Source organism: Arvicola amphibius, chromosome 1 (assembly GCF_903992535.2).
Source record: "Arvicola amphibius chromosome 1, mArvAmp1.2, whole genome shotgun sequence".
NCBI classification, from domain to species: domain Eukaryota; kingdom Metazoa; phylum Chordata; class Mammalia; order Rodentia; family Cricetidae; genus Arvicola; species Arvicola amphibius.
The window spans coordinates 127,433,453-128,547,291 of NC_052047.1; the positions used below are offsets into that span (position 1 = coordinate 127,433,453).

Here is a 1,113,839-nt window from a genome sequence, read left to right on the forward strand (position 1 = left end):
CACAACACAGCCTCTAACTTGTCCAGCTACCTGAGGAGGGTTGTTGTGTTCTCCCCCAGGGAGGAGCCAGCACTACCCTCACAAGGCTGAAAAGCAAAGATGAACTGTCTTCAGGAAGCCTCTTAGGGCACCTGATTCTGTTCCAGAGGGCTCCCCCTTCACGGCTCACCTCCTAAAGGTTCCCCTTCTTACTGTAGCTATTTTGGCAATTGAGTTTCAAAGAGTCTAGGATGCGCACAAGCATTAACATGGATTGCTAGAGCTGGCAAGGGTCATACAGGCATCGTCCTCCATAGTCTGGGCTAACCAGTGTTGTGGAGCTCATGCCTACTCCAAAGAAGAATCCAGAAATAGCACCAAGTAGTCTCTACATGGCTCCTCCAAACAAAACCTGCAAATGGCAAAGCAGGAATAACATAAGGAAGGTAATTTAGAATATTTAATATGTTTGGGGTCTCCCATTGATATTTCATTATGCTGTAAGGCTGAACATAATTAAAGCAGAATTTCCTCCAGAAAAGCAAAACAAGGTCCCCACCCAAGGGAAGGGATTTGGGTAGATGCACGATGTTCACAGACTTGGCAGTGCCTTTGTGGTGCCTACACGCTGACACATTCTAACTTCTTCCTAACAACTAGACATACTCCCTTGTTATTCAACCTGATTCCTTTGAAAACGTTGCCAATGACCCAATTAAACAGTGAGTTAAGCATATGAATGACAGTTTGTCCCTAATGAAAGTCACAGAAAGAGCCTCTCCAGGATCTAGTTGAATCTTGCATATGCCTTTGTCCTCTTGTCCACATCCCTAAGAAACCAGGATGCTATTGCTAAAGTAAGGAGTTCAGGCACTGTCCAAATGGAATAATTGGTCTTAGGCTCCATTCCGCTGACATGTCAAAATGCCGTAGGTTAGTCCGTTGGGTCCAGCAGTTTATTTCCTTACACTTCTGGGGCTGGGAGTTCAAGATCAAAGTGCCAAAGATTCTGCTTCTTGTGAAGACTCTCCCTGGCTTGCAGATGACCTCCTTCTGGTTGTGGCCTCAGGGGCATTTCATCTGTGTGTCAATAGAAAGAAGTAGCACTCCCTAAGATTCTGAGTACTCCCTAGGATTCCACACCTTCTCAGGATGGTGCCTATCCTACCCACCCTCATGAACTGACTTAACTTGAATTAGCTCCATCTCCAGGCATGTTGATAGTTAAGACTTCAACAGATAAATGTAGAATGGACAGGGGATATTTGAAGACTAAGGATTCAAAGATAGCACAAGCCAAGAAGCAAAGGGGATTTTGGTTCCCTCTGTTTGTGTGGCATCAGGGCTGGTCCCCCAGTGGGCGTGTCACAGCCCCAGGTCCACACAGATAATACTCTTTTAGCACTGTGCCATCAGGAGCAAGGTGTTGTTGCTGGAAGCGTGCTGCCTAACCTCGGAGTATGTTCACTGACAGAAAGTGCAAGTCACCAGGAGAACTCACCTGTGTCCCCAGACTAAGAAGGCTTCTCCGCGGAACAATGCAGAAACTAAGACCCAAACACCTGACTATGGACTTTTCCAAGTGAGATAAAGTGAGGAGGGAGTGAACTGTCCGAAACAGCGGAGACGGGATCTATGCAAAGCTGCTGAGCTAAGAGAACAAGCCCAGGGCAGACTGAAAGCTCAGATCTCTGAGCTCCCAGCCTTCCAGACCCTCTGCAGCCCCCCAGGCACCATGGCCTCCTGCTCAGAGGTTAAGCCCTGGCTATTGCTAACATTTTCACTGACCAAAGCCTCGGGTTTTGTCTTCTGACATTCTCTCTGGCCCTGAGGGGTGCTCAGGGTCTCAGAGCAAGTGGCATCTCACCAGGCAAGAACCTCAAAGCCACTTCTAAAATATCTGCCTCGGGGGACCAGGTGTGGTTACCTGGTTGGCTTTTGTGAAGCCAGATGTAAAGTGTCACTCTTGATTTGACCTCGCCTTCAGCCAGAACTCTGGCATGCAGTGCCCCCGTAGCAGGAAGCCAGTGCATAATGAAGGCAAGGCCTGAGCCAATAGGACCCACATCAGCACCCCCGTGCTGCCTTTCCTAGCCGTGGACTCTAGAAGAATTTGACCACCTCTCTGAGCCTCGATTTCCCTCCATGAAATGGGAACTCATCCTACAAGTATCTTTTGGCACCTACTGTGTGTCGGGTACCATGCTGAAGACAACAGAGGGCCGGCTGTCCTCACCTCGCTTCCAGCTGAACAGAGACAAAACATGGCCAAGTCAGTGGAGGCCACGCACAGCACGTGATGGCAAGACCTGTGATCCTCTAGAAGGAGCATCAGAAAGGCAACTATGTCGTGACAGATGAGCTAAAATGAAAGGACAGAAAACAGCAAGAACTCCCAGAACGCTCATGAGAACAAAACAAAGTAATGTCCACAGACGCACGGGTCGTGGACAGTGCTTCAGGAATGAATTATCGTGATGATGGAAGTAGTCACCTCAGTCTATAGCACACCTCCACAGACCAGTTAGGAAAGAGAGGCTTATCTGGGTTCAGGGTTCCAGTCCAAGGTCAAAGGGCTCCATTTGCAAATGGCTAGGGATAAGGAATATGAGAAGACCCAGTCAAGGTGGGTTTTGTAGCTGGCCTACCCCTGAGATAATGCATTAATCCATTCATCATGGTGAACAGGTGGGCAGAGGCCTAACCACCCCTTGAAGTTTCTACCTCTTAATACCTGATAACGCAGATTAGATTTCACTGTGAGAATCCTGGGAAGAAGGGGTACCATAGTCAACACAAGAGTGGCGTCAGGAAGAATAGCACTTTTTTGAGTCTGAAATGTTGGCCACATTTATGTATTAATTATGTATTGAACCTGGTTCCCAGTTGCTGGTGCTATGTGGGGAGGCAGGGGAAGCTTTAGGAGATGAGTTGCAGTCTTTAAAGGTCATCCGTCATCTCCAGCTCCTCTCTCTCTCTCTCTCTCTCCTTTCTGTCCACCCTCAGGTGATCAGTCTCTACCTCACGCTCCCTCAAGCAGAAAGCTCTGCCTCACCATAAGCCCAGGATCACAGAGCCAAGTGACCACGACCTGAAACAAATCCTCCCTTTCTCCCTCCAGGTACGTTGCTCACATGACTCGCGGAGACGGGAGCTAGTTAACTCAGCTTGTCTGTACCAGGCACAGACATAGTAAGACTGGCAGCCGTGGTGAGAGGGTGAGTATTTGACTCACAGCCTCTGGAAGGCATGCTCATGCTCAGAGCTGTCCCTCACTGGATGGTAGAGGCCTGTTTGCTCCTCACACAGACTTCTCTGACCCAGGAAATACTCCCAGGGGAAATGACTGCATTGAGCTAAACTAGGTCAAAGCCGGTTTTTGTTTTGTTTTGTTTTGTTTTGTTTTGTTTTGCTTTGTTTTGGTTTTGTTTGATTCTTGTTTCTTATTTTGTTGTGGCTGTTGTTTGTTTGTTTGTTTGGGGGTTTTGGTTTTTGGGTTGTTTTGTGGGGTTTTTTGTTTGTTTGTTTGTTTTTGTTTTTGAGGCAAGGTTTCTCTGTGTAACAGCCCTAGCTGTCTTGAAACTAGCTCTTGTAGACCAGGTTGGCTTCGAACTAACAGAGATCCGCCTGCCTCTGCCTTCTGAGTGCTGGAATTAAAGGCGTGAGCCACCACTGCCTGGCTAAAGACATTTTTAAGTGTTTTTATTTGTGTGTGTATTAGTGTGTATACACTTATGTGCACTGGTGCACATTCGTGTCTGCGTGTAAGTGCAGAGGCCAGAGGTCACCATCAGTGTCTCCTATCTCTACCCACCTTGTTTTTGGAGACAAGGTCTCCCACGAAGCTTGCTGATTCTGCTAGGCTGGCTGGCCAGCAAGCCCCGGGAATGCTGTCTCACTCTCCCCAGCCCTAGGATGACATGCACTCACTGCTGGGCCCAGTTCTTTACATGGACGCAATGATATGAACTCATGCTCACCTAGACAGCGCTTTAAAGCTCGAGCCATCTCCCCAAGCCCTGAGATAAGAGTTCTCGTCTGAAATTTCAGTTGGCACAGAAAATGTTTGCAACACATGTAACTGTCAAAAAAAATTAATGTCGATCAACAAGAGAAATCCAAACAACAAATAGCAATAGCAAAATAAAGTATATCATCAAGCAACCGATTCTAAGGGCCAACTAATCCATGAAAGGATCGTGGAGCAGAACAAAGCAGGAGAAACACTGTCTTATCACATGGGCAAACACCACATGACAGGAGGCGTCCTGGTGAGAGGGAGAAGGGAGAAATTCCCACCATGTCTCTAGAAGTGGTCAGTGGGAACAACTTGAGATGAGGATACTCTTTTACCAATAGCTAAGGATATCCTGGGAAAATCTTCATGGGGACAGACTCTGGACAGACACAGAAATCCTCCAGTCAACCACCCCAAAAACCTGTGTAGTGTCAACCGTAGGGAGAGATCATGTTCCATAGCCAGGCTCTGGAAACTCAGCTGACAATGGACTTGAACTTGGAATGAGAGTTTCCTCTGGATCTTAGTTCAAATCCCATGAAAAGCTGGTGGGCTGCGTCCACCTTTGCAAACCAGACCGCACAAGCAATAGGTAGTAGGACAGCCTCTAAGTCAGCTGACTTCACATCATGTGATCAGTGATTCACTTCATGATCATAAAGAGATGGGGTGGAGCCCCTGCCAAAGATGGTAATGGTCTAAGGAGTCAAAAGTGGTAAAGGGAAAAAGTTCCCACAGAAGGGTGCAAGGCCGCTGGTAAATAGCATCTTCAGTCCCAATGTCAGGAATGCAGCAGTCAGAGTGAGTGTCCCTTTGAACACGTGTGATCAGCTGCAAGAACATGGAGACTAAGAATGTAGCTGCTGCCCAAGATCAGGCTGTGGGCATTCCATCACAGGCGGGGCAGGGGCTCATGGAGGCGCACCCCTAACTAAGGAGTTACTGGTTGTTAATGGTTGCTATGGAAACTTGGCTCATTTCCTGTGGGGGCATTGTTGAAGGAGGTTTCTGTCTGCCCAGTCCCGCAATAAACACACAGAAACTATATTATTTGCAATACTGTCTGGCTAATAGCTTAAGTGTATTTTTAGCTAGCTCTTATAGCCTAAACTATCTCCATTGATCTATACATCACCATGAGGTCGTGGCCTACCAGCAAAGTTCCGGTGGGCTCCAGCAGAGGCGTCTGTCTCCAGTAGAGGCTACATAGCTTCTCCCTGACTCTGCCTACTCTCTCTATACATCTCTTTCAGCCTGGCTTTACTCTGCTAAGCCATTGGCCAAAAGCAGCGTCTTTATTAACCAATAACAATAAAACATATTCACAGCATGCATCACCTCCTGCATCAGGGCACAGTCACTGGTGAGTTATGAGCAACCCTCCACTCAGTCATACAAGCAGTGCTCACTAAATTCGGTGGACCGCAAACACAACAACGTGCGGAAATAGGAAGGGCGTTGTTGGGAAAAAGAGGTCCGGAGGGAGAGGACTTACATAAGAGATGGTAGTGAGGGATGAATATGGTCAAATGCATTATATACTATATAAAGCAGCAAGAAAACAAGAAAAATAAATAGCAAAAGAAAAATGCGCAGGCTAAAAAGATGGTAAGCAACAGAATCTGTTTCTGCCACTGAACAGCTTTGTGTCATTGGACAGGTTGTTCAGCTCCTCTGAGGATCTCTTCAGCTGCACAAGTTAATTAATGTTACTCAGCTTTGGATCTCTGTAACAAAATACCAGAGATAATGAATTTCCAAGGAGGAAAGGCTTCCTTTGGCTCCTGGATTTAGAGATGTCACTCAATGATCAACTTGCTGTGTTGCTGTCTGTCTGTGTGTGTGTATGTGCGTGCACATGAGCGTGAGTGTGCGTGTGTGCGTGTGTGTGACGAGCATCAAGGCAGAGGCAGAGCACATGGTAGAGAAAAACCACTCACTTCATGGCTGGGAATCCAAAGAGAGAAGAGGAAGCCCTTCAAAGTCACACCCCGAAATGACCTAACTCATTTTTACCACATCTTACCTCTTTATGGTTCTACCTCCCAATGGTGCCACGTGCCAGGGATCAAACCTCCAGCACAAGTTCCTTGAAGGACATTTCTGATGTCAACTACAGCCCAACCCAACAAGGAAGTTCCCAGGGAAGCACACAGTATGACAACCCAGGGAAGCACACAGTATGACAAACCACGGTCCGGGCCAGAGGCAAACAGATGACATCTACACCTTCCAAGCAAACACTGGGGACACTCTGAGGGAGGAGTGTGGCATGGGAATGATTACAAACAACAATGAGTCTAGAAATGGGGATGTGGATAGGAGTGAGAAGGGGGTCACGTCTTGGGGGTCATTCAGAAATATTCTATTCTTCATGTGCAGTGAGATCTCCTTCTCTTGTACATTCAATATGGCCACATGATACGCTTGAGCAGCAATGTGTCAAAAGAAACAACTTACGTCACTTTTGTGAGCAACATGCCGGCATCTACTGGGTCCACCAGGATCTCCGAGTGAGAAAGAACTGAGCAGAAACCCATCAGACTTCTAAGGACCACGGATGCAAAACTGGGAGTTAGATGAGGGCTTGTTTGTTACTACAGCACAACATGCAGCCCTGACAGACACAGTCAGGGATCAAGGGAAGGCAGAGATGGGGTTCAGGGGTATCCTCCTTTACTGGTATGTTGGTAGCCTTGGCTTCTGTTTCCAAAAACAGGATAGGAGGTCGTGAGTGTACTTGGTCAGGATGGGGAAGAACTAAGATAATATTTCTTCCCTTTCCACTTTGCCAAAGCTTGTCCCTGCCGACAAAGCTGCCACATCCATCCAGACTGCTGTCACCAAGGGAGAATGACAGTCAACTACAGCAGTCACCTTAACCTTATTCCAGAAATTTCACTTGATTTTCCTAGAAGGGGCCATGGGAGCTTTCTCTTTATTACGTTACAAGGCTTCCTCTTCCCCTCTGTGGAGCCTGAGTTTATCCTCAGCTCTATTGGCTCCAGTGAGCAGCCACAATCCAGGAGTGAGTTTGTAGAGAACATCAAAGCGGGTGCTGGGGGCAGGAAGACAGTGAGAATGGAGCCTCCAGGAAGGGACCAACTCCCCTCAGCAGACTTTAGGGGCTTCAGATGCCCCAGGGAGCAAAACAGAGCAGTCCTACCTTCTAAGTCCACAGGGACCATATCTCAGCAAATCTCCAGTACATCATTGATTGAAAGATCATCTTTTTGTACCGCTAAGAAAGAAAAAAAAACTGCCAATTAAACCATAACACCATGCTTTGTTAACACTTAGGACTTTTATTTTGTATGTATCCAAAGAGCTTTCTTAGTTAGACATGGATTTTTGGTCAAGTATTGTACATATAGAAAGTAGAAAATAACCACAAAATAATTGGCCAGAATGCCCTCAGACATCTTCAGACTGGGGTCTGACTCACTCTGCGACTCACTTTCAGCTTGGAGTCACTAACATCTTTCGTGTGTTCAGTGGTTATTCTCATCTGGGGAATCAAGAGGACCAATGGTGATCGAACATCCCGTAAGAGTTTTCCCGCAAGAGTTTTGCTCACCAAGTTCTGCTGCTGACACAGAATGGGTCCTCGGGAACTGCCCGCCTTGGGTTTTTGTTTGTTTTTGTTTTTAGTCTATTTGCTTCTTTCTGTTTATGCGTGTTTTGCCTGCGTGCATGTCTGCATACCACATGCATGCAGTGCCTCGTGCAATGTCCAAGAAGGACAGAAAAGAGTGTCCCATCCCCTGGATCTGGAGTTACAGAAGGTTGTGAGCTATGGTGTGTGCCCTGAGAACCAAACACAGGTCCTCTGGAAGAGCAGCCAGTGCTCAGCACTGAAACATCTTTGCAGTCCCTCAGGGCTTGCTGATTAGGCTAAACTGCCTAGCCAATGAGCTTCCAGGGATCCACCTGCCTCCGTTTTCCCGGTGCTGGGATTAAAAGAACAAATCACCATATCTGGCTTTTTAACATGGGTCAGGGACTCAAACTAGCTTCTTGGGCTTACAAGGCAAGCACTTGACTAATTGTGCAATCTTCCCGGCCTCTGGTGTGACATTTTTAAAAATCAGGTAGAGACAATTGGGTCACACTTCCAGCAATACCAGCAAAGACTATGAGATGCCACTGATTGTAATGTGAAAATTATCTTCAAAGTGTGACAATGTGGAGAGAAAAATTAAGTCAATCGCCATTAAATCAACCGCTCTGCACACCTTCCTAGATTCTACGTGTGAGGCAAAATAATAATAATAATCCAAGATCAGAAAGGGTTAAACTTCAGGTCCAGCCACACCTCTTGCTGACGAAGTAATAAATCAGTAAGAGTGGGCTAGGATCTGCTACAATAACAAACAGTCCCCAGAGCTCAGTGGCTAACAGCATAAAGATGTCTGTCTGCATGCACATCTATTGCAGGTCGGGTAACATGACAGAGAGCTGTCCTCCGGGTCTGAATCACTGTTTCCACCAATAATGGGAGGGGGAGAGCCTAGGTAACCACAGAGGAAGCTTCCTGTTTTGGACTGAAATGATGTACCTGTACCGTTCCCACCCACATTTCCCTCGGCCAGGATGAATCACATACATAGATTTCCCTAACTGAAAATGTCTGAGAAATAAGAAAATGTACTCAGGAAGGAGAAAAGAACAAAATATGCCAATAGTGCCATCTAGTACAGTGATCTCGTGGGATTTGTTACGCTTCCCCAAGCCTTGGTTCGTCCTGGTAGAAAGGGTGGCTGTGCTGAACCTGTTCCACTATGCAGGGGATGCCAGGGACAACTTTCAAGCCACAGCTTGAAAACACTGGCTGGGATGCCCACTTGTTCCTTCCCACCTGGAAATGACCGTGCAGCTTCCCCTTGGTCCATCCCCATCACCTCTTGGGTCAAATAGTGCCCTTTTCCATCTATTTTTCCTGGTGCTCACTAAACGACTGTGGACACAAAACCCTTCTACTTCCCCTCCAAGAGAGGATCGGCTCACCCAGGAATCAGTCTTGACCAGAAAGGACTTCAGACAGCTTTAGTACCTGACCCTAAAAGTCTCTGTAGACCAAAAAGTCAGATCTGTGGGGCGGCTTTGAGTCTTCACAGTAAAACTAGCAGGAAGGAAAAGGGGGGGGGGGGGAGAATCCAGGTCAAGCCTCTAGAGACTGACTCAAGCTCTTCCCCCACTGGGGATTCCCAACACCAGGGAGGACCCTCAAATAGGCAGGCTTAGGGCACAGAAGGAAATGCTATTTGTTCCCTTGGGGCTCTAGCCAGGACAGGGCATCCCAGAGCACAGCCAGGCTGATCACTGCTGGCCTGGAGGTGGAGGCGCTGAGACTTGAGTTGAGTCTGAGGAACCTCCCTGCGCACTCCTGGGACAGTGTAGAAGGCAACGCTAAGTCCCGTGCAAACGTTTCTTTCCCCCTCACATCCCTGGACAGCAATCAAGAACATTTCCAGCCTCCAGCAGTGACTGTGCTCTGCAAGCTGCCGATTGGGGGCTTGGGGGACGCTTGCTAGTCCCAAAACTCAAAATTTTCTTTGTGGTGCTGGGGTGCACGCCAGGGTCTCCTGCATGCTAGGCAAGTGTTTTACCACCCAACTACCCATCCCGGTGCTCAGTATTGTTTTAAAGGTTCCTGGAGATCTTAAGCACAGCTGGAGTATGGATCCGGGGAGGCACGCACCTTCCCCTATACACGGCGGGCCTCCGTCTCACAACCTCACACAGTCGCGGAGGCTGGTCTGGGGTACAGACAAACTGACTGTCCAGTCGACTGCCAGAAAATCTGAAGTCACTCAGGCCAAATCCAGAACCCAGAAGGCAGAGAGGAAAGTGAGAGAGCAGATGGGGTGGGGAAGGGGGAAAGAAAGTGTGCATGGGAGGAGGGAAGCATGGGTGGGTAGGAGACACTGTGAAACGGTGAGCGGCAGGAACAGAGAAAAGAAACGGGGAGGGAGGGAGAGAGGAAGGGCGGGAGGGAGGGAGAGGGAGGCGAGCTGCGCATAGGTTTGAAGAAAGGAAAGAATGGCTGAATGAATGAGTCACAGGTAAGATGCAAGGCAGGAGGGTGGAGCACGAGCCGCCGCGCTGAGTTTGCTAGGGTCATAGGAAGACACTGCGCAGCGCCCGGTCGGGTCTCAGGCTTCCCAGCCTTGAGTACCAGCCTCCTCACCAAAGCTCCTCTGGCTCTGGCAGCCACGGGACCCGGGTGACCCCTAGCGACCACACGCGGCACGACGGGACCTTGAGCTCTCCCCTAGGGACCCGCGCTCTACACCAGAGTTCCCTAAGTTCCCCCTTAAAAGCCACTTCCCTGCTCTGCTCGCTGCAGACTTTACCATCTCCTGGCTTGGCATCCTCTGGAGAGCAGAAAGTTGCTTCCTGAAGCTTTTTCCTGAAAAGGCCTTCTATTCCGTCCTCCGTGAGAAAGGATCAGTAAAGGGTTTTGGGGGGTGGGGAGTTGGAGAAAATGGTTTAAGTTAATTTAAACTGTGTCTGCCGCAGGCAGCAATCCAAGAAAGATTTTCCATTTTTTTCCCCAGTGTGGTTGGAAGCGTCAAGGGAAGCTCTTTGCTGCGGCCCAGCGGCCAGATGGAGCCAGACTGGTCCAATGCGAACTGTGCTGCTGAAAAGAAGTCACAGGCAACCAGGAAACCCAGGCCAGAGAATCCCTGCTGGGTCCAGGTCAGAGCTTTTGAGGGGGCTGCCGGGAGTGATAGTGCTCCTGCTCCCAGCATTCAGAAGGCAAAGGGAGGAGGATAGTCACAAGTTCAAGGGCAGCCCGGACTCAGGACGCAGCAGTACCCCTTGAACACGTCCCCTCCCAGGCTGTTTGAACAGGCCAGCTCGCTTGGTCGCGAGAAGCTCTGAAGTTGGTAGGTAAGTATCTCCATGTCGCAAGGAGGAACCGGAGACCCACGAAAGATAAGGGCACCCAGTCAACCAGTGGCCCCTTTTAGAACTGCAGACTTCAGTTCTACGGTCGGTCGCTGTGAAAGCCTGGAGGAAGTGTCTGGAGGCCCTCTCCGAAGTGGCCCCGCTTCAGTCCCTTCCAGCACCCCAGGATGACCTTAGCCATGAGTGAGGCTGAGGACACCCCAGCCCCTCCCACCTGCGGTGTGTACCTCTGAGCTCCATGGCATGTGACAGGGCCTGGAGTCCCCAGCTCCTTCATCCCTTCAGCAGACTGTTCACAGAATGTCCCTTCGGTGCTGGGACTGACTGTGGTGTGGAGTCAGGAGACCAGTGACAAACTCTGCTGAGTGACGGAGGCTCCCTGCGATAAACAGAGCAGCCAGCAGATGCACAGCAGGGCTGCACGTTTGCAAAGATGAGGCACACAGGATGGTCTGGGCTTGGGATTCTGATGTCAGCGCTCTTCTTGGTAGTCACCTACACAACACTCAGAAGTTTGCACCTATGTGTGCAGCTATGGTCCCAACAGGCTGTGACAGCTCGAAAGCCAGCTTCCCTCCCTTGGCCTTTACTTCTAGAGTCTAGGGATACAGTATCTGAGACAAGGAAGCTCGGAGGGAATGGGGAGGCTACCTCAAGCCATGTGAACTTGACTCTGGCTTTAGAAGGGAGATCACAGGACTCTGAGTGTTGCTCAGGAAGTGCCTTCATATGTCTCCTCACCTCTGATTCTTGCAGTAAGTCTTTGAGGCAGATGCTACTGCTAACCCATTTTACAGATTCAAAAACCAAGGGCATAGTTCTGTCGATGGAGCACCAAGATTTAAAAAGGAAGAAAGGGGTTTTTTTGTGGCACATAGTTTCAGGAATTTCAGTCCGTGGTCATATGGGCCCGGGGTGGCACAGTACATCATGATGGGAGCACACAGTGGGGGATCATTGCTCATGCCATGAAATTCAGGAAGCAAAAAGATAGAAAGGAAAGGACTAGGCTCTCCAATAACCCCTCAGAGGTCACACCCCCAATGACTAACACCCTCTCCCTAGGCCACCTTCTAAAGCTTCCAGCACCTCCCACAGGCTGGGGAAGGTGACTCTGAAGGACACTCCAGGTCAGGTCTCCGGGATCACTAACTTTTGTCTACATAGTAACCAAGAAGGCAAACACAGTTACGGCTTAGATCACTCGCCTCTTCTGTTAGGGACTGGTGGAGGAGACGTGGAAATGAAAGAAAGTGGACAGGCGTCTCCAGAAGCAGAACTGCTCTTTGACCAGAATCACTGGAGGGCCGCAGTCTCTCCGTGGAAGTGAGGCTATGTTTGCACACAGTGGCGTGGGGGTCTTGGGATTTTATGGGGTGGAAAAGGAGGAACTTCGTACAGGTCAGTTCACCTGCGGTCAGGAAGTGGTAGATGCAGATAGGTTTGGTGTGTAGATCTCTTTATTGGACACTTTCCACAAGTGGTAACTTCCCTTCTAGAGCGCCTCAGTGCCCCTGAGGCTGTTAGGTCATTAACCCTTCATCTTCCGCCTGTAGCAGCTCCAAGCTGGGAGTGGCGTGCTCATGGTGACACCTCACGCCCCCTGATCTGGAATAGCTTGCCCGCTGTCAGGCAAGCATGCCTGTGCATGCTCACACAGTCTGGCCCACCTCGACCTCAGCCTCCTGCTCTCTGACCTGTGGGAGAGGTTGACGGTGCCCACAGGATGGGCAGGGATATTTATCCCCATCTCCCTGTGCCAGCAGCAACAAAGTCCCTCTGCAGGCACCTCCTCCAGCTGTCGTGCTTGCTGTGGTTCCAAAGGTTCCCACGGGAGTTAGAAGTAACTCAAGGAAGAGAGGGAACCCTGAGTTGATGGAATTTTTTCCCACCACTCAAAAAATGGGTGTAGAGTAAAAGAAGAGTGAACTGGATGAATGAAATGAAATGTGTCGTGGACTGGGACTCATCTCTGCCACGTGGCACCCGCCGGGCCCCTTCATAGGGCACACTCGCAACATAAATGAACCCCTAGAGAGAAGCCTCCAGAGGGGCTGAGCCTCTGCCAGCTATTACTGGACCAGGGGAATAATTCCGCAGGATGCTGGAAGGGAAAGGACAGAAGCGGCCGGGAGTACTGACGTGGGATCAGATGAGTCACAGAGGAAACTTCTGGGACTGACTCGGTGTTAGAGCACCAGCCTGGTGCACACAAGGTCCTAGGTTTAATCCCAACAGCTCTCCAAAAGAAAAATAACAATAATAAAATCCCTTCCTATCTGAAATTACCCAGTGAGGGAAGGGACCACCTTGGGAGTAAGTGAATTCCCAGTTCCAACAGGAGGGTATCAGGGTGTGAAGAGGTGACTCCCACCTGCGGAGATGGCTCTATTAGATAAAGCAATGGCCCATTTTAGGCTTACTAGACGTTGAGCTGGCAATCAAGACCCAAGTGAGTGATTTAATAAGTCTGGGGCCTACTTAGCTTAGCATGGACATTGAAGGAAGAAGAGAGGAAGTCAGAGGAGGGTAAAGCAAGGGGAGGAGGAAAATAGAAGAGAAGGGGAAGGGAGAGGAGGAGGAAGAGAGAAAAGAGGGGGAAGGAAGAGACAAGAGGAAGAGGAAAAGAGAGGAAGAGAGGAGGAGACAATAAGGCCCCATCTGGGAACGGAATGTGATTCTAGAGGTTGAGTCTTCAGAGATTCCTTGGTTTACGATGGGGCCATGCCCCAATAAACCTCCAAGGTTGAAAATAGCTAAGTCAAAACTTCCCAGGTGCCCCTCACCTGACAAACTCCATCCTCAACTCTCTGAAATGTACCCAAAGCTTAGGTTAGCCTCCAATAGGGCAAAATCGTCAGGCACAAAGTATATTCTAGAAAAGGGTGCTGCTTTGTGGTCATGCACACACACAGGTGGGCCTGTACACACACAGGTGGGCATGCACACACACAGGTGGGCATGTACATACACAGGTGGTTATGCACACACACAGGTGGGCATGTACACACACAGGTGGGCATGCACACACACAGGTGGGCATGCACACACACAGGTGGGCATGCACACACACAGGTGGTTATTCACACACACAGGTGGTTATGCACACACACAGGTGGTTATGCACACACACAGGTGGGCATGCACACACACAGGTGGGCATTTTGTAGACTTTTTTGTAGAGTGTGAGAACCCAAGGGTCAATGTCCAACAAGTGCTGACAGCCAAGAAAACCACAGAGGACCCTAACTCAGCCACCAGCCTGTCGTTCACTGTAGATGCCAAGTACATAAGACCCATCCCACCACACTTCCCTAATCTGGGAAAAGGTCACAATCCCAAATCAAATGTTGTGATTTCTATTAATCAGGTATCATTTTGACTGGATGGAACTACAAAAACAATCATCCTGAGTGAGGAAACCCAGACTCAGAAAAACAAACATAATTGGCACCTAATCCAATTGTCATCAGAGAGACGTCATCCAGCAACTGATGGAAACAGATGCAGAGACCCACAGCCAAACATTAGACAGAGCTCAGGAAATCCTGCTGATGAGAGGAAGGAAGGATTGTAGGAGCCAGAGAGGTCAAGGACATCACAAGAAAATCCACAGAAAGAACTAACTTGTGCTCATAAGGGCTCGCAGAGACTGAACCACAATCAGGAAACCTGCATGGGACTAACCTAGGCCCTCTGCATTTATGTGACAGTTGTGTAACTTGGTCTTCTTGTGGGATTCCTAATAGTGGGAGCAAGGCTGTCTCTGACTCTTCTGACAGTTTTTAGTACCCTATTCCTCATACTGGGTCACCTTGTCCAGCCTTAATACAAAGGGAGGTGCTTAGTCTTATGATAACCTAATATGCCATGCTTAGTTGATATACATGGGAGGCCTGCCCTTTTCTGAACAGAAATGGAGGACAAGTTTATGAGATGGGGGGATAGGCTGCAGAGGGGAGGTGCTGGAGGGACTGGGAAGAGAGGAGGGAGGGGAAACTGTGGCCAGGAAAACAAACAAACAAATAAATAAATAAACAAACAAATAAATAAATAGATGTCTCGTTTTGACACTATAATGAAGTAGAAGGAATGTAAGTCTGGCCATCATATGCTAGGGACACTGTGCTTCCCCCAGTGGCCCACATGTAACTGTCATAATCCCCTAAACTCTGTTGCTGTAACAAATGAACCTCAACATTTCGACACAGTGATCTTAGTTCTCATTCATGACTAAGTTAGGAGTATGTCTCTGCTTGGTGATCACCTCATGCTAAAGTCACAATCAGTGTCCATGGCATGACCTGACATGACAGCCGGCCTCAGACTCTGGGCAGGGCATCTTACTGGGTTTTCTTCTTCTTCTTTTTTAATGTGTGTCTTTGTGATTATACATGTATGTGGTCTGTGTGGGTACACATGTGTATGGAGGTGACAGCCTTGGGTTTCAGCCTCAGGAACACCATCCACTTCCTTTTGAGACATGGCTTACTCTGTGTAACAGCCCTGGCTGGCCTCGGACCAGCTCTTTTAGACCAGGCTGGCCTCGAACTCACAGAGATCTGCCTGCCTCTGTCTCCCCAGTGCTAGGATTAAAGGCTTGAGCCACTACTTCCCAGTCCTTTCTTATTTATTTATCTTTATTTTTATGTGTACTGGTAATTTGCCTGCATATATGTCAGTGTGAGGTTACCAGGAACTGGCATTATAGACAGTTGTGAACTGCCATGTGGTTGCTAGAAATTGAATCAGGGTCCTCTGGAAGAACAGCCAGTGCTCTTAACCTCTGAGTCACCTCCCCAGCCCCATCCACCTCCTCTCAGACAGGGACTCTCACTGGTCTGACTTCACCAGTGAGCATGGCTGAGCGTCTCAGCTATCTGCCTGTCTCGGCTTCCACAGAGCTGGAATTGTAAGGTCTGGCTTTTTGTGTAGATTCTGAGGAACAAACTCAGAACAAAACACCTTAAGGAGTCGTCTCCTCCGCCTGACTTTCTTGATTTCTTCCCACGTATGGTAAATGTCAGTTTTCTCTGTTGGATGGCAGTCAAATTTTCATTTTGTTATTGTTGTTGCTGTTGGTGGTGCTGTTCATTTGTTTTGGGAACAGGGAAGTCAGGATCTTACTATGTAGACTGGGCTGGGCTTGGACTCAATATGCAGACCAGGCTGGCCTCAAACCCAGAGATCTGCCTGACTCTGTCTCCAGAGTGCTGGGGTTAAACACATGGCTACCGCACTGGGCATCCTTTTAAACGCATGCATGTGTTTGTTTTCTCATTCGTCCATTCATTTCCGTTGCATCCCCTATTTTGAGAAGAGTGTTAATACTGGCGGAGATGGTGCGTGAGTTTGACAAAATGTGTTGAAGACAGAGTGTGAATGATTAAAGTCTAGCGAAGTTGCTCCAAGCCAGCACCTGCTGTTTATTGTATATCTTCAACTGACAGAGAGACTGTGTGGTCTGAGTATGCACAGTGATGACTCAATACACACACCCATTGTGTAATGATAACCATGGTCAGTCAAATGCACCCCACACAACCATGCTGGCCCCTAGATCTCTAGACCCATTCATCCTAGAAGGGGAGGTCCCACCCTTGAACCAACATCTCCCCCATGTCACCAACCCCTCACCCACTTCTTCTACCTAGCCTGTATTTAGATCCCACACAAAAGTGAGGTCACAGGGCAGACAAGATGGCTAGTGGGTGAAGGCACTTGCCATCAAGCTGGGTGGCCTGAATTCAATCCCTGGGACCCACACAGTGGAAGGAGAAAACTGACTCCTGTAAGTTGTCATCACAGAGAGAGAGAGAGAGAGAGAGAGAGAGAGAGAGACAGAGAGAGAGAGAGACAGAGAGAGAGAGAGAGAGAGAGAGACAGAGAGACAGAGAGAGAGAGAGAGAGAGACAGAGAGAATCTTGAAAATTAATATCATATGAAGCTGGTCTTGTTTCCCTCGGCAGAGCATCCTCCCGACGTATCTATGTCGTCACAGACAACAGAACTTCCTTCTTTCTATGGCTGAATAATATTCACTGTGAGCCAGGGTCAGTGAGTCACCTGTCATCCCAGATACTCAAGAGGCTGAAACAAGAGCATCACTTGAGCCTTGAAGTCCAAGGCCAAATGGAGTGATGTAGTAAAACCCTATCTCAGAATAAATGGAGAGTCAGCATGGCTCAGTCAGTGGTAGCACACTTACCCAACATGTATCAGGCCTTGGGTTCCCTAGAACCTGCAAGAACCCTTTGTCAATGTGTGTGAATCTATGTGTGTGTGGACTGTATGCATTATGTATGTGTGGAGTATGGGCATCCCATTTTTTTAATCCATCAGTGTACTCAAAAGTGCTGGTTTTATATCATGGCACTTGTGAATAAAGAGGCTGAGCTGGGAGGATCACACGTTTAAGGCCAGCCTGGGCTCCACTGAGAGACTCTCTCAGAAAGGGAAAGCAAAAATAAATCCCATATGTGGCTGTGATCTTAACTGACTGAGAACCCTGAACACTGCTTTACATAGCGTCAGTACTGGCTTCCATGCAGAAGTGAGCAATTGTATGTTTTCTCTACACGCTTGCCTATTGACTGCCACCTCTTGTGTGTTTGATAAGAGCCATCATACCAGGTATGAGGTGACAGCTCCTGGCAGCTTTGATTGGCACTTTAATAGTAATCAATGATGTTGAGGATCTTTTGTTTGTTTGTTTGTTTTTATGAGACAGAGTTTCTCTGTAGCTTTGGAGCCTGTCCTGGAACTAGCTCTTGTAGACCAGGCTGGCCTCAGACTCACAGAGATCCACCTGCCTCTGCCTCCCGAGTGCTGGGTTAAAGGTGTGTGCCCGATGGTGTTGAGGACTTTTGCTTGGACTGCCAGTCATTTATATAGCTTTTCTATGCTCATTGGGGTTCTTTGTCTCTTTCCTTAAATTTGTTATTTTATTTATTCATATGCTGGTGTGTGTGCACACGTGTGCCACTGCACGCATGTGGAGGTCAGACGATGACTTGCAAAAGCTGGTTCTCCCCTTCCACCATGTGGGTGCCAGGGATCAAACTCAGGTGGGCAAGCTTATCGGCAAATACCATTACCTGCTGAGCCATCTCAGCCAACCCCTTCGCCTCTTTTTAAGAAGGTCTGTTTGTGTTTGGCTTTTTGTTTGCTGCTTGCTTGCTTGTCTTTTACTACTGAGTCGTAGGTTTCTGGTGTGTTTTTTTATTAACCCCTTATTCCATAAAGGGGCTTTTCGGTGGTTTCTCCCTTTTCGTGCCCTGCTGTCTTGCTCTGCTGATAGTCTTCTGGGAAAAAGCTTGCTAGCTGAATGTGGCTTCACGTGCTTCTTCTTGGCTCTATTTTCTTGTCTAGGCTTTAATGTCCCATCCAAGAGGTCTTGGTCGAGACCGGCACCAAGTTCTTCCCCTGGGGTTTTTTTTTTCCCCATTGTTTCTTTGTTTTAGATACTCTCATTGGCTTCTGTCTTTTTTGGTTGTCTAGTTGGTTAGCTGTCTGGTTTGCTTGTTTTGAGAGCCTCACTGTGTAGCCCAGGCTGATCTCAAACTCCCAACCCAAGAGCCAACCCTGCAAAGGCGTAAAATAAACAGCTTTGCTTTCACTACTCTTGAGTCTCGGGACTCTTATTATGAAGTAGGGATCATTGTTTCTCCTGTCACACCATCCCCTCAGCAGCCTGAGTGGCAGGAGAGCTGGGTGGCTAGGGAGGATACTGCACCCTAGGGTCCCACTGGAGCTGTGCAGGTTCCTGCACTCTTAAAGCAGCTCAGCCTCTCCAGTCCTTTCTCTCCTTCTCCTCCCCTTCACCTTCCCACCCCACCCTACAAATCAGGACCAGAATTAGATCAACACCAAGCGTTATTCTCGCGGAACTTGATGTTTTGACTACACTGGATAGCCATCAAGCCCCAGAAATCACCTTTCTCTGCTTCCCCAGCCCCAGAGTTGCAGGGTCACATCCCTGCACCCAGCTTTGTATGTGAATGCTGTGGACCCAAGCTCCGGTCCTCATGCCTGCTTTGCAGACCCTTCTCTCAGCCGATCCATCTCTTTAGCCCTGGTTCAGCATTTGTGAGGTATTTGGTACAGTGGCTGGCATCAGGCTCAGCAAATTCATATTAATAATGGAATCAGTCATCCTGCTTCGTGTTAGGGCCATGTACGCATCTGCTCCTTTAAAAAGCACACCAATATGACGGGTGCCTGGGAGCCAGTCCTCCTATTGCTATGGGGAAAATGAGGGAGCAGCTCAGAGACACTGACACCCTGAGATCATACAGTCAGGCAGGGAGTGTCCTGGGCGCTCTGGCAAGCTTACCGTCTTTGCAATGCCCATAGCTTCAACCACGGTACCCTTCTAGCTCTGGTGATCTTGGCCCGTTTCCCAGCATGTTACCACTGCTCAGTCATCTGTGAGCAGTTTGCTCTATAATGTTGTTCATTTATTTCTATGTTTATCTTCTGTTTGTGGCGAGTGAAACTGTTCCTCAAATTTATTAAATAAAAACAAAATGCTCCTTTTTCATTAGGAAAGATGGCAGATACCATTATGACTGAAAAACATTTGCTGATCTCCCCTGGGTACACCTTCCTGCCTGATTGGCATCGAGCTGGCTATACGGCCTGTCTCAGCCAAGTTTTAAGGGTAGACATATGATTCCCATAGTCTGCCTCCTTCCCTCCAGAGACGCTTAGAAAGAGCCTGGGTTCTGGAGTGAAATGGCTGAATAGAGCCACAGCAAAGACACAACGACCACAAAACACAGGGGAGAACCAGCCCTTTTCCTTGTGAGGCACAGAGGCCTGGGTAACACTTGTCATAGAGGCATAGCCTAGCCTAGCCTGACTGATGCAGACAGTAGGCAGGTAGCATGGAACTGGAATGAATACTGGGAGTCTGAGACCTAGATCCACAAACTAAGAAGAATGGGATACTGCCACAGTTCTGCTCTCACATCACATAGCCCACAGCTCTCATGCTTCCTTGGCTCTTCTGGTCCATGCTGCAGCAGAGAGAAGAAATAGGTTATTATCAGTGTTTGCCGTGCAGACACCTGTGTTCAGTTGACCCTGAGGATGCTCTGTCAGTGAGTCACAGGAATCTACAACAAGGGTGGTACAGAGGCACACTGCACTAAGACTATCTCAGGGGCAACATGGGCACTGCACGGTGGTACCTTGAGCTAACTTCCGTGGCTGCACATGAGTCACGTAAAGCAGATGGCATACAGATAGGAAGCAGCAGATCACACAGCCTAGGACTCATGGTTCCAGGGTCTTGGGAGGTCTGCCAAGGCAGGGGTCTTGTCCACGTTCTCCACTTGCACAATTGAAAGACCCTAGGTTTTGCACATGGAATGTCGCAGGACTCTCTGGGCAAAGCATTGCTGGGCAGCCTGATCTAGGGGTGCAGGAACAGACAGGTAACTAGTACTGCTCGCTCCCTCCTCTCTGCCTGCTGAGCTGGAAAACAGTCCTCCCTGCGCCAGGAGCCTGCCTCAGGAACCTGTCTCCCTGCTGGAACTAACATCAACACCTATATCTAAGTCTCTGTCGCCAGAACTGGTCCTCCAGGCACCCTGTCCCCGGGAGGAGGAGGGCCCCATCAGCACTCCTCACCCCCAAATGGACCTAGTAACTACCCTAGTGGCTTTCCTCTGCAGTTGATGTGTCTCTGGACCCAACAGATCCAGCCAAAGTCTCCAAAGTCTCCTCTCCCTTTCCACTTCATTTTCAGATTCAGCCCTGTGAAGCCCTCTATGCCCCCCCCCACTTCATTTCCCTAGGGGGGATTTTACCTTCCCCCTGGACCCAGCTACCACCCAACACTGCCAACCTCCCTGGGCACTCACTCCAAATGTACCATGCTCAGCAAACTCATTTGTCCCTGACACAGATGAAAGATGAAATTCCCCACAAATTCAAATGTAATTGAAAGTTATTTTCCAGTATCTAATTTGCCTTTTGTTTATTTCAGGCAATATTTCAGAGGGAACATCCCAACCAAAGCACCCACGGTGGTTTACAGTGCCAGGCCCAGCTAAGGCGAGCAACTACATGCCCCAGACAGGGATGTTACCGATTCAGAAAATAATTACAGCATTGAACACAGCTCTAAATAAAAGTAGAAATGCAGCAGACAGGAAGGAAAGCAAAAATAGAAAGCGGGAACATGCTGCTCCCCTGGTGCTCTGAAAAGTCCAAGTCTGCCTGGTGCTGGCGCCCTGCCTGGCTGTGGAGACTCAAGTGGAGCTCCCATCCTGGATGGAGTGGCAGCCCTGCCCTGAGATGGGCCGGAAGATGTGGCAAGCGATCCAAAATTCCTGTAACTAGGATAGGACAGATCCTAGAAACCAATGCGCTATTCAGAGGTGGTGTTTCCCAGAAGCCACTGGTTCAAAGCTCATCATCAGCGGTGCCAGCCCTTGATGGGCTCATCATGCGACAGCGCTCTGACAGCTGGAAATGGCCCAGGTAGCTCTTTCAAGGGAAGCCTCCTCATGGGTTTGGCCTCTTATGCACGTGACTCTTCCCCATCCCGTTTCCCTGCCCTGCTGTGGTGTCATCAGGGGGCCCTCACCAGAGTCCAAACAGAAGTGGGGCGTGGTTGGAGGAAATAGGTGGCTGGGGCATGTGCCAGACAGGAAGACCCCGTCTTCAGTCTTTTCCTCTCTCTGCTTCCAGCAGCTGAGGAGTGAGCACCTCTCTCCCATCATCCCCTTCACCACCCTCCTTCTGCCTTGCCGCAGACCTAAGAGCAGTGGAGCCGCTGGCCAGGGACTCCAACCTCTGGAACCAGAAGCTGAAGGAAATCTTCCCTCCTGAAGATGTTTTCCTCCAGTCCATTGTCATAGGGTGACTAACGAGCATCCTCTGTTGGCCTGCTAGCCTTTTTAATCACTCTAAATTTAATTTAATTTAATTTAATTACTCTGATGAGAATCCCTCTTATACTGGTCTAGGGAAAAGTGTTATTATAACAAGTGACCCTGTTAGTTCTTCTGAGGATGGGTCACAATAAAGTGAGGCCATCTCTTTGCCACGCTGTGAAGTAGTCATCTGGACCCCCTCTCCAGAGCCCAGACAGATCAGGCCATTTGTTTGGACTTTAAGCCTCCAAAACTATGACCTAAGCAAACCTTCTTTCTTTGCAAAGCATCCAGCCTCAGTGATTTTGTTATAGGGATAGAAAATGGACAAATACCTGCCCAAAGTCATATCGCAGTGAAACAAGGGTCAGAACTCAACCTGTTCTCCACCTAGCACTTCCATGTAAAGCCTTTTCTGTCTTAAAGACAAGAGGAAATGATGGATAAGCTTGCATTTATTAAGCATATATTATATTCCAGTACAATGTTGAGCACTTATACATAGGGTTTCATCCTCTCCAAAGTCCTGAAAATATCCAGTGTTCTTGCTCCTTTTTTTTTTCAGGGTTTCTCTGTGTAATTGACCTAACCGTCCTGTAACTCTCTTTGTAGGACAGACTGGCCTCGATATCACAGAGAGCTACCTGCCTCAGCCTTCCAAGTCCTGGGATTAAAGGTGTGTTCCACCACCACCTTATGTTGCTCCATTTTAATGACATAAATGGAGACACAAAAAAGTAAAGTACCTTTCCCTGGGTCACTGGATTCCTTCCCAGTGGATTCTCTGGAGGGAATCGGCGTACAGAGAAACACTGACAAGGAGCTCCCTGCTCAGCAGGCTTCCAAGAGTCTCCTCCTTGCCTCAACTCTCCTGAGATATCCCTGGGCCCACCCTTGCCTTCCCAGGAGTTGGGCTTTAGGGATCTCAAAGGGCCCTATACCCCCAGGTCCATCCAGGGGATGTCTAGGTTAAAAGGGTGATGGCAGTTCTAGGGAGAAGGATCAGTTGGCAAAGATGAATGAACCAGAGTTCAATCCCAAGAACCCCCATGAAATGCTGGACGTGGTGGGACATGCTTGGAATCTCAGTGCTGAGGAGGAAATAGGTGGATCCCTGGGGCTTGTTGACCAGCATAGCCTATTTGACGAGTTCCAGGCCAGTGAGACATTCTGTATCAAAACCAAAGTGGTAAATAATACCTAATGGTGAGCAATTCAGGGGGTAAAAAGAATATGGGAAGGAGAGAATGAGGGAGGGAGGGGGGGGGGGGGGAGGAAGGGAAGGAGGGAGGGAGGAAAAGAAAGAGACCAGGACTAAGAGAGAAAGAGAAGAGGATGGATGGGGAGAGGAGAGAATGGGGAGAAGAGCAGAGGAAACCAGGAGGAGGAAGTCAGACAAAAGGCGGCATGCGAGGTATAATGACAGAGAAATGAAAGGTCTTTATTAAGCATGTCAGCCCCTCACCCGTGCCCCCTGTGGAGTGCTGCAAAGATGACTGCGACGCTGTAGGTGAAGGTCTGTGCCAAACTTGCCCGACTCCCTGAAACACCAGAGAAGCCTTCACTGAGCTATGGAGGGCCCAGGACCGAGGAGCAGCGTCCAGTGTGGGCCGGGGCAGGAAAGAACAGCACACACAGAGCTAGGCACTGAGGGAGCCCACAAGCACCTCCAAGATGCCCCTTAAAGTCCCGGAGAGAAACAGGAAGGGCCAGAGATAAGGCAGTCTGTCTAACATGGGGATTGGATTTGCTCTTGAAGACCATAAAGACGTCATAAAAAAATAACCTGGGAACCTTTGATTTATTATGTAGATAGATTTCTGAGCTGTTAGCTAGAATCTATTGAGTTCAGTTGTTCACCACACCTTACCCTATTCCAGGCCGTTGCTCTGGAAACCAGCACAGCGTTCTCAAAATGTTGGTGCTTGCAGTCACTCTAGGGGTCTTGCAATATTATCCTTGTCCTAAGGCAAGGGGAAGACTAAAAGGATAGTTGAGTCATAACTGATACATTTAGGACAGATGAAGGCTCACTGGCTCATGGGTTGCCAAAAGAAAAAGACCGAATGGAGTCCCCAGCCCAGCCAAGGCAGTATGCACAGTTGAGCCAGGCCAGCTGTGCCAGGGCAATAATTCATCCTGGCTAAGTGGCAGCTTGCCTCCAGCAGGACAACATCATCTATCACATTACATAAATAATGTTAACTCGAATTCTAGCACTTTTATTGGCTTCCTTCCTAATTTGTTTCAGTCTGATAGTTCTTTATGAACTTCTCTTGCCCTTGATTCTGCAACATAATTTTTCTCACACTTTGGCTTTGGAGGTGGCATGAATCTAACATCCGCAGCCTCTAGCAATCACCTGCAGCTCCTCTGCTCACTTAGGGTCTCACTGTCAGTGTCCGTAGATCAAGGACCATGGGCTGCATGAGCTTTGTTTCAGTCAGTGCAGGGGAGTGTCCCAGGAAACAGGAAACATTCCTCAGCTATCACACACCTCAGGTTTGAGTGTTGTTGATGTTCCTGAGGCGAAGATGTCTTCGTTGCAGAGGGGACACAGTCAAGCATCCCTATGAGAAGACACCCCAGCATTAATGGAAATACAGAGAGCCATTCTGCAGCAAATCGAGTGAAGATGGCAAGGGTCTAACCCAAGGAAGATGGAGAAGGTGAAGGCAAGGAATGCTAGTGATAGGAGATAGGGGAGGGTGAGGAAAATGGCGGTACTGAGAGCAGGGGATTGATATAATGGTAATGACAGGTGGTGATTGTAATGGTAGTGGTGATATCACGGTGGTGGTGATGATGATGACGGTGATGATGCCGATGCTGGTGATGGGCACGGTAGTGGTGACAGATATGACAGATGTGATCGTGGCAGAGGCATGGTGGTGGAGTAGTAGTAATAAACCTGGCTTGATAAGAACAGTGGCAATGGTAGGAGTCATGATGGTGGTCATCATGATGGTGCTGGTGATAGTAAAGGTGACGGTGGTGATGATGGTGGTGATGGTGGTGGTAATGGTGGTGGTCATCATGGTCATCATGATGGTGGTCGTGATAGTAAAGATGACAGTGGTGATGATGGTGGTGATGGTGGTGGTGGTGGTGATGATGGTGGTAATGATGATGGTGATGATGGTGGTGATGGTGGTCATCATGGTCATTGTGATGGTGGTGGTGATGATGACGGTGATGGTGGTGGTGATGATGGTGGTGATGATGGTGGTGATGATGGTGGTCATCATGGTCATCATGATGGTGCTGGTGATAGTAAAGATGACAGTGATGATGGTGGTAGTGATGATGGTGGCAATGGTGGTTATAGTGGCCATCGTTATGGTGGAGAAGGTAGTAGTCATTGTGGTGATAGCGTGGTAGTCATCATGGTGGTGGTGGTGGTGATGGTAACAGCTGTGATGGTGATGGTGTGGCAGATGTGGTGATGGTAATGGATAGAGGTAGTCACACTGGCGGTGGTGGGAGTGTAGTAATTATGAACCTGGCTTGAGTACAGACTGATAAATGTGGTGGTCGTGGCAGTGGTGGTGGTGGTGGTGAAAATGATATTAGAATTATCTTCAAAATGCTTTTACCTTGGAGGCTTCATAATGAAAGTGACCACCCAAGACTGACCCTCCTGCTGCCCCACCTAATATGAAATGTCTACTAAGGAAGAGGCTACTGTTGCAGGATCCCATCCAAGCAGAAAATACCAGATCTTTATCAAAGCTGTAGGTATCTCCCTAATCATTCAATAGAAAATAAATTAAAAGAAAACTCTGAATCCAGCAATCCCCCCCACAGCAGGGAATATCCATTATTTACCCATAAAATATTTCAAGGGTTATTAGCATGTAAACTGTGATTAATTAAACTCGCAAAAAAATTGATTCCGATGTGTGTAAATGAGCTGGTTCCTGCTGGGCAAGACAAAGGTGTGACTTCCCCACTGCTGGAGGCAGTGGCTGGGGGGGTGCTCCTCAGCTTGTCTCCTGCTCCAGAAACTTTAACAAGCTAAGACAGACAGGCACGGTGTAACATGCCTGCACTCCTGGAACTTAGGATGCGAGGCAGGAGGACCAGGAGTTTGGGACCAGCCTGGCCTATATAAGAACCTTCCAGAGTGGGGAAGGCAGGAAAGAGAAAATGGTACTCTCCTCTAGCTATGTGCTGCCCTGAACCTGACAGCTCTGGCAATAAGAAGGCTGGCAACTGTGGAGCATGCTGGTGCACACATTTAGTTCCAGCTCTTGGGAGGCAGAAGAGGCAGGTGGATCTCTGTGAGTTCGAGGCCAGCCTGGTCTACAAGAGCTAGTTCCAGGAAAGCTGAGGTATATACATAGGGAGACCCTGTCTCAAAAGGAGGAGGAGAAGGAGGAGAAGAAGAAGGCCAGCAACACATGAGCCCTTGAGTCCCCCAAACTGTGAGCTAAGTGAACTCTTCTTTGAAACTTGTCCAGCCTAAGGCATTGCTTTAGCAACAGAAAATGGACTAAGAAACCTAAGTCCAATGTTTTCACCCCGAGAACACAAGCCCAGCTTTTGTTCCTCGCTCTGTAGCACAGCCTTCCTCAGTCCACCACAGCCCAGACCTGTGAGCCCCTAAGCCAGCCAGGCCCCTTTAGAGGGGACCTCCTGTGCTAAGATGCCTTCAAAGAGCCTTTTGCTGCAGCTGAAACTTTCCTGTAGAAAACTGAGCATGTCTAGGGCCACTCTCCCATATTTATTACAGGCCATGTGTGCCTTGCAGCACTCCTATGGCCATTTTAACCTTTCAAACTTACTCTCTGAAGCCTTGAATTAACCGAACCTATGACCTTATACTGAGCATGCTCAGAAATGTGTCTGCCCCCAAAGTGCTTTCCTATGAGAAAGTGAACAAGCTCACCAAGTAAAGTCGCTCCTTACTTGGTTCTGGTTACCAATGAAAGACTCCCTTCCTTTGCAGAAAGCACCATCTACTCTTGTATTTCTCATCCATGCTTGGTTTTGCTCTGCACTCATCAAGCTTCAGACTCATTGCATCTGGTACCTACACATCTCCTTTTTTCCCTGCCCCTTTCAATTTGCAGGAGACTGAATCCTCAGGTGTGGGACCTGAGAGCACAGAGGGCCATGTGTACCAGGAATTTCAGACAACAAGGCACCTGCCTGGGGACTCCTCCCCACAACTGCGGGGATATGCAGATGGATGGTCCAACAAGTTCATGTTGCGGGGAGGCCTCCTGTTAGGATGATTGGAAGAAAAGAAGCAGAAGGATGGTGGGAAAGCATCAAGAACTTCTGTGTGTGCACCACCGCTCCCCAACATCTCCACAGGCAATGAGCCTGAGGACCTGAGCACGGTCACCAGGCTCCTTCAGTCCCTCTGATGCACAGCTGCTTCCCTAACCCCTGGGTTATCCCTGCACATAGGACTTAGGAGTCATCTCAGGGACGCCAGTCCCTGTCTCACAAACAGCATTTCAGCAACTAGAGCTCAAAACACTCAGTTCTGAAGCCACTGCCCCAGCCAACGGTGTCTCCATCACCTGGAGCGTCCAGATGACTCCGTGGCAGGTTTTCCCACTATTAACAAAAGCACATAAACAAGAAACATAGATGACACCCCATCGAAACAGCATCGTGGGGCATGTGGTCAAAAGCTTTCTGTAGCCATGACTAAAGTCAGCTCGCAGGATCAGCTTGCAGGAGGAGAGCTTACTTCGTCTCACAGTTTTCAAGGTTTCTGCTGTGGTGACTCAGCCCTGTCACTAAGTGAGGCAGAGCATCGTGGCAGCAATCCATGGCAGAGGAGACCTGCTCCCATTAGAGCAGCTGGAGAGGGAAAAGAGAAAGAGAGAAGGGCCAGGATCCCAATGTACCCTTCAGAGGAAAACCTCCAATTTCCTACTTCCTCTAACTTGCCTCTGCCTCCCGCAGTTCCCACTACCTTGCAACAGAAGCATCTGTTAGAAACGAGTCCTCCAGTCCATGAGCTGGGGGGATATTCAGGAGCCGGATCACAGCAGCTGATGCTTTGTCTAGCTCCCTTTGTTTCCATTTCTGGCCCCACCCTAACAAGTCCAAGGGAATCATCCCTAGATAGTGTCTCTACAGCCACTTTTTTGTCTTGCTGTGAGAAAGGGCCAGGCAAAACCACGTAAGGACACTCCATTTTTGCTGTGATTTTGAAGGGATACCGCCCATCATGGCAGCAGTAGGAGAGAGAGGCACCTGGTGGTGTTGCCTTTGGAGTCAGGAAACAACGTGAACAGAACTGGGAGATGGGCTACAAGCCCTCAAAGCCCAACCCCAGGGATTGGCACTTTCATGAGTCTGCTGGGTGGAGTCTTGCCCTGGGACACCTTCCTAGTCCCGGGAGGCCGGCAGCTTCCTCACCAGCAAGCACAACCTTTCTCAGCTCCTGACTCGTTGGAGTTTGAAGCTTGCACAAGTTCTTTTCCTCAGCCAGCTGCACATTTTTCTGTCTTTCCATCCTGTGTGTCATTCCTTCTTACTGTCGACTTGGACACAAGCAAAGAGATGTGCAATAACCCTGCCGCCCCAGTCTGAACATCATCCTGCCACCAAACCTATTTGTCCGTGACCGAATTTAGCCTCGCTCAAGTTCTCAGGGCAGGAGCAGAAAGAAGCCAGCTTCTTTGCCAGAACCTGACCTGAGTGACCTCTAGCCCAGAGACCTAGTTCTCTGAAACCTTAGGGGCCCCATCCACATTTCCCTTGGCCCACTCATCCTCTAAACTCAGACCAGGGTGAGTCCCTTACAACATTCTACGACATTTCTAGCACAAAATTCCAAACTCTCCTCCCTCAAAACAGTGTTAAAGGCCTAAGGACCACACAGACAGGCTCATCACAGAAGCAGACCTATCTCTTGGTATCGATTTTCTGTATTAGTTACTTTTACCCAGCAAAAGCAACTTTAAAAAGGAAAGATTTAGTCTGATACACAGTTTGAGGGAATGCAGTCCGTCAAGGCTGAGAAGACATGGCAGTGGAAGGGAGCTGGTCACGTTGACTCTAAGGAGCATAAAAAAGCAGAAAGTGTGCAGACCTTAAAACCTCAGGGCTTCACCTCCTAAGGGTTCTGCAACCTTACCAGACAGATACCTTACCAAGTGTTTGAACATTTCACATTCAGCCCACAACACTGTGCATACACGTGTATACACACACACACACACACACACAGAGAGAGAGAGAGAGAGAGAGAGAGAGAGTCCCTAACTAAACAGTGGTTGTGCCCATGATTTTTTTTACATTATGATGGTGTGAAGCACAGAAACACAATCCTCCTGCCTCTCACTCTCAGTACAGCATTCAATAGACTACATGGCAAATTGCACGCACTATTACAAAATCAACTTTGTGCCAGGTGATTTTGCCCAACTGTAGCATGTAAACGCTCTGACAAGTTTAGGGTATGCAATAATCCTCAGTGAATTTAGTATATTAAAGACACCTTTTGAGCTAGGACATTTCACTTTACGGTGAGCTTATGGGGACATGACCCACATAAACCAAGGAGCATCTGCGTAAGAATAAATGGCATGTCTCCCCATCGTTCCCCTTAGAGGAGTCAGACCACACACAGGCTCGCTTTTCCCCTTCATTATTTATTGGAGACTCTACCACAGCCGTATGTGTAAATCTGTCTCATAATTGTTACCAGTTATGGAAAAGCCATAATTTATTTAATGGGTACCCTTCATGAGTTATTAAACACCGTGGCTGATCATCACAGACTCTGTGACTCACTCTGCTCCTATTTCTCTACAGCAGTGATGGGAACGGGAGGCTTCCGTCCTGCCTATTCTATAGAGTCAGGAGAGCCAGGCTGCTGCTTCAAGCTGTGGGTCCAGCAGCAGGCTCTCTGCCTCTTCTCCGGCCACCACTGATATCTAAGCTTCCCAGGGTCTCTGAAAGGCCCAGTCAGGGTTTATAGCAACCCATCTGTGTGTTTTCATTTTGTGTTAAAGCTTCTGTGCCTGCCCATGACACTGCTTCCAGACAATTTCTTGGGAAGTTAACCTGACTGGCCCTTCTCAACCACTATTCCTTGGAGCTGCATTTGAGTCCAGCCAAGAGACAGCCACCTCAGCAGGCGCAGCTGGGCAACTGGAACCCCAAGACTCTACAAGAGCTTCCTTTCCAAGCTGGACTGTACCAGACATGAATGCAGAAAAGGATAGGTAGAGAGAGTGAAACAGATCCTGGCAAAGCAGAGAAAAGAAGGGAGGCAGGGCCAAGCACAGGGGCACACACCTGTAACCCCAGCACTTGGGGGGCTAAGGCAGAGAACTGCAACTCTGGGGTAGCCTGGCTTTATAATGAGTTCTAGGCTAGCCTGAGATGTAGTGGGCCCTTCTCCAAAGAAAACACAGAGACAGGGAGAACACTGTGCCCTCTATGCCTCCATCCCCTGTCTTAGTCTTTGTTGCTATAACAAAGTATTGCAAGCTGAGTAACTTAAAGTAAAAGGGTTTATTTGCCTCACCATGCTAACAGAGGAAGGTTCCACAACTGCAGACCCGCATGTCTCCAAAAGCCTCACACTTGGCAAAGAAGCAAAAAGGAAGCCACAGGGTGGGACTCAGACCTCCATCAGGCCCCACATCCTAGATGCTTCAACACCTTGACACTGCCATATTGGGGAACAAGCATCCAGTGCATAAACCTTTGGGGAGCACACTGCCTCCATGCCATACCACCACCATCCAAAAGAGGTCTTGTATTCATTAACTCAAAAGAATTTTCCAGCAAACAAACCATGAATTACAAGACTTTTTAATCAATAAGAATAAGTGCTGCTATTGAACACCTGCTGGTACTGGGGAAACAAAGACATCTCTGCTTCTCTATGGAGCCTTACAAAGAGCACCACGGTGAGGAAACTACAACCTAGAGAATTAAGTGCCTAAGTGTGTCAGTCAGTATAGGTGAGGTTATACTGTGGTAACAAACATCCCTGACACGTTCAGGGACATACAACAATAATGGCAAAAGATTAGTTCCCTTTCAATTAACAAGTTCACTCTGCCCCACCACTGAGATAACTGAATAGCTAGGACTGGAGAGAAGACTCAGTGGTTAAGAGTGCTTGCTGCCTGGCTGGGTGGTTTGAAAGAAGCTGACCTCCCAAGGGAGTGGAACTATAGGACATATGGCCCTGTTGGAGTAGATGTGGTCTTGTTGGAGGAAGTGTGTCACTGTGGAAGTAGGCTTTGAGATCTCATATATACTCCAGCCAAGCCCAGTGCCTCAGACTGCTTCCTGTTGCCTGCAAGACAAGATGTAGAACACTCGACTACTTCTCCAGCATCACGCCTGTCTGCATGCCACCGTGTCACACCATGATGATAATGGACTAAACCTCTGAAAATGGAAGCCACCCCAATTAAATATTTTCCTTTATAAGAGTTGCCATGGTCATGGTCTATTCACAGCAATAGAAACCCAAACTAAGATGCTGCTCTTGCAGAGGACCAGAGTTCAGTTCCCAGCACCACAACTGCCTTTTTCAGCTCCAGAGAACATGACACCCTCTTCTGGCCTCTGAAGGCAAGTGCATTCACATGGACATATACATGCACACATACACATAAAGACAAATGCAAATTTTTAAGTTAAAGAAAATAACCAAATAATATGTTCCCCTGCTGCCAGTGCTTCATGGTGATCCTTAGGGGGAAGCAGTGTGCGTGTCTGCTTTTGTGGGTGTGTTTACTGCTTTACTGATGTAAAGGATGCACAATGCACAGCTGAAGGTGAAAAAACACGGAGCTCTAAGCGCCACATGGTCAGATGCGTCCCCTAGAGAGCTCTCGCTATTCAAACACGGCTCAGCAGTATTTTTTCCGTTACTTTACCAAATCCAGACATTCAAACAAACAACAAAGTTGTGATCTGTAGTGTCCTTTGGTTTCCACGAGCATTTTCTTTGACTACAGAGAATCCTGCATGCAGGGCTGGGAGGAGCTGTATAATGACACAGCCCCATTAAATAGAGCTTTCACTGCACAGCCGTGAATCGCTCAGAGACTCGGGAAAGAGCAAAATGCAACAATTAGGACTTAGATGTCTCCCATGGGCTCACACACTGAGCGCTTGGTCTCCGGTTGGTGGCACTACCCTGAAAGACCTGGAACAGGTGAGAGGTAAGGCCTGGGTAGTGGCAGGGGGTCACTAGAGGACAGCCTTCGAAGGTTACTTCACCCTGGCTCCGGGCTTGTGCTTCCTGTTTTTTTCTTGGCCACCATGTGAGGAAGCCTTGTGCTCTATCACTACAGATAGACATTCTGAGCTGCCTTCCCCGCTAGGGTAGACTAAACCCTCCTAAAACCATGAACTCCTCCCTTAAGGCATGTATGTCAGATGGTTTGTCACAGGATGAAATATGAAATACACCGCAATAGTGCCGGGCGGTGGTGGCGCACGCCTTTAATCCCAGCACTCGGGAGGCAGAGGCAGGCGGATCTCTGTGAGTTCGAGGCCAGCCTGGTCTACAAGAGCTAGTTCCAGGAGAGGCTCTAAAAAAAGCTGCAGAGAAACCCTGTCTCGAAAAAAAAAAAAAGAAAGAAATACACCGCAATATAAAAAGCAACTAGTAAAGAGGTGTTTCGTCTGGGGCTTTGTTTCCTGTGTTTGTAAAGAGATACTTTCAACTATCTCCTGGTGGCTATATTCAACGCCTGGATCACAGAATTTACGCACATGTAATAACCAGCTCCCACTGGCTGGAAAGCAGCCACGTCAAGCCCCTCCACTCTCTCCAGTTGCTGGTCACACTGCTGCAGCCTACAGCAGTCACCACTGGCCTGGGACTGTCTTCAGTGGGACAGCCCCATACCCCAACATCGTGTCATCTCCCCGGATCTGATCACAGCTGGAGTGTGATACTGTGGAACTACGGAAGCCCAGCCTAAGTGGGCAGTTTAGGGCATCACTGAAGGACCATCCAGCTCTAGAGCTCTCTAGAAGGCCTGCCCCCATCTGCCTGGCCCTGCGTCCTCTGCTCCAGCTAAGCACAGGTTCTGGGGAAATTGCCTAGGACACTTGACCCCAGAAGTCCTGATCTGGAGTCTCTACGAGCTTTCACGCTGGACCAAGTGCACAGCACTGTCCAATTCTGATTGGTCCTCAAAGGAAAAAAAGGGCGATCTCTGAAAGGTCTCATTTCTGCTCACAACTCATTGGTCTGGCAGAGTCACATGACCCTACCTGCTTCCCCCAAAACATGAGAGCCAGACTGTCCAGCCAGCAACACTAGCCATCCTTTCATGCTTAGAATGTGAAATAGCCCCAAAGGCTTGGTCACCAACTTTTCTGCCTCTGGAAGGCGGAGGGATCTTTAGGAAGCTGGACCTAATGGGAGGAAATGAGGTGTCTGCAGAAGCGGATATTGGCGTTCTGGCTCCTCCTCTCCCATATTCATTCTGTCGATTGTGTTCCTTGCAAGACCTCTAACTAATACGCACAGGCAGTATGGGGACAGTCAACCTGATGCCCCCAGAGCCATCATTACCAGGGGTTGGAAAGCCTTGGCCCAGAAACTATCCTAGCAATTTACCTCGATCATTTGGTGATAATAAAAACAGCAAAAAAGCAATGGCGGTGGGCCAGGGCTAGGGTTCAGTGGCGGGGGGCACTTACCTGGCACACGAGAGGTCCAGGGTTCAATCCCTGTCCTGCCCAAAAAAGCAATGGTAATTGTCACTTACAGTGTGTTAGCCAACTTTCTGTTATTGAAATACCTGAGATAATCAACATATAAAGACAAGGATGAGGCCAGACACAGTGTCATATGCCTTTTACAGCAGTACCTGGGAGGCAGAGGCAGGAGGATATCTATGAGTTTGAGGCCCACCTGGTCTACACAAGGAGTTATAGAACAGTGAGGACTAAATAGAGAGATTCCCCACCCCCTCACAAAAATGAAAAAAAAAGAGAGAAAGAAAAAATGATTAGTTTGGGCTTACAGTTTAAAGCAGTGGTCCTCAGCCTTCCTAATGCTGTGATCCCTTAATGCAGCGCCTCATGTGGTGCTGACCCCAACCATAAAATTATTTTCATTGCTACTTCATAACTGTCATTTTGCTACTGATGTGAATCGTCATGTACACATCTGTGCTTTCCTGTAACCGGTCTCAAGCCACAGGTTGAGACCTGCTGCTCAGGAGACATCTGTGATCAGTTGTTCCCATTGCTTTGTCCCTGTGACAGCAAATCACAACAGGACAAAATAAAAGTAAGGGTTTGAACCCCTTGTTGGCCAAATGCTAATCTTTCCCTACTCCTCTTGGCAAGGCCCACTGGCCATCTGTGGAAATGCCAAGTGACCTGGAGCTTGGGACCCACTCATGTCTGCAGAGCAGAGTAAGGGGGCAAGGATGGCTCAACCATATAGGGACAGGCTGGCCAACACACAAAAGGTATGATCACAGCACTGCGGTGTGCCAATGGCCCAAGCCCAAACTCATGCCCACCCTGAACTGTACATCCCCAAGGCCAGCTACCTTGTCTGGCGTCGAAGAGGCCATTAATACCTACCAACCATTTCAACTCACTGTTAACACAAAGTGAGCCGCTCAAAGCACAGTGTCATAAGGCCACAGCTGCTTTATCTAGCTCATGATCTCATAAGTTTACTGGGCTGGCTCATGGAGGTGGCTTACCACACAAGTAGTGAGCAGGCTACTTTCGGGAGACATGAGCCAGGCCGGTTCTGCTGTGCTCCATTGGAGGGCTCATCATCCTGCAGGCTGGCCTAGGCCCTCCGCTTGAGTCTACGGGTCTCAAAAGAAGACCAGTTTTTGTGTGCAGCGGGTGCTCTTCCAGTCTCTGCAGCCATCACATCTGCCCTACAGCCCAAGAAGATCATGCAACCGAGCTGAAACGTGAAATGAGGGCTGGCTGGGCTTCACTTCCTCATGGGAGATGCACTTCAAAGACAGACGCCCCAACAAAAGAAGGATATGTGCCTGGGGCGCCGAGACCACAAAGGTCTGCAGATCTATAAGCCACCTTCCACAGTGACTGGGGATGCAGCCAATGGGTAGGTGACTGGGCACAAAAGCGGGAGGGAGAAGCTGATAGTAGTGTCCAAGCTGAGCCCGTGGATTTCATCTTTCCCCAGGACCTCTTCTGTTCTAGCAGTGACAAAGAGCAGAGCTGCAGGGGACTGTCTGACCAAAAAGAGGATGGCAGAAGTCAGGAGTGAGCCAGATCTGTGCGTATAGCTTCCCCACAACCTTGCCCCAACAGGCCTCTGTGGGCAGCTGTCCCCTCCACCCCAGGGTCCATACCCCTCCCCGTGCCGCTCTTGCCCACTCGATCCTGTTCCTGGTCCCCACTGAGGCGTGCGTGCCGCACAGTGCGAGGGAGTATAATCGCTGTAGTGATTACTAACAGCCATTACATTAAGTTTTAAAATGTTCCCTTCAAATTGAACAATGTTTCTTCAAAGTCAACAGCTGGTTCGCAGCTTGAATGCAACCGTTAGGATAAATTAAATAAAAAGGGTAATAAAATCACAGTCTAAATTTAATTTCTGAAGAGTGTAGAGGCTCCAAAAAAACTGCATTTAAAAAGTGCCTTTAAAATACAGCTCGAAAAGCAGAAGTTAATTCAGTTGCTGATTATGTCAGCTAATGGACACACTGGTGTAATTACCACAGAACTGCCCTCGTGCAGACCAAACCTCCAGCTCGCTCTCGTGTTCTGTAATATAAGCCTCGGGGTCCTCGTGGGAGGGGGTTTTGTTTCTGGACTTGTGTGTTCAGATTATCTTTGTGCCCAGAATCCCAGCACTGGGAAGGCAGAAGGTAGCAAATAAGTTAAATGCAAGCCTGGGCTTCCTGGTGAAACCCTGTCTGGCAGGGTGAGGGGTAGAGTTCCCATCCCTTAAAACAAAATAAAGGTGATGGCCAGGCAGGCCTGTATCCCATAAAACCTTCCACTGCCTGCAGCTACCGGCAACTCCCCTGGCAGGATGGCAGGAGCCCCTCTTCTCATGCTCCTATAGACTGCGAATTTAATCACAGAAACCTGAGGCCTAAAAGGAATTCACTGAGTGAGCCACCTGGAAAAACCCCAGCCCTTCAGCCAGGCAATCTCAGTCTCCACCCTTCGGAATCAGCAGGTGCTTGAATCCCCCGTCCGGAAGACAAATGATCAGCTTGGTTGTTTAGGCCTCAGTCTCCTCGTCTGTAAAAAGAGAAGCCATTCCTCTCTCCCACATCCAGCCCAGGTTTGCAGAGCCCCTGCTTGGAAGACACCCAGAGGGACGAAGGAAGCAGCAGGACCACATGTCCCTGGGAGGGATAAATAGTGGACATGATCAGAAAGTAATGAACCTAGAGAGGGAAAAGATAACTGGTAATTTTAGGGAACCACCGGAGAGGACAGGGAGGAGGAATCCTGTGGTTCCAGATGTGGTTCTAGATCCAGGAGAAAGCACATGGGAAAAGGAACTTGGGGTGAAGACCTAGAGGAGCAGAGGAAGCCAGCCGTGGAGATGTCTGAAGTGAGTCTAGGGAAGGAAGCTTGCAGAGGTCCTGATCAGGGAAAGGTGGGACATGCAGAGAGCAATGGGGGAATAGGGTGATCACCGATCTGGGGTTTCATGGCCCATGATTTTAGTTATCTACAGTCAACTGTGCTCTGAAAAGATTACAGGGAAAATCACACAAAGAGCACATAAGATTTAAATCATGCATTAGAGTCTAGAGAGATAGCTCACTGTTTAAGAGCACTTGTTGCTCTTACAGAGGACCTGGGTTTGATTCCCAGCACCCAGGGCAGCTTACAGACATCTGTAACTCTTTTCCCATGGGATGTAATGCCCTCCACAAGCATCAGACACACACATGGTGCACACACATGAACTCAGGCAAACAATCATATAAAATAAAAAATCAATAAATCTCTTTGAAAATCTTATTAAACCATGCACCATTCTGAGCAGTATGATAAAAATCATCTGCAGTGGTTTGAATGAGACACTGCCACCGCCACCCCGCCACCCACCACGGCCACCCCACCACTCCCACCATACACCCAGGCAGTTGTTTGGACAGTTTAGGAGGTGAGGTCTTGCTGGAGGAAGCAGGTTACTGAGGTGAGGGCTTTGAGAGCTTGAGCCACTTCCGGCTTGCTCTCTCCCTTCACGCTAGCAGTTGAGATGCGAGTTCTCCACTCCCTGCTCCTGCTGTCATGCCTGCTACCTGCTGCCACACCTGTGCCACCACGGTGGACTTGTATCCCTCTGCAGCCATAAACCCAGATAAGCTCTTTCTTCTCTAAGTTGCCTTGCTCACAGCATTTGATTACAGCAGCAGAAACGCAGCCAAGACAGCATCTTGCCCAGACCATGGCTCGCCGCTGTGTGCCGTGTATCGGCATTGTCCATGCCGATCATCTGTTACCCACTTAGCTGCCCCATTTACCAGACTGACTGCTGTGGTCACAGCGCTTGTGTTCGATAGTTTACTTAACATCAGCTCCAGAGAGCAAGAGTAGCATTGAAAGGAGGCACCTGGGCGTGAACGACAGAATGGATCCCTTCTTATGCTCTACGGCAACACCACATGGCACACAGAAAAGTGTGTAATGGCTTGCAACATCCACTGAGGAGTTGGGACATAGTATCTCAACATAATTGGGGAGAACCATAACAAAATACCATTCGAAGGCTAGTTCGGTTATTCCTGTAGAACTTTCCAAGTGCTTAGAATGTGTCAGAAGCGCGGAAGGAGTGAGCAGAGGAAAGAAGCAAGGCCAGCAATGGGCAGGCAGCAAACAAGCACTCAGCGTGTTCACTACAGGCAATATGGCTCCGCAGGTAAAAACTCTCCACCAAGCCTGAAAACCTGAGTGAAATTCCCCAGACCCACATGGTGGGAGGAAAGATCCAATTCCCACAAGTTGTCTTCTGGCCGCCATGTGTGTCTCGTGGAATAAGCAGACACACATACATACACTCACACACACACTAAATTAATTAATATTTTAAATTTAAAATTTAAAATAAAAAATGAAAAGAGAAAGGAAAGAAGGAAGGAAGAAAAGGAGGAAGGAAGGAAGGAAGGAAGGAAGGAAGGAAGGAAGGAAGGAAGGAAGGAAGGAAGGGAGGAAAGGAAAAGAAAAGAAAAGAAAAGAAAAGAAAAGAAAAGAAAAGAAAAGAAAAGAAAAGAAAAGAAAAGAAAGACAGACTAGGGGCTGGAGAGATGGCTCAGAGGTTAAGAGCACTGGCTGTTCTTCCGGAGGTCCTGAGTTCAATTCCCAGCAACCACATGGTGGCTCACAACCATCTGTACTGAGATCTGGCGCCCTCCTCTGGCGTGCAGGCATACATCGAGGCAGAATGTTGTATACATAATAAATAAATAAATCTTTAAAAAAAAAAAAAAGAAAGAAAGAAAGACAGACTAGCTGCTGCCAGAGATGAGCTCCTGGAATCTGAGATCAGTTCATAGACACTCTTTTTTTTATTTTTCATTGTTTTTATTGAGCTATACATTTTTCTCTACTCCCCTTCCTTCCTCCCTCTCCCAGTGACCCCCATGCTCCCAGTTTATTCAGGAGATCTTGTCTTTTTCTCCTTCCTATGTAGATCTATGTATGCCATAGACACTCTTAGAACTGTGAACTTAGAACCTTTGCTTCTCCCCTAAGTGAAGATGTGGCCCCAGTACTGGAAAATCCAGTTTTGAGACCAACGGAGCCCCCACTTCTAAAGTCCCTTTCACAGAAATGCCAGGTGGTTGAGCTAAGTTTTTCGTTGGTGTCTCTCCAAACATCTAACGTCGAGGTCACCTCAAGATTGTCCTCCCATCTCGGGAAGGAATGTGGTCAGGAGAATCCCATGAGGGGACCAGGGAGAAGCCACAGCTAATAAACAGAATTTATTTCTACAATTTATTCCTCTACCTCTCTGGAGCCTTAACTAGACAACAGGTCAGTTATAGCAGGATGGGGCTGTGCATTCATGCATGTGCATGTGTGAGCATGCATGTCTACACGTGTGTGCATAGAGATGTATGCATTTTTGTGTGATCTCCTATTTCTTCTTTCTCTCCAACCTGGGCAACAATACCCAGGCCTGCCACCAGGGGCTCCCATGGCTGCCCTTTGCCCCTTTCATCAAAATAGTGGGTCCCAATACTGGCGGATGCCTGAACCAAAAAAATAAGTTCAGACTTTCACCTGGCATAAACGCACCCATCTCCAATGCCCTATACACCCACTCCCTATTTCTCCTGAATGTCACTCGTGGAAATCCTGGCTCCAAGACTGGTGGGGGCAATAGCTTGAGGTATCCTGGGTTTCAGAAATTTCCACCCAGGTCCACTTCTATGAATGCCTTCTTTTTCCTCTGGCATCCCTGGGAACTACCTTAATCCAAGTGTGGCAGGCACATCCTTCTCCTCGATTCTGGCTGGAGGAAACTCCATGTTAAACGGGTCTCAACTCCAGCTGAAGCACAGGACAGAATGGATGGAGATGCCACTCAAAATCATCAGTGGGCACAGGGAGAGTGCGGCTGAAGATCAAAGTCTAATGCACTAGGCCTGGGTCTGCAGGCACCTTGATCATGAACTGCCAATACCCAAAATGGGAGAACCAAGGTTGCAGCCGAATCCATCAGGCCTGTGGCAGTGTCTCCAGCAGCCTAAGCAAGATAGTAGGAGGGCCAGGGGGCATATAGAAGCCTACTTTCTCTAGGCTGTGGATCAGGTCTTAAAGTGACAGGCACCTGATCTCACAACGAGCATAGAAACAGGAAGCACCCTGGTCACCCTAGCAAACTAGGCCCAACCCTCGTTCCTCAACAGACCAACCAAACAGCAGGGAACAATGAAGAGAAAGGTGGCCACACTGGGGAGAGGAGCAAAGAATCAAAGATGTCCAGTGACCTCCTAAGTTTATCTTCCAGGTCAAAGGAAGGGCAGGAGGTGTGCATGGCTAAGCAGTCCCAATCAGAGTGGGACCGCCTATCACTGACCAGCTTCCTCTGGGCTTCAGTCTCTGCTGCAGGGTGGGCTGACAAGCTGTCAGAACTGTGACCCTCTGATAGATAAGCTCCTGTGGCCACACTAGATCCAGCCTTTCCCTTTCCCAAGTACGAGATCCCTAGGGAAATGCCACCTTGGATACACTGTCCCCATAGACAGCACAGGTGTCTCCTTAGAATGTGTCTCACCTCTGCCGTTCTTCACAATGGGTTGATTTAGAAAAAGCCACCCCATCAGTGATGGGTGGCTCCCAGAGTCCCTCCTCTGTGGTCTCACAGGCGACATCCCAGCGTTTGGCGCCAGGCCATGGGGCTTCCTTTCATATTCTCTCATTTTTTATTGAAGCCATAAGGCAGAGCCAAAGAGAGCTTCTTGCCCAAATTCAATCCTCTTCCTGCCACCCACTGGCTGTATGGCCTTGAAGAAGTCGCTAAATTTCTTGGGGCTTCAGTGTCCTGACCTGTAAAACAAGGGTAATAATGAGACCTATGAGCCAGTGTATTTAAACCAGGGAGAGCCTGGTGCTTAGAGAGTTGCTAATCAGCATTGCCCCCAAGGTCCTCGTGCTGTGCAATGCTTGTCAGCACCTGCCCTTGGGGAGGTGACAGGCAGTCCTAAGGGTCCTCTATGTGTTTGCAGGTCATTTCAGGCTCCATGCACTACACCCAAGCCTCAAGGATCATGAGTCTGTTCCTGCTGCCACCTGATCTTTGCAAAAGAGACCATCCGTGTCCGTCTTGCCCAGATAAGTACCTCTATGCAGTGCTTTGATCTGAAAGTCCTTAAGCCCCAGGCTCATGTTTAGTCCGCAACTGGCAGTGCTATCTTAGGAGATGCTGTGTATTTCAGGAGTTGGAATCTAGCTAGAGGATGTAGGGTCCCTGGGTGAGCACAGGCCCTTCTGTCCCTACGCTTCCAGCCTGTAGTGATGTGAAGAACGGCCTCCACCACAGGCTCCACCACTGTGGTGCTCTGGCCAAGCTTAGGAGACTAAGTGCCCATGGACCAAACCGTCTGAAACCATGAGCCAGAGTAGACCCTCCCTCTTTCAAGTTGAGCCTGTCACATATCTTGTTCCAGCAATAAGTAACTACACTATCCATGGAGCTCACACACCCAGCGTTCCTTCTCCCCACATCAAGGTCTCATGAAGACATTGTTAAGAATGCAGAGTCCTGGGCCACCTGGGTTTTTGCGTCTGTGTATTTATATGCCCATGCACATGGGTGTAGACGCCAGAGGAACACCTTGTGTCTTCCTCAATTGCTTTCTGCTTTATTATTACTTCTTAAAAGATGTATTTCTTTTATGGGAATGAGTATTCTATCTGCATGTACACCTGCACGCCACAAGAGGGCATCAGATCCCTTTGTCGATGGTTTTGTGAGCCACCATGTGGTTGCTGGCAATTGAACTCAGGACCTCTGGAAGAGCAGCCAGTGCTCTTAACCGCTAAGCAATCTCTCTAGCCCCTCTACCTTATTATTTTAATAATATTATTACTATTATTAAACCATAAGCTCCCTGGGCCAGACTGGCTCCTAGAATTCTAGTTCCCAGAACCCTCCTATCCATGCCCCACAAAGCTGAGGCTACAGACACATGAGTGTGCACAGTCATGTTCTGTTTTTACGTGGGTGCTGGGAATTCAAACTCAGATCCTCATGCTGACACAGAAAGTGTAAGGCTTACCTGATAAACCGTTGTAAGGTTCCTCCCCTCCACTCTGACAGCAGCCCCAACCACAGACGTGGAGGACCAGTACTCAAGGAGAAACTTCCTAGTCTTCAAAAGCCTTCCCATTCACCCAGTCTTGTCAGGGAACCCCCAAATCGACCATCCCACATTATGCAAATTTGCATCATTGAGGCATTTCTAAAATACTAATGAAGACTTGCCATGTGATCAAAGTATGGAATAATGCAGATTCTACATCTGCCCCTCCTCCCTCGGAAATGGAGTCTGGAGTAATGCTGCTCGAGAAATGAAAATGTTGTATAAAGTCTGAAAAGGCCATCTGCTTGTGGGTTAGGAGTCACAGTTAACCCTGTTTTCCCTGCTCGCTTGCGCTCTCTCTCTCTCTCTCTCTCTCTCTCTCTCTCTCTCTCTCTCTCTCTCTCTCTCTGTGTGTGTGGGGGGGGGGGGGGTTACAATGTCTCATGTCAGAAACACTTGAGCATGGTGTGGCCCAGGGTTGGGTAAAACAGTTATGTTTGACAGGGTCACACAATGCCGCCCAGTGTGACCTTAAACTTTCGGTTTTCAGCCCTTCCTCCTCAGGATTGGGGCTCAGAGCTTGTCTCTTACAGCCCTCTCTAATCTTCCCTAAACTTCCACTGAGAAAATTTCACAGAACTTGGTGAACTCCTTGGTTTCAGTGGCAGGCTTTGTTTTGTTTTGTTTTGTTTTTTACTACCATAGACCCTTGGGACTCTGATTCACAGTGAATACTCACTCCTTGGAAAATGCCCAAGGGAAGGGACCCAGCAGGGCTATTTATAAGACCCAACTCTGCTCCCTCCCTGCCCACACATCAGAGTTGGCCATGGGGATATACTGTGTTGAGTTTACCACAGTTTTTTTCTTTCTGTTGTTCCCACAGATATATGATCCGTTTCTAGAACTGAAAAATTATGATAGTGGTGCACGCCTTTAATCCCAGCACTCGGGAGGCAGAGGCAGGCGGATCTCTGTAAATTTGAGGCCAGCCTGGTTTACAGTGTGAGTTCCAGAAAAGGCTTCAAAGCTACAGAGAAGGCTATCTCAAAAAATGAAAGAAAGGAAGAAATGAAAGAAGAAAAGAAGGAAGGGAAGGGAATAGGAGGAAAGGGAAGGGAAGGGAGGGAGGGAGGGAGGGAAGGGAAGGGAAGGGAAGGGAAGGGAAGGGAAGGGAAGGGAAGGGAAGGGAAGGGAAGGGAAGGAGGGGGAGCTGCTCATTGAAGTTTCAGGGTACCAGTGTACCAGTCTTCGCCCTCTCAGGAGGTGGGTGTGGTGACCCAGACCTGTAATCCCAGCACTCAGGAAGCTGAGGCAGGAGGATGGGGAGTCTGGGGGGATCTGAACTACATAACAAGACTGTTTCCAAACAAAAGGACTAAAGGTAATGACTGCCTCTAACCTCCACGATGCACTGACCAGGGCCCAAGGGACAGCTATCAGATTAGACTGAAAGAATATTACAACAAAGGGCACAGCTGTCTCTCAGGTCAGGCCCCAGCACACCTGCCAGGCCCCTGTCAATCCACAGACTGGGAGTCCAGTCCTACCAGCTGCAAAGTCAGTTGCTCAGCAGAGGGGACTGGAAGGTTCAAGGAAGGAGACTCTCCCTGGGTGTCAGAAGTCACAAGAGAGTTCTTTTAGCCATGAAAGAACAAACTTATATCGTTTGCAGGAAACTAGATACAACTGGAGCCACCATATGGAGCAAATTAAGGCAGTCTCAGAAAGACAAATGTCATGTTTTCCCTCACTTGTGGTTGCTAGACTTTCTGTAGATACATATGACATGAGAGTAGCAGTAGAACTTCCCCGGAGGACAGAGAGGACTGAAGGGGAGGAGGAGGGGTGAGGAAGGGAGGGTAAAGGGCCTGGAGGGAATGGGCTCAGCACACTTACTTGCTGTACAAAAACTAAAACCATGTCTGGCAGTGTTGCATTCCCTCTGCAGGCACTCCCACTCCACTGCATTCTCTCTATGCATGTGTGGGGTCGGTGCTGAGCGGATGGACCTCGGTAAGGGTGTTTCTTGGGAGTTTTCGTTCCCTTTTCCTAGTCCTAGTCCTGCATCCTCACCAGGTTTCCTGTCAAAATTTGCTAGACTGCCCAGTGTGTTTGCCCGGCTTCCTGATGGAATGATACTGTAACAAGATGCAGTTCCTGCTCACTAACCGCGTGCTGGGTGCATGGCCATGAAAATATTCCCATTTTACAACTTCAGAGGCAGAGAGAAGTTAAGGGACTAGCCCAAAGTCACACAGCAAGGAGGTAACAGAATGGGAGTTAAACCTGTTTCCTCACTACCTCTATTCACCCCTTCCAGAAAAGCTGCTGCCCAGCCATGATAACTACGGGAAGTGGGAACCGCAATAATTAGATTAATGACTCACCGAATCCTCGTCTTAGAACCTGATTGTCATTGTCTGTTTTGATAACATCATGGTTCCTAAGAGAGATCTGCTGTCACTCTGGGTAAGTACAACAGAAGTAGACAGTATTACTATCTCTATCTTACAGGTAGAGAAACCAAGACACACAAAGTCAAACATGTTTCTCACATCAGACAGGAAGGCACACACAGGGTAGATGAGAACACAGTGAGGGTAGAGATGTTGGAGGCGGGGAGCAGAGCCAACCACACACATGTCCAACCCACCCACCAGGCTCTTGAAATGGGCAGGATCCAGCACCTGCTGGCCTGCCGTCTGTGGCCAGGCCCTGACTCTGGCTCCTCTCCTTCCTCTCTGAGGTCTAGTTGGGAACAGATGTTTTCGCCAGAAGCCCCACCCAATCCCTAAGAGATAGCAACCTTCCAAGGGACCCCCCACAACCTTGGCAACAAGAAGCAGATTTTGTCATCTTCAATATTGAGACAAGAGATAGTTCATTGAGCTCCGAAAACCACCTACCACGCAGCAATAACATGACATTGCGCTCACATAATGACTGTCAAGTCCCAACCTCCCAAGATGTCAATCCGTGTTCCGTTCAGGCTGGACTCTCACCCGGGAAACACTCAGCATACCTCTGAAACCTTGTAAAGTGAGTTTTTGTTGGTCAGGAAAAGCCCTTATCTTCTTTTACCTAAAGCCTCCCCCCTCCCACACTGTACGCGTGGATGCTACTACGTGTCCTACGGTACTATGCCTGTACTGCGGTGCCTGTACTCTGAGTTCCTTTGTGAGCTGAGCAAGGCGCTGGAGATTTAAACACATGCACAAACAGACGGGTCATCCTTGAAAACAAGACTGCCCCCTTCATTGTCAGCTTATATAGGGCTCTGGCCACGCCCCAACTCTTGGGATCTTTCAGCTGCATCCCAACAGAAACCACTCCCCTGCCATCAGGGTCTCGTACTTAGAGCAGCTGCAGGCTGCTCAGAACAGAGGAAAACAAATTGTTTACAGGAAATTCAGGGTCTGGTGGTCCGCAGTCCCCAACATATCCCCTTTTCTATATAATTAGACCAAGGTTTTGGACTGGCATGGGTGTGGCACAAATATGATCTGCCGCCAGGGCTGCTGTGGTGACAATAGCAGCCACTACAGGCCACAGTGACTCCAAAGTCTCTCTTGGCCTGAGCAGCTTCATCAGGCTAGGCATCGACTGGTCCGGGGTCTCTGTTGGGAGAAAGCCCCGACTGGCGCCTCAAACTCCTGGGCGCGCAGAGTCGGGAACCTCCATGGCTCCTGGCACCACGGCCACCTTCTGGGCCCCTCCAGCAGCACTCTCAGCAGTGGGCTGCCTCCCAAGCAAAGCTCTGCCCCAGCCGCCTTCTGGCCCGAAATGGTGCAGGGTGCAGAGCAGGATTCCTAGCCGAGCCACCACCGCCACAGTGTACCTCTCGGCCCTACAACTTCCAGTAGGGAATTTGAGCATAGTTCTCTCTCCAGACTACTTCCTGCTGTCTATTGGGCGAAGTATCTTTGGGGACCCTTCACGACGACCTTCAGAGGGTCTTGGTACATCAAGTCATGTTAACCTGTCTTATCGGTCCCTGGAATCAAATGTCTCTCTCTAGTCAAAAAGAAAACATCAAAAAAAGAAAGAAAACACAACTCTATGCACATGCCATCTTCTTGAGGCCTCCAATTCATGCTCCCTCCTCCTCTTTATTACGTTTATTACTTTCCTGCTGGCCAGCCTTCCAGAGGGCATCCCTCAGAGAACCTTTAGTTCATGATCTCAATGGTCCTTCCCGCTGTGGTGCCTGCACCACTTGGACCCACTATGGGGCAAGAGCCTGGGGATTGAAACGCATACACACCACACACCCATCTTCAATCCACCCTCACCATTCCCAAGGGCTATCTCGCAGTGTCTTCCTAGTTCCTGATCTCGCTGGGGCCTCCACCTGTACCATCTTCCTGTACTACATGTACTACGACAGTACTATGCCTGTCGTGCACGCTGCACTACAAGATGGTTCATGAGTCTCAGGTGAGGGCCTGGAGATTTAAACATACACAGACACACAGACAGAGACAGAGGCATGAGTCATCCTTGAATTCCCCAAGAATACCAAGAATGCCCCCTTTATTGTCAGTTTATATAGGGCTCTGGCCACACCCCAGCTCTCAGGATCTTTCAGCTGCAAGCAACCAGAAATCACTCCCCTGCCATCAGGGTCTAGTGCTCAGAGCAGCTGCAGGCTATTCAGAGCAGAGGAAAAGTTGTTTACAGGAAATTCAGGGTCTGGTGGTCTGCAGTCCCCAACACAGCACCATCCTGCAAACCTCTGGAGAGGGCATTTAGATCTCTATTAACTCAAACAAGCCTCACACAGATCAGAGCCCCCATGCTAGTTCCTTGGCTGTTCCAGTTAACCTGCCTTCTTCCCACTGCATCATAACCCCTTATAATAGGTAGGACTCATCTGTTGGTCCATGCAGGAAGCTTCTCGTGCATACAGATCCCACAAGACACTCTCTCGGGCTATTCAGGGACATAGAACAGTAGCACCTAATCCTGGGGACAGTGGAGGAAGAAAGTTTGAAGGTTCACAGAAAGCCATGAGGTGAAGGAAAGGGAAGGAAAATTCTCCACAAAATATCAGGTTGTGCATAAGGCTCAGGTGAAAGAAAAGTTAAAAGGAATCCAACCTGTCCCTCAGTCTATTCCAAACACCATTACCACAGTTTGTGTTTCGGTTCTTAAATCTGTTGTTTTGTTTGGTTGCTTGATTAGGATTGTCTGTCTGGCAGGCCTGAGAACTGAAACCAGAGCCTTGTGCATGCTAGGCAAGCCCTACTGAGCTACACCCACACCCACACCCTGATTTTTTTTCTTTTTTAGGCAGTCTCACTACGTAGCCCAAGCTTGTCTAGAGTTCTTGATCCTTCTGACTCAGCCCCTTACTGTGATCCAAGGTGTATGCCATCAGGTCTGGCTTACCTCTGGGATTTGGAGATTGACTTTACCTTTGGAGTTTGGAGATTGGGAAGGTAGAGCCTGGTGGGAAGTCTTGAATCAAGAAGGTATGTTCTCTTAGGAGCTAGTGGGATCCAACCCCTTCCTGTGGTAGCTTTTGCTTCTCTGCTGTCGTGAGGGAGAGTTTCCTCCTCCATGATGGGTCTCATCTTAGGCCTAAGCAACAGGTTACCAGCTATGAACAGACACTTCAAACCTATGGTCCAAAACGAACTTTTCCTCTCTCGAACTGGACTGTCTCGAGTATTTTGTTACAGCAATGAAAATTGGCTAGCTCACCCATTGTATACAGATGCTCTGTAAATGCCAATCACAGACGTAAGCCATTGTTGGTTTGTGTGATGGTTGGTTAGATTTAATTGTCACCTTGCCATACAGAATCACATGGGAAGAGAGTCTCAAGACTGACTGTCTAGAGCGAGTTAACCTGTGGGCTTGTTTATGGGGATTCTTCTTAACTGGGTTAACTGAGGTACAAAGGGCCACCCTGAATGTGGGCAGTACAACTTGATTAACTGGGCCCCAGACTGAGTGAAGAAAGTGTGCTGGTGGACTGTAACCTGGGACTGTAATCCAAAGAACCCCTTTCTTCCCAAGCTGCTTTCCATTGGGGTGTGTTACTACAGCAACTGAACCCAAGCAGGGTACTGTGCTTACTGCATGCCAGGCATTGTTGGTTAGAGCAAGTAATATGAGCACCGTGATAATCCAGCCTCGGGAATATTGGGATTTTACCCCCAAAAAGGCACATATTTCTTGCTCACAGATCCTCAGTGTGAGGATGTCTGGCATCAAGAGAGCCTGGCTCTACCAAGATGTGACCCTGTCACCTTCCAGGGCAGTTTGTCACGAAAGGCTATTTTGGTTGTGCCATGCGGTCTCTATCACATTTGACTCGACCATTGTGGCACAAATGACTCAAAGACAGGATGTACAAGAATGACAGCTATGCCCAAAGAAAACTGCTATCGACTAATTCTTTTGTGTTGCTCTCACTGTTAATAAAGAGTTGACTAGCCAATAGCTAGGCAGGAAGAGGTTAGGTGGGAGAACGAAACTGAGAGGATGCTAAGAGGAAGAAGGACAGTCACGAGAGTCGCCAGGCAGATGCAGAGGAGGCAGATGAACATTCCCTGCTGGAAAAAAAAAAAGGCACTGCCATGTGGTAGAGTACAGATAAGAAATAAGGGTTAATTTAAGTTATAAGAGCTAGTTAGTAATAAGCCTAAACTATCAGCCAATCATCTATAATTGATAATATAAGTCTCTGTGTGGTTATTTGGGAGTTGGCTGGTGGGTCAGAGTTGATTGGCAGGACAGAGAAACCCCACCTACAGAAAACTTTATGGACACAGGCAGCAGCCACGGGCTATCTTCCCAAGAGTATCAGAGCCTCCTGCTCTCCAGGGGACAGGAAAGATTTCAGGTTTTTAAAGTCAGCACACACTGCATAGGGGAGAGGGATGAAATAAACCATTAAAGTCCTCAGCCTCGGGGCCAAGGAGCATATGAATAAGGTTTTGAGTTCAAACCAAAACCAAAACCTAGCAGTCATCCTTATTTCTCCCTTTCCTTTGCCCAGTGTGACTGACTACTCCATCTACGCAAGTGGCCTACCCATTAGCAATCACTGCCTGGCTCCCCCAGCCACTATACTCTAGCATAGAACCCTAAGGAGTCCACAGCCTGGGGCAGTCCTGGCTTCTGGGCGCCTAGGAAGCGATAGCTTCCGGGGCAGAAGACAGAATGTGTCACCGAATGGGAGCGTTGGCTTGAGTTATACCTTGGAAACACAGCACCACAGAGAAGATCAGTGAGCCTCCCACTCTCCCTTGGACGTGGGTGAAAACAGGAGACAAGTGATCACCGTTGGTGCAGGACAGTGACCCTGAAGCCAAACCATCCCCACCCAAATCCCTGTTCTACCACTAACCAGTTAAGGAATCTTGAGAGATTTCTATTCATCTATACCTCAGTTTCCCTTTCTGTAAAATAGCAATGAGAACAGTACCAAGATCAGTGGGTTGGGGTACAAACTTAATTGAATTAAAGTCCGTAGACCACCTAGAACTGTGCCTGGCATCCATAAATGTCAAATATGAACAGTTGGCTCCCCTGAACCCCGTAGCTGCAGGCACCCACCTCTTAGGAAATAGGATGTGAACAACCAAGGTCATAGCATGATGCTTTCCTTCCATCCCTGGAAGAAACTGCCCTGAAGTGGCATTACTTGACACTCCTGCAAAGAGTGGCGTCCAAATGTCAGCTGCTGCATGTCACCTTATCTGACTGAAATTTGTTCCACCTGGTAACAGCTCAGAAATCAAGGCGCTTCCATGTTCAACATGAACCTACGTGTCGGGGCTGGTTGCAAGCGTTGGCACCTGTCATTCTCAATAGAGCAGATGGGAGAGAGAGAGAGAAAGTCCAGGGCCCAGCAGGCTGACACGGGGGTGGCCCCTCCTCTGTAGGCTTTGCCTTAAGGTTTGAGTGGAATGCACCAGATTGTCCTGCTGCGGGCTTCTGTGCACCTCACTCAGCATGGCACTGTGCCTTATTGTGCTCTCTCCTGTCACACTCAGCTCCTAACCATTGAAACAGGACCAGCTAGAGGTGGCCCAGGCAGGAGGCCAAGGTCAACCTTAGCTCCATCCTCCTGCACACTAGAGAGGCTGGATCCCATCCCTGATTAGGGAGGAAGCTACTACCGGTGCATTTCCATTGACAGCCACCCTCCCCCATCAGGGGAGCAGTCATAGCCCAGCTGCCCAGGACAGTGACCTGGGTGGGGGATGCTAGTGTACAGAACACTTACTCCCTGACTGACAGCACTCTTTGAGGAGGCTGTGGAACCTTTAGGGCCTAGGTGGTGGAAGTAGGTGGCAACAGGAAGGGAGTGGCTTTGAAAGTTACACCCCTGACCTCAGTCCTGCCTCCCTCCCTCTTTCTGCTTCCTGGCCCACTATGATGTGGCCAGCCTCTACAGTGCACACCCACCGCCACAGACTGAACTGCTCAGCCATAGCACCCCAATTCGGGGTCAAAGTAAGTCGTTTTACCCTTAAGGTGTTTCCTTCGGGAATGTTGTCAAAGCAATTCAAAAGTAATTTCCCAGAACACCTATGCTGTGACCTCACCTTAGCCAGATGAAGCCCTGCGCAGCGTTCTTGGGAGAACTCAGATGATGCACAGCGTTCTTGGGAGAACTCAGATGTGCGGTTCCAAATGGGATCCCAGACGTCGCAAGCGACTCGGGTTATCTTCCCCAAGGTGTGGAAGGCTCGGGGTAGGCTGTGGTGGCCACCTTACCCACACACAACCTGGCAGGATGGATCATCATCGTGGTGCTAGAATAACCGAGGCTCAGAGAGAAACCGCTTTGCCCGGGATCACACAATTGGAAGCGGCAGTGTGATGGCTAAGGAGGGCTCCATTGGGCTGTGCCCCCATTCTAAATTCCTAAAAGATCAGCTCCCAGGAACTCTAGCTCCTTGCTCCCCTCTCCACAGTTAAAACTGCTGTGAGATAATTAGCCAATCGCCTGGGTTTTGTGAGCCCATTTATCTATCGCCATGTGCCAGGGAGTGAGACAGTCCTTTATCACCGTCTACAGGGGGACAGAGAGAGTCCCTCAATCAGCTGCACACTCCACACAAATGAGATCTCCTCAGTTGCCACCTTTAAAAACCCTTCCTTCCTCTGGCCCCTTCTGCCTGACACACCTTCGAACTGCTAGCAGTAATGGATAAATACATACAGTTATTATTTGAATCCAGTCTATGGTCTTTCCCCAGTGGATTTGATCCAAAGCAGCAGCAAGGGTCTGGAAAGCCCAGGGCCAATCTCTGCTGACCGTCACCTCTACTGTAGCTCTATGGTGGGCCTGCGTGAGCCCCCTGAACGAGATCTACCTTCCAGGGGCAGGGCCACCCTGGGAAAGGGTTGAGCAACCAGGAGGTCTTGGAGAAAATGAATCTTCCCAGGACCAGTGCTGTGACCGTGGGCAAATTTTCTGCTCCTCTATCCCATCGCCTGCCATTCCTCCTTCTCCTTTTCCTCCTTTTTTTTCCTCTTCTTCTCTTTAGCCTCCCCCTCCTCCTCCTCTTTCTTGCCCTTCTCTATACAATAAGTTGAGAAAGTTATTATAATAATCCTCCAAATGAATCTCAAAGTGTGGCCCCTAGAACAGCATGGATGCCTACCCTCCAAACTAAGGAAACTTAGGTGCCAGTCTACACCGGCTGATACACCCTGGGGCTGGGCCCAGTAGCCTGTGTGAAGGCTAAATGCTGACACTATAGAAGGCATACACAGGGCTCCCTGGGGGATAAGCCACACCCCCTGAAGCAAATGAATTCTTTTTAGCTACAGCCTGGACCCTGAAGAATGAGTGTTGTGTGGCAGCCTTCCAGCTCATCAACAACCCAGCTAAGGAAATGGGTCTCTTTCTAAGCATCTCCTGTGTTCTGAGGATGCAGTCCGGTTAGGTAAAAGCACTTAACTATAATGCACAAGGTCCTGGGTTCCAACGGCCAACATAATAAATAATAGAACAATTTATAAGCCACTGGTTCTTGGACTCCCACCCTCCATTCCGCCCTGACAGCCCACAGAATCTTCCTGGACCTTTCCACTCCTTTGTGAGGCTGGGCCTTTGAGCTGGGGGACATGCATAATACTTTGGTTGCTGTGGGCTTGACCAGAATGTATGTACTCTGAATACGGTGACCATTAGGATCCCTGTCATTCCTGATCACATGACCTCTTCCTAAACCTAAGTTCTTTGTGCCTCTTGGAGTACATAGGAGATCCCCGAACCATCACTGAAGCTGCCTCTGACCCCAGTATCCAGAGCCTGAGAACTCAAGTATTCCCCAACACACATACACACACACACACACACACACACACACACACACACTAAGGCCAGGCTGAGGAGGCAGCATTTGAGCTGGCAGGCAGAGGTGGGAACTATAAATATTAAGTTTTTGCCAGGCTCCCAGGGGACCCTCAAGACAGCCCATTGCCACATGGTCTCTTTTTCTAGGCAAAGGTCACATTTGCGGTTGAATTTCCAAGAGAAATCTAAAATATCCAATCTTGTAAATGTCAGCCACAATTTTTTTTTTTTTTTTTTTTGGTTTTTCGAGACAGGGTTTCTCTGCAGCTTTTAGAGCCTGTCCTGGAGCTAGCTCTTGTAGACCAGGCTGGTCTTGAACTCACAGAGATCCGCCTGCCTCTGCCTCCCGAGTGCTGGGATTAAAGGCGTGCGCCACCACCGCCCGGCTCACAATTTTTTTTAATTTACATTTATTTATTCTGAGGCAAGCTTAGGAGGATGGGTTCTCCCCTTCTGCCCTGTGGTTCCGGATATCAAACTCAGACCATCACATTTGATGGCAATCACCATTACCAGCTAAGTCATCTCAGCTTCACAATTTTTAAAAAAATTAGGATTCTGCAAGGACCAAGACAAGCATGACCCAGATTTCCACAAAGCTGATTCAGGAGGGGCTGAGGAGGAGACCCCATCAGGCTCAGTGCCCTGCTCCCTCCCCTTCTTCCCCAAACAAGAAGGACTCTTTGCAGTATCCAGAAGATCTGATCTCCCCCCACACACACATATTTCTTGAAGCCCCTGGTGGGGTGGTACCTTCCCGACCTGCCTCCTCTGCTGAGAACTCTGGATTCTCCTGAAAGAGAAGAATCAAAAAACACAAGGGACCTTTCTTCCCTCCCCTCTGCTCTAGGCTTTCCTCCAAGGCAACAGCTACGTGCCTGATCAGAATAAAAGAGGGGCAGGCAGAGGAAGCAGGCCCAAAGATACAAATGAATATGTCAAAACACACAACTTTGCTGACAGAGACAGATGGGAGACGGTGGAGAGGTCTGGTCCCACCCATTGCCTCCCAGCCCTTACTTACCTCTTGGGTTGCTAGCTTAGTGGTCAATGGAGTCAGCATTCAGGGAAGGCCTCCCTGAGGATGTCACATGGAAGCTGATACCTGAAGGGCATTCGTCATTCATGAAACCAGCTGGGGAGAAAACTAGACTGGAAGTGGGAACTGCAATGACCAAAGGCAGGGCAGAGAAAACAAGGTCAGCATGGCCCAGCCCAGTGAAAGGAGGAAGACCACAGACGAAGAAACAGACCAGACAGGGACTGGGACAGCAGGAAGGGCTAGGACATCACCATTGGAGGATGACCTTGATCTGACTGACAGTTTATGAGATCAGACTGCGTAGAGAACAAAGTGCAGGAGCCCAAGGGGGGCACCCAAAACTTCATGGGAGCTAAAGGAAAGTGAGGGTGGCTTCCAAAGAGGAGTTAGAGGCAGGGCTTGTGTGCAGAGAAAGCAGGCCTTGGAGGTGCTGTTGTCTGCAACTGGTGGTTGTGGGCCTGAAAAAGAAGAGTACAGGGTGTCCCCTGGTTTTTGCCTTAAATGCTCTTGAGTGTCAGCCTGGGTCTTCTGGTCATCTCCTTGTTGAGCAAGTGATGTGGGATTCCCCTCTGTATGCTGTGAATACCCTTGGTTAATAAAGAAACTGTCTTAGGCCTGTGATAGAGTAGAGTAGAGCTAGGCTCTATTTAGTTTAGTGAAAACTAAACTGAATGCTGGGAGAAAGGAGGCGGAGTCAGGAGAAATCATGTAGCCCCACAGGAGACAAACACTGGACAGAACTTTACATGGTAAGCCACAGCCACATGGCGATACACAGAATAATGGAGATGGGTTAGTTTAGGATATGAGTTAGCCAGAAATACACTGGAGTAATATGTAAGAGCTAGCCAATAAGAAGATAGAGCTAATAGGCCAAGCAGTGACTTAAATAATACAGTTTCTGTGTGATTATTTCGGGGCTGAGCAGTTGGGAAGAAACAAGTGGCTCTCCTAACAACAAGAAAGTGTTTGCTAAACACCTACTGTGCTTCAGTGCCTGGCACATGAAGCTTATAATGAGGAGCTGGTATTCCCAGAGAGCCATCCTCAGTGACCTAGGCTTTCTGTGGGCCCAAAATTTCAGGGAAAGGGTAGGAAAAAGTGACAGCATGTTTACCAACATGAAAGGTCTGTGCACTGCTTTTGTACATATTGAGCAACTGCTCGGTGCCAGGCGTGCGTCAGCAGTAAGAGACACACCAGGCCCAGGGCCCATTAAATTCTATGTAACTGACAGAAAATCCATGAGCAAAAAAGGGTGTATGCTACATTAGAAAGACTACAAGTATCAGAGGGGAAAACTAAAAGACAGAGAGGAGGAGAGGGGGCCGAGAAGCCCGAAATGAGACAGTAGGGCTGTGGTCTTAAGGCTAAGCAGAAAGGTCTAAGCATCAGCCTCTGAGTACAGACCTGGGAGCGACGGCCCAGGGAAGGAGTTGGGAGGAGGAGAACATACAGTAGGCACTCCATTACTGCTTCCACCATAGGCTTCCCTGGATGCCAAGGAGGCCAAACAAGCCTGGGATGGGCTCTCACGGGCTCTCCCTATTCCCCAGCTCCCCAGCCTCTCCCTGGGCCTGGCAGCATGTGAGTTATGGGTCCCACTAGGGGACTGTGTGTTTGGGGGGCATCTGTTCCCTTTTTATTGCTTCTGGCCAGAGCTTTGAAACTCCGCCAATCAAATCGCCACCTTCCTTCCCACTAATGCAAACAGCTGCTTCCTGCTTGCCAGTTCCCCCATTCTAATCACCAAGGGAAGAATTATAAATAAATGTGTACAAGCAAACAGATGCTGTCATTTAAAACATTGATCCATCCAGCAGAAATGCCCCACTTAGGACTGAAGTGGCGACTGCCGAGCTGTGTCTCGGTGGCATTTTAATGAAATCAGGCAAACAATGGCAGAGCTTGCGGATGGATTCCAGAGGGCAAGTGAACAAGGAAGAGGGAGGGAGGCAGCGGGTAGCCTTGCCTGGTGGCTGTGACATCCCAATTCCAGAGCAGAAGAGAGGTTTCTATCCTAGGCATCCTCCCCTCTCCTTCCTCTTCTCCACACTCCCTCCTCCGACTATGGCATCCAGTCAGATTCGCTCAGTCTCAGAAGCAGCTAAGATTTTTGTTGGCAAAATAGTTTCTAGGGACTAAGATCCTGGGAATGTGTGCAGCTCCTCCGTGTCATCCTGGGCATGCAGCTAGACACATCTCTCAGTCACCCTGTGCTCAACAATACATTGAGAGACTCAGAGAACGGAGACAGAGGTGACAATCATCAGGTGTGGCCCATAATGCCTCCCCAGGAGACCTGCCTGGCTCTGTCCCCATCTTCTAGTAGAAAAACAGAGTTCTCTACAAGAGGTGGGACATCCTATAAGGAAGTGTGGGAGTCTGAACCCCGCTCTGTCTGTCAACATCAGAATGTGATGGCAAGGGAAAGTCAGTAGATGGACCACTGAAATCCAGAGTGAAAGTGTTAATGAAGGGCTTCTAGGATGTAGTGAGTTCCAGAATTCATCACTTACTGGCTGAGCATATGATAAAATAATGTCTAATGACCTCTAGATACCTTGGCAGTCAGATGGAAGGAATAGTGATGGACCTATTTTTCTTTCTTTTTAAAATTTCTTTTTTGTGTGTATGGGTTTTCCCTCATCTATGTCAGTATGCCACATATAGTGCCTGGAGGCCGGGAGGTGACATTAGATCCCTGGGACTGGATCTGTCACCTGTGTCAGTACACCATATATAGTGCCCATGGAGGCCAGGAGATGACATTAGATCCCTGGGACTGGATCTGTCATGTGGGGGGTGGGAATCAAATCAGAGTTCCCCCGGAAGAGCAGCAAGTGCTCTTATCTACTGAGGCACCTCTCCAGCCCTGGGCCTTTCTTTCAAATGGGGAGACTGGGGTTAGGGAAGGCCAAGCACCCTGCTATAAAAACTACTTACTCAGCACTTGCTGTGTCCCCAGCCCAGTGCTGTATGCTTCATGCTTAAGAGACTCCTTACCTACTAGGTACAGTCCTCTTGGTTGGCGGATGAGGAAACAGGCTTAGAGGGATGGATTTACAAGAGAGGAAAGATGAGGAAAGGTGGGGAGCAGCAGAGAGGAGAGGACCAAGAAACAGCAGGGAACTTCAAACACACACATACGCGCGTGCACACACACACACACACACTCTTACCAACACTCTGTAAAGGTTAAACTCATTGCTCCAAAGTAAAACATATGACCACCCAACTCCTCATTTATGACACCTAATTGGAAGGGATACAACAAGGACAATGACTATTTTAGCACTTTCTAACATGCAGACCACTGTGCCAAGACCCAGTTACTCTTTGTGCTGAGTTTATTTTTATGTCAACTTGACACACAAGCTAAAGTCAGGAGGGAACAACAATAGAGAAAATGCCTCCATAAGATCAGACTGTAGTCAAGACTGTAGGGCATTTTCTGAATTCGTGATTGATGGTGGAGGGCCCCGCTCATTGTGGGTGGTGCTGTTCATGAGCAGGTGGTCCTGGGTTCTTTAAGAAAGTGGGCATGCCTTTAATCCCAGCACTGGGGAGGCAGAGGCAGGCAGATCTCTGTGAGTTCGAGGCCAGCCTGGTCTACAAAAGCTAGTTCCAGGACAGGCTCCAAAGCTACAGAGAAACCCTGTCTCAAAAAAAAGAAAAGACAGACAGACAGACAGACAGACAGACGGAAAGAAAGAAAGAAAGAAAGAAAGAAAGAAAGAAAGAAAGAAAGAAAGAAAGGAAGGAAGAAAGGAAGAAAGGAAGGAAAAAAGAAAGGAAAAAGAAAAAAGAAAAGAAAGCAGGCTGAGCAAGCCATGAGGAGAAAGCCCGTAGCAATACCCCTTCATAGCCTCTGCTTCAGCTCCTGCCTCCAGGGTCCTTCCCTGCTTGAGTTCCTGCCCTGACTGCCTTCCACAAAGACTATGATGTGGAAGTGTAAGCTGAATAAATCTTTTCCTCCCCAAGTTGCTTTTGGTCATAGTGTTTCACCACAGCAGCAGAAACCCTTAGACACTGGCTGACGGGCATGTGCCTGGCTTTGGTGCACTGGGCTGTCCGTTACCTGCCTCTTGATGGCTGTGTTCTGATGGCCTCTCATGCTGTTAGTTCTCTCTTAACTCACAGGAAGGAGCACCCCATGCCACAGGAAGACTAGAGAAGCTCTGAGCTGGATCCCCAGAACTGACTACTTGCAAGTTGTCCTCTGACCTCATTATGTATATTATGACATGTGTGCCCCCACTTCACAGACCCCCCCAACACACACACACACACACACACACACACACACGCACGCACGCACGCACACACACACACACACAGAGCCAAGTGTAGCAGTATACACTTATAATCTCAGTGCTACATGTGCGCATTGACTGCTGGGTGCTGGGCAGCCGATATTCCCAGAGTGTGGCTCCTGTCCTGCAAGGGCTCAAAAGCCCCAGAGGAACAGGACAGCAAGGGCAAGGAGCTGACAGGCCGGAGCAGGGACCCCTTACCCAAGAAGCTTGAGGCCACTGGGGTTTCCTATTAGGTACTTTTTGAGGGGTTTAGAATATTTGCATATGTATAATGAGAAATGTTGAAGCTAAACCCAGTCTAAACATGAAATGTACCTTATCTACCTAATTTGTAGGTGATTTAACTTTTTTTTTTTTTTTACAATGCTCAGAGTTTCCAAGTTTAGAAGACTTGGGGTTTAGGGATTTGAGTTAATGATTGTAGTGAGGAGCTGCAGGCAGGCCTGCTTTTCGTCCTACCCTGCTCCCGGCCGCCTGGATCCTGCACAGCTAGCTTTACACCTGAAATAACAACACACAAACTGTATTCTTTTAAATACTGCCTGGCCCATTATTTTCAGCCTCTTACTCACATCTTGACTAACCCATATCGAATAATCTGTGTAACACCACGAGTGGTGTCTTACCGGGAAAGATTCAGCATGTCTGACCTGGTGGCTGGCTCCATCGCGTCTCTCTCCATGAGGAGAGGCATGGCAGTCTGCCCCAAAGAGGTGAGGCATGGCGATTTATCTCACTTAGGAGAGGCGTGGCATCTGACTGAGCCATCTACCTCATCCTTCTTCCTGTTCTGTCTACTCCACCCACCTAAGGGCTAGCCAAGGCAGTTTCTTTATTAAAACAGAAGACCCTCCCACATCAAAGGATGCTCTTGCTTGGGCTAGGTTAGGGCAGAAAGATTGGTCAGTGTTTGCAATGGCCCTTGTGTATTACTCTGTTCTGCATTCAGTGATCTGGCCAACGAACTCTGAGGTGCTGTCATTTGGGGCTATTTTAGTGATGAGGAGAAATGATGAGATTGCTCCGAGCTGGCCAAGTGGCAGAGATGGAACTTAGAAGGTTTGTTCAGCTTCCCTACCTATGAAGGAAGGTATTGAAGAAGACATACGGTACACTCTTGTGTCTGTGAGGCTAGATTTATAGATGTGTGGGTGCTCTAGTTTGGATATGAAAATGTCCTTCCAAAGGTTCATGTGCTGAAGGCTTGATCCTCATCCTTGTGTAAGAAAGAAGGCTCGTTGGGCTGTGCCTTCTTTTATGTGCTGGCAGTGGTAACGTAGAGATTGAGAGGGGCTGTGGAATCCCATCCTCTCCCTCCTGACCTTCTTCCTGGCCCTTGGGGGGAGTGGATTTTACTCCCTCACATTGCAGGCCCAAAGAATAGACCAACTAGCCATCGACTGGGGCCCTCAAGAACATGAGACAAAATAGAACTTTCCTCTTAAAGAAATTATTACAGGGCAGGGGGCTGACACCAACATGTGTGTGTGTGTGTGTGTGTGTGTGTGTGTGTGTGTGTGTATTCAGATATGCAAGTGTGTGCCATGTGGAGGATGCGGAGGTCAGAAGGCAAGCTTGATTAGATGTTTTTCCCCAGGCATTTTCTACTTTTATTTCAGACACGGTCTTTCACTGGCTTGGAACTTTGCCAAGTAGACTAGGCTAGTTGGCCAGTGAGCTCTACAGACTGCATGTTTCTGCCCTCTGCCTCACCATCTCTGGAGTTAAAAGTTCTCACTATGCCAATAGTTTTTCTAGGGATCCAAGCTCAGGCCCTCATGCTCGCAAAGCAACCCCTTTGCTGGCTGAGCGTCTCTCTAAGCCATGATGGGGATCTAGACTCGCCTAGGAGGCAAATCTCTGGGCATGGCTAGGAGGGTTTCTAGATTGGGTTAATTGAGATGGAGAGAGCCACCCAACTGTGAGCAACACTCTTACATTGACTGGGCTCTGGGATTGAATAAGAAGGGAAAATCTGAGTAACGGCCTCCATCCCTCTCCACTTCCTGATAATGCGTGCAATGTGACTTGCTGCCACCATGTTGCCCTGTAGGATAGACTGGAAGTCAAGATCAATCCTTGCTTACTTAGGTTGCGTTTGTCAGGCATTTTCTCGCCACTGTGAGAAGCAGCTGATGCACATGGGAAAGGAAGACCAAACAAGACCTTTTTATCTTCCAAAGGTCCAAGGTGGTATATTGAGCAGCTCTCTCTCACTGGGACAAAACACCCAAGAAAGATCAACTTTAAAGGAGAAAGGGTATATGAGTCTGGGGCACAGATTCCTCGTAGCTTTAGATCTCTAAGTCCATGGTCATTTGGCCCCATCACTCTGGGTCTGTGCTAGGGCAGAATGTCACAGCAGGAGCCTGTGACGGAGCAAAGTTGTTCACCCCTGGAAGCTGGGAAGCAAAGACAGAGAAGCAACTAGAGTCCTAAGACACCTTTAAAAATCTACTTTTTTTCTAAAGAAAGTACCCACCACCTAAAATTTTCATTAGCTCTTAAAACAATGGCTTTCAACCTGTGGGTCACAACCCCTTTCACAACGGTCACATTATCAGATATCCTGCCTATTGTATATTTATTTACATTACAAATCATAACAGTAGCAAAATTAGACTTATAAAGTACAACAAAAGTAATTTTGTGGTTGGGGGGTGGTCACCACGACGTGGGCATTAGGATGATTGAGAACTACTGTCTGAAAAACACCATCAGGTGGGGACCAAGCTATCCACATAGGTACTGTTGGAGGACACTTTAGATCCAAATCTAATAAATAGCAATGATCCCTGGAGGTATCAGGGTGACGGAACCCTGCAGCTCTCTGTACCACCTGTAGACATCTGGAAAGTTTGGCAAGACCCCACCCCTCAGCAGCCCTTATTGCTGCTTAAACTCAGGGAAGGAGGGACCTCGTGCATCTGGTAAGTCTCAGGGACTTCCTGAGTCTTAAGGGGCCTCTCTTTAGAATTCCTTGAGTCCCAAGGAACTTCCCTTCAGATGGAATATTTCAATTCCGAGGAAACTGCTACTCAGAACCTTTGGGCCCCCAGGCAAAGCGGGAAAGATGGCACAGCATTAGGAGGAGAAGCTGGAACACATGGGTTTTGAGACAGGTCAAACAAGAGAGATGACTTGGGATGCCCAGCAGTCTTTTCTTGGAGATAGATCATTATGCCCAGTCCATGGAGGAGGAGGATGACAGTAAGGCCCTCAGCCAGCCTGACTCTGTGTCTGGGCTTTTATTGTTTTTCTAACATCCAAGGTCACTTTTATTTGGAAATCCTAAGGTGACTGTAACCTCCTTGTAGGTTACTGCAGGTTTGCTCACCAGTTCCTTGCTGAGGCAATGATGTAGCTGGAATAAGGGCATAGCATAGTAACCAGCCCTCCATTACACACAAAGGAAGAGCCAGGCATGGGAAATCTCCACTCTTTGCAGAACTCAAGTGCATTAAATGTCTCTCCCACAGCCACGCTAAATGTTGTTTTTGAGTTTAGACTCTTGTTTGTATATTTTAAATAAATTTCATAATTAAGCCACAAATGTTCCCATAGCACTTGGACATATTTAAATTATAGGCTTCTGATCTAATGGAGAAAAATCACAAATAGGGGCATTAATGATTCCTTTTGTTTGTTTGGTGCCTTTCATGGCTCTCAAATGGGTCTGGCGGCTTAATGGCCAATTCCAAAGCTGCTGGGAACGGGGGCTGTGATAAAAAGATGACAGGAAGTAAAACCCCTACAGTGGCGAAAAATTACAGTTCTTTTAAGGAGACATTTTCTTTATGCCTATAATTCATCATGAGCTGGTTCTGAATACACAAACAAGGCCAGCCGTGCCGCTCGGTGGGAGAGCGTGTTAGTCTATGTGAGACCCTAAGTTTTATCTCCAGCACTGAACGAAAGCCGAAAGCCGTAATCAAGCTGACAAAGGGGTGTTTGTCTCTCTGGCTGGCGCGCTCCACGCCACAGGCTGCTGCAGAATCCTATTCCCAAACACCGTGCGAGAGGACTTTGGGACCTGCAGGTTCCAGGTTCAAGTCTCCTTCAGTGATGGCTGTAGAATTTGTCTGTACAACGTCCACCCGACCACAGTATCTCCATAACTACTCACCCACTAACCACTGCCAAATAACGATCAAATTCAAGCCTAGGAAAGAGAGGTTTTGTTTTTTTATTTGAAAGATATTTGAAAGGAGGAAAGAGACGCAGCTGGGGCTGGGTTTCACTCCCTTCGGAGGCTCTTCCCTGTATAAAAAAAAAGGGGTTACCTGCCCCTTTTATAGCTTTGGCCTCCTGGCTGCTACACCTAGTTCCCCTTCCTCCCCTCTTCTTTTCCCTCCTCCCCTCTCCTCACAGGGCTCAGGGACTCTCCCAGATGTCCCTACCTCTGACTATGGCTCCCTTTTACCTACAACAAACTTTCTCCTCCACCATGCGCTACCTAGGAGCGGTCATCTCCTTTCCTTTTTATTTTTTTTTCCACTCATCTATTGCAGTAGAGAGTTTGTGGCCAGGAGGTCTGCAAGTGCCCTTGAAGCACAATGAATAAAAACTCAGAGACAGATATTAGGCTTCAACCTGAAGACCAGAAAAGAAAAGCAGCCAGCTACTGGCTTTTACCCCAACCTCAGTCCAAAAATGGTGATCCTGCCTCCAGGAAACCTCAGAATGAGACTGGGACTGAGAGCTGTCTCCTCCCGTTTTATAATCCTCTCTAGTGCTGGGATTAAAGGTGTGTACCTCTACCGTCTGGTTTCTATGGCAACTAGTGTGGCTACTGGGATTAAAGGTGTGTGTCATGGCTGTCTGATCTGTAAGGCTGGCCAGGGTGGTGTTTTACTTTTCTGATTCTCAGGCAAGCTTTATTTATTAAAATACAAATGAAATGCCACTATGTGCCCTGAAGATTGGACAAAAAGAGCAGCGAGAGAAGGGTTGGGGGAGGAACATATGGGATTCAGAGGTCAAGGTTGGATATCTTCCCAAATCGCTCTTTACCTTATCTTTGAGACAGCATCTCTCCCTGATCCTGGACCTCACTGATTCTGTTGGACTGACAGGACAGCAAGCCCGGCAATCCTCCTGTCTTTGCCTCCCCAGTTCTGGAACTGTAAGGTACATGCTCCTACACTTGGGTACCGAGAACTTGAACTTGCAAAACAAATACTTTACTGACGGATCGTCCTTCCAGTTTGATCTTTTCTTTCACAGAGAAGAAATTCAAAATGAGAAAACTCAGGGAGTGAAATGAAGAGGGAAGGATGATGGCCTAGCAGGTCAGTTACTGCACCCTGGGGTCACCCCATGTGTGGCCATATGGGGACCAACACCCAGGGACATATTCTGTCTCTCTAGCATTTTGTTATTAAGTGGAGACAAGTAGTTAGGATAATCACTTATTAAGCGCAGCATGGAATTTTGGAGGGACTGTCTGGCCCATCCCAGGGAATGAAGGTGCATTAGGAGTTCTGCCTAAGCACTATGGGAAGGCTGTTTTTCTGCAGTAAACTGTTTGTTGCAATACAAAGAGTTGATAAGATGTGTTTCTTTCCTGTTTTCCAAGAGTACTGTGCTCAGGTAAAACTCAGCACTCACTATGTGGTAAGGTAAGCCAGTTCAGGGAATGACAGATTTTTATTCTTTATTCCCTCCCTCCATAGCTGGGGTCGGTGATAACAGCAACAGATAGCTATGGCTTTGAAGTTTTCAAAGGGTGTGCATATGTGCGTATGTGCGTGTGCATGCACTCTAGTGAGAGGCGTTAGACTTCCTGGTAGGCACACAGATATGGAGAGGAGCCATGGCTACTTATTAAGGTATCACACTTTCAAGATGGCCGACTTCTTCCTGACCCTTCTGACTTGAAACAAAAGCCTGACATCTTACAACAAAGGCCTTGTAGGCATTGTTGCCCACTAGCAGGACTCCTGCTGATCCACTGGCTCAACAAGCTTAAGACCAGATCAGGATGCCTCACACAACGCAACCGTTGCTGGACAAACATCCTTTCTTTTAAACCACCAACCCTGCTGAGCAATGGTGGTGCACGCCTTTAATTTCGGGAGGCGGAGGCAGGTGGATCTCTATGAGTTCAATGCCAGCCTGGTTTACAGCGCGAATTCCAGGACAGAAAGCTACACAGAAACTCTCTCTCGAAAAAAAGCAAAACCAAACCGAGCCAAAACAAAATCCCACCACCCCTAAATTAGGGAAGGAATTTTGTTTTTGTTTTTTTTTTTTTAAAAAAAAAGTCTCGTAAAGAGACTGGAATTTTCGGCTTTCCAACTCCACCCCACCTGCTTTGCAGAGGTTCTTTTTCTACGTGTGTTTGCTGCTGTCTGTGGTGTTTGAGATTTCTCTGCTGCTACCTGTTGAATTCTAGATTTTTTTTCCTGCCTTTTAACTCTTTGACAGAAAACAAAACTGTATCACCAACCACAGCACCTAGAAAACGACTGTTCCCTAGCGCTGCCCTTGAGCAAACATCACACCCGCTTCCTCATCTCTACTTTAGGATGGCTGAGAGGATGAAAACCGAGGGGTGCCTCACCAGCTCATCCCTGCTGAGCAGTTAAGTAAATTCCCCCACGCTTTTCTGACCACACTCCAAACCTAAGGCTAGCGGCGCTTTACAGGGCATCAGCTGCTGCTGCAAACCCAGCACCTCTGGAAACCACGGGGAAAGAATGCTCAAAACACAAAACTCGCGGTGATTCCCGCGCCATCTGCACCTGCCTGTCTCCGCACGGAAACCCAGGACCGCCTCACCGGAACCAGCTCTAGCTGCCGTACTCGGGGGTTCAAATTATACATGTGATTTTCAAAACTTTGTGGCCAGTTCTCTTTCACCTCGGTCTCCTACGGTGTAAAATAGGGAGAACTAATCACTGAGTTGGTAGATTAGGTAAAATCGTGGGTGAGAAACTGTTTGGCAAGGAACTCAGGCCGCCAGTCTTTGACCCCAAGAGGGCGGGGCTGGGCATCGATCGCTCGGCGCTCCTCTAGGCTCCCGTCGCGATCAGCCGAGTCGGGAATGATCGATGCTCCCCGGTGTAGTTCGTGAGGACGAGAAGGCCGGCCGTGGAATCTTCGCCCTGGCGGAACCAGTCGATGCCAGCGATGAGAAACACAGCCCCGTCCAAGAGTCGGAGAGGTTAGTTGAAGCTCCGCAGCAGGCGCCACGCTCAAGCTCCAGACAGGCGGGCGGTGGGACGGCCTCGCGCAGGCGCTTTGGGAGGATTGGGAGCTGCTGGAGAAGCTTAGTGAGTTGTAGCTGGTTGCTAGCGACCGATGGATTGGGCAAAGTGTCAGCACTTTACGTAAGCTTCTAGGGGAATCTAATAGCGCATGCACGCGGAACTGCTTCGGCGACCGTACTGCCGTGCGTCCACGTCATTGTGATGTTTCCCTCCACATCCACCTACTTTTCTCTGTGTGGCTTTGATTAGTTTCAAGTGTGGGGACAGACCGAGTGGCCGGATGGACCGCACGACATGCCTGCGTCGTCTGTCAGGAAAGTGTGGCTGGAACCGCCCAAACCCTGCTGTCCCCCAAAAGGTAGCAGAGGCCCGCGCGGCCGACCAGAGACTTCTTGGGACAGAGCATCTTCTGCCTAGATCTCTTAGCAGTCCTCCCGACTGAGCAGGGAGGCGTGAGCAGCGGGTTTTGGCCGGTGCTTTGAGAGAAGGACTGCGCGTGTTTTTCTACAAGTTTGTTCACGCTAAGGCCTCCAGCAGCCCGCTTTTTCTGTGTTCTCACAGCAACCAAGACTGGTTTCTGTAATGCGTCCTGTGAAGAGTACAGCCGGCCTGTTGTCAGCTCCTTTGTTCTTGGTGTGAGCAGCAGGAGGCCTTAGCTCCTGCTAGGTTGGTTCACTTACGGAGCCCAACGGAATCACTCGGGTTTCTACACCAACAGACAAGCCTTTACTTAAAGACCTTTTAGAATAGGGTCCCAAAGAAAAGCTGTTTTTTGCAGCCAGCAATGGACCTTTACCTGAAAGCGGTGTCTTGACCTGACAGGTGGTCATGGAGCACCTGAAGGCCGCTTTGCCAGCAAGGGCGCATGTCTTCAGACTGTACATTGAGAGCCGCCACCACCTTCAAGTGCAAAGCACAAAGCCTGCTATGGCCAGCAAGACATCCTTAAGGCCTATACCTGCTACATTTCGGGAAGTGAAACATATAATGTGAGCATATGAGGCCATAGAGACTAATACCTGTAGCCTCTGTTTCGATAAGTAAAGGGGTCATTTTACCAGGAATGGTCGCAGATTATATCTGGGCATTTAAATTTATAGCATCCTAGTTCAGATGGCAGATTCCATAGTTAATCCCATCTATACCTGATTATTAGAAGGCTCTTTACCCAAATCACAATAAACTCTTTTTTATGGTACTCTGGGGAGCCAACTTTTTTTTAAGCCTTAAAATTTAGGTACAACGTGAAAGACTGGTTTATACACCATTTAGTTAATGCAGCCTTTTCTAAGAGGCAGCTCCTTGAGCGGTTATCGGAAGTTAGTCCATACTTACAGATCACAGAGCCACTCGGGCTGGTCCTGTCTGTATCAGATCAGGGTTTGGGCAAGCTTGCAAGCACTGGAGCATTGACTTGAAGCTTGGACTTGAGACCATAGAGAAAGGCAATTATTCCATTGGACATTGGACCACAATGTAGACAAAATTCTTGTAACATTGAACAACACAGAAAACATCACATGGGAAAAGAATGGGAGACTTTTCAGACATCTTTTAACAGAATGTTACAAAGGGGTTACGTCACTGACTGGCTCCAACTGACCCAAACAATGACCCTCGTTGTTTATCAACCAAAACTCATAAATGTTGCTTTCAACTTTAATGGTAGAGTTTAGAAATTCGCTTTGAATTTCTGTAATTGCTGCTTTTAGCAAATAATTCAATTCTGTTGTCTGGGTCAGATACATGGAAGAGTACATGACTTAAGATTATAGCTGTGCATTAGCTTTGGTTATAAAACTTGTTTACGTGGGAAACCCCGCACAAGTAACATTGGTTGATGCAGTGCTCTCTTTAAGGCAGACTAAACAAGCAGTCTGAGTACACAGGAGCATGGCGGTCTGTTGTTGTTTTTACTCTGTGGCTGGATGTCTGTTGTGTAATACAAGGACAGTGACTGTTTAAAAGGGCCAACTAGGTTCCGGGAAAGGTTGTGGGGGCAGCCATGAGCCCACTGAGGCCAACATTCCACTCACCATGGAATTTCCCCACACTGCCAACATAAGACCCCGTGGGCAACTGGTGTCTAACATCCATCAGTAGACCTGTCAGAAGCCACTTAAAGTAGCCACCAAGGCCGTCTGAAAGCTATTATGGGACTGAAACTTACACACCTAACTGAAACGCCCACATCTGGAAGACTGTTAACGTCAGCTGTATTAGACATCTCTGATGACTCTGCATTCCAACAAACAGCATTCCTAAGGTGGGGCTCAGCGAGGGAACACACTTGCTGCCAGGCTTGACAGCCTGAGCTCAACTCCCAGGCCCCACATGGTAGAAGGAGAAAACCAGTCCTGAAGTTATCCCCCCCCCCCCCCGTCTCCACACATACACCATGGTACAAGCTGACCACACACACACAATTAATAGGTGTCATTTAAATTGCCATGTATTCCTTCTCACCACCATGCTTCCCACTATGATAATAATGGACTAAACCTCTGAAACAGTAAGCCATACCTAATTAAATGGCTTTTGTTTTGCTTTATAAGAATTGCTATGGTCGTAGTGTCTCTTAACTGCAATAGAAACCCTAACTAAGATACCATGTGAGGTCAAAATTTTGTTTTCCCAAGTGTGATGACTGTTCTTGGTTGTCAGCTTGACTACATCTGGAATTAACTAAAATCCAAAAATTACTAGGGCTAGCTCATGTGACTGAGAGGATTATTTACTACAGCCAATGTGAGGCCATCTCTCAGAATGCTCTTTCACGTAGTCTATAACACAAGGTCCTTCTCTTGAAGGCCTTTGAAAGTCACAGTATAAAAATTGTAAACTTCTGAGGCAGCATAAAGAGACAAGGAGAGAGAACCCAGCGTCTGATGTCAACAGACGGCAGTGTTTATTTCAGACAGTGAAGGACAGACAATCTGCCATGAGAAAGGGGGTGCCTGTAAGAGAAAATGCTGGGGTGCTGGGCTTAGGAATGAGGAAATTGTTGCAGCTGTAGGGCCATGTGGGTTTCAGTCCGTGTTTCCTGGAATTCTCTTGTTTCAAGCAAGATTATCTTGGGACAGGCTCTCTCTGGAACATTCCTGTCTGGGCTATGATAACTGTTCTTGGTTATCAGCTCAACTACATCTGGAATTAATTCAACCCCAAGTGACTAGGTATACGTCTGAGGGATTTTCTTAATTAAAGCATTTGAAGTGGAAAGACCGCCTTTAATCTGGACCACACCAGCTGGCGGCCCATATAAAAGACATGGAAGAAGGAAGCTTTTGCTCTTTGCCTGCTTGCCCTTACTTTTGATGGCAATTCCATTCTTTCACTGGCATTAGAACCTATTTCTTCAGAATTCCAGCATTACTGAAGACCAACTAAGACATATATCTAGCCTCATGGGACTGAACAATTACTGGATTCTCAGACTTTCCGTTGGTAGACAGTCATTGTTGGACTAGCTGGATCACAGCCTATAAGCCACACTCTAATAAATCAGTAAATCACACACACACACACACACACACACACACACACACACACGTCATTTTATCAGTTCCATTCCTCTAGAACAGCAATTCTCAACCTGTGGGTTGTAACTGATTTGGGGGTTGAACAACCCTTTCACAAGGGTCACAGATAGATATCCTACATATCAAATAGTAACATTACACTTCATAACAATAGCAAAATTATAGTTATAAAGTAGCAATAAACATAATTTCATGGTTGGGGGTCACCACAACATAAGGAACTCTATTAAAGGTTCGCAGCATTAGGAAAGTTGAGGGCAACTGCTCTAGAGATCCTGACATAACAGCTGAGTCAGGTTGTCTGCATCCTGTAAGAATCCTGTTTTACAACCAAGGCATTCCATCATTCTAAGCCCTGTTGTGTGGTCCAGGGGCATCATCTCTTTCTTCACTGCTTCATGCTGAGGTGGGTCATTGTAAGGGGTAGGGAGAAAACGCGGGGGTTTTCAGGGTCCTTTGAATTTAGGTGTATGTTCCTCAAGCCCATATATTGGTGCTTTGGGCTCATCTGGTTCCAGGGCTCTGAGGTAGCAGCTTTGGTCAGGAAGAGTTGAGCAGTGACTGAGGAGGTGAGGGCTTCTGCTCTTTGCTACAACAGATTAGAGAGGACAAAGGACAGAAGATTAGAGCTGAAACTGTCGTGATGTGGGGCCCAATGCAGGGGGTTCTCTGTGTTCCCCAAGTACCCCTAGAAGCCTGCCCAGCTTGATGTGGGCATCTGACTCATGAATCTGTTCTTTCTTTTAGCTGTCTGGCATCCTCTCTTAGACATCTGATAAATTTATGTAGAAGCAACATTCTTCCCCTAATATAGCACAGATTTCCCCTTTCTCTGCCATAATGAGATATGGATTCCACTCTGTTTTGACTGCTGTGTCCAACTGAGTCTGGAGTTTGTTAATTCTGTCTTGTACCAGTGTAAGATCAGTCTTGATTTGTTGAGCAAGTTGGCTATGTTGTACTTGGAGTCCAGTGGTCATTCCCCACAGGGCCACAACACCTGCCTTGGATACTCCCAATAGGACTAGAAGTGTATGGAATCCCTTTTGGTTTAGGTAGGGGTGGACTGGTCATTTATTTCATTCCCAGGGATGACTATAAGATCAGGAACTAAGTATACAGTTTAGCATATGGGGTAATTGAAAGGTAGCTAGATCAGAGGTCTTCCTTGGGGCATGTAACATAGGCATCATCAGATACTTTTGAGTTGGAGATTAGCCTACTGCAGTTAGGATGAAGGCCCACACAGTCAGCTCTGCCCACAGTTTGTACAGGCAAGGCCCAAAGACAGGATTTAGACATGGAGTCATTGGTTAAATAGATTTTGGTTAAGCCTATGCCCAGCTATGTAACTTGCCTTATCCTCAGGCATATCCAACAGTCTCTTCCAAGCAGAATTTTAGAGAGCATTTTCATGGCTATGGTTTATGAGGGCAAGCATTTTAGGAAAGGGAACCTTGGGGTCCAAAGGTTTGGTTGGGTTTCACCTGGTTTGATTTTTCTGAGGAAAGAGAACACAAGACTCCCCATGGATCTAAGGTATGAATGGGGACAAAGATGTCAACAGCCTTCACCTTCAGGTGAAGGATGGCCTTTGGAGAGAAATCCTTGCCATTAGCTATAATCACCTGTGATAGTTTGAATAAGATTGGTCCTCATAGACTCATGTATTTGAATGTGCAGGGAATGGCATTAGGAGATATAGCCTTGTTGGAGTAGGTGTGATCTTGTTGGAGGAAGTGTGTCACTGGGGGTGGGATTTGGGGTCTCAAAGGCCCCAAAGGCCCAGTGCTTCCTTCTGCCTGCTGATCCCAACAAGGCCACACCTCCTAAGCATTCAAATATATAAATCTTATTCAAACCAACACAGCTGGTCAGATATCTCTCCAGTACCATGTATTCCTTCTCACCACCATGCTTCCCACTATGATAACAATGGACTAAACCTCTGAAACAGTAAGCCATCCCTAATTAAATGGCTTTTGTTTTGCTTTATAAGAATTGCTGTGGTCGTAGTATCTCTTCACTGCAATAGAAACCCTAACTAAGACACCATGTGAGGTCAAAATTTTGTTTTCCCCAGTGTGATGACTGTTCTTGGTTGTCAGCTTGACTACATCTGGAATTAACTAAAATCCAAAAACGGAGGGCACACCTGTGAAGGATTTCTGCTTAATTTGAAGTGAGAAGACCTACTTGTAATCTGGATCTTTGAGATAGGAAAACACACTTTTAATCCAGGTCTAATCTGGGCCACACCTTCCACTGGAAGCCTACGTAAGGACAAGGAATGAGGAAGCTTTTGCCCTTTGCTTGTTCTCATTTCTTCACTGGCATTAGAGCCCACTTCTTTGGGATTCTTGCAGATACTGAAGACCAATTGAGTCATCCAGTCTTGTGGATTGAATAACTACTGGATTCTTGGATTTTCCGTTCATAGCCAGCCATTGTTGAACTATCAGGACCACAGCCTGTAAGTCATTCTAATAAAATCCCCTTTGTACCCCTGCCTTTCTATTGGTAGACAGCCATTGTTGGACTAGCCAGACCACAGGCTGTATGTAATTCACTAAATAAATACAATATACATTCATTCTACCCATTCGGTTTCTCCTGAAAACCCCGACTAGCACAGATTGGAAGAGAGTGAGTGTTGGGGTCAGTTCTGGGGCAGAAAGGAGCCTAATGAGTTGTGTAGTGGCATTTCATTTGTATTTTAATAAATAAACTTGTCTGAAGCTCAGAGAGTTAAATAGCTCCACTGGTCAGCCTTACAGACCAGGGAGTGGTAACACATACCTTTAATCCCAGTAGCCACACTAGTCGCCATAGAAACCAGGTAGTGCGGTCTTTAATCTCGGTTCACACCTTTAACCCCAGCCCTAGAGAAGATGATAAGATGGGAGGAGACCTTTCTTTCACAGTCTCATTCTGAGAGTCCTGGACTGGGGTTGAAGAGCCAGTGGCTGGCTGTTGGCTCTTCAGATCTTCAGGTTGAACCCCAATTTCTCTTTCTGAGTTTTTGTTAATCATGCTTCAGAGTTGGAGTGTTATGGGTCCAGCTGGGACTTTTCTGTATGATAGGCAGGCTTTTTAAGATGGAGAGGTGTGTCCAGGACAGGAAGTTTTCTAGTTTAGTGACTGTCAGGATCAGGAGAATAATTCTGTGGGGTCCTGTCCATTTGGGGTCCAGGGTGGGGTGATATGCCTCTGCCAGGTAAAGTAGGTAAATCAGCCAGCATCTGGAGGGCTGTGTCTTTCCTTAGTGGGAACAGAGGCTGGGGACAGGAGGGGAAGGCATTTCTGATGACCAAGGAGCTTTCTATGGGCTGTGGAGTGAAATATTGTTAGTTCCTGGAACTAAGAGTGAAGAAGTGGGCTGCTCAGAGGTCAGGAGCACTGGCTGCTCTTTCAGAGGTCTTTTTAAAAAATTGTTTTTATTGAGCTGTATATTTACCTCCACTCCCCTCCCTGCCTCTCCCCTTTCCCCTTAAACCCTCCACCAAGGTCCCCATGCTCCCAATTTAATCAGGAGATCTTGTTTTTTTTCTACTTCCCATGTAAATTAGATCTATGTATGTCTCTCTTAAGGTCCTCATTGTTGTCTAGGTTCTCTGGGATTGGAATTGTAGGCTGGTTTTTCTTTGCTTTATTTCTAAAAGCCACTTATGAGTGAGTACATATATTTGTCTTTCTGGGTCTGGGTTACCTCATTCAATATGATGTTTTCTAGATCCATGCATTTGCCCACAGATTTCAAGATAACATTACTTTTTTCTGCTGTGTGGTACTCCATTGTGTAAATGTACCACATTTTCCTTATCCATTCCTCGGTCAAGGGACATTTAGGTTGTTTCCAGGTTCTGGCTATGACAAACAATGCTGCTATGAACATAGCTGAGCATATGTCCTTGTAGCACGATTGAACATCCTTTGGATATACACAAAAGTGGTATTACTGGGTCTTGAGGAAGGTTGTTTCCTAATTTTCTGAGAAATCGCCACACTGACATCCAAAGGGGCTCTACCAGCTTACATTCCCACCAGCAATGCAGAAGTGTTCCCTTTTCCCCACAACCTCTCCAGCATAAGTTGTCATCAGTGTTTTGATCTTGCCCATTCTTACAGGTGTTGTTTTGATTTACATTTGTCTGATGGCTAAGAATGTTGAACATTTTCTTAAGTGTCTTTCAGCCATTTTAGATTCCTCTGCTGAGAGTTCTCTGTTTAGGTCTGTACCCCATTTATTTTATTGGATTATTTGTTCTTTTGAGGACCAATTTCTTGAGTTCTTTATATATTTTGGAAATCAGACCTCTGTCTGATGTGGGGTTGGTGAAGATCTTTTCCCGTTCTGTAGGCTGCTGTTTTGTCTTGTTGATTGTGTCCTTTGCTTTACAGAAGCTTCTCAGTTTCAGGAGGTCCCACTTATTGTTTTCCTCTGTGCTACTGACAGTATATTTATATTTATATTATATTTAGGAAGTGGTCTCCTATGCCAGTGCATTCAAGTGTACTTCCCACTTTCTCTTCTATGAAGTTCAGTGTGGTTGGTTTTATGTTGAGGCCTTTGATCCATTTGGACTTGAGTTTTGTGTGTGGTGATAGATATGGGTCTATTTTCATTCTTCTACATGTTCATATCCAGTTATGCCAGCACCATTTGTTGAATATGTTTTCTTTTCCATTTTATATTTTGTGCTTCTTTGTCAAAAATCAGGTGTTTGTAAGTGTGTGGATTAATATCTGAGTCTTTGATTCAGTTCCATTGGTCCTCCTGTCTGTTTTGGCTATCCTGGGTTTTGTTGGGGTGTTTTTTGGTTTGTTTTTTTTGTTTTTGTTTTTGTTTTTTTTTTTTTTTGCTTTTCCATATGAAGTTGAGCACTGTTCTTTCAAGGTCTGTGAAGAATTTTGCTGGGATTTTGATGGGCATTGCATTGAATCTGTATATTGCTTTTGGTAAGATTGTCATTTTTACTGTGTTAATTATACCTACCCAAGAGCATGGGAGATCTTTCCATTTTCTGATGTCTTCTTCAGTTTCTTTCTTCAAAGATTTAAAGTTCTTGTCATACAAGTCTTCCATTTGTTTGGTTAGAGTTACTCTGAGAAATTTTATGCTGTTGTGGCTATTTTCTGATTTCTTTCCTGGCCCATTTATCATCTGTGTATAGGAGGGATACTGATTTTTTTTTTTTTGAGTTAATCTTGTATCCTGCTACATCACTGAAAGTGTTTATGAGTTGTAGAAGTTCCTTGGTAGAATTCTGGGGTCGCTTATGTAAACTATCATATCATCAGCAGATAGTGAGAGTTTGACTTCTTTTCCAATTTGTATCCCCTTGATCTCCTTTCATTGTTTTATTGCTCTGGCTAGAACCTCAAGTACTATATCTTTCAGAGGTCTTGAGTTCAATTCCCAGCAATCCCATGGTGCCTCACAAAACCATTTTTGGTGAGATCTGTTGCCCTCTTCTGGGCAGGCAGACATACATGCAGGTGGAACACTGTACTTAATGAGTAAATAAAGCTTTTTTTAAAAAAAAGTGAAGCGGCAATCAACGTTTGTAAGCATGGGGGCCAGCCTTTGCCACCAGGTCCAGTTATGTTGATAAATGTACAACTGAAGAATAAGTATATCTGCCTTTTGTCCACCTGCCTGGGTGGAGGGAAGGAAAAGACAGGGTCTTAGGGGATCTGGAAACCTCAGGGTAGAACCCAGGAAAGAGTATGTTTCAGCTGATCTCTGGTGAGACTATGGAGAGAGGAGAGGTTTCTCTACAGGCCTCATAGAAGGGGTGTGCTGTGCTTGAGAAATTAGCATCCAGATACAGAAGAAGTTTAAAAAAAAAAAAAAAAGCCCAGCAAAGCTATGAGATTTCTTTGTCTTAGGTAAGGAGTATGGGAATAGCCTTACTCCATGTGATGAAACAGATTTGTCACAATCTGCCTATGGGAAGAAGAATTCCATAGAGAGGGTCTTGGTAATGAACTCGGCTCCCCAGCTTCATCACTCCAGCAAACCAAGTCACTTGAAAGTGTGACTCAGTTCCCTCATCTGTACAGTCATGGGTTCTGTGGCCAACAGCTGGGTTCAAAGCCTACAAAGCCCATGCTAGTAAGAAGGTCCTTGGAAGGTACCCTTGGACTTCTCAGTATTCAGAACCAGGAGCTAGTTAAACTTTTATTCCTTCCAAATTACCCAGTCTGTGGAACTCAGCTTAAGCAACAGAAATTCCCTTGTTGGGCACAGTAGGGACCTCAGGTGTCCCTGAAGTTAAGATAGAGAGTGAGAGATGTGACATTGCTTAGCGGACTGTAAATTCAGTAGCTTAAGCAGTGCACACTTAGGACTGTTGTTCTGAGTGGGTGTGTGTACATGGCTTGGCCAGACCCTCTGTCAGAAACCCTTACAAGGCTATGGTCCGGCTGAGCTCTCATGCAAAGACTCAACTGGACAGGGACCTATGCCCCCCAGGTTCTGTTGTTCGGATTCCATATGGGGTCATGGAGTCTCTTGCCCTCATTCTCTCTTAGCTATAGCTCACTTCATCTCTTTGCCCGTGGCCTTCCCAACATGGTGGCATGAGCCAACACATACTAGCTGAGTGGTCAGTAGAGTCACTAAGGGTGTGAGCTCCAGGCTCGTGTGTTTGTCACTTTCCAGCCCCACTGGTTTCTTTTTCTCTTGCTGCTGAAGTAGGCTACCATAAGCACTGGCTGTAGGCAGCAGGCTTGCTGCCCTTTAGATCTGTGGACTGAAAATCTTACTGGACTGAAATCAAGGGCTCAGTGGGGCTGCCTTCTTTTCAAAAAAGCCTCAGGACAGAATCAATTTCTTTGATTTTTCTCAGCTTCTGAAAGTTGCTCTGAATTCCTCTCAGCTTGTGGCCCATTAACTAGTCACCAAAGCCAGCCACTTCGCCTTTCTTTGACCATTCTTCTGAAGTCACGAGTCCTTCCCACTCTGACCTTAGCCCAAAGCAATCTTTATAATGAAATACATGAACCCATCCAGATAATCCAGGGTAATCTTCCATCTCAGGTCCCATCTGTCACACCTGCGGAGTCCCTTTTGCTCTATTAGGTGACATAATCACCATTTGAAGGTAGGATATGAACATTGTAGGGACTGTTATCTGTCCGTCAGCACAGACTAACTTGTAAGCTAAGTATGCTTATATTTTGCTCATGCCTTTTCCATGTGGACCGTCCAGGCTGGCTCAGTGGCCTTCCTACAATTCCCTTTTCCATATGGCAGCTTCCTGCTCCCTGGGACTCTTATTCCCTAGAGCCTAAGAACACTCCACTTCCACCTTCTAGGGTACCTATGGGAGGTGTCTATGATCAGACATCAGTCACTGCACATATTCCAATAGCACTTGCTTCTGTCATAGTAGCCAGGAAGAAGATAAAGGGCATCTTTTCTACCTGTCGGTGGTGGCTCAGGCAGAGACAGGTGGATCTCTGAGTTCAGAGATCTGGTCAGCTTGGGGTACATAGTTCCACAGCACAGCTCACAGTTCCACAACAGCCAGGACTACACAGAGAGACCCTGTCTCAGAATGGGGTGGGGGAAAGGAATCTTTTCCTTTTCATTCTTTTCCTTTATCCCATGCCAGGGATGAAACCCAGAGGTAAACTCCAGTACACAAAGAACAGGAGTTGGCAGACTACCATGTATTTATTTTATAAATAAAGCTTTATTGGAACATAGCCACTCCTATTTGTTTATTCTGGTTCGTGAATGGCAGAGTAGTGTCAACTGTGACCGTGTGGACAGCAAAGCCTGATGTTTCATATTTGACCTCCTACGTCTCTGCCAGAAACCCAGTGTTCCTCATCACTCAACATGATGGGAGGCAGAGGATGTCCTGTTCTATCTGAGGTTGCTAGAACAGATTGTCTGACACATGTTGGGAGACGTATGAAGAGAAGTTTCCTTGGCTCACAATGCTGACAGCTGCAGAGTCCCAACAGCTGGCTACAGACATCTGATGAGGGCCACCAGCCACCAAGCTGTATCACACATTAGGTAGAGAAGTGGGAGGGGCACAGACACATGCCAGGAAGCCAGATGAGGGTGACCTCACTTTATACCAACCACCCTCAGAGAAACTAGCCCACTCTTGTAAGGTCGGTATTGATACCCTCCCACAGTGGTACCCTTAATGACCTAATCACCTCTTTCTGGGCCCATCTCTTAAATGTCCCCTACTGAGGACCAAATTCCAAGCCTATGAAAGTTTAGGGATAAATCACATCTAACCCCTAGCAGATGACAGAGCTATTGGGACAGTGCTAAGAATAGAGAGGAGGACTGATAGCCATGGTTGTCTGTGAGCTGCAGGTCCTGTTAGTGTTAGTACAGTGACTGTCATGTACACACGACACTCAGGCTAAGCCACCAAACTGCCAGTGCTGAGCATTTTCTTTCTGCTTAGGTTGCTGTGTGTTTGTTAGCTTTCCGTTTCTGTAACAGATACCTGGGATAAATTAAAAAGAAGAAAGATTTGTGTGAGCTCATGGTTTTAGAGGTTTCAATCCAGGGCTGCATGGCTATGTTGCTTTGGATCTGTGACAGCTCAATGTATCATTGTGGGAGCATGAGGCAGAGGATGCCTCTTTACTTTATGGACCAAGAAACAAGGCTGGGGTCTTAATATGTCCAACTTTACGGGCATGTCTCCACTACCTTAGTTTCTCCCCCTAGACTTGGCGCCTAGGAGGGAACCAAGCCTTCAACACACAGTTCTTCCAGAACACTTAAACAGAGCGCTTCCTTCTGCATCTGTATTGAGACTTAGCTTTAGGCTTTAGGGAAACCAACGTGGGATGTGCCACAGCCCAGACTTGGAGAGGCAAACCACACGAACATGCCTGTAAATGTCCTTTGGGACAAGTGTGATGGGAAGAGCCCAGCTGTGGAAAGTCAAACACTACTGAAGAGTGTCCTCAGAGTCCACATCAATGATGGAGGCTGGGCCTGAAGGATTAGGCAGGAGTTCATCAAGAGAGAAGAAGTGTTGGGGTCATTCCAGATGTGGACAGCACACATCTCTCCCTGACCAGACATCTGTCGAGTGTGCACTGAGTGCCAGGCATTGTGCAAGGCCCCAAAAGTAGAGCAGAGACCCCAAAACATGGCCCTGCACCAGTGAGGCAGCCAGCAAGCAGCAAAGACCCTGTTCAAAAGCTCTGGTATGGGCCATACGGGTTGTGTGTGGTCTTTGATTCCTGTCTTGTTCCTCTCAGGTGCTGACTATGTCAGAGGACACTAAGGGTCCTACAGAGCCCTTGGTAGGGTCTGGCACCCTCTGGAAGGACCTCAGGGCACTCCTGCCTGACACAGAGGAGGAGCTGAAGCTGGAGCTCAGTGAGAAGGTGGACAGGAGCCTGACCATGCTGCTACAGCAAGCTGTGGGGTTGTTCTATGCAGGACATTGGCAGGAGTGCCTGCAGGCCAGCGAGGCCGTCCTGGACTACTCCTGGGAGAAGCTCAACACTGGGCCCTGGCAAGATGTGGACAAGGAATGGCGCCGTGTGTACTCCTTCGGCTGCCTCCTGAAGGCCCTGTGCCTGTGCCAGGCTCCACAGAAGGCCACTGCAGTGGCTGAAGCATTGCGGGTGTGTGACATGGGCCTGTTGATGGGGGCAGCCATCCTTGGAGACATCCTTCTCAAAGTTGTCACAGTCCTCCAGACACACCTGCTCCCGGGAAAGCAGCCTGCCTGTGGCCCCCACCAGGACGAGCCTGTTACCAAGGTATGTATGGGTAGTAAGTCATTGTCCATGCTGAACCATTCAGCAGACCAACCCATCTTCTAGAAGAATCCAATCCTCTCCCTGGGTACAGCCTCTCACAGGCAGCCTCTCTGCTTAAAAGGGCGTTGTGTTGATTTGGGAAATGAGCCGCTGGACCCATAAGTCTCTGCAAAGGCAGTGCCTTTTAAGAGGGGAGGTGGCAGCTTTGTTAATCTGAGAGGCAGCTCACAGGAACGAGGCAGAGCCAGGCTGCTGCAGCCTCCTGCAGATTGCTTCCAGGCAGCTCTGAAGAAGACTAGGTGTCTTCTCACCTAGTCTGGGAACCAGTGAAGTGAGGTCCAAGAGGCCAGTGTGTTCTGCCCCTCCAGTCCTCATGGAGGTTGGCCTGCTGTTTAAGTATCCCAGAGTTCCTTCCAAACCTGGAGCATGGCTTACAGACCTCACCCGGTTTCTGCTGGGTAAGCCAGAAACCATCTCCTTTGGGCTTCGGTGTCTACTTCTATAAATTGTCAGGTCTGTGCTGGATACCAGCCATGGAATTCTGGACTGTTTCCCATGGGTTTCTCAGTGCTTTCCTGCAGTTTTAGAATTTCCTGTTGAGTGTGATTTATGTATAAGAAAGATGATGGATGTCAACACGTGAGTGTGCCCACAGTGGAAAGAGAGCCACAAGCCAGGAAGAGAACCAGGGCTGAACCTTTCACCTAAAGACTTGGAGAGGTTGGTAGGGAAAAGCTAAAGCCTGGATAGCCAACAACTCATGAGGACATAGAGCCATTAATGAAATGGGCCCGGCCTCTGTTTACCAAGTGAAGAGAAGCTAGGCATGGTGGCACACATCTGTAATCTGAGCACCTGGGAGGGAAAGCACAGGACGGACAGTTTGCAGCCAACCAGGTCTACAGTGAAGAAAAAAACAATAAGTTACAAATTAAGAGATATTAAGATAGCCTCAGGGACTGCCAGCCGCCAGTGCTTAAGTGATGCCCCGTGCCGTTTGGAGAGCAGGACAATCTGCAGTTCAAGAGACAAACGTGTCCCCTCTGACCTAAGGGCACCCCCCCATCTTCCCACCAAGTGTGTCCCAAGGGGATGTAACGGTGGAGTCCTGCCCAAAGTGGTCCTCTTTGGGGTGGGGTATGGGATGCATAGCCATAGAGGAGGGAGCACAGGCCTTAAGTCAGCCTGTCTGGGCTCCGTTCCCATGCTCCACCCCGTCTGATCAGACAGGTCTCTGTGCCTTAGTCCCTTACTGAAGAGAGCACTGGCAGTGGCCTGGATGAACCTGCTGAGCATGTACACAGAATATCCCCATCTCCATCCCCAGAGCTATGGTCCTGAGAGGCTGTAGAAGAATCTTCTGTTGCTAGAAGAGGGCAGAGGAGGCTTCTGTGAGAGGCTGTACCAAGGCCTGTGCTGAGCGTGATGTACAAAGGAAATGGCCAGTTCAGGCCAGCAGGTGGTCCTGGGTACCACACGTGGGTGCGGTTGTCACCACCAGGAATGGTAAATGACCCACTCAGCTTTCCTGAGGGAAATGGATAAGGAAGGTATGGTGCAGCCATTGGGTGGCGGTATGGAAGTTCCTAGGATAGTGCTTGCATGCAAAGGCAGAGCTACTCACTCTTCGGGACATTGCTGCCAGCGGTGCTCTAAGACTACGAGATGGCTAAGAAAAAAAGGGACTTTGAGCTGGTGAAAGCAAATGATGTAGAAATGTTATCTACTGCTGGGTGTGGTAGGCACTCTGGAATTTGAGGCAAGGGGATTCTGGGTTCAAGGTCATGCTGGGCTTCCTAGTGAGACCATGTCTCAAAGGCACAAGACATAACTCAGTGTAGTGGTGTACGTCTCTACCCCTCATGCTTGGGAGGTAGAGGCAGGTGATGTCCGCGGGTTTGAAGCTTGCCAGGGCTACATGTTGAGATCCCATCTCAAAAGTAAAACAAAGCATGGGACTGGGGAGTTAGCTCGGTCAAGCTTACCACATATATAGGAGCACTGGAGTTTGATCCCTAGAACCACTTGGGATCAACTTGGCATGGTGACATGTACTTGTCATCCCAGAGCTGGGGAGGTTGAGATGGGTGGACCCCAGGGGCTTGCCAACCAGCCAGCCTAGCTAAATCAGTGAGCCCCAGGCCAGGGAGAAAACCCCATCTCAATAAGGTAGGATAGTGCAGGAGAAAGAGTAACACCTGAGGTTGTCCCCTGCCACATACATGTGCACACATAAACCCACACAGATCAAAACAAAAAAGAAATGTTGTTTGCTGTTTGTAACGACACCAAAGACATCCTGCCAGTGATACAGCTTCCAGAGACAGTTGCCATCTTGCTTTGTTTGAATTCTAAACAGAAGACGAGGTGTGATGCCAACTCAGCTCCCGATGTGGTGTTAGAGCGGGCAGTGCCCAGGCTTCGCTGTCCAACCCTGCAGTACTTCAGGAAGCACTTTCTAGTCCCTGGGAGGCCTGTGATCTTGGAAGGAGTGGCTGACCACTGGCCGTGCATGAAGAAGTGGAGGTGAGTAGCCACTGTAGGGAACTGAGGTCCTTCCTCCTATCTAAATGTCCCCAGGACTCCCCGAAGGCCTCTTCTGGCCACTCATAAGTCACTGCCCCAGATCCCCCTTCAAAAGCCCCTCCCTCGATTGATTGCAGAGGATTAATGAGGACTATAAAGTGAGATACTCCAGGACTGGCAAGATGGCTGTAAAAGCCTAGTGGCCTTGAATTCAAGCCCTGGGACCCACACAGGTAGGAGAGAACCACAAAGTTGTCTTCTGACCTCCACCTGTGTCACAGTGGCATGCATGCCTCCCATACATGGAGTAATTTATTTTCCAAAATTAACTAAAACTGTAGTGAGGTATCCTGAGCTCCAGGGGTCTAAGCTGCTCACCGACATGTGCTTACCCTGAGCACATCCTTAATAGTACCCAGTGATGTGGGATTCCCCTCTGTAAGCTGTGAATACCATTGGTTAATAAAGAGCTGTTTTGGGCCTGCACAGGGCAAAATAGAGCTAGGCGGGGAAAACTAAACTGAATGCTGGGAGAAAGAAGGTGGTATCAGGAGAAGCCATGTAGCCCCACCAAATACAGACACAGGAGGGAACTTTACCTGGATATACAGATTAATGGAGATGGGTTAGTTTAAGATGTAAGAGATAACCATAAATATGCTTAAGCTATTGGCCAAACAGTATTGCAAATAATATAGTTTGTAAGTGATTATTTTGAGTCAGGGCAGTCAAGAAATGAACAAGCAGCCTCTTGCTGCAACCCAAGTTGTGGGCTCAGAAATGTTAGGTGTTAGTGCAAGAGTTCATAAGTCCCACAGGTCTTCCTTCTCAGGGCCCCGAGGCCATGACTGGAATCACCCAGGAGATGGCTCCTCCTGGGATTTGGTATCTGGGTACCTGAGATCTGCTGCCTGAGAGAGGTGTGTGGCTGCAGCTGAACATAGGTCTGGGAGTGGGGGGTACACTTGCCTCTTTCTTCCTTGTTCATGGGTCTTGTCCTCAGATGTAGCCCATTATAAATCAGGAACACAGCGGGGGTTATGAGTGAGCAAGTGGGCTGCCTGGGCACCTTGTTTTCTCGTTATCCCCTAGCTACCCTAGTGAAACAGCACTTTCTGTGGCATTGGCATTACAGTGGGTAGCCCAAGTAGTCATGAGATGGCTTCAACACAGGAGATGCTCTCAGGTCCTTCCCAAACTCTGGGATGTTTCCCATGAGGACTGGAGAGTCCTGAGATTTCAGCATCCACGGGGGTCATGTAGGCAGTACCCTGGACACTCTCTCTGCAAGACAGCTGTAGGTCAAGGGAGTGGGTTGAGTTGAGTCGTCCTGTGGTGAGTTTGTGGAGGAAGTGGCCTGAGACTCCAGTGAGGAGTCTGTAGGAGCCACAGCATAGCAGCCATGCTGCAAATGAGGCAGGCTGGAGCCATGCTGCAGATGAGGCAGGCTGGAGCCATGCTGCAGATGAGGCAGGCTGGAGCCATGCTGCAGATGAGGCAGGCTGGAGCCATGCTGCAGATGAGGCAGGCTGGAGCCATGCTGCAGATGAGGTAGGCTGGAGCCATGCTGCAGATGAGGCAGGCTGGCATCACCTCCTTCAACAGCTGTGGAGCAGGGACCAGGGATCAGGAAGGTCAGGAAATTCACTGCCTCACCCCACGCTATCAGAGTTCAGAGCCAGCACTTCACATACACACACACACACACACACACACACACACACCCCCATACTGCCTTCCGTTTGTCACAAGGTTTCTCAGCTTGGTGACAGGGTGAGAAAAGTGAAGAGATAGCAGGATCCTGGACACCAAAAGTTGTCAGCATACGATGTAAGTGGCCGAGGTTGAACCTGAGGGTTGGGCTGTGTGGGCTTGGACAAGTAGCTTCACCTCTCTATGGTGCGACCTCTGTCAGGAGAGCGAGGGCAACAGTGGTCTCCACCTCATGAGGTTTTGTGAGCATGAGAGAGCCAAAGAAATCCATTCCTAGATGTCTGTAGCAATGATGCCTGCTGACGCCTGTGCTGACGGGTCCAATGCCCACTCTTGTAGTCTGCAGTACATCCAGGAGGTTGCTGGCTGCCGCACTGTCCCTGTGGAAGTGGGTTCAAGGTACACAGATGAAGATTGGTCCCAGACCCTCATGACCGTCAACGAGTTCATCCACAAATACATCCTGAGTGAGGTATATGGGAGTTACTATTTAACAGGTGGACGGTGCAACTGAACTTACAGGCAAAATTTATATCATGTATATCTCACCATGATTTTTAAAACAGCTTCTAATAAAAAGCAGCAGCTCTTGGCTGTGTGCCTGCCACACCTGCATTGTTTGCTTAAAGGAGATGCTTCAGGGGGCTGGTAGCTCATTCCAAAAGGGCAGAGCTGCATTCCTGACTCTAAGTCTCCTGCCCTTCACCTCTGTCCTGCCTGGGAGATCACTGATCACATCAGGCCCTGGGTTGGAGAAGGGGGCTCCACAGGACAGTGGCAGGTGGGGCTCAGCAACCAACTGAGCAATAGGGCCATCAAGAGGCACCCAGCACAAACTAACCGATAGTCACGTCTGCTCTCCTCCTCTGGCTCAGGCAAAGGATGTTGGGTACCTTGCTCAGCACCAGCTATTCGACCAGGTAAGTCTGAGATCATGTTCCTGTCCTGTACCCCTCACCTGCTCCTCTCCTCCCAAGGAACTGCTGTCTGGAGTGAGGGCTCTCTCTCATTACCATAGCCAGCAGCCAGGCAAGTTGAACCCCCAGGCTTAAGAAATTGAGTGTACTAAGTCTGGAGGCCCAGTTTGGATCCCCAGGGTGAAGAGACTGAAGGAGGAGCTTGGCTGAGCTGGAGTGGGACAAAGTAGGAGAATATTCCCTTTGAGAAGTGCCCCAACCCCGAAGTACAGAGACAACCAGTCGGGGAGGCCAGGCGGTAGAGGTCCTGAAGGCCGCCCCAGGACTCTGGATTTAAAGTGGACGTGGTGGAGTCCCGGGAGGCCCCTGATGAGCAAGAAGGCTCCCTAGAGATCCTAGGCACCGTGAGAGACAATGCATGTGACTGCCGAGAGGTGCTGCAGCTTCCCTTCCCAGCACGAGGCCTGCCCCTTCCCGAGTAGCCCAGCCAGCACTGGCAGCCCAGGAGCCTCTAGAATGCAGGATCAGCTGGCCCCTGACCGCCATGGCAGGTGTGCGTCCCCAACCCCGTGATGTGAGCTGGAGCTGAGGGGAGAGGGCAGATAGCTGCTAACATGGCTTCCTGGTTGGGGGTAAAGTGGGAAAATCAGGATACATACATGTCTGAGTGCTGTGTAACAAATACTACAGGCAGAATAAATTATAAACAATAGGAATTTATCTAGTTCTGGAGTCTGGGACGTTCAGAGGGCCACATCTGATGAGGGCTATCTATAGCATATCAGTGGCTTACCAAAGGACACCATGTGACAAGAGAATAGACAGGGTGGGACCTGCTTGGTTCTATAGCAAGTCTGTCCGGTGACACACAGTACTAGCATCTGTCTGTCCCTGAGACCTCGTAACCAAGTCACCTCTTAGTTTTCAACCAGAATTTAACTTCAACAGCACTCAGAAAGCAGAAGCCAGCAGGGTTTCCCTCTCTTGCCTGCAGCTCCCATCTGCATGTAAGACCATCACTGTGGGAAACCAGATTCCTTGTGCCCCAGCAGCCAGATTGCCCTTGCATTTTAAGAGCTGCCTGTAGCTGGGTGTGGAGCACACACCTGGTATCTCAGCACTTGAAAGACTGTAATCAGAGGACCTTAAGTTCAAGGCCAGCCTGAGCAGCACAGGGAATCCTCCCAGGCTATCTGGTTAAGATAACTGAAACAATGGCCGTGTGCTCATCCTGGGGAAATTAGACTTTGGCTTCTTTCCTGCCCTGGCCCTTCCGCTTCTCTGGGGCCTTGACTGAGGTACACAATGGGAAGTCCGTGTCAGTGGGGGGAACATGCAGAAGCTAGGCCAGCACATTGAGGCACACTGTAAGTGACAAAGGCATTATTCCCTGGCAGAAGCCATCCCTGAAACTTTGTCTGTCACCTCTCAGTCATATCCCTTTATGTGGTTTCTTTGCCCAGCCCTATCCTGCCAGGAAGCAAGTGCCATGGTTGCACAAACCTGGGCTGTGAAAAGCCAGAAGCCAAGAAAAATCCACACCGCTGTTAGATGCCCCCTCCCAGGGAGCTCAGAATGAAAACTGTTCAAAGAGGGTGGAGGAGGCTGGGGAGGGGAAAGTAGGGACAGAAGCGAAGGGCATCATGGAGGCAGACGGTACTCACTGCTCCTTCTGAGAGGAGCTGAGACCACAGCACGTCCCCTTCCAGCTGGTCAGCCCACAGTGCTCTGGAAGTTTGTTCTGGTTACCAGGTCATTGTTTGGACCAAGGTCCAGCAGTCTGTCCTATCCCCATTACACCAGGTCATCTTTAGCCTTGGCTGTGTTAGTGGGATGTTGACCCAAACCCTTCCTCACCACTGACTCCCTTCTGAGGGCCTTCCTTGGTCCCCTGGGGACTGGCAAGTGTTTGTACTTGGTCCTAAAGCTTTTTTTCTGAACACTGTCCCGAGTGAGTTTAGTAAGCAGCCTACCTTGCTGGTCTCTGTAGGAACTTATTTAAAATATGCGAATTGTGATTCTGATTTCTTCACAGATAGTTAACTTTTGAAGGCCATCCCCTCCAGATATCTGATAAATATCCAGTGCATTTGACTTTTGGTATTGTTTTTTGTTTTTGAAACAAGGTCTCACTATGTTACCCAGGCTGACCTCCAACTTGTTATGCTCCTGCCTCAGCCTTCCAAATGCTGGAATTACAGATATGCACCAACAAGTTCAAAACCTGTGGTTGTTTTAGATTGTTGTTTTTAACTTAATGTTTTCCTGGTGTAGTGACTCATGCCTTTAACTCCAGCAGAGGGAGGTGGAGTTCTATGAGTTCGAGATCATTCTAATCCACATGGTGAGTTCCAGACCAGCCAGGGCTACAAAGCGAGCTCATCTCAAAAACAATAAAACAAAACAAAAAGTCATTACCCTTTAATAACAATGATTGGGGGGTAATAAAACAACAATACCGGGTTTCTAAAAAAATCTATGTGATATAGAAACAAATATGAAGATAATAATTCTTATCTATTGTTTACATCCTAAGATTTTATTCATTAGAATATGAATTTAAATTGGGTAGAATGGCACATACCTGCAATACCTGTACTTGTGAGGCTGAGGGAAGAGGATAAGAAGCAGGGAGACTGTCTCAAAAACAACAAAATGAATCAAGGAATGTATCCAGCAGTCAGATATCAGCTGGGTCCTGGCTGGCATACCTAGCCCTGGCTTCTGCTTCCTCCCACTACTCTCAGATCCCAGAGTTGAAACAGGACATCAGCATCCCCGATTACTGTTGCCTGGGCAACGGGGAAGAGGAAGAGATCACTATCAATGCCTGGTTTGGTCCCCAAGGAACCATCTCTCCACTGCATCATGACCCCCAGCAGAACTTCCTGGTCCAGGTAGGAGTTGATGCCAGACAGGGGCTGAGTAAGGAGCTTGTTGTGGTAAATACCCATAATCCCAGCACTTGGGAGGTTCAAGGTCATCCTCAGCCACCTAGTCAGTTCAAGACCAGTCTGAGCTACAGGAGACCTGATCTCAAAAGGGGGTGGGGGAGGAAAGGGGAGTGAACAGGTGTAGACAGAAAAACAAAAAAATAGCCCTGAGGCCCTGGAATAGGGCTTCTCCCAAATCAAGGCTACACTCAAGTGGGATTTCTCTGGGACCAGGCAGGAATGCTCTTGGAAGGAGGACCTGGCACATTCTAGCAGCCCTAAGCCATCTCTGTTGCCTGCCAGCCACCCTCACCCCCACTGCTAGCTTGGACCTGTGGATAAGGGCTGACAGGACAGGTCTTTTAGCCACTGTGATGTTCCAGAGACTCAAAGGTTGTCACAAGGGAAAGAGCACACACCCACTGCTCTAAGAACTTAGCACAGGCTGAGTTGCTAAGAAGACTTAATACATGAGAGCATTCTTGCAGAGCATTGAGCCAGCCCTGCACGGCAGCTCAGTAGCAGCTAAGAGCCAGGGCCCATGAGCCCACTGCCTGGATGGCTACCAGTTGTCACCTTAGTAAATGTGAACCACACTTTGTCTCCAAATGAAGAGGAAACTCCTCTGAGATTTAGCCAGGTCCAGTGCTTGGCGAAGCTTAGCTACATGCAGAACGCTTATCTATAAGGTACCTGAAGGGAGCATTCTCAGAATGCCAGCACGTGGTGGGATGAGGTGGCGGGACATAAGGCACCAGAAAGGCCTGGAGGGACGGGTGTCCATGGGCCTATAGTGAGCAGGACAGCCTTGCTGCCCTGAAGCTGACAGGCCTCTTCTCTCCCAGGTATTAGGAAGGAAGTACATCCGGCTGTATTCCCCGCAAGAGTCTGAGGCAGTGTACCCTCATGAGACACACCTTCTTCATAACACCAGCCAGGTGGGCACATGGGGAATCGGTGGCATGGGGTCTGCTGTGCCTGGGGAGACCAGAGGTGAATTTTTGGTTTTTTTTGCTTTCTACAGGTTGATGTGGAGAACCCCAACCTAGACAAGTTCCCCAAGTTTGCTGAGACCCCATTCCTGTCCTGTATCCTGTCTCCAGGAGAGACCCTCTTTATACCTGCTAAGTATTGGCATTATGTGCGTTCCCTGGACCTGAGTTTCTCAGTCAGCTTCTGGTGGTCATAGCCAGGGCCAGAGCACAAAGGATCCACTGGGGAAATACCTCACCAAAGGAAGTGAGCCAGGTGGGAAGCCCTGGATGCTGCTGGAGTCCACAAGTCCCGTCCCCCCAGATACTCTCTGTAGGACACATTGTATGCAGAGCTGCTGTGTGTACCCAGGCCATCCCGATTATGGATGCATCTTTTCCTTGTAATGTACATTTTTTTTCACTAACATAAATAAAAATATTTTCTAAATAAAAAGCAAAACATTTCTTCAACTAAATTCCCCTCCTTCCTGTGGCAGGGCAGGCAACCAGAGGCATTGGGAAAGGAAGGGTGGGGAATATGGGCCCTCAAGGGAGACACCCCTGCCCATGGACTCTCTTGGTGAGTGGTGCTGAAGGAAGGGAGCCAAATGTGTCACAGAGGCTGGCTCAGAAAAGCAGAGACCAAGGGGCCTGCACAGTAGGTTTGGACTCTGGAGCCTTGAGAGCTGACAAAACAGGCTATAACTGGTGTGTAGAGTGTGCAGGCCTAGCTCTGGATGGGCTGGCCTGGCTTGTTGATGATGAAACCTGTCCTTAACTAGCTTACATAAGATCCATGCGTTCCTACAGCACTCCTGGATGGCTTGGAACAGGTATCCACTCCAGGCCACGGTTCCCGACTTTCCCTCCTCCACCTCTCTGGTCTCCAGTTGGTTTCACTGTTTTCCCTTTTCTGGAAGGGGGAAGAGGGCAGCTCTGACTTCATCTCTTTCTCCACATCTTGACCCCCAGTATCAACTGCTGGACCCATCACCTCAGACCAAGGATCACCAGTAAGGATGCTGGTGGCTAGGCCTGTGGCCTCAGGGATGGCTGATGATTGACAGGCCTAGTTTCCAGCTCCACCCCACCCCAATGATAAGACCAGGCTAAGAAATCTAAGCTTGGTCACACAGGATCTGAGAGTCTAGACCATCAGCGTATGCCTTTTTAGACAGCTAGCTTTGGCAGGGAGGGATGTACAGCAGGCTGAGGCAGCCAGAAGCCCGGGGAGTGGGCAGCAGGGGCCTTAGAGGTTGGCATCCTTTTGGCTATTAGCAGTTGCTTACGTCATCTCACTTGGACAATTACTACAACAGCAATGCTGCTCGGAGCACTAAGGCATAGAGTAGGAAAGCCAGTATTCCAGATGATGTCTCCTAATGATGAGCCACTCATCCCAGGGTGAGGGGGGCTCAAGCACTGACACTTTACTAAATGTGGGTCAGCTGTGTGGCTTCAACTTCCTGCAGTGGCCCAGCCTGTACCCCTATAACAACCAGCAAGCTCAATACTATCCTGGGCCATTGCTGAGCAGCAGATAGATGGCGATCACCAGATGCGGGACAGGGAAGATATAATGGCTCTGCCTATGGGCAGGTCCCAAGGCTGCTGCCTTCTGCTCACTGGCGAGAATGGACTCTCAAGCTGTCTTGGAAACACAGCACTAGCAGCCCTGTCCTGGTTGGGGTTTTGTTTGTTTGGCCGGTTGGTTTGTTGGTTGGGTTTTTTTTGTTATCAACTTGACACGAGCTAGTCATCTAGGAAGAGGACTTTTAAGACAAGTCTGTAGGGCATGTTCTTTTTTTTTTTCTTTCTTTCTTTTTGTTTGTTTGTTTGTCTTGGTTTTTCGAGACAGGGTTTCTCTGTGGCTTTGGTGCTTGTCCTGGAACTCGCTCTGCTCCACCTGCCTCTGCAGACTGAGTAAGGCACAGGCACAGGCACAGGGAGAGAACAAGCCAGTAAACAGCACCTGTCGAGGGCCTCTGCTTCAGTTCCTGCCTCCATTTCTCTCCTATCGTGAGTTCTTGCCCTTCGTGATGGACTAGAAAGCTGTAAGGAGAAAAGTCTCTCCTCCCCAGGCCCTTCTGGCTATGGTATTTACCAGAGCAACAGAAGTGGACTAGGACAGGCCCCAAGAGGAACGGCCAGGCCCAGGAAAGGGAAAGGAAGGGACAGCGCAACTGGAACAGTATCCAGGATGAGCGCAGGGTGAAGCCATTTGGTCTTTGATGTCACAGTGTAGACCGAGACCTGGAAGTGGGAAGGCTGGGAGCTGGGAGAAGCAAGAGGGGCCTGGTCCAGTCAGTGATTCCCACCCATGGCACCAGTGGGACCAGAGGGCAGTGGCAGAGAGGGCAGAACAGATTGTAAAAGACATCAAACTAGGGTCTGGGACAGAGAGGGTTTGGGGTGGAGAGTATTGATCCCTTTGAGATGCCTCTATGACTGGCTGGTAACATGGGAAAATGCTGGAGACAGGGAGACAGGTGGCAGGAGAGCTGCTATCTCCAGAGCTCCTTGGTCACCCTCAGGGATGGCCTGCACTGTAACACTGCAACACAGGACAGGGAGGCAGTTGGACATCCCAACACAGGGACTGGAGAGGCTCCGAGCCCTGGGCAGTCCTAGGGCAGAGCTACAGGGATTGCTCCTGAGCTATACCTTGAAGGCTCTGAGGGTGCAGGACATCCTGGGACTAGGGACTCAAAAAAAGCCCTGGCCTTTCTAGATGGGCTCTGCTTTTCTGCCAGAGTTCGGCAGAGGCAGAAAGTGGGGTGACCTGTGACATCACTGGAACCATTAGCCTAGCCCCTCCAGAAGGAACCTGTGCCCACATCAGTCCTCATTTGGGCCAGCATGGGTTCTGACATGCTGGGGCGAAATAGAATCAGGCAGAGAACCACAGTATGGCAAGAGCTGATCAAGGAAGGGCACTGGGTACTATGGTGGTGAGTCCAGGGACCAAAGGGGAGGAGTTGAGAAAGGAAGGAAGGCTGAGGTGAGCAGGTGAGAACCACCACTGTGTGTCCTAATTCAATTCAATCTAATCAAAACAGGTCTCAGCAGGGTGTGGCATGTGACTGTCCAAGGGGGAATAGAACCAGGACCAGAGCAGCTGCTAAACTGGTGATGGGGTAGGTTCTGGTTTGGACAGCAGTTGTGGGGCCAAACAGCAAGGGCTTTGAGGACAACCTCATATAGATTGCCAGGGACAAAGAGTCTGGCCTCTCAGGCTACTTGCTGAAATAACTGGTGGACAAAAGGCCCTATGTGAACAGCACAAATGAGTCCAGCCCAGCCTGTAGGGGCTACTCTACTGGGGCCAGAATAAGGTCTTATTGTAGCTATGGACACTGAAGCCAAGGTCATGGACCAAAACCACCCAGAGCCAGACACAGAGACACCTGCCCAGGACTGGCAGTGGCTTTGACCCAGTGCTGCCATTCAGTTCACTTGCCTCAGCATGGGGAACCCAGCCCCCCACAAACTCGAGATTGCAGAGTACAGCAACCATCAGGAAACATTTACTAAAAATATGTTAAGAGCAAATATCAACAAGGGAGGCCATTCATGTGCCATGTGTCAGGCCCCTGGTCTGAATGGATCAGTCCACCAACAGCCAGAGCCATGCAGGACACAGCTAGTGCTGACGGGTCCGCAAGGACTTTCTGCTCGACCTGGAGATGCCAGCCTCCCTCTCCTTCTCAGGGTCGAAGACTTCTGTGTATAGAACAGCAGGGAGACACAGTAAGCGGCGTGATCAATGGACTGATCACAAAGAACACAGCTGATATCTACAGCTACTCCCCCTGCAGAGGACCTGTCCTGTCTGTAATTCACTGCTAACCCTTCTCCCCCTTGGCACATGAGCCAGGCAGCAAAGTTCACTGAGGGAGCTGGGAAATGGCTTTCCCATCCCTCTTCCTGGACGGGCTATGAGGCAAGCCTTTTTGGGGACTCTCACAAGCTTTGAGGTTTCCCGTGGATCTGGATCCCTTTAGAACAAGGCTGGCGTGCAGCTTTCACCTGTGCTTCAGCAGGTCACCAGTACTGACCTTCATGTTCAGAGTCCTTCTCAGTCCTCCCTCCAAGGGTGCTCTTGGTGCCCAGCCTTAGAACTGAGGTCCCACAGACAGCCCATCACAAGGCCGCCCCCTCCCATGGGCACTCTGGGGTCATGTACCTGGTATGTCATGGGGCCAGTAGTCATTGCAGTGGGGGCAGCGTGGTTCAGAGGTGGACTGGAAGTACTTGGCCACACAAGGCAAATGCATCCTAATACCACACGTCTCGCAGCTCTGACCCTGAAACAAGAAAGGCCGAAGACCATGAAGCAAGGACATCCCTCAATTTCACAAACCTTCAGAAAGCTGCAAGAAAATGGCGAGCAGGCTGGAGAATTTAAACTTCTAGAACCCAACTTAATGCTGGTAATAACCCCAAGCCCTACTGTAGGGCCTGCACTACAGAAATTTGAACAAGTGGAGACACTGAAAACCTCACTCCCCACCAGGCCCCTGTAGCTCTAAAGTCAGGCTCGCTGTTCAGAGTTCCCCAGGTAGGAGGTATAGGCAAGGCTGAGCAGTAGGCTGAATGACAACATGTATCGCACACTTAAGATCAACACAAGCATGGGGTAAGCCACAGACTCCACCTCCCAGAGTCTGACCATGGAAAGACCAGACACCTGTGGATACACACTCAGAAGCTCAGCATGGAACCTGCTTGCCCACGATAAAATGAAGCAAATATGGGCAACCAGCCTGGCTGAATGGTGGGAAAGCCTGCAGTGAGAAGCAGAACGGTAGGTGGGTACAGAGAGACATTTGTCACAGAGCCACCAAGACTTAAGGAACCCTCTCTACCAAAGTTATCAGCAACACCCAGCAGCACCTTGGGCCAGAGTGGAATGGCTAGGGAGAGAACCAGAGATGCACCAGCAAGGGAGTAGATCATGGCCTGTCCAGAAGGCGACGACTGTTGGGGACACAACAGTGGAGGCCCAGTGGGCATCAGGACCCTGCTCCCAGTGTCTTCAGTACCTGGATGAGGAGGCTGTGGCAGATGTTGCATATCTTCACGGCATCCGGGTAGGTCTCTCGGATGAACTGGTCCATCTCCAAGATGGCCCGGCCATGCAAAGTAAACTCCCCCTCCTTCTGCAGGAACAAAACATACTCACATGCTGGCTCAGTGCTGACTCCCCTGATCCCACAGTCCAGAGTGCAGGAGGACATGGTCTAGTCACTGCAGGATGTCACCGATCCCAGCCAACCAATGTCAGCAGTGTCCCCTTACCCAAACCTCAAGAAATGGTAATCAAGGTAGAGATGGAAAAGACAGCGGAGGTGAGGATCCTGTCACCCCCAGACCTCAGACCTTCCTGTCACCTTTATAGACTGATGACATCATGATCAGACAGCGGAGGTGAGGATCCTGTCACCCCCAGACCTCAGACCACACCTGTGCTTTTACAGATGTGATGACAGCTGCCCCACAAGTGAGTCACAGTCAGTGGCTTCAGCAAAGGAAAACTGAGGCAAGTAAGAGAGGCAGTGTTCCACAGGGTGACCCAAGACAGCCCCAGTCAAGTACCCACTTCTCCTTCCCTTCCCACCACTGCTCCCACGTCACAGCCATTCTCATGTCCTGTCATTTTACAAATGAAGCTGGAAGGAGCCCCCATATCAGTGTGAGTGGCAGAGCCTCCAAAGGAAGCCAGACCTCCTGGTCTCCATGTCTGGGTACAGTTCACACCCCAGGAAGGCCAGGCAACATGAACACGTAGTTATATAACTGTGGAGCAAACACCACCGCCTATCAGGCAGAGGCAAGGCTGCTGGAGGGGCTTCATCACAGCCAACAATGAGCAATGTGAACTCAGTCACATTCACTGCTATCCCTGCTTCTTTGATGGGACGCTGGAAGGGCCAGTGTGGAGTTTTGGTGGTCCTGGGCATGTGAGGTGGGCTTAGGGAAGCTGACAGGCCACATAAGATGGCGCTGCAGCAATGGAGGCTGAGCATACGGCCCCAACAGTCCCCCTGCTATGGTTGTCTTTCATAGGCAAGGGCTGACTTGAGTCTGGGACAGTTACACACCTCGGTTCCCTCCCAACCCACCACACGGTGGGGTGGGCGAGTGCTTGTGGAAGCTGGGCTCCTTTCCAAGGCGGAAGCTCAGAGATCCATGTATTATGATCTATTTGGCCTGGTGACCAAAGGAGCAAGTAGAGGTGGGCTAGGAGCAAGAAGGGGCAGTGGGAAGGGAGTGCAAATTAGGAAGGCCTTTGTACACAGATCACTAGTGTCCTGAGCAGTGGAGACTGAGCCGCCTCAGGTGTGGTGGGAGCATGGCTGACTCTCAGGCTATTCTCAGTCCTGTGGCTATCATCTCCCAAAGATCCCAGATCCACAGTGGCGGCCCACTACTTGGCTAGCTCGCTGACCCACCTTTCCCTGCTCTTGAGGCTGGACCCCACTAGAGGGAGCCAACCTGGCATGTGGGAAGATGTGGCTAGTCAGGTGCCACCTTCCAGTCCAGAACCTCCCAGTGGACCACACAGCTGATAGCACCTCAGAGCCAAGCTAGGGCCCCAGGGAGGAAAAGTGCCCATGCACGATATATGTGGGAAGCCTTCTTAGCAGATGCAGGCTGCATTTCTAAGGCCAAAGATGAGTCTAAATAAAGTCCCTCTGATCAAGGAACCGGCTGCCCAGGAAGGCTCGTCAGGGACCAGCCAGCAACTCAGTCATCAGTCCTTCAGTGAGTCCCCCACAGAACTCACAGCTGTCCTGCCTAGGTTGTCCAATCAGAAAACACAGCCAGAGACAGTGGAGGAGCCAGGAGGTACTCTCCCAACCACAACCCCAACTGCCTGAGCCTACGCCTTCCTTCACCAGATACATGGTGAACAAGAACTCAGAGGTGCCCAATGGCAGAGCTGAGGAGAATGAGGGGCTCAAGGGTGCCAAGGCAGGGGCAGCTGGCACGCTGGTTTCTGCAGCACTCCCTCCACAGTAGCTCACACAATTCTTCAGAACTCTCATCAAGCCCAGGTAACAGTTCAGCTTTCCCTGCAGAAGGCATCTCCATTCTGAAAGGAAGGCAACAGAAGGACGGGGCCTGGATGTCATGGATACCATGGTAGGCCTCAAGACGCTGGAGGTGGGAACCTTCCTCTCAGCAGGAAAGAGCTGGGCAAAGAGAACTGTCCACAGCGAGCAAACTTTTCTACCATCTCTCCGGAGCTTCATCTCCGCTAGCCTGGTCACCCGTTCAGCAAGCATTTACTGAACACTACAGGAAAGAGGCACATTCTGCAACAGGGCAATGAAGTCAGAACCTCTGCTCTCAAAAAGTTCGCCTCAAAGAGAGCACACCAAGAACATTCGGCACTGACAACCCCAGCCCAGAGAGGACAAGAAACTGAAACTGTAAGAGCCATTGATGTCCATTACAGTCACCTTGCAAGGCTTGTTACCTGGGCTTCGTGTCTGCAGGGTGTCAACATAAGCAAACCACCAAGCTGTGGTCAACACACACACACCTTCATAGGACACACAGAATATCCCCAACCTGACTCTCACTCCCCATGGGCACTCCTGCCTCTCTTCCCAGCAGATACCGAGGATTAGAATTCTAGCAAGGTTCCCAGAGAGAAGGTTAAGGGCCACTGAGATCACAAATGGCAGCCTCAGGCTATGGGTCAGACTTCCTAAGGAAGAAGTGGGGGACAAGGTAGCACTGCCAGCAGATGTAAGCCAGGGCTCTTGTGGGAGACAGAGTTGTGATCAACAGGGCCAACCTGAGCCCAGGCCTGGGCTTATGTGAACAGCAGTGCCTTTTATGGGGGAAAATCTGAGGCATTTGCTTCACTCCAGTCAGGAGGCCTCATTGAACAGCCTGCTTCTCTCAAAGACCCACCTCTTTGCACCTGTGGGTCAGTGTCCTAAATGGAAGGATGAAGAGCACTGGACCCCAGCAATGTCACGCTGACAGCGCCATCATGAGGGCTCTAAAGGCTTCCTGTGGCAGATGGCTCTGCAAGGCACTCCACACTCACACTTGCCCTGTCCATGCCAGGGTTTGTTTCTCCCCGGGGACAGGAATGAAAGGGCGGTCCTCTGCACCAGCCATTGGAGCCAGGCAGGGGTCAGGGCCAGGATCCTCCCAGCCTCCTGCCCTTTATCTCAGTTACTTTTTCATTGCTGTGACTGAGGGAACTTATAGAAGAAAGCATCTGATTGGGAGCTTACAGTTCCGAGGGTTAGACACCATGACCTCCATGGCAGACAGGCCAGGCACTGACAGCTTACATCTTGATCCATAAGCAGGAGGCAGAGAGCACACTGGTGATGTAGGAATGTCTTCTATCTATCTGTTGCTTTCATTGGTTAATTAATAAAGAAAACTGCTTGGCCTGATAGGTCAGAACATAGGTAGGCGGGGAAGACAGAACAGAATGCTGGGAGGAAGAAGGCAGTGAGGCAATCGCCATGAAGCTCTGGCCCAAGATGGACGTGGGTTAGAATCTTCCCGGTAAACCACCACCACGTGGTGCTACACAGATTATTAGAAATGGGTTAATCAAGATGTGAGAATTAGCCAAGAAGAGGGTAGATATAACGGGCCAGGCAGTGTTTAAATGAATACAGTTTCTGTGTAATTATTTTGGGTAAAGCCAGCCGGCGGCCGGAAGCAGGGCGGGATGAAACGCAGTCTGCTCACCTCATCAGTGCTCCTCACTACACACTGCGCATGATGGGACTCTTCTGAAACCTCAAAGGGCCCCCACCCAGTGACACACCTCCTCCAAGACCACACCTCTTCATCTTTTCCAAACAGTTCCACTAGCTGGAGACCAAACATTGAAACATATGAGCCAGTGGGGGCCTTTCTCACTCAAACCACCACACGATGCCTTTGTCTGCATCAGGGCTTGGCGGACCCCTTCAGCGACTCCAGCCTCTTCCATTTGTGGCTGCAGCACAAAACAGACCATGTGAGTGTCAGGGAACACAGGCACTCCTCATAGGTCACAGATGACCTTCAGCAGAGAAGGAACCGTCACAGATGGGCCTCGTTCAACTGAGATCAGTTGGATATAAATATGAATGCAGAAGAAAAACTGTTGGGCACCTTCAAGTGACCCAGGTGGAAGGCCATCAGGGTACCTCAATCAGCCACTTGCTCTGCACGAACTTCTGCAACACCTGCTCCGCCTCTTTCTTCCTCATCTTTTTGCCTTTGAGTTGATCAACGAGGTTCAAAATGTTTGTAGAAGAAGCAAAGCCAGTCTCTGAGTCAACGATCAGTTCTAACTGCAAGAGAAAGAGGTGTCTCATTCATCTACATCTATGTGATAGCAAACACAGTACCTAAGCCACTAGCCAGTCCTGGCAGTGATGGGTTAAAACGGCCCAACACATGCACACCACTGACAGCCCTTCAGGAAGATAATTTATAATATACATCAGTAGACATTTCCAGTCCAACTGATGAGATGCCAGAATAGGGCTGTTGCCCTGCCCCATCTCCCTGAAAGAGGAAAATGACTGGGCACCATAAGGCTGCACCTCTCCTCACTCAGAGGCAGAGGAGCAGAGCCAGTGTGGGTTAGGAGAAGTGGCTGCAAGGACTTGGGCAGGCCAGGCATGTTCCCTAAGACTTCTGTCTATGGCAGGGCAGGTATCCTGTGTCTATGTATGCACAGGTATGCCCCAGCCTTATTCTCTACACCTTTGCTGACAGCCCAGGATCATTATGAAACCATAAAACTAGAAAGTTTACCTGTCCTGAAGGGCTCAGCCAAGGTGGGGCCAAAGAGGGCACTCCTTTCTTACCTTCTCAATAACTGCTATATGCTTCCAGGACAGAACCACTGTCTTAGCCATGTGTAACAGATGGGCTGAGCAAACTGCTCCAAAGCTTGGAAGAACAGGACCCTAGCACGTCAACACTGAGTGAGCACCTCATTAAAGTGCAGGTTTGGGTTCAGCATTCCATGCATTCCAACAAGCATGATTTGTTTGGCGGGTGATTTAAGGCCTGTTACTCCCTGTGAGACCCAGGAAGCTGGGGAGCATGACAGTGGCTTCCATGACTGCAGCTCCTCTTCTCCCATTAGAAGCACTGCCAAGGTAGCAGTGAGAACTGCTGTACTCACAGCCTTTCTAAACAGGTCCAGCTCGTTCTCTGCAAAATCCGTGGCCATTTTGGAAACTGAAGTTGTAGCAAGATTCACCTAAAAATAAACCACACAGGAATCAGGCTGTGTCTCCATCACAGAGTTGACCGCCACTGCCTCTTTCTCCTCCCTCTCAGAAGAGTGAGTGGGTCAGGAATGCTACCTGTAGAGGCTCTGCTCCAGTTTCCCTTTGTGCCACTAGAGGGCACTTCCTCACACATACCAGAGCATAGATGGGTCTCCCATCGTCTTCCGTGACTCCTCTCTTTATCTCAATATACAAGGACTCCAAGACACTGTTGATATTGTTGATGAAGTCTTCCAGCTTATCTACAGTAGCATTTCCTGGAAATATGTGGGGAGGGAGAGTGGATTCATCAGAAAGCACACACAGCCTGTTTCAATCGCTCTGGCACTTGACCTCACTGGCAGCCCAGCCAGAAATGTTTGAGCTCTCTTGGGCTAATGCCAATGCTGTGTGGTTTCTTTCTTCCCGGAGTGCTCAAGAGATAAGCTGAGACAGAGAGGATATAATAAGGCAGAAAGGCCCCAGAGATTACTATCTCAGACCACTGAGACTGTGGCCTTCCGTCCTCTGTCCCCAGTCTTCATCCCCAGCCAGTGGCCCTCATTCAAGGAAGCCATCCAAGGCCACAGCTGCAGGCCCTGGGCCAGCCCAGGCCTAAGTACAGAGCCACAGCAGGGTAAGAGAGGCTCACAGACAGACCCATGGCATAAGAGGTCCTGTTCTGAGGCATATTCCTTGCAGCCATTGCCCAAACCTCCTCCCACTGACCCTGCTCGGGCCCTAGCACCGCTAGCACAGGCAGGGCTGGTGTGAGTTCATGCTATGCCACCAGCAGGAGGCCACAGCCGCAGACCTTCTCAAGAGCCCTGAGTCTGAGGAGGGTGCAAATCCAGAACCACTATTGTGACAAACTCAGGTGAACAGACACCAATTAGCTGATGAGGAAGGACAGGAGAGGCTGCAAAGGGAGGGGACACATCTTACACAGAGAAGAGAGATGGCCAGCTCTATGCTGGAATTACGCTTCCACAATGTGATACTTTCAAACCAAGTATTCTGTTTTCATTTATTAAAATTTCAAGCTGGGCAGGGGTAGCACACACCTCTAATCCCAGCACTCAGGAGGCAGAGGCAGATGGATTCTGTGAGCTGGAGGCCAGCCCGGTCTACAAGTGAATTCCAGTACAGTTATATCTGTTACACAGTGAAATCTTGTCTTGAAAAACAACAACAAAGTCAGCTTGGTGTGATGGTGCACACCTTAATTCCCAGCACTCAGGAGGCAGAGGTGGGCAGGTCTCTGAAGCCACCCTGGTCTACATAGTTCCAGGCCAACCAGGGCTGCACTGAGAAATCCTATCTCTAAAAGAACAAAACAAAATTTAAAATTAAAAAAAAAAAAACAGAAAACATGCCACCATTTATGTTTAAAACCATAACAAAACAACAGAATCGCACAAGGGAAGGGCTTAGTTGCTCTCCTACTCTGTGTAGATGACTTAGGCTAGCACTAGGAAGGAGACTCAGAAAGGGGTCATCACAGGGACATAAGCTGTGGCCATTTGGCTTCCTACAGAAAGTAAGTATTTCCAACCTTGTGTAATGAAAATGAAGATAGTTTAAAAACCAAAAGGTCATATTGGTAGCAGAGGACATGCCACATTAAGGAACCAGGCTCACTGAGGTCACCAAAGGGACAGGTTGCGCGGCTAATGACATCACCACTGTAACAGTAACATACACATGTTCGTGTTGGCTTTTTCTTTCTTTTCAATAAATGCAAGTTAAATGAAAACTCAATAGTAGCTAACCGGTGGAAAACAGAGATGCAGATGGAAGGCGGGACTTAGAACTGACAGTCTGTCTCCCACTATGAGAGCCTCCCTGGGCATGAGATGGCTGGCTCCCCACACAGCCCAGGCCCACTGCAGGCTGAGGACGCTTTCTGGCCCCAAGCACCAACTCTGGAAGACGACACTGACTCTGGCAAGGGAGCAGGTGCTTGAGAGCCACTGCATTAGGAACAGCACGCCTGCCCAGGGGGAATCCCTTCACACGCTTAGACATGAGTGACAAGTGTTCCGGCTCTGGCTGATGCTGAAGGAAGAACTGGTCTTGAGCAGGAAGTTTCACTAACTTATATATACCGTGGACTTATGCATTTCACACACTCTATCATCCTTAAGTCTCCTTCAGGTTCCAGCCCCAAGTCACACTTCAGACAATTTAAACAGAGACAGGCGACCGCAAGTCTGTCTACTTGGAAAGATGGGAGATTTACACAGAGGAAAAGTATTCCCAGAAACAGCTCTTGAGCACACAATGTTGTTCTTTTCCAGTAGTTGTTGCTCGGACCTATCTTGCCCACCTGGCAGAATAGTGAGTGCTTTTCCTGCTAAAAGCATAGGGACTTAATGGTGACCAGAACTATTAATGATTGTTACCCTGTGCCCTTGAATTGCTATTAGAAGTACATCTTTGGGGGATAGGCCTAAAGCCTGGTTCTCTATCAGTGTTGTGTCCTTTGTTATGAGAATGGAGCCTAAAGGCTGGTTAATCCTGGTGAACAAACATTTATACCCTAGCATCCTAAATTTCCCTCATCTCCAACAGGCCAGGTTGTAGACCACTTACCTCTGGGGTGTTTTGGAGGCAGAGCTCCTTTAGTTCCACTTGTGTGACTTAAGGTCTCCTCAGCAAATCTACTAGTAAGTCTCTTCCACATCACCACCTCTCACTGGGTAAATAACAATAACCCTTGTAAACAGGATCAGCCCTGTTCACCCAAAGTGACAGAAGGGACAAGTCTCACCTCCCTCTGAAAGGGACAATTCACATTTTCCACCAAAGAAATACCTCAAGGTGTCATTCAGAAAAATGTAGTCTGTGGGCAGATCAAAGGCACTCTAGCAAACTGTACTTTCCAAGTACCCTGGGGGCGAGATGAGACCAACCCTCTTTTCACACAGTCCTCCAGGGGGCCAGCCCTGTGGCTGCCTCCACTGATGACCTTGTATTCAACAGGTCCCCACACCCTGTCTCCAAACTGGCTTTGCTATTTGGTGGCAACAGGGCCAGCAGCACAGACCTGCTTCTCTGAGCTCGTCTTCCCTTTCATCTCTAAAGGCCAATACTTATCTCCGACCCTCTCAACTACTCCAGCTGGCCTACAGAGCTCTCAGCAGTGTAGGTGTGGCCTACACACCCTCTCTTCTCCACAACCTCCTGGCCAGGCCCATCCTCGATGAGACTAGCCAGATCCCAGCTCTGCCCTCCATAGTTCTCAAACAGTACTTCAGCATGGTCCCCGCTTAATACATCTGGCCACCGAGGAGTCACCTGCACCTGATAATGTCTGGCTAACTCAGCCAATCAAGACCACAGCTTCCTCTCTTCTTCAATCTGTCTTTCTCTATCACATGGCTTGGGTGGGACTTCTATTCAGAAAAGCAGATACAGGAAGTCCCTGAGAAGCCAAGAGCTTAAGTCAGCCAGAAGGGGACCCCAAAGCCAATGGATGTGTGCTAGGACAAAGGCCAGCTGGCACTGCTGCCAGCCCAGCAGCCACTAGGACAGGGAAGCCCACTCTGGCGTGTTTTGTGCCTGGTCCCTAGCCTGGCCCCGGATGTCAAGCAGCCCCGTGTCCTCCCAGAAGCCTCCCAGCACATTCCATTTTAATCTAGCCAGTACTGGGGTCTCTCGCATGCTACTAAAACTGAGGATGCTGTCACTCGGTGCCAGGGCTAGACAGGGTGGTGCTTCCCACCCTTGCAGTCTTTGAACACTGAATGGTCACTGGTCTGCCTCTATTGCTCCAAGAAGTCTTGGTCAGGAAGCTACAGTCTGCAAGCCTGCAAAGTCACAGGAGACAGCATGTGGCCCCATGTGACTCTAAGGCAACTATTTCCAGTCATGAGATCCTAGTGTGAAGGATTTAGAGTGTAGATTACCATTACTCACACCAGACCTCTCTTCGGCATCTTCAACCTCCTGAAAAATTGGCACATACTTCAAACACCAAGGGCCACGCAAGCTAATCAGTGTGGAGTGCGGAGCTACAAGGAGAGCAGGCTCTGGGCCTAACCAGGATCTCTCTCCTTACTTGTCATGCAGGCCTGCTTTTCTTCTAGGCTGATTATGTAGCTGTGCTGCACCTTACAGCCTGCTGGGCACCGGACACTGGTGGGGTGCACTTGGCATTACAACCACCCTGCCAGGTGCAATATTAATGTCCTCTTTATACACTGGCTGCCTCAAGAGTAAACAACGTGTTCAGAGTTTCCCTAACTTGGACATGGAGCTGGCCCGCCAGACTCCAGATCCTCAGCTCCGGGCACTAAGCCATACACCCTCAGTATAGAAAACCTGAGGCCTTCCTACGCCAGCCCCCAGCCCCATCATATCACGTGAGTCAAAAAACGGGGCTCTGCCAGAAGAAGGGAGTGGAGCACAAAAACTATAGCACCCCAGATGAAGTAACCAGAGGGGCTCCTGAAGTCAGAGATGATGCGCTGGAAAGTAAGTGGCTGTCACCAGCATGCCAAGTCCAGCCCCCCTCCTTTGGTATAGTCTTTGTCTGGTCCCACACTAGGATGGGTTGCAGAAAGGCAAAGGCAAAGACCCAAGCGGGGTTGGCTGAGCTGCTTCTCTATTAGGGCATGCCTGACAGAGAAGCAATTAGAACCCAGGGCCCAGCTTTACTGGGTGGTGTCGCACTAAACAAGGCAGTCCTCTGACTCGAGAGTTTAGTCCACTGAGACTACTTTTCCCTGGCTTAGATTTATTTTTCCCTTTTTTATAATTGAGTTTAGTCTGCCTTTCCTGATGTACTTCCTGCTAAATCAGACCCTGCTCCTAAGGCTATGGGATACAGTTCACTGCACACCGTACCCTGACAGCAGGCGGCCAGGAAGTCTGCTGCCCTAATCACTGGCCAACAAGTATTTTTGTTTTAAATGAGGCACCAAAGATAGAAAATGCTATTTTGGGTAGAGAAAATAAGAGTAAAAATCAGCCCCTGGGGACTAAACCATTGTGAGGCAACTTGTCCTGTGACAGCAGGAAGGCCCTGCCACAGATCCGAGTGCTGGGCAAAGCTGGGAGTTCAGACTCTTCAGCTGGAGCAGTGGTTCTCAACTTTTCTGACGCTGAGACCCTCTACTACAGTATCTCAACCATAAAACTATCCCGCTGCTACTTCATAACTAATTTTGCTACTGTTATGAATCATAATGTAACTATCTGATAAGGAGGATATCTGATATGTGATCCTGTAAAAAGATCGTTCAATCCTCAAAGGGGTCTTGACCCACAGGTTGAGAACCACTGAACAAAGGAAAAGCTGGCAAGAAGGACACAAAGGGTGCATAGGGGCTCTAGGTTTTCCTCATGCAGCACGCATCGAGTGCAGCAGTGTGCCATGCTGGGAGGGGCGGGGTGAGAGGTGGAGCACCTTTCATGAAGCACAGAATACATCTGACACTTCTCAGCACCAGCACATCAGCTCACCTGCACTGGTCTTTCTTCTGAGCCAACCCTCAGGAACCACCACCTAGGACAATATGCTGTGATGTCATACGGAAGTCATCCTTCTGGTTCAGCATGGATGGAAGCCTCCTGCATTGGTCTCCATCTTCTGTGGCTGCTCTTCCATGCAACAACATTTAAAAGAAAAATCCCTGGGCTCACGACTGCCTAACTTGTCTCCTCCATTATCAGGAGTCGGGTCAAGAAAGAGAAGCCTGGCCTGCATGGCACCTGGCAGACTGACTCCAGGCTGATATAAGGAGATGGACTTTCCTGCCTTATGCGGGTTCTATTCTTATGATAAAATACCATGACCAAATCAACCTGGGGCAGAAAGGGTTTATTTCCGCTTACAGTTCCACACCACAGTCTTATCGCTGAGGGGAGGCAGGGCAGGAGCTCAGGGCAGGACCCTGGAAGCAGAACTGAAGCAGAGGATGTGAAGGAGTGCTGCTGACTGACTCAGTCCTCAGGACTTATTCAGCCTGCTTTCCTATGGCACCGAGGACCACCAGCCCAAGGGTGGCACCCCCGACAATGAGCTCGGCCTGCCCACATCAATCAGTAGAGAAAAAGCACCACAGACTTGTCCATAGGTCAGTCGGTCTGGGCATTTTCTCAATTGATGTCCCCTCTTCCCAAATGACCCCAGCTTGTGTCAAGTTGACATAAAACTAACCAGCACAATAACAAATGGATGTGGGTATTTTTGTTTGGTTTTCAGACAGGGTCTCTTTAGCTGACCTCAATAGACTCATGGTCATCCTGCATGGTCTCTGCATGGGTCAGCCAGTTCAGGTTTCAGACACTATGTTGAGAGGCCCATTTCCAAACATGCTGTAGCCAGTTTACCATAGGAAGACATTCTAGCGAGCAAGTCTGTTCAGCTGCACCAAAATAAGACAGGTGGTGTGCTCACTACAGAGCACCTAACTGTCCAGCCTCTGGCCTGAATGCCCATGAGCACTGCCACCCGTGTACACAGTATACCCATGCAAGCACGTTCCTCTGGCCAGAGCTCTGGTGTGCAGCACTGTTCCACGCTGCCACTTTCCCAGCATGGCTGAGTTCTGAACATCAACACAAATCGCCACAGACTATGCAAACTACTTTCAGCAGAATTTTACTGGTGACCTTGTTAGTATAGATTCCACTGCAACTACTCTTGCAACCTACCCTCTAGAGAAGCAGCAGCTGCAACAGCTCTGTGCTTCCCAGTGCCCTCGAGGAGTATCAGATGGGGGCACTTCAGGGGACAGGAGAGGCCCAGCTGAAGCCAGAGCACCCCACTTTACTGTATCCCTGATGGGCAAGGTTCTTCTCAGGTTTCCACCTAAGGGGCAGGCTATGACAACTGCGCACTCAGCCAGGTTTTTATTAAACAACCAACCAAACAAACACATGGTGTTTTCTTTTTTGCATGTTAACTGACTTAGACCCTTCAGGGCAGTGCACAAACTCCACTGTGGGCTGGAAGCCTCCAATGAGGAGATTTAAAGATCCACATTGGTCCCTGGCCATCAGATGAAGTTGTAGTTTCTGACTGAGGCAGGATGGAGATATCTTCTCCAAAAACTGGACAGACAGGCAGTGGTCAACCATACTCAAAGTTTAACCTTGAGCCGGTAGCCCAGGCAGCCACAGGCCTAGCTCAGGCAGCTTCTCAAGCTCCAACTAGACTTGTGAAGTCAGACCACAGCCCTAACAACCAACACAGGAAACAAAGGCCCCCTACTCAGAGCTAAAAGGGTCATCATGGCCAGGACATATTAACTGAAAAGCTTCCCTGCTTCAACTCAGGCCAAGTGTGCATCCCCTGGATCTGCCTGCTTCCAGCTTCCCCAGGCCAGCAGTCTGCACCAACCTACCCAAGGCCTCCACACTCCACCTCCCAGGGAGGAGCAGTCCCTATATAGAACAGGCTCGAAGCCAGCTGCTCCACAGCCCAGCTGCTCCACAGCCCAGCTGACGTCCTTCAGTACTTTATCCTGCAGGTCTAAGGCGGAGCACAATCCCCTGGGCTAGATGTGGGTACAGGCATGCACTGTCACCAGGACTCTGGGATTCCCCCTCTGCACAGGCCACTCGTTCACCTTCATTTGATACCATTTGATCAGTGACTGCCCTGATCCATGTATTGTCTGAGTGGAGTCAAATACCATGTCCCATCTTCAGGCCGATCTCTTTACTCTTAACCACACCCCCCTCTCTCCTTCCACAGTCCCTCTCCTGATGAACTCCAGTGGCTCACCCAGAGAACTCCACCCCATCTTAGCACTCCTTCCAGGGGAAACATATCCAGACTCAGGTGTGCCTATTAACTGGTCATCACAGCCACGGAAGATAGATGTACAATGAATTCATTAAAAATACAAGATCATTTTATTTGGAGCCAGCTTCTAATTACTCTGGGAAGAGGTGTTTACAGTATGACAGAATGGAACATAGCTAAAATGTCAGCATGATGTGACTCACCAGAACAAGGAAAGCAGTGCAGGTGTGTCAGCAGCTTGCTACAGTCACAGCAGGGTGAGGCAGGGAAAGGTTTGCGAACGCTGGGAAGACTCCCATGCTCGGTGGATACCAAACTCACTGAGCTGTTTTTACAGCAGATGGCAGGCACTTGTGTGTTAGGCTTACTGCGAAGTTTTCAAATCTTCCCATTTTTTAGAGGTATTTATTTATTTAGTGTCTGTGGGTGTTTTGCTTGCCTGGATGCTTATGCACTCCATATGCTAGAGGTCGGAAAAGGGTATTGGATCCCCTGGAACTGGAGTTCCAGATGTTTATAAGCCACGGCGTGGATGCAGGGAACTGAGTACACAGGTCCTCTGCAAGAGTAGCCACCCCAAATGATAGGCAGTGGTGGCACACATCTTTAATTCCAGATTTTGGGAGGCAGAGGCAGGTAGATCTCTGTTTGAAGCTAACATAGTGAATTCCAAGACAGTTTAGAGTATACAGAGAGACCCTGTCTCAAAAAAAAAAAACAAAAAAAACAAAAAAAACAAGGAAAACAGAAAAAGAAAAGAGTAGCCATCCCTGAGCTCTTAACCCCTGAGCCATCTCTTTTTTTTTTTTTTTTTTTTTTTTTTTTTTTGGTTTTTCGAGACAGGGTTTCTCTGAAGCTTTTTTAGAGCCTGTCCTGGAACTAGCTCTTGTAGACCAGGCTGGCCTCGAACTCACAGAGATCCGCCTGCCTCTGCCTCCCGAGTGCTGGGATTAAAGGCGTGCGCCACCACCGCCCGGCTTCTGAGCCATCTCTTTAGCCAAAAATATTTTTGTTTGTTTGAGACAGGGTCTATATAGCCCTGGCTGTCCTGAAACTCGCTTTGTAGACCAGGCTGGCCTCTATCTCAGAGATCTGCCTGCCTCTGCCTCCCAAGTGCTGGGATTAAAGGCATTAGCCCAACCCTTAATTTTTTTATACCTAACATTTTAGATATTTTATCTTCAAAATGATAATTTTTAAACTTGACTAAAAATTAACATAAAACTTAAAGCAAAATCAACACCAAAGTGTCAGTGGCACCAACAGTCCCTAGAGGAAGAATTTAGGGAGAAATGCTAGTGGATGATGAGCCAGTGGGTCAAAGCAGACATTACCTTGTCTCAAAATGTCTCCTGGCTTCAGAGATGCTCAGTTGGCAAAGCACTTGCCATGGAGGCAGTAGAACCAGAGTTCAAGCCCCAGAACCCAGGTAAAGGTGGAAGGACAGACTGCACAGAAGCTGACTTCCACAAGCACACCTTGGCAGGCAACCCCTACACCAATACATACACACACACAACAGTAAAACGTATTTCTTAAAGCATCTTCCCACATAATACATATCAGTCACTTTAGTGAGCAGAAGCCTAGCATAGCATCTCCTCCATGCTCCAGCCCATCTGAGAGGGACACCCAGAACTCCATGCATGCTGGGTAAACACTACCAACTGAGCTCCATAACCTCACTGGTTGACTTTTCAAACACCAAACTCACCCTCCACTCCCAGAGCAAGCCCACTTGATCATCTGTACCATCTTTTTACGCATTGTTGGGTTCCACTTATCAGGGTTTGGGATGCTCAAACCACGGTCTGTGACTTGTTTCCTGAGGTGATAATGATGCAGGATGCAGGCCTCATAAAATAAAGGAGCAGGTACTGCCTTCTCTTCACCACAATTCCCTCAGAGTCAAGGCAGACTTGGAATTACAGGCAGGCAGTCTGGACCTTTTTCAGACTTGACTGTACATAACAAGACATCTTGGGATGAGAACCCAGTCTAATCACGAAATTCACTCACACCTGACGACAAAGACAATTTTATATAATAGCTTAAAGAATGTGCATGCAAGTCTCGGTGAGGAACCTTCTGTCTGTGCCAGGCTGGTACTCAGAAGGTTTCAAATTGTGGAGCATTTGCTTTAGGAATGCTTAATCTGTATTCTTAATTTGATTTTCCCTTTACAGTTGTTTATGTCTGCAAGGGCCAGAGAGTTGGTTTTCTCTTTCCACTACGTAGGTCCTAGGGACTGAACTCAGGTCATCAGGCTTAGTGGAAAGCACCTTTACCCACTGAGCCATTTTGCCAGCCAGCCACCAATCTATATCTCTTACTTAAATTTACGGAGAGGGTTCTTGGGCTTAGAAGTGGCAACTCTTCCAGTCTTCCCAGAAGCTGCCTGGCTCTCTGGCCTTCAAGAGGTCATTTCTCTGGTGACAGGGACTCTCCTGACACTGAGAACCTCTGAGGTGCTCTGGATGTGCCTCCAGCTCAGCTTGGGCAGGCTGCCATGCATGGCTGTGCCCTGCACAGCTGACAGCCGGGTCAGCTGCAGTATTACCCCATTGCTGCCTATCATACAAGAAATGTCACCCAGCCTCTGCCCTGTTTCTGGCACAGAACTCCTAAAAGCCCTGGAATTTCCAGGGTGACAAAGGTGAAGGGGGTACCTTTTGTTCTAATGAGGAAACTCTAGGTAGCTTCAAGGTAGGGGTTGGTCACCAGAAAGATACTGTCAGCATCAAAATCCCCCAAACTCTAGGGAGAGGAAGAGCTAGAAACTGAGTTATAAATAGGTACAGTCTAATCAATTAGACCTATGGAATGAGACCCTCATAAAACCTTTGAGCAGTAGTGGGACCCCAGGAACTTCAGGTTCCAGGAGGGTGGTATACTTAGAAGGCTCAAAAGCACCACATGATCTCACCTTCCAAGCCCCACACTACACATTTCCTCTATCTGCCTATGTCTGAGTTATACAATTGACAGCAGACATGGCCAGTCTACAGCCAACACGCCACATGCATCTCAGAACAGCTATAGATGATGTCATATCACAACATCACTAGGGCAGATAATCCACTAATAATCAACCAGCAAATGTATATAGATAGAGTACTTTCCTGAGTACTGAGTCAGTCTGGCAAATTATCTAACAGGGGGATGGGGTCACAAAAGCCCTTGATTTACAGTCAGAAGTGTAGGTGACCCGAGACTTGCAACTAGCACCTGGAATTGGGACAGTGTGTGGGACTGTCACCCTTTAACTTGTGGAATCTGATGCTAATCTCACAGAGTGTCAAACTTAAGTGAATTGCTGGATACCAGTCACTCTCTGGAGAATGAAGAAAGCAATCTGTGTCTAGTGTGGGGCAGGGGACCCCACAGTATGTCTCTCAAGAGCTCACTGGCCTTCGCTGGCACCTTGTCCATCTCTGGAATGCTTGGGGTAAACCCAATGTGGAAATCCTCCACTTAGGTCCTGACCTCTGTTCTCTAAATGTCCTGTGTACCTAGATTACAAGCGGCGTCTACAGACATGATATGTCTTGTGAGACTCAGGTCACCAGTTCCTAGCACAGAGCTGAGCTGACAGCCTCAGGCTGTACTGCTGGAACAAAGTACATGCACATGGATAGAAACCCTGGATAGAATCCAAGTTCTCTCAAAACACAGACAAGTCTCCAGATTCTTTCTGAGGAGCCAGAAGGCTTTGCACCAGAACTTCAGGACAAATCTACACTCTGCCTGAAAGGAGAATGAGGAATAAAAACTCCCCTACAGGCAGTAAAAGGGGAGGTTAGAACAAGCAGGGCTTTTGGTGCGCATGAATGCGCAATAGCAGGGGAATGCCCTACAGGTCAATTGCTGCTTTGTACCACACTTCTCTTAAAATGCTTTTCTCATTGTACAAGGGACCTTCCTAGGCACTACTTCAAAATGTAAGAAAAATAATACTCGGTCTTGTAAGCATTTTTAATTTCACATCATTTATCTCCATTATCATTTGTTTTAAAATCTCTAGTAACAAAAATTCTTGGAAAGTGGCCCTTTTATTTCTTTAATAGTGGGCAGGAAATGACAGACTGGCTATATCCTGTTTGCTTCAGCACATGCAGGCACAAAAACTGGTGCACATGGCCAGGTGTGGTGGCACACACCTTTAATCCCAACACTCACAGGCAGATCTCTGTGAATTCAAGGTCAACCTTGTCTACAGAATGAGTTCCAGTACCGCAGAGAGACCCTGTCTCAAACAAACAAAAAAGAAAGAAAGAAAGAAAGAAAGAAAGAAAGAAAGAAAGAAAGAAAGAAAGAAAGAAAGAAAACAAAAGAAAAGAAAAAGGAAGAAAGGCTGCACACAGTGTGACAGTTCAAAGCCTCGCCTAGCCAAGGTGCCACTTTCTGGTACTTCACTTAACACGTGCCAGCCACAGTAGAGTGAGTACAGGACAGGACAGCGGCACAAGGACAGGAGTGCACATTCACTTGGTCTTTATCACTGTGGGAGTCTCCTGCTGTGCTTACATCCACGCTTTAGTCCTAGTCCTAATTCCAGATGTGCACTCGGGGACCTCGGAACATATCCCAGCAGATAAGGGAGTACTGCTGTAAATCCATTCCTAGACCACAGTCTACAGAACTTTCCAAAGTTGGGTCACGACTTAGAGGTCGAATAAAGGCAAGAACAGTTTGCCTCCCAGCACTAAGGCATCCTACAGCTCCAGCACAGCACCACAACCCTAGCCTGTCAGCAAGAAACCAAAAGGAAGAGGCAGAAACTGCCCCGTAGCTAAGAGATGGTCTTGTGCTAGGGAGATGTGTCTCAGCTATGCGAGCATGAGGACGGGCCGCAATACCCAGCAGTCAGGTAGAGCAGGCATAGTGTGCGAATCTAATCCCAATGCTCACATGAGGAGATGGGGCAGAGACAGAAGAATCCTGGAAGCTTGGGCAGGAGACCTTGCCTCAAACAAGGTAGAAGGTAAATGCCAACACTGGGGCTGCCCTCTGACCTCCACATGCACGAGAGAGAGCGAGCGCAAGCGCATGGCCAGGCCACCTCTGGAGGATGCTGAGGGGTACATGTCAAGTCCTGTGGGGCTTGAAGCAGGGAGACAGGTCTAAGACTCCCTCTCAGTAAATGTCTCTCAAGTTCCCCTTTCACTGTTGTTCAGGCAACTACAGCTCACAGACTTCTTAGAGGTCAGCTCCCAAGCAGGCATTAATCACACTTGCCTGCTCCAAACCCTCCTGGCGCTCAGAGCTCTTCATCATCTGAAATAACTCTGTCCTATCTAGGCCAGTAAGCTCAGCTCCAGAGTAGAGGTCACTTCCGCAGGCTGCTCCGCTCAGGCCTCCAGCCTCTGCTTGCTCCTGGGCATCAGCCCGTTCCTGGAACTTCCCAGAGTGTTTCATGACCCACTGCTTTGGAGAACAGGTTTCTTCCTGCCTTCCTTCACTCTTTCCCCACAGCACATCTCGAAGGAACCCCATTTCTATGGTCTGCCTTCCTCTCTCAGTCCACTAACCCTTGTCTCTATGGGCGCCACCTCCCTCTATAGAGCTCCATCTGCATGTGCTTTCCTGGTGTCTTCTCCTCTCTGTCCTCGGCCCCACCCCTTTCCTCACTCCTCCTGCCTGGGCTCACTTTTTTTAAAGCCATTTTTCCCTTGAAAATTAGAAATACAGGGAGGGAAACAAAAATGCAGAACAAAACCAAACACTTTTATTGCCATGAGCTAGAAGAGACTGTTAAGAGTTCACTAACAATACCAGGCAGTCTTGGCGCACGCCTTTAATCCCAGAGAGGCAGAGGTGGGCGGATCTCTGTGAGTTAAGGCCAGCCTTGACTAAGGAGCTAGCAAGCGAGTTCCAGGACAGCTAGGGCTATTACACAGAGAAACCCTGTCTCGAAAAACAAACAAAAAAGAGTACACTAACACTCTAATGTGTTCACGTTCAGTTTTCTTCCTTCATAAAGGAAGACAGCATAAGAAGTGTCTGGTTCCCACTGACCATCTCCTTCTGCACCTTCCCACACACAAAAGCCAGCACCTCTGAGTACACAGCACAGCCTTCCAGTCCACTCCGGTACTTTCCTGAGCAAGGAAAATCTGCACTTTCCCAGAAACTAATTCTGCAAAGTAATGTCATCTTTCCTTTTCAGTTACCAACTCTGCCCATATAAATACTCAGCAAGGTCAGCTTTCTGTGCTTCCAGGGATCTTTCACTACTGACCTCATGTTTCTACTGTCCCCAATGACTGAAGGCCTCAGTATGTGCCAACCCCCATCCCCAAGTACCATCTCACACCTCCCATGACCTACAGAGCAGAGGCTCCAAATGCGTAAGGGTAGCCCAGGGAACAACTGGCACCTGTTCCATGGTTGGCTGTGTCTAAGGCTGTGCCCTGCCAGTTTGCTAAGCTGCCCTCTTCCTAACAACAGTCACCTAGCACTCCTCCAGTGCCAGGCACTCTGCTTTAAACACTCAACTCTCAGGATCCCGTGAGTTACGCTCATTCTCCCCGCCTTGAAGACAAGGACACTGTGGTGGTTTGAAGGAACATGGCCCCCAACGGGAGTGGTACTATAAGAAGATGTGGCCTTGTTGGAGTAAGTGTAGTCTTGTTGGAGGAAGTGTGTCCTTGTGGAGGCAGGCTTTGAGGGTCATATATGCTCAAGCCATGCCCCATAAGAAAGACAAGATATAGGGCACTTGGCTACTTCTCCAGCTCCATGTCTGTCGGCATGTCACCATGTCACACCATGATGACAATGGACTAAACCTCTAAAAATGTAAGTCACCCCAATTAAATGTTTTTTCTTTATAAAAGCTCCATGGTCATTGTATTGCTTCATAGCAATTGAAACCCTAAAGCAGAAGTTAATACCAGGGACTGAGGTATTGCTGTGATAAACCTGACTACAGTTTTGTTTGGAGGAATACAGACCTTGGGACTGTGGATTAGAGAAGCAGTTGAATGCCTTAAGTGCTGCTGAAGGGAGTTTGGAAGACAGTGGTGCTGGGTGTGATTTGAACTGTGGGTGCCTGGATCAAGAGGTTTCAGAGAAGAATGTTAGTATGTGGCCTAGATATTTTGGTAAAGAACATGGCTGATTTTTGTCCTTGTCCAAAAGTCTGTCTGAGGTTTAAGTATTTTGGATGTAGACTCTGTTGTGTGGTTATTAATGTTAACTCTGATGGAGATTTATAATGAAAAGGAGCAAGCTAAGAAGGGTAAATAACAAAATGTAAAATTTGAGGAGAAAAGGAGCACCAGGAAGTAGAATAGAGCAAAATCCTGTGTTTAAGGAGATAAATATATTAAGAAATAGAATAAAGAGAATGGTGACTGCAGGGCAAGATCCCACCCAGCTAAGTTTCCAATTTGTGAGAAGGAACTAAAAGGAAGCTTAGAGCCAGGAATGGTGACCCACACCTTTCATCCCATCACTTGGGAGGCAGAGGCCGGCAGATCTCTGAGTCTGAAGCCAACCTGGTCTATAGAGCGAGTTCCAGAACAGCCAAGTTTCAACAGTGAAGGAAACCATGGGAAACAGAGAGCTGGTGAAGATGGAATTGAACAAGGAGGCCATGTTCCAGCCCCAATAAGCAGAACTGGCAGCTTTGGCAATGTGGTTCTGGAATTAGGGACAGAAGAAAAGGAAGGGCTATGGAATTTGCCTCTGCGACTAAGGAGAGCCACTGAGGCCAGGCATGTGTCAGGGGTGTCCCTGAATGAGACCTAGAGAGGCCATTGCGTGAAGCTGTGAAACCGAAGTCTGGTCGGCCTTGGAGACCGGAAGATGTTAGAGATGCCAGAGTCGTGGAACACCTGCTGAGGAGAGCTGCTGACAGGGAACTGAACCAGCCCACGAAAAGTTGTGTGCTGCAGTCAACAAAATGAAAGGAACTGGAGATCTCAAGAGTGTTTTGACACCAGACATGGAGACGCAGAGTTTAGAGTTTGCCCAGCTGGTTTTCAGTCTTGCTTTTGTCCAGTGTTTCCTTGCTATGCTCCCTTCCTTGCATTTGGTAATGTTGAAAGTAAGTAATCTGCTTTTGGTTTTGATTTTATAGGGAATTACAGTTAAGAGATAAGAGACTTTGATCTCTGGACTTATAAATAGGTTTGAGACAGTAATAGACCATGGGGACTTTTGAAGTTGGACTGAACGCATTTTTGATTATGATACGGCTACAAGCCTTTGGGGACCACGGGGTGGAATGTGGTAGTTTGAAAGAAAATGTTCCCCAAAGGGAGTGATGCTATAGGAGGTGTGGTCTTTTGGGAGAAGGTGTAGTCTTGTTGGAGGAAGGGTGTCACTGTGGAGGCAGGCTTTGAGGTCTCTTATATGCTCAAGCCACACCCAGTGAGACAGACCAATTCCCTTGCCTATAAATCAAGATGTAGGACACTTGGATACTTCTCCAGCACCATGTCTGCTTGCATGCCACCATGTCACACCATGATGATAATTGACTAAACCTCTAAAAATGGAAGCCACCCCAACTAAATGTTTTCCTTTATAAGAGTTGCTGTTTTCATAATGTCTCTTCACAGCAATAGAAACCCTAGCTAAGACAGACAACAAAGCTGGAGTATACACTGGAGCCCCGTTGTGAAGTGTAACTCACACCTTCAGAGTCCAGGCTTCTGCCTGTCAGACTAAGCATCAAGAGTCACTCAGGGAGGTGGAGAAAGATGAGATCAGAGTCTTGAATGGACGGGTCAGGACTTCCAGATGACCTCTCATGCTGTTATCCCAACATCACTAGGTCAATACAGACCAGGGGCTGTTGGAAACAGGGACACAACACTTACGGTCGTGGACCTTGTAACAATGGTTCTGCAGGCGCTTGACCTCCCACTCCTCCAGCACACCGTGGGTCATCAGCAGCTGGAGGAAGCGCCGATGGACATCCGTCATGGTACCCGCTCTTCTCGTGCTGCCCTGCATGTCGGAGGAGCTGAAAAAGAAGAGCCACCGTCACCTGCATGCACAAGACCAATAGTGGGGGGTCTGCCCTAGTCCATGCTGACAAGCAAACACTGCTGCGATTGTCAGAGCTCGGCTCCTTGTGCTGATAACTGCAGGAGTGAACAGATTGGGTCAGGGCTCAAGCTCGTGCCACTGGTTTTGAGCAGTGTGGACTGAAAGCTGCTGGAGCCACAACTGAACCACAGCCTCCTGGACTAACTACGTATGAAGTGGTAAGCAGGCAGCTGAAGTCTCCATATTATTCAGTTTCTGGCCTGTAGAGTGGGAACAATGACAGAAATATTCTCCCAAGAACTTCTGTAACTCGGGTGACTCAACACAGGTAATAGCCTAGTGCCACAGAAAACACCAAACCTGTGCCAATTACGACTGAACAGTTCTGAGTCTGGACCCTAGTTGGACCACTTACCAGCTCAACGGCCTTGGAGAAACTAAGTCAAAGCTTTGAATTCTCCCTATAAAAGTGTAACACCCACTGCTGAGAACACGCCCGAGAAGCACTTGACTCTGGTTTCCTTCCACTCTCCCCAGCTGCCAATAAAGCATCAATCACAGGACTGTGGGCTATTTCTACAGTCCACTGCACTCTCTCAGAAAGTTATCTTCTGGGTCTAGCAAGATGCCTTAGCAGGTAAAGACATTTGCCACTAAGGCTCACATCCTGAGTTCAATCCCCAGGACCCACATGGTAGAAGGAAAGAACCAACTCGTGCAAGTTGTCTTCTGACCACTACACAAATGCTACGGCATGTGTCAGTTCACGCCCACAGAGACACACACATACAAAAATAAATGTAATAAAAACTTATCTCTCTACAAACCACAAAGATCAGAGCTGATAAACACACGACACAAGGCAGATCAAAACACCTGCTCCTGCCAGGCAGGTGGGGCCCTGTAAGCACTAAGCACATGGGTGGAGGCACTGACAGTCCTGCTTACCAGGCCTGCCTGGTCCTCACACACATCTACGCTGCACTACAACCGAGCCCCTTTGGCTGGCTGCTGCTCGTGGCATGGCTCAGCACTGTGAAGCAGTTATCACTCATCTGAGGTGATCATGTGTTCCAAAAAGCATATTGCCAAGACGTTAGGCCAGCAGACTATGAGAACGTTTTTAGCTCTTATGCTCAGCCTGTTTGTCTATAAAGCAATAAGAAAACATATCTTTAAGGCGAAAAAAACTGATTTTTAAGTGAAATAAGAATACCAAAGGCTTCCCAAGAACTTAATGAAAAAAAGACATAAAAATAAAAAACTGTGTCATTGTAGTCAGCTTCATGGGCTGGCTCTCCAAGCTGGAAAGGTACACTCCTCATAGCCACTTTCTCTGCCTGCCTGACTGCCAGCCATCTTCAAGAACACTTCACCAGCATATACCATTCACCAAGCCCTAAGTCTGCCCCTCTCTGTTATCTACTCTTGTCCATGCAGGCCCTCGCTGTTTGGACAGTGCAGGCCAGGCAGCCACACACCCAAGCATCGCACTCTGGTCGTCCTCTCCCCAAACACAAGGAAAGACTATAAAAGGGACAACTTTGCAGAGGATACCCAAAAAAGCATCATGAGCCCTGAAGGTTAGGCTGACCACCAGAGCAGAGGCCCAAGACTGCACCCTGCAATAATGCCAGCCTGTTTCCTGCCCCCTGTCAATTAGCTTTCTGAAGATGAGAGAAGGAAGGTAGACTTGTGTTTGTTTTTGAGAAAGAGTCTCTGTATGCAGCCCTGGTGGCTTAATATGCACTATGTAAAAAGCACTATGTTGGCTAGCCTCAAACTCATAGAAATCCTCCTGTCTCTGCCTGCCTCTGTCTCCTGAGCATGCTGAGACAAAAGACATGCACTATCGTGCCTGGCTTAGATTTTTCTTTTTTAATTTAATTCTGTCTTCCCAGTTTGCCAGCTCAATGAATAAGCATGGCTTAAAGATTCAATTTCTGCCTTTGCGTGACAGGCAACATGAATTCTGGTTACACAATTAGATTAATAATAACAATGAAGAAAAATAGTTCAATAACAGAGAGCTCACCTAAAATGCACCAGGCCCTAGATTCAACCCCTGGGATACAGAAAAGGGGAGGGGAAGGAAAGAGAAGAAAGGAAAACCAATTTAAAGATTAAAAACTCTTAGATAAGATTTTAAAGTATGTTCCATTATTTCTTAATGATACAAACCTACTATTCTGCAAACTGAGACAGCTTTTATTAAATTAATGAATCAAAATAGACTTTCTGGTAAAATAAACAAAGGATTAGCAGAAATAGAGAGCATCACAAAGTGGCCAAAGGTCACACAAGAACACACAACTGCTTAAAATGTTCAGCCTTTACAATGAGGCCTCATGAGCCTCAAGGTCAGCTCATCAGGATCCTGGCAGCACAGTTCACACTAAGTGGGAGCTCACAGTCCTCAGGTTCACAAGGCGAACACAACACAGAGTACAGGGAGAGGTGATGTACGTAAGAGCAGAAGAGGGATGACTGCGCCCACCATGCTGGCTGCAGAACAGGACAAGCCAAAGCAGCCGGAGAGCCAGGCTACAGACCAGACTGACCGTGAGGCAATGGAGTCAGAAGCCAATACCAAAGAGGTGACTAAGAAAAGTCCATTTGTTCAGAGCTCAAGGAATGCAGTTATAAATAATCCCTCCTAGCCAGGTCTGGTGATGCAGGGGCCCCATGATCCTAGGCCTTGGTAGGGTGAAAGCAAGAGAGAAGGAAAGAAAGGAAGAGACATAAATAAATAATCCATTCCAGCATCAATCAACAAAGCGGGAGTCAGAATAAAGGTAAAAAGCAAATATGGAGTCAGTTCACACAAAAAAAAACAAGTTGATAAAACGTATTCACACTAAAAAGCTAACAAAGATGAAAAGCAGGGGAACTACGTGCATGCATGCATGCATGCATGTGTGTGATGCTGGGGGTCCAACATATATTGCCAAACCCATGATAGACAGGTTCTCTACCACAGAGCTACACTCTTGTGCTGCAGAAACTGTCTTTAATCTACAAAATGGCACATAAAAATAACTGCAGCAAACATAAAAATGAAAGAAGCCACTTCAAAATGGCATTAAATCAATGCTATCAGGCCAATACGAAGTCAATCAAAATTCAAGCAGGCTCTGTGAATTATCCAAATGTGATTGACAAGCTGATTCTAAAACTAACTACAGACAAAACGTCAAATATCTTTGAACAAAGGTGGGAAGACTAGTCCTACCAGACATCAGAACAGGAATGGCGAACGAACCATGGCAAGGGTACAGAAACTGACAGGTAAGACCAGTGGAGCAGAATGGGGAACTCAGAAGGTATGCGTGAGTATGGAGACAGAACATGGTGGAGAACAGGGCTCAGGCCAAAGCAAACTTTCTGTGAAAGCTGCCATGGTGGGCTCACAGATGAGTCAGTCAGTGGTGGGGATGCTTGCTGCCAAGCCCAAGTCTGACATCCTCACTTGCTCCCCAGGCCCACACTGTGAAAGGAGAACCAATCCTAAAAGTAGGCCTCCGAATTACACCTGCATGCAGTGTTACATACCCACACTGTGCGCGCCCACATGCATATGCACACACACAGTGCTGAGGCAAATGATTAGCCGTATGTGAAAAATAAAATTTAACCCCTACCTCACACCATATACAAACTCAAACCTACAGGGTCATGGTTTTTAAAAAGGAAAACCTTTACAACTTTAAATGACACTAGGAGAACATATAATCCAAGAGTAGAAAAAGATGTCCTTAGAAGATACAAAAGCCACAAAGGACAAAGCATAAAATACATTACTGACTGATTTCATTAAAGAACCTGCACCAAAAATACCAAAGGAGGGGAAGGAAGGGGAGGAGGCTACAAGCTGGAAGGTGTTTAAAATACACATAACCACAAGAATCTTCTTTAGAATACACTAAGAACCCCGACAGAACAAGAAGGAAGAACAGAAAGAGTGTAAGAGGCTGGTGTACACAAGAGTGCATTAAAAAGCTGAGCAGTCAGCTAGTGGTGGTGGCACATGCCTTTAATCCCAGCACTCGGGAGGCAGAGGCAGGCGGATCTCTGTGAGTTCGAGGCCAGCCTGGTCTACAACAGCTAGTTCCAGGACAGGCACCAAAACTACAGAGAAACTTTGCCTTGGAAAAAAAACGGAAAAAAAAAAAAACTTACTGATCAATCTTATTGTGGTTGGGCAAGTGAATATAGCGCCACACTAACACGGCTACAGCAACACCCAGGAATCCTGGAATCCACACAGCTTTAGCAAGAGGAAGAGCGAGTTTGAGATCAGGCCAGTGTGGGCTAGAGAGACAGACTGCATTTCAAAAAGGAAAGAGAAAGGAGAGGCAGCTCAGGGGTTAAAAGCATGCCCTGCTCTTGCTGGGGACTGGAGTTCTGTTCCCAGCACTCTCAACCACCTGTAAGTCCAGCTCAGGGGATCCAAGGCCTCTGACCTCTGAGGGCACCAAGCACATACCCACACTCACACACACATACACATATATATAATAAAGTAAATCTAAAGAAGAGAAGAAAACAGGAGGGGAAGGGAGAGGAACAGAAAGGGAGGGGACAGGAGAGAAAGGGATCTTCAGATGGGTAAGAGCGGTGGAATGCCTGGCTATGACTTCCCTCCACTTCTGGTGGAGGAGATTTCAGCAGTCTTGCGTGGCCCCAGAAACACTACTGTTATATACATTCCTTATAAAAGTGTCCATACTGGCCCCAGGAAATGTGTCCATAGAGGCATCACGTAACGGAACTCTGGCAACACTATGAATGCCTATCAACCAAGGAATAGCCATCTAAAGGGATTCTAATCACATCGTGGACTCCAGTACAGTGAAGAAGAAAGCAGGGCTACTCACATCAGCATGGATGCTGCTCAAAACTGCATGAAAGCTGGACATAATGGCACACGCCTTTCACGTCAGCACTAAGGCAGAGACAGATGGGTCTGAGTTCAAGGCCAGCCTGGTCTACAATGCCAGGGATACAGAGAGACTCTGTCTCAAAAAAAAAAAAAAAAAAAAAACCAACAACACAAAACTATACCAGATGCAAAGAGCAAGTCACACATTCACACAGGATGCCAAACACTGAAAATGGTATTCATCACAGGACCATACACGGTCAGTGAGACCTACCAACAGCAAGGAAGCCAAATCCAGAGCAGTGCGTGCTCTGAGGAGGAGAGAGGACTCGGTTGTGGTGGTGGTGGTGGTGGTGGTGGTGGTGGTGGTGGTGGTGGTGTGTGAGAGAGAGATAGACAGAGAGAGGAATAGTATACTTAATTTGGTGGTGGCACACATGTAGGTGCTAACTTTTTATTTTGTTCTTCAGATTATAGGCATGTAACATAATAAAAAATATGTAAATACAGTCAAAGAGAGAAGTGTGGCAGAAGGCAAGGTCAAATGCTGTGACTTGGGGGAGTAGGAAAGGTGCCCAGGAGCTGTGCCTGTGGGTGGCTACGACAGCCATGACAGCCATCGAAGGTGAGAGACGGAGAGAGACAGAGAGAGGATTAACCATAAGATACTGGCTGCTTACCCAAAGGACTTTAAAATTCTGGGGTCCACACAATAAGCAAAGCCTGGGCACCAATGGGAGGCCTATGCTAGGTAGTGTTAGTGCTCCGACCGCACAGCCTGGTTTTAAACTCACCAGAACCTCAAGAGGGGCATTTTCACAGAGGAGGGACACAGGTGACGGTGATGGAGAAAGGGGCGGGACAACAAAAACAGTCTCTGTTCTTATGCCACTTCCAGTAGATTTAAAACAAAACAAAAAAAAAAACTCGACGAACAACAAAATCATGATTGCCGAGCAGTGGTGGAGCACACCGTTAAAACCAGCACTCAGGAGGCAGAGACGGGTGGATCTCTGAGTGGTCTAGAGAATGAATTCCAGGACAGTCAAGACTACACAGTGAAACTCCGTATTGAAAAACATGATCGTACACATAATTACAAATAAGTAAAACCGCGGTCTAGGTTCCTTATCTATACCTTCTCCAGTCTTCCGTTTGAGAACTTGGCCTGGGTTAGCCGTGTGATCTGGGGTTATCAGTACTATGTGCAACACAGGAACTATGTGCAGCACAGGAACCCTAAACCTTTCCCAAACCGGACAAACCGATAATTCTGAACGCATTTAGCCTTGGGCTTTCAAATACCGGCTCCATAAACAAAACAAAGGGGGTACTGAGGGGCAGGCACGAGGCTGGGGTGGTCGTTTGGGACAGAGTGGTACATGCGGTTATCACCTAACAGTGAACACAGTGACGAGGCGCACTTTCTCCCCCTGGCCCATTAAGAGTCAGAAACAGGAACTACACGAGTTCCAGAGCAGCCTAGGCTACATGGTGAGACCACGCCTCAAAAAGTCAATTCTTAAAAAGTTAAATCAGAAATAAACAAATAACTTGTTACGGAGCTAGGTCCCAATCCGTGCCCTTTGCGGGCCTCAATATCCCCGTCAGCGCCGGACACAGCTCTCGTACGCCCCGCAGACCCCACTGCGGTCCTCCCGTCGCCCCAACGACGCCCGCTTTGGTCCCCGCAGCGCCCCGCGGCCTTCATACGCACCGCACGCCCGGAAGCCGACCAGCAGCGGTCACGCCGGAAGTTGCTCTTGGGGCCCGCCTCCGAGGCGGGGAGAGCTGCAATAGGGAACGCCTATTGGTGAGTTACACACGTTCTTCCGCCCACCAGGGGAGTACGTCCGGCTCCCCGCCCCCCACCCCTGTTGCTATGGCGCCTCAACAGCTGTGGGTTGAGTCCCAAGCTACGAAGTTTCCCGGGCAGCTTCTGTACTTCCCGGAACGACTTCCGCCGCCCCCGCTGCCAGCTCTGAGGAGGAGAGCCCACGTTCTGTCTTGTGGGTTAAAAATGCTGGCTTTAAACTGGAGAGGAAGAATGTGGGTTTTGTTTTCCTGTAGCCTGAGCTAGAAACTTAGCTCTGCCGTTACTAGCTGAGCGCTGGCCATTCGTGGAGCTGCTAAATGAAGTTAATAACAGTCGGTTACATAACTCTTGTCTGTAAAGTGCTTACTGGGCAGGCAGTGTGTTCGAGACCAGCCTGGTCTACAGAGTGAGTTCCAGAACTGGCTCCATAGCTACTGTGAAACCTCTCGAAAAACCAAAAAAAGAAGAGAGAGAGACAGAGACAGACACAGACAGAGAGAGAGACAGAGAGAGAGAGAGAGAGAGAGAGAGAGAGAGAGAGAGAGAGAGAGAGAGAGAGAGAGAGAGAGAGAGAGAGAGGAGAGAGAGGAGGGTATCTGAGGAACCACATCTAAAGTTGACTTCTGGCCTCCACATCACGCACACGAACACACACAAATAAAAGTCCTGAATACGGAAGTGTTCACAAGCTTTCAAAGAACTGATGTGCTGCCGGAGCTAGGAGAGCAGCTGAGAAGTGTGGCATGGTGTTGGTTAAGCCCTAGCCATGCTCCCTAAGAATTGTGAGACCTGATGAAATTACCAAAAGGAGTCACTTTGAAGTCTCTCCAGTTGACCGCTAAAGGCATTTCCTTTGCATACATTCCAGGGCCCAGTCTCGAGCTGGAGATGCACCGTGGCTCAGGAAGGGTGACTAATGATGCAGTTGCACACAGTGCGTCGTCAAATCTCTGAAAGCACATTCTCACTCTGCCTCTCATCCACCCTGGAGTCTTGGACCGCTCCCTAACCTTTGGAGAGGTCTTCAACTAAGTAGGTTTGACGAATAGCACAGAGGAAGCTAGAAAGCTTGATCCCTGGAGGTAGAAGGCCAGGGTCAAATCCTGGGTCTTGAACCCCAAATCTCTGCACTCTCGAACAAAACACTCAATCAACCCCAGGCCTCAGCTTGCCCATCTGTAAAGGAAGACTCAAAGTGTCAGACTGTGGATAGGCAGGGTTGTGAAGGTGAACTGTGGACCACCAGGGGTGGGGTAAACCCTTGGTAACTGTAGACTATCATGACTGCCAAAAAAAACTTATATAAACTGTCCCTGAAATGGGAGGTGAACAGCCTGGCGCCACAGAGTTGACTTTGTATCTTCTCTATGGAGGAGTATTCTTCTGTCTGTAGTCGCTGAGGAAGTTCTGAGGAGGACTGGTAAGAGGATGGAGCCAAAAGATTTGGAACATATGTCAAGATGAGTTCCAAAGAGAGGCTAAGGTTGGCAACCCAGCTGCAGGTATGATGGTTAGCTGAACCACACTCCACCTCAGAGGAAAAGCTAATACAGATTCATCTTACAGCGGCCTTTGGTTGGGCTTGCACAGCTGACTCTGAGATGTAAAGCACCAGCAGGGCGCTGCCTTGAGGTGACACGCCTTGGTGATGGCAGAAACCAGAAGGATGCTGGCTATTCATATTCAACCCCGGACGCGTTCCGGCAGATGAGGATGAGGAGGGTAAGTCATCCCGAGGGCTCAGTGAGGTGAACTGGTCCAGTGGGCCTAAGAATGTGGTATTGGAATCCATTCGCAATGTCTGCAGGAGTTCCTCCCTCTCACAGTCTTTCAGTGCTTGGGAAGAGAGCTTACATTGAACAGAGTGTTGGTCTTGGAGTCAGAAAGGGAGGCTGCAGGTTTACACTGTAAAACCATCCACATCCTCATGAAAGTATTCCTCCTGTTTCTGCCTTGTGGGCCCTTGATTCCTCTCTTCACAGCCTGCTCCATGCTGCTGTCCATCTGTCTATGGCATTAGTAACACTTCTAATAAACGTCATACTCCCAACATTTTGTTTCAGTGTCCCTCTTGAACCCACAAACAAGACCGTTCCGTAGGAAGAGATATTGAGAAATGACTGAGATCCGCTAGGGAGAATAGACCTGTCACCTCAGTAACAAAGACTCAGAGTCTCTTTTTGGCTCTGTGTTTACCATTTTGATACCAAGCAATGAACTATCCACTCCACGACTGCGTTGGTGCTCAGCTGCTCCCAGGAAACGTCGAGTCTAAAATGTGAGAGAGCTTCGCTCGCACAGAAGTGCTGTGCAAGACAGAGGACGCTGAGGAGGGTAGCCACGGCCTGAGCTGAGGAGGAAGTTTCCAGTCAGGTGGGCCATTCGCCTCGATGCTCTGGAAGGGATCAGAGAAATGATGAGCTTAACCTTGTAGTGTCGAGAAGGAGCTTTGATGTGTTCTTTTCAGTTATTCCTGGAACAGGCACAGAAGCTGACTGTATATTGGACCTCAAAGCTTCAGCAACTTCCAGAGAATCTTCAGATCACATTCAACGAACCACAGCTCAGCGAGACTAGAAGTCAACAACATGCCAGGCCAGAAGCCCATGTGCAAACCGTGCCCGAAATCTGTTACTGCAGCTGCTTCTGAGGAAGGGGCCAGGAAGTCAGGCGATTTTTTTCTTTTTTTTTATCTTTTACTGTAAGCACCTATTTGCAAAAAAATAAAATTAAAAATTGTAAGTATACATTTGAGTTTTCTTTCTGAAGAGAAGTGACGCTCATGGCAGATGTACCCACAGGTGTTTGTTGTGTTCATCTTTGTGGCCTGTCTGAACGATAAATATTTTTGTTATACATTTTTTTTCGAAAAGAAAAATAACCTATCTGAAAACTGAAAATTACATGCAGGTTAACAAGAAAAGCAGGCTTGAAATTGCAAAATACTCAGAAGTAGTCTCTAAAGCTAGGATGGCAAAGCAGCCTTCAGACCCAAGGAACAGAATCCGAAGGGAGTGAGTGCGAAAGCTGGCATAGCAAGACAGTCTGTGGGACTGGGATCCAACAGACATCAGGAGGGAGCCCTGGCTAATGGCCTTCGTCACAGAGATAAGCTACTCAGTGAAGCAGCAGGAAAATGTCAGCTAAATAAACGCAGAGAAAGCAGAAGGAAGGGTATAATAATAAAAAAGCAGAAATGGCACAAAATGAAGTTATAGAAACCAACAGCTGGTGCTCTGTGACAGACCTGTGAAATAAGGTGGATCAAGAAAGTGTATGTATGGAACCAAACATGGGTCCTCTGCAAGAGCTGAGCATGCTCTTAACCACCGAGCTCCTCTCCACCTCCAGCACGGCTGTATCGAAACACAGATGCAAAAATTCCGTTTACTGGCTGTGATGGCTATTCTTGGTTGCAAACTTGACTGTACCTGGAATTAACTAAAACCCAAGTGGCTGAATATGGACGCACCTGCGAGGGATTTTTCTTATTTATTTGAAGTGAGAAGATGCACACCTTTAATCCGGATTTTTCGAGGTGGGAAGATCCACCTTTAATCTGGGCCACACCTTCCCACACCTCCCAGGACGTGGGAGAAGGAAGCTTTTGCTCTTTGCTGCTTACCCTTGCTCTCAATTTGCTGGCATTAGAGCCTTTGTCTTCAGGATTCCAGTGAGACATCCAGCCTCGGGGACTGTTGGATTCTTGGACTTTTTGTTGGACTAGCTGGACCACAGCCTGTAAGGCACTTTAATAAGTACCATATATGTGAATGCGTGTGTGTGTGTGTGAATACATATATTCATTCTATCGGTTCTGTTTTTCTACAGAACCCTGACCAGTACACTGATATAACAAAAGGTGTGGAGCGGCTTGGAGAGGTGGCTCCATGGTTAAGAGCACTGGTTGGCACTTCTGAGGTCCTGAATTCAATTCCCAGCACCCACATGGTGGCTCACGACCATCCACAACTGTAGTCCCATTGGACCCACTGCCCTCTTCTATTGTGCAAATATACATGCAGGCAAAAAAAGCATATACATAAAATAAATAAATCTTTAAAAAAAGATATTGGGAAACATTCAACCTTACGCTCATTGAAAATAAAAACAAAAAAAAGATAAATTTTTACCCATGAAAGTGGTAAACTGTTGCCAAAAGTAAGAAGAGACCAACATTTTGTGGTCACATGCTGAGACAGAAGCATCCTAGCCACTACGGAGGACAGTTTGGTGTCTCTGACGTTGCAAGAGCTCATCCAGCAATTCGACTTGTTGGAACTCAGCTGGAGAATCTCACTTGCATGCCAAGAAGATTGCTGCAAGAGAGGAAAGATGGGAACAGTCTCCACATCCACTGACAAGGAAATGAAAAAGCAAAATATACCTGTGCCATTATCCTGTGACCTTAAAAGGAATGAGCTAATTCAGACTCATAAGCACCTTCATGCGTGAGTCCTGAAAGCATAGAAGGAGGAAGAGAGAAGTGAGACCTGATTTTGATCACTGTGACCCACACGGTGGAAGGAGAGAACTGATTGCTCCAAACTATCCTCTGACCTTTGCACACACATGTGGCCACTCACAAGGACACACACGTGCACATGTGTGCGTGTGTGCATGCATACACACACACACAACACACACGCAAACATAAAACCACAGACAAAAGGATGCATGCATTAGGGTTACTATCAATGCAAGATTGGTGAGATGCAAGAAAAAAAATGAATGTGTGACATCTCTCCAGCCTAGGGCTCTAGTTACTAAAGATTTTAGTTGATTATTTGCTATTTGTTTTGTTTTGAGAAAGGATCTCTCTATTTAGTCTTGGCTGTCCTGCTTGTATGTAGACTTGCTATGTAGACTAGGCTGGCCTCAGACTCACATAGAACTCTTGCCTGCCTCCCAAGTACTAGTATTAAAAGTATTTCCAGATCCAACTAGACCTTGAACTTCCACTTTAAACCCCTGAGTAGCTGGGATTACAGATATGCGTCCCCGATCCTAATTCTAATCTTTATTCTCTCTTTAAATATGATGCTGCATTATGGCTCTTTTTGGCACTAAATGCTCTCTGAAAACATATTTAGGCTTCCTAATCTTTGCAGAATTATCATTTGCTACCATCACTCTTTTTAAGCCTTTGCTGACAAGTGGATGTTCCCTGACACTGTGAAGTCTAAGATGCCTTCTGTGCACACTAACTAATGAGAACATCTCTGCTTACTCAGATACCCAGAAATAGAATTATGGGGTTGAAGGATGCACACACATCTGGGCTCTTGGTGAGCACAGCCAACTGTCCTGAAGACAGTTGAACCATTTACACAAGCCTCTAATGTCTGTCACTCCAGGTCTGACTGTTTGCTGACTTTAGACCAGAATCTTTGGAAAACTTAGTCTTGGGGGCTTTCACCATGCTTCTAGGATGTTAACCTGATATATCTGTGCTGTGGCATTGTGTGTAACCGAAGCCTGGTTGGCACCTCATTTAGTAGGTCCTGGGTGGCCAGTGATGGATGGAGTCTTAGTTGATGTCAGAGCTGAGCTCCCTCTAGCAGGTCTGATGTAGTGACTCCTCCACTTCTCTCTGCTGGTGTTGGCTGATAGCCTTGGATTCCTGTGAATTTGTTTAGTTACTGAATTAAACAAACAAAAAGCCTAGCCAGGCATATTAAAATAGTCTTAAAAAGGAAATCAAGACTACAGAGTGAATTCTAGGCCAGTCCAAGCAATTTAGTGAGACCCTATCTAAAGTAAAATATATATCTGGCAAGAAATCTCAGCAGGTAAAGGTGCTTGCCAAGAAGCCTGCAATCAGCTCTTTGGACCCATATGGTGTAAGGAGAGAGCCAACTCTGCAAACTGCCCTCTGGTCTCCACATCTGGGCCATGGGTGCATGCCCACACACATGCATACACGCACACCAAATTAATGTAATAGAAACTTCTGGAGCAGCTGGGACTGTGGATGCCCAGCTAATTACATCCTTTTAACTCCATGTAGCCTGTGTGGTTAAACAGAAAGGTTAAAGTCAGTAAAGTATCCAGGTGTAAGAACCTGCCTCACCCGTTGGCTCTCCTCAGCCCTCGGTTTGGCCTACTTCCGCATTCTCAACTATTTCTGACTGCTTTCTGAAAAGGTAGAGACTTTATTTCTAGATAAGATGCCAGGTGATAATGATTTCCCAGCGTCTCAGCCAACACTGATGAAAAGCTGAATTCGGAGCAAGCTAATCAAAGTCCCAGATCGCCCTCCAATGAGGCTTCACTGAGCCTCCTCCAATCTACAGTTAACCTGCGTACAGTCAGAGAACCACCTGGGAGCTGGGAGTCTACACAGTCTGGCGGCTGAGTCCCCTCTCTATATCTGCAAAGAGAAAAGGTACAATGAGACGGACCGGCGTGATCAACCCCCACCTGGCATTAACTCCTTCCCACCCTGCCCCATGCCCTGCCTGTTCATCCTCTCACTGGGGGACGATCTCCACACTCTGTGCTTTTAGAATAAAGACAAGTGAGGAGTGGGCTCCTTGCCATGCTCTTCAGGCTGCAGCAGCCTGGCGGGGAGAGGCGGGGGGGAGGCTTTTGACTGATTTGAAGGTGATTCATTCCTCTGGGAACAGCAAACAATTTTTTTCAAATTTCCAAATCATTCCTGGTCCTTTTGTCTCCAATAAGATGTTGGAAACCACCAACCTCGGGGTGGGATGGAGTGGGCGGGGCATGAGGGATGAAAAAATGTTTGTCAAAGGTTAGGAGCTGGTGAGCAACACTGTTTTAATATTTCAAACATCTTTACTCTTTGGGGCCTAACGAAGTATGATAGGACAAGACAGTGTAGAAGTTCCTGCATCTTGTATTCTTGCTGAAGCCATTTCAGGTTTAGCTAGAATTTGATCTCCTTGATGGAGAATCCCATGGAAAATTACCAACTTTATTCTGGGAACCCAAGGTCAAGATGCCCCCAGCTAAGTTATCTTAGCTTCTGTTAACTGCTTGCCAGTGCAGAACCCCCTCCAGCTAACCGCTTATCTCAGCGTCTGTCAAATTGCTTCTTATGAGAAGCCCCTACTGCAGCTGCCAAGCAAGATACCAGGACCAGGACGTGGTTTCTGCCTTCAAAAACCCTGTGTTCTGGACACTCTGTTCTATACTTCGGACCCAGATACTTGACCGTGGTCCCAGCCGGCTGGAATAAAGACTTTCAGTTGGCTAGGCTACAAACTGTGGGAGTGACCATGTCTGGTGGGCTCCCTGTAGTAGAGGTATGAATTATAAGATGATTGACCTCATAGACACGCGCCACTGCCATCGTGAAATAGGGGTTCCCTGGAGTGTGACTGGAATGACAATGATAGTATGATTCTAGCGCGTATTACACACGTGGTGCTCATCTTCCCAAAGATGGAAGTCAAACCGTGTTTTTAAGTCTCTTTTACTTAGAACTCACTTGAAAATAGATGAGGAAACCACAGTTGAAAAGAAAGTATCGAGTTGACTCATTGAAGTTTTCATTTTCATTCACTTTTGGCACTCATCCTAGCATTCATCAAGAGTTTTAGAAGCATACAGCAAGGTATATACATATATGCATACAATATATATATATATGTGTGTGTGTATATACACATACATCAATACACACACATACACACACATATATATAAAATATTATATGCATATATGTATATACCTTGCTGTATGCTTCTAAAACTCTTGATATATATATATATATATATATATATATATATATATATATATACGTATGCTGGGGATCAAACTCTGGACTTTGTTCCTACCAGACAAGCACTCTACGGCAATGTGCCAGCCAGTCCTGCAGAGACGAACAGTCTAAGATGGCCAACAGTAAAAGGTGCTTGTTACCAAGTCTGATGACCCAAGTTCAAACACCCGTACCCACATCACAGAAGGAGAGAAGTGGCTCCTGCTGGTGCCTCGGGCTGTGCTCTGACCTCCATGTCTGGGTCATGGCACATACTCACCAATCCCCTCCCACATACACAAAATAAATTAATACAATAAGAACTTTTAAAAATAGTTGCTTGAAACTGCTGAGAGGAGATTAGTAAGGAGAATCTAGACGGAAATTACTGAGTGCTGATAGAGTATAATTAAGTCATTAAGTGCAAAAATATTGTCTATAATTTAGGCAAAAAGTTTATTAGTCAGGATAGGCTAGGTTATACAACTTTTGTTCTACGCCATGTTACATATGCCGAAAGTCTATGACTCATGTTAGCTTTCTGTCACTATTACAAATGTTTGTGATAATAACATTAAAAAAAATGTGTGTATGGGGTCATATTTTAGAGGCCTCAGTCCATGATTTCTTGGTCCTGTTGCTTTGAAGCCTTTGGCACGGCCCCCTGGAAGAAGCAGATGAGGGAGGAAATTTATTTACCTCATGACCAGAAAGTGAGGATGAGAAGGACAAAGAAGTTAAGGGTTCATAATCCCCCTTTAAGAGCATGCCCCAACAGCCTAAAGACCCCAGGCCCTGTCTCTAAAAGGCTCCTGCACTTCCCAAAGCAGAAAGCTAGAGAACAAGCTTTAGCCCACGGGCCTTCAGAGTGTTCCAGACCCATTCAGTGATAGCTGGCTCTGCCTCCAAGCTTACCCAGGGACTCAGAGAAGTAGAAACTCTACCATCTGCAGCTGTGCCATCTAAAACACAGTCTTGTGTGATGTGGTAGACAGAACAAAGCTGGACACAGGCTTTAAATATAAACACACACACACACTCTCTAGTTTGTAGGGGGTGTTTTGCCTGTATGTCTGTGCTCCAATTGTGTGCCCTTCGAGGCCCAGAAAGGGCTTCAGATTCCTTGGGATTGAATGGCCTTGTAGATACTGTGAATTGAACCCACATCCCCTTGAAGAGCAGCCAGCACTTGTAAGTGCTAAGCCATCTCTCCAGTGCTGTCCCCATCCTCCATCCTACTGCCACCACCATCACACGCACACACAAAAAAGATGGTGTGACAACCTTTCATTGTCAACTTGGTTGGATTTAGAATGTTCCAGGGGCCAGCAAAATGTTGAGCAGGAAAAAAGCACCTGCCTCCTAGTCTGATGATCGTGTTCTGTGCCCACGCTGCCCACGCCCATGTGGTGAAGAAGAGAGGCTACTCCTACAGTTTGTCTTCTGGCCTCCACTTGCGTGCCTGTTGCATGCTGTGTGTCAATAAATAATACATAAAAAAAAAAACTTAGAATGACCTGGGAGACAGGCTTCTGAGTGTCTGTGACGTGTTTCCAGAGCGGGAAGAGCTACCCTGAGTGGAGCACGCACCATCCCACAGGGAATGAGAAAAATCAGTGGATGTGGGCATTCCCATGCCTCCCCACCTAGCCCCACCTTGACATTCATTGTGTTGCTCTCTCCAGCCCACAATGTGAAGAACCACCTGGAACCTAAGCCAAAATAAACCTTCCTTCCCATCAGATAGTTTGCCACAGCAAGAAGCAAAATTCCATAATGGCTTTACAAGAAGAGATAGCATTCAAGACCAGGCTTGACAAATGGAGTTGAGTCATTGAAAAGGGAGGCCAGCCCAGGCTAAGAGAGCAGAGTAGTCTTTAGCAAGAAAGAGAGGCTATGCAGATGACTAGCAGAAGGGACCCCTGATTACTTTCCCACGCCAACCCACCTGGTTTGTTAATGTTCTGTGTGATGATGACTTGGGGAGGTGGGGTGGCATGTGGCTGAATGTGGAGCCCCAGTCATACACCCATTTGGGCCTTTCCTGGCAGCCGTCTTACACTTCCTCACAGACTGGTTCAGGAAATCTGGGTGTCTTGTATCAGGGGCCCAAGGTTGCTGGCAGAACAGAAACGACGTTAGCTAGATCTTCTTAAGGCCACTGACTGCTGGGCGTGCTGTCCCCTTGAACGCCGTCTCTGTTGCTTTCCTCATTGCTCTGACAAGAGCGGCTTAAGAAAGAGGGTTTATTTGGCTCACAGTTTGAAGGTTGAATGTAGCCCAACTGCGGGAGTGTGAGGCGGCTGGTCACGTGGCACCTACAATCAGGAAGCAGAGGGAGAGAGAAACGCTGGTGCTGAGCTTGCTTCTCTCTCTCATTCCAACATGATATTTTTATTGATTATTTGGGAATTTCACACAAGGCACCCTGATCTACCCTTTGTCATCCCCCCAACCCCACAATGAAAGAAGAAAAAGTACAGCAAGTTCAATTTGTGTTGCCCATATCCTCTCTGGAGCAGTGTTCAGTCCCTTAAAGAAAACTGAGCCTCCCCCACCCACCCTGCCAGAAGCTATCAGCTGTGAGGAGCTATACTTCAGCATTCCTGTCACAATTTTAAGGGCTCTCTTCAATGGTTTCCTGTCCAGACTGTTTCCTTTGTTAGGAGTGGCAGGGGTTGTCAGAGAAGCCTTCAATAGTTCTCATTCTCAATTGGGAGTCTGCAGTCACAGATACCATTGTAAAAGAAGTTTCCGTGCCTGTAACAAACAGTGGTAGCATGGATCGTGGACTTCCACATGGTTTCTGGTGACAGCATGGACCATGGACATCAACATAGCCTCCAGTGGGAGCACAGACAATAGACAACTACATAGCCTCTAGTGGCTGCATGGAGCACAGATCTCAACCTGGCCACCAGCGGCAGCATAGACAACAAACATCAATAAGGTCCTCGACCAGCCCACAGACTATGGACATCCTCATGGCCTCCAGCAGCAACAGGGATCATGGATATTAATGTGATCCTCAGTGGAAGCCCAGACCATAGACATCAACATGGCCTCAATCAGGAGCAGCCATAGACATCCGCATGGCTTCTGGTGATAACACTGACCACACTGACCACAGACTGGCATGGTCTCAGGTGGCAGCATGGATCACAGGCATCAACATGGCCTCAGGCAACAGCCCAGGACACATATAGCCACAGGTCCTCCAGTCATAAAATAGACCAGGGACATCACCGTGGTCTCTATTGGCACCACAGACCATGAAGTTCTTTCAAGGAGGCCCAGTCCAGAAAATGAACCTATCTCCATCTCGGACATCCTGCACTCATTCAGAGCAAGGCTGATTATGCAGCTGAGCAGCAAGTTTGGGGGCAGAGCCTGCACAAACACAAGCTGCTGCACACCACCCTCGGCCCTACTAGGTATAACACATTCCCTCAGTCACGGCAGCCAGGCTACACACCTGCTGTCGCCATTGTCTCTAATTCTGTCTCTCTCTCTCTCTGTGCACCCACTACCCTGTTCCGATATCCTTCCCCCTTCTCCATCACACATTTGTTCATCAAAGTAGCTTTGCAAACTGTTGTGTGTTACGCAGTATATATATTTTTTCACTCAAACAGCTTTACATGCAAATACTTATTCCAATGAGTCATTGGTCTGGTTCAAGGTTTCTGGTTTCTGAAGCATCATAGATACTGGACCGTTGCTGAGACTCATCTCAGATATCCTGTTGTTGCCCAGAGTCAGAGAGATCTTGCAGCTCTGCAGGGCATCCCAGGGTAGGATCCAAGCAAGCACCAGGCCACTGCACACTTCCCTGCCCTCAGTGCTGGTTGCTCCTGGGCCTCCATGGGTCTCTCTCAGGCCCCTCAGAGTTTCCCTGAGGTCCCACATGAAATGGCGCTGTCTGTATTCAAGTAGTTTTCTAGCCTCAGTTCACCCAATCTAGAAACTTTCTCACAGACATGCTCAGAGATTTATCTCCAGGAGTGATTCTCGGCTCCATCAAATTGGCAATAATTATCATCATAGCCCGTGCTGCAAGTTAATCTGTTCAGAGGACCTGTGCAGGGTTTAGGGTGGTAGTTGGGGAGAAGGATGGTGCCTGGGAGCAAGTGGCTGGGAAGAAGCTTCATCTAGGAACTTCGGAGGATGTAGGCACACTGTGTTCCTACCATAACCCAGTGGAGAAGTTGGTGAGAGGCAAGGAAAGCTGTAGGAAAGAGCAGTGTAAACTGGACTGCTCAAACAGTAAATGCCAGATGAAAGAGCCCAAACTTCTAGAACCTAAAGAAAATGTGATGCTGTGGGCGGGCCAGGCAGACAGTCTTTCTTCACAGACCCATTTCCAATTCATTCATTTCTTGTTTGTTTATTGTGCCCCCTCCCCCCTATCTTGTGAGATAGGATCTTGCTTTGTGGCTCAGGTTGACCTTGAACTCACCATGTAGCCTACACTGGTCTCAAAAGCACAGTGCTCCCTCTAGTCTAAGTCCACAGACTGCTGGGATTTCAAGCACACACCACCACACTAACCCCATTAGCTTTTATTAAAGAAAGAATCACAGTTAGGTTGTTAATAAGCAGGCAAAGAATCAATTGCATAGCTTGACATTTAGGATGAAGCCTTGTAAAATGAGCAGGATACACAAAACAGTGATCCAGGATGCTTTTTTTTGCCGATGCAAGCTGCCAATCATGAAAAGGGAACACATTTCTTCATGGTGGGTGATACAAAAAACAACATTTTGGAATTTATTTTTCAAGAGAAAGAAAGAAAAAAGATTTCAACAAAATTAAGGTTGAACACAGATTCTGAGAAAAGCGTCATAAAACACTCGGGCCATGTGCCTGTGTGGAAAACTTTATTCCCCACGATGGACAGAACGCAAGCCTGTAGTGGGTGCCTGTGTCTGCTACAGTCTACACTCGCTTTGTGGGTCACCAGTCTATAACAAGCATTTCTCAGTCCATAAGTTCCGACATTCCACTGACCTAGAAATAACCCAAAATATTATATTTGCTCTTAAAAATCTCTAGGAAAACAACACCTAAAAATAACATTGACCATTTTCTCAGCTGTTCCAAAACTGGGCTTTGTAAAGGATGCAGATGTTAGCAAAACCCTGCAATACAGTCTCACCTCATTTAGCCATGTTAGAAGTCATTCTCTCTCTCTCTCTCTCTCTCTCTCTCTCTCTCTCTCTCTCTCTCTCTCTCTCTCTCTCTCTCTCTCTCTCTCTCTCTCATTTTTTCTTGGTTTTCAGGACAGAGCTTCTGTGTAACAGCCCAGCTGTCCTGGAACTCACTCTGTAGACCAAGCTGCCCTCAAACTCACAGAGATCCACCTGCCTCAGCCTCCTGAGTGCTGGGATTAAAGTTGTGCACCACCACCTATCTGGCAGAAGTTCATTGATTTCAGAGGGAGAGGTGACCTTGAGTTTCAGAACAAGTACTGGCATGAGGAGTCCTTCCCATTTCTTTTTTTTCTCTCTCTCCAGAGACAAGGCAGAGGGCATCTTCCCTGTGCCTCCATTCTTGCAAGCTTAGTAAGAATATATATATTCTTTTTACTGTTTGGTAATAATCATAATAATCCTCCGCTATTCCCCTCCACCGCACTCCCCTCCAATTTCATATGTTCTTTTTGAAAAGTCCTCTAAGTCTACCTAGTGCAGCCTCCATGTGCAAGTGTGTGTGTGTGTGTGTGTGTGTGTGTGTGTGTGTGTGTGTGTGTGTGTGTAGGACAATCTACTGGAACATGGGCAGCCTCACAGAGACAGCATCCTTGAAGAAAATAGGCTCTCCCTCTCCCAGAAGCCCACCGTTGCCAAAATCTTCTCAACTCGGGGTAGAACTTTATGATCCCTTCCCCTATCCATGCTGGAATTTTGGCTGGCTTGATCGTTTGTAGGTCTTATACATGTTATCACAGGTGCTGTGAGTTCATATGTGGTCCTGTTTATCATACACCTGTGCTGTTCAGAAGAGCATTTCCTGTATCTATAAGATGAGTTGTACTTCTACTTCAGGGCATCAGGTCTTATGCGGAGGCCCTTGACTCATCTGGAGTTGAGCTTTTGCGAAGTGAGAGGTAAGCATCTAATTTTATTTTTCTATGTGTGGCTATCCAGTTTGAGCAGCACCATTTGTTGAAGATGCTAGCTTTTTTCCAATGTATATTTTGGGTGTCTTTGTCAAAAATCAGGTGGCTGCAGGAGCATGAACTTATATTTGGATCCTCAATGTTAGTCTATTGTTCTCTGTTTCATGCTAGCACCAAGCAGTTTTTATCCCTCGGTAGTATAACTAGAAGTCAAGGGTGATACCTCCGGTAGTTTTGTTGTTTAGATTTGTTATTTTTTTTTAATTTGTGTGTATGTACATATGTCTGCACACATACAAGTTTATGTGTGCCACATACATACAGCGTTTTAGGTCTCTGGAGTTAGAGGCATTTGTGATCAGCCTGGCGTAGATGCTGAGAACTGAACCTGGATCCTCTGCAAGAACAATTCCTGCTTTTAACTGCTGAGCCAACACTTCAGACGCTCTAGTATTTTTATTGTTGACAATTGTTTTGGCTCCTAGGTCTTTTATGTTTCTATATGAATTTGTAGGCTGTTTTTCAATTTCTGTGAAGAGTTGCATTGGGATTTTGATGGAGAGTGCATTTTGGCAAATGTCCATTTTCACCATCTTAATCCTACCTACTAATCCAAGAACATAGAGTATCTTTCCATCTTCTGGTGTCTTCTTCAGTGTCCTTCTTCACTGTCTTTTGTTGTGTGAGTTCTTTTATTTCCTTGATCCTCCTGTCTTAGGGTTTCTATTGCTGTAACGGAACACCATGACCAAAGGCAACTTGGGGAGGAAAGGATTTATTTGGCTTTCATTTCCATAATGCATTTCATCATTGAAGGAATTCAGATCAGGACAGGTTCCAGGGATGGAACCTGGAGGCAGGAGCTGATGTTGAGGCCATGGAGGAGTGCTGCTTGTTGGCTTACACTCATGACTTTGTTCAGCCTCCTTTCTTATAGAACTGTGGCCCTACCCAAAATGGCTTGGTCCCTCCCTTCATAAATCACTAAGTAAGAAAATGCCTTACAGCTGGATCTTAAGGAGGTATTTTCTTAACTGCCCCTTCCCTTCTCCCAGATGACTTTAGTGTGGGTCAAGTTGACATGAAACTAACAAGGACACCACCCATTTCTTATTGGACTGTATCACATCCACAGCTCACGATGTAGATTAGCCAGGAAAGTGACAGTTGATTTTAGGAATTCAGTCAATTAAATTAAGGAATACAGAACCCTGGGTGGGCATATTTGTGCTCCTCTCTTTCTCCTCTCTCTCTCTCTCTCTCTCTCTCTCTCTCTCTCTCTCTCTCTCTCTCTCTCTCTCTCTCTCTCTCTCTCTCTCTCTCTCTCTGTGTGTGTGTGTGTGTGTGTGTGTGTGTGTTGAAGAACTGTTTCTGACTCTCCATGGGCTTATGGGGAAGGACTCCCTCCGTGTGTGGGGGAAGCATTCAGTCTTCTGATCTTGGATGTCAGGACTCCAGGCTTCTGACCTGAGAACTCACAGAAGAGGCAGAGACTCATTCTGGGTCCTCAGGCCTTCAGAATGGGACATATCATGCTCAGAGTGAAATGCCCAGATATGGGATAAGCCAATATATCAGATACCCTTACATCTCTGTGACCTAATACCTAGAAAGACAAACTGAGGAGAAGAAAGCTCTGTCTTGGCTCACAGAGTCAGACATTTCAATCAATGGTCTCTTGGCTCTGCTGTTCCTGGACTGTGGCATCACTTTGGGGAACATATACAACACAGTGCTGCTCCCCTTATGGAAGCTGACAAAGAATCAGAGAGAATGGTCCAGGAACAAGACATACTTTTCAAAGGGATGCCCCAGGGACCTTTTTCCAGGCAGACCCTGCCTAATGACCTGCTCAGCTCATTAGGAACTCATCAGTGGGTCACCCCATTGACTGTGTCCATGTTCTCAGCACCCACTTAACTTCTTTTTTTTCAGATTACTACAAAATTTTATTTTTTTATTTATTTTTTTTTTGTAGACAGAAACTAACTTTATTTGTTCTAGATCAGAACTTCTGGAACTGCTTCTTGGTGCCAGCAGCCTTGGTGACCTTGAGCACGTTGAATCGTACGGTCTTGCTCAGGGGCCTGCACTCTCCCACAGTGACAATGTCGCCGATCTGTACATCCCTGAAACAGGGGGACAGGTGCACAGACATGTTCTTGTGGCGTTTCTCAAAGCGATTGTACTTTCGGATGTAATGAAGATAGTCCCGGCGGATGACAATGGTCCTCTGCATCTTCATCTTGGTCACGACGCCGGACAGGATCCGCCCTCGGATGGAGACGTTGCCAGTGAACGGGCATTTCTTGTCAATGTAGGTGCCCTCGATGGCCTCCTTGGGCGTCTTGAAGCCTAGACCGATGTTTTTGTAGTACCGAGGGAGTTTTTCCTTGCCGGTTTCTCCAAGCAGAACACGCTTCTTGTTTTGGAAGATCGTGGGCTGCTTTTGGTACGCACGTTCGGTCTGAATGTCCGCCATCTTCCCGGCAGCCTGAGGAAAAGAGAGGTGGTCCAACTCCCAGGTTTCCTTCTTCAATCAGATTACTACAAAATTTTAAATTAAAATATAATCACATCAGTTTCCTCATCTCTTTCTTCTACCACCTCTATCTCCTACCTCTAACCCCTTACTACCTCTCAAGTTAGTGATGCCTCTTTTTCTTTTATAATAATAATAAATAATAATAATATAATACATAATATTATATATAATATATAATAATAATGTATATGTATATTATACATGTATATGTATAAATAGATGCATACAACCTGCTTGGTCCATCTAGTGTGCCTTGCGTGTACATGATTTCAGGACTGACCATTTGGCATTGGATAACCAGTTAGGGGGCTCATCCCTAGGAGAAGCTAATTCTCCCTCTCTTATACTCAGTTCCTTGCCTTTCGTTCTTTGTCTAGGGGTGGAACCCCATGAGATTGTCTGTTTCTATGTGAGCAGAAGCCCATCAGCTGACAGGCAGACCCTCAATGTAAACCACAGAGAAACCTGAGATTCCAAACATTGCCTTTCGGGCGGCATCCTGAGGTCTCCATCTGCAGAGGGAATTTCTGTATGAGACGTTGGGTCTTTCATCACCGTAAGTGCCGGTCCATCCAGCAAATCCATGCTGATCTTTTCTAGACAGGCATAGTTCCACCATTAGTGCTGCAAAAGGTACCGAGCCATGCGGCTAACACAGACAAGAATAATTATGGGCTTATTTAGGATGTAACAATTAGTTAACAAGCCGGGCGGTGGTGGCACACGCCTTTAATCCCAGCACTCGGGAGGCAGAGGCAGGCGGATCTCTGAGTTCGAGGCCAGTCTGGTCTACAAGAGCTAGCTCCAGGACAGGCTCTAGAAACTACAGGGAAACCCTGTCTCGAAAAACAAAACAAAAAAAAATTAGTTAACAAGAAGCCTGAGCTAATAGCCCATCTAGTTTTATGATTAATGTAGACCTGTGTGTGTGTGTGTGTGTGTGTGTGTGTGTGTGTGTGTGTGTGTGTGTGTTTTGGGGAGGGGACTGAATGGCTGCCGGATCGGGCTGGACAGAAACCTCTGCCTACAGCCCCTCTGGAGAACCTTGACAGACAGAGCAGGAACCCACTAAGGAAAGGTGAACTGCCAGGCCCGATTCATTCTCAGGCATCAAATAGCAAAGGAGATGGGGGGAAAGTTATTGTTAGGATCCATAAAAAGTATGTCACAGACAATGGAACGTGGCAGGGAGACAGGTGAGAGGGCCTGATTGGGACAGAGCAGTGGGAAAGGAAACAGGACGCGTGAAAGTGAGACTGAGAGCAGAGTGGGGGAGACAGCCCTCCCCCCTCCGCTCCCCACATCCCCCCTAGCCCTCCCCTCTGCTCCCCCCCCCCCCCCCCGCATGTGCCATGTCAGGGCAGGGCAGTCGCCAGAGAGCAGGAAGTGAGGAAGGAAGGCAGGTGACAAATCACATCAGCTGGCTACGCTGGACACTGACGCCACCCCTGAGGCTGAGCACACAGAAGGAGAACTTAACCTGGGCCCAGACAATGACTTTGGTCAAAAGACTACTAAAGGTGAAGACTCTAGTCAGGACCGCGAGGGGTTGGTCCACCCACTGAGACAGTGTGCCTGATCTAATGGGAGCTCACCAAATCCAGCTGGACTGGGACTGAACGAGCATGTGATCAAAGTGGACCCTCTGAATGTGGCTGACAATTGGGGCAGACTGAGAAGCCAATGGTAATGGCACTGGGATTTGTCTCTACTGCATGTACTGGCTTTTTGGGATCCTAGTCTATTTAGATGCATACCTTCCTAAGCCTGGATGGAGTGGGGAGAGCCTTGGACTTCCCACAGGGTAGGGTAACCTGCCCTCTCTTAGGACTGGAGGGGGAGGGGGAGAGTGAGTGGGGGAACAGGAGGAAAGTGGGAGGAGGGGAGGAAGTGGAAATTTTGAATGGTATTATTTATAAAGTTAAAAAAATAAAATAAAAAAAAAAGGAAAAGAGAAAAAAGACCACTAAAGGAACATGGCCACCGGGGTGGGTCATAAAACTCTGGACTGCATGAACAGGGGCCACACTAAAGCATGAGTCAGATGTCCCAGAAAGCTGTGGACAAAACACTCTTCAGGTCCTCAAACCCTGCTTAGCCTGTTGTTGGCATCAGAAAACATCCGAGGCCGGCTACTGTACAAAGAAAAGTGGTTTATTTATGCTCTGGAGGCTGAAAGCCCAGGAGCTCTCTCAGCTCAGCATCTAGAGAAAATCCTCCCTAACACACTACAAATATGGTGGGCGGCCACGTGGGGAGCATGTGCAAGAGAGAGGAAGTCATGCGGCAAGATAGGAATCAAGAGGGACTCAAGTCAGACTCTCCCCTCTATCCCCCTTCTCTCTCCCTCCCCTTCCCCCGTCCTCTTCTTTTCTTTCTTTTCTCTCTCTCTCTCTCTCTCTCTCTCTCTCTCTCTCTCTCTCTCTCTGTCTCTGTCTCTCTCTCTCTCTCTCTCTCTCTCTCTCTCTCTCTCTCTCTCTCTTTTAAGGATAGGTCTCCCACTCTTAGGACCACAGAGCAGCTCTACCATCTGCCTCAGGACTAATGGGCAGGCAGGAGAGCATCCCTCGCCCATACCACCAGAAGACAAACCAGAAATGGGGCAAGCTCTCCCATGCTCACAGCTTCGGGGCTGGCTCACCCAAGTGTTTTAGGGAGCAGGGGTAGCACTCCCACCCTTGTTACTTCAGGGTCCACTCTCCCATCTGCCTTAGACGTTAATGGACAGGGGTGAAGAGAGAGCATCTCTCCCCAGCCCATGCCAGCATGTGGAAGATGAGGGGTGGTCACTTTTCTCAGGGTTGGCTCACCTGTGCTCTCATGCACAGGGCGATCTCTGCTGTGCTGCCCAGACAAAATACAGGGCAAGCTTTCCCATGTCTTGCCACTGATCAAGGGATCAGCTCCCTTGTCGTCTCAGCCCACTCCCTTCCTCTCTCATCTCTTCAGATATGCCTCTCTCCACAGGACCTGAACCATTCTCTCTCTCTCTCTCTCTCTCTCTCTCTCTCTCTCTCTCTCTCTCTCTCTCTCTCTCTCTCTCTCCCCCTCTCCCCTCTCCCCTCTCCCCTCTCCCTTCTCTCCTCTCTCCTCTCTCTTCTCTCCTCTCTCTCTCATGAACGGCCATACCATACTTCTTCCCACACTAATAGTATCCATCTGGCCTATGTTTTCTTCTCGGACCCTGGAATGGATAGGCCCAGACTGTGTGTAGGACTTCTTGCCCCATCTAGGACCCCCTGGTGGCCTGCTGGACCATGCTTCCTCATCATACAGAGATCATTATAGTGCCCTACCACATAGGTGTCGGGTAGGCTCCTGGTTGGTGTGTTTGGTTCCATGGTGTGGGGTGGGGGTTTCTCTGAAGTCCAGTCGTGGGCCAGGAGTTAGAAGGGTAGAATCCCCCAGCCCATGGTGCTGCTTGGCATGCAGGGTGGGGGATTTTCCTTTAATAATTTTTTAAATGTATATGTTTGTGTATATCTCTGTGTATGTTTCTATATGTGTGTGTCTTTGTGTTTGTGTATCTGTGTGTGTCTGCTACATCTATCCATATAGGCACCTGTGGAAGCCAGAAGAAAGCATCAGATCCTCTGAAGCTGGAGTTACAGGAGGTTTGTTATGAGCCACTTAATATGGGTGCCGGCAACCAAAGTGGGGTCCTCTGCGAGAGCAGCAAATCATGAAACCATCTCTCCAGTATCCCCTCCCTAAAATAAATTGCTCTTGTGGTAGGTAATCAGAGTTACAAATGAACTACATTAACCCTCAATGACCTACACTCCTCACAGTAATTGCCACCTCTTAAAGGCCTACCAACTCTTATTTTACCCCATTAGGAACATTTGGTGGGGACACACCATGTCAATGTCCAAACCATGGTGACTAACAGGCTAGAAGTGTAAAGCATTACATGACCTTTTAAGGAGCCATTAGCTCTTCCTGCTGTGCCCCACATCATCCCAGCAGCATCAGCAGCTGCCTTAAAAACACATTGCCTGATTTCATTTCCATACCTATATTTGAGAGAAGTGCTGTGGAATAATCCTCCTGCACACTGTAAAGATTTGTAACTCAAATTGTTTTAATAAAACACTGATTGGCCAGTAGTCATGCAGGAAGTATAGGTGGGGTGACCAAACTAAGGATGATGGGAAGGAGAAGGTCAGAGTCAGGAGTCATACACAGAGGTAGCAGGAGATGAACTTGTCATGCTAATAAAGGTAACACTGTGTGGCAGAGTGTAAATAAGGAATATGGATTAACTTAAAATGTAAGAGCTAATTAGTAATAAGCCTGAGCTATTGATCTAGCATTTATAAGTAATATTAAGACTCTGAGTCAATTATTTGGGAAGCAGTCACTAGGTATTTGGGAACAGGTAGGTGGGAGAGAAACATCCAACTACAGAGGAGGGCAAAAATTAACTGGAAACAACAGAAGAGGCAGAGCCTACTCCTCACCCCCAGTTCTCAGCAACTCAGGTCTCCAACCTAAGAGTGAAGGTATCAGAGCAAAGCTATAAAGAAATATTGGTGAGTGCCCATGGTCCAAGCCAGTGAGGGGAACCAGCTGCCCTGATGAAGGAATATGGCTGAGGTGAGATGAAAGAGCAACAGCCTGCAGACATGAGCTCATTTGATGCAATTTGATTCCATTTCCTTTCTCTTCCTTTGTACTGAAAAATGAATTACACTCTACTTTTTGTGTGAGTGTATGCACACACAGGTAAGGGGTCAAAGAACAACAGGGTTAGGGTTAGAGTTTAGGATTAGGGCTTAGGATTAGGGTTAAGGTTAGAATTTACAGGACTAATGGACCAAACTCAGGTCATTAGACTTGACAACAGATGCCTTTTACCCACCTCAACAGCTTGAAAAACAAATTTGTTTTTGCAGAGCTGAATCCCATGGTTTCGTACATCCTCAAGCAAGCTCTGTACCATGAGCCACATCTCTAGTCCTGTGACTTACTCTTTATGAATCTGTCTGCTTTTCCCCAGTGGTGTGTAAGGCAGGAGGTGGGAGCAGAGGACACTCTTTGAAGGGTCTTGACTCTTGATCCTGTCCTTGTCTTTTAATAATGACTACCTATAAATTTCCATAATAATATATTCATTGGAACCAGAATATCTGACTAAAGGTCACCTTGTAATGAAGGCATTTCAGAACATGTCTGACAAAGTTTTGTAGAATGGGAGGTCCCAGGTTAGGGCAGAACATGAATTGTGTTGACTTTAACCTTAGCTCTGTCCTCATGGTCACATGATAGAGGCCAGAAGCTTCCCTCCTCTTTCCATGACAATGTCTAAAGTCTCTCTCTCTCTCTCTCTCTCTCTCTCTCTCTCTCTCTCTCTCTCTCATCTTTCTCTCCCTTAATTTAGAGAATAATTATTCCCAGACCTTCCTACGCACTCCAATCCAAGTTCTGTTGCCTTGGATTGGATCATGTATGTCCATGTCCCAGCTGCAAGGGAGGCTGGAGTGAGCATCTGGCATGTTTGGTTGCTATGGTAGAAGAATGAAGCTGGAATGACTGTTTGATAGGTGAACACCATTATAATAATCAGGACAAAAGATACTGATACTGTCAGCCATGGGGGTGCCATTTTGTAAAAGCTCCTCTATTATGGTTAAACAATGCGTATCTCAGAACTGTATACAATGTGGTTTTTTCTAGATTGTTGCCTACTCCCCTCCATCCACCCAGTGGTGGCCAACAAAGAGAGCCATGTATCATTTGACTGCATTTTTTTTTATCATACTAACAAGTACATTTATCCTTTACAGTAACAAAAGCAACCCTATTTATAAGCATAACCTGAAGTCACTTCTGGGGAAAACTCTCAGAAGCTGGCAAAATACACTGACTGACTTTTTTACAACTCCTTGCTCACCTTATCTCCCTAGCTACCCCCAAGCTCTAACCAACCACAGCCAAATAAGAAACCTTGTCAGCCCTGCCCCTTTTCTGCTTTTTAACTACTCCAGTATGTGCACGGTCTTCAGCTCTAACTTCTACACCAGAGAGTCCGCTGTGGGGCCATCCTTTCCCAAACAAGGCCTGTCTTGTCATGAGTCATTTGTCCCTTTGTCTGTCTTCCTCTATGATCTGACAATTACTACTTACTGGGCACAGTGCTACGCAATCAACAGGCAGTAGCTTGGTTCAGGCCAGCAATGCTGAGTCGACACAAAATTATTGTTGTTGGGGAGCTGGGGAGATGGTCTAGCAGCTAAGTGTACTTACTGCTCTTCCCAAGGACCCTGCACTGAAGTCAAGCTGCTCACGACACCTGACTCCAGCCCCAGAGGTTTGGCTTCTCACATGAACATACTCACAACCCCCCCCACACGCACGCACACATAATTAAAGATAAAATCTTTTTTAAAAGTCAGTGTTCTCTCTCCCTTGAATATATAACACTACAAGGTATATCTCCCTTGTACTGGCAGGAAAATGGAGGCTCAGAGAAGTACTGAAACCTTGCTCCTCGTCCTGTAGTTAGAAAGCCCAGACTCAGCCTTTCGATGCTAAGATCAGTGAGACCATCCATGACCTTAGAAACCACAGTTCAGAAGAAGGCCCCAAAGGGGAAATAAGTCCTCACAGTGAGCTAAGATACCGAGCAGGGGTCAGGGTGTGGCCTCTTCAGCAAGCCAGGTCAACAGGAGGGAGGGGTTACTGGCAAGTGCTCAGGAGATCTCAGAGTGCAATTGGGGGCTTTGGTGTGGGCGAGCTCCCCCAAATAGAAGAAGCAAAGAAACAGAAGACTGTCTTTTGCTAGGCAGTGGGAGTGTCTCCCTACCTTGATGGACCTTGCCCCACCGCAGAGGTAGTCCGGAGGCACAGGCAGTGTCTGGCCAACCACTGAAAATGGTCTATTAGACCCTAGGGCTTCAAACCTTGGCACCAGGCTTCGTTTTGTTTGGAAAGACAAATCCTATGGTATTTCACACATTTCGAGAGAAGTCCCACCCGCCAGGCAGCTGCAAGCCCAGGAGAGTGGAAATGAAAAGCACACTGTTGCCTGTGCCTAGGAGGGAATCCAGGGATCCACATGGGGGATCAGTGGCAGCCAGGTTCTCAGGGTTGAACAGGAGTTCAGCAGGGGCTCTGGCTGAGGGAAAAGACAGAAAGAGGTAAGAAAGCCTGCTTTTTATCTTAACTGTCAAACCCTGAAGCAGGGAAATACAGCTCTTAGGAAAGGCCGGAATGTGTTAGGGGTGCAGCTGAGAGCTACTGTCTGCTGAGCTCACATGAGGCCTGCATCCCCCCTCTCGGCCCCCAACTCCCACCCCTTACTGCATGAAAACACAGCAGTGGACTCTATATAACTTCAACACACAGTAAGTGGGCCAGGCATGGGCTTTGGGAGCAAGAAACCAGCCCTCCCTTCATTAGCACTCAAGCCGAGGAAGTTTCTGTTACTGTGAGGAGCCCTTCCCACTGGAGTCAAGTGCAGCTGAGTTCTGATCGAGGCCAGATGGTGCTGTATTGTCCCTGTCACAGCGATGACTTCCAGAGTGTGGGCTGCCTACTCTCCCCAAGCTAACTCCCTGGTACAGAATTTAGGTTCTTCCCTGAGACTCTCCTCTCCCGGGAGTCTAGCTTCCCCAGGGACAAGGAGCAGCGGTTTCCCTCTGAGACAACTGGGAAGGAAAGAGGTCCTAGCCACCCTAGCCTGTGCTCCAGGACCTTCAGCCAGCCCTGGGCTCAACGCTGGACCGACGTCGCCATCTCAGCCTCCTGACCCAGGGACCACAGACACCCTGGTCACAGCCTGCTCTAAACCAGTGTCACAGCCACTGCTGGAGGATCAAATACAATCCACAGCACTGGGGGTTGTGTCACAGGCCTATAACCTCAGCCCTCAGAGGCAGAGGCAGGAGGATTGCTGTGATGGCAATCTCCATTATCAACTTACCTGGCTTTAGATCAACACGGCCAGTCTGTCTGTAGAAAGGTTAACTGAGAAGGGATGACCCATCCTAAATGTAGACAGAGCCATCCCCGTGGACTGAACCCTCAGAATGAATGAACGAAAAGGAGCAAGCAACCAGAGATCACCAACACTCATCGCCCGCGGCTCCCTGACCACGTGATCAGCCAGTCTCTGTTTCTGCCACTGTGACTCTTCTGTATGACGGACTTGCTGCACAGATAAACCCTTCCTTCTTCAAGTCGCTTTGTCAGGTATTTTGTCACAGTGAGAAGGAAAGCAGTTTACGCAATGACTAATAGGCTCTCTTGCCACCCCCCTCTGTTCCCCTCCCCGTCCATACTAAGTTTCTCTGCTGATGCCCTAAGCCGAATCAAACCCAGCTGGAAAGGCACAGCAACAGGTGTATGGAGCAAAACTACCCCTGGGAGGGCTCTCAGCTCCCAGAGATCGAGGCCAGAGAAGTTGTGCACCCAGACCAGGGCAGAAAAGTTTTATAGATTGTAGTTGAGTGGGGATGATGTGTCTGCCACAGGCTGGATTTGTGCCTAAGTCTGGTCAAAAGCTGAGCATTTAGGCAGGGACTTGGGAGGCTGACAGTCATGGGAAGAAGCTGCAATAGTGCTAAGAAAGAGGAACTGGGTTTTCATCGTCTTTCCTTTGTTCAGAGACTCTGAGTGGGTGGGATTTGGAGAGAGAGAGCCAGGAGTGGGGCTTCCAGGACCAGAAAGGGGCGAGCAGAGGCTCCTACCAAACAATATCCTCAAATTCAAGGCTAGCTTAGGCTACATAGCTGAGAACTATATCCTGATCCTTGGGCCAAGAGAGAGACTCTGACCTGATGGGGGATTTTGAAACCTCAAAGCCCACCCCCTGTGACACACTTCCTCCAACAGGACTGCGTTTCCAGAATCCTTCTAATCCCTCTCAAATAGAGCCATTCCCTGATGACTAAGCACTCAATTATATGAGCCAATGAAGGCAATTCTTATTCAAACCACCACAGATAAAGACCAGTAAGTAATACTCCAATATTATATTTACTATTATAATTTTAAGATTGTAGTGAAATGTCCACCTATTTTCTATTTTTTTCATTTAGTCAATCATGAATTTATTTATTTTTATCAGCCATTCAGCAGGTTTTCAAGATTTTTTTTCTCAAAGATCTGCTTATAAATGTGCTCAAACATACCAAAAAGGTAAAAGAATTAGACCTTACACCTAGGTTCTATCAGTGGTATATATTTTTTTTAAAAAAGCATATTTTTAGATTAAAGAATGATATAGTAAGGTTTACTCTTTTAAGGCAGGTATATAATTATAATCCCAGGACTCAGGAGGCTGATGCTCTCAGTCATGAGACCAGAGGTCTTTGGTATACAGAACACCGTGATGAATTGTAAATATTTCGAGAGTTATGCATCAGGAAAGGAGCCAGGCTCCAAATGCAGAATTCCACATGGTACTATCTGTGTGAGAGAGCATAGGGAAGGAAGACAGAGCAGTGATTGCCAGGGGTGGGAAAGGAAGTCAAGTGCAAAGGGTGTGGGAGAATGCTTTGGGTTCAGTAAACTATTCTGCCTTGATTGTGGCAATGGATGCTAAACTATACATAGAACTGCAGGCTAAGGGCTTGCTGGAGCTCAGTGGCTGAGCATTCTACTGTTCACTCTAGAAAAACAATAACTCTTGTACTAGCACAAGACCCTTGGTTCCACCTCCAGCACCACACACACACAAGCACGTGCACACATACACTCACACATGTGCATGTCCAAGTAAAAATATGAATACACATGTGCCTTACGGTAAACCTATTTTTTTAAACATGCATTTATTTATGTGTGTGTATGTGCATGCTGTGACTCACATGTGTAGATCAAAGGACAACACTGGGTTTCAGGACATGAACTCAGGTTGTCAATCTTGGTGGCAAATGCTTTTGCCTACTAAGACATCACATTGGCCCAATCTTTTAAAAAAATAGATTTACTGATTTTTGTTTTATGTTCACAAATGTTTTGATTGCATATGTGTATACCACATGGGTGCCTGGTTCCTGCAGAGATCAGACAAAGGTCTTGACTCCCTTAGAACTGGAGTTACAGAAGGTTGTGAGCCACCATGTGGATGCTGAGACCTGAACCCAGGTCTTCTGAAAGAACAAATGCTCTTAACCACTGAGCAGTCTCTCTAGACTCCACCTCCCCGTTTTAGTCACAGTCTCTCTCAGGATAAACTCAAACTCTCCTGGCAGAGCTCTTCCTTGGTTGGGCAGATCACACCCACTTTTTAGCCAACCAATAGCAAGGGGCAGCCAACTGAGTCTACTTTTTGGCAGTTTGTGAATAAAGCCACTGATATATTTGAACACATTGTTGAACAGGAGTTTTTTGTTTCTCTAGGATGAATAGCAAGGGGTAGGAAAATTGACTGTTTTGCCAGACATTTAACTGTGTGAGAGGCCCCCAGATCCCTGAATCAATCTGCATTCCTATTAGTAGCACAATAAAATGTTCAGTTATTCCAGTATTTCAACAAATTTGTATTACATTTCTTTATTGTGTGTGTTTACATGTGTGCATGTTTATATGTGGCACCTGCGTGGGCATCAGAAAACAAATTCCCAGAGTTGGTTGGAAGCATGTAATTGTCCCTGCCAGCGGGACACGAATCAGGATTCCCTGATAAACCTCGAGAGAGGAATGGAGGAGCAAGAGACACGAGAAAGGACAGCAAGTCTGGCTTTCTGATCAAGCTGCCAACTTTATTATTCCTCAGGAGCTGTTATAAAGCAAAAGGGCAGGGGGGAGGGTAGGATTCTGGAAAGTTGGGTCTGTTGGAATTCAGGTCTGGAAGCGTCTCTGGCTGAGAGAAAGAGATATTAACTAACAAAGGAAATGCTAATTGCTTCTAAAGCCTGGGGCCTGCCGGTCTTGCAGGGAAACAAGATACTGGGTTAATTTCCTAGGTCCGGAACTAGCCCTGCTGAGGTGACAGAGGTGAATATTTTACTTAACTTGTAGACTTAAGATGGCTATAAACAAAATACATGTCTCCAGCATGTAATTTGCTTTTTACTTTTACAGGGCTTTACAATTAAGAGACTACCTTGAGTATCAGAAGAGATTTTGAACTTTGGACTTAAAAATAGTTTTGAGACTGAAAGACCATGTGACTTTTGAAGTCAGACTACAATTCTGGTCAAGATATTATCTATTTCCTGATTCTGATTATAATGTTGTCCCTCTTATTTGAGGGTATAAATTAACTTCAAGAGATGATTGCTTCTACTGCCAGACATGGTTTTCCTATTGAACAATTGCCCTCCATTTAGATAAGAATAACTTATGTCTGTGCTTTTAAATGTATTTTGTATACAAATGAGTGTATATAAATACAGCCTGTTTAAAAACAAACAATGGACGAAGTCCTTAGTTTAGCCAGACATACTTTAAAAACCAAACAAACAACAAAAAAACTAGTATCCATCTCAGACTACAGGGCTTCTGTCCTGTCTTCTAAGGCAAACCACTGCCATCCTCACACCTTCGACTGTGCCCGGCTGAAATGATCACAGAAGCACTTGTTAAATGTTCATACTCCTTCACAAAAGGAGGAGATGAACGGGCCATCCCAGCCAATTTTACATAGACAAAAGGGAGGTCTATCTATATGGCTATAAAAAAGCCCTCAGGCATACTAAGTAGAGACTTTTCAGAATGACTGCTTCTGGGTAGTCCACACTTCCATCAGCAATCCCTTACCAGTTCTCTGTAAGTAAACCCAGTAAACTCACTGGTTTCTCCAGGGTGAGCATTAATAAAATCAAACTTTGATTAGCCATTGGGACCCTATGAGGAGAGTATAATCTAGTCTCCCCTTCCCTTAGGGGGAAAATTCTCACAACAGACAGAAAATTCATTTGCTAATGCTATTAGGTTTCGTGGTCTTAGGAAATAAAAGAAAATATTAGAAGGGTATAAAGATGAAAATTGTTTTAATAAAGAAAGATGTATACATACTGTGCTGGATAGTTTTGCATCAACTTGACAGAAGCTAGAGTCATCTGAAGAAAGCACCTCCATAGATCAGGTTGAAGGGGCACCTGTAAAACTTTTTTTTTCCATTAGGGATTAATAGGGGAGGGCCCAGCCCATCGCGAACTGTCCTTGGGCTGGTGGTCCTGGATTATATCCCAGGGAGGCCTGATCTTTTTCTTTCCTTTCTTTTTGTAAGGGAAATGGAGGAGGGGGTGGACCTGGGGGGGGGCGGGAAGGATTGTAGGGGAGGGGCTAAAAAGGAGTGGAATGATGGGAAACTGCAGTCAAATGTAATGTATGAGGGAAATTCTTTTAAAATTAATAAAATGGAAGAAAGAAAGGAAGAGAGAGAGAGAGAGAGAGAGAGAGAGAGAGAGAGAGAGGGAGGGAGGGAGGGAGGGAGGGAGGGAGGAAGGAAGGAAGGAAGGAAGGAAGGAAGGAAGAAGGCTGAACAAGCCATGAGGAGCAAGCCCATAAGTAGCTCCCCTCCACGGCCTCTGCATCAGCTCCTGCCCCCAGGTTCCTGCCCCATCTGAGTTCCTGTCCTGGCTTCCTTCAATGACTACAATGTGAAAGTGTGAGCCAAATAAACCCTTCTTCTCCCACTTGCTTTCTGGTCATGGTGTTTCATCCCAGCAACAGCAACCCCGAGCAAGAACCATATAAAGTTTAAGATGGCTGGATGTTTTCGGAATAGAGAAGAAAGGTAAAGTGGTTTCTTTTTTTGCAAGTTATGAAGTTTATTTAAAAGTGTTTGACATTTAAAATATTATCCAGTGATGAAAAGTACCAGACTTGTGTAAATGACCTTCTGGGTATTCAGTAACCATATCTAGAAGCTGTCTCAGTCACTGTTCTGTTGTTGTCAAAAGACACCACAACCAAGGCAAATATTATTAAAGAAGCATTTAATTGAAGGCTTGCTCACAGTTTTAGAGATTAATCCATTACCACCATGGAGGGAAGCAGACGGGCACCGTGCTGGACCAATAGCTGAGCTCTGTTCTGGAATATTAGTTGAAGATGTGTTACATTCGTTTCTGCTGTGGAATATTTGTTTAATGGTGCAAAGATGTGTTGCATTCGTTCATGTTGCATTTGTTTAACTCTGTAAAGCTGTGTTAGTGTACCTGCCTAAAACACCTGATGGGTCTAATAAAAAGCTGAATGGTCAATAGCAAGGCAGGAGAGAGAAGCAGGTGGGACTACCAGGCAGAGAGAATAAATAGAAAGAGAAAAGGAGAAGAGAGAGAAGAGAAGGAGAGAGGACACCAGGGTCCAGGCACCCAGTCACACAGCCAGCCATAGAGTAAGAAGGAAAGGGATAAAGAATAGAGAAAGGTAAAAGCCCAGAGGCAAAAGGTAGATGGGACAATTTAAGTTAGGAAAAGCTGACTAGAAATAAGTCAAGCTAAGACCGGGCGTTCATAAATAAGAAGTCTCAGTGTATTTATTTGGGAACTGGGTGGCGGGACCCCAAAGAGAAAAAAAAAAAAAACTACTATGGAGAGTTTTGCATCCTGATCTGCAGGCAGTGAAAGACCTGGATAAAACCAGGTCTCCCAGCAGGGCGGTGGTGGCGCAAGCCTTTAATCCCAGCACTCGGGAGGCAGAGGCAGGTGGATCTCTGAGTTCGAGGCCAGCCTGGTCTACAAGAGCTAGTTCCAGGACAGGCTCTAGAAACTACAGGGAAACCCTGTTTCAAAAAAAAAAAAAAAAAAAAAACCAAAAAAAAAAAACAAACAAACCAGGTCTCCCCAAAGAAAGCCCTGGATAAATCCAGGTCCCCCCCACACCCCAAGCAGGAAGAAAATAGCCAAAAATCTAATCAGGAAGAGAAGAATCAGAAATCTAGGATTAGCCGGTTCAGTGACTGTGTTTCAGGAATTAGCTGAAGATAAAGTTAGATTATAATCTTGAGAATAATCTTGAGAAACAGGGAGTTTTCCCCTTGTGATTATCATTGGGATTTTGGAATACTGTGTTTTAGGAACTAGCTGATTATGACCCCTAGAGTGGTCTTGAGAGGCAGGGAGTTGCCCCCTTGTGACAGTCACTGGTATTCTCGGAATTTTCTACACCCTCCCTGCCCCTTTCGGATCACTGGGCTGTGGTTTCTTCCCTTAAAAACCCCTTCTCCCGGTCACTCGGGGTCGAACTCTTCCCCTGCGTGGGTTATGAGTCTCAGCCCCAGTGCACAGGTTCCCATCTCATCTCATTAAACCTCGTGTGATTGCAGCAAGGATGGTCTCTCGTGAGTTACTGGGGGGGTTGTGTTATCCCGAGACTTGAGTGAGAGTCTCCCTGCACTGGGGGTCTTTCAGCAGTAGGAAAAGAGAGAGATGTATGAGCCTGGTGTGGACTTTTTAAACCTCAGAGCCCACCCCAGTGACACACCTCCTCCAACAAGACCACACAGATGAGCTGGTGACAGCCATTCTCATTCAAACCACCACAGAGACCTGTGCTAATGTGGTCAACGGATGAAAGGGAGAATATTCTCCCTCTTGCCTCCCAAGGTCAACTAGGTCCCAGGGGACTGTGAGCATCTCTTGAAATGTTCTGTACCAAAGAGGACTCAACCGTTCTTTACTTTAGAGAGACCATGGGGACCCCATCTGGTGCATTTTAACTGGCATCCAGTCTACAAAGAGGAGGGTCAACACAGAGGAGAAATTTCACACTTTTGACCACACTACTAAATAGAACAGTGGTCAAGAAAGATGTTCGGCTCACCCTCACATAGATAGGCAACTGGTAGAAGAAAGACTGGAGGAGTTCCTCCCACACCCAAGTGACCCCTCGGACCAGATCATCAATGGTCTTTGACAAAAAAAAAAAAAAAAAAAGATTGAATTTGGCTACTTATGTGATTTTAAGTGCCCATCAGGAAATATAAGCAAGATTAAAATGATCACTGTTTCTTTGACAGTTCAAGGGACTTCGGTCTTCAGACATTATACTTACTCATATGAGATGCTATTTGTTTTTTTTTTTTTTTTTTTGGTTTTTCGAGACAGGGTTTCTCTGTGGCTTTGGAGCCTGTCCTGGAACTAGCTCTTGTAGACCAGGCTGGTCTCGAACTCACAGAGATCCGCCTGCCTCTGCCTCCCGAGTGCTGGGATTAAAGGCGTGCGCCACCACCGCCCGGCTTGAGATGCTATTTGGACAACTATTTCTCACTAATGATTTTCTGATACACACATAGATATGTGTATATATGTGTACACATGCACACATATATACATACATATATGTTCACCAGATAAAAGATAAGATCTTTGTTGACTTCAGCACTACCGTGTCTGTCCATAGCTGGAGAAACACAGGCCTATCTTCTTAAGTACTGAGACCCAATCTAAAACCTGTGCCTACCAGCTATGGGACACTGAAGAGCAGGTCCCCCTGCACCCTAAGCACCCATGTTACCTGGTTGAAGGTTTGGGAAATTATTCAGGATATCCAAGTGGATGCATAGGACCTTGTGAGACAATCCTATAAAAACATTCCAGCAGGAATCTCTTTTAAATTGCCGATTAGATGTTGACTTTAATTGACTTCTCTTATAAAGGTGCTTGTTCCCTGCTGGAGTCTGATGTAACGAACAGTTGATTACAGTTCCCTTATGCTTCTACAGGGCTCTTGTCCACGGTCCAGCCAGTGGAACAATTACATTTTATCTTACTAAACAAAATGTAGGTTAATTGTGTTAAAATTTGTTGCTTAGTAACTGTGTATCTTAGTGTTCCCCACAAGGTTGTAATAGAGGAGGCTGATTCTGAACTTATGCTGATCAACAAATAATGTCTCAAGCTCTTCCATTACACCAATGAGTTTACATCTTGTAATGGACAGCAGTGACCAAAATCATCCATCTCAGTAACACCTATGACCAAGCCCACCGAGGTCCTTTAGATGTTTTTCTTTCCTGTCCTTTTCCTCCAATAAGGGTAAAACTACCCCCAAATATTTTCTTAACTACATTTTCAGTAAGATTTATAATAAGAATTATAATAGTACTAACCATCTCATTTTTTTAACGTCATAGATACCACCTCCCTCATATAGCACACTCCAAGAATATATATTACGACCAAACGACTGCCTTATGTTCTGGATCTTAGCATCTATGGTCCCTTAGATGGACCCTCTGGGGCACTCTTAACTGCTGCCCTTTCTGCATCACCCCTACGGACAGCTTAAAGCAGTTAAGAGCGATCTGCACCCTGAAACCACCACCAGCAGCTCAGGTGACCTGTGAAAGGGACCAATGAGCCATCCAACGCATCCCACTTCTTGCCACTCTGGCATATTTTTCAGGACTTACCCTGAAACTGCTGGACCGAGAGCATCTTTGCTCAGTTAGCCTCTAGGTCTAGACAGCTCACAGAAAATGCTAAAGAATTTCAGAACAGCTCAATATCCTTCAGGACCAACTTGATTCTTTGACAGCTGCAGCAGCCCAAATTAAAGAGGACCCTCATCCCACCATCCTTCCATCTGGCTTCGCGGTCTGGAATGAGAGGAGAATGACCTGGCAGCCTCAGGCGAACTGGACCTCGGGACAGGGTTTGATAACAAGTGCAGGCGGCTAGGAGCTGGGAAACTCTCCATGGGGTCAGCCTCCTTCTGTGTTTGCAGCTGGGGACTGAAGAGAAACAGATGTACAGGTGCAATCTTCTATCCCCAAAGCTCCCTTTTCTGCCCTATAATCCTTCCCCACTCTCCCAGCCCACCCCGTCACCGACCCTCCCTTCTCCTTAACTATACCTCAGAACGGGCATGTCCTCATTTTCACCCAATATACCTATGCATTTATATGTATTCCAGCATTAATACAAAAACTTGTATTTAGCAGTTTTATATTAAGTATACTTTGAAGAAATCATATAAATTGTATGTTACTCATCATATAAGCAAGTTAAAATTTATATAAGTATATATATATATATTTAGAATCTGTTTCATAAGACAACCCTTATCATTAAATTTTATAGCTCAATAAAATCTTATGAATCTAATAAATGTTTTGTATAAACAATTAGCATTTTAAGTTTTATGAAACATTTAATATACCCAAGTATATCATTTTAGTAGGTTTGAGATGTTTAGAGAACCAAAATTTATAAAGTAGTATGCATTTATCAGGCCTTGATCACAACATTTAAATTTGTGAATTTACACATGTATCTTAATCAGGTATGCCAAAATAATTTTAGTACATAGTAAAAATGACTTTAAAAAATAGAGAACTGAAGTGGCCATGGCTTGCTAAAAAAGACACAGTTTGTCTCTTTGACACAAACAACATAAGAAAACAACCAAAAACATTTTTAAATAGTTATAACAAACATGACACAATTAGATGAGATTCAATGCACCCAGTTTAGAGAGAAAAGTAGCAAATTTATTTCATTAACATGTGAGAAAGACTTCATAACACAAAAGAGCAAAGGGTGAGCCATGTCTTATAGACTTAAGACACTTGAGGACCTCCCCATAGTTGAGGGGGAAGTCATGTTTTCTTGTGTTCCAGGCTGATTTCCAGGAGGTAAGACATTAGTTTGGGAAGTGTAGATGCTATTGAAGTTGGAGGTCACTGTTTGTGTCCTAACTCATGCCAGGCCACCTCTTCCTCAATAAGCCCAACTGAAAGAGCCAAACTAAAGGTAGAGAGCAGAAAAATGAGATTTACTTAGTGCGGTAACATGGGAAGAGAGACAAAGAGGTCCAGCAGACCCCTCAGGTTTGTCTTCAGAGGTACGAGGATATGCATATCTAAGGAAAACAGTCTCTGTCACGCCCACCATCCACTCACAGTTACCTGGGTTTCAGTCTCATCGTGTAAGGTGATTGGACAAGTTGTTAACAGTGTGAGATCTGTTTTAGGGAGACAAGGTGCCCCCAACCCTAACTGGTGCTCTTTCCTTCTTCCAGCATGGGATTCTTGGGAAATTCACATTTCAGGGGAGGGTCCAATTATGTTGGCAAGTCTTATGTCAATTTGAAACACAAACTATAGTTACATGAAAGGAGGGAAACTTGTTTGAGAAAATGTCGCCATGATATCCAACTGTAAAGCATTTTCTGAATTTGTGCTTGATGGAAGGGCCCAGTCCACTGTGGGTGGTGCCATCCCTGCACTAGGGGTCCTGGGTTAGCTAGCCATGATGAGCAAGCCAATGAGCAGCACTCCTCCATGGCCTCTGCATCACTTCCTGCCTCCAGGTTCCTGCCCTGTTTGAATTCTTGTCCTGACTTCCTTCAATGATGGACTATAGTATGGAAGTGTAAGCCAAATAAACCCTTTCCTCCCCAACTGCTTTTTGGTCATGGTGTTTCATCACAACAAGAGTGACTCTAATTAAAACACCAATATTTCAGTGCTCTCATAGTCTGAAAGACTTGAGTGTCTCTTTAGAATATTTTTAGTTCTGCCAGACCAGTTACATGGGGAAATCAGGTTTTATGAAGATATTCCCCTCCAGAAAAGCCATGTGCTACTATATATGACCCATGAGCAAAGTCTGGGAAACGTCTGTTTCTGGTGTTACTAGGTTTCTACACTTTACTCTAAGCCTGAGAATTCAAAAAGCTGCTCAAGAAAAACTATAAGATAAAGGGGACAAAGAGGTAAGGTCAGAGGAGACAAGTGGGAGCTATTTTAGAGTTCATCTTTATTTTTATTTCTTTTATTTTTTATTTTTTATTTTTTTGGTTTTTCGAGACAGGGTTTCTCTGCAGCTTTAGAGCCTGTTCTGGAGCTAGCTCTTGTAGACCAGGCTGGTCTCGAACTCACAGAGATCCGCCTGCCTCTGCCTCCCGAGTGCTGGGATTAAAGGCATGCGCCACCACCGCCCGGCTTCATCTTTAGTTTTAATACAAACTCTAAACAAACTTGTAAAATAATTTTTAATTTTAGCATCTAATTTAACTCATATACAGTTTTTAGAGCTTTTTATTATCACCAATTACCAATTTATTGTTTTTATAGACTATTTTACATTTTAATTAAAGTGAGATGCCTATTTGTAATATTTAAAAAAAGAAAAGAAGAAAATAAAAAAGGAAAAGAAAAAAATTGCCTAGAACTTTGTGAAGCCGAGACAAACCCTTTTGGAGGCAGTAAATATTTAAGTTATCTTCAGATATCCCCATTTTTCCAAATTCTGGCAAGTTAGTCCATAATTATCACACACCAAGTCAGCTAGAATAGAATACCAGATGGCAATTTATCTCCAGACATTTTCTTCTTTATGGAAACTTTGTGTGTGTGTTTTCTGCTATCTGTGCTGTCTAGGAAATATGTGTCTGAGGTTACTTTAGTGTAATTTTCTCAACTTTCACCCTGAGGCCATCTTCTCCCCCTGGGTTTCTGGATTATCTTGTACATTTATGCAAACATGGGAGGCTCAAGTGTAATCAGAGACTGCACTTTTATTTCTCAGCCACCTAGACCCAAATAATCAAACAAAAACTATATTAGTTACCACACTGTTTGGTCAATGGCTCAGGCATATTCCTAGCTAGCTCTTACATCTTAAATCAACCCATTTCTATTATATTATATTTTGCCATGAGGCTCATAGTTTGTTACCTCACATCTTGTTTCTTGGGCAGCTACATGGTGTCTGCCTGACTCCCCATTCTTTCTCCCTGCATTTAGTTTAGTTTTCCTGCCTACTCTATTCTGCCCTGACATAGGCCAAAGCAGTTTCTTTATTAACCAATGGTAATAAAACATATTCATGACATACAGAGGGGAATTCCTCATCACTCAAGACACTGAGTGATGAATCTCTTATATGTGTCTTCCTGGGCAAGATAATAAAGTCCCTTCTGATCCAGGAACCAGGGTTGGGTTTCATTATGAGGCTAGTGTATGTTACAGGGTGTTCCCTGTGATGCCTCCAAGCTTGGGAGGGAGAGAACAAGTACATCTTGTCTTCAGTAGTCTATTATGAGATGCTCATTAAATCCCTAAGTGAAGGTCCTAGCAAGATCCTGGAAGAAGCAGCAGAGGAAAAAAATGTAGAATTTACCATTTGAGAAGGAGCATCAAGAGACAAAGGCCAAATGATATCAAATCAGAGCATTCTAAAGATAACAAAAACTAAGACAAACAAAACAGAAAAAAAATGCCCTCAAAGTCCCCAAAGTGAACAAAATCCAAATGCCTTTAGAGTTTCCACAGCAAGCAATCAAACAAAACTGAACAAAATGTCTAGACCAAAATGCTTTCAATGCAAATAACCTAGATACCTTAAACCAAAAACTATAAAAACAGACCAAAAATGGAATCTACCTGAAGTCCTGGAAAGGACTCAGCAACAGTCTGACAGAGGAAATAACACCAGATGGGCCTGGACTAAACAGGTCCACGCGGGTGACTCCACAGTGTAGCAGTCTCAGGCCCCAAGTTGGGTGACATAACTGTTAGTGCAGAACTCCATAGCTCACATCTTCAAGGGAAGAAGAGATAGTTTATTCTGGAGACTTTTTGAGTAACCATGGCCCAGGAACACAGATTTAGGTACCTCTAATTCTTCCATGCTTCCACATGGAAGTAGTTTTATAGTTCTTACAGAACAAAGAAAATCATAAATCAAGGTAAGTAAAAATACATTGGTGGTTATATCAGAGAGACAGGTACAAGATTGAAGAAGCTTTGCTGTAAGCCCAAGATGCTGTCTTAGAGTTTCTATTGCCATGACAAAACACCATGACCAAAAGCAACTTGGGAAGGAAAAGGCTTATTTGACTTACATATCCTGAATCATAATCCACTACGGGAAGCCAAGCTTGGGACTCAAATGTTGAGAAGGAACATGGAGGCAAAATATGATGCAGAGGCCATGGAGGATTGTTGCTTATTGGCTTGCTCCTCATGGCTTACTCAGCTTGCTTTCTAGTAAAACCCAGAACCACAAGCTCAAGGGTAGTACCACTCATAATGGGTTAGGCCCCCGTCAATAATTCTGGTGGTTTGAAAAAAAAATGGCCCCCAAATGGAGTGGCACTATTAGGGAGTATGGTTTTGTTGGTCTGGTATGTTTGTAGGTATGTTCTTGTTGGAAGAAGTGTGTCACTATGGAGGCTTTGATGGTTCACATATCCTCAAGCCATGCCTAGTGACACAGTTCACTTTCTGTTGCATTCTGATCAAGATGTTGTCAGCAACAAGTCTGCCTGTACACTGCCATGCTCCCGCCATGATAAAAATGGACTGAACCTCTGAACTGTAAGACAGCCACCCCAGTTAAATATTTTTTAAGGGTTGCTCTGGTCATGTTGTCTCTTCACAGTAATAAGAACCCTAACCAAGAAAATCACTCATCAAGAAAATGCCCCACAGGCTTAACTACAGCCTGATCTTGTGGAGATGATTTATCAAATGACATTTTTTCCCTCTTCAATAACTCTAGTTTTGTGAGGGCTATAGTTATATTTCTAAGTTTCAATTACTGTGCTTAAGAGATCTATGAAACAAAATGCCTCTACCCACTTTCCCCAAGGACAAATAACTTCTTGGAATGCTGTGGGCTGTTGTTCACATAAGATGTCAGCAAGTCACGTGTTTTCACTTCTGTAAGCAAGTTTGGTTTTCTCACCTGCACAAGATGTGCTTGATCACATGTAGGCACAGAGTATTTAGGCAGAAGTATAGCAGGATGTATGCTTGCCCAGGACTGGATGAAGGCAGGAAGGAAATAATAGCCTTATGGATTTTGCTTTTATAAACACTTGACTATTATAATTTGTGACCACTCTCTGGGAACCCTGGGTATGGGCCTGGCCAGTGTCCATCATCCTGGTTAGTATTTAACAAGGCTTGCTTCAAATTTGGCTCAAAAATTGTGGTAGTGGTCTTATTCTTGGTTGGTGGGATTCACAGTTTGTGTCAAATTGATATAAATATTTAGGCAGCACAGATACTACGTGATGAGATTCTTAGCTTTTGGGTTTGTGGAAGCTAGTAGACTGCTAAGTTGATAGGTTTTAATTTTTTTTAATCTATTAATCACAGGATGTTGCTTCTGACATAGAAGTGGGCAAGGAATAGCTTTCTAGGGCTAAAACTAGGCCTAGATATGGTAATTAACCTCTGGACTTAAAACAGCCCAAGTTCTCCAGATCATTGGAATTTTCATCAGTCAACCCGTCCTCTTTCCAGGAACTCTTGTTCACACGAGTGATGCATAGGGAGTTCAAAAATGTTTTTACAGTGCATAGAATTTTTTTATGAGAGTTCCACAATATTACAAGTTGACCTCTGGGAATATAAATCCATACCGAGGCCTAAAGAGTGATTCAATATTATTTTAATGTTCTTATTTGGAAATGCATCTACAGTCAAGAGATGGTGCCTGTATAAACTGATAACATGCTGCTCCATGGGGAAGGGGAAGGTTTTTATTGTAGGTAAGAGAGAGAACAGCCAGAGGCATCTAGAAGAGTCCAGAGCAGAGGGAGAAAGAAGCAGACCGGACATAGCCAGAAGAGCAGAGGAGAGAGAGAGAGAGAGAGAGAGAGAGAGAGAGAGAGAGAGAGAGAGAGAGAGAGAGAGCACATCCACATCTCTCTCTGCATGTGTAATGTAATTCTGGGTATAAAACACAGGGCTTCACACATGCTAGACTAGCTGTTTGGTAATTCAGCTACACTCCAGTTCATGAATTTGACTTTCTACTCCGTCACACGTCTGGAGGGAAAAAGGATTAAACTGTGCAATGCAAATTACCCCTCAGGCTCTAACTCCCTCAAAACCCCTCAAAAGTTCCTTATTTTTACATATTTTATTTAGAAGAATGCTTGTACTCGAGTAATCACTGCCTGAGTCAGGTACAAGGCATTTCCGTCTCCTAAGAGCTTCTCTTTCTCCTCTTCCAGTGAAGCCTGGCCCACTCTGTCAATACCCAGGTGGCCCCATCTCATCTCAACCCTGTAGATGAGTTTTACCCCATGTGGAATTTCCCATAAATGAAAACAGATGATAGGCGCTATTTTTGTGACCAGCTGATTTCACTCCTGACTACATAGAAAATGGATAGAGAGTTGTGTGTGAAATTCTGCTGTGACAATCTTCATTTTAGAATATAAATAGTCAGGCCGGGCGGTGGTGGCGCACGCCTTTAATCCCAGCACTCGGGAGGCAGAGGCAGGCAGATCTCTGTGAGTTCGAGACCAGCCTGGTCTACAAGAGCTAGCTCCAGGACAGGCTCTAAAGCTGCAGAGAAACCCTGTCTCGAAAAACAAACAAAAAAAAAGAATATAAATAGTCAGAAAGAAATGCTAGAGTTCAGTGTGTGTGTGTGTGTGTGTGTGTGTGTGTGAGAGAGAGAGAGAGAGAGAGAGAGAGAGAGAGAGAGAGAGAGAGAGAGAGAGAGGTGGAAGGATAAAGGGGGATGGAAGAAAGGGAAAGGAAGAGAGAGAGGGCAGGAAAGGGAAAGGGAGCCAGGGTCAAAATAGAAAACTTTTCTCATGTAGCCCAGGCTGGCCTCAAACTCCTTAGGTAGCCAAAGACAGCCTTGATCTTCTGAAATTCTACCTCTGGAATGCTATATGCAGTGCTAGGAATTGAACCCAGGGTTTTGCACATGTTAGGCAAACACTCTATCAACTGAGCTATATCCCAGCCCTAAAAACATGTCTCTTATTGTGGATTGTAAACAAAACGGTTTACAAGCAACCGATTGAGCTGGGGTTACAGTTCCAGTGTAGACCACATGCCAGGCATGTTCCAGGCCTGGATTCCGCCCCTTGCACCACCACAGCACAAAGAACAGGAAGTCTTTCCCCTTCCTTCTTGTTTTTCATCCGGATTCCTGTTGAAAGCACAAAGGTCCTTGCATCCAAGATCTCCAAGGAAACTAGGAATATTAAGCACACAGGATTGCCCTCTCAAAGGAAAGGAAAGAAAAGCCTGTTTTTTCCACCCAGAAAGCTAGGGGTTGGAGGAAGTTAATAGCCTGGTGATCTCAGTTATCTGTTGGGTCAGGCCATATCAAGCTTCCACAACCAGGACTGGAGGTGGCTAATAGTTCAAATGACCTCTACACTATCTGTATGACAGTGGCCACACCAAGTGCCTTCCTGGGCCCTTAAGCTAGCACAGATAGCCTATTTCTAGAACCTATCTTCTTGGAAGAAATAACACATTCTCTGAGTTTCAATGTGATTATGTCTCCTTGTGTACCGGGTATTGGGTTATGTCAGGAAATTTTTTTTCCAAATTGTCCTGTGTTTAAACGTAGATTTCCAGTGTTTGATCCAGCCTGTCTAAATCAGGTTGAACCCACTTTCCATTCTTGGCCTTTCACAGATCTTTTCCCTGCCTGCCATGACACCCACAGGGACCCCCACAGATTCTGGCCAAAAGCCCCTGCATGCTCTCTCTGACCCTTCGGACTTCATCACTGCGTCTCCGAAGCCTCCCTCCCATGCAGCTGTTGGCTGGCCTCCATTGCTGAACATACTGACTGCCCTGAACCCTAACTCAAGTAGGCGTAGCATTCCTTCTTCATTATCTCCGCTCGTCTTCTCCCAGAGACTGCTGAGAGGACAGCTGGCTTGATCTGTGTTCATTTTCTCTTAACTCTTGCTGTCCTTGCTCTTAAGGGGGTGGGGGTGGGGAGCTGGAACAAAGAAGAGGAGGAACTTACTTATTCCAAATTCTCATGGGTGGGAATTTGTGACTCTTTCCCCACTGTCTTACACTTGCTGCCTCAGCCCATACAGGCTACCTTCTGTTCCTCCCCTTGGGCTGGTCCCAGACCTGGAGAAACTCCTGCTCACCCACCAGAGGCCATCTTGAGAGTCGTCCCTCTCAGAGCCCTTCCTTCCTCCCAGGCGTCTCTCTAAGCCATCACTGCAAACACCCAGGTTCCTTTGTCACTCTCCTCTAGCTGACCACAGGCTTTGTGGGGCCGGGGCATGGTTTGTTCGCTTCTGCAGTCCCTTGTTTCTACAGGTGTTGGCCTGCCATGAGCGTCCATAAATACTGACTGAATAACCTGTGAACCCCAGGGTTCTGGGTGGCAGGGTTGTGATACATCAGCCCGATTCTGGTCCTCTTTGTTTTGTTGTCCTGAATCTCCCTGGAACCCGAGCTTCAGTGCCCCACAAGCTCCTCCAGTTCCCCTCTGCCCACCCCAGGACCAGTGCTGTCCTCATTGTCTCTTCCTCCAGCCATGTAAGGGTCAACGGCTGTTAACTGTTATTAGAAGGCCAGCCTGTGCCTTCATATTCATGGCCTTTGTCCTTGAGTTGCCCCCATCTTGCCTTAGTTCTGTGGCTGTTGAACTTGGAGTTGTGAGGGCCTTTGTATTCAGATGCATTCACGGCATACACACACTGTTACAAACTGTATCAACAGTCTTTCAAATCTTGCCTCCTCTTTGCAGAAGGTCACGTTTTTGACAACTATTATAAGCGTGCATGTGTGTGCATGGTGGGGGGATATATGCCACGGCACATGTGTGGAGGTCAGAGGACAAGCCTCTTTCCGTGATATGAATAAGAATGCCTCCAAGGGCTCATGTTTAATACTTGGTTGGTACCCAGTTGGTAGAGTGCTAGGGAAGGATTAGGAGGTATCACCTTCTTGGAAAAGGTGTGTCACTGGGAGTGGGTTTTGAGGCTTCAAAAGCCCGTGGTACTCTGAGTTATCTATCCATCTATCTATCTATCTATCTATCTATCTATCTATCTATCTATCTATCTATCTATCTATCTATCTGTATCTACTCTCATAATTGTGTTCCAAGATGTAGCTCTCAGCTACTGCTGCTGCCTCGCTTCCCACCATGATGCGCATGGACTCACTCTCTGCAACTGTAAGACCCCAATGAACTTCTTCTTCTGTAAGTTGCCTTGGTCGTGGTTACAATAGAAATGCAACTAAAACAGTTCCCTCCATCCACCTTTATGCGGGTTTCTGGATTAAACTCAGGTCGCCAGGTTTACACAGTAAGCACTTTGCCCCCTCAGCCATGTCACTAGCCCCAAGGCAAATGAGTGTAAAGAGTGAATGCCAGGGCCAGGGACAGGAGGAGGTGTTTGTGTTCCATGCCCTTCAGCTCAGCACCTTCGATCCCCAGTGTTTTGCCTATGTAGACAAGCATACTCTGACAGACACTATAGTGTGGTTAGAATGAGAGAGACTGGAGACAACCCAGTCTCTACCAGTAAGGGGTTGTTTAACCATCCATTGTGTTAGTCTGCTTCCCACGAGTGCAGCAACAACTGAGCTAGTCAACTCGGGAAGAGGGATGGCTTCTTCTGACTCCCGTTGGAGGAGAGTCTGCAGGTCCGTTGGCCCGGGACCTTTAGAGCATGGTTAAGAGTCACATCAAGCAGAGTTTTACCTAGACACAAAGGAGGAGAAAGAAGAAACTGAGACCCAGTGATACCCTCCAAGGGAAGGTTTTTGTTTTTGTTTTCATTTGTTTGTGTTTTTAGAGACAGGACCCAAATGCATAAAAGAATTCACAAAGAGAAAAATGTACAGTTTACAAAAAGGAAAGACTTAATTTTGCTCATGGTCTCAGAGTTAGATCATAGTAGGAAGGCACGTGGCAGAGACTCACGCAGGAAAGAGCAGAGAGGAAGGGTCTATGGACCAGGTATAACACCTTCAAGGTGCAATCCCGGTAATCTGCTTCCTCCAGCTTTCCCCTGACTCTTGAAGTTCCTGACATCTCCCCGAATAGTGCCCCCGGCTGGGTGGGGGGACAGACACTTAACACAGGACCCAGTGGAAGATGTCTCACACATAAACCCTGGCACTTCCCTGACATAAGCCTGGAGGCCCCACCTCTTGAAAGCAATGGTCAGTCTGAATTATCTACCTGATGAGATCTAGAGTCACTTGGGAGATGGGCCACTGGGCATGCCCATTAGATTATCTTGATTAGGTTAGTTGATGTGGGCAGCACCATTTCCTGGGCTAGGACCTGGACTGCATGAAGAAAAAGTGGACCTGAGCACACATGTCTTCACCTCTCTCTCTCTCTCTCCTTCCTGAGATTCAGGGTGACTAACAGCTCTGTGCTCCTGCTGACTTAATGTCTTTGTGAACCGAAAGCCACTCTTCTTCCCTCAGTCACTCTTTTTTTTTTTTTTTTTTTTTTTTTTTTTTTGGTTTTTCGAGACAGGGTTTCTCTGTAGCTTTGAAGCCTATCCTGGAACTAGCTCTTGTAGACCAGGCTGGTCTCGAACTCACAGAGATCTGCCTGCCTCTGCCTCCCGAGTGCTGGGATTAAAGGCGTGCGCCACCACCGCCCGGCTCCCTCAGTCACTCTTACAGGATATTTTCTCCCAGCAAGAACAAAAATAACTAAGACAGCGCTGCCATCTCTCTAACGCACCGCAGAGCAGATCTTTGACATGGGCCTTTGGGGTAATCCAGATCCAAATGCCAGGGCCTGGACCCTGGGACTGCATGCTGCCAGCAATGGCGGATGGCTGTCTGTGGTGGGTAGCAAACCCTCTTCTCAATGGCTGGTGAGTGCAGAATGAGCTTCATGGGTCACATGGTCTCTGTTGCTTCTACTCAGACCCACTAAGGTCATACCAAGGCAACTGTAGGTGATGTGTGAATGAATGAATGGGTGTGGCTGTCCACTGAACCCCACCAGCAGGTCAGCTATTCAGGGTTCCTGAAGAGGCGCTACCTGAAAGACATGGGCAGGAGACAGGAACGAGACCAAGCAAGATTCTATTGTCAAGGTCTCCTTTATTAAGGTGACGGTTACAGCTTATATAGCCCTTGAATGAGGAACTCGGCTTGGGGTAGAGGGTAGGGGGTAGCAAAGGTCACCAGCTAGCAAACCTGGTGTTCCTCTTGCAAGCAGAAACATTCTTTTTGTGGTTCCATTAACAAACAGTTCTCAAGATAGTTAGGATGTGGGGCTCTCTGCAAACATCCTTAGGACAATGGTCCCTGCTATCATCTTTAGGACAATGGTCCCTGACAGTCCACCAATAAAACTTTATTCATCCTTGATTAGTTTTAGTATCAAAATGCCAAGACCATTTTTTTAATCTCATTTAAAAACAGGAAATAGAGCAGATTGGCCACTGGACTACAGTTTGCTGACAGGGAAGAACGGACAGGTGTTGGTGAGCACTTCATTTGCTTGGGGTGGCATGTCTGTGTAAGCATGGTGTGTGGATTGTCCATGTGCGCGTGCACGCACGTAGAGGTCGTTATCAAGACATTGTCAGTCTGACTTCTGAGATTTCACATGACTTCCTACAGCATGTCTGTACTTTTCTGTATCACTTCAACTTTCTCTCTGAAGCTTGCGGCATCTTTGCAGATGTCATGCTTCCAGAGCCTCAGCGGCATGTGGCATGTCTGTGGCTCCCATAGTGGTAGATGTCAGGTGATGCTGCTGATCTGGGCTGGGCTCCTGCCTGGACTGGCTGGCTCAGACTGACTTTAGTTGGGAACACTAGGGCAACCTTGCTCTCCATGTCTCTTTTCCTCACGGGAAAGCCCAACCCAGAGACATTCTCCTCGCAAAGCAGAAGTACAAGTAAGTTCAAGCATAAGACGGAGCAGGCTCCTGGCCCCTTGCCAGTTGCTAACATCCATTAGTCAAAATAAGCCCTACAGCTGAGCTCAGAGCCAAAGAGAGAGAACTCTCGTGAGTCTGATGGTGAGGGACCTAGATGAAGGAAGAGGTAAGAACGGTGGCCGTCGGTGCAGACACGCATGCTGTCGCAGTCAGCAAAAGCAGCAATGCCATGAAGAAGTAGAATGGCTACCCAGTCTCCCACCTGCCTCCATTATGTGGTACAAGTGACAGGCACCTGCAGAAAGGACAGTGACTTTATCTCAGCATCCCAACAAACCTCAGAGGGCCTCCTTGGCTCTCATTGGGCCACAGAGCTGTCTCTGGGCTGGCTCATCAGAGTCTGGGAGGGAGCTTGCAGTACATTGCCTAGCTACCCTAGAATCATCTTCTATTCTGGTTGGCCTCCTTAGCACGATCCCTTGCTCTCGTTGGCGACCCCAGCATCACATACTGTTCCGATTGGCCACCCTGACATTACTCGCCCACTCTGCCGAAGGGGGAATCAATTCTATCTGTGTGGATGAGAAGGATGGTCTACTGCAGGCATATTAATGATGTGTCTCATAGCTGGTATCTGACTTAGGTTAGCCGTCCCAGAGCTGGCCAGGAGGTGTACACAGTGGTAAAAGGGGTTCACCTAGGGGTGACCACAGGGAGCACTAGGGAGGAGGTAGGAAGTGGAGAGGCCAGAATGCCCGGCTCAGTGAGCATTATGAGCAGGTCGACGATAGGGGAAGTAGTGTGTGTGTGTGTGTGTGTGTGTGTGTGTGTGTGTGTGTGTGTGTGCGCGCGCGCACACCTACACCCACAATTCTCTGGGATGTAAATAACCCGAGGCTCTTACCTGCCGTTTCCAGTTTCCAGTCACAGTTGATTGAGGGCTGTTCCTGGGGACATTCCTTCCATGGCCATTGTGGCCTGCCTTGGTGCAGGTCGAGCAGGTTCCTGTGGCTGAGAATCACAGGTGCTTTCAGCAGGAAGCTGATAATGGCCAGTGCTGGGGACACAGACGCACCAACTCATACGACACTGGCTTATTTCATTCTGTGAGTTAGTTTGTCCTTGGACAGATAAGACTTTGAACACAGATAGACTTACTGCTCGGGATCGGGGTCCTGATGGGGGTCTCTGGGGATCCAGGACGAGCCCCAAATGTTATGCTCAGTCTATGATGACCACAAAAGACTACCATGGAGACTAGTTCACCAAAATGTAAAAACAAGGTTTATGGTGTGCACAATCAAGCCAGCAGGGACCTCGTCAGTGCAGCAGCAGCAGCAGCAGCAGCAAGAGGAGGTACCCCGCCCTTCTAGAGGGCATTATTTAAAGGCAAAAACCAGAAAAGTTACATTAGCAGGGTGTGTGCTGGCAGGTGAGCTTGTCTACACTGGTTGGAACATTAGGAATTTCCTTTGCATGGTCTGCTCCTGGGTGGTGCCTGGGTGGTCTCAGTTTGTGGTCTTTATTGGAAACCAGGTATTGCCCCAGGGTAAACTACTGAGACTCAGGCCTCTTTTGAGCTCGTCATGGTTGGGTCCTACAGTCCTAATCCTGTGACAAACATATGAGAGAAACACATCTCAAGCTGTGGGTGCACCATTCCCTGGGCTACGACTCTGGATTGTATAAAGAGAAAAATACCAGTAATTTATTTCAGAGGGTTCAGTCCATCATGGAGGGTGTGTGTGTGTGTGTGTGTGTGTGTGTGTGTGTGTGTGTGTGTGTGTAATGGAACATAGTAGCTGTGTATGTGAGTGTGTGTGTGTGCTGTGTTGTGTTGTATTGTGTAATGGAACAGAATGGTTCTCATCACAGCAGCCAGGAAGCAGAGAAACTGCGCCAGCCAGTGGGGCCTGGCAGCCCACAGGCAGGGCAGGTGTCCCTTTGGTTAATCCTTTGTGGAAATGCCTCGTAGACACACACAGGACATGTGCTTTCCTAATTTGATAGGCATCTCTTGATCCAATTAGAATGATAATCAAGAAGAAGCACAGCAGCCTGCATACTGCCCTCCAGGCAAGGAAGCCAGAGGCGGGGCCTCTGGACAGAAATCCCAAAGAGGAAGTGTGGCCCAGTGGTTCCAGCACACTGTGGAGGAGGGGGTGTGTAAGCTGGTCTCTGCTCTGCCATACCTGGCCAGAAGGATATGGACACTATTTAAATCTTTGGGCCTAATGGCCATCCAAGGGTTCTGAGGAGACTAACTGAACTCCTATGAACAGTTTGATTATACGATGATAGGCACGTGAGAAGGGTCCAGGAACTCAGTCCAAGGACTAAGAATAGCCTGGAACATCCCTGAGAAGAATGTCCATCCACTCTGAGACGAGAAGAAGGGAGAAGACACCGTGGGAGAGAACTGAGTCAAGGCTGAGGACGTGGGTGGCACTAAAGGGATGGTGAAGAACATTCTCAAAAACAAGCAGCACAGATGCTGGTTACAGACTGAGAGGGGACCCAAGAGCAGCCCGAAGCAGGGCAGCCACCCTGGGTGGGGGACCTGCCGTGTCCCTTTTCAGAAAACCTGGTACCACCTTCTGATCCTCTTGCAAAACAGCCAGAAGCTGGCGTAGGACGCTGCCCCGCTCATAGCTCAGTTTGGTATCTTCATGCTTCCTTTCCTGGGGACCAACCCATCTCAGCTCTGGGACAGTTAAGATGGAAAATCCAACCAAGCAGCCCGAGGAAATAACCCAAAAGTCCAAGTAAAGGGGTGGGCGGCAGACCTGGCTGCATCCCCAGAAGGAGTACGTTAATTTATTTATTCCATGTGGAGCTTTGGTCCGGCAGGGCTCAGTGGGGACAGCTGTCTCTGCTCTTCTGGATGTCGGGCTAAAACAACAGCCACATTCATTTTACTAATGATTCAGCAACTAAGTCAGAGGTCAGTGGGCTCAATCATCTCCGGTTCACTTGGTGTCAGCTGGGATGACTCAGGGCTGCCAGGGGGAGCCGTTTGAAGACTGTATCCCAGAATGCCTAAAATTCCAGGACTCAGGAGACTGGGGCAGGAGGGCTAGCGTGCAAGGTCATCCTTGGCTACTGTATTAGTTACTTTTCTTGATGCTGCCTCAAAATATCTGACAATCAGCCTAAGGAAAGAGAAGCTTATTTTTACTCAAAGTTCCAGGGTTCTTGTGCCAACCAAATGGATCAGCAGGTAAAGGCACTTGCCATCAGCCCGACAACCTGAGTTCAGTCCCTAGGACTCACATGCTGGAACAAGAAAACCGTCTTTCAAAAGTTGTTCTATGACCTTCACACAAGAGCTGTGATACGTACTTATGCACACATGTGTACGAGATAAGTGAATGAATGAATGAGTACCAGGGTACAGTCCATCACAGCAGTCACTCCACAGTCGGGAAGCCAAGAGCAGTGAGCGTTGGTACTCAGCGTGCTTTTTGCTTTTCATGAAGCTTAGAACCTCATCCCAGGGAACAGTGCTGCCCACAGTGAGGATGGGCACCTCCTCTCATGCCAGGGAATGGTGCTGCCCACAGTGAGAATGGACACCTTCGTCACCTAGCCAAGAGAACCATTCACAGACATGTACAGTGATTTCTTCCTATCAGTTGACAATCAACATCTATGATGTCAGCTACACAGCAAACTCTGGACCGGCCTCAGATCAAGGAGATCATCTGGGAGACAGGGCTTCCAGCACAAAACAGGCTCGGAAGTGACCCCCTTTGTGTATGTATGGATCAAGTCTGAAGTGTGCCCACAGGTTCTTGTGTGGAAGGTGAACACAGCCCAGTTGCACCAAGAGTTAGTTATTTCTGGATGCTCCGTATTATCCGGTTATACAGAATAGTCACCTTTTTGGTTGATATTAGCCCTGTGATGCAATCAGCCACTTTCTGGACAGTTGGTATTTGCACAGTGGCATCAGCAATGGGCTTTGGTGTAACAAGCCCAGATGCACCAGAAGGCCCCATTGAGATGGTTTCTCAGTGCCTAGTTACACCATCTTCAGGCCAGTTCACAAGCATTTACGTTCAGGATGGTTGAGGATAGTCCCAACTACTCCAAATCGCTTCTCGGCAGTGCTTTTAACTGCTGAGCCTTCTCTCCAGCCCAGGTTCCAGCTACTCCAGCACTCACTTTCTGAGTAGACTCTACCAGCCATTCACTGTGACATTTACTTGCTGAATGACTGATACTATTCAATCACACAAGCATTATTATTATTATTATTATTATTATTATTTATTTGGTTTTGCTTCAATTGCTTCAAGATGGGCTCTCACACTGTAGCCAGCCTGGGCTGGTGCTTTCTGTATACTGTATCCTGGGCTTGAATCTTGGCAATGCCCCTGCCTTAGCTTTTCCAGTGGTGGGATTATAGACAAGAACACAATGTCCTCTTTTCAGTGGTCATTTTAAATGCGACTGGTGTCAATACACCTGCTGAAAGAGATTGTCATAGGGGAATTGTTTTTTTTTTTTAAAAAAAATTTAAGTCCTGGAAGTAATAGCATACACTTTTAATTTCAGAATTCAGGAGACAGAAGCAGGTAGGTCTTTGTGGTTTTGAGGCCAGCGTGGTCTACAGAGTGAGTTCTACAACAGTCAAGACTATACAAGAAGTCTTAAACAGGAAAAAGATTCTAAGTATATTCTGTCTATAGAAAAATAAATATCAAAACAAATGTAAAAGAAACCAAGAGTGCCCACATTTATTTCCAACAAAGCGGATTTCAGATAGGAATATTAACACCGATTTAAAACAGAATGCTGGTACACATTTTAAAGGAACAATTATACAACAACAAAAGAGGAAATTCTCTATAAAAAAGTATGAATGAAGATCTTTAACGTGTATGCAATCCCTCCAACAAAGTCAGAATGCTTAAGGCACAAACTGATGGAACTTTAACAAGAAATAGACGAGTGATTCATCAGATGTCGGAGATGACACCTCTTCCGACGACTGACAGGTAGAGCAGGAGGAAAATCAGCAAGGCTGTATTGCATTGCACCACATCAAACTGTGTTCAGCAGTACTGTCAATCACCCATATCCAAAGGGCACATAAATGTTCCGCAAAGAGCACCTCAGCCAACCCCCGACACTGGAACATTCACTGGGATGACTGGTTTGCTCTTCTCTACTCTTCTCCTCCTAATTATTCTCTCTGCATGCCAGCCCTGTCTATTCTTTTTCTGCCTAGCTATTGGCCATTCAGCTCTTTATTAGACCAATCAGTTGTTTCAGGTAGGCAGAGTAACACAGCTTCACAGAGTTAAATAAATGGAACACAAAAGAATGCAACACATCTTTGCATCATCAAACAAATATTCCACAGCATAAACAAGCGTAACACATCTTTATTATTCTACAACAAATGTTACGAACAATTCTCTTGCCACAATTTTAAAAAGTTTTAAAGTATTTTATTGTATGTGTCTAGGTGTCTGCCTGCCCATGTATCTGTGCACCATGTACATGCAGTGCCCTTGGGGTCCCGAATGGATCCCCAGAGCTGGAGTTACGGGTGGCTATGAGCTGCCATGTGGGTTCTGGGACTCAAACCTGGGTTCTCTGAAAGAGCAGCCAGTGTTCTTAACCTCTGAGCCATCCCTCCTGCCCTCTTACCTCAAATCTGATAGAATATAAAACAGATTAAAAGCCTCTTAAACACACAAATCACTACAAGGTAAGATGGAGAAATAAGTATCTTAATTTACTTGCTATCTATTTAAGCAATAGAATCAATAATTAATAAGATCAGAAAAGAGAGCAACAAGGTTGGGGATGGCAAGATGGCTCGAGCAGTGGGTAAAGGTGCTTGCCTCCAAGCCTGAGGACTTGAGCTCATTCCCTGGGAGGAGATGGAAGGGGAGAACTGATTCCCCAAAGCTGTTCTCTGAGTGAATGTACAAAATAAATAAATGTAATTTTGAAAATTGTCAAAGGTACAGATGGTTGCAATGGTGAATCCTAATAAGCAGTTACGTAAAAATGATGCCGATTACCTATGACACTTTCCAGAGAGTAGTAGAAGAAAGATTTCTTTCTAAGTGATCCCGTGTGACTGGTTTTACTCTCACACCAGAACCAAAAATGACATTACAAGAAATGAACACTGCAGATCAGTATGTCTCGTAAGCATAGACACAGACGCCCTCAGCAAAGTGATCAAGTCAGATCCTATTCCATATGGGAAGAATCATAAGCTGCCGTCAAGCAGGATTGATCCCAGCTGTGTATGGCTGATTCAACAGTCGGAAGTGAATTAGCGCCATCCTTCACATCCACAGGTTGATGAAGAAAACATCTTACCATGCCAATTGGGTCAGAAAGAGCATTTTACAAAAATCCGATATTCATGATCAGAAAAGAAAAAGGGTAACTAAAATTTCTCAGAAAACTAGGAATTGAGTGTGGGAAAAAGAAGGAGGAGAAAGAGGAGGAGGGAAAGAGGAAGAGGAGGAAGAGGAGGAGGAGGAAGAGGAGGAAGAGGAGGAGGAGGGAGTGGAGGAGGAGGAGGAAGAGGAGGAGGAGGGAGAAGAGGAGGAAGAGGAGGAGGGAATGAGGAAGAGGAGGAAGAGGAGGAAGAGGAGGAAGAGGAGGAAGAGGAGGAAGAGGAGGAAGAGGAGGAAGAGGAGGAAGAGGAAGAGGAAGAAGAGGAGGAAGAAGAGGAGGAGGAGGGAGAGGAGGAAGAAGAGGAAGAAGAGGAAGAAGAGGAGGAGGGAGAGGAGGAGGAGGTAGAGGAGGAGGAAGAGGAGGAAGAGGAGGAAGAAGAGGAAGAGGAAGAGGAGGAAGAGGAGGAAGAGGAGGAGGAGGAAAAAGAAGAAGGAGAAGGAGAAGGAGAAGGAAGAAGAAGGAGAAGGAGAAGGAAGAAGAAGAAGAAGAAGAAGAAGAAGAAGAAGAAGAAGAAGAAGAAGAAGAAGAAGAAGAAGAAGAAGAAGAAGACAATGATGACTAAGAAGAGAGTAAAATGTCTTCAACTTGATAAGGAGCATCTTCAGAAAGCTGCACAGCTAGCATGTCCCTCACTGGTGAGATTCTAGATGCCCCTGCACACCCAGATCAGCAACAAGGCAACAGTGTCCCTTCTCCCACCTCAGCATCACACCAGAAATTCTGTCTAATGCAAAAATACAGAGGAGGTCAGGTATGGAGGTGCATGCCTTTCATCCCAGCAATTGAGAGGCAGTGGCAGGCAGCTCTCTGTGAGTTTAAGGCCAGTTCTAGATGATGAGGCCACCTAGGAGACCCTGTTCAAGCAAACAAATAAACAACAATAACAAAAACAAACAAAAGAAAAAGAAACAAAGGAGGAAGAAAGACAGCTTGAGAAGGAAGAAAGGAATATTATTGTTTATATTCTTAAAAATCTGGGGACTTGAGAGATGTCTAAGTGATTATTAAGACCGGCTGCTCTTCCAGAGGGTCTGGATCTGATGCCCTCATCTGTCCTCCATGGGTCCTCCTGCACTCACGTGATACACATATACTCATACATGCAGTCAAAACACTTAAACAAATAAAAATAAATAAATCTTTTTTTTTGAAATCCTAAAATGTCAAAAACAATAAACTGTTGGAAGTAGTGGCTGTCTGAGGAAAAGATGCAAGATATAAAGTTAATAAACAAAAAGCCAACTGCTCCTATAGGCCAGGCATGAAAAGCTGGGCTCAAAATCAAACACATAAAGCTAGCCACATTTGTACAGAAAAGGAAGGCACTGTGGTTTACACTAGCATCCCTGAACTTGGGAGAATGAGAGAGGAAAACAGATGTGCATTTGAGACGCCAGCCTGGTGCCATATAATGAGATTCAGGGTAGCCTGAACAACATAGCAAGACCTTGTCTCCAGGAAATAAGGGGAGGAAGGAGGGAGAAGAGGTACTTATTTGCAGACTGCAAATAAGATATACAAATGGCAATGTAAAAAAAAAAAAGCATATGAAGAGAGTGGCTAAAATCCAAAAACTCAGCAGCACCAAATGCCAGAACAGATGAAGCGCAGCCAAATGGATGTGTTGTCTGACTGCTTTCTAAAAGAAAAACCCACGTTTGTATTCATGTGTTAGGGCTCTCGCAGCCTCGCTCAGACAAGCTTCTTCTTACGATGGGCGGCAGCTAACACAGACTGAAAACTGGTCCAAGCATGAGGATGGATGGCTGTTGAGAGCTCAGCCTGAAACAGGTCCTCTCTGTCACCGCTCCCACGGCTTAGAGAACACAGTGGAGGAAGGCGGAAAGGATGTGAGAACAGCACTTCTGGACATGACACAGCTGTTACACTCATGAAATTACAGCAGCAATGGTTGACCCACACAGACTGGACCCTTTAAACACGCCATGATAGAGGAGAGTAGATCCTCTCTCCGAGGGGCCATTGGCAGGTAACGGCTACCAGAGGAGAGGGGTTATTTGTTCAGTGATACAGCCAGGGGTTAGCCGTCCATGCCCTGGTAAATACTCCCCAACCATTCTCAAGCAAGAGCCTTCGTTAAACTCAGTGGGTCACAAAAGAAAATCCATGAAACTGTAAGGGGGAACTACAATAAGGAAAGGGTACAGTGGGCAGGGTGGGGGGCCTTAGCGAGGCCACTGAAGAATATACATGCACAAAATCATCAAATAACACATTTTATTACATGTATTTATTTATTCTCAGGGAAAGGGTGCACGCCACAACCCACGTGTGGGGGACAACTTGAAGGAGTTGGTTCTCGCCTTCCATTGGTCAGGAATTGAACTCAGCTTGTCAAGCTTGGCAATAAGTGTCTTTACCAGAAGAACCACCCCACTAGTCCTGTTCTGTGGGTTTTGGTAAAGGCATGACATATGAACCTAGGTAAAGACAGAAGGAGCAAACTGACTCCACAGAGTAATTCTCTGACTTTCACACACCTGTGGTGGCACACAGGCACCTCCCTCCAAGAATAACAAATAAAACGAAGGTTTAAAGATGCTATCCAGGAGGAGAGGGAACATTAGAGCTAGTCTGGACATGGGTAGTAGCACACTGATTTTACAAACTGTTCCACTCTGTGCAGAATGTTGGTCATGATAACCAGGCAGAAAGTGTGTGGAGTCTATTTTTGAGACAGTCAGCTGTCATCTCATCATCATTGTGACAAGGACCTGGCATGACTTAACAAGAGGTTCGCTTTGGTCCATAGTTCCATTTCTGTCTGAGTTTTGGCTTGCTCCGTGGTTTTTGGACTTGTCTAGCAGAGCTGGTGAGATTTAGGCTCAGTATGTCTGCATATGACGGTAAAAGGGCAAGGTGGAGGAAAGCTGCTTGCCTCGGGGCAGCCAGAAAGCAGAGAGCAACAGGACATCAACCAGGGACTAATCTACTCTTTCAAGGCACACCCCTGGTGACTTACTTCCTCCGGCCAGCACTTCCCAGTTACGGCGTCAGCAAATCCACTGGTGGGTCAGTCTAGGGAGTAGGTCAGAGTCCTTAGGATCCGGTCACCTCTCAATGACTATGTCCACAGATTGGAGACCACGCAGCAGCACATGAGCCCTTTGAGGACTCTTCACAGGCGGACAATTGCAGTATTACATGCTCAATTCTTTGTTTCACCTGCATGTGTACATATATGTGCAGGTGCTTGTTTAGGCGGGTTTACAGGTCGGTGGAGGGCAGAAGTCAACTTTGGGTGTTGTTCCTCATGAGCTGTCTGCTTTTTTGTGGGGGGTGGGGAGGTACTGGGCATTCAGCCTGGGTCCTCATGCATGCATGCTAGGCAATTACTCTGCCATCAATCACCTTGATGGTATAGCCCCAACCCTCACCTTGTTTGTGTTTGTTTCTGAGGCAGGATCTCAGACAGCATATGTAAACGTCAGACCTGCTGTGCTGACCTTAAACTTCGTTTGCCTCCATTTCCCCTCCATCTGCAAATCCTCCACTGAGATTACATGCATGTGCCACCACTCTGAGATCATGTACTGCTGGGGATTGAACTCAGGGTCTCATTCATGCTAGGCAGATACTCTACCAACTGAACCACAGCCCCCCGCTGGGTGTTCTGCTCTATCGCTCTCCACTTTATTCCCTTGGGAAAGAGCAGTTCACTGAACCTGCCAAGATTGGCAGCCAGAAAGCCCCCGCAAACTTGCATCCTCTTCCCACAGTGCAGAATTACAGGCAAACGCAGCTTTTCACTCCAATGCTGGGATCCAAGCTCAGGCCCTCAGGCTGGTGCAAAAAGTGCTCTTATCCACAGTGCCGTCTCTCCAGCCCCATCGTCAGCTTCTTACATGGGTGCTGGGGTTCAAACTCACATCTACTGAGGGGATCAAACTGAGCTTTCTGCCAGGCGGTGGTGCATGCCTTTAAGCCCAGCACTGGGGAGACAGAGGCAGATGGATCCCGAGAGTTTGAGACCAGCCTGGTCTACAGAGTTAGTTCCAGGACAGCTAAGATGGTTACGCAGAGCAACGCTGTCTCAAAAAACCAAACAAACAACAAAACAACTGAGCTTTCTCCCCAGCCTAGTTTGGTTCAATTTTGCTATCACACTGTCACTGTTCCAAAAGCAGTCTATTAAAATCTGAAGTAAGCTCCAAGGCAGCTTTATCCGCTATGCTGGAATGTGCTCTGAGCCTGTAATGAGGCAAGCTTGGGAAGCCCCTGCACCGAGGGACGGAGCCCGGATCTGGGGCTCCCAGACCTTCACAGGCCAGGCAGAGTGGTCACTCAAGAAGTCTGGGGCTGTGGTGGGAAGGTAACCCACTGCTATAATCTGTCTTCATGGCCAGCTTTCTTGGCTCTGTTTCGACATCGGTGCAGATTCATAGAAAGGTTGCAAGAGGAGCGCTGAGAATTCCAGCCGCCGTGCCCCCGACATTTCCAAATGCCTCCCCTGACCGCATGAGCACTGGCCTTCCCGTCTGTCATTACTGTCTAGATTCTGATTTCACAACCAGGCATGCAGTCTCTGCCCAGCTGCTTTCCTGGCCTAGTTCTGCCGAGCTTCTCTGAGTGCCTAAGCCAAGCAGCTCTGCTTCCAAGCACCATCGGGGCCCAGCCCATAGGTAGATGCCTCTCATGTGGTTCCTTTTCCCAGGCTGGGGTCACGGACTGTGGCAAGGGTAGCCCACCGTGCCCCAAGTCATCCAGTCACCATAATGCAAAGCCAGGGCACAGACAGTTGGCCCAGGAGGGATATAAAGGTGACTTTCAGATTCAAAATACAGCGAGGTGTGGTGGCTGAAACTGGATTGCTGTGAGTTCAAGTTCAGACAGGGCTACAATATGACAGCTATCGCTGCATAGCAAGATCCTGTCTCAAAAACCATAAACTAAGCAAAACCAAACCGTAATTCAAAAAGAAGGATGGCAAGCCGGTGGGATGGCTCAGCTGGCAAAGACTCTGGTCGGCCACAGTTGCGCCGGAGTAAGTGCTGTCTTTTTTTCATTTTTACAAGGATTCTGGGGATAGAACTCCTATCCTAAAAACTTGCAGGTTATCTCACTGGCCTCTGAGCAAGTTTCTTAACAGCTCCATCCATGCCTCTTCCTTTCCATCTGAAAAGGATGGTTGCACATGACTCCCTCATGAGGTAGTGGCAGCATGTGCCAGAACCTGACGAGAAGCACTGGCTCCTGATTGATGAGCTGTTTTGCTTTCTAATTTCTCAGGCGCAGGCGCAGGGTAAACATTGGAAGAATGAGCAAACAGCCGCGATCAGAAGCCCGGCTGGTCTGTTGGGCCAGGACAAAGATTCGAATCCTGAGGTCCTGGAACTCATAAGCCAGAACCCCCCCACCCCCCGACGGCTGTGGCCGCTAGAGGTAGGGCACGCAAATGACCGGACAACAAAGCGATGACCGGCCGACCGCAAGTGAAAATGAGAGGACGGTGGGGCGGGGCATGTAAATGACCGTGCACGGGGCGGGGCGTCGCATGTAAATAAGGGGCGCCAGGCTTGTAGGAAGCCGGGCGAGGTCCGCGCGCAGGAAAGCCCCGCGCGGCGCGTGGAGCCTGAGCGCTCAGGTAGGAATGGGCGGTGGGGAAGGCTCAGGACCAGCCAGAGGTGGCCGCGGAACTGAGCGGGGCTGGGATCAGAGTCCGCGGATGCTCGGGTGGGCGTGGGGCTGCCGGGCTCCCCTCCCGGTCAGGGTCGCCTGCCGTCGGGCGCGGGTCGGAAGCAGGTGGACCGCCTGCCCGCCCCTAGCAACCCAGGCTCCCTCAGCTGTCCCGGGACTGGACGGGACGCTTAAGGGGATCTTCTAAAAGCCGAGACTTCCAGGCTCCTCCCAGGTTCCGGTTCAGTAACCCAGGAACCTGAGTGTTTATTGTGGCAAACTGGACGTTGTATAAGCCAGCCAGTTTCTGATTCGGAGCCTGTCCCCAAACCAAAACTCCTGGGCCCTGCCTTTCCCCAGCCTTCTGGGAAGTGTGGGGCCCACTGTGGCCTTCCCCTTACAAGTTTTTCGGAGTCTGGGGGCGTTTGCTGGGACATTTGTCCCATCTTAAAGTCTGATGGGAAAATTGAGTATTGTGGATATGTCTGGCCAGAAGAGAGTCATGAGATTCCACAGTCCTGGCAAGGCTTCTTAGGAATCCACCCGAGGAGTCATGACTGCATTGGGGGACACTGAGGCAGAGATGGGAAGTGACCAGTGTGCCATTATTTGTTCTCCACCTCATCTTTGCTCTGCTTGCTGTTTCGGGCTCTGCTATCTGACTGAGGGAATAACACATAAGACAGGAGGCGAGGGTATAATGGGCAAGACACCTCTTCCTAGGGAAGTGCAATCCCTGAGCCACTTTGGGGTGTGGGAGAGCGCCTTGGCAGGTTGAGAAGCCTAGGCAAGAGAAGGCATGCTGAGCTGTGGGTACAGCGTGCACAAAGGCTAGAAGGTAGGAAAACTCACTGTGCCACCTAGCTAAGAGAAGAACCAGATGTGTGGAATGGTAGACGGTGCTGCAGGAGGTCCTGGAGGCCCTGCTGGTGGGCTTGGGTGAGTCACAGGGCCAGCCTCCTGGGCCTGCTGCTCCTGGATCTTGAGGGCAGGGATGGAGAACCCCGGGTGAGTCGTCTAAACGGCCACCCGCTGGTAACCGGGCAGGGTTGTGGTCATCTGACCGTGGGCAGTATCTGGGTTGTGCTGTGAAGTGCTGAGGTCTTCTCCAGTGCCCTCACAGACTGAGGAAGGCCAGGTGGCCAGGGAGGCTGTCCCTGAGGCAGGCACAATGGCCTGCTGCTACATTTGGCGTTGGATGAGGAGAATGCTTGGCCTCCTCCACACCGCACCTTACTTTGCTGCCTTTGGGGCCTGGGGCAGCCACCCAGCTGGGGTACACACTTGAACATGGCATATGTAGTAAGAAGCTTGTCATGATCCCCATGGCCCCTGAGGTCTGTTTGGGAGGTGAGGCTTGGAGGTTGAAAGCCAGAGATCCTGCCCAGCAAAGGCTTGATTTATTTCTTGTGTGCTCCAAGCTCAGTCTCTGTTGTGAAGTTCTGAGAACACACTGGCATTGTGGTGAGGGTACATGACGTCATTTATGCCCCATTCAAAAGTGCACCTAGGGGCAGCAGGCACTAAGGAGAACATGAACAGATCTTTATTGTCACCCACAAGGATTAATTTGGCAGTGAGAATCCTGACATCCAGTTATGTGTGCAGTGATTTTGCTGGGGGTCCCTCATCAGAGAGTGACAGAGGCAGGGACCAGACGCTCCTTTCCTCCCCACCTGGCACTGCACTGTGCCTGTGTCTGCCGTGCCAGGACACTCTTGAGCCTCTGAGGTCAATCTGGCTGTGTCTGGCTGGATTTCCTATTCTGGGCTGGTATATCCGCATGAGGCTTGCATGGATGCAGATATCCAGCACGGATTAGAGCGTCTTGGAGTTTAATGTCCTGAGCCAGAGGAAGGGAGTGGGGAGTGGAACTAAAGATGGGTCCAGCTTCAAATCTGACCTTGCTGCTCCTACCTGTGTGATCTCAAGAAAATCTCTCCACCTCCCTGTACCTCCCATTTGTCAGAGGTATCTGGGATGAGAATGGTCAGGAGATGGTGTTTCTAAACCCTTGCTTGGGGGAGGGCAAGGCAGTTGACTGTGTTCTCCCACTTAGGGTGACATTGCTTTTCAGAGCTGCCCCTGGCACTTCTTCACTCTGAGGGGCCGGGTGTGCCGGGTGCTGTATCAGGACAAAGACGGGGTATTTGACAGAGTCCTTGCAGTTTAGACTCCCCGAGAGGAACAGACTCGCTGCAGACTCTGAAGAGTAATCAGGGCCATTCCGTAGCACGTCGCTGGCCACTGATTGAGGGGTGAGGCCAACCCTGTCGGGTCTTGAGTGGCAGCTCATACAATGAGGAGAGACGGTGTGTCTAAGCTCCTGGAGTTTCCCAGGCACCGGCAGTCAGTGGCAGGGCCAGGCAGGCGTCCTGCGGAAAGATGGGAGTGAGAAAAAGGGTCAGTAGGTGTCTCTTGGAGTGGTGACACAGGGCTTCCTGTCGCCTGTGGGCTATGCTTGCCGTTCAATCTCTTGAGCACATCATGTCTTTCTAAGAAGCGCTGATGTCAAGCAGTTCCAGGTGCTACCACCACTGACTCATGCAGATTCTGGGGCCCACAGCCTCTTGGAGGCAGCAGAGCTTCAAGTGGGGGCCCCAGTTGAGGGACTCCTAGATGTGTGGGCATTGGGAAGGCAAGAAGTGGGTTTCAGGGGGTTGATGGGAAGATCGGGGGTGCTCTGGGACTAAGAGCCTCCAGCCCCCAGAAGTCGTTACAGAGTGAAGGGCAATGCTCGTTTGTGTTGGGTGTCAGCCAACAGGCCAGGGTCAAAACCCTGAGTGACCAAGCAGTAGAGGCCCCCGGAAGCTGACAGTCCTGAGGAGAAGGTAACTCTAAGGAGGTGACTTTGGAGTTGAGATCCCAAATAGAAAAGAGCAAGTATAAAGGCGCTAAGCAGCGAACCTTGCCCACAGCAAGGAGGCAGTGGGATGGGATGGGCTGGAATGGGATGGGACTGGGGGAGCAGAGAAGGGCAGGAATGGAAGTCAGGGGAGAAGGGAAGAGACACCTGTATTATCTTATCTTACTCAGTTTGTTAAAACCCTGGGAGGCGAGGGGCTGTCAGAGCTCAACTTTACTGAATGAAGTGGCAGAAAAGGTCAATTGGGGTCACTCAGCGAACCTCTCATCTTCACCACTGGTCATAAACAACGAAAATTAGGCTCACAAGATGAGCCCCCCCCCCTCCTGCCCATGCAGCTGAAGTCAGCTTTTTACTTGGCTGTGCCCAGTAATCTTGTGAAAGCTGCCAGACCTCCACCCAGCCAGTTTGTAGATTACCGGTAGATGAACCCCTTCCCCACAGCCCCAGAGAGCGAGGAAGCTGTGTGGGGGCGGTGTTGAGCTTCAATCCCCAAGGAAGAAAACAGGCTGCTGTGGAGACCTGCCAGGTGACACTATGACACCAGTCACCCGTGAACCTACATGCTTAACTTCTGTTCAAGCTCCCTGGGGGAGGAGGAGCGTTTAAAAGAACAAGCTTGTCTTGGTTGGATCCGGGAAACATCGTCGTTTACAGGTTCATTTTGGAGAACTTGGGTGGCCTGAGGTTTCCTAGGGCAGCCAGAGGGGTGTTCCGTCTTTTCAAATGAGGAAGTGAGACCCGGGGAGGGGAGGAGAGCTGTGGGCTGGCTGTCCTTCCAACCAGCAGAGTCGCAGTCTCCTGTCCACTGGCCCCTGGGACAGCGAGGTCCTACCGCACTACTCTGGGGATGACCACTGAGTCCAGCTTTCCGGGAACGTCAGATTCCTGGCCCTGGTTCTGCGCCCTTGGAGATACTGACCATCGCTCCACTCCAGCCTACAGCTCCTCTAGTACCGGCTGTTCGGCTACAGTTGTTTATTCCCGGTGTTCCCTTTACCTTTGGTGACTTTTGTGTTCAGTTCGGCTTTGAATTTGACTTGGTTGGAGTCCTATGTAAAGACTTTGTAGTCAGAGCTCAGGGAGACTGGGAGGCCGTCACCTCCTTGTATCTGGAGCGGGTCCTATCTCTTGCTATCTGCAGTCATAGTTTATGAGAGACAGCAGCCCCCTTGGCATTTGTAATGGTTGGGCCAAGGGAACCTTCACTTTCTCTACGGTGTTTTTCCCACCTGAAACGTATTGTTTGAGGCTACAGTTGTTTTCAGTCTTTCTTGTTTTCCAGTATATTTCTGGCTAAATCAGTCTGTGCTGTCCATCCGTCTGTCACTGCTGGAGAGGTGCTAATTTCTTCTTGTGTCTGCTGCGGAAGCTGTTTGGAAATGCTTGTGGAGTGTTTTGCGACAGGTGGAGTTTTCTGTGATCTCTGCTATGGATCCTAATTCTGGTCCTTCAGGATGCTGTGGTAGGCACACGTGGCTTCTGTCTCAATAGTACCGAATTTGTTGGTCTTTTAAAAAGGATTTTTTTTTCTGGCCATTTTTTCCTTAGCTGCTCTGATGTGTTTGAAAGGATGTATGTGTGTGTGCGTGTACATGAAGTCCTGTGACTTCATGGATCGCTGCCCCCCTTGTGTGCACACCTGGGTTTATATGCGTGTACATGAAGTTCCATGTCTTCCTGGATCGCTGCCCCCTTGTATGCACAGCTGGATGTATCCCCCAGAGTTTGCCGATGGTGTCTGTCTCCTCAGCCAGCTTGCCTTGGGGATACCCTGTCTCTGCTTTCCTAGCAGTGGGATTATCGGTGGGTTACCACACCCACCCAGCATTTAAATGGGTTCTGGGAAGCCAAACTCTGGTCCTCATGTTTGCACGGCAAACACTTGAACCACTGAACCACCCTTCCCCAACCCCAATGATAGATATGTTTGAAGTTCACCACATACGCCTGTGATCTCAGCACTTGGTTGGCTGAGGCAGGAGGATCCCAAATGCAAGGACAACCCGGATGACACAAGTAAACCTCAGTTTAAAAAAAAGAAAAAGCGTGCGTTTTCTATTGAGAGTGAAGTCCTCGAGAACTCATCTGCCAGTGTGAGCCCACTCACCACGCCAGCTGTTTATGTGGGCTGTGCGCCCCAGCTCCGCACTCTCCTTCCACTTCTGTTGGCCTTGACCTAGCCTTTGAAGCAGTGCAGTCAGATGCAGACCAAGCAGCCACAGCAGAATTTGAATATCACCTTCCCTCCCTCCGCGTGTATCAGCCTGAGCTCTTTTTTGCCACATTTGAAGTGTCCTACTCCCTGGCAGTCCCTCCACACCTGCCACACTTACTTTTTCCTCTAGTGACTTCGCTCCTGTTTGCTCTTAGGTGACTAGCACTCCAGTCTGCGTAGGAACCAGAATCCCGGGCACGTTGCTTTCTCGTTCATAGTGCAGGGTGCGGCCTGCCCCGCCTGTCTGCCGTGGGGGTGTAGCTGTGTGCATAGCAGAGCACTGGGCCTCGAATGTGTGTTTGTGGGCCTGGGTTTGGTCCCTAGCATCCTAAGTCAGTGCCGTACTGAAGAAGTCAGGCATTGCAGGCCGATCGTATCCATGTTCCTCCTCAGGCGCAAGCTCCTTAGCTGGCATTTCAGGCAGTGAGGCTGACACAGGCAAAGGCCCTGGAGTAGGAAAACACCTGGCCAGGATGAAGGTTATGAGACAGTGGGTGACTCCGGTCTGGCCGCCTCCGCGTCCGTGGATGTGAGACATGGACCTCGAGGGACTTTCGGTTGAGAACTGGCACAGAACGGACAAAGTTCGCGAGAGTGGAAAGGAAAGGGATGGCTGGACAGTGAAAGGCAGACCGGGGAAAGGAGTAGGCTTGTCTGGGGTGGTGGAGGTGCGCGGAGGGAGTGGGAAGTGAAGGGGACAGCGTAGGTGACCCAGCAAGGGGGACTGCCCAAGGCATACCTGGGGACCAGGGTGGCAGGGGAGGCTGTGGACTTAAAGGACAATTCTTTGGCTCCTCATCTGCCTAATGAGGAAGATGGTAGTAGGGGCTCTAGAAGTTCTCGAATCTTCTCTAGTGCCTTGATGAGCCAGTGAGGAGGCCTCTCTAACCCATCTCCCGTCCCATCTTCATGGTGACCAGTATTGGGGCGTGGGAATGGTCACAGGGACAGTAAGGGTGGACTTTCTCTGGTGCCTGTTCTGGAGTGGGAACCCCTTCTACTATTCTGTCTCTCTTGCTGGGGTCCCCTCGCTTCTCAGGTCAGCTCCTATCCACTGGGCACGAGCTAATGGTGGTGGCCACATGGGGATCACAAGCTTAATTTAGTTATTTAGTAGTTGCTTCTTTATTGTTGAACACAGGGCCAGGCTCAGGCTGGGCAGTGCTCTGTTTATAGGTACGGAGAGCCTTCCACTCTTCATGCCAGGTCAGCATAGGGAGCCTGTGATGATCAGACACAGTGGGGTGACCGTGAAGTGTAAGGTCTGCGACTTGAGGGACCTTGACAACACTAAAGGGTCCTGAGAACCCCACAGGCCAAGGCTTTTGTTGATCCCACAGTAGACTGACCCTGGAGATTCATCTTTTTTCTTCACTTTGCCCATTTCTCTGAGATATCTCGCAGCATAGGGATCAGCATAGGACAGTCTTGGGCTGTCCTCATGGCATACCGTCATGGCCTTTCTGTCAGCTCCCTGCAAACAAAGCTCTGACTAGAAATGTCACCTATACCTCCATAGCAGTTCCTCTGCTGCCACATCAGTCACCCATCTCCTGAGGTCCTGACTTCTTACCCTGAGATCCGTGTCTGTCCACCGTGTCCCCGACCCATGCTGTTTGCCATGGAATTGGGGCCCTTGTGCTTCTGAGCCTTTATTCCACAGTGGGAAGGAAGCTTGTGCCTGTGAGATATATCCCCGTTGTCATGGCAACGGTCACTTTTTTAGGTCTCAGGCTTTTCTCAGTGGATAGAGGTAAGCCCTTCCCACTTCTCCATAAACCCCGTCCCAGGCCATGGTCAGTATCTTTGCTCCGTTGAACCTGCCCACTAAGGCAAGTGAACCTGCTCCTACTTCCCAGAGGAAGAGACTGCATTCTGACCTCATCCTGCTGGTCTTGGGCGGTCCGGGTGGAGTTGCACTTTGTCCCAGAGCCTTGACCTGTATCTAAGTTGCTCTGGGGTCCTTGCCCACGTGGGAGGCCCTCTGTGCCAGGGCTCAGAACAATACAGGGTTAAGACAGCAGGAAGAATGCAGGTAAGTGCCCCTTGCCCTCACCACACCTGTCTGCAGCTGGCACACAGGGTATTTACCTATGTCCAGTGTCTCCTGCTGTGGGTGTGGAGGAGGGGCACAAAGTCCCAGTCACCCGTAGACAAGTTTTCTGTGGAAGGCTGTGAAAACAATGACAAAGTCTGAATTGTGGTTCCACCACTTCCAGCTACCTCTCTGCCAGGTACTGGACCAAGAAATACACACTCAGAGACCTGGGTTCAAATCCCGGCCACAGTAGTCACCAATTGTACATCTTCATGCAGGTTCAGAACCTCTCTGGGCCCAGGTTGCCCCATCTCTAAAATAGGGCTGAGACACCTGATTGAAAGTCTTCTTGTTTGGTATCAGGAGTCAGTGGGTTCCTGAGAGGGAGGGGAGCTGCACCCAGCTGTTGAGAGCCAGAAGGATGGGGACCATGCAGGGGTGACGGCGCTGGCTTCTGCAGATCTCTGGCATCAGCCCTCACTGGACAGCATTTAATCAGTGTTCGGGAGCCAGGCATCCTGTTTCTACAGCAGTAAGTAATGACCACAGTAGAGCTAGATCCCAGCTTGCTGGCCACAGCCCAGAGCCTTGCTGTGGGCCAGATATGGAAAATTCTAGCAGAGGAGGGGGCATCATGCATCAACATGTCTCCATGGAAGCCCTCCGTACCCACTCCAGATGTCCTAACTGGGTGTTGGAAATGTAGTGCCAGCCTAGGTGCCGTGGGGCTGCGTGCAGCGTGGCGCAGGACCGCCTTCAGAGTTCACCAGGAGGGGGCTGGGCAGGGTTAGTCAGCCTGAGTGGATGCTGAAAGGAGCTGGACCTAGGTGCTCTCTTGGGCTTCTAGAATTTTCCATAAGATGGGCTGCAGGGATCCTGGATGGAGTTGCCTGAAGGCCTCCCCAGGGACACTGTTGGCCTGGTGTGTTTACAGCTGTCAAGTAATGCTTAGCTTTTGGTGGCTCAGTCCCCATGATAGCTTTGCAGGGGCTTAGAGCGCTGATCCACAGAGGGAGCCCGGGATGCCCAGCCACCCCTGCCTCTTCTGGAGAAGGCTCTAGCCATTCTATAGCTCCCTGGGCTTTCTCACCTTTCTCCTCAGAACTCTCAAGCTGTTTCCAAGCCACTGGAACATTCTGCCCCTGGGGCTAGTGGTCCCTTAGATCAGTGTCCACAGTTCTTGATATTCCTGTCTGCCCTTCCATGGCCGAGTGCCCGGGCACACTCTCCTCTGTACCAGCAACCAAGTGTCACTAGCTCTGCCCTTTCTCCATCTCCAACGGGGCCTGCTTCTCCTGTTTCTGTAGAGTCCTCAGCGGCCCCCTATCTCCCCGAGACAGCCCTAGTCTCTCCACCTTGGTAGACTGCTGCCACCTGGGCCTGCCATTATTGCTGACGTACCTGCAACTCAATCCATCCAAGACCTCAGCTGCAGGCAGGAAGTTCCAGACCCTTCCTGGTGTCTGGTGGGTGAGTCACCTTCCCTTCCTCCAGGCCTCCTTGAGAATTTTCAATTGTCCCACCCTCACAGGGAGCTTTGAAAGCTGACTCTTGGCTCACAGAGATCTGCCTGCTTCTGCCTACTGATGCTGGGATTAAGGCACATGCCACCACACCCGACCGTTGTGCTGGTAATTCTTGATGGTGAGGTCTTCAGTCCTTCCCCCATCATCCCTTCCACCCTGGGACCTCTTACTGGGACTGGCACCATGGCTGGCTACTTGGCCTCATGTTTACCCCTGAGTCCAAGGTCCTGCACATCACCAGGCACAAGATCATCATTTCTAAAATCTCACATTTGCTTTAAAAAAAAAACTCTCAGGGGGCTGGAGAGATGGCTCAGAGCTTAAGAGCACTGCCTGCTCTTCCAAAGGTCCTGAGTTCAATTCCCAGCAACCACATGGTGGCTCACAACCATATGGTGGCTCACAACCATCTGTAATGAGGTCTGGTGCCCTCTTCTGGCCTACAGGCATACACACAGAAAGAATATCGTAAAATAAATAAATAAATAAATAAAACTCTCGGATCTTCTCATCACACTCTGTTAAAAGAATAAGACTGAGGGCTACTGATGCTCAAGAAGTGGAGACAAAGATCCCAAGGTAAAAACCAGTCTCGGCCATGTAATAAGGCCCTGCCTCAAAATAACATGCATGCTCAGCATGCATCGGACCTTGGGTTCAATGCCCCGTGCCAAGGAAGAGTAGTAAAGGAGTTGAACAGTGCTATTCACACCTGTATTAAGTGTACACAGCCAGAAAGGGTACACAGGGAGGCAGGTGGTATCTATGGGCTTTATGACTGCTCCTCACTCCAGCGACAGCAGGAGCAGGCTGTGCCAACTCCTCCTTGGGCTGAGCCAGCACAGATAAGAGCCCTGGCCTGCACTGCCTCCCTGTCTGAGGTGGGGCTGTTGACGTGGCCACCATTTCTGGGAACCCCAGTGGCTGCTGCCTGGGAGCAATGTGTCCTTGGCCCCCAGCCAGGCCAGCCCAGCTGCCTTAAAGTTGGGAGGAAGTTGCAGTCCTACTGAGACTGGAATCTTGGGCCAGTCGCTTCAGAAGCCTCCACAGCTCCATGGCCTTGCTTCCTCTGCATGTGCAGCTTGTCATATTGCCGTGTGTCCCACGTTTGCACTGCATTGCAAGAGGCAGCAAGGTGGTCAAGCCCGCAAATTGTGAATCTCATTTTGGCTCTGGGACACCAGCAAGTATCTTACCAGTTCTGCTTCAGTCGCCTGTGGAATGAGATGCTGATGGCACCTGCCTATAGGGTGTCTGAGAAGTAAGATAGGGTAGCAGTCAGCATTACATAAAGCCATCAGGGCAGAAGCTTGGCCCAAGGTCTGTGTTCAGACAGTGATTAAACGCACAGTACATAATATGCCAGGCAGTGTTCTAGAGACCAGGGACAAATTAATGGTGAGGGCAGATACAAACCACTCTTCTCATGTCTAGTACTCATGGAGACAGACCCATAGTAGCTCTGGTGACAAATACATGGTTTAAATATCCGCTTTCCTTTCTTTTTCAGAGAGGGGTAAAGTCTCGCCATGTTGTGCCGGCTGGCCTTGAACTTAGAATCCCCTGCCTCTGTCTCCCAGATGCCAGGATTATGGGCATTCACTGTTATTCCTGGCCACAGGTTACCCCATAAACTTCCATTTCTCAAACCAGGAGCATCCTAAGGGGGTTCCACATCTTCCTGCTCTCCCAGCTTCTTTGGTAAACCTTTTGTATGCTTTGCCTATTTTTCTCAAAGAAGTGTCACGCTAGCTTGTAGGATTGTGTAGTACAGCTATTAACTCTTTGTATGTTGCTTCCTCTAGTCTTTCTTGTTTTCATTTTCTCCTTTCGCATGACTGGAGATGAAACTTAGGGCCCTCTGTAGGCTTCTGCGTGAGCTTTACCACCTGGCCACATCCTCAGAGCCCTTCTTCTTCCTCCAGTCAAGCCCCTCTCTCCACCATCCCTGTGCTAGGGCCAGAGATGCTTTTGCTTAGCCTTCCTTGTCGGGGTGGAGGTTGTGCCAGGCTGAGGCAGAGGTGATTGCTCTGTGGTGACAGGGGAGGGAGAGCTCTCAGCGTGGGGGCGGGCAGTTGTGGCTCACAGAAGTGTTTCTGGGCTGTCAGAGTTGGTGGCCACTGCTCCCTGGAGGTTTGTGGGGCCTCGGAGGATGGGTGGAGTCTTTGAAGTCATGTCACGTGGGACTTGGAGTTTGTTTTGTCCATTTTCTTAAATTTAAACTTTATTTTCAGATAATTGAAGATTTAATGCAGTTTCAAAATTAACAGAAAAACATTGAGGGCCCCTAAACCCCAATGATGATCTTGCACGCACATGCTTGCTCACAAATGTGTGTGTGTGCGCGTGCGTGTGTGTGCGCATGCGTGCATGCATGAGTGATGTTGAGTGTTTTCCTCTGTTACTTTCATATTACTTCTTCTAAGGACCTATTTCTTCTGTGTGTATGGTTATCTTGTGTATGGTTATTCTGTGTTCTGTGTTATCTTACCTGAGTGTATGTTGGTGGACTTCATGAGTTCTGTTGTCCTTGGAGGCCAAAAGAGGGCACTGAGTTCTTTGGAACTGGAGTCACAGAAGGTTGGAAGTGTGGATGCTTGGAACCAGACCCCAGTTCTCTGTGCTCTTAGCTGCGAGCCTTCTCTCTAGTGCCCCCATGCCCTTTTTTGGTTTTTGGAGACAGGGTTTCTCTGTAGCTTTGGAGCCTGTCCTGGAACTAGCTCTTGTAGACCAGGCTGGCCTCGAACTCACAGAGACCTACCTGCCTCGCCTTCCGAGTGCTGGGATTAGACTTGGGTCACCACCACCTGTAGCCCATCTATTTTTGAGACAGGGTCTATAATAATAATAATAATAATAATAATAATAATAATAATAATAATAATAATAATAGCCTGGAGCTCACACATTAAGCTAGACTTTCGCCAACGCACTCCAGGGAGGAGCTGTCCCCTCACCCCGAGAACCAGGTTTACACACACACACTGCTAGGTGTTACATGGGTCCTGAACTCAGGTCCTTATAATTGTGTAGCACATGCTTTACCCACCGAGCCATCTCCTCAGCTCCTCACTGTGTAGCTTTCTTACACATCTATGTGCAGAGTCACAGCCCAAGCACTGGCCCCATTGGTTCCCAGAGCTACTACAGCATCAGCATCTCCTTAGGCTTATGCAACTCTCACACCAGCATCTTGGCCACAGTGGATACCAGGACATGGCTCAGCGCAGGAGCCCACCTGAGACTCCTTCACAGTCTTGGGCCTCCTTCCAGCCCTCATGGCCCATTCCTCACGTTACGCGATTCCAACAGTGTTGTGTAAGTTGTGTAAAGAGTCCAGACGCCTGGACTTGACTGTGAGGCAGGCTGCTTTGTGGAGCCTATGGTCTGTGGCCCAGGTTGAGCTGGCAGGTCTGGGCTGTTGAGGGGAGTAGCGGTCCCTGGCGGTCCCTGGCCTTGTTCCTCATTTAGGAATGACTCTGGCCACCGTGTGCGGAGGGTGGCCCATCGGCATCAACAGCCAGCTGCTCCGGACATCTTGCGGCTCCAGAATGAGTTTTCAAAACCCCATCTATCAAAGATAGGATGTCATCACCTAAAGGAGTTGCCTTTGCTGCTGAGTCCACACGTGGGGCTCCAGGAGCCCCTAAAATGGAATGAAAAGTTAAGTGTATGTGCCTTGCTTAAAGAGGATTTGGCTTGCACCCAGGCTCATACAAGTCAGCTACCCCTCAAATGAGGACTTGAGCTTCTAGAAAGTGGCTAATAGCAGGGTCTCCCCCATGAGGAGGCAAATTCAAATCCTAAATCTTCTGCAGCTGTGCGACCTCAGGCAAATCACTCAACCTCCCTGTGCCTTTGTTCCTAGATAAGGCTGTTTTGAGTTGGGGGAGGAGGAGTAGAAGAAAAACTGCTGCTTAAGTGAGAGAGGAGGCTTGAGGAGGGTGGAGCTTTCCAGGACAGACCTCAGGTCCAGGTCCTTTCCGAGAGGTGCCCAGGCTCTCTTGGGCACGGTCACCTCCTTTGTCCTGTGTCTCAGGCTCTGTTTTGGGACACGTGAAGACCATCGTTCCTAAACCGCCGCTGCACCACTGTCGAGTTGTGAGGTCTCTCCACAGCTAGGCCAGACCTCAGTACTTCACACGGGCTGCTCACATTTGAAGTCGACAAGTGCAGGGGTCAATTCTCTCAGCTCATTTTCCTTCATTGTTAGATTCAGGCTGTAGTTACACAAGCTGAGGAACATGCTTGGAGCTCAGAAGCAGATGGGCCTGGGTTTGGGTCAGCCTCCCTGCAGGGTCTGGGCCTTGAAGTCCTGATCGTCCTGCTAGACACTGGCCTCTCATACTCACTAGGATGGGCTTTCTGTGATTTGCCCTGTCCCCTCAATCTTTGAGCACCGTGTCTTCCTGTGTCCCCTCAATCTTTGAGCGCCGTGTCTTCCTGTGTCCCCTCAATCTTTGAGCACTCCCTTAAGCTCCTCTGTTGTTCACCTTCCCGGAATCGTCCATCTCTCTGGAGCTCCAGGTCCCTCAGTGTGGAACTGCAGACTCTCCTGTATGATGACATTAGGCTGTGATGGACCGGCGTGCCAGTCAAGTCCCTCGGGTTGCAGTGGAGCTGAGGAAGTCTAGTGCCTAGGCACATGGCTGCTGACATGTGTCACAGTGTAGCATTGCTTGTGGGGCTGTGTCACGCCCTGAGTGCTGCAGGTGCATTAGGAATTCACACTTGGTGACATAGCGGACGTGCTGCTGGAGGGTCATCTCTGCAGAACAGTGTCCAGCAGAGTCGTTGATACAAAAGCCTTTGGTGACTGGAACTGGATGCGTGTGTAGTCGGGTGTCCACCTTGTGCCTTGCTTCCTCTGTGTGTCTATGCCAGGCCCAGCTTGACAGACCCACGCAGCAGAAGGTAGAACCCAGAAGCTGAAGAACCCTGCTGCAGGCTCACAGCGGCTCAGGGCAAAATGGGAATGGGGCTGCAAATTTTGATGAGACTCCGAGAGAGACCCAAGCAGGAGGGGGCACTGGGGCTAACAAACCCACTGCTGCTCAGAGAATGGCACCCAGCTACACTTGTGGCACTTTTCTCCCTCCCCTTCCCCTCTCCTCTCCTCCCCTCCTCTCCCTCCCATGCCGCCATTTCCTCTCTTTCCATGTGCTTTGAGCCCCTCCGCTGCCTTCACCATGCTGGAGGCAGAACCCAGGACCTGGCATATGCCAGGCAAGCACTCAGCTGTCCCTAGTCCCTGAGCACTCCTGGTCTGGGATCCCCGTGTCCTTTCCCTCCCTGTGACCCGCTAGTTTGGGTTGCCTTTATCACCGAGCCAGTTGAAGCACTTCCAGACTGTTCCAGCTGCAGTGTGGCCCCTGATGTCTTTGTTCATTTAAGCTGCCAACACCCCTTAAAATGGGGCTGTCAGTAGATGGCCGCTTAGCAGATGGGGATGCTGAGGCACTGTGTGCAGTCTTGCTCAGGCTCACAGCTGGTTTGGGAGGGAGCCGGGATTTGAAGTTGAGAAAGTTGTGGATGCATGCCAGTGCTCTTCTGGGGCAGCTGAGCAGTGGCGTGGCCTCTGGCTCTGTGTGGAGAGGGCATAGAGACATGGAGGAGAGAGGCCATGTCACATGTGAGATGAACCCCACTGAACCTGGATCAACTCTCACCCGCTCTTTTCTTTTCCTTCAGGTACCTTTGCATCCCCAATGGGGTGGCTTTGCGCCGAGTTCCTGTCCTCCGTCAGCTGTCTGATTTTGCTGTGGGTGTCTGGCTCTGGTAAGTCACCTCCCCTCTGCTATTCATGCATCAACCATTAATGACATGTTAGGGTCCCGAGGTTCATCAGTGAACCCAACAAAGCCCTTGTGGAGATTGTGAGGTAGCAGAAGGGGACAACAGATGACCAGCGTCCTGACCAGTTGTTTGCATTGACACTAACGCACATTGAAAATCGAGGTTGTCCTGGAATCAAAGGTTATCAAAAGATGGTGGGAAAAACTCAGCTCAGAGCTGAGGAGGGGGGCTTGAGGGCTTGGGTGGCGAGGGGCAATTGCAGGGGGCTCAGGATGTTCTCTCAAGGGGCAGTGGGGTCAACTTGAAGGAAGGCAGGGGAGGGCTGGCCAGTGCCTGCAGGTGTGTTCTCGGTGAGCCCCCCTCCCCGAAAGAGCTACCTGGCATGGGGTTAGGGGATGACACATATGTCATGGGGCCACTGAGTGACACATGGAGAGTCTGAACTGAAGACCAGGGTGGAGTGGAGATTTGGGCAGAAAAGAGGTTTCTGAGTCAACCTGGAAGGTCAGCGTGAGGACCCAAAGAAACTGACTGCATGCTTTCTCATCCCATGCAGCCAGGGGTGCCTTACCCCTGCCAGCTTAGCACTAGGGATACTGAGGCAGGAGGATTGTGAGTTTGAGGCCAGCTTGGGCAACATAGTAAGTCTGAGGCCAGACTGATGTAGCTATGGAGACACTGTAAAAAACAAACAAACAAACAAACAAACAAACAACAAAAACAGATGGGCACACGAATTCTGCACCAAGCCCAGACAGGGGCAGACTGTTCTGTGTGACGGGGAAGACCACAGCAGCTGCTGGACGAGTGGGGTCAGGAGGTCAGACTTTTGTTTACTGTGTGAACACTTACTGCATGGCGGGCTACACCCACTGGCGTGGGTATCGTGACTTTGTCTGGAACATGTCCATGCAGGGCTTGGTTCAGAAAGCTCCTGAGGCCCCCCCAACAGTAGTCAGAGCCACCAACAGTCAACAACCCCCCACGGCCATGGGCTGCAACACAGCCCCCGGGTCTCTGAATTGTTGGCAGGGAGCTGACATATAAGTGCCTGTCCCCTCCCTGTCTCTGAATTGTTGGCAGGGAGCTGACATATGAGTGCCTGTCCCCTTCCTGTCTCTGAATTGTTGGCAGGGAGCTGACATATAAGTGCCTGTCCCCTCCTCCTGCCTTCCTTCAGTCTCTTCTGTTGGCAAAGACTCTTGAACACTAAAGGACAAGAGCCCGAGCAGTACAGAACAGGGTCAGCCTCTTGCCCCATTGGATAAGGGGTGGGGAAGGAGATGTAGGAGGTGAGAAACTACAGAGTCCCACCTCTTCCTCTGTGCTTCTGGGGTGGCGTGGCACCTGTATGTGCGTGTGTGTGTGTGTGTGTGTGTGTGTGTGTGTGTCTGTGTGTGTGTGTCTGTGTGTGCGCGCGTGCGTGCGCGCGCGTGAGTTCTTGGTCCTGTTTGCACTAGCCTCCCTCTTACCTTGGTGGTGGGAGTCCCTTGCCATGATTCCAGTGCTCAGGCCATCTTGTCTCTGCAGGGAGCGTCACGGTCCTGGGTGAGCCCACCTGCTTCTCTGACTACATCCAAAATTCCACTTGTGAGTGGTATCTGGATGGCCCTGTCGACTGCAGATCTCAGCTCCACCTGTCCTACTGGCTGGACTTTGAGATCTCTGAGTAAGTAGGGTAGGGACATTAGTGCCCAGAGGTCTGTCCAGGCCTTTGCTGCTCCCAGCAGGCACCAGGATGTGTCGTGCTTTGTGGCTTGTGGTATCTTATTGGGTGGGGCCTGAGGTGGAGCCAGGTCTGGGATGAGGTATCCTGTGTGATACTGCATTTGAGCCGGGCTTGGAGCTTGGTGGTGCAGACCTATATAACCCAGCTACTTGGGCAGCTGAAGTAGGAGAGATAGGAGGGTCAAAAGTTCAAGGCCTGCCTGGGCATCTTAGATCCTGTCACAAAATTAAACAAACGAAAGGCTGAGGATGTAGCTCAGTGGTCGAGCACTTTCTGACAAAGGACCTTGAGTGTGGTCGCCAGTGCTCCACAGGGCACAGGGGACACTGCAGGACTCTGGACCCACTGGCACTGTCACGTGACCGGAATATTCAACTCGATCAGCACTTCTCTCACTTCTCTTGCGCCTGATGTTAGCAAGGGCTAGAGCTAGATCTTGTCTCAAAAAATTCTTAACTGAGGTTGGCAGGATGACTCAGCTGATCAAGGCTCATACCTGATGGCTTGGGTTTAATCCTAGGATTCACATGTTAGGGAAAACTGTGGAAGTTTGTCTGAGCATACTTAGCCATAGGACAAGACTGTGTGGAGTTTGCTGTGAAGGCATGGTGTGTGGACATGGGGTCCAGGGCTTGCTCTGCACCATTCCCTGACACCTAGGTGTTCTGGGTGTTCTGTGAGCATTGTGCCTAGGACAAACCCGAGTCTACAGACCTAGTGCTCCAGAGACACACCCAGACACCGCAGAGTGAACTTCCACCCTCCTGTTGCCTTGAGGCAAGTAAGCTGTGCTCATTGGCACAGAGCTGTGGACGCTGGCAAACTGTGGGCCTTGGGTCAGTTGACCACTACTTGGTTTTTGGTTTTGTTTGTGTTTTGAGACAGGATCTCTCTGTATATCCCTGGCTGTCCTGGAACTTGCTATGTAGACCAGGCTGGGCTCAGCCTTGCAAAGGATCTGCCTGCCTCTGCCTGTGCTGAAATTAAAGGTGTGTGCCACCATAGTGGGCAGACTACTGTTTCTATGAACAGTAGTGTTTTATTAGCATGCAATTTCTCATTAGTTTGCATCTTGTCTGTGACTGCTTTGGGGCAACATCAGCAGTTTGTTGTGGTGACAGAAGCTATGTTGTCTTCAAAAGCCTTTGGTTTCCTGTCTGGCCTTTAACAGAAAATGAATTTTAGCCCCTGGCCCATGAGATGTGGGTGGCCCATCCAAGTGACCCATTGGCAAAATTATACTGGTATATACAGGACGGGGTCTGTGGGAGGTGTGCTGGGACTTGTCACAGTTCACTGTGAACTGAGGGATGCTGACTTTCTTAATGCCCTGGAGCTAAGTCCTGGGACTGAGGTCCACAGTCAGAACAACACAGGAGTGTCCAGAATGAGGTGGGTCAGGGCTGTGGCCTGCAAGGTGCCTGCCTCGTCCTGGCTGCCTTGGTCTTCCTGTCCGGCAGTTGGGAAGCTGGTGACCATGGGAAGTACCCTAATCTAGCCTGTGTCTGCAGAAACAAGACATGCACCCCGGAGAACGTCGCCAGCACCGTGTGTATGTGCCGCATAACCATAGAAGACCCGGTCCAGAGAGACACCTACCTGCTGGTCCTAAAGGCCAAGGAGCAGGTGCTGTGGCAAGGCTCCTTCAGGCCCAGTGATAATGGTACGGCCTGGCTAGGCGGGTGCTGTGGTGCAGGGAGGTGAGGTGCACACTGGCTGCAGGCTGGCTGCTGGGTTGTTATGTGGCCTTGACTGTGGAAGGCTCACCTGCTCACCTCTCCCTCATAGTTTGTTTATTTGTATTACTGGGGACAGAACCCAGGACTTCACAGCTGCTGGGCACTGCTACTGAGCTCAAGGTCTCCGTGCAGATGTAGTTACAACAGGAATCCAAAGCAAGAATTTGTTGCTGAGTGACACAGGGCAAACCGCATTACTTATCTGAACCTCAGCTTGCAAAAGAGACAGATTGCCTTCATTTTGTAGATCAGAGAAGGCAGGCTGCTTGCCTTAGGTCACACAGCTTCTCCGTACCGGAGGCAGAATTGGAGAGCACATCTCCCCAAGGCCTCAAGTTTTTTTTTGTCTGTGGTTAGAACTGCTGCTCAGACCACCGAGGACCCACGAGCTATTAGAATTAGCCCATGGGTGAGTTTAAGGTCATTCCACGTTAGCTTTAACATACACGCTACAGCTGTGATTTCATGGATATGATTTCAGAAGTGACGAAGCTGGGTGAGGGAGCACACACACTCCTATAATCCCAGAACTCAGGAGTCAGAAAAGGAGAGTCAGGAGTTCAAGGCCAGCCTCCCCTAAGGAAGAAAGGAAAGGAGGGAGGGAGAAAGGGAGGGAGGAAAAAAGGAAGGGAGGGAGGGAGGGAGGGAGGGAGGGAGGAAGGGAGGAAGGGAAAGAGGAAGGGGAGGGAGGGAGGAAGGGAGGGAGGGAGGGAGAAAAGAAGGGAGGGAGGGAGGGAGGCAGGGAGGCAGGGAGGGAGGGAGGGAGGGAGGAAAGAGAAATGAAGTTGCAGATCTTAGGGTTCAAGCTCCTCATGCAGGCCTCCTTCCTCCCCAGTGAAGCCCAAGGCTCCAGATAAGCTCACAGTTCACAACAATGTCTCCGATACATGGCTGCTGACGTGGAGCAACCCATATCCACCGAATAGCTTTCTGTACAAGGAACTCATGTACATGGTCAACATCTCCAGAGTGGACCACCCTGAGGAAGTGAGTGGGCACCATGGATCCCTGCCATTGCCTGGGAACGGGGCTGGGAAGGAGGCCTCCATCTTTGGAGTAGGGAGCTTGGGAGTGGTATGGAGTCGGACTAGAGAACTCCCTCCGCACCAGGCTCCGCCCCAGGCACGTCCTTCCTCTTCCTGGTCCTCCATTTTCAGTGTGCAGCTGCGTTGGCCAGTTTCCTATCACTGTCAAGTTCTGAGATAATCAATTTTTAAGGTTTATTTGAGTGCATGATTTCCTAGAGAGCAGTTTGTGATCGTGTGGCCCCATCACTCTGGGCTAGTGTTGATGCACTGTGGCAGGAGTGGAGCAGAGCTGCTCACCTCCTGGTGGCCAGGAAGCAGAGACAGACAGACAGGAACACACACAAGCATGCAGCCACTGTCCTAATGTCTCCTAAGAACATGCCCTTGTGACCCACCTCTTACCAGATACTACTACTATCTCGCAATAGTTCAGTCTAAGTATCAAGCCTCTACCAAGTGGACCCTAGGGAACATTCTGAAGCTGGACTCTATTGTTAGGAAGAGGACCTATCCCTGCCATTCTAACTCTGTTAGTGAAGGGCTTTGGGCCCCACCTGCTTCCCAAAAGGGGACGCTTGAGGTTATGGGTGGCAGAGTGGTCACTTCAGGCTGGGCACACTCCTGGTCACTTTGGCTTTCGTCTGTCATTCATGGTGACCTGTCTTCTGTGCATGGGTGACACCATCGCTCCTTGATGAATATCTAAAAGTAGATTTAGGCTGGTTGTGGTGGCACATGCCTGTCATCACAGCCCTCAGGAGACTGACGGGGAGGATGGGAAGTTCGAGACTAGCCTGGGCTACGTAGGCCTTTCAAGCAACAACAAACAGAATCCCCAAATTTTCCTGCACAGGAAGGTTTCATCAGCTAGACAAACACAGGCGTCTGTAGTGGCTGTCTGGGCCCCTGCTTTAGAAGCAGGTGGGGGTCATTTCCTACCACATGTGTCCTCCTGCCCCTCCTTCCTAGCATTCCCAGTAGGGGGATGGCCTTCAGAAACCAAGGGGTGAGCCTACTGAAGTCACTTACCCAAGATCTTGCAGTTTAGCTGTAGTTTACAGTGTGTTCAAACCCAGCTTAATCCACTTGTCCAGATCATAGTTGATGTCACATAGCTAATCATGGGAGGGGTCGGAGGAGGGCTGGCACCCTGTTTCCTCTGTGGTGGCAGGGGTGTGCCCCGCATGAAGGGATCATTCAGGACAGCAGCCATGCTGCGCATAGCACATCCCTGCCAACTGTGCATTGGTGTGTCCCCCTATCCTGACAGTTCGTAGTCCATAATGTGACCTACAAGGACACCAGGCTGATCCTCCCAACCAAGACTCTGAAGTCAGGGGTGCAGTACAGTGCACGGGTGAGGGTCCTGGCCCATAGCTTCAGTGGCACGTGGAGTGAATGGAGCCCCAACGTCACGATAGACAACCGTGAGTATCGGGGCCCTGGGCTGTGAGGGTCTATCTCTACAGCCCTGTCTACTCTCTAGTCGGGAACTGCCCCTGGCTGACCCTCGGGGTTTTCAGTCCTGGAATGTGGTGTAGTGGTCAGAGGCCGCAGTAACAAGCAGGCCCACAATTCCGCGGTGGTCACTGTTGAGTCCATCATGCAGCAGTGTTTGTCTGAATCCTTGTGTCCAACACAGTGTGGCTTCGCAGTCAGGACTAAGGAAGGCTGTGTGGTTGGTTCCGTGGTAACTGCTGAGGTGGGGAAGAGCTTGTACACAGCGGGCACAACATAGGTCACACATTTTCCAGCAAATATTGACAAGCTGTGATTGAATGACAGCTGTGATTGAATGACCTTAGGGCTCCAGCAGTGAGGAAATACACGAGAACCTGGGTGCAGCAGAGCTGACCTGTGTGGGGTTCAGGTGATGGTTCCATGCCATGCTAGTGAGAGGACCTGAGTTTGAGTCCCCAGGACCCACGTGAAAGCCTGGTGCAACAGCACGCATCTGTGCTCACGATGAGGATTAGGAGACAGGAGCCTCCAGAAGCTGGTGGCCAGCTAGCGTGTGTAGACAGGGATGAAAACAGACCCATTTCAAATAGCACGAAAGGCAAGAACTGACAGATAGGTCCTGTGGCTCACACACTCCACCCCTCAGACCCTAACGCACGCACAGGTCATGAGCGAAAAATTACAAATTGATTAAAAAACAGAAGTGCAAACAAAGAAACCAGGTAGAGCCAGATGACAGCAAGTGCCGGGAAGGAAGAGAGGCAGAGTGGAGGGAGGGTGACAGAGGTGGTGGGGGACGCTGTCACAGAGGTCTTTTCCGAGTCAGTAAGCAAGGAAGAGACACCTGTGCTCGTGCTGAATGTGTGACCTTGTAAATCCTGTGGTCCTCACAGCTTATGAGAAAGGATGTTTCTAACTGAGCAGACGGGAACCCCAAGGGAATAACCAACTTGCCCGCCCCGCCTCCGCGCCCCCCCCCCCACCAGGCTGCTCAGCAAGGACTTGATAGAGGCTGGCTTTGAACTCAGGTCCTCCCACTTGTCAGTGCATTCCTCTGAGCTAAGGAAAACAGGAGCGACAGCTCCAAGCTGTTGTGATCTGGCCTTGGATCAGGGACGGTGAGGTCGGGCATGATAAGGCCTTGGTGTGTAAGGGAGACAGGTGGGAGGGCTGTCCGCAGCCAGGTCGCCAAGGGTCTCGGGAACCAGTGAGTGGAGGTGGACTGCACATGGCACAGGGCGGGCTTCCAGCTCATGGCTCCCCTTCACCTTGCAGACTTCCAGCTGCCCCTGGAGCAACGCCTCCCACTGGGAGTTGGCATCTCCTGCTTCTGCATCCTGTTGTTTTGCCTGGTTTGCTATGTCAGCATCATCAAGTGAGTCTCTTGTTTTGGCCGGTGCCTCGAGCTGGCCCTTCTGCGGTACTAGTTGTGGATACCCCACTTACCTGTTCTGGCTGACGTGGCTGAGACAAGAATGACAGAATTCGTGGTCCAGAGTCGGCCTCTCAGGGCAGGCCAGCCAGTGGCAAGCTTGCTTCACAGTGGCTGTGCTCTGGAGAAGCAAGCCAAGAGCTGTGGAGGGGGGTAGTGATGGTGGATGCTCTAGAGGGAAGGAACTGGCTTGGGCTGGGGACGGAATCTTTCTTTGGCACAAAGCTAAATGGAGTTGTCTCTGTGTCCCTCTCAGTACCCGTGGTATGGTCCAGGCATTGGGCATGTGGTGGGAGCAGAGGCATTTGAGCAAATGATGTGGTTGAGGCCTAGCGAGGGTGCTTGCTAGTAGGCGGCTGGCAAACTGCCTATAGCCTGAGCTCTTCTGTAGGCCATGTGACCATGTGACCATGAGACCAAGACCTCCAGGGGAGCCTGGACAGGGCTGGTAGATGGGGAGAATCTATTTCTGCTGAGCTCTACCTTGGAACTCAGGCCCAGGGCCATGTTTTCTTGTGAAATGAGATTAGGAGAAACTGAGCATAGGTGCCAGAGAGTTGCCCACAGTTGGCGATGGATGAAATCGTCCTCAGCAAGTTAGGACCAAGATGGTCGTTGCATATCCAAGTGGAATCAGTGTGGCCTTGGTGCCCTGGGAGGAGTGCTGGCCAGGATGCTTGCAAGAGCACCTTGGCCACTGCATATTCAGAGATCAGCCCTCTCCTTTTCCACCTTCAGGATTAAAAAGGTGTGGTGGGACCAGATTCCTACCCCAGCCCGCAGTCCTCTGGTGGCGATCATCATTCAGGACTCACAGGTAGGAGGATGCAAGTGTTGCATAGCGTGACTCCCAGCCACGGGTAGGGTGGGGGCAGGGAGCAAACTACTGGGACCCCGGAGCCAAGAAATGTGGTGCTCGGGTGCTAACAAACTCACAGTGGGCAGCTGTGAAGCCCACATCCAGGTCCAGGAGGACCCAGTATTAGTTCAGCCATGTCCTGCTGGTCACAGTGAGTCCTATGGCCAGAGTCAAGAATGAAACAGGGAAGCTGGAGTGCCGGGAGCCATTTGCTGTCCCCAGTGCACCTTCATTCATGGGGGAGGGGAGGCTAAGGCTCCCAGACCTCTGTGGGGCCTATGTGGACCTCAGCTGTCGAGGCACAGCTGTCTGTGAAGACACTGAGCCTTCTGTAACGGGCCTGGGCAGACAGCACCCCAGTCTCACTTAACTGTCTGTTTTAGGTGTCCCTGTGGGAAAAGCAGACCCGAAGCCGGGAGTCAACCAAGTGCCCGTATGTATCTGAACTTGAACTTGGGTCATAGCTTTTGAGGATTTGGGAAGTGTGGTAGTTACTCAGCCGATAGCGGGGTCATTCCCCCCTCCCCCCGTGCTCCTCCCAAGGGTGTCAGGGAGGCAGTTGTGGATGACTTGAGTCTGCAATGAGAACAGACTGGATATTGATTATAACGTGAAAAGTCTTACCTATAACACCCCAATATCAATCAATACAGGATGATTCCTTGCAGGGTTCTGGAGGGCGAATAGGAATTTCTCAAGTGTGGCAAAACTGAACCCTAAGTTTTATTTCTGCAGACGCTGGAAGACGTGTCTGACGAAGCTGCTGCCCTGCTTGCTGGAGCATGGCGTGAAGAGGGAGGGAGAGTCTCCAAAGGCTGTCAAAACTAGGCCTCTCCAGAGTCCTGAAAAGGCAGCCTGGCATCCTGTGGAGGTCAGCAGGACGGTCCTCTGGCCAGAGAGTGTCAGGGTCAGTGTGGTGCGCTGTATGGAGCTGTTTGAGGCCCCAGTAGAAAGCGAGGAGGAGGAGGAAGAGACGGTCAAAGGGGACTTGAACCTGCTACCTGAGAGCAGTGCTGGTGGCTTCCAGGAGGGTCAGGCAGACATCATGGCCCGGCTCACTGAGAACCTGTTTTCAGACTTGCTGGAGGCTGAGGTTGGGGGCATTGGCCAGTCGAGCCAGGTGGAGTCGTGCTCCCCTCTGTCTCCAGAAAGTGAGCAAGCTTCTGTGGCCTGGGCCTGCGTCCCCATGGGGTCCAAGGAGGCCACAAGTCAGGCCACAGAGCAGCCTTCACACCTGGGCTCCGCTTCAGGCAGCCCAGCCCCCAGTGCACCTGACCTGGCCGGCACCCAGGTGCCACTTGTCGTCACAGACAATCCTGCCTACCGTAGTTTTAGTGATTTCTGCGGCTCCTCTCCACATCCTGGAGAGCTCACCTCAGAACAGCAGCAGGCTGGACACCTGGAAGAAGGGGACCCTCCAAGCCCAGCTGACCCCCATTCTTCAGGTCCACCTGTGCAGCAAGAGGACAGCTGGGAGCAGATCCTTCACCTGAGCGTCCTGCGGGACGGGGCAGCTGGCCCCACCCCAGCCCCTACCAGTGGCTACCGGGAGTTCGTACAAGCAGTGAAGCAGGGTGCCACCCAGGACCCCAAGGGGCATTGCTTCGGGCCCAGTGGAGATGCTGGTTACAAGGCATTCTCTAGCCTGCTCAGCAGCAGTGCCGGCTGCACAGACACAGCAGGACCTGAGAATGACAGTGGGCCTGGAGGCTACAAACCCTTCCGTAACCCCGTTCCTAACCAGTCCCCCAAGTCCATGCCCTTATTCACCTTCGGACTGGACATGGAATTGCCGTCCAGTCCTCTGAACTCAGTCCCACCCAGCAGCACCCCAGAATGCCTTGAGCTGGGACTCAAAGGAAGTGACAAGCTGAAGGCCCCTCCTCCCACAGATCAAGTGCCCAGTCCCTTTGGGGATGATCTGAGCCTTGGCATTGTCTACTCTTCCCTTACCTGCCACCTGTGTGGCCACCTGAAGCAGCACCATAGCCAGGAGGAAGGTGGCCAGATCCACATGGTTGCTAGCCCCTGCTGTGGCTGCTGTTGTGGGGACAGGTCACCATCCCCACAGAGCCTCTCAGAAGCCTTGGAATCCTGTCCTGGGGAGATGCCACCAGAAGCCAGCCCCACCACAACACCCAGGACACCTTCAGACTTGTCAGTGGATGGCAAGACCCTGGGTCATGCTATTTCCAGCCAGACCCTCAAGGTGTCTGCAGGCACCCTGGGCATGGCAGTTTCTTAGGTGAGCTAGTACGCTGTTGTTGCTGAGGTCTGCACTGAGGCCAGGGTTCATCCAAACTAGGAACGTGCCTCTCAGGAGACAGCCCAGCTGGCGGGTTTACCAGAAATTCAGAGAATGGTGAATTGAAGATGTGAACTTAGCCTGACCCTGGGGCCTGGAGCCTGGCTGACTCCCTACCACTGGCGTGAGCTCTCCTCTCACAAGGGATTCGGGACTCGGTGTGCCATGTCCCACAGCAGTCCTGAAGGGCCTAAGTCCCCTGCTCCCCTACTTGTTGCTGCCCTACCTGCTCAGGCCCAGTTTTTTCTCACCAAATAGACCTGTTGCCCAAGGCTCACAGATGTTTGACTCTCCTTGAGCTGGAAGCTGACCCTAGAAACCCACATCTGGCCTGGCAGTGGCTTCGGTAGGAATTGTAAGTTCAGGGAAGGCAGTTAATGGCCCCAAGGTGTCCATTCATTGAGCAGCTGCTGTGGGTTGAGGCAGGAAGCAGAATCTGCTATCCCTGCTAACGCGGCTGTGGAGAGCACCAAGGCTACCAGACACTTCTGATTGCCTGAAGCAGCACAGTCACCACCAGTAGTCCACCTGCAGCCAGGGCTCCTGGAATCTGGAAGTGGAGATGCCCCCCAAATCACTGCCCAGTGGTGGGTCCCAGTGGTCACTACTAGCAGTCAAGGCGAGACCCCAAGGGGAGGGGGCTGGTTCTGGTTGGTGGCCAGGAAGTTGGGGTAAGCAGACAACAGACTGCAGCCTGACCTTGTCTAGAAAGATGGGGCCGGGTTGAGCAGTGTCTGTATGTCTCTACCTTTGCGACACCTAATACATTTGCAAAGAGGGCAGGCCAGGCCACGTGGAGCCTTACATCAATAAAGACTCTTTATCTTGTCAGTTCTCGTTTATCACACACACACACACACACACACTCGCACTGAGGCCTCCCAGCAGCCTATGCAAAGCAGCTGGCATGCAGTCCCAGGAATCATGGGACAAGGTTCCAGCAGTTGGTTTAAGGGGGGGTGACTTGGGCATGGGGTGGGGCTACAGCTGTTCCATCCCTCGCCCTCCAGCCCTGGCTGCCACAGCTTGTGCCCAGGTATGCCTGCTCAGAGGAGGGAGCCAGTCACCTTTCTCCAGTTGGCACTGGCTTTAATGGGGGCCTGTCTCCACGGGCATGGGTCCTCCTCTGTTTCCTGCCTTTAGGCAGAGTGCTGAATATGTCAGATGCTCCTTTGCACACAGAGGACGTGATGCTGCTATGTGTTGCTGAAAGTAGCATGGCATTGGCATTGGCAGGCCCCATGCCGGGCAGAGGAGTGGTGGGGTAGAAATCTGCAGGCCAGTGGGAAAACTTAATAGTCTGTATTTTGAATGTGGTGCTCGGAAGAAAAGACCAGACAGGTAGGTCAGTGAGGGAGGCCTAGAGAAGGCCACGTTTGAGATGAGCCCATGGCATCTGCAAAGAACCAGGAAGACCTCAACATGCTGGACAGCAGGCAGCTTATGTCCAAAGTTTGAGCCACAAGGATCTGGTGTGGTCACAGCATCAGAGATTAGGGTCGTGGCATGATGGGGGCCAGTGTGCCCTTGGATACTGAGTGTATCTAGTTCTGCCTGCTGAGAAGTGGTCCAGGAGAAGCCACCCTCAGTCTTTCACATCTCAGCACGATGGTTTTAAAGGTCACGGGCCTCAGACTAGCCTCCGACACATCCCTCGTTCTCCCGAGGGCTGGGATTACAGGTGTGCGCCATGACACAGCTCCCCAGAGTGATCTTACCACACCCTTAGGCAGGAGTGGAGAGAAAATGGAGCCTCCCAAGGTATACCTCCTGTGTGGGGTCCCTCCCACCTGGCAGAAGCAGAAGTCAGGTTCTTATTTGCATCCTGGAGGGAAATGACTTCCACAGGAATAAACTGACTGTCCCAGGGAATTGTTACCAGCCCACCCTTGGAACTTCCTCTGTAAAGTACCTCTTAGAAACTCCTGGCTGGGCCTGATGTGCATGTTTTAATCCCAGCAGTTGGGAGCCAGAGAATCTGAGGCTAGCTCAGGCTTTGTAGTGAGACCCTGTCTCAAAAAAGCCACATAGTCTGACACTTGACCTTCAAGCTCTGGTCTCTGAGTTAGCCCAGGGTAGACCACTGGTCCTCTGTCCCCCTTCCCCTTATACTGCCTGTGCAGTGCTCCTCGTTTGCAGATCCAGGAAGCTGCTAAGAGCTATGTGGCCATGCTGACTCCATTAGCACCCTCTTCTCATCCCTTGGGTGCCCACTTATAACTTAGGTGCCAGAATGGAAGGTATGTGCTTCAGGTATTGGATTCTCTGCTCTGCTGTTTCCTCACCTAGAGCCTCCTGCCTGCAGTCATTTAGCAGAGAGGTGCCAGCCTATGCCCTCCTAGTGCCCATACCCAGCTAGCTAAGACCTACCCACTGTGAGTTCCAACCGACACTAGGCCTGGTTCTTCATAGTATTATCCAGTCATTTATCAGGCAGCTTCTCCCTGATAGACAGTTGTTCAATTTACTCTGATCATGAGCACAAATCAGAATTTTACTTCAAACTTCCAGCAAGAGGATCAGGATACACAGAGAAATGTTCGTATTAGTTACATTTCTCGACTGACGAGCCCCAGAGAAGCAGTCTATAGAAAGAGGCCTGTTTTGGTGTACGGTTCAGGGTGTTCAGTCCACCCTGGTGGGGAAGGCATGGTGGCCACAGGGGCTCTGTCTGCAGTGGGGCTTGTACACACCTCAGTGGCAGGAACTGGAGGTGATTGTCACCTTCCAGGCTCACCAGTGGCCCATTTCTCCTAGAAAGGCCCCAGCATCAAAAGGGCCCCACCACCTCCAAAACAGCGCCATCAGCTGGGGACCTCAAACACACAAGTCTGTGGGAGGACATTTTACATCCATAATAGTGGGACTTGGACTCAAACTCCATCTGAAGAAGGGACTTTGTAAACAAGTGACTGTGTCCAATGCACCCCCGCAGACCTGTGTGCCGAGGTCCAGCAGCTGCACATCCCCCCCTCCCCCCGCAGACCTGTGTGCCAAGATCCAGCAGCTGCACCCCTCCCCCCGCAGACCTGTGTGCCGAGGTCCAGCAGCTGCAGCCCCGCAGACCTGTGTGCCCAGGGGAAAACTGAGGCTGCTGTTTCTGTACTCTCGCCCCATACCACACACCAAGTGAATTATAAGAAAAGAGGTTTATTTTCAGTTCACAGTTCTGGAGTCGAGTGGAATCTAGAAACGTTCTTTTTTGATGATGAAGGAAGGCCTCAGGTGATTCAGAGCATCCCATAGAAGAACACAGAAGTGTGTGTGTGTATATAATGTGAGCATGTGTCTGCTTTCTGTGTACAGCAGTTGTGATTCAGCCAGGGCCTACTCTAATGAGTTTACCTAGCCCTGATCGCCTACCAAATGCTCCTCTAAATACCGCAGTGAGTAATTTCCTCCTCTTAATCCGTCTCCAAAGGCATTCAACTTCAGCCAGCTTTCCCAGGAGACACACCACATTCAAACCACACAGGAAATGCTTCCCGTCGCTCAGGCGGGTGCCTTGAAATGTGGCTGGTTCAACTGAGGAGCTGAAGTTTTTGCTTAAAGTGAACAGTTGTGGGAAGTAGAAAGAGCTCTTGAGTAAACTGGGAGCAGGGGAACCTTGGGGGAGGGTTAAAGAGGAGGGGAGAGAGCAGAGAGGGGAGTAGAGAAAAGTGTAGAACTCAATAAAAATCAAATATATATACATGTATATATGTATGATACACACACACACACACACACATGAACTGTTGTTTATTAGCTTATAAGTTTTGTTTCTGTATGCTTTTGCCAACGGCTTCCAACTAGAGGGGATAGGGGAAGAGTTAGAAAGACAGAAGAAGAAAAGACCTGAGGATTGGCATGACATTTGGGGTGGGAGTGTCTGCAGGCGGTGGGCGTGGTCAGCCCAGTACCGAAGGCTGGGATTTTCCCAGCAGCTGCGCTGCCACGATGAACGCATCTGCTTTAGCTCTGTGGAAGAAAACGCTGCTTTGGACTCATTCTGGTTCCACCCTCGTGGGCGTCTGCGGAGCGTGCGTGCCCTGTTCAACCTTTCTGACATGGATTTCCCACGAAGATCATTAAATAAAAACTGAAGAAAAAAATTAAAAACCCGCCCTAAATCACGGCAAATTTCTGCCCTACGACGGGCGTACTGCGTTCTGTGAGTTCGCAGCGCCCGTGACGTCTCGGACTTGCCGTGACGTCACACGTGGGCTCAGGCGACGTCCTGTCCGTGGGATCCTAGGCACGGTGGTCACCACTCTGGAGTAAAACGGGAGGAGGGGGAGGAATGGGGGGAGGAGCAAGTGACACCCAGTGGCTACTGTGCCCAGAGGGTTCAAGGTGGAAAGGCGAAGGGAAGGGCCGTGCCCTGGTCCCTGCTGCCCCCTGGTGGCCCAGATTGGCCCAGTACCGGCTTGCGTACCCGGGACTCCCCAAGTGCAGTCCAAGGAGTTGCAACTCAGCTTTCCTGAGTTGGCATCATCTTCTGCTTTTCTCCCTGCATTGGGGAACAGCACAAGCATTCAGGGTATCCTACACCCAGCTGTGTGGCGCCGGGCCAGTCTGCCACCTCTCTAAGCTCCCATCCTCATCCGTAAATGATACCTGTCTCATGAGCCCAACTAAAAACATCACTTCAATGGGCCCTCGGAATGGTTCTTGCACGCTTAAAGCTTTAAAAGCGCTGGCTAAGCTGAGTGTGTCTGAATGTCCACAGGGTATGTGCAGAATGACTCTTCACTTTTTCCTTTGCAGTGCTGGGGATGATGAAGGCAGAGGCCCACAGCAGGCGAGTTCTCCACTGCTGAGGCACCCCACATACCTCTGGCCCTGCAGGGCACCAACTTCTCAAAGATCCAGTTCCTTCATCCCAGCTCCTGCCAGGCGGACCCAGATCAAGTCCCTCATAGAATGCCACTCCCTAGTGTTATGAATGTGTGACCTGGACGGCATACAGCTATATGGCACACTGTCTCTGGAGCCTGTCCCCTTTGTCCTATTTACTTCTGTGTATGTGTGCCCACCTTGGTGTGGCCCTGCCTTGATCTCCAGCTGGACATCTCAGCTCAAGTCATTCACACTGTTGTCCTTGGCTATCGTGGGACCACAGGCCACACTGACAGTTCTCCCTAGCCAGAGAAAGCGTCACAAGAAGGTCCTTGGCCACTTTTCTTCCACTCTGTCTGTGATGTAAGGTGCTTTGCCAGGCATGTTGTGATCAAGAGGAGACAGTGTAGAGACAGAAGATAGTAGGCAAATGCCGCACAGTGGAGAAGGAAAGGTTGAACGCATCATTGAATCAAAACCCGCCTCTCCATTCTTAAGCTTTGTGCTTTTGTTTAAACCAAAGCTTCTTTTGCAATGGGTAAGCAGTCTTAAATGTTGTTGCAGGCAGAAGCGGGAACTCTGAAGACAGGCATGCCCTAGTTCCTGGACCCCATGTGGATGTTTATACTGTCAGGGAGGCAGCAAATGTTACAGTCAGAATAAAAATTGCAATACCAAGCTAGGGCCATACTTCTTTCCTCCAGCCACTGGGGGGGGGGGAGAGCCACTGTCCATTTGGCCTCGCCATGCCTCCTCCTATTCCTCCTACTTTTCTTTTCGTTCTTCTTTCTTTTTTCTTTTATTCCCTTCATCCTCTTCCTCTTCCTCTCTCCCTTCTCTTCTGCCCTCTCCTCCCCCACTAAGTCAATTACAATCTTTTCCAAGTCTGGTCTGGCAGAGACAGTGCTACCAGCAGCACCTATGACTTGTAAGAGGACAAGGGAGCTGGCGACGTCCTCCGTTGTCTCTCTTAAGCGCCAGTCTGTTCCAGAGCCACCCGCAGGAGCTGTTGGGCATTTGCACAGCTAGTGTTCAGCCGCGTCAGTGGTCTAACTGGCACATGTCATTGTCTCATGTCACATGTACAGCCACATGTTATGGAACCCCCTGCCTCTTTCAGTCGGTCTTCTACACCCCCACAGGTGGGCTGCATTGCTGAGGCCTTTGACACTGCTGCATGCTGAATCCAGAATCATGGAGCCTGACATTGTAGTTGCTCACCCAAACTCTCTTGACCCAAGCCCTCTCTCAGTTCTCCTCTGTCGATCGCCCACCAGGGCCGTACAGCAACCACAGCAGTGAGCGTGGGTTTCTGTTTCGGTGTCTGCACTTCCCTCCTGCTTATGGTAAAGGCTGCTTTCCATCTTGAGGAGACGAGGTTTCTTTTGAAAATAAAGTTAAATAAAACATTTGAAAAAACCTAGAGACTAATAACAGGAAAAACATAACTGGGGGTTGGGAAGCAAGCCAGTGGGAGAAGTGTTAGCTAAACAAGCCAGAGAACCTGAGTTCAGAACCTCAGGACCCATGTCAAAAGCCAAAGGGTGCCAAGCACCTGCAACTCCAGAATGAGGGAAGCAGCAGTGGGAAGATCCTAAGGCTGCTGGTAGCCAGTTTAGGAGAATCGGTGAGCTCAGGTTCAGTGAGAGACCCCGTCTCAAAAAGCCTAGTGCAGAGCCATCGCAAAACACTCAGAATTGACCTCTGGCCTTCGCACCCACACATGTGAGTGCGTACAAGGACACACACAGAGATCCCTCAGGCACAGTGTGTGGCTGTGCACACAGGAAATAATCCACAGCCAGGTCTCCCCACACCCACACCTCCCTCTCCCTCACTGCTCACCACTTCCCATCCCACGACCTGTTAACGCCTTAGACCCTCAGCTACTGTGACCTTGCAATGGTCTGCAGTTTGAGACTCTCGGCCTCCCTGGTGGCCCTCCCTTTGCCCAGCCTTGCCCCTGCTTCAGGGGACCCTATGGTATCAGGCCAAAGTCTGTTCTCTTGATGTCAGAGTGGCCACTTTGGGGATCAGCTGTGACTCCCACTTCACGAGGCTTCTGTGGACCCAGTCTCACCCTCAGCTCCCTAGCACAGCATGTGACTCATGCTCAGCCAATTGGAGAACCCCTTCACCACCCAGTACAGTGGGCAGCACAGGAAGTCACGTGAGGTGAGTAAAGCTGACCATTGAGAGCTTTCCCAGAACTAGTACTGGACTTGCTAGGGGCTTTCTTTGGGCTCCACGGGCTAGTAGTGACAAGCTTAGCCTTATGATTACCCCACCACCACCACCACCATCACTTTCTGTTCCCACAGAGGCCTCACTGCCCGGGCAAATGAAGCACATCCCCAAACCCATGCATTCCACTCCGAAGGAATTACTTCATCCCTTTGGCCCACCCACGCATAAAACCACAGCTTAAACTTTTAAAACACAGGGTCAGTAAATGCACTTTATTTTATCCCGCTGATCGGTTCACGGTCTTGCTCTGGAGCCCGGGGTTGTGCTGGAAACAGCTTCTTGCTTCTGCCTCCCACGTCCTGGGATTGCAGGTGCATCACAACTCGACTTGAAAAGCCAGTTCTGGGCCTGAGGAAGTGGCTAGGCGGGCCGGAGCTCGCTTGGCAAGTGGGAGGCCTGCATGATTCCCAGCACCATGTAATCCAGATATGGCAGCGCATGCCTGACACCTCAGCGTGGGGGTGGCAGTGGGAGGCAGAGACACCCAGATCCCTGGGGCTCGCTGGCTAGTCAGCCTAGACAAATGGGTGAGCTCTAGGTTCCGTGAGAGACGCTGCCAAAAAAATAAAGCGGTGAGTGATTGAGGAGGACACTTAATACTGATCTCTGTTCTCCAACATGTGCACACACACTTGAACACCAGCATATACCCACACATGTATACACACATTCACACCTGTGCACATACAAAGTAGCTCTGTTCTTTGCAACCACAAGACTGCCAATTGAAACAGAGACTGGCCCTTTCTTTCTTTCTTTCTTTCTTTCTTCCCTCCCTCCCTCCCTCCCTCCCTGTCTCCCTCCTTCCCTCCCTCCCTCTCTCTCTCTCTCTCTCTCTCTCTCTCTCTCTCTCTCTCTCTTTCTTTCTTTCTTTCTTTCTTTCTTTCTTTTGACCATAGATGCCTCAAGCTCCCTGTGTGGCCAAGGATAATCTTGAACTTCTCTTCTGGTGTCTTCGCCTCCTGAGTGCTGGGAGTATGGACATATGCCACCTTGTGGGTTTATGGGGTACCAGTAATCTGTGTTAGTTCGCTGTGATAAAACTCTGGCCAAAAGTGACTTGGAGAGAAAAAGGTTTATCACCAGGGAAGCCAGGGCAGGAGCTCAGAACAGGAACCTGGATGAAAGAACTGAAGCAGAAGCCATGGAGGAACACATTTATTGGTTTGCTCCTTGCGGCTTGTTTAGCTTGCTTTCTTTCACAACCTAGGACCACCTGCCCTGGGCTGGACCCTCCCACATCCATTATTAATCAAGAGAATGTTGCACAAACACACAGGACAGTTTGATGGAGGCGGTTCCTCAGTTGAGGCTTCCTCTTACAAGGTAGCCCTAGTTTGTGTCACATTGACCGACAAACAAACAAATAAAAACCCTGACCACAACAGGATGGAATCCAGGGAGGCAGGAGGTTATCATTTATTAAGATCTAATGCATGTAGCAGAAAATGTACCATTTTAACTATTGAAAACATACACTCCAGAGCTGGGGACATGGCTCAGTGAGTGTAAGAGCTGGCTAGAAGAGGCTGCAGACCTGAGACCTGTCCCCAGCACTCATGCAAAACAGCCGGATCCAGAGGCAGGCACCTGCAAATTCAGCCAAATCCAGAGGTGGGCACCTGTCAATCCAGCTCTTGGGAGGCAGAGGCAGGAAGCTCCCTGATGTTTGCTGTTCAGTCAGTTTAGCGGAATTGGGGAGCTCCAGATTCAGTGAGAATCTGTCTCAAAATATACTGTGGAGAGGGATGATGAAGATGCTCAACATTGATCTTAGGTTTCCATATGCACATGCTACAGGTACACACACATGCACACACACACATGCATAAATGAATGTATATACATATACATGAACTCACATGCACACACACACTCGCACACACATGCACACACATGCAGTCAAAGCTGGCTTTAGTATATTTGCCATGACCTTTCCATCTCTGTTTAACTCCAGGACAATACCATCAACAGCCAGGAGTGCCACCATCCATGCTCCCCGCCCCCAGCAACCAAAACATCTTTTCAGGCCCAGCCTCCATGATTTCTCCCTCTGAGGCTTTGAAAACAGGACAAAATATTCTCTCCAAGTACACATCCCTCTTTTATCATTTATTAATTTTTTTGCTTCTTTGCTTAAAACAAGGTCTCACTGTATGGCCTAGGCTACTCTGTGGTTCTTTTTTAAAAAATAGAACATTTGTGTTATTTTTGAGGAAATCACGCTTGCATATTTATGCTACCATTTTATCATATTTAACCCCAACTTCCTCCCCTAACTCCTCTCAGATCTATCTCTCACCCTCACCCCTACATAACTTCATGTTCTCTCTCTCTCTCTCTCTCCCTCCCTCCCTCCCTCTCTCTCTCTCTCTCTCTCTCTCTCTCTCTCTCTCTCTCTCTCTCTCTCTCCTTTCTAACCCATGGAGTCCACTTTGGGCTGCCCAAACATTGGTGGGCGTGGGGCCATCCTCTGGATCATAGTTGACCTGTCAGGGACCACGCCCTTAAAGAAAATTGACCCTCCCTCCCTCAGATGCTGGCAGTGGCTCTTCTGCTAGGGGTGGGGACTCATAAACCCCTTCCCACTCCGTGCTGGATTGTTGACTGCAGTGGGCTTGTGCTGTCTCGCGCAGGCAACTGCAGCTGCTCTGAGATCACGAAGAGTGGCAGTCCTGCCGTGCCCGAAAGACACTGTTCCACCGGTTCTCCCCATCCTCTGGTTGTTATGATTTTCTCCTCCTCCTCACCCTCAATGGTCCCTGAGATTGAGGAGGAGGTGGTGGGGCAATGTAGATGCCCCATTTTGGGCTGAACACTCCACTAACCTTTTCTGATCCACTGAATTTTTGCATTCACCGGTGTCCACTGTTACACAAAGAAATTTCACTTGATGAGCTGTACCGGGAGAGAGATGTGAATTCAGAAGTCAGCTTGGTACTATGTCCACTTAGTCAAGCCATAGTAGTGGGTTCACCCCAGGGCCTGGATCTCTGGTCTCCTGGCTTGGTCTCACAGATGTGTGCACCCACACCGGGCTCTTTTATTCTTGAATAACAGAATATTCTTAACACATAGAAAGCATGATTCCTGTTCCCCTTCTAGTAATCTCCTTGATACCAGAGCTGAGATTCATTCTTTCTTCCATCCCAGGCCCTAGCCCAGGGCCAGGCTAGCATAGGTGTTCAGTAAGACAAAGTGAAATGGAAATAAGGATCCCTCCAGCTGCTCACCCCAGAGTCAGACCAAGACACGAACATTCTCACCAATGTTTGTTGATTGGCTGACTGACATTGTTGGTAACCCAGACAACAGCTGGAATGTGTGAAGGGCTGTGGTGGGAAGGAGTGGAAGGGGCTTTAGTGGAACCCATCACTTTCCATGCTCACAACTCATTAAACCCAGAACTAAACCGACAGTGACTCGACGTGGCTGGGTACCCCCTAAAATCATCCGCATCTGCACCTACTTCAGATGCTTCGAGGCAAAGGGGTGGGCAGGCAGAACAGAGCAGGTATCTCAGGCATGGTGGCTTTCTCATGGGGCTAACAGTATTTATAACATCTCCAGAAGATCGTCTGGGGGTTTCCATGAGTAGGTCCTTGCAAAGCCTTCCACACATGCACCAGGACACATGGATGGAGAAACACATGCTCGCGCGCACACGCGTGTGCACACACGCGCGCGCGCGCGCACACACACACACACACACACACACACACTGCTAACTGGAAATGGTTCGTGTGGTCTACAAGCTTCTCCCTGGGGCTGAAAGAATGACCTCATCACCCTTCAGCTCAAATGTCACCACCTTCAGGAGACTCCTGCACCTCGGTCAGATGTCTCTCTTCTGGGTCTCTCAAGCCTGTGCTTCTTGATCAGCTCCAGAAGGAGCCCAGCACAATGTGGGTGTTCCCTTGCTGAAAGAGCAAGTCACACCACTGCCCCATCCAACTGGGTGCCATGCTGTCCTAGGAACCAAAGCTCTGGCCTTGTCACCATGTGGCTCTGTGTCCCCCGACTCTCCCTGATGTTGACTGTGATGGATCGTCAGTCACCACATCACAAGGTCAGCTTCTCTATTGTCACCTCGCAGCACATCCCACTTGGGACCACAGACTTGGTTGCTTCAGTCTGCTGATGACGTGCATTCCTGCTGCCTGGCCACTTTTCCTCTGTGGGACTCGGCTTGGGTTCCTTCACCCTGCTCCCTCCCCAGCGTGTGAGCAACAGCTATCAGTAACTGCTTGTTGATTGACAGACAGTTCTCAGTAAATACTTTTGCCAGAGTCTGACCTTTTTGATGTGGGGAAACCACGGTAGCCAGTGCTTTCTGTAAAGCAGGGCCTCTGTGAGGAAGGGAGTCTCTGCCGAAACTCACCACAGCTGCCTGGAAGCAGAGTCATCATATCCCCGCCTCCCTGTGGGCACCCGTTCTCAGGAGACCCAGTGTCTGTGAACCATGGCAGAGAGCAGGGAGAGTCCGAGGCCCTGGGAGGGAGGGGCGATGCTGAACAGCTTGTACACTTGTGCACACATAGGCATGGACCTATCTGTAATGCACTTGGTACTCACCCATTGGATCATTGTACGCTCTTAGGGGATTGATGGAGGCTCAGGGTCCTTGGGTAACATGGGGAGGTCAAAATGGTTCTGGTCTCTGTATAGTACACACCACCACCCACTCATTCCCAGAGCCCAGTTGTGCTACAATGGCTTCTGAGAGAAGATTGTGCATGCTCATGTGTGTATGTGACATGGGTGAGGTTGTCATAGTTACTTGATATACAGCAAAGTCGGCTCTGACTGCAGAAGAAGTATATAGGAAGTGGGGGCTCTCTTGGATTTGGCCACTGTCTGTACATCTTGTCCCAGGAAAGATCACGCAGACTAGACCTCCATGTGTTTCTCTGCATTATTTTCAGCTCCTAGCATATCACAGGGGCTACAGTGGGTCTTCATAGATACTTGTTCTTATGCAAAAGTGTGCACACACGCCCCTCTGCACATTGCCACTTTCTTGTGCATGTGTGAGCCGGAGTGGATGGAGGTTCTGCATTTTTTATGTAGGCATGTGGATGAGGACATGTGAGCCTGTGTGTCTCGGCTGGCCTGTTAATCGTGTATGATGAAACTCATGCTATGTTCCTACATATATCCATGTCTGTGGACTCTGGGTATATATACATGTATACATATGATATATGAGCAAGGGGGCAGTGTTCACATGACAACTGGTACGTGATGTCTGTGAGATATGTTCTCTGTATACAGGGGGCTTGCAGAGGAGAACTCTGGTCCCTCTCTGGCACGGAGTCTGCCTCCCTCATCTTTCCTCGGAGTCACCGGGGCTCCGGGAACAATAGGACTGATAAACATCCTCATATCGAGAACCTGAAACTACCCCCAAGGGAGGGACAAAACCACCCCAGGTGATGGAGTTATTTATGGTCAGAGTCTGCACCTGAGTAGCAGCGAGCATCTGCGAGCATCTCAGGGGAACCACAGTGCCCGGAACCACAGTGCCCCTGGGGAGGTGACAGCAATTCTCTTTACAGAACCATCCTGCAGGACCGCAACTGAGACCAGATTATGGCTGCCCAGGCCACCTGCCCAGGGTGACTATCGTACGAGCCTCCTGCCCTCCTCCAATTCTCCTTCTCCTTAAGCAGAAAGCTCACATCAGGATCCCAAAGACAAAGATGGATTCGGGGGTCACTGGACACCCCCTTGTCTCTCCCTCCTCCAACAGATGAATCTCCCTTCTCTGCTTCTCACCATTGCTTGTTTCTTTGTTGGGAAGGAATCAATTGGCACTGGTCGGCCTGGTGGTTTGTCCTAGCCTAGTGACAGAGTTATGGCTAACAGATACAACTTGGAAGCCAGATGGCAGGTCCCAAGTCCCTGCTTTTTATGTGGGTGGCATAGGCAAGTTAAAGTCTTTGTGCCTCAGTTTCTTCATCTGTGAGATGGGTCCATCATAACATCGACCTTCTAGAGCTGTTTGTGGAGAGGACAAATAAAGTGGAAGCACCAGGCATAACTGTATGCTCAATGCATTCTCTCCAATGTTGTTGCTTGTGTGTTACACATACTGTATACAGTGCTTTGTGTGGGTTTTGCTTGAGACAGGGTTTTTTTGTGTACCCCTGGCCGCCCTGGAACTAGCTCTGTAGACCAGGCTGACCTCAGACTCAGAGATCGGCCTGCCTCTGCCTCCCAAGCACTTGGATTAAACGTGTGCGCCACCAACACCCAGCTAAATAAAATGGTTTTTTTTTTTTTTTTTTTTTTTGGTTTTTCGAGACAGGGTTTCCTTGTAGTTTCTAGAGCCTGTCCTGGAACTAGCTCTTGTAGACCAGGCTGGCCTCGAACTCAGAGATCCGCCTGCCTCTGCCTCCCGAGTGCTGGGATTAAAGGCGTGCGCCACCGCCGCCCGGCTAAAATGTTTTTAAATGAATTTTTTCTTCATTATGATCATGTGCATGTGGCACAGCCTACCGTGGAAGTCAGAGCATGGCTTTCTGGAGTTGGTCCCCCTCTTACACAGCAGGTCCCAGGGTCGCCCTCTTTCATAGCGCATTCTGGGGACCCCTGTTCCGCAGTGGGTCCCGGGGACCCCCTCTTCCACAGCAAGTTCCAGGGATGGACTCAGGCTTATGCGGCAGGTGCTTATTCTATCTTTGGAGCAAACCAGTTTTTCTTTCTTCTTTGTCTCCTCATCCTTCTCTTCTTCTTTTTTTTTTTTTTTTTTTTTTTTTTTTTTTTTTTTTTTTTTTTTTTTTTTTCGAGACAGGGTTTCTCTGTAGCTTTGGAGCCTGTTCTGGAACTAGCTCTTGTAGACCAGGCTGGTCTCGAACTCACAGAGATCCGCCTGCCTCTGCCTCCCGAGTGCTGGGATTAAAGGCGTGCGCCACCATCGCCCGGCTCCTTCTCTTCTTTTTAGCATCCTGCTCCATCACCCTGAAATAAGAGATGCTGAGCCGAGTCCATTTGGGGTGGTGCTGGGGGTGCCCGTCATTGAGTCTGTTCTTCCATGAATGGTGAAAAAACTGGAAGGGCCAGGAGGATTTGGGAGTTCAAAAGGAATCAAACTGCTGAGAAGGGAACCCAAGGGTGTTAGCCCTCCACCGACTCTTGCAACTCTCCTGACTTAAGCCTTGGCTTAACTCTGGGCCCTGGGCTTGGAGGCTACTCCCTGCCCACTTTGGCCTTGTGGTCAAGGAAATGAGCAAGGAGAACTTGGTATGCCCTTAACAAGACTGGGAGGTGTGAGCATAGAGCAGGAAAGATCTCCTGATGTGGGAATCAGGGAAGCTGCCTGTGGCAGATGTTACCTAAGTGGAAATACAAAGGGGAAATTGTCAGCCAGGAGATGGCAGGGCTGTCCAGTGGGCAGAGTCCACACAAAGGCCACAGAAGCTGACTGACAACAAGGACAGGGAATGCCAGGAGGCGGCTGGTGGCCACACATGGGGCTGGGAACGAGAGGGTCTTGTCACTTGCAGGCCTGCCTGACTCAAGTCTGGCAGGAGCAGCTGTGTCCTCGGTGAGTCCTAAGTGGGGGCGGAGCAGAGCAGAGAGCCTTAGACAACTATGTTCATTCTGTAAGTATTTAGTGGGCACCTCTAGGTGCCAGACACTGGGTGTGCTTCCTCGTGACACTGCACAAAGTCCCTGTGCGTATGAAACAGGGTCGAGAGCAGGAAGCAGATAGACAGGGGATGTCACAGGGACACATAGTGTAGCATGGATAACGTTTGTGTTGGGCAGGACTGGCAAAAGAAAAGTTGGAAAAACACTTAGACCCCAGTGGGTGGGTAGGAAGACCATGATGACAAAGGGGGGTATTTGATCGCAGGATGAGGGAAGTAAAGGAACAAGCCCCACAAACACCTAGTGCCATTGGTGGAAGGGACAGCCTGGGCAAACATGGACAAGGAGAGAGGAGAGGAAGTGAGAGAATCCCCGAAAGGATGCAGGCTCAGTGTGCAGATGCAGAGCAGGTTTGGAACCTCAGCCACAGACATGTACTGATCCCGTATCTATTGTAGAATGAAGGCACCAGTTGCAGCGAGAAGAGTGCATTTTGGTAAAGGGGACCCAAAGGTCAGAGAAAGCCCATTTCTGTCACGTGAGCAGGGGCACGGGTAGGTAAGTACAGGTGGGAGCTGTGGTTTTGGCGTACATGTTATAGGTAAATAGAACCAGCAATAATTCTTAGCAAGGGAGGCATCAACGACGGTGTGCCGTGGACATTCTTGGGCCAGCTCCACACTGTCGTGGAATATTCCTTTACACTGTGGGAAGATGTGTCGCTGTGATTGGTTTAATAAAAAGATAAACAGCCAATAGCTAGGCAGGAGGTATAAGTAACGGGGACTTCTGAACAGAGAGAGCGCCTGGGAAGAAGAAAGGCAGAGTCGCCAGCCAGATGGAGAGGAAGCAGGATGGGCGTACAGAGTAAAGATAACCGAGCCACTTAAAAGAACATACATGAAAAGACACGGGCTAATTTAGGTTATAAGAACTAGTTAGGAACAAGCCAAAAAAAAGACCGAACTTTTATAATTAATACTAAGTCTCTGTGTAATTCTTTACAAGCTGGCGACCCCAAAAGAAAAGTCTGCCTATGCCTCACCAGCTCAGTACTAATCTTTAACCGGGCCCAGGAGCAGGTAGAATACTGGTCCCTGAGCACACAGCCCTAACCTCCCTCTCCACTGTTCCTCCAGCCTTCCTAACGCCATCATGCTTCCCCTGGGGGAGGCTTCACTAGAATCTGTGGTCCTTAGCCTGGGAGAAGTTTGGGTGTCCAGGGAACCCTTAGAGATATTTGGAGACACTTCTGGTTTTCACAGCCTTCGGTGGGAACATGGCCCAGGATGGACAGACCTGAGAATGTCCGGGATAACTTCATAGTGAAGGCTGACTATGCAGACCTGCCTCGATGGAGCAGTCCGTCCACAGAGCACTACAAACGTACAGAGCCTGGGCCCCACAGCCTCCAGCAGCTCCTCTCAGGAACCACTGAGAACCTCAGTCCTTCTAAGAAGGAAGCAAACCTGTGCCCGGGAGGCAGTGGGCAAGTGTAGTGACAGTTTCAGCCTACAATGCAGACTGATTTCTGGAAAAGAGAGCTTGGCATTTTCTGCGGCTCCTACCCTTTCACCAGCCCTGGCCGTCCTCAGCCCAGGGCTCCCTCCTGGCTCTAGAAACATCATCCATGGCTACTGAGTCCCTCCCCCATGGGATGTCCCTTCCAGCTCCAGCATCACCACTTCCTCTCATTCTCGCAACCACGGGGTCCTCTCTGCCCACACCAGAACTTCATCATTTCCAGAATTAGCCATTGCAGTCACACACCCATGCCCGTGGCTCATGCAGGCACCGAGGCTGGGTTGGGTCACTGCCCTCTGGCCCTCTGTACTGTTCTTCCCTGGTGGTCCCCCAACCGCAGCCTCACCCCCTTCCTTCTCTTTCTCCTCGGTCAGTCTTCTGTCACCTCCCATCTTCTCAACAGAGTCACCTTCTCCTCCTCTCCGCATAGACTGTAGGGTCTGACCACCCCTAACTAATTTAAACATAGGAAACCTGGTTCCACATTTTGGGATGTTTTGGGGGAGACCTCCTGTGTTATTCAATAATCTTTTTGTACACTGTGAAGTTGTGTCACTGTTATTGGTTTAATAAGAAATGAATGGCCAATAGCTAGGCAGGATTTCCAGACACAGAAGACATGGGGTGGGGGTGGGGGGCAGAGGATGCCAGGAATCGCCAGACAGACAGAGAGGAAGCATGACGTGTAGGAGATGGGGCAACAAGCCATGAGTCTCATGGCAGCACTTAAAGTAGTAGAAATAGGTTAATTTAAGTTATAAGAGCTAGAAACAAGCCTAACCTATTAGCCAAGTTTTTATAATTAATAATAAATCTGTGTTACTTTTTTGTGAGCTGGTGGCCCAAAAAGGAAAATCCACTACACTTCACCATCTTTTCAGCTGCTTATTGTTAGTATTCAGGCATCTGTACTGGCCTGCCCTTGGGGTTCTGATGGGATATGCCCTCAACTGCAGCCACTAAGAACAGCTCCTGTGCACACCTTCTGTGCACATTCACTGTGTTCTCTTTTAAATGAGCCCTGCACATCTCCCACCTTCCCACCTTTCTTTTTCTCTCTCCCTCTCTGTCTGTCTGTCTCTCTCTCTCTCTCTCTCTCTCTCTCTCTCTCTCTCTCTCTCTCTCTCTTCCCCCTTCTCCCCCTCCTCCCCTACCCGTCTCTCTTTCTATTCCCCCCCTCTACCTCTCTCTTCTCTTTTGTTGCTCCTGTCCCCAGAGTCTGCTCTCCTTCTTCCCATTCCCTCTTTTTATGTTCCCTTTCCTCTAATAAAAATCCCTCAATGTTCGTAGCCTTAAATGCATGGGCACAGGAGACAACTCCCTAAATATAACACCAGTAGCACAGACACTGAGAGAAACAATTAATAAATGGGACCTCCTGAAACTGAGGTATTTCTGTAAGGCAAAGGACATGGTCACTAAGGCAAAACAGCATCCTACACAGTGGGAAAAGATCTTCACTAACCCCACATTGGACAGAGGACTGATCTTCAAAATTTATAAAGAACTCAAGAAACTAGAGATAAAATTACCAAATAATCCAATAAAAATAGGGTACACATCTAAACAGAGAATTCTCAACAGAGGAACCTAAAATAGCTGAAAGACACTTAAGGAACTGCTCAACATCCTTAGCCATCAGGGAAATGCAAATTAAAACAACTCCGAGATTTTATCTTACACCTGTAAGAATGGCCTAGATCAAAAACATTGATGACAACTTATGCTGGAGAGGATGTGGGATAAAGGGGACACTCCTCCATTGCTGGTGGGAGTACAAACTTGTTCAACTGCTTTGGATTTCAGTATGACAATTTCTCAGAAAATTAGGAAACAATCTACCTCAAGACCCAGCAATACTGCTTTTGGGTATATCTCCAAGGACATGTGCTCAACTATGTTCGTAGCAGCATTGTTTGTCATAGCCAGAACCTGAAAACAACCTAAATGCTCCTTGACCGAAGAATGGATAAGGAAAATGTGATCTATTTATACAATGGAGTACTATACAGTGATTAAAAAAAAGACATCTTGAAATTCCATGCAAATGTATGAAACTAGAAAAAAACATCCTGAGTAAGGTAACCCAGACCCAGATAGACAAACATGGTATATGTAATTACTCATAAGTGGATATTAGACATAAAGTAAAGAATAACCAGCCTATAGTTCACGATTCCAGAAAAGCTAGGTAAGGAGGAAAACCCTAAGAGAAACATTCATGGATCCTCTTGGGAAGGGGAAACAAATAAGATTTCTTAAAAAGATTGGGAGTATGTGGGAGGGAGGAGAAGGAAGGGTGGGAGGGGAGGGGAGAGGAGAAGGGGAGGAAGGAGGAGAACATGAGGAAATGGGATGCTCAAGAAGGGGGAAGGGAGCCGGGCAGTGGTGGCGCACGCCTTTAATCCCAGCACTCGGGAGGCAGAGGCAGGTGGATCTCTGTGAGTTCGAGGACAGCCTGGTCTACAAGAGCTAGCTCCAGGACAGGCTCTAAAAATAAAGCTGCGGAGAAACCCTGTCTTGAAAAACCAAAAAAAAAAAAAAAAAAAAAAAAAAAAAAAGAAGGGGGAAGGGCAGAGAGAGAGAACAAGGAAAGAGACACCTTGATTGAAGAAACCATCAAAGGGCTAGCAAGAAACATGGCACTAAGGAAATTCCCAGGAATCCACAAGGATGACCCCAGCTAAGACTCCTAGCAACAGAGGAGAGGATGCCTAAACTAGCCTCACCTTAACTGTCATCAAAGAACCTTCATCCAGCAACTGATGGAAACAGATGAGGAGTGATAATGTGAGCAAAGGGTCAAGACCATGATGGGGATACCCACAGAAACAGCTGACCTGAGCTAGGGGGAGCTCACTGACTCTGAACTGATAGCAGCAGAACCTGCATAGGACCAAACTAGGCCAACCGAATGTGGGGGACAGTTGTGTGGCTTGGACAGTCTATGGGATCACTGGCAGTGGGACCAGGATTTATCCCCAGTGCTTGAACTGGCATCTTGGAGCACATCCTCTTTGGAGGGATACCTTGCTCAGCCTAGATGTATCGGGGGAGGGGCTTGGTCTTGCCTCCAAGTGAAGTGTCAGACTTTGTTGACTCCCCACAGGAAGCTTTACCCTTTCTGAGAAGTGGATAGGAGGTAGGGAGGTGGGGTGAGAGGAGGGTAGGGAGTGAGAATTGGAATATCTATGTAAATGAGAAAAGACTGTACTAAAAAAATTCTTATTAAAGAATAAAATAGGAAAAAAAACCTTCACATGAGTTCTGTTGCATGGCATCTTTCTCTCACATGCCGCTCTTTCTTTTCTTTTCTTTTTTTTTTTAAATCACAGCACTCATTGTTCTTCCAGATGATTGTGCAGTGGCCCTGTCTGCATGGCGTGCCTCAGGTTCTTTACCCCGCTGTAATCATGATTAGCAGGGATTTCTCTTACTCTCCTATTGTCCTGCATACAGACTGCCACCACAGAGGGCAACTCAAGGGCATAAAGCCAAATGGTCACAGCCCACCCGTTTCTCAGACAGGGTCTCACCTTGTACCAGGTGAAAAAAATCATTCAGATTTCTTGTTTGTCCTCATAGACACCCTGGAAGCATGGTCTACTGTTCCCCAGGAGCCCCATTCTAGTGGATTCCATTCTAGTGGCCTAGAGCAGTCACTTGTTCCTTAAAGCACTTTGATTGGCTGCCTGCCCTTCCCTGGTACCCCCCAGGCTCCTTTGGTAAGGACCCGGCATCCCACCATAGGGAATGGGTACCAAAAAGCCAGCTCATGTACCAGGGACAGATCCTGGCCCTACTGCTAGGGGCCTCACAAACAGACCAAGCTACACAACTGTCACCCACATTGGGAGAGCCTAGGTTGGTCCCATGTAGGCTCTCTAGATGTCAGTCTAGAGTCCCTGAGCTCCCATGAGCTTGGATCAGCTGTCTCTGTAGGTTTCCTCACCATCCAAATTCCATCTTTATAAATCCCCTGTGTTGAATGCAAAGCCACTGGTAATAATTAAAAATAATTTTAAGAAACAGGCATTAAATGAGGAGAGTATACAAATGATACAGTAGGAGAAAAATCAATCAAACCCTAAAGATAGAGATTCCGAGGGAACCGAGTGACAGATAAAGGCAAACAACAAAATGCAGAGCAATCCCTGCTAGTAATGGCTTCATACTTAACAGAATAGAGAGTGTTTAAGATACACATTGGCAGAATGGATTTAAAAAGCACGAGGAAGTTAGGTGACTGGAGGTGTACTTTTGAGGGCACTATGGCAACTCCAGCCTCTCTTCCAAGCTTCTCGGCCACACTGAGATGAGCAGGTTTCTCCCTTCACACACCACCATCACAGCATGTTCCCTTGCTACAGGTTCAAAAGCGACCATGGACTGTGAAAATCCTGAAACCTGGAGCCAAGATATATCTTTCTTCTTTTTAAATTGAGTTCTCACCGGCACACCGAAACTTACGGGGAATGTATTGAAATCCAAGAGAGTCGAAGCTGCAGACACATTCATTAGACTGAGGGCCTAGCTATACTCTTTTACATGACTGTCGGGGGCCGCAAACACTAGAATCTTGGCCTTTATTTTTTTTTAATTTTTAATTATGTATGTACACATGTGCAGCTGCCAGAAGAGGCCAGAGCTGTCAGATTGCTCTGCAGCCAGATTATAGGTGGTTTCTTGTTCTCTAGCATGGACACTGGGAACTGAACTCAGGTCCTCTCTGTGAGAGGAGTAAACACTTATAACTGCTGAATCATCTTTCCAGCCCCTTAACTGTACTCCTTAAAGAACTAGAAAAGAAAATGAAACCCAATGCTTGTTAAAGAGATTAAGTAATACACGTTAGGGTGGAGATAAATAAAAACTAAAAAAACAGAAGAGAGGATCAGCAGAACCAAAAGTTATTTCTATAACAGAAATTGGAAAAGTTTAACAAACCTTTAGCTAGACTAATCAAGAAAGACAGAAAATTAAAATAAGATCAGAAATGGAAAGGGAGATGGTGCCTTCATGCACATAAAAGCCAGAATTTTGTGATCACCCATCATCAAAATCGACTCAAAAAAAGAAAGAAAGAAAGAGAGAGAGAAAGAAAACTCTTAATAGACATAACAAAACAAAAAGTAGGAACTTGAACTGGTCACCCACAGAACTCCTAGGAAAGACAAGCCCAGCCTTTGCTGGAGAATTCTGCCAAGCACTGGAGGAATTAGCTTTATTCCTTCTCATCCTCTTCCACAAAATAGAAGAGGAGAAAATGATTCCTAAGTCACTATGGTGCCAACTCTAGACAAGGACACCAGAGGGGAAATAAAAAACAAACAACACCAACAACAACAAAACTAGAGCAACAGTCCTTATGAGCACAGACACAACAAGGGTGCTGGGGGGAAAAATGAGGAGCAAGGTAAACAGAGTCTAACTCATGACCGCGTGGTTTGGCTGTGTGTTCAAGTTTGGGTTGCAAGCTGACTAGATTTGAGAAGCGGCTGGATGATGAGGTCTCTGACCTGATGGCACTGTTGGGAAGAAGTGGAGTCTGCTTGGAGTAAATATGCCCACTCCCTCATCTGTCTCTGCTTCCTGGCTCACGTGAGGTGAGCAGCCCTATTCTCCCACACCCCCGCCATCATGAAGCTCTACCTCTCCATCGCCCAGAAGTAACAGACCAAGCAGACTGAAGCCCCTGCAACCTTCAGCCTCCCAAATCTTCCCCCTTTTTCCATTGTCCTATCAAGAATGTGTCAGCCATGAAAAGTCTGTCAAGTAGAGTTACCTCAGGAATGCAAGGGTGGTTCAACATAATGTGAACCTCCACAGTCCATGAGAGAGGCTAAGGGGGGAAAAAACCCCACGTGGGTATCTGTTATAATGCAAACTAGGAACAAAAGGGACTTCCCTCAGCTTGGTAAAGGACATGAGCCAAAGACTCTCAGGCAACAGCACGCTCATAAGCCCCAAAACCCTGAAACTTTCCCGTAAGGTCGCCCACTCTACCACTGCTGTTCAACCTTGCACCAAATGTTTTAACCTGACAATTCAGCCGGAAAAAGAAATGTAAAAAGCAACCCAAAGGTGAGACTGCCTTTGTAAATGATGGCATGATCCTAAATACATAAAGTCCGAAAGTCAATGGAGCAATCACTAGATGTGATGAATGGCCTTAGCGAAGCAGTGGTGTGCACGCACCAACCGTGCTTCTGCCTGTGTGAGCCCATGCTAGCGAGGAAGGCTACCTCACAGGTAGAATTCTTAGCAATAGAGAGAACCAAGGCAATGCAAGGTGTGTTCAGGGAACAGTGCAGAACACCCTGAAGAGAATTTAAGGAAACGCAGGTAAGCTGCAAGACACCCCGTGCCCACAAAATAAAAGGTATTGCCAAAATGACAGCATTTCTAGACACAATCTATGAGCTGAAGGTAATCTCTGTCAAATCTCAGTGCCTGCTTTTACTTTTAATGGAGAATCTGGGTTTGCAAGTGGGTAGAAATGGCTGAAACCTTCTCTAGGAAAACAACCAAGTTGGAGAACATAAAGTCTCAATTTCAGAACTTACCACAGGTCTTCAGTGTTAACCGAGTGCTGCCAGGACAGGAAAGACCAGCAGAGATCTGGGGACAGTTGGTTGTCTAGAAGGGTAACTCATGCCTGTAGACAGTTGATTTTCAAACACCAAGACAGGTCACCGGGGAAAGAAAGGTGAGGGAGGAGGCTGTGGGATATTTGGCCTTGACCCTGGAAACCCTCAAAAGCTGATGTGAAGCAAGCCCAGGGTGAGAGATCACCTCACCTCCCTAGGAATGCTGTCATTCAAAACCTCAGGATCAGGGCCTGGGGAGATGGGTCAGCCATTAAAATAGTTGCCATGCAAGCAAGAGGCCTGGGGTTCAGCTGCCTAGAACTTATGTAAATGCCCAGTGGGCATGGGGGCCCATCTGTAATTCCAGCCTTAGACATAGGAGACAGAAGGTCCCAGAGCAAGTTGGCATGTCCAACCAGCCATAGAGGCAAGCCATGGGCTTGACTGAGACCCTGCCTTGGTGAATAAGGTGGAGTGATTGAAGAAGAGTTGAGATTTAAGGTCTTCATACATGCATACACACACGATCCATACACAGGAAAAGAAGGAAAGAGAGGAAAAAAATCAGGACCAGCAAGTACAGAGAGAGTGGCCTTCCCAGCTTGTTGGCCGGTAAGTGATACAATGCAGCGGCTGTAGACCAAAAGCTAGCCAGCTCTTTAAAGTAAACAGAATTGTTATATAGCTCAGCAGTTTAACCCCAGGTATACCCACAGGAGGCCTGAGGATTCTTGTTTACTCAAAGGCTAGTATCACCCAAAAGCAAGCAAGAAAGAAAAAGGCCACTATCCATACAAATGCTCATCAGTGCATGGAAGCACAGCTGGGACAGTCCTTCCACGCCACCGGATGTTACTCAACAAGGAAGATGACTGCCATTTATGCCACCACATGGCCAAGTCAAAGTCTACTCTGAGTGAAAGAGGCTATTTACAAAAGATACATTATTGCCAATTTATGTGACCTTCCCAGAAAAGATGTAAAGCGGAGACACCTGCAAACATATCAGGTACATTTGGGTGTGCAGATGGGCTGGCATCTCACAGGAGGGCTCTGTTTAGGGGATGGAATGTTCCACCAACTTCGCCGCAGTCATGGGTGTCCAAATCACCAAGTTGACTTAAAAAAAAATCATTGAATTGTACAGCTACAGTGCCCAAAATATATGTTAAGCAAATCTCCCCTCCAAGAAGTGATTTTTAAAAAAATTAAAAAGAGGAAGTGGGTTAGAGAAGGCTTATCCTGTTATTTCTTCTCAGAAGATCCCTGGGCAGAGGAGCAGAGTGACCACTTTCTCGCCTTGGCCAGCTCTGCTATTTGGAGTGCTGGGAAGGTGTGTGAGAGCCTCAGAGATCTCTCCAGGGCTAACAGCTACACTTTGATGACTTTTAACAGAGCAAGAGGGACCTTCCCCTGAACACAATTCTACTTCAGGGGCCATTGCTCATTCGCCCAGCTGGACACGACCAGCTCGCGACCATCCACTTAAGTATCTGAGGACTAAGCAGCCTCGGCTGTATCCCCCCACCCAACCACATCACGTCTGCAGCTCTGCTCCCCTGCCTTAAGTCAGTATCTTAGTGTGTAGCCAGGCTGGTCTTGAACCTGCTGTCCTCCTGCATCAGCATCCTGAGCACTGAGATAGTTACACTGGAGCACTCTTTCACAGATGTACACCGAATAGAGCTGCTTCTCTGCAAACTTGACAGGAATTCTCATTTCCATCCGAACCAAATCTGCCTTCTTCCCAGCTGCACCGACAAGGAGCCCAGAGGTGAGTCCTATGTGGCTCTGATCCTCCGCTCTCTGTATTCTTTCCCATCCTACCGCCTCTGTACTTGTACATCCTGCCTTACATGATGCCCTCAGGATGTCCGTCCGTCTGTCTGTCTGCTGTCTGCTCTACTAGAAAGGGGCTCCATGAGGGCTGTTATTGGTACATCTTTTTGTGGAATTTCCTAAGGACATACCCAAGGGCCCAGTTGATAAAGAAGGAGGGAGGGAAGGCGTGGTCTGGCTGAGTTGACAGAGGCGGGGAATGAGTGGGCAGGTGGTGGAGAGAGGGTGGAGCTGACTGCCTCCTGCCCACCCACGCTCAGAAGTAGTTCAGTGAGTTGGATGGAGGGTGGGTGTAGAGTTCTCCACTCCCTGGGTTGTGACCTTGGGCAAGTTCCTTGACTTCCTTAACACGAGGAAAGAGAAAATTCAGAGGGCAAGGCCACTTTCAGGGTTCATCCGCCCATATGGGGGTGGGGAGCGCGTCCCTGACAATGCGCAGCTGCATAGTTCAGCTCGCTGACAGCAGGGACTCTGCAGATACTAAGTAACTCCTCTGCTATCCTGCTTGTGAGTTTGCTCAAACTCCGGGCTAAGACCTTGGAAGAGTCACTGTGAAGATCAAGAAAGGAGAAAAAGAAAGAAAATCAGAGAAAGGAAAAAGAAAGGCTAGTTTCTCCAGAAACTCTCTCTCCAGATATGAGGTCCTAGTCTCAGGGAAGCCTAGAACTGACACCAACCATGAGGGACCCTGTAGGAAGATCCTCGAACACAGCTGTGGAAAGGAAAGCTCAAGACAGACACAAAAAGTGGAATGCTCTTTCTTAACCTGTCAGTCATGCGGGTTGCTGCCTGTCCTTCCACAGACACTGGCCAGTGTGAAGGTGGTGGTGTGTCTGGGCCAATCAGGGCCATGGAGGCAGCTCAAAGTAGTCCCCACCCCTCCTTGCAAACCCCTATCTGTATGCACTTCTTTTAGGCTCCAATGAACTAGGTTCAAATACCAGCTCCAATGCCTCATAGGCTGGAGGGGGGGGGGCTGGTTTCCTTTCCTGTGTTGTGGAATATTAGTTAAAGGTGTGATGCATTCCTTTATGCTGTGGATCATTTGTTTAATGATGCAAAGATGTGTTGCATTTTTTATGTTGTATTTATTTAACTCTGTGAAGCTGTGTTACTTTGCCTGTCTAAAACACCTGATTGGTTTAATAAAGAGCTGAACGACCAATAGCTAGGCAGAAGAAGGGATGGGCAGGGCTGGCAGGCAGAGAGAATAACAAGGAGAAAGCGAGAGGAGGAAAGAGGACAGCAGGGGTCAGCCAGCCACCCAGCAACACGGCCAACCACAGAGTAAGAAATAAAGAAAGGTATATAGAACAGAGAACAATAAAAGCCCAGAGGCAAATCATAGACAGGATAATTAAGTTAAGAAAAGTTGACAAGAAATACACCAAGCTAAGGCTGGGCATTCATAAGTAAGAATAAGTCTTCGTGTGGTTATTTGGGAGCAGGTTCCCCCAAAAGTAAACAAACAAACAAACAAATTAAAAGCCATTTCTAAGCCACAATCTCTACATCTGTGAAATGGGAGCAGGCCTGTTGACCAAGGTCTGGGAGGAGCTGGTTGCTCTGTTTGGCTCTCCCTCTGTGGATCTGCTAGGTTGGAGCTGCCTGACTTCTGTCTTCTGAATTCCCAAATGTTTACTCATTGCCCCTCTTCTCCTGGACTTCCCATTTGCTTGGAGACAAGAAAACAGTCTGAGGGATTTCTTTTCCACCCGTCAGAGAAGGCTGCTAGCCACATGCCAGCTTTGTTGTACCTCAAGGAATGGTGAGATCAGAGTCTCCACGCTTTATCAGTTGCCAGGAGCTCACCGGTGCTTTCTCTCAGGGGTGAGGACTCTGAGGCCCACAAAGGGAAGGTCTCTCCTGTGGGTCCCCAGCTGGGAGATACATAGCCCTTGCTGGAGACTGGGGGCTCAGGAGAGGAAAGGCACTGAAGACATGCCGTCTCCAGACACAGAAAGTGAGAGATCTGATGATTGACAGAACTCCCGGGCATGGCCCTCTCCTTGCTGGACATGGATGAGTGCTTGTAATGCATGTTATGCTTAAACTGTTTTGAAACATAGACATATCTTGTTTCTCACGTGTGTGTGAGTATCTTGAGGGGATCGATGCTGCCGGTGGGTGAGAACTTAGGAGCTGCCTTGAGAGTGACCATAGGCAGGGCACTGGGTTCAAAGGCTGACTAAGCACTGGCCAGCTGGGTACAAGTGTGGGCACTGAGTGAGGACCAGAGTATCAGTCTGCCCAGGACAGATGTCTTATAAACCAGCTGTGAGTTCTGAAGAGATGAGAGGATTTAAAGGCAAGTCTCAGGGGATCCTAAAAGCTGCTGTAAAGTTAGGGGAGACACCCTTGGACTGGAAAGGGAAGAGGCTAAGGCGGGAGGTTGTCTGTGGTTTCACAGGAATGGTACCTTAGCAGGGTCAGAAAAATGTATGGAAATCCCACTACCTTGAATCGACTTGAACTTCCAATAATAAAGTCCTTTCTCCTGAAAAAGAAAAGAAAATTAAAGCCAGGTGGTGGTGGCGCATGCCTTTAATCCCAACACTCAGGAGGCAGAGGCAGGTGGATCTCTGTGAGTTCGAGGCCAGCCTGGTCTACAAGAGCTAGTTCCAGAACAGGCTCCAAAGTTACAGAGAAACCCTGTATCAAAAAATAAAAAAAAGAAAGAAAGAAAAAAAAGAAAAGAAAAAGAAAAAAGAAAAAAGAAAGAAAATTAAAAAGATTTTTTTTTCTATATCTTTCTTGAATTCCCGGCTCTGTGTGGCTGCCCTGTCCTCCTGGCTGGGTATCCACACTTGACAACTGGGCACAACAAGACTCTCAGGTCTCTCTCCTTCAGGGCAGCAGGGAGAGTCCTCTTTCCTTCAGTGATGAGGCAGGAGAGTAGTGCTTAATGTAGAAAGTCTGGGTCATGCTGAGGGGGCAGGCAAGGGACAGAAAAAAACATGGACCACTTATCCACCTGCAGGAGAAAGGTCACGAGTGGGTGTCCACCTTCCGTCTCTGCTGTCTGAGCTGAGGGGCTCAACGTGGATCCCGAGGGCCTTTTCACACCTGCAATCGGTTTCTACATCCGTGAGAAGTGGGGAGTCCCACTTCACTGCCTGTCTCATGGGACAAGACTGTGAGGTCTGCAGGATGGCGTCATCTGCCTGCGAGATGTCACCCCGTAGGCCCCAAATGTCTTGCTGAAGGGTAACCTTTGGGAAGCCGTGGGCGCCTGCTTGAAGGCGTCTTGGTTTTCTCGCCCCTTCTGGAGGACCTGGCTGGGCTGGGCGGGCACTGCTTACCACATCCTCCTGATCCCCACCCCTTGCCTGGCCTCAGACAGACACCACAGCCTCTGCTGGTGGCTCTGTGCATCAGGCGAGCGCAGCTGTCTGCCCACTTCTCCTGTGTGTGCCTGACAGCTGCTTGCCTGTCTGACTGCAGGTCTGTCCATCCCTGGGGCGGCCAACTGGCCCCAGCCCCAGCTGTGCCCTGTCTCTGGCTGCCCCAGCTCTGCTGACTCCCTCTATGTAAGCCCTAAATGCCCAGCTAGCCTTCAGCCCCAGGACTGTCTCAGTGGTGACTCCTTTAGATTCTGGACTTGCACCGGACTGGACCCCTGCCCACCTTCTTAAACCCACACCAACCACCATCAGTCTGAGTCCCTCTGTGACTCCCACCCCCAGGAGGCCACCTGGTTACCCCAGCCTGAGGAATGGCTTTCTGAGGAGGACCTTGAAGAAGCAGGTAAGTAGACGCTAGCCCTGTTTCTCCCTGAGCCGACAGTCCTCAGGCTTTTGTGTCGCACTGTGGTGGGACTCTGAGCTGTCCTGTGCCTGTGTCACACCTGGGATACAGAGGCAGAGAAGGTTATATGCAATTAGGCTTGGTAGACGCAAGGCTGGGGTCCCTTGTTCAGCCGGCTTAGAATATCTGTGGGCTTTAGTGTGTGCGCTTGCGCGTTGTTGGAGGGTTGTGGAAGCAGGGGCATGGCTAACACGATCTCTTGCCTGAGCAAACTGCCTGCAAGAGTGGTGGGGAGAAGAAAGTGAGGTCTGGCTGGCTGCTAGTCTGCCCGACAATGGGTCGTAGGCAGGAGCACTGGGAAGCTTCCATGGGGGCTGTTTTGTGGGGAGGGCATCAGAGATGACTAGCCACTGTGGTTTATTACTTAAACTCCATCCAACCCTTCCAGGCGGGTGGGCTGCCTACTTCACAGATGAGGAGACCTGGCTCCACAGGGGAAGTATGACTTTCCTCATGGGACTCGCCAGGATATGGCAAGGTAGGCAGTCCAACCAGAGGCTGCCATCCAAATCCAGGGCATGGGTCACATGGTAAGAGACAACACCTCTTACATGGGGAGGAGAGGGTGAGTCTGGAGGTTGTTGGAGACCTAGCCTGGAAGGATGGAGAAGGAGAAGGCAGAAGGGTTGAGTGGAGAAGCCATGGGAGCTAATGTCTGTACTTAGGACTTGCCAAAGGGACCACAGCAGGTCACAGAAGCATGAGAGTGTCACAGGCAGCTCCTCAGAGAATACCTATGCTCCCTGAGGCAGCCTGGGTGTGAGAGCACATGTCAGCCTTTCTAAGTCTCGCTGGAGAACCTGGGCAAGTCTCGCTGCTTCTTCCAGCCTTCTGGGTCCTTCTTTGGTGCACCTGTGAACTGGGGAGCAAAGTGGCTCTATCTCTGTGAGGCTGTTTAAGAGAACTCCAGGATGTCAGTGTCGAGACTATGCATTCAGACATTCCCACTCCCAGGCACCTTGACCTGTGGAGGAGAAGGACTAGATGCTAGGAGATACAGAGAGAGCAGGAAAGGCTAGAACATCCCTCTCTACAGAGTTGTAGGCACTTAAGGACTTCCCAGAATCCTCAGAGTCCAAGTGAGGCCAGTGGTCCCACAAAGTCCAGTGTGTAGATGGCAATGCTGGGCTCCTTGGAGACATACCTATCCTTGGGTTAAGAGTGATGGGGAGAATCAGAGCAGAAATTGGAACCCGGCCTGTATGGTGGATGACACCCCATGGGAAGACTCACGGCCCGGAACACCACCTCAGGTCATTCCTCAGAGGGCACCCGGAGTGTGATCCCCACAGTGGGGTGCTCTCTGCAATAGCCCTGCCCTAGAGCTGCGGTCTGGTCCTCACTGGGCCTCACAGAGAGAATGATAGAACCCCTGCTTGACAGACAGGGGAGATTGGTCCCTCGTCCGAGGCTTCCAACATGCCCATCTCTAGAGGCCACTTCTGGCTTCTTTGGCCTGAGAGAGGGAGATGAGAGTTGACGCCATAAGGGGTGTCTGGCACTGGAAGGTAGGCAGCTGTCAGTAAGGAGAACAGCGTGGAAAAATGGACGAGAGGCAGCCAGGCTGCGTGCTTGGGGGAGGGCTTTCTTTTCTGTCCCACGGCCAAGCAGCACCAGACAGCCATGAGAAGGAGGGGTGTGCTTTCTCCCAAGGCCAGGCTCTGTGCTTGGCAGGGAGGAGGGCAGCCATAGCCAGTCAGTGCCCTCGACAGAAGAAGGCCAGCTGGAGATAGCATTTGGTTTTCTTTAACTACTAGGTATCTGCCTTGTTGCTGCTAACAACGAAGGAAGGTTCTTTCTCCATGCCACCCAGTCTGGTTCAAATTTGTGATTCCCCCATCTCAGCCTCCTGAGGGCTGGCATTACAGGTGTGTGCCACCCACTGTACCACATGGCTCTATGGTGCTTCAGCACTTGCTAGTGAGAAACCCGAGACTGAGGGAGTTAAGGTCGTTTTCAAGGACCACCCAGGGAGCCACTTGGAGGGGCTTTGTCCCATGGAGGTGGGTCAAAGGCTCCTTCAAGGAAGGTGTTCTCACCCTGGCCGCCTTTCCTTCAAATGCTGGTCCAGGGCCCCAGAAACACGAAGTGGGGGGAGCTGGGAGAGGCCCCACCCACAGCCCGCAGCTTGCAGGTGTCGCCCTCCTCCCCCACCACTCTGGCCCGGGACGAAGGGACTTTTCATGACGACTCAAACAGAAGCGCTGAGTAAACTTGGAACTTCTGAAACAACCTGAGAACATTCCCTGGCCGGGGCCCCTGAAGGACATCTGTGCCAGGGCCTCAGCCTGCTACTGTCCCTGCGGTCCCCAGGGAGGGTCAAAACACAGAACTGTCCCAGGAGGAGGGGCAAATGTACAGCCTGGCTCCCCCTCATGCCTCAACCTTCTTCGCTGTGTGGCCACGGATACGACTCTGGGCCTCTCTGGGCCTTTCTTCCTTGATCTGCTAAGTAAGTTTGGTGTGAAGACCAAGACTGAAGCCTCCCAATTCTGTCCTGTGCATATTAAAGACTCAGGCCTCCATCAAGCCAGGGTGGGCTGCGGAGAATGGAGGACCTAGTGCTGTCTCGGCCCAGTTCACTGATGGAGCTTCAAGCAGTCATGCTTCAGACCAGCCCCTGTGTGTGAGCCTCAGGGAGAGGCTGTACACCTGAGCAAGGCTGCAAGAATACTCGATTTTGCTCAGGTTGTGCAGGCTGGAGGAGGTTCTGGCGCATGGAGCCACACTACCACTGGGGGGAGGCAGGTCCTTCCTCATGGCCAGCTGCCACCCACCAAGCCATGAGCCTGATTTCCTCAGCTGTAACACAACCCACCGTGCTGGGGAAAACAAGCACCGGTAAACTCAGCTGCCTACTTCCTTGCTTCCTGCTTGAAGCACGACCGCTGAGCCTGGTCTACAGATGTACAGAGTTGAGCTCAGACAAAGCCAAAAAAGGTGGCTGAAGACCCACGAGAGTCAGGGTTCTCATCTGGTCCAGGCCTGCTAGTCTCATTCATCCACCTGGAAACTCTGCTGAACGGAGCCTGTGGTGTGCCATCTCTGAATATCCTCGGTCGTGTCTAATCTGAGGACAGTCTTCTCTATCCGACTCTAGGAGCTGGGACTGCTGCCCAGGGCGTGTGCGTGTGACGGGGGGGGGGTGGTGTGGGGGGTACCTCTTGGGGATAATGACAAAGCTGATGGGAAAACCGGGTCTCCGGGAACTGCTCAGTGGCTGTTCCATTGCGTGGCCCCCATTCATCCGTTCACTCATTATCAATGCGTTCTGCACCCCATTCTGCCCACGGGGGATGTTGTGGTGAAGAAAGCTGGTGATTTGTCAACCTCTGGGACCTGATGTGTCCAGACAATGATGGGTCTTAAAGACAAGACAGAAGCAGTCACTGTCCTGATATTATGACAGCTATGAAGAGGACCAGAGTGGACCCACCTGCAAGGAAGGAGTCTCTCTAGGGGGTGACCCTGAGTTGAAATCTGTAGGGGGAGAGAGTTTTAGCAGAGCAATCACATGTGCAAAGGTCCTAAGATAGGGGATACTGGAGCACTGATGTTCTTATCCTACAGAAATGCGGAGGCTTTCAGTGTCTCAGCTTGCTGAAGTTAAGAAACAGGAACCCAAGAGAGTCAATTGAACACCAGAGTACACAGGCTGCATGGTTTGTCACCAAAGAAAGGGACTCCTGTCATTTAGCCATCTGTGCAACCTGTGTGTGCACCTGCTGGGTGCGAGGCAGGGCTTAGCCACAGGGGGCTAGGCAGGAACCAAGCCCATGTGGTTTCTGCCGGGTTGTTGCTTAGAAGATGAATGGAAACGGTGTGTGTGTCGGGGCGGGGGGGGGGGGGGGGAGGAGACAGAACCCAGAGGAAGAGGTGACTCACTCTCTTTGGAGAGATCAAAGAAGACAGCCATGACATTTGAACTTAGCTTTGAAGACCCAGTAGGAGGCCGACAGTCAGGGAACACAGAAAGTTCCAATGACTGAAAGTTCCAGGTGTGAAGGTTGAAAGCCAGGCGAAGGCAACTAATGAGTGAGATCCTGGCAGTCTGGTGTGCTTGGGGAGCCCAGAGCAAGCCATGAAAGGGTGGTGTGTGTGTGTGTGTGTGTGTGTGTGTGTTTACATGCTAGGCTTTTCTCTGCAGGTCTAGGTGAGATTGTGGAATGATGCGGAGGAAGGATGGGTTGGAGGACATAGCCAGAGACCGGGGCCAGAGAAGAGCAGCAGACAGGTCCGTGCCTGGAGGAGCCAGAGGCCCTCCCTCTGGTTCCCCCTTGGGAAGTCCCTAAACAGACACACTTCTCCTTCTGGTGACCTGCTGGCTCTTGTGCATGGCTCTTCTGGGGAGTCCCTCTGCGCCTGCCCCATGGCTCTTCTGTCAGGGTAGGGATGGGACATTTTACTTTCAGAATATTTTCACCTTTCACTTTCAACCCTGTTGCTCCCACATTGTTTATCATGAGCTGATCACAGCCTGAAATTGATCAAGTAGATCCCATTCCTTGATCGTTAGTGGGAACAGGGCAGGGAAACCAAGAACTCAGGGTCTTCCAGTTCAGGGGAGATGGGATGCATGTCACGAATGCACAGGTCTGGTTAGGTCACATGGGGACTTTGCTTCTTGGCACAGAACCTTGAAGTGGAGGCGCTGGGACCCACGTGGCAAGGACACACTTTCCAAGGCAGTCCCATCAATTCAAACCTCCACTCTAAGGATGCAGAGAAACCATGACAAGGACTGACTGCGGGCTCTTTCCTGAGCGCTCAGAATTCTTTTCTGTTTTACGTATCAGGTAAACTGAGCAGTGCACGCACGCGTGGAGGCCAGAGGTCATTGCTGAGTTCCCTTCTCCATCGCTGCCCACCTTTTGGTTGAGACGGGGTCTCTCACTGAACCTGGCACTCACCATTTCGACTAGGCTGGCTGTCAGCGAGCTTTATGGCTCCACCTGTCTCTGCCTCCCAACACTGAGGCTGCAGAAACATGGAGCCGTCCCTGACTCTTGAATGGGTGCTGGGGATCTGAGGTTGGGTCCTCGTACTCATTCAGCAGGCACTTGGCTCAACGAGCCACTGCATCGCCCCACTAGGTGAACAGCCTTTCTTAATGTTCAGGAAATCCAGTTTATCACTCTTCTTTTCTCTTTATTCCTGAGCTAGAAGTGTGTTTAGGTAGTGGGACTAGCACCAAGGCCATTAGAACATTGTAGTTGGTGATTTTATTCTTTGGGACACTGCTACCCAACTCCCAAATAAATACACAGAGACGGCGTCTTACTTATGAATGCCCGGCCTAAGCTTGCCTTGTTTCTAGTCAGCTTTTCTAACTTAAATTATCCCGTTTCTCTTTAACTACATTTGCCTCTGGGTTTTTAACCTTTCTTTATTTTATACATCTTTCTTCCCTTCTTACTCCATGGCTAGATGCGTGCCTGGGGGGTTGACCCCCTAGCACCTTTCTCTCCTCCTTTTCTGGCCACTCTCTCTTTTTTTGGGCCTAGATTTCTCCTCCTATTTATTCTCTCTGCCTGGAAGCCCTACCTATCCCTCTCCTGTCTAATTATTGGCCGTTCAGCTCTTTATTAGACAGTGAGGTGTTTTAGACAGGCAAAGTAACACAGCTTCACAGAGTTAAACAAATGCAACATAAAAGAATGCAACACATCTTTGCATGATTAAACAAATGTTCCACAGCAGAACAAAAGTAACACATCTTAAGCTAATATTCCACAACAGAGCATCATTCCACTTTCTTCTGGGTCATTTATTATTTCACTTTCACATTCAGCCTACAGCATGTCTGGAACTGACTTTTATTTCCTGACAGTACTGGGTGATTGAAGCTAGGGCCTTGTGCACGCCTGTAGAGTACTCGACTCTTGAGATATGGCCCAGCCCCAAGAATTGACTTTTATGTACCGTGTGAAATAGGGGTCAAGGGTTGTTTTTATCTGCATGATTATTCAACTAATATGCCATCTTTGTTGTTGCTTTGATTGCTTTTATGTGTTTGTTGTTTTGAGACAGAACCTCTTTGTGTATGGCTGCCCTGGAGCTTGCTACATAGACCAGGCTGACCTCAGATTCACAGAGACTCTCCTGCTTCTGCCTCCCTGGTACTGGGATTAAAAACATGAGCCTGGCTTTGCTGTTGTTTTGAGACGGCAGTCTCTCCATGTAGCTCAAGCTAACCTAAAACTTCCCATTATTTTAAATGCCAGGCCTCCTCCAGCCAAATGTAGTGGTGATTTTGTCGGCAGTCCAGCGGCTACAAGCCAGTTCATTTGCGGCCCTCCTTCTTTCCCATTGGGCAGTTTGGTTTCTTGGCAGTGACTCTGTATATTCACCTCTCCATAAACTTCGACTTCCTTTAAATGACTCCGCTAATGTTGGAATAATCTTATCAGCTTCCCCGGGGAAGCCCTGCTAGAGATTGTATGTATGCTGAGACTTCCTTGAAACCTCTCTGTCCATGAGCACAGTCTGTCCAGCCCCTCATTTCTCACTCCTCTCATTCATCTTAGCGAGTCTGACATTGTTTGAGCCATTCTTGACTGGCTGTCTCTTTGTTGTTAACGTTAAGCTACACCATTTTACTTATTTGCTTGAGGGGGTGTGGCACGGCATGCATGCGGAAGACAGGGGGCAACAGAGAGACAGTTCTCTCCTGCCTTGTGGGTCTGTCTTAGTTAGGGGTTCTAGCTGTGAAGAGACAAAGGTGACTGTTGGGGGAAGGGTTTATTTCATCTTACAGCCTGTAGTTCGACATCCAGGGAAATCAAGGGCAGGAACTCAAGGCAGGAACCTGGAAGCAGGAACCGAAGCAGAAGCCGTGGAGGGATGCTGCTTACTGGCTTTCTCCACCTATCAGCTGCTGCTGTCCTTGGCAGTCATCACCTGGTCCTGTCATCTCTAAAACGCTGGGGTCTCCACGGCAACTGGGCTGCACTGAGAGTCGCTTCTGAGCTCTCCTCGGGGGCTCTGATCCTACCACAGGGTGCCAAACCTCAACTTTTCTCCGTGACCCCTTCAAGCCTTCAAAGCCAGTATTATTTGGAGCACTCGTACACATTACCAAGTTCTGCTGCCAGCCTGAGGTTCTGCCTTGGGGGCCTCTGGAGCACAGCTTTGTGTGCTGACTCTGAGGAAGCATCTAGAAGATTTCCCTCAGTGATGCTGGTATCTTCTTAGTCACAGCCAGTTTTTCAGCCCCAGTGGACCAGAACCACAGATTCTTAATTCATACTATCAAAAGGCCTCAGCCAGGTCTCTCACAGGCCTCCCGTGTCTACTGCTCTCAGAATTATCTTCTACGTTCCCATGGCTCCTTAGTTCTGGGTACTCATTGATCTTTCCAGCCCAAAGCTCCAAAGTCTTTCCACAATCCTCCCCGCAAAATACAGTCAGGTCCCATCACAGCAGCACCCTGTGACCGGGTACCAGTCTCTACCTTATGTGGAGTTTCTATTGCTGGGATAAAACGTCATGGCCAAAAGCAACTTGGGGAGGAAAGGTTTTATTTCAGCTTCTGCATCTCAGGCCCCACTCCCAAACTGAAGGAAGCCAGAGCAAGAGCTCATCAGAAGCCATGAAAGACTACTGCTTACTGGCTTGATCCTCCTGGACTGTTCAGTCTGTTTCCTCATACCACCCAGGACCAGCTGCCCAGAAGTGAGGCCTCCCTGTGGCCTGGGCCTGCCCACATCAACCATCTGTCAAGAAAATGCCCTACAGACTTGCCTACAGGCAATCCGAATGGAGGCATTTTCTTAATTGGACTAATTGAGATTCTAGCCAGATAAAACTAGTGTTGAGTTGACAAAAGCAACCACCAAAAATCCCAGACAAAAACATCCCAGGATCTCTGGCATCAAATTCAGATTGTCTGGCTTGGCAGCAAACACCCTTTGAGCCATCCCACTGGCCTGAAATGATGTAATTTTAAAATTTCACATTTGATCTTTGTATATGAAAATAGATGTTTACCCAGATAGTGGTGGCAGCATATACCTTTAATTCCAGCACTCAGAAGGCAGAGGCAAACAGATCTCTGTGAGTGTGGACCCTGTTTGGTCTACAACGCAAATTCCAGGACAGCCAGGGCTACTCAGAGAAACCCTGTCTGGAAAAAAAAAAACCAAACCAGTGACAAAAAGAAAGAAAGAAAGAAAGAAAGAAAGAGAAAAAGAGAGGGAGAGAGAGAGAGAGAGAATAGACTGTGTACATTTCATCACCCAGTTACCGCATTTCTCAGGCTAAAGGAAGAAATAGCCGGCTGTAAACATAGCTTACCGCTTCACTGACCACTGGATCAAACCTCTCTCTTCCATCCTCCCTCCTCCTCCTCCCTCCTTCTCCTTCCCTCTCCCATCTATCTTTTCTTTTTCTCCTTCAAATAGTAAATGGAGTCTCATTGTGGTTTCAGGCTGACCTGAGAACTGGGAATGTATGCCAGGAGGGTCTCCTCTCCTCTCTCTCTCTCTCTTCTCCGTTCTCCTACTTCTCTCATCAAACGAACAAAGCATAGCAGTTCCTCCCAAAAGATATCTAATCCCCCCTCCTCCTCTCTCTCTCTCTCTCTCTCTCTCTCTCTCTCTCTCTCTCTCTCTCTCTCTCTCTCTCTCTCTCGATGTTATCTCATTCTGTAACCCTTCAGACTGACCTGAAATACTGCCTTAGACTCCTCAAGGCTGGGTTACAGGAGTGAGTCTGCCTAGCTTGCCTTTCGTGATGTTTTTGGTTTCTGCCTTTGGCAATCTCATACAGCAAGGTGTGATGCCGAGCAGTGTCCTAGACTTGGGTTCAGTATGCATATGTGTGCGTACTCATGTGCACGTGCATATGCGTGTGCATGCGTATGTGTGCATGTGTGTACACATACACTTGAGCACTTATGGAGGCCAGAGGTCACTCTTGGTATCTTTTTCACTGGCTCTCACCTTCCATTTTTAGACACTGAACGTGGAAGTCCTGATCAGCTAGACTGGCTGGTCTGTGGACTCCAGGGATCCTGTCTCAGCACCCCCAGCGTGGTATTACTCATATGCTCACCCAGCTTTCACATGGGTGTGGGCATGCAAATCAAGTCCCCAGACGTGGACAGCGGGCACATTACTGTATGAGCTGCCTACCGCCCCTTTACTGTCACCATGTTAGAGTGGAGAGCACAATGCTGTTCTAGACTTGACAGTGCCAAGTGGCAGAGTGCTAGCCCTCCTCCCTCTTGCTTGAGAGAAAGTTCTAGATCTTTCAAACAACAGTGTCCCTTCTCTCCTTTCCGTTTGCTCACTGTTTCTGAGATGGGGTGGCAGCATTTGTCTTTCTGTGACTGGTTTATTTCACTTCTTAGTTTCGCCCAGATTGCAACACATGACAGCAGTCCCTTCCCTTTTAGAGGCTGAGTCCATTCCATCGTATGCTCAGAGCATATTTTGTTTGTGGATGGACTAAGATTGCTTACGCATGTCATTTATTGTAAATATTGGGGCAGTAAACAGGAGTGTGAAAACACATGATTGAAATGCCACTTTAAATTACTTTGAATACATACTTGCTACTTCTAGTTTTAATTAATTTTTTCATCATTGTACAACCCTACCAAACATGCAGAAGAATTGTGATTCCTGCACACCTTCACCCATATTTTTATTTATTTATTTTATTTTGAGAGAGTGGTCACGGTGTCTGGTGCAAGATATGCCTTATTGGACTTTGATGTTCATTGCCCCATAGTGATATTGAGATGTTCTCCGTATGCTTGTTGGCCATTGGGAGCCCCTCTGGAGAAATGGCCCTCATGCATTTTAACATGGGGCTCTTACTGAGTTGCAGTGGTTTTTTGTATCTTCTGGGTCCTAAGGCCTTGCCTGACATTTGGTTTGAGGGAGCATCCCTCTCTAGCTGCTTTAAGTTTGTGTTTGCTCTGGTGGCTGGGTTTTATCCAGGGGCATTTGTAGTTTTGGCTTCCAACCATCTTGTGTTCATTCCTGCATGTGGTAAGACAGGAGATCAACTTCACTGACTCCTCCCGATGAGCCTCTTCCCCGCCATTCCTTGTATTTTCATGTTTGTTCCAGGCTGGCCTCAGACTTCCTACGTGCAGCCTAGGATGACTAGCAACTCCTGAGGCCCTGTCTCTACTTCCAGATGCTGGGATTACATGCATAGGCACTGTTTCTTGAAGCCCTGTGCTTTCACCCTTGTGGTTCTGGTGACCTTGTAGAAAACGTGTTTGATCATCGCATGTAGGCTTGTTTAGGGGCTTGCTATTCTTTGCCGTTGTACTCTGTCTGTATTTAACCCAGTACCAATTATAACTGTGGCTTAAAATTTTTTTAAAGATTTATTTATTTTTATTTTACGTGTATGGGTGTTTTGCCTGCATGTATGTAGGTGCATGTGACTACAGTGTCCATGGAGTCCAGAAGGGGGCATAGTCTCCCATGTGACTAGAGTTACAGATGGTTGTGAGACGTCATGTGGGTGCTGGGAACCGAACCCAGGTCCCGTGGAAAAGCAGTCAGTACTCATAACCTCTGAGCGATCTCTTTAGTCCATTGATCACTGTAATTGTAAAATATGTTTTTAAACCTAGAAAGCCTCCAACTTTGCTTTTCCATCTCTAGATTGATTTTGGCTACTCAAGATCCTTCATGATTCCATATAAATTCTATGATGGGTTTTTCTATTTCTAAAAAAAGCACTATTAGTGTTTTGGTAGAAATTATTTAACTTTGTAGTTACTCTCAGCAATATTGACATCTTAACAATATTGCCTTTCATTCCATGAAGTGATATCTTTTTATTTATTTTGGTCTTGTAAACATAGTCCCACCTGGTTCCACAGTCATTCAGTCCCAAAGAAACACACAGAGGCACATATTAATTATAAACTGTTTGGCCTATTAGCTCAGGCTTACTATTAACTAGCACTTACAGCTTAAATTAACCCATAACTCTTATCTATGTTTAGCCATGTGGCTTGGTACCTTTCCTTAGTGCAGCATTCTTATCTTGCTTCCTCTGCATCTGGTTGGTGATTGCATCTCTGCCTTTCTTCTTCCCAGAACTCTCCTAGTCTGGTTGCCCCACCTATACTTCCTGCTTGGCTACTGGCCAATCAGCATTTTATTAAACCAGTATGAGTGACAAATCTTTACAGTGTACAAGAGCATTCTTCCCCCCCCCCTTCTGCAGTGTCTTTTTTAAATTTCTTTCAATAATGTGTTATTTGGCTGGAGAGATGGTTCAGCAGTTAAGAGCACTGACTTCTTCCAGATGTCCTGAGTTCAATTCCCAGCAACCACATGGTGGCTCACAACCATCTGTCATGAGATCTGGTGCCCTCTTCTGACCTGCAGGCAGAAATGCAGACAGAACACTGTATACATAATAAATATTTTAAAAATGATGTGTTACAGTTCTCCAAGTAAAGTATTTTATTATTTTTGATGCTATTATAAATAGGTTTGATTAATTTCTTTAATTTCATTGTTTTAATTGTGTATAGGCCTGTGTCTGCATGCGTGCAGGGGCCTGAGGAGGCCAGAGGCATTGGATCCCTAGAGCTTTAGGTACAGGTGGCTGTGAGCCACCTGATGTGGGTGCTGGGAATGCAAGGTGCTCTGGGAACATGTCAAATGCCCTTAGCCACTGAGCCATCTCTCCAGCCCCTTAATTTCCCTTTTGATTATTGTTTGTGTATAGAAAAAAATGCAACTAGTATTTATGTCTTGGTTTTGTATTCTTTAACCTTGCTGGACTCCTATATTCAATGTAACTTTTTCAGTGTGGGCTCATTAGTATTTTCTACATATAAGGTCACGTTATCTTCAAGCAGAGATAATTTTCCTCTTTCTTTTTAAGTGCTCTTTATTTCTTTTTCCTTCTTAATTGCTGTGGCTAAGACTTCCAGCTGAACAGAAGTGGCAAGACTGAGTCCTTCCCGTTTCTGATCTCAGAGTGAGTTGGTTTGTTTTACTGTGGACTTTCATATGTGCCTGTACTATGTTGAAATGACTGCTGTTTGTTTGTGGCATGTTTCAGACTTTTCTAGGTACTCAGAATCCTGGCTGTCCTGGAACTCACTCTTGTAGACCAGGCTGGCCTCAAACTCATAGAGATCTACGTGCCTCTGCCTCCTGAGTGCTGGGATTAAAGGCGTGCGCCACCACCGCCTGGCAGGCACTTAGTGTTTTGATCTTCATGAGATTTTTGTTGTTGCTGCCTTGCTGTGTTGGATAGAATCATTATCATAATAGATACTCGTGGGTCTTTTACCTATCCTTAGGAGAAACATGTTTAATATTTGATGTGGGCATGTTGGTACAGCTCTGTAATTTCAGCATTCAAAATGCTGAGGCAGGAGAATAAGGAGCTTGTGGCCATCTTCAAAACAGAGAAAGATTTTGACTTAACAAAAACTATATATGTATGTATAATATTAATTTGGCCATTAAGGACACTACATACTGTCTCTGTGTGTATCCTTATCAGAGTTAAGGTTTCTCTATAGCTTTGGAGCCTGTCCTAAAACTTACTCTGTAGACCAGGCTGGCCTTGAACTCACAGAGATCCGCCTGCCTCTGCCTCCCAAGTGCTGGGATTAAAGGCATGCGCCACTACCACCTGACTTTTGACAAGTTTTCAAAACCATGAATGGATATCTCAATTCATTAAATATGTTTTCTGAACCTACTGAATAGTCAGATAAAATTTTACTTTCTTTTGTAAATGGAATGAAATAGATGGTCAAACATACCGTCCATATGGATATAAATGACATAAAAAAGTATTAGCTACTTTTGTATCATTATATCTGAATGTTAGCATTTTGTTTAGGATTTTTGTGTTTTACTTGTGAAATTTTACTTCCTTTTAACCTCACTTATTGATGTCATGGTTGGGTTACATTCCAGGGTCAAGTTGATTTAAGAAGTACAGATATGTTTTAGGGTAAAGTCTGTAAAAACAACTATCTTGTTATTTTTGTCTTTTTGTTTTTTGGGTCCGATCTACTTTTGTTCCCTTTTTTCTTCTTGTTAGATGTTCTATTCTTGAACATCCTTCTTATCTCAAAGAGGCATAGTGGTGTGTGCCGTGGTCCCAGTTGCACAGGAGTTGATATAAAAGGATCATGTGAGCCCAGGAGTTCTGGGCTATCCTAGGCTACATACCAAGACCTCCCATCTCTCAAAATTCAACTCTCTGTTTTCTATTCTTTTGCTTGTTATTACATTCCTTTGTTTGTGCTTAGTGCTTATCTGAGAGTCCTTAAAGGAATTTTTTTGCTAGACATGAATTTTTCTAGATAAATATACATGTATATAATATATATAATTGTATGTTTACATTTAAAAATTTCAGCCTTTAAGGTTTTTTTTATTGTTTCTTGACTTCTGTTACTTCTGAGGAAGCCAGCTGTCAGTCATATTATGTCCTCTTTGAAGGTAAATGATTTTCTCTCTGTAGTACTGTCAGTGTATCTTTGTCTTGAATTTAACTTTATTATTATGATAATTATTACTGTTTGTTTTTTGAGACAGGGTTTCTCTGTGTAGCCCTTGCTGTCCTGGAACTTTCTATGTAGACCTTACTGGCCTTGAACTCAGAGATCTGCCTGCCTCTGCCTCCAGATTAAAGGCATACATACCACTGCCCATTTTGTCTTTAATTTTAAATATAGTTTTATAGGGCTAGAGATGTAGCCCAGTGGGTAGGGTGCTTGCTTAGTATACATGAACCACTGGGTTTGATCCCCAGCCCGGTATAAACCAGTGTGATGGTGCACACCTGTAATAATAGCATTTGGGGGGTGGAAACAGGAAATCAAAAGCTTAAAGTCATCCCCAGTTACATAGCTACAGGATCTTGATGCCAACCTGGGCTACATGAGACTCTGTGTGAAAAGAGAAAATGGAAAAGGAGAAAGGAAGGAAGGAAGGAGGCATTTCTGTGATGTCCCCAGATGAGGTTTTCTTTGAATTTATCTTCTTTGAGATTTGTAGAACTTTTTGAATTGGTAGCTAAATGTCTTTTGCAAGTGTAGAAAAATCTTTACCCAGTAGCTCTATTATTACTTCTGGCTTAGTTTCTTTTTTTCCTTTATTAACTACCGGGTTCATTGATTATCTAACTACTGCGAAGAAACATCTAACAAGAACAACTTATCGGGGAAAGGTTTATTTTGGCTCACAGACACGAAGGTATCAGTCTAGCATGGTGAGGAAGGTACCAAGGAACAGAGTAGTTCGCAGCATGGTGGCCAGGAAACGGAGACAAAGAATAGACAGGGAACACAGGAAGGGGCCAGAGCAAGACAGACCCCCAAGACACAACCCCAGTTACTGACTTCCTCCACCCCACATCTTACTTTGCACCGTGTTGCAACAATGCCTCATATCATAAACTCATAGAGGGGGCGGTGATCCTGCAGGAGCTCAGAACCTCAGACTCCATCACTTCTGGAAATGCCTCACAGCACCCTCAAAGTCCGACCTTCTCCGGTGTTTATTAATCTGATCAGGTTGACCGTTAAGGTCATCCTTGGCTACATAGCAAGTTCTGTTTCAAAAGCTAACTAAGCAAAAGTCCTCAGTCAAAGGACAAATTAATGCATAGAATAGTAATTCTACTTATGAAAGGTGTGCGCTTTTTAAAAAAGAAGGTAGGATCAATACCGTGAAGGGATTAATAAGAATTCGCACTGCGTGTGTCTTAAGTTGTGTGAGTGTTATATGAGAATCTGTGCTCCCGGTTCTTGGACAGTGGGTGTGCGTGGGTGACCAGCCATCCTCACAACACTGCAGGTGTGTCGTTTGCTGATTTCTGTGTGCCGAAGCATTTCTTCCTCTGTCTGCTTTCGACTGAGCAACCTTCAGCTCACAACCCCCCTTCCGATGTCTCTCATGGCTTGTCAAGTTCATCCCTTCACTGCTAATGAATTCCAAGTGTTTCGGGATTTTGATTTTCAAATATAACAAGTAGAATTCTCATCCCTGCTCCTTCCTATTCCCCCCCCCCCAACCCATTTCCTCCACTCCTGTCATCAGGGCCGTCACACTTCAAGCCTGTGCTGTAGAACAGAGCTACACCCTCTAACCAAGAACTCTTTTTTGTTTGTTTTTCTGAGAAAGGGTCTCACTGCATAACCTTGGTTGGCCTTGAACTCACAGAGATCCACCTGCCTCTACCTCCCTGGTGCTGAGATTAAAGGCGTGCTCCACAGAGCTAGGCCCCAGGAATTCTTAACCGCGACACCTAGAGAGAAGTAAATGCAGTACTGGGCTCTGAATCACTGTGCTTTTCTGGTGCCCTGGGCTCTGGTTGTTGGTCGTGAGCTCTGTGCACAGCTCCCCTTATCCCTTTAACGGAACACGGGCAGCGAGAATGAAGATGTGGAGCCTGTGGACGAAGCTGATGCTTTCCGGATAGAGTCTCATTTCCTTCTAAGAGGCACACAGCACACACAGCATTGCCATGGGACAGCTGATTCTGAGCTAGTCCAGATTCCTGCTTCTCAGCCTTTGCTGGTGACTGAGCACTGACCAGCCCTGGCTCCAATTCTTCCCTCTGCTTGGTGAAACTGCTAGAAACTTCTATGGGCTTTCAGCCCACCCCAGGTGCCTTGTGGCTGTTCATCTCCAGTGACTTGGGAAATCGTTAACGAGGGAAATGCAGGACCAGAGGGCTTGTTCCTTCTGCCATTTTGCATCTCACCTGGCTGCCCGACTTCTCCTCTGGCTTGCCAGTGGCTCTCAGATGGGTCATCAGCCGATACCAGCCCCTCCATCACCCCGCAGTGGAAGTCCTCAATGCATGTGATATTTTACACAACTAAGATTTGCTTGTGCTAAAATTGCTGGCCCTTAGACTGCTGTGAGATTGTTTAGACATGGGAAAGGGTCACCCAGTGTTGCTGGGCTTTCCCAAATTATGCAGATCCCAGAAACACCTTCCCAGCCTCTTCCTTCTGTACATCAGTCAAAACGCAGTGTTTCAGGCTGGGCACAGTGGCATGCACATTTATTCCCAGCACCCAGGAGACTGACACAAGCCCAACTCTGCATGTTTGCGGCCAGCCTGATCTACATAGTTATAGTCTTACCAAGGCTATGTAGTAAGATCCTGTCTCAAGGAAAGGGAAGGGAGGGGAGCGGAGGGGAAGGGAGGGGAGCGGAGGGGAGGGGAGGGAAGGGAAGGGGAGGGGAGGGGAGAGAAGGGAAGGACAGGGAGGGTAGGGTAGGGTAGGGGAGAGGAGGGAAGGGAAGGGAAGGGAAGGGAAGGGAAGGGAAGGGAAGGGAAGGGAAGGGAAGGGAAGGGAAAGGAGGAAAGTGATGCTTGTCTTCTCTCCAGGCTCCTTTATGTCATACAACAGACATCCATCCACTTAAAACAGCTTGTGGAATTGTTCCGTGGGGCTCCAAGAATGACAGGGCTGACATCATCCTTCACGTTCTTTCTTGCCTTCTTTTGGGTACACATTCCATCCTGTGAATCACCTGCTTTGCTGTGGGTGTGGGCCATGGGAAGTGATTCATTCCCATGTTTGGCCTGCAAAGCCCCACTTGTTTTCCTCCATCCCTCTGCTAATGAGGACTCGGGTTGTTTCTAGTTTCTCGCTATTAAGCATGGTGAGGCTTCCGACAGCTTCTTGTACGCTGGTGAGCATCGGCATGGTGTGACTGGTTCCTTGGGAAGCCATTGTCTCTGTTAATTAGGTCAAAAAAAAACACCCTAATTTCCGGATCAATGGTATCTTCATCTCTCCCTGGCCATGATTAGCAGTCCCTGTATCAGATTCTGAGTGATGCCATACGAGTTTTAGCTCCTGGCCCATCTGATAGTGTCCGTGGTAAGCCGTTGTGGTTTTATTTGCATTTCTCTGCGTGGTGAGAGGTTAGGCTCTTGTGTTCTCTGTGGCCCTTACATCAGTCTCATTTGCTACCCCAAACCTTCCCCACTTCCCTCCGAGTTCCTGAAATGTGGTCAGCTATTAGTCTGCATCATCCCATCCCCAGCGCTGGGGCCTGGCGGGTAAGCAGACTGATGGGTCCCCCATGCAATGATGCAGTCAGCTCTCACCATCAGCTTCAGCAAAGGCCCTTGACCTCCGCTGATAACGGAGAATACAGAATTCGAGAGGCAAGGTAACCTGCCCAAGGACACATAACTGGGGCGTAGTAGGTTTCAGGTCGTCTGTTTCCCACTTCGAGGGTCTGCAGAAGTTCCTGGAACACCTACTGCCTTTCTTGTGAGCCTCATGTGCATCCCGGGAAAGGAGTCAGGGCAAAGAGGCCAGAAGGATGAGAAGTCCCCTTTGGGGCTGAGAGTGTGAGGAGGGAGTCACAGGGACGCCTTGGTGCAATAGCCACTGGCATGGCCTCAGATCACGGAGCAGGAGTGTGAAACCTCAAAGCAGAGCCAGCATCTCCATTTGGTGCTAGCCCTTCTTCAATACTTCTGACACCCCTCCCCCACTTTTAAAGAAAAACAGAAGGGAATCACCAACTCCTGGAGTATTCAGGAGGTGGCGTGACTGGGTTGTGCCTTCTTTCTGTCAGCTGTTATATCGCACAGTGGTGGGCTAGCTTCCCAGCAAGCTGGCTGTGGTTTGTTTAAGAAAAGCCCACGAGATGGCACAGCCGGTAAAGTGCTTAGCTGGATGACCGGAGTTCAATACCTGAGACCCACACAACGGACAGAAGCAGCTCTTTCAGGTTGTCCTCTGACATCAACATGTGTGCTTTGGCATACACACACACACACACACAAACACACACACACACACACACACACACAATGCAATTAAAACAGAAACATGTAACATCTGAGCCTGCAATTGGCTGTTGCAACTGTTTCATAAGCATCAAGTTGTCACAAGGGTCTGAGAGCCTGGAACCCTTCCCATCGGCACTTACAGATGAGGGCCTGCATTTGACACAGGCCTGAGATGACACAGCCTGGGTTTGAACTGAGGCCTTGCTGGCTCCACGGGGCACTTACCCAGCATGCTTGCTGCCCACAACCTCTTGGCTTCACCCTGCTATCTGTCAGTGGTAACAATGTGCTATTTTCTTTTGACACAAGTTTATTGGAGTAAAGCAATGGTCCGCAAGGGAAAGACAGTAAGTAGAGACAGCATCATGGAAATGTGAGGAGAAGTGAATGACAGAAGTTCTAGAATATTCCACAAAGGTAGCATGCTAAGGATTGGAAGGACTGCGGCTCAGGAAGAGGGCTCAGCTTGCACAGAGGCAGCGAGGTACCGCAGTGGGGGTACTTGGGAGAGGGTGTCTGTGCTGATTGGTTTTTGTCAACTTGCCACAAGCTAGGGTCATTTAGGAAGAGTGTAACTCAGTTTGGAGAATGTCACCATCAGACTGGCCTGTAGGCAGCCTGTGGGGCATTTTATTGATTGATGATTGACGTGGGAGGGCTCAACCCACTATGCTATCTCTGGGCAGGTCCTGGGCTCTATAAGAAAGCAGGCTGAGCAAGTCCCAGGGGAGCAAGCCAGCAAGCACCATCCCTACATGGCCTCTGCATCAGTTCCTGCCTCCAGGTTCCTGCCCTGACTTCCCTCAGACGGAGTGTGACCTGAGATCTGGAACATGAAATAAAGCCTTTATTCCCTAATTGCCCTTGGTCACAGCAACAGAAGGCAGATGAGAACAGTGAGCCATTCAGACAGCTGCCAGGGTGCACAGGAGCTGGTGTTCACACCTGACACCTGCCTCCTGGCTGGCCGCTCTCAACTGTGAGGTTTGGGGATAGAGAATGTGCCTATTTCAGAGATGGCAGCTGAGGCCAGTGGACAGAAGGGTCAGAGATCAGCTGGCTGCCAGTACTGGGCCCCTCCTCCACTCTGCTAGTCCAGGCCTCTTTGGAAAAAGCAACAGAAATATAATTAACAGCGATGGTGGGTGTTTGGGCTCATGTAAATGGAAAGTTCAGATATGGGCGTCAGAGACAACCTGATCCATGTTCTTACTGTAGCCCTGCTGTTGTGGCTTTAATCCGAAGTGTCTCCAACGGGCACCCTGGGGCAAGCGGGTGATTGGCTTGGCCATGCAGAGGGGCTGCAGTTTAGGGGGCATTGTCATCAGGAGGGTTGCTCATCCAGGCGGGCAGAGCAGCTGCTATCTGCCACTGACTTGTGCAGAGCTATGGTGTGAAGAACGGGAGGAGAGGCTCTTGACAAAGGGCAGAGGCTTTCTCTTTTCCCTGTGGCTGAGATGTGACACAAAGTTCTACTGGACTGGGGCTGGGGTCATAGATTTGACACTGTAGAGCCGGGCATGCTTGGAGTCACCCTCCTGTGGTCAGAGGTCACCTCTTCAGACTGTAACATCAGCATGGCCCCCCTCCACCCTCATCTTTCTTTGTCAGTGCTGGGACCAGAAACCAGGGACTCTCATATGTTTAGGCAAAGGCAGAACACTGAGTTCTGTTCCCGCCATGCTCTATTTAAAACTCACTACTGCCAGGACGGGCCCCACCCCCTGAGCTCTTCTAACCCTAATGTCCTCCATTCTATTAAGTTTGGTTTGGGCCTTAGGTTCTAACATACAAAGTTGGGGGGACACAGTCAAACTATACCACAAGATTTGTGAGGGCAAGGGCCACCCAAGATCAGTGTTACTCAAAGCAGCAAGTCGACATTTCCCATAACGTTTTATTCTGATACTGATGTTAGAGCAATGACTATAATTACAATCATTAGAAGGCAAAGGCAGAAGCAGTGAGTTCACAGGGTCAAAACTAGCTTCGGTTACATAGTCAAGACTCTATCTCAAGAGGGAAGGGAAGAAAAAAGGAGGAAATTACACCCTTGCAGCGGGGTGGGGGTGGGGGGAACGTGAGTAGCAATGTTTAGACTGGGGTTGGAGTCAAATGTTTAAGGCCATTTATAGAAAATATTAAATATATAATTTTGAGAGTGAGGCCTTTTGGAAGCCCGTTGGGCACACTGTTCTTGGGGTTCTGTCCTAGAAGCTTCTAGACTCTGCTCTAGCTCAGTCAGCTCAGCGGTCTGTCAGAGCCTACACTTGGCTTTCTTGCACATCACGTTGTTGAATTGTTACAAAGCTCTGGACAGGCCTCCATTGCTTCATTTCATGAGGCCCAGAGACAGCAAGAGGCGGGCCTGGAGCACACAGCTGCCTATCTGAACCTTGGGCCTTTACTGTTTCTTTGATGATAGTTAGGTAGGCCAGTCAGTGCTGCTGGATCTAGGGGAACCCCAAATGAAGCACTGTCTTATTGTGGGGTCAGGGATGGTGTCTGGGAAAAGCCATGGGTCTGACCTGGTCTGTACATGGGCCAGCTTCCCTCAAGGCCCTGGTCCCAGCTCCATGCTGGAGGACTGAGCCTGCATGGGGTCCTTGAGCCAGGGAAATAGTCCCCCTGGGTTAGCACTTCCACAGGCAAGGGGCAGGAGGAGACCGGTGTTGGCCACCTATGGTTTGCTGCCCACAGTATCATCATTTCCTTGGTTCAACAAGGGCCTTTGTCCATCTCAGCCAGTCGGGGGCTCCAGGCAGCTTTTCTTTTGTCTTGCTCTCCTTGTGTGCCTCTGTAGGGCAGCTGGGCTTCCTTTTAGAAGAAGAAGTACCCTTGGGCTAACCTTATCTTTAGTATTCAACAAGAGGGCTTCTTTGTGAGCGTTGGACTGGTTGATCATTTGATGTGGCAGGGACAGATCCTGTCATGGGAAGGCTGCTCAGTGCCCGGCAGCAGCTGGTTCATCTCACATCCCGCACACTTCTCTTGCAGGTCTGGGACACAGCATGCCACAGGGCTTGGCTGCTCCCTTGCTCCTGCTGATCCTCCAGGGAGGTAAGTCTCAACCCCATGGCTGCAGTAGACGATGGGTCCATCTCTTCCCACAAAACCGAGCAGGGGCCACATGGTGCTGTAGGCTCCTGGTCATGGCCACTGGCCACTTTTGTACAACCTACAGCCTCTGTCTACTTGACACCAAAGCTAAATGCCCCGTTTTCCACTAGCCAGAATCCAGGGAACCAAACGGCTTCAGTAAAGAGGAAAGCTTGCCACCCTCATGGGAAGGAAGTCTTGCCCTTGGTCTAACCTTCATTCCTCTTTGTGCAAGACTCTCACTTGGGTCATGAACCTTCAGTAGGTGGGGGAGGCATCAGGGCTGCAAGAGTCCTGTTGAGGGCATTCTCTCCATCAAAAGCCAGAAGCTGTGCAGGCCACCCCACTGAGGGGAACTTGACCTTCTGCAGACTCAGCAATATTTGCTCTGGTTTTTACCGAAATATCCAGTCCTTTAAATAGCTCCCCCAGGAAACAGGCCCAGCTTTTGATTTCCCTTTCTGGTTGCGACACCCTGCCTGCTCTGGAATCCCCTTTAGTGCCAGCACTGGGAGCAGGGCGTAAGAGTGCGGTTTGGGTAACAGAGCCCTGTCACACACTGAGGCTAGAATGTCACCTCCCTCTCCTCCTGTGGAGCCTGGCTAGGTTGCCATTAGTGGAGGAGACAGAGAGAGTGCAGACCCTGTGGAGATCCTGGGGATGGCTGCCTGGCACTAAGACAGGACAGGGCAATGGTTTCTGTGATGTGCTTGTCCTTCTAGCTTCAGAACTCCAGAGGGGACTGGGAGCAGTTGAGTGTATCTATTATCCCAGCCCTGGGGAGGTGGAGGCAGATCTCAGAAGCCCAGCTGCTCAGCCAAGTTGGTGAGCTCCAGGCTGGGTGGGAGAGTCTACCTAAAAAACCTCTCTCTTCAACTCACACGTGTACGTGCGTGTTCACAAACCCACAGACATGGTCACATGTGTGTTTTTCACAGTCCCAGGGCTGGGTGCTCAAGGCCACAGTGCAGCGGGCTCTATGGTCAGTGAGGTTCTTCCAGTGTGGTGTTGGATCTCCTGTTTTTACAATGGGAGCCAGGATGGAGCAGAAAGGAGTTTTTATGGTGGGAGCCCCTCCAGCCACCCTAACAACACTAGACCCGTAGGAGCTTGGCCTGGGAACTCTAATGACTCTATTACCCTTGGAGGCGTCACCTCCTCACATGTTCTGTGGCCTGAGCATTTGAGGGGACTCATAGATCCTAATTTTAGCAGGGCCCCAGGCACTTGCTGTGCTGTTTGTTCGCTCATTCATTCATTCATTCATTCATTTTTGAGTTTTTGAGACAAGGTTTCAGTATGTAGTCCTAATCCTCCTGCCTCAGTGTGCTGCTGTGTCAGGGGGCTGCTGTATGTGGTAGCTTATGTGATACAGTCTTGACCTCACATGAATATGGGTGTGGAGGCCGAGGACCTGTGCAGGCAGCCGGCTTAGGGATACCAGAGAGGCAATTTTAATCCTGGGGCTGTGGTCACCTAGTAAGGGTGCAGCTGCATCCTGTACCCTATAGTAACCTCTACGGGATGCCTGGGTGCCATCCAGTTGTGGGGAGTTGCCTGGCTTGTTCACTCACTCTGGCCTTGGCAGCCATCTCTCAGCAGTCTGTGGGCTCTGCTCTATCTGTCCCAGTGGCTTGTCCCATCTCAAGCTAGGGTACAGCTCAGTGGTAGCATTTGTCTAGTGTGTACAAAGTCCTGGCTTCAGGTCCTAGCACTATATACTGTTTCTTTCCTTCTCCTCTTCTCTTCCCTTCCTTTCCTTTCCTTCCCTTCCCTTCCTTTCCTCTCTCCTCTCCTCCCCTCCCTACCCCTTCCCACCCCTCCCCTCCCTTCCCTCCTTCTCCTTCTCCCCTCCTCCTCCCCTCCCCTCCTATATGTATGTGCTGTGTATGTTGCCAAAGAAGTCAACTTGCAGAAGTCGGTTCTCGCCTTTCCCCATGTGAGTTCCAGGGATGGAAATCAATTTGTTAAACTTGGCAGTGAGCACTTTTATCCACTGAGCCCTCTCACTGGCCCTGTCTCCACAACTTCTGGTGGAAGCTACCTAAGAACTGTTCTGGGATTCACTAGTAGACTAGTGTCTGCCAGGCGTATGGCTAGGAAGATGTTGTTTCCCAGGGAATAGAGCTCAGCAGCCCAGGAAAGCCATCTACCCTTGGAGCCTTGGTGCTGTCCTCCACAGCTCAGGTCTAGCCTTGGAATCTAGGTTAGAACCCAGAAGTTGCCCACTGTTTCAGGGTGTTCATTGGTCAGGACACAGAAGGAAGAAGCCACTGAAGATGAAGGCCTTTTAGGATGTGCATTTCCAGTGTGTGGGGAGAAGATACGGGTGTTGGCATGCAGTTTTACAAAGCAAAATTCAAAATGGCTCTGCTCATTTGGCCAAACATTGAACAAAACTTGGACAATTGACTGCATCTTATTTTATTGTTTTCTTACGCATGTATACTGGATACTAAGCCTAGTCCCTTTGCCTTGCCCCGCTTACTTTCCCTTTTCCTGAACCCCCTTCAATTATTCTCTTTGTTCCCCCTAGAAGTCCTCCATAGCTGCAAACCTGATAGAGAGAGTAATATCTAGAGTTCTATATTATTTTGATTTAGTAATTAGTTAGATACTTTTTCTTCCCTTTTGAGACAGGGTCTGGCTCTGTAGCCCAGGCTGACCTTGAACTAGCAATCCACCTGCCTCCATTCCCCCAAATGCTCAGAAGCCAGATGTGCCCCATGTCTGCCGCACCTGTCATTTGGAAAGTGAAACAAATGGCTAGGGTGTTGGGGGAGGGGGGAGGCGGGTGACTCTTCCAGCCAGCCCCTGCTGTGGCATTTACTTTGGTCACATCTTGGTAGCCATGGGGTCACTGACAGTGGCAGGTAAATTGTCAAGTGCTGAAGTCTCTCCCACTCTTTCACTGTCCTCACTAAACCCCTCCCCTGGTCGAGGCTGTGGGCTCAGACCATGACCCGTGCCGCACTCCCTGGCCTCAGGGATCTGTCCATCTGCCTGATGGAGGAGAGTTATCTGTCTATGTTACTTTCATTGGTTAATTAATAAAGAAACTGCCTTGGCCCTTTAAGAGACAGAAAATTAGGTAGGCGGAGTAGACAGAACAGAATTGTGGGAAAAAAGGAAGCAGAGTTGGGCAGACACTTCAGGCAGTCGCCATAGTGAGTCGCCATGCCTCTCCTCTCCGAGATGGACCCAGGTTAAGATCTCTCCTGGTAAGCGACCACCTCGTGGTGCTACACGGATTACTAAGTGTGGGTTAATTAGCCGATAAGAGGCTGAAACTATGGGCCAGGCAATGTTTTAAAAGAATACAGTTTCTGTGTAATTATTTCGGGTAAAACTAGCCGGGTGGCGGGACACAGCCCCGCCATTCCTTCTACATCTGCCTATGGGGAGTTCGGAGTGTTTGACCCTATGATGGCTAGTGACCCAGTTTCACATTAGAAGAACCTCATCACCATGACCAGTCTTGACATGCTGGAGCTCACACAAGGAATTCCAGTGACAAGGGTCCCTGGGTTCCATCCAGGCTTTCATCCCAGACTGTGACTCTACCCACACTTGTCCTCAGCCTCAGACAGCTTGCCAAGGCCTTTCCAGTGTCTCTCGCCTAAAAGGGCCTCTCTGCTATCCCTCCAGCTCGGGGCTGCCTGAATCTCACCTGCTACACCGACTACCTCTGGACTGTCACCTGTGTCCTGGAGACACGGACCCTCCACCCCTACACACTTACTCTCACCTGGTGAGTAGCCATGCCTCCTGAGCTGAGGAACTGCTCAGAGAGAGTGACAGGATGGGAGGAAGCCGGTGCAGGGTGGGGGGCTGAGCTGACCTGTGGCCTGCTCATCAGGAAGCTTAACTACAAAGGCCTGCCCCGCCCACCAGCAACATCACCCACCAAGACTGCAAGAGCCGAGAGCCAGGTCCCCACCTTACAGATGACTGAGCTCACAGGACTCACTGGAAACACACAGATAGGAAAAAGACTGACCACAGCCAGGGTTACCCCAAGGGTCATACTCTCTTACCCTCATATACCTGCCAAGGTTAGCAGCCCTGGTTAGCAGTCTCCAGTAATCTTATAAGCACCGAGTGCCCTCACCATAAATGATATTGAAATTATTGCTACCACGTTCCAGATGAGGATGCTGAAGTTCAAAGTGGTTTAGCCGCTGGCCGGAAGTCTCATAGCCAGTGTGCTCGTGATCCCATGTGCTGCTTAGGATAGAGACCGCTTATCCTTCATGCCTTCATTCACATTGAGTATATTATGTTCCTGCCAGACATGTTGCAGGGGCTGAGGAGCCAAACAAGACTCAAGACTGCAGGGTGTGGAGCCAGGGGTGGTCAGCTGGGGTGGTCAGCTGGGTTAGCCAGAGCACCCACGGCAGCAGACACAGCACGTGCAAAGGCCATGGGGGAGCATGAACGGCGAGTGTAGTTGAGCAGGTGCCTGTGACCTGAGCAGAGTGAGCCAGAGTGAGGGAAAACAGTAAACAAAGAAGTCGGTGGGTGTGTGAGGTCCATCTGTGCTGCAAGGGGAAGGGCAGCAGGTGTTAGGGAGCCTTGAAGGCACTTCTGGCTGCTGCCTGAGCAGGATGGAGCTCAGAGATGCTGGGTGAGGGAGCGATATCTTGAGATGACAGCCTTACAGTGGTCCAGGCTGGAGGCTTGCTTGGACAATGTCGTTCAGCAAGGTTTGTAGTACAGAAAATTCAGCAAAGAACTAAAGTCTGCAGATCCACATGGTCCTGGAGGGTGGCCATGTTCAGTTACTGAACACGTTAAGAAGGAAGAAAATAAACTTCTGTGAGTCCATGTACATACACTAAACCCCATCCTTGCTGCCCAGCGGGACCTAAAGAACTAAAGCATTTACCACTACCCCTCCTGACCAGTGCATAGGACAGCAGGCTGCAGGTCTCTCACTGTAGGCAACAGAGACAGGTTTAGGCCCAAATTCCCAAAGCCGCGAGCTGCTGCCCTGGTCCTCTGAGGCATGCAAGCTTTATCTGAACTCAGAGTATGCTGGGTGCTGCAGAGAGGTCACTGTCCCTGGGAGAGGGCTGGGCCATGACCCTCAGCCCTACCTCCAGCCCCTCATGCTTCAAGTTCCTGCCCTGACCTGGGCACTGAACTTCACTGTCCCTATTTATGACTGGCCACTCTGTCCCTGAAGGCAAGATGAATACGAGGAACTACAGGACAAAGAAACCTCTTGCAGCCTGGATAGGTCGGGCCACAACGCCACACATGCGTGGTATACGTGCCACATGCCCTTGTCTGGATTCATGGCCGATGACGTTTTCATTGTCAACAAGATGGACAACTCTGGCAACAGCTCCCAGGAGTGTGACAGCTTTGTCCTGGCTGAGAACAGTGAGTACCACAAACCCAAGTGGAGGAGGACTCAGGACCCTTCTCTGACCTCAAAGCAAGCTCTTCTCACACCAGCAAAATCTACTGTCCTTAGAGTGTGCTCTTTAGATGCCCTGCTTTTAGCTAAGAGATCATGGTTTGATATGGGATGTGGTCTATATGTCTAAGCGGAGCATCACAGGCTTGGAAAGATGTGGGGCAGGACCCAGCTCAGCCCTCCCTGTCTGCCTGACTCTGATTTACCTTGGAAAGACCCTTTTCATGTGACGTAGGATTTTGATCCTAGTCATGAGCACCAGTCAGCTAACACGGAATCCTCCCAGCTGAATGGGAGGGGCCTAAGGTTAGTAGGGCTCCATGGTAGATATGGCTTCAGCTGTCCCCAGAGCCTAGGCTGGGCAAAGGAGGGGTCTGGGGCAGCAGCTTTGGTGCATGGCAGAGTGTGTATCTGTATATGCATCTGTATGTGATGGGGGCCCCTTCTTTAGGAGAGAAACTGAAAACGACAGAATCCAGGGGGAACCTTGCTTAGGCATTTTCCACATTAGGCATTAATATCAAAACTTCTCTCAGCCATCTGGATTTCCAGCATTTGTTTTTTCTTTTCCTTAGCTGGACTATGCTGGGCCCAAGTCCTGGCTCCAGCCTTTAAGCCTGGGAATACTCTCTCATTTCCCACAGTCCCCAGCTCTGCTTCACTGTGCTGATGCTTCACCTAGATCTAGTCCAAGGGAATAGGGGCTGTGACCAGGGACTGCTTTGTTCAAAGCCACGCAGGGCCTTTGGGGAATGTCGGGGGGGGGGGAGGGACTCTACTTCCTGCAGATTCTTATCCTATTTCATCTTTCTGGGTCTTCCTCTAAGTCAAGCCAGCTCCCCCTTTTAATGTGACCGTGACCTTCTCTGGACGTTATGATATCTCCTGGCGTTCAGATTATTATGAAGACCCTGCCTTCTACGTGCTGAGGGGCAAGCTACAATACGAGCTGCAGTATCGGAACCTCAGAGACCCCTATGCTGTGGTGAGGCTGCAGGGCATGGGGTGAAGCAGCAGGGGTATGCAGGCAGGTCCCAGCAGAGCAGGGGCAAGGAACAGGACTTGGCATTCCCTCCTAGCATGTAACCCTCTCCTACCTCCTCCCTGGGCCAGGGTACCCCTCTATGTCTCCATCTTGACTTCTCCCCTACAGCCTACCTCGGTTACAGTGGGGCAAGGTTGGAGCATTGCCCTTGCCTTTAATGGGAATGCTACTTAAAGAGGGTGCACCTGGAAGGTTCCAGAATGGCCCACTGTTTAGACAGAGCCTTGGGCTTCTAGAATTATACATCTATTAGAATGGTCCTGGTTGAAGATTCCCATAAAGGGAATCGTCTAGAATGTTCCCTGGGAGGCTTCTCTAGCCATCCATTGCTAAGATGGTTTACTTAGGGACTTCCAAAGGTACACTGTTGAGGATGTCCTACGTCATCTGAGACATGGAGCCCAGGGGCTCACTGTCTGTGATGTGCAGGGGTGCCCATGGTTACTCCCAGGACATTGTCAGTTAGGGTGGGTCCACCGCTACAGAGAGAGCTATTTTTCTAGGTAGCTCTAGTCAGAGACGCATGCTCCCTGCGGGGCCTGCCTGGTTACTCCTGTGGAAGGACTTTGCACCCCATTCATGACTTGGGTGACTACAGAGCTTCACGTTCCTTCCCTCTTGGCAGAGGCCGGTGACCAAGCTGATCTCAGTGGACTCAAATAATGTCTCCCTTCTCGCTGAAGATTTCCACAAAGACTCTACCTACCAGCTGCAGGTGCGGGCAGCACCCCAGCCAGGCACTTTATTCAGGGGGACCTGGAGTGAGTGGAGTGACCCTGTCATCTTTCAGACCCAGGCTGAAGGTAAGTGTGACGCGGGTGGGATCCCCTACGTCTGGTACTGACTCTTGTCCCACTGCAGCTTTCTCAAGGCCTGAGGTTCCCCTGCATGGCCGGGAGGTGTGTGCTCTGTTATCCATCCCCTGATGCAGCCACTCATCTTTGCAAGGGGAGCTGCTGCTTCTGATACTGCATTTGACTCCTAACTCTGAAAGGGGAGTCATTGCCCCATTTTACAGAAGAGAAAACTAAGGCTTAGAGAGATGACATCACTTTCCTGGGATGAGAATAAAATTCCTATAGAATCAACTTGATAGAGTAGAAGGGTTATTTTAGTTTCTGGTTTGGCTCATGATTGTAAGGCCCTGTTGCACTGCGGGGAGTGTATGCCATTGTTTACTTCATGGTAATCAGGAAGCAAAGACAGAGGAAGGGCTGGGGTCCCAATATTCCTTTAGTGTGTCTGTAATGACCTAACCATCTCCCACTAGGCTCGGAGTCCTAAGGTTCTACCACCTTCCAGTAGCACCCAGGTCGGGACCATACCTCTGACACAGGAGCCTTTGGGGGAGGGGCCACTTGACAGAGGAAGGGATCAAACCCCAGCTTCCTCCCAGCCTTCCACCCAACCCGACCATCCCCCATACACCCACCCACATTCTTCTGGGAGACTTTTCTGTTGGATCCATGGTTTGCTCTCTATGCAGAGCCTGAGGCAGACTTGGACCCTCACCTGCTGCTGCTGCTGCTGCTCCTTCTGTTTGCCTTGGTTCCCGGCCTGATTTTCTTGGGTTTGAAGATCGACCTGCCTTGGAGGTGAGGCCAGGCGCTCAGGGAGGCAGAGAAGGAAGGGGTCAGCTTGGGTCACAGCCCCTCCAACCAAGACCTGTTCTGTCTGGGCAGGGGGCTTGGTGAGAGCTGTGAGACCATTGAACAGTGTGTATGTTCCATGTGCTAGACACGGCAGAGCTCCTGTCCCCACCCCCCGCTCCATGATGGCCCTGTGAGCCTGGCACACTGCAGACACCCCCACTCTTCATACAGGGAAAACGGAAGCACAAAGTAGCCTAGCTCCTTGCCCAAAGTCACAGAACTATGGTGTGGCAAGGGTGGGGTAGAAACGTCACTTCACATTCTTTGAGGGGATCTTGACTTGGCCCTTGTCCAAAAAGTGAACTTTGATGCCCAAAGATCACTCACCCCTCCCCATCCCTTCGTTTCAGCTTCAAGGTGGCCTGGGATTTGCTTTCCATACAGGGCTTCCATTCCGCATGCCATGGAGAGAAAGGAGGCTGCTGATTCAAAACAGAACGTACCACCTTGGCACCAGCAGTGTGGCAGGCTGCTGTAGGCAGAGTCCTTTGATAAATGACAGAGCGGGGCTCTGCACACACTCATTTTGTTCCCCTTCCATGAGATACTCAAAGACAGAGAGAATCTGGAAGGGAGAGACCAGGGTGCTCGTCACAGTTGGTGGCAGCCTGGGGTTCTCCCGACCCCCACCATGGGAGATGAGGAAGTCAAGGCCCCAGAGGGCAGTGTGTGCCTAGCCCACAATAGATGCCAGGGGCAGGAACTTGAGCATCTGCAGGAAGCTTGGGGGTGAGGGTAACTGCTGCTTCCGTTTTGCTGATGGGTGGGCAGGAAGGCGCCTGGCAGTAGAAGCTGTTGCTTCTACAGGAGAGAGGCCAGATCACAAGGGCTTTACACACCTCTTTCTTTGCAGACTATGGAAGAAGGTCTGGGTACCAGTGCCCAGCCCTGAGAGTTTCTTCCAGCCCCTGTACAAGGAACACAGCGGGAACTTCAAGGTGAGACACCGTGGATGCACCCTTTGGATGTTGAGCCCTAATAACTTTCACCCTAACCCCAAGACTGCTCTGTGAGTCCAGAGTATTTAAAACCTGAGCTGGAACCTAGCCTCAGTTTCCCTATTCTGTGAGGTGCAGAATTGGTCGTAGACTTAGGCATTGTGATGCATTTCCAGCTTAGAGTTACCGTGAAAGTGGGTAAGCTGGGTGTCCCTTGGGTGCATGAGCTAGGTGCCTGTGGTTTACTCTGCTGGCTTTGATCTGTGGTGGGGAGCGAATCTTACCTGGGAAGGACCTGCCCTATCCCACAGCACATCCCTTCCCTGCCAAGTACACCTGCCACTACTGTCATTTCCGAGTATCTGCCCTGCACTGCTGTGCAAAGCCAGCAGGGCGGGAGGCCCCCCGAGAGAGGATGTGATGTCAGGGAACAGCCACTTGCCGCAGCCCATGGAGGTCAGAGCAGCAGGGCACCCAAGGAACAGCTGCTGCACACCTGGTTGGTGGCTCTGCCCTTGCAGTGAGTTCCCAGCAGCCCTCTGGGTCTCCAGGAGGGGGCCCAGGCTCAGAGGGACCAGTGGGCCTTTCAGAAAGGGCAAGGGTGTGCCCACACCCCTTCTTACCCCACAACATTGCTGCCTGCTGTGCTGTGATGTTGCTGTTAATCTTGTATAACTTGCCCTGTCAGCAAACAAACATTACCTCACTCAGTCCTCAAGACACTGCCGTGGGTGGGACCATCCCATAGAAGACAGAAAAGAGATACAGAGGACAAGGGCCTAACTCAAGGTCACACAGTTGAGACGTGACCCCAGGTCAGGGATAGGGGAACATTGTGGTTCTGAGATGTTCTTTTCAGGGGACCTTCTCACACCAGGGTGATCCCCTATTGTCACCAATATCCTGGCAGGCAATGAGCAAGAGGGTTCTCAAGGCTTCGGGGCCGCTGTCTCCGTCCAGCATCCCCTAAAGGCGTTTCCGCATATCTGGTTACTGATTCGCTCCCTCCATAGACATTTATGGCAAATCTTTTGTGTGTCGGGTACTGAGGACACAGCTGTGAGCAGGCCTGCTCCTGGCTGAGTGTTCTCTGTAGTGTGGATACACAGCAGAGCTTGTGTTAGGAGACAGGATATGGGCGGGGCCTCTTAGACCTCAGGACTCAGGAGCCTGGTTCCAGCACCCAGCCGATCCTACGTTGGGGCACTGGTTACTAACGTGAAGGCAGTCCGTCCTTACTGCAGGCGGGAACACAGGCCCTGAAAGAGAAGGACAGCATTGGGGGCCCGCAGGACAGGGGTTCATCATGGTCCTGTCTGTCTCTCTCTGCTGGTTGTCTTGTTCCTCTGTTCTCCCTGTCTCTGGCCCGTCTCTATGTCCCAGCATCCACGCGTCTTTGACTCTGTTCACACCCAAGCATCTGCCTCAGCCGATGACTGTCTCTTTCTCACAGAAATGGGTGGACACCCCTTTCACGGCCTCTAGCCTGGAGCTGACACCACAGAGTCCCACAGCAACCTCAGTCCTACAAGTGCACGACAGCTGTTCGCCCTCATACCCAGCCAAGGAAAAGAAGTTCCTGGGGCCGCCAGGCCTGGAGGACCAGCTGGAGTGTGATGGGACATCTGAGCTTGGCCACTGCTGCACAGTCCCCTTGGCAGCCGGCCCAGGCCCCTCCGCCTACAGTGAGGAGAGAGACCGGCCATATGGTCTGGTGTCCATTGACACAGTGACTGTGGGGGATGCAGAGGGACCATGTGCCTGGCCCTATGGCTGTGGAGATGACGGCTACCCAGCCCTGAACCTGGATGCTGGTCCAGAGTCTGGCCCTAAGGCAGAGGATCTGCTCTTGGTCACAAACACCACTTTTCTGTCCTGTGGCTGTGTCTCAGGTGGTGGCCTCAGGCTGGGAGGTACCCCAGGCAGCCTCCTGGACAGGTTGAGGCTGCCCCTTGCTCAGGAAAGGGACTGGACAGCAGGCCCACCCTGGAGAACGGGGTCCCCAGGAGGGGGCTCTGAGAGTGAGGCGGGCTCACCCCCTGGCTTGGACATGGACACTTTTGACAGCGGCTTTGCGGGATCAGACTGTGGCAGCCCTGTGGAGAGTGATGAAGGGCCCCCTCGCAGCTACATCCGCCAGTGGGTGATCAGGACCCCTCCACCTGTGGACAGCGGCACCCAGGCCAGCTAGCATACAAAACCAACTGCGATAAGAAGGGATCAGAAGTGGGCGGGCTTTCGAGCCTGCCATTTACAGTGTGAATATGTAGGTATGTGTGTGTCCATGTGTGGCTTGGGTGTGCGTTCCCACATCCTTGTGTGAGAAATGCCTGTACATGCCTTGTGTTCACGGTCATACCTGTGTGTGTCTGCCTGAGCTCACTGTGTACATGCATGAGTGTAGGTGTCTCTTAGACATGAGCCTCTGACTCCTCCCCTGCAGACGTGAGGAGTGGCCACAGTCAGTGTCTAGAGACTGGTTCAGGTTCCTGCCCAAGGGCACTATCACCACACCCAGCCCTGTCAGGTGCCACCTCCAAGAAGCTATGAAGTCCAGGCTGTTACCATCTTCTCTCCTGGGGCAGGGAATAGAGTGAGCCTACAGCATCTACTGGAGTGGGAAGGTTTGGGGGGGAACCTAGGGATGTTACTGTGAACCCCAGTACAGGTGGCCCCAGGCTATGCATCCTGGAGAAGCCACTTCTGAACTCTGCAGGCTTCGCTTTCCTGGGCATTAGGAATGGTGGGGCTGCCCTGGCTTAGCCCTATGCAGTTTGCAGCCCCTTTCAGCTTCTTGACTTTTGTGGCTTTTAGGACCAGGTGCATGCCCCGAGGAGGGAGAATGGGAAAAGGCAGCCTACATCCACAGCCTGGGTACATATGGAGAATCCTGCCACGGGCACTCAGTGGGATTCTGGGCTGTGACATACACAGCCCAGTCCTCAGAAGCAGTACCACCAACCAAGTTTATTTGGGGGGGGGGGGTTGGGTTTTTTCCTTACTAAAAACAAAATTCCTGTAAGTACTCAGGGAATATTTATCAAATATCAGGCATGGGGAGAGGGTACAGAGTGCATTACTCACGGAACCCTCTTTATGACACCCAGAGTTCAGGGGACACAAGGGAGCCATCAAGAAACGGCTTCTAGGGGCTGGAAAGATGACTCAGTGGTCATGGGCTTCTCTTCCAGAGGACCTGAGTTCAATTCCCAGCACCCACATGGCAGCTCACAGCTGTCTGTAACTCCAGTTCCAGGGAACCCGAAACCCATGTCAAAACACTAACGCATATGAGAGAGAGAGAGAGAGAGAGAGGGAGAGAGAGAGAGAGAGAGAGAGAGAGAGAGGAAGAAGAGGAGGAAGGAAGGAAGGAAGGAAGGAAGGAAGGAAGGAAGGAAGGAAAAGAAAGGAAGAAGTAGCTTAGCTTCTGGGCACTCTGTAGCCGGTACCTGCTCTTCCCCTGCCTGTCCTTGATGTCACATTTATCCTAGGGACTTAGGGAAGGTCCCCTTGCATCCAGTGACTCCTGTGAGCGTGCTGTGTGAGGAAGCTAAGAAGTACGGGGTGGTATCAGAACACTTCTTCCTGGACAGCAGGGCAGTATAGAAGCTAGACAGTGCCAAGATTGCTTAGCCTTTGCTGGCGTTTTCTTTCTTTTCCCTCCCTCCTTCTTCCCTTCCTTATCCTTTGTCCTTTTCTTCTTGAATGGTCTGTTCTTCCTACAAGGGTGCCCACCCAAGATGTGGTATGGTATTTGCAAAACCAGACAGGTTGGAGACAGCAGAGTGTCTGACCTGCTCTGGACACAGTGGGAAGCCTCCATCTTGTCTGGGACTCCAGGGTGCAGCATCGCCCCTCAATGGCCCAGGGAGGAAGGCAGTCTATCTGTCCAGTCTGCAGAACTGAGCTGGAAAGCGGTCAGCAGAAATCAGCCGAAAGCTCCCTTAGACTCATGCATAAAGCAGGGTAGCTGGTGGAGACACCCAGGGAATGCACAGATGTCCTCAGTATCTGACTCAGGGCTGGCTGGAAAGTTCTGGAACACTGGTTGTTTGAACAGCAAGACTGCACCTAGGACCAAGGTGTGTGAGGCTCTCAGACCAGCAAAAACCACAGCTCCCTCCCTGCACGTGCATACAGCCCCACCCTGCTGCACCCACCTCCCCCAAACACTTAGACCAAAATGTGCTGTGGTTTTCACATCCTCTGGGAGCCACAGACTGCAGGTGTTCTTGGCAGCTCTCCAGGGAACCAGTTCAGCACCCCACTCCCCTCCACCCCGCATACAGGAAGAACATTCAGGGCTGAGATGCTGACCCCCCACCGGATCCCTTTTTGAAGGGACACCTCATGAAAAAAATGTGAACTCAAAGTTGGAGGCAAGAGCTAGACCACCTAGGAGTTAACAGTGGGTGGACAGGAGGCCGGTGAAAGGTTTGACGGGATGACAGCTGGAATGACGGCTGGATGGAGAGACAGACAGACACACTGCACGAGAGTAGGCGGACCAGATGCAATCTAGGAGGCTAGTTGCTCTGTCTGCTCCTGGTTTTATCCCCAGCCCTACACACAACAGGTGCTTAATAAAGTTTTAATAAAACCTGGATTGTGGCCCGTCTTAATTCCAGGATCTCAGGCTGTGAGCTAGATTAATCTAGACATGGTTGGTGAGGGATGTCTTCTGGCTGGGAGGAGCTGGCCAGTCACTGATGGACACCCAGGGCACGGCATGAGGATGCAGCTTTAGGAAGGAAGCAGGGCTTGTCAGACATTGGGAGGTGTGACACGCATCTCTATTCCAGCGAGGGTCTCCAGCAGATACGACCAAGAGGCAGAGCCATTGAGGGCGGTGGGTGCCCATCACCTGAGACCAGGTAGAGCTGCTGGAAAGGTGCTCTGAAAGGATGGGGGTTCCCATCATACTCCACCAGTGTGCACAGCCTTTGATGTTCAGGGTTTGCCCTTCTTGACATGGCTATCCCCTTGGGCAGGATGAGCTGGACCTGCCTGAGATCTGCCACCCAAGAAATCAAAGAAGCAAACCTCTTAGCAAATACCCATGGGTGTCTGCCACTTTGCTAGCTCTGGGACAGGGCACTAGATGTCCCTCCCCCCCACCCATGCTGCTGTGTAGTCAAGGCAGACATGTGCCCCGAGCTGCTTCACGCTTCTCTCTGTAGCAGTGCTGGGGCTAGAACCCAGGACCTCACAGAAGCTAGGCAGGTCCTCTGACTGAGCTAGCTTCCCTAGCCCCCACTTTTACTTTTCCTATTTTGAGTCAGGGTCTAAATTGACTGGGCTGCTCTTGAACTCTTGATCCTCCTACCCCAGCTTCTGAATCCCCAGACCTGCTATTTCAGCCTTTCCTCTGGCTACTAGAAGGAGCCAAGCCTGGAGCTGCAAGGGGGGTTGGAGGGGGGGGAGTCACAACAGGAGAGAAGAGCTAGCCTGAGGTGCTGTGAGGTAGAAGCCTGGGAGCTCCTGGATGGAGCCATGCCTGACTGAGGCTCATGAGGGGAATAGTCACTGAGCTTCACTCTTTCCAGCTTTTGGCTTTCTAGGCAGGTGAACTTCCCAGCCCCATGGGGTCAGAGAGGGTGCAAGCAGAAGCAGTTTATCCTTTCTAATGGAGCACTTAGGAGTCACAGCGCCTCCTAGCTGTCCTCCTGTGCCATGGGCATTGGTGGTGACCGAGTTGGCCCTCTGTGGCTCTGTCTGCCTGAGGACAGGACTGAGTTTCCTGTACCTATGATGGTATGACGTGTGAGCCCAACATTAACTGTGTCATTTGATACTGCGGAGGTGTGGCTGTTAGGCAGCACACCCCATCTTGTCCTGACCAGTCGAAACATCTCCAATCTGTGTGTGTCAGCCGGTTTGAGGTAGGTGAAGTTTTTACACCCCATAAACCTCTCCACTGATGCAATAATTCAAATCAGACCAAATCAAACTGAATTAGAAAAAGCCCAGGTTTAATGGATACCAATGCTCCTGGGTGGCTCTCCAGCCCCCCAGGGAGGAACCAGGGAAGAAAGACCCAGAAAACCATGTGTTTATTCTCTGAGGTGCTGTTTAAATACCCTGTGGGAGTGGTCTTGAGCATCTCTGGGAAGGGTCATTGTTTGGTGGGCTTTTTTGGAGGTGGAGTCTGGACTGTGGCAACTCCCAGGGGAGGGGGCTTGGGATGGAACTTCCACCCAAACATTCCAGACTCTCTGGATCTATAGATGCCAGGGGCTGGGGTGACGCTTCCAACCAAACAGTGGGTTCCTGTTGCTTGTGGCCTGAAGTGCTCTATAACAACCACAATGAAAAGACAACTCCCTTCCTAAGGACCTCAGTGAGAAGAGAGGGGGTTGGGGCATGGTTCACAGGCACAGCGCTTGTGTGGCATTCAAGCCCTGAGGAAGAGGGATGAAAAACACCAGGGGCCAGGGCAGAGCTGCTTAGAGTTGTTTGTTTGTGGCCTCATACGGAGCTGGGCACTGGCAGCAGGTAGCATTCCTCCTCTGCCCTCCTCCTGATCTCTTGAAAGCTGTGTCACCTCTGCCAGAACCCCAGCGACCTTACCCCACTGTCTCCAGGGCATTCCCACTGTGGTGTGGTCTGGGGTCTCCAGGGTCTAATGCGGGAAGGTATCGAGGAGAAATAAAAGCCACCTCTCACCCTGGGAACAGAAGCCACAGCGAAGGACTCCTCAAGCCCACTGAGCCCTCTGCAAACTGTGTTCCTCTTGGCATCCTCAGAGAATAGAAAGAGCCTTGTGTCTCGGGCTGCAGTTGCCTGGACATGGCTACCACTTACCGAGCGGCACAGCCCACGGTGGCCCATCCAGCCCCAGCCGCACCACAGAAAATGGGTGGAGGACTCCTAGGGAGTCCTGATGAGCCATGCCTCCTGTGGCTGTAACTTTTCCTGTTGGTAGAACAAGCACAGACCCCAATGACAAACTAGAGAGGGGACATGCTCTGTCTAGAGCTACCCATGCACTTACACAAAGATGTAAGGGCCAGGGTCCGGTTTACACAGCACCTCAGTGTGATGACTGTGGCGGGGGCCTTTATTCCCAGCTGCAGCACACACCTGCCTGGCTTTGCTCCCAAACAAATGTGTTAACAAAATCCACCTTGGACTTTGCTACCTGTCTGTTCCTATCAGCAGGGGCAAGGATTGAAGTTGCTGCATGTCAGGGCCCACATGGCATGGCTCTGAAGGGGTGCTCAGCTATGGGAGGTGACTGAATGGAGGACCTGTCCTCACAGAACCTGCAGCAGACACAGGAAGAGGGCAGAGTTCCCAGGAAGTTTGTAGAGGCCAGAACTATGCCCAACCGCGTGACAACCTGAGGTCCTGCCCCTGCTAATTTGGAACTTTTTCTTTCCCGACTTGATAGCCCTGTGTAGGAACCTTTATCTTATGCTTTTCGGTGAGCATAGGGCTGATTCTCCATCCCTCCATCCTAGGTGCTGTGGAGGGGGCTTTGAGGCGGGCAGCCTGGTGGGAAACCATCACATCCGCCCTACCACTAGCTTCCAACTTTGCGGAAGCTGTTTCAACCTTGTGGGCCTTCAGTTTCCTCATCCATGAAACAGGCATGAGTCACGTGTGCTTCTCAGGATGGCCATGACACGAGCTCTCTGCAGTGTCCAGAATGGTGTCTGATGTGCGTGCAGGTATGTGCTCTCAGTAGCATTTTTGCAGGAAGTACCCTGGCTCCGGGAGGTTTCACAGGTTGCTGCTGCCCTCTGCTGCTGAGCCGGAGTCAGACAGCCTTCCAGCTCTCCCGCCATCCAGAGGCAGGAACAAGAGACACTGGTGAGAGTTGTCGGTGCTAAGGCCAGAAGACCAAGTGGCAGTTTAATTCAGCAAGGCCTGAACCCCAGTCCTCGAGTGAACGGGACTGCCTTGCGCACTGAGGGCTGGTGAGAGACACACATGGACACACATGACCACACAGCTGGAAAATCGCTGTGGTCAAGAGGCCGGGGGAAGGATGGCTAGCCAGGGAGCTCAGAAGAGGCACCTCACCATAGCTCACGTGCAGGCTGCTCTAGTCCTCGATTGAGTCGGCTGAAATAGAGGGCTCTGACCGCAGTAGAGTGACTATGGCCTGAGCAGGGCTTGGAGAGGAAAGGGACTGAGACCCTAAACAGGCTGGAGGATGAAGACCCTGCATGAGATGCGCTCTGGGGGTGGGGGTGGGGGCTGGGAAGCTCTGTGAGCTTGCTCAGTATAAACTCGGGCTCCAGTACAGGAGGCTGTTTTGCTGTCTTGGTAGCTCCAGGTGTCCCAGGAATGTTATGGAAGGAAAGTGAGCTGCATAACGGGCATCATTCGCAGGAAATGACACAAAGGTCTGTGTTTCCCAGGGGGTGCCCTCGCATGTGTAAATGCAAAAGGCCTCCGAGTGTCCTGGAGAGGCAGGCACAGGGAGGCCTGAGCCATGTGTGCAAGTTTTACGTCTAAGAGAACCATTTGGATGTTGTTTCCCTAAAGAAACGAAAGAAAGGACAAAGAGGGCCAGATTGTAGGTAGACAGGGAACGGAGCGCACAGCTGAGGACATGTGGCAGGCCAGGTGGCCCAGTGCCACCTCCCATAGTCCTCGGTGTGAGAAGTGACAAGGTCTGACGAGGCGAGGAGCCAGTCAGCGTAGCTCTTGGGGTCGGGAGGCACAGCAGCCCTGTATTGCCTTTTTGAAGTCTTTGCTACTGGTTGTTCACCATTTCTTCTACTCTGAACTGGAAGTTCTCAGCAGCCCAGCAGCTCCCTGGTTTCTAGCTGGATGTTTCCTTCCTCCTGTCCTCCCCAGGGGCTCTGGAGTCCTCTGGACTCACCAGCCTGATGAAGTTTCTAGGTCTTTGTGTAGAGCTTGGAAAGGCTGCTGCTATCCTGCTGTTTGGGTGGGTAGTCGGTGGGTGGACAGACAGGCAGACGGATGCATAAGTGGATGACGGTCGAAAGGGCAGGCGGTAGAATGAACAGACCAAGAACCGGTGGCTACAATGAAGGGAGGGCTTTGGCAACGACGAATGTTCAAATAAGCCGTCTGCTTGAGTGTACCCTGAAACCCCATGTCCCCTCCCAAACATGCTTCACCTACATGATGCATGTAGGTGGCCTTGGGGAAGAGGGTACTGCTGAGCTCTCTGAGTCCATGCTTGATGGCCTCCAGGTCCCCAGGCCTCCTATCTCAGCTGAGACCTGGATGTAAGGCTGAATTTGACTGCTGGCTTCCAGCCTCGTATACGGCGTGACAGGCAGGTTCTGCTCCTGAGCACGGCACCTTCACCACCCCACTGTTTCCCAGAACGTTACCAAGGGTCTATGTGGGGCTCCCTGTCGTGATCCCATCCTCAATGTTTTCCACAGGGGCGTGGCTTACAGCAATTGGGGCAGTGACATGGAGGGTAAGACAGGCTGCAAGCCGGGTGAGGTCACCTAGTGCCATGCCCCTTAAGTAGGCAGGAAAGATGGACAGGGAGGGGCAGGGGACAGAGGAGGATCAGGCCAGCTGTGGCAAGTGGTCTCTATGGCTCTCCTGACTGTCATAATGAAGGCAAGTCTTGCTGCTAAGACTTGCTTGCATTAAAGAAAAAAAAAAATAAAAAAAAATAAAAAAAATAAAAAAAGGTAAAAATCTAAGTTTTCAGTCAGGTGGTGGTGGCACACACCTTTAATCCCAGCACTCGGGAGGCAGAGGCAGGCGGATCTCTGTGAGTTCGAGACCAGCCTGGTCTACAATAGCTAGTTCCAGGACACGCTCCAAAGCTACAGAGAAACCTTGTGGCTTCAAACTCAGAGATCTGCCTGCCTCTGCCTCCCAAGTGCTGGGATTAAAGGCGTGCACCACCATCGCCTGGCTGAAACTCAAGATTTTTAACTATTGCCAAAAACAAGTTAAATGTCTTTCTAGAGGACTTGAAGGGACCAGATCCATCCAGGCATGGCTAGGAGCTGCCCTGTGGAGGGGCAGGCCTGGGCCCTGCTGAAGAAGGCTATGCTGGCCTTTCCCAGGGCCAATGCTTACTTCCCTCTCTGGGAACCACCAACTTGGGCAACCACACTTGGCTGGGCCACAGCTGGAAAGTAGGGGAATCCCTTGGGGAACAACGCTCATTAGGTAAACACACAAAACTAATGCATTTGATCTCACTTTAATTAAAAAATAAATAAATACATGCCAGGGGCTTGTATCTAATGAGAAAAGAACAAAACAAAAGCAAAACCTAGAGGCCTTGCTTCTGGCAGGAGGGGTCTCCACGAAAAGTCAGAGACCCGGATGTGGTCCAGCCCCAGTTGGGAGGTCCTACCTAGAGGGGAGAGGACTCTGCTAGGCATCCCTGTGGCAGGTCTCCACAAAGCCCTCCTCTGAGTGGTGTGTGGGTGTCAGAAGACTGAGGGCTTGGCCATCAGCTCTGCTTCCAAACAACATCCACCTTTGCAGATACTGCTGATGCTGGAGCCTGAATTCAGAGCAGGACATGGGCCTGCAGGAAGGCTGGGCATCTGGGAGCAAGAGCAGCAGAGTGGAGGGGACTGAAGTTACCTGGCAGTTGCTACACATAGGCTAGGCCTGGCTGAGCTGTGGTAACATGTGTTAGGGATAGGGCTGGTGGGACAGTCCAGGGTGAGCTATAAAGCCTGGGGGCAGCATCTATAAGTGGATCCACTTATTCCAGTTGACATCATGGGGGAAGACACGGCCCAGGCGGATGGTACAGTCCAGCGTAGGCTCATAGAAGGTGACAGTGCTCTCATGGCAGGAGAGGGCTTCATCCTCGCTGGCCTGGCCCAGGCCCTCCACCTCAGGCTTGGAGAAGAGTGAGACAGCTGCTGGCTTCCTCAGCAGGCGCTTCTGGACACAGCCGAGGGACTCTAGGCCCTGCAGATAAAGACATGTGCGGTTACAATAGTGCCGACCCGCTTGCCTGGGGGCCTGGCCTTGCTCCACTTATGAAATGCACATAACTATCCCCAAGTAGAAGATGGCCAAACATGGCCTCAAGGGGAAGCAGGACTTAGCAGGAAGGCAAGACAGGCAGGAGGAGGGATGGCAGGTATGGGTGTCACAGTGACAAGCACCTCTGGAGGACAGTCAGGTACTCTTCAGTCACCAAAGGCTGCAGTGGCTTCCCACCACCTGGCCCCACATGAAACTCTGCCTGGGATGACTGCTAGGAAGTTCAGGGACTGTCACACTAAATGTCAAGTTCCTAGTTTGCTAGGAAGCTGGGCCCAGGGTGCCGTGGGAATGGGAGGTCAGGCTGGACAGCAGCTGCTGTGGGAACAGCCATTGCACGGTCCTCAGCGTTCCATGCTACCTGACTTGTTTACCTCGGGCTCCCGAGAATCTGTGAGCATGTGACCCCAAGTGTGAGTCTGGAGGACAATGGCAGGGCAGGGTGAGACAGACCAAGTGCAAATGTTTCCAAGGGAGAGGGAGCTTGCTTCAGGGGTAGGCTGCAGAGGGCCAAGGGAGAAGGGGATCAAAAGCCAGGCAGGGCCTCAGCGACAGTAGCAGACCCCTCTGCTGATGGAAGGCACTGAAGGTAAGCTGAGGTGGTGACACCTGAGGTGCCGTCTCCCATGGACCCACCCTGCCCTGTGTGCCCCCCACCCCAGCTGGGCTCAGACGCCAAGCCCTACCCGGAGCAGCTCAAGCACGGCAACAGGCTGCAGGACCCCCTGGTAGTACTGCAGCAGGCAGCTCTCGGGAACACCAGGCCTGGACATGATGTGGTACAGCACAGCCTCCATCATTCCTTTGCACACTGGCATATTCAGGCGCCCATCCACGCCACGCCATGGGCGGCCAATGAAACACACTCTTTCACAGCCGCTGCAAGATGAACATTTGATGTCAGAGAGGGAGGAGACATGCTGGTCACAAACAGGCTACTTTGGCTCAGGGAGGCCCAGGACTTGGCTACTATCTAGGCAACTGCTCTTCAGTCTGTTTGCTTATCTCTGGCTGAGGTCAACCGTAGCCTAGACCAGAGGCTCCCCATGCTGGCTCCCTCACAGATTTCCCTGTACAGCAGCTCTTGCCGTGGTAGCTCTAGTGGTCATGGCTGAACCTTGGAGGGGCAGACTCAGAGTACAAAGCCTTGGTGGGCTAAGGCCACATGATACACATGGAGGAAGGAACTTCTGGAGGGCCTCTCTGGGCCCTGACCAGGGATAGCCACTGAAGGTGCCTCTTCAAGGCAGAAGAGTGCAACCCTTGGAAAGCCATCTCTTAGCTACAGGACAGAGGGGCTGCCCTGGGCAGGAAGCTCTGAGTTCTGGTTAATGTGGTCACAGGCTGATGGGGAAGGCCCTCTCCTCATCTAAGATGGGTGTGAGGGTACAGTGGGCTATGGGATGAGGCCCAGGAGAGGACTGCTCAAAGCCCTTGCCTGGGAACCTCTGTTCAGGGCAAATTACCCAGGCTTGCGCCCTATGAAGAAGCCTCATACAGTGACTGACATGGAGTCACACTTTCTCCATGCTCTGCCCCTCCCTGCCAAAGACCCCCATTACCTTTCCCATGCTGCCTGGGCCATGTTGCTCTCTGTAAGTCCTGTAAGAGAGGAAAATGTGGCAGGCTCTTAGAAGGCAGAGTGGGAGGTCATGTCCCTTGTCCCTAATTCAACAGACACCAAAGTGAATAAGCAGTGACCAGAAAGATAAGTCTTCTGCCCATTGGACGGTACTCCAGTGGCCGAGGCCAGTGCACCAGAGGCATAGCCAGTAGATGGCAAGTGCAGAGCTGATCCTGGCCCAAGGGACCCTGGCACGGGGAAGTCGGCAAGCCCCTCATTTCCCAGCCAAGAGCCTTGGTCACAGGGCAGAGTGAGTGTGTAAAGCTGTCAGAAACAGCTCAGAGAGCAGCAGATCTCACAGGGAAGTGCCCTGCCACTGGCCAAGGCTCAGCGGCTTCTAGGAATAAGGGTGCTCTGTCCAGAGAACCTCTCCCTGGTCACCACTGCAAGCCTGGGGCTCCCCACCTGCTAGGTTGTCCAGGCGGGGCCCTGTAGGCAGAGCCACTGAGGGCAGGGCAGGTTCCCAGTCTGAGACAGGGCTGGAGCAGTCAAGTGATGGACAGAACATAGGGACAAGTGTTAGGGTTAGTACCTCGGGGGTCTTCAGAGCCTTCTGGAAGCGGGAACTCACAGCCCAGCTGTTCTAGGCCTGAGACACCAACACTCTCTTGGTTCTCTTGCCTGGGGATCACTGCACCTGCATCTTCAGGAGCTGCCAACAGAGCTAAGGCTTGGGCCTCTTCTCCCCCAGGTCTAGGGCTGGCAGCCACTCGGACATCCTGGAGTGAGGGCCTCTTGGCAGGGAGCCCTATGGCCTCCTCGGCATCAGCCTCATGGCTCTGAACAGAACTGTGGGCACGCTTTCTGGTGCCATGGGAGCTGTCTGAAGGTACTGCTGTCCCCTCAGAGGTGTGATCTTCGCCGGTAGATCCCTCAGGGAGTCTGGCTTGGGAATCATCCCCTGAGGCCTTGGTGTCCCCTTCTGTGTCTCTCAGACGCATTGAATGCAGGAGCCAGGGATGGGCAGAGGCCATGGCCACCAAGCGCACAGTGTTGCCTCCAACTTCCATCACTTGTTGCTGTTCCAAGAGGTCCTGGAGAAAGAGACCAAGGTCTGTCTGGGAAGAGGGCATGGCTTTCACTAGGTGGGTGATGTATGGATGGGGCTGCCAGCTATCGTCAAGTTTTCTCAGCAAGGTAAGCCCAGCTCTAAAGAAACAAGCCTGGCATCCTGCCCTGGAGCTGTAAGCTGCATGGACCTTTGTGGGCTCTCTCTGTCTCTACTGTGTTACTCATGACATGGCCTGATGCCTGAAACCACAGAAGCGCTGCACCTCTGACTCTCCTGCCTTGTGCGTCCTTCTGTGGTCCTGACAGTCCAGCTCTACAAAGGCGGCCACTGCTTCAATACAATGACAAGACTCTCCTTGTGCTGAGGTCACACCCGCCCCTACTGTCAACATCTGTGCAGGAAGTGCCCCAGGAATCACTACCACTCCTTTTTCCTATAAACTCCTCAAGCTCATTGACAGCCAGAGTCCAGGCCTTGCACCTTGGCTGTCTGACCCTGGCAGGGTGCTGAGGCCAGTAGAAAGTGCCTGGCTTGCAAACCTTTTCTTGGTCAGCAGGCTCTTTCTCCACATCTGAGAACATCTGAGGTCTCTCAGTTAGTTTCCAGGATTATAATAAGTATGGGTAAGAATACTTTAAGCCACGCAAATGGTATTCCCTAGGAGGGACAGCTGCTTCAGGGCTCAGTCAGGGCTGTAATGGAGTTTAGGGGACATGTTCTGACTTTTCAACTAAAGGGAAGGAAACCCCACCACTACGAGCACACACCACTTCTGCTCTGCAACTGTCTGCCCCTGAGCTGAGCCTACCTGGACATAGTCGGAGAACGTTCTGGTACGCTCGCCTACTATCTTCTCCAAGGCAGAGAACTGTCTGCTTAGTTTCTCCCTGTCAACCCCGAAGCAGTCGGCAGCTGCCACAGCTTGCAGGATCTCCAGGGAAGCAGCTACATCCTCAGGGCTGTAGCCAGACTGGGCCATCTGGTGGGCAAACTCTTCTGGAGAGCAGGTGTGCAGCTGTGGATCCACCAGGCTGGTGAAGGAGGCAGGGAGGCAGGAAGGCCCTGCCTGGAGCTCTTCCAGCGGTGTGGCTGTGAACCCTGAGACAGTGATGAAGAGTTAAAATCGCAAACAGAAGCCCTTCTTGGAATCAACACATGGTTACTGAGGCAAGACCTGCTCTAGCACCAGTTCACTGCTCCCCAAGAAGTCATGGGGTCACCTTCAGGGGACATACTGGGCCCTAGCAGTCAGACTCTTGGTACGTGACTATGGGTGGGCGGCAGTCCCACTGCAGGTGCACTGACCACCTCTGAACCTGAGTGGCCCTGGCCACCTCCATGCAGTTAGGCTTTCACTCTACCCAGGAAAGCTTGCTTGCTTCCTTCTTTCGGTCTCTCCCTCCCTCCCTCCCCTTCCTTTCCTTCTCCCCCCACACTTCCTTTCCCCCCCCCCCCCCCCCCCCTCTCTCTCTCTCTCTCTCTCTCTCTCTCTCTCTCTCTCTCTCTCTCTCTCTCTCTCTCTTATGTATACAGCAAAGATGGCACCAAATCTCATTAGAGATGGTGTGGGCCACCATGTGGGTGCTGGGAATTGAACTCAAGACCTCTGGAAGAGCAGCCAGTGCTCGTAACCTCTGAACCACCTCTGCAGGCTCCCAGGAGAGTTTCTTTTTTCTTGGTTTTTCAAGACAGGGTTTCTCTGTAGCTTTGGAGCCTGTCCTGGAACTAGCTCTTATAGGCTAGGCTGGCCTCGAACTCACAGGGATCCTCCTGCCTCTGCCTCTGCCTCCTCAGTGCTGGGATTAAAGGCGTGCGCCACCACTCCCACCTCCAGGAGAATTTTTTCTAGCTGAGACAACAACCTATAGGTTGGCACTGCATTTTTGCCTGCTTCAAACTTCAGACAAAACAGAGTTCTGACTGGATAAAAAGAGACAGCAACAGCAAACACAATCCACCTTGACCACACAAAGGTCAGCTGACAGCAAGGGCAGGGCCTGTCCACTCCCATTCTGTGCCACACAGACAGAAGTGTAAGCTGTCTAGCACTCCCTGAATGATGAGCTCCCTAGAGCTCCTCTGCCATGAAGGAGGTGGGTGGTGGCAATGGAGCTGATGTCCCATCTTTCACAGCAAAGAGATAACATGATTCAACAGTGTCATCATAAACTATGGGACTCAAGGTTCTGGAGGTGTCACATAGGCGATCAGAGTCATAAAGCCCAATGAGGTGACAGCTATTGACAGCAACACTACTTTTCATGTCTCCAGGGCTGGGTGCCTGGCCAGCAGCCTCAGAGTTGCCCATACCTGCGGCAAGACACTCACCGGTGGGTCCAAGCTGGGTGGGTGCAGGGGTGCTGCGTAGCCGGAACTTCACCTGACAGGAATTGACCACAATGCTGTCATTGGGGTTCAGGTTGCGCGTACTGACCACTCCAGGCATTGTGTAGTAACCCCTCATCAGCAGGTACTTGGTGTGTGAGGCCTGATGGGCCTTTACTTCCACACCCTGGCGCTTAGCCCCTGAGCCTTCATCCAGGTCTTCCTCCTCCTCATCATCATCCAAGCCTCCATCTTTCCCCAAGCTGCAGAAGAGAAGACAACTAGGTGGCTGGACTTGGACTAAGTCCACCTGCCACATAGCCATCTTTGCTTTCACTGAGTGGTCATAGTTAGCTGTCACAGACACCACTCACTCCAGGTGCCCCTGATCCCACATCATTTGTCTCTACTTGAGACAAATTTTTCTGTCACCACCCAAAGCCTCTACTTCCCCATGAAGTCCTAGCTCAACTCTGCCACAGTAAGGTACCAACAGGTAACACTGGGCACTGCCCTGCCAATCCTAGTCACAAGCATGACAGGTGCTGGCCCAGCAAGATCCTGGAATATCAGACCCCTCTGCAAAGGTTCTGCACACCCACTAGATGTAAGTCAGCATGTGTGCTGAATGGAAAAGGTCAGTAAAGTGTCTGCCGTGCAAGCATGGGGACCTGAGCATCCACATAAAAGCTGGGGTGGTAGCATGACTGTAATCCAAGTGCTGGGGAGGCAGATCCCTAAAGCTCACTGCTCAGCCAGTCTAATTGAATTGATGGGAATTTTGAGACTGTGTTTAAAAATGAGAAGAGTGGGAAAGGCACTCAATTCGACCTCTGGCTTCTGTACCTGCATTCACATGTGCACACTCCCAAGAGAACACGTACATATACAACGTGCACACTCCCACGAGAACATGTACACATATAATGTGCACACTCCCATAAGAACATGCACATAAGCCGGGCGGTGGTGGCGCACGCCTTTAATCCCAGCACTCGGGAGGCAGAGGCAGGCGGATCTCTGTGAGTTCGAGACCAGCCTGGTCTACAAGAGCTAGTTCCAGGACAGGCTCCAAAGCCACAGAGAAACCCTGTCTCGAAAAAACCAAAAAAAAAAAAAAAAAAAAAAGAACATGCACATAGAATACACGCTCAGACCAAATAACCCTGCTAGTACCAAAACAATGAGAATAAATGATCACTCCTAATGAACATCCCAAGAATCGCATGTCCCCAAACTGTGACCAGAGTCACATGCATGGTTCTGTTCTGGGCTCTGACCTCTTCATGACCTCGCTCTCCACCATGGAGCTGTCCACTACCACTATCTGCTCCGGGATTCTGACATCAACAGAGAGGAGGCCCAGGGAGAAGAGGGCCAGGGCTGTCACACAGTGACCTCCAGGGCTATCCAAAGAAAATGCCACCAGGTCACTTGGAGGGTCACTGCTATCCAGGTCCTTGAAGGAAAAATGATCGGGCTGGTCCAGCATGTTGGCGGCCCGGAGTCTGTCGTAGAACTGGAAGGACTCGGTACAGATGGTGGTGGGAAATCGCCACGTGAAAAGCCTGCAGGCAAGGCAGAAAGGAAAGGCCACTGAAGAGTGCTGTTAAAGCCTGTGCTGGGCCACCTGTGGAAGTTACAACACTCACAACAGTCTTGCACCCCTGTGCCCGGAAGCACTATTACCCACTGTGACGGGAGACAGCGCTGCAGCCCAGTGCCAATGTAGTCTAGGCATTTCATCCCCACCCACCTTGTTCATCCCAGGTGGGGCCAGTTCATCTAAGCCAAAGACCCTGCAATACTTCTTGCCAACAGCTGCTGACCCAAGGAGGAGGAACCTCCTTTTCTGACAGTGGACAGGACACACATGTGTCCAATCTCACTGTCTGCAGATGTAAGCAGAGGCCAGCTCTCCCACAAAAGCCCACAAAAGCCCAGGGAACAGGGACCCACTTGCCGACCACACCCATGCCTTCTGTTGCTTTACCCTCCCCAGAAGCAAAGGAGCCCAGTTCATCAGGGCGAGGAGCTGGGAAGGAAGAAGCCAAAAGGACTAGTGGTGGAGCCATCTAATGTCCAAATGTGGCTCTGCTGTCTTGAGGCTGGCATGGCATGCCTGAATGAGGGCTTCCCCACCTGCAATGAGAGGCTAGTGGTGCAGCGGTTCTGAGGGCACCCCGCCCAGCCCTGAAGGGCGCAGGTGATTCAAAAGGCCCTGAGTTGAATGGGGGTGAGATAAGGGTAGCCCACTAGGCAGGTGCTTTGCTACCTGGGTTGCTTACAAAACTTGAAACTAACTTTCCTTCACTTGTTTCACGGCAGCCCCCCTGCATGGCAGACAGGCAGAAAGAGAACCCGTTCCTGGACCAAGCTCTCTGCTCCTGAGGACACTCACTTGTAGTATGACTGGGAAAGCTGGTAGGACATGGGCACGAAGGGCACAGCACGGTTCTTCTTGGGACCCTGGGAATGGCTGACACGGCGCCGGTTGACCAGGCTCCTCTTTTGGCACTCCATGAAGGCCCGCACCAGTACAGGTTCCCGGAACTCCCGGTAGAGACGGAAGATCTGTAATAGCACATGGCAGGGTGAGGTGCTTGGCTAGAAGGGGAGCGAACCATGGCAGCATAGACACTGCAAGGGGCCACTCAGCAGAAGGCTGGCTCAGCTGACCAGCCTGGATGTCCCAAGAGGCTCTAAGGCTCTTGGACAATACTGACTCTGGGATTTCCTAGTGACAGCACACACCAAGTGACACTCCAAAGCTTGCTGTGAGGCCTAAGTGAAACCAAGAGAGGAAAGTGACCTCACTGCTGATGGGCCAGGAGTCATTGGGGAGTAGGTCACAAGGAGTGGTCTCCTAGAAGAAGCCATCTGAGGTCACACACCCTGATTTTTCTAGGCAGTCTGTCTGGCAGGGTCTGCATGTGCAAACTTAGACCCCAGTGGGGAAACTGCATGGGGCAGAGAGCATGAGGTTGCAATGTTTTTCACCCTTCCTTCCTACAGAACCGGAGTAGAAGCTGCGGCCAGTACTGGGGCTTGGCTGTCTATGATTTCTGCTCTTGAGAACTTGCTGGGTATATCTTCAAGACACCTGCTGCAGTGTGCTGAACCACACTGACCAAGCCTGTGGGATTCATCTGAGAGCCTAGACTGACACAGGAAAGTATCTTTGTAGCCTTGTCTGGCATGCTTGCAGTATCTACCCATTCCTTCTGTCTTCTGAGAATAGGTTGCTGGGGAGTCTAAGAGGTATCGCAGGAACCTCTGTCATCACTGATGGCCCAAGTCCTCAGTGCTAGCTCCTGGGAGCCACAGAAGCACCTTGCCTGCTCTGGGGAGTGGGTGGTCAGGTGGTCTTTCTAAGTGTTTGGGGTACAAAGCCAGTCTTAGACACCTTCCATCTGAGCCTAGAAGTCCCTGGAGGTAGACGCAGAAGTGGAAGAGCAGCTGGGGCTGAGGAGGCAAACCGGATGCTGAAGGCTCCTAGGCCTGGACTCCCTGCTGAGCGTGAGCGGGATCTCTGCTTTCTTTTTAAACAAGCATGAGCCCACAAAGAATTGCTAGGGCTGTGGCTGAGGACTTGGGATTTCTGCCTCACTGTATACTCTTGCTGTAGTTTAGGCTTACAGAGGGCTTCATGTCCTCCAGCTGTGTCCTGAATGCCCATGTGGCCAAGGGACAGGTGATACCAATAGCCAGGTTCTCACTTAGAACTGTGCAAAAGGCCAAAGTCAGTGCTGCCAGGAAACAAGTGTTTGCTGGCACTGTCAAATATGGGGTCCTAAGATTCCTGTGGGAAGCAACTGTACCAGGCGACTTAAAGCTGGAGAGACCTAATGGCACCCAGGAAGGCATGTCTACTGCTGTTCAGTGTCCAGGGCCAGGCAGAGCCGAGGCAAGGTATTAAAAGCACCTTCCCCCATCAGGCACAGCGGTGCGTCCCTTTAACCCTTGCACTTGAGGGCAGACCTGTGAATTCAAGGCTAATCTGCCTACACAGCGAGTTCTGGGCTGGACAGGGCTACATAGGGAGATCATCTCGGAAAATGGGCCAGAGAGATGACTCATAGGTTCAGAGCATTGGCTACTTTTCCAGAGGACCCAGGTTCAATTCCCTGCACCCAAATGCAGCTAATAACTATCTGCAAACCCAATTCCAGGGAACCAGACTCACTCTTGCAGCGTTTGTGGGCAATGCATTCCATGTGATTCACAGACAGACATGCTGGCAAAACACCCATACACAAAAATAAAAATAAGTAAATCTTAAAAAATAAACAAGAAACAACAACAACAAAAAAAATAAAACTAAACATCTTCCCTCAGCAGCCCTCCCTTTTCCAGTCCTATGGCACAGGCCTTATGAGGTGACGTCTGCAGCCCCAGCAGGACATGCACCAGCAGAGTGGGGCTGTGACGGCTAGTGCCATCAACTTTACAGAATCTAGACTCTCCTGCTACACTACACCCCCGGGCATGCCCATGAGGAATCATATTGATTACACTGAGGTAGAAAGACTGCCCACTATGGGTGGCACCATTCCATGGCTGCGATCCATGGTGAAAAGGACCTGAGCGGCAAACTCAGCAAGCACTCATCCCTATGGCTTCTGACCACAGATGCAATGTGCCTCAACCTCTTGCTTCCTTGACTTCTCTTAGGTTGCTTATTAGAATACTTTATCATAGCAGTAGGAAAGACTAGACAGTGGCCCAGGGCATCTGAGTCAGAACCAAGGACAGGAATGTCCAGGTTACTGCAGCCACACCCCTCAGTAGCCTGGGATTGGCATGCCGAGTGAATGCAGCATGCAAGAAGCCTTAGGTTTGATTACAGCAGCAATAAACACACAAGTCAGAGCTCTAACAAGAATTAAAGGCACTCAAGGCCCCCGAGACCCCACAGCTAAGAAGAGCAGAGTAAGCTCCGGTTCCCTACGGTCTAAGGCCCTGCTGTGCTGAGGAGGCCAGCACCCACCTGGAAGGACTGGCAGGAGTTGGACTGGCTGTTAGAGAGGGACAGTGTGCTCTGGATCAGGTTCTGTAGCACCAGGAAGTGGATGTCCTCCACACTGAAACACAGCAAGTACCGAGGCTGCAGGAGGCTGCCGGCCCACAGCAGCACCCCTGAGAGGGTGAGTGCACACACGAGAAATACTTAGTTAAAGACATTTCAGTCCCACAAAAGCGCTCTGAGTGCTGAAGCAGTCACACAACTAAAGTAAATGGCAGTTCCTAGGACATACTAATTGTTCAAGTCTCAACAAAAACATTGTTCCCGGTTAGATGTCTGTCTATAATCCCAGAACTGCGAAGCTGCGATGGGAAAGCTGGCCCACAGAGCAACTTTCAGACCAGGGTGAGAAACAGAGTAAGATATTGTCTCAACAAAGCAAGTGCTTTCCCTTGGTGGGAAAGAGGCAGTCTAGTGTGTAACCAGCTTCTAAACCAGCAGGTAAAAGTCAGCTTTTTCTTTCCCTGACTCTAAATGAGAAAAGGGATCATTGTGTACTATTTTACAGAGCTAAAATCCAGATAAATATTGCCTTACAAGACATTTTCTGTTGGGTTGAGCTCACTTAAAGACCAGGCAAATGACACTTGAGGATAGGGCTTGGCCAACTTCCTCTGTAAAAGCCAGACTCCATGGGCTCTATTAAAACCACTCAGTACAGAAAGGAAACAGTACAGATAGCACATCAAATGAACATGGCTTGTGTTCTAAAAAAAAACCAGTTATTCACAAAAGCAGGTAGCAGGCTGGATTTGGCCCTAGATTCCCCATGGAGGCTAGAGCTGAGAAACGGAGCTTACCTGTTAAGTTCATCCTCCTTCCTGACACAGTCCTTTTCATCTCCAATTGCCAACACTCGGTATCTGCAAAGGAGGCACAAGAGCATGTTGCTGCGACAGGGCGGCCCGCACAGAGCTGGCACTTGCTTATGGTGGTCATTCACTGCTGAAGGGCTGAACACGCCGAACTCAGAACACACAGAAACCACACCAGGTTTCACCCTTCAAACAAGCTCACTCTTATGACCCGAGGACCGGGAAAGCATGGGAACACATGGATAGGCAGGGACAAGAGGTGCAAAACTGTGGGCTCACTGTGAGCAGAAGACAATCAAAGAGAGGAACTTGGTAAAGTACCCAAAGAAATGGTGTGTGTGTGTGTGTGTGTGTGTGTGTGTGTGTGTGTGTATGTGCGCGCACTGTGCATATGCTTATTTATAGACTGCAAGTGCACATGTGTGTGCAAGTGTATGTGTATGGATGTCAGAGGTTGGCCTTGTGTATCTTCTTCAATTACTCTCTGCATTATTTATTGAGGAAGTGTCTCTCATAGGAGCCTGCAGCTTGCTGATCAGCAAGTCTAGCTAGTCACGCTGCTCAGGGATCCTGTCTCTGCTTCCTGTGCTGTGATTATAGAAAGGCTGCCATGATCACCTGGCATTTTTGTAGGTGCTGGAGGTCTGTCTGATCTCATGGGAACCAAACAGGAAGGTGCTATGAGTCTGAAGGCAGGAAGAAGAGGAGGCAGAGGGAAGAAACTAATTGAAGGTTATGGTGAAGGTGTAAGGAATGAGTTTTAATGATTTATTGTACTTACAAATCATAACTAATAACATACCACATATATTATTATGCACCTTATAAATATATACCATTATCATCTGTCAATAGGGAAGTAAATTGGACACGATGATACACACCTGTAATAAGGTATCTGGGAGGATGAGGTTAGAGAACATGAACTCAAGACCAGCCTGGCTACATATAAGACCCTGCCTCAAAAAAACAACCAACAACAAATTGAGGGTTTGCTCTGGGGTACAGCATTTGCCTGATATGTATACGATCCGGAGTTTAATCTCCAGCACTATGGAAATAAGAATAAATAAATCTTATAAATAAGTGACAATCTTGAAGGCAGAAGAACAGAACATTTCCTGTCTTTTCTGTGAGCTTTATGCAATATCACGTTATATGACATTCAAGTCAACATAAATTCATGAAACTAACTGTTAAAACCCCAGGTTTTGGGCTGGAGAAATGGCTCTGTGGTTAAGAGCACTGACTGTTCTTCCAGAGGACCCGGGTTCAATTCCCAGCACCCACATGGCAGCTCACAACTGTCTGAAGATCCAGTTGCAGGGGATCTGCCATCTTCACACTAATGCACATAAAATAAAGTTAAATAAACCATAAAAATATTTAAAAACAAAACAAAATAAAACAAAAACCCTAGGTTTCACCAAGCCTTTCCTTTGCCTTTTAGAAAACTGAAGTAAAACCTCAATTCTGCAATGGTAAATTTCTTGACAGAAAAAGTGCCTTTTCAGAAAATCCCCCTTTCATCATATGGGCAGGCATGGAAGTCTCTCCTGTCTTGCCTGGTCCACAGAACACTCCTGGCCAAAGTCAATGTTATCGGCCACATCTGCAACTCCCTTTTCCTCTAAATGTTTAGAGCTTGACTTTTACATCCTTAACTGTCTTCATTTAGGATTACAAGCGGCCTTTTGTTTGAATGCACATGTGTGAGAAGATGAACAAGCATGGGCACAGACACTGAGACCCCATCAAGAGTGAGTATAAATCACACATCCATGCGGGAAATGTAGAGAGTGCTTTACGGCCAAATGAAAACAAAACCCAGAAAACAGCTACAGTTGGGTGTGGTGACACATGCCCATAACCCTAAGGATCAAGAGGCTGAGGCAGGAGGAATGCCCAGGCTTAGAGACTAGTCTGGGCTACACAGATCTGTCTCACAATACATGAAAAAAGGGCAACTGCCATAGAGGTCTGAAAGTGGACACCATATTCATTGCTGGATGAACCTTAGATTGTGGTTCCAAACGAAACACAGAGTGAAGGGTGTCTCTACAGGAAGGAGGAGTGTGTCCCCATGAGGACAGAGAAGAGGGATCCACATCTGGATGTGACTGTGGAAACAGGCCTGGTTCACGTCCCTTCAGATTGTCCAACCCCCCCCCCACCCCCAACTACTCTCAAACTAGTACGTTCTTCCATACAAGTGTGAGTCAAAAGTGTAAGCTCTATTATGAGAGCCCTGGTCCTGCTCAGAGTTTAAGCTTTGTGACCCTGGCCTGGGGATAGTGGCCACTGCCTCCCTGGGACTGAAGCTGTGCAGGATGGATGCAGTTGTTCTGACACCTGGTTGTGGCCCTAAGGCAGAGAGCACTGAGTGGACCTGGAGCCACCACCTCTTCCTTTGTTCCATCTCATAGTCTCCTAATAGTAAAAAAAAGCAAACTCAGCAAGAAGCATACACAACACAGAGTCTGGATTAGTTAGGTGGACAGCAGGGACTCAGTGGAAAAAAATGTCAAGTTATCTGACATCAGGTGGTCCTTGGAGGGGCAATGCAAGGCCAAGTATAGCCAGGCAGGCACTGTTCAACTGGCTAATCTCTGCTACACACCTGTACAGTGCAAGGCTCTGCCCACTCAGGACAAGGCACCTACTTGGCAAAGAGCTCCTGCAGTGTGTCGGGGATCTCAAGATTAGGGTTCCTCAGGCCAGAGCTGAACTTTTCTTTCAGCTTCTCCACAAATTCTTTAAACTCCTTGGCACAAACCTGTAACACAAGAGCTTAGACGCCACACCTACCCACGGGAGGGAAGTTGTACAAACACCAAGGGCATTGTGAGCGAACTCCGCTGGCAGCCACACCCCCAAAACACCATACTTGCTGTCTTTCCCACCCCTACCCTGAGTCTACCTGCCACTTGAATGGTGCACACTCACTGCCATGCCAGGAATCTGGAGTCCAAGTGACACTGACAGCTCTCATACCTGTAGCTCACCTTCCCCAGACTAAGGAAAGATGCAAACACGGCCTACACTGTTCCCGCCATGCACATGGACATGCTGCCAGACACACGTTGTTCTATTACCTCCTTCCTCTCAGCTTGGTTTCCCCTGGCTGCCCATGTAAGCTGGCTTATCCAGATCCTCCAGCACCCCCTGTTCACCTGTGACCCGCTGCCTCATGCAGAACACTATCATAGAGAAGTCTCCACTTAGTCAGGGCACAAGTACCTGGGCCAGCACAGCTAGCTCCTTCCTGTCAGCCACCATATGGCCCCTGACCAGAAACCCACAGAGCAGCTTTCAAAAGCCTCTGCCTGCAATTTCTAAAGAGTTGCTTTGTTTTCTTAACAGGCCCCAAGCTCAACCTCACTTGAAAGTGCCAAGTCATACACGTGGTCATCTTTAAAATGGATGCCTTGAGTCAGGACCAGTGGGTCCTAAGCACCGACAAGCTGACTAAATGTTTGCAGGGTCGTGAGGGCTAGCCAGTTCTTCAATGCCTATCTTCAGAGTGCACTGGGCCCTGCCACTGCACGGGACCTACCTTTGGGTCTTCGTAGTTACCCTTTCGACTCATGAAATCTCCAACGAGTGCCTTGTCCTGGTACACCTCTGCCAAGCAGACCCTGAGGAGGGAAGATCCAGTGCTGTTCAAGTTGTACCCTCTTCCCATTCTGAACGCTGAGGGTATTGGCTTCAGCTCTCTGAGAGCTATGATCTACCTAAGCACCGGGGGACAACTAGCTTTGGGGAATGAGTACCCTGTAGAGAGCTGCACCCAATTCAAGTCAGGCTGGTCAGGCTCACATTTTCCATCCTGGCTTCTATCTTCCATGGGGAGACTGAGGACAATGACATTCTCCTTCAGCCCTACCCCCCATCATGGGGATTTGGACAGGACCAATAGGACCAAGAGGTAGGTGTGTGTGTGTGTGTGTGTGTGTGTGTGTGTGTGTGTGCGCGTGTGTGTGTGCGCGTGCGGACTTGAAACTACTGTATACCACCATTTACTATCAGATTTCCTGGCCACAGCACTGCTGTCCACATGCCGACCTGCCCATGCCGTTGAGGTTAGTGAAACCGGGCTTGCCCAAAGAGAAGCAAAGGAGATACAAGCACATCAGAGAAGCCCGACAGTTAGAGCCTGCCATCTCTGCTCTCAGGGGAAGGAAAGGGCTGGGCTGAGATAGCTGTCCTTAACTTTTCATCATCTCCAGTATACAGGCCAGGAGATCTAGTATAGAAGAGGACAGAACCCCAGGCCTGCTGCCTCTGAACCCTCCTTTTTCCTTTGTTCCAGGGTATGCTTGGAGCAGGGAGCCCAAGCCTCAGATCTTATTCCTTGACAACTCTCTACCACTTTGACACACCTATTGACAGTTCTCCTCTTCTGAGAAGTCAGGACTAGGAGGGCATTTTTCCTGCAGAGAATTCTTTCAAGTAGGAAATAAGAACATTCTACAAATAAGCAAAAGTGGCTTTATACAAGAAAGGCCCATGGCCTGGCTGACTGCAGGTCACAATATGCCCTGGCTGATCTGAAACTGCAACAGTACAGGACATTCTTCTGTACCTGCCTTCCACCCTACCAGCTCTTGCACTGGTGGCACGTTTGTGGGTACCTCCCAGCCTCACAGAATCCCTTGGCCTTCTCTCCTTGGTTCCCTATGGAGAAAGCTGTGGAAGGGTCTGAGGGCCTGTAAAGAGACGGCAGATCAGCCCTGCAGTCAAAAAGATGCTTTGTGATTCCTAGGTACCTGCTGTCCCTACAAGGCCTGTGCTCCACCTGGAAGGACTTGGGGATAGCAGTTCTGCCAAGGGGATACAGTGTTCTTTGTTCAGTGATCCTGGGTCTGTCTTGCTTTTCCCAAGAGTGAGCTCCATGAAGAGTTGTGAGGACTGCTCTGGTCACAGCAGTCCCCGCCCTCCATGCACGGGGACACCAGGACAGATGCACAGCGAGCCTCGCTCTGCACCTGCTCCCAGAGCCACTCCTGGCTCCGGAAAGTCATATCTGTTTCACCTGCAGATTCCAACACCTGGACAGTCACTGTACTCATCACGCTCCACCTGAATCCCACACCCATGTCTGAACAAGGTGGGTAAAGGGGAAAGAAGGAACTAGAAGTGCTGGAATAAGGCCTAGCGTGATCCAGCTGCCAATGTGGCTTACTTGTAGTTCATAAAGGCCTGGGGATTTTTGACTATGTAGCGGGCTCTTCGTCCAACTGAGTGAGATGTCTTATCCAAAGATTCTTCAAAGGTAGAATGCAAAATGTCCCGCACAACCTGCCAGGTGACAAACGGTCCTTTCACCTAGTCCAAACACAGAGTATGACAGTTAGTATCTGCAGAACCCATATATAGGACAGTTAACAGAAAGGAATGGGAATGAATGTGTCTTGGGAGCCTGTTTCCCCAGGGAGGCTCAGCGCGCTCACCTCAGTGTTCACCTACATTGTACCAAGTGAGGTCTGGGGACAGAAAAACAGGACAAATCCTCAATGTTGTATGGGACTGTGCTTTCTGGCATGCTCTGTAAGGGAGACCCTGGTATCAGCTAAGGTTAAGATGCTAAATGTGCTTTGGTAGAGTTTTGTTGCTTTCTTTTGGTATTGAAATAGGGTCCTCTCCTGTGTAGTCAGGGCTGTTCTGGAACCCTGACTCCTAGGAAGAAGGTGTGCATCACCCCTTGCTGGGTAAGTAGAGCGTTAAAGACTGATACATTCTGTGCTCTCAGAGCCATTCTATATCGTTTGCCTTATATCACATCATCTTCCAATACACACACACACACACACACACACACACAATGTATTGGAAGAAACAGAATGAACTAAGATAGTAGAACATGTCAGAAAATAACACATGGGAAAGGGCTAAAAACAGATTTTCCTAACAACACTAACAAGATGTCACCAAGTTCTAGAGAGGAGCAAGGGGCTATGTGATGGGGAAAGGAGGCATGTGAGAAGCAGCTGAAAAAGTTCAGATGGTAATGGGCACCTCTCCATCTTCCTTAGGGAAAAACGGGAATGGAATTTAGGAGAGGGTGGGGTGCAAGAATTAGAGACAAATGGATCAGAACAGGGATGGAAAAAGCAGTGCAGGCCCCCTAACTGGTTTCTTCTGGTTGTCATGCTGGTGACCAGCAGACAGATCAGTCCTTAAGAACTGCTCTATTTGTTGGCATCACTGCCTGCAGTGGCCCTGACCCCGCTGACACAGAGCTCACGTCCTGCTGGCCTCTAAAAAGCAGCACGGTTTAGCTCATGCTTTGTTGCATACTATGCTGGCAGGAAGCACAGAGCCAGAGGTCACGAGGTGCTGTGGGAACGTGAAACACAGGAGCTCTGGCTGGGCTGTAGAACCTGTCACCACTAGAAGCAAGGAAGGGTTTGCTGACTGAAGACAAGGCAGGGGAGATACAGTGAGTGTGGAAGACAAATGTGTAGGGCTATGGCCAGCAAATGCCAATTGGCTTTTGCCTTAGGGCACAGCTACTCCTGGGCCAGGGGTACCGAAACTACAGAGCCGAGGTGGAAATCAGGGGTTCATGGTACAAAATGCACCAAGCCACCATAGACAGACAACACAGAAGGAATGGGCAGCAGACAAGAGCAAAATGGCTCCATCTGCTCTACTGTAGCCAGATAGAGGTGCCCACGCATCTGACTAAAGGCTGGGAGAATGTACAGGCTGGCTGTACAAGTACAAAGGATTCTGGAAAATGCTCTTCTGGGCAGCCACCGGGAGTGGGTAGTAAGTCCAGAGCCATAGCTCTCACAGCATAGCAAAGGGCTGCTCCTGGGGGTTGGGGTGATGGCAGGTACCTTGGTATTGAGGACATTGCTGGCAATTCGGCAGAGCATTAGCAACCCATCCTCCTGCATGGACCAGGAGACACGCAGCCGGGTCATCATCCGGAGGGCATTCTGGTCAGCTTCATCTTGGTAGCGCAGCTTTTTGCTTTTGGCTTCTGGGTGCTCTCCTAGAATCACAAGGGGAGAGGAGAGGGACCTTGAGCCAGCTTTTCTACTAGAGGGGAGGAGCCCCAACCACACTGGTAAGAAATGACCAAGGCTACAGCTACTAGACAATGCCCAATTCCAAACAAGCAAACCATGAAGAGCAGTTCTTTAACGCATTTCTCTTGGGCTGAATGTCATGGATTCAGGTTAGGCGGTGTAAACGTGACCCTCACAGCCAGAGAAATGACAGTGGTCCCATGATCATGGAGTCCACTGGTTTTACCATCCCAAAGCAGCTAGACTGATAGAAAGATGAAGTGACCTTTTGAAGACACAGTTAGAGCCAATTAGGTGGCAGCAGCCTAGAGGGTTGGGGCAGGTTTTTCAGAAGTTTTGAACCAGTGTCCAATATATTGTACAGTTTCTCCCATAGCCAGGATCTATGGGTCCAGGAATCAAGGAAGGGAAAGGGACAGCTCCACTCACTACACACTAATGACCTACTAGGAAAATTAGTTCCTGTTCCTGGGACCTTAAGTTCTGGTCCCAGAGTGGGGACCAAACGGGAGTGCTCCTGCCAGGAGCCAGGACAAACTTGCCATTGAATGAGAGGCTCATCCTTCCCCCCCTTGCCACTCTGGGCTTCTGATGCCAACAAGCTAAGAAAGGAATAACAGTGTTGGGAAGATGATCGATCCAGATTACCAAGGGGAAACTGAATTGCCTCTCCACAATGGAGGTAAAAAAGATTATGTCTGGAGTGCAGTGGCTCTCAACCTGTGGGTCCCCTCTGGCAAATCCCTATTTCCAAAAATGTTTGTATTACGATTCAAGAGTAGCAAAATTACAGTTACATGAAGTAACAACGAAAATAATTTTATGGTTGGGGGTTACCGGTTATCCCAACATGAGGAACTGAGGTCACATTAGGAAGGTTGAGAACCCCTGCTTTAAGGCATCAATCTCTTGGTGCTACCATGTTCTGTGATTAAAGTTAACGGGAACTACAGCCTAACTCAGTCAGGATATCAGAGGGCATAGACCCTTCAGGAATGAAGCTATGGGTCACTCCTCCAAGGAGAGAACTAAGACCTGCTGAGGGGCTCGCTAAAGGCGGAGGAAATACAGAATTGGTAGTAGAAGAAAGCTTGCCCCCGCCGTCTGCTTGCTTTCATTTACCAAGTCCATTTCATCCTGGCATTAGAGCCTACTTCTTTGGGATTCCAGCGTACACTGAAGATGAGCTGAGACATCCAGCCTCATGGACTAAACAACTGGATTCATTGGTAGATGGCCACTGTTGGACTGGCTGGACCACCCCCTGTAAGCCATCATAATAACTCCCCTTTGTGTATTCATTCTGTACGTCTCTGCTCGTCATCGCCTACCAATCTATGATTGTTTCCACTGGGTTGTCAAGTCCTCTGAAGGTGGAGATGTTTCCCAGAACAAACATGTTCAGAGCATAAGTGAGGCAGCCAATAGCTGTCTCCAAACCCTCAAGTATCTGTGAGTCTGTGACCTCAGGGTGCATGCAGATTCTTACACACTACAGGGATAGCAAAGCCTATGTTCTAGGGCTGTCTTGAAGATCAAAAACAACAGTAGGAAGCATATCCTGGGGTCAGGAGGTAAAGATGGGTCAGCAGATAAAGTGGTTTGCCATCAGGTCAACCTGTATTCTAGAATCCTAGAAGCCATGTAGTAGGAGGAGAGAACTCTGGCAAGCTGCCCTCTTGACGCTCACACATTCACTGTGGCTTGCATGTGCACACATGCACACATACAGAAACACACATGTATAAACATGTACATATACATAGGTCAATGCAAAAATATTAAAAGAACACCACCACCACCACCTCCTGCAAAGTCCACCTTGAGGCTAACCTTGACTGCCACTCAGTGGAGAAGCCCCTGAAACTGAAAGCAAAGTGTGCCTCTGGGTATATCCCACAGGCTGAGACCATGACGGAATATCAGAAAGGAGGGAGCTGCTAACACAGGCAGTATAGCATCTCTGCCTCCTGTCTGCCTGAAAGGGAGCCACTCCCTACCAACCCCCCATCCCCACTCCCACCCCCGCCACCATGAAGCTCTGTCTCAACAGCCTAGAAACAGACCATGGCACAAACCTCTCAAATAGAGTCAAATAGATCCTTCCTTCCTGAAGTGGTTGGTATGGGTGTTGTCCGTGACAACAAAAACACAGCAGCACAAAGTGCCTGCTATACAAGAGCTGACAGCGCCATCTATTCCCTCTGGGTTAGGATCTACATACACATCAAGCCACTGCATTTTCCTTCTGAGGAATACTGGTTTATATACTTTCGTGTATCTGAAACAGGCTAAGGTGAGGGCTATGTCAAGCAATGGGATGTTTATTATGAATGCCAGCAACACAAACCAATAAAGTAGTTTAGGTTCTTGCTTAAGTACTTTTCTTTGAAGAATCTGCAGCCATGGTTGGTGTTAAAGCAAATGGCCTACTTAGGAAACAGTCCCCTCAGCACTCACTTCCATTAGAAATACAGTTCAGATAAGGAACGAGACTAGAAAGTGTCAGGGAGGGATGTGCTGGTTCTAAAGGAACAGTGCAGGTTTAAGCAATTCCCAGTTTCCTCCTAGTTACATTTCAACAGGACTAAGCTTGGCCAGATGAGCAGAGGCAGATACTCAAAGGCAAACAAAGAGAAGAAAGGAACTTCGTTTAGACGACAATGGTCTTGCTAGGAAGATTTTCCAGGTGAGATGAAATCAGAAGCTTGCTAAACAGAAAGCTGCTAAAGAGAAAGGCTGGCAAAGCATACAGCCAGAGAAAACTGGAGAAATGGGTTCATTCTTAGATGGGCTAGAGACACAGCAAGTCAGGACTGCAGACAGGATGAACCCAGACTCTGTGGGAATAATACTGCAATGTGCGGGACATACTATGTATGATAAGACTCAGGTCATGAACACCCCCAGGTACCTCTTCTTCTTCGCTTGATCTTTCTGATAGGCTCCTTCTTCAGCCGCTTCCGCTTCTGGTTCTTCCCACCACGCACTTTTCGGTTCCTGCCAGCGGTAGGTTCTCGGTCCACTTCAAACTGCTCCTCCTTGTCAGCACAGAGCTCGGCATCAGCTCTCCCCTCTGACCAGAGCGGCAAACGGCCACTGCCTAGAAATAATTAGAGGATACAACTGCTTAGAAAAGCCCCTGTGGAGGCCGCACAAGCCAGCAGAATCCATGGTGGTGCTGGTCTGAACTAGCCTCATAGTTGGGACGTTCTAGTGTGGAAGCTCGGCATACACACCTCCGGACCCAAGTGGCATTGGGCGCTTAGACAGGAACGTCTGGAGTCTTCCTGTGAGCCCATTCTCGGGGGTGTTGTTCTGAAAGGTAAGCACAGCACTGGGGTGAGCTGAGAACTTCCATGGATCTCCAATCCATTCAGTTCCTGCACGAGCCCTACCCCTGAAGGCAACATGCCACCAGACTTTCTGTGCATCTCTAAAAATGAGCACTCATGCATAAGACAAAGTAAGCCAGAAACCAATGGGAAAGCAAACTCTAGGCTAGGCATGTGTCGCCTCTTAACACTGGCTTCACAAGCTCTCAGAAGTCCTGAGTGGCAGAGGGCCAGAGTTGAGGAGATAGTGACGATGGCTCCAGGTGTTGGGATGGTGTGTCCCAGGAGCCTACCTTTCTGGCTTTGTTGATAATGTAGCTGGTCCAGACCCAGTTGCGCTTCAGGTGTGCATAGAAGCTAGAGTCCAGCCCAGCAGCTCCCAGCCCATCTCCAGGGACTAAGCCTTCATCCACAACTTCTCGGCTCCCCCTGAGACAAGGCAAATAGAAAAAGCCCTTCCTGGTAAGTCAAGAGCCGCCACATGGAGTGGGAGAACCATGTGTGATTGTGTGACAGTGTTCATTTTTCCAGGACAGTAATGAGCAGGTAGAAAGAAAGAGCTTGGAGTGCTAGGTTGGGAAGTTGTTAAATTTTCAGAAATCAAAAAGTTTGATTTTCATGTGAAATTGGCAGCTTCTAAATTTTGACATGGATGGGATTTCAGAAGAAGTTATGTTCAGAAACATGTCTAGGGCCAGATATTGGCCATGGCAACCAAACTTCTGCCTCTGGCTTCCAGCCTAAGTTGTTAGCCAAGGCCAGGGTCACAAGGTGGAGGTCACAGCGGGATCAGGCATCAGGGGGTGGTACGCACGTGGTGTACTCCAGCATGGCACACTTGCGCTCCAGGTTGTGCTTATCCATGGCGCTTTCCTGCTCCTTCCGTAAGCTGCTTTCTGGGTCACTGCCCTGGTCAGGGCAGATCTTCTGTGCACAGGGGCAACGCACCACACCTGGACAACCAAAGCAGGGCTCAGTGACATATTTCCTGCCAGGTGCTGACAGCCAGAGGGAGTGTGAAGAATGGACGTTTGGTCTGTGAGGTGTCCCTACCCTAAGGAGAGGGAGCCATGGTCTCAGGTGAAGCCCTTCTCACAATGGCATGCAGAGAGAGGTGGGGGAGAGAGCAGGTAAAGAAGGTGAAAGCCACAGCAGGTCTCTGATGGGATCTCTACTGGCACAGTCTGTTAAGGATGGGAGGCAAATGACAACCAGGGGAGCCTCCTTCCTGACTGTCATACAGGCACTGGCTTGACAGCATGGCCAGTGAGCGCAGCAAAGGAAGCTCAGGCAGCTTTTCTTGGCTAGAATGATATCTAAGGTACTTTGCTCAGCTTCACTTTGAGACCCTGCACATGTATGCTGACAGTTTCGGTTTAAAAGGCAAAGCATTGAGGCTCAGGGAGACTGTACTTGGCCCACTCTTGTCGTCATTTTTGTTAAAAATGCCATCTCTGAAAGTTAAAAAAAGGGGCCATCATGGAGGTGGGCAACAGAACAAGCAGGGTACAAGAGAGGAAATGGTAAAAACAGGGGGTTTTATTTAGGGCAGGGGAGGGGGATAAATACAGAAGGAGGGTGTAATAAAAGTTGTCTGAAAAAGTTATAAGGAATTATCTAAGAACACATATAATACATGCAAGTCTGTACATTTACATATAGTTTAAATGCAATAATCCCTTCTGGGCTGATAATGCTTCTTTCAAGAGCTATAGACTAACAAAAATCCCAACACCAGGTATGGGAAGCTTTGAGTTGTTGACCAGTATTGTCCAAAAAAACTTCTAAAACATTATAGGCTATTGATATTGCCCTTGGTAACCTCTCAGAGGTGGAAGATAAGTCCCTATTGCTGAAGACACCATGTACTTTGGGTACATGTGCATGGCTAGATCTGACCTGAAAGCCTGAGGACCAGCTTTCATGGTACCAAGAGGCAACATACAAGCTTTCAGCTACGATACTACAAACCCATCAATGACTAGCATGGCACGATAACTCTAAGGGGGCAGTACTGGCAAACATACTTGGCAGTAACCAACAGCTCTCTAGTTGGACGTAAGGCCTACTCAGAAAGGGGGAAATATTCTTGGTACTAGAAACCTAGCCAACCACCCAGGGCTAGAAGACATAAATCTTGAAGGAGAACCTACAACCTCTCCTTACTGATATAATCCTGACTACACTCTGAAGAATTATCTGTATACACTCACATAGAAATACAGTTCTCACCTCTCATCAAGGAGAGATCTCTTTTAAAACAAACAAAGACCATTATAACAAGCTACAGGCAACCCCAATCAGTTCCAACTAACACATCTACAGCACAACTCCTGCACCGAGGCTCAGGGATCACTGTGGAAGAGGAAATGAAAAGACTAAGAGGCAGGAGAACAGGGAGTTTGTTGCAAGATGAAGCCTCACCAGCATGACTGCCTATAAAAGACCTGAACAAGGATGGCACCAATACCCACACTAATGTGGAAGGGGAGGAGGAAAGCTTAGGAGGCCTCAACTCTTAAAACAAAGAACAACAGGCAACTAAGGAGTGCTGAGAGCAGGAGAAAGCATTTTCCTCAGGGAAGGGTGCACCAACTGGCTATCCAATAGAAAATGATCAGCCCTAAAAACATACATTCAAGTAGTATCATATAACCGAGCAGGTTGTACTTATATACTTAGGAATGAATGGCATGTGCACACACACACAAACATATATTAAACAACAACTCAATAAAAAGTAGCCACGAATTTGAGAGCAAGAGGTGGGGGTACATGATAGAGGTTTGAAGAAAGAAGGGGAAAATGATGTAACTATAATCTCAAAAAATAAAAATATACTAAAAAATAAATAAAACTTAAAAACAAATGCCCTCCCTGGGCCCAGGAAACAGCACTCTAATGTGGTGTTCAGGTGACCTGTGTGCATGCTGGCATTTGAGACACCCTACTTCACAGTGTGACAGCGTCCTATGACATAGTGCTTCTCTACGTTACTAGGGGCAGAATCTCCCCAAATGTTTGTTGAGACAATGGATGTCTGATTAATGACTGCAATAAGCCTGTGACATCTCTGCTCATCTAAGAGAGACAAAAAAAAAAAAAAAAAAATGCAAACTGTCAGGCCTGAGAAACTGATGCAAATTACATACTGGTTCATAAAATTTTATATAGGTATAAACTACAGGGGAATTAGAGCGCATTAAAAATCTAGTGGTAAGAGCTTCCTTCACTTGTGAATCCCAAAGCATCACTGAAACATACTGCAGTAAGATCTGTCTGGACTCCTTAAAGCTCCCGAGAGCAACAACACACTACAGTGTGGGCATTCAGTAACTCCACCAGCTACAGTCCCTCTCTAGGTGTAAACCCTCTCTAGAGTTTCCCTCATGTGGAGACAGAGTTCTGATGGTGTCTGTGGGGCTTTGCAGTAGGAGCTGTTCTTGCCCATGTACACTGACAGGATATCCGCTCCAGAATGGCACTTTGCAATACTCTGGAGATGTGCTAAGGACATCATGGGGGGAAACAGGATGGGGACAAAATGCTAAACAGGCTTTCTGAGAAAGGACACTTAAACAGCAATGACCATCATAGAAGACAGACATTCAGGGATAAGATTGCTGAGCCCAGCACAGTCAACCTACACACTAGTCCATAGTTTCTTTCTGCTTTTCAAATGATCCTGCACTTCCTACAGAGCCCACAAGTCTGCTCCCAACCCTCCTTCCACTCTCAGCTGCCATGCTCCTCCATCGCCTCCCTAACACACTCAAGGCCTTGGCTCAGGCCACTTCCTTGCCTTGTGTCTTCTCCAGTCCCAGTGGCCTCAGGCTATAGTGCTCAGCTCAGCAGTGGTCTCCTTAGGTGAACCTCGGTCCCGTTACCATGATCTGCAGTCTACACCTTAACACACTCTGGGTCTCTCTTGAACTCCTCCCTCCCTAGAACACAAGCGCCATGAAAACAGAAGAGATGACCTGGATGATGCTGGATAAATACTGGCTTGTACAGATCCTATGCTTGGATGGGGCTGGAGCCCCAGGGACACTCCAGCTTAAGGGAGTGGTTTAAATGACAATGAACTCCATGACCCCTAGACTCTCTTCTGGCTCTGTATCCTTGACTACACCAAAGGGAAAAGATGCAGGGGCCTAGCAAGCCAGGGTACCTAGTGGGGTGTTGAGGCAGATACACTGCAGATCAAACCAATAGCTTTCCACATCCTGCATGGAGTCCAAGACGTAGAGACGCCTCTCAAAAGGCCGGCTGCTGTGGGCCAGGTTGTAATGTGGATCACAGATGGTGGTGTCCACAATGACTGCATTCTTCTTCAGGAAAACGAAGACCTGCAGAAGACGCCCATCAGGAGAGGAGGCACACAGCATCAGCACCATGATGCTTGGGGGTTGGGTTGACATTCAGGCCCACCTCACTGGGCTGACAGCACTACCTGGTCTTTATCCTGGAACTTCTCTGTGGGTCCAAACTGTAGCAGCCCCATGTAGCACAGTCGCTGCAGGTTCTCCACCACCGAAAAAACGTACCGCCTAGAACAGAGGGCAGCTGGTCCCCCACCACACAGTCCACAGAGCTCTGAGGCCAGGAAAGGGGATGAGCTGTTCCTCTTTCTTACCTAGTCCCCTAGAGCACTGAGGCCCACAGTCATCTTGGGGCTTGATTTGGAAAGTAGATACAAGGAAACAAACCAAAACACTCTAGTAGCTCTAATTCTTTAGCAGCAAATTTTACCTATTAAATCAAGTAATAAATATACCAGCTCATGTCTTTGGTGACTAAACTACTAAGAACCTTGAGGCTGTGCAGCCTAGCAGGCAACACCTTTCACTTTTCCCAGGTCTGAGCAAGCACTTGGGAGCCTACCTTCTGGGATTTACTCTCACCTCTTATACAGGAGCTGCTGCCGGATGTGCCTGGGGAGGAAGCGGATCAGTGTGTGCTTCTTCAGAGGGTCATTTAGAAAATCCTCCAGGTTGTCCACCTGCAGAGATCACCTGCAGGTTCAGCTCAGCCACAGGGCTCACGAGAAAGCACTTAACACTATGACCTCCCCAGGTCTGCTTTGAGTTTCTGTATCTACCCTCCCAGCACACGCAGCACACAGCAGAGGGCAACAACACACGCCAGGCCTGTAAGAAGGCACACAGCTGCTAAAGCCCTTCCTGGAGGCAAATGGAGCACACTCACACCAGGGAAGGATGACTGCTAATCCCCTAAGGTCAGTGATTTTGCCTGAGGAGAAGTTTCTGGAAGTATCCACTCACACACCCACTAAAAGTGTCCAACAACATTTCATCTGCCAACGCAAGAATTGGAACTTCAATGTCCCCAGGTAGAAAATATACTGCTAAATTGTGTCAATGGAGAGGACATACGAGTGTAATTGCAATTCAGTTAAGGACACACACATGCACGTACACACTCACAGGAAGACTAGAAGAAAATACACCAACAAAATGAACAGTGAAGGACTCTGAGTGATAAGGTTTTGGGTAATTTCTATTTGCTCCTGTTTTGACATTTACCAAACTTCTAAAAAGTGTTTTACCGTTGCAGCATATCTATTTATCTTCTTACCTCGTAAATGGTGGACACCTGAAGTACATACTACCCACCCACCCAGCCGGTTCTCTTATCAGTTCTAATCTAATCTAATCTAATCTAATCTAATCTAATCTAATCTAATCTTTGGGGAATAACAAACACCTGAAATGTCTTCCCTTGACTGGCCATCTTGCTGCCCACCCACTACCCAGTCGTCCATCACCTGGGAAAGCCCCAAGTACCTTTCCCTCCATCATGTGAATATAGGCTTCTAGCCCCGCGACCCCACATATGACCTGGCCCACAGGTACCTTGTAGCTCACTTGAACAATTTGGACAAAGATGGAGAGGGGCAGGCAGAGAAGAATGTCACTGACAAGAGCCCAGCCAAAGCCGAAGTCCCTGTGGATCGGGATGGGAGGGACGTAGCGCATCCACGAGATTTCATCCACGTACACTAGGAAAAGCTAAGAGTCACTCCAAGCAGATGGTATGCTTAGGAAAAACTGTCTCTCCCTGCCTTCCCCCATTACAGGTCTGTGGTTTGCACTTACTTCTGTTCCCCTTACATGCCCACACCCAGATGTAGGCCAGTGGCTCTTACCTATCTCTGTGGAGAGTTCCATTTCTGCCTCCCAGGAGCTGCTTTCCGTGTTGTCTCTGGTTTCAGAGGTGTCCCAGTCATTTCCAGAGGAGGTCTGGGCCCCTGACCTGCTGGACTCCTGCTTCCCTGTTTTCCTCTCACTGTGGTAAGTAGGCTGCTCCCCAGTGTGGCCAGCAGGATGACCGTAGACCAAGTACCACAAGAATAGATGCATCACCCGAAGGCGGGGCATCTTGGGAAGGAACCCTATGGAGCGCCCGAGTCCAGGAACTGTAGGGAGAAAGGTGTGGGCAGTGCTAGAGCAACCCCAGACTGTGTCGGGTCCAGTTCATTCCACAGCTACGCAGGGTCTAGGTGCCAGGGAGGTGATTTATCTACCACTGTGCAGAACAAAGGTGGCAAAAGTGACTATGAAGCTGCTCTTTACCTATGACAGGTTTATAATTTTTGAGTGGGGTTATGCCCATTTTCTCCTCCGTCTTTTTCACCCGTCCGCTTTCTGACTTTAAGGATGTGTTCGGGTCAGAGTTTCCTGATCCACTTGGGACCTCTGGCTCTTGGCTTTCCTCTTCTGCCTCCTCTTGGGGTGCTGGAGTCTGTGGAACTTTAACCCTGCAGGCCAAATGCAGGGTGCAGAAATACATTGGAAACAAAGGCAAGGCTTATCTGCCAGGCCTGGGGTTTCAGACTCAACTGATCATGGGCCCAGGCAGATGACACAAGTAAACAGTGTCTAAAACATGAAGCAACAATGTGGAGGAACCTTCAGAGGCTACTTGCCACCAAGAAGGGAAATAAGTCCAGTGTGTTAGGTCTCAGACACCTGCAACCAGGAACATAGAAAACTAATGGCAAATGGTTCAGATACTGAGACCAATCACTGAGGTTCAACCTCCAGGGTGGCCCTCTGTCCACCAGTAACCTAGCCACCTTAAAACTTGCTCCCTCATTGTAAGTATTCAGCCTCTTAGGCTAAGATGAGTGAGACATTGGGAAAACAAGTACAGTGATTTATGCCACGATGAGACTGAGCTCCCTACAGAGAAGCATCAATAAGAAGTGCTCTAACTGGCTACATTTACCAGATGGATAAGCATTAGGGCAGGTGGTGTGGCTCAGAGGGAAAGTTTTGGCCTGGCATATGCAAGGCCCTGGTCCCATCTCCATCCAAAGAAAAGGAAAAAGAATGTAAGTTAGAATAAAGAATACTAGAAGTTCAGAATTGGATCACCATGTAGAGTAGATGGGCACAAGTCACAGCTGCTAGACAACAAACTCAGAATCTCATGCAGGTGCACAAAAAGCCTTCAGAAGCTGCTCCACTGGTTGCAGGCTAGAACACAGACCTGGGCAGTGTAACTGTGAGTTCTTCCACTTGCCTGTTTGCTGTGCTGGAGTTGGAGATCCGGAAGCGAACCTGCTCAATAGCACTTCTTACAAGAGGGTCATTCTGGTCCATGGATGGGTGCACGACCAGATCCACCTGTGGGGGAGAGGTTGGAGTGTCCCAGAGGGCAGGGCAGGTTTGAACTACGGTTCCACAGCAAGATTTCCAACACACCCACAATTCAGAGAGAGGAGGAATACATGGCAGACAGTTTACTGTTTCAGCTGCAAGAATCAGAACTCCTTTGTGGACCATGGCACCAAGTCTTGGATCCTAAGCCATTGGTCCTGCACTTTCCCTGGCCAGGTTGCCACATCTCACCAGCTCTTCTGATGGTGGGGCAGCTCCCACACCTGCTCTACTGAGATCCCTGACAACCTGGAAAAGCAAGTGGGGCATAAGAGCAGTCTCTCTGGCTGTGTGTTGCCAGGACCCTGGCAGTGTGCCTCTGAACATGGCAGAGGATGGAGGGATGCTTTGTCGTTACTTCCCCAGGCAGAATGGTGACAGTGGTTGCTATTTCTCGGATAAAATCTGGGAGTGTAGGAGTCAGGACACTAACTTTAGCACTGGCAGAAGTGGCACAGGCAGGGGACAAGACAGGTCATGAGTGATGAAGCATGACGGACTGGGTGCCCAGGAGTCGCTTTCTATGCTGTCATCGCAGAGTGAAGGGCAGCAGCCCCACCCCCACGGTCCCAGCTCACCATTCTTGCTGGTAAAAAAGAAATCTCATGCCTACCTTGATGGAGGATTCCCATTGGCTAATAAAGAAACTGCCTGGCCCATTTGATTGGCCAGCCCTTAGGTGGGCGGAGTAGACAGAACAGGAAGAAGGAAGTGAGGTAGATGGCTCAGTCAGATGCTACGCCTCTCCTAAGTTAGACAGACCACCGTGCCTCTCCTCAGAGAGAAGCCAGACGCGATGAAGCTCCAGCCCAAGATGGACATACGCTAGAATCTACCTGGTAAGGCACCACTTTGTGGTGCTACACAGATTATTAGATATGGGTTAGTCAAGAGTAAGAGGCTGAAAATAATGGGCCAGGCAGTGTTTAAAAAAATACAATTTGTGTGTTGTTATTTTGGGGCATAAGCTAGTCAGGAGGCCGAAAGCAGGGCGGCGGGAATGCAGCCCACAGCTCACTACACTACCTCTACACTGCATCCTATACTGCTGACTTCTTTGCAAACGACAGCCAATTAGGCAGCTTTTCAGAGAAATGAAAAGTACTTAGAAATGGCAGCTCCCATTGCCCACTGTCCCAGAGCAGCAGCAAATTCTTTAACAGCCTCAGGGTTAGGGCAAGATGCAGGTATAGGGAAATGGGCTCCAGGCAATCACTGGGAAGACAGCTACTGGCAGCCTGTGCCAACTCCTATCAGGAATCAAGTCTCAGTGGTAAACTTCAAACCCAGTTCAAAAGCATACAGCTCTCCATGCACTGCCATGCAGCTGGAGGTTTCATTTCTGTGGTTATGTGACCCTAAACATCGACCTGACATCCTCATCCCCTCCCCCAGGCTTTATCATTACTAGCCTTCTAGATTAGCACTGGAGAAGTCAATCCTGAGGCCAGATGTCTTCTCAGGCCCAAACTAGGGGAGGACTTGTTGTCCTCAACAGTGACAACAGTGACATCAAGGCAGTCCAACAGAGTAGCTTCTGAAAAACCTGCTGAAGTCATGGGTGTCCCTGCTGATGGGGCCTTAATATGACCTTCAGTGAGACGGATTGGCACATGACTGACTGCCACTTAAGTGGATTCATAGCGGGCAGCTGTGGAGGAAGGAGCTAGGTCAAGGGGACCTGATGGCTTTATTTTGAAGTGACTTCAGCAGATAAAAAAGCCCATGAGTTCTGTCTCCATGCAACAGCAAACTATTTCTTAAGTTTTTTTTTTTTTTTTTTTTTTGGTATTACTTTGTATATTAGAAGAAAAAAAATATGTAAAAGCAGAAATGACCTTGCCTATGTATGAGAGAAACAAAGTATCAAAGCAGGGCTCCCTTACAGCTGAGATGGAAAATCCAGTCAGGAATTAAGGGGCTGTGAAGACAGCCTCACGGCTTTCAGCCCTAATGTCCAGCTGTGCCATCCCAATTACTCTGACCCTGAAAAATTGATGCTGTAAAATGTGTGCAGAGTTGCTGAGCTATAGTTGCTATGGGAACAGCTCCCATCACAGTACCACAGAAAAAGACACATCCCACAGACTGGCCACCACCCTTCCACTGTCTCTGTGGAGAAGGTTCATGCATTCCTAACACTGTCCTACTTAACTGCACCAGGCCTGCTTCCCTCCTCTTCCTCCAGGCTGGCCAATTCACTGCTCTAAGGCTTAGGTGGCTGCTCCCAGCTGCCATGGGACGTTGGCAGGATCCCTGCCCTCCACATTAAGAGGCAGAATTTGATGTCCCAATCACTACAGCAAAGGATCAATCAAGACACAACAATGACAAGGGATACTAGGTCAGAAAGTTTTCCATAGCATGAGGTTGGCTCTGTGGGCATCAGGAGAAGCCCAAGAGATTACCTTCTTCTTGATGCCATCTTGAATGACCGTTGTCCGATACAATCTCAAGAGACCCTCCTCAGACAGGTTCCGCACCAAGCGGATAATGGATTTCTTACAGCACTTGGTGGAGACACCCTCTTGCTTCTCCTGGTCCATGATCATCTTCTGAATCCTGTATATCAGAGAAGGTCACATTCCTATTTCAACATGCAGAGACACAGAGAAGTCACAACAGGTCTGTTGGGAACCAGGAAAACTGGGAGCTCTTCACATGCTACATAGGGGAGCCTCTTAGAACATGAAATTCCATCTTTTTAGAGTAAACAAACTAGCTGAAGTCAGGTCACTACCCACAGCAGCTCCACAGCACCAGAGATCACATGATCTGACCATGAAAAGAAACAAGGGAAGGGAAACAGTACTAGAATGAAAACTGTCTTTGCCAAGGCTGCATGCTTACTGAACACTAGCTAGGCAAAGCTCTAGTCTCCCACTGTTCATGTGGTCTGAAGCTCTTTTCCACTCTTCTACCGACCTCTCTCAATCTTCTGACTCACTGTGACATTTCTAGATACTAATCACAGTAGAGCAAAGCCAATATAGACATCAGGACGCCCAGATAAACTTCTCAGGGCACAGAAGGGATCAAGGTGAAGATCTAGCTTATGAGGTCCCTGTCCCCAGTCAGCCAGAGACAGAGTAAAAAGACCCCACATCTGTGACCCTGAAAATGCTGACCCCCCAGAGTGGTGGCTTCTGGAGCTGCAAAGACCAGCCCTTCTTTCCTTAGCACACAGCCCCGCCTGTGCCTCTTGCTACGCCACTACCTGCAGGTTTCTCAGTTTCCCTTCCCTTGTAGCGATTCCCCAGTGTTAGGGTTTGAATGAGACATGCCACCTACAACTCATGGGTTCAAAGACTTGGACCTAGAAGGTGGTGATACCGGGAGGTTCTGGAAACTTTGTAAGATGAGGCCTGGCTGGAAGTAGGTCACTGGAGATAGAGCTTGCCCTCTTTCTGCTTCTTGGCTGTCAGGAGGTGAAGAAGCTCTTGGCTACAAATTCCTGCCACCACACACATGGAGCCAAGAGACCAGAGAACCCCTGAGCCAAAATAAATCTTCCTTCAAGTTATTCTCAGGTACCTGTCATGGTCACACAAAAGTAACTCACTTAGGTATGGAGAGAAGTCAGTGCAGGCTCCGTGGAGTCTAGTATTTTAATTCTCAAGGTCTACCTTCCCCAACAGCAGGAACAAAATCTACACCCTATTGACCACAATGGGACACCATAAAATGCACACAGTGAAGCAGCAGCTCCGAGGCCTTTCAGTCCCTTCTCTGGCTGGTAAAGAGGGCAGTGACAGAGACACTGGCACACTTACGTGAATAGGCTCTCAATCAGGCGGAGGTTGGTGACAGCTTCTATGATCAGATTCCTGCGTTTCAGCAGTCGGTATGTTTTGTGAGGCTTGTCCTGGCCTGGGCCATGCCGCCCGCCTTTCTGGGAGCCACCACTCTCCTACATAACGAAAACCCAAGACCAGGGGTCAGAAAGGGTAGGACCAGATAGACACCACACCTGAGGGACACACTCCCCTTTCAAAAGTCAGGTCCTGTTATTCAAGCAGAATCCACCTGGCCAGCTCCCTGTACAAGACCCCACCACCTTCTCAGAGGTACCTGCCAGCTGATGATCCTAGGTGACTTTGGGATCAGCTAGTTTCAGAGCAGGAGTTGGGCATCACCTACTGCAGCACCTCCAAAAGCAGACAGTAGTTCCATGTCTACCTGGCTTCTCCCCAGTGGGAGGGAAGAGCCCAGCACCCTTGCCGAGGCTGCTGTCAGGCCATGGAAAACTCAACAGCACCTTCATTACTTTTCATGCCCCCAAGAAGGAAACCAGGGCTCGAGAGGCCAGGACCTGCCCAGTGCCCAGGGTCATAGAGGATGAATGTGCACATGCAAGGCGCTGGGACAGGCTTCTGACTCCAACACCAGCAAGTTTCTGGAGGCTGAGGCAGAGCAGGCTGGGAGTTCAGACTAGGCTTCCTGGGGGAAAGATGGAAGGAGGGGACAGGAGCCTGTGCTTTTCCCCTCATTCCTGACCAAGGCCCAATTCACCGATTTTTTTTTCTCTTTCAGGTTTATTTATGTGTATATATGTGTCTGTTATATAGGGACAGATGTCCAAAGAGGCCAAAAGAAGGGGTAGAATCCCCTGGAGCTAGAATTACATGCAGTTGTCAGCACCTAGTGTAGGTGCGGAGAACAGAACCCAGGTCTTCTGTAAGAGCAGCAAGTACTTTTAAGTGCTGAGTCATCTTTTCACCCACAACTTCAATTTTTTAGAAGATTGTATTAATTTTTGTCTGAGTGTTTGTAAGTCCTGCATGTCTGTGTATCGCATGTATGCAGTACCAGAGGAGGCCAGAAAAAGACATTAGATCCCAAGATTGGGGTCACAAACAGTTGGTTGTAAGCTGCCACAGAGTGCTAGGATTCAAATCCAAGTTCTCTGCCAAGAGCGGCCTGTACTCTTAATTACTGAGCCCTCTCTCCACCCCCTCCTCTCCTTTCATTAAGGTCTCTCTATCTACATCATGTGGTAAAGCCAGAATACGAACCCTGAATGGAAAGAGAATACCTGATGATATCATGTGGCAGCCACAGGGCATGTTTACCTGGGTGACTACGGCTTAGTGTAGTACTTCAGGAATGGGAATGTATCCCAGGAAGCTACAAGTTGGTGCTGGGATGACAATATAAGAATGGCTGGGCCTAGCCTGCTCCCTTGCCCACCATAGGTGCTCCAGGTCAGACAGGGTTCTCTCACACTAGGGAAGGAAGTTTCGAGGATTTTAGAACAGTCCATCATGATCAGAGCAACATTTTGGAGGAAACCACCCCAAGTAACTAGAGGCTGGAGAAGAAGCAGAGCTGTGCTCTGCCAAACCAGAGCGCCGTGGCTATAAAACGAAGTGGTTTTATCAGAAGGAGTGGTGCTAGGAGAGAGCCCAGCAACTACGCCCTGGGAGGAAGACCTGTTCTTCCAGGAGTAGAGGACCTAAAGAAGGCCTCAGGAGGCACTGAGAAACAGTAAAGTGTGGAAAGAGTCTAGACTACAATCACCGAGTGCCTGACTATTCCGAACAGGGCGTGACCAATGCCCAGGCTGCTCTTCCAGCACAGAATGGAAGCTGGAACAGTGCCCGTGCTTCACTCCTGCAGCAGGCCAGTATCCACCCCATGGCACTGCCTTTCATCCTCACAGACTAGACTTCACATGTCCCCTCTGGGGCTGTGAAACCGGAATCAAACAGCAGCAAGATCCACCTGGCCACAGGTCTGGTCCACACCAGGAACCAGATCCTCTACTCTGTTTCCAAAGCAGTGGCAGAATCGGAGGCATCTTCAGGTGACAAGGGACATGGCAAGGTGAAAGCTATCATGTAATAAGCAGGGATTTCTGTGACTATTTTTTGTTTGTTTGTTTTAGTTTATGGAGACGGAGTTTCTTTGTATAACAGCTCTGGCTGTCCTGGGACTCAAATTATATACCAGATTGGCCTTGAACTCAAGAGATTCACCTGTCTCATCTTTTCAAGTTCTGGCATTAAAGGCATGTACCTCTACTGCCTGGCTGGCAATACACTTAGGGTTTGCCCCTGTGGTATCAGTGGTACTTGGACAGGTGACATCTAGCCAGAAGGTACAATTTTCCTTTTTTCTTTCTATTTTATACCAAGTGATACTGGCCTAGCATTGAAAGCAAGCTCTCAACTTTGGTTGTGGCCATTCTAAGTCACATGAATTATTGCTTTAAGACTGTCTGACATCATTCTTGAAGCTAAGGGCATGGCTTAGTGGCACTGCACTTGTCTAGCATGCAAAAAGACCTGGGCTCCATCTCTAGCTCCAAAATATAAAGAAAAATTTAAACGCGGTGTAACTAAACACAGTGGCACCTGTCTGCAGTACTCAGGAGGCCGAGGCAAGAGTATTGTTTAAGTTTAGGAGTTGGAGAACAGCTGGGAAACAGTGAGGTCCTGCTTCAAAATAACAATTACGACAACAAAGCATTCTGCCCTCCACCCATTCAAGGTCCTCGATTTATCTCTTATTAAGTGTGATAATCAAAAAGGCCCAGGTACTCACTACCAACTATCTTCTAAGAGGCAATACTGGCGATCTAAATTAACCAAATTTTCCCTCTGAACTTAAGGGAAAAGACCACCTTATCAAAAGTTATGGGAGTTTTGGGAGTGGGCCTAGCATGGGGCAGAGGCAGCAAATGACACTGTGTTACTCCCTGTCATGGCCCACAGCCTGTGCCTGGCAGGTGACCTTCTTACTGTTACCACCTGCTCCTATCCCTGGGATTTAGGTCCAGAACCAAGAAGACTGGTGTCTATCTGCCATAAGCCCTATGGTCGTTACTGACCTTGGGATTATCGAGCCGGACCTCCTCAATCACAGCAATGTCGCCACTGTGATTCTCCATGTTGTTAGGGTCGAAGGATGTATTGAGCTCAGAGGAACTGCTGGTGTTCAGGCCATCCCTAGCACGCGAGCTTCGGCGGGCTCTTTCCTCACCAGTGCCCAGGGAGGCAGCCTTTGGCTTCTTCAGTGGGTGCAGGTTTAGGACTTTCCACCCACCTACAATGAGAACGGGCACAGCTGGTCAGGGGAAAACAAAGAAAAGGGCTTCTCTGCTTAGCAGTCAGAGCAGGCTAGCCCGGGGCCTCTTCAGGCTCACTCTGCAGCCTTGGCGTGCGAAGCTGAACATGAAATTCACAAGTCTATCAACTGTTTTAAAGCAGGATTTCAAGTCATCCAAGGTCATGCACACCTGAAATCCCAGCACTCAGGAGGCTGAGGTGGGAAGGGTGAGTTCTAAGTGGGTTACACAGTGAAGTTCAGTCTCAAACAAGAAAACAAAATACACTGGGTTATAACAGCTCAATTGGGAGGACATCTGAACACCCCTGCCTCCACAGTAGTGTTCTAGAAACTAAACCCTAAGTGGTTCTTGAAAGGACTGGGGGAAGGAATGAAGCTCACGGAACTCTCTCTTTAACAGTAAAACCATGCTGTAAAGAAGGGGTCACTCAAGGAGACTACCTTACAAGTAACCAGGGCAGGGCACACTCACACGACCCTCTCCACACCTGTGACAACGGTGCGAAAAGGACACTTCTAGGCCCCAATGAGGGTAGGACCTAGGGGATCTCCAGGCTGGCTGGGCTGAACAACTGTTTCTTGGTGATGCCCAGCAGTGCCAGAGTGCTTGGCCCTGCCGCCCCCGTATGCTTCAAGCAGTCCTTACCCTTGGCTGGAGTGGAGTGATGAGGCTGAGAGCCAGCAACCCCTGCAGCTCTTGAACGCCCCCGGGACCCTCGGCCCTTACGCTTGCCACTACAGCTGCTCTCCTCCTCACTTTCTGAGTCAGAGAGGAAGGCCTCTTCACCCTCAGGCATGAGGGACTCATCTTGCACCGAGGCTAGGCTCACAGTGGTCAGTAGCTCTCCTCGGGCCTTTTCACGTGCATACTGCCGGCTCAGATCACTCTCCTCTGCAAACACGCAGGAAATGTACTTGGTGGTCCGCTGCCGGCCTTCATCTTCCATGAATCCCTAGGGTAATCACACGGGTTAGAACATTGGTGGGGGGTGTTAATGCCGACAGGTATGCAGGTGGTCCCAGACTCATAGTGCCTTCCTGTCAGAGCCTGCATTATCCGGACAGTGTTTGCTCTCTGAAGCTAGGAGCCCTCAGTTGATAAGGCCTTGACTTGGTCTTCCATGCACTTCTGTGCCTGACACTGGACCTGGCTCATACACCCAGTTAGGATTTGGCTTGTGATGATTATGAAGAACCCAGGGTTCTACACACTGCAGACACCCACAACCTTGGAGACCTGTAGTTTGGTTCATCACCAATCCATGATCATCTTGCCTTCTAAAATAGGAAAGGAGCTTGTCCCACTGCCTATAGTGAGAGAAAGTACAGACTTTCTATGTACCCTTCATGTGCCACGGATAGTGCCAAGGTCCCAGTTATACTTACCTTAACTAATAAAGCCCTGCTTTATGAAAAAATGCCCACAGTAGCCCACCAGAGGGTCTGGATAAGTATCCTTTAAAACCTGTGAGTCAAAGTTCAGTTCACAGGGTGGTACTACTGGGAAGAGGCAGAACCTTTAGGAGGTGGGACTCTAATAGGAGGTCCCTGGTCACAGGGGAGTGCTCCCAAAGGAGTATGCCTCCTTTCTACCTCCCACCCACCCTGACCATTTTCTGTCTTCCTTTGGGCTCAGGATGTGACAGTTTATTCTACCAACGTGTTCCTGTCATGAGGTGCTTGCTGTCTCATTACAGGTTCTCAAGGCAATGAGAACTACTTGATTTTGGACTAGACTATCCAGAACATACCAAATAACCCTTCTCTTTGTAATTAACTGCCTTAGCTGCTTCACTGCCATTACAGGAAGCCAACCAACAGCAGCTTTGAATACTAAGCCTACAGTTAGCTGCTTTGATGTTCTGAGGAGCCAGCAAGTCACACCAGTGGGAGGACAGGCAGCTCTTAGACACCAGCCAGCTCCAGCTGACCGTCCTCACCCAGGAAGGGGCTGCAAGATAGCTGCTAATACCGTCACTCTCCAGCGCCTGGACCAGACAGGCGCTCAGTGAGGGGCAGGCCCAATAGCCTCATACAGGTTCTGCCTCATGGTCACAGTAAGGCCTCTGCTTCTCTGATGTATAATTCTACTGGCACACGAGATGAGGCACCGTAGGGATGACAGGGTATTACCTTGACAACCTTGAACCTCTGAAGGAGCCGACACAGCATTCTCGCTTCCAGCTTTCCCACGTTCATAGCAACTCGGATCTCAGCTTGGGAAATTCCTTTCGTGCCTCTGCGCTCAACTGTGAATAATACCACACTTGAACCCCACCACTGCACAGGGGTAGCTGTTCACAGCTACTTCCCTGCTCCCTTGCTAAGCACAGAGGTGAACTGCCAGACACAGAAAGCACTTCCTCCTCTCTCCCAAGGAGTGCCCCGCTGCCAGGCTGAAGAGTACTACCTGACCCCAAGAACACCGGCAGCTCCTTTTGGGTGTCTGCTCTCTGGCTCCCCATGCTAACACTGAAGGGAAAGTGAGCAGTGGCTCTATTCAAATCGAGGAGGACCTATAAAGGTCTCTAACTCACCTCCATCACTTTTAAGAAGCAGCAGCAGGAAATTAGCCTTCCCTTATAAATGAACATACTTAGATAAATGAAATTTACCCTTTCAAAAAGCATCAAAAGAACTTTAAGGTAATTTTTTTTTATTTTGGCTAGCCTTGAACATGTGATCATCCTGCCTTGGCTCCCAGGCACATGTCCATCCATGTCCAGCTCCTGACAACTTTCTCTGACAGTGCATTTCCTATGTTCCTGTTGCTCCTTTTCTCCCAGCCAGGCCAGCAGGAAGTTGGGGAGGAAATGATGGCAGCAGCTCCACAGCAGAGGAGACGTTGCTGCCTGGTTTTGGCACTGTGTAGTCTGCACTTCCTGCTTCGAAGCCCACACCTACAGTACTCAATATCAGCATACCTGCCTTTCACAGGCCCTTTCTAAATGGTATTGAACACTCCAGGGAGGAACCTGGTTGGAAGCTGCTACATGAACTGTAGGCAGATGATGGCAAAGCTCTTTGTTCAGAAAACACTGGCCTTTTTTTTTTTTTCAATGCATCCACACACTTGAGGCTGCCAGGCAAAAATCATCAGGATGCAGGCTTTCTACATCAGTCAAACACAAAGACGACCATTAGAATGAGAGAGGTGGCAAAGATGTCCCCTCTACACAATAGGCCATATGTAGGGACAAGAGGTCTATAGTTAGCTGTTTCTAGACTGTGTTATGAGGAAGCAATCTGAGCCACCACGAGAACTGTCAATCAACCAGCCTTCATAAGTCTGAGGTATTAGCCAGCATGACTTGCTGGTAGGATCTAAGATGGAACCAACTCAGAAGGCAATCGTGGCTCCAGAGCCCCCATAACAGAACAGCACAGAGGCTGAGTTCTGTCACCTCCGCAGAACTGCTAAGCTCACTTCTTCCCTATAGTAGCACTAGGGTAGAGGCCTTGACTTTGCAGTAAGATCGTGTTCTCCACTGGGCTGTTCCAGAAACATGTGGTGCCCACTTCATGTGTCTGCTTTTCTTCCTTCACGCAGGAGCACAGGCCCCCATCAGAAAACAGCAGATACAGCGCCTAATCTGAACTCACCAGTCTCATAGCTGTAAGTCTTGTCTTTAAAAATTGCCTGCTCTTGGGTGCTTTGTTATAGCATTAGAAAACAGACTAAGACAAACAGCTAGCTAAGCTTCTTGAGTGTTCCTGTGGGGGGCACGATTGTAAGTAATCTATGCCTCTGCCTTTTATCCTGAGAATGTGCTCACACAGGTTCTATCCCAATGTGATGGTTAACTGTAAGTTGGTGCAATGGTCAGTTACCATTCTTGGAACGGGTTCATGAGGATATTTATATCTGGAGGAAAGCGGCCTAAGAACAGTTAAAGGGTGACGTGGGGAAGATATGCCCAAATATGCATGGCATCACATCATCAACTGGGAACCCAGTGAGAACCAAAAAAGGGGGGGGGGGGCGAGGGAATGACACCTCACATTTTCTTTCTCCACTTCCTACCTGGGTCAGGAGCAGCTTCTTCTCTTGTTCTGGATCATGAAACCTATAGGTTCTCTACTAGTTTCCCTGGGTCTTACACTTGTGGGAGGCCTCAATGTCCATGTCATGTGAAAAAAAACCCTAATAGGGGCTGGAGAGATGGCTCAGTGGTTAAGAGCACTGCCTGCTCTTCCAAAGGTCCTGAGTTCAATTCCCAGCAACCACATGGTGGCTCACAACCATCTGTAATGAGGTCTGGTGCCCTCTTCTGGCCTTCAGGCATACACACAGACAGAATACTGTATAATAAATAAATAAATAAATAAATAAATAAATGTTAAAAAAAAAAAACCCTAATAAATCCCCTCATAGACACATTACAACTCTAGAGAACTCTGCTGTTCTAACATACCCCATTTCACAGACAGGGGAAGCAAGGCTCAAAGACCTAGTTAAAGCCATGTATTAAGATAGCAGCAAGGCTCCACCCTGAACCTCACCCAAAGTTAAAGCTTGGAGAGAAACTTCCTAGGCTTTATGCACTGGAGCCCATTTCCCACCTGGGGAGCACATTTCCCACTCCAGTGCTCACTCAATGGCAAGTGTGGATAAAAAAGACTCACTGAGCTCGTAGGTCTGCGTGAGCATGTCCCGCTCAAACACGATGTCCACAGGAGGCACACCCTTAGAGATGACCTCCTCATCGTCGTCGTCATCATGGTCGTCCTCCATCTTCCGCTTGAACTCCTTCAGAAGCTTAAGGCACCGAACCATGACGTCAGTCCCTAGGAACAGGGCACACATGAGCAGATAGCAGGCATGGGGCCTCGTGGGAGAGCAGTGCAGGACATCCTGAAAGGTCTCAGCTGAACTGGTATCACAGCCAGCTCCTTCCCTACGTGGGATGTTTGCAAAGTCTAAAACTATACATCTTGGGGCTGGAGAGATGGATTGGTGGTTAAGAGCACTTGCTGTAACAGAGGACCCGGTTTCAGTGCTTGTAACTGGCTGGATCTATTTCCAGCTGCAGGGGATCCAATGATCTTCTAGCCTCCAGGGCATCCACACACTGTGGCACATTCCCACTCATACATTGATAAAATTATATAAATTAATATAAATAAAATGAATATAAATTTAGGAAGAAAAACCAAAAATACCTGCAACTCTTAGGAACAAGACTATCGTGTCTTGTGACTTTAGATCAGGAAGAAACGTATGTGTAAGAGCAGTAGGGAGGAGCCCTGCCGGCTTGCCAGAGTAGCTAGAGGACATGGCCTGTCCTTGAACAGAGTTCCAGACCCACACTTGGGGTCTGCAGAAGGAATGAAGAACAGTTTCCCTTTAAAGCAGTAAGAGGCCCTTCTGGGACTCTAGAGGTGGAAACTGTTTACAAAAATAACTCAAAAAGAAGCCAAGGCAAACAGGACTAACAGGTCTGAGCTAGCACCCTTTAAGATATTAGCTTTAGTGATAAATACAGACAAGGTGGGGCCCAGCTGCAACAAAACCATGCTCTGGGCTCTGAGAGCAATTTCCATCTACACTCAGTTAGCTAATTGCAATCTAGCATATCAGGAGAAAAACCCACACTCACGTCCAACAGAAAAGACAACAGAGGGAAACTATGAAGATGCCTGGTACAGACACGTGCCAACTCACTGATACCACTGACCCCAGGAGTCATTTCACAGATAAGGGAACTGAACTGAAGCAAGGAAGGGTTGGATCGCCAGCCCAAGCTCCCAGTGGCTTGTCAACTACAGAAGCAAGTAACTCTGTCAGATTTCTTCAAGTAAAAGGAGAGGGTTAAGGGGAACAGGGCAAATACCATGTGAGTTCAGAGTGTGACACTCACCCTGGTGAATGAATTCTGGGAAATTTATCACTAAGCCCTAGGACAACTGGAAGAGGTGACAGCCTTAGTGACCACAAAGAAGCCTGCCCAGAGTCCAGAAGCCAAAGGGAATGAGGGTGGTGGGTGGTGAGAACCCGATTGGTGTAAGCCACCTCTGCCACTCTTCCTCTTTGACTAAGTGGTATGTTCTTTCTGTGCCTCAGTTTCCTCGGCTGTGACACAGACAAGAATAGCATCGGGGAATCAGATGGCTCGGTGGATAAAGGTGCATATATGCAAGCCTGATGATTTGAGTTCAGCCTCAGATTTTCTGTTCCAAGTGGTAAAGCATGCCTAAGTGCCAGAGCATGGGAGACTGTGGGAAGACAATCTCAAGTCCAGGGCCATTCTGGGCTTTAGTAGCAAAGCTTTTCCTCAAAGGGAGGAAAAGTCTTTCTAATAGATCTCAGAGATGGTGCCTGCTCAGGAGACACTCATTACTGTTTCTCTCCTTACAACTGCCCTGGAAGGACACAGTTGCTAAGGGCCAAACATCACACTAAGCTGCTAGACTGTGAGGACCTTAATTCCTTAACAAATGTTCCACAAACATTTATTCTGTACTGTGTCCAGAACAGACACAAACAAGACAGGTTTCCTCCACTATAAAAAGAGACACAATGAGTCTGGGCAAGGCAGCTGGCAGATACCGGGCTTGCTGTGACACAGCCCAGGTTGACAGCCTGGTTCTGCCCACCACAGGGAAGTCCCTTTCCTCTTTGAGCCTCGAGCTTCTCATCCATCAAGCAGAGCAAATTCTAAATGCATCTGGAATGGACTGAGCACTTGGGGGCACTTAGAAATGAGCTGGGGGCAGGGTAGAGCAGATGGCTGTCCACTGCATGGGACAATGAAGGGTGAACTGGGTAGTCTGATCTGGCCATGGAGGACAGGCACTCTAGGCAGAGAGAGGGTAAAGAAGAAGCAATGACGATGGCACTGAACAGCAAGGCAGGCTGTAGAAGGAATGCCTACAGGCCACGCAAGTAATGCTGTGTTTATTCTGTAAGCAAGATGTTTGGGGCTGTGGTAAATGTGGCCAGTGGCCAGTGGCTTGATGGGAGGTCTGTAGGGAGTAGGATCTACAGGTGCTAGGGCCCTGGGGCCTCTCCTCAGCCCAGACCCAAGCCCAGGCCCCCACACTTCCCTTTCCTCGTGGTCCTACTCAGTCTCTCGACAGTGTAGCATAAAGGCCTGAGGAACTAGCCACTGCAGACTCTGCCACATGTTCTTTGCTCAAATCCCCACACTAGCACTACCCTCCTGATGATCTGAGCAGTAAGCTATGCTTCCTAATTTCTTGGCACCGCAACAAAGGAAAAATAATAAAGAGGTCAGGAATACTAGAGCAAAAGTAGCTCAGAACAGTGCTGGCACATTATCTGATGTTCCCACCCCTGCAAGGCTGACCCCCCCAATCAGACAATCGTGGTACTGTCTGGCCTGGTTTCCTCTTTTTAAAGTCTAGGACAAGTGCAAAGACAGGTTTTCCTTACTGCACAAGGAAACAAGAGTACTATAACAATACACATGGGAGCTTGACAAAGGTTTAGCAGCTCTCATTGTTTTTAGGCTACAATTTCAGAGTTATCAAATAGCAGTGCAAATGTCACCTCCCCAAATACTTGGTCTGAGTTGGCACCCGGCACAGTTAGGCCTCCTCAGTCCTAAAATATAGAGAAATGTTGGAAAAGGTTGCTGGAGCTGCAGTGCTGACCAAAACTGCACCAGAAAGCTAACATGACTCAGCTATCTCCCCTGCAACCAGGCTGGCCATCTGATATAGGCAGCTATGCGACCAAGAAGTGTCCAGCTCAATCTCCACCCCAAGCAATCAGCAGACTATACTCTAGGAAGGAACAAAGAGAAACCTCTCCTTCCACACACTGTCAGCCATTGGTCCAGAATGTGCTGCCTGCCGCTGTCACTGCTGAAGGGTGGGGACATGCCTGCACATTCCTGTTAAGTGCTAGACAGCGGCCACCTCAGAAGGGACAAGGGCTGCTCCAACATGCCCTTGCCCCAGCACAAGTGACTCAAAACTCTGTGTTTACACTCTGGTAAAGGTCAGCCTTCACTCGAGTTTCCCTTTAACAGTTTCTGCCATATTAAGATGTTCCTGCTTCTTTTATGTACATTAATTACTAACACCAATTACTTTTAATTCTTATAGCAGGTGTCCTTTAATCACTTTTATGTAAATAAAACTGCTTATTTTAGCTGTTTTCATCATCTTCAAAACATACCACTAAAGTTCTAGCCTTTAAAACCTGGAAGAACCCCAGCATTTTATGCTTGTCTTTTACTGTTTTCCTGGTTTTTATTCTTTTCCATTCTTCTTGGCTTCGACACTCTTTTAGGCCTGTACATTTATTTTGTTAAATTTTTGTATTTCTTTATATGGCTCGTTTCTCTCCTAGGTTGTATACTTTAATACTACTATAATTTTGTTAATATCCCCCTTCTTAATGGTCATAATTTACTTCGCTGTACCCTGTTATGTTTCTTGGTTTAGTTTTTACTTATTTCAAATTTAACAGCTTGAATGAGATTTAATTCACATATTGTACAATCTACACCTTCAGTGGGTGCAAGTCACAGCCAACTTTAGAAGATCCTTAACCACCTCCACTCCTCTCTTCGAGCTGACCCCTAAACATTACAGCTTGCTTCCAGATTTTCCCACTGGACTTTCCTACAGGTGCTCACATGGCAACGCCACCTTGGGGACCACTCTTTCTCATTTGTCTTACTGACAACCAGCTGACCCGCCACAGGGGCTTCTTGTGGGCTGCTGACCCACCTGACTGACTGTCCTCTGTGTCGTGTCTGTCACCGTCTGATTTCTGGTGCTGTGCAGCAGGGTTTGAAAGTAGAAGTGTGAGTTCTACTTTATTCCTTTCCCTTACGGATTTCAGAACCAGACCCTCAGCTCCCACAAGCCTCCACCAGACAGGGACTGAGGAGTCCTGTAACGCTAGCTCACAGTAACTGATCTGTACAGATTCTGTTAAACTTGTTCCAAGTTTTTGCAAACAGAATGCTTTCTCAGCTCAACTTTCAGATTTTCCACTTCAAGTACAGAAACCCAGGAGTGGGGATGCATATTGAAGTTAGTGTCTGTGTAACTGTTTATTTCTTAAGAGTCACAAAGACAAGAAGAGATCAGGAGGACTCAACCCCAATCCGTCAGAACTGGATGTGAGCTGACTACATGGTCATCAGCCCAGCGCAGGCAGATGTGTGCTGCCAGTGCTTCCAACTGTTACCCTGTTTATTGGAAGGGAAGGTCAAGGTCACATCTCTCTCTCTCTCCTTCATTTCCTCAGCACAATTTAATAAATACACGGTGGCTAGTAAATACTTGAGGAAAATAATTTTGTAAATCAGAGCAGTTCAGATGAACTGCTTTCATTACAAAGTTTATGTTGCTTTTGCCAAATAGATATGGCAAAGTGTGAGTACAAAATATGCCTAAATCCACTAGGTTTAAGGGGTTTAAAAACAATTCATATATACTCAGGCACACCTATAAATTTATATGAAGTAATACATCATCTTTATTACTTAAACCTCTCTTTCCATAATGCCTTGGAAGAAACATTTTGTTATTTTTTTTTTTAAACAGAACTGATCAAGGCTAAACCCCTGAAAACTGTATTCAGCTCTTGTCTCCTGCACAAGAAAAGCAACTGTAGTGGTGATTAAATTAAATCCACAAAACAAGGACCAAGCACTTGGCTCCAAGATGATTCACTGGGGTACCAGGAATACAAAGCAAAGGGTATGGCCAGCTCAGGACAAAGTACAAGGTCACTCAGATAAGCACATGAACTAGGGTCATGAGACCAATGGGAGGGCTGGCTGTGAGTCCAGGCTGTAAACTCAACAGAGATGGGAGGTTATGTAGGTACAGGGGCTACCATGGCTAAGAACAACCTTTAGCAATCAAGATGGGCTTGGTGTGCACATGACGGTCTAAACAGTCTAAATGTCCTGACTGATCAGCTTGGGTGACAACTCTTTATCACTAACTGTATTCTGACTCATGCTGACCATTCTGGGAAGTCCTGCCTTCCTAGGCCAGGCATAAGGAGATATCCCATGGACAGACACATCTTGAAGGTGACAACAGACCAGAGGGAAACAGACTGTGTTATGCAGCAGCAAGCAGGTGTCACTGATGAGTGAGGAGGTGGACCCCACCTGCCTGTCAATCACCATGAAGGAAATGTATTACTACTTACTTTCCCTTTAATAAGCTGGAAGTCAGACTTCTCAGGTTAAAAAAAAGAAGAAAGAAAAAAGAAAATCCATGTTTTAAATTCCAGAAACCAACTCAATGAAAACAAGTGCTGCAGGTTAAATAAAACACACTTCTAGCCTGCTGTGGCCATGCACACCTTTAATCCCAGCACTTCTAGCCTGCTGTGGCCATGCACACCTTTAATCTCAGCACTTCTAGCCTGCTGTGGCCATGCGCACCTTTAATCCCAGCACTCAGAAGGCAGAGGTAGGTCTGAATGAATTCTAGGCCAGCAGTGTCAAGAGCAAAATGGTCTCAAGCCCCCCCCCCCACCAAACCCCTCTAGATCTATCCTACCCGCCATGAAGCGATGGCCCCACTCAGAGCACAGCAATCCCCATGGTCACTGTAGCACCTTTAAAAGGTAGGGGCTATTACTCCCATAATCCAGTTGAGGGAAAAGGGACAATTCTAAGGACTGCCAAATCTCAAAAACCCACTTGGCCAGATGTGTTAGCGCATGCCTTTAATCCCAGCACTCAGGAAACAGAGGCAGGCAGATCTCTGTGAATTCTAGGCCAGCCTGGTCTACAGAGTTCCAGGACAACCAAGGCTGTTACACAAGAGAAACTCTGTCTTGAAAACAACAAAAGCCCATTTGCATAGCTGTTGGTATCAAGTGGTTACTTTGAATTCACAGGAACCTGTGCCTGGAAGAAAGCTCTGGCCACAGTATCTCCCTTCAAGCTCTTCACAGAAGAAAACATCAAATTATTTAACACCTTTCTTCCAGTATCCCAGAATACTAAAATGTGTGTTTGTTCTCCTGGCTTGGATTTGCCATCTCTTACCAGGGTTCCCCTTCACCAGTCCTGGCTCCCTAGACCCCATGTTTCCCTGTGTCTTGGTTTCTTCTGTTACTTATAATTCCTAGGACATGTAGGATGTGTATGTGTAGAACTAGTCCTCCTCAGTCCTCATTCATGGCAAAACTATAGAAAGGACTCCAGGCTAAATGACCAATTCCTTCAGAATTAAAAAAAAAAATCAATTTGTAGGCATGTGGGGGAGGGGTGCAGGCACGGGTGTGCAATGGAGATATGTGGAGGTCAGAGCACAATTTTTTGGAGGATGGTTTTCTCCTTCCTTGTTTTTGAGGCAAAGTCTGTGGTTATTTTGAGGCTGTATTTTGTGCTGTTCTGTCCTGTGTGAGCTTCAAGCCAATTGTCTGCCTTCCATCTTACCCTAAGATTACAGATGCCAGCTACCACATCTGGCTTTTTAAATGAGAGTTTGGGGAATCAATCTCAGGTTATTGAGTTTTGATGAGAAATGTCCCCCATAGCGTTAGCTGTTTGAATACCTGGTCCCCAATTGACAGTGACTTGCTGGGGAAAGTATGTCATTAGGGGTAGGCTTTGAGAGTAAAAATCCTCATCTACTTCTAATTTGCTCTCTCTGCTACATGCTTGTGGTTGAGATGAAGGCAGTCAGCTTCCATTCCTGGCACTATACCTACGATTTGCTCCCATGCCTCTTAGACGAACCCTCTGGAACCACAGCCAAGATACACCCTTCCTCTTAGAGCTGCTGTGATGAACAGCAGGAGAAAAGTGCCTATTGTATCAGGGATTCCAGGTAAGTGCTTCTCCCCACAGATCATCCTGCTAGCCCTTCCTGTGGAATTCTGACGGCTCTGATACAATGGCATCCCACTTTGGCCCATTGGGAAGCCTGGGGTTTCCTCGAGAAGCCTTGCAGTGTTGGATCTCAGTGTGGATTTATGTGCACTATGCTAGAAACATGATGGTTTGTTTTCATCTAGAAGCCTATGTCCTTCAGATCTCAAAAGGTTCTATTTTTGACTTTCCCCCTTCCCCAACCCTCTATTATGTTTCTCTGTGTTCTTCTGTTCTCTGTGCTGTGGCTTGCAAAGTGTCCCCAAAGGCCCATTGTTAAGGCTGGCAGCCTGTGCTGCTACAGAGTGGTCCGATTAGGATGTGGGACCTACTAGGAGGAAATGGGTACCAGCAGCACAGCAGCACCCAATTTCAGGAGACATGGGGCTCTACCCACACAACATTCCTCCCCAACTTTAGCTTCAACTTGGCATTCCATTTCAAGTCTCTGAGGTCTTTCTCTCCCCCCCCCCCCCTCTCTCTCTCTCTCTCTCTCTCTCTCTCTCTCTCTCTCTCTCTCTCATTCCACTTAACTGCTGACAACCCTTTCCTTCCCCTCCCTCTCCCTTCTTCACAGCCCCTGAGCTCTGCTTTCTTTCATGAACACAGCACCCACGACTTTCTGAGGATTAAATTTTATTCTACTTTTCTTTCTTGTTTTCCTCCTTTTTGGGGGGAGGGGTGGAGACAGGGTTTCTCTGTGTCCTGGAACTAGCTTTGTAGTCCAGGCTGGCCTTGTACCCACAGAGATCCACCTGCCTCTGCTGAGTGCTGGGATTAAAGGTGTGCACCACCACTTCCCAGCTTTATTATACTTTTCAATGGTTTCTGTGTCCTTGGATTCTATTAGACTTTATTTTCCTCAATAATGTGGTCGTTTTAGGCTGCTGCCTGGAGACCAGTGTTTCAGAAGGTGGTAGGAAGGGGAAAGCTGCATCATCTGGTCTCTAGGGAAGGGCGAGCTGTCAGATGTGTCGGAAACGTGATGAGCTGTTTTCCTTAGCTAGAAAACTCCGGCATTCAGTATGTAGAGAACTCTGTCTTGAACTGGTCACTGTCTTCAGAACAGAAGGCTCCAGTCCCAGGCCTAGGGTTCTAAGTCTAGCTGTCAGTGTTCTAGAGACTGGACAGTTCTAAGAGATTATGTTCCCTTTTAGAACAAGGTACTAGAAGGTTGGAGCACAGCTCAGGGGTATACAGAGCTTACCTAGCACACACAAGCCCTAGGTCCTATCTCCAATCCCTCCGCTGTTTCAGAGGCTGTGGCTGGAGGCTTAACAAGCACAGATAGGTATTCCCAACCCACATTCCTTCCCTTTGGTCTCACCTGCAGCATGTGGCTGTGGAAGTGGAGAAAATCTAGGAAACTATGAAAGGATGTTATCGAAGGAGACGAACTAGCAACTGCTGGGAATCACACCTCTTGATAAGCACACATTCTCCATTGCCAGAGCTCCACCTTGTCTCAGGCCTGTTCTCATGCCCACACATCTAGAAACCTTTCAGGCTCCTAACACATGGGACATAGGAGAAGAGTGAGGTGCAATCTTCTCCCGCAGACTGTCAGCCTGCCCAGTTTTAGTCCCATCCATATTTATCCTCTCAAAAGCACCTGGAATCTCTGATTTCCTAGCTTATTTCCACTTGAGAGGTGTCAGCTTCTAGCTGCCACCCTTTATAGGAACTTAAGTTTTTCCAGTCTGTTCTGCCTGCTACTACACCTCCAGCAATTTTGAGCAGCAAGTGTTGCAAGAGTCCCTGCATGCCTGCTGCCCTGCTCCTTGTACTTCTCGGTTTACTCCTACAATGTCTCTACCATCGCTTTGGACGCACTTGGGCAGAATGCAGATAAAAACATTTATCTTCCAAATGTCCTATCTTGCTGAAAGCTCCAACTTTCAGATTTTACAAAGATTTGGCTAAATAAGAAATAAACAGCATGGGACAAGAGTAAAAAATAGGGAAAAATAAAAGCCTTTTGGTTGCTAAGGTTTTATGGCCTACTTGTGCTTGTTAAAGTTTCTTTTTATAAACTTACGTGCATGAGTGTTTCGGCTAATGTGTGTCTGTAGCATGTGTGTGCTCTCTGAGGCCAGAAGGTATCAGAACCTCTGATCTATAGTTTCAGATAGTTGAAAGCCCCAGTTGGGATGATGGGAATTGAACCCAAGTCCTCAGGAAGAGCAGCCAGTGCTCTTAACCACTGAGCCCTATCTCCAGCTTCTAGCTTAAGCTTCTTTAGAGTCTACTCCTGTATTGATTGCTTAACCTTTATGTATGTGGTGGTGTGCGTGCATAGAGGTCAGATGTCTGTATCAGGTCTAAGTCAATTGCCCTCTACCTTGTTTTGAAACTGGGTCTATCATTGAACCTAGAGCTCAACAATTAGATTAAAAGCCAAAAAGCGTCAGGGACCCACTTATCTTCACCTCAGACCCTCTAATACTGAGATTACAGTAAACTCAGCTTTTACCAGGGCTCAGATTTTTTTTAATGATAATTTATTTTTATGTGCACTGGGGTTTTGCTTACATGTATGTCTGTGTAAGGGTGTCAGATCCCCTGGAACTGGAGTTACAAACAACTGTGAGCTGCCATGTGGTTGCTGGTAACTGTACTCAGGTCCTCTGGAAGAGCAGACAGTGCTCTTAACTGCTGAGCCATCTCTCCAGTTCCCATGAACTCAGGTTCTTATGCTTTTTTGGCAAACACTTTACCTACAGAGCCATCTCCCAATCCCGTTTAGCATCTTGGAACTTTATTACATGTAAGATGTTGATGCTAAGACCTACCTTGTAGGGTCACAAGAAGAACAAGCAGCGCAAAGCAAGCAGTCTTGTGTGATGCACACATAGCAGCTACGGTATCATAGTTAAAAATCGCCATCATTTAGTAACCTTTTGCTGTGACAATGTAACAGTTTCTCCTGCATTTGTGGCAAAAGTACAGCATAGTGACACAGAGTATATAATGCTTGATAATCAACTATTATGCTACTGGTTTACACAGCACTACGATAATTTTAGAATGTATTCCTTCCACCTCAAGAAAATGTTTATTTCAAGTAAGCAGTATGCTTGTATATCCAGTCAACCTTATAACACTTTGTGCTTACTATCTCTTGATTATACCAAGAGGCCACACCAAGTGACTGACCCTCGCCATTTATGTGTGAGTATATACTGTCCTGTTCATACCTTGGACATATCTTCATGTTATCTGACATGATTGTACTTCAAAATAGGGCTGGGTAAACAGCTCAGTGGTAGAGCCTTTGCTCCCACCACGCACAACACTCTAGGTTCAGAGATTTAACCCCCAGTACCAGAAAAAAAAAAAAAATGAATGAAAGAACAAGGAAGGGCCTGGTGTAAGAGAAAGACTGATGGAGGATGCCTTTATAGAGGAGTCTGCTAGAATGCAGGGCTACTATGGTTCAGTGAACATGTCTCAGGTTCTTTTTAGACAAAAGCACTGAGCACTGAAAGACTGAATAAAGAGTGTAACCTTCACATTCCGATGCAGAATGTCACCGAAGTAGAGGACAGCAGGGGAACCCAGGTGGAAACAGGCTCTGTTCTTACCTTTCTTGGTCTTACAGGGACCACACTCAGGGTGAATCTCCTGCAAGGGAAGGGACACCACCTTGGCTAGCCCAGCATTCAACATGTACTGGTACAGACGCTTGAATGTCCTTTCACACAGCCCCTGCAAAACACAAGCCCATGGGCACTGCTAAGCAAGGCACTTGGGAATCCCAGCATTGAGGAAACACCAGTGTTTGGGATGGGAATTACCAACGGACAGTAAATGAAGAAAAACTGCAGGTACTAACGAGACTGCCAAGCTGCATTCAGGGAACCGAATAAGCTCTGGAGCAGCACAGAAACCACCCTGCTGTGGCTACAAGAAGGGAAAGAGATGTACTTAAGAGACCCTGGACAGGTAGACAGAGAGGGGGTGAGACAAGTGGGGCAGCGCTAAGAGGAGGATTCCCACCAGACACTTTCCATACTCTATCTTTTTAATCTAAGTGTGCATATGAATTTCCTTCCTTCCTTCCTTCCTTCCTTCCTTCCTTCCTTCTTTCCTTTTTGGTTTTTTTGAGACATAGTTTCTCTGTAGCTTTGGTGCCTGTCCTGGAACTAGCTCTTGTAGACCAGGCTGACCTCAAACTCACAGAGATCCACCTGCCTCTGCCTCCCGAGTGCTGGAATTAAAAGCACACGCCACCACCACGTGGCATGTGCATTAATTATTAGTAAAAAGATAGCCTTCTCTGAGGCAGTGGAGCAAAAAAGAAAACAAAATTTTAAAGTTTTCTAAGGAGCCAAAGAGATGGTCTAGTGGGCGAAGGTACTTGCTAGCAAGCCCAAGGACTTGAGTTCCATCCCCAGGACCCACACGGTAACTGGGAGAACCAGCTCCAGCAAGTTGTCATTTGACACAGTCTCTCAAGCACCAGCCAGGGAGAGGTAACCAAACACCTCTGGAGTCAGCAGAGCACGTGGTCCCCAAGGTGCTGTAGGCCTACACTCCCTGGCAGACCCTTACACAGCACAGCTGAAGGTCAGCTGCTGTCTGCTGTCTGTTACATGTGTGCCACATTTCTCTAATGGCTGACAACCAAGTTTTAAAAATCCATACTGGGTAAAATGTCCTGCCTCCAGCCAATCTACTCCTGGCCCTTGCTGCCACCTGGCTGTATAACCCCTGGACAAGCAAGGTATGAACTGGCTGAGAAGGTGCTCATGACTCAGGCCTGTTCTGAGTCTTAGGGACTGCTTCATACACTGCAGTAGACACCAAATGCCTATGGGCCTGGCACACATCTGCAGCCCACTCAAAGGAACCAGCACTTTCACCGTTGGGCTATACAACATATGGTTACCCAAGATATCCAGATGAATCCCATCTGGCTCCTTCAAACACACTGGCTTGTACATGTTGCCTGTCATTAATCTAGCTGAGCCTCTCAGTGATGAAGAGCCTTCGGAAATTCATCCATCAAAACGCAAGCAAAGAACATGGTGTTGAGCTCTGGACCATCCAGAATGAGGGAAGATGATGTGGTCCTGCCTTCAGGGGACCTGCACATTCTGCCCAGCAGAAAGATCAGCAGGAGCCCTGCCAAGGGCAGCACCCACCTCAATTATAGGCCAATTTAGTTGGCTCTCCTTGGACTCTACTGCCAGGGGCAGACTGGACATCTCCAGAGAACACAGAAAGCCTTCATGTTCAATAAATCTCAGGCTCAGGTTCACAGAATGCCGCCCGTCCCCCTCACTGTTCCTTTTTCCTACACCGCCCTTAGCACAGAACACACAGCAGCCCAGCACGAGCCCATGACCTCACCTTCTCACCAGCAGCCTGCTGTCACATCCCAGTCTACCTGAGTGTTGGCCATTCAAACCAAAAGTCTCTGAGCTGCACCTTCAAACCTTGTATCAGTCTTCTTACATCCTAACTAGGCCACCGCTCACCACTGTGAGTGTCACCTAGCCGTTGGCCAGGATCCAGCCCTCCTTCTCTCAGCGCCTCATGCTCCCTGTTTCCTTCTTCCTGGGCTTCTCCATGCAGCCACTGACAAAGAAACTTCCTGAGGTTGGAGCTTCCAGACTCCAGTCTAAGCCAGGCTCTCAAGAACTCCGTCATCTTCCCTCACCTCCAGCCATCACTACGCAATCATTGCTGGCCTCTGAAAGCCCCATCTCTGCTGGGGAAAGTCTTGCCCCTCTGTGAACTGCTCTGTGAAGCAGCCCCAGTTTGCTTTCACCCACTAGTCCCCCCCCCCCCCCCATTACACGGTCCTATGACAGCACCACCTGCCATCTTCACCTGCTTCTGCAACTTTGAAGTTTGACCCAGCTCTGACTAAAAACACTCGCTGAACCATGTGCTCAGAGATAACCATGTTCCGGAGCAGTGAGACCACAGTGCTGACCGTAGCAAGATTAGCCCACTTCCTGTCCTGAGGGAGGAATTCAGCAGTGTCCCAGTCCCTAGTGAATACACAGGGTCAGGGAACATCAGAGCAAACACTGGCTTTCTTCAGCCTGTAGCAATTTTCCTCACTTCTATTTAAGTTTATTGAAAGGTTTTTTGTTCAACCTTCCCTTGATTTCCCATTTTTTGATCAACTGAGACAGAAAAATTACACTCTGATCCCAAACTACAGGGCATCTGGGATGGCAAAGGCGTTGGTTCTCTCAATATATGGGAGGTAACAACAGGGAGTAGAGGATCCTGGTGGAGCTGGTCAGTTGCAGATGGTTGCCATCATGAGCACCTACGGGGCAAGGCTTGCCTGAGTCTTCAAACTTAAATTTCTATCTGAAATCTCAAGGTGAACAAAAAAGGAAGCCAGGCCACTTTGAGGTCCTCTGAGGAGATGGGAATGCACTGGCTACCATGATGGGAAGAGGCCCTCTCCCGGTAAACGATGAAATTCAAGTCTAGCAGAGCACAGGGAGACTCCTGTCTACTGTCCTCACGTATGTGATCAGAGAGACCACTGAATCCCCCTTTGGGGACTAATTACTGCACTATAAATCCCAGATTCTGATGTGCAGCTTCCAGCTCTGTGGTTTAACCTCCAGGCAGTCTCTTCTAATGCCTAATACTGGCTCTTGGCTAAGTTCCACTCAGAACCATCCCTTGGCCGTCAGGCAGCAATGCCACTGAGTCTCCTCTCACACTTACCCCTTCACAGCTGCTACTTCTGAGCCTAAGACACAGAGGTCAGTAATTGCTTTTTTTCTTCCTGTTACTTCAGCATAAAACCACTGGGAGTAAAATTACAAGTTTCACAATGAAAGAAAATCTAAATGTCAAAATTTACCATCCCACATGAACTCTGATGGTGGGTCTGAGAGCAAACCCCAGAGGAAATGAAGTCAGTCAAGGGTAAGAATTTCAAAGAAAAGCAACATTTTCTCACTGTGCAAAAGAAAGGAAAAGGCCAGGGTTGGGGATATAGCCCTGGTAAAATGCTTAGCAAGTTTTAATGTTCGACTCCCAGAACTGCAAAAAATAAAAAAAAAAAAAAAAAAAAAAAAAAAAGGAAAAGGCCATTTGAAGGGCTCTGGGAGGGGCAGCAAGTCTTCAGTGCACCCCCTTTCAGAGCTCCCCAGGTGGTGTGCAGCTTGCAGGCCCACCTCAAGGGCTTACCAGTTCCTCCCTCAGCTTGCCCAGAGTTTCAATCTGGTTGCTTCGTGTGCTCAGCATCATGGACAGCTTCTCCATGAGGATGTCATACTTGCTCCTCCTGAAAGAGATACCAGCCAGTCACCTGCTGGTCACTCAAGACCAGCTGACCTTTAGAGACGACAATTCATGCCCAAAGCTATAGTGATAGTGTACAGACTAGATCTTAGGGCAGAAACATCAGTGCAATGAGTCTCTAAACCTCCTTACCTTTGAATAGCGCTTTAAAGGTTATGGGGGGCCTCTCAAGTTCTGCCTCATGTGCCACTTGAAGACGAGTGGGGGTTATTTCACAATGAAGGTTTCTCCAAAATCCAGGCACAAGGCTAGAAGTATCTTTGCATTTATGTTGTGCTCCAAGCCCTCTCCTGTTTCTAATTCTGGCTCCCCCGGTGTGACTGACCCACTGCCCACCTCCCCTGTAATATGAAGTTGATGCGTCATGATAAATGTTTCCAAGGTAAAAGCTTCCAAGGAAGCTGATACTCATGGAGCCTATGTCTGGGGAATGGAGGGAGGAGAATAAAGAGGAATCTGTCTGCCAGTTCAGCTAGCCATGGGCAGCTTGGCTTGACTCCTTGTTCTAGGGGAAGAGAAAGCACATGCATGGCATCCTCAGTGAGGGAAAGAACAAACAGGACATGGGCACTGCACTTGGCTCTGGCACATGGGAAGCACTGTCATGACCACTTTACACAGGGAAATAACAGGTCAGAGGCACAGGGACTCTGTCCAAACTAAAACGAAGACACTGACTTACCCTGAGCGCTTTCCCTAGCCCCCAGCTGCCACCCTGTGCATTCTCTCCAATCCTTCTGCTATCATTAGAGGTTCCTGGTAAACCATAGGCCACTGGCTTGAGTGGGCTTTGTTGCTATTTTGTTTTCTGAGACAATTTCATCTCACTCTGTATCCCAAGGTGCCCTTAAATTCAGGATCTCCATGCCTCTGCCTCCCAAGTGCTGGGATGACAGCTGTAGGCCTCCATGCTAGGCCAGTCATAAGTTTGACAATATAGTTACTTAACTAATGGATAGTATGAGCCATCAAAATGTAAAAAAAAAAAAAAAAAAAAAAAAACTTTCCAAAATAGTATTTTTAAAACACAGGCTGAGAGATGGCAGAGTTGGCAGTAACGGAAGATGAACTAGGACTTGTGGCATTTTGATGTACAGGCATGAAGGGCACTCAGAATCACAAGATGTCTGACAAGAGTGCAGACGGCTTTTACTGGACACCCAGTCAACAGTCTGCATCTGAGTATCCACCTGAGCAAAGTCACAGGCACTGCAATGGGCGTTAAAAATTAAAGTCACACTTAACCCCGAATGTTTACTCACCACCCTGTTTGAGGGTGCACCTGGCTAAAGGGAGTAAAGGGCAGAGACTCTGACAATTGGCTAGAGGAGAACTGGTTATGGTTCAGGGATGCGTCTGTTCATCTGTATACCAGTGGCCTTTTGGTACCGCCTATCTCCACCATGGAGTTTGGTGACCGAACCTGAGTTTTTGGAGCATACACAACTCAGGGCTGCTTTTCTAGATCCTGTACCTGCTTGTCTATTACCCACCCTGGCTTCTGTTCCTCCTACAGAGATGGTCATGGTGGACTAGGCAGATGGCACAATTCTTGCTTCCACGCTCTTTTCCAGGGTAATTACTCACTCAAAAAGAAAATACTTGTTCACTCCCAGACTCCCCAGTCCTTAGAAGGAAATATGCTTGCTTTTCAGCGGGACTGTATCACGCAGATAAAATGGCACCTTCCCACATTGTGACCATTTGGATGAACCTCAATGTATCATCACGTAATGATTATTAGTATGTATGACTAAAACACATTCAATCTGAGATCAATATAATTCAACAACTTTTCCACTGCATCCAATCAAACTTCAAATATTTTCTTCCCCATACTTCAACAAAATGTTAATTAATAGTGCTATTGTTGGATTGCAGTTTTCCCTTTTCTTTCTGTATTCCGAAACCCTAGGTCAGGCTTTCTAAATGAGCAAGACATACTTTCATCAGAAACAAACATAAAATATCTTTCTGGAAAGTTTAGCTTTTGATTTTTAAGAACCTTATAAACATAACACAAGTAGTTACAACATAAAAGTACAAACCACACCTGTCCACATGAAAGCGATTCAGGAGCAGGAGGATGGAGTGTTGCTGGGCTCCAGTAGGCAATCGGATCACATGTGACTGCATTGTAATCAGCCCATTCTTGTTGAGGATCTTCCTGTGATAATGAAGCTTCCCAGCATCGACCCTGCAGAAGGGAGTGTGTCATCCAGTTTGTTTTATGGTAGCTTTACCCTCACAATGTAGTTTCTCACATGCACATAAATACCACACACACACACACTATCTAGCCTGCTAGATTAAAAAAAAAGTCAGAAGAGGCAATGGCCTGGAACAAAAAGCCATGCCTTGGGGAAGACATAACAGCAGGCCCTTGCATTTGGTGTACATACATAGGCCTTATAATTTAAAGCAGCGGCACTAGCTTGGCTCTTACTTGAAAGCCGTGGTGTGGAGGTCTCTCTGAAGCTCCCCTTGCCACCTGGACCGGCCTAACCGCTCCAAAATGCAGTAGGAGAAATCAGGAAGCTTCAGGTCAGGATCCCCCTCCAGGCCTATCAAGGCCCTGTAGCGCATGTCCTGGGAGGCCACGATGATGAGCTTCTTACCCCACCTGCAAGTTGCAATCACATGTAAGGAAAACAAAGAACAAGAAAGCAGGGCCTTCGTCATTTCTGCTTCCTCCAAGACATTCACAGTACCCCAGGTCTGCTTCACACCTTCAGAGTCAGAGCTGCTGTAGCTGGACAGATTGGCTGCCAAGACACATCCACAATCTCACCACCACAGTACCCTGACTGAAGAGTCTGCCTGCTTTCCCCACAAGCCGCCTTCCTGACACAGCCCCAGAGTTACTGCCTAGCTGTGGTTCTCATGGATCTTTAGATAATTCCTGATCTCATTGCTATTAACACAGTTCAGCTATCAACTCCTTACGCCTTTCAGAAAATGAAGATGCTAACCCCACCTCAATCATGGCCAGATTCCTCAGGGTACTCAGTACTCTTGGCAGCAGCCTCTGTAACACCGTCTCCTTTAGTTCTGTCATTGCAGGCAGTGTGCTCACCTCCTGTGAACACAGCAGCAGGAGCAAACTAGGACAGAAAGTGGTACCCAAACAGGGTGCTGCTGTGATGGGCCTGACCATGTGGCTTCTATGCCACGGGCTATTTTGAGGGAGAAAGGTGGAGGGTTTGGGCCTTTGGGCAGAAAAGCCACTGAATATTGCATTTAATGGGCTGTTGTGGAACCTGAAAGGCAATGCTAACAGCAGCACTTCAGACACAGAGGCCTGGCCTGTGAAATTCAGAGGGAAGCAAAGACTACTGGAGCCATTCCTGTGGTATTTTGGATTAGGAATCCATGGAAGTCAAATGTTTGATTCAGATGCTGGCTAACTGAGGCTAAGAAATCAGCTGTGCTTTATAAGTAAAGAGAAACATCACTCAGGCAAAGGGGAGTTCTCTTCAGAGCAAACACAGAAGTGGTTCAGAGGGGGCCAAGGCTGATCCCAAGTGGAAGCTGAACCACAATGTATAAGTCCCACATTGCACTGGTTTTGAAGGCATGAAGGGTGGAGAGCACTGTGACTCTGCACTGTGACAAGGTCAGAGGTCACTGCTAAAGCTGTAGCCTCAGCTGCACAGAAAAGCCCAGGACTCAGAGGTCACAGTCATAAGTTGTCACTACATGACACGGTCAGAATCTCTGAAAGGAAGGAGACCACTGGTGAAGGTGCAGTCTTAACTGCAATGGATACCCTCCATACTGAAGACGCCGAGACTGTGGGACAACCACCAAGGACAGAGGTAGGTGTGGAGTGTGGCTGGTCTGGATCTCTAAGTTAGATGTGCTGCAGACGGTAGTGCTAACTGTCCTAGACCTTGGAGCCCAGATCATGAGCAGCAGGCACGAGCTTTGTATACCGTTACATTTTGCTTTGATGTGCTTGTAACTGTGCCTTAGTTCTTTCCTTTTGAAATAAGTTCTTATTTTGGATGCTACAGAATCACAGTTAAATACTTTGAATTTTTAAAAGAGAACTTAGATTGCTAATCACTAAAACTTTTAACTTCCTTTTTATTTATTCTTTGTATCATTTATATCATATCTCCTGAACACACCCATCTCTCTCTTCCCCATCCCAGAACAAAACAAAATAAAATTTAAATGAAAAGAGGAAATAAAAAGGGAGAAAGGAAAAATCTTATCATGGAAGCTTCAGTGTGACAGTGAGCCACACAGAAAACCTTAATCCATACATTTTTACGTGCAGGCATTCATCGCAAAGAATCACTGGTCTGGTTCAAGGGCCCCAGTCTCTGCTACAACATCAACACTGGGCCCTTACTGGGACTCTTCCAGCACATACTGTCGCCACCCTGTGTTGTCGAGGTTCTGTAGCCCTGGGTCTACACGACTGACCCCGCCTCCGTGTTCCAGTGGATCACAGATGGGGTGGATGCTGAGGTGGGCCAACACATAACCTTGGTTCTGGGCCTGGGTAGTTGCAGGGTTGGTCAGTCCATCAGCTTTCTTCCGTCTTCACCACCAGGTTGAGCTCTCCAGCATTGCCCTGTCTAGTTCACCCTTTGCAGCATGAGCAAGGGCAGGGCCAGCTGGCTGCTTTCACATCCTCTGGTTGGTTCTCCCATATATACCTTCAGGACCAGCTTTACTGAGGTGCAGGGGCCACTCTCCTGAGTGTGGCAGGTGATGAGGAGCAGGACCAGGTCTCCCGCTTTTATGAACTCAGGGACAGCTCTTCCACCTGCCTCAGGTGTTCAATCACTGGAGTTTTTACAGGATGTTAGGACTTTTCATGGCTATAGTGATATAGTTATGCATTAAGTCGAAAGGGGGTCATCTGGAAAGAGAGACCTCCAGCTGAGGAACTGCCTTGTTCTTTTCATTAGACTAGCCTGTGGGTATGTCTATAGGACATCTTCTTGATTAATGAAGATATCAGAGGGCCCAGACTGCTCTGAGCAGCCCTGGCTAGGCGGTTCTGGTTATATAAGAAAGCAAATTGATTTGCAAAAGACCTAGGATTAGTTCCCAGCAACCACACAGTGGCTCACAACCATCTGAAACTCAAGTTCTGACCTCTGTAGCCACCAACCACATACGCAGTACATGCACATAAAGGCAAAATACTCAAAAGAAAGCAAATTGAGCAACCCATTGAGAGCAAGCCAGTTGCAGTATTCTTCCAAGGTCTCTGCCTTAGTTCCTGCCTCCAGGTTCTTATCTTGGTTTCCATTAATGATAGACTGTGATTGGGACATGTAAACCAAATAAATCCTTTCTTCCTAAGTTTCTTCCCAAAGACCATGGTTATAGTGGTATATTTATTATTTGTGTTTTAATAAATAAAGCTTGCCTGAAGGCAAGCAAATCAGCAAAGCAGCCACACTAGTCAGTCATAGAGGCCAGGCAGTGGCCATACTAGTTAACCATAGAGGCCAGGCGATGGTAGTACATGCCTCTAATCCCAGTACCAGAGAGGAATACAAGTGGGGAGGGCACAGTAACTCGCTCTCTTTCAGTCTGAAGATTTCAAAGAGGTAAGAGCTCTCTAGTGGCTTGGCTGCTTTTTTTTTTTTTTTTTTTTTTTCTTTTTTAGTTTTTTGAGACAGCATTTTTTGGAGCCTGTCCTGGAACTAGCTCTTTGAGGCTGGCCTTGAACTCACAGAGATCCGTCTACCTCTGCCTCCTGAGTGCTGGGATTAAAGGCGTGCGCGACCAATGCCAGGCTGCTTTTGCTTTTCTGATCTTCAGGTTGAATCCCAATATCTGTCTCTGGGCTTTTATTACTCGTGCTACATATGGTATTTCTCCCAACAACAGAGAAATTAAGTAGAACACCTGGGAAGAATAGTGGCACTCTTAATTTTTTTTTAAAGAAAGATTTACTTAATTTACATATATAATATTTTGTCTGCATGTACATTTGCACACCAAAAGAGGGCATCAGATCCCATAGGACTGCAGTTTTAGCTGGTTGTGAGCCACCGTATAAGTGCTGGGAATTTAACTCAGGACCTCTGGAAGAGCAATCAGTGCTCTTAACTGCTGAGCCATCTCTTCAGTCCCCAACACTCAATTCTTAAAACAATGTGTGCGGAGTAAGGCTGTAAACTAAGAAAGCCTCAGGGTTGAGATCACCATGTGGCCAATGAAGCAGGGTCTGAGTTTTGACTCTGCTACTGAAAGCCATTAGGACTTCCCACTACTGGATGTGTTATGAACAATAATGTCCCAAGGAGATCCAAAGACTTCCTAAGAGCAAGGCTCTTCAAGACGTCCCAGGCAGAGTACTGTGGGGGCTGGAGAAAACAGCTCAGTGGTAAAAGCTCTTCCTGCTCTCACAGAAGACCTATGTTGTGAGTTTCCAGACCCAGCCTGTAACTCCAGAGGGTCTGACGCCCTTTCTGTCCTCCTCCATGTTTCACGCTGGGACTCTGGGTCCACAGTGTGGGATGTTCAGCTGTTAGTGTCAAGTATCAATTTGACAGGGCTAATTAGTCCCCAGTGCACTTCTGAAGCACCAGAGTATATCTGCGAGTGCTTTTCTAGGGGACTAGCCGAAGGGGGAAGACTTGCCATGAACAATGTGGGCTGGGCCATCCCCAGGCTAGTGTCCTGAACAAAAGGGAAACAACAAAGCCAGCTGAGCGCCAGCATCCAGAAGTTTCATGATCTGTCAAGATGTGCACAGCTTTGTGATCCTGCCATGCCTCCCTGAACAAGAGGAACTAACTGCACCCTCCTCAACCATGACAAAATAAACCCTTCCACCAGGTCCTGTCACAGCAGTGAAAAAGCACCCGACACACCCTGTATCACCACACTATGGCTAGACCTCACTGCGGTCTTGATAACACTGCAGACTGAGCTGCTCCATTTGGCTCTGGCCCAGCTCCAGGGAGACCCAGCCTCACTCACAGCTTGGCACCAAGTGGCTGAGCTGGAGGACTGCCGTCTCCCAGGTTTACAGAAAGCACAGCTACTCATCATGCCTTTCCTCGAGAGCCACTCTGGCTCTTTTCTCTTCTGCTGTGTACTAACAGCTGGTCCTTGAGGTCTCTGCAGCCCAAGTGCTCTGCTTAGCCACAGTTTTCCGTGCTCCTGCACCTGCCAGATGATTTCACTTCTTCACGTAAACAACAAAAAAGAGGTTGTCTTTGTAACACGCGAGTCTATATATAGTTATCCTTAAAGACTAGGATAGAAGCCATTTTTTTTTCTCAAAACAGGCTCATTAAGACAAACTACAAGAGGCTAGCTGGGTAAAAGACTGGAAACAGAGAAACAGACTTGCTGCTTATTCAACCTTGTTCAGTTTCCACCCGCATTATCATCAGGTCAACAGCTGTGGTAAGGACTGACTGTCATACCACCTGGATGAGCCAGAGCTCATCTGCATTAAGAACTGCCCAGCTGCTGATCCCAGGATTCTTGCTACTACACGTTCGTGGATTGTGACCACCACTTTGGTGTCTGATACTGGGCACAGTGTAAGGAGCCAGGATACTGAGATAAATAAATAAAGAAAGAATCTACCTTCAAAGAGCTCATAGGGAAAAGCCAGAAAATGAATGTGCACACCAGGGGCTCTCACTCCAGAGCTTCTGAAAGGCATCTGTGTGGTCAGCAGTGAATGCACATCACAGTCTCAGAACCCTCTGGAGCCAGCAGGGAGGTGGGAGAGAGAAGGGCAGAAGACCCTGCTCAGTAACAGGGCAAGCTTGCTATGGAAGGCCAGGGGTGGCATGGCTGGAGTGTGGTACATGCCAGCAACTAGACAGCTAAGGGAAGTTCACAAAGTCAGCATGGCTGGAAACTCCAACTGGATGGCACAACTTCAAACCCAACAGCCCACACTGCATTGACAAGTACAAATGCGCCAAGCACACGTAATGCTGGGCACAGTGAAGAGACTCTGCCATTGTCGAGCTAATGGTCTCCTGGTAGGGAAGAATGCTGCCAATGAACACTTTGGCCCAATTCAATGGTTTTGCTAGCTCTAACTGTGACCTTCCCACACATGGTCAAATTTTGGAGACCCAAATGCACTAAACTGTTCACTGTGCCACTCTTTCCTCGCTAGACCAGGGTAATCTGGTGGTGCCTGGGCAACAAGACACTTGGTGAGGGTGCAGCTGAAGCTGAGATGGGGTGCTGGTCTGAGGGCAGCACCCCCTTCCTTTTCAGAAACAAGGGGGCGGGGCTGGCAGGTACCACGTGAAGCACAGGGAAATCAGCACCTTGAGAGTGGCTAGGTGAGAGCGGGGACAAGGTCACAGGGCCTCTGGGCCACAGTAAACAACAGGTAGCAAATAAGAACATGACCACTGGTGTGGAAAGTGAGCGGCTGGTACCCAGCTTATCTGAAGGGGACTGTGGCCTATGCAACCTTATAAAAAATCAGACTTTCATATGGCTAATAGATGTTAGAGATAAGTAATCTCTAACATAAATACAACCTTAATCTGAGCAAACAAATCTGTGGATGATGTTGTCAGTTCAAAACCCTGGCCCCAAGGAATGGGAAGACCATCTACCACATTTTCATCTTAGGAAAAACTTCCCACAGGTATAGAAGATGGAGGAGAGACTGAACCAATGTGGCGAGACTTCCTGATTACTGGAGACAAATTCAGAAAGGTAAGGCAGTAGGACAGGACAGACAACTGAGTGTAGATGTCACAGAGAAGGGGCCTAGGAAGAGACAGCCTGGCTAGAGAGCACGCTTCTGACCAGGACAGAGATGAGCAAGGGACGCACAACTGTGAAGGACACAACCACAGAGCATGAGGGGCTCCTTACTGAAACACTATCACTACGTGAGACGTGGGAGCAGCCAATACTGGACAGGGTAGGAGGAGCAGGGGATCCACCAAAAGCTGGTGAAGATTCAGTGAGGAAACAACAGAATGCAGGGAGCCCAGGGGCCAAAACTTCTAGAACCGTCAATGGTCCACCTCAGGGTTAAGGACTTGCTGGTTAGGACCTAAGGCGTGATAGTGTCAGATCTGCAGGGAGCAGAGAGTGAGAGGGAAGGGAAGACCCAGAGAACCCTGGGTCTCTTCCAAGAAGCTTGCTCTAAGACAAACGCCACGGGGTCAAGAAAAGAGGTAGTTATCAGGCGGGTAAGCCTGTCGGTGTACTCAGGAAAAAGCCCCAGAATGCGAGCAAAGTGAGAGGGCTGGGCTTATGGGAGGGGAAGGAGAATGATATGTCCAGACCACAGCTTCGGACACTGTAACCTTATGGCCTCAGATAAAGTGGGGAGGATGGTGTGCAAGATCCCAGAGCTCATAAGGGCAGCTTCTCCTTGACCTGGAAGACAGGAAGGAGGTGGCCCGTGGTCTGGACTAGACAGCTGTGGAAGAACAGGATAGGGACTGGGAACTCACAAAGGGAAGGTGGGGCGTGCAGTGCAGAGTTAGGACAAGGGCAAAAAGTGCTGGGCAGACGCTGGCTACCACCAGCTCCAACTGTTCTAGGTCTCTGGACACAAAGGATAGAAGTCAGGACCACTGAACTCAGAAGGCAGGTCTTAGGGGTGGGTGAAGGTCGAGGCTAGGGAGCTCTGGCAGACACTAAGAGATACACCAGATGCCGGGCGGTGGTGGCGCACGCCTTTAATCCCAGCACTCGGGAGGCAGAGGCAGGCGGATCTCTGTGAGTTCGAGACCAGCCTGGTCTACAAGAGCTAGTTCCAGGACAGGCTCCAAAGCTACAGAGAAACCCTGTCTCGAAAAAACAAAAAAAAAAAAAAAAAAAAAAAAAAAAAAAAAAAAAGAGATACACCAGATGCGGCAACTGATTTCAGAGCACCCAGATACCAGGAGACTGCTGAGGAATGTGAGCCAATTACCTGCTGAAGGCTTCCACCATCGTACAACGAGGCTGCAGACACTTGGTCCTGATGTTACTGGTTATGTCCTTCCTCTCTTTAAAGTATCGGCAGGAGCCCTGGATGCCATCCTTGTTCTCTAAGATCATGTGAATGGGGTAGACATCCTCCAAAGTGACTGGGTCCCTCCTGGACTCCAGAATTCCAGTTTCCAAGTCAATTTCTTCATATCTAGGGAGAAAAACACATACATAAAGCTTCAACTCAGTTTCAGAGATAACGTGCACCTGGCACCTTCTGCCAACTCCCTGCAGAGACCAGTGGGAAGAGATGAGACACATAGTAGCATCATCTCTCAGTCTTTAAGACAATACTACTGTGCAGCCTGGAGTGGCCTTGAATTTTTGATCTTTCTGCCTCAGCTTCCTGAGTGCTAGGATTACAAGCAGGCACCGCCATGCCTGGCCTGCTGTTAATCTTGATAAGCAGGCTTTTTCTTTTTTTCATTTTGAGGCAGGGTCTCACGTATCTTAAGCATGGATAGACAGCCAAGAATGACCTTGAAGTCCTCCTGGTCCTCCTGCTTCACCTTACATATGCTGGAATTACAGGTGTAATCCCAACCTACCTGCTTTATACAGTACTAAAGCTCAACCTAGCTGAGCTACACCTCTAGCCCGGGTTCTTATCTTTCTACCGAAGAGAACAAGATCTCTCTAGGATCCCAACCCACCCAGAGTCGGAGACCTGATCCACCTTCTTGGCCAGAGCCTTTGCCTTCCCTCCAGATCTGGTTCCTGGTGTTTAGACTGCCCACCAAGGTTTGTCCTCCTCTGACAGCTTTCTCTTTGGTCATCTCTCCAGTTCCCTTATCCATTTGCATGGTCTTGACAGTTGCTCCAATTTCACACAAGCCTGCTCCCCTGCCTCCCATCCAGTCCCGGGAGCCTAGCACACCCCTTCAGCTGCCTCTTATCAGCAGGCATCTTTCAGTTGCACTTTTGAAGCTGGTGAACTTAGGTAAGGTATTGTTTGCCTTTGAAGCCTGGCTAGGCTTTCTCCAGCACAGCCGAGGTGCCACACATATACTTTTAAACTTAAAAAACAAAACAAAATACCTTGTCCTTCCTGTGAACGTTGTCCTATTTAACTCTCAATTTTCAAGTCTTCCAGGACATACTGTGGCCTGTTTTCTCCCCCACCCACATTTTAATCTTAGTTGAAGGCACTGTGTCCTCATCCAGCCTCGAAATGTAGGTGTAGCTTAGGGAGGTGTCCAATCACAACAGACTCCTAAGGATGATCTCTTAATTACCAAGTGCATGGAATGACTCACAAAGGTCTAGCCTAGTCCCTCCCTCTGGCTGCTTTACCCACTGATTCTGTTTACTAAACAGAACCTCCTCTTAAGACTCAGAGGAGACACAACACAGTTAGCACCTCACTCAGACTCTTACTGTTCTGTGTCCTCTGCTCAGTGAAGGGGATTAGTATTCATTCAAGTGTCAGGAGCAGACATGGAGTGCGTGGACCTCCTTTTGTCTTTCCACACCCCAATCACCAGTCACGAAATACCTGGACTGTCTTTCTAACACGTCTGTTTATTTTTTTACATGGGTTCTCACCATGCAGCTAGAGTTGGTCTTGAATTCAGATCTCCCTGCCTGAGTCTGCTGGGATTACAGGTGTATGCCACTATACCAGGCTACCTGGTATGTATCGATCCCATGTTCTCTTTATTCCCATCCCCACCATGACAAACTGGTCCCTGAGAGCTTATGACTGGGTCTCTCAGTTCCACTCTGCCACTAGTCTTTCTCCCACTCAGTGACTTCTCATTGTCTCTATGGTGAAAGGACAGCTTCTTCAAGTGGGTTAAATAATTATAGGTTCTCTCTCCGCCAAATCTGGTTAAGGGCAGAGTGGATCCTGGACCCAGATTTCCTAGATTCAAGTTTTGTAAACCTTTCTACTAGTTGATAACCTTCACCACAACCCCTTGGAGCCTCATTTTCTCTTCAGAATGCAAACCTCTTCAGGGTATCTTCAGTCAACCCTCACAATAAGCATACACAAATTGCAACTATTCTCCGCTTCAGGTACATGCGGCCTTCTGTTAGGCTATGCTACTTGGTGCTGTCTGTTCAGAGCACTCTTTGCCAAGTGGCCATCTAAATCTAAATTTTAAGTCTTGTCTGGCTCCTTATCACCTCTGGGAACCTCCTCTGAACTGCATAATATAGCTTAAGAGTTCAAACTTGCCAGGCATAGTGGCGCAGGCCTGCAATCCAAGTGCTAGGGTGCACAGGCAAGAGGGTATGACGCCAGACTGGACTATACAGTCAGCCACTTCTTGACGTAAAATGGAAGAGGGGCAGGCTGAGGGTAAAGGTGTTCTCAGTGGTAGAACTCTCGTCTAGAACATGCAAGGGGGTGGGATTCTATTCCTGGAGAAGGACGGATAAATAGAAGGTAAAAAGTGCACTTAGCAATCCCTGAATTATGTGCACATCCCTTAACATCTCTGGGGTCAGTTTTCTCTTCTATAAAAAGAAAAAACAAGTGTCTTGTTCACAGGTCACTGTACTGATCTGAGTTCTGTCGCTTCTAGAGATGGTGGGTCTGGGACCAGAACCCACTTATGTGGCGAGCCCAACACACCTCAGCTATTCGTTCACTGCTATATTTGGTGCTGGGCGGACCTCCAATGGCCATAGCTTTCAGAACAAACGCTCTCTAAAGATCCCTGAAGGACCTCACCTGGTTGCACTTCTTAGCCACTTTCTTGTTCCCATTCTACCATCCAACTTAAAGAAACTCTCTGACTCCCGCAACACACTGGGAAGCGGTTCGTCTCAGTGGATGCCCCCTCCCCCAGCTCATCACTCTTGGGCCTGCCAGGGCGCAGGGAGCCCAGGTTAGCCCGCCCCCTGCGCCCCTCCCCCATGCCCCACGGTCCGGGGCAGGCGCTCTGCACCGCACCGCTGCACCCAATCCCCTCAGTGCTCTCAGCCCCCACCCCACCACGGTGGCTGACCGGTCTTGGAGCTGCAGATCGGGTCGCTCTCGCGGCTCCTCGTAAAAACTGATGCCCGGGTGCGTGGCTAGGGCCCGCCACAGAAACTCTTGCGTGTAGGGTTCCAGCGGCAGCGGGAAGGGAGGCGAGCGGGACTCCAGGCGACTCCATAGCGCGGGCAGACACAGGCCGTCGAGCCCCTCCAGGGCCACCTCGTCCAACAACGACTCGAGTGCGTCCATGGCCGCTTCAGTTAGCAGCGCCCGGGGCGCCTGCGCACCTCGCCACCGAGGTCCGGGCCCAGCGCGCCTGCGCACAGAGATCGGAGGCCTGGGGAAGGAGGACCAGACGCTGAGAGCAGAGGGGAAGTCCCAGCGCTCCGTAGTGACGTCACGATACGGGGGTGGGCGGGCTCAATAACGGAGCTAGTTCTCCATTGGTCCGGAATCTCGTAGTAACCAGGGGAACTGCAAACACTGTCAGGGCTGCTTCCGGTTTGGGCTCCCGGAACCGCCGCCTCTAGGGATGGACGGTTAGTGTCCGTGGGCCCCGCCGGGAGGTCGGGCGGCTGTCCCCTCATCCCTCGGAGGCGTCTCGGGGCGAAATGCCAGGCCGCAGGGCCCCCGGCCCAAGATGGTGTCTGGTGGTGCGGGATGGGGACCGTGACTGGGGAGTGATCCTGTAGGCAGCCCGCTCAGACCAAGGGAGTGGAGACTGGGAAGAGATTGGCGCTGGGGAGGCTTGAGGGGGATCGCGGGGGTCCCGGGATGGGCAATGGACAAGTGGAAATTGGTTGGAGGTAAGCGTGCCTCCTGGGAGTAAGTTTGTCAGCTTCTGGCATCAGGAGTGGAGAGAAACGGTTGGGAACACTTTATGTGCTTTGGTGTTGTTGGTAGCTCATGTTAACTGAGTACTTACTATTCGGAGCTAGGGCCTTTGTAATTACCGACACGGACGCACGTTTCACAGCATTCTTTTGGGGTTAGTTATTCGTTTTGTAGACAAGGGAACTGAGGCCAGGAGGGCAAGCAACGTACCTGCTCGAAATCAAGCGGCTAATAAGCAATATGAGTAAGACTGTGTCTGAAGTAGACTTGTTGGAGTTTGAAATTGGAAGACGTTTTTAGAAGCCTTTCGTTCCAGGGCTTGCCAGTGCACACGGCTACAGGGGCCACTTTGGTGGGCTGTGACAGAAAACTTGTTTCTGATCTGTACAGAAACGGCTGCTCAGATCTAGTCAGATGTCTTCAGGAGCAAGTCTCAAACTATAACGGCCAGTCAGCTTTAAGACCAGAGACAGACTGGTTAGAATCAGTATGGGTGCTCACAAGCCTCCTGGGAATAGCTATTGTGATATCCAGCTTTTCAGATGGGAACACTGATATCTGGAGAGACTGGAATGGTCTATACTAACACGCTGTTTCACAGTGCATTACTGCCTCTTCTGGGGAATTTGCGTTTCTTTGATAGTCAATGGATGCAGCATGGAAAGATGTGCTACTATTAGATGTATTATATGAGCCTAAAAAGATGACTTTGCCCTTTTTACGTGAGGCACTATAAAAAAAAATGTGTTTTAGGGGACTGGAGAGATAGCTCAGAGTTTAAAAGCACTGGCTATTCTTCCAGAGAACCCAGGTTCAATTCCCAGCACCAACATGGCCGCTCATAACTGTTCCTCCAGTCTCAGGTGATCTGACACCTTTGCACAGATATGCATGCAAGTAAAACACTAGTACACATGAAACAAAACTATTTTTTTAAAAGTGTGTTTTAGCCGGGCAGTGTTGTTAAACACCTTTAATCCCAGCACTTGGGTGGCACAGACAGGTACATCTCTTAGTGTAAGGCCAGCCAGATCTACAAAGTTAGTTCCAACCCGGTGGTAGTGGCACAGGCCTTTAATTCCAGCACTTGGGAGGCAGAGGCAGGCAGATCTCTGTGAATTCGAGGCCAGCCTGGTCTACAAAGTGAGTTTCAGGACAGCTGGGAGTATTTCACAGAGAAATCCTGTCTCAAAAAACAAAACAAAAGAAAAAAGAAAGAAAGAGAAAAAATTAGTTTCAGGTCAGCCAGGACCGTTACACAGAGAAACCCTGTCTCGAAAAATAAACAAAAAAAATGTGTTTTTACCAGTTTGCTCTGAGGGAAGGTCTATGTAGTGCCGCTGTTGGGTAATAGTTCTTAAATCTTTTAGGGTTTGAACACCTTGAAGCCCTTCCTTTAAAAGACCTTTGCTTGTGCCAGGCAGTGGTAGTTCATGCCCTACTCCTTTAATCCCAGTACTCTGAGTTCAAGGCCAGTCTGGTCTACAGAGTGATTTCTAGGATAGACAGGCTGGGCTACACATAGAGAAACCCTGTTTCAGCAAAACAAGAAGACCTTGCTTGCATGTATTATATCTCTGTGATGTTGCCATATAAAGACAAAATTTCAAAACATCAATTCACTTAGAACTTACATCAAACCAGAAGTGGTGGTATGTACCTTTCTCCCAGTACTCAGGAGATCACTGAGTTCCAGGGTGGCCTGATGCACAAAGTGAACTCCAGGTCAGCCAAAGCTACACAGTGAGACGCTGTCTCAAAACAATAAACAATAGACTTTTACTCCTGAACTTTGATTTTTTCCTCCAAACAGTAAAAGAATTGTATTGCTTTACATTTCCTCTGCCCCTCTCTTTGTCTCTCTTGTTTCGCTTGGTTTTGAGGCAGGGTCTTATGTAGCTCAGGCTAGTTTCCAACTTGCTATGTGGACAAGGTGGAGCCTGGGCTCCTGGTCCTCTTGCCTCAGCTCCTGAGTACTGGGATTACATGCAAATGCCACCATCCATTTAACTGTCTGTCTCTCTTTCTTGTCTTTCAGGTTTTTAGGACTAGGGATTAAACTCTGACCTTACTTGTGCTAGGCAACTTCCCCATGGCTGAGATATATACCAAGTGGCTCTCCCATCCCTTTAAAAGAGTCTTAGTAAGTTGCACAGGCTAGCCTAGGAGTCTGTAGCCGAAGCAGGCCTTGAACTTTTGAACTTCCTGCTTCAGTCTCTTGAAAATTAAAGGCACAAGAAACTATACATGGCTTGTTTTATATTTTCTCAAATTTCCCTATCCAGCTTAATAGAAAACAGCTAAACCAGATGCAATGGGGGTTTTGTCTGTTATCTCAGCACTTGGGAGTCTGAGACAAGATCATGACTTCAAGGCTAATTTGACCTATATAGTGAGACTTTGTTTCAGAGAGCCAAAAGGAGGCTGCTGAACTCTTCTGCTTTAGGATCCTAACTTCTACCAATATTTATGCTATTTTGGCTAATAAATATGAACAGATCGCCTCACATGCCCATAAGTGGATGAGGAAATGAATACCTTTTCAGAGAACTGTAGACACTTTGGCACTACCTCTTAACTTAGCAAGTAACAGTTTCTAAAAGGTCAATTACAATGTGGTTTGTGAACTTGGGACTCATATAGTAAAATTCCATTGGTCTGTCTTGCCCTTTGATCTGTGGGCTATTTTCTCCATATCCAATTTTATAGCTTCAGCTATTGGTCATTTGGAAACAGCTGACTAAGTAACATGCAAATCCTCCAAAATGGTGACATTAGAAATTACCCAGTATCAAAAAAAAATCATATTAAGAGCTGAACATGGTGTTTTGGGCTGGAGTGATGGCTCAGCAGTTAAGAACACTGGCTGCTCTTCCAGAGGACTCAGGTTCAATTCCCAGCACATACAAGGCAGCTTATAACTGTAACTCCAGTTCCAGGAGATCTGACCCTCACACAGATATGCATGCAAGCAAAACACCAGTCACTGCTCATAAAGTAAAAATTGACTAAATTATTTAAAAAAGGAAAGTGGTGTTTCACACCTACCACTTGTGAGCCCAAGACAGGAAAAGCCTGAGTCTGAGGCCATCCTGGCTTACAGAGTAAAACTGTCTCAAAAAGGCAAGGAAAATGACTAAGATTATTACCCTCGTCATTGTCTCTGTTTCATAAGAAAGGGATTAAGTCCTGGGAACTGCAGAATCGGTCGAAGCACCTTGCCACTTTCTTTCCCTTGAAAACCTGGTTTTATCGCTGACAACAAATATTGTCAGTTGTTTCCCTGGTGACAGGCTCACTTCATTTGTGTTCAAGAAAATACCTGCCAGGTCCCCAAATCTGAAGATCCATAATTAGTGTCTTGTTCATACAAGTTCATATTATAAAAATGATATTCTATACAAGACACTGTTAGTTCATCTGTCAGCCCCCATCGTTTCCTAGTGTTTCTGGGAAGAACTATTGTCCTTAACTTGTAGCAGAATTACTGAATGCATATTTCCCATTTCTTCACCTGGAATATTAAAATGATGCATATGGACTGAGGCTTAGAAAATTTATATTTACTTTTTTGCCCAGCTGCTTTCTCGGTTTCTCTCTCTCTCTCTCTCTCTCTCTCTCTCTCTCTCTCTCTCTCTCTCTCTCTCTCTCTCTCTGTGTGTGTGTGTGTGTGTGTGTGTGTGTGTTTCTTTTTTCTTTTTGAGACAGGGTCTCATGTAATTCTGCCTGTCCTGGAACTCACTATGTGGACCATAGACCAGGCTGACCTCAGATTCACAGAGATCCACCTGCCTCTGCCTCCTGAGTACTGGGATTAAAAGCATGTACAACTCTGCCTGGCTAACCAGGCTGTTGTTAAGTGAAGATTATTCTGCGTTTGTTTGCTTGTGTCATGAAGTACACAGTGGTAAAGAATACAACAGCTGTCTATTCTATGGCTAGAAGCATTTTTTTTTTTTCGAGACAGGGTTTCCCTGTAGTTTCTAGAGCCTGTCCTGGAACTAGCTCTTGTAGACCAGGCTGGCCTCGAACTCAGAGATCTGCCTGCCTCTGCCTCCCGAGTGCTGGGATTAAAGGCGTGCGCCACCACCGCCCGGTTGGCTAGAAGCATTTTTGCCCATTTGTGTTTTGCCTCATTCAGAACGCAACCCAGGGGAAATTGTAGGATTACAGTGGAAATCACTTTGCCTTCCCAGGCCCCTCTGTTGCCAGGGATCTGTGAATACACTTGGAGACACATTGTTGCAGGGCATTCTGAGAAGTGACTTGGTCACTTCTGCTCTGTCAACACCTCTGCACTCCAAGAACATGATGATAGCCACAGAGGAATCCATGCTTTTTGAGCTAGGCTGTATACTCTAGGAAGGTATTTACCATAAGATTTAGTTTTAACGCTGAGAAAATCCTATTTTCCATTCTAAATTTTAATTAGTTTAAATGTGTGAGGGCCTGTGTGCTGTAGCATGCTTGTGGAGGCCACCATGTGGATCAGGGTCTAATTCAAGTCAATAGACTTGGTGGCAGGTGCCTTAACCAGCTGAGCCATCTCACTGGTCCCTCCATCCTAATTTTTTAAAACTTTGATTTATACTCTATTTTTCTTTTGATTTTTGGGACACTCACTATGTAGCTGTGGCTGGCCTGGAACTCACTAGGTAGATGAGATTGCTTTCAAACATAAAGAAACCAGCGGGGCGGGTGGCGATGGCACACGCCTTTAATCCCAGCACTTGGGAGGCAGAGGCAGGCGGATCTCTGTGAGTCTGAGACCAGCCTGGTCTATAAGAGATCTTGCCTTAGCTAGGTGGTGGTGGTGGTGGACAACTTTATTCCTCGCACTTGGGTCTACTGAGCTAGTTCCAGGACTGCTAGGACTGTTAGACAGAGAAACCTTATCTCGGGAAAAAAAAAAAATTCAAAAACAAACAGAAAAAGAGATCGTGCCTTTCTCTCCCTCCTGGGTGCTGGGATTAAAGGTGTGTGCTACTGTGCCCGGTACTTTTACACCTAATCGTTACAGACATGTGTCTGATTTGTGATTGAACATAACACGCTGTAGGTGAATTGTGATTTTAGTCAACTAAGTAAGCCAGTGACCTTATTAGAAAACCATTTGCTTCCTAAACTCATAGTTTAAATGTCTAGCAAGTCTCCTCAAGCTGGGCTGTGTTTTGTTCTGCAGTTTGCTGTGCCTGCTTTTCTCTGGCCCAGTGGTTTGACTGAAGCTATTCCATCTCTATGTTGTATTTTGTGTGATACTACAAATTTGGTCTGAGTAGCCCTGGATTGTCATCTCAGCTGTGCCTTCTCTGAGCCTGCTTTCCTGTCCATGAGATGCATATGATGGTGAAGTATCTCTAGGCCAGCTGTGGTGGTGGTGTGTACTATAATCCCAGCACTTGGGCGGTTGAGACAAAAAGATTGTGAGTTCAGGAGCAGCTTATGTCTATAGCACCCCCGTCTCAAACAAGGAAAACAGAAGAAAGTATTCATAGTGATAGCTGATGGTATTGGTGCCAGCAGATGGACAGACTTCTTACAAACTGCTGCTGAAAAGAACAGGCATTCTCTAGTCCTGTTTCCCTTTCTTCTCTCCCCAAGACTAGGTCTCTTGTAGCCCGGTCTGACCTGGAACCAGATTAAGTTAACTAGATCAAGGTCAACCTTAAACCCTGATCTACCAGCAGTCTCTAACACAGAAGTGTACTCTTTGTTTAGAATAATTTTGTGTGCTGTGTGGTGGTGGTGCAGGTTTTTTTTTGTTTGTTTGTTTGTTTTTTTTTTGTTTTTTTTTTGTTTTTGTTTTTCGAGACAGGGTTTCCCTGTAGTTTCTAGAGCCTGTCCTGGAACTAGCTCTTGTAGACCAGGCTGGCCTCGAACTCGGAGATCCACCTGCCTCTGCCTCCCGAGTGCTGGGATTAAAGGTGTGCGCCACCACCGCCCGGCTAAGTGGTGGTGCAGGTTTTTAATCCCAGCATTTGGGAGGCAGGCAGGTGGATCTCTGTGAGTGCGATGTGAGCCTGGTCTACAGAGTGAGTTCCAGGACAGGCTCCAAAGCTACACAGAGAAAACCTGTTTCGAAACCACTCCCCCCCCACACACACACACAAAAATTGCGGTTGCTATTTTTTATGCTCATGAAGGTAATTGACCATACAAGCATCCTCCACCTCTGAAAATGTTCGCCTTTGTATTAAAGTCTAATTTTCTCCAGTGAGATGGTTAAAGAAAAAATGATTGTACTCGGTCTTTGGGGAACATGATAATTAGAGAAAGGCTCACCACATCAGTGCCATTAGAAAGGATTTTAAAGTTGGTTCATTTGTCTTTGCTGCCCTGGAAGCAAATACTCAACGTTTCCCCTGTTGATACCGACCGTTTGCTTAGCAAACTTTCTCAAAGATTAATAATGTCAAGATGAAATTTTGCCTGGCTTGTCTAGATGATCCCAAACTGCAGAACGGGCAGCAGGAACCCCTGAGGCTTTGCTGGGAGCACACCGCCAGTCAGCAGGACAGGAGTTCGGACCTTGTGTGGTCCATACCAGGCTCCTAGGGATGTTTCTGTTTCTTTACTTCTTAAACCAAGCATGAAATAACCAGAAGATTGGTCTTTAGCTGGGAAAATAAATATGTGCCTATGCTCCGTGTCTTCTTTCCTTTTCTTCTGCATACCTGCAGGTGCCTTTTCTCTTCTACCCAGCAACCACTCCACCCTTTAGCTCCAGCACTTTCGCTTCCAGGAACTTGGCACATGTGCTCTGCTTGTTTCTGTGGCATTTAGATAGTGACTCAACATTGAAGTGTTTGTGCAGCAGAATCTAGAGATGGCAAAGTAAATGATTCCAGTGAGGAGTATGGGGATTTATTACACGGATTTATTATACCTCTCTCTCTCTCTCTCTTTCTGTCTCTCAATAGTTCCTCATATAGCATAGGCTGACCTTAATTTACTGTGTAGTGAGGGTGTCTTTGAACCTGACTTCCCCAAGTGCTGAGGTTAGAGTTGCATATCACCTTTTTTAGTTTTATTCCCATTTTCGGATTTTTTTCTTTTTCTGGGGCTCAGGATGCTGCTCGGTGGAAAATGATTGCCTAACATGTGCTGGATACTGTATTCCTTCCCTGGTACTAAAAAAAAAAATCTGTAAAAGTGATTAATCTTTTCTTAAATTGTGTGTATGTGTGACATGCCACAGCATACAGTACACGTGTGGAGTCAGGACAACTTAGGGGGTCAGTTCTCTCCTACCATATGGGTCTGGGAAATGAAAGTCAGTTCATCAGGTTTGATAGCAAGTGCCTTCACCCACTGAGCCATCTCACTGGACCACTGCTCAGTCTTAAAAGGAGATGTAGGGGTAAAGAGATGACTCAGTGGCTAAAAGCACGTGCTACTCTTCCAGAGTGTTTTAGTTAGGGTTTCTATTGCCATGACCATGGCAACTCTTATAAAGAAAAACATTTAATTGGGGTGGCTTTCTTATAGTTCAGAAGTTTAGTCCATTATCATCATGGCAGGGAGCAAGGCAGCATGCAGACAGACATGGTGCTGAAGAAGGACCTGGGAGTTCTTTTATATATATATATAGGCAACCGGAAGTGGTCTGAGATACTGGGCATGGCTTGAATATATATGTGTACATATACATACATACATATATATATAAATATTCCTCCACAGTGCCTCCACAGTGACACACTTCCTCCAACAAAGCCACATGTACTTCAACAAGGCCACACCTCCTAATAGTGTTACTCCCTATGAGTTTATGATGGCCAACTACATTAAAACTACCATATTCCACTCCCTGGCCCCCATAAGCTTATAACCATATCATGATGCAAAATGCATTTAGTTCAACTTCAAAAGTCCTTATAGGCTATCACAACCTCAACAATGTTTTAAAGTCCAAAGTTCAAAGTCCCTTATGAAATTCTTGTAATCTCTTAACTGGTAATCCCTTATAAAATCAAAAAAATAGATTACAAACTTCCAACATATAATGGCACAGGTTATACATTACTGTTCCAAAATATGGATGAAGCATAGTGAGGAGGGTTCTATTAGGAAGTGTGGCCTTAATGAAGTAGGTATGGTCTACAAGTAGGTGTGCCACTATGGAGGCGGGCTCTGAGGTCTCACATATATACTCAAGCCATGTCCAGTATCTCACACCACTTCCTGTTGCCTGCAAGATGTAGGAATCTCAGCTACTTCTCCAGCACCATGTCTGCTACATGTTGCCATGTCCTGCAGTAATGATAATGGACTAAACCTCTGAAATGGTAAGCCATGCAATTAAATTATTTCCTTTATAAGAATTGCCATGTTTATGGTGTCTCTTCACAGCAATAGAAACCCTAACTAAGACACGCAGGGAGTTTGGTTTCCAGCATCTATATTGGGTGAGTCACCACCCATAACTCCAGCTCCAGGGGATCTGACACCCTCTTCTGGCCTCTGCTGGCATCTTCAGATGCATAGCATGAACAGACATATGTATAAATAAATAAAAAAAAGAGATGCAGCAAGTATGGATATAGCTCAGCTGGTAAACTGATTTCCATATAAGTGTGAAAGTCTGAGTTTAATTCCAAAATCCCACATGAAACGCTGGGCATTTGGGTGTGTCTATAGTCCCCGTACTGGGGAAATGGTGAGCACCAGGGAGAGGTCCTGTCTGAGAGAAAGGACTAGGGCTGCTACAGTGCCTCAGGAAAAGGCACCTGCTGACAAGCCCAGCACCCTGAGTTTGATCCCTCAGACCCAGATTCTAACAAGTTGTCCTTTGACCCCCATATATAAACATACAAATGCATGCACAAAATAAATACAAATTTAGTAAGAAAGATGAGTAGCACCTGAGGAAAGACACTTGAGATTGTCCTCTGGTCTGTACACACTTGTGCACATACATGTACCCGCACACACAAGGTGAAGTTGCAAAAGATGAACTCTGCACATCAACGGTGGCAGATTAACCTGGTGGAGTCATTCTGCAGACATATTTGACTCATAACGTTTAATATTAGCACTAGTTGTCAGCCTTGAAAAGTAGGGAGATTTCTCATCCACACCTAATTGGGTGTTTTGAAATAGTAAGAGGCTAATAATACTGGACTGTAATTCTGCATGGGAATTACTCTCTTATTCTCTTAAGTAGAGGCACCCTGAGAGGGAGGTGACTTTTCCAGTGCCACTCAGTGCCCTGTGCCTCTCACCTGCCTGAGCCTCTAAAGTCACAGTCCTGTTACTTTTATGGGCTGTGAATTGATATGGGAAGTCCTCTGTCTATGTGTTGCTTTTATTGGTTAATAAATAAAGAAGCTGCTTTTGGCCAATGGCTTAACAGAATATAGCCAGGCTGGAAGATATATATATATAAAGAGAGAGAGAGAGAGAGAGAGAGAGAGAGAGAGAGAGAGAGAGAGAGAGAGAGAGAGAGAGAGAGAGAGGATATAGATATATATAGAGAGAGAATAGGCAGAGTCAGGGAGAAGCCATGTATTCTCCACTAGGAACAGACATGCCGGAACCTTGCCAGTAAGCCACAGCCATGTGGCAATACACAGATTAATGGAAATGGGCTAGTTTAAAATATAAGAGCAAGCTAGAAATATGCTTAAGCCATTGGCCAAACAGTATTACAACTGATACAAATTTCTGTGCGATTATTTTGTGGTCTGGGCAGCTAGGAACAAACAAGTGGCCTCCTCCAACAGTGAACACCTTCAGAGGTCCCCATAGACTGTTGGGTTTATATCATGTTATACATAGTACCCGAGAAGAGGTAAGATAGTTTCTGACTCACTGAACTCATAGGCTAGTAAGAAAGTATGCAAATGGATGACAACAGTCCAGTATGGGAGTCTAGGAGAGAGTATTTATAAAGATCACTCCTTTCCCAAAGCATTTTGCCCCTCCTTTTGTAAATAAAGTTTTATTGGAACACAACTATGCCCAGTCTCAAACTAAAGTGGCAGAGCTGATTGGTCTCGGCAGAGAACATATTGCCTATGAAACCAAAATACTTAACTGTCTGGCCCTGTCCAGAGTCAGTTTGCCAACTGCTGCCATAGAGGATCCAATCTGATTTAAATTCTAGATAATTCAACATGCCATTGTGATTGTACTTATCGTAATCACAGCTAGAAGGCTGCAGAGCACCAAGAGTGTCGCCCCTGGCACAGCTCAGCCTCCTTGAGTCTGGGGAAGACGATGATGGGGTAGCCCCCTGTGGAGCTAGCTTTCTGCTGCTCAGCTTAACTGCCTTACATAACAGTGTATGGCCCTGTGACTGTGCTCTGTTCCCAAGTAGGAGTAGAGGAGGATCGAAGAGCCACTTCCAAGCACTTTAAAGATGAGGAAATAAGACTGCCAGGGAGCACAGTGGCACACACATCCCCAGCACAAGGGGGCGCTGAGGCAAGAGGGTCTTGAGTTTCCCACCAACCTGCGCGGCAGCCAAATCCATCTCAAAAAGCAAAACAAGAAGCTATGAACTCCCAATGTCTTGTGGGTTTTTAAAAACCTGGCCCTTGCAGCTACAAGTGACCTATGGATACGCCACCTTTATTTGGACAATTTCTCTAGAAAAGCAGCCCTGCTCAGTGCCAACTCTTATTGTGAGGCACCTACTCCTGTCCAGAAGTTTTATACTGGGTTGTATTGGGCCCCTAGCTATATTTTCTCAATTTAAAACTGATTTCACATGAGTTCCTGGATGTTCCATTCTCATGATAAGGGGCTTTGGCTACACTGAGCCGGCCTTGTTTCTTAGGCCCAGTCCTTCAGTAATGAACAGTGGCTCACTGTTGATCTTGGATATGTGTTGACGGTTTGGCCCCCTTCTGGCTGGTGGCACCAGTATTTATGAGCTCACATGTGACATGACACATATTGGCCTTCTCTGTAGGCACCTGAGATTTCACCCGAGCCACCACAGGCAGCTCTGCACTCCTGAGCATGCCACATTCTTTCCCAGCTTTCTGCCTTACCCACGGTGCATGTCTAACCAGCTGTACCCTTTCAAGTCATTCCCACCAAACTGATAGGCCCCAGTACGCAGAAGTACCTCTTCCTGTCCAGGAGCCTTCCACCAGGCTGTACCAGGCTTGGCCTCACGCCCTTTTCCCTGAAGTGGAGACACTCTTCTGTTGTTTTCTGAGGCCTGGAAAATGGGTGTTTACTGAATTGACCTTGAACCAGGGAAAGATTAGCCTTTTTGTCCCCTGGAGGATTTCTGGATAATCTCCAGGAAGCAGGTTCATAGCTAAATCTCCAAACATTTTGCATTCCTTAGTTTCTCTAATGATCAAATTTGACTTCCCCAGACACTGGCCTGTAGAATAGTTCAGCCCAGGCTTGATACCATACTTTGACCAAAGTTCCTCTGCTGTGACCCGGTGGCCTCTTCCTTTCTTTTCAGCTAACATCCTGTCTCCAGTTCTCAGCTCAGTGAAGTTGTGTTCATTCCTAACAAGTGCTTTGCCGTGGAGCCCACTTAATAGATTTTCTGTGTAACCCCTAATAGATTTTCTGTGTAGTTTAGTGTGTGTGTGTGTGTGTGTGTGTGTGTGTGTGTACATTTCCTCATCAAAGAAAAGTCCTTTAGGTACTTTGTAAGTTAAAATCACAGGTTTTAGCTGGAAGGGACTTAATGGCTCTATTCCAGAGTTTCATTTTAGAGGCCTTGAATTGTCTCAGTGCTCAAAGGATTCCAGGGGTCCCAAATTGTGGAGTCTACAAGGCTAAGAAATAGACATGATATAAACGACTGCCGTGGCCAAGGTTTCTGTGACAGCCGCTCCTTCAGTGCCTTGTGATTCCCAAGCCTGCTTGGCATGCTCAGACCGTGAAGATCTGCCTGCTAGTTTCTCAAAGCACATGATTTCCTCAGTCTGTAAAACAGAAAGCTGAACATGGTGTTGTCCCGTCTGGCGTGGTGGTGCCCATCTCTAATGCCAGTGCTTGGAGAATGGAAGCAGAAGGATCATGAAACCCTTTCTAGAAAATTAATAAAACCAAACCACAAGAATCACACACACACACACACACACACACACACAAAACCCATACTAACAGTGTCTCCCCATTAGGGCATTTATAAGAAGTGTGTGTGCGCCAAGCCCCAAGGCAAAGAATCTGGCATATGAAGTATATTTGTGTTATCGTCTTTGGTGACAAAGTTGCTCTTGTGATCATTGGTTCTGACACATGAGCCTTTGCTTTTCTGACACTGCTGGAGGGACCAACCCCCTAGACTTTGGACTTGACCTCAGCTGCAGGGAGACAACCAGGAAAGGTAGGAGTGGGAATGGGAAGGCACTATACCATCTGGCAGCTTCCGCTCAGCCAGGCAGGATGACAGGCCTTGCACCACCAGATCTATGCAGTTTCTCACAAGAGTACAGAACTTGAGATTTTGAGATGTGAATTCTCCCAAGTTTTAGCTGTTGGCTGAATATATATATATATATATATATATATATATATATATATATATATATATATATGTTATAGAGACTAGACTAACATCTGTGCCCAGATTGAGCTACTGAATGATTCTTGGATCCAGCCTGATCACTGTTATTTATCAGATATGAAGGCTTATTTAAGGCTCACAGGAGCTGAGAGCCTGATAATGGTAACTTCCAGGGATGGGGGTAGTACCCAGTCTGTTCCAGCCCGTCTCCCCTACTCTTTTCTCAGTATCTCTATTTATGAACTCTTCTCTGCTTCTTTTGTTTTAAGCCTAGAGGAACAAGCTATGAAACCCCATAAAAAAGGGTCAGGCCTCCCCTCCCTTCACTACCATCAAGCTTCTGTAGAGGAGGAAGTAGGATTGAGCTTGATTGGACTGGGGTATGTGTGCAAATTCTTACTTTAAAAAAAGCTACCTCCCCATTTGTAGGGGTTGAGAGGGATGCTGGGCATTTGACAAACACTGGGGAAACCAGCTATGGTGATACACAGCAGCAACCTAAGCTGTTTGGGTGGCTGGAGCAGGAGGGTTGTCATTTCAAAGCCTGCTGGGCTTTATAAAGAAACCTTGTATCCAAAGACTAAACCAAATCAAAACTATGTTCCCCCAAAACATCTGTCTGTGGAAGGCACGTACCTTTTCATCAGGATTCTTTAGGTTCTCATGCACTTTTTATGGCAGTTGAGTAAGTCATTTGGGGGTCACCTTGCTTTGTGTGGCAATCCCAGGGGTGGATAGGTTGTGGAAGAGAAATGGATTTAGTAACTTTGTGACACGTGTGGAGACAGACCAGAATCCCTTTCAGCCTGGGAATTCTGTTTCCACAGAAGCCACTGGTTACGTTATAGAAGTGTAGCTGTCAGTCAGGCGGTGGTACACGCCTTTAATCCCAGCACTTGGGAGGCAGAGGCAGGCAAATCTCTGTGAGTTCGAGGACAACCGGGTCTATAAGAGCTAGTTTCAGGACAGGCTCCAAAGCTACAGAGAAAGGAAACCCTGTCTCAAAAACAAACAAACAAACAAACTCAAACAAAAAGTGTAGCTGTCTCTTAACTCTCTCATTTCCCAGTGGTCCTCAGTGGACTATCAAACACATTCCTTACATTCTGTTTCACCACATCAGAAAGCTGTTGGGGTGGGCAGGGAGGTTGGGAAAGTGTGGCAGGTCCAGAAAGCACTTCTGATGATTATGCCCCTCTCAGCTTTGTCCATTCATTCTAGAAACATCTGCTGATGCTGATTGCAGTCTAGGCATCATTCTAGATGTGGAGAATTGAATTTTCATAAAGCCCATAGCAGCCTGGTGGAAGAAACAGGCCATGAACACATGAGAAGCAAAGGGCAGATGGGGATGGGGATGTAGCCTTTGTCCTACTGCTCACAAGGCAGAGGCAGGTAGAGCTCTGTGAGTTCAGGGCCTACTTAGCAAGTTCCAGTCCAGCTAGGGCTTCATGGTTGAGATCCCATCTCAAAAAGACAGTGTTTGTGGGAGATTATGGTAGGAGGCATGAGGGTGAGTTCACTAGAGGAGTTGTATCCCTTTGAGTTGAAAGCTAATTGTTGGTCAGGTGGTGGCAGCGCACGCCTTTAATCCCAGCACTCAGCCAGCAGAGGCGGGTGCATCTCTGTGAGTTCGAAGCCAGCCTGGGTCTACAAGAGCTAGCTCCAGGACAACTAGGACTGTTACACGGAGAAACCCTGTCTCAAGAAAAAAAATTGTCTACTGTGGTTTTCTATCTGTGATGCTGAGACTGGAACCGAGGGCCTCGTGCTTGTTAAACAAGGGCTCCATCTATCAGCTTCTGTTGTTGTTTGTAGATTTTATTACATTTGTGTGTGTGTGTGTGTGTGTGTGTGTGTGTGTGTGTGTATACATGGAGGTCAGAGGATAAGCTGTGAGAGTCATTCTCTTTTTACCATGTGTGTGCATGTGTGTGTGTGTACACATAGTGGCTAGAGGATAAGATATGAGAGTTATTTATTTATTTATTTTTGGTTTTTCGAGAACGAGTTTCTCTGTGTAGCTTTGGGGCCTGCACTGGCATTCGCTCTGTAAACCAGGCTGACCTCAAACTCACAGAAATTCACCTGCGTCTGCCTCCCGAGTGTTGGGATTAAAGGCATGTGCCACCACTGCCCAGCTTGAGAGTCCTTCTCTTTCTACCATGTGGATCTCGTAGAGTTAGAACTCTGGTCCTCAAGTTTGGCAGAAAGTTCTTTTCCTGCTGAGCTACCTTGCTGGCTCTGAGCTTCTACTTAGCTGCTGCTGGAAAATCTGGGCAAGACTGGAGGCTGGAGCTGGGTGTGATGGAGAACACGTGGATTGAGTTTGAGGTCAGCTTGGGCTACAGAGTGAAGAGCCTGGGGGCGTTCAGGATCTAGAAGAGCCAGGGCTAGAAGAGGAACAGTGAAAAAGACTGAAGAAGTTTGGAGTGCATTTGGAGCCAGAGTTCAGAGAACAAGCCCAGGTCCCTGACTCTCAGTAGATATGGGCAGAGGGACATAAACCTCCCAGTTTATAAGTTGTTGATGCATTGTCTTTCTTGTGCCTGATGTTGGACTTGAGACCCCTGGACAGGTAGACGCTGCCACCTGGGCCTGGCATTCTCAGCTGCCATGCTGCCTTGTCCTGCTCGCAGACAGCTGGGTATGAGGCTGCAAGCCAATGCAAAGCATGCTGTGCAGCTTATAAATTCCACTTCTAGCTGCCAGCTGCGATTTGGATTTGGAAGGGAGAGGAGGGTCTTAGCATGGCTTGTTTATCTCAGGTGATTTGGCAGTAAACTGGGCCCTGGGAATTCCAGTTACAAGGAAATGCAAAGGAAGAGTGACAGGAATATGGTTTCAGGCTTTCAGAGTGGAGTGTAGCCCTGCCTGGGGGTACGCGGGGGAGCAAAGCAAGCTTTGCCTGGCTCCTGCTCTTGCCTAGTGGATTCCTAGCAGATCCTTTTAAGTTTCCTCAAAAGGGGCTCTTGGACTTAGAGGTAAAGAAATGTCCCTTGGTATCTGTAGGACTCTGATCTGGGCCCCAGTGGTGAAGTCCACAGGTGATCAAGTCTTCTGGGTGTGTTTAAGTACAACCTATGTGCTCCTTTCCCTTTTCTTCTGAACCCACTCTAGGTTACAGCACCTAGTGCAATGTGAACACTGTGAGAAACAATTTATGCTGTGTTTAGAAAACAGTGACAAGAAAAGTAGTGCATGTTGTAAAGATGCTTTCCCCAAGTATTTTCTCTTTGCTGTTAATTGAATCTGCACACACGGGCCTGTGAACAGGAGGGGCTCACTGCCTCTGGGAAAGAAGTCAGTTTCCAGTTTCCTGCCTACTTACTGCTGTACGCTGGAAGAGACACCGTGACCTCATAAAAGAAAGCATTTAATCAGAGGCTTACTAACAGTTTCAGAGGGTCAGTCCATGGTCATCATGGCAGAAAACATGGCAGCAGGCAAGCAGGCAGGCATGGGATTCACAGCTTATAACTTGATCCACAAGTAGCGTAGAGGAGAGTAGAGGGGAGAGAGAGACAGAGACAGAGATGGCCTGCTGCAGGCTATGGAACCCTCCAGATCCACCACCAGTGACACACTTCCTCCATCAAGGCTATGCCTGTTATTCCTTCTCAAATAGTGCCACTTCCTAGTGACTAAACATTCAAATATATGGTCATTCTAATTCAAACCACCACAGTTACCTATTAGGTTGGAAAGTGGAAACCTGTTTTGAATTTTTAGAGATCATTTATCAGGCCAGTGGGATGGTTCAGTGGGTAGAGATGTTTGCTGTCAAGCCTGAATTTGACCCCTGGAACCCACGTGTTGAAAGGAGAAAACCAACTTCCACAGGTTGTCCTCTGACTTCCAAATTAGCCAAGCCCCCCACACCTGCAAAATAAATGTAATAAAAATAATTGACCAACTTTTCAAAACCAAAAGCTTTCTCATAACACTGATTCAACAATTTCTCTGGAAAAATCAAAACTGACAAAACATGCCAGGTATGGTGTACATACCAGTAATCTCAGTGTTGAGGAGGCTGGGGCAGGAGGATTGCCTGGAGTTCAAGGTCAGCCTGGGTTACAGAGTCTTTAACAACAACAAAAGTCCAAAAAAAGCTAGCAAGAGAAGGCTCACTTCCCTCCACAGAAACCCGTCTTGGAGCTGAGTTCCCTGTGAGGCTAGACAGCCGCTCTCCACACTGTCCCAGTCCTGCCACACTGTGGCTTTATCTGCTTGGCTCTGATGTGTGTGTACAGTACAGTGGGTGGAAGCCAGAGTCAGGCTTCCTAGGCACAAAGAAGTTGGAGTGGGGCCGAGGGTGCATGGAGTGTGGGTGGAAATGGCACTGGGTCTTGAGGGCTGTGCTGGCATCACACTTGCTAGATTCCCTTCCTTGCTCTGGGACCTTGGGCAAGTTGTTTTACTTCTTTGACTCAGAGCTTGTGATTGAGAGTAAGGAATCTCAAGAGTCATCGTGATGGGAGAGTCAGTCTAGTGAGAGCATCTCCACCACCGCGGGATAGATCTTGACGGGCCTTCTTTAATCTTCCCCTTTTTTATCTTCTCCAGCCTTCCCACAGAACCTTTGCCCTCAGATTAGGAGGTCCCTGTAGGCTTTAGCTAAGGAGCTGTTGTCAATGTGTTTTGTTGTCACTTCCTTCTTATCTCCTGCATCCTGGAGCCATCTCTTGAGAGGTTTGTCCTCCTGCAGATGCCGTTCATCCAACAGGCTTCCAGGCACGAGGTTCATGGAGATGCCCATGCCCTCAACAGACTGCCTTCAAGTCCTCTCAGGCTTCCCATGGAAAAGCCTTTAACACTTCTTGTATATTTTCCTAAATATTTTTGTTTCTATTTTTCTTGTATATGTGTGTGTGTGCATGTGTGTATGTGATGTGCATGTGTGTATGCATGTCTGCATGTGTGGGCACAGTGTGTGTGGGGGTTGCTTGTGTATGTGGAGGCCCAAGGTTAATGTCAGGAGTCGTCCTGGCTCTTCTACCTTATTCAGTGAGGCAGAGTCTATTAGTTCAGCCCAGAGCTTGCTGATGTCTCTTGCTGGTCTCCCTAACTAGTTTGTTCTGGGGCTTTCCCATCTCCACCCTCTGAGATGGGAACTAGAAGAGGTCTTCCATTCTCACCCGGCACTTATACATGCTCTTGGAGCCAAACACCATTTAACCACTGAACCATCTCCCCAGCCCACCCTTCCTTTATTTTCTTTCTTTAAGGCAAAGCTTCTCAGCTGGGTGGTGATGATTCAGTACTCAGAAGGCTGAAACAGGCGGATCTCTGTGAATTCAAGGCCAACCTGGTCTATAGAAACCCTGTCTAGACCTCCACTCTACAAAGGCTCTCTCTCCTTTTAAAGGATTTATTTACTTTTATTTTATTAGTGTTTTACCTGCATGTATGTCTGTGCACCATATACATGCAGTTCCCATGGAAGCCAGAAGAGGGCATCAGGTTCCTAGACCTGGAGTTAGAGATAGTTGGATACTGGAAACTGAATCCAGGTCCTCTGTGAGAGCAGCCAGCACTTTTACCCGCTGAGCCATCTCTTCCGCCCCTGTAGCTTATTAGATGTCAGAGTAGATCTTATAAGAGTAAAGAGTAAGTCATCTGGAATTCTAGTCACTTCTTGTTTTCAGTACTGGGCATTGCACTCAGGACCTTATGCATACCAGGCAAGAGCCCTACCGCGGAGCTCCAACCCTCTTTCAGCCTTGAATGTTGCTTTCCATCCGGTGACTTGCCATGCTTTTCCAGTAGTTCTCCACTGATTCAAGTGCCCTCAGGGCCAGAAGAGGGTATCAAAGCCCCTGGAGCTTGCCTTCCAGTCAGTTGTAAGCTGCCCAACATGGGTGCTGGGAACCAAATGCAGGTCCTCTGCCAGAACCCCTGTGCTCTCAAACCCTGAGCCATCTCTCCAGCCCCCATCTGACAAATTATGATACCTTGGTTACCTCACACACAAACTTCCTGCTTGTGAAAACCGTGGACTTCACAGCAAGTTTCTAGTAAAGATGTTGCTAGCTCCAAGGGAAAATGGCCTTTGTGCTTCTGAGCAAGTTGCTAACATGCTTTCCAAAGGAGCTAAGCCATTTTGTGTTCTACCATCAGACAGGTAGGTGAGAGGGATACTTTTAGGTAAATTAAATTGCATGAACACAGACAAAGTTCAACACGAACTCAGACAGCAGAATGAATAAGTTGGTCTCACTGGTCACAAGATGGAAGTACCATCATTCCCCTTGGGACAAACGAATCCTTTGTTCTAGTTCCTTGCAATGAAATCTATGGCCCAGGCTTTCAGTGCCTGTGGGATTTGCACGAGTCACCTTTATTCTCCAAAGCCCGGAAGGGAAAATGGAATGCCAAGCCTGCCCCTCCATGGTTGGCATTTGTTCCGGATCTTCTCAGGAAGCCATCTGGTGGGAAGGGAGTGCCAGCTTCACCAGGGAGCCATTTGCTTCTAATCTCTTTATTAATTGCTCTGGGAGCCTGAGACAGATTAAACGCTGCATCACAGAACAACTGCTTCTCTCACGCACCTCCCCAGCACTTTGCTGTACTGTCGCTGTTCTTAAACTTAATGACCTGGCTGAGGGACAGTGACACATAGTGGTTAAGATAGTCTACCTCTGGGCCGCTCTGCTTACTAGCTTCCTGATATCGAGCCAGTGTTTCAACCTCTTTGAGTCTCATGATCTCATCTGACACTGGGTACTAGTGGCGTCTTTTTCCTAGGCGGCTGTGAGTTGATACATGTTTCCATTTGGAGCCCAGTGTCTGGCACAGCTAAGCCCTGGCCACAGGTGCAACCCATGGTGATGGTGATCCTGGTGCCAGTGATAGCAATGGTGACAACAGATAAGGGTGCACTTTTGTGACAATGAGTAAACCTTGCAGTCGCTCACCTGTAGTTCGCCTCTCCTTACCTCACTGGTTTATCCAAGTGTGAATACTAGCCTTCCTCTAAAGCAGGAATGACTCCGTCCCCAGCACCACCAAAATTATGTATAGATATAAAAGCAAGCCTTTGGCCAAATCTGGCCTGCTGCCTGCTTTTGTAAATAAAAATGTATTCAAACAGTAGTGCTGTTTAATTGTCTATTACCTATTACTACTTTTGCTCTATAATAGCAAAGTATCAGTGCTAGAGACCTTATAGTCTTCTGACCTTAGGCATTACACACCAATAATGTGTATGTGGCCTTTTATAGAAACTGTTTACTGATCCCTGGTTATCAAAACTGGTTGTGAGTGCCTCTCCATAGCAGCTGGCTGCAGACAGGTGGCTAGCATAGTAGAGCTGTGGCAGCCAGGTGCCAACCTTCCATGAATGCAGAGCTGTGCCCCTCCCCTCCCGTATACCCCACCTCTTTCCCCTGTCTGACTAGAAAAATAGAGGGAGCAGCCAAATAGGGATAGTTTAATGGCTTTCCATAAAGATACATTTTGCATGTGTATTTTTATCATGTACTATATATTTCCATATGCACCAGCTTTTACACACATGCATTAGTCTGCAGCAGTGGGTCTGAAAGCTGTGCCCTGTCCTGTACATTATGAGTTCATTTTTAAGGGTAATTTTGGCATGATTTTTCTCTTGCCTGATGACTTCAGATGAAGACATGACTCCCACAAAATAGGCAATAGTGAATATTATCTACATCTAGGGCAAAGTAAAACTGGAGTGTCAGATCCTAACCACTGACAATAAATCCTAAGTGCAGATAAAGCCCTTCTCCAGCCATAAAGGAGGGAACGTGTTCTATTTACAAAAGCTCAGCGGGATCACGTCTCTTTTCATTTCCCCGGGCACACATCTGTCCTCGAAAGCGAAGCACACACATAGCATTTACATCTGGCCTTATTTATTGCTCTGGAGCTGATGCAGGCAGGTCACCTTGCAGAGTGCAGAGAGCCACCCCTTTCATTTTGCAGGCAGTGTATATTGATATTAATGTCACCTTCTCCCACTTCTCTCTCTTGGTTGTTGTAAGAATAAATGAGCTACAAGTAGGAAGACACCCCAAGATGCCAGATGCAGCAGGCAGGTACAGTGGAATCTGAGTCCATTCCTTCTATTTCTGCCAAGAAGTGGTCATCATGGAGCTCCCTGCAGGAGAGAGAGGCTCCAGGGTGTGAGGACCCAGCCAGCTTCCAGGGAGGTTAGATACAAATGTTTGTAATTAGAGTGCATTATCTTCATTGGAAGATAAGCAAATTATTTTCCGATTTAATGAATAAGACACTTTTAATTACTCCAGTAGAGAGATTTGCTTCCAAGTTTTAAAGTAGTCAAAGTTTGTGTGGCCCATCTTCAAGTTTTGTTTTAACTGTGTGTTGAGATTTTATCTTTGTATGTGCTTGTGGTGTGGTGATGGAACACAAGACCTTAGGCATGCCAGACAGACACTCTGCTACCATTCGGCCTTTCCCCAGGCCACAACAGAATTTTAGGAGATGAAGCAAACCCAGTGGTGATTTGGAGGAACTCGCCTTCATTTCATTTTATCTACTTCTCACTAGGTGGCGCTAGCCGGCCTCAAACCCACAGCAGTCTGCCTGCCTCTGCCTTCCAAGTGCTGAGATTAAAGACGTGCACTACCACATCCAGCTTTGACACAATCCAGGAGGCAGTTAATGCCCCAGAGAGCCTGGGACTTAGCTCTGGTTCCAGATTGCTCTGTGTTCTCCCAGAGCAGAGCCTCAGTTGGTGTGACTGGTGAAGGAAGGACCTTGCTGGACATAGGCTACCTCACTGACCCCTAACTGCCCTCCTGCTACCTGCCTTGCCCTGGTCCAGCACTGTCACCACTGTGGCAGTATCCTGGTCTTTTGGCATCCCTGGCCTCTAGCTCGTGCGTCTCTTTGAGCTCAGACCCATCAGGGTCTGCTTTGTGTGGGCAGACTAGGTTACCTGTCACATCATGTGGGCAACCAGCCCAAGGATCTGCTTGGAATCCACAGGCTGACAGCCAGAGCAAATGTGGCTAAGGGCTTCTGGAATGTTCTCTCTAGGTCCCAGAGCATTGGGTTTCATGAATCCATGATTAAATTAGCCTAAGAAATATATCCTGATTCTTGAGACCCTGGTCTCTTTTTGGTTGATTTGATTTGGTTGGCATGTGTGTAAATTAGTAAACTTTGTGTGGGGGGTGGGCAGGGGTGGAGAACAGGTGCCTGTGACTACCAGAAGAGGGTATCTGCATCCCTGGAGCTGGAGTTACAAGTGGTTGTGGGCTGCCTGGTAGAGGTGTTGGGAATTGAACTTGGATCCTCTGCAAGAGCAGTATGAACTCTTGACCACTGAGACAGCTCTCCAACTATAAACTTTATTTTTTAAAGCAATTTTGTATTCATAGCAAGATTAAACAGAAAGTACAAAATTCCCATATAATTCCCATCTCCATATAAAACCACCCTCCTCATCATTTTTGTGTTGCTGGGATTGAGACCCAGGACCTTGCTCGGCACTCTGTCACTGGATATATCCCTAGTCTTCCCCGCCATGGGACTCCATGGCTCTTTACGATCTCTGAATTCTAAGTAGTTTGTTGTCTTAAGGTGGAAAGGAAATCATACACTGTCAGAAGGAACTTAAGGGGGTTGTCTGGATCTCAAGGCATGCTGAAGTTTCCCATCAGTCCCTCCTATCCCAACATTGCTATCGGTCCCAGGGCAGGTGACCCACACCCAGGCCCAGCATCAAAGCTCACAAACAGGATTAGCCCCATCTTACCCCTCCCTTCATGTATCAAAAACAACTTCAAGTTCCTGGGGCTGAGGTTCTGTGTCTAGGTGGGGTGTCATCCCTGGTGTGACATACTGAGATATGGAGCACGGGGTTAAATATAGTCATGGTTGCCCCAGGGGACTAGCCCTGTGGACCGTGGAGAGAGGAAAAGAGAAAAGGTCGGATTAAGGGACATTGTGAACAGAGCAGAGGTGTTGCCAGGTTTCTGTTACTGTAACAAGTTCTTGAGAATATCAGTTATAGAGGAAATGGCTGAGCTCACAGTTCAGGAGGCTATAGCCTTGACCTCTGGGCCCATTGATTTTGGACCTGTGCAGCAGCTGTGTGGTGGGAGCATTTGGAGGATGCTGTTCACCTCATGGTGGCCAGGAAGCAAAGAGAGAGAAGGGCCCAGTTCCCAGTAAGACTTTAGCTCCCTCCCCTGGGCCCTAGCTTCAGAAGGTTTTGCCACCTTCCAATAAACCCATAAGCTGGGACCAAGGCACATGGCATCTTGGTCACTTTCTTGGGGCTGGGACAGAATACCTGAAAACAGCATAAGCAAGGCCAGTGGCTCACAGTTCTGAGGCTCGGTGTGTCAGGAGAGGCATGGGAACAGTGATGGCTTTGTCTAGCAGCATTCTCATGCGAGGCCTTGTCTGTTCACATGGCATGTGCCAGGAAACAGAGAACACAGGCCAGAACCAGGGTGGCTACAACTTTCAAAGGCCAACCCCCTGCTTCCTCCAGCCAGGTCCTACCTCCTAAAAGCTCAAAGCATGACCTATGGGCTCTCGAGACCCAACTTTAGCAGCAGATGACTTGAAAAATATCTACAACAAATGCCTTTTGTCTGAGACCCGACCCCATCTGCTCTTTCTCTTTCTCACTGGCCTGTCACTAAGCCTGTTGCTTCCGCCTTCTGAGAGCTCTTACCTAATAGGATGTGTGCTCGTGGCGATCAGAGAGAGCCATCTGGGAGTCAAGTGGGGCAGTTTAATAGGTTTACTGACTACAGTGACTTCTGGTTTAGATTTCAATGCCGAGGCAGTCTATCAGGAGCTCTTCTAGTGGACACGCCCATCACAGGTGTGAAAATGTGCTTTTGGAAGGGTGTGTTTGCAGGAGATGATGACTCCTGAATGTACGCATGCCTTCAAATGCTAGTCTAAGGCGTTCTCAGAAAAGCAACAATTCCCTCTGAAATGGCCCATTACATGAAGCGCATGTGATTACTGCTAATTCACTTCTGCACGTCACCTGAGCTGTGAGTCTGGGGTTTGGTGCAGCACCTCGGAATGCACCCACCTAAGTTTATGGCTGTGCACACAGCAGAAGGCACTTTTATGGAAGGCGTTCTATGTAATTCCAAACAATTTAATAGAAATGTAATTCGACAGGGAAAACTACAGTCCCTTGGCCCTTTCAGAGTGCAGATAATGGCCCAGATTAAAGGGCTAGAGCTTTGTTCATTACAGTCAAATACTGTGAGTGTGTGAATTACCATTTTCCTTGCCGTTGGTCCATTTCAAAAGTGTACCATTTTCCCATTATAATAACAGGCTACATTTTCTTAGAATCATCTCATTATGATTGGTCCTGTCTTTCTAGTTTGCAAACCAAAAGCATTTGTGGTGATAAACTAGTTGTTCCCAAGCAGCCTTAATCTCTGCTTCTGCTTTTGAACTGCTACAGGTCAGGCCCTGCGGAAGGTGGAGAGAAGCCGGTCCTGCTCTCGGGAGAGAAAGGAGGTAACTGCACCCACTGCTGTTTGCAAGAGCCTGGAGATGGGAGGGTGTGAGCAGGCATTCTGTGACCTCCTTCTCCTTTCTCTTGAAGAAGAAAGTTCCCAGACCAAGTCCTGGGCCAAGTGAGAGCTGGCAGCTAGACATGTCAGCCCATTGTCACCTGTGATGATGAACTTTCGCTGAGCACATCTGCTGGTGTGTCTTATACTCCGGATCTCAGTGGCATTTAGTCTCTGAGTCTGTGAGTTGGCAGTCTGGCCTTCCCCGGGGGTCTTGCTGACAGGCCAGGCTCCCTACTCTCACTAGGGCTTGCTGGTATCTGTAGGACTTGCTGGGTACGAGTCAAGGCACCTTATTCTCCACGTGCTGTCTGTCTCTAGCTCCAACCATCAGTCAGGTGTGCTCACGGGGAGTTTCCAGGGTCGAAGAGGAGGAAGCACCTTCTTCTGAGTCTTAGGTTTCCTAAGGGTACAGGTTCACTTCCATCTCTTCTAAGAATAAAAGGTTGGTTTTCAACCTCATCTGGGTCCAGGAGCTTCAAAGCAAACCAAAAGGCAGGACAGGTTTAAAGGATGTGGGAAATAAGCAGAAAGGAAGAGGGGAAAGGGTGGGGAATTGGCTTTTCTTTTTTCCTTTTTTTCTTTTCTCTCTTTCCTTTTCTCCTGAGACATGGGCTCTAAGCCCAGCGTCAAATAGTCTGGAACTTACAATAGAGCCCAGGCTGGCCTTGCACTAGAGACTCCTACTCTTCTCAAGTCCTGGAATTACCGGTGTGTGCCACCACACCCAGATCCAGGCCTCACTTCCTGTCTCTTTGGTTGTGAGCCTGGCCTTTAATGACCGAGCCTTCTCTCCAGCCAAGGACTCAATTTGACAAAATACTTGGCCATTCTTGAAAGCTGCCCCACTGAGCCTATTTGCTCAGGACCTCAGCACTGGTCTGAGGGATGTGCATTGTATACTTAGAAGAGAAGTGGCCCAGGATCACTGCACTACAGTCTGAAAAACTATCATTAGGCAGAGGAAGTAGGAGTAAAGGGTAGAAACCAAGTCTCCTAACCCTGTTTGCAGTATCAAGAAAGGCTTGCTGGGCTTGGGAGATGGGTCAGCAGTCAAGCAGATGCACTGGTCCCAGCATCCATATAGGATGTATACTGTAACTCCAGTTCCAGATCTGACACTCTCCCCTGGCCTCCACAGATGCCTGCACTCACGTGTGCATACCCACACAGACACACACATATACATAGTTAGAAATAAAATTAATCTTAAGAAAAAAAAAAAGAAAGGTGGATAGGCCTATAATCTCCACTCTTGGAAGGCCGAGGAAGGATGATTTGAAGTTCTTCAAGGTCAGTCTAGCATGTATAGCAAGACCTTGTCTAAAAACATGAAGGGAAAGAAGTCTTTGTGTGGAGATGATAGATAGCTGCCTCTTAAAGAATGAGCAGGAGGTTTTTAGTCCAAGGAAACAACATGGTCAAAGTCAGAGAGACGTGAATAAAGGAAACCTTTAAATAAGACCTTTAAAACTCAGGCAGGCGGGAAGTGACATAAGAACCATATATTACCATAGTGTTCTTTGATCAAGTCCTGTGTTTCTGGGGGTGGGGGACAGATGGAATAAGTCAGGCCTCCTATTCTTTCTCCCTCTGCCCTCTCTTAGCAACGGAACCTCTTAATTGCTACTTTCCCAGCATCTCCATTGTACCAATCCCCTGAGAGCATTTCAGATCGCTTCTCTTCTAAACAGTGCTTGAAGTAAAAAAGAAAACATGAGGCTGTTTATCTCAATGCCCAGGTTTAATTCTGAAAGATATTTAAGATGGCTTCAGGCCCTCCGAAAAAGAGGGTGCTGGCTGATTGTCTCAACAGGCTTCCAGTTTGGTTAGAAAAACAAAGAACAAAGCTAATAGCACATTGTTGGTTTAGGGGATTCTTTCCCTGGTCATCTGAACTTGTCCTCCCCAACCCTGCCTTCTTGTACCCCTCCCCTCACTTCTTAGTGGCACTGTGTGCCTTATACAGGTTGCTAGCCATAGATCAAGCCATGTCACCATGAAAGGTCAGGGCTGGTTGGAACAAGCAGCTGGGGATGAGTGTCACGTTCCTTCTCCAGTGAAGATCTGTGGGCCACTCCCCAGAGGGTGGGGTGGAATGCAGTTTCCACCTAGGTCAGATGAGGACTGTGCCTGTGTGGGTCATGAGCTGACACAGTGAGGGGTGTGTGTGGGTTCCAGTGAGCTTGCCAGGCCTCATGCAGCCTGAAGTAGTGCTGCGTTTGGCTCACGCCCTATTAAAGTTATCCTCCCTCCCTCCCTCCCTCCCTCCCTCCCTCCCTCCCCCCTCCCTCCCTCCCCTCCCTCCCTCCCTCCCTCCCTCTCTCTCTCTCTCTCTCCCCCTCCCCCGCTTTTCTTCCCACTCCCAGTTCTGTGTGTGAGTCTATACAGGTGTATGTGTGCAGAAGCTCAAAGCTGAAATTGAGTGTATTACTCTATTACTGTTGTTATTTTTGTAAAAGATGGTCTCTCCCTGCTCTCTGAGTTTGCCTATTCCATCTAGTCTAGCTAGCCAGCTTGCCCCAGGGATCCTCTATCTCCCAGGTACTGGTATACAGGTGGTTGTCACCCCTGCCAGGCTTTTGTGTCCATTCTGGGGAATCAGAATTCTTGTCTTCACTCTTGTGAGGGAAATGCCTTATTCATTGTGCCGTACCTCCAGCTCTTGAACCTGTGATCTTCCCATCTCTGTCTCCAGAGTGCAAGGCTGTGTCATCACACCTGGCCTATCTGGGAGCTTTTAGCTCTTCTGCTGGGCCTCCTCAGACTAGTTCATCAAGCTCTGGGTGTGGCTCCAGACATCTGAATTTGTTAACTGCTAGCAGTGTCCACGTGCAGCTGAGGATGAGAATGGGTTTCTGGAGCTAGAGGCAGCCCGGCCTGCTAATCACTGTGTACACACAGCCTTCCTGGCACCCAGCCCCTCAGCCACTACTGACTCCAGATACCACAGACAGGGCTCAAGAGGGAGAATGATGAACAACACAGAGGTACCTATATTAAGCCTCTAGGCACTGGAGGAAGGACAGGCTTCCTGGAAGAGGCAGGCTGAGCTGAGGTACTGGAAAGGCAACGGTTGGTTCTGAAATGTTCCTTATGGCTGCTTTGCAGCAGCAAATTCTCTCAGTTCAGTTGGCAAAAATATTCTTGGCCTCGCCTCTAACTGAGTATTCACGATTCCTGCCTGTAGAGATTATGTAGTGTTTACGGCCTCTGGTCATGAATTATTAATGGTTTTGAAATTGTGGCCATTGTCGTTTACTCAAAAATCATTAGGAAGCAGATTTGTCATACAGTGCTTTTAAAAAAAGTTAGAGAGAAATCCCAGAGGAAAGAGCCAATTTTATTCACCATCTAACTAACCCTCCCAGCTCACAGGGTGCACACTGCTGACTAGGGCACATGGTGATGGGGACATGTCGTCTGCTGCACAGGAACCCCTGCAGCTCCAAGAATTAGGGCCTCAATGTGCATTGAAGGCCATAGTGTAGGTTCCAGAGTCACATAGATCTCACAGCTGAGCAGGTGATCTCTGGTCCCTTGATCCCTCTCCCTCTGTCTGGCAATGCCCTACAGAGAGCCAGTGTGCAGTGCAACTACCTGGTCCAGTTCCAGTGGCTTTCGCTCCATAGTGCTCTGTGGATGCTTGGCTGTCTATTGTGTTTATTGTGTGAACAGGGAGAAAGCCAGTTACACTTCCTCTAGGGGCCTCCCTGGCTCAGGCTGGGCTTTAGGTGGACTCTAGCCTTCCTACTTCCTGGATGGGTATCCCCTGGTAAGTGAGCCCTATTTAGGTTACCTCCTGAGCCTCCACTCTTAACCACTCCATGAGCCTCTTGTGATAATGGACTGCCATCTTTTTCAGTTGATTGGAGATTCTAAAAGCCACTCGTCTGTAAGCTCACTTTGTAAAGGACTGTAAAAGCCATTTAACTCTCTTATTTAGAAAACTGAAGCTTGCCTGCTTGCGCAAGCGTGCACTCTTACACCCCTTCCTCTAGGTGCAAGAAGTGTCTTTTGCTTCCCAGGCAAAGTCAGAGAGACTGGATCTCAGGAGCTAGCCCCATCTGTCAATTCAGTGTGCCACCAGGTTCATATTTCTCCTTGCTCTCCTGATGCTTTTGGAGTCACTGTTCCTGTCTGCGAGCCCCATTCAGAGGACAGGGGTGTGTGGGGCGGGGTGGGATCAGCCATCCAACCAGTGCTGGAGATATTTGGGAGAAAGGACTGAGGATGTGGCTCCATGACAAAGAGCTTTCCTAATATGTCTGAGGCCACAAGTTCATCCTCAGCAGAGCAATAAAAAAAAAAGAATAGTTGAAGGTTTACTGTGCTCCTGGTAGTAGTCCTCAGTTCCCTTTTCAAGAGACTACCACTAATGTGTTCTTTCAGCTAGGTAGTCATAGATGTCCTGTTCCCATCCACCTACTCTCTGCTTGGTTGTTTATGTGCATATGGGGCTCTGTGTGCATTTGTGTGTAGATGGAGCTCTGTGTGCATTTGTGTGCAGATGGGGCTCTGTGCATTCGTGTGAAGATAGGGCTGTGTATACATTCATGTGCAGATGGGGCTGTGTGTTCATTTGTGTGCAGATGGGGCTGTGTGTTCATTTGTGTGCAGATGGGGCTGTGTGTTCATTTGTGTGCAGATGGGACTGTGTGTGCATTTGTGTGCAGATGGGCTGTGTGTGTAATTGTATGCAGATGGGGCTGTATGTGTATTTGTGTGCAGATGGGGCTGTGTGTTCATTTGTGTGCAGATGGGGCTGTGTGTTCATTTGTGTGCAGATGGGGCTGTGTGTTCATTTGTGTGCAGATGGGACTGTGTGTGCATTTGTGTGCAGATGGGCTGTGTGTGTAATTGTGTGCAGATGGGGCTGTGTGTGTAATTGTGTGCAGATGGGGCTGTGTGTGTATTTGTGTGCAGATGGGGCTGTGTTCATTTGTGTGCGGATGGGGCTGTGTGTGCATTTGTGTGCATGTGCTTACATGTCAGATGATATTGTGATATTGTGAGTGATGCCTCTCAGGTGCTGTGCTGTCCATCTTTTTTTTTTCTTTTTTTTTTAAATATTTATTTATTTATTATGTATACAGTATTCTGTCTGTGTGTATGCCTGCACACCAGAAGAGGGCACCAGACCCCATTACAGATGGTTGTGAGCCACCATGTGGTTGCTGGGAATTGAACTCAGGACCTTTGGAAGAGCAGGCAATGCTCTTAACCTCTGAGCCATCTCTCCAGCCCCTTTTCTTTTCTTTTTTGAGTTGGTCTCTCACTGTCCTGGAACCTACCAAGTAGGTCAGAGAGCACCAGAGATCTGTCCACCTGCCCGGCACTGAGATTGCAAATCTCTATTAATTGAACTATCTCCCCAGTGAAAATAGGCGCAGTAAAGAAACCAAAATAGCCTGCTCCATGCATAAGAAAGGAAAAAGTTTATTTCAAACTGCCAAGGCAGTGTCCCAGGAGAACAAGGAGAAGCAACAGGGGAAAGCTTTTCAGGGTTAAATGGGAACCAGAGAGAGGGGGCTTGTGAACTGGGGTGGGGCTTGTGTCCAGGGACTGGGGAGAGGGGAGCCTAGAGACTAGTGTTAACCTTGACAAGTTAATAGGCACCACAGTCATTGTTAATGGTAGAGCCACCCGTTCCTCTTGCCATAAAAAAGGAGAAAGATTCCTTAGCAAGCAGAAACTTTCTTCAAGTCCCTGAGTGAATGGGGGCTTTTGTCTAAATGATGGCTTTTCTTGGGGAACCAGACACCCAGCCTTATTTAACACAATAGTGTGTGATTTAGTCTGGCTTCTCCCTTTGTGTTTTTGTTTGCTTGTTTGTTTTTAGGTGAGGAAAGGGTTTTTTATTTCAGGTTACACTTCCAGGTAGCAGTCCTTCAATGAGGAATGGTGTTCTTTGAAATTGTGGTACTGTGGGTCACTCCCAAGACAGCCACCGGCATCTGTGCCCCTAGAGCCCAACTCCAACAGGTCTCTCTCTCTCCTTCCCTCCCCCTCTTCCCTATCCCTTTTCTCTCCCTCCACCTTCTCACACCTATCCTGTCTTGGAAGACCTCCTGTAGCAGGTCGTTGAGACGCCTTTGTCCTTTTTATGATGCCCTTCTCTTTCCCACAGATGTACTAGAACATGACCCTTTGTTTGGAAACTTTGGAGAGATTGCATTTCCTTTCCTTATGTCTGGAAAGTGATGCCATCCCAGTAGGTCCTGCAGAAATACCCTGTGGTGCAGCATATTCACATATGCACAGCAAACCATGACTAGCATACTAAGTGGGGTAAATACAGTCTGCAATTGCATGTCAGCTCAGATTGGATTTGGGTGCTAATTAATAACGTGAGTGTATTCCTAGTTCCTGTTAATGACTGTCTAGGCTATTAATAGTCTCTTGCTTCAATAAAAATTTTTTAAGGGATACTCTAAAGCAGGAATTTAATACGCATGTGCAAAGGCAGCCAAAGGTAAACTCTTTAGACTAGAATAATTGGGTCCAGGGTGTGTGCTTTATTGAAAACAATGTTTCCAGTCCATCCGCTAATAGTGCATAAGAAGGGCAGAGTTCTTGATTGCTGGCCAGAATCATGTGTGGCTGACTTTAAGCAGTGCCTGCGTTGACTCCTTTATGGGTCACCCTACACTTCCCCAGGCTACTGTCTCGTTGTAGATGGCAGCAGGGCAGTTTTCTCGAGAAGGATTTGCAGGTGTGTCTAGAAGCTCACTTTTGAGAGCCACCTCTTAGCCCTTAGCTCAGTGAGAGTGGCGATTCTTCTTGTAGGGTCCCAGTGCCACCCACCATCCAGCAGCACATACCTCCTGCCTTCCCTGACTTAATTCTCAGCATCCTTGCAACTTGACCTTCTGGGTGACTAAGAGCTGCCCTCCTCTCTCATGTGTATATGGTCTTGTCTCTTGGGGGAAGAAAGAGTGTTTACACTAGGGTTGAGGCTCAGTGCTAGAGGCTTGCCTTGCATGTGCTCTCCGCCCACATGGTAGAAAGACTCTAGCTTTGATCAGTAGCACAAAAAAAAGGAGGAGGAGGAGGAGGAAGAAAGCACTTAGAGAGAAAGGAACGAGCGAGCAGGAGAGTGCATGCTGCGTCACTAGAGCCTGCTGTGGCAGCGGACGCTCCAAGTGTGCACTTTTACGGGAATGAAACCTTTTAGTTCTGATTTCTGGGTAGAGAAGAATGAAATCCCATTTTGGATTCAACTGCCAAATCCACTCCCAGTGTGAAATTAGCATTGTCCATTCTTTTGCACCGTGAGGTCCTGGTCTCTGTAGATTTTGAGAAACTGGCCAGCAATGGCACTTTGGGACTTTAAACAGGGTGAGCAAGTCATGCAGCAAGATAGGAAGCCTGTGACCACTATGGGAGGGGTCCAGGTTCCTAGGCCCACTCTGCCACTCAAGTGACTTGGCCTCTGTGACTCCACAGCTCTCTCTCTAGGGAAGGGGTGACACAGAATTGGTGCTATAGGGTTGACACGTATTCTGTAGGTTCCAGAGGGAGAAGTGCTTTAAGCCATGTCTGTGCATCCTGGGAGCTCCACAGATATTGGAGATTCTAGTTTGCAGGAGAAAGGAGCATGTTTGGAAGGCAAATGCTTTAAAGCTAAGATGCCAGGCTGGCCAGATGGGTAAGGGCACTTGTTGTTTGATAACCTGAATTTGATTTCTGGGAACCACTTGGTAAAAAGAGAGGATGGACTACCACAAATTGTTCTGTGATCTACACACACACACACACCCCCACACACAAATAGTTGTGAAACATTGATCCAATGCCAAGAGATAGAGTAGAAGTCTTTCTGGGGGAAGAGGTGAGCCCTTGTTACCATGTAGTGCCATCAGAGAGCAGCCATAATCCTTCCTGCAGGACTTGACTGACTGCTGAATCCCCAGTTGCCCTGAGACCCTAGGAGCTGCAGAGATATATCTATAAACCCAGCCTTCCAACCCCTAGTTTAACAAGGGCAAAGCCAAGACTCCCATACCAAACAGCAGAAAGAATCAATTTCTGATAAAATGCCAGGAAGGAGATTGACATGTCTAAAACCTTTCTGGTATCAGCTAAGCTTCTAGCACAAGATTAAACTCTAGGAAAAAACCCTCAGAGAACTGCAATTTCTGAGCAGAAAGAGTCTGTTTTGGATAAGGAATGTGCCCTTGTACAGAGCATCATCAAAGTCTCCTCTATCCTCAGATCTGAGGCATGAAATTGCCTTTAACAGTGCCTCCTCCCTCCACTAGGAAAGAGCACTGTGTGGAATATAGAACGGTATTAGAAAAGAGAATGGTACCTACCAAGGAAAGGTGGCACTTACACGTGTCTCAGGAAAGAAAGATGTCTCCAGGGTGGAAGCAGCCCTTGTCTCTGGGTAGACAACACCTACATGGCCCTAGTCCTGCAGCCACCCCCGACATGAGGACATTTGATTCCTCCCGTCTATGCTATTAGCTCTCTGGTCATCTAGGTCTGTCAAAAGCCAGTGGCTTCAGCTTTATCGGACCCACACATAGTCTGTGGGCCCTGGCCATGCATAAGTGGTAGTCCTTACACTAGCTTCATGGAAGAGAGGGAGATTGCAGCCTCACATTGCTGCACACTTCAGAGGCAGGCGACATCAAGGTCTAGGTCAGGGTTTCTGTTGCTGTGATACTCAGCATGACAAGCAGCAGATGGATTGGACAGAGTTTATTTCCCTTACTCTTCACATCATTGCTCATCACTGAAGGCAGTCAGGGCAGCGTCCTGGAGGCAGGAGCTGATGCAGACGCCATGGAGGAGTGCTGCTTACAGGCTTGTTCCTCATAGCTTGCTCAGTCTGCTTTCTTATAGCACCCAGGCCCACCAGCAGGGCTGGTACCACCTACAGTGGACTGGGCCCTTCCACATCAATCAAAAAGGCTTCCCCCCAGGCCAATCTATTTGGAGCATTTTCTCAAATGAGGTTCCCTCTTCCCAAAGGACTCTAGCTTGTGTCAAATTGATATAAAACTAGTGAGCATAATCAGGTATAGCTGGATCCAGGTGTTCAGACTCAGCCTGTCTGGACTCCTCCTTCCTTATGGCAATCCACTCTTCAATGCATAGAATTCCGTCTGTAGCAGGGCGGCTGCCAGCTCTCCCAGACTCACTGTAGAAAGTCCAGTAAGTGTGTGCCAGAGTCTGGAGTCAGAGAGCCTGGCAATGAGTCCTGGCTCCTCCATTCCTCAGGAAGCTTGAACACCATGGAGTCTTGGTCATTTCCTATGTAGGGTGGCGATGGAAGCAGCCCCAGCCTCCCTGGGAACCAGGAACTGTACCTGACTTATTGTAGCCCTAAGTGGAGACTGCTGTTTCCCTGACCTTCCCTTCCTCCTTCCTGACGGTGTCTTCACTGTCAGCAGTTCTGGCAGAAGAACTGGGGATCGACCAAGTCTAGTGCCCAGACTGAAACCCACCAGCCAGGTCACAAGGGAGGGGTGAGGAGTCCCACATTACCATAGTTAGAAAGGGATAATTTCTCAAAAGAAAATTAGTTTAGTATCACAGAAGACCAGAAAAAAAACATAGTGGGCAGGCAAAAGCCAGCCATCAACCGCATGGCTACTTTGTGACAGGAGTAATAGAGAGGACAGATAAGTGTAGTTCACTGCACCTTCCGCACCAAGTGCCAGGCTCCCTCACTGGACTCAGTAGTGTTGGCCTAGCAAGTATAGGACCGAGCCAGTGTGCCATGTTGTGCCAGAAGAGAGAAAGGTGTCAGCATGAGGCCCTTTGGGGCCCATTCTAGCCTCCATTTCTCTGTATGTAGAATGGTGCTCAGCAGGCCTTCCTTTCCTAGTGGTGAGCAGAGTTGAGAGAAACAGCCCAACTTTGGCCACAAGCTGACTCTCTTCCATGCCACCTTTTCTCCTTTCCCCCGACCTTATTGTAGGCTCATAGCTACAATATGTCCTGTGTCCCCTGTCTGGACAGGTAAGAGGGCAGATGTGCCAATGGCCAGATGGCCTAAAACTCAGTTGTAATGAATAGTTAAACCACAGTGGGCTCTGATCGGGGCCATTGAAGTGATTGTGTGTCTCCCCATCACACAGTCTCTACAGAGGTTGCTTCCAGGGACCCCATGGATATGAGGAAGCACAGGCTGTGTTTGGTGTTTGTGTGCACTGTGGGGAGAGACAGCAGATCTGGATGACCGTTTGAACATCTAGCCTTGCTGAAATGCTGACTTCAGGTTCAGTGAGAGACTCTGCCAGAAGGAAATAAGATGGAAAGTGGTTTAAAATACCTGGCATCCTCTGGCCTACACACACACACACACACACACACACACACATACACACACGTGCACACACTCACACACGTGTGCATGCATACACACAGTCACACACTCATACACACAAACATGCGTACACATACACGTGCATATAATCCCTACCACATCCAGTTTATTCCTCATCTCGTTCTCTTCCCTATTATTAGATCAATGATTTTTTTTTCTCCCTTTTTCAGGTAGAATTTCATTCTCTAGCTCAAGATAACCTTGAACTCACTATGTGTCCCAAACCTATCTCAGCCTTCCAAGTGCTGGGGTTATATGTGTATGCCAGCACACCTGGCTTAGATGTTGACCTTTCTAGAACTTTGTCTATTTAAGCATTTCTTTATTGTTCAGTCAAAAGTGCATTTAGCCATAAATAACAGAAAATCCAATAAAGAAAGCCCTAAACCAGTCATTAGCAACCTTTATTTAAAGGGCCAGATAATAAACATTTCAGTGTTTATGTGTATGTATAGTCTGAGTTATTTTTTTTAATATTTGACAGGGTCTATCTATGTAGCCCTGCTTGTCCTGGAGCTTACTATGTATGCCAGACTGGCATCAAACTCACAGAGATCTGCTTACCTCTGCCACCCCAGTGCTAGAAATAAAGTCATGTGCCACCACACCCCTCAGAGTTACTAAATTCTGCTATTAAATACAAAGGCAGCCTTAATGAGTGTGACTGTATTCCAATACAACTTAATTTATAAAAATATGTGGCTGGCCAGTTTTAATCTGATTGAAATTTGTAGGCCTTTAGCCTAAATAATAGGATTTGTTTGGCTTTTGTGGTAAAACTGCCAATATTTCTTATGAGAAAAGCAATTTCACTTCTAACAAAAAACTTAAAAAGCTCATCTCACTTAAACCTCATGAAGAGCAAACGTTATACATTTGCCAGCTCTTATTTCTGCATTGTAGGTAAATGCCTCCATGTGATCTTCCAGAGCATTAATTTTTGCTCTAACTGTATCTTCAGTCTTTTCTTTCTTTCATTTATTTATTTATTTATTTATTTATTTATTTATTTATTTATTTATTTATTTATTATGAATACAACATTCTGTCTGTGTATGCCTGCAGGCCAGAAGAGGGCAGCAGACCTCATTACAGATGGTTGTGAGCCACCATGTGGTTGCCGGGAATTGAACTCAGGACCTTTGGAAGAGCAGGCAATGCTCTTAACCACTGAGCCATCTCTCCAGCCCCCTTCAGTCTTTTCTTTAGCCTTTGATCTGTGTGGTTTCAATGGCTAAATCTTTTCTGTGCGATTTCAAATTAACTCTTCCATTTTTAAGCTCTTATTATTTGATGGATGCAGTTTCCCCATTTGTCCTTCTGATCATAATGAATATAGTTATTGGGTTTTTGTTTGGTATTGTGTTTTTTGTTTTGTTTATTTATTTATTGGCATCTTTTGAGAAAGGGTCTCACAACTCAGGATCCTTTTGTCTTGGCCTTACATTACCAGAAAAACCAAACAGGGAGTTATGTGCCATCGGATATAGCTTCAGTATGTTACAAGGGTTCTACTTACATCGCTGTGATTTTCTTTGGTTATTTTTCATAATTATTAAATTGGCCCCTCTCTTTCCTGTTGTTTATTTTTCTGCTTGTTTGGATGATTGTAGATTTGTATCTTGATTGCCTGTCTTTTCTCTAGATCCTGATTTTGTTGTTTTGTTTTTTAATGTAATTTATCACCAGTGATTGTGGGCAAGGGATGGAATTTGCTGCAGTAATGGGACACTGATCTATTAGTTGGTCTTCTGAGCCCAGGACCCCATTTCTTCCAGTTATGTTTTGCCTTTCTGTGCCAAAAGTCCACTGTTATAGTCCCTGAACACTGGGCAGATGGAAGGACCACCTTCTGCCACTTCTTAGAGTTTCCATCCAGTCTGACACCAGTCTGGGGCCTCTATCTTCCTGAAGATTGTGCTGCTTCTAGGTTTGGAGCAGCACACAACACCTCCCCTGTGCCCAGCTCCTTCCCAGCTTCTGTCTGCCATCCAGCTCTCAGGATTTCTTAACATTTAGAATCTACCATTTGGCACCCTCTCTTTTGCCGAGGCTGTCATGGGCTTTGGATGGTGTTGCTTGTTTGGATGTGGGTAGGAGGAGGCTGCTGTGTAGATATTTCCTCTGCCCGAGCTGAGCCAACCTGACCAGTTCTCAGGGTGACTTTCTGTGGGATTTCCACCTTCTGGGCCACCTTCCTGTCTCAGAAACTATGAGGAAGTCCAGCTGTGGAGCGGTCAGTGTAGACTGGGGGGACAAAGTGTGGTCTCTAGTGGTGACTGCTTTAGATGCGCTCTCACTCCAGCCTGCGTGACAAAGTCTCTTCACTTCATGCCTCGCCTCCTCACCTGTCAAATGAGAGCAAAGATTATAGCAGCCACCTCATAAGCTGATGAAAGTGTCCATTGAAATAGTGCATGCCAAGTGTGCAGGAGGTGCTTAAACACCTCCCCTCTCTTGTTCTGAGCAAACATTCCTTTCTTCCCCCTTCCTTTGTTGACAGTGTTTCAGCTTGCCTCCCCAGTGCTAGGATTACAGATCTGCACCACCACGCCTAGCTCGGAGCCAGTGTTCCTGGGGCACTTATTGCTTGTGTTGTGTCGGTAGTTTTTGGAGCTATAGCATGTTGTTGGCTTTGTGCATGTGCATGTGTGTGTGTGGATGTGTGCAGAGGCCAATGGTGAGTATCTTCCGTAATTGCTCACCATCTTATTTGTTGAGACAGGCTCTCTCACTGAACCTGGAGCTTGTCATTAGCTGTTTAGCTAATGAACTCCAGGGATTTATATGTTTTTTGCATTCCCTATCCCAGTGCTGGGCTTGCAGCCGTGCATAGCCATACCTGACTTTTCCATTTGCTAGGAATCAGAATTCAGGTCCTTAGGCTGTGCAGCGGGTACTTAGTGTCTGAGCCGTCTCCCCAGCCTCCATACTCTTGACTTTAAAGCCCTGTCTTCTTCCCTGTGTACTTTCCTTCACTCAGGCTTCCCCTTCTAGTGACTTTCCTTGTCTGGGGCCTTTCTCTTCCCAATGCAGTCTATCCAACCTTCCTTGGTCCATCTCTAGCCTGTCAAAATTGTCCTGAACTTAGATTCCGTCATCCATTTTTTTTTTTTTTTTTTTTTTTGGTTTTTTGAGACAGGGTTTCTCTGTAGCTTTGGAGCCTGTCCTGGAACTAGCTCTTGTAGACCAGGCTGGTCTCGAACTCACAGAGATCCGCCTGCCTCTGCCTCCCGAGTGCTGGGATTAAAGGCGTGCGCCACCGCCGCCCGGCTCCGTCATCCATTTTTTTCCTTTGTCTCATCCCATCTAAATGTCATCCTTAGACTTTATAAATAGCCATTGATAAAATTATGGCCTGGCCTAGGATGAGACCAAGGAGAAAGTCTCATGATATGCCTTCCTTCCTAGGAAGAGTAATGTAGATGGCTAGGTAAGATGATTAATTTGTCCAGTACCTGTAATAGTATGTCCTTGTGGCTTGATTATGATAATATTAGCATGGTGAGTGTTATTTACCATGGCTAGGCACTGAAGTAAGTGTTTTCCATGTAATGCTGCTATTACTTATGGTAGCTCTGCTAAGTATTGTGTTACTCAGGACTTGTATTATGAAAATAAGAATGATAACACTCTGGAGGTGCAGAGGTGGACTGTGTACCACAATGCAAGGCTCTGAAGAAGGGTTGCTTCTTAGAAGCCCAGAGCAGGGTGTGAATGTGGGGGGGCGGGGTCATGAGCAGATGGACTGCAGGCTCCCAGGACGTCATCTTCCTGCTGCTCTTGTTTTGCTAGCTCGTTCTTGCTGCGGCAGTCTTCGTGCTGGGTGTAAGCTAATGTTCTAGTTTACTTTCTTTATCTCTCACTTTTTCTTTTCTTTTTCTCTTGAGACAAAGTCTTGCCACATAGACCCCACTGTCCTGGTACTTACTCTGTAGCCCAGATGGGTCTTAAACTTATTTAATCCTCCTGCCTCATCCTTCCAAGTGCTGAGATTACAGGAAGGCGCCACTGTGACTAACTTAGCTTTCCTGCTTTCTTAGTTCATCTGGCAGAAAATTCAGTGACTTCTAAATTTGTTCATCCCCTTTCATGAGAGTAGCCAGGCCTCTAATCCCAGCACCCAGGAGGCAGGCAGGAAGATCTGGGCTACATATTGATGGAGGGAGGGATGAAGCAAGGGGGGAGAGAAGGAGGGAGAGAGGGGGAGAGAGAAAGCATGAGAAAGAGAGAGAGAGAGAAAGAGAGAGAGAGAGAAAGAGAGAGAGAGAGAGAACAGCGTCTTCCTAGACCTTCTAATATAAACTTCCCAGATTATTGGCCCACTCTGATGTCTGTTTCTGGGCCATCCACAGCCTGCAGCATGGTCACAGGTCCTGACCTGACTAACAGGAATCTAGGTTGTGGACCTGTAACTGATAGAACAGGGCGAGTCCACAGTCCAGCCACTTGTTTAGTTTGACAAATGAAAGGTCCTCAGGCTAGACTTGCTAGTGTCTGAGGCCTGTGATGCGCAGCCCCTGTCATTTGTGCTTCCACTGGGAGCCATGGTCATTTCTTTTCTGGAGCTTGCTTGGCACCTTGTCTTTGCCGAAGTCTCAGAACTTCCAGTTTGATGGAGGCACACTGATGTGAAGTCTCATTCTAGACCGTGGAGTCAGTGAGGCCAGGCTCCATGTCATGCTCTGCCTCCCCACGTCTGCAGCTGAAGAACAGGGAGGAATAGCGATGGCTGCTTTACAGTTGGGATGATCCTGCTGACCAAATGCATGCAAACCCTTGGAAAATCCTCCACTCAGCACAGAGCAGTGAGCCCTCCTAACTATTCATTAGTGGAGAAATCCCTGAAGAAAGCTTCAGCTTCTAGGATGGGGACTTCAGGAAGCATTGGTGGGCAGAGAAGGGATCAAGAGATCAGATTCAGCTGCAACTACAACAAAAGCTTAGGGGCCACAAGCAGTCCCAGTTGAAGGGAGATAGCACATGGTGTTAATGTGGCTGCTCATGTGACCCTGGCTTTATAGTGAAGACTGTATGATTGTTCATTCTGCATTCATTCATTCATCATTCACCAAAGATATTCACTGAGTGCCCACTAAGTGCTAGACACTCGTCTAGGAAGCGAATGTATTCTTGGAATATATGCCCTCGTGGTTGGAGGCCGACTGAGCAGTACATACAATGTGAAGAGCATTAGAAGAGCAAAACCAAAGTGGGGTGGAAGCAACATGAGTGCTGTTGAAGAATGAGCTTAGAGGAAGGAATGATAACCCAAAGGGGCTCTAGGAAACACAGAGATCTGCAGAGGGAACTGCATGGGCTAGAGCAGTTGACCTGGGGCGAGCCCTGTAGGGTCCCAGCAGAGAAGATGGCGGCTGTTTGGGGTGCAGCAGGGGGAAGGCGGTGGGAAAGGGTGAGATGAGAAGAAATAGAAGGACTGGACGTTTTTAAGCAGGCAGATAAAGCTAGGAAGGCTTCAGGGATGCCAAGAGGTGAGCCAAGCAGGATACGGGCATCTCCATCTTACCATTGCAGGGGGGCACAGCCTGGTACTCCTGAAGGCTATCTGGGACAGAAGAGCCACTGATACTATTATTTATTTATTTATTTATTATTTTAGTATTTTATTTATTTATTTATTTATTTAGTTAGTTAGTTTGGAGGCGAGAGGGTGATTTGATTTGTTACTCAAATACACATGAAACCAGCCTCCTTACAAATGAGGACTCACTGTTTCCCAGGCTGAAGTGCTGATTACTTTCCCATCCTTTCCTAACTTCTCCTGGAGTAACTGTTGCCTCTGAAACCTAGCATATGTTCTTCTAGACCTTTCTCCATGTGTGTGCAGGGCTGAGTACCCACAAAATATGTGTAGCATTTGTGGTGGTTTTGGCTTTGTGTTTAGCACAGACAGTGTCCCTCTGAAAACACTGTTTTATAGTGTACGGTGGAAGCTGTGATTTGTCTTCACTGCCTGAACTCTACGCTTCAAACCTATTCTAGGTGGCTCTTGAACCTGGCATATTTTGAACCTGGCATAAAGGTTAAAATATATGCTGAGCTTTTAAGAAGATAACTTTCATCTAAAACTGGGCATGGTGGCTCATAATTGTAATCCCAGCACTTGAGAAACTGAAGCAGAAGCTAGCCTGGGCTACATAATGAGTTCTAGGCTAGCCTGGGCCACAGAGTGAAACCCTGTCTCAAAAATCAAAGAAGCAATCAAAGAGCACTAATGGGGACAGACATACTGCAGATGGTTTAGCTGTCCCCACTGGAGGATATCCGGGTGGTTTCGCCTACCTTTTGATACTTTTTCCTAGGGTACCTATGAGTCTTTTTTATAGTTGGGCTCTGGGGAATACAAAGGCTCAGTCCCACTAGATCAGATTTTGTTTTTCCAATTTCAGTGGAGTCTACCCCTTTGTTCCTTGAGTGAATATGTGAGCTGCCAGGGATACAGCAAAGGACTCACTCAGATCTGGTTGAGAGTGGGCTCTTAGGAAAGACCCTTGTTCCTTCCTGCTGGATGGAGTGAACAGGAGGCCCAGAGGCCTAGAAGGTGGTGGGCTGCACCCACTCTTAAGCATATGCTCCTTGCAGGATAAACACTACCTTGAGGGCCAGACAGACCCAGAGCCCTTCCTTTCCTTCTGAAAGCAGAGCAAGTATGCAAGCCCTGACTTCTTCTTTCCTGCCAGCTTCTGCCATGCCTGGACTGCTTGAAGCCACCCCTTTGATAACACGCCAGTAGCAACATTATAAAAGCACTATTTTGAGTAGAGCAGGCCAACTACCCTGTCACTGGTTCCCTTATTCCCTGCTGATGTTCCACATCCTGCCTTCTGCTCCCAACCTGATACCATTCTATGCTTGCCACTGTGACAACACTTTCAAGGGTTGGTGCACAGCCTCAGGCTGTGATTGTCACTCACCAGGCTGCCTAATTTGAAGGTGTGATGGCAGTCCTTCTTTGGGAGGCAGACCCAACCCTGCCACAGCTGCTTTTCCTGAGATAGTCTGCCCAGCCACTTCCTGCATGAAAAGGAAAGTTGGTATCTTAAAAAAACTTATGTCGGCCGAGGAGATGACTTAGTGGGAAAAGTGCTAATTTGAGGACCAGACTTTTTCGAGACAGGGTTTCTCTGTAGCTTTGGAGCCTGTCCTGGAACTAGCTCTTGTAGACCAGGCTGACCTTGAACTCACAGAGATCCGCCAGCCTCTGCCTCCCAAGTGCTGGGATTAAAGGTGTGTGCCTAGCACGTAAAGTCAGGCATGGTGTTGCTTCTGTAGCCCCACTGCCAAGGGCGCAGGAGCAGGAGGATCCCTGGGACTTGCCAGTCAGTCATCAAGCTGAAATGGGGAGCTTCATGTTCAGTGAGAGACCCTGTTTTAAAAACGAAGGTGGACACACCTTTATCACCACCACTCACAAGACAAAGGCAGGCGGGTCTCTGAGTTCAAGTCCAGCCTGATCTATGTAGAGAACTTCATTCGAGCTAAGATTACATAGTTACACCATATCTCAAAACAAAATAAAAACTTAAGGTGGAGAATGATTCTTCCACTTTTAAGATACTACCTTTGAAGAGGACTGTCAATTTTGGAGACTCTCCCAATTCCTCCCTTCCCTCCTGTGACACCAGCTCCAGGGGATCTAATACCTCTGACTTCTTCCGGCACCTCCTAGGGACACACATCTAATTAAAACCAGCAACAAAACCACCAGCCATCCCTCTCTGTGTACATGTCCAGCTTCTTCCTGCTTGCTGTCATTTTTAACCAGGCTTTGCAACCCACAGTCCTGACTTCTAGTAAGCCTGGCCCCTCAGATAGCAAATGTAGATTCAGGAACTGGGGGCTTTGTGATACACACCTCCATGGCAATCATATTTCAGATTAAAAATTGGAGGCCATGGCCTGAAGAATTAATTGCATTTGGGGGACTTGCTAGTAGACATTTGAATCTGGGTCATTGTGGGAAATCCTGGCTAAATCAGGATTAACCATGAAATATCCTGGAGGGTGGCCTTTGATGAAATAAGTCTGGGTCCTGCCCTAGGAGCCCAAGGTCAAGGAGGGAATCACAAACTGTCTTAGGACCCCAAGTAGTTTAACATCCCCTCCCACTCCTGTGCCTACCTCCTCCAGACCTCTAACACCTGACTGAGTGCATCCTGGCCTCCACCTGCACCCTTCACCCTCAGTTGCTTCCTGATATTCCTGCCCCTCTACTCAAGCAAGCACTGTGTGGCTTCCTGTTAGGTTGGTATTAAGGGCAATTTCCTTGCTGTGGTCACATAGCTCTTGTGGTCTGCTACTCTCAGTAGTGACATGTTTTGAACCTTTGTCCTCATGGTTGCCCCTGTTCGTTCTACGCATTCTTGTTCACCATAGTGGTGAGTCTCTTGGCCTGAGACTCCTCTCCGTTAAGACTCTCCCCTCAGCACATACCAACTAGCCTGCTCAGACCCAACCATCACCAGCAGAAGGTTCCTCAGACCCCCAGCACAGTCACATTTCCTCTTCAGATCACTTGTAACATCAGCTCGCATTGCTGCCTGCATCGGCGTGTGTAGTGGGGGGGTAGACTGTTAGTCTTCCCTGATGGACAACCAGTTCCGTGAAGGAAATCCTAGTTCAGCAGGAAGGTTGGAGGGCAAAGAGGAAAAAATGACCTGCTACTTTTATATTCTCGGGGAGTATTATCTTGTATGAAAGCTGGTGCTGTCTCTTTTTTTGGAGTTTTTTTGTGCTTCTGAGGCTCAGATCCAGGACTTCCCACGTGGTAAGCTATTGCTCTACCACTGCTTGTCTAGTCCTTCTTAGTTTATTTTGAGGCAGGGTTTTGCTACAATTGCCCAGGCTGTACTCAAGCTCATGATACCCCTGCCTCAGCCTCCAGAGTAGCTGCAATTTAGGTGCCAATGTACTAGTGATTGGTTTTGAGCATAAATCTAGTTTGGGTCCCCAGATCCTGGTGCTTTCCCCTAGGTGTCAGTGAGATAGTTGGCACCTGCCATTGGTTAACCACAGGCTTCAAGCATGCTTCCATGTCAGAGGACCAGGCTCTCACTGTCTCTGTGATCAAATAGCATGTTCTTACCGTGTTCCATCTCTGCTCCAAGATGGGCCCCAGGGCTTTCACATGCACTGTTCTTCCTGCATGCCCTTCACCCTGCTTTCCTTACCTAGTGAGTTCCTTTTGGACTCAGTGCCATGGGATGCCTCTCCCCCACCCCGTCACCATAGGCAGTGCCAGGCTTTGCCCTCTGCTTACTGCTGTGTGGCACAGGCACCACATTGCATGGGAGCAATTGTTCTTGTTTCTACCTCTCAGTTCTCTGAAGACAGAGATTTTATCTTCCTCGCTTTCCTCTTCCTCCTCTTCCTTCCACACTGTCAGCTCCACATTGAGAGATGGATCACGGAACCTGTGGGTACCATTTCTGCCCTTGGAGTTGGGTGTCCATTGAGTGAGGCCACGGGAGAATGAACAGGTATTTACAGTGAGAGTCACCCGGCTGGAAGAATGGTGGGTGGGTCATAAGACTGGGGTCATAGGGAACAGTCGAGAAGAGCTACTCATGAAGCAAGCTCACACTCCCTGTGAAGGGCATTCTAGGTAGGGGAGGCAGCAAGGGCAGTAGTCTGGAGAAGAGAGCAGACTTCCCTGAAAAATGGCCAGCAGGATATATGGTCCATGGATGAAGTGGAAAGATGGAAGTGAGGCCCATAGAGAGTGCTGGCAGCACATGACTGGCATTTATCTCTGTCTCCAGCCGGCAGCCCGATGCAGGAGAAGCTCAGGGGACTATAGCAGGGTTAATAGTAATGCCCTCCCCCATTTCTCCCTGGTTTGGGGTTTGGCGTTGGTGGCCCCCAGGGTGACACCAGCTCAAATAGCCTTGTCTACTGGGCTAGGAGTGATCAGGATTATCTTCTGATAGAGTCCCTGACCTGGGAAAGTGTTGGTGTGTCGGGCAGGCAGGTAGACACTAAGATGGGAGACTGGAGAGGGACATTGCCACCTTGGTCATCTTTTCCCCCCATCAGGGCCAGAGACCATTCCAGCAGGGCTCCAGCAGGTGAGCTATTAAGTTTCCTGCGTCAGGTTCACTCTGGCAGTGCAGGATGCACAAAGTCGGTCTCCTTCTGTGGCAGTCAAAGGCTGGGTACAGGGAAGCTGAGCCCCTCCTCCTTTCCTTCAGAGCACCTGCTAAGAACTTTGGCCTCACTGCAGGTCCTAAAAACTGGACTGGATGCCAGTATGTCAAGTCTGTCAAACCCTCTAACAGCTTCCTGGCCAACTCAGTATAAGGTCGTGGCCTTCTTGGTGTGTTGTGTGGAGGCCTGATCTGGCTTTGTCTGTCCTGGCCAGCTGCTGTTATCTGCCCCACCTGCCTCACTGGCCCTTGCTGTGTTCCTGTCTCACAGCATTTTCTGGTCCCCCCCCAACCACCTGGATGCCTACTTTCCCAAATACCTTCAAGGTCAACTTCATGGCTTATAGGTCATCTCACCAAAGAGGCATTCTTTCTCAAAAAAAAAAAAACTTAAAATTTTTATTTTATAGTGCGTGTCTGTGTGAGGGGGTTGTGCACACAAGTGCAGTGCCCTTCAGGACCAGAAGAGGGCATTGGATTTCCCTGGGGCAAAGTTGCAGGTCGTTGTGAACTGCCTCATACTGGAGGCAAAGAACTGAACTTGGGTGCTCTGGAAGAGAGTGTGACCACTGAGCCACCCCTCCAGCTTGCAAAGAGGCCTTCTTGGGCAGCTTGCAGAGACAACCCTCCTTGCCTGCCGGCACTCCTGCTCACTGCCTCCTCACTGAACTGTGAGCCCCAGCTGCTGCTGCTGTAGCCCAACACCTTAGATGCACACCAGACCAAAGTGGGTTCTTGTGGAATATTGAAGAATGCATGGATTTGTAAATGGGAGTGACTCCACCCTCCATGGTGGGTGGGTATTGGTGTGTGAGTGGGGACATCTTGCCTAGAGGGTCCGTTTCAGCATGGTCTGTATTTATTACCTACGGTTGCCTTCTGTTTATAGCGTGCTTATATTTTTCACTTACAGCTCTGATGGAAGATTCCTTTTAAAGTAAACTCACTGAAGGTTTTTTAAATCCTCTGCCTTCACCAGACTAGGACGTAATTTATAATCCATGTGTGACAATTTACAAGAGAACTTTTCGAGAATAAAAAAAAATATCAGATGTGGTTGAAAAATGATTCCTCAGATGGCTATGGGGAAGATTTTTTTCCCCCCATAAAGGCACAGTGTCCTGAGGCATGGAGTCCAGAGTGGAGACTATAACTCCTGACCCCAAGTGTGCAATCTCCAGGTCTGGTTATCCGATGGTTGTGGTGCATAGCTGGGAGGCAATGGCAGTTGAGATAGTCAAACTACTTGTTTATTTGCCTTGAGGAGTCTTTTAGTCAAATACCTTTGTTTACGTGCTTTGAGGAGTCTTTGCATCCAGGGCAGGAGAAACCCTGTTTGCTTTTTGTTGTGTTGATTCATACCACCTCTAGGGGGCAGTCTCAGCTGCTGCTTTAGGTTTTCTTTGTACTACAGGCGTATTGGATATAGAGGATGTTTGAGGCTAAGAATGTGGCTGATGGGTTAGTAGATGTGATTGAAACACAGGCGTAGAGTTTTGGAGACCTCAGGACCCAGAACTTGGTCATGATAGACTCTCCAGGGAAACAGAGAAGTTGGGCCTGGGTGGGTTTTGAAGGAAGAGTAGGAGTTGTGTACTATAAGATGCATGTAGTCATCCTTATTGTGGGCATAGGGACATTAAGAACACTTGTCAGAGCCTGGTGGTGGTGGCGCACTCCTTTAATCCCAGCACTCAGGAGGTAGAGGCCTGTGGATCTCTGTGAGGTCAATGCCAGCCTGGTCTACAAGAGCTGTTCCAGGACAGGAACCAAAGCTACAGAGAAACCTGTCTCGAAAACAAACAAACAAACAACAACAAACAAACAAACCATTTATAGCTGGGTGGTGGCAGCGCATGCATTTAATCCCCACGGAGGCAGAGGCAGTTGGATCTCTGCATTCGAGACCAGCCTGATATATAGAGCAAGTTCCAGGACAGCCAGAGATACACAGAGAAACCATTTTGAGAAACAAAATAAATAAATAAAAAGAACATTTATCATAAACCTCAAGGTATGTCTTGGTACTAATGTGCTTACCCAGCCTGTATGAGTTCCTAGACTTGACTATTAGCATCAGCAAAAACCCAAAGCAAAGCAAACTGAACCAAAAAACATTCATTAAAGTATTGCTTAATCCTCTGCTGAATGTTTCTCTGGACCCACCAACATTGTACAGGCTTTCTAAAACCATTAGCTCTTTTGTCATACTGTCTAGACCTCAGATCTAAGTTATATTTACACAGTCCAAACTAGCTTGAGTGAAAAAAGGAGGGTAGCTGGGCGTGATGGCACGTGCCTGGAATGCCAACTGTCAGAGGCAGAGGTAACAGGATTGCAAGTTCAAGGCCAGTCTGGGTCATAGAGAAAGTTCCGGCCATCATGGGTTATAGAGCAAGACCCCATCTCACAAAAAGGAAGGGAGAGAGAGGAGAAAGGGAGGAAAGGGAGAAAGAGAGAGAAAGGGAAGAAAGGAGAGATGGGTGCCATATTCTGTCTTTTACTGATAAAAATGAAAGCTACCCAAAAGTGGTAGAGGGGCAGTGCTGCCAATGAGGCTAGGAGACATGATATGGAAAGTTCTGTACATTCGGTCTGGTTCTGCTCTGGTTTCTGGCATCCACTGGTGTGTGGGGGGGAACTCATCCCCATGGATAGAGAGCACCTGCTGTGTGCCATCGTTTGAGCCTGACAGGTCAGGGGTGATGTGAGAATGAGTAGAGCTTTGGAGATTCCCTAAGAACTGAGGCCTGACCACACCCCCTGAGGCCCTTCTGGCCCCCTTTGCTGCTGAATTTGTACATTGTTTTTAATGATTTATGTGTCTCCCGTTTGGGCTCTAAGTGCTTTAAGAGCTAGTGCAGGTTGTGGACTCTTCCTGGAAGAGTCCTTTGGGTAACACTTGTGTGAGTGTTCCCAGAAGCCCCTGCGGGGATCTGGCTGGTTGGTGTATGGCATTGAATGTTGCAGTGCAATGCCCCTGTGACCCAATGGCAAGTGTTACCATTGACGTGGTTCACGTGGCATATGCTGTGAATGGAGCCTGTGCAGTGTAGCCCCTGTGTGGCAAGTCACTATCAGGATATCCACAGGCTGGGCTTCCATTAAACCTCGGTTATAGGGCTGGTAAAATGGCTCAGTGGGTAAAAAGCTCTTGCCTCACAAGCCTGGAGACCTGAATTCAACCCTCAAATCCCACATAAAAGTGGATGGAGAGAACCAACCCTATCTAGCTGTCCTCTAGCCTCAATGCATATGCTGTGGCACATGTTCCCTACACACACACACACACACACACACACACACCATGCACACAGATACAATAATAAATTTAAACCCCTGGAGTGTATGTAAGGCTGCCAGCCCCTTGCATCCATGCAAGCACCCAGCAAATGTTGGTGGGAAACAGAGAGGATGAACTTGACCCTTCCTTGAATTTTCATTCCATCGTTTCTGGCTCCACTTTAGAAATAAGGAAATAAAACCCCTGCCATGTGAAGTATGAACCTAAGTCGTCTGTCGTCTGTTTCTCTAACAGAGTACATGAGAATGGGTAACTTAGAAAGGAAAGGAGCTTGTGTGGCTCTGGGGCTGGGGCTGGGGCTGGGGCTGGGGCTGGGAAGTCCAGGACATGGCAGCGACTTGAGGCACGGAGCACCTTAACATGATGGGAGGAGGAAGGGTGAGAAAGTGAGGATGTGGGAACAGAAACAGACAGGACAGCCTGGTTCTGTAACAATCCAGTCTCACAACGGTGACCTGTCTCATGGGAACTTTCACTCCTACTGTTTACTAACCCCTTGTTTGAATGATACTCATCCCTCCACAAGGTGGAGCTCTTGTGGACTATACACTTCGTAAGCCCGTCCTCTCACCGCCTTTGCTGTGGGAAACAAATTTCAATCAAAGTTTGGAAGGGACAGACCACATGGGAACCATAGCAACCTCTGTTCTGGATGCAGCACTGTGATTTGGAGCCAGGCCTAGACCCCAAGGCCCAGGCTCATGGATAGTCAGAATTACAGGCTGAATGATGGAAAGCTGAGCAAGTAGAAGAAGGTTCAAGTATGACCCACAGCCTGGTTAGAGACCCACAGGGCCTCCCAGTCCTCCCAAATCAGAGCCACCCTGTCACCACAGTCTCCAGGTGACCAACATTTGAGAGACAGAGGCTGGAAGAAGGGGAGCTGGCTGGATGACCTTGTCTATGTCTCCTGGGTGGCACCTGCCTCGTGGTGGAAGAGAAAAGATACATTCCAGACAGGGTCTGAGGTAAAAGCCCATGCGTCCTGGCACACACTTATATCTCTTTGAAGTCTGGACTGCTTCTGAAAATGCCATGGAATGTTTCATTCAATACCGTAATGTATCAACGATTACTTTAATATTTCAAAATGGTAAGGCAAATTGCTATGGAGTCAGTAGTGTTTTGGAATATGCATGGCATGAATCTCCTTGTCTCTTAAGTAGGGTGATAATAATTAGAAGGGCTACAGAGACCAAAAGAGAAGGCTGGCTGTAGAAACTCCTCCCCAGAGGCAGGGTGTTACTTGACTCTCTCACAGAAGTGAGGTCTCTCCTGTGCTTCCCTGCATGCAAGGAGGAGCCAGGCTCAGTCCCAGGGACATGAGGAAGTTCTTGAGGCAGCTCAGGAAGCCAGAGAGATCTACCAGTTTTTAAATTTTCTTTTAATTTCATAATGCTGCCCTTTATACTACTGCTCACTGGCTGGGCAGCCAGGTTAACTAGAATGAAACTTAAGTGACACTCAGGTTTGAGGGACTGGAGATGTGGCGTCGTGATAGTTATTGCCTAGTTAGTGTAGGGTCTTGCTTATTTAAATGTGGTTGTTCACGGCACCAGCTGGGAGCTAGTTAGGGATACCCACAGGGCCTCCCCTTCCTCCTGAGAGAATCTAGCAGTCCCAGGGTGACGTGTGTACACACCAGCACTTGAGAGTCAGAAGTCTGGGAGAAATAAGGCTTTCTGGATAAAAGGAAAACTGTGGGTGACAGTGGAAGAGACACATATATGGTAACAACCTGGGGTTTACAGTACATGGGTGAAGAAGGGAGGATTATGCCATTAGCACTAGTCTGAGAGTGGCTGTTAGTGTTTCCTATCCCCAGGGCCCCATTGCCTGGTAACTGGAGAGAAGTGAAGATGGAGAGGGAAGCAAACAGTTGTGTAACATCTGTAGCTGAAGGAGGAAGATTGGTTAGAGAGGCCCAGGCAGAGAGCTGGACAGGAAGGGGTCCTAGGCCTGTGAATGCCAAGGAAGAGTCAAGGGAGGACAGAGAGGAAGCTGTGGGTGTCCCTGGCTGGGCCCCCAGGAAGCATGGAGACGGGTGCTCCTCTGTTCACCCAGTGTTACATCCCAACAAGCGTGCTATAAACTGGAAATACCTTAAGTTGAAAAATGCACAGAAGAGTCAAGTGTGATAGTGTATGCCTCTAATCCTAGCACATAGGCTGAGGCAGGAGGATTGCTGCAAGTTCAAGGCCAGAATGGACTATGTAATGAGGTCCAGCTAAACTGGACTATGAAGTAAATCTCAAATTCCACAAACCCACATATGCATGTAAATTCATACATACATGCATATATACATACATACAGTCATACACATCTGCTTGGGCTTTCTGTAGCTAACCTTCTTCTTTTGCTTTTAGTTATTGATGCTAAGCATCTGTCTGCCTCTCTCTCCATATATATTGGCTGCTATTTGTATGTATAGTATACATTATTAATCCCTCCATAATACTGTAATAAATTGTCTAAGCCAAGCAAGGTGGCACACACCTGTAATCCCACTACTTAGGAGGCTGAGGCAAGAGGATCACATGTGCAGAGTCCACTGGGGCTATATTTTGAGGCTTCAGCTCAAAAACATAAAACCAAACTATTCAATTGTAGTAGGCTGAGCTCTGATAGTCAGATTATATGGCACAGTGCTTAAAAGCCATTTGAACCCGAGGACAGAATGTTGTGTGAAGCTTCAAGGCAGCACATGAACTAACAAGTGATTGTCCAGATACTCTTTCAGGCCTGGGTAGGTCTCAGGACCCACAGTGAGTGTTAGGAATCAGTTTCTCCCTATAACTTGACTCTGCTGCTTTGCCAGTGTTATTCTCACGTTTTTCCAGACAGACCTGGGCCCCCAGAGGAAAGCACAGCTTCTTCCTGGGAGTATCAGCAAAACCCCAAGGTTGATTTGTCTTCTTCCCCCCAAACTGTGACTCCCTGTGGCTGAGCAAAGCACATGGTGATGGTGCTTCCAAGCCAAGGCAGCATGACCCAAGGGGTGGCCAGAAGAGCTGCCATAAGCTCCCAGGGGAGCCGCTGAATTGAAAGATAGAGCTAAGAGGCTCTCAGAAGGCAACATGGGGCCCTCTTGCCAGAAAAAGATCTACAGAATCACTTTCTGTAATGACCATGTTGTTTCTGATCATCGGGGATTCCTCTTGTGGTGAGAGGAAAACTTGAGGTCCCTTTTCATCAGTTTGGGGTGACCTGGTGATGACTGACTGAAATGGCTGAGTAGTGTGTGTGTGAGGAAACATCTTAGGTGCCAAGTTTGATTTTTGTTTTTGTTTGTTTTATTTTTGAGGCAACATCTCATTATGTAGCTCTGACTGTTCTGGAAGGTGCCAAGTCTTATCAGAGTCCTGGGCTTCATAGGGCATGGGGGGGGGGAGCAGTAAGGAGGCTGGGGAACCAACCTTCGTTCACAGATTGGTGAAGCTATATGTACTTGGGGCCTACTGGGCTCCCATGCAATCCCTGGAGCTCTGGGTCGCCAGAGTGATGCCCCAAGGGGAGCTGGGCCTTCGTCAAGGTCGGCCTCCCAGCTCAGCCAGCCTCCTGCAGGCTATATGCAGCGCCCAGCTTCAGTAAAAACATCCCTGCATTTCCCTCTCACACTGCTCTGTTTCTTCCTTTCAGGGTTATACTAAGGACATGGTGACAGACTTTGATGAGAAACATGATGAGTATTTAATATTGCTTCAACAGAGAAACCGGTAAGAGCGAGCCGCCTGACGGCAACCTTTGTTATTAACCAAATAAAAATTGATTTCGGTTTATTAATAGCACACAGGACACAGGAATGGGGCCCAGAGTCCCCCTCCATGCAGAGGCTGAGGTTATTACCTGCACTTGCAGCTCCATGCCTTCCCCCAACCCCCAGCCATACAGTGCTTTAGTTGTATCCAGTGTTTAGTGTTTTGATTGTACAACCACTTGTTGGTTGTGCAAGTACCACCTCTTGTCTCATGGTGGAGAGGTGGGGGCAGAGGCATAGAAGACCCCTCAAGTCACCTGGAAATGGTGGTCTATATCTCTTGGGCATCAGCTTGCCCTGGAAAGCTGAGTTTGTGGAACAGCAAAAGTCAGTTTACTTTGTGTCTCAAGTTGCTTGGAGTGGCATTTAAAGTTAGGGTGGGACCTATTGGGTTCTTGCAGAAGCTCACACCACTACAGTGTATAGTGGTCAAGGTTATAGCAACCTGGTGTAATATGAAGGCCTGTGTTCCTTTACATAGTCAAGCAAGTTCATTTTTAGTTCATTGTCGTTTGTATTTAGACCTGAACCTTCCCTTCCTATGAGCTGGATATTCCAGCTTAGAACTCAGGAATTGCCTAGTATTGAGGATCTGGGGAAAGGAGTATCCCTGTAACTTTCCTGTCCACACTGAGCAGCAATGCTATGGGTGTTTATAGAAACACAGGTGGAGGAGGGGCAGAGAGCCTCTGTGTTGGCAGAGAAATAAGGATCTAGATTTGTATTTAATAGCATTGGCAATGAATTCAAGTCAAACCACAAGCCAAATAGAATTCTGCAGAACCACTAACCAGATCTGCCTGGGATGGGAAAACCCAGCAAAGGCAGTAATTTGTGTTATGGGAGGGTCTGTGTTAGGGGAGCAGACTTGTCTTGCAAGTAAGTGGTCTGAAAGGTATCAGTTCAAATCCCATTCAACCATTGGTTTGGGGAGCCCTGGTGATGGTGTTGGGGGTGTATGGGATGACCTCATGTGTTACCATGTAGCTCCTCCACTCGTTATACAATTTCATTAAGGTCCCTGTCTCTGGGCTGAGGATGTGGCTTAGCTGGTAGGATCCTTGCCTAGCATGTATAAAACCTTGGGTTCAGTCTCCAGCACTGTATAAAGCTGCTGTGGTGGCACATGCCTGTAATCTTAGCACTTCGGAGGTAGAGACAGAATAATCTAAAGCTCAAAGTCATCCTTGGCTACATAGTGAGTTCAAGGCCAGCCTGGGCTACAAAGACCTAGACAGACAGACTGACAGACAAACAGATAGATAGATCCCTGTATCTATGACAAGTCTCACTCTCATTTCCATATATGCCCAGTGAGTTGTCAGTGCCAGAAGTGGTACCCCTGTGCTCAACCACTTAACAGAACTTTCCCAGCTTCCCAGGGGCAGGCAGCTCAAGTGAGAACAGCAGACAGCTCCTGCTGATTAGACCCCCATGGGTGTTTTTCTTACGCCAGGAATTGGATGTTTTTATTCAGTCTCTGGCAGGCTGGATGTTGCCACTGAACACCTGGGTGATGGTTTAATCATTTCAGACGCTCATCTGGGAAGAGAGTTTCTTAGCTCCTTATGACCAGATTGTTTCTCATTAATCGGGGATCAATAAGTGCTATCACAGAGATGCCGGCTGACAGCATATGGGAATTTCACAGAGGAGGTTGTAGCATGGTGACAATTAAAAATATATTGCAGTTGAGTTGCTGTAAATGGATGGGGTGGGTATCACTGGATGCAGGAAATAAGAAAAAGCTGGAAAGGAACCCCCACCAGGGACTTGTAAAGAAGGGGATGCCCAAAATAGTGTTTAGGTTGGCTTCAAGGCACCTTTTATAAAATGCCAGCCACATATTAGGTGCCATAGTCCACCAGATCTGTGAGTCAACCTGATAGAAAGGTGAAGTGATTGCAGCCATTTGACAGATGCTCCCGGTGTGGCGAGCAAGAAGTGGTGGAACTGGATTATACTTTATTTTCATTTTTTTTTTACATTTTCATAGTGATTAAAATTAGAGAAACCTGCCAGGGCTGCCAGTGGCTCCAAGTATATACTAAGAAAGGACTTGGTGGGTTACTTGGAGACTGAGTTGTGTGCCTGGCATGATGGTAGAGGCTGAAGACTGAACTGTCCCTCAGGAGTGAGCCCCAGGCTGCTTAGCTAGGTGAAGAGTCCCTTTGAAGGGGCACTGTCAGCAGAGATCTGCCCAGGATGTATCTGATCCTAGGATGCTTGTTGATATGAGCCTCGTATTTTGGGAGTGCTTTCCATGTGCCTATCCCCACCTAGGAAAGGAACTATTGTATGAAAAAGGTAGATTGTGTTAATATTTTCATTTTGTTTTGGTATTTTTAATTTAAAAATTATTTATTTATGGGAAGCATGTACATCATAGGCTGAATGTGGAAATCAGAACTTGTGGAAATCTCTTCTTCCATTATGTGTCTTTGAGGACTGAACTTGGGTCTTCAGTTTGGCTGAGTGGCAGTTCACTTGCCCAGTGTGCACACGGCTCCAGGTTCCAGCGCCACATGGCACTCTGACTTCAGGCAGAGCTGGTTTCAGGTGCTTAACTTAGAACATCAAAAGCCCTTTCTGCTTGAATCTCCTCCTGGGGCAGTAGGTCCAGCTCCCTTGAGGCCATGTTCTCCTGAATGCTTCCTTCAGCCGCTTTTCTCAAGGACCAAATAACACAATTGCCAGACTCTTAGAGCTGGTGAAAATCTGCGTCCCCCCTCCACTCCCCACGCTGCAGCCTCCTTTGCTTCCAGCTCTCTAGACAGGAGCCTAATCTTCTCAGTCAGTCCTTGTCACTCAGCCCTTTGGTCCTGCTGCTTGAGGTTACTCAGATCTGCTCAGGTGTGATTACATCTCCCGAGAGACTGAGTGGCCAGAGTCACTAGGAAGGCGCTAGGACAAAGCAAAGCTGCCCTGTCCCTTGAGCCTCCTTCCTGGCCCTCTCTAGCCCTGCCTGCAGAACATGACAACTCTTCGCTTCTGGTACAACCATGGTGGCTTCATGTTCATCCCACCAGGGAGCTCATCCAGGCAGACAGTTGGGCTATAGACGTCTCACCTGTCCCCTTCCTCTGCCCAAGCTGCCCTCCTCACCTTCCAAATACAGCTTCCGGGGGTTTCTTCAGGAGCAATATCTCTCCCCCTCACTTCATGTGGGATTGGGTGGGAGTGACTGACTCCATAGTCCAATTTCCTGGAGCACCTTACCAGAACAAGACTGATTAGTGGGGTGTAGAAATGGAGTCCAAGCCAGGCCCTAAGGTGCCCTCTTCTGGAAGGGCTGTGCTGGAAGCATTGGGAAAGAAGTGCTCTCTTCCCCAACGTAGCATGTGCGTGGGGCTCTACCATGACGGGGCAGCTGTGGACAGTCAGGGACCCTACACTCTAGACAGCTTTATGCAAAACAGCTGTCCATTTTAAGAAAGCATCTTTCAGTGATGCCACCTGAATGTCACTGCGTTCATCTGCAGCAGGGAGTTTCTTTACCCATTCTTTTCACAGTATGAGTAATTATTCCCTAATCTATCAATTTCTTGTATCCACATTCTCATAAATCATTCTGCTTAAGTAGGGGCCCACATGCAGTGCCAGCTCCAGGTCTTGGGCCGTGGGACAATGTTTCAGTTGTGATGCTGGGACCCAGGGCAGTCTCTGGAGGGAAGTCAGAACATGCTCTCCTCCTGGCAGGTCAGTCTCCTGGCCCATCCTCAGCCTGCTGACTCCTCCTCCGAGCACTCTTGAGTTCTGTGCTCCCAGGAGTGTGCTGATCCCTGTTTTGTAGATCATCACTTAGCGACTTGTGTTTTCCTTCTGTTCTATGTTGTTGCCCAACAATCGGGCACATTGCAGGCTTCCAAGGCTGGCAAGAGATAAGCAGTCTGTAATCAGTGTTCCTGCCATCCTTGTTGAAAAGATGGATATGTCAGCTGCTGAAAACAGCTGACAAGTTAACAAAGAAGGCCCCCATAATGCCACCACCTTCCTCCACAACTGACGTCATTTTTATATTTATCATCTTCTACTCAGGGCCCACAAACCCAGTTTTTTTCTTCCAATTTTGCACTTACTACATACATACTGTTCTGTTTTGGTTAATTTTTAAAGTTAGTGTACAACTTTTTTTTCATCATGGCATCTTTATATAAAGATACTCCTCCCTCCCATTTACTGTTCTGTTGGTGTGCGAGTGTATGTTTTTATGTATGTGCACACACGTGTGTGTACATATGGAAGCCAGAGGTCAACCTCAGGTATCATTCCTCAGGTGCTGTCCTCCTTGGTCTGGGGCTTGCTTTGCCAGTCAGGCTACAGTGCTGGCTATCAAGTGTGTGCTGCTACATCTGGCTTTTAGACCTGGGTTCTTGAGCTCAGGCCCTTATACTTGGTGGAAGAGTGCTTCACTGAGTGCCGCCCACCCCGACCCTGTGAGGAGACCACAGGTATGTTCCTGGGGTCTTTCCTGTGCTGCTGTAGCATAATGTCCCAACCTCCACTCCCCAGCCCCGGATGCTGGCTTGTGTTCAGGATTTGTTGGTCTCAGTACTAACCATTTTCACTGCCAGGATTATTACTTGGAAATTGCTGGAATGTGCTTTCTGGGAAAAGATCAAATCTGCAGCTTTGTCTGTGTTTTCCTCTTCCTCTGAGAAGGGGCTGTGAGTTGTCAGCACTGTCGGAGTTTGTCCGTTGCCCTACTGTCTCACAAGCTGTTTTAGCGATGACTCTAGAGTTCAAGTACCCAGAGTTTGTATCTCAGGCCTGCCACATAGCGGCTGGGTGACTTTGGGCAGGTTACTCACCCTCTCTGTGTCCCACTTTCCTTGTCTATGGAGTGGGGTAACAAAGTAATCATGAAGAGTAATGTCTTCCTCAGTTGGTGCTTATTCTTGTGTTCTGTGTCTGTGAGTGGCAGCTCACTGGGACATGTTTCTCAGCATTCCTGTGCAATTGCAGCCAAGGGCAGCAAAATATGTTAGTTGCTTGACATGTTTGTTTAAAGAGGCAGAGCCGGGAAGCTTTTGGTCTTACTGTCTTTCCTTTGTGGCTGTGAGGGACTTTAGGCACCTTAGTTTGCAGTTCTGTGGTTTTTCTTGGTGGTTTTGCGATTTCAGCTGGCTCCAGATTTTGTGAGCGTGTGTGTGCGTGTGTGTGTGTGTGTGTGTGTGTGTGTGTGTGTGTGTATGTGTTTGTGTGTGTTTGTGTGTGTGTGTGTGTGTGCGTGTGCGCAGAGAGTGGTAGTGGTGAAGTCCAGGGAACAGCCTCTGCTTTTGTTCCTTGCTACCATTCACTTTGTTTTTGAGACAAAGCCCCTTGCTACCCTGGAGCAATTGATTGGCTAGACGGGCTGGGCACTGAACTCCTGCAGAGGCTTCTCCCCTCCTCCCCCCTTCAGCACTGGATTACCATGCCTGGCTTTGTTTGTTGCTCTGTCTTTTGAGAAAGCTCTCTCACCATGTAGCTTGGCTGGCCTGGAATTCACTGAGATGCCGCTGCCTCCTGAGTACTGGGATTAAAGGCCTGTGCCAGAGTCTGGGGATCAAACTCAGTCTTCATACTTGCAAGGCAAGCCCTGTACCCACTGAGCTGTCCAGGTCAGGTGTCTTTACTTTTATTGTTTCTTTAGAGGCGGGACCTCACAGTCTAGTCCAGGCTGGCCGCAAACTCACTATAACCTCCTGCTCCAAGGGAGGGATTACAGGTATAATCACCGTGCTTGTTTCTGTCTTTAAACACAAACATAGCAAGACGATTGCTAGCAACTGTGACCGGATGAAGTGCTGTGGCTGGAGCTGGCAGGAACCTCACCCTGCTCCTCCCTAGGAGCCGTGGGTCAGCACAGGGTAGTTCTTTATTCATGGTGGCTTCCCGGAGCATGACCTGAGTCCACTGTGTTCAGAGTCAAATTTGCCATACAGCATTCACCCTTATGTGATGGTTATTATTAGTCCAAAACTTTGCAGTATAGCCTCAGGCAGATTCTTAGGACAAGGGCAGAAAACAGCCCCGTTCTTTCCAAATATAAGAATGGTCTCTAGATCAGTTGCTAATATTGTGCCCCTCTGAAACCTTTGTTAACTTCGGGGATGAAGAGATGACTCAGCAGTTATGAGCACTGGCTGCTCATCCAGAGGACTTGGATTCAATTACTGTCACTCCTATGGAGGTTCAAAACCCTCTGTAACTCCAGTTCTAGGGAACACAACACTCTCTTCTGACCTTCTTAGGCACCAGACACACATGTGGTCCACAGACATACATGTAGGCAAAACACCCATACACATAAAATAATCACTTAAAAAATTTTCCAACTTGCTAGGTTTTTAATCACTAAAGGGAAAGCCTGTTTGTTGACTTGAGAATCTAATTACCACGGGGTATAAAGGTGTGTTTAAAGACTGAGAACCTGGCATCCCATAGTCATGGCTCTGGAGGGGCTAATGAAGACACTATACAATGTCATGTCAGCAATGAGTTACAGACTGTCACAGTCTTTTAAACTGATGTAATAAAACCATGACCAAGGCAGTTTACAAAAGAGAGCATTTAATTGGGCTTACAGTTTCAGAGGGGTAAGAGTCCATGACCATGATGGTGGGGAGCATGGCAGCAGGCAGGCAGGCAGGCACTGGAGCCGCAGCTGAGAGCTAACACCCTGATCTACAAACAAGAGGCAGAGAAGCACAGCAGGAATGGTAGGAGTCTTCTGAAACATGAAAGTCCACCCCCAGTGACACCCCTCCTTCAACAAGGCCACACCTCCCAACATTCTCAAACAGTTCACCAACTCAGGAGCTTATGGGGGTCTGGGGTCATTCTCATTCAAACTACCATATTCCACTCCCCACCCCCATAGCCTCAAAACCGTATCACAATGCCACATGTATTTAGCTCAGTTTCAAAAGTCTCCATAGTCTTTCACAGTATAAACACAATTTAAAAGTCTAAAAAGTCACCAGGTGGTGGTGGCGCACACCTTTAATCCCAGCACTCAGGAGGCAGAGGCAGGTGATCGCTGTGAATGGTCTACAAGTGAGTTCCAGTACAGTCAAAGCTGTTACACAGTGAAACCCTGTCTTGAACAACAACAACAAAAGTCAGCTTGGTGTGGTGGTGCACACCTTAATTCCCAGCACTCAGGAGGCAGAGGCAGGCAGATCTCTGAAGCCAGCTGGTCTACAGGGGTGCATGTTATGCCCAAATCCCTGAAGTCCCCTCAAGGCCAACAAGGAGCCCGAGTCCCATATGTAAAAGCAAAGAGCCTTTATTTTAATCAAGATTGCAAACTCCGTCTCTCTGCATGTCCAATGTGTTGGAATAAACAGAGAGAGCTCTGAGCTCAATTAGAATTGGGTTCTTATAGTAGTAAAGGTGGGGGTGCGGAGTTTCTGAGGTTCAGGACCCCTGATTGGCTGACATTTGTCTAGGGGTGTCCTGGTGAGTGTGCTCTGGCAGGTTATCCTATCTACAGCAGTTGGAACTTAGGCATTTCCTTTAAATGGTCTGTTCTTGGGTGGAGGTCGGGATGTCTCAGCTTGTGGTTTTTTCCTGCTACCAGGCATTGCTTCAGGGTAAACTACTGAGACTCGGGCCTCTCATTAAATTTATCAAGAGCCAAGTTCTACTCTGGCAGGAGATAGTGGTTGGAAGTAAAGAACTTCCTTTGGGTGACCTCCCCAGACTTAGCTTATCATGGCTGGCCCCCACAGTGCACAGAGAAACACTATCCCAAAAAACACAAAGCAAAACAAGTCCAAAAAGTCTCCTCCGAGATTCAACGCAGTCTCTTGATTCTAAGTCTTTATAAAAATCAAAAAGCAGATTACATGTTTCCTACATACAATAGCACAGAATATACATTATGATTCCAAAATGGAGGAATAGGGGCATAATGAGGAAATACTGGACCAAAGCAAGACTGAAATCCAGGAAGGAAAATTCCAGATCCTCTAACTCCATGTGTGGTGTCAAAGAGCTCAGACATCACCCTCCAGCCTCACTGACTGCAGCCTCTTCTTAGCCTGGGGCCAGTTCCACTGCGCAGCTGCTCCTGGAGACACCCACAGTCCTGGCATCTTCAGATCCTGGGGGCTCCAGAGCAATACAGGCTTCATTTTCGTAGTTTCACACAATGGCCTTTCTGGGTCTCTGTGCAGGGACTCCCTGCCACATGCATTGCCTTGGTAGCTCTCTTTAACCATAGAGTAAGGGACCACAACCCCTTTTCTTTGGTATCTTTCATGACTCTAAAGCCAGAACCATGTGGTAGACACTGCCAAATCCTGCTGCCTGCTTGGGATGGATCCTGGCACCTCCTTGATCACATTTGCATAAGCTTTCCTTTGTAGGTGGTTTTTAGGTAGAGGAAATCCCTTGGACCTTTTCCTTTTAGAAACTGCAGGATTAGCTAGGTGGGGTCTTGTCCTGAGGGCAGCTCTTCCTTTATCCCTTGTCCATCTGTCCTCTCCTCATCTCCTTCAGCAAATGCCTTGGCTCCCACATTACATTTCCTGGGGTTCTTTGCTCCTCAAACTGGACATTTTATGTTTCTTTTTTGCCCTGCTTGCTCTTTTTCATTGCTGCATAAGAGTGATCACTCGAACCCATGTGACAGAATCAGTATCAGGCCATCTTGGCATCTCCTCTGCCAGCAAAATTAGTCCAAAAGCTTTTCAGTATAGCCTCAGGTAGATTCTTAGGAGCAGGGCAGAGAGCAGCCTCATTCTTTGTCCCAATATCACAAGAATGTTCTCTAGTTCAATTGCTAACATTGTTCCCCTCTGACACCCAGAGCCGGGCCTCAAAGCTCAGATTTCACTCGGCACCACCGTCTTCCAGGCTCCTACTAGAATGGCCCATTAAGCTCTGTTTACAGCATTCAATTGCTTTCCTATTCCAAAGTCCCCAAATCTTCCATGTTCCTCCAAAACAGCATGGTCAAGCCTTTCACAGCTATAGTCCTCTTCCAGATCCCAGCTTCGGTTTCAGTTACTTTTTTAATGTTGTAGTAAAACAAGGCAACTTATAAAAAGAACATGTTTGATTGGGCTTACAGTTTCAGAGCTATAAGAATTCTTTTACCATCTTGGTGGGAAGCATGGCTTCAGGCAGGTCAGCATTGCACTAGAGCTGCAGCTGAGAGCTCACATTATGACCCACACACATGATGCAGAGACGCAGCACACTGGGCATGGTGGGTGTCTTTTGAAACCTCAAAGTCTGCCTCCAACAAGACCATGCTTCCTAATCCTTCCCAAAAAGTTCTACCAAATTATCCAAATGTATGCGCCTATGAGGCCCATGTATCCAAATGTATGAGCCTCTGGGGACCATTCTCAAAGTATCACAGAGACATTGTCATCACTTTGTCAAAGGAGCTCATTGCTGGCTTTGGGGACACGGAGATCAGGCACTGCTGGGATCCAGGCAGGCAATCTTTTTCTTCCAGACTATTAAAGCATTTGAAGGCCAAGGATCCCGTGCAGCTGAGGCTGGAGCACTTGGAGCAAGGTTTCTCTGTCTATGTCAATGGGGCCAATTCAGAGCTGAAGACATCCCCACGGAAAGCTGTGCACACAGACTTCTCCAGAAGTGCCTCCCAGGCTGAGGGGTCACAAGGTGAGTGCAGACCCTCCCATGCCAGGCAGCAGTGTTTTTAGTTGAAAATTAAGGGATGGGATGTAGCTCAGTGTTAGAGCACCTGCCTGGCAGAAACAAAACACTACAAAAGAAAATTAAAGACATAAGTTAGAGACTTTGGAAACACCCTGTATATGTGAGCTCACTAGCAAATGTGTTAACTGTGCCCATCTGTCCAGAGAGATAGCCCAAGAGCAAGGGAGAGAAACACTCTTGAAGGTGCTGGGGATGGAGCCCAGGGCCTCACATGTGTTCAGCAGCCACTCCAGGATTAAATCCCTTTTTATTTCTTTTCAAACTAGATGTGGCCTCCACGTCCCAAACCAAAGGCAGCTAGAGCAAGAAATTTCAGTTTTTCTATTATCCGAGGCTCTAATGTCCATGATTTTAAGGGCTATTCTAAATAATACCTGATATGCACATATTAACTTTAATACCTAACACCTATGAAATGTTTTATTCCACTGTTCATTTTTACATTTAGTTAATCCAGCCCCTTCATGCTTTAAAGGGATTTCATGTGTCCTCTGAGAGCCTATAAGTGGGATGGAAAAATTCTCCGCTTAGTCTACCTGTAGGCAAACTGGAAAATGATTTAGTATTGAATGGATAGAATGGTTGAACAGGTGGGACCAAGCTTCAGGTTGGCTGTGTCACTCTGAGGAATCTGCTTGATCTCTCTGTATTATTAGAATTCATTGCTTTATAGGTGTGGGAAGCTTCCAAGTCATTATATATACATTATATACAAAATCAACAACAAAAGGACAAAGGGAGAAAGTGATATCCCAAAATATTCCCTTAAGAGAGCCACTGTAGTATTTTAAACACACGGTTTACCAGGAGCATTGTAGCCCCTGTGTCTAAGAAGGAATGCCATGGCTTTCTAGCTTTTATTGTGGGCAGGCTGCTGGTGGAGGAATTACAGGGAGCAGGATTACCTGAACTTGGAACCCTGCAGTATATTCACTCATTCCTCAACTATGTCTCCATCCACACCCTCTTTTACATATGGCGTCCTGCCGTTACATCTATGTTTTGGCAATGGCTCTTTGTGTCTGCAGAACTACCTGATGGGCTATTAGACATGCCATTTTACAGAACGGACATTCTGCAACTCATACACTTCTGGGTATTGGCTTGCTTGCAGCTCTCTTCAATAGGACAATGCATCCCTCGTATACATGACCTTGGACAGCCGGCCTGGATTGCAGATGTAGATTTCAGAGCAGCCATCAGTGTGAACTTGTCTTCCACGTCTCACCTGCCCCTTCCCTGTCTCTGCTGCAGATTGTGGACGAAGAACCCTGTTCAGAGAGGCTGAAGAAGTCTTAAGACGCAGCTCAAGGACAGCACCTGGAAAGGTCCAGCGCCGAGGATGGCACCAGGTCTGGGAACAGGAACAGAGCCAGGACCATGGCTCTGGCACTTGATTAGGATGAGGAATGGGCCAGTTGAGTCTTTAAGCCCCTATGGGCTTTGTGGCTGTAGGGCCTGTCTGCATGTACTGGTTTCTGGGGTACCTGCCCCACTGTAGGGTACTCCCTCTGCCTGGGACCTCCAGAGCCCACACGGGAGGGCAGTAAGAGCAGACTCAGGCTCATTTATCCACTTGCTTTTTATTGAAGAGCTACCATATGCCAGGCATAGTCAGAGATAAAGTAAGTGATCAGGACAGAACCCTGCCTGGTGAATTGAGGTGCCCTTTTGGGTGGCTGCCAATGTTGCTGAAACAGCCCACATTTCTGAGTCTTGGCCCTGAGTCCCAGTACTGTCCCAGCTACACACAACCTCTCTACTTTGCACTCAGCACACCCAGAGTCTGGCTTTTCACATTGTCCACTCTTATTAGGGAACAGAGGAGACAGGTGCTCAGAAAAACTCAGGGACCTATACAAGGTTATGGCTAAGAAGTGCCAGAGTCCTGACTTAGAACCAGATCCTTGGCTCTGAGTTCTGTATTCTTCCCCAACTAGACTTTGCTATGGTCCCTTGCTAGCTTCCCTTGGGGACGGTTCTGGTTTTCTATGGGGCTGCCTAATGTACCCAAGTGTCTTTCTAGGCCATGTGTGTACTGAGGTTGAATCATGGGGTTTTGGCTCCTGTTGTACCTTTTGCACGTTCAGATGGCCTCAAGGACCAAATACAACACAGATTGGGAGGCTTAGGCAGGGGCTCATTGTCCCTATTAATCTGGGTGTGGGGGAAATTAGGCATTGTGTTTTACCGTAGACTGCAGTAAAGGTTTTCACGTGCTTGCCACCTACCATGTCTTCACAGCAACACAACTGGCTGATGTGTGTCCTCATGGTGCTGCTGTAGAAACTGAGGCCCAGAGAGCAAAAAGTACTTGTTCTGGGTCACATGACCCCTAAGGGAAGAAGCCGGGTTGGGGTGTGGAAGGGGCCTGATGCTGCAGACTCCTTAGTCTTCATACCTATGCTTATTGGAAACAGTTGTGCCTGCATTAGCTGGGGTCTGAAGAGCAGGCCCACAGGGCCCCAGCCTGGGCGCTTGTGTCTGTCCCCAGCCATGAATGTTAATTTCTTGTTAATGAGGCCTTTCTTGCCTGCCTCGCTCCGCACAGCTCTTCTGCTTGTTTGGAGGGCTTTCTATTATCACGAGCCATATTTGTGTCTTAGGCTGTGACTTAATGGCTGGCCCCAGAGTCTGTCCAATTTAAAAGACTTGGCCTAAGATTAATTAGCATCCCTCCTGTTTCTCCTGTGGCTCCCCACTTCACAAGACTTAATCAGGGCTAATTTCCCCTCGCCTCCCAAAGCCGCTCTGCTATAATTGCCCTTCTGCACTGCAGCAGTTAGGGGTCACTCAGTGCCTAACAATAGGGATGGCTGTTTGAGTAGAAAGCTGACCAGGCTGCGCGCATAGTTCTGGAGCCAATGATCTGGGCCGGCTCGGAGGGGGCCTCCAGCCCACATTGCACAGCTGTCTGCTCTAGCCTGCCAGGAGAATTGGTGCCCAGAACAACTGGGAGAGTGGGCCAGCCTCGGGGATGCCAAGACAGATCCCGTTCTGTGGCCTGGCCTGTGTGGGATGGAGTTGAGAAGTCTATTGCCCTCAGGACAGTGCTCAGAAATAACAGTGACCTAGCCCTCTCCTCTCCTTGCATCTCTTCCCTTGTCCAAGGCAACGTGAGCAGCTGGACCTCCTTTGCACGCAGACCCTGAGCCTTGACAGGCCACTGATAGCACCCCCGGGGTCCCAGCCCTGAGGCTGAGCAGAAGTCATGTCATCATTTGGCTTCCGCACTGTTTCTTCTACCACATTTCCTCTCCCCACCTGGCTCTGTGGCTCCTGGGAAAGAAAGAGAATGGGCTTTGGGATGCTTCTTCGCTGTGTGATTTGGAGCTGGTAATGGACCTCGCTAAGCTTTGTTTTTATCTCACAACTTCATGGGGCTGTGTGTGCGGTGTGTCACAGGTGGTCTATGAGCAGTGCACTTCTCCAGCGAGGTCCCCCTGGTGGCAGGGGAGGCTATGACGAGGCCAGTGCTTGCAGCTCCCTGGTTATGCCTTGGCCATCCTCTTGGTGTCTGCTTTTTCATCTAGAAGATGGCCAATAAGGATGCCTGCCTCAGAAGGTAGCTAATGAAGACCGCCCAGCCGGTGCCTGTGCACGTTTCTGCCGTGCCTGGCACAGAGGTGGTGAATTGGTAGTGTGGGTCACTGTTGGGGTTAATGGAGGGGTTGTGGGTTTCTCAGTTTAGTGGTCTCCAGGCCGCTCATCCTCACATTTCTAATTCTATTTTATTTGTGGGGGAGGGGAAAGAGTGCATGTGAGCAGAGGCCAGGAGAAGGCCTCAGCTGTGCTCCTCTCTGCTTATCCCTTTGAGGCAGTCCTCTCAAATGAACCCAGGACTTGCATTTTCTCAGCTAGGCTGGGACACACCATGTACCAGACACTCTCCTGTCTCGGCCCCCTCAGAGCTGGAGGAATACCTCTCCACCATTGTCCACTGTGCCTTGATCAGAAGGCCCTTCATGTTCTGTGGGGCTAGAATCCAAACCCCAGCCCTCATGACTGCTCAGCCATCTCTCTCGTCTGCTGCCTCATGTCTGACCTCACTTCCTCTGCTTAGTCCTGGACATTTATGGAGCACCCTGAAGATTTGGATCCTTAGTGGTGGGTTATGGGCTGCAAGTGAGGCAGGCCAGCCCTGCTGCCTTGGAACTCAGGAGATAGGAGTGCAGGACAGGACAGGACAGCGGTGGCCAGCAAGTGAATGGCAGGTGCAATGAAGGAGAGTCATGCATGCCAGAGGGACAGTGGCAGGCAGCAGAGGTGCCCAGGACCCATGGAGCAGACCTGAATGTGAGGATCATGGTCTCCTTGGAAAGACACAGTGGAGCGTGACGGAAAGTGTTAGCAGGGGTCAGTGCATGGTGGTAGAGAGGAGGAGCTGGGGGCCTGGGTTACAGCTGCATGGCTGATCACACAGGCTGAGGATATGGGCAGCAGACTGAGTAGAGGGGCTCGGGGAAGCACCACGATGGTAGAGCTGTCTTTGGAAAGATCTTGACTGTTGTGTGCAGATGGGACTGTTCTATCCACCCCATAACTCCCCTCACCCCGGGCTCGCAGGAGCTGAGGCTGTGTTCCTGAATCCACAGCTCCTCTCTGCCCCTTCCCACAGCCCTACTCCCTGCCCTTTCCTCTGGCTCCACTGACCCCCTGCACCCCTCCAGGTTAGTTTCTCACTCCTGGATCAGTTGAAACATCCAAGAGAAACTATCTGAGTGTTGCTCAGGCTGTGGCCTGTGGGAACTGTGGGAGTTGGCCTCGGTGGGGTGCTAACTGCCACCTGAGTGGGTTGTGTGACTCAAGATCACCTGGTGCTAATCCTGCCTGGCCTTGAGCAGCCTAGGGAGCAGGGGGCACGGGGACTACAGCTTATGGGCTAATATTTGAAGTCGCGGGCAGTCCTAGGCTTGGTGTTCCGCCGTCTCCGTGTTATACTGTCACCAGGATAAGAAAGCTCATTGACCCACCTCTGGCCCTATGGAAGTGGAGGTAAGTGTGGAAAGTATCTCCAAGGTAGAACGTTTTCAGAGACAAATCTTTGGGTTTATAAAAGAGGGGAGGGGCCCAGTCTTTACCCTTCATGCTGTCTGGACGTCTTATATTTTAATTATTTATTTACTTAAAAAATTTTGAAATAGAGTTCTCATCGGCCCTGTTGGCCTTGAACTCACTAAGTAGTTGCAGTCCTTTTCGTTGTTGTTTGTTGTTTGTTTTTTCGAGACAGTATTTTTCCGTAGCTTTGGAGCCTGTCCTGGAACTTGTTCTTGTAGACCAGGCTGGCATTGACCTCACAGAGATCCTCCTGCCTCTGCCTCCTGAGTGCTGGGATTAAAGGTGTGCACCACCATGGCCCATTTTACCCTTGAAGTCTTGATCCTCCTTGTGTACCTCTTTCATGCTGAGATTACAGATTTGAGACACCATGCGCAGCTGTTTCCATTTTTTTGGCTGGGCTCCTCCTCTTTGGGGGGTAGCCAGATGGAAGCAGGTGGTTAAGGTGGCCAGTTCTTAAAAGCCACCCTACCAGGAATGGGGCCATGGTCCTGTTTCAGTTTCAGGGTGTCTTTTATACTGCAGGGCCCACCACAAAGGGCCAATGAGGTCACACTATCACTTCTGCTGGACATGGCCTGGAAAACAAGGACTTGGTTGTCACAGTATAGTCTTAGCTTTGTTGACAGCAACAAATGGCACCTCCCACGCTGCTGTTGTCTGCTCCTGGGTTTCTTCACTTCTCAGGTCCTTTTCTCAGTCTGACAGTCTCACCTCTTCCCTTCTGGGTCTAGACCAGCAAGTGGGAGGCACTTTGGTGCCTAGCTACTGCAATAGAAAGGCTTTCCCAGGAGAAACAGGCCTGAAGCTCATTTGCCAAGAGGCGTGTAGAACCATTAGAAAACACCCATGAGGTTCCTTGTGCTTGGGGAACACAGTAAAGGGGCCAATGGGGTCACACTATCACTTCCGCTGGTCATGGCCTAGCTTCAGTAGAGGAGGCATCGGGGGCTCTAGAGGTGTTGACTGGAATGAACGTGGCCGGCCCCACCAAGGCCACCCCCTTCACTAGATTGAGCATCCCTGCAGGTGATATTCTGGCATCCGTCCCTGCTTGCCTTTCCCTGCTGCTGTCGGGCCTTAGATCTCTCTGCTCTCTGCCCAACAGGTGGATTAAGATTATGGCTTCCTCAGTCCTTGTATACTTGGGTTAGACATTGGCCTAATCAACAGAGCCGCCGCTTGTACCAAAATGCTGTCCAGCTTTGATGCAACATCACTGGCTCTCGGCATTAAATCGGTAGTGAAGGGATTGGGCCTTCCCATTGATTTACTGTGGGCCAGACTCTCAGGAAAGGTCTCCACAGAAGGTTTGCTGTGGGATGCAAGTGGCCTTGGCTGTCCCTCACTGCAAACACTCTGCTTCCTGGGTGGCTGCCAGTCATATGAGCATCTACAATACAGCTCACCCTAGGTTGTGAAGCTGGGTCCCCTTGCTGCTTTCTGACTTGTGACTTGTCAGAACTGACAAACCTGGGAAGATCAGCTCTTCACCCCAGCCTGTTTTGGGGACCTTGGTAGAGCCGTTCCACCTCTAGAGGGCGCCATTAACATATCACACAACCTGTCCAAGCACGCAGGGCATCCCGTGCTCGCTCTTTTCGTGTTTGACAGTACACTTGAATGCACCCTCTTAGAACACTTTATGAGGAGGTGCAAAAGACACACAAATAACTCCGGGCATGAACTGGGTGGAGTGTGGGCTGAGCTCGAAGTGAGCAGCTTTGGGAGGTTTGTGTGGAAAGGCTTTTAAATCCTCCTCCAGGATAGGTACTGCAAAGGTCTGGCAGGGTCTGGGTTTGCAAAGTGAGGCAGGAAAGAGCAGCCACTCAAACACCCACTCCCGGTAAAGCAGTATGCCAATCGGGGAGCCAGCCTGGAGCAACGTCATCCTTCCATGCAAGGTGGAAGGTGGGAGGCCAGGAGCATGCATGTGGCTGGTGCTGGGTTGGAATCTGCCAGCCTTGGTGTGGGTGGGGCCGTCCCCCAGGTTGTGGGCAGAGGAGGCTCCCCAGGCTCGGGTGGGAGAGCAGGCCAGATGGAGGCTATTTATTACCCTCTGGGCACCCACTCAGTATTGTGAGCACTTTCTGGACCACAGAGTTAATTTCAGAACTGTTGCTTCATAACCCGCAGTGTTCACTGTGGTGCTGAGTGGGCTCAGGGGGTAGGGACCTGGTGTCTGTGACTTAGTGCAGCTAGAGCCAGGAGGGTCTGCTGACTTAGGGCCTTAGGGCTGTCCACAAAGCTGTTGTTTTGCATATTGGCTATCATTGCGGAGTTCTGCTGTGCTGAGCTGCAGAGAGGGAGGTTGGGCAGTTGCTGAAGGGCTATGATCCTGTCTCCTTGCTGGATGTAGAGTTCCTTCTGTGGATGTGCCCAAACCAGAAGCCAGCCAAATTGTACCTCCCACTGTCATTTGCCAGCTTCCTTTCAGGCAGGCCTTCAATCTCTGCCTCTTAGCTGGGCTTTTCCTGTGCCCCAGGGTGCCATGAGATAGCCCCAACAGCGCCTCACTTACGTACTCTTCTTGTTCCAGGAACTATCTCCTAGTAGAGTGGGCAGGAGAGGGAGGTGTGTGTCCTGCAGCTCTGGCTTCGGTTCACATGTGCCATCTTCCCCTGAGGAACATCAGTTCTAGGATTGGTGGATTGGTGGCTGGCAGGGGTTCACAAGTAAGAGCTAATGTGTTTTCTCCAGAGCAAAGGACAGGGCAGACAGGCAGTGTGTGTCCAGGCTTGTCTGGAGTTTTAGGAAAGAGGGGACAGAAAGGTTGATACTACAGGTCCACAGGCAGCATTCAGAAGTAGCAAAGTCCTGTCCAAGCCCTCCCCTTTCTAGAGAAAGGACCAAAAGGCCTTAAAGGGTCTGGGTGACTGGTGATCCAGCTACCTCCTGCTTGGCCTGACATAAGTCTGTCTGTGGTCTGTCATTTTCTTTTCTCCCATCTTCTCTTCCTGGCCAATAGGCCCCAGTGTTACAATGTTGCTGAGTGGTTCAGAGAGAAGAACATAGCATTCCTTGGCCTGGAGAGAAGAACAAAGTATCAGAGTCTAGAAGGAAGCCATTACAACTAGAGCTAGCCCTGGGCTGTGGCGTGAAGAGGGAAGGTGGCACAGTGAGGGTGTGTGGAGAACCATCACAAGGCATTAAAAGTGGCTCAATGGCCCTTCTTGTTTCTTTACTGGCACATCTTCCTTGCTCTCATAGACAGTGGCCTGTTCCATTCTCACCCTTGAGCCACACATGGACTCAGGACAGAAAGGCAAGCAAGCCCTGAAAGACACATGAAGGGGTTTCTGTGGACTCAGCTGGACAGACAGGGCCCTGGCAGTGGCTCCAATTGGCCCAATAGTCACACGTGATAGAATGTGCAGGAATCATTGTGGGAGCCTTGTATGCTGGGTGTATCAAGTAAGGTCTGGGTTTGCTAACAGTGGCTTGCATGGTATGACAACAGATATCACCTGTCAGCTGGCTGAGTCCTTTTGTTCTGCTCATGTGGAAACCATGAGTGAGCAGGGAATAGCTTCTAATACTGGCAGCTCTCAGGTGCTTCTCCAGAAGACAAAGGGCAGGACAGACAGGCAGGCTTGCATGCTGGACTGATAGACTCAGAGCCCTGAGAAACAGAGACTTATGACTCCAGGTTTTAGAAGTCAGAGGCAGTTCAGGTGAGAGGCCTCCTGTTCTGAGAACCAATTGTCAGGAGTCAGGCACTCAGAAGCCAGAGAGATCCTGAGCTCTAAGCAATCAGGCAGCAGCATGTGCTCAACCTCTGAGCCAGCCACTTTTGGGATTCTCAGTAGCTACTGCGACTAGTGGTATAGCTCTCAAACCATGAGCTTTTGAGGTGGGCAGCTTCCAGAAACTCTGCAGACCAAGGGCCTGCAGCATCTTGCCCACCATCTCTTGTGCCTTCCACAGCCTTAGCTCACAGCCCTGCTATTTCTTCTCCATACTGCACTGTCCTCAGTCATCTCCCCACCCACTCTCTGGAACTCTCTGGGTTTTTTTTGCCACCTGGCTGCAGCTGCCACCGCCTCTGCTGGCCCTCCTTGTGTCACCAGTTCAGCCCACTCTACTCAGGATAAAAATCACAAGTGTAAAAGCTTTCTATGTGGTCTGATGTTGCAACATCTGGGGGCAATAGGGGGAGGGTCTCCTTGCAACTCCAAATGCTAACTGAGCTGGGCATGAGGCACTCGGCGTCACTCCCCGTGACCCACACCGTTCGTTGTTCTTATGGGTCCTTTGGTCCTAGGTTCCTAGCTGCACAAAGGTGGGCTCTGTGTCTGTGTGTTGGTGTAGGGAGGGGGTGCTGTGCACACAGGGGAAGAAAGGAATTCTGGATGTGGTCAATAGCCCCAAACACCTGGTACAGGTATTCGTTTCTCAAAGAAAGATGCAAAGAATGCTTGCAAGAAGGGATGCTGCAGCAAGGAGAGCTTGTGTAGTCCAAAAAGCTTTGCAAACGTTTTGTGCCTTTCAGTTTAGCATACCTACAGCGAGTCAGCCAGACTTTCCCGAACACAGGCTCGGTTAGCTCACAAGGCTTTATTATTTATTTATTTATTTATTTTAGAGACAGGATTTCTCTGTAGCTTTGGAGCCTGTTCTGGAACTCGCTCTGTAGACCAGACTGGCCTCGAACTCAAGAGATCTGCCTGCGTGTGCCCCTCAAGTGCTGGGATTAAAGGCATGTGCCACCACTGCCCGGCTTTCACAAGGCTCTTTAGGAAAGCCTAACACCTATAAAAAATTCTACTGAAAAATAATTACTAACACTCTAAAAATTTCTACTACATTCTTCCCAAATTAAGGAAGAAATAAGCATAGGTGGTACACACTCCAAACCTGCTGAGCTGAGGACAGGGCTGCAGTGGGGATTCCAGTACTCGGAGACCGAGGCAGGGAGTTTTGAGGTTAGCCTAAAGAGACGTGATCTTTAAAAAGCCAATCAAAATCCCGTCTTACTCAGGGACAGTACCCCCTTGGATCTCATTCTTTAGACAGCTGTCTTTGAGAAGAGTGGCATCTCTTCTCATGTCAACACTCTGAATTTCTGTGTCCAGAAATCCGTGCAGATCAGAACTGAAGCTGGCCCACGGCTTCACATTGAACCTCCTCTGGATTGTTCAGAAGATTTGGAGTCGTCTAAGGATGTGACTGGCAAGGCCAGGGATGCCGCTGAAGATCACACACAGGTAGGGTCTGGCCACAGCCTGCACTTGGGGCTCCCACAAAATTGAGGTCTGGTACAGTATTCTTCCCAATACCTACTTTGACCATTGTCCTTCCCACATCTCACATATTGAAAAACTGTGTAGGTGTGTGTGTGTGTGTGTGTGTGTGAGAGAGAGAGAGAGAGAGGAGAGATGCAATGAAGCACATGTGCTGGTCAAAGGACAAAGTTGAGGAGTCACATGGTCTGTGGGTACCTGGGATTGAACTCAGGTCATCAGGCTTGTGCAGCAAGCACTTCTACCTGCTGAGCCATCTTGTCTGCCCTTATCTCACACATTTTGTTACACATTTTAATACATAGGGCATGGGCCACACATCTGTGTTCATGGGTGGGTCAGCTGGCATCCAATCACTCTAAATGGACAAGGGGCTAAGAGGGGAAGCCAGTGTAGCAGGCTTTCTTTTGGGCCACCAACCAGCTCCCAAATCATGACACTGAGATTTAATATTAATTATGAAAGCTCGGCCTTAGCTTAGGCTCATCTCTTGCTAGCTCTTATAACTTAATTTCCAGTTTCTCATCATCTACATTTTGCCTCAGGGCCTTTTATATTTCTTTCATTTTGTATGTCCTACTCCAGTGTCTTTCTGGCAGCTGGCTGGATGGTGTCAGGTGTCTTTCTTTCTCCCTCGTTCTCTCCTTCTCTCCCCCTACTTATTCTGTCTGCCTGAGAGCCCCACCTATCCCTCTACTGCCTAGCTATTGGCTGTTCAGCTTTTATTAGACCATCCAGGTGCCTTAGGCAGACCAGGTGAGACAGCAACCCATCTTCACATAGTTAAACAAATGCATAATAAACAAATGTAACACACCTTTACATAGTTAAAGTAATTTTCCACAACAGGTCAGGCCTGGCAGAGAAGAGTAACTTAACTGGGGAGATGTTCTAGAAAAGAGTAGAAGTTGTCTCTGGCCATAAATGCTAGAAAGGAGCCTGAAAGGGCTGAGGTCGGGTAGAGAATGACACCCCACCTGTGTGTATATGTGTACCTAGGCCTGTGAGGCATTCTGTATCTCAGTGACCCAGTCAGCGGACTACCCATGGAACACCCAGAGGTTTGGGTATCTGCAGCTTGTAGCCGTGTGTGTGTGCACCACAGCTGATGGGGTCAGTGCATACCTGCCCTCCCATCTTCAGACCACCATCCCATTTCCAGTACTGCTACAAGTGTTTCTTGACAATGCATTCTTAAGTCTTTGCTCATGTTCTTAGCACCATAGACATGGAAATCAACAAAGTACATTATATGCCTATTCTTAGCCAATTCATGTTCTAGGTGAGAATGAAAGGGCAGAATGAAATAAGATCATTTCAGGATCATCAGTTCCCTGAATGGAAAACAGAAAGGGGAACTGGGCATGGTAGTGCACATTTATACTTGCACTGCTCAGACAGAGCAGAAAGGTCCTGAGCAAGGCTAGCCTGGGCTCCATATGGAACCCCTTTCTAAAATAATCATAACAAAACTAAATAAAGTCAGAAGAGGGGGATGGACAGCATGGTGCTGTTGGGGAAAGCACCTCTCACACGCTACAGAGCACATAGGCAGAAGCAATGCGAAGAATCCCAGGCAAAGGGAACTGTCTGTGCAGTTGGCAAGAGGCTGGGCTTCAGGGAGCGCGATGCCAGCACTGTGTGAATAGGAGAGCAGGAAATGAGTTGAGATGTTGAATAAGGAGACACTGGGGTGGACTAGGAGTTGCATAGTGGGCTTGGCTGGAGTATGGGAATGGGCTTAAAAAGCAGAAAATTTGCTCTAAGGCAGCAGTTCTCAACCTGTGGGTCATGACCCCTTGGGGGTTGAATGACCCTTTCACAGGGGTCACATACCAGATATCCTATATATCAGATATTTGCATTACTGTTTACAACAGTAGCAAAATTACAGTTATGAAGTAGTAATGAAAACAGTTTTATGGTTGGGGGGTCAGCACAACCCATTTAAATAAAGGGTTGAAGCACTAGGAAGGCCTCAGAACCACTGTTCTAAGGAGACAAATTTTATAATTAAATGAATGAGTATGGGGTCTGGAGAGATGGCTCAGCGGTTTAAGAACACTGGCCTGACTCTTTCAGAGGTCCTAAATTCAATATCCCAGGAACCACATGGCAGCTACAACCATCTATGATGAGGATCTGGTGCCCTATTCTGGCCAAGGCAGGCATACATTGCAGTTCAGAACACTGTATACATAAACAAATCTTTAAAAAGGAAAAAACTGCCCATGAGTATATCACCTCTCCATGTTAACAGAAGCAAAATTCTGGACGTGATTGCCGGGTAAAAGTTCAGTTGCTAAGCAGGACCACGCCCCATGGCTGAACTGCACTGGTTCGCTGTGGGCACCTGCCTGCAGGACTCATAGCTTCAGTCAGGGCCTTCACCTCTGTGGACTTCTGTTGCTGCCTGAAATTTGAAAGACAGAACAGAAAGAGGAAAGGATCTGGAATGCTGTCCAGAAACCCACTCTGATCTCGATTCCATGTTTCCCCACTTCCTTATTTGCCTCAAAAGGAGACCCAGGGAAGGAGCTGGAGCCCTGCTGACTCCTGTGCTGGCTGAAAGGGGTCTGTGTACACTTGCACACATTGCACACATGCAGTTTGTTTTCTTTTCCTTTTTTCTAATGTGTGTGTGTGTGTGTGTGTGTGTGTGTGTGTGTGTGCGCATGTATACATGTATATGTGCATTTATGCTGCAGCTCCTCTGGGAGGTCAGAAGTCAACATTATGGACTTAGTTCTCTTTCTGCCTTTCCGTGGGCTCTGGGTGATGACCTCAGGTCACCGGGCTTGCACAACTAGCACCCTTACCCACTGGACCATCTCCCGTTCCCCTCCTCCTCCTTTAATGTAGTCCCAGCTAGCCTCAAATCCAAGATTCTTCTGCAAGAGCCACACCTGGCTCACCACTTGCTTTTGACCTCACCAATAGTCCCCTGCTTAGGATCAGTCTGTACAAAAGAAACCTTTATTTTCTTTCAGCTGGATCATAGCCATGCTCAATCTGTTAAAATCCTACCCCCACAGCTGGTCCCAGAGTGCTGTGTACCCTTTGAGCTGCAGACCATAGTTGTTTGCCCATGGGAGGCACCTGGCACCTTCTGTTAAATGGATACCTTGTTCCTCTTTGGCAAGCTCCCAGAGCCCTGCACACTGGACAGCAGAGTTCCTCCCAGGCTTCTCCTGCCCTCAGCATTAGCAGCCTTCCTCGTTGCACATGCTCAGTTGCAGCCCCTGCTGCTCTGCCCGCGCTTCACGTTCCCCACTGTGAGCACCTGATTATATTTCTTCCTTGCCTTTCCCCCGACATCTTGAGAGGGCTCTCCTTAAGGCTTCACAGTCAATTTCCCCTCGGAGTTATTTCCCTGCAAAAGGAGAGAGAAACAGTGGCATACTTGCCTGCCACAGCAGAAAGAAGCATTGAGAGATGCCATCTGCACAGGGACAGAGAAACTCAGGGCCTGGCTAAATATACCCAGCTTGGCACGAAGCAAGGAAGGCCTGAGCTGGAGCAGAAGGAGCCCTCCTCTGTATAGAGGCTTTGCGCCTCACCTTTGCTGCTGGAACATGCCAGCCTCTTGCCTTCCATCACATCCTGTGACCTTCAGTTTCTCCATGGCTTTGAGTTCACAGACTGGCATGCTGGAGGCGTGCTCTGTCAGCCCCCATGTGTTGCCTTGCATGGTGCTGTGGGAGGACTGAATTAGTAGTTGACGCTGATGCAATCAGGAGTTTCCGTGTGATTATCTGTGATTATTATGAATTGGGGGATTTCATTCCTTTAAAAACAAGCAGATAGCCAGGCGGTAGTGGCACACGCCTTTAATCCCAGCACTCAGGAGGCAGAGGCAGGCGGATCTCTGAGTTCGAGGCCAGCCTGGTCTACAAGAGCTAATTCCAGGACAGGGTCTAGAATCTACAGGGAAACCCTGTCTCGAAAACCAAAAAAAAAAAAAAAAAAAAAAAAAAAATCAAGCAGATAGGTTTTTGTTGTTGCTGTTGTTTTGTTCTTTGGATTTTTGAGGCAGGGTTTCTCTGTGTAGCCCTAGCTGTCCTAGAACTCGCCTCGTAGACCAGACTAGCCTCAAATTCACAGAGATTCGCCTGCCTTTGCATTCTGAGTGCTGGGACTAAAGGCATATGCCATCACCCCCCTGACTAATTAAAAAATAAATTCATATAAAAGCACATAGTGTGTCAGGAGGTGACAGGGCTTGTGAAAAGAGCAGAACAAAGTTTCTGTTTAATACCGAGGCAAGGCCTCTGATGAGGCAGTAATGAAATGGGAACCTCAGGGGTGTGAGCGAGTGAGCCTGTGGGGCAGTGTCCTAGGCAGAGGGAGCAGGGAATGCGAAGACCCTGAGGTGAGGAGGGAACAAGGAGGTGGGGAAGGCTCCCAGGAGCAGCTGTGGGTCAGGGTGGTAGGTCTAGGGGACAGTGATAGGGATGGCATTTCCCTTATGTTGCACAAGGAGCCTTCACATGGTTCTGGGCAATTTTACAGCTCCAGCAAACAGAGGACGGCTCTTTCTAGAGAGTTCAAACCCAGTGCCTGAACACATGGTGTGTGCGCTGCCATGGGGGACTCAGTCTTCTTTTAAGGAAGTGGCTTCTTTAGGAATCAACAATGATCCCAAAATGTATAATAATAGGCAGAAAAAAATAAAGTTGAAATTTAAATTTTTATTTATTATTATTTGTGTTGGGGAGCACATGTGTGCTGCTGTGTACACGTGTGGAGGTCAGAGGACAGCTTTCAGGAGTCAGTTCTCTCCTTCAACTGTGGGATCTAAGGACTCAGTCCAAGTGGTCAGGCTTGCATCTGGCTAGTGCCTTTACCAGCCGAGTCATCTCTCCACCCTAAAAGTCTCTTTAGAACCCCACAGTCCCATGAATCACTGTCCAAACTGCATATAGATGCCCTGTCCACTGTATGGGGGGAGGGGTCTGTCTTAATCCCCGGGGAGACACTTCCCAATTTAGTGATCACCAGACACTACATGAAGGCATAATCACTGGGGCAGCTGCTAGAAGACCTTGACAGCTTTTTTTTCCCCCATTGTGCATGTATTAGCTTTATTTCTGTTGCCATGATAAAGTACCCTGACAAGCAGTTTAAGGGAGAAAGAGTTATTTTAGCGTAGAATTTTGGGTTACCGACGGTCATAGCTGGGATGTCAAGGTGGCAGGAACTCGAAGCAGCAAGTCATTATACTCACAGTCAAGAGCAGAGAGCAACGAATGGATTCCTGCATGTTAGTACTCGGCTCTCTCTCCACCTCACACAGCTGAGGATCCCTGCCTAGGGAATGGTGCCACCCACAGTGACTAGTTCTTCCCATTTCAATTAATGCAATCAAGACATAGGCCTGCTTGATTTAGATACTAGATCACTGAGACATTCCCCAGGTGACTGTAGGTTGTGTCATGTTGACAAAACCAGCCGTCACAGTGCGGGTCCCACAGTAAGGTGAAGATTTTACAGCCACAGTTACAGCCTAGTGTCCTTATTACCTCTACATGCTGACATCTAAAGACTATCATTAGCCAGGTCTCCATAGAAGAACCTGCCCCATCACATCAGGAGCTATAGCAGGCCTCTTCAACATGAGACTTACAAAGTGAGGGCTGTTCTGCAGGGGAAGTCTATTGCATGGGGACTTCTGCTGGGAACTCCAGATAACACAGCCTTTGAGCATGTTTTTGGTGGTATGCACGGGTGAACATAGGCCCTGCATATGCTAGACAAGCACCTTCCTGAGCTATATTCCTAGCCCTTTCTTCATTTTTTAAATTTTAAGACAGGGCCTTGACAGGTTGGCTTTGAACTCACTCTTGTAGCCAAGCAGGCCTTTACTTTGCAATTCTCTTGCCTCAGCCTTCTGAGTAGCTAGGCTTGTCTCCCCTATTTTTTATTGCTAATATAGCATAAGTAGGGTTTTGTCATCCATCCTATTTGATAATCTCACATTTTTTTTGGCTCCATAACACAACATGACTGTCTTTCTACACCGGTAACCCACTCAACCAGTGGCTTTGGGGAGTAATGGCTTGGCCACATACTGGCTGTGCATCCGTGGTTTTGACAGATGCTCAGATCAGCTGTGGGAGTGAGAGCAGAAGGTAGTGGTTAGGAGAGGCAGGAGGCAGGGAGAGCAGCAGAAGAGCAAGACCCCCCCCATTTTCAGACGGAGGTGCTGGTGTTGTACATGCCTAGGATGCCAATTCTCCCACCAGCTCCGAGGCCTGCAACTTTCATTTCTGCTGTCTGAACACACAGGGACATCCCAGTGCTCCTGCAGCACTGACAAATATGGGAGTCTCTTAGTGATTCGGGATGCACTGGTAAAATGGACTTTGAGTGTTTACAGCCGAGCTCCTGAGTCTGGAAATGACCCAGGTGGATGGCAGGAATGATGGGGGACTCCCATTGGCTAATAAAGAAACTGCCTGGCACATTTGATTGGCCAGCCCTTAGGTGGGAGGAGTAGACAGAACAGGAAGAAGGAAGTGAGGTAGATGGCTCAGTCAGATGCTATGCCTCTCCTAAGTTAGACAGACCGCCGTGCCTCTCCTCAGAGAGAAGCCAGACGCGATGAAGCTCCAGCCCAAGATGGACGTACGCTAGAATCTACCTGGTAAGGCACCACTTTGTGGTGCTACACAGATTATTCGATACGCTTTAGTCAAGATGTGAGTAAGAGGCTGGAAATAATGGGCCAGGCAGTGTTTAAAAGAATACAATTTGTGTGATGTTATTTTGGGGCATAAGCTAGCCGGAGGCCAAAAGCCGGGCAGCAGGAATGCAGCCTGCAGCTCTTCACTACACAGGACTGCATGAACATGAAAGCCTCTCAGGCTGCGGAGTGCTTCAGGTGGTAGAATGCTTGCTGCACAAGTTTGGAGATTTGAGTTCAGCTCCCCAACGCTGTAAAAAAGCTGTAAAAAGCTGGGTGTGGTGTGTCTGTTTGTAACCCCAGTGCTGAAGACAAGAATCAGCCATGAGGCTTTCTAACCAAGTAAGCTAGCCAAGTCAGCGAGCTGCAGGCTCAGTGAGAGACACTGTCTAAAGAAGTGTGAGAGAGGGTGACTGAGGAACACCACTGTCAATCTCTGACTTCTGCATATATGTGCCTGATTGTGTACACACCTGCAAAGCACACATACACACACCACCCCTTTGGCACACCCATGACATGTCTAAAATAACCCCCAGAAGTTTGAGCTCAGGGTGGATTTGGAAGCGACAGAGCTCGCACTGCATCAGCACTGAGTTGCACACTGGCTGGGGTTGTCATGTCCATTACCACAGTCTGTGAGCTGAGCACTGGAGATGTGAAGGAACGGGACAGAGAGGCCGGTACTGGGTGCTGGGGCCCTGAGACTCTTTTTGGTCTGTGGAGGTGCAGTCATGGGCCAGGAACTGTGCCGGGCTGGTTCTGCTCCAGTGCCACGGGCTTTTGTGGCTGTTATTGATGCTGAGCCTGGGAACCAGGTATGCAGCAGGGCCACCATCAGTGCTGCTTCATTGTGCTTCCCACAGTGATAGAGAGAAATTCCTCTTAACCGGATCTCTCTCTCTGGAGGGTGCACAGCTAAGAATGGCAGAGGGAAATGCCCAAATCTAATGAAGACAGCCAGGCAAGCCTGAATGGGGCTCTTCTCAAACAGCTGTGCTAGAGTCCTGGAAAACATCAGAGCACGAGAGACAACTAAAGACTTGAAATGTTCTAGGTTAAAGGAAAATAAAGACATGCACCACAGTTATGTGCAGTGAGGTCCTGGGCCTGGGTGGTACCACTGAGTTTGGAGAGAAATTGCCAAATTTGAAGAGTTAATAAATTTGAAAATAGACAGCATTATATATGTCACAATATTGGATTGATGTTAAGTTTCCTGAGTTTGAGATATATATATATTTTTTTTTCCTGGTGTTCTCAGAAAACATCCTTTTTCTTATTTGTATGGGTATTTTGCCTGCATGTATGACTGCATCATGAATGCTTTGTGCCTGTGGAGGCTGGAAGAGGGTGTTGGATTCCCTGGAACTGGAGTTGTATAGTTGTGAGCCTGTAAGACACTATGTGGGTGCTTGAAATGGAACCTAGTCCTCTGGAAGAGCAGCCAGTGTTCTTAACCACTGAGCCTTCTCTCTAGTCTTATTCTTATTCTTAGGAGACATGTGCAGAATGTAGAAGACAGAAGAGAAGGTCACAGTGTTACAAACACAACAAAATAAAGGCTATACTTAATGTGGGTGGCAGAATGGTAACAGTTGGTGAATGTAGGCGAAAGATATCTGGGTGCCCATTATACTTGTATGATAAATTGTGGATTTTACATTTTTCAAAACAAGTTTTAAAAAATTAAAAAGATAGGGCTGGGAAGATTGCTTAGTGGACAATGTACTCGCCACACAACCATGAGGACCTGAGTTAGAATTCCCAGAACAAATGTAAAGCCATTTGAGGTTGCCAGTGCACATACTGGAGGTGGAAGCAGACACAGAAGGCCTCAGAAGCCTCTAAGCTAGCCTGGCATACACCATAGTAAACAATTGTCTCAAACAGGGTGTGAGGCAATGACCCAAGGTTGTCCTCTACCTTGCCCTCCATGTTCATACTGTGGCTTCAGTAAGTATTAAAGATGGAACCTCCAGTAGTGAGGGAGATTATGTCTCAGTTCCAATTGGCCCAGGCAGATCGGCAGGCTGTTTTATAAGAGGGCTGTGGAACCTTTTCCCCAAAATATTTGTGTGTGTGTAGGGGTGGGGGCGTTATTCAGGAAGAGTCCAAAAGAGCAGGAGGTGTTAGATGCCCTGGAACTGGAGTTATAAAGGTGACTAAGAGCTGCTGTGTGGATGCTGGGAACTGAACCTCCGTCCTCTGCAGAAGAATAAGTACTCTTAACTGCTGAATCATCCATCTCTCCAGTTCCTGGGATCTGATAACTTAATGAATATACACAAGTAAGTTTTCCAGGGGTGGGGGAAAAAGGAAAACAAGGTAGATCTTGGGAGAGGGTGAGCATAGAGGGTGTGACTATGGTGACTCTCTGTGAGACAGGAATGTTGTACTTGATGAAAGCTCCTTGCTGAGCATAAACACACAATGTAGCCGCTCTTGGCTGGGTGGACTTGCCTGTGTTTGGAGAAGGAAGCTTGGCTTATATAAGGTCAAAGCTGAATTAAACATAGGGGCTGCGGTGCTGATGGTAAAGTGCATGCTTAGCACACACAAGGCCTGGGTTCCATGATAGCCCAGAATAATTCATTGTTGTTTGGCCTTTTGAGACAGGCTGGCATTGAACTTAAGATCTGCTGTCTTGGCCTCCAAGTTCTAGGATAATTGATAAATTTTGTCTTTGCACTTTTGTCACATTCAAAACATAACTCAGCCAGGTGGCGGTGGTGGCGCACGCCTTTAATCCCAGCACTCGGGAGGCAGAGGCAGGCGGATCTCTGTGAGTTCGAGGCCAACCTGGTCTACAGAGCTAGTTCCTGGACAGGCACCAAAGCCACAGAGAAACCCCTTGTCTCAAAAACAAAACAACAACAAAAACAAACAAACAAAACCCTCCAAAAACCATGATTTGGACCAGAAGGGTGAAAAACAAAAATAATGGCAATGAGATAGAGTTGAGTAGGAAAGACCTTATTAGTTAAGACCTGGAAAATAAGTGCTGAAACTCAAGATGAGGAGGGGCCGTTGGCAATGGGCAGGCGGAGCAGCTTCGGCTCCCCGGGCCTTCAGCTGACCCACCTGACCCAGTGTGGCCATCACTGTTGCTGTTTGACTATTAATTAGAAAATCTTTTTTCTAAAAATGCACTTCAAGCTTTCCCTGGTCTGTGTCAGGACAACTCAGCAGTGTCTGAACTAGAGTTCTAGACAATTATGAGCAGCCATGTGGGTGCTGGGAATTGAACCCAAATCCTCTAAAAGAGCAGATAATGCTCTTAACCACTGAGCCACTGCTCCAACCCCAGATATCTTCTATTTTTTGATAATTAATTCATAATTTTCTATGCTCCAAACAAAACATAGCTATGGCCAGATTTGGCCCTTTGTAACATCAACTTCTAACTTCCTTTTTTTAGACTGAAGACTTTGACAGTCTGGTAAAAGAGGAGGACTCTCTCCTTCCCAGTAGCACTAGAATTAGCCTCTGTGCTACCCAGGACCACTAGGGCAGCCAGAGCTGCCCAGCCAGCGCTAAGAATGAAGCACAGACTGGCCTATGACCTTAGTAGGCCCTGAGCCAGTGGGGCAGCAGAAGGAGGCCAGCAGGGTGGGGCTGGTGCCGTGCTGAGCATGAATGATGCATGCCCATGCACAGCAATGCTGAGCCGGCACTAATGCACTAATGGGGCATCAGAAGGGCCACGTGGCCACCCTGCACCCCATGCGGGCTTATGCAAATGAAGCTGCCAGATGGAATGTGGCTCTCTAAAGCAGCTTTTCCAATTTGCCAACAATAAAGAGTGACCTCCCAGTCAATAATAGTATAAATGGTCTGGCTTATGCCTCACATGTATAGCCTATTTAGAATTTCATAAGTATTTTACATTCTTTTCTGTCATTTTATGTAACTGCTAATGCATAAGTGCTTTCTCATTAAGAAGATTCAAACAATCTAGAAGTAAATCTGAAAAAGGCTCTCAGCTTTTACCTGGGCTGAGCTGGATTGAGCTGTGTGTACCCCATTCTGTCATCTCTCTGTTTACTCATTTATTTCTATTTCATGTCGTGTTAGCCTTTACTTCTCCCTTCCCTAAGCATTTTGGTTTATGCAGTTGTCAGGCTCCCTACCCTACTCCTGTTAACCACATCCACAAGTTCACTGTTCGCCCACTCTCAGCGCTTGTCTTCGTCTCTGCTCTGTGGCCGTGAAGAGACATCATGGCTAAGATAACTCTTGTGAAAGAAAGTGTTTAGTTGGACTGGCTTACAGCTTGGAGGGTTGGTACATTCTCATCATGGCAGGGAGCATGGTGGCATGCACGGCACTGGAGCAGTAGCTGAGAGCTATAACCTGGTCCACAGGTTAAGAGTGTGACAGTGGGCCAGGCTTGGGCTTTTGAAAACCCAAGTGTGTCAGGGACACACTTCAGTTACTCCAGCAAGGCCTCACTGTCTAATCCTTCTCAAACAGCATCACCCCTTGGTGACTAAGCTTTCAAGTCTATTAGCCTGTGGAGCCACTCTCATCCAGACCACCACAGCCCTTCTCTACTCTGGAGGTGAAAAGGTTGAGTTAGCCTCTAAGCTTAGTGCTGTCTTCACCCTACATACCTCACTGTGGCGCTGCTGGTGCCATTTGTGTCTAATAAACCGAGGGTTTACAGGGGCTTTCCTTTCTTAATTTTAAAGGTTTTCTAGACATTCTGAGTAAGTAGATTTTATTTTTCTAATTTTGCCTTTCATGTTAATCTCTAATTGACTGCATTTAGGTAGCTTGTTTGATTTTCTGGTTCAGAAGTTACTGAGGTCTGATTTGTGGCCTCCAGTTCATTTTTATGAGTCTTCTTTGATACTTCAAAAGAATAACCATTCTCTTTTTGATGTAAAGTTCTCAATATACTTATTAAATTCAATCATATTATGTGGTGATTTGAATGGGAATGTTCCCCATAGGCTCATGTATTTGAACACTTGGTCCCAATAGGTGGCACTGTCTGGGAAGACTGTTGAAGGAAGTATGTCACTAGAGGGGGACTTTGAGAGTTTACAGACTTGTGTGATTCCTCTTGCTCTGTTTCTGCTTCATGTTAGTGGTCAGGATGTGTGCTCTCAGCTTGCTGTTGCAGCTGCTATGCTGTTGACTGTCATGCCTCCCTGATGTTATGGTGATGGAACCATAACCCAAATAAACCCTTCCTATATAAGTTGTCTTGGTCATGGTGATTTCTCACAGCAACAAAAAATTTACTGCAGATTGTCAGTAGTGTCATTTATCTTGCTAAGTGTTAAAAGTCTGGTCTTCAACTGCCCACATTAGAATACCAAGAGCGTAAATGTGAGCTCCAAGCCTGCTCCCCAAAGCCATGTAAAAAGCTCAGTGTCACTACTGGGGAGGCAAATGCAAGGAGATCTTTGCAGCTCACTGGCCAGCCAGGCCAATCAGTGAGCTCCAGATTCAGTGAGAGACCCTGCTCAGAAAGTAGAGAGTGAAAAGGAAGACCCTCAGAACTGACCCCTGACCTACCCACATGCATGTGCACACAAGTCCACATATCCTCTCCATTCCCCCATCGCATCTCACGTACTAGAGATTCAGAGTAAGAGCTGGATGAGGGTGAAGTACTTGGTTTGTGGTGCTGAGGTGAGACTTAGGGCCTCAAGCACACAAGGCAAGGCAAGCACTCCACTGCTCAGCTGAAACCCCAGCCCAGCCTTTACATCGTGAGTAAGCCTTCCTTGGAATGCTCATCAACCCGTTCCTGCCATCATCAGTCTCAGCTGCTGGTCCGCTTCATCAGGCTGATTTTCACAAATGTGTCCATTTTCTTACATCTCTTTAGCTTTGTAGTATCCGTTAAATTTTTGTCTTTTTGTCTGATGGTATCAAAATGACTCTTCATGGAATGTACCTTTCATCTGTGTGACTACATCAATGTCATTGTCTTTGCCCATTAAAGGCAGATGAGAGAACATGAAAGATGTCTCAGTAGTTAAGAGCATTGCTGTTCTTTTAGAGGACCTGGGCTTGATTCCTAACACCCACATGGCAGCTCACAGCTATCTGGAACTCCAGTTCCAGGGGATCTGACATACATGCAGGTAAGCACCCATATACATAAACATTAAAAAGTGAAGAAAAGCAGAGTAGTTGAGGCTGCTCCGTCTGAATGTTTGCCCTCTGGATCTTGATTTGGACAATACTTTGTAGACCTCTCCACCAGAAGACTTTGGTGGTGCTTTGCTTTTTGTCTTTGGGGCACTATATTCTTATAAAGTCACTTGGCATGATTTCTAGCATACTTAATTAGTCACCCTTTGGTGCTCTTCCTGACTTAATTTATCTTTCTAGAAATGTTAATGATGAAATTAAGAGTTGTAAGATTGCTAGCTGCTTCTCTTTCATGGATGAGTTCCCCATGTGTCTCTGTGGGGATGACAGTCTCCCAGCTTCTAAAATCGGCTTCCACTTCTCCTGTCAAATTCTTTTCTTGGATATTAGTTCTTTCTTAAATTAAATTACTCAAGTTGGTGCCTGTCTTTCAAAGGGCTGAATCACCCAAGCATCTGTCCCTTCTTGATTGTCCTGTTACTTCTTCCTGTACTGTTTGGTATCTCTTGACATCAGGGCGTGAGAGTGGCTACAACGTGCGTGCGATGTGCGTGCAACGTGCGTGCGATGTGCGTGCTCTGTGAGCTGGAGACCTTGACTTTTCCTCCAAATGGCAAACTCCCTGTCGACCTTGGGAAGGTTCTTTTCCGGAGTGTGCTCTGCTGTCCTGCCCTTAAGCCCACAAGTTGGCTTCACATGCCCCCCTAAATCAGCTGTGACTGCCTGCTGCAGGGCTTCCTCTTACCTGATTCTGGCTGACTTAGCTGTATGCATACACAAGTGTGCCCAGAAACCAGACCTCAGCAGCCTTCTGCTGAATTTTGCTGCCCATATTTGCTTTGTGACTCTCTGTGCCTCCAGTTCTCCAGGAACGTGCTCTGTGTGTCTCAGATGTCTGCAACCATTCTTTGGTGGCAGTCTCATTTGGTCTCTAGCCAGCTGTATCCAGCTGTATCCAGCTTCCATCTCTGCATCCTTCAGCCAGCTTCTGCTCTGCACAGGCTCAGGCATGATGCTGAGATGGGTGTTGCTGAGAGGCTTGTCTGGGGCTTTTCATTTGATCAGGTCCAAAAGACTCTTATACCTTCTGTTTCCTGAGCATGAGGTCTTTCTCCTCTGTCACCCATTGGCATGCCTTTAGTGGTGGACTAGCACACGAAACATCAGATACTTCATCAATACATCTAGCTTGGAAAATTAATGAAAATCCATGGATGGCAAAGGACAGCAGAAAAGTAAAAATATTGTGTAATTTTTTTTGCATGTGTATATTATGTATGTGAATGTATGTTTGCATGTTCATATACATGGGGGCTCGTGTGTGAAGGTACGTGTGTATACATGTGTATACATGTGAGTATATATGTATGTTATGCATGTGTATGTTCACATGTGTGGGCTCACGTATATATCTGTGGGGGGTTGTATGTAGATGTGTGTATGCATGTGTATGGGTGTACATGTATATAGGCCTAATGTTGTCAGTAGGCATTTTCCTTGGTCATTCTCCACCTTGCTCAGAGTCTCTCCCAAAGCCCAGAGCTCATTGATTCTGGCTTGTCTAGTCTAGCTAGCTAGCTAGTTTATCCTGGTGATCCCTGTCTCTGCCTCCCAAATACTGGGATTACGGTTGACTACCTTGCCTGCCCAGCTTTTATGCAGATTCTGGTATAGAGCAACAGCTTGGCAGTTACTGATGACATGGATACTATTACTGTCTTGTGAGACCTTGGCATTTGATAGTTACCCAGTTTTACTCTTAGCCCAGCAGAGAGAGGAGGCTTGTGGACAGATACTGGACTCCCGGCCATCAGACTCTGGCTACATTTTAGTAGTGCTTTCTATAGCCATGCCTTCCATCTTCAGCATCCAGTCCCTTACCCCTCACCCCCAACTCTTCATGGGGAGGGCATTCTGTGTGCAGTCATCAGCTCAGTTTCTATGAAGTCTGCACCATGACCTCCATATGGAAGGCTCCTGAACTTAGCATTTGAAACATTGAACACTGAAATTGAATATAATCAAGTTTTAAAGCAAAGTATAGAGTGAGTTTTCCCAGAGAAAATTCTGGGTGACAACTTCAAAGCCCCGTATAGATCCCACAGCAGGGCACCACTTTGAAGTGCCGATAGCTTGGCTTTCAAAGTCACCATCGTAGCCAAGGTCCCGCTCTCACAGATGGAAAGGTTCTGAGCGGTTCTTTCTAGAGGGAATGCTGCTTCTTAGAGCAGCTCCCCTTGCTTCTGTAACAGATGGTTTCAGATCACATGAGCATCCCTGGATTCTAAGGTCACTCACCTCCTGCAAGCAAATGGAGTCCTTTTCTTAGTGAGAGAAAAAAAAAAGTACAGCTAAGTAGAGGCTAGTCTCTCTCTCTCTCTCTCTCTCTCTCTCTCTCTCTCTCTCTCTCTGTGTGTGTGTGTGTGTGTGTGTGTGTTTTATACTTGTAAATACTGTTTGGTCTTCACATTTATATTGATTTATGGAAGAAAAAGAAAGCAGGTTGAAACAGGGATTATTGAAATTCGCTTTCTTTGTCATGAGAAATACTAGTTCATAAACGATCCATCAGCTTAGTAAATGATGAACTGATATTGAGCTGTGGAAACTGCCATTTGTCTTTCTTTCTGCTGGCTCCCCCAGCACACTGTGTGCTCCTGTGAGGGCAGAGGTCTTGACTCCTTGTTTGTACGTGACTGGCCATCAGCACAGCCTCCCAGCAAGCATGGGCACATGCTTAGTGAGACCCTGATTCATAAAACCAAAAGATGAGTTCATGGGTAGAGCACTTACCTGCTAGGTGCAAGGTCCTGACTTCCATCCTAAGTGTTTAAACACACACACACACACACACACACACACACACACACACACACTACTAAGTGGGCCCTAAAGTTAAGGCACAATCAATGTGCTTTGAACAGTTTTTGACCTGGAAGCTAATGGGCTGCAGGGATGGCTTATGGAATGTCTGTCTTTTTTATTGATGGAGAACTACCCTATCATGTACTCTGCTGGTGGGCCATGTTGAATGTAGTAGAATCAGTCTTTCCTCAGGGTTTTCTAGAAGGAGTAAGGACTGATGGCTGTGAGCACATGTTCCACCCCTGCCACTTAATCACTGTGAGGAGTTACACAAGCTGAGGGACTCTGTTCTTTAAGGATCCCCATAAACACAGGGCTGTAGTCACATAAATGTGGAATTGCAGCCCATGAGGTGGCAAAGTAACAGAAGAATCTGGTTCATTGGCCCTGGCTGTATGCATCCCAATGTCTCATGCCTGGAACCGGCTGTGGATGGAGCTTCCATCTGCTTTGGGTATCAGTGGGGACTGTTCTGGGCCCTAGGACTGAGTGGGATTTCAAGGACAATGGCAGGATTCACTCTCCTGGTTGGCTTCCACCTGTTCCTTTTAAAAGTTGGGTTGGTGGTGCCACTTTTAATCCCAGCACTCAGGAGGTAGAGGCAGGCTGATCTCTGAGTTCAAGGCCAGCCTGGGCTACACACACACACACACACACACAAAAAAATCACTGTCTTGGGGGGAAAAAGTAACTGGGCCAAAATAATAGAGGTTCATGAGCAGAGAGGGCTTTTCCTAGGAACTTGAGCTTACTCCATTGAGATTATTGCCAAGTTCAAGTGCTCCCGGGGCTCAGGGGTTTAGTCTGGCCAGGTTATTGTGAAGATCAGATGAGAAGGGCCTGAGTGCTGTACAGAGCTCAGGGCATTATTCTGCTATGAAAGATGAGCTGAAGCTAAGGCCGCCATTCAGCAGCAGGTGCCCAGAAACTCCTGTTTCCCTGGAGAGAAGGAGGAAGTCTGCTGATCTCCGACTGCCCACCACAGCCAGACTTTGATGACTTGAGCCAGGATCTCAGTGTGACTCCCGTGAGGCCTGCCCAGACCATATCAGCATTATCCTTTGGACACCAGTGGTGAATGTGTGCTTGCTCTAACACAGGGCTTCTTGACCTCAACACAGTAGGCACTGTGACCAGATCATCCTTTGAAGTGAACATTGTCCGCTGCCTTCCAACCAGTCCAGCACATCGTTGCTGGCTCCCACCTATTAGCTGTCAGTGTACTCTCTCAACACATGTTGTGAATTAAAAGGCTCTAGTCGTTGCCAAATGTCCTCTTGTTAGGGAGAACTATGCCCAGTTCAGACCATGGCTTTATTATCACATTGCAGTATATCGGGGCATGGTTAGTCAAATGATGGAAGTCAAAGTATGGCTCAGAGGAGTAAATTAACTTGCTAAGGGTCCTGTCATTGATGTCACCTTGTCTAATGTGTGGAAGTGTCTCCTATCTCTGCTAAGTCACCATACAGGCTTCCATGTAATTTACTCATGCAGCAGGTATTTACCAAGCTCCACTGTGCTCTAGACAGTAGTACAGTTGCTAAGTAACCAGCCCTGGTGCTGGTATAGGGTGGGACAGTAGGAGAAGGAACTGGAAGAGACACAAATTTATATTGTGTTTCTGCTGCTGCTGCTGCTGCTGCTGTAACTTCCCATTGCCTTAGCAGCTTACCTAACAGTGCTGGGAGTCAGAGACTCAAACTCACCATCATCAGACTGAGCTCAAGGTGTGAGTAGGCCTATGTGTCTTCTGCAGGTTCCAGGAAGGAATCTGGGTCCTAGAGGCACCTGCTCTGCTTGCCTACATCCTTTCCATTCAGAGCCAGCACACTAGCATCTTCTCTCCTTCCTGACGTCTGCTTCCATTCTTAGGACTTGCTGATGCTGTTCTTCCTGCCTCTCTTTTGATTGCCCCATAATTCCTCCAGGCCTGCCTCGGTGATCTCAGCAAATCCTTAATTTCATCTGAGAAGGTCCTTTGCCAATAGAAGGGCACATGTTCACAGGTCCCAGAGAACATCTTTTGGGGACTTCTGTTAAGTCTACTATTATCCATTCTCTTACCCCACCCCAACAAGATTCACATCTAATTTACCTGTGGAATAGCAGGCATAGGCATTTGGGACAAGAGGAAGAAAGGAACCCTCCAACTCAAGCAATTTCAAAGAGTCCAGGTGTGGGAGTATTTCTCTGTGTCTACCCTCTCAGCCCCTGGTGGAGTCCTCGGGATCTTGCTTCCTCAGCATGTGTTTGTAGATGAGTCTCTCTGGCTCCTTTCCTGTCTGTAGACCCGGCACTCGGGCAGCCTTTTTTTGATTTGGTCTTTTGTGCTCCTGTCCTGTTCTAGCTTAAGTGTTTCTGTCAGCTGGATGTTCTCAGAAACCTCTTTGATTACGTGGATGTCTGTAGGATTCCCTCCATCAGACCTTCCTTTTCCTCCCCAGTCTTCCCTGGATAATCCTGTCTCTGCTAAGGTGGCCCAAGAAATCCACAAACCACAGGGGAGGTCTTGCTGTTGCCTTGGTTTTCTTTCCAGGATATGCTTTCCTGACAGCCAATCTCCAGGTGTTAGCTTCTGCTAGCTGAGTAAAGAAAAGGAGCCCTTGGTTCCCTTCCCCTGGCAGTTTTCCCCTCAGGTCCACCTCCTGCCTCTTGCATTTTTTGCTCAGCAGCTAGAGGAAAGCAGACCTTCAACTTAGCACTTAGCAATCTGTCCAGCTTTTAAATACCCAGGCTCAACACTGACAAGCTTAGCGTCCCCTGGAACCCCAGGACATAGTTGCCTCAGAATTTTTTACATGACAGGATCCCTTTCTTCCAGCCACATGTCCCTTATGTCCTGGGCTCACGCCAGTGGCAGCTCTCACATCCAGGTTTCAATCATCAGTCACTTTGAGTTTTCTCATTTATTTTAAATACACATGCAATAAATTTCAATGATGATAACTAAGACTAAGCTCTGAAAGCGAATCCTAATTTAATGCTCCCTCTTATAAGAGCTGCCTCGGCCATAGTGTCTCTTCACAGCAGCAGAGCAGTGACTAAGACAGCACCGTAAGTGCCGCACCCCCATTTCATTCCCCTCTGTGTTTGCTATCTTCAAAGCAATACCAGCACCCTGGCTGAGATGCTGCTGGACGTTGGGAGGAGTCATTCTTTGGTTCAGAATGTCTATTTTTATACAAGTCCTTACCTTTTGTGTCTCCTGGGCTCTCTACAGGAGCTGAGAAAAGGTCTGGGACTCAGCACAAACCTCCAGATGCAGGAGGATGGCTCCAGTGACGAGTACGACTCTATTGAGGAAGACGTCCTCTCTGAGACAGAGACTGAGGACCTCTTAATGCCAGGCCATACCACCGATGAGTTTCCTCTTCCCAGCCAGGACACAGTGCAGAAGGATGTCCCCAAGGACCAGGAGCTGGAAGGCCGGCCTCCCCAGGGCACAGATACCCTTGTGGTGATGGAGTTTAATCCAGCTTCTAAAAGTGAGCTCTTCTCATGAGCTTTTTTTGGCCTCTTGTGTCTCTGTATTTAGTCCTAGGACTCAGTGTTCTACAGTGCTTGGAAACTCAGCTCAAGTGAATTCTGGACCAGAGGGAAACAGCTGGGCCCTGTGTACTAAGAGGGAAAGGCACCAAAGGCTTCCCAAGACCCCAGGCCTTCCCATGGGAACCATCTTTAGTGTATTGTGGGAAATTTAGTGGCATCTGCATCCTGACTGGTTAATGCAAAGGGGACTAGTATTGCCTTATATAACTGTAAAGGGCAGAGCTGGAGGAGGGCCCATTGCCCTCCCCTCCCCTCCCTACTACCCTCTACCCCCGCTTTCCCTTTGCCCTCTCTCCTCCCTCCTATTGCTTCCCCATTTTGTCAGATTTCCCTTGAGTTAGTTCCATTCTGAGGCAATTTTCTGGCATTCGGAGGCATAACTGCCTTCATAGGAGACATGGGTCTTGTTGGATGACTAGAAAGTCAGCGTCTCTTGGCCAAAAGCCCTAGGTTTAGCTCTCAAAAATCACAGTAGCAAGTCTACCACAGGTTGCTGCCACTCAGAATTAGTCTCTTTGGGACTGATGAGCTGGGCTAACCGTTAGGACTAAGGGGTGTGATTGCCTCCTACCTGTTCACATGCGGGGAAGGTATGGCTAGGGAGAACCTGAGGGATCAAGGAAGCGAGGCAGCAGAAACAGCTGCTGTCCACTTGTGGAAGTTTTTCAGGAAACAACCTTGGAAAGTGGCAGGAACACTATTGGAGCAGGGGCTTGAGCGGTGGGACCCCTGCTTGAAGGTGACCTCTGACAGTTACAGCAAGATGCTGGTGGGGGTGGGGGTGGGCCCAGGTGGGCTGCTGTAGCTGGAGTAGTCGGGCAGCCTTCCCAGCAGAGGTTGTGCTGGCCTGGTGCTAAGCCTTGCCTTCCTGGGGCAGGGAACAGCAGACCCAGGGACTCCAAGAGGGTTGGGACTTGGTGTGCAGAAGCAAAGAGTCAATGTGGCCGGAGCCTACCAAGTGAGCAGAGAGTGTTAGTGAACACCTCATGCTTGATAGTCTCCTCCTGGGTTTGCTAGTTTCCCAGGCCAGGAGGTCCCTGAATACAGAGACCAAACACTGTGTCTGCCTTTGGGGTCTTTAGGTGTTTTCTCCTCTGCCCTTGATCCTCCTCCCCACACTTGTCCTATGCATGACTTTCATGTCCTTCAAAGATTTGACATGCTAGTTATACACCTTCCCATATACACCGAGATACAGAAATGCATTCAGGACTGGGCCTGGGGCTCAGAGTATAACACTTGCCTACCATGCCTAACACCCTAGTTCTGGATTCTATCCCTAGCACCACATACACACAAGTTCCTAAAAACTATATACCATCTGGCGTCAGAAGTCACCTCTGCACCACTAGTGTGAGGGCTCTTGAGGGTAGGTTTGGCAGCAGTCTGAACCTCCAGCCAGGACAGACTTCAGCGTCCAAGCCTTCATTGAGCCTTTGCATGTGCCCTTCCCACATCTGGTGACCTGGGTAATGCATTCATCACCCACAAGAATCCCTCTTCATCATCACCATGCATACCTTTGCCAGCCTTGTCCTCCGACTCTGCTTCGTGACTTCTGTCTGCATCCTGTTTTCTCATCTGTTCAGCTGTCCTTCTCTTCAGCTAGACTATGAGTCCCCGAGGACTCTGAATGCATTTTACTATGCCTCTTCATCTCCAAGATGCCCTTGCTGGCACCATTGCTTGCACCAATTAAAGCCAGTGCCTCATTGGCTTGCCAACCACCCTAACTTTCTGAGTAAGTGCCTTACCACAGTTGCCATCCCTGTGTGTGCACACGCTGTTAGTAAGGACCTCTCCTGACTGGAAATGTTAGACACTGAGCCCTGCGTCTTGTTCAAAGCGTCTCATTTATTTATCAATGCTGTCTATAGATTCCCCTAATCCTCTACTAGCAAGGTTCCTGGTATAGAAGAGGTCAATAAATATTTGTTGGGTGAATAAGTGAGCAAATTATAAACAAGTGTCTGAGAGGAATGCCCTGTTCTCCTGTGCTCAGTGGCTGACAGAATCCATTGCTTCCCCACAGGCAATAAAATGGAGAGGGTCTTATCTGCTAAGCGGAAGGACAATGCTGAAGTCTTCATCCCCAGCAAACCAGAGTTGATCCTGAATCCGCAGCCCCCCACTGTGTTTACAGACCAGGAGAGGGCCTGCTCCAGTAAGAGTTGGGGGCCCTGAGTGAATTGTGGAGGTGAGGGGTGGGAACTCCTAGTGGGCACCATGATGAAGGTCTTGCTTCTTCCTTACCCTCCTTGGAGGGCTGACCTGACCTTGAGCCACTTGCTACAGCTTTTTTCTAGTGCTCATTAAAGTGTTATTATTATTAATATTTGAAATTACTTTTCCAATGCTAGGTGTGGAACATATATTTCATTTCCTTGTCCTGTGACAAAGTATCCAGACAAAAGCAACTTAGGGGACAGGGGGCTGATTTTAGCTCACAGCACTAGGTCATGGTCCCATTGTGGCAGGGACGTCAAGGCAGGAATCTGAAGCAGCTGGTCACATCATCATCAAGAGCAGAGAACAAATGCATGAATGCTCACACTCAGCTTGCTCTCTCCTCTTTTATACAGTCTAGAACCCAAACTCAGGGAAGGGTGCCACCTGCTTCTTGGCTGGGTCTTCCCACATCAATTAACATAATCAATCACTCACAAACACTCCCAGCCTGGCCTAGACAAGATCAGCATTACCACAGACATGCCCAGCCTGGCCTAGACAAGATCATCACCACAGACATGCCCAGCCTGGCCTAGACAAGATCATCACCACAGACACACCCAGCCTAGACGGTCCTTCATTGAGGAAAACTGTCAGGGTGACAGTTAAAACAAAGTGTCATAGAACAGTAAACCTCATACTTACCACAGTTTACAGCTCAGCCCTGACAGATGTTTATTGCTACTCATAGTTAATATTAACACCTTGAAAAGGTAAACCTTATCTGAACTAAGTCATCGTGCACACTGGATTTGTCTGGGGCTCCCTGGACAAAGTGCCACTCACAGTTGCTTAGACAAGGCCTGGTGTTGACAGGGACATCCTCCACAGGTGCAGGAAGCTTGCTCCAGGCTCCCTCCTATCTTCTGTAGCTCTGTGGGTTGTGGCAGGATGACCCATGCTCATCGCTGTCTCCTGTATATGTATTTCTGTGTCCACACTCAGCAGTTCTTTTTTTTTTTTTTTTTTTTTTTTTTTCCAAGACAGGGTTTCTCTGCAGCTTTTTTTAGAACCTGTCCTGGAGCTAGCTCTTGTAGACCAGGCTGGTCTGGAACTCACAGAGATCCGCCTGCCTCTGCCTCCCAAGTGCTGGGATTAAAGGCATGCGCCACCACCGCCCGGCACACACTCAGCAGTTCTGTAGACACCAGTCACACTGCTTCCACCCCACCCTGTGGCCACAGTTTAGCTGCATCATTTGGGAGACCCTTTTTCCTAAGGAAGGCATATCTGTGTACACTGGGACTAGTATTCAGTGGGTGGGTCTGTGTGTCTGTGTGTTGTTGGCAACTAAACCCAGAGCATTGCACATTATAGGCAAGTGCCACTGAGCCACCCCACCAGATCATCAGCGTCTTAGGAGATACGATTCAAGATCCAGTTCAGCTGTCACTGTGACAGAGCCTAATTAACTCATTCATAATATTCTTTTCTCCCAGGTTTAGCCGTAGAGGAGATGGAGGCAAGGGAAAAGGGAAACAATATCAAGAAGCGAGAAGGAGCCCAAAGATGGGTGATGGGTGTTGAGGTGAACACATTCCTGGCTCCATGACAAAGGAACACACAAACACACAGGAATCCACATATTACCAAGTCATCTGTAGGAGATCTGATTACCTCCTTTCTGGGAATTGTTCCATAGGTGCTGTTTGAGATGGAGTCCTCACTTTGAACAGTTTATTGGTATTAAAGGTGGTTACCATGAATGGTTATTATTTTGTCACAAGCTATTCAGGGCCTGGCTCCTCCAGCAGCCAAATATCTCAGGTTTGATAGTTGAGGTCAAAGTGGAAAGCTGGCCTTGTTCCCATAGTGTCCTAGTTACAATTGGATCACAGTGGTCAAAGCTGTCTTCAGAAGCCAGCAGACTGATTACCAGGCCAGCCACAGATGGCTCTGTCGACAGTACCATGACAGATACAGCATCTCTCAGTAAACCCAAAGGAGTCTCTCCAGGATGGGGAATCCTGGTCTCTGGGCTGAGCCCAGATGAAGCCCTTGGCTTTGTTAGGGTTATAGGTTAGAGGGAAAGTGTATCTCAAACCACAGACGCAGGCAGAGTGAGCTGGTGTGTTCATACCATAAGGGTACAAGGAGTCAAAGACATCCTAAGAGGATATTGAAGCCAGCACCCCATTCTCCCACAGAATTGAGGGTGGCCTGCTCATGCACATTACCTTGCATTTGGTTGTGGTTTGGGTGCATAAAAAGACTTCTTGGTCTTCCTTGCAAATGAGCCCTTCATTGTCACAGCTGCCTCTTGGCACTGGCCTCACAGTTTCTGCTGTCAGTCATGGAGCTACTCTGTTTCTTTTGACCGTGTTTATGACCTGTATCTTTATTTCATTCTTTTCTTTTCAAAATTCCTACATCTCTATATTAAGGTTTATTTTTTTGTAAGCAGGATGCAATTGGTTTTTATTTTTATCCTCCAACAATCTGTGTGTTTTAATGGGAGTACTTAGCCCATTTACATTTAATGTAATTGCTGATACATTTGAGTTTAAACCTGCAATCTTATTATCTGTTTTTTATTTGCTTTGCCTGTTTCATGTCCCTTTTTCTTCCCTCTCTTGCCTTCTTTTGAACCAATTGCCTTGTATTACTCATCTTTACCCTCCCTATTAAATTGTTAGTTATACATTCTTTTATTCTTTTACTCATTACTAGAGATTGCAATGTGCATTCTTGACTTATTAGCAACTACTTTAAATTAGCACATTTACCACTTCTAATTCGGCAGAAAGACCTCTAACTCTAAATGTTTGTTCCCCTCCCATTTTAAATGCTGTCACTGTTTGTTTTAACTTCCATTAGACATTGTTATTATTATTTTGTTGTTGTTGTTTTATACAGTCAGTAGTGATTTTGAGGCATCTACACTATTGACCTTTCCACACCCCTCACTCCTGGCTGTTTCCAGGTCACTCCCACCCTCAGATTGTCATTCCCTTGAGTCCGTCACATGCTTGGCTTCTAGCTTGTGGTAGCTCTTCTCAGCATCATGGACACCTTGAGGAGGAAGCCTCTCAGGTGTGTTCACCTTCTGTCTGCCTGCACCTGGCCCTGTACTATTTATCTCGCAGTCCCTTCCCTCCCCATAGGGACATGCCTTCAAATAGATTCCTTTTTACAAAGCAACTTCTGTAATATTCAGACCAAGTTTTCTAGTGTTGCTTCAGTGAAAGTGTTAAATTAGACTGCCGTTCTAGAATGGTAACCCATTGCCTGCATGCTCTAAAACTTTGTTTCTCCTCTTATCCCTGTTTCTTTGGCCAAGCCTATACCACTGACCTTATGTTGATTAAACATGCATTTAACATGCAACACCGTCCTCTTAAATCAGCGTCACGTCCCTGACTCTCCCCAAAGAGGCCTCGTGTCTTCTAGAAGGGGAGTGAAAATTTGTCTCTGGTGCAGAAAGTTTGCTGTCCCTGTTTTCAGGGTTAGGGAAGTGATCTATGAGAAACACTTTTCCCAGAGAAGCCACCAGCTGCAGAAATACAGTAACAGCATCAGCGTTACTGACTGATCAGTGTGAGCTGAGTTAGAGGATGCTGACAGCCCGGTAGTTAGGGTTTCTGTCCAGACACCTGTGGCACAAGTACTGCATGTCAAAGTCCAGAGTCCCATAACATTCCAGTCAGTCCTCATCAACAGCGAGTGGTAAAAACTGATAGTAGCTGGGTGTGCTGGTGCACACCTGCAATCCTGGTACCTGAGAGGTAGAGGCAAGAGGATCAGGCGTTCAAGGTCAGACCCAGATACACAGTGAGCTGGAGACTAGCCTAGGCTAAGTGTTATTTTGTCTGTTCAAGGAAAAAAATCAGACAGCCTAAGTACCAAAGGAAATGAATTGATGGCTCACTTAGACATGAAAAGTCCACGTATTTCTTGGGGTCTTAGGCTTATGAGGTCCAAGTGCTCACGCTGTTATCAGAAAACTATTTCTTCTGAACTTAGGTGTGTTTTCCTCAGATCAATTAGTTCTCAAACTTGAACTTGCCTTAGAATGGTTGAGCCCAGCCACCTACTCTCTGACTCAGTGGATCTAAACAGCTAAGTATTTGTTCCCAAGAGTTCTCAGGTGCCTCTGAGATTGTTGGTTAGGAAACTCACCATGAGAACCACTTCTGACACAGGTGGCTAGAGATGGCCCAGGGGCTCCAGGCTCCCTTTTTCTCTGCTCTGCAAGCTGGCAGGTGGAGGGGTGTGGAGTGCTCCTTTCCTAAAAATCACAGTGTGGGTTCAAAAGCCCCACGTTTCCTGGCCCAGGCTGTGGCCTGTGTGGGTAGGGAAAAATGTATCAGGTCTATTCAGTCTGAGAAGATTGTGGAAGATGTGCTCCCCGAATGACATTATGGGCACTGTGAAGGTCCCTGTGTACGGAGCAACTACATGTTCCTTCCCTATCAGAGCCAGCCACACAGGCCGTTGTATGGAAGCAGCTGTGGCTCTGGCACCGTGATGACAGGGACAACTTGAGGGAAGTAGGATTGAATTTGGATCACTATTTCAGAAGGTTTATTCCCTGGTTGCTCGAATTGCATTTCCTGGTCTGTTCTAAGGCAGAACATCATAGCTGCTGGAGTGTGCCAGGGAACAACTTCATGGTAGACAGGAAGCAGAAGTAAAAGGAATGCAGGAAGAAGCCAGTGCAAAGTCTAGGCCCCAGGGATGTGTCTCTAGAGATCTACTCTATACAGCTAGGTCCTATCCCTTATCTTTCACCAACTCCCAATAATGCGATCATATTTCCATTAAGAGATAATCCGTTCATTGAGTTATAACTCTAAAGGTCTAGACATGTTGGGCAACACCTCATTGACTCATAGAGGTGTGTTTCACTAGTCTCCCAGGCAGTTCTTTGGCTAATCAAGTTGACAATTAATATTAATTATCACATGCTAACCCAAGAAAATGCGTGTCACTGGATCTGTCTGATCAACTGCATGTGACCAGCTGCCTCTGGTATTTTGATTCTTAGAGCAGTGTATTAGTGAGGGTTCTCTAGAGCAAGCAGTTCTCAAACTGTGGGTCACAATGTCTTTGGAGGTCAAATGACCCTTGCACAAGGGTTTGCATATCAGCTATCCTGCAGAAATCCGATATTTACATTGCAGTTCTAGAAACTGGAAGTCAGGACCAAGGTGAAGGAAGTAGGTCTCTGGGGACATGTCCAGACGGGAACCTTGCCATGGCCCTTTCCTCCCTCCCTGCTCCTCATCTGCCATGAAGTAGACAGCCTCCTCCTCCCTATCCTCTGCCTTGGTGCTCTGCCTTCTGTGGGCCTGGAATCAGCAGGGCCGAGGGCTTTTTATAAGGTATCCGTTTGGTCATGACAGTGAGGGAGCTGACCAGTACAGCATCTCTCTGCAGCTCTTTAAAAGAAATAGTGGAAATCCCACAGCATATGACCCACGCAGGCTTCACTGTGGGCTGCTGGTTTATGATCAACAATGAATGCTTACTGATCTCACATTTCATCATTGCCGCTGCAGTGGGTCCTGGGTGACCCTCTAAGACTCTGGAGTGTAGTCGGTCAGAGGCAGTTTTGCTGTGGATCTGAATTAGAGCCTGTTAAGGCACAGCTTGTAGAGAGGTGGCTCACCTTCTGGTAGATTCTTTGTGATGTGTTGAATTCATGGCTAATCTTCTGGATGACATACCTTTTGTTTTTAGCTAAGAGAGGAAAGCCAAGTACCAGGGAAATGAAGGGAGTGGGGTTACTGGAAGAGGGATGGTTCTCCATCCAAAAAGAGCAGTTTGGGATAAATTAAAGTGTGCAATTTGGCTTTTGCTAGTGGCTCAGATTTACGGAGTGAATAAATCTACTATTCCCTGGATCCAGTATAAGAATAAATTCACCATCATGTGACATTCAGGCCAGTGTTGGTACAAGTGAGAGATGAGGGCATCAAAAAGAGTTAAAAGGTGGTGGCAGTGGGAGGAAGCCCACGGAAAGGTGGTGCCCGTCGGCAGTGTGACTTGGAGGACGCTGTATTCTGGAAGGCAGCAGCAGCACAGCACTGCTGGTGGAACTGCAGAGCCAACCTCTTCCTAGAAGATGGTGACAATTTGATGTCAGCTTCCCAGCATAATGTTGCTAGAGGAGCACAAATAGCCCCCTTAACCGAGCTGTGGAAGAGCATGCCAAAGCTGTCACTCAGACAAAACTGGCCCCTTTACCAGAAGAGTCGAGCACTGTGCTGGGTGGTCGAGGCCACCGTGCCCCTTGTCCTGGAGGCCATGCTGTGGTCTTCCTAGCTATCTCTGGGCCACTATTGCAGTGCAGCCCCAGACCTCTGAGCTCGTGTCTACAGGCTGGCAGTCAGAAACCAAGGGTCACCATGTAACTCTTTGGGCACTAATTTTTGAGTGTTGTAAGCAGTGAATGGATAAAGAAAGTGTGGAATATATACACATTAGAGTACTACTCGCAGTAAAAAAACAATGACATCTTGAACTTTGCATGCAAATGGATGGAAATAGAAAACACTATTCTGAGTGAGGTAACCCAGACCCAAAAAGATGAGTTTGGTATGTACTCACTCATAAGTGGATTCTAGACATAAATAAAGGTCAGTGAGCCTATAATTCCTGATCCTAGAGAAGCTAAATAAGAAGGTGAATCTAAAGGAAAACATATAGTTATCCTCCTGGATATTGGAAGTAGACTAGTTTGCTAGGCAAAAATTGGGACCTTGGGGGTGGGGGTGGGGTGGCGGTAAGGGGTGATGGGGAGAGGTGGAGAGAAAAGTGAGGAGGGGAGGATGGGAAGAACCTGAGGGAATGGGGTGGTTGGGATGGAGGAAGGGTGGATAGGGGATCAGGGGAGAAGATATCTTAATTAAGGGAGCCATTTTAGGTTTAGCAAGAGACTTCACTCTAGAGGGGTTCCCAGGTATCTATGGAGATCTCCCCAGCTAGTTCCTTGGGCAGCTGAGGAGAGGGAGCCTGAAATGGCCCTTTCCTATAGCCATACTTATGAATATCTTACATATCACCATAGAAGCTTCATCTGGCGATGGATGGAGATAGAGACAGAGACCCACATTGGAGCGCAGGACTGAGCTCCCAAGGCCCAAATGAGGAGCTGAAGGAGGGAGAACATGAGCAAGGAAGTCAGAACCGCAAGGAGTGCGCCCACCCACTGAGACAGTGGGGCTGGTCTAATGGGAGCTCACCAAGGCCAGCTCAACTGGGACTGAAAAAGCATGGGATCAAACCGGACTCTCTGAGCGAAGAAGGGAATGTAGTTAAGGACTGTGAGTTTTGGAGTTCGGTGTCCTGGCCAGCCTCCTGTCAAGGGGAGATTTCGGATGCTCACTGAGCTCTGTCCATGGTCCTAACTGCTTGGGCACAAGACCACTTAGAGGGGCTGCAGCAGGTGTGGGCTTTTCAGCTGCACTTTACTGGTTAGAGATTGAATGCCTTTCACAAACAGAGATTTACAGGGTTGGGGACTGAGTTTCCCCATCCATTCATTTGACAGAAGTTAGAGTGCTAGATGCAGACATGCAGCAGTAAACAAGACAGGGATGGCCTCCAAGAGTAGCTGAGATCCATGTGGTCCCTCAGGGACCCAGCTGCAAACTCCCCAGCCTTCTACCGACCATTTTCAACCTTGCTGCCCCATTGCAGCCTTCTGATCATTCTTCAGCATGCCAAGCCCTCCCTCCCTTAGGGCCCTAGCACCCACCTCTCCTTGGTCTGCGGCAGCCTCCTGTGTTGACAGTCATGGCTTTGTTGCTTCCAGCCTCCCCTTAGTTGTCCTCTTCCTGGACTTCATCTTGAGTGGATATGTCCACTGCCGTCCTGTCTAGCCTTTCCTCTGCCTACTCCATGTCTGTCCCAGCTCTAGGACTGTAAGGTCATTTAAGGCTGGGGATGGCTGTCACACCTACTGCCATTGTCTTGCACCCAGAGCAGTGTCCACCTCAACTCGGGAAGCCTAAAGTATGGTATGAGTCAGGAGCCTGCTGTTCTGTACCTCTCATCAGGCTGGGAGCCCCCTCCTGATCCTGCTGCCCTGGAATCAGAGTGAGTTTGTGGGTTCGGATCTCCAGCAGAGAAGTCCAATACCACTACCTTCAGCTTCTTCCTTCCTTGTCTCCTGCCTCATGACTATTTTAGGAACACAGTCTTTTTGCCTCAAGAGTGGTTCTCACTACCCTTTTACCCACCTGGACTCCCACAATGTTAAGGATTCCACATTCCAGCCTTTAAAAAAAAAAGAAAACAAAAAACAACAACAAAAGATGATAAAGGATTTATCTCCATGAGACGCACAGTTCCATGTGGGGAATGCTGGCTGGCATTCAGAAGCACACCTATCCCAGGCACATGACCTTGTCAGGCAGCCTTACTGCCCAGTGCCTGCCTCAGTTTCCAGACATTTGCAGTCACTCTGACTTTGGCTGACTGAGAGGGGGCATTATCTACCTTGGCTTAGATTCCAGAAGAGCCAGCAGCTCTCTCAAGCTAGTACCTAGTTGTGTTATCCAGAGTCTTCTTTCTATGGCAGATACCTGAAAGGAACAGTTGAGAAGCAGAGAGACTTTTTGTCCATAGCTTCAAATGTTTCCATTCCTGGTCATTTGGCTTTGTTGCATGGCTCCTTTTTAAGGTGGGACATCATGGCTGAAAGGGTGTAGTGGAGTAGAGCTGCTGACCTCATGGTGACTAGGAACCAGGCACAGTGGCATATTCATGTAATCCTCTGGGAGGCTAAGGAATGTGATGAGCTCTGGGCCAGCTGGGGTTGTATACTGAGACCTTGTCTCAGCAAACAAACAAATCAAGATAGGGCTCAAAAATGAGGTATGCCTTTCAAAGGCTCTCCCTAGTGACCTACTTCTCCACCTTCCTCAACGGCACTTCCCAAGAGTCTATTCACATTTTTCATAGATGCCTGGGAAGATGGCTCAGCAGGTAAAGAAGCCTGCTAAATCTGACAACTTGAATTCAATCTCCAGAACCCATATGGTGGAAGGAGAGAACCAAGTTGTCCTCTGATCTCTACAGTGTACCTGCACACACACACACACACACACACACATGCATACTCACACACATAAATCATTCAATCAATATGTAAATAAGTAAAATAAAGAAAAATGTAAAATGAAATTTGTTAGAATATGTTATGTATTAATGGTCTGACCTCTGGGAATGCCCTCACAAACATCAGAGGTGTGCACCACCCTTCTGGGAGCTTCTCAGTGCAGTCCCATCCACAGTCAAGGTCAATAGCACACTGGCTACCCTGGAAACCAGCCCGGGGGAGCTGCATATTTGGGGACCTGGGGATACAGGGCTACTGAGGAAGGCAGAGGTCACTGTACTCACCATGCAGTAACTGAGCATTATCTAGCTGATCTAGGGTGTGATGCATAATAGTCACCTTGGGGTAGTAAGACTTTCCATCTCCCCAGACATCACCATTTCTGTGGCAGGAACCTTCAAGCTCTCCTCACGCTTTGTGGAAATGTCTGGTCAACTGCTGTGGACTAAATCCCCCTACTGTGCCATGAAGCATTAGAGCCAATCCCTGTGTCTTACTGTACCTCATCCTCATTACCCAGGCTCTTCATATCTTCTCTGTATTCCCTTGTCCTTTGCCAACCTCTTACTCAGTTCTATGTTGCCATGTAGTTTAGTCTATGCCAATGGATGAGAACATGTAGTATTTCTTGCAGTGCCTGGCTTATATCATTTTACATAGCATCCTCCAGTTTCATCCATGGTACTGCAAATGATAGGAACCCAACCTCTTTACTGCAGAATAATACTCCACTGTATCCATATGTCATATAAAAAAGATTAATCTGTCAGAAAAACCTCAGTTGATACTCAGGTAATTAGTATTCTCTCTCTCTCTCTCTCTCTCTCTCTCTCTCTCTCTCACACACACACACACACACACACACACACACACACACACACACAAAACCATTCTAACTGAGGTCCATAGCACACAGCATTTTTGATTTGCATTTGCTTGGTGTTTTGAGTATGGTTGAGTGTTTGTCATATAATTGTTAGCCCTTTGACTATTTTTTTAAAGTAAGTTTTAAATGTTCTTTTTTTAAAATATAAGACTTGTCTTTTTTTTTTGTTTTGTTTTTCGAGACAGGGTTTCTCTGTAGCTTTGGAGCCTGTCCTGGAACTAGCTCTTGTAGACCAGGCTGGTCTCGAACTCACAGAGATCCGCCTGCCTCTGCCTCCCGAGTGCTGGGATTAAAGGCGTGCACCACCACCGCCCGGCAAGATTTGTCTTTTATTACTTTTAATTCTGTATAAGTATGTGTACATGAGTTCAGGTGCCTACAAAGGCTCTAGCCTGGTCCTAAAGTTACAATTGGCTGTGAGTCACCTGATTTAGTTGCTGGGAATTGAACTCAGGTCCTCTGGATGAGCAGTAAATGATTTTAATTACTGAGCCATTTCTCAAGCCCTGTAAATTTTCTTCTTAAAAAAAATTAATTGATCTTTATTGAGCTCTACATTTTTCTCTGCTCTCCTCCCTGCCTCTCCCCTTCCCTTCAGCCCTCTCCCAAGGTCTCCATGCTCCCAATTTACGCAGGAGATCTTGTCTTTTTCTACTTCCCATGTAGATTAGGCCTATGTATGTCTCTCTTAGGGTCCTCATTGTTGTCTAAGTTCTCTGGGATTGTGATTTGTAGGCTGGTTTTCTTTGCTTTATGCTTAAAAACCACTTATGAGTGAGTACATGTGATAATTGTCTTTCTAGGTCTGGGTTACCTCACTCAAAATGATGTTTTCTAGCTCCATCCATTTGCCTGCAAAATTCAAGATGTCATTTTTTCTGTTGTGTAGTACTCCATTGTGTAAATGTACCACATTTTCCTTATCTATTCTTCAGTCGAGGGGCATTTAGGTTGTTTCCAGGTTCTGGTTATGACTAACAATGCTGCTGTGAACATAGTTGAGCATATGTCCTTGTGGCACAATTGAGCATCCTTTGGATATATACACAAAAGTGGTATTACTGGGTCTTGGGGAAGGTTGTTTGCTAATATTCTGAGAAATCGCCACACTGACATCCAAAGGGGTTGTACCAACTTGCATTCCCACCAGCAATGCAGGAGTGTTCCCTTTACCCCACAACCTCTCCAGCATAAGTTGTCATGTGTTTTTGATCTTGGCCATTCTTACAGGTGTTAGATGGAATCTCAGAGTTGTTTTGATTTGCATTTCTCTGATGACTAAGGATGTGGAACATTTCCTTAAATGTCTTTCAGCCATTTTAGATTTCTCTGTTGAGAGTTCTCTGTTTAGGTCTGTACTCCATTTTTTATTGGATTATTTGTTCTTTTGATGACCAATTTCTTGAGTTCTTTGTATATTTTGGAGATCAAACCTCTGTCTGATGTGGGGTTGGTGAAGATCTTTTCCCATTCTGTAGGCTGTCATTTTGTCTTGTTGGCCCTGTCAGTTCTTTTGAGTAGCATTTATTCAGATCTTCTTCCATTTGTTTCCCATATCAGCCATCTAAGCTGTGTACCTTCATACCTAGTTTATGTACTCTTTTTTGTTTGTTTGTTTGTTTTTGTTTTTCGAGGCAGGGTTTCTCTGTAGCTTTGGAGCCTGTCCTGGAACTCGCTCTGTAGACCAGGCTGGCCTTGAACTCACAGAGATCCACCTGCTTCTGCCTCCTGAGTGCTGGGATTAAAGGTGAACACCACCACCTCCCAGCTCAAAGTTTATGTCCATTTTTTTTTTTAAAAAAGATGTGTTTTTATTTATATGTGTCTGTCACTGTCTGTCTGTGTGTCTGTGCATGTGTTCCTGTGTGCATGGAGGCCAAAAGACTGTTCTCTTGGAGCTTGAGTTGCAGATGGTTACAAGGTGCCCTACTGTGGGTGCTGGGAACTGAACTCAGGTCCTCTGGAAGAGCAGCAGTCACTCTTAGCCACTGAGCCATCTCTGTAATCCCAATTTTAATCACTTTAATTAGCATTTTACTTATTTTTTGTATGTGTGTGTATATGTATGTGTGCACATTGCACATGTGTACGCATGCTTGTGAGAGCCAGGGTACAGCATTGGTTGTCATATTATTCTTCATGCTCTGTCTTGAGTCAGGGTCTCTCATTGGCCTGTGACTTTCCAAGTACGGTAGGCTGGCTAGCCAGCAAGCCTAGGCATCCTCAAGTGTCCACATCCCCAGCACTGGGTTTGCAATCTGGTACCACCTTATCATTTTTCATATGGACTCCAGGAATGGAACTTGGGTCCATGTGCTTTTATATGACAAGCACTTAACTGATGGAGCCATGAATTTAAAGGATTTTTTGTTTGGTTATTTTGTTGTTGCTTTTGTTTTTGTTTTTGCTATAGTTTATTTATTTGGGTGATGGGAATGATAATGACTCAGAAGATTGCTTTGGTCAGTATGGACATTTTACCAATACAAGTTCTTCCAGCCATGAGAATACTGTGCTGCTCTCATTTAGATGCAGTATTCTGACAAGAGCATGGCAGGAGAGTTGAGGGCCCAGGTAGGAGCTAATCAGCACCTGTCAGTGTTTGCAAAGGGCAGGGAGTAGAAGGTACTTTTTCTCAGCAAACTTGTACCAGGCCACACAGACACAGCTACCTTGGTGTCCAAGAGGAGCTGCTTTCTCTCCTCTTTGCCAGTCATCAGAACAGTGACTGGTACAACTTTTGTTATCTAGAGGTGACTTACAGTGTGTAGAGGGTGTGGGGGTTATGTACAAACACTATACCTTTTATGTAAGAGACCTGAGTCTCCTAGAATAACAGTATGTGTGGTCTTCTGGAATCAGTCCCCTATGGATAAGGGAACCTGAGGGATGACTCTGTCTTTGTTTATTCCTTAAACTATTGGTAATAAGTTATAGATAATGTTCCCTTTGCACTCAACACCGCAACATGGAATTCCCAAGCACAAGCATGTCAGTTGTCTACTCATGAACTTTGGAGTATTTAGTATTAGCGTAAAACTGTTATCTAAGCCACAGGCTATATTCAGATTTCTTTCCTTGCCACAATTACAGTCCCCACCCCCACTTTCTGTGTGTCTTTGTACATGTGTGTATGCCCTTGCAGGTGATGTGGTAGCCAGAGGTTAACATTGAGTATCTTTCTTCATGTTATCTCCACCTAAGATTTTGAAGCAGGGTCTCTCTCTGAACCTGGAACTTAACATTGCAGCTGGACTGGCAAGATATCAAGCCTATTAGAATCCTTGTTTTCATCCCTATAATTGGGGTATAGCTGTACATGATTGCCCAGCTTTTTACACGGCTGTGATCTGAACTCAGGTGTTCAGGTGTGTGTGTGTGTGTGTGTGTGTGTGTGTGTGTGTGTGTGTGTATGTGTTTCACTGGCTTTAGTCCTGAGGTGTGCATTGCAGCTACTTACTGTGCCTGCCTGGGTACTTTTAATCTGGAACAGGTTTCATCATCCCTCCCCTCAAGACCTTGACATTTTTAAAGGGGCTGGCCAGTCCTTTTACAGGGTGTCCCTCAATAGGATCTATTAAATTTCAAGCTGTTTTCTGAGAACCCAAGCTGAAGAACATCTGTGTTTTCTTTCTGCAGGACCTGGCAGCCGAAAAGACAGACCCTTGTCAGCAACTCGCAAAGCATCTGCATCCGAGGACCGAGAGGAGGATGCCTCAGCTGTGCTGAAAGCCATTCAGGTGGAAAATGCAGCTCTGCAACAGGTATTCCTCAGCCAAGAGCCCGAGCTACCCGCCAGTTCGCAGCAGGTACTAGCACCTGTTGGGTGGAGGGTGCAGGAGGGATGGGGGCTCCCAAGGACAGGCGAGGTGTGAGCAGCAGCCCTCTCTGGCCACAGACTCTGCACTGCACCTGTTTATGGACAGCTGCTCTCCATCTGTCCAGGGTCCCACTTCAGCCCCACCTTGCAGCTGCTGGGTATTTCTGTCAGCCAAGCACTAACCTGTGCATCAATGGTCTTTTACCTACAATTCTGGGATGGCTTAGGCCTATGCTACAAGACGCCAGGCCAGTGTGTGGCAGCAAGCCATGGCTCTCCTGAAGCTGGTCCCAGAACATAAGCCACAGGGTCCCTGTTGTTTCCCTGGCCTACTTCCCTCACTCTTGTCACCACCCAGACCTCCAGTGACAAATTAGCAGGTCAGTGGTGGGGTAGAGCAGGGGCCTTGGGAAGCTGAGGCCCTAGGTGCTCCTCCGCATATTGCACAGTCTCTGTCTGGTTCTGCTGCTGAGGCTCATGGTCCCTGCCTGAATTATATATGTGGCCAACTGGGGTCACATCTTTGCAAGGTCAGCTTGGCTGCCAGCCCACATTCTTGTCCATGCTGCTCTGTCTAGAGGAGGTTCTTCTGGTTGTTGAGCAGAACCTGGGGTGAATCTTCCCAGAGGTTGCCTTTTGTCCAGTCTGTTGGAGAAATGTGGATAGGGGCCCTGCTTCTCTGCCCTCCTTGTATGGGAGCAATGCACAGTAATGGCTTCATCCCTACTTATGTCGTCTGATGCTGTCTTTGCAGGATGACGAGGAACCACCAAAAAAATCCTGGCCCAGTCTGCTGAAGGCTAAGGAGGACAGCCCAGAGGTCAGTGTAGAGTTGATCTCAACCAAGCTGGGCATGCGTATAACAGCCCACTCCCACCTCACAAACACACTGCCATGATGGTCCCCAGTCATTTCCCTTCCAAAGCCCTAGGAGTTCCTCTCTGCAACCTGAGCGCTGGCCTTCTACTCATTACACAGCTGTGGAAGTTCGGGCTTGAGTAGCTCGGTCAAGTTTGCAAACTGAAGCCTGAGTCTAGGCTGGCGACTAGCTTCCTCCTTCCATTTCTATTTCTCAATGGGATAACACCAAAATAGACCTTAGTGTTGAGAATAAAGTTCTGTCTATCCGTCCAGGCCAGTCAGGCATCTCGTAAAGCATCCAGGAAATGTCTTCATCACGTTCAGGTGCTCCCAGTATTCTGAATACAGAGATGGCCCAGACAGTATACACATGGTGGCAAGGAGCTTATAGGTACATCAATGGAGCCAATAGACATATGGGGACAGAGTGCCTGGGAGTGAGCCATGCTTGCCCTGACAGAGGTCTCTGGTGACTGCCTGGAAGGTGAGCTGGGAACAGCTGGAGATGACCATGAGCTGGCTACATTAGGGACCAGAAAGAAGCCCAGTGTCATGCGGTAGCAGCACCCCAGAGTCCCCAAATGAGTTTCTTTCCTAATTGCCTTTGTCCTACTATGTAGCAGTCATCTTGGGTTGCATCCCTGCCCTGTATGGTAGTATGACTGCCCTGTGATCCAGGGTTCTGGGTAACCTGATCCCCTGACCCCCACAAACTTCCAGCTATGACAGTCATCTGCAGACAGGCATCACATCACATTCCATTTTAGATGGTAGAGGAGAAAGAAGGAAACAGACAAGCACACATGCATCTGTGTGGGCTCCAGTCTCTTAGGAGGAATCTGAACCCAGGTGATTTGAACGATGACTGGCTAGGAGACAGAAGTGTTCAGTCACTCATCAAAGGATTATTACTCCCTGGTCAGAATGATCTGGGAATACATAAGGGAGTCTAAGCTGACCCTCCCCAGGCTGGCACTGTCACTTTGTGCCCCATATCTACCAGGTGGGACCAGGGACCTGGAAAGCCCATGCCTTTGACCACTGTCCTCTTCTGTGTCAGGCTGCAGGGTTCCACTGAATATCTGTCTGATCAGCTTTTCTGCCCTCAGCTGCTTGCTGTCACCCCAGTGACCACCAATCCTGAGCTGTGCAGGGCAGCAGGGGGAGCCAATGCCAGCAGCCAAGCCATGGACAGAACGGGCCCTTTGGGAAACAGGTACTCTCCAAGGCAGATGCAGAACCCAATGCAGAAGGCCCACAGTCAGGATGGTCTCATTAACCCTGGCTTCTTCTTCTTTTTCTTCTTCTTTTTTTTTTTTTTAAGATTTATTATTATGGTATACGGTATTTCTGCTTGCATGTATGCCTGCAGGCCAGAAGAGAGCACCAGATCTCATTACAGATGGTTGTGAGGCATCATATGGTTGCTGGAGATTGAACTCAGGACCTCTGAAAGAGCAGCCAGTGCTCTTAACTGCTGAGCCATCTCTCCAGCCCCCAACCCTGGCTTTTGTTGTTTTTGTTGTTGTTGTTGTTGTTGTTGCGATAGGCATTTTTGCTTAGCTTTGACTACAATAACCATAGCAAAAAACAAAGAGTTTAATTGTTGCACTCAGAAGTATCAGTCCATCAGTGAGGAGGTTGTGGCAGGGAAGAGAAATTCCTGTAATAACAGCCAAGAAGCAGAGACAACCAGGCAAGGTAACAACCCAAGGATATTCTCCCAGTGAACCTGCCTCTCACTTTTTCCCACCTACCAATAATGTCATATCAGAAATTCCGCAGTGGATAAAACTTTCTATTGGGTCAGAGCCCTTGGGATCTCATCCTGTCTATACATGCCTGAGACTGAAGCCTTGAGTTTGTTTCTCTTTTTCTCAGCTATTCCCAATCCTGTCCACTAATGATGAAGACCCTGCTGTCCCCGTATTCCAGAGCATTTGACTAGGGACTTTAGAGTTGCCCCCACTCCCCTCGTTCTCCAGCCCCAGAGCATAGCACTGATATGCTTTCTTTCATGTGAGTGCTTTTGGCTTGTTCATTCTGTTCTGCACCTGAACTGGCTTAATCTGCCTCTGGGTTTCACTGGGGCACACTACAGAGCTTGGGAGAGAGCCCACCCCCAAATGACTTGTCGCAAAGGTACCTCAAAGCATCAGCCTCGGAACTCCTTTGCTTTGTCAAAGTGTGTTCGGTACAGCATTCTGTCCCTTAGCGTGTAGCATAGGTCCTGGAAATGGCAAGCGTTATTAGCACAATAGATTCACCTCTGATCTTCAGGGAGAATTGGTTCCCAAAGAAACAGACCAGCTGTAGCCTGCAGTGTCACACCCATCTTGGTGCACAGACATACTCCCAGGGCCATTATGCAGGAGCATGCACGTTCAGACTGTAATAAAGTGTCTGGCTCAGGAACCGGTAAGGGACCGCAATGAAGCCTGAATGTTGATCACCAAGTGCCATGACCTGAGGTGGCATCAGGCCAAGAAGTGGACAAGGGGTATGGAAACTCTGTGCACAGAGTGGGAGGTGCTAGCCAAGCCACATGCCCCGCAAGTCTTAGTCCACCCCCCAGGGAGCTCCTGTTCATACTGTGCTGAAAGACTGAATGGCTCAAGGCACAGCTGTCCATTCTTGCATGTTTGCAAACCCCAGATGGAAATCGCTCCACTTCACCACGGCCATAAATCAGACTCTCTGTTTCCACCGCAGGACTGCTTTGCTGACAGCTCTGCAGCAGGCAGCACTAGCCCAAGGCTGCCTTCTTCTGCACTCCTGTGTGCTTTAGGGCTCTGTACATGTGGGGTGCACGCCATCTACAGCAAAGGGAATGGGTGGGTCTCTAAGCCTGGGGTTGGCAATTTTGGTAAAAAGCCTTCTGGGAAATCTTACAGGCTTGGCAGCTGGGGGTTTTGTTATTGTTGTTATGTTAACTATGCTTAAAACACATAAAAAGCTACTCTTAGCTGCCAGGTTATATAAAACAGGCCGTGGGCTTGGTGGCCCTTTTTAAGGCTGACTCCTTGGCCTGTCTGTGAGCAAGTTCTTAGTTAGCTGGGAAGGTCAGCTGGCTTCTCTACCTGGGCTCTGATTTCATTACTAATTGTCCAGCTGTTTACAAAAGGAGAGGAAACCCATATATACCCTTGAGCTCTGTGTAGGGTGCATCCAAGCTTCTCAAGAGGGTGCTAAAGGTTCTGTGATCCCTTTCATTGGGGTGTTCTCTTGTGTGTATTCTTTGTTATTGCCTCTTTGCTGAAACAAAATTCCATTTCAGACAACAGCTTAAGCTTCTGGGAGTCCTGCAGACCATGGAAAGTGACACTACCCATCTCAGCCGGGTGGCTGTGCCAACAGAGAAGCCCGTACTAGATCCAGAGGTGAGAGCCAATACTCATGGAGATGGTCTATTATACCAATGTTGCCCTGACAGCTGAGGGGAAGGCCTCTTGGAGCAGTTCGTTCTGGTTGTTGGGGATGGCTCTGATGATGGTCAGCTCAGCATCTTTCTGCCGAGTCATACACACGATGGAGCAATAGAGGCAAAAAGAAAGGTGGAGGCCAGAAGTTCCTGGAAAGAAAACCTAAATAGCTCTTAAACCCACAGGAAAATAGCCAGGGTTTCCATAGTCAAGAACTGAAAATTAAGCTTGGTGGGTGTGGTGACAGTGTCTGTAATTGGTAGGGTGAGGCAGGAGGATTTTGAGTTTGAGGCCAACCTGGACTATATAATAGATAAACAGGAGGACAGAAAATACAAACCATAAATTGTTAGGGGCTGGAGACACTTTTCTGAAGGTGACGGTACTTGCTGCTAAGCCTGGTGACCCAAGTTTGATGCCAGAACCTACATGACAGAAGAGACCTGACCCCTGAAAGTTGAGCTGTTCTCTGACCTGCATCTGACTCACGTGTGCGACACACACACACACACACACACACACACAATACAGTAAATAAGTAAATGTAAGTATTTAAGTTAGCTGCAGAGACTGGTAGTAACCTCCCAGGGCTGTGAGGCTTTAGAGGCTGTGAGAAGGAGAGCAGGTTGTTCCGTGGGGCTTGTCATCCAAGCTCCATAAGACCAAGGGTGGTGAAGATGTGCCACTCAGTGCCTGACACGGGATAGGAGGAACCTATAAACACCAGTCTCAAAGTCCATCTTTGAGAAAAACCAAAGCTCCTGCCCTACCCCCACGCCCAGCAAGGAACAGCTGGGAGACAGAAAATCCAGGACAATGTGACTTACACAGGAAGAGAAACAAATTACAGACCCTTTGCATTGAAAACACTGAGGGTGGCCTGGTGGCTACTGTATCCTGCGCTAGCTAAGTCTCTCCATTTTGTCTCCACGGAGTCAGTGCTCCATCCCAGTGCTGGCCCCACCTCTGCTCTTTCCTGGGTCCCTAACAGTTGCAGAAGCTTCTCACACTGTCTGTGAGCATGCCTGCACTAGCCTGAGCTTAGTCAACAAACCCCTCCTTCCTGGTGGCTCAGGGAACAGTACATACTGATTGCTTGAGAAGGGCCAGTCTAGTGTACCATAACCTTATGACAGAGGAACAATAAGTAGTAGGTGGCTAAGCTATAGGACACCAAGTGGTCTCAGTGAGAGGGGCAGTGAGCACCAGGGACCAGTGCCTTTCCAGTCAGTACTCCCTCAGCTTGTATGTCCAGCTGGGATATTGACACGTGGTGACACTTCTCAGTTCATACTGTGGCCTCTGCAGTCATATCTTCCATTCAGCAATCATGTGTTTAAGATTGCATTGGGCAGGAGGTCCTCAGTCCTTTGAAGACGCTTTTACTCCTATCCAACTTCCTCCCTCCCACTAACAAACTCACCTGGTCCCAGCATGCATCAGGCTCAAAAGCTAGTCAGGCAGGCCAGTCCTACAAACCTGGGACTCAGGCCCAGGGCAGCCAAGGACCTGGCCAGGGCCGTCATTTTAGAGAAGGACAAGGGTTCTCTGCATTCTTACAGTTCAGCTAATCCAAGCTGGTGCTGCATTCCTGCCAGGAGCTCCGAGCTGACCTGTCCTCACACCGCCATCACCCCATCTCCATCCCCATTCTCATCTGTTGCAATCAGCTTGTCCAAACCCATGCTGGGAGCGCTCACACGTCTCACTGGCTATTAATTAAAAAAATAAGTGGGGAACAGTTGCTGTTCATTTACTTGGCTCCCTGCTCACAGAACCGTTGCAGATACTGATGCTAATTAACAGAGGGCACGTGCACACAGGGAAACACGCCATTTCATGAGTGCCTGATCCGTGGTAACCAGCGCTGCAGTTGGGCCCCGAGGGCCTCTAGGACACCGAGGCACAGAGCTGCTGTTTATTGATGACATTCACACACACTCCCAGACTAGACAGCCTTCCCAGGAAGGAGGGAGGCTTGAAAATCAGTGAAGGAGAGCCAGGGAACCGAACTATTTCACCCTGATCACACATGGGTGTGGTGGGAGGGGGGTGAGGATGTGTGTGTGCATGTCTTGCTTAACCTCCAGATTAGGACCTTCCCATAGATGGTGGCATCCTGCTTTCCCCGCCAGGCTGGGAATGTCAAATGACTGGCCAAGACAAAGATTTTGGTCCATGTCATCAGGTTACACTCAGTGCATACTCTGGCAGTCTAAACAGCAGACTGGTCTTTTTCATAGCTGCAAAGATGGCAGTCCAAGGTCAAGGTGCAGCTGGTGGATTTCTCCTTGACTTGCAAGTGCTGGCTTCCACACTGGGCTCACAGGCCAGGTCGTTTGCCCTGTGTGTGCCTGGTGTTAATCCCTGTGGCTCCAGATTTCCACCTTTTCTAAGGCCTCTAGGCAGATGAGAAGGTGGCCCTCCCCAGCGGCCTCATTTGATTTAATCACCTCTTAAAGGCTCTGACTGCAAACAGTCACATCCTGGGAGAATGGGCCACCTGCTGTCTTCAGACGTTCCAGCAGGCTCCTGGGCCCTGAACACTGCCGCGGGGCGAGAAGTGTGTATTTAGGCAGAATCCAGGCTTTTACAGTGGTTTTCACCTGAAGGCCTTCAGTGTGCTTTTTAGTAGGTGCTGGGGGTACAGTTGCTGTATATCTATTTTTCTGTACTAGAGCTATAACTCCAGGTCTTATGCAGGCTGGGCAAGTGCTTTACCACTGAGCTATGCCCAACCAAATTCCTGTGTTTTAGTTATTACTTTAAAGTTTTTATGTTTTATTACTAATATTATTAGTGTGTGTGCACATGTGTGCCAGAAAGTGTGTGTGTGCACGCACATGTGTGCCAGAGAGTGTGTGTGTGTGCATGTATGCATGCACATGTGTGCCAGAGAGTGTGTGTAGGTTAGAAAACAGCTTGCAGAGTCAGTTCTCCCTTTCCATCCCGGGTTCTGAGGGTCAAATTCGGGGTGTCAAATTTGGCAGCAAGTACCTTTATCCACTGAGCCATCTTTCCAGTTCGCTCCCTGTGCTTTAGGCGCACTACACCAGGAGCCCTTGCTTGTCTCGTCATTGCTGCAATGGTCAGGTGCCATGATCAGCTTCAGAAGATTGAGGCTCCCTGGGTCCAAATGCTGTATGAAAGCCGGGGGCAGGGCGCGGGGGGCTGGAACAATGGCGGCACTAGGCTCAGACTTGCTGCCCTTTGGTATTTTTCTCTTCAGGAAAAGTGGAGAGCGAGAACAGATGAGATTGAAGATGCCATCTATGTGACCATGGAGATCCTGTCTAACTGGGGCAATGCGTCATGGGTGGGTCTGACAGAAGTCCAGTTCTTTGACCTGAACGACATAAAGCTGTATGTCTCACCTCATGATGTGGACATCCGGAACGCAGTGCTGCCAGGCAAGCTGGGCTGCCTTGTCAACAGGGACCTAGTGGTAAGTGAAGGGGCCTGGGCTGGTGTGTGTTCTCTGTCCACAATGAGGATGCAGTCTCAGGTTGGGGAAGCATGCTGTCATCAACCCTAGTCATTCTCTGCAGCCAAGTGAGAAGATGCCTATGGGGATGGTACCCTCTGAGGACCCCAGCGTGTCCCTCCCTAAATGGTTCCTCTGTGTGACCACTAAACATGGACCAGTGGGGGTCACTGAGGCCATTGCTGTCATTCTGTAGATGAAAAACGGCTTGGAGATGGGCATACATATGGCCAAGGCCACACAGAGGAAAGTGTGGGACCAAGTTCATGAGCTATAGCCTGACCCACACACTGCCCCCACACCACTTCAGGGTGCTGCTTCTTGAGGCCATGTGTCCACACCCAACAGGCACTGAATATTTTTAAATATAGTTAAATAGTTAATAGAGTTTAGTTTTATAAGCAATTATATTTTCCCTTGTTACCATCTTTTTGCTGGTTTTTATGGTTTTTTTTTTTTCCTGAGACAGGCTTTTTGACATTGCCTGGGATGTCCTCAAACTCACCTCACCCCAGAGCCTAGAGTAACACAGTCCTCCTCCCTCTGGTTTCCTGGTTCTGGTGCTATAGATCCATGCCTCCATGCCTTGCTTCTTCCCATCATGCTCAAGTTAGCTGCACTGAGCAGAAGAGCCAGCCACATGGCTTTCCTGTGCTGTGCCTGGAACGGTTCTGATTGCCTTGGAAGAGCCCACAGAACCAAGAGGATAGCAGGGGACAGGCAGTTATCAGGTGCTCCTCTATGAGTGGGACGCCAGCCAGGGCTACAAAGAAAGACCCCGTCTTAAACACCCAAATGAACTGAAGAGATGGCTTAGGTGGTAAATGCTTGCTACAAGCATGAGGAACCTGAATTTATATTCCCAGTACCTATGGCAAGGGCAGGAGCAGGATGGGGCCTGAGCACAACAGCATGTGTCCAATACCAGCTCTAGGGAGGCAGAGATAGGTTGGTCCTTGGAGCTCACTGGCTTGCCAGCCTAGCCAAATTAGTGAGCTCTAGGGTCAGCAAGACTCTGTCACAAAATATAAGGTGGACAGCAAGTAAGGAAGACATCTGATGTTGACCTCTGTGTACACACACACACACACACACACACACACACACACACACACACACACAAAGAAACAGAAGAAAAGGAAAGAACAACCCTTCCTTCTGTGTCCATCCTCTCTATCCCTGGCCCCTTAGTTCTGTACCTTCTGTGTCTACTCTTTCCATCCCTGTCCCTTCTGTGTCTTCCCTCTCAGTCCCTGACCCATGGTGTCTCCATATTTATATACACAACCCCGTGGATGCTTGATCTTTCCTACCAACTGTTCTCAGCTTGTGTATTGTTCCCTCAAGAACTCCTTTGCTTAGCAAATGGTATCTCTACCTGCTAGGCTACCCCTGCCCAGTGCTTCCAGCCTTTGAAATTATGAATTTCCCAAGTCAATAGTTATTCCCAATAAATTTATTTTCCATTTATATTCCTTAAAAAGTTAAGAACTAGGTAGTGCATACTTTTTTTATCCTAAGGGTCACTCTCTCAGCTAGCTGCTTTCGAGCTCTCCCAGGAATCTTGTGTCTTTGCTTCCCAGTGGATCTAACATTGACTCTTCTTCATCTCCCCAGTCCTTCTCAGGTCCCAAAGCCTGTGAAGTGGGCTTCCTTTCATATCTTCTCTTCCTGATATCCATTCTCTGTGTGACAGGGCTCTCTAAGGGAAGAGAACCCATAGAATGTTTATTAGAAAGGGATTTGTTAGGTTGAGTTATACAGTGGGTCAGGATAAAGGGAGTCCAGCAGTGGCCAATGGCACTAGAGAGGCAAAGACCCCAATAGCTGCTTGGCCCATGCAACTGGATGCTACAGTAGTCCCAGTTGGGTACTGAAGGCTCCAAGGATTCCTAGAGGAGCACAGGTCTCCCTTCCCCTCAGTCAGTTGGAGGGCTGCGGGAGCTGTGTTCAGTGAAGGCTGGAGGCAGCTTCAGAATATGCAAGAACAGTAGGGAGCTAATCAAGGTATGGCGGAAGGATGTTCTTTTCTCAGATCTCATTGTAGCTGGGTCCCCACTTTGGGAGGGCTTTCCCTTCAGCTAATCCTTCCTGAAAGTACCCTCATAGGAAAAAACCCAACAAATAACAGTTACCTTTTGTCACCTGGGCAGCTGGGTGGACAAGGGCCCTTAGTACCGTTTCTGCGCCCCTCCCCCCGCCAACTTCCTTCTCCATAGTCTGCCTCCATCATCCCCATATCTCTGGGCACACTGATCCCAGTCATCTGCATTTGGATTGCAGCACAGGTATCCCTTTCTCCTCACAGCTTCCTTGCCCACAGTATGGAGATCCCTGTCCCCTCCTGTCTAATCATTGTTGTGTCATTGTTATTCTCCTCAGAGCCTGTCTCGCTAGAATAAACGCTCCTGTACCTGGCAGGCGTTTGTCTGTTCTTGGTCTCACTACACCCCAATATCTAAACCCATGTGCTGCATAGGTTTTAAACTTCTCCCTTGGAGACATTAGAGACCCACAGAAGCTGTGAAAATGACACAGAAGAAATCAATGGTACCAAAGCTGGTTCTCTGAAATCTTTTGATTTCAACAAAACTGAAAGCCTTAAGTTAGATTAATAAAGCAGAAAGCAAAGATTTCAATGACTATAAGGGGAATGAAGGGGATAGCACTACTGACCTTACAGAAATAAGGGTTATAAGACTGTATGCCAACAAATAAGATAATCTACATGAACTGTATAAATGCCAAGGAGAGCAAATTACCAAAACTGACTTAAGACGAAATGAAAAATCTAAACAAACCAATCCCAAGAAAAGAAAGAAACTGAACTGATTATCAAAAACTCCACAAGGGAAGCCTGGGGTGAGATGGTGCTACTGGTGAATCCTGGCAGATATTTAAAGAATGAACCTTTGACAGTTCCTTCAATCTCATAAAATGTAGACGAGGAAGAACTGGGTCCCCATGGACTTCTAAGGCCATATTGCTGAAACAAAGCAAAACATTGGAACAGAAAACTACATACCAGTACACAAGACATACTTTTTGAAATCTCAAATGGAAGCCACTGTGGGACCCTCTTATACCTCCTGGGATGACCAGAAGAACTGCCAAGTCCTGCTGAAAGCCAATAGACCAGCCACTGTGGGAAACAGCATGCAGTTCTTCAGAAAGTTCCACCCTTGGCTGTACAACCAAGAGATGTGCTCATCATCAACAACAACGACACATAATGAGAACTCAACAGAAGATGGAAACAACCCCCAACACAGACTGATGGGCAAGTAATGAAAAGGAGGTGTAGCCACACAATAGACTGACTCCCAACCATGAAAGGAGTACAACGTGATGGATGAACCTTGAACGCTAAGTGGGAAGGCCACATAGTGAATGGTTCCATTTCTAGGAACTAAGTCCAAGCAAATACAGATACAGGAACAGGGCAGTCACGGGAGTGGGTGACCAGGGGGTGCAGAGCTCCTTCAGAGGGAGTGAAAGGTGCTGGGCAAAGATGGTGGTACAGGCTGTAGCCTGTGAATAGGCTGGGGAATCGTGGATTACACACTTGAGAATGGTGAATTTTGTAGTTATATCTCAAAGCAAAGCGATGCCCTGTATTGTTGTCCATCTCCCCCCAAAGATAAGAGAAACTGTCACTGCACTCAGTCAGTCTTCACATAGTGGGGTGTGTGTGTGTTTCTATGGCATGTTGTCATGTGGGACTTTATGGAATTACCCGCACATGAAGATACAGCACAACTTCATCTCCCACACCCATCCCTAGCACCTGGAGCCACTTGTCTGTTCTCGTCTCTAGACTGTGAGGGGATTAGTTATCCAGCTCAGTGGCAGATAGTTTGTCTAGCATGTGTGAGGCCCTGAATTTGATCACCAGCACCAACAAACAAACACTGAAAATCTATCCAAATGGCATGTAAACACAATATAGTCTGAACACGTTTGGAGGTTGACTGTTTCCCAAGCAGAATGCCTTCAACATCCTTCCAAAATGTTGAGTATTTTGTTATTAGTAGCCTATTCCTTTGAAAACCACTAGTTTATTAACATGGCTTTAGTTCTAAGGCAGCTGGCATTTCTCTGTCTGTGCCTGGATCTGTGTTTAATCAATGCTGGGACAGAAAAGCACCTTTGGGTTTTGTAGTCACTACATAGGTTTTCTGGGCCTCCGTGTGTTTAGCCCAAGTTGGAGAGGGGTATTGAAGCCCCTAAAAGCAGCCTTCAGCCCATGCTGGTGTGGGGGTCAGGGTGCCCTGTGGTTACAGTCTTTTCGAGATATGTCCACACTGGCTCCCTGTTTTCCTGGTGGTCTTTTACTCCAGGTTCCCGCAGGGACGGCTGGCTTACTTGTGTTCCCTTCGTGAGCAGTCTGCCTCCCCTCTCTGCCTAGGTTTCTAACACTGTCTGCCACTTGCCCAGGGCTTTTTGCCTCAGGGTCTGCTACTAGACGACTGAGTTGAAGTAGAGCATATCCATGCTCCCTCTGGTCCATAAATGTTTACGATAATCACTGAGCCCAAACTCACTCCACCCCATGGGCTGTGGGCATCCCAAGCTGCACCTTGGTCTTCTCTCCACAAGGAGGCCCAGAGGTCCACTCGCCCTAAGGTTCCAAAGCGCCCGACATGGTACCATAGCAGCAGCAGGAAGCTGCCATGATCCTTGTCCTGCCCCTTTCTTTCTGCCTGTGTTGTGGGGCGGGTGCTACAGCTGCTCTGCTTGCTGGCCTGGTGCTGGGGTGTATCCAGGATGTGCCGGTCAGTCCCTGGCTTCCCACCAGGTCCTCACACACACCCTGTCTGAACAGGAAACACCGGAGGGCCTGGCCACTAATGAGCCCATGAGTTCTCCTCAGGTTAATGCACTCAGGTTTCAAATGACACAGGGCCCCTTTAGTTCTCTTGCCATTACTCCCACTGACAGAAATGAGAAGGGAAATCAATTCCTGTCCCCTCTCCACCAGTGTCAGGCCACTACAGAGAGAGGGGTGAGCTTACCCTCGGGATTTTGAGATGAGCTCTCTCGACCCGACACAGCTGCTAGGAACACAGAATTCTAGCACAGCCAAGGTGTTTCCAGAGTAAGTCAGCATCCCTTGAACCCACATTCCTAGCGAAGACTGCTGAAAGCACCCAATGTCGTCAGAAGACAAAGCCCAGCTGTTCTAGCAACTGGAACCAGGTTTCAGAAGCCCAGCGTCACCAGCCCTCCTCCCCTGCTGCAGGCAATAGGCACATTCTTGGTGACAAGAGTCCTTAAGATTCTCTCAGATACCAGGTGATACTTGTTTAGAGTAAAACATATTCCAAAGCCAAGATAGCTAGCTGTGTGGCCAGGCAGGACGGAGGAGGAATGTGAGGATAGGGCAGACTAGTGATTAGTAGGGACAGAGATAGGAAGAGTGGCAGCCTAGCTTCAGGCAGTGCCAGGCTCCAAGCCCGACTCGTGGAACCCTAAGTGCCAAGCATTCTAAGTAGGTGGAAAATCCAGAAACCAGGCTCTGAGGGGTAAGCCGCCCCATTTTTCTGGAAATGAGCTGGTGCTTTCTGACAGCTGAAGCAAACAGATGACTTTTATTTATATGCAAGGTGGTCTCTTCTGTAAAGCTGCAACCCTAGCATATATGCCAGGACACCAGTGTCTCTTAGTCACTAGGTCAGTCCTGAGCCAAGGAGCTGTACCCAGGGCTGGGATTCAGGAGTAAGACTAGGGGTTCCTCTTACAGAGCATGCTGAACTTCTATGACAGGACACAGAGACAATCCGCACTCACCTTTGGTACCACAGGAAGTCAAAGCTGCCTGGAGGAGAGGCAGGGTCACGGGAGGATGGGAATGAGGAACCACATGACATTGTTGAACTTCCCAGGATGAAAAGGGCAGGAAGCATGGTGGGGACAGAGGCCTACCTGCATCCAGGCAGTGCCCAGCCAACTGCCAGTGGTGTGTACTCAGGAACAACACTGGCTGTTTTAATTACATTCTTTGTGTGTGTGTATCAGAGAAATCATTCTTTTTAAGAGTTGTTCTCTCCTTCCACCTTGTGGGTCCCAGGAATCAGGCTCAGGTTGTTAGCCTTGCCAACAAGTGTTATTACCTACTGAGCCATCTCGCTGGCCCAGCTGCAGCTTTTGCTCCCCTAGAATGTAGAACTGTCATGGGAGGTGACTGGAGCAGAAAGTCCCCTGATTTGGCTTTACCCATCTGCCACCAAAGCTCTCCCTCGGGAAATGGTACTGGTGAGGACGCAGATTCCAGCAAGGACCTGTCTCTGGTGCCCTGTGTCTTCAAGGGCAGTCTTGGCAACACCCTGGCTGCCTCCTGCCTCACAGAGGAATACAAGCAGAAGCCCTTGCGCTTGGACACCCGGAAAGGAGCAGCCAGCTCCATGCTATGGCCCTGTTCCAGCATATGGCTCCAAAATTTCTTTTTCTTCTCTATTCTCAAATTTGAAAAATTCCACAGGGTTTGACAAAAGAAAATTAGAGGCTCTGCCTGCCAGGTTAATCAAACAGTGCCAGCAGAGGCTCTCTCTAGGCCTCCTGGCATCCCTCCCCACCCCCAGTGCCCTCCTCAAAGCCCATTAAGCTGATTAAAATAAAGCCCACTGCATTTTGAGTTCCATCTGGCTGGAAGCTTTTTGCAGGGACAGGGCTATTGGCGCTATGAAGCGCAGCTGGAGGGGGTGAGAGCAGAGGGCAGCACTCAGGATGGAGATGAGGTGGCCCCGCCCAGCCCTTGCATGTCTGCTGGTTTTAATTAGACAGAGTCACTGGCCTTTTGCCCTAGAGACAGGCAGAAATGTGCCTTACATTTCCCATCTTTTGGCCTTTCAGAGCAAGAAGGACCCCCCAGTGTGGACCTGCCCCTTCCACCCACCACTTCAGCTCTATTTTATTATCCATAACATGCGACAGCTTCGTGACTTCGGTCTGGCCAAGATCAAGGTTCGGAATTACTGGACAGCAGATGGGGTAAGTGGCAGGCCTGGCGTCCTCACAGCTCACTTGGTGGTGCAGACACTTAGCAGTGTGCCAGTGGCCTGGTTCCTGAGTTTATGAGTTCAACAGGAGCCTCAGTGAGAGCCACGAGGAGCAGAACTTACAGCTCCTGAGGTTTAGGAAGTGGCAGTGGTAATGCTATCTATCAAGTCTGTCTGAGAAGAGCCTATGTACTCGGCCTCCAGCCTCTCCATCCGTCTAGCCACTGCAGCTAGGTGCTAATCTGCAGGGACCGAGCTTAGAGAGTTGCTAGGAAGCAGACCCTTTTCTGTTTTGTTTTGTTTTTTAAAGATGGTCTCTCTATGTAGCCCTGGCTGTCGTAGAACTCTATAGACCAGACTGGCCTCAAACTCATAGAGATCCACCTGCCTCTGCCTCCTGAGTTCTGGACTAAAGGCATGTACCACTGTGCATGGCAGAAAGTGGATTCTTATTTGGTAGTTTGGTAGGTGGGACAGGAATTCTGTGTGCCAGACCAGGCCCTCAGGGGGTATAGAGCTAGCTCTACATGGCTAGCTTTCACTGTGACTGTGAGCCCATTTGGTTCCCAAGACCTTGCTCTGTCCCTTACACTGTCCTCCTGCCTCATCCTTCCTTCTCTAGCCTGTTTTCATGAGTTGACTTGCTTTAGTTCCTTACCCATATGGGCACACCAGGTGCTGTCAATCTCTTGATATGTTCTGAGGAGACTAATGTACAAGGCACCACCTGCCCTGGAGGCTACCTTGCTGAGATGCTGACAGACAAGATATAGACAAATCATGCAGTGTGCTGACGCCCTGAGCAAGGTGAAGCAGGCATGGTGTATCTCACGTGGTGGTGCCAGGGAACCCCCAACAGGCACAGAGTAAGTGAGAAGGGGCAGGGGTTCTGGCATTCTGCCTTATTTCCCTCTTCAGTACACATGGGATCAAGAATTGTGATGCTTCATGTAAGACATGAGGGACAATAACACAGGAGATGGTGAGTGGGAACTGACCCCAGCCTCCATCTAGCTAGAAAGACACTGGGGAGCTGTGGGGTCTGCGGCCATATGTAAACCTGTAGCCAGAGGGAAGGCGCAGCTTCTGTGAACGCCTCCATGGAGGAGACCCAGGCCATGTTGGCACTTCTAACCGTTCCCCTGAGTTTGGGAATTGGTGTGGGGATGGTTTCGTTGGTTCCTTCATTTATTTGCTTGTTTACTTAGTGAGCCAGGGCCTTCTTATATAATCCAGGATGACCTAGAATTTAGCTGTAGCCAAATCTGTCCTTGAACTCTTAATCCTCCTGCCTTAGCCCCCCAAGTCTGTCTCCAGCAGCCTCTAGGGAGAGCTGTCATATTTTCTGCTGCTTCAAACCCTTTGACCCAGAGGATCAAAGATGAGCTGCTGGTGTGACATCTGAGCTTCCTAATGCCCTTGTGCGGTCTCTGCCTCCCCTCACTTGTGCCAGCCTCCTGAGTGCCGGCTGCTGTGGCCACACCAGTGTCCCTGCCCACCTCCCCATCTCCCTCAGCTCCAGACGCTTGTCCTGCAGATTCCTCAGCGATGCTTTCTCTAGGGATTTCCCAATCCTCCTCAATAGGCTTTGGGCTCCAAGGCAGTAGGGCCAGAGGTCTCTGCCACTCATCTCTGGAAGGAGATGAACAGGCCATAGGTGAGTGAGTGAAAATCGTGGGTGAGCTCACATCCCTGTAGTCCATGATCAGCTCCACTGACCTTTCTTCCACCCAGGTGAGAGGGCCTGAGGGTGAGAGAGTTGAAGCAAAGCTCCCCTCCAGAAGAAGCCCTTAACACCTTCTCCCTCTCCTCTGCCCCTCCTTTCTTCCCATCCCCCACCCTTGTTCTTCTCTCCTAGTTCTTCCCACAGATGGCACACCATTAGTAGGCATGACAGGCCAGAGACCCATAAGGTCACAATCCCTCTGGCTCTATTCATGGGCCCTACTGTAACTCCCCTTGGTTTCTGCCTTTTGAGGTCTCTCTCTCTCTCTCTTTCTTAGTAAAGTCCTAAAGTTTAAATTTGAGAAAAACAAATATCTGGAATGGACCTTGACCTGTGAGATCCTTCCCGCCTTGGCCATCTCTTAAGTGCTCAGAGCACCCATCCCTGCTTCAGGAGCTCAGGTTTGCTGGCGCTTCCCTGCAAGTGTTCCCCTTACCTTGTTCTAGAATAGAAGTAAGATGCTGCAGCCTGCCTAAGCCGGTGCCCTGTGGCTCAGCATGGTCACTAAGCATGAATCTTGGGCACATTTTACACTGGACCACAACACTGAGAAACTGCGTGCCTCGGCCAAGACAGGCCCTTATACCTGCGCTCCGCCGTCCTGGGACAAACAGAATAGAGAAATGGCTCCAGGTTCTCTGAGTCGAGGGCGTGCGGAGGCTTGCTGTGGGGCTTGCTGTGGGCGGGGAAGTGTGGGTTCTGGCACCCAGGGTGGAGCACGGAGGGCACCGCATAAACTGCTTACACGACATGCAACCATCTGCTGTCGGAGCTTACCGGGGGCAGAAAAACACAAACACATGCAGCTGTGGCTTGGTCGATTTCATATTCTCCAGAGAACTCTACTGCTGTGTTTCGGAGGAGATAAAATGAGAGTTTATATGGGTATAGGTTGGCCCGCAGACACGGCTTGTTAATGCAGTGTTTTGTGTATGGGAGTCTGAGCAAGGAAAGTTAAGTGGGAGAGCAAGTCGTACTTGGAATAGAGGACCGTCCTGGAGAAATAGGGTTCACTGTGATTGGAATGTGCTGCCTGCCACATCCTCAGGGTAACAGTTCCAAGCTCCTTTCCCTCAGTAGGTTGCACTGAGTGTGAGCTACCCTGAGAAGAGGGGCTTGGAGGTCACCCATCACAGCACACAGAGGAGGGCACAGCCGTGCCTGCTGTGGCAGCTGTCATTTGCCCACAACTCCAGGAGTCAGGCCTATGAGAGGCGTGCATGTGTGAGAATGAGTAACTGAATGTGGGAAGCAGCTTACCTGGCCTCCGACCGTCGTGTGGCTGGTGACAATACTCCCTGACTTGATGTTGAGGAAGCTGAGTCTGGAAGAGTAGGACCCCACACAACAGATAGATGGGGTCTCTTTGGTCAGCTGATTGGAAGTGGGTGTCTGGAGTGCTACCCTGAGAAACTTCCCTCTGCTTCATTAGGGTTCACTGGGATTGACTGGCAATGTCTGCTTAGGGCAGGAGGGGAATAGGATAACGTGTCTGCTACACCTTTTTATGTTTGTACACATGGAAGACTTACCTAGCTAGAAGGTACAAAGGATTGGGCTGGCTGGGGAGCAGGAGAGCCACATGGGTTTCCTTAACAAAGTGACAGTCATGGCAGGAAGAGAACCGGTAGTCTCTATTATAGATGATTGTCTGTCTTGCTGTGGTTTGAAAATAGTCTTCATCTGTTAGGAAGCCATTAGGATACTTCCTGGGGTGCTTTGAATCTGGAAGGTCACCTGTAGGTACATGTCCTGAATGCCCATTTCCCAATGTGGGGGATAGGTGTTAGGGACTGGAGAACCCTTTAGGAAGAGAGACCTGGCTGAAGGAAATAGGTCACTAGGAGCAGAACCATGAAGATTAGCCCAGCTGTAACTCAGACCCTGTAAACATTGCAGGAAACATTGTAAACATTCAGATGGAAAGGGATCCTGGTAGTGGGGAGCAAAGGGATGCCAAGGTCACAGCAAGTGTAGCAGCTTACAGCCTGCTCTAGGGAAAGGCTTCCCCAATGTAACAGCTCTGCTCTGGCAGGAGAGGGCTTCCCCAGCGAAGTTGTTACAGCTCAGCTCTGGAGCTCCAGAGTGGAACAACTCAGCTCTGCTAGGGGAAACTTTCCCCAGCAAAAGTGTTACAGCTCTGCTCTGCCCAGACTCCATCTCTGCCCAGGCTCTGTCTCTGCCCCAGTGAAAAAGGTCTTCACCCAAACCTCATTCAAGAGATTTATTGGGAGGGAAGAACAAGGAGAGTAGCTGCCTCAGCTAGGGTGGAGGAAGAGCAGCAGTAAATTGAACAGGTGCAGGGCTTATATAGAGCTTCTTGGGGTGGAGTTTTCCCAGGGAGACGATTTTCAGGTGGAATGGGTCAGATTTCAGTCCCTTGAGCTCAGATTGGCTAGATCTTGTGCTCAGGGATTGGTTGGTTTTCTGTTTAGTTGGTCAGTGGCAAATTTGGCTCTAATTTCAGGGCCAGGGATATAATTTCACTGGCTCTGTTTCTAGGGCTAAAGTGTGTTTCTTTGGCTCTGGTTTTAGAGTCAGGGTGTATTTCTTTTGTACTGGATTCAGGGCTAAAGTATTTCTTTCACTGGCTTGGGTCTCAAGAGCCAAGGTGTATTTTTCACTGGTTCTGGTTTTAGGACCAGGGTGTGTTTCTTTGGCTGGCCCCTTTTCCTTACAGACCCTGCTTCACGTCTGCTGGGATGAACTCTACCATGTTTTCCTCACTACAGTGAGCTGAGCCCTCTGAACCTGTGAGCAAAATAAACATATCCTTCCAGAAGTAGTTTCTGTCAGGTATTTTGTCACAGCCATGAGAAAAGCAATGCACTGCCCTTGGAAGGGGTTTTGTTAGTTCTCATGGCCCTGTGCTGGCTCTCAGGACAGGGCTACTATAAAGAGGATCTGTTCTTCATGTGCTTTCCCACACATTCCTGCTATTGTGGTGCTATTGGTTTGATGCCTCCACCAAAGCTGAGCTGGATGCCCGTACCTTGCCCTTGAACCTCCAGAACTGTGAGTTAAATAAGCCTCTTTTCTTGATAAAATTACACAGCCTTAGGTATTATGGTATCATAACAGAAAACAGGCAAATATACCATCTAAAAGTGGGCTCTCCACTGACTCCCCGTGTACCATCTTTTTTTTTTTTTAAATAACACTCTTGAGTTATCTGTGCTTTCCTTGTTAATGGGTACACTGTCACCACCCTCACCCTTAATCACTGGTAGTGAAATGTGGCCAGTAGGCCTGAGAAACTGCATTTCAAAGTTTAAATTCCATTGTAAATAGTCACACGCAAGGTGGTGACTGTACAAAGGGCTGCACAGCCCTGGCGCTCAGACCACAGGGAGCAAATAGGAATGGCTCTTTATAGTGTGCATAGCGCTGTATCTTTCCGAGGGAAAAGGAGGGTCACACAAGGATATAAGTGAGTCTGGGGTTTCAGGAAATGCTCAGTGTTTTGAAGAACTAGGGAAATGTCTTGGCTACTGTTTGATATGCTGTGACTAAGCACCATGGCCAAGGCAACTTAGAACAGGAGGTATTTCATAGGACCTACGGTTTCAGACAGATTCCAAGATGGCAGAGCAGAAGCATGGGGGCGGGTGTGTCTTAGAGTTCATATCTTGAGCCACAGCTAGGAGACAGGCATACTGGGAGTGACTCCAGTCTTTCGAACCCTCAAAGCTTGCCTCCAGCGACACACCTCCTCCAACAAGGATGTACTTCCTAGTCCTTTTTCCAAAGAGAACTAAGCTAGTTCAAACATGTGAGCCCATGAGGGCCATTCTCATTCAAACTACCACAGGGAGTGAGGGAGAGCAGGAGTCGGGAAGAATGTTCCTGATAGGGGCATAGCAAGAGCAAAGGCCCTAAGGGCAGGAACATGCTCAGCAACTCCCAAGACTGAAGTCACATGACCAAGTCTGAGGGACACAGAAGTTCAAGAGGAAGCCCTAAAGGGGGCAGAGCCAGGTTGTGTGGCCCTGAGTGGTTGGGCCTTATTTGGTAAGAGAAGAGTAGTCAGAGCAAGAGCCCCTGTTATAACCTGCCCACCAGAGGGCAGTCTACAGAGACTTAGTCTGGTGATGCTAATCTTCAGACCCATGAGCTTAATGTCATAAATGTTCCTTGTATACACATAGATGCTCATATGAGTCCTGGGCATCCTACCTCCATGCAGATACCAGCCTTAGAATCACTCCTGTTCTGAACAGGAGATAGTCTAACCAAAGGATCTAAAAGGCCATCACAGCTGCTATCTGAGGGATGCTGAGGACAGGGGGACCCAGATAAGCTAGGGACAGCATGGCTTGGGCATGGGCAGCCATGCTTGGGTGTACCTGTTCCTCCCATGATAACAGATGCATTGGCAGCTGTTTTTCTGGAAGGGACTGTTGAGTGTTGACCTAAGAGCATTCCCCCGCCCCTACTCTTGTTCTATCGCAGAGCATTTGAATGTGAGCCCTAGCTATGGCCCTTTTGTTCATAAACACTTCAGTGCCTCTGGACACTCAAGTTTGCGTGTCTTTCTTATAACCCCAATCGCCAAAATCATGGGGCCTGACAGCAATTATTGTTTTGATTTAATCACCATTCCATATTTAAACAGCCCAAATCATCTCCAAATGATTTTTTTTGTTTTTTTAACATTTGGTTTGGATTCTGATCACAGCAAACATTTAGTCAGATGAGGTAGGTGACCTGGTAGCATTAAGCAAAGTACTTGGTAGGGGACTGGTCATTAGCATAAGGCTGAGATGTTGACCTCAGGGGTTAGGCCTAGGCCAAGCTTTCCTAGCAAGGCAGATACAAACTCAGGATGGCAACTGAGGCTCCATGTTCTTAACCAAGAGCAAGGTGTGCTATGCAGGATGGCTGAGTGGCAGGACAGCTAAGTGGCAGGACAGCTGAGTGGCAGGACAGCTCTGTGGCAGGACAGCTGTGTGACAGGACAGCTGTGTGGCAGGACAGCTGTGTGGCAGGTTATTGGGGACCAGGCTCAACAAGACACCTCTTGTCAGAGGTAGGGGCGTGGGGATGAGAAATGTAAGTAAAGAGTACAAAGATGTGAAAATAATAAAGCAGAAAGCATAGAATAGTACCAGGAGGGAGTTCCAGTGAATATTGAAGTCACCCGTGTTTAATTTTCCATATGCTTTTATACCCCAGTACAAAAGAGGGAAGAAGGCAACAAAAGACTCCTTTAACATAATACAAAGGACAGCTCGAACAGTTAATTGCTTTAACACTTTGAGACATCAAGTCATTAGCATTCTGTTGTTTAGACAGTGAAGCCACCCTAGACCAAGTATCCTGAAGGCAGCCACTCCCCAGGTTACCTCATATTATAAAAGAAGGAGCAGATGTACACTTGTATAACTTTACCATCTGTCAGGATGGAATGGATCTACTTGTATGAACTATCTTAATGTCAAAAGAACCAAGTAACCACATCTTGAGTCAGGATGTATAGCTATACTTGTTGTCAACAATTTTGAGCCACTTTCAAACTCTCTGACCATCAAACAAGGTGAAAATAGGCTCACATTTTTGGGCCTCCACAGCAGGACAGCTACATGTCAGGACATCTGCGTGTCAGGACAGCTGCGTGTCAGGACAGCTGCGTGTCAGGACAGCTAAGTGGCAGAACAGCTAAGTGGCAGAACAGCTGTGTGGCAGTTACTGACTCAGGCCTTAGTCCTTCTGGGTTGTTTTCTTTCCCACCCATCATTCCCTGAGTGCTCTATGCCCCAGCTCAGCCTACCCAAATCCAGGCCTGCCTGCTCACCACCCGTTTGGATGGAAACAGCACCCCAACCCCTGGCATTCATATGTCCAAAGAGTCTGAAATGTTTGGGTTAAGACTTCACCCCAGCTCCTGGCATCCATATATCCAAAGAGTCTGGAGTGTTTGGGTGGAAGTTCCATCCCAAGCCCCCTCCTCTGGGAGTTGTCTCAGTCCAGACTCCACCTCCGAAAAAGTTCACCAAATGCTGACCCTTCCCAGAGATGCTCAAGACCACTCCCACAGGGTATTTAAACAGCAACCCAGAGAACAAACACGTGGTTTTCTGGTCTTTCTTACCCCTTTCCTCTCTGAGGTGATGAAAGGCCACCTGGGAGTGCTGGTATCCATTAAACCTGGGCTTTCTCTAATTCCATTTGATTTGGTCTGATTTGGATTATTGTGTCATTGGAGAGATTTATTGGGCCACAAAAAAATTTTCACCATCCACAGCATCTTGGCCTCTCTTCTAATGCCTGGTTCCCCCATCCTGTCCTGGTCCAGTCCCTTTGTCCCTCTATGGTCACCTCAGCTGTAGTTCTATTTCTGAAGCTTATCTCCTTTTCCATCAGTTCCTTCCTCTCCTGTCTGCTACCCCACTGTCTCCCTCTCCCTTGAGAAAAGTAAGTGTTCACGTGACAAAGATGCATAGCTTTGGTCACCCTCCCGAGGGACATGTGAAAGAGCATTGAGTTCCTTCCTGATAGAGCCAGAGCTCTGGCAGCTCATGCACAGTCGCTTGAGCAAATGTAGGCCTCAGGACTGAGGCCCCACATCCTGGTGGGCACAGGCGTACACAGATGGTTAGCAGAGGGCAGGAAGCCAAGTAGCAAGTCTGAGAGCCCAGAGCAAAGCCCTCAACAACTGGCATCAAGAGAGACAGAATTCAGAAGGGCTAGGGCCTTCCTGGAGGAGGCTGTGTTGAGGCTGTCCTGAGACCCGACAGACCACTCTCTGGACACAACAGCCTGCTCTTCAGAGTCTCAAGCCTGGTAAAACTGAGTGAAAGCAGCAGTAGAGGAGGCAGACCCCTTGCTCCAGCCAAGTATCCCAGAGCCTCAGTTGCTTCCCCCTCTAGGACCTCCTTTGAGTGCAGAGAGAGAGGAGATTGGTTTACATTCTCTGTGCAGTGGGTCTGGTGCATGGATACCTTCAGGCTGGCACAGATGAAGTCCACTGTGGCTGAATGGTCACTCAAGGCACAGTTTGCTTTCCCAGATCCACCCTGATGTTTGGACATACTCACCAATGCTGTGTCCAGATGCTTTGCTGGATAGGCTGGCCTTGCTGGAGCTGGTAGTCACCTCTGGGGATAGTGACTTTAGAGCCCTGCACCCACCATTTCTGCCTCAGGGAAGTCACATGACTACTCCCCTTTGCTGAATAGTAGGTGTGTTCATTGGAAGGGGCAGGGCAGTTTCCATGCCAGGCTAGGGAGGAAAGTGGCCTTGGCAATGCTAATTCAGTTTACCTTGGCTGCAATAATACTATAATGTGTTAAACATGAATTATCATCTCAGTGTGTCTGGTTCTTAGGAGTTAGAGAGAAAGAGCATGAAGGGGAAATGAGAACTGGGAAGGGACCATATAGCAGCCATGGGGCTTCAAAGTATCACTTGAGGCAGCATCAACACAAGTACCACAGCTCTCATTAAACAAAGGGAAGCGGGAGAGTATACTTGCACACAAGTGCACACTCAGAGATAGTTCTAGGTGAGGCAGTCAGAAGGATGGGATTTCTGAACATACTGGATTCTGGGGTAAAGAAGGAAGAACCTCAGATAAAGCACTGGTAACTGGACATGGGGTAGAGGCTAGGTCTTATAACAGGAAAAGGCATCTTTCTTCTAGAGTTTTGCTGAGGGGTGCCTACCTGCAAGACCCTGCCCCAGGTCTTGTGGTGCAGGTGTGGACCCCCATAAAGCTTCCTAGTAAAACCGTTGAGGTCTGATGATGTTTATATGGCCACCTACATAACAATAGCCTTGTCTACCTGCAGGTTCCCATCCCAGAATTCAACCAGTAACATAAAAAATATCCAGGAAAAAAAGTCTCTTTTGGATGTATATTTTTTCTTATTCTTCCCTAAACAATGTAGCATAACAATTTCCATAGCATTTACATTGTATTAGGCTTCATAAGTCACTTAGAGATGGTTTGGAGGAAGCAGGAGGTGTACGGAGGTTATATGCAAATTTGTGATATTTTATACACAGGACTGCAGCAGGAGACAATGCTGGTATCCACGGGGACCCTACAATAAATCCCCCACAGATGCTCAGTGGTGGCTGTAGGTAGAACAAAATCTGAAAGGATGTGTATGCACTTGCACACCCACTGCAAGGTGCCAGGACCATTACCTTTAGGAAGCAGGAGATGGTATGTGGGGGCTTACTTAGGAAACTGGGGACCCAGAATTCTGCCCACATAGGTAGTTCATTGTGTGCCGGCCCTAACCAGAACTGAGCTCTAGCTAGACACAGGGAGGAAGGAAAGTTCTGATGCTTCTTGCAGGATGTCTGGGAGTGTGGGGCAGTACAGACTTTTGTTTCTGTTTCCTATCCAGATATCTCACACCAAACCTGCCATGGGCACGGTGGTGTGTGCTGGAAACATCTGAGATACAAACTGCAGATGAGGCAGGAACCTCACACCCCATGGCCATGACTAGTTCATGAACACCACACCCCCTATTTCTTTACCTCCCTTATGTCCCTTACCTGCCTTCCTTTGCCACAGTTATAACTCTTGAGCAGTAGACATCAATAGTTAGGCGGGGCTTTCGACTGTCCACGTAAGACATGTTTTAGTGGCCAGACATCCCATTAGAAAAGCTAGGTTACTCATTCACCACTGTCTAGATGGGTCCCCATCTACACCCTACCATCTCTTTAAATGAGTGTTTCTGTCTGCTGGATGTTTCCATGGTGGTAATTTCCAGAACAGCTCATTGAAAGCTGCCCGTGCCATCCTCCTCCACAAGCTGTGTTCTGATTAATTCACAGCACACGCCTGCTCTGTGCCTCCACTAAACAGAGTGCACATCCATATAAACATGTAAAAGCGTACTTTGAACATCGACTCTGCTGACAGCCAGCAAATAGTAGCCTGCCATCTCACAATTGGATGATTGACGCTGAGTTCCTGTGGTGGGGTACGGGGGTGATGGCTCTCTGCATTGCTCTGCAAACCTGTCCACAGTGATCTGGGAATTTAGTTAGAGCATGCAGATTTAGTTTGCAGGGAGGCTAAGGCATGGAGAATGAGGGTGGGTTGATAGCTCTGGGTCCTCGGAGCCCATACTGCTAACCATAGATCAGAAGTCAAAGCTGGGCAGGAGTGGCCTGGGAAGAAAAGCCACAGACTGCCCCCTTTTTTGCTCTTTGGTCTTAGGAGACTGTCTAGGCTAGTTGTGTGTTACTTCCCTCATGATGGCTGCGATCCTACTATGTGCTGTATCCTCGGACAATTGTGGAGGACCTCTGCTGACTTAGAGATTCACTTTGGTTGGGAGAGACAAACTAGCAGTCAATCAGGCATGGAGGTGTAGGCCTGCAATCTCAGTGTTTGTAATGCTAGATCTCGAGTCTGGGACCCTGTCTAAAATCAAAAGTCCCCTTAGTCAGCTATGGTGGAGCATATCTTTAATCCCTCACTGGGAAGGCAGAGTCAGACAGATTTCTATAAGCTTGATGCTGGCCTGGTCTACATAGTGAGAAGGTCAATAGTAGCCAAGGCTACATAGGGAGACCCTCTCTCCAAAAAAACCTAACAAAGCAAACATCTGTCCCTAACCCTCCAGAAATGCTGATGAGAGAAACCATTTCTGAGATGGAAGAACTCAAGAGCATCAGGGTATAGAGGGGAATGGGTGAGGTGTTCTTTAGAGCCTGGTGTTGGGGAGTCTCTGGAGGCAAGAAGGATGTGGGCCATGGCATCAAGGAGCAGTATATGAGGCCAGCAAGCCAGGACCTGGGACTGTTAAGGGTAGCTGGGATTGACAGCATGGAGTTGCTGGACGGTTACACAGGAGGCTGCTGAGCTCTGACTGAAGTTGTTTTTAAGTGCGTCTGGCTGCTATGTGGGAAATGAAGTGTGTGTGCCGGGTGACAGTGCAGAGAAGGAGCAGAGAGACCAATTAGCTGATTCTGATGTCTCTGGAGAGATGGCAGTGGCCTGCCCTGGGGCAGCAGTGTTGTGGAAGATGAAGTCGGTTGGAGAGAGGAGAAACAAGGCACTCCTGACATGTTGGATGTGGTGGGGGCAGGACAAAGTCATCAAGGGGCTGCCTAGGTTTGGGAGGCTGACTGAGTAGGGGAGAGATGTGGCTTAGGGAAAGTGATTGTAGAGCTCTGTTGGGAACTGTGACTATAGCACCTAGGAGCCAGGGGGCCAACCGAATCCACATTCAAGGCTAACCTGGGCTATATGGTATGGTGGTTTTCTTATTTGTTATTGGTTTTGTTTTTAAAAAGTATTTGATAGATATGAGGCACATAAAGGTTGAGATTCCCAAGAGGAGAGAAGTGGAAGGGGCATCCATCCCTTAAGGGCCAATGGAGAGGTCAGGACTAGAGAGTAGGGCATGGGCATCCTCAAATCAGAGAGGCACTCAGAGACACTCAGAAAGATAGCCTTGAACCTAGGGCAGCCTAGTCACTGAGGCCCAGCTGAGCTGGTGGGGATTGAAGGATTGTAGAGATAAGATAAGGAGGCTGGGCAAGGGAGTAGCCAGCTAGGCAGATGCCAAATAACACGGGCATATCATCACTGGAAGCCCAGCCAAGGAGATCATGAAGGAGGAGGAATAGCTGCCTATTCATGCTGCTGAGCCAGCCATGACTGGGAAGCAAGAGATCCCGTGTCTTTGGCCATGAGCTAGTCCTGTAAATAACTCTCATAGCTGAGAGAAGGGCTCTGCTGTGATCACCCAGACAGCAGGGGTAAGTCATTGTTCTGGCTGTGGGTGCCTTGGCACAGCAGATTCTGTATTGAGTTGGGTTAGGAACCTGATGGGGAGTGGCAGTAACTGATTCACTGTAGGGGTGACAGCAACTTGTGGGCACCTCTGTAGACTAGAATACGCAGCAATTGAAAGGAAGAAAACCATAGCCTCTCACCATCCAGATGCATCTCAGAGTAATTACGCTAAATGAAAGAAGCCAGATAGAAAGGGGTGCCATTGAAAAAGCTATATGTCAAAATTCTAGAAAATGTGTCAGTTTATAAAAGGGGCCTGTTGAGATGGCTCATGGATAAAAACACTTGCTGTCAAGACTGATGACTGATACACATAGTGGAAGGGAACTGTCTCCCCCAAGTTGTCCTCTAACAACAGGTGTACACACCACACACACACACACACACACACACACACACACGTAAAAATCTGTAGTGATGGTGAGCAGGTGGGTGGTTGTCTGGGGAAGTGGAGAGGGATTTCAAAGTATGAAAAGAAACTTGGGGTGATGGGCATCTGAGCCTAAGCGCTGAGATTGTTCCAGGGAGATGTACGTGTTAAGACTCACCGAGCAGCTGAAAAGAGGTGTTTACTGTTTGATGTATGCATTATATTCCGCAGTAAAGCCCGGGCAGAGCTCTACCACGGAGAGGGGGAAGTAACCAGTAGTGGAGGGAGGGGTGGTGTTATTTTAAGCATGAATAGATAAGCATCAGCTGCAGGCGTGTGTTTGGGTTATGAGGGAACAGGGACTTTTCTTTGAAGGTCACTATATGTCATGCTGGCCTTCATTCTCCACGTCCTTGTGCAATTGAAACATCTAGAAAATTTGGTAGTAGGGCAAAGATTCCCGAGAAACTGCCATTATCAAGGCTGTGGCCATGGTACACCTGCCCCACATCCCCTGGGTCTCTCCCTGACTGCAGCTGCCGCTGCTTTGCTGGGCTATGTGCTGTGGAGACATGCCCAACTTGTGATGTCTGAGGGCACTGTTACTCAGGGCCACCTTCAGCAAGCAGTGCACAAATGGATTAGATTCTATCTTTGGGGAACATTTCCAAGGTTTGTGCCTTGGATTCATTGTAGAGTCCCAACAGGATGGACCCTCAACTGCCCCCGCAATGAAGAGCTCAGACTCTCTTGGGTCTTCTTCCTACCCCGCATCAAGTCCTTGTCTCAGGCTCTGCTTTCAAGATCCTCACTATGAGCCACTCAGGAGTCCCAGGAGCCAGCATGTGACTTGAACAACAGGTCCCCTTGCTTCAGGAGCCACACTTCATTTTCGTTTACTTCACATATACATATTGACTTTTTTGTGTGAGTGTGTGTGGGTTTTTTCATTTTGTGTTTAGTTTTTGCTTTTTTTGTTGTTTTTGAGACAGAGTCTCACTTTGTAGTGCATGCTGGCCTCAAACTCACTATGCCTTGGGTCTCGAGAGTGCTTGGATAGCAGGCATATACCACTGCACCCAGCTGGAGTCAGTCCTTGAAGAACGCTGCTACAGGCTGTGAAAGCCGTGAAGGGTGCCACAAGGGAGTGAAGGGGCATCTCTGCTCCTGGAGGAGATGAACTCCTGTGGCAATGTGAATCAGGTTGAAGCAGCAAGAGACCCGGAAGCAGCGAGACCAATTAGTGGGCCATTACCAGTGTCCTGACAGGAGGCGATGAAAGCCGAGACAGCACCGAGGCTGCTGCCTTGAGAAAGTTCTTTGATTCTTAGAGTATACGGCTTTGCAGAGAGAGAAAAGGGGAGTCCGTTTCACAGCTGCGGCTCAGCTCTAGTGTGCTCACATTTCTGGCACTTTACCTTTCTGTTTGGGGCATCTTCACTTCCACAGTTTGACACACCCTTTCTTTTGTTCCATTTTTTGCATTCAGGATCTCGATATTGGTGCCAAGAATGTGAAACTCTATGTCAACAAAAGCCTCATCTTTGATGGTGTGCTAGACAAAGGAGGAGGCAAGGCCCCTTTTGATTGTACCATCCCTGTTGACCTCCAGAGTGAGAAGACTGAGAGCCCAGAGAAGGCCCTGCGTACTGACTGGGAAGGAAGCAAAAGTGCCCTTAGGATGGCCAGCATGAATGGGGACGAGCAGCTCGGGCACAGCTGCTCACAGCCAGCTGAAGCTTTGGTGGAGATGACAGTTTCCTCACAAGGAGATTTCCTTGGTGAAAGGGTGAATTCTACTCATTGCCCGAAGGACAGTTTGTCCAAGTCACAGGAAGATGTAAGATTGTTGGCAGCCTCTGCCTCAATGGGTGATGGGCCCAGTATCCCTTCTTTTTCCTCTCCTGGAAAATGTCCTCCCCTGGAAGAGGAGCCCTCTTTGATCCAACAGCTGGAAAACCTCAAAGGCAAAAGAATCCCTGAACCCTCTGGGAAAACCCCACACTGGTTACAGCCTTCTCTGGCAGGAATGGGCAAGAAACAGGCAGGCAGGAAGCCCAAACCCTTGTGGCTCAGTCCTGAAAAGGATCTGGAACAGAAGAACAGGCTTCTTTTGGATGATGTCATTGGTGATGCTTCTGGAGAGGTGGAGGCCAGGGAAAAAGGCCCTCGCCGTGAGCAAGGGAGGACTAGCAGCTGGAATGTCATCACTGAAGAGAGACCCCAGAGGGTGTCATCTAAAGCCTGTGGTGATGACTTAGACATCTTTAGCCAGCCTCCTAACAGGGATCGCCCTGCTAGTGGGAGGAGAGCCCTGAAGAAGGATGCCAGTGGTAGCCATGGTGATGACCAGCCAGCCAGCAAAGGTAAGCTTCAAGAAGCCTCAGTTGACATGAAGTCATTTGTTTCCCTGGACCCTGGTTTCCTTATCTATAAAACAAGGGGGCTTTTCTCAAGTAGGAGTCACAAATCTACTGTCCCAGCTGGAGGAGTGGGACAAATGAAGGATAACTGGGCACCCTGCATGTTAAACTCCTAGATGTGATTGTCACTGGCGCCAGGACCTGTCCCTTGGCCCATTTTTCTTGCCATGCATGGTTTTTTCAACTGGACTTCGTTCTTGGTCTTTGATAAAGACATTAGTCCCTAGTAACTTCCCTGACTCTGTTAGAAGACAACCCCAGGATGATGCTGAACACAGCTGGCACTAGCCTGAGTATAGAAAGAACCTCTGGATGATGTAGGGTGGTGGCTAAGAGGGTCCAAGGCCATTGGAAGGAGGCTGCCATCACTCCATAGTCTTGTTGCTGGCCTTCAGTGCATGACTAGTGTGCCAGTCTCTTTTTCTTTTGTTGGTACAAACTGGAATATGGAGAAGTCTTGCTTTACAATGTTAACAACTGATAGTGATTATTTTGAAACCACTGTGTGTGTCAAAAGGAAATTATCAGATTTCATGGCTCAAACCTGTAATCCCAGCTACTCCAGAGGCTAAGGCAGGAGAGTTACAACAAGTTCAAGACCTGCCTAGGCTATAGGTGAGTTCAAGGCGAGCCTGGTCAACTCAGTAATACCTTGTCTCAAAACAAAGAGGTAGCCAGGCAGTAGTGGTGCACACCTTTAATCCCAGTACTTGGGAGGCAGAGGCAGGTGGATCTCTGTGAGTTTGAGGTCAGCCTGGTCTACAGAGCTAGTTCCAGGGCAGCTATGGCTGTACACAGAGGAAGCCCTGTCTCAAAAAACCAAAAACCAAACCAAAATCAAACCAAAAAATACAACAACAACAACAACAAAACTCCAAAGAGGTAGAAGGGCTCAAAATGTAGCTCAGTGATGCAAGGCTCTGAACTCAACCCAGTATTGAAAACAAAACAGAAGCTTCATCTGTTGGCAGAGTTCAGGTTGAGACCATGATAGTCTTTGCTGTGGGTTATCTGTAAGGACATCTTGAATGTATAAAGGCTTAGGGTGTTGTCCGTATGTCTATCCTGAGTAAGGAGGAGATTCTGTGTCCATCTGTATAAGAGGGCACCAGAGTGACTCAAAATTGCCCCTGTGTTGTGGAGTGCCTTATAGTGAAGCCGTCTGAATAAACCTGGCTGTTTGCTGGCTCTCTGCTCTGCATCTGTAAGGTAGGATGTGACACACCTTTGTTAGAGGTGTGAGGGACAACAGAGCCTGACAGCTGGGGAGTATTCGACAAGTCCTGAGTTGAGACATGCGCTTGTGTCACGTACTACCCCGCAAACTGCTGAGCCTCAGTCTTGACTTCTCTTACCTTCTTCCCACAAAGTCTCTACAAAGTGTCCCTTTCCTCACTCTAATGGATACAAACTGCACTGCAGAGATTCTAGATGTCACTTGAGATTTGTGGGCTGTGTTTGGCAGGTCCCTGGCAGAAAGGCATGTACCAGCAGATGGTCGCTGTTCCTGCTCCCCCTTCCCTAGGCTGCATCACCGTACTCTGATTCTGCCTCTTGTTGCTGTGGCCACAGGAACCCCTGTGCTCCCTTAGTGAATCATCTCTATTCACTGTATCAGCGAGTGTCTACATGAGGTGCAGAGCACATCCCTCAGGCTAACCCACCTAACCACCTCTGCCTTCTGCGTCTTTGCTGCTGCCCACCTCTCTCCAGACTCTGAGAATGAATGAGGAGATCAGGAAAACCTGGTGGAACCAAGCCTGGAACCACTACACTCAGGGCACTGAGGCAAGAGCATCACCAGCTCTAGACTGGCCTCTGCTACACAGAAAGACCCTGCCTCAAGAAACACATTGAAATGATCAGGGGTGTGTGGGGGCTGGTAGGTAACATACTCGAGGATCTGAGTTGGATCATCAGGCCCACCTAATCCTAGCTCTGGTGAGGTAGAGGCCGTAGGATCCCTTGTTAGCCAGCCAGTCTAGCCAAATAATGATATGCAGGCTAGTGAGAGACCTTGTTTCAATGGAGGTGGACATTCCCTGAAGATGGTCACCAAGGGTTATCCTCTATCCTCTGAAAGCATGCAAATCTATATATACATGCACCCACATACACACACAATTATACACACACTAAAGGACACAATATAAAGAGAAAGAGAAGCCTTCTGAGTGTAAAAGCCTGGCTCAAGTGACAGACATGCTATGGGGCAAGACAGTGGTGACAAGCAGCTGCAGGGCCTGGATCCATGCATGCTTGCTCTTTGCCAAGGTCTGGTCCAACCTTAATGATTCTGAACCCTCTTGACAGCCCCATCTTACTTAAAACTCACTTTAAAAGTGAAGTTTAAGTAACTCTCCTGGGTTTTCCTTTCTCACAGCCAGTAGGGCTAGTATAGCATTTGTCCATAGTGGATCAGCCATACAGTCCTTGCTTGGAGCCAGTACTCCTGGGGCTGATTAGCATAGCTGCCAGCGCTCACTGAATGGTCAGCCAGGCTCTAAACAGACGAGGAGCTGCAGGGAGTTCTTGGTGACAGGCAACAGTCCAACCATCCAAGTTCAGAGGCCTCGGTCTCACTTTAGTTTCCTGCCAGGCATTTCCCTGCTTGGCTCAGCGACACATTAAAAATCGGGCCCTTGAGATTTAATACTCATTAGCTGGTTTTGCTAATGAGGAAAGTTGTTTAGAAATTGTGTTATTACCCATCACCCAGTGCCAAAGCCTGTATGCCGGGGCCTCCAAGAAGCGTACTGGCTGAATCCAGCAAAATGCTAGTGGAGTGAGTAAGCTCACAGTGGCTTGAGAGCTCCACCCTCACCATGGTGAGTCCACCACTGTCCTCAGCGTGGCTCAGCAGGGAATCAGATTTTACTATTATGCCATCTACATTCTGGAAGCGAGGTTTCTTGGTCCCAGGTAGATAAGGTCCCATCAGCCTTCACTGTGAGCAGTGAAGAGGAGTAGGTGGAGAAGTCGGGGTACTCTGATGCTAAAGGCTACTAGCATCTTCTCCCTGACCCCTTGGTTCTCCTCGCAAGTCCACCAAGCCTCACTTTCTTCACTAGTTTGTTCACAGGCAGCCAAAGGCCTCTCCGGCCTGAGTGACTCAGTGCTGGCTCTGGGCCCTGCAGCCAGTTCCAGAGTCTCAGGGGCCTGATTGGTGGGCTTAGGTCAGGTGTCCAGCCCTTGTCCAATCGGCAACAGCTGAAGCAGGATCACTGGAAGAAAGGCAGCACTTGTATTTGCCCTTGTCCATTCTTGTTTCTCGTGTTAGTAACCATTGATGCAGATGTGAGGGCAGCTTACAAACACTGAGCTGTATAGCTGACGCCACACAGGAGGAGGCTTTGGTGCCTCGGATCCTGTCATGTCATCACCAGGGGTCCTTCTAGATTGCAGAGGAACACTACTGCTTTCTGTGCCCATTTGGGTTTAGGATTGGGGCTGGGGACACGGCTTGATGAGACAGTGTTTGTTTAATGTGTGCAAGGCACTGGGTTTCATCAGGTACCACAAAAAAGGAAAAAGAAACTTCTTGTCTAGCAAATTTAGGATAGGACTGTCAGCAGCGACAGACCAAGCCTTAGCTTAGTCCCAAGCAGTAGACAGAGTATGTTCCCAGCAAACACAGGGAGACACACGGATGTCCAGCTGCCTTCACACCCAAAAGGGCCAGGAGAAAGTCTACACCTCTCCTTTTAGAACCAAGTATGTGACTCAGAGAAGAGTTTGGAAGGCGGACTCAAGAAATGCCAAGTCCCTGCTCCCTGACAGGCACGCCGGCCAAGTTCCTGATGTGTGGTGTTTAATGTCTCCTGGCATGCTTGCAGGCCAGCCCTGCTATTGCTTTCAGTCAGAGGAATTCAGATCACAGGGACCCGTGCTAGAGCTCCTTCTGCCACTTGTCACACCAGCCCCGAGAGGAGATAATGTGGGGACTTCTGGGCTCTTTATTGGAGGCAGATAGGAAGAAGGGGACCAGGCATGAGTGGGAGAACCCACAGGTGACAACCTCCAGGCTGATCCAGGGGACTGGAAGCAAGAAGCTGATGTTGACAGGCCTTCCTGTCCCATCAAATACTTCCTAGGTATTTCTTGCACCTCGCTCTATCTGTGTGTGGCAGTGGGGCACAACAGGGAGTGAGGATGAAGTGGCAGGGGCCATTAGAAGGAAGTGATCAACTGAAGGAAGAGCTCTCCCAGCAGAGGTCACAGAAGGACAGAGCCCCACTGAAGAAGACTCCTGATATGTCCTTGGACAGACATCTGGTGGGGCAAAGCAGAGCGGAGTGGTGTTGAGGGAGATGGATGTAGAACTGAGAAGCCACATCAGAGCCTTGTGGACAGCAGCAAGATTGTTTTTATTCTTGGTATATGAAATAATTTGGCAATGAGAATGGCATGTGACAAACTCTGCTGTAGGCTCATGGCTTAGAGTGTTCAAGTGATTGGACCATATACAGATAGCATGTGGAAGTGTTTGCTGGGACAGAGAGGCCTGTTGACACCAGCTTATTGCCTTTAGTCCCCTCAGATCAGCCTGGAGGCTATCACCTGTGGGTTCTCCTGTGCCTGTCCTGTCCATTTTTTCCTATCTTCCACCAGCAAGGAGCCCAGTTGGTATTGTTGCTAGAATTGAGAGTCCCTTGTAGAAGTGAATCTAAGCTTGGGCAGTGCCCATGTGAGAGCTGGGAGACCCATGGGGGCGGAGAGTGGTGACTGGTTAGAACAAGGCCAGAGGGAACCAAGCATCAAGTGAGTCTCAGGTACTCATAGACTTTGCAAAAAGAGGGTGGCACTACTTTGATAAGAAGCTGTGGGTAGGCTGGGTATGGTGGGCATGCCTGTGCTCCTGAAATTCTGGAGACTGGAGCAGGAAGATCACAAGTTTGAGGCCAACCTGAACTATGTAGTGAGACCCCTCTCCATCTCAGAAAAAGAGAGAAAGGAAGGAAGGAAAGGAAAGAAGGAGAAGGAAGGAGGAAGGAGGGAGGGAGGGAGGGAGGGAGAGAGAGGAGACGAGACGAGAGGAGAGACCCCCTTGAGCGACTGAGAGAGAGAGAGGAGAGAGAGATGAACAGGAGCACGAGAATGAGGAAGGAAGGAAGGAAGAAGGAAGGAAGAAGAAGAAAGAAGAAGAGATAAAAGGAAGGAAGGAAGAAGAAAGAAGAGGAGATGAGAGAGAGGACGACGAGAGTAGAGGAGGAGAGAGAGAGAGAGAGAGAGAGAGAGAGAGAATGAGGAGAGATGAGAGATTTGAGGATAGGAGAGGGCGTGAGAGAGAGAGAGTAGAGAGAAAGAAGAGCATGTCTAGCCTAGCTCTCTGGGTTCAGGAGGATATTAAATCTGAATTGGTATGTCTCCTAAACCACTGGGGCAGGGACTACCAAATGCAAGAGCTTTGCCTGGGATGCCATGCTTGAAGTGAAGACCACAAAAGACTGAGAAGTCACTGTCTCTCATAGAAAGTCACATCAATGCAAGTTCTGAGAACCATAGGTGTCTTGGGCATCCACAGTGCCACAAAAGCCACCAGGGGGCTGCTCTCAGGAATGGGTGGATGCAGGAACTCAGATAAGGCCATCAGGGTGTCTCTGTATCTTTTGGCTCCTGCTCTGAAGTTGGTGTCATTTTTAGGCAGGGTCCTCACAGTCAAATGGGCCCTCACAATTCCACCCTATATCCCATCAGTCTGGCTCAGGCAGGGGAATGACAGCCCCCTTAGCTTCAGTGTGGAGGGCCAACAAGTGGGAGGGTCTCCAGAAAGCTGAGGCTTGTTCCCAAAGAAGGGAGGCTGCGTTTGGAATGGGGTTGAGAGGCCACTATTACAACAGGGAAGTAGCGTGTCTGCACAGAAAAGGCAGGACAGGGCATGATGGGAGGAAGCCACAGGATCTGGCAGCAGAGATTTATGCATGTCTTCAGGCAGAGTGAGCTGCAGGAAGCAGTGTTGGAAGATTCTAGAGAGGAGATAATTGATGGTACCAAGCCCTCTAGAAAGCAGGCACTGCCCAGTATGAAAGCAACATCGAATGGCAGTGCTGCATGCCCCTGCCCACTCAGAATGGTGGGTGATGACCATTGGCTGTGTTTGGGGGCCAGGATGGACCACTGAGTTGTTTACACTGGGCTCCTAGATTCCAAAAGGGGTGTCAGAGCCTCCCTCAGAGGACTGGCTTGTGTCCTCATGCTCAGGACTCGGGCTTTGTTCCATGTGTGGGAGTAGGCAGATTCCTTACCCTTTAATACACTCAGTGAAGGTGACTGCCTTGAATTGCGGTCCTCCGGTCTCCACAGACAAGTGCTGGGATTGCAGATTTAACATCCGTTCTTGAACATCCTTCCTGCTGTTAAATAATGCCTGGTAGTGCTGTCAGAGTCACGTGACTAGGCCAGCCTTCAGTGTGGTGCAGCCCACACTGTGACCAGCTCAGACCCTAGGGCGATGATGTTTCCTTGGCTATGTAAGTTTCAAAGTGAGATGACTTCTGGTAGCGTTCCCAACACTGAAGTGGCCTTCCTGGGTCAGCTGACAGACAACTTCAAAAAGAATGGGTTTATTAGGGCTCACAGTTTCAAAGCCTTCAGGCCTGAAGTATTTGGCCATGTTGCTTTGGGCCTGTTGTGAGGCAGCATGTGTTGGTGGCAGCATGTGGTGACGGAAGCTGCTCGCCTCTGGTAACTGGAAAGCAAAGAAAAAAAGAACGGAGACCATCATCCAGAGTCCCTTTCAGGTACATGGCCCTGCCTCCTAACGGCTCCACCCCCTCCCTGTAGGGCTGCAGTGTGGAGGACAAGCCTTCAAGATTAGAACATTCAAGATTCTAACTCAGCCCTTCTCCTGACTCGTATACTAACTGTACTAGAAAGTTCAAAGCCTATTAAAAATACCTGTGCTTTCTGAAATGAGAGTCTAGAGTCCAAGGCCAACACTGAAGGTCATGTGGGACTGGAAGCCGTGCCCCACCCTTACCACTCTTGAAGCCTTGGCCCAGAGCTGTCACAAGGGCCTCTCAGGCCATGGGACAGCCAGGGCAGCTGAGAGCCATTGCAGGAGGCAGTTTTTAGGGTGTGACACTAATGGGGTGCTACCCACTCCTGTGTTCTCTCTTTCAGAGGACACCCAGGCCACCAGGACACTGTCTTGGTTGCAGTTGTGCGGTGAGAAAGAACATGCACTGCACGCATCCTGGGACTCCCTCACTGCCTTCGACCGTGCCCACCGGGGCCGCATCTCCGCCCTGGAGCCACAGGGGGACATCCTAGATGAGTTCCTGAAGCAGCAGAGGAGCAGCCGGTGTGAGGAGCACCCAGGCCCTTGCAGGAAGGAGGAGCCGGAACCCTCCATAGAGACAGATGATGACAGTGAATTTAAGATCCCAGTCCTCCCTTATGGACAGCACTTGGTCATTGACATCAAGTCCACATGGGGAGACAGACACTATGTTGGCCTCAATGGCATAGAGATATTCAGCTCCACAGGGGAGCCAGTACAGATTTCCAGCATTACAGCAGACCCCCCTGACATCAATATTTTACCAGCTTACGGGAAAGACCCACGTGTAGTCTCCAACCTCATAGATGGAGTGAACAGGACCCAGGATGACATGCACGTCTGGCTGGCCCCCTTCACACCAGGCATGACCCACTCCATCTCCATCGAGTTCACGCACCCTTGCCAAGTGCCCTGATTAGGATTTGGATTACAATAAGTCTCGAATACACTCCTTCCGTGGTGTGAAGGACATCACTATGCTGTTGGATACTCAGTGCATCTTTGATGGAGAAATTGCCAAAGCCTCAGGAACCCTGATGGGAGGTACAGTATATCTGTGGGGATGTTCCAGAAGTCCTTGTTTTGCTGGTCACTGAGGCATGAAGGGGAAACTCATGAGCTAGCCCAGGACAGATAAAGTCCTCTTCATAGACATGGTGACCTCTGATCTCCAGCGTGGGTGGGCCAGAGCTGGCCTCCTAACACCAGGTGTCTGTCTGGGGACCAGGATCCTGAACCTGAGAAGGGACTTTTCTGCAAGTCAGAGTCATGAACTGTAGCATCTTTCCTGCCTTAAGGCAAAGTGGTGGGGTATTTGGGAAGGCCATGGGCTTCCCAGCTCTTATGGAACCTAGCTCCCAAGGTTGGGAGCATAATTCTTATACCTTGTAGGGGAAGTGCTTCATAAAAGGGCCTGCAGGAAGCCAGGCTAAGCAGTGTATCCCTGCAATCCCAGCACTAGGGTTATGCACAGATGACAAAATCACCCTGAGACTACCCACCTTCCCCATACACGCTGTTTGAAATCCCACTTCCCATAGGCTCCAGCCCATGTGGATTATAGACTGAGTTCAAGGGCACTCTGGGTTTCTTAGCAAGACTGTCTCAAGATTTAAAGCAAGGGGACTCTGTGACTCTGTGACGATAGGTCATTGTAGATCTCTTGCGTAGCATGTACAAGTCCCTGGGGTCCATGCCCAGCATTGCAGAAACAGGCTCTGGGATCTGGGTTGGACATCTAGTGCCTCTCACACATTTGGTGACAGATGACAAAGATTCTCATTCCATGAGGTCCCAACAGTAGATGAGTGTGGCGCTCAGCTTGGTGAAATGCAGGGACTGAGCTGTTGGCTCACACCGGGAACTGTCAGCTGCTTGTGATCACGTAGTGTGTGGGACACCAGAACATGTTCTGGATAGCAGATCACTGGGGCCTAGGCCAGCTCAACCTTCTCTCTTCTTGGTGATGTGCCCAGCCCCTGAGCACTTTGGAGACACCATCCTTTTCACCATGGATGAGGACATCTTGGAGGCCATATTCTGCTTGGATGAGACATTTGACATGGATGCTGAGAGCCTGTGTGGCTTTCAGCCAGAAGAGGCCCTGAAGAGGCCCAGCACTGCCGACAGCGACGGTCAGGACGAGCGGCCTTTCACACAGGCTGGCTTGGGTGCCCAGGACCAGGTAGGGCTAGAGTGGGGCTGGGGAGTACCCCTAAATGGATCCCTTTTGTTGTTCTGGGCAAGGTCTCACCATGCAGCACAGTCTGGCCTTGAACTTCCTGTCTTCCTGCCTCAGCTTCCCAAGTGCTAGGATAGCTCCTGAGTGGATTGCTGCTCCTAACTCAGAGCAGGGAGGTAAAGTAAAGCACATGTCCTTTACCCTGCTGGGGTCGCTGCCTTGACAGTCCCCATTTTTCTATTTCACTTTCTATTCAGCATTTCATATTTCACTCTCTAATTATTTATTATTTTTTTAAACCAAAGTGAAGTAAGGATTCAAATTTTCATCAAAGCCAGGAATTACAGGCTGGATGTTGGGCTCAGTGCCGTGTGTGTGTGTGTGTGTGTGTGTGTGTGTGTGTGTGTGTGTGCGCGCGCGCATGTGCACACATATGCATGCATGCATGTATAATATTGAGGTTGGCAGCCCTGCAGGCAGATGGGTGTGCTTGGGGTGGCTTCTGATCGCTCACCATTGTGAGTAGAACAGAAACACCTACAGGAGGCAGCTTTGCAGTTAAAACAATGGCCAGAACTGAGCCTGTTAGTACAGGCCTGGAAACCAGCCATCCACAGGCTCAAGGCAAGTCAGTTATAGAATGGATTCCAGACTGGCCTGGCTAGGTTAAAGAACCTCTGTCTCAAAAAGACAAAGAAGGTCCTAGATGTAGTTTGTTGAAGAAGTACTGTCTGGCATGCTTTAGGCCTAGGTTCTACCTCTAGAGCCACTTATAAAGCAGTAAGCATAACTATGGCTGCTGAGCACATGACCTAACCCAAGCTCACTAGTGATAGAGGCTTTGCAAGCCTGACCCCATGATGGCCCTCAAGTAGGGACTGTTGTATTCCTGCTGAGGGCATCGATTGAGTATCTTAACTGAGGGTATACCGTGAAGGTGTCAAAGTCAGAACCTGAGTGTACAATGCCAAAGAAAATGGGCAACAGTGAGCCCTTGTCAGGGTCCACTGATGAAAATGGAGAAGCCCCAGGGTCTCAGGAGAGGGTCTTCTTGTAACGAAGAGAAAGAGGAGTGAGAAGAAGGTGGGACAAGCAGAAGGCCCGGGGAACCAGGTGACCACAGAAGTTGTGAGGGAAGCAGTGGCTGGCACAGCCTGCCTCCCAGTGCAGTGCGGCTGCAGCACAGGGCCAGGCAGGCATGGGGTAAGAGGGCAGTGAGCGGGAGCCTGAGAATGGACCGCAGCTCTGCCCAGACAGCTCATCGCCCACTGCTGCTTGTGCTCCAAGGGAAGCCAGAAATCTGGGTTTATCTCAATTTAAACGTGGCACTTAATTAAAATGTTCCAACCCTTCCCTGGGCCACAAAGCATGGCACAGTGTGTTCTCGACCCATGGGCTCCATGGAGTTGACCTGACGCCCTTTTCTGGCCCAGTTTTTCCAAATGTCAAGGACCAGGGACCTGTTGATAAGGACTTGACCTTCAGGCCAGAGGGTTCTTTGGTTCTAGGAAAGACAGACTTCTTGCTTCCTTTGCCCTACACCATTCCTGTCTGAAGCACTGAAGGCTTCTTTGCCCAGGAGATTAATGTTAAATAAAAGCGATCAATCTTACATGGAGACCTCAAAGCAGGGTGTAGCAGCCCACTGTGACCTATCAGTAGACACAGACTTGTTCCATCTCCCGGTTGCCCCTGGGGATCAACTGGGAACTCTAACAATACAGGGGTCTCAGCTCATCCCTGAGATGCCAATTCTGAACTGCCAAAGTAAGGGACCACTTGCTATGGTTTGAGGCCCCCTTCGTTCCTTTTGCTTCCCTTCCTTCCTCCTTTCAAACCTCTTCTCTCTCTCTATCTCCCTTCTCCCCTTCTCTTCCTTCCTCTCCTCTTCCTGTCTCCCTCCCTTCTTCCATCTTTTTTCTTCCTTTCCTTCCACCTCTCTTCTTCCCCGTCCCTTCCTCTTCCTTATCTTACCTCTCCTTTTCTCCTTCACTGTCCATCCTCCCTTCTCTTCTTCCATCTTTCCTCCTCCTTTCTTTTCCTCCTTCCCTGATTCCTTGTCTCCCTCCTTCCCCAAGTCCCTCCCTCTCCCATCCCCTGCCCTTTTCTTCTGTATTTTCTGCTCTTTGACTCAACACACATAGCAGTCCACAGGAGACTGAGAAAGTCAGAAGGCCCTGGTGTAGCATCACCCTCAACTGCCAGTCAGAACTGTGGTAGAGATGTAGTCCCAGGCTTTAGATACCCACATACCTTGTCATAGGAAGGCAACACACACAAATCCAAGGATTTCCTGGACATGGAGTGGGCAATGAATCTGGTAAAGGAACTGTATGGGTACCACTAAAACACCTTTTCTCTGTTTCTCCCCAACCATCCTGTAGGTACAAGGGCTAGAGCTACAAACCAGTTCCCCTGTCTCTGAAGTCACCACACCGGAGCCAGGCATCTTCTTCGGGCTGTGTGAGTACTGTCCTGGGTCCCTGGCAGGGACCCCTTTGCACTAGCAGAGGGTCACTGTGGCATTTTGTACCCAGGCCACCTATGTGCTCACTGGGGGTATGGACGTAAGCCTGGTGGTCCCAGTCTGCTGCAGGCTCAATAGGTGGAGCTGTTCTGGAACTTAGCCACAGCTCAGCACTTACACAAAGCAAAGCAGGCTGTATGTGTGTATGGGGTGGGGTGGGAAGGCCCGAGGCCAGGTCCTCTGTAATCCATGATTTTAGGCCGATTATGAAGTGTTGGCTAATTTTACAGATTGAAACATGAGGCTGCAGCAGCCTGAGTAGATCTCGCCAGGCTCCTGGCCTCTCCCTTCCTTCCCGACAGTTCCTCTTTCAGTTCACTCACAGCCATGTCAGCCTCATTGTCTAGGGAAGCCCCAAGCCAGGGTCATGGCTGCCTGCAGCCTCTGACCTCCCTGCCTCCCCCAGGGTCCTGCTAACAGGCTCTCCACACGCTTGCTCCCGCTATCTTGCCTCCTGTTCTTCCCTGCCCTCCCCGCTGGTGTGTCACCTGCTTTCAGTTTATCTCTGGAAAACGGGAGCTGAGACCACCCCACTTCTTCAGAAGCAGCCTCACACCTCCAGGTCCCAGTGTGCCCAGCCTACCCAGCCCCTCCCCTTCCACCTTAGTGGATGGCAGATTTTCCTGTCTCCTCTTCTGGCTCCCTGCCTGCTCAGTCCATGTGATCTGAGTATGGGGTCTCTACGGTTGCTCTGATGGAGGACGGCTGGAGCCTTCCATCCCCACACTGAGGAGCAGGCAGGTCTGGGCAGATGTCAAAGGTGGCCGCAGCAGCTAGATGTTCCCAGAAGTTGTGGTGGCTACTGGTGATGTCCTGAGTTAGTGATTGCTTAGTCTTCACGTCCCTATGTCCTCATGTCATAGGTCGCATCTAGGAAGGACATGGGGCAAGGGTCTGGATGGTGCCTAGCGCATATTGCACCTCTTCCTGCTGGCTCTTCTGCAGCCCCTTTCCCCAAATACCTTCCCATTGTCTTCAGTGAGAACCCGCTTCTGTCCCTTGCCCACCCAAAAGGAAAAAATGGTCTCTAAGACAGAAAAAGGTGACTTATTTTGAATCATTACAGCTCTTTCCATTCTAGGTCACTGAATTACTTTGGACTAACAGACTAAAGAGCTATAATTCTTGCACTTGAGAGGCAGGGCAGGAACACCTGAGTTCAAAGCCAGCCTGTATTCTAAGGGGAGATCTTGCCTGAATAAATGAATAAACAAAGAGATACGTAAAGGGCAGGGGTATGGTTCATTTGGCATATAAGCTGGAAGCCCCCGGTGAATTCAGTCCCCAGCACCCACATAAAGTCAGGCATCTCTCCTAATTGGTGTGTGCCAGGGCCCAGTGACACCCAAGGTGTCTTCCACATACACACACACACACACACACACACACACACACACCAGCAATGGAAATTGAACTCAAACTGAATTCAGTAAATCTATTGGTTGATGCACCTAGAAGTTAGGGTCACTAGTTTCTTAGGCAACTGGATGTAGGCAGAGAAATGACACACCATGGAGACTTGCTGTGTCTCCGTTTTTCTACCCTGTTTGCTTCCTGTTCTTCTCCATGGGAGCCGTGCACCAAGGGCTCATGGAAGGGCCATGCACCAGAGCCTTGTAGGAGCTTTGTGCTCACATCCAGCCATTACTAACAATCCCAGCGAAAAAGCCACTTCTATTGCCCAGCAGATATAGCTTCAGAATTAAGTCTCTGAGTTTAGCCTTATATCTCTGGCCTGTCTATAAATCAATTATGTGGTTTACCATGGTGGAGGTAGACAGGAAGGAGATATGCAAACCATGTCTGGCCAAATTTGGGTTTTTGGCTGTCCCTGCAGCCTGGTTAAGAGTGGTCAGCTGCCTAGACAACCTGACTAAGCCATTATTTTCCCTGGAGGAGGAAGGCAAATTAAGGTGCTGCCAGGCAGAAGCCATCACTGTCCTATCTGCCTGCTAATTTATCCCTAAAGACTGTTTACCAATGTCCTTTGCACTGAACCAGCCCAGTCTTTCTCAGAAATGCCATGGCCATGACTGAGGTTGGCCCTGGGGTAGAGCACTGTGACCTCTGATCTTTGTACCCATGTCATTCCCTCCCTCTGGGGCCTGGAGTCCCAGGATTCCTGCATCTCTTCTCTGAAGCCCTCTTCCATCCTCCACATGCTTAGCCACCTGTGCCAATGGAATGCACTTGAATAAAGCAGTCCTGGGGCAGGGAGGAGGGGCAGCAGTGGGCGAAAACGGCCAATCCTTGTTCCTGCTTTGAAAGGGGATATATGACTTGCTAATTTGCAGATGACTCTCATTTGGGAAGTTTTGCAAATATCAGCCACAGTGAATAGGGAAGAAGTCAAGAGGGCCAAAGCATGAGAGAAATAACAAAATTAATTTCCATTTGTATAAATTCTAATTGATGCACCCGAGGAAAATGAATATGGAACATGGATATCAGCTCACAAGAAGAGCTGTTGCATTTAGAGCCCGGGATCAATGGGATCAGGTGCATCTTGCCAGACACAAAGGACTGCAGGCTTGGGAAAGGCTTGTTACCAGGGAGAGGAGGCATTTCTGCCTCTTCCTGTCCTCCCTTCCCAATATACTCCCTCCTTCACCTCCAGGCCTTCTCCATCCCAGACACTCCCCACCCCATCCTGTCATGTGGATCAATCCCTCCTTGTCCTTCTATATTCAAACCATTAGGCTCCATTGCCTCCTAAACAGACCTTGATCCTGTCCCTTGCTGCCCTGTGAACGCCCTTGATGAGGCCACTCTCGGCAGCAAGTGTCTTCCCTGCCTGGCTCCCTTTACAGTCCCGCTGAAGTCCTTCCAAGACCCAGCCCCAGCCTGCACCACTGCTCTGATGCCATATATAGGCCACCAAGGTGCTGCACACTGCAATCCCAGTACTCAGGAAGCCCAGCCTGGAGGATCCGAGGCCATCCTAGACCACAATGGGAGATCTTGTCTCAACAAAGCAAACAGAACAAGTAACCTGTTGTAACTTCCCATTGCTACGTCATGGACATCTCACACGGGGTTAAGCCCTGCCTCCCTTTAGTCTCATACTGGTCTCCTCCCTTGGCCAGCTGCTTTCAGATAGAGGATCTAGTTGTTCTCTCAGTCTAGAATGTTCTTTTAGAAGTATAGCATAGCATACCTCTTCTTGGCATCAGGCTCCAGCCCAGATGCCCCCTCCCCTCCCTAAACACCCTGCTTCTACCCTGGCATGCTCCACCCCATCCCATCATTCGGATTGGGCAGGCAGCGGTGCGTTCAGCTGTGGTACTCAGCATTTGCCAGGTGTCTGTGGCCTGCAGAATGAGCACCACTCACACAGACTCGCTGCCATTTCCCTCATATCTCTAGTTCTAAAACCACAGTTGGCGTACACAAACAGTGAGTATCCGTTCACCATTCACTGTAAATTAGGGGGGAGGCACCCACTGACCACCTACCTACTTTTCCTGTCAATCAGAAACAAAATGTGATTAAGAATCTATTTGTTGGGCACTGCTGTTATAAGCTCTGGGGATAGAACAGTCGGTCCTGGCCTCAGGGAAATCAAGCACATTAATGCAGAATACCTCTTGAGGCTAGGATGAAAGCAAGTGGAACAAGGGCAGGCAGAGTGGGGAGCACTGTCAGAAAATGGCTGAGAGATGACATTTGAACGTGATCAGTAGAAGGAATACATCAGTCAGCCTTTGCGCCTGGACACAGTGCTCTGTGGCCACCAGTCCTCACAATGCTCTGGCTGTTCGCCTCGTCTGAGCACTTCATCTGCTTTCCCTGTGCCTGCCCATGCCTCTGACAGCCAGCACGTGGGCCAGCACCTGCCTGCCTGTGCTGATCCTGGCCAGAGCAACAGGTGACCCAGCCGCCTTGGCAGCAGTGCAGGGCAGAAAGAGGAGACAACCTCCTGAGCACACACCCCACTCTGCTGGCCAAAGCTGATGCTCCTCTGTGGGGAACACGGCAGGGCCCCAGGCTGGAGTGGCAGGCAGCTTGTTTGGCTCCACACCCGGCAGGGCATGCGTGAAAGACAAGCAGTGTGCTCAGTGCTGCTTAGGACCCCTGTCCTCATCAGCCCCCTAGATGTTCAAGCTGACTTTGGCACGGCAGAGAGGAAATTTGAAGGCAGAGTCACAAAAAAGATGCCGGGAAATGACAGAGCATAGGACAATATGTCAAGTTCAGGGAGGTGAGAGGTTGTAGCCTGGCTCCCAGAGTGTTCTACAAATTCGCTGGGCTCATAGATCCTCCCGTAAGAAATGTGGAGCACCTCATGACCCAGGCTTTCTGCCAGCTCCTCCCACCATGCTGTCATTCAGGAATCCAAAGAGCTGAACTTCAGAACTCAGGCAGGAACTAATACAGGCCAACTACCTTCAGGGTCAGAGAGCTTCTGAGCTTGGCCCTGTTTAACTGGGAAAGGTGGAACTCCAGCCAAGCATATGACAGGGTGGCAGGATGTGACCCAGAGAAGGGGACCTTTCTGAGCAATGGAGTGAGTCACCTACCATGCGTGTCCCAGGGCCACAGGAGGTCTCCTAAAATGGTCTCAGGTGAAGCAGGGTGAAAGCCGAGGTAGAAGGATGGGGTCAGCAGCCACTTCCTGTACCCTGAATGCAGTGAGCGCTCATAGGAGGAGTTTGTTTGCATAAAATGTCAGATTCTGGCTGTAGGGCTTCCGGTGTGACAGTCTCATTGAGTTACTTTTAGGCATTTGGCACTGATTCTCTACTATATGCCAGGCACTGTGCCAGTACCTGGGTACATAATAGTCTAGAGAAACAAGTGGGGTCGTTCCCTTAAGGAGTCAGCTACCTGGCAAGTCACATGGGCATTTACTAAGTAGTGTGACCTCCAGAATTTGGTAGAGGAAGTGTGCAGAGACACAACAGGCTGTAAGTGCAGCACTGGCCTGGCGCCTGAAACAAGCACAGTCCAGCGGATGGCATGTACGAAGGCCTTGCGGTGGAAGAAAGGCTTAAGAAAATGAACAGTTGATAGACCATCTGGGTAGAACTAAGAGACCCTGATGCATGAGGAGGCCTGGGGAAGTTGGAAGCCAGGAGAGGCACACCTCACCGTGAAATAGCGTGGGGCTAACGGGACAAAGCATGATGTGAGGTGGCCCAGCCACATGTGGGTTTCCTGCCTGCAGTATGTCCTGAGTAGGCCGTGGTCTGGGCCTGAGGACCCCTGAGAGAGAAGGTTTATGAGGGGAGAGTGGAGAGGCTGAGTGACAGCTCACTCCTGGCTTCAGAGCTTCTGGTGGTAACTGGCTGCTTTCCTTCCCTCACAGGCCTCCGACTAAACTTCACAGCCTCCTGGGGGGACCTGTACTACATGGGGCTCACTGGCCTGGAAGTAGTGGGCAAGGATGGCCAGGCGCTGCCCATCTACCCACACCAGCTCTCTGCCTCTCCTAGAGACTTAAATGACCTGCCGGAGTACACAGACGACTCGCGGACCCTAGACAAGTGAGTAGCAGAAGCGTAACTGTGGTGGTCAGGGTCAAGGGTCAAGCTCTGTATCCCAGGCATTGGGCACACAGCAGACACTGCCTGGGAAGGCATGTAGCCAAAAGAAGTAGAGGTGACCCTTTCCACAGGTGATCCCTGTTGAGGGGTGGCCAGGTTGCAAAGTCAGACTGGTGTATCCGCAGGTGCTGCGTGCTGTGGTAGCACACTGGCATCAGCTAGCGCCTTGCTCAGCCACAGTCCCTTGGCCCTGGTGTGACCCGCTCTGCTTTTGCACATGCCTGCCCTAGGCCTCTCCCCTCTGTAAACTGGAAAGTGAAAACAGAGTCTCTGCGGGCCACCATGTCTTCTCTGCTTTCTCCACTTCCCAGAGAGCATGCCCAGAGCGAATGGACAACTTTTTATAGTATTTATCCACAGATACCTGCCACTCAGAGACTGGCACTTGGCCTCCTGCTCTGGACAGCTGTCATAGTTAGGGTTTCTGTTGCTGCAAAGAAACACCATAACCAAAAGCAAGTTGGGGAGGAAAGGGTTTTTCCAGCTTACACTTCCAAATTGCTGTTCATCATCAAAGGAAGTCAGGGCAGGAGCCTGAAGGCGGGAGCTGATGCAGAGGCATAGATGGGTGCTGCTTACTGGCTTGCTTCCCCTGGCCTGCTCAGCCTGCTTTCTTTCTTTCTTTCTTTTTTTTTTTTTTTTTTTTTTGGTTTTTTTCGAGACAGGGTTTCTCTGCAGCTTTAGAGCCTATCCTGGAGCTAGCTCTTGTAGACCAGGCTGGCCTCGAACTCACAGAGATCCGCCTGCCTCTGCCTCCCGAGTGCTAGGATTAAAGGCGTGCGCCACCACCGCCCGGCTCAGCCTGCTTTCTTATAGAGCTCAGGACCACCAGTTCAGGAATGGCATCCCAAACAATGGACTGGGCCCTCCCCCATTGATCACTAATTGAGAAAATGTCTTACGACTATCTCATGGGGGTACTTCCTCAACTGAGGCTCCTTCCTCTCTGAGGGATCTAGCTTGTGTCAGGTTGACACACAAAACCAGCCAGTATAACAGCTATGTGAATAATTCAGAGTCAAGGAGAATTTAAGGGATGGGAGTTTAGATCTCTGTTCTGCTTTAAGTTCCCAAACCTCACAACTGTCACAGTGAGGACAACTTAACCAGCAGTGCAAGTGCCATTTTGGAGCATTCTGTGCCAGTCACTGGGCTGTCAGTAGATTGCAGATGTCCATCCATGAAAGCCACAGACACAGGCTAAGAATCATTATTGTTATCTCTGTGTATAAAGGAGGAAGCTGAAGTCAGAAAGCAGTCACAGATTCCCAGCCTGGTTAAGTCGAGTCAGGATTTGAACATGAGTCACGGGATACTCCAGCCTGGCACTTAACTGCTGAGTTGGGCATCTCCTGTGCCTGAGTTTCTTCATCCATAGAACTGTGACAATGATCCCCATGATTACAGGTTGGGAATAGGGTGATCACACTGCACCCCCTTGTCCTGGCTGTGTCCTCTTGTCTCTTTAATATGGCTCTTTACTGTGGCCTTCAGCCCCTCCTGCCACCCTGGTCTGTAGATCCTGAGCCTACCAGCTGCTCCCAGCCACCTGCCCATTGCGCCCGTCCGGTCATCCACTCGCCACCCTCAGAAACCCTGACAGCCTCCTGTCCAACCCCAGCCGCAGTCTCAGTCCTGAAAGACTTCTGTGCGTATCTCTAAACAGGAAGCACTTGAAAAGGCAAACACGCTCTCGATGTCCTTGTCACACCTAAGTCTGTGAGTAGTGGTGCCTGAGCCACTAGACAGCCATCCTGTAGCTTGTGTGCTTGAGCTAAGGCCCAGGTAGCCATGCATGCCATTGGCTGAAAAGCCCTCGAGCTTCGGAGACTTCTTGTTCTCATTTCCTTCCTTCGCTTTATTTCTTAGGTTAGAATGCAAAGCAACGGGTGTCATTAAGGCAACTCCATACACACATCATTACACTTGTTCCCAGCCATCCCCGCCCCCCACCCCCCTCTCTTCACCCTCCCTAGCTTCCTTTCTTCTCCCAGCCAAGCGCTTCTGCTGCCCTATTTCAAGTGTTCCATTATGCCTCTTTCTCCATCTTAAGATCTTTCCCTTCCCTCCAGCTATTCCCTTTCTAGTTTTTTAATATAAATGCACCCCCATATCTAATTTGAGGTTTAGGCTCCATATTTGAGGAAACACACAGCATTTGTCTTAGTCTGGCTTGTTTCAGCATTCCCAGCTGTGTCTGTTTTCCTGCATGCACCATGATGGTTGCATTTTTCTTTATGGATGCACAAATTACATCGCACGTATGCACCATGTTACTTTACCTATTCATCTGTGTGGACATCCGGACTCAGTCTGTTTCCTGCCTGTGTGTTCTGCAGTAGTAAATACGAATGTACAAGTACTTGGTATGCCGACCTTCAGTCCTTTGGGTATGTACCCAGGAGACTTAGAGCTGGGTCAAATAGATCTATTTTCGGGGTTTGGGGACACCTCCATAATGATTTCTATGACTCCTAATAGCAGGAATGGGGTCCTCTTTCCATACATTCTCCCCAGCATTGGTTGTCATTTGTTTTTTTGGTGGGGTGAGATGGATTCTCAGGAGAGTTTTCTGTGATCATTAGGGATGTTGAATGATTTTTCAAATATTTGTTGGCCCTTTGTCTCTCTTCTCTTGAGAATTGTCTACTCATTTCATAAGTTCATTTATTGTTTGGATGGCTTGTGTTTAGGGTGTTTAACCTCTGTAGTTATTTATGTATATTGATATTAATCCTATATGAAATTAACGTAGCTAATAAACACTTTTCCCATTCTAAAGGCTCTCTTCACTCTGAAGGGGTGCACACCCCTGTGGTATTGTGTTTTTTTTTTTGTTTTGTTTTGTTTTTTTTTAAGACAGGGTCTCACAGTGAACCAACCAGACTTCAAGTTCAGGATCCTCCTGCTTCAGTTCCAAGTACTGGGATTATAGAAGCATACCACCAACTCATCTCTCTCACGTTTGTTTTTATATTTTTCTTTTATTGAAAATAGTTTTTTCTTCAGTTAGGTATGGTATCACACACCTTTAATGCCAACATTCTGGAGGCAGCGGCAGGTGGATCTCCAAGTTTGAGGCCGGCCTGGTCTACAGAGTGAGTTGTCCAGCACAACAAAGGCTACATAGAAAAACCCTGTCTTTATAAAACAAAAACAAAAAAAGAGAGAGAGATTTTTTTCATCCAATACATTCTGTTTATGGTTCCCCTCCCCCAAATCCCCTGAGTTCGTTCCCACCTCCCCTCCATCCAGATCTAAAGAATAATAGTAAAATAAAACAAATATGAATAGGACAAAGAAAACAAGAGGCAAAGATAAGCATAAGAATGTCATATAGACACAGACGTACACATTCTCACACTCAGAAATCCTATAAAATCCAAAGATAAGCATAAGAATGTCATATAGACACAGACGTACACATTCTCACACTCAGAAATCCTATAAAAACACAAAACTGGAAGCCATGTATATACACAAAGGACCTATAAAGTTTAAAAACAAACAAACAAAAATCCCGTCCTGACAGAACACAAGACAGAAAACCCCCAAAGATGCCACTGAGTTTGTGTTCTCTTGGCCGTCTACTGCCAGGCATGGGGCTGCTGCCCTTGAGCCGTCTCTTCTGTTTTTATCCTTGCTGGTGGTCTTAGAGTCTGGGAACGCCTGTGCCCATTTATATATTTGTTTGCAATATTTATTTTCATTTGTTTGAAGCTCTGGGGATGGAGCCCAGAGCCTTTGGCATGGAGGGCAAGCATTTACTACTGAGTGCCCACCCTCCCCAGCCTTCTCATAAGACAGGATGGCCCAGTCTCCTCTTGTCTCTCTTGTCCCAACCTGGCCTCTACCATATCCCTGTAATGACAGGGTCCTAGTGGTGGCATAGCGTTTAGAGACCCCAGTCTAGCACGAGAACGGCTTGTTACTACTGGATGTCTTGGGACAATACCAGGTGATTGCCCAGGAGGAGGCTTCTTTTGCTACCAACCTCTCTGCCGTCCATCTTCAGTGTCCCCTTTCCCCAAGCCCTGAAACAGGGTTTTGGAGACTGACAGCCAGTCTCCAAGATGGAGGTAATTGCTTTGTAAGGAAACAGCAGTCTGCAACAGCCAGCTTCCTTCACAAACAGCAGGGTTGGTCTGCCGAATTTCCTCAGTTTTAACATGCCAGCAATTGTAAGACACACCATCCATCAATTTAATAACAGCCTTTAGAGCACAGGAGAGAGAACGCTTTACCTCCGTGGATGAACACTTAGATTTATTCTAAACCGCACACTATCAAATGGTAAAGGAAAAGTTGATTTTAGATACAGGAATTGTGGCCACAGCCTGAGTCACTCACAGGACAGTGACCCCCAAGGGTCCAAGGGTGGTGTGGGGTGGGGCTGATTGTCTCTGGGGCCAGGTCTCCAAGTGGCCATGCCACACAGAGGACAAAGGTTAGGGTCCAGGCTGTAGAGGCTGAGGCAGGAATGCATGCAGTGGGGCTGAGGTAACTGGTATGGAAACCCCTCCTGCTGGCTGGGGTTTCCCTGGGGCACGCAGACCTGTGGCTACCAAGCAGGTTGGTTCATCACAAGCTTGGAGCCACCTGCCTCTTCTGGCACCTGTCCCTAGCCTAGGTCTGCCGAGTTCCCTGTGTTTTAGAGACCTTACCAAGAGAGATGGGATCACTTCCCTCAACTGTGCCTTTGCATCTTTCAGAATGTTTGGACAACAGAGAAAAGGCCTGCCTCCCACCCCAGTGCACCCCTCTGACCTCAATTCCCAGCTGGAGCTGGTCCTGGCTGCCTGTGGTCTGCCTGCCTGGCCACATCCCGCATCTCATGATTGCTAACTGTCCTGTTAGCCACAGCACATCTTAGGGCGCCTGCATCACAGCTCTGTGATAAGCTCATTCCTACAGTCACCCTTCCTGGAGTGCAGATGTAACCTGTGGCCACTGGGCTGAGGAATTCCAAAGGGGGACACAGTTGTGTGTTAGCCTGGTGAGGATGATCATACACTGTTTTTAGCCCTTCTTAAGTGTCATTGCTTGACTTCGCTGTTCACCTACCTTCCAAGACACAGGTGGGTGAGGGAAGCGACTTTCCGAGGCCTCCCACCGTCTGGCTGACCTGCCCTCGTTGCCTGCAGGTTAATCGATGGCATGAACATTACCACTGAGGATGAGCACATGTGGCTGATCCCCTTTTCCCCTGGGTTGGACCATGTGGTTATGATCCACTTTGACAGAGCCCAAAGCATTGCTGGCCTGCGCCTCTGGAACTACAATAAATCTCCCGAGGACACCTACCGAGGGGTAAGCCGGGCAGAGCGGAGTCCACTGTCAGGGAGGCAGCATGATGAATGGCTGGTGTGGGTGCTGGAGAGGAACATAAATCCTCCAGAACCTTCCAAATGGAGGGGGGGGTGACATCCAGGGAGAGAACAAGCTGTGTTTCCTGCACACAGCAGACATAGCCCACATCCCAGGGCAGCCTGGGGAACTGCAGGGCTTGCCTCTCCTGTGACTGTGGGTCCCCTTCCCACACCATCCGAGGTTGTCATGTCAGCTATGGGCCTGCTATCCGTTGAGCACTGGAGAGGGTGCTGTGAGGCCAGCTGTGTGCCGTCCTCATTCCATCGGGTTCTCATCCTGCCTCCTCTTACTGCCCCACCTCTCGGGGTTCTAAGAAGGCAGGCAAAGAGTTGTCACTCTCTTGGGAACTACATAGCTAGAGTCTGGTCTCTGTCTGCCAAGCAGGGAACCCATTTTCTCTTTCACTGGTGAAAGGGCAGGGGTGCCAAGTAGCCTCAGAAAGCATATAGCCCTTGCAGTTTGCTGGTAGAGCCTAGCAGCATGCTAGAAGATTCCTGCCTGGACAGTGTGTGCACTTATGTGTGATTGTGTGCATTCAGCAAGCTCTCAGTGAGCACAGTGCTGCTATCTGTCAGAAGGACCAGCTGGGTCTCCGTTCTGTACCTAGAAAGGACTTGCTAGGTGCTGAGGGTAGAAAGAGGGAAGCCGTGCCCACCTCCCAGATGGGGAGGGAGGTGAGTGGAGGCTGGAGGCCTGCACAGCACTTGTGGTAGAGGTGGTACCCTTGGCCATCTCACCACACTGCCACAGGCTACTGCCACTGGTGTCTGGGGTCCTGCACCAAGTCCCATGCCTCCCCTAGGACTGAGACACATAGATAGGGTACACAGGTAAGTATCCTTTGGGCAGGGGCCTTACTCCAGGTGTCTTGTGTCCAAAATGGAACGTGACTGTCCTTGGAACTCAGGCCTGGCCCAATGTCCTCGTGTGGTAGAAAAGCCATCCACTGTCTTAGGCTCAGGCAAGCTGTGTCTCCTTTGCTAGGTCAAAATCGCCCACGTATCCCTGGACGGCCTGTGTGTGTCTCCGGCAGAAGGCTTTCTTATCCGAAAGGGGCCTGGCAACTGTCACTTTGATTTTGCACAAGAAATCCTCTTTGGGGACTACCTGCAAACCCGGCTGTCACCGGCACCCACCAGGAGGTAAGGGAGTGTGGGCTGGCTGGTCCTGTGTGTGTGCACCCTCAGGGCTGTAGCTGCGGCCACATGTATTGTCTAGAAACAGCTTCTCTTCCCTAGTCCCGATCCAGAAAAGGAGCAGGTGGGAAGCTCTCATTTGGGTTAGCAGGGATGTCCCGGCCCTAGTGTCCAGCATCCAAGCGTAAACCGAGTAAGTTTTACCCATTTACAGCCCCCAATGTCTGAGCACCAAGGGGAAACAAAAGAGCTCCCTTCCCCAATGGCAAAATTGTTAACAGTATCTTTGCATAGCACAGCCCAAGGAGGGCTGTAAAGAAGCTGAAAGGGAGGGCAGTGTAGTAGTTGTCTCTGTAGCCCTGGCCAGCCTAGAACTCACTGTGTAAATTAGGCTGGCCTTGAACTCACAAAGATCTTCCTGTCTCTTAGAATTTACAGTTGGAAACTGGGATTTTATACCCATTTCATAGAAATGGAAATTAAGGCCTGGACTGGGATCATGAAGCCAGCAATGCTCAGGGCTTCCTCTCTGTTCCATTTCTCTTCTGCATCCCCATCCTGCCTACATTCCAGGGACTTTGCTATGACCAACTTGATCGCCGTGCAAGGCCGCCTCAGACCTCTGTCCATCCAAATGGCCTGTCACACTCAGGCACCCTACCCTATCAGCAGCACCCATCCCTCAGCCTAGCAGACTCCGCTCCTCTGGGAAAGCAGGGGGTGTGGTTCAGAGAGTGACCCTGAGGCACATCTCACTCAATCATGCACCCCTGCATGGCTTTCCTAAGTGGCTTCACTACTCCGTCCAGGTGCCTTCATCCATGTGTCCCCACCTCTAGGCTACTCTGAGGATTGCAAGGGTCTATAACAGAAGAGCTGCATTCCCCCCCCCCCCCCCACCATCCCCTCAGCATCTCCCCTGGGTAAATGGGAGTTCACACAGGAACCTCTGCAGTCCTTGGCTGAGGAGTGTCTCTTGGTGACCTGGAACAGAAGGGCTCATGGTGCTGTTTTGGTCTCTTTCCAGGCTGGATTCAAAGAGCCTGGAGAGAGCCAGCATGGACTACGAGGCCCCGCTCATGCCCTGTGGCTGTATCCTTCTCGGCGGCTGGAGAGCTCATGGGGAAAGTGAGCTAAGAAAGGCGGCACTCAGACATAGGAACAGCACAGGTCCCATACCTCCTCAAAGACTGGGTTTGTGGAGGTGGCACAAAGGACCCAGCTGAGAGGAGCTGGAAAAGAGACAGGTGACCCAGGGAGCTGGCAGGGAGAAGGTAGGGACAGAGGCAGCAAGAGCCCCTTTTTTCTAATGTAACCTCATTGCATGACAGGGAAACATGGCCTTGAGAGCAGGCCATAATGACAGCCCCACTTCCCAGCCACGTAAACTAAATCACGAGAGCCAGGCATGATGGAGGCAGGAGGATCATGAGTACTAGACCATCCTGGACTATCTAGAGAGACACTGTCTCTTCAAAAAAGAAAAAAAGTCCAAAAGCTAAATACAAAAAAACAAAAGAAACAAGTCAGAGAGGTCAGATTTGCCCTGGTCTCTCCAGAGGTGTCCAGATCTGGAAGGAAGCAATGCTTTTGCCTGTGACTACCTGGGATGTGCCTGGGCTCCCAGGACTTCCATTCCTGGTCCTAGAAACTGAGGATCAGGAAGATCCAAGAGGGGCAGGTGTCACCTTGTGCACAAGGACCTTGTCAGGAGGAATCGTTCTGCTCACCTGAGGCTGTTTCCCCACCCTTAACATGCTTATTCCCTTGAACTTGAAAGACACAGAGGAGGGAAGAGGTGTCTGTTCTAATCATTTTATTCCCAGGCAGACAGGGGCCCAAGGCAGGAGAGTCCCACTAGAACCATCTGTCCACCCTGTCTGCTCCTAGAACTGCTCCTTCCTGTCCACCCAGGGCAGGGGCTGCGGCAAGTGTGGTGCTGTGTTTTTTTTTAACAGGCATCCATCCCTGGGAGAGGGACCCTTCCATGACAGACAAGAAGAGCCCCTATCACCTCTGCCACTCTGTGGCCTTCTCTGGAAAATTGAGCTTCTCTCTTCCTTAACCATAGCACAGTCATCTTCCAGTTCCAGCTGCTGTCCAGCTGGGGTGACCCCTACTACATCGGCCTCACGGGGCTGGAGCTGTATGACGAGCACGGGGAGAGGATCCCGTTGTCCCAGAACAGTATCCTTTCTGCTGGGGGCAGGAGGCGGCAGGGAAAATGCTGCTGGCAGACCGGTGCAGGCTCCCAGGCCTGTAATTCTAGCCCTCAGGAGGAGGCAGGAGGATTTTTGCCTATATGAGGCTCTATTTCAAAAGACCAGATGAAGGTCAGACATGGTGGTGCACGCCTTTAATCCTAGCACTCGAGAGGCAGAGACAGGCAGGTATCTGTGAGTTTGAGGCCAGCCTGGATTACCTTGTCACAAAACAGAAGGAAAGACCTGCTGCTGCTGCTGCTGACAGTGATGATGATGATGGCAATGGTGAAGTTGATTATGGTGGTAGTGGTGGCGGGGATGGTGATGGCAGTTGGATGATACAGTATGATGCCACTGGACCCTTGAAGCTGCTCTTACCTTGCTTACAAAAGTACCTCCAACCGGTTCTCTGCAGACGAGAGTCCCATGATTGAGAGTGCAGGGAGATCCCTGCTAAGCATAGGCCCTTCTTGGAGGGCACAGACACTGGTGTTCTAAAGGCCCTGACAATCTGCAGCAGAACTTAGTGGGAGAGGAGTGTATTAACTGAAGGACCATTTGCTCCTGATGTGCCTAGGCTGGAGCTGTTGATTGGCCCAGAGAGTTTCAAAGGATTTCAGTTTGGTTATTGGAATTTTCGGTGCAATGCCAGCCTCTGGAAGTTGCCTTGAGATGTGCCCACACAAGGCCCTTGGTCATGCGGAATGACAGTGACTAAACCAAAGGTCTCGTGGACGCCTTTTCAGTTTCCCTCAGGGCTGACTCCTGGGGCTCGTGTTGTCTGTCAGCCCCCCAAACTCAGTGATTCCTGGGAACTTCTGTACCAGCACTGTACCCACAGAAATCCTGGGAACAAAATATTCTGGAATCCTCATTGTCCAAAGGTGGAACTTTTGAGACCTGTTTACCCCCGGTCACACAGCCCAGTTGTAAAGCTTTAAACTCTCTTGCCTGTATTTTTGTTGCCTGCTTTTCGTCAGCATCCTTGAGTGTGTGATCTCTGGCCCTCCAGATAGGGAAATGCCAGCCTAGCCCCAAAGTGTGTCCTTTGTCTGCCTGGGGCCCTGGGTGTCTCTGGAGTTATTGTCTTCCTCATAACGTAGGGAATGGCTCCTGGATCTCTAAACTTCACTAATTTTATCAAGAGGGCTCATATCCAGTGTCCTCTGAGGTTCCCCTGCCCATCTTAGAGCATAGAAGTTTTGTGCCCCTGTTACAGGTGAGGTGGCAGGATAGGTGGTGCCCAGTGACTTGTCTGAGATTTTCTGTGACAGTGACAGAGACAGACCCAGCTTCTGCACATGCACTTTGAGGTCCCTGCTCTATTCAGCTCCTGACAAGTGGGTGTGACCTGTATTTCAGAGCAGTGGCAGCACTGCCATCCCTGTCTGTGCGTCTGCAAGTCCCTCATTTCCAGCTATCCCACCTGTGGTCCCCTGACTTTGAACTTGACCCCTTAGCCCCATACACGATCTCTTCTCCTTGGCCACAACCCCATTTTCTTAGAAAATAGAATGCGTCAGGCAGGGATGGCGCACGCCTTTAATCCCAGCACTCAGGAGGCAGAGGCAGGCGGATCTCTGTGAGTTCGAGACCAGCCTAGTCTACAAAGCAAGTTCCAGGACAGGCTCCAAAGCTGCAGAGAAACCCTGTCTCAAATAAGCAAAAACAAAAAACAAAAATAGAATGCATCTATTTTCACTGTCATTCCCAGCCTGCTAAAGTGTAGGACGCCAGCCCAGCATCTCCTGAGACACAGTGCTGACTGCTTGACAGCCGCCTTGAGGGTGACACACTGTGCACAGCGAATGAGTTTGGGTTACTACAGCTTAACCTACACCTCAGACATTGCAGCCTTTCCAGACAGCGTGAACGCGCTTGAAGGTGTATGCGGGGACGTGCGAACCCCTGACAAGCTTATTGACCAAGTCAACGACACCAGTGATGGCAGGCACATGTGGCTGGCCCCCATCCTGCCCGGTCTGGTGGGTACCTGCCCCCGGACCCAGTGACTCTGGGAGCCATTAGAGAGGTGCCAGCTGTGGATAACGGCTCTTGTGTGACCCTTCCAGGCCCACAGTTCCTTCTCTTACTCCATGGACTTTACTCAAAAAGATACTAGATGTGTGAGGAGCTCCAGGAACCCTGCAGTCAGGGTCTCTGCATCTTCCTGCCTCTTTTTGTCAAGGCCTCTGCAGCCCACTCCACTGGGGCATTTTCCCCTTTCCACTCTCCTTTGCCTGGTTCTGTTCCTTATATCACACGGCCCATGCCACAGTGTGGCCATCTTGCCCTCGCTCTGGCCCCAGTCAGCCAAGTCAGCCATTCTTACCAATGACTCTTTCCTAGCTCTCAACCCCTGCAGTGGGTCTGATCCATCATCGCAGAGAGGGAGGAAGGTCCGGGAGAGGGTACAGGCCATCAGCAGCCTCCACCTCAGGAGCAGAGCCCGTCAGCAGAACATGGTGGGATGCAGGGTCCCTGCCCCTCTCCTGTAACTGAGTATAAAATGACATTTTCCTCTTAGAGGAGGGAACAACTCCCATAGGGTCAACCCCTCAGCCTGGCCCCTTGCTGTAAAGGGGTACACATAGCTCTTGTGGCCTTCAGAGCCCCGCCAAAAGCAGTTCACTGCCCTTCTCTGGCCACTGTCATTCTCCTAGTGGGAATCTAAGGATCTGAGCAGAAGGAGCCCCCACCCAGCCCTCACGGTCTCCAGGTCATTGCTCTCCGCAAACTGGACTCACCTCACATCCAGTTCTTTAACTTACTGGCCCTCCAAGTGAGGAGGGAGGTTTTTCTGATGTTGAGCCTGCTGCATTGTTCAGTTCGTGCTGACCTGAGGCTGAGTGCTAGCCGTTTGGTACTCCCCGGCAGACATGGGCTAGAAGAAACCATGGTGCTAGGGCCAGAGGACTCTGGCTTTTCTGCTGTAACTCTTGGAAAGGATAAATGGGTCAGGACCATGCACATTGTTTGGTGGAGAGATGCTCCCGACCTCAGCAGGTGGGGACTGTCCCTGGGCTTTGACCCGAGGAACAGAAGGCCAGGCTGCTCTCAGTTCTCCGCCAGGATTTAAATGAGGGCCACAGCAGCAGAAGGCAGCAGGCCCTCCCAGAGCCAGCTCAGCAGTTTGTTCCAAACGCAACCACACGTGACTTGACTCAAAATGGGGTCTGAGGATAAGAGTCCTCGGAACTTGAAGCTTCCCACAAGGGATGTGCTGCCACTGGCATCTGGGGCCCAGCTTCCTACCCTGCTGCCCTGGGCCCAGCCTGCAGTACTGTTTCCAAACACAGCTGCTTTAATTAGCTTTGCTCTCTGACAGGTGAACCGGGTGTATGTCATTTTCGATCTGCCCACCACTGTGTCGATGATCAAACTGTGGAATTACACGAAAACACCTCAGCGAGGGGTGAAGGAGTTTGGCGTGAGTCCTCACTAGCTGGTGTGGGCGATCACTGCGCTCTCCGGGAACTGGGCTGTGGGCAATTACCATTTGCTGCAGTTGGGTCTCCATCTCCAGTTGCAACCTTGGAAATGCCTGGTCTCTCAGAGCAGGGAAATCAGCCACCCCACCGTGAATTCAGAACAGCTTTGGAATAATCCAAAGCAAGCTCTGAACTTGGCCCTGGACTTGGTGTTGCTTTCAGGGCTCTCTCTAGAATCACACAGCCTTAAGAGGCACCTGGGTGGCCGGGGGAAAGAGCAGAAGCCATGGGGGCCAGAGATTGAGTCTGCCTCTATCTCTACAGTTGGTCACCCAGTATTGTGAAATTCCTGGATCCTCAGCCTCCAAACCTGCAGTCCATGCTGACAGCACGTGTCCTTCATGCTGGTGTGGGGGTGGGCCTACTATCAACAGGGCTCTTCAGTGAAGCTTGGGCTTGGAACAGCAGAGGGGTGGGGTGAATGTGGGGTGGGGCCTCATTTCTATTCTGTCTCTTAGCTGCTGGTGGATGACTTGCTGGTGTACAATGGCATTCTTGCCATGGTGAGTCACCTGGTTGGGGGCATCCTGCCCACATGTGAACCTACCGTGCCCCACCATACCATCCTCTTTGCTGAGGACACTGACTTATGTCACCAGGAGAAACACACTATCAGGTACACCCCTGACCAGCTCTAATGAGGATGGGTGGCAGGGACCTGGCCTGGGAGGCTGATGGGCCTTCTGTCTGCTTCTCCTGCAGTAAGGCAGAGGAAGACCAGGACATACAGATGACGAATGAAAACCAGGTCGTCACCACCTCGAGGAGGAAGCCAGGCACCGCTGACCCAGGCAGGTGTCATGTCTCTGCCCTGCACATCCCTGTCAGAGGTTCAGTCTGGGTGGAGAGGAAGCAGGCATCAGAGTCTACTGGCCTTGCCCTGCCTGCTCAACACATCTTTCCATCTGGGAACCTGTCCCAGAGTAACAAGCAGCTTCTGGCTGCATGCCTTCCCCGTGACCAGGAAGGAAGGGCAAGGCACACTGTGGGAAACCAGAAAAGGGCACCAAGAAGAGAACTTCCTGGGACAGGTGACATCTGATCTGGGTCCTAAAGGATGTCTAGTAGCATAGACAAAGGCCTTATGGGTTCCATGGTAGAGCCTACTTCATGCATGGGATAGGCCACGAAGGATGCCCAGAACACAGGTTAGCCCGGCCTATGTCTGCTCTCGGGGACTGTGTAACTCACTCCTATGTCCTGTTTCCACAGCCTTACGCCCCAAAACCTGCATCCGTGAGAAGGAGATCTCCAGGCGTTGGCGGTGCTGACTGGGACAGGAGGGAGAGCCTCTCCAGGCTGGCTAGGCTCTGTCACCAGCCCTGGGCAGCGCCCATGTTCCTCACACTTCAGGGGTGGCCAGCTGGACCCCCAAGGGCTGAAAGAGTGTGAAGAGAGACGAGACTTTAATCACAGCCTCAGGAACTCTGGGGGTCAGATGAAAGGGTCAAGAACAGAATAGCTGCCCCCGGCCACACTGGGCTTCTGCTTGGAGCCAGGGGTACCTGGTTTGGTTCCTCTTTGTGCCTCTCCTGTGAGGTCTATAAGAGCATGGCCTATGGCACCCCAGTCCTATGCAGCTCCTGATCCAGGCCAGAACTCAGTACATGACCATGGGGCCAGTGCCCCTCGCTGCACAGCCCTGCTCACTAAGGGCAACAGAGACGCTGAAAGGCCGGCTGGGCCACAGCTCCTCACCTATCTTCACCTATGCAGTGCCTCTGGAGGCCTGGAGGGGATAGGCCTAGGTGGCCTCGGTCCTGCTAAAGAGAGGAAGTGAGCTGTAGTGTGTGCTGAAATCTGCCCTCAGCCCCTGCCTCTCCTCCCATCACACACACGCACATGCACACGCACACGCGCACGCACACGCACACACACACACACACACACACACACACACGTCAGAGTTGGGAGGACCTGGGCTCAGGCTTGCCCCTTCTCCCTGCAGCCCAGAGCCCCATGCCTGCATGTACATCTATAGAACAAGCTCAGATCAGGGACCCAATCAGTCTCCCAGCAGTGGGTAATTTCTGGTTCCAAATATTAATCTGTTGTTTTCCTGGCTTGCGGCCCAGTGGGGCTGGTGCTGTGGTACGGAGCTCAGTACGTTCTGATGCTACCAAGAAGCACAAAGGCTTCCAAGCGGCAACACCCAGCAGCTGTACAGATGTTTTCATTTGAAGCCAGCTGATGTGCAGATAGGATTGCCTCTCTGATGAGAATCCATCATCTCTGTAGCCTCCAGGGCCCCCCAGCTCCTCCACTCATTCCCAGATGAGCTGCACACCTCCCAGGAGGACCATCAGATCAGCTCCTAGAAGGAAGCTAAGACCATGGCTTTAACAGGAATCCAACTTCTAGTCCTCAGGGTGGGCACAGGTTTTTGTTTTTGTTTTTGTTTTTGACCACCCAAGACTGTGACCTTGGTGTGCTCCCTGCAGATCCTTGGTGGGTGTTTATAAGTGTATAAACAGTGTATAAATGCAGTCTCAGAGGGAAGGCACTGGTACAAGCATTAACTCTCAAATAAATGTCTATTTTTTCTTAACAAAATCAATAAAAAATGTTATTAAGAATAGAGTGTGGTACACTGGATGGGGTCAGCCTGAGGGAGCCTTTGCTGCCTCCAGCCCTACGCCAGGGTTGATCTAAGGTTTGCTGAAAACTCGTGCATGTGCCTATCTGAGCTCTGCCTCCACGCCTGCAGGTGGGGACATGGCCCTGGACTCACTTTCTCTGCCATGTCCACCTACCACACCAGGAAACTGTGCATACACTACACACCAGGCACTAATCATTTAATCCATGATGCATATACAGTAGCTGGGGCACAGAGACGCTGTGTAACCTTCCCAGGGCATGCGACTTTGAAAGCTATTAATGAATGCACAGATCCTCAGGTGACTGCTTGCTGGACAGCAGGGTGACAGCTCCCTAAGAGTCTTTGACTACAGGGCCTCATCTGGGGCATCTTCAGATTCCTGGGGTCCTTACCCACTTCCTCCAGAAGAGTATGGCTGGTCCTTAGCATTACGACTCAGTTGCTCTTGGACAGGAAGAAGGAGGCGAACATCCACACCCAGGCGACCTTTCCTAGAAAGTCACCACCCAGCTGTGGTACTGGTGAGGAGCACAGGCCCTGCACCTCCACACGCTCTCTCTCTCTCTCTCTCTCTCTCTCTCACACACACACACACACACACACACACACACACACACACAGCGTGGGCTCTGCACCTCCACACGCTCTCTCTCTCTCTCTCTCTCTCTCTCTCTCTCACACACACACACACACACACACACACACAGCGTGGGCTCTGCACCTCCACACGCTCTCTCTCTCTCTCTCTCTCTCTCTCTCTCACACACACACACACACACACACACAGCGTGGGCTCTGCACCTCCACACACTCTCTCTCTCTCTTTCTCACACACACACACACAGCGTGGGCTCTGCACCTCCACACGCTCTCTCTCTCACACACACACACACAGCGTGGGCTCTGCACCTCCACACGCTCTCTCTCTCTCTCTCTCTCTCTCTCTCTCTCACACACACACACACACACACACACACACACAGCGTGGGCTCCGCACCTCCACACGCTCACACACACACTCACACTCATCCACACACTGTGTTGCTGGTAAGAAGCATGGCCTCTGTCCTGTGGGGCAGATGCTGGCCAGGCTGTCCCCTAGATCCACCCAGTTCCTTATACCCTGCTTGGCCCAGATCCTGCCTCTGGGCGGACGTACAGAGGGGGCTCATCTGGTGATGGAGCAGTGAGGGTGTTAACACTGGCAGCCAGAACCAGACCAGGTGAGGGAGGCTAGATGTAGAAGTGGCCTAGGGTAGTGCTCTTCAGATGTCCCCATGGCCCCTTTGTTCTGCTGGCTTTCATCTTCTTCACAGCCAGGAGAGAGGAAGTCGGGGAGCACATGAAGGAGCAGGTGTGTGGCAGCAGTGTTCACAAGGACGCCCCAACCCTGAGGACCTGCTACAGGCTGGGGAGTTTGGATAGGGCTGCGTGCCCACTCGTGCCCAGGGCTGTCTCTCAGCTCACAGCCTGGGCATATGGGCAGCTCTGGCAGCCTTGTTTCATAGGAACAGCAACAACACCAATGGTAGCCAACATATTTGAGGCTGGCTCTCTGCCAGGGAGCTGGGCCTGTGGGGGATGGACACTGGTCCTCATTTGCTATAGGTGCCCTTCTCCCTGCACATTGCATGCTGGGCCATGGTTCTGTAGCCGGAAGACCTGAGTTCAAGTACAGGTCCCACCATCCTCTCTTCCTCTATCCAGAGCACCTTCTCCTGAGCTACCTCAGTGGAGTTTGGCCCTGACCCCGGCTCCCCTGCACAGCAGCAGTGCCTTCTTCCAGGAGTTGTCCCAGCATCCAGAGCATGGGTCTTACAGTGCGTCCCTCTCAGGAGACACTCAGCCAAGTCTCCCAGTGACCATTATTCCATGTACAGACTCGAGAGCAGGATGCACAGACCTCGGGCTGGATATCCCTGGCAGGGACTCTTTCCCGGAACAATAAGCCTGCCCCCTGAGTTCCAGGATGTGCTCGGCCTCAGCTGATTGCTCCAAAAGCGTCTCGTAGCCACTGACTGGACAGAGAGCTATGCCCACCCTCCACTCCACTCCTACCCCTGTGCTTTGTGGCAGGACGGTCCCCTTTCTACCGGTCTGAGACTCTTCACCCAGCTTGCTCCCTCCCCAGCAGAGGGAGAGGAAGAGAGACACCCCAGGCGGCCCTGTTCCAGCTTGGCCTACTTCCTCTTCCTGGTCACACAGCTTGGCTAGGTCCATAGCCATCAGCAGACCACAGTTCTCCAGGAAAGTGAAGGTGATGGTGCGGGAGCAGGGTGGATAGTTGTCCAGGAAGGACTGGCCAGGGGACAGGAGCTGTGCTCCCTATGGGTTTGCATCCAGCCCTCCTGACTCTGTGGCTTTCTTGTATGGGGTTATGTGGGTAACCTCCTGGGATGGTATGTTTCTCCATCGTGTTACCCCATGACAGCACCGTGTGCAGCTGTGTTCCATGTGTGCACGTCCTCTGGTGACTCCTTTTCAGAAAGGGCCAAATGCAAGTGTGCGACAGGGCAGGATTCACACCCACGCCTGTCCAAATGCACATCAGGATGCTTGGTGCAGCCCTCCCTTCCTCCCTTGCAGCAGCAGCTCCTGCCAGCCTCGTCCTCAGGCCTGGCAGCAAAGGCCTATGAATCAAGCTGACATTTCCATTACCTAGGAGATGAGTATATGACCGGGTCCGGGTGCTGTGGTGGGGGTGGGGTGGCAGGGTGACCACTCATCAAGACCACAAACCAGGGAAGAAGTGGAGACTGGGACCTGCTTTGGCCAGGGAAAACTGCCGTGGGTTTGAGATGAGGGCATCAAGGAAACTGCAGTCTTAGTCTATGGATGGGGTTGTGTCGTGTACCCAGACGTAGGCATGGATGCTGTGCACTTCCTAGTGTGATCTCTGTAAACTGTCAGTCTGGCCAAGGTCAGCTTCTGAAGCTCAGTGGCCAGATGTGGTCCAGACTTGGGAAGGATAACAGGCATCCACCAGCTCAGAGTGTGGGACATTCAGACCAGTCCTCTGCTTCCCTTCCTGGACTCTGGGTGGTTTGGGGCTCCTCCCAGGTTTCAGACCAGATGGCACCTCCTGATTATGGCTCCAGGAAGGACACACAGTGGTGTTAACTCCCAGCAGGAAGAAAGCCCTTCAGAAGGTGACTGTGAGACCCATGATATCACTAACCTGGAACTGCCTCCTTTTCTCTATTCAGCAGCCTTCCTGCTGTACTTGGAGACAGTTGGGTTCTAGGCACTTCCCTGAAGGACCCGAAGCCTCCTGGCCCCATGCTCATCCTCTCTCCCTTCCCTCCTGACAATGGCCCCCATTCCAGTCACCCACATACCATAATCACAGACCACTTGCATGATTATTTATTTAGTATTTTTCTTTAAGCCAGCTTTTTTTACTGAAATGCCTATTGTGGTTCATTCTAAGTTGCAATGCTTGACTCTGGAGCGTGGACACGCCCACACAGTTTTCTAATACACATTTACATAGACACAGCTATTAAAATAGATGACAGATTTGCAACTAAAATCATTTCCTGGGCCTCCTGGGGCCCATGATCAACCTCACAGGGTCCCTGGATGACCATCAAGACCTACAAGGTTCCTGGTGGTGGGCCAGATTCTAGACCAGTGACCTCGCTCAGGACCCCTCAGCGTGACTCCCACTCGCACAAGGCCAGGGTTGCAGCTCCCCATGCTGGCCCTCTGGTGTCTTTATAGCTGTGCAGGACTCGGCCCAGGCCAACTTCGTCTCCCCCACAGCTGCCCACACCAACCGTGTGAATGCAGAGTGGGAGAGAGGCGCCCTCAGAGTGGCTGAGCACAGCATGCATGGGGTCCACCCTTTGCCCCCAGGCGTTCATCTCTGCATTCCTGTGTCCTCCTCCCACACTAGTCCCTCCTCTTGGCCCCTGAGTTGGCCACCTGACCCTCCTCCACAGGCCTCTCACTCAGCGCCCTGCAAGGACCTGGGAGTCCCGCCTTAGCCATCCGCTCTAGCCCGGAGCTGGGGTGACTTTCTAGACGACACACCTTGGCCAGCTCCACTCTGCCCAGAGCCCCCAGCTGTCCTCAGGATAAACTGTGGGTCCCTCATGAAGCTGAGTCATCTCTCCAGCCTCGTTCCACCCTCACAGCCCCACGCTTGTTATTTGGACCATTTGAAAGGCCTCTCCTGTCCTGCTCTGCCCTCTACAGCCCAACACCAGCAAGATTCCCTTGATCACCTACCACTCAGGTGGTCTCCAACAGGCCCTGCCTCAGCCCTATGGCCCCATTTCCCCTCACTGACATGATGGCAGGGTGCTCTCCATGATCCACGCCCTCTGTGTCACCCTCCAGCAGCTGTAAGAGGTAGATAGAGTGAAGACTCCCATCTGTAGGGGAAGGCCCCCGGGGTTGAAGAGACAGGACCTGTTGCTAGGCAGCCTGACTCCAGGGCAGGTACCACACCCAGCACACAGACAGCTGTCATCTCCCATTTCATCACTTGTCTGCTTCTCTGACATCTCAGTGGCACACAGTAGGGGGCACACAGAAGACACCTGTATGCAGACAGTTGTACGGATGGGTAGCTGGATGATGAAGATGGCTGGTGCATCGGCGGGTAACTGACAAGAGGAATGGCAAGGAAGGATAGTGGATAGCTGGATCCTGGGTGCATGGATAATTGAGGACAGAGAGATGGATGATCTGTTCATGGTTAACGGATGGACGGACAGGTGGATGGATGCTGGATGGGTGGATGGAGATGTGACGATGGATGCACGCTGCTAGATGGATGGATCATAACTGTCTGGTGGATAGGATGGATGTGGGCTAAATGGGTTGTGGTGCATGGATGGGTGCCGGGTAAATGATGGATGATGGGTGGGTGGATGATGGATCATGTATGGATAAGTGGGTGGGTGGATGACGGCGGGTGAATGTTGGCTAAATGGATGGGTGGTGGGTGGGTGGGTAATGGCTGGAGAAGACCACATTCTGCCTCGCTCCGCCAATCTCTAGAAATCTTTCAGGGCAGGATGGGTCCTCTTGGGAGACTTAACTGGGAGCGAGTCTGATTTAAATTCACTCTCCCACATGTCAGCTCTAATTTCAAGCAAGAAACTTCGCTCTCTGGACCCCCAAACTCTCATGGTCAAGACAGAAATTGTTTCTCACCAGCCAGAACTTTTATGTAAAGTGGCCATAGACACAGGGTAAAAGATCCCCCGGGGTCAGGGTGGTGTCACATTGCTGAGGTTCCCGAACACATGTGCTCCCTCCAGCTCCTGGCCTGCTCCTCCTGCCATGCTCAGGACTCTGGTGCTCTGCCCACCCGTCTCTAGCCTGACCTCACCAGGCTAGGCTGGACTCTAGCTCACGGATGGATGTTTGGTCCTGACTTCAGGGCCCAGGGCTCACACCTCCAGGGCAGGGTGATGATGAGGGAGCCAGCCCACACACAGCAAGAGAACAGGTTCAACAAGTATTTATTGAGCCCCTGCTGTGTGCCTGCTGTGACCCCTGCAGAGGCAGTCCCTGCCTCCCCATCAATAAGCCCTGCTCGCTGTCCCCACAGGGCCCTGCCTCTCTGGGCATCTGCTTGGCTTTGTGTCTGATCGTGGGTGTCCGGCGTTCAATGGCCAATGCCCATGTCCTTCCTGGTTTCCCAGCTGGGTGGGGCTCTAAGCGTGGCGGTGGCTGCTGCCTCCAAGTCTCTGTGCAGTCCGTACAGTCCCTCTGGCCTGCCTGACCCATCTGTGGGGCCCCAGGACCCAGGCAGCGGTGGCAGTATAGGCCTGGTGTCTCCATGACTGGAGAGCTGAGTCCACAGCACACAGACCAGGCTTCCATGTCCTGTGGGAGGGGTAGTGCCAGCGATGGCAGGAAGGCAGGGGCTGGCTTGGGTCACATCACACCCAGTGCCCCAGGACCCAGCACTGCCGGTTTAGCTCGGCTGCCTCATGAGCTGAGCTCCGTGGCCAGGAGTCTCCCATGTGTGGCTGGTGCCCTGCAAGAGACAAGGCAGACATTACCAACAGTGGCCGTCTTCCACCTCTGCCACTTTGGCCTCTGGCCCAGCCCTAGCTTCCATCTGCTCCGTCAACCCACCACGCTGCACTGTCCGCCGCCGTCCACGGACTCCCCAGCACATGGAACCCCAGCCTGTGCTTGCTGCCCGTCAGTGTGTCCCACCAGCCCCCTTGCACACAGCCCGCTCACCCACCCAAACCCACACATACTCCTCTCACCCACCAGCCCCCTGCAGCCCATCATCCCCTTCCACTCCACTGCACACCTCCCAGCCCTCTCTCTACACCTACATCTGCTGCGATCTAGACACTGGGGCTCTAACCCTTGCACTCACCGGCACACCCACCAACAGTCTGCCACCCTGTCTGCCTACTCGTGTGTGTGTCTGTCCATAGGCTCAATGGTGCCTATCAGACTGACCTCCCAACCCTACCATCTAGTCACTCCCTACAACTGTCCCTTCAACCCTTCTCCTAGCAGATTCACCAAGTCCTCCCTACCCCCCCATTTACCACCCACCCATTCATCCATCCGAGTCCCTTACCCTACCATCTCTCCACCTTTCCATCCAACCCTCATAGCCAGGCTCCTCATGGGCCCAGAGGCACCTCAGAAGGCATGTGAGCCAGAAGGCACTAGGAGTGGGTGACTCCACACCCCTAGGTTTAATGCCCCACCCCAATAGTGAGTATGCATCAGTAAGCCCAAGTTGACCTTGAACACATTGTCCCCACCCAACCCCTGCCACTGCCCTGCATTTCGAGACCTGTCAAGCTGAAGGACAGCCCTTCCCCATCCCACACACTCCCTCCTGTGCCCGGTTAGCTTTTGGATCTACCCCCACCTTCCCTCAGGAGCCTCTTCAAAGTCCCTCTGATGTATCCAAGCCACCCCTGTCACTCATTGAGGACCACCGTCCAGTGTCCCGGCACCTGCCATCCAGCGGAATCCTCCAGAGCAAGCTCAAACTGGTCCCTTATGAGGAGCCTGCCCTGACATCCTCCCCTGCCTGTCAGACCAAAATGCTGTCCCCGTATTATCTAAGAGGGGACAGAGGTCCACCCCAGCTCAACAGCTGGGTAAGTGAGGCAGCCATATGGAACTAGACAGGCCAGTGCTTCCAACCGTCTCCATGAAGAGTCCCTGTGCTTTCTACTCTGAGCTCCAGCATATGGAGGCATCCTCTAGGGTCAGACGGCTCTTGTAGAGAACCCATCAGGATGAGATTCTGAGCAGACACTTGCAAATCTCTCAGGACAGAGCTCACTGCCCGTCTGTCCCAAGGCACTGACCGTTCCGTGCTGCTCTCTGGATGCAGAAGTTGGCACGGGCATGAGGAGGTTGTCATTTTGTTTTTTCTGCTTTTTCTCCCCTTCTGTTTTTAATATTCCTTAATGTTAGTGTTTTGTACATTTTGCTGTATTTTTAAAGGAGTGAAAAACATTTTGCAAACATTCTGGAATCATTTGGCCTTGGGGGGAGGAACATTTGTTCTGGCCCCAGCTACCCAAACAGTTGCAGTCTTTGAATGAGCTTGTTGCCAACATAAAGGTGTTTGGTTTTTTTTTGTTTGTTTGTTTGTTTTTCCCCTCTCTCTCTCTTCTAATGAGAAGCAAATATTTGGTGCATAGAAATGTTTGGCTGTTTTTCTAAATGAGTATTTAGAAATGACTGTAACTGCTCTCACGGGAGCCAGCAGGCAGAACTGCAAATGGGAACGGAGAAAGTGGTTCTGTGGTTTTGAAGGAGGAGCAGGCAGCGTTCACCTCACTCCCAGGGATAAAATGAGGCTTTCTGACCCCTCGCTCTATGTGGCCACTGCATCATGGACTGGGGCTCCCCTCATTCTCTCACCTTCTAGAAGGTGCTCAGGGCCCAGAGCCATTGGCGTTAGGTCTCATCAGTCTGGCAAAACTCTCCCTGACTCCCTTTTCGCCTCCTCTCCTGGTTCCTTCACTTGAAGAGCATCCTCAGCCACAAAGGCTTTGTGCTGGGATTTGGGGATCCCAGCTCAGCACTGCTTCTAGACCCAAGATGATGCCACAAGTGGGGACAGAAGCAGCCTGCTGCACTTTAGACAACATTACCACAGGAAATCTGGGTTCAGATCTTCCAGAAGGTTCAGAGACACTGAAATTTTTGATTTCAAAATAAAACTGTCTGGCTTTACATGATGACAATTAGCGTGTTTAAAATATTTTCAGGGATACTATAGGCCATAAAGCCCGACTTCACCCAAGGGAGGCTGCCTGTGCTGACTGTTCCCCAGCCTGTCTTTGTGGACCCTGCCCTGTGGTTTCCCACACCCTGTCCTCTGCTGGAAGTGCCAGCAGTGTGTTGCTGGACAGTATCCCCACCCTTATCCCGTAGTTCCTGTGCTCTCTCTCCTTGGAAACACTGAAGGGCCCCCAGGGCCAAGGCCCCTCCCTGATTCTGCTCTCACCCCCACCCCATCCTCTAGAGCAACTTACCTGGGGTGGGGCCATCTATATGTCCAGATGGGAGCCCATAACCCACTGGCTTTTGGCCTGGCCCATACAAGTCCTAAGCTGATATTTTCTTAAGAAATAAAGCCAAGAAAAGGGAAGAGGGGCTTCTGAGCTTGGGGGTGCTCTCCTCTACCATGCTATCTGACATGTGTGTATGATATAGCAGCTCTGTCCAGTCTTCCTCTTCTGATGCAGGCTAAAGCGATAAAACTATACTTAGTTCTGATGGTCAAAGGTTCAAATCCATGCTCTATCAGACTCAAGCTATATGAAATGTGTGTATGTGTATGCATGATCAGGTGTAGGTGCACATACTCAAATGTATGCGTGTGTGCACATGCTCAAGCATGTGTGCTGTGTGTGGGTACATGTGCATGTGTATTCATGGGTGGAGGGATGCGTGGGTGAGTGCATGTTTGCTTGTGTTAATGTGTGGATGCATATGCTCGAATGCGTCTGTGTGTGTTCATGTGTGTGTGTGCACATGTTCAAATGTGTATATATGTGTGTGTTGTGTTCATATGTGGGTGCACATGCATTCATTCTCATCTTTATGGATGCCAAAGGTCAACAGCAAGCATCTCTCCTTCTTCCCCTCTGTATTACTTTTGGGGTCAGTCTTTCACCAAGCCTGGAGGGCACCCAGAGCACACCCGTTCTCGACTGACAGCCAGCATGAGTCCATAGCTTTTCCTCTCTACCTCTACTCCCGGTGCTAAGTTCACAAGAACGCCCTTATACCTAGCTGCTTGATAAGTGTGCTGAGTATCTGAGGTCTTCTGATATGACAAGTACTTTGCCAGCTGAGCCACCTCTTAGCCCATGTCCCACCCCGCTTTGGTTTTTTAAGACAGGGTTTCACTGTGTAGCCTTGGCTGTCCTGGAACTCGCTCTGTAGACCAGGCTGGCCTCGAACTCACAGAGATCTGCCTGCCTCTGCCTCCTGAGTGCTGAGATCGAAGGTGTATACCACCACCCTGCTACCTATGTGCATTTTAAAAGCTGTGTGGCTTTTGGCAGGTGGCTTCACCTCTCTGAGCCTAAGCAGGGAGATGTGAGACACAGAGGAGTTGGAAGGCCCAGCTGGCCCCTGCACTGAAGCCCTTCAGCACCTGGCCTGAGTACCCAACAGGACTGGGCTCTCTTCACAGACAGAAATATAAGTTCTTACTTGGAGAGAAATCAGCTCAGGTCTCACTGGGAGGGTTTGTAGCACAGGGTCCTTGTTTCTCCTTACACCCTAACCACACCCTAAACTTAGCCGATGTGTACAAGGCTCTAGAAACATGATTTTTTTCATTATTTTTAATTTTCTTTGTTATTGCTTATTTCTGAGATAGGTTATCACTGTGGTCAGAAGCTAGCTTCAACCTTATGATCCTCCTGCCTCAAATTACGTTGGATTAAAGGCCATCACACCCAGACCTTTTCTTTTAAACTGATATCAAAACACAGACAAACGTAACATCTGATCTGCTCTAGCCCAAGCACCCAATTCCTCTGTGCCAATAGCTGTTTTGACCTTTCCTGAGGGCACAAAGGGCCATCTTCCTGCCCCAGGACCTGCTCATGGGATTAGGCTACATCTGCTAGTACAGCATGGGCTCATCAGGGTGGGCGGCCCTTCCAGACCAAGGATGTCAATGCCGCCAGGAATGTGTGCATGGGAAAACTAGGGCACTCAGAGGGGAACTGACTTGCCCAGAATCACTTTGTGACTGGTAGAATGTGGGTAGGAGGCTCCAAAGGTGGACAAGTGGCTGATTCAGTGGATCTCATAGTTGCCTAAATTAGTGGAGGACCAGGGGCCTTTGGGAAGCAGTTTCTCTCTCGCTCTTTCTCTCTCCCTCCCCTCCCATCCTCCCTCTCTCCCCCTCTCCCTACATCCCCCCTCTCCATCCCTTTCTGTCTCACACTCCTCTCTCTCCCTCTATCCCCCCTCTCTCCCTCTCTGTCTCCCTCTCCTTCTCTCTCTCTCTCTCTGGTGGGGGTTGGGTGGTGACTAGAGTGTGCAGCACCCACTGTCTGAGGTTCTGAAATCCAGCCTCTAGAACTCAGGGCCCCCCTCTAGTCTCTAGTACCTCAAGCTAACCTCAGGCCCTAGCAGGGCTGAGGATGTAGCTCAGTTCACAGAGAACTTGCTGAGGTCAATCCCCAAGACCTTGTCAACTGGATATGGGGACACACAGCTATAATTCCATCTCTCTGGAGGTAGAAGCATGAGGATCAGAAGTTCAAGGTCATCCTTGGCTACGTAGAGAGTTTGAGGCCATCCCAGGCTACATGAGATCCTTGTAAAGGAAAGAGAAAGACAAAGATTTAGGGAGAAAGACAAACAGACACAGATAGAATGTGTAGGGGATGATGGAGAAAGAAATTAAGGTTAATGTTGAGGCACCTGGCTTTGGTGACCTAGCAGCTAGAGACACTGTCGTGTCCTAAATGAGCCAACATCAGTGTGGCCCTAACTCTCCATATGCCACTACCATGAGGGGGCTCCAGATGTACTGTGGCATTGGCAATATAAGTCCCCATTTCCTCCTGTCATAGCAGGACAAAGGCCAGCTCTGCTGGTGTGCACAGTGGGCTCCTAGCCACTGCCTCCTTGCTGATGGTACTTCTGCTGAATGAATGATGTAGGTTCAGGAGAAAGAACAGGCTTACATGGACCCATGTGAGAGGGAGGGGATGTGTCTGTGAAGGGTGTTTGTGCTGTGCCTAGGGCCTTGGGCCTCTGAGCTATCACTGACCCTGTTCTCTTCCTCATACCTGAGATCAGGCTGGGTCTATTTGGTGCATCTTCCCCAGAAACACCAATCCTTTGGATCTTTTATTAGGCATGTCCCCAGTGAAACAGGCACATATGGGAACCACTGCCTGCCTTCTAGATGCTTACAGGGAAGGGACGGAGACAGGCACAGCTATGAGAGATGGCAGCAGTCCTAGCACAGCTGTCCCTGTCACCTGAGATTTCTTATGATTTGCACCCTGTAAGGCAGGTACTGGCTGTTGCTGCACCCATTCAGAGCTGAGAGACCTCGGGGACGAAGTTTGTCCAAGGTGTTGGCACTGGTATTTGAACCCTAAACCCTGGACTCACAAGTACCATGAAACCTTGATTGTCAATACACTAGACTGAGAGATGCCTAGGAGAGTGGGGTGCCTGTGGGTGTGTTTCCAGAACCATTAGATCACCAGGGCCCCGACCAATGTGTCCAGTTAATTCAGTGATGAATTAAAAATCTGCATAGACTATTGGAAGAGGTAAACTTGGGGAAGGTGGAGCCTGCTTAAAGAAAGTGGGTCACTGGGGTGAGCCATTCAAGGGTATGTTGGCCCTAGTCCTGTACTGTTTCTACGTCCTTGCTGCAAAAAGGAGCAACTCTTCCCCCATATGTCCATCTACCATGATGCTCTGCCTCAGCCAGGCTCACAGCAACAGGACCAAGTTGACATAGACTGACACCCCTGAAACCGTGAGCCCAAATCAACCTTCCTCCTATAGGCTGCTTCTGTAAGGTGTTTGTCATGGAAATGGGAGTCTGACATGTCCTCCCTTTCACTCCTGCAGCAGCAGACGGTAGCGCGTGGAGATACGCACAGCTCTCGATGCGGGGATGCCAGGTGGCAGTGGCTGTTTCCAGACATGGCAAGTGGACTTTGCAATAGCTCCGGATTCTACTGCAGTTTATTTACTACCCTGTTGGAGGGCAGGGACAGATCGTTTCAGGCAGAAGTGACAAGGTATCAAATAGATTCTTGGCAGGCTGAAAAGCTTTTAAGAGGTGTGAGTGCCCAGCAATCTCGCCATTGGGGGAAAGTAAGCAAGGCACAGCAGCAGAAGAAGGGGTGACGGCACCAAGTGCAGAGGCCCCCTCTCCTCGTCTCTAAGGTTTTAGGAGTCTGTCACAAGACATATCATACTTTACAAGCAAGGCTCCCATACATCTCCAGCCAAGGAATTGACTCTCCAGGGAAATGTACTGATTCTTCTGTTTGCTTGGCTTCTGAGACATAGCAAGACACTATGTCACCCAGGCTGGCCTCAAACTTGTAATCCTCCTGCCTTATCTGTGCTTGGTCCTGCACTGCAGCAGCCTGTGTTTTAATGAGAATCCTAAAGTGTTTCTTGGCAACAGGCATGGCTAGAATACTATTACCTGGGAACAAACATTATACAAATAGGAAAGCATCAGCACTGGCTAGCTTAGATGTGGTCAGGCCTGTGACAGTCCCTAGAGCCAAGTTCCTTTGCGGCAAGACAGATGCTTCTGACTTTACAGGGACCAAGAAGGTTAAATCGTTACCAGAACTGCAGGGAGGACCTGCTGTGGGGGTACACTGTGCTACCACTGTTGGTACGGGGTCCTGCATTGGCAATATCAACCAACACTCTGGTAGGGAGAGAGTGGAAATAAGCAGTTAGCAAGGGGCTCAGAGAGAGGGAGTGAGCCACAGATGAGATGGAAGAGGTTCCTGGGGAGTGCTGTGCCACCCATAGGGGAGGCAGGAAGGTCGGGGCCTGGCTCCAGAGCTGGGATGATGAAGTCAGGCTCATGTTTCGTGAAGATGGATGAAGGAGACTGAAGCAAAGATTCCCACCTTCCCGCTGCTGAGTGGCCTAGCCTGTGACCCAGGCAGAGGGCTGCAGGCAACAACCGCTCTGAACTGGGTCCCCGACCAGTGGGCCCCATGGGCACAGATGAACTGTTTGGAAGACAGACTTATGTGGGACCAGACCCACACACCTGTGGTACCCAGTTCAGATGGTGGAGGCAGGAAGATTGCAAGTTTGAGGCCAGCCTGGGCTACATAGGGAGATGCTGCCTCAATACAAAATGCAGAACCCCAACTTGAACCCAGATCATTCTTTATTCAACTCTCCACCCCAGCGTGCTATCAAATTGGACCCCTGACCTCCAGATGGCTGGTCTCAGAGGTCCTCAGGCTGCATGCCCATCTGTGCCCAGCAAATTGGCCTTGATATTTATTTTGAAAATATGGTCTGGTCTGCTTCCATTTTAATAACAGGAGGGACACTGGAAGTGTTCTATTGAATTTGATTTTGATCTAATCAAAACGCCAAGTTGCTCTGGGCCCACAAAAAAAAATTCTTCCTTAAAATTCGCTCTGTTGTTCTGAGGGCAGCTGTAGCCAAAGCCCATCTAGACAGCGTTCCCACAAGCTGCCTTTGTGCCCAGCAAGCAACAAGCTCATTCAGAGCCCTGCCTCACAGACACACCTGGCAAATCAAATGCTTGTCCCGGGCATCATACTTGACAGGAGCCAGGAGCTGCAAGCCCCGACTGCCCCAGAGGACGACACAGACACCCAGATCGGATGGCAGCATCGCTTCTGTCAAATGTCACGCCTGATGTGCTCCTGAGCTAGCTGGTGGCACTGAAAAGCCCCAACGGTGGGTTTCAAAGGCAGCCTCTCCCCGGGAGCAAAAAGACGGTGGCAGTATCTGTATCCTAGAAGGACCGAGGGGAAGACAGCAACCTTGGCAGCAGTCAGGAGAAGTAAAAAAGTTTATATAACTCTTCACGTCAGAGTAGCTCGGGGAGGAAGTGGCGGGAGACATGCAGAGGTGCAGGGGCACCAACTGAGCACCGACTGGATGCTGCTCACCAACCTGGTCTATAGACACAGGCAATATGGACAAGGTGTTTATCAGAGAGATGCGAGAAATGGGAGCCATGCGCATAACAAAATGTTAAGCGGGAGAGGGGCAAACGCTGGAAAGAAAAGATCTTTGGAGGGGGAGCACAGGTATACCAAGGCTCCCAGAAGGGAAAGAGCTTGGCACGGTGTAGCTATTGCCCAAAGTGGCAGGAGGGAAGGGAGAGAGGAAGGTGGGGAGATGGGGGCTCTAGGGAGCCCATAGGGAGCAGAATGTCTATGTGTCAGGCTGGGTTTCATCACAGACTAGATAAAGTGAGGTCACTGCTCAGCAAAGTTGCCTGGTAATTCTTCCTTCTTCCGCCCTCTGGATGGATCAGTCATCAGAGAGCTAGCAGGCAGGAGCTTTTCAGAGCGCACGCAGCAAGTGTTTAATAACGTGGCTCCCTGACACCCTCCTCCCCCATGCCTCCTGCCGACAAGCTGTCCCCGGCAGGAACTGAGCAGCTGCTTCACAAGGAAATATTGCAAAACTCGCCCAGGCGGTTCCAAAATATTTTCTGGGCAGCAACCCCGCAGCCGCTAAGAGGCCGGGTTCTGGGGACCGGCTGCTTCTCTAGGCAGTTAGCACTTTGCTCTTGCTGGGCCCCCATCCTCGGGACCCCGCCTGGGGAGACGGGTCCACACAGACAGTTCCTCCACACTACTGAGCCTACATGCCCTCTGATACCGCCTGACTATACAATGTTGGATAAGCCCCAGTCTTTTGGTTTGTTGAGACAGGGTCTCACTATGCTGGACAGGCTGACCTCGAACTTACGATCTTTCTGCCTTGAACTATGAATATTGGGATGACAGGAATGTTCCACCATGCCTGGCCAGAGCTATTTTTAGCCTCCCCAGGATTCCTTGTCTTGTGTGCCATGGGGTTAAATTGACTCAGTGAGTGAGAGAGCTCATCCTCTCTAGCCCCTGTGCTGTGCCTGAGATAAGGTGGCACACTCCGATGTCACCAGGGACATCAGCAGGGACCCCACTGTGGCTCTCGCCACACTATGCCGTAACAGCATGGATCTTGTTGTCCTACAGGCATGAAAACTTGTTAAGGTCCCACAGTTGGCTTTCTTGTCTGTTTCTGGGGCCCACAGAAGTCCATGAGTAGTAAGAGTGAATGAATGAATGAATGAATGAATGAATGGATGGATGGATGAGTAAAGGAACAAGTGAATGCCTTTTGTGTATCACGGAAGCAACCTCTCCAGATAAACAGATTCCTTCCTTGGGCATCCATCCTCTGTCCTCTGGTGGTCCCCAAAAGCCCTAGGAAGGAGCGCAGCTATCTCTACCAACTGCCCTGATGAAGGACCCACAGACAGAGATGCTCAGGCACTAGGCTCTTTTCTCCCTCTGGGAAGCCAGGGTAGAGAAAGTCTTCCTACTTGCTCCTTCGAGCCCTAGGGCACAGCTCCCCGTACCCGCCCTTCTCCACAGATGACCTTGTAGTCCCTCAGTGCCAGCTGTCCAGTTTGCATCCCTCCTATGGGCCTGTGATTGCCTTCCATTCGTTCTCTACCTCAGAGATGCGCACCCACACAGCCCATAGACTCAACACCTGCAGAGCCTCAAGGCTTCTCACCAAACTCTTCCACTGTGGCAGTCACACGCACACCTTTGAAGGGTCCCACAGAAGTTCTGTGCAACCCCAAGGCTCCTTTCTCCCTGCCCTTGCTTCAACATGTGTGGCCATGGGGGCACACCTGCCAAGCGCCTATTAGCTAGTTCATGATTCTACATGCTGTCAGCCCACTTCAACGACCCATAGAGCTCTTGCCACAGCTGGGACATTACCAGGCCTGTGTCACCACCCTGATGTTTTCTGCTAGAACCAATGAGTTGCCTCTTCCTTGAGTTCCATCCCCATTCCAACTTGTGATGTCTGGATTCCCTAAGCAACACAGTTCTGTGGATGCAGCCTTGTTATTGTCATTGTGAGTGTGTGTATGTGCATGTGTGTGCATGAGTATGTATGCAAGTGTGCAAATGTATGTGAGTGTATATGTGAGAGTGTGAGTGTGTATGTGTGAGTGTGTGTGTGTGTGTGTGTGTGTGTGTGAGAGAGAGAGAGAGAGAGAGAGAGAGAGAGTATGGTGTCAGGGTCTGATCCCAGAGAAGCCCAGTCTGAGCCACTCTGACAATGTCATCAAAAAGCTCTCAAATCCATGCTTCTCTCTGGCCACACTCAGACCACTGCCATGTCCCCTAGGAAAGAGGGACTTACCCAGCCTCCAAACTGGCCTGCCTACAGCTTGCATTACCCTCTATCTCTGGCTCTGAGCTCACTGCAGAGGTGTGTGCACAGAGAGAGAGGCTAAAGGCAAAGGTAGAAAGGTCAACAGAGACCTCCAACAGATGAGGTGGACAGGGGACCCAACAAAAGATAGATGACAGATAACAGGTGGAGAGATAGATGAGAGGTGACAGATATAGAGATGGGTAGATAGATATATAAATAGAGATAGATGATAATGATAGCTAGATGATAGATATAGAGATAGATGATGATAGATGATAGATAGACACATGGATAGATAAATAGGTAGATAGATTTAAGATAGATAGATAGATGATAGATAAATAAATAGGTAGATAGATTTAAAATAGATAGGTAGATGATAGATAGATAGATGATAGATAGATAGATGATAGATAGATGATAGATAGATACGCTAGATATGCTTATAGATCGATCAGATGCTCGCCGCTGCTCGCTCGCTGCTCGCTCGCTCGCTCGCTCGCTCTCGCTTAGATAGCTGCTCGGCTCGATGCTCGCTCCTCGCTCCGCCTAGCCTCGCTCGATGCTCGATCGCTAGCTGCTCCTCGCTGGCTAGATAGATAGATAGATAGATAGATAGATGATAGATAGATAGATAGATAGACAGATACATAGATACATTGAGACAGAGATGTGAATGAGGAGAACACTGAGGGTCGAGGACTTGGGCTTTAGACTCAGCTCCCAGAACTCCTGGCCTCCCAGCATAGTGACTCAGGTATAGATGGAAGCCTCTAGAACAGTGGCCTGCGACAAGTTACTCTACCTCTCTGAGATTTAATTCGCTCCTATGCTAAGTTCTTGACAGTGGGAGTGAGGGGTCAGCAGGGTCATGTGATGAGGCCTGAAAAACGCCCATGTGGAGATGGAACGGGCAGAGAAAAATAGCTCACTGGGATGTAACCGCCTCACTGGCAGTAGGTTCACTGAAGCGTAACCACCTCACCTGCCATCTTCAGCGGCTCATTCTCTTCTGATGTGAGAAAGCCTCAGCTCTGCCTCCCTTTGATGGCTGGAGCTGACACTTGTTCTTACGGCTGCCCAGCATCCTTCTTAATATGTCCCCCAGCATGAGACAGATGTAACGAAGGCACCCAGATCCCTGAAGCGAACCGGTCCCCTCCCTGCCTTGGCAGGTCCCACCCAGGGCTAATCTCAAAAGGCCATTGGTGAAGTCAGGCCAGGCCTGGGGCTGCCGGCCTCGGCTTAGTCTGTGATGTGTGCTAGGGGAGGATGCTAGCGCGGGGTCCCCAGCCCCGTCAGCACAGTAAGCACTTACGGGTGGGGCATCTCTCGTGGCGGCAGGCGAGGCGGAAGTCTTCGTCTTCACTCACATCGCCCTTCTCAATCCTGGAAAGAAACAAGAACACCACAAAGCTGGAATGAGAGAGCAGGCAGAGCTGTGGGCACCCAGGGCCTGAGGGGCACAGGGCCCACTTTCTACCTGTGCCCACGGACCTTTATGCGGGCCCTGAGAGATGGATACCACTTTCCCATTTATGGGTAAGAAAAATGAGGCATCCGGTGGACAACTAAGACATAAAACAATCAGTGAGCATCCACATGGCCAGGGTACGCGCTCGCTCTCTCTCTCTCTCTCTCTCTCTCTCTCTCTCTCTCTCTCTCTCTCTCTCTCACACACACACACACACGTGCACATGCACACATACACACACATACATGGGAAGGATAGGGAGGGAGCGGGAAGGGAGAGAAGGGGGAGGAAAAAGGAGAGATGGAGGAAGAGAGGGAGGAGGGAGAAAGGGGGTCATACTATACACATACATAAGAAAAATAAAGTCCTTCCAGTAGGTTGATTGTTGTCAGCCCCTGGCTGAGCCCAGTGGGTCTCTGCTTGGCTATTGATGGAAGCTACCCATCAGGAGTTTTAAACCCCGTGTGGGCTAGCCTCGCATTCTCTCCTCATTTCCTCCCTTCCTCCTTCCTTTCTCACACAGTGCCAGGAGCAACTATAGAGGTGCATTAGTGTTGCTATTACGAGCATAGCAGAGACCACAGTGTGGTGGCTGCTATCACTAATACAGCAATGACCACTGTGCCCACCAAACACATAAGGAAATGAGGTACAGGGTAGCTGGGAGCTATAGGGTAACACTGCCTTGACACTGATGAACTGAACACCACCATTCCCCCCACCCCAGTGTCCCAGGTCTCCAGATGTCCAAAGTCTCTCTGCCCCTGTATTTTCCTGCTAGAAGCAAACACTTAGCCCCAAAAGGCTGCAGAAGGGTGGTCAAGCCCTCACCCAGACCGGCCTTAAGGAGTAACCCTTCCCTTTAAGGCACAAGCTCTGCCCCAGCCCTACCAAGCCTGCGGATACGGGACTTCGCTGGAGACTCTGCCAGAACTGACTCTGGGAGAGGAAACCCGCTCTATAGAAGGGCTGCACAGGAGGCTGAGGCAAAGAGATCATGAGTTGGAAAGCAAGACACCACCATCTCAATGAAGGTTAAGAGGAGGAAGAAGAAAAGCGAAGTGGAGAAAACGAGGCACCGAGACTCGACAGGCTAGCTAGACCTTGACTTCCACACTGCGGCTGCTCCTGGTCACAACATCCCTCCAGGGGCACCAAGCTCTTGTTTGAAAACAACTGCAAATGTCACGAGGTGACCCATCTTTGATTTGAGTAGAAATTTCCTGGGAAATACATTGCCCCATGTTCACCTTTTAAAGACCGGCAGGCGCTGTCGCAAGAGACCTAGAAAGTGCCCTCAAGAGCTGACAGGGCCTCGGTGGAACCTGCACTCTGACGGGTGGCAGGCGGGACCAGGCACCTTGGATGTGGCATATGCACCCTCCTGGGCCTCAGGTTCCCCTGAGTTGTGTCTCCACCTTGTTCTGACCACTTAGGTTTGCAGTGTCCCTCATCCTCCCATCTCTTCCTTCCTCTGATGAGTAGATGTACACTAGCTTTTGCTTAAGGCTGTGGCCAGCGCTGGACAAATTCATCACTCGGTCCAGACCTTCCATCACCTCTTGCCCCGTAACTGCCAGTCGTCCCTCGTCTCAGCAGCAGCACGCTCTGTCACTGTGACGCTCCTGTCACACTGTCACTGTGACGTTCCTGTCACACTGTCGTCACTGTGACGCTCCTGTCACAGACAGGCACTTGTTTGCCATGTTGGCCCATGTGCTCTTCCTTCCACCCCAGTTAGCTCTCTTGCTGACATTTGCCTCAAGATTCTTGGCTTTTGTTTGTTGGTTTATTTTGTTTTGAGACAAGGTCTCATTACGTTGGCTGGCATTGAACTTGAGATCCTCTTGCCTCTGGCCTCCTGAGTGTGGATGACAGGCCTGCTCTTACTTGTTTTGAAGGCAGCAAAGGAAGAAAGACTTAGAATTGTCAAGGCTCTGGTCCAGGACAGTGGACCCACAGGCAGCTGCAGCCTCCTGCCCCAGAAGCCACTGAGTTGCTCTACCTGGGCCCAAGGGCAGTCATAACTAAAGCTGAGAGCCAGATCCTGAAAGTGAGTCACAGGGGACGGTGGCAGTGCAGAGGTGTCAAGACCACCCACATCTGGCTCTCTAAGAGGAAGAAGAGCCCAGAGCACAGCAGACCTCTGTGGGCCGAGTTTTCTCATGTGGCCAGACAGACAGGGACCCATCATCAGCTTTCCCTCATCCCCTCACGCGCTCTATTACACAATGTCCCATCAGCGTCATCCTCAAAGCCAGCTTCCTTTCCCTGACCCCAGGCCAGTGTTTCCAGCCGCTGCCTCCATCTGACCTATCTGTGAGAAAGGCTTCTTTCCTCTCTATTTTCAGCATGCCTTGAATGCCCCCACCGGCCCACCAATCACCCCTGCGCATGCGCACAGATGGGCTTGACCCTCCCAGCAATGCCCGCTGAAGAGCCTGCACCGGCGCCATGTCTTTCCTGTCACTCTGACGATGTTGGCAAACAGCACCGGTCTACAGGCGACACTTTGAGCAGCCCCTGCCTGTCTGCTGGCCCTTGCTGGCCACATGGCCTCCTGGGATCCTGAGAGTGGCTATCTGCTCTGTTTCACAGTCCTAAACTTAACAGGGCACAGGTGCCCCCCGAAGACACGACTGTGAGACTCTGAGAGGCCGGTCTTGGGCGTAGGGCTAGATTGTGCTTTTCTCACAGGCTCCATGGAAGCCCATTCTGTGGTTCCCAGATTCTGGTTGAGTCTGGAACATCTGCTAAGCCTGTGTCTTAGGGCTTTGCAGAAAGAAAGTCGCGGGGCAGGACTCTCTCCAACACTTTCTCTCCCCAGCTGGCTGGTCCTAGAAGAAGCTCAGGAGTTCAGGAGGTGGCCATTTCTTCCAGATGTAGCCTCCAGATGTTCTTCCCACCCTTCCTCCATTGTTTTCTGCCCTAAGGATTACCCTCTGCTCTCTGCCTTCCCTTCCAGTGCTGCTGTAGATCAGCAGCGTTGATGATGTCATCCTTGGAGCAGCGCGAGGATGTGGCCTTCTCCTGGGTGTCATCCCTAAAACCTGGGGCCACAGTCCTCCCAGGAATAACAATTTTAGGGGGCCCCAGCTGGGAGCGGTAGCTGCAAGGAGTCACTGGGAAGTTGCATCAAAGCCTCTTCAAAGGAATATGGGAAGGCAGAGCCAAGACTCGGAAGTCAAAGATCCAGGAGCCACCCTCAGAGGACAAAGAGCACACTGACTTTAAATGATCAATTTAGAAAGGAATGAAGGATAGAATTAGAAGAAGTAAAAGAAATAAATGACCCCATAGATAGCAAATTAAGATTCCATAACATTCCACCAAAAGGGCAGTTGCAAGAAACGGGGACGTAGATGGGTTTTAAAAAGATGTTATTTTTGACTTTTTTCTCCTTTCTTTTGCATGATAGAGTCATTTGGAATATAACAGGAAAGAGCAGTTCCCTACAGTGCTCACGCTCTGGCCTGGTCTTTAGGGGTGGTTAATTTTGTCTCTTTTCTGCAAAGAGGTCTGCAGACGCCTTGTGAATGGCAAGGGTAGAAATCATTCCCTGGAAATACAGGAACTCCCCAGCGTCAGTCCCATCAGATCACCAATTCTCCATCACACCTTTGATCTCCACAGGCTTCCTCCCACCGCAAGGCCCCAAGGACAGTGTGATGACCTCCTTATTTGTGGGAGAAGACCCTTCCACCATCATGGGGAGTGCTTCCACTGGGGAGGGGCACAGCAGGCATCAACCAGGAAGCCTGTAGTATGATCGTGCCTTCCTGCTCGAATGCCTAGAGTGCATGCAGATCAAAGACCCTGGGCAGGAAAAGAAACAGGCAGAACACATGGGACATTTCCATGATGTCCTGGGGACCCTGGAAGCCCTGTTAGTGGTCTGGGTAGAAAGGTGGATCCATTGTTCTGATCACATTAGAATGTTACAGAGCAATGGCTGCTGGGAGAATAGATTCTAGAGTCACAAAATGGCCAGGAAGAGGTGAGGGGATTGCTGGATTCACCCAGGTGAGTGTGAAGTGACTCAGCCTTACCCAAGTGACCGAGGGTGGAGGTGGGAGGAGAAAACTACAGCCACCCCCACTTATCTACCGGAAGCACCCGGAGACCCCCATGCGTCCTGAAGCCCAGAGCTTTGCCAAATCCTATACAGCAGACTGTTTTCTCTCTGTATAAACCCATGAGAAAGTTAATTCATAAATCAGGCACAGTGAGAGATTAACAACAAGATCTGGTATGGTAATAAAACATTAAAAACCCCTTTATTTCAAGACATAATCTCATGATGTAGCCCAGGCTAACCTTGAATTCACAATCTTCCTGCCTCCATCTCCCAAGGGTTGTGTCTAGCTAAAAATAAAAGCACTGAGAACAAGAAGTAAAAAATTAAAAAAAAAACTATTTAAAACTTGGTCCAGGTCTTTAATTCTAGCACTCAGGAGGTAGAGGTAGGTGCATCTCTACATGTCCGAGATAACCTGATCTATATAGAGAGTTCCAGGCTAGCCAAGGCTGCAAAATGAGATACTACGGGGGAGGGATGTATTTAAAGCTTATGGTGTGCTGGATTCTGTAACTTTCCATGTGTTTCTGTGGACTCCTAAAGCTGCAGAAGGGTCATGTAGTTAGGGAGGCTGTGGGGGTTTAGTCACCAGGAAGTGGAACTGTTTGAGAAGGATCAGAAGGATTAGAAAGTGTGGCTTTGTTGGAGGAAGTGTATAGGGGGTGGGACTGGAGGTTTCAAAAAGCTGACACTAAGCCCAGTGTTTCTGTTTGCTGCCTATGGATCAGGATTGAGCTCTCAACTACTGCTCTAGTGCCAAGCTCCTGCCATGCTCCTGCCATGCTCCCTGCCATGACAATCAAGGGCTAAGCCTCTGAAACTGTAAACCTGTCCCAATTAAATGCTTGCTTTTGTAAGCATTGCCTTGGTCATGGTGTCTCTTCACAGCAAGAGAGAGAGCAGGGACTAAGAGGCCTAGTGTAGCTGTAGGGAGAATTCACTGCCATGGGGTGAAGAAGAGCTGTGGGACCAGGGGCCTATCAGAACTTGACCATCCCAGCACACCTTTAACCTCAGCACTTGGGAGGCAGAGGCAGGTGGACCTCTGTGAGTTCGAGGCCAGCCTGGTCTGAAGAGTTAGTTCCAGGACAGCCAGGCTATGCAGAGAAACCTTCTCTCAAAAAAATTAAAACAAAACAAAACACAACACCCCCCCCCAAAAAAAAACCCACCAAAAAACAAAAACAAGAGTAGAACTTGGCTATCCCATGTTTTCACCAGCTGGGACACCTATGAAAAGAGATGTGCAAAAAGGACAGAGAGACCAGTAAACTGGACTGGGTTTGGAGGGCAAGAACAGTGAGTGGGTTTGGCCATGTTGATGGTGGTAACTTCGAGAAGCTGAAGTAGGAAGTACAACAGCTACAAGAAGTGGGCTCCTGAGATGTGGGGGTCCTTGGCCCTGTGGTCACTGGGGGAAGAACAGGATGTCTGAGCCTGGCCCACAGGAGAGGTGAAGGAGGGCAGGAAACGAGAAAGCAGACAGTCCCTGCTGTGTCCCCGCTCTGGTCTGATCTTTGTGTGTGGCCAGTTTTGTCACACTGTTGTGTTTCAAAGTCCTACAAACACCTTGCAAATGCAAAGGCTAGAAATCGCTCCCTGGAAAAGCATTAGGAAGCACAGGAGGGGGATTGATGAGCGGGGTTGGCTGAAGGGAGGGTCTACAGAGCCCGGGCAGCAGATCTCTGCAGTCAGAGCTGGGCGATTATGCCACATAGAGTGTGTTGAACTGTCTGCTGAGAGCGCCTCAGTGGGTCGAGGAGGGCCTAGGAGACAGATTGGTGTGGGTGGTGTCACGAGTGGGAAGTGAGAATGGGAGAGAAGCCTTCTATGCATCCCGGGAGTGAGCAGAAGAAGGGACTGCGGTGGTGAGGGCGGATTCAGCACACCCTCTGGGACGGCTGAGATGTGTGGTCACTCGGAAGGCAGAGGTACCCTGCGACACCCAGAACAGCTTGCTTTGTGAGCATCTGGGAAACGCAGTGAGAGCTGGCTTCAGGGGACAGGCTTTTGCAACCGTTTCTACTCCATGTGACACACAAAAGAAAGGAGACTTACTCAGTGTGGCCACACTGGGAAGAGGCGCTAATACAGAAAAACTATGAGACACAAACACACACACCGTAAAAGTGTCCATCTTTGAGGCCCTGTGGCATGTGGTTTTTCTTTAAGTAGAGGATGGGATATATGTATAACTAAGCTGGCCTGGTCAAGGTGTGGTCTCCATCACTGACCCATCATTGCCTGGGCTCTGGTCTGGTCTTGTCTACAAGGTGTTTGATAGGCCCACAGTGCCCTGTGACATCTCTCCTGGGAGACAAGCTGCTCCCTGGCTGCGCTAGACTTCAGCATGAGATTCCCAGGAAATTCCAGTTCCTTGGGGTTCATTCATTGCCTTAGTGAAAGGAGAGACCTGGTGTCTCTCTTCAGAGTCCCTACTCTTCTGCTAGGATGGCTACAGGAATAGAAAACGCTCAGCTTTCAGGATGCCACTGGCCTTTTCCACAGGAGGGGGTATGAGTCCCCCTGCACGGGGAGGTCTCAGAAGTGAACAGGGAGCAAGAGAGGATATGCCTACTAAATTTGGAGCTCTTGTTACCTACTGACCAGACTGGGAGGTAGGACACACCCACATTCCAGCCAGATAACAGAACTCACCAGAGGTGAAGCAACTTGGTGGGAAATGCAGGGTCATTCTATTTATTTTCATGTGTGTATATATACATATTTGTGAAATATGAATATATATACATATATGTATATATTTATATTGAGACAGTGTCTCACTATGTAGACCATACCGGCCTTGAATGTACAGAGCTCTCCCTCCCTCTGCCTCCCAAGTACTGGGACTAGACTAAAGCATTGCCATCATATCTAGCTCTCTCTTTTAAAAAATGTATTTACTCTTCTTTTTAGACTGAGTCACACTACGTTGCCCTTGAACTTACTCTGTAGCCCAGTAAGGTTTCGAACTTGCCATCCTCACCCTCAGAAGTATCCGAGTTTATAATCTGTCCAGCTTGCAGACTGAATTCAAAGTCTGATTCCACAAGGACTCAGGGCTCAATGCAGGCTCAGAGCTAGAAGGGTGGCTGCCGTGGGAAACCCCGGCTGACCTGCTTTTAATTAACAATACGTGCCTTGCAGAGCCCTTGTGGCTCCAGGTGCTGGGACACGCTGGGAGGGAAGCAAGAACAAGCTGCCTTCAGAGGGAGAGGCTGACGCACAGGCAGGGAGCAGAGGCATAAGCGTGTGCCTGTGTGAGTCATCAGGACAGCGGAGAAGCGGGAGGGGAGCAGGTGGCAGGAGGCTACCTCGAGTGGGGGCTCTGGGCTCCTTGCTTCCCACAGGCTGCTGCACCCGCAAGGAGGCAGGGTGCTTGTTCAACATGGCTGAGTTCTCTCCAGGCTCTGACCCCAACAGGTCTTATTTTGTCTCACATGCTGTTAAACCAAATCTGAGCATTTAAGTATTCAAGGGAACCCCGCTCTGCAAATATCTGCGCACCTCCAGCAGCTCCCACCCACTCCCCAGGAGGCCAATTAAGACTCCCTCCTTGGGGACAGCAGGCAGCCTGACAGCGAGACTGCTGAATTCCAGAGGCTTCACAGACCGGGGTGCCCACTCCCAGCTGCCAGTAATCAGGGGGGCTGCATCAGCTAGTTTGCTGGCTGGCATCCTACCCCTACCCATGAGAATGCTATGTGTTAACATGTGGGCACATGTATGTGTGTATATGTGCACTTGCACACACACACACACACACACACAGAGAGAGAGAGAGAGAGAGAGAGAGAGAGAGAGACAGACAGACAGACAGACAGACACACATACATACATACACACAAACACACAGAGAGAGGGGGCGGAACAATATTTCAAAGCCCCCAGTCACTCAGAACCTGCCTAACAGCCCCTCGTACTTTTGAAGGACTCTTGCAGAGAAAATTCCCAAAGGAGCTGGGTGGCAGTGGGGGCAAAGTAGGAAGGGACAGCCCAAGTCCATCTGCCCAACAGCTTCCCAGAGTATCAGTTTGTCCCCAGACCTCAGGAGGACAGACGGGGTGGGACACAGACTCTTCTAATGATGGCAATGGGGGTAGGAGTCAGCACCTTGCTTTGACTGCCATCATCCCAAAGATGCTCACACTTCCCAAGCTGCACTCACCTGCCTGCCTCGCACGTGGTTCCTCCATCCCTCTCTGCTCAGGTTAGCCTGTACCTGCCACACATTCATCACCAGGCCCACGAGTAAATGCTACGCTGGCTACATGGCCTGGAACGGCACTAGCCAGCTGTGTGGTCTTGAACAAATCACTGAATGTCTCTGTGTCTCAACTTGGCACATGGAATGGGACAACATTTTTACCCACACCTCCTTGAGATGTGGTGAAAATCAATGGAGTCACATTTGGGTGTTTAGGGTGTATGGATCAGGTTGGGCTGTGGCAAAATCATAAATGATCCATCTGAAGCAGTTTCCTGCCTCCATCGCAGGGGGTTGCTGCACTCAGAGGCCCAACAAGGCCATTAGGAGAAGGGACACACACACACACACACACACACACATACACATGCACACACACACATGAACAGCCTTCGTATACCAGGCCCTGAACCCAGTATATCACAGGAGAACCAAACATCAGCATTACCAGACGCCAAGGGCTCTGGATTCTCTTTTCATGCACAGAAGACCTGAGTTGTTGGCCGCCCAGAGTCAAGTTACACAGAAGTGCAGGGACAGCTCAGCCTGTGATACCCTTTGCTTCCCATCAGTCCTTCTGTGTGTCTTGCTGTTCCTGCTCTCGGCTGCCCTGCCCTGAAAAAGCCATGCAAAAAAGTCATCTGCTCTGAGCTGCTTGTAGGCAAAGAGCAGTACAAAAAAAAAAAAAAAAAAAAAAAATAGAAGAAAATAGAACGGGGCAGCAGAGCTGAAACATTCTCCGTGGAGGGAAAGGAAATCAAATTTGATGAACCTCTGCATAATGTTAAGTTATGAATGTGCAAAGTGATATTCCGCACATAGGCTGTGAAGCGCTCATGGTGGGTCTGAGCAGTCTGGGGCTGCAGGAGCTGTGGCTTGAGGAGAAGCAGCTGCCTGGGTGAGGTACACATGGTATGAGCTGTGCTCTCAGCAGCGCAGGGTGCAGTTTCCCCAGGTGGATTGTATTGAAGCAGGATAAGCAGTTGCAGTGTTAATGAGGCACGGGGGTGGGGCGGGGGCCGAGCTTCAGGTCCTTCACCACAGCTTTAAGAGAGCGCTGCCCCCTTCCAGTCCTGGCTATGGATACCTGGGCTGGGACAAGCTCCTGACCAAGCTGGGGATGAACGGCCTCCTCCCTGACAGGACCCTGTCTGCAGACAAGGAAGCTGGAGCTAAATGCTAAGCAAGAGGGAGGCAGCATCCACGCTTCTCTGGGATCACTGGATCACCAGGAAATCACCTCATGAGTTCCTAGTAGATTTCTGGTACAATCCTGGGGGTTCAGGTACTGTGAGTGGCACACAGGTGATACTAGCCCCTAGTGTAGATATGTGGGGCACACATGCGAGAAGTGTCCAGAAAGAGGGGTGAGCTGATGTGCACCCCAGATGGAGCACCACAAGTGCAAAGCTCTGGGTAGGGAAGTCTCTGAGAGCCCATGGGAGAAAGGAGGAGGCAGAGAAAGAAAGGTCTGGAATAATCAGAGATGGGCCCATCCTCCATCATTTGGTATTCATGTTCTACCTCTGCCTGAAAGTGCCTCATTGCCTCCTCTGCTCCTCCACATGCCCTGAGGGCATGCCTCTGGGGCCACTTAGTCCTACCCACTGAAAGTATTGCTTTTACTTCATTTTCTCCCCTCCCACCCCTCCCTACACCCCCATCTCACCCTGCACCCAAAGACCAGGTATGGGACTCACCTGTCAGGTGGTTGCAAGATTCACAAGGAGAAAAGAAAGGGGACAAGGAAGGAGGGAGGAATTGGGAAAGATGTGCTCATGGGCAGGCTCCCCCTCAGGGCTCGGGCATCACTGAGAGCAAGCTAGATGCAGTTTCTCCTAAGCATAGGAGGCCCAGGCCTTTATCCACCACTACTGACAGCCTTCTGGACATTCTAGCAGGTACTTGAGAAGGCTGACTCCCGAATCACAAAGACTCCTTCTTCTGAGAGTCCCACATACCTGCAGTAAGAGTCCCACTCCCACCCCCAGACACACAATGTCTGTGAGCACTGGGCAGGCATGCCCACGGTTTCAGAACACCTGTGTGGACATGAGCAGGTGCCTGGGTTTGGTGTTAAGTCTGCTTCCTCCCACTGAGCAGCCTGATCCTCGGGGACATGACCAGCTTGAAAAGATTTCAACATTGAGCTGAACAGACCTGGGCCCACATCCTCCACTGCTGTGTGGTTTTAAATAAGTGTCTTCACATCTCTGAGTCTCATTTATCAAATGAAGCTAATGGTACTCACTGGGAGATCAAAAGGATGGTGTTAGATGCCTAGACACAGAACCCAGCACAGCCATAGCTGGCTGGCTTGGTCTTGGACTCCACTCAGGGGAAGGTGGTGTGGGCTGTGGTGAAGCTCATTGGGAGAGTAGCGTTAGCATATGTGAGACATTTGGTTCCACCCCCATCACTGGGGAAAACAGAAGCGGGGGGGGGGGCATGAGAATGGAGACCCCAGGCTGAGTCTGCTCTTCTTATAGTCCCACAGTATAGGAGCCCAGGCAGGATGTGCTGCGTGTGGTCAAGACAGGAGGCAGAGTGCTTCTGCCTTGCCTCTGCTGTCATCGGCTACTGCCAGCCTAGGAGGTGGGCAGAGGAGGGCAGAACTGGCCATGCTGGTGGGGCCCACTTCCTGGGCATGTAGGAGGCAGTAAGGCGTGCAGGGTCTTTTATGGCCCAGAAGAGATTCCAGCAACTAAAACTGGGCAAGGCAGCACTAGACTGTAGCCAACCCCCAGGAATGACTTTGGATGGAGCTAGGAAATAAGAATGAGGTAGGTTCAGAATCAATGAATTGAGGTGGGACTGGAGGCACCCCAAATACCAGGGGTCCCCCCAGATGATTCTGAGGGTCTTCAGAAGAACAATTGAGAGGAGTCCGGCCTACTTGGGGGTCTCCAGCTTCTAAAATCCTGACATCCATCCTCTACCCTATGTCTGCCTATCCTGCCATGTATTATTACTCCTTCCATCAATCTACCCATCTAACTCACCTACCCCTTTGCTTCTCTACTCATCCGCCTACCCACCCAATCACCTAATGATCTAATCACTCAATCATCCATCTGTTCATCCAACAACTTACCTATCTATCCATCCATCCTCCCATTCACATGTGTATCTGTCCAACACTGACCTACCTCATTCACCATCTGCCCATCTACCTTATCTACCCACCCACTCACTTACCTGTCCATGTACGCATTCGTCCATCTATCTGCTACCATCTACTCCTTTACCTACTCATCCAGACTTTAACCATTCAACTGCCCATCTATCCATCCAAGCATTCAGCAGCCATCTACTCATCCATCCACTCATCCATCCACTCATCCATCCATCCATCCATCCATCTGCCCATCTATCCATCCAAGCATTCAGCAGCCATCCATTCATCCACCCATCCATTTGTCCGTCCGTCCGTCCATCCATCCATCCATCCATCCATCCATCCATCTGTCCATTCATCCATCCATCTGTCCATCCATCCATCCATCCATCCATCCATCCATCCGACCATCCATCCATCCATCCGTCCATCCATCCATCCATCCGTCCATCCATCCATCCATCCTCTGTCTGTCTGTCCATCAATCCATTCACTTATCTATCTCGCCACCCACCCACTATTTGTTGCCACCCATGTTATTCCCAGATTACTTCCGAATACACAGGTGATCAGGTTTCGTCCTTTACCTTGAGAAGTCACCAATCTCTGGTGACATCACCAACCCTACTGCTGGATCCTTTCACACAGCACCATTGCAGGGCCCAAGAAAGAAGTCACCACAGTTCAGCCTTCTGGTCATAGCTAAAGTAGCCCAGGGCTGAATGGTGACCACATACATGTTATTCCTTTCTGCGTTTTCTATAATCTGGACACATAAGTCCTAAGCAACCATTTTTAAAAAAACAGATATATTTATTATGTATAGTGTTCTGCCTGAAGGTGTCCCTGCACACCAGAAGAGGGCACCAGATCTCATTATAGAGGGTTGTGAGCGCCATGTGGTTGCTGGGAACTGAACTTGGAACTTCTGGAAGAGCTTAACCTCTTAACCTCTGAGCAACCTCTCCAACACACAATCTTAAACTCACAACACTTTTGAGATCCCAGAAATCCCAAAGTCCATACTATCTCTTACCCAACCTGTCCCAGCTCCAAGATCACCTCAGGCAGACCATTTGCTCCAGTCTTGACAGGGGTCTCAGGGATACTGAAGTCAGGCCCTGGACTTCAGAAGCCTAGCACTAGCCAGATGTCTGCACTGACCTCTCCCGGAAGTACTTGATGGCCTCAGGATCTATGAAGGTCGGCTCCTCCCGGTAGCCCTGCTCAAAAACCTTGCGCTTGTGCCGGAACTCAATGACTGTCTTGGTGTAGGAGTTGAGCGTAGTGACAGACGCCGCCATGCAGCAGGTAAATGAACCCCAGGCCAAGCTGCCGAGAGACCAGAAGAGAGATGCCACAGTGAGGGTGGGCAGGGACAAGAAGCCTCATCACACACATGGGTCTACGAAGCACAGCTCCAGGCCCTCAGACGTGGTTCCCACTCGACTTTGATCTGGGGGAGTTACAGCGGTCTTCACACTGTACAAAGACACATTGTTCAGCCATGACTGTGAGAGCAAGGAGAGAGAATCAGGGACAATTTCCCAGAATACAGTGATGACCAATACTGGTCCTGGTAGGATGAAGAAGTCCTGGCCAGAGAAGAACATTCTAGAAAGAAGGAGCAGTACATGCAAAGGCATGGAGGCATGAGGCAGCAGGGTACATCAACACACTGTGGGAGGCCGGGATTCTGGAGTGGAGAAGACTGGAGACACTGACGTGAGTGCCGCAGAAGGAGGCGGGGCATGTTCAGCTTGAGGGTTAAGTCGCCTTTGCTCTCAGATGCTCCTGGAAAATATTCTGGACTCTGTGCCATGCACCCCTCACAGCCAGTCTTGTGGCTAGCACGGGTGTTGCAGGAATTAATACACCAGGCTAGTGGCTGACATACTGAGGAGCTCAGGGGAGGCTCGCTACCATTACTGCCATCACTGGACAGGCATTCCTACTCCTGCTTCTTTACGACTCAGACTTCAAGTTCTCCCTCTAGAGACGGAGCTCTGACGTCCTGCTCGGATGTCTACTCCGTATCTTTCCCCCTGTAGTTGCACTGCTTGGCCGCTCTACCCGATGAGGGCACTGAACGCGTCACAAAGTCAGAGACCCTACCCTAGTTGCAGCCTTCATTTCTAGAAATGGCCTCCTGCCTGATGCCTCTGACCTGGACTGTACACTCACAGTTGGTGCCAGGAGTGGGGAGCCCACCTGGCTCCAGTCCCACCGGCCTGGTTTCCATCTGAATTTCTTCTGATCTCATTTCACGAGCTCCTTTCTGCTCTCTCAGCACCGCAGTACCTACATGCCACCAGCCTACCTGGAGCCTTCTGAACATGGCTATCCCTAGTGCCCTATTATCAGGGCAGCCTTGCTTTCTTCTTGATAACAGCCTCGGCAAATCCCAGAAGGAAAGTCAAAGAAAAGTCTGTAGATTTGGCCTTTCTCAAATGGATCTTCAATAATCACTTATTTCCGTTCACGCCTAACTCACTAATAGATTCCTCACATCTTTTGGAGCTAATTTAGATCTTCTAGAAGCCTGGAGTGTCTATAATAGAAAATTTTAAGGTGTCAGCCTCTCTAAGGACTTTCAGGCCCATTAAAGTGTTCAATATATTACACATGGGGTGGGGGGAAGGAGAAAGACAGAGAGACATAGAGACACAATGAGAGACAGGGGAGGGAAGGTGGGAGGGAGAGAAAGAGGCAGGGAAAGAGAGAGAGAGAGACAGAGACAGAGAAAGAGAGAGAGATTATAGATGACTGTAGCCAAAGCCGATCCGATCAAGTGCTCTCTCCTAAGCAATGGCGCTGAAATGCCATCTTAGTCTGTGATGTCTTGTGATGGAAACTCACAACCTAAGGTAGAAGAACAAAAAAGCACACTTGTTTGGAGAATTTGGTGTGTGTTAGTTTGACTTGCCCGGTGTCCATTCCTACTTCTGGTAACTACTTCTATCCTCTCAGGCCACCTAGTTTGGGTGGATCTGGCCTGCTTTCAACTTCTAGGGATGAGCACCTGACTAGGACTGGCCAATCAAAGTGTTACTTCCTGTTGCCTCAGTCCTTGGCTTAGGGAGGGACCACTGTCTAGGTCTGGATCAGGAGACACCATCTCAGAACTTTAGCTGGAGGTATGGAGACGAGCCCATTATCTCTCCTGGGCTGCTGAGCTGGTGAGCTGTCTTCCAGGAACTGCTGGGGACCATCTGGTCACCACCCAACCTGAAACGTAAGCTGGCCCAGGAGAAAGCAGAGGCATTAAGGAGCCGATGCTATTGTCCTTGAACCTGTTGCTCATGGGAACCTAAATCCTTTCCTTTGGAGTTTTCTCCATCAGTTCATATTGGCTTTCTGCCACTGGCAACAGAAGCCCTTATTTACTTATGTGTGTAAACATCTTCTTTCGTGTAAGTTAGTTTTGAAGTGAATTTTCAGTCCTTACAGCCAGAAATATTAACTTTAACCATGCCTTTACTCCCACCCTGGTTGATCCCAGTAAAGGGATAAAGCTGAAAGTCTGCAGGCAGAGATCTGAGCAAAGAAAAAAGGTTCAAGGGAGGGAGCCTAGTCTGTCGGAATGATGCTTGGGCTGAGTGATGGTGCCTAGGCCACAGGAATTGTCCTGGCTAGATATTGTCAACTTGACACAAGTTAGAGTTACCTGAGAAGAGGGAACCACAATTGGGAAAATGCCTCTGTGAGATTGTTATGTAGGCACGCCTGTGGGTGCATTTTCTTAATTATTGATGGATGTGGCAATGCCACCCTTGCACAGGTAGTCCTGGATTGTATAAGAAAGAAGTCTGAGCAATGCCTGAGGAGTGAGTCAGTAAACAGCACTCCACCATGGCTTTAACTTGAGTTTCTGTCTCCAGTTCCAGGTTGGCTTGAGTTCCTGTCCTGACTTCTCTTAGTGATGAGTTATAATCTGGAAGTATAAGAAGAAGTAAATCCTTTCCTCCCATTTGCTCTTGGTCATAGTGTTTTATCACAGCAACTGAGGCCTAAGGAAGACAGGAATGATCAAAAGCTGTAGGGATGGAGCCTAGGCTGTAGGGATAGGGCCAAGGCTATAACAATGGATGTAGAGATGGAACCTTGGCTATAGGGATGGAGGGTAGGATGTACAGATGGAGCTTAGGCTGTAGGGATAGGGTCAAGACTGCAGGGGTGCAGCCTAGGGTACAGAGATGGGGCCTAGAATGTAGAAATGAAGTTAGGGTGTAAGGACAGAGTCAAGAATGTAGAAATGAAGCCTAGGATGTAAAAATGGAGTCTATGGTGTAGGGATGGAACCTAGGATGTAGGGATGGAACCTAGGATGCAGGAATGGAGCCTAGCCTGTAGAAATGGGATATAGGATGTAGGGATGGAACCTAGGGTATAGGGAGTCTAGGATGTAGGGATGGAGCCTAGTGTGTAGGGATGGAACCTAAGATGTAGGGATGGAGTCTAGAGTATAGGGATGGAACTTAGAATGTAGAGAGGGAACCTAGGATGTAGGGATGGAGCTAGGGTATAGGGATGGAGTATAGGATGTAGAAATGGAACCTAGAATATAGGGATGGAGCCTAGGGTGTAGAAATGGGAAGCCTAGGCTGCGGGGATGGAGCATAGGGTGTAAAAATGGAGCCAGAATGTGGGGATAAAACAGAGACTACAGGGATGGAACAGAGGATACAGGGATGGAACATAGACTACAGGGATGGAACATAGACTACAGGGATGGAACAGAAGCAAACAAACTTCTGGGCAGAAAGGCAGGCTGACTTGTAGACCATGTCCACACCCCATTTACTTCATGTAGGGCTTTCATTCAGAGGAAGTGCTACCCTGAGCTAGCTCAACATTGCACATGCCAGTTATCACCCAGGAACTGGGACTCTCTACTGTCCAAGCTTTTCCCATGTTTCCAGCCCAGCTGTTTAATTCTCACCTCCAGTGTCACTTCCTCAGCCCCTACTCACCATCTCTAATAAGCCTCAGTCTTCATCACACCTATAATTTTCTTGAATCCTTCCCCCTTTAATTATCCTTTGATTTTTAAATTAATTAAAAATTGTAAGATACTTATAGATTCAAATGAAACTGTAGTACACACAAAGAGATAGGAGGAGTTGTATTGTCTTTAGCTAGTTTCCTCCAATTACAACATATTACAAAATGAGTGCAACCGTGATACAGTATCAGGACCAGTACAGATGGAAGTTTCTGTCCCACCAGGTCCCAATGGCTGTTCAGTTTCAAAGAAATACACAGAGGCTTACATTAATTATAAACTGTTTGGCCTATTAGCTCAGGCTTATTATTATCTAGCTCTTACAACTTAAATTAACCCATAATTCTTATCCATGTTTAGCCATGTGGCTTAGTGCCTTTTCTCAGTAAGGCATTCTCATCTTGCTTTCTCTACATCTAGCTTTCTCTGCATCTAGCTGGTGACTGATTTTCTGTCCTTCCTCTTCCCAGAATTCTCCTAGTCTGGTCACCCCACCTATACTTCCTGCCTGGCTATTGGTCAATCAGCCTTTTATTAAACTAATATGAAAGATAAATTTTTGTAATGTACAGGAACATTAGCCCATAGCATTTCCTTTTCTTTCTTATCAAACAAAAACCCTGAATCTAGTCTCTTTTGTTTAGTTTTTGTCCTGACCATTATCTAGAACAACTTGTAACCAACATGCTAAATAAGGACAAACATCCATAATCTTTTTTTAAGGGAATCTGGGCATAGTTTTCTAGGCTACTTCCTGTTCATTGGGGGTGCTCATAATCTTATAGGGACCCAAAGAAAATTTAGGATTATGGTCAAGTCCTGACTGGAGTATTCTGTGAGACTGGACCATCTCAGCCATCAGCCTTGAAGCTGTTCTGGATGCAGTGCTCTAGAATGTTGGGTCATCTGGGTCATCTGCACCTATTGGAGATTTTTCAGGAGTCTTCCTTGATCCAACCTTATTTTTTTAACCAAGAATAAATCCACAGACTCTCATTTCCTGTGGAAACAAAAGTAAAGCCTCTTCTCCAAAGATGCATATCTTTTTTACTTAAGATTTGATGTCAAGACATCTTTAAAATATATAGGTTATATAAACCCAACACAATTTATAGCCAGATGTCTTTAGGCAGCTGTTGCTCCTTCCTCAGCAGTCAAACAACTCAAAGACAACACAATACATACAGTATCCAGATTCTCTGTGCATTTTCCATTTTTACATGGATTTTTTTTAAAAAATCTTTATTTCTTTTATTTTTATTTTTTGTATTTTTGAGACAGGGTTTCTCTGTGTGTCTTTGGCTGTCCTGGATCTTATTCTGTAGAACAGGTTGGCCTCAAACTCATAGAGATCTACCTGCATCTGCCTCCCAAGTGCTGGGATTAAAGGTATGTATCACCATGCCCAACTATTCTATTTCTTTTTTTTAAGGACTTTCTCTACTCTTTTTCTTTTCTCTTGTTTTGAAAAGGAAAAGGGGGAAATGCTGTAGAATAACATCCTTGTACACTGTAAAAATTTGTCATTTGTATTAGTTTAATAAAATGCTGATTTGCCAGTAGCCAGGCAGGAAATATAGGCAGGGTGACCAGACTAGAAGAATTCAGGGAAGAGAAAAGGCAGAAACAAAGCCACCACCCAGACACAGAGGAAGCAAGATGAGAATACCTTACTGAGAAAGGTACCAAGCCACATGGCTAAACATAGATAAGAAATATGAGTTAATTTAAGTTGTAAGAGCTAGTTAATAATAAGACTGAGCAATAGGCCAACCTGTTTAAAATGAATGTAAGACTCTGCATGTTAATTTGGGACTGAATATCTATGGGACTGGGCGGGACAGAATCAATATGGGACTACTCCCTAGTCACAACCAAACTACAGCATACAGAGGATCCCTCCTTTTGTCATTTTAGAGTCACATCCACTTTCTTCCTGACTTCCTCTGGTCCTCCGTGATCACTACTCTGCTCTTCATCTTTAGAATCTTACCATTTGCAGAATTTGATATATGTGGAATCATATAGCATGCATGTTGAGACTAACTTTTTTTACTTAGCACTGTTCTGGGAGTTACCCAAGTTGTATCTATCAATAGTTTTCCTATATGTATTGCTGAGACTGTGTGTGTCTTCCACATCCCACCCGCATTTGCTTGGGTCACTATTTGTTATTTTAGCTGGCTTAAGCAAGGTATGGCTCTAGCTCATTGTGGCTTTAATGCACATTTCCTAATGGCTAAAAGTGTTGAACGTTTCATTTGCTTGTTTGTGATCTGCATACCTTCTTGCCTGTTCACTTTTTAATTGAGAGGTTTTGTTGCCTTGTGGTGGTCTTCATTTGCAGAGTCCAGTTCTTTCTACGTACTAGGTGGATTAGCTGCTTTTGTGTTGCTGTGATAACCACGATCAAAGGTAACTTAAGCAAAAGAGAGTTGACTTCGGCTCATGGTTCCAGAGGGTTAAGAGTCCCTCAAGGCAAGGGGGAGGCATGGCAGCCACAGCAGGCCTGGAGGCTGGAGCCAGAAGCTGAGAGCTCACATCCTCAATGGTAGCACAAAGCAGAAAATGTTACCGTAGGGTGGGAATATATAAGTACACCCTGCCCTTAGGAATGCATTTCCTCCAGCAAGGCTGTATCACCTTAACCCCCAAAGTGGACCACCATGTCAGAGTAGCCACTTACCAGATGTGTGGTTTAAAGATGCTCTCTTGCAGTCTTAGCCTCCACGGCCTCCCAGAACACATGTCTAGCGCTGATGAAGTCTGATTGGTTGATCCTTTCCCTTCTATGCTTTTGATGTGAAATCTAAACGTGTTTGCTGAGCCTTCATACCCAAAGGGTTTCCGCCTATATTTTCCTAAAACTTTTATAGTTTTACATCTTATGCTTAGGCCTGTGGTCTGTTTTAGTGCAGAATTTGCATGAAGGTTGGCTCTCTCTGGGTGTCCAATAGCTCCAGTGGCATTTGTGAGAAAGTTTGTCCACATGCCACTGAGCTGACCAGTACCTAGTCAGAAATTAGGTGGGCATTTGAATCTGCTCCTAAGTCCCTTTGTTCTGTCCCATTGATAGGTGTGCCTACCCTCTCCCCCAACACTAACATCAGTATGGGCTACTGTAACTGTAATAGGTCTTGAAATTGGGTAAACTGACTCTCCCATCGTCTCTTTCTTTAAAATTATTTTAGATATTTTATTTCTTTTGCATTTTTATCTGCATTTTAAAACATCCTATCTATCTGTATATGTTATTAAAATTTTGATAAGTCCTATTAAACCTGTATTTTCCATTGAGAATTGCTGTGGACCTTGCATTGAGTGTTTTGATCCATGAACATGGTCTACCTATTAAGATTAGTGATTTCTGCAGGGCGGTGGTGGCACACGCCTTTAATCCCAGCACTGGGGAGGCAGAGGCAGGTGGATCTCTGTGAGTTTGAGGCCAGCCTGGTCTACAGAGCGAGTTCCAGGACAGGCTCCATAGCTACTGAGTAATCCTGTCTCAATAAACAACAACAACAAAGAACAAAACAAGATCAGTGGTTTCTTTCATTGGTGTTTTCCAGTTTTTAGCATAGGAGTTCTAGAAATGCTTTATCCATCTAAAAGCCTATGCATTTAATTTTCTTCCTAGTAGAAACAGCATGTTTTTATTTTGTGTCCAAAATTTTTCACTGCAAGTTTTTTTTTCTTTCTTTCTTTCTTTTTTTTGGTTTTTTCGAGACAGGGTTTCCCTGTAGTTTCTAGAGCCTGTCCTGGAACTAGCTCTTGTAGACCAGGCTGGCCTCGAACTCAGAGATCCGCTTGCCTCTGCCTCCCGAGTGCTGGGATTAAAGGCGTGCGCCACCACCGCCCCCGGCCCTCACTGCAAGTTTGTAGACATAAAACTGACTCTGTGTTGTCTTCTTCTTATGGCCTAAAGATGTGCTTAATTCACCGATCCAGTCTGAGAAGCTTTGGTAGTTTCCTTGGCTATTTCTGCAGAGACAATCATTATCTGTCCATTCCTTTCTGATCGGTACGGCTTTTATTGCCTTTTATATCGAATTATGCTGCCAGGACTGTCAGGTGGGTAACAGTGGTGTTCTCAATATCATAGAGAAAATGTCCTTCAACATTAGTTCAATTCTGTTTACAGGTGCTCATCAGCTTTTGTTATCAAGTTGACATTCCCCGTTCTTCTCTGTTTTCTGAAAGAAATTTTTAGGAACATAAAATAGCTCAGGTGCTTTTTCTGTATCAGTGGATAATGATCATCAGGAGTTTCCTCCTTAGGTTGCTAATGTGGTAGATGGCACTGATTGTGTTTCAAATTCTTCATCACTGGGTAACTCTCCTCAATATAGTCTATGCTTTCTCTCTCATATTCTGGACTCCTGCTTGTTATTCTTTTGTGAAGGATTTTCAAGACTATATTCAAGATAGTTATTAGTCTTCTCTTTTTTTGCACTATCTTTGTCTGGTTTTAATATCAGAATAACACTAACCTCATAAAAATGAATTGCTAAATGTTTTCTTGTCTTCTATTATCTGACAGAAAATAGGCATTAGTTCTAATTTAAATATTTGGCAAGGTATCCCAGGAAGAGCAGGTGGGTCTAGAGATTTCTTTTTGAACATTTTAAAACTATTATTTCAATGTTCTTAGTAGTTACTGGAATGTCCACACTGGAATATCCAGTTATTTCCTGCTGGATGAGAAGGACCAGTCTGTGCTTTCAGAAAAACTGCATTGGTCCATCCATTTGTCAAGTTCACATGTAATATGTCCTTGCTATGCTTTTGATGTCCTCAGGGTCTGTCATGGCTGTACCTCATTTTCATTTTGAAACACTAAAGGTCTGTCAATTTTATTCGTCATAGTTTCTGAAAAGCAGAGTTTTTGCTTCATTGACTTTTTTCTTCTTTTTTATTGTTTATTTTCAATTTTGCTCATTTCTGCTCTTTTTTCTTTTGCTTGCTTTGGAGCTATTTTGCTCCGTTGTTTCGTTTGTTTGTTTTGTTTTGGGGGTTGTTGTTGTTTTACAATCTTGGAGTAAAAACTTTTATTAATGGTTTAAAATATTTTTTCTCTTTTTAAAAAGATTCATTCAGTTTTTTATTCATGTGTGTGTGTGTGCCTGTGTTAGTGTGTATGACTGCATGCGCATATGCGTGCAGGTGCTCATGTGTATGTGTGTACACAGAGGCCTGAAGGCATCAAGTATCCCCCTCTCTCACTCTCTGCTTACTCCTGTGAGGCAGGGTCTCTGCCTGAACATGTGGCTTGTATTTTGATGGCTAGGTTGGAAGCCCCAGTGATCTTACGGTCTCTCCGCCACTCAGAGCTGAGGTTATACATGTAAGGGCTGGGATCGGAACTGTGGTCCTCACAACTGAGCAGCAAGCACTCTTAGCCATTGAGCTGCCCTTCCAGTCCCACTCTTTGTCTTTGATAAGGAATCACTCAGTGCTGTTCTGTCCCCTCTCGGTGCTACTTTAGCTCCACAAGTTTTGGAATGTATTTTCATTTCTTCACTTCAATGTACTTTAAAGTTTTCCCCGAGGCCCCTCCTGTGGCTCAGGGGCTGTTGAGAAGCATGCTCTTTAGTTTACAAGGGCTTCCCGATTTTCTTCCATCTTTGTTTGATTTCACTGTGGCCAGAAAACACATTTTATCTGGGTTCTTTTTCTATTTTTTTTAACACCTGGAGTTTGTTGGTGGTCCAGGATGTAGCCTGTCTTGGCATGCTACTTTACCAATGCACATTCAGCTGTCGTTGATGGGATGATCTGTAAATAGCCCATGGAAGTTTATGTGTTTGAGATAGTCTTCACCTGCAGCCCTAGCTAACCTGCACCTTACCAGGTAGCTCAGGCTAGCATTGATTGAACTCACATGGACCCTTCTGCCTTAGCCTCCCCAAATTCTGGGACTACAGGGGTAAGCCATCATGCTTGGCTCATTTGGGGGGGGGGCATTTCTGGTGAGATCCTGGGTCTTGTTTGATCCTTCTACTTCAGCTGGCTTCTTTTGATCACATTCTGGCAAGAAAAAGAGCCCCCACCCCTGGTAACTGGCAAGAAGGCATAAGAACCAAAGTTTCTTTGAGGCCAGCCTGTTCTAGAAGAGGCACCAAAGCTACAGAGAAACCCTGTCTCGAAATGACCACCCCCCCCAAAAAAAGAACCAAAATTTCCCACTAGGCCACTACTGCCATTTAATGTGGTAAGGGATTCCTGACTTCTTCTGGGCAGGGGTCAGTCTTCCTGCTGCCCACCACACCTCTGCTGACATAACCTGGCAGAGGGACAGGCAGGAGTATGCCATCCTGCTTCTCATTGCCTTCTACGACTCCATGAGGAAGGTGCTTTCATCAGCTTTGGGTCAGCTGGCAAAAATCCCTGGCTCCCCACTGATGCCTCCAAGGGCGATGCACGGGGTGTTTGTTCTATCTGGAAGAGTGCCAAGTTCATGCATCCCACACGGTCTTGACTGCACCAAATGGGAGGGCTTGCTGCTGACCTGTGAGTGGGGCTCCCTAGTCTGCTACCACTCAGCAAGTGGGGAAGCCAGGGGCCTCAGCCAGGTCTAAAGTAAGAGCTCGGCTGTATCCTCAGCACTCTCCTTTCCATGCTACCCAGGGTGGAGAACCACAGGGATCCCCTGAATGGGGGCAGCTGGGTGACTGGAGCAGCAAAACTTGCCTTTACTCGTTCATCTCCATTAGCAGCTGGTGAGAGTCAGTGTTAATTGTCAGCCTGACAGGAGCTGGAATCACCATAGAGACAGCCTCTAGGCATTCCCATGAGGAGTCACTCAGTTTCTGGACACGCTTGTGAGGAACTATGTTGATTAAGTCACTTGAAGTGAGAAGGTCCAGGCACTGGTGGTGATAGAGTTCCCTGGTAAGGAGGCAAGGAGGGGGTTCTGAGTAAGGGAGCAAATGAGTTAACCTAGGGATGATGAAAGATGGTTAAAAGCAGATAAAAAGGGAAAAAAAGAGAGCAGATAAGAAGACAGTGTTCCCCTCATGGGCTGGGGGGTGGGGCTCAGGCTATACCCCATCAATCTTATCTTTCAGTCCATCTTCTCCAGGCCCCCGGGTACCCGCACAGGGCATAGCTTGAAGCCTCTGGGCTTGGAAACTTCTGGTGTCTGCAGTTCACACTGCTGAGCTGGTGCAGGGAAGTATGGGGGTGGCTGGCCTGGTTTCACAGCTAAGAGCACAGTGGACACTTGGGGACGAGAGAGAAGGTGGTATAACAAGAGAGTGCGGCTGTCCACCTCCTCTATCCATCCCCTGGGAGACACAAAGAAATGCTGGAGAGTAGATCCAAAGGCAACAGTCTGCCACTCGGCAATGGACCCCAGGCTCTGCTCAGAGAGGAGACCATAGCTGAGCACCAAGGGAAGACTCCCGCAGACAGCTGCAGACTGAGGGCAGACTTTTCAAGACAGGGGACCAATGCCTACCCCAGGCTACCCTCTGAGCCCAAGAGCATTAGGAACAAAATGGCTGCAGGGTCTTGGGACTCCAAGGTGCAGCCGTCAGGACACCCATGGGCAGCTGCAGCCCTTTCCCTGTACTGATCCTAGACAAAAGGAGAGCAGAGTTTCAGCTGACCACAGCCTTTGGGAAGAACACCAGCCAACCCAGCAAAACCCCCACAGTGGCCTTGGGGCCCTCAGGCAATCCTGGAGTGCTGCAGCAGAGGTACCTGCTGGGACCAGCCTGCAGCATGGGTGTCCAGCAGTCTCATCAAAGAAACATCCCAGAGGTTCCTGCTCCCATGGGGTCAGGGAGATGGGAAAGGAAGGAAGGGCAGTAGTGGGGCATGAGACAAGGGGCTGGTGGTAGAGTCACCTCCGGCCAGGAGACAAATTTTTCAGGGACCCAACTCACTTTTCTCCTGTGTGGCATGGCTGAACTATTTAGCCTCTTTGGGTCTTTCAAGTGTGTGTGTGTGTGTGTGTGTGTGTGTGTGTGTATTTGAGACAGGATCTCATATGTAGCCCAGGCTAGCCTCAAGTTCATAATCCTCCTGGTACCACTTCCCAAATGCTAGAATTTCAAGAATGTGCCACTAGGGTTGGCTGTTCTCCTTGTTTACAGTCTGCAGAGACTGCCTGGAATGGGGCTTGCTTCCCCCCCAAATCCCCCCCCACCCCTGGTATTTCAGAGAAGCCAGTGTTTGCTCAGGACAACATCTGCACTCTCTTGGCTTTCCCAGCAGCATCGGCCAGGGGAGGCAGTGGGACACAGTGGAGAATGGGGAGAGCCGGAGGGCAGAGGTCAGTCACTCTTGGTTCTGCTTGAGCTACAATGTTGTCACCTAACACAGCCAGTTAGGTGCAGTGCAGGCAGGTCTTCCAACAAGCCACAATCAGAAACCTGCACTGCCATGTGACAGTCTAAACTCTGCAGCTATTAGAAAACTACCAGTTGAGGTTCAGGCCCAGAAAACCCTCCCCCAGGCCGACTGGTATTTAAGGCAGTGGGCAGCCTCTGAGGCTAACTGTGGGCCTCCTTAGGGACAGATACTCCACACTGTTAACTACCTTTCTGATCTCCTAAGTGGGGCCAGTGACTTCTTGGGAGGAAAAGGCAGGCTGGGACGGGGGAGGCACTCACCACGTCTGGTCTGGAGCTGCTGGTCCACTCAGCTCTTACTCTACCTGGCCTTTGCTCCCAACTGGATGCCCACCACTGTCTTGTCCTGCGTGTTCTGGGTGGGCTAAGGGGAAGTGAGACAGCCAAAGAGAAAAGCATCTTGGCGTGCTCCCCAAATGTGGGTACTAGACATCTGGGTTGTGGACAACTGAATGCTGATGGCGGGGGTCCTTCAGGGCCACTGTTGTTCACAGAAGCTGACCTCACACATACCAACAAGCCTGCCAAGCATGAGTGGCTATCTCAGCCAGGGTGACTCCAAAACATGGCCTCTTCTTTGCTTCTGTCTATGAGAGCTGCTAGCAAGGGCCACAACCCCTGTTCCTGGCCTTGACACACAGAGTGCACACAGTGACATAGGACCTCACACACCAGGCTGCAGTTCCCACCCGAGTCTCTTGAAATGTCATTGTCCCTAGGGACCAGCCACCACACACAGGTATCCTCCAGAGAATTCTCAGTAGCCCTCAGTGCTCAGTGTCCCAGGGTCCTCAGTCTTATTCTTCCTGATGGATTTCAAGCTGGAGGCTGGGACTTCCTCACTCAAAGTGGGGTCTCTTCCACCCTGAAGTGAGCCAGGGAGGCTGAGGCAAGAATTATAACAAATGGCCTTTCATATATGAAGCAGAAGATATGGCTTCCTTTGGCCTTGGTGGGGCCCCACAGACAAGGAATGAGGAATGGGGCTGTCTGTCCCGCAGGCCTCTGTGACAAGAAGAGATGTGTTAGCCCTAATCCAGGCCTCGTGGTAGGTGGCTTGAATCAGCCCTGTGGAATCTGGTGCTATATCGGAAGCAGTATGGGGAGAGGAGCCAGGTCAGAGGGAAACACAAGGCCCATGGTCAACAACAAAAGCCGGGGCTGCTGGGTGCCATGGGATGTAGACAAACCCTAGGGCTGCACTAAAGCTGTGTGACCCAGGGCAAGCACTTTACCCTTTCTGAGCTGTGGTTCCCACGTTTGCAACAGGAGGTCACTTCACTGTTCATGTGACCCAGGCTGCTTGTGTCCTTGGTGGTAGGAGTCTAAGAAGTCTGTGGAATGCAGGTAAGGAGCACCATGTCTAGAACACCTGCTGCTCATCACCAATGGCCACCAGACCAATGGACGCAGGTCCCTTCTGCTACCAGGGCTGCGCTTCTCAGGCAGGTTTCTTGAGTTCCCTGAGTCTCCTGAAGTCAACTGCCCCAGAGCCCTGTTAGGACCTGTGAGACCCCAGCCATCACTGCTGCATCTCCAGCACCATGGAATAGCCACTGTATGCCCAGAGTCACAGTGCTCAGGAAATAAGCTCAATAACCCAGCCAACAATTGTCCCCAGCCACCAGGACAAGGTCTAGACAGCCAGGCCAGCAACAGTGTGGGCAAACACTCTCTGTCCGTTAACAGCTCGCTCCACCGTTGTCGCCTGTGTCCTTGTGACCTCTTCCACTCCCCATGGAAAGGATGAGACTTGGGTATGACCCTTCAGCTCCTTCTCATTTCCCCAGGATGTAAACCATTGGCTCACGGGTGGTCCCATAAGCCAACAAAACCACTCTCACCTCCCCTGGCCCCCACTTCCTACCCCTTCCTGTCCCCCACCCTGCCCTTTTCGATTGCTGTACATTTATCTGTAAGGTGTCCTGGAGCGGTGCTTGGCAACCATCTTCAGCACCACTGGGAGGAAAGCTGTTTGCGATCAAAGCTGTGATAGACTGAGGAAGGGGAGAGAGACTAGATCCCTGAGGAAGTCACCAGATCTGGAGCCAGCAGTGCCTGAATCAGGACCTGCAGCATGCCGTCCACCTAGACACGCTCCAGAGGATGGCCTGCTTGAGCTGACCGCCACTTTCGAGCCACTCCCCAGTTGCTGTGACCATTCAAGGGAAAGAAAAGGACCTGTGCCCATCAGAGGGAAGTTGGGAACCTCAGCCCATGCTGGAGAAAGAGAGGCCTCATCTCTGCAAAGCAGGGACACACTGGCCATGGGGAAGTTGCTTACTACCGCTGAGTCCCATGGTCTCTCTGCTTAGGCTGATGGAGCAGGATATTGTCACAACCCAGAGTCCTAGATAGTTGTATGTGTCCATGCACACAGCCTCCTCCCTCACCCCCATCCCATACACCACCCACACGCTTGCTTCTGATTTAAACCAATGAGTAAGCACCCTTGTTCTTGTCAGCCTGGGCTTCTGCCATTCACAAGCCAAAGGGTCCTGAGACACTCCTTTGTCTATTCAGCATTACTCAGACTCTGGTACCTGAAGGTCAAAGGTCACTTACCAGAAGGACCACCCATAATCCCAAGAATGAGGTCTCCAGTCTTCAGGGCCAAGGCTCACGGTGACCTGGAACACCTGTGTGTACATCATGTGCGCAACCATTCCCAGGAGGCCTGTGGAGCAGAGCAGGCGTCAGGATCGAGGGAAGGACCTTGTCCTCATCTCAAGCGCCACCCGGCCCCCAGCCACTTGCCAGCTGGCCTGTTAGAACTGGGAGAGTTCCTGGACCCCATGGAAGGGACCTTATGGGGAGCAGAGGCTGGGAGGCAGCGGGTGGTCCAGAGGATGGAAGGCAGCCCTGGGCAAATTTAAGTGAAGCAAACAGGTGTGCGTTAGAAACAAGTTCCTGAAAGGGGCCACAAATGTAAGCCTTTGCGGCTGGGGCCATGGGGTCTCTGTTAAAACTATTTAACTCATCCTGTGGGTGATAAGGGAACTAATGAGTTTCCCCATTTTATTTACAAAGCAGACAAGGGGCTGATTTTAGCCTGCAGTCATGTTTACTAACAACTGTGTTAGAAAGACCATGTGGCAGAAGCGGTCTCTGGAATAATTTTCAAAGCTCGCTGTAGAGCGACCATTCTCACAACCGTTCTCAACCTGTGGGTCTCTCACCCCTTCCACAGGGGTTTCCTAAGACCATCAGAAAACACAGACATTTACATTACAATTCATAACAATATCAAAATTAGTTAGGAAGCAGCAACAAAAATAATTTTATGGTTGGGGGTCACCACAACACGAGGAACTCTATTAACGGGTTGCAGCACTAGGAAGGTTGAGGACCACTGTTGTAGAGGAACATAAAATCAACTTCACAGATTTCTTTTTAACACAACCAGTATTTTGAAAAGGATGGGCTAGTGTATAGTTTGAATCTTAAATGTCCCCATGGAATGTCCCCACAGGTTCAAATTTTGAACATTTGATCTTGCTACAGCTGGTGGTGCTTTTATGGAATCTGTGGACACCTTAGGAAGTGTGACCCAACTGAAGGTAGCTACAGCTTGGACCCGTTATCCCTGCCTCTCAACCTGTCTCGTTCTCTGCCTCTTGGTCCGCCATGACGTAAGCAGTTGCTGTCATATCCTTGCTGCCGAGAACGAGCTGTACAGCCTGCCTCACCCACCATGGTGGACTTAAGCACAAACCCAAATAAATCCTTTTCCCTTAGGTTGCCACTGCCAGGTATTGTGGTTACAGTGACCAAAAGTAACCCACGGCACAGTCAAATGTAGCCAGAGCAAATGTGCTGTGGACTGTTTAACTCTGAGCGTGCGCAGTGTTGTGAGTCAGGATATCTCACCAGTTGGAGCACTCTGAGCTGGAGGAATACTGGGGTGGGCTATTTTCTAACACTTGTTTCTGCGTGGTTTGGGGCTAAGTTCTTGACCTCTCTGAATTTCCAATCTTTCCATCATCCTCAAGACAAGGATCGTGGCAAGTGTGGGCGATCTCAAGGGACTCAAGAAAGGGCAAGTGTTGGTATCTGATGCCCACCAGGCACAAATCCTTACAGCCACTAGGTTTATTACAAAACAGAGCACATCTCTTGGGGAGCGGGCTATAGACCACCATCGAAGGCCTCCTCTGTGGCCAGCCGTAAGCTACAGACTCAGTCTTAAGGAAGGAGTGTCGCGAGCAGGAAGGTCGATACACAGAGTATAACAAAAGTTATATCGCTATGATGAAGGTCATCACACAAGGCTCACGCTCTAAATTCCTAACTACTGTCCTAAGCTAATCTCCCCAGGGCTGTTCACATGCGTGATTATCTTAGCTGAAGGTCAGGTTCAGTCTCTAACAGAAGACTCTGATTTGAGGGCTAAGATCCTAGGGAAACTCCCCAGCAGATCAAGGTGGGGTCTCTACAAATGTGCAGAGCAGAGCCTTGCTCTTGGTCTCTTATATACTGTCCAGTGGGTGTCATGGGGTCTAGGACTAAGTCTGGTTATCTTGAGTGAGCGAGGCCACTAAGTTCTGATTATCAGGTGCAGCTTTGGGTATAGTGGGGATCCTGAATAAGCTGTTTTTAGACAAGTCTAAAAGGCATAGTTTACTGTGCTCATTACAAGGTGACAGTCCTGATGAGAGGAAGAAAGGAGACCAACATGTTCCAGTTCTCAGGTAACACCATCATTGAGGGAGTTGAGGCTGGAGTCCAGGGCAGGAACCTGGAGGCAGGGGCAATGGATGAATGTTACTTACTGGCTTGTTCCTCATGGCTTGCTCAGCCTGCTTTCTTTTAGCTCCTGAAGCCAGGCGTGGCTCCTCCTACAGTAAGCTGGACCCACCCACATCAACCACCAATTAATAAAATAATCAATAAAATAACCTGCAGACTTGCCTATAGGCCAATCAGATGGGGGGCATTTTCTCAATTGAGGTTCCCCCTTCCCAGATGACTCTAGCTTGTGTCAAGTTGATATAAACAAAACCCAAAACCCTAACCAGGACAAAATACTAAACAGATTTGGATTTGCTTGAATTTTGTTGTTGTTATGTGGTTTGTTTTATTTTGCTCTGGGTTTTGTGGTTGTTGTTGGCTTAAACCTTATCATATAGATCAGGGTAGCTTTGAATTGAATCTGCCTTATTCTGGACTCGCCACCACACCTAGCTCCCAAATACTTAAAAACTTTTCTTGGTGTGTGTTGTATACACGCATTCATGTTCAACTATGTAGTATGTGTTTAGATTTCCGAGTGTGGGGCCAGAGGCGTGTGGGTGTCTTCGATTGCTCTCCACCTTGTGGAACCTGGTGCTCACCTATTGCCAAGACTAGCTGGCCAGTGAGCCCCACCGGGTCCCCCCAGCAGTGGGACGGCAGGGTGCACCGCCACACCTGGCTTTTGGTGTGAGTGCTGGTGATCCGCACCCGGGTGGTCACTCTTGCCTGGCAGACACTTTACTGGCAATCCTCCCCCCAGGGCTCCAGACAGTCTTTTTTTTTTTTTTCTCATGGTTTATTTTTTTTATATTTAAAAATTTCCATCTCCTTCCCTCCTCCTCCCCCCTCCCTCCCCTCCTCCTCCCCCTTCCCTCCCCTCCTTCTCCCCCTTCCCTCACCTCCCCTCCACCCATACCTCCCCTCCCTCCCTCTCAAGGCCAAGGAGCCATCAGGGTTCCCCACTCTATGCTAAGACCAAGGTCCTCCCAACTCCCCCCAGGTCCAGGAAGGTGATCGACCAAGCTGAGAAGGCTCCCACAGAGCCCGTCCATGCAGAAGAATCAGAGCCCAGAGCCATTGTCCTTTGCTTCTCAGTCAGCCCCCGCTGTTGGCCACAATCAGAGAGACGGGTTTGGTCGCATGATCCATCAGTCCCATTCCAACTGGAGTTGGTGATCTCCCATTAGTTCTGTCCCACCGTCTCCATGAGTGAACGCACCCCTCTCGTTCCTGACTTTCTCCCTCATGTTGCTGCTGTCCCTCCTCTCACTGCCTCTCAGGCTTCGTCCTGCCGCTAAACAGGAGGCAAGAGAGACGTGGTGATAAGAGAAGAAACCGTGGTGATGGCAAATGGAGTAAAGGGGGGAAGGAGATGGGAGGGGAGGGGATGCCTCATGCTTCGCAGTGTGGAGGTAAACATCTAGCAACTCTAAAGGAAAAAAAAAAAGGAAGGCAGAAAGGGAGGGAACGTCCTACTTGTACTGTATGCCAAGTCCCACAGCCAACCTCGAGCTACCAAGGTGAAGCCCTAAGAGTGGAGCAGAGGAGAGGTGTCCACTGTGGTCTCATCACTGAGCCACAGCGGGCTCTGGGACAGAGGATTTCAGGCTGCTGTCAGTCTCGGGCCAATGACAGGTGCTGAGTCAGCCCCATGATGCTGATCCCAGGCCTTACCAATGCTTGATGCTGTAAAGCATTGAAGAGCTAACCATCCCATGGCCATACTGTGTGCTATTGTCTTGTAATGCCACTGAGCTGGGCGATGCTATGTTTATTAACTGTTCCTGCTTCCTCCCCTCTGAGTATGTATGGCTGCATCATTCCTCAGTCTTGTGTGTGTGTGTGTGTGTGTGTGTGTGTGTGTGTATGTGTGTGTGCGTGTGTGTGTGTTAGGGTGTAGAATGTGTGGTATGCATGTGTGGTGTGGTATATGTGTGTGTGTGTAGTATGTGTTAGTCTATGTGTAGTGTATGTGTGTGTGTCTCTGGTATCTGTGTGTGTGTGTGGTGTGGCATGTGTGTGTATGTGGTGTGGTGTGTGTGTGTGTGTGGTAGGTAGGGTGTAGAATGTGTGGTGTGGGATGTCTGTGTATGTAGTGTGTGGTATATGTGTGTGATGTGGCATGTGTCATGGGTATGTGTGGTGTGTGTACTGTGTGGTGTGTGGGCACACATGTGTGCAGGTTCTTCTGGAGGTTGAGGAGGATGCTGGGTGTCCTGGTTTACTGTTCTCTATCTTAGTCCTTTTGGGACATGGCCTGTTATTGAACTAGGAGCTGAGCCCGTGGCCGGCAAGTCCCAGCAGTCCTGTGTCTGTGCCCCCACAGAATTGGTTACAGGTGTGCACAGCACCGTGTACAGCCTCATATATGGTTTCTGGACTTTAGAGCTCAAGTCCTTGTCCTGGCTCTCTGGTACTTTCCTCGCTCACCCGTGTCTCAGCCTAGCCCATGTGCATTCTCTAAACCTATACCTCAGGGACCTGGGAAATGCTCAGTGGATCACATTCCCGCTATGCTAGTGTGAGGAGGTCCTCATATAAAGCTCGGCATGGCGTGCTTCTGCAAGTCCAGCACTGGGGCACGGGTGGAGAGAGATGATCCCTGAAACTCACTGGCCAGCCTGCTTAGCTGCTCCATGAAAGACCCTGCCTCAAAAAAGAAAGGTGGAGACCAATAGAGGAAGGCACAGAGATCAACCTTGGATATCCAGGTGACATTCATACATGTAAACACCCCACAGGAACACGTACATCTGACATACACACATTGTACCTACCACACCACAGACACACACTACACCCCCACACATATACCATGCACCACAGACATAGACCACACACTCCACCACACACATAAACACCACACATACCACACATGCCATACCATACCATGCACATAACCAACACACACCACACACATACTCTCATACATATGCCAAATACACTCATATAAACCACATACACACCTCCACACACATACCATGCAGTCTCATATAACACACACACATACACCACACACACACATCATGCACACACACATACACACCACTCACATACCATGCAACACACACACACACACACACACACAGTCTCTCTATGTCTTAGTAGAGATTCTTTATGTACCCAGGCTACCAATCCTGGCTGTTCCATGGTTGGCAAAGCCAACTACTTTCTTTTTCAGTAATAGGTTTTGCTTTTCGGCGAATTTGATTATCAGACACAGAGTGCTCATATCTTGCCCCTACCCTCAGCTCAGCAGTCAGTTTCGTGCCCTCCTGTGAGGAGCCAGAGTCTGAGCACTGCTATTCACTAAAGCTCACGGCGAGCCCCATGACTCCTGTTCGTACAGCACACCCATGGGCCAGGCAACTCTATAGTGACGTACATCCACCATTCAGTGCCCTCCAAAAGAGTTTCAAGTCTCTAAAACTCTCCTGGCTCCACCTGTTCACCTTCCTCCTATGCCCCCTAAGCTGACTATAGCCTCTAATCCGTTTTCCTGTTCCCACAGTCATGTGGTAGTTCTGGAGTCAGTGAGTCTCCCCACTGGCTTGTCACCAAGCAATAAGCCCTTTAGGTCCCTCCATGTCTTCTCATGACTGGAATGTTTATTTGTTTTTATTTCTGAAGAAACGTCCAAGATATGGGAGGACCATAGTTTGTCCGTTAGTCTACAGAAGGAAGGCATCTTGGATGCTCCAAGGTTTTGGCAATTATGGATAAAGCTGCTTTTGCCTTACATTTCTGCAGTGGGTTGAGTCATTTATCGGTCTTCTCCAGCTTTGCTTCTTGTCTCTGTATTTCCCCAACACACTTACGGAAGTTTATGTCGGTCCACCCAGACTCTAGGGTTCAGCTGTTAGACAGTGTGAGGTAAGGGATCTGACTTCATTTCCTCAGTGACTGGCTTATTGCTTTGAACCCCGACAGGTGGTTCCTTCTTTCTCCACTGGTTTTATGAGGATACCAAAAATCCCCAAAACCCAAAATGCTCTGAAATCGCAAACTCCTTCAGTGCTGACAAGCAGCAGGCTTGCCCCCTGACTTCATGTGACAAGCCACAGTCAAAACACAGGTGTGAACATCACATAAAAATTACCTCCTGGCTGTGTCTGAGGTGTAGATAAAGTAAAAATGAACTTCCTGTTTAACCTTGGGTCCCTCCCAAGATACCTCATTTGCATATGCAAATAGCTTAAATATAAAAAAGTACTCCAATTTTTTTCTGGGTCCCAGCAGCATTTCAGATGAGGGATGCTCACCCACACAGCATTCCAAGTCTTCTGATACATGCAGCTCTATTTCCTAGCCCATTGCCCCATCCCACCAACCCAGATACCCAGTACCCATGCTGTGCCAACACCACACACTTTTTTTTTTTAGTTTTTTTCAAGACAGGGTTTTTCTGTGTCCTGGCTGTCCTGGAACTCACTCTGTAGAACCAGGTTGGTCTCAAACTCACAGAGATCCGCCTGCCTCAGTCTCCCGAGTGCCGGGATTAAAAGCGTGAGCCACCATGCCTGGTCATACCACACTATTTTGATCATGCCAGTACCTGGAAGAACAAAGCTTTCCCCTGTGTTCCTGCCCAGTGCTGATGAGCTCATATTACTGTCCCCTCAGAAGTTCCACCTCCTGGGTGAGTCTCCCCACCTCCTGCCTCTCCCAGCCTGGTCCAGTCCCTTTCCCAAGACTGTATCTTGCCCTTGCCCAAAGGCTTTAAAGAGTCACTGAGACTATCAGAAATATGGTCTCCTGTTTGTGAAATGGGGCCAGTGGGGTGGCTCAGTGGGCAGGACCCCTTTCGGTACAGGCCTGACAACCACTGTGGAAGGAGAGAACTAACTCCTGAGAGTTGAACCGCTGGCTTAGAACAACATTGATCCCAGATTGAATTCTACTTATTCCTGAACGGGAAGGGCCTCACTTTAAGAAAGCTCAATACATGAAAATTGTGCATCTCTCAAAGATACGGTGGAATTCTCTGGCTTTTAAAGATTCTGCTTTGAAAATCAGACCCATGACTGTGAATGCTAGGAAATCAGTCCACCATTGAGCCTCAGGCCCAGGCCAATTTACCTTTTAAATCACACTGCAGTCACTGGCCATGGGGTAAAGGGGATGCTTAAAGGGAAGGGAGAAGAAAGGAGGCTGGGCTGAGTTGCTTGGGCCCAGTCTGGAGGCAGTTCTGGGCAAGGGTTGAAGCCTACAGTCACAGTTTATGTGTGGCCCACCAAAGCTTATGTCACATGTTGGAAACAGAACCCATAGAGTTGGATCTAATGGAATTTGGAGGTGATTAGGGTTAGATGATATGTTGGTGTCTAGCAGAGGAAGGAGGCTCAAGCTGCCTCACTTGCTCTGAGTCAACACAGGACGCCTCACTAGGTACCAGAGTGGATGCCAGTCTCATGATCTCAGGCTTCCAAGCTCCAGAACCACGTACTCACTAAACTTCTATTTTGTATCAATGTCTAGTCTCAAGTATTTTGTTTCCACAACAGAGAAAGATAAAGCTTTATATGTCTGTAGTATTTGCCAGCAGCTCAATGTGGGTGGCAAGACCGTCTTAAAGTCAAGGCTGGCCTTTGGTTTGAGCTCTAGACAGATGATGAAGCATGTGTTGATAGGAAGTCCAAGAGAAGAAGGGAAGAAGTCCTGGTGGGTGGAATCCTTTACGGCCATACTTGCTTGAGATACCTATTTTCCATCTTCACAGGCAGTGAGCAAGCTATTAGTGTACAAGTCTGTGGTTGGAAGCTGTTGAGCTGGAAACAGATGTGCACAACATCAGCACAGAAGAAGAAATGAGGTGGAATCTTGAGAGCCATGGTAGAGAGAATGGGAGAGCATAGGAGAGGTGTGGAGCTCAGCATGGGGGGGGGGCAGGGACCAGACAAGGAACCTAAACTAGCGACAGGGTGAGGAAGAAAACTGGGGCAGCCTGGAGCCAGGGGGAAAGGCACTCAAGGAAGAGAGTAGGTATCAGCCAAATGATGATGGGATAGAAAAGTGACCCTTGGACTGGCTAACCAGAGGTCACAGGCGACCTTGACAGGCTCCCTCTGGAGTGTAGTGGTGAGGACGGGTGCTCAACTAGCATGGGCTGAAAAAAACTGGAGCAGAAATGATAGAGGAGGTTCTGAGCATAGTGTCTTGGGGTAGCAGGCTAGGGAGTGACTATGGGAAAGGGTAGGGGTCAAGTGGGAGGTGAAACTTCTGGTCTACTGTCTACTTGGACAGATCGGGTAACAGCAGTGGGGTGGGGTGTGTGCCCCTGGTGCAGGCTAGCAAGAGCCCAATCCCGGAAGCAATACACAGAAAAGATAAACAGGTGACAGAGGGTTCTAGAACCCAGTGGCCATCTGGCAACCCAGATACTCTGCCCAAGGACACAAAGGAAAGAGAACTTGAGTAAGATTTGAGTTGGGTGGTGGTGTGTGCTTTTCCTGGGGGCAGTGACAGACCTAAGAAATGGTTTCCCCCCAGTTCCTATTTACTCGGATAGATGGTCCAGGAGTGTGGGTGACTCTTGCAGCTAGACCATCAAGAAGCCCACACAGCATAGGTCATGACCTTCCGATGCTGCGTGATGGCATCTGTTTCCAGGCCAATCTTCTACCCACAACCACCCCTACCTTAACTCTTGCACCTCCTCAAGCCCTGTTTAGCTGGGCCAGGTTTATATAGATGAGTGGCAGCAAAGGAGCTGGGACCTTGGGTGGCAATTGTCATGACCCTTCTCCTTCTATGAGGAAACACAGGCCAGACCTTCTGAAGGTCTCCTGCAGGTAATCACAGCAGTTCTGGCTAAGCTCGATGACAAGCAGATCCATGACTCCCCTCATCAGTGAGCAAGGGCAAGCTGAAGTTACTAATCATGAGTGAGGCTAGGCAGGCAAATAGAGGCACCAGAGGCTTGCAGGTTGAAGAGATAGGAACAGTCTTCCCAGAGAGCAGAAAACTGCAGCAGGCTGGAAGTGTCCCCAGCACGCCCTTTGGGTCCCGTACTCATGAGTAAAAGCCAGTCCAGGAAGCAAGGGCAGGGATGCAGGCGAAGAGAATGGTGGACCTGGCCACTCAGGGTTTGCCACATGGCATTTCCCAAATCAGGTTCTGTCCCACTGCTGGGGGTGGAGGGAGGGGAGGGGCAAAGGCTGCTTCCTAATCACCCCGGAGGTCTGGCAGATCAGGATCCAGGCTCCCTATTCTGAAGACACACTCTCCGATCTGGAAACTGCACCTGCATCAGGTGAGGTCTGGGAGCAGTGGCAGCGCCCCAGTTTCCAGGCTTATGCTACTCCTGGTCCAGTTCTCTTTTGCAGTAGCAAATGCTTTGTGAGATTGCCATGCTCCATTTAATGGCACGAGCATGGAGGTGGCTGACTAATTAGCTTATAATAAGGTTTGTTATTAAAGATGTTATTAAAGTCTCGGTTATTACAGAGAACACTTGGGGAGCATTCATGTCTAAATAAATATTCTTGCACGCATTGGAAGTTGATCTAGAGCTGCGAGCAGGTACCGGAGTCACATCGGGGACTTGAGAACCCGGCGGGGCAGTTGGGGACACACCACAAGCTGGAAGCAGATACAAGACGGCAGGAATGGGGTGAGGGCCAGCTCTGCTGGGGAGCCTGGAAAGACATGCAATCTCACTGAACCTGTGCTGAGCACCTGCTGGCTGCTAGACTTCTTTTTCTTTTTCTTTTTCTTTTTGGTTTTGTGATGGGAAATTAACTTTATTCATAGGCTGCCTCAAGTGCACTGCCAGGCAGGTCATCTTGAGATAAGTGAACTGAGAGGCCATAGATGAAATTAAAATGCTCACATCACACGCTTATGGAGTTAATAATGCGGTTGAAGGAGGGGGCTAGAGACTCAGGGGCTCAGAGGAAGAGCAGGTTCTCCCGGGGTAGAATCCCAAGGACCCTCTCCAAACACACACACTGAGGTTCTGTAGGGTACTGGTGGCCAGCACATGCCTGCACTGTGGGAGGGACACATGTAGGACTTTACTGTCACTGTGACTAGCCTGGGTCTCACTTCTGCCCTGCCAAGAAGCTGTGACTTTCATCTACATTTCATGGTCGGGGACAGTGACTCCCCAGCATACACCTGGATTCGCTTCCAGCCTGGGTTCCTTCCCTATAACACAACCAAATTGATTTCTTTTTTTTTCTTTTGTTTTAAATGGCTCCTTAAGCTGGGACAGAGTTCTTGCCTGGAGAGACGGCTGTCACCAGTGTCTGGTCCTCTATTGTCTGGTCTAAACTCAGCCTAGTACATCCTGGTCAGCTGGAATGGAGCAGGTTAAGGAAGAACAGGCCACTGAAGGGAAACTGCTCACTTCCTCCCTTGACCCCTTTCCTCCCCCCTCACTTGCCTACTCTCCTTCTCTCTCCAATGCCTCTCCAGTAGCCAAGACTGCCCCCCCCAACTCCTGATCCTCCCCACTCTGACTCCAAAGTGCTGGAATCTCAGGTTGCCACACCTGGTAAAAAATGAATGATCCTTCATCAGGCAAATCCACATAGCAGACTGCCTCTTCCCCCTACCCTGTTTTTTTGAGACAGAGTTTTGCTCTGTAAGCCAGGACAACCTCAGTTTCCCAAGTGCTAGGGTTACAAGCATGACCCACCACACTGAGCAGTGTGCATCTTGCCGCTCCTCCCACTAAGTCAGCTCAAAGCTCTTGGGGCTGGAAGCACCAGACCTTCTCTCTGGGGAGGCAGTGTGTATCTAGGGGCAGATATATGACCTCGCCTCAAAATGGGATGGAAAGCTCTGTGTGTCAAGGCAGTCAAAACAGGAGGTCCAGGGGTGTAGGGTGAGGAACCCCTAGAGTAGGTGCCAACCAGGCTGAGGGTCTGAAAGAGTCTGGGGAAAGGAAGTGTGGCAGGCCTTAGAAGGGCTGGGTCACAGCTTCCAGGGAAACTAGAGTTGAGATGGGGCTTGGGTAGGGCGTGCCAGAGCTGAGAGATGCTGGAGGAGTAGTAAGAATCCTTTAAGGAAAGTTGGAACATCTAGGGAGTTTGGACTTGATCCTGAGATCCTGTGGGGAAAGGAGGGGGCAGCACATTCCTACAGCAAGACATTCTTGGGATCAGTTGTTTGTTTGGTCAGTAGTGGGACCCATATGACCTAACACTCTACCCTGAGCTACACCCCATGTCCAGACCTGCTTCCTAAAAGCCCCTCTGGCTGCATAGTGGGGAAGGGACTAGAGAGAAACGGCAAGCTGGAAGCCAGGGAGAAGGGCTACTATCCTCTCAGGGAGGTGGTCAGGCCCTTTGGGGAGCTAAGAAGCAAGAGGTGGAATGGGCTGCCTGGCTCCAAGATGGATACACCCCCACCAACTCTCAGAACTGGGGTGCAGCAACAGGGAGGGCCAGAGCAAGCAGAAGCAACTGAGGGTGGGGTGGCTGCTGGGACCAATGTAGACAGACAGCACCAAGTGTCCCCCTCTTTAGAGCCCTGAGATCCATGCGTGGGTGACTCGGGCTCAGAGGGGCTGTGGAAAAGGCTGCTTTTCTGCACGAATCTGAGACACCCAGACACCATCCCAGCAGGACCACTGTCTGGGGCTTAGGGGCAACAGGGCCAGGTAGACAGCACTGCGAGACCATCTCCATGCCCACGCTGGCAAGGTTTAAACCTGCCCAGACCTATTTTTAAAGAATGAGCTATTTTTAGCCTCTCTGTGGAGAACCCGAAGCCTCTCTCGGTAGCATATTTCAGAGTTGAGAAAGTTCCTTCTTACATATAACCTAAATCTTTCCAGCTCCAATTTGAGCTAATTTCTCGCTCTGCCCTCTGAGGACGAGGGCGCGAGCTGGTTGGCATCCTCTCCAGAGAGTGGCAATTAGCCGGGCGCCCTCCACCCAGTCCGCTATGCAGAGACTGTAGGCTTTCTCTGCCCTTCTACAAAGGTCTAATCTCAGACCACTTGAGTCATTAGCACTGCTCTTGTGTGGATCCTGCCTTTTAAAGTGAAGTGGCCCAAATCGGAGATGGCATTTAACAGGGACCTCCCAATGTCACACAGTGGGTTTCCTGGGCTCCCGGCAGGTTGTGTACTCCACCTACCCCTTCCAGCCTGAGGCTATGGTGGCATTCAGGCCATGCAGGCAAGGTCCACAGGGGTCCTATGGGTCTTGGGTGACCAGGAGCAAATGTGTGTGGAGTAATTTTTAATATTAACAAATATGTCCCCCGCCCCAGTATCCCCTGGTAGCCCATGCCCTCTTCCCTGGGCAGCTAGATATGAAACATTCATGGCCTCAGGGCTCAGCTGCAGGAGAGGCAGAAAACAAGAGGCAAATTGTGGCTTTGGGGATTTCAGAAGCCTGCATTGAGGAAACAGGACAGGAGGAATACATAATCAAGCAGGAATACATAATCATCTGGACCAGGTAAAGGGGAGGGGGAGCGGGGAGGGACAGAAGAGAAGGGGGAGAGGGAAGAGAGCAGAAACTAAGGCAAGGGAGGAGGATGGTGGATGGGAGGAGGAAGAGGAGTAGGGAGGTGAGGACAGGGGCTAAGTCAGAAGGGGGAGGAGGAAGGAGAAGGAAGGAGGGAGACATGGGGGGAGGTGGTAAAGCAAAAAAGGAGATGGGGAGGAGGGAAGAAGAGGATAGGGAGGCAGGAAAGGAGGAGGGCTGGGGAGAGACAGAGAAGAGCAGAGGAGAAGAGAATGAGTTCCAAGAAGCTGCGAAGTGGCGTAGACAGACCAGGGTCTCAAACGGCCTGACCCCCTTCGGGTACCTCCATGACATCCCTCCCACAATCAGACCCCCAGACATAGAACTCCCCAGTTGGTACCTGTTCCCTCCTGTCTGTCTTGGATGTCTATCCCAGGAACTCACCTGCCACAGCCATGGACTCTAGCTGCCTCCAGGGGGAACGGCCTCTGACCCTTGCCGTGAGTCCCATGACTTCAGGGCCGTGACGGCTTTCTCAGAAGCACCTCCCAGGGGCTCTCAGACATTATACACAGTTCTAAGAGTCTCCCCATTCCAAAGGCTGGAGCAAGTGCAGAGGGCCGGCAAGGCCAGGGCTCAGAGCATGGTCCTGACAGGTCTCAGTGCCCTGGGCTCTCTGCTGACCTACAGGTCTAGAAGCTCTGGGGGCTGGAGGATCAAAGGAATTATGGCAGGAGGTGGGGACTTCTGTGAGAGGGGAGACGGCACTGTTAGCAGTCACCTGCACGCCAGGGGACAGCAGGGTGGTGGCAATGCCTGGGAAGTAAGATCTTGTCTGCAAAACTGAATCCTCCTCTGCTGAGAGGGTGCCCTTGGCTGGGTGGGGGTGCCCTTGGCCGGGTGGTCCCACATGCATGTCAGTTTGGAAAGCCGAGTTCCCATGGAGCTTGGGAGAGGCATGAGCCCAGCAGGTGTGCTGAGTTCCAGAGCAGAGGCCATGTCCCTGAGGCCAGCATCATTCATGCACTCCTTCCACCCCTAACTCATAAGAACCTGCCCTGACTTCAGTACCGTGCTTGAAGCACTGAGGGCTGGAGCAAGGTGAACTAGACAGATGTCCTGCCCACTGGGAGCCTCTGCCCCAGTGAGGAACAACAGGCCATGGAAGGCAAGAATCTCCAAGAGGAGGGCTGGCTCTGGGGTTAAGAGCCCTGGCAGCTCTTATGGAAGACTAGGGTCCCAGCACCCATGTGGTGGCTCACAACCATGGTAACTCCAGTCCCAGGGGATCAGACATTCTCTTCTGGCCTTTCTGGGCTTCAGGCACACATGTGGTGCACATTCATACTTTCAGGCAAAACACTCACACACGTAAAAATAAATGAATCGAAAGAAACATTTTTAAAAGGAACCATCAAGGGCCTGGGTATTAGGAGCAGGGACCCGGGAGTTCTGGGTTCTAGAGGCCAGGAAAGCTTCTCCAGGGTGGATGTTTCAGCAGAGCCCGGAGGCTGAGGCCCTAAGCTGGTCAGTACTGTCCCAAGCATGTACACATCTGCTTGGAGCCTGCTGATTATGGATTGGGATATGGAAACCTCAACACTACACACATTTAGTGATGGACAACCCTGGGCTGTGGGGCTGTCCCGAGTCTTGCAGTTCTCCCTGTTAGATGCAGGGTGTCAACACATGCACACACACACATGCAAAAGCACATGCATATCACACACACACACACACACACACACACACAGTAGGTATAACTGTGTCTCCAGACATTGCTGAATGTCCTGGAAGAGGACAGGAAAGGAACAGAATAGTTCACAGGGCAGTCTCCCAATGTCACATGCAGCACCAGTTTCCAGGGACAATGGCTGGTGTCATCTTCTCTCTACTGCCAGTGGCACCAGCTTTTTATTTCCCATAGTGATCTGGGGTTTCCTTTCTGAGTAAATCTCAGTTACATTGAAACTGAGTGACTTAGACAAAAATGCTAAGTCAATAAAAACTCATTTGGCCTGTAGCAATGGTGACCGTTGTATGTGAGGGGGGATGTCTGGGGAAGGGGGGGGGGCGAGTGGCACTGGAGAAGCTAGGGCTGCAGCAGCCCTCTAGTAATAGGGAGGCACACTCTAGAAGTATGACCTGCAGGTGACAAGCCTGGGAAAGCCGAGGCGGAGCACCTAGAGGGCAAAGCTCCTTGCTGGGAAGTTCAAAGCTTTCCTTCAGCCTTCTTGGGGGTAAGGCTTCTTTTGACTGGCCACCAGAGGACGGGATGGCTGGAGCGGCTTGACTTTGTAGACCATGGAGGGCTGAGCCTGAACACTCGAACCGCGTATGGTGGCTCACACCTGCCATCGCGGCACTTGAGAGGCAGAGGCAGGAGACTCTTGGGTCTGAGGTCAACCTGGGCTGTACAGCAAGATCCTGTCTCCCAAACAAAAACAAAACAAGAGAACGCAGGCTGCTGGAACCGCCACCTGGCAGGCTCAAGGGGCTCTGGGACCTGTGTGGGACCCTGCCAGGCTGCCACCCACGCTTTCTCATCCGTCTCTATATCTGTCGCCCTGGCCTGGCCTGTGCTGTCCCTCTCGTGTCTGTCTCTGTTCTTCCTCTCTGAATGTCCCTTTGATTCTCTCTGCTTCTTCCCACTCGATAGCTCCCGCCCCATGTCGGTCTCCTCCTCCACCCTCCAAGCCTTCTAGCTCATCTGTTCACAAGACAAACAAGCCAGAGATTGTTCCCATTTGCAGCTCTGTACTGGAGTCTCTCCTGTTTCCCCATTTTGGTCACGAAAGTGCCACACACACGGACAAGTCCACAACAGGTTGAAGACTGATACATTATCAGCCCTGCCCACAGCAGCCCAGCCTCCCTGCTGGCCCTCCCACCCCTCTGTCCCTGGCATCAGCTGAACATCATGTCCTGCTCTGAGCTTCTGCTCAGGAAACTGCTGCACGTGAGGCGAGCCAGAGGACAGGCTGCTGTCTTGCAGCACACCCCAGAGAGCCCAAGATAACAGCCTCAATTCTCAAGCACTTTACAGTTTGCAAAACACAGCCATCCTGCACTGTTCTTGCCTTGGCCGAGACGAACGGAGCTGGCCACAGGCTCTTAGACAGGTAAGAGTAAATTCTCAGAGAGGAAACACAGCTCTCGGGGCAGCACAACAAAAGCAACAGTGTATCTGAGCAGGGGCCTGTTCCACCCGAAGTCCAGATGTTTTTCCATTCCATCACAGCCGGTTGGTTCACTTATTCAGTCAGCAAATCTCAAACACTAACCATGTCCCAGGGGACAATTTTCAAGCGCCCCCAACCCCCCAGGACTATGGAAGTCTTGTAGTGTCATATAGGCAGTTTCTGACTTGGCTCTATCCTGATTCAGGAGCCTAGGAGACAGAGCCCTCCCTTCTAGGCAAGCCATCTTCTGTACTGTGTCAGATTCTACCAGCGGTCACCTTCCCAAGGACAAATGGTGGTCTAGCCTGTGCTTATTTCTTGTCTCAAAGTAGCTGCTGGGGAGTTTACAGCTTCTGGGACAGCAGGCTGCAGAGACTATATACAAGAAGAGACGTCCCTGAGTAGAGAGTCACCATCAAGGGACATGTCCTTCAAAGTTTCTGAGGGCTCTTGGACTCCCTGGCCATACAGGCATCTGTCTGGAGAGATGGGGTGGGATGAAGGCAGGTCCAGGAAGACAAATGGCTTCTCAGGGGGGAATGACCAGGTGGAGACAGAGGGAAGGGAGAGGAAGGACCCTTACATGGCCAGCACAGGGGCTGCACCTGCAGAGGAGACTTTGGTGATTATTGTAAAGGTGACATTGCTTCCTTAGAGTTAGCAACCCCAACTTTTGGCACAAGTCCTGAGATTCATTTCACCACGGGCAGATATGTAGTCTAGGATGTGTATTATAGCAGGGGATGGAAACCCCTAGAAATCCTCCACGAGGGGCTGGCTAAGCGATGACAATGGAGAGGTATATAGTCACCCTTGATCTTAGCTCTCACCCCCTCTATCCCCTTTGTTACCTCTATGTTGTGGAATATGGTTTTAAGGTGTGTTACATTTGTTTATGCTGTGGAACATTTGTTTAATGATGCAAAGATGTGTTGCATTCTTTTATGTCGCATTTGTTTAACTCTGTGAAGCTGTGCTACTTGGCCTGCATTAAACACCTGATCGGTCTGATAAAGAGCTGAACGGCCAACAGCGAGGCGGGAGCAAGGATAGGTGGGGCTGGTAGGCAGAGAGAATAAATAGAAGGAGAAAAAGAGAAAAAAGAGATCAAGGAATGAGAAGCAGGAGGTGGCTACGCAGTCAGTCACGGAGGAAGAGTGAAAGTCAAATTACAGAAGAAAAGGAAAAAGCCCAGAGGCAAGAGGTAGATGGGATAATTTAAGTTAAGAAAAGCTGGCAAGAAACAATCCAAGCTAAGGCTGGGCATTTATAAGTAATAATAAGCCTCTATGTGTGATTTATTTGGGAGCTGGGTGGCAGGTCCCCCAAAGATCTAAAGAATGAAAAATAACCCACAACACCCCTAGACTACCTGAGACGTATGTCTGATTCAGGATCTTTGCACCTTCTGTCCTCACTCTAGAGAGGTTCTTCGCTAATGGCCACATCTTGCTGCTTACTTCTGTCTCAGGCTTTTCCACACATTATGGCTAGGGCATTGGAGGTTGTGTTCCATGGGCTTTGGACTAGGCCATGGATATGAGATCCTTGAGCCAGGGAAACCAACATCCCAGGGAGCTCTTGACAGCCTCCACGGTGAACAAACCAGAGGGATGGTGTCCTGGCTTGTTTTATTTCAACCTAACACAAACTAGAGCCACCTGAGAGGAGAGAACCCCAATTGAGAAAATGTCTCCATAAAACAGGGCTGTAGGAAAACCTGTAGGATATTTGCTTAATCAGTGACTGATGTGGAAGGCCCAGTACATTATGGATGGGGATACCCCCAAGCTGGTGGTCCTGGTGTCTATAAGAATTCACATGAACACACATAAAAACGCATACATGTACACATACATGCACATACCATGTGCTCATCCATACGAGGAAGAATGATACACAGCTTTGGAAAACTGAGTAAGTTGGACTCAGATCTCAATACATTTGTTCATGTTCTATGAGTTACTAAAATGCTATATTGTTCTCCAGGGCTTTATTTGGGACTAGGGTAATATAATTCTCTTTATACTTAGTAATTCTAGTTTACAAATTGCTTTCTTTGAATCTTCTGTTTCTCTGTTTCCGAGCATGTTAAAGACCTCTGACTACAACTAGGGGTTTATCTAGTTCTTCATGAGATTCAGCTGGTTATGGTTTTGAGTTGTATTTAATTGTCACCATTATTTTACAATGCTAGGGCACTATGATAAGCAACTGCTTGGCACTTTGAAGCCGGTGTTGTCGGGTAGTTGCATAACTACAATGAATAAATGTTTTCTCAGCTTGTTATTCTTTTTATATCTATCATTTCCTTCCTTGACCCTGATGATTTTTCTTTTGGTCTTAAATTCTATTTAGTCCGTTAAGAAAACTGCTTGTCCAGATCACTTTTGTTCCTGTTTTCTAGGTGTCTCGTTACCCATTCTTTTCTCGTCCACATTCCCACCTCTCTTAGAGCATGCTTCTTGCATTATTGAATTGACTTATTTTTATCCATGATCCAAGAGCTCTTCCTGTTGCTGAATTTAACCCGGTTACAATCGCTTCTCGGCCTTTTGGCTAAGATCAAGTGTAACCCGGTTACATTTAATACAATTCAGATTTCTTTGTACAGCTTCAGCACTTGCTGGTTGGGCCACCAATATCTCAGAGGCATGGGCTGACCCAAGAAAGGCCTAGGCAGATCACAGGAACCTTGTGGTTCTGATATGAAAATCAGAAAGTCCAAACTCTTCAAAATGTGGTAGTAAAACCGAGTCACAAGCCCAGGATTTGGTGGCTCCATGAAGAAGAGCCTCCTAACTGCCCCTCACCAAGGACTTGGTACTCTGTGGTAAGTCATCCTGGCCCTGTTAGAACTGTCATGGTCACAGGTGTAACTGAGGTGAGAGATGCTACAATAGCTCAAGACATGAAGGCATGCGAGCTGTGCACATGAGTAGCATGAGCTAGGTGTCGGAATGAGCAGAAGGGAAGTCTGTGTATCCTGAAGCTTCAGGAAGGTGTTCTTATGGTGACCCCACCAGCTCCAAGCTTACAGCTGTGGGTCCCAACAGCACATCTCCCATATCCCACAGCTGAACATTATGTTTACCCATGAATCAAGCATGGTGGAGGTGGAGCTGGGATGTTTGGATTGACCAGGTTATAGGACAGGGGTGGGGTGTGATCAACATGGCCCAAGACTGGAGAACAGGTTTCTGAGAGACAGCTACAGTCATTTAGTGAGTGTGGAAAAGTAAAGCAGAAACGTACTGGAAACATTACAACCTAAGCACAGTCAGAGACCCATAGGGCAGAGACCCTACCACACCCTCAACCCCCACCTACAATAGCCTTTCCTTGCTGTTCTTGGCCATGTCTTCAAAAGCCAAGATCACCATCTGGACTGAATCTTCTCAGGGGCAGCTGTCATCTCTCCTCCCTGCCACCTGCAGCCACCACCAAGCAGTGTACCATGAGATAAAATTATATGGTGACCTTCAGAAAACTACCACTCTGCCTCAGATCAAATAAGTCTCAGCAGCTTGGACCTCAAGCTAATCTTAAGCCAGAAAACAAGAGCCCAGAAGGCTCTAGAAGCAAGGATGAAGGCCACAGGCCCCTGTGGATGGCTCCCAGGAAAACGCTCACCTTCCACCTATGAGGCTAGGACCCAGCTCCCTGATGGCTGTGCACTAGCCGCAGGAAGGATCCACCCATATGCACAGACAGCTACATAGGCATGCTACATAGGCCAGCCATCTTCTCACCTGACATACTCAGAGAGGTTGTCTCTCAATGGTTCACAATATGCCAGAGACATAGAGGTAAGCAAACACCGCCACCACCAGGGACTCAGCAGCTGCTGTATGCATTCCTGGGCTTCCTCAAATTTGGATCCAGCTCTGTGCCTGATACTGAGGGCCGAGATGGCATGCCACTCTCATAAATCCCTGGGCTCCTAACCATGGTGAGCATGGTCCCAGAGTCCTTGCTTCCTCCCAACCTTGATTTTAGTGGCCCTGTGTTGTGGGACATTAGGCTCCTGGCCTAATTGTCAGCTGGCCTCTGGCCTGGGCCACTGAGCATGTCTTTCTAACTGGACTTTCTAACTGGTAGGCACTGGGGGTCAGCCTTTACTCTGTCTTCTGGTCACCTTGTTAAGGAGGTCTTGCACCAGCACAACCTGGAACCAGCCTCTGGCTGCTCTGTCCATTTGACCAGGAACCCAGGAGCCTTTCAAGCCTTGGGGAAGGCAGCAGCTGTTACACAGGGGTGAGGAGGATGGGGTGGGAAGTGTGGACTAGAGACAACCACTAGGATGGCATTGGTAACAGGGCTTAGCGCCATGTCTGTCTCTATGACTCTGTGTATGTCTCTGTGTCTCTGTTCTGTCACACCGGGACACCTTCATCCTTCTCTGGGACTGGTGGTCTCTGACCTTACCCGCCATGTCACTAGGCCATGTCACTAGGCTCTGGACACTGTAGTGAGCATCCTTGGGTAGCAGCCATCATCCTGAGAGCCGACCACGGAGTGATTATTAGACAATTTTCCGTAGTAGAAAGTGTCCAGTGCACACCCCAAGAGTGACTTGGGTCCTAATGAAGCTCATGCCATCCCCTTCCTAGTAGAAGGGATGCAGGAACAAAAGCTCGGGGAAGTGGGGAGGAGAGGTGGGATAAACACAAACTTGGGGCAGTGGGAAAGCTCAATGGACACTGCGGAGCTCTGGGTCTGGCTTTCCCACCCATAACTGTGTGACTTAGGCTAGCTGATCTCTCTGAACTTGCTTTTTCTCATCTCTAAAAATGGAAGGGGGGTGTCATGCCAAAAGACTGGGTGCCCTGGTGGGGAGACGGGATATAGGAGGCCTGGGGTTAATTGAGTCCCTCCTGGGCTGGGAACAGGCAGTGTGAACTCTCCCGGACACACTAGAGTATTGATGTAGGTGTGTCTTCTATCTATCTATCTGATGAAACTGCTTGGCCTAATAGGTTAGAACATAGGTGGGTGCAGTAGACAGAACAGAATGCTGGGAAGAGGGAAGTGAGGCAGATGCCTCGGGCAATTGCCATGCCTCTCCTCTCTGAGCCAGTCACCATGAACCAGTCACCAGGTCAGACATGCTGAATCTTTCCCAGTAAGACACCACTTCGTGGTGCTACACAGATTATTAGAAATGGGTTAATCAAGATGTGAGAATTAGACAATAAGAGGCTGGAACTAATGGGCCAGGCAGTGTTTAAATGAATGCAGTTTGTGTGTTGTTATTTCCAGGACTAAGCTAGCTCTGCGGGAGCCAGGCAGGATGAAAAGCAGGCCTGCTCGCCTCATCTCTACAGAGTATGGCTTTCACGTGTGTCTAAGGGATTCCATAAGCTTGACTTTTTCCTCTGCCAAGGAGTTTTGACCTCAGTTTCCCGACTAGCCCCCTACTTAAGCCCTTCCTCTAGGCCTAATCCTAGAGAGATTTCTGGCCACTCAGAAGAAGGTGGATAAGACCTAGGACTGATGCCTGGGTCTCCCAGGCCTGCCTCCAGACTCCTGGCACATTGCCTCTGAGCTTCCAGCATCCTTTGCTCCACCAGTCCTTTAAGTCCATTAAAACTGATAGAAACCAGCCGTTCCGCCAGCTCGGGTTTTACTTTCTGTTTTTATTAAACTTGTTAAAATTCTTAGCTCTTCCAATCCCCGAAAGGCCAGCCTCTCCCTGGCCCTGTGCCTGGGGCCAGGCTCATCTGTATAAACGGCCTGGTGGCCTGCACAGTCCCTGGCTTACAGGAGCCAGCGAGGGAGGTGGTGGAATTTAAATCACAAATGACCAGGAGCTGTCTGTCCTGCAGCCAGGATTCTCACACTTGCAGGCTGCTCCCTGGAGAACCTCCGGATCCCACCCCCCGGGGTGCTGTAGCATGCTTGGAACCTCTACCTCACTCACTGCGCTAGCATGCAACATCATCTAAATGCCAGGCATGGGGGCAGCCGCAGGAGCCTTGGCACGGCTGTTCCCTGAGGCTAATGAGGAGAAGGACATAACTCGAAGTAAAATCAATCATTACATATACAGAAATAGAAACACGTGCAGCCATGGTAGAAGCTGGCAGTCGGAGAGCTGAATCCAACCTGCAGGTGTTGGTGAAAGCCAGGAGAACGGATGAGGCTTTTGGCCAACATTTAAAAACTGGAGGATTTCCATTAAAATATGGGAGTTTTGGCTTCTCTTGTAAGAGTCTGAAATTCTGGCCTCACTGGGTTTCCATCCTTTTGGCGGCTGTCGTGGCCTGAGAGTATATCCTGACCAAATTCACCTGCCATGATGCTGGGAGATGGGATCAGCAGGTAGGCCTTGGAAAGTGATTAGGTCATGGGGGTGGAGGCCTCACACGGGATTAATGCTCTTCTGACACTAGACAGCAGGAAGCTGTGTGGTGCTGCCAGACCACGAGGATGTAACTAGAAGGTGAATTTTATAAGCCAGGAAGCCCTCAGCAGGCATCCAAGCTGCCAGTGTCACGATCCTGGGCTTTTTGCAGCCTCTGGAGCTCAGTTTATGGTCTTTTTATTCTAGCTTCCATCTATGCAGGCAACACTTTCCTCTTGAGCTGAGTGAGTTGCCCTGTAGCGGAGGCTCAGATGGAGCTGAAGGAAGATAGAGAATTTGATAGAAGGCATACCGTGGTGCCATCAGCTCCTTGGCCACTGTCCTTGGCTGTCATCCTGCAATATCCCAGCACATCCACATGCCCACGTTTCCTTCCAGGCTACTGGCAACATTTAAGCTCCATTGTGAAGGGATAAGCATAGCCCCCGTGGCTTGGCCTTCCCAATGGCTTCAAAAAGGAAGGGCGCTTGGAACCACAAGTGTGTGAGGAAACCAACCTGTTTACCTGGGGGTAGGGAGTGAAAGGGACTGCTCCCAGGAGCTCTGACCCAGGTGGGTCCCAGCCTCCATCCATCCCCTTACACTCACCCGAGGAAGCTAAGAACAAGTATCTGGGTGAGGAGCTGCCATGTGGGACAAGGAACCACACAAAGAAGGCTCCTCAGGGTTGCAGTGGAGAGGAGTTTGGGGGAGGGTCTAGGGCTCACTTCTTTTTCGGTACACTAGGGATGGAACCAGGGCTGTGCACATAAAAGACGAACACTCCACCACTGAATTGCATCCTCTGGCCTTCTTTTTATGTTTATGGTTTTTATTGTGAGACAGGGCCTTTTGTGGTAGAGGCAGACCTGACCCTGCCTCTTGAGAAGCTGGGAAGATGGGCCTTGTCTTGGAACACACCTTTGCATGACATCGGGAGAGATGGGCCTGAGTGACTGTCTCCCTCACGCTTCCTTTCTTCCACCGCTCTGTCTCCCATTCTCTGTGCTTGTATCTCCCTCTGTACAGGTGTGCCCTTCTGTCATAGTGGGCCTGGCCACCATCTTCCTCCGCCTCCTTGTTGCTTAGGCCTTCCCTCTCCTCTCCTTGGACTCCTCAATCCTTGCTCTGCAGAGACCTAAAAAAAAATGGTGTTGTTTCCTACCGCTATTTCTGTCTCCAGCCTTATAGTCCAGGAGCTGGGCAGGGGCCCCTCAGTGTTCCTAACACCTGAACCATACGCCCAGTCCCATCACAGCCCCCTCCTCCATGCCTCTCGTCCCTCTTCTCCAGCCCACAGCACCTCCCAGGGAGGGGAGGGGAGGGGAAATGAGCTGCAGCAGAGCAGTGAGGGAATGACTGGGCAGGATAGACTAACCAGGGCCAAGCTCCCAGAGTGGAGGTGGGGCTGAGAGGGCAGCAAAGGGCTGTGTCCCTGCCGAGCAGCTTAGGTCTTATTCTACCATAGGGGTAAATAGCCACGAGAATCATAGACCCAAGATGATTAAATAAGGCCAAGGGCAAACTCAGTTTGGTAGACTGTGGCATCTCTCAAGGGACTAGAACTTGAGTAACACAGAGCTGGTGATAGACCCCCACCTTCAGTCAAACAACCAAAACAGAGATTGGTCCGAAGATGGCCAGGTACTGATCTGTATTTTTTTTCCTTTGCTTTTGTTCAACAGGCTCTGGACTCTGACCACTCCCTATCCCCCAGGAGGTCAGGGCGAAACAAAACCTTCTGGCAAAATGCTTCCTGCTTCTTCCTATCTTCAAAGCCTGAACTGACTGAGCATATTCTGCTGGGGTGAGGGTGGAGAGATGGGAAACTGGGTTAGTTCTAAGCATGGAAAGAGGGAGGTATGCCCTTCAGAGCAGGAGACTGGGCTGAGGGTCTGGGGTGATGTCTCCTTGACTAGCACAACGGTTAAAAGCATGTGACCCAGCCTTGTGACCCAGCAGTTCCTCTCCTAGGCTCAAGAGAAACAAAACATGCCCACAGAAACACTTCCTTACAATGTCCTTAGCATCATTCCTCCAGCAGCCCAAAGGCAGAGACAGCCCCGCTCCCTCTGCCTGCGGAGTCTGTAAAGAAAAGGTGGTATGTCCATACAATGAGCACTTAGCCAGCAATGAAAAGGAATATGAGTCTAGTCCCTGCTGCAATATGGATAAATCTCAAACAGATTACTCTAAATGGAAAAAGTTAGTCATAAAAGGCAATAGACCACGTGATCCATTTCTGGGAAATGTGGAGACAAGGCTAGATTATGGGGCGGAAAGTGAGCAATGGTCACCCAGGGTTGGAAACAGAGTAACTGCTCCTGGCTTTGGGATTTATTTAAGGTTAGTGGAAATGCTTTTGAATTAGACTATCATGATCTACTAAAAACTACCTAAAAATTCCATGTTTTACACGGGAAAAGATTATGGTATGTAAATTACACCTTAATAAAGTTGTTTTTAAAACTTTTTTTTTATAATTAAAAGTAAGAAGACTCTTCCATTAAAAACCCCCAGATTCTGGCTTTCCTTGAATGCCACTTCTCCATGGTAACCATGAGCTGTGGGACACACGTCCCCAAGTGTACGCTGGCCGCTGCCCTGCCTGCTGAGGTACACCTGGTGGCTTTGTTAACACGGGCCACTCACACGGAACATTTGTGCACTGGACAGGAGCCTCCGTCAGAGTGGTAAGACCAGAGGGGCCGAACTTCCCAGCCCCGTTCTCCCTTCCCATGTCTGCCCCAACAGCAGTGTGCCCTGGACTAGAAAGGCCCATGTGGGTGCAGGTGGAGGCTCAGCCTAGCACTCCGGCGTGTGTGCTGTGAAGCTAGTATGGCTGACAGGGTCCGTGTCTCACTTTTCTCAGCTGTAAAATAGCAACGTCATAGCACCTGGCTAGCAACAGTAGGCTCAAACAAATGGAAAGTACTGACTCCGGACATAACTTTAGACAGGACCTTGCTATGTAGTCCAAGCTGGCCTAGAGCTCACCGTGTAGCCCAGGTTGGCCTTGAGCTCACAGTCTTCCTGCTTTGGCTTCCTGGCTGCTGTTACAGGTGTAAGTCACCATACCAGGCTGACTCTAATTTCTTGCACTGTGTTTTACAAATTCCCAGGTGTTCTGAAACCTGGGAGTTTTTCTAGAACTCATTTGGCCACAGACATGACTTGGCTTGAACTCATAGATACCACTGTTGCCCACAGGGGCATGTCCCTATTATTGTGTGGAAATGTGGGCATGTGAGTCCAGGATGCTGCCAGACTGCTTCTGAGTGCTATGGAATGGGCAGTCTGTGTTACCTTCTAAATCCAAAAAGGAATGAATTCTGGAACATTCTAGACCCCAAAAGACTGGGAACTGTGGCCTATATGAAGAAGAGGATTATTACCAAGACCAAACCCTATTGAGCTTTGCCTGGTATCAAACAACACTATAAAACCATGGTGAGGCACCAGTAGGGTGAAGAGCCAGAACATTTCCAAAGTTGACTCTTCTGCCAGCCCTGGGGTATGGATGCTTAGAGTCAGAATTAAGATCCCAGGCAGAAGCAGACGTGTACTGCCCCTGCACACCTAGGTTCAGCGAGGAGAGCAGTCATGGCCGTGTCTGTAGAACTGTGTGCAGAGAGCTTGGCTGGGACCACGATCTCAGGGCACAGAGGGGCCAGAAGGGTCACTGCAGAGGCAAAGCCTACAATAGTTCCACACTCATAGGGGGTCCTGGATGTCCAGGCCTAACAGTGCCTTCCTTAGGTCCTTGTGCCAAATAGGGAGCTGTCTTGACCCTTCCCTCCCTCTAGTGTCATTGGTGACTAACCAAGGCACAGCTGAGAACGGGTGCCATCTTGACTGCCCACTAGACCCTTGTTAGGAAATAAACAGTTTGACTGAGTGTAGTCCTCGATGCCTGGAGAGGGAGGGGTTGTTCCAAACCCTAAGACTTTCCCTTGTATTAGGAGTGTCATTCAGGAGCCCCTGGCACTGTCCTGAGCTTATGCAGATGAGATGAAGTGGCTGGGTCTGGTCACCAGAACAGTTGGAACAAGCCTGGCAGGAGTGTGACACAGGATCACGATGAACTTCTCACTCAATGATCTTGTTAGAACAGTCCAGAAAGGACTTTGCACCAGAAACCAACTTTGCATTGGTTAGTGTCATACACTAGTCTTTATGTGACTTTCTGTGACAGTCCACAGCAGCCCTTAAGCCTTGTCTCCATGGCCCAGGTCACAGGCCTCCTACAATTTTAGGTTACTTGGGGGCTTCTTCCTTAAGCCCTTGGTCTCCTGGATGAGAGACTATGGGAATCTCATAGTGCAGGAGGGACCCTAAGCCGCTGCTGGATGGGACCAACCTTGGAGCAAGCAGTTCTGGCTGGGCTCTGAAGCCTCCTATGAACTTAGTGGTCAGCAATGGTCACCTGCTCATCCGGGCTCCCTTTCCTTGCTTTGGTCCTCCTGACCAGCTTCTCCACACTTTTGCCACACTCCCTGGAGTTGCCTCCTTCCCACAAGCACCCTGGGATTGACTTCCAAGAACCCTCAGTTTAGGGTCTATCTAAAGCCAGTGTATGAAATGGGCCTCATAGGCTCATGTGTTGAGCACTTGATCCCCCAGCTGGTGGGGCTATTTTGGAAGGTTCTAGAAACTTCAGGAGGTGGTGCTAGATGTCCTTGAGGGTTATACATTGCCCTGACCTCCTCTATCTCCTGCTCTCTGCCTCCTGGCCTCCATGAGGTGAGCAGCTCGGCTCCCACACTGCCCTGCCTAACCCCAGGTCTGGAAGCAGCAGAGCCAGCTGACCCATGCTGGACCCTCAGACACCAGGATCCAAATCAAGCTTTAAGCTGCTCCTTTGGGGTATTCTGTCACAGTGATATAAAGTCTGACAAACACTCAGAAAATTGGTGCCTGAGAAGTGAGGTCACTGCTGTGGTTACCCGACATGTGCTTGAGAAGTTCTTGCAATTGGATTTCAGAAGTTTGGAAATTGGAAGATTCAGGCTAGAGAAGCCCTCGAACCTGGTTGTGAGCTTAGTTTAGTGAGGGACTCTGGTGGGAGCGCAGAGAACCAGGACAGAGCTGGGAATGCAGACAAGCAATACTGTTGAACTTTCATTTAGAAACAAACGCTTTACTGGGAACTGGACTAGATGATATCATGTTGCATTGTGGCAAAGAACTTGCCAACATGTTCCCATGCCTGAGACCCTGTGGAAATCTAAGGCTAAAGGCAGCAGACTGAGTAAACTGGGGGGGGGGGGTGGAACAAGGGGGACGACACACAGGAGGGGGGGATACGGGAGGGACACGGTTGGTGGGGAGGGGGATGGGACACGACACACTTTAAGGTACCCTGGCATTCAGAATGTGATTTTAAACAAGTTTATAGTGATCATTAGGAGCAAAGGGCAGAGCAGAGAGGTCCAGAAGGCTTCTTGTTTGGTCTGAAAAGGATCACACTTAATGCTGTTGACACGGAGGATATAGTTGTTAAAGAAAATGACACCATTAAAAAAGTCCATGAATGTATTGAGCAGTGAATATGATCCACACGTTATGTGTGTATGTCTGGAGATGGCCTAACGAAACCCAGACTGCGTACAGCTTGACACAACGCTAACAGAACAGGCAGATGCTTCTTAAGATGTCCTGTGAAACTGGCAGGACCCTACCCACTTTCAGGGGATAAAAATGAAGTCACGTCTAAAAGGCTACCCCTTAAGGAGAAGGCACTGCAAGGCATGTTCCCAGGTCAGGACCCAGGCACTCAGCTGGCGTTCCAAGGTGGCCTGGCCACTGTTCAAGGGCTGACAGACCCTGGTTTCATGCACGCTATGCTCGCTTTGCAGACGTACAGAACATACAGGGTGGCAGGGACATGCGGGCTTCCACCCAGCTTTCAAAGGATGGCCCAGAAAGGCAGGCATTGTACCGCTGAGCCAGATTCGCTGAAGGCAGCCCCTGAGAGGGCGGTTTGTGAAACTATAGGGGTGGGGGTGGGGATGAGGCTGGGGTTGTGGGGGCTGCCAAGGGAGACCACGGGGAAGTTGGAGATGCCAGAAGCATGTAGCGTTAGCTGAGGAGGCCAAACACAGAAGCAGCTCAGGAGAGAAGCTAAACAGACCGCAGCCTGCGTGGTGGTAGGGGTGCTGATGCTGCCCAGGTCTTCAGATCCTGCATCAGGCCACTGCATGTCCCAGGTGCCGTACACAGAGCTACAGAAATCAGCATGGACTCCTGGCTTTCAGCCTTTCCTTGGGCCAGTTGTTGCCTGCCGTTTTCCCACAACTCCAGTTTGGGAGCAGGAATGTGTGCTCTGATGCGTGGCCTCTCAAGAGTGCGTGACTAGTTCTTTATGGCTCGCTTAGTTGGGTTTTAAAACTCTTACCTGCTGCTAAGAGTTCTTGAGTCTCAGAAGAGACTTGAGACTTCAACTTTTGAGCAATGCTGGGACTGTTAACATTTCGGGGACTTTTGAACATAGAACAAATGCATCTTGCATTATGAGATGGCCACAAATCCTTGGGACCAAGTGTGGGATGTTATGGTTTGAACACCAACTGTCCCCCACAGGCTTATATTCACCTGGGGAGTTGCTGGAAACTTCGGAATAGGGCCTGACTAGAGGAAATAGGTCAGTGTGGGTGTGTTCCCGGAGGCTGTGTCTTGCCCTGGCCTCCCCACCTCCCTCCTTCCATCCCTCCCTATCTCCTTTTCTCTTACCCTTTCTCTTGCTGTGTCTCTCTCTGTCTGTCCTTCTGTGTGTCCGGCTGGCTGGCTCTCTCCCATCCCTGGCCACCATGACGAAATTGGCCCTATTACAGCATGCCCTTGCTCCATGATGCTGTGCTTTACACAGGACAGAAACAATAGAACCAGCCAGAACATAGCCAGAACCTTCTGGAAACCAGAGCCAAAATATACCTTTCTCTTTTAAATTATTTCTCCCTAGTATTTTGTCATAGGGGTGAAAACATTCATAGTTTTTAGTGAAGGAACTGCTTATTCCTAGAAGCCTAAGTCCCTTGGCTCCCCCTCAGAGCCTCTGTCAGTCCTCTGACTTAACAACCCATCTGGATTTGCTGTCAGCAAATTTCCTTGAGCCCACCATTGCCCAGACCCTGCGTGGTCCAAGTGTTAAGCCCACAGCATGGAGAGAACTCCACAAGCAGGCCTTTCTACCTCTGGGAGTTCCATGAGTCTGGAGTCCCACAACAGGCCTTCTCTCCATGCTGACAGAGTCGGAGAATAACTGCTAATGCAGGCAGTACCCTAAGGGCCTGAACATGGCTGTGCCTGATGCTTGGCCAGCCCCTACTTCCAGTTACTGAACAAACTAATTTCTATCTCCACCCTCTCTTCCTTCATCTGATTTAATTAGGCCCTTATCACCTTCAACCAAAATAATTTTAATAATATGCAAATATTCATTTATATGACTTAGATCCTCTGCATTGCTATGGTTTAAATCTCCAGTGTCCCTCGCAGGCTTATGTTTTAAGTGCGTGGCTCCCATATTGTGACATGATTTTAGAGGCTATGGAAACTTTAGGGGGTGAGGACTGGATGGCAGAAGCTGGTCACCAGGGGCCTGGGAGGGTTATGCCTGACCTAGGTTCTGACCTGTCATCTCTGCTTCCTGGGCCATCATGATGTGAATGAACAGTATTGCCACATACTCGTGTTACCGTGGATAGAGCATGTCCCTACCCACCTCCCCAGCCCCCCATCCTGCTATGATGGACTAAAATCCCTCTGAAGCTGTGAGCCAAAATGAGCACCACGCAAGCACTTCTGTCAGGGCTTGTCACAGTGTCAGGGAAATAACGAACACAGCACCGCTCTTTCTCCTCCTCTTCCTCCCCGAGACACTATGTCTCACTATGTAGTCCAGACCTGTCCCAACCTCATGATCCTTCTGCCCCAGCCTCTTGGGTGCTGGGACATGCCATGAGCCACCCCGTGTGATACTCTGCAATTGAGAGCCACGAAAATCTACCTAACTACTTGCCCTCCGGGTCTTGGGCAAAAGTCCCAGTGAGCTACGCGGCAAGGTGAGGTTCAAGCAGCGGGAGTCATAGGTGGTGGTTCTCACAGCCTGAGTTTTGATGGGTGTGGTAAAGAGTGGAATTAGGCTCCCAGGGAACTCATCCTGTCTAGGGGAGGCTACAGAAAGATCTAAAGCCACCATGAACCTACCAATCTCCAAAGCAGACTAAGCACCAAAGCCACAGAACAGAAGGAAGTGTGACTGTAAGGCCCTTTACCTAGGGAAGGTGGGGACTGAGTGTGGTACTCCACACCAGCCTCCTGCAGCCAAGGGAAGACACACTTGTCAGTCACAGGCAGGAGTGGATACATAAATATCCCCTCAGATGGGGTAGGGGGTGAGATGAAGGCTTCACCTTCTTGGATGAGTTAGAGTAGAACCAGAGAATGTTCTAGTTCCCAGGCTCCATGATGAATGGAGGGTAGCCACTCTTTCCTTTCTACCTAGTTCCTCAGGCTAGGGGTGTCTGCAATGAAGGGGAAACTCTTGAGATCCAGAGTTTGAGCCCCCTGCTCGGTGGTGACCAAACCTCTCCCTTTCCCCAGACCCTGTGCTTGGCCCCACAGCTCACCTTTAAAACATTGCCCAAACCGTAGCTTTCAAGTCCTTGTTAGTTTTCATTTTATCCCCAAAGTTCCTTTTCTCGTTACGTAACAAAATAGGCTGTTGCTGAATTCACACAGCTGGTTATTTCTAGGGAAACGGACAGGTGTCTCTTCATGCCACGTGGATCTTACTAAAAGCCCACAGTGAGCTGGAATGTGAAGGAATTTTCCAAATGGCTTGTTTTCCTACATCAGCTGCATTTTCCCCGGGAGCTGGAGGAGAGCAGAAATTGTCCTGCCTGCTCACAGCCTTTCTGGAACTAAGGTTCTGTTCCCTAGAGGACAGAGGAGGTTCCAACACCCCTCCACTGACACCACAAGGTGGGGGAAAGGTCACAAGTGTGGAAATAGTCTCCCCATAGTCCCCAAAGTACCAGAAGCCCTGTGACCCACTTTGGGGTCTCAGCATAGTTTTCATAGGCTTTGACACGGTTCCTTCACTGATGCAAGGTTGAAACGTTGTTTTATTGCCTTTGTTTCATTTTCAGACAGAGGCTTTCTATGTTGCCCAGGTTAGCCTAGAACTTTCAGTCCTCTTGCCTCACCTCCCAAGTCCCGGGGATGACAGATGCTCTTTGGTTAACTTTTGGTTGTATAAATATAAATACGACACAATCTGGAACATCCTTACAACTTTGGTTTGTTTGTTTTTGAAACTGTGTAATTTTAAATCTTTAATTAAAATAATTCATACACTTTTGTGACACTACGGATGGAACCAGGCCACGCATGAGCTAGGTGAGCCGGCAGCCAATGAGCTGTGACCCTGGTTTAGTGTTTTTATCTTAAGCGATACCCAGTAACTGTACATATTTGGGGGTGGTGTGACAGTCCAACACAGGCATGTGGTGTGTTGATTAGGACAGTTGACATAGCCATCTGCCATGGTGAATCTTCATTGTCAACCTGATAAACTTTAGAATCACCATGGAAACAAGCCTCCGAGCATGTCTGTGAGGGTGTTTCAAGAAAGGTTTAATGGAGCACGGCAACATCTTCCACCCCACAAATGGGCGGTACCATTCCCTGGGCTGGGGTGGAAAGGCTAAAGGGAACGAGGAGTCATCTTCTGCTTTCTGATTGTGGATGCGGTGGCTGGCTGCCTCATGCTCCTGCCTCCGTGTCTTCCCCGCCATGGTGGACTGCACCTTTGCACTGTGGACTAAAATAAACCTTCCCTCCTTAAGTGGCTTCTATCAGAAGTTTGTCACAGCAGCAAGAAACATAATAACTAATGCACATCACCCTCGGGTCTCTGTGTAGGACCGGTTCAGAATCTCCTCCTCCTCTCCCACACCCTTTCCTCCTCCTCCTCTCCCACCCTTTCCTCTTCCTCCTCTTCCACCCTTTCCTCCTCTTCCTCCTTGTCTTCTGGCAAGGTCTTGCAATGTAACCCATACACAATTATTGTCAACCACAGCTACCTTTCTGTACAATAAGACATGATGCCTCCCTCTAAAGACACTCCTTCAATTATTTATTACTTCAACTCTCTCTTCTGATTTAAGCAGTTGAACTCAGAGTGCTGTGTGAGGCCCTACAAGTGTGGTCCACTGCAGGCCCCACAAATTCACCATGGGAACAATGGGAAACATTATCATTCTAGTCCTCGGGATCACCACCTGTCCAACCACTAATAGAGACAGCAGACACTCTTCACTGAGAGAAGTACCTGGACCAGGCCTCACCCAGAGCAGGCTGCTCCCTGCAGCTCTCACCCACCTCTCAGTATATTCGAGGACAGCTAGGAATACTGACGATGGTGGCAGTATGCGGACTCAGGCTAAGCCTTGCTCTGGACAGTTCGGCACAACAGGCACCGGGCTCAATAGCTCTCTGCTAGGATTGCAGACGGGCCAGCTTCCTATCTCTACAGTCTGGTCTTCACCACTAGACGTCAAGGAGTGATAGCATGAGCCCATGGCGGACTTGCCCCCACTGCAACCCCCACTTCCCGGTGCCACTGTTAGAAGTAGATATGAGGACACTCTGGCTAAAGACATTATGAGAGGTCAGCTCAACCCTGAACACAGCATACCGTATAGACATCACCTTGGCATGTATTACAGAAACCATACTTTGGATTTTGAATTTTTATCTTTCTTTTGCCTGGTGCCATGCAGTTGGACCCTTTCTTATTTTGAGACAGCAGCTGGCTTTTAGCTCATAATTCTCCTGCCTCAGCTTCTTGAATGATGGGTTCCCAGGAATGCGATGCCATGCCTAGCTAATGATGGGAGATATTCAACAAACCCACCCGGATTCTCATTAAAACCAGACTAAGCAGGCCAAAGATAGAACTCAAGGTCAGAACTGGTTCACGTGAAGACTCAAAGGGGTGTGAGTCAAACTGAGCCACAGGAGCCTGTCTCCCCCATAATGCTGCCATCATAACCAACTATAATCAGTGTGCTAATTTTCATAATTGCTAATTAACCCTAATAACTAGTTTGCATGAGAAGAGCTGCCTGGCTCTGCTTTCTCCTCCACCGGAGGAACATTTTCACCTTCGGCTCATCTGGTTCAGTAGATGGCAGGACCCAGTGCACCCCAGGCATCAGCAGTGGCCTCTTCCTGGACTACAGGACCTCCCCAGCCACCCAGGGGACCCATCGACATCACTCCACCCCTCCAAGGTTCCCAAGGGACCACCCTAAACCAGCTTCCTGTGTCTTTCCAACAGCAGGTTGGACACCAGTCTTTCTTTGTAAGAGCCTTGAAGCTTGTCTCTGCCTTGCTCGGCTCTCCCCATCTCCTGAGTATCTCCTAAGAATAAATAGTTGGGTCTTTACCACTTCACCTGGCTGCTATTAACTTCTGAGTTTCTGCTTTCTGCAGATTAATTGAAAAAAAAAAAAAAAGAAAATCCTTTGTCCTCCTACCTGGTCACACCCACAATGTGACTCCGTGAAAGCAGCAGAGGCACAGAGACCCTTGAACGCCAGTTTGAAGTGGCTTTAATTCCAGTGCCATGATTGGCCAGCTGTGCCAACCAGAGCAGGTCAATTAACCTCCCCGAGCCCTGACTTGTTCAGATGTCTGGAGTTATACAGACAGCCGGTTTGCTCCAGCGGCGCTAGCAGTGGGCCTCCCTGCTGGGAGAAAGAGCTGCTGCTTCTTCCTTTCTTATGGGCAGAAGCCGTGATGAGCCTGTGGAAGAAGCTAAGTGGGATGGAGATGGCTGCTGTGTTAGCTGCTTTCCCTCATTCCTGTGATTCCTGACCGAAACAACTTAAAGAAGGGAGGGCCAGTTTTCGGCTCACGGGTCGCAGGTACAATCCATCATGGCTGCTGGAGTACGGGGCAGCATCAGCACCAGGAGGCTGGGGAGACGTGGGATGCTCAGCTGGCTTTCTCCTTTCCACACAGCCCTCAAGCCCAGCCCGTGGAATGGTGGGTAATGGTAAAGATGGGCCTTCCTCCTCCTCTAGCCCATCTAACCCTCCCTCACGGACTAGCTCAGCACTTGTCTCTAAATCTCCGTCCAGTTGATATAACCATTAAGGCCACTTTGGCTGACAACTGACATGTACTTGTTTGGACTAAAGACGGTAGAGAGGAGGGCTGGAGGCTACATGGCAGTGGGAGGGGTATCTGGATGAGGGTCAGAGGGAGAGAAAGGGATAGAGAGGAGGCTGCTGGCCAGAATGAGGAGCACACCCAGCCCCCTCCAGCACTCTGACCACCTCCCTCTTGGATCCCCCATGTCTTCTTAGTTACCCCGCTACTCCGTCTGTCTAAAGGCAAAGGGCAGCTAGGGACCTCTGCATGGCTGAGTCAGGGGCTCCCTGGCTGTCTGGACCTGTGGAGCCCTTCTCGGAACGATACTTTCAGCTGATTACAGAGGGAACCAATCACGGGGAATGCATTTAGCAAAACACTCAAGACTCTTCATGTGGGAACATGCACGCTGTTTTGTGAGCATGTTAAACAAGATTTGGTGGAGGCCTAATAAGCGCCCTGCTCCCGAGGCTGCGCATCGGAACACCTGCGGCAGCTGCCGTGGAACGTGGAAAGGATGGATGCTGCAGGTCACTGAGTCCCAACGCCTGCCCCATCACCACGGTGCAGGAGAATGACGAGTGACATTTACAAGCTGCAGAAATAAGGGTATAAATGGTTTCCCAAAACGGTTCACAGATTCTGAATTCTGTGGACTCTGAGCTGACCTCACCTTCCTGCCATTCCCTAATGGCTGCTCCTCCACTGTCTCAAAGTCCTAGGGGCCTCACCATGGAGGGGGGTGCCTGTTTTAATCTCTGCTATTTCTCACTTTGATTCCCACAGCAGCCTCCCTGTCTCTATTCTCCGTCTCGCTGTGACTAGGATGATGTGACACTCCGTATGTGACAGGCAAGCACGGCCACTGAGCTATAGCCCCAGCTCAGCTCCCTTTTATCATTTATTTTAAAACAGAGTCTCACCAAGTTACACAAATTGGCCTTGAACACAGTCCATAGCCCAGGATACTTGGTACTTGTGATCCTCCTGCCTCAGCTTCCACAATAGTTAGGATGACAGGCCTACACCCTGCTCCCTACTGTCATTCTGCTTGGTTCCATCCAGGCTCCACCCTGAATTCAGAACTCATCCCCAGTACAAACCTGATCCTGTCACTCCCTTATCCCCTTGCTCTGAACAGCTCACTGACCCCTGTGCATGCAGGATGAACCTGGGAGGCCTCTGTAAAGCAGCGAGGTCTCCTCAGCTCTCCAGCCTCGCTTCAGCACCTTTCTCCTCCTGTCTCTGCCTTCCTGCCATGCTGAAACACAGTCTGGTCCCCAAGACCTGTCATGCATGGCTCCTTCACACCCCAGTTTAGCATCACACTTCCTAGGGAGGAGTGGATGGCCCTCCCTCCTGGGACAGAGAGGTGCCCAGGCCACATGATAATGTCACATCTTTCTTCAACGCAAAGAAAAAAAACTTCCTATAAGCAAGTCTTCTTCCTTCATTTCCCCTAAACCCAGGCCAGTGACTAGAACCCAGTAGACCCAGTAGACCTTCAGTGGATGCTGACTGAGCAAATGAATAAAAGACTGGAAAGGGCAGGAAGGGTCTCAGCCGAGAGCAGCAGGAACTAGACGGGAGCCAGATGCTGTGCTAGGCTATGGCTAAACCCTTCCCCTTTGCGCGGAATCCCCCAGGTCCTCATGGTGCGTTTGATCTGGGGAGCAGGCTGTAACTTGTTGAGTTCAGCTCTCTTTTCTTTGAGAAATCCCTCTGGTTTCTATACCTACCTCAATTAGAGGTGATTATGTCCCTTGTCAAAGGCAGTTCTTCCAGTGTGTGAAGAATGGGATTGTCGGGTTTATAGAAATTCAATTTGCACATGGTTTTTTAGAAACAGATGTCTTACAAAGGCCAGCCAGCATGGCTGGTCACCCCCGAGGACAATGACCACACTCTGGAGCACTCTCTGCTCCACACTCTGGGACTTGGACACCATGCATCTGGGCCAAGGCCCTTTCTTGGTGTGCTTTCTCCATCTCTCTGAGTCCTGGGGGCAGGGGCTTCTTCCTCACCACCTCTATAAGGGGAGGTCCAAGGCAGAAGTCCTCACTGCAGATGGACTCACCTTTTGTTCCTCCCTCTCTCCTTCCTTCCTTTCTTCCTTCCTTTTCTTCTTCTTCCTCCTTCCTTCCTTCCTCCCTTCCTTCCTTCCTTCCTTCTTCCCTTCCTTCTTTCCTTCCTTTCACCTTTCTTCCTTTCCTGGACCCCATGGCGAGGGATGGAACTTGGATCTTTATGCTCTGCCACTAAGCAGCAACTTCAGCCAGAAGCGACCCTTCTCTGCACCCCTGTGGGATCCCCCTTTACACACCCCTTCCCTTCACCTCACTGTCTTGTCCTCCTCTGCAGCCCTGTGGGGTCCCCCTCCACACACCTCTTCCCTTCACCTCACTGCCTTGTCTTTCTCTGCAGCCCTGTGGGATCCCCCTCCACGCACCCCTTTCTATCACCTCTCTGCCTCATGCCCAAATCCAACATACATTCCTGTGGCACCACACATTCACGCTAAGCACCGCACGGCTGACCCTAGGTATGTGTGCTTGTCATTATAAAGCCAGACCCTGGTGCCCAGCATGCTGTGGACATTTATCAATGGTAGGGTCTGGGCTCAGAGAAGATGCAGTAGCCTGTGCTCTTCCATCCTCACAGAGGATGTCCCCAGGCTCCAGTGCACAGCATCCCTTGGGGCTGAGCCAGGGGAGATGAGCAGTTTCCCCACCCCCACCCCGCGCTGCTCTCCACACTCCTTACCTGAGAGCACCGTGAAGACGGCAGCAAAGGCGTTGAGCTTGAGCCCGTCTATGACGCTGCTGGAGTGGACGAGCTCAAGACACATGAGGCTGAAGCCGACCACCAGCAGAAGGATGTAGAGCACCTCGGAGACCACTGACAGCCACAGCACCCCTAGAGAGCGAGGCAGGAGCAGATGAGAAACAGTCCGCCCTACCCAGCCAGCACACCCACCAAAGACAGCACGTCACTGCAAACCCAAGCTCAGTTATAGGTTTTCCTGTGCTGTGACACCCTGAGGGGCCACTGTGGGGGTGAGGCTGATACTGAAAGCATAGAGCAGGGCCCCTTCATCTCAGCCCTGAGGGTCACCTACTGCAGACTCTACATGGGCAAAGTTTCCATTGCTAAGTCCACTGGGGGAGGTTCTCTGTTATCTGAGCAACAAATGTCCCTAATCCCATTACCTGACCTCTCACAAGTCTTGCCCGTGTCTTTATTTGCCCTGCACTCTCCATTGTACCCTGCTCTACCTCCTTCTGGAAACCAGCGCTGCCAAGTCTGTGGCTTTGGCCTGTGGTTCTCCCAGGAGCCGCTGTGCTGTGCTGTGCTGTGAGCCTGGACATAGATGATTGATCGAATTTGATCATTGGCCTAGAAATGATCTGTCACTGCCCTTTTCTAGGACTCTGAGCATGATGTCACTAAGGTGGACCAGGAGAGAAGCTCGCAGGTGCCAGTGAGAAAGATCATCTGGCTTCAGCCCTTCCTTTCTAAAGGACGCCACTCCTCAGCCCTTCTAGGTTTTGCCATGTCTTCTGGGTTTTCCCGTATGGGTCCATCTTGGGCGACTAGCACTGCTACCCAGTTTAGGGACGGCTGCTGTTTTCCTGTCCCACACTGTCACTCCCTCCTCTTCCTGTCTGCCTGTCACTAGCACGACGCCTGCTTCCCTCTGGTCTCTGGTTTTCTTGCAGACCCCCCCATTCTGGCACCTTGTCTTATGCAAGCAGTTCATGTCTAGCCAGGCTAAGCTTCTTGCCACCCAACTCTGGGGCTCAGGAACGAACTCTGTGCCTCAGTTTCTTTTTCTAGGTACTACTAGGAGCTGTGGTGCCAGCACTGGGGGAGAAGTAGTTTCTTAGTACTATGTAACACTCTAGTTCATCCAGTGAGGGACCTGGTCACTGATCCGCTGATGCTGTCATGTGCATGGAGCATGCTGACTCATGGGAATGGAGCCCAGGGGCTCTCAACTGAGTTCATCAATGGAAGATGGAGTCAATGGGGTTGAATGAGCTTGTGGGTTCATGAAAGGGGGAGGTATAAACAGTAGGAATGGAGACCCACCCAGCATGGATTCCCATCCATGCCACACTGATGTGTTTGGCGATTATGAATCAAGTCTGGCAGGTTGGCGATAAACCCAAGACCACTCTTTTCTGTGAGAGCTGGGCACAAGGTGGCTGCAAGATCCGGTGGCAAAGAGAAACCTGGCTCAAGGTTGGGAAGATGAAGACAGTCAATGGTCAACTTGATACAGTCGAGAGGCGCCTGGGAAGAGACTTTCAATGAGGAATTGCTTGAGTTAGGTTGGACTGAGGATGTGACTATGGGGAGTTTAGTTAGTTAGTTAGTTAGTTAGTTGTTAGTTAGTTAGTTAGGTCAACTGAAGTGAGAAGAGCAGCCTAAACGTGGGTGGTGCCATTCCTTGGGTTTGGTTCCTGAATTGTATGAGTAGAAATGAGCAGTCGGCATGCATGTGTTCATTCTTTGTGCTCGGCTGTGTGCGCGCGTGTGACCAGCTGCTTCCTACTCCTACCTCTAAGGATGGCAGAGCTGGACTCTGAAGGGACCAGTGGTTCTGTCTTTGCCCAGGAACCTCTGGGGATCCAAGGGGCCTGGGATCAAATCCAGGCTGTTTCATTGGCCATGAGGGGCCCACTCAGAACCTCAGTGATCTCTTCTGTGGAATGGGCTCTGGAAGGGGGATCCAGGAAGTGACTGCTCCCCAGAGAAATAGTCATTGCAGTCCTTTAGGAAGGGAATGTCCTCAAGAGACATGCATAGAGGATGTGGGGATTCAGGGAGGACAGGAGGGTAGGTGCTCAGCCAAAGGATCATATCTGACCCGTGGTGGCACCATTGGGAAGCAGTATCTCAGAGATGTGTCAACCAGGGCCTTACTGCAGTCATAGCTGCTCAAAGTCGCTGGAGGGCACAGAGGGAAATGCATGTTCTGATGGGTAAACAGAAAAGGCTCCAGGGGTCCCCAAAACCCTCTATGGGGACTGGAAGATTGGTGGGACTTCAGTGTCATTTATTGCTGGGTCTGAAACTTAGCATGACCATTACAATGTCTATTATTATGATTTTGCTTGTGTTTCATAGATAAAGTATTACTAGATAGCCCAGGCTGGCCTGGCACTTGGATCCCCGCTTCCATAGTGCTGGGATCACAGTGGTGTGTCACTGTGCCCAGCCTGTTATTATTCTTAGCTTCTTTGACTTACATGGGAGGAGCCTTCATGCATGTGCTCCAGAGCCCCGGGAGAAGATAACGAGCTGAATCTAGCCAATCCCCCAGCCTAGTTCTGGGGTACAAGTGCCAGATTCTCTATCCTCACCAAGCCGGGGTGTGCTCCCCGCTGGCACTTTATCCGGTTGCCTAGTGATGCCCTGGTTACTAGTACTCCCTCTGTCCCCACGGAACCAACCTCCCTCCCAAGAGGCAAATAAGAGTCCCCTGAAGCAGTGACTGAGATAGAGATGGCACAGCTCAGTTTCCTCACAAAGATCGAATTATTGAGTTGAACCAGAGAATGAAGAAGCAGTTTCTTATTCCCGTGATTCTAAAGCTTCTCATTACCTCCATCCAAAGGGTCCTTAGTGGTACTAATAATGCATTCTTAAAATCTTTCTAACACTTTTTAATTTGGGGTGTAGGGTGGGGATCAGGGTCTCATGCAGTCTAGGTTGGCCTCCAACTTGCTGTGTAGCTCAGGATGGACTTGAACTCCTGATCCTCCTGCCTCCACAACCCAAATGCTTGGATTTCAGGCATATATCGCCATGCCTAACTTTATGAGGTGCTAGAAACTGAACCCAGAGATTCATGTTGGGCAAGTCCTCTACCAACTGTATCACATCCCAAGCCTCTTACTGGCCACATTGTAAAAGGAAGCTGAGCCCCGGGCCCAGCGTGTTGTGTAGTTACTTCTCATGCTGGTGATTCTCTGTGGATTTCTCTTCTACCCCACCTCCTCCCTCCGTGCCACCCAGATATCCTCCCACATCTCCACTCAGGTCTGCATCCAGGGACCTGAACTGCCTGGGGCCCATGGCTCAGTCCTCAGGGGTAATGGGACACTGGTGTCTGCCCACTCTGCCCCGCCCAGGACTACCTATGCTGTGTTCTGCCTTCTTGGCTTTAAGCACCCTCTCCTGCTGGCTAGGGCAGTACCAGCTCTCCATTGCTGTCAGCCTTTGGGGACATTAGAGCCCTCCACTCCATAAAAGGAACTACTGTGTGTCATTTGAACAATTAGCTGCCCCCAGGAACCCTTCCATCAGAATGGCTCCCTCTGCTGTTTGGAGTATCTCCACCCCTCAAGGACCCTCCCTGACTCATCTTTTTGTGTGTGGGGGGGGTCAATCCTGGTCTTCAATCAGATCTAGATCCAAGTAAATGGTGCCAGTAGCATCTTGACCAGCTATCCAGAGGCACCGGGCACCGGGAACTGGTGAAGGGGAGTGCAGAGGCTCAGACCCCACCTGACACCGCGGGACTGGGAGCTATGTACTATAAACGGCTGCTGCAGCCACTGTGGAAATCAGCAGGAAGGTATGGCAAACAAATAAAACAGAATGACCATGTGACCCAGTTGTGCCACTCCTGGCATGTACCCAAAGGAATCCAACTCTGCATGTGACAGGGACACCCACACGCCAGTGTCCATTGCTCTTCTAGCCTCGGTAGATACATACAGAGCCAGCAGATGAGCAGATAAGGAAAACGATGTTGTATATGAATAGAGGAGTACTATTCAGCCATAAAAAAGAATGAACTGATATCATTTTTAGAGAAATACATAGAACTGGAGTCATCAGGTTAGGTGAAATAAGCCAAACACTTTTCTTCTCGTTATCAGAATCTATATTTCTATTAAGCAGAAGGGAGACTGTGGAGGGTACCAGGAGGGGAGGGAGGATAAGAGAAGGGTGAAGTAGATGGAAATACATTGTTTCCATGTGTAAATGTCATAGTGATTCTTTTTTTTTTTTTTTTACAAATAATATACACTAATTAATACAGAGAGAGAAAAGAAAGGCACTGGCATGGGGCCTGTTCTGCCTTTAATGGGACTGCAGATGGTGTGGATAGACACTCAGGTTCAGATCCTCCATCTTCCTTTTGCACACACACACACACACACACACACACACACACACACACACACGGTAAAGAGAGTTGACTTTGGGGAACAAAGGTCAGTGCTGGGATGGCAGGTATTGGCGTCTGGAGGACACAGAGCAACGGGTGGGGACAGTAAAACAGTGGGAGACAGTATGCCTCCCCCCCCCCCGAAGTCTGGGGAGAGAAGGGAGCATCAGGTGCTTTGGTGATGGGGGGAGACCTGTAATCAAAGACGGGATGGGGCCAGTCCCCGAACTTGCCACTAATGACTAGATTTGCAGCAGGGAATGGGTGACCTTCAGGGGCAGAAGAAATGGAAAGATTTCTCATCAGGTGGGGCAGAGCTGACAGTTAATCCTGTTAGCTGCACTTTTTGCCTTTTTAAAAAACAGCTTGGCGAGGTCAACTCTGACCCGCCATTGATGGGATTGATGGTCTGCAGGAATGATTTCCGTTCCCTGCAGTGCCTCCCCAGCTGAGAGCCAGCCAGGGTTGGCTCCTCACTGAGCTCAGAGACACCTGGGGGAATCAAGCCTCAGCCTCCTGTGACCTTGGATGGGGGTCACCTCCATCCCCTGCTGCTCTCATTTGAGAAGTGGGCAGGGTAGACACGGAGCCAGAATGCCAGACAGTGCAGGAGTCCCTGTGGATCCCATGGGCTTTCTGCTGGGGTGTGTGTGTGTGTGTGTGTGTGTGTGTGTGTGTGTGTGAAAGTCAAGCAGGGCCATTGCTGGTGAACAAGTATAATAATTAACAATTATAGTCAAGCCTCGCTCTGAGAAGGAGGGGATGCCTCTCAAGAGCTGTGTGGGCACAGCATGCCCCTACCACATACCTGGCCATGCAGGCTTGTGAGGAAGAGTGACCATCTCTTGATGGAAGGAGATGCCATCAAAAGGCTTGTTTTTACAGTAAACATGCTTTTAAGTAGAGTTCACACTAAATAACATGAAAGTCAAGCACCATGACTGGGGCATGGTAGTTCATGCCTCTAACCCCAGTACTTGGGTTTGGGGAGGCAGGAGAATCAAGAGTTCAAGGTCATCTTCATCTACATATCTGGCTCAAGCCTAGCTTGAGATGCACAAGATTCTATCTAAAATGTAATTAATTAATTAATCTATAATAAAAAACAGAGGGTAGGGAGAAGGTTTAATGAGTAAGTGTTGACTTGAGGACTTGAGTTCGAACCCCTGGCATCCACATAAAAAACTGAGCACAATGGTACCTGTCCGTAACTCCAGCATGGGAGGCCAGAGGCGGGTTGATGCTGGGGGCATGCCGGACAGCCTAGTCCAAAGGGTGAGCTCCAGGTGCAGGGAAAGACTCTGCCCTCAAAAAATGGAAAGAAACAGTGGAGAGCGATAGAGGAAGATGCTCAACATCCTTTTTTTCACCTCTACATTCGCATGCCTGAGTTCTTTCAACACCACACACAGGAAAATGCAGAGAGTGGGTATGTAACCACCCTCATATGCGCCACACACACATGCGCGTGCACACGCACACACGCACACACATACACACACGCATGAACACACATGCACACACACATGCTCATGCACACACATGCACACACATGCATGTGCACACACACATACATACATAGAACGGTAGGTAGGTATGCATCCTCACATGCACCGCCCACATATGGAAAGTATATACTGTAAACACATTTAGTGACTATCCTTAGAAGTACGTGACACCATATGTATCTGGATATTCTCTGTCTCTGCCTGACTGGGTGTGCTGGATTCGTCAGGGTCAGCATCACCATGAGCAGAAGAGCGACGTTTTGTGATGGAAGGACAGTGGCAGGAGTTTTCAGTTTGGTTGTATTCTCATGGGACCAGTGCTACATATGCCACCATCATTACACAGGTTGATGGGGCCCAGCAAGGTCACCCCGGAGGGGTGGGGAGGAGCCTGAGATTGGGCCAGCAGCCATCACCATGTGGAGCCACCGTCCCTGTGTCATGAATGAAAACCAGGTCATAGTTATCAACGCTAAGGCAGAGAAGCACAGGTGGAGGAGCCTGGGCAGGGGACACCTATCAAATCCCAGTGTTCCCACGTGAAAGCGGGGTCTCTGCACCCACTTCCTGACCCATTGTAAGGACTGGTAGCTTGTTGGTGAGGCAAGGGCTAGCACCTCTCTGTCTGAACTTGCTAGATGAAGCCTCAGCTGTTCCTACTATGATTCTCAGTGTTCCTGGTGTGATGTCATCCAGGGGACCTCTAAGGCCTGAGACAACAGCCTTAGACAGATAAAACCCTTGAGAGCTCAAAGGGCAACTGTTGCAAAGTCACAGGAAACACAAGACACCAAGATGTGATGGTGGTGGTGGTGGGGGGGAACAACCTTTTTTCCTCAAAATAAATAAATGAAAAAGAATCCATCAGTTTACTACACTGGATCAATAAGGCCCAGCACAGTGGCTGTGGGCTGAGCTGGGCAGCGTGCCCTGACGCCAAGCATGTTAAATCATGTAAATGACACAAGCCGGTCTGCTGGGGCTGGGAACGGCTCAGTGACAGCTGCTGCTTATGAAATGTCAGTGTGGGGGGATCAGTGACCAGAAGGCGTGGGCTGCCAGGAAAAGGCGGAAGCCTTGCAGAAGCAGGAGGGGGAGTCTGGAGTCACCTGCAAATGAGAGGCTTCCTGTCCACAGCCCAGCTGGGATGTACTGTCTCAGAGCAAGGCAGAGGCAGAGCCAGGCTGGGGCTCCGTGCCCCCCTGAGCTGTTTTCTGTCACATAATGGGAACATAAGGGTTGGACACTCTATTAGCAGCCAAGGGACAGAAGTTTGGAGGAAAGGGGTATTCAGTAGGGGAGACTGAGAGAGAACAAGGGGCCTAGCCCTGAGGAAGGGCTCAAAGGTTCATCTGCTGCTGGGGCCTCAGCTTCCCCCTTGGGAAAGCCAGGGCTTTCTCATGCAAGCTGCCAGCAGACAGAATCCAAGCAGCAGAAATGTCTTGTTTGGCCCACACAATATTTTTAAAAATATCCACATTCATTGTCAACATTTAAAAATAAGAAGTGCCTCATCAAACTCCAGCTTTCTGAAGTTCATTTGCAAATTGGGTGGGTGTGGCATAATGAGCCCGAATCCTCACATGGCCACAGAGGTTGGGCCAAGTTAAGGCAGGGTTACCTCCTAACAGAACTCTGACAGGGGACACAGACCACACCGAGACCTCAGCTCTTCAAGGCTCCTCCCTGAGTTTACAGCCCACATGACAGGGCTAACCCTGACACTACAGGGGCACGGATTTTTTTTTCTGTGTCTGGTTATTGCTCAGTTGATCACCCACACACACTGGATCTCCCTAGATAGCCCAGGCTGTCTCAAATCTGTGACCTTCCCATGTCAGCCTCCCAAACTCTATGATAGCAAGTGCACCCCTACTCCTGACTCTGGACCCAGCACTTCAAGGCTCTGGGTGAATGAAATGGGGCAGAAAAACAGGTTCTCGAGGGCATCAAGAAAGTGTCGCACAGGGCTTGGGGTGGGGCTTGGCTGTAGTGAGTACTTGCCCGGTATGAGTAAGGCCCTGGATTCCATCTCCAGCACCAGGAAGTTTCCAGAAAGCAATCCAGCCCTTGTGACAGACGTTCGGACTTCACACTGTGGACTTCATCCGTAGATGCATCCGTGCTGTTTTAAGCCACCAGGTTTCTTCAAAGTCACCTCCTCCAAGACACCCCTCCGGCCCACCCTAGCCTCAGCAGTGGTCCCAGGGAGACCCCTGTGTAAAGAAAGTGCTTGATCCTTCCTCTTGGTGTATCCTGTAGGTACATAGGAGGTATTCAGGAGTCCCCTTTCCTCTCTCAGCAGCGACCACTGAACAAACTGCTTTGTCTCCGACAATGCTCTCCCTCCTCAGAGGCCACAGTCCCTGTCACTTCTAAACCATCTCTGGCAGACGTGCCCTTTAGAAGGGGCTCTGCTGGAAGCTGAGGACAGTCGCAGAACATCTGAGGCCTGTCATTGTGACCTTGGCCTTCAGTACCAGATGACAGCAGTTGCTCTTTCTCTTCAGACCCCAGATGCAGACTTGGGGAACAGACCACTGTTTCATGTGCTAGGACTGGATGGTGGGGAGGGAGGAGGCAGGAGATCACAAGGCGAAGGCTGAACTCTGGCCCCACAGGCAGGCCTTCAGCCTGCTCTCAGGTCACCCTGGCTGCGATGCCTGTCTCCCAGCCTCCCTTTCCTGTCTGTGCCAGAGGCAGGCAAAGAATTTCAAGGAGTCCTGAGGGCAGGCCTCTGGGCTTCTGTGACTTTGTGCTCCTTCCCCTGACTTCTCCCGCTCCTCCTTTCCTTTTGTACTTTTCTGTCTCGATTTTTATCCCCCTTTTCTCTTCACAGCTACCTATGAGATTCTTAAATTTACAATTTAATGCCATGGCCATACTTTTAAAGAATCAAGATCCTTTTTGAGACTCGGCCAGGCCAGGACCACATTCCCTCAGATGGCCAGTGGCCAGGGCTGAGTGGCAGCTGGCTGGGCATCCAGCAAGAGAAGCAGCCCACAGTGTGAAGAGACAGGTCGTTCTGAGTGACCACTGGAAGAAGCCGTGTGAGAGAGGAAAAGCAGGTTTGCACAGTCAGCGATGGAGCTCAGAGGCCCTTAGGGAGTTGGGGGATGAGGCCAGCAGGGCATGGTGGGAAACTCCTGGACCTCATGGACACCAGTTGCTCCCATGACGCCTGTTGCAGGTCTAGAGTTGTGTGGCTGTTACTGGGGCGGAGGAATGGAACTCTTTCCTTGTCCTCGTTAGTGTTTGCTTGTTTGTTTTTGTCCACTCGACATAGCTGGAGTTATCTGGGAAGAGGAACTTCAGTTGTGAAAACACCACCATCACATTGGCATTTTCTGGATTGCTATTGATGTGGGAAGGTCCTCTGGGTGGTGACACCTGGGCAGGTGTTCCTGGGCTGAGCAAGCTGTGGGGAACAACCAGTAACCAGTGTTCCTCCCAGGCCTCTGCATCAGTTCTTGCCCCGGGGTTCCCACCCTGGCTTCCCTCAGTGATACCTGTGATGTGGAAGCACAAGCCAAATAAACCCTTTCCTCCCCAAGCTGCGTTTGGTCCTGGTGTTCATCACAGCAATAGAAACCTGAATGAGGACATCCCACAATCCAGCTCAGTGCCTGCTTGCTGTGCGGTCTATGCGAGTGACCTCGCCTCCCTGAGCACCATAGTAGAGATTTAGTGAGACACACGAACAGGAAAGACCAGGCTTGGCTCCTGTTGGACCTAGAACCTTCTCACTGCCCCCCTTTTCAGAGGAGAACATAGAGACTGGAAAAGGGGGTGGGGTGGAAAAAACACAATTCTCTGGTTCCAGGAAGCAAGCTAGAGTGGGCAGCAGAGGACATATGGGCTATCTAGCAGCTGGAGGCCAAGCCAGCTATGGCCTCTGCCCTTTGCCCCACTGTGACCCTCTTACTGTGACCTGATGAATCCATTCCTTCCGAGAGCCAGGGCAATGTCCTCCCTCACTAACCTGGTCTGAGAGACAGAAGCCACTGTGCCTGTTAAACAGAATTGTAAGTGGCTCCCTCAGGCATGTGTTTTGGGCAACTTCCCGTAGGTGGTTTTGGGAGACATTGAACCTTTAGGAGACGGGCCTTAGCCAGAAGTAGCTCACTAGGATGAGGCCTTTGAAGGTAATACCTGCCCCTGGTTCTGGCCTCCCATTGAACTTGAGATGTGAGCAGCTTCCACCGTACAGTTCCAAAATCAAGAATTCATCAACCGTGCCTTCTCTGCTGCAATTGGTGGAAACGCTCTGGAACCATGAGCTAAAATATGGCTTCCCTCCCTTAGGCTGTTTCTGTCGGTGTTTCATCACGGCAGTAAGGAAAGAGACCAGAGCAGAAGAGAACCACATCCCTAGCCTAGATCCTGCATCAGCACCATAGCTGCACTCAGCAGACAGCAAGCATGCGTCTCCATCACCACCCTGTGTGCGTGAGGAAACTGAGAATAAGTGCCAAGCCCAGGACTCCAGCCAATAGGCAGCAGATCTGGGACTCCCTGAAGTGGGAAAGGACAGTGTTGGGGTTTGCATGCTGCTTCCTGTGCCTAGAAGCCTGTGGGCATGTGACCTAAACCTTGCAGGGCCTGGGCTGCTTTATCGGAATGACAGAGCCTCAGTGGGGCCTTTCAGGAAACAACAAAATACACGAGAAGGTTCCCAGGACGCAGGGAGCAAAGGCTAAGGCCACTGTGGGGAAGACTGCGGAGCCATCAGAGCCAGCGGAGCCAGCCTGGCGGTGAAGAAAAGAAGGAAGTGACTGACCTTGCTAGAGAATCCCCAGGGGGGTTCCGCCACAAGGACAAGAGGAGAGCCAGAAAAGTTGGACTAGATAGATGAGGAAGTGAAGGCTAGGGATCCACCCCACCCCCTGACTCCCCAGTGCTTGGATGACAGGCAAACCCACCATGCCTCACTGCTAGATTTGGATTATTTTGGTCCAGAGGACATTGGCCTGAAGGGAAAACAGTAACACTGTGTGAGTGTGTACGCACACATGTGTGTACGTGTGCAAGTGTATGTTGGTTCGTGTGTGTGCGTGTGTGTATCACAGGGAGGGGGATCCGTCTGGCCTGTCAGCCACCCTGTGCCAACCCTGGAAGGAGACAGCATCTTTCATCTTGCCCTCTCCCTGCCACCCCCACCTGGACCACAGGATCCCGGCTTTATCACTCTGGTAGAGAAGTTTAAAAATATCCAGACTCCCTAGCTTAGAGTTTGCTCTCTCATCTGGAGGCACCCACAAAGCTTTTGCCAATAAAAACGGCATTTCCTTTGGTGTTTATAAAGATCAAAGTCCCAGGGAATAAGCAGGCTGGCGGCCTTTGAGAGCAGCAGCTTCCCAGTGCCTGAGGTTTGAGGTTTCAAAAAAAGGAAGTTTTTTAAGGAGGCCCAAAAGGTTAGGTTTCCAGACAGTTCACAAAAGAAGGAGCCAATCCAGTTAAGATCAGATGGAAAAATAGATCCGACCTCAGTAGTAATAAAATTTAGATTAAAATCCCATGAGGCAGCTCTTGAAGCAGGCCTATTAAGCGAAGCTTTTTAAAGATGAACTCTAGGAGGCAGAGAAAAGAAAGTGGCCTTCCCTCGAAGAAACATTTATTTCTCCAGTTTCCCAGGTCCTCTGCAGACAGGGCCAGGTCACCCATGCTGGTCACCACCTTGGGCACCCTTGCTCTTGGCTGCTTCTTCTGGAATGTTCTTTCGTCTCATCCTTCTACGACTGGTTACTTTTCTCCACTTGGGTCCAGTTCAATTCTCAACTCCTCTGAGAAGCCCTAGTAGGAACCCAACTCACCCTGCCACCCTGCGGGGTCTCCTCTGCTGGGCACCGCCCACCAAGACATCTTGGTTGTCCCTCTACCGCCTTCCCTTGCTTTGGCTTTTCCATCTGTGAAACAGGAGTTTCTATTGGTCCTTCCTGCTTCATAACTCCAGGGACGCAGGTAGGTCCTGACATCCTGCCTGCTCTGCCTCCACTCTCTCTCCACAATGCTCTGGGCAACCCCGCAATGGTCCTGGGAATACAAAACTAGCTTTTCCTTCCAGGGACCACACTCGCAGGATTTTGTGCCCTTGTGTTCAGGGAGCTGGTTCCAGGGTGGGATTCGGCCCAGGGTAGGATGGGGAACCACTGTTTTGCTCAGGACTGGGCACGTGACTGAAGCTGAGCCTGTCAGGGCCCAACCTGACTTTTGGAAACCATTTGGCTCCCCTTCCCACTAGAGGTGGCTAAACTGGGAAGGGGGAGCTGAAGCTGTGGTGGGCACCTCTGTCCTCACAGAATCTGCCCTCTGGGAAGCTGGTGCAGGAAAAGGCGTGGTCAGAGCACCTGGATGCAGCTGTGCCTGAAGGGGCCTGGCAGAAGCCCTTGTGTAGGCTGCTTGCAGAGTCCTCTCCAGCCCAAGTAGCCTTTGATGGCCTTTGTTGGCCCTGTAAGGATGTCTATCCCAGCCCTGAATGTCTGCTTACTGGTCAGTCTGCCTCCTGGGGAGCATCTCCACCGCTCCATCTGATGCTGCTAGCCACAGCGCTGACCAAGCCACCAGGGAAGACAGAAAAAAACAGGCCTCCAGAGGGGCCTGAGTGGAGGGGCCGCTCTGTCAGTTCCAGAAGCTGCAGACTGTGATCTGAGCAATTAACCTTTCTGTGGAAGCCAAGGCCAATTAAGTCCCGGGGGTGTCTGGGCATCTGTGCAGCTGACCAAACGCCTCAGCCTGCCTTGGTTCTTACGGGCTGAACACAGCACAATCATCTCCCACGGCACGTGCTGCCGCCTGGTTTGTCTGTGCCTTCTGCCGGCTCCTCCCTCTTCCCTGCTCCACACACTGTCCGCAATGACCTCTGAACGTCAGCTTTCCCTGTACTCTTCCACCCAACACCTCCAAACTTCCTGTGGTGGGGGCTGCAAGTGTGTTCCCCAAGTTCTCTACCCTCTGGTCAGGCCCAGGACCCCACCTTTGGTCTCAGTTCTATGACTCGTCTCAACCAGGACATCAATGGGACAGGAACACCTTGCAAAACTGATGCTGTGCTGATCATCACTGATGACTTTATCTCCATCCAGGACAAACTCGAGTTAGCCCATCAATGGCTGAGTGACCAGATCCCCCTGAGAGTCAGTCTATACCCCTAAGAGCAAGCCAGCAGGAACCTCTGGCCAGCTTTGTCAGAAGCTTTAGCAATACATACTCAGCCTTGCACACCTCTGACGGATGTTGTTGTTACATGGCGTGATTGTGTCTGTAGATAGCTGATACCTCTTCTAGGTGCCCGGGCTCCCTCCAGCTGTCCTGGTACTCTTTATTGACCTAAAATGCCTTTCCTGTCCCAGCTGTGATCAGCGCCACAGCCCATGCAGCTACAGGGCAATGGAACCCTGGAGAGTGGATCAGTTAGGAAGACCAGAGGTTTATTTCTTAGGATTTCGGAGGCTGGAGTCTGAGATCACAAGGCTGGCATGGAGTGAGACCTTCTCCCTACGTTATCCCATCTGGAAATGGAGGGGCAGAAGGGAGTGGCCTCACCACAGAACTGAAGTCCTCTGACTAAACACCTCCCCAGAACCCTCCTCCCTGCTCCGTTCCAAGCTTGAGAGTTTCTGGAGGGACAGAAGCAATCCAGTCACAACTGTACACTTGCCCGGTGAGGCTTCAGCACCCTCTTTCCACCTCACCATAGCGGCCTCCAGATTACTAGTCTGTGCCCTCATGGTGTTTGCGTGTCGAATTGGGCTACTCCAGAGTGTGGCTGTATCCCAGCCAAAAGGCAGCTCTGAGGATTTGGGCTTCATTCTCTAGTTCCTGGTTTCCTCAGCGGGACATGGTGTCACAGGTGGGACTTCACCGCACTCTACCGTGCCCTGTGTGTCTAGTCTGCAAGGACTTGCCTCCAAGGCCAGCCCCTCACCTTCTCCATCACCTGCAGTAAGCATCATTACCAGCCTGGAGCATCTGATAGTGAACTAACATTCCCGTCCTTCCATCCACTCTCCCTTCCCTGCCCTGTGCACTTTCATACCAGGATCGGCGTAAGATGGAGGGAGACGAATGGTTTCCTTCAGGGGAAATACTGCTACCAAAAGTTAGCACAGGGGTGGGCTCCAGATTTCCTGGGACACCAAAGGTACATCCTTACATCCACATGAGCGCTTGGGCGTCTGATGTATGGACAGAAAGATACTGCCATACCGCGTTACCAGAGAATAACAACAGAGAGTTTTGGTGTTGCAATGTATGTCGAGACAAGGTCTTACCGTGCAGCCCAGGCTGCCCTTGAACTCACATCCTTCCTGCCTCAGCTTGTGATTATAGCTATGCATCTCAACTTCTGGAAAGTTCTTAAGCTACGGTTGGCTGCAGGTGCGGGGTCTGTGTTTATGATCACCTCCTGGATCGCTGCGCTGTTTTCATTCCTCGTCGACCACAGTTGACATATCGCAAGAACCTCAGCTTGCTGTGTGTGGCTGTTGTCCTCAGTATAAAATGGGGAATACCAATGCCCTGACAAGTTCATGGGCTTCCTCATACTAACGAACCGCAGACACATTTCCTGAATCTAACTACTTGGTCCCAGAGTTTCTGAGTCCCAGGCTGAAGGGCATTGGTGGGGGATGGGCTCTGAGGGTGTGAGGTGTGTCTTGCAGAGTCCGGCATGCTTCTGCACCAGAACCACACACCTGCTTCCCAAGCACAGGCAGGTTCAAGCACACTCAATCAGCTACATAAGTGGGACCAGGCATCAGTCTCTTCAAACTTGCCAGTCTGTGTCCTAAGCCTCTCAGGCAAGAACAATGTATGGACATTTCCCCACGATGGCTGCCTGACACCCCTACCCCCACCAGCCTGAACAGACTCTGCTCAACATAGCCGCAGTTCCTCTCCTGCTGGTTCCCTTCACTCCAGGCTGCTCTCTCCTTGTTGCGGGGGTGGTACTTCACTCATTCCCCTGCCTCAGGGCCTTTGAATGGCTAGCTGTTCCTGAAGCACTGAGTATCTTCCCACAGTGAGGCCCGTTTGCTGTGTGGGCCTATGATGGAAAGGAAGGAGGATGGATCTGGGGGAGAGGGGAGATTTGGGGGTACTGGTGGGGAGTAGAGGAAGAGGAAACTGCAATTGGGATGCACAAATAAAAAGAAAAAGAAAAAGAAAAAGAAGGGAAGAAAATGCCCTGTAGGGAGTGTACTATTAGGGGGTGTGGCCTTGTTGAAGTAGGTGTGGTTTGCTGGAGGAAGTGTGTCACTGGAGGTGGGCCTTAAGGACCCAGATGTGGAACTCTCAACCCCTCTCCAGCGCCATGTCTGCCTGCATGCTACCATGCTACCCGCTATGACAATGATGCCCTAAACCTCTGAACTGTAAGCCAGCCCCAATACAATGTTTTCCCTTATGAGAGTTGTCATGGTCCCCGTGTCTCTTCACATCAGCAGAAACCCTAAGACAGGGCTTAAGCTGGGACTATGTCCATCTCCACAAACCCCATGAAGGTCAAACTCCCACCATTGCTTCACCTCCTATGCACCCACCCAAGCTGCTAGCGAGCCTTGGGGCTAAGCCATGCCAGCTAAGACTGGCATTGATGGTCAGATCTAGTCCTTATGTCTCAGAACACACCGAGTTTCAAGGTGTCAGGGGCACAGTTGGTGGCAGCACGGAGAGGGAAAGCTGCCTGTGCCTGAGAGCAGCAGGTGTGGGCAAGAATAACCTGTGAGAGGGCTGGGGACTGGGACACCCACTCTGACCCCGTCTAACATGGCCTCATGTTGCTAAATGTGCCCGTTCCCCAGGCTCAACAGCTTAGCCTTAGTCACACAACATAAACTCTGGTGCTGTAACACAGGCTCACGAGATTAAAATACAAACAAAAATCAGCCAAACAACAACAGAAATGCCCCGAGCAAATACCAACCAACGGTAGATGGTATGTCTAGACTGCAGCTTAGCGGTAATGTGGAATAATGTGAGCCACAAAGACAGCTAGCAGATCACGGCCATGGCCCTCAATATGGAAAAATCCTAAGGAAATCATGTAGATTCATCATGGAATCACGTGTGAGTCACGCATGTTCTATACAGAGTTCAAACAGAAGTGACACTTTGCAGGGTGTTTACTCGAATGAGAATGAAGGTGAGATACACATCAGGGTGAGGGCTCCTTGGAAGGAAGTGGGTGAGGATGGGGACCCGGGGCCTCCCAGCTGAGACTGGTGGCTTGCTGCCTAAATTGGTGATTCACTCATTCTTGTTGCTATTTCTCAAGACTGAGTCTCATAAATATTCTTTTGTACCTATTCCAATATTTAATAAAGTTCATTTCTTGAAGGCAAACAATGTAGGTAGGCTTCTGCAGGAACTGGCAGTGGGTGTGGGGAAACACTGCCCGGATTTGGTTGCCTCCTGTTGTGCAAATAAAGTTTTATCAGAACACAACGATCACTTTACGTATTAGCTGTGGCTACTTCAGAGTCCAAGGGGCACACTAGATGATTCCTGTCTTTACTGTCCAGAGAAAACAAACAAAACAAATAATGGGAGGGAAAAAATGTTTCCCAATGAGAATGTTTCAAATGAGAGCAATGAGCCAGGCTCACAGGCTGAACTAAATTACATTTTTCTACACTTTTCTGAGGTCTAAGAATCAAATCCAGGGCCTGTGGAAAGCATCCAAGCGCTCTGCCATTGAACTACATCTCTAGCCCTATACTGTATCATCGTTTTGAGATGGGATCTTGATCTATAACCCCTGATGGCCTCAAACACCAATCCACCTGCCTCAACCTCCTGAGTAGATGGAACAGGGAACAGCAGGCCTGCATCACCTCCAGCTTCTACTTATTTGGGGTTAAAGGTCATGCCCATTTGCACTGGTTGTTGTCTGTCAACTTGACATTAACTAGAGTCACCGGGAAGTGGGAACCTCAGCTAAGGTATGCCTCCCTTCCAGTGGCCTGTGGGCATGTCTGTAGGGGCATCTTCTTGTTGTTGATTGATGTGGAAGGGTCTGCAGGAGGTACTACCATTGGGCAAGTGGGCCTGAGAAATAGAAGAAAGGTAGATGATCCTGAGCAAGCCAGTGACCGACATCCCAGATGGTTCTGGTCTCTGTTCCTGTCCTGGCTTCCCTCAATGATGGACTGTGATCTGGATGTGTGAGTCAAACAAACTCTTTCCTCCCCTAGTTGCTTTTGGTCCTGATGCTTATTCAACAATAGAAACAATAATATAACACTCATGGCAAAAAAAATGGGGGGGGGGAATTCCACAAGCATGGAAAAACACAGACCGGTCTTCCTCCTCTGGATCCCACTGCTGGTAGAAGGGGAGTACTTCCTCCCAGTGCCCAGGGGCCATGCCCCATCCCCACAACTACCCCCGTGTTCAGAGATGCTGATCATGCAGCCTATACCCTGTCTCTTTTCCTTAATATCATCTCAGGGCATTTTTATGTGTCACTTAATTACATTCCATTTTTGCTATGATAAATAATGATGCAATTAGTGGCTGCATACACACGTCTCGGTTGACACTATGAAATATCATAGAGTCGTCCAAAATGAATTTTTGAAGGCATCTTAATGATATAAAGGCTGTCACGACTGCATTATTGATTCCCACAGGATGCCCTGAAATAATATGAATGGGTGGGCCATGGAGAATAGCGTGAACTTGGTGCAGTAGCAAACAGAACGTTCTGTAGCCATTAAGCCTGACGATCAGGAGTGAGGAACCCTCTCGGATTCTCCACTCCCTCGCCTACTGAGAGTCATGCCTCCCAGAGTTCCTGGGGGAATACTTGGGGGTGGGAGATTTGGGAACAGGAGCTAGGGCCACTTGCATGCTAGGCAAGTACACTGAGTTGCACCCCAGGCCAAGGGGAATTTGGAAGGCAGCTGAGCACAAACGAGCCTTGTGTTGGAGTGGTGTTATATCAGCTGGCTGCTATTACAATGCTAGCTGCAGCAGCACAAACAGTAAGATATGCATGGGTGGGAATGAGTCTGTAACTTGATAAGCGTGCCCAGCCCTGCTCCTGCCAGCTAAATATTTTGACAATTGTTCCTGACCACACCCATCCTGGCATGAAATACCAGGGGCAGTTGACAAGCCACCCGCGAGCGGGTGCTCAGTGTCACCAACAGTTCTATGACCACTGAAGGACCGACCTAGAATCCCAAGGGGCTTGGAAGGGAATTACAATCAAGGAAGGTTCTGGAAACTGCAGACCAGACGGATCTTGATCAGTGCTGAAGAGAAGTGGAAGCCGAGAGGGGGGACACTTGTGGGGAGGAGACTCAAGAACAGAACACCTGCACTACCCCCGCTCCTAGAGGATGTGTTTATGCCCATGGCACTATATCGGATTGGAAATTTTCCCAGGAAATGGGGTGTGGAGTCAGAGAGCAGGCAGTGGGTCAGGAAAATTGATGATTCTGGCTGTGAATGTGAAGCAGAGGCAGGAGGATCTCTGTAAGATCAAGACCAACCTGGTCTATAGAGTGAGTCCCAGGACAGCTAGGGCTACACAAAGAAACCTTGTCTCAGTATACACACACACACACGTATATATATATATTTGAAAGTGAAGACAGCCATCCACAGTAGGTGTCTTTGTGGAACCACAAATATAGATTGGTCCTTTAAGTCAGTCGCAAGCCAGCCTGTTTTTTGGGCCCAGGCCCCAAGTGCTCACCATTCAGTCCAAAGTATTCACTGAGTGCTGTGCTCAGGGTGCTGCTTAGAGTCCTGAGCATGGGGCTGAGCAGGAAACATGAGCTCATGCTGTCCTGGGAACACTAAAAACAGCAAGCTGTTAACCATTTTTCCTTTTTAACCGTTTGCCAGGTGAGGCCCCCAGCCAAGTATCTAAAGTTCTCTACAATGTCAAGTGCCCGAGTCCTTGGCTGCAGTGGCAGGGCCACCAGGGCCCCCACTGTCTGCAGAAACTGTCCTTGGCTGCAGTGGCAGGACCATCAGGGCCCCCACTGTCTGCAGAAACTGTCCTTGGCTGCAGTGGCAGGACCACCAGGGCTCCCACTGTCTGCAGAAACTGTCCCTGGCTGCAGTGGCAGGACCACCAGGGCTCCCACTGTATGCAGAAACTGTCCTTGGCTGGACCGCAAGGTCACGTTTATTTGCTCTCATTCCTCCGGCAGCTGTGGAGAAGGGAGGCTGGGATCTGCTCTGGGGAGGCAGCAGTCCCTCATAGAAGCTTTCCAGACATACTCCCTGCTCTTCTTAAACCCCCTTTCCTGAGAGAAGAGCTCTAAAAGAAAATCAAAGACCCCCCATCCATCCCTGCCCCTGTCTCTGGTTTCCAGGGAGCCCCATGGAGACACCTGGGAAGGTGAGTGTTGTAGATTCCTGCAGTGTTTAGGACCATAATATTCTGTAAGTGCTATATAAGCATCCATCATTACTAAGCAAAATTAAGTTTTCAGTACAAGAAAGGGGTTCATCTCTTAGAGTCACCCAGGGACCAAGGCTAATGTGTGACATTGGGCTGCCACCTGAACAAAAAGGAAAAGTCAGACAAGAAAGTGCTTCTTTGAGGAACCCTCTGTCAGCAAGAGCAAGGGTAGAAGCTGCCGTGGCTGGACAGACAGCTTGAGATAGAAACACATCTACCATACGCATTGAGTCTACAACAGAAGCCAGTGTGGTTGGACAGACAGACAGTTTAAATGAAGGTCCATCACAACGTAGTTCCCATTTTCAGTAAACTGCACTGGCTGTTGGGCTGAGGACAGACTTCCTGGTTTCTTGAGCCTTTCAAGGTCAATGTGTTTGCAACAGAAATTCTGGAAGCCTCCAAAGATGAACTTGATGTAATCCAGAGCTCACAGGAGCACCAGTCCAGAGCAGGTGGTAAGCCGGCACCCAGATTCTACATTCAGCAAGTCTGATGTGCTGGGGGTAGGGAGTGAAAGCAGGGGTAGCCTGGAGACACAAGCTGGGGCTGGGACAATGACAGGATTGAAGACCCAGAAAGAGAAAAGTATTCTAGACAGAGGAGACAAAATTTCCAGAGGCAGGAGATAGGACAAGCGGCAGCTGCTGGAAACAGTGAGGGAGCTTAGATCCCACAGCCTAGAAGGCCCTAATCTAAACCAGAGAGAGGTGGAGCCAGACTAGGAAGTCCTTAGGGCTAAAGAAAATTCTGGCCTCTCCTCTAAGGCAGAAAAGAACTATTAGCAGCACTTTGGAAACACGTAGATTAATCTACCCCTTTTTTGCCTGCTGATGGGCATGTAAGATCCCATGTAAGATGGGATAGCTGGCCTGTTTTAGACACAGTTAACAGAAAACACAACCCAGACAGGCTTCAATGATAGAATAAACTGCCAGTTGAAAATATAAAGACAGGCCCGACAGTGGTGACACACGCCTTTAATGCAAGCACTAGGAAGGCAGAGACAGGTGGATCTCTGGGAGTTTGAGGCCAGCCTGGTCTACAGAGTTCCAGGACAGCCAGAGCTAAAACAGTGAAACCTTGTCTCAAAAAAACCCCCAAAACCAAAACCAAAACCAAACTAGAGAGAGAGAGAGAGAGAGAGAGAGAGAGAGAGAGAGAGAGAGAGAGAGAATATAGAAGATGGATAGATAGATAGATAGATAGATAGATAGATAGATAGATAGATAGATAGACAGACAGATCTAGAGCTTTAGACACACCTGGATCCAGGACTCAGTTCCCTAACTGGGGCTTTACCTCTTCTACCATGGAACTTGGGTCCCAGGCTGCACGCAGAGACAAGAAAATTGTCGAGGGCCAAGGAGGTTCTCAGAGGCAAATACCCCCTGGTCTGCAGTCAGCGTCTCACTGTGGCTGACACCGAGCTCATGCTGAGAGAAATGTACAAAGCTAGCTGCCAAGGTGCTGTGGCTGGAATGTGGGCCATCTCCCGTGGGCTCACGTGTTTGAACACTTGGTCCCCAGCTGGTGACACGATGCTCCCGCCACTGCGCCTTCCCTGCCATGAGGGTCTGTATCCTAAGGACCTGTGAGCCACAGTAAACCCTTAACCTGCTTTCCATCAGCTTCTTTGTCACGGCAGCAAGAGAAGTGGCACAAAGATACACAAGGCTGCAGACGCCACACCCCCAGACCACACCCCACCTCCAAACCCGCTCACTGGGCACCATAGTTTCGTTTTTGCGGATGGACTCTTGTGGTTGTTAAGATCGTTACTGATCTCACTGCACAGCCCAGGCTGCCCTGGAGCTGTCCCCATTCCTGCCTTAGTCTCCCCAGTGTTAGAACAGTACATGCCACCATGCCCAGCCATCATCCTGACCTCACCTGACTTCTAATTGGGCCTGGCTGGGGCTTCTATGGGCTTTTGTGGCCACTGGCATGGGTCTCCTGCTTCATCCTTGATCCTGAAGCAGAGGCCTGGACACAGGAATAGCTAACTGGGGCAAGACTGGAAAGTGGGTACCAGAAGAAGGGACGGTGGGTAGGCATCGAACATACCTTTCTGTAAAATGTTAGGAAGTTGTGGAGACCTGATGGAAGAATGGACCTTGAAAGCTTTGTAGACTTGTGTAACCTCTCTGGATCGGTGGACATTTTTATTCTTGGTCTGGCGCTACAAGCTGCCAATCCATCACGCTAAACCACCATGCAGCACTACAGGAGGCACCTACGGGACCTGTGTGCTTTAGATGAATGAGTCACTGGTTCCTTCTCTTTACCCAGGACAGACATTGCTAATCGATCATGAACCTGTCCCGCAGAATCCACGAAGTCTCCTCACAATCTACTCCCTCCCCGTCACGTGCAGCTGTCTAGGCAGCCACTACCAATTGATCAGGGGAGAGATGAAAGAGCCCATCTTTGTTATCCTTTGAACTAGCCCAGTTCCATCATGCCCAGAGTCAAAGCGGACCCAGTGAGGATGTCAACTCATGTTTTCCTCCAGCAAGCTGTCAGCAGAGCCCAGGGATACGCTGAGCCTTCCAGCTCTCCGTTAAACCTAGACAACTCAGTGTGGAGGGAATAAGTCAGGCAACGAAGGAAGTTCTGGAAGGTGGGGATGCCCGGGGGTGGGGGTAGCTTCTCACTGCTGCCCAGATGAAGTCTAACTCCCTAGTAAAGCCTCTGAGGCCATCCACCATCCAGGCCCTGTGTTCCTCACCAGCTCCTTGGCTGTGTTTCATACTTTGACCATCTGCTTCTGTCCCTCAGGCCATCTTGACAGTCTTTTCAAGGCATCAGAAGGTGACAAGGACACACACCATTAGCTCCCCGGTGGGCATTCCTCCAGCCCAGCCCACACGCCCAGAAGGACAGTGTTACTTCTCTATAAGCCGTGCAAAACCATAAGCCACCCGATGTCTGGTGCCCATCAGAGCAGCGGGAAGATGGGAGATCCACTTAGATCCTGTGTCCCTGGAGGTGGAGTCCCCTCACTCAAAATATCAAGGCCCAGTCCTGTAAAGAAGGGGTGTCCCTAGGAGAAAGAGCAGCGCACGAGGAAGGGAAGTAAGACTGCGACATGACATTGCACGGGGTATCAGATCGTTCTCTTCTCACACAGAAGGAGGGGCGCGGTACGAGGGGTGTTTAGACACTCCCAGCCCTTTCCACAGGCAAAGAAAAGGGGTTCAGAGATGGAAGGGTTCATTCCCTCTCTCCTGATGGGGAGCTGTCTCACACCTACACACTAAACAGAGTATTTGGAGATGTCTGAAGAGCTGGGCAGGGTGGTGCCTAGCTGTCATCCCAGCACTCAGGAAGTAGAGACAGGAGGATTGTCTGATCTCGACAACAAATGAGAGAGTAGCCCTGGGAAATGCCTGGGGAACCCTGCCTGTGGGAGAACAGCATGGCCTCTCTGGAAGTCCTCCCTGAGGCATCCTTGAGACACCCCCGCCCCCGCTCATTATTTTCTTCCCACACGATCATTGTGTTTCAAGAATGTAATGAAAATCACCCTTTATTTTTCCATTGGTTTCTTTCTGTATGCACACTGACACACACCCGACACCTAAGGCAGTCAGAAGACAACTTGTGGGAGTCAGCTGTCTCCTTCCACCACTTGCGATCCAACTGGGGTTGTTGGATATAGCAGCAAGCACCGCTGAGCCATCTTCTCAAGCCCTTAGAAACCACTCTTTCTGTCTCATCTGAAGCCGTCCGTACCACCCCCTCCCCAGCATCCACAGCTCCTTCCAAATTCCTAAGGCATTCAGTGTTTATCACTAGGCCAGTTAGCAAAGGCTCTGCAAACAGTACAGGATGGGAGGTAGGCTTCTGTGTGTTCCCTAACCCTAGTCCTCTGACTTTTGGGACTCTAATGTAGCAGCCTGAGATCAAAGTGATCCCCACCTAAGTATATGCTTTCTGCATGCCAGGTTGACTTAATTAACGTGGGCAGAGTCTCGAAGTCCTTATTTAACCATGAGACGTTTCCAGGATCCTTGGGGGACAGTCATCCCTCCAGGAGAGCGCCTTCCTGCTGGCTGCCTCCCTGTCTGCACAGCTAACTCTCTCATCATCTTCTTGCTGAGAGTGCTTTCCCCATTGGCTCTCTGATCTTACAAAATGGGACCAAGGCATGCTTTGCTCAAACAAATGCTAAGCAGCCCAAGGAGCGTGGGCTGGCCACTGGGTACAGCCACCAAGCAGGGAAGTTGCTGATCATCACAGCACGCCCATGTCACCCTCCCAGCCAGCAGCCTACAGGAGCCCTGTGATGGGCTGAAAGGCCCTCGGGGAACCTGTAATTAAATCCCAGAAGATTGCCAGCTCTCCCGCGGGTGAGAGGAGAAAAGAGCAGGGCACAGCAGGCAGGCACATCCAGACAGTGACAGCCAAGGCAGACACAGGCTGCCCTGGCTGCAGTGGCCTACCAGACGATGTCAGGAGCCGAGCTGAGGAGCCTGAAGGTTTCATCTCAGGAAGGGAGGAGGAGGACACAGGTGATTTCTAACTAGAGAAAGCCTGGAGACTCCTAGGGAAAAATCCACCCTAGCCCTACCTTGTTCTAAAACTCTATGACCCATCAATCTACCTGGTGAGCAAAATATGTTCTGAGCAGGGCTGGCTTGCAAAGGCTAGATCCTACTGTGCCGTTCTCAGCTCGCGGCTCAGTCTGACAGCCGCCAGCGGACACGTGCAGACATCCTGACAGCACAAGTGTTAAAATACTTTCCCACCTGGTCACACAATAAGCAGCTGTTGTCTTCACACCTCCTTCTAGCTGTCCCTTCTCCCTTGCCTCCTCTCCAAGATGGGTGTGCTTCCCTTCCAGGGCTGGGCCCAGAAGCGTGGCCAACATTGGTTTCATGACTTGGAGCCTGTGTCGTTAGATTGTCAAGCACTTTTCAGTGACCCAAACTTTCATCTAGGACTTTGAGCATCGCTCTACTAGCTTTTCCCAGGTCCTTTTCTGGCAAAACAACCATCATGTGAACATTATGTGAACCTACCATCCTTTAGTTTTTATTTTGTGTTTATTTATTGGGGTACAGGGTCTCACTATGTAAGCCAGACTTACACTAGAACTCAGCTCCTCAGAGCCACATGTACAGAGCTCAGATGTACAGCCAAGAGCCACCATGCCCAGCCCACCCTTTCTGACACAAGATGTGTGATGCGCACTCCCCCTTCCTGGTTTCCTTCTATCTTTTCTCCCAGACTCCTACTCATCCTTTAAAAGCTTTTTCAGTCATGTTCCAGTTCATAAAACTTGGCTTCCTGCACAGTGAATGAACGGTATCAAGGGCTTGGATTGGTCCTCACTGTGACCAGAGAACTGCCTGGATTTACCTTTGGTACTGTTGTTTCAAGTTCCTGTTTTAATAATGATGTATCTTGGGCAATACCCTCTGCAGATCATACCCATTGTTTGTCCTTTGGGGCAGTGGCAGGAGATCAGGACAGAGACTGAGACACACAGTGTCATCCTTTTCTAATGTCTCAGGCCAACTATAGAAGCAAACCAAGGAGAGTCTCCCACCTCCCTGGGTCCACATGTTCCCCAATCAGCTGCACTGATGAACGGGGACATGATCAACACATCCATCACAGCTCATCTACTTGTCCTTGCTCCAGCCAGGCCCATTTGTACCACCCGATCCATCATCTATCCCTCCTGCCCGAAATGACTCTCTCCTCTGTACCACCCTCATTTCTCTATCTCTCTAGTGGTCACAGGAATGTCAAAACTGTGGTTCTCTCCTCTTCATCATGCCCCTGTTTCTAAGCACCTCACTGCTCAAGGTATCTAATTCAGTGGATACAATGTATTTTCTCCAACAATTGTTCCCAACATACATGGTAATATAACTTTACTTTCTGAGTGACAATACCTTTGACCAAATTACATTGTATTAACCTTACTTCTTTTTTGCTTTCTTTGTTTGTTTTTGAGACAGAGTCTCTCTTTGTAGCCTTGACTGTCTTAGAACTTGATCTGTAGACCAGGCTGGCCTCCCACTTACAGAGATCCACCTGCCTCTGCCTCCCGAGAGCTGGAATTAGACATGTGCCATCACTGCCTGGCTTAGCCTTACTTCTTGACCTAATGTGTCCCAGTTGAATTATACCAGGTCCACACCTGTCCAGTGCCACCAGTCCCCTTTGTGGAAAGGTGGTATTTCGAGATGCGGAGTCTGTCTCTCTCCCCCAGTGCCTCTGACTCTCCCTCTCTCTCCTCTCCTCCTGTTGCATTACTTCTGCAAGTGCGATTTCAGCACTGTACAATGGACAGCTCCCAGGTTCCATTCCCCAGGGGACTGAGTGGCGCTACAGGCACCATTTCAGATGGGCAATGGAGAGTCTCCTGCACCTGTGTGGCTGCTTATGAGCTATGTGCTCAGTCTGTCACAGCAGCCTCAACATACATCATTCAACTATAGAAAGGGACCTGTCAACGGAACCAGAATCTACTGCTCAAGTGCAGCCTCATGCTGGGCAATGGGCAGGGCAGTCAGCCGCTGTGCTGAGCTACTTTTGGCCAGCACCGAGCCTCTCCGTGGAACTCAGAGCACCCAGATCAACTACTGCCCCACCCCTGCACTCCCAGAAGATCCCAGAACCCAAGCATCCATGACCCCTGACCTCTGTCATAGAGGTCAATCATAGTCTACTGATTTATTTCTGGTGATGGGAGACTGTGTGATAACCCAATGATTGACCTGACTATAGTCTTTGTATACACTATGGTGCTTTAGGTTGCAAGTTACAGAGGTCACTGGATCAAACCCCTTAACCCATAGTCCCAGAATTGTCTCTTTTGCATGTATGTGTTACTAAAAATTGAAATATATATATATATATATATATATATATATATATATATATATATATATTTTAAAATTAAAAATTGAGATAAGGGCTTATTAAGTTGCCCAGGATGGACTTGATCTCACAATCCTCCTGTCTTAGCCTCCTAAGCATTGGTCTTTCAAGCATGCGCAGCCATACCTGGCCAGGGGATTTTTCTTACTAGCATGCAAGAACCCCTGGAGGGCAGTCCCTGGGACAGACTCACATAGCTGCTCCAAGCCATCATTAAAGATAGTAATGATGAGAGTGACCAGGGACGAGTTCTCCTTTTGCCTTTGAGATCATAGATGTCTGAAGTACCCTGAGCTGAGGAGGGAGGTGAGGCTGATTCTGTGTCTGCTCCTAGGAGCAGGAAAACTTCCAGAGGCTCTCATAGTGCTAGGCACCACCTATGCAAAAAGCCAATTCTTGTCAAGGGACAGGATAGTCAAACCGATTTTCACCAGTGAGGACTAGGTTTTCAGCTGGGGACTGCATTCACATTCTCGGTCTTTGGGCAGCTGGAAAAGAAAACAATAGTAGCAGCAATGCCTCCTGGAAGGAAAGCAGAGTAGGCAGATGGAAGAGCAGCTACCAGCACCACCTCATTCCCAGTCTAGAAATCTCACTCAAATTCACCTTGGAGGAGCAATGATTTCCAGCCAAAGGAATTTAGATCGCTAACGGAGACAACCCCTGACCTGGGCTCTCCAGGGTGTGTGACTGTAAACAGTGGGAGGAGTATTTCAGACTGAGGTCAGCAGGAGCCATACCAAGTAGTGCAGTATGGGGCATTTCCCGAGAAAGATGGGGGGGGGACCCTGGAAGTGGGTGTGTCACAGGAAAAAAATGAGGAGGAATGGAAGGCGAGTCCAGATTAGAACCAAAGTAACAGAAGGAGACAAATGTTGGCTGAAAAATCCAACTCAGAAATCTGTGGGCCACAGGAAACTGCAGAAGATTTCAGAGAAGAAAGGACACAGAGAACCTGAGCTTTGCTGAGAGACTCCTAGATCTTCACATGCAAACACGGAAATGATAGTACTCTAGAGATTAGGAATGTATTATGGTTCAAGTCTGAAGTGTCCCCCATAGGCTCTGTTTTAATAGCCAACCCCCAGCTGGTGGTGCTATTCAGGTAGGCTGCAGAGCTCTCAGGAGGTGAGTTCTGGGTGGTGGAAGTGGGTCACTGGGAGCAGTGAAACTTTGAAACTTATACCTATACCAGGATCCTGACTTGCTGTATGCTTCCTGGTCCACCATGATGTAAACAGCCATTAGCTTGCCTTCCCATGCCTAGAAAGGAATGGGTCTGCCACGTCTCCAATATGAGGGAAAGAAAGCCACGTGGATACAGGCAGAGTAGACTCTTCCTCTCTCAAGAGGTTTCTGTGAGATGTACTGTTACAGGAACACAGAGGTAACTAGAGTAGCATGGTCAGTGTGAGCACGCGCACGCATACACATAGACAGACACAGTGAAAGGCTGGGGAGAGGTTGGAGGGGACTGGTTAGGACCAAGCCACACCATCAGTATGGGCTCATCCCATAGCAGTGCTCAGGGGAAGGAAGAAGCCATTCCCAATGCAGGAGCCAGGTTTCACAGGGCAGTTAGGGTGAAAGGTCAGGACCGCCACTGACTGGGGGACAGTGACAGTGAAGCAAAGGGGAGAAGATGGATGGGGTCTGCTAAGAACAGGGCACTGTTTGGGACATGTGCAGAGAACCAGAGTTCTGGGGGAGATGCCACAGTTCTCAGAGTGACAGCAGAAAGCCTAGGAGGTTCAGGTTGAAATGCATTCACCACAGCATCTGAGGGAAGGGGAAGGGACCCACAAGCTGATGTGCAGCTTCAGTTTCGAGTGCCCCGGGGACTGTCGAGACAGCACCATGCTGAAGAGCGTGTCTAGACAGTAGCAGCCTTTCAGGTGGGTTTTCTTTTAACTCTGCAGGAGAGTAGGGTAGTGGGCAGGGTGACAGCTCTCGAGCCTGCAGCCAGCACCCAATCTGCAGGGAGGCACAGTAGACACGGTGCAGAGGGAAACAGCTGCCTCTGAAGACCACAGCCACTGAACCACAGGCTGGCCCAGCCCTAGCTCTGCTCAGAGGATTACTTGTCTATTTCGGCTTGAGTCCATTTGCCCCTGCACAAATATCTACAATGCAGCTGCTGTATGCCAGGCACTGAGTGAGAGATGGAGCCAAGGTCAGAACAGCCATAGCCCCTGGTCTTGAAGAGGTCAGTTTGACAGAGGTTTCTGTTTCGCCCGGTTCCACTGTTGTTCAGTACCAAAGAAACACATACAGGTCTACATTAATTATAGGCTGGTTGACCTATTAGCTCAGGCTTCTTATTAACTAACTCTTACATCTTAAACTAATCCATAATTCTTGTCTGTGTTAGTCATGTGGCTTGGTACCTTTTATCAGTGAGGCATTCTTGCTTCCTCTGCATCTGGGTGATGACTGCAAACTGAGCCTTTCCTCTTCCCAGAATTCTGCTATCCTGGTCACCCTGCCTATACTTCCTGCCTGGCTACTGGCCACTTGGCATTTTACTAAACCAATACAAGTGACAAATCTTTGTAGGGTACAAGACCATTGTCCCACAGTAGCTCAGGGTTGGTCTGGTGACAAACACCGACAGGAGCATCAGGTTTATAAAATGCTTTGACATGAAGTCCCTGAAGCTAATGGAGAGGAGGCCTTTGTAGCTAGAGCCATTAACAGAGAGCATTACCACTGAGTCCTTCATGGCTTCCTGTGCTGTTTAGATAATGACTCTATATCATGGGCTCTGAGCCTTCCTTCCTAAGATTACAGACCCACCTTCCTGGTACCCTTCTCCCAAATACTCCATGCCGTCCTTCAGTACCACAGAGCCTTTGCACATTCTCTTCCCTTCCTGGACTCCCTTCCCCAGATTCATCCCCTATAAGCTCACACCTTAGATGGCTTATATTCATGCTTTCATCTTCTGCACAGACAATCCCCCTGGAATAGGCTTCCTGAATTCCCAGGCTAGGCAGAGTTCATCTAGCATACCCAGGCATCCCTCATCCTCCACCTTCCAGTGAGTTCAACCACCACATATTGGAATCTCTTATGAAGTGTTTAAATAATGCTGGCATCTAGTCTGGGGCTAACCCTAGTCAATTGGAAGCTTGAGGGGTGAGGGGCTAGGTCACTTACTATGACCCAGGCCTCAGTGACTCCAGGATGCGGCTGCCGTGCGTGTCAGAGCCTGTGTTTTCTGGGCACTGACATCATTTCTAGGGTTGCTTTATTCAGGACGGCCACTCCTGCTATAGGCTAGACGGTCCAGAAGACTGGGAATTGGCCCACTGAACCTCCTACAGTGACCAACACTGCCAGCACCAGATGAAGATGCTCTCTGTGATTAGGGCTTACGTGCATGGTGACTCACACACACACAAAAAAAAATCATAACACGGTTTATGGCTTGAATCTGCAGTGCCTGTCACAGACTCCTGTACTGAAGGTTGTTTCCTGACTGAACGAAGTAGGTCACTCCAGGCCTGTGAAGATTCCATGTGGCCCCTGGTTCTGGTCTTGCCTAATGTGACCTGGTCAGCTGTGATGTGAACTGCCGTCACCACGTACTCCTACCTCTACAAACCAAACGGCTCCACCGTGTCCTGCCCTACATGGTGGATGGAACCTTCTGAGACCCTAGACCAAAGTAAATTATGTCCTTCCTGAATGACTCCTGTCAGGCCTTTATTACCACGACACAATCATGGCTAATGCCTGTGGGAAGGCCTATTGGCCCCTTTTGGTAGATGAGGAGACATAAGACTCAGGAATTCAGAAGGAAGCGAGTCTTAGAAAGTGGAGCCCAGTCCCACTGGAACCTAGGCCCTGCCTGTCAGGACACCCCCTAACTGCCTAGCTTTTCTAGTATGCTGCAAAAGGCTTCTACTACGATGCCCTGTGAGATGTGAAACTCTGATGTGCCACATTTGGTCCTCCCTGACCTGCAAGCCCCTCTGATGACTCCCAGCTTTGTCCTAAGGCAAGCAAAATCCATAGATGAGTTCTGAGAAGCCCAAACAAAGCTGCAGTCACTCTGCCAGAGGCCTCATGGCCTCACACCAGGAAAAGCCTCTAATTGGATTCTATTCAGTGGCTGTCAGCTTCCCGCGGACACTGTGCTGATGGTGGCTGCGTGGTGAGTGGCTGGGTCAGGGGGTCACTGTGCAGGCTCCCCAGTGCCCAGGAGCTAAGCATTTAACCTGAGTGGCTTTGACATGGGTCAGAAGCTCAGTCTGCTAGTCCAGTTCCAGCTTCTAACTGCATCGGAACTGGCCACGGTGGCGGCCAGCTGCAGTATTCATCCTTCCCCGCTTCCCTCCTCATGAACTCTCTGCTCAGCACAACAGCGAACGCAGAATTTCTGAGGAGCCCGTGGAGGTCTGTGGCTCTCCAACAAGAAGGTGGCATGCAACCAGGCACGGTGTGCCGCTGCGATTCCAGCACTCGGGATGCAGGAAGACAATGAGTTTTAGGCCACCTAGGGCTACATAGAGAGTTCTAGGCCACCCTGTAGGCACAGCAAGTTCCAGACCAACCAGCCAGACCTTGTCTCCAAAAGAAAATAGCAAAAGAAGAGCTGAGATGAGGCCCTAGCAGAGGGCTTGCCTGGCATGGGCCAGGCTCTCCACGCCCAGGCTCTCCACGCTCTTCAAACCAATGAGATAGAGAGCATGTTCTATTTTCTACACAGAAGATCGACCAGGGACACTGTTGCTCAGGACACAGGCTGGGTGTGCCCTGCTCAGTGCCCGCATTTCTTTGACATCTCTGATGTCAGTGCAGACTCAAGAGCCACCACACTGGTGGATAGACAGGGTGCCAGGAAGAAAATCTTAGTCTGAGAGCAGGCTAGCCCTTGGATTTTTCCCCGTCTGCTGCTAGCAACCGACAATTCTCCTCAGGAAGCCCCTCCCATACCCAGTCCCTGTGGTTGGGACTAGCCTTCCTCCCAACCTGGGAAAAGTCACAGACTCTGGCCGGCCCAATCAGTGTTTTGAACTCCTTGATGGTGGAGATGGGTTCAGCAAAGGTACACAGCCCAAGTCAACCAATGAGCCTCAGTCATGAGAACTTCTATGGGTACCCTTCCCCTGGAGTTGCTGTGCCTGTGCCCTCCAGAGGCCCTGCACCTTCTGGAGACAGCTTCCCTGAGAAGGAAGCCAGGGAAGAAGACCCACAAGTACTGGAGCCAAAAAGAGATACATCACAGGGAGTGTTTAGATTGAATCCAATCATGCCTGGAGGGTGACTTTCATTTACTTGAGCCCATATATTCTTTGTTTCCCTCTAAAAACCATTAGAGCTGTGTTTCTGTTGCGTGTAACTTGGCTGAAAAGCTAGTGAGATAGCACAATCGGAAAAGTGTTTGTTTCACAAGCACAAGGTCTCAAGTTTGTATCCCCAGCACCCATATAAAAAAGTTGGAGAATTGTGTGTGCATCTGTATCCCCAGTACTGGAAGAAGGGATGACAGACAGATCTCTGTAGCTTATTGGCCAGGCAGCTGCATCGAATCCATGAGTTCCAGGTTGAGTGGGAGACACTGTCTCTAAAAATGGAGTGGAGTGACTGATGGGGTAGCACACACCTTCAATCCCAGCAGTCGGAAGAGGCAAGTGGACACCTGGTGAGGTCAAGGCTAGTCTGGTCTACAGAGTGAGTTCCAGACCAGTCAAGATTATGCAGTAAGACCTTGTCTTAATACACACACACACACACACAGAGAGAGAGAGAGAGACAGAGACAGAGACAGAGTCAGAGACAGAGAGACAGAGAGAGGGGGGGAGAGAGAGAGAGAGAGAGAGAGAGAGAGAGAGAGAGAGAGAGAGAGAGAGAGAAGGGAAGGAGAGAAGAAGGAAGGAAGGAAGGAAGGAAGCAAGCAAGCAAGCAAGCAATAGAGGAAAATGCCTAGTTTTGCTGTTTATTTGCCTCATGGTGGTGAGGGGAAACCAAGAACAGATTCTTGTCACATGCCCCAGGGTCTCAGGGCACAGCAAGAGAATAAAGAGGACTGAGCAAGGTGGCTCCTCACCTTCCTTCAGCATGCCCTCACCACGATCAACTTTACGCACTCACGTGTACTGTAGTCTCAACATCTTTCACAGACACTCTGATTAGCTGTGCCCAAGGTCTGGGACTTCTTGGGAATGTCAGGTAGAGAACTGGGTGTGGGCCATTGCTGCTCCTCAGCTGATGCTGAGACACGCACTCTGAGAGTGATGGCTTCCTCCGATTTGTGTGTGTGTGTGTGTTTGCGTGCACGCGTGTGTGCCAAAAATAAGTATCAGGTGTCTTTCTCTGCTGCTTTCCACCTTACTCTTTGAGACAGGGTCTCTCACTGAACCTAGGCCTTGCCCATTTGGCTAGTCTGGCTGGTCAGTGGGCTCCAGGGATCTGGAGGTCACGTGCTACTCTTACTGGTTCCTCCGTGGTATTATACTGGACCACATGGCCACCCTCTGACACCCTATTTAGAACTTTACTCAGAAGACACCATCATGGTGGAGACTTCCCAAATGCTTACGTTTTTAGTGGACCCTCTCTGCGTCATTTCCTGATTGGCACGTACACAAGCTAATGCTCCCGATGTGTAAAAGTCTGTCATAGCTCATGCTAGGGTGTGAGTATGTCGTGTCCCAGTAACCTCATGAACTAGGGTTTGTTTGTCAGCTGGTGGTCCGTGAGGAAGGAGCCAGGTCCCAGCACTTGTGATATGATGTCATTACTATGAAATTAGTAAACAGGACAAGGCAAAGCTGTGTTGGAAGATGTAGGCCAAAAGGATGTGTCCTTTGGGACTAAATTGCATTCTGGCCCTTTGCTAGACAATCCTTCCTATCTACAAAGAAGTGAAGAGCAGCCTCCCCACTGCCACGATGATCTGCCCCAGTACATGCAACCACATAGTCCTGGATTAAACCTGTTGAATCCATGAGCCAAAAAAAAAAAAACCATCCTTTCCACTCTACCCCACACTGCCCTTCTCCCAGTGTTTGGTTATGGTGTAAAAGCTGGGAGTGGTAGTTTGTCTGGCTCCACATTCTGGAATGGAAGCCTGGGAAGGCAGGGCAGCTGCGCAATGCTGTCTCCTCAGGGCCAGTGATGGCCAGCTCTAAGCAAGGACCATGATGTAACCACACAGACTGAACGAAGAGAGGAACCAGACAGGTCTGTCATTTCGTCATCCCTCAGGAAATATCCAAGGACCAAGGATTCCATGTGGAGCAGATGCTGACCTCACCATGGGCCTGACTCACGTGTTCGTCTTGCTCTTTTCTTGATCAGCAAGGCAATCTGAGGAGGGCACCAGGAAAGGCTTTGCCATTCTTCCCACCACACCATTCATCATGAAACAGATATGGTTGACTATATCCATGAGTCCCAAATTTGTAGATCCAAACAAGAGCATACTGAAAATATGCTCTTAAAAGTGTCGTGCCCTTAATTGAGCATGTGCAGTATGACATCAGCTCGCTGGGACCGTCAGCCAACTTGAGACAATTTATCAGGTGCAGGACCATTGCAGGACCATGTATGTGTACACATGCTGTGCTGATTTTATATAAGGTACCGGAGCAGTCTTGGAATTTATTATGGGGGCTCCTGCAGCTAACCCCCTAGATATCAAGAAAAATCTATCATGAGACATCTGTGTCTTCATTGGGGTTCTTGGTGGGACCAATCAAGGACAAGTTTCCCTGCTCAGGGCTGCTAATTAAGGTTAAATAATTAATGCTTAAGACAAGGCAGACAAACTTGGCTTCCTCCTTGTTGAATCCCCGGCCAGTTCTTGAGCTACTGTGTCTGGATTGCCAGCCGACTCCCTAACCACAGCCTTTCTCCTCAGAAAAAGCACAAGGCAAAGGATTCCGGATGGGAGGAGCAGGAGGGAGGACTCTGGGTGGGAGGATTCCAGATCAGAGGATTATGGATTGTAGTCCCAGCACATGAAGAGATTCTCAGACCCACTACTAATCAGGGAAATGCAAATGAAGGCATGGAGAAGGGACTTCCTGCCCTGTGCTGACTGATAGGCACACGCAACTGGAGGAGACCCAGCTGGCCCCGGCACGGGCTTGAAAATGAAATATAGTCTTGACCTACATGATGACTTGTGGGTCAACAGCAGAATCATGTATGACAATTGTCATACGAGACAATTAATAAGGAGACAGTGGCTGGAGGGTTGCCATGAGTTCCAGGTCTACCTGGGCCACATAGTGAAACCCCATCAGAGAGAGAGAGAGAGAAGAGAGAGAGAAAAGAGAGAGAGAGAGAGAGAGAGAGAGAGAGAGGAGCTGAAAATCCACACTCCCTGAGAGCATCTGCAGTCACTGGTGTGATGACACCGGGGTCAGCATGTCCATGGCTCAGCCGGTCATATAAATCAGAGCAGGTCAGAGGTGACGACAAGCCTCATGCGTCTGGTCTACAGATCTACTGGTCTTCACTTCGCCATTATTTCTGAGCATGCTCCCAAGGTTTACTGCGAAGAGCGCCCATGTTTGTGAGCAGCGGCCTCCTGTCGCTCTGGTTCTCCTGGCCTCCTGATTTCACTTCTTTCTGCAGTGCCAAGTGGAACCCGGAGTCTCCCTTGCTAGGCAAGTGTTCTCCACTGGTCACCACCCCAACCTTGAGCCAGTCAGCCCTGTGACTTAATTTTCTCTCAGGCTTGACATGATCTTGTGTTTCATGCATGGCAGCCCTGGAAGTAGCAGGGCCGAATCTGCCCTAGGTATGTAATAGGCTACAGAACCAGAGTTTGTGTGATCATGCTCCCTGACAGTTATACAACACACTGCCCACCCAACCCATGCGTATCCCTAACTATCTCCATCTATGGGTGATCTATGGGTGTTCTACGGTATACAGCACACAGTCCCAGGGTAGAGCAACCCCTAGGGCATTCTCACACAGGTCCAGAGAAAGACCAGCAAGAGTTTCCATGTCGCAGCATGGTGACAGGCATTCAGAACCACTTCACTGTCTGCCATTAGAAAGGCAAGCGAGTGCAGGGACTGTCCAGCAGCAGCTTCTGCAGGGTGGGGCTGGATGGCAGAGCTGTGTGAACAGGTCACAAACACAGGGCTTGTGGAGAACTAAGAAGCAGAACAACCCCCTGAATCACTGTTCAGCAAACTCAACATTCTCTGGACCTGAGCTGAATGTGCTACCTGACTTCACAACATGAACACATCCCGAAGCGTGCAGTGTTAGAGAATTTCATCATCTTATGCACACTCAAAGGGCACTCACACATACCTGTGTGGCGGGGTCACTCACCCAATGAAGCTTTTTAATTTTTCTCTTTAGGACCAGGTCTCACCATGTAGCCCAGGCTGGCATGGAATTTGAAATCCTCTGCCTCAGCCTCCAAAGTTCTGGTATTAGAGACGGCCACTGCCATGCCCGACTTCTGTTGTGGTCTCTTGATGCATCAAGGGACTAGATGCACACAAGTGGCAGGGAGCATCTGTTGATACCATGACATGGCATACTTTATACTCGTGTGGGGGGGGGGAGCCGCTTTTACTAGGTATACTGTCCATGTCTATGCTAGTCTTGAATAGTCACCTTCCTGCCCCAGCCTCCCAAATGCTGACACTACAAGTGTAACAAGATGCCTGGACTTAAAATTGTCTGTCTGTCTGTCTGTCTGTCTGTCTGTCTGTCTGTCTGTCATCTATCTATCTATCACCTATCTATCCATCCATTTATTGTATGCATGTATGTGTGCACATGTTTACATATCATGCTATGCATGTGGAGGTTAGAGGACAACATGTGAGAGTTGATTCTCTCCTTCTACAATGTTGAGCCCTGGGATTTAATTCAGATTATCAGCCTCAGCAGCCAATGCTTTTAACTTCTGGGTCATCCCACCAGCTCCTAAACTGGTTGTTAATAAGTAGGACTACTTTCTAAAGTAACAGCAAAAGTATAGAGTAGTAACTTGAGTTTTTGTTGTTGTTGTTTGTTAGTTTTTCCTGAAACAGGGTTTCTCTGTGTAGCTTTGGGGCCTGTCCTGGAACTCACTCTGTAGACCAGGCTGGCCTCGAACTCACAGAGATCCACCTGCCTCTGCCTCCCGAGTGTTGGGATTAAAGGCGTGCACCACCATCATCCAGTGAGTAGTAGCTTGTTAAATGGCACTATCTGGTGTTACCACTGCCAGGTGGGTTCTTCTTTGTGAGTGCACATCTCTCCTTTGGGCAGCCTGGCAGGTCAACACCATCACTTACAATGACCAAACATCTTCTCTTGCTGCTCCTTCCCCATCCCATTAACACTGGGTCTCTGACAAACATGGTTCAGAGAGCACGTACAGAAATGATCATGTTAAGGCTTGGAGGATCACATATTGCCAATTATCCCTCTTGCATTTCTGCCACTGCTCTGGCAGTATTCTCGGAGTAGGTACCAAAACTACCGTGGCTCCTGACCACCCATTAACCCTCAAGCACTCACCACAACAACCGACAGTCACAAACAAGAAAACTCAGCCTTTTTTATACACATACCACTGAGTTTGGGGTAATTTGTTACACAGCCTTACTGCAGACATCCCTGACTGATACACACATGATTTATTTACATCTAAGCACATGTAGAAAGCAACTCAAGCATCAGAACACCTGCAAACATAAATATTTCACACAGAATTGGATGTGGCCAGTATGCAGAGGTGTGATAGGCACAGGACTGGACAAAACCATAGATTAGTCAATCCAATACACAGGGGCAATCAGACACTTGGCATTGATCAGAGAAGTAGCCACTTGTTCTTTTCCCTAGAGTTTTGACCTCAGTAAAAACATGTCCATGAAGACCAGGTCCTGGAAATAACAGCAGGGGGGCACACAGTTGGTGCTCAATAAGTAGCCAACAGGCCAGTGCCTGTGACCCAGTCTAAAGGGTCCAGGGATAGGCTTGGGGTTAAGTACTGGCCAAGTGCCACCCCTGTCTGAAATCCAGCTGTGTTGTAGGCCAAACCCCATGTTTTGAATTCCATGGGCGAATGGTGACAGACAGAACTAACTTAACTCTCGCTCTTCATCTCAAACAGTTTGCTAACTTCAGCCCTAAAGGGGACCGAAGACAAAGCCACAGGAAATGAGTGAGAGAGCAAGGCAGGCATCCGCATCAAGAAGACAGCACCACATCCACAGGCAGCAGCCACCTTTCCAGCTCAAGCCCAAGCAGCCCTCTAGGGAAGGGAAGGGCAGAAGGCTTCAAGGTGAGGTATGAAGTTTATTTCCAGAACAAGAAGGTGTGGAGGAGACTGGGGAGAGGAAGAGGAGAACAGCACTCCCTCCCCAAAAGAGCTCTGGGCTTGAAGACTGACTCCAGACTTCATAGCTCTCTGAGCATAAGCAATGTGGTCAGCCTCTCTGAGCCCCAGCTTTCCTATCTGCAAAGGAGAGGATGGAGGAACAGCTGCGCCGTGGGCTTGCTGCAAGGATGTAGGGATGGTGAGATGGGGCACGCATAGCAGAGGCTCTCTGGAGCATGGGGCTTAGACCATTGCCAAGGGCTGGTGATGCCCAACATCGTGATAGAGTTGGCACTGAATGAAATAGGCAGAGCCCTTAAGGAGTTCAGGGTCCTGTGAAGTGAGTAAGAGAGGAAACAAGGAGACACATAAGATGGGACTCTGCGGGATTCACAGACAGGAGGAAGTGGGATGTGATAGGGGACGTTCTAGAGATGACAGCAGAGGGGAATGGGAAGCTGAGCATCCCTGTGGTGAGTGCCCAGAGAGCAGGGAGAGCCGCACCCTGTAACAGTGGCCACTGTGTGAGCCACCTGTGCCTCTACTTCTTTGCTGGCCTTCTATGGCCTAAACGATTAGGTTAAATAATCTTTCTTTCAGATATACAAATTTCAGAGCATCCAGTGACTTTCGGTTTATAAGGGTGTTTGAGATGAGACGACAATGGACAGAATGTATTTTTCTAAACATTTAGAGGAGCTAGCCCAGGAGGTCAATGCTGGTTGGTATATTCTGGCCAAAGTGGTAGGGGCAGGGAATGGACACAAAGACACATGCCCAGCAAGACTCCCACCCATGCCCCTGTTTATCATTTCCTGCCCCCTAAAAGGCCTTCATATGCTGGGTTCCACCAGATGGTGCTGGGAGGATGGGAACCCGCCCTGTTGTCTCAATATCAGTCCTAAAATAAACCTGACTTTCTTCTCACCAAATCTTGCCTCTCATGTGTTGGGCTTTGCGGAGCACGCAGACTAAGTTTGTCTACTCCAGCACTGGCCCCATCAGCAAATATCACCCATCTGTCCCAGAGAGGCTGCTGGGAAAGTCCTGACCTCTACTTTCACTTCCTCCTTCCCCCTCTTGCCACACACTGATGAGAAAGGGAGAGATTCTGAGCTGACAAGACTTGGCTTGGGCCTTTATTTCCAATGGATTTTAAGAGGTGTCTGGGACACTGGGCTGTGGGTCTCCCTGTGACTATGGAATCAAGTCCATATCTTAAGTGATCACATGGCATTGCACTCCTACACACACACACACACACACACACACACACACACACACACACACACAAACACACAGAGGCACACTTGAGGAACCTAGCCCTCTGCCCCTGCTCAGTTGCCTTCTGAGGCTGCTGCCTCCCACAGATGCCACCTCCTGCCTGGACACCAGTAAATCACCCTTTACAGTTCAAATCAGACCTCTCTACCTTAGCTCCCATATAGTATCCTCTGTGTGGCTTCCAGGAAGCCCAAGCTCCCTGAGTGGCAATTATAAGAAGATTTATTATCTATGTGTGAGTGTCTCTGTGTATGTATGTGCCCATGTATGCAGGTTCCCACAGAGAGCGTTGGGTCCATTGAAACTGAAGTTACTGGGGGTTGTGAGCCCCCAATGTGGGTGCTGGGATTTGAATTCAGGTCCTTTGCAAGAGCAGTAAGTGCTCTTAACCTCTGAGCTATCTCTCCAGCCCCTCTGAGTGACTTTGGATGTTTATTGCACCCCAGCCCTCCTGAAACATCCCACCTGATTCCCCACCACTCTCTGCCCCTTGTTGTCTCATTAGAGCTGGTCGCTACTGTAGACAGAACAGCCGGCAAGCGTCTGTCCTCCTGGACTTCACAGGCACTGATACTCCACCTAGAATTCCTTCCCCTGCCTTTTCCACTTAGCCCACAGGAAGCTCTGCCTAGGACACGGTCCAGTGAATGCTTGCCTGGCAACTTGATCCCACCTCAAGCACAGCCAGGCGTTACCCAGGTAACTGTACCTGGGTTTGGTATCTAAGACCTTCAGTCAATGAATATCCTTCTCCAAGAACCTCAACAATTCTGTGCATCATGAGGATGCCTGTGTCCTGCAGGTTCTCCTCTTACAGAGTCCCTGCCAACGAAGATGACAATCTTGTGAATGTCCTGTGGGCTAAAAAGGGTGACCCTTGACTTCTCAAGGATCGGGATTCCAGGCTCTGCTCAGGTCTCCCTTGAAGAAAATGTCCCTTAACAAAAATCTGGTGCCCTGGTGAAAACATTCCATAATACCACAGCCTGGCAGGGAGGACCCTAGGGTCATTAGCATCCTGTCAAGACAGACCTAACCTTGCCACTAGGAGCCTGCTAAAGGGAGTAGGATGTGCCTTTCCCTCATGCTCAACACAAAATTAACCAGAGGAAGAAAAAGCACAGTGTCAGAGGAGTGACCTGAACTGGCAGGTCTCCCCAAACTCTGCACTGCCTCTGGTTGCCCTAGCAGAGAAAGAGCAGTTTGAACTGACATGACAGAGTGAATCTTGGCAAGGCAGAACCAATCTGAACAAAAGCAAGGTCTTGCTTTCTGCACGAATGCACACACCTGGGTATGGTGATCCTCCAGCAGATCAATAGGAGCTCTGTGATCGTGCAGTGGGGACCTCGAGATCAGCAAGGAACAGCGCCTGAAAGCAGGTAATTTCTAGTTTTGATTCTCAGCTCCAAGTTCAAAGTGGCAAGCCATGAGAGCCGCCATCTAGAGAGGGTGGCAGCCAGCCTAGAAATTTTTAGTTGAGGGGGGACTTGTCGCAGGGAAGGTGAAGGGTTAACAACCCAAAGCCTCAGGTGACTAGGAGGCTCCAAAAGGTAAGTTGACCCCACTGATGACATCTGTGGAAGCTAAGGAGCACCACACACCAAACGCTGGCATTTGCCACTTCCAGGCTTCAGGGGAACTGACCTGAAGACGGACTCTTCCACCCCCAGACTTCCCCCTTACATCCTCTACAATCCCAGCACCCCATGTTGCATTTGTCAATCTCCGTTCCATGGGGAAACTGCAGCCCTGCAGTTGCTCTGACGAAGAGTTCCGTTTCTGGAGATGTCCGCTTTTTTTTATTTTCACATCTCCAGCAATCTCTACCCAAAACAGGGCAGAGGCTATCCCAGGCCCTCCTTCACCCCTCCACTGCCCCCATCCCATGCTCCCCATGCTCAGGGAGTGTAGGAAGTGCAGAAGGCCAGCTCTGGGGCCATGGGAGCAGCAACTCTGGGTTGCTCATACCCACAAGCCACAGGTTTCCCGTCTGCCACATATCTACAGGAAGAGGAGAAGGGCAGAACAGCCTCCCCCTGCAGTCCTCCCCCTGCAGTCCTCCCCCTGCAGCCCTCTCCCTGAAGCCCTCCCCCTGCAGCCCTCCCCCTGCAGCCTTCCCCTGTAGCCCTTCCACCTGTAGCCCTCCCCTGCAGCCCTTCCTCCTGCAACCCTCCCCGTGCAACCCTCCCCACTGCAGCCCTCCCTCTGCAGCCCTCCTCAATGCAGCCCTCCACTGCAGCCCTCTCCCTGCAGCCCTCCCCCTGCAGCCTCCCCCTGAAGCCCTCCCCCTTCAGCCTTCCCCTATAGCCCTTCCCCCTGAAGCCCTCCCCCTGCAGCCCATCCTCCTGCAACCCTCCCCCTGCAGCCCTCCCCACTGCAGCCCTCCACCTGCAGCACTCTCCCCTGGGGCTCTCCCCACTGCAGTCCTCTCCCCTGCAGCCCTCCCCACTGCAGCCCTCCCCGTGAAGTCCTTTCCACTGCATCCTCCCTGCAGCCCTCCCCCTGCAGCCCTCCCCACTGCAGCCCTCCACCTGCAGCACTCTCCCCTGGGGCTCTCCCCACTGCAGCCCTCCCCCTGCAGCCCTCCCCACTGCAACCCTCTCCCTGCAGCCCTCCCCACTGCAGTCCTCCCCTGCAGCCCTCCCCATTACAGCCCTCCCCCTGCAGTCCTCCCCACTGTAGCCCTCTCCCCTGCAGCCCTCTCTCTGCAGCCCTCCCCCTGAAGTCCTCTCCCCTACAGCCCTCTCCCTGCAGCCTTCCCCCCTGCTCCTCTGGCCTAGAAGGAGAGTCAGGGACATGACAGGAATTTTCACATATCACTAGACTGTCCCTTGTCCATCATGGGCCCACAATGAAACTACATTTCCCATTGTGTGTAGCTGAGCACAGTGATATTATTGAGTTATAGCCAATAGGATGAACCATGTCCAAGCTGAACTGGCCACACTCAGCTATTCTCCTTCCATGGCGAGGGGCTTGATGGAGATGCCAAAGCCCAGGAGAATCAAAGCCACTACAGAGGAGGAGACTGGGCCTGGCTGCACAGGACATGCGTGCTCAAATGTCAGCTCTCCACATGCAGGACCCTGTGACACAGGCTAACTTATTACTTCTAAGGCAAAGGCAAACAAAGGAAGCCCCCAGGGATGTGAAGGGGCTGATGGCGTGGGTCACCACCCTCTCGCAATACACATGTGCCCCCCGAACCCTGACATTCACATGTACCAAGTCTTAAGACGACCCTCCTGTTTCTCAAAAAAAAAAAAAGACAAGGATAAACATCACAAGACAGACACAAAGGAATGTTTGAAACAAGTACCTAGATAGACCTAGTCCTGGGCAGCTTCATGCTGCTGAAAATAAGGCAGTGTACACTTCTGCCAGAGAATCGGTAGAACTAACAGGGCCTCGGGATTAGATCATATAGCTCAAGTGACTCATACATGATTTCATGATAGATGAAAGGGGTGGGTGAACAGACACAGGGATGAGTAAGTAGGTGCATGCATGGATGGATGGATGGATGGATGGATGGATGGATGGGTAGGTGGGTGGATGGATGGGTGGGTGGGTGGGTGGATGGACGGGTGGGTGGATGGATGGATGGATGGATGGATGGATGGATGGATGGATGGGTGGATGGATGGGTGGGTGGGTGGATGGATGGATGGGTGGGTGGATGGATGGGTGGGTGGGTGGATGGACGGGTGGGTGGATGGATGGGTGGGTGGATGGGTGGATGGATGGGTGGGTGGATGGGTGGATGGATGGGTGGGTGGATGGATGGATGGATGGATTGATGGATGGATGGATGGGTGGGTGGGTGGGTGGGAGGGTGGATGGATGGATGGATGGATGGATGGATGGATGGGTGGGTAGATGGGTGAGCGGATGGACTGATGGATACATGGATGCAGGCGTGCATATTGCACATATGGACGGTAGATATACATGGATTGGTGGATAGATGGACAGAGGGTGGGTAGGTGAATAGATGATGAATGGACCAGATGGAGGAATAAATAGATACATGGGTGGTGGTGGATACATAGATAGAGGGTGGGTGGGTAGGTGAGAGGGTGGAGGGTGGGTGAGTGGGTGGAGGGTGGGTGAGTAGGTGAGGGTGGAGGGTGGGTGAGTAGGTGAGGGTGGGTTGGGTGGGTGAACGGATGCACACCAGGATGGAAGGTGGGCAGAAGGGTGAGTGGATAGTGAAGCAGTTCTGGGTATGTTTATGACCATGTCTGTCTGTGTGGCCAAACGTGTTCTCGGTACTGAAATGACAGCAATGAGCAAACACAAATCCCTTCCCATTGTTAATTGGAGCCTTTTAGTCCAATTCCCACAATTGGGACCTCCCCCAACCCTGGCAAGCAGACACTGTGTCCATCTCCACAGCACAGATACGCTAACAGTTGAAGAGTGGAGGGGGTCGTCTTTAGTCCAGGCACTCAGCCTCCTCAGCTTGTGACTGACAGTCCAGGTTCTGACTTGTACTAAGCAGACAGGTAATACATCCACAAAGCAGTCGGTCCAGCTCCCCCTGCAGCCCCTGGCCTATCTGAGCGCACACAGCAACAGCGGGCTGGAGCGGGGTTTCAGATGTCCCTACGGTGTGACACACATACACTCCAGATCCTCCGGCTTGAACTCCGATGTTATCTGAGCCCCATAACTCCTCACCCCTGGCTAGGCCTTGCACCCCTTTATTCATGCCTTATCCCGGCACTCTGACTATGACCTGTGAGAGCCTAGGTTGTGCCCCTAGATTTCCTCAGACATGTACTGTGTCAAATGAAGGAGGGGCAGAACCCAGGAGTCTCTGACAACAGGGAAGGGGCTGCCTGTGGTTCGAGTGCCTCCAACCCCACCTATGATCCAGACGAGGGGACAGCGGAGGTCCTGTGGCATCTCACAGGAAACAGGGGGACACAGTGGAGGGTGGGGAGTGGAGCCAGGCAGCCCCCACCAGTGTGTCTTTCTCTCCACCCGCAGAGTGGAGGCACAGGTGAAAACCTGGGGTCAGTGTGCTTGGCCCAGGGAAAGAACTCGGCAGAACAGGAAGGGCGCAGGCTCTAAAGCGCGGAGCCCAGTCGGCAGCACGGATCAACTTCTCCAGGACAACTCTACACAGATTAGCTTGAAATGGATCACAGAGCTAAACCCATGACCCTGAGAAGAGAACCACAAGGGGAAGCTCCGTGAAGGCTGGATTTAGCGGCCATGTCTTGGGAGCCACACCAAGTAAAGAGGTTCAAAGAGGGAATGAACTGACGTCATTGGAGTTTGTGCTCATAGGCTGCCGCCTTTGGGTGAGGAACATGTACAGGGTGGGGGAGAAAACCCCAGCTCCAACAGCAGTCCAGGCTAAGGTCTGAAAACAGAAGGCTTTGGCCAGAGTGGCCGCCAAACCACCCACTTTCAAGAGCAGACAAGCACCGCGTACTGGTTAATTTTTGTCCATTTGATACGAACCAGAGCCACCTTGGAAGAGGAAGTCTCAGTCGAGGAATTGGCTCTCTTAGCTTGGCCTGTGGGGCATTTTTGTGATTCATGATTGATGTGGGAGGACCCCACCCACTGTGGGCAGTACCACCCTTGGGCAGGTGGTCAGAGTTGTATAAGGAAGCCAACTGAAAAAGCCATGGGGAGTAAGCCTGTAAGCAGCATGCCTCCGCGGCCTCTGCTTCAGCTCCTACCTTCTCCTGCCTTGAGTTCCTGCCCTCTCCGGGATGGAGTGTTACCTGTAAACCCTCGTCCCCAGGTTGCTTTTGGTCATGGTATTTATCACAGCAACAGAAAATAAACTTCAAGAAACCAAAGAAGCATTCTCCAGACTCTGCAAAGATCCAGTCAGCATCAGCTCAGGGCAGCAGGAGGTGAGGACTGGTCTTGGCCAGGAGGTAAAGGAACTGGATCACCAGCGGGAACATGGGACAGTCCAGCTGCTCTGGAAGACAGTATGCTGAGTCCTCTGCAATTAAACACTGAATCACACTATGTGACTCAGAAGCTGCAGTTCTGGGTATTAACCACAAAATAAAATAGAATTGAGATTCCAAGAGATATTTGCACACCTGTGATCACTGTCACTCTTCCTGACAGCTGAGCTTTCCTCCGCAGGTAAATGTGGCCTGCGCTGGTGATGGGCTATTTATTATCTCACTTTAAGAAGAAACGGAGGGTGGGTAAGGACAGCACTCATTTCATTAAGAACCTGCCCTGGAGCCGTGAGTACCTGTGTGATTCTCCAGCACCCATGCAAAGGCTAGGCATGCTCAGTTAGACTGTCCCAAACTGCAAGCTCCCAGCTCAGCGAGAGACCCTATCTCAATACTTAATATAGAGAGTAGTTGAGAAAGGCACCGTATGTTGAACTCTGGCCTCTGTGTGCCCTCTCATGCATATGGGCACACACAACACACACATACATACACACAAAGACATATAATCCTGACACATGCCACACCGTGAGTGTGACCCTTGAGGACTTTTTCTATGAAGAACCAGAGAGTGAACAGTCTCAGCCACTGCTGCTCAACTCTGACCTTGTAGCCCAAAAGCAGACAATGGCCACACAGAAAGAATGGGCACAGCTGTGTCCCAATAAAACTTTATTTACAAAAAGACAAGAAGCCCCAGCTTGTCAGCTGTTGCTGTAAGGCTAAGCGAGCTCCCTGTGCAGGAGGCAGTGGGACAGTGGCTTCTGAGAGTGCCTCGCAGCCACATTCCCAGCCTGGGGGTTTTGATTTACGAGGACCTGTCAAGCCCTCTGTGTATTTTCCTGCATCTCTGAATTGTGCTATTTTCTCTAGTTTTGAAAAGGTTTAAACAAATAAATAATAGCTCAGCAAAATGTATTCTATCCACACCAAAAGGAAAACCAGTTTAAGCGCGTTTCAGAGGAGGGAGCCGGGGGGTTGGTACAGTCCACAGTGGTTTACTGTATATTTTAGACCCTCTAGAAGTAACTGCTGGAGGAGCTGAGAATGCTAATTACCCAATTTGATAATTACACATTACAGCCAGACGTCAAAGTCTGATACCCCATAAATAAGTGCAAATATTGTGTCAATTTCAAAAGCACATTATTTGGCAATCAAAAGGAATGAATTACTGGGCTGGCGAGGTGACTCAGTGGTAAAGTGCCTGCTGCACACACATAGGGCCTGAGTGTGACTCCGGCACCCTTGTAAAAAGCCTGGTTGGGTGGCGCACACCAGCAACCCCCAAGGGGACAAGAGGTCCTTGCAGCTCATTGGTCTACTGAATGCAGGAAACCCAGGTTCAGTGACTATAGCTCCAAAAGAAAAAGAAAAGAAACACTTAAACATAGATGTACGTGCACACATATACCTGCTACACACATGTGCATCAGAACACACATATATACGCAAGAACACACATGAACACGGATGTATACACATGCATATACATGCATGCAGAAAGGGAGAGAGAGAGAGAGAGAGAGAGAGAGAGAGAGAGAGAGAGAGAGAGAGAGAACTGATAACTCTTTAAAAAAAACTTTAGAAGTGAAATTAATGACAGGGGCCACAACTTCACAACAGCAGGGCACTGGGTGCTGTCTAGTCTGGGGGCAGCTGTGGAGAGAGAGGTGCCAAGTGACAAAGGTGCTCTAGACTGGGTGGCAATGGGCACATAGCTCTGACGCTATTGCTAGAGTAGACACTTTCCATGGGCAGATTGCCCAGGAGGGCAACAAAATTTCAGTAAAGCTATCATTAAAGTGACTTAGAACAGACTAGGGATGTGACTAGACATCAGAGTGTTGTCTTGGCAAACTTGAGGCTCCTCTGTCCCCAGCGCCACGATCAACAGAACCTAATGAGTGGGGTGGACAGCCTCCATGCCAGTCTACAGACAGGGAGAGACAAATGCCAGAGGCTACCAGGCAGAAGCCGCCCAGAGAAACCATGTTTCCAGCACACACATCGGCCTCTCTCCAGGCCAGCAAGGACAGTGAAGCTCAGGGCAGAGAGCCAAAGGAGTCTCCTTGGCATCCATCCAGCTGACCCTGGGAGCTGGGAGGACAAGGCTAAGTGGACTCTGACCTCTAAGAATGCCCCCTTGGGAGGCTGCCCAGAGTTTGAGGTTCCAGGGGCTGCAGGTGTGGGTGGCTCCCTGATGCCACAAGGCCATGAAGCCTGTTGGGCATCTACACCACATTCAAGCATCGCAATGCCGCCGGCGAGCCCAGCAGATGGCTGTGGGAGGCGGCAGATGGGATGCCGCGGGAGCAGAGGGTGCCTTGGATTCCCTCAGCTGCTCCAACACGTGGACCCTGACAGCTGTCTGCTTCAAGGCAGAGGCCTCCCAGGAAGGGGGAACACACAGTGAGCAGCCCAAAGCTTATCCAGAGCCCAGGAAGCAGAAGAGAGACCAGAAGTGTGGGTGGGAAGACGTTTCTGATGGGGCGAAACCAGCACAAGGCCAAGAGGATCTGGTATTGTGCTGTGCAACCTCAGGCTCCCTGCTCAACTTCTCTGAGTCGCTGTCTTACAGCTCTGACACACATCTGAGAGCTGTGGGAAGAAGGAAGGGGGGTGGGAGCGTGCCTCGGGGGGATGGGATCTTGTGCCACCCTTAGTGGATTAAACTGAACGTTAGCTGAATAGGCACAAACACAAACCAGGTTCCTTTCTAGGTTAGTTTGCCGATAGCCAGGAGGAACCGAGGAGCTGGGGGAACAGAACAGAACACCCGGCCAGATATTTGTCGATCTACTCTCACGTGGATCTTCTCGCTTAGGTCTCAGAACTCCGTAAACTGCATGCTGTGACCCCCACATCTTACGGAGGAAACACTGAGCTTAAGAGAAGGGTAGCACGTCTGATGTCCTACAGACAGGGAGGCAGAGTCAGAATTTGAATCCAGAGCCCATGCTTTTCGACATGGCACTTAGATGCTGTACAATTAAACCCTAGCTCTGACACCGTGTGGCCCGGAACACACTCTGGTCTCTCTAAGCCTCAACTTCCCTGTCTGAGAAACAAGAAAAATCAAATCCCTTTGAGGTCTATGATGAGAGCCTGAATCACATGCCTGCAGTAGGCTGGTATGCAGACAGTGCCTATTAAGTGTCTACTGTGTGCCAGGGCTGCAAAGGGGACCCCATTTCCTAGATACTTCATCCAAAAGAAAGACTTACTACACGGAGCCAGTGGCAGCCACAGAACACCACTGAAGGCCTCAGCTCCTTGTCTGGGAAGAGCAGCTGAGCCTACATCCCTGTATGTCAGTTCCAGGGGACAAAATCCGGAAAAGTCAACTGAAATGGGACAGGTTTACCATGGCTGACAGCTTCAGAGGTGTCATGTGAATTTTCTGGGGGTGACATGAATGAACCAACAACAGCACCCTCCCCAGAGTCTAGCTTGGTGAGCCAGAGGGTTACTGGGGTTACTTACAGAAGCTGTACCATGGAAGCTACACCCCCTGGGAGCTGCACCCCCAGAAGCTACACTCTTGGAAGCTGTGCCCCCCCCCACAGATGCCACAACAGTTGTTCCTGTTTGCATGACTGCAGAAGGAGTCCTGAGAGCTTTCTAAGTCTGAGAAGTTTCCTGGGGATTCCTGAGTTTTGCTTCCTGAGCCTGAAAGACATGTTTCAGCTGGAGGATATCTCTACAGGTGGCTTCAGCTAAAGTCTCTTGGCCCCTTGCTGTGGACCAGGGTGGGTACTGTCCACCATGGCAGGAATACACAGGGGAAAAGCGGCTTCCTTCCTGGTGGGCAGGAAGCAGGGAGATGGGAGAAGGGTCTAGGGTCCTGATGTCCCCTTCTGAGGCTCAGCCCTGACAACCTAACTGACTCTCACCAGGCCTACCTGTGACACTTCTTCTAAGGGAGCTGCCATAGGCTGAGAGACAAACCTTTAGCATGTAGCCTTTGGGGGAGTGGAACAGGAGTGGTCCGTTTCTCGGAGCAGTAGGCGCAGCAGGAAGACAATGAAGCAAGACACAGAGGCGGAAGGCTGGAGAGTCACCAGAGCCCCTGCACTCCCTACCACACCCTAGCAGTCCCTTCTTGCCCAGATCACCTCCCTGGCCAGCTTGCCCAGGAATCACTTCATTTCCATAGCCCTCTCCCCCACTCCACCCCAGGGCAGGAGACAGTCTGGTGACACAGGGAACGCCACAGCCCCTGCCCACGTTATCTCAACAAGATGTCTCCACCTCACTTAGCCTCAGTTTGCGTAAGCATAGACTGGTACAGAGACAGCCTCAGCTTCTCGGTTAGTTGTAGGGCTGGGCTTGGCATTTAGTAAAACTGAAGTAAATTGGGGTGTGGTGGTGGTGGTGGTGTGTATGTGTGTGTGTGTGTGTGTGTGTGTGTGTGTGTTATGCAGGTGTGGTTGGGCATGTAGCGGCCAGAGGACAATGTCTGAAGACTGACATTCACCTTTCTTTGTTTTTGTTTTACCTTTATAATTTACTTTACTCTTTCAAAGTCCAGGAGCTTGCCAAGCAGGTTAGTCTGGCGGGCTAGTGAGTACCAGGGAGCCTCCATCTCCACCTCTCCAGTGCTGGGATTACAGGCCTATGCTACCCATAGAGTCTCATGCTTGTCAAGCAAACTCTTTACCAACTAAGCCATCTCTCAGCCCTAGGAGCTTTTGATATTGTTCCTATTAGTAATTGCAAAGCATTATACGAAAAACAAATTGGCTTCCTAAAGCTGCTGTTGAGGAAGAGCAAACAACAAACCAAATCAACACCCAGAGAGAGAGCAAGCAGAGTGTCCCCAAATAAGGGTGGAAGGGGAGGCGCAAAGCCTGGCAGCTTCAGCTTCGAACCACACACAGGGGACCCTCTGTGCTGGGTCTCCCATCTTTTTTTTTTTTGACCCATCTTTGAAAAATATATTTAATTATTAATTTTTTAGTATTTCTTACATTCAGTTATTATCAATACTTCACTTAAATAACCCTGTACATGTGTTCAGTGAGCATTATTCAGGTAATTTTCTTCACAATTTTCTTTTTATTTATTTATTTATTTATTTATTTATTTTTTTTTTTGGTGGAGGTTCTATGGTGATATGCAAGAAATTCATCAGTATGGCTATAGGAACTGGCCTTTTCAGGCTCCCTCTCCTCAGCTGCCCAAAGAACTAACTGGGGGCGTCTCCCTGGAAACCTGGGAACCCCTCTAGGGTCAAGTCTCTTGACAACCCTCAGGTAGCTCCTTAAATTAAGATATATGCTTCCCTGCTCCCATATCCACCCTTCCTATATCCCAAGCACCCCATTCCTCCGAGCTCCCCCCGTTCTCCCCTTCACACTTTTCTCTCCCCATCTTCCCTTGGCCCAGTCTTGCCCAACCCTCAAGTTCCCAATTTTGTCTGGCGATCGTGTCTACTTCCAATATCCAGGAGGATTACTATATCTTTTTTTGGGAGTTCACCTTCTTATTATCTTCTCAAGGATCCCAAATTTATAGGCTCGATGTTCTTTAATTATGGCTAGAAACCGATTATGAGTGAGTACATCCCATGTTCATCTTTTTGGGTCTGGGTTACCTCACTCAGAATAGTGTTTTCTATTTCCATCCATTTGCCTGCAAAATTCAAGATGTCATTGTTTTTTACCGCTGAGTAGTATTCTAGCATGTATATATTCCACAGTTTCTTCATCCATTCTTCCACTGAAGGGCATCTAGGTTGTTTCCAGGATCTGGCTATTACAAATAATGCTGCTATGAACATAGATGAGCATATGCTTTTGTTGTATGATTGGGCATCTCTTGGGTAGATTCCCAATAGTGGAATTGCTGGGTCCTGGGGTAGGTTGATCCCGAATTTCCTGAGAAACCGCCACACTGCTTTCCAAAGTGGTTGCACAAGTTTGCATTCCCACCAGCAATGGATGAGTGTACCCCTTACCCCACAACCTCTCCAGCAAAGGTTATTATTGATGTTTTGGATTTTAGCCAATCTGACAGGTGTAAGATGATATCTCAAAGTTGTTTTGATTTGCATTTCCCTGATAGCTAGGGAGGTTGAGCATGACCTTAAGTGTCTTTTGGCCATTCGAACTTCTTCTGTTGAGAATTCTCTGTTCAGTTCAGCGCCCCATTTTTTAATTGGGTTAATTGGCATTTTACCGTCTAGTCTCTTGAGTTCCTTATATATTTTAGAGATCAGACCTTTGTCAGTTGCAGGGTTGGTGAAGATCTTTTCCCAGTCAGTAGGCTGCCTTTGTGTCTTAGTGACAATGTCCTTTGCTTTACAGAAGCTGCTCAACTTCAGGAGGTCCCATTTATTCAATGTTGCCCTTAAAGTCTGTGCAGCTGGGGTTATGCGTAGGAAACGGTTCCCTGTGCCCATTTGTTGTAGAGTACTTCCCACTTTCTCCTCTATCAAGCTCAATGTGTTCAAATTAATATTGAGGTCTTTAATCCATTTGGACTTGAGTTTTGTGCATGGTGATAGATATGGATCTACTTTCATTCTTCTACAGGTTGACATCCAGTTATGCCAGCACCATTTGTTGAAGATGCCCTCTTTCTTCCATTGTGTACTTTTGGCTCCTTTATCAAAAATCAGGTGTTCATAGGTTTGTGGCTTAAGATCCGGGTCTTCTATACGATTCCATTGGTCAACTTCTCTGTTTTTATGCCAATACCAAGCTGTTTTCAATACTGTAGCTTTGTAATAGAGTTTGAAGTCAGGGATGGTAATGCCTCCAGAAGAACCTTTATTGTATAAGATTTTTTTGGCTATCCTGGGTTTCTTGTTTTTCCATATAAAGTTGATTATTGTCCTCTCAATCTCTGTGAAGAATTTTAATGGGACCTTGATTGGGATTGCATTGAATCTATAGATTGCTTTTGGTAGAATTGCCATTTTTACTATGTTGATCCTCCCAATCCACGAGCAGGGGAGATCCTTCCATTTTCTGGTATCCTCTTCAATTTCTTTCTTCAAAGACTTAAAGTTCTTGTCAAATAAATCCTTCACTTCCTTGGTTAGAGATACTCCCAGATATCTTATGCTATTTGTGGCTATTGTGAAAGGTGATACTTCTCTGATTTCCCTCTCTGCTTCCTTATCCTTTGTGTATAAAAGGGCGACTGATTTTTTGGAGTTGATCTTGTAACCTGCCACGTTACTGAAGGAGTTTATCAGCTGTAGGAGTTCTTTGGTGGAGTTTTTGGGGTCGCTTATGTATACTATCATATCATCTGCAAATAATGAAAGTTTAACTTCTTCCTTTCCAATTCGAATCCCCTTGATTCCCTTATGTTGTCTTATTGCTATTGCTAGAACTTCAAGCACTATATTGAAGAGATAAGGAGAGAGTGGACAGCCTTGTCGTGTTCCTGAATTTAGTGGGATAGCCTTGAGTTTCTCTCCGTTTAATTTGATGTTAGCTGTCGGCTTGCTGTAAATAGCTTTTATTATATTTAGGAATGACCCTTGTATCCCTAATCTCTCCAAGACCTTTATCATAAAAGGGTGCTGAATTTTGTCAAATGCTTTTTCAGCATCTAATGAGATGACCATATGGTTTTTTTCCTTCAGTTTATTTATATGATGGATTACATTGATAGATTTTCGTATGTTGAACCAGCCCTGCATCTCTGGGATGAAGCCTACTTGATCGTAATGGATAATTTTTCTAATGTGTTCTTGGATTCGGTTTGCCAGTATTTTATTGAGAATTTTTGCGTCAATGTTCATGAGTGAGATTGGCCTGTAATTCTCTTTCTTGGTTGAGTCTTTGTGTGGTTTAGGTATCAGGGTAACTGTAGCTTCATAGAAGGAATTTGGCAGTGACTCTTGTGTTTCTATATTATGAAATACCTTAAGGAGTATAGGTATTAGGTCTTCTTGGAAGTTCTGGTAGAATTCCGCATTGAAACCATCTGGTCCTGGGCTCTTTTTGGTAGGGAGGTTTCTGATAACAGTTTCTAATTCTTCGCGACTAACAGGACGATTTAGAGCATTTACCTGGTCCTGGTTTAACTTTGGTATATGGTATTTATCTAAAAAACTGTCCATTTCTTTTACATTTTCCAATTTTGTGGCATACAGGCTTTTGTAGTAAGATCTAATGATTCTCTGAATTTCCTCTGTGTCTGTGGTTATGTCCCCCTTTTCATTTCTGATCTTATTAATTTGCGTGTTCTCCCTCTGCCGTTTGATTAGTTTGGCTAAGGGTTTGTCAATCTTGTTGATTTTCTCCAAGAACCAGCTTCTTGTTTCATTGATTCTTTGGATTGTTTTCTGTGTTTCTATTTTGTTGATTTCTGCCCTCAATTTGATTATTTCCAGTCTTCTACTTCTCCTAGGTGAGTCTGCTTCTTTTTTTTCCAGAGCTTTCAGGTGTGCTGTTAAGTCACCAATGAGCGCTTTCTCCATTTTCTTTAAGTGGGCACTTAGTGCTATGAACTTTCCTCTTAGCACTGCTTTCATTGTGTCCCATAGGTTTGAGTATGTTGTGTCTTTGTTTTCATTAAATTCAAGAAAGACTTTAATTTCTTTCTTTATTTCTTCCTTGACCCAGGTGTGGGTCAGTAGTTGACTGTTCAGTTTCCATGAGTTTGTGGGCTTTCTGGGGGTAGCATTGTTGTTGAATTCTAATTTTAATCCATGGTGATCCGATAAGACACAGGTGGTTACTAATATTTTTTTGTAACTGTGGAAGTTTGCTTTGTTACCAAGTATATGGTCAATTTTCGAAAAGGTTCCATGAGCCGCAGAGAAGAAGGTATATTCTTTCCTATTTGGGTGGAATGTTCTATAGATGTCTGTTAAGTCCATTTGGTTCATTACCTCCATTAAGTCTTTCAATTCTCTGTTAGGTTTCTGTCTGATTGACCTGTCCATTGGTGAGAGAGGAGTGTTGAAGTCTCCAACTATTAGTGTGTGTGGTTTGATGGCTGCCTTGAGTTCTAGAAGTGTTTCTTTTACATAAGTGGGAGCTTTTATATTAGGGGCATAGATATTCAGGATTGAGACTTCATTCTGATGGATTTTTCCTGTTATGAGTATAAAGTGTCCCTTTCCATCTCTTCTGATTGATTTTAGTTTGAAGTCAACTTTGTTGGAAATTAGTATGGCCACACCCGCTTGTTTCTTAGGGCCATTTGCTTGATAAACCTTTTCCCAACCCTTTACTCTGAGTAGGTGTCTGTCTTTGTGGTTGAGGTGTGTTTCTTGTAAACAGCAAAATGTTGGATTCTGTTTTCGTATCCAGTCTCTTAGCCTGTGCCTTTTTATAGGTGAATTGAGTCCATTGATATTAAGTGATATTAATGACCAGTGGTTGTTAACTTCAGTCATTTTTAGTAGTAGAGTTTGTGTGTTTCCCTTCTTCTAGTTGTGCTGGTGAAGGGTCGCTAGATGCCTGAGTTATTGTGGCATTGTTGGACTCCTTGGTTTGTGATTTTCCTTCTATTACTTTCTGCAAGGCTGGATTTGTGGCTGCGTATTGTTTAAATCTGTTTTTGTCCTGGAATATCTTGTTTTCTCCATCAATGGTGAATGCAAGCTTTGCTGGGTATAATAGTCTAGGCTTGCATCCATGTTCCCTTAGTGTCTGTAGCACATCTATCCAAGCTCTTCTGGCTTTCATGGTTTCCATTGAGAAATCAGGTGTAATTCTGATAGGTTTCCCTTTATATGTTACTTGACCTTTTTCCTTTGCAGCTCTTAATATCTGTTCTTTATTCTGTATGTTTTGTGTTTTGATTATTATATGGCGTGGGGATGCTTTCTTTTGATCCAGTCTATTTGGTGTTCTGTAGGCTTCTTGTACCTTCATAGGAACATCCTTCTTTAGGTTGGGGAAGTTTTCTTCTATAATTTTGTTGAATATGTTTTCTGGGCCTTTGAGTTGTAATTCTTCTCCTTCTTCTACCCCAATTATTCTTAGGTTTGGTCTTTTCATGGTATCCCAGATTTCCTGAATGTTTTGTGTTAAGAATTTGTTAGATTTGTTTAGTTCTTTAATCTGTGAGTTTATTTCCTCTATAGTATCTTCAGAGTCCGAGATTCTTTCTTCCATCTCTTGTATTCGGTTGGAAATACTTGTCTCTGAAGTTTCTGTTCGTTTACTCAGAGTTTCCATTTCCAGTCGTCCCTCAGATTGTGTTTTCTTCAATACCTCCATTTCATTTATCAGGTCTTGTACTGTTTCCCTTACCTGTTTGATTGCTTTTTCTTGTTTTTCTTGTTTTTCTTGGGTATCTTTGAGAGATTTATTTATTTCGTCTACCTTTTTGTTTGTCATCTCCATTTCTTTATGGCAGTTTTTTACCTCCTGTTTAAGGTCCTCTATTATTTTCATAAAGTACTGTTTAAGGTCGGTTTCTTCTATATCTTCTGGGGTAGGGTGTTCAATTCTTGTTGTTTCGGGATGTCTGGCTTGTGGTGATGTCATGTTGCCTTTCATGTTGTTGGAGGAGCTCCTGCATTGGCGCCTGCCCATCTCTTCCTTCAAAAGGAGCCCGGAGGCGTTTGGTGTCCTAGACCAATCTTTGCTGTGACTGAAACTGGTTGGATCTCCCCAGTGCCAGAGGAGGACCTATTCCTTGCGTCACAATCTGAAGAAACCCGCACTCCCTTGCAGGAATCCTCAGACCTGCCTGGAGGCCAGAGTCTGACTCCTCTGGGTGGATGGCCTTAGAACAGGAGCAGGACACCTGAGAACACTAGGGAAAGCTTGGGAGACACAGGGACGGGAGAAACCGACACAAGCCTGCAGAGGGAAGTGGGGGTAGGGGGTCTGTGCTCTCTTCCAGGGCAGGTTGCCCCAGGGTCCGCATTCACTCACCAGTTCAGATGGAATGTCAGGGCACAGGATCAGGGATTCCAGGCAGCCCAGGGTCGCAGCCCAGACAAAAGGGCCAAGGTGGGGGCAGGGCGGGATGGAATACCACACAGCTAACCTAGCAGCACAATCTCTGGGTCTCCCATCTTTAAGCTGGCCCTAGCTTTGTGTCTTAACCAGGTAGTGGGTTCCGTAGTTATGCGGGCTTGTCTGTGAACACACAGAGCACCTATTTAACAGCCATGCAGTTTCATTAGTAAATTACATGGAGGAAACCACAGTCTGCCCTCTATATTCACAAGTCTGTGCCCAAGCTCAACTTACAAGGGAAATACTTGAAAACAGACTGTGCCAGGCACAGCGGTGTACCCCTATCTTCTGGCCACTCAGGAGGTTGAGGCAGGAGGATGATAAGTTTGAGGCTAACCTGAGCTAGGTATGTAGTGAGATCCTGCCTCAAGAAAAGGAAAGTGATCCATATTGAACATAGATTGGCTTTTATTGCCTTAACGAGGCAGACCAGCAGCTATTTCTATTCATTTGCATAGTATTTGCAAATTGTTTGCATTGTGCCTGGTGGTATATAGGGTATCTGGAATATGCTTCACACTGCACAGGCACCATGGACAAGCACATAGTATCGTGCACACGGCAGATGTCAGACATGAGTACTGTTTCACTTATGTAAGAGATGTGACAACTGCAGATTTGAGGAGAAAGTGAGGTCATTGGGGGTGTGGTCTCAAAGGGAACTTTGGGAGCTTGGTCCGCCCTTCCCTCTGTGTGCTCTGCCACCGAACCCTGCCAGATGTGTTGCCTCACATAAGCCCAAAATGACAGGGCCAAAGATCAGGGGACAGAGCCTCCCACACTGTTAGCAGATACAAATCCTGCCTCTTCCTAAGAGATGTCAAGTGTTTGTTACAATAGCAGGTGAAATAACACAGACGATAAGATCTGGTTACAAATGTCAGGACATCCCAAGCAGGGTGGTTCAGCAGTGAGCAGCGGGTAGATTTCCAGGCAAATGTTCTCTTAACCGGGACTGTGGATCCTGGTCCCCTCACACAAACGTGCGAGATGAGCACCGCCCAACCCTGTGCCGAGCCGTGGACCCCTGAGCTGCACAACGATCTCTCAGCAGTGTGTGCTGAGCCCACAGAGCCACTTAGAAATTTAAATCACCGCTGTTTACACTCAACAGGCTTCTCAGCACTGAGGAAGCGTTTCCAATTATAGAACATGAAAGCCGGTCACTGGTCAGGGTTAATACAATGCTCTGCGAGAGGAAAGAGCAGGCGAAGCTACCCAGATCCCTAATCACCTGGAAAGGTAATCCTGCGTAATTGGAATTGGAGCAGCTAAAGTAATCGTTAGATGTTGTGATCTGGGAGCCGTCCTCCCCCAGGCTGAGGGGCTTACATGAGTCCATAATTAGAGATGCTGAACTTTGGGAAAGAAAGACAGAATTGGAGCTAGGGGAGGTGGGGTGTGTCCGGTGGCCCTGAGGCTCAGCAGCCTGGAAGGGAAGGGTGGTTAAGGAGAGAAGCGGCAGAGTCCACAGGACATTGCTCAAGTGTCCTCTACAGTAGAAGGTGAGTCAGGGTTGAGCAAAGAATGCGGTGTGACCTTGAGCGAGCACCTATACCTCTCCAGGCTCCCGACCTTCCATTGCTCAGCTCTCTACCATTGTCTCCTGAGAACCTGCTGCTGCCCCCACACCAACAACACAGTCTGCCTTTTTGCAGGCCATTCATCCCACAGGGCTATTCCTCCTGCTACCCTGAGACCAGACAAGAAACCACTTCTAGACCGTTCCTGCATCAATCAGCCACATCCACCTCTCCTCCTGGGGGTCTCTGTCCACAGACCATGGCTCGGACAACCTGTCTGTCTCTCTCCAGCAGAGGTTCTCAACCTTCCGAATGCTGTGACCCTCGGGCTATGGTGAACCCCAACCATAAAATTATTTCATTGCTACTTCATAATTGAAATTTTGCTACTGTTATGAGTCACAATGTAAATATGTGATATGCGGGATATCTGATACGCAACCTCCAAGGGAGTCGGGAGCCACCAGTTGAGAATCATTTCTCTAGAGCTTGGCTGGGGAGATTCTCCACACTGCCTTGCTCCAGCCACACACAGAGGGACAATTGCAGATCCAGTTTGGGTGACACAGAACAGGACAGCCTGCTTCTGGGCAAGGTGACAGACAGTGTGCCTGCCTGGGGTAGGGGGTGAGGTGAGGGGCAAAATGGCACCGGGCGAACAGGCTCTGCTGTGTGTTTGCTTTCAAGAAAGATTGTTACTGTGAAGCCCAGGTGGCAGGGCTGAGGACTGTGCTGGCCAGCAACGGCCCCAGGGTAGTATTAATGGCATTTCAGGCCCCTATGGCGCTGGTTCCATTCTCTCTCCAGTATGTTCCCATCTCCGCATACCCCTGTTCTCCAACATAAGCAATAAAACACACTAAATTAAGTGAGCAGAAGAATTGCACTATGATCAGGACAGAGCAGTGGAGAGGCTGAGAAACCGGAGGAGCGCGGCTGAGAACCAGCTCAGCCAAAGCCTGGATCAGTGACCTGAAACCAGCTACCTGTAACATTGTTTCACACATATTTCTGCCTGGTACCCTTCAAAGACCCTGGCTTGCTGACTGCAGGAAGTAGAGACAGAGACGGCTTATAGCAGCTCAGCCATGATGGCTGGAGCAGTGCAGGCTGCAGAGGTTGGATCCAGGTCACTAAACAAAAGGTATCGCCTAGATCCACGCCCAAGACACCCTCCCTCTTTCCTTTTTTCATTCATCAAACCGTTACTAAACTCTATGTGTCAGTAATATTTGGCACTCTAGGGTGAGTGAGAGAGGACAAAACATATCGCCTTTCCCGAGGCAGTGCCAGTCTGGTACAGGTGGCTCCAAACCATTGTGATTGGGGTTGACATGACCCACTGTGGACAGGCATCTTGGGAAGGCTCGGGGATGGCTTTTCAAAACGGGTCGTGTCTATGAAGGGTTTGAAGTATGAATAGAGGTTTGTAAGGTCAAACAATAGCAACAAGGTACAGAGGCATGAGAAGATGCTGGAGAATTAGGGAAACGGATATTAGTAGGGAGGCAGGCCTAGAGCCCTCGGCCACGCCCCATGTTGCCGTAAGCAGACGGCAGATGTTCACACTCATCATTGTCTTCTAGAGTATTCTGTAGGTGCAGAATGGATTTTAAGCAGTGCAGCTTGGAGAACAGGCGGCCAGCTGAGAGGTCACTGTGGAAGCCCCGGAGAGAGTGAGGCACAAGGTCCTCTAGAGAAAAGAGGTGTGGCATTTGTCATACACCTAGACCTAGAGAAGGAAAAGTGACAGACGGCTGTCCCCCAGGTCTGGGAGTGTACTGGCCTCCGAAGGAGAGAGATGTGCGCAGGTCCCCAAGGTTTAGCCATGACACAGGACGAAGTGCAAAAGCGACACAGACCGAGCATCCTGCTGCTTAAATGAAGTCTCCATATCACAGGGTATCCTATAGCTAGTCACAAAAGGACGGGAGAACTTGTGTACAGCTCCGGGGTAGAAACTATGCATTACCATGCGCTAGGTCTTGGTTTATCCACAGCACGGAAGAAGAAAGAGGAGGAGGAGGAGTTGGGGATGGAGGGAGATGAAGGGAAGGAGGTGAGAAGTTGTGGGTCCGATAAGAAAGGGAACTCATGATTCCATATATGTAAAATGTATGGACATCTGCACCCACAAGTATGCAATATGCATGGTGTGGCAAACACTGATAAAGCAGCGCAGTAGTCGTGAGCATCAGAGGGGAGCCCATACGAGTCCTGTCTCTAGCATCTGCACTCAGGTGTTACTAAGCTTTCGCTAAGTGTATGTAATTGTGACAGAGACCTGGAGGAACAGTGTTCTAGGAGCAGGAACAGCACGTAGAAAGGCCCTGAAGCACACAGCCGCTTGGCTGACCAAAGGAACAGCAAGTATTCCGGATCTGATGAAGGGGAGGTGGCAGAAGACAACATCCTGGCTAGAAGACCAGGTCACACAAAGCCTATCAGGGCCATAGCAACAACATTGAGTTTACCCTGAGTAAGATGTGACCCACGGGGAGGTTAAATAAGGGATCCTGTTATGTGATGTATGCTTTAAAAATAAAAGAGCATTCTAAGTTAGGTGTGAGCCCAGCACATAGGAGTTTGAGACAGGAGGACTATGAGTTTGAGGTTAACCTGGACTATAGCAAGATAATACACTACACAATACACACATACACACACACACACACATGCACATTCACACGCACATGCACACATGCAGGCATGCAGGCAGGCGCGTGCACACACAGGCTGGAGAAATGGCTCAACAGTTAAGAGCATGGACTGCTCTTTCAGAGGACCCAGGTTCAGTTCCCAGCACCCACACGGCAGCACATAATTGCCTATGACTCCAGTGCCATGGGATCCCATGACCTATTAGGTCTCCTCAGGCACCAGGCACACATATGATATACAGACACAGATGCAAGCAAAACACCCATACATATAAAGTAGATAAATAAAATTTTAAAAATCATTCTGACGTTAGGGTGTGGCTCACTGGTGAGTGCCCACGCAACATGTGTGAATCCTTGAGTCCACACCCACTGTAATTAAATAAGTTGTAAGCTCACTCCCAGTGACACATTTCTCCAACAAGGCCACACCTCCTAATAGTGCCACTCACTGGTGACCAAGCATTCAAACACATGAGTCTATGGGGCCTTTCCGACTCAAACCACCACAATAGGTAATAAGACCGTGGTGGCCGCCAAGAGGCTCAGCAGCCGATAATTTGTCAAGAGCAGAGGTTAAGGCAAGGAGGGAAATGCCAGCCTGAACTCACTCAGAGGCAATGGAGAAGGGGCCCCAGGCTTCCCAAAATCCGCTGGATCTATCTTAGCCACAGAGGAAACAGACGTCTGAGAACCAGGTTCAGTAGAGACGGGAAGATCAGGAGTTCAAAGCCAGCCTGGCCTACATGAGACCCTGTCTCAGGAGACAAACAACAGGCAGGAAGATGGCTCAGGGGAAGAGCACTTGCACCAAGCCCGATGCCCTGAGTTCAGCCCCCACGGCGCACATGGTGGAGAGAGAACCTAATCCTACAGATTTCACTCTGCCTCGCAGACCTGTGTTGTGGCACGCATGTGCCTACATACATGCACACACAATTAAATGCAAGCATTTTTTTTTTAAAAGAAAAGAAAGAAACAAGGAAAGAGCCAGGTTATAATCCTACCTCCTAACTCTGCGACTGTGCTGTGCCTGTTTCCTCACCTGTGAGGGGAGCTGTATGACTCTGTGTGTAAAGAACAGAGCCCAGAGACCAGTGCAGGGGGACCCACTGGTGTCTGTGTGGGGGGGGGGAGGGTTCTGTCACCTCAGCAGACTAGAAGAACTCCGGGAAAGAGGAAGCTAGTGTGCTAACAGAGTCTAGAAGAAGAGCATGTTTGGGAAGAGAGAGAACTCACTGGGGCAGACCCCAAGGGGGTGGGGGAAGATGGCTCAGAGAAAGTCACTCGTCTCTTATGCCTCCGTTCCTGTTGGAAGTGGAAAATCAAGTGTAGAGGGAAGATGGGGAGCTGGTAACTCGACCCAAGAGCACCTGGGACCTCAGCGAGCAGCTGGGAGAGCCATTCAGCTGCTGCAAACTAACCCTGCCAGCCAAAAGAAAAGCTAGAGCCTTTGAGAGGCATGGAGCAGAAAAGCCTTCCATCACTGGGTGACAAAGCCTGCCACACAGCCTCCTCGTAAACATTTGATATACACCATCAGACAGTCTTCTGTGTGGCCACCAAGCCCTAAAGTCAAACTGGACCACCAGTAAAACATGACATATGCTCTCCGGAGCCCTTAGTCTCCAGAAAGAGAGCAAGAGAGACCTGAGTCCCTGGAGGAATAGAGCCAACATGCTGCAGAGCTAACTACATACCTTTCTCTGAAGCCGGAGCCAGGTCAATGAAGCTGCGGCATGTCTCACCTGGGGAAAGAAAAGAAGGATTTCAGAACAGGAGGTCACAGCTTCACAATCTGCCTGTCCCCTTATGAGGGTCCCAGAGGCAGCACCACCCCTAACCAGACTCACGAGGCAATTTCTTTAACCAGAATGCCAAGCAGCCTGTTGTGTGCCAGGAGCTTGGGTGGGAACCACTAGCTCCCCATCCCTGACCAAGCCACAGGCCTGAGCTCCTCTGCTTCCTGCCCTGCATCTCCTCTGGCGACCAACCTGCCCAGGCTACACCTTATGCCCTCCCAGACTCATCCAGTTCTTTCCTGTCCATTCTGTATGCTGATCACATGAAACATGAAGCATATGCACACGTGTGCACACCGGCACATGCACACACAGCTTTGGTTACATCCCATAGAAGAAGCTCAAATTCCCACTGTGGACCCAGGGAGCCTTCCTCTGGCCTCTCCAGGCTCCTCTCCACACCCTTCCTGCCCCAGTTCCTCTTATCTGCTTGGAACGTTCACAGTTCTCAGACAAAGTTTCCTAAAGATCTCTGGTTCCTGAGCTTCCTGGCAGTCACATAACAATGGCAAGGTCCAGTATCCAGTGGTGGCCGATGGGGCTAAGGAAGACGGGGCCTGAGCACAGGGGCCTTGAAAGTTCTCTGCTCTGATTTGTGTTACTCTTGCCCATGATCCCACAGGCCACCCTCGGGAGGACAGCATGCTGGTGCCCAGGCAGGCTTGTTTCTACCTTCCGCTTTGCACTGAGAGGCCAGACCCTTCCTTTACAGATGAAAACAGCAAGGCCTTGAAATGCTGAGCCACCAGCCTGGGCCAAGTGGCAAAACAGCGCTGCTTAGATTATCATCAACAATATAGATGTGTTGACAAGCAAGAACATTCCGGAAGGGAGCGATAAGGAGAAAGGGGCTGAGGAGCTGGCCTAGTGGCTGAGCAGCAAGCACACAAAAGCCCCAGGGCTGAAGCTCAACAACATCTCCCCTCAAGCAAGAAAATTGAATTTTTTGTTAGATTTTGAGTACATCGTTTTAAACTTTCTTTAATGCTACACTATTTTCCCAAAACCTGGAGAGGTGGGTAAGTGGGGTGTTCGAATTTAGGCCAGACCAGCACACTGATTGGATCTTGAACTCTTTGCCTTCACGACCTCCTCCCTACATAGAAAAGAAAACTAATGTCAAAAATGATATTTCAGCCCAGTGTAGTGGCAGATGCCTTAATTCCAGCATCTGGGAGGCTGAGCTAGGTCAATCATGAACCTAAAGACAGCCTAAATTTTAGAATGAGACCCTGTCTGTCCTAGCTAGGGTTCGTACTGCAGTGATAACACCATAACCAAAAACAACCTGGGAGGGAAGGGTTTATTTCATGTAAACTTCCATGTAGCCATTCACCACCAAAAGCAGTCAGATCAGTAACTCAAACAAGACAGGAGCCTGGAGGGAGGAGCTGATGCAGAGACCGTGGAGGGGCGCTGCTTGCTGGCTTGCTTCCCATGGCTTGCTCAGCCCACCCAGGACCAGCAGCCTAGGGATGGCCCCATCCACAATGGGTTGAGCCCTCCCCCATTGATCACTAATTAAGAAAATGCCCGACAGCCGTATTTTATTGAGCCCTTTTCTCAATTGAGGTTTCCTCCTCTCAGACGACCCAAGCTTGGATCTAGTTGACATCAAACTATATTATATTATATTTTATATATTATATATTATATTTTACAGCCTCGGTGATATAAAGACGAATGTGTTAAGTATTAAGCACTTTACCCATTTAATAGAAATTAAAATGTCTGTGTGGGCCTGTGGGAATATGGTGGCCCTTGACTTTCCCCTGGGCCTAAAGAGGGCAGGCTCTCAGCATCGGTTCTGGCTCCAGCTCCCACCAAGCCCAGCTCCAGGTGGTAGTTAAGGCTTCTGTGCCAGGGTTTTGATGTCTCTTCTCTCTAACAACGCTTTGCTTGAAGTATAACTCACATGGCCCAGGATTCGCCGCTCTAAGGCAAGTCAATGGTTTTCCATGTGTCCCCAGTATTGTCCCGAGTCGTGGCGACAATCCCTGCGATCAATTTTCCACATTTTCGTTGTCCCGAAAATAAACCCTGCACCTATTCACAGTCCACCCTTCCTTCCTCCAACCCTCACGGCCCGAGGCTCTGACAAATCTGTTTTCTTTCTCTAGGTTTGCTTAGTGTGGGATTTCACAGAAATGGTGCCATCCAGCCCGTGGCCTTCTGTGACTGACTCCTCTCCCTTAGCATCATGGTTCCAAGGTGTCTGCGGTGTACAGTGTATTGGCACTTCATTGATTTTTTTTTTTTAAGTAAAGAATCACATTGCTTTGTTTTGCTTTCTGCAGTTCCCCATTACCTGTGGTCAACCACAGTCTCAAAGTAATAAATGGAAAATTCAACAAATAAAAAACTCAGATGTTTTCGTCACACCCCATTCACTGCGGCCTGGCGCTTCCCACCCTCCTACTCCTCAGCCCTGGAGCAGTAAATCCACACTGCATACAAGGCCTCCTGTCATCCCTCAGGAGCCTCTTTCTTATTAACGAATTTCACAGGATCATAATGCTTGCATCTGGGTAGCCCTTATTTTACTTACAAAGGTCCCACGTGTGAGGATAATGGTAGGAAGACTATGGAAGGACAGCTAGCTTGGGGCCCATGCGGCAGTGCTGCAGGGTATAGGGGAAACCAGTCCAGATGCCCCTTGCTCTACGGGAGGGTCCTAGCATCCAGCGAGTGTTGCACCATGTGCTCTAAGACAAAGCAGACAGTGCGGGCACTGCATTTCAGCAGTCCGTTCTCTAGCCCGTGGCACTGGGCATGTGCTCCTTTAGAGAACATTCGCTAGAGTTCATGGACAAGGCTTTTGTGGCCAAGGTTTTGTTTCTCTGGGACATTCCCTGGGAGTAAAATCGTGGGTCATGACCTCAAGGAGGCTGTCTCCGAAGCAGCTGGGTCACCTGGCCTCCCACCCACAGTGGATGAGGCCTCTAGTTTTGCGACACGGGATGGCTTGCCTTTTGTCACTCAGGTTGTCTTTAAAGTTACCTGATGTATACCTAGGCGATGCCTATAGAGATGAAGAAGCAGTTGCTAGGTATAGAAATATAAATGATACATACATAGATGATAGATACATAGACGACAGCTCCACAGGCATAGATTACAGACAGGTGGTAGATAGATGATAGGTAGATACACGACAGATATAAGCAGGCGATAGAATAAAGAATTCAGGTTTTAATGAAGACCCACTTATTGCATTTTTCTTCATCCTGAGTGTTTGGGGATGAGAGCTTAGGATTACCCAATCCATATCATGGACATTCACCCCTTCAGTCTCCAAGTCTTGTACCTTTAATCCTTGCACTTGACCATGGGTCTGTGTATAAAGGGGTGCAGCGTGGGCATACGGGTGCCATGGGCATAGAGGTGCCAGCTATTCCAGCACCACTGCTGAAGGTGATCTCTCCAGCACTGGGTGGCCTTGACCATCAGAAACCCATCAGCAGGAGTGCAGGCTCCATCTTGTATGTGGTCACTCTATATGGCTACCATTATGCCAGCACTAGATAGTCTTTGTAGCTTTGTAGTAAGTTTGGAAATTAGAAATTCTGGTTTTAATTTTTTTTTTTTGGCCATTCCAGGTTTCTGGCATTTTCATGTGAAGCTTAGGATCAACTTCTCAACTTTTGCAGAAAAGCAAGTTGGAATTTTGTTCAGAGTTGTGTTGAATCTGAAGAACACCGAGGACAGAGGAGCCAGCTCAGTATGTCACCTTCCTTCTGTGACCACTGTCTTCCTGTCTTCTTAGCCACACCTGCATTTCTTTCAGCAATATTTTATAGTTTTCAAAGAATAGACTGTGCTCTTTTCCTACGTTCATTCCCAGTATTTTTATGTTTCTTTACTATTTTATGATTATTAACAGAGTCCTTTCTTTCCTCCCACATTTGGGTTATTTGCTGCTGGTATCTGGAAGTATGATTAGTTTTGGATGCAGCTGCTACATGCTGCCTTCGTGGTGAACTTATTCAGTCTGATGGTTCTTGCTGAGATCCAAGGATCTGTTGTACAAAATACAAGCTTATGTTATGTGCAAATAGATACGGTTTAGTTCTCTCTCCAATCCTTTTCTCCTTTGTTTCTTTCTGTGACCATCTGCTTGGACAAAGCCTATAGTGCCATGATGACTAGAAGCAGCAGGAGGAAACCCCCTCATCCTGTCCCTGGTCTTTGGGGGAGCACTCATCTCATGCCATTAAGTTTGTGTCAATTGTGGGGTTTTGATTTTTATCCTTTTTTAGTCTGAAGCTTTTGCTTTTGCCTGTAGTTGTTTTAAGAGATGCCCCCTATAGGCTCAGGCATCTGAATATTTGGTCCCCCATTGGTGGCACTGTTGGCGTTGTATGCTGGTTAGTTTTATGTCAACTTGACATAAGCTGGAGTCATATGAGAGATGGGAACCTCAACTGAGAAAATACCTCCATTAGATCAGGCAGTACAAAAGACTGTGGGGCATTTTCTTAATTAGCGATTGATATGGGAGGGCCCAGTCCATTGTGGGTGGCACCATCCCTGGGCTGATGTCTTGGAATCTATAAGAAAGCAAATTGAGCAAGCCATGGAGATCAAGCCAGTAAGCAGCCCTCCTCTATGGCCTCTACATCAGCTTCTGTCTCTGGGTTCCTGCCCTGCTTGAGTTCCTGCATTGACTTCCCTCAGTGAGGAACAGTGACGGAGAAGCATAGCCAAATAAACCCTTTCCTCCCCAAACTGCTTTTGATCACGGTGTCTCATCGCAACAGTAGTACCCTGACTAAGAAAAGGGGGTTTAGGAGATGTGGCCTCGCTGGAGGAAGCATCTCACTGGGGGGCAAAGGTTGCAGTTTAGTCTCTGCTTCCTGTTCATGGTTTAAAGTGGTGCCCTCATCTTCTGCTCCAGCTGCCATGTCTCCTCGCCATCACGGACTCTTATCCCTGTGGCATCATAAAACCAAATAAGCTCTTTTTTTTCTATAAGTTGCATCCGTTGTGGGATTTGCCACAGCAACAGAAAGGTAACTAATGTGTTGTCTTTTGTCTGCTCCAGGCTGTCTCTTCCTTTCATGGGGTGGTTTTACCACAGGAAGGCACTTGCATTCATCCTCACCCCCTAACAACCTTCAGGCATCCCCCCACTTTAGAAAGAAGCCGAGGTTCTGAACTTCCTGTAACCCACCCAAGGCCAGCAAGTGGCGGACCAGAGTACAAAGCTCAGAACTACAGACTCCAAACGCCAGGCCCCGAAACACCCCAGCCCTCTTTCTCATTGCTGTCCGTTTCCATCAGCGCCCAGCTGCTGCTGCTGCATTTTACAGCTGGGTCCTGTACGAAATCCCCCGGGACTATAACTCTCGGCAGGCGAGGAAATACACATGGGGCTAAATAAATGGCTCTCACACTTTTATTTCTGTTAGGCAAAGTGAAAAAGGTATTTGAACAGATAGGGGCCGATTCAGCCTATGCAGGGCAAAGCTGACGTTTAAGGAAAAATCGTAGAGCTGACACAAGGAAGACAGGACACGTCAACAACCGAAGGCCTAACAGCTGGCATCTAAACACTAAAGATGCCTTAGCCTCCCTGGAAGAGATTAATCACTAGACGTTAATGGAGGAAGAGGCTGCCTGGCGCCATATTGATTTGCTGCTTTTACAAGTGGCCCTTACGGCGCTAGCATCAATGTGTCAGGTATTATTAAGTTGATATGTTTAATTAAAGGGTAATGAGGGATATAAACCAAAGACAAGTGCACTGACCCTTCTGTCGTGCACATACATACAAGCCTGAGGCCAGACCCGGGCACTGCCATGTTGCTGCCACCTGATGGCAGCATTCTTTCCTGGACCATGAACTGAAGAGGCTACAAAGGGTCCTGCAGGTCATTAGATTCAAGAGGTCTCCATTAGGGACGGGATCCCACACAGAGACCGATTCAAGAATCTAAAGTCCCCCAAATTATTCAGATATGCTTTGGAGGGTGTCAGTCACCTCCCCAGATAAGAGGGCAGCACCCGTCCCCAGAAAGAACAGTCCCTGAAGGTTCCACAGTATTCACAGAGCTCCCCAAGATGGCGATGTGGTCCTGCTTCAATGGAAGAGGATTCAGCTGGGGATGGGGAGCTGATGCCAGAGGAGATGAAGTTTGGGTCTCATGAGCGGCCTCCTGAAGAGATGACAAGACCCCTGGGGGAGCCCTGGTCTGGGAAAGGGAAAGATGTCAAGTTCGGCAAGAATCCGGCACCCCACAGGAAGAATGGGAGGGTACCCAAGACCCTGTGGAAATACCGTGTGACTCAGAGGCTAGAAGGGGTCCTCAGCTGTGCTTGCCCCCCCCCCAAGTGGGCACAGTGTGTAGAGAAATACACGCATGGGCTCTTGCACACCTAGGAGGAGCACATTCACTCTCGGGGCCTTAGACAGGGCTGTTGTGGAATTGCACTGTAAAGCTCCAAGACAATGTTAATAAAATTAACCTTGGATCAGGGGCAGAGCCAGCAACTAGTTGACAAGAATTAACCATAGAGAGTATGGAGGACCCAGGGACATGGATAGAGAGACACATAGGAAGGACTAGGAGGAATTTAGAGATTTGAGGTCTTTTTTGATCTGGACCATGTGGAGAGATGTGCTTCCTGGGTCTCCGGCAGAAGGGGAAAGGTCAGCCGGTTGCTCCTCGTCGCTTCTTTGGCTTATCAGGTTTTCACTTCAATATCTGACTCCCGAGTCTTTGCTGGTAATAGAACAACTTAAATAAACACAACAGGGGCCCCCTCACTATGGCAGGGTGCCCTCAGAGATCCACAAGTGGGGCTCAGCATGTAGCCTGTACCAGTCACCCACTCAAGACGTCAGTGACCAGCACTGACTGGAGAGAGCCTATGGGTATGGGTAGTTAGGGAGTTTGCTGTCTGGTTGGATGTGAATTGACATACAGGTCATCTGGGGCACTGGGGCCTGGCAGGAAGCAGATGGTGCCATCCGTAGGGTGTGCTGTGCCTATTTGTGAAATCACAGACAGGGTGAAGACTTGGCAACCAGGAGGCCCTCACTTCCCAAGGTCTGGAGGAGCAGAGTGTGGACAGGCCTGCAAGTCTTCTTTGTTTGCCTGCTTATTTTCCTGGCTGTCTACGGAGCACGCCTGTCCGGGGCGGAGAGGTGCACGCGTGGGCATTGTCTGAAACAGCCTGGAGACCACATGCCTGACCCCACACAGTGTGTTCTCTCTCTCATAAAGGTTGAAATCAATGTACCAAGCTTATCTAGAGGTGTTTAATTTTGAGTCCTAAACACAGATTTTTTTTTCTTTCCTGCCCACCCATGTTTATCACAGCGGTGTTCGCAACAGCAGAGTTCAAGGACCAGGTGCCATACCCAGCAATAGGTGGACAGAGAAGGAAGGTGTGGGGACACATGAAGGAGTCTGGCTCAGCCATAAAGAATGGAATGCTGTAGCCGGGCGGTGGTGGCGCACGCCTTTAATCCCAGCACTCGGGAGGCAGAGGCAGGCGGATCTCTGAGTTCGAGGCCAGCCTGGTCTACAAGAGCTAGTTCCAGGACAGGCTCTAGAAACTACAGGGAAACCCTGTCTCAAAAAACAAAACAAACAAAAAAAAAAAACAAACAACAACAAAAAAAGAATGGAATGCTGCCATTTTCAGGAAAATTGAAAGAACCGTTAATCGTTGTGCTAAGGAAAATAAACAGTATCACGAAGACGAAAGTCGTCTCCTCCTATGCATGGACTCTACATTCCAAGAGCTCCAGTTGCCTGTAACCACAGAGACCCAGGTCCTGTTGATGCTGTGTGCTCTGTTAGGCACAGTAAGAATGTAAGAGCAGTAAGAGCAGTTCTGTGACGCTGATCTTCCCTGCACACGATGTTGTGATGGTCTCTCTGTAGAGAATGGCTAATGGGAGGGGAGTTTATACAGCGTGGATCCACCAGACAAAGGGATGACTTATGCAGGACAGAGGGCGCCAAGCCTCACCATGCTCCTTAGAATGCCTCGCAACTTAAAACCTATGAATAATGTATGTCTGGAATTTCCTACTTACTATTTTTATTATGTCTGACCACTGATTGGCAAAACCAAGAAGGTGAAGAGGGGTTAGTATACCCCTATTCCAGGTTTGTGGACAGGTTGGAATAGTAGAGTGGGAAGCACCTGCCCTGGGTTTGGCTCAATTTCGCAGAGCTATCTTTTATTCCTTCCCTGGGTTTCAGGTAAGACAGAGTTACTCCCACATGGAGAGCCCTGAGCATCCCTGGAAGCCAGAAGCAGGAAGCCGTAATTCTGCACTCTCAGCAGGACCAGGGGTGGGAACCTGGCACAGCCACAAGCAGAAACAAGGAAAGAGGCCAAAGACAGATGCCTAGTGCTGGCAGAGACGCAGGGAGTGCTGCGGATTGGCCAAGTTGCCCTTGGCATGGACACATGGAAGCTTGGGTCCTAGCTGGCGACAGAGCTTGACTAGTGAGAGAGGGGACGTGGGGAGCCCACCAACCTTGGCTGAGTCTGGGGAGTGTGATTTCATTCGACACCCTGGCAGATGGTGAAGCTGAGATTTCTTCAATAAGGGTGGGAGACGGGCAGGTGATGGGGACAGTGGTAACCTTGGCCTCACAAAGTCAGCCAACAAATTACATTTGCTACTATGGCGATGTTTGGTTCGGTTTGGTTTGGTTCGAAGAGAGGGTATCGCTGTGCAGTACAGAGCCTTGAACTCACTGTAACCCAGACCCGCCTTGAACTGGGATCATCCTTGTGTCCATCCTGTGAGTGCTATAAGGATCAAGTGCCACCATTCCAAGCTCTGTAGCCACACCGTATGTACATCCCTGGTACCAAGGCCTTCTCCACGCAGCTCACCAGAACACCGTCAGTCCCAAGAGACAGCTGTTATTACCATCCTCCATTGTACAGATAAAGAAACTGAGGCATGGAAAACTTGACCCTAACATCACGCTGCCAGCAGTGGAGGAAGGAACCAAATCCGGGCAGTATGGTACAGAGCCTCTTTTCTGGCCAGTGTCCTGCACCGTCTCTTAGCAGGGTTGGCAGGATCTAGAGAAACCCATTTGTCCTGTAGGAAGTCTCCAGAGAGGGCCTCCACAAATAGAAGAACCGGCAGCTTCCTAGAAGAGACCCAGCTGCAGAGTCTTGGATCGGGCTGGTTCCAAGTTGGACTCTGATCTTGAGATGGGTCCCACAAACAGCCAGAGACCTGGACTTACACACAGGAAGCTTTCTCTAAGCAGGGAATTTCAACCAATTGGGAGTCAGAGAAGACTGGAGTCTGTTCCCCAGTAAGTTAAGAGACAATGGGCAAGGGCAGAAGCCCCATGCTGGCCAGATGGAAGAAACGGTGCTGAGGGCTGGTGGGGAGAGCCAGCCAGCAGGCCCTGCAGGGCGCTTCTCTTCTCATACGAGGCTGGCAGCCGAGCCTTGGCAAGCACTCCTTGGAGTTCTCTGGAGGCCTCTGCCAGTTGAACCGACAGGGCAGCAGATGGCACACACTTATTCGCTGATGATATTTCGATTTATTTATCTCCTACAGATGGTGTCAGGCCTTGATTCCTGGCAGGAGTCCAGAGTTGGGACATCTTTCTGGGGATAATGGTCTCTACGAGTGGAGGGCAGACTGAAGACAGAGCCCCTGCCAGCACCCTGACTGGCACCACCACGGCCTCCAGACACCTTTGCTCTGGCATTTGAGGAATCCGTAGGTAAACCAAGGAGACGAATTCATTCTACAAGATTTCAGACTTACGGAACCTAAATTCTGACTTGTTACTGACATTCTAGCTGGGCATGGCAGGACATACCTGCCATCACAAGGCCAGAGGATTACATGTTCAAGACCAACCTGAGCAATATAGCAAGACTCTGTTCCAAAAACACAAAGCAACAAGTATTTTAATACCACAGTGTTCACACACACAGGTCTTGTGTTCTAGTCCTCACTCTACCGTTTAGAAACTCTGTGGCCCAGGAAAGGCCCTCTGGCTTTTACTTTCCACCTCTGTTTACAATGGAACTGTGGAAATCCTGCAGTCTGAGGGGCACAGGGATAAAGGAGATCCATGTCACAGCCCCGCTCCAGGTCAAGCTTTTAATTTACACCTAGTGTATGTGCAGTGTAATAGGCTTGCTACCTGTCCACCAGATAATGCTCCCACAACCAGAAATGGCAGCCAGGTCAGCATGCCCCGTGTCTAGATGAGGTCTTATGACTGAGTCTTGCTCCTGTGAGTGGGAGCGGTGTGTGGCACCGCCCAAGGGGGCTCTGTCACAGACGCTTACCTTCTCCTTCCTCCAGACAATGGCAGAGAAACAATGTAGAAGCTCCTGGCCTCTAAGTCCCCAGGTAGACGAGAAATACCTTCCCCCCACGCACAACATCTGCACTGCAGAGTCTCTCGAGTGGGAAAGCAAGGGTGGTCACCTCTGGACAGGGAGACCTACACTCTTCCTGCAGCAGGCAGTATCGCCCTGGACGGAGACAGGCTGCTGTCCAGCGAGATGATGCACTCCACAGACCTGGTGTGTGCTCAATACTCAGCATGTAACCCTTTGTCTTTCTTCCCAAGGTCTCTTTTCTGGGAGCTTTCCCCCCACTGCCCACTCTCTTCAGGAATCCTTCAATGTTCAACCCATCTTCTTCCCCAAATGCATGTTTAGAAGAGAAATTGAAAAGGAGAGGGTAGTGATGGGGTAGCCAGGAGGCCATGGCCCACTCATGGAGCTGCCTCCCTTGAAGAAATGCTCTCTGGGATGGGAGAAGGGCTAGGGTACTTCAGGGTTCAGTTGCAGAAAATGAGAACCAGGAAGGGCCTTGAGCAGCTTGTGATCTTTCTGTGAGTCAGATGTTCGGCTACGGCTGGGGTTCAAGGCCTCTACTTCCTTGAATCTCAGGGAAAGCAAAGACACCAACCCTAGTGGTAAGAAAGAACCACAGTCCATGTGCACACTGTTGTCATGCCCACGTGCTCTTGGTGGGACCTCACAACCATCTGGAGGAAGGACAGCAGCTTTCTCGTTTCATGGATGAGAAATCTGAAATCCAAGAGGTCAGGAGACTCACCCTAAAACACTGTGATGGGAGGAGAAGGTGCAGAGACCCCGATTTTCTTCTAGAAACTTGTTGGAAGAATTCGATACAAAGGCAGAACCCCGTTTGACACAACCAAAGAATGGCCCGGCTTGGAAGCCATGCCACTCCGAAGGGTGCTGAACTCAGCTGTTTTCAGACAGACCGAAGCCCGGGGCGCCTTGTGGAGATGTCATATTCCAGCAGCTGGGCGAGGTCTAGGCCAAGCGTCAACATCGAGCTACTTCATGGGGCCTGTGCTTGATAGTTCTATGTCAACTTGACACAAGCTAGAGTCACTGGAGAGGAAGAAGCCTCAACTGGGAAAAGGCCTCCTTAAGCTCAAGCTATAGGCAAGCCTGTAGGGCATTCTTCCTAATTAGTGATTTTTGGAAGAAGGCCCAGGCCACTGTGGGTGGTGCCACCCCTGGGTTCTATAAGAAAGCAGGATGAACAAGCCCACAAGCCGCACCCGTCCATGGCCTCTGCATCAGCTGCTGCTTCCAGGTTCCTGCGCTGCTTGAGTTCCTGTCCTGACTTCCTTCAGCGATGGACAGTACATAAAAGTGTAAGCTAAACAAACCCTTTCTTCCCCAACTTGCTTTCTGGTCATGGTGCTTCATTGCAGCAGTAGAAACCCTGAGATTAAGACAGAGCCCACTCCCCCTCCAGGCTCCCTTTCCCTCCCAACAGGGTACTTCCAGGAGAAAAGTTTGCTTTTATATAGTACTCTTTACTGCTCCCCTAACATTTGCTGGGAGAAGAGGGGCAAGTGCCAGGAGGACAGGGGTAGGGGTGGGTGGCCCCGTGTGGCAGGGATGAAAAACAAGACGAGAAAAGGTTGGGTTCTCCAGCTAGCATTCTGATGCATTGCTTTCATTTATGCTCACACTCCGTTAGTGTACACACACACACACACACACACAGTTTCTATTTTAGGCAAGTCCTACTGGCTTTCCACTTCTAATTGCGATATAAAACCTCCCCTTTAAATTCATTTATGTAAGGGAAATGGGAACCAGCACAGAACAAAACAAATCACAGTAGAACACGAGTTTGCTGTTAGGGATAAATTTATAAAAGAGCTACGAAAATGACTGCAGCCCAGGAGACCGCGGGATAAAGGAATTCTGTGTCCCCAGCCCCACGCCAGGCCAAGCTCACAGGGCCTCCACCCGGCATGAAACTGGAAGACAGTTCACACCAAGGCTGATCCGAATGATGTCTCCTGGAGTCGTACAGTACCCAGCCGGGATGAGTGTACACAGCAGCCAGACATATTTTTAGAGGAACAAATGTCCCAAGCAAACTAGGGAAGGGAGATAATCTTCCAGCCAGCTGCCCTGACTGGCAGGCAAAGTTCCTCATTCAAGATGATGTTTTCTTCTGCTCCTGATGATCTGACAGCATCCCCAGCTCAAGGGGCCATCTGGCAGCCCCAACAGTAAGTGCTGCCCAGCCCATGCTCAGGAGGGAGAAGAGAGAAACAGAAACAGGCTTCTCTTGAGAGACATGAGGCATAAGCTATCGAGGTTTCAGGAGGGTGAATGGCAGGTTCAAGTACAAGGGCGACAGGCAGCTGATCTCACACACAAAAGCACTTGAAACGGTGGCGCCCATGTGCCATTCTCAACAAAGCTAGCTGACATCGAAGCCCAGATTCCCAGGGAAGCAAAAAACACCCAAGAATAGAGAATGCAGAGCGCAAGCACCAAGGCTGGTAAGGGCTCTACAGACACGCCATCAAAGGACACAGAAGATGATACAGTTGCTATGACACCCATACAAACATCAAAAGTCAGGTGCTTGGAGGCAGGGGGAGTACAAGTCCCCACCGTGTCTCCTGAAGCACCTGTGGCAAGACTTCAGCTTTTAAAGATTTGTCTGTCTCACTCCTCCAATTAGAAGGTTCCTTCTCCACCCAGGCCCACAGTAGCAGAGAGGAGAAGAGGTTTGAAGTCATGCCTCACTGATGAATGCAGGTATGGACCTCACTTTTTCTCAGGGACCCCAGCACCAATGCGTGTCCAACCCAGGACCACTGTAGGAAGACCTCCAGAGCCCTGGGAAGTAAACACAAATACACACACACACACACACACACACTCACCTTACCTAAACACACACACACACACTCACCCTACCTAAACACATACACACACCCTACCTAAACACATACACACACCCTACCTAAACACACACACACACTACCTAAACACACACACACACACACACACATACTCTCACCCTATTCACCCTTACTCATGCCCTTACCCCTCACTGGTCCACAGCCTCCCCTCCCCCCTCCTGGCTCCATCAGTTACAGGGATGTGGGGTCCCTTTAAGTCTGAATTCTATCCACGTCTCATCAGAGGCACCCTGTCCTCAGACTGATTCAAATGCAAGCTCTGAGAAATGTGGATCTCTGTGACCAGAGACACCACTTCCTGGAACTCGTCTTACACACAGGCAAAATAGCGCAAGGTCGAGATCACTGATGCCAGCATTATTTAAACGGTGAAGGGCTGTAAGTGACCTAACTTTCCACTAATTGAGTGAAGAACTTACATTTGGTTTTTGAAAGGTTCTCGCTCATTAAAATGAACAAGGCAATCTTCCTCAGAACATTACCAGAATATCACTATTCATATCATTAATATTAATTTTATACAGAATATTAATATCACATGGGAAAGTATCTCACGGTAGTCCCTCGAACTACCCCCATACAAGTGGTCACAGTAACTCAGAATGTGGCTGGATTACTTGGAGAGGTACTGTGTCTTCGATGTGATACACCCCCCACAGGCTCATGTGCCCAAACACAGGCTCCCAGCTGGTGGCAGTGTTCCTGGGGTAACACAGGAGCTTGAGGAGGCTGGATCTGGGGCGATAAAGTGGGCTCTGGAAGGAGTCTTGAGGGCTGTCTAACCCAGGCTTACTCCCAGCCCCAGCCATCGCTTCCCAATCTGCTAGGATGTGAGGGGTTCTGAATACACATTGCACTGCTGTGAGCCTGCCCTGCCTCCCGCCTGAGCCAAAATAAACCCCCTGGATCTTTTTTGTTAGATGGGTGGGTCTCTGCACATAGTCCTGGATGTCCTGGAACTCACTAAGTTACCAGTGTGGCCTCGAACTTCCAGAGATCCATCTACCTCTGTCTTCCAAGTGCTGGGATTAAAGGTGCGTGCCACCATGCCCAGCTTAACTTTTCATATACTAAAGGCTACTAGTTGGTCGTGGATTTGGTCACAGCAGCCACCAAATTAACTAACACGAGTGGTGAGCTCTGGCTGCAGGTCCAGGCACCTCAAACTCTTAGAGTCTCCTCCTGGGCTTCTTGTCCTACCTGGTTCATCCACGCAGAGGCTCAGTGACTCAAGACATGGCTGCCTCACTACATCAATCCAGAGTGATACATGCCATCCCTCTTTTACTATACTGGCTAGACTAATTACATGACCAGTCCCCGTGCAAAGGAGGCTGGGATATGCAGAGGAGCACATGGCTCTCAAGAGGCATAGCGATACAAACATCAATTGCAACGGTCCTCATCTGACCTTTCAGGAGCTAAAAGTATGGAGGAACAGAGGCATGGCCTAAGCTCTTTCTGCTAGGTCTGTCCCCCTGCCCACATCAAACCCAAGCCCTCTTCCTTGCCTGCTCACATTGGGTAGCCTGCGTGCTCAAACACTAAACCAGAGTGACGACATCTGGGGCAAGGCTGTGTTTCCCTATGCTGGGACAGAACATTTGCTCTGGCCAATACCTCGGCGGATAATCCGCAGGGAAATAAGCGGGAGTTGGCCGGGCCTGTGCCTCCCCACGTCTGCCAGCCCCAGTTTACTCATAACTGTCTAACGATGTCGCGAGGCAGATGTTCTGTGCTGATTTCCCCCTGCAGACGACTGCAAGAAGGGAAACCAAATCTATTTTCTTAAGCAAGCATCAGATGAAGCTTGAACAAAACCAATAACTTTCATGACGTTCAGCTTTCGAAGCTTCCCATCGACGCTCACGGAGTGTCGTTTCGGGGGTTTACTTGGCGGTTGTTTACTGTCTAGAAAGAAATATGACTGCTTCCTAGCGGTGCACTTCCCCTCCTCTGCAGCCTTCCCCAGCAGCAGCCGCCTTTTACCCTTAGAGTTTAAAAATCTAATAAGAAAAGGCCCCAGACCCTGACTTTCTGCCCAGCTATCACAGAAACAATATTCCCCTCCAAACCCTAACGATCCCGCACCAGTGTGGGGCTCGAGCCCAATGCCATGGTGGGGAATCTGCTCTGCCGATAGCCACACCCCAGGCCCACATGCACTGCAGTTCTTTGCAGCTGGGCCTCTTTGAACAAAAAGCAGCATCTATATGTAGAGACTGTGCAGGGAGAAGCCAGTTACGCAGAGGGATTATGCAGGGAGTGGATCGCTCAGGCTCTCCACGAGTCCTGTGCTGTATGTCCCCAGCTCACAGGAACAGACCCTGGTGGCTTAGCCTTGAAGGTGGTGGAACTGTGGGCTTCCTTCTTCCCCAGTAGCACAGACAGGTGAGTCTGGTCCTTCTTCTGGGAAGGAGAGGGGTATAACCAATGACAGTTCAGGTCTGCCCCGTGTGGGGCTGCGTCTAGCAGACTGTGACGTCTATGAACCTGCAAACTCTGTGTGTGTGTGCACGTGCGCGTGAGTGCATGCACAGAAGACACGCAGGGCTGTCATCTACAGTGATCAGCTTGATGGCAGGGCTGTCTCTTTACAGTATGGAGCATTTTGAAGGACAGCTGTCTAACGACATATCTAATAAATAGGCTGGGTCGTGAGAGATCCCAGCAGAAGTCAGCCCAGGTTTCTGGGGACCCTTATCTGCTAGATAACCAGAATGGGCTGGGGCTCAGACCGGGACCTCCCCAGGCAGAGTTCAGTCTTGAGAGCCTAAGCCACAGTGCCTAGCCAGGGACTGTGGAACAAAGGAGACTACTCATGGGGCAGCACCCAGGGCCCACAGGAGAAAGGCTAGACACCGGATAGATGGTACTTCAAGGTGACCCTGGCCAAGCTAGTAACCTTTGTCCTGTTTGTCACCCACAACTGTCAGCCTGGTCCCCAGTCACCTTCAGAACCAGGGTGCACACCTCAAAGCAGTCAGGACAGGAAAACTGAAGTTCTTAGCAACAGATGCAGCTAAGCTCCCAGCAACTAAACTCTGTGCACCTTTGCTTTGTTTTTGTATTCAATTAAAAAAAAAAACTTCACTGAGCACCTACTATGTGCGAGCATTGTGGGCGCACTGAGGACTTGGGGATGAACAAGGCAGGAAGTTTACATTTCAGCAGAGCAGACAAGTAACCAAGTGACAGAGAGTGATGAAAAAAGACTACTCTGAATGACACAGGTGTCATCGAGGGATGGCAGGGTGTCACCAGAGACGATCGTCCCAGCTGGAACTGGATGGGAGCAAGGCAGTTAGGTAAAGGCCAAGGGGAATGGCACTGAACAGCCTAAGGTCCTGGGGCGAATGATTTCAGAGTGCTGCAGAACACAGTCCAGAAGACCATGGGGTGACAGCAGGAGGGGGAGTCGGAAAGACAGGAAGGGTGGGGTCACTCGAGCCTGGAAACAGCTGTGAGGGGGGCACCGAAGCATCGGGGAATCATGGAGAGAGGGAAGCCAGAAAGCCAGGAGTGCTCAGATCTGTTTGCATTCTGATTGCTTTCTTTGTTTATTTTGTGTGTACACATGCCCACGCATGCTGTGACATTCTTGTGAAGGTCAAAGGACAGCTATCGGAGTCAGAGTTCTCCTTCTACCATGTGGGTCCTGAGGATCAAACGCAGGTTGGTCTCTGGCTTGGCCACAAGCTCCTTCATCCTACAAGCCATCTTGTTGGCCCTCCATTGCATTCTAAAGCTCCATCTGGAAGCCGATTGGAAGAGATGGAGCCACTCAGGCAGCTTTAGCATAGGATGGTTAGCAGGAAAGACAAGAGAGTCCTCGCTCCTTCAACCCAAGGGTGGCAAGGACAGAGAGGCAGTCACCTCTGCTCATCTAGGCTTCCAAATTTCTCTCTTCAGTCCCCAGAACACAAACTTCCTCAATCCCCACCCCCAAGTCTCTACCTGTACCCGGCCTGGAGAGTCTTACCAGGCAATCATTCCTCCAACTTCCCAAAAGAAGGAAGCCGACTGGTCCTGCTCTGGTGGGAGGGAAGACATAGCTCTCTAGAAAACATTGCTGCCGGCAGCAGGGCAAGATGTAGGTGGGAAGCTCTGCAATGACGACCAGGCCGGGAGACCTCTCCAAGGTGTCACTCATCAGGTCTTCCCAGAGTTCCCTCTGGCAACTATTGACTTCCTCTATTCCCTTCTCAATCACTATCCCCACCCCCAACAGTGGGACCAGAGGCTGACTCCCCTACCAGAGATTCTTGGTGTTGAGAGATAGGAAGCATCTCAGAGAACCCTGGGGACCCCCGGAGACCCTTGTCAGAGGGGAAAAAGCAAACCCAAAGATGGAGGCAGGTCAAAGGCATGAAGATAGTGCTGAAGACCTTGAAACTTGGAGTCAGGGGCAGAAAGACACACGACTGCCACATCTGAGCTGCCGGCAGTGGTGTTCTGTGTACTTGGTAGAAGAACACAAAAGCAGAGTCTACAGAGTGGCTGAAGGGGGCCCAGCTTGGCTTCTCTTGCAGCCCAGGGCTTCCTCTCTTGGACAGGCAACTTCTGCACTGTCCCTCCTTATGCAGTTCCCTGGACAACCCGCACCACTGCCAGAGGCCCCAAGAAGAGCCCAGGCTGTTAGGCACAGCCTGACGGGCCTCAGTCTGGAGAAAGTTTAATTACAGAAGTGTCCTGAGAAGGGTATGGAGGAACTTAGAGCCACTATGTGGGTGGGGGTGAGGGGATCTCAGGCTGCCAGGTCAGGAAGAGAGATGGAGGAAAGGGGGCAGCCGGACTGCTCTGAAATCCTGGTGGTGCAGGCTGGGCCCTTGTACGGACTGTGGGGAAGAACGTGTGTCACCAGGCTTCCTCTTCCTCGAGAGCCCATGTGTTTCCTTCTGCACCGGTTTTTCCATATCCCCCTACTTTCCAAAGAATTAGGGCCCAGGGAATGCCTTCATTGGAACTTGATGATGCAATGCTATAAAGGAGCCCTCTCCAAAGAAGGTCCCATCCTGACGTGCTGGCGGTCATGACTGCAATATCAATTTGGTGGCATGGTGCAGCTCACTGCTTGAGTTAACTTTGCTAAGCCTCAGTTTCTTCAGCGGGGTGATGGGCACACGGCTTCTCCCTTAGTGTCCGGGGAGCTGCCGGCCATCCCTCCCGACACTGTGATTGTTAGTTAGTGTTCTGTGTGGCCAGCACAGGAATGGCCTTCCCCGCTACACCTTCGTTCTCAGAAGCTGTGGGTGTGGTGGCATGACCAAAGGAGCTTGGCTGGCATGAAGGTGCAGACTCTGAGATGGGAGACCAACAAGGGATTGTGCAAGGGGACCTGAAGTCGTCATGGACTGCCGCGGTGGGAAATGAAAGGACAGCAGAGAGATCAGAGGGACACGGCAGCCACGATAGGTCTTGACCCACCATTGTTGACTGTGAAGGTGAAGAAGGGAAGCAAGGATCCAAGGATTGCGGCAATTTCTAAAAGCTGAAAACAGTTTCCACATTCAGCCAGCAAGAAAACGGGGACAATGGTCCTGCACCTCTAAGGAACTGAATTCTGAGGATCAGCAGTGAAAAGGGGTCTTGTCCCCTTGATCCTCCAAAAAGCAACAGCCTGGACTGAGCTGGCTAAGGTATACAGTGTCGTTTAAGACGATGAGCTTGTAGGCATCTGTTAAGCCAGCCATAGGAGGCTAATACACTATGAAATACATACTGAGGGGAAGTGGCCTAGTGGGTCACACCCTCCAGTTAGAGGCCAAGTGGACATTAGTGCCCTCTAGAGGCAGCAAGCCTCTCTGCACCCACAGAGAGCCCTTTCCCCAACCCCAACACACCCAAGAACAAGCTGGGCCCCACAAACCTGGCCTTGAAGCTACCACAGGTAGCTTTAGGCAGAGAGAAAAGCTAAAGAGAGGGCTGGAGAGATGGCTCAGTGGTTAAGAGCATTAACTGTTCTTCCAGAGGACTTGAGTTCAATTCCCAGCAACCACATGGTGGCTCACAACTATCTGTAATGAGATCTGGCATCTTCTTCTGGCCTGCAGGCACACATGGAGGCAGAATGTTGTATACATAATAAATAAATAAAATCTTTTAAAAAAGGAAAAAGCTAAAGAGGGTTTTCCTGGTTAGCAGGACACCTGAGTGACCCAGAGAGGTGAGGGAGCCCCAGATGTCACCACACACATCCTCCACTACTCAAGACAGGGCCCTGACTGCGAAGGCTAAGTGATGTTTCCTTGGCCTCGTCTTAATCCCAGGATCTCGGCAGTTCCCATACACAGCAAAGGGGCTCTGCAGATATGACTGAGCTAGGGCCCAGCAGTTCAGGATTATCCCAGACCAGGCCAGGCGGTGACATCACAGGGGTCTTCTAAGAGAGAGGCAAAGGGATCGGAGAGAGGAAGAGAAATAGGAGCGTGAGAATTGCCTCCCGCAGGTTCATATGTGAGCACTTGCTGCCAGCTGGCAGCACACTTGGGGAGACTGTGGGACCTTCAGGAGATGGAGCCCCACTGGAGAAAGTGGGTTTCAGGGAACAACCCTAGGCTACAGCCCTGCCCTATTCCAGCCTGAGCTCTCTCTTTACTTCCTAGACAGCCGCTAAGCTGGAAACAAACGCCACAGGCTCCTGTCTCCACAGACACCACCATGGCTTCCCACCATGACCTGTGAGCTAGGAGAGATCTAAGCTGCTTCTGCCAGATGCTTTGTCCCCAAAACAAGGAAAATAATAACTAATACAGAGGACAGGGAGAACAAATGGCCAAGAGGAAGGCAATGGTGACACCATAGAGCCTCATCGTGGACAGGCTGGACTTTCAGGATGGCAGAAGTCCTGAGGCCAGGTGTCCCAGCAGCCTCGAGAGGCTAAGCCTCCAGAAGGAGGCAGCCTTTTCACACACTTGAGACTTCTAACCTAAGGACTGGAAGACAACAGGACTGTGCTGCTTCACGTCATTGACTTTGCAGTAAATCGCGGACCTTTTTCCACTGTCCCTGGGCCAGGCCACAACTACAGCTTCCTTGGCCTCCCTGCCAGCCTCTTTTTGTTTGTTTATCTGGTTGGTTGGTTGGATGGTTGGTTGGTTGGTTGGTGGGTTGGTTTTTGACACAGGGTTTCTCTGTGCAGCCCTGGCTGTCCTGGAACTTACTTTGTAAACCAGGCCGGCCTTGAACTCAGAAATTTGATTGCCTCTGCCTCCCAAGTGCTGGGATTCAGGACGTGCACCACACCTGGTTCTCTGTCTGCCTCTTAACAGCCCTCAAACCATTTCCATCTCTAGAGAAGTGAACTAGATCATGTCATTTCCCTGTTGGGCCTCTGAGGAGTCCCCACCACAGAGTATATAGATCAGATCCTCGCCATCTCCACAAGGACAAGGTGACACATCTTAATACTCACTGCACATCCTAAAAAGAACAGCGATCGCCAGGTGTGGTGGGACATGCCTGTGATCCCAGAATTCCAGAGGCAAAAGACAGAAGGATTACCATGAGTTCTGGGCCAGCCTGAGCTACACAGCTCACACAAAGCATTAAAGCAGCCAGCAGCATTGCTTAGCTGGTAGCCACTTGCCGAGTCCCACCACCCAAGTCCAATCTCCAGGACCCACAGTGGAAGAAGAGAACTTCTTCTGAAAGCTGACCTCTGACCTCCACACAGGTGCTTCACAGCTCGCAAAGGTGCTGTAGACCGCACAACACCCTGGCACACACACACACACACATATACAGACACACAGAGACATGGATATACATACAGACAATTGCACATACAGGTACACAAGCACACACACACACAGAGAGAGAAATTAAAATTTAAAAGTTAAATTATAAAGTCATTTAAAACATACACACACACACACACACACACATACACACACAAAGAACAATGGCTAGGAGCTGGGGTCCAGGTGTCAATATCATTAACTCACAGCTACCCTAGACAGTGCAGCCAAAGCAACACAGGAGCCTTGTATGGGGGATGAGCTTCATCCCTTCCCCGTTGTCCTAGATGACTTTCTATCGTTGTGATAAAAAAACATTCTGACCAACAGCAACTGGCTTATAAATCCAGGATTGAGGGACCTCAGGGCAGGAACCCAAGGCAGGGACCTGGAGGCATGAACTGGAGCAGAGGCCGTGGAGGATGCTGTTTACTGGTTTGCTCTCGGTGGCTTGCCCAGCCTGCATTCCTAAGCCATCCAGGACCACAGCCCAGGGAAGGTACCACTCTCAGTGGACCGTGCTCTTGTACATCAATCATGACTTGCCTACAGGTCAATCTGAGGGTAGTTTCCTAAATTAAAGTTCTCTCCTTTCAGATAACTCTAGCTTGTACTAAGATGGCAAAAAAAATAAGGAGAAGAAGAAGAAGAAGAAGAAGAGGAGGAGGAGGAGGAGGAGGAGGAGGAGGAGGAGGAGGAAGAGGAAGAGGAAGGGAGAAAGAAAGAAAGAAAGGAAGGAAGAAAGGAAGAAAGAAAGAAAAAGAAAGGAAGGAAGGAAGGAAGGAAGAAAGAAAGAAAGAAAGAAAGAAAGAAAGAAAGAAAGAAAGAAAGGAAGGAAGGAAGGAAGGAAGGAAGGAAGGAACCAGCTCACCTGTCCCTGTCCCTTCTATATTCTGGCTTCTCTGAAGCCCCACACACACTCTGAGCAATATCTGGACTCAGTCATTGTTCCTGCTGTCCCTGTTGCCCTAGGAACACCCCTTTGGGGCTCATGCTCTGAGAGAGGACTTCCTGAATTTTTATTACTAAATAACACTGGATCCCTCATAACCTTTTCTCTGCAGTGACCCTAAAACCCCCACACCTGACTGGGAACCAAGGGTTTGCGGATGCTCATCAGCTACCTCGCCACTGAACACTCAGGTCATTGAGTCTGGGTACCTGACCTCTTTACTGAGTCTCCAGTGTGGATTGTGGAACATGGAATACAGGCCTTCCCACCTGCTTTTGCTGTAAGTCAGCAAATACATGGACTTCAATGCCCACTTTAGTCCCCTCATGTGAGTTTGTAAAGAAGCAAGCTCAGAGGTGAGGGCTCACTCATGGGCATATATACACGTCACCTCATATACATACTTGCGCATGTATCCATGCGTGTAAACCACCAGGGTCTACCACCAACTGGGATGGCTTCAGCAAACAGGGAAATGGTTCTGCCTCAAGAATGAGAGGAAGCTGCCGGGCGGCGGTGGCGCACGCCTTTAATCCCAGCACTCGGGAGGCAGAGGCAGGCGGATCTCTGTGAGTTCGAGACCAGCCTGGTCTACAAGAGCTAGCTCCAGGATAGGCTCCAAAGCTACAGAGAAACCCTGTCTCGAAAAACCAAAAAAAAAAAAAAAAAAAAAGAATGAGAGGAAGAAAGCCAGGCAGTGGTAGTGCACACCTTTAATTCCAGCACTTGGGAGGCAGAGGCCGACAGATCTCTGAGTTCAAGGCCAGCATGGTCTACAGAGCGAGTTCTAGGACCGCCAGAAGTACACAGAGAAACCCTACCTAGAAAACCAAAAATAAAAGAATGAGAGGAAGGAGGACTCCTTGGGAAACCCAGGTGGCAGGGGTGGAGCTGGCCAGAGGACAAACATGCCACAGAACCTGCGCTGTGTCATGGAACCTCCCATAGATCTTCAGGAAAGTCAGCAGAGTCCTCAGATGCTCCTCAGGGATTTGTCACTATAGACACTGCAGAAGGGACAGCATCCTATCTTGACGCTAGCCCCATCCTGACAAGCTGGCCAGGAGAACCAAGACCCCAGTGGAGACAGTAAGAGGGTGTGACAACAGCTCACAAGTCACCCACAGGTCCAGGACAAGAGCACCCAGGTCCCCAAGGCTCAAATGCCCTAACGGTGCTGTGGCTCAGAAAGCCCTCTGGAAACCAGAATGTACTCCTGACCTTGAAGAACTAGCAACCAGGAGCCATTGCCACCTCAATACCTCAAACCTTTCCAACCCCAGGAAATGCATGGCCCTCTGGGAAGCAAACTTCCTGCTCTCCGACCCTAACTCCTCACAAGAAGCTGTCACTTCCCTGGTTTACAGGCTCTGTGAGCTCCCTCAGCTCAGTGACACCCAGCAGTGGGAGGAGCAGCCAGACACCGTCTTGTCAGCTGCTGGTATCTCTGGAGGGAAGCCTGCACCATGGATAGTTAAACGTCCTACCAGGCTGTTGGCAGTTGTGGAGAGATGTCATGCCAAGCTCCTTTTGGGCTCTAACTGAAAACCCACCTGCAACCTGGCCACCCACAGCCACCTCAGACAGGGTCTGTACTGTATCACAGGGGAAGACTGACTACCACTAACCTCCAAGCTGTGGCCCTGTTGGGAGCCCCACCATAGGGAGAGAGGGGCCTCTGTTGGGGCCTCAGGACTCACCAGGATACCTCCCTTCTGGGGACCTCAGGAAGAATGAAGAACAGCCCCCACATGACCCAAATGGCCATATGCAAGGCTGTCTGACTACCTATGTCTCTGGGAGCTGAGAACCTAGGAGCTGCCTTCATTAGGATGGAATGGAGTCATTTTTAGCACAAAGCTCAGACCCTCTGCATGCCTGAACCAGCTCAGCAGCCAAGAGGACAACTCACATTCCTCAAGGACAGAAGGTGACAGAAAACAAACAAAAATCTCATGCACAACAATGGACAGCATGAGATAAGATGCTTGCTAAGTTAGGGACCAGGGACAGAAGCAGGAGAGGTAGGGACGGCAAAGAAGTGGCAGGGTACCCTCCAGAAGGGGCAGCACTGCCCAGATCACCTTCTGTGGTCCCAGTGTCATGTGCTCCCACTCTAACTTGAGCCCCTTTCTGTGCCCCAAATCTCCAGCTCTCCTTTTTCTTTGGGGGCTGGAATCTGACTGTGATCATGGTCCCTTGGATCTGGGGAGCAATGAAACATCTGTCTAGAAGAAGCCTGTGCCCCTGAGTAAGCGCCAATGCCTGCCTGGTTGGACTGTTACCCCAGAGAAACTTCCACCTCATCAAAGCACTATAGTGCAGGATGCTTGGCTCATCAGCTGAAGTTAGATCAGAATGAACCAGTTAAGAAAGACTTGAAGTCCCGACTGACTGCCTGCAGCCCCAGCCTAAGGCAATGCTCTAAACAGAACTTTCTGGATCCTGTCATATCTCTGCTTATGACACGCCAGGAGTCCTATCAGCTCAGACAAGCCCAATCTGCATCCCAGAATGGGGCCACCCCAGCCATCCTGGCTTGGGCCTCATCTCTCAGGCTCCCTCACCATCCCTAGAATTATTCCAAACTGCCTTCCAAGGTCACCGCCTCCTCCAGGCAGCCGCCCCCTCCCCCAGGCTGAGTCAGTCACCCCTACTCTGCCCTCCCACCTCCCCTTGAATATACCCTATTAATACCCTCTGAGGCACGAAGCACGTGGTGACCTGGTTGCGGGAAGCTCTGCAAGCCAGCACTCGGGAGGCAAGCAAGCTGAAATCTCAGTGGCCAGACTCACAGGCTGTGTTATCTAAGGCCCGTTACTCAGCCTTTCTGAGCTTTGGTTACCTGGGCTATGGACCTGTGATGACAATGATTAAATATTTTACAACCACAAGGTCAGCAGCTTGACATTCTGCTTCATGCTAAGCATACAGAAACCTACCATGGTACAGCTGAAAGCTTCCAAGTGGGGGCTGCCCTAAAATAATATGGTATTTTTAAAGTCACTCTTACACAATGGTGCTAACACACAAGAAGGAGAAATGTCTGCCTGTGTCAAAGGGGATACCCAGACTGTCCGGAAGAGGAATTCGGAGAAAGTCCCTCTGAGGAAGCCGCTGTATGGAAAGGTGAGAGGGGAGCTGTGTAGCACATGCAAAGGCCCTGGGGCAGAAAGGGCATCTTCTGGGGATGGCGAAAGAATGCTGGGAGGGATGACGAAGGGCAGGTCACTGCATCAGCATATCAAGAATGTCCCTGGACATCTATCTAAGTGGTAGAACCATCTGTCCAGGGCCCTTTGCCCTCTGACCACAATGACTTCTAGGAAAGGACCTTGGGTTATTAGGATGTTCTCTTAAAGGGGTTTATGGGACCCTCTTTTCTTCCTCCTTACTCCTAGCTTATGGTCCATTTTGCTGTGCCCTGACCTTGTGCAGGAGCAAAAAGGCCCAAAGCAACGAGACAGCTCCATCTCCAATCTCCACGAACACAAACTTCTGAAATGACCTTTTCTAATTTTGAGTTCATGACCTCAGGTGTTTTGTTACAGAAGCAGAAAACTGACTGACACAGCCAAAGACGTAAACATGTAAACCCCAGATGCCAGGCTAAGGTGTCCAGGTGTGGGCTGAGGCCTGGCTGTGGTCCTTACATAGTATTGGAGACCCCCAACCTCCCCGAGAGTACCCCTAACAATACAGAGCTCTTCCAATGGCTGGGAAGTGGATAGTGCCGGTCTTCCGTGCTCTCTCCTAGCTCCTAGGTGGCCCAGCTTTAACTTTGCTGATGATGAGCTACCCTCAAGGATGCAGATTAATGGCCCAGAAGAAACCTGGGTCTCGGAGCGACTGGCAGGGGGCAGAGCGGCTCCATCAACCAGGTCTGTTTGCTTAGAAAGGAAGTAACTTCTCTACTCTCCATGTTGCAGGGCCCTCTGATAGAGCAGCCTAGCCTCGCCCTGATTGAGTTACAAAGGGCCTGAGACAGAGACCTGGGGAATCTGGAGCAAGATGTAGCCATTCAGCACTATGGGAACAGAGGAAGGCTTTCTGCAGGAGGTCGGCACCGTACTTGGGTGACAAGACGTCTACATCCTGAGTAAACAGAGGTACATCAGTGAGAGGACTACCGCACAGATAGTAAGAGAGTGAAGCAGTAGAGCCCACATACACGCTTTAGGGCAATGCCTGGGATTGGTTGCCGAACTTCCGAATTCTCATTCATGCTTCCCCAGTGCCACAGAAGCCTATGGCTGACTCTAGAGAAGAAACAGGGAGAAAGCTTGCTAGCTGGGGGAGGGGAGACTAAGCACAAAGGAGGCAGGGATGTCTTTATCATTTATTGTCTTCTGGGGCTGCCCTTTCTTTAGGTAATGCATAGCTATGTTCTATAACAAACCCTTTTCGCATTTCTGGAGGGGCTTTGCACTTCTGTGTGTGAATGGCTGTGTACACAGGTATACACGTTGCCCTAATCAGCCTCTGTCCTCACCATACCCAGCACATTTGAGAGAAGGGGAAGTTGAGGCCTACCCAAGGTGTAGAATCAGAGCAAGTAGAGGGCCCTCCCTCTTCACTCTGGATCTCTGTGCCTGCACCCCATGCCCACTGCTCTCTCATCTCAGCGCAGGGCACAAGCCCAAGGGTATTGGAATGGTCTCCACCTTCAGACATGATTATTCAGAATGCACAGACAGAACCAAGAGAGTGAAATTGAATGCTGACCTTCAAGGAAAGTCCCCACTATCTTGTAGCAAATTGAAGCCAGTACAGTTTTGATGACTGAGAATATGAAACTGCTTTTTCCCTCTTGTTAGAAACGGTGACATCAGTAGAGCCCAGAGAAAGGCCAAGAAGGACAATGGCACCTTCCTTCAAGGTCCTATGTGGTTCTGGCATAATTGCTTGAGGCTATCTGTGTGCCGGTAGCTAACGGCAAATGGAGCGGGGTACTTTCAGAGGTCAGAGGTCAGTCTGCTGGGACACAGGGTCATTCGGAGCAGAGCATGCCCAGGACGGAACACTGATGGGAATGCGAGCAATGCATCTGGCCACTGCTTACTGTAGCACCAACATGCAGCCCCTCAGCAGGTCCCTGACTAAGTAACTGCACTTGATGGGGCGGGGGGATGCACCCCAGAGCAGGCCATGTCCCAAAAGACATGGAGACACTCACAAAAATGCACAGAACAGATGAGGGGGCAGTGGTAAATGGACCCAAGTGTCCCAGACATCTGTCTCCTACAGAATAAATGCAGAGCCTGCTCCCTAAACTTAAAACAAAAAAAACTATATGGCATGAAAAGGGCAGCACCAGCCCCATGGGCATAAGCAGAATACCAGCTGGAAGCCGGGAAGCAGGCGGCAAAGTAGCAAGAAGCGTACACTACAGTCAGAGATTCGATGCCCACTCCACAAGTGACTAAGCCAGCTCTTCTGCCTCTCTGAGCAGAGAAGACTCAGTCTGCACAGTGAAAACAGCATGGAGTGGTTCGCCAGGTACAGCTTTGTGCAGGAGCTCAAACACTGCCCTATGCTCCCCCCCCCCAGCCCACTGTCTGTGATATTGTTACCCGGGGCGTCCTTCCAGGATACCTGAGAATGACGCAGGACTACAGAATTAGAGAGGAAAGAAATCCAGATGGCCTAAAAAGCACATTCCACATTTTGGAATAATGCTGTCTCCGACTCAGCTGCAACCTGTTCATGGGTGGATTTACCTGTTCTCACAGGCAACATGCAAAATGGGTTCAGAGAGCTTATAAAATCTTACTGAGATCACAGTGCAGGGAAAAGGCAATGAGAGGATTTGAACCCGGATGTCTTGCCTGTGCACCCATGTTCTTTCTAAGATGGGGTTTTGCTCTTTAATGAACTAGTGTCCCTGAGTACACCATAAACTGTCCCTGCTGTGGGGCTGGTGATGGGCCCTGTCCCCGGGGCCCACAGCAACTACCTCAAGGACAGCCCAGCTCCAGGAAGATCCAGAGATCCTGGAAGAGGAGGGAACTGTCACCTTCATGGAGACCATTGTGAGAAGATAAGCTGGAATGGGGGGTAGAGTAGGTGGGACTGCATGAACTTGCCTCTGATCAATGTTTTTAGCTAAGTAGGGGTTAACTGGGAGCCTCAACAGTTCCCCAACAACAAGACACTGAGGGTGGAGAAAACAGACAAACAAACAATCTAGGGAGCTACAAGTGCAAAGCTCCGAATAAGAGCAGCCCCCACCCTCCAACCACAGAGACAGACACTAGGAAATCAGCCTGCACGGGCTGCAGATGGCTGGGAATGGTGAATATGGCTCCAGCCACTTGTTGGCCAGTGACCTTAAAAAGCTCCAAAGCACTGGAGATGAGACTTGGTTCCTCCCCATAAAGTCTGAGTAAAAGCAGAACACGCCCGCCTCCTGCACAGCTATGAACATTAAATGAGATATCGATTAAACAGGACCCGGAGCAGCCAGGAGCAGCCAGGAGCAGCCAGGCACAGCTGTTCAGGTTGCACAGAGACGAGAACGGGGAGATGAGGTTGCCATCAAGCCTATCCATGCCCAGACATGAATTTCTCAACGTACCGAAGACATCCTTGCTTCATCAACCGCAGGAGGGCCCAGCGCACAGTAGGTGCTCATAAATGGGAACATCACAACCACAGCACTCTGAATACCTCGTAGGAGCTTGAGAGCAAGGCCCCAGGAGGCAAAGAAAGTGCCAATTCCAGGGGCCTGTCAGCAACCTGGAATCTGATCTGCCTGAGACCCCAGGGCTGAGTAAACAAGAAGATGACAGAGGTTGCAGAAGAATTGAAAGAGATCTGGGCCTGCCAAGGAGACAGCATATCAGAGGAGAGGGGACAAGAAGGGAGGGAAGGAAGCCCTGAGCCAGCACACAGCTAAGCCAGATGCTAAGCCACCCTGGTGCCCTCCAAATGCTACTCTCTTTGAGAAATGGCTATAAGAGGTAGCTAGGAGCCTCACTCCAGAACATTGGCATCACACGCAGCCACAAGCCATTCTTACTGCCTGAGAGTTCCCTGCTCATTCATCTTGCCCTTCCTCCAAGCCTAGCTCACTGCCACACCATCTCCAGAGGTCCCAGGCCCTGTATCTCTGTGCTTTCCCAGAGAAGTTGGCCATCTCTTCAGTCCCCAACACTCCCCAGACTTCCCTAACTCTCCCCTGGCCCTTGTGGCTGTTACATCAATTAATGAACCAAGGGCAAGAGTGCACTCCCCTATCTCAGACTCTAGGAAAGAATAGTGACCCCATTACGGCTGTCCTTTTATAATTGGGGATAGCAAGGTCTGAAGTCAGACAACAGCATGTTCGGACAGGAAGGGCTGACAGTGGGGTGTGATAGTCCTGTCATCTTGACAGCCCTAGTGACCGCAGCAGGCATAAGTGTGACCAGAGGTCAAGGCAGGGAAATGCCAAGGCAGTCACTGGGCAGATAATGAGCTGGGAAGAATGCTCCCTGCTATGAAAAGAAGACCTTTGCCATCCCACAGCCTCGTGAATGACCCACACAGGGGAATCACAAGCCTACAACCGGGCCCTTTGAAAGAAGCTGATCAGAAGACAAGTACACTCTTCTGGCTCCCAGCCAGCTGGTCCCAGCAGAGCCAAACTCCACAGTGTGTTAGGTCTGTCAGAACTGGGGTCCGGCTGTGCCTCCGCTACCTTCCCAGCCATAGCTCTCTCCACAGGCTCTGATACCAGGAGGCCCGGGACTGGGTCTTGGCAAGTGTTTATGACCTACTGCAAGGCAGTGGGCTAAGGGAAATCAGGCAGGAGCTTTCAAAAATGTCCCAGTTCCCACTCCTGCCCAAGTTTATTCTTCACTATAGATTTTACTACAGACTGGGGCTACCCTACCCTGAGAGGCCCAGTGCTGACTAGAATAGGAAGCAAGAGGCTAAGAACCTGGGCATGTATGGGACCAGGCCAGGAACACCCCCTAACTGACTCCTGTGACCAAGGGCAGAGCCCCACCACACCTACATTTGACATAAGCCACAACCACTCACATTTCAACAGTCAAAACAAACATGTGACCAAGTCCAGCATCAGTAGAGATAGGGAAGCACACACGGCCTTTGAGGACATTCAGCTAGGATGAGGAGGCAGTGAATAAACCCAGCATCCGTGGATTTGATGACCCTCAGATCAAAACTATATCAGGGAAACTGCTCCCGTGCTAAACACGCATAGACTATTTTTCTTGTCACCATTTCCTAAACAGTAGCGGGTAACAACTATTTCCATATCATTTGCATCTCATTACATATTCTAGGTAATCTAGAGATGATTTACAGTATCACGAAGGTGTGTAAGTTTTATGCAAATACTCCATTTTTAGACAAGAGACTCTAGCATCCTCAGATTCTGGCACCTATGCGGAGTCCTGCACCCCCATTCCCTCAGATTCTTGGAACAACTGCAATTTAAACCCATTATTCCATCTGTATCGGTTACTATCAAGTCCCTGTAACCAAAACACCCAACAGAAACGACTCCAGGGAGGAAGGTTTGTCTTGACTCACGCTTTCAGATGGCTGTGTCCATGAGGTAAGGACGGTGGCAGAGGCAGTCCATAGCAGAGGGGGGTTGCGTGGGGAGCTGTTCACACGGGGGTCAACCAAGAAGCAGATAGGGGACTTGAACCCGAGGTGGGAGGAACCGTCAAAGCACCCTGAATGACATATTTCTGCAGCCAGTAACCATCTCCTAAAGGTGCCACAGCCTTCAAAATGGCAGGGTCAGCTGGGGAAGGAGGGTTCAAACATGGGCCCATGGGGACACTTCAGACAGACAGGGCACGGGGCACCAGAGGGGCCACACTAACCAGACAGAACAGCACAGATTGGAGATCTGTGCTGCCAGGCTCAGTGGTCGCTGGACCAGGTGACATCTGTCTAACGACAATGAGGAACTGAATGGCAAAGCTGATTTAGTGGTTAATTAGAATTTGATTTGATTTTCATCCACTTATGTTTCAATCTAACGGCCCCATGTGGCTAGAGGCTGCTGTGCGGATGGAAGGGGCAGGGAGAAGCTAAGAAACAAAAGAACCTTCGCGCTACTTTCAGACCCTGTGGCCCAGAGAAACTGACACTGCCTGGACTTCGTGGCTCCTCCTTCAGCAGACACCTTGTTCCTGCTCATGCTTGTATGCCAGCATGGGGCTACAAGGGCCCACAGCTCTTCCACAGGGTCCTGGCTGCGCCGTCCACACACCCATTCACATCCTTCCAGCATGCCTGACATGTTTGGGAACCACATGAGCTGGGCTCAAATTCTGCCCTCACCTTTATCGACTGCGGGGCTGCCTCAGTTTCTCTGTCTGTCCTGTGGTCGGTAACCGTCTCTTCCATGTTGGGCCCTGAAGCTCCAGTGAGGCATCCCATGGAATCATCCAGAACCTTTCTGCAAACGCTCCTACCATGGGCTGCTCTGTGCTTTTCACCCCAGTCCTGCAGGTGAGTGAGCTAACGCTCAGAAGGTGAGTCATCAATGAAGCGGCAAAGGCAAAGGTGACATTCGGATGCTGGGATGCAGCTCTGTCTTCAGAGTGGAGTCTCTCCTCATAGCATCCTTTCATTTGTGGCTTCTAATGACGAGAGTGATGTTTAAAAGGCACAGTACTCATTGTCCACTGAGAGATTTAAATCCCAGCAGCCTTCCTCTGGGGACCAAGCTTTTAACTTCCAGAGAAAGCCAAGTGTTCCGTTTCCATCCCTTTCTAACGCCTTTGAGCATCTATTACCAGCACGCAGGAAGCCTCGGGTAGGTGCTGGCATGGTGCTGGCGCCTCTCCAGCACCTGCTAATCTCTTTTGAACAAGGGAGAGTCGGCATCAGGCTCAGAACAGACCACACTGTCTAGAAGGGATTAATAGGTCCTGTGGTTAATCTCTATACTCTTCAACCTAACTAAAGCAGGAACTGCTTCCTCTGGAAGTGTTGTGGCTTTCTGTGGCCAGCAAAGGAGGGATGGAAAGCAGAAGCTTTGGCCTCAGGGAGACAACAGACCCAGCAGTGGTCACCAACAGCCAATCAGCCAGGCTCATTTTAAGAGGGTAGGAGAGGGGGATGGGCCAGCAAGCCTGAGGATTGGACTTTGACTCACAGGATCCATGTAAAAAGCTGGGCATGGTGGCACACACTTGTAATCCCAGCCTAACAGAGGTGGAAACATACAGATCCTTATGCCCCCTGGGACAGCCAGCCTAAGCCTATATGGCAAACTGCAGGTGAGAAACCTTGTCTCAAAAACCAAGTTGGGTGGTTCCTGAGGATTGACAGGTGAGGCTATCCTCTGCCCTCCTTACATACACATAGGCACCGGAACGCATGTGCGCACACACACACACACACACACACACACACACACACACACACACACTCAGGCACCATCCTTCTCTGATGTCCATGCATCATGGTGTATACCTTCAGTGAGCTGCAGAGAGAGCCTCTGTGGGATTGAGAGGCTGAGGCCCCTGTGTGAGAACCTTCCCCACCTCCTACAGGACATGGGTCCTTGAGCTGGGCCTCGGTTTGCTCACCTGAAAAGCAGATAACAATATGGACAGAAAGATCAGCAGTGAACAGAAACAAGGGTGGGCGTGAGAGAGTTTGCGGGACCCAGTGCGACTCAGCCGGTAGAGCACCTGCCTAGCATGCCTGAGGCTCTGGGTGCCATCCCTGGACACAAAGTTCAAAAGAGAACAAAGCAGATGCCATCATGTGGAAGTTTTAGTAACAACTTGGAAACCCAAGAGATCACCAGAAGTCTCAGCCACAATCCTGTCATCCCAGAGAAGCTAACAGAACACGTGGTCCAGCTTCTTCTGATGCTTCTGCTCCTGCAGTGGACTGTTCACCCATTCACAGATGACCTAATCGGAGGGCTTCTCTCAGCTGTGGGTGCAGAACAGGGTGTGGCTGGGTCCAAATGGAATATCACAGATAGAGAAAGCCTCATAACCTTGAACAAGGGCTTTCCAGGATGGCCAGCCACATAGAAGCATGGAAAAGCTTGTGGGGAAAGGCAGGATACCTCATTCCAGCCTCCCAGCCTCTCAGCCTCACCAATTCAACACTAAGACCACTGAAGCTGATGCCCCAGCTGGAGCTGAGGAGGGGAGCCGATGGCCCACGCACTTCATCCCAAGCCAGATATGGGGCTGTTGGGGAACAACATGAAGAGCCACATAGGATAAAACCCACAACTGAGACAGGGTCCTGAAGACAGAGAAACAACCAGAAAGAGTGGGAAATGAGACTGAACTTATTACCATCGGGTAAGGACTGAGTCTGAAGCCCCGCCTTACCTTTTCCCTCGCTTGAACCAATATAGATGCTACTTTCCGTTTGTGTCAGTCACGTGCAGCTAGGCAAGTTGCCTGACTCTTGTCTGCCATCCCCTGCAAGCAGCAGGTGCCTGGGGAATGGAATTGAGCCTGGCCTCTGTGATCCCACATCTGCACCACGCTGAGACATGAAAATTATGCCTTCAGCTCACCTATTAATTTTTCTAAAGCAGGCATCAAAAGCTCGAGGCGTCCCTGGGTCAGAAGTGACTGCAGCTACCTGTCTGAGATCCGGCTGCAGAGAAAGCCTAGCTCTCGGATGGCAAGCTGAGAGATGGCTTCAGCTTGCAGGAGGTGCTCGGTGTGCTAGATGTATTAGAAGACGCTGCCTGTGTACATGGTAACACAACATCAGAGCTACTTCCCGAGTGTACACGAAGCTGTCTGACAGAAAGCCACGCAGTGTAGAAGCTGCAACTGCTACTCATTGTAGCGTGCTATCATTGGGTAGAAAACATGCCCCGGGGACTAGGATGCTAGCTCAATTGGGAAAGTGCTTGCCGTGGATGCATGAGGACTCAGAGTTCTGTCTCTGATTTCTATCTCCAATGCACATAGAAAGAGCAGGGCACAGTGGTGTATACCCACAGTCCCAGCACTGCGGAGGTAGAAACGGGAGATCTCTGGGGCCAGCCTAGAGCAGTGGTTCTCAACCTTCTTAATGTTGCTACCCTTTAATAAAGTTCTTCATGTTGTGACCTCTGACCATAAAATTATTTTATTGCTACTTTGTAACTGTAATTTTGCTACTGTTATGAATTGTCATGTAAATATCTGACATGCAGGATATCTGATATGCAATCCCGCCAAGGGGGTCACGACCCACTTGAGAACCAATGCACTAGAAGAACCTGTCTTAAAGAAAAAAATGAGTGAAGCTATTGATGGTGAATAACTGTTTATTATGGTGGGGAATGTCACTTTTCTTTAGGACTGCAGCCACTGGCTGGTCCCCCAGACCCCAGAGGAAGACCCTATATGCATATGCATGCAGGTCATGGACTTAAATGCATGCATGTAGGACTCAATGGGCTTAAAAATAATAAATAGGAGCTGGAGAAATGGCTCAGTGGTTAAGAGCATTGACTGCTCTCCCAGAAGATCTGAGTTCAATTCCCAGGACCCACATGGCAGCTCACAGCCGTCTGTAGACACGCTTACACAAACACATACATAAGTAAAACACCAATGCACATAAAATAAAAATAAATAAATCATTTATAAAAACAATAAATATAGAAATAATTATAAAAGAATCCCCTGAGGCTACAGACAGAGAAACACAGGAGAGGGTGTGGGGTTGTGGGGAGTGGAGGGACGTGGAGGTGGGGGTGGGGAGCCGTGAGCCTGTTTCCTTCATTTTGTGCCTATCAGACCCAGACGTTCCTTCTCACTTCAGATCACAAGAGGCCTCCCGGAGGAGAGGCCCCTAGAATTCAAATGCAAACAACCACGTCATCACTTCAAGCTCACGACAGGCCATCTTATAAAAATTGGAAAGTTAAAGAATGGAAATAAATGCTCAGAACTGAAGAGGGTCACAGGAGACGAGCAGCCGTATCTGCTTTGTGCATCGTCCTGAGCCAGCATCTCCAGGCTGGGTCACACCCCTGGTCTCTGGGACTTCTTCTCTCACCTGCCTGGCTAGCTGACATTGCTCTGAGCTTCTGAATATTTAACAGTCAGGTCTCAATTCGAGCATATTCCCTTTCACTGAACCTATCGAAGTCACAACAAGCAGCCGGCTCCCGCCTCGGTCTTCCTTCTCTCAGCAATGGGCAGGAAATCCATCCAGTTCCGTCTACCTTCCCCACCTCCCAAGTTCAAGCCCCCTGTGTCCTTGCCCTGAAGCGCACTGTCAGGCTTCCTGTTCCTGCCTCCACCCCACACTACACTCTTAGCCTGCATGCTCACTGGTCAAGCAAACCACAGCCCATCACCTCCAGAATGAAAGCCCAGATTTGGAAAGAAGCCCACACCTTCACTGCAGTCACGGCAGAGCCGCACCAAGCCCCTTCCAAAGCTTGGAACTCCTGTTCTGCTACAGTCCACATCTGCTCCGAGCTCTTCCTCTCTGCCAGTGGGATCCGTTCCTACCCCAGGGCCTTTGCACTGACAGCTCTTCCTTCTGCACCTTTCTCTTCCCCGCTCTTCCCAGCCCTTGGTGACTCACAGTCTCTCCTCATGAAGCCCTTCTTTGTTCTTACCACACAGGAGGGCCCTGCCCCACATCGACACCCACAGGTCAGGGCAGTGGGCAGCGCAGCACTCACCAGAAAGTGGATGAGGAGGTGACCTTAACAGTGGCTGTCAACAGCTGCGCTGGCAAGAGGGGAGCTCTGGCCAGGCCCTGCTTTGACTTTCACTTTTAAACCATGGACATTAGTTTTCAAAAATGAGTTTGTCTGTTCGTCTGCTGAGGTCAGGACTTGCTATGTAGCCCAGGCTCGTCTTGAAATCACCATCCTCCTGCCTCAGTCTCTCAAAAGTGCTAAGATTACAGGCATGCACCATCACATCCAGTTCCCATAACTCCCACCAAATTTAATTAAGGAAAGGAAGGAGAGAAAAATAAAGGGAAGGAAGGAGACAAGAAGAGATGAGCTGGGACAGTTTCCCGAAGAAATATTTCAACAAAGAAAACGGTTCAAAGAAATAATCATCATGCCATCATCTAAACGGAAACCGAAATCAAATACTGAGAACATCCAGCAGCAGGGGAGTGGCTCAGAAAACAGTGCGCGGTGAGTGAGGTGGGGAAGCGCGAAGCCCACTTCTGTTGTCAGTATTAAGACTGCAGGAGTGGGGTGAAATGTTACAACAGCAGTTGGTGTAAAGAAAGACCACAGAGCGGTGTACTAGGGAGCAATCACAGCAGAGTCCAGGAAATTACTGCTGAGCTGTGTGCCTGGCCCTGTCCTAAGAAGCACAGGCGGTGTGGGTACCACCCCAGCTCAGTCTGCTTGGCCCCTTTGGAACCGATGTGGAGTCCTGGGCTCCTTGTAGGGCCTGGATGGCCAGGACTCTGGGAGCCCCCAGCTGCAGGCACCTGCCAGGGTATCCATGGTCAGAGCCATCCCATGCTACCGTGTCTCCAGACACTGCCCTGTGTCCTCCAGGAGGTGGGAATTCTTCCTAGGCAAGTGACTTGGTATCTCTCATTGCCAGTCTGCGTCTGTCATTCGGGAAGATGGGATGAGGCTCGTGAATACACTCTCTCCCGCCCCAGGACCCACTAATCTCAGCAACACTTCGTGCCTCGGCATTTTGAATGGGTTTTTAGAGAGCCTTTCAAATACAAAAACAGGCAAGCAACCTCCGCCCTGGGACCAGATGGAGCAGCCACTGGAGACTGTCACCTGACACCCACTCGTCACTCTGCACACGCTGCACCCAAAGACTTCGAGGGGTCACATTCATGAACACAGTGCCGGCCAGCACTGTGCATTTAAAACGCATGTGCCGTGAGAGCCTGACTGGCACACTAGATCTACAGAGTGACCAAGTAATAAATCACGTAAAGTCTCATTCGGGGCTTTCCCAGGACTGCAAATGTCAGCTCTAGACTTGGAGATCTCCTCATCCAACCCAAGTCCTACAGATGGGAAGTCCACCTTCCCATCCAGGCATGGTGGCCTACCTGCAGGCTCACAGCTGGCAAAGTTTGAAATAAGGTCGCGTGTGCTACTCTTGGTTTACCAGGTCACACCAGTGCCACCAGGCTGTGCTCCTCTGGAGAACAAAGCTTTCAGTACATGGCTCACCTGAGTCCACAAATGACACTGTGGTCAAAAGCTATTTGGAACTTGCCAAGAGAGTCTGGAGAAGGAGGCTTGGGAACAGACCGCAGCCTGGGAGAGAGCAATTCTTACTCCATATCCATGCGCCTGACAGCTCCCCTCGGCAGCCATCAAGTGGTAAGGTCACAGACTAGTGTCTCAAAAGTAAGTGTGCACAAAGGGCCTTGAAGATTCTTGGAACCACTGTGAACTAGTGACACCTGTCAAATGGTCATTCAAGGATTGAGGAGACGTGGCAGCATGTGTCTGTAACTCCAGAACCCAGAGTCAGAGACTGGGAGATCCCTGGAGCTCACTGACCAGCCAATCAAGCCAAAGTGAGGAGGTCCAGGTTCAGGGAGAAACCCTGTCTCAGACAAGGTAGAAGAGATGGAGAATGGCACCCGGTGTCAACATGCACCTATATGCACACACAAGTGGCTATCCGTCTGGTACCACACAGGGGGCACCATGTTGAGAATCTCCCCACAAAGTCACCCACACATGGCTGACACTTGCCAGTTCCCACAATTCCATGGGCTCCTTGCTGCCCAATGCTCTGAACTCTGTCCACCTGTTATAGCATGAGTCAACCAGGGCCAGCTGCATGGTCCACAGGGTGGCTGAGAATATCCCTCCCCTGAGAACAATCCTGAGTCATGGCCCTTGCAGTATCCCATGTCTTCTTGAGGGATTCACTATTTCCCTGAGAGACCTGCATAGGGTCCTTGATGTCCCCCTCCAAGTCTCTTCCCAAAAAAGTCCTCAAACAGATCCTCAGCATCTCCCTTCAGGGTCACCTCCGGATAACCTCTTCCTCGTCATGAACACCTAGCCAGACCTGAGCTTCCAGCCACATAGCCCACCCTCATCATCTCTCTCTGATGATAATTCTGGGCTTGACACAGAGGTCCCCATCCTATTACTTCCCTCTTCCTCTCCTTGGCTTAAAACTCGTGTTTCTATAGTCTCGATGTTAACCACAATGTCCCACACTTGTGAGTCAGATATCTGACCAGACTCCTTAGCAAGGTGTGCATGCCAGAAGCTGAAGTGTGCCCTTGTAGCTTCCTTCACTCATAGAAGCATAGGCCATTAATGGATGACTAGAATAGCCATGCTTCCTCTATGAGTAGGACTCCCTAGTTCCTCTCTCACTCCCGTTCGTTCCTCTTCATGGAGGTCAAATAGCACTGACCCCAAATGCTTAAGTGTGCCCCTACTATGGCAGAGGAGAGAGAAACCCTCACCTCCCTCTTGCTTTTCATGATGTTTCTAATGTAACCTAAGGTCCCATAATGAAAGAAATTTTATTACTGACACAAAGTAACGGTAATGGAAGCAGCCACAGTCCCAGCAATGATCTAAAACCCCGCATGGACCTTAACTCCCCTTCTCAACCAAGTTCCCAGTTGATCAAAGCCCCGCTGAGCCGCCTGCTGGCTGTTAATGCTCCCTTTAGGTCCCACTTATTTGCTCTGTGAACTTGGACACCACTTTCCACCAGATGTTCCATGGCATGAAGCAGCCCCACCCCACCCCACCCCACCTTACTTCTGCCACTCCCCATCTCTTCACACCCAGACCTGCAACTGCTTAGTTAGTATCTGCACCTTGGATTAGTGTCAGGTTCCTCCTGCAGGCCTCAGATGAACCCTGTCAGCACCATGGACCGGTCCCGGAAGCAGCGTGGTTGTCAGCCTGTGTCACAACTGTGACACCCATTCAGCCTGGCTGAACATCAGCCTAAGACTGCATCTGGGACTGCCTGGGCTCATGCATCTCCTAGCTGATGTTGCCAGTCATGGGGCACAGTTTTGGGGTGCCCAGTTCCATGGACTGTTATTAAATATTTAGGCAGATCCAAAGAAGCCCCCCTGTGAACCCAAGGATGTCAGGAACCTGGATCAGTTCCCTGGCTTCAGGCAGGTTTTCTAGTCTTGTTTTCAGTGGGCTCTTAGGTCCCTTAAGAAAATAGGAAGTTGGGTCACTTTTGAGAAGCCTTGAAAGTTCACAGAACTCCTGCACCATAGTTCTGCAAAGAAAACTACTTTTAGCTTCCTTTTACAGATGGAGGAAATGGGATCCCAGAGGCTAAAGACTTAACCAACTTCACAGAAAGAAGCAGAGGCAGCCTGACTCCACAGTACTTGGGTCTAAACCCCATGCTTTCCAGGGTCCCCCACCAAGTTGCCTCCTACCCAAGTCAGAAGCTGTAGGAGAAGGAAACAGAGATGTGTGTGGTGCACATGCTTGCACTACAGTTGGACCGGCTCCCTGAAGAGGAGGGGGGACATCTGTCTCCATGGCTACACTGAGCCTGAACAAAGCCTCATACAGATTCCCGCAGCCTTGACCATCGCCACCTCATCCTACAGCCAATAACAGGAGAACACTGCCGGGCCCCCAGTGCTTCTGGAGTCTTCCTTTTGCATATTCCCATCATTAAACCCAGCACTTAATAACCACTGACTGCTTTTAAATTGTTTACAAACTCACATTGGCAGTACCCACTAGCTGACAACCCTGCTGTAGTAATCTGCCCGCCTCCAAAAACTCAAATTGAGTTATGGAGTTTACCCCATTGATTCTCTCACTTAAGGCTCTGCCGGGGCCATGGAAAGCACTTGGGGATATCTGTGTTTACACTGGGGACAATGGGGGCACAAATGGTAAAGGTTGCTGGTGTGGATCTGACTGTAAATCAGCTTGTGGACCAGAAAAAAATGTTCTGAATTCTCTTTCTTTGTCTAACCCTGGAAATGGGAGGGCAGATGGGTTTTACCTCATGACCAAGTCTAGCTACTGTGCAGTCAATTGTTAAGAAGGGTTCTGAGGCAGCCTCTGAGGTGTGCAGGAAAAAAAGTGACGGGGACAGGGACGGGGAGAGAACACAGAGTACCTGGGCCAAGCTCTCCTAGGACAGTAGTCAGTGTCTCTATGAAGGCTCCATGTGAGTCCATCCAGAACTAAATTTTAAAAGATGCTCAGTGATGTCTGCAGAGGTTTCAGGTTGTCACCGTTGTGAGTGGGAGCCATAAATATCTAGTTGGTAGAGGACAGGGGTGCTCTAGAAACCCTGCAAAACACAGGATAGCCCCACAACAAAGCCTCAGCCAGCTCAGGACATCAGATAAGAAGTCTTAGGAGAACTCCCGTGCACATGCAGATGTACACACACATATGAACTCACAAATGCACGCCTTCACGCATGAATACATACATAAACACATGTGAGCATGTGCGCATGCACATGAACGCAAATGAATACATACATAAACATACACGTGAACACATTCCTGTATATACAAATATACCCCCCATGAACTCATGTGAGCATGCACAGACATGTGTATACATATATGTACATGCATGAACATGTATACGCCATGGACACACAGACACTGACTGTGCTCATGAACATGTGCATGTGTGTATGAACACACATGAACATGAATACACATGAACTGTCTTTGGTTCTCAGCAGTCTAGAAGTCAACATAGATGTCTATACATTAATGTGTCCAAAATTAAAACACCTGCTTTTTCTCCGTGCACATCTCCCTCCCCCATTTTTCTAATTCTCAGAGGATGGCGTCTCTGCTAGTTTATGAAGCCGAATGTGTGAGGGTCCCAGCTTCTATGCTTCTTTCATCAGCTCAAGGCCTCTTGGGTCTTCATGAAGAACAGTTTCTACCCCATAGCCCTCCTCACACCCATCTCCATGGATCTAGGTGCCAGCCTCTCTTGCCTGGACCACTGTGACCCACATATGTCTGCCTTCAGTCCCCCACTCTCACCCCAGGGCCTTTATACAGCTGTTCCCTCTACCTTGTCCTTTCTCCAACTCTCATTGGGAAGTTCTGTTAGAGCATTTGGGTTCAGAGAGAAATGCCATCACCTTGAGTGTTCCCTGCCTCAGCCACCCAAGAGAAATGCCATCACCCTGAGTGCTCCCTCCCTTGGCCACCCAAGAGAAATGGCATCACTCCAGAGTGCCCCCTACCTCAACTACCCAAGGAAAATGCCATCTCCCAAGAACGCTCCCTGCCTCAGTCACCCAAGAGAAATGCCATCACCCCCAGAGTGCTCCCTGCCTCAGCTGCCCCAGAGAAACTGCAACCTGTTGCCTCTACTCTGGAGTTTATCTACATTTTTGAGACAAGGTCTCACTAGGATGTCCAGGCTGGCCTCAAACTGGTAACCCTCCTGCCTCAGTCTCCCAAGTGCTGGGACTGCAACTGTATACTACACCTGGCTGCCTACATTTCTTCCTTTTTTGTGTTTCTGGACTTCCAGAGCCATCTTAGATGCTTGCTTTTCATGGTTCTTTGAACAGGAATGACCCCTGTAAGCTCATGTTAGAATACTTGGTCCATGGTTGGTGGAACTGTTTGGAAAGGATTAGAAGGTGTGGCCTTGTTGGAAGAGGTGTGTCACTGTGGATAGACTTTGAAGTTTCAAAAGGTCATGCCAGACCTAGTCCTTTTCTCTTCTTCCAATTCATGGATAAAAATGTAAGCTCTCAGCTACTGCTCCAGCCCCCTGCCTGCCTGTCTGCTGCCATGCTCTCCACCATGATGGTCATAGACTGACCCTCTGAAACTGTAAGCAAGCCCCCATGTTAGATGCTTTCTTTTATAAGTTGTCTTGGGCATGCTGTCTGTTCACAGCAGCAGAACAGGAACTGAGACTCTCCCTTACCCAGCACTGCCTCCAAGGAAAACTGGGAGATTCCTAAGAGCAGACACCTTGGCTTGTTCATCCCTGCATCCTCAGTACACAAGGAAAGAAAGAAACCTGGCACCGCTCAAACAGCAGTACTCGGAAGCGTAGTGACTGCAGTATCAGGCACAAGCACCCTCCAGCTACTGAGAGGAGTCCCCAGGAAACAAGAGCCTTGTCTGCTGGGCTGTGGCCGCTCGGATATGCATCAAGACCTGCAGGTGGCTGGGCAGCCACCAGTTGAGGCAAGCCAACTGACCGAGGCATCTCTCAGAGGCAACTCAGACACAGCAGCCCCACATCTTTCCACGCAGTGCCACATCCTGGCAAACTCTCTGTCTCCCAGGTGTTCTCTAAGGACTTCATAGCAAGTAAACATGCCTTGTGTGTCCTCGGGGCAGACTGCCAGTCACAATCTAGACAAGGACCTCGGGCATGTCCCGTAACATTTATATTTTTAACCTTGTTTTATCGATGGGTAAAATGGGGTACCATTTGGGAGAATGATTTACTCAAGGTCACACAGATTTCCTCACAGGACGGAACCCCCTGCCGCCTGCCATTCATCTGCAGCACCCGTGGGACAAAGGTGCTGTCAGGGCACAGAGAGTCTGTCTGGATCCTAGTACACGCTCAGCAGATTACGGTCACGGGGTGAGAGATCAGAAAGTGAATGTGTGGACAGGCTGCAGTTTTAGCTCTCATCTTGCTTCTGGGTCCTGTGCGTTCCCCCACCCACGCTTTCTCTGTACTAAACTCTACCCTTGGCAGAGGATGGAGCTTCTAGGACAAGCCTGGGGCCCTGCCCATCCACCTCTCACATCCGATGCTCAGAGACTCACTTGCACTGCAGGGTTGCAAGCTGCTGGGAAACTGGCCTGTGGTCAATTGTCTCTTCTGGACAACAAAGAGCTTTCCAGAAATCCACTCGTCACTGGAGGCATCCAGGAAGGACCAAGAAATGCCACTGCCCCGTGGCCCCACACTCCCTTATACACACTCTACCTCCCATTGCACCCATGTAACCTTCACATTGCTGGGTCTGTCCAGGCAACACGCACCCTCTACAGGAAGGGAAGCAAGCTCAAGACCAATGTTCATCCCCATGACCCATCCACTCAGCATCCATGATGCCTGTGACTGAGAATCATGGTGTTTGGGGACTGCTGTGTTGATACCCTGAAGGACAAAGTAAAATAGTAGCTGCAGAGAATGGTTGATGCATGCTGGGAATTCGAGTTTCACACCATGAATTTCTATTGAGACAGAACTACAGACTGCCTCCAGTAGCAGGGAAGCAATCCTTCTCCCACCCACAAGCCCCAGGAGGGGAGACGGAGAGAACCTACCTGTAGCTAGCAGGCACAGAATGGAAACAAACCCAGAAAAAGAGAAGTTAAGTCCTTGAGTCAGACTTAGAAAAAGGTGAGAAGGAAGGAGTGAAGGGAAAGGTGGGGAAAAGAAGACGAAAACCCCACCAGAGGAACCCCTCACCCATTTGTGAATAAAGAGGAGGCCAAAAGAGACCCTTTAATATCTGAGGATAAGAAATCAGGGAGTCAGGGGAGGGCTGCATGCCAGTGATCTCAGTACTTAGGAGGCAGGGAACTCAGGGTTCAAGACCAGCCTGACCAACATGGTAAGATCTTGCCTCAAAAAGTAAAATAGAACAAAAAGGTATGAGGAAGGAAGGGCAAGGGGAAGGAAAGAAAGGAGGGAGGAGGGAAATGGGCACACTAACCAGCGCCTGGCATACTCAGGTGGGGCGTGAAGTGGGGCCTCTGGCACGCAAGTCACTGTGAGAAGCGCAAAGTCATTCCTGAAAGCATGTGTTCAAGTCCCTACAAAAATATAAATCCCGAGAAGCCTCGGAGCTTGGGAGATACGAACAGATTTAGCCCAGGAGAGCTGCCAGGGAGGCGAAATGGGAGCCAAATGAGGAGGGGATGGGCCGGAAAGAGCTGGAAACACACAAAGAGCAGAGAGACACGCTCTGAGGAGCGAAACACAGGCTCAGTCCTATGGACAATCTCTCCAGCAGTACAGAGTGTTAGCGCACAAAGCTTGGAGACTTAGCTCACACCCAGAGGACAATGGACGGGTCAGAACTCAGGAAAAGACAACAGATTCATTAATTCATTTATCTATATTCATTTTATTTATTTTATTATTTGTTTGTTTATAGGCAGTAGATGCCAGGGCCTTGCTGAGTAAGCACTCTACCACTAAGCCGCATCCTCAGAACTAGTTTTTCTTCCTTCCTTCCTTCCTTCCTTTCCTCCTTCCTTCCTTCCTCCTTCCTTTCTTTCTTCCTTTCCTCCTTCCTTCCTTCCTTCCTTTCCTCCTTCCTTCCTTCCTTTCTTTCTTTCTTTCTTGCTTTCTTTCTTTGTTTTTTGATACAGGGTCTCACCATGTAGACCAGGCTGACCTCAAACTCAAAAATCCACCTGCTTCTGCCTCCCGAGCACTGGAATGACAGGTGTGCACCATTCTCCAGCCTATCAGGATTTGCCTTCCTTTGCTATGTGTTCTCTGATCTGGAGCTGGGACTAGAGCCTAGAACCTTCTCTGGCATTGGTTGAGACATCGCCTTATCCACCTTTAGAAAACCAGAAAGCAGTGAAGGCAGAACTCTGCCCAGAGGAAGCAAGATCCTCAGTCTTCCGGGAGGCCTCACAGCTGGTCTGGCAGGGACACACCCTGAGCCCAGAGCAAAGTGGGCAGGAGGCAGCAAATGTCTGTGGTCCCAGCACTAGGGAGACAGGCAGAAGGATCTCTGAGTTCACGGCCAGCCTGATATATACAGGAAGTTCTAGGTCATGCGGACTATGTGGTGAGACCCATCTGAATAAAAGGAGGAGATGGGGGGGGGGGGCGGAAGAAAGAGAAGTGGGAGGCATCTGAGGCCCAGAGGCCTCCTGAAGATGTTGAGACACCAGAAGCTGAAGGATGGATGAACCTATCTGGAAGGCAAACCAATGAGGCCAGAATAAACCTCATTAGAACCGTCAGAGACAAAATGACTGAACTGGAAGACAGAGGTCCCGTCAGTGAGTGTGTTCTGGAGGAGCCTGGTGGGAAGTGGTTCAGTGTTCAGCATAAAACCCAGAGTGCCCACAGCGGCAGAAGCTGGAAGGATTTGAGCAATAGGAAGTTCAAGTCGGCGGTGGCAGCTAATGAAAAGGAAAGACAGCCAGGCGGTTTCCTACAGTAGTAAACACACTTTTCTAAGAACCCCCAAATGTGCATTATTTGGTGTTAACTTAAGGGGGTGATACATGTGTCCACCTGAGAAGATGTTTCTAGAGGAAGTGTTAATAGTTATCACCTGACCTTGGAAACAAACAAGATGTCTTTCCATGGGTGGAACAAACTGTAATGTGTCCAGACAGGGGAACATTATTTAGTAGGAAATTAATAAGCTATATAATGAAAAGTATGTGGAGAGGTTGGGGTTGTGGCTTAGTATATGTGATGGCCTAGGTTCCACCCCCCCACACACTATAGAAAGTGGGGAAGGGGGGCTGGAGAGATGGCTCAGAGGTTAAGAGCATTACCTGCTCTTCCAAAGGTCCTGAGTTCAATTCCCAGCAACCACATGGTGGCTCACAACCATCTGTAATGGGGTCTGGTGCCCTCTTCTGGCCTGCAGTCATACACACAGACAGAATATTGTATACATAATGAATAAATAAATATACATTAAAAAAGAAAGTGGGGAAGGAATGAAGGAAGGGATGGAAGGAGGGCGAAAGGGAGGGAGGGAGAGAGGCAGGGAAATGTAGGAACTTGCATGTATATTGCTTAATGCTAAAAGCTAATCTGAAAAGGCTCCGGACTGTGTGTCAACTCTGTGACATGCTGGAAGTTTCAAACCATAGAGACAATGAAAAGATCACTGGCTGCCAGGGTTGGAAGGGAGATGGAGGAACAAACCAAGCAATGACTCAAACAGGAAAAGCCATGGCATGAAATGCTGCCATGGTGGCTTCCACAGTTGTCCAAGGCCACAGGTGACAGCACCCAGCAGAACCCAACATTAACTGTGGCCTGGGAGATGGCCAGGTGGGGCCATCAGCCGTACCAATCAGACCCTTTGGTTGTGGGATTCAGGCAGTAGGGGAGCAGAGCGTGCGCTAATCAGGAGGTCTCTAAGCCCTTGTGCTCAGCTCGCTCTAAACCAAAGGCTGCTCTAGAAAGTGGAGTCTATTAAGTCACCACCACCATCACCACAATCAACCCTTTCTGAGCTGATCTATAATCACCAGGACAGTTTTTAAACCATTTGAGGCTGAAGAGACGACTCAGCAGTTAAGGGCACTTGGCATTCGTGAAGAAATCCGGGTTTTCATTCCCAGAACCCATGTGGTGGCTCACAACTACCTGAAATCCTGAAACTCCAGTTCCAGGGGATTTCATACCCTCTTCTGACCTCCAGATCTCTCTCTCTCTCTCTCTCTCTCTCTCTCTCTCTCTCTCTCACACACACACACACACACACACACACACACAGAGTAGATCTTCAAAACAAAGCATTTTGGGGCTGAGGATGTAATTCGGTTGGTGGAGCCTGCCTAACATACACAGAACAGCGGCACTGTATAAACTGGGTGGGGTGGCCCATACCTGTGATCCCACCACTTGGAAGGTAGAAGCAGACAGGTCAGGAGTTCAAGGTCACCTTCCACTACATAAAGAGCTTTGGATTAGCGTGGACTACAAGATTCCTTATCTCAAAGAGTAAAATATATATGCATATATATATATATATATATATATATATATATATATATATATGAGGGAACCATGTAAGAATTCAGGGAAAGCAAACAGCTGATTTCTGCCAAGGAATAAAGCATAGGCTGCTGGGCCCCAGAGTCATTTCCTTGATCCTAAGTGCCAGAAAACATGGACTGATGTCCAGCAGATGCAGGGGGGACAACCACATATGTCTACAATTGGAGGCTACAGAGGCACATGGTGAGCAAGAGCTGGGCTGTGCCAAGCATGATGAGGGCAAAACACCTTCTACAGCTCATCTGCCCTGCACACCTCCCCTCTGCAGCACACCTGTCCTCCACGTCTCCCCTCTGCAGCATGCCTACCCTCCACGTCTCCCCTCTGCAGCACACCTGCCCTCCACATCTTCCCCCTGCAGCACACCTGCCCTGCACGTCTCCCCTCTGCAGCACACCTGCCCTCCACGTCTCCCCTCTGCAGCACACCTGCCCTCCACATCTCCCCCCTGCACTTGTTCACAGTGGAGCCCTGAGACTATGAGTCAAGATAAATCTTCACTCCTCTTAAGTAGTTTGTGCCAGGCATTTTGCCACAACCATGAAAGGCTGACCCACAGTCCATCTTCTTCCTCCGTGTGGCCAGCATCCAGCATGGGGACTGGCACACAGCTTGTGGCCAACACATGTCTCATAATGCCAGGCATGGAAGCCCACCAATATACAAGTAAAACCAGAGGGAAGCTTCCTAAGAGAACATGCAGACACAGAATCAAGCTTTAATCATTGCCACAACTATGAACATAAATAGACTAAAAAGCAACTAATGTCCTCATTCTACCAAAGATGGGATATTTGCTCCTCGTAATTCTTAAAAGCATTAACTTGTTAGAAGGATTAGCGAGTATGAAAAACTTAATTTACATCAGTATGTTTTTAAGTCATTAGTAAAGAAAACAAAATTGAGCCCATACAGGCTGCAGAGACGGCTCAGTGGCTAAAAGCACTTGCTGCTTTTCCAGAGGACCCCAGTTCAGGCCTCAGAACCAATCTCCAGTGGTTCACAACTGCCTGCAACGCCAGCTCCATCGGGTCTGATGCCCTCTGCTGGTTTACATGGGTACCTGAATGCGTTTGTGACTACACGTGAATAAAAACAAAATAAATCTTTAAAAAACAGAACCCATGCCGGGTGGTGGTGGCGCACGACTTTAACCCCAGCACTCGGGAGGCAGAGGCAGGCGGATCTCTGAGTTCGAGGCCAGCCTGGTCTACAAGAGCTAGTTCCAGGACAGGCTCTAGAAACTACAGGGAAACCCTGTCTCGAAAAACCAAAAAAAAAAAAAAAAAAAAAACAGAACCCATATAGTACCCATATAGTAGAATATTAGAAAATAAGATGATGCTGATAATGGTGGTGCACACCTTTAATCCTAGCACTGGGGAGGAAGAGGCAGGTGGATCTCTGCGAGTTCCATGTCAGTTAGGGCTACACAGTAAAACCCTGTCTCAAAAAAAAAAAAAGTTTTAAGAAATATGAACTGAAAGCACTTGACGAAAATAGAGAAGGGAGTCCAGCAAGATGTACTGCTGTGTAAACCTGGTGACCTTGTCCAGTCCCGGGAACATGTGCAAAGGTGAAAGGAGAGAGCCAGCTCCAGTGTCCTCTGACTGCCACATTTGCTGCACACACACATACCATACGCACACACCATACACACACACACCATCACACACACACCATCACACACACATAAATAAATATTTTAATCAAAAGAAAAGTGAGAACAAATGGATTTGGGATGGAGTCCAGTGTCAAGAGGTAAAGACCCTCCGAGTGTACCAAAAGAAACACGGTCTGTATCTCGGCCTGACGGGAAGGCATGGAAAAGAGAAAGCACAGCAGAGAATGAAATGCCAAAGGGATGTGACGGAAGACAGCCAGGCTCAAATATGAAAAACAGTAGGCAGAGGAGAAAGCGTTCACTAGGGAGCACAGCCATTTTATCTGGAGAAAAGATCAATTCCACAATTCCACAACGAAAATATAACTGCCATGAATTTCCTCGTGATGAATAACATAGACTCGGACTCAATAAAAAACCAAACCATCCCAGAGGCAAGCAAGAACAGAGAGCCTTGCTGCAGAGAAAGCATGGCCTGATTCATCCAGCTGGTGGGAGACCCAAAGAGCAAAGACGGACAGACAGCAGTGTGTTTGTGAGTGTATACATGTGTGCAAAGACAGCAGTGTGCTCATGAGTGCGGGCATATATGTGTGTGTTTGAAAACTCACGCACGTGTATATGTATAGATGCACACAAGCCCAGAAGCCAGGGGAGGGTGTCAGGTGTCCTCTCACTGCCTACCTTATTCCTTTGAGGCAAGATCTCTCTCTGAACCTGGAGCTTGTAGTTTGGAGGGCTCATTGACTGCCTGTCTCCACTCTCCTCAATGCTGAGGTCACAGGCATGTGTGGAACCACAGCTGGCTTATCTGGAGCCCAGTGTTCATAATTGTGAAGCACATACTCTTAACTTCTGAGCCATCTCTCAAGCCCCGGAGTCTCTACATAATACTCTGTATGCAGCTGCTTTAAAATACACTTAGGGACTCCACCTGCTGTTTCCCATAAAACACTTCCCATCAACACACATAGGCAAATGTATATGCAGGAGACTGTCCTGCCCACCTTTTTTATAACTCAGTTAATTAAAAATTAATGACGGAAATACAGGCAAGCAAGACAAAGCCCTGGGAAATTTGTAAACATTTTACTAACTTATGCTTGGATACAGAAGTAACAAAGCTAAAATTTCCAAGCTTGTCAAGCAAAATTGCAACTGTCGAAGTTGTACAAAACCATTTCAAAGACGCTGCATCTCGGAACCCATGGGACATGGCCAAAGTGATGCTCAGAGGCAAACGCCAAGCAATAAAATGCACCCATCATTTCTAACTATGGAAACAAATTTTTCAACTTGAAAATATTAACAAAACAAACCTCAGGAAAGATGGCCAGAGGAAAATAATCAGGTATCAAAGAAAATGTAAACAAAAGGAACTGAAAAATCCAAGAACCCTGACCCATGAAGAGAAAGGCCAGGAAGGGGAATAGGAGCTGGAGACTATCCACTGCTTAGGCTGCAAGGGGTGGGAAGCAGCAAACGGTCAGGGCTCAGCCACGCCTCAGCCTCTCTCACAAGACAAACCAGGAGGAAAGGAAAACTCGTGCTTGCATGAGCTGAAGACCAGAAGCTCACGGAAAAGCTGGCATTTTCCCTCTCCATTCTAAAATCTAGGCAATACACTTGAAACTCTAGCTGAAAAAATAATCTCCTAAGAAAACACAACTCAGTAAAGTGTGAGTCAAGGAGTAGAAGACAGACTAGCCCCGCCATGACAGACGAGTTTATGCCACTGGGGCTATCCCAGACAACCTGCAATCCCAGCACTGGGGAGGCTAGACCAAAGGACCGCAAGCTCAGGGCCAGCCTGACATGGTGAGACTGGATTAAAAACAACTAAGCTTCCCTGCTCCAGAACTCTTTCTCGTCAGAGTATCCAAATTTACCCAAAGCTGCCTCTCTGCTTCCAGAGCATAGAGTCTGCGAAACTGTTGATTCCCCTGATTTTATGATCTGCCTGTCTCAGCACAGAACTATAAGTTCCTCAAGGGCCTTGCTGCATCAGGTCTCTAAGCATTCCTGGTATCCAAGAGAGGACCTGGCTCAGGGTAGCTGCACGGTAGAATGAATGAATGAATGAATGAATGAATGAATGAATGAGTGAGTGAATGGGTGAGTAGTGGATGAACAAATAAATGAAGGAGTAAATATCATGGGAGACAAAAATCCTCCCAATAAGTCTTGTTACAAAGAAGGGCAAGTTTGGAAAGCGTTCCTGGGTCGGGAAGAGCTCGGCAGCGAGTGAAGGCTCATAGTTGGACAGATGCCCTTGAGTTCTCATTAGCAGAGGGAAAACCAAACCAGGATCGAAAGCCACGGAGCTTCCGACCCTTTGGATTTATTCACCGAAGGGGCCCAGTGCCTCGATGAACACCAGTGTGGAAGTTTCTCCACAGATCAGAAACAGAAACTCCATGAAACCCAGCTCCCCTACTCCTGGGGTAAACAGAAAGTTCCCATGTTTGCACACTGCAGAGAAGCCTGCACATCCATGGGTGTGCATGTGCAAGTGATGACGTGGTGTGCTATGTTTGTGTGTGTTAGGTGTAGAGATATGTTTGTGCATGTGTAGGTATATGTGCTTGTGTGCCTGTGTATGGGGAGCATGCTAGCAGCTGTCTCCTTGCGCTTCCTTCCTATTTATTTGATTTCATCTGGTTCTGACTATGTCTGTCCCTGTCATAGCCTCCCCTTTTACTTCCCATTTCTGCCTCAGCCTTGCTCTGTGTCCCTCTCAGACTCTGTCTGCAACCCCCACCCCCACTGTGCCCCTGTCTCCCTTCCTTCTCTATGGCTGCACTGACCTGGGAAGCTGAAACACAGGACAAGATGCCACGGCACTCTCTCCCAGCTCCACTTAAAGTCCAGTAGGATTCCTCATCCTGTGACCCCGTCCTAGTTAGCTTCCTCTTGCTGTGATAAACACCACAACCAAAAGCAACGGGGGGGGGGGGGAGGCTTTATTTCACCTTACACTTAGAGCCCGTCTTGAAGGGAAGTCAGAGCAGAGACTCAGGGTGGGAACCTGGAGATGGAGCTGAAGCAGAGGTTGTGGAGGAAGATTTTGTACTGGTTGGCTCCCCATGGCTTGCTCAGTTTGCTTTATTATACAGTCCAGGAACACCACCAATAATGAGCTAGGCTCTTCCATATAAACCATTAAGAAAGAAAGGAAGGGAGAAAGGGAGGAAGGGAGGGAGGGAGGGAGGGAGGGAAGGAGGGAAGGCATCAGTGTAATCCCCCACCATATCCCATAAGCATTATAGAGGTCAGAGGTACAGCACCCTCAAATTTAGTAAACAACAACACCAGCCCCTTTGACTCCTCGGGTCCCCTAGACTTTTCTGGAGCGGGGGAATCAAGGGAGGAAAAGGAAAAGATAAGTCATTGTGAACAACAGCACAGAGCAGTCTGGCCTGAGGTGATACGAGGTCCCCAACACATTCAACAAGACCCCACTGTCCCTTGCTGAGTGGCAGCAGTCCAAATCTGTGTCCCCACAGAGATAGCGTCCCAGCGGAAGAGGAAGGCAATGAAAAGAGAAACGAAAGCAAAATACCACAGACAAACAGCTTTCAGAGCAGCGGGGAACAGAGAGAGAGGCAGGGATGAGCAGGGGTCACCGACTCAACAGAATGATCCAGAAAGGAAAGGTGCCACAGCAAGAACAGAAACTGTGTTTGGCTGGGTGCATGCCCAGACACTAGGTTCAGTCAGTGAAAGAGCCCTGAGGCAGGAGCGCCTGAGTTTGTTGGAGAACTAGCAAGGGGGCTGGTGTAGTAGGGCAAAGAGCCAGGAAAGGAGGCCAGAAAGGTCAGGGAGGGTCCTGAGAACCTAAAAAACACTGGAGTATCCAGCTAAGCTCCCAGTGAGATGGAAGGCATTGGAGGCAACCCAGCTTGGATCTAACAGAGCCCCTTTGGTTGTTGGCTTAATAGTTCCCAAAATACAAGCCAGGTGCAGTTGGACCCAGGAGAGACTCGGTCAGTATCACAGGATGAGGTCAGACTGAGCTGGCCATGGAAGAGTGGACAGGACACCGGAGGTTCTGACATAAGGTGTGATGGGAAGGTTGTACTGTGGGACTTCAGGGTTAGGGGCCTGAGCTTTTGAACTGTCGTGTTCATCTTTTGTGTGGTAGGAGGGTGGGTAGAGCAAACTGTAGATGCCCCAGTAGGACCCTGGTCCAGTGAACACAGATCTGCCCCAAGTCCAGGTGGCTCTGTGAGCTGCCTGCATTTCCAGATGCGGGCTAAGACACCGCAAGATACTGAAGCTGGACATGCCCCTCACTGGTGGCTTGCAGTTCACACACACAGAAAAGATGTTTGCCTGAATCCTGGTTAAACCTGGCGATTCAACCATGCGGTCAAGGGCGCTCCTTCTGCCCTAGCCGAGGAAACTGAAGCTCAGAAAAAACAAACTCCCACCTAAGGTAACACAGCAGGTAAGAGGTGAGGTGGGGACTAGCACCACTGATTCTAAAGCCTGTGGCCTTAACTACAGCGCTCTGACCCCTGTGCCACACAGCAGAAACCAACACCAAATGTTCTTTTTATACCCAAGCAAAGAAACGGCAAAGAGACACAGGGAAGGGGTGTGACTTCCAAAGCCACTTAGCAAGCTGGCAGCGAAGTCTGGGCTCAGACCCAGGAGTTGTGACTCCTGGCATAGTGCTGAAGAGAGGCTGGTTGGAGGAGCCTGGGGAGGCTGACTGAATGGGAGGTGGGGTACAAGGCATACAATGGGGTGAAGGGGGTGGAGAGGACACACACTGGACCTCCTGCTTGGGTTCACAGCCCAGCTCAGCCACTTGCTAGATACATGGCCTTGGATAAACCACTGTGCCTCTCAGTGCCCCAGCTGGAGAAGAAATGGTCAGAGCACCTGTTGCTATGAGGACAAGAGGAGGTCACACTTGCTGATGGCTATGTTGCCTTTCAAAGCCCGAACCCACCCTTCACACACTCCCAGTAAGAAACCTGTCTAGCATGACACCCACTCAGTCTTGAGCACTAGCAACTTTGCTGGGGTGGTGGTGGGGAGTATCACAAGGGTCCTGACTCATGCCTCCTCCAGGGAGTGTGTGGTAGCCCCTGTGCTGGCAAGTGTGGGTCATCCCTGCAAGAAGCAACTTGGGCCTGGAAGAACTGATCCCAAGAGTCAGTGACTCCAACAAATACACATTCCACAAAGTTCTGTTGAACACCTACTGTGCACTGCTACCCAAGCACCATATAGGGTGACAGAAAGCACAGATAAGAATCAACTCCAGGGGCTAGAGAGATGTCTCCGTGGTTTTGAGCACTAGCTGTTCTTCCCAAGGACATGGGTTCAATTCTCAGCACCTACGTGGCGGCTCACAACTGTCTGTAACTCCAGTTCCAGGGGACCCGACACCCTCTTCTGGCCTCAATAGGCACCAGGCACTTCTGTGGTGCAGAGACATATATGCAGTCAAAACACCCACATACATAAAATAAAAATAAGTAAATCTTTAAAGAAAATCCTAGGCATCAACCCCTGAGTTCACCAACAGAATGAACAAGAGCTGTTGACTAATGTGGGCATAAGGCCGATGGTCAGAACCAGAAAAAACAAACAAACACATGTAGAAAACATAGGTAGGGGCTGTTTCTGTCAAGTGAATGGGAGCGTCTGAGCAGACTGAAATCATGCTCTTGGGTAGATGTGCAAAGGTTTGTAGAGCTGAGGCAGCCTGCAGTGGTAAAAGCCAGCATGCCTAGAGTATAGACTCAGGGCCTGCAAGGGAGGCATTCTGAGATACATGGAGCAGTCTAGGGCCTTCGTGACTCTGGGCACCAGGGACTGTGGGAAGAGTCTGAGGGATAGGCAGTGTCCATGGGCTTAGATGCAGGAGCTCAGACCAGAGAAGGAGAAGTAAGGCTGGTGTGTGAAGTGCTCAGTCCCCATGCTGTCACTGAGCCCTGTAGCTGGGGTGGGGCGAGCTGCTCCCCTCCCCATCTGCAAGGTAGCAAGCAGAGGCTCTGGACACAGTCACACGGTAGCAAGAGAGAGATCCATCCATCCACCACCCCACACAGGGCAGACTGAGCCTAGGGTCAGGCTGTATAAATCAACAGGTCCAGGGTCTCTGCTTCTGCTTTAGAGCTGCCTGCAGATTTATGCACACCGCCTGTTCACCCAGTGCCTGCCCCTTTTTCTCTCTCCAATGCCACTCAGCCAGCCTTGCATTGCAAGCCCCTGATGCCATCCATGACCTTGAGCTTTCTGAGACACTCCTATCCTTAGGTCAGACACACACAGGGCAGAGGCCCACACATCACACAGGCAACAGTCAGCATAAGTTCTGAGCCGGGACCTTGTCCCACCTCCACGCTCCTCCCAGCTCTTCTAAATATCAAATTCAGTAAAAGATCTAATTTGCAGCAAGGGACTGGAGACTCCGTTCAGGGCTGCTATCCTTTGGCTGCACACAAGGATACCCATGCCTTCTCTTGGAGGAAGGAGAAGAGAGTCCTTTGTACTGGGGCTGTTGACTGTGTGTCTGTTCAGGGTAGGCTGGAGAGTCATCTGTGGGAAAGGGGGCCTTAAATGTCCCCACACACAGGTGCCCAGGAGTAGAGAGACAAGAACAGCAGGGCTGGGGAGCAAGGGGGCGGGCCTGCTGGGCATCCGGTGAGCCAGGGTGGATCCCCAAGCTGAAGCCCCACCCAGAGTGCCTCCAGCTGCACGGATGGGGAGCCAGGCCTTCCCTGGCTGCAGAGCCAGCGAGGGAGAGTAGGGCCGGATTTGCTCAGGCCTTGTTGGGATGTTTTCCCTCTTGGAGGAAAAAAAAAGAAAAGAAAATCATCACGGAACCCAGAAGACAGGTTGTCATGGCAACAAAACTTTGAGGCCAGGTACTCCCTGATACCCTTTGGAGCTCAGTGATGAAGGCGAGATCTGGGGGCTGTGCCCAGCAGCAGGCAGGGGAGACCCATCTGAATGACCTTCGACCTTCCAAATTTCTCACCAGCAACTACTTGCCAAGCTCAGGGGAAGAAAACTGTGATATTTCTGAGAGGAGCAAGTTGTAGCCAACAGAAACCAAGGGAAAGAGGTAGCTGGGTTTTCTCCCCCCAGCAGGCCAGCCAGGGGCATTTTGACTAAAAGGTTGGGGGTTAAGGTCTCGTGCTGGCCATAAGTACCCCTGTCTCAGGTCTCCAACTGCACAGTGCCCCTTCTCCATCACTTCTCTGGTTATTCCCTAGCCACCAAGAAGACAATTCAAGCTCCCTCATCAGCCCCCCCGAGCCTCAAGTTCCTCATCTGAAAAATGGGTCTCCCACAAGCGGCTGCCTGGCCCAGAGGCGGGAACAATAATTCCACAGGTGACACAGACGTAACAAGATTCCACAGGTGACGTTAGCAGAGCCTGACGCTCAAAATGCCAGGGGCTAACATTGCTTTGAATATGTTTCTGTTGATAATTTTTAAACACAGCAGTCAAGTTTGGACATCAAGCGTGGAGCGAGGAATGAACTACAGAGCTTTGGGCCACAGCCTTCAGGAGAACCATCAGACCATCCACTGAGACCCAGACACGCTAGAGAGGCGGGGACAGAGTAGTCCAGGCTGCCAGGGACAAGGTCCATCTAGGCATTGCGAGGTGGCCTGTCCCCAGACAGGACCTCCCAGATCTCAGGAACAGCTGCAGCTGGAGGGGGATCCATGGCCATTCCCACGCCAAACTGAAACCTCAAGTCCTGTTCAAATAGCCTGTGTCTTTGGCAAAAAGCCAGCATGCTCGGACAAAGTGACAGCAAAGTTCAGTGGCCTGCCTACCTCTATCTTCCACAAAGCCCAGCAGGCAGCACAGGATCCCTCCAGTCCCCTCTGCCTTAGGTCCCACCCAACATTTCCATTTTGCATATCACACTGCAAATATTTATTGGCAATACACAGAAGTGTGGGGGTGGGGAGGACGGGACACACAGCAAAGTCCTAACAAGAGTGACATCTTAAGGGGAAAGGGGACATATATGCTACTAACTAAAGACTGGTCAGGGAAATTTCAGGCTATGCCGAGTGTGGTGAAGATAAAGCTAAGCAAAAGCAGAGACAGTGCTTCCACACGGGTCCTGCCAGGACAGTAGCTTACTGCGGACAAGATGTGGGCTGAGTCCACAGCCAGTACCACCCACCATATGGCACAGTCCCCTGTAAGACAGAAGTCCCCTGAGCACTCCAGCCTTGCTGCCCATGTCGCGGGTATTCACTTCAGCCCTGGCTGCCTGAGTGTGGGGGGAAAAGGGGTTCAGCATACTTTCCGAAAAGCCAGCCCCCTTCCCCAATTCAGAAAAAGCCTTATATTGAGCCAAGACTTCTTGGATTCCCAAGCCCCCCAGGCCCAGAGCTGTCCCTGTTTTCCCGCCTGCCTCCCTTCCCTCTCAGGGCATCCACTCCCAGGAGAGGTCCAGGATACTGAGGACTCCCTGGCTTGTGGCAATAGGGGTGCCCATCGGGCTCCCCTTACTCCCTGCTTTCCCCAGCCCTGTGGTAGAGGTTCAGCTTGGAGACAGGAGTAGCAGAACCATTCGGTTCCTGGCTCCGTGGATCTGAGGTGGGAGGGGTCGCTCCTAGCAGAGGTTCCCTGGCCTCCACCGTCCCCCTCCAGGGCCAAGACGGGGCGGATGGGAGCGAGGAGAGGGGGCGCTCAAGGAAATTACTTCAGGCCGGGGAGGGATCGCGCGCCCTGGGACCCATAGCCAGGGTGCGCGCGAGGGACCCGGACGCGCCACCTCCCGGCCCGGGACCTGCGGGCGCGCGTCCCGGGGGAGCCCCGCGCCAGCACTTACCCGGGCCATCGAGCTCCTCCTCACACGAGTACCAGATGCCGGTGTGGAAGTGGCGCAGCTGGAAGCGCTCGTCGCCCGCCTCCCAGCTGTAGGGCGAACCGGCCGGGCTGGCGGCGGCGGCGGCGGGGGCGGCTGTGCTGTTGGCGGTGGCGTTGGCGCCCGAGTTGGGGCAGTTGGCGCCGCCGCCCTGGCCGCAGCCCGGCTTGGGCACCCTCTGCGTGCCCTGGCACCAGTACGTGGTAAGGAAGGCGGTAGTGGCGAAGAGTAGCGCCAGCAGGTTCAAGGCCACGGCCAGGAGCGCTCGGCCGCGGCGGCTGGTCTTCATGCCTCCCGCGCCGCCCGCAGCTCCGTGCGAAGTTGGCAGCGGCGCCCGCGTCAGCGCCCGCCCCGGGGTTCGGGTGCCTGCGGTCGGCGATGGCGCTCGCGGCCCAGGCCCATGGCCCCTGGCAGAGACGCGGGACGACGGGGACGCAGGGCGATCGGGGCTGCAGAGTGGAGCCGACCAGCGCGCCCGGAGCCCGGAGCGCGAGTGCGCCTCGGCGAGCAGTCGCTGGCGCCTGGCAGCGGCCACGGCGCAGGGACGCGCGCCCCTCCGTGGGGAGACACCTGCAGGCGGTCGGTGACACTGTTCAGCGCCCGCCCGCCCGCGCTCGCTGGGAGAGGGGGCGCGCCACACTGGGCGCGGGCGGGGGACAGAGCCGCGCTGGAGTGGAGAGGGACAAGTGAGAGATCCCAGGCAAGGCGCTCCCACAGGAGCCCACGGGAATGTGGCGCAAACACTCAAGGCGGGACAAGATCTCTTACCCCGGAACAACAGCCCCACCAGCTGAGCGACAAGGCAGCGTCTGCGGGTCCCCGTAGGGACACGGAGGGCAGGGCATTCAGGCTATAAGAAGCCTCTGCAAAAGCTGGAAGACCCTGGAGGCCTGGGGCTGCAGGGCTACAATGTTTGAAAGGCTTGCTCCTGGTAACCTTTGATGTCTGAGACCAATCCCCACTCACAGGCTCCCTGTTATCACACAAGAGGGTAGAACGCTTGCAAAGCGGCAACCTGCAGAAGAGGCCAAGTCTAGGTAGGATGTAACACACAGGCCTTCCCCACCAGAGATCCAGAACAAACAGCATGACCCAGAAGGTCACAAAAAGGACGGCAAGTTGTGGTCACCAAAAAGGGTGCCCTGAAGAGCCTGTGAATGCTGATGGTTTAAAGCTGGTTGGGCAGGGTTCAAGCATCCTGATTTTGAAGTCAGGTAAATCTAGGTCTTGACCAGCTGTGTGACTTTGAACAAGACACTTGCTCTATCTGACCCTTAGTTTCTGTATCTATAAGAAGGGAAGACTGTTCCCCAGAGTCAGGGTGGGAAGGGCATCTGGCACACAGTAGGCACTCAGTAAATGCTAACATGGTTAGCGATATCTGGGCCAAGGACTTGATGAAACTCAGACCCTTTTAGCATCTCTTTCGCAAACTAGGATTGCTCATCTGTGAGCACCCCCATCTCCACCTCTGCCTCCAACATAAGCTACACCCTTCGCTCTTCCCACTGCATGGGGCACAGTGCCTAGATGCCCAGGGTGTGCAACCATTAATTGCACATTGATTGCAGGAGCTAATTTGAATTCTGCCCAAGCCGAGAATGACTCCAGCCACCCCCAGCTTGCCGAGTGGCAGGCTTTGCAGAATTCAAGGTTAACGGATTACGAATTGCCTTACTCCTGTGGGTGAGCGCCACTCATTGCCAGCTGCTGCCACTCTGCCTGGGGGCAGGAGAGACTAAAGCATTGTGGGCAATATCTCTGGTAGGAACTGGGGTGAGGACGGCCAGGGGAGCCCTGCACTTGTTTCTCAGAGCCCCTTTCCAGCCCCAAGCAAGGAGTTTCCAACTATTTTGAGAGGAAGAACTTCTGGGTTGCAATGGTGTGATCCAGTATTGGTTAATGTGGACGAATGACCACAAGGAATCTGTTGCCCTCGCCAGGCATACAGTGTGTGTCATCTGAGCCTGTCCACATTTAAATCCTGTCCTAGGATGTGTGCTGACATGGCAGGTCTTTGGCCTTGAGACTCAGTCGTGTCCACGTAGCAGGACACACTCCTTTCAAGCTGGGGACCATGTCCTGGGGGGGTTCAAAGCAAGGGAGCCCAGAGGAGAAAGTACCAGGGGCTACTCTTTTAAGTGACACCTAGAGGAAGTGCTGCTGTGACATCCTGTCTACAGTGCCTAATTTCTTGCTCGCTGAGCAACCACTGTATGCTCAGCTCAGGGAAGAAGAGAGAACGTGAGTGACATTAATAAGACCAAGGCAGACTGAACAGGGGTGAAGAGCGGGGTGGTAGGGTGTGTATGTGGGTAGAGCTTGGAGGAAGGTCTCATAGGAAGCTGGCATTGCAGCAAAGCCTGGAAGGAGGTGAAGGAGGCACCAGGAGGCTCTGCCAGAGAGAAAAAGTTCCTAACAAGGGAAGGAATGACCATTGCAGAAGTCTGCATGGTCCTGGGGTGGGCGGGGGGGGGGGGAGCACAACTTGAACAAGGGTCAGAAAGGGAACAGGAGAAAGGGACAGATCACAGAAATCTATGTGGTCATTCGCTGGGTCACACGGAGTCCTGCAAAGGGTCTGGACCAAATCTAACAATCAGGAAAAGAGCACCCCAGCTATCAAGTGGACAAAGGTCTGGACAGGGAGATCAGCTGGGGTAGCTAAGTGATACCAGGGCCTCAGACAGGACAGTGCAAAGGCCAAGGAGGCTCCAGGTTTATTTTTGTTTCTTTGCTTTTGGCAATGTTTGGGATGGAACCCAGCAAATGCTGAACCACTGAGCTGCAACCAGTCCCTCCTGAGATGGTCTGAAAAGCAGATCCAGCACGATTTGTTCCATCCCAGCAGGATGGAGCCCTGGATGTAAGGATGCTTGACAGGGGCGTCTGCAAGGTCAAGGGCTCCAAGGGAAAATTCAAGTTCAAATTGATTTTGTGCTTGCTGGATCTTTCACCAGAGGGAGGGTAGAGACCAGTAGGAGGAGCTACATCCCCAGGCTGGTCTGCCTTCCTGAAATGCCTCTCAAGGCATAAGCCAGCCCCATGGATACAAGGAATATTTTCATACCTTATAATGACAGAGCTGCAGCCAGGCAGGGTGGCACATTCTGTAACCCCACAGACTGAGGCAGGAGGATTATGAATTCCAGGGCAGCCTGGAAACTCTGCATTTCAAAGAGGGAAAGGTACCAATCACAGCTTCAATGACCTTGGCCCCAGACAGGAGCCGGTGCAGGTTCAGCCAGGTGCCAGAGCCAAGGCTGGCCAACAGCCTTCTGGCCCCAGCCTTCATCTGAACTACTCACTTCTGCCCCCACTGCCTGAGGGACCAGCCCTTTCTCACCTGCAGGACAGGTTCAAACACCTGTAGGGGGCTTCTACTCACATCTCCACTGCTGCGACAACACCAAATTCCTTTGTGGTCCCTGACTGCATGTTGGTCAAGCTGTTCCCACGGCCTGCAACGGCCTTCCTGTTTCATCCTGTGTGCCCTTCATGGTGCTGCCAGCTTCAATTCCTGCTGCCCTGGCGATTGGTTGTCCCTCTCTGACCCCCAGGGTTAGTGGCTTACTCTAAACAGTGATCTTTATCTTCAGACCTGTTTCCCTGATAGGCCTAAGGCCCTCCAGATCCCCCATGCTGGCAGCCCACAGTCCAAATCAGGCCAGAAACATGTTTGGTTTGGCTTGGATGAAGTTGGCACCATGGTGTGCCAACGTTTCCTCATTGGCCACACTCAAGAATCTAAGATTTCCCCCAAAAACTACAGCCTTAGGCTTCTCTTACAAGATGAAATTACCTGCCGACACTGGGCCTGCAAAAGTGCCTGACAGACATTGGTGACACCAGTAGAAAAGGCCAAGCAACCATGGAACCCCATCCCTCTTCCCACACTCAGGGACCCTGCTAGGCTACAGGTGGCTTTGAGCATGAGAATCTTCTGTGTTTGTGTGTGTACATGTGTGTATATGTGTATATATATATTGAGCATGAGAATCCAGAACAACTGTCTCTGTGTTTGTGTGTACATGCGTGTACATGTATATACATACATGTGTGTGTGTGTTTGTGTAATACACACATATAGGGGTGTGTGTATTCTCATCAAAGTCCAAAGGTCAGCCTCTAGTGTCATTCCGCAGGAGCTATCCACCTTGGTTTTTGAAACAGGGTCTCTCACTAGGACCTGAGACTTGCAAGTCAGGCTAGGCTGGCTGACCATCCATCCCCTGGAGTCTGCCCTGTCTCTGCCTCCTGAGTCCCGGGATTATAAGTATATACCACTATACCTGGGCTTTTAAATGGGTGCAGGGATTAACCTTAGGTCCTCATGCTTGAGTGGCAAACACCTTGCCAGCCCCATCTACCATGTTCAGTATCAGGACCATGATTATCCTTGGGAAGGGAGCAGGGGCTGGGAGAGGCTACAAGGGGGCTTTGAGGACCGGACACCAGGTGTGTTCAGCTCATGAAAACTCACTGGCTAAACAGGTGGGAATTGTACATTTGTTTTACATAAAACAAAATTTACCAGGGAAAAAAAAACTAGCTGCTGCTAATAAGGAAAGTGGTACTTTTCAGGAACTATGAATATGCTTTGAAGGGACATGTTCCCAGGGGACTTGGATTTCTATTCTTCCTTGGAGTTAGCTGCAGCGAGCCCATTTGCCTTCTAAGCTTCCTGATTCCTAAACCTTCGGAACAGCCCCTGAGCCTCCAGGCTCTCCTAATTATAGCAAGTGATTAGGCAGTTGCCAATTACTGGGGAGGTGTTTAGACACTCTCATAGTGTCTAAACCGAATGCCTTCTCCATTCCCCCACTCGGGACACAAGGCTGGCCATGCCACTTGGGCAGGGTTTCTAGGGGAGGGGGGACCTGGAGCTCTGTGTGCAATTAAAGCCTTCCTTCCCAGAGGGTAGAGTCTCCAGGGAGAAAGGAACTGGCCTCATTAGACAGTGATGGGCGTAAACTCCTCCATTGTGGGGATGTTTGTGGAGCCCAGCATAAAATCCAGGCCCATGTACTCTAGGCAAGTGCCCCACCAGAGGTCCCTCAGCTTGTTCTTTAATACCTCATAGAGAGCCCTTCTGGCTGTTCCGGAAGTTTCTCTCAGTCCTTGAGCTATACTAGGGTATCCATGAACAAGACAGAACGGAAGCTAGGCCTGGTGGCACATGCCTGGCTTCCTGGTACTTGGAGGGCTAAGTCAGTTGGTCATTAGTTCAAGATCAGTCTGGGCTACATAGTGAGATGCTGTCTCAAAATACAAAACACAATAGAAAAGACAATAAAAAGGCATCCCAGGGCTGTGCATTTATAGGGCTTCAGTTCCAGGGGAATTCAGTAATAAACAAGGCGATAGCTAAGAATCCACAGTTGCAGATGTGACAGATGTAGGGCAGAAGAGAAGAGAAAAGAGACAGAGGGCATGTGGGGCCTCACTGACGGGGAACAGTAAACCTGGGCTAAGCCAACAGATGTTCCCACTGCAGGCAAACATCTCTGGGTGGCAATCCTGCCTCCATACATCTGGCTGTACATCTGGACCGCTTCCTGGACCCCCTCCCTCCCTGCCTGCCTTGGTTTCTCATCTGTAATGGGCATGGGGAAACGGACAGTGGTGTGTGCTGATTTTCATTGCCTTCCCAGCCCATCAGTCTCAACTCTCAAGGGGTTCACGCTGTCTGTCTTGCAAATGAGGAAATGGAGGCTGGCCTGTGGTCCCATCCACCACCTGCACAATGGCTTTGGCAGAAGGAATCGTGGAGCACATACAGGGACATGACAGGGCAGAGGCTTTGATCCAGCGACGGTGCTGGAGCAGATGTATGACATGCCTGGGAGAGTGGGCAGGGTGAGCGGATGCAGGTGGCGCTCTGGGAGATGCGAATGGAGGCTCACATCCTGGTTCGTGCCGCTGCCTGAAGCCAGCTCTGTGTGATGAGAGGAGACCTCGAACTCAGAACTCAACCGCACTTAGAAAAGAGTCTGGAGTCCACAGTGCACACACTCCCTCCAGACAGCAGCAGCAGCAGCAAGGCTGCTCAGAAAGCCCAGCACCCAGCAGACATCAGAATCTATCCGGTTTGTGACAAACATTGAAACCTGTAATGATGTCTCATTTGTATTTTAATAAATCAAGCTTGCCTGAAGGTCAGAGAGTTAAAGAGTCCCACTGGTCAGCCTTACAGACCAGGCAGTGGTAACACACACCTTTAATCCCAGTAGCCACACTAGTCACCATAGAAACCAGGTGGTAGTAGTGCACGCCTTTAATCCCAGCCCTAGAGAGGAATATAAGACAGGAAGAGACAGCTCTCACACAGTCTCATTCTGAGGATTCCTGGAGGCAAAATCGGCATTTCAGACTGAGGTAGAGGTAAGAGCCAGCGCATGGCTGTTTTGCTTTCCTGACCTTCAGGTTGAACCCCAATATCTGTCTCTGGGTTTTTATTAATCATGCTACAGGCACCAACTACTCTGTGTCAGGCACATCAGCCAAACGACTATACTTGAAGCTTTGTGGGATTCTCAAGACCCAAGTATACTCAGATTTCAACTGGGAAGACTGAGGCTCAAGAAGGAGCAGAGCAAGGGTCAGAGTTCAGGACCACCTTGGGTTACTCTGATGGTCCACAGCAGACCTCTATTGTCTTCAGATGAGATAAGCATGCAGGTGAAAAACATCACCTCTTAAAATGAGCCTTGGGGTGGCTGGCTCGCCTTCCCATTTTCTCAGTCCTTCTGGATGGTTTGTTTTACCCTAGTCATTAGGAGGGACATCCAGGACCATTGGCAAGAAAGACAGTTTGCAGTTCTGGGACTGCCCTTTCTGGGTTCGTTTCAAGTCATTTTCCCCCCCAAGGTGCTTGTTTGCTTCCCTCTTCTGCCCCCTACTGGTCAAAAGCAGAACTGCAAGCCTTACTGACCCAATCTGAGTCAAGTCCCCTCCGCACGTCCAAAAAACTAAAAACTGTCAGGATTGGGATCTGGAGTTGGTCAAGTGAGGAAGATGAGAGACCTCCATCATGGTAGTAGCATCTACATGTTACATGCCATGAGCACTACAGAAAGCATATTTGAAAGCAAAAATGTGCAAAGGAGAACTGTGTAGCAACAAATTTAAATGTTCATTTCCTCCCAGTGACCTTTTGATTTTCAAGTAATCATCCTGAACTTTGTACTCACAGCACTTCAATTGCATATGCACTGTTATTATTACATACATTTATCATGTGTGTGGGCTAGCGTGTGCCACCGCGTGCCTGTAGAGCTCAGAGGACAACTTTTGATGGAAGGTTCCCGCCTTCAACTACGTGAGTCCCAGCGACTGTGTAGGGCAGTGGCTTCTGTATTTCCATTTCAGAGAGAAGACAGACAGCGGGAGAGAGCTCTGGTCAACAGCAGAACCAGGCTTCGGCCCTGGACGCGCCTCTCCTGTCTCAGCAGCTTAGGAAGCCTTGATACGGCAGCCATCTGTATTTTTCTGGCTGTCACGGCAGAGGCAACCGAGGGTTTTTTCACTCATCACTGCGGTGAAGTCATGGCGGCAGGAGCGTGAGGCAGCTGGTCACGCCGCACCCACAGTGGTGATGGGTGGGAGGCACAGCCGGCTTGTTCTTGTTCCCGCACAGCCAGCTCTCTCCTTTCCAGTCAGTCTGGAACCCAGACCACAGGGTACTTCCTACAGCTCCTGGGACGTGCGCGGGGTTGGGGGGCAGTCCTTCCCAGTTAACCCCACCTAGAAACCCCCTCGCGGACATGCTCAGAGGTTCATCTCCCAGGTGGTCCCAGATCCTGTCAGGTTGATCAGCCATATTAACTACAGAATCTTCTGGAACCTCCCCAGGAGCTGGAGGCACAGTCAACCTCATTCTGTGTGTTGGGACTCTTTGACCAGAAAAGAAGAGCCATGAATTTGGAAGAGGACTTCATTAAAACAAGAGAAGTCCTGAAACATGGGGGCCGTGTTAGGGGATCCACACCGACCGCTCAGTGCAGGACGGTCAAATCAAGGGAGAAGGCTGAGGCAAGGGAGAGGACTCGGAGAAGTTGGCTTGATAAAAGAAGAACGCTTGTTCAAAGTCCATCTCAGAGTCAAGCCGACGTAGGTGTGGCTTATCCAAGAGGGTGAGCGTGGGCGCCCCCTGGAGGCAACTCTTAGGAAAACATTTCACTGAGGTGGCGGCTTCCAGTTTCAGAGGTTCGGTCCATTATCATCATGGCGGGGAGCATAGTGGGTGGTAGCATGGCGGCATGCAGGCAGACGTGGTGCAGGAGAAGGTGCTCACATCTTGACTCACAGGCAACAAGAACCTGTCTGTCTTACTGAGTATGGCTTGTGCATGTGTAAGACCTCAAAGTCTGCCTCCACAGTGACACACTTCCTCCGACAGGGCCACGCCTCCTAATAGTGCCACTCCCCTTGAGGGCCATTTTCTTTCAAACCACCACACAGCCCCGCCTGCCACTGGTCTTGTCTGTGTAGACAGCATCACACAGTATGTGTGCTTGCAAAACTAGCCTGTGAGAGCAGGCAGGAACTGCCTAGGGTTGAGGCTCAGGCAGAAGACTGCTTGCCTAGCATGCATGCATGCATGAAACAAGGCGGTGGTACATGCCTGTAACCACACACCCACACACACACACCCACACACACCTACACACCTACACACACACACACCTACACACACACACACACCTACACACACACACACCCCACACACACCCACACACACCCACACACACACACACACACCTACACACACACACCTACACACACACACCTACACACACACACACCTACACACACACACCTACACACACACCCCACACACACCCACACACACCCACACACACCCCTACACACACACACCTACACACACACCTACACACACACACCCACACACACACACCTACACACACACACACACACCCCACACACACCCACCCACACACACACCCCCACACACACACCTACACACACCTACACACACACACACACACACACATACCCACACACCCACACACACACACACACACACACCTACACACACACACACACACCTACACACACCACACACACCTACACACACACACACACACACACACACACACACGGAGGAGGTAGACCAATGGTTCTCAGCCTTCCTAGTGCCGTAACCCTTTAATTCAGTTCCTCATGTTGTGGTGACCCCAACCATAAAATTATCTTCATTGTTACTTCATAACTGTAAGTCTGCTGCTGTTACAAATCGTAGCATAAATTTTGGGGGGATAACGGTTTGCCAAAGGGATTGTGACCCCACAGGTTGAGAACTGTGGAGAGAGAGGGGCAAGTGGATCAGAAGTTGAAGGTTAACCTCAGCTACAAAGTAAGTTCAAGCCAGCCTTTGTCAAAAACAAAAACCAGTGAGCGAGAGAGAAAAGCGGTCCAGCTAACCCGCTCCCATGAGAAAAACACTCACTTTTCCGTTCACAAGCAATTTCTACCTGGTGCCATGGCCACCCCACCCCCTCCACAGTAGGAACCAAGCCTCAGTGTGAGTTTTATACCCATGGAGGATAGTGTTGCCGACTCAGCTCTTAACCAGTGTGGCACTGTCCTCTTTGCCACTGAACTGTCTACATCCACTGTGGAAGGTCCACTTCCTTGGCTGTGAGCCATGCTCAGACACCCAGGCTATCTGCTTACTCTAGAAGACCTGATTAGCTATGAGGTCTCACCCAGTCAGTCAGGAAGTCCTGGCCAATAAACCCCAAGGGTTGGCAGAATAAACGAGAGTGGTTTCAGGGGCCTGGAGGACACTTCCCACAGTGTTTTGGGCACAAAGGATGATGGGGGTACCTGTGTCCTGGTCATTTTCCTCAGTGTCCAGCCCTGAGCCCCCTCGTCACTCCCCAGGCTTGGCATGTTCTTCTCCAGTGGCTTCAGGCATCAGCTGGGCAGGGGCCAGAAAAATGGTTAGAGATGAACAGGAGAGGCCTCTCCCCAGCAGAACCCCAGCATATCTGTGTATGTCTGTGTTCTCTTGCTATAACAAACATCAGAGGCAGATAATTTATAAAGTAAAGAGGTTTATTTTGGCCAGGAGATAGTAGCACATGCCTTTAATTCGGGAGGCAGAGGCAGGCGGATCTCTGAGTTGGAGGCCAGCCTGGTCTACAGAATGAGTCCCCAGGACAGCCAGTGCTACACAGAGAAACCCTGTCTTGAAAAACAAAACCTAAAACAAAAACCAAATGTTTATTTTGGCTCACAGCTCTGGAGGAGCTGGCATTTGCTTGGTGAGGGTCATGTAATGAGGAAGGGCAGGTGGGTGTGGAGAGACGCTGGAGCGTTGGAGAGACTCGGGCTTTCTAGCCACTTGGGATTTCTGCTCCACACCCTGTGGACCAGTTGGAGGCTCTGCTGCCGAGAGAGAGCACGGCTCTTGCAGAGGACCCGAGTTTGGCTTCCAGCACCCACATGAGGCAACTCATGGACCTGTCACCTGATCATCTTAGAGCAAGCAAGGTGAAGGATCTGCCTGTACCAGCCCCACATGTCACACGCTCATTTCCAGAGGAACCCCCATTCTAAAACCAGACCCAATAAGCAAGTCCCAGACTTCAAGAAACCTGCCACCCTTGGAATTCAGAAAACAGCTGCTCCTACCACACACCCTGAAGCTGGAGGTCTGAAAACCCAGCAGCCTGACTTACCCCCTACCCCGCAGTTTCTGGACCTGATGAAACCCGGCCCTCCCACCTCACTCTTGACTACAAAATAAGCCAGTTGTCAGACCATGCTGGGTGTATTTTCCTTACTCTGGGGCATAGGGTCCAAGGACACCAACCTCTCAGACCAATAAAAGTCTGTTCTCACTGTTCTCAGGCTGAACTGAGTCTGTTCTTTCATTTTCCTCTCCTGACTTATTTCCTACAATCTTTTGTTTTGTTTTGGTTTTGGTTTTGGTTTTTTTTTTTGTTTTGTTTTTCGAGACAGGGTTTCTCTGCAGCTTTAGAGCCTGTCCTGGAGCTAGCTCTTGTAGACCAGGCTGGTCTCAAACTCACAGAGATCTGCCTGCCTCTGCCTCCTGAGTGTTGGGATTAAAGGCGTGCGCCACCACCGCCCGGCTATTTCCTACAATCTACGACAGCCCTGCACACGGGCTGGCCCTGCACACGGGCTGGTCCTGCACACGGGCTGGCCCTGCACACAGGCTGGTCCTGCACACAAGCTGGCCCTGCACACGGGAAGGCCCTGCACACGGGCTGGCCCTGCACACAGCCTAGTCCTGCACACGGGCTGGCCCTGCACACAGGAAGGTCCTGCACATGGGCTGGCCCTGCACACGAGCTGGCCCTGCACACAGAAGGTCCTGCACATGGGCTGGCCCTGCACATGGGCTGGTCCTACACATGGGAAGGCCCTGCACATGGGCTGGCCCTGCACACAGGCTGATCCTACACACGGGAAGGCCCTGCACACGGGCTGGTCCTACACACGGGAAGGCCCTGCACACGGGCTGGCCCTGCACACGGGCTGGCCCTGCACACGGGCTGGCCCTGCACACAGGCTGGTCCTACACACGGGAAGGCCCTGCACACGGGCTGGCCCTGCACACAGGCTGGTCCTACACATGGGAAGGCCCCGCACACGGGCTGGTCCTGCACACGGGCTGGCCCTGCACACGGGCTGGCCCTGACCTGTGTGGGAGAAAAGGGTTCTAGGCTGTGACCACAGGAGGCAGGAACTATAGGGTGTCTCAGAACTGAGGTCACCCTAGTCAGCAAAAATAAATGACACACTCCAGACCTGTCAGAACTGATGGAGACTCCCGCTACTGGCCATATACCCCAAATGCATGTACAAAATCTACAGCTGTTGGGTAACTAATTTACCTGGTGTTTCCCACAAGTGACGCTCGCGTGGACTCTGTCTAGCAGCCCAGCCACTAAACTCAAAACCTAAATGCATCCCTGCGTGTAGTTGTGCCCCACCTTGGAGGGAGGAGTGCCATTTAGTGCTGGCTTAAGCCGGCTCAGTGACAGTCTCTGGACACTGCTGATGTAGAAGCCGACACGCACCACGGACTGGGATGCTCCCCAGCTCTCTGCCCTGCTTTCTCCAGTGTCATTTCTAGCCTTCCATCCTCTGCTCCCATGAAGAGGTCTTGGTGGGATAAGATAGTTGATTCCTGACATCACATTCCCCCCCCCCCCCCACACACACACCTCATGAATGGTTGACAAGTTTCTCTTTCTCAGAAGTCCCAGCAAATGGTTCCCACAGTCTCCCTGTGGCAGGGAGAAAATGAGACATTCCAACTGCCCCCCCCCCCGGTAAAAATCCATTTGTGGTGGTTTGAATGCCAATGGCCCTCACAGGTTCATATATTTGAATGTTTGGTTCCTAGTTAGTGGGCCTTTTAGGAAGGATTAGATGTGGCCTTATTGCAGTAGGTACGGCCTCATTGCAGCCCACCACGGGGCTTGCGAGGTCCAACCTCACTCTCTGGGCCTGTGGATCTGGATATAAGCTCCCATCTACTCTCCAGCTCCACACCTCCCTGCCTGCTGCCACACTCCTCACCATCATAGTCCCAGACTCACCCTCTGAAACTGGTAAGCAAGTCCCCTATTAGATGATTTTTCTTTTACAAGTTGCCTGGTCAGGTGTCTCCTAACAGCAGTACAAAGAACACCATTCCTGAACTGTGTGTGGGATCAGTTGCCCCAAATGTCATGACCACTGCTGAGAGAGGGAGGGAGGGCTATTATGAGAGCTGAAAACTTCGCAAAAATTATTTCCCACGAGTCTTCAGGTAGGCTGGGGATGTTCTCCTCCTCTCACCTGGGCTCAGTCCATGGGCTGCAGTCCTCTGGTGTCTTAGCGGGTCCCCAGGGTCAGTGGTTCTCAGGCAGCTGTTGCTGGCTGGTACACAGGTGTCTCCATTCTCCTGGGGAGCCCTCACCTTACTGAAGTAAGGTAGAGAGCCAGGGTCTGAGGAGACCAAGGTCCCTGCCAATTCCTGCAGGCCACTGGGGGAGTCACTGTCAGAGCCAGGGTGAGTTCTTGGAACTGGAGGCAATTTCTGCACCAGGGCTTGGGGGCTGAGATTCCATTCCCCCAATGCTTAATTGAGCCATGAAAGTTTGATGAAGGGAAAGAGTTTGCCAGCCCCAGAACAAGGCAGATCCATTAAGAGCAAATCCCTTCACATAGGGTTGGCTAAACTGGAACATCAGGAGAGGCAATGGAAATTATAGAGCTATTTTGCCGGCTAAGCCCAGTCCCTGCGACAATGTTTGTGTCTGACGTGGGAGTGTCCCCATCCATCTGGTTATCAGCCAAGAAGAAGGTCCCATCTAGCTGTGTGTCCCTCCAGGAAGGCCACCTTCCTGTCCCTGTGACTTAAAGCCACAGTTGCTGACAGTCCAGCCAGGTCTACCACATGGCCTGGTGGGGCTGGGTCAGAGCCGATGGGGCCACATGTGACAGCTGGAGAGTGAACGCTCACCACACCCTACTGTCTGAGTCCAGAAATACTCTGCTTACTTCCATTCCTGGCCAAATCCCATGTTCTTGGAGCCGCCGCCCCCGGTGTAAATCCAGCCCACTGTGCTCCTGAGTCCCCTCAAACCACAGCTCCTTTCCCTAGGGTGTGTACCCTCACTTAGCCTACAATTTTGCACATCCAGTTCCCTGCAGGAAGTGGCCACAGTCACTGTTGCCTACTGCACTAATCCCTTCTCTATTGCTCTGGCACGCACAGTAACCAGCACTAGAGACCTGGGATTGCTCCCCTCCCTGCCACCTCCCAAGCCTGACCTCAGCTGAAACATCTGCCTCCCATAAGGGTTCAGCCTGAATCTGTTTTAATTCTCAAGTTTGGCTTGCTAATGGCTCGTTCCAGGTCTTCATGCAAGCCATGCAAGTGCTCTACCAACCAAGCTTCAAACCCAGCCCTGTGTGTCTCTTTGCAGGATGCCTGTCATTGGATTGGAGGCAAACTGCACGATCCAGGATGCCCTCCTCTCCAGACTACTTTTCAACAATATCAAACACTGGTTCTGGGAAGGAGACCTATCTGGGGGAGGGAGCTAGCATTCAATTCAACCCTACGAGAGTTTCCTATAGAAGAGTTCCTTTTGGATCTTAAATGTCTTCCAAAGTCATTAAGACTTGGTCCCTACCTGTGACACCAGAAGAGAGTGGTCATTACGTGCATGTCCTGGAGGTGACATTGGGACCATGGCCTCTTCCTGTCTATTTTTGTGTTTCCCAGACAGCATGAGGTAATCCACCACATGCTTCTACCGCAAGAGTCTATGCTGCCACAGACCAAGGCAACAAGGCTGAGTGACCAGGGTTTGAAAATTGAAACCATGAGCCAAAATGAACCTGTCCTCCTGTGGATTGTTTCCGTTCTCACTTCAACGAAAGCCTACGAACACGCTCTCCCCTGACAAGTAAGTGGCATGCCAGGGGCTGCCAGGAGCTGCCAGGAGCAGCCAGGAGCTGGAAAGGCAGGCAGAGAAAAATGGAGAGAGGAGGCAGTGGTGTGGGGAGCAGGTGAAGCCCTGAGTGGCTGTGTATAGCAACACAGGAGCATAGCCATGGCAAGGACCCCAGTGCTTCATGGGAATAGGAAGGCCTTCCCCGATGCAGGAACAGACTGTTGCCAATGTGTGCAGAAAGTACCCACCTCGGCGTCTGCACAGGCACTTCCCTCCCCCAGGATTCTGCTACTCAAGACTGCCCCACCTCGGAGAATCCCTACCAAGATCAGTTAAGCTCCCACTGAGCTTCCAGGCAGCCTCTGGTGCGTCTCCATTCAACCACACGAGCGCCCGATCCCAGCTTCTCTGTACACGTGTCTGTCATCTCTTCATTCTTCACTGCCCCAAATCAGGTTAAGTCTAAAGCTGTGCAGGCTAAGACACAGGAGCTGTTTGCTTACCCGAGCTGAGACCCTGAGGAAGAGGATGAGCATGGAGTTGAGCTTCTGGTGGCCAGGTAAGGCCCCACAGCAAGAAAGGGACAGTAAACCTCAAAGCCCAAGTGGAAAAGCACCAGTGTGGGGGCTGCCAGGGGAGCAGGAGAGGCATGGAGGTTACATTCTAGCTCGCCCTGGTGAGGGAGCAGCCACAGCTCTTCTGGAATCCTTCTGTTTGGGATATGTATGGGTGTCTTGCCTGCATGTTTGTCTACATCACATGTGTGCTTAGTGCTTGTGGAGGCCAGAAGAGGGAGTCAGGTTCCCTGAACTGGAGTCACAGACTGTTGTGATCCACCATACGGGTGCTGGAACTCAAACCTGGGTCCTCTGGAAGAGCAGCCGGTGTTCTTAACTGCTAAGCCATCTCTCCAGCCCTTCTGAAGTCATATGCACAAGGACCAATTCACAGGTCCTATTACATGCTCTCCTGCATGCTCCGGATCTGAGTATTTGGTACAGCACTATGGTATTTCTAAAAACGTAGAAGGTGGAGCAGAGTTGGAGGAAGCAAGTCACCAGGGGAGGTCTTTGGGAGTACATGATCCCTGCCCACCCCCATTGCCATCACGTTCTCAAGTCATAAAGGACTGGGTCCTCTGAAACAGCCTTGGGATGTTCACATCAGAAATGACAGAAAGGTAGCTGTCATAGGAGAATCTAACATCTTATTTGCAACAAGGCTGGAAGACCAACCTCCTGGTGTCCCGTGATAAGCCTAGTGTCCTCACAGGCCGGTGACATACTTATTGCATCTCCACTTCAAGCCTTCTCTCATAGCATGGAGATGGTGTGTGTTAGTGTGTGTGTGTGTGTGTGTGTGTGTGTGTGTGTGCGCGCGCGCGCGCGTATCAGCCAGCTCTGGGCACCAACATGCTGCACTATCAACAGTCACATGCTCCTGTTCCGTCTCCTGTAAAGGACGGCATGATGAGATGAATGTCAGTTCTGCTGACCTCCCCAGGTGGGAACTGCCAGTCCATGGCTGTGCTTTATTTTATTGTCTCTGTGATGCTGAGTCAAACCCAGGGCTAAGTACATACCCGGCCACTGATCCGCACCCTCAACTCCACGTCTCCACATGTTTAGGCGAGGCTGCTTCCAGTTTGCATTCTAGTGCAATCACTCAGTAGGTGCTCAATGTTGCTCCCTTGCTGCTCCCCCTGACCCTGGGCCACTAAGGCCACCCAGCTGCCACGTCCACTCACCTCACAGCCATGGTGACCAGTCCTCCTCTGAATCCTAGCCATCAAGCCAGCTGCACTGACCGTGGGGCTGTGCATGCCTCTGACCTGTGGTCTCTGAGTTATTCCCTCCCAGCAGGAAACTATCTCCCAAGAGCCAAGGTTGGTGGATGTATGAAGGACTTAGGGGGAAGCAAGAGATAAGGCCAAGGGTTCAGCCTGGAGCAGGCTTCTCTTGGCAACCTCTCTCCAGACCAAGAATCCGCTGGGAATATAGCTCAGTTGGTAAAGCGCTTGCCTTGCATACACAACGTGCTGGGTTCAATCCCCAGTACTGAATAAGCCAGGCGTGTTGGTGTGCACCTGTAATCCCAGCACTTGGGAGGTGGAGACTGGAAGGTCATTAAGTTCAAGGTCACTTTGAAGACACTTTAGGATATATCAGTCTAACTGGAAAAAGTAAAATACCAACACCACATTAAGACATCAAAAAAGGTCATGAGTCTCCTGAATCCTGTGCTCACCCTGATGCAGGATCAGAGCCAGACCACCGGCAGTGGCTTATATTCCCTGGACTTGTAGCAAAACCAGCAATAGCTGACAGGACCATTTTATTGAGCAATGATGGCAGCCAGTAAATATAGCTTCCACCTCACCCAGAGGAATTGTCCTGATGCTACTTTACATTTAATTGGGCCTAAGTGACTCGCCTGGGGTCACCAAGATGGGACTGTGCTTCCACGGCTGGGTGGAGCATCATCTGGAATACCTTGGCTATCATTCCTGCTTGGAATGGCTTTGAGACGAATTGGGGCGCTGGCTCCATTTCTCAGAGCTGAGGGCCTGGGAAACAACTGCATCAGCACCCACATCTGCTGGAGGCTGACTTACAACCAGGCCGCTGTGTGTCCCCAAGCATCTCCGGAGGGGCCAGGAACTGGGAGAGAGAAGACAGATACGGTCCCAGGAAGCCCTCCTGCTCCTTGTGCCGGCACCCACCTTACCTGTGCAGTGGAGCCCTGGGAACTAACATCTTCATGTGGTCATGAGTGAGTGCAAGTCAAACATGTGGCTGCCCACGGTATTTTAACGGCTTGTGTTGGAGATGTGGCTTAGTGGTAGGATACTTACTGTGGTCACTCCTTCCTGAGTGCAGGGGTCATGTGTTGTCCCTGCCCATACCTAGTTTTTAATCTAGTACTGCCCAGTCTCCAGAAATGGAGGGTGAGTGCCGACTTTATGACTTGTGCTATTGGTTGAGGGAAGAAATGCAAGGTCGGATGCCCACAGCTGATTACAAGAGAGAAGGCCAACTCCACTGCAGAAGAGGCCTAGGGACCCCGTACTTTACCAAGTCCCTGGGCCACTTGCAAATCACTCTCCAAGTCAGCAAAGAAAGCAGCAGCAGCAGCAGCAGCAGCAGCAGCAACCTTGAAGCCCTGCCATGCACTAGGAAGTCAGAGGCTCCTTGTGCACACTGGCTCTATGACTTGAGAGGATATGGCCCAGTAAGAACGGGATGGAACCTGGTGTGGCCAAACTGGAGCCCAAAGGGGTTTCCTGCTTCCTGTTCTTCCTTCAACCAGGCCTAGCCCTGGAACTCCTGCAGCGTTAGCAGGGTAGTTCTGCACAGCCATCAGCCAGTGGCACTCCAGCAGGGACAAAAAAGGGCAGTGTACAGTACCACCCAGCACAGCACAGGTGATGTCTGTGAGGGACTAACTGGCAAGAGCAGATGAACATCTCTGGCCCCTCAGCTGGGAGGGTCCTGGCTTCCCCAGTGGGCTGGGGAAACAGACCAGTTGAATGCTGGCACAGTACCAAGAATGAGGGTCCAGAATGACTCAAGCTTAGGTAGTGACTGCCTGCGTGGCCTGGGGCACATCACTCCCCGTCCCAAGCTTCTGCATCCTCTGTAAGCACTCTGTGCTCTGTAGGCAGGAACTCCTGGGAAGCCAGCATCTCCAAGAGGAGACCCCTGGGCTGGTCTCTTGGGTAAGAGTGTGGAGCCTTTGGGGAACCCATAACAGAAGTCCCAGGGGACACAGATGCTGAGTGCATCTTGCCTCATAAGTTGAACCACTTCTGTCTTTCAGAAGACGGAAGCAAGGTCACCATGACTTGCAGAGTTCAGGAATCAACCCCATAAAGTGCACAAGGCTCCATCCGGGGAGACGGTGTGGGCAGGCAGCCTAGCAACCTGGGAACCGTATTACTCCAAGCTCCAAGGATGACAACGGTATCCAGCTCCAGTCTCTGCCAGAGGACAGAAGCGCTGTAGACAGCAATGGGATGGGACCAGAACAGAATGCCCAGTGGTGTGGTCTTTGTGTTAAGGGCTGCCTGGAGCAGAAACGGTGATACAGAACTGTAACCCCAGCACTCGAGAGGATGAAGCAGGAGGATCACTAAGTTCCAGGTCAAAGCCCTTGAGACTCATTTGTTCCTCTTTATCTGCAAACACATATTTTCATACTGAATACAGGAGAAATAGAAACAAGGCTTATTTTTAAAAAGAAAATCTAGCCAGGTGGTGGCACATGGCTTTAATCCCAGCACTTGGAAGACAGAGGCAGGCAGATCTCTGTGTGTTCGAGGCCAGCCTGGTCTACAAGAGCTAATTCCAGTATAGGCTCCAAAACTACAGAGAAACCCTGTCTCAAAAAACCAAAAAAAGAAAAAAGAAAAAGAAAATCTACCCATTTCCAAAATGCCTGCCCATATCATTTAAATCACTGACTTTATGGTTCTCACTCTACCTGAATGGCCCTCCCATGAGGGCCCACAGCTGATTCTGGAGCTAGCTCTCCTAGGTCCATCAACAACCCCCTCCCCAATTCCAAGGGCACCAGCCAATTAATTAACAAGGCTTTTAAAGGCAGTTCCAAGTACTGGGAGGCAGGAAGAGAGGAAGAGCCCTTGAATCAAGAGCTGCACTTGAGCACCCTCCCCGAGGAGCTCAGAAAGGTGAGGCCGCTGCTCCAAGGACAACTCATTATGCTGAGGATTAGTCAGAAGGCCCCTCTGCTGCTGCTTCCTGTGGGGAAAGCAGCATTTGGATGAGTCTGAAAACTTTTCACCCACTCAAAAATTTGAGGCCCTTGCTCCAGACCAAGCACCATGAGGGCTGAGAACACAGGCCAACCCCCACCTCCCCACCCCATCTCTTCTGCACCAACGACACAGATCTGGGACAGGGTGAAGGAGGGGCACAAAGAAGGGTTCAGAGGGGGCAGAGGAGGGCTGGCACTGGAGGAGGTGAACGGGGAGGAGCAGACTCGGTGGCCACACCACGTTCACCAACATGTTAAATGCATGGCACACTACACTGCCTGCCATTGTCTGCCCCCACGCTCTAGCAGTGGAAAGGATGACACGGAGCCAGCTAGGGGTTTCATCTCCCGTGACAAGAGACACCTCCTTGGGTCTTGCAGCCCTGTCCTAGAATTACTACTGGGAAGCCTCAGTAGGGGATAACAAGACTCACTCATGACTCCACCAAAGCTTCCCGGCTCCCTATATTATCCTCACCCAGCTTTAGCCTGTTTTTTAGCCTAGAGATGCTGTCACCCCTCTGCCTCTCCAACCTCTCTGCTCTACTCTGGACCCACTTGGATGTTATCTATGATGACATGCCCTAGTCCTTGATATACCTGCTCCATCTTCAGCCCTTCCCACCACCATACCTGCAGCAATCTGTTAGCTTTGAGGTCCTGGGGAACATTGCTTCTCTCTCTCACTGACCTCTAGAGCCTTCTCAGACAGCCTAGCACCTGGCTCACTGAGGCCTTTGGAAAGCAATATGGTCATCTATCAGAGTTGTGTGAAAGTCCCAAGAGCCAGCTAGATGCTTTCTGCTCCTATCCCTTCATACAGGTCCTGAAAGGCAGAACTACTCACCCACCAAACTCACCAATGTAGGTTCTGCAGGTTGGGGGAGGGGGAAAGGAGATGGAGGGGAATGGAAGAATTACAGCACCAGCCTAGCTGCCCCTCTGCCTTCTCCTTCCCCTAGGCCAGCCTTCTATGACTCACATCAGAGTCCTACACATCTCAGCTGCCCCACAGACATGTCATGATGTAGATGACACCAGAAGGTGTTCGGGTGCACAGACAATCGCAGGAGGAGCTGAGTCTCTGAAACCCATAGGTCTGATGTGCAGTGGCCCACGAGCCGTCTATGCAGACACCTGCAACTCTACAGTCTACCTTCTGTCCTTTCCCTCAGGAGGAAGCAGGTCCAGGGATAGCAACTGCAGGCCTGGGATCTGTTCCAGCAATTCCGTGTTGGAATCTAACAGATAGCAATAGACCAGGTACATGTCACACAGCTCTGGGAAACACCTAGGAAAAGTAGCACAGAGAGGAAAGACCTCAGTGTTTCAAAGCTTTTTGCACTTGGGCCGCTTTGTTTAGGGCTCTGGGCCTGTGTAAGGCAAAACAGTATGGCATCAGGTATACAGAGCAGAGCTGCTCACTGCATGGTGAGTGGGAAACAGAAAGAAAATGGTTAAACTACCATCCCCTCCTCCTTCCTCTCACTATATCAGGGCACCCTGCCTAGGGCCTGGTGCCACTATACTGTGGTGGTGGTGGTGGGGGGTCACCTCTGAGATAGTCCAGTGTGTTTTATAAATTTCCCAGGTACTTTATCACTTTACAATCAAGTTGACAACCATGATGAGGCGCCCCAAGCGCTATGGCTTATGTTACAGAGAAGCAGAACCACCAGAAATAAAAAGCTGTGGAGATGGCCTGTGAAGATGGCTTAGCAGGCCCAAGACTGTCAGGCTGCAAGTCTGATGACCTGAGTTCCAACCCCAGGATCCCCATAGGTGTAGGAGAGAATGATCCACAACATTGTCCTCTAACCTCTCTCCACACATGTACCATGGCACATGTGCATGCACACATGCAATCATACACACTGAGTATCTTTATTAAAAAAAATTATAGTGATGGTAATCCCCGCAATGAAGCACCGCCTGCTGTGACAAGCATGTTTTGTAGAATGTTGATGAGGAACAAACATACTACCTTAGTGTGTAAAAAGTAATTTATAAAATAGCAGTTTATAAAACCACCACTGCCCCAATTTCTCAGAAATTCGGACCTTATACTCACTTATAAGTAAATCTCCCTGGTCAGGTGTGTGTTTTGCTACCTGATCCAGCCACTGAGTCATCCCAAACAGAGGAACAGTAATCTTTTTCATCTTAAGACCAGGAGTGTCCACATATGGATGGCAGGGCAAGGCCTCACACAGCTGTCTCTTTCTACGTTGACCCATACAGACCTTGCCCTCTTGGCACCTCAGGTGAAGCTTTGTTCCCTGAGGGACAGCTCTAATTGTGCATCTCCGGAAGGGATCTACTCTCTGGAAGGAAGGAAGGAAGGAAGGAAGGAAGGAAGGAAGGAGCCAGAGCCTGGGCTTAGCACACGGAGGTGCAAGGGCTGGGAGAAAGGGTTATGGATTCGGCAGCAAGACAGGCTCAGGATGCATGCCTGCCTCTACCACAGGGTCACTGTCATGGAGAACGATCTCCAGCCTTGAGCAAGCTTCTGTAGGTAGTCTGAGGAAGACATTATCCACAAGTCCATGGCAGTTAGGCCTCCTCTCACTATTCCCCCAAGACATAACTTGGGCCTCAGCACTACACAGAGTTCCACTGTTGGCTCCATAGTGAGCAACTGGACCCTGGCCTTGAGGCTCAGGTGGAAAGATGCCCCGTTACTAGTGTTTATATAACAACAACTTAAGCATTTTATTTATCCATTAAGCTTCTTAGTATCACAATGGAATGATGAGAAAATGAACAAAAAACCGCGAGTCTTCGCGAATCTCTGACAAAGAGCAGAGACTTCAAGGCAATCGGAGGGCAGGAGGCTCGACACAAACAGTTCTGATGTCGAATTTCTCCTGGGCTGGCTGGGCCAGGAGGGGTGGGGAGGTGGAATGGTGAGAAGGTGGCACTGTCGTAAGCGGTCCTTGGCGATTCTGACTCAGGATTGATATACACATGATCTGTATGGACCACGCTGCACGATCTCTGGGTGCCTCCTGGGCATCCGGCCACAAGACCCTCTGCCTGCTCCAAATGCCTGGAAACTCTACCAATGCCAAATGGACCCCAAAGCCTGCTGTGTTGGTGGCAGCAGGAGAGGGCAAAGGCAGGCCACTTGCTCAGGGCATGATCATCCAAAGAGTGACCAAGGCTTGTCACAGACGTCTGTGGCACAGGTGCAGGTGGTGTAGGTGGCGGTGGCAGCAGGCATGTCCCTGGGGCAGTGAGCAGCCAGGAAGGCAAGCAGGTGTTCCTAGAGCTTCACAGTGCCAGGGGGCAGGCTGTCGTTGCAGAGTCGGTAGTAACGGAGGTCATTTACCAGTCTGTGTACATTCTGGGTGAACGAGGGCAGGTCCTGAAAGGCAGGGCAGAGCTGAAGCCTGGCTCTTGAAGGTCCACCAGACTCCTAACTACCCACCCACCAAACTTAGCTGCCCCACACCTGTGCTTTTGGTTCTATGCAAACATTTAATAAGATTCCAAGTTCGAGGCAAGGTATACAGTTGGGTAGGGGAAACATGCAAAAATTCTTCAGGGCTCCACAGCAATGCAGGCCTATACCACAGCCTGCAATGTAGGGTCTTGATGGTTGGACCTGGGTTGTGGTGGGGGGCACAGGGCGTGTGTTACAGCACAAGCCTGGCTGCTCCTCTGCCCTCTCCTTCCCCTAGGCCAGCCTTTGATGACCCTTATCATAGAGTCCTTCCTGCATGAGTTCCAGAAGTCCCTGCAAGTTAAATGACATCTGAGCTAAAGAACACATACTGCCTAGCCCCAGAGCTATCCTGCTGGGAGCAACACCAATTGGGAAAGCATCCAGATGTTAAATTTGAGAGTCCCTCACAGCTCAATCCCTGAGCATCATCATGCTCTCTGCTTCCTACATGGCTTAGTGTGGAACAACTGAGGGCCTGCTGTGCAGGTCCAAATGTGAAGAGTGCCAACAGCATACACAATGCTGTCACACACATATCTGGACCCTGCCTTGGCTACCAAGGTGATCTCTGTGTAAAACTCAGCCACATCAAATAGCTGACAATAGTTCTACCTCTCTCACTTTCTTCCTTTCTGGAACTCAACTCAAAGCTGTCCCCATGGCCAAAGACACTGCCTGTCTTGCCTTAGCTGGTCTGGTTAACACTTCTGTGGCTGACCCTCAGATCAATCATACTGCCTGCTCTCAAACAAACACCCAGTTCAGATACTGTTTCACATCTCCACTACTTCCAAGTTCAATAACTACCCATTACCAGGCCTTCTAAGCCTAGGCCATCTACAAAATGAAGCTAATAGTTGCACTTCAAAAGGTGCTTGGAAGAGCAGGAAGTGCCAGGAACAGCATGGCTTGTAAAACAAAACAAAACAAAAAACGGCGCAGCCTGTCTTCAACAAAAGCCTGCATGGAAGCAGGGACCGGTGCCTGGCAGCACAGTGAATGAACAGATGACCACATGGAAAGTGTGATTAGTTTCATCCTGAAGAACAGCACAGGGCACAGGGCCTGGTAGTGTTCACCTTTAATCCCAGTAATCAGGAGGCAGAGGCTGGAGGTCTCTATGAGTTTGAGGCCATCTGACCTATACAGTAAGTTTCAGGCCAAAGAAGGACCCTGTGCAGAGGGAGTAGGGGTGGGGGATCACAAAGTCCAGCAAAGGCTACACTGTGACCTCACTTCAGAATACCCAAACCAAACCGACCAAGCAGCAGCTCTTCAATCAGCAGCTCCCAAAAAGAACACCTCGGTGGAACCTATCATCCATTTTCAATATGCATCCCAGGAGTGTGTTGAGTAACTAGATTTGGAACCCATTGCATTAGCCAAATACTGATGCCACTACAAAGCAACCATGAGATATTAAGAGCTGGTCTATAGAAAAACCAAAGAAAAACTATTCAAGTGGTTGAAAAAGAGAAAAAGTCAGATCCCCCCAAGAAAGGACAATTCTAAGACACAAAAAAGCAGAGTGAGTCTAAGAAAGCTTCCCTAAGGCACATGACAAATGAGGGGGCACAATGGCCATAAACTTGAGCCCCGTATGGCTGTTCCAGATCAGAAGTAAAGAGCAGAGAGAGAGAGAGAGAGAGAGAGAGAGAGAGAGAGAGAGAGAGAGAGAGAGAGAGAGAGAGAGAGATAGTTCTCACTTCTCCACCCAAGGGGACAGGAGGAGCAGTGCTTTTTCCAAAGAAGAAAAAGGCTTCCCTAAAGAATTTTCTTTTGCAAATTCCAAAGATGGCCTACCACATAAAGATCAGGGAGGGCTACAGCTACATGACGCAGAAAGAGGACAGTACAGAGCTTGACAGCAGAAATCAGCACCCCAGCTGCCCCATCACTCCAAGTGACTTCCCCTGAGGTCTCATTAGCAAAGAGGTGAGCACTGCAAGGCTCCTCTGAGGAGTCGGAGCTGTATTCCAGGCAGCCAAGCCAAGGCCATCTCTGGAGACCCAAAGCTGTATCAACCTTTTTAGTCTGCCTGAAAGTCAGGGCAGAGAGGCAGTATGTTGTCTTCTAGATCACTAAGTATGCGAGCCCTGTAGCAGGCAGATGTGTGTTGAGGGAGTGAGGGATGAGGACCAAAAAAGTTAAGATAATGTGTGGCTTGCTGAGGCCAGGTTCTGTGGCCGCAATGGCGGAGACAAAGAACACGTGAGCTACACAAGCCAAGTTCAGAGAAAAGAGTATGCCCTCCACACCCAACAACAGTGTCACGTTACTCAGGTATATCCATGGGTATAACCATGCCCATATCTAGAAAGGCACCTCAATAATCAGACAACAGGCTCACCAACCCACACACATGTTCCCTTGTAGCTTGGCCTTTTTTCCTCACCCGATCCATCTTGAAATTCCGTCCCAGCACATTTTTCTGATTGGCATCCACACCATCACAGCTGGTCAGGAACTCTGGAAGAAAGGCTGCAAAGAAGCCATCAAAGTCGACAGAAGCCATGTTGTAAATGGCGATGCCAATCTCCTCTTGTAGAAGGTCATGAGACTTGTGAACCAGGACCTGGAGCAGCACATTCACAAACTGGAACAGCATGGTGGTCCGGAAGATCTTCTGCAAGCAGAGGAACAGGAGCATGGACCAGGAAGCCTACTCAGACTGGGGCCACCCAAGGTCAGAGTGTTCCCCAAAGTACTTCCCAGGCAGACTCAAGGGAGTTAGACTTAGCCCAGAACTCCAAGATGAGGAGGAACCCTCCTAGGGGAGAAGGGCACTTACTTTGTGGTATAGTTTCTGCTTGGTGTTCAGAGTCTCCAAGTAGAAGAGATTTTGTTTGAACAGGTGGATGTCGGGCTGAAGAAAGGACTGTCCAAAAGCCTGGGGAATACGACTACTATTTAAAAAGCAGCGCTTAAACTCCCTCAAACCCAACCCCTCTAGGGCCTCTACCTTATGCCAGAATCAATGCTATGCAGCTCTTCATACCAGTCTCAATTCTGCCCATTAGGGCAGACCTCTGTAATGTAACTCTTAATATCTTAGCACCTGTGCCTTCCCATGGGCCTCACTTCTTATTTTGGTCTCATTTATTACCTTTTAAAAGAAAACTCTAGAACAGCATTGTCAACCTGTGTGTGGGTCATGACCCACATAGGATCGCATATATATCCACCTTACAATTCCTAACAGTAGCAAAATTAGTTATGAAGTAGCAATAAATTTTATAGTGGAGGGTCACCACAACATGAGGACTGTATTAAAGGGTCACAGTGTTAAGAAGATTGAGAACCACTATTCTACAATCTCTTCAAGAGTCCGTCTTTGAAGTAAGACACCCATACTAGTCAAATCCTTGAGCAATTTGAGTAGACAGCCTGCCTGCCTGCATGTCAAGGCAATCCTCTACAGGGATTCTAGTGCTCCTTAGCTCCCATGCCTCATAGGCCTCAAATCCTCAGAGGTTCCTTCTCAATCACTGCATCTGCTTTGGGGCTGAGCAATAGCACATCTGTAAACTGCCTCACAACATCTAGGAGGAAAAGCGACTAGTTCAGGAGCAACAATGAAACACACAGCCCCAACACAAAATTCCCCACTGCAATACAAAGGGATCACTGGGGCAAGGGAGGCTGGCAGCCTATAGTTAAGTGGCTATTCCATTCCTGGTTTGCGTGGCTGTGCAAGGAATCTTGTCATCACTGCTGCAGTAATGGGATCTATTCCTTAACGCCAATCTTTCTGAAGCTAGAGAGAAACTCTGGTGCTGCAGGACCTGGATCAACACAGAGCACCATCACCATGAAGGTGTAAGGCATTCCCCTTGGCATGAAATGTCTCCTCACACTAACTCTACCTCAATCTTCTCCCTGTGCTGGCAAGCCCTGCTCATTCTCCATTCTTGCCCTTTTGTCTTTTCCATGCCATCAATGGGTCGTGGGGCAGGGCGGAGCCTTTCTTCTGGCTTTTTTCACCATGTATAGCATATGTTCGTTTCCACTGTAGTAGTATATTCTTTATTTCTACTATTAGATGAGTAGTAGCCCATTTTGCCACTGGGTTTATGCATTCACAGCTAGTGAATATTTGGGGTGCTTGGGGACACAAACATCTGTGTACAGGCTGTATGAACACACGCTGTCATTTAGACTGCAAGATCATATGCTCAGCCACATATATAACATTATAAGGAACTGCCAAACTATGACGCTCTTTCAAAGGGACTTTTCTAAGTCCCAAGTGAGAGAGCAGTCCTCAGTCAAAGATGTCTACAAACACAGATAAAGCTTCAAGGAGCAAATACTAGCACACACCAAGCTCAAGCCCTGCATAGGGCATCATGGTAGGAGCCAGAATGCCCTTTCCAAATGCAGGCTGCTGGGCTCTCCAGGGACTCCTAGCTTGTCAAGTGTCCTGTAAGTATGGATCAGGGAGAAGTTGTCACCCTGCCTTAGCCTTCAAATGTTCCAAGGGCTGGAACTACACATGTACCGTGTCCAACAGACTCCTCCATACTCTGCTCTCAAATGAAGGGAGCGGACATTAGCACACATCCATTGACGTCGTGTCCTTGATGTACACTATCTTGTTTATCTCACAGTAAGTGTATGACTGACCTTACTTTACAGAGGAAAAGATTGAAGCCCCAAGAAACTAACAGGACAAAGCTCAGTGTGGACCTCACATGTGCTGAAGGGCCAGGTTGGAAGTGGGCCACATAGCTAGAAGAACCCGAGGGACATGGGCCAAGGATGCAGGCAGCACCCAGAACAAGGCCCACTTGCTCTCAGCACACTGAAGTATCATAGGAAGCCCTTCCCCCTTACCTGCATGATGGCACTGAACTGGGGTTCATTGTCCATCTGCTCCTCAGCAATGCCTCTCTGCACACTAGCCAGGACAGTTGACTTGAAGAAGTACCGCCAGTTGTGATGGAGTGTCCGAAAGAGGAGCTCAAACAGCTCAGCCTTCACATCGGGTGACGGGCGCTATAGAGACAGCCACAAGGCACTATACTTTTCCTTCATGCAGCCTGGGGGCCTCTGGGCCAGTGTAGGCCACCAAAGGAGCCTAAAAGCCACCAGATAGTAGCCAGTATTCACATCCCACCCACACTTCTGCCACTTCCTGTGCAGAAGGTCCTGAGCCCTTAGAGGGGGCAGTTCATCCAGCAGTGCTTAAAGAGATAGGCCTACACATGAGACAACATTAAGATGAGTGCCAGGGGCCGGGCAGTGGTGGCGCATGCCTTTAATCCCAGCACTAGGGAAGCAGAGGCAGGCAGATCTCTGTTGAGTTCGAGGCCAGCCTGGTCTACAAGAGCTAGTTCCAGGACAGGCTCTAAAACTACAGTGAAACCCTGTCTTGAAAAAAAAAAAGATGAGTACCAGGAGGCTCTTTCTAATGAATCACTAAGCTTAAGCTTAAACACTAGGAAGAAGGGCCACAAGGGGCAAAGATAATGAAAATGTCCATTTTTCTATTCAGAAACTAGCCAGTTGGATTGTTCCTATCTTCCTCTCCCAGGATGCTGGCTAACCTGCTAGCTTTAAGCAACCCCAGAGGCTAACAAAAGCAAGATACCCTGAAAGCAGCCTGTAACCCAAGAGAGGCAAGTCTGAAGAACACTTAGGAATCGAGAAATCTAAAGGCCTCCCAGTGGATGTTAAATGCTGCGCTAATTGCTGCCTGGGTGTGGCTCCTTTTCCTAAGCTGGCATCAGGATTCTGAGAGAACAGGGTTACTGAAGCATAATTTCCTAACTTAAACGCAAATGTCCAAGTTACCAGAGAGCACACAAGCCACATCATTCCAACACTGCTGTAGAATTCTGTGACTGTCAGCTGCACAGTCATGTGTTTCTCAAGACCCAGCACCCTGAACTTTGGCTGTGGGACAGCTTTGAGATCAGTTCCTATTTCCCTAAACATTGCTGTAACATTCAAGCTGCATTTGTACTTACTCTGGGTCTTGCAGTTAGTGCCCAAACTTTTACTTTCCTAGACCACTAAAAGCTCTACCTGAATTGTCAGCAAGAATTTGCTTTTATCAAGACTACCAAGTTGAAAGCATTCTTTCTGGGAAGAGGCATCCAAAAGACTATTTACAGGAGAGGGAGAGAAAGAGGGGTCTCTGGAAGAGTGGTACACACTAACTGCTGAGGCACCTCTCCAGCTACAAGTGAGGTGCATTTAAAAGCCCTAAGTATCCAGAAACATTTATTCTTTTTATTAATTATTCATTTGTGTGTGTGTGTGTGTGTATGCACAATGTATCCTTTTCTTGGACGGAGGAGAGACCATAAAAATTTATTTACAAGAGTACTGGGAGAACTCACAAATGAGATCTAAACACAAGGCACTTTCCCTCCCTCCCAGTCAGGCGGTACCACAGGGATCTCCCTGGCTCCACCTACCTCAGCAATGATGGGGTACACCTGCTCCATGCACAGTGCAATAATGCTGGGGAGGAAGGGCTTGAACACCTGGCCAGGCTCCTGCACTACCACCTGTAGGATCTTCAGGAACTTTTCCACCACCCGGCAGCCAGTGCTGCCTTCATGTAGGATGCTCTCAGCTAACTGTTCTCTGCAGGCAAAAGAAAACCACAGAAAAACTCAACGACCAATTCTTCTGGAACCAGATGACAAACAATGCTTGTAGCAAGTGAGGAAAAGGAGCAGAACGTCCTGCATTTTGCAGCCAGGTTGATCTGGACTGTGAAAGGCCTGGGCAGCAGGTGTGTGGTTACCTGGTAAACATGTTGAGGAAAGTCTGGATGATCTGCTCAGTGAAAGGCACACCCATCTGTACTCTAAGGCCTCGGAACAAGGTGAGGAAGAAGCTCAGCATCTCATCAGTCACGTCTAAACGAAGGACAAAGCAAACGGTCAACACCATGTGTACAGGGACTGATGCACCCACAGCCTGATCAATTTTCCTTTGCAATCTGCACTGTCATCTCTCTCTAATGCATCCCACTGGAAGAAACATCCCCAACACCATCAAAGCCAATGACGGAAAGTGGAAAATGATTAAGAGACTGCTGAGAACATGGCTCTGGTCCTAGGAATGCTTGCCTGATTGCTCACAGCAGGAAATGGAGTTGTCTTATCTTGAAGCCCATCGTACTGTCCCGCAAACCCGCATGGTCAGCATTCTCACTGAAAATGAACCACTTTGTGCTCACATCCAAGAAATTATAAAACTGGGTCAACACCTAAAGTCTTGGCATTTCTCTCTAAGACCAATCACCCTGCAGTAGGTCAAGGTTAAGTGGCTAAAAGTAGATAATGATGTAGCACTCAGGTCACACGACCCTGGGCTACTAAATGAATTCAATGATTCTGGTTAGTGTGCTTCCATAATCAGATTTCATCTTGCATGGGACATTTTGGTTCTTACCACACACAAAATGCTTACAGGACTCCTTCAGTGCATCTAAGCTACAAAGCCCCTGCTGTCTAACATTGACAAGGCCACTGTAAATGCTCTCAGCAGAGCCAGACAAGCACATTCAGAGTGACAGAGCAGTATCGGTTGGTGACAGTAACACTGACAGGGTTAAGAAAACTACATCAACTCTGCTCATCTTTCCAGACTCTCCAATGACAGCACACCTTTGCCTTTATGCTTCCCTTCACCGAGCAAAGTCCAGGCTGGCTTGCTCTGACTTAGCATGTCCTACAGAGCTAAGCAGGTACTCTGGCCCTTATGAACACCATCCATCCATGAGGCAGGCCTCTGAGCTAATTCTTACCTGACTGATGGATAAAGGCTGGAAAGAGGGCCAGGGAGACCTGAACAGATTCCTGCAGTGACTGGTAGCAGATCTGTCGGGACTTGGTAGATTCGCCAGAGATATTCTCTACAATGTCTTCCAAGACGCTAAGTGTCTGGTGAATAATCACTTTGGCTGCAAGTTAAGATGAAGCTTCAGTTATGTGTTGTCGGAGACAGAGTACAGCTAGCAGGAACAGACACAAGGGAGGGAAGAACCTTGCAGAAGAACACCAGGAAGACACTCACACAAAAGGAAGTCCTGCTAACCAGGAAAGCTTGTCTCTATTTCATTATATGACCCCATAAACACCATGTATCTCCTCTTCCTTTTTTACCCAAGACTCCAATTGTCTGTCTGTCTGCATACTTGGGCTTATGCCTCCCCCCTCCCTACTTTACCCACTAGCAACCAAATAGGTGATAGGCTGGGGAGTATAGCTCAATTGATAAAGTTCTTGCCTAACATGCACAAGGCCCTGCGTTCAACACTCAGCATCACATAAAAACTGGGTGTGCTGGCACTTGCCTGTAATTCCAGCACTCAAGAGGTAGGAGTAAAAGTTTGAAGTCAGCCTGAGCTCCAGGAGACCCACCTCACTCCCCTCCAAAAAACACTAAATGGCTCAATAAACACCATATAAGCTGGGGGAGTGATTGGTGAGACAAATGGCCAGGAGAACAAACTCATCCCCCTTGAGCTACAGGCAAGTACCCACCCTGCTAACCCACAGGCACAGCCTACCATGCAATGTAATAGTGCTGGCTTTAGGAAATGTTGCCTGATCAATCTGTGGCATATCAGGCCTGTAGTCTGAAATGTACACATGATTGTTATCACTAGCACTATTTAGACATCTAACAATGTATGACATATGAGTTCACATTGTGATTCTACACAGCTCAGGGAACATGGTGGCAATGACCAGACAATATTCGAAGTGAGAGCCCTGACTGCAGCAGAGAGAGGGTCAGCTCATACCCTGGGCAGGATTCTAGTCAGCCCCAAAGGTCCATCTTTGTTAGGTTGTTGTGAGGTTTCAGCAGGGCACCTGATATACAAGGTCTAAGAAGAGAAAGCTGTCATAATTCTCTTGCATGAATGAAGACTATTTGGCTCAGCCCAAGCCTAGTAGGCCCAACTCCAGAGGCCGGTCCAGATTGAGACTCACCGCTATCAAACGTGTAGTATACTCTGGGCTGTTCTGAGCCTCACAAAGGCCACTGGCTCCTGGGTGAGGAGTGTGGGGCTGAGGAGAGCTAAAGCTTCAGTCAGAGGAGAGTGTGGGAGAAAGAAGATGCTTAGAAAATGTGCAAAGTTAGACTGTTCCTCTGGTTTAATTAGCTGTTGAGTTCTACTTTCTTCATCTGAAACTGTGGCCAGAAATATCCCCTCATGGGACTGAGGATGGAAGGCAATGACTCCCAACAGGCTGACCTCTGGAGACTGCGACAGTGATGCAAGAGAGCGCACAAAAGGCGCTCGCACCACTGGGAAGAGTCACCACGAACTGCCGAAGACCCAGAGATTATGATAAGGCTAGGAACCCATGAAGGACAGGGCACCAGGGATGAAGGACAGGGCACCAGGGATGAAGGACAGGGCACCAGGGATGAAGGACGGGGCACCAGAGATGAAAGACGGGGCACCAGGGATGAAGGACAGGGCACCAGGGATGAAGAACAGGGCACCAGGGATGAAGGACAAGGTACCAGGGATGAAATACGGGGTACCAGGGATGAAGGACAGTGTGGTAGTTTAAATATGGTGTGACCTTGTTGGAGGAGACTGGATGACAGTACCTTTAATTTGGGCCACACCTTCTTTTGAAAGTGTGTCACTGTAGGGGCGGGCTTCGAGGTCTTTCTCTCAAGCTTCACTCAGTGAAATAGTCAACTTCCTATTGCCTACAAGATGTAGGACTCAGCAATTTCTCTAGCACCATGTCTGCCGGCATGCCACCATACACCCCACCATGATGGACTGAACTCTGAACTGTAGGCTGCCATCACAGTTAAACGTCTCCTTTATAGGAAATGCTCTGGTCATGGTGTCTTCTCACAGCAACAGAACCCTAACTAAGACAGACAGGGCACCAGGGACGAAGGACAGCTTCACAAGTCAAGAGACAAGAATCTGGCCTGTCTGACACTCAAGTAAATTTTAAAAGGATTAACGTTTATTTACAAAAACATAAAAGAAACTGAAACCCCTATAAGTGTGTTACTGTGACCTGTCCACAAATACATTATAAACCATGAAAGCCAGGCAGGTGCCTGTACACTCGTCACATCAGAGGCAGAAGAGCTCCAGGATAGTCTGAGTTGTACAGAGTCTCTACCTCAAATAATATAACAGTAACAACGATAATAATAAATACAGCAATTCCAAACCATAAAGACTTTATTTTCAAAAAGCAAGAAACAATTAGGAAAAGTGGTACATGGCCCCAGATTCAGACTTCTAACCTCACCTTCTCAGGGGCTCTTGGGGAGACAGTTTTCCCCAGACATTGCCTGAAAGTCACAAGACAAACAGAAGTGATGTAATAAGAAACACACACCACTCTACCTAATCTGGCGAGAATAATCAAGTACAACAGAATTAAGGAAAAGTCTACCAGAAAACAAGCCTGGACTCTAAGGAAATGCCAAGGTCATGAGAGACAAAGATGGGGATGTTTCTATACTGAAGGAAGGTGAAGAGAAATGACAGTCAAATACAGTGCACGACTCTGAGCTTTTAGAAAAACCAAAAACATTTTTGGTAACACTAGGGTAACTTGTTAATGTGGTTCAAATGTTAAATATTTTGTCCCACTGCTGGCCAGTGGGAACAGTGCTTTGGTTCGAAGACAGTGTCAGCACCTTGTTTTATATAAAACTCTACAATTTACTATAAATGTTTGGGTTTTTATAAAAAGTATTTTAGAGAAAGAGAACACAATATGGCAAACTAAGCAGATGGTGAGGCAAGGAGAAAGGCAAGCACTGTTCTTGTCTTCTTCCCCTGATATTTGAGATTAAACCCAGAGTGACTAATAAGACACAGTTCTTACTGCTGTGTTGCTGGTTCGTTTTGAGATGGGGTCTCTCCATGTATCTCTGGTTGACCTGGAACTCACTATGTAGACCAGGCTGACTGCAAACTCACAGAGGACAATTCTTATTTCAACTCTAAAAATGTAAAGCAAGGAAAGGGAACCCTTTTCCAAACATTAATCTCATTAAAGAATAAAGGCAACAGACTATGCCTGAAGGTTCCAGGAAGCCAAAGATACTACACACACCAGGTTTTAAGGCCAGAGCTTATGCACAGAAACCATACCGGCTAACAGCCTTACAACCCCTTATCTGCTCTGAGGTTGAGTCATGGTCATACAGCTTGTTCTAGCCAGTAAAGTGTGGCAACCCTCCACAAGCCCCTCCCAGTGAGAGTATACACGGGAGTAAAGTTCAGCAGCCTGTGGCCTTCAGCACTCTTGCAGTCCTAAGCATCATGTGTGCTTGACAAGCATGAGCAAGGCTCAACTTCTTTGTGTCAAACCACTACACCAGATAAAATCAGGTTAACAAATATCCTCTCCATCATAAAGCTAAAATGAGAATTTAAAAACTACTTTTTTTTAGTAATACTTTAGAATAAAACAAGACTCAAACTTGTTTAAAAGCTGTTATTGGAAAAGCCAGGTTTGATGCCAGATATAAAACTAAGGCAAGAACTTCATATATAGCACATTCTCAAGACACCAGCCACTGAGTCTATGTGTGTCACTTAAGAATTCTACACAGTAAAAATATGGATACAAGCATAAAGCCCAGCTAAAACAACTGCTTTTAATGACACAGACACAGCCGAGACTTAGGAGTTCCCTTTTCCTTATTTATTTTATTCCAATTTTTAATATAGAGTATGCTAATAAAATTATAAAAAGGGGATGGAGACAGGATCACTGGGGCTTATTGGCCTCTAGTCTGTCTGAAAAACACGTGAGCTCCAGGTTCAGAGAGATCTTGACTTAAAGGAGTAAGACAGTGTCCTCCTGTCTCTACAAGTGTGCTCTTGAGCTCACATGGAACACATACCACACTCATGAATATACACTCTCATCACACACACAAAATGGCTTAAAGAAAAAATATAACAAAACAAAAGTCTTTTTTAAAGAGAAAGCTTAAGAGCTGGGGAGGCAGTGTCACTGCTACATATGCAGGAGGCCCCGAGTTCCGTCTCCCAGAACCCACATGTAAAAGCTGAGCAGGAGGAACACACATGGCTGGGCACTAATCTAGTCTATGTGGTGAGACCTAGAAAAATCACCTCAAAAAAACGAAAGAAAAATGGTGGTTAAAGCAAGTTACTATGAAACACACCTGTAATACCAGCGGTCAGAAGACAGAGACAGAGAGATCACAAGTTCTGGCCCATGATGGGTCATTTGAATCTCAAGTCAGCCTGAGATATACAATGAGTCCTAGCTCAAGCAAACTAACAAAAAGGACACTCTCCATTACCATCTGTGATAGTTCACAAAGCATCCCTGCTGACATTATAAGCAACCATCTAATAGTGTTTAATCATTCTTACTGTGAAAGATTTTATTTTAAAAATATTTTGGTATTTGTTATTGTCAAAGAAAAGTTGATCCTTGTTACATGAACTAGAATTGTTTCAATTTTTTTCTTCTCCTCATTAATCATGCCTCAGTATTCCTTGTGAAGATATGTGTTCTTCCAAAACCTCTGAAATGTTTCTATTTGGAAAAAGTCAAAGCTGCTCTGAAGACAGATCTGAAGTATAGGTAGGGTCCTGTGAAGAGACAACTGCTCTGGTCACACAATCATCTGAAGTGGGTTCCGTCAGCCTAGGGCTTATGGGTGGACGGCACCACTGGCAGAGCTGCCCACAGATGTTTCCTTTAGGTTTCCAGCAGTTATTTAACAGATAGGAGGAACATACTCAGGAGATACGTCCAGCAGATGTAACAGTTTTTCTGTGGAGTAGTCATGTCACTATAAGCAAATGAAGTCACCCAAGGAGCTTCAGGTGCAAATGTCTACACAGGAGTTACTTACTGTCATCCAATGGCACCTTTCTCTGGGGGGCAGTAGCACTGGGCTTCAGACTGTGGTAGTCCCGAGAGAGTGCAGAGATGAGGCTGGCATGATTGATGGAGCGCAAGGGCCACTGCTGCTCACTCTCAGGAAGATTTGGCCATGGAAGGAGCAAGGTGTTAGAGAGTGCACGGCAAACCAAAACCTGTGCCTGGAAGGAACCCAAAGGCATCCATCAGAGGTCAAAGGGCAGGCAAAAGCTGGTAACCAAGACTGACTCTGCCTCAGGTCCTACTTGTCTTTCTTATAGCCTGGCCACCCTCTACCTTTAAGGCACTCAGGCAGGAAAAAGAAACACAGAAGTAACTCCAAGTCTAGGTCTCAATGTACAGTGTCAGCCTTAAGAAGCCTAGCTAGTATTCACCCTGCTCAATCTGATCTGAAGCCTCACAGAGTTGAGGAATCCCACTGGACACGGAGTCTAGTATAGTCTTTGATACTGCCTCTGGCCCCCAAGAAGCCACTGAGAACGGGCTCACAAGGACACTTTTACCACCATGCTCTCACATTCAGGTCACTAAGAACCTGCCTGTAAATTCACCCACATCACCAACTTCCTGCTCCTAAGTAGTCTGAGCCTGCCAGGTAGCATCTCAAACCCAGAACGTAAACCAGGCTGGCCTGAACCAAGGAGAGCACAGGGGCTCTCAATAGGGGGCAAATGATGTCTCTGTGCATGGACGGGGAGGAGCTTTCCCATCTGAATCAGGATTCTGGTTTTGAGTGAGAGAAGCCAATGGGTTGTGTCAGTGCTACCCACAGAGGCAGTCCATGTAGCTGAGGTGGCTTTCAACTCGAATGTAAAAGCAGAACTAGCCTCTTCTGCCTTAGCTTCCCCAGGTCTCAGCCACAGAGCTCCAGGAATGCCCCAGGGAGTGTGTCCTACCTTATCGGCCAGGCGCTGGGCAGAGGCATCAATGATGCTGTTGAACACCTTCTGTACTGCAGGGATGCTGATAAGAAAGACAGGTCGCACAGTGGTGGCTAGAGAGACAAGTAGGTGGCACGCAGACAACAGCAACTTTTCTTGAACCTAAAACAGAAGACATGTGACATGTTGGCTTACTGATCTTCTGGGAGATTGGTATTGGAGAAACTTTCCTGAAGCAGCTGTAACTAATGACTGCTAAACTATACCCTTCATTGAGGATGATTCCCAACAAGATGAATGCCTTCTATTCCACATCTAAAGCTCCTGCCCTCAGTCAGCATCACTTCTTGCTCCTTCTTCCCAATCACTCCTCAACTCATCCACTTCTGTGATACCCCACAGTGTCCTTGCTGGCATGCTGTCCAAGTCTTTCCCTCAGGCACCATATGTTCTTCTTCCATTCCTGCTCTGCTTCCCCAGAAGTCAAGGTCTCACTGAGCCCTTCCTTCCTGCAGTGTATTTTGCCAATCTCCTAGTCTCTCCTATTCCTTCATCTTAACATGCCTGAAAAAAACTTGATTCAAATTACTGACAGCTTCAAATCAATAAAAGAAAAGTTCTTGGAAAAGAATAGTTAGAAACTGGCCTCATCCTTGACTGTGTTAAACACACATTCTATCAAGAAGTCAGGCCGAAACTCAAGAAAGTTTCCTGTAAGTAAGGGCCAGACATGGTAAGACGGGTGGAACACCACACCAAAGAATCAGGTCTGCAGAACTGTTTAGGAAGGTGGTATTATGGTAATTTCTGAATCTTTACCTAATATGGTAATCATAAAATATGCTTACCTGTAACATCATAATCTCTAATTATTCTAAGAAAATGGCATAACAGGATAAACATATTCTTTAATCTACGTATTTCAGAAGTATATTAATTTAAAGACGGAGTCTCATATAACTCAGATGACCTTGAACTTCTTATCCTATTTCTATCCCCGAATGCTGCATGTGGTGCTGGGGACTGAACTCAGGGCTTCATTCGCATGAGGCAAGCACTCTACTAATTCAGTTAAATTCCCAGCCCAATTTTACCTGTAATGGAATCAAACTAAAAGTGGAGCAAGAGCTAGGTAAATTATGGAACACACTCCTTATGGGCATCAAAATCTTTAGAAATTACCATTACAAATACAGGTTTATGAAAGTCAACATTATTAGAATAATTTGCATTATTATGTGCAAAGATAGTAAGAACACCTGAATGCACCTCATGCAAGTTAACAGTCTTCTTGGGTGAGGACTTACTAGACTCTGCCCATTTTATCTAACTATAGCCTTTACTTAACAGTTTTACTTCCAGAACCCCACTATAGGCCTCTATCATGTGGAGAAGAGCAGACATAAAGGGAGCCTCCTTCTATCATGAGAAAGTCAGACCCATCCTCATAAGAAGATAGCACTGGGTAGTATGACGACTCAAGTTGCTCTGTGTATTTAGAAGAAAGCAAGGCATAGTGGGAATGAACAGCAATACCTCTATATCTACAAACTTTCTGTAAAAACACAGAAACATGTCTAGAAGGATCGCCACCAGTCCTGACCATGCTCATCCTGAGAACAACGTTGTTTCGAGGAATGAGATCCAACAACAAAAACCTTTTCAGGCAATAAAACTGAGCAGGTACTTCCACCATGAGCAAAACCCAAATCATATTTGAACATGTTTAGACCACAACTGAAAAGGGACATGAGGGCTGGCAAGGTGGCTCAGAGGAAAAAGGTCCATGAGAGACCAGAGACCAGCAGAGTGGAAAGAGAACCAGTTTCTATTGTGTCCCTGATCTCCACAGGCATGCTGTGGCACTTGTGCATGCCATGCACACACAAATAAACAATGTAATACAACATTTTTTAAGGAACATGAAATACAGTTGTATCACCCGTAGTAAGGACACTGTTTTAGTTTTATGGTAAGCAGGACTATGGAGAGGACAAACAGGTACAGCATTTTCTGTCTCAAGACCTTGGTGCTGATGAGAGGTGTGATCGCATCCATGGTGGTAGAGATGAGTGTCACAAACTGCTGGGTGTTCTGTCGATGGGCTTCACTGCAATACTGTGCCAACCAGTGGGAGTAGGCCTGGAGAGCAGCAAGTGACTGGGCATGCCTGCAGGAAGGACAAAAGTAGTGATCTGAGAGGGTCAGGCAAACAGAGTGGCACGAACTTGTAAAACAAGAACCCTATCCACTTGCAGGGCATTCCGGGACATGGTGATAGTGTACATATCAGTCACCTGCTCTCTTGTTTCTACATGCCCACCACTACTGAGAACACACAGGGCAGTTTCTGAATAGCTGCAGATCTTACTCTTTCTATAACACACAAGTTTATTTAAGAAGATGGCAAACATAAGGGGATATATGCTAACTTTAAAAATAGCAAAATGTGCCACGTGGTGGTGGCGGCGCACACCTTTAATCCCAGCACTCAGGAAGCAGAGGCAGGCGGATCTCTTTGAGTTCAAGGCTAGCCTGGTCTACAAGAGCTAGTTCCAGAACAAGCTACAGAGAAAACCTGTCTCGAAAAACCAAACCAAACCAACCAACCAAACAAACAAAAAACCCCAAAAAGTAAAAATCTTAGCAGTCTTAGCTGCAAACTACAGTCTAGATGAGAAATGGGTATTCTACAGCTCTGACAGAAGACTTCAGGAAGTCTCCCTCCCAGACTCCAGAGGGTCTGCCTGGAGTGTTCAGGTGTTTGACTTTTGCAAAGGCTGCACTGGATCACACATTAACAAAATACACACTTAAAGTTTACAATGAAACCAGGCGTGGTGGCACACACTTGTGACCCCTGCACTTAAGGCTGAGGTGAGAATAAATAAACACTCCAGCTCCCAAATCAGCCTTAACTACAAAGTGAAACCCTGTTAAAACTAAAACCAACCAAACGAAAACCCTAAAACATGCCAGGCACACTGGTATACACGTTTAATCCTCTTAGCTCCTGGAAGCAGAAGCAGGCACATTTCTGAGTTCAAGGGCAGCATGGCTACATAGCTAGTTCCAGGTCAGTCAGAACACAGAAAACCCTAACAGCTCACAGCTCAACAAAATGATAAATAACCAGTCTTACAGCGGCAGCAGTCTAGATCAAAACACTAGACCACACAGCTATGCACAAATGCTTTCCTGTAGTCACCACTAAGCAATCTGAGTTGATATCCTGACATGACCTACATGGCCCACCCCGTGGCGCAGTCACTATGAAGACCCCTTCTCTGTCACTGTCAAACTGTAAAATGATGATTCTTAAAAAGAAAAAAATATATGGTCAAAAGGATTATTTTTTACTCAAAATAGTATAAATCATTGTCATTTTTAATTGCTGATCAAGTCTAACAAGGAATGTTCCCTTCCAGTCAGCTCCTGTGTGCTCTTGCATATTCCAGACATATTCAGGAACCACTTCCTTATTTACTGATTCTACAGCATTCCCCAGCATCATCCTGTCCCAAAACAGTGCATTTTTCCAAAGGAGTTCTGGTTCCTTTTGCTGGTGAAATTATGTGGTTAAATAGCAAGGCTTAAATGTGAGAGGCAGCCCAAGTGCCACGGCTTAGAGAATCTGACTGTGGACAGAGCTAGGGTGTAGACAGACATCATTTCACAATCAAACACCATCAACAATGACCCAAGTGCCTACTGATATGATACAAGAGGAAAGACTTCACAGAATGCAGCCACTTTGCTACAAACATGTAACATAGGCTGACACAGTGGAAAAAACTTGCCAGCTCTGGACTGCAGGATGTTCTTTAAACAGTAAACTTACGGTCTGATGCTCCAAGGTGTTTGTCTGCCTCTTCCTCCCTTCCCTACCCCCGCATGTGATTTTTTTTCTTCTTTTCTAAAAAATTATTTATTCATTTATTCTTTGAGAACTATCTTTTCTCATTTTACATATCAATTCCAGTTCCCACTCCCTCCTCTCCTCACACTCCCTCCCCCTTCACCCACCTCTTCCTTTTCTGACACACACCTCTGCTCATACATCATATATAGTTAGGGACTATTCTACATTATAGGAGATAGGATTATAGTTAAATCTTAAGCAGTGTACATACGTGTGTGTGTGTGTGTGTGTGTGTGTGTGTGTGTGTGTGTGTACTAGATATTAGCTTGTAAGGTTTTAAGTGCTGACAATAGTAATACAGTTCTAGAGAACAGCTTGTTTCTAGGAGATACCTAAAGAACTTACAGGTGAAGTAACATGCTATCTACATTTTATTTCCACTCACTCTTCTTATTTATTTAATCTGCAGCTGAAGAGAACAGCACTTTTTGTTCTGTTTTGTTTTTCTTGAGACAGGGGTGCTCTGTAGCCCTGGCTATCCTGGAACTTAGCACTGTAGATAAGGCTGGCTTCAAACTCACTCTGGAATGCTGGGATTAAAGGAGTGCACCACCGCCACCCGGGTGCACCTTTTCTATAAAAAACAAAGTGTGGGTATTTTAGGCCTTGCGGACTACACACTCCTGGTTAGCTGTGGTGTAGAGAGCAGCTACACATTACTATGTAAATGAATGGGATGGCTGTATTCCAGTGAAACATGCTGACACTGCAGGTGGCCACTGGTCTGTACTCAACTCCTGTCCTAAGCCCAACAGACTCAGCTAAAAGGCTCCCTCCAGGCTGAAACAAAGCAGTTTATCTGTCTGTAAGATGCAAAACCAGAGTTGACAGTCAAGTTTCTCAGAGGGAAGTTTCAAAAGGTCTGAGTTTCCTCTGCCTTATCTTTACAGAAGGCTCCTCCTGAAGTAACTGGGTGCTGAGCATCATGTTTCTTTGGTCTGCCCTGCCCACTCCACACCTTCTTTTCAGATTCTACACAGGTCAGTCTCTTCTGCTTATGCTGGGACACTTGTTCTACTGCATTAACTGCTGCTTAATCCAGAGTAGGGGGAAAGGTCTCTCAACTGTTGCAGCTTGGTCTTCTTATCACCACCTCTTAGTGGGGGAGGTGTGTGTCTGTGTGTGCCACGAGTCATGGTTTATCAGCCTCTGCTCTAGTCTACAGCAAGCCTTTTGGGCAGTACAATAGGGAAAAGGCCTTGTTTATAGTCTCATGAGCTTCCCCCATGTATATACTTTATCTGAGCATCTTGAGTTAAGTGTAAAAGCAACCTGAGATTCTTATTTAATATACAAATGGGCTCTGTGTCATCCTTCCAAACTTAAAATCTGTAGGAGATGTCCAAAAGCCCTTCTGTGCGCCAGTTGCTTTAAGACATCTACTTTGGTTTGGACCAGTTGCTGGCTTACAGCTCCCACAGTCCTTATAATGTCCCTGCAAAAAGGACATCTTTTGCTTGAAAACATTTGGTCTTTTGCCCTCAGTCTTTCATTATCTTCAGAACAGCCAAAGTTTTTGTTACTTTTAATAGCCCTTACCAACACACCTAAGCATATGTTAAGCAAGGTAACCTCTGCCAAGTCCCTAGTTTGCCAGGGTATGGTCAAACTGCCAGGGGATGGGGCCATGTGCTTACTGGGTTGGGACTCTTGCCACACCCTCAGCCTTTGGGGAGAGTAAAGGGACTAAAGGTTTCCCTGATGATTTAACCAATCAGTCATCTATATCAATCCTGAGGGGACTAGGTGAGCTGGGGAGTCTCTGAAGCATAGGTTCCTGGAGGAGAGTGCTAGGAGGGACAGCAAGCTCTGAACTCCTATACACCTTGCTCTACTCCTCTCATCTGGCACTCGTCTAACAGACCTAGGTGTGTCTTGCCACCACAGCAAACTAATCACACTCTCAGAGGAAGATGTGGGCATCCCAACTTCTAGTCATTATTCAGAAGCACAAAAAGCACAGCTGGGGGCAGCTGCCATTGGAAAGGAGATGCAGAAGAGACACTCCTGGGGACAGAGCCCTCAACATGATGCTACAAGTAATGTCAGAAGTGAAGTTAATTAGAGGATAGTCAGTTTTATGTGAGATGACTGGTTTTTCTCACATGCACCAACTCTGTCAGTGAACAATCTCCGTGTAGGGTGATACATGTTTCAGGTGCTTTTACACCACCCCTGTGTACTTTTCAGCCTCCTCTTCCACCATGGTGCTCACCAGTTCCTAACTTCACAGCCCACATCATTGTCTCCTATAATGCCTGCCCCGTAGAGCTTCATCCCTGGTCTCTTTAGTCCAACCAATTACATTCATCCCAGACATACATCCAATAATCTGTCTTTCTAGGGTCAGAGTTCAAGAGTTTTCCCTCTATTTGAGGCAGCCACCGCTGTTCATTACATTCAATTCATCTGCAGGTAGGGTCAACATCTCATAAGAAGGCAATCACCATACTCTACTTACACATCAATGAGGTCAGGCTTCAACACTGATGGCACAGCTGTTTCAATGTTGTACAGTTTTATCTGAGATCCATACAGAGTAACTTTGACCAATCTGTTGACAAAGGAGTAGGTGAGAAAGGACATTAAGCCTGAGAGCCAAAACAAACAAAAAGGACAAGATGCAAAACATAACCCCAAGGTCAGACTTTCAGACAAAACAAAAACAAAAATCTGATCTCCAATTCTTCCCAAGAAAATAGCCAGGACTGTGCATTAAGGGTTAATTACAAGAGCACTTACTATAAAACATCACATCACTTCTATGTCAAAAACAAAGGCTGGCGAGAGGGTGGCCACCAGGCCTAGTCGCCAGAGTTTGATCTAGTAGAACACAGCAGAAGAGAACTGCCTTCTGTAAGTTGTTCTTTAACTCCCCCCCCCCCATGTGTAAAGGTTGAAAAAAAATCACCAGAACATGTTGGTCTAGTTACTCTAGAGGTGGGATGGAGTAGGTAGATTATGGACTACTGTTTCCTCTCTGCTTTTCTATATTCCTGGATCACACATTATAAATACTCAATGCTGTGTGCATGCGTATTTTCTTTTTTGTAGTATATTGGCTACATAGTTCAGACTGGCCTTAAACTTATGATCTTCCTGTCTCAGCCTCCCTAGTGCTGAGATTACACACGTGAGCTATGCCAAGCTATATAAACTATTTTTAGAAGTGAGGGGGAAAAAGTTTCCCTTTTTTGTAAGATTTTTTTTTAAAAAATTTATTATGCAGTGTTCTGCCTGCATGTATGCCTGCATGCCAGAAGAGGGCACCAAATCTCAATTATAGATGGCTGTGAGCTACCATGTGATTGCAGGGAATTGAACTCAGGACCTCTGAAAGAATAACCAGTGCTCTTAACCTCTAAGCACCTGGGGAAAAATGTTTTAAGAAAGCAAGCCTGCTTTTTGACAATTTATCTAAAGATTCACATGACAAATTTAAAATCACTTCAATGTTTCCAATGGATCGATACATAATAAGAAAAAAAGAGAGTAGAATGCTGCTGTAGAACTTAGGAGTCGGGTGGTGGACTTCTATTCATCCTCCCCCCTTCTTCCCTCCTATGATTCTCACAGCTTCTCTGAAGATTAGAAATTGTTGATGATAAAATGCTGGAAGAAAAATGTAGGCAGGAGTTTCTGTTCTGCCTGGTCCCGCAGCCATTCAATCTCAAAGAAACACATAGAGGCTTATATTAATTATAAACTGTTTGGCCTATTGGCCCAGAATTATTATTATTAACTAGCTCTTACAACTTAAATTAACCCATAAATTTTGTCTATGTTTAGTCATGTAGCTTGGTACCTTTTCTTAATGAGGCATTCTCATCTTGCTTCCTGTGTGTCTGGCTGGTGACTGTGTCTTTGCCTTTCCTCTCCCCAGAATTTTCCTAGTCTGGTTGTCCCGCCTATCCTTCCTGCCTGGCTATTAGCTAATCAGCTTTTTAATACACAAATATGAGTGACATATCTTTACAGTGTACAAGAGCATTCTCCCACAGCTGAAAGAGATGAGAGGAGTAAATCTTTCTTGAATTAACTGAGATGGTTACATTGAAGGGGAAGTGGCTAAGAGTGCCAGATATTCAAGGCCCACGGTGTACAGTGTGTGGTTGTATGTCCAGCATCAGGCACAGCAGGGAACTCCTTTAGGAAGCAAGAAATCCATTGTTCTCTGTCCTTCTGAGTTGAGTGAACAGAGCAGCACTGCCTGAGTTCTGGCCAACTCCACATAGAACCCTGCAAGCATACCCCTCAACTGTGGAGGTCACTACAGGGGCAGCTGCTTGGTCCCAACCCAAGGCACAGGGTGTGTGTGTGTGTGTGTGTGTGTGTGTGTGTGACGATCTCTGAAAAGAGCTTAACACTAAAGAAAGGAAGTTTGTACTCTGGGAAATGTTCCTCTCAGATGTGTGGAATGCAGGACTTTATTCCAAAAGGAAACCATAAAAGGATTGAGGGTTGGAGGGCAATGTGAAAGGCACCCCCCCCCCACAGAGTCAAGAAAGCAGGAGTAAAGAGCCAAGTCCTTAAGCCCAAGTCCTCAAAAGTTCTGTAAAACAGGAATGAAAACAGGAACTATCACACAACAATGTGTGTTCATGTGTTCCATTTGTTAACCATGTGTTAAAATCACAGCTATGTGGGTATGCATGTCCCCTGCAAGCACAAAGGTCACAGATGGATTATGGGTGTCCCATTCTACCTTTCTTCACCTTATTCCCTTGAAACAGGATCTCCTGATAGGCCTGCCTAGGCTGGTATCCACCAAGTCCCAGTCAACCTCCTGTCTGGCTCCACAATACGGCAAGCATTCAGTACCACCCTGAGTCATTCCCACCTTCTGGTGCAGAGCTCCTTAGTCGTGCTAAACCTGTAATTCGATGTGTCTGTGTTCAGCAACTGTAATATCAGGTCTCATGTGACTATCAGACAACACTGCTAATCACAATGGCTAGTCAAATCACAAAACTATAGGGAAAACCTTCTCTCATACACTAATCTTGGTTTATTTTTTGAGACAGAGTTTCTCTATAGCTCTGGCTGTCCTGGAACTCACAGAGATCCCTCTGCCTCTGCCTCCTGAATTCTGGGATTATAGACATGCACCACCAAGCACAGCTTTACAAACTAGTCTTAATGCAGACAGATACGTAAGCATAAGACCTCACGACAAACCAGGCTCTCTAATCTGTCATCTCATTGGAGAAAAAAATGTGGACTGACATACATATCCAAATTGTTTACTGAACCAAATTCAAACACTGGTTATCTAACTTGAGACAGGAAAATGCATTCTATCCCTACTGAGTCATCAGTAAAAATGGGCCTAGTACAGGACAGGGAAGAAAATTAGACTCTGAAAGTCAAAATTCCATAGTTTAGAAAAAGTCTGGAATTTGGACTCTTAAAATTGCTCCCTCTCCTGAGCACATAAACCAAACAAAGCACCCACCGCCTCTGAGCCACATCTACTGAGAAACAAAACTGCAAGACTCACCTCTCAAAGTAAAAAATGAGTTAAGACAAGGAGTAAAAAACTACTTGTAAAATTCTTAATACTACATACTACTACTATTAATTTTAACTTTGTTGTTAAGATTTAAAACTCTTAGTTATCTTTCGTTTTAAGCCAAGATGTAATTTTTTTTAATTTGGTATGAGCTGGGTGTGGTAGATCTCTATGAAGAGGCCAGTCTGGTCTACAGAGTGAGTTCTAGGTCATTCAGGCTACACAGTGGGACACTCTCTCAAACAAAATAAATAAGAAATTTGGTATGCAAGTAACTCAGTTCTTGGGGCTATTTCCTAGCATGTTACCAGTGATGAGACATCATACGAATTAGAACATCCTTTAATTACACACACCTACTCAGCTGGGAATCCAACACTAACAGGTCTAAAGTTCCCAATACTTCCCACCTGACCTTCAGTGTCTAAAATGTTTAGGGGGAGGACTAGGCATCTAAATGAGATGTTTCCCAGCAAACATCTGCATTTCTCTCCAGGAACCAAACTCTAGCCAAGACTGGAGACTGCCCCATTTCTCGGGAGTTTAATTGGACTAGACAAACCATCAATAACCTATATCTCTAATACTTGTGGCCTACATGACAAGAATTGAATTTCAATTTGATGCCGTTTTCTAGTGAAGCCTTTCCCTCTTTTCTCATGCATTAATATGTCTGTGGACATTATATATATATGACGAAAGGACGACCCTGGGCGTTATTCCTCAGATACCTTCCACCCTTTTCTCCCCTTTCTTCCTTCTTGTCATCTTATTCTATTTTTTATTTTTTGCGGGTGGTGGGGGGGATGCAAGCCTCTCACTGAAGCCCACTGTCTGGCCAGTAGGCCCCAGGGATCAGCCTGTCTCTGCCTCCCCAAAGCTGAAATTACACTGTGCCTGGGTTTTTTTTTTTTCCCCCATCTCTGTTTTGTTTTGCTTTGCTTGTTTGTTTTGCTATGTTTTTAAAATTGGTTCTGAAGATCAAACTCAGGTCACTCTTGCAAAGTATCTTCCCAGCCCCAGTAGGGCTTTTTTGATGTTTCTTTATCCTGTCAGAAAAGACATGGAGCTTGATTGTGCCTGGATTTTTCTCTGAGTCCAATACCAATTATGCAGGTTGCCAATAAACTAAGAGCTTGGCTTATTATTTTATCCATCATGTGTTTTATTCACCATGCTAAGTACCTTATTCAATTCTTACAGTAAAACTACAAGAACCCTTTCCCACTGTTTTACAGATGGAGGCCTTAAAGCTCAGTACATCAAATGGCAATCTGCTCCATATTAACCTATATACGGCAAAAGATAGAGGACACACAACATGCCACCCTTCCATAAAAAGGAGAGTTCAACTCTGAAAGAGGGGCTGCAGGGCCCAGCCAGCCTACCTCTCCACAACTGTGAGAGCATCATTGAACCTTGCAGCAAACACATCCCCAGTGAAGTACTCAGCTAAACGGCCCACAGCCTGCAGCAGGGAGCTCAAGTCTCGCAACGAGCAGTGCAAGCGCCGGCAGTCATTCTCCGCTGTGATGTTCAGCCTGTGTCCTGGAATATAATATCTCTTAGTTCTCCAGAGAAGAACAAACTTTAATTGTAATAAACAACCATTCCTAACAAGTCAAACAGGGCAAACTAATGCTCCAGGCAATAAAAATCTTTAGTTGCTTTCCAGTACAGAACAGCACATCTGGGAACAGCCTCTACCTATGACCTTTACCCATGTTCCAGGGACCCAAGGCAAGGACAAACAGCCTGGTATATCCCCGATTAGATTCCTTCTGATATTGGCACAGTTATGACATTACCAACCTACACACAGGCCATCCAAATGGGTGAGTCCAGTAAGTGACATGCCTATCATGGTGCTATTTCCAGGGCAGAGCTGGTACCCTCTGGGAGCTCTGCATTCCATCCCAGGTTCTAGGCCAGTACAACAGGAAAAGACCACCTAGGACTCGGGCACAGCATACGATCCTTGCTACTTTCTCACTGTACCATCGACCCTTCCAAGCTTGCCTCTTCAACCTTAAAATGGGAAAGACTATCACCTAGTTCACTATAAGACAGAGTACATTAAAACCCTACAATCTGCAGGCATGGTTAAAATTTGTAATTATTATGGATCACAATGAGCTAAAAATTTTCTAAGGCCTGACACTTTCTTACTTTTCAACATAAAACCAAACCTATCAAGTATGATGTTGAGATGAATGACAAAACACCCTTGACTGGTCTTGTGGACCAGTCTCTTCACAGCCACTCACAGAACCAAAGAGCATCAGGACTCAGTCTAGAAAAAGACCATGCTTATCACACATGGGAGATATCAAGTGGGGAAGCCATAGTTAAGACCCAGGTTTGGACACTTGCAGACCCACACTCCCTTAGCACTTTTCAAATCTGTGTCCCCCCCAGAGCCACTTCAGGACTTCACCCTCTATCACCAAAGCTCCTCCACTGGTGTCTGCTCCACTACCATCTGTTGTCTTGCTATGGAGCCCTTTGGTGGAACTATGCCCAGCAGTTATCGTGGACACTAGGAAGAATGAGTCGTCTGCTGTGTGTCTGCACCTTTCTCCTAAACTCAGATCACCTAAGAACACCTCCATTCCCTGTTCCCTGAGGATCCAACACCAACCCCGTGAAGCACACCTGCATCTGTGTAGCCATGTGCATGACACCTTGAATAGAAAACAGCCCCGACAGGCTGCATATGTGTTTTTCACTGTGGGTTTAAATAAAATGAAACTGCTGACAGCTGATTATTTTTGGACTGAGTAAAACGAATTCTGTCTAATTCAATCTAATGCACGTCCCACCCAAGGTTCACGGCAGTCAGCACCATCTGCAAGGCAGACAGACACAGAAGCACCAAGTATCCCAATTATGCTCTCCAGCCTTGTCCCACTCCTCTAGGAAATCTGCCCCTGGCCTCAGAAGTACACACAGCATGCAGGGAAGGGAGTCCTGTGCACAGTGACCCATGTTTTCTCTTATTTGGCCAAGGCTAGGTCATGGCCACGCCTCCCTGTCACTCCACAAAAATCAGCAAGCCTATCCTTTTACTGCCTCCAGATCCCTCACAGGAGCCATACCCAGTACACAGAACATTGAATGTCTGTGAGGTAGAACCTTTAAATGGAAATGCTGCTACCTACTGAATTAGACAAGCTTTGAAAGTCCTCTTTCCCCACTAAACCAAGCTACCACAAAGCAGTCTAAAAAGCAGCTTCCTTGACCAAGAGGTGAAGGGGTAGAGGTTTAAATATGAACATTTAAGGTATTCTACTCTGAGAGAATACACAAATCAGAAACCAACCTTCACTTAACAAGAGCTAGTTCCAGGACAGGCAACAAAGCTATAGAGAAACTTTGTCTCGAAAAAACAATCATCAATTGAAAGTTTTATATCCTGCAAATGCAACAATCTCTTCAGCAAGAAAGCTTGTGTAGCTAAACCAAGAGTTGAGTTATTCAGAGCTAAGGGAAAATCTCAGTGAGGAACAAAAGAAGCCAAATAGAAAATAGGTATAAGGAGAACAGCCAAAAAGAAGGTCACCATCCACACACAGGAGAGGCTGACAGTGAGGGCAAAAGCTGACCTGTCAGGGACATGAGATACACAGCAGCTGGCATGGACGTGTTTTGCTTTGTTTGTTTGTTTTACCAAGGAAGCATTAGCAAGAAATATAGCAGTAGCAAATATGCTAACAAAACAGTGCCTAGCGGGAGTGTGTGTTGAGGGGCAGGGATGGGCAGCACCCCTGAGCTGCACAGTAACCCTACTGGTTTAGCTACCAATTACAATACACTCAAGTGTTGTAACTTGTCAAATGAAAAGGAAATTGTACTTGACTCCTCACCAGCCCTGAGACTGAAGAAGTAAAGGCCCCACAAAGGGGAAAGCAATGAAAGGAATGAGCTTCACAGCCCACCAAGACTGACCAGCAGAGCAGGGAGGTTACTTGAAGCAGCAAGCAACCATGGGAACCAGAGAACAAACTGTTCAACATTTTTAATTGTTAAAATAACCTTTGCACTGGAAGCTTGGCTTTCAAGTTGCTAAGGCATTGAGGAATGCTTCACCATGGGCAAGAAAACTCCCTTTAAACCAAGAAATAATTATTTATCTGGTCTGAGAGGTTTTACCACTAGAATATGCACCGAGAATGAGATAACAGAAGAACCAAGTGCTCTGTGAAACTGGCCTAGGATGGGCTTCAGTGAATACAGGGAGACATAAGACTGACTGCCCTTCTATGATAGGAAGCTGAGTATCAGCAATCTCAGAAAAGGATTAAAAACCCATGCAGACATTTACCCAGACACAAAAATCAATGACAGCCAGGCATGGTGGAGGCATGCCTTAAAACCAGCACTCAGTAAGTTCTAGGGCAGGGCAGCTTGGTCTATATAGCACATCTGTGGCCTACCAGGACTACAAAATGATAAACCATCAACACCACTAAAGTCAACTACAGCACTGAATTGACCTTATGGGTCAATGGAAGAGGCCAGGACACCCCTCCCCTTTTTTTTTTTGGTTTTTGAGACAGGGTTTCTCTGTAGCTTTGGAGCCTGTCCTGAAATTAGCTCTTGTAGACCAGGCTGGCCTCAAACTCATAGAGATCCACCTGCCTCTGCCTCCCAAGTGCTGGAATTAAAGGTGTGTGCCGCCACCACCTGTCTGGATATACTCTAACATTCTTAGGGCCTAGAGTACGACTCTAATTGCAATGGCCCTCAAGGAGAGACCACCAATTCTGGAACCATCCAGCATTTCACATCAAATGATCTTAGTGCAAACACACATGTTCATTTTGTAAAGGGCCTTCTCAAAGTTTACATAAACTATTCTCGGCCAGGCTACAGAGCCAGAGCCTGAACTTGAGGCATGCCAAGACTCATCACCCTCTTGGGGCCCAGGCTGCCAGAGCAGCCTCACAAAGAGGCCCTATGGAGGCCCTACCATGAATTGAAGTTCACCCAGGAGGAAGCTGCCTTCTGGACGGACAAGAGGTCAGACCAGCCTGTAGGGAAATGATGAAGAGCAGTACACGGTGGGATAAACAGGGCAAGGTAGGGGCAAGGTGGGGTGATGCACGGACCTAAGGTCACTGGTGTCTTCATTTGGCAAAAATGAATGTCAGTTTACGGCATCTTTCCATTATTCCCCATTATTCCATCTTGCTATTAGCACAAACTGGTTGGCTATGTGGCCCTGGATAAATCAACATCTCTGAAGAGCATTATTGTCTTCTGTAAAATAACAATAACTAGTAACAATACTTCTATCTCCAAGTACAGAGGAGAAAAAGGAATGACAGAATAAACAACATAGTGTCTGGCATGCAATGTGTGCTCTACAAAGAGGTTGTAATTATTATCCGCAGGGTAACAAGTGTTAACCCTCCACTCTAATCAGGGACAGCAAAGGTCTTTGCAGCCAACTGTGGGCAGAGCCTCCTGCAGACTGCTAACTGCAGGAGCACTCCAAAATGAATGGAGCTGCTACCCATCACAAGTCAGAGGAAGATACTGCCCTAGTGAAAGCCCACAGCCATTATTTCTAACATACCTGCTGTTTTAAGGAATATAAGGAAACACTCTAGGGCTTTTTAGTCGGAGCCCTAATTAGCTTTCCCCCACAGCTTCTTTGTAGTAGGAATTTCTAAAAACTTCTATTTAGAAGTTGAAGAGATGTGAAGAGAAGTCGTACAAGGCAAATCACATTATTACAGCAGAGGTGGCAATAATTCAATAGTTCAGTTTTTTTAATGCAAAACTAAATTTGAAAGTAAAGACCAATTTACCTGACCCCGAAGTAACTACAAATTGCTGTAATCCCAAATAAACTTCTAAATTGTCCTGAAGAACTGGGAACTGAAAACAAGGAAACAAAGTTTAAAGCAAAAATCATAAGTGCAAGTTTTGATACTATTTTTACCATTAAAGCGTTAAGTACCGAAGAGAAAGACAGGGTCACATACAGGTGCTAAGCACGGGTCCCTTTCAGTGACCTCCCAAGACCTACAGATAAAACCTACTAGTGCCAGAACAATAAAGAAATTAAGGTCAGTTTAATTGCTTTAAAAGTCATAGCAAAAGATTCTGGGGCATGACTAGTACAGTCTTAACAAGACCTACAACTTTAAGAGCCAGGTCTTCCATCAAATCTGAGAAGGTCCTGACCTTGAAAAAAATATCAAGCATGTCTTATTAACGTTCATGGCAAAGAGAAAAGCAGACCCAGGTATGGGACTATCAGTTTCCCCTGCTCATTTAGCAGACAGACCTTCTGCCTTTCTTTCCTAGGCTACTATACTCACCCTTAAGATAAGACTTAGCTGGCAGAGGTGGTCCACACCTTTAATCCCATCACTTGGGAGGCAGAGGCAGGTGGATTTTGGTGAGTTCAAGCCTAGCCTGGTCTACAGAGCAAATTCCAGAACAGACAGGGCTACACAGAAAAATCCTGCCAGAGACAGACAGACAGACAGAGAGAGGGAGAGGGAGAGGGAGAGGGAGAGGGAGAGGGAGAGGGAGAGGGAGAGAGAGAGAGAGAGAGAGAGAGAGAGAGAGAGAGAGAGAGAGAGAGAGAGAGAGAGAGAGAGAGAGAAAAACTTAAACTTGCCGAAGAAAGGCAGGTAGCAAAGTGACCTGTCAGTTCCTGTGACAGAATGCCAAGTGATGGCTTGCAGTTATGTGCAGAAGCTGACCCCAGTAACCTGTCTTGCCTTTGACAGACAGAAAACACACACACATGAACATAAGTAATAATGTATAGATACAGAACAAGGGAAAAGAAAAAGATGGACAGACGATAAGTACAAAAGTCATGTTCCAGTACAAAAGCCAGGAACAAATTATACACTTCCCCTTCAAATGGTGAGTTACCAGAGTTGAGAAGGCATGTGTAGGAAGGAGCTCCATCACTTTGGCCACTACCTCCAAGCTCTGGCGTAAGTACCGCTGCCACTCAGTCTGTTGCTGTGGGGAAGAGACAAAGGTATCAGCTCTCCCAGACAGGCAGGTAGGTCCCTGTTCTCTTTATTACCAGCCTCCCTTTAGCCTTAAGTCTATTCTCAGATGTTAACTTTAAAGAAAATAGGAAATAGTGGAACCGGGAATTTGGAACTTTGAAAGGGCCCAGTTATTTATTTTTTTAAATATTATTTCATTTCCTAACAAGCAACTTCTTCGGAAAGCAAATAATTCACACAGAACAATTCACTTTTCCTCCTAGAATCATAGAATTCAGAAACTATGTGAAAAGTTTGGGTGACTTTTCTATTATCCCACTGATAGGTAGCAATCATTTCTTTACATACACCTGACTCAATTATCACCATTCAAGGCATGGTTCAGGCAGTATCAGTGTCCCCAGGGACCAGTCATTAACACAAAACTCTGGTCCCAGAATCAGGATGCATTTCAACAAGTTGTGCTAGAGATTCTTAGAAGAGCTAAAGGTGAGGAATCCTGCCTCAGTCAGTCAGTAGCACAACTCACCCTTCCACACTGTGTTGCCTCAAGTAACTGTCAACATAAGTCAGCAAAACAGGCCGTTTCTATTATGGAGATGAGGGAATCAAGGCTCAGAAAACCTCAAAAATCCATCTCTGTGCCCAAAGCTGCAGAGACTCAAATGAAAGCCGCCTGGTTCTCAGTAGTGTGCTTTTTCTTATCCTAAGAATCTACTCTCAAGGTCAGGGTCATGCCACCAGTCACTCTGACTTTAAGCATGATATTAATATTAGAAAATTCTCAAGTGTTTGATAGAAGGAAAGATATGCTAAAGTTGTGCCATAAGAATATTTTCCTTATTAGTGTTGTGCAGACTAGCAGCAATATACTCAAGATTCAGTTTAAAAAATAACAGCCTATAGCATATGCCTTTTATAGACTATCATTCCAGCCTTCTCACTTAAATACCTCCTAAACTGGGGCTGGAGAGATGGCTCAGAGGTTAAGAGCATTGCCTGCTCTTCCAAAGGTCCTGAGTTCAATTCCCAGCAACCACATGGTGGCTCACAACCATCTGTAATGAGGTCTGGTGCCCTCTTCTGGCCTGCAGTCATACACACAGACAGAATATTGTATACATAATGAATAAATATTTAAAAAAAAATACCTCCTAAATTATTCCTACCAGACCCCAGCTAGGTAGACAGTACTCCTTAAAGTATTCCCCATGCACACCTGGTCTCTCTGTATTCCTAGTCCATAGAGGTAAAATGCCTGTAAAACATTTTTTTTTTCAGAAGCAATGAGATAAGATAAACCAACAGGAGAGAAAAGCCTCTTACATCATCATCCAGAGTTTCATCATCCAACTCCTCCAGTTGGGCCTGGTTGTATCTGAACTGGATTCGATTCAATACCTCTGTGAGCAAGAGGACCAGGGCATCTTCGTACCTAGGGAGGAGGGAAGAGCCAACATCAAGGAAAAGCTTGCTTTTAGAGGCCTCCTGGACCAGAGGAACAGTACTTGCTGTGGACACACCTCAACCCTGGTGCTCTGTTTCTGAGCTGGCATGGGCGTAAATGAGAAAAGTGGTACTTGATTACTTACATCACACATCTTTGATGGTCTCTCTTCTACAGTTAAGAGTTCTTGTGGTTATTGCTTGCATGGAATATAATTTTCCATCCTTGGACTTTTAACCTCTCCTTATTTGAATCTAAATTGAGTTTCTTAGTAACTGAATCATGGATTTTCAAATCCATTCTGTCCATCTCTGCCTTTTAACCACAGAATCTAATCCACTATAGTTAATATAATAATCAATAAAGTAAGTCTGATTTCTGCCATTTATCTTCAATCACTACCTTCTTTTGTATCAAATACATATTTCTAGAGCAACATTTTAAGTCTTTTACTAAATATTTTTGAGGGTTTTTTTTTTTTAAAGTAATTTCCCTGAGAACTACCAGTCCTGTATTTGAGTATCAACAAATAACACCTTTTTTGTTGTTTTCGAGACAGGGTTTTCCCGTGTAGTCCTGAAGACCAGGCTGGCTTTGAGCTCAAGAGAGCCACTTGCCTCTGCATCTGAGTGCTGGGATTAAAGGTGTGCACCACATCCAGGTTAACACTTTTAATAGCTGTAAGAGGTAAAGTGTGAGAAAACTACAATTAACTTGCTCAAGATCAATGAGCAGGCTATTTTGAAGTCAGGGCTCCCTAACTCAAGCCTCATGTTCTCTCTACACATAAACTACCAGTGGCTTTAAGTCAAACCTAAAACTCAACCTTCAATTAATTTTAAGATCACTCAGAAACTAAAGGGGAAATTTAAAAGGCCTTGGGGAAATCCCAACTCTCTGGTTTGTATCTAAAAGTAATTTATTGAAGAAATACCTCAAGCCCCACATCTGGCTACTTTTCACAATAATAACCTAGCAAAGACGATACCAAGTTATTATAGAATACTTGGTATCGCGTAGGGGAAAAAAAGAAACAAACAAACAAACAAAAAAAAAAAACAAAGAGCAATTGTTTTTTAAGAAAAGATTATGCACCTAAATGCTTCCTCTCCTGAAAAGCTAAGACCAGTTAAACTGTGGTTCCCACTTGTCAGTGTGTGGGTAAGGCTGAGGCTCAACAAAGCACAGGGCTCCTGAGACTACTGGACTCACTGCTGGGAGCTAAAGGAAGACTGCAAGGTGGAAAGAAGGTGAAGGGTCATCCTTCCGTAGGTTTGCTCTCTGACAATGCTGCCCAGCAACAGCTATCCCATACCCCCACCCCAACTTCATTCTACATCCCCAGCACCTGTCTCACATGCATTCCCAGTGAGTCAAGAGCTCCTGAAGGAATGCTTGAATACCAGCTTCCCAGACCTCCTCAGAGCTCCTGCGACAAGAGGTGAGGCCAATCTTTAAAATCCTGAGCTGGTGAGGACCAACTACATGGAACTTACTTAACCCACTGATCCCCTTTCCCTGACCCTGACTTAGTGGTGGAGCTGCTTCATGTAGTTATCAACTGTGTTGCCTTCCTCACTGTTTTCCTAGCCTTCTAACACCTATTTAACCAGTTATCTACATTGGAGTCTTGGTTAAAATACTTGTGGTTTCTGTTTTCGGAGTAGTACCCTAACCATTTTGCTACCTAATCCAAGAGAGCCAAACTTGAAAGAATCAAACCAAGGTCAACTGTAGTCCATCTAGTCTAAGCATTGCCAGCCATAAGATGAATCTCTGTAGAGACAGTCTACAGACGTCTAACAATCCTCCTGAGCTATCACATTTCAGTTAGGTGGGTACAACAGCTCATTTTGTTTTCAAGTGATTTAACAATATAATAAACACAGGCCTAGAATAGAATAGAAACTGAGTATGGCAAAGGAAAGAATACTGGCTGGGGAAATTATTAATAAAGTTGACATGTGTGGGGAAATCACACTTAAGTGGATGTCCCAGGAAGATAATCAACACTCAGGCCTGGAGCACATTACCTCCCATTTACCTGTGACATAAGGCTATAGGCGTTTTGCTATAAATTGCTATATAAGATCAAAACATTCCTACAAAAAGAAAATCCCTTTCAGACTAAAGCACAGATAGATTTTGGCACTGCTAAATAAACCCCATCAGGAACTGTGCTAAAGGCACACAAGTATCCAATCTTCCAAAGTGTGTGGCAGGCATGGAAGAGGTGTGTGGACACAATAGACACCCTAGCTGCTTGTCTATACCTATTCACGGCCTCCATTCCCACCTTGAGTAACTGAACACTGGCACTGAGACAGCTAAAACACTACATTTTCCAGTGGACACAAAGACAGTAAAGAAGATTACTAACTCAGGTGTACAAGCTCATTTTTATATCAACTTGACAGGCTACAGTCATTTGGGAGAGAATAACTGAGAAAATGCCCCCATCAGATTGGCCTGTGGGGAAAGTCTATGGATATTTTCTTAATTAGTGATTGATGTAGAAGAGCCCAGCTCACTGTGGGTGGTCATGGGTGTATAAGCAAGTCATGAGAGCAAGCCAACAAGCAGCATTTCCCCATGATGTCTGCATCAGCTCCTGCCCTGACTTCCCTCAGTGATGGGGTGTTATGTGGAGCTGTAAGCTGAAATAAAGTTTTCCCTGCAAGTTGGTTATGGTCATGGTTTTTTATTAGCAAGAGAAACCTAAGGCAGTAGGGTTTCTACAAAAGTAGCTTTGGCCAAATCTCTCCACTTCTCATGTCACTGCCTGAGCCCTACATGTGGTGTCTGTATAATCCTTCTTACTGCCTTTCCCATGAGAGAGACGACCAGTAGATCCCCATATCAGGTTGACCAGTAGTCACTAGCATTATCGAAATGATCCTCTATGAGGTTATTCAGATGAAAGGTGCTGAACTGCGTCTCTCCTCACCCTAGCCCACATGTAAAAAGAACTACCCTCAATGTAACTGTGTTTGGGGACGGGGTAAGAAAGGATGAGTTGATATCTTAACCCAGTAGCGCTGCTGTCCTCCTAAGAACAGACAGGGTCCCTTATTTCTGTCTCCCACACGCATACCTGATACCTGAGAAGACCAAAAAGTTCGGAACCCCCAGAACTGAAGTTACAGATGGCTGTGAGCCACCATGAGTGCTGGGAATCAAACTCAGAGCAGTCAGTGCACTGAACTGCCAAGCTATCTCTTCATCTCCTTAAGAAACTTAAAAGAACCAAAAATCATACAACTACATGCAGATAACAAAATTGAACTGGAAAACACTAACAAGGATATATGAAAAAAAATCTCCAAATATTTGGAAATTAAACAGAGATTTAAAGTGAAATTTGATAATAATTTAAGTGACATGGCATATATTAAACTCTGATAAAGCTGAAGTAGTGCTTAGGGGTAAATTTATAACATTAAATGTACATATATTGAGCTGGGGAGATGGCCCAGTTAAGAGGCCTTGCTGCTCTTGGATAGGACCTAGGTTCAGTTACCAACATCCACATGGTAACTAACAACTGTCTGTAACTTCAGTTCCAAAAATATGATGCTTTTCTAGCCTCCCTGGGCACCAGACATGTATGTGGTACACATACAAACAGGCTGACAATAATACACACAAAATAAAAACCTTTAAAACAAAGTGTATGTGTATAAATGGAGAAAAACCCTACTAGACAAAAACTTAGCTAGACAAAACTAGCCAAGTTAAAGCAGCTAGAAAGTAGGTGCCCAATAAACACAAATAAGCAAAGTGAGGATGTAAATGAGTCAATACACAGAAAATAAACAGTTCCAAGTCAGTAACTGCATATGAATGATACAAAATTCCAGATAAATTTTCCATCTATAGTGCAGTCTGAGCATAAATATCTCCATATAGGGGCTAAATAGCTACTGAACTCTGATTTCTATCTTGTTAACACTTTTTATTAACTGTATACAGTTTCATGTACAACAGCAACACTTACTTCCTCATTAAGCAGAACAATCCACATTTTTTTACAGCCTAACTTAAGGACACTCAAATTCCTGTGCTAGTCTGCAGTCAGCATTTGCCAGTACTCTTGTGACAAAGGGGCTCCCAGGACATGACACAATAACTTTAGGTTGCTTCACACACTGGTTTCTTCCTCTTCCTGTAAAAACCTAAGTTTCTACACAAGTCTCTGATCCCTAGATGAGCACCACGCGAAAGGGGAGAACAGGCAGCAAGCACTTTCTCAGGGGGCACCAACTGCAAGCCAAGGCCCCACGTGCTGGCTCAGCTGGTTTCCTCCACAATGTGAAGAAGGCACAACCACACCCAGCACAAAGGTGCAAACGCACCCTGAAATTCGGGCTCTCTATGCTATGATCTCTAACTGATGAGCAGGACAATCAACTCGATCCACAATTCTGCTAAGCGGGGCATGATGCAGACATTTCTCTTCACACTGGGCCCAAGTCCTGAAGTCCTAACAGCTTTCAGCCAGAAACTTGAACATTCTCACTGAGCAAGGAATATGCAGTTTCCAACATGCTCCAGTTTCCAAGCTCCTAGGACCACAAATAAATCTGAGTACATCTGTGCTTCAAAGTCTATAGCCTGCAATGTCACTTTGTTGTAACAAATGATGCAAAACCCTAAAACCACAAGGGACAGGAAATGAGTGCTGCCTTTGTGACCTAACCACACCTATGTTTCCCATTTGAGACACCAAGAAAACAATTTCTGACTACTTCCTACAGATCAGTCAATTTTGAAGTTCCGGCTTAAGCCACAAATGTGATTCCAAAAGCATGCCCATGTTATCAGATGACAAATATTTGATCACATTTGCATGCTCAGAATTAAAATAAGTATGGTAATTACCAACACCAATGTTCTTTATCAGCCACTCTTATACACAGTACATCTCTGATATACCAGACAGAACAGTGACTTCCAAACCTTCAAACCCTTAATTTAAAAGCGTTTACACCGAACATACTTGTAGAGTCGTATAATAAAAGGGATGGCATAAGCCAAAGTTCAATGTTCTTTCTTTGTACACTCCAGTACACTATCTTGGTGCTCTTCTTTCCAGTCCACTCCCTCAACCGCTAGAGTGTTTGTTAAGCAAGAAAAACAGACCCTAGGGAGGGGGTAGTTACTGTTAGACCAGTTTTGAGGATTTCATTTTTTTTTTTTTTGCTGTGTGTGTGTACATATACATATTTAAAAAAATAAATCACGAGGCTGCGAAGAAGGTTCAGAAGTTAAGAATGGTTCTGCTCTTCCAGAAGAGTTGAATTTGCTTTCTAAGACCCATAGGGAGTAGTTTAAAACTCCTTGTAACTCCAGTTCTGGGGGATCTGACAGCCTTTTCTAGCTTCTATGGGCACCTACACACACATGAAATTCTCTCTCTCTCTTCCGCTCCTTCTCTCCCTCTCTCCCTCTCTCACACACACATACACAATACAAAATAAATGTTAAAAAATATAGGTCAAGAGGGTGGTGAAGAAATGGCTCAGCTGTTAAGAGCACTCACTGCTGTTTCAGAGAGAATGAGTTCAGTTCCCAGCACACATATTGGGAGGCTCACAACTGCATGTAACTCTAGTTCCAGGGAACCTAACATCTTCTGGTTTCCACTGGCACCCTCCACTCCATACATACATGTACGTATACTAAACACACACATAAATAAAAACAGATCTTTAAGAAAATAAGTCATGAAAAATAAAAGTTTCATTTAGGAAAAATAAAACTATCAATGAGAAAATTTCCTACCATTTAAAGGAGCCAGCAAAATTTCTAAGCATTGTGCTACCAGATGGCAGGCTGCCATACAGGAAGGTGGGTAAAAGGCGTCTTTAGCTGTCTATGGTCATCACGAGAGTCAAGTGGCAGCAGCATTTTACATTATTTCTTTTCATCGTCATCACTGTGATCATTAGGATATTTAATATATCTCACCATTGTGTCTATGTTTCAGATCCATGATTTCCAAAATTCCAACCTTCCTGCAAGACATCCACTGTGCAGGAAGAAATCTGACAGTCTAGTACCCAACCAAAAGGAATCCTTGAAGCAGACAAGGCATTTAAACTCCCGATAGCACCATCCCATCTACTGGTTTGTAGCCTATACTTTTAATGCTAGCAATCTCCTCAGCAGCGTCACAACCTCCACACCTCCTGTCTACTGGGCTTTAAAGAGCATTTTCATACTGATCACTTTTCCAGGGCATTCTCAACTAAATTGCAAGATATAAAAGACTGCCTATCACTAAACACAGGAGAGTGGGGTACAACCCTAGAACCAAAGGGCTTGCCTGTTTGGCATATAAGAAAGACATTCTGATAAAATGGCTTTTCTTTGGAGAATCTCATTCAAGAACAACTGTCAGTCAGTAACCTCACCAGACCTACTATTGTAGGTTTCTGCTGCATGAACACACCCTGCACCCATAACCTCAATCAAGCTGACACTAAAGCAGCTCAGAAGCTATTCTGCCATCAAGAGATGTTTGTAAACAAAAGAACAAATGTTTAAACTTCAAGTGCCAGTATTCTGTAAAATTTAAAAATCCACAAAACCTTAGCAATGAGAAGACTTTTAGAGATCTAGCACAGTTCTCTACCCAGAAGAGAGGACCCACCTAACTCTGGGAAACAGTGTTCATGATCTCCACCACTATTATGAAGTATCCTGCAATGACTCAGACATGGAAGATATACTATTTAGGGGTGGGGTCTTGTGAGGGGAGGTGACATGACCTGGAAGTGTACAGCTTGTCCCTGGCCTCTCCTTCCTTCTACCAGTTCTTGGCCTACCCCTTCCCTGGCCACTATGATGTGATCAGCCTTGCTCCACCCATACTTCCCACCACTATGCTCGGCCTCACCACGGCCCAGAAACAAGAAAACCACGTGACCGTGGATGAAAACCTGAGTCATGAGCCAAAAGAACCCTTTCCCCCTTGAAGCACTTTTAATCGGGTGTCTTACTGCAGTGACAACGAACCAGTCCAACCACACTAGCACCATTTACCAACCACTTAATGACTCAACAACTGTCACCACCCATAAAGAAACAAAAACTTCCAGAGTGAATTCCCCTAAACACAACCAAGTGTAACTACAGAATGAGTTTTCAGAGCCAGGGCTGCTCCAGAGGTTGTGTCCTGGTGACCAGAGACTGCTTTCATCGGTACTGTGCTGACACAGAAGCTAAAGCCAAACCAGACACCACCTGCATAATAGCACCCAGAGCTGGACCCTGTCTATAAGTGCCTGTCATGAACTAGTGAATATATTAAAATGTAAAAATCAGGGTGGCACTGTGATCACCTGTCACACAATGGAAAATAAAGGGAAGCTGCCATCTTTGGACCTACCTATTCCATGTGGAGTAGAACACAGCTCCATAGGAAAATACATAAAATATAATGGATTCTAAGGTTAAGGCTGCCATTTGATCTTTTTGTGTGTGGATCCTGTCACTGTTTGCGTGCATGATGAATTTACAAGTTTCTCTCTTCCTCTCTCTGGCCCATGGCAAAAGCATTATACTAGACAAGAAAAATGCATTCTGTCTGTAAAGCAAGAAAAACATTCTCCATTTTCTGTATTTTAAAAAAATTATAATTAAGAGTTGGTTGTAGTAAAGCAAACCTTTAATCCCAGCACTCAGAGGAAGGGCAGATCTTTGTGAGATCAGGGCCAGCCTAATCTACACAGTGAGTTCCACAACAGCCAGGGCTACATAGTGAGACCCTGTCTAAAAGCAACGAACAAGTTAAAAACCGTAATAAAAATTGGGCATAGTGGCACATGCAATAACTCCCAGGACTGGGAGCAGAAACAGGCAGATCTCTATGAGTTAAGGCCAACCAGAGATATACAGTGAGACCCTGTCTCAAAAAGCCAAAACAGTAGTAAGTAGCAGTAGTCACCTAAGAAACAAACCTCTGTACATGACTGTAAATGAATTTCTCAACTGGGCTAATAGGTTAGAAGACCCACCCTAACTGCCAGGGACAGAGTGCCAGGCTGAATAAAGAGGAAGAGCTGAGCACTAGCATTCATATATTCTCTCTCTCTCTCTCTCTCTCTCTCTCTCTCTCTCTCTCTCTCTCTCTCTCTCTCTCTCTCTCTCTCTCTCTCTCTCCCCTTCCCTCCCCCCCCTTCCCGCCTCTGGATACAAAGTGACTAGCTGCCCTGGCCTGCAAGCATGCATATGCACACTCCCTCAACACATATATACATCCCAGGACAGCCTTTTTCACACATATTGAATCAGAATAAACCTTTAGTCTTTGTTACTGTTGTATCACTGTGAGAAAACACAATGACCAAGGCAACTTTTAAAAGAAAGCATTTAATTGGAGCTTATAAGTTCATGACCATCATAGCAAGAAACAGCCAGCAGGCAGACAGGCACAGTGCTGGAGCAGAGTCCGAGAGCTCACATGATCACTGGGCCTGGCATGGGCTTCTGAAGCCCCAAAGCTCACTACCAGTGACACACCTTCTCTAACATGGCCACACCTCCTCCAACAAGGTCCTATCCCCTAGTCCTTGCTAAATAGTTCACCATTTGGGAACCAAACATACAAATATATGAGCCTATGGGGCCGCTCACATTCAAACCAGCACATCTTTCCTTCAATAGCTGCTCTTGTAGGCATTCTGTACTGGCAAGGAAAATGTTGATTTGCATTTATCTCTGAAGTAGAGGGTTTCTAACTTGTGCCTTCTGCCTCAGCCTCCTTAGTGCTAGGACTACCAGTGTGCTCTGTCATGGTCAGCTCTTTTCCTAGTTATTTGTTTCACGACAACTACTTACCAATTTAGGAAACTTTGACACACCAGGCAGTGGTGGCACACACCTTTAACCCCAGCACTTGGGAGGCAGAGTTTGAGGCCAGGCTGGTCTAACAGAGTTCCAGGATAGCTAGAGCTGTTACACAGAGAAACCTATCTGAGAGAGAGAGAGAGAGAGAGAGAGAGAGAGAGAGAGAGAGAGAGAGAGAGAGAGAGAGAGAGAGAGAGAGAGAGAGAGAGAGAGAGAGAAATTTCGATACATCTCTAAGTTTAAGGACATAATGAACCCTGAGCTCCTCCCATGTCACTCATCAGCTGTGAGGTCAGCCCTGAATCTTCTGTGTTCCAAGCACTCTACACTTCCAGTGGGTTGTTTCAAAGTAAATCCCAGGTGTAATTCATCTAATAAATACTTGTGTCTCTAAAACTAAGGCCTTAAAAAAAAGAACCACAAAAGCATATACCTAAAAAAATTCTGAATGAATGTTACTTTTTAAAAAGAAAATGCTCAGACAGCATTACTGCCTGGGCAGCTTCCTTGCCTCATTCTACTGAGGAAGCCCAGCATCATGGCAGCCCCTCAGGGCACAAGAGTAACTGGCAATAGTGACTACCTCTGTTTATCAGGGTTTTGAAGTTTACCTGTTGAGAACTGCTTCCTTGTCTCCCAGACGACTTTTAATTTTACTTGTCAGATAGTCCAAAAACAGTGTCCAGATATCCAAACAAGAGAAGTAACCTTCATGAGTAGGCTATGATACAAAAGAAATCCAGACAATGAAATTACTTAATGTGACTGTTGTGCTTAGAAACACATACACCAGAATGGCAACACCAAAGGCCTACAGTCTACTCTTCATAACCTCCACTAAGGACTGTGAGTCAGTCTTCACCAGAACCCTGTTAAATCTAACCAGACAAGGGCACCGTGGGACACTCTGTGAGGGAACTGCGCAGGGCTTGCAGAATGTGCCAAGGAACCCATCTGAGCCTGTGCAGAGTGGCTCCCAAAAACTGCCTACTCTGCATCAACTCTTGACAAAGCAGCTTATGCTCTACAGTCACTTACAGGAGCAGGACCACACCTGTCTTTTCTACTACAAATTCAAAAACGCAAATAGAAGTCAGAGTGCCTCAAAAGCAACGGTCCACACATCTGACTATAAGGAAATTAACAACGGTGGGTCTTTCTACATAGAAGACTGAAAAGGAGCTGTTGAGTATCATTCCAGTCTATTTATGACATTTGCAAACAGGTCAATAGCAACCTCAAACCAGGAACAAACAAAAACAGCAAGAGGAGAAAAGCATGTCTTTGTTGGACCCTGGTACCACCTGGCCAGTCGACCTTGGCAAATTTCTTAAAAGCCTTGAGATTCTATTAGTGCAAAATCTAGGCACCATGGTTCTTTTTCTTTCCTTCAAATCTGCTACTTGACCATCTCACTATGCCCCATATTTGTAGGAAGGAGGTTTGGTAGTACAGGCCTATAATCCCAGCTGATCTGAAGGCTAAGGAAGCAGGATCTCAAGTTCAAACCTTACTGGACCAAAGAGTAAGCTCGAGGTCAGCCAGAGCAACTTAACCAGACCCTGTCCCAAAATGGAAAATGAAAACAGGATTTGGACTGGGGTAGCGGTTAGTTGGCAAAATATTTTCCTTCCATATATAAGTCCCTGGGTTTGATCCCTAGCACACCCTAAATCAGGCATGATAACACATTCCTATAATCCTAGCGCTCTAGAGGTAGAAGAGGACCAGGAAGGGCCTCAAGGTCAGTCTCCAATACATGGCAAGTTGAAGGATGGCCTGAGATCATGAAAGAAAGAAAACACACCACAAAACAAAAGAAAAAGAAAGGGTTAGGGATGTCATTCATGGCTGCTCCTAGCACGTGTGAGGTCCTAGGTTCTATCCTTGAAACCCGAAAAAGAAAGCAAAGAAAGAACAAGGCTGGAGATAGCTCAAAGTAAAAGTGATGGCTGTGCAGGCCTGAGCACCTGAGTTCTCGATCCTCTGACCCCAGCAAGGGTAGAAGGAGAGCCAATTCTCAAAAGCTGTCCTATCTTCACATGCATGCTGTGCCATGAGTGCACACAATCACATAAACACACACATCATATACACACATACAACAAATAAATACATAAATTTTTAACTTTTTAAAGGAAAGAATACACTAGCTTTTCTATCAGATTTAGTTAATTTTTGTCAACTTGACACATACTAGGAAGAGAGAAACTCAGTCAAGGAACTGCCTCCAACAGAGTGGGTTTGTGAGTACATCTTGTAGGGCATTTCCTTAAAGACTGATGTAGAAGAGTCCAGGTCACTATGGGCAGTGCCACCTCCAATAAGCAGCCTTCCTCCATGGTTCCTGCTTCTGGTCCTGCTGAGTTCCTGCCCTAACTTCCGTCAATGATGGACTGTGATTGGGATACACCAGCCAATAAACCCTCTCCCCAAGCTGCTTTTGGTCATGTGTTTATCACAGCAACAGAAAGCTAACTAGGAGAAGTTTCCTTCTATTTCTGATTCACAAGGAAATCCAAAATTTTCAATAACATTTTTTTCAAGAAACAAATAATGAATAAATAAAGCAGGACACAGGGAGGAGGTAACCAAACTGAAATCTCAGGCAGGAAAATTATAATTAAAAATCCACTAGAATGCCGGGAAAGTTTGTTCTTTCTTGAACTCCTAGCATTTGAGTCTGAGGCAAGAGAGTTCCAAGTCAGTAGGAATTCAAAGTGAGATCTTGTCTTTAAAAAAAAAAAAAAAAAAAAACAAAAGTAACCTATAAAAAAATTAAAATAAGCCACAGGGGCATAGCTCAGCAGAGCATGTATCCAACCTATTTATGATTCTGGGTTCCAGCCCCAGGACCACAAAGATGATAAAAGCCATGCAGATTCCATCCACCTCACAACCCAAAGAAAGCTGAAGGGATACCCGTTAAGACCTTAACACCACCCAGGATGGTCGATCCATAAAACCATCCCAGAGAACCACCAGGTAAACCAACTATCAAACCACAGGGAAGTAACTGAGAGTTGGTAGATCAGCCACTGAGGCTGCCCATACACCTGCAGTCCTATTACGGCGTTGGTTTGCTGAGCTTCCCTCAGTAAATTCAGTAAATTACCTCACTGTCTTTTGTAATTTGAGAATAACCACTGGTCCCCTCAAAAGAACATGACTGATCAGATGTACATTGAAATGATTTTTAAAAGCTACTACAAACAAAAACAAACAAGCCAAACTTATGGCATTGCACCAATATACATATTATACTCATGAACGTGCAGATACACGGCTATGGCTAGAAACAAGTGCATGTGCTACCTTTGCACCGTTGGAAGCACCATCCATCACTCCTGCATCTGATAAACCCACTCTAAGATGCCTGTGCACTTGACCTTTGACATCAGCCATGGAAACAAAGAGGACAGACAGGCTGACCTGACTTTTGGAATCAATTTTTTACAACCCTTCCTAATCCATTTATTAAAAGTAACTGTATACAGATTTAATTTTCTTATCCTAAGGTTAACTAATCACTCACAATCCTGCCAGGGTTCTGTAACTGAGATACCAAGTCATGCCTTCCACATGGTTTAGAGTGGTGATTCTTCATTTGCATTGATCTTTATAGCAGCCTTAGAAAGTGAACACTTGTTTCTCCTATTTTACAGTTTAGAAACCCAAGGCTCAAAAGGGAAGTTGCCTGCCCAAAATGACAGGACAACCAAGAGACAGAATGAGAACTTCAGCTTCTAGTCCAGAGCCTTTTTCCTGCATCGTGCTACCCCAGACAGGGCTGTAGGGAAAGGGGTAAAGGAAGCAAGCAAGGCCATGAGGGACCTGATGAGAACACCGTGAAACAAGGGGCTGGAAGATAGGGACCTCAGGCTCACAGAGTTACCCAGAAGTACAGCAGCAAGGAGAGTCACAGTGGAGGCGAGTGTCTCAGCAGAGCCCAGATTAAAGAATGCAGGAAGGGAGTAAAAAAGGACAAATAGCTGAAGGAAAAAAAAAACAAAAAACAAAAAACCTGTTCCTCTTAAAATGTTGTATAGTAACAAAATGACCACGAATCTGGGAAAAGACAAAGTTGAGTATACTCCAATATACAGTCTAAGCAAGAAACCTTTCCCACTTCACAAATAAGAGCCTATGACGAAGCAAGAACACACCGTTAGTGGGTACAAAACTGCAAACCCTGAGGATGCCTTCATTTTGTTTTCTTAATCCCCCAAACTGTACTCTACCTCATCTTGAATACACCGAGTGCATGGTGCCCCTTCCTCCTGACATAATATGATGCCATTTTGGAGTAGAGATTAACCTTGCCTGTGCCATAGTTAGGTTTCTAGTGCTGTAGTAAACACCATGACCAAAGCAACTTGGAGAGGAAAAGGGTTATTTCAGCTTACAGTTCTTAGTTCCCTCCATCATGAAGGGAAGCAGAGGCCATGGAAAAAAGTTGCTTACTTGCTTGCTCAGTTCATTTTTTTATACAGCCAGGACCACCTAACCAGGCAGCACTATCCACAACAGACTGGGGCCTACCATATCAATCACCAATCAAGGAAACACCCCACAGGCTTACCTACTACAGACTGAACTTACGGAGGCATTTTCTCAATTGACAAATTGAGATTGTGTCATGTTGACAAAAAACTGGCCAGCACAGCCTAGTAGTTGTCTCAGTTAGTCTCAGCAGTCAACCTGACACAAACCTAGTCACCTGGGAAAAGACCCTCAAATGAATATCTGTCCAGATAAGACTGGTCTATGGCTATGTCTTCAAGGCTTTCTTCTAAATTACTGATTGATGTAGGAAAACCAATCCCACTACAAGCAGTGCCATCCCTAGGCAGGTGAGACTGGGCTGTATAGAAAGATCAAGCCAATGGCAGGCAGTACTTCTCTGTACTTTCTGCTTCAGGCTCCTGTCTTGAGTTCTAGCCTTGCCCTCCTTCAATGAGACTATATATAACCTATTTCCCCCATGTTTCCTTTCCTCTCCACACTGTAGTCATGGTGTTTATCACAGCAGCAGCTCTCCTACAGTGGGTCAGCTTACATCTAGAAGGAAGGTTCTCATGTGGGAGGCCTGGAGAAAGAAGCAAGCTGGAGTGACAACCATCTCCAGGTAAAGGGAGGGAAGGAGGCTTGTTTGCTTCTTGACTGTGTCTGACTCTTTTCCCAATTGTTTTTTTTTTTTAAAGATTTATTTATTTATTATGTATACAGTGTTCTGTCTGCATGTATACCTTCAGGCCAGAAGAGGGCACCAGACCCCATTATAGATGATTGTGAGCCACCATGTGGTTGCTGGGAATTGAACTCAGGACCTTTGGAAGAGCAGGCAGTGCTCCTAACCTCTGGGTCATCTCTCCAGCCCCTCTTTTCCCAACTGTAAATGACATATAAATATAGGAAACTATCACCTTCAGTTCAGTGGCAAACACACACAAGCCTACTAAAATACACGCTGGGGATGGCCCTGAATTATCCCCATTGTAGTCCATCTTCTGAGGTGAGGAAACCTAAACAGAAATGGGTTGTGCCAGGGCACATACTGAACAGAAATACCCACAGCTTACAAAGAGAACTAGGTCCAAGCGAGTTTAAGACATTCTTGTTCCTTTTTCCCCTAGAAGTCATTTCTGCACTGGCTCTTTATCCCTTCTTTCCCACACTATGAAACTGTCTTTCTCCTGCATCCTCACCTTCTACAATCTCTTCATTAGCTCTTCTCCCCATCCCAACAGCTCTGATGTACTCAGCATGTTTTCCTCCTGTTCCGCTTGCACTGGCCCCTTCAACCTGACAATTCTTCAGCTTAGCTCCTCCTATGACCTCACTCCACTATCTGCTCCCAGGAATGATTCACCTCACTGCTACCTCCAGATATTTCAATTTTTACACACCCTGATCCTCTCTGAGAATGGCTTTTTTTCAGATCAAACATTTGCTTTTCATATGCATACAGCACTCCAGCCTAGACCCCTGAATCTTTTAGCCCCGATAAACTGGAAAACTTTTTTTCTTTTTTTCCTGCTATTTTTTTTTTAAAGTCAACTTTTCATATTAGATGCCTTCACTCACCCAGCAGTGCCATCTCAGGGATATACTAACAGAAAGAACTACCCAATTACATCAAAAAGTATGTTCAAGAATATGCCAGGTGGGCTGGTTACATAACTATAAACACAGTCCCAGAGAGGCTGAGGCAGGAGGATTACCACAAATTCAAGGCCACTCTGAGCTATGTAGAAAAGAAAGAAAGAAAGGAAGGGAGGGAGGGAGGGAGGGAGGGAGGGAGGAAATGGGGATGGGATGGTGGTACACAACTGTAATGCCAGCACTTGGAAGGTGAGGCCAGGAAGATCAAGAGCTCAAGGTCATCCTTAGCTCCATAGCAAGTTCAAGGCCAGCCAAGGCTAAGTGAGTTCCTACTAACAAAACAAAACAAAACAAAACAAGAAAGACTATTTTATCTATGATTCATGGCTCCCCCAAACCAGAAAGAGTCAAATCAGCAAAATGGTTTTCATTTACTAGAATACAATAAATAGGAACAAACCACTGCACACAAGAGACATACCTCAAGCACAATGTCAAGCAAAAAAAGCCAGACCAAATAAATACACATTACATGCTTTCCTTTAGAGAAACTCTAGAACAAGGCAAAATTAGCCTGTGGTGTTAAGACCAAGCCTGGGGTTACTCTAGGGAGAATGGAGGGAGGAGTAGAGAAGAAAACGTGTGGGGATTTCTGGTGTGCTAGTACATACTATTTTTTAACCTGGGTGGAAGCTTGAACAGTTGAGTCCCTTTGGGAAAAAAAAATCATCAAACCGTACTTGTATGGCTGATATGCTCTTCTGTATGTATGCTGTGGTGCTTTGAATGAGAATGGCCCCTATAGGCCATATTTGAATATTTGTTTCCTACTTGGTGGGCTGTTCAGAAAGGATTAGGAGATGTGGCCTTGTTGGAGAAGATGTGTCACTGAGGGTGGGTTTCAAGGTTTTAAAAACCCACATCAGGCCCACTCCTGCTCTCTCTGCCTACAACCTGTGAACGACATGCGAGCTCTCAGCTACTTCTCCAGCACCATGCCTACCTGGCTGCCACCATGTCACAGATTAACCTTTAGAAAATGTAAGCAAGTCCCCAATTAAACGCTTTCTTTGAAAATTGTCTTGGTCATGGTGTCTCCTCACAGCAATAGAACGGTAGCTAAGACAAACAACATACTTGAATGAAAAGCCTATTGAAAAACACACTACAGGCAAAAGAAGAGCGTATCAGTGTTAAAGGCAGACTGTAGTGATGGACACACAAACTCAATTCACTGAACTCTTCAATTACAGTGAGGGGATTCCATGGCATGTAAAACTATACCTTAACACAGTCTTTTAGAACCCTGTGTTTATGTTTACACAGTATTTGGCAACTAGGATACAAATTTAGTAAAGACAGCCCTCAGAAGGCTGAGACAGGAGAATTACCACAAATACAAGACCATTCTGGGCTATGTAGAAGGTTATGTATCTAGCTCCTAAATCCAAAACGAACTCAAAGAACCTCTGTTACATGGTGACAAAACTGGATGTCACCCAAACGTAACTAGTGACTGCTTTGTATATCGTCCTCTGGAGAGCTTTAGGAGCAGACATGCAACAGAGAGAAATAGCTGTTAATGTATCTTGGAGTACATGCACACATGCACGCACCCCACAACCACAACAGTTAATGGGGGGAAATGAGAGTCCAGAATTCGAAAGAGAACAAAAAAGGGTGCATAGGAGGGTTTGGAGGAAGGGGAAAATGATGTAATTATATTATAATCTCAAAAAAGAGAAAGAAAATAAATCTTTTATAAGGCCCTAACCTTAGACTTTTCCTCAGCCCTACTTGTCTAACACAACCGTGGCAAAGACAGGACTGTATAACCCAATACTGGCTCCACACACAGAACTGTATGTCCCTGAAAACCTTGTTCTCTGTGCCTCAGTCTCTTTATCTACAAAATGGAGATCATACGCAAATCAAGAGCAACAACACTGGGTTCTTAGAAAGACTGAATTCCTTGATCTTCCTATAGTAAAGATGACTGTAAATGCTTGGGGTGGGGGATTTCTTTCTTAAAAAGGAAGGCCAGTTTGGGTGCTTTACCTGATGAAACGTGTACTTGAACAGAAGGGTCAGGAACTCCACCACAGGGAACTGGGAGTAGGACTCAATTCTTCTTAGATGAACACTCACAAAGAGCCGTAGAAAGTCAGTAAACTTCTCAATGTAGCTACATGAGACAAGAAGACAAACGGTGACATAAGAAATATAGCCACTTTCTCAGAAAAAAAAAATTAAATTCAATCAAACACTTTCTCAGTTCAGAACTATACAAACACACATTTCCAGTTAAAAACACAAAGGCCTGCAACAATTACCTACGAGACAGGCAACCCTTCATTCCATTATCACCTGAAACACAGCAGAGAAGCAGCTTTAATCCTCAGACACTATCTGTCCTACTTGTTACAAACTCAAGTTCACCTCTGTTCTAACTCATTAGTGTTAGGACCCAATTAAAGGAAAGGAGTTGCTGCTAAAAGGTGCTGGGAAGATGACAGTGTCTACAAACCTGGCAAATTTAGAAAGCCAGGGCTTGGCTGGGGCCGACATGAAATTGAAATATACTAGTAAGAGACAGAAGACGAAGTCTATCTAGAGGGGACAGCATCTAGGACAGTCAATCCAATTTCTGTCCTCCTCCCTGACACCCAGAACTAATGAAGGACTGCACATTTACTCCATTCTAAAATCGACTGCCAAATATAAAGAAGGAAGACTAAGATCTAGACAAGCCTCCATAGATGAGGCTCCAAAAGGTAGTGACCCACCAAGGTTACTCAGCCACCCCCCAACAGAGGGCACCATCACTCAATCGTAGTGCAGTGCCCTTTCTGTGCACTGTGCAGGAGTTCCTCAATTGACCCATAATCCCCAAGCCACTGCACAATAGAGTGAGTCAGTTACAAGGGGAAGAAGTTTCTGTTATTAGACACAGTACATTATCATGTTTACATTTCAGAAACTGGCATTTTAACCCCCTCAATACCAAAAAGAGAACAGAAATCAAGATGGACTTGCCTTCATAAATCTCATTTCAGAGACCAACAAAAATAGCTAGACATAACTAGGCTTTGGCCGAATATTAAGTAACGTCTAAAAGCAATCCTGAAATCATTAACTGGAAAAGCAGAGACACATAAAACAATAAAGGAAAAAGACAAGCATCCTTCAAAAGAACCACTGGCCCAGAACCTCAGCGTCTCCTGCTGTTCCTGAGACCTGCTCTCTCAGTGAAGCCAACGCCTGCCTGGCCTCTAGAAGGCTAGCTCATACAGTAAAACATTAAAATTAACTGATTGGGTTTTGTTTCTGTTTTCTTGAGACAGGGTCCTGCGTCCTGGAACTTACTATGTAGACTAGGATGGCTTCAACCTTTCAGTGATCCTCTTGCCTGACTCTCCTTCCTGTTCTTCCTCTGTGCTGGGGTTACAAATGTGAGCCACAGGCCCAGGATTAAAACTGTTTGTTCTGAGAAAGCAAAGTACAGAGCACTTTCTCTCTGCCATCTCCAGGGACTCCTTGAGGACACCAAGTCCTCATTTCTTACTCAGCATATGTACTGCTCCATGGTTTTACATGGATGTTCAGAGACAGCAGCCAGCCAGCTTACTGATCTTAAGGAAGATATACTCAAGTTTATTTTAATCTTCAATCCAAACTGAAAAATACAAGCTAATTATGGGGACTCATGCTGTTAATCCTAGAAACCCAGTAAAACTAGGGAAGGAGGAATGCCACAAGTTCAAGGCCAGGCTGAGCTACACAGCAAATTCCAGGCCAATCAGAGTACAGAGACCTTGTCCAAAAAGAAATGGGCGGGGGGAGTGGAGAGGGAGATATCATCCAAACAAGAACAAGGCTTATTGCACAGCTGACACTAGAGATGTGCCTGCACCTCATTTGTCCGCCCCACCCACCCGCCTTTCTGGTACAGATGCTAACAAACAGTAAAAAGTTAGAAAAGGGCATGAAGGAAGAGAAGCCAAGGACCTGGTTAAGCAGCTCCTAAGCAACTAACACAAACTAATTGGTTTATAATTAGTCAGGGATCAAGAGCTAAGAAGCAAGCACACACTGTTTCTGTCACCTTTCTGCTTCCAGGCACCTCTCAGCTTTCACTTCGGATCCAGGACAAGTCAAAACAACACAGTTGATATAAGCAGCTATATACATTTTTATTAACATATGAAGACAAGATGGCCTTTATCAATGCTAGAAAGGATATGAAATTGTGTGAATTGTGAGGCATTTAAATTCATATAGGAAGGTATTACTAAATAATGAGGGCAGAGAGATGTCTCAGGAAAAGGTACTTACTGCCAAACCTGAAGATACAAGTTTGATCCTAGGGACTCAGATGATAGAAAAGAAAACCAATTCCAGCAATTCTGACCTCTACATACAATGTGGCATGTGCCCCCCACCCAACCACAAAATAAATGTAACAAATATTTTTAATTAAGAAAAGATCCTATTGGATTATTAGTACTTTTGTGATTATAAAAGGCAAATGTCACAAAGCTTATTTATAATGAACCAAACCAAACTAACCAGAAAAACTTAAAGCTCCCCACTTTAAAAGGGCAGTAGAACTATCCTGACTTGGGGCAGCTGACTTTATAGCCTACCACACTTTGGCTAAACAAAAAGCAAAGAGCTAAGCTCTGTTATCACTTACTAACAGTCAGGTTGAAAACCCACTAAAATGTTAATAGCCTCTGCTCCAGGAAGCCTAAACTAGTTACTAATATAATATGCTGCATCTGCTTTGAAACATCAACAGCCCCAATGATTGTTAGAACTGCAACTGTCAGTTGCCCGTCACCTTTACATAGTAGTAGTAGCACTATGTTTAGCAAAGAAGATAGATGCTGGGGTTAGGCTGTGGACAGCGGCACAATGACTTGCCGGGCAGGCATAAGGTCCCGGGCCCCACCCTAGCACCACTGGGGATGAAGAGGAGAGGCAGAAAGCCCTAAGATAAACAGATAATGTCACCTGAAAAGGTGATAACTTGACTCAACCTACTTCACTGATGTCACTTTTTGCACTCAGGAAAAATGGACCTGAGGAATTTTAGGCCAAGAGGAGTAGCCAAGGAATCCAAATATGTGCCACTGAACCATACCTACCCGAACAGGTCTCCTATCTTGGACCAACAGCTATCTTTTATGTGATAGCTCACAATACTAACTAACAGCATATCTATACTCTGCAAGATGTCCACTCTGGAAAAGTGAAAACCAACAAGCAGTACCAAGTGAGAAGGGTGATGTAACCCTGTACCTCTGCAGACCGCTTCTGTTCTCGACTATGAAGGAGCCGCACTCTCCCTTCCTGCATACATGAGACCTGCAGGCAGACAGTGAGGAAGAGGGACAGAGCATGGACAGGAGGACAGGAGGTGGATGGATGGGGAAAAGAGACAACAGGCCTACACAATACACCAACACTTTTCACACTCAATTCATTTCCCTTAACCACCCAAGCCCTTCTAATTCAGCCTTAACATTCTGGAACACCTACCTTTCTATATTTATCAGTAGCCCCATATTCTGAAACCAAAGGAGGTTACAGACACCACATGACATGGTGTGCCAAGCAGCCAGGCCCTTTCTCGGGGCACGACTCCCGCCTGTTCTCATTACCTCTCATCGAGCTCCTCTAGCCTGCTCTTCACCGTGTGGGCATTGTTATCCTTGGTGATTTTTTGCAGGAGGTAGAAGGTTTGCTGGAACATTCGTAATAAGTACTCCTCAAATTCCATAGGCACACAGTTCTTGGACATGAGTTCATTGATGCAGGACATGGCCAAGACCCCAAGTCGGCCACGCTCCTGACCCAAAACACAGTTCTGGCTGCTGCCATTCACTGATGCCATCTTTTTGGCCCGGGTATCACAGCCAAATCGAGCAAAGTGGAAGATAGTGGTGAGGAGGGATGGGGTGATGCTGGCAGACAGAGGAATCCAACTGAAGAGGTGGGCCAGACACTCCAAGGCCAGGGAACAGATATACTCACTCTCCACATCCAGCACGGGGATGGGCGGGGGCAGCAGTTTGGCTGAACTAGGACTTTGCAACAGGTTACTCAGTAAATCACCTGGAAATTCAAAACATGCTTTTACAACACCCAGTACCAAACCTTTTGGAAACACTGCAATGAATTCTCCTTTCCCCACAAAAACATTTAGTCACTATAAAAGCGAAACCTAAAACCAATATGCTTTATATTCAATACCAACTACAGATAATACCGAACACCAAATACATATATACTAAAAAAAAGATTGCCCAAGTGAGTTACAGACTTAAACCAAAGACAAAGCTTCATAAGAAAAACAAGACATGACCATGGTGAAAGAGAGGAAAGATTTATTCAAACAACCAAAACACAAACCTTGACAAAAATACTGATGAGTTTAGAAACACATTGCCAAATAATGGTTTCTCACTGATGAAAAGGACTGTAACCAGGAAAACAGCAATAAGACAGCCACAATCCCTAACACTAACAATTCAAATGTGAAAAACAACTATTGCCCACCACTAGTCATATCCAGATATACAGCTAGGTCAGTGGTGGTTATGAAGAAAGTTTTCTAAAGAAATGCAGGTCAGCTGGCTTATGAAGATATGTCAAGCTCAGTCATTAGAAATGCAATCTAACAAGTGACAAAAAAATCAGGACTGTTGGCAAATACCACACAGATCAAGAGAAGCAACAAGAATGCTCACAGCTCTGCCACAGAGCATTCTGAACCCTGTTACCACTGCTTCTGACAAATGACTGTCCTGTTTCTAGAATACTCCAAAGCAATTCTCATACAAATCTAGGAGACAGATAGAGGCTCTTGTATAGGGGCAGCTGGAGGCAATCTAGGTTCCTTAGTGAAGTCAGAAGATCATCAAGACACTGAGGACATATGTCTCCTGTAGCAAGCAGAGGTTTCTGTCTAAAGGCATAGGTCACACACAGCAGGAGAGAAGGTAAAAAGACAAGGGTTGAATGAAAGGTTAGCATCAGAACACAACACTACCACATTATTTAAACTGAAAATATATGGATATCAATCAGCTTTTTGCAAAAGGCCATATATTATATACATTTCTGTCTGTTATGGGAAAGAGTGAATGGGAGAATAGGTTTGAAAGAGAATTAAAGAAAAAACAAACACACACACAAAAGATGAAGTGGGCATGCAATGGCTCAGAAAGTAAATGTCCTTTCTGCCAAGTCTAACAATCTAAATATAATACCTAGAATCTACATGGTGGAAGGACAGAACCAACAAAACTGTCCTCTGGATGATCAGAGAGAAGAGAAGAGACATAAAGACAGAGACAGAGGGAATAAGTAAGAGAAGAGGAGGAGGAAGAGAATAAAGAAGAAGAGGTAGAGGTTATGGAATCGCGTAGTGAGTAAAAGCATTTGCCATGGAACCCTAACAACCTAAGTCTAACCCCAGAGCCCATATAAAAAACCAAATGCACTGTACACAGCTCTAATTCCAGCACTCCTATGGCAAGGAACAGAATCTGAGACAGGAGAACTCACCTAGAAGCTCAGGGGCCAGCCAGACTAGAATACACAACACAGACACAGAAACAAGAGAGACCCTGTCTCGGGCAAGGAGGAAATAAAAACAGATTCTTCTTGACAAGTTGTTCTCTGACCTCCACATGTGCAGCCTGGTACACATGCACCCATGAACGAGAACACATACATACCAAGGTGACTCAGTGCTACAAACTGCACAAGTTTATTACCTGTACTAATGGCTTAAACTTTTAAATTCAAATATTGCTACAAAATATCAGTTCTCTTTACATCTGCAAAATTTTTAAATCATTCAAATACTGCAAAATGTATACCTGCTGAGCCACCAGAAATACCTACAAGAAGACAGCTTTGTCACTAAACACAAAGTTCACACATTATTGAAGGCTTGAAATAGGTTCTAGAATTCCATTACTAAGTAGTGTGAAAAATAACAAATGTTTTTTTATCTGAGTACAAGCAGACTGAATAAGTAGTATTCTGTGAGCAGCCCTCAGCCCAAACCCATGGGGTGGTTCTCAGTTCTGTAGGATTTCTGCAAGAATCCCTAGTTCATATCAACAAGCTGCATGAACAGCCAAGGCTTAGAGGTTTGATTTCAACAGTCCACTTCCTCAAGGGTGTGAGGAAACATTTCTCATTATCACATCAGCTTTTACAGGAGAGAAGGTATGTGCTAGCTCCAGGCTGTGCTCTACAGGAAAGCTTGTCTGGCTCTGGTGTAAGCAGAAGCACTTACACACCATTTAAAGACTTCACTGACTTACTATTACAAGCGCAATTATTTACATGAACAATGTAAATTCAGCACTAACTACTGCACATTGGTCCCCAGTTTGCCCTGGCAATAATGACTATTGTCCCATCAACAGGGAGAATAGCTTTCCCTTCCTACGTCCACGCCTTCAAGTTGCAGCTCTGTAGAACAAAGCAGACCTCTGAAATCCCTAGCTTATAACAAACTCAGTACAAACAAAACAACCAGGGAACCTGAAGAAAAAAAACAAAGATATCACAAAGAAGAAAGGACAGCAACTATTAAACTGGCGGGAAGCAGGTGAGACTGCTCAGCAGGTGCTTGTCTCAGGTCTAATAAGTTGAGTTTGATCCCCAGCTTCTGAAAGTGGTCTTCTGGCCTCTACACAGGCAGGGTGTACAACAAAATCAGGTATAAAAAGTTTCAATAATAAATTGGCAGAACAGAGATAGATGGCACAAGATCAAAGGTGCCATCTTCATGACAGACAAGAAGCAAAATGTGATATTCAAAACATTGTATTAGAAAATACGTATACTCAGAAGAAAACAGTAGAAAGCCAGCTTCTCAGAAAACATGGGCAGAAAGACCAGAACAGATTAGGGAGAATAAACAACTGAATCCTATGCAGATTAGCTATTGCTATTCCCAGGTGAGACCCTAACCATACAAAGCATACCACTTTCTCCTGAGGTCGGGGATGGTGGTGGGGTGGCAGCAGTAACACTGTGTTTGTCCCATACAGTTTCCAAGATACCTAACAAGAAAGGAGAAACAATTTGAGAGATATTAAGTTCAACATACAAAAATAAAAAAAAAATCTCCCGCTATCATTCATCCAACATCCGTACTCATATACCCCTTCCTCTCTGTATATCTACTTCCAGCTAATGGCTGTGCCTCTCTAATCTACTTCTAGCTATCTCTTTTCATTCATTTATGTATACAGTGTGCATGTTCACATGCACATATGTGGGCATGTGCATGAGAAGATTCAGGGTTGATGTGGACAATCTTCCTCAATTGCTCTTCCACCTTATTCTTTTGAGGCAGGGCCTCTTTTCGAGTATCACCAGCCAGCTTGCTCTGGAAGTTGAGGGAATTACAGGTGGGGCGTCACACCCACCCGATATTTGTGTGGGTTCTGGAGACGTGAACTCTAGTCCCCTTGTTTGTACAGCAAGTGCTTTAACTACTGAGCCGTGTTCCCAACTAAATTTTGCAGATTTCTGTCCCAGTGCAGAATTTTTACTGCTTCATCTGAATTCTGCTGTGTGGCTTCTCCCCACTGCTTCCTCCAACCTTGCTCTTTGTCAAAGCCACATGACTACCACATCTACTAAGGGTCTCTTATCCTCCCTGGACATTCCAGTGTTCTAGGACACTACCCAAACCCTTCTCTGACATGTGGTGTTGTTCTTAGCTTTCCTCTGGTTCTGAGTCTGTCTCCCATCATTACGGTCACCCTCTGCCCATCCATCATTTAGATCTTTTATCTTTCCTCTAGTTCCCATTCTTCTCCTACCCCCCCCCCCTCTCTCTGCTCGAGAAACTCTCTACTGCTGTGGCTTGCTTCAATCAAATGTCTCCCAGCCCAAAGCTAATTTCAACTCTACACATGAGCTCTATTGCTACATGGCAAGCATTCAGAAAGCAGGTAAGGTCACAGATTTAGACAGCCAAATGCTTCCTGGGTGGTAACACTTGCATACTCCAAACTCAGTTCTTTACCCCTACAAATCTACCACTGATCCCCATACATTCCTTACTGGGTAAGCAGCAGAGTCACAGAACTTGGCACCTGCCTCCATACCTCCCTTCCCAGGCTCACCTGACCCAGTCTTCCAGTCCTGACCCATCCATCTGCTGTGCCTTCAATATACACCATCCTCCTTCCCACCTTCCTTCTGCTCCCCTCTTCTAAATCTCAGCCTTCCCTCCACCAACTGCTGTCTGTCTGTCCCTCCCAGCTCCACTCAGCAGTCCCAGGCAGCCTCCACACATTAACATCAACTACAACTCTTAAACATTGCTTTTTAACTGTTCACTTGCCTCTCCCACTAGGGTGCAGATTCTCAGAAGCCAGGACTTGTTTTGGTCCTCCGTGTACCCTGACAGAGCCCAGCACACAATATCACCACAGAAGCTCATAAAAGTATTCCCCAAGGCCAGGTGTGGTGGCTCATGCCTTTAACCACAGCACTTGGGGGACAAAGGCAGGTAGATCTCTGAGTTTGAAGCTAGCCTGGTCTATATATAAGTGAAATCCATATCAGTCAGAGCTACATAGTGAGATCCTGTCTAAAAGCAAACAAAAAAAAAAATCTGCCTCCAAATATTTATTGCTATAGCATGGATAAACCTAGAGAACCTGTTAAGTAAAGAAAGCCACACATAAAAGGTCACATTGATATGGTGATATGATATAAGATAATAACACTTTATGACAGGTTCAAAACAGACACATCCCTCAAAGGTAGATGAGTAATTGCCAGGGACTGGAGGAGAGAATAATAGTGACCTCTTGTGGACTCAGGGTTGCTTTCTGGGCTAATGAAAAATGTTCTGGAATAAAGGCAATGGCTAAAAGACTTTCAAAAAAAATAAGCCCCTAAACTGCCAGTTTAAAGTGGACATGTGCATGTGTCTTACAACTGTCCTTGGACTGTTTCGTATCTGTAGGCATAGAACGTAGGGCAGGTGCATAAGTCATAGTCCCAACTAAAACAAATGCCCAGTTGATAGCAGTAAGTTTGCTTTGAATGAATACATTCTGAGGTTTTATTTCCATCTGGGATCCAGGGAAAGGATGAGGCAGGGGTTGGGGAGAGTAATAAGCACACAAGTTCACCATCATTAATCATTCTTTCAATCTATTTTAAAGTACCCACCAGATGCGAACCAATAAAAGACATACAAAAGAAAAAAAACAAAAAAAACACCTTGAATATCCAAATAGAATAGACACAAGATGAAACAGCGCCTTCACACTACAGACTCAAGCAGCAGTGACTTCTGGGCACCTCAAAGGTCTAGTGGCCAGCAGTCTACAAGTTGTGTAAGTGCCAACAGTAAGGCACCCCTGTCTCTGGGGATGTTCTTGCCATCTTCCTGCCTAACTGTATGACAGGCTTCCTCTCCTTTCCCCTCACACATTGTCATGAGACTCTGATCAGAGAGCTGGGATGAAATGTCACATACATTTATAGCCTAGGGCACAAGGGCCAACATCGCACCTTGTCACACTTCTCGACAGAGAATTTTTTTTTATCTTGCTACTCCTATCTCTCCTAATCTTAAATTCAAATTATTTGAAATAAAGAGCTTGCTACCTTCCTACTTAAATTACACTATCAGCATGTGAATCACATTCCTACAACCTGGCCTATCTATATCTATATCTATATCTATATCTATATCTATGTCTACCTCATTAGTCACATAGTGAGGACCAATTAAGAAAAGACTAAAAGAAAATTAAGCTACAAATCCCCTGTGAGGTCTTAGCACGCACCAGACTGTGAACCTGAGGCTAGAAAACCGGCACTAAGTTTTTCCCACACTTATACTCAGTCAACAATACCTAGAAGGCCTTGGCTCTGCACACCTGCAGCCAACCTGTCTCCAGGCACCACCATGGCACTCACTCACCTGTCAAGAGCCCAAGTACTGTCTGCACCTGGTCCAGCAGCAACTTCCGCAACTCCTCCTTTCGAGCCACACTGAGGTCCTCACGAGGACAAGCTAGCTCTTCCGAAGTTGTCTTCAACATGATCAGCCCAAGGGGGGTTGTCACAGGGGATTGGATCAACTGACAAGAAAGGGCAAATTTAAAGCAACATAGAACTAAGAAGCTACACAGAGGATTAGTAAAATTCAACTGAGAGGTGCTGAACCTCCTCCTATGGACAGACTACCTCAAGCAACACTTTTTAAAAAGAATTTAGAAGATCTAAATGCTTTACCAACCATTCAAATTTTATTCTCAACTTAGGGCAAAATTCTACCAGAAGAAACTTAAAAAGGAGCTGGAAACAATCCTCTCCAATACAGACAGGACAATTTTTATACAAGTCCCAATTCCCAACCAAGGTTTGCTTATTTGCATAATAACCAAGAGATACGGAGATATCCATATACTAAATGACAGACAATTCTATCATGGACAGAAAAATTCCTATCATCTGGTAGGTTTGCTGTAGTTTCTCCATGTTTGGGAGACATTTAATACATATAAAAACTTAACAGTGTCATAACTGCCTGTAGTACTTACTCAGTGTGTTAAGATGTGGTACAAGTCTGTAGCCAAGGAACAACAGGCTATACCATACATCCTAGGTATAGAGCAGGTTCTGCTGACCATGCAGTAAGTGCAAGTGTATGCACTCTGATACGCATGCTAGTGATACAAATATTTTACATACCAGTGATAAATAGTATACATCAATTTGTGTATCTTTTTAACATTCAAGTTAAATCAACTTATAGTTCTAAATCTTACATTTCTGACCTTAGCATATTTCAAGAAAGTTTAAAATTAAACACGTGGTGAAGCTAGGTATGGCATCACACACTTGGAATCCCTGCAGTCAGAGGAGACCAAAGCAAACAAATCAAGGGTTTAAGGCAAGAGACAGCAGGGTGACTCTGCAGACAAAGGTGCTTCCAAGCTGACAATCTAAGTTTGGTTCCTGGAACCCACCTGGTGGAAGCAGAACTGACTCATTTAAGGTTCCCTCCGACCTCTACATACATGTTAGTCATCATTCCCTTGACAAAAAAAGATAAATACCATTTAAAAAAAAAAAAAAGTTTAAGAGCAGCCTGGACTCAAAGTGGTCTCAAAGGTTTAAATGAAAAAGGGAAAGAAAATAAACATGTGGCAGAGCACACACATCCAAGACATTGCACAACTGTCATGATCATTGAGTTTTTAACACAGGTCTCACTATGTAGCCCAGACTGTCCTAGAACTTCTGGTCATCCTCCTGCTTCAGTTTCTCAGATGCTGGGATTACAGGCATGCCTGGCTACAGTTATAGAGTTTTGCAAATACCCATGTAATAAATTCAGTCACTATTTCCATCTTCTGGGATACTGTCTTCCAGAAGATGGGAAGATACACTTTCAAAGCCTGATGCTACTTATAGTGCCCTACTTATTCTCACAAGACACAAAACAGTACCATAAAAGTGAGCTGTTACTTTTATTACAAAGACCAACAATATTTGCCACAATTAAAAAGCAAACAACTTCCAGAGTCACTTTAAATTCAGCTCATCCCTGTTTTACTTATATACATAAAGTTTCTAAGCTTTAGAAAAAGAGACACTTAGGAATTGCATCAAGACAAACCAGACACTCTTCATTTCAACCAACCCGAGGCATACCACCTTCCCATCATAGACTACAGAAACTGTCCATCCAACCAGAAAGAGAAAAAAAAAAATCTGGGGAATAACAAGATGGCTCAGGGGGGTGGGAGGAGCACTTGCTGCACAAGACTGATGACATAGCCCAAGTTTAAAATCCACAATGGAAAGAGAAATCGATTCCTGAAAGTTGTAAAGGAAATTCAAGGGCAATTCCACTATACTCGGAAGCAGCTCAAGAAAGCCAACCAACAGAACAGCTGCCTTTAATCTTAGCAATCTAGAGACAGAGAGGCAGGAGTTCAGGAGACTATCCAAGAGCCAATCAGAAAAGGCAGAGGAGAGAAAGGGGAAGGAAGGAGGGAGGTGCTCCCTATAAAAACCAGCTCTCCTGAATGCTAAAACTTCCTACATCCACATTTTCTCTATTTTTTATACAAAATTCAACTATTTCTAACACAAACAATGTCTGCCTCAGTATAATTTTTGGTGTTAATAAAGTAGAAAAGGCCCTCATTAAGTCTGTATGAAGATTTCTGGGCTCTCAACCCTATTCTGAGAATTTCCTTTCCTTTTCCTCTTTTGTCTCTATTTTGAACTAAGTACTTTTTTTTTTTTTTTTTTTTTAGGAGGGGATAGTTTAATTTTGTGTATATTAGTGTTTTACCTGTGAATAATGTCTGAGCACCATCTGGGAGCATGGTGCCCTCTCAGATCAGAACAGGAAACCAAGTCCCCTGGAACTGCAGTTTACAGATGGTTGTGAGCCATCAAATGGACACTGGGTTCTCTGTAGAACTCTTATCCACTGGCGACTGCTCTCCAGCTCCTAAGTACTTAACCCTTCAGCTGAGAATAACCTATTCTGCCCAAATATTCTACTTGGCAAGGTTTACTTTCAAGATTTGAGTGTGTGTGTGTGTGTGTGTGTCCACGCACCTATGTGAATTTATGTGCACCACAAGTGACCAAGTGCCTGCTGCAGAGTCCATGATAGCCCCTGAAACCGTGAGCCGCCTGATAATACTGGGAACTGAATGAACCATGTTCTACTGTAATAATAAGCACTTCGACTGCCATGCCTTTCTCCAGCTCAGATGTTCACTTTCCTTCAGCTATGTGAGAGAAGGGGGAAGCAAAAAGAGAGACAGAGAAAAAAAAGAAAAGAAATCAAGTGGAAAAAAAAAAGCAATCACTAGGCATGATAGCACATGCCTGTAATGTTAGCACTCAGGAAGTAGAGGTAGCAGTAAGATCATGAATTGGAGGGCATCCTGAACTACACAGCAAGATCCTGCCTTCCTCTCCAAAAGAACAGGAGCTATAGCTCAATGGTAAAGGGTTTGTCTATCATTGCATGGCCTTAGGGTCCATCATCCTGAAGAAGGAGATGGTAAGTAGGCAGGTAGGTAGAAGGAAGACACTTTTCCTGACTTTTTTTTTCTTGGGGGGGGGGGGGGGGGGTAGTGCTAGAGACTAAATACACAGGACCTGAAGCATAACAAAGACAAAGTCACTTTTGTGATCCCAGCACTCAGGAATCAGATAGGCAGACCTCTGTGAATTTAAGGCAGTGGTTCACAACCTGTGAGTCATGACCAAAAAAAACCATTGGAAAGCACCAATATTTACAATTCATAACAGTAGCAAAATTATAGTTATAAGTAGTAATGAAAATAGTTCTATGGTTGGGGATCACTACAACATGAGGATCTATATTAAAGGGTTGTAGCATTAGGAAGGTTGAGAGCCACTGGTTTAAGGACAAAATGGTCTGCATAGAGAATTACAGGCCAACCACGGTCACAGTCAGACCCTGTCTCAAATAAACAAAAATAAAGAAGAAAGTAATCATTTTGCTTTCTCTCTCTGACTGTGCTAGACTCAGCTCTGGCTCTCTCCCTAGCTGCAGGAGGAAGAAGGAAGGAGGGAGCTGGCAAGAGGACAGAACAGGGAGGAGAACACTTGGTCCATACAGTTCAGACATGGACAGAGCCCGTCTAGGCTAGTATACTCTGCTCCAAATCTTATATGATTACATCTGATGGAAATGGTTACACTGCGTGTGAAATTAACCTGTACTGATCCCAAAGACTGAGGTGGATGAGTTGGTTCCAAAGTCTCGGACCTCTACATCACACTACTCCCACCTTGCTCTTTTTCATTATCTGATACCTCCTTGAGCTTATGTGGCTACACTATCAGTTGCCCTACTGAATGGTGAATAAGCTTAGCTGTGAGCAGTCCACTTTGGGACGCTGCTCCCTCACCAGCGGAAGCAGCTCAAGCAGGAGGAGATAAGGCTTCCATCTTGGCAAAGAGAGCGCTCAGGCCAGAAGTATAATGATGATTCCACCACTGCTCCATCCAGGACTTCCCCAGTCTTCTCAAGAAGTACTCAGAATCATTTTTACCTGGTTCCTTTTGTTGTTAGTGTTATAGTCCTTGTGGCTAAACCTTGGCTCTAAGGCATGAGCAAAGTTTGGGAAGGACACCCTATCTATAGCATCACCCAAATCCCCAGTACTGGAAACACTTCTCAACTGCCTTTCTACTGGTCCCTGCTTTCCCTGGTGCCTCTACTGTCAAGCAACTGAATCTTAAGGAACAGATCATCCACCAAGTGGCCACCACCATTTTTAGCCTCTCCTGGTCTGTCAATTTTGTCTGAGTGGTGAATCTTACCATCCTTTCTGATTATCTGTTAGCATTTGCCAAGATGTTTTAACTACATGGCATGGAAAACCACCTACCTCATCTTAGCCACTGTTCTCATCATCACCTGGCTGGTTTCCTTGCCTGTCTGGCTTCTGAACCTTGGCATACTCAATGAAACATGCTCTTTCTCACCTTTTTTGCTATTAGTATCACAATGAGGATGACAAAGGCTGTGACTCTCCTGGGCCTACTTCATTCTACACATGGCCCACAAATTCCTAATGAGAAAGCTGGTCAAAGATGAAAAGCTCAGCGGAGGACGAGAAGGATGCAGTGAGACAGAACCAAAGAGTAGATCCTACCAAATGCCACCCATCCTCAATAAAAATTGTAAGAGTGTCAGAGAGGTGGCTCAGCAATTAAGAATATATATTGCAGGTCTAGAGAAATGGCTCCACACTTAAGACTACTCACTGCTCACGCAATTGACCCCGTTCAATTCCCAGCACCCATATCAGGTGGCTCCTAACTGCCTGTAACACCAGCTCCAGAGGATGTGACAACACCCAAGGGCATCTGCATGCACACAATGATATAGACCCACACAGGTACATACACACATACACCAATAAAAATAACAAATAAGTTTTAAAAGAACCCAGAGGACCTGAGTTCAATTGCCAACACCCATAACACTAGCTCACGATCCCCTGTAATTCCAGCTCCATGGAATCCAAGGGCCTCTGAAGGCGCACGCGTGTGCATACGTGTGTGTGTGTGTGTGTGTGTGTGTGTGTGTGTGTGTGTGTGTACACAAAAAGTCTTTTTAAAAATCATAAGAATAACAAAAATGACTGGACCACTGCCCTAGATGGCCCCCCCCACACATTAATATATTGGGTGAAAATGCTAACCAGCCCCCACCAGGCTCTGAAGAGAAGAGAGAAAGGGACAGACACACTCTTGTCTTCTCTCCTTAATTCATCATCCAGGGGCCTTTAAGCCAGACTCTAGGCAGCCTACGGAGCAGAGAAGAGGCTGGTTAAACCCTTTGCTGCAGCAGTGATCCTGCTCCTGCTGCTCTCAAGCTCCCTGTCTATTGCTATTGAGACCTTTCTCACCTCTGAGGGCTTAAGAATTTGGGCCTAGTTGTTTGGCTTGACCCCTGACCTCTAGCCAGGGTTGATCTTGGGCCTCATTCCGCCAAAGCTAACCCAAGGTTCCACTTTCCTATGCCCCCTAGCTTGGCTTACAAACCAAAGCTGAGCTGACTTTAACTTCTTCCTTCCTGAGGCTCAAAGAATGGGTGTGTGACCCTCCCCCTCCTCTACAGAAAGGGCACTTCCTGTAGACTGCTCAGCTATCTCTATAGCTGCAGCTGCTTTCTCTGGCCTCTTCTTTCCTGTCAGCTACTCTAGCTGCTTTACAGTAGAATGCAACTGCTTCTATTTTGTTCTTGTCAAACATTTGGAGTTTCCGTTTCCAAAACACAACTGCAAGTAGTACCTGATACTTTGGTGAGGAACCATTTCAGAGCAAATTTTACTGTTAATGGTTTTTGGGCATTTTTGTTTTCTTGTTTATTTGTTTTTCCAGGAAGTTTCCATTGATGTTTGTTTGTTTAAGTTAAAATATAATCAAGATTAAAACATGAGAATGTTGTCAGATAACTAAGAACTGAAAAGGAGCCAGGTGAGGTGGCACACTCCTTTGAGTCCAGCACTCAGGAAGCAGAGGCAGAGGCAGGTAGATCTCTGTGACTTCCAGGCTAAACAGCCCTGTGGTGAAATTCTGTCTCAAAGAGCAAGAACAAGAAAGCAACACAGGATCAACTGAATAAACTAAGGAACTAAGGTGATCTTTAATTATTGCCCTCTACACACAATCCTTTACTTAAAAGAACTCAAAATGTATAATTTTTCATCTTCATTGTTCTTGTATCCAGAAAGGCTATTAATTAATTATATAACTGAAACTCTAAACACAGTTCAGCTTCTGTGTTTTATTTTAATGCAGCTTTTGCACCTGATGTAGCAGACAAGCACCTCTGGTTTCTAGTGAGCCTGAGAAGAGTCAATGGTTTTCACTACACGCCCCATCAGAGAGAGGTACCCAGCCACCCCTCCAGTGCTGCTTGACAAGACCCTATCTCAAAAGCTACAACACCAAAGGAAAAGAAAAACAGAAACTACTTTTTCTCAGGTCCAAAGAAAGAACTATGGAAGCACGGCGAGACCCAGCCCTGCCCAGGCCTTACTACTCTCCCCACAGCTCAGCAGCACAGTGATTCTCCTAAGAATGTTTAGTTACTGCTTGAGATTATCTCCTGACTCAATTCCGAAACCACTGAATCCCTCCCTTCACCTCAACACCCAGGGTATCTATCAGGAGCCATGTTTCAAAGGCTTGCTGAGCAGAACATCACAGGAGCTAACAAAGCAGCCAGGCTTACTCTTTTTCCTTCTCCTCACTATGCAAAGGTACAAGAACATAAAGGAAGCCAAAGTACTAATCCAGCCCGCAACATTTACTACTGCAGTCCCAACAGCTAACTATAAACTCAAGTCAAGGGATATAATCACTTCTACAAACAATTTATATGATAGTTCCCCAGGTAGATCCTTACCTGTAAAATGTTAGTGAAGAAGTCATGGTAGAACATGGGCCAATCTTGGCGTCCAATATCAACAATAACTTTGCAGAGCTTGTTCCGTATAAAGTAAGGTAAGGTTTTATGGTGAGCCAAGAGAAGTTTGGGCAAGCAGCTACGGATTTCCATCTTATCCTGAGATGGGACCCCAAGCCACATTTTATTGATCAGATTCTGAAAAACAAATACATACCCTTTAATGAGCTGTAAACAAAACAACTGGTTTTTATTCTATAGTTAGCTATAATCTCTCTCTCTCTCTCTCTCTCTCTCTCTCTCTCTCTCTCTCTCTCTCTCACTCACACACACACACACACACACACACACACACACACATTCCTCTAATAATTTAGGGCAAATATAAGTGAACAAGCCATATATGACAGCACACACATGTAATCTAATCACCTGGGAAACTGAGGCAGCAGGGTGGTGAGTTTGAAGCCAGCCTGAGGTACATAACCAAGATGCTACTCTCTACTATAAAAAAGTAAGGCAGTCACTTCTGTGAATGTAGCAGAGAGGATAGTGGGAAAGAGTTTGATGCTTACACAGGAGCTTACACAGGAGACAAAGTTTGGACGAGAGCGAACATGAATCTGTGGTTGGAAGATGATGGCAGGACAACCACTCTTCGTATAGAATATTTAGTTAGCTTGGTCTTTCAAATGATAAAAGTAAAAGGTTAAGTCACCAACATGACCTAACAGTGCCAGAAAGCCAACCACCTACCAGATCTTTTTGGAGTCGTGGACAGAAAGGTGTCCCAGACAGTAGGCAACTAGACAGAGGTGCCAATGTGGGTGGGTCAAGCTACTGTTTCCCAGTCATCTGTGCATTAAAGGGAAAGACTGGTGTCCGTGGTGTACAATTTCACTGCAGTTTTCAGGAATATGACATGACAACAACTTACCTCAAAAACCGTCAAACTGTACATCATTACATAGTCGTTCCTTGTGCTGGACAGAAAATACAAGCAGAATCTCCAGGCTCCTACTTGCTGGGCAAAGTTATTAAGAAGCTCTTCTGGAAAAGTTAAATAGTAACAAAACAACTATGAAAATACATGAAATTGATACAAGCCCAGGCTGCCATCATTTTAAAAACATACCTACCTCCCCATATAATGCAAATGGTGAAGAAAAAAAGCACAAATCGCGGCTGAATGGATTATACAGTTAGTACACTTGACTCTGGGGTGATCAACACAGGCAGTGCACCCTGACATCTCAAGGCCACTGACTTTTCTAAAGATACCTTTTGAGAACAGAGCCTTATTGCGCAAGCTCTTATTTAAGCTATATGTGGGAAGCAATACTATCTAAAATGTAAATGACACCAGCCAGTCCCTGCAAGCATAAGCCACACACCACCATGTTCTACCAGTCGTAGTTGACACTCATACGGCATAAAGGCTAGAGCATCGGGAAGAGAAAATTAACATTCCCAGCAGCCATGTGGTGGATTACAACTGTCTGAAATTCCAGTTCCAGGTAACTGGACGCCTTTCTCTGGTCTCTGTAGGTACCAGGCATGAAAGTGTATACAGACATACATAAAAGCAAAACACCCATACACATAAAATAAAAATATATCAAATATATTTTAAATAAGATAGATATAATAAGATTTAAAAATAATAAGATATAGCTAGGTGGTGGTAGTGCACACCTTTAATCCCAGCACTCAGAAGGCAGAGGCAGGCAAATCTCTGTGAGTTCAAGGCCAGCCTGGTCTACAAAGTGAGTTCCAGGTCAGCCAGAGCTGTTACAGAGAAATCTGTCCTGAAAAAACAAAATGATGATAATGATAACACAAAATATGCAAATAAGTAAAAAACCAAAAGTAAGAACCCTAAGAGTTGCCAGAGCAGTACTGATTGTACATTCAGTCAACTAAAAATGGCTCTTCTCCTCTCAGACTACTGACAGAATAAGCCAAAAGCCACAATTAGGAAGCATTAATTGTCTAGCTACCCACAATTATGTGTAGGCACAATGCTTATAAACCAACCTTGATCCATGTGCTAGCCATGAACCTCTGCCAGCAAGGCTGGCTTGTGCATGGTCACCATGAAGATACTTCATGCTTGTCTTGTAAACCTAACTAACTGCAACAAGGCAGCCTCACTAGCCATTCTACAGAATGGCTACAGAAATGGTTCAGCATTGTCTGCTCTTGGTGAAGACCTGGGTTCAATCCCAAGCACCTACATGACAGCTCATAACTTTCTACAACTCCAGTTCCAGGGATCCCACACCCACATCTAACCTCCTCCACGCACACAGTACACAGACATACATGCAAGTAAAACACTCATATACGTAAAATAAAAATAATTTTCTTAAGTCTTAAAAATTCTGTGAAAAGGCTGGGCGATGGTGGTGCACACCTTTAATCCCAACACGTGGGAGGCAGAGGCAGGTGGATCTTAGTGAGTTTGAGGCCAGCCTGGTCTAAAAAGCGAGTTCCAGTACAGACTGGACTGTTACACAAAGAAACCCTGTCTCAAGAAAAAAAAAATCTGTGAAAGATGATGGAGTGTCTTAAAAATTAAACAAAAGTTTTTTATGTAACCCAGAGATACAAGCAAACCAGACAATGTGAGTTATAGCTGGGAATGGCATGCTGGGCTCAAGTCAGCTGATCCCTAAGGTGGTCCCAGCAAGCCACTGCTCTACATAGTGCCCATTCCTCCACTGGTGATACACAGCTGGCCTCATGCGTGTCCACCATCTACTCTCTATTAATCTCTCAAGCACTGTAACTTGCCTGGCAGGCAGGTACGTAGGTAGAAGGTAAGATAGGCTTCCTTCTGTTCCCTTACCTCAATAGGCAAAGTCTTTAGTTTCTCCTGAGACAACAGAAAAAAAACAAACAAAAGTTCCAGCCATGCACTCAAATTAAGCTACAAAGACCAGGTACAAAGAGAAGCAAAAGACCTGCCAACTGATACAGAACGGTTCCAATTAGCCAGCATTTCAATTGAACATCTGCAGTATGAGTTGTTTTATGGACTCTTTGTGTTGCTAATGATGAAGTCCATGCTAGGAAAGTGCTCTTTGAGCTATACCCCCATTCCGCATAAAAACTTGGTTCAGATATGAATACCTTATACAAGATTCCACTTTCAACCCAAAAATGCACACATGTTAGCAATATTTGATGAGCAAATCAAATATTCAAAGAAAAATCAAAGACATTTCTACTGCAGTGACAAGAGTTTAAAGAAATCAGAGTGGACAATTATAGTAGATTAACATAGAGGAAGATCTACCATTCTGGTAAAAAAAATGTCTACTATTTTCACTATAAATATAAGGTACACTAGACCCAGGAGGATAATCAGTATAGAGAACCAGAGTAGCAAGCAAGGTAAGTCTCCTAGGCAGGCTCTGCTCATCTCCTGAACTCAGCAACCATCAGTGGTCCTTCATCTACTCTACTACTCTACAACGTACTCCCTTGGAAAAGAAAGGTATGAAGGGTGCAGGCTGTTGGGAGTGCCGGTTATCAGATGACATGACTAGGAGACTAGTAAAACCAGCTAGAGCCAAAGATGTCCTAGCTATCCAGACAAGTCTCAACCCCAGACAGACTTTGGGTGGCACTCAGACTAGACCAGGTTTAACTAACTAACATGAGTCAAGCCAATGGAGACAGAAATGGCCTTTAGGGTTCTGAGCCAGAGGAAAACCTTATGGAAAGGGAATGGAAAGGGAAGTAACAAGTACAGTTACAGAGTACAGAAGTAGTCTCTCTCTCTCTCTCTCTCTCTCTCTCTCTCTCTCTCTCTCTCTCTCTCTCACACACACACACACACACACACACACACACACACACACACACGTAAGAAAGCGCCTTTCATTCAAATTCAGGGTTAAGAGAGGATCTAAAAGAGAACAGACTGCTTGAGCAGCACAGTGGATCATGTCCCTGAGGCAGGACGTGACACTTAAATAAATTATCTTCTTCCTAGTATGTTTGATTAACACAATTGTGTTAATGAACACAAAAGTCAAACGTGGGTTCTCAAATATGCTAAGGCCCCGAGACAGCAAATGATTACACCTACATGTTCTCTCTGTGGCAGAGCCTTTATTCATGAAAACTGAAGAATGAGAAAACATTCTTAAGCGATAAAAAGGAAGGCTAGAAGTCTCCAGTGGCAGAACAGGTAAGGAATTCAAAAAAAAAAAAAAAAAACCTCTGCCTCAGGCTCATCCTGACAAAATGTAAATTGTTCTTGTTTTGAAATTAATGGGTTGTGGGTGTCTTTCAACAACACTGCTGAGATTAGAAACAAAACAGAGGCTTTCCCACTTGACTGAAAGAAAGAAAACCAATCACTATGCCCTTGCAGCTAGGTCTGCAGGCCCTACCTGCCACCAACCAGCAAAGCAAGAGCAAAGCCAAGACTTCAAGGGGCACATGCAGGTTTGACCAGCCAAGGGTATCAATTCCTTCTTCCCCAAATTTCACTTACCTATCTCACGTTTTCTTTCATTGGTTGTACAATCATGGAAAAATTCTGTCATCAGACTTTCCAGTGCCCTGAGGGAGGCTTCTTCAGATGCCTAACAAAAGAATTTGAGAAAACATCAATAAACAGCTTCTGATTCTTGGTTCCTTCCAGGTACCATCCCCAAGAAGAGTAATTAACTTTCCAAAACACCTTGAATCAACTTTCTTCAAATGCATAATGCAAGCCAGAAAAACAAGAGAATTTTCCCCCCGTGTGTGTGGAAAAAAAAAAAAAAAAAGAAAAAAAAAGAGAATTTTCCATCTGGTTTAAAATCCAGTTTTGGTTATCTTCTATAAATGCATGCCATGTGATTTTAATTATTTATGCTATGGAGAAAAACAATTCAAAATACAACTGTAGAAAGATGTTGAAAGCAAATTAATGGTCTGGTCCTGCCTGAATAGTCAGAACAAACAGATTCTGAGAGGCTTACAGACCCTCCACACATAATCTGGGCACCCCTTGCCTAATTAATTAGCAAAATTAATCCAGAGAAACGCAAGCCACATGAACTTTTGGGGTTTCTGAAGATGCTTCAAGAGTCCTGCATACAGTCAGCTTTCAGTCTTACATAAACAGCCAATAATGATGAACGTGCAGTTGAGAACAAAGCTTGCCAGGCACTTCAAGGTCAACCTCCACTGACCAGCAGAGAACAAACTAAACAGGGATGCCCAAAGCAAGAGTAAGGGCACTGAACCAGGCAGTGGTGGCATATGTCTTTAATCCCAGCAGGCAGAAGCAGGCAGTTCTCTTGAGTTTGAGGCCTGCCTAGTCTACAGAGCAAGTTCCCAGACAGCCAGGGATAACCTTGGCTGAAACCCTGTGTAAAAGAGAGAGAGAGAGAGAGAGAGAGAGAGAGAGAGAGAGAGAGAGAGAGAGAGGGAGGGAGGGAGGGAGGGAGGGAGGGAGGGAGGGAGGGAGGGAGGGAGGGAGGGAGGGAGGGAGGGAGGGGCCCTGAGTACTAATGGGTTCCCTCTTGCACATGGATCTCCCACCTCCACTTCCTTTTCACAGCTGCCAGAGCAATGAGCCTGAGTCTAAACTCACACAAAGTCATGGGCTGCATTGCCTGTCGGGAGGCTGAAGCAGGAAGATGACTGTAGACCAACCCTGACTACACACCCAGTCTCATAAAAAGTTTTAAGCAGTAATAGTAACAAAAACCACTCCATAAAGCCTGTGAGCAAAAAGGTGAGTATCTGCAGACAAATCTGAACCATCATTGGCATTATCTATCTGGAAACTCCTGTTATTTTAGTAAGTTCTTAATTCCTTTCCTACATGCCTCCCTTTCCCAAACCTCCTCCTTTATCCCCAGAGTATTAGGACAACAAGATCACATTTAAACATGTCTGTGTTTAACTGCGAGAGGTCTGCAGACCTCCAGCCAGTCCTTTACTTCTGTGGAGACTGAAGAACTTCAATCATCTTCCTTAGTAAGTCAGTTTACAAACAGCACCACGTACACCAGCAACACTGGCCATGCACAGGCAGTGACAGGCATGGCTGTGCCTCTCATACTGCTGGCACAGTAGACTATTGTAACTGGAGGTTTCTTACCCCACCTGGTACTGCAACTGCTTTTAAAATAACCAGTCAGAGGCTTAATATTAATTACATACTGTTTGGCCTATTAGCTCAGGCCAGGCCTATTATTAACTAGCACTTACAACTTAAATTAACCCATTTCTATTAGTTTATATTTTATCACAAGGCTTATGGTTTGTTATCTCACATCTTGTTGCTGGCATCTCCCTTGATTCTGCCTCTTTTCTCCTATATTTTCTGCTTGGATTTCCCACCTAGCTATATTCTGCCCTGTTATAGGTCAAAACAGCTTTATTCATCAACCAATAAAAACAACACATATTCACAGTGTACAGAAGGACATCCCACACCAGGCTGACTGTAAGATGACAAATGAACTGGGCTGCTGAGTGATAAATTCTTCCCTAATAGTGATAAATTCTTCCTAATTAGCACTTGTAACTCAAAGAAACATTCTTGCCTGGATTTTATGGCTTGCAAGCCAACCTGTTCTATAAAAATTACCTATATGCCAGGTGAACGGTACACATCCAGCTATTTGACAGGCTAAGGCAGGAGTGATCTTTGAGCCCAGTAGTTTGAGATTGTATGAACAATGTCTTGGTCTGTTTCATTAATCAAGTTTGGTATGTTATTGCATTTGAGAGAGGGAGGTGTTTCTATTTAAAATTTAAACTATAGCCAGGCCTCGGTACAAGTCATCACCCACACTACTCTGGAGGCTAAAATAGGAGGATGGGAAGTTCAAGGCTAACCTAGGCAACCTTGTGAGACCCTATCTCAAAATGGAGTAAAGGCTAGGGGTACACCTCAGTTGGTAGAGTGGCTGCCTAGCATGTATGAATCCCTGGATTTGATGTCCAACACCCCCCCACACACAACACAGTAGTATATGCCTGTAATCCCAGCTATTAGAGAGATGAAGGCAGAAGGAAATCCAAAGTCATCCTCAGCTACAAAGTTTGAAGTCCGGGGGGTCAAAAGCACATACTGCTCTTGCAGAGGACCCAAGAGCACCCATGCTGGGTGACTCACAACTATATATAACTACTATAACTACAGTGGCATGGGGATCTGACCTCTCTGATCTCCTCAGGCATCTGTACACACTGTACACATCACACACACACACACACACACACACACACACAAAATGAAGAATGAAAAAAATTACATCTTTGAAGCCAGCCTAGGCAATATGAGATCATCTCAAAACAAACAATACAAAAAATAAAAACAAAACAATAAATAAAAGTAGAAGACAGTTAGGGCTAGACATGGTGATGCACACCTTTAATTCCAGTACTCATGAGGCTGAAAGGTTGAGACCAGCCTGGACAGTCAGGCTAATAATAGCACAAGGTACAGGGCGAGCCGGGGGTGTGGGAGAATAAAGCTCAGCATGGAAAAAAAATAAAATTTAAAGGTTGTAGGAAAATTTAGAGAAAAAAATTAAATTAGAATGTATTAAAGTAATTCAATGCCCCAAAAATAAGTATCGTGTGTGTCTGTGGGTGTGTGTGCACGCACACACATGCGCATAAACGCATATACAAGATATAAGACATGAAAGCAGAAAGGGAATCATGAGAAGGGAAGATGAGAGCTCAAGGGAAAGAGAAGTGGGTCCTAGAAAAATCCCCGAGATCGCGACCTTCAAAGCACCCAAGCATAGCACAACATGTTGCCATGCTGACATCTAAACGATCATTGGCAGCCTCTCCCAAGAACCTACTGGTCTCCACTGTCAGTCTACCAACCCAGCATAATCCACCCTAACCCGAGAAGCTAAGGTGTAAATCAAGACGCTCTAGCAACTACAAAGACATGTGGCTGTTCCAGAAGACAGTGCTAGAACCAGCCGAGCACATCCCCAGGCACTTCCCAACAAGCACAAATCTAGGCTGTTTATATTCTGATCACTTCAATAACCCCAACACTAATGTTGGAATGTTTCATAGGACACTGCAAGTGTCAAATAAGATGATATATGTACAAGCACTAGATAACTAGAAGAATTATATACCTAGCAAAGATGGCTACCCTGATTTTTACTTGGTCTTTTGGTATCAAACAAAAACAGGCAGGAACATTTCAAAACAAAAGTCGTCAGACCTCTGAAACTATACTCATACATACTTTCGGCTTCTCAGACAAGAGCCCAAAATCAAACTGTGTTCATTTACAGTGGATAAAAAGGAGTCCCAGGCTTCACCTGAGTAAACATTCAGAACAGTAGAAGACAAACAGGATATGTTCAGACCTGCAAATGGTTAAAGGATACTGCAGATCCTTCAACCCCCTTAGCAGGAAGGCCACTGGAATCTTTACCAGCTGTTTGAAGCAAGTGGCAAGGCCAGATCCAGACTGGTGTGTTAAGGACCTAACAACAGTGAGAAAGTACTAACACACCACACAACACTATACTTTCAAGTAATGAGAGACAAAGAACATACATGACTCTAAGGTGGAACAGGTCAATATCTCAGGATTCAGAAGATCAATCTGCTGCTAGCTTCACATCTTATGCCGAGATTTCTGCTTCAGGTCTTCAAGACTAATTTAAAACTAAGTGAGGGGCTCTCCCGATGACTCAGTGGTTAAAGGACCTTTCCACCAAGTCTGCCAATCTGAGTTCAACTCCTGGAACCCATGTAACAGAAAGAGAGAAAGAACAGATTCCCAAAAGATGTCCTGTGGTGTCTATGTACATGTGCACCTGAATAAACACACAAATAAATGTATTTAAAATAAACTCAGTTTTAAATGTATTAAAAGTGAATTTTTAAAAAATCACTGAGACACATTGACATAAATGAAAAAAAAAAAAAAAACCCAGATGGATCAGAAAAACCCTTAAATTTAACCCACAAAATCTGAAAAGTCAAGTAATAAAGCTTCCAGAGGAAAATGCCTACATGACCGAGGTTATAGTTTCTTCCTACTGTTGGGGACACATAAAGCACTAAACACAAAGAAAGAGAATGGCAACCCTGACTGCTCATCCGATGGCACAAGAAAGCTGCAGAATGGAGAAGACAATTGTAACCAACAGAATTCACAGCAGAGTATAAAGTAACTTAACAAAGAAAAGACAAGAACCTTTGGACAAAGTTACTTATAAAAGAAAGACCTAAATAAGTATTCACCTCCTCAAAGAGAACAAACTTAAAATGTAAGAGGCTGTTACACAGCCATCAGAATAGCTAAGTCAGAAAGAGTCAGTGAGCTGGAGAGATGGCTCAGTAACTAAGAGCACTGGCTGTTCAGTTCTAGCACCCACATGGCAGCTCACAACCATCTGTAACTCCAGTCTCAGGAGATCCAATGCCTTCTTCTGGTCCTTTCAGGCACCAGACATGCACATGGTGCACAGACATGCAGGCAGGCTAAACATCCATACACAGAAAAATTAAACTGACAGACCAAGTGTTGGCTAAGAAACTGAGATATGCAGATACTGCTCACAGGAACATAGACAGGTGTCACCATTTGAGAAAATTTTGTCTTATGGCCACAATTAACCAGTGGAAATCTGTGCATGTATACCAAATAAAATGCACACACATACAAAGCCACTACAGAGAATTTAAAAAAATAAAAAAATAAAAAGAACTCAAATGTCTATCACCAATGGAATGTGTGAGTTGTGGTTTGTTTATTCGACACAATATTGCAATACAAAATGAATGAACCAATCTGACAGCAACAGTGAAGAATCTCAAACACAACAAATCAAAGATGTCAAAACAAACCCTTTCATTATTTGTTTACACACACACACACACACACACACACACACACACACCATCCCACTCCAGGCAGGGTTTCTCTGTGTGGCCTTGGCTGACCTGAAACTCTAGTAGACCAGGCTGACCTCAGACTCAGAGATCTACCTGCCTCTGCCTCCCAAGTGCTGGAACTAAAAATATTATCAAAATTTTTAAACAAACAAAACTAAGTTATGCTTTTATAATCAGAGCAGTGGGTACTTCAGGAAAGAGGGATTACCTTGGCACTCCAAGAATATTCTACTTTTGGCTTAGGTGTTACACACTGTGACCGCTATTATTACTTGTCGGTAAGTATGTGTACTACACACTGTACTTGGAGCTTCCAAACTGCATCTTCAAGTTTAGACCATGAGTTGTAAATTGCATTTTCATCTGTTAGTACAACTACTCACTACAGTGTAGAGAAAGACTTGCAGTCTCAGTCTGATCCCCTTGGATTGTGAGGTACACTGTTGCCTATATGTCCAGAACAGCCACCACAGCAATGTCACATATGGCTGCTTCATTTGCCTATGTCATCAAGAGGTCACCCAGCTCACCTCACAGAAAAAGGAACACACACTTAAAACCTTTGGGCAAAATGGGATGGAGGATTATGGCTGTCTTAGAATCCTCCAAGACAAACCTACATTCTATGCTGCAGAAATGATAGCGTGTACAAAGCTGCCTGCCTGGATTTCCACTGTTGTCTATTTCTGCTTCTGGATAAGCAACAGTTAGTTCAAAGACCTGTGCTTCTGACTCACTTACTAAAGAATCACAAAGCCAGTCAAGGCTCAGAATCACCTCATCAAAGAAAACTTGAAAGGAAGAGAAAGGTCACAGAATTTTCTGATACTGTCTATGGCTCCACTGGGCCTGCAGATTCGTTTCACATTACTTTCTTTCTCTGTGTGAAGACCTTCCTCACCACAACTTCTACCACTCTCTATTTTAGCTGGTCGGTCACCTTGATACCAACTTTCCCAGCTCTGATCCAGTCTGCTCTTCCTAAACAAACAAATCCTCTAAAGGCAGACTTCAACCCCAACTCCTCTAACTCGAGCTTTACAGAGCCTTTAAATCTAGGCTGACTTGAGAGACTGAGTTGTTAATTTGGCAAATGAGCTCGATACTCCTGGGATGTGAAGATAAATAAGAGTTCCTGACTTAAAAAGAATCAGAAGCAACCTGGGGTGGAGAGAATAGAGCTAGGAATGAAATGTGGAGTCTGATGGTTGCCATCCTACAGCAGTGGTCATATATGAGCATATATGAACTTGTGCACAGGTCCTGCAGGGAGAAAGGAAAGGAGGTGGAAGCCCTCTAGTTCAAGACTCCCCCAGAGAAAAGCCATCCTGGTATCTGAATACTCATGGACTCATGGGGACTTCCATCCCGACTGCTATGGAAGAGAAGTTACAGCTCAGCCTTCATGAAATTTCTCACAAAGATTATAGGCTGGACCCCTCTGTTTCATTTTTACATCTTTTGTCTTTGATGGATGTAAGAAAGAAAGGTATATAGAACAGAGAAAAGTAAAAGCCCAGAGGCTAAAAGGTAAATGGATTAATTTAAGATAAGCTTACTAGCAAAAAAGGGGGGAGGGGGGGACAGTGGTGACCACCTTTAATCCCAGCAATCGAGAGTCAGAGGCAGGCAGATCTCTGTGAGTTCGAGACCAGCCTGGTCTACAAGAGATAGTCCCAGGACAAGTTCCAAAACTACAGAAAACACTGTCTTACAAAATGAAAGAAAAAAGAAGAAGAAGAAGAAGAAGAAGAAGAAGAAGAAGAAGAAGAAGAAGAAGAAGAAGAAGAAGAAGAAGAAGAAGAAGAAGAAGAAGAAAGATAAGCTGGCTAGAAACAAGCTAAGCTAAGGCTGGACACATATAAGTAATAATAAGTCCCTGTATATTTATTTGGAAGCTGGGTGGCAGGCCCATAAAGAGTTAAAAATAAAAACAAATAAACACTACATTTTGGCATTCCAATGTGAGGCTTGAATTTCCACAGGGCCTGCCTGAGAAAGTTTAAAATAACAAACAAGCAGACACCGCTGCTTTAAGAAGTTCTGCCATACATCAGAGCACTTAAACAGCCTTTTTCACGCTAAGTAGAAATAAAGAACTAAGTAAAAAAAAAAAAACAACTATCACAGTGCAAGGCACTGGCATTCCCAAGTTGGAGAACTGAGTGCAGTTCCTGGTCAAACACACCTCCCAACCTAGCCTGCCAACTTTAGGCTTGGTTCTCAGAACCCCAGAAGTGGTGTGTGGTCAGAAAAGGATAGAGATATACAGTAAAGTAAGTTCACCTGGGAAAAAAGCCCTCTAAACAGGTTCCAGTATGCTTTATAATGTGCATAGGTTTAAGAAAGAAAAGAGAAAGGATATAGACATAGAAAACCATAAATAGTTTAAAAATAATAGTCTTTAAAGAGAAAGTAAGACAAAAGAAAAAAAGCCAGGTAATGATTAAAAATACACAGGGAGTCTGGATCCTGTATAGTATTGTGTTAATTTTGAACTCTTTGACCACAGACATCCTTCCTATAAACTCACAGTCTCACTGATATTGATACTGCTTCCACACTACTTGTCAACCAAAGTTCAAAAATATACAGAATTAGCAAGGATGTTCAATCTCAAGAAAACTTTCAACAGTAACATAACCACCACAGACGTCTCCACTCTCAAATGAACACTCTCTCCTTACACTTTCACCACAGAAAATAAAGCAGGCGTCTTAGGCTGTATGCCTGTAAGTTAAGATCCAAAGCTTCAAGTAAAACATGACAATCGGTGTGAGGGTGCCCCTCCCTGACTCCAGTGCTGCAGTGCCACCAGGCTCAAAAGGCTAGAAAGTAGCAAAAAGCAGGAAGGAAGCTCTAGTCCCAGGAGACATGCCCTCCAAACTCCCACTCTGTTCAGGCCTCGCTGTTCCTCTATGTCAGAACCTAGTACTTTAATTTCTAAAACCCGTACTTGAATCTTGTTGAACTAGAAATCACAATGTGTTTCTTTCTAAGTAAGTCGAAACCAGCTGATCTGGAAGTCAGATGAGATCTCATTCACTCAGAGACTCTGAAGGACTCACTCAAAAGCCTTCTGCTGAGGAATGGCCAGCACTGTAGGTGGTGGTGGATTCTTAAATCTTCTAAGAGTACACTGGCAATGTTCACTGACACTTTAACAATCTAGAATTACCACAGAAATAAACCTCTGGACATGGCTGTAACAAGTATTCTGTCCCACCAGCCAATTCCCAAATAACGACACAGAGACTTTTTATTCATTATGAAAGCTTGGCCCATAGCTTAGGCTTGTCCCACTAGCTCTTATAACTCACATTAACCAATTTATATGAATCTATATTCTACCTCTCTTCCAACTTGCACCTCCTGTTTCCTTTCCATGTCTCCTGGCATTTCCTGCACACCTAGACTCCTCCTCTTCCTCTCTCTCCCCATAAATCCTGCCTATACCTCTTGCCTAGCTGTTGGCTGTTCAGCTTTTTATTACACCAATCAGAGCGATACACCTTCAGATAGTGTACAAATATCCACAACACATGGCTGTGAAGGATTATCTGAATAGGTTGAGGGTGGAGGACCCACCTCATATATGAGTGCACCATTCCATGGGCTATGCTTCCAGACCATATAAAAAGCAGAAAACTAGCAGAGCACTAGCAATTGCCTCTTTGCTTCCTAACTGCAAACTCGATAAAACCAGCTGCCTCCTCAAGCTCCTGCCACCATGTCTTCCCCACCATGATGGTCTGTATCCTCAGTGAGCCAAAATAAATCCTTCTCTTTCCTTAAATGGCTTTTGTCAGCTACATGATAAGAGCAAAAAGAGTAGTGACAGGCCATGGATGGAGTAGAACAGACGATGTAAAACAGGCACAAGAGCTACTAAAGCAGAGAACCAATGCTTCAACAGTTAAAAAAGATGCAGCCAGGACAAAGGCTTGCACACCACACTATGAACACCACCTGGAATCAAAGAGCAAAGTGACCTTTGCTCAGAAGGCTCCTTGTCTGCCTACGTTGAAAGCTCAACAGTATTTGCCCTTTGGGAACAATTACAGACATACCACACAGAATCTTTGCGTAGATCCGTGTGACTAAAGCACACACTCTGACCTCATCTAAACCTACTCTTCAGCTTCAGACTAAGACTTCTACAAAGATGCTAAGTGACAAACCATTCCTCGAGTGCTTCTTAGGTTTATACAAAGAGCCCAGTCAGAGTCTCTCTCTCTTCCATGAACAGAAGAGATCAATCACTGCTGAGAACCAGAAGCTAGAAACAAGAATGCCAAGCGTCTGAGCTAGAAAGTTCCACTGGTCCCACTGTGGGACTGATAAAGTCAAGGTGACACAGTCTATCCCTCATAGGGACCAACAGAGTTGGTGTTTGTAGACAGAGGACAGTGTATTTTCTACTGGGAAAACCTGCCTGTGTACTACTGGACAATACATAAAACAAGAGCAACCAACTAGCTACCAATGCACAAATGTAATGCTTTAGAAAAAACACACACAAAAAGCAAAAAACAAATCTATGGTGGACTAAAGACTCATGAGAAGCAAATGCTACACTTGATCCAAGACTGGATCCTGAACTGGAGGGAAAAAAGCTATATTGGGCCTACTGACAAAACAGTGATTGCAGGTGTGTGTGTGTGTGTGTGTGTGTGTGTGAGAGAGAGAGAGAGAGAGAGAGAGACAGACAGAGACAGAGAGAGAGACAGACAGAGACAGAGAGACTGTGTGGTGCATGGGTTCAAACGTATGTACAGGCATACATTTTGAGACAAAAGATTAATATGACTATCTTCTTCTATCACTCTACACTCAGTACTTTTTGTTTTTCAAATGGTGTGTGTGCACATGTGCGTGTATGTGTGCATGTGTGCATACATGTTCGAGTGCTTCTTAGGTTTATACATGTGTGCATACATGTTCAAGTGCTTCTTTTCATGAGTCTTTAGTCCACCATAGATTTGTTTTTTGCTTTGTGTGTGTGTGTTTTTAAAGCATTACATTTGTGCATTGGTAGCTAGTTGGTTGCTCTTGTTTTTATGTATTGTTTTATGTATTAACATGCATGAAGAGGCCAGAGGAATTCTTTTTCTCCTTCCACTATGTGGGATCGAATAATGGAAGTCGGGTTGTCAGGCTTGGCAGCAAGTACACTAAGCCAGTTCTCCCCCTTATTTTTTGATACACAGTTTCTCACTGAACCTGCAGCTAACTGTTTGGGTTAAGCTAGCCAATAAGCCCCAGGGATCCTCCTTTCTCCATTTCCTTAGTACTGGGGTCACATACACACACACACCATCACACCACACTTTTACTGGATGCTGGGGATCTGAATTCAAGTTCATGGCAAACACTCTATCCACTGAGCCTCTTCAGCCCCACTGTTGGCAGATTAAAGTACTGAACCAATTTAAATGAGCTGAAGCTGATAACTGTATAGTCATATGACTGTAACAGACTATCTTCACTAAGAACTATACTACATACTTCAGAAAAACAGCACATGTCAAAATATATTTATACATGTGCCTATGACAGAGGCAGAGAGAACAAACCATAAAGCAAACATCAAAAGTGTTAATAGGCTAGTTTGGATGTACTAGTCACTATCTTTTAACTGTAAAAAACTTTCAGCTAACAAGGGCTATTTCATTTGTTTGGAGGTGTCTGAAATAACTTCCAACTAACAAGGGTTATTTCATTTGTGTGGAGGTGTTTGTTTTGAGACAGTTTCACTCTGTAGCCCTGGCTGGTCTCAAACTCAGAGATCCACCTGCCTCTGCCTCCCTAGTGCTAGGATCTGTTTGCTTTCATAGTCTCACTATGTAGTCCAGGCTGTCCTAGAACACATGACTCTCCTGCATCAGCCTCCCAAGCAGTGGAATTGCAGGTGTACACAAACATGCCTAGCTTGAGGCAAGGAGATCATTTTTAAGATTCATTTTTATGTAAGAGTGTTTTGCCTCCATGTATGAATGTACACATGTGTGCCTGGTTCCCACAGAGACCAGAAGATGTCAAATCCCCTCAAACTGAAGTTACAGGCAATTGTGAGTCACTCTGTGAGTTGGGAACTGAACCTGGTTCTTCCACAAAAGCAGCAAGTGTTCCTAACCACTGAGCAACCCATGGGATGCTTTTTGTTGTTGCTGTTGTTTTTAAAATTATTATTGTTGCTGCTGTGCACAAGTGTGTGTGTGTGTGTGTGTGTGTGTGCGTGCATGTGCACATGCGCGCGCACACACAACCGAGTGCCTACAGGAGGCCAGAAGAGGTGTCAGATCCTCTGGAACTAAAGTTTCCAGCAATTGTAAGTTACATGGTATAAGTGTTGGAAACTGAACTGGGTCCTCTGGAAGAGGAGCAAGAGCTATTGCTCACTCTCTCCAATATCTTTAAGAAGGTATTTATTTTTATATGGAATGCCTCATGAATGCATACCTCCTTGCACAGGGGTCACACTATTCTCTGTATCATTCCAAGTTTAGTGTATGTACTGCCAAAACAAGGACTACAAGGTGTTTTGTTGTTTTGATTTATTTGTTTTTATCTCATGTGTGAGGGTGTTTTGTCTACATGTCTGTCTGTGTACCACATGCATGCAGTGCCTGAAAAGGCCATCAGATCCTCGGGAACTGAAGTTGCAGATGGTTATGAGCCACCATGTGGGTGCTGGGAGTCAAACCCAGGTCCTCTAGGAGAGCAGTCAGGGCTCTTAACTGTTGAACCTTCACTCCAGTCCCACTAACGAGGCTTTAATTTTCTGTTGCACTATTATCTTCCACCTCACTCCTCACTGCTCCAAGATGGCTTTGCAAATGAAAAAGAGAAAAGGAAAGGCATGCAAGGTACAATAGGAAGAGATTAACTTCCTCAGATACCAGGTAGATTTTCACTCACTGCTTTTGAAAAAGAGATATTACATAGCTTAAATGTTAAAAAAAAAAAAAATGTTACATCTGCTGGTTGGGTAACAACCATATCCACTAAAAACTAAAATATAATACACTGCATAAACTTTATTTTTTATATACCACCCAGAGGGCTTCAATTAGACAGACAAAAGAATGATAGTTATTCATTAAGAAAACTGTCCAAGGGCTGGAGAGATGGCTCAGAGGTTAAGAGCATTGCCTGCTCTTCCAAAGGTCCTGAGTTCAATTCCCAGCAACCACATGGTGGCTCACAACCATCTGTAATGAAGTCTGGTGCCCTCTTCTGGCCTGCAGGCAGACACACAGACAGAATATTGTATACATAATAAACAAACAAACAAATAAATAAATAAATAAATTTTAAAAAGAAAAAGAAAACTGTCCAAAAGAAGAGATCACCAGTAGGCCCTCTTCACCATCCCTCTGCCTCTCTTTCCCAGATACATATTCCAGAAGACAGAAGTATGTACCTACACGTCTAATGAATTAAATTCCAATCACATTTACTAACACGTTAACGCAAAGATGTTGTCCAGCAATTTTTAAAATCTTAAAACAGAAAAAATATCCCCAGGGAGCAGCAAGTTCAACCTTGTACTGGAAGAAAAGAAATAAAGTCCAGACGGCTGTTTGCCCAAGGTTACCTAGTTATTAGTGAAGTCAAAACATGGAGCCTACCCGTGATAGTTCCTCCAAGTGTCTGAAGATAAATGAGCTGGCATTGCACTGAATGCAATCAGGTAATGAATGCAACATTAGCAAATCACCACAATAACAGCACACTGCAACTCTGTAATCAAGAAAAACTACCAAGAACATTGCTCCCATGCAAACAATTTCAATTACTGTCACCAACTGTCCTATCTAATAGAAGCCTCTTTTTTAAACCCATATACCTTCATCATAAACTATTACCAAACCTCATACTGTAAATAACCTGCTTGATTTTGGCAAAAGCCTCCAGATGGTCTAAGGGACTGCTATGAACTGGGGAACATAATCACGTCCTTTCTCTTTCATGATCTACCCAGTGGTTTTATATCTCAAGATCCAAAGTGCAGGTCAAAGTCTACTGTTCTCCTCATTGGCAGAGACACCTGCCTCCTCTTCCATTGGAACTGGTTTTACTGCCACACCCCCAATCCTAGAGAAGAGGTCTGGCTCTAACCTCAGCAAGGATGCAAGGCACAGCTGAGCACAGGGCAGTGAGAGTTCTAGTACAAGGCTAGGCCGGGTTCTGATGCACGGATGCATGACTTCATACCTGGCAGACCAGGAGTGGACCCAGTACATCAAAAGCAATCACTCCTGAACAAAGGAAGAGCCGGCCCACAAGAATATACTCCATTGCTCCTCCCACATAAGGGACAGAAAGCCACCCCTAAATGTAGACCACAGCAAAAATGAAAGAAGATAGAAAGAAAGCAGTCCACACAGCCAGCAGGTTTGAGGAGCACCAGTGCTTCCACTAAAAGAGACGCATGCAGGAGAAAAACTCAGTCCACTGATTCAAGCCTGGGTAACTTTTGAGGAAATTCTGCATGCCTCCAGAGCACTCTGATGACAATCAGGGGTATACCTCAGTGTGTAATCTCTCCCTCACTGCAGATTTTGTTTATGTGAACTTCATGTGAACACTTTTATTGCACTTTATTTCATCTGCTTGAACCCAGAGCCTCACATACAGTAGGAACTACTCTGTAACTGAACTACATCCCAGTCTCTTCACTTGCTTTTATAAAGACAATGCCCAAAGTTGTTACCAGTTTATTCCTCTGACTACACCTATCACTACCTTAATAGTTGCTTTTTATTGATGCTCAGTCACGTCTGCAAAGGCTTCATGTCAAGACCATGACACCACAGTAGCAGCTGCTGAGAGCCCTTAGATGCCACTCCACAGGAAACAAGAGGGGTGCTGCATGAGCAGAGATTTGTACTCAATAGGAACTGTCTCTGGCTGGGGGCTCTGAAGGTTCCTGTCATCACACAGATCACCATTAGCACAAAGGGACAAGTTTGCATAGATTCTAGCCAGGGGATCCATGTGTTCTAGCTGAATGGTTTTTGTTCATTAAGAACTATGACTTTGGTCTACAAGAGCTAGTTCCAGGACAGGCTTCAAAGCTACAGAGAAACCCTGTCTCAAAAAAACAAAACAAAACAAAAAAAATGAACTATGACTTTAAGGGGAACTAGGGAAATGGCTTAGTTGGCAAAGTGCATGCTGCATACACACATGGACTTAAGTTTGGATTCCCAGCACCCATGTAAAAAGCAGGCTACAATGTTGTATGTCTATAACTCAAGTTCAGTTTAGGGGTGAGGATGGGGAACTGGAGATAGACAGTTCATTGACAGGCCAGCCTAGCAGTTCCAGGATCAGTAAGAGACCCGGTTTCAAAAAGCAATAAACTATAACTACAGGGAAAGGGGTGTGATGTGTTAGGGTCGCTGCATGCACATGAACATTTGCATTAATGCACCCAGGTGTGCACAAGCAGAGGCCAAAGCAGAACAGGGCACTTGGTTGGTGTCCTCCTCTTAATTGCCCTGAGTCAGGGGCTATGGTAATTTGAATAAGAATGGTCCCTATAGGCTCATATATATGAATGCTAAGTCACCAGGAAGTGGAACTTTTTGGAAGTATTAAAAGGATTAGTAGGTATAGCCATGTTGGAAGACAAGTATCACTAGAGGTGGGTTGTGAGGTTTCAAAAGCCCATGCCACACCCAGTCAGGCTTTGGATCTGGATGTAGTTCTCAGCTACCACTCCAGGGCCACAAATGCCACCATGCTCCCTGCCATGATGATAGGCAACTCTAAGCACACTCCCAGTTAAATGCTTTCTCTAAGAGATGCAGTGGTCATGGTGTCTCTCACTGAACCAACTCACTGGATTAGTTAGGCTGGCTAGGGGAGCTCTTAGGATCCACCTGTTTTCAGTGCTGCAAAGCCATGAACAGCTTTAATGTGGGTGCTGAGGTTTTGAACTCAAATCCTCATGTGAACAGAACACTCTTACCTACTAAGCCATCTCCCTGAGAACTACACTTTTTAAACTTGACATGAAAGTTCACACCTATAATTCCAATACTGGAAGGCTAAGACAGGTCTAAGGATAGCCTGGAAATATATAATGAATCCCAAGCCAGTCTGGACTACCCCTGTCTCAAAAAAAAAAAAAAAAAAAAAAAAAAAGTAGTAATTTTTTTTAAAAAAGCTATAACTTATGTAATATAGAAAACTATACTGTAATATTGGCATCATATATGTTTCTTTGCTCCACTTCACTTGGCTGTATATAAGGTCCATATGGAGGTTCGCCATTCTCTCCTTCCACCATGCTTCCTAAAGCTTGTTGGCAGGCACCTTTACACAGAGAGCCCCTCCAGTCATTTTTAGTTACCCACCAGTGTTAAAAAACTAAGTATATAGCCGGGCGGTGGTGGCGCACGCCTTTAATCCCAGCACTCGGGAGGCAGAGGCAGGTGGATCTCTGTGAGTTCGAGGCCAGCCTGGTCTACAAGAGCTAGTTCCAGGACAGGCTTTAAAAAAGCTACAGAGAAATCCTGTCTCGAAAAACAAAAAAAAAAAAAAAAAAAACCAAAACAAAAAAAAACTAAGTATATAAATGTCAGCACGTACCTTCTAGAATTCCATCTGTTTGACACACTAGAGTTTAGAACTATGTCCGTGATTCTAAGAAAAACAAAAGCTGTTTGACTTTTCTTTTTTGTTTGCTTTTCATTTTAAATGATATCTACTGGATGATGGGCACATTGTTAGGGGACAACCTGTGGAGTTCTCACTTTCTACCACGAAGGTTGCAGGGACTAAAAACTCTGCTGAGCCATCTCTTCAGTCTTGCTCATTCCTCCTGCATCATATTCCACAGAGCCAGGGCTATCTCAAAAGACTACCTCTTCTGCTACTCACTGCAACCCAGCCTGTTGTTTTCAGCACTTTTGACTATCTGGCTCTAAATCTAGGCTCCCCTAACCACTTCCTTCAGTTTGAATAATATTCCAAAAGAGGCTCACCAAACTCAGGGAAATGCTAGTGTTTAACCAGCTGTATTTTTCCCACAAAAAATCACAATCTTCAGTAGCCCTCTAAGAGTACAGCAACAAAAAAGGACAGACTCACATTTCAGCAGGATGTTACAGTCTAGTAATAGTCAATACATACAAATATAGAATTAATTTTTCACAAAGGTATGAAAGCAATTTATGGAGAATATACAGCCAAATACTTGGGAACTGGACATCTATGTTTATTTATGTGTGTGTGTGTGTGTGTGTGTGTGTGTGTGTGCGTGAATGTGTGTGTACACACGTACACATTTTACCAGGGTGTGTAAAAAGGTCATAGGACAATTTGCAGGGACTTGGAAGCATAGTATATAAAACTTACAAAGTGTACAAGTGAAGACATGCACCAAACGAGGTATTCAAGAAGAGCTGCAAAACTCGACTTCCCCGCCCCCATGCACCACCCTCCTGATAGATTCACTTGGTTAGCTACTTGCCACTGTTGTTAATTCAGCCCCAGACCCAAGGCTGAGGACTTTAATTTAAATTCCCAACCCTCTAATTCTGCCTGGTTTTTCTGGAAACCAGGGCCATAAAAAAAGCCAGTCAATTAGCAGACTCACTAGCACATAAAGGGACAACCTGTGAAATGCTTGGGATTTTACTAAAGATGCATCCCAAGTTCACACATTACAAAAGCACTGTCCTTGGCTTTGCAGATTCACACTTGCCTTTTCCATCTTTACCTCCCAGGGGATCAGGCTCTGAGAAAACCATTAATGAATTAATCAAAAGACACTGATTCTATGATGTATGAATTCACTATGTGTGATTATTTGGCTCAAGAAATAAAACCCTCTGTTGTATTAAACACTCCATTTTAGTGGTGTATTACAAAGCTGATGTAACTGATGGCTCATTCCCATTTGGGGGAAGAATCCACTTAAAGAACAAAACCATTCACTTTAAACATAATACTCCCTCCCTTTCATGCCACTAAGGGATCCCCATGAAAATTTCAAACTGAGAAACAGGGGCTCAGAGGCCACCTCTGGTTGCCCATGTCATATTCTTGGACAAAATTCATTCATCATTTTCTAAGGGTTTATGTGTTAGACACTGGCCCAGACTCACTTGTTTTTAGGTTGACTATTTTTGATGGCACAAAAGGAAACACCTGCCAGTTCTCCAAACCACACTTCGAATCAAGGGTAATGCCTAGAAGGTTCCTACTTATCCCCATTATGACAGGTACTGCCATTTCACTCAAAAGCAGCACATTGTTGCTACCTCTGTCCCTGTCTCAGATGCCTTCTTATCTCAGGCCCCATAGTTGTTGGTCCTCTGATAGTAACTGTAAAAACCTACTTCTTCCTTATGATACAGCCTGAGGCAGCCTTCCCAACTAAGTCTGCCAGAGACAGATTGCCAATTTTCTAACTATAATACATACGTATGATTCAAATGTAGTCTTAAAAATCATCTTTTATATGATTTAGAAGAGTTACTTATGCAGTTCTAGGTGCTCGGGAGACTAATGCTCCAGGAGTTCAAGGCCAGCCTAACGCAACAAAAGTGAGACCCCCCCCCCAAAGAGGAAAAGAAACTAGGTGATCACATACTATATGATTTCATTTATATAAAATACCCACAGCAAGCATATTCATTGGCACAAAAGTCAGTGGCCTGGAGGAAACAGAGAGAGAGACAACTGAGAGAGACAACAACAGGACTTCCTCTGGAGTGATGAAAACTTTGAAACTCTATGGCTCAAAATGTACCCAATGTCATATTTGCTGTTGTTTGTGGTATAGAGAACTGAACTCGGGGCATCCAAACGGGTGGTCTACTGGTGAGCTGTGCTCCTTGTCCTATGTCACTGAGTTTGGCACACTTTAAAGGATGTCGTTTTAAAGTAAGCATGGTGGTGTGCACACCTGCAGCCCCCAGCACGTGAGACAAGGGAGGAGGGAGGTGAGATGGAGGCTAGCCTGCACTACACACATGGATCTCCAAAACAAGCAAGCAAAAAAAGGATGGCTACCTCCTATAAACAGAAAAATGAACTTTAACTTGAAATAACTTTTCCTACATATGCACAATACTGAGGAACAGTAAGAAGCTGTTAACCTTTGCTGCAGCACTTAAGATTATCAATGTCATGAGTACATTAACAGCTGAAAGGAATAATGAGCTGGAACCTTCTGGAAAACATAATGAAGTACCTTAAAAATGTTTACATTAAACTTAAAATTAAAGCCAGGCATGGTGGTGCATGCCTTTAATCCCAGCACTCGGGAGGCAGAGGCAGGTAGATTTCTGTGAGTTCAAGGCCAGTGTGGTCTACAAAGTGAGTTCCAGGCCAGCCAGTACTCTTGCACAGAGAAATCCTGTCTCGAAAAACAAAACAAAACAGAAAGAAACTTAAAACTTTCCCAAAATAAGAGGTTTATGAGGAAAGGAGGAGGGGAAAGTCTCCTTACCCTAGAGCCTTTCTGGGAATCTCTCCTAAAGCAACTTCTAAAATTCAGAAAAAGCTTTTTGCAAAGACATTAATCACACATTGTTTATTATGGAAAAATCTAACTGCTTAAGAATCCATGCAATGCAATGCTACACAGTCATCATAAATACTTGGGACACATTTAACAACCTAAAAAAAAAAAAGTCTACTATACTGTTAAGTAGAAAAAGTGCATTTACAATACAAGAGTAACCACTTAGAAAATCAACAGAGAGCTGGAGAGATGGCTCAGCAGTTAAGAGCACTGGCTGCTCTTCCAGAGGACCTGGTTCAACTCCCAGCACCCAAATAATGGCTCACAACTGTCTGTAACTCCAGTTCCAGGGAATCTGGCACCCTAGCATAGACATACATGCAGGCAAAACACTAATACACATAAAATAAAAATAAATCTTTAGAAAGTATACAGAACACAAGACAAGGAAGCAAACAAACTGCTACAAAAAGCGCAATCAGGAGGTAGTAATTTCTTGTTTTCTAAATTAGCTATCAAATATTTTCAAAATATTTCAAAATAACTTCAAAAAGTTCAAAATAACTTGCAATCAGTATAACTACTGAGCAAAATCAAGAGCCCCCGTAAGTTCATACGCAGCACCAGCTTAATTGTTCATCAGTACTAGAACGAAGGTGGTCCAGACACCAAGTTAAAGATGGTCACAAACCAGCGTTCAGGTGTCTTTCTTGCAGGGCTCTGGTTTTGTTTTCAGTAACTCTGAAGAGAAGCATACAGATACCCTCAATGACTTTAGGAACTATCCTAAAGTCTAAAATTATCTTTAAAAAAAAACTAAAATAAGCAAACCCTTGACAGAACACTAAATTCTTCTTCCTAAGCAGACTGCAGATCTCAGAAGAAAATTTTTTGAGTAACCATGAAGAACAAGGCTCCCTTCCTGAGTTATTAACAGGTTTTCCCAAGTCACACCATCAAACAGCTGTGCTGCCTAGCAGAAACCCTGTTCAACATTTCCACTCATCCATATGACATGTCTAAACACACAATCTAGCTCCCTATTCCAAATGTACCCACCACATCATCTGCTTCAAATGCTCCAAACTCTGCCTAGAGACTCCATATCTGCTCTGAGTCCAAGCTACACACCCCCTCCTTTAGGAAGCCTTCTTAGCTACAACTGTCCCACGCCCAATTTAGCCAGGCTGGCTTTGAACTCAACTGGCCTTGAACTTCAGACCTCCCTTCCTCATCTGTGAACTAGAATGACAGGTGTGTGCCACCTAGTTGGCAGGACACTCAAACTTTCAAAGCTTCTGTTCATCTTCCCCTCCTTACCTTACATTACCAGCTGCAGGAGATGAACATGAGGCAGGCTCTGCAGCGTTGCTGGAAGGGATCTCTCACATTCTCAGTACTTGTTCTACTTAACTTCCAGTATTAGGAGGCCAATTACAGATGTCACACATTCCAGCACCTACACTGACATAAAGTCCTTTCAACTTTCTCTGACTAACCAGTAACTCTTCTCCGACCCAGTGAATGGAGCTTGGAGACCACTCTCCTCTAGGAACACTCACTGGCTCAGCTAGGTGACCTGCTCCAGACAACCTGAGTTAACACAAATCCTAACACCATTTATAAAAGGTCATGCGAGCTGCATGACCACACCATGATGGGCCACACCTTCTGTCCCAGCACTCAGAAGCAAAGGCATGAAGCATCTTCGTGAGTTGGAGGGCAGTCAGGTATATGTAGTGAGCTCCAGGCTAGGGCTACATAGTAAGAGTCTGTTTTAAAAAAGAAAAAAATTAGATACTAAAACCTAGCAATATTATATCTAACCAAACTGTCCTTCAAAAACCAAGGGAAAACAAGTTCTAAGGAATGCCTAACAATGACATCTATGGAGCAGCATGCACAAAGCCTTGGTGTGACCTCCAGCAATGCAGAAACCAAGTGTGGTTGTGTATGCCTGTAATTCCAGCACTCAGAAAGTGGAAGCAGAATGGCTACCATCCTCAGCTGTATAGTCGACCAAGGACACCCTAAGATACAGAAGACCCTGCCCCCAAATAAATAAGTAAATAAATAACTCGGAGCAGTAGGAACACTGAATCCTTTAAGATATAAAATACAGGGGCTGGTTCAATGGGTAAACTGCTTGCTATATAAGCATGAGGAGGACTTTAGCTCAATTCTTAAAACTCATGTTTAAAAAAAGAAAAGAGAGCCGGGTGGTGGTGGCGCACGCCTTTAATCCCAGCACTCGGGAGGCAGGGGCAGGTGGATCTTTGTGAGTTCGAGGCCAGCCTGGTCTACAAGAGCTAATTCCAGGACAGGCTCCAAAGCTACAGAGAAACCCTGTCTCGGGAAAAAAAAAAAAAAGAAGAAAAAAGAAAAAAGAAAAGGGAGGGAGGGAGGGAGGGAGGAAGGAACAAAGATAAAGCAGTTACTGTTCGATTGCTGTGAGGGGTTACCATGATCAAGGCAACTTATAAAAGAAAGCTTTAATTGGGGCTGGCTTACAGTTTCAGAGGGTGAGTCCATGATCATCATAATAGGAAGCATGGCAACAGGCAGGCATGGCACTGGAGCAGCAGCTGAGAGCTTACCTCTCATCCACAAACAGAAGGCAGAGAGAGAGACCACACCCTAATGACACACTTGCTCAACAAGGTCATACCTTCTAATCCTTCTTGAACAATCTACCAATTGGGAACCAAACATTCAAATATATGAGCCTATGGAGGCTATTCTCATTCAAAACATTACACTAGTCATGGCAATGTGCATGTATAATTTCAGCAGTGGGAAGTGAAGACAAGAGTATCCCTGATACCTGCTGGCCAGCCAGACTAGCCTAATCTGTGAACTCTAGGTTTCATGAGGTGTTGTCTCAAAAATTAAGGCTGGGAAGCAATTAGGGGAGGCACCCAGTCATCAGCCTCTGGATTCTGCACGTACATATACATACAGTGCATACACTTGCACACCCATGAATACATAAGCAAACACAATAACAACTGGAATACATCAAATGTTGATTTCCTGGTTTGGACACCACTGGGGCACCTAGTAAAGTAGACACAGGATTTTTTGTACGAGTTTTGCAACTTCCTGTGAGCACAGAATTGTTTCAAAATAAAGGGTTGTTTTTAACCTAAGTGGCAGTAACTTTTTTTAACTGTTATGATGCCCCCCCCTCAAAAAAAAGCCAACATACCTAGGCATTGTAGCTTTTATGATAATGATATTGGCGAGACTAAAAGCAGGAGGCTCAGCTAACTGAAGGCTACCTGAACTACATACATAATAAGGCTTTGTCCAAAAAAAGGGTTGGAAAGATAGCTTACTCAGAAGACCTCAGTTCAATCTTCAGAATACATGCAGGCATGCTCTCTCTCTCTCTCTCTCTCTCTCTCTCTCTCTCTCTCTCTCTCTCTCTCTCTCTCTCTCTCTCTCTCTCTCTCTCCATACACACAGAGCAAGGCATGGTGGCACACATTTGCAATTACAGTACTGGGGAAGCAGACAAGTGGATCCCTGATAGCAAGACAGCTGACCCAGCCAAGATGAGTTCCAGATCAGTAACTGGGGGAAGGTGCCTGAAGAACAGTGCCCAAGGTTGTCCTCTGCCTACCAAATGTGTGGGTATACACACACCTACACAGGAAGAAAAGGTAAGCGAAGAAAACAGGAAAGAAAATTATCACTACCACATAAGTACTGATTTGGGGTACTTACCTCTCTCTGTATGTGCAGCATGCACACACATCACATGCACTCCTTTTTTGTTAACGTCTTTGCACTTTTTGTTTTATTGAGCATGTGGCCACTTCTAAGGTCCTCTATCTAGCTGATACTCTAATTGAACAAAGAAAAGGGGGAAGTAGTGGTTTGAATGAGAGAAGGCCCCCACAGGCGCCTATGTTTGAATGTTTGATCAGCCATTAGTGGAACTGTTTGAGAAGGACTTAGGAGGTGTCGCCTTGTTGGAGAAGGGGTGTCACTGAGGGTGTGGGCTTCAAGGTTTCAAAATCCCACACTATGCCGTCTCTCACTTTCTCCTCGTGCCTATGGATCAGGATGTAAACTCTCAGCTACTACTCTAGCACCATGTCATGGACTGATCCTCTGAAATTATACAACCCAACTAAACACTTCCTTTTAAAAGTTGCCTTAGTCATGGTATCTCTTCACAACAACAAACAGTAACGATGACAAGGAGGAATCAGGCTTCCCAGGACTGATTAGCTAATTTACAAAGCAAGGATCTTTTATTCTAGCTTCATTCAACTCATAAAACACCCCCTGGATACTTCTGCTAGAGCCACGTACCAGGGTTCTTTTGTTTATTGTTAACTGTAAAAATGAGCCTACTAAATCCAGAATGGTAGGACTTGAGAGGTGATTGCAGGAAGATTAATCCAAGTTTGAGGCCAGCCGGGCTACAGTGAATTCCAGGCTAGCTAACTGGGACTATATAAAAAGACCTTGTCTTAAAAAGAAGAGAGAGAGAGAGAGAGAGAGAGAGAGAGAGAGAGAGAGAGAGAGAGAGAGAGAGAGAGAGAGAGAGAGAGAGAGAGAGAGAGATGCAGGAAGGAGAGGAAGAGACCTACTTACATATCTACTAAGCCTAATGGGTTTATCTAACCTGAAATGTGAAAGAAGATGTTCACAGAGAGACAAGTTGTTTGCTTTCTTGTCATATTATGGGATAGCCAGAAATGATAAGATGTCGGCAGATTTGACCACTTCAACCTGTCCACTATGGAGGAAATGTTCTCAGGTTTTAAGTTCAGCTGGCAAGATGCACTATTTTTCTAAAACAGGCTACATTTAATTAACTGTGCACTACAGAAATCTAGTAATCTGTGTACAACATGGCTTTGGAAGTTGAAACTTGGCTCTGTCAATCACCATGTAATTTTAGACAAGCTATTAACCTTACTCTTCCTGAGCCAATGTTCTTATCTTCCTCAATTATAAAATGGGAACAATAATAGTTACACAGCACAAAGACAGAAAGATTACATGAGGAAGCAGTCTGTAGTAGTTAGGGCCCCTAAGCAATGGTTAGCACCAAATGTAACTAAGAAATACACTATGCTCTCCCTCTAAACCCCAGTCACCTTCCCTTTCTACTAGCATCTTCCTAGTCCCCTCACTCTGCTGCCTTGTGGCTTTATCACAGGATCCACACAGCACTGGTCCTAACTCCCCAGACTCACTTCCTACACATGTTGACTTGCCCAGGGCAAAGCTTACAGATTACATGGATTCTAGACAAGTACTGACTCAGTCACACTCTATTTCAGTCCTTACCATATAACTCAAGTACTACTACTACTACCATTTCTAATCTCGACCTTCTTGTGTTTATTTCCACTCCTGACTCAAGTATCCAAAATGCTGATCTTACTAGGTACAGCAGCAGCAAAGAGGAGTGAGTATGCAAAGAAGTTGAGCTTCAACCTTCTGAACTGTTTGACACTTGTAAGGCTGTATGTAGCCTTTTAAATTATTACATAATAAAGATAAATAAAAGCAAACAAACTATAATCAAAGGTAAAATATTAAACTAATGAGCTAGAATGCCTCAAAAAAATGATGCTTTATCTTCAATAAGATAGGTCTCACCTACAAAAATAATGAAAGGGACAAGCATAAGCAGCAGGCAAGATGAGAAAGAAGGGAAAAAATGTCCCAAGTGCTCTGAGACTGATGAGTGGGAGGCTGTGACCAGAGAACAAGGTATGATTTGAGAAGTCTAAAAAATATTCTAGATACCACTTTTTGCATCTAGTAAGTCATTTTCTTCCCTGCTGAGAAGTCTAAAGTCATACTGCCTGTGGGAATCAATCCACATGTGTTTTAACTACTCTCCCGAATAAAAGCCTGGTCTCCAACAACCAAGGGAACCTCCCCTTACTCTGAATTACATCATGTGGCACCTTGGGCTCCCTGAGGTGGCAGACTGATGGAAGAACCTGGAAGCTGTAGGCAGCCTATCCTATTTCATTTCTGTTGTTTTGATAAAATACCTGACAAAAAGCAATCTGTGGTATTTGGCTTACAATTCAAGGTTACAGCCCATTTGCCCAGAAGTCAAGACAGAAACATGGAGCAGCTAGTCTCACCCACAGTCAAGAACAGAGAAAACAAATGCATGTGTTTTTGTGCTTAGTTTTCTTTCTCTAATACAGTGTAGGACTCAAACCCAGGAAATAGCACCACAGTGGGTTGGTCTTCACACATCAATTAACATAAACAGTCAATAATCACTCCTCAGACATGCCCACTGGCCAGCCTGATCTAAACAATCCCTCACTGATGACTTGAATGTGACAAGTTATCAGTTTCTGACACTAACCATCACAAAGATGGTGTGGTGGTAAGCACCTGTAATCCCAGCACTCAGACAGAGCTTGAATCCAGCCAGGATACAAGGTTTCTACCGTAAAAGAGGCGGGGGGAGGCTAAGAGCCTGACGCAAGCAGACTAGAAGGCCATGGTTAAGACACAAACATACTGGCAATATCATCACAGGTACAGAAGAGGAAGTAAAATATGACTCAACATTAAGAGTGTACAGTGGACAAATGAGGTCATTAATAGAACTAGGCCATGGGGAAAGAACACTACCCTGAGGGAAGGATGACAGATATGGTTTAGGTATTATTAACTGATGGCCACAGGATGCTAAAGTACACATCCATGCCCAAAGGTTTAATTCCTATCAGTACCCAGGTCACAAATGAAGCCATAGGCAGAAAAGAACAAGGGAGACTAAGTCATGAATGTAACAGCAGAGCTGGAGACGGCTAGGTCAGCAGTGAAGACCACTCACCACTCTCAGCTCCCAAGGATACGATGCTCCATACCCACACTGGGCTCACAACCTTCATGACTCCAACTCCAGAAGGATCCAACACTTCTGGCCTCCATAGGCACCTGCACTCATATGCACATACCCACACACAAAAATGCAAATTAAAAAATGCTTTCTAGTAAAATGAAGAAGGCAACAGCAAAGACATCAAGGGAGCCACGAAAAGTTATTTCAAGAAAAGGAGACAGCAGATACCAGAGGCCATAAATAGTTAAGAAACAAAAGGACTAAAAACAGGTTATGGGTTTTTTTTTCCTTTTTTTTGTTTTTGTTTTTGTTTTAAGACAGAATAGTATGTAGTCCAAGCTGGCCTCAAACTCACAATCCTCAGTATCCTCAGTGAGAGACCATAGCCATGTACCATAAGTTCCTTACATTGGACCCAACACACTGAGGTTATAGGTAGTTTTTAAAAAGTAGTTGAAGACCAAAAGTCTGCCTACTTTAACAATATGTTGTTGTACATTTCAAATCACTGCCAGATAAAATTTTGAAAGTTCTCATTACAAAGAAATGGTAATTAGAAGTAACAGACATGCTGAGTACAATATTACACTGCACCCCATAAACATGTACAATGATTGTGCTACAAGAACCTTAGATATTGGGTAGTGGTAGCACATGCCTTTAATTTCAGCTTTTGGAAGGGAGAGACAGGTGGATCTCTGAGTTCAAGTCCAGCATAGTCTACAGAGCTAGTTCTAGGACAACCAAGGCTACACAAAGAAACCCTGTCAAAGAAAGAAAGAGAGAGGGGGGAGGGGGGAAGGGGGAGGGCGGAGGGGAAGGGAGGAGAGGGGAGGAAAAGAAAAAGGAAAAGAAAAAGAAAAAAGCAAGAATCTTGGACAAAATAAAATACTAAGAATACCTTTAAAAGTCAATCTACAGCAAGGTAGTGGTGGCTTTAATCCCAGCACTTTGGAGGCAGAGGCAGGCGGATCTCTGTGAGTTCGAGGCCATCCTGGTCTACAGATAGTTCCAGAACAGCCGGGGCTGTTACACAGAGAATCCCCGTCTCAGGGGCAGGGGGTTAATCTACAATATGAATTATGAAGAAATGGGGAGAAGGCTAAAACATACACATGATAGGGGTACAACTCCACTATATGGTAGTGTTTGCCTAATTCACCTAAAGCTTTGAGCTACATCAGCAGTGGAAGAAAAAAAGCAGAGAAACAGTTACACTTCCTCTTCACCCCTGCCTATACCTGCACACTCTCCGTAATTTCAGCTGTCTTCAACTAGACCTTGTATTGCAAAGTGCCAATGCCTCAATCACAGCCTCCCATCTATTTATAGACAAGGCCAAATCAAGTATTTTGTCAGCACATGGCCAATCTGTTGATTCTATTTTTCAACCCTGCACGCCTACAAATCCAAATCACCAACTGACTCAAACTTGTAATTATTCCCAGTATCCATGCTAACGGATTCCTAAGTAACTTAAGTTTAGTTTCTTCCCCTTTCTTCACCGATTAATGAAGAGATTTAAAAATGACAATTCTCACAGGACATGGTAGCACACACCTTTAATCCCAGAATTCAGGAGGCAGATTAAGGTTAGCCTAGTCGACATAGTAAAATTCTAGGCCACTCTGAATCCCACATCCAAGAGCAGGCCTTTGGCACATTCTACAGACAATATTATCTATTTCACCAGTGAAATCAAGGCATAGCGATGGTCTATTTTCCTTTGAGGGAAATCGCCAGTTACTCTAGGGTAATTCTAGAAATCTTCCATCAACTAGTTAGCTACAAAAGACCTATGCATCACTGTCCAGCTGCTTCACCCAAGTCAGCACCATGGGTCAATCAATCTATCGGATGCTTTCTTTTTTTATTTTTTTATTTATTTATTTATTTTTTGTTTTGTTTTTCGAGACAGGGTTTCTCTGCAGCTTTTTTAGAGCCTGTCCTGGAACTAGCTCTTGTAGACCAGGCTGGCCTCAAACTCACAGAGATCCGCCTGCCTCTGCCTCCCGAGTGCTGGGATTAAAGGCGTGCGCCACCACCGCCCGGCTTGCTTTCTTTTTTAAAAAAAATATTTATTTATTTATTTATTTATTTATTTATTTATTTATTATGTATGCAATAGTCTGTCTGTGTGTCTGCCTGCAGGCCAGAAGAGGGCACCAGACCCCATTTCAGATGGTTGTGAGCCACCATGTGGTTGCTGGGAATTGAACTCAGGACCTTTGGAAGAGCAGGCAGTGCTCTTAACCTCTGAGCCATCTCTCCAGCCCTATCTGATGCTTTCTTAACACAGGCTGAGCGCGGTGATAGATACCAAGTCTCCAGCATTTGGGGGGCCATGGCAGGAGGACTGGAGTTTGAAAACAGCTTAGATAGCTTAGACATCTCAAACAGTGAAAGGCAAAAATGATTTTTAAAGATGAGAGAAATGATGTGTTGGAGTGAAGCATGTAGGTAACACCTTGGGAGCCTAGAAAGTCAGAGCACTCAAGTCTTAACTCTCCCTCCAGTCTCCTGACACCTACCGTTCTTTCCTTGTGTGTGAGAGAGAGAGATCCTGAAACCACACGCAAGTACTTTTACCTAGAGGACCTTTTGCCTCCCTTAGCTTTAAGATTCAAACATGCCCTCTCCCAGTTCCTTTAATCTCAAGCAGCCATTCCTTGGGCAAAAAGATTCTGCACATAAGCGATCTTTTACTATCACTCCAGTCGCCATCTCTAGCTATCAGAATGTGTCTCCCCACTACACTCACTCGCCTCCAGGGCAAGCAGGAGACTGCCATGAAAGTACAAGTTTTGGGACTAGATCTTTTTTCTTCTCTTTTTGGCACTGGAGTCTTCATGCATGCTAAAAGCAAATGTTCTGAATAAGGGTTTGAATCCCAGCTATCTACCATTTGGTTACAGTGTGACTCTGAAAAGATACCTAACCTTTCAATGCTTTGAATGCAAACTATAAAATGGAAAAGAAAGGGCTGGAGAGATGTCAGCAGTTAAGAGCACTGGTTGCTCTTCCAGAGGTCCTGAGTTCAATTCCCAACAATCACATGGTGACTCACAACCATATATAGTGGGATATGATGTATACCTTCCTGCATAGAGGTATACATGCAGATAGAGCACTTATACACATTAAATAAATTTTAAAAGAAAAAAGGTTAAGAAAATTAAGAGCTTGTCCAAGTAGTATCACAAGCCTTTAATCCCAGCATTTCAAAAGCAGACATATCTCTGTGATCTTGGAACCAACAGGGTCTACATAATGAGACCTACCTCAATATACAAATACAGATAGACAGACAGATAGATAGACAGACAGACAGACAAGAAAGGGAGGGAGAGAGGGGAAAAAGTTTGGGGCTGAAATGATAGCTCACTCAAGAGGGTAAAGAGGCCAATCCCACAAACCTGTCAACCTGAGTTCAAATCTCAAAACCCACATATGAGGCTAGATACGGTGGCACACATCTATAATCCCAGAACTCCTATACTGAGATAGGAGGCAAAGAGAAGAGACTCACCCAGAAGATCAAGGACCATACAGCACAGCAGCAGAACCCAGAAAGACCCTCCTTCAATCAGGTGGGAGAAGAAAAGGCCTCCTGAAAGTTTCTTGTGATCTCCACACATGCACCATAATGTGCACACACACTCACATACAAATTATAAAATAAAAAAGGTTGTTAAGGCGTGGCTAGAAGAACTGAAAGCCTAGCTAGTCATTTCTTGATATTGAACTGCCTCTCTAGACTGTCTCCAATGGCACAGCCAAACACAGGACCTCTGAGCACTACTGAACTTTGCTTACTTCCTGTCTTGTCACATGGTGCCTCCCACAGCACGGTGTACAGTACAACACATCACATGTGAAAGGTCTAATTTTGTCTTCATTGCAGGGACCACATTAGAAAAACAACCTTTAATCTATACAATTGGGGGATGCATATATCAAACACAGGTGCCATTCATCAGTGGATACTTTGCTTTTGATACAAGGTCCTTCATTGGCCTAGAGCTTACTAAGAAGTCTAGGGTGGCTAGCCAGCAGGCCCAGGATCTGCCTATCTGGGCATCACCAGCACTGGGATTACAACTGCTTTTGTTTTCGTTTGGATTGTTTTTTTGTTTTTCAAGACAGGGTTTCTCTATAGCTTTGGAGCCTGTCCTGGAACTCGCTCTATAGGCCAGGCTGGCCTCAAACTCACAGATATCTGCCTCTGCCTCCTGAGTGCTGGCTGGGTTTAAAGGCGTGTGATGTAGGTGTGTCTTCTATTTATCTGATGATTTCATTGGTTAATTAATAAAGAAACTGCCTGGCTCATTTAATAGACCAGCCCTTAGGTGGGTGGAGTAGATAGAAGAGGAAGAAGGAAGTGAGGTAGATGGCTCAGACAATTACTCCGCCTCTCCTCTCAGAGACAATCACCATGCCTAGCCTCTCTGGGGCAGATGCCATGCCTCTCCTCAGGGAGACAGACGCGATGAAGCTCCAGCCCAAGATGGACGTAAGCTAGAATCTTCCCAGTAAGGCACCACTTTGTGGTGCTACACAGATTATTAGATATGGGTTAGTCAAGCTGTGAGTAAGAGGCTGAAACTAATGGGCCAGGCAGTGTTTATATGAATACAGTTTGTGTGTTGTTATTTCGGGTGTAAAGTAGCCGTGTAGGATCCGGGCGGGACGAAAAGCAGGCCTGCCGCCTCACTACTACAGAAGGAGTGAACCACCACTGTCCGGCTACAACTGCTTTTTAAGTGGGTTCTGGGAACTCTCTCAACTAAGCAGTCTTCCCAAACCCACTGCAGTGTGTGTGTGAGAGAGAGGGAGAGGCGTGAGTAAGTGTGGGTAAATGCAACATTGTGGAGTCGGTTCTTCCCTTCCTCTGTGGGTTCCAGGAATACAACTGGGTCATCAGGCTTTCAAGGCAAGCACTTTCACACACTAAAGCCATCTAAGTAATTGGAGGGGAAAACATGCCAGTTAAGACGGTGACATACACCTGTCTCTACTCCTAAATACTAAGTACTCTACTTAGGAGTAGAGACAGGAGGATCACTACAAGTTCAAGGCCACTAGTCTACATAGTCTAGTCTACATAGACACTCAAGTATTAGGGATACATAAGACACACAAACACACACACACTTCTACAAAAAAGGTTGCTAATTTAAGCGAGGGCTCAATCTTGCACAGAATTTCTATATAAAGCAGCAACTCACGCAGTACTGAGGACCAGCTTTCAGAAAGGTTAGTAGGAACCACTAACATGTTATATCTCTCAAGAACTGCAGAATAAAGGCTGGGAATATAGCTCAGTGGTAGAGCGCTTGCCTAGCATGTATGAGGCTTACGTTCAACTCTCAGCAAAGGAAAAAAAATAAGTCAATAAATTAAACTTCAGAAGTCAACCAAAAATGATTCAGTCATTTAAAACAGGGTTCAAGGAGCTGGCTCAGTCTTAGCACTTATGTGCCTGCTCTTGAAGAGGACCTGGGTTTAGTTCCTAGCACTGACACAGTAGCTAACACCAGTCTGTAATTCCAGTTCCAGAGGACCTGATGCCCTCTTCTGATCTCTACTGGCCTCAGGCACACATGTAGTATCCAGATAAACAGGCAGACAAAAAGTTCAAGCACAAAATACAAGTTAATTTTTTTAAAGGGAGTTGAATACATCTAGCCATTTAGTAACTCTGCTCTGTAACTATGAATCTTTTTAAATGGTAGTATATGTGCAGCTCAAGATCCTTCCAGCTACAGTGATAGTTTTGTTTATTTTTAACTCAGTTATTCCCATGTCCCACTCCTGCCAATCTTAGAAGCCAACAAAGCAAGAGGGGGTGACACTCCCAATTACCCTTCCCATGATGGCGCTTAGAGTGCAACAAAGTATAGAGGCTTCCAGCAGAGCTCCACCGCTTGCTAGCAGGTACCCTACATCTGTTTGCCTTCCCTCTGCTAGTGACAACCGGGCAGGATTGTTGTAGTTAACTAATACTGAGCGATTAAAAGCAGCACATAAAAATAACTGGCATATGGTGAAGGGTGGAACGTGGAGGTTAAAGCATGGTCTCACAAAAAGCCCAGGCTGACCTGGAACACACTACTCAGACCAAGATGATCTCAAACTCTTGGCAATCCTTTTGAGCCACCAAAATACTAGGATTACAGGTATACACCACTGTACCTGATCAGAGATGTAAGTTTTACCTGTTGTGCCATTTTACTCATTTTTAAAAAGACATTTAAGGGGCTATAGAGATGGCTCAGCAGTTAAGAGCAGTGGCTGCTCTTCCAGAAGACCTGGTTCAATTCCCAGTACCCACATGGCGGTTCACAATTGTCTGTAACTCCAGTTCCGGGGAATCTGATGCCCTTACACGCAGGTAAAACACCAATAAACATTAAAAAAAAAAAAAAGACATTTAAAACACATAGATTTAGATCAACAATTATCTTAAAGGCTATAACGTAGCCAGGCCTACTGGCACACAACTATAATCACCACAGAAGGCTCAGGCAGGAGGGACAGGAGTTCAGGAGCAACCTGAGCAACAAAGTGAGTTCAAAGGCCTGCCTGGTATACAACCAACCTTCGATCTCCACAGAGTCACACTGTAAGCTGGTATGAATGAAGAGAAAAATAATTATTGAAATAAAAGGCTGTGATTCCCAGTAAAAGATCCTTGTTCTGTCAGGCACAAACCAGGCAATGGCTTCCTGACTAGTAGACAAAGACCGCACCACCCAATCCTCTTCTGGAACAATTGCTCATGAACTATTAGGGTTATGACAGTAGATCCTATTGATCTCACACCCACAGTGGCTTCTTTCTGTATGCTTAAATAGAGTTCTACATACAAAATCAACAACTTCACAATTAATTATTCAAAGGTAATCATGCTCTTAATGCCTTCTGAGCACAAGGGCGACTTACTAGCTCTGCTGTATACAAAATTCTGTCCCAGGAACATACAAAGTTCCCTGAGGGCAAGGCATTGGTCTCTCTAGAAAGATGGACATTCTCTAGGGTGTAGCACATAAAGACTGCTTAAAAGTAGTAACCAAAAGATTTGTACACTCAGAGCTGGAGAGATGGCTCAGAGGTTAAGAACACTGGCTGTTCTTCTAGATGACCAGGGTTCAATTCCCAGCATCCACGTGGCAGCTCACACCTGTCTGTAACTCCAGTTTCAGGGTTTCTGACACACTGGCATAGACATACATGCAGGCAAAACACCAATGACCATCAAGTAAAAATAAATTTTAAAAAAGATTTATATATTCATATTCATACAGTAGCAGAAGCAAATCAGGTATCCACTGAGGGATGAATGGGCAAGCAAAAGCGGTGCACTCATGCTGACGGGAGGGAATTCTACACACCCTACAACACTTACAGAATGGTGCACTCGTGCTGACGGGAGGGAATTCTACACACCCTACAACACTTACAGAATGGTGCACTCGTGCTGACGGGAGGGAATTCTGCACACCCTACAACACGGATGGACCTTGAAGATACTCCACTAAATGAAATAAGCCAGTCATACAAAGAGAATACCCTTCTACCCCACTCCCCAAAAAGTGGGCAGGGGTTAGAAGGATAGAAACAGAAAGGGAAATGGTAGTTGGGAGTCCAGGGAACAGAACTACTAATGGAGGGAACAGGGGTTAGTTAGTACTTCAGGATACAATGTTTCAGTTGGGGAAGATTCTGGAAATGTAGACCATGACAGCTACACAATATAATGCACATATCGCCAGTGAACTGTAAGTTAATTTAAGTGATTAAGTATATAGTATCACAATTTAAAAGTTCAAACACTTGTAACTGGAGAGATGGCTCAGCACTTAAAAGCACGGGTTGCTCTTTCAGAAGACCCAGGTCCAATTCCCAGCACCCACATGGTAGGTAGCTCAAAATTGTCTATAACTCCAGTTCCAGGGGATCTGACACCCTCACACCAATGCACATAAAATTAAACAAATTTTAAAAACTTCAAACATTTGGTTCAGTGGCAACACCTTTAATCCCAGCACCTGGGAGACAAAGGTCAGTGGATCTCTTTGAGTTCTAGTCTGGTAGTTCCAAGACAGTCAGAGCTACATAGTTAGACATATGTTGGAGGAGGGGGGTTGAATTCAAACATTTTATAAAATTATTGAAAAAATGTTAAGAACTCATAGATGTTCCATCTTTGAATTATTTTTAGAGAACATTTTTATAGAACATCTCTACACTGTACAAATGAACCTAGAGCTCAACAGATCTGCCACCTTTTATAGTACACACCATATATAAACATATACATCATATATAGTACCCGCAGTACAAATTACACCATGCCACTCAGCTTTGATGGTGTGTTTTACCCAGCTTGCTTGTAAAGCCAGGAGGACTACATGAGTGCCTTAGATCTTTTTCCATAACCAGGACCTTACACACTACCCACCCACCCCTCAAGACAGTCTAGTCTTGACAGTCAGCGTGTGTTAAAAAACTGTGCCAACGATTACATTTCCACTACACCACTAACTTGCCAGGGCAATGGGGAGGGGTGGGGTGCTATCCCTGGAGATGCTCAAATGCTGGCTGGGCAATCAACCACTTATCATGGGCTAGATGCCAAACTGAGGAAGATAAGGAATCAGACAACTAACTTCACCTTGCCAACTGTGATGGCCAGATAAGGCTCAGAAACAGCACAATGGCGAAAGCAAACTGGAGTTCGGAAGGCTAGAGGGCCTGGAAGTGGGGGAGAGGGGTAATCTTCCTTCCAAAGGTTTTTGAGCTGGATCTGAAAGGATGCAGTTTTCCAGGGAAAGGACCAGAACATAAAGCAGAAAGAACAGCGGCCAAGATGTCCAAAGATCCCACTGCTGACTCTGCCATCATCTCTATCAGTAACCTCTGCAAACCGCACTCTAGGTTTCTCCAAATGCAAACCTGCAGATGGGCAGAATGGTCTCCCAAAATCCAGCCAGTTAGAACGGACTGCTGATGTTCAAATCGTGCCACTGTCCCTGAGGAGTCGCTTGACCTTGGGCAGAGTAATTAACTGCTCCGTGCCTCAGTCTCCCCCATTTCCGGGGGTGGTGTATAACTAAACATATGTCAATCACTTAGCAAAGGAAATGGCACACAGTAAGCCATCAATAAATTAATAACTGGTAATCACGACTCGCTGCACTAGAAGCACAGCAAACTCAGAGGCAGGGGGTTGTACCCGCGGCGCTCACAAGGTCCCCCCCCCCCAAGACAGCCAGTCGGGGGAGGGGGGCAATGGGAGCGTACAGCCGGTAGCACACCCTGCACGCGTGTGTCACCGGCCTGGCTAGCACGCGCCTCTCCCCGCCCCAGGGAGAAGCGTTAGCTCAGTAGCCCCAAGGCCCACTACCACCCCTCCAACCGGGTCCTTGACCCCACTCACCATGCTGGCCGGGGAGGGGGTGGCTCAGGTGAGTTGGCGCTTGGGATCCAACGCGTCCCGCTCGCACAGTTCAGGTCATGGTCTCGGCAGGCTCGGGGAGTCCCCCGCCCATGCAAAGACAACCCGTTCCCCACCCGGGTCCCGCTGGCACCTTTAAAAGAAGCACAGCGGCCTCATCTAGGACCCCCGAAGCTATTCATCCAGACCTCGGCCCACCCCAGGCAAACGCAAAAGCAGGAAGTGGGGTAAGGAGGCAGCTGTGCGGGGCCCCCCGCCTGGGCCCGACCCCCAGGAAGGAGGCAGCGGGCCCAGGCAGGGATTCCCCGGCCTCCGCGGCTCTAGGCGGCGACGGGCCCGGACCGGGCTGAAGGGACGGAGGCTGCCCGGGCCTGGGCGGCGCGGCCGGCTCAGGAAAAAGGCCCAGGGGCCCGCGCAGTCCTCGCCACCTCTGCCCTCGCCGCGGCCCCGATCCGCATCCCTGCGCGCCGCCCGCAGCCGCCGCTCGCCCCGCGCGGCCACCCCCAGCCAACAGCCCAGCGCGCCGGAAGTGGCGAGCACCAGGCGGCCTCAGCCCGCGGCCTGCTGCGGCGCTGGAACCGGACCAATCCGGAATCTAGTGAGGGCAGAGGAGGGCGGGGCCGCACCTGACGGTTCGCTGGCCCCGCCCACCTCGTCCCCGCCCAAGCTGCCTCGGACCGCCGCGTTGGTAAAGGGACGCGCAGCCATTTTGGTAAAGGGGTGGTTTCCCTTTCGTTTCAGTCGCTCATTCATTCCGCAAATCGTTTTGGAGCGCCTTTCCGAACCCTGGTACCGGGCTTGAAGTTCCGCGGGGCTGGACTGCGCTCTCCTGGGGCCTTTATTCGTTCGGTCCACTGCTCTGGGTACTAAGACCAGAAAGTGTCACAGGACGAAATTGGAATAATTAGTGTCACGATCTTAATTGTCTTCATCCTCAATTGTAGAGTCAGACAATAATTAATAGAACAAAACAGAGAACAAAGGATCCAGTAGCAAAAGTAGCAAAAGCGGTCATAGATCGATGAAAAGAGGCCTAAAGAAAGCAGACACAAACCACTGTTCGTATGGAAGGTACTTAAAAGTCGGGGCAGGGGGACAAAAGAGAAACAACTGGTAACAACAGCTTACTTTTGCGTCCTTATCAACCAGTTAAAAGTAAGTCTAGAAAGATTTAAAAGAAACAAAACTGGTATGAGCCGGATGGGGCAACAGGGTGGAGGCTGCAGGATCCAGCGTCATCAGAGAAGTCCAGTTGGCTTCCCAGAACTCAATTTAGATGGCTCACAGCTACCTGTAACTCCAACACCAAGGAATTCAACACCCTCTTCTGGACTCCCAAGATTACACCTACACCCACACCCGCATGGTATACACATACATAGGCACACAAACATACATATAAATTGATTTTTTTTTAAGGGACATGGGAGCAAGGAGCCAGTGACATGGCTCAGCCTGTAAAGGCGCTTGCCGTAATATCTGACCATCCAATCTAGATTCAGTCCTCAGAACCTGTTATAGTCTGAATAAGAATGGCCCTCATGGAGGGAGTGGCAGCACACACCTTCATTCCCAGGGCTCTGCACTCAGGAGTCAGAGGCAGGCAGATCTTTGTGCGTTGAAGGCCAGCCTGACCTACGTAGTTAGTTCCGGAACAGTTAAGACTACACAGACTTGCCCCCACAGGCTCATATTTGAATGCGCAGTCATCAGATAGCGGCACTCTTTGAGAAGGATTAGAAGGATTAGGAGGTGTGACCTTGTAGGAAGAAGTGTGTCACTGGGGGTGGGTCTTAAGGTTTCAAAAGCTCACACCAGACCCAATCTCTTCGTCTCTCTGTGAATCAGGATGCAGCTCTTAGCTACTGTGGTAGTCTGAGTGTAATTGGTCCCCATAATCCCAAAGGGAGTGGCACTGTTAGGTGTTTGGCCTTGTTGAAGTAGGTGTAGCCTTGTTGAAGGAAGTGCCTCACTGTGGGAGCAGGCTTTGCGGTCTCTTGCTCAAGCGTCACTTAGTGTGACAGACAGTCCACTTGCTGTTGCCTTCTGGCCTTCTAATCAAGATGTAGCCAGTACCGTGTCTGCCTGCACACTGCCATGCTCCCTGCCACTGTGATAAGGGACTGAACTTCTGAAACTGTAAGCGAACCACCCCATTAATGTTTTCCTTATAACAGTTGCTGTGGCCATGGTGTCTCCTCACAGCAACAGAAGCCCTAACTAAGACAGCTACTATTCCGCCTTGCTCCCTGCCATGATAATAGTGGACTGGCCCTCTGAAACTGGAAGCGAGCCTCCAATTAAATGTTTTCTTTTACAACAATTGCCTTGGTCATGGTGTCTCTTCACAGCAATAAAGTAATGACTAAGACAGAACCCAATTGTGGAAAGAGAGAATAGACCCACAAATTGTCTTTTGATCATACTAGCATCAAGGTGGCTCTCCTCTTACAAAAGGGACCTATGGCTCTCTCTCTCTCTCTCTCTCTCTCTCTCTCTCTCTCTCTCTCTCTCTCTCTCTCTCTCTCTCTCTCTCTCTCTGGCAAAAGGGACCTATGGCTCTTCATTGACTTCTACCTGTGGCGAATATCAGCATACACATGCTAGCCCCCAGGCTCCTGTAGTCCCTATTCACAAGCTCCTGTTACTCATTTCAAAGACCCCACAGTAGCATTCTGGCCCTTCTCACCTCCTCCTCTACCCTAAAACTGGCAGGCCTGCTCCAGTCATGGGTCCCTTCCCACCCCCGACACTCATCCTTCTAGTAAGCCACTTGATGTTTCCATTCCCCATCTATGAGCCTGCCCCACTTTCTTGTTTCTCTTGCAGATAGCCCTGGTCACGTCCAGTCTACATTTTCTCTCCGCTCTGGACTCTTCCAAATGCCTCTAGATATTTTCTCTCTTATTCACAATTAAAACCTTCCACCTGCACTGAGCAGTGGGGGCACACACCTTTAATCCCAGCACTCAGGAGGCAGAGGCAGGCACACCCTTGTGAGTTCACGGTCAGCCCAGTCCACAGAACTAGTTCCTTAGCTGTCCATTTACACAAAGTAACCCTGTCTTGAAAAAACAAAAACCTAAAACAAACAAACAAAACCTTCCCCATAATGGAGTGGCCATTTTGGTGGTTTCTTTATGGCACCTGCTTGAATACAATAAATAAATGTAAGAGAGGGGAGAATGAGAGAGGGGAGAGAAGGGGAAAATGAGAGGGGGGAGAGAGAGACTGATCTACTTGAGAAATTTGGCATGATTTCTCATGAAGTTAAAAAACCCTGAACTAGACATGGTGGCTCACGACTTTGAGACCTAGCATTTAAGAGGCTGAAGGATTGAAATGAATTTGAGGACCACCTGGGCCATCGAGACCCTGTCATAATGCACCCTCCTACGCAGTTAATCGTCTGAGATTGGTGAGACAGAGTCTGTGCTACAGGACTCTAATCTGATGTTTAAGGTGGTCTCTTGAGGCCTACTACAGATGTTAGGAGAGATTGTTTGGGGGGTTTTTATGGAGTTCCCCCCATAAGCTAATTAAAGATAAAAGTAAAGAACAGTCCAGAGAGGAGATTAATCAAAAGAGCTGGCATGTAGGTCCAACCTACCGACACCACAGCACAAAGGTTTGGGTTTGGGATTTGGTCTTTGAGACAGGGGTCTCACTATGTAGCCCCAGCTGGCCAGGAACTCACTCTGTAGACCAGGCTGACCTTTGAACTCACAGAGATCTTCTTGCCTCTGACTTCTGAGGGATGGAATTAAGGATGTGTGTGCCACCAAGGCATGAACCTGGTCACCACCGGAACACCACTCACTCACTGCATTCAGCCCTTCAGAATGAAGTTTTCATCCACAAAGTTCATGCTGGAGTGCCACATGGTGGAATTATGAACAAAACATGCAAAAGAACCCTCATGACAAATAAGTGTACAACTTGTGTTGGGCCACACTCAGAGCTATCCTGAGTACATTGGCCACACTTAGGAAGAGGAACAGATAAGGAAGTCTGGAGAGACCCTGAATGAAGTCACCATTCTTTCAAACATCTGAATGAGCTTTTGATTTCAACTGAAGAATGGGGCAAGGGGCCAGAGGTATTCCCCATCAGGCAGTCTTGGTCAAGGTGTGGTCCTGGTGGATCATAGCAGTCCTGGCTCTGCAAGGTTGGAGGAAGTGGTGGACCTTCCTCTCTAGAGAAGGGAGTTGTCTCCCTGGGGGAGCAGCCCTGCTATCACAGATAATTACCCTCGCAGGAGAGTGGTCTGTCCTTTGAGGCCTGTGATTGCTTAGTGATAATCTCAGCCCCTTGTGTAAAGGTGTTTATGACAGTTCTAGTTTTCCTGGAATCCATGGTAACTGCAGGTTTGGGGGTAGGGGAGATACTCCCATCTGGAACAGGACATTGTAAAGCAACAAAGACAGAACAAAATGAAGGCAGAGATGCCAGGCTTTGAACCTTCTTTTAGTTCTCCTGTGACCCAACTGAGAATTACATTGTAGCAAAAACAGTTTCTAATCCCCATTTAAAGAGAACTTTGCAGGTAGCCCAGGCCTTTAATTCCACCACTCAGAAGGCAGAGGCAGACGGATCTCTATGAATCTGAAGGCCGGCCTGGTCTACATAGTGAGTTCCGGGACAGCCAGGAATACATAGAGAGATTCTGTCTCAAAAATAAATAAGTTGTTGTTACTGCCCTGGAGGACAAATAAACAACAAGTAATGAACAAGCGACTAAATTAACTGTGGGAAGAGGGGTGCTGTGAAGGAAAGAAGCAAGGGGTTGGTGTAACAGTGTTCTCAAACGATGGACCGAGACCCTTTGAAGGTTGAACAATCCTTTCACCAGGGGGTGCCTAAGACCATCAGAAAACAAAAATATTTACATTGTATTTTATAATGGTAGCAAATTGCAGTTGTAAAGTAGCAATGAAATAATTTTGTTGCTGGGGTCACCTTGACCCCAGCATGGGTCACCATGGGGTCTATAATAAAGGGTCATAGCCTAGGAAGGTTGAGGCCACTGGGATAGAAGATGGGAGATAGGGGGTGGGGGTGGGGGGACAAAAGCCTGCAAAAGCTCCAGAGTACCAAGTGTGTGGTGATGCTTGCTCTAGTCTCTAACCTGTTTTACTAAGAAGAGTGCTGGGGTTTGTTTGTTTTAAAATGTATTTATTTCTATGTCTGTGCCTGCCTGAGTTTCTGTGTTCTATTTGCATGCAGGAGCATGCCTAGAAGCCAGAGAAGGGTACTGGATCCCCTGGAACTGTATGTACAGGTGGTAATGAGCTTCTGTGTGGGTGCTAGGAACAGAACTTGTGTGCTCTGCCAAGGGTCTCTAACTATTGGGCCATCTCTCCAATTTCCAGAGTGCTGGTTCTAAGACATTCTGCCAAGAAGTTCAGTTGAGTCCTCAGGTATTCCCATTAATAGACCACAGCAAATTCGACTAACCCCATGGCTCTCAAAAACATTTGAAAGAGACGTTAAATTAGGAATTGCTCTACACTCTTGATTCTCATGCAGTATGTCTGAGGCAGGTCCTAAAATTCACATTTCCAACAAGCTGCCTATTGTGATTTCCTGTTTTCATTTTATTAAAAAAATAAAACTCAGGAGTAAATAATAGGGAATAAACCTAAGAGATCCAGACAGCAATGAAGACAAAACCCTACCTCTCTCTACTTCCCAGATGGAAAGGCCACACAACCCCTCCGCCCTCCTCTTCCTCCTCCTCCCTGTGTCCTCCATCTCCCAATGAGCCTGACAGGGGACTGTGTGGTTTACCTCAGCCAGCAGAATATGGACTCCACTCTCTAAACAAGGTTGGACTCTATTTGTGGTCTCTGATCATAAACACAAGCAGAACTCCCCCAACAGTTCCCCCTTTTGTCTAAACAAATAGGAAGTGTTTTAACTATAGACAATTGTTAAGTATTTTCCTTGGCCGACAAACCACTCCACCAATGCAAATAGCCAATCAGACTAGATCAGACCAAATTAGAAGATGCCCAGGTTTAATGGACGGCAGCCTTCCCAAGTGGCCCCCTGGAAGAACATGGAGAGGGGAACAGAAAACAAAAAGACTACAGAAAACCAGGAGAACACGGGAGAGGGAAAAAAGGAGACCACGTGTTCATTCTCTGGGGGCAGTTTAAATAGCCTGTGGGAGTGGTCTTGACCCTCCCTGAGGAAGGGTCATCGTTTGGCAGACTTTCTTGGAGGTGGAGTTTGGACTGAGGCAACTCCCAGGGAAGGGAGCTTTGAAATGGAGCTTGCCATCTAACATTCAAAAATGGATGCCAGGGGGCTGGGGTGAAGCCCCCAGGCAAACAACAATATGAACAATTATCAGGTATTGTCTAAATAGAAAGGAAAGGTATTAATTTTAACAAATGAAACTACATACAATAAGAACAATTATCAAATAAGAATTACTGTAGCACAAATTCTAATGGGTCTTAATAATAAAAACCCACATAGTCAGATATTGGGGTAAATGCTGAAAGCAAAAAGCCACAGGCCTCAGACCTCATCAACTTCTTAGCTGAAAAAGGGTCAAGCTCCTGTTTCCGACTTGCCTTATCACTTCCTCTATCCACCCAGCTATATCATTTCCTGTTTTCTCCTCCCAGGTGCTGGGATTAAAGGTATGTGTCACTACTGCCTGGCCTCTGTGGTTAACTAATGGCTAGCTCTGCACTATAATCTCCAGACAAACTTATTTGTTAGAGCACAAATAAAATATCACCACATTTCCTTTTTTGTCTAAAATAAGGAAAGGTTATAATTAATATAAGAAAAACTATATGCAATAAGTACAATAACTATATAGAATATATTCAGGCAATAAATACATCACAATGTCTAGTGTGTTTGCATTTGACAAATTCAGAGAAAATACTCCATTATCTATCCTATCTTGGTGAGTCCAAAGGATTGTACCTAATTTACCTTCTATCCTAATTTGCATTACCCAAACTATCTTTTAATGTCTCTCAACCTTCTACACTTCCCACCGCTTTAGAGAATTTCTGAATTCTCTAAACTGGTAACTGGTAACAAGGAAAAGTATAGCTATAACTATGAACTCTTCAGCTCCATCAGAGACCCAAGAAAGAAATATTACCTGAGTAAGTGAGAAGTACAAGTAACTGACTTCCAAAAACTATGAGAAATGACTGAAACATCTGGTTGTCTAGACAGTCACCCAAGTTTCCTCTGCAATATTGGGGCATCCATCATTGGTCTACAGGCCTAGCATATCCAACAGACCTTTCTGTCAGGTAGGATATTCTGAAGGGCAATGTTCAACAGTCCTTTTTTTTGTGTGTCCTGCTTGTCCAATTTGGACAGCGTTCTGTCGACAGTCAAGTCAAGGGCACTTTTTTACCTAGTATCTTACTTTTGCCACCAAGAAAGTAAACTCCATATGGAGATTCTTTAATTGGTACTGCCAGGATCAGACATGTCTCATTGTCATAAACTAGAACCTATTTATTAAAATATCTTAAATGCCATATTATGTAGATCTCTGAAGTATTTGAAGATTACCTCTCTAAAACATATCTGTGTCTACCTTCAAAATATACCTAGTATGACTACAAGTTCAATTGTAATAAGTGACTAATTACAAAACTGCATTTTCTTATTATCCTAAATAGTTGTTAATAATAACTTTCAAGGACTAGAAATTTGCATTACATCTTTAAATGAGCTGAACAGGTACAATACCTTGAACAATAGTAGAAATGTATACACAGTATGTTCTAACAAAATAATCTTAAATTTGTATCAATATACAAAAATCCATATCAATGTAAAATATTTAAGACTATTAGTTGCTTTTTGGTTTAAAAGTAGATTCAATAATCTACCCTTATCCTATCATGTCTATATACCCCTTTCTTTATTCAAAACAGAACCTTGAATCTAATCTCCTTTGTTCAACTTTTTCCTGACCATTACCAATAACAACTTGTGATCAAACCCCTAAACAATGACAAATATCTCTCCAAACTACTTCCCGGTTTTTATTGGGCAAAGTAATTTTTGGGGGTGTTCACAGTGACCTTTCAGGGGGGTCTTGGTCTAAAACATATCCTTAGACTCAAACCTTAAAGTCAAGATACCTTTATGCTGGTTTATCTTAGCAGCCCATACAATAAAATGTCTCTCTGTGTATATTTCATTTTTATGTGGCTTATTTTTCTTTTTCCTTATTACTTTTTCTGCAAGTTTACTGTCTCTTTAAAACTTTGTTTAATTCTGGTACCCTGTTTTTTCAGTAGTACCTGCAATTCCTTTACGAGAGCAGACTTGGAAGAATCCACCCCCATCCTTAAAATTCACCTTCTCATCTTTTCTTTATTACTTTCCTGCTGGCCAGTCTTCCAGAGGGTATCTCCCAGAGTGTCCCAAGTTCCCAGTCCCAGCAGAGCCTCCACCTGTGGTGCCTCCACCACCTGGAACTGTGATCGGGCAAGGGTCTGGGGATTAAAAAACACACAGTGCCATGGGTCACTCTTGAAACAAGAATGCCAATTTTATTGTGTTCCAGGGCAGCTTATATAGGGCTCTCCCTGACTAAAGGCCATGCCCTAGCTCTCAGGACTTTTCAGCTGCAAGCCCACCAGAACCCATTCCCCTGCCATCAGGAACTCATGAGGTTCTTATGCCCAGGGCAACTGTAAGCACAGGAAAGCAAGCTGTCTACTTCAGCAGGCAAGGGGTCATAGAAAATTCAGGATCTGAAGGTCCGCAGTCCCCAACATGATTTGTCCTTTTTCTTCAGATGTCTCGTTTGTCCAGTGGTCTTCAGATTCTTAGCTGGATGCCTTTATTCTCCTGAAAAGAAAGAAACAAAGCCCTGCTCCAACCCTAATTTTTGGGGAGGTTCCCTTTTGGCAAGTTATATCTGATCAAATGAGAAGCATTTGCTAGTCATATGACTGAATGGTCACACTGGTTGATAACTATCACCTCTTCTAATCAAAAGGTCTCTCTTGTTCAAAACAAATCTTTATCAATTTTGCTGATATCCATATCTTTTTTTTCTCCTGTGGAAACACAAGCAAAACCCCTTCCCCAATGTAACATATATACTGGTTTCCATTCTGAAGTCAACCATGTTTAACATATATAGGATGACTTAATTCCATTGTTTTTTCTATTATCCAATATCTCTCTGTAACTGTTTTTCCTTTCTCATTATCATTTAGAAAATTCAAAGTTAACAAAATATTATACAATCTATTTGAGTGTCTTTATTACCCCTTTCTCTTTATTTAGCATATCCTTTAGAGTTCAATTTGATCTTTCTCTAACTGCCTGCCCTGTAGGATTGTGTGGTATGCCTGTAATATGGTTTATGTTGTAATAAGCAAAAAAATATTTTATTTTACTAGAGACATATGCTGTAGAATTTTCAGACTTAATTTGTCCAAGTATATTCATGATGACCATAACTTCTAGCAAATGTAAAATTACTGAATCAGCCTTTTCAGAACTCAAAGCAGTCGCCCATTGAAATCCTAGATGGGTATCAATGGTGTGATCATCATATAGAGATTCCCTTTGTACATAATCTCCCTCTCCAAGAAGTAAGTCTTGGGAGATTTCCAAATTTGTAGCCTTACTTGGTTGTTCAATGGTCTTAACCTCATCTTTTCAACAGGTCCTCCATTGTAATTGAGGACCTGGCTCCAAGACTGCTGTAACCATGTCTCTCCAGTAATGAGGGATGACTCTATTACAAGTTGACTATGAGTTTAACATCTGCTTCACAAATGGTGAATGCATGTCATAAGAGACTATTGCTCCCTTGAATTTGACTATTATAGATGACTAACTACTAACTTGTATTTATTTATTATCCTAAATAACCTTCAAGAACTAGAACATTATATTACATTATATCTTTAAATGTGCTGCATAGGTACAATACCTGAAACAAGAAATAGAAATATATAATACATATAACAAAAATAACCTTAAATTTGTATCAACATACAAATATATCTTAAACAAGGATAGAAACATGTAGTTGTTTTTTGTTTCTCTTTGCTCTTTGGGGGACTGCCACCAAGCTCCCAGGTAAATAAACAGAGATTTATTCTTACTTATTAATGTCCAGACTTAGCTTGGCTAGTTTCTAGTCAGTTTTTCTAACCTAAATTATCCCATTTCCTTTTAACTATGTTTTGCCTCTGGACTTTTTATTCTTTTTTTATTCTATATATCTTGCTCTCCTTTTTACTCCATGGCTGATTGTGTGGCTCTTTGGCTGGCTCCTGGTGCCCTCCTCTCCTCTTTTTCTTGCTCCTTCCTCTTCATGTTCTTCTCTCAAGCCTAGATTTCTCCTCCTATTTAGTGTCTCTGCCTGACAGCCCTATTTCTTTCTCCTGCCTAACTACTAGCCATTCCATTCTTTATTAGACCAATGAGATGTTTTAGACAGGCAATGAACACAGCTTCACAGAGTTAAATAAATGTAATATAAAAGTGTGCAACACATCTTTGCATCATTAAACAAATATTCCACAGCATAAATGAATGTGATACATCTTGTGTTTCTACAACAGAAACATAAATAGAGAATGCTCTAACAATGTAACCTTAAATTTGTATCAATATACAAAAATCCATATTAATGTAAAATATTTGAGGTTAATAGTTGCTTTTTAACCTATCTCTTCATAAAAATTCCCGTAGGAGAATATGTAGAATGCAAAATAACCAGATTACCATCAAGCTCTGGATCCAGATGATCCACATGTGTATCTTCTAACTTCTTCTCTCTGCCTCAGTTGGTAATTTTCTTGGACTATTTAAGTGCTTATCACCTTACTTAGCTCTTGAGTTGTCAATCCAATTGTGGTCTGTAGCCAGCTAATATCTCCCTGCAGTTTTTGGAAATCATTTAGAATTTGTAATTGATCCATCCTGATTTGTACTTGATGTTATTGAATCTTTTGTAAATCTATCTTATATCCTAAGTAATTGATCTTCTCTTCTATATTTTTTTCAGGAGCAATTTGTAATACCCAACAAGGCAAATTTTTTTTGCTTCTTCAAACATTTTTCCTAAGATATCTGAGTGAATAAGCTAGTAAGATATCTCCATATGATGGTAAATTATAGCTTGAGCTGTTTACAAATTATTTCCAATAGCTATTATACAAAATATTGACAGATGAGACTGTTTAATATCTCTTGTGGAACAATTTTCCACTGATACCTTTTAACAGGCAGGAAATTATTATAAGTAGGTACCATGAAGGTGAATTTTTATCTATCCTGTTATTGTAAAGGCATAGTTTAAAAACCAGTCTTTTAAATCATTCACTATAATAGACCATCCTTTAGGTAATAAAGAAAGCAAGGGAATTCCAGGATGTAAAAAGTCCATTGGCTAAATCATCTTATTTATGGCTCTTAAAGCTGTTAATATTCTCCATTTTCCATGTTTCTTTTTAATGACAAGCTACCATTTTGTGGATGCTTTCTTAGTCAAGGAGAGAGATGAGGTCACTGGTGGCTTCTCCACTTTTCTGGTTATTCAGAATTGTGTAGTTAAAAAAAAAATCCTGTTGGGGCTGGAGAGATGGCTCATTGGTTAAGAGCATTGCCTGCTCTCCCAAAGGTCCTGAGTTCAATTCCCAGCCACCACATGGTGGCTCACAACCATCTGTAATGAGGTCTGGTGCCCTCTTCTGGCCTGCAGACATACACACAGACAGAATATTGTATACATAATAAATAAATAATAAATAAATAAATAAATAAATTTTTAAAAAAATCCTGTCTAAGATAATATCTTCTCTCTGTGTTATAATTCCTATAGGAGAATGTGTAGAAGGAAAAATAACCAGATTTCTGACTCCTGATATTTTACTGATAAAGAATAATTAAATAAGTGCTTCATATTGGCCCTTATTGACAAGCTGTTTGGGGGAAAGTTCAATACCTCTAGCCCTACTTTGCTGGTCTATGACCCTAGCTTCCTCTCTCCACCATGTTTTCCATTGTAACAGAGGACCAGCTTCTAATATTGCTATAACTAAATCTTTCCAGTCTTGTGGAATAATTCTGTTCCAAGTGACCCATGAATTTATCTTCTGCTTCACAAAAAGTGAATGCCCACCATATGAAACTATTGCTTCTTTAAACCTCCTCAAATCTAACATTTCAACAGGATTCCGGTTAGCTTCTGCATGGACTTGGGGATACCTGTCATCTGGTGGCCATTTTTGTGTGACAACTAAATAAATTAAGGTTGGTTTTTAAATAACCTTAGCCACCCCTCTTCAATTTCATAATGTAATTGTGTGATCAGTTTTGTTCTAAATTCTTGTATGTATGAATATTTTTTATTTTAATAAATAAGTTCATCTAAAGCATGTATCTTATCAGCCAAATTTTCCTTATTATTGTTAGTAAGTCTTTTTAGGGCTTAAGCCTTTCTAAAGCTTATATTTTATCGATAATAAGTTTTCCTAAAGTTTGTATCTTATCAGTCAAATTACCATATTTGGCACAGTTTTTTTTTTCTTTTTTTCTTTTTTTGGTTTTTCGAGACAGGGTTTCTCTGCAGCTTTTTTAGAGCCTGTCCTGGAACTAGCTCTTGTAGACCAGGCTGGCCTCGAACTCACAGAGATCCGCCTGCCTCTGCCTCCCGAGTGCTGGGATTAAAGGCGTGCGCCACCACCGCCTGGCTTGGCACAGTTTTTAAATCACTTTTTAAGCGTAAAATATGAATGCCAACCTGATAATAATAGTTATGATTCACGTTATGTCAGTTCCAGCTAAGTCGTTTATCCTCTCACTTATTTTTTCCATTGGCAAGTCATCCATAGCAGCACCAAACAGGGTCCTCACTTCCTGCATTGTGATATTTCCAATTCTTAACATGGGAAAAATGTTTCTCCTTAAAAAAAAAATAAAATAATAAAAAAAACAACTAACTTGCCATTTAAACATTCCCAATTCTCAATTGTCTCACTGTCTCTGATGGCGCTGAGGCGTAGGTGGAGATGTGCCGGGGTAATCAGCTGCAGTGATGATGTTCGATTGTGCAGGCATGGAGAGAGGGCATAGCAGGGGCACTGTGGCTGCTCTTGCATCATGTGGGGAGGGGTGGAGCTATCTCTGTGGAGCTAACATAAGGAGAAATTCACATGGCTGGTATGCAGCTGCCTGAGACGGGGCTGCCCCACCAGTTGCTGCTGGTGCCTAACTTGGCAGCTCAGCAGAGAGGTGCAAGGCCAGTCTCTTCAGCAGTTTGAGGCCATGGCAGCATTAGTAAAAGCCTGAGCACCGAGAGTGGAGGGATGGCGGGGAGGAGGCTGCGGTGGCAGATGAGGGGCTTGGCCAGGCAGCTGGACTAGTTCTGCGCGACCCTGGTGCTTGTGCTGTTCATGCAGTACTGGCCTGGGAGCAGAGCGGCTGGCTCGCTCCACTCCGCCCAGGTATTTGTGCTGGCTGTGCAGGGAGTGGGAGGAAGCGGCCTGAGAAGTAGGTGCAAGGGGTAAATGGGCAGGAGAAGCCTGCTTGGCTAGGACATGGTGTCAGGGAACAGTGACCTGTCTGAATGACAGGGCCAGGGATGATCGATGATTGGCTGACTCAGGCATCTGCAGAGCCAGTGGGTGGCTGTGCAGATTGCAATGAGAAAAGCCCTTGGTGTGAGAAGTGGGTGGCCCACAGTGGCACAGGTCAGGCTGGGAAGTGGCAGTTTTAAAAGCTATCATGAGATGTCACCACGTGTTAGACGCCAGATACTGATATTCTTCTATTTTGTTTTGTTTTGTTTGTTTGTTTGTTTGTTTTATTACAAAATAAAACTCAGAAGTAAACATTAGGGAATAAACCTGAGAGAGCCAAGCAAACTAGATCGGATCCTGACTCTCTCTACTTCCCACATCAAAAGTTGTGTGCAACCCCTAGGCCCTTCCTCTGTGTGTCCTTCTGTCGCCCCCTGAGTGGAACAGGGAACTCCATGGTCCACCTCAGCCGGGTGAACATGGACTCCTCTTTCTGAGTCGAGGTCAGAGTCCATCTGTGGTCTTGAAGCAATCAACACTAACAGATCTCCTCCAACAGCTCCCAGGTGATGCTGCAGGCCCAGAAGCCACATCTGAAGTGCCACAATCTAAACTGGGCGGTGATGGTGCACGACTTTTAACCCAGCACTCTCAGGGCAGAGGCAGGCAGATCTCTGAGTTCATAGGCCAGCCTGGTCTACAGAGCAAGTTCCAGGACACAAGGGCTACACAGAGAAACCCTGTCTTGAAAAAAACAAGACAAAAAAAAAAAAAAAAGAGACAAAACTACAGGGGCTTGGGTGTAGCTCAGTGGTGGAGCACTTGCATAGCGAAACAATCTAAAGGAAGAAAGGAAAGACAAATTGACAATGCTTTTTTAAAAATTTTTATAATTACATTTAGGTATTTTGTGTGCATGCGCGTTGTGTGTCAAAGCACTCATTGTACCGGAGTCAGAAGTTCTATCCTTCTGCTGTGTGGGATTTGGGGATCCAACACAGGTCATTAGACTTGATGGTAATGGCCTCACACTTTGAACCCTCTCCAGGCCCTTGTTGCCATTCTAGGCTCAGAGAGCACCCAGTGACATAACACAGAACTGTCCCAGTGTGTACAGAGCAGAGAAGGTTGCTTCCATCACTTTAACTGTGTGCAAGTTCTTTTGAGAGGGTACACACGTTTGTGGAGCTCTGCTTGCACATGTGTGCATATGGAGGTCAGAGAACAGGAATGTGTTTTACCTCCTTTTGAGACAGGGTCTCTCTTTACCGGCCTGGAGCTCACCAATTAGGCTAGATTGTCTGGGAAGTAAGCCCAGGATCCTCTTGTCTCAGACTCCACCGCACTGGGAATACAAGCTTATGCTGGAACACAGTGTTGTGGAATATTACTTTTCCAAATGTTTTAGCTCTGGAGGGAAAGGTATCTTGACTGTCAGAAGTCAGGCTATATCTACAGCGGTGAAGGAAGGGCATCCTGGATACCTACATTTGTGAAGGAAGGGTATCCTGGATACCCACAGCTGTAAGAAGAAAGGTATCCTGACTGTTGGGAAGTCAGGCTACTCCTATAGCTGTACTTTCCCTGCAGGATGTGGTAATCCTGCGCCTCTCTGAGAGAGCCCTTACAGCACAGCTCAGTGAAGCATTAATCTAATTAATCTTTATCAATACAAAATCAGAAGTCAAGCCAGGCAGTGGTGGTGCACACCTTTAATCCCAGTGCTCCGGAGGCAGAGGCAGGAGGATCTCTGTGAGTTTGAGGCTAGGCTGGTCTACAAGAGCTAGTTCCAGGACAGGCTCCAAAGTTACAGAGAAACCTTGTCTCAAAAAACAAAACAAAACAAAACAAAAAAACAAAATTAAAAAAAAACAAAAAAACAGAAGTCAAATCTTAGGGTAAGAACCTAAAAGATCAGAGAACAGCCACCAGTTGCTTCCTATGTCTTCTGTTCCTCTGTCCAAAAGGGACTAAAATCCTCTCTCTGCCCCCTCCATACTAATTCCTGACTCCTCTCTGTCTACAGTCCTCCAAACTTCTATGGTCAGCTAGTGGCTAGCTCTACCCTCTGATTCCAGGCAAGCTTTATTCGTCAGAATGGAATAAAAATATCACACAACAGCTCTGCTCCACTCTGCTAAGAGAGTTTCCCAGCAGAGATGTTCATTGCCTTTCTACTCTCTGCAGTGAAAGAAGATCTTCACTGAACTCTCAGTCGAGAGATTTATTGGGAAGGAGGAATCTAGGTGAGTGACTGCTTCTGCCAGGGTGGAAAAGGGCAGCTATCAACTAAACAGGCACAGGGCTTATACAGGAACTCTTAGGGACAGTTTTCCCAGGGAGAAGATTTTCAGGGTGGGAATTAGTTGGATTTCAATCCCTGATCTTAGACAAGTTCAGAGATTGGCTCGATTTTGTGCTTAGGGATTGGCTGGTTTTCCTGCTCAGGGATTGTTTGGTTTCATGTTACTTGGTCAGGGGTAAAGTGTGTTTCTTTGACTCTGGTTTTCAGAACCAGGGTGTGTTTCTTTCACTGGTTCTGTTTTCATGGCCAGGATGTGTTTCTTTGGCTGGTTCTTTTACCTGATGACTTTAATTAGGCAAATATGTGTTACATTTGTTTATACTGTATTTATTTATAGATGTAAATAAAGATGTGTTGGCCTGTCTAAGGAAACTGATTGGTCTAATAAAAAGCTGAACAACCAATAGCTGGGCAGTCGAGGGAGAGGTGGGACTGGTGGGCAGAGAGAATGCGTAGGAGAAGGAATCCAAGTTTGAGAGAAAGAGAATAAGGAAGAAGAAAGGGATATGCCTGGGGTGAGCCAGGCAAGCAGCTGCCACCCAGCCAGACACGAAATAGGACACACAGAATGAAAGAAAGGCAAAAAGTCCCAAGGCAAAATGTAGATGAAGAGAAACAGATTAAATTAAAGTATAAGAGCTAATAAGAAATGAGCCTAAGCTAAGGCTGAGCATTCATAACTAATAATGTCTCTGTGCCGTGATTTGGGTGCTGGTTGGTGGCCCAAAGAAAGCCTGCCACAACATGGCATTTTCTTTTTTAAACAGGGAGTTTGGGACTCAGATTCAGATCCTCATGCCTGCAGGGCAAACTCTTACCCACTGAACTTTCTTTCCAGCACCATTTTTACATTTTCATGGACAAGAAACATCTAAATAAAACAGAAAGAGAAAATTAAAAGGTGATAGGTCATTTTGAAGTTATTTTTCTTACAAAGGCTAAAGCAGAACAGTGGGTATTTCCTCATCATGCCAGATAAAACTAACCTGTTAGGAAAATTTCTCCCCATCCGCCTGTCCACCAGCTTCCCAGATGAACAATTGAATGATGTGAAGTTCATCACAGTGACTCCCATTTGGTCTGGTTATGAACCTACTACACAGGAGTACAGTCCCACAGCCCCCACAGATGGCTTTTTAAATCTTATTTTCTTCTCTCTAGGTTTGCTTTGGTATTCATTACTATGGGAAGAGATGGCTTTCTTGTTTCCTTAAGTGACAACCACTATTTCATACTAAACAGCATAGATATACTTTTGTCCTTAGGAATTGAGAGATACGTTGTTTTTAAAGCACCATGCAAGAATCAATCAGCTATAATCATGATAAAAGTAAAAATGGAAAAATACAGATGACCATGAGAAAATTTTGATAGTTATGTATCCACTTATCCAGGAATCTAAGCTAATCTGGGAGAAGGTGGGGTTGTGACATATGTGCTGAGTCCTATAACCATGGAATATTCCTTTATACTGTAAATATTTGTAGCTATGATTGGTCTAATAAAGAAGCTGACTGACAAATAGCTGGACAGGATAAGGTTAGGTGGGAGAACCAGACTAAGGACACTTAGAAGAAGAAGGGTGGAGTTAGAGAAGTCAGCAACCAGACATGGAGAGGAAACAGGAGGTGCAAGATAAAAAAGAGGTAATGCCACATAGCAGAATGTAGATTAATAGATATGGTTTAATTTAAGTTGTAAGAGTTAGCTAGTAATAAGCCCGAGCTATTGATTGAGCATTTATAATTAATAATGAATCTTTGTGTGTTTATTTTGGAGCCGGTAGTCCTGACAAAACCTCTTCCTACATATAACAAGTTGGAGTTTGCTGGGCAAAGAAAGGAGTCATGGAACGGTCTAGGCAACAGAAATAGCATGTCCAAAGAAAACCACCTAAAGAGGTAAACAAATGGAGGGATCAAGGCCAAGTAACCTGACTTTTTATCTTGGGTCAGTTAGAAGGATGAGTGAAAGGGCTCGGAAGAGATGTATTTGGCATATTTGGAATGAAGCCCAGCTCTTAAACTCTCTAAAGGCGGAGCCGGGGATGTAGCTCAATAGGTAGGGTGCTTGCATAGCATTCCCAAATCCCTGTCTTCAACCCCTGATCTGTGCACAACTGGGCATTGTAGCAAATGGGCTCCAGGACGGAGGAAGTGAAAGCAAGAGGATCAAGGGTCCAAGACTATCTTTGCTACAGGCTTGTGTATCTCAGACCAGCCTTTAACCCTAGGTAACAAGGACGCCCATGAATTCTGGGCCCTCCTGCCTTAACCTCCCCAGTGCTAAGGTGGTAAGTATGGCACCACACCTAACCACTAGTTAAAGTACCTTGGACAAGTCTCAGTTTCCTTACTAGAAATTGGATAAAGTGACAGAAATCCAAAACAAACTCAAAAGTATACTTTGGGCTGTCATAACTCCCATGAGCGGACTTTCAGAGTTAGGTCAACATTGACTGGGTGTGGCAGGTGTCCCTGAATCCGTTCTGCCAGGGTGTTCTTGGCTCTGCTCTGTTCTCTGCTCTGCTCCATGTCTCCAGCTTCACTCACATGGGTTCTCAGGACAGTCAGGACCACAAAACCTCCAGTTCATATCCATGGAGAGAACATCTTTGTTTTCAATCTTTCTCAGAGAAATAAGCTCATCCTTCTGGTCCTCACAGCCTAGGTCTGCTCATCCTTAATCCAGCCATAGTTAAGGAAGATGGAGCTTCTATTTTTAGCTTAAAATATGTTCTCTTGAAGCTAAAGAAACAGAGCAGTCCAGAGCCTCTGTCCTTCCTTCCTCTGTCCTCCTATTGCCAAGCTGGGGAAGCTCTAATTCAGTGTTCTATAAAACACCTGCCAATGAGGCACGCAACAAATGCCAGCTATTAGTAATCTCACTCTGGGGACTTTCGCCCAGGTCAACTAAATAACATTTTGCTATTAATATTAATATCAAGTTCATCTTGTTCCAAGTAAAGATTTAGGATTGTGATTACGTTTTGTTGGCACTGCTGGGGCAGCCCCCATCCATCTTCTCCTGCCTACTCCTATTGTTTCTGCTCTGCCCGTCTTCATTTGGTTATTCAGTCAGAAAATGTTAGAAGAGTTAGTACCAACCTGGTGTCAGGCATTTTACTAAAAACTAAAACTTCCAGAATGAGCAAGGTTCAGAGGTTCAGACAACTTGTTGATTAAAGGTATCAGTGGCAGTGATTAAAGGTAACAGTGCTTCTAACACAGTGCTAAAGGGCTATAATAGAGATGTGTGCTGTCATCTTCTTTTTGTGTATACTCTTTTGAAGCATGGGGGGATATAAGAAGGAGCAACTAGTTCTACAACAGCCCCCAGATCTTAGCACAAATGACACCGTGTTGGAGGCACGTTCTGACCTTAAAACCCAGCACATAAGGCCCCAACACCTGCCAAAATGGGAACAAAGACCCAGTCCATGAAAGACCTGCTCCATAGTTCCAGGAAAGTCCCTAAATGTTCTAACCTTGCTTTCTGGCTTCTGTAGTTCTGTCTCTTACTAACTGAAGTATGACAGGCAGGATGTGTTTTTTTGTGTATGAAGAACAAAAGGCTGCAAGGCTTGGGTAAGTCCCCTGTGTACTAGTGGCCAGCAACAAAGACTTTCCAGCGTTAAGAGTGTCTGTGAGGTGCTCTCTAGTGGGCTTACCTTGAAACAGTTCCTTGCAAGGCTGAACAACTATAGTAACATTTATGTTGGTTCTTGATGAATGCGTGGAAGTTTATGTAGCTAATGCAGTCTCATCCCATCCCCGGTTGTCTCTCACTGTGTCAGAACTCTCCATTGTAAGTAGGAAGGTTGGAACTCTAGAAACGGGCCCTATCCTACTGTAGGGAGAAAGGAAATATGTTGTCTCAGGTAAAGTAACTACTACAGAGTTAGATTTCAGACCTGAAACTCTTTAATGGTTACTTTATATTTTGCTTATGAAATGCAAGTATAGAACTCGGTTTTTCTCCTTTGCTGGTTCCACTTCTGGAACTTTATCTGAGCTGGGAATGTAGCTCAGTGGTAGATGCCTTGCTAGCACGTACAACGCTGGTTCAAACCCCGGAACTGCCAAAGTACTTCATCTACATGGTGGTCCCAGCCAGGACCAGTCTTTATCCTCCACCAAGCTGTAGACTGGCAGAAAATGATGGCATACCCCTACATGGTCCCAAGATAGTAATATCATTGGTTATGATTGAGTCAGATGCCCATTCCTGTAGACAGAGACTCCACTTTCATTTCCCGGCCACCCAGACCCAAGTAACCACACAGAAACTATATTATAACACTGTTTGGCCAATGGCTCAGACATATTCCTAGCTCGCTCTTACATCTTAAATTAACCCATTTCTATTAATCTATGTATCACCACGAGGCTGTGGCTTACTGGTAATGTTCTGGCATCTTTTTCCTTTGGCAGCTACATGGTATCCCTGACTCTACCTTCTTTCTCCCTGCATTCGGTTTAGTTTTCCCGCCTGCCTATATTCTGCCCTGCCATAAGCCAAAGTAGCTTCTTTATTAACAAATGGTCATAAAACATTTCACAGCACACAAAGGGGAATCCCACATCACATTCCCAAACCAATCATGGTGACCAGTGCAGAATAATGCTCTGATTGGTGAATTTGGTTCACATGCTCCCACTCCCAAGCTCCGGAATATTTCATTCAATGGAAAAGATTTTGCCGTCACAGTTGGGCAGTAATAGTGCACACCTTTAACCCCAGTACTTGGGAGGCAAAGGTAGGTAGAGCTCTGTGAGTCTGAGGCCAAACTGGTCTACAGAGGGAGTTCCAGGACAGCCAGAAGTGTTACACAGAGAAACCCTGTTTCAACCTCTCCCCTGCCAAAAAAAGATTTTGCGATCACAGTTCTGAGGGACTTCCAAAACCCAGAGGATTCTCTGGCTTTACAAATTCAGAAACATGTTGGATTCTCAACAGACAGAGAACAATGGTGTCACTCAATGTGGATTTAAAGGAGAAAGTAAGGTTGGGAATCTGGCTCCCTCTGGAGATGGCTGCAAGGCACTCAGCTTGGTCTGAGGTTCAGTGCTTTGCACTGAGTTTTTCTTTCCTCCACCTGCCAATTCTTTCTAATCTCAGATTCCTCATCCAGAAGACGGAACTAACATTAGCACTGATTGGCTGGATGGTACCTGTATCTTCAGATTCTTCTTGGAAATTCAAACTAGGATTAAGAGTTGAGCCTCTGATTGTTTGCCTGTTTTTTAGGACAGAATAAAGCAAACTCACAAGGATAACAGGAGTTCCCAGGTCTGGGACCAGCAGGACCATTAGAAAGCCAGAGGTGGGAGGCATGGAATGTTTGAGGGCAGAAAGGGAAATACCAGCCCAAGAACTGGGCAATCCTGCCTGCCAGTAAAGGGGCCTTTCTGAACTGTAGCTGGCAGCTCTCTACTAGATCAACCCAGTTCGAAGCCAAACTACAAGGGAGCCCACTGATTCCATTCACAGAGGTCAACCTTGTGGATTCAGGGTCAGACAGAGGAAGGAGTATGATTTCAGGGAAACAGATGAAAGAGATCAACTGCCTGCCATTACTGGCTGTGAAATGTTTAGAACCATGCACCAAAATAGAACCTGGCAAATCAAAATGTTTTGAATAGCTGAGGGTGGTAGAGCAAACCTATAATCAATGCCTGTACTGAAGAGGCTGAAGCAGAGGGATCAAGAGTTCAAGGCCAGTTTAGGGTAAACTGCAAGACCCTGTCTCAAAGACAAAATAAAACAAATAAACAAAACCCACCAACAGCACCAACTAAAGGCAAAAAGTGGTATACATAACCAGAGGCCCACAGGAAGGGCTGCTGTCTGAGAGCAGTATTGAGCCAGCACAGCTCCTCTCTCACAAGATGATGAAAGTCAATGGTCCACAGCCCTAAGCAAGCAGCCACGCGAATCCCCCCGCTATGCAAGCATCACCGGTTATCTGCTGGCTGCATCCATACAAGAAATGCGCTTTAAGGGCTGGCTCTGTCTACTTGAGGACCGAGTTCAGATTCCAGCACTCGCCTTAAAAACAGTAAATAAATAAAAGCTGGTGTAACAGTAACTCCAGCGCCGGGGGTGGCAGAGACAAGGGGATCACTGAGGTTACAGCCCCAGCCTAGCTCCTGTGAGAGACTCTGTCCCAAAGGAACTAAGTAGAGATGACTGATTGAGTAGGACACCTGAAGTCCTCCTCTGGACTTCACGTTCAGACGCAAGCACATAAACACACTGTATATACCACGCACACGCACTCACACACACAGGCATATACCACCATGCTTGGCATTAATTCCCCCTCCCCCTTCCCCTCCTCTCCCCTTTTCTTTCTTTCTTTCTTTCTTTCTTTCTTTCTTTCTTTCTTTCTTTCTTTCGTTCTTTCTTTTTTTTTTGATTTTTCGAGACAAGATTTCTCTGTAGTTTTGGAGTCTATCCTGGAACTCACTCTATAGACCAAGCTGGCCTCAGACTCACAGAGATCCTCCTGTCTCTGCCTCCCAAGTGCTGGGATTAAAGGTGTGTGCCACCACCACCCGACTCCACCCTTTTTTAAATGGCACATTAAAAAAATGTTGTGGCTTATGATGAACAGATGAATCCAAGTTATGACAAAAGAGAAAACGGAACCCTTTTGCCTGCACAGATGACCATGACTGAGTGCTGTGCTGTGCTAGACCTGAGTTCATTGTTTGCTTTGTTTAAAATGTTGGTCCTCGTTCATTGAGGCAGCAGGCACTGTTTATTTGTTTTCTGGGTTTTTTTGTTTGTTCTTTGTTTTGGTATTTCTAGACAGGGTTTCTCTCTGTAGCTTTTGGAGCCTGTCCTGGAACTTGTTCTGTAGAGCAGGTTGGCCTTGAACTCACGGAGATCCACCTGCCTCTGCCTCCTGAGTGCTGCACCACCACCACTCAGTGTTTTTTCTTTTCTTTTCTTTTCTTTTCTTTCCCTTTCCTCCCCCCCCCCCCCTCTCTTTCTTTCTTTCCTTTTGTGCAGTGAGGTTTTTGAACAAGCCACTATTGCCTACCCGGAACCAGACAAGCATCTCCATCCGCCAGGCTTACTTGATAATCTGTTTTGGCCAGCTCAGTGGAGGGGGTGGCAATATTTTTCTACTTCTGCTGCTGGGTAGCAAACCTGCAGTAGTTGTGGGGCCCTGGGAACCAACCCCGACTCTTGGCACAATCTGCCATCTTTTCCTGTGTGTTGCAGAAGAGCATCCAGGTGGTCACAGAGAAAAGGAGTTTGTCGCGAGACTTACATACTCAATAGCAGCAAACAGGATGGCAATGAAGCTCTTGGTGGGGACATTTCCCTTGGCCAGGAAAAAATGTCGTAGTTACCTTCCATGGGGTACTGCTCGAGAGACACGGGGTGCTTGGTGCAGACACTGATCTGGATGTCCTAGGCAGGCAGGCATTCTAATTCTTCACGGAACTCACGAGGGTCTGGAATACCAGGAAGAGGAGGGGGCCCAGGAGCTGGTGTGTAGGTCTGCTGACTTGGGGAGGATTCCTTATCATCAAAAAGGTAGCATTGGAATTGAGCTGTGTCTGCATAGGCTACTCCACCAGGCCAGGAGTTCCAGGATATCATAGGCCGGAATGAGCTGCTGCTTGGCCAGTTTGGACCCTGAAGTTGCAAGAAGTTTGAGCCCCAGGAGAACCAGCAAGCAGCCCAGCTTGTCATACCTGCTAAGACCCAGGCTATCCCAGTTCATCTCCCTTGAGTTGCTCATCCATGTTGGCCACAGCCTTCAGGACTTGTGACCAAAATGGCCCTAAGCCCCAAGCCTACGAAGGCCAGAAGAGAGTGTTGGGTCCTCTGGAACTGGAGTTACAGATAGTTGTGAAACACCCTGAAGGTGCTGGGAATCAACCTCAGGGGTCCTAGAAGAGCAACCAGTACTCAACCACTAACCCAACTCTAGCTCTACCATGCCTGGATTTAAATTCATTTATTTTAAAACAAGAACTCACTCTGTAGCCCAGGCTAGCCTTGAACTTTCCATGGCCCTCCCTGCCTCAGCCTCCCTAGGGCTGAGACTCTAGGAGTAATTTTTTTAATAGTTGAATTGATCAGTTTTTGGAGGCTTCTGGACTATTTGAATAATATTTTAACACTGCCCTGATGACAGAATGATGCAGGAATGTGTCTGTGGTTCTGTTCTGGTGGTGGGGGCTGACTCAAGGCCCCGCACTTATTAGGCGAATGTTCTCTGGGAGAGCTACATGATTGGCCCTTGTTTCATTTAGATTTTTCAGACTGGGTCTTACTACATAGCTCAAGCTGGCCTCAAATTCACCCCATGGCTCGGGATGGCCTTGAACTTTCAGAAATCTACTTTTGTCAATGGCTTTTAGGCCTGCGACTCCGCGTTCTATTACCCATTCCCATTCCTTTTTTCCCCCCACAGTGCCACTCTACACAGCCCTGTCCTGGAACTGACTCAGTAGACCAGGCTGGGCTTGAATTCACAGAGATCCGCCTGCCTCGGCCTCCTGAGTGCTAGGATTAGAGTTGTGATCTAACATGCCCATCGCTTTTTAAATACTTGTATAGCTTTAAAAAAAAAAGGTAAATCACCGATTTGCTTGGCTTCTATTTCGGTGTACAGTGTGACGTATGAATCCAAACTGTTAATTGTTGTCCTGATATTCGAGAAGCCAAACCAAACAAGGGGCAGTCTAAGGTGATTCAGTTTCCAGCAAGAGACCAGGCCAGTTGCCAGACCCTGATGCATGGAACAAAAGATATCCCAGAGCTGGCCAAATTTAGTCACCAGGCTAGCAGGGGGCAGCACCACGTCCCAGCAGGAGCAATGACAAGAAGAGAATCAGATGGCGAACCCAGAGTGACAGTCAGCAGAGGAACAAAGACACAGAGAAGGGACTGGGATGCTGCTTTCTGACTGCAGACAAAGTCTGCCTGTGGCTTGGCCTGGGGTCTCCTTTCTGGTTATGAGGTACTAGAGATTACGCCCAGGACCTTGTAATGCCTCAGCCCCTTGCTTGACCTTTGAGGAGCCTGTAGCCTTCCAAACCTCAAGGTCACCATGACCCAAACCCTAATAATCTGATCCCCAGAGGCCCAGGAGAGTCTTTTTGCCTTCAGAATTTTATTCTTTTGTTTTGTTTAGAAACAGGTTCTCATATTGCTCAGGATAGCCTCAAACTCTGTCACTCAGGTTGACTTTAAACTCATATTATTCTTATTTAACTAGATTTATTTTATTTTATGTGTGAGTGTTTTACCTATGTTTATATACACCATGTGTGTACTTGGTCCCAAGGAGGTCAGAAGAGAGCATCAGGCCCCCTGGAACAGGAGTCAAGGATGGCTCTGAACCACCATGTGACGAGGTATTTCATCCCCTCTTACCTTTATAAATCTCCATTTTCCCATGTGCCCTGTATGTCTCCTCTCTATCCGGAGACAGTCCCCAGGGACAAACACTCCTTACCCCTCTCCCTTGCCCCTTTTCTCCCCTCTCCCTTGCCTCCTTTTCCTTCTCCCTCTCCCTCTATCTCCTGTCTTTGTCCCTTATCCCTGCCCTCTGTCCCTTTGGGGCAAATCAACTTTTGTGCTGAGAACTTGGTCTTGGGGTGTCTTGAGCCGACTTCGATGTTCCTGACACTTGCCTTTATCTCCTATGTCCTAGAATTACAGGCATGTACCATTATGCCCAGATTTAAGACTCTTTATTCGTGTGGCTGGGGAAATAACCATCTGTTAATGCAAGGACCTAAGTTTGATCACCAACATTTGTGTAAAAAGCTAAGAATGGTGGCAAGTGCTTGTAATTCCAGCCCTGAGGAGGAAACAATACAGTCCTTGGGGTTCAGCATCCAGTCAGCACAGCCTGATGGGCAATCCTTGGGGTCTTTGTTGTTATTATTTTGTTTTTATGAGGCAGGGTTTTTTTTCTGTGTAGTCCTGATTGTCCTGGAATTCAGAACATCCTAGTTCTGCCTGCCTCTGCCTCCTGAGTGCTGGGAATAAAGGAGTGCACCATCACCGCCCAACCCAAACTCTGGGTCCCAGTGAGGGGCCCTGTCTGAAAAAAATTAAAATGGATGACTCCAATTGAAGGATATCAAAAGTTGTTCTCTGGCCTCCACGTGCACACATGTGTACATGCAGCCACGTGAATACATGCGCACACACACATGCACACATACACACACACACACACACACTTCTTATTCATAAGGGAGTATTTATCATCCACCAGCTGTAGTTTCCATTGCTGTGAAGAAACACCATGAATACTGCAATTCTGTTTGTTTGTTTGTTTGTTTTGATTTTATTTTTTTCAAAACAGGGTTTCTCTGTGTATCCTTGGCTGTCCTGGAACTCACTCTGTAAACCAGGCTGGCCTTGAACTCACAGAGATCCACCTGCTTCTGCTTCCCAAGTGCTGGGATAAAAAGCATGTGCCACCACCACCTGCCCTCCACAGCAACTCTTACAAGGAAAACATTTATGAGGTGGCCTTACAGGTTTAGAGGTGTAGTCCATTGTCATCATGGCAGGAAGCATGGCGGCACACAGGCAGACATGGTGCTGGAGAGGTAGCTGAGAGTTCTACATCTGGATCCTCAGGCAGCAGGAAAAGAGAGTGACATTGGGCCTGGCTTGAGCATCTGAGACCTCAAAGCCCATCCCCAGAGACACACTCCCCCCAACTAGGCCAAAACCTACTCCAACAAGGCCACACCTGCTAACAGTGCCATTCCCTGTGGGCCTATGGAAGCCATTTTCATTCAAACCACTACAATAAGTGACCAAGAATAGAATGAAAGGAACTGTGGGTGGTAACTCCTGGCCAGGAGGACTCTGTGGGGCCAAGCCTCTGGGTGAGTGCTTAATGGGTGGGGGTTGTTCTGGACTGAAATGCTGCTGACAACAATCGCAGTGGGCATGGTGGCACCAGCTTGAGATGTAATCCCAACAGTCCAGAGGTGGAGGCAGGAAGATCAGGAATCCATGGCCAGGATGGGATGGGCAACAGAAGACTGCAGCACACCTGTAATCCCAGCACTTAAGAAGCTGAAGCAGGAGGATTGCTGTGAGTTCCATGCCATGTCTGGAGAATGAGGCCCTGTCTCCAGTCTTCTCTGGTGTCTTTCAGCAGCCTTTGGGAGTTTCCTCTGCATGGATTTTGTGCATCTCTTCCTACATCTATTCTTAGGCCCTCTGTCTTTTCCGTTGCTATAGTAAGTGTGGTCACCACTTCCACTACGCCCTTTAAGTAGGCAGTGCTGTTATAAATGGAGAAGCTATTGATTTCCTTATTTTAATTTTAGATCCAGTCAACTCACTGAATTTTTCCATCTTTATTTTTTTTTTTTTTTTTTTGAGATAAGCGTCTCACTGTATGGCCTAGGTTGACCCCCAGTTCACAGGCCTCTTGTCTCCAGTGCCTGTGTGCAGGAACTCCAGGTATGAGCCATCACACCTGGTCTGAGTATTTTATTTTGCAACAAATTCCAGGTATAAATGATACCTGCTGCAAGCCATGTTGATTTTTACCTCCCTTATTTCTGTTCTTAGGTAACACTGATAATCAAATGTCCCATTCCTGCATGTTCAGTGAGTAAGACAAAGAGAAATTTGCATGTAGCTTGGAGCTTTATTTATGCTCTTCCCTTCCTATCCCTTCTCTTGGTCCAGCAACTCTTACTATCCTATATGTATCCACCGTAAATGCTCTTCATCCACCAGGACACATTTGGGGGGACACGTGGCTGGTATGGGAGCAGGAAAGCTATTTGCTTACGTTAGAAACCTACCCTGTGTCTACCTCTCCTTCATTTCCTCTTGAAATTTCCCTCCTCTCATTAAATACAATTAGTAAGAACTAAGCTCAAAGGTCTAACCAGGCATGCTGCCTCATTCCTGTAAACCCAGAACTTTGGAGAGAAGAGGCAGAAGAATCATTTGTTTGAGGCCAACCTGAGATACATGGCAAGACTCTGCTGGTTCTCCCCACCCCCTGCCCCTTTGAGACAGGGTCTCTCTATATAGTGCTGGTTGGCTGACCTGGAACTCACTATGTAGACCAGACAAGGTTGGCCTTGAACTCACAGCGATGTGCCTTCCTCTGCCTCTCAAATTCTGTGATTAGAGGTGTGCACCACCACACCCAGCTTCTGTCTGTGCTTTTTGACCAGTATGTCATGGACAGGCAAAACTCAGAAATATGTCATCCCTTCTAAATCTCTGAGCTATATAGAAAGCTCCAGGCCAGCCCCAGTTACACAGTGAGACTATCCTTTTAAAAAGAAACAAGTGAAACCCTCAAATCAACAAAAACCTTTAAAAAAATAAAACATCTGTTATCTTGTAGGTAAAGAGAAGAACATCTGATCAGCTTGACCAGACAGATCCTTCCAGGACTTTTAACATTAAAATGAAGAGATAAATGGTTGGACTGTAGTTCCTGAAGTAGCACCCTTTCAGTGATAAGCCCATCCTCCCATCCTGGTCTCTGAAGTTGCCTTTCTGAGCCTCTGTTGACCCCATGAGCAGTCAAGTTTCTTCCTAGAAATCCCTTTCACTTAAGTTGGTGCTGGCTGATGACTGGGTAGGCTGTGCTGCTATAACAGAGAGCCCAAAGTACCAGGAGCACAATGAAAATTCCTTCCTTGTTCATGTCCTCATGGGAGTATGTTGGCAGGGGCACTGTACTCCACACTGTCATTCAGAGTCCCAGGCTCTTTCTGTCTTTGGGATCAAGAGGTCTATAAGTTCTTAGAGTGATTCAGCAGATGGCCTGGGGGTGGTTTAGGAGAAAAACCTAAAGTGAATAGATCTTACTTTTTAAAAAATCATATAGTCCCACCCAATCGCATAGAAAGATATGAATGTCTAAGTGCTAGAGGGCTGATTCAATGGGCAAAGGCATTTGCTAAGCAGACATGAGGACCCAAGCATTGATCCCAGCACCCACATTTTTTTTTTTGGTTTTTTTCGAGACAGGGTTTCCCTGTAGTTTCTAGAGCCTGTCCTGGAACTAGCTCTTGTAGACCAGGCTGGCCTCGAACTCAGAGATCCGCCTGCCTCTGCCTCCCGAGTGCTGGGATTAAAGGCATGCGCCACCACCGCCTGGCCCCAGCACCCACATTTTAAAAACAAAAACAAACTGGGCAGTAGCTGCACATGCCTTTAATCCCAGCACTCAGGAGGCAGAGGCAGGCAGATCTCTGTGAGTTCAAAGCCAGCCTGGACTACAAAATGAGTTCCAGGACAGCCAGAGCTGTTATACAGATAATCCCTGTCTCAAAAAAAAAATCCAAAACCAGGAAAACTAGCCAGGCTTGGCAGCACATGCTCCTAATTCCAGCACTTGGAGGTAGAGGCAAGTGAATCTCTGTGAGTTCAAGACTAGCTTGATCTATACAGTGAGTAGATCAACCAGTAGTGACAACCAGAACTACATAGAGAGACCCTATCTCACAATAAACAAACAAACAAACAAACAAATAGATAAAAATAAAACACTGACTGTGACTGTGCTTATGCTTGCAATCCCAGCAGTAGAGGGAGGAGAGAAAAGACAGAAGGATCACATGGACTTGCTGGCCACTAGCCTATCAGAAAAACAGCAAGCTCCAGCTTTAAAGAAAGACCCTGTCTCAAAAGCATAAGTCAGAGAGTCATAGAGGAAGAAACAATGTTCACACACACACACCCTCCACACACACATGTACACACACACACACACACACACGTACACACACATGCATACACTTGAAGAAATGTAGTCAGGATCAAAAGGATGGCTTAGTGATTAAGTGCTGTGGGACAAGTACCTGTCACTTGTATTTTAAATAAACGCTGATTGGCCAGTAGCCAGGCAGAAAGTAGAGGTGGGGCCATGAGAACAGGAGAATTCTGGGAAGAGGAAAGTTTCAGTCTGCAGTCGTCACCTAGTGACAAAGGAAGCCAGACACAGAGCAAGCAAGATGTGACTGCCTCGCCACAAAAGGTACCAAGCCACGTGGCTAACACAGACAAGAATTATGGGCTAATATAAATTATAAGAGTTAATAAGAAGTCTGAGCTACTAGGCCAATCAGTTTATAATTAATGTAGACCTCTGTGTGTTTCTTTGGCTGCAGGACCAGTGGGACAGAAACCTCAGTCAACAATGAAGAGCATTTGTTGCTCTTGTAGGGAATCTAGGTTCTGTTCTAAGCTTCCACATGGCAATTAATAACCATCTGTAGCTCCAGTTCCAGGGATCTGATGGCCTCTTCCGACCACTGAAGGCACCAGGCATACTTGTGACATACAGACATACATGCAGGCCCCCCTACATACAGTATAAAAAGAAATACAGCCCAGTTGTGTGCTAGAAAAAAATAGAAAATGTCAAAGGAGAAGGGTAGGCAAGATAAAGCTAGCAAATGAGCTTGTTTCACAAGCCGTGAGGTCTAAACTCCGGCTCCAAAATTCGCATACAGGTGGAAGGGGAGGCCCATCTCCACAGCATTGCTCTCTCACGTCCACATGGACACTGTGGCATGTGTGTCCACACACCTGTCATGCCGTCACACATAATAATATAAATTTTTGAGGCAGAGTCTTCCTATAGCGGCCTTCATACAATAGACCTGGGACTCACCATGCAGACCAGCCTGGCCTCAGACTCACAGAGCTCCACTGGCCTCTACTTCCTGAGTGCTGGAATAAAAGATGTGTACCACCACTCTTGGCAATAATCAATAATTTTTTAAATTAGGGGCTGTGGAGATGGCTCAATGAGTGCTCGCTGTGCAAGTATGAAGGCTGGGATTTGGATCTCCAGCACTCATGTAAATGTCAGGTGAACTTGGTGGCCTTCCTGCAATCTCAACACTCAGGATGTGGATACAGGGGATGCCCTAACAGAATAGAGCACTCTGGGCTCAAGTGAGACTCTGTCTCAGACATGAATGGTGGAGAATGAAACCAAAGGATGCCAGCTCTCAAATTTGACCTGCACACACATGTGTTCCAATGTAGGCTGAAGTTTCCTGCCTCAGAGCTGCTTGATCCCAAATATTCAGCAGCGACTCCCAAATTACTGCACAGAGGCTTAATAGTACTTATAAATGCTCAGCCAATAGCTCAGGCTTATTATTAACTAGCTCTTACATTTTAAGTTAACCCATGTACCTTATTTATGCTCTGCCATGTGGTGGTACCTTTTCTCAGTACAGTGTGCCCATCGTGCTCTCTCCCATCTGGCCAACATCTCCTGACTCCACCCTTCTTCTTTCCATCATCCTTAGTTTGGTTGCCCCTCCAGTACTTCCTGCCTGGCTACTAGACAATCAGTGTTTCATTAAACCAGTTTGAGTGACAAATTGTTACAGTGTACAAGAGGATTATTCCACAGCATACCCACACACAGGAACACTTGAACATATGTGCCACATACATAAAATTAATTTTAAAATTAGAAAAAAATCAAATCATCACATCTCAAGTAAAAAAAAATCCTATTTCTCCAAATTCTGACAGTTAGACAAAGGCCAGATTCCTCGGGGACTTGTGAAGCCAGTTCCCCTCTACCAAAAGTAGTCATTTCCTTCTTCATTGGCAGAAATGACAAATGGCTATCTATAGTGCCTAATAGCATACCAAAGTCAACACTGGCTCCCTCAGTATCACAAGCACCTACTGCACATGTTAGCATCCACGCTCCTCTCTCCTCTCCTCCCCTGAACTCCCTTCAGCTCACAGGCTTCTCTCTCCCAGCTACTCATTCTCCTATGACCCTGTTATTTCAGTTATGCTTACTTTTTTTGTCTTCCACTCACAACCAGTCTCTGTCTGTCTGTCTGTCTGTCTGTCTGTCTGTCTTCCTCCTCCCTTTCTCTACCCCCACCCCTGGTCCTGCCTTTCATGGCCAGGTCCAGTCTGCTGGCCAGATTCAGTCTATTATTTTCTCTTTGTTCTTCCTGATGCTTCTGGCTATTCTCTCCATCATAAAACCTTCCCTTTAATCAAACCACGGAGCAGGCATTTTGTCCATTTATATAACACTACTGTTCGCAACCAGTATGTCCTATTGATGCTGGTTTTTGTTTTGTTTTGGTTTGGTTTGGTTTTTTGAGACAGGATTTCTCTGTGTTGCCCCAGCTGTCCTGGAACTCACTCTGTAGACCAGCTGGCCTTGAACTCAGAGATCCATCTGCCTCTGCCTCCCATGTGTTGTGATTAAGATCATGTGTCACCATGCCTGTCTAAAACTCAACCAGTATGTCTTTTTTTTAAAGATTTATTTATTTTCATAAAAATTGCCTGAATTTATGTACATACACCATGTGTGCATCTGGTGCCTTGTGAGGCCAGAAGAGGGCAGTAGTTGCCCTGGAACTAGAGTTATAGACAGTTGTGAGCTGCCGCAGGGTGCTGGGAACAAATCGTCGACAAGAACAGTAGGTGCTCTTAATCACTAAGTCATCTCTCTAGTCTCTCAAAGAAAAGTTTTAGCCAGCAGAACCTCATGATTACACCTTAGGGATTGTCAAGTCTGCGTGGCATTAACAGTTATGAGTGGGTACGCCTGTGATCCCAGCACTTGGGAGACAGAGGCAGGAGGAGTTTAATGCTGATCTGATCTATATAGTGAATTCCAGGACAGCCTGGGTGACACAATGATACTCTGTCTCACCAACAAACAAAAACTACAACAAACAAAGCAAGGAGTGAGTAAATAAACTGTTACTGCGTGTGGTCTGATTATGTCATTCCCTAGTTCATATGCTGAAATCTAATCACTTAGGTGATGATATTGGTTGAGATATGGCACCTATGCTAGTCGGTTACATCATGAAGGCTTTACTCTCATGAGTGGAATAGGATCAGAGTCATTTAAAAGAGGCCCCAGTTGGGGGAGAGGGCAGGGGAACCTAGCAACAGTGGTAGAGGTCTTGCCTGCCACAAAAATCCTAGGTTTGATCCCCAGCACAGCAAAATACATAGATAAAAACAAAAGTCCTACTCTACAGTCATTTCTCAGAGCAACGAAAGTGCTAGGTCATGCGGTCTCCATAACCAGTCTCTTAAGGCTCAGCATAGGTTAAGAAGTAGTAGCCAGCAGCCATCTCGCTAGAAGACTGCAGAGCCAGGATTCAAAGCCTGAGCTCTTCCCACTGCCCCTTGCTGTCACCCACATGTTTAATCCATATGCTGAGGCCTGTGCTAAGAGCCTTGTGGGAGAATTCAATCGATAAAGACCCAGCCTTGGTCTGGAGGAGTTCACATCAGAAAAATCCAAGAGCAGCCCAATTGCCAAGACCAAAAAAACCAGCTCAGGACAGCGGCAGAGGAGACGGAGCATGCTTCAGTGCCAAATGCATGGTTTCGAGAGCGTGGGCAGAGAGATGCACTTTAGGCTGAACTCAACAGTCAGGGAAATCCTCAGAGACAAAGCAAAGCACATTGTGATGTACTCTGTGCGTGTAAATCATCCCGGAGACACTTCAGATTCAAGCCCTTGCCAGCCTGCATTCCAGTGTTTGTCATGGGCTAAAAATCTCAGGGATTGTTTGAAAGTTTATGAGATAAAAAAGCAATTCAAATTGTCCTTAACGAAACAAAGCCATGCTGTAACTCACATAGATTGAAAGTCTAGTTGTCAGTGGCTTTTAGACATGGCTGGATCCAGGGCTCTTAGAATGTTTTGGGGATTTTTTTCTATCTCTTTAGCCCTTTCTTGCTCTTGAGCAGATTTTGTGACAGACACTTGCTGTTCAAGACTGATAACCTTTTAGGATTAAGTCTAAAGGAAAGGAGGACGTTTTGTGTGTTTGTTTGTTTTGTTTTCTTTTCTTTTCCAAATCTGTTTTGTAAAGAGACCTAGGACTTATTCTGGGCCATTACTTTTGGACTGGACAGAACCTGATGTGAAGTTCTGGGCCTATGTGGGATACGCATTCCAACTCTGACCATATCTGTAATGTCACTTGATGTGGGATGTCCTTCGGTACACTGCGAATATGTGTTGCTTTTATTGGTTGATGAATAAAGCTGCTTTGGCCTGTGGCAGGACAGAATATACCTAGGTGGGAAAGCCAAACTGAATACAGGGAGAAAGAGGCAGAATTGAGAGAAACACGAGCAGCTGCCAGAGGGGTAAGAAGCCAGAGCATTACCTGTAAGCCACTGAGCCACATCACAATACACTGAGTAATAGAAATGGGTTAATTTAAATATAGAGAGCTAGCCAATAAGAAGCCTGAGCCATTTGCCAGTTTGTAAGCCTCAGAGTGGTTATTCTGGAGCTGGAGGGCAGGAGAGAAACCTCTAGTTATAACCACTCCCCCTTTTGTTGAGAGACAGTGCTGAAGGGTAATACTAGTGAAAAAACTGCTCAGAGAAAAAAAAAGCCCTAAGCCTGACATCTCTGTTGAGAGATGGGATTAAAAAGAGGTCCCAGGTCGGAGGAGAGGTCAAGGAAACCTCCCCAACATATCCGGAGTCTCAGTCCATTTGAGATACAAAGGATCATAAACTAGTGCTACAAGGAAAAGACCTTGGTCATTTGGGTTCCAGAGGCTACACACCTTACACAGAACCAGAAGTAGAAAGGAAGGATCCAAAGATAATCTCTGAAGGTACAACTTCTTCCAACTAGGCCCCTCTCCTCAAGTTTCCAGAACCTTCCAAAATAACCCCACCAACAATGGTTGTCATTTCATATTCAAGCAAGTATAGATGCCAATCCTATTTATGAGATCTCTGTCTCTATGACTTAATAGCTGCCCAAAGACCCCACAGCATGCTTGCTTTTAACTGGTGCTTATATACCTCTAAGCTAGCAGGTTTTCACCCCAGCCTTTGAACCTCGAGTCTTATTTATAAATAGGACAATAGAGGTTTAGTTAAAACTACCTTTAGTGGCAGCAACAGGGCTGGTGCGTGTGGAAGAGAATTCCTGCCAGGCTGTGGCCGGAGTGGCCAGGCTGCTGCCAGAGAAGCAGACCGGTAACTGCAGAGTTGAATGACTGAAATAGCAGTAGATTAAGGCACAACCACTTTGCTGAAGTTAAAACAACGCTCTCTTTTTAATGTTATTGTGCAAATTTGACTCAACATATGAGTTTTGGATGAATACAAATACTAAGACCATAGTGACAACATAGTGCTCACAAGACTTCTGGTAGGTAGATAGTCTAGTTTTCCTTCAAACTCAGTTTCTTAAATCTTTTTTTGCACAAAAATTGCCACAGAGAGCTTTGTTTGTCGCTCACTTGGTAGAGTGTTCGCCTAGTGCATGAAGACCTCCATTCAATCCCCAGCACTGCATCAAACCTGACTTGGTGACTCAAGCTTGTAATCCCAGCACTTGGAAGGTAGGAGCAGGAGGACCAGAAGTTCAGGGTTATCCTCGGCTACATAGAGAGTTTGAGGCCAGCCTGGGATTATGTCAGCTCCTGTCTCAAAAGAAACGTACGAGGGTAGATAGTAAAGTAGGGAGAGATTCTTGATTGAGGACAGTTGGAGGACTGTCTCTGCTTCCATCTGCTACTGCAAAACCTAAGAGAAAGGAAGACTGCTGAGACCAGTCCTGGAGGGGCATCCCCTTGCCCTCTCACAGTGTATACCTGGGTGGAGCCAAAGGACCTGTAGCCGACTGACTGGAGAGAGCAGAGTCAAAAGAAAAATGCCAAAACTATTTGCAGCTCATATTCCTAATGAAGGGGCACTCCGCCTGCTCTACAGAGTCCTCAGAATTATAATAAACAGATCAATGATCCAATAGGAAAAGCTAGTCTCTAAAGAGAAACTTCACTACCTATGAAAAGATGCCAAGGTCATTCATAAGCACAGAAATGCTGAAATGAGAGGCTACTTTTACTAACTGCCCCAAAGCTAGACAAATTGCCAATATTTGTACATTTTTATAATAGCGCATATCTATCCGGATCTCTTCAGGAATTACCATAGTTTTCTTCTATTCTCCACAAGCAAACTTCTAAAAGGAAATATATGGTGTCCCTGTGACATTTTCATGTCGTTAAATAGAAAGCAAATGCAGAAATCATTCTTGGTATGGATCTTCCATATTAGTCAGCTTTGCCTCACTGTATGAAATGCCTGATATATATAGAGAAGGTGTCATTGGGCAGTGGTGGACCTTTCTTCTCAGAACTTGGGGGACAGAGGCAGGCGGATCTCTGGGTTCGAGGCCAGCCTAGTCTACAGAGTGAGTTCCAGGATATTCAAGAATACACATAAAAACCCTGTTTTGAAAAACCACTCTGTTCCCCCCCTACACACAGTCTGTCTGGTTCAGTCTACTGGCCATGTTCAGTCTGGACCCTTTCAGATGCCTCTGACTGTTCTCTCCCTCATGTCTACAATAAATTGTCTCCTCAACCGTACCTAGAAGCTATCATGTCCTCGTGTGTGTGTGCGTGTATGTGTGTGTGTATGTGTGTGTTTTCAAAGTTTCTTTCTACTCAGTGATTTGGAGGGCCTGGCCTACCTTTGGTTAGCCCTGTTGCTTTGGACTGTAGCAAGTTGTGTATTTATCACTTGGGTACAAAGCTGCTTCTCATGTAGCACACTGATAGAGTGCTTGCTTAGCATGTGCAAGGCCATAGCTCCAACCCCCCAGTACCATCAAACAAGGCACATAGAAATCAACACCAAGCAAACAACAGGACGCCCTCCCTCCTGCTCTTCACAGCCGGGGCGCAAAAGGGAAAGGGTCCGGGGTCCTAGACCACTCCAAAACCAAGCCCCTCTCCCTTCCGTGCCCATAAGAACTTCCTATAAGGCCATGCCTCTCACAGGCTCCACCACCTCCCAAAGGCAGCTCTTAGTCTCTCCAGAGCTGCTAAACTAAAGGAAGTGAACAGCAGCTACTTTGTTGCCTAGGGGAAGATGCTTCCAGCCAAAGACACAGGAAGCGTGAAGACGCTTGAGTCCTGAGAACAGCTGCCTAGATCGTTCCCATGTGCTTTCTGGCTGTTTCTGCTTCTTTTGAAACTTCCAGTTCATGGTCTGTGGTTTGGAGTCATTGTCCTTGTAAGAACTGATTTCTTATTGCAGACACGGCTTTGTGTTACAAGCTTTAAAAATAGTTTATCACTTGTTTTGATTTTGTTTCTAGTACCTATTACTATGTGGACTCCTTTTTTCTTTCCAATACTGGATACTGAAACCAGAGTCTGTACTCCCTTTTCAATTTTTGATAGTCAAATCTATGATTCACCTGCTTGGTTACTGACCTAGAAAACCTGCCTTATTTTGACATTTTTGTTTGGTTGGTTTTATCAAGATGGGATCTCAACATGTCAACCTGGCAGGACTTGAACTCGTGGCGCTCTTGCCTCCGCTCAAGAGTACTGGGATTACAGATGTATGCCACCATGCCTGGACCATTAATCTTTTTTTAAAATTCATTCACATTTTATTCTAATTATTTTATGGTTTATTTTTAACTTTGGAATTTTTTTATCCATCTGTTGTTTCCTACGCTTTAAACAGTGAGGCATCTGGTCAATGAGAGTCCAGATTTATATCTTTATGAAGACTGTGGAACAGCCCACCTTCATACTAATTTGAACCCTTTGGCTCAAACCTACCAGCATCCAGCTGAACTGTGCGGAAACAGGCTGCGGCTTGCAGAATCCACCGAATGCACCCACAGGGGGCGCCAGAGGAGGGTGAAAGGCTGGAGGGTTCCTGGGCACTGAAGTTGCTTTGAGATGGCTGGAGGAGAACGTTGGCCCTCCCACCATTTTCTCAACCCCTACAAACCTAGCAGCCCAAAGAAATACATTGTAAACGTCCAAGTCCAAAGAAATACATTGTAAACATCCAAGTCCAAAGAAATACATTGTAAACATCCAACAGTGTGCTTAATCTCCTCTGCGGCTCACTCCAAAGTCCTTGCATCCTTTTCCTTCTCCCAGTCATATGGCTGTCTCCAGAGCCTTAGAGCCTACAGAAAAATTCTAGTACTTCTCATACTGGGTTGGAAGGAATGCTCAACAAGGTCTACGACAGCTCCTTTCATCGATGAGCTTGGTACACAGTCCGCCTGCCCACCAACCTTCTCCCTGAGTTTACCCAAAGGTGCCCATCCAAACAGAATTCCCAGATCCTCTCCTGCTTCTTCCTCCCCAATGCCACCTTACCAGGAAAAAAAATCCAAACCCAGATCAGAATCTGGTTGTTTTGGCTGCTTTTTAAAAAATAAATCCATCACAGGCTAGCGTTATCTGGGAAGAGAAACCTTAAATGAAAATCACAAATCCATCGGCCTGTAGGCAAGTCTTGGCTAAAGTGAGAGGATCCAGCCCACTGGGGATAGGACAACCCCTGAGCAGGTGGCACTTGGCTTGTATAAGAAAGCAGGCTGAGCAAGCTATAGGGACAAGCCAGTAAGCAGTGCCAGTTCCTCCACAGAGTCTGCTTCAGTTCCCACCTCCAGGTTCCTGCTCAAGGTCCTTAAACCCTTTCGTCCTCAAGTTGGTTTTGGTCATGGTGTTTTTGTCACATTATCAATAGAAAGCAAACTAAGCCATTCGTGTTGTTGGGGACAGATCCCACTGGGCTGGGAATCCTGCATCCTCTCTGACGCCACCATACTACTTGAGAGGTGGCTGATGCCACGGTCATTCTTTGAGTGGCATCTCTCTTGCTGGCACTGATGGAGTGCTCATCCAGGGGAGGGTTCTACTTATTTCCTAGAGGTCCCCACGGACACACTTAGAGCTGGAGATCCTTGGCACAGGGAGCCCTTCCTATGGCCTGAAGCTGTGTAGAAGGTGGTGTGTTCCCCATCTCTGTCCCTCTGCTCTCTGCCACGTGTCTATACCTCACTCTTCTTTCCTTGGACCCGTGTCACTCAATGCCACCTTAGCAGTGGAGCCTCCTGCAGCTCCCTCATCTGAGACTGAAGCCTCCCATCTGTTCCTCCTTCTTGCCCCCCCCCCCATTTAGCCTTCAGCATCACCTACTTCATTAAGCTATCCTGTAATCTGTCTTCTGCCATTAGACTCTGAGGTCCACTAGGGCAAGTGTCCTGATCTGTTTGATTTAGAGCCAAATCATCCACGTCTGGAAGAGGAGTGCACACAGTAGCTACTGAGAATATCTTCTTATCACCATCTCACAGCTACAGAAACTGAAGTTTGCAGGGGAAATGCTTAGCTTTAGCAGCAGCCCTGGGTTTCCAAGCCCAGATATTCCATGCGCTTAGCGGTAGATTGCACTGTGGCCACACATGGCTGGTTGCCGCTCTGGGTGGTGTAGAATGCTCCAGCGAAGCTGTAGGGAAATAAGCAAGTGATGATCTGCAGCCTCCTGTGATAGTCTGTAAGTGAATTAGCACAGATCTCTATGTGCTCCTATGGAATGATCTCAAGGATATTAGTGAGTGAAAAAAACAAGATGTCCCAGTGTGCATTGGAAGTGTTTTCAAAAGAAATAAATAAATAGGACTGCCATATGCTCCAAGGCTGGCTGCGCAGAGAAATAGTCTGGGGGACTCTGGAGGAGCTTGGAGTCTCTACCTCGAGCATTTGCTATCCGTTTTACATTGTTGAAATGTAAAATCTTGTACATGATCTCCTCTTTTCAACAATATAAATCTTTCAGAAAATTTAAAACAAAACCTCAGGACTCATATCAAGAAAATAACAGACCCCTTCTCTACCACCCATCCAATGCTTGAGTTCTTCTATTTCTAAAGGCAGTGAACTCAACCCTCACATCTGCCCCTTCTGTTTGCTGTTCTCTTTCTAAGCCAGGTTCTGAGCTCGACATCCAGGCCGCCACGTGATGCACGTCACCAGAGGACCTTGGTTACTTCTGGTTCTGGGGCTGGGGTGTAGCTGTGTGGAGGAGCACTTGCCTAGCACTCGTGATGCTGTGGGTGTGACTGAAGTACACTGGCCTCCTTCTCCTTCTCCTCCCTACACAGCAGGGTCTGATTCAGCAGGTCCAGAGCAGCTTCCAAGATTCTGCTTTTCCAATACACTCTCGTGTGACTCTGCTGATGCTGATTTATGGACCATCCTCTGAGTGGCCTGATTAGAACTAAGATGCTGATGCAGCTATTTCTCCATTTCTCTGGCTTTGATCTTACTTCCCACTGTAGAAAATAAAATTTTATTTTTCCTCTACCATTATCCCCCTCTCCCACATATACAAATCCTATCCTTATCCTTCCAACACAGCGATATACCTTTTTGGTTCAATTTTGGTATTTACATTATTATACCTTTATAGATAATAGTGACACCTTAGCCACATACTATGCTGTGATTACATTTCCTTTCTTGTTCAACTCTTATTTTACTTTTATTTACCTAGCTTTAATTATTGACCCCCCTTACTTTTATTAAATCATTTACAAAACTTCCAGATTAAACTGAAAATCTCTTCTCAGTAGACTCAAATACAACACAAAATCTATATAGAGACTGAGTATGTGGTATCTACCTGTCCTCCCAGTACTTGAGAGATGGAGGTAGGTATAACTCTATGAATTTGAGGTTATCCTGGTCTACACAATGATCTCCAGCCATCCAAGACCACATAGCAAGACCTTGTACAAAAAAAGCCTACCTATTGGAGCCCTGTCGTCAGGGTCCAATATGGACTAGTTACTCCATATATCTCCACAGACATGGCAGGAGAAGATAGGAGGGTTCCAAATCTCCATTCTGAGTTAGGTCTCCCTTACTGCTACAACCCTGGACTACCTTTCTCCTTTCTGTAAACCTCTGTCCCGAATGTTTGCAATGCTCATGACTATGTAGCTGTGACTGATTTTTTTTAGTCTCCTTTGCAGCTAGTTGACAGAAACATTTGAAAGTACAGAGACTCCCTTCATATCTCCCATTTCCCCTCTTTCTTAAGGACTAAAACAGAAATAAGGTACGTTCAAGCAAGAGGATCACCAGCCCCTGCACAACCACATGGAAAACAAAATCTCTTCAGTGATACAGCCCGAACCAGATTTGGTTTGGGGTGTAACTTTTTGTCTATGTGGGATAATTCACAGGCTCCTTCTAGGAAGACACTGGCATTCTTGCCAAGATGCTTAAGCCACATTCTGATAAATTTTAAGTAAGGTCCCTTCCAGGAAGCTGGCTTCCCGTCTATATAGCTGTCAGTCAGCCATCAGTCAGGCTTTTAGCGATCTGGAATTGAACTTACTTTTTTATTGTGTTTTGTTGAACAAGGAATATCTAAGCACTCTTATACAAAAGGGAAAGGACTACAGTGATCATGGTGACGCACACTTAAGAGACTGAGGTAGGAGAATCACAAGTTGGAGGCCAGCCCGGGCTATGTAAGAGCCAGAGTCACACATACACACACACACACACACACACACACACACACACACACACAGAGAGAGAGAGAGAGAGAGAGAGAGAGAGAGAGAGACAGACAGACAGACAGACAGAGATAGAGAGGCAGAGAGAAGCAGAGAGAGGCAGAGAGAGGCAGAGAGAGGCAGAGAGAGGCAGAGAGAGGCAGAGAGGGCAGAGAGGGCAGAAAGAGCTAGTTGCAACAGTATTTGCCTCTCTTCCAGCTATGGGCAAGCTAGGTTCTATACCACAGGCTCACCTGCGTTTTAGTGAGCATCTCTGAAAAAGTATCAGCTTAAGTGCATCAAACAGAAAGGTGTTTTGTCTGAGCCTCTGAGGTCCCTGGAGGAGGCAGGGGAATGGGATTTGTATTGGGTCAGTTGTATAGTTACAGCAACCTAAGCATTTTCCATACTTTGGCTAATGTAATGTTATCAGTGATCCCACAAGGTAGGGATTGGAGAAAGCTTCAGTGGCTTTTTCCTGCCAAGTATCCATAGGGGCGGGGTGGAGAATCTAAATTTGGATTTAAACGAGGGAGGGGTCTTACATGGATCACAGATAGCAGGTTGGCTGTAAATAAACAGTCTCTCGGCCTTCTGCACATGAGAGTCAAAGGGAAAGTGGGGGGTGTGAGTTAGTGCTGCAGAGGACCCTCCCCCAGCAAGTAGGTCCAGCATTGTAGCCTGTGCCCCAAAAGCTTATGTTCAAACTGGGACTGAGCCTGGCATCTGCTGGGTTCTAAGAGGGCACAGGGCAGAGGCCAGCATAGGGTCGAATGGGCAGAGGAAGGATGTTAGAGGTTTGTCATTGTGACAGAATGCCTGACAGAAATAACGTGAGGGAGCAAAAATTGGAAACTACTGTTCTGGGGCTCGAGACATGGCCCCCGCAGTTAAGAGTCTATGGCGCACTTCGACAACTGGATTTCCATCTCTGATCCGGGGGATGTTAGAAGTCAGGGCCTTGAATCAGGAGAATTGCCATGAGTTCCACACCAGTCTGGGTTCTCAAGTGAGCCCTGTCTCAAAACATTGATTAACTAAAAGTTATTCGTGAGGCTGAAAAGATGTTCAGCAGTTAAGAGCCCTTCTTGCTCTTGCAGAGGGACCTGAGCTTAGTTTCCAGGTGGCTCTTCACTCCCATAATAGGTCAGACACCCACACGTAAATAATTTTTCAATTAAAAAAATAAAATAATAAAAAGCATTCTTTAAATTTTTATATATTATTATTACTCTGTGTGTGTATGTGTGTGTATGTGTGTGTGAGTGTGTATGTGAGTGTGTGTGTGAGTGTGTGTGTGAGTGTGTGTGTGTGTATTTGTGTGTGTGTGTGTGTGTGTGTGTGTGAATATGTAAGCCATGGCACACATGTATAGGTCAGGGGACAACTCTGTGGAGTCAGTTCTCTTCTGTCCACTGTTATGTTGCTTCTGGGGATTGAACGAAGGCTGTCAGGTTGGACTGTCCCTATGACCAGTCCTTTACCGGCTGAGTCAACTCACTAGCTGGGGAAGAAAGGTTCACTACGGCTCATGGTTTCAAAGGTTTCATCCCGCGGTCAGTTGGCTCCCTTGTTTCTGGGTTGTGTGAGGCAGAGCACCATGGCAGAAGGCATGGTAGAGCATAGCTGTGCACCTCGTGGAGGGTAGGAAACACATAGGGAATCAGGAAGAGGTTATAGACCAGGACTTTCCAAAACATACCCCAGTGACCTGCTTCCGGCAACCAAGGCCCACGTCCCACTCCCGCCTCCTCCAACAATGCTGCTGTATTATGAATCCACTGATGAAGACAGAGCCGTTCTGATTCAGTCACTTCCCAGAAGCCCTGGACCCCAGGACACTGCTGCCCTGGGAACTATGCCTTCAACACAGGAGCGTTTAGGGGAATATCTGATATTCTAAACGAGCCCGGCCACCACCACTCTTGAGGCCCAGGACATGGAGACCACAACATCTGGCTCAGGCTTCAGCAAGTTAGATGGCCAGAGCCCTTTCAACCAGAAGGAGTGGACTCTGGGCCATCGGGAAAGTCAGGACCATGGGAATCGGGCAGAGTACTCAGCAGCCATCCTCCCACCCCCACCCCATTTTGAGATCGCTTATCTTCAGAGGTTGTTGTGTTTTGGAAACATCAAAATGTTTTATTTATTTTTTTTTCGAGACAGGGTTTCTCCGTAGCTCTGGAACCTGTCCTGGAACTCACTCTGTAGACCAGGCTAGCCTCGAACTCACAGAGATCTGCCTGCCTCTGCCTCCCGAGTGCTGGGATTAAAGGTACATGCTACCATCACCTGGCCCATCAACATTTTTTTTAAAGAACAGTATTATCGAGATCACCATGTGTCTGAAAGACTTACACTTGTCTAACTAGCAAGTATGCATACATACATACACACAGTGCATTGGTGGCTCTGTTGAGATGGTTACAGAAATCATGAAGGGCATCTACTCGGGGACAGGATGTGGCTGGGAGTGGGATGTGCTCATAATGATGGCTGCTGAATGAACCGGCTCTCTGTCCTGCCAGGATGGTTGTCTGTCTTTGTACATGGGTAACTGCCCACAGAAAGAGCATTGGAGGCCTATGCTTATAACTCTTCAGGAATATGACTCAGACTAGCTTCCCTGCACTCCAGAAGGTAGACCAGAGCAAACCCTGAGTAGTGAGGAGACCATTCCCATTAGGAGTCCCCAGACTCCAAGGTCAAGGGCTGCAGCAAGACCACAGCCCCCAAAGCTGGAGGAGAGGCACTGTTTTGTCTGATCCATAGTCCAAAGACTAGCATGGCTACCATGCATTTGGGAGAATGGCAAATGGCTGAGATACAGGGCTCAGCCTTTCCATAGAGTTTGGGGCAGTTTGGAATGCCATGGTAACCACAATCCCGCAGACTGGAGGCAGAAGGCAGCAGTATGTAGGAGAGGGAAGGGGAAGGCTTAGGCTTAACTAAGTCTGAGCCCATACCCTGCCCCTAACCCAAGATCAGGCTCAACCACCCAAACAAGAGACAGACAGAGCTTCACAGCTACTAAGAATTAAAACCTATCGATTTTCCCCATTAGCTAAAGAATGCCATCAGAGTGCATTAAAACCAGCCAAAGCACAGCTTCGTGAATAATTAACATCTGCAAATGACAATCCCACGGGGCCTGGGGAGGGGGAAGGGACATCCAGAGGCCAATCTGACCCCTCTGACTCCCACCTCGGGGACTGTGGCATGGGCTACTTCTCCTCTTCTGCCCTGTCTCTTGTCCCTTCTCATTCCATGCCCTCCTTTTGGAGGGACACCCTGCCAATTCTGCATATTCAGAGACCCAAGGTTGACCCTTGAACAGGGAAGGGAAGCCCCAAGTGTCACAGCCTTAAGGGAGATGCCACTCCTTTCTGAATGCATTCTCCTTGCTACGCAGCGCAGCCAGCCTCTAGCTGTGTCTTCTCAGTCTGTGGTTCTAGATAGAGACAGAAATCTAAAACCACATAGCAGTCCGCAGATCATCTCCCCAGCTCAATCTCCAACAAACAGAAAGAAGCACCCGGTTTGCATAGGCCAATTCAGAGAAGGTGCCCCATCCAGTGTAGAAGGAAGCAGGCCCTCGGCACAGACAACCCAGAGACATCCCAGAGGCAGGTGGGCATCTCAACATGAGGGAAGTCTACTTAGGAGAATCGTGAGTTCAAGGTCAGCCTGGGCTACACAGGGAGATGTGAGAAAGAACAGGAGAGAAGAAAGGGAAGAGAAGGAGGGAGACTGATTAAGGCAAACCATCCTCCAAGCTAATCTACAAGAGAAAGCCTTCCTTTCGGGTGAACCATTTAGGAAAAAGCCAAGTCCCATGCGAACATGCGAGCCATGGACAGAGTTGTATTCCAGCATCAAGCTGCTATCTGCCAGCACGTCTTTGGCCACTGTTCAGGAGTCAGTCCCCACTCTTTCTTGGCCAAAGAGGTCCAGGCCTGTCCCAACTCAGTTCTAGGCTTCTAACTCTCCTGCTTCCAAACTCACCAGGTCCCCAATTTCAAGCCAAGTTCCCACCTGTCTTCCCTACCCATCCTCCCTCTTCCTCACCTACACTGAGCAGGGTGGCTCAGAACACTTCCTACACCTCTTGTCTCTTCCTGTTTTGAAAGGCTCTGTAACACCCCATCATACTGGCTGTTTGCTAGTCTTGCTCCACCTCTTGAGCCCCTGAGAAACTCTGCTCCACCCAAAAAGCCTTCTTCAAGACCTTCCCTGCCTCTCACTCTCCTCCCCAAGTGTCAGCTAGTTCCCGTGTGTGAGCTGGAAGGTTCTCCCTCCAGATCCTCCGGCTGGCACCTCCCTCTCCTGCAGGTTGCGATTCTGATGTCCCCTTGTTGGGAGTTGGTTCTCAAAGCAGTCTTTCTAACTACCTGCCGGCCCATCAGCCCCATCTCACATCCCCTGGTTAGTCCCCTGACCTTTCCACAACCTGAATTTCTTTATCTTTTGTTTCTTCTGCTCCCAGGGTTGTACGTGTTGTCAATTTCTGCATGGGGGGAGGGGGGGCTGAGAACCAGCCAAGTCCCCACTGAAGGCAGGTGCTCTGGGATTGCCAGGAGGGAATACCCTGTATAGACCAGCCGCGGCCCCTTCAGCCTCCTGTGGGGTACAAGTCCACCAAAGGAGAAGGAGCTTCTGACTCTTGATGACTGTGTGCTCAGAGTCCTGCCCAGTGCCTGATAGATACATAATGATGATTAGGAAACAGGTCAACAGGGTCCACTCTGGTATCCTCAAGCTAAGCGTGCTACTAAACTGTGTCTGCCTCCTCTCTGGCTCCCATTCAGAGTGGCCATGCAATTGAACCCAGAGTCATAGATGGTGATTTCTGGGAATGTGTAGGTCTCGGTTAGCTGACTGTGGAGGTGTGAACTGGGGTGGGGGACGGGGCTGGAGATGCTCCCTGGAGCCCAGAGCTCTGAATCCTACCCAGATCCTTCCTACCTGTGTATGGAGGGTCCTGGTGGCACAGGAAATCTGACCGAGTCCCAGGGACTGCACAGTGTTCCGGAGAATCTGCTGCCGCACCAGGCTCCCAGCAGAGGCGTGGTCCTTGCTTGCCTCACTGTGGCCAGCCGCAGCCTCCCAGCTTTGGCAGAGAAGGAGTTAACTTCCAGGCTTCTCAGCGTGAATGTGGAGCTATTAATACCCACAGCCCAGCCATCTAGAGCCACCACAGAGCTGAGCCCCAGAGCTGAGCGGAGGGAGCAGGGAGCAGAGCAGCCTCCACTCTGGCCAAGCGGCACCTGACTTCAAGGGTCAGAACTTTTCCTGGGGACAGTGTAGACACCGTGCCAGCCTCACCTGACCCTCACCAGCCCTCCAGCTTTAAGTGTCAGCTGGCTTTCCTGGAGGCCACTGTACCATTCACTCCAGCAGAGGACAACAAACTTTGTCAGCCACCTCCGTGTCTGCTGGTCAACTCGGAGCAACAGACAACTGAACAGACACACAGACAGAAGGCCAAGGCAGCTGTGGGCCTGTCCTCAGAGTCTTACCTTTAGCAGACATCAGCAGAGCGGACAACTGAGGTGCTGAGGACTCCTCCAGAGGCAGCGATAGACCCTCTGGCCACCACCAGTCACCTCTTGAGTCCAGGCAGCTGCTAGTCGCTGTTCAAGTGTGGCTCCCGTGGCTGGACCCCCTGTGCCTCAGGACAGGAGCCCCAAGAGAGCCGCAGGCTCTTCCACCTACCGAGGCAACGGGTAACCTGAGTGAGAAGGCGCAGGTGGCAGGCAGGCAGGCACGGGGTCCTGAGGCCGACAGGCTGCTGACCCTGGAGCACACTGGCTCAGAGACCCGTGCCCTGGCTGGGGAAGATGCTGTGGAGACCACCAGCAGCCACCCCGGCCCTGTCCTGCGGTTGCCTCCTGCCTGGCCCCTGGGCTGTGGAGCTGATGATGTCCCAGCTTTTTGCTTGGTTTGCTTCCACAGAGAGGAGGAGGAACTGGAAGAGGTGCCACTGCAGAGGTCAGTCCTGGGGTGGGCAGCGGGCTGTCAGGACCATGGTGCAGCCCTCCCCTGGGCTTACAGGCCGGCTATGATGCCTATGGGACCTATCTGCCCATTCTCACCACCCCCTCCATCATCCCGCCAAGCTCACTGACTGTCACCACAACCTTCTCTTCATTCCTTCTACTCTGGTCCTAGATCGACTTGCCTGTTCCTTCATTTCCACTGTGGCCATTTCTTGTCCCTACTTAGACCTCCGTGGTTCTCCAGCTCCTACAACAGAAAATCAGCTTTCAGAGTTCAAGACCTGTGTGATTGGGGTTGACACCTCATCTCACTCTGTTCCCCTATGTTACCAGGGATACCCTGGCTCCCCTCCACCTAGGCCCAGCTGAAATGCCTCTTCTCCCAGGGAGGCCTTCTGGAAGCCACAGGTCCACTCAATCCAAGTGCCCCTTGAGCTTCTGGCGTTGCCCTGGCATTTAACAGGTGCCCGGTCTTGGCTGGATTAATAAGTGAAAATGTGTATGTGTGTGTGTGCTCAGGTGTGAGCACTCACACATGTGTGAAAGGGAGGGATAGAGGGAGAGAGAAGACAAAGGTTTCTGCAGCTGTGACTGTGTATTTGTGTGGGCGTGTGTGTGTGTGTGTGTGTGTGTGGTTGTATACACAGGTTTGTGGGAACAGAGGTGAGTTCTGTGAACCTTTGTGATGAGAGTGCATGTTGCCAGGTGGAGTTCAGACCCTCACACTGGTGTGACTTTCCCAACTCTCCTCACCCTGACCCTCAGGGAAACCTTAGCTCCGGTCAAGTACATGGCCCAGGCTCTGGGTGAATGTACAAGCTGGCCGGGTCACCTCTGCTCCAGCCCAGCCTGCCTGAGTCAGTGCCACTTTGGGAAAAACAGACACAGGACCATGCTGGGGTCTCTTCTATGCCCAGTAAAGAATAGGAAGAGAAGGCCAGGTGGTGGTGGCACACGCCTTTAATCCCAGCACTCGGGAGGCAGAGGCAGGCGGATCTCTGTGAGTTCGAGACCAGCCTGGTCTACGAGAGCTAGCTCCAGGACAGGTTCCAAAGCTACAGGGAAACCCTGTCTCAAAGAAAAAAAAAAGGAGGAGAAAATGTGGGCTCTCACATCCCAGGCCAGGTGCCCCTTGTGACTATGATTTCTCTGCTAGGGTCCTCTGTGTTCTCACCTGTGTAATGGGAAGAGGCTTCCTGCCTGGTTGCTAGCTGACCATGCCAGGTGACTGGACACCTGCAGAGTGCCAGGCTTCGGCTGGGACCTGGGATGCTGGCACAGCCCTAGTGGGGTCTACAGTAGATGGGTTCGGTATAGACTGAGGGCATATTAGTGGGAGCGGGTACACTGTGCTCATTAAGTCAGGCTACAAGATAGACCACCTCTGTTCACAGCAAACTCTACGTCTATCCAGATGTACAGATGCCTCCCAGGAGATGGGGGGCATCCAAGAAAAGGTGTCAGCGAGCTGTGGGGATGGCAAGGTAAAGGTTGGCGGTTTGGAAAAATCGCTGTCCGGGGATGGGGTGAGGACGGCAAAGACAGTAGTATCAGATCACATAGGCCCGGACTTCTGAGTCACATACTTTGGTCTATAGGCACCAGAGCAGTCATGGGAAGGCTAGAAGCCAGTCAGGTTAGGAGCCTCGTTGAAGCTAGGTGGGAGACCTTGTACTTAACTTCACAGAACTCCACAGGCTCCATGGAGCCATTGTTTTCCTAGGGAGCTTGGAGTGCTGGGAAAATGGCTGAGCAAAATGACAGGGGAGACAGGGCCAGGGCATCATCTGCTATTACAGACCCTCTGTCTCTCCTTCTCTTGGTGGGGAAGGAACCAGGGCCTTGCCCATGCTAGGCTAATTCTCAGCCCTGGGCTGACTATCCCCAGCACACACACTGCCAAGCTCGGCCTTGATGGTCTTGGAACACTGCATGCATATTAATCAATCCCGAGTGATGAGTGACTCAGGAAACCCCAGAAGAGGCTAACGCACTAGGACTAGAATCTTCTGCCCTCTTCTTTCTCAGCTTCCCCCTCAACACCCCTCCCACCTGCAGTTTAGGGGATTTCGGCATCAAAGAGGTCCCTCCTTCTCCTGCTCTGGGATAGGATGGCTTATGTTTCTAGGCGCTGATATTCTTTCTAAGGGACACTCTGGCTCTTTAAGGCCGAAGGGAGGGACACTGCCAGGCTGGGCAGAGATGATGACCACAGGTGCCAGGTGGTGAAGCTAAAAATACTGAGTGATGTGGACAGCCGGGCTGCGGGAGCTAGGCAGAGCTGGCTGGGAGGGGCAGCAAGACTGGGTGAGGTCACCTTGGACTTGGAGAGTGTGTGGTGCATTGGACGCCCTCACCACCTCACCTAGCCTCTCTCTCTGGGGCCAGGGTTTCTCTAGAGCACCCAGCTGCCATCTTTAAAAGCCATGGGCCAGTCCGAGTCTGCCACTGTCCTCTTTCCTGTGACTCTGAGGTCTTTTGGGGTCTCTTCTTAGGCAAAATGGGGACAGAGAGGCTGTAAGGGGTATAGGCAACCTGCTCATTCATTGGTAGGTTGAAGAAAGTTCCTGAAGCCTCCTGGGACTGGATGCTGAAGCCACAGAGATGGGAAGAATGCAGACACTGCCCTGATGGGACTCACTGCCTTGTGGGCACAAACGGCTATTGTGTGGACAGGAACCTCTGTGAGCTATAATGAGAGTGCACATCACGCTGATGGATTCTCCTGTAGGTTCATGCACACTGTGCCACATGCCAACGACAGTGTCACCAGCCACCTGCTCGTGCTGTGCCGATGTGTTAATTAGGTGAGGCAGCTGCTGTGCCCATGAGCCTGGAACTTAGGACTGCATTCTTCACAGCTGATGTCCTCGAGATGGAGTCTAGCGAGAAGGGCTGTGCCCCGAGCTGTCTTTCGCTGACCCTGGCTCCTTTCATCTTGGCATTGGCATCACTTAGAATCTCAGAATCCACTGCTAGAATCTGCATTCCACCAGTAGGCAGAGAAGGGAGATTGGAGGAGCCAGGTGGGGTGCGTGCCTGCAATGCCTGCCTTCAGGAGGCTGAGGCAGGAGGATTGTGAGTTCAAGGCCACCCTAAGTTATCTATAGTCTCACTCAAAACAAATACATTAACTTTAAAAGGTCACTTAAGGTTTTTGAGAGTCAGGTGGAGGCAGTCTCTTTTACTTGCATCTACACGCATTGCCTGTTACAGTTAATTGCAAGGGGAGCTGGGAAAGGCAGTCCGGTGCAGCAACCTGACTGGGGCTTTATGAAAGTGGGATAGTTTGGTATGTGAAGACAAATTACCTCATAATAGGTGCAAACTATGCTTATTCATTCACTCAGCAACGTGGATGGCATCCTGCACGGGAGAAAGCTAGGGGCCACATGAGAAACACCAGCTCTGTGATCCTGGAGCTCAGGGTTAATGAGGGTCAGACGACACCCGAGTAAACCCATAATGTGATCATCAGGTTCAGACCCACTGGGGAGGAAATGAACAGGGACACACAGGAAACACACACTTCGTGTAAGGTGACATGGGAAGCTGGCATCCCAGACCTGGCAAAGGGAGGGGACTGGCCATCCATGCAGATGGAACAGAGGACAAGCCGGAGAAGAATGGTAGGACGGTGATGTGCGTGAGTCAGGAACAGGCCAGATCCACTCGGCCTTGAGAGCTCTGCTGAGGAGCTGGGTTTTCTACTAGATGGGACAGGGAATCCTTTAGAAGCTTTTAAGTGGGGAAACAATAAAATCTGCTTGACATTTTAAAAGATCCCTGAGGCTGCTCTGAGCGAATCAATGGCTGCTGGGCCAGCATGGATACAGGACACCCGCACTGAGGTCATGGAGGGATGTGCGGGAGGTAGGCAGGCCAGGATCAAGGGAAGAAGATCGCCGCTAGCACATTTAGAATATGGTTGGTTCCAAGAATTCACACAGGCGTTCAGTCCCAAAAAGCTTGTGTCAATGATATCAAAAGACAGAAAATTAACTTCGGTGTGGTGTTAGAAATGAGATAGCGATCTCAATGGATTAGGTCATTAGGGTGGACGCTCCCATGACTGACTCATGGTGACTTCATAAGTAGAGGGAGTGAGGCTTACATGAGCCTGTCCAGATATCTGTGTACTCCAGCCGCGATGTAATGCACCTGTCAACACCTTCCTGTCCCCATCAGAGCCTGTACAACGCTACTTGGACTTACAGGCTGCAAACCTATGCACAAACTTCTTTAAAGATTAATTTTTGTATTTGTATGTTTGCGTCTGTGTCAGTGTGTGCTGTGCATGTGTGGGTGCCCTTGGAGCCCAGCTGGAGTTAGAGAACTCTAGGCAGCTGTGAGCCACAGGACGTGGATAGTGGGGGAAGAACCTGGGTCCTCGGCAAGAGCAGCAAATATTCTTAACCACTGGGCCATCTCTCCAGTTCCATCTTTGTTTATTATTTTTAAAGAATTTCAGGGTAGGCCAGTATGGAGGAGTATGGCTGAAATTAATTCTATTTTTTAAATATTTATTTATTTATTATGTATACAATATTCTGTGTGTCTGCCTGCAGGCCAGAAGAGGGCATCAGATCTCAGTTCAGATGGTTGTGAGCCACCATGTGGTTGCTGGGAATTGAACTCAGGATCTTTGGAAGAGCAGGCAGTGCTCTCAACCGCTGAGCCATCTCTCCAGCCCTAATTCTATTTTTTTTCAATTATTTATCCCGGAGGGTGGTGGAGAACAAAACTCCACGAGGAGCGTGGAGGTCTGAGAGCAATGTGGGCGTGTCGATTCTCTCTCTCCAACAGGTGGGCTCCGGGGATCGAACTCAGCTCATCAGGTTTGGCCACAGTCCCTTTACCCACAGAGCCATCTCGCTGGCCTCTGACAAACTTTTTCTTTTCTTTCTTAATTTTTTTCTAAAAGATAAGTTTATTTAGAACATTGCAAAGAGTGTAGTGAGCAGTACAGGACTGACTTGCCTGCAAATCTTCTTAAATTTTGGAACTTACGTGTACCCCAAAGGCCCATTTGTTAAAGGCTTGGTTCACTTGGTTCCCAGCAGGATACTACTGGGAAGTTGTGGAGTCTTTAAGATGCTGGGCCTGGTGTGAGGAAGTCAGGTCTTTGGGGGACACGCTCTTACAGGGGATATTGGACCCCAGTGTTCGCTCTCTTTTCCTCCTCCCCTCCCTCCCTTTCCCTCTCTTTCTCTCTTTCTGTTTCCTTCCCTCTCCCTCTTTTTCTCCCTCTCCCTGGACCCTCCCTCAGTAGCTCTGCTTCAGCATGGTACTCCCTACCATGATGCTCTACAGACCCAGAAGCAATGGTACGGAGTATCCATGAGTGGACTGTGAGGCCGCCAGTCAAAACAAACCTTTCCTATTTATAAATTGATCTCAGGTATTTCATCAAGTCAAGGGCAAGCTAACTATCATACTTCTCAGGAGGAAGATCTCTGCGGTGGTATTCCTTTTGTTTTTATGGTTTTTGTATTGCTAGGATGGAACCCCGGGCCCCACGTGTGCTAGGCAGGTACTCTCCCACTGACACTCATCTCCAGCCCGTGTAGCGAAATTCTTAAGTCTCTCAGTGCGCCTGGTCCCTGTTTCATATGATCCGATCCCAATCAGCTCAGTCACTCTTGATTCCCTTCTCCCTCTAAGAGGAAGAAGCAGCAGAATCTGTGCCTGTGTCTCCTAAACCGGTTAGAAGGTGCTGTTCCCAGCATTTCATGACTATAATGAAATAACTGAAGCCGTCCACTTTGTTCAGAAACACAGTCTGGGCATGGGAGATGACGCCTGTAATCTGCACTCAGGAGGCTGAGACCAGAGGGTCGTGAGTCCAGGCTCAGAAGAGCTTTCTACAAACTAGAGGGGGCAAGCCACTTGGCTTCTCCGGCTTCTGGAAGGCACCTGCTCCCTTGCTCTATTTCCCCTTTCAATAATGGATCGCCATGTCTATTCTCCGAACCACAGCACAGAGAGCTTTTAATGAGCCATGTGATTGGATTGGTGCCTTAGTCTCTTGTTGCTCTAACAAAATACCCAAGGCTGGTGATTTACAGACAATCTCGTCTCGTTCCGCTCACAAGTCTGGAGACTGAGAAGTCTAAGAGCCCGGCGACATGGCATCTGCTTTGGCTAAGGCTTCACGGTGCTTTAGTCCATGGCAGAAAACTGGAAAGCAGTGGGCATGTGTAGAGGAGACAAACACAGACCAGCCTCACCTTCTAAAGGCTCAATCTCCTCCCTCTGGAACACTCGTTCTGGCCCCAGCCAACTGTCTGAGGCTCCATGGTCCAAACCCTTCCCACCTCCCAACGCTGCCACACCAGGGAACTGAGATTCCTGCACCTGAATGAAGAGCGCAGCAACTGGACTCCACCTCATGACCTCAGCCTTAGCCCCACTTACAAAGCAGTTCTGTCATGTGACAGAGCACACTTACGACTTTGTGGGTTATGACTCCCTATAACCCCCCAAACTTTGGGGGTTAAGAGGGGTTGGTCTTGCCCATTATAGCACACATCAACTGGGAAGCACTCCCTGGGAAAGGAGACAAGGGTGGCATGGGGTCGGGACAGTGGGTACATGTGTGGGGACTAATTTAATAACAGATAAGGAAGTTGCATAAACCCTAAGCCCGTGAAGCTACAGTTAACTCTTCAGATCTCCAAAAGGTGCCGGCCTGGTTAGAAGGGAGGACAATGCTTGAAGCTTGGGTACAGCAAGGCTGCTTGAGAATCTTCTGGCTAGGTGGGTATGGTATATGCCTCTGCTCCCAACACTTGGGAGACAAAGGCAGGCACATGTCTGTGAATTTGAGGCTAGAATGGTCTACACAGAGAGTTTCAGACCAGCCAGGGCTACATAGAGAGGCCCTATCTCAAAACAAAACAAACATAAAACCAAACATCTTCTGTCTGGGACTGGAGAGGTGGCTCAGTGGTTAAAAGCACTGGCTTCTCTTTCAGAGCAGGGTTCGATTCCCAGCAGTCACATGGTGGCTCACAACTATCTGTAACTCCAGTTCCAGGGAATGTGACCACCTCTTCTGGTCTCCTTGGGCCACCAGGCTTGCATGTGGTGCACAGGCATACAGACGAAACACCCCCAAACATTAAATAAATTAGTAAAATTTAAAAAAGAATCATCTGGCCCACAAAGACTAGACATTTATTTCTCAGAAATGATGAGACAGAGAGACTAGATGAGGGTTTCTGCATCCACCTGGGAGGCTATGCAAAGGTGAGACACACTGACCCCACTCCTATTCATCCACCCTTCTCCCTCCACATTGCTGCCACACAGTGGGCTCGAGCTTGATCTTCCAGGAGCTTCCGGGGTTCCCCTCCATCTCTCTGTGAGTGATGAGTGTTTGGCAGTCGTTCTGTTTGATCCAGCTTTCTTCTCCCCACTAAGGTGCTACACAGCCTTCCAATTGTATGCCCGCCCTGGTCTGTGTTAAATCGGTCTTTTCTGGTGGTGGGTTCGAACCCAGGGCCTCTGCATGTTCCGACATGCAGTGCCTCTGATCAGCTGAGAAAGGAATGTCTAAATGTGGTGGACAAACCCAGACTTTTATGCTGAAACTCTGTCACCCAGGACCCCTCTCTCTACAACTACTGGGTTTCTCAACTGCATGTAAAGTTTGTAAATTTCACTTTTAAAAAAGTGACATTTTTAAAATTTCATGGTTTACTCACAGTGAACACAGAGTTTTTAGCAATGAGCTTAAGAAGTTCTGACAAATGTATACATCCAGGTAGCCCAAGCTTCCATTCATTCAGTCTTAGAACGTTCTGTCTTCTCAGAAAGTTTCTCTTGCTGCAGCGTCAGTATTTACACACACATGCATGCATGTATGCAGACACACACGCACACACACGCACACACACACACACACACACACACACACATGGTGGGTTCGCTACCACATGCCTTTGAAGTTTGGGAATGAGCAAGAAACCAGGGACCCACTTTTGAGAAAAGCCTGGAAACTAAGCAGAACCAAAGCAAGCATGGAAACAGTATTCACAGAGACAAAAACTTCCAATCAAGCCATGGGCTCTGCGTGCTCAATAAAAACAATTTTTTTAAAAAAAGTTTCTTTTAAAAAAATGGGGGTCGTCTCAAGAAATAACAGAAACAGCCGGGCGGTGGTGGCATACGCCTTTAATCCCAGCACTTGGGAGGCAGAGGCAGGTAGATCTTTGTGATTTTGAGTCTAGCCTGATCTACAGAGCAAGTTTCAGGACAGGCTCCAAAAGCTACAGAGAAATCCTGTCTCGAAAAAATAAAAACAAACAAACAAACAAACAAAAACAGAAATAACAGAAACAAAAGGTTGAGCTGGGGTCTACAAATAATACCCTCATGTCAAAACAACAATATATAAAATGTATCTTATAAATAAAACTTTAACTTCTCTTGATACATCTCAATATGTAGCCCAGGCTGTCCCAGAACCTGCCATCCCCCTGCCCCAGTCTCCTCAGCATAGCCTTTCAGGCCTGTGTCACCATGCTCTGCTGTATTTCTGTAAGCAGAGGTAATAGTGGGAACAAAAGAGAGTAGGAGGCAAATAGAGAGAGCCCCAGAGGATGAGAGGACAGACCAGAGGATGGGGAGGATGGGAGGACAGACCAGAGGATGGGAGGACAGACCAGAGGATGGGGAGGATGGGAGGACAGACCAGAGGATGGGAGGACAGACCAGAGGATGGGAGGACAGACCAGAGGATGGGAGGACAGACCAGAAGATGGGGAGGATGGGAGGACCAGAGGATGGGGAGGATGGGAGGGCAGACCAGAGGATGGGGAGGATGGGAGGGCAGACCAGAGGATGGGCAAGGGTGATGAGCAGAGGCAGGCAGCACTCAAACTGCTCCTATTCTCACCTGTGGTTACTCCCGAGGACACTGTGCACAGCGATCGAGAAGAGGCTAAGCTGTGGGGAGAGCAAGTGGGGGTCCTGGCTTTAAATTTTGTTTTTACTTTTATTTATTTATTTGTTTAGTGTGTGTGTGTGTGTGTGTGTGTGTGTGTGTGTGTGTGTGTGTATAGACCAGAAGAGGGCGTTTGAACTCTGGGAGCCTGACTTACAGCATTTGTGAGCTGTCTGATGTAGGTGCTGGGATCTGAACTTTAGTCCTCTGATAGAGAAGTAAGTGTTCTTAACCCCTGAGTCAACACTTTAGCCCTGGATTTTTTGTAAAAAGATTTATCTTACTTCAAACTCTGGGTACGTGTGTGTGTGGGGGGGGGGGGTGTGCACATGAATGCCAGAGCTCAAGGAGGCCAGATAGCGGTGCCAGATCCTTCTGGAAGTGAATTTACCACTTGCCATTCCATGTGGGTGCTAGGAACCAAACTCAGGTCCTCTGAAATAGTAGTGTGTGCTCTGAACTTCCGAGTCATCTCCTTAGCCTCGTCTTTTTTTTAAAGAATTTTTGCATATATTACTTACGCAAAATTTCATTATGCATTCTTTACACATGTGTATTTCATTATGATTCTTCATGCGTGTATATCAAATGTTTGAGTACATCTACACACTCTACAACCCCCTCTCACCCTTCCTACTGGCCCCTTTCTTCTTCCTAAATAGTCCCCTTTCCTTCACTGCTTTTAAAAATGTACATGAGAGAGAACAGGTGATATTTGCCTTTCTGAGTCTGGTTAATTTCTCAACATGATGATCTCAGGTTCCACCCATTTTCCTGGAAATGACATCATTTCATTCTTCTTTATGGTTTAATAATCTCATTGTGTATAGAGACCGTTCTTTTGGATGCCTTTGGTACGTTTGTGTGTGTGTAGCTGTGCTCATCTGCGCATGTGTGTTTGGAGGCTGGGGGCTGACACCGGCTGTCTTCCCTTTCAGTCTTTGTGTTATTTTTTGAGACAGGGTCTCTCACTGAACCTGTGGCTGCCATTTCTGGTAGAGTAGCTCATCAGGAAGACACTCCCTCTTCCCCACTATCTGCCTATCTTTTTTTCTGTCCCAAGTGCTGGGTTTACAAGCATGGGCTGTCACATCTGGCTTTTACATGGGTGCTGGGGATCTGAACTCAGGTCCTGTGTTTATGCAGCAGGTACTTTACCTACCCACCATTTCCCTAGCATTTCCTGTTTTCTAATTTATTATTATCGTTGCTTAGTTAATATGCAAAGTAATAGATTTCATTGTGACATCTTCAAATACACACACACACACACACACACACCTACACACCTTTTTGTTCATTACTCTGTGGAAAAGGCTGGTACCCTGCCTTGGCTGTTATGTGTAATGCAATGATACACCATGTAGGTGTCTCTGTGTTGTGCTGACTTAGGTTCCTTTGCTAGACCATGCCGTAGTTCTATTTAAGCTTTGGAAGTCCTCCACACTGACTTTCACAGTGGCTGTTGGGTTTGTGACTTGGCAGCAGAAGTCAGTGTAGTGACTTAGTTCCCCTGTGTTCTCCCAGAGAGGCAAGAACCATGCGTTGGGATGAGAAGAGAAGCCGGCAAGAGTCAGCCATGCCTTGCTATGTGGGTCTATGGACACCACAGGGGCATCACCTGGAGCTTGTGTGAGTGCGATTTGTCTCTCTCTCTCTCTCTCTCACACACACACACACACACACTCCGAGATCCTTCACAGATGCATGTCCATATGGAGGGAAGCTTGGTAGCAATGCTCAGAGGGGACAAGAGAGAACAGGGTCTGTGGGGCAACACAGAGTTCCCCTTCTAGACACACTTTTGGAGGTTAAGGGACATGGCTGCTTGGGATATGGCTGTCCCTGGTGAAACCACTTGCTTGGTGTAGGTAGTGTCAGGGTGGGTGAATTGTGGCATTCCAAGGAGATGCCCAATGGGAGAGGTGGGTGAGCAAGTGGGGCACGTTCCGGGAGTCCATCCTGTGACGGAGAGTGGACTCCATACAGGACAAGGTGGGTGGTGGTGACTGCCAGGCTGACAGGCAAAGAGAGTGAAACGGTACTGGGTAGCTGTCTCTGTGAGGTCAAAGGGCTGTCACATGCAGGAACTGGACAAACAACGGGGTAAGCAGGGATACCAAGGGAGCAATTCAGAGATTCTGGAAGGGTAAGATCATGAGGACCTGGGGATGTAGCCCAGAGAGGCAGAGTGGGTTGGAGGTGACATCATGACATCCGGGCACTAAGAAGACAGCTCTCTGATGTGACTCTGTTCTCTTAGCTCTGTCCCTCACTAGTCTAAACACAGTCATTTGCTCAGGAGCATGGCCTGGCATGGGACTTCTGAAGGCTCTCAGAAGACTAAGCAGCGGGGCTTCAGTACTACCGTGTGGACAGAGACCAAGTTCCTGAGGAAGGAAAAAGTCACGGGGGAACAACACAGTGCCCCGGGGGCAGTCGCTGCTCAGTCACAGCCAGGGGAGGCACTTTGAGTGGACCAGAGGGCCTGGTCTTGAATCCTGCATGATGGGGAGCAGAGGATAGAAACATGCTCTTCTCTCCCAGATCGGGATAGTGAATTGAGGGGTGGAGGTTGGGGGTGCCGGGCGCTCACATCCTTTGATCCGTCCTGCACTGTACAATACTGTCCACTAGAGGGAGTGCTGAACTCATATTTGTGGGGACTGGCCCAATAAGGCGCCGCCGTTTGCTCAACCTTGGCTTCTTTTTCTAATGACTGACAAGTTCAGACTTTGAAATCACATATTACAGGTCCACTACTTCTGGATTATGTGGCCTTGGCAAGTAACCCAAAAGTTCTGTCATGTGGTTTCGTCACCCATAAAAACAGACATAGAAATGTGAGTAGTGATATATGCCTATTATCCCAGCTCTGGCAGGCTGGGTCAGAATAGTGAATTTGAGACCAGCCTGAGTTACTACAAGGGCTACACACTGAGTTCAGGGGCAACCTGGTCTATATAGTCAGACCCTGGATCAAAAGAGAAAAATATAAAAATAAGTAGACAGATAGACAGTAGATAGTTAAATAAATAAATAAATAAATAAGGCAACACTTAAAACCCAGGACACAGCCGGGCACTGGTGGCACAGGCCTTTAATTCCTGCACTTTGGAGGCAGAGGCAGGCAGATCTCTGTGAGTTCAAGGCCAGCCTGGTCTATAGCGTGAGTTCCAGGACAGGCACCAAAGCTACAGAGAAGCCCTGTCTCAAAAAACAAGCTCTTCTGAAGAGCAACAACAAAACAAACAAAAAACCCAGGACATTCTGACCGTTCATCAAAATATTCAACATATTTGGAGAGCTAGAAACCCTGAGAACCTGAGTCCGCATTCACACTTGGTCACCTGGGCACAGCCATACGGAGACGATCCACAGAAGGCGAGAGGGTAGCTTGGTTCAATGCAACTGAGTAGCTGGTGTGGGCTCAAACTTTGGGAGTGTAATCCTCAGTAGTTTATTTTAGGCATGTTTAAGCATAGCACAGTTTAGCAAAAAAAAAAAAAAAAGTTCCTGGTGATCCCAGCACTTAGAAGGCAGAGGCAGGCAAATCTCTGTGAGTTTGAGGACAGCTTTGTCTACAGAGCTAGTTCCAGGACAGACAGGGCTACACAGAGAAACCCTGCCAATAAATAAATAAATAAATAAATAAATAAATGCAAAACAAAACTTTCCTGGTGATAACTCAATCCTGTGTTCACAATAAGGCTTGAGACATGGCCACATCGAAACTCTTTGTAAAGTGCATGTGGCATCTGTCATAACGACAGGCTCTGTAGACTGACTTCATGTGACACCTCCCGTAAAGATAGGTTTTACAGATTGACAGCTCATGATAAGGGTCTAGGGACGGATCCAGTGTGGTCTCAGCCACACAGATAGCACAAAGGTTACCAGGCTATTTGTCATGTCCGCTCCCAGCCTTCTGGGTAGCAAACAGGTTATACATCCCTTCATTTGAAAAGATAGCCCTGTGTGTTTAACAAGCCTAGTTTCCCACGTGTTTATCTGTGCACACAAACAAGGACCTCTGTGCCTCCCACACCCACTGCTGTGCATTCATACAGATGGAGGGGGCATCCCTTCTGGCCACTCCACTCCCACGGCCCTGGCTCAGGTTGATGCCATGTCTCCTGTCTGAAGCTGACAGCCTTCCAGCTGGTCCTTCTGAATCCCCTTCCCCACAGTCTGTTCTCCCTACACACCCAACTCTTCTCTGCTCAAAATCCTTCAGAGTGAAAGCCAAAGACTTCCAGCGATCCCCCCCCCTCTCTCTCTCTCTCACACACACACACACACACACACACACACACACACACCACTGCTCTGCTGCCCCAGTCCCAGCCTTTCTCCCTGCTGCTGAACGTCCCACTCTGACTGCAGGGCCTTTGCACCAGCCATTTCCTTGGCCTGGCTCCCCTGTCTGCACGCCCCCCTCCCTCACCTCATTTAAGTCTCTGCTTAGGGATCACCATCTCTGTGAGGACTTCCCAGCATGCCATTCGCCTTTTCCTGCCTCATCTCTTTTTTCACAGTAAAGCTTTGACCTGTATTGTTTATGCCTGGGTCCTATTTGCCAGTGCCTCTCTTTACTAGAGCCGAGGCTCTGCAAAGCTGGGGCTTTTCTGTGTTGCCATTTGGAAAGGCTACTTAGCACGGTAGGAGGACTTGATAAATAGCTGGGGTAGCCTGTAGCTCGGTGGCAGAGTGCTTGTCTGGCAGGTCAGAGGCCCTGAGTTTGATTCCCAGAACTGCAAGAGAGACAAAAAGGTAAAGAAGTATTTGCCTGGCTGCACACGGTGGCACGTCTGTAATCTCAGCACTTCAGAGGCAAAGGCAGGCAGATCTCTATGGGTTTGAGGCCAGCCTGGTAGTAAGTTCCAGGCCAGTGAGACCCTGTGTCAAACAAGCAAGCAAAGGAACTATTTGCCTGTTTAGTGGGTGGATGAACGTGTGCAGTGGACGCAATGGTGGTACCAAGAGACCCAGCCAGGCCTGATGCTGTGGATGCTGTGGGATGCTGTCTGTGGGATGCTGTCTGTGGGATGCTGTGGGATACTGTGAGATGCTGTGGGATGCTGCTGGACTTATCAACACAGAAGCACAGAGCCTTCCTTTAGGCTGAACACCCTGTGGTTGGTATCTTGAAGTTTTCCATTTGTTTTGTTTTTGACTCTGTGACTTAAGGCTCATGGGACCTTCCCACGAGGGACTGAATTGGGATGGATCGCTGTCAGGGAGGCCCTAAGTACCTGTAAGAGTCTACACCATCCTTCGAATGACCCTATGCCCAAGCGAGTATGGTATTCAATAGGAGTGAAACCCACCAGGGAAGATCCTAGAAGAAACCCTTCTGTCCTGCATTTTGAGCACAGAGTGACCCAGGTCAGCCCTGGGTCCAGGTACACTGTGGAGGTTGACCTTTTGTCCACCAGAGCTGTCAGAACTGGGGTCATTTTGAACCCCACATTAGAAAGAGAGAGCCCCCAAGTTCCTGGGACACTTGACATTTGAGGTGACTGGCATCTGGCTTTGCCCCTGGTAGCTTAAGCAGCAGGCTGTGATTTGGCTGGAGCAGGCCACTGGATTCCTCTCTGGGCTTCTGTCGTCGCATCTATGAACTAGGCAAGAACCTTTTATACACTGAACCTCAGGACGGGTGGGGAATTCAGTGATCGGCAACCGCGTTTTTTGACTGTCGCAGGGAATGTGGCCCTGACCCACCCTGGATCGTGTTTATGGTTATTCAGAACAGTCCAGAAGTCAAGGCTATTTCTATCCCTGTCCCTTGAAATGTTCAGGGGCAATCTAGCTTTTACTTCCAACGGTATGGGTGATAAGGGACAAGATAGAGTTCAGTAGTGACTTCAGGCCCAGAAACCAAAATAGTACTGGCTTCACTGAGGACTTCAGAAATACTTGGGGGAAGCTGCAGGACTTGGTCATGTCCTTAGGTCCCGGTGGTAGCTGTAGACCTTGAGCACAGCCTCTAACAAGTCCCAGTGACACCTGGGAGGTGCCGGTGTCTCATCCCCTGTCCTCCATTCTGGCTGAGCCCTCATATCTCCCCAGCCACTAGAATTCAAGCCATTCTCTAGGATACACTTAATTAGCCAAGCTTATTAACTCCCACAAGGCTTCTCCTCCCCTCCTAATTAACTCACTTAATTAGGGCTTGCAGACCCAGCTCCACCCAGCCCCTTCTGGCTCCCACCCCTGCCTGTCTCTTCCTGGCCCTGGCTCAGCCAAGCCCCCAACAGACTGGAGAAGGGGTAGATGTTGCCCGAGCGCCTTCTGTACGCTGGCCTTCACTTCATGTCCTCTGCCCTGTCACGGGACACCAGGACTCTGCCTTTTGCAGCGGCAGCACAAGACAGAGATGAAAGCAGGTCAGGGCAGAGGATGCAGAGAGGAGAAATTGGATGAGAAGAGCCTGAGCATGGTGGCAAGGAGGGCCAGGAGCAGCTGGGCTGGGGAGCGGGAGGGAATAGCAGAGCCTGAGCCCTGGAGGCAATGTGGTTTGAGTCCCGGTTGTACGAAAGCGCTATTCAGCCTCCCCTCTCTCTGTGCCCCTGATGCACTGAAGGGGCCCAGCCAGGTATCTAAGGTGCTATGTGTACAGAGTGTGGCCTGGCGCAAATCTGTGTTTATTAAATAAGCAGGTGGCCTTGAGAAGAGGCTGGGGGTGGGGATTTGAGGAACTGGGGGAAGGGTGGGGATAGCCAGGTGAGTAGCGTGTCTGTGGTCTATAATCTGTCTGGAGTATGCCAGAAACATTCTGGGCCTGGGAAAGAGGAAAGGGCGTGCAGATCTGGACGTGATGGTATCTACCTGTGATCCCAACACTGTGGAGGCTGAGGCAGGGAGATCAAGTTTGAAACTAGTCTGGACTGCATTGTGAGGCTCTGCCTCAAATGCAAAGAAAAGCCAGAGAATGGGGTGGGAGGAGGCGGGTGCTCACCTGGGACAGACGAGCAGGTGTTTAGTTCACTCCCAGATTTTAACTGGGGCGGGGGATGGGTGCTCACCTGGGTCAGACGGGGCAGGTGTTTAGGTGCTCACCTGGGTCAGACGGGCAGGTGTTTAGGTGTTCACCTGGGTCAGATGGGCAGGTGTTTAGGTGCTCACCTGGGTCAGATGGACAGGTGTTTAGGTTCTTACCTGGGTCAGATGAGCAGGTGTTCACTCCCAGATTTTAACCAGTTCAGAAATTCACATTCCTCCGCAGAGCAGAGAACTTGGGTTTGTAAGTAGCAGAGACCCAAGTCACTGTGATTTAAACTCAAAGGAGACTTTACCGGGTCACAGAACTAAACGGTCCAAGTCTTCAAGTACAGGGGTGTCAAGGAGTTCAGACAATGACACGGCTTGAACCCACCCCACCTAGGTTCTCTATCTTCTCTGCTGGCCTCATCCTCTGGAGGCTCTCTCTGGTGAGACAGCTGTGCCCTGGCTGGGGCAGGTACACATCAGAAAGAACCCACCCCTGTAGCCAGGAATGTTTTATACACTGATGGGCAGAGCTGAAGTCACAAGACCAGGCCAGGAGCCGAACAGGTGCTCCTTGTATGGGCGCCCTCATCATCAGCTCGTTAGTGAGTAAGGAAGGGTATGGCAGGGAATGTTGGTTCCTAAAGGAAACCAGGGGTCCGGGACCAGAACGTGTAGACAGATGCTAGGTAACGGATTCTGTGCCGCTTGGACTCTGTGGGCCTCGTGCCAAGCCTAGCAAAGTTCCAAATGCAGGCAGGCATGTGAGGCAGTCTCTGCCAGGCCCCACCCAGATGTCCTTGGCCTCTTTCCCAGCTTTTTCCTGCATCTTCATCTCTTCTCCTGAGGGCTTTCTGGTTCCACCCCCAGCCCTACCCCCACCCCAGCAGCTCATAGCTATCCTTGCCTCCAGGATGTGGCTGGCACGTCCTGCGTGCTGTCTCGAGGTCCTCGGTGATGTCAGCTGTGTGTATTTGTTCCACAGTGGTGGCCCAGTCCAGGATATGCCCTTGCCTATGTTCCCCCTCTCTTTGTCCTCCCCTCCCCGAGGTCACCTATGGGATAAAGGACTTGCTCAGCTCTTCATCTCAGGGTCTGTTTCAGAGAGCTCAAACTAGGACACCAATGAAGGCAGCCCCCTCCCCCAGCCTCCAGGGAAGTGTACTAGACACAGTTGATCCCCTATAAATGTCTGTGTTCCCGGGGGTCATTTTGCAAGGATCAGGGACTGAGTGAGCTCTGAGAACCCAGGCCTCAGTTGGAGGATTACAGAGATGCAGTAAGCACGGCTGGAGTCAGGTCCCATTAGGTCCTCATTCTATCATTTTCAAAAGCAACAGCTGCATCCCAGTCCTAAGGGCATAGCATCTATCACTATGGTGACAAGATGGCAGGGTGCTAAGGGCTAGCAGTGCCAAAGTCTCCCCAATCCTGGTACTTCTCAAAACATTGACCAACAAGGTCGTCCAGATTAAGTATTTTTCTTGATGTGTTTATATTTTTATTTTATTTTTGAGGCAGGGTCTCACTCCACAGTCAAGACTGGCCTTGACCTAGTGACAGTCTCCCTGCCTCAGCCCCTGAAACGCTAAGGTTGTAGGTGGAAACCTCACCATTGGGGTTTATTCTGGACAGTTCTAGGACCAGGCTTTAGGGAACATACTCACAGAGTGAAAAAAATTCAAAGTTGTGCCTGGTGATACACACCTGTACTCCTAGCGCTTAAGCAGGAGGATCAGAAGATGCTCAAGGTCACGCTCAGTTATACGGCAAGTTCAAGACCAGTGTGGGCTGCATGAGTCTCTGCCTCAAATAAAGAAAGAGGAAAGAGACAGACAGACCTGTGATCCCAGCACTTAGGAGGCTGAGGTAAGAGGATGGATAGTGAGTTCTGATTTAGCCTGATATACATATATATACACATACACACACACACACACATACATACATACATACATACATACATACAAACATACACACACATACATACATACAAACATACACACACATACATACATATACACATACATACATGTATATGTGTGTGTATGTGTGTATATACTCTCTTTCACACACACACACGCACACACATATAGACTGTCTTAAGGGAGGAAATCACATTTATCAAAACTTTCACAGAGTAAATTTCAGTTGTTTTGAAAAATGTATAGTTGCGGAAAGTGGAAACTATCCCAGAAGCCAATGCGAATGGTTTATCATCTCTGTACCCCATGGTTTTACTAAGAAGCAAACCACAACCAACATGAATCCCATCAGACCCCCTCCCTCCCAATCCCGGATCTTGAATATATTCCACGAGCAGCCACGCCCCTGACATTACAGACATCCTCCTGCCTTTGGCTGGCTCAGCAACAAGGAGCGGAGTTCTTGCCTCAAAGCGCAGCAGGCCTGCAGAACCACAGAGAAGCAGGTCTTTGCTCCAACTGCCATCACACGGCACTTGTCAGCATCAGTGGCTTCCTGCTGGCCACCCACGGTCGCAGTTGTATTTCAACATGGGGCAGAGAGCGCAAGAACACGGCTGGAACACTCTGCTGCTCCCGTGGGATGCATTCCAAACAGATTTCAGAGACCCGCTGCCTCCCAGCCACCGCGCTCTGGCTGCCCCTCTCTTTCTGAAGTACCATGGGTTCTGATGGAGCCCTAGCTCAGCTCATTGGCTCTGTCCTCAGGGGCCCTGGACAATTCTACTCCAGTTGCCTGTGCTTTCCATATCTGTGCACCCAAATGACATCATATCTGTCATCTTAAACCTAACCCGTTTCCTGAACTACCCAGTCACCAGCATCACCAGGACCCTTGATCCGTTGAGCTACATGAGCTGGTCCTGGGATCAGTTTCTAGGGGGTTATTTCTGTACAACAATACCATAGCCACAGGGATCAACAACTCAGGAACATCTCTGTGTCATGACTGGGACAAGAGCGAAAGAATGAGCCTGAGATGCCCCAATACCCCCCACAAGCATGGAGATGACTAATATACCAAATACACGCACTTCCAAGGTCACTGTCTTCAGCTAGGAGCCTTACCCAGACTCTAGTTTGAGCGTTGTCATGTACAGGGTCTAGATCATGTGATTTCTCCCTGAATCTTCTCTCCCCCACACCCGAAGAACTAGAAACTTGACTCAGTCACAGGGAGTGACCCTGAGGTTCTGAGGTTCTAAGCCTCTCATGTTTCCCAGTACAGGAAGCAGTCCTTAGGTGCTCAGGGGCATGCCATCCTTTATGCCCCTGGAATCTCTGCACGTGGGAGGTGGAAACAGGAAGACCTTGGGTTTAAGGCCAGCCTGAGCTACAGGGCAAGGCAGTGCTTCAAACAAAACAGAACCAAACTGACTTCTTTACTGCAGAGAGAGCTGTGTGTTTGGACAGAGGCAATCTGCATGGAGATCTGTTTTCCTGTATTCTGTGTGGCTGTGGAAGTCGTGGCCAAGTTTTGTCTTCACGTTCTACTTACCGTTCACGATGACCCTGTAGAAGGGCGCACTGCTATGGAGACAGCTTTGACTGGCACATTTCTAGGCATCAAGGACAAGGGACTGTAGCCAGTTGCCTAATTCCTCTGGTCAGATAGACTGAGTTGGTTCCAACACAGGTCATGGTGGAGTCAGGCAGACAAGCAATTTACTGCAGAAAATGCTTGGGAGGGAACTAGCGGAGGCTTGGACAAGTGCCAGATTGCAAGAGATTTAGCAATGAAAGGAGGGGAGTGGGGAGGGCAACGTTGGGTAGCAAGAGCCTAGAATGCTTCTATAAAGCTCAAGGGAAGCTCCGGACCCAAAGTTGCCATTAAAGGAGTCTTGTGTCCCCAAGGAATGGCTGGACCCTAGTTCCCTAGCTGGGGATCAGCCACAGAAAGCAAATGGGAGACTCCTTTGTAAACCATAGGTCAGTTTCACGGCTGCTGCTGCTGCTGCTGCTGCTGCTGCTGCTGCTGCTGGTGATTGATTCCAGCCCCAAACGGCTCAGTCTCAGTGGGAGAAGCTCAGGCCAGCGAATCCCACCACTTTCACTGAACAACAATTTCATGGATCCTGTGAGCCTCCTCCTAGGTGAAACCTTTGAAGGGGAAGGTGAGAGAAACAAGCTGTGCTCCCTCCACCTTGCTGCAGGCAGCTGGGGGCCAGAGCAGGCTTCCATTCCTCCTCTCCCCACAAGCATTCTAAATTAACCACAGCCTTCACTAAGGCTTTGGTTGAGACAGGTTACCCAGTGCCATACCCATTCCCCCCCCCCACCCCACCCCGCCCATGCCACCTAACCTAAGTCCAAATGCTTGGTTTTCAGAAGCAATGGATACCCAGATTCTTCATGATTTTTTTTCTTGTTCCTGTAAATGAAAACAGCCTGGTCCTCTTCTAGCAGGGCTGCAATGCCTCTAGCAGGGCTGTACCACCTGTCTTCCTTGCTGGCCCCCAAACATACAAAGCTTACAGCTTCCTAGCTTAGTTTTAAGGACAATATGTGTTTCCTGCAACAGTACTTTGCCTATGGGAATAAAGACTTCCCACCTTGCATTGTTGAGAGGGCAACAGGGAAGGGATTGCCCACAATGCATTTTGGCAAACCTTTACTAATTGCACTGTGGGCAATCAAGGCCCCAGTTGAGGAATCAAGGAAGTTTTTGCAGAAGGAAGCCTTCAACTGGGAAACTCTTGCCAATGCTTAGTCAGATGTCTGTTGCTATAACAAAATACCTGTAATAAAAGGATTATAAAGAAGACAGCTTCATTTTGGCCCAAAGTTTTGGAGGCTTTAACTGTTTGTTTGGCCGTATTGATTTGGGGCCAGTGGCAAGATAGTGTACCTAATGAGACCACGGTGGCAGAAGAAGCCTGCTTACAACATGGCCAGGAACAAAAAGAGAAGAGTGTTCCACAATTCTTTCTGAGAGCATGTCCTCATATTACATAAAACCTCCCAGTCGGCCCTGCCTTTTAAAGGTTCCCATTACCACTCAACAGTGCTAAGCTTTAGGACTGAGCTTCTCTTTCTAGTTTTCTGTCATTGTGGTTATTTAGGTATTTTCGTCCTCTGATTTTTTTTTTTTTTTTTTGAGTCAGGGTTTCTCTGTGTAGCCCTGGCTGTTCTGGAACTTGTTCTATAGACCAGGCTAACCTCAAACTCAGAGATCTGCCTGCCTCTTTCTCCCAAGTGTTAGGATTAAAGGCATATACCATCACTGCCTGGCTTCTCTTTCTGTTTTTTTTTTTTTTTTTAAGATTTATTTATTTATTATGTACACAGTGTTCAGCCTCCATGAGTGCCTGCAGGCCAGAAGAGGGCACCAGATCTCATTACAGATGGTTGTGAGCCACCATGTGGTTGCTGGAAATTGAACTCAGGACCTCAGGAAAAGCAGTCAGTGCTCTTAACCTCTGAGCCATCTCTCCAGCCCCTCTCTTTCTGTTTTAAAAGGTATTTTTAATTATTTCATTTTACTTCATGAGTGTATTGCCTGCATGCGTGTCTGCACACTACTTGCATGCCTGGTGCTCAAGAAGGCCAAAAGAAGGCATCAGATTCCCTGGAACTGAAGTGACAGATGGTTGTAAACTGCCCTCTGGCTCTGGGAATCTAACCTGGGTCCTCTGGAAAAGCAGCCAGTGCTCTTAACTGCTGAACTATTTCTCCAGCCCAAGGAACAAGCCTTTGGGGCACATTTAAAAGTCAAGCTATAGCAATAACCACAGCCAAGAACATGCCAAGGCCTGTTTCTTTGGATGAGGAAGTACTCTCCAAGCTTTGGTGTCTGGGGACTCAGTTATAAAACACAGGAAGAAGACACCCTTTCTTCCACAGTCTCCCATACTTACCCCATTCACTCACACAGACACCCTCAATTTGCTTGTTTGGAGCACTAATACCTCACTTAGTGAGTATAGGACAAAGATAGACCATTCGAAAGCTCTGACGGTGGAGGATGAAGCAGAAGAGAACAGGCAGCCACAGGAGGGTAACGTGTGTGGAAAACAGAAGAGCAGGGGAAAGCGTTGTAGGCAGGAGGAACCAAAGGCACAAAGATGTGGAAAAGCATGAAAGCGGATGTTCCAGAAAAACTTGTTGAGGTCAAGGCTGAGTGGAGAAGAGAGGATCACAGGGTTGGTGTGGCAAGCGGGTACCAGATGCTGGCAGTTTTCAACATGGGGCATCTTAGGATTTCTATTGATGTGAGAAACACCATGACCACGGCAACTCTTACAGAGGAAAACATGTCAGTGGGGCTGACTTCCAGTTCAGAGGCTTAGTCCATTATCATCACGCTGCGAAGCACGGCGCCATGCAGGCAGACGTGGTGATGCAGAGGGAGCAGAGAGTTCTCTATCTGGATCTGTGAGCAGCAGGAAGAGAGAATGGCACTGAGCCTGTCTTGGGCATGTGTAACCTCAAAGTCCACCTCCAGTGACACACTTCCTCCAACAAGGCCGCACCTACTCTCACAAAGCCACACCTCCTAATAGTGCCCCCTCTATGAGCCTATGGTGGGCTTTTTCATTCAAACCACCACGCAGGGTAAGGAAGGTAGGCTTTACCCTAGAGGGCCCAGGGAGTGCTGCCAAGTTCATTAAGGATGCAACCCAACCAAAATTGCATTCAACAAAGCTGGTGGCCACAAAAGATTTGGCTTCCAGAAAACCAAATTTAGGTAAAGGTTGGAGGAGGGTGGGGTAGGAATTAGACATAGTTGTGTTGATAGTGTAGGTTGCCAAGCAAAAATCTGTGCATCAACTTTTTTCCTTCCAGTTCAGGGGATCCAGTCAGGGCCTTTCATATACATACCAGGCAAACTCTCTTCTCCTGAGCCACATCTCCAGTTCCTATAAAGCAATTCATGTAACTTAGGGTATGTGTGTGTGTGTGTGTGTGTGTGTGTGTATGTGTGGTGTGTGTGTGGTGTGTGTTGTGATGTGTAGTGTGTGTGTGATGTGTATGTGTGGTGTGTGTGGTGTGTTTGTGTGGTGTGTATGTCTGGTGTGTGTGTTGTGTGTGATGTGTGTTGTGTGTAGTGTGTATGTGTGTGTGGTGTGTGTGTGGTGTGTGTGTAATGTGTGTGTAGTATGTGTGTGTGTGTGTGTGTGTGTAGAGGCTAGAAGTTGACATTATCAGGTGTATTCTTCAATCACTCCCCAGCTTATTTTTTTGTGGGGTATGTATGTGTAGTGTGCATGCATATGTGTGTTTGCACATACACGTGTGTGCATGTTAAGTGCAGTATTTATTTCTCTTAGTTGTTCTCCACTTTATGTATCAATGCCTGGACTCATACTTGAACCCAGAGCTCACCTATTGGGCTAGTCTTACGAGTCAGCTTGCTCTGGAGATCCTGTCTGCCTCCCATGTGAGTTCTGAGCATCTGAACCCTGGTCTTTAGGTTTGAGGGAAACAATTTTTTTTTTTTTTTTGAGACAGCGTCTTTCACTGAATCTGGAGCTCACTGATCAGACAGAAGAGGCAGGCAGGCGGCTCCAGGGATCCACCTGTCTCTGCCTTCCTAGTATTGGAACTACAGTTGTTATGACACTGGGTTTCTGGCTTTTATGTGGGTTCGATGACTGAACTCAAGTCCTCATGCTTGCCTGGCAAGCACTGTACCTAATAAGCCATCTCCCCTGGTCCACCTGAGGTTACTTAAGTTTACAATACCCTGTTCTAAAAGTTCCAGAAGCAGACAGAGTGGTTGGGAAGAGGATGCTGGTTTTAAAAAACAATCTGATCAGTGATTAAAAGGAGGGGGAGATTCTGGGTGTGCTGGGGGCTTTTTCCATGAAGAAAATAGTGTGCTGCGGGGATGAGGCACGGAAAAGAGACTGGGCCTCCGGAAGGACACGGTGTTCCCACTCCATCGCCATCTCTGCTTGTCCGCTCCACCTGCACCCAGACTACCAATTTCCGGTTAATGAACAAAGCTCTTCGCACCCGGGTGTCTTCGCACAGCTGCTGCCTCAGCCAGGAGCCCCTTTCCTTCCGTTCTGCTTAGACACCTTAACTCCTCACCGACTCCTTACAGCAGGGCTAGCAGGTTCGCCCTGAGACATACACGGACCCGCAGACCCCAGGTCTCTGAGTAGCCTGGTAGTCTTCTGAGGTCTCGTGAAGATGGGATGGATAGGTGGAAGGATGAATGGGCAGACAGGCGGGTGAACAGATGGACCGGTGGTTGAATGAGCGAGTGCATTCTGAATAGGAGGACTCAGATTTATTATCCTTCTTGGGAACAAATCCAGGCTCCGCCCCACAAGCACAGGCTGGAAGAGTCTGGGACAGTCTGGTCCCTCGGGGACCAAGCAGCTGGACCAGGTGACCCTCTGCGACTCCCCGGAGCCCTCTCTAACCTCGTTCTCGCCCCCTCCTGGGCTCTGACCTAGAAAAAGGAGCTTATGGAAGCTTCGGGCGGGCGTTAGGACCCAGCGCGGACGGAAAGCAGGCGGGGCATCGCTTAGCTCCCGCGGCGCCCGGCGGGAGTGCGCGGCGAGAGTGCGCGTGCGCGGGGCGCGCACCCGGAGCAGCGGACAAAGGCGCGTGCAGCGGCGCGCGAGACGGAGGGCGGAGCGGCGGGCGGGCAGGTACGCGCCGGCGGGAGGCGGAGCCGCGAGGCCGCGATGGAGCGCAGCCCGGGCGGGCGCCGGCGCTGGAGCCCGAACACCGGGTGGAGCGGGAGCCGAAGCAGGAGCCGCAGCCTCAGCCCGCGCCAGGCCGGGGCAGGGGCCCGCAGGGCCGGGCTGCTTGCAGCGGCGGCGCCCGAGCCCCCCAGCGGCTGAGCCGTGACCTCCAGCCCCGCACGCGGTTACCGGGACCCTGCGCGCGGCGGCCGCTCCAACCCGGGCCCCCTAAGATCTGCTTGCTGCAACCGCACACCTCAAGACACAGAGCGACCCAGCTTCGGGGCGGTAGCCCTCCCTGCTGCTCCAGCACACAGGGTCCCCCCAAACCTAGAACAGCGAAATCAGCGAGATTTTGCTAACGAGAAGCCGCGGGCACCCCAAAGCCCCGGGACCTGGGCGACCTAGCCCCTAGCGACGCCCTCCGCGTCCCGGCTTATGGTGGTGGTGGTGCCCTGAGCCCCTCTCGGGCCGGGCTGACGAAGACCGACACGGCGCCCAGACCCCCTGCCGCGGCGTCCCCGCGGCCCCAGCCCAGGTAAGCGGGATCCAGGTGAGGGGCGGCAGGTGAGTAGCCACCGAGGTCCCCAGAGCCCTGCAGGTGGGGAAGGAAGTATGAGTGCGCGCTCCCCCTCCTCAGCGTCGCCATGGAGCCCAGGCTGAAGGACGTCTCTTTGTGTCTCGCTTGGAGGAGCCGCCCCCTCCTCCTCTCCCTTCCCCCCACTCTCCACCCCAACTCTGAGGTTTGGGCACAGCTCCGGACGCCCAGAGAGAGTAGTCGCTATGCCCTGGAGAGGGAGAAGAGGCTGGAGAGTCTCCTTTATAAATCGAGCTTGGAGCGTTAGACCCTAGGTTCTTGAAGAATAAAGAAATACAGATGTCCCAACCCCCAAAGGCCAGGGTGAGTTGTTAAGCGAGCCTCCCCAACCCCGAAAGAAAATTTGAGGCGCCCACAGGTGAGAGGTGCCTGCATTCTGCAGCTCTGGGTGACAGCTGGGGCTTTGGGTGTGTGCCTTTGTCTGAGAGGGCAAGGAAGGGGCGTGTTTGAGAGAATGAACGGAGGAAAGCTGCTCTTTTCTCTGATTCCAATATCCCAACTCGGATCACAGTGGGGTTCTTTACCCGGGTCCCTCTTTTCCCTCTTTGTGCTTCCTGCAGAACAGGGAGAAGGCAAGCCCTCTCAAAGTGAGCAGCTAGTTTTTGGGTAGGGGAGGTACCCTAAGTGAAGAAGCCATTTCAGGTCAGCACACCTTTCTGTCCCTTTTTTAGTCCCAAGGGCAGCAAACCTGAGTTCCTTCCCTTTTCCTCACCCCCCTCCTCTCCGGAACACCTAGGGCCAAGTCCAGGACTGGGACGCTGTGTCCTCTACAATAAAGGAGTGAGCCCGGGTTTTTACTTAAGCTTCCAAAGCATCTACAATCAAGAGGCCCTCAACAAAGTCCAAAACCCCAAGACCCCGGGGAAGGTGGAAGACCCTGGGGGTGGTATACCTTTGAATTCTGAATCAGAGACCCCAAGAAAGGGTAGGAAGTCTTTCTCAGTCTTCCACCGACATGCGCTGGTGCAGAGTTAGGTACTAGGTGAGTAGACAGGCTGGGGAAGGCAGGACCCTGGGCACAGAGCCCTCTAGAAGTTCCTTTGTTCTTTTATCTATTCATTCATTGAAACTTCTGCCCTGGAATTGAGGCTTTCCCTCACCTCTTCCTGACTGTCTGCCCTCAAAGCCCTGGGCTGTTGTGTTTGCCCAGACCATGCTCTCAGGACTAACCTGCCCAGCCCTTGGCCCCATCCGTGAGACACCTGATCCCCCATATCAAACTTGAACAGCTGATGCCTTCCCATCACTACTGCCTGGACTCCACCCTGCTGCTGGCTTTGCCCCACGAGTGAGGATGTAGCGTGGGTCAGCACTCCTGCAGATCCTCCTGCAAACTCAAGGACGGTCAAGGCAGTCACCCCTAGCAGAAGATGTGCGGAAACCAGTTGCCCTGAAGACTGGGGTGACCTTGATCAAGCCTGTGGCATTTCCCATAGAGAATGTCAGTGAACCACATACTCTGCAGCCAGCGTGGTGACTATAGATTGGAGGCAGAACTGTCAGGAGCATCTGGGTGTGTCCTAACCATCTTGGAAGTATTCTGTGCAGTGGGTTGGAGCCCTGGGCTTTGTCATACACCCCACAGGCAAGGAAGTGGAAGCAGAGGCTAGAGAGCAGAGGTTCAAATGACTATGGCCAGAGAGAACCATTATGAGGCCAGCAGGGGACTGGTAGGAAGACTTTCTTTCCTCTCTGACCTGCAGTGGCTCCCCATTGAGTAGCCCTAATAAAGTAGCTTGGCAGCCCAGCTTTCTGCAGCCTGCCCTAATTTATGTCTTGGATACCCCCACTACACTTGGTTTATCTCCAGGTCCAGAACCCCACTCTAGGGTGACTTGGCGACTGTTTCTACCTCTACCTCCTGTTTTGTTCTGGCTTAGACTGGCACATAGTAGAGAGCACAGTCTGATTGGTTGGTGGCTGAGCAGCCTAGACGACAGTAGCATATGTCTCCATGTGCTGTGAGGCTGCACATCCAGGCTCAGCTTCAGGAGTCTGGGGCTGTCTTGTCCTGGCCACACCAACACTGTTGAGCCTACAGCCTGATGCCTTAGCATTGGGAAACTACAGTTTAGCGCCCCAATCTGCTGATCAGAGTATTTTACATGTCTGCATTTGTTATTAGTGCTCAAAATGTTTTGGAAGATTTCACATTCAGATGCTGATTTTGGGATCCTCTTGAAAAAACAGGGGATGTGGCAGCTTCAGGCCCAGAGCCATCTTGTTTGGACAGGGCACATGCCCTTCCACCTCCAGGTATCCCAAGGACTCCTGACCTGTTCTTTATTGATGTGACCTTACAGCCTTGCTGCTGACCTCCAGGTTTGCAGGGTGGAGTGGAAGCTGGGAAAAGGATTGCTCGGTGGTGGCTGTTGTGTGCCCCTAAGACCTAACAGTCTCTCACCTCATTTTGTGTGGCAGACCCTGGCCTTGGCCCTTTCTGACCTTAGTTCACCCTACACAGGATTCTCCCTGTCGTATAGATAAGCAGCTAAGAGCATCCCAACCCAGGGGGAGTGCGGAGTTGGTGCTCTCCGCATGGCACTCTGCCATCTCTCTTGACCTCGGGCTACAGCAGGCTTCCAACCAGGAGGATGGCATACCTTCCAAAGCCAAGGCCGGTGGCTGAGGCCTGGTGGTGGCCTCTGGCTCTGGCCCAGTTATTTGGCAATCAGTTTAAGGGAATGTCCGAAGCTGGGAGGGGCAAGGTTACTTTGTTTTGTTTGCTGGTTTGGGAATGGAACCCCTGCATATGGCAGGCAGGAGCAGCGTCCTTTGCCCAGTGTTCAAGCCCCCACCCGGTCACCGACAAAGCACAGAACTCCATCCTGGAAAGCCAGAGAAGAGAAAACTTAGAGGACCTTCACTTCAGTCCTCTCTGCACAGATGGGTAAACTGAAGTCAACAGCAGGTTGTCGGACTTGGCCTAGCTTCCTTTGGGTGCTGCTCTAGAGAGTGTAGGGCTTGGGGCAGGGAGTCATTAGAGGCAGTAGTTGGAAGAGCTGAAGAACTCTGAGACGTAGAGCAGAGAGGACTCCTAGCCCAGTCCTGGAGCCCTGTAAAAGCCAGGTCTGTGGGGTTAGTTCAGACCCGGCCACCTCATTCTTCCATTTTCCCATCCCTGCCACTCCTAGCTCCTCCTCCACCCGAGAAACCATGTCATTAATGTCAGGCTTGGAGGAAAGCGGTGGAGCCGTTTTCACTGTCAGTCTGCAGTTCCAGGCTCTGGAGAGATTTTCTTTGTGCCCCTAGACTAACCCTGCATTGAGCCCATGGCAGGATTTGAGCCTGGCCCTGTGTTCACCAAGGGGTCGTGTTGAACTGGCACCAGCTGCCTGTCCAGTAATCAGCCTGACCTTAGGCTAGTCGGGACCTGTGTTTGCTGACTGCAGAGGAGTTCTCAGAGCTCCCGGCGGACAAGGTGGTTGGGAAGGTCTAGAAGCCTGGAGCCAGGCAGGAGAGTTTCAGCTCTGCCTGCCTTGGTCTTCTCCCACTCCCTGCTGCCATATGCAGAGGAGCAGATCCCAGTCAGGGGACTTGCTGTGACTTCCCACCACCTAGCACTCATTCCCTGTAGCTTGAACAGCCTCAAGAGGGTTCTAGAATATACCAGGGGCTTCTGGGCTTCCAGGTGGTAGACTGGGCAGGGCCCACCTCTTCCCCAGAAGAGGTTCTGTCAGACCAGAGAGAATGACCCTGTAGTGGCTATATAACTCCACCCACCTCAGTGCAGCTCCCGCTGTCTGTCAGCGTCCTCCTTGGCCGGAGGGGTTGCTGGCCTTGCTCCCCCTGGAATAGGACTCTGATTACACCAGGGCTGTCACTGCCCTGGGGTGTCTGTCAGTTCTGACCCAGGCATTGGGAGCTCTCCTCTTCTGTAGTTAGAGCTGCGTAGTTTTCAAAAGTACTCTGGGACTAGCTGTGTGGCCTCGGGCAAGGTGCCCTCTCTGTGCCTCAGAACTCTCTTCTGTAAGAAAGGGTCCTAGCACTTGTCGTTAGGAGGACTAAGAGGATGGGTGTTTGTGAAGGGCTGTGAATGGCAATGGGTGTACCCCAAAGGTCTGTCTGTAATGCAGTCCTCAGGAAAATGGGCTCTGGCCAGGCATGGTGGCAAACAGCTTTGTTCGCTGTACTTGAGAGACAGAGGCAGGCAGATGTCTAAGTGAGGCTAGCCTGGTCTAATAGTAAACTCAAGGCCAGTCAAAACTATGTAGTAAGACCCTGTCTAAAAAGAGAAGGAAATCGGGCTCTGAAGTGAGGCACTCTTCCCAAGGCTCTCAGTCTTGAGGTTCAGGCAAGATTCTGGTCACTTTTCTCTCAACACACGGCCCGAGGTTTGGAGCTGAAGTTCTCCTAGGACGTCACCTGGGCACCAGCCTGTTCCAAGGGTCTGCAGCCCAGCTGTGCCGGGGTCTCCTAAGACAAGGCCCAGGTCAGGGTCACATGCTATGCTTCACCCTCGGGGAACAAGGCTTGGCCTCTCTGAGGACTTCCCAGGCTCCTGAGAGGGAAAGCCACTTCTCTGGGGTGTCTTCCGAGTTCCCCCAAGACAGTGGTCACCCTTCCTCATTCCTCCTGACTCAGCCTGTTAATCAATCAGCCCTCAGCACCTGCACTCTGGGCCTGTTCCGTGTCCTCTGCTGTCCCAGCGCAGTGTCCCCAGGCCTCGGTTCCTCGCTAAGGGCTGTGCTGCCATCCTTGGCAGCGTCTTTCCCTCTCCTCCCTGGCATTTCCCCGTGGATAACACCTTGTCTGACATGCGTCTGTTTCCCTGTCAGTGCCTTGGCTGCTGCATGGCACAGTGCAAGCTTCTTCAAGCCTGAGCTGCATGACTCCCGAGTGCTCCCAGATCCAGGGGCGGTGCACAGCACACAGTAGGTGCAGAGCACACAGTAGGTGCACAGCTTATTATCTCTAAGCCCCAACTGGCCGTGTGACCCGGGACATAACCAGACCAGTCATCTCTAAGCCACGACTGGCTGTATGACCCGGGACATAACCACTTAATCTTTGTCTTTGAGCCTCAGTATCCCTGGCTGTAAAGACATAAATAGCTCCTCCCAAGGGTATTTGAGGTTTAAATGAGTCAATGTGTCTAAAGCAGTTTTAAGTGGCTTCTAAGTGGCGGCTCTTGTAAATACTGCTTGAACCTGAACCATTTTCTACCCATTTTCCTCCTACTGTTGGAGCCCTGGGCATGTTAGACAGGTGCTCTGCCACTGAACCACATCTTTAGCTCTTACACCCATCTACTGGAGGAAATTGAAACTCAGGAAACAAACAACTTGCATAGGACCCTCTGATAGGAATAATAGTGAACACCTGAGCCTTGGCGTAGGCCACTATTCTGGCTGCAGGCTTGTTTGTCCCTCTGTAGCTGAGGGAAGACCTGGGGTTGGGAAGGAGCCCAGGTCCCCAGAGAGCCTCTGCTCAACCAAACATCTTTCTCACAGTCATGCTTGTTCACTGGGGACAACCTCACCAAGGTCACTGGCCCATCAGCCGATGGTCGATCACCTCTGTGCCCTCTAAGTCCTGAGTGCCAGATTACCTGCATCCTCTATCTAGGTACAAAGCCCTGTGCCGGCCCTTGGCCCTCTTTGAGGGCCCTACTCCTTGGGGCTTGAGGCTCCTGTCTTCTACAGGACAGAGAGGCTAGACAACCTATCTGGTAACAGAGTCAGCGACTTCAGTAGCGACCGCTGATGTGCCTAGGGAAGGTTGGGTTGCCAGGTAGAAGAGAGAGAGGCAGACACTAAGTCAGTCTTGTGCTGTGAGGTGCCGGTGGCTCCAGTGGCAAGGACGGTGAGGAAGCTGTGTCTCGTGGCTTGACCTGGTGACACTCCTAAGTCTCCACTTTCTGGATTTGGCACCTGGGGAGGGTGAGCCTGGTAATCACAGACTTTTCTAGCTGCGGCTGGTTCAGGATAAGATTTAGCAGCAGAAAGATGGCCTATGTGTGTGGACTAGAAGGACAAATTTCCTCGCATGGTCAGCAGAACTAGGCTCCAGGTCCCTCCATCTGGCCAGTTCTTACCAAGTATCTGCTTCATGCCAGGCGTGTGAGAAATACCTTTTGAGTTCTCACTGTAACCCATCCTGTCCACTGGGCATCTCAGCCTTGTTCCCGCTGATGAGCAAACTGAATTATCAGTAGAGGGTACACCCTACCCAGGGTCATGTTGCTAAGAAGGGGCAGTGCCTTGCACCCTGAAGGGGACTGAAGTGAATGTCCCCTTCTTCCTTCTGCTTTTTGGACCAGAATGCAGTATTTAATGAGTTATGCATTATTGTCAAAGGACGGAGACAATTCAGGCATGGTGGCTGCATGTCTGTCTGTACACACAGCACTCAGGAAGAGGCAAGAAAATTTTGAGTTTGAGGTCAGCTTGGGCTGTTTAGCAGCAAGACCCTGACCCAAAAAGTAAGACAAAGGGGAGGACTTGTTAGAATCCTGGTTTCCTAGGGGGCCTGACCCACAAGTGTTGGGTGTAGAAACAGGCGTGTGCCATGATGATGTTCTCAGCAGTAAGCAGAAGAGTCAAAGTGCAGGCAGATGCGGTTCTGGGGAAGCCAGCATGGAGCGTAGCAACAGCCTTTGGGGAGACTGTTCAGGAACGGATGGTCATATGGCCATCCTCTGACTGTACCTGCCACCTAGCCGCACCCAGCTTTTTCTTTCTGCTCCCCAGACCATGCAGGGTTGTGCTTGGTAAGGTTTCATCCTTCCTCACTTAGTCCCCGAGACCTCCCGAGAGATCCAGTTGTTCATCCCATAGATGTTTACTAAGCACCTGATTTGTACCAGGTACCATACCAGCTCCTGGGGACTCCACAATGAATAAGGCCAGTCACAAAATCCCTGCCCTCTGGGTGCTTTAGTTCAAGTGGGAGAAAGACACAGCTAATAGATGTCATCATAGTCAGTAAATTATGTAATGCATTCCAAAGGTGCTACGTTCTACTGGGGAGAACTAGAACAAGGTGCGGGGGAAGGAAGGGCGGGCGGGATGTGGCCCTGGTTCGAAAGATGTCATCCAAGCAGAACACTGAGGGAAGAACCACGTGGGCATAGAGGGAAGAGTTGTCCAGGCAGAAGGAACAGCCCCAGGCTGGAATATGACTGCCTGAGAATAGCAGGGAAACCTGGATGGGGGTGAGGCACAGAAGCAAGTCACAGGGGACATGACCAGTGGAAAGACTGGAGTGAGACAAGGACTAGTAGACGGAGTGGAAATGGGGGCAACACTCTGAATGCTGTCTCTAGAATAGACTGTAGCCTGGCACATTGGCACACATCTGCAATCCTAGTTTTTGTGGAGGCTGAGGACAGGAGGACTGGAAGTTAGAAGCCAGTTTGGGTCAAGGTCAAGCACTGCTACTAATGTGTGACATCTGGAGTTACTCAATGTAAGTACATGCAAATGAGAAACCTGTTTTACTTTCCCCTTGTCAAGGAAACACTAACCATCTGACTAAAGCAATCTGGAGGCCTGGAGAGCGCAGGGGAGCTGGTAGCCACGGCTGTGTTCTCCCAGAAGCAGCCTCCTTACTTGATAGGTTGTCCAACAGCATAGCAACTTGGTCCCCACTTTCTGCAAAAATTCCAAACCTACTTACCCTTTAACTTGCAAGCCTATTTCTAGAAGCTACCGTATAGATACACTTGTATCCATTGAGTGTCACATTGCTTCTATACAAGTCCACTTACTATTAGAAGCTAGGCACATCTACTGTGAGAACTTTGGGCGTCGGCATTGGAGACCCAGCTCTGTAGTTTGCTCATCCCTGGCTGCCCCAGTGTCTTCTATCCCGCTACCCCCCACTCTTCCTCTAGAAGGCACTACCCTGGGTGCTGTCCCGGCCTGTGGTGCTGAAGATGTGTTGGAAAACCTGGGACCCAGAGCTGCATGAAGACTTAAGAATAAAGAAGAGGATATAGAACCCAAGAAGCTAAGAATTCAGTCCTGGTCCTGAACTGATGGGCCCTCTGACCCTCAGCTATGAAAAAGGAGTTGCTGCAGAGATTAAGTGACAATTTTTAGCACTTCACTTTAGAGAGAATAAAGCAGCCGTTAAGCTCGGATCACAGAATGATTATGCCTGGTACTACTGCTTCCTGGATGGATGGTTTTGCTATAATGATATGACCAATCTGGGCCTAGTGGTGTATGCTTACCCTCCTAGCTACTTGGGAGGCTGAGGCAGGAGGGTCAAAAGCTTGAGGATAGACTGGGCTACATAGCAAGACTCTTATTTCAGAATGAAAAGGGCTGGGGATACAACATTTCCCTAGGCTCAATCCCAAGCATCAAACACAGGAGGAAAATAAAAAGACAACACCCATGCCCCAGTTTCCTTTGTAAACGTCCCATGCTCTGGGACAGTATAAGGGGTCGATGGGTCTGTAGGTATCAGCTCACCATTGTCACTTTTGTTGGCACCTCCACCCTGGGACTGGTAGAAGGCCATAGCACTTCATCCCTAAGACATCCTGGCTTCTGACCCAGCCCGCCACTGACCTACCTGTATGGCTGAGGGCAGGTGCAGTGCCCCGGCCATCAGTCTGTCCATCTGCAGGGTGGGGCCAACAGTCCTTCATGTGGTGCTAGAGAAATAACTGCGCCTGCAGGGTCACATTCAGGAAAGCCAAGATATAAAAAGTTACAACTTCCCAAACACGAAGGAATTATTCACCGGCATTTGTCACCCCCTGGCTCGGTGCTGGGAATAGCAAGATGATTAAGGCAGGGGCTGGCTTTCAAGGAGCTCATGGCTTTCTCTCTGGGTTTTAGGTACACTTGTCTGGAGTCTAGCTTGAGAGTTATATAAACCCAATCAACTGGCTTAATTAAGCCAGAACAGAAACCCACTGATTCATGAAATAAATGTCCAGGAGTATAGCTGGCCTCAGGCATGCTTCATCAGCACATCTCTTTTGCTTCCCTGTCAGGCAGGTTTCCCCCTTTGGTGTGGCCAGCCAGCTCCCAGCAGCTGTACCCCTGTGTCCTCTGTTTCAGTTGCACACCCAGAGTGGAGGATGTTGATTCTCCAGAGCTCCAACAGAAGTCCCAGGGCATGACTGCAGCAGGTCACCTTTGGGCACATGTCCATCTTGTGGTAGATAGATTAATTGACCCATGGGTCGGGCAAGCCTGGGTCAAGCCTGCCCCTAACAGTAGTGTAGAAAGCACCCTTGTAAACACATGGGCAGAGGGTGGGGCCGCTACCCAAAGAAAGGGGAACTGATGCTGAGCTAGGAAATGGCACATGGTTATTCAAGGAGCCACAGCAACACTGCGAAGGCCAGGTATGGTGTTGCACACCTGTAATCCTAGCACATGGGAGGCAGAGACAGGAGAATGACCACGTCTCAAATAACAGTCAAATGAATGAAACTCCATTGGAGCTGTGTAAGCAAGGCAAGGATTGAGTCAAATCTGATTTTTAGTCTGGCTGGGGTGGAGTGTGGGACAAAGTGCAATGACAGACATGTGAGAAAATGTCACAGGCACATTACCTTGTGTGTGGTAACTGTAACAAGTGCAGGATAGAAAAAAAAGCAGTTTATCTGACCTCAGCCTGAGCAGGCCTGAGGGAGCAGAAGACTGGAGTGTAAGAGAGCTGGCTTCCTCATGAAAGCCAGGGCTATGCAGCTGCAGCTCCCTTGCCTTCCTCCTATGGGGGAAGAGGTCACTGTGCTGAAATTCCACCACATGCTGTTTTTTTTTTTCCACAGGGACTTGGGATAATATCCAAAAAGGTGAGGTGACCTGCCGGAGTATCCTACAGTAGGGAATTCTTGTAACCCAGGCTTTTGTTAAGACTCACTTGGAGTTTGCTCTTGCCAGGGACACAGTGAAGGTCCAGGACCTAAGTGAGGGGACCTGAACATAGGACTCTAGTATAAGGGTTGGCTAGAGCCAGGCATTGTGGCTCCTGTACTCTCAGCTCTTAGAAGTCAGGAGCAAGGAAACCACAGGTTCTAGGCCAACCTGGACTGCACACCAAGTGCCAGGTCAATCAGGGCAAGAAAACAAAGGAGGCCTGGCTGAAATCCTTAGGTTCTGCCTCGCCCCTCACAGCACCCTCCCACCACATACACACACAGGTAGGCACTAACCTCTGCTGCACACTCCCAGGGATGGAGGATACACTTTTCTGAACTACGTCTGCCTTGAAAAGTCTCACAGGAGAGGCGCCTCAGGTCTGAAGCCAGCTCTGCCTAATGCCATTTTGAGTCCCCGACTGCCCCCATATCTGTTCTGGTTTGCTTAGTTCTGCTGCCACTGAGGACCTCTGACTGGGTGGTTTATAATGAGCAGAGCTATATATCTCAGTTCTAGATGCTAGGATGTCAAGGTCAAGGGGCATCCTGCCGTAGAAGGTGGGAGAAAAAAAAAAGGGAAAGATCAGGATGAGCCCTTAGAAGGACCCAGCCTCTAAACAACCTCCAAGGTCTGTCCGTTTTAAAGATCTTACATATTAGTGTTGGTGCATGTGAATGTGTACATGGCACATGTGTAGGGGGTGGGCATCCGTGTGCTACAGCATGAATGTGAGGGTCAAATGACAATTTGGTGAGGTCAGTTCTCTCTTACCGTAAAGAGTATTCTGGGCATCAAACTCTGGTCACCACTGAGCCATCTCACCTGCCCTGCCCAGGTCTCATCCTCCTTATAGGGATGCACCTACCTCTGCCTCCCCAGTGCTGGAATTAAAGGTGTGGCCAGGGCTCACCTCTTAATACTGTTAAAATGGCTGTTAGGACTGAGTATGATGGCACAGGCCTATAATTCCAACATCCAGGAAGCTGAGGAGGAGGAGGAGGAGGAAGAAGAGGAGGAGGAGGAGCAATAGTTTGAGGCCAGCTTGGGCTATGCAGGACACTATCTCAGAAGAACAAGGAGGAGGGGGCGATTAGGTGTCACTATGTGGCTGGGGGGGGGTTCTATAAAGTGAGGATGTAGCAACCATATCACTTGCGCGATGGTTCCTAGATTTAAATCTAGCACACAGTGCATAGGGCACCCAGAACAGAGTAGATGCTCAGTAAACACAGTGATATTATTCTCCCACAAGGCAAGATGAGGCAAGCTATCTTCTCTGTAGATGGGTCACGCTCCACCCACTCCTGTGGTTGCATCTTTGTCCTTGGTCTCTGGTCACCATTCTGGGGAGTCTGGCCATGTTCCAGGCAGGTGCAGAGCATAGTTCTGCTTCCTGGCTCCATACCCCTTGACTGAGACTGGCAGTAGCTGCTGTGACAAGCCGTGCTTCAGGGTTGGAGCACACTAGAAGCTCACGGAACAGTACAGGGTGGGTAATCTTCACCCCCTTCCTTGGGGACTCGAGCTGCTGCACCTCCATTGTGCCTCTACCACGTTTGAGGGTTTCGGGGGTCCTTTGTTCAAGCTAGCATCCAGGAGGCTTCTGCAACTGGAAAAATTCCTGAGCTGGCAATAACACACGTCACTTGTGTTCCCATCCCAGTGGGGGAAGCCAGCCACATGGCCACATGAGAGAAGCTGACAAGCGTGGTGACTTTGTACTGTAGAAGAGGAGACTTTGCTAGCAGCTGGCTGGCTGCCATAGCCACAGACGAGTCAGCAGACTCTTGAGCCGCTGTTATTATTATCTGTAGAGCAGAAAACATCACTCGACAGCGGCAGTGGCTGCTTGGGTCTATATGTTTACTCAGGCCATTGAGGTGTTCATGGGTATATAAGTCACACGGCAAGTAATCTGCTTCTGTTCAACACAGGCAGCTCCTTGCCCTCTCCTCAAGGTGTTGCGAGGACTCAGTGAGGAAAAATTTGCCAAGCTGGTGCCATTGCATATGTGTGTGCGTGTTTGTATGTCTCTGTGTGTGTGTGTGTGTGTTTGTATGTCTGTATGTGTGCATACATTTATGGCTTGTGTGTGTTTGTCTCTGCTTATGGTAAGGAATGAGAGTTCCAAAGCACTGTGCTGGGTGTAGCATCACAGGGTGGCGTCCAACCCAGGCTGCCTGCCAACAGGAAGTGGTAGGCGGTTCAGTCTTGCTTCTCACTTGGGAAACCCTCCCCCATTATGGTGGCCTTCCAGCATGTGGCAGAGCCAAGACTGCCATCCCAGCACGCTAGGCTGCCCATCTCCATCTCCTGGAGTATATACATATCAGATGGTCAAGACAGCAGCCCACCTGGTGGCTGCGGAAAGCTCCAGATCAGCTACACAGATGAGTCTCGGAGCAAGTAGGGGACACACCCTGGAAGTGCACCACCCGAAGGGTCTCTTGGGGCAGCAGTCACCCAGAGTGTGGGTGGATGCCCTGCCAAGCAGGGAGGAAACAGGTCGGCAGAAACCTGCTTCCTGGTGCTGGTGGTTCAGAGGTATAGAGGCTATAGCTAAGTGCATTCGAGAGGACGCGTGTCAGCACCTGGAGGACAGTGTTGCCTGATGTTAGATGTGTCTTTATCTTTTCAACCACTCAGGAGCTCGGCATGTCGTGCTTCACTCGGTATCAAGTTGTCATGTATACCAGGAGCCACGTGACATCACTGTGAGGAACAAACGGGTGGCACCAGACAGCCAACAGGAACTGTTAGGATTATATGGGTATGCTTGGCTGAGACTCCACCCAGCTACTGCAAGATCTGGGTGTATTGTTCCCAACACTTGTCTTGGGAGAGAACTGATTTAAAGGATGGAATTTGGATCCAGTTCCAATGCTAGCTGTGTGACTGTGGGCAAGCCACTTTGTGGTTATGCTTCGTTTCATCATACAATAGCAGCACTGCACTATGGAGTTAAGAAGATTAGCTGAGTCCTTATTACAGGTTTGCTGCAGTAGGTACAGATTGGTTAAGGTTTTTTGTTTCTTAGGTTCGTTGGTTTTGCTTTGTTGGGTTTTTGTTTTGTTTTATTTTGTTTTGTTTTTTAAATTTTCAACAGAGTTTCTCTGTGTAGCCCTGGCTGTCCTGGAACTCAGCTCTGTAGCCTGGGCTGGCCACAAACTCACAGAGGTCCACCTGCCTCTGCCTCTTGAGTGCTGGGATTTAAGGCATGCCACCACTGCCTGGCATTTTGTTTTCTTTAACGTATGGATGTGTAAACTGAGGCCCAGGGCTGGCTATAGGTCACCCAACTGAAATGACTCACAATAGGATCAAGGCCATGACTGTTCTAGGCTCATGCCATCTCTGTCGCTCCCTCCTGTGTGTCTGACCTGTTTGGTAACTGGGTCAGAGGCAGTATGTACCTGAGGGATTGACACAGCAGCAGGGATAGACGTGGATTCATACACTGCCTCTTGCTAACACCTTGTGGAGAACATGGTGGTGGGAAAAGGGTGGCTGGGTATCCCCAGAACTTACCCAGTAGATTTAGGGAGTGATACAGAGAGGATGGATTGGTCTGGCCTCTGGCTTGTTGACAGGTGGGCACAGCTGAGACATTTTCCCTAACATGCCCAGCAGGGGGCACACAGATTTAAGTTCTTCCAGTACCAGTATGCCAGGGCAGCAGAGGTTCATAGAGGAAAGGGACCCAAGGACGGTAGCACTATGGAGGTCAGGCAGGAAGACAGGAAGTGGAAAGTAAAGGTTGCTTAGGAACACTGGCCTGACTAGAAGCCTCTAAATTTGGCAGAGGCAGTGTGGGGTGGTGGTCGGAACTGGCTTAAGTGTCCAGGGACAGTTGTGAGGCCCACAAGAAGGCACCCTTGGGCCTGGGTATGGAAGGAATAAAACCTCTTGCAGCTGCCAGCGTCCCAGAGGACACAGAAGCAGTGTGAGGGGACTGAACAGGGCTGATGCTCTAAGTGGGAGTTGCATCATGAGAGTACATAGGCCTACACATTAGGCTCTCTGTCTCCGTCTCCAGGAGTGTACACAAGTCAAATGGCCAGCCCAGCATCTCCCTGGGAAGTGGGGAAGGCTCCAGATTAAGGGGACTGTGTACTTATCAGAAACCCTTAGGAAAAACCACACACTGTCTTTGAATGGCTAGGGACAGTGGCCTGAGGACACCCTCAAAATTGGTGGTCCTTCCCTTTTGAGAGGAAGCCGACCATGGGTACTAACTTGTCCTCCTCAGATAGTTGGTGGACATTTGACAGAGCTCATGGTCCCAGAAGCCCTCCTTCTGGAGGAAAACTCCCCTCCTCGCTTCCCAGCTCCCTAGTATAGTCCAGTCATGGCTGTGACAGAATCCTAGCCTGGGACTGGGACAGTATGGACTTTGGGGAAGCAGAACTGGTTCTTCCGCCATCGTCTGGTGGGTTTATGAAAACACCACCATGCCACAGACTAGACTCCCAGGGTGATGCTGTGGCATCTCAGCTAGAGTCAAAATAAAACTCAGAAAAAGGCTGAAGCTGGGGGCGGGAGAACAGGGTCTATGAACAGAGCGCGTTCATGAATGGAGAGAGCAGGAGCCTGGGGAAGCAGAAGAAGTGGGAGCCAGTGCAGGGGGGGGGGCTCTCATCCCAGCCATTGCTGAGGATGGCACAGATGGAGCTCCGCCTATGTCTGGTGGGAGGCCAGGAAGTTCCCTCCTGATGTTCCTCCTCTCTGTGTGAAGTGGGAGGCTGGGTCGTGCCAGGAAGGAAGGGAAGGCAGGGGAAAGGGTCTGACCTGAAAGGGAGTGGCTGGCCAGAGCTTATGGGGTGCTCCCAGCACCCCCAGCTTCCAGCTCGGAATTGTAGTCCTTGTCCAAAAAAGAGTGAACGCACAAATGAGCACGGGCTTATGGCCCTGACAGCCCTGCAGCCAAGGAGAAGCTGCGCCATTCTTACCTGTCGCCTGTCTGGGGCTGTGACTGGAGACTTGGCATGGCACACCTACAGAGTACTTGCTGTGCCCCAGGCGCTTCGTGCCTATTTAACCTCACAGTGGCTCGTGGGAAGTGGGTTCTGTTACTAAATCTCTCTATAGATGAGGAAACAGGCACGGATGTAACCTGTCCAGGGACGTCCAACTAGTAAGTGACATTTGGTTTCTGAACCCAGCCTGAGTGGCTTGGACATCGTGTCTCATCTTGGATGGAACTCTTTGCTATGTCCTTCAGGGAGCAGAAGACTCAGAATAGCTGTGATGTGGGTTGAGAGGCCCAAGGGGGGTGCATGAGAGGCAGCTGACGGCAGGCCTGAATGCTGACCTCCAGCCCATACACTCATGCACATGCACACAGCCTGCCCAGCGCCCTGGGAGAGGCTCTGCTCCTAGCACACGTGCACCCCATAGCTAAGAAGGGAACGTTCTGGACGGTTGCCTGGAAGATAAGGATTGAGATAGAGCAGGCTTAGAGGAACAAAAGGAAACTGTTGGAGTGACAGATATGCTCATTATGTTGATTGCAATGATGGCTTCATGAATATTCATTTGTTCAAACTCATCAAGTCGTGTTTTAAATATGTAGTTTATCACATACCAAGCAAACCTCAGTAAAACCACAGAAAAATGGAGCAGAGCATAATGAAGTGGGAAACAGAAACGAGGGCCCCAGGCTGGGTGTTGGTTTCACCATCACAGTCAGTCTCCAGCCTCTGATTCGACCCCACGTGGTGCTCAGTACCCCCAACAGCAGCAGGGCCATTCAAGGATGATGGTCTGTGTGGAAACATCCAGTAGCCACGAGGGGCATATCCATGAAGACCAGCCCAGCTGTGGGCATAATGGGGCGGAGGAAAGCAGGGCCGCTGTGGGATAGGCCCCAGGACCGTAGGTATCGTATGCACCAGAGGGCAATGTGTTATGACTGTGTGGCCCCACGAGCACTCTCCTGCCTGTGTGGAGCAAAATGATTTTTTTGATATGGCAGAGGCTGCCATTAACTGACCCCAGTTCGTGCTACTGAGCCCACCCTGCATCTGACTGTAAAATGCCATTTGTGTGTTTGCTGTGTTTGTTGTCTATGTTTCTGACACATAAACCCACAAGGGCAAAGCTACTCGTGCAGCTGCATAGGGCTGGGGTCCCCAAAGGCTCTGATAACACACATCTGGCCAACAGGTGCTTCATCGTCACTGTGAATGAGGCTAGGACTGTACTCAGTGACAGGTCACATGCTTAGCATGTGCAAGATTCTAGATTTGACCCCCTCCAGCACCGCCCACAACAGAAACCCAAAACTTGTGAATGGGAGCATATGCGTGTCTGGTGCTGTGTGACAAACCTGTGTGCTTGCCGGGCACTGTGTGGGTTAGAGCGTGAGACAAATGGGTCTGTGACACAGTGCTAACGAGGGACGGTGGCTATCTCCAGAAACTCCGGGATGGTGACAGGATTTGCAATGCTTAGCATTCCTGTGGCCCGGTTGGGAATTTCCTAGGTGCTGGGGAAGCAGGAGGTAGATGGAGCAAGGGGGCTTGCTTGTCACTCACCATGCCATACCTCACAACAGGGAGAAGATGAGCGTGGGCTGCCCAGAGCCTGAACCGCTCCACTCCCTGCCTTGCTGCGGGCCGGGGGCCGCCCCTGTGCCAGGTGCAGGTGTGCCCCTCCTCACAGAAGACATGCAAGCACTGACACTGCGCACACTGACTGCCAGCGACGTTACCAAGCACTACGAGCTTGTCCGGGAGCTGGGTAAAGGGACCTACGGGAAGGTTGACCTGGTGGCTTACAAGGGCACAGGTGAGTATTTGTAGTGTGGCAGGGTATTAAGGTTGGAGTGGGGACATGCCTGGATAGAGGGCCAGCAAGGGCACAGAGCAAATACACTGCACAGTAAGTAGGAGTTAGCAAAGGGCCCACACTGAGGGTAGACTACTTTGGGGCCATCTGGGTGCCTTTGAGACAGATGTGCCCAGGGACAGGACACTGCTAGAAATTGTGATTGGAGAGCATTGGTGACACCTGATGCTAGGGAACTGGACAGAGGTGTGGACAGGTCCTTGGGAACGGGACTCATTATGTAGAAGCATGGGGAAATGTTCCTATGGGTTGGTCTGGACACGTTTCTCTGATAAAGACATGTGCCCTGATGTTCAGCTAGCCAGCCAAGGCATGGAGCTTCTGTGGGTTTGAGCTGGGATGGCACTCTATACTTTCCGGAGCAGGAGGAGCCTGTGGGACAGCCAAGACAGCAGGAAGAACACTTGCATGGGGGCACCTTATTGCTTTCTGTGTGACCCTGGGCAATGTAACCCGGTTCCTCTATTTAGGAAAGAAGGGAATCGATGCTGAGCTTATTGGGTCATTGGTAGTGTGGAAGGTGAACGTGAAGCGTTGAAGGCAGGGCCTATGATGTGTAGCATTCTGTTGCTATTGCATAGCTGCATGCCCAGCAGGCTACACATGCATGCCCAGTTTGGGGAACCAGTGTCCTACAGGGGCTTCTCTTATACACCCGTTGGCTAGTATTGTGTGGTGAATTCTGGAGACACCAGTACAAGTCAGGTTTCTGTGCCTCAGGGAGCCGTGGTTATTAGCCGGGAAGACAAATATGACAGATGAGTAGACAGTAGGTCAGGAAAATGGCTCGGGGCAGGAGGCAATACGTGTTCCTGGCTGCAACGTAGACGACTCGGGTCAGCATTATCTGCTGGGTGGACCTAGGTGTTTACTGTGCCGCGAGGACATCATGCTGACCCGGTCCACTAGCCATATTGCGGGGACAGATTGTACAGCTATATGTGGGGGTTTATCTGTGAGGGAGAGGGTCTCACTATTGTTGCTGTGGCCCTGCCAGGCACCAAAATGGCCCTGAAATTTGTGAATAAGAGCAAGACAAAGCTGAAGAATTTTCTGCGTGAAGTGAGCATCACCAACAGCCTGTCATCCAGCCCCTTCATTATCAAAGTCTTTGACGTGGTCTTCGAGACTGAGGAATGCTATGTCTTTGCCCAGGAGTACGCACCTGCTGGGGACCTGTTTGACATCATCCCTCCCCAGGTAATTCAGTTAGTGTTGGAGAGAGGGGACATGGGCTTTGGGGCTGCCAGAGTATGAAACCCTGGAAGGAGTTGGACTGGTTGATCAACCAGAAAGCAGGTGTGGTAGTGCATGCCTGTAATCCCAACAACTGGGAAGTGAGGCAGAGGCAGAAAGATGGGTTTTACGCCAGCTTGAGCTGAATAGTGAGACCTATCTCAAAAAACTGGGAGTTTTCTAATGGCATAGGTCTAGCATATATACAAGTCTGGGTTGACTCCTCCACACAGCAAGTAATAAGCAACTGAACAAGAACTGAGGCCCCAGAGAAAGTAACCCTGGAGCAAGTGGAGGGGGTTCTGGTACTTGGTTTGGAGCTTTCCACTTGTTAAGGGTTGGGGTCAAGACACCTAGCAAAGGAACAGGAGGGGTATCCTGCCAGGCTGGGAGGAGGACAAACAGGTAGGTATCAGGATCATGGCAGGCCCAGAGGACAGCAGGAGAGTTGTGGCCCCCAAGGTGGCAGGGCCTAAAAGAAGGAACTGGGGTGAGGGCAGGCGTACCTGGCTACCCCTGAGCAGCTCTTCCTGTCCCCCCCGCAGGTGGGGCTCCCCGAGGACACGGTGAAGCGCTGTGTGCAGCAGCTGGGGCTGGCGCTGGACTTCATGCACAGCAGACAGCTAGTGCACCGCGACATCAAACCCGAGAACGTGCTGCTGTTTGACCGTGAGTGCCGCCGTGTGAAGCTGGCGGACTTCGGCATGACGAGGCGCGTGGGCTGCCGTGTGAAGCGTGTGAGCGGCACTATACCCTACACAGCGCCCGAGGTGTGCCAGGCGGGCCGTGCCGATGGCTTCGCGGTGGACACAGGCGTGGATGTGTGGGCGTTCGGAGTGCTTATCTTCTGCGTGCTCACTGGCAACTTCCCTTGGGAGGCTGCGTCGGGTGCCGATGCTTTCTTCGAGGAGTTTGTGCGCTGGCAACGGGGCCGCCTGCCCGGGCTGCCTTCGCAGTGGCGCCGCTTCACCGAGCCTGCACTGCGCATGTTCCAGCGGCTGCTGGCTCTGGAGCCCGAGCGTCGCGGGCCGGCCAAAGAGGTCTTCCGCTTCCTCAAGCACGAGCTCACATCTGAGCTTCGGCGGCGGCCTTCGCACCGTGCACGCAAACCTCCTGGGGACCGCCTGCCTGGGCCCCTGCGCCTCGAGGCTCCTGCACCGCTCAAGCGCACTGTGCTCACCGAGAGTGGCAGCGGTTCACGGTCCTCGCCGCCCAGCGTGGTGCCCGTGCCGGTGCCTGTGCCCGTGCCCGAGGCTGGTCTGGCTCCGTCCGCTCCCCCGGGCAGGACCGACGGCCGTGCAGACAAGAGCAAAGGGCAGGTGGTGCTGGCCACAGCCATCGAGATCTGCGTCTGAGCTGCTAGGAGCAGCGCAGCCGCTGCGGGGAAGCCGCGTATGCTCCAACCCGTACTGGGGACAGGGAGCAGCCTCAGCGCGGTGGGAGGGAGTAGTGTAGACTAGGAGGCCCAGACACCCGGGTCGGTGATGGGCTGGTGACATAGCTAGCGGATGACCATGTGTGTGACCGGCCTCTGGCCCAGAGGAGCCGAGGCCCCTGACAAAGGCTGGGAGCTTGTGGGCCAGACTGAGCTCTGGAACCTGGACACTCCTGGCGCTTCACACCCCTTGGCAGATCACCCTACAATCTTCCATCCAAACCTGGGCACAGAAAGGGGCCTTTGGTGTTGGGCAAAGATGGGCACGAGACCCTTAGAAACTGGCTGGGAACAGGCACTGGGTTGACAGCAGTGGTGCCCAGGAGGTCAGAGGGAGAGGCCAAGCCCCCTAAATGTAGCAAAAGTTGTGCGCAGAAACAGACCCGAATATTAGAGATGCCCCCTCACCTTTTCCTGCTGATGGGTACTTAGATCCCAGAAGGAAGAGCCATTACCGCAGCCACGAGGCCATTGGGAACAGCGTTCCAGTAGGTACCCTCCTGAGGGTATAGGGGAACAGATGGCAGGAGAACAGGAGGCTTGGCACGCCTGTGTCTCTAGGGTAAGGGGGTGCATTCACAGCCCAGCTGCTCCTTCCCTGGGCACTCAACAAGCAGGGAAACAGTTGCGCCAGTTATTCCTGGGGTTTGTCAATCACGTGTGTGAGCCTCGCAGTTCTAGGGCAGTACCCTTGCAGGGGAGGAGCACATCCGTGGATGGGACAGGAAGCCGTTGAAGTCAGAGTGAGTGTGATGTGTGTCTGGTGACTTTAAGGGTCCAGACACCTCACCAGGCAGCTGCCAAGAGCCAGGCCTGTGTTTTACCACACTCCTCAGGGAATCCCAGGAGACACCTGCTGTTGGCTCAGGTTCTTCGGCAGCAAAACAGGATCTCACCTTGCCCCTGCTCTCCTTTGGGACTCCTATCAATGTGGAGGCTTAAGGAACCCCTGCAATAACCTCAGCACAGGGAGGCTGTGCCTTCCGCCTGGCACCACCCAACTGACCAGCCTGGGTTGCCTCTCCTAGGGTCCCTCCAAAAGTTCTGGGTCATTCTAGGAGGTTCCATAGTGGGGCTGGCTGGCTAGCTGCAAGGGGCACCAACCACCTCTCAGCCTGGAGCCCCCACCTCTCTATACAACCCCTCGCTCCCACCACAAAGGGCTATAGGTCTCCCTGCCCTGCCTGAGTCCAGTTTACAAACTGTGGTTGCTGCAGGGCCTGGTCCCACTTTCCTGGGGTGCCACCACTTCCCTAGTGGACACAGGGCCCACATGCCAGGTAAGTAGCAAACCCCTCCTCCTGCCAAGAGCTGAACCTCAGAAGGCCCCCATCACTGCCCTGACCCACTTGGGGCCACCAGGCCCTCCTTCCCAGCCGCTACTTCTCCTCTTGCCTTAGGCCTTTCCACCCTGATCTGCAATAACAAGGAAGCGAGATTCCACAGTAGACATCCCGCATCCCGTGTGCGCCCTCTCTCTGTTGAGATCCTGTGTGGGAGGCCTCTCCCTTGTAGTATCTCCCTTGTAGTATCTGGTAGTCCTCAGAAGAGACTTTAGGTACGTAGTCCAGCCCCATCCTCCAGAGGCAGCAACCAGCCTGACCCTGAACCGGACTCAGGCTGGGTCAGGCTCCGCTCTTGCTGCCAACACTGGTACTGTCTCTGTCTGTTGGGATGGGACCCTTTGCCCCTTAGGAGAGGTGTTGGTTACAGATGTTTACCTCAGTTTGTCACTGTTGAAGAAACAAAATAATACTAATAATAATAATAGCAAACAATTAACATCGTAGACATGGAGACTTAGAAGAACCCACAGGAGGAACCTCCCCCTTTGCAGTTTTTCTGTGAAGGTATAGTTTGTTCATGTACGCACACGTATGTGTGTGTCTCTGTCTCACCCCAGGGCAGGCCAGATCATCTACTGACACCTGTCCCAGCCTGTGTGTCCCGCACACTGCCCCTGTCCTTTGGTGCTTCCCAGGGGCCCCTTGAACTGGCTTGTGGGGTGTAGGGGAGCTTCCTGGATGGGAAGTGGGGCCTTCGGTTAGCTAGAGGTCTCCCACCGGATCCTGTGAGTAGAGGGCCCCAGGCTGTGTGATGCTCCCTGAGCCCACAGCACAGTGCTGGTGGTTGGCATCTGCCCAAGTCTGGGGCAGGGCCTGGGTTGAACCCACGCCCTTGAGCCTCACACTCCTGTCTTGCCTCCCCTACCCCATGTCTTTGTAAATACTCTGGCATCCTTTGGCCCTGAGGAGGTTTTTAAATGTGTTATTTACTTCTCTAACTATGACAATTGCTATAAAATAAAAATTTAGAAAAATGATTGTTTCAGCTGCAGGGTGGGAGGGGTACACAGGTCTTCCTGTCGCGGCTTACTGGCAGGCTCGGAGGTAGTGTCTGCAGTGGCCAGGCCATGAAGGAGGAGCATGCACATGAACTTTCTGGGGGAGGGGCCAAGAATTGTCCTGGCTTGGACTTCAGCTTCAGCTTAGACTCCTGCAGCCTGGGCCAAAATGAAAGTTCATGGCCACCACTCTTGACAGTATTTAGCGAGCACATTCGGCGTGCATGTCAGTGGTACAGAAGTGAGTTGTACAGACGGCACAACACTCAACAGTGGCTGTCTAATGATGGAAGCTTGTCACTTACAGAAGGCCAGGGCTTCGAGGTCACCATGTTTGGAGATGGCGGGGAAAGCTCTGGAAAGACAAGTCGGAGAATTCTAAGTTAACTGGGCGAGGGCACAGTGGGGCAATAGTGGTCTCGGAGCCAAGTAAACGTTGTGATGCTTGGGGGGGGGGGGGCTGTAGGGAAGTACGTGGTGAATATTTATTAGTTACCTACTAAGTCAGCAGAGCATTGAGTCTGCCCCTCCACGCCCAATCCTATCAAGAATTGAGCACCTAACATACCCTCCACATCCACCTTCCCATGCAGCACTCCTCCCTTTCAACAGCCCTTGCTGGTCTCCCAGCAACTCTGGAGTACCCTCGGGTTCTAGCACCTGGAACCTTTCTTTCCTACTAAAAGATCCATTGCTTTGTTAAGTCCTAAGTAGCTCCCCAGAACACCCCATGTTAAAGCTGAGGTTCCTGGAGTGGGCTTCTAGCCTCCTTCTCCTAACTCTGCTGGTACCATTTGCTGCCGGTGTCCTCTTCTGTGGACACCCAGCATGCTCACACCCTAGGACTTCTCTGATATCCCAGACCTTCCCAGGCCCCTTCCTGCCCTCCCTTCTTCAGACCCTTGCTGGGACCCGAAGAAAATTCTCCATCAAGTAGAAGGACAGTGCTTCCTTGCAACCAGCACAGTGCTTATCATCCCTGTCTCCTGGCTAGACTGTAAATTCCATAAGAGCGGAGCCAGGAGAGGGCAAGCTGCTACTTCTTACTGGCTCTTCCGTGTCCGACAGGGCACATTAAGAAAACCACGTCACAATTTGTCAAATTCATGAACAAACATCCAAGACTATTTTAGGAGCTGAGGGTCCACAAATAAGCAAGACAACAATACCTAGCTCATCCTTAGAAGTTCAATTTCTAAAACAAAATATTTGACAAGTTACGTAATTGTTTATGAACTGGGAGAGGGGAGAGGAAAAAAACCCAGTCCGAGCAGATCAGAGGTGAGAACTCTTACCCAAGATTAAATAAAACAGTTATTTCAGAGTGCCTGTCCCTTCTCTGAAATGATGGAGGGCGGAGGAAGATCTGCAAATGCAAACAGCGTGCTGACACAGCTTGGTTTACCACTCCCGGGTCGTCGGAGGAGAATGTCAATATTTACCACCAGGGGGCGTGAGCCTCCTCCTGCTGTGAAATCTGACACTCTTGCAGCCCTGGAGATAAAACCATTGTCTGCCGAGGGTGCCAATGTTTAGTCATAAAGAATCCAGCGGCACTACATGCTACCAGAGGATCCGGCTGTCCCCACACAGCCCCTGAGATGTTCAATTTGGGGTCTTAGTGTCCCTCCCTGTCCAGATTCTTCATTCTAGACTAACTCGGTATTAAAGTTCTAATTGGGCCAATGAGATTACTCACATGGTGAGAGTACCTTACCACCATGGGGTGGGTCCCTGGGACACACACGGTAGAGGAGAGAACTGGGTCCTGGAAGCTGTCTTTTATTTTGTTTTGTTTTTGATTTTGTTGGTTTGGTTTGGTTTGGTTGTTTTGTTTTTATTATTGTTTTGGTTTTGATTTTGTTTGGTTGTTTTTATTTTGGTTTGGTTTTGGCTTTTGTTTTTTCAAGACAGGGTTTCTCTGTGTGTTCTTGGCTGTCCTGGAATTCACTCTGTAGGCTAGGCTGGCCTTGAACTCACAGAGGTGCACCTACCTCTTCCTCCCGAGTGCCGGGCTTAAAGGAGTGCGCCACCATACCATGTGTGAGTTCTCTTTTGATCTCCATATTACCTCTGTAGTCCACATGTGTCCCCACTCCAATAAATAAATATAGTTTTTTTTTTTAAAGTTCCAGTTGACATTGAACTTCAGAAGTAAGTTCCTTTTCTGCTCAAAATGCTTCCTGAGTCCTATGTAAAGTTTCCCAACTCCTTGCCTGTCCCTGATACCAACACAAAGGATATAGGAAGGAGCAGTTTCAAAAGCAAGCTTGAAGGTCCTGTATGCCATCTAGTGGTGGTTCCTGGCATTCTGACACAGGAAGAAGCCAAACAGGCTGACAAGGAGCAAACACCCTACCTCAGTGGTCCTCAACTTTCCTAATGCCGTGACCCTTTAATACGGTTCCTCGGGTGGTGGTGACCCCCAACCATGAAGTTATTTCTGCTGCTACTTCATAACTGCAATTTTCTACTGTTATGAATCATAATGTACATATCAGTGTTTTCCAATGGCTGTATGTGACCCTTGTGAAAGGTCATTTGACTCCCCCAAAGAGACCCACAGGTTGAGAGACTGTTCTGTCCTTAAGCCAGGAAGAGTGAAATCGACATCAGAAAATCACACAGGCCTAGAGAGATGGCAGCGTGTCTGCCCACGCACGCACGCACGCACACGCGCACACACACACACATAAAAATAGGTCTCTTTTAAAAAGTATGGAGAAGCAGAAGGGTAACCAAGTGGAAGGAAGCAGGTGCACACTAGCAAGCTATGTAGACTTTCTTGCAGGGAAGAAAAAGAGAAATCAGAAAGCAGGCTGACAGTGGGAGCAGAGCAGTGGAGTCCAGCACTCCCACTCCACTCCAGTCTATGGGACAGAGAAGAATTTCAGGAGAGTCGGAGTGACATGAGGTTAGCACTTAAGGAGAGATGAGGGATAGTACAGACTTCAGATGGGAGCCCTAGAGAGAGAGCTGCCCTTAGGCAGACAATTCTTATTTACTTACTTATTTACTCCGCCTCTTTCTTCTCCTCCAAGATAAGATTTTTACTGGCTATCCTTAGCTGGTCAGGGACTCACTGTGAGGAAGATGGCTCAGCAAATCAAGGCACTTGTCCCCAATCACAATGATCTGAGTCCAATCCCCAGAACCTATAGGGTGGAAGGGAGAACCAACTTCTACAAGCTGTGCTCTGACTTCTATGCACATGCCTGCATATAGGTAAATGTAGCTTTTTTAAAAAGGTAGTTCCTAATTCAAGCAGTCCTGGTGCTGAGTACCCCCCCCCCATTGAGTTTGTAGGGGAGTTTCCAAAATCCACACGGAAGATTGAGTGCGTAGCAACGTCTTCCTGTTCATGAGAGGTGTTCACACAGCATGAACAGACGCGATTTCATAAGCACGTACTGCCCATGAGTTTGTGTAGTATGTATGAGCTGCTGGATGAGACGTTCATCAGATCAGATAAGGTGAGTGAGAACGTGACATCACTTCCCGCTCCATTAGGGAAGTTTATGCCTAACACATCTTTCAACTAGGAGGAACATAAGCTGTATTTACTTATTTATTTGTTTGTTTTGAGGCAGACTTTCTCTGTGTAACAGCCCTGGTTGTCCTGGAACTTGTTCTGTAGACCAGACTGGCCTCGAACTCACAGAGATCCACCTGCCTCTGCCTCCCAAGCGCTGGGATTGAAGGTGCATGCCACATGCCTGCCATAAGCAGTTTTGTAAGTGCATGTTCAGTGTTGCTCAGGGTAGTCACATGCACTTGGGGCAAGTTTGTGAGAGCACTTCCAACATGCCTGTGGGAACAGTGGTGAGACTGGCACCTTCTCCAGCCCCATTAAAGAAGAAGGCATATGTCCTGGCTAGTTTTATGTCAACTTGACACAAGCTAGAGTTATCTTAAGGAGGAAACCTCAATTCAGAAAATGCCGTCATAAGATCCAGATGTAAAGCATTTTCTTAATTAGTGATTGATGAGGGAGGGCCTAGCCCATGGTTGGTGGTGTGATCTCTGGACTGTTGATTCTGGGTTCTATAAGAAAGCAGGCTGAGCTGGGTGGTGGTGGTGCACGCCTTTAATCCCAGCACTTGGGAGGCAGAGGCAGGTGGATCTCTAAATTCAAAGTCAGCCTGGTCTACAGCGCGAGTACAAAGGACAGCCAGGGATATGCAGAGAAACCCTCTCTCAAAAACCAAACAGGAAAGGAAGAAGGAAGGAAGGAAGGAGGAAGGAAGGAAAGAAGGAAGGAGGAAGGAAGGAAGGAAGGAAGAAGGAAGGAAGGAAGGAGGGAGGGAGGGAGGAAGGAAGGAAGGAAGGAGGAAGGAAGGAAAGAAGGAAGGAGGAAGGAAGGAGGGAGGGAGGGAGGGAGGGAGGGAGGGAGGGAGGGAGGGAGGGAGGGAGGAAGGAAGGAACTCAGAGAGAAAGCAAGCCGGCTGATCAAAACCATGAGAACAAGTCAGTAGGCAGCACCCCTCCATGGCTTCTGCATCAGCTGCTGCCTCCTGGTCTTGCCGTCTTGCAGTTCCTGTCCTGACTTCCTCTGGTGATGAACAGCAATGTGAAAGTGTAAGCCAATTAAACCTTTTCTCCCTAAGTTGCTCTAGATCACGGAGTTTTATCACAGCAATAGGAACCCCAACTAAGACAACAGCACATAGCAGGTCTTTCATTTGCCATTTGCTTTAAAAGTGTATTGCTCCCTTCTCAGGATGGACTGATCTACTTTACTGAGCAACCTGCTTCTTACAGCAAAGATAGAGAATGGCATAAATTCGACGGATTCTAACATTCCACAAAGAGATTGCATTTATTACATCTTTAAAAGATGTATTGATTTTTATTTTATGTGTGTGAGTGTTCTACCTGCATATACTTACATGTATCACATGTGTGCCTAGTGCCCACAGAGGCCAGAAGAAAGCATCAGATCCCCTGAAACTTGAATTATGGATGGTTGTGAGCCAGCATGTGGGTGTTGAGAACTAAACCCGGGTCTTCTCTAAGAGCAATAAGTATTCTTAACCATAGAACCATCGGTCCAGCTGTTTGATTCACTGTAAGCAGCTCACGCAGACTGTTTTGTAAGTACGTATTTGCAGTTACTCAGTGGAGGTCTCTGCACTGTGGGAGAAGTTGCTTCTTAGTCTGTTTCTAAAAGCATAAGTGATGGACGAGAACGAAGCACATTCTGCCACTCTGATAGAGTGCGTCTTTGAGGCGTGGAAGTGTCTGTGCTTACTTACCAGGCCAAGGAATTAAACCAGGCCCAGGGTGGAGGGCCACAGCAAGACCAAGACTGTGACAGTTTTATTGAGAACAATCAGACTTTTTTTTTTTTTATCAGAAACAGGGTATAGTGGCAATTGTCAGGATCAATACAGTTGTTGCCAAGATACAATGAAATTTGTAAGCTATATAGGGTCCACAAGATTAACGTCTAAGACCAACTGTCCTGTTGAGCTTTCATGCTTCCTTGACTTCTAAGGGAACATACAGTGAAACAAAAAGCAGCCTGAATGTCTCACTGCCTGAGAGGGTGTATTGATCTCCCAGGAACTGAAAGGCACACAATGTACCAGGAGCCACGGACTGTACCCTGCAAAACCTATGTCACATGCCTCTCAAGGCAGCGAGGCCAGGCCAGCGCATGGTTCCCTGCAGAGGTGATTTCCGTGTAACGTAGATTCTAACGTGAAAGCAAACATTCTTTATTGCTCAATGTCAGCCTGTGTGTGCATAGGGGAAACTTCTCAGAATGTTCTGGAATGCATCTCTGTGGTGGATTAGAGTGCACATTCCCCTTTCTGTGAGCAAGGCTGTTCTGTGACTCTGTTTCTCATGGCATGGACAGCTCAGTCTTCAGGCACGCATTTCTTGTTGCTCAATGCGGCCTTTGTGCAGTTTGGGCTCAGATAATTTTCAGAGCGCAGTTAGTAGGATGGGCAATTATGTGGCACATTTTCCATTGCACGAGAGAACTTTCTGATTATACATCTTTTATCTAGCACAAACACATTCTGTTTAGTAAGTCCATACTCCCTATTCAGTGGGGGCCTGTAGTCATTACTGGGTAGAAAGTTTCTGTCATTTCTAAAACGCATTCACATTTATGGGTATGAATGCGGCACATTCTCAAATTCCATAATAGAAGTTGGTGTATCATGCAGTTCCCCTCTATTATAAACAGATTGTTTTATAAGTGAGCATTTACAAGGGCCCCAAGTGGCCTCTGGACACGCCAAGGCAATAAGTCTCACCGAAAAACATTTAACAATTATTAGCGTTTAACTTAGTATACAGGGGCTGGAGAGATGGCTCAGAGGTTAAGAGCACTGGCTGCTCTTCCAGAGGTCTTGGTTCAATTCCCAGCAACCACATGGTGGCTCACAACCATCTATACTGAGATCTGGCTCCCTCCTCTGGTGTATGGGCATACATCGAGGCAGACTTGTATACATAATAAATAAATTAATTTTTAAAAAAGAGCTGTAACTTAGTATACAAAGCAATGAGTTTCGTTGTGGCATTTTCTTTTTTCAAAAAAACTTTCATTTTGGGGCTGGAGAGATGGCTCTGAGGTTAAGAGCACTGCCTGCTCTTCCAAACGTCCTGAGTTCAATTCCCAGCAACCACATAGTGGCTCACAACCATCTGTAATGGGGTCTGGTGCCCTCTTCTGGCCTGCAGGCATACACACAGACAGAATATTGTATACATAATAAATAAATATAAAAAAACTTTCATTTAACTACTTTTAATTATGTGTATCTCTGTACAGGTATATGCACATAATTGCAGCTGCCCACCGAAGCCAGAAGATCCCCTGGAGCTAGAATTACAGGCAGTTGTGAGCAGCCTGATGTGGGTTCTGGGAACTGAACTCAGGTCCTCTGCAAGAACAGCACAAGCTCTTAACCCCTGAGTCATCTCTCTAGATTCTGGCATCTTCATGTGCACAGCCATACTTTATTTCCACTTGTCCCTCTCCCAGTGTCCTCTCCTGTGTCCCTTACTCCCTGCATGGTGGTACCCTACCTCTTCAAGTGTCCCCTTCTATGTTCATGACAATTGTATGCTCTGACCCTCACTCTCCCTGCCGCAGATCCTACATATGAATGCCGCTTCTATGTTCATGTCATGTGTATGCCATGACCCTCACTCTCCCTGCCGCAGATCCCACATATGAAGAAAACATGGCTTTAGTCTTTCCGGATCTTATTCCACTTAACTTGATGACTTCATTTGCATCAATTTTCCAGCCAATGTCATGATCCATTTTTCTTTCTTTAATCATTTTTTATGGTTTAATAAAACACTATGATTTATATCCACCTCACTTTTTTCTTTAATACATTATTATTAATTTTTGAAATTTCTATACATGCATACAATATAATTTTATCCTATTCACCCCTGCTCCTCCCTCTAACTCCTCCCTACCCTCTCCCAACTTCCTATCCTCTTTTTTAAAAATAGCTGTCCATATACTCATGTGTGTGGCGCCATCCGCTGGCTCGTGATGCCATGGGCCCTTTAAAGAAGCCTACTCTCCTCCCCACAGAAGCTTCTCATCTAGGTGTGGGGACTCATGAACACTTCCTCACTTGACGTCAGGACATTGATGGTCTCCATCCTGTACATGGCTTATGCAGGTAGCCACAGCTGCTGTGGTCAGATCCTGTCCAGAAGACAGTGTTTCAGTCTGGTTTCCCCCAACCTCTGGCTCTTACAATTGTTCCGTCTCCTCTTCTGTGACGGCCCAGTGAGGAGAGAAGTGTGACACAGACAGACTTTTACTTTCTGCGCTTTGACCTCTTATAAGCCTCTGTACTGACCAGTGTCCACTGCACAGAGGTGCTTCTCTGATGAGGTCTGAGTGTTGCATTCGTCTGGTGTAGAGAGACACAGATTTAGAGGGCACCTGAATACTGTGTCCACTCAGCTGAACCATGGTCATAGTTCACCCTTGGAGCCTTTGAGCTGCATAGTCACGGCTTTCTCCCTCATTGAGTAAAGGTTGAATCATCAATAAAAAAAAACTTTGTTGCTTTACCTTGCTACAGTGGTTGTACTTTAAACTACTAATGGCCCAGCCACTAAGGCCATAGTCTGGGGGGAGTTCTATTCCCCCAGACAATGGCTCTGTTGCTGCCACTAAAGGTAGTTCTAACTAAATCTATATAGTTCTAATAAAACTCAAGATTCAAAGGCTGAGGTGAAAACCTGTGAGCTCGGAGAGTTGAAATAGCAACTGGCTAACTTTCTCTCTGTTGGAGGCTGCTCGTTTGTTCCTGGCCGCTCCGACCTGAAATAACCACACAAAAACTATATTATTTGCAATACTGTTTGGCCAATAGCTTAAGCATATTTATAACTAGCTCTTATACCCTAAACTAACCCATCTCCATTAATCTATGTATCACCATTAGGTCATAGCCTACCGGCAAAGTTTCAGCAGACTCCAGAGCAAGCATCTGTCTCCTGCGGGTGGCTACATGGCTTCTCCCTGACTCTGCCTACTCTCTCTCTCTCTCTCTCTCTCTATATATATATATATATATATATGACTATCTATTAACCTGTATTTCTTAATTATACATTACACTTTAAAATGAGCAACACAAACACAATACCTTAAATAAGAGCAGATATATATATATGTATATATATATATATATCTTAAATTTGTAACGATAAACCAAGATCCATACCAATGCAAATCTCTATAGCATATCCCCCTTTAAATGTAAACAAACATTTATAAACAATATTTGGAAATTTGGACATAGTTCTTCCCAAACTGCTTCCTGCTTTTTGTTGGGCAAAGTAATTTTTGGGGGTGTTCACTGTGACCTTTCAAGGGTCTTGGTCCATCAAACCACATTAGTCTGGAAGGATTCCACAAGTTCCCATCCTCTGTGGAAACAAAAGAAGAACCCATTTTCCAAAGCAACAGATCCTTATAGCTTAGCATCCTGTACAATGAAATGTCTCTCTGTACTTAGCTCATTCACAGTTTAAAAATTCAAAGAAAACACAATAATATACATAATCCAGACTGCATGTATTCCATCTTTACGTGGCTTATTTTTTTTTACTTCTTTTACCTATGACTATCTGTACTTTGTCTCTTTAAAGACTTTGTTTTATTTTTTTAAAAATTACTTTTTAAATAACTCTCTATACTTTTTCTTCTCTCTCCCAAGCCTACATACACTTTTTAAACACACTGTGTCTCATTTAGAGGTCTTTTTTTGTCTGAATCTGTCCTATTGCGTATCTGAAATCCTTTTCTGACCAGGATTGCTTCTTAAAATGCTAAGCAGCGTGGCTAGGACTAAGGCTGCTTTGCCTTTGACTCTGCCCAATCCAACATGATGGAGGCATGTTCACTGCCTCTGAGGCTGCCGGGTGGAAGCCGTCCTTACCACCTCAACTCTGGGAAGCACCGTGCAGCATATAAACCTTTTTGATCTGAATAAAAGCTAAATCTGCCATGCAGCACACTACACAGCCTAGAAATATCTCTGTGTATGGTGGCAGGAGTCCATCATGCTCTCCTGCCTGTGAACTCTTAGCAGACCTGACTCTGCCTGCTCAGGCAGGGAGTGCTGAGCCGTGGGCATGGTCTCAGTTACTTTTATTCCAACCCCGAGTGGACACAAAAGCATCTGGACCTGAAGTGGGTGACGGGCATCAGCCCCAAACATTTTAGACCATATTGGCGTGCCAGTCTGTTGGCAGAGGCCACTAGTTCATTTCCTGACTGCTCTGACTCAAAATAACCACACAGAAATCTGTATTAATTGCAATACTGTTTGGCCAATAGCTTAAGCATATTTCTGGCTAACTCTTATATCTTAAATTAACCAATTTCTAGTCATCTGTGTATCACCACATGGCTGTGGCTTGCTGACAAGGTTCCCGTGGGTTCTGGTGGAGGCATCTGTCACCTGCCGGCCGCTACATGGCTTCTCCCTGATTCTGCCTACTCTCTCTAAATATCTTTTCTAGCCTGGCTATATTCTGTTAAGCCATTGACAGAAAGTAGCTTTATTCATTAACCAATAAAAGCAACACATATACAGAAGGACTTCCCACACCATCTCTCTTTGCTGGCATCTGGGAAGCCACTCACTTTCATGCCCCCACTCCTCACCAAAACCACACTAAGCTCTTCCCTGCTATTTCTGTCAACCAGTTGCTAATGCTGCCTCTCTGAACCCAGGTTAATTTTATTTAATTAGTGCAAATGCAACACATCTTTACATAGTTGACAAATGTAGTATGAACAAATGTATCACGTCTTTGCCCGGTTAAACAACTATTCCACAACAAAGCTTTGTCACCTTCTTTGTAAGTCTTGCCTTTGTGTGGGAACGTTCACCCACGGCTAAACTGAACGTTTGTACTGTCCTATACGTGGGTGAACACAGACATGCATGCATGCCAACGTACACCGAAACATCCAAATATATAGTAGATGAAATTACATGAAACTCCCCTTGGCCTAAGGAGCTCGAGGCACTATGGAATGTAAGAAGAGTAGAATATTATTCAGTCATAGAAGGATTGCTACACTAAAAACAACTCTCCCAGGCATCTGCTAATGCCAGTCCGACAAGACCACAACCAAGCAGTGGTTTGACTTCTACGGAAAAGCTACAGTAGGAAGTTTATAAAGCAGAACATAGGATGTGATCACAGTGACTTTGATGGAGCTAGAAGTAAGGGGTTTCCCTTCATGACTATGGCTTTGGTTTCGAGAACTGATCGTGTTTAGACATGCTGCATAGCAATTTGAATGTATTGAACACTATTGAACAATTAAATTTAATTAAAACTGAATAGTTTTAAACTCAAAACATCTGAAATAGTAAACTTTATATTGCTTTTCTCATGACAGTTAAAATGGTGACTAACGCAACCTTAAACTGTGAAAATGTCCAGAACCGAAGGCAACGGGTCCCTCAAGTGATGTGTGATGAAACAGGGTAATTTTTCTGAATATTTATTTAAGCAGAATAAAAATACTACCAGGTACCACTCAAAACAGAAAAAAATATGGCATGAAAACATAGACGTAGTCTATTGCATCGACAAGAACACACGTAATTGTATTGCAGTAGGCATATGGCTCAGAGATAGCTTTACTTTCAATTGCTACTAGCTTCATTTGCAATTTGTAAGTAGATCTGTATCATGTTGAGATTATCCCTCCCCATGTCTCCAGCCTTTTGTTTTCAAGCTCTTTCCCCTCTCATTTATCTTCTTCACCACCGATAGGTTCCTGTCCACTTGCATGCGTGTGTTTACGCTGATATACAAAACCTAGGCACCACAAATGAGAGAAAACACAGTATTTGTCTTTCTGAGATGGGCTTAACTCACCAAATATGACTATCTCGAAATTTCATTCTTTAAGGGTGGAAAAATCCCCCGTGTGTGTGTGTGTGTGTGTGTGTGTGTGTGTGTGTGTGTGAGTGTGATGCCAGATTTTCTTTATTTATTCCTCTGTTCTTGGGCCCCTAGGTTGTTTCCACAGCTTAGCCATTGTAAGCAGCGCTGCAGTGAATATCGTTGTGAAACTACTCAGTGATATGCTGGCCTGGAGTTTTTCACGTACGCACCCAGGAGTGGTGTAGCTGGGTTATACCGTAGATCAATTTTTAGTTTTTAAAGAAAACTCCAGGGACAAGAAAGTTGTGAAGAGTGTTCATTGCTCTTGCAGAGGACCTGAGTTTGCTTCCCAGCACCCTTGTCAGGCAGCTCACAACTGCCGGTAACTCTAGCTTCAGGGGATCTGACACCCCTGGCCTCCAAGAGCTCTTCGACACATGGTACACAAAACCTCATGTAAGTAAACACACTTGGACATATATAAAATAAAAATATAATTTAAAAAGCCCATCCATACTGACTTCCATAAAGACTAGACTGTCAGGATTGGTTTAACATACATAAATAAGTCAATAAATATAGGAAACCATCTAAATGGACTTAAATATAAAGATCACATGGTCATCTCAATAAATGCAGAAAAAGCCTTTGACAAAATCCAACATGTCTTTATGATAAAAGTTCTTGAAAGAGTGTGGCTGAAGGGAGCATACCTCATTGTAACAAAGGTTGTATACGACAAACCCACAGCCAACATTATCCTAAACAGAGAAAACTTGAAGCAATCCCATTACAATCAGGAATGTGACAGGGATATCCACTCTCCCCTCTCCTTTGCAATATAGTACTGAAAACACTAGATAGTAGGAGAAAATACAAGCATGACCTGGCAACCGACTTAGCACACTGTGCTTCTAAATAAGAAGCATGGCACACCATGCTCCTAAAGTCAGAACCCTGACTTCTGAAGTCATGTGAGCCGACGGGAGCTGGCCTGTGGTGTGCGCTCTCTGTGTGTCCCACGAAGAGATCCTGGTGGTACGAGTGCTCACTATCCAACCTGAAACAGTGGGCCAGCCAATCACACTTGGAAGGCTCCCACTATGTGAGTGGCTGTTCACATGCAATAAAGCAGACAGTGTTTTCTAAAACTGCCTCCAGACTGGTTTATCTCAGCACCCTTTACCAACCCATGGGCATTACTGTCTGCAGTAACAAAGCAAGAGAAGGAAATTAAAGGGATACAAATAGAGAAGGAAGTTAAATTATACCTATTTGCAGGTGATATAATATCATATATAAGAGATCCCAGAAAATTCCACTAGAAAATTTATAGAAACAATGAACAACCTCAGCAAAGTGCAAAACCAATTTATGAAAATCAATAACTTTTCTATAAACCAACAACAAACACATTGAGAAAAATTATTGACACCCTCCCATTCACAATAACACCAAAGATAATAAAATACCTTGGAATTAACCTAGCCAATGATGTGAAAGACCTCTACAATGAAAACTGAAAAACTTAGCCGGGCGGTGGTGGCGCACGCCTTTAATCCCAGCACTCGGGAGGCAGAGGCAGGTGGATCTCTGTGAGTTCGAGGCTAGCCTGGTCTACAAAAGCTAGTTCCAGGACAGGCTCCAAAGCCACAGTGAAACCCTGTCTCGAAAAATAAAAAAAAAAAACTGAAAAACTTAAAGAAAGACAAGAAAATGGAAAAACAATACATGTTGATGGACAGGTAGAATGTATATTGTGAAAATAATCATTCTAGCAAAAATTACTTACAGACTCAATGCAATCCCAATAAAAATATGCTCAATATTCTTCACAAAAATTTAAAAATCCTTAAATTCATATAGAACTAGAAAAGACCCCAGATAACCAAAGCGCCAGGAATAACTGACCAATATAAAACAGATTCCGTGCTTCTTTTTGTAGGGAGGTGCCATAAGTCACAGGAGTGCTCAGTAACTAATCACCCTCATTTCACGAGGTCAGGGCATCAGAGTCAGGAATTCTGTAAGGAGGACTAAAACCCAGATGCAAGGCATGTTGGGATTATTGCCTTGTGAATAAAGTGGCTGTTTCTTGCTGTAGATTTCTTGCTTATCCCCTTCTGTTACAAATTTCAGATTTATGTCCCATAGTTCAGCACTATTTGATCATTTATTGGGCACAATTTCCCCTGTGCATTTGAGGTTTATGATTATATCTCCTAACTGTGTGTGTAAACAGTCATACGGTCAAGAAACCTGCTTCCCACTACCAGGTCTCTGTTCCTTTCTTCAGTGTAAATGTAGAGATCTGCCTTCCTGTAATTATCTTTATTGACAAGCGTTTGCTGAGCGTTAAGTGTCCAGGAAAAATTATTTCATTTGTGAGATTCCCAGATATCCAAGGACTACATGCCCAAAATTGTTGGTTTATAGCTGCTCAGAGAGATAGAAAAAATAAGCATGCCCTGGTTTTACCTCATGTATAGATAAGAAAAGAAATGACCTAAAACTAACTTTACATTAAAAGATTCCTAACTCCTCATGCTCACCTTCACCTCAGTTTACTGGCGATTTTAGTTCAGGAGATTTACTGCTAGTGTCTTACTCTCAGAGATAGAAGGAAAAATAATTAATCATTTATCAGCAGCTGGGAAGAAGACAAACCTCCACTGGCATCTCTGATCGGCATCAAGCCCAGAATCTGATAATTTAGAGGCTTGTGTCTCCTCTTTGTTTCAACTACTTAGAGTAAATGGTGTAAACTTCAGATCTGAAAGATCCTTAGAGCTTAAAACATTTAGTGAAAGCGCTAATGGATCAAGGTCCACAATCTTTCTTTGTCTGTTTACATAGGTTGCCTAGTTACTCTCTATGCCTGCAAGATTTTGTGGGTCTTTATAGCTGGGTAAGAACAAAGAGAGAGGACAGAAGCTGGAGCAAAAGTTGGAGCAGAAGCATCCCAGAAATTGGCAGAATAGGACAATGAAGAGGAGGAGGAGGAGGAAGAAGAAGAAGAAGAAAAAGGAGAAGGAAGAGGAAGGAGGAGGAGGAGGAAGGAGGAAGGAGGAGGAAGCAGAGAACTGGAATTCTAATTGAGACAGAATTAGAGCTATAGGACAGAGGAATTAGATAGAGCACAAGAACGAACAATGAAGAGACACGGAGAGAAAGACTATATTGTGAGTAGATTTCTTCACCCTCAGATGTTAGTCTTTTCGCTTTTTGTAGCATCATTTTTGAACCCCGAGAGAAAGTTTTAGAGGCTGTTCCTTTAACATTTTCAAAGGAGGGGTGCTTTTGCTTAGTTTTGATGCTTTTTATCTTATTGGTTTTGGTTCCTTTTGTTTTTTTAAATTGCTTTTAATTTTGTTTATTTTTTTGAGGAGAGAAAGAATATGATGTTGGGTGGTAGGGAGTTAGGAAGGATCTGGGAGGAATTGTGGGAGGGGGAAGCATCAAAATACATTGTGTGAAAAAATTTTAATAAAAAATTAAATGCAAAAATTGAAGATTATTGTAGGGATTGCTATTCCAGACTTCAAGATATATTAAGTTACAGTAATAAAATATAGTACTTTCACAAAATCAGATATGTAGATCAATTAAATAAAATAGAAAATCCAAACATGAGTGCTCATAGCGACAGCCATCAGATGTTTGGTAAAGATATCCTTGAATTTTAAAGAGATTAAATTTTCAAAGTTCAAGCTTCTCTGCATATCCAAAATAAGGCAGATGTTTGTTCTACACATAGATATGGATGTCTGGAACAATAATAGTTTAAAAAAAAGGAAGCTACCAACTTGAAAGTGGGAAGGCATGGGAGAGCAAGTGGGAGGGACTGGGTAAGAAGGAGGAAGAAAAGTAATGTAATTCTATTTCAATTAAAAACATGTATCAAATCTTTAAAAGAAAAGGAGAAAAAAAGGAAACCTCCACCCAGATCTCTAAAGAGACAGGACCAGTTTCCATTCCTACAGGAGTATAAAAGATCCTTTCTGTCCACATCTTCACCAGCATTTGCTGTTGTTGTCTTAATGACCAACAATCTGAATGGGTTAAGAAGAAATCTCATTGCAGTTTTGATTTTCATTTCTAGGAAGGTTACTGAGGTGAATTAGTATTTCATGTGTCTACTGGCCATTTGTATTTCATCTTTTTCTTCTTTTTTCTTTTATTTAAAAAAGCCAAAAAACTATCTTTTTTTTTTTCATTTTAGATACCAATTCCAGTTCCCACTCCCCTCCTCCCATTCCCTCCACCTTTCCCCACCCCAGCCCCCATCCACACCTCAGAGAGGGTAAGGCACATTGTTTTGAGGAAGGACCAAGCCCCCCCCCCCCCACTGTATCTAGACTGAGCAAGGCATCCCTCCAAAGAGAATGGGTTCCAAAAAGCCAGTAAAGAAAGCAGTAGGAATAAAACCTGGTGCCGCTGCCAGTTATATGCCGCAGCCACATTCTGAATGAGGGCCTAGTTTGGTCCTATGCTGGTTCCTTCCCTGTCCGGCCAGAGTTGGTGAGCTCCCATTAGCTCAGGTAAGCTGTTTCAATGGGTATCCCCATCATTGACCTCCTTGCTCACATTCTCACTCCTCCCAATCTTTGACTGGACTTTGGGAGCTCATCCCAGTACTCCACTGAGGCTCTCTGCCTCTGCTTCCAACAGTTGCTAGATGAAGGCTCTATAATGACATTTAAGATACTCATCAATCTTACTACAGGGCAGGGCCAATTCGGGCATCCACTCCACTATTGCTTAGGGTCTTAGCTGGGGTCATCCTTGTGGATTCCTAGGCATTTCTCTAGTGCCAGGTTTCTTGCTTAACCCCATAATGGCTCCCTCAATCAAAATATTCCTTTCCTTGCTCTCTGTCTCTGTCCTTCCCCCATCTTGACCATCCCGTTCCCTCAAGCTCTCCTCTCCCCTTCCCTTCTCACCTTCTGCCCTCCATTCTCCCCTGAACCCCCATCCTCCCAATTTTCTTGGGGGATCTTGTCTATTTCCCCTTCCCAGGAGGATCTATATATGTATCTCTTAGGGTTCTCCTTGTTACTTAGGTAGTGGTAAAAAAAAAAAAAAATGACATCTTGAAATTTGCATGCAAATGCATGGAACTAGAAAAAAAATCCTGAGTGAGTTAACCCAGACCGAGAAAGATGAGCATGGTGTGTACTCACTCATAAGTGGATAACAAGTTGTAAAACAAAGGATAAGGAGCCTATAGTCCATGACCCCAGAGAAGCTAAATAACAAGGAGAACCCTAAGAGAAACATATGTATCTCATCTTTATGAAAGCTGTTTATTTCCTTAGTCCATTTGTCGATTGGGTTGTTTGATTTTTTTGCTGTTGAGTTTTTGTTTGAGTTCTTTATGTATCCTAGATATTAAATCTCTGCCAAGTGTTGTCTTAGTTATGGCTTTTATTGTTGTGACCATGACCAAAAGTAGTGGTGGAGGGAAAGGTTTCTTTCCTCTTACAGCTTTTAGTCCACCTTCCAGGGAAGTTAGGGTAGGAATTTGGACACAAGGACTGATGATGCAGGGCTGCTGCTTACTGGCTTGCTCCCCCAAGGTTTGCTCAGCCTGCTTTCTTATTGCACCCAGGACCACCAGCCCAGGGCTGACACTGCTCACAGTGAGCAGAAAACCTCTCACACAGCACTAATCAGGAAATGCCCGCAGGCTTGCCTTGACAGGACAATCTTGGGGGAGTGTTTTCTCAATTGAGGTTCCATCTTCCCAAATGACTCTAGCTTGTGTCAAGCTGACAATAGGCTCCTGTCAACTTGATACACAAGCACGTAACTGTTAAACCCCAACTTTTTCTTTCTTGTTCATCCCCCAAGATCTCATATTAATATTAATATTGCAATGTAAAACATTCCAACTTTTAAAAGTCCTGCAGCCTTTGAAAAGTCAAACACTTTAAAAGTTCAGTTTCTTTAAAGTATCTATTATGTAAGTCGTTCAGACAGAAATTAAACATAGAAACCCTGGAATTTTAAAGAGACTGAACTTTCAAAGTTCAAGTCTCTCTAAATATCCAAAAGTCTCAAAAATATCCAGTCTCTCTAAAACTCCAAAGTCTCTGTAGAACTCCAAAGTGGGTGCTTATAAAATTAAAAAAAAAAAATGTCTTATTCTCCCTCCCCTTCCACCCGTCGTTCTCCCCCCACCCCATACTCCCAATTTTTTTCAGGTGATCTTGTCTGTTTCCTCTTCCCAGAGGGATCCATGTATCTTAGGATTCTCCTTGCCACCTAGTTTCTCTGGGATCATGGACTATAAGCTGGTTTCCTTTGCTCTATGTCTAATATCCACTTATGAGTACATACCATGTTTGTCTTTCTACATCTGGGTTACCTCACTTAAGAGGATTTTTTTTCTAGTTCTATTCATTTCCATTGAAAGAAAATGCAGCTTTGTTGAAGTGGGTGTGGTTGTGTGAAGTGTGTCACTGGGAGGTGGGCTTTGTGATTTCATATAAGCTCAAGCCATGCCCAGTGTCTCAGACTACTTCCTGTTGCCTGTGATATAAGATGTAGTACACAATGACTACTTCTCCAGCACCATGTCTGCCTGCATGACACCATGTCCCACTATGATGATAATGGATTAAACCTCTGAAAATGTAAGCCACCTCAATTAAATGTTTTTCCTTTATAAGAGTTGCTGTGGCCGGGCGGCGGTGGCGCACGCCTTTAATCCCAGCACTCGGGAGGCAGAGGCAGGTGGATCTCTGTGAGTTCGAGGCCAGCCTGGTCTACAAGAGCTAGTTCCAGGACAGGCTCCAAAGCTACAGAGAAACCCTGTCTCGAAAAACCAAAAAAAAAAAAGAGTTGCTGTGGTCATGGTGTCTCCTCACAGCAATAGAAACCCTTACTCAGACAATGATGCATGGTATTTTTTATGTGTCTTTAAATTTAGTTTGTAAATATTTTATTGAGAATTTTTACATCTGTGTTCATCTGAAAAATTATTGATAATTTTCATTTTTTGTTTTTGAAAGTTTATCTGATTTTGGGATCAAGATAGTACTGACTTTGTGCACTTTCAGCAATTTTTCTTGATGTTGACTTTATTCTATTGTGGTCAGATAAAATACAAAGAGCTATTTTTTTACATTTGTGAAGACTTGCCTTTGTGTTCCAATGTGACACACGTTAGTAAAGTTTCACGTGATGAGAACACTGTGTATTCTGCAATATTGGTGTGACACGCCCCGTAAATGTTTATTATGTCTGTTTGAGCTCTGATGATGTTTGTTTATTTATGTGTGTGTGCATGTGCCATGGAGCACTTATAAAAGTCAGGGGATAACGTGTGAGAGTCAGTTCTCTCCTTCAATCATGTGATTTCTAGTGGACAAACCCTTTCAGGTTTGGAATCCAGTGTTCTTACCCACTGAGCCAACTCAACAGTTCCCTATGGTATTGTTTAATCCCAGAGTTTCTGTGTTTAACGTTTGTCTGAATGATATATGTGTGAAATCTACATAGATATCTATTTACATATGGATAACTATATAATGACGAGAGAGTGGCATTGAGGTCAACACTATTACTGTTTTGGGTTAATCTGTGGCTTCATACATAGATATTTGTTTTATTAATTTGACTTTGATGCATATATGCTTAGAATTGTGATGCTACTGATGGGTTGTTAACTTAATCAGAGTGGTCTGTTCTGACTAGACTTTGAAGTCTATTTTGTCAGATAGTAAAATTGCAACACCTGCTTAGGTCTTAATTTGCTTGGATACATATTTCCATTCTTTCATCCTCAGTGGCTGTCAGATCCTTTTTTTCTAATTCAATCTGCTGATCTGCTTGTTTTTTTTTAGAAAAAAGAATATAATTTATTTATTTTAATAATTTCATATATGTATGTATACAATGGATATTGACCATAGGGTCTTCAACCCTCCTCATACTTGACCTGGATGCTCTCCCTACACATTTGTTCCTCCTCCCACCTCCACATTCTTGCCCCCCACCCCTGGTCTAATGAGTGCTGCCTTCTGCAATGCAGATTGAGCTCAGGGCTCAACACTGCAGGTCTTCTGCAGGTGACTATAGCTACAGTGAGTTCAAGTGTGCAATGGCCTTGTCGTGTCCAGAGAGAGCAATTCACAGCTCCCCCCCATCCCCTGGCCCTTACGTTCTCTCTGACCCCTCGTCCTCCATGTTCCTTGAGCATATGATCCATTTATAGCTGAGCAGTCTTTAGTCCCCTTTTTCTAGGTTTGACTTGTTATGAATCTTTGCACTGCTGCTATCTCAGAAGGGAAAAAAAAAAAAAAAAAAGGTGTCTCTGGCCAGAGTCAAGAGCGGCACTAATCTATGGGTATAAATATAAATATTTAGAATGTAGTTTGACAATAAGTCCATTTAGCAAAACAATGAAGTGGATTCTCCCTTAGGACCTAAGAAGACCTCATGACCATGGCTTGTACCAGGTTTATAATACCAGGCATAAATTCCTTCCTGTGAAATACACCCAATGTAAGAAAGGTGTTTGGTTACCTCTATAACCTTTATGCCATTAATGCTGCAGTAGGCAAGCTAGACTTTGACAGATGAAGCATTTTGGTGTCAGGGACCATTGTCCTAAAATATGATAGCAGGGACCATTGTCTTTAGGATGTTTGCAGAGAGCCTCACATTTCAACCATCTTAAGAACTGTTTGTTAACGGAACCCCCCTTACATTCCAACTATCTGTTAACGGAACCCGCCCTACATACCAACTATCTTGAAAACTGTTTGTTAATGGAATCACAAAAAGAATGTTTCCGCTTACACCAGGGGTGCTTTGCTACTCCGGCAAAAGTTCCTTCCTACCCCCACCCCATTCAGGGGCTATATAAGCTGTAAACTTCACCCTAATAAAGGAGACCTTGACAATAGAATCTTGCTTGGTCTCGTTTCTCTCTCCAGCCCATGTTCTTTTTTTTTTTTTTTTTTTTTTTTTTTTTGGTTTTTTTGAGACAGGGTTTCTCTGTGGCTTTGGAGCCTGTCCTGGAACTAGCTCTTGTAGACCAGGCTGGTCTCGAACTCACAGAGATCCGCCTGCCTCTGCCTCCCGAGTGCTGGGATTAAAGGCGTGCGCCACCACCGCCCAGCTCCAGCCCATGTTCTTTCAGGTAGCGTCTCTTCAGGAACCCTGAATAGCTGACCTGCCCGCAGGGAACAGGTAAGAACACAGATGTTTCTACTCCAGGCTGTAACATGAGGGCTGGGCTGCTTGTTGGAGTTTCTGTCCTGCCCAGTTCCCACAATCATTAGGTCCCAAAGAAAATCACACAGAGAGTCTACATTAGATATAAACTGATTGGCCCATTAGCTCAGGCTTCGTATTAGCTCTTATAACTTATATCAGCCCATTATTCGAATATATGTTAGCCACATGGCTCAGTACCTTTTTCAGTGGGGTAGATCACATCTTGCTTCTTCTGTGGTCTGGGCAGGACTGCAGAAAGAGCTTCCTTCTTCCCAGAATACTCCTGTTCTCATTGCCCCACCTCTACTTCCTGTCTGGTTTTCCCACCTTTACTTCCTGCCTGGCTACCAGCAAATCAGCGTTTATTTAAAATATAATTGACAGAATATAGAATTGTCCTGCTCTACCAGGCCATGAGAGTTAGTCATCAGGAAGGCTATTTTCAGAATAGTCCCAGCTTCCTTTTTCTATGTTTTACAGCCAATGTGTGTTTTTGCTCTTTTTTTCAGTTTTTATTTTATTTTGGTTTTTTATTTGTTTTGAAGCAGGCTCTTGCTATGTAGCTCTGGCTGTCCTCAAAATCACTTTGTAGGCTAGACTGGCCTCAAACTCAGAAAAATCTGACTGCCTCTGCTTCCTGAAGGCTGGGATTAAAGGTGTGTGCCACCATGCCTGGCCAACAATAGGATCTTATTACACCATGCCTGGCCAACAATAGGATCTTATTACACCATGCCTGGCCAACAATAGGATCTTATTACATCATGCCTGGCCAACAATAGGATCTTATTACACCATGTCTGGCCAACAATAGGATCTTATTACACCATGCCTTGCCAACAATAGGATCTTATTACACCATGCCTGGCCAACAATAGGATCTTATTACACCATGCCTGGCCAACAATAGGATCTTATTACACCATGCCTGGCCAACAATAGGATCTTATTATTTGGTTTTTTTGGACAATAAGAGTGATGGCAACAGCATGTGCTGTTTTGGGGGCCTCTGGGAGACTCATCCCATGCTGGACATTGAGATTTTTGTTTAATAATCCTATCTTCTGCAAGAAATAATCAAATTGAGGGCTGAAATCAACAAAATAGAAACAAAGAAAACAATACAAAGAATCAACGAAACAAAAAGCTGGTTCTTTGAGAAAATCAACAAACCCTTTTCCAAACTAATCAAAAGGCAGAGAGAGAACATCCAAATTAACAAAATCAGAAATAAAAAGGGGACATAACAACAGACACTAAGGAAATTCAGAGAATCATTAGGTCATACTACAAAAACCTGTACTCCACAAAATTGAAAAATGTAAAATAAATGAACAATTTTTTAGATAGATACCATATACAAAAATTAAATCAAGACCAGGGGAGCAATTTAAATAGACCTATAAAGTGCAAGGAAATAGAAGCTGTCATCAAAAACTTCCCAACCAAAAGAAGCCCAGGGTGAGATGGTTTTAGTGCAGAATTCTACCAGAACTTCCAAAAAGAGCTAATACCTATACTCCTCAAAGTGTTCCACATAATAGAAACAGAAGGAACATTACCAAACTCTTTTTTATGAGGCTACATTTACCCTAATACCAAAATCATACAGAGACTCAACCAAGAAAGAAAATTACAGACCAATCTCATTCACGAACATGGATACAAAAATACTCAATAAAGTACTGGCAAACCAAATCCAAGAACACATATAAATAAATAAATAAATAAATAATAAACCACCGTGATCAAGTTGGCTTCAACCCAGAGATGCAGGGATGGTTCAACATACGAAAATCTGTCAGTGTAATCCACCATATAAACAAGCTGAAAAATAAAAATCACACAATCATCTCATTCGATGCCAAAAAAGCATTTGACAAAATACAACATTCCTTCATGATAAAGGTCTTGAAGAAAGCAGGGATACAAGGAACATACCTAGACATAATAAAGGCAATATACAGCAAGTCAACAGCCAACATCAAATTAAATAGAGAGAAACTCAAAGTGATTCCACTAAAATCAGGAACAAGACAAGGCTGTCCTCTCCATATCTCTTCAACATAGTTCTTGAAGTTTTGGCAATGGCAATAAGATAACAAAAGGAGATCAAGGGGATTCAAATTCAAAAGGAAAATGTCAAACTTTTGTTATGTGCAGATAATATGATAGTATATATAAGTGACCCCAAAACTCTACCAGAGAACTCCTACAGCTGACAAATACCTTCAGTGATATGGCAGAATACAAGATCAACTCAAAAAAAATCAGTAGCTCTACTATACACAAATGATAAAGAAGATGAGAGAGAAATCAGAGAAACATCACCTTTCACAATAGCCACAAATAACATAAAATGTCTTGGGGTAACACTAACCAAAGAAGTGAAAGACCTATTTGATAAGAACTTTACGTCTTTGAAGAAAGAAACTGAAGAAGATACCAGAAAATGGAAAGATCTCCCATGCTCTTAGATAGGTAGGATCAACACAGTAAAAATGGCAGTCCTACCAAAAGCAATCTATACATTCAATGCAATCCCTCTGCATGGAACAGTTCTGAGACTGGACCACAAATATTATAACTAGTTTGACCGTTATTTCAGAGTCCCCTAAAGATGCCATCAGATTGCCTCAGACAATAGAAGTAGTCCAGGAAACACAACGTCCATATTCACAAGAGATGGGGTAGGTGGTTTTCAGTCATTCATGGGTTATGAATGTTTATCATCATTTGGGGGAATATAGAAATATAGGATAAAAAGACAACAATTAACCTCAAATATTTTACATTAGTATAGATGAATTTTGGTATATTGATGCAGATTTTAAGTTATTTTTGTTATACTGTATGTATATTTCTACTTTTGTTTAGGGTATTGTGCTTATGCTTATTTAAAAATGTAATGTATAATTAAGAAATGCAGGTTAGTAGTTAGTCATCTATAATAATCAAACTTATAGTCATGTTAGGTATGTTTTCAAGATTAAACAGATATATTTTAGATAGATAGATGATCTTAAAAACTTCAGAGACCTACAGAATATGGCATTTAAGATGTTTAATAACCTAAGACTTTTCATGACAATGAGATAGATCTGCTCCTGGCAGCACCATTCTACTTCATTTCATAAAAGGATGACGCGTACTGAAGAACCTCCGTATGGAGTTTGCTTTCAATTCGGCAAAGCTGGCCATCTGGGCAGAAAACTGCTCTTGCCTTGACTACTGACAGTATGCTTTACAAACCGGATCAGCAGGACACAAAGGAAAAAGACTGCCGAACTTTGCCAGGATAAGGCTGGTAAGTCCTTCAAAATTGCTGCTTCATAGAAAAGTCTGCCAGATATTCTAGGCCTGTATGCCAAAGATAGATGTCCCAACATGGTGGAGGAACCTTGGGTGACTCTGCAGGCAATGTTGGTGATGTCTCTGTTGTTTCTTAGTTTTGGAAGATATTTGCTTATCACTTCCTATTTAACCCAGTAATATTATATCCTTCTTGGGTCTTTAATGGAGTTAAAGACCAGATAGCTATAGTTACAGTTTCCCTGGATATCAAATTTAGAAAAGAAAGTTCCCAAAGTGGTATAAGGTGTTGAGGGACACAGAAGCTTAAATCGTTTAACTAAGAAAATGTTTGAGGTCTAAAAAATAGTTTTGGGTTGGTAATGCAAGTTACAATAGAAAGTAAATTAGGCACAAAATTTTTTATTTTCTCTGAATTTTTCAGATACAGATAGACTGGACAGTATAAATGTAATTCTTACTTGATAATTGTTCTTATTGTATATAGTTTTACTCTGTTAGAGTTAAAACCTTCCCCTTTTATTTAGACAAAAATGGGGAAATGTGGGATGCTCGTATACTGTGTGAAGATATATTACTGTGATTGGTTTAATAAAGAGTTGAAAGACCAGTTAGCCAGACAGGAGGAATAGGTGGGACTTCCAGGCAGAGAGAAAGGAAGTAGGAGATGAGTCCAGGCTTGAGTCAGACACCAGTGAGACCTGAAGGGAATCAGACATACAGAATGAAAGAAAGGTAAAAAAGCCACAAGACAAAGCATAGATCAATATAAATGGTTTAATTTAAGTTATAAGAGCTAGTGGGACAAGTTTAAGCTAAGGCCAAGTTTCCACAATTAATAACTCTCCATGGGCCAGGCAGTGGTGGCGCACGCCTTTAATCCCAGCACTTGGGAGGCAGGGGCAGGTGGATCTTTGTGAGTTCGAGGCCAGCCTGGCCTACAAGAGTTAGTTCCAGGACAGGCTCCAAAGCTACAGAGAAACCCTGTCTCGAAAAAACAAAAAACAAACAAACAAACAAACAAACAAAAAAAAAAAAAACCTCTCCATGTTGTTATTTGGGATTCATTACAATCAAGCTGCCATCTAAATCCATAACTCTCTACCTGTAAATTAATACAGCTCTCAGACCCCACCAGAAAATTCTCTTTGTGCAATGGATGGCAGTTAATGCAGAAGCTCACAACTGGTCAAAATGCAGAGAATAAGGAAGTGTCTGTGGAGTGCTCAGCTACAAACAGGACTCTATAGCACACTGCTCCTCCCTTCTCCCAAGGTTCAGGGACCGTTGCAGAAGACGGGGCTGGAGGTTGTAAGGGCCAGAGGTTTGGGAGAACCACACTGAGCCAGAGGTTTGGGAGAATCACACTGTCTTCTGGGCATGACAGTACTACCACAGTCACAAACTCACAGCTGCTGTGGTTGCCTGAACAAGATCTGTACAAGATTAAGCCAGTCAGCATACTAGCATGGAATAGCAAGGTGTTCGTTAGCCCTGAACTCTAAGAAACTATAAATAGCTGATGGCTTCTGGGGATGAGAGAGTCGGTTTTCTTTAAAGGTGAGTTTCCTGATAGGCCACTCCAATGGGTGGTCACACACTCAGAAGTATATGGGAAGCACAGATTGGAGTGAATGTTGTGTGTTTGTTTGTTTGTTTGTTTGTTTAAAAGAACAGGAAGTTGGCAATTGGTGATATGGGGGGGTGGATCTGAAGAATTTAATAGGAGTTGGGGATAAAGATGACTAAAATACATTGTACAAAATCCTCAAATACTTAATTAAAAAATTGAAAACAAAAATACCTTTTGTCCTAATTCGCTTTCTGTTGCTCTAATAAACACCATGACCAAAGGCAACTTGAGAAGGAAAGGGTTCATTTCAGCTTAGATTCTGTCCCAAAGGGAAGCCAAGGCTGCAAATCCTCAAGGCAGGAACCTGGAGATAGGAACTGAAGCAGAAGCCAGGGAAGAATGATGTTTACTGGTTTGTTCCCCATGATTTGCTTAGCCTGCTTTCTTATACCATCCGGGACCACATGCCTAGAGATGGCACTGCCCCCGTGAGCTGGGCTCTTTCACATCAATCATTAATCAAGAAAATGTAACACAGACTTGCTATAGAATAATTTGATGGAAGACTTTTCTGTTGATGTTCTTTTTTTCACAGAAAACTGAAACTTGTATCAAACTGACAAGATAGAGATAGATGGAGAGAGAGAGAGAGAGAGAGAGAGAGAGAGAGAGAGAGAGAGAGAGAGAGAGAGAACTAACCAGGCTGGGCAAACACCTGTAATCCCAGTACTGTGGAGCCAAAGGCAGACAGATCTCTGTGATTTTGAGGCCAAAATGGCCCGCAAAGCAAGTTCCAGGTCAGCAAGAACAACATCATAAGACCCTCTCTTAACAAAACAAGAATGAAAACAAACACAAAAGCCCACTAAACTGGACAGCTAAGGAAGACTTCCTCAGGTCAGCTGCAGCTGTGGAACTTGAGGGCAGGCTCCACCTGGAACTGAGAGGAGAACATAGCAGCGTTCACAAGGTAGTGGTTTTTAAGACTGAGGGAACCATGGAGGCTTTCATTAAGGCTCGAGAGAGCCATGCATTGTGAGGCAGGAAGGACATTCCTGAAAGAAGTCCCTGAAAAGCCACTACATAAAGCTGGGGAATGGACACCTAAGATGCAGAGTGGATTCCAAGATCAGAGATACCAGGGTCATGGACAGCCACAAGAATAGCTGCAGGTATGGAGTGGAGTTGGTTCAAGGGGGTGGTGTGTGTGCAGCCTGGGACAGAGCTGCGGAAGTGGGGCTACTCAAGTCACTTATAGCCCATATAAACACCATGACTCTCAGATGCCAAGCATGAACTGCAGGACTTGGTGTCTTCCCTCACTGGGTTTCAGTCTTGCTTTGGTCCAGCCATTCCATTGTTTTTCCGTGTTGGAATGGTGTAGTAGATTGAATGAGAATACCCTCATAGACCCCTATGTTTGAACACACGGTCCTCATGGCTGGAGATGTTTGGGACAGATTAAGAGGTGTGAACTTGTTGAAGGAGGCGTGTCAGTAGGGACCAGAGGTTTCAGAAGCCTACCCTATTCCCCCGTGTTCTCTCTCTGCTTCCAGATGCTGGATCAAGATGTGAGCTCTCAGCTGATACCTTTGCTCCACTGTCATGGACCCTAGCCCTTTGAAAGCATAAACCCAATTAAATGATTTATTTAATAAGTTGACTTGGTTTTGGTGCTTTGTCCCAGCAATAGAAAAGTAAGGGAGATGGAAATGTTTATTGTGTGTTGGAAAGATGTGCCTTCTTTATTTTTATTTTTTTTTTTTTGTTTTTTTTTTTTTTTTTGGTTTTTCGAGACAGGGTTTCTCTGTAGCTTTGGAGCCTGTCCTGGAACTAGCTCTTGTAGACCAGGTGCCTTCTTTATTTTATGGGACCTTGTAGTTAAGAGAGTCCTGTAGTTGGTTGGTTTTTACCCTTAGTTCTTTGACTTTTGGGAGCGCTGCCACCCAGTTCTCCAGTAAATCACACACATGAAGACTTACTCATATATCCACCACATCCTTGAATCATTAAACAAATGTTCCACAGTATAAACAAATGTAACACATCTTAAACTAATATTCCACAACAGGACCCTTGAGACTCCAATGAAGACATAGACATTAAACTTTTAAACAGCATAGGAATTGTTAAAAACTATGGGGACTTGGATGCTAGACCAAATCCATTTTCTGCATTATGAGATAGACATGAGCCTATGAAGACAAAGGGAGGAAATCGTGACTCTAAGTGATATGTTTGTGTGCCAAGCTGACAAGACGTTGAGTTGTTGTGGTTAACAATGTCACCCTGGCAGAATGGAGACTCACCTGGGAGGCAAGCTCCAGGACACTGGGGAAAGTTCATCTAGATTAGCTTAGCTTCTGGGCACACCTGAGAAGCATTAACCTGGTCAACTGAGGTGCGAAGACCCACATTAACTGTGGGTGGTGACATCCCACGGGCTGGAGTCTAAGACTTAATCCAAGGGAGGCAGCTTGCTGGACACTTCCTGTTCCTCTTCTTTGCTTTAGACGCAGTGTGACCAGCTGTCCTTCTGCTCCTGCCATCAGGCCTCCCCGTGTTTGTGGAACCCCTCAAACTGTCAGCCAGAATAAACCCTTCCTCCTTAAAATGCTTCTTGCCAAGTATTTGCCTACGGCAATAAGCAGAGGAGCAGATGTGCTCTCTGAGACCTCCCTCCGTGTTTTACATCTTTCTCAGCATGCTTGTCTTCCTGATGCCCCCAGAATGGCCCATTAAACTCTGCATAGAGCATTTTAAGATTTCTTTACCCCACAGCTACAAACTCCTCCACATTCCTCCCACAAATCAATTCCAAAAGCTTCAGGTCTATAACAGCAACATGCCCACGGTTGGCACCGACTGCTCAATCGGCTTATTATCTCTCATCACTGTGACCAATACTAGATCAGAAGCAATTTAATGGAGGAAGGGCTGCTTTTACCTTCAGTTTAAGAAGGCATACTCTTTTGTGGCAGGGGAGGCAGCGTGGCAGGGGAGGCAGCGTGGCAGGAGTGCCAGGTCGCTTAATACATCATACTGACCATATCGTTGTGTTAGTGGTTTTAATCTACTAGCACAGAGACTCGCCCCATCTTTAGAGTTCTGTGGGTAAGGTGGGTCCTGTCACCCAGAGTCCTCTTTTGCCTGAAAGCTGCTCTGATAGTCTAACCATCTGGCAAAGAATCATGCGCTCCATCTTGCTGCACTTTCCTCCCAGATGAGCTCTGCAAACCTCAACTCCAGCAACTCAACACCTCACTTTCCCGCAATAACCAGAACCCACAACACTCCTCCGTCCTCTTACCTCACGTCTGACTCACTCTGATATCCCACCTACAGCTACCCAGAAGCGTCCTCCTCGGGATTTCCCCGGATGATGTTGAGGTGTCTGGGTTTAAAGCTGAGTCAGTACGCTGTGGGAAATGGCACGGGTTCCTTCCACAGGGTGGAAGTTGTGCCTCTGCCAAAGCTTGCGTGTCTACTCTCACGGGAACCCGGTGTCTCCTCACTAATATTGAGAAGTTGTAGAAGCAAAGAGGGTTCCTGAGTTGCAAAGAATGTAAAGCAATGAGCAGTATTATGAGAGGGAATTTTCAGAGATGATGCAGTCCCCTGCTGTATAATCACACATTTTAGAGCTACCGTGTATTTCAACATTAGACACCACAGAAGCCGGGTGAATAGTCTTCTTTACCATACTCCGAGAGTACTGCCTTCAAATGACAGATAGAGATATCTCCAAGGCTGCTGGGAAAGCCCCAACAGGATGATCTTAAACTAACCACTAAACACGGAGCCCAGAGGCCAATAAACAAATCTGGAGAAACATCAGCTGTCCATACTGTAATAAAAGAGAATTCTGGGCTTACAAGAGATCAAGTGTTGCTGTCTTCTAGACTCCATGAAGCAAACGAGACACTGAACTACAGGGGGAAATCACAGTTAACGTGAGTAGTAGCCTACTGTTCATTCATTTTCTCGCCGCTCAGACACAAATAATCACACAGAAACTATATTAATTACAGCACTGCTTGGCTAATAGCTTAGGCATATTCCTAGCTAGCTAGCCTTTACATCTTAAATTAACTCATTTCTTTTAATCTGTGTATCGCCATGAGGGTGTGGCCTACCGGTAAGGTTCTGGTTTGCCCTTGCCCTTCAGCAGCTACGTGGACTCTCTTTAACTCAGCCTACTCCCTCTATCTCTATTCTGATTTCCTGCCTGGCTTTACCCTGCTAAAACATTGGTTCAAACAGCTTTATTCATCAACCAGTAAAAGCAACACTTATGCAGAAGGGCATACCACATAGAACGGGGGCCAGTAAGATGGGTCAGCAGCGAAATCTAACGGCTCAAGTTTTATCCCCAGGACCCACGCAGTGGAGGAAGTGAAGTGATTCCTGCCCATCTCCCAGATAATTAGACAGTAAGTGAACACGTGGAATAAAAAGATTACCTCTGTGAAAAACAGTGGCACCAGAATAATCCTACTGTGCCGTCACAGTTGTTACGCAGCCTGCCCCGGTTATCCAAAACAAACCTGGGGCCGTTTTAACTTACCTAATGGCCCATTTGAAGTGGGGAAGATGGGTTTATGCAGCAATCTTCACAGAGACACATATATAGAACTAGATCTTCTCCAGTTTAGTTGAAGTATTTCCCTGTGAACCAGCTACCCTTCAGCAGCTAAGGTTCTGTTAGAACAATGCCCACCGGAAGTAACACCCTCCCAGCCGGAAGTCCACACTGCAGAACCAATGAGTTTACTAGGCTTCCTTACTTACAACAGCATGTGTGATCCCAAAGCAGCCACATCACCAGAAAACCTCACCCCAACACAGATGAAAACTTTCCCATAGCTCTTCCCATAATCTACCATCCTCTGTCCAGTACCGCACCTCTGGAGTCCAGTGAGATTGCTTGCATGTAGGGCAGAATCATATGCAGGTGGCCAATTTTGGGAGCCAACATAATTCCTAACTGTGTGCTAAACCCTTACCCACAGATCCATGTAGCTCACCCCTCATGATAATAACTGTAGGTCTTTGAAGTGTTTGAAGATCACCTATCTAAAATATATACCTGTATGACCTTGAAAACATACCTAACACAACTACAAGTTTGATTATTACAGATGACTATCAAACTGTATTTTCAATTATGTATTACATTTTTTAAAAAGATACATAAGCATCATACTTCAAACAAGACTAGAAGCATACATTCAGTATAACAAAAATAACTTTAAATTTGTATCACTATGCCAAAATTCATACCAGTGTACAATATTTGAGTCTAGTGGTTATTCAAAAGTAAACTCAACAATCTATTCTTTTATCTCATCATTTCTATATCATAACCCCTTTTTCCCTTTTGAAAGAGATCCTTGAATCTAATCTTTAGATTTCTTCCTGACTGTGACCAGTAATAAGTGGTAACCAAGCTCCCTAAATGATAACAAATATCCATAGCCCACCCAATGACCAAAAACCACCTATGCTACCTTTTGAGAATGTGGATATTGTGTTCTCCATACTGCTTCATGTTGTCTGGAGATGCTGGCATCTATAGGTGATCCTGAGAAAATTGAGATAGCGGTCAAGTCCTCAGTGAGCTAGCTGCATTATTTGTTGTCCAGTTTCTGTGTAACGGGAAAATGCAAGGCTGATCTGAAGTCCTGGCTGGAGTAGTCTGTGAGGCTGGACCATCTCAACCAGCAGACTTGAAGTTGTTCTGGATGCAGAACTCTGAGGAAACTGCAACAGAGTCTGAGAGACTGGATCACCTGGGACATCTGTTTTCATTGGTATTTGGTCCCCTTGCTCTGAAAACACATAAACTTTCAAAGGTACCATATATATCTGCATTAACACAAGTATGGACTATGTGTTGTACACAAGTCAGTCAAAGATGATTTTTTTGTTCTATGTTTGAGCAGGTAAAATATACTTCACCTGTCTTGCAGTTTTTCTAGATGTATTTCTTTATGATTGTAGTCAGAATTTTACAGGGGATCTCTCCTGGTCAGATCTGATCTCTATCAACCTTGAATGAATCCACAGCTTTCTGTGGAAACAAAAACATAACTTCTTCCCCAATGTAACTTTTTTTTTTAACTTCCATTTTGAAGTTAAGATATTTTTGAAGGGGGCTGGAGAGATGGCTCACAGGTTAAGAGCACTGGCTGCTCTTCCAGAGGTCCTGAGTTCAATTCCCAGCAGCCACATGGTGGCTCACAACCATCTGTACTGATATCTGGCGCCCTCCTCTGGTGTGCAGGCATACATCGAGGCAGAATGTTTTATACATAATAAATAAATCTTTAAAAAAAAGATATTTTTGAAATATATAGGCTGGTTTAATTTCGTAGTTTTTATAATCTAGTGTCTCTCAGCAGCTATTGTTTGCTCATTAGCAATCAAAAAATTTAAAATTAACAAAACACCACATAAGGTTCAAACCAATTAGTTATAATATTTCCTATTCTTACGTGGTTTATTCTTTTTATTAATATTACTTTACTCTCTTTAAAGACTTTAGTTTATTATATTAAACTATTTTTATGACTGTCTATATCCTTTTTCTTTTTTTCTTAAGCCTATGAACATTAAACACACTGTAACCTGTCTAGAAGTTTAGGTTGGGGGGTTGGTTTATTTTATTTTTTGTCTGAACCTGCTTTACTGCATGTCTGTAAACTTTTCTGTCCACATGAGTAAAACTTAAACTGTTGTGTGCAGCTCAGTTCATAGCAGGCTGGCGGTTCAGTCCTGCAGGCATCAGCCAGGAGATGCAACTCTGTACCCTGGCATGCATGAGACTGTGGGACTAGGAAGCTGTGTTTGGCTCCATTTTGTGTGTTTGGAACATTTTTAAGCTTTCTTGGGTCTTATGTGGAAATACATGCCCCACATTGAATGCCATTTGTAGGCAATTTTTCCCCACTTGCCATCCCTCAAATGACCACAGAGACTTCTTATTAATTACAAAAGCTCAGCTGACATCTTAGGTTTGTTTCTAACCAGGTCGTATAACTTAAATTATCCCAGTTTAATTAATTTACTTTCTGCCTTGTGGCTTTATTACCTCATCTCCATATTGCCCATCCTACTTCCTCTGCCTCTCCTGGCATCTCTGCCCTTCTTCCCAGTGTCCTCAGTGTGCCTGGAAATTCTGCCTAGCTATTTGTCAGGGACCGTAGGCCCTAACATAGAAACTACCTTTCCCTATCTGGACCAGTGCGGAGGCGCGAGAAGTAACCAGACACAGTTCACACAGTCATCACGGAAGGGCATCTCAGGCTTCTCCCCATCCTGAAGATCTACCCGCGTTTATTCTACAAAACATCTTTTTACCCCAGGTAACTCAAGGTGGATACCTCATTAATATTCTCTTTCCGGGGGACATGGGGCTAGGGAAACACCTGCAACTTAGTCATCAGCTTCAGCAAACACCTCTCCCCAAAATGAGTTCTGTGTCCCAGAAACCGAGAACACTCAAATGTTCAGTTTGTATCTTAGTTCTAAAGCAACAGGTTTCAAACCACAGCCAGCTGCAGACACCATAGTCAGCTCATGTCAGCAGGATCTCTTTGTCTGAAGTCTCTGGAGGCCTAATGTCACCCTGCAGCATGCAAGTCAGCAGCTGCAGGTCTGGATCAGGCTCCTCTCTGTGGGCTGGATTACAGGTTCCTCCTGGAGCTCTTCTTATTCCATTTCTCCTGCTGGGCGGTTGTCAGCTAAGATGTCCTCTGGTTGGTTGTCCTTCTGCTGAATGCACCGAATCAGTCATTCTGGAAGCCATCCGGCTTGATTTTCATCCTGGGAGAAAACACAAACATGCCCTCTACCCCATATTAGGATGGGATCAGGCCCTTTCCATATTCCAGGGCAAGGGTCCTTCCACCTTGCTTTAACAAATGCAGTTTTTGTACCTTTATGCCACAATCTGTCCACAGCTGATCACTCATAGACATCTGTATTTAGAAAATTTAGCATAAACAATGCATGATTTAAGGCATTGTGTAGTGTCTGAGGATACAACTCCCCTGTCTTTAATTTTTGGAGTTGTGTTTTCAAGGAGCTATGTGCACGCTCCACAATTCCTTGCCCTTGAGGATTATAAGGAATACCGGTCTTATGTACGATATTCCATTGAGTACAAAATTTTTGAAAAGCTTTGTTAACATACCCGGACCCATTTTCCATGCATGAAAAGCATTCCAAGCAATGAGTTATTACATGCTTGGCAGCTTCCCCAGTTTGTGCTGTGTCCATCATGAATCCTTAATACTTATCAATTGTCATATGTACATACTTCAATTTTCCAAACTCAGTGACGTGAGTTATATCCGTCTGCCATATATGGTTAGGAAGCAGTCTTCGGGGATTTACCCCCAAATGAGGCACAGGTAGATATTGTGGGCATCCTTCACATTGCTTAACAATTTGACGAGCAGCTTCTCTGGTCAGCTTAAATTGCTTTCTTAAACTTAAGCTGTTTTGATGGAGAAAAGCATGTGACTGCTGTGCAAGTTCAACCTGAGATATAGCGATTATTTTTGTAAGTTCGTCAGCTAGAGCATTGCCTTCAGCTAACGGACCAGGAAGACTTGAATGTGCTCTGATATGTCCCACAAAACATGGCAATTTTCTACATTGTATGGCTTCCTGAATCTGCTGAAACAATATCTTAACTTGCTCATTGCTAGTTCCTATATATGGCACTGTTTCCAAGATCTGCAACACATCATAAATATACCGGCTATCTGTATATAGATGAAAAGCCTTATTAGCAAAATTCTTAAATTATATCCTTAAATATTAGACCTACAGCCCACAGCTGAACTATTTGAGCTGAAGCTGGTTCTGTCTGTACCACGTGTCCTTCGCCATTGACTACATAAGCAGCTTTTCCATTAGATGAGCCATCAGTGAAAATCAACAAAGCATCCTTTATGGGATTCTTTGCTACTGTTTTAGGAAAAATGAATGAATGCTGTTGAGTAAACTGCAGTAACCAGTCAGCTGGGGAAAGATTACTAATCTGACCTTGAAACAGAGCAAATGCAATTGTCCAAGAATCATTATCTTAAAATTATTAATTAAAAAAATAAAAATAAAAAATAAAAAATTATTAATTAATCTATTGTTTAGTATAAGAAACATTGATCATATTCAATTCTCTGCTAAACTGTCTCCTAGATTTCATCCTGCTCTTTTTCATTAGATAAGCTACTGCTTTAAATTAAGAGTTTAATATCCTAACTGACAAAAATGAGATGTAGCTATAAAAGACATTGTTTTTCTATAAAACTGTAGTAGAATAAGTTTTGTACTTAATATGTACATTTGTTAAGCAGAATCATAATTAATATATTGTACTTGTTGATTACTGTATATTCCACCTGTGGATCCACCTGGCAGCGTCTATAAGCTCTCTACTGGAAAGTGACTCATTGCTCCCTTTAATTTTACTTAGGCCGGGCGGTGGTGGCGCACGCCTTTAATCCCAGCACTTGGGAGGCAGAGGCAGGTGGATCTCTGGGAGTTCGAGGCCAGCCTGGTCTACAAGAGCTAGTTCCAGGACAGGCACCAAAGGTACAGAGAAACTTTGTCTCGAAAAAAAATAGGAAAAAAAAATAGGAAAAAGGTCTCCTATAAGAATATTACAACTAAGGCTTTAACTGTTGTATATCTAATTAAACGTTTGTAAATTATCCTTCTCTTAAGTTGCAAGTCTGCCTAGCTGATAGGAAAATGGAAAAAGAAAGCATATTTAACTAATGATCCTGGCCTAATTAGACATCAATATGTAGAAGAATAAAAAGATCCATATTTATTTCTATGCACAAAACTGAAATCCAAACTGAATCAAAGACCTCAGCATAAAACCAACAATACTGAACCTCATAGAAGAAAAATTTAGAATTAACACTTGAATGCACTGGTACAACTCTAACACAGCCTCAGTGGCATACACATTGAGAGAAACAATTAATGACATCTCCTAAACTGAGAGGCTTCTGTATAGCAAAGGACATAGTCAACAAGACATAATAGCCTATAGAATGGGAAAATATCTTTACTAACCACTAATCCATTTCAAAAAGCATACAAAGAACGCAGGAAATTAGTCATCAAAAGAACAAATAATCCAATAAAAATATATGTAACAGACCTAAACTGAAAACTCTCAATAGATGAACTTAAAATGACTGAAAGATGCTCAAAAATTGCTCAAATATAACATCCTTAACCATTGGATGTAAATCAGAACAACTCTGAGATTCCATCTTATCCCTGTAAAAATGACCAAGATTAAAAATACTGCTCACAACTTATGCTTAAGAGAATGTAGGGTACAGAAAACTCCTCCACTGCTGGTGGAAGTGCAAACTGGCACAGCCGCTTTGGATCCTAGTATGGCGACTTCTCAGAAAATTAGGCAACAAACTACTTTAAAACTCAGCAATGCCTCTTTTGGGCCTATATACAAAAGATGCTCAACCATGCCACAAGGACACGTGCCCAACTATGTTCACAGAAGAAATGCTTTATCATACACAGAATCTGAAAACAACCCAAATGTATCTCTTTTACACACATGATAAATGAGATAGTCTCAAATAACATAAAATATCTTTGAGTAACTCTAATCACACACATTGAAAAACCTGTATAACAAGAACTTTAAATCTTTGAAGAAATTTAAGACATCAGAAAATGGAAAGATCTCCTATTCTCTTGTAAAGATAGCGTCAACATAGCAAAATTGACAATCTTACTGAAAGTAACCTACAGATTTAATGCAAATACCCATTAAAATTATAACAAAATTTTTCACAAACTTTGAAAAAACAATCCTCAACTTTATGAAAACAGACAAAAACTCGGGATAGCCTAAACAATCTTAAAATCCTGTACAATCAAGGAACTTCAGAATGCATCACAATCTCTGACTTTAAACTTCACTACAGAGCCACAGTACTGAAATCAATCCACCTTAGATACGAATTCACATGCCTACAAACAACAGACTTTTGACAAAGAAGCAAAATTGTGAAATAGAAAAGCATATTTAACCTCCTTATTTATTTTTAATTGTCTAAAGCTGCAGTTCTCAGAGGCTACCTTATTTCATTCAAACCTGCCTTTTTTTTTTTTTTTCCAGCTGAAGCTGCGCCGCATGGCAGTGGGTAGGACACAGGCTCTCTCCTTCTCTTAGACTGCCTTCACGAGCTCTGGTGGGTAGATTTTTAACTTTTTTATTTTAACTTGTAAATCATAAAATTGGGAGAATTTCTGAATCCTCTCCTCTGCTCTATAGACTGTGTGAGGTTAAATTTGCTCTCTAAACTTACTCTTGCTCCTGCTTGCCTTTTACCTGCAGGTGGGTTGGATTAACTGGCTACTATGCGCATGTGGCCTCAATCTCAGCGGTAACTTGGTGGTTCTTGGGCCAAAAGTCATTTTTTTTAAAGATTTATTTATTTATTACATATAGTGTTCTGTTTGCATGTATACTTGCAGGCCAGAAGAGGGCACCAGATCTCATTACAGATGGTTGTGAGCCACCATGTAGTTGCTGGGAATTGAACTCAGGACCTCTGGAAGAGCAGTCAGTGCTCTTAACCTCTGAGCCATCTCTCCAGCCCTCAAAAGTCATTTTTCCTTCACCTTTCCTACTCATTTAGCAGGCAATACAAGTTGCAATTCTGCGTCTATCACACTTATAGATTCTCAGTAACTCTGCCATTGTTTCTGCTCCACTCTGACTTAAGCTACCAACATATATAACTGAATACTTTCTCCTTATCCCATATATATATACCTTATTTACAAATTTTTACACCCGATTTAAATTTTGTCCCTCTTTTCCACATTTCTTTAAATTCTGATCTCTATTTCTGAGCACTCAATACTCACGCATCCACCGATTTTTTTTCTTGCGGGTTCCTCACGTCCTGTCACTTCCCTGCTTTTGGGGGTGCGTGGAGCAGCCTCACGTTCTCCTCCTTCCTTTCTCTGGTTTCTCTCAGGGTTCAGCGATCAGCATTCACTGTCTCTCTCGTCTTGTCCTTTCTCTGGCTTTTCTTGGAGCTCAGCGGTCAGCACCACGTTCTCTTTCATACTTCTTGTTCTCTCTCCGGCTTTTCTTGGGGTTCAGTGGTCAGCACCACGTTGCTGGTGCCATTCTGTCAAGGCCCGGTGCTAACCCGGACCATAGATTATTTCTTTTGACCAGACCCCAACATAAACTCTCTTGACCGGCATGGAGGTGCAGGAATAACCAGACACAGTTCACAGTCATCCCGGAAGGGCATCTCAGGCTTCTCCCCATCCTGAAGATCTACCTGTGTTTATTCTACAAAACATCTTTTTTACCCCAAGTAACCCAAGATGGATACCTCATTAATATTCTCTTTCCGGGGGACACGGGGCTAGGGAAACACCTGCAACTTAGTCATCAGCTTCAGCAAACACCTCTCCCCAGGTGATCTACATTTTTAACAAAGGAGAAAGGAGCAGTACATCCTGGCTTTTGTTAGGGCAGTGACAGCCTGTCTGCAGCGCTAGGTGACCACCTCAGGTGGGGCCTATGGCTTCAGAGCCTGGCTGCCACTCCATATAAAAATATGGGCCTACAGCTATTGGCCCTTTAGCTTTTTGTTAAACCAATCAGAGTGATACATCTTCACAATGTACAAAAAAGTTATTCCACAACATGCCAGGGTATTCCCTTCACGTCCTTGGTTTCATATGCATTTACGCGACAGAGTTTATGCAATTCTTTCTAGAAGGCCATCTTGTGGAAAGAACCTTCTCCACTGCCCCATCCACAGTCTACAGTGTGTTCGCAGCTTCTTTTTTTTTTTTTTTTTTTTTTTTGGTTTTTCGAGACAGGGTTTCCCTGTAGTTTCTAGAGCCTGTCCTGGAACTAGCTCTTGTAGACCAGGCTGGCCTCGAACTCAGAGATCCGCCTGCCTCTGCCTCCCGAGTGCTGGGATTAAAGGTGTGCGCCACCACCACCCGGCTTCGCAGCTTCTTTATACAGGCTTCCACAAGTTCCCTCGTTGCTTGGCAGAATGTCAGAGAACAAAACACACATGCCCAGGTTAAAACAGCTTTAGTGTCCAATTTGTATACTTGGACAATTACTGGTAGGCACATGATTATCCACAATAGGTATGGTCCTCACAAACCACCATGACCAATACATATATTACAGAAATTCTATCTAATTCTTTGTACATGAAATCTAGCTGACCTTGTGCATTATGTGAAAAGTCTGAAATACTAAAGCAGCATGTGCCAGCCAGTGCGGGTATTTTGGCAGTAGATACTCATTGTTGTTTGATTTTAGAGGACTGCCCCTCTCACTTCATTCAGTTCCCGATCTCTGTCAGTATGGTGGAGGTAACATTAATAGTTTTGATGAAGACACATGCTATCTTCCATGTCTTCTTCTGCATCCTGGCCGCCAGTCTGGGTATAGGGAGGAGGAACGCTGCTGCAGGAGCAGCCACAGTCAGATGCAACACCTGAGGGTTATCACCACAGTCAGCAGGGAGAGCCCGCGTGTGCCCCAGGAGATGCATAGGCCGTTGGAACAGGATGGGCACCATCCACCCCAAACCACAAACTCATGAAACTCCTTAGACAAAGCTGCAAAAGTATGATTATTGCAGAGGAATGCCCAGCCTGTAGCTCCCTCCCCAGCTCCTGCCTTCCAGGTTACAAGGATTAGACACATCATTAGTTAGTAACTGAAAAGAGAGTAGCCATATCAGCTGAATGACTGATTGTCATCTCCTGTCTGATTATAAGAAGCCACTATCAGTACCCAAGACCCATTAAGTTCCCTTGGAAAAACTCATTAATGTTAGATGCACCTGCGAGGCAGAAGTATTTTCTCTTAGGAACCAGTTGTGCCCGTTGGAGCCAAACACTGGGGTCTCGGGAGCCGATATAACCTGTACCCTAGGAGATAGAAATTTCTTACTAGGAGGTAATCACAAACAGTCATCTGCCACTTTGGGCAGGTATGGTTCCCTAGGTCGGAATATTGCAGAGATAATTTGGAGATACTGAGTCAGTATTATTTTGTCCGGGTTGATCAGAGGCATTCTGCCATCTGGTTTTCCGACCACCTGTTTGGCTATAAACCTGCTGTTTCTTGCTATTTTATGGTACAATTGTAGTAACACTTCAAGATAACAGTAATTTTCAAAATTGGCTTCTCCCTCCAAAGCGATCTGCGGGGCACAGGGAGTCATAAGAGACTCCATCATCATCAGGACTGAAGATAAAGGCGGGGCTGCAACTGATAAAGGATTTGTTCAGCTTCCTGGGAAAGTTTCTTCCAAGCGGTCTTTACATTTTCTATTGGATTCACATTCTGCACTGAGGGAGTTGAAAGTTGTTTGCTACTTCTGAAACAACACAAGTAAAACCTTCACCCCATAGCTTCTCATGTCTCTTTTCTGGGTCTTGAGAACCCAGAGGTGTAGACCACCAAGCAGGAGTTAGTGATGACCTCAGGTCCTTTGAACTATTAGAAAAGAGAATCTCTATTGGAGAAAGGCCATTATCCTATAACAATTCAAAATTTAATGTATAGAATACTCTAGATAACCAGAGTTGCTGTGTCTTACAGTCTATCCCTTCTAGTATCCCTTTTCGGTTTTGGAAATAGCATTCAATGGTGCAGTGCCTGTGCTTTACACCATCTTACCCTGCAGAGTTGTATGGTATCTCGGTTTTGTGTGTAACACGAAAGTGTTGTAAAACTGCTGGACCGCATGAGATAGGTAGGCAGGGCCATTATCTGTTGCGATTGTCTTCCCACAGAGGCAAAGCAAGCCTGTAAGTGTGATATGCCATGCACAGCGTGCTCTCCAGGTTGAGATGTTGCCCATGTTACATTTGAGAAAGTATCTATGGGAATACAGATGTATTTTTGCTTGCCGAATTCCAGAACTAGAGTAATATCCATTTATCAAAGGTCATTTGGTTCTCTCCTTTGGGGAGTAAATCTCCAGGGAAGTGGTCTAGTATCCAATTTAGAACAAGTGGGACATGGCAGAACTACATTGGGTTTGTTATTGTTTTGTCTGATTTTTGGTTAATGGATTTTGCTTGCAGAATCCAGCAGCACTGTAAGTTGGCATCAGTGCCCTTGAACAGTTGTGACTGAAGACAGAGAGGGGCTAAAGTGTGTGCCTGCATGTTCCTGTGAGCCAAGGGCCCGGGCAGTCCCGGATGAACACACATGTGGATGACGAAGAATTGTGAAGATCTAGAATGAATTATTTGTAGAGCCTGGGGAAAAGAAAACATGGAAACCTCATAGTTTGGAACATGTAGCTGCTTCCAGCACAGAGAGGGTAAGGGTTGTGCCGACAGAATCAGGAACCTGGGCAAGGGTGAGGCTCTAGCGTCCTCCTGACTATATGTCATTTATTGTTGGAATGAGCAATCATTAGTACAAAATATCATTAGATAAGGTCCCATGTGCACAGCCTTGTGATCCTTTGTTCTGTCTGTGAGATAAGAAGTGGCAAGCTTAGAAGGGAGAATCCGCTGAGTGCATTTCAGAAGAGCAAGCGGTTTTCCAGAGACAGAGTTGACAACTGGGCTTCTCCAGACAATCTCAAGTGAAATTTGTCATTGAATATATTTTCCTTAAAGCACCTTTATTTTTCAGTAGCATATATAACTGTACAAAATAATAAGTCTCATTATGATTTTGATACACATTTTGATATATGTATGTAAAATATTCCCAAAGACATCTTTAAGCGGGCTAGCTTCTTGACTTTGGCCAATATTCTGGGGAAGCATGCTAATAGTTACGAATATTTTATTATGTCTCTTGTGTATAGGAATTTTTTTCAACTTATTATATCAACCTGTGTAACCTCAGAACACAGGAGAAAATCATTGTTTATAGCTCTTTATCTTATTCAAAACAGCATGTAGAGCAAAGGTAATAATTCAGCAATTCCTCTCCAATGAGCCATGACTGAGACAACACACTAACCCTCCCTTGTGCATTATCCTGGGTGAATAATCACAGTAGCCCTAACTGGGAAACTCATTCTAATAACTTAGAAAATAAAGTCATAACTACGTATGTTCTAGAGAAGAGGAACATTCTCATAAACACAAGTAGTTTGGAGTTAAAGAGGAAGAATACACGAGGGGCTGGAGAGATGGCTCAGTGGTTAAGAGCATTGCCTGCTCTTCCAAAGGTCCTGAGTTCAATTCCTGGCAACCACATGGTGGCTCACAACCATCTGTAATGAGGTCTGGTGCCCTCTTCAGGCCTGCAGACATACAGGCAGAATATTGTATACATAATAAATAAATAAATAAATAAATAAATAAATAAATAAATAAATAAATATTTAAAAAAAGAATACACGAAAGTAATCAAAAAGTTCATATATGAAGAGCTGGAATGTCAAGTAATTGCCAAGAAAAGTCATTTTTTTTAACTATCCCTCAACTTTTTGATTTTTTTTTTTAACACTCTCCAAATGATCTACACTTTAAAATGAAAAGATTTGGTGGATCATTTGTTTTAGTCACCCCAAGTTATGAAGTCTGTTAGTGGACTGGCATTCAAAACCTTCTGACACAGAAGGCAGAGAGAGCTGAGTGGTCACCAGATGTCACCATTATTCCATTTCAAAGGCATTTGAATCACCCCAAGATGCTTCTGGGGCCACTCACAAACCTGGTCTTATTTTCAGTATTTGAATTTAAATCGGCAAATATTTTAAGTACCAGGAGTGTGTGTGTGTGTGTGTGTTTGTGTACATACATATATACACACATATACATATATGAAATTACACGTGTGCATATATGCAGATATAAATACATAAAATTATGTGTGCACATATACGTGTAAATGTGTATATATACATATACATATAATTTTTCCACAATGAACCGATTATACAATAAAAGTGTAATCAATTCATTCATCTGAGCTCGGAACTTTTCCTACGAGGAGGAGTGCTCCCCTAGAAAGACCTGTATCAGGTGTGCACTTTATGATACAAGCCCGGGAATGAGGGTCAGGGTCAAAGCCAAGACCAGAATTAAGAAATGGGACAGACATAAAAGACAAAGGCAGCGACCGCTTAGTAAGGGAGGAGAAGCCGCAGGAGACGAAGGATTATCTCCTAGCAGGGGTGCCAGACAGCGTTTGAGGGCCGTCCTGGGTCAATGCCCCTCCCCCACATACACACATGCACCCCATCTAAAAGGCTTCTATTATTTACTGAAAGCAGAGTTCTCCGTTGTTGCATCGGGTCTCCTCCCCACATTTATGGTCAAATCAAATACCAAAGGCTTTAAAATAGCTTATTGTTTTTCCGGCCTAAGGCATTTAAGAGAGTCCAAGCTCCACCACATTTGGGACGCAGTCCCTGCGTCAGAGACCTGAATGGTTTCTCTACCTTGGTCCAATTAGTAGGCCCGTGTTTTAAGGCAATGACTGACGTTTCATTTCAGCACCAGTATCCAATAAACTCCGGGATTGACGTTCCCTTATCCACACCGCACATCAAGGTCTCTCTGTTCAGCAATTAAAGTATTATGCCAAATCTGAGTGTCAATTTGCCAAAGCCGCCAGCTCTAGGAGAGGCGTGGCATTAGGAATTATGTTTGGTAATAGAGCCATTGAACAATTCCTTCTCCAGCCCGCAGATGGAGCGCTTTGTCTACGGATGCCATGCTCGGACATTTAACCCTTAAAGAGTACAACTGCTTCTTCCCAATAGAGGCCCCATAGAGCCTACTGGGAGAGGGCCAAATATCCCAGCTTATAAAATTTGGACATTTTGATTGGGAATTTAAAATATATATATATATATATATATATATATATATATATATATATATATATATATATATATCCCTTTTAAATCAGCAGGTGCATTGCTAAGAGTAGCTGCAAGTTTTCCCCATCTTAATTCTGTTTATTTCCCTGTATTGCTGAACAGGGTTCTGGGAAAAGACCCTTTGCTGAGTTTCCCAAATCAGTCAGAGGCTCGGTTTTTTTTTTATCATTTTAGAACTACATTATCAGCCCAATTCCTTCCTTTTTTACATCAGGGGCATAATCTGATGCCTCTTTGACATATATAATCGCCTTTTTAAAAAATCCCTTTTCATGTTATCCATGTTGTCATACTTAAAACATTTTATTTATTTTCCTTTCTGGTTGAGAGCAGCCGCTAGTGGCAGAGCCCACATCTATGCATGTCCTGGCATAATCTCCCAAAGATTCCCCTGCAGCTCAAAGAGGACAAATAATAACCCTTTGACATTCTGAACTGGCATGCCCAAAAGCCAGACTATTCAGAAGACAATCCCTGGGATCAGCTTAGGATATAGTTTTCCTTAGATTATCCTGTAGTTTGGCCACAAAATCCACCTAAGATTCTGAGTTGCTTTGTGAAAAATTGCTAATAGGAAAGGGGGCCTTGAAGGGTGCAGTCATCCCCCTGCCCCTAAGCTTTAGTGCACCAAACAGACTTGATTTACATCCAAACCATCATACCAGGGCTACGTCTCTGTTCATATCCAATCTCCTTGCCTTATTATCCCTGCAGCAAATGTCGAACCCTCCTCCCCATTCCGGGGTAGGGCTTTTCTTTGGGAGGACTCTTAAAGGACTCCTCAGATGAACTCTCACCTGGTTTCGGCTCAAGCTCCTCCATTTTCTGTTTCAAAGATTTCGTATTTCTTTTTTCAGTTTTACTTTCATTAACAGGTCCTCGGTCTTTGATGCAGCTGAGGATTTGACTACAGAGCTGAAGAGATCAAGTTAGGAAGGGACCAGGTCTGCAGGGGAAAGACTTCTCCCCTGTGGGGAGCTCTTGGAAAGTCCACACCACCTCTTTCTCATCTGTCCCTCATAATGTCCCTTGTGGGACATTAACACAGTAACAGTGTCTTTGGATGCGCATATGCAGAACCTGACCATCCTCCCTGGAGGACACTCCAGAGGTTTTAAATAAAGCTCTTAACGGTTTGTAACAGTCCTCGGGCTTAACTTCCACACTCTCACTTTGGATTTGCCCCAGTTTTGTTCCCCTGGTGGTCTCAGTATTGAACCCCTATATTATGCACGATTCCCTGGGTGTCTTCCTGCATGGATGATTTTGGGATCTCCACCCTGCTCTTTGAGCCCCACATTGGGTGACACTTGTCCATTGACCAGCAATCAGTGAGATCTCCAAGGATCGAAGGAATTTGCCAAAGGTCTGATGTGGGGGACCTAGGCATCTGAGCTCAAGAAGAGAGCCAACAAAGCTCTTCTCATTTTTATTAAGGCAAACAGAACATAAGGTAACGTTTACGGCTAGCTTAAGCAAGTACAAGCACCTGGTCTTATGGCTTGTCATCTTTAGTCATGTGAAAAGAACCAAGAATATTCCTCTCAGGCCTTTGCCTTTCCCTCAGAGATACTGTGGACATACCAGGGCATTCCCTTCATGTTGTTGCTTTCGGGTAAATTCACTCATCATAGCTGATGCATTTTTTCTAGAAAGCCCCTCACGGGGAGAACATTCTTCACTCTGTCCCATCCACAGTTCATAACACATCCACAACTTTCTAACACAGCTCAAAGTCTCTCTAAACTCCCAAAGTCTCTATAATATCCAAGGTCTCATAACTGTAGGTTCCTGTAAAAGAAAACAACAAGCTGAATACTTTCTCACTCTGAGAGGAAAGGATCCAGGGTACGGTCAATCAAACAAAAGAAAACCAAGACTCAACAGTATAAAAGGCTCAGTGCTTGACATCTGGGATCCACTCAGATCCTCTGGGCTTCAAGGAGTCTGGGCAGCTAATTCAGCTCCACCCTCTACAGTATGCAGACAGAGCTTCTCTCCCAGGCTCCAACCCTGAAGTTTTTCTTCTGTTTTAAGTTAATTTATTTTTATTTACTTTTAGTGTGTGTGTGTGTGTGTGTGTGTGTGTGTGTGTGTGTGCGTGCGTGCATGTGTGTGTATGTGTGATAGTGGGATGTGTATGTGCATAGGAAACTGTAGAAGTCAAATGACACCTTTGTAAAGTTGGTTCTTTTCTTCCTCCTTTGCCTCTACGTGGATTCCAAGATCCAAATTCAAGTCATCAGGCTTGTGTGTCAAGGGCCTTTAGTTCCTCAACCATCTTTCCAGTTCCTGAAAACTTTACTTTTATTTATGCTTTATTATTAAAGTTTCAAAAGCATGGCAAGAGAGTGTCATTACTAAAGCATGTTAATAAAATAAAAGGTATTTGTTGAATTTGTCACATAATTGTGAGATGGAAGAACAATCCTAAAGAAGAAAAGTGGGAGATGAACAGAGACGGTGACCAGACCTGTGGCGGGTCCATGGAGCCCACTGCCAATGGCAGTGAGTGAGAACTGCCGAGGGGAGGAAGAACAGCTTCGGCAGGTTTATTAACCAGAGGGAAGTGACAGTATTCTCTACAGATGCCACCAAATCTGTGGCCGGGTCACACGGGACTCCTGGGCTCTCCTCTCTTGCCCTCTCCCATTACATCCACCTCCTTGATCAAAGGAGATGACAAATTGAGTGTTGTTTCATGACTGCATGCCACCTGTAAGGTCAGGATGCTCGCTAGAGCCCCAGCTGCTAGGTGGGGATCTTGTCTCTCTTGCTCTAACCCCTTCCCTGACTGCTCCCTGCTAATCTCTCGCAACTGTGGTGCCAGGGCAAGGCAAAGCTTCAATCTTCCCCTCCCTCAGTATACTTATTGTATGTGTTTGAGTATTTTGCCTGCATCTGTCTCTGTGCATCACATGTGGTCTGGTGTCACAGAGACAGAAGAGCAACAGACAGTTGTGAGGTACCATATGGGTGCTGAGAACCAAGCTTTGTTCCTCTGGAAGAGTAGCAACTGCTAGGCTGCCTCTCCATCCACCTTGAACTATTTTTTTTTTTAATGTTTCTCTCACCACGATCATTTATCAAGCTACAAAGAAATGTCATCTAGAATCTCTCATTATTTCTGGGGACTCTTAAATTTTCTCTTCTCATGAGTTAGGTTTTTTTTCCCATTGCAACTCTCATAGATACCCTAAGTATCTCCTGTATATTAGGCTCTTTGAGGAGGATGCAAAGGTGAAGAGCAGAATGACTGAGTGGATGGTATGCTCGGGAAACTTTTCTTTCTCTCTTTGGATTAATTCCTTCTCCAAGATGAGCTAAAAAGTTGGCTGCTTCCATTTGTTCAGCCTCTTCCATTTTTCAAGCACCATGTTAGCATCAAGACTGAAAATACTAAGGTGCTACAGAGAAACCTTGTCTCAAAAAAACAAAAGAAAGAAAGAAAGAAAAAAGGAAGGAAGGAAGAAAGAAAGAAAGAAAGAAAGAAAGAAAGAAAGAAAGAAAGAAAGAAAGAAAAAAGAAAATATTAAGGTGATCCACATGAAAATGTCTGGTATGTCTCTTAAAGACTGGCTTCAGGGAGAGAGTGATTTTAAAATGTGGCGTGGAAATAGCTTATTGTTTGCATTGATGTCTTTTTAACCTCATACACAGAGCTGCTAGCCAGGACATGTAAATGGAGACTGTTTTTTTTGTTTCCCAGCCACCCAGACCCCAATAATACATAAAAACTATATCAATTACAACACTGTTTGACTTAAGGCTTCTTATTAGCTAGCTCTTATATCTTAAATTAACTCATTTCTACTATTCTGTATATTGCCACAAGGCTGTGGCTTACTGGGTAATGTTCTGGCAACTGACTCCTTCGGCAGCTACATGGCATCTCCTTGACTCCACCTACTCTCTCTCTCTCTCTCTCTCTCTCTCTCTCTCTCTCTCTCTCTCTCTCTATCTCTATCTCTCTCTGACAAAAATTGGAAATAAGTGAATTACTGAAGTGGCCAGATTTAAAATGTCACCTTGGATTGATCATGCAAGCCCCACCCCCAACCACAGAACCCGTCCCCAGTTCGTGGGGCACCTGCCCCAGTGGGCCGACCTACATTTTTGCCAATGAAGATTTCCAAGGGTAATGATGTTGAGTCTTCCATGGAACCTGGGAGCAACACCAGGTTTCAGCTTGTTGGGATGAGTCACCAGTGAAGGGTTCAAGAATAAGAACACAAAAATATAGATTCCAGAAATAAAAATGTAAAAGTAAATATATATATATAAAGTTGTAAGCCTAGGAGAATAGGAAAGACTGTCAGCAGCTTTCTCAGCAGCTTGAAGATTAACTATTAACAGTGGGTTATTCTGCTTTACAACCCATAGCTCTATTCACAAGGCCAAAGCATCGCTCTGCAAACTGAGAGCTAGCCTACGGATATGAGCTGAGTCAACTTTTAGGAAATAGATATGTGACCTCTGGGTTATGCATTATCCCTGCTGTGTGAAACTGGCAGCATCAAAAGGGAGACCACAGGGCTTCAGTAAACACTGCCTAAAAGTACCAAAAAAGACATAGTTAAACATGAGTTTAACTATGTTAATGGAGGTTGTAAAGTAAGTCAATCTGTATCTGAGTTTTACCTTGAGACTGCAAAAATTCCTTTGTTCAGACCTAATGCCTAGTGCCCCCATTATAAAAAGGTAAGTTCAGAAACCGGCCTTTGCCACAGCCTAATGAAATCCATATCTGGCTGTGGTCTCAGCTAGCTGATAAGCTTTTTGTGCCCCAAGGAGATTTTTATTTTATTTTATTTTTTATTTTTTTCTGGATTCTGGTTTCTGGAATAAAGTTTGCTTCTGGTTTATTAGACTTTAGTGGTCTGTCCCCATCTTTGTGCAAACCCCACCACTACCCAACAACCAGAAACCCAGAGCTTGTGCTAACGGTGTTTGGACTTCCATGCAGGAGGACTCCAGGAAGTTTCCCACCCGTCCCCCCCCTTCCTGGCCCCCCGGGGTCTAGAAGGGAAGTTCAGTCTTCCAGCATGCTGTCAGTGATGAAGTTGGACCTAGTAGTTCCTTTCTTCAAAGGTATTGACAGCCTGGATTCCTTTAGCTGAGGGAAATCAGCCAGAGTGAGCAGCTGTCCCCAGAGTGGACCACCGTTCTCACTTGCTGCTTCATGATTGCCTCCCCCTTGTTGAAAGCCCATGCGCTTCCTCCACACTGTCCTATCTACAGATACTTCAGGGTCTCACCAACCACCTCTTCCATCCCCAAACATCCTTCCATGGCCACTGCGGGCCACACCATCTATTGCTGGCTTTATATCACACCACATGGCTTCTTTCTGTATTACAGAATACCGATTCCCTCTCGGTGCACGGAAAGAACCCTCTCCTCCACAACACACATGCACACGCACACGGGACTCCCCTCCCCCACTGTCCCTTAAGCTTCATGAGCCACATCCTGGCATTTTCTACCGACATTCGTCTTTTCAGTTTACAGGCAGAGCCGTGTTTCCATAGGCATCTTGCCCCGTATCTTAACAACCAGCTGTAGAATTGGTTAAAATGCACTGGCCCTTCCCTGAGTGCTGCTCCTTCCCAGGCTAAAAAAAAAAAAAAAAAAAAAAAAAAAGGTCAAACCAGCAAACCAGCCCGCACACCTTCAGACCCCAAGTCTAGAACAATCCCTACAATTCACAGGTTCAAGATGACTCAGTCACCTCCAGACAGCTTTGTTATACCAGAAATGGTTATTTTTCAAGACAAATAAACTACCCTGGTGCTTGGCTGCCTGAGGCTGAGATAACAAAAGATGCTGTGGTCTGCTGGTTAAGAGCATACCTTGTTCTTGCAGAGAACCCAAGTCTGATTCCCAGCACCTGTATCGGATGGCTCACAACTGCCTGTAACTCCAGCTCCAGGGGATCCAACACCTCTGGTCTCTGTGGTCACCTGCACTCTTGTGCAAAAACCCACACACAGACTCACACCATCCACATGATTTAAAATAATGAAAAAAAAAAACGTTTTAACAAATAATAATGATAACAGTTAAGAAGTGCTATAGGCTTGGTGATTCAGGAGAGACACGGCTGTGAGCTGCTTGCCCTCCAGCGTGCAAACCTCGAGACAAGCTTCCTTCTCTATCACTTGGTCCCAGAGTAGTATTGGCCCTATTGGCCCTCTCTGAAAGCAACAGTACTAGGGGCTGACTCTCTCTCTCTTTCTCTCTCTCTCTCTCTCTCTCTCTCTCTCTCTCTCTCTCTCTCTCTCTCTCTCTCTCCCTTCCTCCCTCCCTCCCTCCCTCCCTTTTTCCTTCCCTCTTTAATGTGGTACTGAAGCTGAACTTAGAGCTTCATAGGAGGCACTCTATCATTGAACTACACCTGCCTTTACTTTCAAACAAGTTCTCAGTGTTGCCTAGACTGGCCTGTGCCACCAGACATCACAGAACAGGACCTTTCTCAGGTGCATCACCACTAAAAATGTGGAGTTCCTTTCCCTGACTCTCAGATGAGGTCAGAGTGCAAGGTCTTTGCACACTATTGCAGGATGTTGTTTGTTTGGGGCGCAATGAATGCATGTGTGTGCATGTGTGTGCATGTGTGCTTGCATGCATGTATACCTCATTTGCGTTCACACAGAGGCCAGAAATCCATGGCAGGACTTTTCCTCTATTGCTCTCTGTCTCACTTTCTGAGTCAGATCTCTCACTGAACCTGGAGCTCACGATTTCAGCTAGACTTGCTAGCCAGTGAGCTCGTGGAATCTGCTGCCACCCTGACCTGGCCTCGGGGTTGGGCTACAGACACCTGCCACTCCGCCCTGCTTTTGCACTGGTGTAGGGATCCAAACTCAGGACTTCAGGCTTGCACAGCAAGCACTGCACTAGGTAGGCAATCTTCCCAGCCCTGAGCTGTAGTTTTATATCCACTGGGTTTACCCTGGATCCGCACCCCTATCCTACTGGATAGCAACCACCTGGCTTTGAATCTTTGAAGAGATTTTTTTTTAAAATACCTGGGAATAAACCTAACTAAGGAAGTAAGAGATCTATAGGGTGTAAACTTTAGGGCTAGAGAGATAGATCAATAAAGAAAATAGTTGCCCTGAAAACCATGGACCTGAGTTCAGATCCCCAGAACACTAACCAAAGACTAGCGGTGTGAGCATCGCTGCCCACCTGGAATCCCAGCACTTGGGATGCAGAAACGAGAGATCCCTGACACACACTACCTGGAATCCCAGCACTTGGGATGCAGAAACGAGAGATCCCTGACACACACTAGCTGGAATCCCAGCACTTGGGATACAGAAACGAGAGATCCCTGACACACTACTGGGAATCCCAGCACTTGGGATGCAGAAACGAGAGATCCCTGACACACATTGGCTGGACTAGGCAAACTGGCAAGCTCTGGGTTCAGCAAGTGGGGTAGTCTGAATGTAACTGGCCCCCATAATCACATAGAGAGTGGCACCATTTGGAGATGTGGCTTTGTTGCAGTAGGTGTGTGTGTGTCACTATGTGGGTGGGCTTGAGGTTTTCTATGCTCAGGATACCGCTCAGTGTCTCAGTCAACTTCCTGTTGCCTGCAAGATGTAGGGTTCTCAACTATTTCTCCAGCAGCATGTTTGCCTGCATGCCACCATGCTTCCAACCGTAAGGATAATGGACTGAACCTCTGAACTCTAAGTTGCTACCTCAATTAAATGCTCTCCTTATAAGAGTTTAAAGGATGTTTAATGGTGTCTCTTCACAGCAAGAGGAACCCTAACTAAGACAGTAAGAGATCTGTATCCATAAATAAAGTAGGGAGCAATTGAGGAAGACTCCTGATGCACATGCACATATGAACATGTATACTCACACAACACACATGAAAAAGAAAGCTTTCCAGGAAAAAAAAAACTGACGAAGAGCTAGCAAGGCGGCTCAGCTGGTAGGGACGCTCATCACCAAGAGAGATGGTCTGAGTTCAGTCCCTGGGGCCCACATGATTGAAGTGAACCAACTTTTCCACTTTGCCCTTTGACCTCCACATGCATGTTGTGGTCTGTTTACACATGAATGCACATGTGGGAGGCATAGAGAAAAACCCTGAGTGAGCAAAGTGTATGTTGACATGAGCACACCATGTCAAAGACCTCGGAGCCTCAGACTCATGGAAGGAGGGAAAAACCTCCCCCTTGTGCTGAGGCTCAGAGGTAATGGGCAAAGCCTTTCTTAAGGGACCAAGTGTGAGTGTCAATGATGTATGCAGCAAATGCTCACCATAGCTTACCTCCCTACACTGGCCCGAATATTAGCAGCCTGAAGATGGCTAACCTACAAAGAGTACCAAGGTTATCTAACCTGCCTCCTAGGTCCGATAAACCCCACCTCCTTGTTTATCTGTATGTATTCACTCTGTCTATGCATCCAGCTGTATGCAATAGCCCCGCCTATGTTCAACTCTATACAACAAACAGACTGAGCTTCTGTGATGCTACCTTTTCTCCAGCCCAGAGTCTAAACCATCAAATTCCAGCTTTCTGTCTATCTCTCTGTGTTTGTCTTTTCTTTATTACTTTGTGCCTCAGTCAGGTCCATCCCTGGGTGGAACACACATACACACACACACACACAAAAAAAAAAAAAATAAATAAATATTAAAGAATAGAATAAATTGATGCTGGCATGGTGGGGCCAATTTAAGTACTCCAAGGCAGATATAACTCTAAGTTCAAGGCTAACACAGTCTACATAGTGAGCTCCATGTCAGCCAGGGATACATAGTGAGACTCTGTGCTTTAAAAAAGTTAAATAGAAGAAAACACCTAGAAGATGAAAGAGCTCTATAACTACTTCTTCTGAATTGAAATATTCTCTCCAGTAGAAGGAAGGAGACTCGTGAGACTCCAGAAGCTCATGAAACTTACAGGACTCAGAAAGATGAGAGTATTACATGGATCCTAAGGGATCTTAGTTAGGATTCTATTGATGTGATAAGACACGATGGCCAAAAGGGAACTCAGGGAAGAAAGAATTTGTTTTGCTTAAACTTCTATATCACAGTCAATCACCAAAGGGAATCATAGTCACAACATCAAAGAAGCTCAAGAAAGGAATCTGGAACCAGGACCTGAAGCAGAGGCCCTGGAGGAACACTGCTTACTGGCTTGTTTCTTGAGACTTGCTCACCTTCTTCCTTATACCATGCAGGACCACCAGTTCAGGAATAGTAGCACACGCACAGTGAGTTAGGCCCTCTCACCTAATCATTAGTCAAAGAAAATGCCCCAGGCTTGCCCACAGACCAATCTGGTGGGAGGCCATTTTTGGTCATGGTCTGCAAATGAGCCCCATGTCTGGGCACCATTATGTGGGGGTCTGGTGCTAGCCCGGACCTAAAATATTTTTCTTGACCAGACCCCAACATAAACTATCTCTCTCTGGACCAGCGTGGAGGTGCAGGAATAAAGACACAACTCACGTGGCTTATTGGGAGGGAGATTTTTCAGTGGTCCTCATAAAGTCCTGAGTTTAACATCCTGAGAATTCCCCTTGCTTTATTCTCCAAACAGCTTTTATACCAAAACATAAACTGAGTGGTAAATACATTAGCATTCTGTCCTCCTAGGTAACCGGGTGAATGGCTTTTTAGTCACATCCACATCTACCTATCTGCTCTGTATGCCAGCTGTCAGGTAGGCTTGAATTAACATCTCTATCAGGCATCCTCCAAATTACAAAGAAAGGAGCAAAACAACATCCTGACCATTTTGTTAGGTAGCTACAGCCTGTCTGGAAGGTTACATGACTGCTCCGGATAATAGCCATGGCCCGAGAAACTGGGCTGTCACACCCATGTAGAAATATGGGCCTACAATCCACTCTCTCTTATTAATTTTAATAAAGCCTGTGCTTCTGCAACAAGACAGTATGATCACACCTGGCTTGGGCAAAGACCTTCTTCATTTACCCAAATTTTCCCATCTTTGGAACAGGCATTTTTATATGCAAGCTCCTTTCATAGGCATTTGGGGAGAAGAAACTTTAAAACCTGTCATTCACTGCTGAGCCAAGCACCAGGGTAGTTCATTAGTTTTGAAAAATAACCATTTCTGGTATATGAAAGGCTTACAGCTGTCTGGAATGTGACTGAGTCATTTGAACCTGTGAATTATAGAATTGTTCTTATGTCGACCGGACCCCGACACATTTCTTAATCAAGGTTCCTTTCCCCAAATGACTCTAACTTGTATCAAGTTAACAACAACAACAACAACAACAACAAAGAATTAGCCAGTACACAAGGTTGTTTCCCAAAGCTAAAAAGCAATAAAAAAACAGTTGTTGGGAAGAGGGAAACTCTCCATCCTGACAAGTGATAGAATATTCATGAGGCCAACACCCTCCTTAGGTGGGCTTTTCACGGCTGCAGCTGTCATTGAACCACCCAAGAACCTGACAGTAACCCCTCAAATTGATTCTGTAAGTAACTCCAACAAACTTACTGGTTATGTTGGACTTCTGAGGCATCATAAAGAGACAGAGTCGGAAAGAGACTGAGTCTGACCTTCAACAGATGGAACTGTGTTTATTATCACACACAGCGAGGGGCACCTGCTATCCTGCAGAAATTTGAGGGACTACTGTTAGGGACCATAGTCTTAAAAGATGATAGCAGGAACCATTGTCCCTAAAGATGATAGCAGGGACCATTGTTTTAAGGATGTTTGCAGAGAGCCCCACATCCTAACTATCTTGAGAACTGTTTGTTAATGGAACCTGCCCCACATCTTAACTATCTTGAGAGCTGTTTGTTAAGGGAACCACAAAAAGAATGTTTCCACTTGCACAAGGAACACCAGGTTTGCTAGCTAGTGACTTTTGCTATCCCTACCCCCCACCCCAATACGAGTTCCTCATTCGAGGGCTATATAAGTTGTAACCATCACCCTAATAAACGAGACCTTGACAATAGTATCTTGCTTGGTCTCCTTCCTCTTCTTCAGCTCACGTCTTGCAGGTTAGCGCCCCTTCAGAGGACCCTGAATAGCTGACCCTGCCAAGCGGGGTTACAGGACTACCAGGGTAAAAAGTTGGCTGGCAAGTTCCAGGGTAGAGGCACGTGGATTTGTGATGGAGGAGAGTTATCTGTCTATGTTTCTTTCATTGGTTAATTAATAAAGAAAACTGCCTTGGCCCTTTAAGAGAGGTGGAGTAGACAGAACAGAATTGTGGGAACAAGGAAGTAGAGTTGGGGAGACGCTTCAGGCAGTCTCCATAGGAGTCTCCATGCTGCTCCTCTCCGAGATGGACGCAGGTTAAGATCTCTCCTGGTAAGGCACCCCTCGTGGTGCTATATAAATCACTAAATATGGGTTAAAGCAAGATATGAGTATTAGCCAATAAGAGGCTGAAACTATGGGCCAGGCAGTGTTTTAAAAGAATACAGTTTCCGTGTAAGTTATTTGGGGTAAAGCTAGCCGGCGGCGGGTGGCGGGAACGCAGCCCCGCCGCTTCACACTACAGATTGGCGCTCCAATGTGGTGACCAAATCCACGTAAAAACCTGAAAAAGCTTTAAATAAAGGAGAGAGAGAGAGTTTAACACAGCTTTTTGCTATTTGCTAGGACGTGCCATAGAGAGATTTCCTGTTTCGGCAATAGCGGCAGAGAAAAAGCGAGTCATTTAAAACGCAGGCTTCCTTGTGCTGTTGCCGCCAGCGCGAACTCTGGCTTTAAAGCATTCAATGGCTTTTATAGGACTGGATATTTGTGTTCCCGCGTGGGATGGGAAGGAGAGTGCACTGAGACCGGTCCAAGGCTCAGAGATCCCTGCCTGCACCTGGGCAGATGGCGGAATCTAGCTTAGGCAGTGGAGAGCATGGCGGATTCCATCCGCCATAGAGAGAGAGGTGTTTTTCAGCTGCAACGTGTGCTCTGCGCGTCAGATTCGGCTGTGACTTGGATTAAAAGAGTTTCTGTGCTGCACGCTCAGTATCAAAATTAAACTGCTGAGTGGCAGCTCCAATGTGGACCTGCTGTGTACCTGTAACTGTGTGCAGCTCAGGGACACCAAATGACTGAGGCAGTAGCAGCCTCTGGCTCTGCTCCACCATGCTGAATTGTGCTGAGCTCAGACAGGTCTATCACAATTACCATAATAACAGCGCAGTTAAGGTTTAGACTTGGCTTGTAACAGCAGTACCATATTACCTCTAACTGGCGCAAACTTAAGATTTTAAGAAGTGGTTAACCTTTTAAGAAATGCTCCTGGATAGTAAAAAATTACAGATTCACAATAGAAAAGATTCAGACATAGAAGGCCTTTAAATGGCTCACGTAGGCTTAAAAGAGAGAAAAAGAAAATATAGAGAATAAAGTTAATGCCTTAAAAAAAAAAGGTTAAAGTCTTTAAAGAGACAGAGTACAGATAGTTATAGATTAAAAGAAGTAAAGTGATAGAGTAAAAATAAGCCACATAAAAATGGAAAATTCACAGAGAGTCTGGATTATTTTTTGTTTGTGTTTTCTTTGAAATTTTTGACTGTAAAGGAGCTAAGTACAGAGAGACATTTCATTATATGGGCTGCCAGGCTAGACCAGAATGGACATCTTAACGGTATGACTTCAGGATTTGGATCTAAGAACATGATGCTTTGAAAAAGAGTTTCTTCTTTTGTTTTCACAGAGGACGAGACTCTGTGGATTGCTTCTATCCCAATATGGTATGATAGACCACGCCCTCCTGAAAGGTTGCTGTGAACATCTTCAAAAAATTACTTCGCTCAACTGCCGACTGAGATGAACCTGGCAGACAGGTTATACCATGAAAGACCTAAATAACAACGCCCCCATTCAGCAGGAAGCAGTTTGGAGAGAAATAACTGCGCCCATTTTCCCAAATATTGCTCATAAATGTTCTTTTACATTTAAAGGGGGAGATGATATAGATATGAATTTGCATTGGTATAGATTTTAAGGTCAATTTTGTTATATGTATATGTATTTCTGATCTTGATTAAGCTATTGTGATTGTAGTTCATTTTAAAAACTGTAATGTATAATTAGGAAATATAGGTTGTTAATGGATAATCATTGATAATAGTTAAGCTTGTAGTCATGTTATTAGATTTTCTAGATATGTAGAGATATATTTAGAGATATATTTCAGTTAGATAGACATTCTTCATATCTTTCAAAGACTGCAGAATATGGCATTTAATGTTTTAATAACTTAGGGTTTTTCATGACAATGAGACATGTCTGCTCCTGGCAGCACCAATCTACTTCGAGAGGAAGATGGGCATCGAAGAGGCTACTTATGGAGTTTGTTAGCCATTTGGGCAAGAAACTGCTCTTGGCTGGACTGTTGCATAAACTGGACACAAAGAACCCACAGAGAGAGGACTGCTGAACTTGCCTAAAGGTGAGATGGTCTCTCAGGGTTCCTGATTCGTGAAAGAGTCTGCGAGACGTTCTGCAGGACACAGCAGAAAGTGACTGAACTGTCTTTGGAATTTTTCTGCTTCATGGAAATGTCTGCTGGATACTGTGGGCCTGAAGCCCGAAAGATGGATGCCCCAACGGTACAGAGGAACTTTGGGTGACTGTCCAGGCAGTGAGTTGTCTCTGTCATTTCTAGAGTTTTATAAGTTACTTATTTCTTATTTACCTTAGGTAGCATTATATCCTTCTGGAGTCTTTGATGGAGTTGAAGAATAAATAGATAGTTATAGCTTTCCTTAGTTATGATAAAAGATAAAATAGATTTAAATATTGTAACTGTAATACTTGCTTGATAACTGTTTTTGTTATATGTAATTTTGCTATGTTAAAGTTGAAGCCTTTTCTTTTTTGTTTAAACAGAAAAAGGGGAAATGATGGAGGAGAGTTATCTGTCTATGTTTCTTTCATTGGTTAATTAATAAAGAAAACTGCCTTGGCCCTTTAAGAGAGGTGGAGTAGACAGAACAGAATTGTTGGGAACAAGGAAGTAGAGTTGGGGAGACGCTTCAGGCAGTCTCCATAGGAGTCTCCATGCTGCTCCTCTCCGAGATGGACGCAGGTTAAGATCTCTCCTGGTAAGGCACCCCTCGTGGTGCTATATAAATCACTAAATATGGGTTCAAAGCAAGATATGAGTATAGCCAATAAGAGGCTGAAACTATGGGCCAGGCAGTGTTTTAAAAGAATACAGTTTCCGTGTAATTATTTTGGGTAAAGCTAGCCGGCGGCGGGTGGCGGGACGCAGCCCCGCCGCTTCACACTACAGATTTGAAAAATTAAGTAGGAGGGACAGAGATACAAATGAAGTACAGAGACATAGGATAGAATTGGGAGGGCTATCTAGGAATACTGAATATGCTCATGTTTACGTGTGTGTGTGTGTGTGTGTGTGTGTGTGTGTGTGTGTGTTGTGTGTGTGTGTGTACCCCATCCAAAAGGAGGGGAGGAAGGTGAAGGGACTTCCTTTAACATGACACTCAAAGGACAAGCAGAACAGTTACTTGCTTCAGTACTTGAGAGCAATCAAGAAACTATATCCTTTAGTTAAGATTCTTTTGTTTAGGCAGGACATATATGACCATAACTTAGGAACACCAAAACATTCTGCAGCAGCCACTCCCTGGGTCAAAATCTTCTTGCCTTATCCTTGAACAGAGTAGGAATAGGCCTTAAATTTTCTGACCTTTGGCCAAGTTGGAACATATCTACCTCTATGGGTCCCATCTTATAATATCCTAAGTGGAAAGAGCAATGCTCAGGGTATCACAGTACCCGATTTCAGCATGACAAGAAGACCCAGATTAACAAAAACTATATAGAAACTGGCACAAAAGCAGTCACTTGGACCATAGAATAAAGAGAGGATCCAGAAACTGATCCTCACAGCTATAACCTCCCTATATTTGATAAAGTGTCAAAAAATATACTGGAAAAGAGACAAGCTCTTGATTAACAAGACTGGTGTACTGACTGGCTTTGTGTGTCAACTTGCCACAAGCTAACATCATCAGAGGAAAGAAGCCTCAGCTGAGGAAATGCCTCTTTTGTGGAATATAATCTTAAAATGTGTTACGTTTGTTTATACTGTGGAACATTTGTTTAATGATGCAAAGATGTGTTGCATTCTTTTCTGTTGCATTTGTGTAACTCTGTAAAGCTGTGTTACTTTGCCTATCTAAAACACTTGATTGGTTTAATAAGGAGCTAAATGGCCAATAGCTAGGCAGCAGAGAGAAACAGGTGGGGCTGGCATTAAGAAGAATAAATAGGAGGAGAAATCTAGAAAAAAGAGAGAAGAACGAGGAGCGAGAAAAGGAAGAGAGGAGGACATCAGGGGCCAGTCACCCAGTCAGCCACAGACTAAGAAGGAAAGAAAGATATATGGAATAAAGAAAGGTAAAAAGTCCAGAAGCAAAGCATAGTTAAAGAGAAATAGAATAATTCAAATTAGAAAAGCTGGCTAAAAACAAGCCAAGGTAAGGCTGGGCATTCCTAAGTAAGAATAAGTCTCCAAGTATATATTTGGGAGCTAAGTGATGGGTCCCAAAGATAAAAAAAGAAAAAGAAAAAGAAAAGCAGCTACATGTTTCCATGAAATCCAGTTGTAAGGCATTATTTTCTCAGTTTACTGATCAGTGGGGCGAGAACTCAGCCATTGTGAGAGGTGCCATCCCTGGGCTGGTGGTCCCGGGATCTATAGTAAGCAGGCTGAGCAAGTCAGAGGAAACAAGCCAGTAAGCAGCACTCCTCCATGGGCTTTGTATCAGATCCAGCCCCAGGATCCTGCCCTGTTTGACTTTCCTCTGTCTTAACTGTAATGGTCTGTTCCTTCCCTCCCCAGTCAGCTGAGGCAAGCTGATCCTTTAGTTCCAGCCTAAGTCCCTTCCTTTTCGGTCTCTCCCCTGAAGAGACAGCTTCTGCCTTTCTCCACTTCTCCCCCTTCCTCCCTTCTGTCTCTCTCTCTGTCTGTCTGTCTCCCTCTCTCTTCTCTCTCTCTCCTCTCTTGTCCCTCTCTCTGATCTTCTCCTTCTCCTCTTCCCTTCCATAACCCACTAAATAAATATCCAACCTCACTCTACATGAGCGTTCTTAGTTATCCAACTTATCCATCTCTGTTCTCTCGGCCCTGCTGCATAAGCTCCCTGCTTAGGACCAGCCGCCTTCAGAGACCTGCAGTGATCTCATGCATGTCCATTCTGTCTGTCTCTCCTCATGGCCTGCTGCAGCCACTCAGGGAACTGCACCATCCCTACCTAGGACTGGCTGCTCTTGGGACCCGCTGCCCCCTGCCTGCCAAAACATGGCCTGCTGCCTGCCACTGCTTGGGGACCTGCAGCATTTCTGCCACTGTAGCAGCTGGGGATCCCGCAGCATTTTACTTAATCTGTTACATTGACTTCCTTCAATAATGAACAGCAATGTGGAAGTGTAAGCCAAATAAACCCTTTCCTCCCCAACTTGCTTTTGGTCATGGTGTTTCCTGGTGGCAATAAAAACCCTAAGACAAATTGGTACCAGTTCAGGGGGTATTGACTGACCTGACCATGTTTTGGGGAGGATTGTGGCTAGGAGAGCCATTGAGTATTAAGAGCTCAGTGGAATGTTCTTTAGGAGTTTGGAAGATAAAAATGTTGAGCACATTACAGAAGCTTGTGTGCTGCCGAACCGGTGGAACTGAGAAGTGACCCCAAGCCCATTGGAGGAGTCCAGAAGATCATGAGTGGATCCAGACATTGAATAGTTAGAGAATTTTTGATTGTGAAGTAAATCCCAGATAGTTGAACATTGAGTATGTATACTGTTGGAATTTGATTTTTGCTTGTTCAAATTGTGACAGTGGCCTTGTTCTTACCTCTTGAAGAAGGTATATTAATTTAATTTTGATTTTTTTTAAAGAAGCCCACAGATAAAAGACTTGAACTTTTAATAAGAGACTGGCCTATTTTTTAAAGAGACTGAAACCCTTAATGTGTTTTTGAAGTTATAAAGACTGTGGGACTTTTAAATTTATTTATGATTTTAATGTGAGATCTTGGGATAATGCAGTTGCCAGAAGCCCTGCTCAGCTGGGGTTTCAGGTCCCAAGGAGGTTGTTATGGAGTTGGCAGTGGGGGCGCTTGGGGGAGGAACCAAGCACAAATCTGGAGTGACTCGGGATGGCTTTGCCAGTGAGTTTATTGAAAAAGACTACATCTTTTATTGCACGTAGGATTAAACTGGAGACAAGGGGCGTGTGAGCTGGGGTGTGGCTTAGGATCCAGGTTGAGGAATCCAGCATTGACCTTGGCAATAGGCTCCGGTTGTCTGTTAATGGAAGGGACCAAAGTCCCTCCTGCTAGAGATGAGAATGACTGTGTTAGTAACCAGGAACTTTCCTTAAATCCCTCTCCAGGGAATGGAGCCCTTTTCTAAATGCCTGACCTTAGGAAAAGGAGGACATCTGGGGACCAGACGCTATATGTACTACTACAACTTAAGAGCAATTTTTATTCTTCAAGGGGATAAGCACTGAGCTATTCCCTAAATGTGTCCCTTTGTGTCTTAGGCTTACTAAATAGACCTGTTCCCCTCACAACGCTCCAGACAGGGAAAGTCTGACGTCCTACTCTTTCCCATTGTACTGCACCGTTCTGATTTCTCTGTATTTAACTCAACTCTTCCATCTAATGTTTATTTTAGGAGTTTCATCCTTGGGATCAGAAGTGTCTAGTAAATCTCTAACTCTCCTATTCTTGGTGCAATTAGGAGGGCACAATGGGATGTTCTATAGTAGTAGGGTTTTTTTTTTTCCAAAGAATTCTTTTGTTTAGGGATGCTACCATTGTGTATATTTTCATCCTTTATCAAAACCTGCACACAGTTTCCCAAAGGGAAAGGCCTTGATAGTGAGAACCAATAGAAATGAAAGTTAAACAGCTCTGGAGAAGTGTGGTCTGAGCGTCAAAATGCCGGAACTTTGTCAAGCAGCAATGGTTGCCATGCAGGTCACACACAAGAAAGGAAGGGTTATGGGTTAATAGTGATGTGTTTGACACAAGCTGGAGTCAAATGTGATAAATGTTTGAAAGCCCCGGTTGTAGGTTTCTCCGCCAATGCAATAAGCCAAATCAAGCCGAATTCATAAGTTCATAAGACCAGGTTTAATTTGAGCAAAGCAACTCCCAGGGGATTCTGGGGGAGGGGATGAAAGCAGGAGAGAAATCAGGTTGGTGCTCCCAAGGAAGGGCCTTAAATACTCTGTAGGTGTGGTTTTTAAGTAGCTCCAGGGGAGGAGCCGCCAATGGTGGGCTTTCTGAGAAGAAGGAGTTTGAAATGGAAGGAGTGGGACGGAGCTCCCAGCTGAACATCTTTCCTGGTGGGGTTTGGAATGGGGCCTGAGCTAAAAATTTCCCAACATCCAGGGAGGAAGGAGCCTCAGTTTAGGAAAAGCCTCCATGAGATCCAGCTGTAAGGCATTTTCTCAATTAGTGATAGGTGGGGGAGGGCCTAGCCAATGGTGGTGGTACCATCCCTGGGCTGGTGATCCTGGGTTCTATATAAAGCAGGATGAGGAAGCCAGAGAAACAAGCAACCCTCCATGACCTCTGCATCAGCTCCTGCCTCTAGAACCTGGCCCCGTTTGAGTTGTTTCTGTCCTGGCTTCCCTCGGTGCTGAATGTCATATGGAAGTGTAAGTCAAATGACACTCTGTCTTGTCAGCTTGCTTTTGGTTGTTGTTGTTGTTTGTTTTTCTTTTTTCTTTTTTCGAGACAAGGTTTCCCTGTAGTTTTCTAGAGCCTGTCCTGAACTAGGCTCTTGTAGACCAGGCTGGCCTCGAACTCAGAGATCCACCTGCCTCTGCCTCCCGAGTGCTGGGATTAAAGGCGTGCGCCACCACCACCCGGCTTCAGCTTTGCTTTTTGATCATGCTGTTTAGTTGCAGGCGATAGAAAGCCTGAGTAAGACAGCTGGGAAAACTGGATTTCACAACGGAAAGTGTGAAGCTAGATCTAGACTTCTCACCTTACATAAAAAAAAAAAAAAAAAAAAAAAAAAAAAAAAAACCAAAAGGAAACAAAACTTTAATGTAAGAACTGACACTTTGAACCTGAGAGGAAAACATCTCAAGACATAAGCAGAGGCAAGGCCTTTCCCAAGGGAATCCGATGGCACAGAAAATCGTCTCAAGCATCTGCATAGAATTTCAAAGCTTCTCTTGGGCAGGTGAGCAGGCTCTGCAGGGAAAGGCACTTGCTACCAGTTTCTTCACCAAGAGCCACCTGGTGTCAGGAATCGTCATCCTCTGACGTTCATACCTGTGCCTCAGCGTGTACACACACACCACACACACACACACACACACACCACACACACACACACCACACACACACACACCACACACACATACACCACACACACCACACACACAACAGACACACACACACCACACACACCACACACCACATAGACACACACACACCACACACACACACACACACACATCACACCACACACACCACCACACACCACACACAAGATACCACACACCCACACACACACACCACACCACTACCACACACACCACACACACACACACACACACACACACACACTAAATAAATGTAATAATTTTAAAAATACAAGGTAAACAAAAGCTTCTCACATAAAAGGAGAAAGGTGGGGGAGAGAAACGTGCTCAGTGAAGAAAATGATTAGCAGAGAGAGGAGACAGCCTGAAAGGGGCTCGTTACATTGTTTAGAGGTCCTGAGGGGTCCTCACAGCCATGCTTTCCAGACAGAGGACTAATCGCAAACGTAAACACCAAAATAATCACCTGGTCAAGAAGTAGGTGAGTGAACGGATAGTTTCCAAAAGTACAAAGAGCTAGTTAGAAGTCTTGGGGGAGGGGGTGGAAGTTGCTCACCCAGCACCGAGACACCAGAGGCAGGCCGGTCTCTATGAGTTCCAGGACAGCCAGGGCTAAATAGAGTAAAGAGATCTTGTCTCAACAACAAAAATAAAAATTAAGAAATAAATTTATGAGTTAAAAAACAATTTGGAAAAAAATGAAAACTTCATTTGATAGGTAGCATTTTGTGTGCCCAAGAAGCACAATGGACAATGTTAAAAGGTTTTACAAATTGGTAGCTGCCTTTCCTTTCTGGTGCTATTTTATTTTTCTTGGGATTAGCAATTTCTTCCCCCCGCCACACTGGTAATATTATTACTATAGTAGTAGTATAAATAGATTCTTCGGTTATCTTTAAGAGGTTGAGCCCTGGAAGTTTGAGCATGCTCCAGTAAGTGCAACACCAAATTGACTTAGTATTTTTTTCTTCTTTTGTTTTGGGGGAGATTATAAGAATGGGGGAGGAGCAGGCAGTAGTGGTGCACGCCTTTAATCCCAACACTTGGGAGGCAGAGGCAGGTGGATCTCTGTGAGTTTGAGGCCAGCCTGGTCTACAAGAGCTAGCTCCAGGACAGGCTCCAAAGCCACAGAGAAACCCTGTCTCGAAAAACAAAACAAAACAAAAATAAATAAATAAAAGAATGGGGGGATGTTGGGAGGACTGGGAAGTAAACAGGAGCAGGGAGTATTGCGTGAAATTTCCAAATAATCAATAAAAAACATCAAGTTAGCTTCTTCCTCGGCGCTACCCTGCGAGGTGGGCTGCCATCTCCTTTGCGGCATCATGGCTGCCCTCCGGCCTCTGGTGAAGCCCAAGATCGTCAAAAAGAGGACCAAGAAGTTCATCCGGCACCAGTCAAATCGATATGTCAAGATTAAGCGGAACTGGCGGAAACCCAGAGGTACTGACAACAGGGTGCGGAGAAGATTCAAGGGCCAGATCCTGATGCCCCAACATTGGTTACGGGAGCAACAAGAAAACCAAGCACATGCTGCTAGCGGCTTCCGGAAGTTTCTGGTCCACAACGTCAAGAGCTGGAGGTGCTGCTGATGTGCAACAAGTCTTACTGTGCTGAGATTGCTCACAATGTTTCCTCCAAGGAACCGAAAAGCCATCGTAGAAAGAGCAGCGCGGCTGGCCATCAGAGTCACCAGTCCCAACGCCAGGCTGCGCAGCGAAGAGAATGAGTAGATGGCCTCGCGTGCACGTTTTATTTGTGTTTAAATAAAACCACAAAAACTGCAAAAAAAAAAAACCAAACATCAAGTTAAAAACAGAAAAAAATAGATTCTTCTCTTATACAATACATCCCAAGCACAGTTTCCCTCCTGCCACTCCTTCTAGCCCCCCCCACCTCCCCTCTCCCTCAGATCCATGCCCCTTCCATTTCCTGTCAGAAAGGAGTAGGCCTCCAAGAGGACAACCACCAAACACAACAAAACAAGATACGGTAAGACAAAAACCTTCATATCGCGGCTGAACAAGGCAACCCAATAGGAGGAAAGAAACCCCAAGAGCAGGCAAGAGTCAGAGATACACCCACTCCCGCTGTTCCAAGTTCTACAAAAACACCAAGCAAACGAAGGGCCACAACATGTACGCAGAGGACCCGGTGTGGACCCACGCAGGCCTTACACCAAAATCTGATCACTCACTAAATAGCTTTGTGTACAAAGAACCTCCATTATAGAGCCAGTCAAGTCCAAAGAAAATGCTGGGACGCCATTAAAAAGAGCTAACTGGTAAGCTTTTAATTATCATAGGACAACCCTTAGAGTAGACCCTGGCAGCAATTCTGTCTTGAGATACTTTTATTGATGTTTTGTTTGTTTTTTTTTTTTTAATTCCCTTCGAATAGTAAGTAACGCGCTTACTTCTAGTTCAACCTGAAACTCCCTGCCAGTTATTTAAATCATTTCTTGACAGTTCAGTTAGATTAGGTGGTTTGCAAATTTCATCTCGAGAAATTTCTCTGCTTAGGCTCCTGCTGTGCAGTGAGCCAAGCCCCGGCCTGCCCCCACACCTGTGGTTCTGGGCAGCTCTCTCCGAATGCTCCCTGCGGAGCCTCCTCTCTACAGACCCTAAGAGGAACTGTCTGCTTCTCTTCTGTCGGTTTTCTCTAGTTTTTATCGATTGCGTTTTTTCCTGTGTTTTCCCAACAGATGCTGTATAGGTTATCTGAAAGCTTGCCAAAAACCTTTCGTCAGCCGTTCCCAAAATGCCTGTTCCAGCCTTTGCTTCTTGTCTGTCTGTACTTTACATCTGTACTCTTAACCGCATTTTTTTTTTTCAAATGGGAGTTTCTTGTTGTTGTTTGTATCTTTTGTTGCATTTTTTGAGACAGGGTCTCTCTGTACAGCTCAGCCTAGCCTTAAATCTCAATCCTCCTTCCCAAGCTTCCTATTGCTAATATTACAACATATGCTGCCACGCTGGCCTATATCCAACACTTCCCAGCATTTCTGCCGACGATATAAGCTGTGGCTCTCCATAGACCCCACTTCTGAGCCATGTCCTTCTGTCTGATGGACACTGCACACACCTCTCGGGTGCTTTGTTTGGCATTCCCTGGCCACTGGTGAGGTTGAGAGTCTGTCCTGTGTTTATTTGCTGCTGGAATTTGCCTCTTTGTGAACTGCTTTTTCACACCCGGTTCCCTTTTTCAGCTGTTTTACAGTTCTCAGTCTGTAAGGACTGTCCTGACTACAGCGACTTGCCTGCCCAAGTGCAGCTTGGCTTTCAACTTGTCGTAAGGTACTTTCTCATAGCTTTCGCTGCAGTACTTTTGTATTAGGTGGAAGTATAAACTATATACATAGACAGAGTCTCTCTGTCACTCAGGGTGAACGCAGACCTGCTTCAGTCTCCCCAGGGCGGCCATCAGAGTTGTGTGCCAACACGACCGGCCTCAGGTGGCTGTTTTCTAACATTTCACTGAGAATAGAGGGAAGCTGGTCTGCTTCTTAGTTTTTGTTTGTTTGTTTTTTGGTTTGGTATGATTTTTGTCGTCTGTTTCTTGGTTCACTGTGTGCATCGATTTTTATATTAAGATCACATTATGTATAACATGACAGAGACAGGAGGATGCCTGAGTCTTGCTAGACAATTAGTCTGTTCAGTCAGTGGGCTCCAGGTTCATTAAGAGACCCTGTCTCAGAGAACTAAGGCAGAGAAACAATTGAGGAACTGATGTCAATCTGTAATTTACACATGCATTCTCTCTCTCTCTCTTCCTCTCCCTCTCTCCCTTCTCTCTTTCTTTCTCTCTCTCTCTCTCTCTCTCTCTGTCTCTCTCTCTTTCTCTCTCTCACACACACACACACACAAATAAAATTTAAAAGTAAAAAAATCATGCTGCCTCCCTAAAATAGAGTTCCCACCATCTGCTGTACCCTAGAGCACTGTAGATAATCCTGGATACCTTCCTCCTTTTCTCCACTGGACAACTCAGAGGGGATGTCACCTCCTCTGGGATGTGGTCCCTACACATAGAACCTTAGCAGATCTCTCATATATAAGTTCTAAGTTTGTTGCCTTCATTTTGTTTGGTTGGTTTTAGTTTCCAGATAGGGTTTCTTTGTGTAGCCCTGGCTGTCCTGGAACTCTCTCTCTGTAGATCAGGTTGGCCTCATAGACCCACCTGCCTCTACCTTCTGAGTGCTGAGATTAAAGGCATGTGCCACTGCAAACTGGCATTACTTTTGTTTTTATCCCTTTTCGAGACAGGGTTTCTCTGTATAACGGTCTTGGCTGTCCTGGAACTCGCTTTGTAGACCAGGCTGGCCTCAAACTCTTTGAGATCTACCTCCCTCTGCCTCCCAAATGATGGGATTAAAGGCGTGTGTCACCACCATTCAGCCTGTTTTTACCACTTTATTTGAAGGGATTTTAAATCGTCAAAGCCTGCTACTTTTATAAGTAATTTTTAAATTATTTATTTTTATTTTATATGCATTGGTGTTTTGCTTGCATGTATGTCTGTGTAAGGGTGTCAGGACCCCTGGAACTGGAGTGTTACAGTTGTGAGCTGCCATGTGGGTGCTGGGAATTGAACCTGGGTCCTCCGGAAGAGCAGTCAGTGCTCTTAACCACTGAGCCATCTTTCCAACCCCCATAAGCAATTTTTTTAAGGCCAATTCCTACCTGACCTGTAACTCGCTATGTAGACTAGTCTCTCCTCAAACACAAGAGATCCACCTTCCGATGCTTCCAGAGTGCTGAGGTCAAAGGAGTGCATGTGCCCCCACACTCACCTGATGGTTTTATAACTATGGGGAGGGGGGATTTATGGGAGGGAGAACGGGAAGAGAAGAGGGAGGGGAAACTGTGGCTGATATGTAGAATAAAAAATGTTAACAAAATAAATAAAAGTAAATTTTTAAAAAATCATGACCAAAAGCAAACGCACACACACACACACACACACACACACACACACGCACGCACGCACGCACGCACGCATGCACGCACACAAGCACACGCGTACACGCACAGAAGTTATATAGCACAAGCTAAATGAAGAGCCAAGGGTCAAGCTCAGGTGTTTTATGACTTTCTCATCCTTGTCACCACAGCTCAGGGGCAAGGCAAGTGCAACGCCCACTGCCTTCTCCTAACAGCTGGGGCCTGTTGGCCCAGGGCAGAGCCAGTTTCCAGCGGTTCCTTGCAAGGAAGTCAGACCCCTGGGGTGCAGCTTGCGATTTATCTCTGTTCTCTTCTTCCTTGCAGTAGAAAACGTGCCCACATTTAAACCTTGGTGTTTCCTTACTCTGGAATTTATGTGGGCAACAGACAGAGACTCTAGGGGCAGCAAGACAAACGGGATTTGAAGCCAGCTTTCCACCATGGTGCTGGCTAACGGGTACCCGCAGGGGCTAGTTCTCTCAGCTGTAAAAGAGGTCTATACAGAGCTCTAAAAAGTTAAAGGCCTCAGAGCAGATTCTCCATAGACATGTCCTGCTTGTCCCCACCCCACCTCTAGCAGGAGGGAACTGAGCTTTGCTGAATGAACTGGAGGAAGGAGGTACCCCCAAATCTAATAGAGAAAGTAGGTTAGTACTCAGAGGTAATCAGGCTGGGATGAAGATGATGTGGGATTAGCCTGGTACTGCAGATGGAGAAACTGAGGTATGGGGAGGTAAATTGCTTGCTGGAGGTCACACAGTTACAATGTGTTGACTCTTCTGTTGAACCCTCCATTATGGGCTGTGTTCCCTGTGAGCCTGGGCGTCTCTGCAGCCTTCCACAGCCACCCACACAACTAGCTTCTGCATGCCCTGACACTTCGTACTGCTACCCCTCTCCCCCCCTACCCCCGCATGACTCACCAGTTGTCCCTGCTCCCCGCTTCCCCAGGGCTGCTTGTTCCCACCCCTCCCCCACCTGGGAGTGGCTTCTCACACCTGCTGTGAATTTAGGACTGAGGGCAGAGACAGTGGCAGCAGGCAGGGCTCCTGCAGGAGGTCAGAAGCCTGGTCCTACAGTGAACAAGGAAGTAAGGAGAACACTATCCCTGCAGCACCCAAGGTCCCCTCATCTTGGGAGACAGCAGACAGCCTCTAAATACCCATCAGCTGAGAACAGTCTGGGCTTCCTGGAAAGATCCCATCTCAAAGAGAGAGAGAGAGAGAGAGAGAGAGAGAGAGAGAGAGAGAGAGAGGACCCAGGTGATGGTGGTACACCCCATAGGCAGGTGGATCTCTGAGTTCAAGGCCAGCCTGGTCTACAGAGCGAGTTGGACAGCCATAACTACATAGAGAAACCAGTCTCAAAAACAGAAAGCAAAAGATAGCAAATTCTTAGGTAAATTACAAGATGCTACTTACATAATCCGCAAAATGCCCTTGTCCACAGGTTACCTTCCAAGACTGCCAAAGGCTTCTTGAAATCCCGCATCCTGCCAAGAACTGAAGTACACCAGAGTCGGTCTCAAACTGAGCCAGCTACTAAGTGCGTTACAGGAGCGCCCACTGTCCTCAGTTGGACAAATGGACAATGCGTGTCTTAGATAGGGCGGGGGCAGAATCGTTACACTATTTAGAATGGCATCCATTTAAAAATTATGACTTGTTTGTTTCTAGAATTTTCTATTTAATATTCTTAGACCAGGTTTGCCAGAGGCGACTTTAAACAACAGACTCTAAATGGCAGGTGAGGAGAGAATGACTATCAAGTGAAAAATGCCAGCTATGAATGGTACAGAATTACACCACTTACGTAAAAAAGAAGGGGTGGGGAGTAAGCATTCATGTGCATTTGCTTCTATAGTAAAGAAAATCCATACTTTTCGTTCTGTTATTATTGTATGAAACAGAATTTATGTAGTGCAGGTTGGCCTCGAACTCATAATCATTCTGCCTCAGCATTCTGAGTATTGAGCTTACTGGCATGAGACAATATACCTAGGTTACGTAAAGCACTTTTAACATTTATTTATTTATTTATTTATTTATTTGCTTATTGAGAGAGTGTATGTGTTTACACATGCCACCGCAAGAGTGTGGACACCGGAAGACAGTTTGCAGGAGCTGGGTCTCTCCTACCATATGGGACCTGGGGCATCACACTGAGGTCATCGGACATGGTGGCCATCCCAGTGGACAGTTGATATTAATAACATCAGCTGCGCCTTGGGACAGGGACTTGGTTGTTAGGGATGGAATAGGAGGGAAATTTTTTTCCATGGACAGCTGTCCTTCAGAATCCTGATTCCAGGACCCGGAAGACACCAAAGTCTTTGGTGTAAAGTGGCCTGGTGTTTGCATGTAGCCTACAAAGTCCTCCTGGGTGCCTTAGATCAACTGTGGAATATTCATAGCACCTCCTCACCTGTGGTGAATCTTCATGGCCAACTTAACAGGCCTTAGAATCACCATGTAAACACACTCCAGCTGTGTCTATGAGGGTGTCTCTAGAAAGGGTTACGTGAGCAGGGAAGGGAAGATAGGTCGTGAATGTGGTGACATTCCTCCCACTCTGCTTTCTGACTATGAATGCCATGGGAGCATCCTCCTACCTCACCCTCCTACCACCGTGTCTTCCCCACCACGAAAAGGTTACCCTCAAACTGTAGCCAAAGCAAGCCCTTCCTTCCTGAAGCTGCTTTGCCAGGTATTTCAGTCACAGCAAGGACAGAAAGTAGCTCATGAGTTCCTACGGTGAAAATGCTATTACAGAGATGCCGGGTTGTGTGGCTGAGGGGCTGACAGCGCTGGCAAGAAAAACTGCGCATGCTCAGTACGGAAGCAATCGCTTCTCCAGATAGCTGCTTCTCTTTGTTTTGGGCAGCCCTAGCTGGACTGGAACTCATGAAGACCAGGCTGCCCTTGAATTCACAGAGATGTGGCTGCTTCTGCCTCCAGAATGGGGGGGGGCTTAAAGGGGGGCTTCTTCAGACATTTCCAAGGCTGGCTGCATCCGTGGGTGCATGATTCATGGCTAGAGAGCGAGCACCATTTGGCACCTTTGAAGCCACAGCAATGCACTGCCAAGTTTATAAAAAAAAAACATTAAATTGTATTGAAAATTGAAATGAAAATAAACAAGCACATGCACACGCGAGGCTACAGGCCACCGTGAGATGGTCCACATCTGTGTGAGCCGGAGGTGAAAGGCCCATGAAGAAACCCGTGATCCAAATGGCGGCCACAGCTGACAGCCTGTGGTTGCCCTCTCCTTGGCCCGAGCACTTCCTCCTTAGTAACAGAATTCTGTTTGTATTTGAGGTTGCTATGGGGCCAGATTCAGAAACACAATTCCAAGTATCTTTACAATGACAAGTGGCCCTGACCTCAGTTGTGGCCTCCCTGAATGAAGATTCTTCCTATTTCTCTGACAGGCCTCAAGCTGGTGGGAAGGGTCCCACCTTTTCCTCCCCGTTTTCTTCTCACAGGGGCCGCCACCTTGTCACCGCTAGGTGAAACTAAGAACTAGGGTGTGAGGCAGAGAAGCAAAGCACTCTGTGTCCCAGATGCTGCCCAGCCCACTGCCCTCCCTCAAGCAGGGAGTTACTGTGCCAGAAGGCGCATCATTCCTGCTCAGACACCACAGGTTTACATGCGGATGGCGATGGTTTTCTGGAATATAGTAGCAAAGCATTTCACTTAACAAAGTCAGCTTAATAATGGTTTTCAACACATGAAAACACGGAGAACAAAACACTCTTTTCTTTTTTTTTTTTCTTTTCTTTTTTCTTTTCTTTTTTTTTTTAGACAGAGTTCTTCAACTATGGAGCCAGTTCTGGAAATAGCTCTGAAGACCAGGCTGGTCTTGAACTCAGACAGACCCCGACTGCCTCTGCCTCTCAGGTGCTGGGATTAAAGATGTGCGCCACCACCATGCCTGGCTAACCTCTGGCTTCTGAAGGCATGCAAACATGTGCACATATATATGCACATATACACAGGTACTCCAAACATAAAAAATTAAAAACCCATCACAAAATTAACCATGCAGATCTTCTGCAACCTAAAGTGCAGGAGTAAAGCGTTTGAAATCACACATTTGGTAAGCAGTTAACGTCCACAAAATGTAAATAACTCATAACTCAACAATAACCAAAAAAATGACACAGCCTTAAAAGTAGGCAAAAGATTTGTAGACATATCTCAAAAAAATACAACAAATGGCCAACAAAATATAAGAGATGCTTATGTTACGAATCTCTCAAGAAATGCAAATTCGCCAGGCGGTGGTGGCAACAGGCCTTTAATCCCAGCACTCCCAGCAGAGGCAGGATCTCTGTGAGTTCAAGGCCAGCCTGGTCAACAAGAGCTAGTTCCAGGAAAGGCACCAAAGCTACAGAGAAACCCTGTCTCGAAAAACCAAAAAAAAAAAGAAAGAAAGAAAGAAAGAAAGAAAGAAAGAAAGAAAGAAAGAAAGAGAAAGAAAGAAAAAGAAAAAGAAAGAAAGAGAAAAGAAAGGAACGCAAATTCAAAACAAAGACTCCATTACAAACCTGTTAAGACAGCCACCATCAACAGCAGAAACTACTGCTGTCAAGATGGTTCAGCAGGTGAAAGCCTTTGTCCCTAAGTCGGACAACCTGAGTTTGCCCCCCAGGAAAGTGGTGGCACCTGTGGGCCCAGCACTCAAGAGGCTGAGGCAGGAGATCCAGGGGTCTAGACCAGTTTAAACCAGTTGTAAACCAGGGTTACACAATGAAATTTTGTCTCAAAAGAGAGAAAATGAAAGAAAGGGAGGAAGGGCAGGTGGAGGGAAAAAGGGAGGGAGGGAGGAAGGGAGGGAGGGAGGACAAAGGGAGGAAAATGGTGGGGGGCAGGGAAACAAGCATCAGCAAGATACTGAGGACCTGGAAGCTGCGTGTGCCATTGATGAAAATGCGGGGCAGAGTGGGCACCGTAGGAAACCATGTGGCCTGGCCTGAAAGAATTTAACACCTGACTTGTGTACAATCCATCCATTCTATTTCTGGGAGTGTGTGCAAAAGAAAGGCAAGGCTTCGCACAGATGTGTGCACTCTGAGGTTCACGGCACTGTCATGCACACAAGAGCAGGGCCACCTATGACACGTGAGCGGATAAACGAAATACAGTCTGTCTACTAAGCATGGTGTTATTCAGCCTCTGGGAGGAAAAACTGAGCAAGGTGGCCTGTGACTCAGGAGGCTGACTAGCAGGATCATTTGAGACCTGGGCTATATACTGACTGTCTCAACAAAAAAGAACAAAATCGTCATCTATACTACAGCATGGGTGAATCTTGAGGACATTGTGAACCCAGTCAGAAAACAACCAAAAATGAAAACTAGAGTGGAGAGGGGAAGTGGGACATTGGTTAAGAGTACAGTTTTCATTTTGCAAGATGAAAGGATTCTGGAGCTCAGTCTGCCCCTCGGCAATGCGAGCGTACCCAGCGCTGCTGAATTTACATATGGCTGAGCTGGTGATTTCATGTCCCATGGGGGCTTCTCTTTGCTAGTCTTTAAAAACCAAGCACTTGAGTGACTGTCTGCCGCTTTCACTGTTTCACGGGCGCCTGTCCCGCCTGCTAGAGCTGGACGGCGGTGAAGCTCAGGAGCCTGCCCTTCTTTTTTAATGATTTATTTTAAATTAATGTATGTGAGTGTTTTGCCTTCACTTACAACTATGCATGTGTCTGCTACCCTCGGAAGTCAGGATGCCAGGGGTCCCCTGGAACTGGAGTTACAGATGGCCGTGAGCCACCGCGTGGGCACTGGGAATGGAATCCAGGTCCTGGTAAGAGCAGATCCTGATAATTGCTCTTAACCGCTGAGCCATCGTTCTAATTTGCCAGCGGTTTTGGTTGTTTTGTATTTTTCTAGATAGGGTCTATGTAGCCCTGGCTGTCCTGGAACTCACTCTATGGACCAGGATGGCCTCAAACACAGAGATCCACCTGTCTACGTCTCCCGAGTGCTGGGATTGAAGGTGTGCTCCACCACCACCCGGCTAATCTACCAGCTTTTAAAAGCAGTTTATTTTTTGCTTGTTTGCACCGACAGTGTTGGGGATTGGACACGGGGCTCTGGTGTGCCAGGCAAGTGCTGTGCCACTCGAGCTGTTTGCACAAAAGCAGCCTCCGTCCTTTTGAGCTATTTCTCCAGTGCTATTGGCTGAGCTCCGACTCCCCTGGAGTGGCCCTGGAGAACACGCAGCACACAGTCCAGAGAGACCACAGAGTCAGGGACTGAGGGTGGAGCCCAGGCACAGAACATATCTTAGCATGTGCACAGCCCTGGAACCCCGGCACTGTCCCTGGAAGAATAATTGAACGTTATGAAGCCAACCCCACGGTGTAACGGGATACAGGGGCACTTGGAGAGGGAAAGGACTGTTTGAAGAGAGAGTTTTCAAGCCGGATCCAACTGACTGAAGGCGGCCGGAACGTCAGCCAGAGAGAGCAGAGCAGCCGTGTCTGAGCTGGCAGGAACTGGGAGGCAGCAAGAGTGATTTGGGGAACAAGTGGGAGGCAGGTGGTGGAAACACTGCCAGCAGCCCCGTATGCACGAGTCAGATGAGAAGCCATCGAGGTAGGAGTGAGACTTCCAGGGCTACACACTGAGATTCTGGAGGGGGAGCAGCGGGCGGGGAGTGAAGTCCAAATACCATGGCAAGAAAAGTGATCATAAGAACCAACTCTTGAGTCCTGGAGAAAAACTGGCCAGTCACTAAGCCTCCTTGGGCTCAGCTTTTACCTCAGCATTCACTGTAATGATGAGAAAAGACACCTATCCACTATCCACTCTGTCTTCCGTCTCCCTGTGCAGTGGGTGCGCTGGGGCCCAGAGACGGGAAGAGAAAGCAAGGCTGGGGCCCAGAAACAAATGTCAGGGTGGGGTGGGAAGGCTGGGGGAAAGGGCTCCCCAGTGTTGGTGGTCTTTGCTTATGTGAGAGAAACCCCAGTGGTATAGGGCTAGAGAAACCTGGGCCCCACTCACCTTGTGGGCACAATTCCTCTCCCTGACCCTGTAGTAACTAGGAGTGGGACCCAGTCCGGGCTCAAAGGAATAACACAGGGGATCCGAGGGAGACAGGAGTCACACTGCGCCCATGACCTTGTGGCAGAGTTATGGGTGTCTGGGCTAGCAACAGCAGCCACTACTTGGTATGACTGCCCCTGCCTCTTGCTTGCTCTTCTCCCATGATCCCCATGCCTGTCCATGGCCCCGACATAGCTACTGGTGTCCCAACTAGGCCACTGACTGGTCACGTGGGCTTGGATCAGTGAAGCTAGGCTTTGTCTGGTAGGTCTGAAACATGCCCAGTCAAACAAGGGTTCTCAGTTATCAACTGACTGGCAGTCACCTAAACCCCAGTCTTTTCTGAGCTGGCAAGATGGCTCAGAAGGTAAAGGGCACTGGCTGCCAAGGCTGGTAACCTGAGCTTGATCCCCACCATGTACACAGTAGGAAAACTCCTTCCCACAAGTGGTCCTCTGCCCTCCACGCACATGCCATGTGCACTTGAGTACAGTCAATCAACCAATCAGTGCAAATTTTTAACATTTCGATCCAGTACTACTGATGGGTAGAGCATGCGTTAGGGTATGAGTCCTGGGTTCCCGTCCGCAGCCTGAAATCAGGCAGTCAAATGCACTCCCTCTGCATCCAGTCACAGCCAGCCGTGTCCACAGCTGCCTGCACTCAGCTTTTACACTATTAGTCTTTAAAGCAGCCTCCTTTGGGGCTGGAGAGACAGCTCAGCAGTCAAAAGCACTGGCTGCTCTTGTAGCGGGTTTGACTCATACACCCACATGGCAGCTCCCTCACAGCAGTCTGGAACTCCAGTCCAGGACAAATCCAGTGCCCTCTTCTGGCCTCCACAGCTACTGTATACATGTGGTGCATTTACATTTGCTGGCAAACACTTGAATAAATGAAGTTTTTTTTTTCTTTTTGAGACAGAGAGTCTCTATATAGGCTGTCTTGGAACTTACTCTGTAGACCAGAGATCTGCCTGCCTCTGTCTCCCAAGTGCTGGGATTGAAGGTCTGTGCCACCACATCCAGAAATAATATATTATTAAATTTTTTATTCAAAAGGGGTTATAGCTTGATTCTGTCTGAATACATAAATAAACAAACAACAATGGACCGGCTTAGAGCCAACCAGACTTTGGCAAAAACCAATTTAATGGGATCAGATTCCTGTCAGGAGGGCATCCTGGTGGTGTGACCGTAAAGTCTCTCAAATTCTCTGTGCCTCAATTCCCACACTTTCTAAATAGAGTTAATAAAAGCAGCTACCTTGGAGTTACAAGACAAAAGCAGCGGGACAAGTCACAAGTGCCACCAAAGTAAGTTCACCACCATGAGAGTGGGAAGACTGAGAAGGTTTGGGAGGGGGTCCGGACCTCTCTCCTGCTCCAGAAACCTCTCCTCTGACCCCTGGCAGGCCCAGCTGACTAATCCCCTTCCCCCAAGGGTCTGATCACACCACCCTCAACTGTTACAGTCAGGCCCTTGATTTAATTCTCACATGATCAACTGGTAAGGAGGTGGGTTCGATGGGCCCCATCCACAGAGGAAAGAAGGGAGAGGGAAGAAGGAAGAAGGTTGGTGGCAAGACCCCTCGGTCTGCTTGCAAGGGAGTGAAAAGATGCTGGGCTCCCGCCCCTCCCCCTCCACAGCACCCCCAAGGCATTATCTCCAGGCAGCAGTAGCAGCTGAACCTCCTGGTATCTCTCTGATCCCCCAGATTTCCGGTTCCCCAAAGACAACTCAGGATGTGGGGAAGGAGGGGCAGGGAGAGGAGGAGGAGACCGAGCAAGAGGAAGGAGAGAGAGAGAGAGAGAGAGAGAGAGAGAGAGAGAGAGAGAGAGGAAAGAAAAAGGAGGAGGTAGGAAGAAGAGGAGGAGGAGGAGGAGGAAGAAGGAAGAAGAAGATGGAATGACCATCATCTAGGGACAGTGACAGACCACACCAGAGGGAAAATGCAAGACAGAAGCAGACAGACAGAAAGACAGTTGGAAAGACAGAGAGAGGCCTGTCATTCCTGTCATTTCAGGTATTAGGGAGGTGGAAGCAGGAGGATCAAAAAGTTCAAGGTTGCCAGGCTGGTGGTCACCTTTAACCCTAGCACTAGACAAAGGACAAGCAGATCTCTATGAGTTCAAGGTCAGTGTGGCTTACACAGTGAGTTCACACCGACCAAAGCTACGCAGTGAGAGCCTCTCTCAAACAACAACAAAACGTTCCGGGTCGTTGTCGTTGTCCTCAACTACACAGTGAAGTTAAGGACCAGCCTGTGTTTAAACAGTCTCAAAGGGAAAAAAAGGAGATCGAATCAGAAGGGCGACACACGTACAAGGGAGGCAGAGGCGGGGACGTCGAGAATGCAGCAAAAACTGAAAGCAGTCTGTGGGAGAGGGCGAGAGGAGGGCTTGGTGTGTGGGGTGCTGCAGGGACCCAGACAGAGAGAAAATTAGTAAGCCTGTGAGCCCGGTGGGAGAGGGTGAGAAATGCTTAGCACCTACCTGGTGGTGCGAGGAGGAGGGGTGGCTGGCCCAGAGGCTAAGCCAGAGGGCAAAGAATCTGTCACCGTCTTCCTCAAGGCACTAGGGACCTGTCCTTCCCCATCCCCCTTCCCAGTCCCAGGGTTTCTGATGCTGTAAGTACCACCCCACCGAGCTCACACAGCTACTCCCTAGAGAAGTTCCAGTTGGGGAGGCACGACACAGAGAGGATCCAAGAAGGCACTCCGGGCACAAACTAGTGAGTGTGGTGGCTGAGGAAGAGGAGATCAAAGAAAGACTGGCTGGGAAGATTGCTGGAGGGAGAGCAGACCCAATCCCGAGTAAGCCTGGCTGTCCTCTCTGAGCCTCAGCTTGCCAAGACAGGCGCATAGAGAAGCCATCCAAGGGTGACCTTCTGAACAGGCTATATGAAAGCACGGGCCCTGAATGCAGCATCTGGCAGGTGCCTTGAAGCCCGGGGCCCTTGCTGCAGTTGATGCCCCACAAGCATCCTGTCTGTGAGTGAGACACTTTCAATTTACAAACAACGGCAAATACACAGCTGAAGCCCATCTAGGCCAAAGGAGGTGCTGGAGAACCATGTCCTGTGGCTGGGCCTGACCTCTTCCCAGGCCTCAGTGGAGTTCTCAGCAACCTGCTGCCTCACCCTCCCCCCCACCCCCGACTATCCTCTCGGGATGGTCCCTCGAAACTCCAGGCCGGGCCCTGTTGAATGGTCTCCGGGTGAAAGAGTGTCTTCCGGTGTGTCAGGCAGAACCAGATGACTGTAGTTACTCTTTGTTTTGCCCTGCTTTTCCTTCGCCAACATCTACCTACCGGTACACGGCTCCCCTTCCTCTACCTCCCAGCAAACAGCGCTTCTGTTAATAACTGTGCAATGAGTTATGTGACAGAAAGAAAAACCTTTTAACCTCCGGGGCCTGTTTCCTTGTCTACAGGATGGGCCCCAGTGGAGTGCAGCAGGAGTGGCGTGGCTCCACACGTCTCTGCAGGAGAGAACCTGGTTTTCTTCAGATGCCTGCCCATTTCCAGTCCCTTTGGGTTCGGGGTAGAATATAGAACATGGCAACCTCGCCAGTCAGCACAGGGGAGTTCTATCAACCCATGATTGGTTCAGGAGAGTCATGTGTCCTGATAGAGTTCAATAAGATAACCTCAGCCGGGTGTGGCGGCGGCACACTCCTTTAATCCCAGCACTCAGGAGGCAGAGGCCAGCAGATTCCTGTGAGCTTGAGGCCAGCCTGGTCTACAGAGCGAGTTCCAGGACAGCCAAGGCTACCCTGAGAAAAACCCTGTCTCAAAAAAAACCAAAGACCAACCAACCAAACAAAATTTAGTGTTTTTGCTGGAGAGGCCGAGACATATTTCATGCTCCCCGGAGGATATGGTACTCAGAGCAGACAGAACTATCACCTGACTACACAGGGAAAGGTTGTGAGGAGATGGCTGAGGGGATAAATTGTTTACGCTAAGCGTGAGGGCCTGAGTTCAGATCTCAGGACATGTGTAAAAATAAATCCAGGTGTGTGGCAAACTGGTGACTCTGGAAGGCAGTGATCAACCACGCTCTCCTGGTGCCTCCCAGTCACAAACTACCTGCTTCTGCACGCCTACCTCAAAGCCGTCTACCTCTCCTAGTCAGCCTCCACAGCTAATGCAGAGAGAGTTCCTGAAACACAAACTCGGCCCTGTCATCCTGGCCTCCAGTCTCCAGGGGACCAACCACGGCCTCAGGATGAAGCTGTCGGCTTGCTCAGTCCCTCTGCCCACCCTTACGTCTGCTGTGGGATAATCTTTTGTACACTGTGGAAATGGTATCACTCCGATTAGTTTACTAAGAAGCTGAATGGCCAAAAGTTAGGCAGGATTTCCAGGCACAGAGGATGCTGGGAAGAAGGGTGGAGTCACAAGAGACACAGAGGAAGCGTGACGTGTAGGAGATGAGATAAGCCATGAGCCACGTGGCAGCACTTAATAGAAATGGGTTAATTTAAGTTCTAAGAACTAGTTAGAAACAAGCCTACGTTATCTGCCAAGCTTTCATAAATAATAAGTCTCCTGTCATAGTTTGGAAGCTGCTGGCAAGATAGGAAAAGACTAGCTACGACACATGTCTGTGCTTTCTCCAGTATCCCGACACAGTATTTCTTTAGCTCTTCAACCTCTCCTCAGGGCTTTAGTGTGTGTCGCCCATAGAGCCTGGAGCATCTTGGGCAATTCATCCAACTGTCACAAATCAATCAGTGACGCTCTGTTCCTTGGCTGCTTATGCCACACACTTCATGTCCACCATTCCTGGGCCCTCCTTGATCTTGTTTCTGTTTTGTATTTGATTATTTGGTTTGTTTGTTTTGTTTTTCAGACAAGGTCTTGCTAAGTAGCCCTAGCTGACCGAGACTTGCTACATAGATCGAGCTGGCCTTGAACTCACTGGCTCTGCCTGCCTCTGCCTCTCAGGTGCCGGAGTTAAAGACACACACCATCATGCCCCCAAGCCCTTGACTTTAATTATTATGAAATCATCCAATCTGAAAACGCTTCAAATATCAAATAATTATCAAATACTTTTGGAGTCCCTCCCCCATTACAATGTTTTGGGGGAGGCAATGCCGGAGCTCAGACCTCCCCACATGCACAAGTCTGCTACCACCGACTTCCCCAGGCCAGACATGCACAGTTCACTGAGGCCTTTGCTGAACTCCCATCCTGGTTCTCTCCCTCCACTGAAGGTGATGCTGTCCTGAATTTCGTATTCACTCCACACTGCCTTGCTACACCACGTGCGTGTGCCCCTAAGCAACACATACAGAAAACACCCCTAAATCCAAACATCTGAAACCAAGATACTCCCAAATATAAAACATTCCGAGTGTTGACATGACATTCTGAGCAAAAAAATCCACGTCTGACTTCAAAGGGGCAGGTTTCAGTCAAATGCAGGTGCATTCACAACAATGGAGAGAGGTGCTCTCAAGACTATGTGTATACGGTGCATATGAAACATAAGGATTTCATGTTTAATAATAATAAAGTCAAGCAGAGGCAGATGGCTTTCTACTGGGTCCTCTGTTTCACTGCAACACCGCCTTGCACGGCTGGTGCCTGTACATCCATTGAGTTGGTAAAGGTCCTACTCAGGGAACCCACTAAGCACAAGGGTCTGCCTAACTTCAGCTTTACACTTGTTGCTAGGTTGTTCGACAAGGTTGTTCTGCCAATTTGCCTTCATTAGTAACTGCTGTTGGAGCCTCTGCCTATTCCTTTTGCTCCTGCCACCCAAAGAAAAGAATCTAAGACCATTAACTTATGCCAAGGTTTCCCAGACTATCCCTCTTCAATCTGCTGCCGCTTGATAATCTGAAGGGCTCCCCTGTCTCCAGCTGTTGGCACTTTGCAAAATCACCAGAATATAGAGGCTAGCAAGAAGCAGCGTAGTGACTCTGGAGGCCCAGATCTGATCGTAGACTGATCTTTCTGGCTGTGCATCTTTGAGCAAGTTACCTCACCTCTCTGGGCTTGTTCCCTTGCCTACAAAATGCAGACACTAGCCATAACCATCAACAGGGAAGCCACAGTGATGCATGGGATACAGGGGGTACCGGGAACTCAGATTACTTCAGCAGCCACAGAGAACCACTAACTCTGTATTCATCAGAGTGGCATTGGTTCTACAACTGAGAGCCTGAGCCAGTTGCTGACACACTGTGATCTACGGCACCCATGAACCAGAGGTTGTAGAGTCATTTTGCTCATATGTGATAAGACTCAGGTAATATCTAAACCACCCCTCTCCTTTCCAGGGTTTCATTCATAGGCAGGCCTTGCCAATGGGGTCTCCAGAACTACATCCTTCTGACCCGGTAACAGCTGGGATTTAAAGGGGTCTCCTGAAAATTCCCAGACCTATCCCACTGCCGCAGGCCACAGGCCCTACCTGAACCATCATCATGCAAGGCAGGAGAGGACCAGCTCACGTCCCAGGACGGAGGGCTGGGTTGCCACCTCTAAACACACACAGAACGGAACTGGGAGAGAGTGGGTCCTGAAGGAGACCCGGATAAAACGCCCAGAACACAGGCGATGGAGCCAGGCCATTCCCACTTCCAGACCCACTAAGCTGGCGTCGCAGTGACGTCTGCAGGTGCTGTCACACAGCGCCACTGAAGCGTGCTGGCTGCGCCTGAACTTCAGCTGCCTTAGCCACTTCGGTGGGGGGTGAGTTATGTTCCCACTATGTGTCTGTGCCAGGCTGGCTTCAAGCTCCTGGGCTTCAGAAATCCTCCCACTCCACCCAGGAGCAGCTGAGACGACCAGTACACACCACTGTGTCTGACTTGCTCAAACCACTTCAGTGACTTCCCTGAGAACCACACAAAAGACAAGAACCGAGATGCCTACCGGGGTCATTGGGGCCAGCCCTGTGCTTTGCAAGTAGAAGGAACAGAGTCAGTGAGGAAGGTCTTGCTGCTGACACACACTCCCCGCCCAGAGGTACCCTGTACCCCTGCTCTGCCACTGTCATATTCAGCTGCACACCCATGAACTATCTGTGGGGAGATACATTCTGAACCCCAGAAGGGCCAGGCTGGGTCAGAGGCCTCACTTAGAAAATGGCTTAGTGACTTAGAAAAGTCACTAAGTCTGCTGTTACTTTCAGTATTTAACCAAGACTGTGGAGAGAGGCCCCTGTGGAGGAGGGAGACCCACAGACAGACAGAGCTATCCAAACACTCTGATGCAGACTTGTACACACACACACACACACACACACACCTAGACCCATAGATCATGTATGTCCACCTTCACAAACATCCCACAAAGAAAAGGACAGCCCTCAACCCAACACTACCTTACCCAGCCTTCCAGGACCCCAAAACCAACAGGGCTGCTGACATCTGTACACATCTGTACTCCCAGCACCAGAAAGGCAGAGGCAGGATGATCACCCACATGTTCAAGGCCAGCCTGATCTTGATACAGCAAGACATGCCCCAAATAAAAACAAAAACCAAAAGGAAGACTTCTGACCATAGGGGCCTTTATTCCATGACAGAGTCAGGCAGAGAACAAGATTCATTCTCAGGGCTTCATCCAAGGTGTAGGAATACTGGGGACATAGACTGGACCCCAAGTAACAATAAGTGAGGGGAGATTCTCAGACTGTTGACAAGGCAGAGGTCAAACGGGACTCCCTTAGAGCCACTCCCAGCTGCCAGTTCCACCTCCCAGCAAGGCTAGTTCCAGGACAGATGGGCTGCAGCTGAAACACAACAGGGCAGGGAGACAGTGAGGGCAGAGTCACTAAGTCATGAAACCACTCAGGTGTCCAGAGCCATACGTGCCTAACAGCTGGAGGTGGCCAGGAAAGCGGTCCTGGAGAGAAGGCCCGCTCACCAGACTCTCAGTGAAGTTCCTGCAGGTTCTCATAGTCGGGAGCTTCCTCTCCCTTCCACTCCCTCTTCTTTCTCCTTCATCTTCACCTCCTGGGACGTCACAGTGGCTGGGAGGGAAAGGCAGAGGGAGATTGGTGTTCAGCCCGCAGGTATGCTCAAGGCAGCTCTCCAAACTCTGTTCCCCCTTCCACTAGGTACCAACACCTGCTCAGCACCGCCCTACGTGCTGCAGCTCCTGGGACACATTGACATACTCCCGGCTCCCGTCTGTGGAGGACAGATCAAGAGGGACAGTCACGGGAAGGGCAAGGACCATGGAAGGGTGGGGAGGGGCTATAGAACATACGTGGAGCACAGAGCCACCTACCCAGAGACGCTTCTGCACTGTCCCCACTCTCAGGAACATTCACGTAGTCTTCACCCGACTCCACTGCAGGTACAGCCTTGCAGTACAGTGATTAAGTGACTAGAAGACCCTCAGGCAGGCACTGCTTCCCAGAAGCCCCCCCTGGTCTCCAGACAGAACCTTCCCCCTGAGGCAGTCCCACAAGCTATTCAGGAAAAGCAAGGGGAGCAGCTTGGGCAAGGACCAAGAAGATGGACAGAGATCCGCTGAACCAGGGCCACCAGGAAATGAAACTACGCCACAGTACGGCTGGGAGCAGGGATCAAAGGAGCTCAGAGGACAGACATCTTGGTGGCATGTGAAGGAGGTGGCACACTTGGTGTCCCGTCTTCATCAGACCTGTCTGGCTACTCAATATTACCAGCCATTGCCCACACCACATCTTCCCGGGCCCACACATATCACTCGCTCTATTACATTGCTTTTTTGGTTTCACAGTTGCCTGGTTTCTGTATTAGCAAGTAGACAAGCGGGGCTTTGGAGCCAAATATCAGGGTTCAAATCCCAGCTCCAGCACCAGCCAGCTATGTAACCTCAGATAAGTTACCTCAACGTTGTTCTATACCTCAGTTTTCTTGTCTGTAGAATAAAGTTCATAACAGGACCTGCCCGCAGGGACTACTGTGCGAATTAAAACAGTAAATTGTAAAATCAAGCCTGCCATACGCGATGTGCTACTAAGTATCTATTCATAAACCTGCTGGGCATGGTGACACAGGCTTGTGGTCCCAGAAGGCTGAGGCAGGTGGTAACTTGAGCTCTGGGTTTACAGACAGAACTGGGTGGGCATCACTATAGCAAGACTATGTCAGTCAATCAATCAGTCACAGAAATGAATGAACGAACCCTTGCATAGTACAGAGACGGAAGAGAAGGGCAGGATGGGGAGGATGTAGTCAGCGGAGCACCCAGGAACTGTGAGGTTTAGTGAGTTCTATGTACTACAAGGGAATAAAGCAGGTCCTCGGTCACCAGCAGCTCCTTTAGTATCTTCGTGTGTGCTATTGCGAATGCACGCACCCCCATGCACCCACGAACACGCAGATGCTTTATCCACTCCACCTCAGGTCCTTGAGATTCGGCCGCCTAGCAATGATCTTTTATCGTTACAATTTGCTGAGCTGATTTACTAATCCCTAACATAATCCAGCAGACAGACCCAAGAAATAAGAGAGGGGATGGATGAAATGGGTGGATGGATGGATGGGACGCATGGATGGAGAATCACTTAAACATTTTCAGGGTACAAGAGAGAAATCAAAAATTAGAAATCTATAATTGGAACCAGAGCCAGATGGAACATGCCTATATCCCAGCACATAGAAAGGCAGAGACAATTGGATCGCTGAGTTAAAGGCCAGATGAGTCTACAAAAGCGAGTTCCAGGGCAGCCGGGGGCTACACAGTGAGATTCTGGCCTCAAACAAACAAAAACCACGCAGGGCCAAGGTATAGACACTATAGTCTAGGGTAAATGCAGAAGGTTTGGTGTTCCTGAATTAAACTACTCCAAAATTCAAAGAATTCCAAAATTCCAAACCTTGTAAGTACTGGTATGATGCCACAAATAGAAATTTCTTCTGCGCCATGAAATTTGGTTTCATGCAAAAGCTTAACTAAATTTTCAATAAACTACTACCTCCAAGGCTAAGCATGGAGGCACACACCTTTAATCTCAGCACCCAGGAGACAGAGACAGGCATCTCTGTGAGTCTGAGGCTAGCCTGGTCCTACATATCGAGTTCCAGAACAACCAGGCTATACAGTGAACCCTGTCTTCAAAAAAGCAAAACAAAACAAATTCTACCTTCAAAAAATATACACATACATACATACACACATATAAGTGTGTATATAAATATATATGGTGTATATAAAACATAAATGAATTAATTCCATGTTTAACCTTGAGTTTCCATCCCCAACAGAATTCATTATATGTGTATAAATATTCCCAAATCGGCATCTAAGATTTTCAGGTAAGGGGATACTCATGCTACAGAGAGAGAAGAGACTGAAAAACTGAAAATCCAACCAAACCCTAAGGAATGTCCCTGAAAGGAGAGGGGGAAGGGAAAGACAAAAAGCAGAAAATGCAGCCCAAGAGGACAAAGACCACATGGTAAGCAAGACAAAGCTTCAGAGGAAGAGAGAGTGTGAGAGAGACAGACAGACAGACCGAGAACAACCTCTAACCAAACTTCTTACGATATATTAGATGATATGCTTCCATGGAACAAGAACAGGGTACTATATAAAAAGAACACTCAGAGCCCAAAAAGAGCTTTCAGGTAAGAGAAGTGAATCTTTCTTTTCTTTTGTTGGGTGGTAGTGCTGCTGCTCTGGTTTTTGAGACAGGGTCTCATTATGTCATCCAGGCTAGCCTCAACAACCCTCCTACCCAGACTCTTGATGCTAGGGTTTATAGTGTGTGCACTCACATCCAGCCAAGAATAAAATTTCAGAGGTAAGAGCTAAGGGAGCTAAGGGAGAATCAGGACATTCAGACAATAGACAAAAAATGATAAGACAAAGAGGTGGAAAGGTGTAAGGAAAAGCCAGGCAATCAGAAGCGAAGAGCAGGAACCAGCATCCTGAAGGAGGAAATGGAAGGGCAGCGATCATCGCAGAAATGAGAGGGAAGCGAGGAGCAGCAGCACATGGCGGAAGGAGGCGGACAGAATCCCTGACTCACTGGAGAAGGCACTGTCCCGGAGGCCAGGGTTGCTGGGCACAGGAGCAGAGGAGACGACGGGAATGGTGGCAGGGGGTGCTGTCCAGGAAGCACCTCTCTGGAAGGAAGGAATGAGGAGGTAAGAAAAGGGGACCCAGCTTCCACTCCCACCCTCTACCTCTCCACTCACAGTGTAGCCCTCATTGGGGTAGTCCATCCGTCCTCCTCGTCGTCGTCCTCATTCTTACTGGCTGGCTCTGTGAGGAACGAGAAGTCAACATGGCCTGGGACAGACCAGCCTCCCCCACCCCGCCCAGTGCCCCAGACCCTAGACCCACCCTGGTTCTCGTAGCTCGCCACACTGTTGGCTTCAAAGAGAGGGAGAGGAAGATGGAGTCAGCGCAGGCTGCACGCCCTCTCCCCATCCCTCTAGCCCTGTGCCCCCTTACCATCATTTGAATCCTGCTGGCAAAATGGCAATCCGATGGGAACCCCAAAGGGCTGTGGGGATCTCCTGGGAAAGTCAAAGGTCAGGGACCAGGTCTAGATAGGACTCTGAGGGTAAGAGGCATTACAACAGGAAAAAGTCACCCACCCCCATCCTAGAAGGTGAGGAGGCACAGTGGATCAGAGGGAGGGAGTTGAGAGGTACTCACAGGTCTGGCTGCATCAGGGGTGGGAAGGAAGCTACAGGAGGATACGAAGTGGCAGTTGTTGGGGGGCTGTTATTTCTGAGGACATAGAACCAAGCTTGAGGGAAGGACTCCAGACATTCCCCCCCACCCATATCAAGGCCTCGAAGGACAGATGTACCCATAAACACCATATCCTAAACAGGCATGGGGGCTCCCACTTTCCCCCAACCCAACCCAGGTAACAGCCCTGCAGACAATCTTAGGGACAAGGCACACTCCCGAGAACCCTCAAGGAAGGCCAAGGACTTACGAGTTGGGTTGATGAAGGTATTGCTTGGGTACAACCTGGCACGAAAAAGGCAGCCTGATACAGGGCCAAGAGGGCCCCCGATCCCGAGCGCTTCATCAGAATAAAGGGAAGGCACAGGGGCATGGGAATGAACACTCACCTCTCTGTGGACACAGTGTCATAGGAAGCTGGAGGAGAGGAGGGCCAACAAGGCAGGATCAGGGTACACTGGGAACAAAGACGCTCAGTCCCATCCTACCCCCCAAGCAGGACGAGGTACAAACAATCAGAGGGAGCCAGGGGCTGGGGAGAGGATCCAATGGGGTAAACCAGCGTCCAATACCCACATCTCCCCCACTTACCTGGCAGCTCACGGCAGCGCAGCACAGGCAGCCAGGAGCGTGACCAAGAAGGGGCAGCAACAGGAGCCCAGCCCCATGGGGGCTCAGAGTGTCTGCTTCCATCTGCAGAGCACCTGGCCCAGGCCCCACTGCACCGCAGCCCCTCCAGGCAGATGGCAGCAAGTGGTGTGGGACTGAGTGTGGCCCCAGCCTGGGATCCAGTGGCAGTTAGCTGTGTCCTTCTTTGGGGCTCAATGACCCCCGCTTCTTGCTGGACTGAGTTGAGATCAGTGTTGGGCCTGTGCCCCAGCTACCAGTGGCGCGATCCCGTGCCCAGCTTACTGCCCCTTTCTTGTTCCCCGCCTGCTTCTCCTCCTCACCACCCCGCGTGCGACAGGAAGCTGTGGTGAAGGCAGGAAATCATCAGGCTCCTCAGCCGGCTGCGCCTGCCCCCTGCCCACTCACCCCCACCAGTTGTGGGAAGGGGGAGGAGGGCAGCGGGACTAAGTGAAGGAAGGGGTCCGAGGCTGCAGGACGAGGCAGCCCCTCTGCTAGGGAGACAGGTGCCAGCTGGGCCGGCTGTGGCCTCCCCATCCCTGGAGGGGAGACTCTGCTAGTGGACTGTGGAAAGCAAGGACAGCACTGCCCCCACCTTGCAGGCTTGCCTCTGGGAGATCAACTTCCAGGGGACCACAGTGAGTCACGTCACACCGAACCAACTCACTCAGAAGAGAGCGGTCCTCCTTCTAGATCGCCCAGCCCCGAAGACATGGACTCACCACAGGGGTGACCCGACTGCCCTGGTAAGTTCCTGAGGCTACAGACTTCCCTGAAACCAATGGCACCCACAGAGAGACAAGCAGTCGTCACAGTCTGCTTACAAATTTTATCCGTTACAAATAGCACCAAACTCCTTGGGTTGCCCTAATAGACAGGAAACCCCCCCCATTTCTGGAGCCCCCATCTCTTCCCTGGCTGCCCATGTAATGGTCTGGGAGCTGGGCAAACATATATCCCAAGCTTCCTCCTCGGAACTGGATCTGTTGAGGGCTTCTGCCTGGGCACCTCCCGGGGTGGGCCCAGGGCCTGTTGCACCTGGTGGCTGGATGGGCAACAGCTCCTCAGATGAGAACGCTGGACACGGGGACACGTGTAGAACGGCCTCGCTGAGGGACCGACAATCCTGTCATCTGAAGGCCCTGTCTCCCCTGCAACAACCTGATGGGAGAGGGTCAGAGCCAAGGCCAATCAGATAAGAGTCAGCAAGGGGGACAGGTGACAAACGGGCCGAGGGGCAAAGATGAGACAGCAGTGAGAGCCCTCGGAAGCCCGATACACTCTTAGACAGACTCAAAGCTGAGTGGGTGGTACTCTTGACCCTGGCAGGTGGCTGGTGGCTTGGGCCTGGTTGATGGGACAGTCTGAGTGGTGGGAGAGCTGTGAACTAAGAGATGTGGGGGTGCAGACGTGTGAGTAATGGATGTGACAGACTGACAGGCAATACGTGAGTGTGGGCTGACCGTGCCCCCACTGACCCTGCACGTGGAGTTGAGCCCGCCGGCGGTCATCCCCGCAATGACATAGCAGTGCCCAGGAAAGCCGCGCCACCCAGTGCCCCAACAAAAAGCACAGAGCATGAGTGAAAACTGCAGGGGCCCGGAACTCGGACAAGAAGGAAGCGGGCCAGCTCCGTCGGAGGCGGTCTGAATCTGTGGGGACAAAGAGTCAGAGACCCAGGAATGGAGAGCCCTGAACACCAAGAAAATGAAAAATGGAGCCTAGAAAGACCCTGTTTGGGCCACAGAGTGAGACCCACAGCCCCAAAGGTAAAACCTTTACAAAACTCCCTTCCCATCCTCCAGAGGGGCACTAAGGGGAAAGTAACCACAGGTGGACTATTGCCTAACGAGGCCAGACTACCCCATCCACCTAGCCTCCTGTCACCAGCCACCTGCCAGGCTAGGGAGTGCCAGATCCCCAACAGCATCCCATCCCGGTCAAGGATAGTACTCACTAGACCAATGAGGTAGGGCTCCCAGCATCACCCAGCAAATGGGATAGCACGATCTGGAAGGCCTCAGCAGTGGAGGCGTCGAGTGGGGGATCACCACATACTGGGGAGAGGGGAACTCAAGTAGGGGTCCCAGGAAAACCAAGAACAAAGCCCACTATAAGCCCAAGGCAAATTTGTCACTGAGGTCAGGATGAGGCAGACACAGGACAAGGCAGCCCAGAGGCCCCTCTGTGACTGGGACTCTGAAGTACACATGCAGCTGAGATTTGAGGGGAAAGGCCAGAATTCGGAACAAGTGCCACTTTCTGACCCTGATCCCTGCTCCCTTCAGCCTCTGCCCAGTTTACTCACCAGTAGGATGTCAGCCACGATGGCCCAGTTCATGGACAGCAGGGTCTCCCCAATAAAGATAAAAATCTGGAGGGCAGAAGTGGGAGCGAGTCACATGACCAGGCTTACTTATCCACCAACTCTCTTAGTTCCCATGGCGCCCCACAAGGCAGGTGCTAGCTCCCTGTACCACCCACTTTACACCTGAGGAAACAGCGAGGTTGGCTTTGCCAGTCGCACCCCAGCAGGGAAGGCCCAGGGTTGGGATTTGAAAGAAGGCATTCCACCTTCAGCCTGCTCTGAACTACTCTGCTGGCTGATTCTGCACATGGAGTTAGCTGCCGGCGGTCACCCTAAACGGACACGGCAGTGCCCAGGAAGGCCAGACTGCCCTCCTGCCCCGTGCAAAGATATCCGCTAGACCCCTGGTATCCGACTCACTAGGTGGCCACGATGCTGCCTCGGGCACAGGCCAAGGACAGGAAGAGGAAAGGGCGCAGAGCCCAGGAGGCCAGCTGCACAGACCAGTGGGTCGGCCGTGGGTTAAGCGGCGAAGACGGCGCTGATCTCCACACCCCAGGCCCACACCCAGAACTCCAGTCAGGCACGTGATAGTCCAAAGATGAGACTAGGGTTAAGCCCAAAGATGAGACTCCCTCCCTGGCATACTCTTGCTGTAGGGGCATAGGAGCTACTCCCTCTCCTGTAAGGTCCTGAACCCAGCGAGGACAGTCCACCCCAACTGCCCTCAAACCCAAACCCATTCCACACAGAACCCCGGGGCCGCTGTTTACCACCCTCATCACACGGGTTCTCAGAACCAGAAAACCGAGACCCAAGAGTGGAGTCAGGACTCAAACCCTCCCGGCCCAGGCCAAATCCCCTGATATACCGCCCCCCCCAACACACACACACACACACACACACACGCAACTCACCCACAACCCCTCCCACGCACCTGTCAGAAGACGAGCATGAGTCTCCAGGAAGACAGGGCAGGGGTCTCTCCCAGAACAACACGGGAGCGCAGCAGGAACGCTGGGCCCAGAGAGCCAGGGAGCCCGTGACGAAGGCCACAGCAGTGAAGCCGAGGGAGGACAGGACGAAACTAGGACTGGGGACATTGGGAGGAAGTCAGACCCACGGGGGTGCCCTCTCCTCCTCCCTGGCTTATTCTGCTGTCAGAAGTTGGATGTGACCTATGCGCGTAACTCAGACAAATGCCTCAAGACAGCAATGCCTGCGTCCCTGGCCCTAAATATGGCCTCCTGGCAGGATGCAAAACCTGGCCTGTTTAAAACTTCAGCCCCCATGGAGGCCCCCGATGTGGAAGAAAGGGATCAACTCACTTTCGTGCCAGCGCCTTCAGATCTGCCCACCATGAGGTGGGGCTTAGGGGCGGTGAACCCGAGTGCCGCTCCACAGCTCCTCTCGGGGGCTCCTGTACCACCAGGAACAGCAGCAGAACAGCCACCACCCCCAGACCTGGTGTCACCTGGGGAAAGAACAAGCTTTGGGATGCAGGGCAGGGGTATGCTGAGCCCCTGGGGCCAGGAGGAGCGAGGAGGACAGACAGCTTAGCTCCCTAGGTCTGAAACTCCATAAGGGCTGGTTTAGAAAAGTTGGGACTGAGACTTGGGAAGGTTTGCTTCTGGGGACACCCTATTTTTACAGGCCTAGATTTACTTCTTTTTTGGTCACAGCACCCTGATTTTGTTTCAGGGGCCCCCATCTTACTCCACATGGTTCAGACTGATCCAAGGTCTAACCAAAAGGGCTGTTAATCTCCTGCCTTCCGTAACTGGTTACATAATGGACACATGACCCAGGCTCATCCAATCAGAGACCATCTCATGACTGTTGTTCAAGGAGCTGAGGTGCCCAAGATGCTCAGTTAAAAAACAACCACTTGGGGGCTGGAGAGATGGCTCAGAGGTTAAGAGCATTGCCTGCTCTTCCAAAGGTCCTGAGTTCAATTCCCAGCAACCACATGGTGGCTCACAACCATCTGTAAAGGGGTCTGGTGCCCTCTTATAGCCTGCAGGCATACACACAGAATATTGTATACATAATAATTAAATAAATATTAAAAAAAAAAACCACTTGGGTTTTGTTTGTTTGTTTTCAAGACAAACTTTGGAGTCCATCCTGGAACTAGCTCTTGTAGACCAGGCTGGCCTTGAACTCACAGAGACTTGCCTGCCTCTGCCTCCCCATTGCTGGGATTAAATAGTTTAGTGTAGGGAAAAGGAAAGTTAAAACAAAACATGAGCGAATCCAGTGGTGGCATGGGAGTCCCGGGTCAGCTTCACTGTCCACCAGGAAAGCTACTACTGCAGCTAATTTTGCAGCTTGCAGCTTTACACCTACGAGGGAGGCTTTTGGCTCCCTACTGAGGACCAGACTTGTTGCAGGCTCAGCACAGTTAGCACAGCCACAAAAAGGGAAAGTATGGGGCCAGTGAGCTGGCTTAGTGAGTAAAGGGTCTTGCAGCCAAGCCGGACCACCTGAATTTAATCTCCAGGACCTTTGGCTGAAGGAGAAAACCAACTTCCAAAGTTGACCTGACTCCTTCAGGCATGCATACATACACACACGTTTTTGTTTTGTTTTTTTAAGAGTTTAAAAAGTGAACAATGACGATCAGAAAGGGAGGCCAGCAAGAATGTGGCTGACTCCCCAAACTATGACCAGACTCACCCGCAAAGCCCAATGCCAGTCTCCAGCCACATCCTTCACTTTGGAGCCTGCAATGTAACCTAGACCACTGTGGGAAGGCAAAGGGCAAAGAGGGTACAAGCTGTCAGTCAAACGCCCCACCAAGCCCCTGCCCCTCACCAGGCCCACGGTCTACACACCTGCCCACGGGAATAGCGAAGTAGAAGACGCTGAGCATCCGACTCCGCTGGTCTGCCACGAAGAGGTCGGCGATCAGAGTGGGCGCAATGGTGGAGTAACTGGCCTCCCCGACCCCCACCAGGCCCCGGGTCAGGAGGAGCAGCCAGAAACGCTGGGAAAGGAGACATGGGGGAGGTGGCATCCCACCCTGGAGCCAGCCTCCCAGGAGACATCTCCAGCTAGTGCTGGAGAGGCAGCAGGGACGGCGAGAGGCCTGGGTTGAGAATCACACAGACCTGGCTGGAATCCTGGCTCCACTTACTAGCTGTGACTTTGAGAAAATAACTTAACCTCTCTGAGCCTCAGTTTCCTCATCTGCAAAAGGGGAACAACAACAGTTTGTTCACATCGATACTGTGAGGGCTTCGCACTCATTAGGTGCAAAATCAGTCTTGGGTTTCTACTGTTCCCTCCCACCCATGACCCCCCCCCCATGGTGAATAATGATCTTAACTGGGGGCTGTCTGCTTACCAAAGGCACCTGGTGCCAAGGCCAGGGTGCATGATTACCTGAGGGCACTAGGGCCTGGGGCTGAGGACGGCAGATGGGAAGATTTCAAAGACACAGAAAAGCATCTGCCAGGGAACTGGGAGGGAACCCCGTGGCATCATGTGTGTTCAGAGTTTTTGGAAGGAAGAAGTGGGTCATTGTGTCAGAGTCTCCCCAGAGATCCGACAAGGACGGGCCAGGAGAGCCACATGAAGCAACCAGAACGCCGTTGTCGACAGCCAACAGAGCAGCAGGGGCAGCCCTTGAGGGTGGGTGAACTGGGGAAGTGACAGCTGCCCCCGGCTGCTCTCTCACCCACATTAGCGCCAGGCTTAAGAGGAAACCCAATACCAGGAAGGGAGAGGACAGTGCACAGAGATCAGCGGTGAAGTGTTTAGGTGTGCAGTGGGAGAGTTAGGGGACGAGCCAAATGGTGAGTGGAAGAAAGTTCTAGAAGAAAAGCGAATAGGATAGAGTTGGGCAGGATAACCCAGGCAATGGAAGAGTGTACGGTGGCACAGATCACGGAAACTCTAGATGTCCCCCACACTCAGTTCAAAATGACTCAGAGAGCAACAGCAATATTGATGGGGAATGGGGAGAAAGTTCAGCACCTCACCTCTCTGGGAATGAAGGATGACCCCAGCGTCACCAGGGACCAGAAGGCAATGCCCCCGCACATGAGGTACTTCCGATTGTACCTGTCACCCAGGTAGCCGAACACTGGTGCCAACACCATATAACTGGAGATGAACACTGGGGGAAGAGCAGAGAGTCACAGCCCAGTCCTGGTCCCTTACTGCCCGCCCCCCATTCCAGTTAGGGAGCAGGGTAGAGGAATGCCTAAAGACAGTCCCCAGGCCACCTGCACAACCTCCCATAGAGAATGCAGCATCCAGCAGATAGGCCCCACCCTTCTACCCAGCCTGAAACAAAATCCACGCTCCACACCGCACTCACTATGTCCTATCTAATCCAGTCTCTGTACCTTCATGACAACTGCCAAGATCGATACCACATTAGGGTTCGGCACTCAGTGTCCCCTCTATAGGGACCATTTTCATTTGTCCTGAGCGTCACAAAACTCAACTGCTTCAAATTCCAACCCAGACGCATACCAGACTATCATACATCCAACCCAGACACACACCAGACTACCATACATCCTGACCCCATTTTCCTTTCTTTTTTTTCCCCAGGTGGAGGGAAGCTCACTATGGACACAGGCTGCACTGAGCTCACAGGGGTTCGCCCGGCCTTTGCCTCCCAAGTGCAGGGATTAAAGGCGTGCGCCGCCACACCTGCTCCAGGCTTTCTTTCACACTCAGCCATCTGAAATTATCACAGTCCCCTGAGGCACAGGAGGATGTCCGCTCCTGTAGGGGCCACGACTGGGAGTCTCATTTAATTCACAACCTAGCACAAAGCAGGTGTTCAAGTCACCTGTGTTGAACGAAAAGAGAGTAAATGAAGCCAGCTAGGGGATCTGCTTCTCCTCTAACTCAACACCACCTTGACCTAAGACCTTATTCTCACTTCTCCGCACTAAGTACCCCCCAGTTCCTCATCGGCCTGGAGTAGGGAAACAAACACTTCAATTCCCGTTCACCTATCCACTCATGTGACCCTGGGCAAACCCTGATTCTTCTCACCCTCCGAGTTTGCTTATGAAAATACAGGTAACTCCATCGACTCCCTGTGCAAAGCAGGAAGAACGCTACTCCTCAGCCGATGGAAGGGTAAGAAGGCAAGAATGCCTTGCCAAAGTCCCTTTAGGGCTACTACCACTTCTAAGGTTCACCACTAGGCCCTGGCACATAGTAGGTTCTCAGAAAGAGAGGAAGGAAGGAAATGAAGACTTCACTCACAGCAAGAACTCTTGCTATTATTTACTGGTGCCTGCTATGTGCCACGCATGGCATTTCTTAGTCCTCGCACCCGTCCAAAGAATTAGCCCATTTTATTACTGGCTTGGGGCTTAGAGAAAGTGAGCGTGTTGCCTCCCATCGCACAGTAAGTTAAGTACCTGGCTGGCTCCCTCTGTCCCAGCTCAGCTAGACAGTCCTAGAGCAGTCAAGGTCATTGCCTCCACGAGCTCTGGCCAATAAGCCCTAACTAGGCAAACCTGCAGGGATGTAGGCCCAGCTGAGGCAGCGAATGGCCGGTGGTTGTGTGAGCAAAACCCTCACTCACCAGTCTGGATGAGGCCAGAACTGCTATCTCCGATGCTGAAGAACTGCTCGATGTCTGGGAGAACGCCTGGAAAGAAAAATCTCAGGATGAGCACGGAGAGGAGACCCCATCCTGGAGAACTGCTCCCATGCCCATGTCCCTTCTTCCGAATGGCAGTGCATACCAGCCACGGTGAAGCGGTCCATGTAGTTCAGGAGGTTGATGTAACACAGCACAGCCACTATCAGGGTCGAATGGCCCTGAGACAAACCAGTGATGCGCTGCAGGCCCTCGCGGTCCGGAATCTCGGGCTCCCCGGACTTAGGATTCCCCATGGGCCCTGGCATTCCCGGGTGGCCAGGCGCTGGCCCGTCATCTGGGTCATCAGCTTGGCTGAGGAACGGCGCCGTGTCGGACCCTGCCATGGTTCCAGGAGAATGCAACCTCCCACGCTCCGGTCCCACCTCCGAAGGAAGGAGGTTGGCGAAAGGACGGCGAGGAGGATAGCCCACAGCCGGCTAGGAGCGTGCTCCGATGCACAGAACAAAACTGTGGAGAGCCCTGGCCTTCGTCATTCCCTCTGGTCCCGATAGAGGAGAGGACGCGTGAGACGCAGGTGACGTTGGGGACAGGAGCAAGAAGACGAGGATTCAGTCGCCCTTCCCACGCTGATGCTCTCCTCACCCCGGGAAGGAGCGAGCCACACTTGCTGTCGCTCAGTCCCGGCGTTGCACCACGGCCGCCGCCATGTTACCCCAGAGTAGGTCATGTGACACCGGAGCCCGACCGGAGAAAGTCACCCGGTGCAAGGATTAAGCACGTGACGCGCAGCTGACTACGGAAGCCTCCAAGGCTTTTTGGGCTCCTGCACACAGCCAAGCACCATGGCAACCCGACGCTTGTTCCCACTTTCACCAGAAGTCTCTAGGAGGCATCGCAAGTTGGCAAAGCCTTGGATGGAATGCCCATTTATCCTGTTTCTTGTCATCACACAAGATAGATCACAAAGGTTTGGAAATAATACATCTCTACAGATGCTAGTGAGAAGTTCCCGCTTTCTTCTTCGGTGACTGGCTGATGTCTTCATTGCTCAGTAATTGTTGGATGGATACGAACGGCTGCCCACTTTTATTTCCCAACCATAAGCTTTTACTGTGGACACTTGGATTCCTACAAAGTCGGACGTGATGGTGCACGCCTTTAAGTCCCAGAAGGCAAAGAAGTCTTTGCAGCTTCAGGGCCAGCCTGGTCTACAAAGCCAGTTCCAGTACAGCCAAGGCTACAGAATGAGAACCTCCTGCCTCAAACAGAAGATTCCTGTAAAGTAGAAGGAAGAGGACACACCAGCTATGGCCTCAAAGAGTTTTTCTCCAGCAACCAAGACTGGAGTCCTCGCGCCCTCTGGTGTCTCTCCTGTAGGACAGGCAGAGGCTCAGAACCAAAGAACTGCAGCGCCCTACATGGGAAGCCAGGCGGTGAAGGCACAAGCCTTTAATTTCAGCCCTTGTAAGGCAGAAGCAGGTGGGTCTCTGAATTCGAGGCCAGCCTGGTCTACAGAGCAAGTCCATTACAGCCAGGGCTAAACAGAGAAACTCCACCACGAAAAAACAAAAACAAACAAACAAAAGACAATCTCCCCTGGGTGTAGTGGCTCAAACCTTTAATCCCAGCGCCCAAGGCACAAGGGTTTTTTTGTTTTGTTTTGTTTTTTAGTTGTTTTTTATTTTCTTCCAAAGTTTCTCTATCCAGACTGTTCTGGAACTCACTTTTTAGACCAGGCTGGCCTCGAACTCACAGAGACCCTCTGTCTCCAGAGTGCTGGGATTAAAAGTGTGTTCCACCACCCGCACAATGCTTGTTTTTCTTACTCTACGTACATTCTGAATAAAAATTGCTATAATCCTATAGTAATCCCACTTTGTGATCCCACTTCCAGAACTGGGATGTAATTCAGTTGGTAGCATATTTGCCTAGCACAGGGGAGACCTGGGTTCAATTCTCCAGTATCTCACAAGCCAGGCCAGTGGCAGGATCCAGGGAAGGAGGATTGAAAATTCAAAATGGTCCTTGATACATAGCTATAGTAAATTCAAGGTGAGTTTTGGGTACATAAGACCCAGTCTCAAAAAAAATTAAAAGTAATTAAAAACAAAGAAGTTTGAGGGCTTGGGGACTAGACTGTATTGAGTTATAAAGCAGCCTGGACTAGATGATGGTGGTGGTGTGATGGTATGATAAAGAAGAGAGAGCGATAAAGCTCAAAATATGTGAGGGTCAGCAAGATGGCTCAGAAGAGAAAGTACTTGCTGCCAAGACTGACAACCTGCGTTCCATCCCTATGACCCAAGGGGAAGAAGAAAACGGACTGCCGCAAGCTGTCATACATGTGCCATGGCAGGCACACAAAATAAAAATGTAATAAATAAAAAATTTACAATGGCTGGGCAGTGGTGGCGTATGCCTTTAATCCCAGCACTCGGGAGGCAGAGGCAGGCGGATCTCTGTGAGTTCGAGACCAGCCTGGTCTACAAGAGCTAGTTCCAGGACAGGCTCTAAAGCTGCAGAGAAACCCTGTCTCGAAAAAACCAAAAAAAAAAAAATTACAATGCTGTTAAATAAGTAGCTGAACACAATAGACCGCATACTGTCTTCCCCAATGTATATGAAAATCTGGTGACTGGAGACGCCTATTGTCCCCCATGCTCAGGAGGCTGAGGCAGTGGATCGCTTGAGCCCAGGAATCTGAAGCCATCTGGGCTATCTAATGAGTCTCTGTCTCAATAAACCGATATTAAAATCAAATTTACATCTGAGAAAAGTTGACACTCAGTTACAGGTAGATGGAAGAGGGTTAGGAGGGAAGCAGCAGCTTACGTCACTACACTACAGACAGGACATGGAATGAAGAGGGACAGAAGGGCACTGATCTGAGAACTGAGACAATGAAGTTCGAAACTAATTAGAAGCTAGCCTAGGCTACATATCAAAACCCCATTGTCAGGTGCTGGTGGTGCACGCCTTTAAACCCATCACTGGGGAGGTGGATGCAGGTAGATCTCTGTGAGTTCAAGGCCAGCCTGGTCTACAGAGCAAGTTCTAGGACAGGCTCCAAAACTACAGAGAAACCCTGTTTCAAAAAGCAAAGACAGAATCAAGGGGTGGTGGGGGGGTCAGTCATGGAGACGTAATGAAGATGAAGCACTTCCAGCCTGCTTGGGACCCCAGGTGCCATCCTAAACATCACAGAGCAACAGCCTGAGTGAGGGCTTGGTTTCCATCCTCTGTACAAAAAGGAGCAGGGGTGACACATTATTTCTGGCTCACTCACTGAGATGGTGGCGGTGGGGTTCTCTGAGCAAACTTTTGGGAGGCAACTGCGTGTGAGATCATGAACGGCGGGCTAGACATTGTTGAAAAGAAGTAGAGGAAGCTACAGCCTTGTGTCACGCTAAGGTGGGACAAGATGAGCCCATGGCTGGGCGGTGGTGACGCACGCCTTTAATGCCCGGGGAGGAAGAGGCAGACAAATCTCTGTGAGTTCAAGGCCAGCCTGGTCTACAAAGCAGATGCCAGAACTGTTACACAGAGAAACCTTGTCTTGAAAAATCACACACACACACACACACACACACACACACACACACACACACAATGAGGTGGCCAGCTCTTCAGGAGCTCTAAAAAGAACAAACGTCTGAGTTAGAGAGGACAGTAGGAGCCAGAGAGATGGGAGATTGTAAAATTGTAAGGGTGCATAAGAAAAGGCAAACTAACCAGCGTGGTGGCACCTACGATCCCAGCCCCGGGAGGCTGAGACAGAAAGATCTTGAGTAGAAGGCAGCCTGGGTTACATAGAAAAACTCTGTCAAGAGGACTGTGGGGTTTTCTCAAAGATTTCTAATTTCTGGTATTTAAGGACTGGGTGTGAAGGAAGATGGTATGGAAGGAAAAAACCAAAGTGCCATGAGCATTTCCCTGCCTGCGGGATCATTCCCGCAGGGCCACACCTGCTCTGGCTGCAGAGAGCCACTAGCACATAGCCCGGATCTGTCTTCTGTTCAGCAGATACCTTTTGTTTTTTGTGTCCTATGTGAATCTGGTCTGAAAATTTTCCCAAAGGTGCAAAGCCTATGCAAAACTTGGTTAGAAAACTGCAGTATTTTCTTATGGAGAATTTACACTTGGCTTTGTCCCTTTGGAAGCTTCCTCGGGATGTTTTAAGGATGTGGAAATCAACTTGCTAAAGTATAAATTGGAAAACAATAAAAGAAGCCCTGGATGAAGGGAAAACAGTTCAATACTTAGAAAAGGATCCACCCGGCAGCCAAGAAAGGCTAAATTCATTCTTCAGGTGCCTCTGTGTCTTCTTTCCACAGACCCGCGTGAACACCCACGCTGCAACAACCCCGAGTTCTCATCAGAGACAGGCATCCCAGGCTGATCAGAGTCTCCTCAGAGTCTCTGGTCCGGACCACATGCTCCAATGCCAGCTCCTGCCCTCCCCGCTCCCGATTTTATTTCATGAGTATGAATGTTCTGCCTGCATGCGTGTGCCTGATGCCCTCAGAAGTCTGAAGAGGACGTCGAATCCTTGGAACTGGAGTTAACTGGTGATTGTTAAACCACCACGTGGGTGCCAGGAATTGAACCAGAGTCCTCTGCAAGAGCTACAAGTGTCCTTAACCACTGAGTAATCCCTTGAGCTCCCCACCTACTTCCTTTTTTTTTTTTGAGATGAGGGTCTGACTATGTCACTATGGCTGGCCTGGAACTTGATAGAACAGGATGGCCTTGAACTCACAGACATCCTCCTACCTCCAATTAAAAGTGTGTGCCGCCCATTTGGCCTTTCATCTAAAAAAAGTGGTTGGTTTCTTTTTATCTGTGTGTGTGTGTGTGTGTGTGTGTGTGTGTGCCCATGTGTACAAGCCCCATGTGTACAAAGGCCTGGAGAAGCCAGAAAAGAGCACTGGATTCCCCAGGGTTGAGTTTCAGGCAGTTGTGAGCTGCCTGATGTGGGTGCTGGGCACTGAGCTCCCATCCTCTGTAGGAGCAGCAAGGGCTCTTCCTCACTGAGCCATCTCTCCAGCATTTTACTAGGATCCCAGGACAATTGGATTACACACTCCAGTGTGCCAATCTCAAGAATTCAGAGTCTCAGGTCAGGGCCCCTGGAACCTAGCTCTGCAGTGGTTGGTTGTGAGGACTGTGGCAGGTTAGTCTCCTTAGCTTTGGTTTTTATGGAAAACTTGCGCTTCCCACGGTGGCTGAGGAATGAGATGACGGAAAGTGCCACACTCGGCCTGCGACATTGAGGAGATGCTTATTGATGTCTGAAAGGCAGAGGGAATGGGAGGAAACTGGACTCTCTAGCACTAGCTATGGAGTCAAAGGTGTGGATAAGCAATCCCACAGAACAAAAGAAGCTGGGAAGTAGCGTGCATGCTATTGCTGACCTACGTTCTCAGTCCAGCTTTTCGTTTTGTTTTTGAGACACGGTTTCAGTTTACTGACCTTGAACTCACTCTAGCCCAGGCCGGCCTTGAGTTTTCCCACACCCTGCCTCAGACTACTGAGTGACTGGGATCGTAGACCTATGCCACCAGACCTGGGGACCACGTAGGTACATATTCACACCCATTTCATTTCTGCAACTAGACATCTGTGGAAACCAGCCCATTGTTTCCACAATGGAAACAAAATGGAGAGATCCACGATAATGCTGCTTGCAATAGCTGCATCTTGGGATGTTGTGTTCGAAGTAGTGACATCTAGGGCTGCTTCGAGTGACAGAAATCCTTAAGCGAGTGATTTCAACAAGACAGTTGTGTCAGTGCTCTGGGACAATACACGGACTACCCTGTCTCCCTCTGCGCCCACTGAGTTCCAGTTCTGAAAGTCTGTGTTCACAGAACACTCTACCTCCCGTTGGCAGGAAATAAGCAAGCAGAGGAGTGGACACTGTCTCTACCGATGTCCCTGGAAGGGCAGCCCTCCCCACTTCCATCCCAGGAGGCTGAATTACACATAGCTAGAGCCCTAATACATGGTATGGGTGCTGTGTCAATAGTTACACCATGGGCCGGGCGGCGGTGGCGCACGCCTTTAATCCCAGCACTCGGGAGGCAGAGGCAGACGGATCTCTGTGAGTTCGAGGCCAGCCTGGTCTACAAGAGCTAGTTCCAGGACAGGATCCAAAGCCACAGAGAAACTCTGTCTCGAAAAACCAAAAAAAAAAAAAAAAAATAGTTACACCATGGTTTTCGGGGAGTAGTGATGAAGACGAACCTATATGAGCTCTGGCATAAATTTTTTCATACGTAAAAAATTAGATAGGGTTTTGGTATGTAGCACAGGCTAGCCTCAAATTCACAAACCTACTGTCTCTCAAGTGCTGAGATTACAAGATAATCTAATGCCCGAGTTTCCTGATTAATTTTGATCCATGGTCGGTTGAGTCTGTGGAAGCTTCATAGACTCAAAGGATTGATTATAGTGTCTATAAAACCCTTGAGGCACACAAGTGGCCTCTCCCCTGAGGACCTCCAACCACCGGGTTCTACCCATGGAACATCCTAACTGCCCTAACGGCTGGGCTGCTGTCAGGACAAGGACTAGAGGAAGCAATGAGTAGTCTACCAAGACCTTCCAGATGTTTCATTATCAAGGCTTCTTCTTGATTTTGGATGGGGTGTAAGGAGAGGCGTGTGGAGGAAGAGGTCCTGCGAGCCCGTAAAGCCACGCTGCCCATGAACGCTTTGGACACGTCACACTCTTTTCTTCCTTCAGCATGTCCACAAGAGGCTGCTGAGAGACAACTCTGTCCTCTGCAGAAACACGTCTGTCCATGGAACTGGAAGCTACGCTTCTGAGAGCTCCTAGTGAGTCACCTAAGTACTTATGTCTTTGCCAAGTATTCAACACCAATCTTCTAGAGAACTTAAATAGGTGACAACATACGTTTGATAAACAAAGTATATATTTTATAATGGAATGCCTGGTCCCCCGAGCGGGTCCTTTTCCCAGAGTTGGGTATTTGGACAGAGGCCCCATGGCCTTTCAAGGGCAGTGCTGGCCTCTGATCAATGCCTCAGTCCCTGCCCATGGGGCACACCCCCAGCTCACAAGCCCCCTTTCTCCTGTTCCCATTTTGTCCTGGGGTCCTTGTCACTTTTCCTTGCCGTCCAAGAGACAGCCTTAACATCTTGGTGCAAACTTGTTCTGCTGGAATGGCTATTTTGGTTTCTTTTCTTTTTTTAAAGATTTATCTATTTATTATGTATACAGTGTTGACTGCATGTGTGCCTGCAGGCCAGAAGAGGGCACCAGAACCCATTACAGATGGTTGTGAGCCACCATGTGGTTGCTAGGAATTGAACTCAGGACCTCTGGAAGAGTAGCCAGTGCTCTTAACCTCTAAGCCATCTCTCCAGTCGTGCTATTTTGATTTCCTTACTGAACCAATTATCTATGATTAAAAACTCTTATTTTGGTATTACAAGAGCTTCCATTCAAAATCATTATCTTCAAAGCTAAACCTGCAAGATACATAATGTAAAGCCCTAGTCTTATGGAAGCTGCTAACTTATTGTCCGCAGTTAGGGAGCACGGTAGTTGGTCATCCCTACAAATGATGAAGTTCTTTCTTTGTAGTCATGCCAACTGCTGATAGAATTAATTACAGGTATAAGCCTTACTTAGCCCCCCATATATGTTTTCAAAGCTGTTTAAAACAAGCAACTAGAAACAAAGTTTGTCTACTCAGATATACCTAATAGACGAGTTCTCACATGCTAAGAGATTTGCAGAATATGGCATTTAAAATGCTTAACTGAAAAGCTTTCTGTGATAGAGGACATGCCTGCTTCTGGAAGCACCCAATTTCCTCCAAAGATGGATAGGCACAGAAGAACCTCCACCCAGAGCTTGCTTCAAATGTGGCGACACCAGCCACTGAGCAAAAACTGCCTTTTGCCTCAATTACTGCAAAGCCCCTCTTCAGACCGTGGTCAAAACAGGACACTGGGAAATCAACTGCCTCCAGTTACCTAGACAAGGTAGGCTAGTCCTCCCACAAGTCCCTAGTCCACAGGAAATCTGTCTGATCTTTGGGGGCCTGGGAGGCCTAGGCGAACAGTGACGTCCTGAGACCTCTGCCCTCAACGACTATGGGGGTCTGTGGGGTAGTGTGGGGTAGGCAGCAAGTTAAGTGTCTTCATTTTCATCACTGACTCAGGTAAAATGTATCCTTCTCGGAACTCTGATGCTGTCTGCCGACAAGGCTTGATAGCATTGTGGGTTTCACAGTAGCAACCCGGGCTTCAGCTGCCTTCTCGGTTCTCTGTGTAAAATTCAGGTCACAGGCCTCGCTCTCCAGAGCTAATACTAAGTCTGGACACAATTTGCCTCAGTACCAGACTCGGAAAAGAGAGAAACACACAAAACAGATGTCAGGGTAGCTCTTTGCTATTCCTTTGTTTAAAGGGACCTACTCTGCAGTGACTCCCCTCAGTAACCAGCCACCTGTATCTCCTGGTGAGTTAGAAGGTGCTTTAAGGTTGGTTTCGGTGAAGAGAGGAAAGCTTAACTGGGGATCAGGAGCATGTACGTGATTTGAGATGTGTAAAAGGATGAACCATGTTCCAGGTTCCTCTCTCTCTTGCTGTGTTACTGTGCATAACTGGCAGGACTCTGACAGGCAGAGCTCCCACTCCCCAGTGTACTCTGTCTCTATACAATCAGAGCACAAGCTCAGCATCTTAAGGTCCTTTGGTTGTTTTCTAACCAGACTTAAAAGGTGCTTTTCATTGTGCTAAAAACATCTGTCACGGTTTTCTGGATAGAAAAAAAAAAGTGTTAGTGCTTTCAACCAGAATCATTTCCGCTGTGAGCATACTGCCATTTCTACAATATAAATTTTAGCATAGATTATAAACAATGGGGATGCTAATATGTCTTAAAAACTCACCTTTGCCCAAACTCAAAGAATGCTTTCAAGCTACGGGGAGTCGACTTGGTCAGATGCACTCCAGATAAGTACCGGTAAAACAACAGACTAAGTCTCCCCCACCTTTCCCTGGCCTTGGGATTCCCCTCCCTCAATTATCAGGATCTAAGAAAATAATTTTTCCCCTACACTTAAACTCTACCCTCTGCTCTGTCAGCCTCTCGCCAGGTCCACGAGGCACCAGACGGCCCCACAGAGCCTGGACAGTGAAGTGAAAGAGCCAGCTATTCCTGGATTTGGCCAGCACCCCAACTTTCTCAGGTCCCCCAAAATGCAACACCCCAGGTCAGCAGGAAGCAGTTTCGAGATTCGGAGCCCTCATCCCGTCTCACCTGCTACCTCTTTCTAGTGCCTTACCTTTTTGTAACAAACAAAAGGGAGGAATGTAAGCGGTCAGGCAACTGCACTGGCCTGCCCTTGGGGACCTGGCAGGATACACACATGAGCTTGCCAGTACTCAGGCAGTACTCTGGCCTGGTCAGGGTTCTGAACTACTTGATCTCTGTGCGCATGTGCTACGCCCCTCACCCATTAAGAAACAAGCTCTGCCCGACTCCTCTTTCTCTGCCTCTCTGTCTGTCTGTCTCTCTACCTCTTCTTACCCACTTCTGTCTCCAAAGGCTGGTCTCCTTCTCCCCCCCCCCCCTTCCCCATTCCTTTCCCCCAATAAAATATCCTCCACGTGAGTCCTGTCAGTCCTGGCACATGATAGTGCCCCCCCCACGGCATTTTAAAATTATAAGAGAATTTGGCCTCAATACCCCTTAAATAATCAATCCAAAGGGCTATTTAACAGCAGCCTAGATCCCAATATTATTTGAGACCTTTACAAATACTGCGATCAATCAGAGAAATGGAAAGAGATTTCCCACTTCCCATTTCTCTTCTCTCCTCTAAGCCGTTTGGTTTCGTCTGGTCTCCCACAGACACACTGTGTAAATGTCCAGTTCCTTAAGTAACCTTTGATCAATCTGTAACTTTGTTGCAAAGTGGGAGCCCAGAGTCAGACCTAGCAACAGGGGAGAGCAAAGGAGCAGGCCAGCTGCAGAGCGCATCCACCCTGCACACTCTTCCCAAATGGTGCATTTCTCAGTTCCCTCTGGCAGTGTCCTCCGTCAAAAATGTTCCCATCTTCAAGAAGTCTCTCTTTTCTCAGCTTCCTGGATTCAGTCTCACAGGAATTCAGGTGTCTTTTAGGTATGAATGGCATTAAACTGTTGTTTTAGGTTTCCCACTTCAATTAAAAGCTGGCTCTGGGGTTGGGGTATCCCCGCCCACCTTCTAGACCCAAGCATGCTTGTTTAAAAGTTTCCTCCAAAATCTGCCTATATAAATCTGCCTTTCTCTGGGTGACAGAGAAAGAACAGCAGAACAAAATAAAGGGGCAGACCATTCCCAGTGGGCACTATGCTTCTCATCTCATACTCTGTGGCTTTGGTTTAACTCTAAAACTTTTGCTAAGGTATAAGTCTTATCTCAAGATTTTTAAGCGTATTGGATTTTTTTTTATTTTTAAAGATTTATTTATGTATTATGTGTACAGCATTCCTTTCATGTGTGCCCACATGCCAGAAGGGAGCGCCAGGTCTCATTATAGATGGCTGTGAGCCACCATGTGGTTGCTGGGAAATGAACTCAGGACCTCTGGAAGAGCAGTCAGAGCTCTTAACTGAGCCATCTCTCCAGCCCTGGATATTATTTTTCAAAAAAACCTATAAAATAAGTAACAAATGGGTTAACTTAAAACTCATAACACCAGGGTTGATAGTTAAAAATCTATACATAAGGAATCTTTTTTTTTTTTATTATTGGTTTTTCGAGGCAGTGTTTCTCTGTGTAGCTTTGGTGTCTGTCCTGGAACTAGCTCTTGTAGACCAGACTGGCTTTGAACTCATAGAGATGCACCTGCTTCTGCTGGGATTAAAGGCGTGAGCCACTACCGCCCTGCCTTTACATAAGTAATCTTAAAGGAAAACAGGTGGCTTGCTGTCATCTTAGCTATTGCCCCAACCCCCTAACAGGGATGGAGGCAACGGCATGGCTGACAGTCATCTTTGCTAGGGTTGGAAAGGATGTATTCTGCCATGTGACTTCATTCTCATCTTGATTAAAAATGACCACATGACATAAGCCAACCAAGGAAAAACAACTCCTCCTAGCTAGGAAGCCCAAACCAGGTGATTCCTGCACTGTTTTCTGCACACTGATGAGCCTCCCTTATTGGCCTCAACCCAGTCCCTTCTCTCCCTCTCTGGCCTCTTCAAACTCCTTTTGTCCCTCCTCAGTGATAGCTGCCCATATCAACCTCCCAAGCACCCACTTTCAGCCCACTGGTGACTCTTAGTCCTCCTGCTACTCACTTCCACTCCACCATGGGATCCCCTTTCTTTCCCCTATCCAGCCTAAACCGGCCACAGTTCTCCCCGTGCTAGAGGTTGCCAGCGTGGATGGCTTGGTCAGGGTTCACATCCCCTTCTCATTAGGCAAACACTCTTACATAGAAAAGAGATTGGGGGCTGATGCTGTTAATTCTTCCACCTTTATGAAGAATGCCAGCATATTACCCAATCTCACATCCTTGCCTTCCATGATGTTTATATGATTCTCACTTTTCTTCCTGAGGAGCACAGGCGAGTCTGGGACCAGGCTAGGGCACATGAGGATGAACTCCACCAAACTAATACCACCTACCCAGTTAAGGCTGAGGCAGTCCCTGATGGGGACTCTGAGTGGAATTACAATACCCCAAGAGACATCCTTGCTAGGAATCAATTTATAGCTTGCCTTCTAGCTGGTCTATGCAAGGCCCCATTTTTTTAAACATTTATTTTTATTATGTAAACAATATTCTCTATGTGTGTATGCCTGCAGGCCAGAGGAGGGCACCAGACCTCATTACAGATGGTTGTGAGCCACCATATGGTTGCTGGGAATTGAACTCAGGACCTTTGGAAAAGCAGGCAATGCTCTTAACCTCTGAGCCATCTCTCCAGCCCCTGCAAGGCCCCATTAAAGCAGTAAATTATGAAAAAATTTAAGAGGTTTTCCCGAGGAACGTGGAAATCCACCTCAATTCCTAGACAGCTTTACAAAGTTTCTCTTACAATCTTGGTGAATCTGGATCCTGATACTTCAGATGCAAAACAACTCCTTATGACCTAACTCTTCTCCCAGTTTACCTGATAGGACCAAACTTAAACGTGTATAGAAAGGCCCCCTGACTCCACAGGCAGAAGTCTTAGCTGTGACCTTCAAGGTGTACCATGAGAGATGAAAAAGCCCTAAAACAAAAATACCTGATGCTGGCTAAGGCCTTTCAACATAGGCATTTTTGTTTTCGGGAGAAGAATTAGGGCCCTTCTAAGCCCCCTTCTACTTTTCTTAATCCTTCTAGTTGCATCGTGACTAATAAACTTGTCTAGATTTCAACAACAGATCCAAAAGATTTCTAACTAGACTTTCAGTTTATTACAGGATTACTGGCCCTGGCTAAGGACTCCCAATTATACCAAGGTGGTGAAGGCCAAGCTCACCCCAGGGACTTCAATGCCCCATTCAACAGTCGGTAGCCTAATAACACTGCCTCCCTTTCCTGACCGATTGTTTATCAATAATAAACCCAAAGGGGGGGGATGTAAGGCCCTGGAGGCATGTAAGTGGCCAGGTCCTCCTCTGAGAACCCCCAACTGCCCTAAAGGACAGTTAGTCCCTACCATACATAGTAATAAAAGCCCAAGCTCAGAACTTGAAATCCCACCAAACCCTACCTTGGAAATATAAACCCTGTCTTTTTTTTTTTTTTTTTTTTTTAAAGGTTTTTCAAGACAGGGTTTCTCTGTAGCTTTGGAGCCTGTCCTGGAACTAGCTCTTGTAGACCAGGCTGGCCTCAAACTCACAGAGATCCACCTGCCTCTGCCTCCTGAGTGCTGGGATTAAAGGCGTGTGCCACCACCACCTGGCATAAACCCTGTCTTCTGCTCAGCTCTCTTGCTGCTTCTGACCCAAGCAGAGGTAGCCATCCTCCTGTGTTTCTTCCCTCCCAATAAATGTCCTGTGTGAAGCTTACTGGGCCACTGGTGTGATGTGGTATTTCTTGGCTCCCGAATGCCAGGATTCCTTTTCCCTGAGAGCTGTAACACAGTGTCTTCATTCTGAGCATCTCTGCACTGTGTTAAAAGCCATGGATTTTGTTAACCAAGGACAAAGAAGGTTGGTGTTTGGGAATAACTAATGGACTCTAGAACTTCAAATGAGATCGATCAAATGAGAACCACAAAGACAAACATCAGGTGTTCCTAAGTTTCAGGCATCTCCCTTTATTAGCTGAGACTGAATACATAGCAGCAATGTGTTCAGATTCATTAATCCTCATACAAGAGCTGAGAAACCTGGAAGCTATGCCATTTCACAGAGTATTTTAATGTTAAAAATTCAAAGGAATAACATTCTTACAAAAAATTTGAGAAGTTGACATATTTTTGTGAAAGTCAGACTATATATTAGTAGATTAATTTTTTTAGTAGACAAAGCTTAGAAAACTGTCTCATTATAATAAAATACAAAATAAAACTTGCTCTCCCAAACAAGGTGCATTTCAGATGGTTCAGAAGTGATGTACAATAGTTAGGATCCAGTACAGCCTAGCTGCAACCAGGGAGAACCAGAGCTGAGAGCTCAGAACAGCAGCACCCACACCACACCACAGTAGACCAGCTAGAACTCCATTCTCATTTAGTGATCTCAATATGAGAGAGATAAAAGAACAAAAAACTAGCAAGCTAATAGAAGAAAACGGAAGTTTCTTAACTAGTTTAGAAATCCAAAAGTATCAATCCTGAGATTCCCACTAGAGCCCTCCCACTCTGGAAGTTCTTTCCCTAAGGAAAAAAAAAAAGCAATAGACCTTCGACCAAAGCCAACTGTCACTGTCTACATTAAAATTAAGAATGTCTGAATGTCTGCTTGGTGAAAATCCCCTGAATACACAAGGTGATATTCTGAAGGCTATTTACAATTGCCCAGAACACAAGCAACTCCTCGAGGGGAAGAAGCACACACAAAAGCAAGCCTTACAAGAAAACAAGCAGTTAACAAAGATAACCAGAAGGTGGACGTGGATAAGAAATGGTGATCAGATAAATGATATTAAAGTATGCAGTGCTTTATACACAATGAACTGGCAAAATCAGAAAGTATGGCGCCACCAAATACTGCTTAAAGATAAGGAAAGAGAAGCTCCAAGAAAGGCCAGTCCGCATTCTGAAGAAAACGTTAGAAAAATCAGAAAATGAACCTGTATAACCCACAGTCCCATCCTGGGCAAGTATGCCAACTACTACCCTGGCCCAGAAGTAAACACATAAGATGTTTGCTGTAGCCTGGAATAAGGTACCACGGAGCTGGAGACTCAGGCAACCTCCCACTTAAGGCAATGTGTGAGTAAAATCACCAATGCCCCTAAGGGGCACCCACAGCAGATCAGAGCAACAACAGATCTAGAAAGCACTAACATGGCTAAACTGTCACTCACACTGCGTGGAGACAGAGTGCCTATCACACGATACCATGTATATATACTAAAATCACACTCGTTTAGAAATTTATCTTATAAAGACATTCACATTCAAAGACACAAATATACTAAGTGGGTGGGAGGATCGAAAACTAGAGAAGACCTCGAACTCAACAGAGGCATGTGCTCATATGTGGCCAGACGTACAGGCCAGGAAGTGTATTGCAGACATTGGCTAATCCTGGAAGACTGGATGCCCAGGGCTGAAGACACCACTATTGTTAACCTTTAAAAATTACACTCATCTACCTAGTTCTCAGCTTCAGCATCTATGCTGCCCATCACCTGCTTATTTTCCTGCAAACAAGGATCCCCACCAGGGAATGTACATGTATTCTCAGCTCCCAAATGAAAATTAAAATCACTGTTGGTCCCCAATGTGGCCTAAATCCCAAGCTGGAAACCAAAATGCAATGCCCATTTAGCTCAACAAACCCAATATATGCCAAGTTTCACAGCACAGATGTTTGATGAAGTGCACTAATGAACGTGAAATGGTAGGGAAGCCAAATCGCCTTCTCTGTACCCCAGGGACTGCCAGATACAGCACAAACATACACACAGCACAGGCAGCCGGGGCAGCCACAGTCACACAAATAACAATCAGCCAACTGCTTGAGATTACGGTAACAAGAGACAGGTCAAAGGTCATGCCTTGGTTTTACCTCAGCTTCACAGAAACATCCTTAGCATGTGCACAGTCCAGGGTTCAATCCCCAGTGCTGGAAATAAATAAATAAATGAGTTCTAATTCAGTTTCTGTTAGCCCTTGTGGGGCAAAAAGTAATAATAAAAGTGGGAACTGTTGTCCCCAAGTCTTGGCTCTACATCCAAACAGGAGGAGGAAGCTTCAGCCCCAAACTTCAATGAGATCCCCAGATTCCATGCCCAGATCAGCTGGCAGCTCCTTGCCCGAAAGCTTTGTTCCATCAAAGAAGAAGGAGAGCTTGTGTCCGGAGAGTCCCATGGTCTTCTCGTAGTGTGACATGAGGACCTTAAGAGGAGAATCCTGCACAGACACAAACAACAAATTTAAGACTATGAACGGTAGGTGGGGAGCTCCTACGGGGGCAGGCAGAGAACCTGGGACAGAGGTCAGGAGCGCAGCACAGCGGCCAAGCACACACTTTCAAGTTCAATGTGCTAAGTTCATTCTTTAGCACCAAAAAAAAAAAAAAAAAAAAAAAAAAAAAAAAAGGTTAACTTTTAGCCAAGCATGCAGCATATGCCTGAAAAGACATGACTTGCAGGGTAGAAGCAAAAAGATCCCAAGTTTCAGGCCAACCTGGGCTACACAGTGAGCTTCAGGCCAGCCTTGGCTACACAATTAAGTCTCAGGTCGCCCTAGGTTACATAATGAGACACTATCTGAAAATAAATTAAACAGAACAAACAAAAAAAGAACACGGGACAAGGAAGACGAGGGTAGAGCACATCAATAGAGTAAGAACCCTGGAGGGGAAGGCAAGCTCCTCTCTGGAAACTAGTCACAGGCTCCTCAGGAACTGCAGAGTGGGACCACAGAGGACAAGACTCCAGGGTACAGACTATGGGATACACAGGTTCCCTAAGCTCAGTCAATCCCCCTCTGAAACAGAACCGCAAATGAAGTGAACGTAAATTCCAGAGGACTATGTGTGACTTAGAAAAGTGTTGTGGGTCAGCCTGTGTGCCCCAAAGACACCCTGTTATCCTGACCTGGTACATGGGAATGTGGCCTTCTTGGACTTAGGCCTCTGCATATATAATCAAGTTAGATGAGCTGACACCTTGTTCAGATAGCTAACCCAGCATGACCTAGGTCTTCACAGGAGGAAACAGACACCATGAGTACACCAAGGAACTCCAGCTGCCACCAGAAGCTACAAGGAGAAGACTCAGCGTGGAGTCTCAGCCTACAGAACTGTAAGAATCGGCTTCTGCTGCTCTAAGCCCATCAGCTGTGGTGGTCATCCCTTGTTCATTCCATGGGGAGATATATTCCAAGACATTTATCTGGCACCTCAAGTCAACGATAGTACCAAACCCCATATGCACCATGCATAGTAACACACCTACGATACTTTAGATGCTATGGGGCAGAGAGATAGCTCAGAGGATAAAGGCACTGGGCTGCCAATCCCTACAACTCCCATGCTAGAAGTAGGAAACTGATTCCCTCCAGTTATCCTCTGACCTCCATACATACTCCATGGCACAGACACACACACAGACATTATAAAGTAGGAAATTAACAAAAGTAAAATTCATTTTTTGTTGTTTTTGGATTTTTTTTTTGAGGTTCTCACTCTACTCTTGGGTGGCCTGCACCAGATTGGCCTAAACTCAGAAATCTACTGGAATTAAAGGGGTGCCACCACACCTGGAAAATTAGAAGAATCTTAACAATATACTATATACTAATACTATATACTATAATAAAAGTTATAATTTATTATACAAAAATGAAACAAGAAAAATACAGTAAGTCTTAAAGCAGTGGTCCTCAACCTTCCTAATGCTGTGACCCTTTAATACAGTTCCTCATTTTGTGGTGACCTCCAATCATAAAATTTTCATTACTACTTCATAACTTTAATTTTGCTATTGTTATGAATAATAATGTAAAAAACTATGTCTGAGGCAGTCCCTGTGAAAGGGCTGTTTGACCCCCAGAGGGGTTGTGACCCACAGGTTGAGAACTACTTTTTTTAAAAAATAATTTATTGAACTTTATTTCATGTGCGTTGGTATGAAGGTGTCAGATTCCCTAGGACTGGAGTTACAGACAGTTGTGAGCTGCCATGTGGGTGCTGGGAATTGAATCTGGATCCTCTGAAAGAGGAGCCAGTGCTCTTAACCTCTGAGCCATCTCTCCAGCCCCGAGAACTGCTGTTTTAAAGTGAGCCAGAGAGATGGTTCACAGGTAAAGGTGCTTGCTGTCAAGCTGTATGACCTAATTCAGTTCCCAGAATGCCACACAGTAGAACCACCTCCCACAGGCTCTCCTTGAACTTTCACACATGCACTGTGACACAAGCACCCACACAAATACACAAACACAAAGGGAAAAAAAAAAAACCCTAAAACTAAAAAGACGTACGGGGTTGAGGTGTGGTTACAGCTCAATGACAAAATAACAGCTTAGCATGCACAAGGTATGGATTTAATCCGTTATTACTGTATATCACTGTTATTAACAAGGGTCCTTTTCCAGCTAATAGGAAGAACTGCAGTGGTTTGGATGAAAATGGCCCCCACAGGTTCATAGGGAGTGACACTATTTGAAAGGATTGGGCTGAGTGGTCTTGTTGGAGTTGGTGTGGCCTTGTAGAAGGAAGTGTATCACTAAGAGTGGACGTTGAGGTTCTCAGAAGCTCTAGCCAGCCCAGTGTCAGTCGCTCTTCCTGCCTGCAGATCTGGATGTAGAACTCTCAGCTACCTCTCCAGCACTGTGTCTGTCTGCACGCTGCCATGCTTCCCACCATGATAATAATGGACTGAACCTCTGAACCTGTAAGCCAGCCTCAAGATAATGTCTTCCCGTGGTCATGGTCTCTTCGTAGCAATAGAAACCCTAGACAGGAACATATGGTTGCTAGCAGAAATGGGATGGAAGCTATGGTTTGAATAAGAATGGCCCCCATAGGCGCTAGCATTTGAAATCTTGATCCACAGTTGGTAACATTTTGGGGGAAGCTTAGGAGGTATGGCCTTGTTGGAGGAAGCAAGTCATTGGAAGAGGGGTTTGAGAGCTCACAAAATCATGTCCTTTTGGTGTTTCTTGACTGTGATTAGCCATGGAGGCTCACGGTGGCTGTCCCAGCCCTCATAAACTCTAACCTTTGAAACCACAGACCCCCAAAATCCCTTCCTTTTCTAAGTTGCCTTGGTCATGGTGGTGTATCACAGCAACACAGGAGCAACACAGACCCTGAACAATATTCTTTCTCTCCATGACCTAGGCTGGGTAGGCACACAGAAACAGAGGGGATTTGCAGCAAGTCAGGACTAGAAGACGCCCATGCCCTGCCAACTGACCAACTGACAGGAGGTGGGCAAAGCAAAGGGGAGGGGCACGGGCAGCACTTTTCCTACTTACAGGAGATAGTGAGATCTCCAACATCTGGTGTTTCTCCTTCCCCTGCACCCGGAGCTGGAGCTGCTGGGATGTCTCTGTGGCCTCTGAAGAACTGGTCAGCACCACACAATCTATGGAGAGCGGGATTGAGATGCCAGGTTCAAGTGGAGGCCCGGGAACAGAGTCTACCTCTAGAGACTTTCCATCCCTCTTAACCCCGCCCACAGCAAAGACAGCAAAGACTTCCTCAAGACCCTCTTCCTTGCCTTCTACTCACCAATGATGTCAGCCACTCCTAGTTTTAGGGCCCTAGGAGTGGCAGTAGGGGACAATTCTGTCTCTCCAAAAAGTAAAAGAATCCTGCTTGGAGACACCCCAAGATGATTTGCCATGTAATCCACCACATTCTGAAGGGGTTCCGACTAGGACAAAGACAAACAAAGGAATCTTCTAGCCTTGAAATTCCACACCACAGCCCTGAGCCACCACCCCAAACATAAGGTTCTGGCCTGGACCACTTGCTGAACTCTTTAACTGTGAGAGTTACCATATTTACCAGTAAAATATGAAATTAAATAGTCAACTCAGTGGTCTAGGCAAATAGCACAGAGAAATTAAAAGGCTGGGGCTAAGGAGATGGTTCAGTCAGCAAAGTGCCTGGCATACAATCAAGAGGACCTGACTTTGATTCTCCAGCACTACATAAAATGCTGGGAGTGACATGTAGAACCTGCAATCCTGGTATTGAGAAGGTGGAGATAAGAGGATCCCTCGAGCTCACTGGCTAGTCAGCCTCACTGCATCAATGAGCTCCAGGTCTAGGAAGAGGTCATCTCAAAAAACAAGGTAGGCTGGGCAATGGTGGCACACACCTTTAATCCCAGCACTCAGGAGGTGGGTCTCTGTGAGTTCAAGGCCAGCCTGATCTACAAGAGTTAGTTCCAAGATAGGTTCCAAAGCTACAGAGAAACCCTGTCTTGAAAAATCAAAAAACCAAAGTGGACAGCAATTGAGGAAGTCACCAGACATCATCCTCTGGCTTCCACAAACATATGCATGCATACAATCACACACACTCCCACATGCACATACCCAGAAGATCATATCCTTAACAGAGAGAAGGGGGGAGGGGGGGAGGGACGGAGGGAGGCAAGCAAGTGGATTAGGAGGTAAAAAAAGGGGTGAAGGGGCAGAACCTCAAATACACTCCAGGCACTACTACTACCATTTTTTTCCTTAAACTCAGAAATTTGAGCCCTTGGGGAAACTGCTCATTTCAAAGTCTGGTACAAACTCATTCTTCTTTCTCAGTGCTAAAGTGGAAACTCAGGGCCTCACAGACACTGTGCCAGCTCCCGTCACTGAGGCACAGCTCCAACCACGCATCTGTGTTGGAAGTACCCTATGAAGCAAAAAGAGCAGCGCCGGTAAGGCTGTCTGCAACCAGTCTACAAGTCTGAGTTTAGCTGCTTGGCCACACATGGTCCGTGCTCATGAGAGGTCACTCCCACTAGTACTCTTGAACTTAGCATTCTGCACAAATGTCGGCCTTTGCCAGGAAGCTGGGCAAGCTCAGGATTACTGTGTGCTACCTGCTGTGTCCAAGACAGTACGAACATACAAGGGAAGCATGGCACCCTGGAGGAGAAAGGCAGTCTAGAGGAGGACTCTTTTTAAAAAAAGCTTCAGGAAGCTGGGCAGTGGTGGTGCAAGCCTATAATCCTCCAGCACTTGAAAGGCAGAGAGGAAGGCAGCTCTGTGAGCTGGAGATCAGTCTGGTCTACAGAACAAGTTCCAAGACAAGCACCAAACTACACAGAGAACCCTGCCTTGAAAAAAACAAAACAAAGAAGTAGACAAATAAATAAATAAATAAATAAATAAATAAATAAATAAATAAAGCGAGCTTCAGCTGCTGGAGAGGCAGCTCACAATTGTCAGAAACTCCTAAGTCCTGAGAATTCAACGACTTCTTCCGCAGGTACTTGCACTCGTGCAGACACACACCGAGACATTTTTGTTTGCTTGGTTTGTTTTTTAAGACAAGGTTTCTCTGTGTAGCCCTGGCTGTCCCGGAACTAGCTCTGTAGACCAGGTAAACCTTGAACTCACAGAGATCCGCCTGCCTCTGTGCTGGGATTAAAAATGTGTACCACCACCACCCAGCAACACCTACACATAATTAAAAAATAAATCTTAAAACCCATAAAGATACCATGAATTTCTGTGTGTTCGTTTTTTCAAACAGGGTATAGCTATGTAGTCCATGCTGGTTTCAAATTCAAGAGTCTCATGTTCCCACCTCTCAAGTGCTGAGATTACAGATGTGTGCCAACCATCACACCTGGCCTAAAGATGGGATGCCTAGGTAGCCTTGAAAAATGGGTAAAGTTTGTCAAAAAGAGACAAGAACGAGGAAAAATGTAGACAAAGGGAACAGTAAGAGCCAAAGCGCAGAAAGATGGAAGCGTGATGGGGGCTCCAGAGAACAGGACAGGAAGACAGATGGACCCCTCTGCCAGTGCACTTTAATACCCATCTCTCCAAAGGCAGACACGGTCCTGTCCCTGCTGCCCCAAGCACTCACCGTCATGACAGGCAATCTGACTAGGTCAGCTCGGCACCGGATCTTGAGGGTGAAGAGTCGTGGGCTCTGTGGCAAGGCAGGTTCCTCCACTAGGACCACCTCATCATCTAGGCTCTGAAGGGCCGGACTATGGTGCTGGTTGGGGCTTAGGCAGGACCGCAGATCTTGGAGACGCTTATTCACTTCCCTGGGTACAGACAGGACATTGGGACAGTTGAGGCCGAAAAGCCTCTCCATCAGCCCTTCCCTGCCACAGTCAGAGCTCCCCAGCCCCAGCACCTCAACTTCTTGAGTGCCTCCGAATGCTTTCTGCTTTTGTTCCTTGGTGAAGGCCGGTGCAGAGGAGAGATATCTTGGTCCCTACAGAAAGAAGAGATGTAGGATGGTGGCAAAGGACAGATTCCAACACATACTTCCTTGTAGACTGGGGACCTCAAGGAACCTGAGAGAGCGGAGAATCTAGAGAAAACACTTCTTTGCTAGAAGACATCTGTGGTAAGAAACAGTTTTTATATTTATGTGACTCAGAAATAAGCGACGGAAACACTTCATTTTAGGATTAAGTCACTTTCCAGGAATGTCGGCTCTCTAACAGACACCAGGCACTTACTATCCAGCTACTCAATGACTCTCAAGTAGGGTGACTGACTAGCTTCAGTACAGAGTGGACAGGGACAGCAGGTGGAGTTGGAGCCATATCCCACATTTCCACCTCCTCTCCTAAGCTCCTAGGAGGTCCTGTGTCGCCCTCCAGGACGAGCCACCCAAAAGTCCTGCCTTCCTCAGCTTCTTTCCAAAGCCCTCCTTGCTCCCAGAGCCTTATCGCCCCAGCGCCTCACTCACGGAAGTGCCTCCATTTTCGTCTCTTCTTTCTCGTGATTACTCCTCAGCTTCTTCTTCCAAGGAGAACCTAGAAGTAGGGCATCAGAGGGACTGCCAGAATTTGCCACATCCGCCTCTAGGGGCAGAGGAGAAAGAGAAAAGGGTTAGCTGACAGATGGCAGGGAGGTCAGGAAGAAACAAGGCTAAGACTTCAGGAGGGGCTGGAGGCCAGGTGTGGGGGCACATGCAAATCTTGGCACAAGAGAGGCTGAGCCAGAGGTCAAGGCCAGCGTAGGCCAGAGATTCTGGGAGTTTTTGTTCTAAAAATGGGTGGGCAAGAGGTGGGGAAATAGCTCATTATAGAGCATGTGAGCATCCAAACACCCTGCTTTCAAGTCCTACTAACAAAAGAAAGGAGGAAAAAAGAAATACAGGCACACATAGCGCTTTGAATGCATGTGTACACATGTATAAATGCATGTTTGTGTGTGTTTGTGTACATGTGTAAATCGGAAGTCAACTTCAAGCCAGGTAAGGGTGGCACACATCTTTAATCCCAGCACTCGGGAGGCAGAGGCCAGTCTGGTCTACAGAGAGAGAGTTCCAGGACAGGCTCCAAAACTACTGAGAAACACTGTCTCAGGGGGAAAAAGAATAAAAATAAAATTAAAAAAGGAACAACAACAAAAAAGGTCAACCTAAAATGTCATGCCTTAGGTACCATCCACCTTGTTTTTTGAGACATGGGCTTTAATTGGCCTGGAACTAGGTGACTAGACCAGGCTGCCTGGCCAGCAAGCCCCCAGGGATCCACCTGTGTCCAGCTCCCTCCCCAGTGCTGGGATTATCAGTGTATGGCACTTCTCTCCCTGGGTTTTGGGGCTCAAATGCAGCCCTTAGGCTTGCACAGTGAGCACTTATTGAGCCGTCGCCCTGGTCCCTATGCAGTACTTTTCAACATTAGACAAGTGCTTGTGGGATGTGTTTAACTGTTCACTTGTGTGCTATGCTGCTGCTCTTTATGTGTCTGCGTGAGGTGAAGGCGGCAGATGGCAGTCAGCTCTTGAGAGCTGGCTCTCTCCTTCCACTGTGGATTCTGGGGACTGAGCTCAGGTTTCCAGGACTGTTCAGCAAGCGCTTCTACAAACCGAGCCATCTTCCCAGTCCTATTTAATATTTTTTATTTCTTCCCCCACTTGGATTTAAATTCCCTTTTGTTGGTTAATGAGCGTGCTCTTCACTCAATTCTTTTTTAAAAAAAAAAAAAATATTTATTTATTTATTATGGATATAATATTCTGTCTGTGTGTATGCCTGCTGGCCAGAAGAGGGCACCAGACCTCATTACAGATGGTTGTGAGCCACCATGTGGTTGCTGGGAATTGAACTCAGGACCTTTGGAAGAGCAGGCAATGCTCTTAACCTCTGAGCCATCTCTCCAGCCCCTCTTCACTCAATTTTTATTTATTTATTTATTTATTTATTTTTTATTTGTTATGTATGCAATATTCTGTCTGTGTGTATGTCTGCAGGACAGAAGAGGGCATCAGACCTCTTTACAGATGGTTGTGAGCCACCATGTGGTTGCTGGGAATTGAACTCAGGACCTTTGGAAGAGCAGGCAATGCTCTTAACCACTGAGCTATCTCTCCAGCCCCCCTTCACTCAATTCTTAACACCACAAAATAAATACTGAGCAAATGAAACTATGATACTAAACCCTACATGATGGTTCTCAACAGAGACAAATTTGTCTCCCAGATGGCATGTCACATGTCTGAAGTGGATTTTGACTGTCACAACACAGACAGGAAATGGGTTAGAGCATGCTACTGACATCTAATGACCAGAGGTCAGGATGGTCCAAAAACTACTCTATCCAGCATCCCTACAACAAAGAATTCTCCAGTCTAAATTGTCAGAGACGCTGAGGTTGAGAAGCACTGACCCTAACTAAATATGGCAGCTACTGTAGGACTGGGGTCCTGGTTTTTTTGTTTGTTTTGTTGTTGTTATTGTTTTAAAATTCACTTATTTGGGGCAGGGGTTTCATGCCATAAAGTGCGTTCTCTCCTACTCCCTACCAAAAATAACAAGATCTCCCATTATTTTTGTCATTGGGTACGTGTGGCTTCCAGCAGCGTCTCTTCCTGTTTCACAGTAAGAGTGGCAGCATTACAGATGTGCACCACTCCATCTGTTTTTTTATTGATTTTATTTATTTATTTATTTTGGTTTTTCGAGGCAGGGTTTCTCTGTGTTGCTTTGAAGCTTGTCCTGGAACCAGCTCTTGTAGACCAGGCTGGCCTTGAACTCACAGAGATCTGCCTGCCTCTGCCTCCCCAGTGCTGGAATTAAAGGCTTGCACCACCACCGCCCGGCCCAAGTGTGCACTCTTGAAAACCTTCCAGAAATCCCCAGCACTACTGAGTTTAGACACTAAGGACATTCCAGGTGCTACCCTAAACCACATGCATGGCCAATAAAAAAATATATATAATTCCTTTAATTCTCAACAAAAACCCTTTGAGATAGGTCCACTATTACCCCCATTTTCCTGATGAGGAAAACTTGCCCAAGGTCACACAGTTATGAAAGATTCAAACACAGGCCACATGACTCCTAAGGCTGCTCCTTAATCAGCCTACCACACTCCCTCACCTAACAGAAGTCTTGATTCAAGACTAATCACTCCACTAGTAGCCTTGATCTTAGTCCTGGCCTTCACAAAGGGTTTGCAAAATTCCTATCAACAGGGAAATAAAGACTGGGTAGTCATGATAAAATTCTAAGAATAGGCCAGTGGTCCCAGCACTCGGGAGGCAGAGGCAGGTGAATCCCTGTGAGTTCGAGGCCAGCCTGGTCTACAAGAGCTAGTTCTAGGACAGCTAGGACTGTTACACAGGGAAACCCTGTCTCGGAAAAAAAAAAAAAAATTCAAAGAATACTCTTCTGGCTTCATAGTGTCCCCAGGGAATGGAACCCCATAAGAGTTCTGGTGTAACATGAAGTCAAGAGTCTCAGCACCTCCCATCCGCCTCTATTATGAGAGCACAATTGGAATGACTAGAGGAGGTTCCTCAAAACCTGTACACTAACATATTCTTATGCCTGTCAGGACCTTTAGGTGGGGGAAGGAAATGGACATTGCTGCTAAGTAATGTCCTGCGCCTTCTGACTAATAAATGGGTCCCTTTCTGGACTAGAACCTTTCCCTAGGTCAGATACACGAGTCCCTTCTCCCAATCCCAGTTAGAATCAGGGGTGTGGCTCAATGGGACAGCACCTGGGCACCATTCTCCAGACCCTAAGTTCCTCTGAGGCAGAGAGAAATGGAGAGAAAAGATAACGCTGACTGCAGAGATGTAAACTCTAAAGTCCCAGAGAAGCCAGCGCTGGATAAGCCTTACAAGCCCTTCCTTACCATCCTCAGGCTCTGAGAGGCAAAATTTCAAGAGGGATGAATTATCTGGGATGAGGTTGAGGCTGCTTTGTACCTACAAAGACAAAATGGAGAAGACAGGTCTCGCATCCGCTCTACTCTACTCAAGCTGGGAATGGTTCTTCCCCCTCATCCAGCTCTTAAGCCTTCCCTAAGGACTCCAGCCTCTGAAGGGCATCCAGAGTCTAGCTTCCTCACGATTCAAAACTGCAGTGCCCTCCTCGCTCCTATGGTACTCTGAGGATGCAGGCTTAGTTCCCTCTTCTTAACCACTTTGCTAGCCCCAGTCACCTGGCTCACCGGAAAACCTAAGGACCCTGGGCTCCTGGAAACCCCCGTCCTTTCTGAATCCCCATAGATCCTCCCACCCACCCCCGCCCCCATAAATAGCCCAATTTTTTGGCTTCCTTACTACCGGCTCCAACCTCAAAATCCAACATGCGCCAAAAACCGGTCCCCTGTCCTTCCAAATCCTCTCTGAATCATCTGGCACCGAGTCCCTCAGTCTCCCTCTGCTGAAGACTACAACCCCAGATACCTGCGTACTTCCAACATCCCCGAAGCCCCTCTTGTCTCCAACCTAAAGGTATCCATGACACCCCTACCCACACACATCCCACCGCCCTGAGCCAAACCCACAGCGCCAGCCTTAGCACTCCCTCAACAGCCCTTCTCGGGGACCTGGCTGCACCTTCCCGGAGTACACAGGAACCACCGGCGCTTCGCCCGGATCCAGCAGCCGCCGCCGCCGCCGCCGCCGGACCAAGGGACGAGGGGCTCCTGCAGGCCCCTCGTTCGTCCCTTCACTGTTACTGTCGCTGTCCTGGCCAGGAGCGGCCGGCGCGGGGGACCGGGCGGCCGGCATTTCCACAGGGTCCGTGACGACTCCCAGGATCTCCTCGTCGCTGTCACTGACCAAGTCCACAAGCACTGTGTCTGGAATGAGCCGAGACGGAGCCTGCGGGGCGCGAGGACGCCAGCCACCGCGGGACCTCGGGCTCAGGCTCCTCCCGGGTTCCGCCATCTCTCAAACACCTTCCACACACACCGGCCTCTACAGCCTCGCCGGACCCACACGAGCGACTCCACCTTTCATTGGACGAACACCTTGCCAGTCGGCACCTTGTCCCGCCCACACGCTCTGGATCCGCCTACCCACCCTCTCATTCGTCAATTTACCCGTCTATCACCCACCATCCACTAAAACAAAAGCGCCAAAGATTCCAATCCTTCGGTGCAATCAAAGAAGGTTTCGGTTCTGTAGAGCTCACCCATTGGCTAAACTTCCTCCGGACCCGCCTTCCCCAGGACCCGCCCATTGGAGAAATTCGTCTTCCTGATTGGTGGAAGACGGGCGATCCTGGAACTTGTAATCCTCGTACTCGGAAGTGACCGGATAAACCAAGTGGACTAAGGTCTTCAGCCTGTGTCTTTGCAGATTTCATCCCTTTGTTGGTGTGGCAGGAGCTCCATTCAACACTAAACACTTTCATACATGTCATCTCGGACATCCTCTACAAACACAGTTATCAAAACAGCATATACCTTAGCACAGCACACACAACTCAGAAACACTTTTTAGAGCGAGTACAAATTGAAAGGCTTACTTCTCCCTATTGCAAAAAGAAAGAGGCTTCGAGCTCCTCTATTTCCTGTCCCTTGAAATAAAGATGCTCCTCGATTTATAGTGGGGCTACTCCTGATAAAGGCCTTACATTTACTCCATCTAGCGTACAGAGCCCTGCAGCTCATGAACACAGTGGACTACAGAGCAATTGCAGGCTGACTGGGAGCTGCGGCTCACCGCCCGGGGCAGCACAGCATGTTATGCATGAATACCTAGTTTGGGAAAAGAAACGACTTCGAAATTGAGAGAGGGGTCCCTACTGCTGGTCTATTGCTTGTCTAACTGATAAATACCCTCATGCATATATCATCAATTGGAAAAATGTAAGTACTGCCAGTCAGTAACGTGTGTGCATATGTTACTCCCAATGTCTTAATAAACCCCTTGCTTCTTCACAACTCAGCAGTTCATGGTAGAGCCTTGTTTTTGAAATGCAGGCATCAAGCTGGGCAGTAGTGGCGCATGCCTTTAATCCCAGCCCTCGGGAGGCAGAGTCAGGATCTCTGTGAGTTTGAGGCCAGCCTGGTCTACAAGAGCTAGTTCCAGGATGGACTCCAAAGTTTGTCTTGAAAAACAAACAAACAAAACCCAAGTGGTTGTTTTTTAACTGAGCATCTTGGGCACCTCAGCTCCTTGAACAACAGTCATGAGATGGTCTCTGACTGGGTGAGCCTGGGTCATGTGTCCATTATGCAACCATTTACTGAAGGCAGGAGATTAACAGCCCTTTTGGTTAGGCCTTGGATCAGTCTGAACCATGTGGAGTAAGATGGGGGCCCCTGAAACAAAATTAGGGTGCTGTGACCAAAAAAGAAGTAAATCTAGGCCTGTAAAAATAGGGTGTCCCCAGAAGCAAACCTTCCCAAGTCTCAGTCCCAACTTTTCTAAACCAGCCCTTATGGAGTTTCAGACCTAGGGAGCTAAGCTGTCTGTCCTCCTCGCTCCTCCTGGCCCCAGGGGCTCAGCATACCCCTGCCCTGCATCCCAAAGCTTGTTCTTTCCCCAGGTGACACCAGGTCTGGGGGTGGTGGCTGTTCTGCTGGTGGTACAGGAGCCCCCAAGAGGAGCTGTGGAGCAGCACTGGTCTCGAAAAAACCAAAAAAACAAAAACAAAAACAAAAACTAAAAAAAAAAAAAAAAAAAAAAAGCAGGCATCAAAGGAATTAGCTACTCAGGCTTCTGGTTCGGATGAGAGGGTCAGAACCTACAATCAGAAGTAGTCTTGTGTTGGCAGAAGTTTCCAGTACTGACTGTCGGTTCCCAAATAACCAGAAGCGGCTTCCCAAATAACTACTAGGCAGTAGAAGGATAGGCAGGGATTGCAAGCAGAGAGAATAAGTAAAAGGAAGAATCTAGGCTCCAGAGAGAAAGAGGGAGATAAGGGAAATGCTCAGGGTCAGTCAGACAACCATCAGACAGATAGACACAGAGTAAGTAGAGAAATAGGACATACATAAGGAAATGAAGGTAAAAAGCCCCAAGGTAAAACACAGATCAAGAAAAAGATTAATTTAAGTTATAAGAGCTAGTGGGGCTAGCATAAAATAAGGCTACACATTCATAAATAATAATAAGTCTCCATGGCTTGATGTGGTATGTCCTTTGGTATATGTATTGCTTTTATTGGTTAATGAATAAAACTGTTTCAACTAATGGCTTAAGAAAGTAAAATCAGGTGGGAAATCTGAAGAGAGAGAGAGAGAGAGAGAGAGAGAGGGGGGGGGGGAGAGAGAGAGAGAGAGAGAGAGGGCAGAATCATGGAGACACCATGTAACTGTTGAAGGAGACAGATGCCAGAACCTACTGGTAAGCCACAACCTCATGGCAATACACAGATTAATAAAAATGGGTTAATTTAAGATGTAAGAACTAGCTAGGAATATGCTTAAGTTGTTGGTCAAGCAGTGTTATAATTAATATAGTTTCTGTGTGATTATTCACTTCTGGGCATTTGCAGCAAAAACTGCACAACTCTTTTAAGAGCTGGCTTCCTAGGGCTGGAGAGATGGCTCAGTGGTTAAGACCACTGGTTGTTCTTCCAAAGGTCCTGAATTCAATTCCCAGCAACCACATGGCAGCTCACAACTGCCTGCAACTCCAGTTCCAGGGGACCCGACACCCTCACACAGACATATATGCAAGCAAAACACTAATGCACATAAAATAAAAAAAGAAAATGCCGGGCAGTGGTGGTACATGCCTTTAATCCCAGTACTTGAGAGGCAGATGCAGGTGGATCTCTGTGAGTTCGAGGCCAGTCTGGTCTACAAGAGCTAGTTCTAGGACAGACAGACAAGGCTACAGAAAATCCCTGTCTCGAAAAACAAAAACAAAAAAATGTATATAGGCTTGGGAAAGAGAGGGAAAGAGTATAGACCGTTATAAAAAGAAGTAAATAGCTTTAAAAAATAAAAATCTTTAAAGAGACAGTCATAGATTAAGGGAATAAAGAAAAACAAGCCATTCAAAGATGGAATATACACAGAGAATCTGGATTATGTTTATTATTGTGTTTTCTTTGAATTTTTTAAAATGTTTATTTATTATGTATACAATAATCTGTCTGTGAGTATGTCTGCAGGCCAGAAGAGGACACCAGACATCTTAGAGATGGTTGTGAGCCACCACGTGGTTGCTGGGAATTGAACTCAGGACCTTGGGAAGAGCAGGCAATGCTCTTAACCTCTGAGCCATCTCTCCAGCTCCCTTCTTTGAATTTTTTGACTGCAGAGAGACATTTGATTCTGGGGGCTGCTAAGTTAAACCAACATAAAGATATTTCCACTTCAAAATTTGGCAAATTTGAACAAAAAATGTGATGCTTTGGAAAAGAGATTCTGCTTTTATTTCCACAGAAGATGAGAACCTGTGGATTACTTCCAGGCTAATGTGGTTTGATGGAACAATATCCCCCAAAAGGTCACTGTGAACCCTAAAAATACTTTGCCCAACAAGGAGCAGGAAGCAGTTTGGATTGTTTATAAATGCTTGTTTTTCATTTAAAAAGGGGTTGATTTTAAGTGATTAGTGGTCACAGTCAATTTCTAAAAAAAAAAAAAAAAAAAAAAAAAGGGAGGAAGGGATGGTGTAAGAAGGCCACTTGTTTGTTCCAGGCTGCTCAGCCCTGAAATAACCACACAAAAACTGTATTAATTAAATCACTGCTTGGCCTATTAGCTCTAGTTTCTTATTGGCTAGCTCTTACATCTTAATTTAACCCATTTCCATTATTTTATATATTACCTCGAGGCTCTTGGCCTACCGGCAAAGTTTCAACTGACAACTCACGTCTTTCCCCTCTAGTAGCTACATGGTGTCTCACTACTCTGCCTTCTTTCTCCCAGCATTCAGTTTAGTTTTCCCCACCTCCCTCTATTCTGCTTTGCCCAGGCCAAGACAGTTTCTTTATTAGCCAATGGTATTCACATCATACAGAGGGGAATCCCACATTGGGGGAGGGTATAATATAGAGATGAACACTTTGCATTGGTATGGATCTTAGTCTGTCAATACAAACGTAAGGTTGATTTGTTACACTGTGTATATGTATTTCTGCTCTTGTTTAAGGTATTGTGTTTGTGCAGCTCATTTTAAAATGTAATGTATAGTTAAGAAATACAGGTTAATAGATAGTCATTTATAATACTCAAACTTGTAGTCATGTCTATATATAGAGATATATTTCAGTTAGATAGATAATCTTCAACTCCTCAAAGGCCTACAGAATATGGCATTTAAAATTTTTTAAGAACTTAGACTTTTGACAGTGAGATATGTCTGCTTCTGGCAACACCAACTACTTCAGAGAGGTTGGGTTGATGGGTATTGAAGAAATGCGTTATGGAATTTGCCTTCAATGTGACAAGGCTAGCCATTTAGGCAAGAAACTGCTCTTGCCTATACTTCTTAATGGTATTCTGTATGAACTGGACATGCAGGACCCACAGAAAAGTGACTGCTGACCTTTCCAAAAGATGGGATGGTCCTTCATAGTTCCTGCTTCAGAGAAGAAACTGCCAGACATTCTGCAGGACACAGAAGAAAGCAACTGATGAACTTTACCATTACAAGACAGAACAGATCCTCAAATTTCCTGCTTCATGGTAAAGTCTGCCAGATATTATGGTCCTTTGGCTGAAGATGGATGCCCCAACATTACAGAAAAACTTTGGGTGACATTGAAGTGAGATGTTTCTATCAATTCTAGAACACTGGAAGTTGCTTATAATGCACTTCCTGTTTACTTAGGTAATATTGTATCCTTATGGGATCTTTGAAGAGTTAAAGACAGATAGTTATAGTTTTCTTAGTTATAATAAATTATAAATTAGATATAAAACCTTAGATTCATATAGATAGAATAGATGATAAAGTATTTTCCTTAATTTGCCAAATGTAGATGAGCTAAATATTGTAACTATAATTCTTGCTTGATAACTGCTTTGTATAGGTAATTTTACTATGTTAAAGTTAAAACCTTCCTTTTTAACTAGAAAAGGGTAGATGATGTGGGATGTCCTTTTGTATATGTATTGTGATGGGTGATGAATGGACGCTTAAAAGAAATCCCACACTAGCTCAGAACTGAGAAATAGATATTTATTTAGGGGTAAACTCACAAATCAGAATGCTCTGCTTGAATGGTGGACAGAGATGGAATCCAGCAACCCAACAATCCGAACGAGCAGCCGACGAAAAGGAGGAAGGGGGTGATGCAGGCTCTGTGTCAGCATATATGGTCTAAGAGGCCACGCCCCAGTAGGCGGGTAACCACAAACTGTAAGTCTTCCTACAGCACCTCCCCCTTTTGTTTAAATAAGAGAGTTCTAAACCTAATACAAAATTATATACAACAAGAACAAATATATTCAATAATTATCCTATCCTAACTAATTTAAGTCTTGTAAGATAAATAACTTGGCCAAGTCATGAGAGGAAAGTAACTACAATTATTTAGTCTTCAGCCCCATCAGAGATCCGAGAAGGGAAATTATATTACTTGAGTAAGCAGGAAATGCAATCAAGCAACTTCCAAAATGTGCAACAACTGACAGAGACAACTGGCTACCTGGGCAACCACCCAAAGTCTCATTTGCTACGTTAAAGTGACCAACTTTGGCTAAGGCCTAGACTAACTGACAGACTATTTTCAAAGGCAAGAAATTTTTCAAAACCCTCTTAACATGTTTTGGCAAGATTTGACAGTCCTGCTTATCCATTTCCAGATACTATGTATTTTGTCAGTGGTTGATGCATGGGCATTTCTTTGCCCAAAAGCCAGTTTTTGCCAAGAAAGAAGAAAACAAGCTCCATGTGTAGTGTCTTAAGTGCTCAACATTCTCTCGGGAATAGATCAGTGCTGCCCGGAGCAATTGTGTCTCACTTCAATAGAACTCTAAGTTATTTAAATGCCATTTTCTTTTTTCTTTTTTTTAATTTATTGAACTCTACATTTTTCTCTGCTCCTCTCCCTGCCTCTCCCCTTCCCCCTTCAACCGTCCCCCAAGGTCCCCTTGCTCCCAATTTACTCAGGAGATCTTGTCTTTTTCTACCCTGCGCCTATAAAAATTCCCTTCCAACCCCCAACCCTATACCAATTATAATCAACTCCTAAATGATGTTCCTAACCCTGAGGACAAACTTTGTTAGGAGAGGGGACTTTACCTTCTAGAATTACTTCCAGCTGTCATGGGGGCGACGTTCTTTCTATGGGATCCTGTGAAAGTAAAATGATGGTTAAGTTCCAAGATTAATGTCTGGTATAATTGCAAATAGTCTCTGAGTATTTAGTGGAGGTCTGGCTAGAACATTGTAAAAATGTTCACCATTTCAGCTAACCAAGTTGGAACCATCTTGAGCAGCTGGTACCCGAAACAGGTCTTGTAGTAGCGCTATCAGCATCATGACATCATATCAACCAGGTGGAGTTGTTGCTGTGGGGTCCCATCTTCTTCCTGAAAACTTCAATGATTACTGCAGGAAAATTCATTGTTCATTGTGGAAAACTTAAGCATTATTTATATAGACATATACAGACATATATATTCAATGAAAGGTGTGAAAAAGACAAAAATAGATACGAAGAAAAGTAAATTTTTTTCTAAATACTTTTTTCTTTCTGTTCCATATCATGGCTCCCGACATGAAACAGAAAGAAACTCTGGGTTTTTCTTTTAACAACATGGTTGGATTTAAAGGACAGAGCCATTGTCCAACTCCAAAACCAACTCTATATATTCATAAATATAAATACATATATATAAATGTATATTTTAAACATTTGTACTTACGAATCATATTCAGTTTTCTTGATGGTCCTTATTGGGTAGTTATTTTTTCATCTGTCAGGGTCTCTTGAAGTTTTGAAGATGAGCATTTTCCTGCAAAGACAAGAACAGAACCCTGCCCCAACCCTTCTGCTTTCCTTTCCTTACCACCTGTATGGTTACCACCATCGTGGATGAGCTGTCATTTCTCCTTGTCAAGAGGTTTCTCCTCTTCAAACTGAATCTTTATTAATTTTGATGGTATCCATAATTTTTCTTCTCCTGTGGAAACAAGAGCAAAATCCCTTCCCCAATACAGCACATCTCCTGGCTTCCATTGTGAGGTCAGCACATCCTTGAAATAAACCAGTTGGTTTAGTTCAGAAGACTTTTCTATTATCCAGTGTCTTTCTGCTGCTGTTGTCCCTTTCTCATTAGCGTTAAGAAAATTCTTGGTTAATAAAGCATTATGTAATCTATTTCTGGGGGCATTTTCTACCCCTTTTTGTTTGTTTAACATATCTTTTATAGTTCAATTTGATCTTTCCATAACTGCCTGACCTGTAGGATTGTGTGGTATACATGTAACATGCTTAATATTATAATAAGCAAAAACCGTTTCATTTTTCTAGAGACATATGCTGGACCATTATCTGCCTTTATTTGTGCAGGTATACCCATGATGGCCATAACTTCTAATAAATGTGTGATTACTGAATCTGTCTGCCTTTTCTGAGCTTAAAGCAGTTGCCCACTGAAAATCTGAATAAGTGTCAATGGTGTGGTGTACATATTTCGATTTTCCAAATTCTGCAAAGTAGAACACATCCATCTGCCAGATTTCATTTTTTGAGTACCCTTTGGGTTAGTCCCTGCAGGAAGCAGTGTTTGGTTATAGAAAGAACAAGTAGGACATCTCTTTATAATCTCCATAACTTGTTGCTATATAATAGAAAACTCTTTCTTTAAACCTTTGCTATTGATGTGATTTTTTAATGAAATTCTGAGACCTGCAACACACTTCCAATCAATAATTGATCAATTTCTGCATTACTTTGTGCTAGAGGACCTGGCATACCCATATGGGATCGGATGTGTGTTATGTATATAGGACAAAGCCTATTCCTGATTATGTCTTGCACCTGGATAAATAATGAGGTCAATTCTGTATCATCTGGTATAAATTCAGTGGTTTTAATATGCAAGATAACTCTGCATATTATGAGTCAGTAACTATATTAAGAGGTTCTTTAAAATTCCTTAATACCATGAGCATAGCATATAATTCTGCCTTCTGGACAGAATTATAAGAGCTTTGTTCCACCTTACTTAATTCTTCTGATTTGTAACCTGCCTTCCCTGATTTATTTGCATCAGTATAAAATGTATGGGCTCCAGTTATTGGGGCATCACATACAATTCAGGGAAGAATCCAAGAAGTTCTTTTTATAAAGTTAAGTCTATCGCTTTTTGGATAGTTGCTATTAATTTCTCCCCCCAAAATTAGCACAAGCTTATTGCCATGATTCATTCTCTTCCCATAACTTTATTTCATCAGTAATGAAAGATTATAATTTCTGCTGAGTCTATACCTGCTAATTGATGAAGTTTCAATTTATCTTTTATAATTAATTCAAAGACTTTTTCCACATAAGTTTTTAATTTTTACTTGGTTTATGTGGTAAAAAGATCCATTCTAAAATAATATCATTGCTTTGCATTAAAATTCCTGTAGGAGAAATTATGGAAAGCAATATGACTAGAATACAGCTAAGATTTGGATTCACCCTATCCACATGTGCCTTCTGTAATTTTTCAACAATTGTCAATTTCTTTTCTGCTTTAGCTGTAAATTCTCTGGGATTATTCAAATCTTTATCACCATCAGAGGTTTTGTTTAAATGAATTATTAGATCAGGTGTTATCCCAACAGCCGGTTGTAGTCCAGAAATGTCTCCTAACAATCTTTGAAAGTCATTAAGAGTTCATAACCAGTCTCTCCTAATTAGTGCCTTTTGTGTCCTAATTTTCTGCAAACCTATTTTATAACCGAGGTAATTGACAGAATCTCCTCTCTGTATTTTTTTCAGGAGAAATTTGTAATCCTCATTTTGGCAAAACTTTCTTTACTTCTTCAAACATTCTTTTTAAAGTATCCATGTTTGAATCAGATAGCAAAATGTCATCATGTAATGGTAAATTATAGACTTAGGAAATTGCTTACGTATTATTTCCAATGGCTGACTTACAAAGTATTAGCACTGTTGCAGCTAGCTCAATTCGGGAAATAACCAGGCTAGCTTAAAGATAAACAATTATATTTTTAATTGTTATATGGGGAAACTCACGCCACAAGAATGGGAAGTCCAAGTTCCTCTGTGTCCAGCAGGAATCATCCAGAGAGAGAGTGTGCACCTGGTCCGTCCCAGTTTTTCTTCCTGGGCTCCAGTTACACACACCTTAACTAGGCGTGATTGGTTAACAGAGCTTCCCCTATCATCTCCCCCTTTTGTCTAAACAAGATCGATCCAAACCCATTACAACTATATACTATAGGAACAGATACCAAATATAAAATTACAAATAATATAAACAATATTAAGCAAGGAACACATAACAAAGGTTTTATTAAACATTCTATTTTAAGGAGTCTAAATCTTGCATTGAAATTAAGCTTGGCTAAATCATGAGGAAGGTAACTACAACTATCTAATCTTTAATCCCATGGAAGATCTGAGAAGGGAAACAATATTACTTGAGTAAGCAGGAAGTGCAATCAAGCAACTTCCAAAATGTGCAACAAATGACAGAGACAACTGGATAACTGGGCAATCACCCAAAGTCTCATTTGCAATGTTGAAGCAACCAACTTTGGCTAAGGCCTAAAATGACTGACAGACCATTTTCAAAGGCAAGAAACTTTTTTTTTTGTTTTGTTTTTAGAGACAGGGTTTCTCTGCAGCTTTAGAGCCTGTCCTGGAGCTAGCTCTTGTAGACCAGGATGGTCTCGAACTCACAGAGATCCGCCTGCCTCTGCCTCCCGAGTGCTGGGATAAAAGGCGTGCGCCACCACCACCCGGCTGCAAGAAACTTTTTAAAACTATTTTACCCTGTCTTGGCAGGATATGACAGTCCTGTTTTATCCATTTACGGATACTATGTATCTTTGTCAGTGGTTGAGGTATGGGCATTTCTTTGCCCAAAGGCCAGTTCTGCCAAGAAGAAAACAAGCTCCAGATGGAGTGTCTTCGGTTGCTCAACATTTTCTTGAGAAAAGATCCGTGCTGCCAGGAGCAATTATGTCTCACTTCAACAGAACTCTAAGTTATTTAAATGCCATTTTCTACAGTTCTTTGAAGTGGTTGAAGATTATCTATCTATGCAGAATATGATTTCTATGTATCTAAAGAACCTGATTAGTCTAATTATGACAAACATAGATGACTACTGATCTCTAATTTTTAATACCTATATAACTTAAAGACTAATACAATAAACAACTGTGTAATAAATGAGGACAATGACCTCCAAATGTAAACAATGTATAAGTATCTTGATCAGAGGTAGAATGTACATTGCAATACAACAAATTTATATCAATATATAAAAAATGTTTTAAGCAGAGGTAGAGCCATGCATGCATACAATATTCAATATTATTTAACTTTGTATCAATATACAAGAATCTATACCAATGGAATTGTTTATAAATAATAACTCACAAACCAATCTATTATCCCATCATCCATAACACAACGTGCGGCTTTTGAGCATTCCCTGTGGGAGGATAGTTCATTGGTATCTCCTAGTATGCTGAGAATTATTATAAGTATGCACTGTGAAGGCAAATTTTTTTCTATCCTTTTCTTGTAAAAGTATAACGAAGAAACAATCTTTCAAATCAGTAACTATAAGAGGCCATCCTTTTGGTAATAGGGAGGGCAGAAGAATTCCAGATTGTAGAGGGGCCATAGGTTGAATTACCTTGTCAACAGCTCTTAGATCTGTCACCATTCTCCATTTATCAAGTTTCTTTTTTTTTTTTTACAACAAATACAGGAGAATTCTAAGGGCTGATTGATTCTTCAATATGGTGAGCATCTTGTTGCTCTTGTACCAGTTGTTCTAAAGCCTGCAACTTATCTTCAGCTAGAGGCCATTGCTTAACCCATATTGGCTTCTCAGCTAGCCATTTTAAAGGTAGATCTGTTGGTGTCTCTAGAGATTTGCTAGTTGCTTTATGTTCTTGTACAGCCTGAATGGCTGGTGACCTTTGTTCATAGTACCTTATTATATCCTTCCCAGAATTATGAGTTCCTGCGACTGCAAGGGTGTTAATCTGGGTATTCCATTGCTGTAGCAGGTCATGGCCCCATAAATTTATTGCAATATTAGCTACATATGGCCTCAGCTTTCCTCTTCGATCTTCCAGCCCAATACAGTCAATCCATCTCATACTTTGTTTAACTTGAGATATGGTTCCAATTCCTAGTAATTGAGCATCTGCCTTTTGAAGAAGCCAATTTGGATGCCAAGATTCTGGAATAACGATACTCACATCCACACCTGTGTCTATCAGCCAACAATCAAAATGCCATTTATACGTACTCTTAGCTTTGGTCTTTGACCATTTATAGAAGTTTGCCAGAATATATGTTTCCTATTTCCTATTTGAATTTTTTACTTATCCTCTATGTTTATGCCATCATTTAAAACAGTATGGTCTTTCACAGAAGGCTCTGGATTTTTAATTTTCCTGGTGTGACATGTTCTCCACAGTTACTGGGAATGACTGGGCCACTTTTGGCTTGGGGGCCTATGAGAGGACCCTCAAGGAGTTTCCTGATGGTATTGGGTTGCCTTGTCTGTCTGTTGTTGATATGCATTCATTGGTCCAATATCAGCTGAAGGCTGAGGTCTCCTATTTTTGCCATTCCCAGAGGAGATATTATTCCTAGAAATTCCTTGCCTACAATCCCTTCTCAGATGTCCTATTCTACCACAATTAAAACATTTGGCAGTTTGATGTCTCCTCATTTTTTGGAAATTGCTTCTCCTACCCAAGACTCAGCATTATAGTCAAATGTCTCAACATTCATTGTATGCAGAATCCATTTCTCCATAGGTGCTGATCTAACCTTTAAAGGCCCAATTATTTTTTTGCATTCTAAGTTTGCATTTTCAAAAGCTAGAGATTCAAAAATTACTCATCTAGCATCTGGGTCTGTTATTCCTATTTATACAGCCTTACTTAATCTTTGTAAAAAGTCAGTAAAGAGTTCTCTCCGTCCCTGTCTAACCCTGGTATATGATTCAGCTATTTTTCTTGGTTCTTGAATCCTCTCCTAAGCTTTTGTTTTGTTTTGTTTTTTGAGACAGAGTTTCTCTGTGGCTTTGGAGCCTGTCCTGGAACTAGCTTTGTAGACCAGGCTAGCCTCGAACTCACAGAGATCCATCTGCCTCTGCCTCCTGAGTGCTGGGATTAAAGGCGTGCGCCACCACCGCCCGGCTCTCTGCTAAGCTTTTAAGGATGCTTTGGGGCATAGGGACAAGATTTCTTTGTCGGTAAAGAGCTTGGACCTGTGGGTCAGCATAAGGGCCTTCACCAAGAAATTGATCTTGGGGAATCTCAAGGCCTTTTGCTATTCCCCATTGTTCCAAATTTTTGGACTCCTCTCTGAAATAAATTCTAAACATCAATAAAGGTCCATCATCCAGGACTGCTGAAACTACATGAAAGAAGTCATGAGGGGTTGCCCTGATGTTAGAAGCTCAAGTCTTTATCATCTCCTTAACAAATGTGGAATGCAAGCCATAAGTTACAACAGCTTGCTTAATTTCTTTTAGATTATTCATTCCTATAGGTATCCATCTACCTTCTTTGGATCCTTTTGAGCCTTTAGAACCTGATGCTTTGTTATAGTAGATTACAGGGTAGGAAGCTAAAACCCTGGGTAAGCCATCTCTGACAGCTACTGGTGATGTTGAATCCTGTCCTTATGCCTTCTTTCCCTGTTCATCAGCTCCAATAATTTCCTCAATCATTTCAAATCTTTTTATTATTGCCTTTTGTAAAGCCTGAATCTCTTGGCCTGTATATATTTCTAGTGGCTTCATGGAGGCACTTAATCTCTGGTCCTCAGTCAGCACCTGTGATTCCAAAGTTTGAATTTTCTCCTTTAAAGATAACATCTCCTCCTTGGACTTTACTTGAATATCGTGCAGATTGCCATCCTGGAGATACATTTTTTTCTGTTAATTTATCATAACTTTTTGACAGCTTTTGATTTTCAAATTCAACAGTATGAATTCTTTCAGATAACTTCCTAGTCCCCTTAGATATGGATTCAGTTTTGTCTGTCATAGTATTAACTTTTTCAGATAACCTTTGATTTTCAATTATATTAATCCTGTCAACTAGCTGTTCATTATTAGTCTGTAAAGATTGTATAGTTCCTAAGAGTGCCATATTCTTCCTTAATGATAGAATATGGAGAAGAAAACTGAAACCTAATAACCAATAAATTGAGGTATCCCCATAGTCATATAAGCCTCACATAATACAATCCATAGTATTAGCAAAAAAGGTACTAAAAGTTGCATTGGTAACGAAGTCTGCCATAATGATTTACTTGTTACTTGATTATGTGATCTGGTAAACAGCAACCTTTATTGTTCACCAGATGGTGTGGTTGCAGAGTTGCGACTAGAAGCAATGTAACCGGTGACAGAATCGGTCTTGGGCTGCTTCAGTCTCCACCTCAGTACTGGTTAAATACTGAGAAATATGTGTTGCTTGACAAATTAAAGGCGATTAATTCAATTCCATACATGGAACAAGAAACCCAGAATCTAGGGGCGGGGAGCAAAAACCGGAAGCTGCACAAGTTACCACGCGACAAGGAATTGTCTCGCCCCAGGGAATGCCCCGGCATGCGTAGGAGTGCTTGGGAAATTTCCAAGTTGCCACACACAGCAAACTCTGCTGTGACGGGAATTCTACAAAAAATCGCTTAGGCAAAAGCAAGCCTGTCTGGGCAGTGGAAGGGCCAGGCCGTCTACCCGGTAGGCGTGGAGTTTAAATCCACGTGGGCGGCAAGTGATGAGTGATGAACGGATGCTTAAAAGAAATCCCACACTAGCTCAGAACTGAGAAATAGATATTTATTTAGGGGTAAACTCACAAATCAGAATGCTCTGCTTGAACAGTGGACAGAGATGGAATCCAGCAACCCAACAATCCGAATGAGCAGCGGGCAAAAAGGAGGAAGGGGGTGATGCAGGCTCTGTGTCAGCATATATGGTCTAAGAGGCCACGCCCCAGTAGGTGTGTGTATACACACACACACACACACACACATATAATATACATACATATATATATATATATATATATATATATATATATATATATAGAGAGAGAGAGAGAGAGAGAGTCTAGATGGAGTCAGGGAGACGCCATGTAGCTGCCGAAGGAGACAGACGCCAGACACTTATCAGTAAGCCACAGCATTGTGCTGATTCACAGATTAATAGAAATGGATTAATTTAAGATGTAAGAGTTAGCTTTTGTTCCCCCTCATGCCGCTGGGCCTGCAGGCCTGTGTGGAGCCACAATTGCAGATTTCTGTTCCACAGGATGGGGTTTGCGAAAGTTGGCAAGAATAACGCCGACTTCAAGACATACCAAGTGAGATTTAGAAGGCGGCAAGAGGATAAAACTGACTACTACGCTCAGAAGCGATTGGTGGTCCAGGACAAAAAAAAGTACAGCACACTCAAGTACAGGATGATAGTTCATGTTACTAACAGAGACATCACCCGCCAGATTGCCTATGCCCGTATAGAAGGGGATATGATAGTCTACATAGCACATGCACAAGAACTGCCAAAATACAGTGTGAAAGTTGGCCTGACAAATCATGCTGTAGCCTACTGTACTGGCCTGCTGCTGGCCTGCAGGCTTGTCAATAGGTTTGATAGGGACCAGATCTATGAAGGCCAAGTGCAGGTGACCGGAGATGACTACAGCGTGGAAAGCATCGATGGTCAGCCTGGGGCCTTCACTTTTTATTTGGATGCAAGTCTTGCCCGAACTACAACCGGCAATAAAGTTTTTGGGGCCCTGAAGGGAGCTGTGGATGGAGGTTTGTCTATTCCTCATAGTACCAAACAATTCCCTGGGTATGATTCAACGCAGGAGTTCAATGCAGAAGCACACCGTAAGCACACCATGGGTCAGAATGTCGCAGACTACATGTATTCCCTAATGGAGGAAGATGAAGATCCTTACAAGAAACAGTTCTCCCAGTACATAAAGAACAGCATTACTCCAGACATGGAGGAGATATATAAGAAAGCTCATGCTGCTATACAAGAGAACCAAGTCTATGAAAAGAAGCCCAAGAGAAGTGAAGAAGAAGAGGTAAATCCGTCCCAAAATGTCTCTTGCCCAGAAGAAGATCGGGTTGCTCAAAAGAAGGTAGGCTTCCTCAGAGCTCAGAAATGGGCTGCTGACAGCTAAAGCAATTTTCTATGAGGATTTTTTTTTCATAAAGACAATAAGCTTATTGAGCAAGCAGCCATTTCTGTGTTAGTTAAGCCGTTATTATGAAACCATAGGGGATAGCATGCAGTCATGAAAGCCAAGGGGTGGAACTCTCAGCTCCACTGCCTCTGCTGGGATTGAGAGAAAGCACAGCCAGCCCTGCCTGACAATTTCCCCACCCCAACAAAACAAGCTTAGTTATTTTTCCAGACATCGTCATTGTACGTAGACTCCAGCAGAGCTCTTGGGGTTCTAGTCTTCCTGGAAGGCATCGCTATCCTTTAGTTTGTCAGATCTGGTAAGCTACAGACCCACGATCATTAGGACATGGTTCTTCCATCTGTTTATTACAAGTAGATGATAAATGAGAAGAAAATACCTCAAAGTCAATCTTGAAAGCAAACTGGTGTGAATCCATGGCTGGAAGATCTGAGAATGACAATCAAGTTCACAGATTTTAACAATTTGAACAGAAAGGGATGTGGGCTTTTCTAGGTTTATTTTTATTTATTTATTGGTTGGTTGGTTGATTGGTTGGTTTTTCAAGGCAGGGCTTCTTTGTGTATCAGTTCTGACTGTCCTGGAACTCACTTTGTAGACTAGGCTGATCTCTAACTCACAGAGATCTGCCTGCCTCTGCCTCTGTTCTGGGACTAAAGGAGTGTGCCACCACTACCTGGCCTTAGGTTTCATTTTATGCAGATGTTGAAAGGTACGTGCCAGACCTGAATACATATAGGAAAATAACTTGAAAGGGTCCAATATTAAACTTTGAATTTACAAGGTTTATATGGGAAAAAACTGGGTGGTACATTTATACCTCTTAAGAAATAACTCTTGGTCCCACAAGAAGTAACAGTTGTCTTCTGTGATTTATACCAGCCTCAATAGCCTCGGTTTATTTGTATTGTCAGCTGAGGTGGTTCAGGATTTGAATCTCTGGTATTAAAATGTCAGACTCTGCTTTATGGTACTGGGCTTCACGAAAACAGTTGCTTAGGGGCTGGAGAGATGGCTCAGAGGTTAAGAGCATTGCCTGCTCTTCTAAAGGTCCTGAGTTCAATTCCCAGCAACCACATGGTGGCTCACAACCATCTGTAATGGGGTCTGGTGCCCTCTTCTGGCCTGCAGTCATGCACACAGACAGAATATTGTATACATAATAAATAAATAAATATTAAAAAAAAACAGTTGCTTAGGTACATCCCCAGCATAAGGTAATGTCTGTTGGCTGGTTGATCCCCATCAGATCTTCAGGATAAAGAAAGTTCACCTAATTCCGGTCAGTGCTAACTGCATGTTAACATGTGGAATAAATGTTGAAACTAAAAGTCACTCCCAACAGTTTCCATACTTCATCTGAAGTTAAAATGTGTAAGTATAATACAATAAACTATGCTATAAACCCAACCTTTTAATAAAATGAGTCATTTGTTTTTTTTTTTTAAAAAAGCTGTAAGAGTTAGCTAATAAGAAGTCTGAGCTAAAAAGCCAAGCAGTGTTGTAATTAATATAGTTTCTGTGTGATTATTCGGATCTGGGTGGCTGGGAAACAAATGAGCGGTCTCTGTTTACAAAGTCATGATTTGGGAGCTGGTTGGTGACTCAAAAGAAAGCCTGTTACAGATGACTTTGTGTTTTACTAAAAGATGTTAAGAACACTGGCTGCTCTTCCAGAGGATCCGGGTTCAATTCCCAACACCCACTTGGCAGCTCACACCCGTCTGTAACTCCAGTTCCAGAGGCTCCAGCCTCCTCTTCTGGCCTCTTCAGGCACTGCATTCACATGGTACACAGACATACATGCAGACAAAACACTCATACACATAGAAATAAATGAATTTTTTAATTTAAAAATCCTATGGGGGGGGAGGTTGGAGTGATGGCTCAGAGGTTAAGAGCATTGCCTGCTCTTCCAAAGGTCCTGAGTTCAATTTCCAGCAACCACATGGTGGCTCACAACCATCTGTAATGAGATCTGGTGCCCTCTTCTGGCCTGCAGGCACACATGCAGACAGAACACTGTAAACAAAATAAATAAATAAATCTTTTTTAAAAATTTAAAAAAAAATAAAAATCCTATTGGGAAAACCATGTCCAAGAACTTATCAGACAGGCCAGACCAAGGAAAGAGTATAACACACTCCCTCACATGGAGCCCACAGAGTGATGGGCTCTAAAGCCCTAAAACTGATGGTACAGCCCTGACCTATGGCCTGACACCTGATGGGTCCGTCATGGACTGAAAGGTAACGGGGTCCCTGACTTTCCCTGCAGCTTCAGCGGGCTCAGCTTCCCACTGCTGCCTTGTCCTACACAAGTGCCTGCCCTTAAACCTGTTCTCCTGTCCCAGCCTGGGCTTTACCTGCTTTCGAACCCTGGCTCCAGCCACTTCCCCCATACCTGGTCTTGTTAGTTTTCAACAGACTCTCTCACCTCACCTCTTCTCAGTTCACTTCTGAAAGCTTTTGTTACTGTTTTTGTTTTTCAAAACAGGATTTCTCTGTGTAACAGCCCTAGCTGGAACTTGCTCTGTAGACCAGGCTGGCCTCAAACTTCACAGAGATCCGCTTGCCTCCGCCTCCTGAGTGCTGGGATTAAAGGCGTGCGCCACCACTGCCTGGCCACTTCTCAAACCTTTTGAACTCTGTCGCAGCCTTCTGCATTTATTCGGATATATATATATATGTGTGTGTGTGTGTGTATATACATATATATGTATATATATGTGTATATATATATGTGTGTATATATGTATATATGTATGTGTGTGTGTGTGTGCGACATAATTTACTGCATGCTGTGTCATGTGAGAGTTCATGCTGGTAATTATGATTACAGTAAAAGAACCTCCATTCACCTTGGCTGGGTCTCAAATAGGTGGATTTTATGTGACAAACTACCGCCGTTAAAACCACCACCATTTGTGAGCTTATTGTTACTCAGTAAGTTCTGTCACTGGAAAGACACAGACATGCTTATGTTTCTGGCATAAGATGCTCATGACACATCTCTGCAGCAAGCCCCCTTAACCCACTGAGGCATCTGGCAGACAGTTTATTAATTTATTGTGAAGGGCTGGAGGTTAAACCTTAGGCTTCATGCATGCTAGGCCAGTGTATTAGTCAAGGTTCTCCAGAGAAACAGAACTGATAGGATGCGTTATTTTGTCAAGGCTGCAGCTGAGAATATTATATTCTCAAAAAGTTTCAGAATATGTATGTGAGATTAATTAGGTTGGTTTACATGCTATGGCCTTGGTGCTCAGATACTAGTCACTCAGTCTCTGGGGCTGGATGTCTCAGCCATCCCAGTCTGGTAGGGAAGGCCTGGAGAGCTGCTGATCCCCAGTCTACGTTGGAAGCCCAGGGAAGTCGGCTCTGGCAGCAGTGCAGCGATGCTGCAGGAGCAGGGTGGATGAGCCTGCCAGCAGAGTAAATGCAGCAGGCCAAAGGCAGGCCCTCCTCCTTCCTCAACCATTTATCCAGCTGCTGGTCCAAAAATTCCTCACAGGAGTTTCCAGAGGCTTGCATTTAGTTGATTCCAGGCCCAATCAGCCCAATCAGGTTGACAGGTGCCCTCTCACTGACCTATGACCCCATCACACAGACACACACACAGACACACAGCCTTTTTTTTTTTTTTTTAAGACAGGAGTCTCACTATATATGCTCCAGATGGCCTGGTCCAGATCCTCCTGCTGCTTCAGCCTTGTGAATGTTGGGGTTATAGGTGTGTGCTGCCACTCACGGTTCAGAACGGCATCTTGGCTGCTGTCCACAATCCATCCAGGACACCTCTACTACCACACGACAGTGACAACCCCTCATGCTCCTGCCTCAACTCGAAAGCATCTCAGATGCTCCAAGTGACTCAACCCTGGTCAGGAGTAAAGACATACAGCCACCGGCAGGTGGAGCTCTTTTCCTGGGGTCTAGCCAGGAAAAACCGGCAAAGTCTTTCAGCTCTACCCGGGGGAGTCAAGCTAAACTAAATGCCCTGACGCAGACCATAATATGCTGCCCCGCAGAGTGCTTCTTTGCCACATTTTCCTGTCACGATTTGGAGAAATGCAGATGAAGCATCCTCTGTAGAAGAAACCCCTGAAGGAAATGCACAGCAAGCCTGTCCGCAGTAAACCAAGTGCTGCAGCACACCAGGAATCCCAGCACATGGGAGACTGAGGCAGAAGGATCAAGAGTTCGAGACCAACCTGGGCTAAATAGCAAGACTATGTCAAGATGAAGGGGAAGGAGAAAGGAAGGAAGAGAGAAAGGGAATAAGACAAGAAAAATGAGAAGGAAACAGGAGATGCAAGACAAAAGCATTTCCTGGGGGCCTCATATGGCTTGCCTCTACTTCCCCAGAAGTCCCAAGGCCCTGTTTCCTCTGTAGCTCAGGAAAACACATAAACTTCTGTCATCTGTGCCCATCACTTTTTTTAAAGTTTCTTTTGTTGTTTAAAACAAGATCTCTCTATGTAACCTTGGCTCTCCTGAAACTTACTATGTAGACCAGGCTGTCCTTGAACTCATAGAGAGCTGGTTGCCTCTGTCTCACATGAACTGATATAAAGGCATGCACCCCCTTACTCTGGCCCCACCACTTTTTTGTATGACTGTCATACATGTGCACATAATTAAAATTAATTTTCTCTTCTTAATCTGTCAGTTTTTCTAGAGATTTTATTTATCAAACTCTCGGATAAAGAGGAAAATTTTTCCTCATAAAAAGTGTTTTTTTAAGCCGGGCGGTGGTGGCGCACGCCTTTAATCCCAGCACTCAGGAGGCAGAGGCAGGCGGATCTCTGTGAGTTCGAGACCAGCCTGGTCTACAAGAGCTAGCTCCAGGACAGGCTCTAAAGCTGCAGAGAAACCCTGTCTCGAAAAAAACAAAAAAAAAAAAAAAAAAAAGAACTCAAAAAAAAAGTGGTTTTTTTAGTGTATGGGTGTCTTGAATGCATGTTTTTCTGTGTACTACATGCATGCAGTGCCTGTGGAGGCCAGAAGAGGGCATCAGATCCCCTGGAACTGATGTTACAGATAATGGGACCGCCAGGCACGTGACTCCTGGGAATCCAACCCAGGTCCTCTGCAAGAGCAGTCACTCTGGAGACTTAGTACTTTAAAGTACTAAGCCATGTCTCCAGCTCCAAAGCCGCCTTTTTGTTTTTTCCTTTAGAGGTGGATTTTCTGTCTTAACCAAGCGGACACTAAACTGTGGAGCCAAGAAGCTAGGACTGCAGGTGCAGAGCAGGCCTAAATGAAAACTTTGACGTCCTCCACATCCCTCTCCCAACTTTGGACCTATCTGGGAAGCAACCACAAGCTTGGGGATACAGGAGGTGACATTGAGGACCTCAAATTTTCTCCAAGCCTAACTCAAGAGCTGAGATTGGTCCAGACCCTACCTAAAACAAGAAGCATGGAACAGGAAGTTAAACTGCTTTGAGACATGGCTCCTTCAAAGGTCTCTACATAATGCTTTGGTGCTCTCTGCCTTCTGATATACATACAGTAGGATCTCAGTAAATGCCAGATGATAATAATAGCTCATGTTAATGCTTACCATGCTACACTCAGGCATGTCACACGTCATTGTCTCAGGAGTCAGGTGGTTAGTGTGCTGCCCTAGCATGAACAAGACCTTCAGTTTGATTCCCAGCACCACAAAACATAAGAAAGATTAATTCAGAAAGAAACCATCACTGCTGTCCTTATTTCTCAGCCCAGGAAACTGCCATGTGGAGACCCTGAAGCGCGGAGCTAGGGCAGGGAGGAGCTGGAGTTTCATATCCTGATAGCCTGTACAGAGCAACTGGCAGCACAGCTCAGTGCCAACCGTAGCACCCAGTGACGCCCACCGATGTGTCTCTGTCCTCTGCCCCGGAATACAGGAAACCCCCAAAGAGTGCTTTGCACAGCCCATTATTCCGCATCCACTTCCCTTTCCTTCTCAGCTCTGCCTTCCTGACGGTCATCACCCTCTCCTGGCGGGAACACCAAGGGTGAGCACCAAGGAGACTGAAACAGAGCTGACCGCAGTGGGCAGGATACACACCAAAGTGCTTCCAGCAGAGCTGACCTCGAGCTTATGGTATAGCACGGGCTAGCCTCTCAACTCCGGCGGATCTGCCTACCTTAGCCTCTCAAGAACTGGGATTACAGATGTGAGCCAGCCCATCCAGCTCGCAGACAAGAGCTACAGTGAAGCAGGCTGGGTGAATTCTTTCTGTGCATGAGAAGGGCTACGCGGAAGAATGGGTGCTCCAGCTAATGCAGCTGGCTTTTCATGGTTTTGAGCCAAGGGACTTCTGTTCAAAATGGAACCCCAAGGAAATGCTGGAGGTTCGAAGCCTTAAATGTACATATATTATGCAGATTTAACAAAGGGTGCTTTCTCTGGTGGTTTGGGTTTTGAGGGATGTGACTGGAGCTCCAGGTTTCAAACATACTCAGCAAGTACTGCAGCACCGAGTCATACCCCCAAGCCAGTTTCTTTTCTTTTTAAATAATTAAGCTCAAAAGCAGAATTCTCATGATCCAGAAATAAAGAAACCAAAGCCACCAAAATGGGTGGGCGGGGAAACGTGTGGTCAAGCAGCTCACAAGGTTTGCAAGAATCCCTAGCACAGAAGTTTGACTACTTGACTGGGGACAGAGGTGGAGACTGAGGCCCTGGGAACAGCACCAGCTGAAATGGAGCTTCTGCCCGAGGCTGGGGACTGAGAAAGGACTGCCCCTCTTCTGGGCACAGACAATGAAGGAAAAGCCTCCCTCAAGCCCTGGTATTTGGTATGAGAGTAAAAGTCATCATGCAGGCTAAGGAAGTATCTCAGATAGCGGTGATTACATTCATGAGGCTCCGTGTTCCATCCCCAGCACACTGTCTGCACACACCTCTAATCCCACAGCTGAGGAGGAGAAGGAGGAAGGTCAGAAACCCAAGCATCCTAGGCAAGAGAGAGAGCTGGAGGCCAGGTATACATGAAAGTCTGTCTCAAAAACAAGATAAAATACAAATTCTAGGGGCTGGAGAGGTGGCTCTGCAGTTAAGAACACTTGTAGTTCTTACAGAGGAACTTAGAGACATAGAATCATCTGTAACTCCAGCTCTTGGGAATCTTCTGACCTTTGTTAGTTCCAGGAACATACGTGACATACATATATGCAGCCAAAACACTCCTACACATAGAAATATGTATAAAATAACACTGGAAAGATTGTTTTGCTTTTATGTCATCTAAGATAACTTTGAAATTTCTTTTGAATAGGTTTTGATGGACAATGGTGGTGCACGCCTTTAATCCCAGCACTTGGAAGGTAGAGGCAGGCGGATCTCTGAGTTAAAGGCCAGCCTGGTCCACAGTTCCAGGATAGCCAGGGATACACAGATAAACCCTGTCTCGGGGGAGGGGGAGAAAAAGAAATAAAGAGAGGCAGGGAGAGAGGGAGGGAGGGAGGGAAGGAGGAAGAAAGATAGACTGGGTTTCAGAGACTGGAGAAATGACTTAGTGATTAGGAGCACTGGCTGCTCTTCTAGAGAACCTGGGTTTGATCCCCAACAACCATGTGGCAGTTTTCAACCTTTTGTAGCTCCAGTCCCAGGGGATCCAAGATCCTCTTCTGGCCTCCTCAGGCACCAAGCAGGTGTGTGGTACACAGACATATGCAGACAAAACACCCATACACGTAAAATAATAGACATCTTAAAACTTTTTAAAAGAGCCTGGTGTGTCTCCAGCATACAGCCCTAACACACCCAGAGCCCTGTGTGTCTCCAGCACACAGCCCTAACACACCCAGGGCCCCATGTGTCTCCAGTACAAGCCCTAACACACCCAGAGCCCCGTGTGTCTCCAGCACCACAAAGTACACATATAAAGAATCAGAAGGGAGACATCAAGATTGAATGTGGGCAGAGAACTAGAGTGCATGGCCTCACCACATACTAACTAGACAAGTCTTGGCATGTTATTTATCTCCTCTGCCTGCCTCAATCTCTTCATTCATGAAGCTGTCATAGTATTAGAAGGGGATTTTTGATGATGATATGACTTAATAAACATTATCTGATACTGTAGCAGAAATATATTCAGATTCTCTGCCCCCCCCCCCGCACTCTCACTAAGCAACAATCAACACAGATTTGTACAATCCCAAAACAGTATGGAAATTCCCCTCCACCAACAAGTGATGACGTAATTTTTAGGGCTCACCAGGTGACAGCCTTTAATCTAGCTGAGTACTGTCAATGTCTCCTGGAGAAATCAGATTCCACAGCATGAGGGCAGCGGTCTCAAGGCTGGCCCTGTTGCAGGGTGTCCTACTTGTGCTGTTTTGCCCTGAGACCAGATGGCCTTGAACTCTCCACCCTCCAGCCTCAGCCTCCCAAATCCTAAGAGGATGGACGCGATGTGTAGCTCACCTGTGCTTTTGAGAAACCGATACAAATCAGGGTTCCCACAAGCCTCTTCCTGGGCTCAGTTTACTTTGGAAAGCCTCCACGTGCTCAGCCACCTCCGAGTCCTCCAAACCTGTCCCCTCTTTTCTGCTATTGTTTTCGTAGTCCAAGCTGGCCTGGAATTTACGATTCTATTGCTTCATCCCTCCAGACATACACATAGGCATGAGTGATTACTTCAGTGGCCAACTTAACCTTCAGTCTTCTCCCCTTTCTGGAGGATGGGGGAGCCGAAATCCCCAACCCTCTAATCCTACCTCGTCTTTCTGGTGATCATTTCAATCCTGAAGCTACCAACCATCAGTGCTGCCAACCATCAGTCAATTCACTGGTGTGCACGGGTGCTTTCACACACACACACACACACACACACACACATCACATCACAATATAGGAAATGTAGGATTATCTGTGTGAGTCTAAGGCCAACCTGGTCTACAGAGTGAGTGCCAGGACAGCTAAGATTGTAACTCAGAGAAACCCTGTCTCGAAAAAGAAATCAAACAAAGAAACATGCATACATTTCATGAAGCTTCAACTATAACTGGGTTACAAAGTGTTCTCAGCAGCATTGTGTGAGGCCCCAGATTTGGTTCCAGTACCAAGAGAACAGGTCGGTTTTACAGAAGATCAAGTCACTGAGGAAGAAAGATTCTAAATTGAGAAAAGGCCTCCATCAGTTGGTCTGTGCCTAAGTCTGTGGGGTCTTTTCTTGATTAATAATTTCAGAGGGCCCAGACCACTGTGGGCATTGTCACCCCTAGGCAAGGGGTCCTGGAAGGTCTAAGAAAGCAGGCTGAGCATGTCATGGAGAGCAAGCCAGTGAGCAGTACTCCTTCATGGCCTCTGCATTAGCTCCTGCCTCCAAATCCTGCCTTGAGTTCATGCCCTGACTCTCCTGGATGATAGGCTAGTGGTGGTTGTTTATTGCAGAAATAGAAACCCTAAATACAATACATATCAAAATCTCATCTCAAAAGCTCACACACAGCCAGGCGGTGGTGGTGCATGCCTTTAATCGAGGCCAGCCTGGTCTACAAGAGCTATTTCCAGGACAGGCTCCACAGCTACAGAGAAACCCTGTTTCAAAAACAAACAAACAAACAAAAAGCTCACACACCCTTCAGTTCCGTACATAAATTTACTTTGATAAATCCTGGCATACTCAAGCAGTTTTGTGACCTTACTGTAAGAATGAAATGACTCACAGATGTTAATGTTTAGAATAGAAAAGACAAAAAAATCTGTAGTGATGCTGGATAGTGCTTTCTAACAGACTGCCAATCCCATCACTGCCTCTTCCTCATGGGACAGCAGCTGGATGGTGAATAAACAGATGTGCATCCCTGGATGTTCAGAAAGTGGCTGTTGCCAAGGCATGGGAAGGCCGGGGCCAGGCAGCGTTCAGACGGCAGCCCTCCTCCCTCTAGATGATTCCTTCCTCTCCCACACAAGGGCATGGCTTCAGAGAACTTGACTGGCTCATTGAATTTATTTGGGGGAAACAGAAAAGGGTGGGTAGGAAGCTTCGTTTGTGCGTGTGTAGGAGTATGCATGTGTGTCCATGTCCACAAATCCTAAACAAGGTTATTTCATTGACTGACACCTTCTGCTTGGGACCTCCAAATTTCAAAGTTGGACGTAGTTCTTGGAAGCTGAGGAAGCCCAGGCTATGTAGAAAGAACAACGATGGGGGCGGAGACTGATCCCTTCCACCAGGCCCTGGAAACCCCGCCTCTTCCACTCCCCACGAGCCAGCACTGCACCCTTGTTTATCTCCCTCTTCCTCCCCTCTTCTAGGGGCAGTGTCCGGCTCACCTAGTCACTTGGGAGTCATCTGGTATTCCAAGTCCCCATGTGGTCCTCTCCTCCCCATGCTGGTTCTGGATCATCAGACTTGTCCATATTTTCATAAGAGTCTGCATCTGGATAAGACCAGGAGAAAGGAAAGTATAAACAGGATGGGAAGGAGGCAGGAGGAGGGTGGTCCAGAGGACCATTAGGAATATGCAGAAGCACCTACCTTCCTCATGACTGGGACCAGACCGAATCGATCGGAGCTGGGGAGCTGCATACAGAATCCCTCTCATATCCTCGTAGGACTGGGACCCTGCTTAGATAGGAAATGGATTGGAGACTCAGAAGCTCTACTGGGGCTTGCAGGAGGGGAGCCCTGCCTACTACAAGGCAAGAGCCAGGCAAGGGAAAAATGGAAGCTTCTCATGTCAAACTAGGAATGATTTGCTCAGCATCAAGCTCCTACTCAGAACTGGGCATGATGGCACATGCCTTGAACCCCAGCACTTAGGGGGCAGAGGCAGGTGGATCTCTGTGAGTTCGAGGCCAGTCCAGCCTGACCTCCAGAGTGAGTTCCAGGACAGTCAGGGCTACAGAGAGAAATCCAACTCGAAAACAAACAAAACAACAACAATAAAAAGATTTTACTCAGTTGTAGGATGGCCAAGGCCAAAGGAAGGGTCAAGAAGAGGATTGGGAGGAGTCAAAGTAAGTCAAGATCACAGGAAATTATACAGACAGCTGGAGTCAGGGTTAAGACTGCATTAGACAGGGTTTGGTAAAGCTTAAACTTCAGGCAGGAAAACATTGCCTTCAACTTTTTTGTTGGTTAGTTGGGTATTTTTTGTTTTGTCTTTGTTACAAGGTTTCGTTCTAGGCTGCCCTGGAATGTACTAAGTACTGCAGGCTAGCCTCAAGCCTGTGGCCATCTTGCCTCAGCCTCCACAGGCTGGGGTTTCAGCACCTATGTCAGGCCCATTGGAGTCTACATTGATGTTCAAGGTAGAGACGGTATAAATACTAGGAAAACTGGATAGAGGGTAGAAGTCGGAGGTGGGAATGAAGTCTAAGACAAGGGTTGATCTTGGGCTTGGGGTCAGAGTTAAGATTATATCAGCCTCGGGGGCTGGAGAGATGGCTCAGAGGTTAAGAGCACTGACTGCTCTTCCTGAGGTCCTGAGTTTAATTCCCAGCAACCACATGGTGGCTCACAACCATCTGTAATGAGATCTGGTGCCCTCTTTGGGCCAGCAAACATACAGACAGACAGAACGCTATATACATAATAAATAAATAAATCTTTTTAAAAAAGATTGTATCAGCCTAAATTGTCTAAAGAAGGGTCTTCCTAAACATCTCTCACCAAGTGAGGATGCTTCCCGGCTGGGGTCCCAGGCAGATCCGTGGGGGCTCAGGAAGTCTGAAACAAGAAGAGACTCATGGTCACTTTTTTTCCTGGTCTCCAGCCTCATCCCAGAGTGATTTCACTCACTCACTCACATACACTCACTCACACACACACACACACACATACACACACATACACACCCATTGTCCTGCCGACTGGTTGGGCCAGCTCCTCATCTGCGTTTTCGTAAGACTCAGCTGTGGGAGAGAGATCTCAAGCAGGGCTCCTGTGTGTTAGGAGCTCCGCAGCACAAACATATCCTCCTGGCCACCAGCCCCTCAAGGATCCCATGTTACCGTTAGAGAAGGAGTCTTCTTCCTCTGGACCTATGGGCTCATCCTCAGGGTTCTCATAGCCACTACCATCTGATAGAGAAAAGGGGGCATCGCTAACGAGGTCCACAGCCGTGGAAGTGTCGGGACCAGGGGGAATGGGGCCTCACCCTGAGAAAGCTGGTCCTGCCCAAGGTTGGAATCGTTCTCGTAGAACTCTGAGCCCTCCTCGCTGTCCGGCTCTTCATAGGCCTCCCCTTCTTCCAGCCCTGAGTTTGGGATGGGTGTGGAGGATTGAGTTATCTCTAGCTCTCCTCCTCCACCCCCAGTCCACTGATACCACGGCAGGCTGATCCAACATTCTCAAAGAGAAGAACTACCCTTCAGTCTGACCTGATTCATGGCTCTGAGCCCCAGTGTCCTGGACTTCAATGCGTGGATTTCCAAAGGACCTGCTGATACTCCCTAGGCCAGCAGCCCAACGCTGATGGGCTGATGAAAAGAGCGTTTTAAAACGGTCATCAGACAGACCAGAAAGGAAACAATGCAGTAAGCCTCTGTCATCTGGATAACTGGCCTTGAATCATGGGAAAGGGATCTAAAGCCTCAGTTCTAGGACAAGGCGCCAGACTTCTGGCGGGACTCGCACTGGGCTCTGCTCTGGGGAAGGCTCTGCTCTCGAAGACTGGAGAAATGACCATGTGCAGCTGGCTAGCTCTGGAGGGAAGGGTCTGAGTCAAAGGCCCCTGGGGAGTCCCTCACCCGAGCCAGAGGTGGATGTAGGAAGGGAGAGCACATTCCCGTACTGGTTCTGAGTCCCGTTTCCTGAGGGAGGCGTCACTTTGAAGAATCTGGAGGGAGAAAGGGTTGTTACACCTGGAGGCTAAACAGTGTAGGCAGTCTCAGTTCTGGTCTGTTCCCATGGTTAATGTGTAGGGACAGTCTACCAGTGAGTTTGGGACCATGCCAAGGAAGGTGATTTTGGAGGCAGCCTCTGAACTTGGGTAATATTATAGAAATGGTGCCAAGGCATGCAGGTCTGAAGAAAGAATATAGTGTTTGTGGTCAAAGGACCCCGCTACTTTACCTCCTGGCAGGGTCCGTCATTCGCTTTCTTTTCCTCCTCTGGATAAGGACTGGTGGGATTTAAAGAGATCGATCAGAAGAAGGACTTCCTGGCAGGAGGAGAATTTGGGAGACACGGGGGAGGTCCCTTGGGTCAATAGAGGAGATGGCTGTACAAACACCAGAGGCCCCGGGAAGTTTGAGAGGCATTAAAGAAGGAGGGACAGGGCTGTGGGACATGTCAGATCACTCAGTGTAAGCTTATTCTGGGAAAGACTGGGTAGAATTTGGGACAACTGGGGGACATGACTCACCTCTTCGAAGATAGAGAAAAGCCACCAGAGAAACCAGACAGAAAATGAGATATACTATAGTCACAACTGGAATCTTCCATCTACCAGTATCCAACAGCCAGGTCCACACTGCAAGGAGGAAAGAGCTATAAGACAAGGATCGTATGTCTAATTTATTCCCCAGCCCCTCAAGGGACAGATGTCTGTGAGACCAAAGCAAGACACAGCCTTAAAGCCTTGAGCTCTGCAGAGGGCTCTTCTCCCTTCCACTAAGAAACTGTTATTCCCAGGAGAACAGGGATTATGACACAGAGCCTGGCACAGATCACAAGACACTGTAGTAACAAACCACACACACACAAAGGAAGGGTATTAGCCAAGAAATGTCAGGATTAGGGGAAGGTTAATTCTGCACTTAAGGATAATCACAGTCAAAATGTAGGGCAAAGGTGAGTCTACCAAGTTAGAGCTGAGATCCAGTAAGTCTCAAGATCAAGTTTGGAGTGGAAGTTGAGGTAGCATTTAAGGGCTGTGGTCAGGATAGCATGGTAGGGTTGTATTAAGGAGACAGCAAAGGCAGGATATGGTGACTGATTTGACAGATGGGATAAGGAAAAGGAAGAAAGTCAAGCTCTGAAGCTTGGGCATGTGGACCCAGATAGCTTCTCTTGGGTGCTCCATGTGTACAAAGCCACCCAGTAGAGCAGAGGCGGAAAAGATGCTGGGTTTGACTTTCTATAGTAAGCCTGAGAAGTCCATGGGACATCAAATGGCAGTTCCAGGAGATGGCTGGGTATAGGGAGTGTGGAGACCAGGGTAGGGATGAAGGCATGGGAACTAGGAGCTGCGGGAGTAAAGGATGCTGAATGAGAAGAGAGTGTGGGTAGGAGTGGGTACAAGGCCCAGGGCTCTAACAGGGAGGGGCTGGGAAGGAAGAGGCCACAGAAGCTCACAGGAGAAAAACCGAGAAAAACTAGTTATCAGAAGCGATGAGCAAAGAGCTAAAATTAGAATTCAATGTATAAATTGGAGTTTGGGGTGAAGTTTGAAGCTGGTCTTAGTGCTAGGCTGGCTTAGAACTTATATTCATGCCTCAGCCTCCCAAGTTCTAGGGTTACTGTTGTGCACTACCAGCCCTAGTGTCTGTCTTTCTGTCTTTCAGTCACTACATACCCACACACGCATGCGCGCGCACACACACACAGTACTAAGGTTGGAACCCAGGGTCTCATACATGCTAAGCACACACTCTATTGAACCACAATTCTTCCTAAACCTTCCAGTTCCTCCAGGAGCTCCACACAGATTCCCAGAATTGAGAGAAACCCTACCTGACCTTGCAATGACCTTCACATGCATCTTGATGGTCAGGCCTCGGTGGAGACAATAATAGGTACCTTCGTCTAAAGCTGTGGCTTGAGGCAGTGACAGATGAGGCCCCCAAACCCACATCTCTCTGTTCAGGGGCTCTTCCCCAAGGCTTAGGTTTAGTAATGGAACATTAGACCTGCTAGGATGTACATGGGCCCAGGAGATGGAACCTCTTGTCACTGGGACAGGGGGTACCCCACAGGAGAGCCAAACTGTGGAGCCAGGGGCTACAGTGAGATCTAGAGCAGGGAAATAAAAGATAACGAAAGTATGAACCACAGGGTCTCATCTCCCCAAACCCTCCAGGTCCCCGCGTCCCCTCAGCATTGTCCCCTTACCTTGGTTGATTAGACTCTGATTCAGACTAACCCTCCGTGGGGCACATACAGGCTCTGTCCCCACGACCTCAGGACGGCCTTTCGCCCACACGTACAGCAGGGATTTGTTGCGGGAATCAGAAGCGGGGCTTTGGCTCCCTGAGGACCTGTTCCTCAGGCCACATTTCAGGTCCTCTATATTTGAAGCATTCCAGCGGAACAGCTCCCCTGGGAAGAAACCCCAAACCATACATAGAACATAAGATGGGGTGGGGGGAGATACAGAGACCCAGAAAGGCAGAGTCAGATACAAAGAGAAAGCACCTATGGCTGACAGAATTCCGAGTCAGAGATGTGGGATAGCTCAGAGCAGTTATCAAGCCATAGGAACCAGCTGCCTAGAACCCCTTCTTCCTCAGCGGCTGTTGCCCCACTTTGGCCAAAGAACTTCCTCTGTCCGCGGAGAGCCCCTCTCCAAGCAACGCCCACTCCCAGCCCAGCCAGCCACTCACCACTATCTTTCACGTTCACCGTCCAGGCGGGCTGCCAGGTATCCTTGAAAGAGGGCCTCTTCTGGCACAGGTAGAAGCCCCCCATATGGTCCGAGACATTGACAATGACTAGCAAGATGCCCAGGGGCCCCACATGCAGGCCCAGGCCTGGGGACCCTAGGCTCAGCTCCAAGAAGGGTGTAGACTGATTTCCTCGATACCAGGCCAGCTTCTCAGAAGAGACAGGTGGGGGGTCCGAGAGGCACGGCAGCACAAGATTGCCTCCCTCTGTGGGGAGACAAGAGGGGAGCCCCAGCCCCCCTTCCCTCCTTATAAACCATAGGACCCCAAAAGTTCACCATATGGGAAGCCCTGAGGGTCTCTTCTGACTCATCCCAGAGGTTTACAAATAAGAAAATGGAGGCGCAGAGGAGGCCAGTCCCTCAACCCAGAACCCAGGCTTCCAAGCCCAGCTCCTTCCCTTCAGAGGCACGGGCAGACATACCTTCTATCTCCACCTGTACCGGCTTCGGGGTCCTGCCTCCTACAAGGGTAAGGAAGAGAAGGAAGGAGAGGGGGAGAGGAGATGGCATGGTAGCCAGGCTCCCCGGGGCACTCAGCTTCTGTGTGGCCGCCGCGCAGAGGATGCTGGGGCAAGCCGGAGGCTGGTGGGCAATGAACCGTGGGTGTCTGTGGGGGTGGTGGCAGTCCCCCTGTAGAGGAAAGGAGTGGTCACACCTTAGGCCCCCTTCTGCAGGCAGTCTTCCAGATCCACGGCAGTTGCTTCCCTCCTTGTCACCCAGCACTTAGCCCAAGTAAGTGACCTTGCTATGTCTTAGCATGGAAGTCCCATGGGCAAGGCTAACATCTTCACCACAGCACACACAGTGTTTTCCACATAGTGGCCTCTGGTAAATATTTATCAAATTAGTGGATACGGATACCAGGTCTCCCTTCTTCTCCTTTATCCTCCCTTCTCCCGACTCTGATCCTGTCATATCTCTGTCTCCCAAGTGATGGGATTAGGGGCATGTGCCACCTGCCTGGCTTCCACCTTTTTTTCTCTGTCATCTGTGCATAGTTATTAGGACTTTATACTGGATATGGTGATCCAGTCCTATAATTCCAGCTACTTGAGAGGATCACAAAAGTCAAGGCCATCTTGGACTGCAGAATGAGTTCAAGGCCATTCTAAACTACTTATTAAGACCTGTCTGAAAAAAAAATTAATAAAATTATTTATTTATTTATTTATTTATTTATTTACTTACTTACTTACTTATTTTACATCCTGGCTGCAGTTTCCCCTTCCTCTTCTCCTCCCAGTCCCTCTCCCCCAGTCCACTCCTCTGTTTCTGTTTAGGAAAGGGCAGGTCTTCCATGACTATCAACAAAACATGGCATAGTTGCAGTAAGACTAAGTACCTCCCCATGTATTAAGGTTGGGGAGTATGAGGAGTAGGGTCCCAGAAGCCAGTAAAGGAGTTGGATACAGCCCCCATTCCCGCTGTTAGGAGTCTAGGCACTCTGTATATATGTCACAGCTGTGTACCCTGTCTGAAAACTTAAAAATATTTTTTAAAAAAGCTCGGGAAACTGGGCAGCAGTGGTGCAAATCTTTAATCCCAGTACTCAGGAGGCAGAGGCAGGTGGATTTCTGTGAGTTCGAGGTCAGCCTGGTCTACAAGTGCTAGTTCTAGGACAGGCTCCAAAGCTACAGAGAAACCCTGTCTCGAAAAACCAAAATTAATTAATTAATTAGAAAAAATAAAAAATAAAAAGCTGGGGACATGGTTCAGTGATAAAGTATATACAAGACCCTAGATTCAATCCTGCTACCACATACACACACACACACATAGACACATACATACCACATATTGTATTTCATTCCAGTTTGGGCTACATAGCAAGACCCCATTTCAAAAAAGAAAGCCAAGCAGACATGCACAGTGGCAAACACCTTTAATCCTTTAATCCCAGCAACTGGGAGGCAGCAGCAGTTCCAGTTCTGATCTCTGGGAGTTCCAGGCCAGCCAGGGCTACATAATGAGACCCTGACTCAATCCCCCTCAAAAAGAAAAGAAAAGAAAAGGAAAGGAAAGGAAAGGAAAGAAATCGTGAGCTGGGTATGTGATGTAGCTCAATGATAGAGCCCTTGTTTACCATATACAGTTCCCCCGGTTCCCGAACAGGAAAAAAAGTGTGTGTGTGTGTGTGTGTGTAGTGTATGTTTGAGTGTGTATGGGGTGTATCTGAGGTGTGGAGGGCTGAGATCTTGTGTGGTGTAGGGTGGTGGGATATGTGTATAGTATGTGTATGTGGAGGTGTGTATATGTGGGGTGCGTGTGTATGTGCGTGGAGGATGTGTTTGGTGTATGGAGTGTGTGTGTTTGTGTGGTGTGGGGGGTGTATGTGTGTGGTAGTGGGGAGATGTGTATGTGGTGTGTGTGTGTGTGTGTATGTGTATGCATGTTTGGTGTATGGGGTGTATATGTTTGTGTCTGTGTGTGGTGTGGGGGGCTGTTGTGTGATGCAAGGGGGTGGGATGTGTGTGTGTGTGTGTGTGTGTGTGTGTGTGTGTGTGTGTGTTTTGGCCCAGCCTACAGTTCAGTTTCTGAGAGACAGTATCAGTTAATGCCTGAGAGTGGAGCCATTAGCTACTGCAAAACCATGATTAAATGTCCTCATCTCTAAGCAAGTTAGTAAGAGAGCTGACCCCAGAGAGGGTTCTGGGGACACATCAGTCAAAGCTGGGAAGGGTGGACAGCTGTGTGGGGCAAGAGCCACTGTCACTCTTTGCAGGGGTCTTTGGAAATGACTTCTGGTTAAGGGTCCCTTTAATCTTCCAGCTATGAAGGAGATTCATGGAAATGGGGGTTTAAGCCTCAAGAAGGGAAAGACATTCTCTAAAGTCACAGAGAAGGTGCTTCAGTAGTTTGTGCGTGTGTGTGTGTATGTGTGTTTGTGTGTCTGTGTCTGTTGTACATGTGTGCCTGTGTGTCTGTGTGTGTTGTGCATGTGTGTGCCTGTGTGTCTGTGTCTGTTGTGCGTGTGTGTGTGTGTGTGTGTGCAAGTGTGTGCCTCTGTGTGTGTGTGAACTAGCTGAAGAGAGCCTGTGTATGTGCCTAGGCCTTTCACTGATGACGTCCTGAAAGGAAACCCTAGAGACCCCAGAGACAAGCTTTCTTAGTTGAGTCCCAGGCCTGTCTCAACTGGGCTGTGACTTCCTGTTTGCCCCAGGCAAACCTCAGGGGACTCCACAGGTGGCAGGGGCCCTCACTTCCCTTGATTGAGCTGAGAGGCCAAGAGGGGAGAATGAGGCTTGGGAAGCAGAGGCTTCAACTGCCTAGCACGCAGCAGCACTTCTCCCGAGCTATCTCTTCCTTGCCACCCCTCCTAAAAGCCCCAGAAAGACTTCCAGGCCATGAGGGCAAGAAACGAGGCCGTTTTGCCTTTGTAGGTCCGCCGTAGCGCAAGAGCATCTCCCACCCACAGGGCCTTTGTATGCTGCTTTTCCACTTGGCTGGTTCCTTTCATCATTCCGTTCTCAGTTCAAATATTACTTCCTCAGAACGGCCTGCCCAGAACTCCCAGGTACTTTTCTGACTTCACATCCTTGTTTTTTTTTCCTATCTAGCATTTACCCCTGTTTTAAATTACACTTTCTGTTAGTTAATCTCCTTATTTGCATCTTGAACCAGAATACGGACTGTTCCACATCTTTTCTTACGACCCTAGCAACCCAGGATCTCAAGCAAGCTGTGGGAGCCCTGTCTTTAAGGAAGGACCCACAGCCCTGGGCTGGAGGAACTGACTGAGCTCTTCACTGTCCCTAGATGCACCCTGGTTTAGTCAGGGTTTAAGCATTATTGACTAGGGGGAAGAAAAGCTGGGAAGAATAAAGAAAATCTTTCCTTGAGGTGGGGGAGATAGCTTGCCTCAAAGCATGAGGACCTGAATTCAAGCCCCAGAATCTTGTATAAAAATGCTAGGCATGATCTGGGAGATGACTTGGTGGGTAAAGGAGAAAAACCCCAAGTTGGGGGTTCCTCCGCCAATGCAATAAGACAGATCGAACCAAATTAATAAGACCAGATTTAATAAACAGAGCAAAGCAACTCCCAGGTGCCTCTCGGAAAGGCAGAGAGAAGTCACATGGCAGGGCTAGGAACCAGATCATAAATACCCTGTAGGCGTGATCTTGAGTAGCTCCAGGGGAGGAGCTGACCCTTAGCTGGCTTTCCGAGGGCAGGGAACGGAAAGGGAGGAGAGGGCCTGAGTTCCCAGCTGAACATCTGGGCGGGGTTTGGAATGGAGGAGTGAGGCTTGAGACTGGAGCGGAGATTCCCCACAGTGAGGGTCCCAGTTCGATCCCCAGAACCCCCTTAAAAGCCAAAGTAACCTGCCTGTAATCTATAATGCCAGCCTTCCCAGAACAGCCTGACTAGCAAGGCTAGCCTTATTGGTGTGCTCTGGGTTTGATTGAGAGATCCTGATTCATGAATAAGGTGAAGAACAGGGGAGGATAACTCTGGGCATCCGCTGGGACCTCCACAAGCATGCATCCTCACATGCACGCATGTGCCTGAATGAGAAAAAGAAAGAAAAGAGGAGGCTATGACTGCCTCTAGGGTACGGTAGAGGAGAAAGTTTACTGTGGATATGAAGGACAGCCTAGTCAGAGGCAGAGACATCTGCGAGAGGCCAGAGTGGGCATGACCCTGAGCCAGGTCATGTTAGAGGTGGAGGGGAGAGCCAGGAGACCAAGAGGCCAAAAGGATAAAAGGTAAAAAGAACAACATAGCCAAAATGGTTGGGTTTTATAGGGAACAACCTCTGGAGGAAGGACACCCAGGCCCTGGGCTGGTAAGCTAGTCAAACCCTGTAACAGGTAGGGACTGAGGGATTCTGGGAAAACCTGATGGTTAAATAGGCACCTCATCCGTTTGTCCTGGGTTTGAGACCTTTTTGTTAATAATAAATGATAAGGGGTGACATATAATCTACTCTATGATAATCTCCTGCTAGCATTGGGGGCATCATTGTTGGGGACCCAAGGAAGCTGGAATGCAGGACAAGGCCAGGAGGAGAGTTCACTGTCCAGGCTCTGTGTAACCATCTGAGGCTTCAGAAGTACTGGCCTCATGGTAGCAGTCTATGATGCTGGACCTCCTGGGGCTAACCACTTTGGAGCCTTCTGGGATGCAGATTTCAAGGGAGTACCTGTGGCTGGGGAGTTGCTAGAGTGGTGGACAGTTAATTTGAAATCAGCTGGGACAGATGGACGAGGGAGCAGAAGGTAAGGTTAAGGAGTTTAGGGGAAATTTTTAGCTTAGGTGTACATTTGAAACTTCCAGACCCAAGGGCCTGGTAGCTGGGGGAGGGGAATCCCAAGACCAGGGAGGGGGAGAGAGGGGGGAGGCAGTGTCAGGAATAGGCAGAATAGGCAGGTGGGGAAACAGGCTGTTGATTGACACTACTTATGAGTTTATTTGATCTGCAAGAAGTGCATCAAAGTTGACTTGGTGTGGGAAGTCCTTCTGTCTATGTGTTGCTTTTATTGGTTAATGAATAAAGAAACTGTCTTGGCCTGTTGATAGGGCAGAACTTAGGTAAGTGGGGCAGGGACTAAACTGAATGCTGGGAGGAAGAAGGGAGGAGTCAGAGAGAAGTCATGGAGCTGCCGCGGGAGATAGATGTGCTGAAACTTTGCTAGTTGACCATGACCTTGTGGTGATGCATAGATTAATGGAGATGGGTTAAATTAAGATGTAGGAGTTAGCCAATAAGAAGCTAGAGCTAATGGGCCAAGCAGCGATTTAGTTAATACAATTTCTGTATGATTATTTCGGTTCTGGGCAGCCAGGATAAACAAGCAGCCCCCTCCAACATTGACTCCCTGAAGCTTACAAGAATTTTTTAAGTTCATAAAATGAGATAAAAGTTTTGGATATAGAGAAGGTGCCTGAAATGGCCTTGTCCCATAGTCAGACTGATGACTATCTTGAATATCACCATAGAACCTTCATCCAGTGATGGATGGAGACAGAGACAGAGACCCTCATCGGAGTACTGGACAGAGCTCCCAAGGTCCAGCTGGAGAGTGGAAGGAGGGAGAATATGAGCAAGGAAGTCAGGATCACGAAGGGTTGGTCCACCCACTGATACAGTGTGCCTGAGCTAATGGGAGCTCACCAACTCCAGCTGGACTGAGAATGAATGAGCATGGGATCAAACTGGACCCTCTGAATGTGGTTGACAATTGGGGCAGACTGAGGGACCAATGATAATGGCACTGGGATTTGTCTCTACTGCATGTACTGGCTTTTTGGGATCCTATTCTCTTTGGATGCATACCTTCCTAAGCCTGGATATAGGGACTTCCCACAGGGCAGGGTGCCTTGTCCTCTCTTAGGACTGGAGGAGGGTAGGGGAGAGGATGTATTGGGGATCAGGAGGGAAGTGGGAGGAGGGGAGGAAGTGGGAATTTTGATTGGTATTATTTATAAAGTAATCAAAAAACAAAAACAAAAAAAAGTTTTGGGAGCCGGGCTGTGGTGGCGCACGCCTTTAATCCCAGCACTCGGGAGGCAGAGGCAGGCGGATCTCTGAGTTCGAGGCCAGCCTGGTCTACAAGAGCTAGTTCCAGGACAGGCTCTAGAAACTACAGGGAAACCCTGTCTCGAAAAACCAAAAAAAAAAAAAAAAAAAAAAAAAAAAAAAAAAAAAAAAAAAAAAAAAAAAAAAAAAAGTTTTGGATATGTTAGCACTACCACTGTTTGAAATCTATACTGAAATCCACATAGAACAGCAGACTCAAGAGTTATAGTAAAAACTTGGGGACCCCAAAATACTTTGGGTTAAAAGCATCTATGAGTTTAACCCTTTCAGAGTCTGGGCAAAGTCAACTGTTTGTCTTCCTTGGCTGGAGACCTGGTTCTCACCAATGAGGAGAAGGCCACTGTAGTCTTGAGGAGGAGCTGGTATGCTTGCTGTTGTTGAAGCTACAGTGATTCAGTCAACATCGGAGATCTCAGAAGGACAGATTGTAGCAGGAGGTATAATCCAAATGGCCTATGTATCAATGAAAATGACAGAGACTTACCCACTACCTAGACTGCCCTAGGATCTCATGGTCTCAGTGGTGTCACTGGAAGCAGTGGTTAGTCTTTGGCTGTCACACAGGACAGCATTTTATCTTCAGCTGCCACACAGGGTCGCATGGGTCTTTGGTTGCCAGGCCCAGAAGCTCTGAGAGATTTTCCTGTAAAGGAGGACCTTGGGGGAACTGGCCTCACATTGACCAGGAAAAGTAGGGCAATCAACCCGAAAGTGTTCGTGTTTATGTACGGCCCTGGCAGCAGGCAAGGCACAGGGAAGTTTTCCCCAGTGGGTAGTGTTACCACCTCTTCTTTGGAGACCTTAGGCTTCCCTCTAGGATCTAGCATTTCCGTCTATCATGGGAATTGTCTTTATTAAACATTATAAGTATCATAATCAGCAGATCTCTGTAGAGTTTGAGGACCATAATCCATTAAGTATTGGACCTAAACTACCTTTATTGTAGTTACTTGCTTTAAACATATACAGTAGACTAAAATCCTGTCACTAAATGAATTATCTAACAGTTGACAAGTTAGTAACTATGATAAGATTAGGATTTTACGGCTTTCTCCCTGTTAAGTTTGATCCTTAAAAAACTGAGTTGAAGATTTAATTGAGGTTAAGTCATAGATACAGTAAACTTTAAACCGTAAATGGAGCCCACAGAGAGACAGAACTTTATCCTTTGATGGTAGGCCATTACAGGATATCAGCTTCTTCAGTTTATCCAAACAGCTAAAGCTAAACAAAGCGAGCAAAGACAATGAGGCTCGACATACATTACTGTAAACCTGAGCAGACCTTAGGAATTTGTAAGTCTTATTTATCAAACATATGTTGTTCCTTATTTAAATTTCCTACAAGCCTGGTGTTGAGTACAGTTGGCAAAGACAAAAACCGTCAGACATCTATCTGTAAGCTAATTTTGTTAATCTGAGTAAATCTTTATAACCTTGGGAATTTATCACCATATAAAAATACATCCTAGAGCCAGGTGGTGGTGGCGCACACTTTTGATCCTAGCACTCAGGAGACAGAAGCAGGCGGATCCCTGTGAGTTCTAGGCCAGCCTGGTCTACAAGAGCTAGTTCCAGGACAGGCTCCAAAGCTACAGACAAATCCTGCCTCAAAATACCAAAAAAAAAAAAAAAAAAAAAAAAAAAAAAAAAAAAGAATCCTAATCCAAGATATTTTGGAGACCTGATGTTGCTTTCTTAATCTAAAAAGGAGACACGATAATGCTAACACAAGGACTCAGTAGGACTGAGAAGTTTTATAGGTGCTGTCTTAGTTGATTAATACCATGTGGTTATCTTAAGATGGTGGTGAAGTCACATGGCACATAGAGATTGATAGAGATATTTTAGATAAATTGTAGAAATAATTAACCTTAATAAAGGTGACTGCCAACCATGTGGTTGCTATTTAAAATATCTATTTTTTAGTAGATCTATTTTTTAAACAAGAGCTCAATCTAAATTTTATACATATTATATATTCTAAACAAGAGTTGAATCATACATGTAGCAAATTAAGATTACCTATGTATAGATTTTTTAACTATAACCCTTTCATTATGTTTTTAAGTCAAAAATTTTTTTTACAGATTTTGTAGATTTTTTTAACCATACCCAATAAACTTAAAAATCCTGAGATAGATTTTACAGCATATTCTTAAGAGATTTTTTTTTATTGATTTTTATTGAGCTCTTCTTAAGAGATTTTTTGAGAGCGGAACACAGAGAAATTATAGAGATAAAAGATTTTAAGGGTGGAAAATAGAAAACCTCTGAGATGAGAGACTTGTGGAGGTGGAGGTCAGGGAAATTAGCCATAGGAGATTTGGGGATCATTTGTTTTGTGCAGTGGCAGTTGTTCCGATTTGTGAGAATTTAGAAATGAAGCGTGCCAATCATTGGCTATTGATTTATACTAAAGCCAAAATGTTTGTATGCCGAGGAGAAGAGAAAGAGACAAAAACCAAAACTCTGCTGGAGGGAATTTCTATTCACTCCAAGAGGGCTGAGAGAGCGAGCTTGGGTGGCCCAGAAGGGATTGGGTTTGGAGGAAACACAGTTGGAGCTCTGCCCCGGGGAGGGGGGGGGGCCTAGGAGGGTGTAAGGAGCAGACAGAGCCGGCAGCCTGGAGCCCGCAGCCTGGAGCCAAGGAGAGGAGACATTAGGAGGCTGCTGAGAGCCGAAGTCTGGGACTGTAGGCGGGACTGCAGTTCCCAGGCCACAGAGAGGGAAAACTAGCTGAGCCGAGGTGGATAAAGTGTCTTTGTGACAAGAATTTCCATCCTGGGTGTCTCCAAGTAGAATGGAAAACTTGCCAGAGAGAAATGTTCCAAGTCATAGAAAAAAAGGGAGTCCCTTGTCCTTATGACTGGAGCCCAGTGGGGGCGAGAGGATCTTCCTAGCCCGTGGGCTAATCATAATCATAATCATGTCGTAATCATAGACAAAGCAGGTAGCTCAGGGTGACACTGATCCATCAGAGAGAGAGAGAGAGAGAGAGAGAGACAGAGAGAGAGAGACAGAGAGACAGAGAGAGAGACAGAGAGAGAGAGAGACAGAGAGAGAGAGAGAGAGGTCACGTGGGGGAAGTAGGCTCTAGGAGCCAGAGAGACCAATAGAGGAGGAAAGGTGTACTCTAGAATTTGGAATTAGGCCAAATATGGTGGCAAAAGTCTGAAGAAACAAATGATCTGTACCTATCTTCGGAGAGTCAGACCAGCAGCTTGGTTCAGAGCAGCTGAGTTCCTTGGTAAGAAAGCTTTCATTTTTAATCATTGATTTAAAAAAAAAACAAACAAACCATTTTTTCTCATTTTACATCTCAATCCCACTCAGTTCCCTCTCCTTTCTCTCCCCTCCCAATGCCCCCCATCCACTCCCCAGAGAGGGTAAGGCTTCCCATGGGGAGTCAACAAAGTCTGACACTGAGAGTCACTCTGAGGCAGAACCAAGGCCCTCCCCCTGTATCTAGGCTGAGCAAGGAATTTCTCCAAAGAGAATGGGCTCCAAATAGTTTGTTCAGGTACTAGGGATAAATCCTGGTCCCACTGCCAGTGGACCCACACCCCAGACATACAACTGTCCCCCACATTCAGAGGGCCTATTTAGGCCTATGCAGGTTCCCCTGTCAACAGTTCAGAGTCAGTAAGCTCCCTCAGTCTCAGGTCAGGTGTTTCTGTGGGTGGCACCCTCATGGTCTTGACCCCCTGGCTCATGTTATCGCTCCTTGCTCTTTGACTGGACTCTGGGAGCTCAACTCAGAGTTCCCGATATTAATCCACACACCTATGAACACCTGACATCTGACAAAGAGGAAAGAATGTTTTTATTCGTCACGTGTTTCATTTCTGAATCTTTCTACGGCTCCAGGACCCACATGATCACTTCTAAGCCCGATAGCTCTCATCAGGCTCTCCTCAAGATGACTGGAATGTTTGGTCTAGGCATCATTTTGTCCTGTTCTGTAGAAGCCCTGGACATGCACAAGAGTCAATTGGCTTTGTTTCTAATAATAAAATAAAATAAAACAAAACAGGGCTGGAGAGATGGCTCAGTGGTTAAGAGCACTGCCTGCTCTTCCAAAGGTCCAGAGTTCAATTCCCAGCAACCACATGGTGGCTCACAACCATCTGTAATAAGGTCTGGTGTCCTCTTCTGGCCTGCAGGCATACAAGTAGACAGAATACTGTATACATAATAAATAAATAAATATTTAAAACAAAACAAAACAAAACAAAAACTAGCGTATCAGAATAGGACAAAACAAACAGAAGGGAAAGAGTCCAAGAAAAGGCACAAGAAACAGATACAGACTCAGAAATCCCACAAATTTTATGGGGCTTTTACGTCTTAAAAACACTAAACTGGAGGCCATAATATATACACAAATGACACTCTCTGCATCCTCTTCCACAGGGTTCTCTTAAATGGGAGACATTCCATTTAAGGCTGAGTGTTTCAAGGTCTCTCATTCTCTGCACATCTGGCCGTAGGTCTCTGTGTCTGTTCCCATCTGCTGCAGGAGGAAGCTTCTCTGATGATGGCTGAGCAGGACATGATCTATGCGTATAGCAGAATGCCACTAGGCAGCGGTTCTCAACCTGTAGGTTGTGACTCCTTTGGGGGGTCACATATCAGATATCTTGCTTATCAGATAGTTACAATTCATAGCAGTAGCAAAATTACGCTACGAAGTAGTAATGAAATAATTGTATGGCTGGAGATCACCACAACATGAGGAGCTGTGTTAAAAGGTCGCACATTAGGAAGGTTGAGAACCACTGTTTTAGGAGTCCATTTTTATTGGTCCTTTTTTTTTTTTTTTTTTTTTTTTTTTTTTGGTTTTTCGAGACAGGGTTTCTCTGCAGCTTTTTTTTTTAGAGCCTGTCCTGGAACTAGCTCTTGTAGACCAGGTTGGCCTCGAACTCACAGAGATCCGCCTGCCTCTGCCTCCCGAGTGCTGGGATTAAAGGCATGCGCTACCACCGCCCATCTTTTTTTTTTTTTTTAAAGAACAGTAGTGTTTGGCTTTACCCTAGTTCCCTGGGATATCTAATCTCAAGTTAATGGTTACCCAAGCAGTGCCGAGTATGGGTTCATTCTCCTGGAGAGGTCTTAAGTCAAATCAGACATTGGTTGGCTTCTCCCACAAATTTTGTGCTACTATGCTGGCTTGTCTTATGCTAACTTGACACAGGTAACAAGAGTTATCTAAGTGGAGGAAACTTCAGTTGAGAAAATGCCTCCATAAGATCCTGCTGTAAAAGATTTTTTTAAATTAGTGATTGATGGGGGAAAGGCCCAGCCCATTGTGGGTGGAGCCATTCCTGGGCTGGTGGTCCTGGGTTCCACAAGAAAGCAGGTTGATTGCCAGGCAGCGGTGGTGCACACCTTTTATCCCAGGAGGCAGAAGCAGGAGGATCTCTAAGTGCAAGGCCAACCTGGTCTACAGAATGAGTTCCAGGACACTCAGGGCTGCTTCACAGAGAAACCTTGTCTCAAAAAGAAAAGAAAGAAAAGAAAAAGAAAAAGAAGAAAGCAAGCAGGCTGAGAAAGCCATAAGGAGCAAGTCAGTAAGCAGCACCCCTCCATGCCTCTGCACCAGCTGCAGCCTCCAGGTTCCTACCCTGCTTGAGTTCCTGTCCTGATTCCTTTGATGGTGAACTGTGATATGGAAGGGTAAGCTAACTAAGCCCTTTCCTCCCCCACTTCCTTTTGGTCATGGTGTTTCATGAGAGCGACAGTAACCCTAGCTAAGACAGCCACCCTTGCACAGGCATCCTTGTAGACAGGACCAATTACAGATGAAAGTGTTTGTAGCTGGGTTGTGTTTATGTTTCTCCTTCAGTAGTTTGTACAGTACCTTCCTGTACAAGAGACGCCGGCATGTAAGGGTAAGGCTCTACATAGCCACCAGCTTGACTTCTCCACATTCAGTGAGTTGTGTAGATGTTGTCTTCAGCACAGGGGCCTAGCCATCAGTTTGGGGAGAGAAGCCTATAGTCTTGGTCACAACCTAAGTTGTGTGGGGATTCCCACGGGACCCCTTTGACCAAGAACTCAATGAGCATAACCCAAAAAAGTACTGAAAGCTTCATTTGGTGACAAGAGAGGTCCAGCTGGGACTCTATCTTCCCTGTTAATTGGCAATTTCATTTAAACAGCTTGTGTGTGTGTGTGTGTGTGTGTGTGTGTGTGTTTACAAAGCTTCTACAGTATTAGGTTTTTATACTATCCTTCAAATGGCCCTGAATTTTAGCTGTCTCTTTCCACATTCTCTCCCTCATCCCAGCCTTCTTTCCCCCTCCTCATTTGACTCTCAGGCTCCAGTGCTCCACCACCCATTCATCCACAACTATCTATTATTGTATTTCCCTAGGGAGATCTATCTGCACTGCACCCTCCCACACACACATACTCCGTCCCTTACCCCATACACAGCTTCTGTGGCTCCATATTGTAGCTTAGTTATATTGACTTAGCAGTTAATATCTACATATAAGCTAATACATACCCTGTTTGCCTTTCTCAGTCTGGGTTAACCTCACTCAGGATGGTATTTTTCTGACTCCTTACATTTTCCTGTAATTTTTTTCTTTTCTTTTTGTTCTTTGTGTTGTTTGTTTGTTTTTGTTTTTTGAGTCAGAGTTTCTTTATGTAGCCCTGGCTGTACTGGAACTAGTTCTATAGACCAGGCTGGCCTCCAGCTCTCAGAGATTTGCCTTCCTCTGCCTCCTGAGTACTGGGATTAAAAATGTGTGCACCACCGCCTGACTATTATTATTTTTTTGATGGCTGAGGAATATTCCATTGTGTAAATGCACCACGTTTTCTTATCCATTAATCTATTGAGGGACATCTAGGTTGTTTCCAATTTCTGGCTATTACGAATAGAGCAGCAATGAACATGGCTGAGCGAGTGTCTCTGGGGTAGGATGAAGCATCCTTTGGGTATATGTCCAGAAGTGGTATAGCTGGGTCTTGAGGTAGATAAATTCCCATCTTCATGAGAAACTGCCACACTGATTTCCATAGTGGCTGTGCAAGTCTGCACTCACACAGCAATGAATGATTGATTACTTCTTTTACCCCACATCTTCACCAGCATGATCTATCACTTGTTTTATTGATCTTGGCCATTCTGACAGTGTAAGGTAAAATATCAAAGTAGTTTTGATTTATAGTTTCCTAATTATTAGGAATGTTGAACATTTAAAGAAATGTTCTCAGTGTTTCTCAGCCATTTGAGTTTCCTCTTTTGAGAATTCTGGTTAGATTTGTACTCCATTTTTAATTTGGATTATTTGTTTTCTTGATATCTAGGGTTTTTTTTTTTAGTTCCTTACATATTTTAGATATTAGTCCTTTATCAGATATATAATTTCTAAGTATTTTCCTGCTCTGTAGGCTGCTGCTTTTTCCTAGCAATGGTGTCTTTTGCTGTGCAGAAGATTAGTGTTGCCAGGAGCAGATGTATCTCATTGTCATGAAAATTCCTACGTTCTTAAAACACTTTAAATGCCATATTCTGTTAGTCTTTGAAAGGTTTGAAGAATAACTATTCATCTGAAATATATCTCTGTACGTCTAGAAAACCTAACTAACATGACTACAAGCTTGACTATTATAGATGGCTATCTATTAACCTTTATATCTTAATTATGCATTACATTTTTAAAGATTTATTTATTATGTATAGTGTTCTATCTGCATGTATGCCTGAAGGCCAGAAGAGGGCACCAAATCTCATTACAGATGGTTGTGAGTTACTATGTGGTTGATGGTAACTGTACTCAGGACCTCAGGAAGAGCAACTAGTGCTCTTAACTTCTGAGTCATCTCTCCAGTCCTATATACATTACAATTTTAAGTGAGCTGCACAAACACAATACCTTAAATAAGAGCAGAAATGCACATAACAAAATTAACCTTAAATTTGTATCAATAAACCAAGATCCATACCAGTGCAAAGATTCATCTCTATATCATACACCCCTTTAAATGTAAACAAAACATTTATAAACTATCATTAGGAAATTTGGATATTGTTCTCTTCAAACTGCTTCCTGCTTTTTGTTGGGCAAATTAATTTTAGGGGTTTACAGAAACCTTTCAGGGGATCTTGTTCCATTGAACAACGTTAGTCTGGAAGAAATCCACAGGTTCTGATCCTCTGTGGAAACAAAAGCAGAACCTCTTTTCCAAAGCAGCATATCCTTAGACCCAAATTTTGAAGTCAAGATACCTTTAAAATATATATGTTGGTTTTACTTAGCAGCTCCCAGAATCAAATATCTCTCTGTACTTAGCTCATTCACAGTCAAAAAATTCAAAGAAAACACAATAATATACATAATCCAGACTCTCTGTGTATATTTCTTCTTTACGTGGCTTATTTTTCTTTACTCTTTTAATCTATGACTGTCTGTACTCTGTCTCTTTAAAGACTTTATTTTATTTTTTAAAACCATTTACTTCCTTTTATAACTGTCTATATTCTTTTTCCTCTCTCTCTCTCTCAAGCCTATGTACATTTATTCAACACTATAACCCATTTGGATATCTTTTCCATCTGAATTTGTCTTTATTGCATATCTGTAATAATTTTCTGACCAGGATTGTTTCTTAAAATACTTAAGCAGCTTAAGTAGGACTAAGGCTGCTTTTGCCACCCAGTCCAGCATGGCAGAAATCTATTCACCACTGGCTCTGGGACTGCTGGCTGGGAGCCATCCTCACCACCTCAGCTCTGTAGCACTGTACAGCATATAAACCTTTTTTATCTGAGTAAAAACTAAAACTGCCATGTAGCACGCTGCATGACCTGGAAATACCTCTGTGTATGATGGCAGGAATCCGCCATGCTCCTCTGCCTGTGTCTTATCAGGCCAGATCCAGCTGCTTGCCCAGACCAGGGTGCTGATCTACAGGCATGCTCTCAGCTACTTTCCTCCTAACCCTGAGCAGGCATATAAGCACCCAGACCTGAAGTGTGTGGCTTGCCATGCAGGTTAGCCCCAGTTGTTCAGGTGCCATTCTGTTTGCAGGGACTGTTTGTTTGTTTCCTGGCCACCCAGACCCAAATTAATTACACAGAAACTGTATTGTTACAACAATCTGTGCATTGCCATGTGGTTGTGGCCTACCGGTAAGGCCAGTATCTATTTCCTGTGACAGCTACATGGCTTCTCAGTGTACCTGCTTTTATGTTGGAGTCTTTGATCTATTTGGATTTGCATTTTGTGCAGAAAGATAAATATGAATCTATTTTGATTCCTTTACATACAGATATCCAATTTGACCAGAACCATTTGTTGAAGATGCTTTTTCCCTCCAGTGTGTGTTTCTGGCTTATCAAAACTCAGGTATCCACAGATATATGGATTTATGTATGGTCTTCAATTCTGTTGATTGTTGTATGTTTTTATGTCAGTGCCATGCTGTTTTTATTACTATAGCTCTGCAGTACAGTTTGAGATCAGGGATAGCAACACTTCCAGCATTTCTTTTATTAATTATTCAGGATAATATTAGATATCCTGGGTTCTTTGTGTTTCCACATGAAGCTGAAAATTGTCTTTGTAACATCTTTAAAGAATTGTGTTGAAATTTTGATATAGGATTGCATATTTGATAGAGGATTGAAATTCTAGATTGCTTTTGGTGAAATAACCATTTTAAAATGTTAATCCTATTAATCCATGAGCATGGGAGATCTTTCCATCTTCTTATGCTGAGAGCAAAGACCGGTATTTGGTTATAGCCATGTTAGTCACAAATTAAGTAAGATATTTACCTCTATAGGGCAAGTTACAGACCCTTTTCTCCCCCTGTGAGTTAAAAATGTCAGCAGACTTGCAGGCCCCAGGCTTCAGAAGTAATTAGTATTTCCTTGTTAGTAAACATTTACAGACCCTCAGCTTTCCTTATCTCTTCCTATAAGTTAGGAGACGTCTCCAGACCTGACATTCCAGTTAGCTCAATGACATTCCAACAACCTACCCTCTCCCCTGCCTTTTTGCTACATAATGCTCCCGTTCGCGTCCCGAGTCCCACTGGTCGGGACATTCTTATATCTTCTTCAATTTTTTTCTTTAGTGTCTTAACATTTTTATTATACAAGTCTTTTGCTGGCTTGGTTAGATTTACCCCAAAATATCCACAAGCTATTGTAAAAGGTGTCATTTCCCTGATACTGCTCTCAATTTCTCTGTCACTTGCATATAGGAAAGCCACTGATTTTTGTGAGGTAATTTTATATCCAACTACTTTGGAAAGTGTTTATCAACTGTATGATGTGGGATGTCCTTCTGTATATGTGTTACTTTTATTGGTTGATGAATAAATCTGTTTCAGTCAATGGCTTAGCAGAGCAAAGCCAGGCAGTAAATCTGAGTATATATATATATATATATATATATATATATATATATATATATATATATATAATATATACATATATATAATATATATATTATATATAATATATATATATATATAGAGAGAGAGAGAGAGTAAGCAGAGTCAAAGAGACACCATATTGTTGCTGAAGGGAACAGATGCCAGACCCTTACTGGAAGCCAAAATCTCATGCCAATACACAGATTAATAGGAATGGGTTAATTTAAAATGTAAAAGTTAGTTAATAGAAGCCTGAGCTAATAGGCCAAACTGTGTTGTAATTAATATAGTTTTTTGTGATTATTCATGTCTGGGCAGCTGGGAAATGAATGCACAGACTTTGCTTACGGCTGTAAGAATTACTCTGTGGAATTTTTTGGGTCACTTTGAAGTGTTGATCTAATTATTCTTTATCAATAAAACTTCAGGAGTCAGATATTAGGGTAAGAGCTTGAATGATCAGAAAAAAACTGGAAAAGTGACCAGTGATCTCCTCTCTCTGTTGTTCCTGGATCTAAAATAGTCAAGACCCTTTTTCAGAACCACCATACTCCTTCCTGTATCTATCTGTCCTCAGTCCTCCAAAACCTCTATGGCTAATTCTGATCAGCTAGAGGCTAGCTCCATCCTCTAATTCAAAACAAACTTTGCTGACAGTCTTGGAAACATCAGAATACAGTCAAAATATCACACAACATTTTCCCCTTTTGTCTAAATAAAAAGGGAAGGTTTCAACACAGAAAAATTATATACAATAAGAACAATTATCAGGAATAATCACATTCATAATTTCAAGTCCACTTGCATTTGGCAAATTCATATAAAATATAACATTATCTGTCCTATCTTGGTGAGTCCAAAGTTTTGTACCTAATTTACTTTCTATCCTAACTTGTATTACCAATTTAAAACTATTTTTTGACCTCAAGACATTTTCTTAGATAAACAATTTAAGCTTTTATGTCTCTTAATTTTATATACTTTACATGTCTTTTATGAGTTTCTTTTCTGAATTTTGTAACAAGGAAATCTATAACTATAACTCTCTAATCTTTAGCTACATCAGAGACCTGAGAAGAATATAATATTACATATAAACTGGAAGTACAGAGCAGGCAATTTCTAAAGCTATAGAAATGACAGAAACAACTGGCTGCCTGGACAGTCACCCAAGGTTCCTCTTTAATGTTGGGTCATCAGTCTTTGACCTACAATCCTAGGATGTCTGAAAGATTTCCTGTAAAGCAGGAATTTTGAAGGACTGTTTCTCCTTGTCTTCAACTATCATCAGTCATTTTATTTTGTGTCCTGCTTATCCAATTTGAACAGCATACTGCCAGAAGTTAAGATAAGGGTAGCTATTGTTTAATTGCTAGCTTTTGCCACAAAGAAAGAAAACTCCATATGGATGTTCCTTGATGGCCATCATCTTCTCTGAAGTAGATTGGTACTGCCAGGAGCAAATGTGTCTCATTGTCATGAAAAGCCTGATATTATTAAATCATCTTAAATGTCATATTCTGTAGGTCTCTGAACTGTTTGAAGACCACCTGTCTATCTAAATATAACTGTTCGATCTTGAAAACATACCTAACAAAACTACAAGTTTGATTATTATAGGTGACTACTTACTAATCTTCATTTCTTTGTTATCCTATGTTTGACTATTATAAATAACTACCTATAAATCTTTAGTTTTTAATTATACATTATATTTTAAATGATCTGTATGAAAATAATACCTTAAACAATAGTATAAATAAAACATATAACAAAATAAACCTTAAATTTGTATCAATAAACTAAAGTCCATACCAATGTATTTATTTCTATATCATATCCCCTTTTTTCTTTAGAAAGACCTTGACTGTGACCATTAACTGTTTATAATCAATACCCTTTAAATGAAAATAAACATTTATAAACAATATTTGGGAGTTTGGGCATAGTTTTTAGACTACTTCCTGCTGACTGGGGAGGCAACGAACAGGTCCTGTGTGATTGGCCCATCTAGTCAGCAGTTGAACCCTGGGCCAACATTTCAGGGGGTCTTGTTTGATCAAACCATATAAGCTTGTATGAAATCCATAGCTTTCTATCCTGGTGGAAAATAAGTAGAACCTTTTTTCCAAAGTAACATGTCCGTAGACTTAAATTTTGAAGTAAAGATACCTTTAAAATATATATGTTGGTTTAGCTTAGCAGTCCATACAATGAAATGTCTCTCTGTAGTTAACTCATTCACAGTCAAAACACAATAATATACATAATCCAGACTCTTTGTATATTTTTCATCTTTACATGACTTTTTTACTGTATTTTTTATTTTTTTAATATTTATTTATTTATTATGTATACAATATTCTTTCTGCATGTATGCCTGAAGGCCAGAAGAGGGCACTAGACCTCATTACAGATGGTTGTGAGCCACCATGTGGTTGCTGGGAATTGAACTCAGGACCTTTGGAAGAGCAGGCAATGCTCTTAACCGCTGAGCCATTTCTCCAGCCCCCTGTATTTTTTATTTTTAATTTTTGCCTTTTTGAGACAAGATTTCTCTGTGTGTCTTTGGCTCTCCTGGGTCTCACTCTGTAGACCAGGCTGGCTTTGTACTCACAGAAATCTGCCTGTTTCTCCCTCCCAAGAGCTGGGATTAAAGGCATGTATCACCAGGCCCAGCTACTCTATTTTTTTAATAAGGAATTTCTTTATCTTTTTTTTCTCTCCTAAGCATAAGTACATTGTGAACCATACTGTAAAGTGTTTGGAGGTTTTGTTGTTGTTTTCCATCTGAATCTGTCTTTATTGCATATCTCTATCTTTTTCTGAGCACATGAGTCTTTAATCTGGTAAGCAATATAGCTAGGATCAAAGCTGTGGCTTTGGTGGCTGACTCCACCCCATTCCTTAGCTTTTTAAGAGTCTAGCTTCATGGAGGAGGCACTTGTGGGAGTCAGATTTATTGCCACAACTCTGTAGAGTTTCCAGGTCCTTGCTACCACCAAGAAGCTTGTTGCTGGCTGTTCATAAACACAACTTAAGTGTTTGGTGGCAGAGCCTCTTAAAAGAGATGCAAGGTTTTTAGCACTAACACTGAGTTAGGAAGCCTCTCTTAAAGGAGCCACACCTCTGCTCAACACCAGCAGACACAGGCTACCAGAGAAAAGATGGTTACTAAGAAGCTGCACTTGACTCTGTTCTTGTCTGTCTAGAATACATTTTTTAAAGCTTTCTCCGGCTTTGCGTGGAAATTCTTGCCAAATGTTTGAGCACCCTTTGTAGAAAAAGACTGTACTTTCATTTCTTGTTTGCCCAGACCCAAATAATCACACAGAAACTATATTAATTACAATACTGTTTGACCAATGGCTCAGGTATATTCCTAACTAGCTCTTACATATTAAATTAACACATTTCTATTAATTTACATATCACCACAAGGGCATGGCTTACCAGTAATGTTCTGGAAGCTTTTTTCTTTGGCAACTACATGGCATATCTTTGACTCTGCCTACTCTCTCTATATATTTCTGTTCAGATTTCCTACCCGGCTTTACTTTGCTAAACCACTGGCCAAAAGAGCTTTATTCATCAACCAAGAAAAGCAACACATATACATAAGCATATCCCACATCACCCTTGCTATTAACATGAGTCTTCTAGCACATTTCCTACCAATAGCTGATCAATTTCATCATTTCCTTGTGTTAGAAGGCCTGGTAGACCTGTATGGGATCTGATATGTGTTATATACAAGGGGTTATTTTTATTCCTGATTATTTCTTATAATTGGATAAATAACAAAGTTAATTTTGACACATCTGGAATAAGTTCAGTGGTGTCAATATGTAAAACAACTCTTTCTGCATATTGATTATCAGTAACTGTCTTAAGTGATTCCAGAAAATCTAATAATACCATGGATATAGCATATAATTCTGACTTTTAAATAGACTTATAAGGACTTTGAGCTATTTTACTTGAATTTCCTGAATTATAACCTGCCTTTCCTGATTTATTTACATCAGTACAGAATGTGAGGCTCCAGAAATAGTGTTCCTCTTAATATGAAAAAGGATCCAATTAGTTCTCTTTAGAAACTGAACTCTCCTGCTTTGGGGATATTTGTTGATATTCTCTCCCAAGAAATTATTGCAAGCTCTTTGCCAATGTTTATTTTCTGTCCATAGTGAGGAACTTTCAGCATTAGTAAAAGGTACCACATTTTCTGCTGGGTCTATTGCTGCTAATTGACAATGTCTCAATTTTCCTTTCAGAATCAATTCAGAAAACTTTTCTACATAAGTCTTTAACTTTTTAAATCTGTTTTATGGTAAAAGTATACATTCTAAGATATTATCTTCTCTCTGTATAAGAATTTCCATAGGAGCCAGGCAGTGGTGGTACACGTCTTTAATCACAGCACTCGGGAGGCAGAGGTAGGGGTGTCTTTATAATCCTGAGGATAGCCTGGTCTACACAAGCTAGTTCCTGGACAAGCTTCAAAGCTACAGAAAAAACCCTGTTTTGAAAAAGAATAAGACAAACCAAATTTGTGGGGAAGAAAGATTAGAAGGTAAAACAAACAAGCTCTGGATCCAAACAATTCACATGTATATCCTGTACTTTTTTTTAACCAAAGTCAACTCTCTCAGCCTCAGATAATAATTTTTTGGACTATTTAAGTCCTTATCACCTTGTAATGTTTGAAATAAATTACTTAGTTCATGAGTGAGTTGTCAATCTAATTGTGAACTGTAGCCAGTTAATATCTCTCAGCAATTTTTGAAAGTCATTAAGAGATCATAATTGATCTCTCCTGATCTGTACTTTCTGTGGTTAAATTTTTTAAAAAAATCTATCTTATATCCTAGGTAATTAATAAAATCTCCTCTTTTTATTTTTTTAGGAGCAATTTGTTAACCACAATAAGGCAAATTTTTTTCTTCTTCAAACATTTTCTCTAAGGTATCTGCATTTGAATCATCTAGTAAGATGTCACCATATAATAGATATTATTGATTGAGGAAAGTGTTTATGAATTATTTCCAATGGTTGTTGTATAAAATATTGATACAAGGTAGGGCTGGTTAATATTCCTTGTGGAAGAATTTTCCACTGATATCTTTTAGCAGGCTGGGAATTATTCTAAGTAGGCACTGTGAAGGCAAATTTTTATCTACCCACTTCTTGTAAAGTTATTGTTTAAAAAAATCATTCTTTTAAATCAATCACTGTAATAGACCATCATTTAGGTAATAGAGAAGACAAGGGAATTACAGGATGTAAAGAGCCCATTGACTGAATCACCTTATTAATAGTTCTTATATCTGTCACCATTCTTGATTTTTCAGATTTCTTTTTAAATACAAATATAGGAAACTTCCAAGGACTGGTAAATTCTTCAATATACTGAACAACTGTTCTAATGCCTATAATTTTTCTGTTATCAAAGGCCATTGTTCCACCCAGATGGGTTTGTCAGTTAACTGTTTTAAAGGTAGAGCTGTTGGTACCTTTGAAAGATTATCAGCTGTTATGTCCTACTTATGTATAACCTGAATGGTCAGTGACTGTTCTTAATTATACTTTCTAATATTTTCTCAGAAGCATATGTTAGTTTATTGTTTGTTTCTGAGATTGGAGGAATGTTAATCTGGGTTTTCCATTGCTGTAACAAATAACATCACTATAAATGTATTGCTACGTTAGGCACATATGGCATTAATTTTCCTGTCTTTCTGCCTCTATACACTCAACCCATCTTGCATTAAGTTTTATCTGAGATAAAATTCCAACTCCTAGAAACTGAAAATTTACCTCCCAAAGAAGACAATTTATATGCCAAGATTTTGGTGCAATATTGTGACATCTGCTCCTGTGTCTACCAAACGCTCAATTTCAGTGTCATTTATTTGTACTTTTAATTTTGGTCTTTTATAATTCATAGAAGTTGCCAAAACTTTTTTCACGGTCTCTCCTGAAAATTTTGTTTTTTTCAAATGAAGTGTGTTCTGTCATCTAAAACAGCATGTTTTTCTACAACAGGCATTAAACCAATGTTGCCAGGAAATGATTAATCCAAACTTGACACAGGGGCCTATGAGAGGCATCCTAAGGCATTTCCCAATTGCAAAGGGTTACCTTGCCTGTCCCATGTTGATCTGCATTTATTAGTCCAATGCCAGCCTTTGCCACTCCTTCTGCATATTCCAGAAGGCTGGGGCCTCTGCTTGGACTAGCTCTAGAAAAAAAAAACACTGTTCCTAGGGATACCTTTCCTACAATCCCTGTTCAGATGAACTGGTTAACCATAATTAAAACAGCTACCCTTCTAATTTTTCCTAAAAATTTTAGAAACCACTTTTCCTATACAAGTAACTTCGTAAGTGTGAAATCCAATATCAGTTGTGTTTCAGATCCATTCGTTTATTGGTGCTGATCTTGCCTTGAAAGACTTAATCACCCTTTACATTCTGAATTAGCATTTTCAAAAGTCAAAGATTCGACTAATATTTGTCTAACTTCTGGATCTGATATTGTTCTATTTATAACTGAAGTCAATCTTTGTAAAAAACAAAATCAGTGAAGACTTCTTTTGGGCTTTATATAATTTTAGTAAATGACTCGGTCATATTTACGATTGATTCTTCAATCTTTGTCCCAAGCATTTAAAGCTGCTCTATAGTATAATGCCAAGGTGTGATTATCAAATGTAATCTGTCTTCGCAAATCAGCAAACTGGGCCTCACCATGAAGCTGTTCTTGATAGATTTCTATGCCTCTAGCCCTACTTTGTTGTTCTAGGACCCTACCTTCATCTCTTCATCATGTTTCCCACTGTAACTAAGACCAGCTTCTAATAACTGATGTAACTAAATGTTTCCAGTCTTGTGGAACAATTCTGTTCTGAGTTGCCCATGAATTTAACATCTGCTTCACAAAAGGTGAATGCATACCATATGAATCAACTACTTCCTTAAATCTCATCATATCTAACATTTCTATAGAATCCCAGTGAACTCTGAATAGCATTAACTCTTTTTTTGACGTCTGGTAGAATTCCGAGATAAAACCTTCTGGCCCTGGACTTTCTGTTTTGTTGTTCGGTTGGTTGGTTGGTTTTGGTTGGAAGACTTTTCATTAGTGTTTCTATTTCACCAGGGATTACAAGTCTATTTAAATTGCTTATTCAATCTTGATTCAACTTGGGTGGGTGGTATGTACTGAGAAAATTGTCCCTTTTAGATTTTACAATTTGGTGAAATAAAGAATTTTAAAGTATATTCTTATGGTTCTCTGGATTTCCTCTGTGTGTATTGTTATGTCCCCATATTCATCTCTAATTTTGTCAGTTTGAATCCTCTCTCTGCCTTTAGTTAATCTGGATAAGAGTTTGTCAATCTTATCAAGTTTCTCAAAGAACCAATTCTTTGTTTCATGATTCCTTGTTTTTTGTTGTTTGTTTCTTCCTATTTAATTGATTTCACCCCTGAGTTTGATTAGTTCTTACTGTCTACTCCTCTTTGGGTGTGATTTCTTCTGTTTTTCTAGAACTTTCAGGTGTGCTCTGTTAGTATGAGATATCTCCAATTTTTTTGTGTAAGCATTTAGTGCAATGAGCTTGCCTCTTAGAACCATGTTATTGTGTCCCGTAAGTTTGTGTTATATTGTGTATTTTTATTTATTCAATTCTAGAAAGTAAAGTCTTTAATTTATTTCTAAATTCCTGTCTTGATTTTCATCCAGTAGTGAGTTGCCCGGTTTCCATGAGTTTGTAAGTTTTCCATTGTTCCTGTTGTTGCTGATATGTAGCTTTAATCCATGATGGTCAGATAAGACACAGGATGTTATTTCAAATTTCTTTGCTTTGTTTCTGAGTATGTGGACAATATTGGAGAAAGTTCCATGAGCTGCTTAGAAGAGTTATATTCTTTTGATAGGGGCTCCCTGCAGGTATCACAGTCAACAAAGAATCCTCAAAGAGGTGAGAATAATAGCTCAGTTCAGTTTGACTTCATCAAACTGGATCAAATGTCTAAAGACTCTGATGCCAAATAAGGAAGAGTTTGGAATAAATATTCTGGGGACTTTGGGTGAGGTCTGTGTCTACAGATAGCAAAAGTTTCTCCCTATCCCAGTCACTAACAATATCGACTCTCAACTTTCTGGGTGGAATATAGAGGTATTTTATCTTCTCCATTGAAGAGACTCTTCTGGGTGTCTAACATTCCTGGTTTCCTTAGTGCTTTTCTGAGAATATAAGGACCTTGTGCCCGCTATGTTTTCTGTTTGGATGAAATGTTCTGTAAATTTAGGCAAGGTTCTTCCATTGATAATATCAGTCATCTCTAGCATTTCTCTCTTAAGTTTTTTTTTTTTTTTTTTTTTTTTTCGAGACAGGGTTTCTCTGTAGCTTTGGAGCCTGTCCTGGAACTAGCTCTTGTAGACCAGGCTGGTCTCGAACTCACAGAGATCCGCCTGCCTCTGCCTCCCGAGTGCTGGGATTAAAGGTGTGCGCCACCACCGCCTGGCTTTCTCTCTTAAGTTTTTGTCTGGCTGGCCTGTCTATTGGTGAGAGTGGGGTATTGAAGTTTTCTCTATAGGTGTGTAAAGGTTCAGTATGTGATGAACTAGATACCTTGTGTTTGGTGCACACATGTTAAAAATTGCGATATTCTCCTGGTGAATTTTTTTTCCTTTGATGAGTATGTAGTGTCATTTCCTATCTTCTCTTATTAGTTTTGGTTTAAAGATATTAAAGTGGTTACACCAGCTTGCTTTTTAGATCCATTTTCTTGGACATAATTTTTTCCATCCCTTTACCCTGAGGTGGTGTCTAACCTCAACATTAGGTGTGTTTCTTGGATATAGCAGCAAGATGCATCCTGTTTTCACATTCATTCTGTTAATCCGTCTTTTTTTTTTTTTTTTTTTTTTTTTTTGGTTTTTCGAGACAAGAGTTTCTCTGTGGCTTTGGAGCCTGTCCTGGAACTAGCTCTTATAGACCAGGCTGGCCTCTAACTCACAGAGATCCGTCTGCCTCTGCCTCCCGAGTGCTGGGATTAAAGGCGTGCGCCACCACCGCCCGGCCCGTCTTTTTATTAGGAAATTGAAATCACTGCTGTTGAAAGATATCAATGAGCAGTGTTTATTGATTCCTGTTGTTCTGCTGCTTGTATGTATGTATGTATGTATGCATGTGTGTGTTTCCCGTTTGGATTTGCTGGTCTGGGATTATTTATTCTTTTTGTTTTCTTGGGTGTGGATAACTTCTTTATGTTGGAGTTTTCCTTTTTTGCTTTCTATAGACCTGGATTGGTAGATAGTTATTGCTTAAATTTGGTTTTTATTATGGAATACCTTATTTTCTTCATCTATTGTGATTGAAAGCTTTCTTTGATGTAGTAGTCTGGGCTGTCATCTGTGGTCTCTTAAGAGTCTATAGAATCCTTTTGGCTTTAGAGTCTCCACTGAGAAATAAATGTTATATTGCTAGGTCTGCCTTTACATGTTACTTGGTCTTTTTCTCTTATGGCTTTTAATATTCTTTCCTTGTTTGTACATTTGGAGTTTTGATTGTGTGCCAAGGGAAATTTCTTTTCTTGTACAATCTGTTTGGTGTTCTTACGCTTCCTGTACTTTGATAGAGATTTCCTTCTTCAGGTTAGGGAAATATTTTTCTATGGTTTTGTTGAAAATAATTTTTGAGGGCTGGAGCAATGGCTGAATGGTTAAGAGCACTGGCTGCTCTTGCAGAGGACCCAGATTCATTCCCAGCACCTACATGGAGGCACACCACTGTCTGTAACTCTGATTTCAGAAGATCTGACTCCCTCTTCTTATCTCCTTGGGCACTAGATATGGTTCATATATGTACATGCAAGCAAAAGCAGACATATCAAGTAAAGTAAAAAAGTTAAAAAGTGTAGACCATGGTGAATTTATGTTTTTTTTCATCCCAGAACTCAGGAGGCAGAGGTAGGCAGATCTCTGAGCTCTAGAACTCAAGACCAACATGGTCTACAAAGTGAGTTCTGCTGTAGGATAATGTTCTTGTACACAGTAAAACTTTTATTTGTTTAATAAAATGCTGATTGGCCAATAGCCAGGCAGGAAATATAGGTAAGGCAACCAGACTAGGAGAATTCTGTGAAGAGGAAAGGCAGAGACGTAGTCACCAGCCAGATACAAAGGAAGCAAGATGAGAATGCCTTACTGAGAAAAGATACCAAGCCATATGGCTAAACATAGATAAGAATTATGGGTTAATTTAAGCTGTAAGAGCTAGTTAATAATAATCCTGAGCTAATAGGCCAAACAGTTTATTATTAATATAAGCCTCTGTGTGTTTCTTAGGGACTGAACAGCTGTGGGACTGGACAGGACAGACATTTCCGTCTACAGAGTTCTAGAACAGCCAGGGCTAAACAGAGAAACCTTGTCTCATGAAAACAAACAAACAAAAACCTCTCCATGACCTTTCTACTTCCTCTACTCCTATTATTCTTAGATTTAGTCTTTTCATAGTGTCCCAGATTCCCTGGATGTTTTGAACCAGAATATATATATTTTTTTAGACTTAACATTTTCTTTGACTGAGTTATCCATTTCGTCTAACACATCTCTAATGCCTGAGATTTTCTCTTCTGTCTCTTGTATTCTGTTGGTGAGGCTTGCCTCTGAGATTCCTATTTAAATTCCTAAATTTTCATTTCCAGATGTCCTTCAGTTTGAGTTTTATTTATTGATTCTACTTTCACTTTCAGCTCTGGAACTGTTTTGTTTCCATCCACTGTTGTTTGTGTTTTCATAGATTCCTTTAAGAGATTTACTCTTTTATTCTTTAAGGGCCTCTATCATATTCATAGTTAAGGTCTTTGTTTTGTACTTCAGCTTTGTTGCCATTTTTTTCAAGACCCACTATGGTGGGACTGCTGGACTCTGATGGAGTCACATTGTCCTGGCTGCTGTTAATTGTATTTTTTTTAACTTTATTAACTTTATTTCATGTGCATTGGTATAATGATGTCAGATTCTCTTGAATTGGAGCTACAGACAGCTGCAAGCTGCCATGTGGGTGCTGGGAATTGAACCCCGGTCCTCTGGAGGAGCAGTCAGTGCTCTTAACCACTGAGCCATCTCACCAGCCCCGAAACTTTTTTTTCTGATATTACGCCACAAGAGGGTGCATGAACTCAGGACAGACAGCCGAAAGCTGCTGTTTCACAGCCAGGAATCGAACTTGGGACCTCTGGACGCACAGGCAGTGCTCTTAGCCGCTGAGCCAACTCTCACCTTGTTAATTGTATTTTTATGATTGTGTCTAGGCATCTGTGTTTGGGAAGAATGTAATTCTAGGTACTGATATCTGGTTTTGTCTTTGTTGGGAGGGTGTTTTATTCCTTGGTTTCTGTTGCCTCCTCTGATTCTTAGAAGGTTGTGGTGTGTGTGCGTGTTGCCTAGTAGGTAATTCTTCTGGGCTCCAACTAGGTGTGGCCACTGGGGATTCTGGGTAAAATGTGTTTCTATGGATTGGGAGCTGACAATTAGGAATGGAGATGGACTAGGAGGTGAGGGCTGGAATAACAGGATGAGGGGGGAAGGAAGTTTAGAGGGGAAGATCTGTGAGATCCACTGGAGATGGGAGAAGCAGGAAGGGGAAGGGGCAGTAGGCAGGTGGCCTGCTACAGAGCTGGGGATGAGGCTGGGGAATGGAGAGGAGGGAGCAGAAAATATAGCCCAACTGCTTCTCTGTCTCTGTCTCTGTCTCTGTCCCTCCCTCTCTCTCTCTCTCTCTCTCTCTCTCTCTCTCTCTAAAGTTGGGTCTGATATAGCTCATGTTGGCCTCAAACTTGCTATTTTCTGAGAGTGACCTTGGACTTCAGAATCCTCTGATTCTCAATCTCCCAAGTGGTAGACTTAATTCTTTATTGTTGTAGTTATTATGTTTTGGGGCTGTTTTTGTTGATGGTGGTGGTCTTTGGTTTTTTGTCTTTTGAGCCAGTGTCTTATTTTGAACCCCAGGCTGTTTTAGAATTCATTATGTAGCCCAAGATA

At 47.7% G+C, this 1,113,839-nt stretch overlaps 14 protein-coding genes and 3 pseudogenes across 25 annotated transcripts; 7 read left to right on the forward strand and 10 right to left on the reverse strand.

Moving 5' to 3' along the window:
* Positions 1-64,249: 64,249 nt before the first annotated feature.
* Positions 64,250-87,247, forward strand: Kdm8 (lysine demethylase 8). 3 transcript variants are annotated; one of them, XM_038315623.1, is made up of 10 exons: positions 64,250-64,393; positions 70,348-70,454; positions 77,237-77,746; positions 80,106-80,272; positions 82,325-82,457; positions 82,861-82,905; positions 85,199-85,246; positions 85,650-85,799; positions 86,681-86,773; positions 86,860-87,247. In XM_038315623.1, the coding sequence occupies exons 3-10, from the start codon at positions 77,246-77,248 to the stop codon at positions 87,022-87,024; spliced, it is 1,302 nt and encodes a 433-aa protein (XP_038171551.1). In that variant the 5' UTR covers positions 64,250-64,393; positions 70,348-70,454; positions 77,237-77,245; the 3' UTR covers positions 87,025-87,247. The 3 variants fall into 3 exon arrangements, with proteins under 3 accessions (XP_038171551.1, XP_038171543.1, XP_038171559.1); XM_038315615.1 differs by lacking the exon at positions 70,348-70,454; XM_038315631.1 differs by lacking the exons at positions 70,348-70,454; positions 85,199-85,246.
* A 3,067-nt stretch (positions 87,248-90,314) lies between these two features.
* Nsmce1 (NSE1 homolog, SMC5-SMC6 complex component) lies at positions 90,315-120,473 on the reverse strand. 4 transcript variants are annotated; one of them, XM_038342280.1, is made up of 8 exons: positions 120,430-120,473; positions 113,659-113,804; positions 97,225-97,346; positions 96,981-97,058; positions 95,989-96,135; positions 91,855-91,968; positions 90,996-91,116; positions 90,315-90,532 (listed from the first exon to the last, which is right to left on the reverse strand). In XM_038342280.1, exons 2-8 carry the CDS (start codon positions 113,792-113,794, stop codon positions 90,453-90,455), a joined length of 798 nt encoding a protein of 265 aa, XP_038198208.1. In that variant the 5' UTR covers positions 113,795-113,804; positions 120,430-120,473; the 3' UTR covers positions 90,315-90,452. The 4 variants fall into 4 exon arrangements, with proteins under 4 accessions (XP_038198208.1, XP_038198180.1, XP_038198190.1 ...); XM_038342252.1 differs by having other exon boundaries at positions 91,855-91,971; XM_038342262.1 differs by lacking the exon at positions 120,430-120,473 and adding an exon at positions 120,267-120,422 and having other exon boundaries at positions 91,855-91,971.
* A 15,876-nt stretch (positions 120,474-136,349) lies between these two features.
* LOC119799923 (40S ribosomal protein S11) lies at positions 136,350-136,912 on the reverse strand. The gene has a single exon (XM_038309790.1). The coding sequence runs from the start codon at positions 136,858-136,860 to the stop codon at positions 136,384-136,386; it is 477 nt and encodes a 158-aa protein (XP_038165718.1). The 5' UTR covers positions 136,861-136,912; the 3' UTR covers positions 136,350-136,383.
* A 40,490-nt stretch (positions 136,913-177,402) lies between these two features.
* Il4r (interleukin 4 receptor) lies at positions 177,403-203,331 on the forward strand. The gene is made up of 10 exons (XM_038330174.1): positions 177,403-177,471; positions 191,843-191,929; positions 193,478-193,616; positions 195,188-195,339; positions 196,251-196,402; positions 197,714-197,870; positions 199,180-199,279; positions 200,075-200,153; positions 200,579-200,628; positions 200,931-203,331. Exons 2-10 carry the CDS (start codon positions 191,860-191,862, stop codon positions 202,438-202,440), a joined length of 2,409 nt encoding a protein of 802 aa, XP_038186102.1. The 5' UTR covers positions 177,403-177,471; positions 191,843-191,859; the 3' UTR covers positions 202,441-203,331.
* Positions 203,332-230,492: 27,161 nt separating this feature from the next.
* Positions 230,493-264,420, forward strand: Il21r (interleukin 21 receptor). The gene is made up of 9 exons (XM_038340294.2): positions 230,493-230,864; positions 251,703-251,765; positions 255,453-255,555; positions 256,993-257,192; positions 258,057-258,214; positions 258,900-259,077; positions 259,761-259,869; positions 260,780-260,864; positions 262,318-264,420. Exons 2-9 carry the CDS (start codon positions 251,717-251,719, stop codon positions 263,053-263,055), a joined length of 1,620 nt encoding a protein of 539 aa, XP_038196222.1. The 5' UTR covers positions 230,493-230,864; positions 251,703-251,716; the 3' UTR covers positions 263,056-264,420.
* A 6,584-nt stretch (positions 264,421-271,004) lies between these two features.
* Positions 271,005-340,084, reverse strand: Gtf3c1 (general transcription factor IIIC subunit 1). Of its 2 annotated transcripts, none has more exons than XM_038321542.2 (37): positions 339,780-340,084; positions 336,764-336,973; positions 329,315-329,491; positions 328,922-329,065; positions 326,755-326,851; positions 323,169-323,292; positions 312,386-312,547; positions 309,893-310,008; positions 308,517-308,712; positions 307,521-307,735; positions 304,462-304,598; positions 303,097-303,250; positions 300,552-300,655; positions 299,600-299,784; positions 299,173-299,442; positions 298,880-299,025; positions 297,908-298,005; positions 297,457-297,553; positions 297,175-297,352; positions 293,818-293,956; positions 293,297-293,432; positions 292,908-292,986; positions 292,583-292,771; positions 289,474-289,631; positions 287,814-287,956; positions 286,185-286,266; positions 285,292-285,404; positions 282,614-282,676; positions 281,778-281,871; positions 279,189-279,361; positions 278,068-278,355; positions 276,791-277,050; positions 275,271-275,560; positions 273,983-274,484; positions 273,389-273,428; positions 272,513-272,705; positions 271,005-271,748 (listed from the first exon to the last, which is right to left on the reverse strand). In XM_038321542.2, the coding sequence occupies exons 1-37, from the start codon at positions 339,998-340,000 to the stop codon at positions 271,521-271,523; spliced, it is 6,201 nt and encodes a 2,066-aa protein (XP_038177470.1). In that variant the 5' UTR covers positions 340,001-340,084; the 3' UTR covers positions 271,005-271,520. The 2 variants fall into 2 exon arrangements, with proteins under 2 accessions (XP_038177470.1, XP_038177460.1); XM_038321532.2 differs by having other exon boundaries at positions 308,406-308,712.
* Positions 340,085-340,250: 166 nt separating this feature from the next.
* Positions 340,251-509,264, forward strand: LOC119828097 (katanin interacting protein). Its single transcript, XM_038350156.1, is given in 30 exon segments — positions 340,251-340,290; positions 364,510-364,565; positions 392,076-392,152; positions 401,651-401,820; positions 403,132-403,229; positions 412,011-412,142; positions 431,066-431,330; positions 433,427-433,558; positions 447,216-447,385; positions 448,151-448,216; positions 449,367-449,473; positions 451,535-451,637; positions 454,909-455,124; positions 462,016-462,153; positions 476,518-477,394; positions 484,574-485,137; positions 485,140-485,157; positions 485,160-485,276; positions 486,209-486,417; positions 488,799-488,877; positions 494,250-494,427; positions 499,632-499,797; positions 500,842-500,999; positions 502,021-502,085; positions 503,070-503,180; positions 505,043-505,182; positions 506,526-506,627; positions 507,147-507,304; positions 507,391-507,479; positions 507,901-509,264. Coding segments are annotated over 30 exon segments (4,827 nt in total). The 5' UTR covers positions 340,251-340,283; the 3' UTR covers positions 507,960-509,264.
* A 5,485-nt stretch (positions 509,265-514,749) lies between these two features.
* Gsg1l (GSG1 like) lies at positions 514,750-713,874 on the reverse strand. 4 transcript variants are annotated; one of them, XM_038333044.2, is made up of 7 exons: positions 713,751-713,874; positions 653,177-653,224; positions 591,572-591,724; positions 554,523-554,634; positions 539,760-539,927; positions 527,034-527,104; positions 514,750-515,288 (listed from the first exon to the last, which is right to left on the reverse strand). In XM_038333044.2, the coding sequence occupies exons 3-7, from the start codon at positions 591,654-591,656 to the stop codon at positions 515,191-515,193; spliced, it is 534 nt and encodes a 177-aa protein (XP_038188972.1). In that variant the 5' UTR covers positions 591,657-591,724; positions 653,177-653,224; positions 713,751-713,874; the 3' UTR covers positions 514,750-515,190. The 4 variants fall into 4 exon arrangements, with proteins under 4 accessions (XP_038188972.1, XP_038188962.1, XP_038188948.1 ...); XM_038333034.2 differs by having other exon boundaries at positions 713,709-713,857; XM_038333020.2 differs by lacking the exon at positions 713,751-713,874 and adding an exon at positions 710,327-710,835.
* Positions 713,875-732,275: 18,401 nt separating this feature from the next.
* On the reverse strand, positions 732,276-838,827 carry Xpo6 (exportin 6). The gene is made up of 24 exons (XM_038327432.1): positions 838,305-838,827; positions 803,137-803,227; positions 799,564-799,676; positions 798,627-798,824; positions 791,622-791,781; positions 788,650-788,727; positions 785,302-785,755; positions 781,694-781,820; positions 774,142-774,251; positions 764,557-764,665; positions 763,145-763,237; positions 762,061-762,130; positions 757,633-757,792; positions 753,194-753,286; positions 748,836-748,980; positions 746,826-746,972; positions 745,901-746,090; positions 740,805-740,960; positions 739,797-739,911; positions 739,462-739,633; positions 737,873-738,034; positions 735,828-735,926; positions 735,432-735,662; positions 732,276-732,955 (listed from the first exon to the last, which is right to left on the reverse strand). Exons 1-24 carry the CDS (start codon positions 838,305-838,307, stop codon positions 732,854-732,856), a joined length of 3,378 nt encoding a protein of 1,125 aa, XP_038183360.1. The 5' UTR covers positions 838,308-838,827; the 3' UTR covers positions 732,276-732,853.
* On the reverse strand, positions 814,962-815,062 carry LOC119806062 (annotated as a pseudogene).
* Positions 838,828-910,102: 71,275 nt separating the features above from the next.
* Sbk1 (SH3 domain binding kinase 1) lies at positions 910,103-932,379 on the forward strand. The gene is made up of 4 exons (XM_038339344.1): positions 910,103-910,646; positions 927,093-927,325; positions 928,383-928,585; positions 929,167-932,379. The coding sequence occupies exons 2-4, from the start codon at positions 927,100-927,102 to the stop codon at positions 929,974-929,976; spliced, it is 1,239 nt and encodes a 412-aa protein (XP_038195272.1). The 5' UTR covers positions 910,103-910,646; positions 927,093-927,099; the 3' UTR covers positions 929,977-932,379.
* A 64,145-nt stretch (positions 932,380-996,524) lies between these two features.
* Positions 996,525-996,941, forward strand: LOC119807519 (annotated as a pseudogene).
* Positions 996,942-1,015,460: 18,519 nt separating this feature from the next.
* Lat (linker for activation of T cells) lies at positions 1,015,461-1,020,366 on the reverse strand. Of its 3 annotated transcripts, XR_005286301.1 has the most exons (7): positions 1,019,465-1,020,366; positions 1,019,263-1,019,290; positions 1,019,124-1,019,158; positions 1,018,835-1,018,909; positions 1,018,628-1,018,692; positions 1,018,517-1,018,546; positions 1,017,998-1,018,435 (listed from the first exon to the last, which is right to left on the reverse strand). XR_005286301.1 is itself a non-coding variant. In XM_038338087.1 (4 exons), the coding sequence occupies exons 1-4, from the start codon at positions 1,019,002-1,019,004 to the stop codon at positions 1,018,365-1,018,367; spliced, it is 336 nt and encodes a 111-aa protein (XP_038194015.1). In that variant the 5' UTR covers positions 1,019,005-1,019,117; the 3' UTR covers positions 1,017,998-1,018,364. The 3 variants fall into 3 exon arrangements, 1 of the variants encoding a protein (XP_038194015.1); XR_005286300.1 differs by lacking the exons at positions 1,019,124-1,019,158; positions 1,019,263-1,019,290; positions 1,019,465-1,020,366 and adding an exon at positions 1,015,461-1,015,528 and having other exon boundaries at positions 1,018,200-1,018,435; positions 1,018,835-1,019,117; XM_038338087.1 differs by lacking the exons at positions 1,019,124-1,019,158; positions 1,019,263-1,019,290; positions 1,019,465-1,020,366 and having other exon boundaries at positions 1,018,835-1,019,117.
* Positions 1,020,367-1,020,457: 91 nt separating this feature from the next.
* On the reverse strand, positions 1,020,458-1,028,887 carry Spns1 (sphingolipid transporter 1 (putative)). The gene is given in 23 exon segments (XM_038343095.1): positions 1,020,458-1,020,618; positions 1,020,620-1,020,651; positions 1,020,979-1,021,009; positions 1,021,011-1,021,067; positions 1,021,069-1,021,095; positions 1,021,097-1,021,152; positions 1,021,454-1,021,477; positions 1,021,480-1,021,543; positions 1,021,546-1,021,557; positions 1,021,809-1,021,911; positions 1,022,229-1,022,281; positions 1,022,283-1,022,331; positions 1,022,333-1,022,402; positions 1,022,405-1,022,415; positions 1,022,746-1,022,783; positions 1,022,785-1,022,831; positions 1,022,834-1,022,901; positions 1,023,137-1,023,282; positions 1,024,488-1,024,554; positions 1,024,646-1,024,797; positions 1,025,795-1,025,931; positions 1,027,369-1,027,434; positions 1,027,532-1,028,887. Coding segments are annotated over 23 exon segments (1,605 nt in total). The 5' UTR covers positions 1,027,773-1,028,887; the 3' UTR covers positions 1,020,458-1,020,564.
* Positions 1,028,888-1,040,644: 11,757 nt separating this feature from the next.
* On the reverse strand, positions 1,040,645-1,053,893 carry LOC119799617 (nuclear factor of activated T cells 2 interacting protein). Its single transcript, XM_038309547.2, has 8 exons — positions 1,053,529-1,053,893; positions 1,052,820-1,052,892; positions 1,049,417-1,049,531; positions 1,048,853-1,048,933; positions 1,048,574-1,048,760; positions 1,046,264-1,046,408; positions 1,046,008-1,046,117; positions 1,040,645-1,042,935 (listed from the first exon to the last, which is right to left on the reverse strand). The coding sequence occupies exons 1-8, from the start codon at positions 1,053,859-1,053,861 to the stop codon at positions 1,042,777-1,042,779; spliced, it is 1,203 nt and encodes a 400-aa protein (XP_038165475.1). The 5' UTR covers positions 1,053,862-1,053,893; the 3' UTR covers positions 1,040,645-1,042,776.
* A 14,300-nt stretch (positions 1,053,894-1,068,193) lies between these two features.
* On the forward strand, positions 1,068,194-1,070,347 carry LOC119820305 (annotated as a pseudogene).
* Positions 1,070,348-1,079,281: 8,934 nt separating this feature from the next.
* Cd19 (CD19 molecule) lies at positions 1,079,282-1,085,359 on the reverse strand. The gene is made up of 15 exons (XM_038345995.1): positions 1,085,261-1,085,359; positions 1,084,777-1,085,043; positions 1,084,286-1,084,492; positions 1,083,908-1,084,186; positions 1,082,598-1,082,705; positions 1,082,306-1,082,354; positions 1,081,981-1,082,069; positions 1,081,612-1,081,710; positions 1,081,389-1,081,487; positions 1,081,243-1,081,311; positions 1,081,087-1,081,143; positions 1,080,902-1,080,958; positions 1,079,765-1,079,851; positions 1,079,560-1,079,666; positions 1,079,282-1,079,411 (listed from the first exon to the last, which is right to left on the reverse strand). The coding sequence occupies exons 1-14, from the start codon at positions 1,085,346-1,085,348 to the stop codon at positions 1,079,575-1,079,577; spliced, it is 1,647 nt and encodes a 548-aa protein (XP_038201923.1). The 5' UTR covers positions 1,085,349-1,085,359; the 3' UTR covers positions 1,079,282-1,079,411; positions 1,079,560-1,079,574.
* Positions 1,085,360-1,113,839: the final 28,480 nt, after the last annotated feature.

Excerpts from the sequence above, each read along its gene's own strand:
- Kdm8 (XM_038315623.1), top strand. The coding sequence starts at position 77,246 with ATGTCAGAGGACACTAAGGGTCCTACAGAGCCCTTGGTAGGGTCTGGC. Across the intron at positions 80,273-82,324 it reads CCGTGCATGAAGAAGTGGAG|TCTGCAGTACATCCAGGAGG; the intron begins GTGAGTAGCCAC and ends CCACTCTTGTAG. Across the intron at positions 82,458-82,860 it reads ACAAATACATCCTGAGTGAG|GCAAAGGATGTTGGGTACCT; the intron begins GTATATGGGAGT and ends CCTCTGGCTCAG.
- Nsmce1 (XM_038342252.1), bottom strand. The coding sequence starts at position 113,794 with ATGCAGGGCAGCACGAGAAGAGCGGGTACCATGACGGATGTCCATCGG. Across the intron at positions 96,136-96,980 it reads TGGACCTGTTTAGAAAGGCT|TTAGAACTGATCGTTGACTC; the intron begins GTGAGTACAGCA and ends TTTCTCTTGCAG. Across the intron at positions 91,972-95,988 it reads AGAGCAAGTGGCTGATTGAG|AAGGAGGGGGAGTTTACTTT; the intron begins GTACCCTGATGG and ends TTGTTCCTGCAG.
- LOC119799923 (XM_038309790.1), bottom strand. The coding sequence starts at position 136,860 with ATGGCGGACATTCAGACCGAACGTGCGTACCAAAAGCAGCCCACGATC.
- Il4r (XM_038330174.1), top strand. The coding sequence starts at position 191,860 with ATGGGGTGGCTTTGCGCCGAGTTCCTGTCCTCCGTCAGCTGTCTGATT. Across the intron at positions 191,930-193,477 it reads GCTGTGGGTGTCTGGCTCTG|GGAGCGTCACGGTCCTGGGT; the intron begins GTAAGTCACCTC and ends TTGTCTCTGCAG. Across the intron at positions 193,617-195,187 it reads CTGGACTTTGAGATCTCTGA|AAACAAGACATGCACCCCGG; the intron begins GTAAGTAGGGTA and ends CTGTGTCTGCAG.
- Il21r (XM_038340294.2), top strand. The coding sequence starts at position 251,717 with ATGCCACAGGGCTTGGCTGCTCCCTTGCTCCTGCTGATCCTCCAGGGA. Across the intron at positions 257,193-258,056 it reads CTTTGTCCTGGCTGAGAACA|TCAAGCCAGCTCCCCCTTTT; the intron begins GTGAGTACCACA and ends TCTTCCTCTAAG. Across the intron at positions 258,215-258,899 it reads TCAGAGACCCCTATGCTGTG|AGGCCGGTGACCAAGCTGAT; the intron begins GTGAGGCTGCAG and ends CCCTCTTGGCAG.
- Gtf3c1 (XM_038321532.2), bottom strand. The coding sequence starts at position 340,000 with ATGGACGCACTCGAGTCGTTGTTGGACGAGGTGGCCCTGGAGGGGCTC. Across the intron at positions 279,362-281,777 it reads ACTCCTGCCAGTCCTTCCAG|ATCTTCCGTCTCTACCGGGA; the intron begins GTGGGTGCTGGC and ends GTGCTATTACAG. Across the intron at positions 278,356-279,188 it reads CTTTCCCAGTCATACTACAA|GCTTTTCACGTGGCGATTTC; the intron begins GTGAGTGTCCTC and ends CCTTGCCTGCAG.
- Gsg1l (XM_038333020.2), bottom strand. The coding sequence starts at position 710,651 with ATGAAGACCAGCCGCCGCGGCCGAGCGCTCCTGGCCGTGGCCTTGAAC. Across the intron at positions 554,635-591,571 it reads CGTCTTCACGGTGCTCTCAG|GCCTCCTGGGAATGGTTGCG; the intron begins GTAAGGAGTGTG and ends TCTGCTCCACAG. Across the intron at positions 527,105-539,759 it reads ATCAAGTACTTCCGGGAGAG|GATTGAGAAGGGCGATGTGA; the intron begins GTCAGTGCAGAC and ends GTTTCTTTCCAG.
- Xpo6 (XM_038327432.1), bottom strand. Across the intron at positions 757,793-762,060 it reads TGTAGTTACTTCGGGGTCAG|GACACAGGCTGAACATCACA; the intron begins GTAAATTGGTCT and ends ATTATATTCCAG. Across the intron at positions 740,961-745,900 it reads AAAGGTGCCATTGGATGACA|CCAAAGTGATTATTCACCAG; the intron begins GTAAGTAACTCC and ends CTTAACTTGCAG.
- Sbk1 (XM_038339344.1), top strand. The coding sequence starts at position 927,100 with ATGAGCGTGGGCTGCCCAGAGCCTGAACCGCTCCACTCCCTGCCTTGC. Across the intron at positions 927,326-928,382 it reads GGTGGCTTACAAGGGCACAG|GCACCAAAATGGCCCTGAAA; the intron begins GTGAGTATTTGT and ends TGGCCCTGCCAG. Across the intron at positions 928,586-929,166 it reads TTGACATCATCCCTCCCCAG|GTGGGGCTCCCCGAGGACAC; the intron begins GTAATTCAGTTA and ends TCCCCCCCGCAG.
- Lat (XM_038338087.1), bottom strand. The coding sequence starts at position 1,019,004 with ATGGTGTTTATGGGTACATCTGTCCTTCGAGGCCTTGATATGGGTGGG. Across the intron at positions 1,018,693-1,018,834 it reads CCCCTGATGCAGCCAGACCT|GAGATCCCCACAGCCCTTTG; the intron begins GTGAGTACCTCT and ends TGACTTTCCCAG. Across the intron at positions 1,018,547-1,018,627 it reads CCAGCAGGATTCAAATGATG|CCAACAGTGTGGCGAGCTAC; the intron begins GTAAGGGGGCAC and ends CTCTCTTTGAAG.
- LOC119799617 (XM_038309547.2), bottom strand. The coding sequence starts at position 1,053,861 with ATGGCGGAACCCGGGAGGAGCCTGAGCCCGAGGTCCCGCGGTGGCTGG. Across the intron at positions 1,052,893-1,053,528 it reads TTCCTGTGTACTCCGGGAAG|GTACAAAGCAGCCTCAACCT; the intron begins GTGCAGCCAGGT and ends TTGTCTTTGTAG. Across the intron at positions 1,046,118-1,046,263 it reads AGGAGTGGCTGACATCATTG|ATTGTGTGGTGCTGACCAGT; the intron begins GTGAGTAGAAGG and ends CGCTCTCCATAG.
- Cd19 (XM_038345995.1), bottom strand. The coding sequence starts at position 1,085,348 with ATGCCATCTCCTCTCCCCCTCTCCTTCCTTCTCTTCCTTACCCTTGTA. Across the intron at positions 1,085,044-1,085,260 it reads GGTACAGGTGGAGATAGAAG|AGGGAGGCAATCTTGTGCTG; the intron begins GTATGTCTGCCC and ends GTCTCCCCACAG. Across the intron at positions 1,079,667-1,079,764 it reads TGGTCCCAGTCATGAGGAAG|ATGCAGACTCTTATGAAAAT; the intron begins GTAGGTGCTTCT and ends GGTCTTATCCAG.